Raw genomic sequence first — 1,053,462 nt, forward strand, 5'->3', positions numbered from 1 at the left:
TGCACTCGCTTGAGTGTAAACCAGGGAAAATAAATGAATGAAAAAATTTCAAGTTGCTCCTGGTTACAAATCAAAATGACATTTTAGTATCCATATAACCTGATTGAATGGAATGCCAGCCCGTATGCATGAAAGGTATACCAAGCATGTATTACAAATTACTCCTGGCTCCAGGTATGAAATGATGTTAAAGTCAATGTAACACGAGTGAATATGCAAGCTGCTAGCCGATGTGCACGGAGGATAGGCCGTAATATGGGTAATAGAAACAGGGAGAGAACCTCCAGCTCACCGGTCTGCGTCTCCAACAGCGTCCATCGGATCCCCGCGACGGCCCGCGGTATGAAACAATAATGTAGAGGAAGAGTGATCCAGCGCTGATGTTAGTTTAAAAGGGAAATGAGAGTCCCATGTTTATTAGAAAAAATTTTTAGTAAAAATAGAACGGGAGACGCAGTCCCAAAGTGCAAGTAGTTAGGGTATATGCCCCAAGCCTACGCGTTTCAAACGCGGTCTGCGTTCTTAATCATGGCAAGAAAGATAATGACCGTGTGTCTGGGGCTCTCTTGTATGCTGAGTGATCAGCTGTAAGAGCCAGTATGCAAATGACGATGATTAGCGGAAATAGTCAGTCAAGGGGTAGCTAACACCCAGCGGGCAAGTAAGTAAATATATCGTAAAATCTAATCGATATAAATATGTGTACATCAAGTGTACAGTATTCTTCAAAAGCGATTCTAGAATATAATATATAAATATAACAACTTATGTATAGATAGTGATAAATAAGCCCGTTAATTATTGGTAAGCTCGTACAAAAGAGACTGAGACACCCGGTCGTACATATACTTGTACATACATGAAAAGCAAACATGGCATGTTGACATATCAAAGAATTAAAAATATTTGTATATGAATAAGGTTAAAAAAGAATTGAAGAAAACAGAACAAACTAAATATTTGTAAAGTACAGTATTCATAATTCATCTATAATCGTAAGATTTATAAGTATCATGATAAATTACTAAATTATTCAATCTGATATCTACTGTAAACCAATATCAGGTAACACCATATTGCATGCTACTAGTTGTCATCCTATTCATACCATCTCTGCTATCCCCATAGGTGAGCTGACACGGGCCAAACGCAACTGTAGTTCCCATGTAGGATATACCAAAGAGGAGTCTATCATCTGTCAAAGACTTAAAGCTAGAGGTTATAAAGATTGGACCCTGGCAAGGGCTAAAAATATTGTTGGAACTAAAAATAGAGATTCTCTTATATCATCGAACAGAACTCAAAATATCCCAACAAAAAATTACAGTACTCCAACTCTCGTGCTACAATATAGCAAACAGTTTGATACTATCAAAAATATGGTATTAAAATACATTCCTTTACTGTACGAAGATCCCAAATTAGAGAAACTTTTAAAAGAGGGATGTAGAGTAGTTTCCCGCAGGGCGCAAACCCTGGGTAATTTATTATCCCCATCACTTTTACCAACAAACAACCCCAAGCCTACTTGGCTTACACACAAAGGGTTTTACAAGTGTGGGGTTAGTCCATGTAAAGTCTGTAATTTTGTAAAAATAAACAAACAATACTCAAATTCCACAGAAACTACCATCTTTGCTGTCAAATCTTACATGAATTGCAATAGTGACTATGTAGTCTACATTATTGAATGTACGATATGCAAACTCAAATATGTAGGCTGCACTACAAGGAAATTTAAAACTCGTATTTTGGAACATCTTGGTTATATACGTAATCCATCTATCATCAATATTTCCAATGCAGCCAGACATTTTGTCACTTGCCATAACAGAAATGTCAGCTCATTTTGTACATATGCTATAGAGAAAGTAAGGGGGACGATGAGAGGAGGAGACCTGAAACATCGCTTGCTCACGAGGGAGGCATTCTGGATTTATAATCTGGAAACCCGCTTTCCCCAGGGACTTAATCTCAGGAAGGAGCTTATGTTCCACTATTGAACTCTGAGATATTCATATCCAATTTACACCTTGGAATACAAAATCCATTAGTGTCAACAATGAGCATTTCAAAGAAATAAATATAATAAATATTATTTGGATATTAAGTACAATGTCTTGACGAGTAATATTTTATTCTGGCCCTTATATAATAAATCCCCTACAAGCGGGTATGGTTAAATATATCAACATTATGAATTACTAGATATCTATATTCAATCTAAATTCCAGAATTAATAACTTACTTATGATAATAATGATCATTATAAATGAATACCTATTGCGCGGTACTACAATAACTTCGCCTAGTAATACATTATTTTATTTTTCATAAATTAAATCCCTTACAATTGGGCTTTATTATTTGTTCATTAAATATATTAATGTTACTATTAGTCTTGCTCTTGCCAACCCAATATTTTTGTCAACAATTCAAAGGCAACATTTGTATATATATATACCATAATAATGTCAACCATCAAAAATAATCTGACAATATATTGCACCATTTACCATAAACATCTGTGCTACTTACTAGTTGCTGCTGGATGGCCGGGCCGCGGCCGTGGGTCATCCTCCTTTCCGACTTCATCTCGGGGTGGACGTTTCCCACTATGCCGTATTTTCCTTTTTCTTTGGACTGCTGAAACACACTTACAATCAATTATATTCATTCAAGTATGGTACTCACTTTATGCACTCATATGACACAGTTATGATCATGTTGATCCCAATATACTTTGTCCTTACCTTAGGTTTATTCCAATGCGTAAAGATCTCTTAGTTTTGATTTCCTTGAAAATATGTAGCATATGAGTGTAAGAAATGGGCCTATTCTTAGATATTTCGGTAGTATATGAAAAGAGGCAAACTATAATCTCAAATCAATATTGTTGGACTACACACGTACAACTGTTGTTAATATTATAGTTGGTTATCTAACGTTTTCTTCTGCCGTTTATACGTACTTGTTTGGCCATACATGGTCAACTATAATACAGAATTAGGCTAATGAACATTTTACATACTCCATGGAATATGGAATTTATATCTAACTATTCTAATATCGTGCCATGTTTTCTTATACCAGTCTATTATTGGCTGATTGTCAGTGTGTATTTTGTTAGTGTCATGAGAAAACACATTCTTTTCCGTCATTGTATAGGATTCAATTCACATCTACCGCGATGCGTTAATGTCTGTTTTCACAAGTAATTCAAACTAGTTACGATTTCCAAATATTTAAACATCCTCATCAGCATATGTAGTTCACATTAATGCTTATATCGGTTGTTCACATACAGAAGTCTCCTGTGGTGCTGATATGTCTCTAATATATACACAGACCAATGCTTTTGCCTTGCGGTTGTCGTTTAGTTCCGGATCCAGCGAAGGTTTCTTAGTGGATGTGAAGTCTTTCTATTTTACATGAGATCTATTATCCTCTTGGATACTAATCAAGTACTTGCTCTATATGTAATAATATTAATATTAAACACAACTATATCCAACATATTCATAGAAGAAACTACACTAATAGATTAACATATGCTACCCCGGGGTAAAGGAAGGGGGGGGGAAACAATATTTATCATTCGTTGAGGACATTAGATTTAGACATTTGTTATGATGAAATACTAATAAAACTCAATTCTAGATTTAGTAATTTATCATGATACTTATAAATCTTACGATTATAGATGAATTATGAATACTGTACTTTACAAATATTTAGTTTGTTCTGTTTTCTTCAATTCTTTTTTAACCTTATTCATATACAAATATTTTTAATTCTTTGATATGTCAACATGCCATGTTTGCTTTTCATGTATGTACAAGTATATGTACGACCGGGTGTCTCAGTCTCTTTTGTACGAGCTTACCAATAATTAACGGGCTTATTTATCACTATCTATACATAAGTTGTTATATTTATATATTATATTCTAGAATCGCTTTTGAAGAATACTGTACACTTGATGTACACATATTTATATCGATTAGATTTTACGATATATTTACTTACTTGCCCGCTAGGTGTTAGCTACCCCTTGACTGACTATTTCCGCTAATCATCGTCATTTGCATACTGGCTCTTACAGCTGATCACTCAGCATACAAGAGAGCCCCAGACACACGGTCATTATCTTTCTTGCCATGATTAAGAACGCAGACCGCGTTTGAAACGCGTAGGCTTGGGGCATATACCCTAACTACTTGCACTTTGGGACTGCGTCTCCCGTTCTATTTTTACTAAAAAATTTTTCTAATAAACATGGGACTCTCATTTCCCTTTTAAACTAACATCAGCGCTGGATCACTCTTCCTCTACATTATTGTTTCATACCGCGGGCCGTCGCGGGGATCCGATGGACGCTGTTGGAGACGCAGACCGGTGAGCTGGAGGTTCTCTCCCTGTTTCTATGTGTGCATGTATAATATCTATACATCTCTATAGATTTATTAAACTGGCCTTTCATAACCATTTGTATAGTTGTAAACAGCTACCATAGGTGGAGGGGGAGGACTTGCATACACTATAACGGTCAGTTCACACACAGTTTTTTTACGCAGAATCCGCGTTGGAAAACGCACCAAGAAACGGCCAAAAATGCCTCCCATTGATTTCAATGGGAGACGGAGGCGTTTTTTTCCCGCGAGCGGAAAAACTGGCTCACGGGAAAGAGAAGCAACATGCCCTATCTTCGGGCATTTACGTCTCTGACCTCCCATTGACATCAATGGGAGGCAGAGAAAGTATATTTTGGGACGTTTTTTGCACGGGGTTCTCAATGGCCGTGGGCGAAAATCGGCGTGCAGGCAGAGCAAAATCTGCCTCAAAATTCAGTTTGCCTGCAAAAAACTCACTGTGAACCCAGCCTAAGGAAAATTTATCAACACTGGTCCAAAAAAAAATGTGGAGTAGTTGCCCATAGAAACAATCAGATTCCAGCTCTCATTTTTCAAAGTCCCTTCGGAAAAAGAAAGCAGGGACCTAATTGGTTGCTATGGGCAACTACTCCACATTTTCTGTGGACCAGTTTTGATAAATCTTCGCCACCGTTACTAATTTGATATGCTCCCCACCCAAACTAAAGGCCCTTTTACATGGGCCAATGATTGGGCAATGGAGTGTTCAAATGAACGCGCGTTCCAGATCATTGCCCTGTGTAAACAGGGCAACAATCAGGCGACGAACGAGCAAAAGATCTGCTTGTTTATGCAGCAATAAATATTATTGTTGTCGGCAGCACATCTCCCTGTATAAACAGTGTGTATGTGCTGCCGACATGATAGAAATGTATGGGGACGAACAAGTGTAGTAGCGATCGCTCGTCCCCATACACTAATGATCATAGCTCCTTGTGATAGGAGCAAACGAGCTGCCTCGTTGATCTGCGCTCGTTTTAACGGCCCATGTCGAGCCATGTAATAGGACCTTTATGCTAGTTCAATCATAGCGACATTTACCAATATGGCTAACTGCTAAATACAGTGCACTATCAATTTTGTTAACATTGATCTTTTTAATGCATTTAGACTTGATAATCATAATCATCAGTCGATCAGAACAAATTGTAACGGTAAGGGTATGTTCACACGCACTATTTACGGACGTAATTCAGGCGTTTTACGCCTGGAATTATGCCCGAAAATAGTGCTTGAAAGCGTCGGCAAACATCTGCCCGTTCATTTGAATGGGTTTTGCGATGTTCTGTGCAGACGGTCATTTTTTTTACGTGCCGCTGTCAAAAGACGTCGCGTAAAAAAGACACCCACGTCAAAGAAGTGCATGTCACTTCTTGGGACGTAATTGGAGACGTTTTCCATTGACTCCATAGAAAAACAGCTCCAATTACCTCCGTAAGGGTATGTGCACACGAGGGCGTCCGTTACGGCTGAAATTACGGGGATGTTTCAGCCTGAAAACATCCCCGTAATTTCAGCCGTACCGGCATGTGCAGGCGCTTGAACGCCGCGTCAATTACGGCCGTAATTAGCGCTGCTATTCATTGGAGTGAATGAATAACGGCTCCAATTACGGCCAAAGAAGTGACAGGTCACTTCTTTGACGCGGGTGTCTATTTACGTGCCGTCATTTGACAGCGGCGCGTAAATATACGCCTCGTGTGAACAGACAAACGTCTGCCCATTGCTTTCAATGGGCAGATGTTTGTCAGCGCTATGGAGGCGCTATTTTCGGGCGTAATTTGGGGCAAAAACGCCCGATTTACGTCCGTAAATAGGCCGTGTGAACATACCCTAATGGACGCAGCGAAAAACGCCTGCACTTGCCATTACGTCTGAAATTCAGGAGCTGTTTTCTCCTGAAAACAGCTCCGTAATTTCAGTCGTAACGGACGTGCACGTGTGAACATACCCTAATTGTTCTGTGTAAACGGGCCTGTACTGATAAACATGGAGGGAAGGACTGATTGCAGGTTCTTTTCTTCAGTAGCTTGTGGTCCTCACAGCTGATTGGCTAACAACAAGCCAGGTGACAACCATTCTAGCCTTTGTAATGGCCTCCACTATAGGTTGTCACTTTTTGAAGTGTGAGGAATGGTGCAGATAGAACTATACATTTTTTACAACTTGGCAGAAGCAGATGACACGGGACTTGTATGGAGATTTTTTTGTTTGTTTTCTGAATGAAAATCAAATGTATTTTTCTTCTTGAATGATAAAAGAATGAAAGCCCGTAACAAGCCAATTCCCACACACACCGGTGACGCTGTCATGCTGCATTACTATCCTCTCTGTGGTAACCTATAAGAAATGGCGAGCAGTGTGGGACGGGGCACAGGGCACATCTGCCGGTGGGTGGGGAATGGGGCAGAGATGTGGGGCCTCTCCTCACAGAACACTTGGTGATGTGATGCGATGTGATTGGAGACTGTAGCTCGTTCACTGTATAAAGTTCACAGCGCCGAGAGCCGAGCAAAGGACGAGAGGAGCTCCTGGCACACACGGCAAGGTAGTGGCAGATCTCCTCATGTCGCCCCTCCCCCATACTTGTCTGCGGAGCATGCACTTTATACAATGGATCTGTGTTTATGATGTGATACTAGGGACGGGGCGGTATTGGGAGGAAGTACTGCAAAGAGATGGTTGGCAAAGAAGTCCTCTGTTGGCAAGCTGGCATCCAGTGCACTGTCTAGTTATCTATGTAAATGTCTCAGTGCTGGCATTTATACAGGACTATTCCCTGCATCGTATTACGCGACATTTGATATGGTGGCGCTTGTAAGGACAGGACTATTACACAACTGCTAGAAATGGCTTTGGAATAGGTAGCACTAAATGCTGGTGGGATGTGAGCGCATGTAGTAAAAGTGGTGTAATGTATCCTACTCCACCAGTACGGTCACAATGTTTCGTTTCAGCTTTTGTTAATGCATAAACCATATTAAGAGCTCCTGTTTACTAGGACTTGACCCCGGCTGTAATTCTATACCTAATGATATGTAACAAAGCCATATACTCCATACACATATACTATATACTCCATACACATATACGATATACTCCATACACATATACTATATACTCCATACACATATGCTATATACTCCATACACATATACTATATACTCCATACACATATATGATATACTCCATACACATATACTATATACTCCATACACATATGCTATATACTCCATACACATATACTATATACTCCATACACATATATGATATACTCCATACACATATACGATATACTCCATACACATATACGATATACTCCATACACATATACTATATACTCCATACACATATACTATATACTCCATACACATATACGATATACTCCATACACATATACTATATACTCCATACACATATACTATATACTCCATACACATATACTATATACTCCATACACATATACTATATACTCCATACACATATACTATATACTCCATACACATATACTATATACTCCATACACATATACTATATACTCCATACACATATACTATATACTCCATACACATATACTATATACTCCATACACATATACTATATACTCCATACACATATACTATATAATCCATACACATATACTATATACTCCATACACATATACTCCATACACATATACGATATACTCCATACACATATACGATATACTCCATACACATATACTATATACTCCATACACATATACTATATACTCCATACACATATACTATATACTCCATACACATATACTATATACTTCATACACATATACTATATACTCCATACACATATACTATATACTCCATACACATATACTATATACTCCATACACATATACTATATACTCCATACACATATACTATATACTCCATACACATATACTATATACTCCATACACATATACTATATACTCCATACACATATACGATATACTCCATACACATATACGATATACTCCATACACATATACTATATACTCCATACACATATACTATATACTCCATACACATATACTATATACTCCATACACATATACGATATACTCCATACACATATACTATATACTCCATACACATATACGATATACTCCATACACATATACGATATACTCCATACACATATACGATATACTCCATACACATATACTATATACTCCATACACATATACTATATACTCCATACACATATACTATATACTCCATACACATATACTATATACTCCATACACATATACTATATACTCCATACACATATACGATATACTCCATACACATATACGATATACTCCATACACATATACTATATACTCCATACACATATACTATATACTCCATACACATATACTATATACTCCATACACATATACTCAGGAGTAGCCCATGCCAGGACACAAAATACTTTATTCCTAATAAATAACCTCTCATTGGTCACATTGATACATTGTTCAGAAGGAAGAAGATTCCTTAAATATTTATCATTTGCATTACAGCATTTAGATAACAAGGGTGACGCAATGTAGCGTGTCCTGCAGGTTGTTTGAAGGCTGAATGTAAGAATTATATCATCTGTCTACTACAATTCCTAGAAACCTCTTCATCCTGCTGCTCCCAGTTAAAGATTTTATTATTTACCGACATCACCGTGGATTATATTCTGCTTTTCATTATAATTATTAGATGCATAACTATTCACGCCCTCTAAGTCAATGTTCTGTACAAGCACCTTCAGCAGTAACATGTGGATTCTGCACTTGTCCCCATTCTGTTCAAACTCTGTCACGTTTTGCAGCCACAAATTACCTATTGGATTTAGGTCAGGATTTTGATTGTTTTTTATGTTTTTGTTTTTTTACTAATAGACAGTAAAATTGTTGTTTTTGAGCCATTCTTTTGTAGCTTTGACTTTATGTTTTGGGGTTATTATTTTATTTCTGGAAATCCGCTGTTGCACTTCTCTCGCAGAATGCAGCAGGTTGGCGAGCAGCATTGCAACCTTAAAGGGAACCTGTCAGCAGCGTTTCACCTATTGAACTCTACTCACTCCTCGGTGGCCGCTGCTGTCAGAAGTTCATTGCCGTGTTCCCCTCTCCTAAACTACTCCTACGACTGTAAATAATGGTCTGCAAACATTTCGCACATTTTATGGTAATAATCCGGCAGTCTCGTTCTCGTTCTTATGCCCGCACAGCGTAAAAAAGGGCCCGTCCTGAATGCCGAAATCTCGTCTGCTATGGTGTAGCACTGCACGCACACACAAGAACAGGATATTGATGTGCAAGCGGGGGATTTAGTGTGCTGCGGGGAGGCGTGGAGCTGTCAATCAAAAGTAAGGAGACGGGGTAAACTCGGAAAGGCTTGAGGAATGGAGATTTTACTCTTTTCGAACCAAGATATGAGTCTTTTCTGCTTCATTAGCATACAGTGTGGGAACACTAAAAAATAGAATACTAAAGGTACAGAGACTAGTTAGAAGATAATTATAGGTTACATAAAAATTATTTGTCACCCACTTCCACCAGGTATTTCTGGTTTAGTAGGTGAAATGCTGGTGACAGGTTCCCTTTAAATAGACACTAACTTGTTACACAACTTGTGCTAATCTAATAGTATACCTGATATCCAGCAACTATGCGATTTGCTTTTTTACAAAAAAAAAAAAAGTTTTTTTTTCAATGCAACATGTGTTTCCCTTCCTAAAAATCCACTGTCAACTGACAGTTGTCATACAAATTCCGTCTCTAGTTATAGAGAAGAGGAAATGGACTGTAGGAAGTAGGGGATATGTGTGTGTGTGATGGGGGGGGGGGGGGGGGGGTCTCTCTGCTAAAGCTCCCTGCATTCATAGCCAGTTCATGAACACATGTATTTCTCCTCTTAGTTCTGCTCTTTCATGTAATCCTTGCAGTCTGTCTGCTTTCTGTCTGCTTTGTTATAGCTTTTTTCCAGTGTTCTCACATTTCTCTGACTCCATGTGCACTTTGCTGCAAGTATATCTCAATAATAACTGAAAAGCCTCATGTAAGCGCTAATACAAAACACATTTTGACCTCTACGTGGCAACCCAGCATTAGCGCCTACATGGAGCTTTTTTGTATATCTACTATATATTTATATATTTAGTTATCTCATGAAAGCCAGCCTATTGATTCATTATCATGCGTACTCCCGATGGAGCCACAAGGCATGCTTGGAAGTGTTGGCAGGAAGTCCCCTCTGTACTGTACTGTACTGGCAGATCAGCATATCAATGAAACCTCCCCCAACTATGGGGAGAAGAGAAAATAGCGGGGACAGCTGAAACGGGGAATAGGAGGTGAAAAAGAACGTCATAACATCATTGGGGACTAAGGACCATGATGATTTAGAACTTTATGATGAAAACTGAGGTACGCTTTAAGTCTAAGTCTAGGTGTATTTATACTATAGTCACTTGGGAAACCTTTACTGCACACTGGCGAGCTCCATTGGACTAATAATGTGACTTCTAAGGCTAAGTTCACACTTGCATTGTATAATTCATTACTCTGATCTGTTTTAAAATCAGATTAAGAATAAAAAAAGATTGATTAAAAATCTTATTGAAATTAAAATAGCAGATGCAAACAGATTACAAAACGTTTGTATCCATTTTACATTGACACAAATGATAAAAAAATAACCCATACGTTAGACATCCAGAGAAAAAGTCCTGCACGCTGCACTTTTATCTCCATCAAAAAAATGGATGACTAGCATAACAGACGCGAACGGATACTAACGGATGCAATTAAAAATCCTTTTGACTTCAATGAAACTTTTAACGGATCAGTTTTTATCCTGATTCTAATCTAAAAACTGATCAGAGTAACGGATTATACAATCCAAGAGAGAATTTAGCTTAAAGGTAAATGAACACTTGACGGTTCAATCGTGTTTCTAGTACATTTGTTATATCGTTTTGGTAAGTTTTTCTGCCTAATAGCTTTTATTTTTATTTTAGTTGAAACTACAAGAGAACCGCATGAAAACCTGTACGTGTAACTTTACCCTTAGACTGGTTTCACCCAAACGTAATATGGCTTTGTGCATGACCTGTGTATTTAGAGCCCAAGATGAGATCGGATCCTGTCCAGGAAGATCAGGGAGTAAGGCTTTTCTGATCTTAGGAAAGTCCTTGACTATGAATATACTACACTGTGAAATCTGATTCATGCTGGTTTCACATGGCCTTAAAGGGGTTGTCTGGGCATGGGTGGTTTTTCATACTGATGACCTATTCACAGGATAGGTCATCAGTATAATATCGGTGGGGGTCCAACACCCAGACCCCGCCCCGATCAGCTTTTCCGATTGCCTCCGGGCACCAGATGTTCGTGAAGCAGATGGCTCCGGTCACTGTATAGTGGCCATTCTGCAGTACTGCAGCTCTGCTCCTATTCAAGTGAATGGGAACAAAGTTGCAGTACTGCAGCACGGCCGCTATACAGTGTATGGAGCTATCTGATTCCGACAGCGGCCACTGCATAAAAAACGGTGTCTGGAGGCAGCCAGAACAGCTGATTGATGCGGGGTCCGGGTGTCGGACCCCCACTGATCATATACTGATGACCTATCCTGTGGATAGGTCATCAGTATGAAAAACCGCCCAGTGCCCAGACAACCCCTTTAATGCTGCTGCATTTTAATGTACTATCATGGGCTCAACACCCGTACTCCGCACAGTTCTGCTAAAACAAACTAAGATCACTATATAACACTATAGTGATCTAAGTTCGCTTGAGTAAAAAGCGCAAGTTTTCAGATGTTGCAGCAATAATAATACAGAGTTAAAATGTGACCTTGTAAAACTCATTTAAGGCTGTATTCACATAGGCACAAAGCCATATATATTCAGCCCAAAAAATGGAATTGTATCCTGACATGAGAAAGAAGGAACCCTTTTCCTAAAGATTTTTTGGGAAATGTTATCCTTTATTTTCATTAAAGAAAAAATCCAATATTTGGCACTGAATACAGGACTTTATCATGGAGCTGAAGTTTCCACATCTGAATCAAATTCTGGTTATTCATTCTCCTGTATGTCTTTTTTTTTTTTATTTAAAGAAGGATCGGATTTTGGCTCAGGTTGTGTAAGCCGAAACATCACACTTTTGGGGTCAATAAAGCACCCTCTTTTTTCAACATAAGGCTTTGTGAGTGCTGCCTATTTACTGCTTTTTGTCTAGAGGGACAGTGGTCAGTTCCATAAGACTTGCATGCCTCCTGTTTGAGCCTGTGCTGCTGGATTCTATTTTTGTATCTATCTATCTATCTATCTATCTATCTATCTATCTATCTATCTATCTATCTATCTATCTATCCAGCACACAAGAAAATGGCGACAGCACACTGCGAACACGAATGCCACCTAAGCCACTAAATATAAATAAGTATGCATTACTGCTAAATCTTCTTACAATAGGGAGGTTCTTAGCGCACATTTTGATCAAATTGTGTGAGCCCACCTGCCACGAAAAGGAGACCTCTATGAGGTGGGAACCTACGCTGCACATACACTCAGAAATGGGACTAAACCTACATATTCTTGGGGATGGTCGGAACCAGCATTAAACTAATTAAAGTCACCCAGGGCAGAATAGGAGAAGTGCAAGATCAAAAAACGGAGGCAAGCACTAACCCCACATATGTGAATCACATAAACAACACAAAAGTTTGAACAGCACATTCCAACAAAATGAAACAAAACATGTATACAGGTGCAAGAACGCCTGTGACTGCAAATATACACAGCCCACAAAAAAATGGCGACAGGACACTGCGAACACTAATGCCACATAAGCCACTAAATATAAATAAATATGTATTACTGCTAAATCTACTTACAATAGGGAGGTTCTTAGCGCACATTTTGATCAAATTGTGTGAGCCCACCTGCCACGACAAGGCGACCTCTATGAGGTGGGAAACTACTCTGCACATTAGGGATGTCACAATACCAGAGTTTGGACTTCGATTTCGATACCGATACTTTGTGTAGTATTGCGATTTCGATACCAAAATGATACTTTGTCAACAGTAATAAAAAAAAAGTTCTTCTATTTTCTGATGTGAGGCGCGTGGTGTGATGATGAATTTAACCTCCACGTGCCTCACATTAATAGTAATTAATCCCATCATGTTTCTCAGTCATAATGGGTTAATGTGTGAGGTACATGATGGGGTTAATTACTATTAATGTGAGGCACATGGAGGTTAAATTCATCACACCTCGTGCCTTACGTTAATAAGTGAAAGAAGTTTTTTTTGTTTTTTTTTACAGCGTACACATCATAAATTACGCAAAAAAATTGGTGTGCAGGTTATTATGGCCACGCCAATACAGAATATGTGTATATTTTATGTATTGAGACTTATTTTAATGTTTATTGTAAAAAAAGGTGTATGTGTATTTTTTTAAATGTAATATTACTTTATGTTTTTACTTTAATGTACTGGCATATATCAGATATATGCCAGTACATTAGCCTGTGTACGTATAGTACACAGGCAGTTGTTAGGACATACCTCAGTATGCCCTAACAGGAAATATGGTAAGACAGCCCTGGGGTCCTTCAATAGATCCTGGGCTGTCTGGCCATATATGGTATGGCCCTCGATCCAGGGGCATCCCCCCTTCTCATTTTCTCTTTAATGCTGCAGTCCGCTTTGATCGCAGCTTTCAGGGGAATAGCGGTGGAGATGAGAGGTTTCTCTCATCTCCGCCGTTATAGAGCGGAGCTGCGGCTCTGTAATACAGCCATTGCCCCGCTCCTGACAGTAAGTGCGCACGCGGTCAGCATGAGGAGATGCGGCCGACGCTGCACTAATGAGCGCAGGCACTGAGGACAGAACATGTGGGTGTTTTGCAGAGCGCCCGCCATGTTCTGTCTTCCGTGCCGCCGCTCATTAGTGCAGCGCTGGCCGCATCACATCATCCTGACGTCGCACACTTGTCAGGACTCAGAAGCGGGGCAATGGCTGTATCACACAGCCGCAGCCCTGCTCTCATACATTCATGTATTACAATACTGAGCTGTGCGGCCGCACAGCTTAGTATCGAAATACATGAAATAATTGTATCGAACCTGTAAAGGATCTACCAGGCACAGCTTCTGTGTATACTCCCATAGGTAATCAGTCTGCACCTGAGTCTATATCTCTGAGACTGACTCCATCTTCCACCACTCAGGATGGCAGGCTTAGGAGTGGGAGAGCCTATCGCAGCCTGGCCAGACGGAGCTAGCTCCCGCCCTCTGTCTATTTATACCTGCCTTTCCTGTTCCTCCTTTGCTTGTGATTCTTCTCGTGTGGTTTCCTGGCCCAGCTACAGCTTCTATCTATTTGATCCTGCTCCATACTGACCCTGGCTTTCTGACTACTCTCCTGCTCTGCGTTTGGTACCTCGTGCACTCCTGGTTTGGCTCGGCTCGTTCACCACTCTTGTTGCTCACGGTGTTGCCGTGGGCAACTGCCCCATTCCCTTTGCTTTGTGTTCCCTTGTCTGTTTGTCCCGTGCACTTACTGAGCGTAGGGACCGCCGCCCAGTTGTACCCCGTCGCCTAGGGCGGGTCGTTTCAAGTAGGCAGGGACAGAGTGGCGGGTAGATTAGGGCTCACTTGTCCGTTTCCCTACCCCCGTCATTACATAATCACAAGCCCGTATACCTAGTCTACCCTGCTCCCTGACACTACTATGGACCCCCTTGAGACCCTGGCCCAGCAAATGCAGGGTCTCTCCCTACAGGTCCAGGCCCTGGCTCAGAGGGTCAACCAGCCTGATGCTACCATGGTAGTGCCCCTCACCTCACCTCTTGAACCCCACCTCAAATTGCCTGACCGGTTCTCAGGGGACCGGAGGACTTTTCTCTCCTTTCGGGAGAGTTGTAGGCTCTACTTTCGCTTAAAGCCTCATTCCTCAGGTTCTGAGAGCCAGCGGGTGGGTATAATTATGTCCCGGCTCCAGGAAGGGCACCAAGAGTGGGCCTTCTCCTTGGCTCCTGACGCCCCTGAACTTTCCTCCGTTGATCGTTTCTTTTCTGCTCTCTGACTCATTTATGACGAGACTGACAGGACTGCCTTTGCCGAGAGTCAGCTGATGACCTTACGTCAGGGTAAGAGACCTGTTGAGGAGTATTGTTCTGGCTTTAGGAAGTGGTGCGTAGCTTCTCGGTGGAATGACCCTGCATTAAAGTGCCAGTTTAGGTTGGGTCTGTCGAACGCCCTGAAAGACCTGTTAGTTAGCCATCCCTCTTCTGACTCCCTAGATCAGGTTATGGCTTTAGCGGTACGACTTGACCGACGTCTCAGGGAACGACAGCTTGAATGTTTCTGTGTTTTCCCCTCTGACTCCGCCATGATGCCTCCCGAGGTCCCGTTGCTTCGCTCTTCCACGGAAGACTCGGAGGTACCTATGCAACTCGGGGCCTCCGTGTCCCCCCGACAACGTAGAGAGTTCCGCAGGAAGAATGGTCTCTGCTTCTATTGTGGGGATGACAAGCATCAAGTGAACACCTGTCCTAGGCGTAAGAATAAGCAGCCGGAAAACTTCCGCGCCTAAGTGATCATCGGGGGAGGTCACTTGGGCGCACAGGTATTTCCCGTAAATATGAAACGTAATAAAATATTGCTTCCCTTTCAGGTCTCTTTTGGTGGTAGGTCTGCTACCGGCAGTGCCTTTGTGGATTCAGGGTCTTCTGCTAATATCAGGTCTGTGGAATTTGCTATGTCTCTAGCTATGCCTTTGATTGATTTGCCTAAACCTGTCCCGGTAGTGGGTATCGACTCCACTCCTCTTGCTAATGGTTATTTTACTCAGCATACCCCTGTTTTCGACTCCTTGTTGGCTCCATGCATTTGGAGCAGTGCTCTGTACTGTTGATGCAGGGATTATCGTCCGATTTGGTTTTAGGCCTTCCCTGGTTGCAGTTGCATAATCCCACGTTTGACTGGAATACTGGGGATCTTACCAAATGGGGTAACGAATGCTTGACGTCATGTTTTTCTGTTAATTCTATTTCTCCCCCTGAGGAGGTGAACACGCTACCTGAGTTTGTTCAGGACTTCGCTGATGTTTTCTCTAAGGAGGCCTCCGAAGTGTTACCTCCTCATAGAGAATACGATTGCGCTATCGAATCGGTACCAGGAGCTAAGCTTCCTAAGGGTAGGATATTTAATCTTTCTTGTCCCGAACGTGAAGCCATGAGAGAGTATATCCAGGAATGCCTGGCCAAGGGTTACATTCGCCCCTCTACTTCTCCGGTAGGTGCTGGCTTCTTCTTCGTAGGGAAGAAGGATGGTGGTCTTAGGCCATGCATTGACTACCGTAACTTGAATAAGGTCACTGTAAGGAACCAGTATCCCCTTCCTTTGATTCCTGATCTCTTTAATCAGGTTCAGGGGGCCCAATGGTTCTCTAAGTTTGATCTACGGGGGGCGTATAACCTTATCCGCATCAAAGAGGGGGATGAGTGGAAGACTGCGTTTAACACGCCCGAAGGTCATTTCGAATACCTCGTCATGCCCTTTGGGTTGTGTAATGCTCCTGCGGTCTTCCAGAATTTCATAAATGAGATTTTGAGAGATTATCTGGGGGTATTTCTTGTAGTGTACCTTGATGACATACTGGTGTTTTCCAAGGACTGGTCCTCCCACATTGAGCATGGCAGGAAGGTGCTCCAGGTCCTTCGGGAAAACAAACTGTTTGCGAAAACCGAAAAATGTGTGTTTGGGGTACAGGAGATACCATTTTTGGGTCAAATCCTCACTCCTCATGAATTCCGCATGGACCCCGCCAAGGTCCAGGCTGTGGCGGAATGGGTCCAACCTGCCTCCCTGAAGGCGTTACAGTGTTTTTTGCGGTTCGCTAATTATTACAGGAGATTTATTGCTAACTTCTCGGTCATCACTAAGCCTCTTATGGACCTCACTCGCAAAGGTGCTGATCAGGGGGCGTGGCCAGCAGTCTATGGCGCCGGACGCATAAGCTGAGAGCTCCGCGCCCTGCCACGCAGATCCAGCAGCCTACAGCGGGGAAAGGTGCCTCATATGGGGAAAAAAAGACCCCAAGGGTCTAGACTCACCCCTGCAGCACAGCACCAGGTCGCCGCCGTTCCACCAACGATCGACGGCTACTTTCTTCGGCGGCAAGCCACGCCGCTCCCTCAGCCGCGGCCATCTTGGACAGCCTCGTGTCGGAAGGAAGGGGAGATGTCCGAGCAAGGAGAGGAGACAGTGCCCCACGTACAGGGTAAGCTGAATAGCCGGATGGCTAAAGTTCACCCTCCCAGCTCCCCTAAGCTGCCCTCCACCTCGTCCTGTGAACAGCAGGGAAGGGGATCCCCTATCCCAGGAGCAATGGAGGCCAGGCCACGAGGAGCATCAGCTCAGTCAGAGGCCCCAGTACACCTGCTTGAACCACCAATGTCACAGCCCTCAGCACAAATGGCCCTGCAGATTTGGCCTGCACCTAAACCTCAACGGCCCACGATCCAGCAGTCGGGGAGGGGAGACGATCTGGGGGATACACCATCTTTGACCCCCTATGCCCAGGCCCCTGTATATGCCTCAGATTCTGACCTGGAGGATTCAGCCTCACTCCCCTCAGATGTGCCCCCTATGTGGAAGGAATGTTTCTCACAGTTGCCCACTAAAGAGGACTTTAAGAGTATGATACAAGAAGTGAAGGCAGCTTTTCGCTCAGAATTGGCGGGAGTGTCGCAGCATATACAGCAGATTGCTACGAGGATGGAGGCTCTAGAAGATGACCACGATGCCACTAGGCGCCATGTCTCTGTGATACAGTCTTCAGTGTCCTCCCAGCTGGCGTCCATTAGAGATATGCAACCGCATCTAGAGGATTTGGATAACAGAGGTCGCCGTCATAATATAAGGATAAGGGGCATACCGGAGCCCTCGGGGTCTGAAGATCTTCCCATCGTGTTAGAGACTATCTTTAACGACCTTTTGGGTGCATCCCCGTCTAATCGGATACCGCTTGACAGAGCGCATAGAGCACTGAAACCAAAATCCATTACATCTCAGCCCAGAGATATCATCTGCTGTGTCCAGGATTTCCGCACTAAGGAGGACATTATGCTTAAAGCCCGTCAGCGTAAAGACCTGGAGTATGCCGGTGTGCCGATTCAGTTATTCCCGGATCTCTCCTGGATTACGTTACAGAAAAGACGTCTGCTTCGTCCGCTTCTCGCAGCCCTGCGGGACCACAATATTATTTATCGATGGGGGTTTCCGTTCTCCCTTACAGCCCGAAGAGATGGTGTTTCTGCAACCCTGAGGTACCCAGGGGATTTGCCTCATTTCTGTGACTCCCTTGGTATACCAACGCCCAAGATTCAGAATTGGGAGACTCCTTTGCCGCCTTCGTCTCCACCTCTGGTCTGGCAGTCGGTCCGAAATAAGCGGAGGACCTCTCCAAGACGACAGTCTAACCGAAGTTCACCGAGACCTGATTTGAATTGATGGACGCTGCGCAGATACACGGCACCTCCGTAATATATGTGAAGGAGCCTGGTCACCCATACCAGCTGCTCCCTTCGCCAGTTGCACTATCCTAGGCTAAAAATGCACTTAGGATTATATTTCTGATTTTATGTTGCTTCTCTTTAATTCGTTAATGTAAATTGTGGCAGGGCGCGATTGGCCGGGATACACTTGGCTCTTTCACCCCCTTTTTGTTTTTTTCCGGCCTGTACGTATTTATACGTACTTTTGTACTAGGTTCCTCGACTGTTGAGACCCGACCTCCTTTTTTGATAGGGGTAATTTGTTTTGCAGTTCTCCCTCTGTTTTTAGAGAGAGTTGCAAAGGGTAATATTGTATTACCAGTTTTCTTTTGCTTTAATATCACCCGCCCCAGGGTATAGTATTCTCCCTGGTAGTATTTTCTGAGTGCGTTTGAAATTCATTGATCTTATGCATTTCTCTTTGTTCTCACCGCAGATATGTGTATTGTCTCCCTGGTACGTCTTTACCCAGTGTCTTTCCCTTCCCTCCTACTTTCATCCGAAATAACACCTGAGACGACAGTGAATCCTCCAAGAACCTCCAAGGTAGAAGGACGCCATAGAACACTGCTTGCTTTGAAACCGACATGGGACTGGCCCCGACATAACTGTGAGCTGTATACATCCGCACTTTCCACATCCTTCTTTGCTCTTTCATACATCTTTGACCATGGTTAAATTTGTCACACTTAATGTCAAGGGTCTCAACTCCAATGTGAAGAGACGCTTGCTTCTCAGGGAGTTGAAATCGCTAGGAGCGGAAGTCGCTTTTCTGCAGGAAACACACTTAGGTTCATCCGGAACTTTCCAATTTGCCAGAGGGGCGTATCCTGCTGTGTACTCTGCCTCGTCAGGTCGCAAAAGGGAGGGGGTGGCCATTTTGATAGCAGCTTCCTGCCCCATACAAGTTCACACCTCACATCTAGATCCGAAAGGCAGATATGTTATAATAGAGGGGACTTTGTTTGGACAGCCCATTGTTTTATGTAACGTTTACTCCCCTAATACCGCACCGATTCCATTCCTACGTAGACTCCTCTCTAAACTCCAGAAGCTTCGTAGGGGGGCATGGCTGGTGGGAGGAGATTTTAATGTCCCGTTCTCCACGTCCATGGATAGGGTCTCTCTTACACACGCTACTCCGACGCCCACCCTTACAGGACTTTCTACACGTTTTAGGCAACTAATTAGAGAGCACCAGCTCTATGATTTGTGGCGAGTGGATCACCCAGGTGATAGGTCCTATACCTTCTTCTCCCATACGCACAGCACTCATACGAGCTTAGATTACTTTTTTGGTAATGTCCCTGCCCTCCGTGCGCTCCAGTGGGCGAATATAGACCCCATCTCTTGGTCAGATCACGCACCAGTTTCTGTGTCCCTGCAAATAGGGAAACCAAATACGAGAGTATGTCATTGGCGCTTAAACGAAACTTTGATTAAGTCCCCTGCTCTTAGGGACAGCCTGGCCGGACATATACGGGAATTTTATGCACTTAATGAGGGATCGGTTCCTTCTGTATCCACTCTTTGGGAGGCGCATAAGGCGGTGATGAGGGGGCAATGCATAGTAATGGGATCTAGATTGAAAAGAGACTCTAGGGCCAAGCGGGTGGCTCTCCATCGGACAATTACTAAGTTGGAGAGAGAAATGGGGATTAAACCGGCGGTCCCGACACTACGGAAATTGATAGAGGCTAGAGCACAACTCAAGGACTTAGCTATGAATGAAGGGGGTAGAAAAGTCATTACTATACACAAAAAGGAAATATTACGACAAAGGTAATAAGGCGCACTCGCTTCTGGCCAGACTATTGCGGGATCAGGCGACTGTTCGTACTCCACAGGCGGTTCGGGATAAGGCGGGCATACTCCAGCATCACCCAGACACGATAGCCACACTTTTTCATGACTATTATAAATCCTTATACCACCTGCCGAATACCTTACCACCTGATCCGGCTCGCCGGAGGGAAACGCTGCAAGCATATCTCTCTTCCTGTGCTCTCCCTAGACTGAAAGATGAGGAGCTTTCATCCCTGAATGCCCCGATCTCTGCGGAGGAATTGTTTGATATATTGAAGGACCTCCCTAGTGGTAAGGCCCCTGGACCAGATGGCTTTACATATGGGTATTATAAGACCTTTGCGGAGATATTGGTTCCACGGATGGCTTCCTTATTTAATTAATTCCTACTGGGTTCTCCCATCCCTCAAACATTCCTGCATTCTCATATCACGCTGATCCCTAAACCGGGTAAAGACCACGCAGAGTGCTCCAATTACAGACCCATAGCCCTTCTGAATTCGGATCTAAAAAATTTCACCCGTCTTCTAGCTAATAGACTCAATGTTTGGCTCCCTTCTTTGATTCACAAAGACCAAGTGGGCTTTGTGCCTCTTAGGCAAGGAGGAGACAACACACGAAGGACCCTTGACCTCATTGATGCCCTCCAAAAGCAAAAGGAATCGGCGATCCTTCTTAGTCTAGATGCAGAGAAGGCGTTTGACCGCTATGGATGGCCATTTATGTTCGAAACTCTAAATTCATTTGGGATTTCGGGCCCTTATTTGACAGCACTGCGTGGTCTCTACTCCAAACCAACAGCGGCAATTAAACTCCCACACTCCACCTCCCCTCCGTTTCAAATCTGGAATGGTACACGTCAGGGGTGTCCCCTATCCCCACTTTTATTTGTGCTATGCATCGAACCTTTAGCAGCTCAAATACGGAAATCCAGTGATATAGCGGGGGTCCAGATACAAGATAAAGAGTTTAAGGTTTCCCTGTTTGCAGATGACGTCCTCTTGACTATCACTAAACCTCATACCTCCCTCCCTAACCTTACTACAGTTCTCCGTAGGTATGGGAGGCTGTCAGGGTATAAAACTAATACATCTAAAACGGAAGCGCTTCCTCTTAATGTCCCACACCAGGAGCTCCAGCTACTCAAACACAACTACACCTACAACTGGAAGGAAACATCCCTCACTTACTTAGGAGTTCAACTCACTCCCTCCTATACGTCGGTTTACAAGGCTAATTTCCCCTCTCTGTTTGTAGAGTTACGTCAGCTAATGGCCAGGTGGGATCCTCTTCCCATGTCATTTTTTGGGCGCATAGCAGTGGTCAAAATGACCTTGCTCCCTAAATTACTGTACTACTTTGAGACTTTGCCGGTAGCAGTACCTATGAAGGAATTGCGGGCCATGCAGTCTTCTATCCTCAGGTTCATATGGCACTCCGGCAGACATCGAATTCCGAAATCAGTTTTATTATCGGGTCGATCTGCGGGTGGGCTATCGGTCCCTGATGTGGTGAAGTACTACTGGGCGGCACACCTCCGTCGCATACCCAGCTGGGTGTCTTTAAGGGCGTACAATAAATGGACCGAAATAGAGAAGCTATGGATGGCCCCGGTCCACCCAAACTCCCTGTTATGGGGCGACCCACTGGTAATGCCGACTGCATCTTTATTGGGTCCCATGAGATTTCAAAGGGAGGTGTGGGAAACCTGTAAAAACCGCTTTCATTTGGCGTCGGGTTGCCCGCCCTTGACTTCGGTACTCTACACTCCCACTATTCCGGGGGGAACTACCTCCCGAATAGTCCGATTGTGGACGGGAATTGAGGTATTTCACATGGCTGATATGGTTGATCCCCATACGCAAGAGCTTCACCCGTTTTCATACTTTCAAAAACATCATAATATTCCCTCCGCTTCGTTCTTTCACTATCTTCAGGTCAAACATTACATGCAGAAAACTTTTAGATCCACGCGGGTTACTGCACCTGCAAGCTTCGAAAGGTTATGTCGGTATGCTACCACCACTAGGGGGCTTATCTCAGCCATTTATGCATTATTGCTATCCCCGGAGGGTTCCCCTCCGCCTGGGCATAGATACATGTTGAAGTGGGAGGCCTTACTGAATAAATCCATCCCTCTCTCATTGTGGCAGATTATTTGGTCGCAAGCAGCTAAAACCTCCATCTGCACTGCATATAAGGAAAACCAATATAAAATCCTTATGTTTTGGTACCACACCCCTGCCTTTCTGCATAGCTTCAATCCGGGTATTCCGTCGGATTGCTGGCGTTGTAGAAGTCAGAGAGGAGATCTGTTCCATATTTTCTGGAGCTGTTCATTGGTACAACAGTATTGGTTGGAAGTTAAGAACTTGGCATTGGCGGTGTTGCAGCAGGATATTCCCTTAGATCCTCTTCACTACCTCCTGAATGTTCCCCATAGGTCTTTGGGGAAATCACCAGCTCGACTCTTTCGACACTTTCTCACAGCCGCTAAGACGTTGATAGCGTGGAAATGGAGACAGACAACCCCTCCCTCCCACATCGACTTAGTAACTAGAATTAGGGAAATACGTACGATGGAACATATGACGGCCTATATTGACAATGAATTGGACAGGTTCAAAGTGGTGTGGGATCCGTGGGATAAGTATTGGATACAGGGATCTCAAGATTAGGTTGTAGGTGGAGCTCCGACTATCCCCCTCCCTCACCCCCTTAAACCCCTGTGTTTTTTCCCAGATGTTTTGTCTGTCTATTGAAAGTTACTGTCTTACTATGTGAATTGCATGGCCCTTCATGCTGCTCTAAGTTATATGTATATTTTTGAAAAATTTTTCAATAAAAACACAGTTGAAACCAAAGGTGCTGATCTCCTCCACTGGCCTCCTGAGGCTGTCCAGGCTTTTGAGGTCCTTAAGAAGTGCTTTATCTCGGCCCCGGTGCTGGTTCAGCCCAACCAAATGGAGCCATTTATCGTGGAAGTTGACGCATCCGAGGTGGGAGTGGGGGCTGTCTTGTCCCAGGGTACCAGGTCCCTCACCCATGTCCGTCCCTGTGCCTACTTCTCCAGGAAGTTTTCGCCCACTGAGAGTAACTATGATATTGGCAACCACGAACTCTTAGCCATTAAATGGGCATTTGAAGAGTGGCGCCACTTCCTGGAGGGGGCTAGGCACCAGGTAACGGTCCTTACCGACCACAAGAATCTGGTTTTCCTAGAATCTGCCCGGAGGCTAAACCCGAGACAAGCTCGATTTTTTTACCAGATTCAACTTTTTGGTTACCTATAGGGCCGGGTCTAAAAATATTAAGGCCGATGCACTGTCGCGTAGCTTCATGGCCAGCCCTCCTTCGGAGGAAGATCCTGCTTGTATTTTGCCTCCTGGTATAATCATTTCTTCTATTGATTCTGATTTAGTCTCTGAAATTGCGGCTGATCAAGGTTCAGCTCCCGGGAACCTTCCTGAGGACAAGCTGTTTGTTCCCCTGCAATACCGGCTAAGGGTACTTAGGGAAAATCATGACTCCGCACTATCTGGTCATCCAGGCATCCTGGGTACCAAACACCTCATTGCCAGAAACTATTGGTGGCCTGGGTTGCCTAAAGACGTTAAGGCCTACGTCGCCGCTTGTGAGGTTTGTGCTAGGTCCAAGACTCCCAGGTCCCGACCAGCGGGCTTACTACGTTCTTTGCCCACTCCCCAGAGACCTTGGACCCATATCTCCATGGATTTTATCACCGATTTGCCTCCATCTCAAGGCAAGTCGGTGGTGTGGGTTGTAGTAGACCGCTTCAGTAAGATGTGCCACTTTGTGCCCCTCAAGAAACTACCCAATGCTAAGACGTTAGCTACCTTGTTTGTCAAACACATCCTGCGTCTCCATGGGGGTCCCTGTCAATATTGTTTCCGACAGAGTGGTACAATTTGTTTCATTGTTTTGGAGAGCCTTCTGTAAAAAGTTGGAGATTGATCTGTCCTTCTACTCTGCCTTCCATCCTGAAACTAATGGCCAAACTGAGAGGACTAATCAGTCTCTAGAACAATATTTAAGGTGTTTTATCTCTGACTGTCAATATGATTGGGTCTCATTCATTCCCCTCGCCGAATTTTCCCTTAATAACCGGGTCAGTAACTCGTCAGGGGTCTCCCCCTTTTTCTGTAATTTTGGGTTTAAGCCACGGTTCTCCTTCGTTTCACCGGGTAGTTCCAACAATCCCGAGGTAGAGGTCGTTCATCGGGAACTGTGCACAGTCTGGGCCCATGTTCAGAAGAACCTAGAGGCGTCCCAGAGCGTACAAAAAACTCAGGCTGATAGAAGACGTTCTGCTAACCCCTCGTTTATGGTCGGGGATCTGGTGTGGTTATCGTCTAGGAACTTGCGCCTTAAGGTCCCGTCCAAGAAGTTTGCCCCCCGGTTTATTGGGCCGTATAAGGTCATTGAAGTCCTCAATCCTGTCTCCTTCCGACTGGAGTTGCCCCCATCTTTTCAAATACACGACGTGTTTCATGCCTCCCTCCTTAAACGCTGCTCCCCGTCCTTGGCTCCCTGGAGGAAACCTCCTGTTCCCGTTCTCACCCCTGAGGGGGTGGAGTTCGAGGTGGCCAAGATTGTGGACAGCAAGATGGTCCAAGGCTCCCTCCAGTATCTGGTCCATTGGAGAGGATACGGGCCTGAGGAGAGGACTTGGGTACCCGCCCGGGATGTTCACGCTGGGGTATTGGTCAGGAAGTTCCACCTTCGTTTCCCCAATAAACCAGGTCCACTTAGAAAGGGTCCGGTGGCCCCTCATAAAAGCGGGGGGGGGGGGGGGGGGTACTGTAAAGGATCTACCAGGCACAACTTCTGTGTATACTCCCATAGGTAATCAGTCTGCACCTGAGTCTATGTCTCTGAGACTGACTCCATCTTCCACCACTCAGGATGGCAGGCTTAGGAGTGGGAGAGCCTATCGCAGCCTGGCCAGACGGAGCTAGCTCCCGCCCTCTGTCTATTTATACCTGCCTTTCCTGTTCCTCCTTTGCTTGTGATTCTTCTCGTGTGGTTTCCTGGCCCAGCTACAGCTTCTATCTATTTGATCCTGCTCCATACTGACCCTGGCTTTCTGACTACTCTCCTGCTCTGCGTTTGGTACCTCGTGCACTCCTGGTTTGACTCGGCTCGTTCACCACTCTTGTTGCTCACGGTGTTGCCGTGGGCAACTGCCCCACTCCCTTTGCTTTGTGTTCCCTTGTCTGTTTGTCTCGTGCACTTACTGAGCGTAGGGACCGCCGCCCAGTTGTACCCCGTCGCCTAGGGCGGGTCGTTGCAAGTAGGCAGGGACAGAGTGGCGGGTAGATTAGGGCTCACTTGTCCGTTTCCCTACCCCCGTCATTACAGAACCGTTTGGGAATGCACAGTATCGAAACAATATCGAAGTTTCGATGCATCGTGCATCCCTACTGCACATACACCCATAAATGGGACTAAACTTACATATTCTTGTGGATGGTAGGAACCAGCATTAAACTAATTAAAGTCACCCAGGGCAGAATGGGAGGAGTCCAAGATCAAAAAACTGAGGCAGTTCCTAACCCCACATATATGATTAACATAAACAACACAAAAGTTTGAACAGCACATTCCAGCAAAATGAAACTATCTATCTAGCATCGCTGGGTCTCCTAAGTGTGTTTTTTTTATTTCAATAAAATATTTTTTCCTATGTCCTTGTTTTTTTTAAAAACTTTATTACTACCGCCTTAGCAATGGCCGATTCACAGCGTCCATTACTAAGGTGGGGCTTAATGTTAGCCAGTGAAGAGGCTAACACTAACCTCCCATTATTACCCAGTTACCCAACTCCACCAGGGGTGCCGGGAAGAACCGGGTACAATGCAGTACCCGACCATCTGGTATTATTTGGTTGGGAAAGGCCAGAAACAGTGGCCCTTCCCACCCTGGTAATGCTAGCCTGCTGCTGCTATGTTGTATCTGGCTGGTTATGAAAAAAAGGGGGGACCCCACATCGTTTTTTCCAAATTGTTTTTTTAAAGGACGTGGGGTTCCCCCCATTTTTCATAACCTGCCAGATACAACACAGCAGCAGCAGGCTAGCATTAACAGGGTAGGAAGGCCCACTGTTTTTGGGCTTTCCTGACTTAACAATACTAGCCTGCGGCCGTCCCAGTACCTGACCATCACTACAGATGGTCAGGTACTGGATCATACCCAACTCTTCTCCTACCAATCAGCTGTTTTGAAGGGGGTGCAGCGCTCTTACGAGCGCTGCTTACCCTTCATTCCGGTCACTTGCTCACACTGTAAATCGCCGCAATTTACTACATAGGCCCCAATTACTATAGTAACTTTTTATAGATGTGGTGCGGGGGGCCACGGGCCCTCCAACAGGGCCGGCGTCAGCACCCAGCGAATCCAGGCAAGTGTCTTTGGGGGGCCACCGGGTGCTGACGCTGCCGGCGTCACTGTCCATATATGGACAGTGATGTCAGGAGGAGAGAAGGAATCCCTGGCTGAGCGCTTGAAGCGGCTCAGCTCCGGGACTCCGTCTCTGGGGAAGCTCCTGACATCACTGTCCATATATGGACAGTGATGTCAGGAACAGAGCAGAAGTTCCAGGCAGAGTGCTAGTAGTGCTCTGCCTGGGACTATGGCTCCGGTATTGTCCCTGACAACACTATCCATATATGGACAGTGATGTCAGGGGCTTCTCCTGAAGCAGAATCCCCAGCCAGAGTGTCGACAATGCTCTGGCTGGGGATTCCACTCCTAGAGGCAACCCCAAAGGTGCTACCTACAGGGAGGAGGGCAGTGTGGCACTACCAGGGAGGGTGGCTGTGTGGCACTACCAGGGAGGAGGGGGCTGTGTGGCACTACCTGGGAGGTGGGTGCTGTGTGGCACTACCTGGAAGGGGGGGCTGTGTGGCACTACCTGGGATGTGGGGCTGTGTGGCACTACCAGGAAGGGAGGCTGTGTGGCACTACTAGGAAGGGGGCTTTGTGGCACTACCTGGCGGGGCAGTGTGGCACTACCTGGGAGGAGGGTGCTGTGTGGCACTACCTGGGAGGGGGAGCTGTGTGGCACTACCTGGGAGGGGGGGCTGTGTGGAACTCTGTAGAGGGCACTAAATTTATGGGGGTACAAACTGGGGGCCTAACTTCTATATGGGGCCATAAACAAAGCCTAATGTTTATATGGGGGCACAAAGTGAAGTTTTCTGCCATTTTACTACCGTCGTGGCCCCCCCTCGCCCCCCGAAAAAGGGGCCTAATAAGTCTGTGTCGCCCAAGGGCCCAAATAAACCTGGAGCTGGCCCTGCCCCCTGGCTTCGGGGCCGGGTCGCGGCTGCGACCCCTATAGTTACACCACTGTATCTATCTATCTATCTATCTACAGTATCTATCTATTTTTAGATTGCACTATCTATCTATTTTGCGGAGCATTCAGTGAAGGGGGGCATTCTGAGTATTGCTATTGGGCACTATGATCTCAGTGTACACCTCTCAGTGTAGACCCAGCCTAATGAGCCTTTTTTTTGTTGATCAGTGTAAAAACAAAAAGCTTAAACAATTCCATTGTGATTCAATAGTATTATTCAATAAGACAGAAAACAAAAATCCAAGGGGACAAACCTTTTTATGGGCACTGAATGTTGAAATATTACAAGGGAAATGCTTGTTGATGGGTTTGAACCTGTCCAATTGAAACCATAGGCCATCAACACAAAACAGCATTCCTTCCTTTTGACACCATTGTAAACACATTTGTTTTATGCAAATGTTATTGATATGTAATATGCATCAAATGTACGCTTGCAAAATGTATGTTTAAACTTATATGTAGATGAAACAAAATTCTGAATTTCCAGTAAGAGAAATGTAACTGTGTTGCTATGGCAACTGTAAAGAATCCTATTTATGCTGTGTTGTGCTTAAAGAATGCAAGGCACAGCACCCATCAATAGTGATCATGTCAAATGGTAGAGGATAGTAAGGGAGCACAATACAAACATCAATAGCACAAGCAGTTTATAATACTGCTGAATTAATTGGAAAATCAAGCACAATTTCTGCCACTAAACATTCAAATTGACTAGTAAGAAGAAAATAGAAATTAAAAATAGAATAGATGCAGTGTACTAAAACACCAACGTCATACACACCTGCCATAAGAGGTCAGACTTTCTCATCAAAGCTTCAGAGATTTAACATAATAACATGAGCGAATAGTAGTTTTGGTGGAGGTTAAAATAATAATAAAAGATAATGAAACAACTGCAAGAAATAGCATAGATTTGTTTTCATTACATTTAGTCTGAACCCCCACCTTCAGCCTTGGAGGGTATTAATAGATCCGTCATCTACCAACAATCTAATGTCTATGGGGACAGTCCTTAGTTAGGTTAAACATCAATTGGCCAGATTGGTTTTCCATGGACATAAGCACAGAGTAGTCTGCTTTTATAATTAACAGTGTGATAAACCGCCTCCCTGAGATTTTAGAGGAAAACCCAGGGTGGACATACAATTTATGCAACCTGCTACTAATGGAGCTATCTATTGTCTATTATATCCTAGGTTCTCAACCTGTGACATGTTTACCCTAGGGAGGAGAAATCATGTATTTAAGGGCCACTTGAACTGTTCTCATTCTGTACCTTTAAAGTGAAGTATGGTGCATGATCATAGCCTTTGGGGGTACTTTAATATAAATTATTTCAGTAGAGGGCACTTTGCTAAGAAACATTATGTAATGTCAAGGTCTGGAAATAGATTCAGATTCCAGTTCCTGAAACAATCTGGAAAGTGGGTGATAATAATAATAAGAGTATGCAAGTTACATTTCGAGTTCGGTACAAGGCTAAGTTGCAACAGTTTGTTGCAAAAGGCAGAGACGTGGTTAGGAAACAACCCAAGTTCGGTACACAAATAATCCGCAACAGTTTGTAGCATAGAGACATTTTCAGGAAACAATGCAAGTTTGTAGCGTAAGACAGAAATGTGGTCAGGAAACCATCCAAGTTTAGTACATAAATATGCATCAGCAGTTTGCAGTGTAAGGCAGCAATTAACTAGACTACAGGCAGGTATCTCAATAGTCTGGCAAGGATGTAGTGCAAGGGCCAGGCTTATTTAGGAAGCCAAAAGCATGAGACTAATCAGGTAATCAAGGCAAGGAATCGCAACAGGCATGAATCAAGAGAACCTATACAATAGATTCAGCATTGGAGTTGTTTAGCAGAGAAAACGAGTTTCTGGGTTTCCTGACAAAAACACTGTTTTAGATCACATGCTCATTCCCATCCATGTCTTATAATTACTAGTATGCAAAATAGCATAACAGATTGTACCACACCCAAGGGCCACAATAAAACGTAAAGGAGTTTTCCCATCTGAGACATTTATAACAGATTGAAAGTATATATCATTAATATATATAAACAAAGAGAACAAGAGATCTCCAGACTAAAGAGCTCAGTATATATATATATATATATATATATATATATATATATATATATATATATATATACGGTGCCAACCAGGAAATTTAAATTTAGAGAAAAGAAAAAGAGAACAAATCCTGGTAAAAAAGAGGCACTCGGCTCAGTATATGTCACAAAATTAGTAATCAAAATGTTATTTTATTAATATATAAAAAGAACTTAAAATTATGCAATCTCGCACAAATAACCACAATTGGACATCACAAACCCAGCCGGGTAATACATGACATGGTTAATTGAATTTAACAGGCGATCCCATTTAAGGTGGCCATATAACAAAATAGTATAGAGTAATAAATAACTTCAAAATAGAGCCACACAAAAATGATCAATCAGGTATAATACCATAAACTACAGGTAACGTGCTGACTAAGGCAATGTCAGATTTCGTATTATGCACAGAAATGAACGATCATACAGGTTAAACAGCGGTGAGTAATGCTAAGTCCATTCACTCCATGCCGTCCACTAGAACCTGCCACTGCTTTTTCCCTGTGCTGGGAGGTTCTAGTGGACGGCATGGAGTGAATGGACTTAGCCTGCTGTTATCTCATTCTGAAGCCTTGAAAAGATACGAGAATCCTGCTGGCTCACGGAATAACCTTCACCTAAAGAGACCCTTCATGGACTTCCTGATACACATAACTTACTGATAAGTACACCTCCTGCATATATTTTTATGTCTCACGGGTTTACTATATGCACACTATAACCAGCAGCTTATCATTACTCACCGCTGTTTAACCTGTATGATCGTTCATTTCTGTGCATAATACGAAATCTGACATTGCCTTAGTCAGCACGTTACCTCTAGTTTATGGTATTATACCTGATTGATCATTTTTGTGTGGCTCTATTTTGAAGTTATTTATTACTCTATACTATTTTGTTATATGGCCACCTTAAATGGGATTTCCTGTTAAATTCGATTAACCATGTCATGTATTACCCGGCCGGGTTTGTGATGTCCAATTGTGGTTATTTGTGCAAGATTGCATAATTTTAAGTTTTTTTATATATTAATAAAATAACATTTTGATTACTAATTTTGTGACATATACTGAGCCGAGTGCCTCTTTTTTACCAGGATTTGTTCTCTTTTTCTTTTTGTTTTCTCTATATATCATTAATGTCTGATAGATGGGAGTTCGACATCTGAGACTCTGATTTATCGGGACAATTAGAGTGCCCTGCTTCACTGTTAAGCAATCTAAAGAAGGGGAAAGGAGGTTCACGCATGCATGCGACTATCTCCATTGTATGGAAGTTATGTAAATATTGAGCCATATAAATTACAATGAAGAGAGCTAAAGGCATGCATGGACAACTCTCCATTTTCCTCTGTGGAGTGCCAAAGCTCAGACATTTATATCTGGATAAAACTGATTTACTGTATTATGCCTAGTGCAAGGCCCGAGAGGGCAATGCATGACAAATGGATTAACTAAACAACGAAGGGAGAATACCAGTCATAGTGTACACAAGGCATAATACATTAATAGTTTTACCTAGATTGCTACCTTAAGTTGCTTAAAATAGAACTTATATACACATAACAGTGCCAGCCACACGGTGCCCCCCCACCAGTGGCAGCCCCACAGTACCCTCATAAAAATTCCAGGCACACAGTTCCCCCCTAAAAGTGCCAGCCACACAGTAACCCACATAATAGTTGCAGCCACACAACGGCCCATAACAGTACGAGCCACGCAGTCCATCATTAGTACTTACTTGCCCCTGTTCCTTACCACTCCTCTTCTCTATGACATGGAAGATACATGGAATGGAGCTGCCATTTGATAGCAGTAGTCCATTTTCGGCAGTTTGTACATCCCAGCTCTAGTGCCATTTATAGGTGACTACTGTAAAGGATCTGCCAGGCACAGCTTCGGGGTTAACGCCCATAGATATTCAGTCTGCACCTGCTTCTATGTCTGTGAGACTGACTCCATCTTCCACCACTCAGGGTGGCAGGCTTAGGAGTAGGAGAACCTATCACAGCCTGGCCAGACGGAGCTAGCTCCCGCCCTCTGTCTATTTATACCTGCCTTTCCTGTTCCTCCTTTGCTTGTGGTTCTTCTCGTTTGGTTTCCTGGCCCTGCTGCAGCTTCTTGTACTATTGTCCTTGCTTCATATTGACCCCGGCTTGCTGACTACTCTCCTTCTCTGCGTTTGGTACCTCGTACACTCCTGGTTTGACTCGGCTTGTTCACTACTCTTCTGCTCTGCGTTTGGCACCTCGTACTCTCCTGGTTTGACTCGGCTTGTTCACTTCTCTTGTTGCTCACGGTGTTGCCGTGGGCAACTGCCCCTTTCTACCCCTAGCTCTGTGTACCCTTGTCTGTTTGTCGTGCACTTATTAAGCGTAGGGACCGTCGCCCAGTTGTACCCCGTCGCCTAGGGTGGGTCGTTGCAAGTAGGCAGGGACTGAGTGGCGGGTAGATTAGGGCTCACTTGTCTGTCTCCCCACCCCCGTCATTACATAATCACAAGCCCATACCTAGTCTAGCCTGGTCCCTGACACCACTATGGACCCCATTGAGACCCTGGCTCAGCAAATGCAGGGTCTCTCCCTACAGGTGCAGGCCCTGGCTCAGAGGGTCAACCAGCCTGATGCTACCATGGTAGTCCCCCTCACCTCACCTCTTGAACGCCACCTCAAGTCGCCCGACCGGTTCTCAGGGGACCGGAAGATTTTTCTCTCCTTTCGGGAGAGTTGTAGGCTCTATTTTCGTTTAAAGCCCCACTCCTCAGGTTCTGAGAGCCAGCGGATGGGTATTATTATGTCCCGGCTCCAGGAAGGGCCCCAAGAATGGGCCTTCTCCTTGGCTCCTGACGCCCCGGAACTTTCCTCCGTTGATCTTTTCTTTTCTGCTCTCGGACTCATCTATGACGAGACTGACAAGACTGCCTTTGCCGAGAGTTAGCTGGTGACCTTACGTCAGGGTAAGAGACCTGTTGAGGAGTATTGCTCTGACTTTAGGAAGTGGTGCGTAGCTTCTCGGTGGAATGACCCTGCCTTAAGGTGCCAGTTTAGGTTGGGTCTGTCGAACGCCCTGAAAGATCTGCTAGTTAGTTATCCCTCTTCTGACTCCCTAGACCAGGTTATGGCTTTAGCGATACGACTTGACCGACGTCTCAGGGAACGACGACTTGAACGTCTTGATGTTTTCTCCTCTGACTCCCCCATGATGCCTCCCGAGGTTCCGTTGCTTCGTTCCTCCCCGGAAGACTCGGAGGTACCTATGCAACTCGGGGCCTCCGTGTCCCCCCAACAACGTAGAGATTTCCGCAGGAAGAATGGTCTCTGCTTCTACTGTGGGGATGACAAGCATCAAGTGAACAACTGTCCTAAGCGTAAGAATGCAGCCGGAGAACTTTCACGCCTAAGTGATCATCGGGGAGGTCACTTGGGCGCACAGGTATTTCCCGTAAACATGAAACGTAATAAAATCTTGCTTCCCTTTCAGGTCTCTTTTGGTGGTAGGTCTGCTACCGGCAGTGCCTTCATGGATTCAGGGTCTTCTGCTAATATCATGTCTGTGGAATTTGCTATGTCTCTAGCTATGCCTTTGATTGATTTGCCTAAACCTGTCCCGGTAGTGGGTATCGACTCCACTCCTCTTGCTAATGGTTATTTTACTCAGCATACCCCTGTTTTTGAACTCCTTGTTGGCTCCATGCATTTGGAGCAGTGCTCTGTACTGTTAATCCAGGGATTATCGTCCGATTTTGTTTGAGGCCTTCCCTGGTTGCAGTTGCATAATCCCACGTTTGACTGGAATTCTGGGGACCTTACCAAGTGGGGTAATGAATGCTTGACGTCATGTTTTTCTGTTAATTCTATTTTTCCCCCTGAGGAGGTGAACACGCTACCTGAGTTTGTTCAGGACTTCGCCGATGTTTTCTCTAAGGAGGCCTCCGAAGTGTTACCTCCTCACAGAGAATATGATTGCGCAATCGATTTGGTACCAGGAGCTAAGCTCCCTAAGGGTAGGATATTTAATCTTTCTTGTCCCGAACGTGAAGCCATGAGAGAGTATATCCAGGAATGCCTGGCCAAGGGTTACATTCGCCCCTCTACTTCTCCGGTAGGTGCTGGCTTCTTCTTCGTAGGGAAGAAGGATGGTGGTCTTAGGCCATACATTGACTACCGAAGCTTGAATAAGGTCACTGTAAGGAACCAGTATCCCCTTCCTCTGATTCCTGATCTCTTTAATCAGGTTCAGGGGGCCCAATGGTTCTCTAAGTTTGATCTACGGGGGGCGTATAACCTTATCCGCATCAAAGAGGGCGATGAGTGGAAGACTGCGTTTAACACGCCCGAAGGTCATTTCGAATACCTCGTCATGCCCTTTGGGTTGTTTAATGCTCCCGCGGTCTTCCAGAATTTCATAAATGAGATTTTAAGAGACTACCTGGGGGTATTTCTTGTAGTGTACCTTGATGACATACTTGTGTTTTCCAAGGACTGGTCCTCCCACATTGAGGATGTCAGGAAGGTGCTCCAGGTCCTTCGAGAAAACAAACTGTTTGCGAAGACCGAAAAATGTGTGTTTGGGGTGCAGGAGATACCATTTTTGGGCCAAATCCTCACTCCTCATGAATTCCGCATGGACCCTGCCAAGGTCCAGGCTGTGGCGGAATGGGTCCAACCTGCCTCCCTGAAGGCGTTACAGTGCTTCCTGGGGTTCGCTAATTATTACAGGAGGTTTATTGCTAACTTCTCGGTCATTGCTAAGCCTCTTACGGATCTCACTCGCAAAGGTGCTGATCTCCTCCACTGGCCTCCTGAGGCTGTCCAGGCTTTTGAGGTCCTTAAGAAGTGCTTTATCTCGGCCCCGGTGCTGGTTCAGCCCAACCAAATGGTGCCATTTATCGTGGAGGTTGATGCGTCCGAGGTGGGAGTGGGGGCTGTCTTGTCCCAGGGTACCAGGTCCCTCACCCATCTCCGTCCCTGTGCCTACTTCTCCAGGAAGTTTTCAACCACTGAGAGTAACTATGATATTGGCAACCGCGAACTCTTAGCCATTAAAGAGGCTCTGTCACCAGATTTTGCAACCCCTATCTGCTATTGCAGCTGATAGGCGCTGCAATGTAGATTACAGTAACGTTTTTATTTTTAAAAAACGAGCATTTTTGGCCAAGTTATGACCATTTTTGTATTTATGCAAATGAGGCTCGCAAAAGTCCAAGTGGGTGTGTTTAAAGTAAAAGTCCAAGTGGGCGTGTATTATGTGCGTACATCGGGGCGTTTTTACTACTTTTACTAGCTGGGCGTTCTGACGAGAAGTATCATCCACTTCTCTTCAGAACGCCCAGCTTCTGTCAGTGCAGACACAGCCGTGTTCTCGAGAGATCACGCTGTGTCGTCACTCACAGGTCCTGCATCGTGTCGGCCACATCGGCACCAGAGGCTACAGTTGATTCTGCAGCAGCATCAGCGTTTGCAGGTAAGTAGCTACATCGACTTACCTGCAAACGCCGATGCTGCTGCAGAATCAACTGTAGCCTCTGGTGCCGATGTGTCCTCGCTCGTCCGACACGATGCAGGACCTGCGAGTGACGACACAGCGTGATCTCTCGAGAACACAGCTGTGTCTGCACTGCAAGAAGCTGGGCGTTCTGAAGAGAAGTGGATGATACTTCTCGTCAGAACGCCCAGCTAGTAAAAGTAGTAAAAACGCCCCGATGTACGCACATAATACACGCCCACTTGGACTTTTACGTTAAACACGCCCACTTGGACTTTTGCAAGCCTCATTTGCATAAATACAAAAATGGTCATAACTTGGCCAAAAATGCTCGTTTTTTAAAAATAAAAACGTTACTGTAATCTACATTGCAGCGCCTATCTGCTGCAATAGCAGATAGGGGTTGCAAAATCTGGTGACAGAGCCTCTTTAAATGGGCATTTGAAGAGTGGCGCCACTTCCTGGAGGGGGCTAGGCACCAGGTAACGGTCCTTACCGACCACAAGAATCTGGTTTTCCTAGAATCTGCCCGGAGGCTAAACCCGAGACAAGCTCGTTGGGCGTTATTTTTTACCAGATTCAACTTTGTGGTTACCTATAGGGCTGGGTCTAAAAATGTTAAGGCTGATGCACTGTCACGTAGCTTCTTGGCCAGCCCTCCTTCGGAGGAAGATCCTGCTTGTATTTTGCCTCCAGGTATAATAATTTCCGCTATTGATTCTGATTTAGTCTCTGAAATTGCGGCTGATCAAGGTTCAGCTCCCGGGAGCCTTCCTGAGAACAAGCTGTTTGTTCCCCTGCAATTCCGGCTAAGGGTACTTAGGGAAAATCATGACTCTGCACTATCTGGCCATCCAGGCATCCTGGGTACCAAGCACCTCATTGGCAGAAACTATTGGTGGCCTGGGTTGCCTAAAGACGTTAAGGCCTACGTCGCCGCTTGTGAAGTTTGTGCTAGGTCCAAGACTCCCAGGTCCCGACCAGCGGGCTTACTATGTTCTTTGCCCATTCTCCAGAGACCTTGGACCCATATCTCCATGGATTTTATCACCGATTTGCCTCCATCTCAAGGCAAGTCGGTGGTGTGGGTTGTAGTAGACCGCTTCAGTAAGATGTGCCACTTTGTGCCCCTCAAGAAACTACCCAATGCTAAGACGTTAGCTACCTTGTTTGTCAAACACATCCTGCGTCTCCATGGGGTCTCTGTCAATATTGTTTCTGACAGAGGGGTACAATTAGTTTCATTGTTTTGGAGAGCCTTCTGTAAAAAGTTGGAGATTGATCTGTCCTTCTCCTCTGCCTTCCATCCTGAAACTAATGGCCAAACTGAGAGGACTAATCTGTCTCTAGAACAATATTTAAGGTGTTTTATCTCTGACTGTCAATATGATTGGGTCTCATTCATTCCCCTCGCCGAATTTTCCCTTAATAACCGGGTCAGTAACTTTTTCTGTAATTTTGGGTTTAATCCACGGTTCTCTTCCGTTTCACCTGGTAGTTCCAACAATCCCGAGGTAGAGGTCGGTTATCGAGAACTGTGCACAGTCTGGGCTCAGGTTCAGAAGAACCTAGAGGCGTCCCAGAGCATACAAAAAACTCAGGCAGATAGAAAATGTTCTGCTAACCCCTTGTTTATGGTTGGGGATCTGGTGTGGCTATCGTCTAAAAATTTGCGCCTTAAGGTCCCGTCCAAGAAGTTTGCTCCCTGGTTTATAGGGCCGTACAAGGTCATTGAAGTCCTCAATCCTGTCTCCTTCCGACTGGAGTTGCCCCCATCTTTTCGAGTACACGACAGGGGGCAGAATTCGAGGTGGCCAAGATTGTGGACAGCAGGATGGTCCAAGGCTCCCTCCAGTACCTGGTCCATTGGAGAGGATACGGGCCTGAGGAGAGGACTTGGGTACCCGCTCGGGATGTTCACGCTGGGATATTGGTCAGGAGGTTTCACCTTCGTTTCCCCAGTAAACCAGGTCCACTTAGAAAGGGTCCGGTGGCCCCTCATAAAAGGGGGGGTACTGTAAAGGATCTGCCAGGCACAGCTTCGGGGTTAACGCCCATAGATAATCAGTCTGCACCTGCTTCTATGTCTGTGAGACTGACTCCATCTTCCACCACTCAGGGTGGCAGGCTTAGGAGTGGGAGAACCTATCACAGCCTGGCCAGACGGAGCTAGCTCCCGCCCTCTGTCTATTTATACCTGCCTTTCTTGTTCCTCCTTTGCTTGTGGTTCTTCTCGTCTGGTTTCCTGGCCCTGCTGCAGCTTCTTGTACTATTGTCCTTGCTTCATATTGACCCCGGCTTGCTGACTACTCTCCTTCTCTGCGTTTGGTACTTCGTACACTCCTGGTTTGACTCGGCTTGTTCACTACTCTTCTGCTCTGCGTTTGGCACCTCGTACTCACCTCCTTACAGCCTGGCCAATCAGGGTGAAGTCTGGGAGTAATAACGTCAGCACTAAAATCGTGCTAACCGGCACTTAACTTGAAACAATCCCTGATGATTTGTCACATTCAATAGTGACATTGAAACGCGTAGGGTTGTAATTAATTGTTCAGCAGTTGGTCTCAGAGCTGGAAACTTTTAAAGGGAATATCGGTCTGCTAACAGGACTGTTGATAGACCCTTTCTCTTTGACCACATGCTGTGAGCCTGTTGGGCTGGAACAATCATTTCTCAGCAAGTGGTTGTGAGGGCTGTATATTATAAGAGGAGATTCTGGTCTGCAAATAGAAATCTCAATAGACCGTCTCCTATCCCTGACCACTTGCCTGAGCCTGAACATATGTCCTATTGGGCCACATGAGCCAATTTTAATGTGACTACCCTGTAAGTCAATGTCTGACCCTTTAAAAAAGCCTTGAAACGTGACTTAGGTTATCAACCCAACCAGAAATACCCAACAGTTGCTCCTTGGTAGCCACCATAGTTGGCACTAGAGACAATTTTCTTCCTGCTGGAAGATGTGACCTCCCGACGCCCGCAGCCATGGATTAGTGAGTGCTGGTTCGCATCTCCTTCCTAGGAGACGCCAGTACTCAATTCTGCTCCAGTCCGCTGTGTCCCATAGGGTTTTCGCACACGCTCGTGCCTGGTCTTAAAGGGCCAGCACGCGCACATGAGGACAATCATCATTATCAACTACAATGATTTCTTGGACTATAAGAAGGGCCTTGCCCTTCTGATCCTTGCCTGCGCGTTGTTAGTGTATCCCAAGTATGTCTTGCAAATGGTCCCTTAGTGTTTCCTGTTCCAGTTGTTACCCGTGCCCTGTTACCTGTTCCTGTATTCCGTGCTGTGTTCTTGTTCCTGTGACAACTAGTGTTGGAGTCGTGTCTACTGCACCTACTGTCGTTTGCCACGTCCTATGTTTTCCGCCACGTCCAGTGTGATCCGCCACGTCTGGCTCAACGTGCTGCACCAGCTGTCATCTGCCACGTCTGGTATAACCTGCTGCACCCACCTCCATCCGTGCCAAAGCCTCGGCCACTGTCTTAACTATTCAGGTACCCTAGTGCGGGACTTTGTATTCCTGGGGTGCTCTGTTTGGCCAGCTGCCTCCCCGCTACGGCGGTGCAGCCTTGTGGGTCCACATACCCACAGCCCATGACAGTACGCTCAGGCCATGGACCCTGCTGGTCAACCTGAGACCTTGACGACACAAGCCATGCTGGCCAAGATGCAAGACCTCCAGTCACGGCAAGACCAACTCCTCCTGTCGGTGAACGCCATTGCTCATCGGCTGGTTGCTCCAACCACAGTCGTCACCGCACCCATTTCTGCTATTCCTCATGCTACACTTCCTGTCAGTACCAGTGCCGATCCCCTGTGCTTCTTGCCGCTACCTCCTCATTAAGACGGAGACACGAGGACCTGCAGGGAATTTCTGAATCAGTGCCAGATCCACTTCAGACTACATGCCAGGGCCTTATCTTTTGATGATGTCAGGATCGCCTTCATCATCTCTCTCCTTACTGGCAAAGCTCTGGCATTGGCAAATCCTCTGTGAGAACATCAGGGACCAGAGACCCGTGACTTGCAGTGCTTCTTACGGACTTTCCGCTCGATTTTTGAAGAACCTGGGAGAGTTCCTTCGGCTGCTGCATCCCTGCTGACCCTACACCAGGGAGACAACTCCGTGGGCGAGTATGCCACCCAGTTCCGTACCCTGGCTGCTGAATTAACTTGGAACAACGAAGCTTTGGTGGCCACATTCTGGCAGGGACTGTCTTCTGGGATTAAAGACAAGCTGGCCACTTGCGATCTGCCATCTACCCTGAACGATCTCATCCTACTTGCCACCCGGGTTGACATGAGGATCTGGGAGCATTCCCAAAAGGTTCTCTGGGAGAGAGAACTTCCTAGACGGGATTCTACTTTCCGGCAATCCTTACTATCCTCCTCAGTCGTCCCACCAGAGGATCCTGTGCAGATGAACCGAGTCAAATTGTCTACCCAGGAGAGACAACGCAGACGTACTTCTGGACTTTGTCTGTTTGCAGCCTCAGAGGCCATATTGTGTGTTTGTGTCCCCAGAGGACAGAGAAACCCCAGTGCCTAGGATTGGTTGGAGAGACAACCTTAGGTGGAACGGTATCAAATAAAACATTCTGTTCCAAGTTGACTATTCCTGTGACGATAGTATCCGGAAAGAGGACACATCGGGTTTCTGCCTATCTAGACTCCGGGTCCACAGCAAACAATCCAAAAGGAGCTAGTGGATCATCTCCAGTTGCCCACAGTTCCCCTGGAGACACCTTTGGCTGTTGCCTCATTGAATGGACTGCCTCTGCCCGATCAGATCGTATCTAAGACCAAGCCGTCGAAGCTCTAAGTTGGAGCCCTTCAGTCGGAACTAATTAAATTTCTTGTTTTGCCCAAGGCCATCAATCCTGTTCTGCTGGGCCTGCCTTGGCTTCGACTGCATGCCCCAGTCCTGGACTGGAATTCTGGAGAGGTTCTCCAATGGGGCTCCAAGTGCCTCGGTCATTGTCTGTTGCAGATCCATCCTGTCCAGCCTCCTCTGCCTCAGTCTTTGGCGGGACTGCCCCCCCCCCCATTTTGCTCAGTTTGCAGATGTCTTCAGCAAGAGGGAGGCTGAGACGCTGCCTGCACATCGGACTTATGACTGCCCCATTGAACTGGTTCCTAATGCCTCTCTCCCCCGTGGACGGGTATATCATCTCTCCTTGCCAGAGTTTCTATCCATGTCAGCCTATATCAAGGAGAAAGTGGAGAGACGTTTCATACGTAAGTCTTCCTCCCCGGCCGGGGCTGGGTTCTTCTTCGTTAAAAAGAAAGACGGATCCCTTCGACCCTGCATTGACTACTGTGGTCTCACCCAGATCACGGTCAAGAACAAATACCCATTGCCATTTATATCCGAACTGTTTGACCGTATACGAGGAGCCAGAACTTTTTCAAAACTAGACTTGCGTGGGGCTTATAATTTGATCCGAATCCGTCAAGGGGACGAGTGGAAGACGGCATTCAACACTCGAGACGGGCACTACAAATAGCTGGTGATGCCATTTGGACTGTGTAACGCTCCTGCGGTCTTCCAGGAATTCGTCAATGATATCTTACGAGATCTCCTCTATGTCTGTCTTGTAGTTTATCTCGATTATATTTTAATTTTCTCCCCAGATCGGACGACTCATCGGAGGCATGTCCATCATGTTCTACTGCGATTAAGGGTGAATCGTTTATATGCCAAGCTGGAGAAGTGCATCTTTGAAAATAATTCTCTGCCCTTTCTGAGCTACATCATCTCGGATCAAGGTCTCAAGATGGATCCTGAGAAAGTAAAAGCTGTCCTGGAATGGCCACGTCCCCAAGGCCTGAGGTCCATACAGCGTTTTCTAGGATTTGCCAATTTCTACTGCCAGTTTATCCCAAACTTCTCATCACTGACAGCTCCCATCTCTACACTTACCAAGAAGGGTGTGAACGCCAAGGTGTGGACTCCAGAGGCAGAATCCGCATTTATTAGCCTCAAGAAAGCCTTCACTTCAGTCTCCATCCTCCATCATCCTGACGTATCTCGGCAGTTTTTATTGGAGGTGGACGCTTCTTCTGTTGGTACAGGTGCACTTCTGTTCCAGAGGAGCTCCAAAGGAAAGGCAGTTGTATGTGGCTATTATTCAAGACTTTTTTCTTCTGCAGAGCGCAATTACTCTATTGGGGATCGGGAACTACTGGCAATCAAATTGGCTCTGGAGGAATGGAGATCTTCTAGAGGGCACAGCTCACTCTATCCTGATCTACACCATTTACAAGAACCTCACTTATCTTCAGTCCGCTCAATGACTGAGTCCCCGTTAAGCTAGGTGGTCGCTGTTCTTGACTTGTTTCCAATTTGTGCTCCACTACCATCCCACTGACAAGAATGTGAGGGTCGATGCCCTGTCCAGGTCATTTGAGATGGATGACACGGTGGAGTCCCTTCAAAGTATCATAGACCCGTCTTGCATTGTCACTGCCAATCCTTTGCAGGTTAGAGACATCCCTCCAGGGAGGACTTTTGTTCGGTTGGCAGACGAGAGAAGAATTCTCCGCTGGGGACACAGTTCTTAACTGGCTGGGCACGCTGGTGTTCATAAGACCCGAGACCTGATTGCTCGTCACTTCTGGTGGCCGACGCTACCCAAAGATGTTGTGGACTTTGTCTCTTCTTGCACGGTGTATGCTTCTAACAAGGTTACTCAAAGCCTGCTTCAACCTCTGCCTGTACCCAATGCCCCCTGGCAGCACATTGCGATTGACTTTGTCACAGACCTTTCTCCCTCGGCAGGATGCAACACTGTCTGGGTGGTGGTGGACCGGTTCTCGAAGATGGCACATTTTATCCCGCTGACCGGCTTACCTTCTGCTCCCCGACTGGCAAGTCTCTTCATTCAGCACATCTTCCGCTTGCATGGCTTGCCCCTTCACATTGTGTCCGATCGGGAGGTTAAATTTACTTCAAAATTCTGGAGAGCCCTCTGTAAACTCCTGGATGTGAGATTGGACTTTTCCTCAGCCTATCACCCCCAGTCCAATGGGCAAGTCGAGAGGATCAACCAGATCATGGAGAATTATCTCCACCACTTCATCTCCTTGCAGCATGATAACTGGGTACAGCTTCTTCCATGGGCCGAGTTCTCGTATAACAACCACACAAGTGAGTCCACCACATCCACACCGTTTTATATTGTGTACAGTCAACATCCTAGAGTCCCTCTTCCTGTGTCGACTACATCTCAGGTACCCGCTGCTGACTCTGCATTTAGGGACTTTCTGCAAATCTGGCAACAGACCCGGTCCTCTATTTAACTGGCAGTCGATCGCATGAAGCGAAAAGCAGATACAAAAAGAAGAGACCCACCTCACTATCTTCCAGGTACCAAAATCTGGCAGTCCTCACGGAACATACGTTTAAAGGTGCCTTCATACAAGTTTGCTCCCAGGTTCCTCTGCCCTTTTGAGATTTTGCAACAGATAAACCCTGTCACCTATAAGCTGCGGCTGCTTCCTACCCTCAGAATCCCTAACTCCTTTCTTGTGTCCCTCCTGAAGCCGGTGGTCTTGAACCGCTAGAGTAAGACTTCCAGTTCCACAGTTGCTCCCAGCGGTTCTTCCGATGTGTTTGAGGTGAGGGAGATCTTGGACTGCAAAAGGGTAGGAGGAAGGACTTTCTATTTGGTGAACTAAAGTGGGTTTGGTCCTGAGGAGAGGTCCTGGGAGCTGGAAGAGAACTTCAGTGCCCCTGCTCTCGTTAAGAAATTCCTCTCTCGCTCTGGCCCCAAGAAGAGGGGATACTGTAGTGTTCATGGCCGCGGGCCGTCGGGTTTACTCACCTCCCGACGCCCACAGCCATGGATCAGTGAGCGCTGGCTCGCATCTCCATCTTCTTTTTTGCTAATAAGCTCCCTAAGGTTAAAGAATTATTCCCATCTACAAAAATCGAGCTATTAAGCTCACCCTTCTAAAGGTAATAATTTTTGTAATTACCTGTCTTTAGCCCAGCGATGTCGTTTTCGGGATATTCTTGCTTGAAGTCGCTGTCAGTCCCTCTTTGTTTGTAGCTCGTTGTCTAGGGATCCGGCCACCAATATTTACCTTTAGCGCTGGCCGCGCATGGGCAATGATATCCTCTCCGTCCTTAGGAGAGGATGTAATTTCTAGCATGAACGCGCATATCGGCGCATGCCCATTAGATTCCGGGCCGGCCACCAGTCTGGAGGAGAAGTCAGCGGTCCGCTCAAGGTACTGCATGTAACGTGTGTGTGTGTGTGTGTGTGTTTGTGTGTGTATATGTGCATATGTGTGTATATGTGTGAAGGGTGCCGTGGTGTTGCAATTTACAGTGTGTTCGTCTGAACCAGGCTTACCATGCCTGGTTGAGACGAATATTCTCCCGATGCTGCTAGAACTACATTAGCTAGCAACGTCGGGAGCGCGCACACTGCAGAGCGGCTTGATTGACATCAAGCCGCTCACGTACCTTTTTATAAAAGATAACTAGCACTAGCTGAGTTATCAAGTTTAAAAAAAAAGGTAGTTAGGGAATTCATTTTTAAAAACTTTTAAAAGCAAATAATTTTTTATTTCATTTCAGCATAGAATGCCTAAAAAAAATTGACTCAGCTTGGGAATAACCCTTTAACCCATTCCCGTCGTAAACAACTTCCAGATTTTCATTTTCGTTTTTTCCTCCCCACATTCCAGAAGCCATAACGTCTTTATTTTTCCATCGATATAGTACTATGAGGGCTCGATTTTTGCGGGACGAGTTGTAGTTTTTCGTAGCACCATTTATTTGGCCGTATAATGTACTAGGAAACGGGAAAAAAATTATTTGTGGGGTAGAAAATGAAAAAAAACAGCAATTCCTCCATGTTTTTTTGCGCACCGTTTTTACGGAATTCACTGTGCAATTAAAACAACATGTTAACTTTATTCTGTGGGTCAATACGACTACGGCGATACCAAATATATATAGTTTTTTCTATATTTTACTACTTTTACATGTAAAAACCTAAGTGTAAAAATTCTGAGAGCCTTACGTTTTTTATTTTTTCGTCGATTAAGTGGTATGAGGGCTTATTTTTTGCGGGATAAACTGTAGTTTTTAATAATACCATTTTGGTGTACATGCGATGGTTTGATCACTTTTTATTTCATTTTTTGTGGGAGATGAGGTGACCAAAAAATAGGCATTCTGGCGTTTACAAATTTTTTTTTTCACGGCGTTCACCGTGCATGTTAAATAATGATATATTGTAATAGTTCAGACTTTTACGGACTCGGCGATACCAATTATGTTTATTTATTTATTTTTTTACTATGCTCTAGGGGGAAAATGGGAAAAGGTTTTTTTTTTTTACACAAAAAAAAACTTTATTTAACTAATTTTTACTTTTTTTAATAGTCCCCCTAGGGTACTTCAACCAGCGATCGTTAGATCGCTTGCACGATATACTGCAATACTAATGTATTGCAGTATATCGTGATTCTGACAGGCACCCGTTAAGCCCTGCCAAAGATGGCGGACCTGGGGGCGTTCACTAAGCCCCCAGGCAGCCATAGCAACCATCGCCCCCCCACGATTGCTTTGCGGGGGGCGCGATGAGCTGTTAGAGGGGCTTGCCCCCCTCTTTCTGACAATTTAAATGCTGCGATGCCACTAGTTACTCTGAAGTGTCGGCTGTAACATACAGCTGACACCAGCATCGTATGGATCGAGCTCAATGCGTGAGCCCGCTCCATACTTCCCCTACCCGACTTTGGTGTATGGACACGTCAAATGTCGGGAAGGGGTTAAAGGCATCTCTTTATTTTACGGCCTATTTTCTATCTATACCCCTACTGCCAAACTCTCATACATGTCCACATGGGATATGGATTTGGGGCTAGATATCTCCTTCCAAGATTGGTTTAAAGCATTGGCTTGGGTGAGAAAATCTTCTAAAAGTTCGATACATTGGGAAATGCTTTCTGTTGGTAACTTACACCTTACACCTGTACGTGTCGCTAAAATGTCAAGCTTGGCTTCGGAGTCATGTTGGAGGGGATGTGGAGCAAAGGGTACTTATATGCATATGTGGTGGGACTTTCCAATTGTCACTTCCGTATGGTTGATTGCTTTTCAGCTTATCTCAAAAATTGTAAAATCTAAGATAACGGTTTCAACTGGATTGGCTTTATGCTTTCTAGGTGTGGACCTACTTCTCCCCTCTGGGCGCATTGTTACATCCCACATTATGGCCGCGAGATTTATGATAGCTCGCCAATGGAAACTGGCTGACCCTTTGACTAAAGCGGAGTTTGTTAACCGAATTTAATTCTCTTATCATATGGAGAAGTCGTGGGCCTTTAAGACCATCCCGATAGTCAAATTTGAAAGAATGTGGAAACCTTGGAGCGAATTTGCCCTACCCTCAGACTGAACCTTCCCTCCCTCTCTCTACATGACTCTGCAGCCAGAATAGGTATTTTGTCGGTTGCACTTATACTGCCCATCCTTTAGCCCTATAATTGGCTACATGTAAATCTATGTAAATTAACACTGCTCCTTTCTCCTGTTTCTATTCTTTGTATATTATACCATAAATCCCTGTGATGTTTGTGGTGTTTTGTACGTTTTGTAAATTATATTCTATGCCCGCCCCTGGGGAAACCAACTACGTACAGTGTTGAGGTACATACTTATAGACAAAGATGAACAACACTGATACGGATGTAAACACTGTGTGTAAGTAAAGGTCCCTGAGGATTGCACTTGGGAGACTTTATAGCACATTTTACAGGGTGGGCCATTTATATGGATACACCTAAATAAAATGGGAATGGTTGGTGATATTAACTTCCTGTTTGTGGCACATTAGTATATGGGAGGGGGGAAACTTTTCAAGCTGGGTGTTGACCATGGCGGCCATTTTGAAGTCGGACATTTTGTATCCAACTTTCGTTTTTTCAATGGGAAGAGGGTCATGTGACACATCAAACTTATCGAGAATTTCACAAGAAAAACAATGGTGTGCTTGGTTTTTAACAATACTTTATTCTTTCATGAGTTATTTACAAGTTTCTGACCACTTATAAAATGTGTTCAAAGTGCTGCCCATTGTGTTGGATTGTCAATGCAACCCTCTTCTCCCACTCTTCACACACTGATAGCAACACCGCAGAAGAAATGCCTCCCGATCTGACCCTTTTAGACTTTTATCTTTGGGGTCATCTGAAGGCAATTGTCTATGCTGTGAAGATACGAGATGTGCAGCAACTGAAACTACGGATACTGGAAGCCTGTGCTAGCATATCTTCTGCGGTGTTGCTATCAGTGTGTGAAGAGTGGGAGAAGAGGGTTGCATTGACAATCCAACACAATGGGCAGCACTTTGAACACATTTTATAAGTAGTCAGAAACTTGTAAATAACTCATGAAAGAATAAAGTAACGTTAAAACCAAGCACACCATTGTTTTTCTTGTGAAATTCTCGATAAGTTTGATGTGTCACATGACCCTCTTCCCATTGAAAAAACTAAAGTTGGATACAAAATGTCCGACTTCAAAATGGCCGCCATGGTCAACACCCAGCTTGAAAAGTTTCCCCCCTCCCATATACTAATGTGCCACAAACAGGAAGTTAATATCACCAACCATTCCCATTTTATTTAGGTGTATCCATATAAATGGCCCACCCTGTATATTAAAAAAAAGAGCACCGCAGATAATGTCCCTTTGTGCTATGCAGATGTTTTAGCTGCTTCTGAGAAAGCTTAGTGATAACCAATATGGACATTACTACTATAGCTCACAGTTTTCCTAAGTGGCATATCTATTTGTTTGTTTGCCAATTCTTTATACTTTCTTTTTACTCAATAAAAAGATAATAGTATGGGTATTGTTTCTATAAATAAAATGAACCTGTACCCTTTTAGCTGGTTGTTTTACTTTTAAATGATGTGAGGAAGATAGAAGTCACATGATCATGGCTGCATATACCAGCACTGCTCTGTTTAAACAGTGTTTCAGGAAGTGAGCAAATGTAAATGACTTTAAAAGGCGTTACACAATAAATAGAATGAGATCTCTGTACTGAGGAGCTATTGTACTTCCTATTATTTGTTGTCGAGACAAACTATCCCAATGTTTCCCAAGAACAAGTTAATCATGTTCGTCCTCATGACCAAAGTACTTTATTTGCTGGTGTATTACACTCCAGTGGGTGGTACCAGTTACGTAGGTTGGAAATTGTCCATTTATTAGTAATAGAAGCTCTGCAGTTTGCCACAGCTGTGTAAGTACATGTCTACATTTCGTGAGTATAAATAAATGATTTTAGATAGCTTTTTTTACCTTTTTTCTTTTCACTAGTTGTTATAACATTTTACTCAAACCTATTCTTCTGATCATGTAGATTTTTAGGGGGACAGCCCAATTGTGATCTTATGTCTACCATTGGGGCAAAGAAGGATCAGGCATGATAGATTTCAAAATGCTCAATCCTGTATTCCCAGAGGTGACTGGCATCAGCTTGTTCCTGCTACCTACTGAAATAAAAAGGTAGGAGAGACCGCTATGGGCCAAATGAACATTTGTCTGACCGTTATCTTATGTGTATGTCCAGCTTAAAGAGGCTCTGTCACCACATTATAAGTGCCCTATCTCCTATATAAGGAGATCGGCGCTGTAATGTAGGTGACAGTAATGCTTTTTATTTAAAAAAACGATTTTTTTTCACAAAGTTAGGAGCGATTTAAGTTTATGCTAATGAGCTTTCTTAATGCCCAAGTGGGCGTACTTTTACTTTCGACCAAGTGGGCGTTGTGCAGAGGAGTGCATGACGCTGACCAATCAGCATCATGCACTCCTCTCCATTCATTTACACTGCACTAGCGATATAGATATATCGCTATGTGCAGCCTCATACACAAGCCCTAACATTACTACAGTGTCCTGATAATGAATACACATGAAATCCAGCCTGGACGTCATGTGTACTCAGAATCCTGACATTTCTGACTCTTTTTTTGTGAGATTCCGGCAAGTGAAACCAAATCTCGTTTAGCTCCGAGATCTCGCGAGATTTTGTATCCGTTGCTGGAATCTCACAAAAAAGAGTCAGAAGTGTCAGGATTCTGAGTACACATGACGTCCAGGCTGGATGGTCATGTGTATTCATTATCAGGACACTGTAGTAATGTTAGGGCTTGTGTATGAGGCTGCACATAGCGATATATCTATATCGCTAGTTCAGTGTAAATGAATGGAGAGGAGTGCATGATGCCGATTGGTCAGCGTCATACACTCCTCTGTACAACGCCCACTTGGTCGAAAGTAAAAGTACGCCCACTTGGGCATTAAGAAAGCTCATTAGCATAAACTTAAATCACTCCTAACGTTGTGAAAAAAGATCGGTTTTTTAAATAAAAAGCATTACTGTCATCTACATTACAGCGCCGATCTCCTTATGTAGGAGATAGGGCACTTATAATGTGGTGACAGAGCCTCTTTAAACCAAATGGAGGAGCTTGCTAATAACAAACAAGAATCTAGGATGGAGAATTTTACCAACCCAGACATAAATTGGAAGTTGAAATCTTCAGATCCAATAAAGACACATGTTTTTGTCAAAACTACCTTTCACGACTGATGCAGGACCCAACAAGGGAAGGGGGGGGGGGGGATTTTGTTGAAGGGCACCTAGGAAATAATGACAGCAACATAATAAGTTCACAGTTTTCTTTCGCTAAAATGTTTTGTAGGGAGATACAAATCAGAGACTAAATTTATTCAGCTTAGATATGCAGTTAAGTTCACAGACTAGGACAATTAGAATAACATAAGCTCAATGGCAGATTTTAAAAAAGTATTTATTTGTATATATATATATATATATATATATATATAAAAGCAGAGGATTGGAGCAGCACTGTGAACAAATGCCTGACTACGCTGGTGCAAAGCTTCAAAAATAAAGGAGTGACCTCTCCTTATGTGTTAGATATCCAAAAAAGAGAACGTGAAGCAGCACTCAAATTAAGTGAATTTATTCATCCAACATGGAACCACAACGTTTCACCTCCTCTATGAAGGCATTTTCAAGTGACAGAAACTGAGTCGGTGCTATCATCCCCGGATGTCCGTTGTATCTTACAGCGGACATCCGGCTGTAATGGCGGGGACCGAAATTAGCTTAGATCACCGCCATTAACCCCTTAAATGCAGCCATCAAACGCGATCGCTACATTTAAGGTGTTTGCAGCTCATCGGAACCCAGCAATGAAATCGCCACGGTTCCGTTGGCTGCAATGGCAACCGGAGCCCTAATACTGGCCTCCCGGTCTGCCTAGCACGGAAAACTTCCAGCCTACGCCCTGCGGCGGAGCCTGAACGGCTTCCGTAGCCGCCTGCAAGATAGCGCCGGCTCAGGAGCTGATCCGGCGTCGTCAGCGGTGGAAGTCAGCTGTGTGTTACAGCTGACATCCACCTGTAAGGGCAGGAACCGTAGGTAGTGCAATGTATTATAAAAAAAAAATCTGACAGTTGGACCTTCAAGTCCCCTAGTGAGACTTGAAAAAAAGTGTAAAAAAAGTGTAAGAAAAAAGTAAAAAAAATAAGTTTGAAAATATAATAAAAGTTTCAAGTAATAAAATAAAACACAATCGCCCTGTTCCCTTATCAAGTCCTTTATTATTGAAAAAAAATAATAAACCATACGTATTTGGTATCGCCGCGACCGTAACGACCTGAGGTATAAAATATTATATTATTTATTGCATGCGGTGAACAGCGTAAAAAAATACGTCAAAAACTATACCAGAGTTTCTTTTTGGTCACTTTGCCCTACAAATATTGAAATAAAAAGTGATAAAAAAGTCGCACGTATCCAAAAATGGTACCTATAAAAACTATAGCTCGTCTCGCAAAAAACAAGCCCTCATACAGCTTCATCGACGAAAAGTTAAAAAGTTATGGTTCTTACAACTTGGCAACAGAAAAAATACATTCTTTTTCCAAAAGTAATTTTATTGTGCAAAACGTTGTAAAACATAAAAAAGTTCTATAAATTAGGTATCGCCGGAATCGGACTGACGCGCAGAATAAAGGTAACATGTAATTTATAACGCGCGGTGAACGTTGTATAAAAAAACCTAAAAAAACTATGCCAGAATTGCGGTGTTTTGGTTATCTGGCCTCCCAAAAAATAGGATAAAAGGTGATCAAAAAGTCGCATGTACCCCAAAATGGTACCAATAAAAACTACAGCTCGTCCCGCAAAAAAACAGCCCTCATACCACTACGTCTATGAAAAAATAAAATTAGTTAAGGCTCCAATGTCAGGAAATAAAAAAAATATGCAGTTGTGCAGCCCGAGGGGAACATTTCTTCTGTTTCAAGAGGCGATTTATCAAGGCCCTAAAATTAGGGAACCAGGAAGGGGAGGGGGGCCCAAACATATCTGCTGGAAGGGACGGTGCCCGTATTATACCAGGACAACACTGCCCAGCGAAATTACCCAAACGGCAAAGGTGCGGAGTGTGGACCAAGGATGCCATATATCAGTTCGACACTGGCCTGTGCAGAAAGGATTGCTTCACAGCATAACACACATCTATGGATCATTTTACCACCTGACTATGCCCCTGATGTACTCTGCTCGGCTTACATGTACCCCACATTATAAACGGAAACACCAGCAATACTCAAACAAATCTACTACCAAGCAAAATCCGCTCTCCAAAAGCCAAATGGCGCTCCCTCCCCTCTGAATCGTACAGCGTGCCCAAACATCAGTTTCCTTCCACATATATGGCATCGCCATACCCGGGAAAACCCTTTTAACAATTTTTGGGGTGTGTGTCTCCAGTGGCATAAGCTGGGCACGACATATTTGCCACTGAAATGGCATATCTAGGGAAAAATATAAATGTTTAATTTGCACCATCCGCAGCGCATTCATTTATGGAAAAGACCTGTGGGGTGAAAATGCTCACTATGCCCCTTAATAAATGCCTTGAGGGGAGTAGTTTCCAAAATGGGGTCACTTTCTTTTTATTATTTCACATCTGAGCCTCTGCAATTGTGAACCAATACTTTGTAAATCGCCAAATTAGGCCTCAATTTTACATGGTACGCTTTCACTCCTGAGCCTGGTCGAATGTCCAGGCAAAAGATTAGGGCCACATGTAGGGTGTTTCTAAAACCGGGAAACACAGCAAAGTAATTAGAGAGCTGTCTTGTTGTGGTGGCACAAGCTGGGCACCACATATTGGCATATCTATGGAAAAAATCCCATTTTCACTCTGCAACATCGAGTGCACACTAATTTCTAAAAAACACCTGCAGGGTTAACATTCTCACTACACCCCTAGGTGAATGCATTGAGGGGTGTAGTTTCCAAAATGTGGTCACTTCTGGGGGGTTTCCACTGTTTTGGTCCCACAGGCACCCAGAAACCAATCCAGCAAAATATGCACTCCAAATGGCGCTCCTTCCCTTCTGAGCCCTGCCGTGTGTTCAAACAGCAGTTTATGACCACATATGGGATATTGCCGTACTCGGGAGAAATTGCTTTATAAATGTTGGGGCTCTTTTTTTCCTTTATTTGTTGAGAAAAAGCTACGTCTTATTGAAGAAAAAGGATTGTTTTTATTTTCACTGCCCAATTCTAATAAATTCTATGAAACACTTGTGCAGTCAAAATGTTCACTACACCCCTAGATGAATTCCTCAAGGGGTGAAGTTTCCTAAATGGAGTCACTTTTGGGGCGTTTTCATTGTTTTGCAAATGCGACCTGGCCTCCACAAACCATTCCTGCTAAATGTGATCTCCAAAATCCAAATAGCGCTCTTTCCCTTCTAAGCCCTGCCGTGTGTCCAAACAGCCGTTTATTACCACATGTGGGGTATTGTTTTACTCGGGAGAAATTGCTTTACAAATTTTGCGGTGCTTTTTCTCCTTCAGTCCTTGTGGAAATGAGAAAAAATTAGCTAAACCTACATTTTCTTTGAAAAAAATTTAGATTGTCATTTTCAGGGCCTACTTCCAATAATTTCTGCAAAAAACCTGTGGTGTCAAAACGCTCACTATACCCCTAGATAATTTCCTCAATGGGTGTAGTTTCCAAAATGAGGTCACTTGTGGGGGGTTTCTACTGTTTTGTCCCCTCAGGGGCTTTGTAAATGTGACATGGCCTCCGCAAACCATTCCTGCTAAATTTGAACTCCAAAAGCCAAATGGCGCTCTTTCCCTTCTGAGCCCTGCCGTGTGTCCAATCAGCCGTTTATGACCACATGTGGGGTATTGTTTTACTCGGGAGAAATTGCTTTACAAATTTTGCGGTGCTTTTTCTCCTTTAGTCCTCGTGGAAATGAGAAAAAAAATCGCTAATCCTACATTTTCTTTGAAAAAATGTAGATTTTAATTTTCACGGCCTACTTCCAATAATTCCTGTAAAAAACCTGTGCTGTCAAAATGCTTACTATACCCCTAGATAATTTCCTTGAGGTGTGTAGTTTCCCAAATGGGGTCACTTTTGGGGGATTTCCACTGTTTTGGCACCGCAAGAGCCCTTCAAACCTGACATGGTGCCTAAAATATGTAATAAATATGTAATAAAAATAAGGCCTCAAAATCCACTAGGTGCTCCTTTGCTTCTGAGGTCGGTGCTTCAGTCCAGTAGCACGCTACGGCCACATGTGGGATATTTCTAAAAACTGCAGAATCTGGACAATAAATATTGAGTTGCATATTTCTGGTAAAACTTTCTGTGTTACAAAAAAAATTGATTAAATATGAATTTCTGCAAAAAAACAATGAAATTTTTAAATTTCACCTCTACTTTGCCTTAATTCCTGTGAAACGTCTAAGGGTATGTTCACACCCTATTTATGGACATAATTCAGGCGTTATACGCCTCGAATTACACCCAAAAAAACGGCTCCAAACCGTCTGCAAACATCTGCCCATTGAATTCAATGGGTCTTACGGTGTTCTGTGCAGACGGGCCTTTTTTTTGCGCGCCGCTGTCAAAAGACGGCGCGTAAAAAGACGGCCGCCTCAGAGAAGTGCATGTCACTTCTTGGGACGTAATTGGAGCCGTTTTTCATTGACTCCATTGAAAAACAGCTCCAATTACGTCCATAATGGACGCCGCGAAAAATGCCTGCACATGCAAAAACATCTGAAATTCAGGAGCTGTTTTCGCCTGAAAACAGCTCCGTAATTTCAGACGTAATTGGCGTTGCCGTGTGAACATACCCTTAGGGGTTAAGAAACTTTCTAAATGCTGTTTTGAATACTTTGAGGGGTGCAGTTTTTAAAATGGGGTGACTTATTGGGGGTTTCTAATATATAAGACCCTCAAAGCCACTTCACAACTGAACTGCCCCCTGTAAAAATAGCCTTTTGAAATTTTCTTGAAAATGTGAGAAATTTCTGCTAAAGTTCTAAGCCTTGTAACGTCCTAGAAAAATAAAAGGATGTTAAAAAAAACGATGCCAATCTAAAGTATACATATGGGGGATGTTAATTAGCAACAATTTTGTGTGGTATAACTGCCTGTCTTACAAGCAGATACATTTAAATTGAGAAAAATAAAAATTTTTGCAATTTTTCGGTAAAATTTGGTGTTTTTCACAATTAAATAATGAACGTATCGAGCAAATTTTGCCAGTATCATAAAGTCCAATGTAATTCAAAAAAGGCTGCCTGCCGGCAGAAATAAGCCCTGTTTTCCAACCATTATTAAAGAGTAAAAATAAAAAAGTCTTTATTCAATTTGCAACAAGGACAGACTACATGAAATTTAAAAGTTAATGTCCATTTCTGACAGCAATTAGCACAGTGCCAGACGTAAGAGCTCTGTCTAGAAAGGGTTAAGTACCACAACCACAGAGCGCTACATGCAGTTAGTTATTAGTTAGATTCAAAGGTGTCAATAGGACAATTATTAAAATAAAGGTAGAAGCCCCCCGACATGTTTCGCTACGATGTAGCGTCCTCAGGGGTATCGGGGCCAATGACAGCGAGCGGCGGTGTCAGTCTCATTAAGTATTCACTGCAACTAGCTGAACATGTGTCCACAATCAGTCGATAGCCTATCCAAGGAGGAATAGAGGACCGAGCCTCCTCCTCCGTTGATTGACAGATTCTGCCACCAATCACTTACTAGTTAGATGCCACCAATGAACAGCACTCAAGTGCACAAGCACACCAGGCTGCTTGATGGTAATCGCTGTACATATAATTATAACATTACTATAATACAAGAAAGAGGTCACTGATGAGTTTATAGATAAGTGCACAGAGGCACAAAGTGAGGAAAGTGATGGGATAGTAACGAATGTGATTAGTAATAGTACCATTCTAGGTACAAACGCTGTGCCCTGATTAAAGACGATATTATAGTTGCTGTGAGCGGCACAACAATATTACTATGATCTAAAGAAGTTATTAGTGGGCTTATAGATCAATACGTTTATAGGGTAGAAAGACATAATAGGCAGAGTTATCATGGACACTGTAGATAAGTGTACGAGTCTACACACGGAGACAGACACACTGGTGTACTGGCATGACTCAATCAGAATGCCGTATTTGCCGGACAGCAAGATAATCGCTGTACACAGTATCGGGACACTGCTATTATGCAAAAAAATAAAATAAAAAAAAAAAAAAAAAAAAAAAAAAAGGAAAAGGGTTTACTAGAGAGTTTGTAAAACGGTGCACAAACGCACAATGTGAACAGAGTGATACAATAATAATACAATTTAACACGCTGGCGCTGTGAGGTGATTAAAGGTGATGTTACAATTACTGTAAGCAGCACAAAAGATGTTACTGTGATCTGGGAAGGTTATCAGTGGACTAATAGATCAATGCGCTAATAAACTAGGGTAAATCAAAATGAGCAGATTCATGATAGGCATTGCAAATTAGTATACAAGTATACACGCTGAAATACCAGAGATATACGCGCAAAGGTGTACCAGAACGGCATAGTAAGAATGCCATTTATGTCAGACAGCGATATAAGTAGTATACAGAATAATACAAAAATATCTATGGATAGATAAAAGGTATGAGATATTAAGGTATGTGCACACACACTAATTACGTCCGTAATTGACGGACGTAATTCGGCCGCAAGTCCCGGACCGAACTCAGTGCAGAGAGCCGGGCTCCTAGCATCATAGTTATGTACGATGCTAGGAGTCCCTGCCTCTCTGCAGGACAACTGTCCCGTACTGTAATCATGTTTTCAGTACGGGACAGTTGTCCTGCAGCGAAGCAGGGACTCCTAGCATCGTACATAACTATGATGCTAGGAGCCCGGCTCTCTGCACTGAGTTCGGTCCGGGACTTGCGGCCGAAATACGTCCGTCAATTACGGACGTAATTAGTGTGTGTGCACATACCCTTACACTCATCGGGCTTAGTAGAGACCAAGCATTCAGAGTCAGTTGCTATCAAAGTGACTCATAAAGAAACGCAGTGAGTTATAATTGATCAAAATATTCAAACCGCCGCTATGTCGCTTACCAAGCTGTAGCCTGGGGGGTACCTGAAGCAAATACTAAGTATGATTGATAGTAGTATATTGATATAAGAAATGTGGATAGTAAGGCAGATTATAAAGAGTTTAATGACTACATTGTCAGTACAGTACCAGAATAATCACACAAACTGAAGTATAGTTCCAGTGTTTGGGTAACGTGTAGGATTCACAGAAAAGCAGCAAACGTAAATCCCTCATTGAGGCCTCCTGGGCTGAGAGATCCAAGGCGATGGATCCAACGTGCCTCCTCCTGTAACAACTTGCGGTCAAGGTTACCTGCTCTAGGGCCAAGTTTGACTTGCGTAATGCCCCAGAATTTCAAGGAGCGAATGTCCCCATCATGTACAAGACGGATGTGCCTAGACAGTGGTGTATCCTCTTTTTGGTTTATAGTGCTTAGATGTTTAGAAATTCTCCTCCGTAATTCTTGTATTGTCTTCCCTACATATAACTTAGGACAAGAGCAGCTGGCTATGTAAATAACTCCCTTGCTACGGCAATTAATAAATTGTTTAATCCGATAGGATCTGTTATCAAGTGGATTGGTAAATTCTTTTGTAGTAGCCATTAAGTGGCAAAAAGAACATCGGCCACATGGATGAGAACCAGTGACCGATGTCTTCAGCCAATTTTTTGACACAGAAATCACTCCAGAATGATGACTATGCACCAGATAGTCACGTAGATTTCTACCTCTTCGATATGTGATGTTTGGTGTGGAAGGAACAACACCCTGTAAGTCAGGGTCTGCCAGGAGAACCGGCCAGTGACGTTCAAGAATATCACGAACCTGTTGGGAGCCAGTATCAAAGGTCCCAATGCATCTTACACTGGTCATTACAGCAGATTTGCCAGTGACTGTTAATTGTTGATCAGTAACGGATTTACGTTCACATAATAGATCTCTTCTATCAGTGGCTCTCGCTCTGGCATACGCTTTGTGTAGCCATTTTTTGGGATATCCACGTGCCAAAAACTTAGTGAAAAGCCCACTACACTCCAATTCAAAAGACTGCTCGTCCGAGCAGTTACGTTTGGCACGGAGATATTGCCCTATTGGGATTCCCTTCTTTAAGGCAGGGGGGTGATAACTGTCCCAGTGCAGCAGGCTATTAGTGGACGTTGGTTTACGTGAGATATCCGTGTGGATACCACCAGCAGGATCCAGAGAGATTTTTAGGTCCAAAAAGATGATCTCCTTTTTATGAATGACGTGGGTAAATTTCATGCCTATATGATTAGAATTGAGTGTGTGCATGAAGTCGTGAAATGTGTTTAGGTCCCCATCCCATAGGAGGAGAATATCAAAAATATATCTCCCCCAGAACAGGATGTGACAAGTGTATGAAGCTAAAGTGTCAGTGAAGACCAAGGTATCCTCCCACCACCCCAAAAATAGGTTTGCATAGGTAGGTGCACAAACAGTGCCCATAGCTGTTCCTTTGGTCTGCAAATAAAATTTGTGATCAAATAAAAAATAATTGTGAGTGAGAAGAAACCGGAGTAGTGATAGTAGGAATTTGTTATGAGCATGAAATTGAACTCCCTTGGTACCCAAAAAATGTGCAACTGCTGTGAGGCCAAATTGGTGTTGGATATTAGTATAAAGTGATTCTACATCTATACTGGCAATAAATGTAGAAGAGGTCACATGAATCTCCTGGATCCTGTTGATGGTATCCTTCGTGTCCCTTAGAAATGAAGGCAGGGAGGTGACAAATGGCGAAAGGATTTCATCCAAGTACATACTAATGCCTTGGGTAAGACTATCATTGCCAGACACGATTGGTCGACCCGGTATTGGGCGAGACATCTTGTGGATTTTCGGCAGTGCGTAGAATGTCGCTAGTGTAGGAGTAGGGTTATAGATGCGTTTGAATTCTTCATTACTAATCATATTCTGTGTCTTGGCTACATCAAGTAACGTGTATAATGCACTGAGGAACAGATCAGTCGGATTTTTCTCAAGGATCATATATGTAGTGGTGTCATCTAACAGTCTATGGACCATGGCAACATAGTCATCCTGGTCCATGACCACAATGTTGCCCCCTTTATCGGAGGGTTTTATGGTTATTCTATCATTGTGACACAATTCGTCCAATGCTATTCTTTCCATTTCACTGAGATTAGCTAATGCTCTTTTTTTATCTGGTCTGATTTTCTTCAAGTCAGCACATACTAGCTTGACAAAAACGTCTATATGGGCATATTGTGAAAATGGTGGGGTAAGCCTGGACTTAGGACGTAATGAGGAGAAGGGACCAACTGCTGTAATGGGTCCAAATTCATTTTCATATAGGAGAGTTTCGAGATCTCTCAGTGTATTCTGTTCTGTACTGTCAGTTCCTCCCATATTCAGGGTATTATTTTTAAAGTATTTATATAAGGCCACTTTTCTGGCAAATAGGTTCACGTCCTTGGTCCAGGTAAGCTCATCATACAATGGAGTGGGGGTAAAGGATAGACCCCTGCGTAGAAGTGTCAATTGAGAATTATTTAACTGAACAGAGGAAATATTAAACACTTGCATTTGATCACTCTCAATATGGGTTAGAGACATAGATGGTACTGCTGTTAGGTCAGATTCCACCGTGGATTCGTGATTCCTAAAAAAGGAAAGGTGTTGAGTGGGCCACTTGTGTGGGTCGTATTGCCCGTAGGGCATTTGCTTACTAGAGATGTTTGACTTGAACCAGTGCCAGTTGCACGGGGGGTTAGAGGTACACTTGAGGTAGCTGATACACCAGGTACCGAGAAAGATGATAGTGAGGCAGAGTGTGAGGAAGTAGTGGCATTCTGATGAGAATGGCATTTTGTGTTGGATCTGGTTTGCACCGTACTTCGTTTAGAGGATTTAAATCTATTATTAGTATTCTTACGTTTAGTACCCGGTTTAGAATTAGGAGATTGTGCCGTCTCGTCAATCCCAGATGCCTCTGAATCAGAAAAATCAGTAAAGATTTGTACACGTCTGGGGTTGTATTGTGAGTGTGTCTTATATGTATACGCTTGACCAGTGTCAAAATCCCTGCGGTCTCTGACGTATTTGCGATGCTTTCGCTCTTTTATCTCGGTCTGCAATTTCTCAATATTTTTTTGTAATTGGGTTTCACAATTGTTAAATTCAATCAGGGTATTAAATCCCTGAATATCACCAATTTCTTTCTCAAGTTGCAGAGCGGTTTTGTTATAATCACGCTTCTCAAAGTCCAAAATGTATTGTAGTAATTTCAATGAACTCTCAGTTAGGAGTTCCTCCCACCCCTTAATGAATTCTGAATCACTGCGGTAGGAATTTGGGGTAATATTAATGCGAAGACCCCTGTATACGATTTTTTGTTGTATATATGTCTCTAGACTGACAATCTCCCAGCAAGATCTAATATATTTCTGGTAGGTTCTCTGCAAATCCCTGAAGGCAGTATGTATGTCAAATTGATGCAGTGGTACGTTATCTCTAGAGAACACGTATGCTGCTTCTGCGGAGAGTGTTTCTGAATTGATTCTCTAAGGGCATGACCACACATGGCGGAATTCCTCCGCAACTGTCCGCATCAATGCCGCACCTAATCCGGGTTGCGGATTACGGCTGCGGATCTGCACAAAATGTGCAGAAAATTGATGCGGACTAGCTGCTGCGGACTGCGGGAAAAGTGCTTCCCTTCTCCCTATCAGTGCAGGATAGAGAGAAGGGACAGCACTTTCCCTAGTGAAAGTAAAAGAAATTCATACTTACCGCCCGTTGTCTTGATGACGCGTCCCTCCTTCGGCATCCAGCCCGACCTCCCTGGATGACGCGCCAGTCCATGTGACCGCTGCAGCCTGTGCTTGGCCTGTGATTGGCTGCAGCCGTCACTTACACTGAAACGTCATCCTGGGAGGCCGGACTGGAGACAGAAACAGGGAGTTCTCGGTAAGTACGAACTTCATTTTTTTTTACAGATACATGTATATTGGGATCGGTAGTCACTGTCCCGGGTGCAGAAACAGTTACTGCCGATCGCTTAACTCTTTCAGCACCCTGGACAGTGACTATTTACTGACGTCTCCTAGCAACGCTCCCGTCATTACGGGAGCCCCATTGACTTCCTCAGTCTGGCTGTAGACCTAGAAATACATAGGTCCAGCCAGAATGAAGAAATGTCAAGTTAAAAAAGCAAGACGTATCCGCAGCACACATGACATGTGCATGACAGCTGCGGACTTCATTGCGGAACTTTGAATCTCCATTGAAGTCAATGGAGAAATTCCGCCATGAGTCCGCCACTGCTCCGCAACAGACAGAGCATGCTGCGGACACCAAATTCCGCTCCGCAGCCTATGCTCCGCAGCGGAATTGTACGCATCGTGTAAACGAACACTGCTAAATTAAAGTGAAAGTCAATGGAGAAACGGCTCCGCTGCGGATTAACGCTGCGGAGTGTCCGCAGCGGAATTTAAGTGAAATTCCGCCATGTGTGAACCCGCCCTTATTCAAAAAACCTGCCATAATCAGAGTATAGTATATATATATATATAATTAAATATATAGAGTGGGTCCTGGAGATTGGGTGATTAACCCTGCAATTTAGCAAAAAGTCCAATGTGTCACGAGAAAACATTCTCAGAATCGCTTGGACAGGTGAAAGCGTTCCGACGTTATTACCACATAAAGTGAAACATGTCAAATTTCAAAAATGAATCTCTGTCAGGAAGGTCAAAAGTGGCTAAGAGGGAAGGGGTTAATATAATGTAAACAAAAATTGTATTTATTTGTGTTGTCGCTTTCTACTTTTTAACCCCTTCCCGCTTTGGCCACTTTTGACCTTCCTGACAGAGCCTCATTTTTCAAATCTGACATGTTTCACTTTATGTGGTAATAACTCCAGAATGCTTTTACCTATCCAAGCGATTCTGAGATTGTTTTCTCGTGACACATTGGACTTTATGTTACTGGCAAAATTTGCTCGATATGTTCAGTATTTAATTGTGAAAAACACCAACATTTTGCAAAAATTTGCATTTTTCTCAATTTAAATGTATCTGCTTGTAAGACAGGCAGTTATAACACACAAAATTGTTGCTAACTAACATCCCCCATAAGTCTACTTTAGATTGCCATCATTTTTTGAACATCCTTTTATTTTTCTAGGACGTTGCAAGGCTTAGAACTTTAGCAGCAATTTTTCACATTTTCAAGAAAATTTCAAAAGGCTGTTTTTACAGGGGCCAGTTCAGTTGTGAAGTGGCTTTGAGGGCCTTAGGGCGGATTTACACGAACGTGTGCGTTCTGCGCGCGCACAAAACTCTGCGTTTTGCGCGCGTGGCAGGTGCGTGACAGCTCCGTGTGTCATGTTCATATGGATGCGTGGCTGCGTGCTTTTCATGTAGCCGCCATCATTATGACACTCAGTTTGGATGTTTGTAAACAGAAAAGCACGTGGTGCTTTTCTGTTTACATTCATTCTTTTACTGCTGTTACGCGAATAACGCGCATCCCACGGAAGTGCTTCCGTGTGGTGCGCGTGATTTTCACGCACCCATTGACTTCAATGGGTGCGTGATGTGCGAAAAACGACGAAATATAGAACATGTCGTAAGTTTTACGCAGCGGACTCACGCTGCGCAAAACTCACTGACAGTCTGCACTGCCCCATAGACTTGCATAGGTCCGTGCGACCCGCGTGAAAACCACGCGGTTTGCACGGACGTATAGCACATTCGTGTAAATCCGCCCTTATATATTAGAAACCCCTAAAAAGTCACCCCATTTTGAAAAACTTCACCCCTCAAAGTATTCAAAACAGCATTTAGAAAATTTCTTAACCCTTTAGACGTTTCACAGGAATTATAGCAAAGTAGATTAACGACACATACAGAGATGGAATACGGCAGCTACAATGCATAGGACACAATGAAAGGCAACCGTTCATTGCTTCTACTATCTGGCTCTGTACTGCGCAGACGCAGGTCAGAGTCACACAGCAGAGAAGCCGGTTTGTAGGGAGATAGCAGGCACCATTATGAAGACCAGCTGCACTGCAGGTAAGGTGTGTGTCTCTGTCTGTCCCTCTCTCTCACAGACCCCCGCTCTCGTGACCCCCGTCACCCCTACCTGGCAGGCCCCGCCCCCCCCGGATGGCCCCCCCCCCATTGCTAGATGTATTGTCAGTGTGGACGGTGTGCGGAGCTAAGCTTGTCAGATGTAGTAAAGCTGAGTGTGTGTGTCTGTATAGTAGAGCTGAGTGTGTGTCTGTAGCAGTGCTGAGTGTGTGTGTGTGTATGTATGTAGTAGTGCTGTGTGTGTGTGTGTGTGTGTGTGTGTGTGTGTGTGTGTGTGTATATGTATGTAGCAGTGCTGACTGTGTGTAGTAGTGCTGTGTGTGTCTGTATGTAGTATTGTTGAGTGTGTATGTATGTAGCATTGCTGACTGTTTGTATGTGTGTAGAAGTGCTGTGTGTGTGTGTCTGTATGTAGCAGTGCTGAGTGTGTATGTGTGTATGTAGCAGTGCTGACTGTATGTGTGTGTGTGTAGCAGTGCTGAGTGTGTGTATGTGTGTAACAGTGCTGACAGTGTGTATGTGTGTGTGTAGCAGTGCTGTGTGTGTGTATGTAGCAGAGCTGAGTGTGTGTGTATGTAGCAGTGCTGAATGTGTGTGTATGTATGTAGTAGTGCTGAGTGTTTGTGTGTGTGTGTAGCAGTGCTGAGTGTTTGTGTGTGTAGCAGAGCGGAGTAAGCACAGGCGCCGCTGATACTTCATAGCCCCTTATCAGCTTTTTTGAAGAATGAGCGGCGAGCACCCCCCCACACACAAATCCCCCCAAACATGCAAAATCAAGTGTAATCAAACTAATCAAGTAAACGTCATTGTCATACATTGTGGATTGTGCGGTCCATGTCTTTTTCCTCTAAATATTGCCATATATCTATAATCTACCCTTTTCCATTTATTTGGTTTACTTGGACCAGAACTCCACACATTTGAAAAAAAACCCCAGCTGATTTTAATCCAGGAATTACCTCATAAGTGTTTCTGCTCTTGCTTGTGCTCTCAGTTGGACACTGGGGGCGCATGGTAAGGTGAGCTTAGTCCATCGATTCACATGTTGTGGTGCTGTATGGTGGTGTCTGTTGCTGTAGTGCTGCATTTGTGGGGGGACGTAGCTCAGAGCCAAGGAGGCTTGGCACGGGTGCTTTTGGGCCCCTGGGTTGCTCCCTCTGCAGGAGCGGTGTGGCGGTGGCCGCCATGCGGTGCAACCGCTAGAGTAGGGACCCACTTTAAAAGAGGTCGCCGTGAAGTGGCAAGTGGGCCTATACAGTTTGATCAAAATGTTAACTAAGAACCTCCTGTTCATGTTCAGAAATTATGCCTAGTGGCTCAGATCAACGTATACATTGTGGATTGTGCGGTCCATGTCTTTTTCCTCTAAATATTGCTGTGTGTGTAGCAGTAATGTGTGTGTATGAAGCAGTGCTGTGTGTGTGTGTGTGTGTGTGTGGCAGAGCGGAGTAAGCACGGGCGCCGCTGATACTTCATAGCCGCTTATCAGCTGTTTTGAAGAATCAGTGGCGAGCAACACACACACACACACACACACACTCGAGTATTTTTTGATGCGGTTATTGGCTCGTAAAATGCGCCTAAAAAAATATGTCAAATACACGCCGTGTGAACCAGTCAACTGAAAAGTCATTCAGTTCACTTTCATCATTCTAAGGGTATTTTCACACGCGGTGTTTTTCGGGCCGTAAACGTCCCGGAAAACTGCTGAAAAATCAGAAGCAGAACGCCTACAAACATCTGCCCATTGGTTTCAATGGGAAATACGGTGTTCTGTTCCGACGGGGCGTTTTTTTACGCGGCCGTTTTCCAAAAACGGCACGTAAAGACGCCCGCCAAAAAGAAGTGCATATCGCTTCTTGGGACGTTTTAGGAGCCATTTTTCATTGACTCTATAGAAAAACCGCTCCAAACACGGGCGTAAAATAAATGCGGCCAAAAACGTGAGTTTGATTAAAAAATGGCTCAAAATCGGGAGCTGTTTTCCCTTTGTTTAGTAAGCGTGTAAATATACTCTTAGGCCCCATGCACACAAACGTGTTTTTGCGTCCGCAATTCCCCTGAAAATCCACGGGAGAATTGCGGACCCGTTCATTTCTATGGGCCCATACACACTATCCGTGTTTTCACGTGTCCTCGCATGTCCGCAAATCCGTGCCGCACAAACTCAGGACATGTCTTATTACGGCCCGCAAATTCGATGCGGACATGCCCATAGAAGTCAATGGGCACGTGGAAAATGCGGGTACACCTCCGTGTGTCAACCACAGTTTGCGGAAGTGTTGCTAGGCGACGACCGGGAATGAGTTCTGTCGTCATCGTGTTCTACCTAGGTTTTTTTTTTTTTTTTTTATCTGCATTTTGCGGATTACATACGGATGAACTGCGGTGGACATTTCACGGAACACGGTCCTGAAATTTGCGGACCAGAAAAACACTACGGTCGTGTGCATGAGGCCTTAGCCTTTTGGTGTGTCCTATAGCTTCTGCCAGCTGCAGAATCACACCCAAAATGGCAGCCGGACACTGCTTAGCAATTTCAAGACACCTTTTCCTGGCTTGTAGGAGGGGGGGGGGGGTGAGATTCCCTCCCAAATTTACGGCAGCTGTGAGTCAGGTTGCTTTGCCTTATTCACCTTGCGTAATTCTGGGAAGTGCTCCCTCTGGTGGTCAACATAGGAAAACATGTCAAATTATTTAATTTTTAATACTTTCCACCATGTGGAAGAAAAAAAAAATACAGCAAAAAACTTAAAATATAAAAGAAATAAGTAACTTAAAAAAAAAAAAAGGTTTAATTTGCGATACATTCCCTTTAAGGACCCATTAAAGGCGGTGTCTGTCGTATAACAAATGTGGTGCCGATATTTAAAAAGGGGTCCCAAATTAAACAATTAATTTATAGACCAGTAGTTGGTAAATTATGTCAAGGTTTTTTAAGTGATGCTATCCTGGAGTATCTGAATAAAAACAAACCTGAAACACCGCATCGGCATGGGATTATGAGAACGTTCTTGTCAAACCAATCCATTCCGCTTCTCTGAAATGAGTTCTAAACTGGAAATGGGTGAGGCTGTAAATGTTCGTTTTTAATATATTAATGATTTTGAAATGTCTTACAGAGTAAAAATTTACATATTTGTAGATGATATAAAGATGAGTACAGTATCATATTACAACAGAATTCGAGAAAGTTGAAGGTTTGGATGGAGAAGTGGCAAATAAAGTTAAATATTGATCGGTTATGCAAGTAGTAAAACACATAAAATGGTAAAATGGAAAAGGACTTGGGGTATTAGCGGAGTAAAAAATTAACTTTAGCAACCCGTGCCAGGTAGCTGCTGCCAAGCCATGTAAAATCACGAAATGCATCAAAAGGGTCCTAAATGAACTTGATGAAAACATGCCTTTAGGGTGGATTTACATGAGCGCCTGTGCGTTTTGCGCACGCAAAAACCGCGGCGTTTTGCGTGCGAAAATGCACTTGACAACTCCGTGTGTCATGTTCATATGGATGCGCGGCTGCGTGCTTTTCGCGCAGACGCCATCTTTATGACACTCCGTTTGGATGTTTGTAAACAGAAAAGCACGTGGTGCTTTTCTGTTTACATTCATTCTTTTACTGCTGTTGCGCGAATAACGCGCGTCCCACGTAAGTGCTTCCGTGTGGTGCGCGTGATTTTCACGCACCCATTGACTTCAATTGATGCGTTAAAAACGCAGAAATATAGAACATGTCGTGAGTTTTACGCAGCGGACTCACGCTGCGCAAATCTCACGGACAGTCTGCACGGCCCCATAGACTTGCATAGGTCCGTGCGACCTGCGTGAAAACCACGCGGGTTGCACGGACGTATAGCACGTTCGTGTAAATCCGCCCTTAGCCATATATAAATCACTATTCATGGAATATTGTGAACAGATTTGGCTTCCTGTAAATAAGAAAGGCACAGTAGAGCTGGAGAGGCAACCAAATTGTAGATTACATTATCCAGAAATATTGAGACAGCAACTAATGTGGTATAACAGAAATGTAAGGTAGCCACTATCACAAAGTATACATGAAAACAGCAGAAGTGACTCGTATCAAAATATAACATTATCTATTAACCCCTTAATGACCAGGCCATTTTGTGCGTTAATGACCGAGGGATTATTTTTTGTTTTTTCACTATTTGATTTCAAGAGTCGTAACTTTTTTTTTTTTTTTTTATTTCGTCGACATAGCCGTATAAGGGCTTGTTTTTTGCGGGACGAGTTGTATTTTTAAATTGCATCATTTTTGGGTGCATATAATATATTGATTAACGTTTATTAACTTTATTTTAGGAAAGAATTGAAAATAAACGGCAATTCCAGCATTGTTTTTCACGTTACAAATTTACGCCGTCCACTATGCGGCAGAAATAACATGTTACCTTTATTCGATGGGTCGGCACGATTATGTGGATACCAAATATGTAGAGTTTTTATGTTTTCCTAAAACCCTTTTAAAAAAAAAAAAAATAATAATTACTTGTTTTTGCATCGCCACATTTCAAGAGCCGTAACTTTTTTTTTTTTTTTCTGTCGATGTGGGCTTGTTTTTTGCGGGAAAAGGTGTAGTTTTTATTGGTATTATTTTGGGGTACATGGGACTTGTGAATTAATTTTTATTTTTTTATGGTGGGAATGGAAGAAAAAAAGGATTTTTGCCATTGTTTTTTTGTCGCCGTCCACCCGGCGGTTTAATGCGTTAACTTTATTGTTCGAGTCCTTACGATCGCGGTGATGCCAGATATGTGTATGTGTTTTTTTTGTTTTTTTTTTACACACTTAATAAAACAACTTTTTGGGGAAAAAAAGTGGTTTTATTTTTACTGTAAGTTTTTTTTTTTTTTTTTTTTTTTTCATAAACTTTATTTAACTGTTTTACGGTTTGTTTGTTTTTTGTCCCACCAGGGGACTTCACCATGCGATCTGCTGATCGCTTATATAATTCTTTATAACAAAGCATTATTGCCGGTCAGTGTAAGGCCTGATTCACACGAGCGCTGCGCATCTTGGACATGAAACTGTAGTTTTTCACGTCCGAGGTGCATCCGTGCTCAGCGCTGCGGGACTCGATGTTGCGCATCCCCCATAGATGAGTCTATGGAGTGATGCGTGAAAAGAACGTACATGTCCTATTTTCTCACGGACCCTTCACACGGTCCGTTGAAACAACGGCTGTATGCGGTCACATTGAATTACATAGGTCTGTGGGATGGCCGCTGTTTCAACGGCCGTCCCACGGACGTTTAACACGCTCGTGTGAATCAGGTTTAAAACTTTCAGGCTATCTATTAGGCCATGCCTCTGGCATGGGCTAATAGGCGGATGCTGAAGGCAGACCTGGGGGCCTTTGTTAGGCCCCCGGCTGCCATGGAAAACTGACGGCGCCCCACGATTTCTTTGCGGGGTCGCCGATGGGGTGACAGAGGGAGCTCCCTCCCTCTGTCAAACACCTTATAAGCCGCTGTCGCTTTGGACAGCGGCATCTGATGGGTTAGGGCTCGTTTACACGAGCGTGATATACGTGCGTGCAACGCGCGTGCTTTTCACGCGTGTCGTACGCACCTATATTAGTCTATGGGGGCATGCAGACAGTCCGTGAGTTTTGCTCCGCGTGAGTCCGCTGAAAAAAAACTCACGACATGTCCTATATTTGTGCGCTGTTCGCGGATCACGCACCCATTGAAGCCTATAGGTAAGCAATGCACATTAAAGATGCTTCCGCTATCCCTATTCAGCCCTAGTATTACTCTAAAAAGTTCAGACCCTATATGGAGCACCCGCCCCGAAATGGGCAACCCTGTCTGGAACCTGCCCTTATACTACTTTCGTCCTGAAAATAACTCTGCATTATTCCCAACGTGTTTTCTCCCATGTTTATTCTAGGTTTCATCAGGGGCCTCGCATAGTAATAGATGTACAGTCCACTAGAATGAATCTGGACGGAGAGTGTACGAAGATAGAATAATAGGTTCCCATAGTGGTGGGTAACATAGCTTGATGCCTTTGGTATTGAGATATGGCTTACTGGACGGGGTGGCCCTTTGGGGCAGGTGATTCATATAGGCATTAGAGTCTGCACTTTTTAGGGTCATACTAGGGCCGAATAGGGACACCAGACGCGTCCTTAATGAGCATGCACTATCTATAGGAGCTACCTGAGTCTCATTCGCTATTCTGTCAAACACGCTGTGGGAAGACATCCAGTGAGATCATTACAATTTGTCTATACATACATGCGTTTAAACTCATGAAGGTTTCAATAGTGTGGTGTTCTGTCTACTGATTTGATGGCTATATTTTTATTTGTATCTAGTATAAGGCTATTGCCCTAGCATTGGCTGTCATCATGTCGGTGAATATTGGAAATTTTCAACTTAATGAGGTTAAGATTCTGATTACGATTTCTATTTATTTGTTTATTATTTTAAGAGACATTAGTATATGTTATAGTTTAATAATCGTCACTTATGCTGTTTTGGTCCAGAAATATTAACAAAATTAGTTTGAAGAAAATATGGTACTATGTACAAATATATCAAAGCTCATTACAGAGGTTTATCTTATGATCTTTTCATATCTAGACCTATAAATTTAACAAGGGCATCCGCTACTAGAAAAGAGGTTATTAAAGGCTATGTACATCTCTAAAGGGCAATTTTAATAAAAAGCTTAATCAGTGCAAATTTTTTTTTTACTTTTTAAGATACAGCTGTTCTGTATTCTCTATACCTAGCAGCTGTATCTAGTGCTAGATCCTGCTCACGTCCGTTCCGTGTGAACTTAGATGTGATAGATTTCAGGTGGATCCGTCAGTCCAGCAGACCTGACGGGAGCAGGATATAGCTGCTAGGTATAGAAAATACAAAACGGCTGTATCTCAAAAAGTAAAAACATTTTTTATAAAAGCTATTTAGAAAATTGCACCAAACACACTGACCTTTTTTATTACAAAAAAAAATGTCCTTTCAAAGATTTACATAAGAGTGACACTGTAACAATCTTGCTGTCTCTTTTTATTGTTGGTCCACTAGACTGTTATTAAATAACACTGTTTGAATCTCAGACTGAATATGCAAACACGCTCAGGAAAAAAAAATCCTGAATAAAATACTGAATATCCATTCAATATGTGAAAATGCCCAATTTGTATTGTGTTCCCAAAAAGTGGTATGTCTTGTTCTATGCAAGTTATGAATTTGTGTAGATAAAGTAGTTGTGCTCTTTAGGGCACTGCTAATATGGTTAATATTATTCTTTAATGTTCAATACTTTATTTTATACAATTAAGGCTTTGTTCACATCTGTACTGAAGGCTCTGTTCAGGGATTCCATCGCAGATTCGCTCAAATTTGACAGGAAAAATATTGACAAATTGTAACAAAGTAAATGAGATTTCAAGTAATCTCATCGACACGTTACAGATTTGTTTTGCACATAAATTGATCTGTGGTTTGAATTTTAAAACCTGCAGCATGTTAATTTACCTTGCGTTTCCGTCTCAGAATTGTATCCGACAAGTTTATTTAAAAAAAAAACACCAATACGTAGCATAAATGTAAAAAGCACACCTAAAAACGCATAAAAAACCACAACAATAAGTTACCTGCAGAATTAGCTGCGTTTATCTGTGGTTTTTATGCAGATTTTCTGCATCAAATTACGCAAAGTGTGCATAAAGCCTAATACTTATTATGTGTAAGGCATTGCAAAGGCTGAAATCTGCAGTGAAATTCCGCTTCTTCTTCGCAACGTCATGAGTATGCTGCGGAGGGAAAATTCTGCACCACAGCCTAATTTCCGCACAGTTATTTTCTGCAACGTCTGAACTAACTTTCCTAAAAATGTATAGAAACAAATGTAAAACACGGCTGCTGCAGAATTCCACCGAGGACTGTCCACAGCGGAATTCAACGGCAATTTCGCCACGCTTGAATGTGCCCTTAGGGCTTCTCCACACGTAATGGAATTGCTGCAGAAACTTGCAGAAATTCAGCTGCGGAAAAAGCACACCATTTTCTGCGTTTTTTTTTTTTTTTTTTGTTTGTTTTTTTGCAGAAAATGGTGCGTAATTTGCTGCGTTTTTCTCAATGCTGGGAGATAGTGACATCTCTGAAAACGCAGCAATTCGGTCCACATTCCACAGCAGGAATTGACATGCTGCGATACGAAAAAATACGCACCGCAGGTGAATTTCTGGTTGGAAATTTTACTCAGCATCTGGATGAGATTTGTTAAATGTCACCCACTTTGCTGCTACTGTGATCTACTGCGTATTTTCCGCCCACAATTCCGGACTTAAAATATGCAGCTATTCCGTCAGGTGTGGACAAGCCCTTACTGTGAAATGTCCCCGGATGGGTCTGTTTGCTTATTTCAGACTTTTAATTTTTTTATAGTATTTGCTCATATTTTGCAAGAGGTAAAGTGGTTAAAGGTTGCTTATGAAAGTGTTTTTTTTTTGGTTTTTTTTTGTAGCTTGAGGCTATGTTCACACACGTAACAAACGACAGCTCAAAATACGGAGCTGTTTTCAAGGGAAAACAGCCTCTGATTTTCAGCCGTTTTTTAAGCAACTTGCGTTTTTTGCATCCGTTTAAAAGGCTTGGCAAAAGCCTTATAATCTATGGGTGATGGACACATAGACTATAAGGGCACGGCCAGACGTGGCAGAGTTTTTCCGCTGCAAATGTTGGGGCATTTACGCAACGAATCTACACCAACATTTACATATTTGACAGGTAATTCAGACGTTGCAGAAAAGACTGCGGACTTGCCACAGATTTCAGTTTTTGCATTGCAAAGGCTGGAATCTGCAGTGAAATTCCGCAACAGGCAGTGCATGCTGCGGAGGGAAAATTCTGCACCACAACCTATGGTCTGCAGCAGAGTTTTCCGCAATGTCTGAACTAACTTTCCAAAAAATGTATTGAAACAACTGTAAAAAAAAAAGGCCGCTGGAGAATTCCACAGCAATTCCGCCACGTCTGGCTGTGCCCTTATGGTATCCGTTTAACAGATACGTCATGAACTCTCATGACCCCAGTTAATGACTTAGTCATTTAACAGATGCCATTCGAGTCTATGGTGACGGATGACACTGTTAGGCATCCATCACAGCCTACGTTTAAAGTATACGTCGGGAGCTTTGTCCCGACATATATGTTAAACGTAGGCACAAAACATGATGTGAACATAGCCTTAGCTCAAAAATCACCTGAGAATTTTCTAGTTACTCATACACATTAATGATATACAGGTGCAATTTATATATATATACATTTACCCTACAGAAAGATTGAGGTTATCCACTAAGAATGAAATTGATATGAATAGTAAATAAGCGATTAATTATTATAAGTTAGTGAGGCTTCGTACTCAAGACAGACATTTTATAGACTTTAAATTTGGCTATTTGTTAAATATCAGAATAACTTCTTTCAAATGAATAGCTGCCCATCTAATACATGGATGGGCGCGCGCGGTCCACGAGTGCCACTCTATAATATCGATATTCCCTAATAGGGCATATAGAAATGGGTTGTCTCGATGCGACCACGTATTTTAGCTATGTGAATAACTTTACTAACTTACTGTTTTTTGTTTTTTTTTTGTTATACAGATGATAGATCTGAGCACACTATTGGTATTGGCAGCAAGTCTCCTACTTCTTTTAACTTTGTACATCGTCCTACACGGTCAACGACGAACCTATTCTAAAATTGTCTTTTATGAAGTAAAAGAAGCAATCAAAACTTTCTTCATGAATCAGACCAAGGAACAGAGAGTTTTACAGTATGTGCTGGATAATGCAGCACGTGGAGACCCACAGAGTGTTGTTGATAATATTGACAAATACTGTACCGAAAAGGAATGGGCCATGAATGTAGGAGACCAAAAGGGTAAGATTAAATGAAGAGATGAGATGGCTTAAAATGCATTTATAGTTTCTGAAAATACTAGGCTACAATGGAGAAACCATTACAAACACAAAAATAACCCTCTCAGTCTAATGTAAAAATGCATAAAATGCTATAACAAAGAAATTCAATATCTTAGTGTGTAATACTCTGAGGCCTCATGCACACCACTGTAACTGTGTGCACGGTCCGTGATTACAGCATGGACGGACCACGGAGTGTCATCCGCAGGCCGTCCACAATCATGGACCGTGCACACACAAGATGTGCATTGACTTCAAGGAGCCTGGGCCGCTATTGCGGTCCGTGACATTACATGCCCTATTTTTTTTGTGGTTCGGGCTTCGGGCAATACACGGACCGTGGAAACCACGGTCGTGTGCATTGGCCCTAAGGATAGAATGTGTTCTGCATTATCCACAATTGCAGCTCCGCGATTGTGGATAGTATGCGGCCGCAAATGCACGATCGTCTGTGTGAGGCCTTAATTGTTACTTACTTGGTTCCTTGTGGTTTAGATACAAAGCTCCTGTTTTTCTTACAATATTTTTATTTCATATTCTTTTTATTTATTTATTTATTTTTTATTACATCGAAGTTTCATTTGTATATAAATTTCCTTCACATGATACATTGTATCGATTGTATTTTGATTTAACATTCTAGTGATTTTACTACTAAGTTCACTAAAATAAAATAGTAACACGGCAATCGTATACAACAAAATAAGTATGGCAAAATTAATCTGCTAGACTATTGATTCGCATCCAGGGTTCCCTGATCAGGGGTTCCCCAGAAGGCAGCAGCCAGACCTATCCACTTTATGTTGTAATAACGTCGGAATGCTTAAACCTATCCAAGCGATTCTGAGATTGTTTTCTCGTGAGACATTGGGCTTTATGTTAGTGGTAAAATTTGGTCGATATATTCAGTGTTTATTTGTGAAAAATTGCAAAATTTAGAAAATTTTAAAAAATAGCATTTTTCTGAATTTAAATGCATCTGCTTGTAAAACAGATAGTTATACCAGCCAAAATAGTTACTAGTTCACATTTCCCATAAGTCTACTTTAGATCGGCATAGTTTTTTGAGCATTATTTTATTTTTCTTGGACGTTACAAGGCTTAGAACATAAACTGCAATTTTTCATATTTTTAAGAAAATTTCAAAAGCCTTTTTTTTTTAAGGTACCTGTTCAGTTCTGAAGGGGCTTTGAGGGGCCTATGTATTAGAAACCCCCATAAAACACCCCATTTTAAAAACGAGACCCCCTCAAAGTATTCAAAATAGCATTTAGAAAGTTTTTTTAACCCTTTAGGCATTTCACAGGAATTAAAGCAATGTGGAGGTGAAATTTGCAAATTTCATTTTTCTTTCTGAATTTCTATTTTATTCTATTTTTTTCTGTAACAAAGAAGGTTTTACCAGAGAAACACTACTGAATATGTATTGTCCAGATTCTGCAGTGTTTAGAAATGTTCCACATGTGGCTCTAGTGTGCTCGTGGACTAAAACACAAGCCCCAGAAGCAAAGAAGCACCTAGTGCATTTTAGTGCTTCTTTTTTATTAGAATATATTTTAGGCAGCATGCCAGGTTTGAAGAGGTGTTGAGGTGCCAAAACAGTAGGAATCCCCCAAAACTGACCCCATTTTGGAAACTGCATCCCTCAAGGAATTCACTTATGGTTATTGTTACCATTTTGACCACGTAGTTTTTTCACAGCGTGTATTTTGAATTGGGCTGTGAAATTAAAAGAATGACAATTTTTCCGATAAGATGTCATTTTTGATCAGAATTTCTTATTTTCACAGGCAACAAAATGCCCCATTTTGTTGCCCAATTTGTCCTGAGTGCGGCAATACCCCATTTGTGGTGATAAACTGCCGTTTGGGCCCATGGGAGGGCTCAGAAGGAAAGGAGCGCTATGTGTTCTTAGGAGTCCAGATTTTGCTGGATTGGTTTTCGGGTGCCATGTCGCATTTGCAGAGCCACAGAGGTATCAAAGCAATGGAAACCCACCAAAAGTGACCCCCATTTTGGAAACAAAACCCCTCAAGGAATTTATTTATGGGTGTTGTGACCATTTAGACACCACAGTTTTTTCACAGAATTTATTTGAATTGGACTGTTCATTAAAATAAATGTATTTTTTTCCAATTCGTTTTGGCTCAAAATTTCTTTTATTTTTACAAGGAATAAAATACCCCATTTTGTTGCCCAATTTGTCCTGAGTTCGGCAATACCCTATTTGTGGTGATAAACTGCCGTTTGGGCCCATGGGAGGGCTCAGAAGGAAAGGACCACCATTTGGCCTACTGGAGCTTTTCTGGTGCTAAGTCTTGTACGCAGAAGCCCCTGAGGTACCGGTACAGTTGAAACCCCCGAGAAGTGACCCTGTTTTAAAATCTACACCCCTTAAGGCATTCATCTAGAGGTGTAGTGAGCATTTTGACCCCACAGGTATTGTGTAAAAGATAATGCGCAGAGTGAGATTTGCAATTTTCTATACATATATGCCAATTCAGTGTCCGATATATTGTGCCCAGCATGTGCCACCGGAGATGTACACCCCATAAACTGTAATGTGGGTTCTCCCAGGTACGGCAATACCCTACATGTGGATGAGGAGGGGTAAGCTGTGCGAAGTGCATCAGGGTGAGTAAAACTGTGGTAAATTAAAAATAAAGGGATGGATGATAAATTTTAAAACCCTTTCATACAGAGCTCTGGTTATTCGGGACACGTGTCACATTGATATATTGTGACCTTCCTTATCCCCCTCTTATAGCAGACTTTGCACCTCTTTTGACTTTTTCCCTTCTTGCCAGTTTGGGGAACTTCTAAAAAGTGTTGCCCTGGTACGATGTGTGTGGCCTCGCTTCCAGAAGTACTGTAGGGCTTCAGGACTTGATCTGACAAGTCCACCCCTACCATGTACCTATTGTAGTCCAGGATGCAGTCTGGTTTGGGGGTCTATGTACTGATACCTCGTACAGGTACATGGGTACTGGTGTGGCATCTCTCTTGTCCTTGTACGTGACACACAATATGTTGCTGCTAGAATGTGCCCAGCTCTCACCCCATCTTGTTTGCCCAAGCAGAGTCTTAGGGAGGCCTCTCAGATTTCTTCTAGCAATGCCGCAGGACTTCTGGGAGCGAGGCAGTTGAAGAGTGGGACGCTGGTATAAAAATTATCCAGGTAGAGGTGGTAACCCTGGTCCAGCAGTGGGTGCAGTAAATCCCACACAATTTTTGCATGAACTCCCTTTAAGGGGGGGCATTCTGGGGGCTGAATACTGGTGTTCTTCCCTTCATATATCCTAAATTTGTAGGTATACCCTGATGCACTCTCGCACAGCTTATACATCTTCACGCCATACCTTGCCCTCTTTCCCGGCAGGTACTGGCGGAATTGAAGCCTCCCTTTAAAATGTACCAAGGACTCGTCAATAGAAATACAATTCTCGAGGGTGTATGCTTGGGAAAACCGGGCACTGAAACGGTCTAATAGGGGGTCTCCATTTATACAAACTGTCAAAACTGGGGTCATCTCGGTGTGGGCACTGCTCATTATCAGTATAATGTAAGAAGCGAAGTATTGTGTCATTTTTATTTATTTTTTAGTTTCCAACTCCGTTCTGAAGTTGCTTTGAGGGGCCCATATATTAGACACCCCTATGAAACACCCCATTTTAGAAACTAGACCCCCTCAAAGTATTCACAACAGCATTTAGAAAGTTTATTAACCCTTTAGGTGTTTCACAGGAATTTAGAGCAAAGTAGAGGTGACATTTAATTTAATAGGCACCATGTCTGGTTTGAAGAGGTCTTGTGGTGCTAAAACAATGGAAACCCCACAAAAGTGACCCCATTTTGGAAACTAGAGACCTTGAGGAATTCACTGCAGTTTTCATGGGGTGCATGCGACTTTTTGATCCGTTTTTATTCTATTTTTAGGTGGCGTGGTGACTAAAAAAACAGCAATTTTACTATTGTTTTTTTATTCTATATATTTTTATTTTTTTACAGCAATCACCGTGCACTATAAATGACATTCACTTTATTCTGCGGGGCGATACGATTACGGCGATACCAGATGTTTATAGTTTTTTTTTTTTATGTCTTATGGCGTTTGCACAATAAAATAAATTTTGTAAAATATAATACATTTTTTGTGTTACCTTATTTTAAGAGCCATAACTGTTTTATTTTTCAATCAGGAAAGCCGTGGAAGGACTTATTTTTTGCGTAACGAACTGTAGTTTTAGATCAGTACCATTTTTAGGTACATGCGACTTTTTGATCTCTTTTTTATTCCATTTTTTGGGAGATGAAGTGACCAAACAATTGTGATTGTGGTACGGTTTATGATTTTCTTTTACGGCGTTCACCGCGTGGGATAAATAACTACATCGTTTTGTAGTTCAGGCCGTTACGGACGCGGCGATACCAATTGTGTATAGTTTATTTTATTTATATATTTTTATTAATAATAAAGGACTGATGAGGGAGAAAGGGGGATTTTTACTTTTATCACTTTTAAAACTCCTTATTTTCTTATTTTTACACAACTTTTTTTACTTTGTCCCACTAGGGAACTTGAGGGCAGGAGGCCCTGATCGCTATTCTAATACACTGCACTACATGCGTAGTGCAGTGTATTAGAGCTGTCAGCTGTTCGCTGACAGCAAGCATAGTGGGTCCTGACTTTGTCAGGACCCACTAGGCTTCCGTCGATGGCGTAGCCAGAGTCCATTGTTAGTACTCTGGTTGCCATAGTAGCCATCGCCGGCCGCTATCATGTAGCGGGCCGTCGATTGTGGCTTACCCCTAAGAAGCCGCGATCGCTATTGAACGCGGCTTCTAAGGGGTTAATCGGCGGGGACCACTGCGATCGGTCCCTGCACACTGAGCTGTCATAGCCTGCTGTCGGAAACAGCAGGTATCACAGCTCAAACACGCGCCGGGGAAAGATGGCGCCGTGTTAACTGAACGCGAAGGGGTTAAGGGTATGTTCACACGCTGAGCCAAAAACGTCTGAAAATACAGAGCTGTTTTCAAGGAAAAACAGCACCTGATTTTCAGACGTTTTTTGAGCAACTCGCGCTTTTCGCAGCATTTTTGCGCAGTTTTTGGAGCTGTTTCAATAGAGTGAGTGTCCTGCACTTCTTTTGACAAAGCTGTCATTTTACGCGTCTTTTGACAGCGACGCGTAAAATGACAGGTCGTTGGCACAGTACATCGTAAAGCCCATTGAAAGTAATGGCCAGATGTTTGCCGACGTATTGGAGCCGTCTTTTCAGGCGTAATTCGAGGCGTAAAACGCCTCCATTACGCCTGAAAATAGGTCGTGTGAACCCAACCTAAGGGTATTTTCATACTGAGTTTTTTGGCACTGTTTTTGACGTGGAAACCGCACTAAAGAACGTCTGAAAACGCTTCACTTCAATGGGAAGCGAAAGTGTTTTATTCCTGCGAGCGGAAAAGAAACGCTTGCGGGAAAAAAACCATCATGCTCTTTCTTCAGGCGTCATCAATGGGAGGCAGAGAAAGCGGTTTTCTCTGCGTTTTTTGCCCCCGATGCTCAATGGCCGCAGCAGAAAAACGCCGTAAAAAATCCGGCAAAGAGTGCAGGCAGGTCAAAATCTGCCTAAAAATTCCTGTGGGAATTGAGACAGATTTTTCCGCCTGCAAAAAAAACTCTGTCTAGGCCTTACAGTAGAGATGATTGGCATAGAATTTAAAATGATAAGCTGCTTTTAGGTGTTTCCCAATGGTAATAAGATTGAGAATCATTGTGCTAGACCAAAAAGTCTTGTATATTTGTCTGATTATTCATAGAATTAGAAAAATAAAATGGCATACGGGGGCTGTATTAAATGAATTAAACTGTGTAGTATGTCATATAAAAACATATAGCATATAGTATAAAAGAATATTGGTGTTTTCCAACAAGCAGGAAAGATAAGCTAGTATCATGGTTTATGACACATTCTGAAGTGGTGCATTTCCCAATAATTAATAAAAAGTAGTGATAAAATATTATTTATTAGTTAAAAAATACCATTTGTGCATGTCAATTCTAAGACCGTGATCTGAAGCTATTTTGGAGGTTTGTGACTGATCTTATGGCACTTAAAGAGGCTCCGTCACCAGATTCTCAAATCCCTATCTCCTATTGCATGTGATCGGCGCTGCAACGTAGATAATAGTAACGTGTTTTGTTTTTTTTTGTTTTTTTTTAAAAACGTTCATTTTTGGCCAAGTTATGAGCTATTTTATTTATATATGCAAATGAGCTTTGAAATGGACAACTGGGCGTTTTTTTTTAGTTATGTCCAACTGGGCGTGTTTGTGTATGACGCTGACCAATCCGTGACCAGTCAGCGTCATACACTCCTCTCGATTCATTTACAAGCAGCACAGCGTTCTTACTAGAACGATGTGCAGCCAGATACACAAGTGTCCTGATAATGAATACACATGAAATCCAGCCTGGACGTCATGTGTATTCAGAATCCTGACACTTCTGACTCTTTTCTTTGAGATTGCAGCAAACCACTCGTAATCTCGCGAGATTACGAGGTAAACGAGATTTCGTTTCTATTGCGAGTCAGAAGTGTCAGGATTCTCAATACACATGACGTCCAGGCTGGATGGTCATGTGTAGTCATTATCAGGACACTAGATTAACGTTAATCAAGTGTCCTGATAATGATTACACATGACCATCCAGCCTGGATGTCATGTGTATTGAGAATCCTGACACTTCTGACTCTTTTCTCTGAAATTTCCAGCAAGCGAAATGAAATCTCGTTTACCTCGTAATCTCGCGAGATTACGAGTGGCTTGCTGCAATCTCACAGAAAAGATTCAGAAGTGTCAGGATTCTGAATACACATGACTTCCAGGCTGGATTTCATGTGTATTCATTATCAGGACACTTGTGTATGTGGCTGCACATCGTTCTAGTAAGAACGCTGTGCTGCTTGTAAATGAATGGAGAGGAGTGTATGACGCTGACTGGTCACGGATTGGTCGGCGTCATACACATAAACACGCCCAGTTAACATAATACACGCCCAGTTGGACAGAACGAAAAAAAAAACGCCCAGTTGTCCATTTCAAAGCTCATTTGCATATATATAAAATAGCTCATAACTTGGCCAAAAATGAACGTAAAGAAAAACGTTACTGTTATCTACATTGCAGCACCGATCACATGCAATAGGAGATGGGGATTTGAGAATCTGGTGACCGAGCCTCTTTAAAGAGGCTCTGTCACCACATTATAAGTGGCCTATATTGTACATGATGTGATCGGCGCTGTAATGTAGATTACAGCAGTGTTTTTTTATTTAGAAAAACTATAATTTTTGACGGAGTTATGACCTATATTAGCTTTATGCTAATGAGTTTCTCAATGGACAACTGGGCGTGTTTTACTATATGACCAGCGTCATACAATTCTCTCCATTCATTTACACTGCAGATAGCGATATATCTATATCGCTATTTGCAGTCACATAAACACACTATAACGCTACTCATGTGTCATGACAATGAATATACATTACCTCCAGCCAGGACGTGACGTGTATTCATTCTCCTGACCACTTCTGTAGCGTCTCTGTGATTTACAACACAGCAGGCGTAGTCTCGCGAGATTACGCTGTAAACTGTCATTCACAGCGAGATCTCGCTGTGCTGTAAATCACAGACGCTACAGAAGTGGTCAGGAGAATGAATACACGTCCCCTCCTGGCTGGAGGTAATGTATATTCATTATCATGACATATGAGTAGCGTTATATTGTGTTTGTGACTGCATATAGCAATATAGATATATCGCTATCTGCAGTGTAAATGAATGGAGAGAAGTGTATGACGGTGATCGGTCAGCGTCATACACTCCTCTGTACACAATTAACAAAGAATTCCTGCAGGCAAACAAACCCTGTTTCTCAACTACCCCAAGAGAGAATTGAAAACAATACTTTATTAGGCTACGTATAGCAAGAAGACAGACCACATAAAGTTGAATTAAAATTGTCACTGCTTGAAACCGGACGTAAAAGTAAGGCTGGGTTCACACGACCTATTTTCAGACGTAATGGAGGCGTTTTTACGCCTCTAATTACGTCTGAAAAAACTGCTCCAATACGTCGGCAAACATCAGCTCATTACTTTCAATGGGCTTTACGATGTACTGTGCCGACGACCTGTCATTTTACGCGTCGCTGTCAAAAGACGGCGCGTAAAAATACAGCCTCGTCAAAAGAAGTGCAGGACACTTCTTGGGACGTAATTGGAGCCGTTTTTCATTGACTCTATTGAAAACAGCACCAAAAACGCCTCAAAAAACATCTGAAAAGAAGCTCCAAATTTCATTTTCAGCTTAAAAAACGCCTGAAAATCAGAGGCTGTTTTCTCTGAAATCGGCTCTGTATTTTCAGATGTTTTTTGTTAAGCGTGTGAACATACCCTAAAGGCTAATGCAAGTACAGCGGTGTGTAACCAACCAGCATAAGGCTGGGTTCACACAACCTTTTTTATTATGCCTCGATTTACGCCTGAAAATACGGCTACAATACGTCGGCAAACATCTGCGCATTCATTTGAATGGGTTTGCCAACGTAGTGTGCCGACGACCTATAATTTACGCGTCATCGTTTGACAGCTGTCTCCTCAAAGAAGTGCAGGACACTTCTTTGGACGTAATTTGAGCCGTTTTTCATTGAATTCAATGAAGAACAGCTAAAATTTTAGGCCGTCAAAGACTCCTCGCATAATGCGAGGAGGAGCAATTACGTCTGAAACGACGGTACGGTTTTCTCCATACCCTAAGGCTGGATTCACACGAACGTGGCGTTTTTGCGGACGCAAAAACGCTGCGTTTTGCGCGCGCAAAAACCACTTGAACGCTCCGTGTGTCATCCGTGTATGATGCGCGGCTGCATGATTATCGCGCAGCTGCCATCATAGAGATGAGGCTAGTCGACGTCAGTCACTGTCCAGGGTGCTGAAAGAGTTAACTGATCGGCAGTAACTCTTTCAGCACCCTCGACAGTGAATTCCGATCACCATATCGAGCAACCTGTTAAAAAAAAAAAAAGCCGTTCGTACTTACCGAGAACTTCCCGGCCGTTGCCTTGGTGACGCGTCCTTGGTGACGCGCCTCTCGACATCTGGCCCCACCTCCCTGGATGACGCGGCAGTGCATGTGACCACTGCAGCCTGTGCTTGGCCTGTGATTGGCTGGAGTTGTCACTTGGACTGAATTGTCATCCCGGGAGGTCAGACTGGAGGAAGAAGCCGGGAGTTCTCGGTAAGTCAGAACTTCTTCTTTTTTTTTTTTTTACACATTCATGTATATTGGGATCGGAAGTCACTGTCCATGGTGCTGAAACAGTTTAACTCTTTCAGCACCCTGGACAGTGACTATCTCCTGACTTTGCGTACCGGAAATTTTTGTGCCGGGTTCGGTCAAAACGAGTTCGGCCGAACCCGGTGAAGTTCGGTTGTCCGGGTTCGCTCATCTCAAAGACACTCCGTTTTGGATGTTTGTAAACAGAAAAGCACGTGGTGCTTTTCTGTTTTCATTCATCCTTTTGACGGCTCTTGCGCGAACCACGCAGTTCGCACGGAAGTTCTTCCGTGCGGCATGCGTGGTTTTCATGCGCCCATTGACTTCAATGGGTGCGTGATGCGCGAAAAACGGCGAAAGAACGGACATGTCGTGACTTTTTTTCAGCGGACTCACGCTGAGTAAAAATCACGCACATGTCCGCACGGCCCCATAGACTAATATAGGTCCGTGCAACGCGCATGCAAATCACACGCGTTGCACGGACGTTTTTCCCGTTCATCTGAATAAAGCATAAGGGTATGTGTACACGGCAGCGTCTGTTACGGCTGAAATTACGGTGCTGTTTTCAGGAGAAAACGGCACCATAATTTCAGCTGTAATGGCATGTGCAGGCGTCTTTCGCTGCGTCCATTACGGACGTAATTGGAGCTGTTTTTCCATGGAGTCCAATTACGTCTGAAGAAGTGACAGGCACTTTGACGCGGGCGTCTTTTTTTTAAAAATTTTATGCGCTGCTGTCGGCACAGAACATCGTAAGACCCATTCAAATGAATGGGCAGATGTTTGCCGACGCTTTTGAGCCGCATTTTCGGACGTAATTCGGGGCTAAAACGCCCGAATTACATCCGTAAATAGTGTATGTGAACCCAGCATTAGAATTTCGGCTCTTAGCAATTATTAGTTAGATTGTCTAAATGGTTTGACAGTCAGTCCGGTTTAGGTAGGAATTAAAATAGAAAAAGCCCCCCCCCCCCGACATGTTTCGCTACCAAGTAGCGTCCTCAGGGGTACATGGGGCTAATGGAGGCGCGGCAAGAAAACTATTCCTATTAAGGACATCTCTGATGACGTGTACAGGGGACGTTTCAGAACAGGCGGCCAGTCACAGCAAACGAAAGCTGCCCGGCCATCTGGAGAAACAGATTGGCAAATCACAGACGGCGTGAGGTAAGCCAATAATAGGTCAGGGAGGGCGCGTGCGCACTAGTAGCAAATGCGGAGATAGTGTAAATGGTCTGTGCCGGATCAGCGCATGCGCGCTGGATCCACAGATAGAAGAACCAGCAAAATACTGGCGCATGGGTCCTCATTAATTTTTTGACATTCCTCTAAGAACGCCCACTTGGTCATATAGTAAAACACGCCCAGTTGCCCATTGAGAAACTCATTAGCATAAATCTAATATAGGTCATAACTCAGTCAAAAATGATGACTTTTCTAAATAAACACTGCTGTAATTTACATTACAGCGCCGATCACATCATGTACAATATAGGCCACTTATGATGTGCCTCTTCATTCGCTATTCATTCCGTCAAAACGACGGAACCCTTACACAATCGTGACAAATGGAAACCATTTGCACCGGATCCGTCACCATTGAAATCAATGGTGATGCAAACGGAAACCTATGGTTTCAGTCAGGGTATGTTCACACGGCAATTAAACCAAAAAAGAATACCTATATATTCAAGGTCATATATCAATGAGTATAGTTGCACATATTGGACCCCATGCATAGAAACACCAAAAAGTTATCCCTACATGCTACAATGAGACCAAATCAAACGTATCTTAGAAAAATACAAAATTACTTTATTGAAGACAAACAACACAGTTGATCAAGACACTTTTTTAAAAATGAACACCCATAAAAACAATGTACAGACAGTACAAAGAAATACAGTGTTTAATATAGGGCAGGGCAGGGCAGGGCAAACAATGGTGGTACTATTCATACTATATCATCGAATATACAATGTGTACCATGAGTATTAGGCCTCATTTAGATGAGCGTAATATACGCGTGTGCGACGCGCGTGCTTTTCACGCGTGTCGTACGCACCTATATTACTCTATGGGGGCATGCAGACAGTCCGTGAGTTTTGCTCAGCGTGAGTGCGCTGAAAAAAACTCACGACGTTCTATAAATCTGCGTTTTTCGCGCATCACGCACCCATTGAAGTCAATGGGTGCGTGAAAACCGCGAAGGTGCGTGTAAAGCACGCGCGTCGCACGGAAGTATTACACGTTCGTGTAAATCAGGCCTTAATCACTTTTATTTCTTGGAATTTCAAACCCCAAGTCTACAGCTCTTCTGCTCCAGTGTTCCTACGACACCACTTCCTACGACACACTATCCTGTGTCCTGGCTGTTCATCTTTGTCATAGGGACATGGTGTACATCTAAATCACCATCTGCACCAATTTCCTCATCCTAACTACTGCTATGCAAATCAGTTATGTGGATATCAACTCAAGTGTTGTCATGGGAAGACCAGAGTGGTGTAGGGGGTGCTGCAGTCATCGTGTCTATAACTTTAAGCACTGAGGATGTTTTTTTGTTTGCTTTTTTCATGTACATTGAAAGGCTAATACATTTCCTTTTTTGCTTTTCTTGTTTATTTTTTTTTTACTTATGTTTTCTGTTAAAGGCATGATCCTGGATAATGTTGTAAAAGAGACCAATCCAAGCGTACTCCTGGAATTAGGCACGTATTGTGGCTACTCAGCTGTCCGGATTGCGCAACTTTTAAAACCTGGAGCTCGTTTTTTTACAGTGGAATTTAATCCAGTATACGCTGCTATCGCCAAACAGATTATAGAATTTGCTGGTGTTAATGATAAGGTATTTCCCGAAATTTAGTTTGAAATGTTTATTTTTCACAAACCCTAGCTGTTCACTTTCTAAGGCCCTGTTCACACTGAGGTTTTTTTTACACGGAAACCGCGTTTGAATCCGCGCCAAAAAACTCCGGAAACCACCTCCCATTGATTTCAATGGGAGGCAGAGACGTTTTCTTTACCACTTGCACTTTTAGCCGCTCGCGGGGAAAAAAAGCGACATGCTCTTTCTTCCTGCGGTTCCGTCTCTGACCTCCCATTGAAATCAATGGGAGGCAGAGAAAGTATTTTTCGCAGCGTTTCTTGAAGGAATTTTGAATCAGATTTTTTTTCTGCCAGCAAAATACTCCGTGTGAACAGGGACTAAGGCTACATGCACACGTTGCGTATTTAGCTGTGGAAAATACGCACCAAAACTGCTTCAATACGCAGGAAATTCGCAGGTAAAAAAACGTACCTAATCATGTTTTATTAATGGGTTTTTCGGTGCGGTTTTTACGTTTTTGATTCATTTTTCGGCGCGTTTTCCTGCTGCGGAGTTTGGTGCAATTTTCCACAGCACTAGGCAGATGCATTTCCGCTTGCAAATTGTAAGATAAATTTACATGATGCGGATTCTAAAAAACACACCGCAGGTGAATTTCCGTCCTGAAAAATACTGTCGCGCGTACATGAGATTTCCTGGAATATCATTGACTATGCTGGTACTGTATTATGCTGCGGATTTGCAGCACGCAAAACCGCACGTAATACGCATTGTGTGCATTGAGCCTAAAGCTAGATTCACGCATGCAATTTTTATACCAAACACAGGAGTGGATACAACAGAGAGCCTTTATACTTTCCTTCTTTTTGGATTAATTTCTGTGTTTGTCAAAAAAAACTGCCTCAAACCGCATGTGCGATTCCAGTTTAAGGCCAGGATCACACACACAGTTTTGATGCAGCCAAACACAGTTGTGTATAGAAAAATAGCCGAGGCAATAGGAACCCGTCTTGTTCCCGACTACTTACTAACTAATAGGATGGTACAATAAATGAAATACCTTTATTAAATTAGGGACAAACATAAAAATGTAAAACTACAATGTGTACTGGCACATGCAATTTGCAGACATAAATCTGTCTATAGAACATGAGAGATATAACCCAATGCAAAGTTGACACGGAGTATAACTGCTAGCTATAGACAATTCTATGAAGAATCCGCTCCAGTTAACATTGCGCTAAAAGACTAGTATAGCCCCCCCGACATGTTTCGCCATAGATGCAGCATCCTCATGGGTTTTAGGGGCATATTCACTATGGAATTTAATGGACACAAATAAAAGATGATCCCAAATCTGCATCAAAACTGTGTGTGTGATCCTGGCCTAATCGTGCAGCTTTCTACTGCTACCTTGAGGGTCGTTTTACACATAGCATTTTTGGTGAAAACGCCTGATTTTTGTGGTGCTTTTTTAACATTATTTTCATAGGCTTCTCTATAGGACTTGAACTGACGTGTAAGGGTATGTTCACACGACCTATTTTCAGACGTAATTCAGGTGTTTTACGCCTGGAATTACGCCTGAAAAGACGGCTCCATTACGCCTGCAAACATCTGCCCATTGCTTGCAATGGGTTTTACGGTGTTCTGTTCCCACGAGCCTTTATTTTACGCGTCGCTGTCAAAATATGGCGCGTAAAATGGTGGCTCGTCAAAAGAAGTGCAGGACACTTCTTGGGACGTTTTTGGAGCCCTTTTTTTATAGACTCTATTGAATACAGCTCCAAAAAAGGCCGTAAAATACGCAGCAAAAAACGCGGGTTGCTCAAAAAACGTCTGAAAATCAGGAGCTGTTTTCCCTTGAAAACATCTCCGTATTTTCAGACCTTTTTTGCTAAGCGTGTGAACATACCCTTACAAATCTAATCAATAGAAAATAAACTCGTGTGTGTAAAGGAGTCCTTAACATAAAATAAAATTCTGCTGAAGGCACTGGTATCTCCTACACATCTCTAAGGCTATGTTCACACAGCTTATTTTCAGCCGTTTTTCGGGCCGTAAAATAGCTTTCAATGGGGAAAACTGAGTTTCGTTCCAAAAGGGCGTTTTTATTTGTGGCCGTTTGAAAAAACGGCGCATTAAAAAAAGCCCCATAACAAGAAGTGCATGTCACTTCTTGAACCGTTTTTGGAGCTGTTTTACATTGTATCAATAGATAAACGGCCGCAAAAAAAACATCAAAAAATGTTTGATGCTTAAAAAACTGCTGAAAATCAGAGGCTGTTTTCCCTTGAAAACTGCACCATATTTTACAGCCGTTTTTCGTTTTGCGTGTGAACATTCCCTAAATTATATATTAAAGAGGCTCTGTCACCAGATTTTGCAACCCCTATCTGCTATTGCAGCAGATAGGCGCTGCAATGTAGATTACAGTAACGTTTTTATTTTTAAAAAACGAGCATTTTTGGCCAAGTTATGACCATTTTCGTATTTATGCAAATGAGGCTTGCAAAAGTACAACTGGGCGTGTTTACAGTAAAAGTACAACTGGGCGTGTATTATGTGCGTACATCGGGGCGTTTTTACTGCTTTTACTAGCTGGGCGTTGTGTATAGAAGTATCATCCACTTCTCTTCAGAACGCCTGGCAGTGACAGACACACAGCGTGTTCTCGAGAGATCACGCTGTGACGTCACTCACAGGTCCTGCATCGTGTCGGCACCAGAGGCTACAGTTGATTCTGCAGCAGCATTTGCAGGTAAGTAGCTACATCGACTTACCTGCAAACGCCGATGCTGCTGCAGAATCATCTGTAGCCTCTGGTGCCGGTGTCCTCGCTCGTCTGACACGATGCAGGACCTGTGAGTGACGTCACAGCGTGATCTCTGGAGAACACGGCTGTGTCTGCACTGCCAGAAGCTGGGCGTTGTGAAGAGAAGTGGATGATACTTCTCGTCAGAACGCCCAGCTAGTAAAAGTAGTAAACACGCCCCGATGTACGCACATAATACACGCCCAGTTGTACTTTTACTTTTAAACACACCCACTTGGACTTTTGCAAGCCTCATTTGCATAAATACGAAAATGGTCATAACTTGGCCAAAAATGCTCGTTTTTTAAAAATAAAAACGTTACTGTAATCTACATTGCAGCGCCTATCTGCTGCAATAGCAGATAGGGGTTGCAAAATCTGGTGACAGAGCCTCTTTAAGTAAGGTTGAAAGAAAAAAAAAACACAAGTCTGAAATCAAGTTCAAGCTGTTATCTAAGGGTATGTTCACACGGCAGCGTCCGTTACAGCTGAAATTACGGTGCTGTTTTCAGGAGAAAACCGCTCCTAAATTTCAGACGTAATGGCATGTGCAGGCGCTTTTCGCTGCGTCCATTACGGACGTAATTGGAGCTGTTTTTCTATGGAGTCAATGGAAAACGGCTCCAATTACGTCCCAAGAAGTGACAGGCACTTCTTTGACGCGGGCGTCTTTTTTTACGCAAAAAAAAATGACCGTCGGCACAGCACATCGTAAAACCCATTCAAATGAATGGGCAGATGTTTGCTGCCGCTTTAGAGCCGTATTTTCGGACGTAATTCGGGGCTAAAACGCCCGAATTACATCCGTAAATAGGGTGTGTGAACCGAGCCTTAGAGACAGGCAAAAATAAAATTCTTATGAGTTTGTAGCCCGTCATCCTAGTATTAGTGGAAACAAATTCCTTTCTCACTTCAGAATAAATTCCCCAGATTAGTTATCCGTGTCCAGCAATCTCGTACTTTTTTAAAAGTCGCATTTAAACTTGCGTCAAATTTGCATCATCTATTGCAACTTTAATCCACCTTCGTCAAATTTGGAAAGTGATAAGAAAAGTGGACGTGATCTCTAAGGAGACCTAGTTTAAGCCACATTTATTAACTGGAATAAAGGTAAATGGCGCAATTATTTTTTTTGTGTAAACCTGCATCTGCTCATAGAGAGGCAAAAAAAATATCTTTCTATGCCTGCTGAGAGGTTTAAGAGAAGAACAACTTTTAATAAATTCGACTCAGATCTTGCCAACTACCCTCTACATTTTGACTGGCGTAACATACGCCAGTCTAAGTAAATGTGAGCCAGCGCTTGCAGAACCTGTCTCCAAAACTGACTAACAAAGATACCAAAGACTTCTATTTATATGTGGCTTACTGAGTTAGCTAAAAAAAATTCACACAGGTGTATATCATACATATTGTCGTTTACATACTATTAATAGCAAAACCGAGTCGACAGTGGGCGTTTATCTATGATAATGCAATCTATTCATTTTCTTCCAGGTGCAAATATTAGAGGGAAATACACAAGACATTATCCCTCAGCTGAAGAAGAAATATGAAGTGGACACACTGGACTTTGTGTTTGTGGACCACTGGAAGGACAAATACGCAGTAGACACCAAGCTGTTGGAGGTAAGTGGGGCATTGCATTCACGGGTTCTGCAGAGATGATTTGTATGAAGATTATTGTTAGGCCATTCCCAAAAAGCGGTCGTGTTTTTGCTCACACCAACACAACAATTACATTACTACTAGCATGAAGAATAAGGTATAAAGCGTAATCTTGAAGTGGGTCTAGGTGGGATATATAACTAAGCACTTTATGTACTGTAAATATGTACTATAATGTATATTGAAATTCAGTCCCTAACTGTGGATCACAGCTGCAAAAGGGAACATATTTAATTACTTATGCATATGTACATAGTCTTGTGTATACAACAGTAAGGGGCCTTCCCCAAACCGTTCCCACAAAGTTTGAAGCATACAATTGTCCATGATCTCTTTGTATGCTGTAGTATTATCATTAACCTTCACTGGAAATAAGAGGCCTAGCCCAAACCCAGAAAACTGCCAAGATCATTATCCCTCCTCTAACAAATTTTACAGCAGGCACTATGCATTCCGGTGGTAGCCTTCTATTGGCATCTGCCCAAGCAAGGTGCCTCCATCAGACTGCCAGATAGTGAAATGTAATTCATCATTTCAGATGCAAAATCTTTTTTTATGCGCCATGCACCTCAGCACTTTCCACTCTGTAAGTTGGCATGGTCTACTGCTCCATGGCTGAGCTGTTGTTGCTCCTAGATGCTTCCACTTCACAATAATAACACTTAGGCCACGTTCACACATGGCAGCATTTTTCCGCTGCAAATGTTGGTGCAGATTCGGGGCAATTACGCAACGAATCTGCACCAATATTTGACAGGTAATTCAGACGTTGTGGATATCACAGCGGACTTGCTGCAGATTTCAGTTTTTGCATGGCAAATGCTGAGATCCGCAGTGAAATTCCGCAGCTTCTCCGCATCATAATGTGAATGCTGCGGAGGGAAGATTCTCCACCGCAGCCTAACTTCCGCAGTTATTTTCCGCAATGTCTGAACTAAGTTTCCTAAAAATCTATAGAAACAAATGTAAAAATCAGGTTCTGCAGAATTCCACTGAGGACTGTCCGCAGCGGTATTCAACAGCAATTGCGTCACGTCTGAACGTGGGATTACAGTTGACCTGGGCAGATCAGGGTATATGTCTCAGGCTCTACAGTCAGGGCATGGCAAGATGTGGCGTATTTCTGCAGACACTGTCCGCATCAATGCCGCACATAATCTGCGTTGCAGATTCTGTTGCGGCTTTGCCTAAAATGTGCAGTAAATTGATGCGGATTAGCCGTTGCGTATTCAGGTGAAGAGTACTTCCCTTCTCTATCAGTGCAGGATAAAGAGAAGGGACAGCCCTTTCCCTAGTAAAAGAAATTCATACTTACCCGGCCGTTGTCTTGGTGACGCGTCCCTCTTTCGACATCCAGCCCAACCTCCCTGGATGACGCGGCAGTCCATGTGACCGCTGCAGCCTGTGATTGGCTGCATCCGTCACATGGACTGAAACGTCATCCCGGGAGGCCAGACTGGAGGAAGAAGCAGGGAGTTCTGGGTAAGTATGAACGGCTATTTTTTTTACACGTTGATCTATATTGTGATCGGTAGTCACTGTCCAGGGTGCTGAAACAGTTACTGCCGATCGTTTAACTCTTTCAGCACCCTGGACAGTGACTATCTCCTGACGTTGCGTAGCAACGCTCCCGTAATTACGGGTGCACACACGTAGTCACCCGTAATTACGGGAGCCCCATAGACTTCTATGAGCCTGCCTGTGTCGTAATAACGGCCCGTGATTATGGGCGTTTTTACGTTCGTGTGCATGGGGCCTCAGTCTGGCTATAGACCTAGAAATACATAGGTCCAGCCAGAATGAAGAAATATCATGTTCGTAAAAGCAATATGCAACGCAACACAACCTCTGCGGATTTCATTGCGGAATTTTGAATCTTCATTGAAGTCAATGGAGAAATTCCGCAATGAGTCCGCAACGAGTCCGCTACATGTCTGCAACAGCCAGTGGATGCTGCGGACACCAAATTCCGCACTGCAGCCTATGGTCCGCAGCTGAGTTTTCCACAACGTGTGCACAAACCTAACTAAAAAGGTGTGGAAACCAATGGAGAAAATGTACGCTGCGGAATTCCAGAGCAATTCCGCCACGTCTGGCCATGCCCTTAAACTGCTACATTTGTTTGTTAAAATTGCCATGTTTCACCTCAGAGAAAGTATTTAGTCTCTACCTTTACTTTGTCACCAAACCTCCCAAGTTTCTCAAAGAAAAGAGGGACAGCAATACCCAGTGCGCTTAGCATGCTGAAGCAAATCTTTCATACTTTGTAATTATATACATATAAGAAAAAAAAATGACTAGGACAAAGCCAATGTCATAGAGCCATACAGTCCCTAGAATGAAATAGTGATGTACAATTCCTAGATAGTGCCCATGTAGGGCATTTTATGACACTACTGTATGTGGGCAAACAGTACCCACTCAGTGTTCTACTTTGCCCACACAGAGCTATATAGTGCCTGAATAGTACTAAATAGTGCCAAGAGATGCTCTGTCAACATAGAGCCATGCAGTGTCCACATAGTGCCATCCAATGCCAACATACTGATATACTGTGTTCATAATGAGTCATACGTACCCACATATTTTGCCCACATAGTGCCAAACAGTGCCTAGTGTGTCATACTTTGCCCAGTCATACAGTTCTACATAATGCCATACTGTGCCACAGAGCTACACACTGCCCAGAGTGCCATACCATGCCCACCTCGAGCTAAAATGTGTCTGCATAGTGGCAAGAGAAGCTGTGTCAACATACATCCATAGTGTCCACATAGTACCATACAATGCTGACATAGTGCGCCAATATAGAGCCATACAGTGTCCGCATAGGTTCAAACAGTGCCTTGTGTGTCATACTTTGCTTACATGATGATACAGATCCCACATAGTATCTTGCCAAATAATGCCCAGGGACTGTTTTGACTTTGCCCAGATAAGCAGTTAATTTAGTGCCCATTTAAACAGCCACCACTTTCCTCCCTGTTGTTCCTGCACCAAAACGTAATTATTTGGAATTGTGCATGAGTGAGGGTATGTTTACACGCTTAACAAAAAAGTCTGAAAATACGGAGCTCTTTTCAGAGAAAACAGCCTCTGATTTTCAGGCATTTTTGAAGCTAAAAATAAAGCTTCTTTTTAGGGTATGTTCACACACAGTGTTTTCAGACGTAATTCGGGCGTGTTACGCCTCGAATTCCCCCTTTAAAAAAACTGCTCCATTACGCCTACAAACATCTGGCCATTGCTTGCAATTGGTTTTACGGTGTCCTGTTCCCACCAGGTGTAATTTTACGGGTCGCTGTCAAAATACGGCGCGTAAAAAGACGCCCGCGAAAAGAAGTGCATGTCACTTCTTGGGACGTTTTTGGAGCAGGTTTTTCATTGACTCCATTGAAAAACGGCTCCAACAACGTCCGTAAAACGCGAGTTGCTACAAAAACGTCTGAAAATCAGGAACTGTTTTCGCCTGAATACCGCTCCGTATTTTCAGACTTCTTTTGCTATGCCGTGTGAACATACCCTCAGTTGGAGCTTCTTTTGAGACTTCTTTTCAGACGTTTTTTGAGGCGTTTTTTATAGTGTTCAATGGAAAATCACCTCCAAAAAACGCCTCAAGAAGTGACATGCTACTTCTTTTTACGGAGCGTCTTTTTACGCTCCGTTTTTTAAAACAGCGGCATAAAAAGATGCCTCGTATAAACTAAATGCTTTTCTCATTGATTTTCAATGGGCAGATGTTTTTAGGCATTCGGCTTGCATTTTTTGAGGCGTAAACGCCACGAAATACGCCTGAAAACACTGCGTGTGAACATGATGTCCTCTGACAAGTCAGTATTTAGCATGAGTAAAGTCAGTAAGGGTATGTTCACACGCTGAGCCAAAAACGTCTGAAAATACGGAGCAGTTTTCAAGGGAAAAAAGCACCTGATTTTCAGACGTTTTTTGAGCAACTCTCGTTTTTCACTGCGTTTTCCCAAGAAGTATCCCGCACTTCTTTTGACGACGTATTGGAGCCATTTCTTCAGGCGTAATTCGAGGCGTAAAACTCCTCCATTATGCCTGAAAATAGGTCGTGTGAACACAGCATAAGGCCTCGTTCACAGAGTTTTTTTTGCAGGAGGAACATTCTGCCTCAAAATTCCGTTTGGAATTTTGAGGAAGATTTTGTCCTTCCTGCACGTAGTTTGCCGCGATTTTTTCCGCGATTTTTCACCCTCGGCCATTAAGTGCTGCGGGCAAAAAACTCAGCGAAATACACTTTCTCTGCCTCCCATTGATGTCAGAGGCGTAAACGCGCGGAGATAGTGCATGTCCCTTCTTTCTCCCGCGAGGCGGTTTTACCGCTCGCGGGACAAAACCGCCCCCGCCTCCTATTGAGATCAATTGGAGGCATTTTCGGCCGGTTTTTGACGAGTTTTGTGGAGCGGCTTCCGCTCCAAAAAGCTCGTCAAAATACTCAGTGATCTAGTCTAATGTAGTTTAGGCCCTGTTCACACTATTTTTACTCAAATTAGTACGCTATAAGCGCTCAGTAGTTTCCAGTGGTCTGACAAGTGTATTTTACTTCACATCTAAAAACAATATTATGAACAAAGCTGTATTCTTAGATAAAACAAATAAAATACACCTGATTGAATATGAATCCAAACCAAGAAATGTGGTGCTTCTTGCAGTACCATGTATTATTCAGGACTGATTTGGACATATTTCTGTTAACTTTTAATATTTTTATTGTAATAGCCCCACAAACAACTGCATATGATATACAGAAATGCATATATATATATATATATATATATATCAATAGCAAATAAAACATTTCCATTCAGCAGAATAGAATTGTCCATTGAAATACAGATCGCCTTAAAAGGGTTTTCCCACAAGGAACATTTACGACATATCCAATATCCACAGGATATGTCAGAAAGATGCGGGTCCCACCTCTGGGACCCGCACCTATCTCTAGAACAGGGCCCCTAAACCCCATTCTACCTCTGTGTTCCGGCTGATTTCTGACAATGAACAGCGTAGCTCACTGAGCTATGCGGTTTCCGTAAGGCCCATAGAACTTAATGGTAGCTAAAGAAACCTCATAGTTCGCATGCTACGCTGCTTCCGTAACTGCCATTCACTATTATGGAAGTTAAGGAAACAGCGTAGCTCAGCAAGTTACGCTGTTTTCAGAACTCCTGACTATGAAGTGGCCGGGAGTCAGCGTGAGCACAAAAAGCTAGAACGGGGTTTAGGGGGCCCCATTCTAGAGATAGGTGCGGGTCCCAGAGTTGGGACCCGCATCTATCTTATATTTATGACATATCCTGTGGATGTCATAAATGTCTTCATGGGAAAACCCCTTTAACTATTTTAGTGGACGATTCTATTCTGAACTATGAAACTGTTGTGCTTGTTAGGGTATGTTCACACGGCCTATTTACGGACGTAATTCGGGCGTTTTTGCCCCGAATTACGTCTGAAAATAGCGCCTCAATAGCGCTGACAAACATCTGCCCATTGAAAGCAATGGGCAGACGTTTGTCTGTTCACACGAGGCGTATATTTACGCGCCGCTGTCAAATGACGGCGCGCAAATAGACGCCCGCGTCAAAGAAGTGACCTGTCACTTCTTTGGCCGTAATTGGAGCCGCTATTCATTGACTCCAATGAATAGCAGCGCTAATTACGGCCGTAATTGACGCGGCGTTCAAGCGCCTGCACATGCCGGTACGGCTGAAATTACGGGGATGTTTTCAGGCTGAAACATCCCCGTAATTTCAGCCGTTACGGACCCCCGCCGTGTGAACATACCCTTACAGTTTTGTCCACCCCCATCTCACTGTTTCTTGTGTATGCTATATTAAAGAGGCTCTGTCACTAGTTCATCACTTCCCTATCTCCTACCTAATCTAATAGGCACTTTAATGCTGATAACTACTTTGTAACGTTTATTTCCGAAGTTGGTTGTTTGTTTTTTTTATAAGCTGCACAGCTGCTGCTGAGGAGGATAATCATCCTGGCACGGCTGGAGGCGATGTCTGGTGCGTCTTCCAAGGATCTGCGGGAGTAAGCGACGTCACAGAGTGATCTCGCGATTCTAGCGGAGATCATGCTGGGCTGTGAATCACGCTCGGCTGGAGTGAAGAGAAGTGTATGACGCTGATTAGTCAGCGTCATACAGTATGCTATACAATGCCCACATGCTGAAAAAAAAACAAATAACAGTTGGCCATTAAGAGAAAATTAACATAACTATAAAAAAGAACAACTTCATAAATAATGTAAACTTTTTTTTAAACAAAAAAACACCGCAGTTATCAGCATTAAAGCACCTATTAGATTAGGTAGGAGATAGGGAAGTGATGAACTTCCTCTGTCTTATTTCTATATAGTGGCAGACCATCTCTTAGTAAAGTCATGAAATACATCACCCACAGCACAAGGTTAAAACAAAGATACATGTCCATCAAGTTGAGCTTGGTGATAACTACATTGGGCATTCCTTCTGCCATATTGTTTCATAGTTGTTAACAGGATTTCAATACCTTGATTCCAATCTCACTCGTGTTTTGTTTTTTTACTCTCTCTGCAGAAGTGCAACCTGCTTAAAAAGGGCTCAGTTATTCTTGCAGACAACGTCGTTGTTCCAGGTGCCCCAGAGTTTCTCGAATATGTTCGTACCTGTGGCCGATATGACTGCACAAACTATCCTTCAGTTCTGGAGTATATGACTGAGAAAGATGCACTGGAAAAGGCAGTATTTAGGGGATAGATGCTATTGTACCCATACCTTTAGGGTTTGTAAGAGCTCTGCTAGCAGTCATTACAAAGTGCCCTCAAACAGTTCAGTGCAATATTGTCTTTCTGTCTTCATGAAAAGATCATCACTTTAAATGATGCGGTGGCTCCATTGCCACAAGAATTCAAAATAAACTTAACAGTAGTCACAAACTTGGATGCAATTCCCCACCAGCTCCATGACCTGTGATTATAATCACCTTTCCCCTCATTGGCTGTTCCCACATCAATAGTGTAGTCTGAGATGATGAATATCTGGGATGACCGAAATGTAATTACAATATTTAAAGCATATGTCCACCTTTTAAGCACCATTTTACAGATAGCATAAAAAAAAACTCTCGTATGGATTAATTCTATAAGTACATTACTTATTTTGTTGTGAGTACAGCCTGTGATATAGCCCAGATCTGCATTAACAATTCCACAGGCTTTAGAGCTGAAATCTCCCATTATTCCTTGCTGTCTGAATGTCTTTACAAAACTGGATTATAATTGGGGTAAAGAAATGTGACATGACCGCAACATTTGAATATACCCTTAAAAAATTAACTAAAAAAAATAAATAGTATTAGTCTTTCATAAAATAAATTAATGCCACAATTAACTAAGTGTTGTGGGGTCCTTACAAAACCTGTTATCAGGGGCACACTTAAAAGGGGTTCCCTGGAAACCACACTTCCAATGCTGCTCAGAAGAAACAAAGCCATAGAATTAAATCGTGACATTCTCTTTACCTGTAACTGCCACCAAGGAGAGCTGGCATACAGATTTATACAGCTAGATATGTTCTGAAAGTAACCAGCACAGTATTCTAGACCTATTTAGATTGAAATGAATTGATCACAGTGGGTCCGGCTTCTGAAAATCCTGGAGATCATCTGATATATAGCCGGGGAGAACAGCTGATAATCTGGCTGGCTATAAATTTCCAATGCAGAAATGTAGTATTGCATAGTTTCCATTCAAGTAAATGGGGAACCATGTAGCTCATAGTAGGGCTGAGTTCATTTGACCGGTAGACTCTGTTAGTGGCTCTCTGTTCTGGCTACTAGATAGGGTCTTGAGCGGGGGACCCCCGTCTAAGAAGTACATACGCCCCTTCACCATCCTAAACCGCCCACAACAGATATGACCAATAACTCCTTCCCCAACCTAGACCACCAGAGATATTAGTTATTAAACCTTAATCTGCAATAGGGATATTACCAGGAATCTATCACTACCAACTTTCTACATGTATGTACATTTTCAAGGATTAAAGTGATTTATAATGGGAGGTATTTTGCCGTCTACGCCATGGGTGCCAACAAATTTGGAATCCCTCCTCCATAAACCCTGCTTTTGCTCTTGTGCTATCCTGTATTAAGAGAGTAAGAAAGGAAGCTGGACAGCCGGGTGGCTTCATAACACATCAGCTTTGCTTTTATGAACTGTGCTACTGAGAAAATCGAGTTTCTCAATTTGGCGTAAATTGCACAACATGTTGAGATACTTATGCCAAATCATTCCATTCTATCATACATTTATGCCAGTATTTTGGTGAAAAAAATGGCGTGAATCAATTATAAAGTTTGCGCAACCATTGAAGATTGATGTATTTGTATACTCTGCTGGAACTATAGTGATCTGAAATTACATCCAAGTCAGTGATTGCCATAAAGTTTATCCAACCTAGGGTATGATTTGTTGTAGATATTCTTGCGACGATCTCATTCATCTGAATGGGACTTGCAGAAATCCATGCACAGGCTGCAGAATCAACTCCCTTCAGATGTTAGGAAGGGCTTTTCATTTTCAACGAATCTGCAGCCCCTTATACACACATACGGCTTTATAAAATCCTGTTGCCCTTTATTTTCTAAAAAGGATTTTTATCTAAAACCTAAATTGAGACATATATTGGTAAATTGAGGTTAGAGCAGTTGACACAGTTTATTAATTATGTTTCATCTATGGAGATATTGGCATTTTTCCATTTAAAAAAAAAAGTGACAACAAGAAGTGCAGCCATATTGGATGTCACTTTTGAATTGGCTACTTAGAAACCAATGGTAAAACTGTCACACTTTTTTTATTTTTATTCAAGCTACCAGAGAAAGTATGGACAAAAAAATTGACATGCACATCCAAAATTGTATCAAAACCGTAACAAAAAAATAAGACAAACAAGTTAATGTTGTATACAAAAATTCAAACCGTGATCCATAATAAGATACACCGTAAAATGCGCAAGAGCTCCAAACTAGATCAGGCCTGCCAAACATGTGAATGGCCCCAATAAGGATGCCACTTCGATACATGTGGTATTTCCTGAAATAGGATAGGATCATGAATAAATGTGACATACAATGCAAAAAGGCACATACCTAAAACATCATAAGAATAAGACAACAGATTCAAGCCAGGAAGGGGCGTACACTTAAAAAACAAAGTCCAGTCCCACATGTATCGCCAGGAGAAACCTAGCTTTCTCAGGGGTAGTCACATTTATTCATGATCTTATCCTATTATAGGAATCGCCACATGTATTGAAGTGGGATCCTTATTAGGGCCATTCACATGTTTGGCAGGTGTGATCTAGTTTGGGGCTCTTCCGCACTTTACAGTGTATCTTATTATGGATCACTCTTTGAATCTTTGTATACAATGTTTTTAACTTGTTTGTCTACTTTTTGGTGTCAATTTTTTTGTTACTATTTTGATACAATTTTGGAGGTGCATGTTAATTTTTTTTGCCCTACTTTCTCTGGTAGCTTTGTTTGTTCTAGGGCACAGACTTTGCACTCCATAGATGGTGTGCCTGCCCATTCTTGGTTTTTCATCTTTTATTGATTCAACATGATGACAAAGTAATAGTTTTACCATCAATTTCTAAATAAAGTTTAGTAAATAAAACATACATTACCAAATTTTGTCTATTACTCCTGATTTTCCAATATATGGCAAATTTTATGTTTTGAGTGGAAATCCTCTTTACAGTATGCCTTGATGTGATACAGAAGTAACACTTGTGAAATATTGCTTGGAATCACAATCCAAAACAGCAGCCTTTAACCGGAGTTGAATATGGATGGAGCAGCTTAGTGGCATTGCTAGCACATGGCAATGGCATGTGCTTTGCCTTTTGCCCAGTGCAATCACCACATTTAATTGTATCCACACCCCCACCAGTGCTGTAGGTATCTTCAGAGTCTACCAACACCCCAGGGGTAGTTACCCCGTATGTCTCAATTGTAACCTTTTGTAAAATTAATGTTGACCACATGTTCTAACCAGATTTTTTTAGCCTGCCCAATAACAATGTCCACTTTCTCAAAGATTCAAGCATGATTTGTTTTTTGGACCAAATTTAGCATATTGACGGTGCCTGCTTTTAGTTCAGTTTTCATATTTGTGTTTTGAACTTTTTTTCTTTGTTTACATTTTAAGAGTATAGGACGGCAAACATTGGGCTGAATAGAAATTATGAAAACCTTCTACATCTCTTATCATATCAGTTGGCTACTGAAATGGGGAATATTTGTAACTGCTTTGACTGAAATCATTATATCCACAACAATAAAGCTGGTTCTTCAATTTGTTGCTTATATCTTTATTTTTAATGTATCACGGTATATATAGGAAATTGCTGGAAAAACATATCATATCATTGGATTTTGCGTATCTACAAACTATTCTCTTTGGACAGTGCTCTTTGCAAAGTTATATTTTAGTTTCATTTACAGAACTGAATATTCATTGAATAACCTTAAAGTTTTAATGTCTAAATGGCAATGCCATCAAATTAAATTTGTAGGTCACGATACTTCTTCAGTATGCCACAAAAATAAAGTACTTTGATGGGGGTCAGGCCCAAGGTGCATTCTATGTGACAGACCAGCTTAATCAAAGAATTTCCAGAACAACATAAGTGGATCACACCGAAATGACCATCACCAGGGTTTGTAAACTATCTCAAGGATATTATATAAAAAGTGTAAATATAGTTATTACATCTGCATTGAATGAGGTGTTTTTTACACGCATTACCAACCTACACAGGTAGGCCATGTGCCGACACTGGATTTACTGCCGATTAGTTGCAGATTGTCAGTGCAGATTTTCAGGCCACTCTGCAATGCAACAGTGTTACTAGGTGTGGCGCTCAATAATATGTACAGAATGTAATTGGATTTTAATAATAGATTTATATTGCTTACAGGTTACTTTATTTATGAGGTACTTGTTCGTTTATTTATTGATAAATATAGAATAGTTCTAATACAGATTGATACCTTGTAATAAGGGATATTGTATACCATGCTGGCTGATATATCAGGATTATAGGTCTGGCTGAGGGACTGTCCAAACGACAAAAGCCTAGGCTCTTGAAACATTGGCAATTGGGCAGTGTGATATCAGCCGAATCAATGTGATTCCCCCCCCCCCCCCATAAGGTATTCTTATAATGGTACGTAATATTGTGTGACTGCGATGTTATGTGATATCGCAATGCTGTTTTTTGTTTTCATTTCAAAGGAAATTACACCGCTTAAAGGGGTATTCCGATTACAACAAGTTACCCATAGGGTAAGTGGTAACTTGCTGGTCGGTGGGTGTACGACAGCTCGGAGCCCCACCGTTTACGAGAGTGGGGAGCACGAAGTTGCCAGAATCCCAAGTTTGAACTGAGCTGCACTCTGCTATCTCCGACACTGCAATAGAGAATGAATGGAGCGGCAGTGCGCATGAGCGATGTTACAGGAGAATATTGTTCCCATCCAGACACTGTCTTATGATCACATAAAATATACCTGGTAAATAGATATAGTATATACTGATATTATTCAGTGGTGTTCACCCTTTGAGGTGGCAGTATGCTCAGAAGCCATTTGGTCATAGATTCTTATCTACTGCGTTATTAGCATTACAATGGACCTCAGTACAGGAAGGAGCCGTTGTAAACTGGATGTAGAGACAGCTGAGGATACTGTGATTAAATTTACCTATACTGTACAGATGCATATGGGTGGGCATAAGGCGGAGTCAATGGGTGGGTTCAACTCAGGGATAGGAACATATAGGCCATGGAAAGCTCTTGGTGCTGGCTCTTTCCAGGGTTGTATGTTACTCCTGTGGTGTGTGAAGGACTGGAGTGTGTGCACATTGTGAACAATACAAAGTAAGCGGACTGTATAGGAAACAGATGTAACGGACTAGGAACGGAGAAAAGGGAGATAATACAGATAGTCAATTGCCCCCTTTAACAAGCGACCTGCCTCTCGGTTCCAACTTGGGGTTCAGGCAACTTCGGGCTCCTCTTGTAAACGGTGGGGGTTCGAGCTGTCGGACACCCAACGATCAGCAAGTTACCCCTTACCCTACTAATAGGGAGTAACTTGTTGTAACCGGAATACCCCTTTTAATCTCTGAAAACCACTGAGAGTAAGAATCGGATCCAGCTTTGTTGCTGAGGAGAGAATTAATCCAGTTCTTGAGCTGTAGATAACGAAACAGTTCACCACTGGGGATTTATTTAGAAGTTTTAAGATCACGGAACAAGAGAATCCGAGAGTGGGTAGGTGAGAGAATGTGGTGAACCCTTAGTATACCATTAGACCACCACCAGTTAAAGGCCTGATTATTGTCTGCTCCTTTGGAGAAAAGGGGGTTATTCCATAAGGAGATGAGGGGAGAGATTAATCTGCTAGAGCATTTGATATTGTCCCAAACCGATAAAATATGTGTGATAGAGGGTAAGAAGGGTTGGGGCGTAGGGAGGGGCGGTATCCATTGATGGGGGTGGGTGATACCTCCGGAATATCCAGGTAAACCGAAGGAGGCATGTTCGCGGTCACGTGTAATTTAGTGAAGGATGCTGTCATAGCTGCTTGGTAATATTTGGAACACTTAAACCCCCGTCATGTTTCAACGAGTATAGAGTGTACCTGGTGATCCTAGGACACGTGCAACGCCAAATAAATGAGAAAATACGATTTTGAAGGAGATGTAATATGTGTGGTGGGACTTTAATTGGCAGGGTTTGAAACAGATATAAAAGTTTGGGCCGGATAGTCATTTTAACCGCATGTATGCGTCCAGTCCAGGAAAGATATGTAGATTGCCATGATACCAGAGAGGAGTTGCGAGTATGGATAAGGGAAGGATAATTGGCAGAATATAGCTGGCCATAGGAGGGAGTGAGGTGTATGCCCAGGTATTCCAGTGATTGTTTGTCCATTGAAAGGGGAAGTGACTATGAAGTGAATGTTTGGCTTCAGAGGGAAGATTAATATTTAATGCTACAGATTTCGAGGCCAGATATTGAGGCAAAATCGGATAGTGTTCATTGGGTTGGGAATGAATGGGTTGGGGGAGTATTTTCAGGATGTCATCGGCAAAAAGGGATAATTTGTGGTGCATGCCCGCTAGCTCCAGTCCCCTGATATTCAGATTTTGGCGAATCATCATGGCCAGGGGCTCAAGAGCCAGGATGAATAAGATGGGAGAGAGAGGGCATCCCTGTCTCGTGCCATGTTTGATATTAAAAGGATCAGAATGATAACCGGCATAACAAACTTTGGCTGTTTGGGTAGAATAGAGGGCATGCACCCAGGACATAGAGTGGTGCTGGAAACCTCACTTCACCAAGGCGAAATCCATGTAGGACCAGGAAACCGTATTGAAGGCCTTTTGTATATCAAGCAAGAGGAGCATTGATTCCAAGTTTCTTTTACGAGCCATATGGATCAAGGATATAACTCGCCTGGTGCAGTCACTAGTCTGTCTGCCCGGGACAAAGCCAGCTTGGTCCCCATGGATAATTGCATTGAGGAAGCGGTTAATCTGGGGCGCTAATATTTTGGCCAGGATTTTAATGTCGGTTTTTGAAGATTTTAATTGTATAAAATCAGGATGATCAGAGTGGCATAGTAATTGTCCACTAAGGGCTCATTCAGATGAACTTGAATAACGTCTGTGTGCTGCGCATGGAAATCGTGCACAGCACATGGTCGGTGTGGGTCGTTCACACATGCAGGAGTTTTCACGCAGTGAGAGTCCGTTGCGTGAAACTCACTGCATGTCCTATATTGTTGCGTTATCACGCACCTACGCGCCGATTGATGTCAATGGGTGCGTGAAAACCACGAACTGCACACGGATACTCATCTGTGTGCGGTGCGTGATTTGCGCATCAATTCAATTGAGAATAATATTTTAAAAAAGGATGTGCTTTGCGAGTGCGTGAATAACGCATGCCACTTGCAAAGCACACTGATGCATAATGCAACACACAGACCAGATTCACGTGCGTTTTTCACTCATCAGCCCGGTAAGGGCTCAGGCAGTCCAAATGCCAAGCCCCAAAGATGTTGAGGGCAAGAAGTCCCATGCTGCTCCACGGCCGGTGCCATCATGCGAAATCTGTCCCACTAAAAGTGAGTCAGCGATGGAGGTATGGACACCTGGGACATGTTTTGCAGACAACCACACATTCAATGACAAACATGCCAAAACTAGATGCCGCAACAATCTAATAACTGGGGGAAAAGAAGTAGACAAATTGTTGATGGCTTGGACGACAGATAAATTATCACAGTAAAATAGCACCCTTTTATTGAAAAGTCTGCAGCCCCAGACCTCCAATTCTGCTACTAAGGGAAACATTTCCAGCAGCATCATATTGCGTCAAGAGACCCTCGTGTCTCCATTCTGATGGCCACTCGCCTGCCATCCAAGAACCTTGAAAGTACGCGCTATACCTAAAACCTCCAGCGGCGTCTGTATATAGGGTCATCTCACTGTTAGGGTATGTTCACACGGCCTATTTACGGACGTAATTCGGGCGTTTTTGCCCCGAATTACGTCTGAAAATAGCGCCTCAATAGCGCTGACAAACATCTGCCCATTGAAAGCAATGGGCAGACGTTTGTCTGTTCACACGAGGCGTATATTTACGCGCCGCTGTCAAATGACGGCGCGTAAATAGACGCCCGCGTCAAAGAAGTGACCTGTCACTTCTTTGGCCGTAATTGGAGCCGTTATTCATTGACTCCAATGAATAGCAGCGCTAATTACGGCCGTAATGGACGCGGCGTTCAAGCGCCTGCACATGCCGGTACGGCTGAAATTACGGGGATGTTTTCAGGCTGAAACATCCCCGTAATTTCAGCCGTTACGGACCCCCGCCGTGTGAACATACCCTTAGGGTATGTTCACACGGCCTATTTACGGACGTAATTCGGGCGTTTTTGCCCCGAATTACGTCTGAAAATAGCGCCTCAATAGCGCTGACAAACATCTGCCCATTGAAAGCAATGGGCAGACGTTTGTCTGTTCACACGAGGCGTATATTTACGCGCCGCTGTCAAATGACGGCGCGTAAATAGACGCCCGCGTCAAAGAAGTGACCTGTCACTTCTTTGGCCGTAATTGGAGCCGTTATTCATTGACTCCAATGAATAGCAGCGCTAATTACGGCCGTAATGGACGCGGCGTTCAAGCGCCTGCACATGCCGGTACGGCTGAAATTACGGGGATGTTTTCAGGCTGAAACATCCCCGTAATTTCAGCCGTTACGGACCCCCGCCGTGTGAACATACCCTTATCTGTCAAATTCCCCTGCCACAGAGACTTGCCATTGTTTTTTGCCAAAAAATAAATCCATACTTGTAAATCTGCCTTGTGTTCTAATGTCAATCGAATAAAATGTAAGGGGCTCCTGATGCCGGCCGTTGCTGCCACCAGACATCTGCTAAAAATTCGCCCCATGGGGATGATGCGGCAAGCAAAATTTAGCTTGCCAAGGCCTGACTGAAGCCTCTGCAACTGACTTTTTTAGAAGAGCGGAGGGCCGTCACTGAAACTCTCAAATCCTCCAATTTGTCCAGAGCCAACAGACATTCCATGGCAAGTGAGTCAATCTCAATACCTAAAAATTTAATTACTGTGGCAGGACCTTCTGTTTTACCTGGAGCAAGAGGGATGCCAAAACGGCAAGCCACTTGCTCAAGTGTGTGTAATAATACTGAACAACTACGTGAGTGTGATGGTCCAATATAAAGGAAGTCATCCAAGTAATGTAAAATGGAGGGTAAACCTGCCTCCTCTATCACCACCCATTCATCAAATTAACTAAAACTCTCAAAGTAGGCGCAGGATATAGAACACCCCATTGGCAGGTAGCGATCAACAAAATATTGCCCATTCCAACTACAACCCAAGAGATGAAAACTGTCTGGATGCACAGGCAATAGACGAAAGGCGGATTGCACATCCATCCTACCCATGAGGGCCCCGAAACCGCATCGGCACACCCAGTCAACAGCCTTGTCAAATGAGACATATGAAACAGAGCAAAGATCATCGCTTATTCCGCCATTCATGGAGTATCCTCTGGAGTAAGACAGGTGATGGATTAACCTAAATTTGTTGGGTTCCTTATTTGGTACTACTCCCAAGGGGGAAACCCGTAAATCTGGACATGGTGGGTCCGCAAATGGACACGCCATCCTACCGAGAGCAACCTCTTTTTCCAAATTAGTTGTGACTACCTGCGGGTGCAACCCAGCGGATTTCAAGTACCGAGGACGAAAAACTAGGGCATCAGGAATGAATGAAATTTTAAAACCGAAGCGAAAACCGTTTTCCAAAAAGGTCGCTGCCTGTCTATCCGGGTACCTATTTAGATAAGGCTGCATCTCGTCTATTATCACAGGTGTCATCCCTTTTCTTTCCAGTGTCAGTTGGTTTGCCTCTGGTCTTTTTATAGCATTTGGACATGCTATGGTTATGGTTGCAATGTGAGCACTCCTGCTTGAAGCGGCAGTTATTGCCGAAGCGTCACTGCCCTTCGTTAAACTGCCAGCAATTACCGTCTCACTGTATGCCTGAGGCTGACTGTCCGTTGGCAGAGGCTCCGGCCCCTGAGCGAAAGGGCTGAGGAGGCAGCCGAGCAGCAACCATGAGCTGCATCCATAAGCTGATATCCTTATGGTCCCAGCGTATGGAGGAGCGCACAGCTTTTCTCTGACTAAATTGTTCATCGTAGCGTAGCCATGCAGTGCCCCCGTAAACGCGGTAAGCCTCTCCTACAGAATCAAGATAGCAGAAAAGGGGGGAGCAATTTTGGGTTGCCTTTTCGCCAATAACACTGGTGAGAATGGCAAAGGCCTGAAGCCAGTTAGCAAAAGTATGAGGAATTAATCTATATTTGCATTTTTCTTCGTTTTCCTTTTTGGTGTCAAGCGGTTTTGTCCTATCTAAATTAAACTTTTCAAGTGGAAGCAGAGAAAAAACTTTTCACGTACTCATCCTTCCATATTTTTTCTCTGACTTCCTGTTTTAAATGTGCGCCGAGGGGGCCATCGAAGCAAACATAAACATCGCCGCGAGCCGTGTCATCTAGTTGAACCATATCCGTGGAAGAGTCGGGTCTAATCACTGGAGTCACTTGAGGGGAGGGCGACTGCGTGGGCGCCAGCGGAGACGTACTAGCGCTTGCTGGAATAACCAGTGGCTCGTGTGCACTATGTCCTACCCAAGCATCAATTGGGGACTGTGATGTGGGAACCCCTGCACAGTGCTGGATAAAATAACAAACCCTGACCAAGAACTGGGAAACCACATCAGTTTGCATATGCATACCAGAAGGGGAGACAGAAGAAGGTAAGATAGACCCCACAGGTTCCCCACCTGGCCTAACAGTAAGATGAGAAAAATATGTAGAGGGCTGTAACTGACCTGGCTGACTCTGGGTGAGTGCCGGAACAGCCCCTACATGGGATCTCAAGGCGGGTTCGTCCTCGCACTGGATGCCTCTTCAGAGCTGCTGTGTTGTGAAGAACCGGTATGGCTGTCGGGCTGATCAGCAGCATCCCTAACCGCATCAGCGTTGCGCCTTTCTCCCCGTACCTAGCCGAGCCTGGGGATTCCTCACTGCACATCTGCTAGCAGCGGCGGGCGGGTGCTTGCTAGCAGGTGCCGGAGGGTCCCGTGAGGGGCTCCTAGCTCTGGGGTTGCTTTGAACCTAATGTTGGGCTGAAGCGCTGAGTCTGCCTGCTCCGCCGCGGTCGTAATGTGGGTGGCTGGTCTGAAGAAGGAGCTGGACTTTGAGTGGCTAACCTGAGCTGCTCCTGCAGCCAATCTGCTCCACACGTCGCTGCCAAGGTCCTGATGGCCTGCAAGAAAGCCTGTTCCTCCATGATCAACTCCTGTGATGCTGCTCTGTTGCTGGTCCGGACAGAATGAGCTGCATAAGAAAAAGGAAAACCACAAACAAAGAGAGAAGGGGTGCCAGTTTCTTATTAACCAATCCCTTCTCTCTTGCCACTCCTCCCTGACCTGACCTTGCCCTGACTTACTGACCTAAAATTGACCTGATTTGAGCCTCTATTCCCTGTAAGGGTATGTGCACACACACTAATTACGTCCGTGATTGACGGACGTATTTCGGCCGCAAGTCCCGGACCGAACACAGTGCAGGGAGCCGGGCTCCTAGCATCATAGTTATGTACGACGCTAGGAGTCCCTGCCTCACTGCAGGACCACTGTCACGTACTGAAAACATGATTACAGTACGGGATAGTTGTCCTGCAGCGAGGCAGAGACTCCTAGCATCGTACATAAGTATGATGCTAGGAGCCCGGCTCCCTGCACTGTGTTCGGTCCGGGACTTGCGGCCGAAATACGTCCGTCAATTACGGACGTAATTAGTGTGTGTGCACATACCCTTAAGGCTGTGTTCACATCAGCATTGCACTTGCGTTGAGGTGTTCCGTCGGAGGTTTCTGTCGGGTTAACCCCTCAACGGAAAGGCAAACTGAAACCTCCGACGGAACCCCTCAACGGAAGGGCAACGCTGATGTGAACAGGCCCTAACCCAGTCATGCCGGACCTACACTAATGCTGCGCTTGTTCCGTGCCCTCTCTGATATCTCATACGGTACATGTCCATAGCACAAGGGAAAGGACTGTTATCTACTGTGTACATCTGTATATGTTCTTCTTTGTATTACAGGTCCTGCACCAGATTAACAATCTATAAGAGTATACCTGTTTTACTCATGGTGAAAAGGTTAATAGGAAAACATTAAAGCTTAAAACGGTACCCAGCTAAAATCATTTCTCCATATTATATTCTACCCCTTAGGCCCCATGCACACGACCGTGCCCGTAATCACGGTCTGTGATTATGGGCACGGCCGGCCGCGGACGGTCCACCCGCATTTGCAGGCCGTGCTCCCATATAAAGTATGGAAGCATGGTCCGTAAAAAGCAAAAAATAGGACATGTCGTATCTTTTGCGGAGCCTTTCTACGGCACGGACACCGTAGAAATACAGGAAGGTGTCTGTGGGCAATAGAAGTGAATGGGTCTGTAATTACGGACCGTAATTACGGTCCGTAATTATGGACGAAATCTATGGTCGCGTGCATGGGGTCTTAGCATTGCCTTCTTTTGAATTATTTTATATATATATATATATATATATAATATATATATTATATATATTTTTTATAAGAATATGCACATCCAATGGCGGGAGCCTGCAGCCCATGTGGCTGTAAGGTGACCCTCTGCTCTGTGCTTAGGTATCAGTGTAATGTGGTGGCCACCTTTTGCCTATCAAATGATTAGATGCAAATATTACTTTCTCCCTATGTGGGGGAGTCATGCCACAGCCGGTCTTTCATTTACACAGAGATAGGCACAGCATAGCACTATGGAAGCAGGAACTTTCAAATAGAGAAGCGAGGGAGAAAAACACAGCTGCTGGACTAAGAAGATAAAGGATGAATATGAAGATAAAGGATGGATTTTACTATAAATAAAAACAGGGATTGTATATAAACATGTAACTGGTGACTAGCAGAATGATAGATGGAGACTGGAGTATTTGAAAATTTATTTAAAATGGGCTGTGTAAGATTTGAAAATAAAGGATATGGTTTTTACATGAAATAGCGCCACTCTTGTCCACAGGATGTGTGTGGTATTGTAACTTGGCCTCATTCAGATTTGTCTTTACCCTCCCATATAAATAAAACCGTGACACCTTGCTTTACAATGATTTGACTTTACAATGACCCTTCCTTCACCATGGTGGCACTGATCACACTATGACAACATATTTAGGGCCTGTTCACATCAGCATTCGGTTTCCGTTGATGGGTAACGTCAGACCTTTAAGTCGGAAGAACCCATGAACGGAAAGGCAAACGGAAACCATAGCTGTCGTTCGCATTACCATTAATTTCAAAGGTAATGCTTCCGTTTGCCTCCGTAAGGTTTCCGTTGTTTTGGCGGAATCAATGCCGTAGTCGACTGCGCTATGGATTCCGTCAAAACAATGGAACCCTTTCACAACGGTGACAAACAGAAACCATTAGCAAAGTTTCCGTCCCCATTGAGATCAATAGTGATGCAAACGGAAGCTAAGGTTTCTGTTTGCCTTTCCGTTGAGGGGATCCCCCAACGGAAACCTCAGATGGAAGCCCTCCGATGGAAAGCAATGTTTATGTGAACAGGCCCTTAAGGATCCAATTCTGATCATTTAGACCCTGCATAGTCTCACGTATATACTGTTATATTTACTAAGTGGCCAAATAGAGAAACTTTGAATATATACATTTCTTAAAAATACAGGAGTACTTATAACACCCACTAGCCATAATATTTGATTTTAGCTATAGATAGCGTTATTTTTAGTACTATTAAGACTCTATTAAGATTCTCATGACGGAGTGCAAACTTAAGGCGGGATTCACACGACTGGGTCGCGCCCAAGCCCGAGTGCCGGCCGGTAAAATCGGCCATTCTGCCAGGCCGGTTTGCATAAAGTTTTGCATCCGTGCTGGCCCGGGCAGATCTGGACAGTGACATCAGCGGCAACTCCTGAAGGGGAATCCCCATGTGTTCGGGGATTCCGCTTCAGGAGTTTCCCCTGATGTCACTGCCCAGATATGGACAGAGACATCAAGCGCTCTGTCCAGGAGCGGAATCCCCGAAAACACGGGGATTCCGCTCCTTCAAGGAGCTAAAGTGCGGCTAGCACATAGCAGAGCGGGGAGATACCTCCCTGCTCTGCTATAGTGGCGTCGCTGCAGTAGTAGCAGCCGCAGCCGCAGCGGCTGCTAGCGGCGCCATCGAAGGTGTCGCCGGGCCAGGGCGCTTTTAAAACAAGCAGGGGAAGGGAGCCAGCGCAGAGCTCCCTTCCACCTGCTGTACACCCCGGCCCTGCCACACCGTGTACAGCGATGCCATTCGTCATAATGGCATCAACTCCTCCTCCTCACATGCACTCTGCTCTGTGAGGAGGAGGAGATAGAGCGCAAGCGCCGGAAAACCCGGCCATCACTCGGGACACATCCCGGTGATGGCCGTGTATTACCCGGCCCCATAGACTTCTATGGGAGCCGGGCGGCTGGGTACCCGGCCGAAGATAGAGCATGTCCCATTTTTTGACGCCCGGTTTTCCCGGCCGTCAAAAAATCGGTCGTGTGAATAGCCCCATTAGGGGTCTATTATTCCTAATGCAGCCGGGTGCCGGCCGATTTATGAACGGCCGGCACCCGGCCGGGAAACCCTGTAGTGGGAATGAGGCCTTAGGGCTTATTCACACGACACCGGCTGTCACACGGAAGCATGTATTTTAATGGGGCCGTTCACTCGGCCATTGTTTTAACGTGCCGTGTGAAGGGTTTGTGGAAAAATAGGACATGTCTCTAAGTCTATGATGGATCCGTGAAAACGGTTCCCACACGGGTGCAACTCAGACGTGAAAAACTGCTGTTTTTCACATCTGAGTTTGCACTCGGTTGTGTGAATCTAGCCTAATAGTGATATATCACATATTCTGTTAGTCTCTGTTCACACAGATATTGCCATCTACCCTTTTTTTTTAAAATCAAGTAATTATTTATTTTTTCGCAAAAAAAACATTTCTGATACAACACAACACCCCAAAGACATAATCCCCCCTCCCCCCATCTTCCACAACAAATATGACCATGATTACACAATATTCTAACATATAAAAATACAAAAAACATTGCATAGCATGTACAGTTCCAAAATACATAAATATACTGATTACCAAAATCTCACATTGGCCAACAAGCTACACTAAGCAGCACACGTATACTAGAAAGCCATTACGGTCCAGAATGCGTCTCAGCTACAGCATCAGGCAAGGAATTCAGGCCCTGTCGCAGAACCCAAGGGGACCACATTTTATCAAACTTGTGTTTAGCATTCCTGGATGTATGGATGTGTTTTTCCATAGACGTTAGTCAATTGACTTTATTACAAAATTTTGACAATGTAGGGGTCTATCATCCAGCCAGTGTTGTGCAATAAGCTTCCTAGCTAGATACAACATACGAGCAACAGCCAAGGTGACATGCTCAGAGACAGAAATATCCTCCACGTACCCCAAAACACAAACAAATGGAGTGAAATCTACCGATACCTGGTACACAGAAGAAATAAGGTCCACTACCCCAGACCAAAACTTCCGCAGTTGTATACATTGTGTAATGTCCGTGGCTGCGGGCTGTCAGCTCGGTTCCCCTCCTGACAACCGCAGCCACGAGTCGGCAAGCGCTGGCCACAGCCTCCTCAGTAGACGCCAGCGCTCGCGTCCACTCACCTCAGCCGGATCCCGTAGGGTGCGCGCGCACGCTCGTGCCCGCTCTTAAAGGGGCAGCGCGCGCACCTGACATTGTGGATGAACTTTGACCCGTGAGTACCCTGGACTATAAGAGGGGTCCAGCCCCCTAGTTCGATGCCTGAGCGTTGTTGTGTTCCCTAGTTTGTATATGTGATGGCCTCCTAGTGGGTTACCTGTTCCAGTCCCTGTTTCAGTCCCTGTCCCTGCACCTGTTCCAGTTCCTGTTCCTAGCATTCCATACCTTCCTGGTCTAGCACTGAGCTGTGCCAAAGTCGTGCCGTGCTGCATCCATGTCTGACCTGCGTCACCTCGCCTGACGTCCACCTGCTACCTTGTCCCAGCCGAGCCTGCACTGCTGCTGTCTGAGCTGCCATAGCTACCTATAGAACTATAGACTCTCACCTGCTCCCTGTTGGCCAGCTGCCTTACCGCCAAGGCGGTACGGCCCAGTGGGTCCACAGACCTTTTCTTGACAGTACGCTCAGGCCATGGACCCCGCTGGTCGATTCAAGACCATGACGACGTCACAGGAGATGCGAGCGGAAATGCTGGACCTCCGGTCTTGACAGGACCAACTCCTCCAGGCGTTGAACATCCTTGCACGTCGGCAGGAGGCACAAGCTGCTGTTCCTCCTACTACACCTCTTGGCAGTGTTGACCCGCGTGTTTCTTTGCTACTTCCTGACCGCTATAATGGAGAAGCAAGTACCTGTCGTGGATTTTTGAACCAGTGCCAGATCCAATTCAGCCTGTATAGTAAGACATTTTCATCCGATGGCGCAAGGGTCGCTTTCATCATTTCTCTCCTCACCGGCAAGGCTCTTGCATGGGCGAACCCTATCTGGGAGAGACAAGGCCCAGAGACCCGTGACTTTCAAGCCTTCTTACGGAATTTTCACCTGGTGTTTGTGGAGCCTGGACGAGTCTCATCTGCAGCAGCATCTTTGATTGACCTACGCCAAGGAGACACCTCTGTGAGTGAGTACGCCATTCACTTCCCCACCCTGGCTGGAGAACTGTTATAGAACGATGAGGCTTTGGTGGCGGCATTCTGGCATGAACTTGCCGTCCGAGATCTGCCGTCTACCCTGGACGACCTCATCCTTCTGTAGGCCCGGATTGATATACGGATCCGGGAACACCTGTAAGGGGTTCGACGGGAGGTAGCCCGCTCCAGTTTGGTTCCTACTTTGCAGCAACCCCTGGTGTTCTCAGAAGTCGATCCTCCTAAAGAGTCTGTGATAATGGACCAGCATAAGTTATCCATCCAGGAGAAGCAACGCAGACGCACATCTAGACTCTTTATTGCGGTCTCGATGGCCATTTTGTGCGCCTGTGTCCCAAAAGAACCCAAAACCTAGGGTTGCTAGGATTGACAACCTTGGGTAAAGATAGACTTCCGTCTAAATTCTCCATACCTGTGACCATAGTGTTCGGCGAGAGAACGCATCAGGTCTCTGCGTATCTGGACTCTGGATCTGCTGCTAATTTCATCCGCAGAGATCTGGTGGACCTTCTGCAATTGCCCACTACCCCTCTGTAGAGCCCGTTGACAGTTGCCTCAGTGAATGGACTACCTCTGCCAGATCCTGTTATAGCTGTGACCAAGCCGCTGAGGTTCCAAGTGGGAGCCCGTCACTCTGAACTTCTGTCTTTCTATGTCCTGTCCAAAGCTGTTAAACCTGTGTTGCTGGGCCTGCCTTGAATCCGACTGCATGCCCCAGTCCTGGACTGGAATTCTGGAGAGGTTCTCCAGTGGGGCCCTGAGTGTCAAGGTCGTTGCCTGGTGCAGATTCGCTCCACTCAGCCTTCGCTACCTCGGTCATTGGCAGGATTGCCGGGTCATTATGCTGCATTTTCAAACGTCTTCAGCAAGAGGGAGGCAGAGACATTGCCTCCACATCGGGCGTATGACTGCCCTATTGAACTGATTCCTGGTGTATCCCTTCTCCATGGTAGGGTATATCCTCTCTCCTTGCCAGAGACTATGTCTATGTCCGCCTATGTGAAGGAGAACTTGGAGAGGGGCTTCGTACGGAAGTCTTCCTCCCCGGCAGGAGCCGGGTTCTTCTTTGTCAAAAAGAAAGATGGCTCTCTTCGTCCTTGTATTGACTACAGAGGTCTCAACCAGATCACGGTGAAGAATAAATATCCGTTGCCACTGATCTCTGAACTGTTTGATCGTATGCGTGGTGCCAGGATTTTTTCTAAACTAGACCTGCGTGGGGCTTACAACCTAGTCCGGATTCGCCAGGGTGATGAATGGAAGACTGCATTTAACACCCCTGATGGACACTATGAGTATCTAGTAATGCCCTTCGGCCTGTGTAATGCTCCCGCGGTCTTCCGGGAGTTTATGAAAGTTATTTTCCGTGACCTCCTCTATGTTTGTGTAGTAGTTTACCTCGATGACATCTTGATTTTTTCTCCAGATCCTATAACGCACCAGAGACATGTCCGTCAAGTCCTGCTACAATTAAGGGAGAATTGTCTGTACGCCAAGCTGGAGAAGTGTATGTTTGACAGAGATGCTCTACCCTTCCTCAGCTACATTGTCTCGAATCGAGGTCTCGAGATGGATCCTGGTAAAGTCTGTTCTGGAATGGCCACGTCCTCAAGGCTTGAGGGCCATACACCACTTTCTGCGATTCGCTAATTTTTACAGGCAGTTTATTCCGAATTTCTCCTCACTGTAGCCTACTAAGAAGGGTATAAACACCAGGGTGTGGACTCCCAAGGCAGAGTCCACAATCAATAGCTTGAAGAGTGCCTTTACGTCAGCCTCTATCCTCCATCATCCGGATATCTCTCTGCAGTTCTCGTTGGAGGTGGACGCATCCTCTGTCGGTGCTGGTGCACTCTTGTTCCAGAGAGGTCCCAAGGGCAAGTCAAGGTTATGTGGATATTTCTCCAAGCTCTTCTCTTCCGCAGAACGCAACTACTCGATTGGGGATCGGGAGTTACTAGCCATCAAATTGGCTCTGGAAGAATGGAGACATCTATTAGAGGGCGCAGCTCAGCTGATCCTGATTTTTACAGACCACAAGAATCTGGCCTACCTCCAGACAGCCCAACGGCTGAACCCTCATCAGGCCAGGTGGTCACTGTTCTTTACTAGGTTTCAGTTCGAGCTCCATTATCGCCCGGCCAACAAGAATGTGAGGGCCGATGCCTTGTCCAGGTCTTTCGAGACGGAAGACACCTTGGAGACTCCACAGAATATTATTGATCCGTCTTGCATTATCTCTGTCAATCCCCTGCTAGTTGGGGACATTCCTCCAGGGAGGACGTTTGTGCGCCTGGCTGATCGTGAAGGAATCCTCCGCTGGGGACACTCCTCTAGACTGGCAGGTCACGCAGGGGCCCGTAAGATCCGGGATCTGATTGCTTGTAATTTCTGGTGGCCCACGCTGCCCAAGGACATTATGGACTTAGTTTCTGCTTGTTCTGTATGTGCAGCCAATAAGGCCGCTCACTCCAGAACTGCTGGGCTGCTCCAGCCATTGCCTGTGCCCAATGCTGCCTGGCAGCATATAGCTATGGACTTTGTTACGGACCTGCCTCTCTCTGCTGGATGCAGTGCTATCTGGGTGGTGGTGGATCGATTTTCAAAGATGGCCCACTTCGTTCCTCTGACCGGTCTTCCTTCTGCTCCTCAGTTGGCCAAGCTGTTCATCCAACACATCTTTCACCTGCACGGCTTGCCGCAGCATATTGTGTCTGATCGGGGGGTTCAGTTAACCTCGAAGTTCTGGAGAGCCCTCTGCGAACTCCTCGGTGTGAAATTGGACTTTTCATCAGCCTACCATCCTCAGTCCAATGGTCAGGTTGAGAGGATCAATCAGATTTTGGAGAACTACGTACGCCACTTCATTTCCAAGCAACATGATGACTGGGTCCAGTTGCTCCCATGGACAGAGTTCTCATACAATAATCATACCAGCGAGTCCACAAGGAATACACCGTTCTTCTTTGTCTAGAGCCAGCACCCACGAATTCCTCTCCCGATGCCCGATACTTCCAAGGTACCAGCGGCTGACTCCACATTTAGAGACTTTCTGCAGATCTGGCAGCAGACTCGATCCTCCATCCTAATGGCAGTTGAACGCATGAAACAGAAGGCTGACACAAGGAGAAGAGAACCTCCTCAGTTTCTTCCTGGCACGAGGGTCAGGTTGTCTTCCACGAATATCCGACTAAAGGTGCCATCATGCAAATTTGCTCCCAGGTTCCTTGGTCCCTTTGAGATCCTGCAGCGGATCAAGCATGTCGCCTACAAGCTTCGGCTGCCTCCTACCCTCAAGAACCCCACCTTTGAGGTTCAAGAGCTCCTGGACACCAAGAGAGTGAGAGGAAAGACCTTTTATTTGCTGGATTGGAGAGGAGAACCTCAATGCTCCTACTCTTCTGAAGAAGTTTCTCTCTCGCTCTGGTCCCAAGAAGAGGGGGCGTAAGAGGGGGGATACTTTAATGTCCGTTCCCCTCCTGACAGCCGCAGCCACGAGTCGGCAAGCGCTGGCCCCAGCCTCCTCCTCAGGAGACGCCAGTGCTCGCGTCCACTCACCTTAGCCGGATCCCGTAAGGTGCACGCGCACGCTCGTGCCTGCTCTTAAAGGGGCAGCGCGCGCACCGGACATTGTGGATGAACATTGACCCGTGAGTACCCTGGACTATTAGAGGGGTCCAGCCCCCTAGTTCAATGCCTGAGCGTTGTTGTGTTCCCTAGTTTGTCTATGTGATGGCCTCCTAGTGTGTTACCTGTTCCAGTCCCTGTTTCAGTTCCTGTTCCAGTCCCTGTCCCTGTTCCAGTTCCTGTTCCTGTTTCTAGCTTTCCATACCTTCCTGGTCTAGCACTGTGCCAAAGTTGTGCCGTGCTGCATCCACGTCTGACCTGCTTCACCTCACCTGACGTCTGCCTGCTACCTTGTCCCAGCCGAGCCTGCCCTGCTGCTCTCTGAGCTGCCACAGGTACCTATAGAACTATAGACTTTCACCTGCTCCCTGTTGGCCAGCTGCCTTACCGCCAAGGCGGTATGGCCCAGTGGATCCACAGACCCTTCGTGACACATTGCCACATCATGTGTATCAGCGTGCCCGGTTCCCCACCGCATGTGGGACAAGCTGAGGAATTCCGAAACCCAATTTCATTCAGAAACACTGGTGTTCTATAAACCCTATGTATCAGAAATAAATGAGAGATATGATGTGCCTCGTTCATGGACAATCTAGGAATCCGCGGCAAAATATCATCCCACTGACTCTCCTCTATGGGCCCAAGATCTCTTTCCCATTTACCTCTCAACACAGAAGGAAATCCATCTATGAATCTCATCAAAAGACCTCTGTATAGACAAGATATAAGGCCAGAAGTGTGACTAGCCTTGCCGATAACTCCGATCAGGACATTGTCCATTACCGTGATATCAGTAGACCTACTCTCAACGCTGTACGCGTGCCGAAGCTGAAGGTATTAATAACATTGAATATGAGGAAGACCAAATTCTGACTGTAGACATGAAAATAACTTGAGGTCTTGATTCTCCAACAGCTGGTCTATTCTACGGACCCCCTTGCTCTTCCACAAAGCAAAATCTGTTAGTGTATTCATATGAGACATCCACGGTGTATCCCAAATAGCTGTATACTGTGTACATCCCTTAATACCTTGCATATTCCTAACACACCATCAAATATAATGTTGGATATTTTTTAGTATGCTGTTTAAATTTATGTGCCTCCAACGCCTCGTACAGTGAATCCGTACATAGGAATTGTTGCAGCATCAGCTTGATGGAATCAAGCAATATCCCAACCTCTGAGATGCTACAGCTGAGAAGCCAAATAGTATGATCTAGGATTAGGAACCGCCAGACCTCCGTCCGTTTTATCTCTTTGCTGAGATTCCAACTTTATACGTGCATGCCCTGTATTCCAAATAAGAGATCGAAATAACACGTTGACCTTATAAAAAAAACGTTGTGGTAACCAAATAGGAGCATTGTGCTGAAGATATAACAACTGAGGCATCCATATCATTTTGATTAAATTGCACTTGCCAATGAATGAGAGATATAATTTACACCACACATCTAACTTAAGTTTAAACCTGGCCAGTAAGGGAGTCAAATTAAATTTTTCAAAATCCTCTTCCACACCTAGATATTTAAAGGAAGTAACACAGTTCATAGGGAGATCTTCATATGTCACCTGTGCGGCTGCATCATCCACCCGCATCAGAAGAGACTTGGACCAATTAATGGTCAATCCCGAAAACTCTCCAATTGCGGACATGGCGGCATCCAAGGAGGCAGCATCATCTTCCAAAAACAGTAGCATATCATCAGCGTACAATGCTAATTTATCCTCCTGTTCCTCATGACGAAACCCAACAATATCTACCAAACCCTGTATCAAAACTGCTAATGGCTCAATAGCTATGGCAAAGAGCAGTGGAGAAAGTGGGCAGCCCTGCCGCGTACCTCTACCCAATGGAAATGTATCAGTCAGAAAGTTATTCACCCGAAGTCTAGCCACAGGTCTATCATACAGCATCCTAATCCATGAGATAAACGAGTCCCCAAAGCCCATCTTCCTAAGTTCTGCCCATAGGTACGCCCATTCCACACTGTCAAAGGCTTTTGCTGCGTCTTAGGAGCAAAGCACCCGTTTACCTGAGTTATCAGCTGGAAGTTGTAAATTCAAAAATAGCCTTCTGAGATTTATAGCTGTAGACTTTTGAGGCATAAAGCCAGTTTGATCAGGATGTATTACAGTCGTGATGATCTTAGAGAGGCGAACGGCTATGGCCTTAGCGATTTAATATCTACTGGTAAGAGAGATATCGGTCTATACGATTCAGCAAGCAAAGGATCTTTACCACGTTTCAAAAGAACCACTATCACTGCCTCTCTCATAGTGTCAGGTAAACCCTGATCTCTAACAGCTGACGTAAAAACATCCAAGAGGTGCGGCAAAAGTATATCACCCAATTTTTTAAAAATTTCCACCGGAAGACCATCCGACCCCGGAGCCTTATTATTAGCCAGAGAAAATGCCACCGCCTCCTGCAACTCCTCCAATTGCAACGGGGTCTCCAAAAACTCTCTATCAACAGAGGACAAGAGTGGTAATGAGATACCAGATAAGTACGTCTCAAGTTGTGCCTCAGACACTTGTACATGGGAACTATATAAAGAAGCATAATAAGATTTAAACACATCTGTTATCTCTGTATCCCATCAGTATTTCGTATTGTTGCAATGTACGTTTGGCCATACTGTGCTCACGCGACCATAGCAAGCATATGTCCCGCTTTCTCCCCCTCAGCGTAAGAATGGTGTTTCTGAAACATCCTCTTATTTGCAGCTACTTCCAATAAATGAGTTTTCAGTAGTTCTTGAGCCTCCCGCCAATTAGCCAAAGATGCAATACAGTTATCCATAACATGGGATGCCTCAGTCTGTCGCACCCTATCTCTAAGAGTATCACCCAACCTTCTAGTTTTCCCTTTGACACTGCTGATTAACTGAATCAAACACCCTCTCAGCGTAGCTTTTATAGCATTCCACACCATTCCTGTATTGGCCGTGCCCACGTTTTCCGAAAAGTAATCCGTCAAGACCTTAAGCACATCAGATACATTTATAACAGTCAACCAGAAGGCATTCAACCTCCACAATGTCCTATTATTATGAAGACCTCGAGACAAAGATATGACCAATACCAAGGGAGAGTGATCAGAAAGCGCCCTAGGTAAGTATTCAGCAGTTACAACCGCTCTGGCTACAATGTCAGGACCCAATCCGAGATCTATACGGCACAAGCTATTGTGCAAACTAGAGAAGCAAGAATAATGCCTATCATGAATATGTTTCAGCCTCCTTAAATCCAACAGCATCACCTCATGAAGAAAGGAGCCAAACGCAGTTAGGGGTCCATCCACAGTAGCTCCATCAGTAGTTAATTTGTCCCAGTAAGGATGAATATAATTATTCAAATCTCCTAGTATGAGGAACGGTACACCTGGTCTAGTGCCGGTAAAATACAAAACATCATAACTAAAGAGCGGCGGAATATAAAGTCCAATAATTATATATTGTACAGAGTATATAGTGCAATGAAGACAGACATATCTCCCCTCATCATCAACATCAACCTGAAGACACTTAAAGGGTATCAAACGATGTATCACCAAACTGACACCCCTCGAGTAACTGGTGTGAACAGAGTGATATTCACCCATCCAGGCACAATGTATAGTTGCAATTCTATCTCTAGAGAGATGGGTTTTTTACAAGCATAGGATAGCAGGAAAATGGGACTTAACATACTCAAAGATGGCCGTATGATTAATGGGGTCTCCAAGGCCCCTGACATTCCAGGATATAGTTGTGACATTATGAGCCATAGAAGTTACAGAAACCATTCAGACAGGAGCAAAACAGCAGCATCAAACAGGTACAATAGAAACCTATATTGTAAGCAAAGCAAGTATGCAGACTCTGGAAGAACAGCGTTATCAAATAGGTACAGTATGAACCTACATTGTAATCAAAGCAAGTATGTATACTCTGGAAGAACCCCAAAAACATTCCCACAACCACCTCCCCCCAAACCAGTCACCAGTCCTCCTTGAACCTGGACAACATGTTTCAAAAAGAACAAACTACAGCATCCTGCAACCACTCCATGATTCAATGGAAGTCTGTCGAATCAGCATCAAAGGAGCACGTATGTTTCGGAGCAACCGGCTCCCTGGAAAACCATTAGTAAAGATATCAAAGCCTGTTTCACCATCTATCAGTTTGCATCACGAATACGACGCCCACTGTGGTCAAGCCATCTCACTGCATCTTTAGAGCTCTCAAAAAAATGCATTTCCCCCAAGGCAACCACTCGAAGCTTTGCAGAATATAGCATCGCATATGGGATTTGGAGAGTACGCAAGCGCCTTTTTACCTCCTGGAATAAAAGACGTTTCTTTTGGATATCTGACGAGAAGTCCAGAAAAAATACTATACGATGACCATCAAAAGTGACATCTTTCATATCACTGGCCGCTTTCAGAATAGCATCCCTGTCACGGTAATGCAGGCGCTTGACAAAGCATAGTTCGGGGTTGCATTGCCATTCAATACAACATGCAAGGGTTAAACATTATACTGGGTGTTTTCCTTAAGTTGTCTAGCCCTACTGGTGTATATAAGGGCGGATTTACACGAGCGTGTGCGTTTTTGCGCACGCAAAAAACGTGGCGTTTTGTGTGCGCAAAAGGCACTTAACAGCTCCGTGAGTCATCACATAGGATGCGCGGCTGCGTGATTTTCGCGCAGCCGCCATCATTATGACACTCTGTTTGAATGTTTGTAAACAGAAAAGCACGTGGTGCTTTTCTGTTTGCAAACATACTTTTGACAGCTGTTGCGCGTATCACGCGCGTCCCACAGAAGTGCTTCCGTGTGGTGCGCGTGATTTTCACGCACCCATTGACTTCAATGGGTGTGTGATGCGCGAAAAACACAGAAATATAGGACCTGTAGTGAGTTCTCCACAGCGGACTCACGTTGCTTAAAAATCACGGACTGTCTGCACGGCCCCATAGACTAATATAGGTCCGTGCGAGGTGCGTGAAAATCACGCGCGTTGCACGGACGTATATCGCGTTCGTGTAAATCTGCCCTGACAAGCATGTTTGTATTGATTCCTTAATCACTACGAGTAAGAGCCACGCTACATTGGCACGTAAGATGATTTTGTTCCTAGGATGTCCTATTATATAATTTTTTTAATGTATTGAAATAAATGAAGATGTTTTTACTCTCACTGGATGAAGTGCTGGATTTCTGATTTGCCTTTCTTTATGGTCTCACAATGACCGCTCTGGAAATAATTAATACGTTGTAACGTAGTGAATCACCGAATACGATATAACATTGTTTTCCACAGGACTAGGTGAAGTAGATGTATGTTTATGACTACTCTACATACACATTGTCATAATTTGGTGAGAACCTGGTCCACGTGACTGTACCCCAATATTATTAGTAGCAGTGGCGTAACTACCGCTGTAGCAGCCGTAGCGCCGGCACAGGCCCCCACTATGGCCGGAGGCTCCGCTAGCTGCCGCTATAGCTACTACAGCGCGACGCCACTGAACACTACGGCAGAGCAGGGAGGTATCTCCCCGCTCTGCCATTAAAGGGGTTGTTCCAACAAAATACATGTATCCCCTATCCACAGGATATGGGATACATGTGTGATCTCTGGCAGCGATAGGGAGAATGGGGGACCGAAAGTCGGCAGCTCCGTAGAAATGAATGGAGCGCCGGTCGCGCTTGTGCGCATGCGTGACCAGCGCTCCTTTCATTTTTATTGAGCTGCGCAGATGCCGGAAGTCCGAGGTTTGTCATGGAGAACTTCGAGGGATTTTCGGTCCCCCGTTCTCCCTATCGCTGCCAGCGACATGTATGCCCTATCCTGTGGATAGGGGATACATGTCTTTTGTAGGACACACTATAGGTCGGATTTTTTTGGGGGGTTGGTGCTGTATGGCGTTACCTACAGGGGGGGCTGTATAGCGTTACCTACAGGAGGGTCTGTATGGCGTTACCTACAGGGGGGCTGTATAGCGTTACCTACAGGGGGGGCTGTATAGCGTTACCTACAGGGGGGGCTGTATGGCGCTATCTACAGGGGGGCTGTTTAGTGTTACCTACAGGGGGGGCTGTATGGCGTTACCTACAGGGGGGCTGTATGGCGTTGCCTACAGGGGGCTGTATAGCGTTACCTACAGGGGGGCTGTATAGCGTTACCTACAGGGGGGCTGTATGGCGTTACCTACGGGGGGGGCTGTATGGCTTTACCTACAGCGGGCCTATATGGTGCCATTTACAGGGGGGCTGTATGGCGTTATCTACAGGGGGGGGCTGTATGGCGTTATCTATAGGGGGTCTGTATGGCGTTCTCTACAGGGGGGGCTGTATGGCGTTATCTACAGATATGTATGGCGTTATCTACAGGGGGGCTTTATGGCGTTATCTACAGAGGGGGCTGTATGGCGTTCTCTACAGGGGGGCTGTATGGCATTCTCTACAGGGGGCTGTATGGCGTTATCTACAGGGAGGCTGTATGGCGTTATCTACAGGGGGGATGTATGGCGTTATCTACAGGGGGGATGTATGGCGTTATCTACAGAGGGGGCTGTATGGCGTTCTCTACAGGGGGGCTGTATGGCGTTCTCTACAGTGGGGGCTGTATGGCGTTATCTAAAGAGGGGATGTATGGCGTTATCTACAGGGGGGCTGTAAAAAAGGCACTATATATAAGGGGGGGTTGTATGACACCCAGGGGAGGGGGGGCCCCAGTCAAAAGTTTGCTATGAGGCCCAGTCTTTCCTAGTTACGCCCCTGATTAATAGGTAATATATGGCCTTCATAAAGGAAGCAGGGAATCTTGTCAATTCTGTGGTTCTACGTATAATTTATACATATGCAAGAGATTTACACTACCGTTCAAAAGTTTAGGGTCACTTAGAAATGTCTTTATTTTTGAAAGAAAAGCACAGTTTTTTTCAATGAAGATAACATTAAATTAATCAGAAATACACTCTATACATTGTTAATGTGCTAAAGGACTATTCTAGCTGCAAACGTCTGGTTTTTAATGCAATATCTACATAGGTGTATAGAGGCCCATTTCCAGCAACCATCACTCCAGTGTTCTAATGGTACATTGTGTTTGCTAACTGTGTTAGAAGGCTAATGGACGATTAGAAAACACTTGAAAACCCTTGTGCAATTATGTTAACACCGCTGTAAACAGTTTTGCTGTTTAGAGGAGCTATAAAACTGACCTTCCTTTGAGCTAGTTGAGAATCTGGAGCATTACATTTGTGGGTTCGATTAAACTCTCCAAATGGCTAGAAAAAGAGAGCTTTCATGTGAAACTCGACAGTGTGTACTACTCCCTTCAGAGGACAGCACAAACAGGCTCTAACCAGAGTAGAAAGAGAAGTGGGAGGTCCCGCTGCACAACTGAGCAACAAGACAAGTACATTAGAGTCTCTAGTTTGAGAAATAGACGCCTCACAGGTCCTCAACTGGCAGCTTCATTAAATAGTACCTGCAAAACGCCAGTGTCAACGTCTACATTGAAGAGGCGACTCCGGGATGCTGGCCTTCAGGGCAGAGTGGCAAAGAAAAAGCCATATCTGAGACTGGCTAATAAAAGGAAAAGATTAATATGGGCAAAAGCACACAGACATTGGACAGTGGAAGATTGGAAAAAAGTGTTATGGACAGACGAATCGAAGTTTGAGGTGTTTGGATCACAGAGAAGAACATTTGTGAGACGCAGAACAACTGAAAAGATGCTGGAAGAGTGCCTGACACCATCTGTCAAGCATGGTGGAGGGAATGTGATGGTCTGGGGTTGCTTTGGTGCTGGTAAAGTGGGAGATTTGTACAAGGTAAAAGGGATTTTGAATAAGGAAGGCTATCACTCCATTTTGCAACGCCATGCCATACCCTGTGGACAGCGCTTGATTGGAGCCAATTTCATCCTACAACAGGGCAATGACCCAAACCACACCTACAAATTATGCAAGAACTATTTAGGGAAGAAGCTGGCAGCTGGTATTCTATCTGTAATGGAGTGGCCAGCACAGTCACCAGATCTCAACCCCATAGAGCTGTTGTGGGAGCAGCTTGACCGTATGGTACGCAAGAAGTGCCCATCAAGCCAATCCAACTTGTGGGAGGGGCTTCTGGAAGCATGGGGTGAAATTTCTCCCGATTACCTCAGCAAATTAACAGCAAGAATGCCAAAGGTCTGCAATGCTGTAATTGCTGCAAATGGAGCATTCTTTGACGAAAGCAAAGTTTGAAGGAGAAAATTATTATTTGAAATAAAAATCATTATTTCTAACCTTGTCAATGTCTTGACTATATTTTCTAGTCATTTTGCAACTCATTTGATAAATATAAGTGTGAGTTTTCTTGGAAAACACAAAATTGTCTGGGTGACCCCAAACTTTTGAACGGTAGTGTACATCTGTAGTTTGTTATATTAAATGCCTGAAGAAGCAGTCAGTGAAGCTCACAGTACTCCTATGTGAATGTGCACGATTCAGTAGTTGTATGTGATACAGAAAAAGTTACAGTGAATAAAGACACCATCCCTAGCCTGAGGTTATTTCATTGATATCTTGCTTCTCTGAGCAGCTTACATTAATCTGTAGTGCTCACATGATACCAAACACGTATTTATATCTTTAGTGGCTGGTACACCTTCCCATTAAGGCCTTATTTACACTAGCGTATTAAACGTCCGTGTGACGGCCGTTGAAACAACGGCCGTCCCACGGACCTTTGTAATTCAATGTGGCCATTCACACAGCCGTTGTTTCAACGGACCGTGTGAAGGGTCTGTGAGAAAATAGGACATGTCCTATTTTTTCACACGTCACGCATCCCTCCATAGACTCTCATCTATGGGGGATGCGAGACATCGCGCCCCGCAGCGCAAAGCACGGGTGCACTTCGGACGTGAAAAACTGCAGTTTTTCACGTCCGAGATGCGCCACGCTCGTGTAAATAAGGCCTAATGCAATCATTTCAAAAATTGTGCATCAAACCGTACAGACATGGTCAAGACTGGTTTAATCATTGCTCAGACCAAACCCCAGAATGAGTAAAAAAGTCCTCACAGAGATTTACCATGGAATGATTGGTGGTGTAAGACAGGGGGATTTGACTTAAGGTATGTTCAGATGTTTCGGATGAGGTGCGGTTAGAAACCACATGCGTTTTCAATGAGGTTGCAGTTAAAATGTCCGAATCTAAAATTTGTGGTGAAAGCGCATATGGTTTTCGGATGTGGTTCTAATCTCACCTTAACCGCAACATCTGCATACACCCTATTGTGTTGAGAACAGCTTTCCTGAACTCGGGATGATATCTAATCCCCTCTTTGGCACTAAATACACATATCCTGCACATAATACGGCTGTGTGCACAGAGTCTAGAGGCTGTCATCTTCTTATCTCTAGCCCACACACAAGTTGATAGTTATGAAATACTACTAGTCCTGCTGTCTAATACCGCAGACATTTGTTAACCAGTGCCAAGTAAGGCTATGTTCACACTACCGTTATACTTCGCTTAGCTCTCTTCCGTCAGAGGAAGAGATGAACGAGAATCCAAACGGAAAGCATCGCTTCCGTTACCGTGAAAAAAACTGGAAGCCTACCGTACCGAGGCAAACGGAAAGCATCTGAAACAAAAGAATTACCATTGAAATCAATTTTTAATTCTAACGGAAGCGATATTCTCCGCTTGTACTCTCGTTTACCTCTTCCTCTGACGGAAGAGTCCTAAACGTACTATAACGGTAGTGTGAAAGGAGCCTAAGATTTCTCCTTTATGCTCCCTCTTAACATTTTAAAAGCTATATCGTTCTTTATGTATATTGTCTAACTACTAATATAGTAGCCATTCCTCCCCTAGAATCCCCATCTTTCTATTTTTGCGGGGCCAGTATAGAAGCATATATCCCACTACATGGTGCTGGCTGCAGTGGCCCATGGCATTGCCACATGCACAGACTTTGTGGGATGGCACATAGCCCCCATGAGCCCGTAATACGCGCTCCAAGTGCCTCACTCAATTGTTCCTAGAGGTACAGCCTGCAAAGAAAGGGTTCTGTTATTCCTGCGGACAATGAAACAATTGTTATTGATGTCCCAGATTTCCTTGAACTTTTACCTGTGGCCAAGATACTGAACCAACTATGTTAATTTCTAGAGTATATAACTGAGAAAGATGCTCTGGAAAAACGGATATTTAACTTTTTTTTCCCCAACAGCCTAAACCATTGATGCAAGGCAGTATTTATATATGGATTCACCCAATTTTCAGCTGTCCAGTGTAGCCTGTTAGTTGGCCAGCTCCATCCACCAACAGTGTGAGCCAGGACCCTTCCAGTAATACTGTCTACAATAAAATCACTGCCATATTGTCCCACTTTCAATCATGATCCCATATCATGATTGAAAGAGGGACAATATGGCAGTGATTTTATCTACGTTGTTGTTGCTGTCCCCACAGTACGTGGTAATTTGCCAGGAATACATCATTAATTAATATATTTATCTGCTAAATCTTATAATGCATCTGTTTCTTGCTTGCACATATTATTACTTGTCACACCAATAAATCGAACTAACTTTACTGTCGTGTGTATGGAGGTTTTTGGTGTGGTTAAAAATGGCATATTTATACTGCATCTGTATGCATGGCCGGTCTTTGGGGTGTGCAACCTGTGCGATCACACAGAGTGTATCACTCCAGCAAGAGAAAGGGGGCGCTGTGCTGGTTCCACTCCTCTTGCGTTTCTGAAGCGCCTGGCAATTCTTCGTTAGGGGGGGGAAACCGGGCAATTGCCCAGAGCCCCCATCCTCCAAGGGCAAATAACATTTATGGGCAAGGCGGCATGGGTCCCCTCATGCCCAGTGGCGACTGCCTCATTCACTTGTATGAATGTCCAGTGTAAGCGACTTCCACATTCACTTGTATCTGCGTCTTCAGGACGCAGATACAATTGAATACTATAGGCTGTAGGCCATGTTAGGCCTGCAGCCTATAAGACGATGGGACAGAGTCCCTGCGCAGGCCGGCGTGATGACGTCACTGCATCACGCTGGCCTACGCATGTGTCCTGTCTGGAGGCCATGGAGCGCTCAGTCCGTCGCGGGAACGGGGCTAGGTAAGTACATTTTTTTTGGGGGTGCTGTGTATCTAAAATGGTGAGGGATTGTTGTGTGGCACTATCTACAAGGGGGAGGCTGTGTGGCACTACACAGGGAGGAGGGCTGTGTAGTACTATCTACAAGGAGGGTGTAGCACTATAGAGGGAGGGTTGGTGCACCATACAGGGGGAGGGCTTTGTGGCACTATCTACAGTACAATGAGGGGTCTGTGTGACACTATACAGGGGGAGGGCTGTTTGACACTATACAGGGGGAGGGCTGTGTGGCACTATACAGGGGGAGGGCTGTGTGGCACTATACAGGGGGAGTGCTGTGTGTGTCGCTATCTATGGGGGGCTGTGTGTGTGGTGCTATCTACAGGGGATGCAGTGGCACTTTTGACAGGGGGCACAAATGGGGCATTATTACTGTATGTGGGGGAAAAGGGGGCACGGTTACTGAGGGGCATTTTTATTGCGTTCAGAATTGAGAACAAATGCCAAAGGCAGAGAAAACCCTATTTCCCAACTACCGTTAAATTGGTTAATAATCTTTATTGTGCTATTAAAGCAAACAGACATACAGACAAAAACAACACATAAGGTTAAAATTTTCAATGCATGGATAGGGATAATAGCCGTGCGTGGCTATGCTAATACGCATCTGTGTCTGCCGTCTGTATAGTCCGTGGTAGCAGTGTACCGTCTGAATAAACAATAGCTATACCAGTGAACACATGTATCTATCGTCTGTATTCACATTCAGACAGGTTCAGCGGTCACTGAGACCAACAACGGATTGCTAGGCAGTTAGATTTTTAAATTATTAAATTGTTAATTAGTATTGCCCTAATTCCAGCATGTGTTAAAATAGAACAGAGAGCCCCCCCGACATGTTTCGCTACAGATGTAGCGTCCTCAGGGGTTCATGGGGCTACTGGCGGCGCGCCGAGAAACTCTCAGTGTTATGGGAATCCCCAATGACGTGTTCGAGGGGTGTGTAAGTAAATTGGACCAATGGCAATGAAGATGGGTGGGAACTATCCGCCCACCACTTGAGTGGCAGCTATAGCTGCAAATGAACAGCTCAGTGGTACGAACGTCCAGATAAGAACGCCCACGCATGCGCACTAGGACTTTAATGACTCTTCTATTAGTAAACCACCCATAGGAGTGAAGATGTGTGAGTAGTAGTTTCTGTTCACATCTTATTAAAAATGTGAAGTTGCTTATATTATTGTGCTAGAGACCAATGTATGAGTAGAGAGATGTGAATAAACCGATCTATGTGCCGATCCATGCTGTTATCAGTGTCTGAAAATAGACTGTTGCGGAACGGATGAGGGATGCCGATGCATCCTCACATACCGCAGATTATTCAGGGCGGGGATATAAGAACTATACAAAAAAAAAAAAAAAATACAGTAAAATATATATGCCATTATAGTAAACGACACTGTAAACATGATTGTAATATCTACATGTGAAATGATTTCAAGCAGGCACATAATAAAGGGAAGAGATTCATATACAGTATACTACATGATACTCAAAAGCACAAATAAATACTTCTCAAAACTTATATGGATGGTTCTTTATCCATTGGATTTTAGATTTGGGGATACCCAAGATAAAATAATGAGAATAGGAGTCCGCCAGAACTCAATAGTTGAATGTTGTCTGTAATTCTGTACAGTGTCTCATGCTAAAAGTGGACAGAATCATATTATGTACAAGTGCCGCTGCATTTAGCAGCACTGAACTTAATGTATTGATATAACAATCTCAGAGAAAAGCCGCAAATGTAAAACCTTCGTTGAGACCCAAAGGAGTAAGAGAATGCAAACGATGAATCCATCGTGCTTCCTCTTGCAATAACATGCGGTCTAAATTGCCAGCTCTTGGTCCCAATTTCATCTGGGCAACCCCCCAGAATTGAAGCAGCTTAGTATCGCCACCATGTAGCTGGTGCATGTGTCTGGATAATGTAGTATCTTCTTTATGGTTGATAGTACTGAGATGTCTAGAAATTCTCCTTCTCAGTTCCTGTACGGTTTTACCCACGTATATCTTGGGACAGGGGCATTTCGCAATATATATTACCCCGCAATATATATTACCCCGATACGTGATACTTGGAGCAAATTTGTGGCTCGGGGTTATCCAAAAAAAAAATGGCTGCACAGGGCCTATGCTAGGGCTAGGGCTACCGATAGACAGAATTTGATCCAGAATAACGGGACTAACCCTGCTAGAACTGAGTCATCCAGTGCCATACGTTGCATTGGAACATATGATGTTTGCTCCTCTCAAGTTGTGGACATCCTTAAAAAACATTGGCCAATACTCACCAGTGACCCTGATCTTAAAAAGGTCATCTCTGCAACTCCAAGTATCACGTATCGTAGGGGTAAAAACATACGAGAATTTCTGGTGCATAGTCACTATTCTACCAGACGCAAGTCCCAACAAACCTGGCTAAAATCTCCAGTTAGGGGCTCCCATCCATGTGGTCGTTGCTCCTTCTGTCCTCTTATGCCTATGACAAAAGCCTTTACTAATCCCTCTGACGGGAAAGTGTATACGATCAAGCAGTTTATTAACTGCCAGAGTAGCGGGGTAATATATATTGCGAAATGCCCCTGTCCCAAGATATACGTGGGTAAAACCGTACAGGAACTGAGAAGGAGAATTTCTAGACATCTCAGTACTATCAACCATAAAGAAGATACTACATTATCCAGACACATGCACCAGCTACATGGTGGCGATACTAAGCTGCTTCAATTCTGGGGGGTTGCCCAGATGAAATTGGGACCAAGAGCTGGCAATTTAGACCGCATGTTATTGCAAGAGGAAGCACGATGGATTCATCGTTTGCATTCTCTTACTCCTTTGGGTCTCAACGAAGGTTTTACATTTGCGGCTTTTCTCTGAGATTGTTATATCAATACATTAAGTTCAGTGCTGCTAAATGCAGCGGCACTTGTACATAATATGATTCTGTCCACTTTTAGCATGAGACACTGTACAGAATTACAGACAACATTCAACTATTGAGTTCTGGCGGACTCCTATTCTCATTATTTTATCTTGGGTATCCCCAAATCTAAAATCCAATGGATAAAGAACCATCCATATAAGTTTTGAGAAGTATTTATTTGTGCTTTTGAGTATCATGTAGTATACTGTATATGAATCTCTTCCCTTTATTATGTGCCTGCTTGAAATCATTTCACATGTAGATATTACAATCATGTTTACAGTGTCGTTTACTATAATGGCATATATATTTTACTGTATTTTTTTTTTTTTTTTGTATAGTTCTTATATCCCCGCCCTGAATAATCTGCGGTATGTGAGGATGCATCGGCATCCCTCATCCGTTCCGCAACAGTCTATTTTCAGACACTGATAACAGCATGGATCGGCACATAGATCGGTTTATTCACATCTCTCTACTCATACATTGGTCTCTAGCACAATAATATAAGCAACTTCACATTTTTAATAAGATGTGAACAGAAACTACTACTCACACATCTTCACTCCTATGGGTGGTTTACTAATAGAAGAGTCATTAAAGTCCTAGTGCGCATGCGTGGGCGTTCTTATCTGGACGTTCGTACCACTGAGCTGTTCATTTGCAGCTATAGCTGCCACTCAAGTGGTGGGCGGATAGTTCCCACCCATCTTCATTGCCATTGGTCCAATTTACTTACACACCCCTCGAACACGTCATTGGGGATTCCCATAACACTGAGAGTTTCTCGGCGCGCCGCCAGTAGCCCCATGAACCCCTGAGGACGCTACATCTGTAGCGAAACATGTCGGGGGGGCTCTCTGTTCTATTTTAACACATGCTGGAATTAGGGCAATACTAATTAACAATTTAATAATTTAAAAATCTAACTGCCTAGCAATCCGTTGTTGGTCTCAGTGACCGCTGAACCTGTCTGAATGTGAATACAGACGATAGATACATGTGTTCACTGGTATAGCTATTGTTTATTCAGACGGTACACTGCTACCACGGACTATACAGACGGCAGACACAGATGCGTATTAGCATAGCCACGCACGGCTATTATCCCTATCCATGCATTGAAAATGTTAACCTTATGTGTTGTTTTTGTCTGTATGTCTGTTTGCTTTAATAGCACAATAAAGATTATTAACCAATTTAACGGTAGTTGGGAAATAGGGTTTTCTCTGCCTTTGGCATTTGTTCTCAATTTTGTATATTAGACCTGCCAACTACCAAGGGCCCAACCCTCTCTATTTTTTATTGCGTTCAGCACTGAGGAATCATTATTACCATCTGGGGCACTGTGGATTACAAGTTTTTTTAGAGGATGGGTACAGGTGGGGAGGGTGCTGGAAAAGCAAAAAAACCTACATGTCTATGTGTCAAATTCTGCAGAGATGAGTTGTGGCTAGAATAAGTCGTCACAGTGGTCTGGGCCGGATGGAGAAAAAAAGGGAAAGTGAACAACTATAATCAGAGAAAACATCACCTGTGAGTCACTGAATATAAATGTGCTGTACTTATATCGCCTGCAGAGCTCCAGTGTATAACTGACATTTACCACTATATGGTCACTATATGCTGGTAATATTGATCTTTGTATAGTGGTTTTTATTCAGTAACTGTATGGGAGTATTATTCAGTCACTATGTGGTTATGGTATGGAGGTATTACTCAGTAACACCATGGAGTTGTTATTCAGTCACTATGTGGTTATGTTATGGAGGTTTTACTCAGTAACACTATGGAGTTGTTATTCAGTCACTATGTGGTTATGTTATGGAGGTTTTACTCAGTAACACTATGGAGATGTTATTCAATCACTATGTGGTTATGGTGTGGCAGTATTATTCAGTAACAGTATGGGGTATTATTCAGTCCCTATGGGATTATGGTGTGGCGGTATTATTCAGTAACAGCATGGAGGTATTATTCAGTCACTATGTGGTTATAGTGTGGCAGTATTATTCAGTAACAGTATGGGGGTGTTATTCAGTCACTATGTGATTATGGTGTGGCAGTATTATTCAGTAACAGATTGGGAGTATTATTCAGTCAAAATGTGGTTACGGTGTGGCGGTATTATTCAGTAACCGTATGGGGGTATTATTCAGTCACTTTGTGATTATGGTGTGGCAGTATTATTCAGTAACAGTATGAGTGTATTAGTCAGTCACTATGTGGTTATGGTGTAGCTGTATTATTCAGTAACAGTATGGGGGTATTATTCAGTCACTTTGTGGTTATGGTGTGGCAGTATTATTCAGTAACCGTATGGGTGTATTATTCAGTAACAGTAGGGGGGTGTTATTCAGTCACTATGTGATTATGGTGTGGCAGTATTATTCAGTAACAGTATGGGAGTATTATTCAGTCAAAATGTGGTTACGGTGTGGCGGTATTATTCAGTAACCGTATGGGGGGTATTAAACCTTATATTGAGTTGTTATTGATCTTATAATGAGTTGTGTTCAGTAACAGTATGCAGGTAATATTTAATCTGGTATAGTGGTACGATTTAATAACTATATGTATATAGATAATTTTTTTGTGTGAGTGAGGACATATGATTTGGGGCTTGCAACACTCCTGGAAGTGCTAGAAATCAGCGATGCAGTTCTCTGCACACCGCCTTCTGAATTGACTGAATTGTTGATACAGTAATTCAGCATTTGGGGTCCCACTTTTAACTTTGCCCAGGGCCACACTTTGTCTAAAACTGGCCCTGAGCTGTGCAGCTGCCTTCCGTCCCGGGCGCTTCTTCCCTGCTCTGGTGCTGGCGCTGCACTGAAACTGAGACGTGACATTACAATGCAACGTATGTCAGGCTAAGTCCAGTGCCCTGGCCAAAGCAGAGAAGGAGCGCCCAGTGATGAGTAAAAACCAACCACCGCTCACTCCGCGGGCCTACAATGCATTATTTATACTTTGTGGCGACACTTGGGGGACATTATACTGTGTGGGCGGCACTAAAGAGGACATTATACTGTGGAGGAGGGAAATATGGGGCATTATACTGTGTGATGGCACTAAGGAGAGCAATATACTGTGGGGGGCACTAAAGGGGCATTATACTGTGTGTGGGGCATAAGGGGGTATTAAACTGTGTGGGGGCAGTAAAGGTGCCATTATACTGTGTGTGGGGCACTGAAGGGGGTATTATACTTGGGGGCAGCTATGGGGGGCATTATACTGTATCGGGCAGCAATGGGGGCATTATACTATGTGGGCACTTAAGGGGCATTATACTGCATGGTGGGCACTAAAGAGGGTAATAAACTGTGTGGGGCACTAAAGGGGACATTATATTGTGTGTGGGGGCATAAGGGTGTATTATACTGTGTGGGGGCAGTAAAGTGGCATTATACTGTTTGTGGGGCAGGGGACCCAGGGGGCATGGGGATACTTGTCACTATGTTGGAAAAAGGAAGAGAGAGTTCAGTATACATCAGGTCCACATATTGGTCGACTGCTTACTGGCCTGTTGTGGAAGCACATTAGGAGAGTTAAAATAAGTACAGCTTTCTCCCTCTACCACACCCCCCTCCCACTTCACTAGCAGCAGCTTTCTACACCCCCTCCAACATCCACTACCAGCAGCTTTCTCCACCCCCCCCCCTCCACACACTAGCAGCAGGTTTCTTCACACCCCACCCCCTCCACTGGCAGCAACTTTCTTCACATTCCCTTCTCCCACTTGCAGCAGCACTTTCCACTTCTTATCCCTCTGGTTTTCCAATACCCAGACCTCTATTACTGGCAGAAGCATCCCCACCACAAAGCAGAGGCTGTAGAAGGTAAAAGGTGATTGTGGAGATGGGAGGAGAGGGTCAGGAGTCTCCAGGTTTCTTTTTTACCTCCTCTAAGGAGCCTCTCTAGTCTCCAGGCCACAGAAGCTGCACTGATACTGCTGGGAAGACCGCATCTGTGCAGATGTTGCCCCCTGCAGTCAGGGAAGAGCGCCCCTCGCCTCTTGGGTGGTGCACTCCTGACTACAGTCAGTGACTGTGTAGTGCAGAGGAGGAGGAGAGCAGCCGACAACAGCCTACCAGGAATTTGCCAGAATTACCAGATGTGCAGTCCGGCCCCGGCTGCCTATAATAAAATTTATAAAATCACTGCCGTATTGTCCCATTATAATCATGATATGTGATATCCACATTTTTGTTGCTGTCGCTACAACACGTGATAATTTGCCAAGAATAACATGGCTATGTAATATTTGTCCGCTGAGTGAATTGTTTGTACTTATTATTACTCCCCACACAAAGGGACTAAGCTAACTTGATACTTTGGTTGAATAAGTGACTTTTCACTATAGAGAGAGTTTCTCAATGAACTGCAGTTCGTAGTATGCACAAGTCCTAAAGATGCCCCCCAGGCTGCAAAATGGGTGATGTGAACTTCTACTACCTGTCTGATCTGTAGAACCTGTCCCGCAGGATATGTTCCAGATTAATACGAAGGCTTGTGCTATCTTGAATACTAGCATTTATACAGGAATTTGCACCATAGATTAGGATTGACCAACCTGCGTGACCCATAGTGTATTATAAGGACACATCAGCATTGCTGCCTTTTTATAGGACATGCACATCCAGAATAGTAATATTCAGTAACTGGAGACCTTAAAAAAAAGTGCTAGAAACAGTGGAGCATATTTATAAAAACAGTAGCAAACATTTTTGTGTGGTGCGCTTTTTGCATATCCAACGGTTTTCAGTTGCAGGAGTGGTCTAAATTGTTTAAAAAGTGTACAAAACCTATAAAGCATTTGCAGCACTTTTTTTTACAGCAGACCAGATGTACATTGTAGAAGGATTTTCTAAAGGAGACATGTGACATGTATTTTGAGATATTTGTATGACGTTTCAGGTATTAGTGAACATATGCCCTCATACATCTGAGCACTGATTTTGTGCATGTGCTGCACATCTAGTAAATTTTACGTTATAAATATCAATACACAGTTGCAAGAAAAAGCAAGTGAACCCTTTGGAATTACCTTGATTACTATTAAAATGCGATCTGATTGGCGCGAGTGTGGCCTCCCAGGTAACTATATGAATGTGTGGTGGAACTGCCCACTAGTGTTTAACTTTTGGAAGGCCGTGTTCACTCTTATTAGTTCTATAACATCTACCAAGATTACTCCCTCCCTTGCATTAGCATTGTGCTTTATTAGCCTTTCGGATATCCCCTCATCAATCCGACATGTAGTGGCTCATATCACCCTGGCCGCCAGATTGATGATAGCCAGGTCATGGAAATCTCCTGTCCTTTTAACCCCTTCCCGACATTTCACGTATCCATACGCTAAAGTCGGGTAGGGGAAGTTTGGAACGGGCTCACGGAGTGAACCCGCTCCATACGATGCGGGTGTCGGCTGTTTGTTACAGCCGACACTTCAGAGTAAGGGTATGTGCACACACACTAATTACGTCCGTAATTGACGGACGTATTTCGGCCGCAAGTACCGGACCGAACACAGTGCAGGGAGCCGGGCTCCTAGCATCATACTTATGTACGACGCTAGGAGTCCCTGCCTCTCTGCAGGACAACTGTCCCGTACTGTAAACATGATTACAGTACGGGACAGTAGTTCCACGCAGAGGCAGGGACTCCTAGCATCGTACATAACTATGATGCTAGGAGCCCGGCTCCCTGCACTGTGTTCGGTCCGGGACTTGCGGCCGAAATACGTCTGTCAATTACGGATGTAATTAGTGTGTGTGCACATACCCTTACAAAGCGGCATCACGCTCGAGCGTGATCCCGCTCGTTTAACTCGTTAAATGCTGCGGTCAATAGCTACCGTAGCATTTAAGTCGTTAGAAAGAGGGGGGCTACCCGCTCTAACAGCTCATCGCGTCCCCCGCAATGCAATCGCGGGGGGCGATGGTTGCTATGTATACCGCAGTATACCGTGCAAGCGATCTAACGATTGCTGGTTGAATTCCCCTAGGCGGACTAATAAAAAAAGTAAAGATGAGTTAAATAAAGTTTTTTTGGGTGTAAAAAAAAAATGTAAAAGTTCAAAAAACAACCCTTTTCCCATTTTCCCCCTAGAGCTTAGTAAAAAAAGAAATAAATAAACATAATTGGTATCACCGCGTCCGTAAAAGTCTGAACTATTAGAATATATCATTATTTAACACGCACGGTGAACACCGTAATTTTTTTTTGTAAATGTCAGAATCTATATTTTTTGGTCACCTAATCTCCCACAAAAAATGAAATAAAGTGATCAAACCGTCACGTGTACACCAAAATTTTATTATTAAAAACTACAGCTTATCCCGCAAAAAATAAGCCCTCATAACACTTAATCGACGGAAAAATAAAAAAGTTATGGCCCTCAGAATTTGGCGACACAAAATAAATTTTCTTTTTTACACTTAGGTTTTTACTTGTAAAAGTAGTAAAATATAGAAAAATCTATATATATTTGGTATCGCCATAATCGTATTCACCCACAGAATAAAGTTAACATGTTATTTTAATTGCACAGTGAATTCCGTAAAAATGGCGCGCAAAAAACCATGCAGGAATTACTGTTTTTTAATTTCTTACCCCACAAATAATTATTGTCCCGTTTCCTAGTACATTATATGGCACAATAAATGGTGCTACAAAAAACTACAACTCGTCCCGCAAAAATCAAGCCCTCATAGTACTATATCGGTGGAAAAATAAAGACGTTATGGCTTTTGGAAGAAGGGGAGGAAAAAACGAAAATGAAAATCTGAAAAAGGGCTGCGGCGGGAAGGGGTTAACACTTGAGGAATTGATCAATTTGGTAAAATTAGATTACACGATGGAAAAAATGGTAGCATTACGGCATAATTTAGTTGGAAAATTCTCAGCCAGGTGGTCTATTTGGTGTGACTACATGACATCCGGAATTTCCCCCTCCTGTTTTGCCCTAATCTGAGTGAATGGTATTTCTCTAAACTGATTTAGCCCTTATTCACACGACAGGGTTTCCCGGCCGGGTAACGGCCGTTAATAAATCGTCCATCACCCGGCTGCAGTAGGAACAATAGACCCCTAATGGGGCTATTCACACGACCGATTTTTTGACGGCCCGGGAAACCTGGCCATCAAAAAATGGGACATGCCCTATTTTCGGCCGTTTACCCGGCCGCCCGGCTCCCATAGAAGTCTATGGGGCCGGGTAATTCACGGCCATCACCGGAATGTGTCCCGAGTGATGGCCATGTATTCCGTCGCTCGCGCTATCTCTCCTCCTCCTCCTCACAGTGCAGAGTGCATGTGAGGAGGGTCTTTTTTTGCTCCCTGTAGGAGTCGGAATCCCCAATCCCCTGCCGGGGATTGGAGATTCCGCTACATGAGAAGTGAGTGACTACACTGTCCATATATGGACACAGCGACGTCACTCACTTCTGAAGCAGAATCCCCGACTCTATGGCCGGCGATTCCGCTACAGGAGAAGTGAGTGACTACACTGTCCATATATGGACACAGCGACGTCACTCACTTCTGAAGCGGAATCCCCGACCCCGTGGCCGGGGATTCCGCTACATGAGAAGTGAGTGACTACACTGTCCATATATGGACACAGCGACGTCACTCACTTCTGAAGCAGAATCCCCGACTCTATGGCCGGCGATTCCGCTACAGGAGAAGTGAGTGACTACACTGTCCATATATGGACACAGCGACGTCACTCACTTCTGAAGCGGAATCCCCGACCCCGTGGCCGGGGATTCCGCTACAGGAGAAGTGAGTGACTACACTGTCCATATATGGACACAGCGACGTCACTCACTTCTGAAGCAGAATCCCCGACTCTATGGCCGGGGATTCCGCTACAGGAGAAGTGAGTGACTACACTGTCCATATAGGGACACAGCGACGTCACTCACTTCTGAAGCGGAATCCCAGACCCTGTGGCCGGGGATTCCGCTACAGGAGAAGTGAGTGACTACACTGTCCATATATGGACACAGCGACGTCACTCACTTCTGAAGCGGAATCCCAGACCCCGTGGCCGGGGATTCCGCTACAGGAGAAGTGAGTGACTACACTGTCCATATATGGACACAACAATGTCACTCACTTCTGAAGCGGAATCCCCGACTCTATGGCCTGGGATTCCGCTACAGGAGAAGTGAGTAACTACACTGTCCATATATGGACACAGCGACGTCACTCACTTCTGAAGCGGAATCCCAGACCCCGTGGCCGGGGATTCCGCTACAGGAGAAGTGAGTAACTACACTGTCCATATATGGACACAGCGACGTCACTCACTTCTGAAGCGGAATCCCAGACCCCGTGGCCGGGGATTCCGCTACAGGAGAAGTGAGTGACTACACTGTCCATATATGGACACAACAATGTCACTCACTTCTGAAGCGGAATCCCCGACTCTATGGCCTGGGATTCCGCTACAGGAGAAGTGAGTAACTACACTGTCCATATATGGACACAGCGACGTCACTCACTTCTGAAGCGGAATCCCCGACCCTGTGGCTGGGGATTCGGCTACAGGAGAAGTGAGTGACTACACTGTCCATATATGGACACAGCGACGTCACTCACTTCTGAAGCGGAATCCCCGAATCTATGGCCAGGGATTCCGCTACAGGAGAAGTGAGTGACTACACTGTCCATATATGGACACAGCGACGTCACTCACTTCTGAAGCGGAATCCCCGGGTTGGGGATTCCTCTCCAGGAGAAGTCAGTGACTGCACTGTCCATATATGGACATTGAAGTCAGTGACTTCTCCTGGAAGAGGGGGGGATGGGTGCAATCTACAGGGGGCTGTGTGGCATTACCTACAGGGGACTTGGTGACATTACATACAGGGAGCTGGGTGGCATTACCTACAAGGGACTGTGTGGCATTACCTACAGGGGACTTGGTGGCATTACATACAAGGAGCTGGGTGGCATTACCTACAGGGGGCTGGGTGGCATTACCTGCAGGGGGCTGCGTGGCATTACCTGCCGGGGACCGTGGAATTACCTGCAGAGGGCTGGGTGGCATTACCTACAGGGGGCTGGGTGGCATTACCTGACAAGGGCTGAGTGGCATTACTTGCAGAGTGCTGGGTGGCATTACCTGCAGGGGGCTGGGTGGCATTACCTACAGGGGACTTGGTGGCATTACCTACAGGGGGCTGGGTGGCATTACCTGCAGGGGCTGGGTGGCATTACCTGCTGGGGGCTGCATGGCATTACCTGCCGGAGGCTGGGTGGCATTACCTGCCGGGGGCTGGGTGGCATTACCTGCAGAGGGCTGGGTGGCATTACCTGCAGGGGGCTGGGTGGTATTACCTACAGGGGACTTGGTGACATTACATACAGGGAGCTGGGTGGCATTACCTACAGGGGGCTGGGTGGCATTACCTGCCGGGGGCTGGGTGGCATTACCTGCAGGGGGCTGGGTGGCATTACCTACAGGGGACTTGGTGGCATTACCTACAGGGGGCTGGGTGGCATTACCTGCATGGGGCTGGGTGGCATTACCTACAGGGGACTTGGTGGCATTACATACAGGGAGCTGGGTGGCATTACCTACAGGGGGCTGGGTGGTATTACCTGCAGGGGGCTGGGTGGCATTACCTGCTGGGGCTGCGTGGCATTACCTGCCAGGGGCTTGGTGGCATTACCTGCAGAGGGCTGGGTGGCATTACCTACAGGGGGCTGGGTGGCATTACCTGCCGGGGGCTGGGTGGCATTACCTGCAGGGGGCTGGGTGGCATTACCTACAGGGGACTTGGTGGCATTACCTACAGGGGGCTGGGTGGCATTACCTGCAGGGGCTGGGTGGCATTACCTGCTGGGGGCTGCATGGCATTACCTGCCGGAGGCTGGGTGGCATTACCTGCCGGGGGCTGGGTGGCATTACCTGCAGAGGGCTGGGTGGCATTACCTGCAGGGGGCTGGGTGGTATTACCTACAGGGGACTTGGTGGCATTACATACAGGGAGCTGGGTGGCATTACCTACAGGGGGCTGGGTGGTATTACCTGCAGGGGGCTGGGTGGCATTACCTGCTGGGGCTGCGTGGCATTACCTGCCAGGGGCTTGGTGGCATTACCTGCAGAGGGCTGGGTGGCATTACCTACAGGGGGCTGGGTGGCATTACCTGCCGGGGGCTGGGTGGCATTACCTGCAGGGGGCTGGGTGGCATTACCTACAGGGGACTTGGTGGCATTACCTACAGGGGGCTGGGTGGCATTACCTGCATGGGGCTGGGTGGCATTACCTACAGGGGACTTGGTGGCATTACATACAGGGAGCTGGGTGGCATTACCTACAGGGGGCTGGGTGGTATTACCTGCAGGGGGCTGGGTGGCATTACCTGCTGGGGCTGCGTGGCATTACCTGCCAGGGGCTTGGTGGCATTACCTGCAGAGGGCTGGGTGGCATTACCTACAGGGGGCTGGGTGGCATTACCTGCCGGGGGCTGGGTGGCATTACCTGCAGGGGGCTGGGTGGCATTACCTACAGGGGACTTGGTGGCATTACCTACAGGGGGCTGGGTGGCATTACCTGCCAGGGGCTGCGTGGCATTACCTGCAGAGGGCTGGGTGGCATTACATACTGGGGGCTGGGTGGCATTACCTGCCGGGGGCTGGGTGGAATTACCTGCCGGGGGATGGGTGGCATTACCTGCAGGGGGCTGGGTGGCATTACCTGCCGGGGGCTGCGTGGCATTACCTGCAGGGGGCTGGGTGGCATTACCTACAGGGGACTTGGTGGCATTACCTACAGGGGGCTGGGTGGCATTACCTGCAGGGGCTGGGTGGCATTACCTGCTGGGGGCTGCATGGAATTACCTGCCGGGGGCTGGGTGGCATTACCTGCAGAGGGCTGGAAGGCATTACCTACAGGGGGCTGGGTGGCATTACCTTCCGGGGGCTGGGTGGCATTACCTGCAGAGGGCTGGGTGGCATTACCTGCAGGGGGCTGGGTGGTATTACCTGCAGGGGGCTGGGTGGCATTACCTGCATGGGGCTGGGTGGCATTACCTACAGGGGACTTGGTGGCATTACATACAGGGAGCTGGGTGGCATTACCTACAGGGGGCTGGGTGGCATTACCTGCCAGGGCTGCGTGGCATTACCTGCCAGGGCTGCGTGGCATTACCTGCCAGGGGCTTGGTGGCATTACCTGCAGAGGGCTGGGTGGCATTACCTACAGGGGGCTGGGTGGCATTACCTGCCGGGGGCTGGGTGGCATTACCTGCAGGGGGCTGGGTGGCATTACCTACAGGGGACTTGGTGGTATTACCTACAGGGGGCTGGGTGGCATTACCTGCCAGGGGCTGCGTGGCATTACCTGCAGAGGGCTGGGTGGCATTACATACTGGGGGCTGGGTGGCATTACCTGCCGGGGGCTGGGTGGCATTACCTGCCGGGGGCTGGGTGGCATTACCTGCAGAGGGCTGGGTGGCATTACATACAGGGGGCTGGGTGGCATTACCTGCAGGGGGCTGGGTGGCATTACCTATAGGGGGCAGGGTGGCATTACCTACAGGGGGCAGGGTGGCATTACCTGCAGGGGGCTGGGTGGCATTACCTGCAGAGGGCTGGGTGGCTGGGTGATTTTAAAACGGACAGGGAAAAAAACGGGTCAAAATCGGCCGTTAAAAACGGCAACACGGCCCGGAACGGAATCGGAACAGAAATTAATGCAAACCGGCCGGGAAAAACGGCCGATTTTATCGGCCGACACTCGGACCCTGTCGTGTGAATGAGGCCTTAGCCCTTATTCACACGACAGGGTTTCCCGGCCGGGTGACGGCCGTTCATAAATCTGCCGTCACCCGGCTGCAGTAGGAACAATAGACCCCTAATGGGGTTATTCACACAACCGATTTTTTGGACGGCCCGGGAAACCTGGCCGTCAAAAAATGTGACATGCCCTATTTTCGGCCGTTTACCCATAGAAGTCTATGTGGCCGGGTAATACACGGCCATCACCGGAATGTGTCCCGAGTGATGGCCATGTATTCAGTCGCTCGTGCATAGTGCATGTGAGGAGGAGGAGGGTCTTTTTTTGCTCCCTGTAGGAGTCGGAATCCCCAATCCCCGGCCGGGGATTGGGGATTCCGCTACAGGAGAAGTGAGTGACTACACTGTCCATATATGGACACAGCGACGTCACTCACTTCTGAAACAGAATCCCCGACTCTATGGCCGGGGATTCCGCTACAGGAGAAGTGAGTGACTACACTGTCCATATATGCAGGGGGCTGGGTGGCATTACCTGCAGAGGGCTGGGTGGCATTACCTGCAGAGGGCTGGGTGGCATTCCCTGTCGGGGGCTGGGTGGCATTACCTACAGGGGGCTGGGTGGCATTACCAGGGGTGAACCTAGCCTCTCTGCTGCCTGAGGCGAACTATAGAAAGACGCCCCCCCCCCCAATTCTATCTGAGTTTTTCTCATTACTAGCTTTACACAACAAACAATATATAAATTTTTCAAATAGGAAAACATTTGTTGGTTTTTGTTAAAGTGCTGTTTGAAGTATAGAAAAGATTTAAAGAATTCTTCCTACTGTATTATTTTAGTATCATAGATCAACAACGCAGCATTAGCACTGAAAATGGTTTAACACATCTTCTTGCCAGGTGAAACTTCAAGGCCTGTTTTGAAGCGGCCAGTCTGGGCTGGTTTCTTTGCTCTACCTGCTGTATTGTAGTGGTCTGCCTGTGCTGGCTCGATGCCAGTGGTGGATTAATATGATCTTAGGCCCTGGGCTGTGCATAAGTTATCTGCCCACACCCTACACTTAAAGAGGCTCTGTCACCAGATTTTGCAACCCCTATCTGCTATTGCAGCAGATAGGCGCTGCAATGTAGATTACAGTAACGTTTTTATTTTTTAAAAAACGAGCATTTATGGCCAAGTTATGACCATTTTTGTATTTATGCAAATGAGGCTTGCAAAAGTACAACTGGGCGTGTTGAAAAGTAAAAGTACAACTGGGCGTGTATTATGTGCGTACATCGGGGCGTGTTTACTACTTTTACTAGCTGGGCGTTGTGTATAGAAGTATCATCCACTTCTCTTCAGAATGCCCAGCTTCTGGCAGTGCAGACACAGCGTGTTCTCCAGAGATCACGCTGTGTCGTCACTCACAGGTCCTGCATCGTGTCAGACGAGCGAGGACACATCGGCACCAGAGGCTACAGATGATTCTGCAGCAGCATCGGCGTTTGCAGGTAAGTCGATGTAGCTACTTACCTGCAAATGCTGATGCTGCTGCAGAATCAACTGTAGCCTCTGGTGCCGACACAATGCAGGACCTGTGAGTGACGTCACAGATCTGCACTGCCAGAAGCTGGGCGTTCTGAAGAGAAGTGGATGATACTTCTCATCAGAACGTCCAGCTAGTAAAAGTAGTAAACACGCCCCGATGTACACACATAATACACGCCCAGTTGTACTTTTACTTTTCAACACGCCCAGTTGTACTTTTGCAAGCCTCATTTGCATAAATACGAAAATGGTCATAACTTGGCCAAAAATGCTCGTTTTTTAAAAATAAAAACATTACTGTAATCTACATTGCAGCGCCTATCTGCTGCAATAGCAGATAGGGGTTGCAAAATCTGGTGACAGAGCCTCTTTAAGTCTCACCTACATGTCAAAGTGCATCACATGCCACTCTGCAGACTGTCTCTTAGCCTGATCATCCGCTGCCACACTCACACTTCCCCACAGCCCCCACCACAGTAATGTACATAGATTGTAATACCAACATTACAAATAATACCGCCATACTGCTACTGAATAATACCCCCATACTGATACTGAATAATACCTCCATACTGTTACTGAATAATACCTCCATACTGTTACTGAATAATACCTCCATACTGTTACTGAATAATACCGCCATACTGATACTGAATAATACCTCCACACTGTTATTGAATAATACCTCCATGCTGTTACTAAATAATACCTTTATACTGTTACTAAATAATACCTTTATACTGTTACTAAATAATACCCCCATACTGTTACTGAATAATACCTCCATACTGTTACTGAATAATACCTCCATACTGTTACTGAATAATACCTCCAAACTGTTACTGAATAATACCTTTATACTGTTACTGAATAATACCTTTATACTGTTACTGAATAGTACCCCCATACTGTTACTGAATAATACCTCCATACTGTTACTGAATAATACCTCCATACTGTTCGTGAATAATACCTTTATACTGTTACTGAATAATACCTCCATACTGTTACTGAATAATAACTCCATACTGTTACTGAAAAAAACTACCAAACCATGATCACATATTTCTACAACATAGTTTCAAAAAACCCACCATACTGTTAGTGAATAAAACACACTATACATAGACCAATATTACCAATATTACCACCATACAGTGACCTTATAGAGGTAGATGCCAGTTATACACAAGATATCTGCAGACCATATAAATTATTACAGTATAGTTATATCGAGTGACTCACAGGTGACGTCTTCTCAGATTGAAGTCGCTCACTTTCACCTTTTCTTCTTTATCCAGCCAAGACCGCAATGACAACTTCTCCCGGACACGATTTCCTAAGCCCTGCAGAATATGACACAGATATCTTTGACTCCTTGCTTTTCTAGCGCACTCCCTAACTATTCCCTACCTCTACACAAACTCCCTATACATACTATACTAGGTGCCCCACACAGTAATAATACACACACCCGTTTGTTCCCCCAAAGGCCCCACACAGTAAGTTCTACTTTTGTTCCCCTACACAGTGTTAGTGTCCCCTTTATAACTTACTCAGTGATAGAGCCACTTTTAGGGCCCTCACCCAGTAATAGAATTCCCACTCAGTACTAATACCCCTTTATGTCCCCACAGAAATAATGTCTCCACTCAGTAGTAATGCGGCCTTTTATGTCCCCATTCAGTACTAATGCCACTTTTTCTGCCACACTCCCACAATAAGGATGCCCCCTTTTCTATGCCACTTTTTTATCCCCCTTTTTATTACCTAATAGACTTATGAATTTTAACTGAGTTCCGTGGCCCGGCGTGGATGGCATGAGGCAGTGATGTCATCGTGCCGGGCAGTTGACGTCATCAGCATGCTCCCAATCTCTTGTAGGCCTCAGGTCTAAACCAGGCTGTGGCCTACAAGAGCAAACGCGGAGCAGGGAGCCAATGGCCAGGGGTTGGCTGGCAAATTTTAGTCTGCGGGGCAAGCACACAGCACTGACCCAAGAGTAGCGGCCCATTCTGGGGGCACTGGGCAATTGGCGAGTTTGCCCCCTTAACACCGCTGCGGAAGAACTCTGCTACCTGTCAATGGAAAAATCATCCGCCAGGAGGAAAAATGTTTCTTGATGGAGGAGTACTAGAAAACCTGACCTGGAAATTAGACTTTCTTGTACTGCACCATGGGGAAACATTTTTCCCTCTGGCGGATGACTTTTCAGTTGACAGGAAGCAGTTACATGAAGGGGAATTATTTTTCCTTGACCTCTAGTTTCTATTGTGGCAAATTTAAGTTTTTTTAATTTTAATACTGCTTTTTTTGGTAGGTTCCGCTGGAGTGTTTGGACTACTTCGATGATCTACTTTTTAAAAAAAATGGTGAAAGAGGGTTGCATGGGGGAGTTTAGATTTCAATAAAAAAGTTTTTCTTATATCTGTTTTTTTTAATACTTTATTATGGCCTTAGTAATGGCTGCTGTCTGATTGAGAGGCTATCACTAACCCCTATTATTACCCCGGTTCTCACTGCTGCGAGGGGAGTACGATCCAGTACCCGACCATCTGAAGCGACGGTAAGGCAGCAGGGTGGCCACAGGCTGGTTTTACCAGGCTGGGAAGGGATAAAAACGTGTCCCTTCCCACGCTGGTGATGCTAGGCTGCAGCTGCTTTATTGTATCTGGCTGGTTATAAAAATAGCGGGAACGTGGGGTCTTTTAAAAAAAAAAAATAATAGAAAAAAAATTACGTGAGATCCCCTCCATTTTTCATAACCAGACAGATATAATAAAGCAGCAGCAGCCTAACATTACCAGGGTGGGAAGGGCCATGGTTTTTGGCCATACCCAGCCTGATATTACCAGCCTGCGGCCACCCCAGTACCCGCCCTTCTCTTCAGATGGTCGGGTGCTGGATCATACCCAGCTCTTCCTGGTACTCCTGGTGGCGGTGGGTACCGGGGTAATAATAGGGGTTAGTGATAGCCTTATTACTGGCTAACACTAAGCCCCTTCTTAGTAATGGACGCTCTCAATCAGACAGCAGCCATTACTAAGGCGGTAATGAAGTATTAAAAAACAGAGACATAAAGAAATTTATTTTATTGAAATGACAATTCTTCCACACAATCCACTTTAACCATTTTATAAAAAAAATAAAATAAAGCTTAAATCAGTGAAGTAGTCCAACGAATCTACGACGTAGTCCAAATGGTCCAGCGGAACCTGCAAAACAAAAATTAGCAGTATGAAAAATAAAAATAAAGATGGCTGCCCCAACAGACGTACAAACATATGAATAAATAGCTACCTTCGGAAACATATTAAAATAATTAGAAAAATTAGGCCCATAAAATAAAACATATCAAATAAAAAAATAAAAAATTATAACACCTTTCTTTTAAAGAAAGCATGTAATGGGGAGGGCTGCACAAACTGGGGCACTTTAAAAAAAAAAATCCTAGCCTCCTTCGTTACTTAGATATCAGTGCTGTAATATTTGGCGCCCGATATTTAAATAACCCCATGAACTATCAATGGGGAGGTAATTGGCAAGGGGGCGTGTAACATCGCTGTGACAATGTCCAATCAGCTACGGTCAGCGTTACAGCAAGAGCTGGAGAGAGCGCGTGCGCACAGCTCCGCCACCACTAAGGAACACAAGAGGAGAAGAGGAGTGAATTCTTCATCTTCTGTTTCATGGCATCGGAGCTGTGCGCGCACGCACGCTCTCACTCTTTAGCTCTCGGCAGACAAGGACGACAAGACTGATCTCTCACCTAAGATCACAGTCTTGTACTTGCCTGCCAAGAACCGAAGAGTGAGAGCGTGTGCACGCGCACATGATCTCCTCTCTCCAGCTCTTGCTGTTGACATTGTCCATAGCGGATTGGGCAGTGTCACAGCGATGTTACACGTCCCCTTGCCAATTACCGCCCCATTGGCAGTTCATGGGGTTATTTAAATATCGGGCGCCAAATATTACAGCACCGATATCTAAGTAAGGGTATGTTCACACGAGGGCGTCCGTAACGCCTGAAATTACGGGGATGTTTCAACCTGAAAACATCCCCGTAATTTCAGCCGTACCGGCATGTGCAGGCGCTTGAACGCCGCGTCAATTACGGACGTAATTGGCGCTGCTATTCATTGGAGTCAATGAATAACGTCTCCACTTACGGCCAAAGAAGTGACAGGTCACTTCTTTGACGCGGGCGTCTATTTACGCGCCGTCATTTGACAGCGGCGCGTAAATTACGCCTCGTGTGAACAGACAAACGTCTGCCCATTGCTTTCAATGGGCAGATGTTTGTCAGCGCTATTGAGGCGCTATTTTCGGACGTAATTCGGGGCAAAAACGCACGAATTACGTCCGTAAATAGGCCGTGTGAACATACCCTAAGGAAGGAGGGTAGGAAAAAATATATAAAGTGCCCCAGAGTTTGTGCAGCCCTCCCCATTACATGCTGCAATCAAAAGCAAATCTGTGGGCAGGTGAAAGGTTCTCTTTAGGGCACGGCCAGACGTGGCGGAATTCCTCCGCAACTGTCCGCATCAATGCCGCACAGAATCTGCGTTGCAGATTCTGCTGCGGATCTGCACAAAATGTGCAGTAAATTGATGCGGACTAGCTGCTGCGGACTGCGGGAAAAGTGCTTCCCTTCTCCCTATCAGTGCAGGATAGAGAGAAGGGACAGCACTTTCCCTAGTGAAAGTAAACGATTTTCATACTTACCGGCCGTTGTCTTGGTGACGCGTCCCTCTTTCGGCATGCAGCCCGACCTTCCTGGATGACGCGCCAGTCCATGTGACCGCTGCAGCCTGTGCTTGGCCTGTGATTGGCTGCAGCCGTCACTTACACTGAAACGTCATCCTGGGAGGCCGGACTGGAGACAGACGCAGGGAGTTCTCGGTAAGTATGAACTTATATGTTTTTTTTACAGATACATGTATATTGAGATCGGTAGTCACTGTCCCGGGTGCAGAAACAGTTACTGCCGATCGCTTAACTCTTTCAGCACCCTGGACAGTGACTATTTACAGACGTCTCCTAGCAACGCTCCCGTCATTACGGGAGCCCCATTGACTTCCTCAGTCTGGCTGTAGACCTAGAAATACATAGGTCCAGCCAGAATGAAGAAATGTCATGGTAGTAAAACCAATACGCTCCGCAGCACACATAAGATCTGCGGACTTCATTGCGGAATTTTGACTCTCCATTGAAGTCAATGGAGAAATTCCGCCATGAGTCCGCCACTGCTCCGCAACAGACAGAGCATGCTGCGGACACCAAATTCCGCTCCGCAGCCTATGCTCCGCAGCGGAATTTTACGCCTCGTCTAAACGAACACTGCTAAATTAAAGTGTAAGTCAATGGACAAACGGCACCGCTGCGGATTAACGCTGCGGAGTGTCCGCAGCGGAATTTAAGTGAAATTCCGCCACGTGTGAACATGCCCTTAAAGTGTAACAACTTTTTTAAAAACTTTTGACATGTCAGAAGTTTTTATCAGTGGGGTCCGAAGCAGCAGAAGTGCTCGGGTGAGCGGTGTGCCGCTTCAATTATGTTTGGCTTTCCTTGGAGCAGTGTACGGGCTCAATAGAAAGTCTAGGAGTCCGTATACCGCTCACTCGGCTGAAAGTCGATCATAAATGAAGCGGCACAGCGCTCACCCGAGCACGTCTGCTGCTTCATTTTAGCGATCGGTGGGGGCCTCACTGCTCGGTCCCCCACCGATGAAAACTTCGGACATGTCACTATGATATATAAAGATATCTATTAATGTGATTGGTGCAAGTTTTAATTACTTTTTATGAACTTAGATGTGATCGGTAACAGCTCGATCCTGCAGGACTCGCTGACGCTGAATCAGTCAGTCCCGCTGAGCTGACGGATACAGGATACAGCGCTATATACATTATATAATATATTTATTTTAATTAGCGGGGACAGGTTTATGGGGAAGGATTAGGGCCTGTTCACATCAGCGTTGGCTTTCCGTTTCCGGGGTTCCGTGGGAGGTTTCCGTCGGGTGAACCCCGCAACGGAAAGTCAAACTGAAACCACAGCTTCCGTTTCAGTCCCCATTGAAATCAATGGTGACGGAAACATTGCTAATGGTTTCCGTTCGTCACCATTCCGGCAGGTTTCCGTTTTTGTGATGGAATCAATAGCGCAGTTGACTGCGCTAATGGTGACGGAAACGGAAGCTGTGGTTTCAGTTTGACTTTCTGTTGCGGGGTTACCTCCGATGGAACCCCAGAACGGAAAGCCAACGCTGATGTGAACAGGCCCTAAGGCTTCTTTCACACTTGCATTAATATACGTTTACCTCTCTTCCGTCAGAGGAAGAGAGGATCGATACGTTAAACGGAAAGCAACGGTTCCATTAGAATCACCATTGCTTTCAATGGTAATTCTTTTGTATCAGTTGCTTTCCGTTTGTCTCCGTTCGCTAACTTTCCGTTTTTTTTAAAGGAAACAAAAGTGCAGTCTGCAGAACTTTTATTTCCGTTCAAAAGAACGGAAACCTAGCGAACGGAGACAAACGGAAAGCAACTGATACAAAAGAATTACCATTGAAAGCAATGGTAATTCTAATGGAGCCGTTGCTTTCCGTTTAACGTATCGATCCTCTCTTCCTCTGACGGAAGAGAGGTAAACGTATATTAATGCTAGTGTGAACAAAGCCCAATACAAGTAAGATATTAATAATATTTAAAAAAAAAAAGAAAAAACCCAGCTGGGCTTTGAACCAGCAACCTTTCCATATGTAAGGCAGACAGGCTGACCAGTACACTATAGAAGCCATCATAGGCAATGCCTGTGAAACTGTAGTAATTGAGGGTTTATTCAATAACGACAGGCACTATCAGTCTATTCTGTCTGTCTGCTGCATGTGGGTGGTAACTGGTCAGAGACTCAGTCAGACTGGCGGCCGCTGCTGCCGCATGCAGTGTGCACTGGGAGTGACTGTGAGACTCAACAGTCACAGCCCCGCTTGTAGCTTTCCCACGCTAATTAAGCACAGGAAAGCTACAAAGCCAGGAGTATACTGCAAGGGGGGGGGGGGGTCTGGGCGTTTTACTGACAGCAGAGGGCTCTATAGAGGGGAATTATCCCCTCACCATAGAGCCCTGACTAGTTACTATACTGAAAGGTTAGGGGGGTCTGAGCATCTGACTGACTGCTCTAAAGGGGGGGCAGAATCCCCCCCTATAGAGCTCTCTGCAGTAAGTCAGACAGTCAGACGCTCAGACCCGCCCCCACCCACACTAATCCTTCCATTATAGAGATGTGAGGGCTCTATGGGGTGGATTATTCCAGCCCCATAGAGCCCTTTGCTGTCGGTAAAATGCCCAGCCCCCCCTTGCAGTATACTCACGTCACGGGTCCTGGTCCCAGCAAGGCAGGAACTTACCTCGTGCTTCTCGTCGCTTGACCGCTCCTCCTGCAGACTTGCTCCTCTATGGCTCCTCTCTGGCGGCATGTGCTGCGTCAGAGAGGAGGAGGAGTGTTTCAGACGTTCGGCACGTCTGCTATGTGTGTCTGCATGGCCCCTCCCCCCCCCCGGTCCAGTCCGTCCCGGGATGAAAATGCCGCCCCCCCCCGTTTGGGTTGGTGGTGCCGCCTGAGGCTGTCGGCTCACCTGGCCTCATGGCAGGTGCGGCACTGGGCATTACCTACCAGGGGACGTTGTGGCGTTATCTACAGACAGCTGTGTGTGGCAACAAATTGAAATGAAATTCATCCGATTTTAAAACGGACAGGGAAAAAATGGATGCAAAACGGGTCAAAATCGGCCGTTAAAAACGGCCCAAAACGGCCAATTTTATCGGCCGACAGTCGGACCCTGTCGTGTGAATGAGGACTTAATGTATTAATCCTAATTTCATGGGGTATGCTCAGCTCTACCTGTGTAATATAAACTATGGGCCTGTCAGTAGATGGTCTTATTCATCGTTATATTTCAGCATTATCTCTTCTTTGCATATTGGGAGTTATATCTTTTAACAATAGCTATCTCAATTGTCTCCAATATTTCCAATCGCATATGGATTAGTTTCCAATCATGAAATACTGTTTGTTTGCTGTTAGTAGTAAAAACAATGAATGAAAACAGAAAAGCACCACGTGCTTTTCTGTTTGTAAACGTAAACATAAAACCAGAGTGTCATAATGATGCCGTACCATATGCTGTTGACACACGGACACTTTGCGCGCGCAAAACGCAGCGTTTTTTTGCGCGCGCAAAACGGACACGTCCGTGTGAATAAGGCCTAATGCTGACAATAGTATATGGATAGTACAAAGATATATCTAACTCATGGTTTGAGCCTGGTACTGTGTAGGTAGGTACTGTGTGGGCATATATTTTAATGTTATACAGTATGTGGAAAAAGATGTCCATTTGCTGCAGAATTGAAAAGCTACGTTTTCCAATAGTTATGGAGCTTTACACTTTTTTAAAAGGGGTTTTCCCGTAATCAATATTTCTCACCTATCTATAGGATAGAAGAGGCAAGAAGGTTCCAGCATCAATATCTTGAACAAAATGCGGCTTTTATTGAGGTTCCATAAAATCAGGAACAACACATAGAACAGCTTCTGTTCTATGTGTTGTCCCTGATTTTATGGAACCTCAATGAAAGCCGCATTTTATTCAAGATATTGATGCTGGAACCTTCTTGCCTTTTCTGCTACAATTTGGTGCAGTCCTGCATCCTCCGCACATCTACTTGGTTGGTGAGCTGGATAAAAATGAACTGTTTCTGTTGTATCTATAGGATAGGTGATAAATATCTGACCATGGGGGTCCGACCACTGGGACCCCCACTGAATCCAAAAATGGGCTTACCTTGCATTGCCTATATGCCCAGTATGAATAAAGTGGTACACATGCTCGGCCATCGCTCCATTCATTTTCTATGGGGCTGCTGGATGCTATCTCTGCCAGCTCCACGTGGGGCGCACAGGGACGGCAAGGTAAGCCCATTCTCAGGATCGTGAAGGGCCCAGCGGTCGGATTTTTATCACCTATGCAACAAGAAGGTAATAAATGTTGTTTATGAGAAAACCCCTTTAACCCCTTAATGACCGGGCCATTTTGCACATTAATGACCAAGGATTATTTTTTGCTTTTTCATGGTTGCATTCCAAGAGTCGTAACTTTTTTTTTATTCAGTCGACATAGCCGTATAAGGGCTTGTTTTTTGCGGGACGAGTTGTATTTTGTAATTGTACCATTTTTAGATGCTTATAATATATTGATTAACTTTTATTAACTTTATTTTAGGAGAGTATTGAAAATAAGCAGCTATTCCAGCATTGATTTTCACGTTATAAATTTACGCCGTTTACTATGCAGCGTAAATAACATGTTCACTTTATTCTATGGGTCGGCACGATTACGGGGATACCAAATATGTAAGGGTTTTATATGTTTTCCTACGTTTGCACAATAAAAAGCCTTTACTTGTTTTTGCATCGCCGCATTCCAAGAGCAGTAACGTTTTTATTTTTCCGTCAATGTGGCCGTATGGGGGCTTGATTTTTGCGGGCCACTGTGTAGTTTTCATTAGTACTATTTTGGGGTACATAGGACTTATAGATTAATTTTTATTTAATTTTTTATGGGGGGAATGGGAGAAAAGAGCGAATTTTGCCGTTGTTTTTTGCGTTTTTTTTGGACGCCGTTCATTCGGCAGTTTAATTAATGTGTTCATTTTATTGTTCAAGTTGTTATGATCGTGGGGATACCATATATGTGTATGTGTGATTTGTTTTGACACTTTTACTAAATAAAACCACTTTTTGGGCAACCAGTTTTATTTGATTTTATTTGATTTTCACTGTAATAATTTTTTTATTTTTTTTCACCAACTTTATTTAACTGATCGACATTTTTTTTTTTTAGTCCCACCAGGGGACTTCACTATGCGATCTGTTGATCGCATATATAATGCTTTGGTGACTTCCGGTTCTGGCGCTGGCGATGCAGGACGCGTGTGACTGAGCTCCCGCTCCCAACTAGCCTGCTTATCTGCAAAAGCCACTTCGGTGGCGACAACCGGCTGACAGACACCGGCCCTGCACAAAGGAAAGTACCCGGGGGTGCCTGCATGGACCGATACCTCCTCAGGAGCGCACATAAGCCAGCCATGGATGATCTAGACGCGGGAGTAAACAGGGGAGGTAAGATGGCGGCGTTTCCCGCCACTGCTCCCCTGCTGTATTCACAGGATGAGGAACAGCTACGGCCTCAGTCCCAGTCACCGATTCCAAGCCCAGCAGAGCCCATAATTTCTTCTAACCAAGCACCTGTAGATTATATAGCATTAGCTCATGAAGTGGCTAAGCGCATAGCCCCCGACCTGCAGAAAGCGCTGGAAAAAACGGTGCAAGAGTCGCTCAACCGCATGCATGCGGACATGGCACAAGTAACCTCCAGGACTAACGAATTGGAGCAACGTGTATCGCTGCTGGAGGATGAGAATGAGCGCCTACAGTCCAAGCTTAAAACGGTGCTATCCAGTACTACGCAGTTGGGGGAAAAGGTGGAGGACCTGGAAAACCGATCCAGGAGGAGTAACCTGCGAATAGTGGGCCTGAAGGAAATGGTGGTCCCTTCTGAGCTGCAATGTATATGCGAGAGATCTTTGCCGGCAGCATTGGGTCTCCCACGTCCATGCCGGGTGGAGAGGGCACACAGGGTGGGACCGGACCCAAGAAATCTCCCACCAGCAGACAACAGCAGCAGTTTGCTTCGCCCCAGACAAGTCATCTTTAAGCTGCTGGATTATAATGACAAGGTGGCAATGATGAAGGCATATCGAAGCAGATCCCGACCCTTGGAGATAATGGGCATGAAAGTGATACTTTTTGAGGATTATTCTACGGAGGTAGCGAAACGTAGGCGAACCTTCAGCAAGATCTGTACGGAGCTGTTTCAAGCGAAAGTGCGCTTCAACCTACAGTATCCGGCTATTTTACGAGTGTTCCAGGCAAACGGGCGGGCCAAGATGTTCGCCACAGCAAAGGATGCGGAGGAGGCTCTGGCAGAGCTATGTGGTAGCTGCCCCCGGCACGAGGTGCGACGCACTCCAGACCACAGCCCATGCCACAAGTCAAGAGAAGTCGGAGGGAGTCGTTTGGATATGGAGCGGACTTGGGCTGAAGCTTTATTGCCCACACCTGGCAGAGAACGTGGAGGAAGAGCCAGGAACAGAGGTGCGTCTCCGAAGCCGCAGAGACGTCCGCGTGATCATTCCAGGTCTGCGTCCTCGGATTGAAGAAGGAAGATTGAGGACTAATGTTTTTTGTTTGATCCCCTCATACGTTAGGCGAGGGTCCTGAGGACGCGGTAGACCAATTGCAGGCTCTGATCTTAAGCAGATAAGTTTACAGTTTACAGTAATTACAGATATTAGCAGAGAATGATATGGCTTGATGGTTGCACACGTTAGTTTGTTTATCACTACAATATTTCAGTATGTGGCCAAATGTTTTCATGCCAAACTGTATGCATTCTGATATACTGCCTTACTGTTATAATGCCGTTATAATATTGATGATGTAATAACGTAGTTACACTGTAAGGGGCTTGAGTTTGAGCTTGAGCTGGTTTTCAAGGTTATGAAGTACATGCTCGTTAGTAGGTGGGGCTCTTCGAGCGGGAATCTTGACGAGGATGGTCTCTCTGATGAGTGGGGCTAGGAACAATGGAGTCAAAAACGAGGGGAAGTCATGGGAGGGACTAATGGATGGTTGCTGGGGGAAACCTTGAAGTGGAACAGTGATCAGTTCTAAATGATACATGGTGAATGGAGCGGAAATTGGGGGTTGACCCGTTGCTATCGGACCGGGTATTGGCTGCTAGAGTTGCTGGGTAAGGAGGGGCCGGTATGGCCAGGTCGGTTGGAAATTCCTGCTATGCAGGTCTGGGAGGGGGTGGGAGGGAGGGAGGGAGGGACGTGGTGTTGGTGCACAACAGAAAAAAGTGAAGTCTCTGACGTTAATGTGCACGAGGAAGATGACTGCCCTTGTCACAGGCGTTTTTTCAAGGTTTTCAATGTTTTATGAACAAAGTCTGAAGGTTTGAGTTGGATTTTAGCTTTGTTTTCTAGGCCGGGGTTTGGCTCCGACACCCCGACTCGGTCACGATTTTTGGACACCTTAGCTCACCTTAGACATAGCCCAATTACATGAAAATTTCATGGAACGTTAAGGGGCTTAGATCCCCACAGAAACGGACCAAACTCTTACGACATATGAAGAGATTACGTCCAGATGTAGCCCTGTTACAGGAAACCCACCTGACCGAATCTGAATTTAAATATCTACAAAAGTTCTGGGTGGGTTAAGTTTTTGGCTCGGCCGCAAGAGACGGTAAGGCGGGAGTGATAATATTGGTGCACAAAAATTTTGCGTTTACGGTGGTGTCCCAGGAGTGTGATGATGAGGGTCGTTGGATACATCTAGTGATGGAGCATGCAGGGGAAACTATTAGCATCCAGAATTGGTAAATTGGAAACCCAACTCCAGCAGGATCGCACTAAGCTGTTGGTGCTAGGGGGAGATCTTAATACCGCAAGGTCCACTAGGGAAGATAGAAGTGTAGGGCCCATTTTGCAGAGACAGAGGGATAGGATCTTGTAAGATTTTTTGAGACACAAGGCCCTCACAGATGCTTGGAGGAGTTTACACCCCAATGCGAGGGAGTACACACACTTTTCTCATGTACTTCAGTCGTGGTCGCGCATTGATTACTTACTTGTGAACGACGCTCTCTCCCGCCGGCTACGTGACGCGGCGATAGAAGATATGGTCATCTCTGACCACTCCCCAATCACAATTACTTTGGCAGACACGGTAGCTAAGGGACTGGATTTTATTTGGCGGATCCCCTCCTTTCTGGTGGCGGATGAGGGCTTTGTACAGAAGCTAAAGGGCTGGTGGACGGAATTTGACGGGGATAATGCATCACACCGTACGGACCCGTCGTTATACTGGCGGACAGCTAAAGCGGTAATTCGCGGGAAAATCATACAATTTTTGGCCAATCTTAAACGTAAAACCACCGAAGGGTATAAGACGGCGAGCGACCGATTAAGGTGCGCATACACAGCGTTTTTACAATCTCCATCAGCGTCTCTGGGGGAGGCTTGGAGGGAAGCCAAGCGACAGTATGATCAATGGCTAGACAAAAGAGAAAGTATTTACCGGTCTCAATTTGATGCGGACCTTATGCATTTCGGTAATAAGGCGGGCAAATTACTAGCACGATTGGCGAAGGGGAGGTATACACCGTCACACATCTTAACCCTTAAAGATGCCAAAGGGCTTCCCACAGTGGATCCAAAAACCATAAACACTATACTGCGTACATATTATCAGGCCCTGTACTCAGACACGCCAGTCGACACCCAAAAAGGAAAGGAATTTTTGGAGAAGGTAAAGCTGCCTGGCCTCACGCAGGAGCAGAACGAGCTGCTGAGTGCAGAAATCACGGTGGAAGAGATAGCGGGTACCATCAGGACCTTATCTAACGGGAAGGCCCCTGGGCCGGATGGGTTAAAGGGTGAATTTTTTAAGTCCTTCAGAGAAGAAATTAGCCCCATTTTGGTGGAATATTATAACATTTTATTACAGACCGGTACGCTACCAGGGGAGGCCAAAATCGCACATATAAAGGTGCTGCCCAAAAAGGGGAAGGACCCTCTGGATCAGGGGTCCTATCGACCAATATCATTGATAGACCAAGACCAGAAAATACTTACAAAAATCTTAGCCAATCATTTAGCCGTGTATCTACCGACATTGGTGGGAAAATCTCAAGTGGGCTTTGTAAAGGGCAGGGCAGCAGTGACTAATCTGCGTAAGGTGTTAACAGTACTAGAAACAGTCCGACACGATCCCCGGCCAGGTACCCGGCCGGCACTCTTAGCGCTAGAGGCAGAGAAAGCGTTTGATAACATACAGTGGGAATGGCTGGGGATGGTGTTAGACAAGATGAATGTCCAGGGAGCCTTTCGGAACTTTCTGAAGGGGGTCTATACTAATCCCCAAGCGCGTGTCTATTCTTCAGGATTTCTGTCGGCTCCCTTCCAGCTGTATAAAGGGACCAGGCAGGGATGTCCCTTGTTGCCACTTTTATTTAATCTAGCACTCGAACCAATGGCTAGATTTCTGGAAGAGTCGGCAGTGTTCGAAGGTATCCAGGTGGGGTCTTTGGCGGTCAAGCTGGCCTTGTTCGCTGATGATGTTATTCTGTTTATGTCAAATCCTCAAGAACGCTTATTGCCGGTCTTTCGCTTTTTGCAGGACTTTGGGCAATGCTCGGGATACAAAGTAAATGTAGCTAAAAGCGAACTGCTGGAGTTGGGCAAACCATTACCTGGGATCTTTTGGCAATCCTTGGGATGTGGGATATCCCCGGTGAAACAATGTATCACTTATCTGGGAATTAAGATAGGGAATGCACCTGAAACCTTGTATGGCTTGAATTACCCGCCACTGTTTAAAAAAATGCAGGCGGAACTCAACAGATGGGGCCAGTTACCGATATCCCTTCTGGGGAGGTGCCACCTGATTAAGATGGTCAGTTTCCCCAGATACCTATACCCCTTTCAAACACTCCCGCTCTTACTGAAACATGGGGACGTATCCAAGCTGAATTCGGCATTTACAAAATTCATATGGGCGGGAAAGAGGCCTCGCATTGCACTCACTAAGCTCATGAGGGACAAGCATGAGGGGGGGGCTGAAATTTCCCAATATTAGGGGCTACAATGTGGTGTGCCTCTTTCGACATGTAGTGGACTTGCTTCATGAAACGAGTCATTATTCCAACTTAGATCTAGAGGGGGAGTATGCCTCGCCCTGGAGCTTAAAGGCCTTGTTGCATTGTCGTGTGGCCTCTCTTCCGTGCCGTCTCAAAACATCCATTGTTCTGAGAGATACAGTCCTAGCCTGGAAAGTGGTCCGTAAAATTTTTGACTTGCCTTACCTGCTATCCAAGCACATGCCGTTGTGTGGACACCTGGAATTTTTACCGGGAGTAGACAGTAGAGACAGATTTGCCTCTTGGGGGAATGCAGGTATTAGCAATGCAGGAGACCTTATGCATACAGAGGAAAGGAGATGGTTAACCGGATCGGAAATCAGGGCTAAACTCAATCCCTTAGAGGACAGCGCTAATTTCCTACAAGTTCTCCAGGTGCGATCATTCTGTACCTCTAGGCTCAGAGATTTAAATAAGGAGGCCACCACTCATATGTTAGATGAGGTCATTGGCCCAGTGGCTCTTCGGGCGACTATCGCGCGGTTGTATAGAGCACTCGGGGAGTATTTTGCCCGCCCGCAACAACGGGTAATGTTCAAAGTCTGGAAACGGTGGACGCATGATCCGGCAATAGGAGAGACCATGTTGGGGGGATGGGAGACGGTACGGAAGGTGGTCATTAATGAGAGCTGGAGGGAAACCTATTTCAAATTAATGCATACGGCTATATATGGCTTCAATATTCTGCCTTCACAGTCCTTCCCCGATCGCATCACGAGCTGTCCCAAATCCAATACCCCCCTGACGAATTTGTGGCACGGAGTATGGGGTTGTGCTCATACTAAACGGTACTGGATAATGATACATAACTATATTTCAGATTATTGGAAAGCAAACCTTCCAATGACGCCCCAAGCGCTGCTGTTCCATCAGGCGCGACCGCCAGAGGTAGAGGTTGCTGGAGGAACGAGATCTCCTCCCCCCCCTGGTGCACACAATTTTGTTGGTGGCTTTGAGATGCCTTCTATGCAAATGGCTGGAAGCTGATACACCGGATATCGATATGATCGTGTCTCACTTGAAACAATTGTTAGCCCTTGAACGAGTGGAGGTAGAAAGAAGGAAAGAAATGGGAACCAAAAAGTTGTTTGCTAAATGGCAGCTATTTATAGAAATGCAATGCACAGTGAATGAGGTGGTGGAAATTGTTGCACCGTTTAGACACACAGCATGGTATCATACACAGCTCCTGGCTGGCACTTTAGGAGATTTACAACTTCAGTCAGTCTAGTAGTAGATAGGGGATAGAGGGGGAGGAGCTACTCTTTTATGACCTAAGTCGTGACCAGGAATAGGGGAAGTCACGTTGATTGCTTAAACAAATGCAAAACGATATGCCATGCATGCATGTATGTAATTAATTTGCTTCTGTTATACTCGCAGTTGCGAGCTGTTCATTGATGTCGCAAATTTTTTGTGAAATGTTTGTACAAAATTAGAAAAATGTTAATAAAAATTATGTTTTAAAAAAAATAATGCTTTGGTATACTTAGTATACCAAAGCATTATTGCCTGTCAGGGTATGTTCACACGACCTATTTACGGACGTAATTCGGGCGTTTTTGCCCTGAATTACGTCTGAAAATAGCGCCTCAATAGCGTTGACAAACATCTGCCCATTGAAAGCAATGGGCAGACGTTTGTCTGTTCACACGAGGCGTAATTTACGCGCCGCAGTCAAAAGACGGCGCGTAAATAGACGCCCGCGTCAAAGAAGTGACCTGTCACTTCTTTGGCCGAAATTGGAGCCGTTATTCATTGACTCCAATGAATAGCAGCGCCAATTACGTCCGTAATGGACGCGGCGTTCAAGCGCCTGCACATGCCGTTACGGCTGAAATTACGGGGATGTTTTCAGGCTGAAACATCCCCGTAATTTCACGATGCAGGACCTGGGGCAGGAAGTGAGTGACGTCACAGCGTGATCTCTCAAGAACACGGCTGTGTCTGCACTGCCAGAAGCTGGGCGTTCTGAAGAGAAGTGGATGATACTTCTCGTCAGAACGCCCAGCTAGTAAAAGTAGTAAAAACGCCCCGATGTACGAACATAATACACGCCCAGTTGGACTTTTGCAAGCCTCATTTGCATAAATACAAAAATGGTCATAACTTGGCCAAAAATGCTTGTTTTTTAAAAATAAAAACGTTACTGTAATCTACATTGCAGCGCCGATCTGCTGCAATAGCAGATAGGGGTTGCAAAATCTGGTGACAGAGCCTCTTTAAGATTAGAGTTGCGTACTTCTGTCTACCACCCCGAAACAGACAGCCTGGTCGAGAGGTTTAACAAGACCCTCAAAGGCATGTTAAGAAAGGTGGTGGGGAAAGATGGACGAGATTGGGATATACTGTTGCCTTATTTACTTTTTGCTATCCGTGAAGTACCACCGGCCTCCACTGGGTTCTCACCGTTTGAACCGGTCTACAGTCAGCATCCACGTGGACTGCTTGATGTGGTTAAGGAAGCCCCTGTGAACAAGAGGTCAGCCCTTATAAAACTGTGGTGGCACGTGTCCCAGATGCAGGACATAATGCCCGTAGTCAGACAGCACTTGCTCCAAGCACAGGAAGCTCAGTGCAGGGTATACAATCAACCTGATAAAATCCGTGAGTTCAGCCCTGGTGACCGCGTGTTCGTGTTCACCCCAATGGTAGAGAGAGAGTTTTTAGCGAAGGGGCAGGGACCCTTTGAAATTATAGAGAAAATAGGCTCAGTAAATTATAAAGTGTTTCAGCCATCTAAAAGAAAACAATATCAAATTTATCATGTCAACCTGATTAAGCCCTGGAAGGAGAGGGAGTCCTTGTCAACCGGGATAGTGCCCAAAAAAGGTGGTGAAAATTAGATAAACAAAGTGAAAGTGGCGGCAACCTTGTCCCAACCCCAAAAACAAGAGGTAAAGGAGTTTCTCCAAGGAAATAGAGATTTCTTTACTGAGGTACCAGGTAAAACTAATGTAATACGACATGAGATTCTTACAGATCCCCATGTCAGAGTTAATGTACGTCCTTATCGAAACCCAAAAGCTCGACGACAGGCTGTCACAGCAGAAATAAGGACAATGCTTGAGCTTTGCGCCATTGAGGAATCCTCCAGCGGGTGGTCCAGTCCTATAGTCCTGGTTCCAAAACCCAACGGTACTTGGAGGTTCTGCAATGACTTCAGGAAACTAAATGAGGTCTCTAAATTTGAATCATACCCCATGCCCAGGGTTGACAAATTAATTGAAAGAATTGGTCCAGCACGGTATATTACAACCCTAGATCTTACCAAAGGTTGTTGGCAAATTCCTTTGTCTAAGGAGTCCAAAGACAAGACTGCCTTCTCTACCCAAGATGGCTCATTTCAGTATGTCAACATGCCATTTGGTCTACAGGGAGCCCTGGCCACATTTCAACGAGCTATGGACAGGGTCCTGAGGCCTCATAGGGAATACGCGGCTGCGTATTTAGATGACGTGGTTTGTAGTACAGACTGGGACAGCCACTTAAGCAAGGTTCAGAATGTGATCAGCTCCCTCAAAGGCTGGATTCACAGCTAATCCTGAAAAATGTGCCATAGGCTTAGAGGAAGCCAAGTATCTTGGATATATTGTGGACAGAGGAATGATTAAACCCCAGCTAAACAAGGTTGAGGCAATTCAAAAGTGGCCACGTCCCACTTCAAAAAAACAGGTGAAAACATTTTTGGGCATTGTGGGCTACTATCGGCGGTTTGCACAAAATTTTGCCACCCTTGCAGTGCCACTTACTGACCTAACAAAAGGGTCTAGGCCTACTGCAGTACACTGGACTCCTGACTTGGAGAAAAACTTTACAGTATTAAAATCGGCATTGTGTCAACAACCGGTTCTGATAGCCCCCGATTTTAAGAAAGAGTTTATTGTTCCGACCGATGCTTCAGATGTAGGACTGGGTGCAATGTTGTCACAGGTGGTGAATGGAGAAGAACATCCAGTGAGTAGAAAGCTATCACCAGCAGAGAGAAATTACTTGATTTGTGGAGAAGTAGTGCTTAGCCGTAAAGTGGGCATTAGATGCCCTTAGGCACTATTTGGTAGGTAGGCCATTTAGGCTGGTCTCAGACCATGCTCCCTCACTTGGATGGCACAAAATAATGACCGCAATCCCCGAGTAACAAGGTGGTTCCTAGCTCTACAGGAGTATAAATTTAAAGTAGAACACAGGGCTGGGAGAGAACATCAGAATGCGGATGCCCTCTCAAGGATACACTGCCTGTTAGGAGTAAGTGTCCAGTCCTGCGGCCTGGAGGAAAGGGGGGATGTGTAACAGGTTGAGGGGGTTAATCTGCCAAGGGAGATATATTCCTAGATGCCTTGTCATGCCCATGGCAGCGGGCCGTCAGGCTCACTCAGACTGACGCCCGCAGCCATGGAACTGTGAGCACTGGTTCCCATCTCCTCCTCAGGAGACGCCAGCGCTCACTTCCGCTTGTCCCGGCCGGGTCCCGTAGGGTGCGTGCGCACGCTCGTGCCCGCTCTTAAAGGGCCAGCGTGCACACCTGAAATTAAGTCAAAATTAGCCCCTGGACTATAAGAGGGGCCCAGCCCCCTTCCCTTAGCCTTGTTGTTGTTACCCTAGTCTGTCTAAGCAAATGGTCTCCTAAGTGTTTTCCAGTTCCCAGTGTTTCCTGTAACCTGTATCCCGCGCTATCCTGGTCAAGTACCATGTTGAGCTGAAGTCGTGCTGTGCGGTATACCACGCCTGTCCTGCTACACCACGCCTGGCGCCTGCCTGCTGCCTAGTCCCAGCCGAGCCTGTCTTGCTACTGTCCGAGCTACCACAGGTACACTATACGAACTATAGACTGTGACCTGTATCCTGTTGGCCAGCTGCCATACCGTCAAGGTGGTACAGTCCAGTGGGTCCACGTACCCGCCTATTAATTGGTTATAATAGGGTCTTCCATCCACACAGGTGCAGGGTGATTAACTAAGAGAAAAGCACTGCTGGGTGTGTGTGTGTGTGAGGAGAGCAAGACTGTGAAGACTGGTCTGCTGCTGAACAGACCTGATATATACAGAGATGAGAGCTAACCCCTGCAAAGGCCTGGACTGTGTACTTTATACTTGAAACGTTTCTTTCTGTTCTAAACTTTTGTGTATGCTGATGCCACAAGCTACCTTTTGTGTTTATTGGACTTGCCTGCTTGAAAGAGAAATAAAGCTTCTATGTCCTGTTTAACCAAAATACTGCGCTGAGTGTCTCTTTGCCTAACTACATTCCCCACACTGCTACAATATACATACACATGGAGTAGGTAAAACTGGTATTGCCTGTTGCAAGAGTTATCTAATGCAGCTTAATTGGCGTAGGGGTGGAGACTATACTGCGCCCCAGGCTCCTAAAAAATATTGTACCACTTCTAATGGGCTGACACTCAATAAGAGGTGTGACATCTGACACTACTAGTAGTAATATGACTGCTTCAAGTGACTTATCACACTTCTTTCTGTACTCTTGAGGGGAGAAGATCTCTCGTTGTGGTGGTGAGTAGCGAGACACTTTCTAAACTGAACATAAAAGGTTTTAAATTTAAACTGTAAATTAAAGATATTTATTTCATTTCAATTCCCCTGTCCTAGAGCGTAAACCCAGGGGTCTTAAATATGTCATCAGCAGTGCAACATCCAGGATAGAAATACCTTGTTAACATGTCTGTTGCGTGCTGATCATTTCTGCCTCTATCAGATTTACAGTAAATGAGACGACACTTATATAACACGTCATCATATGGTCTTGCAGCTCTAGTGCAGACAGTTCATGATTTAAGAGTTCAAAGGGGAAAAATGTACACGAATCACGAGGAATTTTGTTACTATCGGAGAGATTTTCATAAAGGATGTAAATAATCGCACAAGAGGAAATTTCACAAAACGTGGTCACGATTAAGAGCAAAATTTTAAAATGATTAAAATAAAAAAAGCGGTCCAGAATAATTGAGAAGGTTATGGTGTAGTTGGAGCAAGTAACATAAAAGTCTTCACTTGTGTTGGGCAATTATTTTTGGTCATTTCGTCTACGGCTCCACTGTGAACCTTATATCAGGTGATCCTCCTTTATCTTGCATTTGTTAAAGTGATAGCAAGTTTCTGATGCAACAACACATTGACCGTGCAAACATTTCTGGTATGTGATCTCATTGTGAGACATGACTAAAAAGCAGAAGCTGGATACTGTGAATAACCAGCTTGGGGAATAGAAGTTCAAGAATTTGAAATTAAATAAATGAGCTACAAAGTGAAATGTTAGGGCAAAAAATTACTTTCCTTTGTAGAGCAGCATTAATATTGCACTACTTTCCTTATTACTTCTTTTAACAGTCGCTGTGTTATGTAAAGAGAGCAGCAAGCTTATGTGTCTTATGCTGTATTTGAAGGCAGTGGTTATGCAAACCCTCTAACATCTGAAAATGGCAAATATGAGCAATAGTTGAAATATGAGGGTTGTCTAAAAAGACAACCCCTGCCATGTACCCTATACGGATTTGCTGTATATACAATCCCTAATGTACAAGTGAAGGTTCACCAAAGATACGCCCTTTTGGGACAAGAATATTACAGCTTAGCAATGCTAACAACCTATTATTCTCATTTCTATAAAACAACGATTGTCTTGTCACCATTAATAGTAGAATCATGTATTTATATCTCCTGGACAACTGATCATAATATGACGTACAGCACATGCAAAGTTAAACAAAGCATAAAACTAAATGGAGATTTTGGTATTTTAGGAGATACTAGCCTTTAATCTATTTATTGATTTGTCATAAATATAATATCATAAGCAAAATTTTCATACACAAGAAATATGACAAAATTTACCTGCAAGCTTTGAAGTTTAAAAGTTTTTTTGTTTGTTTTTTTTTTTTTTTTTAATGAAAATATTCCCACAGACATATTTCCAAGGCCCTGTTCACACAAAGTCTTTTGCAGGCAGAAAAAATCTCCCTCAATATTCCTAAAGGAATTTTGAGGCAGATTTTGACCTGCCTGCACTTTCTTGCTGCGGTTTTCACAGCGTTTTTCACCCACAGCCTTTGAGCGCCACGGGCAAAAAATGCTGCGGAAAACACTTTCTGCCTCCTACTGATTTTCAATGGGAGGTCAGCGGTGGAACCGCGGCAGGAAACGACATGCCGCTTATTTTTCCCGCGAACGTCTAAAAGCCGTTCGGGATAGATACACCTCCGCCTCCGATTGAAACAATGGGAGGTGGTTTGGGATTTTTTTTACCGCTGATTCCGACGCGGTTTCCACTTCAAAATCAGCGCCAAAAAAAATCTGTGTGAACTGGGCCTTAGTAAAGAGGGTGCTTTAAAGAAGTATTAATATTTGTAATTTATTTGTTCTGTTTTTAGGTCTGCGCAGGTAGCTTTACAATCTATTTGGTACACAATGGAAGAAATCTTGAAGGAACAGAGGATGTTGAGCTTTGTCCAGGAGAATGCAGCACGTGGAGATCCCCAGAGTGTAGTGGACACCATAGATAAATATTGCAGAGAAGTAGAATGGGCCATGAATGTAGGAGATGAAAAAGGTATAAAAAAAATCCAGAATCATCTATAAGTACTGCTCTCTATCCTCCTCCAATCCTCGCTAGGTTTATATATTGTTTCACAGCAACAAACACCAGCTTAGATGGGAAGTTCTGTCACACAATGTTTCTCAGCAGCCAAAGTCGCAATGTTTTGTAACTCATAGACCTGCATTTTAGTTACATTTCACTAAGCACCATTGTGCAATAATTGTACCGCAAATCTGCAAGTGAAGTCAATGTAAATCTCACACATTGCATGATTGTGCAACACTGAATTCTACTAGAATGTGGACATGAGTTAGGCATAACAATTTGTACAGAACATCTCCTATTATACTGTATATTGTACTGTAGAACAGTTAGTATGTGTCCATTCAGTTTTCGATATAACACTAAATAATACTCAATATTCCTTTTTTTTATTAACTCCTTTTTGATTATTCATTTACCAATTCAAAAAAAAAATTTGCATTAAAAATACACTACGGAATGTATGTTAGCAAGAAGTAGGCGACGTAAGGGAGTATGACTACAGAATCAGACTACACAGGGAACTGTGTAGTCTGTTACTATGGAGACACATAGGTCTGAGTAGGAGTTGTAGACAAAAAAAAGATAGGATATGTTTAATTCATTTGTAAAGTTGTTCAATTTTTTTTTATTTTACATACATTCGAATAAAGACAGACACTCTTTAAGTTTCTCTCTTTGACTATTTAAATTGTTGCAAAGTATACTTCAATTCCATATGTCCACCATTTTTTGGAAGACATTACATATTTCATTTTCTCCGTCTCCAGGTCTGATCGTAGATAAAGTAGTAAAAGAGAGAGACCCGTCTGTAATACTGGAGTTAGGCACATATTGTGGATATTCTGCAATCCGGATAGCTCGCTTACTAAGGCCTGAAGCACGTCTGTTTACCTTAGAGCTGAATCCAGTCCATGCTGCTGTGGCAAAGCAGATGATTGAATTTTCTGGAATACAGGATAAGGTACGTATGTCAGCATACAATAAGCATGCCTTGCTAAATAAGCTTTGCTATACAATGGCACGTGGGAGGCCTACAGGTCCGTAAAACAAAACCATTTGCACATTTGCTCTAATTATCATACAACTAAAGTTGCTTCAACGGAGCCTTTGCGGTTTGGTTCTGCACACAATACGGGTAGTGTACAAAGGGGCACATTTATAATGCTTGCTGCGCTTTGGTTCTGTCTATTCTTGTTCCTGTTTGTGTGGTGCACGTTACTTGCATGTGATTTATTATTTGCTTGCACCAGAAAGAACTAGGTTTTGCGCCGTGCTCTACACAGTAGTTTGGATTTGTAGAAAATAGGCGTGATTTTGGTTAGTTCTAGCTTATTCTAAGCAAATTAAACCAGCTCCAAGGTGATTTAAAGCTAGACAGAAGTGTCTAAAGATGCGCCAAACCTATCATACAGCGTGCACCACTATGATAAATTTGGCATATTTTCAGGCAGCATATCCAAGGTTATACTGTCTAACTATTAGACAGTATTAGTAAATCTGCCCTACAGTTTCTACTTAAAGGGAACCTGTCCGTGAAATTTATGCTGCCCCCTCTAAAGTAGTGACAGACATCCTGATTTCAGTGGTCTGTCACTCATGTCTGATAGTTTAGTGATTTAGGATAACTTACATTTTGAATATTGCAGCGTGATGCGAGTCCTGGGACCAAGGAGTCTGGCGTATTCATGAGCTGCCGCTCTCCCTGCATAGCCACCGATTGACAGCTTTTCCCTATTGGGCTGGATTCACACGAGGTCATTACGTCCGTAATTGACGGATGTATTTCGGCCGCAAGTCCGGGACCGAACACAGTGCATGGAGCCGGGCTCCTAGCATCATACTTATGTACGATGCTAGGAGTCCCTGCCTCACTGCCGGACAATTGTCCCGTACTGTAATCATGTTTTCAGTACGGGACAGTAGTTCCACGGAGAGGCAGGGACTCCTAGCGTCGTACATAACTATGATGCTAGGAGCCCGGCTCCCTGCAGTGTGTTCGGTCCGGGACTTGCGGCCAAAATACGTCCGTCAATTACGGACGTAATGACCTCGTGTGAATCCACTGTGCATTGGTGGGGGGAATCGGCAGCTCATGAATATGCCGGACTATGTAAGTTATCCTAAATCACTAAACTATCAGCGTGTCTAGCACTACTTTAGAGAGGGCAGCATAAAAGTCACTGACAGGTTCCCTTTAACTGTAACTTTAGAAATTAACAAATTATGCAAATTTCCCTCTCTTATGCCCCATATACATACAGATGCCGTACAACGACTATGAAGCACATTGGATGTAGTTATACTTTTCATACAGTTTTATGTGGGAAAACCTTTACGAATATATTGCAATCTTTACAATCCTACTTTGGAAACTTTTCTTGGTTGTGTCTCCTCTTCCATGATTGTCATAATGTAAACCGTGCATGGCACTGCACCACACTTTAAACAGTCCCCTAAGGCTACGTTCACACAGGGCGCATACACTGCTTAAAAGCACACCGCGTGCCCGCCCTGGTTGCCGCAGGGAATTCTGGCCGAAAAACTGCACCAAATTGTAGTGCCGTTTTTCGGCTGGAATGTCCGCTGCGGAAATCCTGCAATTAAAATAAAAATGGATATTCTTACCATGGTGATGGGTCCCTCCGACTTCCTGCAGCATTGGGATGACGTTTCATGCCGTGTGACCACTGCAGCCTGTGATTGGCTGCAGTGGTCACATGGGCTGAAACGTCGTCCCAGGAGGCCGGCCTGGATGAAGAAGCGAAGAGTTGAAACATTTGCGGTGGAATCGCAGCTTTTCCGCTACAAAAATCACAACATCTGCTATTTGTTGCAGGTTTTACCATTCCATTGAATTCAGTGGGGAAAACCTGCAACAAAAAAGCAGCGATTACACAAATACAATTGACATGTTGCGGATTAAAAAAAATAAAATGCAGGTCAATTTTAGAGCATTTTTTTCTGGTTATTATTTACACAGCGTGTGGATGAGATTCGCTCAAATCTCATCCACTCTGCTGCTGCATTATGCTGTGGATTTTCCGCAATCACGTCTGTTGCGGAAGATCTGCAGTATTTACGCTATGTCTGAACTTAACCTTACACAGGTGTTTTATGCAATCTCATTTCAGTTTGTTGCAAGAGTGTGACCGTTTTGTAGCAGCAATGAGATAATCTATCATTATCGGGGGTGGCTATAGAAGATACACTTCAAGACTGACAGGACTCATCTTGTGGTTTTCTTCTCTAGGTGAAGGTGCTAGAAGGCTCCACAGGAACGATCATCCCACAACTGAAAGAGAAACATCATGTGGATACTCTGGACTTTGTGTTCCTAGATCACGCCAAGGAAGAATATACCCCTGACACCAAACTGCTGGAGGTAAGTTTCTAAAGCTGAATTGGCACTCTTTCAGTAACTAGACCAATCTTCCAGTAGGTGTGAAGTAGAATCACATCGATGGATCATTAAGGCTGGGGCTAGACTAGACTTTGGTTTGTAGTGAGCAAATGATGTCCATAGGACTGCATTAGGCTAGGGCTACTTATCTAGGTACAAAAAATTGCTATGATATCCCTGCGATAAATCACTGTCCATAGAAAGTCATTGTGTAGCTTCAAAATCTCTTCAAAATCGCTCCACTCAAGAGATTTATTTTTAATCACTACATGCTGGGATTTCAGAAATACACACTTGTCTGGTGAGATTTTCAAGTAAGGCTAAATTCACACTTGCGCTGTATAATCCGTTACTCTGATCTGTTTTTAGATCAGTGGAAAGGTATCAAAATAACGGATGAAAGCGGATTACAATCTGTTTGTATCCGATTTACATTGACACCAATGATAAAAATAGCCCATCCGTTAGACATCAGTTTTTTTTTTAATGGAGAAAAAAGTCCTGTACTCTGCAATTTTATCTCTGTAAAAAAAAAACGGAGGACTAACAGAACGGAAGCTAATGGATGCAATTAAAAACCCTATTGATATTTCAATGGGATTTTTATGGGATCGGTTTTTATCCATTATTCTGATCTAAAAACGCATCAGAGAAACTGATTATACAATGCAAGTGCTAACTACGCCTTACTCAATGCATTCCTATGGACAGTTTATCGCTCACTACAAAGTCTATGTCTAGCCCCAGCCTATATCATTATTATTACAACAACACTTCTAGTAAATGTAATTTATTTCATATAGTTGTTCTAGTAATTGTTTATATTGGGATGTAAGTACCATCCCATTAACAAATATTTCATGTTTATCTTACTGATATCTCGTTTAGAAAAATAATGGAGGAATCCTCCAGCTTACCAGTTTTGTGTCCAAATCCGGATAGCGCTTGGATCCACGTGGCGGCACATAGACGGAAACACAGGAAAGAGAGAGAATTGATCCAGCTCTAACTTAGTTAAAAGGAAACTATGTTCCAACTTTAATTGAGAATTTTGTTTAAAAAAATCCAATAATCTGAAGTGCTGTAGAGACAGCAGCACTGTCCGAAACGCGTAGGGATTCCACTAATGCAACCACCCATTCATATATTGTATTTTAAAAAAAAATCTCAATCAAAGTTGGAACATTGTTTCCTTTTAAGTAAGTTAGCGCTGGATCAAGTCCCTCTCTTTCCTGATGATTATCTTTATGAACGTTTGTAATTGTTCACATTGGACCACTCCTTGTAAAGCCTGATTCACACAAGTGTATTTCATGTACTGTATGTATTAGCTTTATGTCTGGAAGATACTTGACCCTTTAGTGACCAGCCTATTTTGGGGTTAAAGGGGTTTTCCCATAATCCATATTCATCACCTATCCACAGGATAGGTGATAAATATCTGTACTGTGCAGGTACGACAGCTGGGACCTCCACCGATCAAGAGCTTACCTTGCTGTTCCTGGGAACCCCATATGAATGGAGCGGTAGTGCACATACATACTTTTTTATGATGAAAAATAATGACCGAAATACTTGCATGAATAATGCCTTAATAAACAAATTCTTATGATTTCATAATTGCACTTGACTTACTTGGTATGTAATATCTAAGAATTATTCCAAAAACTTCAAGATGATACATGTTTTTTGACAAAAACACTTGCAGTTATATTAACATCACTCTATTTTAGTCATAATGTCTAAACACTATATTTGCTTTGTGGTTTGTCATGTTTAATTCGTAATGTACTATACTTTCTGCAGGAGTGTCGCTTGCTGAAAGAAGGCTCTGTATTGCTGGCTGATAATGTTGTCTATCCCGGAATTCCAGACTTCCTTGAGTATGTTAGAACTTGTGGGCGGTATGACTGCACCAATTATCCTTCACATGCACAATACATGAATGTGGATGATGCCCTGGAGAAAGCTGTATTTAAAGGCTACTTGTAAATTGAAAGAATGTTAGATAAAGATGATGCTATTGTGATTCATTAATATTGTTATTTTTAAAGAACACTGGTTCATTAGTTTACATTTTGGAAAATATCCTACAGTTTGCTGTTTTAGTGTCATACCTAGAGAGTCTAAAAATGATTATTTCAACCTCTGCTCAAGCGCTGGCTAGCCATAGGACAGTGAACATTCTGGCTAAATAGATCATGTCTGCCCAATCCATGTTAAATTCAGAAGGTGCTCCCTTTCTCTAAAACTTGTCAAATCTGTATATTTTTGTACTTTGTGTTTATTTTTGTAGTAACAATAAAGGCATGGCTCGCATTCATTGGTGCTGTCATTAACTTCAGGCAAAGAAGACAAAAACACAAAGGTGACTGGGTGGAATGTATAAAAGGGAATGGAGAATGCAATGCTTCTTTATAATACAATATCTGTGCCACAAATACCAAATTATATCAGAGGTAAAGTCAAACAGATTTTTCTAAAAAAATAAATTATAAAGTTCTAGTTAAAGACCAGTGGACGAAAAGTAATAGTGTCTTGTTAGAAAGGCCTGCCGACCACTAACTAATGCAAGACAGCGATATAGAATTTATTAGCAACATGGTGGCTCAGTGGTTAGCACTTTTCCCGTGCAGCACTGGGGGTTCAAATCTGACCAAGGGCAACATCTGCATGGAGTTTGTATATTCTCACTGTGTTTGCTTGGGTTTCCTCCTACACTCCAGAAACATTACTGATCGATTAATTGGCTTTAAATCACATTAGACTAGTGTGGTCTCAAAATACAATCCGCAATGGAACATGTATGTGAGTAAACATGTAAATACAACTTCTCCCCCTATAGTTCATATACGCTGTTTAGCCATAACATTAAAACCAGCTTAGCAGCAGCACCAAGGGTGAAACAGGGAAGCAAAAAAAAAAAAAGATGACAAAGATAATTTTATGTGCTTGAAACACTGCAAATTACTTTAAAACATCTAATCAGCATTTCTAAACTTTTGGTGATTAACTGGTTGCCGACATAAGACAAGAATACTCGCCCTGAGCGTCGTGTGCGTGCCACATTAGGCCAAGCATTCTTGTCCTATGTGTGTGTGCGCGCGATCAGGTGCAGGGCAACGGCTGTAATACACAGCCCAGCTCTAATGGCGGAGATCAGAGAAACCCATTCTCTCTGCCATTAACCCCTTGAATGCCGTGAGCAAAGCTGATCGTGGCATTCAAAGGGAAAATGAGCGGGGGGACCCCCCTCTGGTCACATCACAGGGATGCGATCAAGGGACATACCATTAATGAGCATTAGAGGACACAAGGGCTGTCTGACCACATTTCCTGTTAGTACACAGGCAGTTATTAGGGCATAAATCAGTATGCCCTATTACTAGACAGGCTATTGTATTGGCAAATAGATATATGCCAGTACATTAAACTTAAAAAAATGAAAAATCCCCCTATGGGATTAAAAAAAGAGTAAAATTAATGAAACAAACAAACCAGTATTATTAAATAAATAAATCCGAAAAAAAATACACAAATCAATAATTTTTTTTTTACAATGAATAAACTTTACAAAATATAGATGTCACAAAACATGAAATAATATACACATATTTGGTATCGCCACAACCTTAAAAACCTGTACAACAAATGTATAACATTATTTATGATCGGTGTATAGTGATAAAAAAATAAAATAAACTGCAGCGGAACAGCTTTTTTTTTCTGCATTTTTGCCAAAATAAATTTTTTATATAAATTAAACTATGAAGGTGCCATTTTTTGGTACATTTACATAATAAAGTACAACTCGTCCCGCAAAAAATAAGTCTCCTACAGCTACGCGCAACAAAAAATAGTTATAAACGTCGAAATGTAAAGAGGGAAATATAACAAAATTGTTCTGTCCTCAAGGCCCAAAATGACCGTGTCCTTAAGGGGTTAATGGGATTACCTATTTGATCTTGAAAGGGAGTCTGTCACCAGAATGTCCATATTAAACTAGTAACAGGGTATTGTAGAGAAGACTGACCTGTTTCTAGCGTTTTCATTTTCTGTTTACTGCATCCTTTGTAGAGAAATCAGTTTTATTAACTTTATGCTAATGAGCATTTAGGTGCAACGAGGGCATCTATGTCGCTACACAGTTCAACCCCCCCCCCCTTCTTACATTGCGCTGCCTGGCCCCTGTCAATCAATAAGCGCATTCACGCCTGGCCCCGTACTGCCTGTAACACACGTGCGTCCCTGCTCTTTACTATGCGCATGCGCAGTACAAGGTTTCTGCTCTCCTTTCTAATCGGCACTATTGTGTGGTAGTAGGAGCCCAGAACATCACACTGCCTCTGCCAACTCACCTTCATCCTATAGTGCATTGTGGTGTAATCTCTTTCCCAGGTAAGTGACGCACGCACACCCTGCCGTCCACATGATGTAAAAGAAAAGATGATTTATAAGATCTGGCCACCTTCCATTGCTATTGTAATGAATCGGGGTGGGGAGAAGACAGGTGAGCCCTAATCTACCCGCAACTCAGTCCCTGCCTACTTGCACGGCCCGTCCTAAATGACGGCGTACAACTGGGCGACGGTCCCTACGCTCAGTAAGTGCAAGACAGACAACACAAGACAAGGGCACACAGAAGCAAAGGGGAAGTAGGGGCAGTTGCCCACGGAAAACCGTGAGCAACAGGCAGTGGTGAACGAGCCAAATCAAACCAGGAGAGTACGTAGTAGCAAAACGGAGCAGGAGAATAGTCAGGCATACCAGGGTCAAAAAGGTTACAGCGGTCAATCAGGTAAATAGCAGGAATAGCAGAGCCAGGAAACCAGAGAATCACAGGCAAGGAACATGCTGCAAGTGAGGGTATAAATAGACCAAGGATGGCAGCTAGAACCGTCAGGCCAGGCTGTGATAGGTTCTCCCTCTCCTCAGCCTGCAAGCCTGAGTGGTAACAGATCGCGTGACTCTAGAAGTCCTTGGAGCTGATGAAGGCTGATTAACCCCGGGCGTCGAAACAGCACCTCTGTCAGGCAAACCCTTTACAGCTATATGGTCCAGTTCTAATACTCACATGCCCATTGCAGGAGCTTTTGGTGGTGGACAGAGGTCAGCATGGCTACCCTGGCCAGTTTGTGGCTACACAGCAACTGACGCAGTGACGTGCTGCGTGCTCTGACACCTTTCTATCATAGCCAGCATTAATATTTTTGCCAATTTGTGCTACAGTAGCTCTTCTGGGGGATCGAACAAGACAGACTAGCCTTCACTTCCCACACGCATCAGTGAGCCTTGTGCGCCCATGACCCTGTCATTCGTTCACCAGTTGTCCTTCCTAACCACTGCATACTGGCATTGCCCCACAAGACTTTCCGTTTTGGGGATTCTCTGACCCAGTCGTCTAGCCGTACACAATTTGGCCCTTGTCAAAGTTGCTCATATTCTTACGCTTGCCGATTTTCCTGTTTTCAACACATTCACATCAAGAACTGACAGTTCACTTTAAAGGAAAGGTGTCATGATGTAACGGCCACCGTGCCGTTCCCCGCTTCTTCCACGGCCTCCTCTCCGGTTCCTGTACCCTCCATTCCCTCATGCTCATCCCAAGCTCCACATACCCGATTTTTTTTTTATTCTCAATAAAATGGATAACGAGGATTGTGTGTGGGATTTTTATTTCAATTAAATATTTTTCCTATGTCTTTGTATTTTTCTAAACTTTATTACTACCACCTTAGTAATGGCCACTGGCTGATTGACAACATCCATTACTAAGGTGAGACTTAAAGTTAGACATAAATAGGCTAACACTAACCCCGATTATTACCCCGGTACCCACTGCCACCAGAGGTACCGGGAAGAGCCAGGTACGATCCAGTACCCGACCATCTGTAGTGATGGTTGGGCACTGGTGCAGCCGCAGGCTGGTATTATTAGGCTGGGAAAGGCCAAAAACAGTGGCCCTTCCCACCCTGGTAATGCTGCCTGCTGCTGCTGTGTTGTATCTGGCTAGTTAGAAAAATGGGGGAATCCTACATCATTCTTTCCAATTATTTATTTAATTTTAGAAATGACGTGGTGTCCCCCCCCATTTTTCATAACCATCCAGATACAACATAGCAGCAGCCTAGTATTACCAGGGCGGGATGGGCCACTGTGTTTGGCCTTTCCCAACCTAATAACACCAGGCCTGCGGCATCCCCAGTGCCAGACCATCACTACAGATGGTCGGGTACTGGATCGTTCCCAGCACTCTAAGTGGAGGTGGGTAATAACTGGGGTTAGTGTTAGCCTTTGCACCGGCTAACACTAAGCCCCACCTTAGTAATGGACACTGTCAATCAGCCAGCTGCTATTAATAAGGCAGTAGTAATAAAGTTAAAAAAAAATACAAGGACATAGAAAAAATATTTTATTGAAATACAAAACCCCCCCACACAACCCTCATTAAACATTTTATTGATAATAAAAAAAAGTTGAAGTAGTCCTCGAATCCAATGTAGTCCAATAACCGAACCTTTAAAATAACACAAACACAAAAAAAAAACATTAGTAAGGGCCTGTTCACATCACCGCTGACCTTCCGACTGAGGTTTCTGTCGGGTAACCCCTGAACGGAAAGGCAAACTGAAACCTCAGCTTCCGTTTCCTCACCATTGATCTCCATGGTAACGGAAACGTTGCTAAAGGTTTCCGCTTGTCACCGTTGTGACAGGGTTCCGTTGTTTTGACGGACTCAATAGCGCAGTCGACTGCGCTATTGGTTGTGTCAAGAACAACGGAACGCTGTCGGAACCCTGTAAACCTCTCAACGGAATGGCAACGCTGATGTGAACACAGTCTAACACATATGGTAGGTTTAGATACAGGGTCCAGCAGACAGTAATCTTATACAGTATAAGACTACAGTCTGCCGGGCCCTGTATCTAAGCCTACTACATGGTAGGCGTAGAAGGGGGGTTGTCCAGTCCTTAAACATGGATGGCCTATCCTCAGGATAGGCCATCAATGGCTGATGGGTCGGGGTCCGACTTCCGGGACCCCCGCCAATCAGCTGTTTTGAAGGGGTTGCAGAGTTCATACAAGCACTGCTTCCCCTTCATTTCCCTTACTTGCTCACACTGTGAATTGCTGACACGTCCGTGTTGGCGATTCAGTGTGAAAAAGTGACCAGAATGAAGGGGAAGTAGCGCTTGTACGAGCTCTGCACCCCCTTCAAAACAGCTGATTGGCGGGGGTCCTGGGAGTCGGACGCCGAGCCATCAGCTCCAGACAGTAATATTAACACACAGACAATAATATTAATCTTACCTTCCTCTTTGGCCGCAGCAGAGGTCCTAACTCCATCCAGGGTCGGGATGCTGTGCGCAGCGCATAGCATTGTGACGTCATGCGCTGCACACTGCTCTGTGACTTCTGGACCGCCAATGCGCTCCGGAAGGAAGAATGTAAGTATTGTCAGTTACTATAGTAACGGGGGCCTGTGTCTTTTATTACATAGGCCCCAGTTACTATAGTAACTTTTCATTAATGTGGTGCGGGGGGCCATGGATGCGATTGTCTCCTATTTGATTTTTCTTCTTGCAGAAAAATTGGACGTCGATCCTTTCCTTCATTTGCCCAAAGTCTTAAGTGCCAGAATTGCAGGACAATACACTCCAGTTCCTCTTCCAGGAGTAGGGACCTCCTAGGAACTGTAGAAACTGTAGAAAGGAGACATCCAGGATGACCTGAGGTAAAGGAGCAGTACGGGAAATCTTTCCAAAGGAATCTAAGGAAAATCTATGGAATAGCAGGACTGCATGATCTTCAACAATAGGAAAGGTTACACTTTGCCAGCATACAGAAGACAGTTGGAGGGATCTGGTGTCAGAGTTTAGTACTTCAGGTGTCAGAAATGGAATCAGAATTACCGCCTCCAGGGGGAACTGCGACTTAACGCAGAGCCCTAGACTGCTCGGTCATCCTGATTGACTTTAAAGAGGCTCTGTCACCAGATTTTGCAACCCCTATCTGCTATTGCAGCAGATCGGCGCTGCAATGTAGATTACAGTAACGTTTTTATTTTAAAAAAACGAGCATTTTTGGCCAAGTTATGACCATTTTCGTATTTATGCAAATGAGGCTTGCAAAAGTACAACTGGGCGTGTTGAAAAGTAAAAGTACAACTGGGCGTGTATTATGTGCGTACATCGGGGCGTGTTTACTACTTTTACTAGCTGGGCGTTGTGCATAGAAGTATCATCCACTTCTCTTCACAACGCCCAGCTTCTGGCAGTGCAGACACAGCCGTGTTCTCCAGAGATCACGCTGTGTCGTCACTCACAGGTCCTGCATCGTGTCAGACGAGCGAGGACACATCGACACCAGAGGCTACAGATGATTCTGCAGCAGCATCGGCGTTTGCAGGTAAGTCGATGTAGCTACTTACCTGCAAATGCTGATGCTGCTGCAGAATCAACTGTAGCCTCTGGTGCCGACACGATGCAGGACCTGTGAGTGACGTCACAGATCTGCACTGCCAGAAGCTGGGCGTTCTGAAGAGAAGTGGATGATACTTCTCATCAGAAAGCCCAGCTAGTAAAAGTAGTAAACACGCCCCGATGTACGCACATAATACACGCCCAGTTGTACTTTTGCAAGCCTCATTTGCATAAATACGAAAATTGTCATAACTTGGCCAAAAATGCTCGTTTTTTAAAAATAAAAACGTTACTGTAATCTACATTGCAGCGCCTATCTGCTGCAATAGCAGATAGGGGTTGCAAAATCTGGTGACAGAGCCTCTTTAAGGGCTATGGAGCATCTTAATACCCTTCTAAGGATCCTTCTGAGATATCAGGGGACGTTTCAATGTTGAACTACCTCAAATAACTGCGGTAATGATTATCCCTTCTTGTTAGAGAAGTTCTCTATACTTTTAATGAGCTCAGACCCAAAGAATCTATTGACTCAGCCTGTTTTGGCCTTCAGGACGAAGCCGATTTTTCAAACACCGTGAGCAACAAGAGTGGTGAACGAGCAGAGTCAAACCAGGAGTGTACGAGGTACCAAACGCAGAGCAGGAGAGTAGTGAACAAGCCGAGTCAAACCAGGAGTGTACGAGGTACCAAACACAGAGCAGGAGAGTAGTCAGTAAGCCAGGGTCAATATGAAGCAGGGTCAAATGGTACATGAAGCTGCAGCAGGGCCAGGAAACAAAACGAGAAGAATCACAAGCAAGGAGGAAGAGGAAAGGCAGGTATAAATAGACAGAGGGCGGGAGCTAGCTCCGTCTGGCCAGGCTGTGATAGGCACTCCAACTCCTAAGCCTGCCATCCTGAGTGGTGGAAGATGGAGTCAGTCTCACAGACATAGAAGCAGGTGCAGACTGATTACCTATGGGCGTGGATACAGAAGCTGTGCTTGGCAGATCCTTAACAGTACCCCCCCTTTTATGAGGGGCCACCGGACCCTTTCTAGATGGACCTGGTTTATTGGGGAAACGAAGGTGGAACCTCCAGACCAATACCCCAGCGTGAACATCCTGGGCGGGTACCCAAGTCCTCTCCTCAGGCCCGTATCCTCTCCAATGGACCAGGTACTGGAGGGAGCCTTGGACCATCTTGCTGTCCACAATCTTGGCCACCTCGAATTCTACCCCCTCAGGGGTGAGAATGGGGACAGGAGGTTTCCTCGAGGGAGCCAAGGACGGGGAGCAGCGTTTAAGGAGGGAGGCATGAAACACGTCGTGTACTCGAAAAGATGGGGGCAACTCCAGTCGGAAGGAGACAGGATTGAGGACTTCAATGACCTTGTACGGCCCTATAAACTGGGGAGCAAACTTCTTGGACGGGACCTTAAGGCGCAAGTTCTTAGACGATAGCCACACCAGATCCCTGACCATAAACAAGGGGTTAGCAGAACGTCTTCTATCTGCCTGAGTTTTTTGTATGCTCTGGGACGCCTCTAGGTTCTTCTGAACGTGGGCCCAGACTGTGCACAGTTCCCGATGAACGACCTCTACCTCGGGATGGTTGGAACTACCAGGTGAAACGGAGGAGAACCGTGGATTAAACCCAAAATTACAGAAAAAGGGGGCGACCCCTGACGAGTTACTGACCCGGTTATTAAGGGAAAAATCGGCGAGGGGAATGAATGAGACCCAATCATATTGACAGTCAGAGATAAAACACCTAAAATATTGTTCTAGAGACTGATTAGTCCTCTCGGTTTAGCCATTAGTTTCAGGATGGAAGGCAGAGGAGAAGGATAGATCAATCTACAACTTTTTACAGAAGGCTCTACAAAACAAAGAAACAAATTGTACCCCTCTGTCAGAAACAATATTGACAGGGACCCCATGGAGACGCAGGATGTGTTTGACAAACAAGGTAGCTAACGTCTTAGCATTGGGTAGTTTTTTGAGGGGCACAAAGTGGCACATCTTACTGAAGCGGTCTACTACAACCCACACCACCGACTTGCCTTGAGATGGAGGCAAATCGGTGATAAAATCCATGGAGATATGGGTCCAAGGTCTCTGGGGAATGGGCAAAGAACGTAGTAAGCCCGCTGGTCGGGACCTGGGAGTCTTGGACCTAGCACAAACCTCACAAGCAGCGACGTAGGCCTTAACATCTTTAGGCAACCCAGGCCACCAATAGTTTCTGGCAATGAGGTGCTTGGTACCCAGGATGCCTGGATGACCGGATAGTGCGAAGTCATGATTTTCCCTAAGTACCCTTAGCCGGAATTGCAGGGGAACAAACAGCTTGTTCTCAGGAAGGTTCCTGGGAGCTGAACCTTGATCAGCAGCAATTTCAGAGACTAAATCAGAATCAATATAGGAAATGATTATACCTGGAGGCAAAATACAAGCAGGATCTTCCTCCGAAGGAGGGCTGGCCATGAAGCTACGCGACAGTGCATCAGCCTTAATATTTTTAGACCCAGCCCTATAGGTAACCAAAAAATTGAATCTGGTAAAAAATAACGCCCATTGAGCTTGTCTCGGGATTAGCCTCCGGGTAGATTCTAGGAAAACCAAATTCTTGTGGTCGGTAAGGACCGTTACCTGGTGCCTAGCCCCCTCCAGGAAGTGGCGCCACATTCAAATGCCCATTTAATGGCTAAGAGTTCGCGGTTGCCAATATCATAGTTACTCTCAGTGGGCGAAAACTTCCTGGAGAAGTAGGCACAGCGGCGGAGATGGGTGAGGGACCTGGTACCCTGGGACAAGACAGCCCCCACTCCCACCTCGGATGCGTCAACCTCCACGATAAATGGCTCCATTTGGTTGGGCTGAACCAACACCGGAGCCGAGATAAAGCACTTCTTAAGGACCTCAAAAGCCTGGACAGCCTCAGGAGGCCAGCGGAGGAGATCAGCACCCTTGCGAGTGAGGTCCGTAAGAGGCTTAGCGATGACCGAGAAGTTAGCAATAAATCTCCTGTAATAATTAGCGAACCCCAAGACGCACTGTAACAAAAAATAGGAGATGGGTTGGATCCAGCGCTTGGGTAGAGGTAAAATGGAAGAGATTTCCAAGTTTAATGAAATAATGTTAAAAGGTCCATTGTAGTATGGTCCTGGTGTGTGGGTAGTAAGAGGATGATCCTGCAGAAGCCTACGCGTTTCGGACGGTGTCCACGTCCTTAGTCTTGGCTGTAGTGTAACGCCTTCAGTGAGACAGGTTGGACCCATTCCGCCACAGCCTGGACCTTGGCGGGGTCCATGCGGAATTCATGAGGTGTTAGGATTTGACCCAAAAATGGTATCTCCTGCACCCCAAACACACATTTTTCGGTCTTCGCAAACAGTTTGTTTTCCCGAAGGACCTGGAGCACCTTCCTGACATGCTCAATGTGGGAGGACCAGTCCTTGGAAAACACAAGTATGTCATCAAGGTACACTACAAGAAATACCCCCAGGTAATCTCTTAAAATCTAATTTATGAAATTCACAACCCAAAGCATTACACAACCCAAAGGGCATGACGAGGTATTCGAAATGACCTTCGGGCGTGTTAAACGCAGTCTTCCACTCATCCCCCTCTTTGATGCGGATAAGGTTATACGCCCCCCGTAGATCAAACTTAGAGAACCATTGGGCCCCCTGAACCTGATTAAAGAGATCAGGAATCAAAGGAAGGGGATACTGGTTCCTTACAGTGACCTTATTCAAGTTACGGTAGTCAATGCATGGCCTAAGACCACCATCCTTCTTCCCTACGAAGAAGCCAGCACCTACCAGAGACGTAGAGGGGCGAATGTAACCCTTGGCCAGGCATTCCTGGATATACTCTCTCATGGCTTCACGTTCGGGACAAGAGATTAAATATCCTACCCTTAGGGAGCTTAGCTCCTGGTACCAAATCGATAGCGCAATCGTATTCTCTATGAGGAGGTAACACTTCGGAGGCCTCCTTAGAGAAAACATCAGTGAAGTCCTGAACAAACTCAGGTAGCGTGTTCACCTCCTCAGGGGGAGAAATAGAATTAACAGAAAAACATGACGTCAAGCATTCATTACCCCATTTGGTAAGATCCCCAGTATTCCAGTCAAATGTGGGATTATGCAACTGCAACCAGGGAAGGCCTAAAACCAAATCGGACGATAATCCCTGCATCAACAGTACAGAGCACTGCTCCAAATGCATGGAGCCAACAAGGAGTTCAAAAACAGGGGTATGCTGTGTAAATTAACCATTAGCAAGAGGAGTGGAGTCGATACCCACTAACGGGACAGGTTTAGGCAAATCAATCAAAGGCATAGCTAGAGACATAGCAAATTCCACAGACATGATATTAGCAGACGACCCTGAATCCACGAAGGCACTGCCGGTAGCAGACCTACCACCAAAAGAGACCTGAAAGGGAAGCAAGATTTTATTACGTTTCATATTTACGGGAAATACCTGTGCGCCCAAGTGACCTCCCCGATGATCACTTAGGCGCGGAAGTTTTCCGGCTGCTTATTCTTACGCTTAGGACAGGTGTTCACTTGATGCTTGTCATCCACACAATAGAAGCAGAGACCATTCTTCCTGCAGAACTCTCTACGTTGTTGGGGGGACACATAGGTACCTCCGAGTCTTCCGTGGAAGAACGAAGCAACGGAACCTCGGGAGGCATCATGGGGGAGTCAGAGGAGAAAACACAAAAACGTTCACGTTGTCGTTCCCTGAGACGTCGGTCAAGTCGTACCGCTAAAGCCATAACCTGGTCTAGGGAGTCAGAAGAGGGATAGCTAACTAGCAGGTCTTTCAGGGCGTTCGACAGACCCAACCTAAACTGGCACCTTAAGGCAGTGTCATTCCACCGAGAAGCTACGCACCACTTCCTAAAGTCAGAGCAATACTCCTCAACAGGTCTCTTACACTGACGTAAGGTCACCGGCTGACTCTCGGCAAAGGCAGTCCTGTCAGTCTCGTCATAAATGAGTCCGAGAGCAGAAAAGAAAAGATCAACGGAGGAAAGTTCAGGGGCGTCAGGAGCCAAGGAGAAGGCCCATTCTTGGGGCCCTTCCTGGAGCCGGGACATAATTATACCCACCCGCTGGCTCTCAGAACCTGAGGAGTGGGGCTTTAAACGAAAATAGAGCCTACAACTCTCCCGAAAGGAGAGAAAAGTCTTCCGGTCCCCTGAGAACCGGTCAGGCAACTTGAGGTGGGGTTCAAGAGGTGAGGTGAGGGGCACTACCATGGTAGCATCAGGCTGGTTGACCCTCTGAGCCAGGGCCTGGACCTGTAGGGAGAGATCCTGCATTTGCTGAACCAGGGTCTAAGGGGGTCCATAGTAGTGTCAGGGACCAGGGTAGACTAGGTATATGAGCTTGTGATTATGTAATGATGGGGGTAAGGAAACAGACAAGTGAGCCCTAATCTATCCGCCACTCAGTCCCTGCCTACTTGCAACGACCCGCCCTAGGCGACGGGGTACAACTGGGCGACGGTCCCTACGCTTAATAAGTGCCCGACAAACAGACAAGGGTACACAAAAGCAAGGTAAAAGGGGCAGTTGCCCACGGCAACACCGTGAGCAACAAGAGTGGTGAACGAGCCGAGTCAAACCAGGAGTGTACGAGGTACCAAACGCAGAGCAGGAGAGTAGTCAGTAAGCCAGGGTCAATATGAAGCAGGGTCAAATGGTTCAAGATGCTGCAGCAGGGCCAGGAAACAAAACAAGAATCACAAGCAAGGAGGAACAGGAAAGGCAGGTATAAATAGACAGAGGGCGGGAGCTAGCTCCGTCTGGCCAGGCTGTGATAGGCTTAGGAGTGGGAGAGCCTGCCATCCTGAGTGGTGGAAGATGGAGTCAGTCTCACAGACATAGAAGCAGGTGCAGACTGATTACCTATGGGCGTGGATACAGAAGCTGTGCCTGGCAGATCCTTAACACTACCAGTCGTAGATAGGGCCACAGAAGTCAATGGAACTAGGCACAGATTCCCAGCAGCTCTCCCACGCTGGTACTTGCGAGGATTCAAGCTGAGTAACTTCTGCCATCTGACGAGAGCAGACATCTATAGCCTAGCCTGCCATATTTAGTAGGATAAGGTATTTATTTTATATATTATAAAAAAAAAAAAAGTCTTTGGCTGTCAGGAAATGCTGGGAGTTGTAATTTCACAACAGCCGGAGTGCCAAAGGATGCTGTGCACTTCTGCGGTCCGTAATAAATTGCTGGACAGTCTTGGCGATAACCATATAATCTTGGAGGAGGACCTCACTGCTTAAGTGTAGCTCATCCACAGGAAACACGGACCGTATTCAGGATGTTTTCTCTTCTGCCACCATAGCTTTTTTTCCAAAGCTTCATCCACTTTGAAGGCCCTAGGCCCCCCAGAGGTGGAGACGAGAGCTTCCCCCTGGTCAACATCCTGGTCCCTTGGCCAGATGGACTTCAACAGTCTCCATTAGGGCTTATTCAGCCGAACGTGATATATGTCTGTGCAACGCGCGTGATTTTCACGCGCCTTGCGCGGAAATATATTAGTCTATGGGGCCGTGCAGACAGTCCGTGATTCTTACGCAGCGTGAGTCCGCTGCGTAAAACTCACAACATGTCCTATATCTGTGCGTTTTTTTCGCGCATCACGCACCCATTGAAGTCAATGGGTGGGTGAAAATCACGCGCACCACACGGAAGCACTTCCGTGGGACACGCGTGATTCGCGCAACAGCAGAAAAAAGTATGATTGAAAACAGAAAAGAACCACGTGCTTTTCTGTTTACAAACATACAAACAGAGTATCATAATGATGGCGGCTGCGCGAAAAGCACGCAGCCACGCACCATATGATCATGACAAACGGAGCTGTTAAGTGCCTTTTGCGCACGCAAAACGCCAAGTTTTTTGCGTACGCAAAACGCACAAGCTCGTGTGAATCCGTCCTTAGAATGATAAATTGATTTTGGGTGTTGCCCATGGCAACACTTAGACTTGCCTGATAGAAGGAAGACCAATTCTTCCATCTCAGCATGGATTTTTAAACAGTCCTTAAATCACCGGTCTACCATATAGGTGCTTGTCAGGTCAGCTTCTGCAATCTGACAAGGACAGGCACATTAGTTTAAAATAGCCATGGACATCATCTTGTAGAGATGGTTCCTAGCTACAGGCAGGGGAATATCACAGTCCCTGCAGCTACTTTGCTCTCAATTGGAGGTTATTTTCCTTTTAACTGGTTCCCGACTGCTGGCTGTATTTTTACGGCCAGCGGTCAGGGTCCTTAAAACCCGAGCCATAGACTTTTTACGGCTCGGGTTTTAACTTGCTGCCAGCGCGATCGGGCAGCTGAATGTCGGGTCTCCGGCTGTCAGTGACTGCCGGGGACCCTGAGGAGAAGATAGGAGCAGCTTTCGCTGCTTCTGTCTTCTCCGATGTCTTTTTACACAGCGCTCAATGAACGCTGTGTATAGGAATAGAGGCAGCAGCAGCGGCGCTGTCTCTATTCCTCCCGGTGATCATGTGACTGGTCACATGATCGCCGGGTGTCGTTACTGACAGACTGCTGCTGGGTCTTACTAGACCCAGCACAGCCCTATTAGTGACAATTGTCACTATGAGAGGGCTGATTTCCCCTGTAACTGGGGCTGCTGTGCATGGTGTAAAAGAAAGAAAAAATATATATAAAGTTCCCCAAAGGTCTTTTTTGACCTTTGATGGACAGACCATAGTAATAAAAAAATAGTAAAGTAAAGTGCAAAAAAAATGTCAATAATAAATACACATAAAATACCCACCCCAAAAAAAACGTCCCCCCCCCCCCACACATTGTTGTAACGCTAGCGCTGACCCAATTACCCTAATATAGACATGTAATATATTAAAATTTACGGTAGCCAATGACTATCACAAATAAAAGGTCTATTTTATGGTAAAACTATGTTATTACCCCAAAAAAAAATAGCTGAAACGTAAAAAAGCTTATTTTTTTACTATTATTTTCAAACTTTATGAATAAAAATTCTAAAATAGCAAAAAAGGCATGTATAAAAACGATAAAAAAAGAAACCTGCATTGTCTACGGAAAAAACGTCGCAAAAATCACGTCGTTAGCCCAACAAATAAAAAAGTTATAGCCATTTAACTAAGGCCTGATTTACACGAGCGTGTGCGTTTTGCGCACGCAAAAAACGCGGCGTTTTGCGTGCGCAAAACGCACTTAACAGCTGCGTGTGTCATCAGTGTATGATGCGCGGCTGCGTGATTGTCGCGCAGCCGCCATCATTATGACACTCCGTTTGAATGTTTGTAAACAGAAAAGCACGTGGTGTTTTTCTGTTTACATTCAGAGTTTGACAGCTGTTGCGCGAACCACGCAGTTCGCACGGAAGTGGTTCCGTGCGGCATGCGTGGTTTTCACGCACCCATTGACTTCAATGGGTGCGTGATGCGCGAACAGCGCACAAAGAAAGGACATGTCGTGAGTTTTACGCAATGCACTCGCTCTGCGCAAAACTCACGCACTGTCTGCACTGCCCCATAGCCTAATAGAGGTGCGTACGACACGCGTGAAAAGCACGCGCGTATATTACGCTCATGTAAATGATGCCTAACACGTGGTAAAAATGGCTAAACGGTGTCTGGTCCTGAAGGAGCAAAATAGCCCGGTCCTGAACTGGTTAAACTCCACAGCAGGGGCTGCACACAAACCCTTGTTACACAGCAGACATGCTCCAATATGTCTACAGTATATTGCTCCTTCTCTAGCAGGCAGCGGCTCCTGCTGAGGAGCTTCCTCCAACCTCTGTCGCCAGACCTGCTGAAGACATCTAAGAGATAGATTAATTAGACATTTATACCAAGAAAAAAAACAAGTGAGGCAGTGTAGCAATAAATCATTTTCTGAGAAACGCTGAACACTCAGGGCACTGCAACGTCCCTAGGAAAGCAGACTTGGGTTTCCTAGTGGGAGGAAAAAGTTAAGGCGCATTTTTGCAACAGACAGCAAAAAACATTAATAGCAGGCTGCAGCGCAATCTCCAGACTGCATAGGGTTAAAACACCCTTAGTTCCCAGGAATGTAGGCAGTTCAGCGTAAAAAATAAAGACAGTAAGGGTATGTTCACACGGCAGCGTCCGTAACGGCTGAAATTACGGGGATGTTTTCAGGAGGAAACATCCCCGTAATTTCAGCCGTAACGGCATGTGCAGGCGCTTGAACGCCGCGTCCATTACGGACGTAATTGGCGCTGCTATTCATTGGAGTCAATGAATAACGGCTCCAATTACGGCCAAAGAAGTGACAGGTCACTTCTTTGACGCGGGCGTCTATTTACGCGCCGTCATTTGACAGCGGCGCGTAAATATACGCCTCGTGTGAACAGACAAACATTTGTCAACGCTATTGAGGTGCTATTTTCGGACGTAATTCGGGGCAAAAACGCCCGAATTACGTCCGTAATTAGTGCGTGTGAACATACCCTAAGGCTGGGTTCACACACCCTATTTACGGACGTAAATCGGGCGTTTTAACCTCGAATTACGTCCGAAAATACGGCTCCAATGCGCCGGCAAACATCTGCCCATTCATTTGAATGGGCTTTACGATGTTCTGTGCCGACGGTCATTTTTTTTAATGCGCCGCTGTCAAAAGACGGCGCGTAAAAAAGACGCCCGCGTCAAAGAAGTGCTTGTCACTTCTTGGGACGTAATTTGAGCCGTTTTCCATTGACTCCATAGAAAAACAGCTCCAATTACTTCCGTAATGGACGCAGCGAAAAACGCCTGCACTTGCCTTTACGTCTGAAATTCCGGAGCTGTTTTCTCCTGAAAACAGCTCCGTAGTTTCAGCCGTAACGGACGTGCACGTGTGAACATACCCTAACACAACGCAAACAAGCAGTGCAAACCCATCTTGTCCAAGTCCACAGGACAGAAAAAACGCATGGAGGGCGGGGCTAGACATCCATATGTAGGGAGGAGCTCTAGTTAATAAGTTTGATTAAATTAAATATTCCATCTGTCCTACTAGTTCACAGGGGCAGAGATACCCCATTATTGTGCTGCTGTAGGACGTAACGGAATCAATGTTATTCGCTTCTCCTGTCAGTGGTTTTATTGCTATAAATTATTGGTGTATCAAGCAGGCAGATGTTTTTTTTTAAACAAAACTCTAAATGAAAAAAACAAAACGTGGTTACAGTAGAGATATGTACGCGTCCACCATTGCAGGCTGAATTCAGGAAAACTGGAAAAGAGTGCCCACTAGCGGTAACATTTAGGGTATGTTCACACGAGGGCGTCCGTAACGGCTGAAATTACGGGGATGTTTTCAGGAGGAAACATCCCCGTAATTTCAGCCGTAACGGCATGTGCAGGTGCTTGAACGCCGCGTCAGTTACGGACGTAATTGGCGCTGCTATTCATTGGAGTCAATGAATAACGGCTCCAATTACGCCCCAAGAAGTGACAGGTCACTTCTTTGACGGGGGCGTCTATTTACGCGCCGTCATTTGACAGCGGCGCGTAAATATACGCCTCGTGTGAACAGACAAACGTCAGCCCATTGCTTTCAATGGGCAGATGTTTGTCAGCGCTATCGAGGCGCATTATTCGGACGTAATTGGGGGCAAAAACGCCCGAATTACGTCCGTAATTAGTGCTTGTGAACATACCCTTATATTACAAAGTGACTCATTTTATTGCATGATTTTTTTCAGAAAAAGTATTCAGTCTCCTTCACCACAAGTTCTCCTTGTCTAATATTACATTAAGATATCTGGAGGAGAGCAAATACTCGTTCTCAGCACAGTATATTTCCGTGTTATGTATGCACATCATGGATTTTATTTACATTGTCCAGACTACCCTTGTATAAATAATCTTGGGGCCCTACATTACCTAAAGCCCTTGCTTGTCGTTTTTGCGGGAATAATCCTCACATCCACTTTGCTTAGTCATGCCGGCTGAGGAATAATAGGTGAATCCCACATGACTTGTAGCTCCACACTTCCTGGATCTGCAGAGCGCACAGTGAGTACGGATTGTTAACTTGTTCAGTTCAGCGAAACACAGAATCGTAAAAAACGAGCAGCTATGAAAGGTCACTATTCGCTTGGACATGGGTAGAAAATAATAAGATCTGTTATACAGATCAGATCTGCTAGCCCCTGGCTCTAATCCTTCATTTGCCTTTCTTAGTCACATTTCAGCCCTATTGTTCTTCCTGTTAAACTGCTTTGAGGCAGTTATATCTTATTGTGCAATTATTAGTTCTTATTTTTCTACAATAGTAAAATGTTTAATGCACTGTTATTATTAATTCGGAGTAATACTTGCTCCATATTGTTATATTGTCATGACTTGGTCTCAGTTTATTATGTATGTCCGTGTATTGCTTAGCTAGAGAAAAAGGAGGTAGATAAAATCTGGATCTAGTGTCATATACTACATATACTAACAGTGCACAAAAATACATAAGAAGTGGGGATGCATTTGACATTATGTCACCACCAGGATAAAATATTTTTCAAGGTATAAAGCAGAACATGTGGCAGTATTGTGTCAAGCCTGCCATCTTGTGGACAGCAAAACATAAACAGAACCATGAACAGTTTTGCCAAACGATCCATGGGAGAAGCTAGTTATATGACCCCGTGTGATCTATTTCATTCAGATATCACCTTTCATTGAATGTACTGATCATGTATAAAAAAAATTGGTAACGGATAGACAGTGGGAGATTGACAGCCATAAGAGATGGTAACCCTACTGATGCTTAGGGTATGTGCACACGACCAATTTTCAGGCGTAATGGAGGCGTTTTACGCCTCGAATTACGCCTGAAAAGACGGCTCCAATACGTCGGCAAACATCTGCCCATTGCTTGCAATGGGTCTTCCGATGATCTGTGCAGACGAGCTGTCATTTTACGCGTCGCTGTCAAAAGATGGCGCGTAAAATTACGGCCGCGTCAAAGAAGTGCAGGACACTTCTTGGGACGTAATTGGAGCCGTTTTTCATTGACTCCAATGAAGAACAGCTCCAATTACGTCCGTAAAAGACGCCGCGAAAAACGCGTGCACTTGTAAAAACGTCTGAAATTCAGGAGCTGTTTTCTCCTGAAAACAGCTCCGTAATTTCAGACGTAATTGGCGTTGTCGTGTGAACATACTCTAACACAAGTATCCACATCCAAATGAACAGATGTAGGACTCATGTACACGAGCAAGTCTGTGTGGTATGCATCCTGAATACAGCATCTATGTTAGCCATTTTTTTTATAAAGTGGTAGTTTTATGCAGAGTTGACATAAAAATTTGTGCAAAATGGATTCATACTGAGTGACGTATTGTGTACCATATTGCATACTGTTGGATGCATGAGCAGGTAACTGATCTGTAAATAAGATCATTCGGCAATCAATGAAAATATATGGTACTAATCGATAACTGATTTAAAGTAAATTTCACTTGATTTGCAGAATTATCGCGTACAAATGGCTCAAATGAAGGAACAGAGGATTTTGGAGTTTGTAAAGCAGAATGCAGCTGAAGGAGACCCTCAGAGCGTGGTGGACCATATAGATAAATACTGCAGCCAAAAAGAATGGGCCATGAACGTCGGGGATGAAAAAGGTGATATATCTAACTTTAGCTTGTAGTATGTCATTTTGTGATTTAGGTTTACAAATGAGTATTGGATGTAGAGTCGGACTGGGGTTCCTTTGGGCCCACCAGAGGGTATAATTTTGAGGGCCCACCCTCCATCTATATAGAACATGTCTACTTTTTATTTCATAATAGTCCTTGTTGTTATCATTGTACACATAGGACATATCATCAATAAGGTCTAATAGGTAATTTGTGAAACAACTCATGAGAAATAAACCCTAGTGGCAAGTGATTGCTCTAAAGTCACCTCCAAATGGGGTGGTCTCTGCTGGACCTTTTAAGGCCCGTTATTGTGTTAGAGCCTGGGCCCCCCAGAGGATCCTCTGGTTCTCAGGTGGGCCAGTCCGACCCTGATTGGATGGTATGTTCTCAACATGTGGCAGGGATAATAGAAAAAAAGCATTCAACATAAGTTTACCTAAGGATAATGTAATAAAGTATAAACAAAACTACTAACATAGAATGAGATATTTAAATGTTAAGGTAAACATTGTACCTGGGTTGGAATATTTAAGAATATATTAGTAGGCATAGAGTTATTGGAACACTTTTCTGTCCATGTAGCACATTCAGATGTCCTTGTAAACATCCTTTAGAATATTAGGACACTTTATAATGCCCTTTAACCTCTTAATGACCGGGAATGTTTGTACCTTAATGACCAAGCCAGATTTGTCAAATCTGGTATGTCTGACTTTATCAGAGAATAACTCTGTGAAAGTTTTGAATATCCAAGTAATTCTGACATTGTTTTTTCGTCACATGTTGTACTTTATTTTAGTGGTAAAAGTAGACTGATACGATTTGCGGAAATTAATTAAAAAATAGAAAAATGGAAGAAATGTTTTGAAAATTACCATTTTCCCCTATTTTTAACTGCAATATGTCACATATGTACACACATACTGTACAATTTTTTTAATTAAATATATATTTCTATCTCTTTACTCCATTTTGGCAGCACTTTTGAAAAAATAAAATAAATTTTCAGCAATTTAGAGGACTTACAAATTGAATAATAATTTTATAAATTTTGAAGTACATTTTGTTTTCCTGCACCAAGCCAGGTTTTCAGAGGCTCATAGGTATCAGAATGGTGGAAACCCCCACAAATGACCCCATTTAGAAAACTAGACCCCTTAAGGTATTTACCTAAGGGTATAGTAAGTATTTTGACGCCACAGTTTTTGCTAACTTTAATACATAGCAGGTGAAAAAAATAATAATTTCACTTTTTTTCATAAAAGTATCAGTTTGAAGACCAATTTCTTTGTAAAGCGACCATGAGAATGAAGAAACACACCACAAAATCTATCACCCTGTTTCTCCTGTTTTCAAAAATACCAACATTGTGGCCCTAATGCGCTGCCTGGACACACGGCAGGACCCAAAAGGAAGGGAGCACCCTTTGGCTTTCAGGACTCATATTTTGCTTGAAAATGTTTTAGGCCCCACTGTACATTTGGAGAGGCTTTGAGCTGCCAGAACGATAGAAACTCCCCATAAACGACCCCATTTAGAAAACTAGACCCCATAAGGTATTTATTTAGGGGTATAGTAATTATTTTGACCCCACAGTTCTTTGCTAAATTTAATGCATATCAGGTGAAAAAAAAAATAATTTCACTTTTTTCATAAAAGTATTTGTTTGAAGACCGATTTCTTTGTAAAGCGACCATGAAAATGAAGAAACGGGGGCGTGACCGGATGTCGATGGAGTAGGACGCACGATCCGGAGCTCCTCTACTAACCACCCTTTTAGCAGCGGTTAATTTCGGATTTAGCCTCCCGATAAGCCCGCAAGATGGTGAAACGTGGTCCTAAGAAACCGGAGAATAAGCTGGCACCCTCCGGAGCGCCAACTCCCGGAACCCTGGAGGCATTCCTCCGTGCAGACGCGCAGACAGAGCAGGCGCCATTACTGGCACCCTCCTCGGACACAGCATCGCAGGCTTCATGGTGCCCGTCGGAAACCCTGGAGGGAGACCCGCATACAGAACCGCTCACAGGGCAAGTACAGACCCAGATACCGGAGCCACCTAGTTTGACAATTGCCGACCAGAGATATTACCAGAGGAAGGAGGGCAGCCACGTGGAGATCAGTCCGCCATCTTTGGATGCTTTAGTGCAACATGCAGAGACTCTGCCTATTTTCTCGGAAGGAGTCTTCCCAAAACACAAGAACCTACAGGTTAGTGACTTACCTCTTACCTTGGAAGATTTCCCACTTTTGCCCAGGGCTCTGAGACCTCCGAGAGATGAGACCCCCTCCCCCTCCTCCTCCTCCTCCTCGAAACGTCTTAGGGACAGGGGAAGGGAGGTATGTGAGACGGAGCGAGAAGCTTCCTCCATCTTAGTGCGTCCATCCTCATGTGACCGAACCCTAGATCTTCAGGCGGATCTCTCATCCTCAGACTCTGAGTACCCTGCACCTAAAAGGGCAGACTGGCATGCCATCCTAAGTCAGCTTCCTACCAGAGAGGATTTTAAAGTGCTTATAGCGGAGGTAAAAGATACCTGTAACGCCGCCATTGCAGCTGTAAGACAAGACATAAGATATGTAGCAAATAGAGTGGAAACGCTGGAAGATGACCACGACTCCACCCGCCAATATATTTCCCAGCTACAATCCACGGTAGTGGCCCAAAATACGGCTCTCAGTGATTACCATAACCACCTGGAAGACCTAGATAATCGGGGTAGACGCCACAACATCAGAGTAAGGGGTGTGCCTGAACCGAAACAAGACGAAAATGTGAAACAGATCCTGACTACCATTTTTAACAAAGTCATAGGTGCAGCCGCGGACCAACCTATTAAATTAGACAGAGCTCACAGAGCCTTACGACCTAAAGGAGCCAGCACCCTGCCACGAGATATAATTTGCTGTGTCACGGATTTTGAGTTGAAGGAAACCATAATGGCCAAGGCTAGAACCCAGCGAACCATTGAATATGGAAATGCTACAATTCAATTTTTGCCGGATCTCTCGTGGATAACCCTACATAAGCGGCGCCAACTGCGCCCGCTGCTCTCCATCCTGAAAGATGCTAATATCCTGTATCGATGGGGCTTCCCCTTTAGTCTTACAGCTAGAAAAGATGGACGCTCTGCAGTTTTACGGTCGCCTATAGATGTTCAGGACTTCTGCGCCACATTGGATATCTCTGCACCGAAGTTGCCCAGTTGGGATCTAGTCTTACCCCCTCCACCTCCTCCACCCATCTGGCATAAAGTCCTACAAAAAAAGAAACCTGATACACGGGAGAACCCTAGTGTTGACAGGGGTCGCAGATCTCCAATCCGGAGATAAAGGAAACTGTTGCGGGAGGCTATTACTCGAATATGCACTTCCTAGTGCACAAGCCGCATTGAATGTTTTCTTGATGCAGTTGTTATGTGTTAATTCTCTATCTTTTTTCTTTCTGTTCAAAAATTGTATTATACTCGAATGGGTGGGGGTGGAGGATTCTCAGGCCAAGTCACCAGATTTGGCTGATCTTCGAGGAAAGGATGCTAGGACGGGTCCTGGCTGTATCGACTTCTGGGGAAATGTATCCCCTAGGGAGACGAGTCACTTTCCTAGGGCATTATATGCACCTAGTGTTTTCATTGATTTTTATGCATAATACTCGGTTGAATTATTATGTCTCCATATGGAAAGCATTTTCCATTCACAGTCAATTGTATGACTTGATAACGTACCGGTGCTGTATATGTTTATGGCTAATATTTTATGTGTTTTTATGTCTATGTCTCCCCTATCCACCCCCTTCTTTCTCTGGTAGTGAAACATATATTAGGAGTTATCCTCGAGAACATGGCTCAAAAGAAAAAAAGAGGAACTGCGGTCTCTTGCCACCATACCATGGATACAGGTTGGGCCCCTTACAGGGGTTAATATTTGTGTTTGATCAACAGACATCAGATCTGTCATGGCGCGTATAGTTTCATTAAATGTTAAAGGCCTAAACTCTAATGTGAAACGGAGATTAGCGCTCAAAGAATTAAAGGATTTGAAAGCAGATATTGCTTTTCTCCAGGAAACGCACCATGACAGATCGGGCTCCTTTAAATTTGCGCAGTCCCACTTTCCTATGGTATACACGGCGACACAAAATAAGAAAAAAGCGGGAGTCGCGATTCTAGTATCTAGAGATTGCCCCCTGCAAGTTAATAAGTCCATTATGGACCCAATGGGGCGATATGTTATCCTGGTAGGGACATTGAGAGGAGTCCCACTCACGTTATGTAATATTTATGCACCAAATACCCTGCAGGTCCCTTTCCTAGAGAAAGTGTTTGCAAAACTCGCACGTCTTCCGCCTAACACTCTTTACATAGGGGGAGACTTTAACCTTCCAGTATCGGACATAAGGGATAGACAGTCCCTCACTGTACCCACACCACCAGCAAACTTACGCAGACATACCCTAGCCTTTCGTCGACTGATCCGTAAACATAATCTCCATGACCTGTGGAGGGTAACTAATCCTTCGGCTAAACAATACACTTTTTACTCCCACCCACACAACACTCATACAAGGATAGACCTCTTTTTAGGTAATGTTCCGGGATTACGCTCTACGTCCTCGACAGATATTGGCCCTATCACTTGGTCGGACCACGCACCGATCATACTTGACCTCAGTTCAGACTTGCGGACTACAAGACAATGCCACTGGAGACTAAACGAAAGGCTGATTAAAAATCTGATACACCGAGAGGCTCTTAAGAATCACATTGACACATATTTCATCCTTAACAAAAACTCGATCCCTACGCTATCTACAATATGGGAAGCTCATAAAGCAGTTCTTCGGGGGCACTGTATCTCTATTTCTTCACGGATTAAGCGAGACACAAAACAACAGCAGAAAGATCTGACAGTGACACTTGCTTCCCTGGAGCGTAAAATGGCGATATCGCCTTCTACAGTTACTCTCCGTCGCATTATTGAGACGAGAGGAAAATTAAAAGATCTCTCCATAGCCAAAGTGGAACGGTTATTATTATATACTAAGCAGAAATATTACGAACGGGGAAACAAGGCACACTCACTATTAGCAGCACAGTTACGTACTAAACAATTAAATTCGACCCCAGCGGTACTTAAAAACTCACAAGGACAGTTACTCTTTGACCCTAAACAACAGGCTGACCTATTCCATCAATATTATACAAAGCTATATTCACTACCGTCCCAACTCCCTACAGATCCCACAACCCGAACCCAATGTCTCTTGGAATATTTAAAACCCAGCTCTCTACCTACTCTCACAGCATCAGACATTAATATGCTTAATGCACCCATTTCGTTAGAAGAAATGCAAGATACGATCAAGGAGCTCCCTAGCGGCAAATCACCAGGGCCTGATGGTTTCTCTTATCTTTATTACAAAATTTTTCAGGACTCACTAACTCCACACATGATAGATCTCTTTAACTCTTTCCTGATGGGGGAACAGATACCTCCCTCAATGCTCCACTCTTTTATTACGGTTATTCCCAAACCAGAAAAGGATCATACTGATTGCTCTAACTATAGACCGATATCGCTGCTGAACGCGGATTTAAAAATATTTACTAAGATTTTAGCCAATAGACTGAGCTCCCTACTACCTGGACTAGTCCACAAAGACCAGGTGGGATTTGTCATGCATAGACAGGCAGGGGATAATACTAGAAGAACTATAGACCTGATAGATGTGGTTAATCAAACAGAAACATCGGGCTTACTCCTGAGCTTAGATGCTGAGAAAGCTTTTGACCGATTAGATTGGTCCTTCCTCTTCGCCACCCTAGAGACAATAGGCATTTCTGGCCCTTTCCTCCAAGCGATACGAGCACTATACTCTTCTCCAAACGCGGCGGTGAAATTGCCACATGCTACATCCCAAACCTTTTCTATATTCAATGGTACCCGCCAGGGCTGCCCGCTCTCTCCCCTCCTTTTTGTGCTTTGCGTAGAGCCACTGGCTTCATATATCAGGAAAAATCCAGATATACAGGGTATCATGGTAAGAGACAGGGAATTTAAGATATCCCTCTTCGCGGATGATGTTCTCCTGACTCTACGCAATCCACAAATATCCCTGCCTAATCTGCACTTGGTTCTGAAGGAATATAGTCGATACTCAGGTTATAAAATTAACAACTCTAAAACAGAAGCCTTGCCGATCAATCTAGCCCCAGCGCTCATAACAACCCTGCAATCTTCCTTTAAATATACTTGGAAGACAGATACAATAAAATACTTGGGCACTCGGATCTCTAGCTCATATACCTCACTGTACAAACATAATTATGTCCCCTTCTTTGAGGATATAAGCAAACTCATAGCTAGATGGTCTGTCCTACCCCTGTCGTTTTTTGGCAGGATATCGGCGGTTAAAATGAATATCCTACCAAAATACTTATACCTTCTGGAAACCCTCCCGGTCCCTATACCACGAAAAGACATCTGCAGATTTCAAACAGCACTACTGAAATACATTTGGGCGGGTAAAAGACATAGAATCCCAGTATCAGTCATGCTTACATCGGTGGGGGCGGGTGGATTAGCGGTTCCAGACGTTTACCGGTACTATTTAGCGGTACATTTGAGAAGGATACCATGTTGGACCTCTCTAAGGGCATATAATAAATGGACTGAGATTGAGAAACTGTGGATAGCACCTACACACCCAAATGCATTATTATGGTCGGGGACGACGGACACTTTAGCGACCCCCCTCCTACACACAATGACATTCACTAGGAATATCTGGAGGTTATCGAAGGCGAAATATGCATTATCTTCCTTAAAGTCCCTAATGACACCTTTCCTATATAATCCCTCCCTACCAGAGAGCCTCACTACAAAGATGTCACAACCATGGTCGAGAGCAGGATTATTTTACTTTGCTGATATAGTAGACCCTTGTCAACGCACAATTCTACCGTTTTCAACGTTGCAAGCTAAATACAATTTGCCCAACAACTCATACTACAGTTACATTCAAATCACACACTTTGCTAGCTCTATACGAACAGAACAGGGTTTCTCTAAGCCCACAGCCTTTGAAAGGCTCTGCAAAACAACTGTTTCAACTAGAGGGTTAATATCGGAGATGTATGCTATACTGGCAGACTCCCCCCTTCAAGAGCCAGCCAGACATAGATACATGGCCAGGTGGGAGGCATATTTGGGTAGGGAGTTACCCAGGTCGCTGTGGCAAATCATCTGGTCCCAGGCAGCGAAGTCATCTTTATGTGCGGCTTATAAGGAGAACCAGTATAAAATTTTAATGCATTGGTATCACACCCCGGAATTCCTCCATCGCATTTACCCGTTGGTATCGGATAGGTGCTGGAGATGCCACGGCGACGTGGGGACACTTCCTCATATTTTTTGGGACTGCAAACTAGTGCGACCCTTTTGGGGGGAAGTAGAAAATCTCATTCAAGAAGTATTTGGGAATAGACCTGCGAACCAAGCATTGACTTATCTTTTAAATGTGCCTCCGAAGGGTTGGGGGAAAGTTCAGTCCCGGTTACTTCTACATATACTGACAGCAGCGAAATGTCTTATTGCGGCCAATTGGAAACGTAAAACGCCTCCTACGCTAGAAGCCCTTTACAACAGAATAAAGGAGGTCAAGAGATTGGAATCATTGACGGCCTCACTGAATAATTGCGTAGACCGCTTTACAAGTGTGTGGAGGTTTTGGGACATGTACGATTCCTCTAGACCTCCATGAGAGAGAAAGACCACTGTTCTTAAAGTACATCCAGGTTTAATATAGAGATTAAGATATCTCCTAAAGCTACAACTCCTACCTTATCCCTTCCCTATCCTAATGTGTCTGTCGATTGTCGTGTTAATATTGTTGGAATTAATCTTTATTTTGTGTAGGCGAGAGATACAACTGTGAATTGAGGAACGAGTTAAAACTTCATATCCTTTATTTCATACTCAGAACAGACAATAACCTCTTTAATGTTTCTCGGATATATAAGCGGACAGAGGGCAATTTGCATATGGAATCCATATGCTACACTGGGGTAATAAGATGTTGACGTCTGTAAAAATGACCAATATACTATGCAAAATGTTGTCGCCTTTATCCGAATAAGATGTATCTACTTGTCTGAATTTACTACGGTTTTGTATATTTATGTTATGATAAATGAAAATAAAAAACATACAATTAAAAAAAAAAAAAAGAAAATGAAGAAACACACCCCAAAATCTATCACCCTCTTTCTCCTGTTTTCAAAAATACCCACATTGTGGCCCTAATGCGTTGTTTGGACACACGGCAGGGCCCCAAAGGAAGGGAACACCCGGAGGCTTTCAGGACTCATATTTTGCTTGAAAATGTTTTAGGCCCCAATGTACATTTGGAGAAGCTTTGAGCTGCCAGAATGATAGAAACTCCCCATAAACGACCCCATTTCGAAAACTAGACCCCTTAAGGTATTTATCTAGGGGTATAGTTAGCATTTTGACCACACAGGTTTTTCGCTAAATATATTGAAATTAGTCTGTAAGAATTAAAATGTACTTTTTTTCTGAAACAACATAGAAATTTTTATTATTTACAAGGAATAACGAAGAAAATGCACCCCAACATTTGTAAAGCAATGTCTCCCGATTACGACAATACCCCATATGTGGTAATAAACTGCTGTTTGGACCCACAGCAGGACTCAGAAGGGAAGGAGTGCCATTTGGATTTATGATTTTGCTGGAATGGTTTTCTGTGCCATGTCGCATTTGCAATGCACTGGAGGGACCAAAACAGTGGAAACCCACCAAAAGTGACCCCATTTTGGAAAAACCTTCAAGGAATTTTTCTAGGGGTATAGTGAGCATTTAGACCCCACGGGTCTTTTGCAGAGTTTATTAGAATTAGGGCGCGAAAATTAATATCAACATTTTTTCCACTAAAATGTTGCATTTTCTCATTTTCACAAGGGATAAAGGAGGAAAAAAACAACCATTTTTTTATAAAGCAATTTCTCCCGAGTACGGAAATACCCAACATGTTGTCATACGTTTTTTCATTAGAAATGAATTAACCCTTTCAGGACTGATCCATTTTTTGCTTTCAGATTTTAGATTTTCACTCCCCGCTTTCCAAGAGCCATAACTTTTTTATTTTTCCATCAATAGAGTGGTGTGAAGGCTTATTTGTTGCGGGACAATCAGTAGTTTTCATTGGTACCATTTTGGGGTACATGCAATTTTTTTTGATCACTTTTTATTAAATTTTTTTGCAATCCTGAGCAAAAAACAGGAATTCTGACACCGTTTTTTAGGGGTTTTTTTTGCGGCGCTCACCGTACGCTATAAATGACATTTTTACTTTATTCTGCGGGTTGGTACGATTACGGCGATACCATATGTATATAGGTTTGGTCCTTTTTTTTAGCGTTTGCGCAATAAAATGACTTATTTATAAAAAAAAAAAATTCTGTGTCACCATATTCTGAGAGCCATAATTTTTTAGTCAAAAAAGCTGTGTAAGGGCTTGTTTTTTGCGGGATGAATAGAAGTTTTTATTGGTACTATTTTCGGTTACATGCGACTTTTTGATCTCTTTTTATTCTTTATTTAGGGAGCGGTGGTGACCCAAAAAATTGCGATTCTGTCGTAGTTTTTTATTGATTTTTTTTAGGGTGTTCATCGTGCGGGAAAAATAACTTTATAGTTGGGGTCGTTACGAACGCGGTGATACCAGATATGTGTACTTTTTTAACGTGTTCATTTTTTTTCTATAATAAAAGTCTTATTATAGGAAAAAAAGCATTTAGTGTTTATAGAACTTATAACTTTTATTTTTACACTTTTTTGAAAACATTTTTATTACTTTTTTTTACTTTTTTAACTTGTCCCACTAGGGGACACTTAGTCTTGCAGCTTTAATCGCTGCTAGAGTACATTACACTTCCAATTCCAGAGAGATCTACAGGAATTTAGGGAGAAAAAAGCGTATGATTTTGTCCATACACAACAACAACAATATCAACAGACCAATAGGGGGCCGAGGGAATCTGACCCTTCCACATCAGAGAGTGAAACCACAGACTCTGAAAGAGTGGGCCCATTTTTCGGTGGTAGCGGTGGGAAACAAAAATTTAGGGGAGGAGCTAGAGGTAGAAATAGAGGCCGTGGTAGAGCCTCTTCTAATAGTGGCAACAATTTTTTAGCCAACAATCCCCCCATTTCCCGCTATATGCTGAGGGGACAAAAGGATTAGTAAAGGGAAAAAATATGGATAGGCTACAAATTATTAACCTATCTGAATACAATTTGAGTGCACCAGAGAACACATTATTAGAAAAAGGACTTTCCTTTGTCCCCACAGTTAAATTTGACTCTTTCTCGTGGATAAAAGATCTTAATTTATTTGCTCGTAAACTCAAATGGATCAAATTTTTCAAACATCACAATAGAAAAAAATGTATGGAACTAGGGTTGGAAGAGTCTGATATGGAAGGCCTTGCAGCCTTGGAGGGGCTATTAGAGGAATCTGGAAGAGCTCCAGGTCTAGGTCCCTTTACCAACCTAAAAATGAAGAGTAGAAAGCTGCCACCTATAGGAGACTTTACCAATGTGGATTTATTTGTGGATATGGTGGGAGATGAGATCAAAAATATTAGTCAGGACAGTAGGGGCATGGATAACAACTTGTCTTGGTCCGAACGACTAGCTCTGACCACTCTAGAGAAAAAACAGAACATCGTTCTAAAAGCATCTGATAAAGGTGGGAACATTGTGGTCATGAGTAGGGATGATTATAAAAAAATGTGTGAGGACATATTGTTTAACCACAACTGTTACACCATTTTAAAGGATAACCCCACAGCACTATTCAAGAAGGAGTTGCTGAGCATTCTGAGTGATGCAAAGAGCAGATCCTTGATTAGTGCAGGAGAGTTTGGGTTCCTGTACCCACAATTTCCTGTTATGGCGTGTTTTTATAGCCTGCCCAAAATCCACAAAGGGTATCCTCCCTTACGTGGCAGACCCATTGTTTCAGGCATTAATAATTTAACTCAAAATGTGAGTACTTATGTTGATCAGGTGTTGCGCCCTTTTGTCTTAAGTCTTACATCATATGTACGTGACACCATGGATGTCTTGAAACAGATTGATGGTATTTCTCTGGAGAAAGATACAATCCTGGCTAGTCTGGATGTTGAGGCGTTGTATTCATCCATACCTCACAAATGTGGTTATAAAGCGATCGAGTATTATTTGGGATCAAGAGGTACACAGTTTGCTGCCCATAACCAATTTGTTTTGCAGTTATTACAGTTTGTTCTTGAAAAAAATATATTTATTTTTGAAGACAAGATCTTTCATCAGCAATGTGGTACTGCAATGGGGAGTCCTGCTGCTCCCACCTATGCAAATCTATTTCTTGGCTGGTGGGAGGAGACAATTGTTTTTGGGGACAAATTTGTCAATTGGACTTCATCCGTTGGACTATGGATTAGATATATTGATGACGTGCTGATTCTCTGGAACTCTACAGCAGATGAGTTCCATAGGTTCGTAGCAGCCCTCAACAAAAATGATGTAGGACTTAGGTTTACATGTGAGATTAGTGAAAACGAACTGTCTTTTTTAGACTTGAAAATCACAAAAACGGAAGGAGGTACAATCCGCACAAAGGTACATCGTAAAGAAACAGCAACTAATAGTTTTTTGCAATGGAATAGCTGTCATCCTTATTCCCTCAAACGTGGCATTCCGAAAGGCCAATTTATGAGAGTACGCAGGAATTGTAGCTCTATGGGTGATTTTGAGTGCCAGGCCCAGGAACTCAAAACAAGATTGAAGGATAGAGGCTTCCCCGAGAGTGTCATTAGGAAGGCCTATGAGGGAGCAAGGGATGCAGATAGGCAATGTCTCCTGGTCCCTAAAAAACGGAAAGAAGAACAAGTTACCAGACTCATAGGCACCTATGACTCAAAACAAAATGACATTATGCAGATACTGAATAGGTATTGGCGTATTCTCAGTTCTGATATAGATTTAGTAGACCAGATCACACAGAGGCCATCTGTTACGTATCGGAGAGGGAAAAATATAAGGGACAGAGTCATGCACAGCTGTTTCGACCCCATTTCACCTAGGGGCACATGGCTGGATAGACAAACACCAGGCACTTTCAGATGTGGTAGTTGTAAAGCCTGTGATTTCATTCTTAAAGGGAATAGTTTTACCAGTGTTGTCACACAGAAAAAATACAATATTCGGGATTATGTCAATTGTAAGACAGCAGGAGTAGTTTACCTAATCACATGCCCATGCCCCCTAAATTATGTGGGTAAAACAGTACGACAATTTCGTCGTCGTATTAGGGAGCATGTTGGAGATATTATCCATGGTAGGGACACTCCAATATCCAAGCACGTGCATGCTAAACACCAAGGCCAGGCAGCAGTGTTAAAATTTCAAGCAATTGAACTCGTCAGACCCCCCAAAAGAGGAGGGGACTGGGACAACCTGATTTTACGGAAGGAAGCGCAATGGATCCATAGACTGGAATGTATACAACCAGCAGGTTTAAATGAGCAGACCAATTATACATGTTTTATCTAAATGTGTGATACCATCCCCCTATAGGTGGTTTACCTTGGGGTGGGTGAGTGTTTATCTGCATTTTTTGCATTACCTATTTGAGATGGCTACACTGATTAGCCAATAAATAAAGAGATCGTGTTGTCAGTTTTTCTAAGGAATAGAGATTTCAGCAACTTCGTCCACCTCATATGTGATTATTTACTCTTGAGTTGCTTTGTGAGGTTGCCCACTTGCGGTGTTATACTGTCCCGCAAGATATACTTATAACATATCATCTTTTAGCGCTTACCTCCTCGTGTTTGGCAGTCCGGGCGATATGTCCTTGGCTTCCACTGCGCCTGCGCGTTCGGCATGATGCGGCCGATGATGACCTTTGTTTGTCAGCTGACGGCGGGGGGTCACATGGGCAGGTGTCACGAATCGAGAGGGTGTTGTGATTGGTCAATTCATGTGTTGCCGCCGAATACGATGGGTGGAGTTTAGCGTTTATAGTAACCTAGCGCCTGCAATGAAGTATGCCGTTGACATCGATACGTGCATCTTCCCGTGACGCACAGCGGAATATCCGCTGCTGAATACTAATATCGCTGGTGATGAGGCCAGAGTTACCAAGATACGGACCCCTGAGGATGAGTATCTGAAACGCGTAGGGTCGTTTAATGTTTATGGAATGTGTGCATTGGGGACAACTATATTGTGTTACACCCAGCGTTAGGAGATCCGATTTTGTCGGACACCTATGCTTCAATTTGGGTTTGTACTACGGTTGTGCCCTGGGTATATGCTGATTCCTACAAATATCATTTAAACACAGAGATATAGGTATCATAATAACTCAGTGTTTTTTTGTTTAATACATTTTTTATTTTCACGGTGGGGCTTATGTCACAGTGGTGTGTTACCCCTGTTTTTAAACTAGTTACTATTAAAGATATCTTTTTACTCAGTTGTCATTTCAGTGAACCTTATAATTAAATTTCTTTATATTGTGGGAGCACAATTAGATGTCTATCTAAACTATACAGTGAAATTAGAGTACATTACACTACACACATAGTGTGATGTACTCTAACTGTCATTGTGACGTGACTGTCACACTGACAGGAAGCAGAGGAGGAACGGCCGGAGGCTGTTCCTCCGAGGCTTCCGTGCATGGCAACCCGGAGGTCATTATCTGACCTCCGATTGCCGTGACAAGCATCGGTAGCCCCCACGATCACTTCGTGGGGGCTGCTGATGTGCTTCAAACCACTTAAATGCGGCGACGGCAATCCGTCGCCGCACTTAAGGGGTTAACTGCCGAAATCAGCGGCGATGGTCCGCTGTCCGGCAAGACTGATGTCTCAGCTGTCGGGGACAACTGTCAGCGCGGGTCTGTCACTCTGTGTTTACACAGAGTGACAGTTTGAAATGCGGACGAAAATGAACGTCATGGTGCGGGAACTAGCAGCCGACCAGGACGTTCATTTTCGTCCTTGGTCGTTAAGGGGTTAAAGATGGCATTTCAGGTACATTGCAGTTTCGGCCCTGGGCTGGAGATGATCATAGTAAAGTTATGTGCAGGAACAAAATTGCTACTTCAAGTTCAGTATGTGAATCTAAGCAATTGTAGTCCAACACGAAAGGGATATCCGCTAAAATTGTATATACAATAGATGATAGTGGATTCAGCTTTAATGTTTTTGAGACACAATTTGTCATAAGAATATTTTGAAAGACCAGTGAAGATCTACGGCCTGTGATCGATTTCCAGATATTCTAGGGAATAACCCCTAAAGCTAGCCATACACATTAGATAAATGTCAGCCAACACAGCCTATTTCAAAGGGATCAGAAGATCTGACTGAAAACAATATTATCAGTCCGTCAATAAAACACTTTTGCAGCCAGGGGTTTTAGGACAATTTCCACACTTTTGACATACACAAAAAAAACCTAAATGATAAAATAACAAACCTATTATACACCATAACCATATATTTTGTGAAAGCAGACACCTGGCACATTGAGAAAATGCTACCGGGCACTTTACATTCATGTTTCCCTTAACCCCTTAAGGACACGGCCAATTTTAGCCTTGAGGACAGAGCAATTTTTTTTACATTTCCCTCTTTGCATCCCGACGCTCATAACGCTTTTATTTTTTGTACGACATAGTTGTATGAGACATTGTTTTTTGCGGCACGAGTTGTACTTTATGTACGTACCATTTTTTGGTACAAATACATTATCGTTTAATTTCTATAAATTTTTAATTAGATTAAAATGAAGAAAAAAAGCAGTTGCGCAGCAGTTTTAATATTTTTTTTTTTACACCATACACCGATCATCATAAATAATGGTATACATTTGTTGTACACGTTGTTACGGTCGTGGCGATACCAAATATGTCTATATTATTTCATGTTTTGGGACTTATATTTTAAAAAGTTTATTTATTATAAAAAATGTGTGTTTCTCTGTATTTTTTTGACTTTTTATTTATTTACCATTATTTTTTTTTTACATTCATTTAACTTTTTTTGTTAATCCCATAAAGGGATTTATCATTTTGATTTTTATTTTGTAACTGTGATGTACTGGCATAGATCTATATGCCAGTACATTAGCCTGTTACTGATCGTACACAGGCAGTTGTTAGGGCATACCTCAGTATGCCCTAACAACAGGAAATATGTTCAGACAGCCCTGGGGTCCTTCACTGGACCCTGGGCTGTCTGGCCATACGAGTTGTGGGCTTTGATCGCGTCACAGTTATATTCTGTGACGCGATCAATGTGCAGTCCCCTCTCTTTGAACGCCGCGATCAGCTGTCATCGCGGCGTTCAAAGGGTTAACAGCGGAGAGAAGATGTTTCTCTCCTCTCCGCTGTCAGAGCGGGGCCGTGGCTGTGTATTACAGCCGTTGCCCCGCTCTCGATCGCACACACAGAGACGGCAGGGACGGCTGTCACACAGGACGAGTATGCTCGTCCTAATGCGCGAAGTGCTCGCCGCTCAGGACGAGCATACTCGTCCTGTGTCGGCAACCAGTTAAAGTGTAGCTAAACGTTTGACAAACTTCTGACATGTCATAGTGACATGTCAGAAGTTTGTATTGGTGGGGGTCCGAGCACGGAGACCCCCATCAAATCGCTAGAACCAAACAGCTGAAGCGTTCGTGTGAGCGCTCAGCTGCTTCGTTTCTGTTCGGCTTTTTCCGGAAATAAATGTATCGTGTACGGACTCAATAGAAAGTCTATGAGCCCGTACACCGATACATCGGCTTTCCGGAAAAAGCCGAACAGACACGAAGCGGATGAGCGCTCACACGAACGCTTCAGCTGCTTTGTTTAGCGATTGGTAGGGGTCTCCGTGCTCGGACCCCCACCAATACAAACTTCTGAAAGAAGTTTGTCGAACATTTAGCTACACTTTAAGGCAATGTTGCATCAAAGTGTAACATTTTGTAAAAAATGCATTCAAATTTATATTTGTGGATAAAAGTCTGACTCAAGAGACTTAAACATGCAGGACATCCCAAAAATAAAAGTTCTAGATTATAGGCACATATTACAAAATCAACAAAACATTTGATTCACACAGCCGACAAATGTCCTGGTTAGACGCCAGTGCGATTAGATAAGTAACAGCTCATCTTCTCACCCCTTGGTCCTTTTAGACGGCCCGATCTGAATCAACAGACAGCTCATTAATCTGCGCTTCTTTCACAAGGAGCAGTGATCAGTTATGTATGGGGACGAATGATCGCTACTACGATTGTTTGTCTCAATACATTTGCACCAAGTCGGCAGCACATCTCCCTAGTGACCATTTTATTGGTCCCGTAAAGGAGCAGATCAGCTGATGAACGGGCAAACGTTTACACAGGGCAATGATCGTGAATGAGCGTTTGTGTAAAAGAGCCTTTAGTGGAGGAAAAAAAAAGATCCCTTATATGTGGCAATAAGAGAGCACATATTCTTTCTGATCAGTAAGGCCCTGCTCACATGGAGTATTTTGCAGATTTTGACCTACCTGCACTTTCTTACTGTTTTTTCGCAGCGTTTTTCGGCCGCGGCCATTGAGCATAACGGGCAAAAAATGACGCGAAAAGCACTTTCTCTGCCTCCCATTAATTTCAATGGGAGGTCAGAGATGGAACCATGGGAAGAGAGCATGAAATCAATGGTAGGCGGTTTCAGGCATTTTTTGGAGTGGATTTTGATGCAGTGAAAAAAACTCAGTGTGAACAGGGCCTAAGAGAGATGCGATAACATTAACAAAAGTTCCAATATCACACTCCTGGGGTCACGAGAGGCTGAACAGGGGGAGAAGTGACACTTGTAGGGTCAGATCACACGTAGCGTAAATACTGTGCATTTTCCGCAACGGATTTGGTTGCGGAAAATCTGAAGCATAATAAAGTAGCAGCAAATCTCATCCACATGCTACGTAAATGATACACGGAAAAAACGCTCAGATATTGACCTGCGGTGCGTTTTTTTAATCCGCAACATGTCAACGGTATTTGCGTAAACTCTGCTTATTTGTTGTGGGATTTCCCCATTGAATTCAATAGGGAGGTAAAATTCGCAACAAATATCAGATGTTGTGTTTTTTTGCAGCCGAGTCGCAGCGATTCCGCCGCAAAAATCACAACTCAGAAAAAAAAATCTTATACTTACCCAGAAGTCTGTATTTCTTCATCCAGGCCAGCCTCCTGAAATGACGTTTCATCTCATGTAACTGCTGCACCCAATCAGAGGCTGCAGTGGTCACATGGGGTGAAACGTCATTCCAGGACTGCAGAGTGTCAGGATGTCAGAACGTCGGAGGAACGCGTCACCATGTTAAGTATCCACTTTTTTTTCTTTCTGTGCAGTTTTCACAGCGGACATTCTGGCTGAAAACTGCACCACAATTTGGTGCGTTTTTCCGGCCGGAATTCCCTGCGGCGCACAGGGCGGATACGCTGTGTGCTTTTATCCACACTGTGTGAACATACCCGTAGGCTGTGATCTTTTTTCCTTCTGTCCTAAGGCAGCAGTGTTCTACAATAGAGGGCTACCAAGGCTGATATAAATTTCAAAATAACATTGCTCTTATAGGGTACATGCTCCTTCACATATGTTAATTATTTAGGATTTTGAGTTGTACATGACAACATGGCAGGGAAACTATTTCATATTATCGGATGTTCATGGACCTTTTGATAGTATCAAATTTGTATTTCAGGCCTGATTCTGGATAATGTTGTCAAAGAGACAAATCCTACCACAGTTCTGGAACTTGGCACATATTGTGGATATTCGGCCATTCGTATAGCCCGTCTACTGAAACCAGGATGTCGTCTGCTTACTGTGGAGATGAATCCAGTTCATGCCGCTGTGGCTAAAGAGATGATCGAGTTTGCTGGAGTGCAGGACAAGGTTCTTATTACAGAAATCATTTAAATAATAGAAAGTGTGACTATGTTGACTATATAGCACAATGGAAATGATGAATGCTTTTTGCAATGATTCTCATTGAGTTATGATAGTTCTGTCAAGTTTCCATTTTGTTTTTTACTGCAAAAAGTAATGCAACATGCTACATTCTGGCCATGAAAGAAAAATGCAAACCTGACGGAAAAGAAATAACACTACCTGTAGCATTTTCAGCAGAAATGCAATCCTGAAAAAACATGAGCATAGGAATTTTATGGTTGCAGTCCTCTAGATAACTAATAAGACTGGAAAGGAAGAGGGGGAATTAGTACGAACTCCCCTTTTCTCCATTGGCCTTCTGTCACCCACATACATGTACTGATCCGTGGTACTTTCACCACTCCTTATATGTATATTTCTATCATGCCAACAAAATGAGTGGCTATGGCGTTTTGTGAACCGTGCCAAGATACATGCTGGCTGAATAGCGGCATACTTTTTAAATGAGCCAATTGACCCTCAAGCCAGTTGTTTCCAATGGCTTTTCAAGTTTTATCACTACAATTATCCAATTAGTTTATTGCAGTTACTGTAGTTATTGCACATTTGCAAATAGCTGATTTTAAGTCATATTTCTAAGATGATTGTCAGGCTGTCATTCTAGATTAGACGTTATTCAGGTGTGTGACAATATATATATATTTTTTTTAATACAAATTTTTTATATATATATATATATATATATATATATATATATAAAAAGCTTCATATAAAGTCATAAAATATCTTGATTCCCCAGGTGGAGATTCTGGAGGGCTCTACGGAGGTCGTCATTCCTAGCCTGAAAACAAAGTACAATGTGGATCAGGTGGACTTTGTATTTATTGACCATTTCGGGATCAGATATACAGCTGACACCAAGTTACTTGAGGTGAGTAAGGTTATTTGTAGCATGTTGTATGCCGTTTACTAGGCATCAGACAGGTACACAAGTAGCCAGTAGAAGGTACTCCTGAACAGATAGTCTGGGAATGTTTCTACTATAATGTGATTCTTATAGTCACCAGATTTCCACTGCTATAACACATCTATTCCTGCCTAACGCTATGCCTCATTATTACAGAATATATAATCATTGTCATTGGAATCGTAAAAATCAAGTCTAGGGCTAGATCGCGATACTTCATTACGAGCAAGTTGCCGTAAAATCGCAAGTGAATTTCCCTAGGGAAACATTGCAAACAAATCAGGTATTAGATATTCCACCAATATTATGTGCTTAAAAAAAATATAACTTCACTGTAGAATATGACTTGTCACACAATCTAACTTATAGTAGTCTTGATATTTACAGATAAATGTCAATGATTGCAAATAAACGCAGGAGCAGTTTAATTATTTATCAAGGAGTCTTGATCCGGCCTGTTACTTGGCATAAAACACAGCTTCATTATTCTTAAGTAAACCTCAACTTGAGCAATGTACATTATTTATTTATGAAGATTTGTATGTACGAGAGTAGCACATTTAATTGTGGTTTCTTATGTATCTTGAACAGGAATGTGGCTTAATCAAGAAGGGATCTGTGTTACTAGCAGACAATGTTGTGTATCCTGGAGCTCCAGAATTCCTCGAATATGTCCGGACAAGTGGAAGCTATGACTGCACTAACTATCCATCTCATGTGGAGTACACAGATAAGTTGGATGCCATGGAAAAGGCCGTTTTCAAAGGGTAGTGTTCTTACTGTCGAGAACAGACCCACCATAACTGCACTGTATAAAAAATAAAAGAGAAAAAAGATTTAATTGTCAAGAAGCAAACTGAAAAATGTTTCACTGTTAATTATTTATGAAAAAAGAGCAAAGTCCACCAAGTTTCAACCTTTTATACTTACAAATCCCAGTTGATCCAGAGATAGGCAAAATCCACCCATGAATGGTATAGACCAAAAATGCCATCCTGACCCCTACTAGCAATCAAACTGATCCCTGGATCAACATTTTAAATTAATACCAGCAACCCTGTGTATTGTACTTCTGAAGGAAGTTTTCCCCAATTTCTTTTTCTTTATTTAACATTTTCTAAGATATGGTATACGATCAGGGGAAAGGATAACTAAAGGAGGACTTTTCAAAGAAGTGGGTTAAAATAATCAAAGAAATAATGAAAAAAAAGGGGCACACAGGCCCTACAAAAAGTTGTATACATATCTACATATGAATATATACTTACATCATAAAGGTGACAAGAAAATAAGTATTCAGGAAAGAGCAGAGAAAGAGAGAAAAGGGGAGGAGTGTAAGGGGTGCCTCCCGTTGACACCCCCCCTTGCTTGAGATGGTCCAGATCCTCACAAATGGGGTGTTCAATGGGCTAGTATTGTTTTGCACAGAGTCTTGAAACACTAACCAGTAGTGCCAAGTTAAAAGGAAAGTCTCATGGCGATTAATTATTTGAGAAGTCAGATCCTCCATGCTTTGCAAGTCCGTCAATTGTTGGAGCCAAAGTTTCAAAGAGGGAGTTTAGGACGTCACAAATCTGGGTTACATGCTCCTGCCACATTCACAAGATGTCCTAGAAAGAATACACGATAGAACTTTGAAAGAATGTTGCTGTGATGCAGCAATAAAAAGGCACTGGTGAAGGGAATGGGTTGGTCAAAGAGGGTGGAAGGGACTTTCCAGACCTCCCTCCAAAAGGGGGCCAGGAATGAGCAGTTCCAAAAGGAGTGGAGAATAGTGCCTTTGGCATTGTGGCAGCACCAGCATTGCAATGAGTCTGTGGCTATCATGGTGTGAAGTTTAGAGGAGACTCTATACCACCTTGAGAGTAGAAAAGAAAGGGAGGAAACCTCCAGCTCACCAGTAGTTGCGTCTCCAGACACCTCGCACGGATCCCCGCAACGGCCAGCGGTAGAAGTAACAGGAAAAGGAGAGAAAAATCCAGCGCTGTGTTGATTTTAAAAAGGAAATATATTCCCAATTTTATTGCAAAAATTATTAAAAAACACACGGAGACGCAGTCTCTAAGTGTATATGGTAGCGGGCTGTGTAGCCTTAGCCTACACGTTTCGAGCAAACATGTTGCTCTTAGTCATGGCAAAAGAATGTGAATGTCCCTAGTGCTGTGTCTGCTTGATATGCAAAGGTGGTAATTGAACAAGGATCGGAATTGGCTAGCATTAATTGGTAATTAATTCTGCAGGTGGAATCTTTAACTATTGTGGTAAGTATGGGCGGAGAGTGTTTTCGTTACACTGTGCAACCAATTTTGGCTGCACTGTGAATCGGCTCAGGTTATTAATAATCCACTTATTAGTTGATACAGGGATAAAATATTGTTAGTATATTTTTAGTTATTGAACCGTGCTTATTGGGCCATGTTTAATATGATAATTGTATTTTCGATTAATACCTACTGCTGCATGTTAAAGCAGTCATCTGGCAAAGCAAAGACACAGCATATAAGGGCAGACACAAGTAAAACATTCAAGACATACAACAGACAAAATAGATTAAAAAAATTTGCAAATCATGATCTAATAATATAAATCCAAATAAATCTGAAACAAATGTAGATAAAGATAAATACAGCGGAAAATCTGTATAGAGGTAGTATTTAGACACAGAATTGCATTAGCGAGTGATTAAAATAAAAAGAGGGGAGAAAAACTCCCAACTAATATGACCAAACGTACTTAAAGCCGAGAATTCTCGCACATATATATGAAATATGGGAATTCTAATTCTTTCATAAATATACATATATTCTATTTGGAAAGTCGGGACATGCGCGATTCTACTTGAGTTGGAATATGTGGCCAATGTGTCTCCCTTTTTGTAGTTATAGTTTAAAAGTAAAAAAGAATCTTTTGATAATATAGTAGAACAAACTCCGGATATAGATGAATACAACACTCAAAAATCCCCATGGTTTTGGTGCTGATACTACATGTATAAAAACTGAAGGGGTATTTAAGTGTATAAATATAATACTTGCAATAACTGTTCATATAGAAATTTTATCTCTTGTAAATTATAATTGAATGTTGTCAACACTTATACCAGGAGACTCCCCTCTTGGGGATTTTTGGGTGTTGTATTCATCTATATCCGGAGTTTGTTCTACTATATTATCAAAAGATTCTTTTTTACTTTTAAACTATAACTACAAAAAGGGAGACACATTGGCCAGATATTCCAACTCAAGTAGAATCGCGCATGTCCCGACTTTCCAAATAGAATATATGTATATTTATGAAAGAATTAGAATTCCCATATTTCATATATGTGCGAGAATTCTCGGCTTTAAGTACGTTTGGTCATATTAGTAGGGAGCTTTTCTCCCCTCTTTTTATTTTAATCACTCGCTAATGCAATTCTGTGTCTAAATACTACTTATATACAGATTTTCCGCTGTATTTATCTTAATCTACATTTGTTTCAGATTTATTTGGATTTACATTATTAGATCATGATTTGCTAATTTTTTTATCGATTTTGTCTGTTGTATATTTTGAATGTTTTACTTGTGTCTGCCCTTATATGCTGTGTCTTTGCTTTGCCAGATGACTGCTTTTACATGCAGCAGTAGGTATTAATCGAAAATACAATTATCATATTAAACATGGCCCAATAAGCACGGTTCAATAACTAAAAATATACTAACAATATTTTATCCCTGTATCAACTAATAAGTGGATTATTAATAACCTGAGCCGATTCACAGTGCAGCCAAAATTGGTTGCACAGTGTAACGAAAACACTCTCCGCCCATACTTACCACAATAGTTAAAGATTCCACCTGCAGAATTAATTACCAATTAATGCTAGCCAATTCCGATCCTTGTTCAATTACCACCTTTGCATATCAAGCAGACACAGCACTAGGGACATTCACATTCTTTTGCCATGACTAAGAGCAACATGTTTGCTCGAAACGCGTAGGCTAAGGCTACACAGCCCGCTACCATATACACTTTGAGACTGCGTCTCCGTGTGTTTTTTAATCATTTTTGCAATAAAATTGGGAATATATTTCCTTTTTAAAATCAACACAGCGCTGGATTTTTCTCTCCTTTTCCTGCCACCTTGAGAGTAGTTTATAACCTGCCTCTTGAAGGCGGCTGAAGATAGATGAGCCATGGGCCTGGTGATAGTCTGGATCTCTAAAAAGGACCGGTTTAAAGGAGATTTCACATGGCCAGTTTTGTTTTGTGACTAGCGCCAATCAATGATTATGCACATCGATTGGCACTCGTTTAGCTCTATTTACATGGGGCAATGGTCAGAATGTATTTACATGGAGCAATCTTGTTGGCAGCACCTCCCCTGTTTACACAGGGAGATGTACTGCAGACTAGCAAACATTTTTGGGCCACATAAAAGATACGATCAGTCAATGAACAAGCATTTGCACATTCGTTGGCTAATTACTGCCCTCTTTACACAGAGCAATGATAGGGACAGAGCGTATATACGAGCGCTCCTTTCCCCCAGTTCATTGGCACATGTAAAGTTGCCTCTCTCAATTTATGTAGAAGGAAGGTGGAGATTGAGCTGGGGAAGAAATCACCAAGGCATAGATCAGTAAAAGGGTATGTCTCACAGGTCCAGTGCCAGAGATCAACATTTCCAGAGGAGTCCTGGTGTGAGCGAATGATGCTGAAGGGAGAGGTCAGTAAGTGATGGAGTTGATTGGTGGTCCAGAATTCTAAGGGGCAAAGTTTTGGCATAGGGAAGATTCTAAATGAGGGGGTGGAAATACAATTGCTTGGCGGGAACAATAGCGCAGTTGACTGCGCTATTGATGCCATAAAAAAGACGGAAACCTTACAGAACGGAGATAAACGGAAACATTACCATTGAAATCAATGGTAATGCAAACGAAAAGCCATGGTTTCCGTTTGGTTTACGTTCATGGGTACCCCTGACGAAAGCCATCAATGGAACCCCGACACAGATGTAAACAGGCCCTGATTCAGCATTTGGGGCCCCACTTTTCACTTTGCCCAGGGCCACACCTTCCCAAAACCGGCCCTGTCCATGCGCCTTGGCTTTTTCTATCTTAAGTGCTTTGGCAAGGGTCTTCACATGTTTGTACCCAAATTAAAAAAAGTGGTGGTAGAATTTCACCACTGAAGCGTTGGAATGGAAAAGCTTTAAGAATTAAAAAAATTTTTCTAAGATTTCTAAAATGGTATAATTCTTCTTTTACTGCAGAGGCCTAAGAAGATTTAAAAATATTTTCAATGTCACTGATCTGTGAGATCAGGGCTACAACTTGAGCACTACTTTCCTTTTTTAGGCAAGATCCTATACTGATAAAGATACCTTGGATATCCCAGACCTCTCCAAACCCCTAACTAAAGCTTATGCTTTCCTGCAAACCACTGTTCCAAAATACACTGTGTTCCAAATTATTATGCACATTGGATTTAAGGGTCATAAACATTTAATTATTAGTTTTTCTATTAAACTCATGGATGGTATTGTGTCTTAGGGTTCTTTGGATCATTGTAATCAATCTCAGAAACCTGTGATAATTAGTTTGCCAGGTGTGCCCAATCAAAGAAAAACTACTTAAGGCTGGGTTCACACGACCATGTTACGTCCGTAATGTACGGAACGTATTTCGGCCGGAAGACCCGGAACGAACACACTGCAGGGGGCCGGGCTCCTAGCATCATAGTGATGTACGATGCTAAGAGTCCCTGCCTCTGCGTGGAACTACTGTCCCGTACTGTAATCATGATTACAGTACGGGACAGTAGTTCCACGCAGAGGCAGGGACTCCTAGCATCGTACATTACTATGATGCTAGGAGCCCGGCCCCCTGCAGTGTGTTCGGTCCGGGTCTTCCGGCCGAAATACGTTCCGTACATTACGGACGTAACATGGTCGTGTGAACCCAGCCTAAGAAGGACGGTCCACATTATTAAGCAGGCCACAGGTTTCAAGCAATATGGGAAAGAAAAAGGATCTCTCTGCTGCCGAAAAGCGTGAAATAGTGCAATACCTTGGACAAGGTATGAAAACATTGGATATTTCAAGAAAACTTAAGCGTGATCATCGTACTGTGAAAAGATTTGTGGCTGATTCAGAGCACAGACGGGTTCGTTCAGATAAAGGCATAATGAGGAAGGTTTCTGCCAGACAAATTAATAGGATTAGGAGAGCAGCTGCTAAAATGCCATTGCAAAGCAGCAAACAGGTATTTGAAGCCGCTGGTGCCTCTGGAGTCCAGCAAACCTCAAGGTGTAGGATCCTCCAGAGGTTTGCGAGGTTGCATAAAGCTATTATTCGGCCACCCCTAAACAATGCTCACAAGCAGAAACGGTTGCAGTGGGCTAAGAAATACGCTACCGTTCAAAAGTTTAGGGTCACTTAGAAAGGTCCTTATTTTTGAAAGAAAAGCAGTTTTTTTCAATGAAGATAACATTAAATTAATCAGAAATACACTCTATACATTATTAATGTACTAAATGACTATTCTAGCTGCAAACGTCTGGTTTTTAATGCAATATCTACATAGGTGTATAGAGGCCAATTTCTAGCAACCATCAATCCAGTGTTATAATGGTACATTGTGTTTGCTAACTGTGTTAGAAGGCTAATGGATGATTAGAACACACTTGAAAACCCTTGTGCAATTATGTTAGCACCGCTGTAAACAGTTTTGCTCTTTAGAGGAGCTATAAAACTGACCTTCCTTTGAGCTAGTTGAGATTCTGGAGCATTACATTTGTCGGTTCGATTAAACTCTCAAAATGGCTAGAAAAAGAGAGCTTTCATATGAAACTCGACAGTCTATTTTTGTTCTTGGCAATTTCTCGCATGGAATAGCCTTCATTTCTAAGAAACGGATTTCCTACAACGGTGTGTACTACTCCCTTCAGAGGACAGCACAAACAGACTGTAACCAGAGTAGAAAGAGAAGTGGGAGGCCCCGCTGCACAACAAGACAAGTACATTAGAGTCTCTAGATTGAGAAATAGACGCCTCACAGGTCCTCAACTGGCAGCTTCATAAAATAGTACCCGCAAAACACCAGTGTCAACGTCTACAGTGAAGAGGCGACTCCGGGATGCTGGCCTTCAGGGCAGAGAGGCAAAGAAAAAGCCAGATCTGAGACTGGCTATTAAAAGGAAAAGATTAATATGGGCAAAAGCACACAGACATTGGACAGAGGAAGATTGGAAAAAAGTGTTATGGACAGACGAATCGAAGTTTGAATCACACAGAAGAACATTTGTGAGACGCAGAACAACTGAAAAGATGCTGGAAGAGTGCCTGACGCCATCTGTCAAGCATGGTGGAGGTAATGTGATGGTCTGGGGTTGCTTTGGTGCTGGTAAAGTGGGAGATTTGTACAAGGTAAAAGGGATTTTGAATAAGGAAGGCTATCACTCCATTTTGCAACGCCATGCCATACCCTGTGGACAGCGCTTGATTGGAGCCAATTTCATCCTACAACAGGACAATGACCCAAAGCACACCTCCAAATTATGCAAGAACTATTTAGGGAAGAAGCAGGCAGCTGGTATTCTATCTGTAATGGAGTGGCCAGCGCAGTCACCAGATCTCAACCCCATAGAGCTGTTGTGGGAGCAGCTTGACCGTATGGTACGCAAGAAGTGCCCATCAAGCCAATCCAACTTGTGGGAGGGGCTACTGGAAGCATGGGGTGAAATTTCTTCCGATTACCTCAACAAATTAACAGCTAGAATGCCAAAGGTCTGCAATGCTGTAATTGCTGCAAATGGAGAATTCTTTGACGAAAGCAAAGTTTGAAGGAGACAATTATTATTTGAAATAAAAATCATTATTTCTAACCTTGTCAATGTCTCGACTATATTTTCTAATAATTTTGCAACTCATTTGATAAATATAAGTGAGTTTTCATGGAAAACACAAAATTGTCTGGGTGACCCCAAACTTTTGAACGGTAGTGTGTGCGTGTGTGTGTGTGTGTGTGTGTGTATATATATATATATATATATATATAAAAAAAAATTCACACTGGCCACTAGAGAACTCACAATAGAATGACACTTGTGTGATTTGCAGAGTAGACTGGGACAGAATCAGCAGAGGGCGAGGTATTAAGGTCCTCTTACATGGCCCGACTTGGACCTTATAAACGAGCACCGATCAACGAGACAGCTTGTTAATCAGCACTTGTTTTCTCCTTTCACAAGGGGCTATGTATGGGGACGAGCGCTTGTTACTACGATCGCTCATCTCCATACATTTCTATCATGTTGGCAGGGAAATGTAATGCCGACAATGATAGTTTCCGTTTACACAGGGCAATGATTGGGAATGAGCGTTTTGTGAACGCTGTTTGCCTGATAATTGACCTGTGTTAAAGGGCCTTTGGATGACAGACATTAAGGGGGTTTTACACTGGGCGATTATCTAGCACACAAGCGTTCATAGAACGCTTGTTGCCGATAATTGCCCTGTGTAAACAGGGCAGCGATCAGCAGATGAATGAGTAAACTGCTGATTCTATGGTTTTAAGAAAGTTAAATATTATCGTTGTCGGCAGCACAACTCCCTGTGTAAACAGGCAGACGCGCTGCCGACATGATAATAACATATGGGGATAAGCGATCGGAGTAACGACTGCTCGTCCCCATCCATAACTCTGTGTGACAGGAGTAAAGGATGTCTCATTGATCGGCGCTCGCTGCACCGGCTGATTATCGGCCGGAGTAATAGGGCCTTTAGAGACATAGATAAGGCAATAAGACAGGAGCTAAATAGACAATACAGGAAGAAAGTGTGTACCTCTAATATAGCCACCCCAGCGAAGTTTTTAGAAATAAAATTGGTACATTTGAAAGAATAAAATATCCTTTAGAATTACATCTAGACTAGAATTATCTATCGGACTTCATTTTCCAGTACACTTCACAAATGCTTGATCTGATTGAGATCTGGGGAATAAGGCCAAGTCATCACTTTGAACTCTGTGTCATGTTCCTTGAACCATTCCAGATCATTTTTTTCAATGTGGCAGGGTGCATTATCATGATGAAAGAGGTGACTGCTGGACTCTTGAACACAGCAGCTATAAAGCGAATCTATTAACGCACTATGTAGGACCTAGTGACAGGTCCTCTTTAACCCCTTGACCCACCAGGACGTAGCGGTATGTCATTAGTTGCAATGCTTTAACGCACCGGGACGTACTGGTGCGTCATGGATGTTGGCTGTGCCCCGTCAAAGGACAGGGTGACAGAACTGTGAAATCAACTGTTTATGACAGTTGATCGGCACAGTAAGATGGCAGGGGACCAATCACAGCGGTCCCCTGCCGGCGATCGCTGTGATTGGTCAGTCATAGCAGACTGACCAATCACAGCTCCTTAAGAAGTATGTGATAGATCTGGCTCACAAGCTGAGCCAGTGCCATCAACGCCGCGTGTCGGCTGCATATTATAGCTGACACCCCGCTGTAAGGGCCAGGACCGGAGCTAGGCTCTGATCCGGCCAATTAACCCCTTAGATGCAGCTATCGCTGCATCTAAGTGGTATCTAGCCTGTCAGAACACCTGATGGTTGCCATGGGTGTCAGCTGTTTGTAACAGCTGACATCCTGCTGTAACGGCCAGGACCAGAACTAGGCTCTAATTCGGCCGATTAACCCCTTAGATGCAGAATGCTGCATTTAGGTGGTTAGGTTGCTCTGGCAACAATGGCCTCCTAGTACGGAAGCCTATTAGGTCATGCTGGGAGGCGAAGCCTAACAGGCTTGCTGTCAGTGAATAGCTGAATGCTCTAATACACTGCACTATATAGGTATTGCAGTGTATTAGAATAGCAAGGGCTTCATGCGTTCAAGCCCCATAGTGGGACAACAAAAAAAAAGTAAAAGTTAATAAAAATGTTGTAAAAAAAAGAAAAGTTTCAAGTTAAAAAAACAATAACTGCCTTTTTTCCCCTTAATAAGCCTTTTATTATAGGAAAAAAATGAAAACATACAAAAAGTACACGTATTTGGTATCACCGCGTCCGTAACAACCCGAAATATAAAAATATCATGCTATTTTACCCGCCCGGTGAACACCAACATTTTTTTTTTTTTAAATCCAGAATCGCAGTTTTTTGGTCACCACCCCTTCCAAAACAGAAAAAAAAAAGTGATCAAAACGTTGCATGTACCAAAATGATTCCATTAAAAGCTACAGCTCATCCTGCAAAAAACAAGCCCTCCCACAGCTTTTTTTTTTTTACAAAAAAATAAAAAAAGTTATGGCTCTCAGAATATGGGGATACAAAAAATTAATTATTTGAAACAAGTGATTTTATTGTGTAAAACATAAAAAAAAAAAAAAAGATATACATTTGGTATCGCCATAAATCGCATCGACCCGCAGAATAAAGTAAATGTCATTTATAGCGCACGTTGAAAGCCGTAAAAAAAAAACGAATAAAAAACATCAGAATTCATGGTTTTTGGTCACCTTGCTTGCCAAAAAATGAAATGTAAAAAAATAAAATAAAATCTCACACAGCTCCAGTGGAGAAAAAATAAAAAAAGTTCTGGATTTCAGAACATGGCGACGCAAAATGTGCAGAGAGTTCCAAAAGCGGATACGATTGGGCACCATTTATCAGTGCGACACTGGCCTCAAATCTGTAGATTATACATTTACTGCATTATTATACCACCCTATTACGCCCTGACCTTCCGTGTCCAGCTTACATATGCCCCCACATTATAAACTAAAATACCAGCAAAACTTCCAAACAGAAAAACTACCAAGCAAAATCGGAGCGCTCCAAAAGCCAAATGGCGCTCCCTCTTATGAACCCTACAGCATGCCCAAACAGCAGTTTACGTCCATATATATGGCATCGCCATACCCAGGAGAACCCGCTTAACAGTTTATGAGGTATTTGTCTTCAGTGGCACGAACTGGGCACAACATATTGTGCACAAAAATGGCATATCAGTGGAAAATTGTAATTTTCACCATCCCCTGAGCCTTCATTTCTAATAATAAAAAAACCTGTGGGGTCAAAATGCTCACTAGATCTCTTAAAAAAATGCATTGAGGAGTGCAGTTTCCAAAACTAGGGTCACACCTTGGGGGTTTGTTTTACTATTTAACACCAGAACCCTGCCATTGTGGGCCAATTCTGTAAAAATCACCAATAGACCTCAAATGCGCATGGTGCTCTTTTACTCCTAAGCCCTGTAATATGTCAAGGCAAATGATAAATACCTTGAGGGGTGTAGTTTACAAAATGGGGTCACTTCTCAGGGTTTTCCACTCTGCTCTGATACCTAAGGGAGTAATGGAAATGTGACATGGTGCCCGTACACCAGTCCAGCAAAATCTGCGCTCTAAAGGCCAAATGGCGCTCCTTCCATTGTGAGTTCTGTCATGTGCCATACAGCAGTTTACCACATATGGAGTATTGCCGTAATCGGGAGAAATTGCTTTACATATTTTGGGTTGCTTTTTCTCCTTTATTCCCTGTAAAAATTAAAACTTTACAAGTTTTTTTCAGAAAAAAAGTACATTTTCATTTTTACAGACTAATACCAATAAGTTTAGCAAAAAACCTGTGGGGTAAAAATGTTAACTATACCCCTAAACACATTTCTTGAGGGGTGTAGTTTCCAAAATTGGGTCACTTTTGGGGGGTTTCCACAGTTTTGGCACAAGACCTCTTCAAACCTGAAATATATCTTTAAAAAAGGAGGCCCCAAAATCCACTAGGTGCTCCGTTGTTTCTGAGGCCTGTGTTTCAGTTCATTAGCATACAAGGGCCACAAGTGGGATTTTTATAAAAACCGCAGAATCTGGGCAATAAATATTGCGTTGCATTTCTCTGGTGAAACTTTGTGTTACAGAATTTTTTTTATTACAAATGAATTTTCGCAAAAAAAATAAATGGTAAATTTCAACTCTATGCTTTAATTCCTGTAAAAACACCTAAAGGAGTTAAGAAACTTTCTGAATGCTGTTTTGAATACCTTGAGGGGTGCAGTTTTTAAAATGGAGTGATTTATGGGAACTTTGTAATATAGAAGGCCCTCAAAGCCACTTCACAACTGAACTGGTCTCTGAACTGCCTTTTGAAATTTTCTTGAAAATGTGAGAAATTGCTGCTAAAGTTCTAAGCCTTGTAACGTCCTAGAAAAATAAAAGGACGTTCAAAAAACGATGCAAACATAAAGTAGACATATGGGAAATGTTAACTAGTAACGATTTTGTGTGGTATTACTATCTGTTTTACAAGCAGATACGTTTAAATTTAGAAAAATGCTATTTTTTGCAAATTTACTTTAAATGTTGGTGTTTCACAAATAAATACTGAATTTATCGACCAAATTTTTTCAGTAACACAATGTACAATATGTCTGTAAAGGATCTGCCAGACACAGCTTCTGTGTCGACGCACGTGGTTAGTCAGTCTGCACCTGCTCCTAAGTCTGATCGAGTGACCCCTCCTTCTACCAATCAGGCTGGGAGGCTGAGTGGGAGAGCCTATCACAGCCTGGCCAGACGGAGCTAGCTCCCGCCCTCTGTCTATTTATACCTTCACTTCCTGCTCCTCCTTTGCCTATGATTCTGTCTGTTTCCTGGCTCTGCTGCTGCTTGTACTTTTGTCCTCTGCTCCATATAGACCTTGGCTTACTGACTACTCTCCTGCTCTGCGTTTGGTACCTCGTACACTCCTGGTTTGACTCGGCTCGTTCACTACTCTCCTGCTCTGCGTTTGGTACCTCGTACACTCCTGGTTTGACTCGGCTCGTTCACTACTCTCCTGTTCTGCGTTTGGTACCTCGTACACTCCTAGTTTGACTCGGCTCGTTCACTACTCTTGTTGCTCACGGTGTTGCTGTGGGCACTGCACTGTTCCCCTAGCTTCTGTGTACCCTTGTCTGTTTGTCTGCCGTGCACATATTGAGCGTAGGGACAGTCGCCCAGTTGTACGCCGTCGCCTAGGACGGGCCGTTGCAAGTAGGCAGGGACTGAGTGGCGGGTAGATTAGGGCTCACCGGTCTGTCTCCCTACCCCGGCATTACAATGTCATGAGAAAACCATCTCAGAATCGCTTGGATAGGTAAAAGCATTCCGAAGTTATTACTACAAAGTAACACATTAGATTTGAAAAAATCGGCTGTGTCCACAAGGCCAAAACAGGCTGTGTTCTTAAGGGGTTAAGGAATACCGTTGCCATGAAGGGGTGTACTTGGTCTGCAGCAATCTTTAGGTAGGTGTTACGCGTCACATTCCATATAAATGCCAGGACCCCAGCAGGATATTGCCCAGAGCACCACATTACCTCCGCTAGTTTGCCTACCCATAGGGCATCCTGGTGTCATCTCTTCTCCAGGTAAGCGACGCACACACTGTCCACATAATAGTAAAAAAAAACAAAAACACGAGTCATCAGTGTACTTCTGCCGCTGCTCCGTTGTCTTGTTCTTATGTTCACATGCTCACACGGTTTTGGCGGTTGCCAGTAGTCAGCATTGGCACTCTGACTAGTCTGCAGCTACATGGCCCCTAATGTTGAAAGCTGTGATGTACTGCGTGCTCTGATACCTTTCTATTATAGCCAGCATTAACTTTTTGTGCAATTTGTTCTGTGGGATAGGACCAGACAGGCTAGCCTTTACTCTGCATGTGCATCAATGAGCCTTGGATGCCCATGACCCTGTTGCCGGTTCCCCTTCTTAGGACCACTTTTGATAGGTACTAACCACAGCATATTGGTAAAACCCCACAAGACCTGCCGCTTTGGAGATGCTCTGTCCCAGTCACCTAGCCATCACAATTTGGTACTTGTCAAAATCAGATCCTTATACTTGCCAATTTTCCTGCTTTCAATACATTAACTTTAAGAACTGACTGTTCACTTGCTGCCTAATATATCCCACCCCTTGACAGCTGCCACTGCATCAAGATAATCTCCTGTCTGTAGTTATAATGTTATGGCTGATCTGTTTATGCTGCCAAAGTATGGCAAAATGTGGTGTAAATTGAGCCTTAACAGATATTATTTGAGAACATACAAGATTTATTACCAGCTGAAACATGGTGTAATAACAATGAATCCATACATTTCTGGGAGATCGTGTCATGGTTTCAAAGTGTAGATTTCATTAAAGATGATGACAGTCCAGAGGCCCTCTGATGGTGCAGTCCACTGAACATAGTACAAGGTCACATTCAATGTTTGGTCCAGGCATGGTTTATTTAAAACAGGTCAAGCTTGTCATTTTTTCCACACCTGGCACTTAACAGGCATTAAATCTATCCAGATTAGTAAAACATCAGCATAGAATATACAATGTTATCTTAACATGTTCTTTGATTCTGATTATAGATCAGGGGAAAATAAAAATTTAAAACTTTTCACCTACCAACCACTTTAAAACCAGTCAATGTTTTCTTCGTGAGAATTATTATATTACAGTCTAAATACAATTCAAACAACCCATTGGCTTAATGTATCAACAAAAGTTTGCAAACAATGAGAGGGGAGAATGGAAACCTCCTGCCATTTTTTTTCACTTTGCTTATATCTATCATGAAAGTTTTTTTTTGTTTTTTTTAAGGCACATGATAGTTAAACAGGTTTGCTTTTATTTATTAATATATTTTTCAGGTGACGTTTCCTTGAATGAACCTTAGCTGCCAAAGTTTGGTAAAAGAGAGCAAAGTCTGGGATTTCTCTCAACATTGGACTGCAAGAAAATAACAAAAAAACAAGCTGGATTCTGGAGCAGCAAAGGGTTTACACTGCCATTAGTGACCGTAATAATATCACACCACCTTATTGTCTACGGACTTGGTCCCCAAGGAAATCTCTGACCCACCTACTACAATGATCATCATGACCATGGTCTTGGAATTTTGATTTGCCATGGTTGTATAGCATACATGTTTCCTTTTTTTTTTTCAAACCCTTCTTCGATCACTGATGATTGGAATACGGACCTCAATGTGAGGATAATGTTTTGAATATTTGTAGCTTGGCGAGACTTTTACTGCCTGGTTCACCAATCGCCTCTGGGCACAATGATCCAAGAGGAAGAGATTTATTCTCGAACCAGCACAGCTTTCATAACCCGCAGATACACGGCTAATGAGAAACACTAAAATTACATACGGCTATTGAATATTGCAGCCACACAACCTTTACAAAAAGCAGAGTACAAAAGATGGACAATGTATAAAACTTAGGAATATATGAACAATAGATAAAAATGCCTTTGCAGAGGTGTTAAAAAAAACAAAAACTGACAAAAGTTTTATGTGAAAAAAAAAAAAGTAGGGCAAGTCATTCAATACTAAAGGACTGCTATGTTTTTAATTGGAGTTCACTTAAAAATAATAATGGAAAATTGCACCAAACGCGCAAGCTGACCGCAAAGTGTGACCCCATGCGAAGTGTCATTGAAACATTAAGCAATTATGCTAGTAATATTCCACTAAACATATTATTTGCCACACACTTTTTAAATCCATAAAAAGGGCAGCTTCAGTCTGCCATATATTTAACTTTTGTAACGGTAACAATGCAGGCTTCTGATACTGAGTTATCACTAGACAAACACTTTAGATCAGGGCTACTCCAAGTACTACATAATTGATTTTAACTATTGAGTGACAGCTGCAGTCTAAGGGTACGTTCACACGCTTAACAAAATACGGCTGAACATACAGAGCGGTTTTCAAGAGAAAACCGCTCCTGATTTTCAGCCGTTTTTTAATCAAACTAGCGTTTTTCGTGGCCGTTTTTGGAGCTGTTTTTCTATTGAGTCAATGAAAAACGGCTCAAGAAGTGACATGCACGTCTTTTTACGAGGCATTTTTTTACGCAGCCGTTCTTAGAAACAACCACGTAAAAAACGCCCCGTGGGAACGGAACGCCGTTTTTCCCATTGAAATCAATGGGCAGATGTTTGGAGGCATTCAGCCCCCATATTTTTAGCCATTTTTTGGGGCATTTACGGCCCAAAAAACGGCTGAAAATAGGTTGTGTGAACAAACCCTAACACTGCATGAAACGTAATGAAATAATTTGGACTTCAGCTGTAGCTCAATAGTTAAAATTAATTGTGTAGTAATACGCAACTTAAATTCTAGCTCACTGAACAGTGTTACTTTGACTCAAAGTCTAAATAAAGACTTAGGACTATTTAAAATGGTCCAATGACTACCTGTCAAGTCACGTTTTGCATCACTAGAAAGATGAAATGTACACATAAAACATATTGTAAACCTAGTATACCAACACACCTACTACACACTGCCGAAATTATGTATTTTTGCCATACAGGCCTCATTATAGAGTATATACTACATATAAAATGTACAAAATACATTTTAAATAAGTTAATGTCTCTTAAATGATGGTCAAAGCTGGACTGAGGAAATCCCAAAGCAGCACCTGGCTAGAATAAGTCGTTCAGTTTGGTTAAAGTAAAAGTCAAGCCATAGCATGTTCCATTTCATACATTATGAATTTTTAATACTTTTATTAGTTGATCATGTGAGTATTCTGTGGTCAGCTTTCAAAACAAATATGAGGCCTGATCTAGATATCAGAATGTTGTTTGGGTAATTTAGGTAATTTCGGAAATCAGACACTTCTGTTCTCGGCGAGATAAATATCTAAATGACAACAATCCACAATTCTGAGCAGACACTGTATACATCTTATTAGGAATGAGAGCTTATTAAGCCTTTGTTCACATCTGCGTCGTGGTTCCGTGTTCTGTCAGGGGAACCCATAGCTTTCCGTTTGCATTACCATTGATTTCAATGGTAATGTTTCCGTTGCAAATGGTTTCCATTTGTCTACTTTTTTTGGCGGAATCAGAAGCGCAGTCAACCACGCTATTGATTACTCCAAAAAAACGAAAACATTACGAAACTGAGGCAAACGGAAACTATTTGCAACGGAAACATTACCATTGAAATCAATGGTAATGCAAATGGAAGGTTATGGTTTACGTTCATGGGTTCCCCGATGCAGATATGAACGAAGACTAAGTTATAAGTGAGAGATTACTAAAAAGGTGATGGATGTCAAATGCAGTTTGGTTTTCACCAGTGAGAAAATGTGGTTGCCATTTTCATTACAGTAATTAATACAATCAAATTAGATCCTATTACACGGCCTGATATGGGCCAAGAAAATGAGCGCTGATTAACGAGACGTTGAACGGCGCTCGTTTGCTCTTTTCACAAGGAGAAAAGCTTGGTTATGTATTGGGTTGATCGTTCGTCACCCCATACAGTTCCATCATGTCGGCAGCACATCTCCCCGTTTACACAGGGAGATGTGCTGCCGACAACAATAATATTTAGTGCTGCAAAAACGAGCAGATCAGCCAATGAATGAGCGTTTGCTCGTTCATGGGCTGATAATTGCCCTGTGTAAACAGAGCAACGATCAGGAACGAGTGTTCTGTAAACGCTCGGTTGCCCGATAATTGACCGGTGTAAAAGGGCCTTAAGTGTTTGGCAGAAGCATCATTCATTTTAAGGGTATGTTCACACGCAAAATCAAACACGCCGGAAAGTGACGGTGCTGTTTTCAAGGGAAATCAGCCTCTGATTTTCAGCAGTTTTTCTAGCCAAAAACGCTTTTTGAGGTGTCTTTTGGAGCCGTTTTTGGTGTTTTTTCCATTGAAACAATGAAAAACAGCTCAAGAAGTGACATGCTCCTTCTATGAGGCGTCTTTTATACGTGTTGATTTTTTAAAACCAGCGGCGTAAAAAAAAACGCCGTCTGATCTAAACGCGTTTTTTCCATTGAATTCAATGGGCAGATGTTTGTAGGCAATTAGCTAGTGTTTTTCAAGGCGTATTTTGAGGTGTTTACGCCCTGAAATACGCTTGAAAACTCTGCATGCAAACATACCCTAACTATAAGAATCATTTGCGTGGCATGATGAACCATATATTTATTTTATCTAAACTAGGTGCCAATAGAGATGGGAAATAATTTCCAAAGGGAGCTGTACAATCCTTGTAAGATTCTTTAGGCTGTTATTCATAAAGGGGTATAAATGTTAAAGCGGTATAAAGCTTCCAATTAACAGGCTCTTCCACAAAAACTCTTCCACAACACATTCCTGCCGAGGTAACAAGCTCTGCTTGAACTAAGCGGACTTTTTGTATGGCAGTTCTGAGATCAAGAATGGCACTTGCGACAAATCACTTTAGACCCAGCAATATGGCAATATAATCTGAACTATGAGCAAACATGAAGAATCCAGGCTACTATTGCCATATGGCACAAGTACAAAACGTCATGTTATTGTTCAGTTAAACACAAACCCTTCAGTATGAATAATTTATGGTTAGCCACTTCTACAATGAAACTCACGTGACTCTACAGACCCCATTGTTGAGATAATGTCAAATGCGGGTAATCGGTTGTCTAACCCATTACTGCTTGGAACTGCTTATTCAAATGTCTATATTACAATTTGCGAAATTAAGAGCTCCTTATATAACGACCACATGTTGAAATTGACCTGCAAGGAAAGTCAATGCATCTTCCACTCTTCCCAGGAATAATGCTAAGGATATTAACAGTCATTTAGAAAATTCTCCAGCTATTATATGGATGTTAAAATGCAGATTAATTTTGCTCTTTAGATATATATAGTGACAGATTCAAAGTGTGTGTCTCAGATATAAAGTCCTCTTGAAAGTATATTATTATATATCCTAGGAAAAAAATGAAGTTACAAAAATGTTAATGTGACGTCATCATTTGACTATGTATACAGAATCAATAAATGTATAGTTTCGAGTAGGATACAAGTGTGTCTGGATAGCAACCGATATCTAATCACTGGGGGGGGGGGGGGGGGAGGGGGATACCTGCAGCCTTGTATAGAAGACAATCATCCTGTAGTAGGTAGTGGGTTAAGCTGTGATTCAGTATTCAATGTGGCTACACAAGGATTTTCTACATCAGAACCAGATAAATTGATTACAAGGGTGCAGGTTGACCCCATACAACTCACACTAACAGATGGACTTTTCGGCAACTATTAATAGTTAAGTTGATCTCTACAGCTTTGTTTTTTATATCCAAGAAAACATCTACACACATCAAGTTTAGTACAGCATGAAATATTACATCAATGTAAAAAAAAAAACCAGTCCCATCCCTGCACACACAAGAAAGAATGCACGCCTTACCCTCTGTAACAGATTTGTTTGAGCACCTACTGAAAATACAGTACAATTCAACAGTAAATGTAATTCCTTATTTTAATCAAAAGATTAGAATTGCAGCAATGCGTTCATGGTAAAAGGTCTTCAAAACAGTGGAGGTGATTGCAAGATGAGAAAGGGCAAAAGACTTGCAGACAGTTCGGAGATGGTTGGTCGGTCCTTGAAATCTTTGATGCAAAAGTGGATGAAGACAGAAAGCTTAGGATAAAAGGCAAAATTATTGTACAGCAGAATATTCTGGACACCGATTGCAACCAGAGAGGAACGTACTATAGCTGCAGGCTCTGGAGAAAGCAGCTGTATTCTCGATATATATATATATATCCCATGTGAAAGAGAGTGTATGTATGTATGTATGTATGTATGTATGTATGTATGTATGTAGGAGCTCACACTGCATTCCAGTTAATGACATGCACGGCTTTGGAGTAAAAGTCCTGCGAAGGTTGAGTATTTGGCAGAATGATGCCAGTCTATAACACATTCCATAGTCAGAATGCAGAGATGACCTGGGGAAGGAGCTCTATTGATGGTGTGTAAAGCTTTACATCACATTCAGATTCTTTCTAAAAAAGGACAAAACCATCACAGCTATCTAACTATTTCTTTTCTCCATTTTCTCTTTCCATGCAGCAACTTACGTTTTACTCAATCTTGGTGAAAACCACAATCCTTATGATATTCCCATCACTTTATAAAATTATATGCACCTCAGGCCACAAAACTTCTTTTTTTCACAGTTCAAGCTGAGGAAGCAAACCGAAAACCAAAAGGAAAGGAGAAAGTGCTCAAATTAAGTCAATGTCTTAAAAGTTTTGTGGCTTTTTGATTTTCGTGCAGGAAACTTGTCCAATAAAAACAATTCCCTTCTTTTCATCTTCTAGTCCTACAAGCCGCACATCCCAGCTTTCCGTCCGAAAGGTGATTTTTCTTCAAATGGCGCAAAGTGCAGGAGGCCTCAAAGGGAATGTTACTTTATGAATATATACTATACATATGTACTAAAAAAGTGTCAATTCTGAAGTAAAATTAAGCAACAGCGGTTTTTGGCGATGATCACATAGTTTGGTTCTCAGTCACAGCAGATGGCAGTTTTCATCCAGTCTCTTACCAAAATGGTCCTCCTGTGAAAACGTTATGGCAGTGGTGGGCAATGATACCTCCAATGTATATTTAAAATGAGAGATTCTTGGTTTGAAATTTTTTTTTAAAATATTAACATAAAAAAAATTTCTTCTCAAAAAGAATCACCGCAAGATTATCCCTGTAACAGAAGAGATTAATAAATTGGAGAGTGACAAATCAATCGGAAGGTGGTTATGTTCAATGTAAATTTGATTCTAAATAGCATAATAAAATTATTTTGGCAGTAGCAAATAATTTAGACTTAATAAGAAGAATGCAGTTTGGCTAGATAAAACGAGCAATTTGGGACTTGGCCTTGAACATACTGCCGACTGCAGTGGTTAGCATCTGGACTATTATAAACTCCTGGGTGGCTGCTTTTACCTGTGGCCGGGTATACGAGAGCAAGTCTTAAGAATGGAAAATCCTGGTAAGTGAAACATTGGTAGCACATAGAACTCCATAACTCTGGCCAAAAGCTGAATCTCTAGTGTTGTCTGGGGATACATTTTCACCTTACTTGCAACCTTACTTTATTGTAGATAGTAGACAATAGTAAATAAAAAAAATTAAAATCACATTCAAGTTTGTATGTATAAGGCTCTGTTCACATCAAGTTTAGAGCCTACATTGGCGGTATACATCGAGATAATCTCCCAACGTATACCTCAGACGGAAGGCTGCAACATACCCCAATGTATTGGCATACAGTGGGATATGTCGTTCATAGGCTCCTACTGTAAAAAAAAAAAACAACCCAGAAAATGTATGTATTTATACCATTTGCATGGAATGCAACTCTATATCTACACTATTCCATATCGCAAAAAAAAAAAGTATACCAATTAATACCGGCTCGATAAATGGAGCCCTATGTATATACATTTGGTGTTAACGCCGGCAGCTTTTCCAGTTGTACCAAATGTAGGCTCCAAAGGGGATGTAATCTATCCGAAACGTTTTTGATTTTAAACTATTATATCAAGATCCCTTGACATAGGATTGTTCCATCAAAAAAGAGTTTACAAGAAGGAAGTAACATTTGTTTATTTCAGTATTCTTGACCAGCTTTGATCAAGATGGGAGAAAAATTATACGAGAATAGGAACAAAAATTGTCTTTTTTTTCCTTACACAAACCACTCTACTCTTGTGCATGGATTGTGTCTGGTATTGCAGCTTATATTCACTTGAAAATGTATGAAATATTAGAAGTTGAGATTGATCTTCGTGTAGTATAAGCTGTCCATGCTGAAACACATATTACCGTCTTTGCCATCATACAATACACAAACTAAGCAGGTTAGATAAAAAAAAGAGACAGAGCAAAAAGGAGATTTCAAAGCACTCAGAAACCAAAAGGAGCGTCAAATTTTTTTTTCGTGCCATGCATCAAAAAGAAACAAATCCTCTTTATTCTTAGTGAATTTGTAAAGAAATGATAGCTTTAGTGGCGAAAAGTTACACAACCAAGATCCCACCGACATTAGACAGACCTACCATGCATGCAAAATTAGACCCAGGAGTCAACAGGCTGCGGTTTAGTGTCGCGTGCATCCACCAGATTGACAGTAGGCCTGTTACTCCGGGTAATGTGTTTCTTATTTGAGTCATTCTGCAGCAGCAGTAAAGGAAAGGAGAGAGCAAAACAGGTATTAATGCAAGGAGAGGTGCAACATCAGCCAGGGCTTGTAAGGAAGGAGTTAATCCTGTGACAAGTTAAAGGAGTCACAAAACGTTAGCAAAGGAGCCATAATCTGACATTCTAATGCAGAAATTGGGAAGCATTTTTCAATATCCCATTATGAAGATTATGCAGTGCAGAAAAATACAGCATCACACATGTTCCTTTACAGCACATCACTTGTGACCTTCCCAAGAGACGGTACCTACAATGGAGACTAAACAGACTAAGCTTTCTGCCATGGGAGGCTGATAAAACCGTAACGGAGAACACAGCGCTATTCACTGGCAGATAAAAGTTAACCGGGCCATACACAAACATTTTGGTGTAGTAGTCTTAACTTCTATAGTTCCTGCATTTCAGTCTGTATGCAATTGGATAGAGAACACTGTATACAGACCAAACATGAAGACTAAAAGGGTTACTGAGCTCTAACCAAGTAAATTATTATTTTCTGCTTCTTTCATATTAGTCTGAATAAGGGGTCAACTTTTTGACGTCTTATCAAGCATTGTGGTTTACCTAATATAAGGTAGGGATCTACTACTCAAGTGGATCAGTTAGTCTGCTAAAATGTCTACACTTAGCCTATGATCACTTCCTCTAAATGTACATCACGTTAATAGTGACACCTAGTGGATGACATGAAACTTACATGTCTTCCCTTTTTAAATGTGGGCTATAAGAAGAAAAAAAAAAAAAGAAAAAAAAAGGGTACAGCCGTAAAAAGAAAACAATTACAAGCAAAATTTTGTCAAAGTATGCTGTTGAAAAGGATCAGGTCAAGGCTTTTTTTGGTTTTTACCCTATAAAAAAAATGGCATATCAATATTGTTCTAAGGAAGAAACCGTAAACTTTGTAGAAATCGTTTTCCTATTATACATGTTAAAAGTGGTCACACTTACACAGAACAGCACAATCCCAGTAGTTAAAATATGGTCAGTAGAGTAGCACAAGTTCACTTTAATCTGCTTAGGTCATCTTATAATTGATCATAAAAGTGTGGTAAGCAAGTAATATACCCTGCCGCTGCTCCGCAGGTCAGCCACACACCCACACAAACCAAATGTCATGCCTAATAAATGGTACCTTTAAGGGCTCCTTCTCGGACAGATCTCCCATGTTTTCATTGGATCTGTATTTGCGCTCCTTGTCTCGGTGATCAATAGTGGAATATCCATCTAAGGGAAAAAAAGTGAAATGTGCTTAGGATTTCCAAAATAGATCATTGTGGATAAACCCTGGACGCAATTATTACCACGATAGCCACATGTCTAGAGTAGAGGAAGAGGTTTCCCAGAAATACCTTTTGTATTGCCACTCAGTCTTTTTAACCACAAGTAAATCACACAAAGGTTTCTAGAACAACATCCATTGTGTTTTGGTAGGAGCTGAACACAAGGCTGGACTTTAGCATGGCATGATTGGGATGGATGTGGGGCTCCATCTATGGCCATTTTTCTTGGCAGGTATTTTAGGAAATAGGCATAGAAATAATGTGAGGTAAATAAACATAAGGCTCCGTTCACATCTGCGTCATGGCGTCCATTCACAACACTGTCACAATGTTGTGCCGGATCCATCGTACAACGGATCCAAACGAAACCAATGGACCCCAGTGACTTATAATTGGGTTGGTCAGTGTTCTTGCTGTCAAAAGGTCAGAAACCTCACCAGAATAGTGCTACAATCTCATCTATTCTTGCTGTCCAAATGTCTGCTGGAGGCTGTGAACCCGAGCTCTGAAAATCAGTGTGAATATAGCCTAAGGTAAAGTATCAGATGTATGACAGCAGTAATAGCAATAGTAACAGATTAACTAATAATTATCTCAGAGCTGAAGATATGCAATATTGTAAGAGACCTTGGCATGCTCCTTCTGATTCCGTACATATGGTGAAGTATTGCTTCTCTGAGGGATTATATCCATACATACATCGCCTGATGGAACCTGTACGGGAGTGCACGGACATACAGGTACCATTCACAGGGCTCTGCCATGTGCATGAGCCCTAACAAAGAGTCAACATAAGGCCCAGTTCACACAAAGTTTTTTTAGTGAAGATTTTGACGCAGAAACCACATTGGAGTCAGCGCCAAAAAGTCTGAAACCACCTCCCATTGACTTTAATGGGAGGCGGAGGCATTTTAGCCACTCGTGGGGAAAAAACGGCATGTCCTTTCTTGCCGCGGTTCCGCCTCTGACCTCCTATTGAAATCATTGGGAGGCAGAAGTGTTTTTTGCTGCGTTTTTAGCCCGCGGTGCTCAAATGCGGCAAGAAAGTGCAGGCAGGTCAAAATCTGCCTGCAAAATACTTTGTGTGAACAGGGCCTAAGAAAGACTGTTTTCAGAAGACTGTACAAGATAATTCCTTATCTCTTTATACAATGTATCTTCACTGTTCACTTCTCTTCCATTTTTTGCTTACCAGGGCCAAGTTCCCCCATGGGGATCATGTCACGGCTTCCAGACTTCTTATTTCCTGTAACGCAGAAGACGACTATTTAAGCAACCATTGCTAAGTTTCAAAGATGTTACTGCTTACAAGAAGGTGCAGAAAAACAAGGCATACAAAGAATACGGCAAATACATTTAATAGCTATTAAAGAGGCTCTGTCACCACATTATAAGTGGCCTATATTGTACATAATGTGATCGGCGCTGTAATGTAGATTACAGCAGTGTTTTTTTATTTAGAAAAGCAATTTTTGACGGAGTTATGACCTATTTTAAATTTATGCTAATGACTTTAATGGACAACTGGGCGTCTTTTACTTTTTGACCAAGTGGGCGTTGTCGAGAGTAGTGTATGACGCTGACCAATCAGCGTCACACACTTCTCTCCATTCATTTATACAGCACATAGTGATATAGCTATATTGCTATGTGCAGCCACATAAAACACACTAGAACGTTACTGCAGTGTCCTGACAATGAATATACATTACCTCCAGCCAGGACGTGATGTCTATTCAGAATCCTGACACTTCTGTAGCGTATGTGTGATATTTACAGCAAGGCAAGCGTAATCTCGCGAGATTACGATGTAACCTGTCATTTAAAACGAGATATCCTATTCGCAGGATATTATGCTGCATACCCTGGAGTTTGGAGTCAGAAGCAGATGGCTCTGTACACTGCATAGCGGCCGGGCTGCAGAACAGCAACTCTGCTCCTATTACCTTGAATAGGAGCAGAACTGCAGTATTGCAGCTCGGCCGCTATCATGTGACCGGAACCATCTGCTTCCGGAATTGACATCCGGAGCTCGGAGGCAGCTGATCGGTGCAGGGTCTTGTTGTCGGACCCCCACCGATCATATACCGATTACCTATCCTGTAGATAAGACATCAGTTGTCCGTGCCTGGACAACCCCTTTAACCCCTTCCCAACATTTGACGTATCCATACGCCAAAGTCGGGTAGGGGGAAGTATGGAACGGGCTCACGAAGTGAACCCGCTCCATACGATGCCGGTGTCGTCTGTATGTTACAGCCGACACTCCAGAGTAACAAGCGGCATCGCGCTTGAGCACATTCCCGCTCGTTTAACTCGTTAAATGCTGCGGTCAAAAAATGTAAAATACCAGAATCTCTATTTTTGGGTCACCTCATCTCCCACAAAAAATTAAATAAAAAGTGATCAAAACGTCGCATGTACCCCAAAATGGTATCATTAAAAACTACAGCTTATCCCGCAAAAAGTAAGCCCTCATACCACTTTATCGAAAAAATAAAAGAGTTATGGCTCTCAGAATTTGGCGACACAAAATAAATTTTTCTTTTAAACTATATATATTTGGTATCGACGTAATCGTATTGACCCAGAGTAAAGTTAACATGTTGTGTTAATTGCACAGTGAATTCCGTAAAAACAACGCGCAAAAAACAATGGAAGAATCAAGATTTTTTTTTCATTTTCTACCCCACAAATAATTTTTTTCCCGTTTCTTAGTACATTATATGGCACAATAAATGGTGCAACGAACAACTACAACTCGTCCCGCAAAAATCAAGCCCTCATAGGACGATATAGACTGAAAAATAAGGAAGTTATAGATTTTGGAAGGTGGGGAGGAAAAAAAACTAAAATTAAAATCTGAAAAAGGGCTGCGGCGGGAAGGGGTTAATTGTAGTGCTATTTACAGCGTGCTCTTTGGTTGGGAAGCACTAGCTTCCAGTTGGCTGAGAAGTCAAACCTTCTTAAAGAATCCATTCATGAATGTAAAATTTTGGCGGCTACAATTCAGCAACTATAAGTCACCATACCTAAAACCAGCAAAAAGGCACTCTGAGCATCTGGTTCTCAAGTTAAAGCATACCCATCTTTACTCAAAAATAACTGTAGATGTTCAGCATATTAGACATAGTGAAGCCAGAAATGTAGTGTTTCAACTGGCATATTTTGGGTCTTTACTGATCTCTTCTTCTTCTTCTTCTGATTTCGTACATGCCTATTTTATATTGCCCTGAGCCAATCCGATGTATTACTCCTGCTTCTCTTCCTCCCCTCTCACAGCATGCAGTTTTAAAAACACACATACACACTGAGGGAGAGGAGCTGCAACTGCGTCCCTTCCTAAACCCGGTCATCTATTTACAGTTTTACTCTAGAGCAGCGTTACTAAACCAGAGGCTCAGGAGCCACATGTATCGCTTGGTCCACCTGCCTCTATAGTGCTATCCTGTATGCCTCTTCTGGATCCCCTGCACAATGTCTGCCGTTTGGCGCAGCACAGCGAGGGATGAAGGAGCTGGGCATGTAGGGAAATTTTTTTCAACTCTGCACAACAATACACACTCCTAACCCTTCCTGTACTTTGAGAGGATTTGTGAATAAAGGCTGTCGTGGGACCACTCCTTTAACGCCGAAGGGCGGATATATTCGTCCTGTGATGGTCCGGGTACTGCCACTGTACCCACGCGATCAGCGGCAGCAGCACGGCTGTTATACACAGCCTGGCTCCTGCTGCAACTGCCGGAATCGAAGTGCGCTCCGACTCCAGCAGTTTAACCCCTTAAATGCCGCTGTCAATAGTGACAGCGGCATCTAATGTGTTTGACAGAGGGAGCTCCCTCTGTCACCCCATCGGCGCCCCCGCAAAGAAATCGCGGATCGCCGTCGGGTTTCCATGGCAGCCGAGGGTCTAACAAAGACCCCCAGGTCTGCCTTCAGCAAATGCCTGTTAGGCGATGCCGGAGGCATGTCCTAACAGATTGCCTGTCAGTTTTACACTGACAGGAAATAATGCTTGATATACCGTTCAAAAGTTTAGGGTCACTTAGAAATTTCCTTATTTTTGAAAGAAAAGCAGTTTTTTTCAATGAAGAGAACATTAAATTAATCAGAAATACACTCTATACATTGTTAATGTGCTAAATGACTATTCTAGCTGCAAACGTCTGGTTTTTAATACAATATGTACATAGGTGTATAGAGGCCCATTTCCAGCAACCATCACTCCAGTGTTCTAATGGTACATTGTGTTTGCTAACTGTGTTACAAGGCTAACGGATGATTAGAAAACACTTGAAAACCCTTGTGCAATTATGTTAGCACCGCTGTAAACAGTTTTGTTGTTTAGAGGAGCTATAAAACTGACCTTCCTTTGAGCTAGTTTCATGTGAAACTCGACAGTCTATTCTTGTTCTTAGAAATGAAGGCTATTCCATGCGAGAAATTGCCAAGAAACTGAAGATTTCCTACAACGGTGTGTACTACTCCCTTCAGAGGACAGCACACACAGGCTTTAACCATAGAAGAAAGAGAAGTGGGAGGCCCCGCTGCACAACTGAGCAACAAGACAAGTACATTAGAGTCTCTAGTTTGAGAAATGGACGCCTCACAGGCCCTCAACTGGCAGCTTCATTAAATAGTACCCGCAAAACGCCAGTGTCAACGTCTACAGTGAAGAGGCGACTCCAGGATGCTGGCCTTCAGGGCAGAGTGGCAAAGAAAAAGCCATATTTGAGACTGGCTAATAAAAGGAAAAGATTAATATGGGCAAAAGCACACAGACATTGGACAGAGGAAGATTGCAAAAAAGATGAATCGAAGTTTGAGGTGTTTGGATCATACAGAAGAACATTTGTGAGACGCAGAACAACTGAAAAGATGCTGGAAGAGTGCCTGACGCCATCTGTCAAGCATGGTGGAGGTAATGTGATGGTCTGGGGTTGCTTTGGTGCTGGTAAAGTGCGAGATTTGTACAAGGTAAAAGGGATTTTGAATAAGGAAGGCTATCACTCCAATTTGCAACGCCATGCCATACCCTGTGGACAGCGCTTGATTGGAGCCAATTTCATCCTACAACAGGACAATGACCCAAAGCACACCTCCAAATTATGCAAGAACTATTTAGGGAAGAAGCAGGCAGCTGGTATTCTATCTGTAATGGAGTGGCCAGCGCAGTCACCAGATCTCAACCACATAGAGCTGTTGTGGGAGCAGCTTGACCGTATGGTACGCAAGAAGTGCCCATCAAGCCAATCCAACTTGTGGGAGGGCCTTCTGGAAGCATGGGATGAAATTTCTCCCGATTACCTCAGCAAATTAACAGCTAGAATGCCAAAGCTCTGCAATGCTGTAATTGCTGCAAATGGAGCATTCTTTGACGAAAGCAAAGTTGGAAGGAGAAAATTATTATTTCAAATAAAAATCATCATTTCTAACCTTGTCAATGTCTTGACTATATTTTCTAGTCACTTTGCAACTCATTTGATAAATAGAAGTGTGAGTTTTCATGGAAAACACAAAATTGTCTGTGTGACCCCAAACTTTTGAACGGTAGTGTATATGTGATCAGCAGATCGCATAGTGAAGTCCCCTGGTGGGACAAAAAAAAAAAATGTAAATCAGTTAAATAAAGTTTGTGAAAAAAAAAAAAATTACAGTGAAAGTGTCAAAACAAATAAAACATACACATATATGGTATCCCCGCGATCATAAGAACTTGAACAATAAAATGAACACATTAATTAAACCGCCGGATGAACGGCGTCCAAAAAAAACAACGGCAAAATTCTCTTTTCTCCCATTCCCCCCATAAAAAATTAATCTATAAGTCTTATGTACCCCAAAATAGTACTAATGAAAACTACACATTGGCCCGCAAAAATCAAGCCCACATACGGCCACATCGACGGAAAAATAAAAAAATGACGTCTCTTGGAATGCGGCGATGCAAAAACAAGTAATTTCTTTCTAAAAGGGTTTTTATTGTGCAAACGTAGGAAAACATAAAACCTTTAAATATTTAGTATTTCCGTAAGCGTGCCGACCCATAGAATAAAGTGAACATGTTATTTACGCTGCATAGTAAACGGCGTAAATTTATAACGTGAAAATCAATGCTGGAATAGCTGCTTATTTTCAAGTCTCTCCTAAAATAAAGTTAATAAAAGTTAATCAATATATTATAAGTATCTAAAAATGGTACAATTACAAAATACAACTCGTCCCGCAAAAAACAAGCCCTTTTACGGCCATGTCGACGGAATAAAAAAAAAAGTTACAACTCTTGGAATGCGACCGTGAAAAAAACAAAAATAATCCTTGGTCATGAACGTGCAAAATGGCCCGGTCATTAAGGGGTTAAAAGCGCTACACTCTGTTGTCACCGTCAGCAGTTCCATTCAAAATCTTCCTCACTGCGATCGGAATTGAGGTCGGGATCCCTGTTCTAGAGAACAGTAGGGATCCTAGTGGTGTGGCCCCCATGGATCATAAATTTATCACCTATCCTGTGGGAAAACCCCTTTAAGAGTGCTCATACACTGCTGACATTTAGTTTTAGCGATAAGTAGGGGTCTCCATGTTTAGTTCCTCATTAATGCCGATTTCTATATGATGCCAGAAAATTAAGAATTTGCACGAAGCAATACTTTCTGCCAATCTAAGTCAGAAAATGCAAATCCTGGGAACTTCAAAAGGAGTGTCAACCATATATATTAGCCACACTATGTCGCTCACCTTGATTTTTATCCACCAGAGGAAGAGTGCTGTCATCAAATCCAGACTTTCCATTACCCTTGGATCCCTTTGGCAGCGTTGATGTGGCAGACTGAAACATATATGTTAAATGTTTTTTAGGGTTTTTTTGCATTTACAAATACATTTTATTAAACAACATATAAAAAGGAAGTGGCACAACATATTAGGATTCGTTCACATCTGTGTCACAGTTCCGTTCGTGGGCTCCATCAGACCTTTCAGTCAGGGGATCCCACGAACGGAAACCAAACAGAAACCATAGCTTTCCATTACCATTGATTTTAAAGGTAACGCCTCCATTGCAAATGGTTTCTGTTTGTCTCTGTTCCATAAGGTTTCCGTTTTCTTGATGGAATCAATAGCGCAGTAGACTACGCTATTGATTCAGTCAAAAAAACGGGAACCTTACGGAACAGAGACAAACAGAAAGGTCTGACTGAACCAACGAACTGAACCCCGACGCAGATGTGAACGAAACCTAACTTAGGCTAAGTTCACACTTGTGTTGTATAATCCATTACTCTGATCCGTTTTTAGGTCAGAATAACACCTCATGCACAGAACCGTGTGTGCCGTCCGAGTCCCATCAGTGATCCGAGGAAAGATAGAACAAGTTCTATCTTTCCTCGGATCGAAGACTCGGATCATTTTTCATGGACCAGATTCACCCGCTTGAATGGGTCCGTGAAGACTATCGGGTGCCACTTGGATGCCGTCAAATACGGCCCGAGTGGCACAACGGTCGTGTGCATGAGGCGTAAGGGTAAAAACGGATCCTTTAAAAATCCCATTGAAATCAATGGGATTTTTTTATGGTTCAATCTTTTTTATTACGTTTTTTACAATTTAAATAATTATGACAATAAGTATAATTACATCTTATACAAAGTACAAATCCAGCCATACAATAATGTAATAAAACAAAAAAGCATAGAAAACGTCAATGTCAGACAAACACACGAATATTCCACATGGTCTTATTCGAAACTCATTATGTAGCATATAACAAAGTTTGCGATGAGTATGTCATCAGTGCAACTGTTATGCACAAACTACAGCTCCATCCTCTCTAGTAACGACCTCTATTCAATCACCTAGTATGCATGCGTACTCCATACGTTCCAAATTTCCGAAAAGGAGTGGAAAGAGTGCGAGTCATATGCCGTTATCCTTTCATATAAATATGTGGTATTAATTGCCGAAATTACCTCTTCAAACGGGGGAATAGATGTAGACTTCCAATACCTGGCCTATTATCATTATTTTATAAAATCAGAACTCTAAATCTCGGAGGTATAACATGAAGATCCAGAAATAAAGCTAATGGAGGTGATCCAGTAATGGAATTATTAATAATACCGGAGATGAGAATGAAAATCGACCTCCAATACCCCTGTATACATGGACATTGCCACACAATATGAAGCAAAGTGCCCCTGTGACCGCAGCACCTCCAGCACAAATATGAAGAAGTCGGATATATTATACTCAAGCGGTCTGGAGTGTAATACCATCTCAATATAGTTTTCATTGCCGATTCATAATGCAAGCTACAGCTTAGCGATTTATTTACCCATCGAAGAGCTTTGGACCAGGCCCCAGTCTCAAAGGTAATACCTAAATCCCTCTCCCATTCCCGGAATGGGTAGGATTTAACAACAGGCACTGACCCTTAATAAGAGTATATATAGGTTTTAAGCCTTTTTGTTACTTAGAAAACAATTGAAATACAGAATTGTTACCAAAGCCCTTCTTACGTCTCTGAGTTGCCAGAAAATGTTTGATCTGTATATATTTATATCTATCCGCCTCCGTTCAAGCATATACAGCAGATAATTTTTCAAAAGACAGAATCTGAGAATTTTCCCAAAGTTTAGAGATATCAGAAATACCTTTTTGAATCCAATGGTTTATATTCAAATTAGGAATCACCATAGCCAATAATTCTGTGGGATAATTGGTTACATCTAAAATGGCATTAGAATGAGAATATTCATGACATTTCGTCCAAAGGTGGATCGAAGCTTTAGTCAATGGAGAAATAGGCAACCTCCAACATGAAGCCAACAACAATATTTTCAAATTTGAGGGCTGTGCCCCATAATTTTCAATCAGTACCCAGTGTTTATGGATTTCCATTCGCCACCACGAAACTAACGGAGACACTAAGGACGCCATATAATAATGGTATATGTCGGGCAACACAACCCCCCCCCCTCCCCCCACCCCTTGCTTTCCTATCTTTGGTTAGCAATGTGTAGAAAGTCCTAGGTTTACGCCCAGCCGAAATAAATGTTGATATTTTTTGTATGGAGGTAAAAAATTACCTAGGAACCAAGATCGGAAGAGAACTAAATGAGTACAAAAGCTTAAAGAGGCTCTGTCACCAGAATAAAAATGCTCTCTCTCCAACATCAGTTTATCGGCGCTGGAATGTAGTTACTAGCAATGTGTTTTTATTTTAACAGGTTCCCGACCGCTGGCCGTAAATATACGGCCAGCGGTCAGGGTCTCTAAAGTCCGGCGTATAGTATATATACGGCCGCACTTCAGAGACTGTGCACGCGCGATCGCGTGCACACAGCTCTATGCCCTGGCTGTTGCTAACAGCCATGGGCACTGGGCAGAATGTCAGGGGTCAATCTTTTGGCCCCTGAACATGTGATCGCTGTGACAACCAATCACAGCGATCACATGCATTTCTGCATAGAAAACAGTGTGCACGCGATCGCGTGCACACAGCCCTGTGCCCTCGCTGTTACCAACAGCTCTGGGCACTGGGCAGAGTATCAGGGACCAATCTGATGGTCCCTGAACATGTGGTCGCTGTGACAACCAATCACAGCGATCACATGCATTTCTGCTTATAAAACAGTGTGCACGCGATCGCGTGCACACAGCCCTGTGCCCGCGATCGCGTGCACACAGCCCTGTGCCCGCGATCGCGTGCACACAGCCCTGTGCCCTCGCTGTTACCAACAGCTCTGGGCACTGGGCAGAGTATCAGGGACCAATCTGATGGTCCCTGAACATGTGGTCGCTGTGAAAATCACAGCGACCACATTTGTTTTATTTTGAGTTTTCTGGCAGTAAATCTCCTGCCTCTTTTCTTCTCCTCAAATATTGTTTCAGTTTGAGGAGAAAAAGAGACTCGGGAGAATTGCTGCCAGAAGATTACAGTGAAAAAAAAAAAAAACAGTTACACTATAAAACATTCTCTGTATAGATAGATTTCTATCTATCTATACAATCTATCTATCCATCTATCTTTTTTTCTATCTATCTACCTTTCTTTCTTTTATTCTATTAGAATAGGCAGGTAGGGAGTATATAATTATATATATATCCACATATATATAATATATATAGCAATAGCGGTTTATTTTTTTGTTAGCGGTAGTGTAGATATATATAGCAGTTAGGCCCCATGCACACGACAGCAAAAAACCTCCGTTTTTGCGGACCGCAACTGCGGTCCGCAAAAACTGAGCCATTCACTTTCATTGAACGCTGACACCTTTCAGTAGCACTACGGAAGGGTGTCAGTGCGGTGGAAATGTTCCGGGAATTATGGAACATGTCCGTTCTTTCGCATTTTGCGGGCCGTGCTCCCATACTTTGTATGGGAGCACGGCCCGAAAATGCGGCTGTCAGTCAGCGGCCGGCCGTGCCCGCGATCGCGGACAGCAATTGCGGGCACGGTCGTGTGCATGGGGCCTTAGTTTGTGTGTTTTATAAAAAAAATAAAAAAATAAAATTTGTTTAGTTAGTGTTAGTGTTAGTTACGTTATGGCGAGGAAGTTGTTTAGCGCCGAGGAGGCATACGCCATGCTGTGGTCTGAGTCGGAGACCGCATCAGAGATGGCGTCCGAGATGGAACCTGTTTTAGGTAGTGACGATGACAGCGTCACTTCAGGTTCATCTTCAGGGGACGTTGTCCCTGATGCAGTCGAAACTGCAGAACATGAAAGCGCAGGGCCAAGTAGCGCTGTAGCACGGGACAGCCTGGTCCCTCCAGTCCAGGCTCTTGTATGGGCACCTGCCCCATCTTTTGGGCCTAGAATCCACGGATTTACGACCACTCCTGGCATAACCGTGGACAATACAAATTTTGTCCAAATGGATTACTTCCATTTATTTATAACGGACGACATCCTAAATCAGATTGTCCACGAAACAAATTTATATGCCACGCAATATATAAGGCAGAAACCTTCATCCACCCATGCCAGAGATTGGACGCCCACCAATTTGCAGGAATTAAAAAAAAATTTGGGGCTCACCCTAAATATGGGTATTGTCAAAAAGCCCTCCATTAGGTCTTACTGGTCAACAAGACCCGCCCAAGCCACCCCAGTATATTCTGCAGTAATGCCCAGGTCTCGTTATGAGACAATAATGAGGTTCCTCCACTTCAATGACAACGCACAGGCCCCCCCAAGTACCGATGCAAACCGGGATCGGTTGTTCAAAATAAGACCGCTAATAAATTCCCTGAATAATTTATTTCTGCAACTCTACACCCCTGAGCAGAATGTAAGTGTGGACGAGCAGATATTTTGGAAGTGTTATAGAAACTCTGTTGAGTTTTGTAAAACCAGCTTTGAAAAAAAGCGATATGTGAAATAATCTTCTTCTATCCTCCGCCCTCCTACATCTCTATGTGATAAATAAGGCCACATATTTGGTATCCCCGTGCACGGGAGAAGTGGCAGAATGTGAACGGAGATTAATTTTGGCCGTGGTCTATGCCGTGTGTGAAAAATGCTGGTATAAACTGACGCATTTGCTAAAAAATTGCTAATTTTATTTTGTTCCATCTTATTCAAGAAACTTTCAGAAGAAAACTGGACTGTCTAAAAATATGATAAACCCCTTGAAGAAAACCTTGTGGGGTCTGCTTGCGTGAATGAAGTCATTTATGGGGTGATTCTAATCTTTCAGCAGCATTAGGCCCCCCAGAAAACAGTATGCGGCTATAAAGTCAAGTGCAGAATTCCTGGACCGAAAAGGCCAAAAAGCCTCCTTTTATGCCAAGCCCTGGCACATGCCCGCACAGTGAATAAGGCACACATATTTGGTATCCCCATGCACGGGAGAAGTGGAAGAACGTGAAAGGAGATCAATTGTGGCCGTGGTCCATACCGTGTGTGAAAAATACTAGCCTAAACTGACGCATTTGCTAAAAAAGTGCTGATTTTATTTTGTTCCATCTTATTCAAGAAACTTTCAGAAGAAAACTGGACTTGCTAAAAATATGATAAACCCCTTGAAGGAAACCTTGTGGGGTCTACTTGTGTGAACGAAGTCATTTATGGGGTGTTTCCAATGTTTCAGCAGTATTAGGCCCCCCAGAAAACAGTATGCGGCTATAAAATCAAGTGCAGAATTCCTGGACCGAAAAGGCCAAAAAGCCTCTTTTTATGCCAAGCCCTGGCACATGCCCATGAATAAAGCACACATATTTGGTATCCCCATGCACGGGAGAAGAGGAAGAATGTGAAATGCGATGAATTTTGTCCGTGGTCCATTTTGTGTGTGAAAAAGCTAGCATAAACTGACGCATTTGTTAAAAAAAAAAGCTAATTTTATTTTGTTCCATCTTATTCAAGAAACTTTCAGAAGAAAACTGGACTGTCTAAAAATATGATAAACCCCTTGAAGGAAACCTTGTGGGGTCTACTTGTGTGAATGAAGTCATTTATGGGGTGTTTCTAATGTTTCAGCAGCATTAGGCCCCCCAGAAAACAGTATGCGGCTATAAAATCAAATGCAGAATTCCTGGACCAAAAAGCCTCCTTTTATGCCAAGCCCTGGCACATGCCCGCACAGCGAATAAGGCACACATATTTGGTATCCCCATGCACGGGAGAAGTGGAAGAATGTGAAAGGAGATGAATTTTGTCCGTGGTCTATACCGTGTGTGAAAAATACTAGCCTAAACTGACGCATTTGCTAAAAAAGTGCTGATTTTATTTTGTTCCATCTTATTCAAGAAACTTTCAGAAGAAAACTGGACTTGCTAAAAATATGATAAACCCCTTGAAGGAAACCTTGTGGGGTCTACTTGTGTGAATGAAGTCATTTATGGGGTGTTTCTAATGTTTCAGCAGCATTAGGCCCCCCAGAACACAGTATGCGGCTATAAAATCAAATGCAAAATTCCTGGACCGAAAAGGCCAAAAAGCCTCCTTTTATGCCAAGCCCTGGCACATGCCCGCACAGTGAATAAGGCACACATATTTGGTATCCCCATGCACGGGAGAAGTGGAAGAACGTGAAAGGAGATGAATTTTGGCCGTGGTCCATACCGTGTGTGAAAAATACTAGCCTAAACTGACGCATTTGCTAAAAAAGTGCTGATTTTATTTTGTTCCATCTTATTCAAGAAACTTTCAGAAGAAAACTGGACTTGCTAAAAATATGATAAACCCCTTGAAGGAAACCTTGTGGGGTCTACTTGTGTGAATGAAGTCATTTATGGGGTGTTTCTAATGTTTCAGCAGCATTAGGCCCCCCAGAAAACAGTATACGGCTATAAAATCAAATGCAAAATTCCTGGACCGAAAAGGCCAAAAAGCCTCCTTTTATGCCAAGCCCTGGCACATGCCCGCACAGTGAATAAGGCTCACATATTTGGTATCCCCATGCACGGGAGAAGTGGAAGAATGTGAAAGGAGATTAATTTTGGCCGTGGTTCATACCGTGTGTGAAAAATGCTAGCATAAACCGACGCAATTGTTAAATTCTTGCATTTTTTTCCAATTTTGCCCACTTTAGAGAAAAAAAAAAATGATATATACTGACAAATGCCACTAAAACAAAGCCCTATCTGTCCTTTAAAAAGAGTGTAAAATTCAAAGATGAACTTTATTCACCTGCTGAGTTATAGTCATCTAAAGAAGCGCATAGCAAAATTGTGAAATTTGCTCTGGTCATTTAGCTGTAAAACAGCCTAGTCCTTAACCGGTTAAGAACGATGTTTTTTAACAAAGTTATGGCGTTTAGAACATTTATGCAAATTAGGTCCTTAATGCCCAACTGGGCGTTTTTTAATTTTCAACCAAGTAGGCGTATGACAAAGAGGTGTATGACAAAGAGGTGTATGACAAAGAGGTGTATGACAAAGAGGTGTATGACGCTGGCCAATCCGCATCATACACCTCTCTGTCTTACACCCAAGCTAGATTCACTGAGCAGCATGATCTCGCGAGACCGCGCTGTGACGTCACTTCCGCCCACAGGTCCTTCATCCCTGCGTCTGAAGACAACATCTTTCGTCTCCCTCCAGGCCGATGAGAAGTCCCAGTCGTCGGATCGGTAGTAGCAGCAGCAGCCTGGAGGGAGACGAAAGATGTTGTCTTCAGACAATAATAAGATGTTTAGTATACATCTAGTGTTGTCCGAAGCTTGTCTGTGTTTAACAAATCCAACCTGATCAGGTTCAACCAGATCTGGTATCAAAGGAGCCAAACGAACAGCCAATAACTTTGCATATATTTTTAGGTCCGAGTTAAGCAGTGCTATAGGTCTAAAATTTTCCCTGGTTTAGGCAAAGTTACTATTAAAGCCTCTTGATTTTCCTTCGGGAAGGAACCTAATGACATAGCCTTATCAAAAACCCCCTGAAGGTATGGAGTAAGAATGGAATGAAGTGTTTTGTAATAATCATTTGCAAGGCCATCTGGACCAGGAGATTTATGGAAAGGAAGAAAAGTAATAACCCTGGAGATTTCATCTGATGTTATGGGAGAATTTAACGTCTCTAATTGGTCCGGAGTCAATTTGCGAAGGTTTGATTTGGACAAGAATTGTTGAATATCTGATTCTATTATTGGGAGAGAAAAGGGGTCTGAGCGTAAATCATAGAGCATGCTATAATAGTCTTTCAATCCATTAGCAATATCCTTAGGGCTATATAATTTACCAGTATCAGTTTTGTTTCTCAGGAATGGAATTCTATTTCTAGTATGCTGCACTTTAAGACGAGAAGCTAAGAGTTTAGTAGCTTTATCGTTCTGAGAAAAGCATTTGGCTTTCATCTTTTTTTCGATTATTTTGATATCGAAATTAAAGAGAGGTACGAAGTTGTTGTCTAAGATTCGAAAGTTGATCTATTTGTGCCCGTGTTTGCTGAGCTTTATTAAATACCTCCAATCTTTTGATATCTGCAAGAAGCTTGGAGATCTGTTCATTCCTTAATTTCTTGCCCCTATGACCTAACTTGATAAACATTCCCCTTATGAAAGCTTTATGTGCATTCCATAGAATCTACGGGTCAGATACTGAATCAACATTACCCCCAAAATATTCGTTTAAATCGTTCTCGAAAATATGTTGGTATTTCAAATGAGACATAATGTAAGAATTTCTTCTCCATAAATAGGTCTGGTTGCAATTATACCTCTCCTCCACTGTCAGTGTAATGGCGGCGTGATCCAACCACATGATAGTTTCAATTGTTGAAGCTTGGGAGATTAACAGGCTATCTTTGTCTACCAGAAACATATCAATTCTTGAACAGGTTTTGTGTGATGCTGAGAAAAAAAGAATAATCTCGCTCCGTGGTATGATGAGTTCTCCACCACATCATACAACTCCCTCTGCCACAGTACTTTGCCTAACGATCTATCATTTCCTCTGGCAGAAGTTGTATCCACCGAAGAGTCCGATATAGTATTAAAATCCCAACAGATTATAAATCTCCCGTTTGACCGTATTCACTCGTCTCAAAAGTTTATGAACAAATCTAATTTGGCCTTTGTTCGGAGCATAAATAGACGCTACAGTATAAACAACACTATAAATGGAGCAGACCAATATAACAAAGCGACCCCATGGGTCTGAGACCTCAGTGATAAGCTGGAAAGCAAGGGAATCCCTTATAGCAATAAGCACCCCTCTAGACTTAGAATGATAGTGGGCCTAAAAAATAGATAGGAAATTTGGGTGTTTCAGACTAAACGCGTCTTTCTGAACAAGGTGTGTCTTCTGAGCACAGACAATATCACACGATAAAGTTTTTGCCTCAGACCATAAAGATGTCCTCTTTTGTGGGCTATTCAACCCTTTTACATTTAAGGAAAGAATTTTAAGTACCATTACAAAATAGAGCGAAATTTATACACACTAAAAATATATCTAGTATCAGGCGCACTGTCAAAGTGCACCCATCATATAAATTGGCATAGCAATGCGCCATCATCATATCTGAACACTGTATCATACCACGTGGAAGAACATACAGACAATAAAACATGAGAATAAACATGAATTTGCAATTAATGCTCTTAAGAGCATAGTAACAAAAAAGTATAGCATAATAGCTATCCAAAAGACTTTGTGTGTAGAAAACAGTGTCCCTGAGTACCAAGTCTGCATGAAATAGCAAACTGGATCACCTGAGATCAAGGTTAGGAACCTCAAATCTTGTCCGGTCTCCGGGGTTTAACGGACTGCCATCCATCCGACATGTGTCTTGGTGGTTGTTGTGAGGAAGACGCATTCAGAACTTGCAAGTCCCAGTTACACAATAAGGCCATGCCTTCTTCCACATTTCTGACAATATGAAGACCGTTGTTTCTGGAAATAATTAGCCGGACTGGAAATCCCCATTTATATACAATCTCGTTTTCTCTCAAGACTGCAGTAACCGGATTTAATTGTCGACGTAGTTGAAGTGTTGCCACTGATAGATCCGTAAACAGCAATAACTGCCGATAAGGCTCTGGTAATTTCGCCATCTTTCTTGTCGCTGCCATTAGATTTTCTTTGGTCTGGAAGAAATGTATACGAGCCAACACATCCCTAGGGACAGACTCCTCCAAATGTTTAGGGCGAGGAACTCTATGTGCTCTGTCAATAAGCATATCAGATGGTAAACACGTGGGAAGCATGATCTTCATGAACGCCTGAATAAATTGCTCCAGCGCATGTGGGGCTATACTTTCAGGTATACCCCGAAATTTGATGTTGTTCCTTCTCGATCTGTCCTCCAGATCCGCAACTTTGGTATGGAGAAACTGCACCTCTGTATCCAACTGGTAATGCGCATCAATTAAATCATTGTGTGAGCGTGCAAAATCTCCCATCTTCGACTCCACAGCATGAACCCTCTGATGCACCTCCTGAACAGCCACGTGAATAGGGCTAATCAAATAGCCAATGTCCGTTTGTAATGAGCATCTCAAAGCTTGCAACATATTTTTCATTATGGAGTCTGTGAGTACCATACCAGAAATAGGAATACCATCGAATATGTCTGAGGACTCCAGAACACCCAAACCCGGAAGATCATCTTTGCTTACCTCAGATATGAGGACAGACGGAGAGTGCAGACGCATTCTTTGTGTCCCCGGGCTTGTAGCAGATGGCGATGCCGGAGCGGATAAGGAAAACTCCTTGGAATGGCGTCGCTGAGGTAAGTCAGTGTTGGCATCTCTCACATTCCCTCCACTCTGTCCCTGATCAGAAGGGAGAGGAATCACTGGAGGACACGGAGACGCTGAAGTACTGCGTCTCGGCAGTGCCGGCGTAAGATTTTTGTCTAGAGGACAGGGTGGAAGATCTGACAACAGGGAGCTAGCACATGAGCCAGCGTCTGAGCCATCTTGGCTCCGCTCCGAAGCTTGAGAGAAATAAAAATCCATCATTTTCTCCGGTTTGGGCTAAGGCTTCTTCTTCTTAGGCATCCTGTCCTTGTCTTCGTACTGAAGAGAAACTGTTTTGAGGTGTTAGATGTATAAATCGTCGCTGTAAATGATCTCAGGCGTCGGAGCTAAGCACTCATGCAGCCATCTCGGTCAACAGCCAGGCCACGCCCCAATCAATGGGATTTTTAAGTGCATTTGTTAGCATCGGTTGTGTTAGTCATCTGTTTTTTACGGAGATAAAAGTGCAGAGTAAAACGGATAGAAACAGATTGTAATCCGTTTGCATCAACTATTTTGATTTCAATGGGATTTTTAACGGATCCGTTTTTATTCTCTTTATGATCTAAAACGGATCAGGGTAACGGATTTCACAACGCAAGTGTGAACTAAATGTCAAGTGTTAGTCAAGACTGAAGGTAAAAAATACAAAATATAAAGTTTAGGCTGGCCAAAGGTATAAGATACAGTATATTTCAGCCAACAGTTTACTTGGCCTGCAGCTATCTTTCTGGACTCCTCCAATAAATACCATTTAGCTCAGTCAAATGGCCATGTTTCTAAAAAGCGTGATAAGTGTCTGCCAGAACCCACTGTGGGTGCAGGATTGGACGGGCTGAAATAAAAGTACACTCGATCACGGCTACCCCCGACAGGAGACAAGGGGGCCAGTCCGACTGTCCTGTAGATATACTAGAAAATACTGCTGAAATCTGACAAAAACCTCATGTCTATGGTCAACTCTAGGTTTAAAGGAAAAGGGGGTAGATCAAATTATCATTGGTTATCTTTAAATATTACAAACTTATAGTCTGCATTTTAGGAGAAAAAAAAAGAAAATAAGAGGACATTAGAAAGGCTTTTTTTTTTTTTTACAAGGTCTGACATGCCAGTGGATCTCTTGTAATCAACACTTTTTTGTAGAGATTGTGTTCTAAACAATGGTCTGTGGTGGATAAACCCCTAATGGCTACATTATTAAGAAATCCACCCGCCATAATAAGAGCTTACAAATCCCACGAATACTACCACATTGATCGTACCAAAATGTTTGCTCTATGATATTATAAGTGTTACTTCAGTGTACTTGAGCTCAGTTCTTAAATCTCAAAGTGCAGCGGAATATCATGAAAAATATTGTCAAGGCACGAGTCTTTACCTGGAAGTTTGCTTTGTTCCAACCTTCTTTCTGAAGAGCATTTCGGAGTTCCTTGTAGCTCCAAATCATCTGTAGGACATGGGAGGCAGCTTTCACCTCTCTTGGAGACGGACTAAATAAGGTAGCAGAAGATACCATGCATCATTATAGTTATTTTTACCTCCAGTGAATAATACAAAAAATATTGTTCTTAGGTCCTCATCTACAGTACTTTTGTTTATGACCTTGCACTCCTCTCCATTCATTTAGTCAGCGCATAGGGATCTTTTTAGATCCTTATGTGCTGTCTTATACGAACACATTAACGATACTGAAGTGTTTAGACAGTGAATAGACATCCACGGGATGTCTATTCACTGTCTAAACACTTCAGTATTGTTAACGTGTTAGTATAAGACAGCACATAAGGATCTAAAAAGATCCCTATGCGCTGACTAAATGAATGGAGAGGAGTGCAGGACGCTGATTGGTCAGCGTCATACACTCCTCTGTACAACGCCCACTTGGTCTAAAGTAAAAATACGCCCAGTTGGGCATTAAGCAACTCATTAGCATAAATCTAAAATCGCTAATAAAGTGGTGAAAACAGATCGTTTTATGAAATAAAAAGCATTACTGTCACCTACATTATAGCGCCGATCTCCTTATGTAGGAGACAGGGCACTTATAATGTGGTGACAGAGCCTCTTTAAGTACATTCTTACACACTGCTGAAATCAGTGCTGAGGCAGTTATTATCTATGTGCTCCAGCAGATGACAGAACCGAATAGTACAGGAGGGCAGTAATTTAAGTCTCCTTCTACTCTGCTCCATATTGGAAAGTGTGGATCCTGCAAGTCAATGAGGATACCAAACAGCATATAGGACTAATTTTTTTTATTCAAGATGAGAAACTTTAATTTATACACTGAAATGCATACCCTAATATGTTTTTAGTGGATCACTGGAGGAACACTTTAAAAGGTTACCGTACGTAAAGCTTTGATGTCATTTTTTTTATTTAATGAATGTATTTCGTCATAGTAAACATGTTTCTTTTATTTATAAAGAAAAATGTGCATAATTTTCGAGATGCAGCATCCATGTATCCACTTTACATAGAAGCTGCATATAGTCGCTGTAAGTCGATTCTGTCAGTCAGCTGGACTGACGGCTCGACCGAGAGTGGCTCCTAAAACACAATCTAACCCCAATACCGTTTATTTCTTTGTTGAAAAAACATTTTGGTCCATATCTTCAAAGTCACTTTTGCAGTTCTGTACATTATGGGGAAAAGATGCCTTGTCTGGACCAACCACAGTATCTAACTGTTTGATCGTAATAAATATACTGTTGATATTATAAAGGGATTGAAATCTGCGATTACTGGCATAAGAACAAAAATGTGCTATCTTCAGAAAGATGTAAAGGACATCGCTACCAATGGGTATTGAACGAAACCACTAATTTTTTTGAGGAGACATCTATCTGATGGTGCTTTAATAGTTTAAGTATTTTTGAAATCACCTGGATTTATTTATAGTGATTAGTTTTTCAATCCCCTGTGTCTGGATGAGGGATCGGGCATTTTCAGAGCTATCTGTGACTATTTCGTGGATAGTGTTCAGCACGGCAACCACAGTGTCTTCTTCCAAATTCTTAGCAGGACGTTGTTGTCCTCCAGGCAAGTTTCGGACCAGCTGTCCCATGGCATAATTGCCTGCGGACCAAATGAAGCAAAGCCATTTAATTTATGTCGCAAGGTCATAAACATTCTGAAACTTCCAGACACTTTATAATAATATCTCAAGCAACGTGCTCATGTAGTCATTATTTATGCACTTTACATCTCTGCATCCCGATTATCAATATTAAATATTTACTTACTATAAAATATGGGATTTCGAGACTATTCCCTTTTCCAAGCCATTCTCTTAAATATTTATATTGTCAGCCTTGGCTTCCCTAGCGTTGCTTGGAAACCTGGCAAGTACCTTTTCATCTGATGGGAATGTAATGCACATAAAAATGAAAAATATTCTCTACATCAAGCCACAGCTGAAATCTCTTTTCACTTAGTCAGCCAAATAATGGTGCAATTTCTAAATAACCTTACGGAAGGCAGAGAAATGTTCTCAAGTACAAACAACAACAACATAATATACAGAAAATACATTTTCCTATAGCGGGTGACATTTTAAGATTCATTGCATTGGTGTCACTTACTAAATATCAGGAGATATCTATGGGAACCGCATGTTGCTGATGCATTATTTATGTAGATACGATCCACACACAAAGCTCCATAAAACACACTTCATACTAGTCTCCATGCTCTGTATATACAAGCAAATTTAGTATAGAGCAGTGGTGTCAAACCTGTGGCCCTCCAGCTGTTGCAAAACTACAACTCCCAAGTATTCCCTGGTTGCTGCATGCTTTTAAAGGCATGCTGAGAGTTGTAGTTTTGCAACAATTGGAGGGCCACAGGTTTGACACGTGTGGTATAGAGCATGTCAAATATTTCCGCTCCCAGGACTCTCCCATTTTCATGGATCTAATCCCCTTAGGATTGGAAATTCTACACATGGCACAATTGTTGCTCCAACTGACCAATTTATATATTGTATAACGTGCCCAAATAAATGTAAGAATTTAATAACGGATAGTACCACGAAATGGAAAGGCACGTACCAATCAAGTCTTTGTTGCGTCGGTCCATAGATAGATTTCTCAGAGCTATGGCAACAGCCCTTACTACTTTGTCAGAGTCTGACTGAAGCAATTCAACCAGCACTGGCAGGCCTCTCTCTTTACGGACTGTAGCACGGATATAGGTAGACCACTGAAAAGGCGGGAAGAAAATATTTCTAAGATTAGGACAATGTGTGGAGAAAACTTGTGAAATAGAACACTGAGTACTGTATATAAACACTGCGTTCATTACTGCTGCTCTTTTACAAGAAGTACTCCAGTTGTTATCCCCCGCCCTACTTCCGGTTAAAAAATGTAATGTAGTTATGTTTATTGACCTACCTGAAGCTGTATTTGACGGGACGTCGTGGGGTCGAGTAATCTGTACTACGACGACCCAAATTTAACAGGGCCTACTGTAGAAACCGGATGTCGGCCTCTCAATGCAAATCTAGGAGACTCAAATCGAGGCTTTGACAGACTTGCATTGAGAGCCTTATTTCGGGTCCCCAGAGCAGATGCTGTAGAATACAGGGAGTCAGAATGTAGAGCCCGTGGCCCCACAACTGCAATTGTAAACAAAACCAAAAGAATCACCAGACATTCTTTCATTGCACAACCATTTACAAATGAAGAATATATTGAGCTCTGAAATCTGTCTGGAGAACCAGTTAAAAAAAATATCCTATGTAGGAATATATGGCATCTTTCCTCAGAGAACAAAACATTGCCTTCTAAAATGTAGCAATTTGCTGCATACTTAGCTGAATACCTCAATGGTCTAGGGGGAATAGGCTAAGCACAGATTATTCTAGTCATGTAAACTTACTAGTAAACAGAGAATCCATTTACTAATGTTTGCCTTGACAAACAATACAAGCTTTTATAGCAAGGGCATGAATACCCATGAAGAGATTAGGCTGTGGTATCATTTCATAACTATTGAAAGAACAAAATAGAACTGAAAACTGGTTATAGCAGAAAGTAAGGGTATGTTCACACGCAGAGTCAAAAACGTCTCAAAATACGAAGCGGTTTTCAAAAGAAACAGCTCCTGATTTTCAGACGTTTTTTTGTGCCACGCGTAAGAAAACGCAGCAAAAAACGCTCCGTCGGAACGGAACTCCGTTTTCCCATTGAAATCAATGGGCAGATGTTTGGAGGCGTTCTGCCTCCGATTTTTCGGCCGTTTACGGCCCGAAAATATGTTCCGTGTGAACATACTCTAAGAGGGTTAGGCCAGGGCTCCACCTAGACTTTTTGTAGTACTATAGAATTGATTTTAACTATTGAGCTACAACTGACTGCAGCTGTCACTCAATAGATAAAATAGATTATGTATTACAACAAAAAGTCTAGGAGTAGCGAGCGCAGTGTGATTAAAGAGACAGTCATGGAAGGTCAATAATGGCTGCCCCTGAATAAAATATGTAAAGTGGCCACTTACAGTCCAGTTTCCAGCACTCAGATTCTGCAGTGCTCCAGCTGCTGCTTCCAACGTGTTGTAGTTTTGGCTTTCTGTCAGTATAGATAAGTAGAGACGCACAACCTCTGGCTGGTACAAAAGTTCAAATCCTTTAAATTAAAATAAAAAATAAGATTGTTTTCCCGGTTACTGATTATTAAGCAAAATATTAAATCACAAAATGTAATTATTATGATGCATATATTAAACGATGCCAGTGACAACTTTAGCTTTTAGATTAGGTTATCCTACAATCAATTGTTTTTCCCATAAGCGGTTTTTATTTTTTTATTTATTTGAATAGGAAATCATACAGTTTTCTAATATACACATTAGAAATTCTGCTCACATACATTCTTATAATCATTTGGTAGCCTCTATCTCAAAATAAATAAATAAAAAAAAAAAAAAAGGTAAAGCCCACATCTTAGGCTTTGTTCACATTTGCGTTGGGGTCCCGTTCTGACGTTCCGTCTGAGCTTTCCGTCAGAATGGGACCCTGAACAGACAATCTGAAACAGATGGAAACCAGAGGTTTTCGTTTCCATCACCATTGATTTCAATGGTGACGGATCCGGTGCCCATGGTTTCCGTTTGTCTTTGTTGTGCATCGGACCCGTCGTTTTGCTGGAACACAGAGGTGAACAAAGCCTTAGTCCATGGTAATGCATCCATAGAATAACGGTTGGACTAATTTTAGCGTCAGGCATCTAACAGGTTAATAATATTTTACGGAAGAGTATAAAGTCTTTCTACCTACAGCAGCATCTCATGTCGGTCAGTGTGTGTAGGAGCAGCTCTTACAAAGTCTCCTCTGTGTATTGGGTGCTTTTTTTTTTTTTTTTTTTTATAGTTAACTTTATTAAGAACATGACAACATCCCCCAGTGACAGGCAGCCTTTTTCTACAAGTAAATACACGAACAACGAAGCAGTTTATCATTTTTCCACGTTTAGTCCTTTTCACTTAGCCCATGGATGTGTCCTCTGTGTTAAACCAGCACATATATGTCATGTAACTCTGCTGCTACCTGAATGCTAGGGGGTCACATGATGTGTGTGTGTGTGTGTGTGTGTGTGTGTGTGTGTGTGTGTGTGTGTGTGTGTGTGTTACATGACTGATGCCATCTTTACTCATATTCAGTTATCCTGTGGATACATTACATAGAACTAATCTATGGCCTATACCATTCTACGGTGAAGAGACAGGTATAAGAATGATACGTTACCAGAATTGTAAATACATGTATATTAGGAGATTGTATGATTTCCTATTCTATAAATAAAAAGAGGACAACTCCTTTAACTTCTGAAAATAAACTGCCCATGCACAAATAAACTTGCTTTAAACTGCCCATCTATGTATTTCAATTTCTCTTTTCCCGTTTGTGCAGCGGTCTTCAAACACCGAGCAAACTGTGTGGTCCTGTGGCACCTACCACGTGGCCACCGATTGTAACTTGGGAACTACAGATGCCAGAAGCAACCTGTGTCTCCTCCTGGCTACAGGCACCTCCCTCCTTATATGTACAACCTAGAAATCTACATGTCCTATATTTATTGTAATTTACTTCATTGGTGGTTCTTCTTGTGTGCTTGGCAACCGCTGTCTTCTCTGTGCATGCTTGCCCTGTGCAGCTAGGACGGGGATGCCGAACACATGCGATATTCAGTGCACAGGGCGAGCTAGCTATTCAAAAGGAAGCAAGCGGGGATAAACCGTGCATGCTCGACCGCCGAGTGTACAACTACTAGAGAACGTGTCCGGTAGCAACGGAAGGAAAACTACGACTTGCCTAGCGTTCGAGGGGTACGAGTACTGAAAAATGGTACATTTGCTAAAATAGTGTAGATGGGGAGGTTATTTTACACATAGAACACACCGAGCCATCAATGCTCCCAAGTTAGAGTCGTGGGTTTCCATTAGATTAAGGACCATCAGGGTTTATAACCCCCATAGGTTCTGCCTGCATAGCTAGATTTGATGGCTGTGGAAGTGAACCAATCAACTTTACAAAAACTCCCATTATTAATAAAGGCCCACAGAGTTCATAACTTAAATGTGATAGACTACAGGTGGATGCCACGTGTCAGAGACACACAGGACCCGCTGACACTGAACCCGTCAGTCCCACTGACCTACACGGATACAGGCCTTAGTGAACGATACAGCTGCTCTGTATACAACACAAAGCAGCTCTATCTCAAAAAGTAAAAATTATTTTTAATAATACTAAATTTGAAAGTTGCAACAAACACACTGACTGACATTTTTTATTAAAAAAAAATACATAAATCACTTTCAAAAGGGGTACATAGTCTTTAAGCCTATAGACAGTGACGATATACTTGGAGATTAGATGTTCATGAGAAAGGATACCCATTATCCTTGAACCAAAGTGGAGGGTGTGGGGATTCGGTAAAGCTGATCACTGGCAGACAACGTAAATGAAAACTGTTAAATGCCCCCACATTTTCATTTGTTTACGGCCCGATAAACGGCTGAAAATAGTCTGTGTGAACATACCCTAATAGTAGTAGAATGCAAGCATAAAATAACGAACATCATATACAAGGTGACCAGTGATCAACAATTTATTCTAATTAAACTGAACATGATTTTCAAATCAGCGTTATTGAGAATATTCTGGAACTTTTTCGTTAGATTTCTCCCTCACTATAATATTTTCCCACTAGACTTATTCTTTACATGCAGCATAGAAGCCACATGAGGGCAGTATAAGCACTGCTATAAATCTGCTCAAGGTCACAGCCAAGGAAACTCATGCACTCAGCCACTTTAAAAGATTACCAGTTATCACATAAACCACCACAAAGCGTACCAATGCCTTACTGCTAAATTTAAAATATAAGCACTGAACTATTACTGAAGAGGCACACAGAAAAAAAACACACACACACACACACACTTGAGTGAAAAGACAAAAGGTTTGTTAGAGCCAAAGCAACTATAACCGGACACTAATGGGAGCCATTTATCTAAGCCAGGAAACAAGCTCTGGGTTTAAAGGGGTTTCCCATGAAGCTTGAGAAAGACCCTTCACTCACTGCGGGTGAAACGTTGCCTGTTTGTCGCAAGATGTTTTGACAATAAAACCTTTTTTAAGATTGAGACGTGTGCGGTTGTCCTACTGCTTTGTTGGAAATGACATTATGCCAGAGAAGGTTTGCCTGGCTTGACAGCGTGCGCCGCACCAGGAACTCAGGACTTGTGCTGCTTCAAAAATGTCCTATTTTTGGCTCAATGTCCACAGGATATGTCATGAATGTCATATAGATGCAGGTCCCACCTATCTCTAGAACAGGGCCCCCTAAACCCCGTTCTAGCTTTTTGTGCTCCCGCTGCCTCCCGGCCACTTCCTGACTTTATGGTTGGGAGTTACGGAAACAGCGTCACTCGCTGAGCCACGCTGTTTCCGTAACTCCCATAGGAGTGAATGTCAGTTACAGAAGCAGCGTAGCATGCAAGCTATGCGGTTTCCATAACTACTATTCTGTTCTTTGAGACTTACGGAAACAGCGTAGCTCAGCAAGTTACGCTGTTTCCGTAACTCCTGACCATGTAATCAGTAAGTGTCCGGGAGGCAGCGGGAGCACAAAAAGCTAGAAGGGGGATTAGGGGGCCCTGTTCTAGAGATAGGTGGGACCCGTATCTGACATTCATGACATATCCTGTGGATATGTCATAAATGTCCTTCATGGGCAAACCCCTTTAAGTCTTATAGCTTTGGGCTGCCCATAAACGTGCAGGTTTTTTGAAGAAGATTTTGAAGCCAAAACCAGAAGGGGATTAAAAAAAAAAAAAAAAAAAAAAAAAAAAAAAAAAGGAGAAGTTGAATCTGTCCTTTCAGCTGTGTTCACATCTGCATTTGTCATTTCCGTTGTTCTGCTCTGTCATAGGATGAGAACAAGGAAAGTGACGGCAGTGACTGATTCATCGCATGATTGACCCCAATGGCGCCCGACGGACCCCATTGCCTAGAATGGTGTCCATTATTTTACCGGACAAAACAGCGCTGCATTCTGCACTAATTTGTCAGCCATTTTTAACCTAACGGAGCATCTGAACACAGTCTTTACTTTCTCTCCATTTATCATACACATTTTTGTTTTTTGGCTTAAAAAAGCCTAAACAAAAAAACTGCACTTGTTCGGGCACACTCCGGCTGGGTTCACATGGGACGGATAAGCTGCATAAAAGCACGCAGCATATCCGACCTGTGTGCCGCAGGAAATTCCGGGAGAAAAACTGCACCAAACTGTGGTGCAGTTTATCGCCCAGAACGTCCGCTGCAGAAAACTGCTGCATTAACCGGCCTGCTAGCAGGCCGGCCTCCTGGTATGACGTTTCATCCCAGGAGAACGCTGCAGCCTGTGATTGGCTGCAGCGGCGGTCACATGGGATGTAGTATCGTCTCAGGAGGCTGGCCCTCTGACGTCATACAGGCCGGCCTCCTGCTGGGACGATGTTTTATCCCATGTGATCGCCGCTACAGCCTGTGATTGGCTGCGGCGGTCAAATGGGATGCAACTTCATCACAGGAGGCCACGCTGGAGGGAGGAACACAGACTTCTGGTTAAGTATGCGATTTATTTTTTTCTGAGATGCGTTTTTTGCGGCGGGATCGCTGCGAACCTACTGCATAAATCGCAAACAAATAAGCAGCGTTTATGCAAATACAATGGACATGCTGCAGAGTAAAATTCCGCACTGCAGGTCAATTTCCGAGCATTTTTTCCGCTCAGTATGTACACAGCGTGTGGATGAGATTTGTTTCATCTCATCCACTTTGCTGCTACTGTATTTACTGTGGTTTTTCTGGGGCATTTATGCAACGTGCGAACTGACCCTTAGGGTATGTTCACACGGTTTATTTTCGACCGTTTTTTAGGCCGTAAACGGACGAAAAATCGGATGCAGAACGCCTCCAAACATCTGCCCATTGATTTCAGTGGGAAAAACAGCGTTCTGTTCCGATGGGAGGTTTTTTTCTTACGCGGCCGTTTTTCAAAGCGGCCGCGAAAAAAGAAGTGCATGTCACTCCTTGAAAACGGCCGTAAAAAAACGCAGCGTAAAACGCGAGTGGCTTAAAAAAAACACGTCTGAAAATCAGGAGCTGTTTTCCCTTGAAAACAGCTCCGTATTTTCAGACATTTTTGGTTAAGCGTGTGAACATACCCTTAGGGTGAGTTCACATGTAGCGTAAATACTGGAGATTTTCCGCAACTCAATCGGTTGCGGAAAATCCACAGCATAATACAGTAGCAGCAAAGTGGATGAGATTTCAACAAATCTCATCCACGTGCTGCGTAAATGCTGAGCGGAAAAAAAAGAGTTCAGAAATTGACCTGTGGTGCCTTTATTTAATACGCGGCATGTCAATCGTATTTGCGTAAATTCTGATTACTTGTTTCGGGTTTTCCCCATTTAATTAAAATAGCATGTTGCATTTTTTTTGCGGTAGAAAACGCTCAAAAACCCAGCTCAGAAAAAAAAATATATATATAGTCTTATACTACTATAGAATTCTATGATTTTTCGTCGAGTGCAAATCTCCTGGAATTCTGTGTTTTTTTTCGTTTCATTTTATGTAACTGCTGCAGCCAATCACAGCCACAATTTGGTGCGGTTTTTCGGCCGGAATTCCCTGTGGCGCACAAGGCGTCCATTGACGTGTATCCACCCTGTGTGAACCTAGCCTTACATATACTAAACAACCCCTATAATGAACAGATGGATTACAAACAGAGACAGATGAATTTACCATATTTACCAATACTTAGGCCTCATGCACACATCCTTCACCGTTTTCACGTCCATTTAAAAAGGATCTGTGTCTCCGTTGTGACATCCGTGTGGTTTTCGTTGTCACTCCGCATCCGTTACGTTGCTCTGTTTTAAACGGATGTTGTGCTTCCGTTTTAAATGGTTCGCTAAAATCCATCTTGTGTGTTGAATGCAGGGAACTTTGGCACGCCACGCCGCTGTATAGCAATGGAACCGTTAAAAACGGACGGCACACAGATGCCTTCCGTATTTTTACGGACCCATAGACTTCAATGGGCCCCTTGGTCAATGAACGATGGACAAAAGTAGGGCATGCATTATTTTTTTTTTTTAAAACCGGATAGCACCCTGAAGAAAATAACTAAAGTGGGCATGAGGCCTAAGGCTACATTACACGACATTGAAAAACAGCCGTGTGACGGACGTTTTTTTAACGAACGTTTTCAGAACACTGAAGTTCTATGGGTGTATTTACACGGCCGTTTTTTGTTTTTTTAAACGGCCCGTGATTACAGGCCGTCAAAAAATAGGACGTGCTATTTTTGGCCATTGTCATGGCAACACGGCTCCCATAGAAGTCAATGAATCAGTGTTTACCAAACGTTTTTCAGGAAACAAACCTTGTAACAGCCGGTAAAAACTTTATCCTGGCCGAGGACTCCCCACACGCAGCGCTACTTTGAGCGCTAAGCCCGGGGAAGCCCTTGACATTACTGTCCGTATAAGGACAGTGAAGTCAGGGCTTTCAACAATGGTATCCCCGGCCAGAGCATCGCAAGATCTCTGGCCGGGGGCTCCTGTCTTGTAGATAGCACCCCTCCATGTAGATAGCAACCCCCTGCCTGTAGATGGCAACCCCCCATCCCCTGTAGATAGCGCCACTGTAGCTCCCTCTAGGAGAAGAATCCCCAGCGACCAGACCCCGCTCTGGCCGGATTCCACTCCTGGAGAAGCCCCAGCATGATATGTGGACAGTGATGTCAAGGGGTTATCCTGGAGCACAATCCCCGACCCGCACTGGCAGGGGATTCATCGCCTGGAGAAGTCCCCGGCGTCACTAACCATATATGGACAGTGACATCAAGGGGGTCCATATAAGAAACCTGGCGACATGACCCTCCGTTGACGTGCAGTCCGATCTCCCGGGAGGACACTACAGCCCATGCGACAGCTGCAACAGTCACATGGGATGAAACGTCATACCAGGACGCCAGGCTGGAAGAAGAACATTGGAAAGCGTCGTTATGACATCGCCTGGGTTGCGAGTATAAGGGCGGATTTACACGAACGTGATACACGTCCGTGCAACGCGCGTGATTTTCACGTGCCTCGCATGTACCTATATTAGTCTATGGGGACGTGCAGACAGTCTGATTTTCACGCAGCGTGTGTCCGCTGTGTAAAACTCACGACATGTCCTATATTTCTGCGTTTCTCGCACATCATGCACCCATTGAAGTCAATGGGTGCGTGAAAATCACGCGCAGCACGTGGAAGCACTTCCGTGGGACGCGCGGGACTCGCGCAACAGCAGTAAAAAGTATGAATGAAAACAGAAAAGCACCATGTGTTTTTCTGTTTACAAACATACAAACAGAGTGTCATAATGATGGCGGCTGCGCGAAAATCACGCAGCCACGCATCATATGGTGATGACAAACGGAGCTGTTGTTAAGTGCCTTTTGCGCGTGCAAAACGCAGCGTTTTTTGCGCACGCAAAACGCACACGCTCGTGTAAATCCGCCCTAAGTCTTTTGTTTTTCTTCTGAGTTGAGATTGCAGCGAAAGTGCTGCGATTCCACCGCAAAATTCGCAACATTTGGCTATTTGTTGCAGGTTTTACATCTCCATTGAATTCAATGGGGAAAACCCACAACAGGAAAACAGCATAATGGACATGCTGCGGATTTAAAATCCACACCGCAGGTCAATTTATGAGCATTTCACTGCGACTCATTCACTTTGCTGCGACTATGAATGCTGTGGAATTTCCGAACAGAATTCCGTTGCGGAAATTCTGCAGTGTTTACGCTACGTGGGAACCCAGTCTAACAAGTACTAAAAATGGCTAAACGGTGCCTGGTTCTGAACAGGTTAATTTTTTAAGAGGTATGAAAAATTTGTCAGAAATCTACGGTGTTGGGGAACATGGTGTGATCCAATGGCACAACTCCTTTTTTTCTGCAGCAGTCTATCAAACAGAGAAGTTTCTTAGATGCACAGATATTTTTTGCGCCTCAAAAAGATTCGCACGGTCTCAAAATGTCTGCATCTCTCGGCATGACCACAAGTAATGTTCCAAGTCTGCTGCTGAAGGATTGCATTTTTGGGCGCACCTCAGATACCCACTTTTTTTTTTTTTTTTTATCTCCTAGTGCAGTGCAGTATTCAGAGTGTCATAAGCCAAGGGGAGAGTGTTCACTTCTTGCATATTCTTAAGTATTACTTTAAAGTCTAAGGTAAGGATATACCATAATGTGCTACGCAGTTTCCGTAACTTCCATTCACTTCTATGGAAGTTCCAAAAACAGATTATCAAAACGTGCTGGACTGTTTCCTGGAAAACCCAGCCACCTCATAACTCAGTGGCTGGAGCCCAGCGACAGCAGGTAGGACAGGGGGTCAGGTTTGAGAGATAGGAGTGGGACCAGAATCTATTGGACATTTATGGCAAACTTGCTATGGCACCCCCTGGTGCTCTTTAGATTCCCTTTCAGAACATCCACCTAAAGCTGGCTATACACGTTAGCTGTAGGTCGGCCGAACCCGGCAGATCATCTAATGTGTATGGCAGGGTCCAGACTCTCCCCCCCCCCCCCCCGATGGCAGATGTCAGGGTCGGACATGTTGTATTTCAACATGACCGTTACTTTTGTTCGTTACTAGATAAGCTGCTGCCAGAGGAGTCTGGCAGCGTTTTTCTCGCTATTGAAAACACATGTGCGTTCGGCCAAGTCGATCATACAGGTGTATGGGGGAAGTCAGCAGAAATAGCGGTTGGCCCAACAATTGTCCGTACAACGTGTATGGCCAGCTTAATGCATTCAGTGTGCTGATACTTATTGGCTGGCCTGCACAATAGCAGGAATCACTTCGCTGCCCATGTACAAGAGGATCCAGCTGGTGGAACGGAGCTACTCAGCATGTGTGACCACCAGGACTGGACACATTAGGTGGTTGTTCTGAGAGGGAATCAAAAAGAACACAGAGGGGCACCATAATAAGTATGTGACAGCAATATCTACGTATAGAAGTTTTTATTTTTATCGGATTCCAATTGAGAAATTATGTTTTGGGGGATTGAACAGAGAAATTTAATATTTAACCACTAAACAGGTTTGCTTTTTTGTTTGTATATATTTCTTTAATATGCGAAAAAACCTGAATGCCCAGAGGAAATTAAAACGAATGCAAGATATAAACTATATTCATGGGTGGATAGCGGTTATAAAAGACAATTAAATTGAGAAGTATATGAGAACCATTTGTATTTTATACATCATTGGTATCATTGTGGACTGTAGATACATGTAAACAGCACTATGTAAGGCTGTGTTCACATCTGCGTCGGGGCTCTATTCATGCGTTCTGTCTGAGCTTTCCATCAGGGGAACCCATGAACGGATCCAAACAAACGGAAACCATAGGTTTCCGTTTGCATCACCATTGAATTCAATGGTGACGGATCCGATGCAAATGGTTTCCATTTGTCACCGTTGTGTAAGGGTTCTGACGTTTTGACTGAATCTATGGCAGTCGATTACGGTATCGATTCGGTAAAAAGGTCTGACGGAACCCATGAACGGAGTCCCGACGCAGATGTGAACGCAGCCTAAATGAGGATTACATTTCACCTCTTTAAATATGCAAGTCTTGTTACAAGAGCATACAGTTGTACTATTTACAATAGTAGCAGCCACTTAGCTCTGACCTAGAGGTTGTATCTGAAATGCTATCCTCTCTCTCCTAAGTGAACCCCTCTTAAAACACCAAAAAATATAAAGTAATAACTAATGAAGTACAGAAATTAATATATAAACATTAGTGTGAAGATAAACAATACTCGTACCAAACCTAGGAAGTGCATGTATTTTCAGGACTAGTCTTTGCATATTGCCACGGTTTTATGGAAGCACATTGCTATTGTCTGTGCCAATCCCAAGTCCTACATGTTTGGGCATGGAGCCAGCAAAACAATATTGTTTGTACTCCGATCTCAGTGCATGAAATCTCAAGAAGTAGAAGGGTTAATGTTGAGTAAATCAGATACCAGGACTATAATTAATAGCACTCCTTTCTATTCTGCCCGTGTCACTAAATGTGCTTTGACACTGACACTAAAAAAATCTGAGCACTTTTCTGTGGTAGGTCTCCACATGTATGTATGTACAGAAGTAAATATGTATGCATTCATAACTCCCCAATATTTCACAATGCAGAGTATAGATAATTATGTAGAAGCGACACATGTGGAATGGCAAAGCCATACAGAGTTGGCTAGAAAGAACAATATTTAACAAAACATCGAGAGGAATTTTAAATAAAAAATTCTTAGTATGGACGCATCACATGTGGTAGCACTGCAGGAAAATGTAACACATTCGGCCTAGTTTCCCTGCAGATTACAGTGATCGCTGAGAGTCTAAGGGCCAGTTCACACGGAGTTTTTTGGATTGCGGAAACCACATTGGAAAACGCACCTAAAAACGACCGAAAATGCCTCCCATTGATTTCAATGGGAGCCGGAAAAACAGTCTCGCAGGGAAAAAGAAGCAATATTCCCCATCTTCGGGCGTTTACGTCTCTGACCTCCCATTGACGTGAATGGGAGGCAGAGAAAGCGTATTTCGCTGAGTTTTTTTTGCTTGCGGCGCTCAATGGCTGTGGGCGAAAACAGTCGTGAAAACCGGCGTGCAGGCAGATAACAATCTGCCTCAAAATTCCGGGCAGAATTTTGAGGCAGAATTTTCTGCCTGCAAAAACTGTGTGAACATACAGAAAAGGCCATACTTACTAAGTGGGTGGGTGAAAACATGTTCCCAGCAGGACGCAGACAGGTCAAGAAATGCTGCAGAAAGAGAGTGCATTAAATAGTGATAGCCCCTCCCACTAGTCTTGATGCGCTGAACGTTTACATTCTCTTATATTTATATTCTATCACTTTCTCCACAAAGTACTGCATTGGTTTGGTATATAAAACACACTAAATTACACATAAGGCTGTGTTCACATCTGCCTTAGGAAGCTCCTCCGTCACAGATTTCCTATAAAATTTGACAAAAATAGAACTGCATGCAAAACTACAGACAACTTGGCGAAACGTAAGTCAATAGGGCCAGTTGGGCAGCAGATCCCGCACTGTGGCATGGCTTCTGTTATAAATGGAAGCCACAATGCAGAGACTTAGGCCCTGTTCACACAGAGTTTTTTTACGAGTTTTTTGACGCTGAAACCGCGCCGCAAAACTCCTCAAAAACCGCCCGAAAATGCCTCCCATTGATTTCAATGGGAGTTGGACGAGTTTTTTTTACCGCGAGTAAAAAAAAACGCGTCGCGGTAAAAAGAAGTGTCATGACCCATCTTGAGGCGGTTTCCGCTTCCAAAACCCCATTTCAATCAGTCAGAAAGAGGAAAAAGAAAACACCTCGACGAGTGTTTGGACGAGTTTTTGTCAAACCACTGTGCAAAAACAGTCTGGAGCAGTTTTTGCAGGAGGAATTTTCCTCCTGCAAAAAACTCTGTGTGAACACAGCCTTAAAGAGACTGTCACCAGTTTTTTTTAAATCTCCTATCTAATCTAATAGGCGCTTTACTGCCGATACCTACAGTGTGATTGTTGTTTTTGGTTTTTTTAAATGTTTATTATTTGCAAAGTTATGAGCATTTTTCTAAATATGCTAATGTGGCCCTAATAGCCAAATAGGAGGTGACTCTTTCTTTTCACTCAGGGCGGTGTAATGTTTTCTCTATGACGCTGTCCAATCAGCATACAGCTTATCCCCCTTCCCTGCCCAGCAACACAGCGTGATCTTATACTAGTCCTTCTCAAGGAATTAGAATACCTTCAAAAAGTAAATTTATTTCAGTAATTAAATTCAAAAATTAAAACGCATATATTCTATAGATTAATTACACACCGTGATCTATTTCCAGCATTTTTGTCTTTTAACGTTAATGATTATGGCTAACTGTTAATGAAAACCCAAAATTTAGTGTCAGAAAATTAGATTAACCCCTTCCTGACATTTGAGATATCCATACGCCAAAGTCGGGTAGAGGAAGTATGGAGCGGGCTCACGGAGTGATCCCGCTCCATACGATGCCGCTGTCGGCTGTATGTTACAGCAGACACTTCAGAGTAACGAGCGGGATCCCACTCATTAAATGCTGCGGTCAATGGCGACCGCGGCATTTAAATTGTTAGAAAGAGGAAAGAGAAGAGTTTTGCATGAATTCCTGCAAATTATTAATTGTGTTATATCAAGTTCAGAGTCAGCGCAGCGTCTAGCAGGAAATTTTCGAGCACTTCATGCTACCCTCTGCTGACAAGCTTTATGGAGATGCTGATTTCATTTTCCAGCAGGACTTGGCACTTGCCCACACTGCCAAAAGTACCAATACCTGGAGTAATAACCACAGTATCACTGCGCTTGATTGGCCAGCAAACTCTCCTGACCTAAACCCCATAGAGAATCTCTAGGTTATTGTCAAGAGGAAGAGGAGAGACCCCAGACCCAACAATGCAGACGAGCTGAAGGCCGCTATCAAAGCAACCTGGGCTTCCATAACACCTCAGCAGTGCCACAGGCGGATCTCCTCCATGCCACGCCGCATTGATGCAGTAATTCATGCTGAGTCGGATCCCCCGACCAAGTATTGAGGGCATATACTGTACATACTTTTCAGTAGGCCAACATTTCGGTATTAAAAATCATTTTTGAAATTGGGCTTCTATAATATATTACACTAAGGTCCCATGCACACGACCATGTTCGGTCCGTGATATACAGTCCGCATGTCCTGGACCGAACACCGTGCAGGGAGCCGGGCTCCTAGCATAATACTTATCTATGACGCTAGGTGTCACTGCCTCTCCGCGGAACTACTCCCGCACTGTAATCATGTTTTCAGCACGGGACAGTGTTCCCGCGGGGAGGCAGTGACACCTAGCGTCATAGAGAAGTATGATGCTAGGAGCCCGGCTCCCTGCACTGTGTTCGGTCCGGGACATGTGACCGATATGCGGACCGTCTATCTAGGACCGAACACGGTCGTGTGTATGGGGCCTAAATTTGGGGTTTTCATTCACAGTACGCCATAATCATCAACATTAAAAGAAAAAAATGCTGGAAATAGATCACTGTGTGTAATGAATCTATAGAATATAGATATACAATTTCACTTTTTGAATTGAATTACTGAAATAAATTAACTTTTTGATGATATTCTAATTCATTGGGAATTAGTAGTACACTAGTAGTACACTGCTTTTATTCCCGACTGTTTTAAGAATCTCCCCTAGGAGCAGTGTTTTAGGGAAGAGTATCCTCTTAAGAACAGTCCGATGGAGAATGCCACGATAAAAAAAAAAATCTGTATGCTTCCGTATGAAATCGGAGGCATACAGAGGTACAGTAAGGGCCCATACACTTGTATGGGCGCTGTATTATGGAGCTGTACAGCTCAGAGGTTGTATGGAGCCGTAATGCAGATGTGTGAACAAGATCTAAATCCAAAGTTTAAATCCGTAAATTGCAGCCATATAACAACGTTTTCCTCTTCAAGTGTTTAAAAGGCTAGTTATGTACTGCTACACTCTGCATAGGTGTTAGTATCTTCATAATCATTGTATTGTCACCTCCGTCAGATATGAGGGGGGCCTTTCTGCTTGTGTGCAATAAAAAGAAAGTTCTTCCAATGAGATATCGAAGGAATTTTGCTAGCACTAAAAAAAGACATACGTCCGCGCCAACCATTAATACGTGAATCATATCAGATATGTGTCCATTCATCATGTGGGATCATTAGCTGCCGAAATTAAAGTCCCTTCAGTATATTTCTCCATTGCCGCGTGTTCGAGGCGCAGGAGTAACGTAAAGCATAGTGACAACGTGTTTCGTGAATAGAAGCACAAGAGCATCATTAACACGGTTAACAGAAACCAGGGGCTGGAGTGCTGCTAGCATCAGTCAGCAGGGGCCCGACAGCGTACCGTTGCCATAGTTACATCACTAAATAGTCACGAAATTCCAGGACTACGTTATGTGTGCCTTCTAATGATGGAAAGTAATAGAAATAATCAGACTTGCAGAATGCAACTTCAATTGCCTTTTTAAAAAAAAAAATCACTTCTTGTATACTGGAGCCAATGTCTGGCTATAGAAGATTAGCCAGACATCTCTGGATGGCGTAAACCATAATAAACTTTTCAGGCAGCACAATGTAAAATATGCGAGAATGTCTGAGCTGGGGGGCAGTGTGGGGGCTAGAATAGTATCCCCCTAAGATCTCTACAGAAATATACACGCCATTCTCCACTCCGGCTGCATATTTGGTGCAGTGCAGTAAGGGTGAACTACAGATAGACAAAATAACCCGAGATCGCAGCATTTCACAGGACATTCATATTTTAACTGAATATTCACAACGCTAGAATGATAATCTGACACTAAAAATATAAGGAATTGAAAAATAAATCTCATTAAAATAAGAAGGACATGCGGGCAGTGGTGATACAGGTACACAGCTGCATGCCTCAAAAGGATTTCAAGTGCCGACTTCAAAGGCAGCGTATTCCGAGCTTAAATATGCAAGGAGAGAATACTTTGGTTCCCCTGGCTGGTTGTTAAATCATGCTAATGCCAGCTTGATGGAACATCTGTGGAGCATTGCATTTTAACTGCCTGACCAGGTTGTAAGTTACAGCCGCCAACGTGCCATTCTGCTTTACCGCCACACCCAAAAGACCAATAGAATCCAAGGTAAAAGTGCGCTCTCTTTTCTTACAAATTGAGGTTTCGTGCGTCTGAGGGATGCAACTGAAGCAGAAGACCAGCTCCGAACAGACAACTGCTGCCACACAGGGTAGAGGTACAAATGAAGAATAGGGATATTTACTTCTTTTTCAATTACAGCGCTTCTTCATAACAGTCCTTAAAGAAGGTTTCCACCTAGATATTAAAGCAGTAGCTGAAGTTTGATAAGAATTTTCTTTTGCTTACAGAGTGCAGCCATATTGGTTTCCATCTTTGAATTCGCTTCTGAGAAACTGATGGTGAAAATTAAAACGGTCTCTTTGTTATTTATAATCCAGGCTGACAATAGCCTAATTTACCAAGTGGTTGGAAGACATCGTTCACATGGCATATTTTCGACGTGTATTTACGTGTCAAAATGCACAGAAAAACAGCTTTAAAATGTGTGTGTGTTTTCAACATGTATTTGGAGCATTTTTAGCTTTGTTTTTTTTTCCAGCCTATAGGTAATACAGAACAGCTGTATTTTTAATAAAATGTATTTACAAAGTTTATTAACACACACGAATACACTTTTATTAAAAAAACAAAACATTTTTATCAAAACACAGAATGCTTTAGGTATGACTTTTTTTAAGGTTTTTTTTTCCCCCACAGGGTTTTCTATAGGACTTCTAAAGAACGCCAGGAAAATACAAGTCTACAAAATGAATGCTAACTAAAAAAAAAAAGACACAAAAATAACCTTTAAAAGTTCATGCCGTTTTTACATGTGTTTCCAAACGCAGAAAAAAAAATAAAAGGTTTGTGAAGGAGGCCTTAGGGATGGGCACATCTTTGTAGATTTGCTTTCAGTATAAAATGCCTAGTTTCTCCATAGATTTGACATTATATTCAGTCATCAGAAGCTTATAATTTGTAGAGTATTCACTCTAAGGCCTGATTTACACGAGCGTGTGCAAAAGGTCCATGACAGCTCCGTGTGTCAGCAGCATATGATGCGTGGCTGCGTGATTGTCGCGCAGCCGCCATCATTATGACACGCTGTTTGTGTGTTTGTAAACAGAAAAGCACGTGGTGCTTTTCTGTTTTCATTCATAGTTTTTACTGCTCTTGCCCGAATCACGTGCTTCCGTGTGCTGCGCGTGATTTTCAAACACCCATTGACTTCAATAGGTGCGTGATGCGCGAACAACGCACAAATATAGGACATGTCGTGAGTTTTACGCAGCGGCCATACGCGGTGTGAAACTCACGGACAGTCTGCACGGCCCCATAGGCTAACATAGGTCCGTGCGAGGCGCGTGAAAATCACGCGTGATGCAAGGACGTATTACACGTTCGACAATTAGGGCTTATTTAGACTACGTTTTTTTCTGATCTATACATACGCACGGATAAAAAGTTTGTGTTGATGTTAATGTGATTCAGGTTTTAAAAAAAAAAAAAAAAAAAAAAGGATGACTATACTTGCACCATTTGCATAAAAAAGGTCTGAGGCACTTTTAAGATGCCGTGACAAGACATGATGGTTATTGAGTGACTTCTGAATAAAAAATAGTTTGCAACATTTTCAATTACGTAAAAAACAGCGAACAACAAATAAGTGGTCTCGTGCTATTCCCGTAACCTGCACAGTTTAGGCTAAATTCACACTTGCGTTGTATAATCAGTTACTCTGATCCGTTTTTATCCTTATTCTAATCTAAAAATGGATCACTTAAAAATCCCATTGAAATCAAAGTAACGGATGCAAACGGGTTACAATCTGTATCAGTTTTATGTTGACACCAATGATAAAAACAACCCATTCATTAGACATCATTTTTTTTAAACCGAGTAAAAAGTCCTGTACTCTGCACTTTTATATCTGTCAAAAAAACGGATTACTGACATAACTGATGCGCATGGGCGGTAATGGATGCAATTAAATATCCCATTGATTTCAATGGGATTTTTAAGTGATCCGATTTTAGATCAGAATGAGGATAAAAACTGATCAGAGTAACTGATTATACAACGCAAGTGTGAACTTAGCCTAAGACACTTTCACAAAATTATTATCATTATTATTTTTTTTATACATGACCCTCAAATGTGGCATAGAAACTGAAAATCCTTCTTGTTCATGTCTATAGATGTGTAGCATAAAGAACACCTGACCAGGAATATCAGAGCAGTATCTATAAACCGCTGTATTCTCAGAGACCAAGAATGTGATTTAATTAAATGATATTTGGGATAGAATATCCATACCAGTAAGGCCCCATGCACACGACCGTAACCGCAATCACGGCCCGCGATTGTGGGCACAGCCGGCCGCTGACAGCCGCGTTTTCGGGCCGTGCTCCCATACAAAGTATCGGAGCACGGCCCGCAAAATGCGAAAGAACGGACATGTTCCATAATTCCCGGAACATTTCCACGGCACTGACACCCTTCTGTAGTGCTACGGAAAGGTGTCAGTGTTCAATGAAAGTGAATGGCTCCGTTTTTGCGGACCGCAATTGCGGTCCGCAAAAACTGAGGTTTTTTACGGTCGTGTGCATGGGGCCTAAAAACAAAAAAACAGATGACCTATCTACAAAGTAGTGGTAACAGATTAGTGAATCATCGCTGTAAGGGCTTGTCCACCTGTAACTGAATTGCTGCAGAAAATTTCTACAGCTATTCCGTTGAAAGTAGCCGACTTTCCGCTGCGGCAAATAGGCACGATTTCCTGCGGATTTGACTGCAGAAAATGGTGCGGATTTTGCGGCCTTTTTCTCGCTGTTGAGAAATAGGGACGACATCTCTGAAAAACGTAGCAATTCAGTCCACTTTCCGCAGCAAGAATTGACATACTGCGGTCCGAAAAATACGCACCGCAGCTCAATTTCTGCTGGGAATATTTACGCAGCGTGTGGATGAGATTTGTTAAGTATTCCCCTGTGTATTTTCCACCCGCAATTCCGGACGGAAAATACACAGCAATTCCACTACGTGTGGACGAGCCGTAAAGCATCGAGCATGAAGTCTTAATTGATCGCAGGTTATTTGGGGAGTGCTGCAATCCTCTTTCCCATGATGCACTGTGAGAGGATATGATGGTACATTGCTATTACCATAAATCATAAGCAGCAGGCCAAGATAGATAAGGAGGAATATCAAGTAAAACCATGTAAATCATGCAATATTGCCATCTATGAAATGTAAAAGCCTGTTTAGAGAAGAAAGACCCATTGGGGAAATCTCAACTAAGGTAACCGCTCATCGAACATTCAACTGGTTTGAGAGCATTTCAGCAGAGTAGGCCATATTGCTGTGAATTATGAATGATTTATGGCAAGGTGAACTTTGTACTCTTGGCTAGCAGTGCTTAATGTTTCTGATGGGAATTAACCATGGTAATGTAATGTTGGTCTGCAAACATCCACGGTGACACTAGAGGAGTAAATCTTATACCCAAAGGAGGAAATCAACTGAATCAGCCCATATAGAAACTTTATGATGGTTTATTTATAATACATGAGTAACTTATGCCAAGATGATATCTTGTAAATTATATATGGCCTAATGTAATCTTCTGTGCATTGTAGGAGATTAATGTTCACACAGTAAAGAGAAGCCAGCTATGTTCTCCGATACATCGTATCTGTTTGGGGTGAGGCACGTAATATTACTGCAGTATGAAAGTCATATAATACTTCCAGAACTTACTCAAACTGTCCTAAATATCCATGCACAATAATATCATAATTCTATCACTCGCATGGGCATTTAGGTGGGTACGTCAAGGACAGCAGCACATCTTTCACACCTTTAGGCCCCATGCACACGACCGTAGAATTCATCCGTAATTACGGCCCCATTCAATTCTATTGTCCACGGACACTTTCCCGTATATTTATGGGAAGGTGTTAGTGCTTTTAGATTGGACAAGTCCCATTTTTTTTTTTGCTTTTTACGGACCGTGCTCCCATACTTTATATGGGAGCACAGCCTGCAAATGCGGGAGGCTGTCAGGGGTTTTGACAGCGGCCGTGCGTGCGCATAATCATGAACCGTGATTACGGGCACGGTCGTGTGCAGGGGGCCTTACAGACTGTAAGCTCTTCGCTACAGTAATTAGTATTTGGGAGGGATGTTCTACATAAAGGAAATCTTTTATCTCTTCTTCGATTACAAGGTTTTGTCTGCCACCGCTTCCTCAGAACTAGGAAGATTCGGCTACATTGTAAAACCCACCAGAAGTGGTAGACATTTTTAACTGGTAGAAATGTATGTAATGCAGTGAGGTGCAATGGGTGAGACATTTTATCCAACTAATATTTCATGATGGATAAATACATCATCTATAATCTAAATGAACAAAGCTATGCCAGCTGATTAGTAATGGCGTGTAAATGTCAAGTAGTGATGCCTGGCACTTTATGAATCTAATGACTTAATTGTTTATTGGGATGATCATTACTTAATCTGAATGCAAGACAAACAGAGATTGCTACAGGTTATAATGAAATGTGATTAGAACTTCGCACTGTGAACTGTAGCCAAAGTGTCAATATGGAACACTAGGGAATAGGGTAGGGCTGAGCAAAGCTTAGGATAACCTGAACAGTTTACAATAGTTCTTTAATAAGGTGAAATGAGCAGCAACCCAATATACTACAACAGGAATTCGGCTTCTATTTTTACTAAAAATTAGATACAACTCTTCAAAAAAGGTTGCCACCATTGGATCTCCTATGCCCACCCTACTTTAGAATTGCCATCCTTATCCTACCCTTTGTTCCAAACTCTCTCGTGTGGCCTGCTCCCGGGATAAGGCTTAATCCCTTTCTCCCCCCTCAATTCTCATCCTACTCTCTCTTCTCTATTGTAGGACGCATTTTTCTTACCCTCTTGAGCGCATAACTTGCGATCTTAATTCTAATAGTTTGAATTTTGAGATTTATGTAGGGGCTTCCAATGACTACAAGTTTAATTTCCTTGAACATTTGACCGGTGATGTGGTTATCCTGAGAACATACCACTCTGTTACCTCTATTGTAAAAACGGTGATGTTGGATCTGTTTTATAAAGAATAAAAACTTTTTGAAAGAAAAATGAGATACAGCTGGTAAAAAGAAACTAAGACACTAGTAAACAGGCGATACACAATGGGGGAAGAATATACTTCAGGACATGGTGCACGGAGTTAGATAATGCTCTATATAGGACAGTTATTTCTTATGTGCAATATGCACAGCTTTCTCCCACATATTAAATATTTACATATTTGAAATAATGTAGATAACCGCATACATATTTCACTGTACAGAGTAGTTCATCTTTATGTTGGGAAAAAATCCCCCCCCCCCCCACTAATAAAGAAATGTTAACTTTATATGCACATGATACACTACAGATATACAAAAAGGTTAAAGTGTAAATAAAAGGGGCATGTGCCTTTTCCTGTAAGGCTTCGTTCACATCAGCGTCTGGTTCCGTTTGGGGTTTCTGTTCATCCATTCAGTCAGAGGAACAGACGAACGGAAAGCCGAACGGAAACTATAGCTTCCGTTTGCATTACCATGGATTTCAATGGTAATGCTTCAGTTGGTTTCCGTTCTGTAAAGTTTCTGTTTTTCACGGAAACAATAGCATAGTCGACTATGTTATTGTTGCCGTTAAAATAACAAAAACAGAAACTTTACGGAACAACAAACCGAAACCAACTGCAACGGATGCATTAACATTGAAAGCTATATAGTTTCTGTTTTTGGCTTTCCGTTCATCTGTTCCTCTGACGGAACGGATGAACAGAAACCCCAAATGGAACCCGACGCTGATGTGAACAGGCCCTATTTTAAAAAACGTATTTGACTTAAATACTACAAATGTAAAAGGTGTTTTGGTAAAAGGTATATTTGACCGAACTATCTTAGCGCAACCTGACTTTACTAGTGTAAAGTAAGTAAAAAGTTCCCTACTTTGGGTATGTTCACACACACAGAGTATTCAGGCATATTTCGGGTTGTACACGCCTCGAAATACGCCCGAAAAAAACGGCAGCTGAACGCCTAAAAACATCTGCTCTTCGAACTCAATGGGGAAAAACAACGTCATGTTCAGATATGGCGTTTTTTATGCCGCTATTTTAAAAAAACGTCCCGTGAAAAGAAGAAGGCACGTCACTTCTTGAGCCATTTTTGGAGTGGTTTTTCATTGTGTCAATGGAAAAATAGCTCCAATAACGTCTAGAAAAAATGCCTCGAAAAAAGTTTCCAGCTTTAAAAAAGCCTGAAAATCAGAGGCTGTTTTCTCTGAAAACAGCTGTCATTTGTAGCCATTTTTGACTTTGCATGTGAACATACCCTTGGCTGCTTGTGCTCCAATGTTCATATGAAAGCGTTTTAACGGATGCTTGCGAACCTTCTTACCATCACATAAGACTACTCGAACAGTCTGAACAATAACCAGGCTCCTTATTAAATGTTTAACTTTGAGGATCTCTAAACAGCTTTTAAAGAAGTACAATAAATCTTTTCTTTAAATAAAACTACCTATTACATTGACTTGTCATGTGGACTGGCCACCCAGATTATTATAGTTTGACAGAAGTTAAGAAAAATAAAACAAATATTCAAAACCAGATTTTAAACATGACCATCATATCAAGCCAAGACTGTGTTCACACTTTTCCAGTCACATTTGTTTTTCTCATTAGACAACGAATGCATAAGGTGATATCAGTTGTTATTTTGTTGTTATTGCGGTTATCGTTTTGGTTCACACGGATAGTTTATCAGTCCTAAACAGATTTCAGATCCATTTATTCTTCTAAAATGATCTAATTTAAGTGAACATTTATATTAATTCATTAGGATTAAGCAAGTATTAAAGAAAGGAAATGCTACATTTTTCAAGTTCTGCCAAGGGTGAAAAACCTTCTAAAATCTTCCAGCTCTTCACTTGAAGAATCCGCACTAATTGAGGTCATTTATATGGAATTCTTTATGATGCAAAACAAACAGAAGCAAATTTCTAAAAAAAAAAAAAAAAAAGCCATTAAGCAGCTCTGGGCAAGTATGTAAGGGGTGCTAGGTCTGGGGCACGGAGAGACTTCTAGCTCCTTGAAAGCCCATCCTGCAGATTCCTAGCATGAGAGAATGAATTGAAACAGTGGATTCTTGGCAGTGGTCTGTCCCTGCAGCCGCCTCCCTGTGATTTAAAGATTATTTTTAGAAGGAAATTCTTGTGGTTAAAACCATTCAGCTAGGAATGAGAAACAACACTAAGAGACCCTTCCATAACTCTCAGACGTCTAATCCATGGCTTCTTCTGTCCCATAAATATATTTGGGAACAGGAAGAACCGGACGCAAATCCTCACTTTAAGCTTTGTTGTACTGACAAGGCTGTTTTAAGAAATTATATAAATTGTATTTTACACAGATTAACAAACAATAAATGTTTCATTCCCACGTAATAATATTGGCTCTGAAGACTAGGTATTTTCTGCAATCTGGTTAATACAAATGGGATAAATGCTTATTATTCAGATTTGAGATTTTGGGTCGGTGTAAAAATGTATAAACCATGTATGTATGTGTATACATATACAATATAGCTATAGCAAAATAATTTCCATTAATAAAAGTCTCTAAATTTTTGTATAATCAACACATTCTGCTGCTCATCTCTTGTCAATCACAGATAACTCTTTTAGGCCGAATTCAAACGAATGTGGGAAAATTCGGACGTGAAAAACAGCAGTTTTTCACGTCGGAGTTGACCCTGTGCGGGTCCCGTTTTCACAGATCCCCATAGCCTTGTTTATTGAGGGATCCGTGAAAACGGAAGAAAATAGGACATTTTCTATTCTTCAACGGACCCTTCACACGGAAGCAATGACGAATACATGCGTCCGTATGACGGTCGTTGTTTTAACGGCCGTCACACGGACGTATACTACTGTCGTCTGAATTCGGCCTTATGCTGACACAAAGTAGTAGTAGTAGTAGTAGTAGTAGTAGTAGAGTACTGTGCCCCCATCTGTAGATCATAATACACACCTCAGGTGCTGCAGCTTTTTTTTTTTTTTTTTTTTTTGGAAGGATGAAGGCAGTGCTTAGTAATCAATTAATGGCGAACAGAAAGCTCCTCCTTACTCGTTAAAAAAAAGTTTCTGCAGCAACTGAGGGGTGGACTAGCGGCCCTTTAAATATTTATCTTAGTAATGTATGAAATGCATTTTTTTATGGCAGTAGTAGTTAATTTAGAGAAAGCCTTGTTCACAGTCAAGGCATTGCTAATACATGCAAAATACATTTTCCTTTCTCCATTTGGAAATAGGGTTTATTATGTTATAGACACCATGCGAACCGAAATCTTATGGTGCTGTGAAATGTCTCTGAAAGGTACAGCTACCAGTTTGCTAGTTGAAAATTGACTGGGATTATGCTAGAACCAATTGAATGTCTTTGTGCATTAAAGCCTCTTTGTATTTTAATGCTGTGAATGAGGTGTGAGAGGGGAGCTCTCAGATCTCATCAGAATGGCAGAGATGAGGCTGCTGCAAGACCAAGCTGTCACTCTTCCAGTGATGTGATAATGATGCCCTGAGTCACCATGCACTGAGCTGACACAGCAGCACACACCCTAGAGCCAGGGGCGGATTATAATGAGGGCAATCTGGGCAAGTGCCGGGGCTGGAAAGCGGCCCAGTTCGCCCGGATTCTCCTGTACCAGCTGTTAAAATTACAGTTGTTTCAGAGAAACGGGGTGAAGTAGGACCTCTCATCCAATTGTATCTGCGTCCTTAGGATGCGGATACAATTGCTTACGTTAGTGCTGGCGAGACAGGGAACCACCTGTTCCTTTCCTCCCATTCGGCGCTTTACTGATGTCATCACGCCGACTGCGCCGTTACGCTGGATGTTGCCGTCTCGTCTGACCAGACCTGCGTCACTGGAGGATGGCGCGGGAACGGGGACAGGTGAGTATTGAGCTTTGTTCTGGTGTTGTATATATGTAATGAGCTTTGTTCTGGTGCTGTATATATGTAATGAGCTTTGTTCTGGTGTCGTATATATGTAATGAGCTTTGTTGTGGTGGCGTATATATGTAATGAGCTTTGTTCTGGTGTCATATATATGTACTCCGCTTCGTTCTGGGGCTGTATATATGTACCGAGCTTGGTTCTGGTGCTGTATAGATGTTCTGGTGCTGTATATATTTAATGAGCTGGTTTCTGGTGTTGTATAGATGTTCTCAGCTTTGTTCTTGTGCTGTATATATGTAATGAGCTTTGTTCTGGTGTTGTATATATGTACAGAGCTTTGTTCTGCTGCTGTATTTATGTATTGAGCTTGGTTCTCCTGCTGTATATATGTAAATGAGATTAGCTTTAAAATACAGTAAAGAGGTCAGGACCTCTTTAGTGTCTCAAAGTATTCTGTTTTTTCTCTTCAGTATGGCTTATTCTGCTTTTAAAGCAACTTCAAAACCGTGCCAGATCTGTGGCCGCCTAAACAGAAATCTGCAACTATATACGGTGCAGCGTCTTCAGAATTCTGTCTTCAGAGTTGGGGGGGGCAGACTTTAAAAAGTGCCAGGGATCCATGGTATTCTTAATCCGCCCCTGCCTAGAGCTTAGCATGTAATATGGATCTCCTCAACGTTCCCTCTACTTTGTAGTAAGATACATTATTTTGCGGTCAGAGATGGCCATTTGCATTTTACGATCATTCTGAAACATACCAACAATTGTGGTAGCTAGGAAGTCGTCAAAGTCCACATTTTAATTTATCTACTTTGGTAACCATTCCTTAGACAACTATTTAGATGATGTGACCAAACCGCAATGAGTCACAGTACAGGTGTGGCCACAGGTCTGTTTTGTTGCAGTTTTTTTTTCTAAATGGCAGCAAAATCACAATAGACCTGCTACGTGTGGACTCGCGCTAAAGAAGATTTTTCAAGCGACAACAATTCCATCAATGATCACCTTATCGATCATTAGTCATCTTTAATACCCAATCACAAGGGAAGATTGCCATTAGATACATTCATATCTCCCAATAAAATGATCAAATACAGCCTATGCGTACAACCTTCCTGCTTATCCAGGTGTCACTAGAACATTGATCAGATTTAATAAGATGAATAACATTAGAATACGAATGCCTTTTGAAACAAACAACGCGTTTTGAAATGGTCCATTCCAAATTTGCACCGAAAGATCTGTTTTGCTGCTTGTTATTTTCATAGTGTTAACATATTCCCCAGCCTTATACATAAAGGAATATCTGCAAGCACTACAGCTACCAATACTAAATATAGTACATTAACATATGTAGCGTCTTAAAACCCTGCAATACGGTTAGTGCAAAGAAGAATCAGTGCAAGTATTCAAAATACTAAAAATAGCAGTACAGCAGACTACGCTCATATATTACTCTACAGCACAATTCAGTAGGAAGAATGGCTGGCACCCTAACATCATAACAGGTCCACACTTGACCACTGCACTGTAAAGAGAATGCACATCACATTTATATAAATCACAATACTGTGTTCAAGTATTTCCCAATCAAAATCCAAGCTGGAGTTAGTAGTGGTCCTGATCACTCAAGGCACCAACTTCATTACTGCACCCCCCCACCACCCCACCACCGGAATGTCGATCAAGTTCTGCACTTCTGTCATGTATATTGGAGGGGAGGCTGAACTGTAATCTCCTGCCTAAAACTACATGTCAAATCATCATACAAAAACAATGAGAAACACGAGTCACAAGGCTACATGTAATAAAAAAGACAATTTTTATTGCATATAAATACATAAACATATCAAATATAACATATATAATGATAAAAACACAACGAGGTATCTAAAAGACGACATGTAATAGCTGGATCACGTCGCAAGATGGCCAAATCGCAGGGAAAAAATGCATATAAGCACCTGGTCAAAAACATGACAAGATATATATTCCACCCATCCACAGGAATATGTATGTAGTGGACACTAAAAATGAATGGAAGATCAGGTGATTATAGTGGACACTAAAAATGAATGGAAGATCAGGTGATGAAGTGGACACTAAAAATGAATGGAAGATCAGGTGATTGTAGTGGACACTAAAAATGAATGGAAGATCAGGTGATCATCAGCAGTAACGGATACACCCCCGTGCAGTGCGGTCCAGTCCATCCAATTTCGTCATACTGGTGACTTCATCGAAGCCTAATTCAGACTGTTGCTATGCAATGGCCCTAGTGGGGTATATAGTGAAAGTAACAGCAAGAAAAAGAACAGGCAAAAGACTGGCGCATGGACTGCCTTAATGTAACACATGGGAAACTTTAGTTTTGGTTTGTTTCACATAAAAAAAAAATAAAAAAATTTATAATGGAATTATAATATTTTTACCATCTTATTATGGCATTTAGTCAGCGCATAGTGACACTGCGTTATTCACTATGTGCTGTCTTATACTGACACATTACCGTTACTGAAGTGTTTACACAGTGAATAGACATTCCTTCCAGCCAGGACGGGATGTCTATTCACAATACGGAACCTTCGCTAACGTTTCTGTGGTACTTACAGCAGAGCAAGCGTAATCTCGCTGTAACCTGTCATTTACAGCGTGATCTCGCGAGATTACGCTTGCGCTGCTGTAAGTACCACAGAACGTTAGCAAAGTGTCGGTATTGTGAATAGACATCCCGTCCTGTCTGGAAGGAATGTCTATTCACTGTGTAAACACTTCAGTAACGGTAATGTGTCAGTATAAGACAGCCCATAGTGAATAACGCAGTGTCACTATGCGCTGACTAAATGAATGGAGAGAAGTGCATGACGCTGATTGGTCACTGATTGGTCAGCAACATACACTCCTCTGTACAGCGCCCACTTGGTCAATAGTAAAACACACCCAGTTGTCCATTAAGAAACGAATTAGCATAAAGCTAAAATCGCTAATAACGTGGTGAAAATTGATCTTTTTTTTTAAATAAAAGGACTGCTGTCACCTACATTACAGCGCCAATCTCCTTATGTAGGAGATAGGGCACTTATAATGTGGTGACAGAGTCTCTTTAAGGGTAACATTCAACTCTGTTTAGTCTAAAGGAAAGAATAAACGATCACTCAAAAGGGGTTATCCGGGTTAAGATTGATGGCCTATCCTTAGGATAGGTCACCAATATTAGATCGGTGGGGGTCAGACTGTCGGATGACCCCTTTAACACCTAACACATCCACACACACACACACACACACACACACACACACACACAACTCAACCAAAATGCTTGTATAGATGTCCTCACCATATCCCAGCTCAACTACTGTAACAGCCTCCTCTGTGGAATAGGTTTCCCCTCTATTATTTCTCTACACTTCATGGATGCAAATGCAGCCTAAAAACGCACTTGTTCAGACTAGCATATTATATGCCATAAATCTCACTCTACTGTCACTTCCATAAAGCTTGCGCCTACTGTCTCGGTTTTCCAATCTTTTTAGACTGTACGCTAATTTGGGCAGGGCTCTTTGCTACTGCATCTGTCACCTCTACATCTGTTCAGCTTATCTGTTCAGTATTTTGTATTTGTCCATTTATACATTCATCCGTTGTGTATTACATTATACAGTGCCATGGGAGACGATGGAGCTATATAAATAATGATAGTAGTATATTTTGAAATTGTACAACATATCTACATATATCACTTCTCAGGGAAACGGCCAACTTGCCCTATGATGAATCACCACTCGGAAATTTTTGCAGCATGGATAAAGATACTTCCTTACAAATTTCATGCTGATGGTTCGAAAATATGTAGTCTTAAAAATTTTAAACCGTTTCTGGTTTATAAATTTGGATTTTTGACTTTTTTTATAAACAGAAGTCTTTATACATGTAGTTTCTAGAAGTCATGCTCTGCAGGAAAAAATGTTGTTAGCTTTAGAAACAAAATCGATAGTAAAAGATTCTGAGGTCAGCTAGCACTTACTGTCTGTATGGAGATTGATCGATTGCCCTGGGTGCACAGTGCACTACGCAGAGCTACATATCAAAGAAGTGAAGTACAAGCAGGACATGGTGTGAATGCACTAAACAGTAGCAGAAACAAGTGAACGCAGCAGCTCTAGTAAGAGAAGAAGGACAACGTGACTGCACCCAAGAGTTTATCACATTGTTGTGGAGTCTAATTATAAGTCACTGGACTTGTGGGAAATCTTTACATTCTGGCTTATCACCACTGAAATGAATAGACAGGAGTGAATTTTGCCCTTTTAACCCACTGGTGTCCCTCTACTGAGTAATGAAGATTGGTACACACAACCATAAAAACAGATAATGTGTCAGAAAGCCTTCAACAAAGGAGTCCGATGCCAGTGCATGGTCCCGGGAGTGCCCCTCTGTACACAACAAGCACATTTTAATCTTCACAAACAAAGTGGAGCAATGAAGAAAGAGCTTCTATGTTCTCTCTGATCAACTATGCAATCAGGTGAATAACCCGAGAGCAAGACCTGCTCATGATTATTCCCAAAATGTTCTCGAGAGCTCGAAGAACGCAACTTCATAATATGCCAATAGTGAACACAACAGGGTCTTCAAGTCATCAAAAAGTCTGAAGGGTGGTCCAGTTACATGAAAAATAGTGTTTATCATATGAACAAGGCATCTAGGTTACCGGCATGTTACTCTAACAGCTCTGTGTTGGCCAAGAGTGAATCATCTATTCAGTATTATAGCGACCGACAAGGTGTAAATCAGCAGAATATTCACCTAACTTTAGGCAAACTAAGTGTGGGTTTAAAAAGAATATCAATAACCAATACTATACCTTTTGCTAATTCAGAACGTTTTGGTAAGTCAAGAGTGTCAAAGTTCTTATCCATGTCCCCATTCTTTTTTCCTGCAAGCAAGAAGCTGTATGTTATTTTTTTGGCTGAGCAGAGCAACCACACATACATTAAAAAACAAATTACAATTCACGTCATACAATAGCTTCTTTCTAATTCTTTATTTATTGCTGAACATTCTGCATGCACTCATTTCTGAACTGAATCCCCTACAGTACAGCAGAAATGTACCATGTCTTCGTCAGACACAAACATAAGAAAGAAATAGAAGGTATCAAATGTGATTGAACATTAAGTGACGTGGAACAAAATATTCAAGTAATCATCAGAAGGTTTATTTGGAATATTGTTTATTAAAAGTGTACCTGTTAGAAAAAAAACTAAACTAAACCAAAATCACTTCTTAGGCAGCTGTAGACTAAATATAATCCAGCCCAAAACTGGGTGTCTAACCTGTGACGTTTTCTTTTTAACATCCCTCTGTATGTGGGAGTGAGAGACACCCTGCAGTTGCATACCCCTCCTCCGTCTACAATTTACTGTATTACTCTAGATCAGAGGTCTCAAACACGTGGCCCCTGAGGCTGTAGTCATCTGCGGCCCGCAGGGCACCGAAACTCGCTCGGGAGAGAGCAGGCCGAAGGAGGAGCGTGCCGATGCTCCTTCATGACGTCATGAAGGAGGGCAGTCCCTTTCCTGAACTGCTAGATCGTTGGTGGTAGGTGAGCAATGGCCACAGCCCCCTGTAGATAGTGCAACCCCCCTGTAGATAGCGCCCCACACCCCCCACCCTGTTGACAGCGCTACACTCTCCCCCCTTACTATAGCTAGCTCCATTGGGGCTCCCTCTAGGAGTGGAAAACCCAGCTAGAGCGTTGCCGATGCTCGGGCCGGGGATTCGTCATTCGAGCATTCCGGAATGCACACGGAATGTTATATATAAAAAAAACTTCGGAGGAGCTTCCTTTAACTGTATATGTGCAATATCTACAGGGGGCACTGTGACAGTATCTAAAAGGGGGCTGCCCAATCTTGACATTCTTGTGTCTGGCAAACGCGACCAACTGAGCAGCCAGACTGCATTTAGCGACACTTAAAGGAACAGTGTCATCACAAATTTTTTTTTCATATGTTAAAGAGGTTAGTGCTTTATTAAAAACGTTTATATTTATTTGTGTGTTTGTGTTTTACTTTTACACTTTTTCTTCCCTATGGGGGCTGCCATTTTTTGTTCCATTTCTGTATGTGTCGATTAACGACACATACAGACAATAAATACGGCAGCCACAGTCCCATAGGGACTGCGAACAGCTCCCGTCCCATCCACTTCTGTGTACGCCGTCTGTGTGGGAACTGCGCATGCGCGGCTCCCACACAGTCCAATTTGAAATTGGCGCCGTCCGGCGCCATTTTCCTGTGGACCGGAAGTCGCGGCCGGACAGTAAGATTACTACTTCCGGTCGCGGCTTCCGGACTTGTGCACTTGGACCAGCGGCAGCAGACGGAGCGGACGGGCCGGAGGGAGCCGCGGCGGCAGGAGCAGGTAAGAGATTTCAATGTATGTTCGTGTTTGTGTACGTTTACTACTGTATGTAAACCTACTACACTGTGTGTTAGCTCAAAAAATGGCGACACACAGTGTAGGAGGATACACCGTTCAAACCCCTCGTTTATCCCGGCACTAGCCAGGATAAAGGAGGGGGGGATGCTGAGAGCTCACTAGAGCGAGGGCTTTTTACCCAATTTTGCAATGCTGCAATTTTGGGAATAGCTCCATCTAGTGACCAGCAATGGGAAATATTATAAATTAGAATCTAATTTATAATATTTCCTGACTCGTGAAAAAAATAAAAAAAATTTGAACAATGTTTAATCACCTACACACTAAATGTTTAATTAAAAAAAACAAAACATGTTTTTCTGGCAACACATTCCCTTTAAACTGGAAAACTGGATTTTTAAAATAAGCACGTGGAGTAAACTTGCAAATTTCCAGTAAGTTTAAATCTAGCGGTATTATTAAAGTAATGTAGTATTGTTATAGTAAATGTAGTATTGTTATTATAGTAATGCAGTAATGTTATAGTAAAGTAGTATTATGGTAATGCAGCATTATTATAGTAATGTAGTATTATAGTAATGTAGAATTGTTATAGTAATGTAGTATTATTGTAATGTAGTATTATTATAGTCATGTAGTATTGTTATAGGATGTAGTATTATGGTAATGCAGTATTGTTATAGTAATCTAGTATTATTATTGTAATGTAGTACTGTTATAGGATTTAGTATTATATAGTAATGTAGTACGGTTACAGTAATGTAGTATTATAGTAATGTAGTATTGTTATAGGATTTAGTATTATATAGTAATGTAGTACGGTTACAGTAATGTAGTATTATAGTAATGTAGTATTATTATAGTCATGTAGTATTGTTATAGGATGTAGTATTATGGTAATGCAGTATTGTTATAGTAATGTAGTATTATTATTGTAATGTAGTATTGTTATAGTCATGTAGTACTGTTATAGGATTTAGTATTATATAGTAATGTAGTACGGTTACAGTAATGTAGTATTATAGTAATGTAGTATTGTTATAGTAATGTAGTATTATATAGTAATGTAGTATTGTTATAGTAATGTAGTATTATATAGTAATGTAGCACGGTTACAGTAATGTAGTATTATAGTAATGTAGTATTATAGTAATGTAGAATTGTTATAGTAATGTAGTATTGTTATAGTCATGTAGTATTATTATTGTAATGTAGTATTGTTATAGTCATGTAGTACTGTTATAGTAGTTCAAATAACTAATTGATTAACAATAGTTTTGTATTGTATTAAATTTGAAAGTAATGTGGCCCGTCAACTTCAAATTTTTTCTATGTGCGGCCCATTTACCCGGCTGAGTTTGAGAGCCCTGCTCTAGATCAATATTTCGGGTGACTAAATGTTCAGAAATTTCCTGAGAGCCTTTAAGCCGGGAAATGGGAACAAAAGGCTGTTGGAAGAAATCACATTACCCTAATAAGTAGGGCTGGGCAATTAGGAGCTAAATCAAAAGCACGATTAGGCCTTATTTACACGAGCGTGGCGCATCTCGGCCGTGAAAAACATCAGTTTTTCACGTCAGAGGTGCATCCGTGCTCTGCGCTGCGGGACGCGATGTCTCGCATCCCCCATAGATGAGTCTATAGAGGGATGCGTGACGCGTGAAAAAATAGGACATGTCCTATTTTCTCACGAACCCTTCACACGGTCCATTGAAACAATGGCTGTGTGAACGGCCACATTGAATTACATAGGTCCGTGGGACGGCCGTTGAAACACACGGATGTTTAACACGCTCGTGTAAATAAGGCCTTAATTGAACATGTAACCTCGATTACGGTTATTGAGCGATCATTTGGGCCACACCCATTTTGCATGCCACGCCCCTATTTGAATGCTACGCCATTGAATTAATATTTATCCCGAGCCTGCTTTATACTACTGTATATAATATACCAGACACTGCCCCCACACAATATATTGCCCCCATAGTGCTGCCCATACAGTATAATGCCCCTACAGATGCCCACCAGTTTAATGCCCCTATAGTTGCCTTCCACACCGTGTAATGCCCCCATAGCTGCCCCCCATTAAAATGCCTCCCATAGATGCCATCACACAGTATAATTCCCCCATAACGATCCTCCACACCAGTATAATTCCCCCATACAGTGTAATGCCCCCATAACTGCCCTTCACACAGTATAAAGCCCCTATAGCTGCCCTCCCCAAAGTATAATGCCCCCATAGCTGCCTCTACATAGTATAATGCCCCCATAACTGCCCTCCACACAGTATAATGCCCCCACAGCTGTACCCCACACAGTATAAAGTCCCCCATAGCTGCCCACATGCTGTATAATGCCGCCACAGCTGCCCCCAATAGTGCCTGATAAAAATAATAATATACATGCTCACCTAACCCTGTTCCAATGATAAGTGGAGGAGATTCCTCTGGTCTGTGCAGACAGGCGAGATGACGTCACTGCCTCGTGTCCAGCGACACACAGTGAATGGTAGAGCAGGGACCTTACAATCCCCTGCATTGGATTCAACTGTATATGCGTCCTGAAGATGCAGATACAGTTTAAACCGGAAGAAAATAATTGATCTAACCAAAATTCGCAAAATGACCGATTAATTGCGCTGAATTTCGATTTTTCGATTAATTGCCCAGCCCTACTAATAAAAGGCATATTTGAAGTTTAACACATTTACTTGTACTGATTGATAATTGATTTATGCAAAGGGGATTATAATAATAGATATGCCTTAACCCCTTAATACCGAAGGTATTTTAAACCTTAATGACTGAGCAATTTTATATGTTTTTCCATCGTCGCATTCAAAGATCTATAACTTTTTTATTTTTGTGTTGACATGGCTCTATAAAGGACTTTTTTTTGCGGGACAAGTTGTATTTTATAATAGCACCATTTTGGGGTACATATAATTTATTGATTAAGCGGCAATACCAAATTTATATGGATTTTTTAATGTTTTCCTACTTTTACACAGTAAAAACAATTTTTTTTCAAAATTATTTGCTTTTGTGTCGCCATATTTTAAGAGCCATAACTTTTTTATTTTTTGACCGATGCAGCTGTATGAGGGCTTTTTTTTTTGCGGGACGACTTGTCGTTTTTATTGGTACAATTTTGGAGTAGATGCGACGGTTTGATCACTTTTGATCAAATTCTTTTGAAGGCAGCAATTCTGGTATTGTTTTTTGTTATATTTTTTATGGCGTTCACCGTGCGGGTTAAATAATGTAATCGTTTTATAGTTGGGTACATCATGGACGCGGAGATACCAAATATTAGTAACTTTTTTTCATAAAGTATTTTGTAAGGGGAAAAAGTGGTGGGTTTTTTTTTTTTTTTTACTTGGGACATTTATTTATTTATTTCAAACTTTATTTAACTCTTTTTTTACTTTATTTTTAGTCCCACTAGGGGACTTTACTGTGCAAACTTTTGATCGCTATTATAATACAATGCAATACTTCGGTATTGCAGCGTATTATTGCCGGTCAGTGTAAAACGGACATGCACCTGTTAGGTCATGCCTCTGGCATAGCCGAACAGGCAATCACTAAAGGCAGACCTGGGGGCCTTTGTTAGGCCCCCAGGCTGCCATAGAACCCATCGCACCCCATGATGAACGCGGGGATGCCAGTGGGATGAGAGAGGGAGCCCCCTCCCTCTAAAATCACTCAGATGCGGCGCTCTTGAGCGCCGCATCTGAGGGGTTAAATACGATCAGAGAACACTGCTAGTGGTCTCTGATCGTTGCCCTGAAGCCCGAGGCGGTTAGCAACAGCACGGGCTTCAGGAGATCCCCGGGGAAAGTTCTTCTGAAGAGCAGTCGTGAAAAGGCGGCGTTTCAGAAGAACTACCCTGAACGGCCGACGTAAAAACACTATACGCCGGTCGTTACGGGGTTAAGCAAGTGTGTCAAATTACTACCAGTGTCATTATTGACCGGCCAGTGATTGGCTGCAGCTGCACGTCACCGCTGCAGAAGCTTCTGGGACTGGAGCGGCGGGGCCCCAGATAGTTGTTTGTTTGTTTTTTACTAGCATTCCCTGTCCTAGGAAAGATTTTTTTTAAAAAGTCTCAGGGTAAGCCCTTTAACCATATTTCAATGCCAATGTGGCATAAGATGTGTTAAAAAAAAAAATAAAAAAAAAAAATATATATCAGCTGCATATAGCTAAAATAACAAATAGTCATATGCTTATCCCCTGCATTTTAAACACCAACGTTTCGGTGATCATCCTGCCTTTTTTTTTTTGTCCTAGGCTGCAGAAACAATGTGTCGTACTCACACACATCACCGCTGCAGTCAGTAGCTGATTCTTGTGGTCACGTGTCAAGTACAGCACATCATTGCTGCGGCCTAGTAAGCAAAGACCACAGAACGGTCTACGCATAAACCATTTTGATCCTTGGGGTATGTTCACACAGTGTTTTCAGGCGTATTGCGGGACGTTTACGCCTCGAAAAACGGAAGCTGAACGCCTACAAACATCTGCCCATTTAAATCTATGGGAAAAACAGCATGTAGTTCATATGGGGTGTCTTTTTACGCCGCGGTTTTAAAAAACGGAGCGTAAAATGACGCTTTGTAAAAAGAAGTAGCTTGTCACTTCTTGAGGCGTTTTTTGGAGCTGATTTTCCATTGAACGCTATGAAAAACGCCTCAAAAAACGCCTCAAAAGAAGCTCCAAATTAAAAGAAGCTTCATTTTCAGCTTCAAAAACGCCTGAAAAATCAGAGGCTGTTTTCTCTAAAATCAGCTCCTTTTTTTTTAGACGTGTTTTGGTTAAGCGTGTGAACATACCCTTAGGCTATGTTCACACAGTTTTTTGCAGGCGGAATTTCTGCCTTCAAAATTCCGTTTGGAATTCCGATTTTCCTCTCCCTGCACGCCGATTCTCATGGCGTTTTTCTCCATTTGCCGATAATCGCCTTGTGTAAACAGGAGAATTATCAGCAGATGAATGTCTACTGCTCGTCCCCATGCCGCTCTGTGTGACAGGAGCAAGCGAGCGCCGATCAACGATGTCTCGTTGATCGGCGCTCGCTGCACCGGCTGAGTGTCGGCCGGTGTAAAGGGGGCTTTTAGTCTGTGTTCTCATTTGCGCTGGAGGCTCCATTGAATTTGGTCAAAGATTAAAGACAAAATGGCACAGCATGCTGCGCTATTTTGTCTAGTAAAATGCCGAACATTATGTCAGAAACCCGACGGACCTTATTATTATCAATGGGTTCCATCAGGTGTCGTTGATGCAGTTATTTTCATAGTTCTGCTGCTATGACGCAGACGTAAACAGAGCCTTAGCTGACCACAATGGACTATGATGCAATGTTGAATGGATTATGAAAAGTAAATTGGAAAACTAATGATAACTGATCACATAGTATGTGATAGACTAAATATAAAAAAAACTTTTAGACTGAAATAGAGGAACTGAAAGCAAAAATCAACCTAGCAGACATTATAGAATATGTTTGCCAGTTTTAATTAGTTACAACAGTGGGGGGGGGGGGGGGGGGGGGGGGCGGTCAACATTGCAACACAAGTGTGAGCCTGATTTGGTATACCCAGTAAAATGTCATAGTGCTATAATCATGACAGCTGCCATAATTATATGGAATCTTGCATGGGTGTCTGAATTTTGGAGTAAAGGATGAGTCAACTTAGCAGCAAACGGATTCAGACCCTTGCACAGATAGGTATTTTACCAGTCTACCAGAGCTATTAGGCTGTTATAGGCACATATAACATAGAAGAGCAAAGGAGGAGAGGTTAAGTTTAAAGAGGACCTATCACCTCTCCTGACATGTCTATTTTAGTAAAGAATTGTATCCTCCATGAAATAATTCTGGAGCACCTTTTCTTAGGACTCTGCGTTGTGATGTTCCTCGGTTATTCTTCCTAGAAAAGTATGAATAAATTGACAACTGGGTGTTACAAGTCCCCTTGTTACATGGGCGTGTCCCTACAGTCTCACTCTGTCAGCACTGATTGGACATGGTCAATCTGTGTAAGGACACACCCTCAATCTGTGTAAGGACACACCCTCAATCAGTAACACTTAATTGCCAATTTGTTCTTACAGGTCTACAAAGAATAACAGAGGTACAGCACAACATAGAGCTCTAAGAAAAGCTTCCCCAGAATGGTTATTTCATGGGGAATGCAATGCTTTACTAAAACAGACACGTCAGGAGAGGGGACGGGTCCTCTTTCAAGTAGTTGTCTCTTAAGCACAACCCTGGTCTATATTCCCTTTTAGGGCATACAAACCTCAGAGAGCCCTTGCTCTGAACCCCCCCTCTATGAGCAAAGAACCGCTCCTTAAGCCACTGCAGGGGAAATGTATAGCCAGACGCGGGTTCCCCCAGCGAGAACAGCTAATCACTGGGGGTTAGAGAAGCTGCACCCGTCGCGCTCAGGTGATCGCTACATGGACTTCTTTTTACCAAGGAGTTGGCCATGTGAGACAACCCCTTTAATACATGATAGTTGGGTAATGTAAAAATACTGCAGTTCAGGATAATGTGGAGTCAAATGTTAGATCACCCACTTTGAAATCAAATAGAACTGAGTAACCCAGCTACATATATTATTTTGTGTTTTATAGACATCAGAGGAAGGTAAATAGGGAGGGAAAAGCAGAAGAAGCTATAGACTCACCTTGGTTAAACCACTCCTCTAATAAGCAGGAAAGCAAGAGAAGAAAGGTGAGTTACAGGGGGAAGAGAAAAGCAGGCAGAACTAGTAACAATAAGGCAGATCATGGTAGCTGTACTAGAGACTAAGGTACCTGTTGCCATACAGATGCTGCTAAAGTTAAGGCAGACAGACCGTTTTCTTGCTCTGCAATTCACGCTAGCGTTTGAAGCGCCAGTTCTCTTCAAGTTGGAAAACCTAAAGCCGGAACACATCCCAGGAGAAGTGACAAGGAAAATATTCTCGAATGGGACATTTGGAAAACCTATTCTATTTTCACTTCTCCTGGAATCTGTTTCTGTAGAAAGGGAGATAGACCCCACCACCAGAGTGAACAGAAAGTCCATAGCAATTGTAAGTGACCAATCAGAACCACATGCAATTTTGAGACAACAGTTCAAATGAGGAGAACATCTGGCAGCACTGCTATAAAATTAACATAAACTTGGCGTATATGCAACTGTCCATGTGCTAAAAAATGCATGTACATCAAGTCCGCGCAGTGTGTTTATCTTGTCCAATGTAAAACAGAGTGACAAGTTCCATATACACAGTGCCGTGCTGTGTCTGCAGTAGTTCTAAGGTGTCAGCGCATCTTTATTATAGCTACAGTACAAGAAGGTAAGTAGACCGATGTAAACTTCAGGGACGCCGTATGTGTGTGACACACTCACTACCAAATGTCCACATCTATTTAAAGAATTGATGTTTCGTTAGCAAATATACCTCAGGAATGATTTCAGGAGAGGTCGTGTTAGGTTATCATTTACATGGATATCACAAATATTAAATACCCCACATAACCCGACTGAGGCCTTCACGGAAGTTAGCATGTCCCTTAAACTTGTTTCTACCTATTGAATATGGATTTTGCATATACAGCTTGAAGATCTGCTGGACCTAAAGAATGCAATCTGTATTTTTTAGTTTTGTGTGGGTAATTCGTAAACATGGTAGTTTTAGAAAATAAAAATATTCATCAAATGGAGGGAAATCAATAATAATAATAATAAATGATAATTAGTTCTTAAAAGTGTTAAAACCTCAAATGTAATAATTAAGGCAAAATCCAGCAAGTGGCAAATCTTCTATTGCACCTAGACTTAGAGTCACTAGTTAAAAACTAAAAATTCAGCTTTTGTCAAGGCGCTTTAGTTTCATGTACGTGAATTGTAAAGTTACAAAGATCCCCTACTAGACATGCAGCTGAAGCCTGTGCTAGTCATAACAATGGAGCAGCGCTGTTCTAAGCTGCTTTGGAGTCAGCATAGGAAATGTACCCAAAAATACATTACATAATTTTACAATGACGACTACTGCTCACGAAGACTTTACAATGTAAAAAAGTATCGTTCCCATACATAGCTGTCTCGTTGATCCGTGCTAGTTTACACAGCCCACGTCGGGTCCCGTAAGACCAACTTAAAAAGGAGACTCTGTCACCACATTATAAGTGCCCTATCGCCTACATAAGGAGATCGGCGCTGTAACGTAGGTGACAGCAATGCTTTTTATTTAGAAAAACAATCTATTTTTACCACTTTGAGCGATTTTTAGTTTTATGCTAATTAGTTTCTTAATGCCCAAGTGGGCGAATTTTTACTTTAGACCAAGTGGGCGTTGTACAGAGGTGTGTATGACGCTGACCAATCAGCGTCATGCACTCCTCTCCATTCATTTACACTGCACTAACTATATAGTTATATCGTTATGTCAGCTACATACACACACTATAACATTACTGCAGTGGCCTGACAATGAATATACATTACCTCCAGCCTGGACGTCATGTGTATTCAGAATCCTGACACGTCAATCTTTTCTGTGAGATTTCCAGCAAGGCAACCATAATCTCGTTTTAAATAACAGTTTACATCGTAATCTCGCGAGATTAAGTTTGCCTTGCTGGAAATCTCACCGAAAATATTCAGACGTGTCAGGATTCTGAATAAACATCACGTCCTGGCTGGAGGTCATGTATATTCATTGTCAGGACACTGTAGTAATGTTATAGTGTGTGTATGTGGCTGCACATAGCGATATAGCTATATCGCTAGTGCAGTGTAAATGAATGGGGAGAAGTGTATGACGCTGATTGGTCAGCATCATACACTCCTCTGTACAACGCCCACTTGGTCTAAAGTAAAAATACGCCCACTTGGGCATTAAGAAACTGATTCGCATAAAGCTAAAAATCGCTCATAAAGTGGTAAAAATAGATTGTTTTTCTAAATAAAAAGCATTACTGTCACCTACATTATAGCGCCGATCTCCTTATGTAGGAGATAGGGCACTTATAATGTGGTGACAGAGCCTCTTTAAGGAACACATATAAAACGCCATGTGCTGGTAGATTTTTAAAATTTGACTGGAGTGTTGCTTTAAATGCTAGAATCCAATAATGTACTGATAACACAATGAATGTCCTAAGGTTCCTTTAGACAGCCAGATACTGGCCGTGAAAAGAAGCACCTATTGATGATACAGCATACCGATCGTCGCTAGTTTAGCTCCATTCACAAGGAGCAATGAATGGCTATGTTTGTCCCAAATCATTTACATCATGGCAGCACGTCTCCTGTTTACACAGTCAGATGTGCTGCCAACTAGCGATAATTTATTGGGTCGCGTAAAAGATGCGATCAGACGGTGAACGAGCGTTCAGATGATCATTGCCCTGTTTATACAGGGCAATTATTGGGAATGAACGTTCGTATGAACGCTCCTTTACCCAATCATTGGTACGTGTAAAAGGGCCTTTATGAAAAAACTTTTGAGTTCAGAATTCTCCTCCACTACTAGTAATAAAGGGACTAGGGAGGGATCAGCAGGTAGACATAGGAGTCATAGCTTGATTGCGACAAAGCATGGCAGGGAATGTAGCTGGAATCTTGTCACTATAAACACATACATAGCAGGTTTGAGCAAGCCAGACTTTGCCCAGGTATTGGAGATAACATGTTATGAGGCAGTGGCAGACAAAGAGAGTCAGTTAAACAGCACAGTTTACCTTACAAGTTAATAGACCATTGTCAACTTCAAAAACTTCTATGACTAACACCTCTGCTGCTGAAAACTGCATTATAACATAATGAGCATGTCTAAACAGCCCATAGAAAAACGCTCATTATTATTACGAAATTAAAATGTGCATTGGGAAGTGACACAACAGAGACAGGTCTGCACAGAACAGCTGATCATGAAAGCATATCTGACAAGGTGGCGGGCGATACAGATTAAACATGGCTAATAGTGGTTGAACTGGTTATATTGATTTTGCTAAGTAGCAGCATGGATGAAGCTCAAACTGTCACACTCTGGTCACCTTTAGCTTTCTTGCCTCCAAAGCAGCCAGCATCATCTTTCTTTTTCTTTTGCTGTCCACCGATCCCACTTTGAAGATTGCTGTCCGCGTCATGGAATCGGTCAGCTCCTGGCACCTCTCTGTGGACGTGGTATGAGAGGTTGCGCATGATGCACACGCAATTTTCAACAGACTAAGTAGAAAAAAAGAGAGAAATAAGAGTAACCATTTAACGACCCAGACATTTTTCGTTTTGAAGTTTTAGTTTTTCACTCCCCGCCTTCCAAGAGCCATAACGTTTATATTTTTACGTCAATAGAGCGGTGTGAGGGCTTATTATTTTGCGGCAGGAGCTGTAGCTTCTATTGGCACCATTTAAAGTACCATATAATGCTCTGGGAAACGGAAAAAAATAATTTGTGGGGTGGAATTGTAAAAGAACTAACTCCATTGTTTTTTGGGTTTTGTTTTTACAGCTTTCACCGTGCAGTAAAAAACAACAACGTAACTTTATTCTGCGTCTCAATCAGATTACGGTGATACCAAATTTATATAGGTTTTGTTTTTTTTTTACTACTTTTACAAAGAAAAAACAATTTAACAAAAAAACTTGTTCTGTTTCACCACATTCCGAGTGGCATAACTTTTTCGTTTTTCTGTCGATTCAGCGGTGTGAGGGCTTATTTTTTGCAGGACAAGCTGTAGTTTTTATTGGTAACGTTTTTTGGTACATACAATTTTTTTATCACTTTTTATTTAACCAAAAAACAATGATTCTGGTGTTTTGATTTTTTACGCCGTTCACCATGCGAGTTAAATAATGGTATATTATAATAGTTCGGACTGTTACAGATGTGGCAATACCAATTTTTTTTTGCTTGAGGAAAAATTGGATTTTCTTTGAACTTTTAATATTTTTTTTACACTTTTTATTACTCTCCTTAGGGGGCTTGAATCAGCGATTGTTAGATCGCTGGTACAATACACTGCAATACAAGTGTATTGCAGTATATTGTTATTTTTACAGGCATGGCTTAGTAGAGGCAGATAGAAGGCAGACCTGGGGGCCTTTATTAGGCCCCTGGGCTGCCATGACAGCCATAGGCAACCCCCGATCGCACTACGGGGGGGAGCCGTTGGCCTGTCGGAGGGGGCCGCCCCTCCTCCTAACAGTTTAAATGCCGCAGCCGCTATTGACCTTGGCATTTAACTAGTTAAACAGCCAGGAACAGCGCGATCCCTGTTCCTGACCGTTAGAGCAGCGTGTCAGCTGTAATACACAGCTGACAGCTGCGGTGTATGGAGCGGGCTCAGCACGTGAGCGCGCACCAATCACCACCCCCCTGGTCCATTACGTGTATTTTCCTCATGGGTCGTTAAAGGTTTAATAAAACCTGTATAATGAGATTGTATACGCATTAGTCTATACTTAGAAATGAACTTGTATCTGCTCTCTAAAGCAATCTGATTTACTCATTTTATTGTAACAAACCCTAAGAAAAGGAAAAAATTGTGTTGATATAAATTGTGCAGGCTACCCCCCTAAATGTGGAGGGAACAGCACGGACCGCATTGTCAAACAATGATTTAGCCCATCAAAATGCATCCATAACATAAATACAGGCTTCATATGACGCCACTTAATTTAATATGAGAGGGGGGGGAACGGACATCTCAGACTAGATGAGATTACAAGACCTCCTTAAAATGTCTCTAAAGAGGAACAAAGCATTACAAAAAACAGAATCATCCATATTTTGCACACCATGTTAAATTAATAGTAAAATATTGAAAAAAAACTTTTATTCCATAACAAATACCATTATTACAATCGCAACGTTTTATTCATCTACCTACAGCTCTTCATTCCCAACATTTAGTAAGAGAAATGTTACATTTTATAGGATACACTCCCTATAGTAGAACTTGTGGACCTTAGAAGTTACTGAGGACATTTTGAACTATGCAACCCTTAGTGGGAATGTGCAGCATACTTTAAGACAAATTTCCCAACAGCAGTGCGGACATCGAAAATAATTTACAGACATTCATACAAACTTTGTCATTTGTAATATTGCACCTACCAACATTCTTCTTCCAATGAGTTACAGTTTTTAGCCAAATGGGCATTGTATCCATAGCCACATGTGCTGCCAGTCACTCCGAATTGCAGACATACTTGGGACCTAAGAACGTAGCTTTCAGAAATATACACAACAATATCGGAGTCTCACCTTGTTGTCGGTGTCCTTTTTGCTAACTGCAGACTGGAGGGCATGTAGCAGGGCATCCACCAACCCATCGCACTCACGCAGCCTTCTGCGGGCTTCAGCCCCATCTGAACTGACATTCCTAAAAACATTTTTTTTAAAAAACAAAACAATTATGCTCATATTCTGCTTTAGTTAGTTACCAAACTTGCAAAATGTTGCCACTTCATCCAGATCAAAAACAGTAAAAGTAACAGAAATGAATAGAAAACCACACGAGAAATGATGGTAAATAATAAATCACCGCACAATAAGGAGATCCCCAACTGAAAAGCACGCATATATGATACAGTTTAACTGATAAGAGAAAACTAACGTATGCCAGACAACAAAGATATTCTTTTTAAGTAGCAGAAGAGCCTCTTCAAATGCCTTTAACGCAGAATCCCTTACGACTCATCCTATTGATACATGAAACACTAATCTAGTACTGTACATCTCTTCAGGATTACACCATATATTACTGGTAACGCCGGTGTCTAACTAGGTTACAGAAACACTGCATAATTCACATATGGAAAAAGTTCAATATATACAACATATTCCAAGCTGTCAACACGTAAGCAATAATGAACAAGTATAGGGACGTGGACATTCACGTCCGCCTCTCAATCCACTCGGCAGTTAGAGCACTCCGGTTTATTTTAAAGGCCACAGTTATTTTCTCTTACAAGGAAGTATATGGCGGTAAAGCCTTTGACCTTCAGCATGGTAAACACGGGCTACACTTAATCCTTAGATGGCACACATTCATTAACTCATGGCCACCTCGAGGGGGCTATAGGAGAAAACTCAAACCCATTTCTCTGAAATGCCAAGTTATTCAGATTGCAGCTCAGATAAGGTTTGAATGTAATTCATTGTGAAAGCTCTAATTCCCAGCCACTTTCTGTGAGAGACAAACTCTGCATTAATCACCATTAATAGGGGAGGTAGAGCATGGACTCATTCCCACACAGAGCTTTCCTCTATTCTGGAGACCGAGCACAGGGGGAAAAAAATAGATATGGCAGAACAGCCGTTCTAACCAAGGGATACATCAGACGGCAGCACCGTCCGGTCAGGAAGAGAACTTGCTGCATCAATCTCTCAAAAGGTTGCATTTAAATCGATGTTAGTCTGTTGGATTCACATACTATATATATATATATATATATATATATATATATATATATATATATATAGTTGTGTGTGCGTTACATTCCTTCCACTCTGAAAAATGGCTTCTACGGTTGAACAGATAATACTTGCTCTATTACCTCAGCATCATTCCTGGAATTTAGCAATATATGTATGTGATGTACATCTAGTCAGTGTATGCCACCATCTCTCCTTTATACAATACAGTTTGGGCAAAAAATAACTAAGGTAATGGCAAAGCCCACACTGCACAATCCTCTTAATGCCCCTGTTGAGCTATAATGATATGCAGACAGTGGCATGGTCTTGTATTACATAAATTCCCAGAATCCCAGAACTAGGAGTACTTGTGAGATGAAGGAGGAAAGGGAGAACATTTTGGGCTCATGGCACTTATAGTTTGGCGGCAACCAATAATGCACACCTTACATTTCCCAAACCACATCATATACCTGACTTTACTACATTACCACGTGAAACCAATACATAGGGATCAGATAGTATTCTAATGAAAACTGCACCTCATTCTCCCTTCTAGCTAGAGAAAAATCATTGATCGGTGTATGTGTATCGGATTTAGATTAGTAGTGAAAAAAATATTGAAAGGAGAGGTCGTCATATCCAGAAAACTGATCAAAATAGCACTTTGAGTATTTCCTTTAAGAAACAGAAATGACCCGATTACAAGTAATCAGGTCACATTGGCGCAGATCCGGTGCTGGTATTTACATTCATTATCAGACGTCGCTTCTCTGCAGTAAGTAGTGACAGATATTTGCTAGTAAGCGACATTCCCCCTTCTCACAAATCGTCTGCAACTTGATAAATATGGCTATAGATGGAAATCTTCTGTAGTTTTTTATTCCAATAAAATATTACTTACATGCCAAAGGTAAAAGGGGAAGCTGGTTAGTAAGCGAAGAAACGTCACACAGATCCAAAAATACTGCTAAACCTACAGTGCAGTAAGGGAACCTAACAAAAGAGAACTGCCTGTGGACATCACACTAAAAAGGTACCTATACAAACCCGTCGATTTTGGTGGGACCGGCCGACTAATACGTAGAGTCCCAAGCCTCCCCTGAAAGAAGGATTGGGCATGCTGGATTTCAGCATGCCGCATCCTTTGTTCTGCGGAGATAAGCCGATGCCAGAGGGGTCTTGTAGCAGTTTATATCGGTCTATTCCTTGATCGTGCATGTGCATGGGGAAGTCAGGATGAATAGCTGTCGAAACTAAACCTTCGGCTGGCAGCAATTGCAAGAGTATGGGCAGCGTCAACTTTTGCCTGCCTGCTGAGTCTACCAATAGGCTTTCATGATGAAATGACTAATCCTGTAAAACTAGTGTCATAATATCCAATATGTCCTCTAAACTAGACACAGACATGAAAAGTAACAGCATTGCCTGTGGGAATATTTATTCTTTGAATATTGGTTGTCAAGATGTGTGCTGTCCATTGTTTGATCTACTCTGTGGAAGGGGCAGAACTAGTCTGCACAGAATTTCCCACTGCAGCAGATTTACAGGAGACCAGACCATTGGGTAAAAAGCATTCATGGTCAACCCTCCCTATGGGTAAATAGTAAAAATTCAGGGTTTAATAATTTCTGTACAACAGTACCTCTGGCCAGCTAATCTATTTGCAGCATCTCACCTTCACAAGAAGAAAGTAGACCACCGAGAAGTGGGTCATGGTGCACCTCAACACTATACAAACACTTGGGAACTTAGGGCATGTTCACATTAGCATTCGGTTTCCGTTGATGGATTCCCTCAGACATTTCAGTTGGAGGAACCCATCAACGGAAAGGCAAATGGAAACCATAACTTCCATTTGCTTTCAATGGTAATGCTCCCATTGCTAATGGTTTCTGTTCCGTAAGGTTTCTGTTTTTTTGGCGGAAACCACAGCATAGTCGACGGCGCTACTGATTCCATAAAAAAACGGAAACCATTACCAACTGAAGCATTACCATTGAAATCAATTCGTAATGCAAACGGAAGTTATGGTTTCCGTTTGCCTTTCCGTTGATTGGTTCCTCCAATGGAAAGATCTGACGGAACCCATCAACGGAAACTGAACGCTGATGTGTACAGGCCCTAGGGAACTGAAAATGGAGGAGGTTTGGCGACATTTAGTTATGGACCATCGACTACCTAAATAATATGTATGCTATAGAAGAGATTATCCAGTGTAACCAGGCTGCATCTACCAAACAATGACATTCTAGTGTCTCACAGCCAAGTGTCTCTGTGAGAAATGATGTTGGAAAGAAAACAAAGCTTGCCAAAGAGTATTATTAACCCCTTCCCTCTTTAGCCACTTTTGACCTTCCTGACAGAGCCTCATTTTTCAAATCTGACATGTGTCACTTTATGTGGTAATAACTCCGGAATGCTTTCACCTATCCAAGCGATTCTGAGATTGTTTTCTCGTGACACATTGGACTTTATGTTACTGGCAAAATTTGCTCGATATGTTCAGTATTTAATTGTGAAAAACACCAAAATTTAGCAAAAAATTGCAAAAATTAGCATTTTTCTCAATTTAAATGTATCTGCTTGTAAGACAGGCAGTTATAATACACAAAATTGTTGCTAATTAACATCCCCCATATGTCTACTTTAGATTGGCATCGTTTTTTGAACATCCTTTTATTTTTCTATGACCTCACAAGGCTTAGAACTTTAGCAGCAATTTCTCACATTTTCAAGAAAATTTCAAAAGGCTATTTTTACAGGGGCCAGTTCAGTTGTGAAGTGGTTTTGAGGGCCTTATATATTAGAAACCCCAAAAAAGTCACCCCATTTTAAAAACTTCACCCCTCAAAGTATTCAAAACAGCATTTAGAAAATGTCTTAACCCTTTAAACATTTCACAGGAATTAAAGCAAAGTAGAGGTGAAATTTACAAATTTCATATTTTTCTGCAGAAATACATTTTTAATACAATTTTTTTTATAACACAGAAGGTTTTACCAGAGAAATGCAACTCAATATTTGTTGCCCAGTTTTTGCAGTTTTAGGAAATATCCCACATGTGGCCGTAGCGTGCTACTGGACTGAAGCACCGGCCTCAGAAGCAAAGGTGCACCTAGTGGATTTTGGGGCCTTATTTTTGTTAGAATATATTTTAGGCACCATGTCAGGTTTGAAGGGCTCTTGCGGTGCCAAAACAGTCAAAATCCCCCAAAAGTGACCCCATCTGGGAAACTAGACACCTCAAGGAAATTATCTAGGGGTGTAGTGAGCATTTTCACCGCACAGGTTTTTTACAGAAATTATTGGAAGTAGGCCGTGAAAATTAAAATCAACATTTCTTCAAAGAAAATGTAGGTTTAGCGATTTTTTTTCTCATTTCCACAAGGACTAAAGGAGAAAAAGCACCGCAAAATTTGTAAAGCAATTTCTCCCGAGTAAAACAATACCTCACATGTGGTAATAAACGGTTGTTTGGAGACACGGCGTGGCTGAGAAGGGAAAGAGCGCCATTTGGCTTTTGGAGTTCACATTTAGCAGGAATGGTTTGCGGAGGCCATGTCACATTTACAAAGCCCCTGAGGGGACAAAACAGTGAAAACCCCAAACAAGTGACCCCATTTTGGAAACTATACCCCTTGAGGAAATTATCTAGGGGTATAGTGAGCATTTTGACCCCACAGGTTTTTTGCAGAAATTTTTGCAAGTAGGCTGTGAAAATGAAAATCTACATTTTTTCAAATAAAATGTAGGTTTAGCTAATTTTTTTTCATTTCCACAAGGACTAAAGGAGAAAAATCACCATAAAATTTGTAAAGAAATTTCTCCCGAGTAAAACAGTACCCCACATGTGGTAATAAACGGCTGTTTGGACACACGGCGAGGCTGAGAAGGGAAAGAGCGCCATTTGGCTTTTGGAACTCAAATTTAGCAGGAATGGTTTGCGGAGGCCATGTTACATTTACAAAGCCCCTGAGGGGACAAAACAGTGGAAACCCCCCACAAGTGACCCCATTTTGGAAACAACACCCATTGAGGAAATTATCTAGGGGTATAGTGAGCGATTTGACACCACAGTTTTTTTGCAGAAATTATTGGAAGTAGGCCCTGAAAATAATAATCTACATTTTTTCAAAGAAAATGTAGGTTTAGCTAATTTTTTCTCATTTCCAGAAGGACTAAAGGAGAAAAAGCACCACAAAATTTGTAAAGCAATTTCTCCCGAGTAAAACAATACCCCACATGTGGTAATAAACGGCTGTTTGGAGACACGGCAGGGCTTAGAAGGGAAAGAGCACTATTTGACTTTTTGAGATCACATTTAGCAGGAATGATTTGCGGAGGCCAGGTCACATTTGCAAAGCCCCTGAGGGGACAAAACAATGAAAACGCCCAAAAAGGGACTCCATTTAGGAAACTACACCTCTTGAAGAATGCATCTAGGGGTGTAGTGAGCATTTTGACCCCACAGATGTTTCATAGAATTTATTAGAATTAGGCAGTGAAAATAAAAACAGTCCTTTTTCTTCAATAAGACGTAGCTTTAGCGCAAATTTTTTCATTTTCTCAACAAATAAAGGAAAAAAAGAACCCAACATTTGTAAAGCTATTTCTCCCGAGTACGGCAATACCCCATATGTGGTCATAAACTGCTGTTTGGGCAAACGGCAGGGCTCAGAAGGGAAGGACCGCCATTTGGAGTGCAGATGTTGCTGGATTGGTTTCTGGGCACCTGTGGGCCCAAAACAGTGGAAACCCCCCAGAAGTGACCCCATTTTGTAAACTACACCCCTCAATGCATTTACCAAGGGGTGTAGTAAGCATTTTAACCCTGCAGGTGTTTTGTAGAAATTAGTGTGCGCTCAATGTTGCAGAGTGAAAATGGGATTTTTTTCCATAGATATGCCAATATGTGGTGCCCGGCTTGTGCCACCATAACAAGACAGCTCTCTAATTATTATGCGGTGTTTCCCGGTTTTAGAAACACCCTACATGTGGCCCTAATCTTTTGTCTGGACATATGACAGGGCTCAGAAGTGAAGAGTACCATGCGGAGTGGAGGCCTAATTTGGCGATTTACAAAGTATTGGTTCACAACTGCAGAGGCTCAGATGTGAAATAATAAAAAGAAACCCCTGATAAGTGACCCCATTATGGAACTGCACCCCTCAAGGCATTTATTAAGGGGTGTAGTGAGCATTTTCACCCCACAGGTCTTTTCCATAAATGAATGCGCTGCGGATGGTGCAAATTAAAAATTTATATTTTTCCCTAGATATGCCATTCAGTGGCAAATATGTCATGCCCAGCTTATGACGCTGGAGACACACACCACAAAAATTGTTAAAAGGGTTCTCACGGGTATGACGGTGCCATATATGTTGAAGGAAACTGCTGTTTGGGCACGCTGTAGGGTTCAGGGCCGAGGGAGCACCATTTGGCTTTTGGAGAGCGGATTTTGCTTGGTACTATATTTGTTTGAGTATTGCTGGTGTTTTATAATGTGGGGGTACATGTAAGCGGGGCGGAGTATATAAGGGGCATAGTCAGGTGGTATAAAAAAATAAAAATAATCCATAGATGTGTGTTACGCTGTGAAGCAATCCTTTCTGCACAGGCCGGTGTCGCACTGATAAATGGTGTCATTTCTTATCCCCCTTTTGGTCCACACTCCGCGCCTTTGTAGTTTGGGGAATTTTGCTGGGAAAGTATTATCCTGGTATAATACGGGCACCGTCGCTTCCATCGGATATGATTGGGCCCTCCCTTCCTGGTTCCCTAATTTCAGGTCCTTGATAAATCGCCTCTTGAAACAGAAGAAATGTTCTCCTCGGGCACAACTGCATATTTTTTTATTTCCTGACTTATTGGAGCCATAACTAATTTTATTGTTCATAGACGTAGCGGTATGAGGGCTGGTTTGTTGCGGGACGAGCTGTAGTTATTATTGGTACCATTTTGGGGTACATGTGACTTTTTGATCACCTTTTATCCTATTTTTTGGGATGCCAGGTAAACCAAAAAACGCAATTCTGGCACAGCTTTTTTTGGTTTTTTTTTATACAGAGTTCACCACGCATTATAAACTACATGTTACCTTTATTCTGCGGGTCAGTACGATTCCGGCGATACCTCATTTATAGAACTTTTTTATGTTTTACAACTTTTTGCACAATAAAATTACTTTTGTAAAAAGAATGTATTTTTTCTGTCGCCAAGTTGTGAGAACCATAACGTTTTAATTTTTTTGTCGACGGAGTTGTATGAGGGCTTGTTTTTTGCGGGACGAGCTATAGTTTTTATAGGTACCATTTTTGGATACATGCGACTTTTTGATCACTTTTTATTGTAATATTTGTAGGGCAAAGTGACTAAAAAACAGAAACTCTGGTAACGTTTTTTACGGGTTTTTTTTACGCTGTTCACCGCGTGCAATAAATAATATAATATTTTGATACCTCCGGTCGTTACGGTCGTGGCGATACCAAATACATATGGTTTATTATTATTTTTCAATAATAAAGGACTTGATAAGAGTAAAAGGGGGATTGTGTGTTATTTGATTACTTGAAACTTTTATTGTTTTCAAACTTTTATTTTTTGCACTTTTTTTTACACTTTTTTATACTTTTTTTACACTTTTTCTCAAGTCCCACTAGGGGACTTGAAGGTCCAACGGTCAGATTTTTTTTTTTCTAATACATTGCACTACCTATGTAGTGCAATGTATTAGATCTGTCAGTCATTCACTGACAGCAAGCCGATTAGGCTTCGCCTCCCGGCGGGGCCTAAATCGGCTTCCGTAATGGCAGAGCAGGAGACCATTGTGTCTCCTGTTGCCATAACAGCAGTCGCCAGTCCCGATTGCCTGTCAGGGCTGGCGATCTGCTTGTAACCGCTACGATGCAGCAATCGCTTTCGATTGCTGCATCGAAGGGGTTAATGGCAGGGATCGGAGCTAGCTCCGGTTCCTGCCGTTACAGGTGGATGTCAGCTGTACAGTACAGCTGACTTCCACCGCTGATGACGCCGGATCAGCTCCTGACCCGGCGCCATCTTGCCGGCAGCTACGGAAGCCGATCAGGCTCCGCCGCCGGGCGGATCTTGACCGGCTTCGGTGCTAGGCAGACCGGGAGGCCAGTATTAGGCCTCCGGTTGCCATTGCAGCCACCGGAACCCCGGCAATTTCATTACTGGGGTTCCGATGAGCTGCAAACACCTTAAGTGCAGCGATCGCGTTTGAGCGCTGCACTTAAGGGGTTAATGGCGGGGATCGAAGCTAATTTCGGTCCCCGCCGTTACAGTCGGATGTCAGCTGTAAGATACAGCTGAGATCCGGTGATGATGGGACCGGCTCAGCTTCTGAGCCGGTGCCAAACGTTTGACGTACATGTACGGCAAGATGCGGGAAGTCAGTACTTTCCATGACGTACATGTACGTCAAATGTCGGGAAGGGGTTAAACTATTACACCCCCAACATAACAACACAACACCTCTGGGGCATTTAGATAAAGCCAGGCATTCTCAGACAATGCTCCGAAGTATTCAAATTCTCAGCAGATAAGACCGCAATAATCATCATTGTAGAAAGAAATCATGAGGATCAAAGGCAGTTTACAACTGAAAGAGGTTAAATGAAAGGATTAACATGAAGGGCTCTCCAATCTGCTTCACAGTATCATGGCTATTATGGACAGGTTTCAGTCTATGCCAATTTCAACTAGTTTCACAACAGTGGAAAAAAAAAGGTCAGTTTTTCATGGCCATTTTGCATGAGTGTGTCTCTTCCAGTCCGTCTTTAATGGCCTTTTGACATCCATTTTTCATGGACATTAAACTCCGCCAAAAAAAAAACTGCATAATATGATGCCACACAGCCCCCCTGTAGAGGATGCCACACAGCCCCCCTGTAGAGGATGCCACACAGCCCCCCTGTAGAGGATGCCACACAGTCTCCCTGTAGAGGATGCCACACAGTCTCCCTGTAGAGGATGCCACACAGTCTCCCTGTAGAGGATGCCACACAGCCCCCCTGTAGAGGATGCCACACAGCCCCCCTGTAGAGGATGCCACACCCACCTCTCCAGAGAAAGCACCACATCCTCTCTGTAGTTAATTTCTGGGACTGTCTCTGTAAATTCTGGACAGTCCCGGAAAATTCTCAAAGAGTTGACAACTATGTACAATGCCCCCCCCCCCCCCCCCCGTACTAGCGCCACACTAATCTTGTACTGAGCGCAACAATTAATAAACTTCCGGCTGAATGCCCTACACACTAACCGATGCAGCGCCGTCTTCTTCAGTTGTGGTCCCTAGTCTTCACGAATTCTGTGAAGGCGGCGCAGGGACGTCATCGCGTCACCTACGCAGAACCGTGAAGACTAGAGACCACACCTGAAGAAGACGGCGCTGCATCGGTGAGTGTGTAGGGCATTCAGCGTCATCGCGCCGCCGATAGCCAGCAAGGGAACCAATAGTTCCCTTGTCTCTTAAATCCCCTAGTCCCAGATCCGTTTTTAATGGTTGTTACATGCATTGGCGGCCGTTAAAAACTGATCCATAGACTTCTATGGGGTCCGTCTGGGCGTGAAATAGAACATGTCCTATTTTTTGACCCCCAATATTCACTGGCCATTAAAAAACTGGCAGTGTGAATACGTCCATAGATCATTGTTCTGAACATGGCCGTTTTTAACGGTCATGGGAATGTAGCCTTACACTGTATGAATGTCAAAGTCTTAAAAGAACGTTAAAAAAAAACCCACAGAAAATACACAAAAAATATAACCCAGAAGTTCCTCACTAAAGTGAATTCCCCACCATATAGATTTGTCACTTATCCACAAGATCGGTAATAAAATGTAGGTTCGCTGGGGCCCCAACGATTACTAAAACAGGGGTCCCAAGTCCCACACTGCTCCTCAAACCCACCACTTAATGCACGAATTTGAATGCAGCAGCGTTTCAGACATGAATTCTGCCGCTCCATTAAAACTCCATGGGACCGACAGAAACCATGCTAACTGAAGAAAGTCTAAAGTCTTATACAAAATAGCATTAATTAAATGGCTTCATAACATCACCCTTTGTTTTGTTTTTCATTTTCACTCATGCATAAGCAAAATTATAATTTTGCAGTCATATTTAAAGAATTTTATATATGCACAAAAAATAGGATTCCAAAATGAAAAAAAAAAAAACAATACCTTAAGCAGCCAGAAGTGTTCTTAAACACGGTTGTCCATTCTGCATCTCGGGGCTTGGAGTCCTCATTTGGTTCATTCTCCCATCCAGAATGAGGTATGATAACCTCATTAGTAAGAGTTTGGAGACCATGGTTGATGATCACCATTTTTAAGGGCTCATATGAGGACAGGTTCCACAGGGTACCTTTAGAAAAAAATAACAGAATTGCTCCTGAGTCGCATAGTCAAACAATCTCGTTTGTACATTTTTATGATACGATTATAGCCAAGATTAAATAGAACGTATAATTTGTCATTCAAGGTGAATAATGCATTCCTACATTTGTGTTATCTTGCTTGTTGCCACAGGATCAAATCTAATGTATGCCACCAGCAGCAGGTTGCAATTAAGAGTAATATAAAGAAATATATATATATATATATATACACACATATATATATATATATATACACACTACCGTTCAAAAGTTTAGGGTCACTTAGAAATGTCCTTATTTTTGAAAGAAAAGCACAGTTTTTTTCAATGAAGATAACATTAAATTAATCAGAAATACACTCTATACATTGTTAATGTGCTAAATGACTATTCTAGCTGCAAACTTCTGGTTTTTAATGCAATATCTACTTAGGTGTATAGAGGCCCATTTCCAGCAACCATCACTCCAGTGTTCTAATGGTACATTGTGTTTGCTAACTGTGTTAGAAGGCTAATGGATGATTAGAAAACACTTGAAAACCCTTGTGCAATTATGTTAGCACCGCTGTAAACAGTTTTGCTAATTAGAGGAGCTATAAAACTGACCTTCCTTTGAGCTAGTTGAGAATCTGGAGCATTACATTTGTGGGTTCGATTAAACTCTCAAAATGGCTAGAAAAAGAGAGCTTTCATGTGAAACTCGACAGTCTATTCTTGTTCTTAGAAATGATGGCTATTCCATGCGAGAAATTGCCAAGAAACGGAAGATTTCCTACAACGGTGTGTACTACTCCCTTCAGAGGACAGCACAAACAGGCTCTAACCAGAGTGGAAAAAGAAGTGGGAGGCCCCACTGCACAACTGAGCAACAAGACAAGTACATTAGAGTCTCTAGTTTGAGAAATAGACGCCTCACAGGTCCTCAACTGGCAGCTTCATTAAATAGTACCCGCAAAATGCCAGTGACAACGTCTACAGTGAAGAGGCGACTCCGGGATGCTGCCCTTCAGGGCAGAGTGGCAAAGAAAAAGCCATATCTGAGACTGGCTAATAAAAGGAAAAGATTAATATGGGCAAAAACACAGAGACATTGGACAGAGGAAGATTGGAAAAAAGTGTTATAGACAGACGAATCGAAGTTTGAGGTGTTTGGATCACACAGAAGAACATTTGTGAGACGCAGAACAACTGAAAAGATGCTGGAAGAGTGCCTGACGCCATCTGTCAAGCATGGTGGAGGTAATGTGATGGTCTGGGGTTGCTTTGGTGCTGGTAAAGTGGGAGATTTGTACAAGGTAAAAGGGATTTTGAATAAGGAAGGCTATCACTCCATTTTGCAACGCCATCCCATACCCTGTGGACAGCGCTTGATTGGAGCCAATTTCATCCTACAACAGGACAATGACCCAAAGCACACCTCCAGATTATGCAAGAACTATTTAGGGAAGAAGCAGGCAGCTGGTATTCTATCTGTAATGGAGTGGCCAGCGCAGTCACCAGATCTCAACCCCATAGAGCTGTTGTGGGAGCAGCTTGACCGTATGGTACGCAAGAAGTGCCCATCAAGCCAATCCAACTTGTGGGAGGGGCTTCTGGAAGCATGGGGTGAAATTTCTCCCGATTACCTCAGCAAATTAACAGCTAGAATGCCAAAGGTCTGCAATGCTGTAATTGCTGCAAATGGAGCATTCTTTGACGAAAGCAAAGTTTGAAGGAGAAAATTATTATTTCAAATAAAAATCATTATTTCTAACCTTGTAAATGTCTTGACTATATTTTCTATTCATTTTGCAACTCATTTGATAAATATAAGTGTGAGTTTTCATGGAAAACACAAAATTGTCTGGGTGACCCCAAACTTTTGAACGGTAGTGTGTATATATATATATATATATATATATATATATATATATATCTATAGACACACACACACACACACACACATATATATATATATATATCTATAGACACACACCCTTTGCTTGAAGGGGCAATAAACTAGTCTAATTAAAAGAAGCCATCTTATCGGTTATTAAACATACAACCGTGTTCTTCTATATACTAAACGGTAATTGTAAAAAGGACATCTGCTGCCATCACGTGACACGGATAATCGATGCTGCTCATTTGACTATTTATCATAATTTGACGTCATAAATGCGGACGTGAATTATTAAGATTTACAAACCCCTTTATTATAGAGGATAGAAGTGTTCACTGGTTTAGAAGTCAACCCTGTGAGGATTGTACAGAATTAGGTGAATCAATACAATCATTAAAGTACATAGACTAAAAATCTGTCTCAATCTGTTATCATCAAGCAGTCTACATACTGCGATCACCTAGTCTGTCCCCAACACAGGCCTTTATTATGTACCTGATCACCAATATGTTCTGCAGCTACATAATATTTGTATATTTGGAATTTACCTCTGCACACATCTGATGATCAGTGATGGGAGTCATCACCTCAGTAAGTCTATAACCTGGGCCTAAGCTCCAGGGGCAATGTTTCACCATTTTCCATCGCATTACTAAAATTGCTAGAATTTGGAACGTATAAATTCCTATAGGGCTAGCTTCATTAGTGATTGAGAATTATGTGACTGTGCTTGCAATCGCCAAGAGTAGATTACGGTCTCAAATGGATCGCTTGATCGTTGATCACAGCAATTTCTTCTCCTTATTGTGCGATCAAGTTCCAAAAAGGTGTCTAAAAAAATAATCACCCTAAACTAACAATATACACATCTGACGTGATCATTGAAAAAAATCACAACACATGAGCCTTCGAACCCATAATCTTGACTTTGTACAGAGGTATATTTTGCCACAGGAAGTAAAAAAATAAATAAATCAATTGGTTAGGTCTGGTTGTTTGAGGATGCTCAGAGCTTTTTGTTGGCCATTACAGCACGTCAGTTCATTGGTCATATTTTCTAGTTCACGCACAGAAATTCATTTACCCAACTATTGACATGATCAATGGAGGTCTTTATTCCTGTGATGACATGGAAACCGGTATGAAAGGGCTGTAAACGATGAAAGATAGTATGTGCCTAGCTTATCGTTTTGCATGTTTGTTTAATTCGCCTTTTAACTCGACCTAAAAGTTTATAATATACCCAAATTAGTACAAGTGTCGTGTTTTACGTTTTGTACTCCCTTCAGAACAAGGTTTGTCTGTTTCCAGCAACGACTGTCCACAACTAAGGAGGGACTGGGTGCTCCACAATAACAACATACTGAGGAATGCAACAATGTTAAAAAGAGGAAAAGGCAGAGCATTGTTTGTTTTCTTAAGTGTCTGGGAGGGAGGCTTGCCATTTTTCACCCAGACTCCGGAGCCCTCCCTAAGAAATTACAGACTGGTGTTTTCACTTTAGCATACAGAGGCAAGCCAGGGTTGTCAAATGCTTGCCAGATATCCGAATTTGTTAGGGTACAGCCATTGAAAGACCGCAGCTACTAAAACCATGCCAAAGAATGATATGGCCAGTCACACTTTCTACATGTCCGGCTGGAAAAGAAACACCATAAAGAGAGGCAAATTAGTCATCCTTTCAGAAAGCATCAAGAACTGTACCAACCTTAACATCATTCCAAATAAAATATATGTCAAATATAAATCTGCTTAGAATTTTTGTAAGCTGTATGTCTCCATTTACATTTGTGGTTTACAGAAAAACTTTCCCTTCCACTGTACTTATTTAAAATATGAGGAACAGATCTCAGATGAGAGAACGACAAAAGCTTTTAAAACAGGAAGATTTATCTTCCTTAGCTATGCTAGTGTCTAAAAGAGGGGAAGAATGTGTGCTGTAAAATTGTAATCTGAACGAGTCCTTAGTATATGTTCGCATGCGAAGGTTAAAATAAAGAAAACCACTGACAAAATGTGCCTTTAAGAGGTGGATGGGATGCTTAAAAATTCCCATCCACCAGTCACAGTTGGCAACTGAATGGTTTTCCAACTGTTTCCAAGCCTCCTGTAAGAAAATATATAGCTCGAAATCCAAATCACTCTTCCCGAGATTTTCCCATTATATTGGTGGCTCCTTGCCGCGCCACTACTTGCGAGCATGCCTTAAGGCAATTTTGCCCAACCAGTGGCTCAAGAGACACGTGGCTCTCCAGCACTAGAAACTACTGTGCACTAATGGCACCAGAGATGTGATGGCATTACTAGAAATTGGTTACTAGGGTTTAAACCATATCACCGGCAGATAACACTGGGGTAAAAGCCATATCACTTGGCCAAATTAAATATGGCCAAGTCACTTTCACAAATCAGAGTGGCTCAACATTATCGGTCATATTTAAAAGAGGCTCGCAGCCTACCAAAAAAAAGTTTGGAACCACTGCCCTAGGGTCTCATGAACATGGCCATATTACAAGTCCATACAGCCCTTGTGTTATACAAAGCCATAATACAAAGCCTAGCAGGCTTCTGCTCCTAGTGGAGAATATCGCCGTAATATGGAGGAGCAGCATACAACAGGTACCTATAGCTCCGTACTACAGAACTGCAGAGACTATATGCCGCCATACAGTTTCCTGCAGTCCTAACCAGCCCTCATAATGAGACGTCACCTTTACAAATAATACATCCTTAGGAGTTCACCTGGCTATACAATACAGGTCTACAACCTCGTGATGCGGGATGTACATTTACAGTTTCTGAGGGATTACGTGAAATTAAACTACCACCATTTGAAAGATGGCCCCATTATCATGGTAAAAGCACTTAATTATAATACCACATTTATTATGTACAACTAAAGTAACAATAAATCTTTGGATAGAAATAGGAGGATAAAGAACTTAAAAGGATATCTACCAATAAAGAAAAACAAGCAAGACTGTACAGAGTAAGGTGTTTATGGTGAAATATTTGGCACTATGAAGCCATCATTACACATACCTGTTATGAGCTCTCTCACTTCCATGTCATTTGTCTTCCTCAGAAGTCGTATTAAAGCAGGAATACCATCACAGTTCTTAATAGAAACTTTGTTTTCATTATCTTTTCCATACGAAATGTTACGGAGGGCTCCGCAGGCTTTCCTGTGGACTTCAGGCTTTGGGTGGTCTAATAAACCCACCAGAATAGGAATGCCTTTGAGATGTCTTACCTCTTTCTTTATTTTATCATTTTCATAACACAAGTGCTGCAAATAAGCAGCTGCATTGGACTTAACTGGATCAATTGGATGATTAAGCATTGCAATGACCTCCGGTAGGTCAGGATCTCTCCATCGCGGATCTTTGCGGATGCTGTCGATTGAAGGTGAACGCTTTCCCAATCTGTCTATGCTGGCAAGGCTTCCTCTCTCAGGCTGAGCCAGTGGTGCTGCATAGCCACTATGAAGGTAGGGGATTCTCTCCTCAATCAGCTCTGACTCCAGGGGGTCATCATAAGCCCTGGGGAAGTCAAAAGCATACATATGAAAGATCTGGATGTGATGTTTTACAATGAAAAAAATTCTTAAATTTTTTTTTCAAACCAGTTTCATTCTGAATACAGAAGCAGATACAATGTAGAGGATACTGTCAACTTGATAAATGTACAGAAGGTAGTAAAATATTTTAGGACTATGCCAGATAATGCTTTCACCATCCAGGGTTACGCCATAATATGAAGTTACATATCGTGCATTTCTGGTTCTTGTCAGATAACTGCATACAGTGATTTTACATCCGCTCTTGTTTGATAGGAAACTGGCATCTGGGTACCTCTACAGTTAGGCCCCATGCACACGACCGTAAAAAAACTCCATTTTTGTGGACCGCAATTGCAAGCCGCAAAAACTGACCCATTCACTTTCATTGAACGCGGACACCTTTCCGAAGCGCTACGGATGGGTGTCCGTGCCGGGAATTATGGAGCATGTCCTATTTTTCGTATTTTACGGGCCGCGCTCCTATACTTTGTATGGGAGCATGGCCCGAAAATGCGGGTGGAAGTCAGCGGCCGGCCGTGCCCGCAATTGCGGGCCGTTATTGCGGGCACGGTCGTGTGCATGGGGCCTTAACATGGTAGGGACATAAATAACTCAAGCTGTAAGGTAGACTGTACAATATAATGTTTAGATTCATAGCCGGTCAAAATAATGACACATCATCCAATCATCTCATAAGAAATGGCTGAAAAAAGCGGAGCATCAGGATTACGACACCAGGCTCATGTCAGCAATATTTAGATTCGGAAAATACTTATTTTCTACAAATAATATATGTACGTACACAGATATGACATGGTACAAGACAAGCGCTATCACCATGCCCTAAAATGAGCCAGGTTTGGGGTGTTTTAAATAGAGAATTATGTACAAATATACCTTGTTATTCCAAAACAGGATCGATTAAAGGAATCAATGTCTCAATTTAACGGATCATTCCCGCAGATTCTGCTGAAAATCACATCCTGACCCCCAAAAAAAGTTTCTCATTCATTTTAATATGTCAGTGCAGCATTTAGAGCAGACACTGCTAGAGGACCTTCTGCTGACGCCATACATACCTGGTCTGCTAAGAGGTGATGAATAGAAACGTAAAACACGCTTTACTAATACGAAGAAATTCAGTCTCCCTGTGCTTTGTTTAGCTGAAAACATGTGTTGTGTGTTTTCCTAGCATTGCGGCCATGTTTAGGTACAATGTTCTAGCTGGAGCATGATGAAGCACGATATAATTTCTCTCACGTATCATTGAGCACGAAGAAAACAAGCAGCTGATATCAGCGGATTCCTGTAAAGCCATAGAAAAAAACACTACACTGGACAATGGCAGCAGTTGGGCCTGAGGCTCGGGCTACACAGACTTTTTGCAGTAAGGGTATAAACATGGTCAAATTGCAGTTTACTTCCCACAAAATACTGCGCTTCTTTTCGCTGTAATTAGCCATGAAGTGAAACGTCCGAGTATATCCGGAGACCATTTTCTATAGAGAAACTAAAACCTTATAGAGTAATTTTCAAGAGATTTCCAAAACGTTTTCATATTACTCTATAGAAGAAAAAAAGTAGCTACTAAGTCTTAAAAAAATAAAACCAAAATCAAAATTTCGAAATTCAAAATGTAGCCATTTAAAAAAAAAATTAAAAATAATAATCACTAGCAACTCACAATACTGGAGAGATTTTCAAACTACTCATGGTCCTGACTGACCTGGAAATTTGTGGCGAGAGATTATGGGGGACATTTTTTAAACCCTCTGTGTGTAGAAAAGTTGAAATTTGTGGAAAAACATGCTTCATGCATAAAACAATAAATGCAGTGACTTTCATTTTTCACGGCACCTCTGCAATTTTTTATAGAGTCCTCACATCTGCCCCAGAACGTATCTGTCTATGATGACAAATTCTGCTCATGTATAACATTGTCCGTAGCGTGAAGCTGAACACTCCTATTCCAGGACAAAGGGAGAAGCAAAGACCAATCCCTGGTACAATGTGAAGTATAAACAGATGTGAGCATTTTCAGTATTTCTCAATGTGTGCTACAGCTTTTCTCTCATAGGGAACTTTTTGTACTTTCCGGATTACTAATGTACTTGTTGGAAGTACCATTGTATTTGAGAGAAGACGACAACTGAGCTGAGATTTGGGAATTATTTTTGAAAGCAAGCCAAAGATAAGCGACACTTTAAGAAATACGAACATTAACCCCTTAATGACCGGCGATACGCCTCTTCACGGCGGTCATTAATGGGCTTTGTTCTAGGCCGCCGCCTTTTCACGGCGGCCTAATCAACGTCCTGCACGGGACTGGACCCGGGGCCCGGCTATCTGATGACAGCCGGGCTCCTGCTCCAACGGTAGCGATGGAAGTTTACTTAGATCACGGCCGTTTAACCCCTCAAATGCCGGTCATTAGCGACCGCTGCATTTGAGTTGTTTACAGAGAGAGAGAGCTTCCTCTGTCACCCATCGGCAGCCTGTAAATGCAATTGCGGGCATCCGATGGGGTGCCATGGCAGCAGGGGGCCCAACAAAGGCCCCCAGGTCTGCCCTGGCTAAATGCCCATCAGGATGTGCCAGAGGCACGTCCTAATAGATGCTTGTCCATTTTATACTGACAGGCGGCAATGCTCTGGTATACGAAATATACCAAAGCACTATATCTAAAGATCGCATAGTGAAGTCTCCTAGTGAGACTGAAAAAATAATGAATGTGAAATTAAAATTAATAAGGTACACATTAAAAAAAATAATAATTTGCCATAAAAAAATGGTTTTAGTTAGTAAAAGTGTAAAAATAAAATAAAAACTACACATATATGGTATCCCCGCAACCGTAATGACCCAAAAAATAAAGTTATATTAAACTGCAAGTTGAACCCCGTAAAAAAATGCAAAAAAACAGCAAAATTCCTATTTTTTTCCCACCCCCCCAAAAAAATAATAAAAAGGTTAATCAATAAGTCCCATGTACCGCAAAATGGTAGCAATGAAGTCCCGCAAAAAAACAATCCCTCATATGAAGACATTGACTGAAAAATAAAACCGTTATGGCTCTTGGAAAGCGGCGATGCAAAATAAAATTATTTTAGATAAAAGTGTTTATTCTGCAAAAGTAGTAAAACATAAAAAGAAAATATGCATATTTGGTATTGCCGTAATCGTACCGACCCATAGAATAAAGGTAGCATGTTATTTACGCCGCACAGTAACCGGCGTAAATGTAAGACGCATAGAACAATGGCTAAATTGCTGCTTTTTTTATTACCCCCCACCACAAAAAAAAGTTAACAAAAAAATTCAACATGCCCCAAAACGGTGCCATTGAAAAATACAACTCATCCCACAAAAAACAAGTCCTCATACAGCCATGTCCACGAGAAAATAAAAAAAGTTAGAGCTCTTCGAATGTGACGATGGAAAAACTAAAAAAATTGCTTGGTCATTAGGGCCCAGAATGCAGGCAGGGGGAAGGGGTTAATAAGTTAGAATTTATTTAAGAAGTGGTTTACCTAAATTTATTTACAGCAGTAGGAAGCAGAATGACATGGGTTAAGTCCTGCCAAGCGTCCTTGTCCCTTAATTTGCCTAGTTTCAATTCTACCCTGAGCATAAGACTTGAATGATCTAAGAATGACTGGGTGCTAAAGATGTGCTGCCAAGCCTGACTTGGCACTGTGCTAACCAGATACAGCATAGTAGCAGTCAAGCCATGTCATTTCCCATCTCATAATTAGATATTTCCATGCTACAGTATAATAAATATGAGAATCTACCTGCCAAGTACACATAGAGCAATACATAACTAAATTATTAGTTTTATGGGGGTAATTGGAAGGTTTTACGTTTGCGGTCGAAGATGGAGCAAGCTTTTTTCTAAAGCTATGCGTGAGCCGATGTGAGGCACCATATTCTCCCCTAGTAGCATTTATACTTATTACAACATTCAATAAGAATATGCAAAGATCCACCCGAATCCAATAGGAAAGAAAAAAAAAATATCTGTCTGCCTTCATGCAAAATAGAAGGCTATGGGCACTGTATTAAGAGTCTGCAAAACACAAGTCCATACAGAGGCGTAACTTGAAGCTCTTGGACCCCAATGCAAAATTTATAACACGGCCCCCCACGTACGATATATAATTTATAATACTGGTGTCTTCTTATGCGGCTGAGTGGCTTTTGGGCCCCCTTAGGCCGTCCGTACTATGGGTCCGTAATATGGCCATGTGCATGAGGCAGGCAACATGAGGTATATTAGCAATTGAAAAGCTGTTAGCAGTTAAAAAAAAAAACCCTTTCCAAATATATTTATAGTCTAGAAAACAGTATCTCTCAAATGCCTTAAGTGCTTCCTTAAATTATATGATAATACCTCTAGGGGGACATATTTTTACCAAGCTACTTGAACTTTCAATAGCATTTTTAGAACACCACCCCTTTAAAACTAGGGAATACAGTCAAAATAGCATGATACTTCTCTTGTGTTTTAGCTTTAATTGTTAAAATGAATACTGGTAATGCTTTGTGAGATTTATCTTCATATAACCTTTCTAAGTTTCAAAAAAGAACACCCATTGGCCACACAGTTGAAGTAATAATCATTTTGTTGTGGGTTCAGTTACCTTGTTTTGTGGGTTCGGCCTGTCAGGGGCATGCCAGGAAGGACTCGTCTATTCATAGTGGAATAATCTGGATCTAACTCATAACCTTCATCATCTGCTCCAAGACTACGATTATCATCCTCTAGACCATACGGTTCAGGCTGGAAACGCTCAGGCTGGGATCGGTTTAAATCCACACTACTTCCAATTGGCACCTGGGGCTGCGCAATGGGAACATAGTTCTCCCTACGAGTTGGGAGGGTATAACTGCCATCTTCAGGGCGATAGCTATTTCCTGGAGTGTAAGCATAGCGAGGGCGGTAATTCATTCCACGGGATAGGCTTCCATAGTTGTCTGGCATGTCTCCATAACCTTCATGTGCCATAAAGGGTCGGTATGGGGTCTCATGAGGATCACCATAAGAATCATTGTAGCTGTTGTTGTAGGACCTAGTCAAAGTTGAAGTTGCCTGAGGGTTAATAAAACGCTCCCCATTTTTTATGTATCTTCTGTCAATAGAATCGGTGTAACCACTGATTGGAGAGGAAGCATCAAGAACAGGCATGCCATCTGGGCCAAGTGGTACTTGACGCACGGTTCTTGTGGTGACTGTTTTTACCATCTTTGTAACCTGAAAAAGAGAAATATATTCAACGAAAAAAGTAAAATAAAACTTCAATGACAGTCCACATTATCTGAATAAATACTTACATAATTAGTATGGGTGAAAAGAAGATAAATGTCCATCAAGTGCAACCATGGGGAAAAGAAAGGGGGATTAGGTAACAGAAAAAAAAAACAAGAAATCCTAGTCAACTACAGCTAATTCAGAGGACGGCTAAAAACCTTTAGAATTTTGAAGTAATAGAGGGAAATCTCCCACTCTAACCTCCTCTATTAGTCGGAGTAGAGAAATGCTTTCAACAGTAGGTCCTACTCTGGAAGACTCTACGCAAGCATGTATTCATTCAAATTGGCGGCATGTAATACTTTCCGCAGAAATATCAACCGATTGCTGGTCTTTTAGACTGCCATAACCGTGATGATCAAGTGATCCTCACCAGGTAAACATTTAGAGGATTGTCCTGATGGAACAAACAGAGAGCGCCATTGTGTGTACTGTCGGTGCTATAGCGTTGAAATAAAATAAACACTATGTTCAAGACATCATATATTAGGAGACTCCGTATCACCAGCAACCAAATAATATACCAATGAGCTCCCAGAAAAGAGAAATCTCGAAGTGATGACCATCAGTCTGTCTTGTTCCGGCATGTGAGGTGTTATCCCTAGATGTAGAATAGCTCTTTTCGCAGTCGCTGCTACATAAGAGTAATTTCCTACTTTCCATGGTGCATCTGTGTGTGGTGGGATCCAGCCACCATAGATAGCCCAAGTAGAATTATATGGGACAATTGGTCAAATGATTCATTGTAAAATTAGCAACCAATTTCCAAATGTTATGCATTTGGAGACAAACCCATAGACCCTGAAAATATCAGCCCCTGGCATTCCACATTTAGGACAATTATTAGTTTGATAAATACCCATTAAAATGCCTCTATGTGGAGAAAAATACCGTATGATCCATGTAATATATGGAGTGTCAGTTCAAGGTACCTGGCTGAGGGTAATATTTTGTAAAGGCATATTCCAGTGAAATAAGTATGGCAGAAGTATCCAAAGAGGGTATGGCCTCCGTCCAACAAACAAGACCAGTGTAAAAAGGGGAATCCCATTATTCCGAGGTAGCAGGAAAAGAGAGGGATGTGAAGAATTGTATATTTATTTCAAAATTCTAAATTCCTGCAGTATGGTTTTCTAAGTATAACCACCGCTAAATATCAGATAGCTTTGGTTTGCCAGTTAATGGGGATGGAGGAGAGCCAGAGAGGTCTGCCTGGTCCCTAATGGCTTCAGAGTTGCAAATTTGGACAGAGAAACCAAGTTTCCGACCTCCTGTAGTATTTTGTGAGGGGTTTGTTTGGGGTTATTAACAACCAAAAGTATATAATTCGCGAAAGTCATTACTTTAACCTCCGAACTACCCATGTGAATACCAGAAAAGTAGAAGGGAAGAGTTGCCGTAACACAGGATCAACTACGATGTTAAAAAGTAATCGGAAAAGGCGGCAACCCTGTATAGTGCCACTAAAAATATCAATAGGTGCAGGGTTTGTGCCGTTTATGGTTATTACTGTGGACGACTGATCAAGGGTCAATTGTTAAAAATTGTAGAAACGGTCACTACATTTTCCGGCCAACAAAAGGCTATAAAGAAAAGCCCATGACACCTTATCAAATGCCTTCTCTGCATCAAGACTTAGAAGCATAGAAACTGGGGCCGAAGCATCCAGGCCCTTAAAATCTAGCTGCTTATGTTGTGGTACGGAGTGTCTAGTGCGTGAAAAGACACGGTCTAAAAGAATATAAGGCAGGATTTATTGAAGGCAGTTAGCAAGGATTTGTGAGAATCTTCTAATCCTCATTTATGCGAGTTTTGGGACGATATGACGGAGGTAGAATTGGGTCTTTGTTGGGCTTAGGTAGGTGGGCTCGTGCAGATGTAAAATCAGGAAACTGCGCCTTTTGTTTGTAGAGGGCATTATATAGCGAGGTTAGGTAGGGAAGTACTTCCAGGGTAGTATCCCTTGGGAAAGCAATAAGTATCTGGAGTTTCCATTATCTTAAAGGGAACCTGTCACCAGCATTTCACCTATTAAACCAGCAATACCTGGTGGTAGTGGGTGAAAAATCATTTCTGTATAACCTATAATTATCTTCTTAGTCGGCTCTGTAGCTTTAGTAGTCAGTTTTTTAGTGTTCCCACACCGTATGCAAATGACCATAAGAGAGTCATATTTTCGTTTGAAAAGAGTCAAATCTCCATTCCTCAAGTCTTTCCGCGTTTCCCCGGCCTCCTTACTTTTGATTGACAGCTCCTCGCCTTCCCCCAGCACACACAATCCTGAGCTTGTGCATTGATGTCCTATTCTGGTGTGTGCGCACAACGGGACACCGGATTATTACGATAAAAAGTGCAAAATGTTTACAGACCGTTATTTACAGTCGGAGGAGGAGTTTAGGAGAGGGGATAACGGCAATGAACTTTTTATAGCAGCGGCCAGTGAGGGATAAGTAAAGCTCAATAGGTGAAATGCTGGTGACAGGTTCCCTTTAAGCATACTGCTCTACAATGTTGAATCTGGGGTATGATGAGACTGTATAATTTGGTAATTGCTCTATTCACTATTTTTTATTTTCCCTAGACCACATATTCATACAGTCATCATGCTGATCCCTTTATACAATCATTAAAAATCACAAATCTGACCTACATCTCAAAAAGTTGGATAGCAATGATAGGCACAGTACACCTGGTAAAAGGTTGGGCAGGTCATCCTCTTACCGGGCGCTTGGTTGCATAAATATCCTGCCCCCACAGTGTCTGTTGTGTGGATTGGAAGTCTCTTTCACTATACATTCCTCTGAGATTCATTGTATAGTGAAAGACTTCTGGTCCACACCGCAGACACTGTAGGAATCGGTTGGTCAAATGACAGCATTGTGGCCAGGATATTTCTGCAACAACGCGCCCAGTAAGAGGATGGCCTGCCAAACCTTTTACCAGGTGTACTGTATAAACAGGGGGTCACAAAAAACAATATTCGCTGGAGTCTCTTTAAGGCTTGTTTGATCAATAAAAATAAATCTATATACTATGGGTTCTGCTAAACTTACAAAATACATTTAACATTTTCTTTAGCTAAATAATGCTTGTAGATAAAAGACCAGGCAGAAATAACATGCATGTGTACCAAAAACTGTTCCAAGGGAATTTTTCAGAACCATGTATTCTCAGGTCTTATTAGATGTGCTTGCACTTTTCACCATCTAAAACATCTGCAAGGTGACCTTGACTGGATTATCATGCAAAATGTTTGATTCCCAGCACCGATACTGCATGAGGATACAAGGAAAGGCTAAACTCCCCTTTGTGTTTGGAATACATAAGGGGCTTTTTTCTTGCTCTATCTGCAGATTTAAAACGACTAGGTTGAAGACAAAACGGAGAGGCTGCCGAGAGACGCTTCATTTCCAGCACACTAGAAGAGGAGACATTTGAAGAGTCCAATCACTCCAATTAATTATTTTCCACTCAGGAGACAATAGTTTATGGACAAAGTGGAAGATTAAACCAAAAAGCTCCAAGAGACACGGACTAAAAAACGACAAATATACATCACATACATTCTATGGAAAGCTGAAACTTATGATGTAACAGTCCCTTTTAGGTGTATTGGCTGTATGGTTAGAATGACTTGACATGGACATACCTTGGTTTCTGTCCTTCTCGTGGTTCCATCCTCTGATGTGACGATGGACACATGGGAGGTGGGAGTTCCAGGATCTTCTTCTACAGTAACGGTCTCTTCCATCATCTCTGGAGGTTCTTGCATCATGGTGATTGATGTCTGGTTACTGGGACTTTGTTCCTGCAGGCAAGAGATTTTACGGTTACAAGGACTACATTTTCATGTTTTAGTAGATACACTTGGGCAGACAGACAGGGCAGTGCATCTTAGCCTTTCAAGATATTGATGTAACAAACACTAGAAAGTTACACAAATGAAATATTAAAAGGCAGGCTTTGCTTTAAATCAATGCTAGTGAACGTGACAAAATACTATCCCTAAATGTCCCTGGGAAATGATTTCTAGTGAGGAACGTGCTGCAATCTGAAACGCTGCCTGTTATCAGGGACAATGTGTTACGTAAGGGCATGGGAATGCGGCCTCTTGTTTACGGCAGTGGCAAGTCCTCAGATCTTGTCTGTGCAAAAATACAGCAGATTTAAAAAAAGAAAATGAAAGGTGATAGTTTTAGCCGTGACCAGATGTTGCATGAATGTCAATGAGATTGGTAAAATTCTCATTCACATTTTGCAACGCTTTGTTGTAGGATTTGTTGGAGAATTTTGAAAACCCAGCATGCTTTACCCATTGTGTCTTTGTGGCAGCCACAGATAACAAAAAAGGAAGATATTAAAAGGTGCATTCCCCTCTCACATTTATGGCGTATCCACAGGATAGGAGTGGAACTGCACCTATCACACATTTGGATATGCCATAAATGTGTGAGCGGGGAATACGCCTTTAATGTTTCCAATAACTTTTTGCAGTCTTCAAATGGGTTATGGAATGGCACGGCACCCCAATGTTAAAATAGCCCAATAACGACAACTATAGATTTGCATTTTTCTTTTATTATTTTAATGGTAGCTTGAGAAGGGACAGCCGTTTAAAAAGGGGTGGTCTCAGAGACAACCCCTGTCCATATGACTTATTCAGGCAAATGGATGTCACAGATTGGGGTTTCCAGTTTGGGACCCCCTATAGGAGCCAAAATGGAGAGCCACTTTGTAAGAGCGTCTGACTCTGGCCGTCTGTCCATGCATTTGAATGGCTGGCATGTAATGCCACATATCTCTTGCAATGATAGCTGAAGGGGAAATATATACACAGACACAGCTTTCCACAGTGATCTCAACTGATCACCAGGGGTTACAGAAGGCGAACCCAGGGGCATCAGCTGTGTCGGCTTCTATTATAAAAGGGGTTGTCTACTAGAGAGAACCTATTCTTGATGAAAAGGTATTAAAAAACAGTTACTCCTCACTTAGTAACATGCTACAACTATATATTGCCATACATATTAGATACGTTTTTGACAATAGAATGCCAATCTAATCTGTATGAGGGCAGCAGGTTGGGAACCAAAGGTTCAGACATGTTGATTTTTAACATTGCCAGTCATTGTTCCGCCAGGAGATAAGCTGGCCGTAAAATATCCCCTTTCCCTATTGAAAAAAACATGCGCACACAGCCTATTTATGGGGAAGTTAAGGGTAATAGTATGAATGAGTGTTATATGTATGGCCGTTATTACAGTACGTGGAGAAAACCCATGAAGAAAGAGAATCCGGGGATGTGCCATTTCCATTACAACTCTAAAAACGCACTAATTCCAATATTAAAACTCACACCATCTTCATTAACATCTCTATTTAACACAGCGCAACCGGAAACAGTTTTTGCTGAATTCTTTCAAAGAAATAATTTTTTTTAAATGGCGTACAATATATTTTCCACAAAATCCTTTTAACTGGATTTTAGTACCCCAGTCATTACAGATGTAGTCATCTTTATCTTGACTATTAGCACATTAAAGAGGCTCTGTCACCAGATTTTGCAACCCCTATCTGCTATTGCAGCAGATCGGCGCTGCAATGGAGATAAGAGTAAAGTTTTTATTTTTTTAAAAACTAGCATTTTTGGCCAAGTTATGACCATTTTTGTATTTATGTAAATGAGGCTTTCTAAAGTCCAACTGGGCGTGTTTAAAGTTATGTACAAGTGGGCGTGTTTAAAGTAAAAGTACAACTGGGCGTGTATTATGTGCGTACATCGGGGCGTGTTTACTTCTTTTACTAGCTGGGCGTTCTGACGAGAAGTATCATCCACTTCTCTTCACAACGCCCAGCTTCTGGCAGTGCAGACACACAGCGTGTTCTCGAGAGATCACGCTGTGACGTCACTCACTTCCTGCCCCAGGTCCTGCATCGTGTCGGACGAGCGAGGACACATCGGCACCAGAGGCTACAGTTGATTCTGCAGCAGCATCGGCGTTTGCAGGTAAGTCGATGTAGCTACTTACCTGCAAATGCTGATGCTGCTGCAGAATCAAATGTAGCCTCTGGTGCCGATGTGTCCTCGCTGGTCCGACACGATGCAGGACCTGGGGCAGGAAGTGAGTGACGTCACAGCATGATCTCTCGAGAACACGGCTGTGTCTGCACTGCCAGAAGCTGGGCGTTCTGAAGAGAAGTGGATGATACTTCTCATCAGAACGCCCAGCTAGTAAAAGAAGTAAAAACGCCCCGATGTACGCACATAATACACGCCCACTTGGACTTTTACTTTAAACACGCCCACTTGGACTTTTGCAAGCCTCATTTGCATAAATACAAAAATGGTCATAACTTGGCCAAAAATGTTCGTTTTTAAAAAATAAAAACGTTACTGTAATCTACATTGCAGCGCCGATCTGCTGCAATAGCAGATAGGGGTTGCAAAATCTGGTGACAGAGCCTCTTTAAATACACAGTGGAAAGATCCTTTATCTTGACTTTTTCAATGGCTTTTGTTGTGTGATATCAGGCTGCAGCAAGTTATCAAAGTCAATATAAAAGGTGGCTACATCCGTAGGTCACAAATCATGTTTTCAATGAATATGTCCTCGGGCCCACACATATGCCCATGTTTATACGAGACTGTTAATGCCCTAAAACGTACTATACACTAGGATGGTGAAATATACCTAGCTGTAACTCTAGTAGAACAACGTGCCAAGTTTCGGGCAGCATAATTCATGGTGAAGAGATTATTGACCTTTTACATACTATATAATAACATGGGTGGCATGGACTAAGGAGCTTTAAAAGTAAAGATTGCTTCTACTTAAACTATGGGATTAGCATTTATTTCCAAGATCCGGATGGGAGAATATTTTCGCATATAAGTGTGATGAGCACTTCCCTCTATGCGTCCTGATTGTAACATTCATGCATTTAAAATTCATTGCACTCCATATTCAACAGTCATTTGCTCAGACATGGCAGGGATCAGACATCGCTTTGCCTCATACCTCTAAATCATCCCTGCTGCCGTTCCTGATTAGCACCAATAAATTTCCACCCCAATTTGCCAGCCGGAGATCAGGAGATAAAATGCTCCTTTCATTGGTGGAGAAGAGTCTAGAATGTGTGTTTTGTCTTTGCCCTACCATACAGGTGGGTGGCAACATTACAAGAATTCAATGGGGACAAAGACCTCATGAGTTGTAAGAGCTTGACAGTGGAAGAAGTAAATGGGCAGAATATGGAGGAATTAATAATTGGTATACAGCCGGTATGCCTCTAACATCACGCAGGAGCACACCATTAATCAGAATACATTTACTATTTACAGGCTTCATTATGGATGCAGACACGTGTAGAAATGCCTTAAGGGTTAATTAGTGAAGCCAATAATGTACACAGCAAGTTCCACATTCCCCTGTCTTATGCAAGTCAATCCGAAAACATTAAAAAAAAAAACCTACAACGTGAATTCTTTTTTTAATGTTTTCTTGGCCATGTAGATTTCCATAGTTCACAGTCTATCCATATCACATTGTAATTCACTAGACAATGTTCTTCTTATACACAGAAGACATAGGTATGATTCCATTTGCACTTTCCAGGCTTTTCCTGCAATAAGGTCTTTGCTTTTCATGTTTATGAAGGCCAACAACTCTGGCCCAAAACAAACGTATGTACATATGCATGCATGTATGTACGTACGTATGTATGTAATTTCGATGCTGAGCAGGGGCAAATGGTTAAATACTGTCGCTTTATGTGTTTTGATACTAAGCTGTGTGGCTGCACAGCTTAGCATCTAAATAAATGAAGAGAACATGGCGCGCGCACTGTACAGCGCCCGCAACGTTCCCTTCCATCAGTGACCGCCCTGCTCATCATTAGTGCCGGCTGCGTCTCTACTGCCAACAATGATAATCTGCGAACGTGAGAAAGGACTGTCGTGAGCGGCACAGGGTTCTTGATGCCATTCCGGTGTCCCTCTCGCTGCAGTGTACAGTGACAGATCAGCCCCAGGCAGGTATTCAAGTAGAGCAAAAAAGCTTGAAATAAACGCACTAGTATTTTAGGCAGCCAGATTTGAGGAACATTGGGGTTAATGTGACCCACATTAACCCCAATGTTGCCATTATGTGAGGAAAATGAAGTTGTCACTTAATTCATAACCCCATGTGCCTTACATTAATTTAGTACTTCTATATGCCTCACATATAGTAATTAACCCCATCATGTACCTTACACATTAACCCAATCTTGCCCATTACAACGGTGAGCGAGCTACTGGATGTGATCACCGACTAGAATGATTATAATGGGCACCACTGGGTTAATGTTTGAGGGAAATTATGTGCTTAATTCACATGGCCGTGTTCGGTACGTGGGATACGGACTGTATGTCGCCAGCTTTTCCTGGACCCAATGAAGCCAGGCTCCTAGCATCATCGTCATACATACTGCTGTGAGGAACTACCTTCCCACGGGAATACTGCCCCATACTGAAAGCATGATTACACTACAGGACAGTATTCCCGCGGGGAGGCAGGGTCTCCTAGAATCATACATAACTAGGAGGCTAGGAGCCTGGCTTTCTGAACTATGTTGGATCCAGGAAAAGCGGGAGACATACGGTCCGTATCCCACGTACCGAACACAGCCATGAATTCACCACATCATTCCCTCACACATTAACCCAATGGTGCCCATTATAATCATTAAAGTATGTAATTCCATCAAGTACCTCGCCCAGTCATAATGGGCATCCTTGGGTTAATGTGTGAGGTACATAATGGGATTAATTACTATTAATGTGAGGCACATGGAGGTTCAAAATGGATAACACCATGTTCCTCACATCAGAAAATGGAAAGACTTTATATTTGAGCTATTTTTTTTTTTATTGTTGGCAAAGTATTGTTTTGGTATAGAGTATCGCAACGCTACTCTAAGTATTGGTATCGAAATCCAGATTCTGGAATCGAGACAACCCTAATGTGCTATTTGTCTTCATTACATTCACAACTGGAACCACTGTAATATCCTCAGACATTGGTGCAGGTAATCTCACATCCTACCACTAAAGGGAAGCAGTCACGTTGAAATTGTAGTCTGATCTGTTATCAGCATGTTAAGGAGCAGGCGAAGCCTAGCGGATTAATATATATGTTTTTGTGGGAAAAGACTTTATATAACTTGTCATTTATAGATCTAAATCCCTGCTCTCTCTGGGCTTAGGCGTATCGTAGGCCGTCCTATTTAGTGATTGACAGCTTGGCATGAATGCTTATACTGGGAAGGATGTCATCCATTGAGTGAGACCTCCCACTGGACTAAGGCCGGAATAAGCAGAGGTGTAAAGCGTGCCTCCCGTGTCACTGAAAACAATTATAGTGCAGGAGAGTGCACGGTAATCGCTAAATAACTTGTATTACCTCTACATACAGCACAGACGGTCTATAGTCCATGCTGGGGATGGCTCAGAACTCTGCAGTATGAGACAGAGCGTCCTGCTCATATGCAGAATGGCCGCCAGTGAAAATGCAGTCCTACAGCAGATGTGACAGGTTCCCTTTAAGGTTGGAGTTATACACAGCATTTTTAACAGTGTTTTTTTGGTGAGAGGAGAGAATATCAAACCCGGCCGTTCAACCACTTGAATGGGGACAACAGCATCTACGCCTTTAGAAAGAGGGTGGGCCCCTCAGTCACCCCACCCATTTTAAGATTCTGTGGAGCCAATGGATACCATGGCAGCCTGGGGACATAGTGAAGGCCTGCCATCTTTTTTTTTTCCATGGTTTTGTTGTTTTTTTTTACAAGAAAAAAACCACAACTGAAAACAGAAAATGTGTGTGAAGGAGGCCTAAAGGGGTATGTCCAGCTTATAAAATACTGGCATATTGCTAGGATATACCATCACTTGAATCCTGAGAATGGGACCACAGTGCCTGCAGGGAAAAAAAACCAACGAAGGGGATCCTTCATTCTCAGGATCCTAGAAGTTGGACAAACCACCAATCTTAAATTGATGGCAAGTCCCAGCGCTATGCCATCACTTTATAAGATGGGAGTACTCCTTTAAGCCCTTCCTGACATTTGACGTATCCATAGGTCATAGCCGGGTAGGGGAAGTATGGAGCGGGCTCACGGAGTGAACCCGCTTCATACGATGCAGGTGTCGGCTGTATGTTACAGCCGACACTTCACAGTAACGAGCTAGTTTAACCAGTTAAATGCCGCGGTAAATAGCGACCGCGGTATTTAAATAGTTAAAAAGAGGAGGCAACCCCCTCTAGCAGCTCATCGCGCCCCCCGCAATGCATTCGCGGGATGGCAATGGTTGCTATGGCTGCCTGGGGGCCTAATGAAGTTAAAAAAAAAAAAAAATTCCCATTTTCCCCCTATAGCATAGTAAAAAAAAAAAAAATACACATAATTGGTATCGGCGCATCCGTAAAAGTCTGAACTATTACAATATATCATTATTTAACCCGCACGGTGAACACCGTAAAAAATTAATATGTAAAACGCCAGAATCGCTATGTTTTGGTCACCTCATCTCCCACAAAAAAATGGAATAAAAAGTGATCAAAACATTGCATAAACCCCAAAATGGTATCATTAAAAACTGCAGCTTATCCCGCAAAAAATAAGCCCTTATACCACTTAAATCAACGGAAAAATAAAAAAAAAACTTACGGCTCTCCGAATTCGACGACAATACATTTTTTACACTTTGTTTTTTACTTGTAAAAGTAGTAAAATATAGAAAAAACTATATTTGGTATTGCCGTGATCGTATTGACCCACAGAATAAAAGTTAACATGTTGTTTTAATTGCACAGTGAATTCTATAAAAGCGAAAACGCAAAAAAACAAATGGAGGAATTCCTCTTTTTTTCATTTTCTACCCCACAAATAATTTTTCCCCGTTTCCTAGTACATTCTATGGCACAATAAATGGAGCAATGAAAAACGACAAATTGTCCCACAAAAATCCAGCCCTCATAGGACTATATCGACGGAAAAATAAATAAGTTATGGCTTTTGGAAGGTGGGGAGGAAAAAATGAAAATTGAAATCTGAAAGTAGTTTACGACGGGAAGGGGTTAACAAATGCAGGTGGCCACATAGCACAAAATAACTAATACAGGCAGACTGGCAGGTGAGCGCACAAAACACGTGCTTAATTTCCAAGTTCAGTTTCCAAATTTAAACAACTGACCCTGCAATGGCCAAGATGTGACAATCAAAACGCCAAATACAAATAATCGAAATTATTGAATGAATGTAAATCCCACAATTTGTTCTTGGTAACTGGACTAAGTAAATTAATCTGAAAATACAAAAAATAAGAAATTAACAAGCAGTGAGAGATATTAGTATTTCAATGCTCACTTGGTTGTCACTTCGCATCCTTTGCTTACATAAAGCCTCAAATCCTTAAAGTGACCCTAAAATGTGGTTTCAAATAGTTGTGTAGCCGCCTTTACCAGGAGGACATACTGTACTTGGCAGCAAACCTGCTCGGCTGTGTAACCTATATCGACAGATTAGAATATTCGATTTTAATGGCCCAAGAGTCTTCAAAGATCATAAGATAACTGATTAAGACTACTGCAAAGTGATGAAAATGTGGAGCATGCGTATGCTGTACAAGTCCCGCTAGTTGCAGAAACATTACAGGCAGCTTTATACAGGAATTACAACACTGTGAACTACATATGGTTAACAGATCACAGCAGCGTACACAATCTTTAGGTCTAAAAGAGCTCACCAGTTCCTGGAATTCTTTTCTCTCCCCTGAGAGTTAAAATTCCAAGCAAATGGTATTTCCCGTTGAAGGAATATATTTATTAATATGGACGTTATCACAAAACAAAAAAGTACCTATCATTATGCAAGCGCACCCATATTTAACAGCATGTGGAAACAAACAGAAAAAAAATAATACACAGAACTTCAGTAGTGCAGTTTGCACAGCCATAGGGTCATGAGCCTTACAGACTGATCCCAAAATGTGCAGCCCAGCCTAGTGTGAATAAGCTTAAAGAGACTCTGTCACCACATTATAAGTGCCCTATCTCCTACATAAGGAGATCGGCGCTATAATGTAGGTGACAGCAGTGCTTTTTATTTAGAAAAAAAAAAACGATCTGTTTTCACCACGTTTATTAGCGGTTTTAGATTTATGCTAATGAGTTGCTTAATGCCCAAGTGGGCGTGTTTTTACTTTAGACCAAGTGGGCGTTGTACAGAGGAGTGTATGGCGCTGACCAATCAGCGTCATGCACTCCTCTCCATTCATTTAGACAGCGCATAGGGATCCTCTTAGATCGCTATGTGCGGTCTTATACTAACACATTAACGATACTGAAGTGTTTAGACAGTGAATAGACATTCCACGGGATGTCTATTCACAATCCCTGCACTTCGTTACTCTGTCTGTGGTAGTTCCAGCAGAGGAAGCGTAATCTCGCGAGATTACGCGGTAAATGACAGGTTACAACGAGATTACGGGTCCTCTGCTGTAACTACCACAGACAGAGTAACGAAGTGCACAGACCCCTTTAAGGTGATATTACACGGCCTGACACGGACAGCTAGTTGATTGGCGCTGGTATGCTCCTTTCACAAGCAGCTAGTATGGGGACGAGCACTCGTTCTGTGAATACTCGTTTGCCCGATAATTGGCCGGTATAAAAGGGCCTTTAGAGTCACAATGCATTCTGGTATTATGTTTATATACGTCTGCCATACACATTTGTGGTCGTGAGATTCCGACGTATCCCGACCTATGACATATGTCATAAGGACACCCCTTAAGAATTAGGGGAATTGAAGAAATTAGGCAGGCTGCAGGAAAGGTTATAAAATTTAAAAAAAACAAAGAAAAACACACATTTACCTGTTAACCCCTTCCCCCTGCTTGCATTCTGGGCCTTAACGACCAAGCACTTTTTTAGTTTTTCCATCGTCATATTCAAAGAGCTATTACTTTTCTATTTTCCCGTGGACATGGCTGTATGAGGACTTGCTTTTTGCGGGATGAGTTGTATTTTTCAATGGCACCATTTTGGGGTACATAGAATTTTTTTATTAACTTTTATTAACTTTTTTTGGGGGATGGAATATAAAAAACAGCAATGCAGCGTAAATATTATGCCACCTTTATTACGGTACGATTACGATGATCATAAATATGTATAGTTTATGTTTTACTACATTTGCAGAATAAAAACACTTTTGAACTAAAATAATTGTATTTTACATCGCCGCTTTCCAAGAGCCATAACTTTTATTTTCCCGTCAATGTTACCATATGAGGGCTTGCTTTTTGCGGGATTTCATTTCTACCATTTTAGGGTACATGGGACTTGTTGATTAACCTTTATTTTTCTTTTTTTTGGGGGGGGGGGGGGGGGAGAATGCAATTTTGCAGTTTTTTTGTGTTTCTTTTTTACGGCATTCACCTTGCGGTTTAAATAATATGCTAACTTTATTGTTTGGGTCATTATGGTCGCGGCAATGCCATATATGTGTAGTTTTTATTTATTTTTTACACTTTTACTAAATAAAACCTCTTTATTAAAAATAAAAAAAAATTCTGTGTACCTTTATTATTAATTTTTATTTCACATTAATAATTTTTTTCAGTCTCCCTAGGGGACTTTACTGGGCGATCTTTTGATCAATTATCTAATGCTTTGGTATATTTAGTATACCAATGCATTATTGCCTGTCAGCGTAAAACTGACAAGCAATCTATTAGGCCATGCCTCTGGCATGGCCTAATAGGCATATAGCCAGGGTAGCCATGGCAATACATCGATGACCCGCAAACTCATTTGCAGGCCGCCGATGGGTGACCAAGGGAGCTCCCTCTCTCTGTAAACAAATCAGATGCAGCGGTCGCTAATAACCGCGGCATCTGAGGGGTTAAATGGCCGTGATCGAATGGTAGCGATCAAAGTTTCCTACTAGCAGGAGCCCAGCTGTCATCCCGTGCTCCAGCCTCCACGGGACACCCGTGCAGGACTCGGATTAGGCCGCCGTGAAAAGGCAGCGGCCTAAAATAAGGCCCCGTAATGACCGCCGTGAACAGGCGTATCGGCGGTCATTAAAGGGTTAATTCCTCCACCCTCTACAGCGTCAATGCGCCGGTGGTCCCTGCAGGTCTTTGTTTATTTTCCTGGAGCGATGACGTGCCCACTGCAGCCAATCACTGGCCGTCTGTTTAATTTCTTTAAAGAGGCTCCGTCACCACATTATAAGTGCCCTATCTCCTACATAGGGAGATCGGCGCTGTAATGTAGGTGACTGTAATGCTTTTTATTTAAAAATATATATTTTCACCACTTTATTAGCGATAAAGGAAAAACACGCCCACTTGGGCATGAAGACACTCATTAGCATAAATCTAAAATCGCTAATAAAGCGGTAAAAATAGATTGTTTTTCTAAATAAAAAACACTACTGTCACCTACATTATAGCGCCCATCTCCTTACGTAGCAGATAGGGCACTTATAATGTGGTGACAGAGTCTCTAACTTAAAAGGGGTTATCCGGGAAGTAAAATTTTTTTAGTAGGGGCTGCAATTAAAATAAACCAAAAAAGCAATACTTACCTATCCTTGCCCCCGGAAATCCAGCGCTGAGGCTTCGGCAGCACTCCTGGTAGTTGTTTAAATGCACGTAGCATGTAACCGCTGCAGCCAGAGGGTTCAGCGACCATATGTTGTATTGATTTTTGGTTTATTTATTTCATCTCCAACACCTAACAGACTGTTTTCACTTCCCGTATAACCCCCTAAGGCCTCATACACACGACCGTGCATTTGTGGTCGTATACTATCTGCAATTGCGGATAGTATAAAATACATACTAACCTATGGGCCAATGCACACAACCGTGTTTTCCGCAGTCCGTGCATTGCCCGGGGCTCAGTCCAAAAAAAAAAAAATAGAACGTCATTGTACGGTCCGCAATTGCGGTCCGGGCTCATTGAAATCCATGCACATTTTGTGTGTGCACAGCCTGTGATCGCAGACAGCCCGCGGAGGACACTCCACTGCCCGTCCGTGCAGTAATCACGGACCGTGCACACAGCTACGGCGATGTGCATGAGACCTTCGGCTTGGCCATTGAAGTTTATGGACATGTTAGCCCAGCATATACAACCAATGATGGGGTATGAATGGAGCCTAATGATCTATTAAACGCATTGCAGTCACATCACAGTTTGAGGGTTTTTGACCGTGTTTTGCAACAATTTTGCAAGAACCGCAGCACAAAACTTGATATGACTGACATGTGAATAAACCCTTAGCCATGTTCCAATCCGCAGTTATATTACCTTACTTTGCGTGGTCCCCGCCTCAGTCTGATGAATCTCAGGTGCAAAGTAAAGTCCTTTTTTATTCAGGAATTCATGCCATAGGACATGTTACTAAAGGCCTGTTCACGTCAGCGTGTGACTTCCGTTTGGGCTTTCCGTTCATCTGTTTCGTCGGGGGAATAGATGAACGGAAAGACAAAAAACGGAAAGTATTGTTTGCGTCTGTTCCGCTAGGTTTCAGTTTTTTACATGGAAACAATAGCGCGGCACACTACGCTATTGTTTCTGTGGGAGAAAAAAAACGGAAACCTAGCGGAACGGATGGAAACCAGCTGAAACAAAAAAACACAATATTGAAATCAATGGTAATGCAAACGGAAACTATACTTTCCGTTTGTCTTTCTGTTCATTTGTACCCCAACTTAGATGAATTTTGCCCAAATGAAAAGGCACACGCTGGTGTGAACAGGCCTTAAGAGATTTCATAAAGAGACGGACACGTTTGATTTGCCAATTGCTTGTCACATGTAAATGAGAAAGTGTGTTTGAGCCTGAACAAGAGAAGAAAATGAATATTATTTGTTTGCGGCCAAAGTGGTCGATCGACATGTTGGGATCGTTTTCTCATGCTTCTGGCAGAAACAATTTGAATAGAGAAATGTAAAAAGGATTCTCATCTTCTCACTGTCAGTGCATACAAACTTTTCCTCCCTCTCTCCAATACTGTAGGACATTTTCTCTGCACATTCTGAATAAGAACGTTTAGTTTGCAAACACTGACCCATAAATTTCAAATGAAAGCCTATTCTGCACAAAAGAATGGCAATGCCTCGTCCTGTCAACGCATCATTCTTGGCTCTTTTAACATCGCAGATGAAGAACATCTATAAGGAAAGTGGCATGAGGTTAAAGCCTATTTTTGGAGCCGGAGGTTTAGCAGCAACCGTTACGGAAAATTATGCATTTTCCCCGAACCACTCTTCAGCCACTTCTTTCTAAGGGCTTATTCAGACGAATATATATGTATGTTTATTTATTTTAACGGTCGTCACAGGGCAGCATGCATTTCTATGGGGCTGTTCACACGGCCGTTGTTTTAACGGACCGTGTTAAAGGCCCATGAAAAAATAGGACATGTCCTATTTTTGTCCTTTTTCACGGATCCCTCAATAGACTCAAGTCTATAAAAATAGCCTTTTGAAATTTTCTTGAAAATGTGAGAAATTATAGAAAAATAAAGAAATGTTCAAAAAACTATGCAAAACATAAAGTAGACATATGAGAAATGTTAACTAGTAACTATTTTGTGTGGTATTCCGATCTGTCTTATAAGCCGATACATTTAAATTTGGAAAAATTCACATTTTTGCAAATTCTTCCTAAATTAGAGTTTGTTTTTTTTTTACTAATAAGCAATGAATTTATGGACCAAATTTTACCCCTCACATAAAAGTACAATTTGTCACAAGAAAACAATCTCAGAAAACCCTGGATAGGTAAAAGCATTCCAAAAGGTTTTACCACATAGAGTGACACGTCAGATTTGAAAAGTGGGGCTCCATCATTTAGCCCAAAAGTGGCTGCAGCGGGAAAGTGTTAATAAACAAGTACAAACCAAACAACACAAAATTAATCACTTTAGCACAGGTCACTCCCTGGACTCCAGTACACAATTATTTTTTTCCAAAAGCTAATTTTAATCTGGAATTGCCCAACAGTTTGAAAATTTGAGGTTGCAGAGGCAGAAATGCAGCTGGTGGAAGCGATATTACAAATAGTCTGTGCAATGGAAGGTGTGAAAAGTAACAGGCTGCCCGTATTTTATAGTGTTGGAATAACAGGCTCAGCTATCACTTTGATGAACCAAAATTCGAAATTTCTGAAAATTTAATAAGCTAAAATATGTGCATAAAACAGAAGAATTAAGAATTAACATAAGAATGTGAGGTCACTGGCCGAATGAAATGCCCAGTCAGATCACACATTCAGGTTTCCGTGGCTAAATACTCATTAAATCCGCTCACGTTCTGCATCCAATGCAAGTGACTGTAGCATTTTACACCCCATTCACGTTGTGGGGAAAAAACCTGCGCAGATTTTTGTCTGCGTCAGAGAAAAATCATCCGTGAAAATTATGAGCATGTTCATTATTCTCGTGGATTCCGCATGGAAAAGTCGCAAATTAGCCCCATTATAGGACAATGGGGCTAATCCTCATGCGCCAGCAAATCTGTGGCAGAAATCCGATTGTCAGCCTTGGATTTCTGCCGTGGATTCTTTGTAAAATACACATGAGGATTTGCCTATGACGCTATAATAATGGTGTTATCACACTTCTGCATTTTAGGAAGTAAGGCAAATTTATTTTTGAGAAGAAAGTCTGCAAAAAGCTGAACAGTGATTATCGCTTTAATGTCGAGATACATTTTTAATGTGTTATACGGAGCTACAGTTTGCTCTTTCTAAACATTACAAAATCCTCACACCATAGCATAGCAGGAAGAAAAATATCAAAAAGGTAGGATGCAGGGCAAAAGATACATTGATGTAGCAGTGTGGAAGATACATCTCTTACATTTGTATATTGTGCGTATAGGACAAGTCTACTTTCATCATCACTCAGGATTAACGCTAGACACATTGTTGGATCATGCCACCAAAGATCGAGGAAAGGCACAGGATGTCATTGTGACAAAAACAGTCTGCGGCATTTCAAGTTTTAATTGTTCTAGACCTCTGCATTTTTATTTCTGGTTGTCTAACCTTAGGCCTTAGTTGTACGTGCAGAGGAATTAAGTCTGTGACAGCTACAAAGAGAAAAAGGTCATTGAAATATGGTCAAATATGTCAGACTAAGAAGGTAATAAATGGAGGTGGTCAAATGACCTTCCAAGTGAGGTCACTATGGGCAGACTTGACAAAAAGGAGCAGCTATGCTTCCTAAACATCCAACACGTATCTGATGTGATCTGTCATTTATATTCTAAATTGTGGTTTGCAGCTGAGAAAAAGAACAAAAAGAAACCTAGTTTGTAAAAAACATGTAGATACAGCAAGATGGAGATAAAATGAAGAGATAAATGAGCTGCTGGTGGGGCAGACTCTGTACAGCTTCATTGTCCAATAGCAATAAATATGACAGGATGCAGGTCAATGTATTACTCTACACCTTCCCTATATACCAGCAGCAAGTGGGTTAAAATAATTCAGATCTCAGTCCATAGAGTATTAAGTCCCCTCAGTTGGAGAGGCTGCGCTATTTTGTCAGACAAAACGACAGACACCATGACTGAAACCCGACGGAACCCTTCCCTTTTCCCATCCCTTGGTTGAACTTGATGGACATGTGTCTTTTTTCAGCCGTACGAGCTATGTAACTATGTAACTCATCAAAGCCAATGGGTCCCATCTTGCGCAGTTGGATTCCGTCATGTGACGGATCCAGCGGCTCAGATTTTTAATTGTTCTGCTTCTATGGTGGAGCAGAACAACAGAAAACCAGAACGCAGATATGAACAAAGCCTAAAATCGGACATAACCCGATATATATGGCACAAGATGTCAAACAAACACGTAAAGAACAAACATAGCTACATGTTGAAAAGGAAGTATAAAAGAATGTAATAAAATGATACATTTAAACGTATAGGTTTTTTTTTAAAACATAAGAGTCTATTGGCGACGGATGGCCTCTATCAGAGGCAATCGATGCCCCATACACTTCAGTCTTAAAAAAATAAATAAAAATTACACATTTAACGTAAACTTTTTTTACTGGATGGCTGTGACGGTTGCCTCTGACCGAAGCAAACCGTCGGCCATAGCTTCCTATGTTAAATAGTTTATGTTTAACGTATACTTTATTTTACTAAGTAGTGTGATATTGTATTAAATGGTCATCATGACAATTGTATAACAATGCAATTCAAGAAGAAATGTGGACCTTTTTATATTACACAGGACCAAATCGGTCAGCTATATCTTGTGTTTTTATTTTTATTTCTATAGTAGAAAATTGTATAAACTTTTTCTATAAACAAATTAGAAAATTAAAACCATGGGGGGTATGAAGGCACAGCCTTCGGGGGAACACTGATGACCTAAGGAGATGTGCCTTTGTCATGTCAGGAACAGGTTTCTAGAAATGCTACTGGATGCCCAGTGATGAGGACATAACCAACACTTCTAAAGACAAGCAGTCTACATTAAAAAAAAAACGGTATTCCGATATTGAAATTTGCGGTCATGATCATTTGGAAATGTTAGTGTCCATTCAAACAACCTATGTTAATCTAATAGTATACCTGGTATAGATCAACTTCATAATTTACTTAATGCGTGTGCGCCTTGGGGGTAAGGGGGGGGGGGGGGAAGAGACCCAGCTCATACAAGTCTATAGAGAGGGGAGGGAGGAGCAGGGAGAGAAACACACTCACAGATGTCCTGCAGATTCTGCCAAGTGTTACTGTATCACCCCAGTGCTGGATTCTCAGCTACACTGCTCATTGCAGCTGTATAATCTCCACCATGCTGCTGCAGCTTTATATTATATAGAGATGGTAGAGCAGGATTCTCCTCTTCTCTATGTGCTGCGTATTGCAGATGTGATCGCAGTTAGGCTCCGCCCACTAACTCAGCCAGGTCTTAGAATAAGAGATAGAGCTTGCGGAGGAAAAATGCCATATACAAGTCATACATTGGCCAAAAACAGTGTTATTCCTTAAGTTCACACCTATAACAGCTTATTCTGAAAAGTCAGGTATACTTTAAGTAATGGTTTACTAAAGAACTTCCTAAATTTATAACACTTACTAGACTCAACACAAATGAGAACTTTCCTTTTTTTTTGCCATTCTAGTAATCATTCAGCTCTTGAAATCTGTAAGACAAACCCCAAGTTTCTGTCCAAGCAGACCAAGACCCAGAGCATATTGTCCAGCTAGGATTGACTTATTCCTCAGACCGTCAAAACACAGGGGTGTTGGAACACTGAAAAGGCTTACCGTATTTATGCAAACATTCCTGGGGAAACAGTCCAAGAGTCCCTTGACCCTTTCCTGTCGCTAATCTACCTATTTACGTCAGGAAAGGGCATTTAAAAATGGAGCCCGCTCAGAAGCAGAGCGGGCGCCATAGCCGCCTGGTCTCTGCTGTGTTAGGGTATGTTCACATGGCTTAGCAAAATACGTCTGAATATACGGAGCTGTTTTCAGGCGAAAACACGGAGCTGTTTTCACGCGAAAACCGCTCCTGATTTTCAGACGTTTTTGTAGCAACTCACGTTTTTCGCTGCATATTTTACGGACGTTATTGGAGCTGTTTTTCATCAGACGTTTTTGAGTTTGCGTGTGAACATACCCTAAGGGTGCAGATGCAGATTTTGTTGCAGAAATTTTCTGCAATGAAAATAAGTTCCATTGATCTGCATATGGTTGTTTCTGCAACAGGTACATGGATTTCTGTAAGTTCCATTCCGAACAACAAGCCGTGTGTTGTCGCGGGAGGGAACAAAGCGCAAGCCGCACTGACACTGTCCGTAGCGGATTGGACAGTGTCAGAGCTAAGAGATCACACCCCCTTGCCATTTAGGGAGATAGAAACGCCCCATTGACAGTTCAGGGGCTTATTTACATATCGGGCGCCAAATAGATCGGCACCGATATGTAAACAACGGAGGAAGATAGGAAAATAATTTCAAGTCAGACAGCATTTGTGAAGCCCTGCCTATTACATGCTGCATTCAGATGCACATGTATAGGCAGGTGAAAGATTCTCTTTAAACAGCTGGGTCCGAATGTTTTCCAACCCCAGCTGTATTTAGCAGGCTGCTCTAAGATCAGGAGCTGTTAGTTACAGCTCCTGCTTAGAGGATGAGCGCTAATCAGCCTCTTCTACAGCGACGCCAAAAGAGGTCGCTGTAGACGAAGCACCTGCCGTCAAAAGATAATGGGCGGTCGTTAAGGGGTTAAACCAATCTAGAAAATGAAAGCCTCATAAGTCTTGTAAAAAAAGAACAAAGTAAAAATAGTTGTGATATTCAAAGCGGTTGCAAAGATATTATCGTTTAAAGAAGTGCTTATCAGAAATGGAAAATTTGACCTGGACACAGGGTTATCAATGACCCTTGGTCATGAACATGAAAGGGTTAAGCGGCTATTGTTTTTTTTTCAGAATGTTTTTATTCTGCTAATGTGTAATAATGGTAGAACCTACAGAAAATTAGATAGATAAAATAATACTAACAATTTAATGATTGGGTTATGTTCTTGCTCCAAGCACTTGTGATTATTACAATTTCCACAGCAAGTTATCTGTCATGCCAGAAGATTAGTGCCTGAAAGTAATGACAGGATCCACAGCAGAAAGGAATAATGTGAGCAAAAAGTAAATATATGTAGAAGAATTTACACCGCCTACAGTGAAATGTTTTCTATTCAATCTTTTAATATCTCACGCATTACTCTACAACTAAAAACAATATGTCATAGTATAGGAAGAAGTAAGAAAACCAGGTATTGTGGTTTGCAAAAAGAACTACAGATTGGAACTTAACGACACCCATATCGGAGGTCTGGGTTCCAAACGCATTCGTTTTTCAAGTGAATGGGAGAAGGCTGCAATACTGTGAACTGCCGCTACTTGGGTATGTTCACACTGGGCGGATACGCTGCATAAAATCCCACAGTGTATCCGCCCTATGCGCCGCAGTGAATTCCGGACAAAAAAAAACCACAAAAAAAAAAAAAACGCACCGCCTGTCAAATTCTGAGCTTTTTTTTTTTGTTCAGCATTTACGCAGCATGTGGACGAGATTTTATCTCATTTACTTAGCTGATACTGTATTATGCTGCAGATTTCCTGCAATAAAATCTGTTGCGCAATATCCGTAGTATTCACGCTACATGTGAACTCCACCCAAGTGTGTTGGTGATTCACAGTACAAGCAGTGACAAGAATGAAAGGGAAGCAGTGCGCGGCCCCTTCAAAACAGCGGATCGGCGGGATTGCCGAGAATCAGATCCCTGCCGATCAGAGAAGGGAAACACCCTTTAAATTAGTCCTATGGTGATGCCATACAACTGCCATCTGTAAAAAGAACAAGAAATATGCAAGAGGGTTACCATGTCTTAGCCCTAAAAGTGTCAGATACATTAGTTAGGCCGGATACACAAGAGCGTGTTCGGTCACTGATATACACCGTATGTCGGCAGTATTTCCCAGACCAAACACACTTTAACCCCTTCCCGCACCAAGCTGTGAAGTATGTTCATGCACCTTGGCGTGCAGTTACGTCGGCACTTTAAAATTTAACCGCCGCGCGGCGCTACACCGCAGCAGCAGTTAACTGTGTAGTCCGTTTGCCCTGGTGTCCAGGCAGAGTACAAGGGACCAATCGAAGCGGTCCCTTGTTAGAGAGGCTCCGATTGGTTAGTCTGTACAGACTTATCAATTGGAGCTTAGCACATTAGAGCTCTATGTCACAGGTTCTGATCTCCTCTGTTGGAGTCAGGAAGTTGAGGAGATCAGAGCCTGCAGCCGTCGTGTGCAAAAAGTGTTTAACAAAAAAAAAACACTTAAAACCCACATTAACTGCTTGATCGCAGTCCCAAACTGATCACCCCCTCCCCTCCTCTCGGTCTATAAGGGAGCTTTTCTTTTGTTTGTTTTTTTTGTTTTTTAATTTAAAAAAAACCAAAACCTTTAGTTAGTTAGTTTAGTCAGATCTAGTCAGTGTTCGTCAGCGTCAATTTAGCCAGTGTTAGTTTAGTCAGATCTAGTCTGCGTCAATTTAGTCAGTGTTAATCAGCGTCACTAGTCAGTGTTAGTCAGCGTGACTAGTCAGTGTTAGTCAGCGTGACTAGTCAGTGTTAGTCAGCGTGACTAGTCAGTGTTAGTCAGCGTGACTAGTCAGTGTTAGTCAGCGTGACTAGTCAGTGTTAGTCAGCGTGACTAGTCAGTGTTAGTCAGCGTGACTAGTCAGTGTTAGTCAGCGTGACTAGTCAGTGTTAGTCAGCGTGACTAGTCAGTGTTAGTCAGCGTGACTAGTCAGTGTTAGTCAGCGTGACTAGTCAGTGTTAGTCAGCGTGACTAGTCAGTGTTAGTCAGCGTGACTAGTCAGTGTTAGTCAGCGTGACTAGTCAGTGTTAGTCAGCGTGACTAGTCAGTGTTAGTCAGCGTGACTAGTCAGTGTTAGTGTCAATTTAGTGTTAGTCAGCGTAAATTTAGTCAGCGTCAGACCGCCTGTCAGCGTCAGATTGCCCGTTAGCGTCAGATCGCCTGTAATTGGGAGAAATTGCTTTACAAATGTCGTGGTGCTTTTTCTCCTTTATTCCTTGTAAAAATTTAGATTTTCATCTTCACACACGAATTCAAATACATTTTGCAAAACAACTGTGGGGTCAAAATGCTAATTATACCACTAGAAAGATTCCTTGAGGGGTGCAGTTTCTAAAATGGGGTCACTTTTTCTCTGTTTTTACTGTATCGGCAGCATAAGAACTCTTCAAACCTGATATGGTGCCTAAAATATATTCTAAAAAAAAAAAAGGAGGCCCCAAAATCCCCTAGGTGCTCCTATGCTTCTGAGGCCGGTGCTTCAGTCAGCACACTACGGCCACATGTGGGATATTTCTAAAAAGTGCAGTATCTGGGCAATAAATATTCAGTTGCATTTCTTGGGAAAAACCTGTGTTACAGAAAAAAATAGATTATATATAAATTTTGGCAAAAAAAATTATGAAATTTGTAAATTTCACCTGTAGTTTGCTTTAATTCCTCTGAAATGCCTAAAGGGTTCAAACACTTTCTGATTACGGTTTTGAATACTCTGAGGGGTGCCGTTTTCAAAATGGGTTGATTTATGGGGACTTTCTAATATATAAGGCCCCCAAACTAAGTTCAGAACTGAACTGGTCCCTGAAAAAATAGCCTTTTGAAATTTTCTTGAAAATATGAGAAATTGCTGCTAAAGTTCTAAGCCTTGTAACGTCCTAGAAAAATAAAAGAATGTTCCAAAAACAATGCACATATAAAGTAGACATATGGGAAATATAAACTAGTAAGTATTTTGTGTGGTATTACTATCCGTCTTCCAAGCAGATAATTTAAATGTCGAAAAATTTTAATTTTTGCACATTTTCTCAAAATTTTGATGTTTTTCACAAATAAATATTGAATTTAGCGACCAAATTTTTTCACTAACATAAAGTACAATATGTCACGAGTAAACAATCTCAGAATTGCCTGGATAGGTAAAAGCATTCCAGAGTTATTACCACATAAAGTGACACGTGAGATTTGAAAAATCGGCTTCGTCCTGAAAGCCAAAACAGGCTCAGTCCTGGGGGGTTCTTGCAACATGCGGACTGAGCCCCGATCTGCGCATGACTCACAGGTGTGTATCTTTACTGTCGCCAGCCACTCTATATAAGCTCCCCTCTATTTTAGTATCGTCAGCCTCCTGACGAAGCCAGTCCTAGGCGAAACGCGCGTCGAGGCGTTCTGTTTCTGTGCCACATCTCACTACGTCCTGTTCCTCCACCATGTCTTTAGGTATGCTTTGCCACTTTTATTATTAGTGATCGCTGCTATTGTGCTGGTTTATCCATATAGGCTTTCTTACACACTATTTAGACTACTGCCTTATATACACTATGCAGGTCCTGTAACTTTATTTGGCATCTTTGCCTTTTCAATATCTGTCAGATCATCCATTTGTTTTACACTTGGTGGTATTAGGTATGGGACGTTAGACTTTGAGATGGGTTTTGTCTGTTTACCTCTTGGTATATTTACATATATACCTTTTTGCTGCTGCTCTCCGTGTGACCATCTGTATTTATCTATTTTTATTACATTCTATGTGATACCATGTATTGTTGTTTACAAATAAAGATATATTTTTTTACAATACGTGGCTGTTATTTGTGCTGTACTGTATATTGGGGTGCTTCGTCCCCTATGCTTTGGTGCTTCTAGGTTGATTCTGAAGGGGTTAAGGAGCCGGGCTCCAAGCATCATTAGTTATCTATGATGCTAGGAGTCCCTGCCTTGCTGCGGGAAAACTGTCCCGTACTGTAATGAAGTTACAGTACTTTTGATATGGTTTTGTGAAAGTGCAGTTACTCTTTAACCCCTTAACGACCGCCGTATAGCCTTTTTACGGCAGCCGTTGGGGTAATTCTTCTGAAGCGCCGCCTTTACACGTCGGCGCTTCAGAAGAACTTTCCCGCATCGGGCAGGGAGCTCCTGAAAGCCGGGCTGTTGCGAACAGCTTCTGGCTTCAGGGCAACGATAAGAGACCACTAGCGGTGGTCTCCGATCATATTTAACCCCTCAGATGCAGCGCTCAATGACGAGCACCGCATCGGAGTGGTTTTATAGGAGGGGGCTCCCTCTCACCCCACTGGCATCTCGCATGCAACGGAGTGAAGATTGGTTTCTATGGCAGCCTGGGGGCCTAACAAAAGCCCCCAGATCTGCCTCTAGCGATTGCCTGTTAGTTTTACACTGACCGGCAATAATGCAATACTGGAGTACTGCAGTGTATTATAAAAGCAAAACAAACAAGCAGTAACCGTTAAAAAAAAGCTTGAATACAGTTTGAAATAAATAAAAGTAAGAAGTAAAAAAAAAAAAAAAAAAAACAAATACCAAATATGTGTAACTTTTTTTCATAATGAAGTATTTTGAATCGCTGCGTCCGTAACGATCCCAACTATAAAATAATTACATTATTTAACCCGCACGGTAAACGGCTTCAATAAATAAATAAAAAACAATGCCAGTATTGCCATTTTCTGTTCATCCTGCCTTAAAAATTTTTGGGATAAAAAGTGATCAAAAAGTCACATGTACTCCAAAATGGTACCAATAAGAACTACAAGTCGTCCCGCAAAAAAAAAAAAAAAAAAAAAAAACACGTCATACAGCTGCATTAGCGGAAGAATAAAAAATATTATCTTTTGTATATAAATTATTTATATACATGTTCTACTTGTAAGGCTGTGTTCACATCTGCATCAGGGCTCCGTTGCGACAACCATTGGCACCGGATCCGTCACCATTGAAATCAATGGTGATGGAAACCTCTGATTTCCGTTTATGTCAGTCAGGGCTCCGTTCCGACGGAAAGGAGCCCTGACGCAGATGTGAACGCAACCTAAGTCATTTCTAGTTTGTTTTTATTTACTACCTAAAGGGGGTATCTGGAGAGATTAAATTGAAGACATATCCTCTTTAAATAGTTTTAGGATTTACATATAAGGCTGAATTTAAAGGCTATGTACACCTTTGAAAACTATAATATATATATATATACACACACACACACACACACACATATACACACACACACACAAATATATATATATATATATATATACATACACACACATAATGTGAGTTCGTGTGTTTGGTGCGACTTTGATTACTTTTTATTAAAAAAAATAAACATTTTAAATTTTTGAGATACAGCAGCTTTGTATTCTGTATACAGAGCAGCTGTATCTTGTGCGGAGACTTGAATCCGTCAGGTCGGCGGTACTGACTGTTTCAGTGTCAGCGGGTCCTGCCAGTCTGACACGCAGGACTCGCTGATACTGAACCCATCAGTGCCGCTGACTTGACGGATACATTTTCAAAAGGTGTACATAGCCTTTAAGACCGTGACAATAAGTTCAAATAGGTTTTAAACTACGCTCAAGTACAAGAAAATCAGTCGGCACTGCTGTGACCAGTAGTCCTGGGGACATTCGGCAGTACACTGCCCACGGAGGCGTAACAGGGAATGCGGTGTAAGTCTAGGGAGGTGCTGGGCTTCGTAGGTAAGACCATTTATAGCAGAAGGCAATTAGAGAGAAAAAAGCCGCACTCATCCGGTCTGACGTAGAAAATTCTTTCAGGATTGTAAAAACGGTGTGGGAGATGACGGACTAAGACAGTGTCAGGCAACAGCCGTTTCGCGTACAACACTTTCTCAAGCCCTCTAATGACAGCATGTGTGCACGTACCTTAAATACCTACACCCACAGGTTTCCATCGGAACACTTTAACACAATACAGATTTAAAAAGGTTTTAAACTATAATTTATTAATTGGAAAGGAAAAAAAAAAAGTCTCCAATCACCGATGTGGATGTGCCACTATTAGGGTATGTTCACACGGCCTATTTACGGACGTAATTCGGGCATTTTACGCCTCGAATTACGTCCGAAAATGCGCCTCAATAGCGTTGGCAAACATCTGCCCATTGAAAGCAATGGGCTGACGTTTGTCTGTTCACACGAGGCGTATATTTACGCGTCGCTGTCAAAAGACGGCGCGTAAATAGACGCCCGCGCCAAAGTAGTGTCATGTCACTTCTTCAGGCGTAAATGGAGCCGTTTTCCTGAAAACAGTCCCGTAATTTTGGCCGTAACGGACGTGCACGTGTCAACATACCCTAAGCAGTAACAACTACAACTAAACTCTTCTAATAACTTCAGATCATTTTCTCACATCTGTTGAGGAATTGTCCTATTCTTCTTTGTGGAACTGCTCTAATCTAGCCACATACGAGGGAATTCGTTCATGTCACAGCAGCTCAATGGGGTTCACGTTGGGCCACTCCTAAGACATAATTTTGTTTCTTTTGAACAAATCAGAGGTGGAATTGCTCTTTTGCTTCAGATTGTTGTCTGGCCTTATAACCAAATTACGTTTGAGATTCACATCATGGATGGATGAGCAGACATTTTTCTTTAGGATTGCCTGTTGGAAAGCACCCCCATATTTGTCTATTGGTATAATTTTCTAATTCTGGAATACGGGTGGAAATTTATTAATACTGTCCAAAAGTTGAACTGGATAGGACTAGACCAGACTGGCAGAAACGGTGCCAAATTTACCACTACAGTGCACGCTGTCTAATAAACATGCGCAACTTAAGACCAGCAAGACATGTTTCCTTTCCTTATGCTGCCTTATTACACTAATATTTTGCACTAAAGAATGGCGCACAGCATTCGGAATCTGTCACATTTTACAACTCCTCTATACCAAACCCCTTTTCTAGATGCTATTCAAAACTTATGAGTCTATAACGCATAATAAATTTGGCGCACAGCAAGTTTGCTAGTTTTTTGGCGCAATTAGAGCGACAGCAGTTGCAAGGTAAATGTAGTATTACATGGCAGATGAAAGGCCTTCATGTAATACAGAGCGGCTATCCCTTCTGGCGTATAGAGAGGGTCCTGAGAAGGGGGACCCCCCTCTATGATGTCCATATTCCCTACTAGGACATATGGACAGAGTTGTCTTGATTAGATGGGCTTCCTCCCTCTGTTTATACACTTTGTCTTCCTATATTATGTTAGTTGTAGCCCAACTAGGTCCATTCTATATTTTTACGTTCCATTGGCAATGTCTGGAATCTGTATCAGGCTTGGTTACATAAACGTGAACACATGTATTCAATTCAGATTCCGTTTGCTGCCAAGCCTGGCAGGATAGAAAAGAACAAGGATATAAAGAACAATGGAAGAAATTACTAAGGCCTTCACTACATGGATTTCATTTCCAAACCTTAAATGGGTTGTCCGAGATAAAATGACTGTGTTAATGCTTGTAATTTATAAATGGTAATACATTTGTAATATACTTACATTTTCCAAAGTGGCCAGATCCTGCCGTGGGGTACTTGACGGGTGACGTCACTCTGTACACTGGCTCTGGCCGCTGTGTTGATCTACAATTCTTTTCCGGGTATACAAGATGTCACTTGTGATGTGCCGTGTATGGGCTGTTCTGCTGCATAGCCTGTAACGTGCATGCACGGTCCCTGCTGTTCTCGAGATAACAGAAGGGACCGCGCATGTGCGTTACAACAGAACAGTCCATACAGGGCACGTCACAAGTAACGTGTCGTATACCCGGAAAAGAATTGAAGATCAACACAGCGGCCAGAGCCAGTGCGGAAAATTTAAGTATATTACAAATGTATTTACATTTATAAATTACAAGCATTAACACAAAGTCATTAAATCTCGGACAACCCCTTTAATAGGTGCATTAGAAGCAAATTACACAGTAAATTTAAAGGGATACCCAAATTGGTAGCTAATAAAATAAAGTCATATAGCATTAGGCTTTCAAGGAGCAAAAGGTGAGTACACAAGAAAAATCAGGCATGTGCACCACCTGTGTCTTAGGCCTCATGCACACGACCATAGTCATGTGCACGGCCGTGATTTTTGGGTCGGCCGGCCACGGAATGACACCCGCGAGCCACCCGCAAATTGTGGGCCGTGCACATGGCCGCGTCCATTATTTCCTATGAGCCTGGACCGCAGAACACGGCCGTAATAAGACATGTCCGTTCTTTCTACGGTCCAGGCTCATGCACGGACTGTGGAAACCACGGTCGTGTGCATGGGCCCATAGGAATGAATGGGGCCGCAATTCTCCCGTGGATTTTCGGGGGAATTGCGGTCGCAAAAGCACGTTCGTGTGCATGGAGCCTAAAAGCAGATTTCCTTCAACACAGATTTAACCCCTTCCCGCACCTTGGCGTAAATGCACGTCCAGGTGAGCAGTAACTTCGCGCACCTGGGCGTGCAGTTATGTCCGCGCTTTAACAGTTAACCGCCGCGCGGCGCTACACCACAGCGGTGGTTAACTGTGCAGGGTGTCAGCCCTTCTCTCCCCTTTGCTGATCAGCGGCCTGTCGCCGCTGAAATCGGCAATTAACCCCTTCGATGCGGTGGTCGATTGCGATCACCACATCGAAGAGGTTTACAGCGGATCGGCAGCCCCCCACATGGATTTGCGGGGGCTGGCGATCCTTACCATGGCAACCAGAGGCCAGACAATGACCTCCGGGTTGCCATGTACGGAAGCCTCGGAGGATCAGCCTCCGGCCGGTCCTCCGATGCTTCCTGTCAGTGTGACAGTTACGTCACAATGAAAGTTGGAATGCATATGCATTACACTACGTGTGTAGTGTAATGTGTTCCAGCAGCGATCAGAGCTGCAAGTCTAAGTGTCCCCTAGTGGGACAAGTAAAAAAAGATAATAAAAATGTTTTTAAAAAGTGTAAAAATAAAAGTTAAGTGACATAAACAAAGAATGCTTTTTTTACTATAATAAGTCTTTTATTATACGAAAATGATTAAACACGCTAAAAAAAAGTAGACATATTTGGTATCGCCGCGTTCGTAACGACCCCAACTATAAAACTATAATATTATTTTTCCCGCACGGTGAACACTACGAAAAAAATTAACGAAAAACAGTGCCCGAATCACAATTTTTTGGTTACCAACCCTCCCAAAATATACAATAAAAAGTGATCAAAAAGTCGCATGTACGCCAAAATGGTACCAATACAAACTACATCCCGTAAAAAACAAGCCCTTACACAGCTTTGACTGAAAAATAAAAACGTTATGGCTCTCAGAATAGGGTGACACAAAAAATTATTTATTTTATAAATAAGTGATTTTATTGCACAAACGCTGCAAAACACAAAAAAATTATATACATCTGGTATCGCTGTAATCGTATCGACCCGCAGAATAAAGTATAATGGTCATTTATAGCCCAGGGTCACCTTGCTTGCCAAAAAATGGAATAGAACGTGATCAAAAAAATTTCTGCTACCCCAAAATGGTACCAATGAAAACTACAGATTGTCCCGCAAAGAATAAGCCCTCACGCAGCTCCGGTGGTGAAAAAATAAAAAAGTTCTGGCTCCCAGAATATGGCGATGCAAAATGTGCAGTGTCCAAAAGCGGATAAGATCGGGCGCCATTTATCAGTGCGACACCGGCCACATATCTGCGGATTATTATTTATTTACCCCATTATTATACCCTCTTATTATACCCTGATGTACCCCGCACAGATTACATATACCCTGATGTACCCCGCACAGATAACATGTACCCTGATGTACTCCGCACAGATAACATATGCCCCCACATTATAAACTGAAATACCAGCAAAACCCCAAACAGAACTACTACCAAGATAAATCTGTGCCCCAAAAGCCAAATGCCGCTCCCTCTCTTCTGAGCCCTACAGCGTGCCTAAACACCAGCTTACGTCCACAGATATGGCATCGCCATACCCGGGAGAACCCGGTTAATATTTTATGAGGTATTTGTCTTCAGTGGCACAAACTGGGCATAACATGTAGTGCACTAAAATGGCATATTAGTGGAAAATTTTAATTTTCACTCCGCAACATGCGCTGCTCATTAACCCCTTCGCGCACCACAACATAGCATGTCTTAGTGTGGGGGGTGATGTATGGAGCATCTCACGTGAAAAATAAAGAATTAAAAACGGCAAAATCGCTGTTTTTTGGTCACCTTCGCTCTACCTAAAAATGTAATAAAAAGTGCTCAAAAAGTTGTATGTACCAAAAAAATGGTACCAATAAAAACGAACACTCGTCCCTCAATAAATAAGCCCTCATACCGCTCTATTGACTGAAAAATAAAAAAAGTTGTGGCTCTTGGAACGCGGGGAGGAAAAAACTAAAAAGGAAAAGAAAAAAATGGATCAGTCCAGAAAGGGTTAATTACTTTCTAATGAAAAACCATTTATGACCACACGTGGGGTATTGCCGTACTCGGGAGAAATTGCTTTACAAATGTTGGGCAGCTTTTTCCCCCTTTATCCTTTGTGAAATTGAAAAAAATGCAACATTTTAGTGGAAGAAATGTTGATATTCATTTTCACGGCCTAATTCTAATAAATCCTGCAAAAGACTTGTGGGGTCTAAATGCCCACTATATTCCTAGATAGATTCTTTAACCCCTTAGTGACCAGCCCATTTTAGGCCTTAATGACCAAGCTATTTTATTCGTTTTTCTATAGTCGCATTCAAAGAGCTATAATTTTGTTATTTTTTCGTCTACATAGCTGTATGAGGATTTGTTTTTTGCGGGATTAGTTGTGCTTTTTAATAGCACCATTTTTGGGTACATATAATTTTTCTATTAACTTTTATTAACTTTTTTTTGGGGGGGAGGGGGGGGGGGATTATAAAAAAACCTGAAATTCCACCATTGTTCTATGCGTTTTTAAATTGACGCCGTTCACTGTGCGGCGTAAATAACATGTTACCTTTATTCTATGGGTCGGTACGATTACGGCGATACCACATATGTAGAATTTTTTTATGTTTTACGACTTTTGCACAATAAAAACATTTTTGAACTAAAATTATTTGTTTTTGCTTCGTTGCTTTCCAAGAGCCGTAATTTTTTTATTTTTCCATCAATGCAGTGATTTTTTGGGCTTGTTTTCTGCGGGACAAGACGTAGTTTTGAATGGTACTGTTTTGGGGTGCATGGGACTTCTGGATTCATTTTTATTATGACTTTTTTGGGGGGCAATGGAAAAAAATTGCAATTTCGCCATTGTTTTTTGCGTTTTTTACGGTGTTCACCTTGCGGTTTAAATTACATATTAATATTAAATACATATTACATATCGCGGCGATACCATATATGTGTACTTTTATTTATTTTTTACACTTTTACTAAATAAAACCACTTTTTATGGAAAAAAAAAGGATTTTTTTACTGTACTTTTTATTAATAATCTTTATTTCACATTGGTGACTTATTTTATTAGTCCCACTAGGAGACTTTACTGTGCGATCTTCAGATCGCTGCTATAATGCTCTGGTATACTTTGTATACCAGAGCATTATTGCCTGTCAGTGTAAATCTGACAGGCAATCTGTTAGGACGTGCCTCCGGCGCGTCCTAACAGGCATATGTCCAGGGCAGACCTGGGGGCTTTTATCAAGCCCCCGGCTGCCATGACACCCCATCGGAGACCCGCGATTGCATTCGCGGGCCGCCGATGGGTGACAGAGGGAGCTCACTCCCTCTGTAAACAAAGTTAAACGCCACGGTCGCTATTGACGGCGGCATTTAACGGGTTAAACGGCCGCGATCTAAGTAAACTTCGATCGCGGGCGTTGGAGCAGGAGCCCAGCTGTCATCAGACAGCTGAGCCCCAGCTCCAGCCTGCACGGGAGACCCGTGCAGGACTTCGGCTAGGCGAACGTGAAAAGGCGTCAGCCTAGCCTAAGGCCCCTTAGTGACCGACGTGAAAAGGCGTATTGGTGGTCACTAAGGGGTTAAGTGGTGTAATTTCCACTTTTGGGGGGTTTCCACTGTTTTGGCCTCTCAGGGGCTTAGCAAATGCGACATGGCACCCAAAAACCATTTCAGCTAAATTTGAGCTCCAAAAGCCAAATAGCGCTCCTTCCCTTCTAAGCCTTGCTATGGGTCCAAACAGCAGTTTATTACCACATATGGCATATTTCCGTAATCGGGAGAAATAGTTTTACAAATGTTGGGGTGCTTTTTCTCCTTTATTCCTTGTAAAAATTAAAAATGGCTACCTTTTTTTCAGAAAAAAAGTTGATTTTTACCTTTACAGAATAATTCCAATGAATTCAGCAAAACAACCGTGGGGTCAAAATGCTAACTTTACCCCTAGAAAAATTCCTTGATGAGTGTAGTTTCCAAAATGGGGTCACTTTCCGGGGGTTTCCACTATTTTGTTCCCTCCAGTGCATTTCAAACGCGACATGGCACTGAAAACTATTCCAGCAAAATCAGAATTTCAAAATCCAAATGGTGCTCCTTCCCTTCTGAGTCCTGCTGTGGGTCCAAACAGCAGTTTATTACCACATATGGGGTATTGCTATAATCAGGAGAAATTGCTTTACATATGTTGGGGTGTTTTTCTCTTTTATTCCTTGAAAAAATTAAAAATTTCTACATTTTTTAAGAAAAAAAAAAGTAGATTTTCATCTTCACAAACTAATTCAAATAAATTTAGCAAAAAAACTGTGGGTTCAAAATGCTAACTATACCCCTAGATAAATTCCCTGAGGGGTGTAGTTTCCAAAATGAGGTCACTTTTGGGGGTCTTTATTATTTTTGCCCCACAAGACCTCTTCAAACCTGACATGGTACCTAAAATATATGCTAAAAAAAAAGGAGGCCCCAAAATCCACTAGGTGCTCCTTTGCTTCTGAGGCCGGTGTTTGTCCATTACCGCACTAGGGCCACATGTGTGGTATTTCTAAAAACTGCAGAATCTGGGCAATAAATAATAAGTTATTTCTCGGGTAAAACCTTCTGTGGTATAGAAAAAAAATGTATTACAAATGAATTTTGTAAAAAAAAAAAAAAATGAAATTTGTAACTTTCACCTCTACTTTGCTTTAATTCCTGTGAAACGCCTAAAGCGTTAATACACTTTCTGAATGCTGTTTTGAATACTTTGAGGGGTGCAGTTTTCAAAATGGAGTGATTTATGTGGACTTTCTAATATATAAGGCCCTCAAAGCCACTTCAGAACTGAACTGGTCCTTGTAAAAATCACCTTTTGAAATTTTCTTGAAAATATGAGAAATCGCTGCTAAAGTTCTAAGTCTTGTAACATCCTAGAAAAATAAAAGAATGTTCAAAAAACGATGCAAATATAAAAGTAGACATATGGGAAATGTTAACTAGTAACTATTTTGTGTGGTATTACTATCTGTTTCACAAGCAGATACATTTATATTTAGAAAAATGCTAATTTTTGCAAATTTTCTCCAAATCTTGGTGTTTTTTACAAATAAATATTGAATTTATCAACCAAATTTTTTCACTAACAAAGTCCAATATGTCACGAGAAAACAATCTCAGAATCGCTTGGATAGGTAAAAGCATTCCGGAGTTATTACCACATAAAGTGACACGTCAGATTTGAAAATACGGGAAGGTGTCCGGGATGTAGAAGTGTACCGCAAAAGATAGGACATGTCCGCTCTATTTGCTATTTACGGACCATGCTCCCATACTTTGCATGGGAGCACGGGTCAAAAATGCAGGCGACTGTCTGCGTCCGTCGATTACGGGCCCGGCTGTGTGCATGAGGCCTAAGTAGGCATTCTCATTTTTCACTATAGAGACTTTAAACTAACATCTGGCTGCAGCGTTTTTGACACAAAAAAAAAAATTCTAATAAAAAAGTATTTAAATGAGGTTTGTGAAGCTTATGGGGAACCTGTAGGATGGTTGCTGTAAACCTATTAAGAATGTTCTCTCAACTAAGGCTAGATTCACACGAGCGTGGGGAAACTCGGATGTGAAACAGACGTATTAAACGCTCGTGTGACTAAGGCCTAAATGTGAAGTATTACACATGCCTAAAATGCTGAAGAAAAAAATTCAAGGAAAGTAAAACTAAACAGCCAACAATAAGCAGATTGTATTTGCGGTCTAGAAGTAGCCCTGATGATTCCAGACTGAATCTGCTCCACAGTGCCAAAATGTGATAAATCTTATTTGAGAAATGAAGTAAATTTCATGTTAACATTTTCTGCAAAGTTATCCTTTGGACAATAAATAGAAATACTAAATAGAAAAGAAATGGAGATTAAATGGAGAAATAATACACTATGCTGAACCAGCTAATGAGACGAGCTCGGTCACACCATTCTGTAGATTTTATTCCAAGAGAACAGCTTAACTACTTATCTCCTCGCTTTCTACTAAGGAAATCCACTTTGCATATAAAAGAAATTATTACAGGAATAAAATGTAGTAGATATATTTTTCAAGAGGAAAAAAAAAAGAAGGACTACATAATTTGTTAGGCTGGGTTCACACCATCGTCTGGCTTTCTGCTGTTCGTTCCGCTGCTCTGACGGAGCAGAACAGAGGAAATACCGGAAGCGCAGATTCCATTGTACAACGGACACCACCGGCGACCGATTGAACGTTCGTACAGGTTTCCGTCAAGGTTTCTGTGGTTTTACCGGAAACAATAGCGCAGGTTTTTGGATCTGCGACGGAGGCCCCTAACATAGCTTCCAATGCAGATGTGAATGAGGCCTTAGGTTCTAGAAACAAATCCATAAGTCTTTCATTTTATTGTAATTAGAAGCAAATTGAATAAACTGCAGAAGATAAAATTCATTAAAAGGTTGGAATCAAACATGAAGTTTTTTGGTGCAGTGTTTTTTAATCAAACATAGGATAGGATAACATACACTATAGGGCCAAAAGTATGTAGACACCCCTCCTAACTATTTCGTTCAGGTGTTTCAGCGACACTTATTGCAAAATAAAAATCAAGCCTGCGGTCTATGAAATTGCATGGCTAACATTGGTGGCTCAGTGATTTAAAATGTGGCACGGTCATAGGATGCCACCATTGGCACACGTCAGTTTGTAAACATTTCTGCTCTGTTAGATCTGCCACAGTCAACTGTAAATGCGATTATTTTGAAGTAGTAGCGTCTGCTTTTGCTTAGTCTACTGTTTCATGACTGAGTTGTTACTCCTAAAGTGGTACCACCGAGTGCATGGCATAGTCTATTCTCTATCGCATCACTCACTACAGGAGTTTCAAACGGCCTTTGGAAGTGACATCAGCAAGAACTGTGCATCAGGAGTTTCATAAGCCTAAGAGCACCATGTGCTATGCCAAGTATGTAAAGCATGCCACAACTGGGCTCTCCGCAGTGGGAACGTGTTCTCTGGAGAGGTGAATCACGTTTCATGTAGCAGTCTGACGGACGAATCTGGGTATATCGGATGCCAGGAGAACTCTACCTACTGTAAAATTTGGTGCGGAGGGATAATGCTCTTGGGTGGTTTTTCAGGGTTTAGACTATTGTATGCTTCCAGCTTTGTGGGAACATTTTGGGGAAGGCACTTTCCTGTTTCTGCAGGACTGTGCCCCAGTGCACAAGGTAAGGTCCATAAAGACATGGTTTGACGATTTTGTTGCGGAGGAACTCAAGTGGCCTGCAGAGCCCTGACCTCAACGTCATCTAATAACGTTGGACTGGCACAAATTCCCAAAGACACACTCCAAAGTCTTGTGGAAGGCCTTCCGAGCAGAGTGTAGGCTGTTACAGATGTAAAAGGGGGTCCAACTACATATTAACACCCAGGATTTTGGAATGGGCTGTCCAACAAGCTCATATTAATGTGATGGTCAGGTGCCCACATACTATTAGCCAGATCGTGTACTCAACTTCTACTACAGCCATTTAAAATGGATGGTCTATATCTTTCTCCAAGAAAGATGGAATCATTCATTAGCAGTTCATTAATAGTCCATACTTGAAATGTTTCTTACCAAGCTTTCAAATATTTGCAGTAAATAACATCTGGAGTGAACTTTGCTGATCACTCATTCGGTTACTGCGACAAGGGACAGATCGCATTCAATACAGCCGGCTAATTGCTCATTAGAACATATCTCCAGGCTATCGCTTGTTCAATGCCAATTAAATTATGATTTGCTGTGCAGCAACTACTATCTATGTTCTACTATATATTTTTACATAGAAATCAATATCAAGTGTTACCAATGGATCATTTCTTATCCCTTTTCTTTAGAGAAGTAAAACCGTTAATATAAAGTTTTACATCAATGTGCAAATATCAAATGGTCAACTTTCCATTCGACCTTTCCCGGATTGTACTGGTTTAGTTCTTGCATGTCCAACACACGTCAGTAAATTCTTCAGACATTTCTGTGTTTGCCCCAGAAGGAATGTTAGTCAGGAAATACTGGTGTGGAGTGTTTTTATGTAGTGGTCTATGACGACATTAAGCGTCAGTTCAAATGGCAGATTTTGCCGTGGCGGGTCCTGCAGCAAAATTATTCCTGCCGTCAGCAGGAAGATTCCTCCTCCCATTGACTTCAATGGGAGGTTGGGGAGGAATCTGCCTGAAGATCAGGCAGGACGAGTCTTTTTCCCACTAGCTGAAAAAATAAAAAATAAATCCGCTAGCAGGAAAAAGAAGCGTCCGACTCCCATCGAAATGAATGGGAGGTGGAATTCCTGTGGATAGGTGATAAATATGGATTATAGTAAGGCTACTTTAATGACCGAGAAATTTTTTCAGTTTTTTGAAAGTCGCATTTCAAAAGCCATAACTTCTTACTTTTCTGTAGACAAAGTCTAGCCAGTAGATGCCTCATGCAGCCATATAAATAATATAGCCGCATGTATGACCCTTTTAGGCCCTGTTCAGTTTTGGGTTTTCTTACACTGAAACCGCGTCAGAAAATGATGCCTCCCAAAAAATGCTTCCCATTGATTTCAATGGGAAGCAGGTGTGTTTTTTTCCAGCGTGCAGAAAAACCGTCTCACAGGAAAAAGGGACATGCCCTATCTTCAGGCGTCTACGTCTCTGACCTCCCATTGACATCAATGGGAGGCACGGAATGTGTATTTCGTGGAGTTCAGTTCCGCTCAGTGGCCGCGGGTGAAAAACGTGGCAAACGGCGAAAATTCCAGTCGGAATTTTGAGGCAGAATTTTCTGCCTGCAAAAAAACTCAGGTGTGAACAGGGCCTAAGAGTGGCAGGCCTGCAGGAGCTCTCCCTGCAGCAGTAATACTGGCGGTCAAAGATCGTACAAATGAGGTTACTTTATTTATTGTTATTTTATTTTAAATAAAAAAAACATGATATATGGCTAATGTCAGAGCTCTGTGCATGAGGCATATCAAAAATTTGTGCCAAGGACCACATTGGATGCCATCCTGTGGGATCAGGAGTCTTTCCCATAGACCATTGATCTGTTACTAATAGTAACGGATTCTGTAGCGATAAACTCCTGCCAAAATGGTATTCTCTGGTCATTGATGGAGTATGCCTTACAGAACAATAGTAACAAAATAAGAAAACATTCTAATAACCGTACATTTGTAAGAATCATACTGAAGTACATGGCATTACAAATCTATTGTTCGAAAGGATTTTCTATAATCCACATATCTAAAATTCTTTGATGCCGTTTTCATAACTAAATTCTCATGAAGTCACCAGTTGCACCATAGCCATACACCAGTACACAGCCACACACCAGTACACAGCCACACACCAGTACACAGCCACACACCAGTACACAGCCACACACCAGTACACAGCCATACACCAGTACACAGCCATACACCAGTACACAGCCATACACCAGTACACAGCCATACACCAGTACATAGCTATAGGATTAATGTTCTGGTTAATTCTGTGCCTTGAGAAATGCCGTAATGCGCATTAGTGGGAATAATGTAGCACAGGCAGGTTTTTTCTTACGATCTCACCATATCGGGAGCTGCCTTTTCTCATGTCAATAAATGAGTAATGTAATAATGACAGGATTTGCTCACAAACTGGAAACCGCAAAGTCACACACAATAAGTTCTGTCTGGCATTGCAGTAATCACAAGAAAGTCCCAGTGATGTTATATTTCAAGAAGACGTCTGCAGGCACACCCCAGGTCCTGACGGTTGTGAGAGAAAAGGGTGTAACTGGAAATGACGCCATTGCCTGAAGCAAAAATCAGAATTCTAGCTGGCTTGGCCTTTGCAAAAAAATAAAAATATTACAACTCACTGGTCTGGAGAATGATTTCCTAGTGCTTGTTTTGATCACACGAATGCAAAAAAAACATGAATACGTCAGTGTGACGGCCGTTGAAGCAACGGCTGTAACACGGACCAATGTAATTCAACGGGGCCGTTCACATGGCCGTTGTTGCAAACGGACTATGTGAAGGGTCCTCTGAAAAATAGAACCTGTCCTACTTTGTTCTGTTTTCACAGATCCCCCCATAGACTCAAGACGATGGGATCCGTGAAAATTGAACCCGCACGGGCGCACGTCAGATGTGAAAAACGTCACATTTATCACGTCAGAGTTTCCCATCGCTCGTGTAAATCTGGCCTATGTCTGAAAAGAAAAGCCTTGGGATGGGAGAGATTAATATGAGAGAAAGACTCGCTGATATCTCTGGCCTTTACTTCTGATGACACTTGCACTTCTGCTGTCTTGAGACCACCCCCTGTTTTGGATTGTCCTGCCTGTAATATCATAAGGCATCATATTCATGGCTTTACATCATTTTGGAAACAAGTCAAAACAATACTTAAATAGCCACGGTCATTTCTACAAACTTTGCATAAATGAATAGTACAGGCGATTATAAGAAACTTTGTCTGATCAGAGTAAGGGTATGTTCACACGGCCTATTTTCGGCCGTTTTTCAGGCCGTAAACGCCCGAAAAATCGGAAGCATAACGCCTCCAAACATTTGCCCATTGATTTCACTGGGAAAAACTGCGTTCTATTCTGACGGGTCGTTTTTTACGCGGCCGTTCTTCTTGGGACGTTTTTTGGAGCCATTTTTCATAACTATTTAAAACAGCTCCAAAAACGGCCATAAAAAACGCTGCGAAAAACAAGAGTGGTTTAAAAAAAAAGTCTGAAAAACAGCTCTGTATTTTCAGACGTTTTTGAGTTTGCGTGTGAACATACCCTAACAAGCCTCTTTCTGCTCTTATCCGGCTGTTTTCCTGCTCTCCCCCTCCCTCTGTTAAGCCCAGTTCGAACTGAGTTTTTTTTACGCGGAAACCACGTCGAATCTGCGCCAAAAAATGGCCAAAATCTCCCCCCAATGATTTCAATGGGAGGCAGAGGCGGTTTTTTTCTCCGAGCAGCCTTTAGACGCTCGTGGGGACAAAAAAAAGCAGCATGTCCTTTCTTGCCGCGGTTTCCGGCTCTGACCTACCATTGAAATCAATGGGAGGCTGAAAAAAAACTGCGCCACTCGTTTGAGCATTTTTCGTGGAATTTTTTGCCCGCGGTCCTCAATGGCCATGGGAGAAAAACGCCACAAGAAACTGCTAGCATGTGAAAATCTGCCTCAAAATTACTTAGGCTGGGTTCACACGACCTATTTTCAGACGTAAACGAGACGTATTATGCCTCGTTTTACGTCTGAAAATACGGCTGCAATACGTCGGCAAACATCTGCCCATTCATTTGAATGGGTTTGCCGACGTACTGTGCAGACAACCTGTAATTTACGCGTCGTCGTTTGACAGCTGTCAAACAACGACGCGTAAAATGACTGCCTCGTCAAAGAAGTGCAGGACACTTCTTTGGACGTTTTTGGAGCCGTTTTCTCATAGACTTCAATGAAAACGGCTCCAAAAACGGACGTAAAAAACGCCGCGAAAAACGTAAGTTGCTCAAAAAACGTCTGAAAATCAGGGGCTGTTTTCCCTTGAAAATCAGGGGCTGTTTTCCCTTGAAAACAGCTCCGTATTTTCAGACGTTTTTGGTCACTACGTGTGCACATACCCTTAAGGGGCGGATTTTACCTGAGGCAGATTTTTTCTGCCTGCAAAAAAAAAAAATGTGTAAGCAGGGCCTTAAACAGACTTCACTGAAAATTCCGCTATATCCGTCCTGAGACAGACTGCAGCTCACATGTATCAGATTGGGGGAGAGTAAGCAGGAAGTGAATGAGATAAGAGAAAGTTCCCATGTCTGTCGTTCTTCTATCACAACCAAACAACTTTATTCACATCAGTACTTTTCTATATACGTTCAGCATGATCCTAGGGCTGTTTCTGAGAGAGAGATGTGGTTATGGAGCAGATTCTCCTCTTCTTACAGTGTGTAGTGTATGGCTGCCATTCGTCTCCCCCTCCCAGAGAGTAATGCAAACGACAGATATAAAATGCAAAAGGGGAAAACTGCTAACAATTGCAAAATCAAAATCATAATGGCCAGAAATAGTGTTACTCCTCATGTACACACACATGGTAGCTTATCCTGACAAGTCAAAGAAAATGACAGGTACCCTTTAAGATGGCTGCAAACATTAGATAACATTTTGGCCATATCCCACCAAAATCTGTGGGATCTGAGGAGATAACAATATGTAATGGCACAGCCCAAGTGCTGCCAGAAAAAACAAGGATTGGGAATACTGAATTTTAACAAGCCAATTCTTTGCTCCCCCAGAAGAGAAGAGCTACCAAAGTTCGGGTAGTTTTTTTGTATGGCCTGTCTCATAGCCACGGTTATAAAACAGACCCCTTCCCTACACACACTCCAACTGTCTATAGATATGCAGAATTAGAACACCAAGCTCGTGCCACAAACAACAAAAATATCATTAATGGTTGCAGTCAATTGACAGATATACACATGCCCATGTTTTACGCCAGTATGCCAAATCTGCTCTTCTATCGGTACATTTGTCACAGATTTTGTTGCGGTTTTGACGCATATCTCACCCTTTTGCATTGCAAAGTGTAAAATCGGAGCTAAAAATCTGCGTGAAATCCGCGCTGTGTGAACTCAGCCTTATAGATTTAACTACCTTGTAATTTTGTAGCATGTAACTGAACATAGCTTTCCATTTACGTTTCTACTTTGTCACAAACAGATGCAGTTATCAAGGTGAAAACTAAGGCTGGGTTCACACGACCTATTTTCAGGCGTAAACGAGGCGTATTATGCCTCGTTTTACGTCTGAAAATAGGGCTACAATACGTCGGCAAACATCTGCCCATTCATTTGAATGGGTTTGCCGACGTACTGTGCAGACAACCTGTCATTTACGCGTCGTCGTTTGACAGCTGTCAAACGACGACGCGTAAAAATACAGCCTCGTCAAAAGAAGTGCAGGACACTTCTTTCAGACGTAATTTGAGCCGTTCTTCATTGAACTCAATGAAGAGCAGCTCAAAATTTACGGCTGTCAGAGAAGCCTCGCAAAATGCGAGTAGGAGCATTTACGTGTGAAACGAGGTAGCTGTTTTCTCCTGAAAACAGTCTGTCTTTTCAGACGTAAAAGCCTCTCATCGTGTGCACATACCCTAACTCTCCCGTGGTTTGGTTTTACTTATGCCGTGGCCTTCTAGCCAGCTAAAACTACTACAATGTAATTATAATCTCTGGGTACATTGCACAGCTGGATTATTTCAGCAGTACAATCCAATTTAATCTCTTTGTATTAACGTTATGCCTCCCAGGTGACCTTGCCCATGGAAACAAAATACCACCTACAACCAAGAAGTCCTTAAGCTACAGAAGCTTTTTGTAATAAAGCTTTCAAAACCCCAGAAATCAATTCACCTTAAGAGGTCCAGACAGCGTTGGCCAGGACGAGAAGGAAGACACATTAAGCCCTTGAATGAAAGGCATTAAACCTTGACAGCGATATGAAAATATTATCAGCATTTCTCTTCAAGAGCAAAAAAAAAAAAAAAAAAAAAAAAGTGTATTGTAAGGACAACAGGAATAAGAAAGTCACGTGGCTGATCTCCTTTGGCTGTCAGAGGAGCTCGCCACACATTGAACAGGATGAGCCGCATGCTCTATGGCAGAGTTAGAATGAGATCGTTGATGAAAAGTTCAATCTTATCTATTGGAAGATCTTATATGGCATATAATGGAATAGAGAAAGATATCGCAGACCTTGCTATAAAATATTTATTTTTGCCTTTCTGTATGGTGTTTCTTTTAACACCCTCCTGTAAAAAAAAAAAACTAAAAAAAAAAAAAAAAAACACAACTTACAAAGATTACACAGTCAACAGCAAATGTAAAAACATTATATATCGCACTGGGATTCAGAATAAAACCTTCCTTTGTAGAATTAAATGAGAAAACCCCAAAAATATAGATCTTAAGGAAGACCTCCCATGAAGAATGTTATTACTGTGCATCTTGCACATGTAAATTTATATTTATTTTCCCACTTAGTGTCTATATTTCAATCAATGGGCTCCGGTCGGCTCCCCCGTTCAGTCACGTGACCTGTAAACGGACTCGCCGATTCACACAACGTCTTATGTGTGGACCGGAAGCCAGTATCTCTATGTAAGTCTATGAGACTCATATTCTGAGTCTCCCATTTTTCATGGGAGTTCTTCTTTAAGGTTAGGTGTAGAACTTTCTGCACATTTGTAATCCAAAACTTCCGTATGGAATATGTCTGCCCCCAACAATCTTAGGCTTTGTTCACATCTGCGTTGGGGTCCCGTTCTGACGTTCCGTCTGAGCTTTCCGTCAGAACGGGACCCTGAACAGACACAAACGGAAACCAGATTTCATGGTTCACGTTAGTCTACGCTATTGCTTCCGGCAAAACGACGGATCCGGTGCACAGCAGCACCGGATCCATCACCATTGAAATCTGGGTTTCCGTTTGTGTCAGTTTGTGTTTGTTCAGGGTCCCGTTCTGCCGAAAAGCTCCGACGGAACGTCAGAACGGGTCCCCAACGCAGATGTGAACAGGACCTAACAGAGTAATTTGATCACTCATTCTCTGGCAGTGGACAAATTGTAGACAAAAGATCTAATTTGAAGAGGTTTGGTGAATTTGAGCAGATGTTAGGAGATTAAGTCATTAACCCTTTCAGGACACAGTCTGTTTTGGCCATAAAGGGGTTGGCCACCATTAATTTCAAAAGTGCCCCACACAATAAAGAAAGCCCTAATGAATTGTAATGAGGGCAAATAAAGTAAATAATATATGGATTTACTTAGTCTCTCCACCTTGCCATAGTCCAGTAGAAGCGCTCTCTTCGTAGGCTTGTGTGGACCAAACATGTTAAAAATTAAAGTAAAATCCCAGCATGCATTATTCACAGCACAGCACATCCTGTGACACCACCTCAGTCAACGGCTGCTTCACCTCAGCTCCCACTGTACAGCTGTATAATAGCGTGCCTCACTGTACACCCCAACGGTATAAGGCCCCATGCCCACTTCCGTTTTTTCCGTCAAAAAAACAGCTAGCACCCTGCCCCCTTCATTTCAATGGGGCCATGCACACTTCAGTTTTTTGACGGTCCCATTGTTCCGTTAAAAGTAGAGCATGTCCAACTTTGGTCCGATATTCCGTGACCGTGAGGCCCATACAAGTCAATGGGTCCGTTAAAAAAAACTGAAGGCACATGGAAGGCATCAGTGTGCCGTCCGTGTGTGACGGAGCTGTTGCCTAGCAACGGCCGGGCGGGCAGAAGTACAGAAGAGATATTGCACTGCACTAATCGGCTGCCTGCTCTATCTATCAGTGCTGGATAGGAAGAAGGGGTAGCCCTTTCGGGCAGAGCATCCGCAGCGATTGAAAGAAAAAGCAGTTCATACGTACCCCGACCGTTGTCTTGGTGACGCGTTCCTCTTCCGACCTCTCTGGATGACGCGGAAGACCTTGTGACCGCTGCAGCCTGTGATTGGCTGCAGCGGTCACATGGGATGAAACGTCATCTCAGGAGGCCGGACTGGAGGAAGAAGCAGGGAGTTCTGGGTAAGCATGAACTTATTTTGGGGCTTTTGTACGAAACATTAGACATCTATATTGTGAGTGCCGCGCATGGTACTCCCTGTCCAGCGGTAGTCACTGTGCAGGGTGCTGAAAGAGTTACTGCCGATCAGTGCAGCCCCATCTCTCTATCCAGCACTTAACTCTTTCAGCACCCTGGACAGTGACTACCGCTGGACAATGATTACCATGCACTGCGCTCGGAAACATGGAAGTGTACACGGAGTGCACACGGGAACCACACTGACACACAAATCCGTGAAAAAGGTGATGGAAATGTGTATGAGGCCTAACAGAAATGGTACGATTCCCCCATTCCCATCTCTGAATAAAGATTTATTATATCCCCACCAAGCCCGTGATCTCTTATATATATATATATATATATAATTTTTTTTTTTTTTTAGTGTGTGCATGTATCATATATATATATATATATATACACACATACACACACACACACACAAAACTATATACACACTACATTAGTTATCGAATATATAGTGTGTGTGTGTATATATATATATATATATATATATTTAAATTACACACACTATATATTAGATAACTAATGTAGTGTGTATATAGATTATATGTGCACTATATATATATATATTAGTTATATAATATATAGTGTACATATAATATATACATCTACACACACACACTGTACAGATAGATAGAGATATATATATATATATATATATATATATATATATATACACACACACACACACACACACACTATATGTATGGGTTCCAGACTTCAGGCCGTCATTGCCTGCAAAGGATTCTCTACAAAGTATTAAAAAATAACATTTTATTTATGGTAATGTTAATTTGTCCAATTACTTTTGAGCCATTGAAATGAGGAGGCTGTGCAGAAAAATGGTTGCAATTCCTAAACATTTCACAGGATATTTTTGTGCAACCCCTTGAGTTAAACCTGAAAGTCTACACTTCAATTGCATCTCCGTTGTTTCATTTCAAATCCAATGTGGTGTCAGCAGAGCCAAAATCGTGAAGATTGTGTCACTGTTCACACAATTATGGACCGAACTGTGTATATACACATACACTTGTTTTTACGTTATTTCGTTACATGGTATAGCGTAGTAGAATACGCTATGCCATACATAAAGAAAAAGGGTATACTTATGTATACCAGTCCAAAAGAGGCCAAAAAAAAAAAAAAAGTTTCCTTTTGGCCTCTGTCGGGCTAATAAAATATATCATATAGCTATCTAAACATACACGCTAAACGTGGTGAATGAACGTGATGTAAAGGGGCCCAAGTCTGTCATGTGCAAAGGTTTGTGAAGAGAAACTATGACAGAAGGATCACCACAACTACAGCAGAATCCTGGCATGTCCTGTCCATAAACCCAGTTTTGGCATTTCAAGAACTCAGAATCCACCAGCACAATTGCGCAATGACAGAAGAAGGTTCTGTAAGAGCGGAGAGGTGTGGAATAGTTCAGCGGTGCAGAGCACAGCACATTCTCCACCAGTACTGCTGACATCAACTCTATTCTACGCTGGGTCTCATTTCCCACTTGCCTGGCTTTTCCACACTCGTATTCCCAAAGTTATTAAAATGCAGCGTCTGATTTTTCTCTGCCAACTTCATTCAGATATTCTTTAAGCAAAATTATGACTTTAAAACAAAGCAAATCAGAATAAAAATGGTAAATCTTGAAAAGTTGCAACACACAACTCTCCTTTTACTGCCTTCTAATGAGGCGAGGGCCTAGCTTGGGCTATCCTGGATGGAATTTGGAGGTGCAGTAAAAATGTAGTTGGCAGTACTGGGACAATTTCCATAAGGATTCATCTTCTTTTCACCATGTCCATAGGCCACTCCTGAAAAATGTAGACCTCCATCCTGCCAGGGTTTTTAGAATATTTCCAATGCCTTTAGGGTGCAACCATAAAATATACATTGTGATGAGACAAAGAAAGAAAAATATGTGTTTGCTTATGTTTACTTAGTAGTAATGATACAAGGCAGTTGATGTAAAAGCTTTTGATAATCGTGATGCATATAAAAGGTACGTAGATTGGCGCGATTGTCAAATTGCTTGTTAAAGGCTTCAGGTAAAACTACTGTGAACATGCAAAATCGTGCCCACATCACCCCCAGCAGAACTAACAAGGGCTTAGAATGGCATTACAAGCGCCACACTACAGACTTGCCATAGATTTAATTTACACTTTTTAGAGTGAAGAGAGGGCAACATTTTCTCCCAGCTAAAAGATTTGAAGCATTGAAGAGATTTGTGAAAAATGGAGATTTGCTATTACTGCCCTGTGCTGGTGGCCCCTAGCAAATGACAATACTGCAACTGCTACCGGCAAATAAACTTCCCAGAGGGTAAACTATGTTGTGCAGGTATGGATCAGCTGTTTCCACATGCTCCGTTGCTGGAATGATTCAAGCTTGGGAAAAACAAGGATTTGTTTATTGTTACATATGATAAACCCAGAGAATGGGAAAGCAATGAATGGTGAGCGTACTCTGGAGACTCGCCAGCTACAGCACGCTGTGGAAATTCTGCTATTTGCTTGACGTGTCTTGAGAAAAATTCTCTGGACGATACTTAGGCTTCTCGTCACTCACAGTAGGGTCAGGACATGAAAGCTGCAGTATGACGGAGGCGATTATCATAGAAAGAAAACACACACTGTTTGACAAACCATTAGTCACATTACAGTATGTAGGTTTGGCTTGTGTCTGGAATATTCACGTCTATAAATAATATTCCTTACACGGCTCACTGAACAAATCAGTCCAGAGAAGTCATCTATCAACATAGTTACAACTACTTAGACTAGGGGCCCATGTCAGCCTCGGGTCTGATCCGTACTGCCTGCTGCATTGCAGAGTCGGTATACCGTAAACAGAGGTAAATAAGTGATCGCTAACTAAGCAACCTAAAGCCTTATGGTGCAAAATATAGTCTAAAGTAAGCCATCCAAGAGCTGGCGTAGGGAAAAAGTGTCTCATGTCTAGCAAGATACAGCAAATGCATCATTCAGCATGAACAACGGAGATCAATTTGATGCACCTACTGCCTGCCTGGACATCTATGGCAGATCTACAGAATGTCAGATAGATGCGGGTCCCACCTATCTCTAGAACGGGGCCCCCTAAACCCTGTTCTACCTTTTTTCTGCTCCCTCTGCCTCCCGGCCACTTCCTGACTATATGGTCAGCAGTTACGAAAACAGCGCAACTCGCTGAGCTAAGCGGTTTCCTTAACTCCCATAGTAGTGAATGGCAGTTACGGAAGCAGCGTAGAACGCACTGTTCCCGTAACTACCATTCTGTTCTATGGGACTTAAAGAAACAGCTTAGCTCAGCGAGCTATGCCGTTTCCGTAATTCATGGTCGGAATTCACCTGCTTCTGCCGCAACATAGCGGTAGAACGGGGTTTAGGGTGTCCCGATCTAGAGATAACTGCAGGTTCCAGAGGTGGGACCCGCATCTATCTGACATTTATGACATATACTGTGGATAGGTCATAAAGGTCTCATGGGAAAACCACCTTTAAAGACCGTAGTAATAAATCTGCCCCTCTGTACTTTATTTATCAAAATGGTCTACAAAAAGACAAAATGACATCGGAGTTTTATAAAACATAACGTTTGATAACACAATTTTAAGAAGGATCATTAGTAAAAGCTAACACATGTATAAACATACAAAAGACCGAGGTAATATTTTTCTTGCATGGTACTGCATTTTTCTTGCAGCGTATGGCATAATATGTCACCCAAACTGGTAGGGTGTGCCGTTTAGAACCCAAAACGGTAAAAATTATTAAAATACTAAATGGAGCGGTTGCTGCACAATATTTAGGCCAGAAAAACCTCCTTGCCACTGCAGGGCTATGAAAATACAGCAACTGCTCCAGCAAACTCGAACAGCCCCTATGGATCATATTTGAAGGCTGTATGCCCAATCTCCCCTGATGATTTGTTTTGGGCCATAAAGAAACGCATTTGGAGAACAAAACTAATTCAACGGGTAGGAGGGCATTGGCCCCAAGGCTCTATAAGCACTGTTTTTTTCGCAAGGAGATAGTTTTGGGTTCTAAACTGCGCACCCTACCAGTTTGGTTGACATATTATGCAATACCCAGCAAGAGAAAAATGAATGCATGTATCAAAGTTTTATGATACAATTTTAAGAAGCATCATAAGTAAAAGCTTTTTTTTTTTATAAAACTGATTTCACGTCTTTTTTTGTCATTACTGCAGGAGGACCTGCTTAAAAGTCTTGGTGGAAGGCTCTAAATTTCGCCATCTTTTTCAAAACGGTCTAGCCGTAAAACTGGCCTTATTCTCCATAATGGCTTATCAGAGTTCTGCTCTCATTTCTTAAACTGCCCTAGAAAAATGATAGTCAGGGTATGTTCACACGGCCTATTTACGGACGTAATTCGGGCGTTTTAACCCCCGAATTACGGCTTGAAAACGTTGACAAACATCTGACGTTTGTCTGTTCACACGAGGCGTATATTTACGCGTCACTGTCAAAAGACGGCGCGTAAATAGACGCCCGCGCCAAAGAAGTGTCATGTCACTTCTTCAGACGTAAATGGAGCCGTTTTCCATGGACTCCATGGAAAACCAGCTCCAGATACGTCCGTAATGGACGCGGCGTTCAAGCGCCTGCACATGCCATTACGTCTGAAATGACGGGGGTGTTTACTCCTGGAAACAGCCCCGTAATTTCAGCTGTTACGGACGCTGCCGTGTGAACATACCCTTACATGGCGATTAGTTGCTATGGCCGATGTGGGCAGTTCTTCTGTGACACCGAGGATAAATGAAGCTCACCATTCCTTATGTATGAAGACTTTTGAATCACCCTGTAGGTTTACCCATCTAAAGATGGCCATAAAAAGAATTTAATCAGTGTTGCGATAATTAAATATTTTTGCGACAATAGTAATGACTTTTTGGAAAAAATTAATCTAATCCTATAACTAACTGTTCCATTGATCAGAAAAGATCTTTAGTACCACAGACATACTGGGGGAAACGTATTTACTTTTCTACGCTACATTTGAAACTTTTGAGGATTTGATCAGTAAGTTTTCTCCAGCGATCAACTGTTAAGGCCTTCACGGCTCCCTATTATTAACCCCTTATGACCAAGCCCCTTATTTAAAAGCTTAATAACCAAGCTATTTTTTACGTTTTTCCAAGAGCTATAACGTCTTAATTTTTGCATCGACATAGCTGTAGAACAGGGGTCTCAAGCACGCGGCCCGCGGGCCGCATGCGGCCCCTGGGGCTGTCATCTGCGGCCCGCGGGACACAGAGCCGCTAGTATCGGCTCTGCTCCGAGACTCTGGAATTCCCTGACAACGCCGTCCACATATGAACAGCGATGTCTGGGGCTTCCCCAGAGCCGGAGTCCCGAGCAGAGCGCTGGTGTCGGCTCTGCTCCGGGACTCTGTGGAATTCCCTGACATCGCTGCCCATATATGGACAGTGTGTCAGGGTCTTGCCCAGAGCGGAGCAGAGCGCTGGTGACGGCTCTGCTCCGAGACTCTGGAATTCCCTGACAACGCTGTCCACATATGAACAGCGATGTCTGGGGCTCCCCCAGAGCCGGAGTCCCGGGCAGAGCGCTAGTACAGGCTCTGCTCCGGGACTCTGTGGAATTCCCTGACATCGCTGCCCATATGTGGACAGTGGGTCAGGGTCTTCCCCATAGTGGAGTCCCGGGCAGAGCGCTAGTATAGGCTCTGCTCCGGGACGCTGCGGAATTCCCTGACATATCTGCCCATATATGGACAGTGTGTCAGGGTCTTCCCCAGAGCGGAGTCCCGGGCAGAGCGCTATTATCGGCTCTGCTCCGGGACTCTGGGGAAGCCTCTGACATCGCTGTCCATACATCGACAATGATGTCAGGGGCTTCCCCAGAGCAGGAGTCCCAGTGATGTCAGGAGCACAGCTGGAGTCCCAGGAAGAGCCTACTAGCGCTCTGCCTGGGACTCCAGCTCTGGGCAAGCCCCTGACATCACTGGGGCAGCCTCTACAGAGGGCACTGTGGCAGCCTCTACAGAGGGCACTGTGGCAGCCTCTACAGAGGGCACTGTGGCAGCCTCTACAGAGGGCACTGTGGCGTTATCTACAAGTGGGTGTGTCATAGTATCTGAAGAGGACACTGGCATTATCTAGGGGTGTGTGGCCTTATCTACAGAGGGCACAGTGGCCTTATCTACAGAGGGCACAGTGGCCTTATCTACAGAGGGCACAGTGGCCTTATCTACAGAGGGCACTGTGGCCTTATCTACAGAGGGCACTGTGGCCTTATCTACAGAGGGCACTGTGGCCTTATCTACAGAGGGCACTGTGGCCTTATCTACAGAGGGCACTGTGGCCTTATCTACAGAGGGCACTGTGGCCTTATCTACAGAGGGCACTGTGGCCTTATCTACAGAGGGCACTGTGGCCTTATCTAGGGGTGTGTTGCATTATCCACAGAGGGCACTGCGGCAGCATCCACAGAGGGCACTGCGGCACTATCTAAAAAGGGGCTGCCCAATCTTGACATGTGTGCTAACTGAGCCTCCGGACTGCATTTAGCGACACTTAAGCTGGAAAGCTGGATTGTTGAAATAAGCACGTGGAGAAATATCTCAAATTTTAAACCTAGCGCCATTATTATAGTAATGTAGTATTATTATTATAGTAATGTAGTATTATAGTAGTTCAAATAACTAATTGATTAACAATAATTTGGTATTGTATCAAATTTGAAAGTAATGCGGCCCGTCAACTTCCCATTTTTTCTATATGCGGCCCGCTTACCCGGCCGAGTTTGAGACCCCTGCTGTAGAAGGTCTTGTTTTTTGCGGGACAAGTTGTATTTCTTAATAGCACCACCATTTTGGCGTACATAGAATTTATGAATTAACTTTTATTAACTTTTTTTGGTGGGAATAGAAAAAACAGTAAATTTAGGACACAAAAAGTGGCTAAATTGCTGTTTAGCATGTGGTATAAATAACAAATTTATTCAGCGGTCGTTGCGATAACAAATTTATCTAGTTTTCTTATGTTTTACTACTTTTACACAGTAAAAACACTTTTCTTTAAAAAAAAAAAAATAAAAAAATGTGTCGCCATATTTTAGGAGCCATAACATTTTTATTTCTCTGCCGATGCAGTTATAGGAGGCTTTTTTTTTGTTTTTTGCGAGAGGACTTGTAGTTTTTATTGGTACAATTTTGGAGTACATGCAACTTTTTGATCAAAAAGTTCATCAGGCAGGATGAACAGAAAACAGTATTTCTGTCATTATTATTTATGGCGTTCACCGTGCAGGTTAAATAATGTATTAGCTTTATAGATGGGGTCGTTACGGACGCATGGCGATACCAATTATGTGTCATTTTTTATCATAAAGCATTTTGTAGGGGGAAAAAAAAGTGGGTTTTTAATTGGGATTTTTATTTATTAATTATAAACTTTATTTAAAAAAAATTCTAGTCCCACTAGGGGACTTAACGGTGCGATCCTTTGATCGCTTTTACAATACCCTGCAATACTTCTGTATTGCAGTGTATTACCGCATGTCGGATGGGTGCGTTAAAATCACGCGCAGCACGAGGAAGCACTTCCATGGGACGCGCGGGATTCGCGCAACAGCAGTAAAAAGTATGATTGTAAACCGAAAAGCACGTGGTGCTTTTCTGTTTTCAAACATACAGAGTGTCATATGGTGATGACACACAGAGCTGTTAAGTACCTTTTGTGCGCGCAAAACGCGGCATTTTTTTTTGCGCACAAAACACACACGCTCGTGTGAATCCAGCCTAATACTGACACATTACCGTTACTGAAGTGTTTAGACAGTGAGTAGACATTCCTTCCAGCCAGGACGCGATGTCTATTCACAATCCCGACACTTTGTTAATGTTTCTGTGGTACTTACAGCAGAGCAAAGCGTAATCTCGCGAGATCACGCTGTAAAGCTAAAATCGCTAAGAACATGGTAAAAATAGATCATTTTTTCAAATAAAAAGCACTGCTGTCAGCTACATTACAGCGCCCATCTCCTTATGTAGGAGATGGGCCACTTATAATGTGGTGACAGAGCCTCTTTAATGAAGCAGCAAGGAACAGAATCCCATCCAGGACCCATGTAATCACGAATTACTTACGGATCATTATGATGCCTTTTCCTGAGGGTAGCCATTTAAAAGGGAGATCATATGAAATGACTACCCCATGGCCACTGCTAATATCTGCAAATGCATCTATTTTATATTCAGACATTACAAAGTTGTGTACTGAATGAGACAAATCACTGCTACTCCCAGCTTTTGAGCTGCATTGAGGGAGCATTTATATTAAATCAAGTTTTTTAGTCTTTCTAATTATTCCAGCTATTGTTACAGAAATTAAGCTCTATAGAGGCTTTTCGGTAGGCTCGGAGAAATCTGAATTTTAAACTCCATACAGGGAAAGTTTATTTCAAGAACGAAATGGGAAAAACAAAAAAAATAAATGATGCAAAAGGTTGAGGATGGTTTTATGTAACTTGCAAATCCGAGCCTCCAGCTAGAGGGGAATAAACGCGTTTAATAAGCTTCATTAAATAACAAACAAGAAGGCTGCCGGGTAAAACCTTCATAAAGAGTTATTAAAGTAGGGATTGTTTAAAGCTACACAAAGCTTTCACGTCTGCATACAAGATACATAAACCTTAGATCTAGCTAACTATACTTAGAGAATACCTCCAGCCAAAAATTAAAACCTGACTGTGCCTCTAAACGTGTGTGCAAAAGAAATGTGCTGTCTATTGTACGATCAGCCATTTCTCTTCGTTTTAGTTAATGAGAACTACCATCATAGGCCATATTTGCTAGGGCACTTATGTGGAATTAAGAAAACTAGCTTTCCCGCCTACATAAGATTTATGGAAAAATGGTGCAAAATGTACAAGATGTGCAACAACTATTCAAGATGTATGTACATTTTGTATAAGTATTACATTTTGAAGAATAAAATATTGCAGAAATGTCCCAAAAAAAAAAATGTTGCATCTATTACTCTTTGTAAATAGTATGACCAGGCGGTTTAAAAAAGGTTGTCCGCTTTGGACACATTTTTTTTTTTTTTTTTTAGAAGGTTCCTCCAATAAGGAGCTATACAAAGGATGTACCGCTGCTAGAATGCTCAGCAAATCGCTGTAATCTGCGTGTAAACAGGCGGCAATTTCCACTGAAGTCAACTGGCTGTCCATATAAACCATGGACACCCCGGGTTTTCCAGAGTGAGGGTATGTTCACACGCTAGCTGTCATTTACGGCTGAAATAACAGCCTGTTTTCAGAAGAAAACAACTGCGTCGTTTCAGCCGTAAATGCTCCTCCTCGTAATATACGAGGCGTCTGTGACGCTCGTATATCTAGAGCTGCTCTTCATTGAGTTCAATGAAGAACGGCTCAAATTACGTGGCAAAGAAGTGCCCTGCACTTCTTTGCCGAGGCAGTCAATTTACGCGTCGTCGTTTGACAGCTGTCAAACGACGCGTAAATAACAGGTCGTCTGCACAATAAGTCGGCAAACCCATTCAAATGAATGGGCAGATGTTTGCCGACGTATTGGAGCCCTATTTTCAGACGTAAAACGAGGCATAATACGCTTCGTTTACGTCTGAAAATAGGTTGTGTGAACCCAGCCTGAGACTTTAGCAGCTCTTCAATCTGGTTAACTAATGGGGCCCCAAATTGCAGACCACCCGCTATTAAGTAAGAATTCCCTAATAGCGTGTTTAAAAGATGATTTTCCTCCACTGTATTTAGCAATTTGGTACATGAGAGCATCGCAGAGGGAGACCAGGGGAAAGGGAGTATGAACTTTTTATTTTTTTTATCCCCTCATCTGGCGTCGCACAAATATGGCCAAAAGTCCGCACCAAATCAAACATTACTTGGTGTCGACATTCGGCCTGCGATATTTGCGTAGCATACCTTAAAAATTAATGGACACGATGCGTATTTGCGTGCGGAAAATCCGCAGCGTAATACAGTACCAGCAAAGTAAAAGGAGATTTCAAGAAATCTCATGTACACGCTGCGATTTTTTTTTTACGGCTCGTAAATTGACCTGCGGTGCGTATTTTAAAATCTGCAGCATGTCAAATTATCTTGAGTTTCCGCTTGCGAATTGTATCTGCCTAGTTCTAAAGGAAAAAAAGCACCAAAACCTGCAGCATGGAAACGCACTGATTTGCGCATCAAAATGTAAAAAACACACAATTAGTTGCGGTTTTTACCTGCGAATTTCCCACGGTTTTGATTTGTATTTTCCTCAGCAAAATATGCAACGTGTGCACGTAGTCTAATAGTGTACAGAAAAAAAGGGATTTATTTTTTCTTCTTCCAAAACTGCGTTCATATTTTTCACATACACTGAAAAGGCCTTTAGACTGTTCGGCAAGTCTCGTTTATTAACTTAAATGTAAAAAGTAAAATAAAGAGAACAAATCTACACTACACAGATGACATTCCTGCAACGTTTGTGAACAGTTCCACTCATCCCTCTGTTGTATGACGTCTTGAGAGGTATTCCAGCGATGTCCTTGTCCTAAGTGTGGCCTGGCTTTCTTTTTGTTCAGTAGGACAAGGTTACAAGAGTTGTAATTTCCCAGTTACAGGGCATTCCTGGGGAATAGTTCCACTTTCATGACCTCCTGCTCATGCCAGATGCTCGGGTAGTCCGTGTCATTCAGGAAGGTATTGATCATTGTTTTGTCACCTGGTGAATACCTAAATAATATGAACCGGTCTGCACGGTGACGGAGTAGCTTGTGTGCTTGGAGGCTGACATTCTTCTTTACATACCAGTATCAACGTTAAACAGAATACAAACTACAGTTTCAAAGTTCAAACAGCTCTAGAAATCCTACATTTCTAAGTAGCCAGAACAAATGAGGCAAATAAAAACACAAAATTTCAGTGTGAGAAATTGGGACCGTGTAAAGTCCCGTTCTAGAGCGCAGATTGCAGTGCAAAGTGCCTGTTCTAAGATCTGGACCCAGTGACCGGATGGTTAACCTGCTGCTAATGGCTTGTGGTATGGGTCTGATCTTGGTGCACATACCTCGTGTCTCCACGGTGCGCTCCTTTAACCGCAGCTGCTAACTGTATGGGAGCCATGTGCACAGGCCCAAGTGATCACTTGCTAGGATACTGTAAATGATTTTGCAGTTTCTTTACAGGGGTTATCCCATCACAGAAAATAATAGCATATCGCTAGGATTGGTCATCACTCTCTGATCGGTGGCGGTCCGACTGATGGGACCCTGTGCAGGGGCCAAAAGTACAGCTTCATTCAACTGTCCCCTGTACAGTTGTTGGCCACGAGCGCCATTGTACATGGAAAACTTTGAAAGGGATTCAGCGCTAAACCAGTGCTCATTCTCAGGATTTGTGGTGGTGTCGGCCGCAAGACCCCCACCAATCAAAAAGCAAAGGCAAATTCCCCACAGGAAAAGTGTTAACTGAGCATAGGGCAATGAAACTCCCTTGGTGGTGGTAAAAACAGAAGATGTGGTTGGCACAGCTGGTATAATGCTATAGATTTTTTAAGTAGAATAAGTAGGGAGAGAACATTACAACTGGGAAACTTATCCAGTCCAAATTGTGCTAACAAGTTGTCCGTAGAGATGACACGACGACCATGGTGGAAACCACTGTAGCTAGCAACAGACTGATGCAGTCACCTGATGAGTTGTCAGAAAATACATGACCACAGTGAAGAGAAATGGGTAAAGGTCCCAGCGAGTCGACATTTATCACCTACCCTGTGGTCATCAACATCTTTCTAAATAGGAATAGTGTACTACTGGCATCTGTGTACTAAAATTATGCTAAATGGTTCTCAGTGTGAGGTGTACTCGGCACGCTTCTTATGCCATTATTTACTCTCCTGCTCGGTACTCATTAATAGCGTAATAGCTTCATGGTGCTATAAACACTCATGTAACACTATCAGATATGCAAGGCACAACTCAACAAGATAGGAGAAAGAAGAGGTGAAACATTCCTAAAAAGTAGGCTTCCACATACATACACATATATATATATATATATATATATATACACACATACACAGTGAAGGAAATAAGTATTTGATCCCTTGCTGATTTTGTAAGTTTGCCCACTGTCAAAGACATGAACAGTCTAGAATTTTTAGGCTAGGTTAATTTTACCAGTGAGAGATAGATTATATTTAAAAAAAAAAATCACATAGTCAAAATTATATATATTTATTTGCATTGTGCACAGAGAAATAAGTATTTGATCCCTTTGGCAAACAAGACTTAATACTTGGTGGCAAAACCCTTGTTGGCAAACACAGCAGTCAGACGTTTTTAGTAGTTGATGATGAGGTTTGCACACATGTTAGATGGAATTTTGGCACACTCCTCTTTGCAGATCATCTGTAAATCATTAAGATTTCGAGGCTGTCGCTTGGCAACTCAGATCTTCAGCTCCCTCCATAAGTTTTCTATGGGATTAAGGTCTGGAGACTGGCTAGGCCACTCCATGACCTTAATGTGCTTCTTTTTGAGCCACTCCTTTGTTGCCTTGGCTGTATGTTTCGGGTCATTGTCGTGCTGGAAGACCCAGCAACGAGCCATTTTTAATGTCCTGGTGGAGGGAAGGAGGTTGTCACTCAGGATTTGACGGTACATGGCTCCATCCATTCTCCCATTGATGCGGTGAAGTAGTCCTGTGCCCTTAGCAGAGAAACACCCCCAAAACATAATGTTTCCACCTCCATGCTTGACAGTGGGGACGGTGTTCTTTGGGTCATAGGCAGCATTTCTCTTCCTCCGAACACGGCGAGTTGAGTTAATGCCAAAGAGCTCAATTTTAGTCTCATCTGACCACAGCACCTTCTCCCAATCACTCTCAGAATCATCCAGATGTTCATTTGCAAACTTCAGACGGGCCTGTACATGTGCCTTCTTGAGCAGGGGGACCTTGCGGGCACTGCAGGATTTTAATCCATTACGGCGTAATGTGTTACCAATGGTTTTCTTGGTGACTGTGGTCCCAGCTATCTTGAGATCATTAACAAGTTCCCCCCCGTGTAGTTTTCGGCTGAGCTCTCACCTTCCTCAGGATCAAGGATACCCCACGAGGTGAGATTTTGCATGGAGCCCCAGATCGATGTTGATTGACAGTCAGTCGTTTTGTATGTCTTCCATTTTCTTACTATTGCACCAACAGTTGTCTCCTTCTCACCCAGCGTCTTACTTATGGTTTTGTAGCCCATTCCAGCCTTGTGCAGGTCTATGATCTTGTCCCTGACTTCCTTAGAAAGCTCTTTGGTCTTGCCCATGTTGCCCTGTGGACAGGAGTCTTTTATACAGGTGACCATGTAAGACAGCTGTCCTTAATGCAGGCACCAAGTTTATTTGGAGCGTGTAACTGGTCTGGAGGAGGCTGAACTCTTAATGGTTGGTAGGGGATCAAATACTTATTTCTCTGTGCACAATGCAAATAAATATATATAATTTTGAATATGTGATTTTCATATATATATATATATATATATATATATATATAATCTCTCACTGGTAAAATTAACCTAGCCTAAAAATTCTAGACTGTACATGACTGACAGTGGGCAAACTTACAAAATCAGCAAGGGATCAAATACTTTTTTCCTTCACTGTATATATTTTATTCATTTTTCACAAAAGTAAATATGCTTGTAACAGTGGTAGGTGCCCAACATACAGCAAAACATCCCCAAAGTACCACCTATTTGAGATGACCACCCAATTCTTCTGTGATGGATTTACCATTCTTCTAATAACCAAATGCATATTAGACAGCTTTTCACTGCAATTCTGGAGTTTTCACGGTGTATTGATATGCCCTGAAATATACTAGGGCAGCACGGTGGCTCAGTGGTTAGCACTATTGCCATGCAGCGCTGGGGTCCTGGGTTCAAATCAACTGCATGGAGTTTATATGTTCTCCCTGTGTATGCGTGGGTTTCCTCCGGGTACCCCAAAAACAAACGAGGGAATTTAGAATGCGAGCCCCAATGGGAACAGTAAAATATAGGACCTCTGTACAGTTGGCACTATAGAAGAATCAGAAATAAATAAATATATGCATGTGTTTTGACACGTTTTGTGTGCGCTTTTTGCGCGTATTATTGAAGCAAGATTAGAACTCCCATTGACTAGGGGAACCTTTGGCAGGTTTTCGGTGCATTTTATGCGTCAAATAATTGACCTGACTGTTAACGACGCATTATTTTAAATACACTTGCATAAAAAAAAAAAGTGTTTTATGTACTAACTGTGCTCTTTCCCATTGATTTGAATGGGAAGCTTAATGAAGTGTTTTTTGCTGCGTATTTTGGCATGTAAAACGCACTAAAATACACGCCGTGTGAATAGGACCTTAAAGGGGCTGTCCCACAAAAAAAATACATGCATCCCCTATCCACAGGAAAGGGGATACAGGTGTGATCGCTAGGGCTTTGACCGCTGGAACCTCCCAGCGATAAGAACGGGGGACCGAAAGTCCCCCAAAGTAGTCCATGAGAGGCTTGGGACTCTATAGAAATAAACAGGGCGCCAGTTACGCATGCGCACAATTGTGACCGGCGCTCTATTCATTTCTATGGAGCTGCCAGACACAGACCCCGGAAGTCCCATGCTTCTCATGGAGCACATCGGGGGACTTTCGGTCCCACGTTCTCCCTTTTGCCGGGGGTCCCAGCAGTCGGACCCCCAGCCATCACACGTGTATCCCCTAACCGGTGGATTGGGGATACATGCGTTATGTGGGACAAAACCTTTGATCGAATATTTAAGAAAATCATGAACGTTTATTCTGGTATTTAAAGGAAAAATGTGAGTATATGTTCACACCGTTTGAATGTTCTAAGCTTTTACATTGACATATCGAACATGGCTGGCCGAATTTACAGCGATTCTGACGCTTTGTACAGGAGCCAAACAACAGGATCACTAACAAACTTGGCCACATCACTGCAGACATCAACAGAGCTGGATATTGAGGGTAGCCGACGACCATACAGCCATAATGATCACATCAAACCCATAGATTAATAAAAGGATATATTGAAAAATATGCGGTTTGCCTGATAGGTATATTTATGATGCCCCTGTGCCGCGTTTTCTGACACATACAGATGAGTGAGACACATAGGGGGGAAATGACGCCAGAAATAGTAACACAGCATTACTTTGTGGAAACGGGTCATTATTTTGGCTCCAAAGTAATTTGTAGAGGAAAGTCTTTTATATGGGCCAATGATTGAGCGCAAATTTTTCCGGGATGCAAAATGCATGGGGACGATCATTAACGATTGTACGTTTCCATACATTCCGACCGTTCTGTGACAAGCTGTATCTTCGATTGGCGCTCGTTTACTGGGCGAAAATCTGCCCACGTACATTGAATGATTTAAATCAATCAATCTGCAGTTACAAAGCGGCTGTGAACTCAAACGAAGGAGGGGGGAAAAAAAATTCTCATATTTAAAATTAAGATTTTTCTGGGTACAAAGAGCTACATTCATAAAGCCTGGTGTTTAGAGAACATAATATCTCGCAAAGCGGACAAATTTCAAGGCCTGTTTGAGTTTATTGCCTCACACGCTCAGGCTGAACAAAGGGTGCAGAGGAAGTCAGCTAGCCCCCAGCAATAGATTAAACAGAAAGGAAAAAAAGGGTAGCAAAAATCACTTAAAATATCAGAATGCTTTATAAGAATTCAATAAAAGAACATCTAGTCAGTGGTGCATGGGGGTTCACGGTCTCCGCAGAAAGACCCCCTACCACAGAGGCTTCATTTGCATGTGACAAGGCCAGACGGGTTTATACTGGAGACATAGAAATGACATTTTCTCCCAACGCTGCTGCAGCCCATTAGAGTAATACGAGGTGACTGGTGAATGCGCATGGGGAGGATACAGACACGGGCATCCTCATAGAAGAATAGCTGCACTCATGAATCACCAGGACTCTTTGTAAAGCTGCCATCAGGGCACCAGGACTTGGGGTATCCAGGCAGCGGTCTAGTCATCCATACACCAAGTGACGGAGCTCCAGACCGGACGATGTGGCCTAATATCTCCTAATAAGACCTCAGTCAGTGACACATTTGCAGAAGTTTTTGTTACATAGTAGGGAAAAACTGCAGCTGATTTATACAAGGATATGCAGAATAATCATTTACTACAGGAAACTAAAAGCAGTACGAACTCATTTTACAAATGACTGGTCTCTGATTTTCTCCCCGTTTTAGCAGATAAAAACTTTAGGCCTAAAATTTTTTATTTCCAGCTTTGGTCTCTCTATATTCTTTTTGTTAGAGCTGCTGGTAACCATGGAGAGGACAGTGCCAGACTAATGTGCTACTGAATAGAGGAGTCTGCCGGTGACAACACAGTTCAGGGGGTCTGTGTCTAGATGAGCTGGTCAATTTGATCACTACCTGAAATGATGGGTGAGCAGTCAGTAAACATGTATGGAAAACTTCCCAATACAGAACACCAAGTCCTAGGAAACTACTGCTCATCTAAAACTCAAATAATAATAAAAAATAAAAAAAAAGGGGAGGCCAAACCGGGGTTGGGCTCCAGCATAATGGAGACACACACAAAGAGAAAAGGAGCTATTGTCTCTGGATACTGTGGACTGATCTCACAAGAACAACTAATTGGCAAGAGCTGGGAAAATCTGGCCAAGCATGCAGCAGGGTAAACTGTTCAACTCATCGCCTGCCTGATCTTCGGATCACATAGGTACGTATACCGCGAGAAGGCTCACCAGAAAACACTAGGAATAATTCAGCACTGCAAGGAAAATACGGTCATCGGGTTATAGGTGTTTTCTAGGCTAACGAAAGCATAGCTGCTTTATTCCACAAACAGTGCTACACCTGTCCACAGGTCGTGTGTGGTATTGCAGCTCAGCCCCATTCACTTCAATAGAGCGGAGCTGCAATACTAGACACAAACTGTCGGAAGGCGTGGTGCAGATTTGTAAAAGAAATTAGGTCATGTTTTTTTTTTTTTTTTTTTTATCTGGAAACCCTCTTTTCACTCGTTAATACGGAAGGTATTTTAAACCTTAATGACCAAGCAATTCTTTTTTACGTCTTTCCATTGTTTCATTCAAAGAGCAATACATTTTTTATTTTTCCGCCGACAGATCTGTATATGGACTTGTTTTTTGTGGGACAACTTGTATTTTTTTTTAATAGCACCATATTTGGGTACTTATAATTTATTAAAAACTTTTATTTCATTTTTGGTGGGGTAATAGGAGAAAAACCCTGACATTTTGCCTCTTTTTTGGGGTCTTATATTTACGCCGTTTACTGTGTGGTATAAATAACGTAATAACTTTATTCAGTGGGTTGTTGCGTCTGCGGCGATACCAAATTTATCAAGTTTTTTGTTTTACTACTTACAGAAACAAATAATTTAGAAATTTTTTTGTGAATCGAAATATTTTAATAACTTTTTTATTTTTCTGCTGACATATCTGTAGGAGGGCTTTTTCTCTGCAGAACGACTTGTAGTTTTTATTGGTACCATTATGGAGTACATGCGACCTTTATTATCACTTTATCAAAACATTTTTGAAGGCAGCACAAGCAATGCTGGCTTTGTTTTTGTTTTGTTTTTTTACAGCGTTCGGCTATGTTCACACGGGGTATTTTGCCGAGTTTTTGGACGCGGAAACCACGTCGCAAAACTCGGCAAAAACGGCCCGAGAACGCCTCCCATTGATTTCAATGGGAGGCGTCGGCGTCTTTTTCCCGCGAGCAGTAAAACTGCCTCGCAGGAAAAAGAAGCGACATGCCCTATCTTCGGGCGCTTCCGCCTCTGACCTCCCATTGACTTCAATGGGAGGCAGAGAAAGCGTATTTCGCGCTGTTTTATGCCCGCGGCACTCAATGGCCGCGGGCGAAAAAGGGCGCGAAAATCACAGCGAAAATCGGCGTGCAGGGAGAGGAAAATCTGCCTCAAAGTTCCAAACGGAATTTTGAGGCAGATATTCCTCCCCCAAAATACTCCGTGTGAACATAGCCTTCAAGTGCGGGTTAAATAATACAAACTTTTTTTCATAATAAAGTATTTTGTAAGGGGAAAAAAAAGTGTTTCATTTTTTTTTAACTTGGGACTTTTATTTATTACAAAACTTATTAGGATTTTTTTTTTTAACCTTTTTTTACCCTCACTAGGGGACTTCACTATGTGATCTTTTGATTGCTTTTATAACCCACTGCAATACTTCTGTGTATTATGTCAGTGTAAAGCCGGATTTACACGTGTGTGCGTTTTGCGCGCGCAAAAGGCACTTAACAGCTCCGTGTGTCATCACCATATGATGCACGGCTGCGTGAGTTTCGCGCAGCCGCCATCATTATGACACTCTGTTTGTAAACAGAAAAGCACGTGGTGCTTTTCTGTTTTCATTCATAGTTTTTACTGCTGTTGCGCGAATCACGCGCGTCTCACCGAAGTGCTTCCGTGTGCTGCGCGTGATTTTCACACACCCATTGACTTCAATGGGTGCGTGATGCGCGAACAACGCACAAATATAGGACATGCCGTGAGTTTTACGCAGCGGACACACGCTGCGTGAAACTCAGACAGTCTGCACGGCCCCAAAGACTAACATAGGTCCGTGCGACGCGCGTGAAAATCACGCGCGTCGCACGGACCTCTTATACGTTCTTCCGATTAAGCCCTAAAACAGACAGGCATTTATTAGGCCATGCCTCTGGCATGGCATAACAGGCATTTACTAAAATCAGAACTTGGGGCCTTTGTTAGGCCCCCAGGCTGCCATAAAAACCATTGGCACCCCGCGATTGGCCCCCAAGCTGCCATAAAAACTATCGGCACCCTGCAATCGCTATAGACCGCCGCATCTGAGTGGTTAAGTATGATCGGAAACCACTGCTAGTGGTCTCCGATCGTTGCCTTGAAGCCGAAGGCGGTTAGCAGCTTCAGGAGCACCCCGTCCGATGCGGGAAAACTTCTGGAGTGCCGCCGTGAAAAACCGGCACGTCAGAAGAACTACCCTGAACGGCCGCCGTAAAAATACTATACGGTGGTCGTTAAGGGGTTTACTGGGAATATACAATGAAACCAGCCATGTATACAGTGTCTTAACATTAGCCCATCAGATAAACAAGAGCTGGTATGCAAGCTGCAAACTAGTGACGGCGCGCACTGTATATTTACTTTCGGAGTGTTTACGGTGTCCGCATTATGTAGCAATATGACAATTGCCATGAACCTCACAATTCTTTCTAGAACAAAAACTAATGAGTAAATTATATCTGTGGCTGCCAAGGGATACTGAAGGCAAATCGTTCCACTGCAGCAAGGTGACTTAGGGCCCTTTTACACGGGCCAATTAATTGGGCAAACGAGCGGTCACAGAATTCTTGTTCCAGATAACTGCCCTGTGTAAACAGGGCAATGATCAGCCGATGAACCAGCTCATTCATCGGCTGATCATATAGTTTTAAATCCCCAAAATATTATATAGTTGTCGGCAGCACATCTCCCGTGTAAACAGGGAGACCTGCTGTCGACATGATAGAAATGTATGTGAAAGACCGACCATATTAACGAGCAATCGTCCCCATACTAGCTCCAATCAACGAGCAGTCTTATCGACGTGGGCCGTGTAAATGAGTGCCAATCAACGAGACAGCTCGTTGATCAGCGCTCGCTTGCTTCTGTCACAAGCAGCTATGTATGGGGATGAGTGATCATTACTACGATCGATCTACCCATACAGTTCTATAATGTCGGCAGCACGTCCCTCTGTTTACTCACGGAGATGCGCTGCTGACAACTATAATAGTTTGGTCATTTAAAACGATACAATCAGCCGATGAAGGAGCGTTTGCTGGTTGCACAGGGCAGTTACCAGGAACAAGCATTCTGTGAACGCTCAGTTGCCCGATAATCAGCCGACGTAAAAGGGCTTTAACACCGTAAACAGGCATAATAATATACCATGGAGTAGAGTATTCTGAAAATTCACTTATTTTCAGGACATGCGAGACACCGAACAGGGGTTCAAGAAGAAGTTTGGTAGTCATCATACTATACATTTCTGATAATATAAAGCAGCTGCTTACATTCCTTAACAGGTTTTTTTTTTTGACTCGCCAATGTCTCTAACAAGACCAACCCTCCCCCATCAATGTGTCACTCAGCCATAAAGAACTTTCAAGCCGCACTATTCATGTAAACACAATGCCTGAGACACAAATGCTTGGAGGGAATGGCAAAGAGGCTTGCCCAGAACTGATCATTTGTAGTCATATAAAAAAGGCTGAAGGAGTAATAATTGTACCCTTTAGCAATAGGATACCCACCAATATCAAATAAAGCTCAAACTGTGTAAAGTAGGTACCTTTAACAATGACAAGTTTTAAAGGGAGTGTCATGATTATTTTTTTTAAATTAATTTGTGTTTATTTAATTATTATATTGACTTTATAAAAACTCACACACAAAAGCTTTTTTGTGTGCGTGCATGTGTGCAGCAGAGCTGTGTGTGTCTGTATGTAGCAGTGCTGAGTGTGTCTGTGTGTAGCAGAGTGGTGTGTGTGTGCGCGCTCGTGGCGGAGTATGCACGGGCGCCGCTGATCCTTCATAGCCGCTTATCAGCTGTTTTGAAGAATCAGCAACGAGCCCCCCTCCCCCCACACACACAAATCCCCCCAAACATGCAAAAATCAAGCGTTTTGTCAAATACATGCCGTGTGAATCGGTCAACTGAAAAGTCCTTCACTTTCATCACTCTAAGGGTATGTTCACACGCAGTGTTTTCAGCCGGTTTTCGGGCCTTAAGTCTCGAAAAACGGCTGAAAAAAAAAAAATCGGAAGCAGAACGCCTACAAACATCTGCCCATCGGTTTCAATAGGAAATACGGCGTTCTGTTCCAACGGGGCATTTTTCTACGTGGTCGTTTTCCAAAAACGGCACGTAAAAAGACGCCCGCGAAATAGAAGTGCATATCGCTTCTTGGGCTATTTTTTGAGCCGTTTTTCATTGACTATAGAAAAAAAACAGCTCCAAAAACGGCTGTAAAAAACGCCGCCAAAAACACAAGTTTAAGTAAAAAATGGCTGAAAATCAGGAGCGGTTTTCTCTTTGTTTAGTAAGCGTGTCAACATACCCTTAGCCTTTTGGTGTGTCCTATAGATTTTGCCAGCTGAAGAATCACACCCAAAATGGCAGCCGGACACTGCTTAGCAATTTGAAGACACCTTTTCCTAGCTTGTAGGAGGGGGGAGCTTCCCTCCCACATTTACGGCAGCTGTGAGTCAGGTTGCTTTGCCTTCTTCACCTCGCGGTAATTCTGGGAAGTGCTCCCCCTGGTGGCCAACATAGGAAAAACATGTCAAATTATTATTTCATTTTTAATACTTTCCTTGTAGAAGAAGAAAAAATAAATAAAAATACAGCTAAAAAAACATTAAAAAAAAAAATTTTAAAAAAAAGATAAAAAAATAGAAAAAAGTTACTTACTTAAACAAAAAAAAAAAAAAAAGTTTTCATTCACGACACATTCCCATTAACCAAAAACTATTCCGTTCCAAAACTTCTGTAGCAGTTCTGGTCGGGATGAGAAAAAGGATTGCACCGCATAAATGGAAGCTTTCAGGTAATCCAGAGGAGGCATCAATCATCAGCACATATAAATTGCCATATATTAACCCTACAGTTATCTAAAGTCAGAGGGAAGGTCAAAAACCGAGTGCACATAATAAACGCAAGCTGGCCAAAAGCCAGCCAAAGTTCAGCACTAAAAAGCAAGTATCACTATAGAAAAAGTGACTTCATGTTTGCAACAAGCCATGTAAAATGGATTCTCCTTCTCTAAACTGTACACAGGACAAGTAAACAGTGAAAGAATGCGCTCTAGAGGCAGACAAAAGGCAAGCTGTAGAAAGAACAGCATAGTCTATAGTTGCTTGTCATGCATCACAGGCACCTACTCAGACAAAGCATTAACCAAGTCAACCAAGCAGGCCAGAAGTTTTACAGTGCAAACATTGACCCTGACTTGCACTTGCAAAAATTATATAGTTCTACCCTTCTAGAATGCCAGAAAAACGTATTATATAATGTTTGCAAATGGATTTCTCTTGTCTGGAATGTCAACTTGTCAGTCGCTTTCCACTACATCACATACGGCTTTCCCTGGCAGAGGTAAGAGACTACCCTTCTGTGGGAGGTTTCTGGGATGCCATTGAAATATGAATGCACCCATAAAATAAAACCGTACTGCTTTACTTTTATACAGCATTCAAAAATATAGTCCTCAAAAACGCATAGCAGTCAATGCAAATCTTTCATGGTTTATAGCATGGAACGGCGCCACATACTCTGAACGTTAATGAGATTAGTTCAGAACGCACTATTCTCCAAAAAACAAAGATTGTTTTGGCCCTGGTCATGCTGGGTATTTACTGAAGCAGATGTTGCATCTAATAGGACTGCGGAGCCACTACTATTCATAAGGAGGGAGAAGGTAGAGAAGATCATCATTCACATGAATAAATTATCACCCTGTCCTGCCAGTCTAACAAGATCAGCATGAGGACAATCTCCATTTTCATCATTCACAGGATTGTACTTGAGCAATTAAAGATTACATGAAACGACTGGCGCACCATTTACAACTAGCAAAAAGCTCTACATGCAAACTCCGCTGACTGCCAGACCGCTAATAAGAGGAGAGACCGGCTGAAAGTTACTTTCCGACTGTACAATCTGCCGGTTACTCTAGAGGACTTTTTTTTTATTATTCTTCGTGTTTATTGATCATTTTTAAAATACGAACAAGGAGAAGGTTACTGCTGAGTCAGTCATATAGTAGAGGGCTATAAAGAGAACACCTAAAAGCGGAAATAGAGACATTTTACGAGTTTCACCAATTAATGATCATGAGCATACACACCTATCTGAAACAGAGGACAATGACCTGCAAAAGGGGATTATTAGCCCCCTTTCATATTGTATTGTGGGATTCCGTTTCCTGAATCCCATTGAGCCTCCCAACCTGCTTTGTCTCTTTGCTCTTTTTCAACCCCCCCCCCCCCCCCCAGACCTGTTTTCAACAGATACTCATGTTGTACTTGGCCAAGAAGGGTAGCTCAGATTTTTTTTTTTTTTTTTTAAACATTATACCAATTGTGCAAGACCCAGGAATGATCTTGCTGTTGTGCATGGTTATTCTTCACCATTGTTTTTACAGTTTGATAAGGCCTTATTGAGACAAGCGTCAGTTTTGCATTCGCCAAAAAAACGGAGCATATTTTATGCATTTTAGTTCCGTGTGGAATCCGTGTTCCTGTTCTTTGTTTTTTTTTCTTATAATTTCTTTAGCAACTGGTGCGTGAAACAGGGACAGCACACAGATCTCATCAATACTTAGCCTCTAAAGCAGTCATAGGATGCAGCGTCATCCCAGGAGGCCAGACTGCACTCAGAACAGCGGAACACGTCAATATGACATCGCCTGGGGAGTATTTTTAAAGGTTTCATTTTTTTTACTCAGATTTGCTATTTTCTGGCTGACTTGCAACGTTTCAGCCGCAAAAATCTCAACCCACGCTGTTTGTTGTGGATTTTTACCTCAATATTGAATTCAATGGGGATGCAAAACCCGCAACAGAGAGACAAGTGTTGCGACATTTGCGGCGAAATCCCAGCAATTCCGCCACAAAAAAATGGCAATTCATGGGAGAAAAATAAAATTTTCATACTTACCCAGAACTACCCACTTCTTCCTGCAGTCCGGCCTCCTGGGATGACATTTCATCCCATGTGACTGTTGCAGCCAATCACAGGCTGCAGCATCATCTCAGGAGACCTGACTACGCACAAAAGAGAGGGAGGGGGTAAGTGTAAAAAAAAAAAAAAAAAAACTTTTTTGGGGGGTTTCAGCGCTACTTTACGCATCACAATGTGGTGCAGTTTTACAGATGGAATGTGCTGTGAGTTCCAGGTTGGATACGCTGCATAGTTTTGCGCAGCGTATCGGACGCGTGGGAACCCGGCCTTAGGGTATATTCACATGCGGCAGGTTAGTTGCAGAAATCTCGGCGACTGCCCAATTTATCTGCAGAAACAAACCTATTCAAATGTACGGAACTGGTTTTCAGTCATAGAAATTTCTGCAATAAATCTGCAGTGTGTGAATATACCCTTATAGTACACATATGTATCAGACCCACTCACAAAATGTTTTTGGAGTATAAATTGTCTGCAAAATCTAAAATCAAGAAGTGTTATGCACCCAGTAAGGTCCAGCATTTATTTGCTGGACACATCATACTTGAGTTCTAGGAAAATTAATATGCTCAAATAGCAGGACAGTGACCCAGAGCTTGTAGTGTTCTGTATTGAGCGCATCATTCCTTGACAATATAGATTATTCTCTATTGTAATATGGATGACAATATGTAACTGTCGAAATAAAGACAAGAAACTAAAAAAATGGGAGAAGTAAAGAAAGCTGTTTTAAAAATGCCTGAGGACCTGTTCACATCAGCGTTGGCTTTCCGTTCTGGGGTTCCGTTGAAGGTTTCCGTCGGGTGAACCCCGCAACGGAAAGTCAAACTGAAACCACAGCTTCCGCTTCAGTCACCATTGATATAAATGGTGATGGAAACATTGATAATGGTTTCCGTTCGTCACCTTTCCGGCAGGTTTCCGTTTTACAACGGCGGAATCAATGGTCGGATTCAACATGTTTTCAGTACAGGCAGCAACTCCTAGCGTCATAGATAACGATGACAATAAGAGCCCGGCTCCCTGCAGGGTGTTCAGTCCGGGAAATGCTGCTGACATACGGACCGTATATCCCGGACTGAACAGGTTCGTGTGAATCCGGCCTAAGGGTATGTTCACAGGCTGAGTCAAAAACATCTCAAAATACGGAGCAGGTTTCAAGAGAAAACAGCTCCTGATTTTCAGGTGTTTTTCAGTGCCACTTGCGATTTTTGCAGCGTTTTTGGAGCTTTTTTCAATAGAGTCTTTGGAAAACTGCTCCATAAACGTCCCAAGAAGTGTCCTGCAGAAATATGAAAAGTGGGCAGGTATATTTTTAGACATTCTTGATGGACTCAATTTAACAACATGAAATAGTAAACTGTAGAAGCGGCTCCTTTACACAGGCCGATGCAAACTGTATGGGGGCGAACGATCATTAATACGATTATTTGGTTCCTATATACATTTTGGGTATAGTAAGCAGCACATCTCCGGTTTACCCAGGGAGATGTGCCAACAACAATGATTTTATAGGCTGACAGATTTACATGGTCTGATATTCAATAACAAGCATTTGTAGAAATGCTCATTCGCCCGACCAGATGCTGGATGGCTTTTCCCACACTGTCAGGAATCCCAATATTAAAAAAAGAAAAAAAAAAAAAAGTGACCAAGCTTTATTAATAAGGCCATATTCCGAATTCTAAAAAAAAACAAAAAAAAAACATTTCTTCTATGTTGAGGCACATGCTAGACCAATGGCTGCTCCAGACTCAGGTACCAGACAATTGGAATGGTCACATTCTGATCGCAACATATATCCAGACAATGCGAGATATCAGGTTTCTTCTGAATTTTTACGTTATGGGAGTTTACCTGGAATCACACAACTATCAGGGTAAAGAGTGTGTTATAAGTAGATACTAGATCTACCTACTTTTATCACATCCTATTCTAAAATCACATGCATTAATATGGAGATGGTCCCCCATTTGCAGCTAAAACAGGTTGCACTCTTCTGCAAAGACTTAGGGCCGGTTCACACATTGCGTAAATACTGCAGATTTTCTGCAATGGAATTTGTTGCGGAAAACCCACAGCAAATACAGTAGCAGCAAAGTGGATGAGATTGAACAAATCTCATCCACACGCTGCGGAAATACCACTCGGAATTTGACCTGTGGTGCGGAAATTCATTCCGCAGCATGTGAATTGTGTTTACATAACCGCTGCTTATATGTTGCAGGATTTTCCCCATTGAATCCAATGGGGATGTAAATCCTGCATCAATTTCAGAGCGATTCCGCCGCAAAAACAGAACTCAGAAAAAAAGTAAAAAATAAAATAAACTTAGCTAGGAGTCTGTGTTTCATCCTCCTCGGATGACGCTTCATCTCATGTGGCCACCACTGCAGCCAATTACAGGCTGCAGCGGTCTCCTGGAACGGCACGTCATCACAGAACGCCGGCCGGCTTTAGTGCTGCAGTTTTCGTAGTGGACATTCCAGGTGGAAAACTGCACCACAGTTTGGTGCGCATTTTGGCCCGTAATTCCCTGAGGCAGACAGGGCGGATGCACTGCATGCTATTACGCAGTGTATCCGCCACGTGTGAACTCAGCCCTACACTCAAATCTTGTAGATTGTCTGGGGGAATTTTTACCCATTCATCCAGAAGAGCATTTGTGAGGTCAGACACAGATGTTGGACAAGAGGGCCTGGCACGTAATCTCTATTCTAGTTCACCCTAAAGTGATTATGGGCACGGCCGGCTGCTGACAGCCACCTGTATTTGCGGGCCGAGCTCCCATATAAAGTATGGGAGCACGGTCCGTAAAAAAAGCAAAAAATAGGGACGTCCTATCTTTTGCTGAGACTTTCTACGACACGGACAACTTCCCGTGGGCAATAGAAGTGAATGGGTCGGCATTTACGGATGAATTCTACTGTCGTGTGCATGGGGCCTAATTCAGTCAGCACTTTAGAATGACCCATTATTTAACAAATGTTTGTACAGGCAGACTGCACGGCTAGGTGCTGGATTTTATACACCTGCAGCAATGGGGCTGAATGAAACACCTGAATTTAATGATTAAGAGGTGTGTCCCAATACTTTTGTCCATTTAGGCCTTATTCACACGAACGTGTTGAACGTCCGTGATAGGCGCGTGACAATCACGCGCATCGCACGGACCTATGTTAGTCAATGGGGCCGTTCAGACAATCCGTGATTTTCACGCAACGTGCGTCCACTGCGTAAAACTCACATGTCCTATACTTGGGCGTTTTTCGCACATCACGCACCCATTGTAGTGTAATGTATTATAGCACCAATCAGTGCTGCAGGTTTTCAAGTAAAAAAAATAAAATAAAAAGTAGTACAAATGTTTTCTAAAAGTGTAAAAACAAGTTATTATAGGAAAAAAAAATTAAAATGTAAAGAAATAAATAAAAAAAATAAATAAATAGTACACATATTTGATATCACTGCGTTCGTAACGACCCAAACTATAAAACCATAATATTATTTTTCCCGCACGGTGAACACCGCAATAAAAATATTAAAAAACAATGTCAGAATCACTATTTTTTGGTCATCAACCCTCCCAAAATATACAATAAAAAGTGATCAAAAAAAGTCACATGTACCCCAAAATAGTACCAATAAAAACTACAACCCGTCCCGCAAAAAACAAGCCCTTACACAGCTTTTTTGACTGAAAAACAAAAAGTTATGGCTCACGATACAAAAAAAGAAATAATTTTAATCGAAAAGTGATTTTATTGCGCAAACACCACAAAACATAAAAAAACGATACATATATCGCCGTAATCGTATCGATCCGCAGAATAAAGTAAAATGTCATTTATAGCGTATGGTGAACACTGTAAAGACAAAAAACATTGTCAGAATTTGTTTTTTTGTCACTTTGTTTGCCAAAAAAATCTAATAAAAGAAAGTGATAAAAAAAATTGTTCTGCAACAAATAAGCCCTTGCACAGCTCTGGTGGAGAGAAAAAAAATTAAAAAAAAGTTCTGGCTCTCAGAATATAGCGACAGAAATTGTGCAGTGTCCAAAAGCGGATAAGATCAGGCGCCATTTATCAGTGCGACATCGGCCACATATCTGCGGATTATTTATTTACCCCATTATTATACCCTCTTATGTCCTTATGACATTATAAACTAAAATACCAGCAAAACCCCAAGCAAACTCTGCGCTCCAAAAGCTAAATGGCGCTCCCTCCCTTCTGAGCCCCACAGCTTACGTCCACATATATGATATTTTATATCTGGGAGAACCAGCTCAACATTGTATGTGTTTGTATTGTACAGTTCATTCTGCAGCAGCATCGGCGTTTGCAGGTAAGTCGATGTAGCTACTTACCTGCAAACGCCGATGCTGCTGCAGAATCAACTGTAGCCTCTGGTGCCGATGTGTCCTCGCTCGTCCGACACGATGCAGGACCTGGGGCAGGAAGTGACGTCTCAGCGTGATCTCTCGAGAACACGCTGTGTGTCTGTGCTGCCAGAAGCTGGGTGTTAACGAAGAGAAGTGGATGAGGCTGATTCGTCAGCATCATACACTCCCATTCCTAACGCCCAGCTAGTAAAAGAAGTAAACACACCCCGATGTAACACACATAATACACGCCCAGTTGTACTTAAGCCTCATTTGCATAAATATAAAAATGGTCATAACGGCCAAAAATGCTAGTTTAAAAAAAAAAACAAAACAAAAAAAAAACACGTTACTCTTATCTACATTGCAGCGCCGATCTGCTGCAATAGCAGATAGGGGTTGCAAAATCTGGTGACAGAGCCCCTTTAAAGAGGCTCTGTCACCAGATTTTGCAACCCCTATCTGCTATTGCAGCAGATAGGCGCTGCAATGTAGATTACAGTAACGTTTTTATTTTTAAAAAAACGAGCATTTTTGGCCAAGTTATGGCCATTTTCGTATTTATGCAAATGAGGCTTGCAAAAGTCCAAGTGGGCGTGTTGAAAAGTAAAAGTACAACTGGGCGTGTATTATGTGCGTACATCGGGGCGTTTTTACTACTTTTACTAGCTGGGCGTTCTGACGAGAAGTATCATCCACTTCTCTTCAGAACGCCCAGCTTCTGGCAGTGCAGATCTGTGACGTCACTCACAGGTCCTGCATCGTGTCGGCCACATCGGCACCAGAGGCTACAGTTGATTCTGCAGCAGCATCAGCGTTTGCAGGTAAGTAGCTACATCGATTTACCTGCAAACGCTGATGCTGCTGCAGAATCATCTGTAGCCTCTGGTGCCGATGTGTCCTCGCTCGTCTGACACGATGCAGGACCTGTGAGTGACGTCACAGCGTGATCTCTCGAGTACACGGCTGTGTCTGCACTGCCAGAAGCTGGGCGTTCTGAAGAGAAGTGGATGATACTTCTCATCAGAACGCCCAGCTAGTAAAAGTAGTAAAAACGCCCCGATGTACACACATAATACACGCCCAGTTGTACTTTTGCAAGCCTCATTTGCATAAATACAAAAATGGTCATAACTTGGCCAAAAATGCTCGTTTTTTAAAAATCAAAACGTTACTGTAATCTACATTGCAGCGCCGATCTGCTGCAATAGCAGATAGGGGTTGCAAAATCTGGTGACAGAGCCTCTTTAAGCAGCAATTTGTCCCATTTTCAAGAAAATTTCAAAAGGCTATTTTTACAGGGGCCAGTTCACTTGTGAAGTGGCTTTGAGGGCCTTATATATTAGAAACCCCCAAAAAGTCACCCCATTTTAGAAACTTCACCCCTCAAAGTATTCAAAACAGCATTTAGAAAAGGTCTTAACCCTTTAGACTTTTCACAGGATTTAAAGCAATGTAGAGGTGAAATTTACACATTTCATATTTTTTTTGCAGAAATAAAATACAATTTTTTTTTTTATAACACAGAAGGTATTTATTGCCCAGGTTCTGCAGTTTATGGAAATATCCCACATGTGGCCGTAGCTTGCTACTTGAATGAAGCACCGGCCTCAGAAGTAAAAGGAGTACCTAGAGGATTTTGGGGACTTATTTTATTAGAATATATTTTAAGCACCATGTCAGGTTTGAAGGGCTCTTGCGGTGCCAAAACAGTGAAAATCCCCCAAAAATGACCCCATTTGGGAAACTACACACCTCAAGGAAATTATCTAGGGGTATAGTGAGCATTTTGGCCGCACAGCTAATTATTGGAAGTAGGCTGTGAAAATTAAAACCTAAATTTTTTCAAAGAAAATGTAGGTTTAGTGATTTTTTTTCTCATTTCCACAAGGACTAAAGGAGAAAAAGCAAAATCTGTAAAGCAATTTCTCCCAAGTAAAACAATACCCCACATGTGGTAAACAAACGGCTGTTTGGACACACGGCAGGGCATAGAAGTGAAAGAGCGCTATTTGGCTTTTGGAGCTCACATTTAGCAGGAATGGTTTGCGGAGGCCATGTCACATTTACAAAGCCACTGAGGGGACAAAACAGTGGAAACCCCCCACAAGTGACCCCATTTTGGAAACTACACCCATTGAGTAAATTATCTAAGGGTATAGGGAGCGTTTTGACCCCACAGGTTTTTTTGCAGAAATTATTGGAAGTAGGCCCTGAAAATAAAAATCTACATTTTTTTCAAAGAAAATGTAGGTTTAGCTAATTTCCACAAGGACTGAAGGAGAAAAAGCACCGCAAAATTTGTAAAGCAATTTCTCCCGAGTAAAACAATACCCCACATGTGGTAATAACCGGCTGTTTGGACATCAGCAGGGCTTAGAAGGGAAAGAGCGCTATTTGGCTTTTGGAGCTCAAAATTTAGCAGGAATGGTTTGCAGAGGCCAGGTCGCATTTGAAGAGCCCCTGAGGGGACAAAACAATGAAAACACCCAAAAAGTGACTCCATTTAGGAAGCTACACCTCTTGAGGAATTCATCTAGGGGTGTAGTAAGCATTTTGACCTCACAGATGTTTCATAGAATTTATTAGAATTGGGCAGTGAAAATAAAAACAATCCTTTTTCTTCAATAAGACGTAGCTTTAGCGCAAAATTTTTCATTTTCTCAACAAATAAAAATTAAAAAAAAGAACCCAACATTTGTAAAACAATTTCTCCCGAGTACGGCAATACCCCATATGTGGTCATAAACTGCTGTTTGGGCACACGGCAAGGCTCAAAAGTGGAAGGAGCACCATTTGGAGTGCAGATGTTGCTGGATTGGTTTCTGGGCGCCTGTGGGCCAAAAACAGTGGAAACCCCCCAGAAGTGACCCAATTTTGGAAACTACACCCCTCAATGCATTTACCTAGGGGTGTAGTGAGCATTTTAACCCTGCAGATGTTTTGTAGAAATTAGTGTGCACTCGATGTTGCAGAGTGAAAATAGGATTTTTTCCATAGATATGCCAATATGTGGTGCCCAGCTTGTGCCAACATAACAAGACAGCTCTCTAATTATTATGCAGTGTTTTCCGGTTTTAGAAACACCCTACATGGGGAACTAATCTTTTGCCTGGACATTCGACCAGGCTCAGGAGTGAAAGCGTACCATGTAAAATTGAGGCCTAATTTGGCGATTTACAAAGTATTGGTTCACAACTGCAGAGGCTCAGATGTGAAATAATAAAAAGAAACCCCTGAGAAGTGACCACATTTGGAAACTTCACCCCTCAAGGCATTAAGGGGTGTAGTGAGCATTTTCACTCCACAGTTCTTTGCGGATGGTGCAAATTAAAAATTAATATTTTTCCCTAGATATGCCATTTCAGTGACAAATAGGTCATGCCCAGCGTATGCCACTGGAGACACACACCCCAAAAATTGTTAAAAGGGTTTGACGATGCCATATATGTGGAAGGAAACGGCTGTTTGGGCACATTGTAGGGTGCAGAGCGGAGGGAGCGCAATTTGCCTTTTGGAGAGCGGATTTTGCTTGGTAGTAGATTTGTTTGATTATTGCTGGTGTTTCCATTTATAAATAATGTGGGGGTACATGTAAGCCGGGCGGAGTATATAAGGGGCAGTCAGGTGGTATAATAATGGGGTAAAAAAAAAAACAATAAAATGCTCCATAGATGTGTGTTACGCTGTGACACAATCCTTTCTGCACAGGCCGGTGTCGCACTGATATATGGCGTCCTTTCTTATGCCCCTTTTGGTCCACACTCCACACCTTTGCTGATTGGGGAATTTTGCTGTAAGTGTTGTCCTAGTATAATACTGAGAACAAAAACCTAAAAAATGGAGTCAATACACAGCTTTGACTAATAAACATAATGATCTTTATTTATACAAAACATAAAACATATATCACACAATAAAATCAAGGATGATTGCCACAGTGTGGAAATGTTTGGAAGCCAGACAGATGTAGATCACAGTGTATAACTATAACGGTATTATACTCAAAAGGATAACACGGAAGGGGACTGAAAAGTCAATACAATTAGTATACACAGTCCAAGATCATAGTAGATGGTTGTAAACATAAGGGATAGGGCAGAGATACCTAGCCCATCCACAAATTGGTATAGAGGAAGGTGTATGAATAACATGTAAGAGTCTTACCCATGGTATGTTATCCTGCTGTCTGGCGTCACACCCCTGGCGTCACACCCCTGGCATACTGGCACCCTTCCAGCAGATATGTTTGGGCCCTCCCCTTCCTGGTTCCCTAATTTTAGGTCCTTGATAAATCGCCTCTTGAAAACAGAAGAAATGTTCCCCTCGGGCACAACTGCATATCTTTTATTTCCTGACTTATTGGAGCCTTAACTAATTTTATTTTTTCATAGACGTAGTGGTAGGAGGGCTTTTTTTTGCGGGACGAGCTGTAGTTATTATTGGTACCATGTTGGGGTACATGCGAATTGACAGTTTTTTTTTTATACAGCGTTCACCACACGTTATAAACTACATGTTCACGTTATTCTGCGGGTCAGTACGATTCCGGCGATACTTAATTTATAGAACTTTGTTTTACAACTTTTTGCACAATAAAATTACTTTTGGAAAAATAATGTATTTTTTCTGTCGCCAAGTTGTGAGAACCATAACTTTAATTTTTTTGTCGACGGAGCTGTATGAGGGCTTGTTTTTTGTGAGACAAGCTATAGTTTTTATAGGTACCATTTTTGGATACGTGCGACTTTTTGATCACTTTTTATTCCAATATTTGTAGGGCAAAGTGACCAAAAAACAGAAACTCTGGTATCGTTTTTTATGTAGTTTTTTTACGCTGTTCACCGCGTGCAATAAATATTATAATATTAAAATAATATCTATACCTCAGGTCGTTACGGTTGCGGCGATACCAAATACGTATTGTTTATTCTTTTTTTCAATAATAAAAAGGACTTGATAAGGGAAAAAGGGTGATTGTGTTTTATTTTATTACTTGAAACTTTTATTTTTTTCAAACTTATTTTTTTTACACTTTTCTTCAAATCCCACTTGGGCACTTGAAGTTCCAACTGTCTGATGTTTTTTTTCTAATACATTGCACTACTTACGTAGTGCAATGTATTAGATCTGTCAGTTATTCACTGACAGCAAGCCGATTAGGCTTCGCCTCCTGGCTGGGCCTAATCGGTTTCCGTAATGGCAGAGCAGGAGGCCATTGTGTCTCCTGTTGCCACAGCAGAAGTCGCCAGTCCTGATTGCTTGTCAGGGCTGGCGATCTGCTAGTAACCGCTACGATGCAGCAATCGCTTTCGATTGCTGCATCAAAGGGGTTAATGGCAGGGATCGGAGCTAGCTCCGGTTCGGTTCCTGCCATTACAGGTGGATGTCAGCTGTAACATACAGCTGACTTCCACCGCTGATGACGCCGGATCAGGCTCCGCCGGGCGGATCTTGACCGGCTTCCGTGCTAGGCAGACCGGGAGGCCAGTATTAGGCCTCCGGTTGCAATTGCAGCCACCGGAACCCCGGCAACTTCATTGCTGGGGTTCCAATGAGCTGCAAACAGCTTAAATGTAGCGATCACGTTTGAACGCTGCATTGAAGGGGTTAATGGCGGGGATCAAAGCTAATTTCGGTCCCCGCCATTACAGCAGGATGTCAGCGGCGATGATAGCTTCTGAGCCGGTGCCAAACATTTGGCGTAAGTATACAACATTTTGCGGGAAGCACTGATTTTCCATAATGTATACTTACGACAAATGTCGGGAAGGGGTTAAGCAAGTGAAATGCAGCTCGATCGAATTGAGATCTGTGACTTGGCCATTGCAGAATATTCTACTTGTTTAAGGCAAACTCCTGTGTTGCTTTCGCAGTATGTTCTGGTTCATTGTCCATCTGTACTGTGAAGCAAAGTCCAATCAACCTTGCTGCATTTGGTTGAATCGGAGCAGAAAGTTTATCCCTGAACACTTCATCTGGCTGCTTCTGTCTTCAGTCACATCATCAATAAACACTAGTGACCCAGTGCCTTTGGCAGCCATGCATGCCATCACACTGCCTCCACCATGTTTTACAGAGGATGTGGTGTGCTTTGGATCATGAGCCGTCCCAAGCCTTCTCTATACTTTCTTCCTCCCATCATTCTGGTACAGGTGGAGCATAGTTTCATCTGCCCAAAGAATACTGTTCCAGAACTGGGCTGGCTTCTTTACATGTTTTTTGGCAAAGTCTAATCTGGCCTTTCTATTTTTGAGGCTGATTAATGGTTTGCACCTTGTGGTGAACCCTCTGTATTTGCTCTCATTCTCTTTATGGTAGACTTAGATACAGATAACCTACTTCCAGGAGTGTGTTCTTCACTTGGGTAATGTTGTGAAGGGGTTTTTCTTCACAATGTTATTGATTCTGCGATCATCCACCAAGGTTGTCTTCCGAGGACATCCAGGCCACGAGATCACCAGTGCGCTCCCCCCCCCCCCCCCGAGATTGTACCAAACTGTTGATTTGGCCACTCCTAACATTTGTGCCCTCTCTCTGATGGATTTCGTCGTTTTTTTCAGCCCAACGATAGTCTGTTTCACTTGCATTGAGAGCTCCTTTGACCTCATGTTGTGGGTTCACAGCAACAGCTTCCAAATGCAAATGCCACACCTGGAATCAACTCCAGACCTTTTACCAGCTTAATTGATGATGGATTAACGAGGGAATAGCCCATTGAATAGCTTTTGAGATAATTGTCCAATTACTTTTAGTCCCTTGAAAAAGAGGCAGCTACATATTAAAGAGCTGTAATCCCTAAACCCTTCCTCAAATTAGGATGTGAATACCCTCAAATTAAAGCTGAGCGTCTGCACTTTAAAGAGGCTCGGTCACCAGATTATAAATGGCCTATCTTCTACATAATGTGATCGGCGCTGTAATGTAGATTACAGCAGTTTTTTTACTTAGAAAAACAATCATTTTTGTTATGACCAATTTTAGCTTTTTGCTAATGACTTTCTTAATGGACAACTGGGCATGTTTTACTTTTTGACCAAGTGGGCGTTGTGTAGAGAAGTGTATGACGCTGACCAATCAGTGACCAATCAGCGCCATACACTTCTCTCCATTCATTTACACTGCAGATAGCGATATAGCTATATCGCTATGTGCAGCAACATACACAAAGACTAACATTCCTGCAGTGTCCCGACAATGAATATACATTACCTCCAGCCTGGACTTTATGTCTATTCAGAATCCTGACACTTCGGTAACGTTTCTGTGAGATTTACAGCAAGGCAAGCGTAATCTCGTTTTAAATGACAGTTTACAGCGTAATCTCGCAAGATTACGCTTGCCTTGCTGTAAATCTCACAGAAACGTTGCCGAAGTGTCAGGATTGTGAATAAACATCACGTCCTGGTTAGAGGTGATGTATATTCATTGTCAGGACACTGCAGTAATGTTATAGTGTGCTTATGTGGCTGCACATAGTGATCTAGCTATATCGCTAGTGCAGTGTAAATGAATGGAGAGAAGTGTATGACGCTGATTGGTCAGCGTCATACACTCCTCTGTACAACGCCCACTTGGTCATGTAGTAAAACACGCCCAGTTATCCATTAAGAAATTAATTAGCATAAAGCTAATATAGGTCATAACGCGGTCAAAAATGATGGTTTTTCTAAATAAAAAAAAAACACTGCTGTAATCTACATTACAGCGCCGATAAAATCATGTACAAGATAGGCCACCTATAATGTGGTGACAGAGCCTCTTAAAGCCCATATTGATTATATAACTGTATATTCAATATGTTTTGGTAAACAGCTAAAATGCCAAAACTTGTGTCACTGTCCAAATAATTCTGGACCGAACTGTAGTTGCAGTCCCTTTCAATGACATCTACGGGAGCTCTGCCATGCATGTTCAGCCAGAGCAATGACCAAACTGCAATAGAGCTCAGTACTTTCTCCAACGTGCTCAGTTATGCACGCTCCTCCAACTCACGATAGAGAACGGAAGGGAGAAACGGAGAATGCTCAGCCATAGTTGTTCAAGGCATCAGGTGGACGTAACACTTAGTTACCAGGGACAAACAACGTTGATCACGGTATAAAGGTAAGCTTGACTTCAGAATACTGTTCAGCTGTGAAAATAACATATTTAGAAAGTTTCATATCTGGCGGATATCTTTTACTAAGGCACCATTTGCAATTGTGATTAAATTTACGAATCAACATTTTCATACTGTGCAGTGCATATCTTAGGTGAAGAACGCACCTTTTTATTCTACCATTTGCAACCTATACCGATCATTCTGATCATGGAAGGCCACTTTGCCATTTAGGTCCACAGCAAGTCTGTTTGTGCTTCCAGATAATGCCTATGGAGGTTGATAGGAGCTGTCAGCAGTTATCACCAGTCAGCATATAAGTCAGGACACTTACCTGGCAACTATTCCCTTGTTGTCTGTTAAATAAAGATCGCTTTGTGGGCAAGTGTCTCACAGCATCAATATGTAGAGGTTCGGAGACTAATTATCAATCTTGAGCCTACTTTTCTATAGTGAACTCCTCAGCCACATATCTAATAAGTGTTACAGTCTCTGGACTGCAAAAAAACTAAACATTACTGGCAATTGGCAAATACAGATTTGTTTAAGCCTTTTATCTCAACAAATAAATTATCTTTGCCGTAAATCCAGTGATGCCAAAGTCAAGTACGTTTGGCTGTATGTGATCTACATATTAGGAAGTGCTTGATGGTTGACCTCATTTCCACAATACAATGACATGTTATTTATAAGAGCATCAGCTTCTTTCATCTACATATGAATTCATAGTTTACTTTACTTCTTTGTCTCATGTCCTGTAGAGCAAATAAAGATCTTGGCTGTATCAGGACACCGGATGGTGTCATTACTCACATTCCTCTAGCGGAGGACCTTTTGTTACAATTAACCTGTTATTTGCCTGCTACACATGTAGAATATTATTAAAGTATGCAAAGTTTAGATCAGAAAAGCAGACATGCTTAAAATACTATGTGATACAGTATGTCAAATAACCAAGAGCTAACATCGCAATAGGAACACTATTTGACTGTCACAATTGAAAACAATAAAAGGAACCTCTATTGAAACAACCCACTTCCCTCAACAATATCAATACTGATTTACAGACTGCGATCCACAGGAACAGGAGTCTTGTTAATGTAGCCCAACCATGTAGTCACCTCAAGGTCTAAGTGTACCTTAGTGGCATAGTTAGTCAAAATGTTAAGATGTTATGTGTGAATCAGACAGAGAGGAGTCAAGTGGCTCGGACACTACAAATTAAGCTTTTTCACCCCCACAATAAAAATAAAACATTAAAAAAAAATAAATAATAATACAGCCTCTGTAAAGCAGTCATTCAGGTGATCCCTTTTAGAGCTGTACTGGAGAGGCATCAGAGGGTCTCAATGACATAACTCATGCTACGCTGTGCTCCCCGACAGGACTGGATGACCTGTTACATAGGAGCAGCCTCACACACGACAATCTTACAAATGTCCTAAATTTAAAGAGCCCTATCTGGTGAAAGATTATCTTTAACAGGTTTTCTTAACTTTATTTCTGAGAGTGCTCAACTAAAACGAAGAATAAAAGAACAAAAAAAAAAAACACAATATACGCTTGATTTTCTAGGTTTTGTTCTAAAAAATGACCCCCATTATATGTTGTTGTTTCCAAAGTTAAACAATGTAAACCGTACAGAACAATGAGGGTTAGAGAGCTGATAACAATACATAAAATACTTGCTGGAACTGTAAGCAGGTTTCTCTTGTGATGAAAGGCATGCACATTACAGAAAACACACAAGACTCATTAATAACTTGGAGCACATAGGTGGACTTCCTCTAGTGTTTGGACCACTATGAAACATGAAGATTTTAATTTTCCATGCTACAGAGAGCAGGACATCAGACTGAAGTAGTCTGATCAGGGACTAAAAACCCCTACTACTACTTTTCGCCAGGATTCCTCATACAAAACAAACAAATGGGAAAATAGGAACAAAGATTTCAAAACAAAATGGGAAAACTTAAGACTTATTCTGGGTGAAGAGTACTTTCAGAGGCATGAGTCCCTTCAGAGACGTACTACAGTACAGCGCTCTGTAAGGCGCCATATTACAAGAGACTCTCCAATAGTACAAATCTGTAAGTACATGGAATCCGGTAGAAATTGGAAGTATACAGAGCAAAATAGAGGTCTATTGGTGTCATTATGGTTCCGAACACGAGGATGTGCGGAACTTAATACTTTTGCGTACATAAGGCCCGATTCGGTCATTCAGTATATGTTTATAATTCAGAACAAGGCAGCAGCATGCCACAGATACCTGCTCCTTGTTTTCTCCATTGATATCAGCATCATCACTAGCCTAAGGCAACACAAACTCCTAGGAGGCCTGGAAAGGTCAGACAGAATAAAGAAGGACCAGCTATTCAAGATAAATAAGCCGTCCTGAAGACATCACTATTAATCATTGAAAATGCAAGAATGCCAGTCTTCTCATTACACGCCATTCGGGAACAGACAGCAGAAGCAGGTGTACCAGTAAATGCCAGTATATAGAGGTTCCTGTAACTGCTGCTTTTCCCTCAGAACTACTTAAAGAGGCTCTGTCACCACATTATAAGTGCCCTATCTTGTACAAAATGTGATCGGCGCTGTAATGTAGATTACAGCAGTGTTTTTTATTTAGAAAAACGATCATTTTTGACGGAGTTATGAGCAATTTTAGCTTTATGCTAATGACTTACTTAATGGACAACTGGGCGTGTTTTACTTTTAGACCAAGTGGGTGTTGTACAGAGGAGTGTATGACGCTGACCAATCAGTGACCAATCACCGTCATACACTTCTCCCCATTCATTTACTCTGCAGATAGCGATATAGCTATATCTCTATGTGCAACCACATAAAACACACTATAACGCTACTCATGTGTCCTGACCATGAATATACATTACCTCCAGCCAGGACGTGATGTCTATTCAGAATCCTGACCTCTTCTCTGTGAGTTACAGCATAGCAGGCATAGTCTCGCCAGATTACGCTGTAAACTGTCATTCACAGCGAGATCTCGCTGTGCTGTAGTCTCACACAGACGCTACAGAAGTGGTCAGGATTCTGAATAGAAATCACGTCCTGGCTGGAGGTAATGTAAATTCATTATCAGGACACTGCAGTAACGTTATAGTGTGTGTATGTGGCTGCACATAGAGATATAGCTATATCGCTATCTGCAGTGTAAATGAATAGAGAGAAGTGTATGATGCTGTTTGGTCAGCATCATACACTCCTCTGTACAACGCCCACTTGGTCATATAGTAAAACACACCCAGTTGTCCATTGAGAAACTCATTAGCATAAATCTAAAATAGGTCATAACTGCGTCAAAAATGATCGTTTTTCTAAATAATAAAAAAACACTGCTGGAATCTACATTACAGCGCCGATCACATAATGTACTATATAGGCCACTTATAATGTGGTGACAGAGCCTCTTTAATACTGTGCACATTTCATACAGGACAACTGCCTAGAGATGTTGGACATACTTCGGTAGCAGCCTGGTGAAATTAGGGACTTCACATCTATTGTATTTGCCTGGTAAACATTTTGCATTTTCCAGTTCCAACTCTTGTACAGTTAACGCAAGATTCAAAACTTAAAGGGTAACTAAACGTTCAACAAACTTCTGACGCTTCGTTATAGGGATTGGTGGGGGACCACAGACATCCTGATCTTAGATTGATAAAACTCGATTTATATTTCCATTTGGTCCTCCCATGTGGGAGGCGGTGAAATGACATAGCTGTTACAATAATTCCCCTCAGAAAAGGTAGCAAAGAGATGTCAGCATGGCCAGCGAGACTAGACTCCAAAACAATGACATTTAAAAGACAAATGCATGACACACTGCAACACAGATCAGACTTCAGCGACAGATACTAATAGCCAAGTAAGAAGACAGTACGTCAACAAGACGACACTAAAAGTTAAGAAGCATTCTTCATCTGTCTAGATAAAGTATCAGCCTGTGAGGAGAAGTCTCTGGGGACATATACTACATTTAAAACGATCAATAATTTTCATCTGAAGACCAAGAAAGAGATATCAGCTGAGTGCATTGTGCTACCATCAATGAGATTTATTTCTTTTCTTTGTCTATACAAGAAAACCTGGATTTCATGACGCCCATCTATTGCTCATTCACCCGACACACCCTGGTAATTCACAATCACACCCACCTGCTAAAGTTATCAGCTCATACGGGAAACAAACAAAACTACAGTGTAATGAGATCATGGATTTTCCTTAGCACAGCTTTTCAGTTACCAAGTGAACACGCTGAAATCTACAAGTTGTAACGTATGGAAGAGTTTCAATTAACAACTAAGTGTGTGAAATGCGTCACACCTACTGCACACGACAATTGTGCCACTCGGCCGTTTTTGACGGCATCCGATAGGCTTCATGGACCCATTCACTTTAGCGGGTGAATCGGGTCCAAGAAAAATGATCTGAGTCTCTGATCAGAGGAAAGATAGGACATGCCCTACCTTTCCTCTGGTCATGAGGCGTTACATACTGCACAGTAGGTAGAAACTCTCCCACGAGGCCTTCAGTTCATCTGTATGACTGACAGGACTTCACATGTGGTATACTAATTGCTCACTGTTGTGAATTACAAAGGTGATAGTGATAATGATCCCTAATGAGCGAACGTTGAGGCTGGGTTCACACGACCTATTTTCAGACGTAAACGAGGCGTATTATGCCTCGTTTTACATCTGAAAATAGGGCTCCAATACGTCGGCAAACATCTGCCCATTCATTTGAATGGGTTTGCCGACGTACTGTGCCGACGACCTGTAATTTACGCGTCGTCGTTTGACAGCTGTCAAACGACGACGCGTAAATTGACTGCCTCGGCAAAGAAGTGCAGGACACTTCTTTGCAACGTAATTTGAGCCGTTCTTCATTGAAGTCAATGAAGAGCAGCTCAAGATTTACGAGCGTCAAAAACGCCTCGTATATTACGAGGAGGAGCAATTACGTCTGAAACGACGCAGCTGTTTTCTCCTGAAAACAGTCTGTCTTTTCAGACGTAAAAGCCTCTCATCGTGTGCACATACCCTTAGGCCACTTTTAAACGGCAGTATTCTGCTTCAGTATTTGGAAGCAAAACACTGAAGAGGTACAAACCTTTCCATTATACTTTTTCTCTGTGGGTTCTATTCCTGGTTTTGTCTTACAAATACGGACCAAAATACTGCCGTGAGAAAGAGACCCTAAGGCGACAATTTTTCCCATTGTTTTCAATAGGGAAAAACCAGCAAGAAGACACTACAATGATTTACTGAAGCAGCATAACGTGAGCAAATGACCCTCGGAATACAGAAACTCTATGGCATAATGGTAACTTAAAGTGACATTACACATGTTGGCGGTATCTGCTGGCATAATGAGGTTTATGGGTTCAGCTTGTATATACCCTGCCGGTTTCAGCTAGGGGTAGGAGGGATTGAAGAGGTTAGAACTTTACCTGTGTAATCCTCTATACCCCATGATAAATGGTATCAGCAGGGTCTAACAGCTGCTCACCCCCACCTATAGAAAAACATTTTCATCTGGCGAACAGCCATCTATGGCTAGCTTTAGTATTAGGTCCCTCTATGTCGTGAAATAATAAAGCAGCCATACCCAAGAGGTTTGCTGCCAGATTCTGTTATTTTCTGCATCTACCAACGATCTATTGTGAATGGGGGCTGGCAGACCCCGCTGGCCATCCATTCTTGGTACAAGACAGAATTACAGTAACCACGTTGGATTGTTTCAGTCTATACTCTTCTGTTCTTCCTGGAGGTGAAGAAAGGTGTCTGGTGGCCACTTGTCCCTCCTCTGATCGTAGACATAAAATGTACGGTTTGCTGGGCCAAAATGTGCAAGTTATTGAGAGTATGGGGCTTAGGTGTATGGCCGCCTCAAGCCACTCCGGTCATGGTCAATATTTTGAAAAAAACCAAGACACACAGTTGGTTACCAGACATACCTGTTGCACTGTAGTACAGTGTCATGTGTAAAGGGTAATACTAAATACACTACACAGTACTTAGAGCCTCCCGGGGCTCACTTCACACCCTGCACTTTGTCACTATTACCATAAAGCAGAGATCATGGTGTCTGTCGGAGCAGATCGTGATAAAGTCCCTTCGTGAGAACACTTTCTAAATGCAGCTCATTGCAACACTATAAGGGCTTATTCAGACGAACGTATATTACGTCCGTGCTACGCACGTGATTTTCACGCGCGTCGCACGGACCTATGTTAGTCTATGGGCCCGTTCAGAATATCAGTGATTTGCACGCAGCGTGTGTCCTCTGCGCAAAACTCACGACATGTCCTATATTTGCCCGTTTTTCGCGCATCACGCACCCATTGAAGTCAATGGGTGCGTGAAAACCGCGCACGGACGCACTTCCATGTGCCAGGCGCGATGCGCGCTACAGTAGTCAGAACTATGAATGAAAACAGAAAAGCACCACGTGCTTTTCGGTTTATAAACATAAAAACAGAGTGTCATAATGATGGCGGCTGTGCGAAAACCACGCAGCCACGCATCATACGCTGCTGACACACGGAGCTTTTATGGACCTTTTGCGAGCTCGTTTATGCTCGTGTGAATCCGGCATAAAAGACATAAAGCAGCCTTCGTGGCAGCGAAAACTGCAAAAATATATATATATATATATATGCATTTCATGCAAACCATGATCTGAAATGCCTCATCATCAATAGTGAATGAAACCAGGAGAAGTGACAGCTTACGAAAGATGTATTCAGTGCACACGTCTAAGGTTCAAAACAGTCGCTACTGCCATTCTAACGCACTGTACACATTGGGAGCTACTCTGGGCAAAGTACAGTCGTCTGGACAGACAGGGATGGGCAAATACTCTACACGTGGGGCCAGTCAGACAATTTGCTTTTGCTTTTAGTAGCCAGAGTAAAAGAACTTTCACAGACATCAATAGGACATGCCAGTTGCAATATTGTAAGGATTGGTCCAGATAAAATAATATTACGGTACAGTAACACGGCGCATGAATGTCATCTCATCCATTGACAAGAACGTGGCCTTTATAGCATGGACAATCATTTACAGCCATTGCTACTGAGGACATCAGGTTACTTTATAGTGAACTTCGATGTGTACATAAAAGATGCGATCACTGTATACAAATATTACCGCCCCATCAGCCATTTCCAATACTAATGAGTAAGGTTGTAAAAGTGAAAGGTAATCTTATGGATGAAAATATTGATTAGCGGAATAACATGGCATAATCTCTTCTGCTTTCAAGATATTAAATTACAAAAAGGATGTGGTGACAGAGCCCGGCCTTTTACCAGAAGATGCATCAATGTATTGGCGATGGGGGAGAAAGACATACTGAAAATGGGGAGCGTTCCTTAAATATTACTGAGCGATATTCCTGATTACCGGTGACATGCAGGACAGCACACACCACCACATAGTGCGGCAAACAATGCGATCAGGGATCAATCTGCCTCCCAGATTATATTTTATAGGGATAGAAGGAAATGGCAGGGCAGCAAACAGTCCTCCTATCTAATGCTGTGCGGTGTAGAATAGATAGATCTACTAGAAATGATATACTGCTGGATCATCTAGAAAGATGGCTCACACCCACTCCCCAATCTCCGTCCTCAGTCATCGCACTGTGCTGGAATGCAATGTAATCTTCAAGATGTAGCAGAGCTGGATTTCTCATTGAGATCATTGGATTGTGAGAACTCCCTAATAACGTAGCGAGCAAAATTAACTAATAATCAATGGTTATATCGCGATGAGCAGCTACAAATGGAGAACTCAGCTCTGCTTATTTGGAGGGGGCAGCATCAACAGTATATGAGAAACACTAAAGTGCAGACGACTAGCCCATGATACATAAAGCACTGGTCCAGCAAGGTGCATGGCTGGCCACAACGTATGGCCATGCGGGTCCCCTTATAACAGCCTGATCAGTAAAGTGGGGTCAGCGTCGTCTGAGGAAGAATGCTTAGTATGCAGCTCTGTAGTCAGGGGGTGCAGCATTCCCTCCACATGATGTGCACCCCCATACACGGAACATGAGGGGGACTAGTCTAACTTGTTACCGCGTAGAAGTTGTGTGTGAACTTCTCCTCACACCCGCTCACTCTGCAGCGGCGGAGCACACACATGTCCACACGGACACACAGCTCCACACACGGACATACATATACGCAGGCTGACCTGTTGGAGTTCTGCAGGCATCTATGCAGCTCTGGAGTGCAGCCTCAGTGCACGGCCACAGGTCACTACAGACGGTGACAGCCTCTGCTGCTTATTCCACCTCAGTGATACGAGCCCGGGTCCCGTGTTTCCTCCGCATGAACACAGCCTCACAGTCCTGCTGTAATATCCCCAAATCCAGCCGGAGCGCTCGTGTAAAATACGTCCAAGCAGGGCACGGATCCTTTGTGCGCGCTCACATTCCCCTTCTCATGTCCCTGCCAGACTGCCGCCCCACAGCGAGCAGACCCCGTCCCCCTCCTCTGAGGGTGGGAGCAGATAGACGGTCACAGCTGGGAGCTCAAATAAAGCGCTGTCAGGCCACACCCAGCAGACAGGCGGCAGCACTGCTACCGGGAGCGACACACGGCAGGGAACGGGCAGCGCTGTGCACACATGCAGTACTCGGTGCTCTACGTCTCCTACATTGTACAGTAGTGTGTCTCCACTGCCACGTGAAGCACAACGCGGATATTACGGATACAGCCGGTACCTCATAGTTTACTATGGGAACATCACCTCCCGTACTGTTGTACTTTCTAGCAGCAGTATTATTATATTGGGCCCTCACAGACAGTTTTGCGTTACGTTCTCACGAGCATTGCGCCCTCACTGTCCTCAAACTCTCTCTTAAAGGGACACGAGGCATCTTCCAAAGTATCACAGATGCTGAGCGGTGATGGGAATAGGAGAGCAGGTCACGTGGTACACACCAGGCTGAATAGAGCACAGGCAAACAGCTAAGCATCAGTCCCATCCAGCACTTACTCTGCTTGGCCTTATATGGCAGTATGAATAGGCATTGTGATCATCATGGGGATCTAGCATGATCTCCTACTAACCATCAGTCAGGGCTCTATTCTCTTTGGTTTGACACAGGTTTTATGGAATGCAATGTGATGGTCATGATGATATGAAACTATAAAAGTCAGCAGATCTTTCTAGGAGGGCCACACAGTCTGATACAACAATCAAGCCACGAATTTTGTCATACATGTATGGGGAGATATCCTGCTCCTAGGGACGGAAAACACGGACATTCTCCACCATGAGGAGGATTGAGATGTCCAAGGACAGGAGATCGTATTGTGTACGGCAAGAGTTTGAACTCTTTCATAGCTACAGTACTGTGCAAAAGACCAACCACTCACGTGGAAAGTGTTCCGCAGCGTGTCAATTTATGCCGTGGATCCTGTGCGGAGATGCTGCCTGTTTGGCCTCTAGACTTCAATGGGGAGCGGAAATGAGTTGTGTTGCGTTTGTAGAGCAGAAACTCAGTCAAAACTGCAGGTGCACAAATTACTTGTTATAATCAATGTTTGACACTAAATCCACAGGTGAAACCGCTGCGGAATCTCAAAAGAACACAAGTAATTGAGTCACAGAAATCCGCAGCAAAACACACTACTTACTGCGCATTTCTGTGAATGGCCTGTCCACAGTGGAATTCCGCTGAATTCCTGCCACATCAGAATATGCCTTAACGCTAACAATCCCGACACCTGGGTCCATCACATGACCATGGACAGAATTTTATTCACCGGAAGTAAACCATGAATGTTCCTACTGAATAACAACGAGCAGATCTTGAGAACCGTGAGGAATTAATACAGAAAGTATATTGGAAAATTGTATAACTTTTCATTACGCAAAAAATAACATTAATTTTCTGAAACCGGAAAACCCCTTAACAACATCCAACGGGTACGTTGTTGTCGTTAAGGAATTAACGCAACACAACGTATGGGTACGTTGTGTTGCTGATGCGGGCAGAAGCTGAGCCCGCACCATCACCAGGGAGTGTCAGGTGTATATTACAGCTGACACCCTGCTGCATGGCCAGGACCGGAGCTAGCCTCTGATCCGGCCGAGTAACCCCTTAGACGCAGCGCTCAAAAGCGAGCGCCGCATCTATGGTGTTTCCTAGCAGAAGTTTCCGATGGGTGCGGGGTTCCGATGGCTGTTCTGCCTAACAATGGCCTCCTGTCTGCCAAGTACGGAAGCCTGCTGGTCCCGCACGGAGGCGGGGCCTAAAAGGCTTCCGGTCGCTGAGGAAAGATGGCGTAGGCTCAGAAGCTGAGACTGCGACATAAGCCGCCGGTGTCAGCTGTATGTTACAGCTGACACCGTGCTGTAACGGCAGGGAACGGAGCTGGCTGCCATTAACACCTTAGATGCCGCGATCGCGGCATCTTAGTAGTTTGTAGCGATCAGCATCGATGCCGATCATTGACATGGCAACCGGAGGCCTAATAATAGCCTCCTGGTCTGCCACGTACGATAGCCTATTAGGCCCCGCCCACAGATGGGACCTAATAGGATTGCTGTCAGTGAATGACTGACCGCTCTAATGCATTGCACTACGTGGGTAGTGCAATGCATTAAGAGTAAAGATCAGAGGTGCAGGACCTCAAGTCCCCAAGTGGGACAAAAAAAAAAAGTTGAATAAAAGTGTAAAAATAAAAGTTTCAAGTTACTAAAAACAAACACTGCCTTTATCCCTATAATAAGACTTTTATTATAGGAAAAAAATGAACACGTTAAAAAAGGTAGCATGCCAGAATCTATTTTTTTATCACCACCACTCCCAAAACATGGAATAAAACGTGATCAAAAAGTCTCATGTACCCCAGAACGGTACCAATATAAACTACGACTAGTCCCGCATTAAACAAGCCCCCCCCCCCCCCCCCCACAGCCTTTTTGACTGAAAAATAAAAAAGTTATGGCTCTCAGAATATGGCAGCACAAGAAATAAATACATTTTTTAAAAAAGTGATTTTATTGCGCAAACGCTGCAAAACTTAAAAAAAACTATATACATTTGGTATCGCCGTAATCGTATCGACCCGCAGAATAAAGTAAAATGGTCATTTATAGCCCAGGGTGAACGCCGTAAAAAAAGAAATAAAAAACATACCAGAATAAAAAGTGATCAAACAATCACGTGTACCCCAATATGGTACCAATGAAAACTACAGATTGTCCCGCAACAAATAATCCCTCACACAGCTCCGGTGGAGGAAAAAAAAAGACGCTCTGAGAAAATGGCGATGCAAAATGTGCAGAGTGTTCCAAAAGCGGTTAAAATTGGGTGCCATTTATCAGTGCGACACTGGCCACATATCTGTGGATTATTATTTATTTACCGCATTATTATACCCTCTTATTTTACCCTGATGTACTCCGCACAGCTTACATATGCCCCCACATTACAAAATGAAATATCAGCAATACCCCAAACGGAACAACTACCAAGCATAATCTGCACGCCGATAGCCAAATGGCGCTCCCTCCCTTCTGAACCCTACAGCATGCTCAAACATCAGTTTACGTCCACATATATGGCATTGCCATACCCAGGAGAACCCGCTTAAAATTTTATGAGGAATTTGTCTTCGGTGGCACAAACTGGGCACAACGTATTGTGCACTAAAATGGCATATCAGCGGAAATTTTTACTTTGCACCATATGCTGCGCATTAATTTCTCATGAAAAAAACTGTGGCGTCAAAATGCTCACTACACCCCTTAAAATGCCTTAAGGGGTGTAGTTTCCAAAATAGGCGTCACTACTTGTTTTACTATTTGACCTCAGAGCCCTACCATTGTGGGCCAATGGTGTGAAAATCACCGAAATAGACCTCAAATGTGCATGGTGCTCTTCACTTCTGAGCCCTGTCATATGTCCAGGCAAATGATAAATGCCTTGAGGGGTGTAGTTTCTAAATTGGGGTCACTTCTTGGGGGCTACCACTGTACTTTGGTACCTTTATGGTTTTGCAAATGCAACATGACGCCCAAAAACCAAGCCAGCAAAATCTGCATGCCAAATAGCGCTCCTGCCTTTCTGAGCCCTGCAGTGTGTCCAAACAGCAGTTTATGACCCCATATGGGGTATTGCCCTAATCGGAAGAAATTGCTTTTCAAATGTTGGGATGCTTTTTCTCCTTTATTCCTTGTAAAAATTGAAAATTTCCACGTTTTATCAGAAGAAAAGTAAAATTTAATTTCACAGCATAATTCCACTAAATTCAGCAAAAAAAATGTGGGTCAAAATGCTCACTATACCACTCGATAAATTCCTTCAGGGGTGTAGTTTCCCAAATGGGGTCACTTTTGGGTGGTTTCCACTGTTTTGTCCCCTCAAGGCCTTTGCAAATGTGACATGGCACCGAAAACAATATGGGGTATTGCCGTAATCGTGAGAAATTGCTTTTCAAATGTTGGGGTGCTTTTTCTTTATTGGAAAAAATTTAGATTTTAATTTTTACATCCTAATTCCACTAAATTCCGCAAAAAACCTGCTGGGTTAAAATGCTCACTATACCCCTTGATAAATTCCTTGAGGGGTGTAGATTGCCAAATGGTGCCTTTTTGGGGGGGGTTTCCACTGTTTTGGCACTACAAGACCTCTTCAAACCTGACATGGCGCCTAAAATATATTCTAACAAAATGGAGGCCCCAAAATCCACTAGGTTCTGAGGCCGCTGCTTCAGTCAAGTAGAACACTAGGGCCACATGTGGGATATTTCTAAAAACTGCAGAATCTAGGCAATAAACCTGAATTTGCGTTTCTCTGGTAAAACCTTCTGTCTTACAGAAGAAAATTTATTAAATCAGATTTTCTGCAAAAAAAAAATTAATTTGTAAATTTCACCTCTTTGCTTTAATTCCTGTGAAACACCAAAAGGGTTAAGAAACTTTCTAAATGCTGTTCCGAATACTTTGAGGGGTGCAGTTTTTAAAATGGGGTGTTTTATAGGGGGTTTCTAATACAGAAGGCCCTCAAAGCCACTTCAGAACTGAACTGGTCCCTGAAATAACAGCGTTTTGAAATTTTCTTGAAAATGTGAGAAATTGCTGCTAAAGTTCTAAGGCTTGTAACGTCCTGTAAAAATAAAAGAATGTTCAAAACACGATGCCAACATTAAGTAGACATATGGGAAATGTTAATTAGCTACTATTTTGTGTGATATTACTATCTATTTTACAAGTAGATACATTTAAATTTAGAAAAATGCTAATTTTTACAAATTTTCTCTAAATTTTGGTATTTTTCACAAATAAACACTGAATGTATCGACCAAATTTTACCACTAACTTAAAGTACAATGTGTCACGAGAAAACAATCTCAGAATCGCTTGAAAAATATCATATAAAGTGACACGTCAGATTTGAAAAAAATGGCCTGGTCCATTAGGTGAAAACAGGCTGTGTCCTTAAGGGGTTACATTTCCCAAACATCTTCTGGAGTACATCACATTTGTTTGTACTTCATGATGCCTTCATTCAAAAATAAATTGCCAATGCCAGATGTTGATATGCATCCCCAAACTTGCCATTGGTACTCACACCTGAAGGATGGTTGTAGTCATGGGTCAGGGTCTTACATTGCTTTGACGGCATACATTCTGCATCCTGTTACTTCCATAGACTGATCAGTTCATAAAACATTATTCCACATCAGATGTTTCGTTTCAGCATTATGCTAATTTTTGTCTATATATCCTTCAGACCCTGTTGCCTTCTCACAGTGGAAGGATGGACGGAAACACCTGTGGAACTTTTCAGAAATTAATCTATCATGGCGGCTCAGTGGTTAATACTGTTGCCATTCAGCACTGGGGTCCTGGGTCTGAATCCGACCAAGGGCAACATCTGCATTGAGTTTGTATGTAGTCCCTGGCTTTGTACGGAATCCCTCCCACACACCAAAATACTGTTCATTGGCTTCCTATAAAATTAGCCCTAGTGTATTTGTTTCTGAAACGGGAACATTCGATTTTGAGCTCCAATGGGGACAGGAACTGATGTCAGCGATGACAATCTCTGTACAGCACACTGGAATAAGTTGGCGTAATATAAGCAACATGAAAATAAATAAATACTGTTTATCTGACGTTTTTTCCGCGGGCGTCTTTTTACGTGCCGTTTTTTAAAAACGAGGCGTAAAAAAATGCCCCGTCGAAACAGAACGCCGTTCTGCTTCCGATTTTTCAGCCGTTTTTCCCTTCATTTCTTGATCTACTGTTGCACGAATCACGCGCGACACATGGAAGTGCTTCCGTGTGCTGCGCATGATTTTCAGACGTTTTTACAAGTGCACGCGTTTTTCACTGTGTCTTTTACGGACGTAATTGGAGCTGGTCTTCATTGGAGTCAATGAGAAACGGCTCCAATTACGTCCCAAGAAGTGTCCTGCACTTCTTTGACGCGGCCGTAAGTTTACGTGCCGTCTTTTGACATCGACGCGTAAAATGACAGCTCGTCTGCACAGAACATCGTAAGACCCATTGCAAGCAATGGCCAGATGTTTGCCGACGTATTGGAGCCGTCTTTTCAGGCATAATTCGAGGCGTTAAACTCCTCCATTACGCCTGAAAATTGGTCGTGTGCACATACCCTTATTGTCATGGCCATTTTGCTTCCTATTGGGTGCAGCTAGACATGTACTGAGAGAGATAAGCAAAGCACACGCTGGGGAAGATTGGCCACGCTGCCACACCAAGGAATGTAGGGAAATGTAAAATGTAGTTCTGTGGTTAATGTTATTGAGAAGGAACCTATTAGATATTTCCTATCAAAATTCTTCCTCAAATCAGCAGAGTTCAAAAGCAAGAAAAAAAATAAACCACTTGAAAAACATAGGTTAGTCTCAGTATTTTCTCTAAACAAACAGCACATTTATTATATACCCTATCACCCACATACTTTTTTTCTAATCGCTAGAAGTCTGCGAAAACTACAAGAATGTGTGGCGAAAGAAAGCATGCTAAATAATTGTATAAGCTGGAATACTGGAATGTTGTTGTAATGGCAGGAAGGAGGTGAAGGGAAAGTGAGCCCTAATCTACCCACCGCCCTGTCCCTGCCTACTTGCAACGACCCGCCCTAGGCGACGAGGTACAACTGGGCGGCGGTCCCTACGCTGGCTAAGTGCACAGGAAGACAAACAGGGAACACGCAAGGGAAGGGGCAGTAGCCACGGAACGCCACGAGGAAACGGGGCGGCGAACGAACAGTCAGGACCAGGACGAAGTGAGTACACCCGAGCGGGCACGGAGACAGAAGCAAGCCAGGGGCAAAGCAAAGCAGGTCAAGAAACTGCAGCAAGGCAGAAGCACGGCAGGAGCAGGCTGGAGCAAGCAGCAGTGGGGCCAGGAATCCAAAAGAATTACAAGCACTGAGGGAGAGCACAGGGCAGGTAATAAAGGGCAGGGGGCGGAGCTAACTCCGACAGACCAGGCCGCGATAGGCTCTCCCACTCCTGAGCCTGCCACCCTGGTTGGTGGGAGATGGTGTCAGTCGAACAGGTCTGGCCTCAGGTGTGGATTGATTAATCCCAGGAGTATAGCTAGATGAAGTACCTGGCAGATCCCTAACAGTACTCCCCCTTTTATGAGGGGCCACCGGACCCTTACTAAGGGGACCCGGTTTAGTGGGGAAGAGGAGGTGGAACCTCCTGATCAATACCCCAGCGTGAACATCACGGGCAGGTACCCAAGTCCTCTCCTCCGGCCCGTATCCTCTCCAATGGACCAGGTACTGGAGGGAGCCCTGGACCATCCTACTGTCCATAATCTTGGCCACCTCGAATTCCACCCCCTCAGGGGTGAGAACGGGAACAGGAGGTATCCTCGAGGGGGACCAGGACGGGGAGCAGCGTTTAAGGAGGGAGGCATGGAAGACGTCATGTATGCGAAAGGATGGGGGGAGCTCCAGACGGAAGGATACAGGGTTGAGGACTTCAATGATCTTATAAGGTCCAATAAATCGGGGAGCAAACTTCCTGGACGGAACCTTAAGGCGCAAGTTCCTGGACGACAACCAGACCAGATCCCCGACGACAAACCGGGGGTTAGCAGAACGTCTACTATCCGCCTGAATCTTTTGTGCGCTCTGGGAAGCCTCTAGGTTCTTCTGAACCTGGGCCCAGACAGTGCACAGTTCCCGATGAACCTCCTCTACCTCAGGATTATTGGAACAACCAGGGGAGACGGAGGAGAACCTTGGGTTAAACCCGAAATTACAGAAAAACGGGGAGACCCCTGACGAGTTACTGACCCGGTTATTCAGGGAAAATTCAGCAAGGGGAAGGAATGAGACCCAATCGAATTGACAGTCAGAGATGAAACACCTTAAATATTGTTCCAGGGATTGGTTGGTCCTTTCCGTTTGGCCATTAGTTTCGGGGTGGAAGGCGGAGGAGAAGGACAGATCAATCTCCAACTTTTTACAAAAAGCTCTCCAAAATAAGGAAACAAATTGTACCCCTCTGTCAGAAACGATATTGACTGGGGCCCCATGGAGACGCAGGATGTGTTTCACAAACAAAGAAGCTAACGTCTTGGCGTTAGGTAGCTTCTTAAGGGGCACAAAGTGGCACATCTTGCTGAAGCGGTCGACTACCACCCACACCACCGACTTGCCCTGAGATGGAGGCAAATCGGTGATAAAATCCATGGAGATATGGGTCCAAGGTCTCTGGGGAATGGGCAAGGAACGTAGTAGGCCCGCAGGTCGGGACCTAGGGGTTTTGGACCTAGCGCAAACCTCACAAGCGGCGACGTAAGCCCTAACATCTTTAGGCAACCCAGGCCACCAATAGTTTCTGGTAATGAGGTGTTTGGTGCCCAAGATGCCAGGATGACCAGACAGAGCGGAGTCATGGTTTTCCCTGAGTACCCTCAGCCGGTATTGCAGGGGAACAAACAGTTTGTCCCCAGGGACGTTCCCGGGAGCTGCACCCTGATCAGCCGCGATATCAGAAGCTAAATCAGAATCCGTGGCAGAGACGATTATACCAGGGGGTAAAATACAAGCAGGATCCTTCTCGGAAGGAGGATTGGCCATGAAACTACGTGACAGAGCGTCAGCCTTAATATTCTTGGACCCAGCCCTATAGGTAACCAAGAAATTAAATCTGGTAAAGAATAGTGCCCACCGAGCTTGTCTAGGATTAAGCCTCCGGGCCGATTCTAGGAAAACCAGATTCTTGTGATCCGTAAGGACCGTTACCTGGTGTCTGGCCCCCTCCAGGAAGTGCCGCCACTCCTCAAAAGCCCATTTAATGGCTAGAAGTTCGCGGTTGCCAATATCATAGTTACTCTCCGTGGGCGAAAACTTCCTAGAGAAGTAAGCACAGGGGCGGAGATGGGTGAGGGAGCTGGTACCCTGGGACAAGACGGCCCCCACTCCCACCTCGGAAGCGTCAACCTCCACAATAAATGGCTCCTCTTGGTTGGGCTGAATCAGCACGGGGGCCGAGATAAAGCCCTTCTTGAGAGTCTCAAAGGCCTGGACGGCCTCAGGGGGCCAATGGAGGACATCGGCACCCTTGCGGGTAAGGTCCGTAAGAGGCTTAGCGACGACCGAGAAGTTGGCAATAAATCTCCTGTAATAGTTGGCGAACCCTAAAAAACACTGTAACGCCTTAAGGGAGGCAGGTTGGACCCATTCCGCCACAGCTTGAACCTTGGCAGGGTCCATGCGGAATTCATGAGGAGTGAGGATTTGCCCTAAAAATGGTATCTCCTGTACCCCAAAGACACATTTTTCAGTCTTAGCAAACAGATTATTCTCCCGAAGGACCTGGAGCACCTTCCTGACATGCTCCACGTGGGAGGACCAGTCCTTGGAAAACACCAGTATGTCATCAAGGTACACAACAAGAAAATTACCCAGGTACTCTCTCAGGATTTCATTAATAAAATTCTGGAAGACAGCAGGGGCATTACACAACCCAAAGGGCATGACCAGGTATTCGAAATGACCCTCGGGTGTGTTGAACGCAGTTTTCCACTCATCCCCCTCTTTGATGCGGATAAGGTTATATGCCCCCCGTAGATCGAACTTAGAAAACCATTGGGCCCCCTGAACCTGATTAAAAAGATCCGGAATCAAAGGAAGTGGGTACTGGTTCCTTACCGTGACCTTATTCAGGTTACGATAATCAATGCACGGCCTAAGACCACCATCCTTCTTCCCCACGAAGAAGAAGCCAGCACCTACAGGAGAAGTCGAGGGGCGAATGAAACCCTTGGCCAGGCATTCTTGGATATACACCCTCATCGCTTCACGCTCAGGACATGAAAGATTAAATATCCTACCCTTAGGAAGCTTGGCACCAGGCACCAAATCGATAGCGCAATCGTAATCTCTATGGGGGGGCAACACCTCGGAGGCCTCCTTAGAAAACACATCGGCGAAGTCCTGAACAAACTCAGGAAGCGTGTTTACCTCCTCCCGGGGAGAAATAGAGTTAACAGAAAGACATGACATAAGACATTCATTACCCCATTTGGTGAGATCCCCAGTATTCCAATCAAACGTGGGATTATGCAACTGCAACCAGGGAAGACCTAATACCAGATCAGACGATAATCCCTGCATCACCAGTACAGAGCACTGCTCCAAATGCATGGAGCCAACCAGGAGTTCAAAAACAGGAGTATGCTGAGTAAAATAACCATTAGCAAGGGGGGTTGAGTCGATTCCTACTACAGGGATAGGATAAGGTAAATCAATACAAGGCATCTTTAGAGACATAGCAAATTCCACAGACATGATATTAGCAGATGAGCCAGAATCCACGAAAGCACTGCCCGTGAACTCCTGGCTATCCGTAGCCCCACCTTTGTTGGGGATCAAATAATCTCTTTTACTATATGTCCTTTTTCCAACATTATCTTTGTTTGCATAGTGCATGTTATATACAATGGCTCATATATGTGATTATTATTTTTTTCTGCTTTTTGTAGTATATTTATATTTATAATATTATTTTTTTTTATATTGTTTTTACTTGTGTATAATCTGTCATCACATGGTTTTTTTCTTTTCTATCTTTCTTGGATTGATAATTCCGTTTCTTGTTAATATATTTAAATTTATGTAATCTTCATGGATCTTATATGTGTGTAATGTCATCCATGGGTGTATGCAATTCACTGCACTTTTTAATTCAATCACCCCTTATGGTTCTAACATTACTTCCCCTCATATGTCCAATATGTCGTGGATCTTATGCATTCACATTTAGCTACATATCTTCACCTTTATTAATAGGTCTGTGGGGTTAATATATATCTCTTTTCTTACTGAGTCTTCGATACTGTACATGTAACAGTGTGCATGTGACATTTGTTTATTTTAAACTTATTGTAGTTCTTGATTGCACTAGAGAGATTTTTGATATTGCCATCTTTTAAGTAGTGGGACATCGATACATACCTTCCTTCTCCTTCGGTGTTCTCTGTCCAATCAGGAGCGCCCGTCGTCTGCGCGACGCTGGTCTGTGGCCGTCCCCCTTCCTTGCCCCCTGTAGCGCACTGCGCATGCCTGGGATTCCTGTACGCGTCGGGGATCCTCGGTGTGCGCTCCAGCGCTGGGGGCTGGAAGTGGGGCATGCCTCACTTCCGGTCTCGGCAGATGACGTGCGCCGGAATCTACTTGGACTGAGTCACATTCAATTCACCTGGGGCTTGCTCTATTTATACTCGTTACCTCTTTAGACACTTCACACCCCTTGAGGAAGCACATCGCGAAACGCGCGTTGGGGTTTTCGTCTCACACTAGCCTGACTCTCTAAGTTATCGTCTACTATGGGTAAGTTATCGTATCAGTGGTTGGACTTTTGGCCTATTTAGGTTGCAGTCCTCATACTTATTTATCTTATATGACTGATGGTCTGTGTATTGTTTCTAGATTGTTGCGTTGCTTGTAGGTCGTACATTACCTGTTTTTATGACACTTACCGTTACGAGCATAGCTACTATATTGCTGTCCCACAGTGTTGGTGTAAATTGACTTGCATTATGATAGCATCAGTCCATCCACTCTAGTTCATATGTTGTACACTACCCAATATCCGTAATATAGAGAGAGTCTTGTTAGCTGTGCTACAGTGTAATTATCCAGAGTCTTCATGTCCAGCTCTGTACCTTTTTATCTCTTATATATGTTTCTATATGTCCAATAAAGTTTATTTTCTTTTACTATTGGCTAGTATGCTCCTTTGTGTCTCTAGTGTTTATCATTATATATGGGAGTTGCCTCCTTTCTATACCAGGGTAGTATGCTATACCGTAAGCATCTAGCCCCACACGTGCTGTATGAGTTGTTTTGTTTATTCATAATTGTGCATTCTGTGTTTTTCACAGCTACTGGCTCACAGCTAAATATGAATTTCAGAGCCCGTGACGATTCATGGCTCTTACAACTGGACAAGATATTCAATGAGGACCCTGTTTTAGTTTTAACCAGTGGTGGTAGGGATAGTAGAGAGCTCAGCAATAAATTGAAGCTCCTTTTAAATAAAAGAACCAAAATTTGGTGGAATAAGGCCTTCCTCACCAAATACATCTCTCGTGGCATGATACCTAGAGGACTAAGGGTCCAAGTGTTTCCCTCATTTGAAACAGAAAACGATGAATTTAAACAAAAATGGGAAAAATTGGCTGATACTTGCTCCATGGGTTTCATGGACCTCTTGGTCCAGTCAAACTCCAACACATTAGTCGAACTGGAGAAGGAGATAGAGGAGTTACAGAGTGCCCTTAAAAAAGATTTCTCTAGTGAGACTATTGCTAAGATCCAAGATGAGTTAGACAAGGACTATCTAAAGTGGGAAAAGGACATCTGTGCCATTAAATCTGGGAAATTCCAACGGGACTCCCAAGACTATCTCTCCAACAAAGTATACAAGTGGCGCATGAGACAGGGTCGATCCAGATCCAGATCCCTTTCCCACTCAAGATCATCATCAGTCTCATCCCGAATTTCAGGTGATGAGGGTAATAAAGTGAGGGACTTTAACATTAATATCATCACTGGAACTAATCAGGGATCCGTTGGTCCAAGACGGCAGTATGATAGAAATGCCAAGTTTAAGAACACACGCAACTATCAACAGGAGAGGAATCCGGCCAGCAAATTAGAGGTAATAAACCTATCCTCACATGCCCTCTCTGATGCCCAATGTGAAGTCCTCAGTAAAGGGTTGACTTTTTCACCCACTAATCATTTCAATTTCTTTACAGCGCTGAAGGATCTCCATTTATTTTCCCGTAAATTGATTTTAAAAAAACTTCACAGTAGGAGTGGTGACAATTTTGTTGCAACTTCTGAAATGGAGAGAGAGGCCCTACAGGCTCTTGAGGAGCTTATACGCGAACAGACTACTGAGGTAACAGCCCCTTTCCCCACGTCTATTCTTCCCAGATCCACGAGGTTCCCCCCTTTGTCTTTGTGCCCCCAAGTTGAGATTTTCACCAAATTGGTTATAGATGAGTTCAAACATCTATCTACCCGAAGGGAGGGCGATAACCTCACTTCTTGTCAAAGGAAAGCACTGAGTGAATTACAACTGTTGAGTGACGTTGTCATTAAACCAGCAGACAAGGGGGGGAACATCGTGGTCTGGCCTGTGGCCAAATATGAAAGGGAGGCCTTTAAACAATTGCGGGATAAGAGCACGTATGCTAAATTAACACATAGCCCTTTATCCTCTTTTTCACTGGAATTAGCCAAGATTCTTGATAGAGCTTTGGAAAAGGGACTTATTCCTAAAAAAATCCATGAGGGACTCTTAACGGATGATCCCAAGATACCAACGCTCTATCTGTTACCCAAAGTACACAAGAATCTTGTGGATCCCCCAGGACGTCCGATCGTGTCGGGCATGGGAGGTCTTTGTGACCCTATCTGTAAATTCGTTGACTTCTATCTCAAACCATTGGTCACTGACCTACCCTCATATGTCAGAGACACGACGGAAGTCCTGGGGAGATTAGATGGTATCCAAATTGAATCTGATATGCTTTTGGTCACGGCAGACGTTGAGTCCCTCTATACCTGTATACGGCATTGTGATGGCATGGAGGCGGTCCGCTTCTTCCTGGGGACTAGCAACCGGGATGGAGAAATGTGTGATCTTATTTTAGAATTGTTGCAATATATTTTGACCCACAATTTTTTCGTCTTTAAGGATCACTATTATCTGCAGACTACCGGCACTGCCATGGGCGCGGCCTGCGCGCCATCCTATGCAAACCTGTTTCTCGGTCTTTGGGAGAGGCAGGTTTTCCTGGGGGGTGGCGCCCAGGCCGCTGAACATGTGCAGTGTTGGCTGCGATATATAGATGACGTCTTGTTTATCTGGCAGGGGTCGGAGAGTGAATTGACTGGGTTCATGCAGCAGCTTAATCTGAACCCGTATAACATCAAATTGACATATAAATTCCATAAACATCAAATAGACTTTTTGGATGTTCAGATTTTCGCTGACTGCGATGGATTTCTCCAGACGGATGTTCACCGTAAATCCACATCAGTCAACTCTCTCCTGCATGCATCATCGTTTCACACACGTCCAACAGTTAAAGCTATCCCGGTTGGGCAGTTTCTCAGGATGAAGCGGATCTGCTCCACAGACAGACTTTTCGAGCGCCAATCAGATGAATTAAAATCTAGATTCACTGACAGAGGGTACAGTACACGTCTCATTAAATCAGGGTACAACAGGGCCAAGAGAACACCGCGACGTGACCTTTTAAGAACTAAAACACATCGACCTGTAGACAATAATGTACGTTTCATTACTACTTACAATAGTCAATGGGACCAAATAAGGTCAATCCTTGGACATCACTGGTCGATCCTTAGATCAGAACCGAGCCTAGCACAATGTCTCCCCCTAAAACCCACGATGACGGCCAAAAGGAGTAAAAATCTTAAGGATCTTCTTACTAGGAGTCACTATGTGCCCCAACATACTAATCCCTTCGGTCCACGTGAACCCACTATTGGATGCTATCCATGTGGTGGATGCGTGGCGTGCCCTAATATTAGTAGAGCCAAAGACTTTTCAACAGCTGATGGATTAAGAACTTTTAAAATCAGGGAGTACATCTCCTGTAGCTCTACATATGTAGTGTACTATGCACTATGTGCATGTCCTAAGATCTACGTTGGCTTGACTTCTAGGCAGCTGAGGATTCGTACCAGGGAACACGTTCGTGACATCTCTGGTGCGAAAACAATAAGTGATCTTGGACAGCTTAAAACGCTGCCTAGACACTTTAAACAATACCACAATTGCAATCCTGTCTCTTTGATGATCCGTGGTATTGAACGTGTACATTGTGGCATCAGAGGGGGTAATCTGAGGAAGGTTCTAGCCCAAAAGGAGTGTATGTGGATTGTTAAAGTGGGATCCATGACACCCGTCGGTCTTAACGAACAACTCAATTTCACCTCCTTTCTTTAGAATCTCCCACTTCCACTGGTTTTTAACTTGGATTTTAATTGTTTGTGTCTGTTTTTCTTAATCATATAGGTACTCGCTATACCATAGTTCTGACAGCTCCCTGTGATGAGAACTCGTCCTTCCTGATTTGCATTTATTTTGGAACACGGAGGGAAAAGAACTCCTGGCTATCCGTAGCCCCACCTTTGTTGGGGATCAAATAATCTCTTTTACTATATGTCCTTTTTCCAACATTATCTTTGTTTGCATAGTGCATGTTATATACAATGGCTCATATATGTGATTATTATTTTTTTCTGCTTTTTGTAGTATATTTATATTTATAATATTATTTTTTTTTAGATTGTTTTTACTTGTGTATAATCTGTCATCACATGGTTTTTTTCTTTTCTATCTTTCTTGGATTGATAATTCCGTTTCTTGTTAATATATTTAAATTTATGTAATCTTCATGGATCTTATATGTGTGTAATGTCATCCATGGGTGTATGCAATTCACTGCACTTTTTAATTCAATCACCCCTTATGGTTCTAACATTACTTCCCCTCATATGTCCAATATGTCGTGGATCTTATGCATTCACATTTAGCTACATATCTTCACCTTTATTAATAGGTCTGTGGGGTTAATATATATCTCTTTTCTTACTGAGTCTTCGATACTGTACATGTAACAGTGTGCATGTGACATTTGTTTATTTTAAACTTATTGTAGTTCTTGATTGCACTAGAGAGATTTTTGATATTGCCATCTTTTAAGTAGTGGGACATCGATACATACCTTCCTTCTCCTTCGGTGTTCTCTGTCCAATCAGGAGCGCCCGTCGTCTGCGCGACGCTGGTCTGTGGCCGTCCCCCTTCCTTGCCCCCTGTAGCGCACTGCGCATGCCTGGGATTCCTGTACGCGTCGGGGATCCTCGGTGTGCGCTCCAGCGCTGGGGGCTGGAAGTGGGGCATGCCTCACTTCCGGTCTCGGCAGATGACGTGCGCCGGAATCTACTTGGACTGAGTCACATTCAATTCACCTGGGGCTTGCTCTATTTATACTCGTTACCTCTTTAGACACTTCACACCCCTTGAGGAAGCACATCGCGAAACGCGCGTTGGGGTTTTCGTCTCACACTAGCCTGACTCTCTAAGTTATCGTCTACTATGGGTAAGTTATCGTATCAGTGGTTGGACTTTTGGCCTATTTAGGTTGCAGTCCTCATACTTATTTATCTTATATGACTGATGGTCTGTGTATTGTTTCTAGATTGTTGCGTTGCTTGTAGGTCGTACATTACCTGTTTTCATGACACTTACCGTTACGAGCATAGCTACTATATTGCTGTCCCACAGTGTTGGTGTAAATTGACTTGCATTATGATAGCATCAGTCCATCCACTCTAGTTCATATGTTGTACACTACCCAATATCCGTAATATAGAGAGAGTCTTGTTAGCTGTGCTACAGTGTAATTATCCAGAGTCTTCATGTCCAGCTCTGTACCTTTTTATCTCTTATATATGTTTCTATATGTCCAATAAAGTTTATTTTCTTTTACTATTGGCTAGTATGCTCCTTTGTGTCTCTAGTGTTTATCATTATATATGGGAGTTGCCTCCTTTCTATACCAGGGTAGTATGCTATACCGTAAGCATCTAGCCCCACACGTGCTGTATGAGTTGTTTTGTTTATTCATAGGGGCGGAGATGGGTGAGGGAGCTGGTACCCTGGGACAAGACGGCCCCCACTCTCACCTCGGAAGCGTCAACCTCCACAATAAATGGCTCCTCTTGGTTGGGCTGAATCAGCACGGGGGCCGAGATAAAGCACTTCTTGAGAGTCTCAAAGGCCTGGACGGCCTCAGGGGGCCAATGGAGGACATCGGCACCCTTGCGGGTAAGGTCCGTAAGAGGCTTAGCGACGACCGAGAAGTTGGCAATAAATCTCCTGTAATAGTTGGCGAACCCTAAAAAACACTGTAACGCCTTAAGGGAGGCAGGTTGGACCCATTCCGCCACAGCTTGAACCTTGGCAGGGTCCATGCGGAATTCATGAGGAGTGAGGATTTGCCCTAAAAATGGTATCTCCTGTACCCCAAAGACACATTTTTCAGTCTTAGCAAACAGATTATTCTCCCGAAGGACCTGGAGCACCTTCCTGACATGCTCCACGTGGGAGGACCAGTCCTTGGAAAACACCAGTATGTCATCAAGGTACACAACAAGAAAATTACCCAGGTACTCTCTCAGGATTTCATTAATAAAATTCTGGAAGACAGCAGGGGCATTACACAACCCAAAGGGCATGACCAGGTATTCGAAATGACCCTCGGGTGTGTTGAACGCAGTTTTCCACTCATCCCCCTCTTTGATGCGGATAAGGTTATATGCCCCCCGTAGATCGAACTTAGAAAACCATTGGGCCCCCTGAACCTGATTAAAAAGATCCGGAATCAAAGGAAGTGGGTACTGGTTCCTTACCGTGACCTTATTCAGGTTACGATAATCAATGCACGGCCTAAGACCACCATCCTTCTTCCCCACGAAGAAGAAGCCAGCACCTACAGGAGAAGTCGAGGGGCGAATGAAACCCTTGGCCAGGCATTCTTGGATATACACCCTCATCGCTTCACGCTCAGGACATGAAAGATTAAATATCCTACCCTTAGGAAGCTTGGCACCAGGCACCAAATCGATAGCGCAATCGTAATCTCTATGGGGGGGCAACACCTCGGAGGCCTCCTTAGAAAACACATCGGCGAAGTCCTGAACAAACTCAGGAAGCGTGTTTACCTCCTCCCGGGGAGAAATAGAGTTAACAGAAAGACATGACATAAGACATTCATTACCCCATTTGGTGAGATCCCCAGTATTCCAATCAAACGTGGGATTATGCAACTGCAACCAGGGAAGACCTAATACCAGATCAGACGATAATCCCTGCATCACCAGTACAGAGCACTGCTCCAAATGCATGGAGCCAACCAGGAGTTCAAAAACAGGAGTATGCTGAGTAAAATAACCATTAGCAAGGGGGGTTGAGTCGATTCCTACTACAGGGATAGGATAAGGTAAATCAATACAAGGCATCTTTAGAGACATAGCAAATTCCACAGACATGATATTAGCAGATGAGCCAGAATCCACGAAAGCACTGCCCGTGGCAGACCGGCCAGCAAACGAGACCTGAAAGGGAAGCAAAATTTTATTGCGTTTCACATTAACGGGAAATACCTGTGCGCCCAAGTGACCTCCCCGATGATCACTTAGGCGCGGAAGTTTTCCGGCTTCTTATTCTTGCGCCTGGGACAGGTGTTCAGTAGATGCTTGTCGTCCCCACAGTAGAAGCAGAGCCCATTCATTCTGCGAAACTCCCTACGTTGTCGAGGGGACATGGAGGCCCCGAGTTGCATAGGTACCTCCGAGTCCTCCGTGGAGGGGCGAGGGGACGGGACCTCGGGGGGGATCGCAGAAAAGTCAGAGGGGAGCACACTGAAGCGTTCTAGCTGACGTTCCCTGAGACGTCGGTCAAGTCGTACTGCTAGGGCCATAAGCTGGTCAAGGGAGTCAGGCGAGGGGTAGCTAACCAGCAGATCCTTCAGGGCGTCAGATAATCCTAACCTAAACTGGCACCTTAGGGCCGGATCGTTCCACTGAGAAGCTACGCACCACTTCCTAAAATCAGAACAGTATTCCTCAACCGGTCTACCCTGACGTAAGGTCACCAGCTGACTCTCGGCTAAAGCAGTCCTGTCAGTCTCGTCGTAAATGAGTCCGAGGGCAGAGAAAAAACGATCAACAGAGGAAAGTTCAGGGGCGTCAGGAGCCAAGGAGAAGGCCCACTCTTGGGGCCCTTCCTGGAGTCGGGATATGATGATACCCACCCGCTGGTTCTCGGAACCTGAGGAGTGGGGCTTTAGGCGGAAATACAGTCTGCAACTCTCCCGGAAGGAGAGAAACGTCTTGCGGTCCCCTGAAAACCGGTCAGGTAGCTTGAGGTCGGGTTCTAGAGGTGAGGTGAGGGGTACTACTAAAGCAGCGTCACCCTGATTGACCCTTTGGGCCAGGGCCTGGACCTGTAGGGAGAGGCCCTGCATCTGCTGGGTCAGGGTCTCAAGGGGGTCCATGATAGCGTCAGCGTAGGAGAAATGGTAGACTAGGTAAGGGCTTGTAATTATGTAATGGCAGGAAGGAGGTGAAGGGAAAGTGAGCCCTAATCTACCCACCGCCCTGTCCCTGCCTACTTGCAACGACCCGCCCTAGGCGACGAGGTACAACTGGGCGGCGGTCCCTACGCTGGCTAAGTGCACAGGAAGACAAACAGGGAACACGCAAGGGAAGGGGCAGTAGCCACGGAACGCCACGAGGAAACGGGGCGGCGAACGAACAGTCAGGACCAGGACGAAGTGAGTACACCCGAGCGGGCACGGAGACAGAAGCAAGCCAGGGGCAAAGCAAAGCAGGTCAAGAAACTGCAGCAAGGCAGAAGCACGGCAGGAGCAGGCTGGAGCAAGCAGCAGTGGGGCCAGGAATCCAAAAGAATTACAAGCACTGAGGGAGAGCACAGGGCAGGTAATAAAGGGCAGGGGGCGGAGCTAACTCCGACAGACCAGGCCGCGATAGGCTCTCCCACTCCTGAGCCTGCCACCCTGGTTGGTGGGAGATGGTGTCAGTCGAACAGGTCTGGCCTCAGGTGTGGATTGATTAATCCCAGGAGTATAGCTAGATGAAGTACCTGGCAGATCCCTAACAGTTGTGGTTTACGAACTTCCGTGTTATTCCATCTCAACAAAGGAAACTGTGCCTGTGCATATTGGAATAGGAACCTTTTTACCCAAAGGAATTACTTCTAGGAAGTTCTAAATATGATCTGCATCCATGGTCAATACTTTATCTTGAATAACCCAAGTTCTGAAAACCTGACATTTTTTAATACAAATGGCTAAATTATATTAGCACTTTTTTTTTAACAACCCTTAATCTTTATGCTTTCTTGGCATTAAAGGTGTTGTCTCATGACGAGGTCCTCTGTCCATATAGGGACACATCTATTAGGGCATATGGACATCAAGAAGGGAGGAATTAAAGGGGTTTTCCCATAATCATGATTTATCACCTATCCACAGGATAGGTGATAAATATCTGATTGGAGTGGGTCAAACCGCTGGGACCCCCACTGATCATGAAAACAGGCTTATATTGCCATTCCCGGGAGCCCCATAAGAATGGAGCAGTAGTGCCAGATGCTTGGCCACCACTCCATCCATTTCTATGGGGCTCCCAGGAAGCCTGTTCTCGTGATCGGTGGGGGTCCCAGCAGTTGGACCCCCACCGACCAGATATTTATCACCTATCCTGTGGATAGGTGATAAATATTGATTATGAGAAAACCCCTTTAAAGTTTGCTTAGAATGTTATGTAAGGTGTTCAGGAGGGGTTCATGTGCTCTACAAGCGCTTTTCGTTCTGGAAATTAGTGGTGATCTCAGATCATACACTTCATCACTATGGTCTTCTCACATTTATCCATGACGTATATAAAGGCTGGTTGAGAACAGAGAGAACGAAAAGGCGCTACATAGGGTGAGTACATCAGATTAGCAATGGCTTTCTCTGTTAGGTATAGTAAAAGGAGGCTCACCTTTAGGGCTTGTGCATGGATAGGCACAACCCTATTGCGGAGCCAGTTGTATAGGAAGAATGCTGCCGGTGCCGTAATCCCTAAAGCGTCAGGTGCCAACCTCGCCGGGGAAAGAATGCAGGTAGATAAAAACAATGGGAACCAGGTGGGATCCACTGTGAAAAAGAGACACCATCCAGGCGCAATACTTCCACGAGTCCAACACATTTTTGGAAAAAATATAATTTATTGTCTAAATCAATAGATCATAATAAAATGTACAAAAAAAGGAGAGAGGGTCTCTTGAGGTGCAACACGTTCCGGGGAAACAGAACCCCTTTGTCAAGTAAACATGAGACAATTCTCTGCTTCATTGTCTCATGTTTACTTGATAAAGGGGTTCGGTTTCCCCGAAACGCATTGTCCCTCAAGAGACCCTCTCTCTTTTTTATGTACAGCGTCATACACTTCTCTCCATTCATTTATACAGCACATTTTGCGTCGAAATAGCTGTAAAAGGTCTTGTTTTTTCGGGACAAATAATGTAATAGCTTTATAGTTGGGGTCATTACGGACGCGGCGATACCAAATATGTCTCACTTTTTTACTTTATTTTGTTTTTTTAATAGCAATGCATTTTGAAAGGTAGTATTATAGTAATGTAGTATTGTTATAGTAATGTAGTATTATAGTAATGTAGTATTATTATAGTAATGTAGTATTGTTATAGTATTGTAGTATTATAGTAATGTAGTATTATTATAGTAATGTAGTATTATTATAGTAATGTAGTATTGTTATAGTAATGTAGTATTATAGTAATGTATTATTGTTATAGTATTGTAGTATTATAGTAATGTAGTATTATTATAGTAATGTAGTATTATAGTAATGTAGTAGTTATTATAGTAATGTAGTATTATAGTAATGTAGTATTGTTATAGTAATGTAGTATTGTTATAGTAATGTAGTATTATAGTAATGTAGTATTATTATAGTAATGCAGTATTGTTATAGTAATGTAGTATTATTATAGTAATGTAGTATTGTTATAGTAATGTAGTATTATTATGGTAATGTAGTATTGTTATAGTAATGCAGTATTGTTATAGTAATGTAGTATTATAGTAATGTAGTATTATTATAGTAATGTAGTATTGTTATAGTAATGTAGTATTGTTATAGTAATGTAGTATTGGTATAGTAATGTAGTATTATAGTAATGTAGTATTATTATAGTAATGTGGTATTATTATAGTAATGTAGTATTGTTATAGTAATGTAGTATTGTTATAGTAATGTAGTATTATTATAGTAATGTAGTATTGTTATAGTAATGTAGTATTATTATAGTAATGTAGTATTGTTATAGTAATGTAGTATTATTATAGTAATGTAGTATTGTTATAGTAATGTAGTATTGTTATAGTAATGTAGTATTGTTATAGTAATGTAGTATTATTATAGTAATGTGGTATTGTTATAGTAATGTAGTATTATAGTAATGTAGTATTATTATAGTAATGTAGTATTGTTATAGTAATGTAGTATTGTTATAGTAATGTAGTATTATTATAGTAATGTGGTATTGTTATAGTAATGTAGTATTATAGTAATGTAGTATTATTATAGTAATGTAGTATTGTTATAGTAATGTAGTATTGTTATAGTAATGTAGTATTGTTTAGTAATGTAGTATTGTTATAGTAATGTAGTATTGTTATAGTAATGTAGTATTATTATAGTAATGTAGTATTGTTATAGTAATGTAGTATTATTATAGTAATGTGGTATTGTTATAGTAATGTAGTATTATAGTAATGTAGTATTATTATAGTAATGTAGTATTGTTATAGTATTGTAGTATTATTATAGTAATGTAGAATTGTTATAGTAATGTAGTATTATAGTAATGTAGTATTGTTATAGTAATGTAGTATTGTTATAGTAATGTAGTATTATAGTAATGTAGTATTGTTCTAGTAATGTAGTATTATAGTAATGTAGTATTATAGTAATGTAGTATTATTATAGTAATGTAGTATTGTTATAGTAATGTAGTATTGTTATAGTAATGTTCATATTTAAATATTTTGCCCAGCCGCATTGATCATAGTATATAGTGGATGTGCGGTCTATGTCTATTCTCTCCCCTTTGATATGATACAGAATCTATCCCCCTCATTTGTTTTGTTTTACTTGGTACCAGCACTCCACACTTTTGGCCCAGCTGGTTTTAATTTAGGAATGACCTCATAACTGTTCCTGCTCTTGCTTGTACTCTCAGTCGGCCACTGGGGGCGCATGGCAAGGTGAGCTCATTCCATCTGTTCACATGTTGTGGTGCTGTATGGTGGTGTCTGTTGCTGTAGTGCTGCACTTGTGGGGGGCTTGGCACGGTCTGAAGGCATGGGTGCTTTTGGGCCCCTGGGTTGCTCCCTCTGCAGGAGCGGTGCTGCGGTAGCCGCCATGCCGTGCTGCAACCGCTAGAGTAGGGACCCACTTTTAGAGGTCGCCGTGAAGTGGCAAGTGGGCTTGCATACAATTTGATCAAAATATTACAAAGAACCTCTCGTTCATATTTAAATATTTTGCCTAGCCGCATTGATCATAGTATTCAGTGGATGTGCGGTCCATGTCTATTCTCTCCCCTTTGATATGTAGTATTATTATAGTAATGTAGTACTATTATATGACGAGTCTGGTGAAGAGAAACTTGAGGGGCCTGCACACTGCCCTGACCTCAACCCCATCAAATACCTTTGGGATGAATTGGAACACCGATTGCAAGCCAGGCCCTCTTGTCCAATATCAGTGTCTGACATGACAAATATTCCGGCTGAATGGCCATGAATTCGCAAAGAGACACGCTCGAGAGTCTTGTGGAAAGCCTTCCAAGAAGAGTGGAGCCTCTTCTAGCCACAATAGGGGTCCAACTCGATATTAACACCCATGGTTTTGCAATGAGATGTCTAACAAACTGATATAGATGTGATGGTCTGGTGTCCACATACATTTGGTCATATATTGCTTTTTAATTTTCTGTCTCTTAAAACCGCTTGTATTAGGCCTTAATCTGGTGCTAATTTACAAATTGAAGCTATTGTTGCGCACTGTATTATCTGGACGCTTTACATCATAATTTGCTTGTCATAATAATACTACGTTTTTACTGTCGTCATTCCAGTTCACAACCTATCTTGAGTCTAAATATCATTCTCCTGTTACTGTAAGGCATTGCTCCCTTTAGTGAGTAACCACTATTTCAGTTCGGCCTCCATTTTGCATATTGAGGCTTGACAGACTATTGTTACTTGAGGCATAATGGAATGTCCGAATGATAGATTGCCGCCTTTCTATAACCAAACAATCTGTAAGCTGAGAATGGAACACAACTCCCTCCAATATGGATATAATATGGGGCTGTATAATGACTGTACTGTGGCTAATGGAGGATAATAATATAGTCAACTATATAGAATTTGGGGTAACAATGCTTTCTTTTAAAATTACTCATTTACACTAAGACAACATTTGACAGAATAGATATCACTGATTTATGCAAGTAAATCTGCAAATGAATAAACGTAAAACCTGATATCATTAAAATAATAGATATATGTCAAGACATACAACTCAAGATAGAAAAAAAAGTTCAGTAGTGTCACAAAAACATCAATTACTAAAAATTCACTTCTTGTCCTAAACCTGCAGGTAACTTGCTGAAAAACAACTTGTCTTGTGCAGGATTTCTCCACAGAGCTTTAGGGCATGCACACATGTAGCGGAATTGCTCTGGAATTCCGCTGCGGACACTCCGCAGCGGAAATCCGCAGGGGACCCGTTTCTCCATTGCCTTCCACAGCTTTGTGGTTGAGTTCGTTTGCACGTTGCGGACAATTCCGCTGCGGAGCATAGGCTGCGGTGCGGAATTTGGTGTCCGCAGCATACAATGGTTGTTGCGGAGGTGTGGCGGACTGGCTGCGGACTCATTGCGGAATTTCTCCATTGACTTCAATGGAGATTCTAAGTTCCACAATGAAGTCCGCAGATGTAATGTAGATGTTATGTGTGCTGCGTAGCGTATTGGTTTTTTAACTTGACATTTCTTCATTCTGGCTGGACCTATGTATTTCTAGGTCTAAAGCCAGACTGAGGAAGTCAATGGGGCTCCCGTAATTACGGGTGACTACGTGTGTGCACTTATAATTACGGGTGATTACGTGTGTGCACCCGTAATTACGGGAGTGTTGCTAGGCGACGTCAGTAAATAGTCACTGTCCAGCGTGCTGAAAGAGTTAAACGATCGGCAGTAACTGTTTCTGCACCCTGGACAGTGACTACCGATCACAATATACAGCAACCTGTAAAAAAAAATAGACGTTCCTACTTACCGAGAACTCCCTGCTTCTTCCTCCAGTCCGGCCTCCCAGGATGACGTTTCAGTCTAAGTGACGGCTGCAGCCAATCACAGGCTGCAGCGGTCACATGGACTGCCGCGTCATCCAGGGAGGTCGGGCTGGATGCCGAAAGAGGGACGCGTCACCAAGACAACGGCCGGTAAGTATGAAATTCGTTTACTTTCACTAGGGAAAGTGCTGTCCCTTTGTCTCTATCCTGCACTGATAGAGAGAAGGGAAGTACTTTCACCTCAATACACAGCGGCTAGTCCGCATCAATTTATTGCCCATTTTGGGCAGATCCGCAACAGAATCTGCAACGCAGATTCTGTGCGGCATTGATGCGGACAGTTGCGGAAGAATTCCGCCACGTGTGGCCATGCCCTTAAGGTATGTCAATGCCTGCAATTTAGCATATTGTGAAATATAGTATATTTCTATCTATATGTGACTTAGGCCCCCTTCACATCATGTTCATTCACTATGTGCAGTGTATATGTTGTGAAAGCTCCAGAAGTACACGCTAAACATGTACACAGGGCTCCATTAGCCTGACAGAGGCCTCCGTCGGGCTGGCATACAGCGACATACCTATTTTTTCTAAGTATTGAATAGCGTAGTAGACTACTCTATTTCATACAACGGAATTCAAAAACATTCCGTCAGTATACCGTTTTTTTTAACATGGGAGCTTATGGGTGATATACGCCAATGTATGGCATACAGTACATCACAGGAATCCTTTTAACGTATACGTCATGGGATTTTTGATAGTTTTTCATGACATATACATTATTATAGTCTATAGGTAACGCATACATTTAATAGGATGTCTTAGGCTGGGTTCACACGTGGCGGAATTTCACTTAAATTCCGCTGCGGACACTCCGCAGCGTTAATCCGCAGCGGAGCCGTTTGTCCATTGACTTACACTTTAATTTAGCAGTGTTCGTTTAGACGAGGCGTAAAATTCCGCTGCGGAGCATAGGCTGCGGAGCGGAATTTGGTGTCCGCAGCATGCTCTGTCTGTTGCGGAGCAGTGGCGGACTCATGGCGGAATTTCTCCATTGACTTCAATGGAGATTCTAATTTCCGCAATGAAGTCCGCAGCTGTCATGCACATGTTATGTGTGCTGCGGATCCGTCTTGCTTTTTTAACTTGACATTTCTTCATTCTGGCTGGACCTATGTATTTCTAGGTCTACAGCCAGACTGAGGAAGTCAATGGGGCTCCCGTAATGACGGGAGCGTTGCTAGGAGACGTCAGTAAATAGTCACTGTCCAGGGTGCTGAAAGAGTTAAGCGATCGGCAGTAACTGTTTCTGCACCCGGGACAGTGACTACCGATCCCAATATACATGTATCTGTAAAAAAAAATGAAGTTCATACTTACCGAGAACTCCCTGCTTCTGTCTCCAGTCCGGCCTCCCAGGATGACGTCTCAGTCTAAGTGACGGCTGCAGCCAATCACAGGCTAATAACAGGCTGCAGCGGTCACATGGACTGCCGCGTCATCCAGGGAGATCGGGCTGGATGCCGAAGGAGGGACGCGTCACCAAGACAACGGGCGGTAAGTAGGAATTTCTTTGACTTTCACAAGGGAAAGTGCCGTCCCTTCTCTCTATCCTGCACTGATAGGGAGAAGGGAAGTACTTTTCCCGCAGTCCGCAGCAGCTAGTCCGCATCAATTTACTGCACATTTTGTGCAGATCCGCAGCAGAATCTGCAACGCAGATTCTGTGCGGCATTGATGCGGACAGTTGCGGAGGAAATCCGCCACGTGTGGTCATGCCCTAATAGTGTCATCCATCACCATAGACTATAATGGTATCCGTTTACCTGATATGTCATGAATTCTCTTGACCCCAGTTCATAACGTATCCATTTAACGGATACCATTATAGTCTATGATGTGGGATGCCACTATTAGAAGCCTGAAGAAACCATGGCATGAGGCCGGGAAGGTGGTACAATACATATCAATGGCTGGAGAGAGATGTCTGTGTGACAGAGAGCTCTATTAATGATCGTGTCTGCTGCGAGGAAGAGCAGGAACATACAGCATATTTGTGAAAATGTTGTTCCCCTGAAGTCAAGGAAGGGTGTCACATGAGGACAAGTTCTCACCTCGCCTAATGGATAGCAGACCCCTGAGAAGTGAACCAGCTTTATAGACACTTCATAACTTCAACTTTAGACGTACAATTACATATCACAATGGAGCAATTCACTGTCCTTATCTGTTATTATCCATTTTCCTACTAGAATAGTTGAATTTAAGTGCAGCATAAGGGGCTATGTCAACAGCAGTAAGGACATACTGAAGGTCATATGAATCAAAGGCACATAAGAAATGTGAATATTTCATTCTCAGGATAGTCATGCTAGGTGCAGTTACATACACAGTTTCACAAAATAAACAGCTTGGTGAGGAAAAGCCGTCAGGATTTTTACATTGTTGAGAATATTTTCTGGCGTGCTTCCTGGCATTAATGTATATTAGTGAGGTGGACCACGGACCCAGGGCTGCATTACATACCACTCAGGCATCGAATAGCTTACCTTATAAGGATGCCAAGGGACGTAGCTTGGTATTACTGATAACAAAAGCTGACATTACCCAATAGGACCTGTCATGCATTGTGATTCCTGCATCATTGTAAAGAGATTACAGCAAGGTTTAAGTTCACCACAATTATTATAGATTTTAGAGAAAGCTAGCCATCCTTAAATGGAATCCATTACCACGTTCTCAAGGCATTTCTCTTTTACCCATTTTGATACACAGTTAAAAAACAAAACAAAAACATCTTATCCCTACACACTATAGTAACGTACATGCGATGCCTAAAGACAATTATTACTATTAGGACTGCCCATCTTGCCCCAACTTGTGCGAGCCCCACTCCTCACCGATTAGCGCAAAGCACAAAAACAAAGGATATGCCACCCTTATGGCAGTGCTGGACTTGATTCACTAGTGAAGGATACTGACACCTCTGTGAAGTAAATGTGCTCATATATTTATTTAGCAGCTCCCTAGGCGTGGTTTGTGGTTCTGCAATCTCCTAATTCACTGACAACAGATTGGCAATATGTCACCCATGAGTCTTCTCAAAGGCACCCCAATGTACCGGGCTCTTGCAGAGGACAGTGAGACCGCAAACAGCTGCAAGGGCACTGCTACATCAATATTGAAGCACTAAACATAGCTAACATGCTAGTTTATCTCCAACTCCCATTCCTCCAAAAGATACCCGCCTTGGGCTGCACAGACCTAGTGAATCGTATTGTTTATTTTATTTTTTTTCCTGTCTAGCATTCTTGCTTTCTACTTGGTCTTACAGCTAATATAAGGTGCATTCACACACAGTGCCCAGAGCAGCGCCAGCTGTAAAAACAGACCTGTCAAAGAATGGATGAAGCCTTCAAATACCAGCCATATGCTACTGAGTTCCAGGGGAACACTGCCCCTAGAGGCCATAATTAAAAATGCTCTCCTTTGAACATAACTTTTCTCAAGCTAGGGAATAGTTATAATTTATTCAGTAAGAACTATGCAGATGATGTGGTTCATTTAAATAATTCCTTTTCTTATAATATTTAATGGGTAAGTTCGAACAATAAAATAAATTTTGACCTAAATATACCCACACCAGTCTGTGCTTCAATAAAAGCCACATAGAAGCACTTGATATCATATTATCTGAAATCAAATAGGTTTTGCTATATAATAGCCATTTTTAACAGTGACTGATGCCACGAATGATGCTCAGTCAGTTAGTAAAACGCTGAATAACTTTCTATCAGTACAATTTTGCTTTGCTGAAAAATGCTCCGAAATATTAGTAAGTGGTTAGTAGTATCAGGAAAGACCTGGAGGGGACAATGAGTAAACATGATAGAGGTGCAATTACAAGGTCTGTTGCACAGATAGAGAAGATCTTGTTATCAGAGGTCACATATAGCAATTACAATGGTATGCCCCCCACCCTGCCCCTATGATGATCAGAACAGCATGTAACCTGTTGGGGTGGGGAGCATGCTCTGCCCAAGCTAAGAAAAGCCTTTTCTAGACAGAGACAAAAGGCAATATGACAAGACCTAACAGGCTCGCTGTTGAGAAATCGTTTCACTACAGGGATGTGAAGATTTCATTTACATTTCCAAAAAGTATAATAATTAGACTATTGTCTCTCACATCATCACGGAAACGCCACATGTCACTTCAGCGGTGCTAGATGAAAAACAAATAGCTTTTAGATCATTATGTATTTTAATCTCCCTGTAAATGTACACACATAGATCTTAAAGTAGATCTGTCAACAAGTGCTGATGGTTATGACTTTATTTTTACTTTAGTTATGCAGGTAGTACTAAGTTTATGTTAGACCCAGACCCCATTAACAGAAGAACATTTGTTGCAGAAATTTCCGCGACTGAAATCTATCCCATGTATCTGAATAGGGTTTGTAAAAATCCCATGCACATGCTGCAGATACAACCCCATTCAGAAGCATGAAAGACATTTTCAGTCAGCAAATCTGCCATGTAATGCACTTAAAGTACTAAACAAAGACACATAGTAGCAAATCTGACAACAGCTAGGCTGCTTGTTGACAGTTTCCAGATAGCAACAAGAGATTTTTCTTCTAAACTGCTCTTAAAACCTGAAAATAAATTAAAAAGGGTAATGGACATAAAGTAGAACCATGCTAGGGTTTACAATTAGTAGATGCAAACCTAATATTAACCAAAGATAAAGCTTCAATTTAAAGCGGATCTGTCAGCTGAATATGCTGCCCTTGCCTAGGGCAGCATTTTCCAGGGACAGGTCAGTCCTCTAATTATCCAAAACGGCACAAAAAATTGTGTTGTTTAGCTAATAGGAGTGATAAAAATAATACACCAGACTCCTAGCTATGAGTCCAGTGTATTCATGAGGGGAGCGCTCCCCCCACCATCTCATCAAGAAGGGCAGTAAAGGTGTAGGGGAGCGCTCCGCTCATAAATACATCGTACTTATCACTGAGTCCAGAGTATTTTTTGATCGCTCCTATTAGCTTTTAGTTAATAGGAGAACATAGGGCAGAATATTCAGCTGACAGATCCACTTTAACATCCTTCATTTGTGAACGCAGAGCTTTGCAGAGAATTTACTTATTCTCTACCTGTCACAGAGCAATTTACAATTTGCTTTCCTTCTAATAGACATAGACACTCATATGCACTAGTAAATCTGGTAGGTTTTTGAGCTATGGGAGAAAACGATGGAACCCGTAGAACTCACACAGACAAGAAAGCATACATACAGTAAGAGATGATATACAAGTCATAAAGAAATGTAAGGCAGCATAGAGAACCTATGACAAAGACACACAAGATGTGCAGAATGAGCCTTTCTACTGGAAAATAAAAGAAAAATGTAGGCATCTCTGTAAATAAATGCAGCTTCACTACACACTTCTATTGTGTTCTATGATCAATGATTAATAAAACTGAAAAGTCCACTGACAGTGAAAGAAAACATTACATTTGCTGTTATCTACAGTGTGACATAGGGAGAATACATGCTGCGTCTTGAACAAAGTCCAAAGAAGTGACAAAGATACAGTGTATTTTTTTTGAAAATGTATTTTTCACCTTAAGTACTAAAAAAAAAGAGAATTCCTGAGAATGCAGATAAAAAATAAGAGATAGTGGATATGTGACAGCTGGATAAAGCTGTGTTCCAGGAAGTTAAAAGAGTGAAAAATGAAATAATAATGAATGATGGCCGGGAGTGCGTTACAAAGGACTCGTTCACACCATTTCTCTTTGTAATTTTATGACGCACACTATCAGCTACAAACGGAAAACAAGATTTGCTCTGATAACTAAAGTCTGAGCTAGACTCATTCGCGAGCCTTCTGCTACATGCAAAGTTCTGGTTGCGCTATAAAACCAGCTGTATTTCACCTTCAGGAGTCGTTTTTTGACGGTCACAGCTTATGAGAAGAGAGGGAGGATTTGTGCATGTGTAGTGAGGATCACTAAACCTTTATGTTGGCAATCCAAGAGCCTCATGCTAACCTGCGCCTAGCGGTAAATTCTCTTGGCACAAAAGTCATTCTGAGCTGTGGCCATCATAAAAGTGTCATTATTTAATCAGACTACAGCAAAAGTATGCAGACCCGAATCTAGTTTCCAAGCCTTACCTGTTCCCTGCCAGTCCTGCACTGTGTACTTTTTATTTTCCACTGGAGGTACGCTTTAAGGGTTAAAAGTAGTTTTCAGGTTTTATATTAAAAAACGGTATACATATTTCTAGTTTTATTTCCTCACCATTTTCAATATCTCTGATTGCTGTGAGCAAAAGAGAGCGGGATAGTATCCAGTACAAGTAATACTCCGTTAACGAAACATCCTTAAACATTTTATCTACATTGTAGCAAATGATCAGCTCAGGGGAGCTATTTGTACTGCTGATGTATTTAGCTGATAGAGGATTGCCTACAAAGGAAACAATAGTAGCAAAATCAGAGCTCAGCTCCAGAAGTATTGGATCTGTATGGCTAGTAAAGGATTGAAAAATAAAGTACATTTCTAATGCTACCAATATACAGTAAATCTGCCAACAATCTTATGTTTTTGGGGATATCCTGACATGAATTTCAACAAGCCTGATCCTTTGTTCTGCCGGGAGGTAAGCCGCTTTCGTGAAAGCTATCTTATGTGCAAGTCCAGCTTAAAGGAGTATTCCAGCCATTAACATTTATCACCTATCCACAAGATAAATCAAAGATAAATGGGGAACCCTACCTATCTCCACAACAGGGCATACAAGTCGGCCTTCCCTTCCCACCAGCATGAACACAGTGAGAAGGAGTTGTATAGAGCAGCGTTCAAGCATGTGCACCGCCACGCTATACAACTGTATTGGAGGTATGGAAATAGCCGAGTTTTTGGCTGTCTCCGTATATCACATAGAGTTGTTTCCCTTATATAGGTGATAAATTGTAATGGCCCTTTAAGAGTCAATTAGCTTACAAATATGATAGATGTGAAGTGTATTTATGAAAGTGTTCTATGCCTATTTATTTATGTTCAGAAGAAGCTGTTTCATTATGTAGTTTGTAGCTTACATCTTTTACAAATGCAGGGGTGATAATAATATGGATTTACAGATCTGGTTGCTATGCCTGACTGACAGCGGTGAGTCTCACTGATCTCTAGAGCTACCACACTACTATCAGTACTGGTCCTCCAGGTACATTCTTACATGGGAGACATTTTTGGAACAAAATTCCAAGTATTCCGTTTTTTTGTGCTGTTTAATGCAATGCCCATGTTAACTGATCCCTAATGTGGAGAGTGCTGCGCAACAGGACACAAAGTCATTGACAGAACATGACCACTTATCTACAAAAGGCATATAGAGGAGGATCATATAATTCACATTGATAAACTTGTTTAAGGCAGAAAAGGTAAATGACAAGTTACGGTGTACCAGCCCTTTATAATCCATAAATTGCATAGACTAAGCTTTAAACAAATCCCTGAAAGAAAAATAGCTATAAAAAAAACTTTTTTTGTAACTAGAGAACAGCTACATCTGTAATTTGTATAATTGTCAAATTTCTTTCTATTTCCTGTTCTTGTTTTTGGATCAATTGATATTTCACGTCTCATAATATCAAAGGAATAATCTGTCAGCGCTGATGAGCTCAAGACCAGTGGTGTGTATCAGAGGATGGATATGTCAGGCTCTTGGTTTAGGTAAAATATGGTTTATTTCTATTACAGTCTCTACTTTTTTCAAATATTACATAAAAAGACTTAATAAACGTATACATTTTTAAAGTTACAAAAATGTATGCATTTATAACATAAAATAGGATAGAACGTAAGCATACAAAACGTATGCACAAACTACACTATTAGGGCATCCGTCCTGACCATAGAAATCAATGTAAATGCTGTGGTACATGTTTTGACATGGGTTTTTCATGTCAAAACTTGCACATCAGATGTACAGTAAAAACAGATGTGTACTTAGCCTAACTCCAACTTTTACCCAGGTTATTTTTAAAGGGATTTTCAAACTAAGACTACACCGTGTTCCAAATTATTATGCACATTGTATTTCAGTGTCATAAACATTTAATTACTAGTTTTTCAATTAAACTCATGGATGGTATTGGGTCTAAGGGTATGTTCACACGTAGTCAACAAAAACGTCTGAAAATACAGAGCTGTTTTCAAGGGAAAATAGACCCTGCTTTTCAGACGTTTTTTTACCAACTCGCATTTTTCGCTGCGTTTTCACGCCGTTTCGCGGCGTTTTTTACGTCCGTTTTTGGAGCTGTTTTCATTGGAGTCTATGAGAAAACAGCTCCAAAAACGTCCAAAGAAGTGTCCTGCACTTCTTTTTACGAGGCGTAATTTTACGCGTCGTAATTGCCGTACGACGCGTAAAATTACGCGTCGTGTGGACAATACAGCGTTCTACCCATAGAAAGTAATGGGCAGATGTTTGACGACGTATTTGAGACGTATTTCCAGACGTAAAACGAGGCAAAATACGCCTCGTATACGTCTGAAATTTGGCCGTGTGAACATACCCTTAGGGCTCTTTGGATCATTGTAATCAATCTCAGACACCTGTGATAATTAGTTTGCCAGGTGTGCCCAATCAAAGGAAAACTACTTAAGAAGGAAATTCCACATTATTAAGCAGGCCACAGGTTTCAAGCAATATGGGAGAGAAAAAGGATCTCTCTGCTGCCAAAAAGCGTGAAATTGTGCAATACCTTGGACAAGGTATGAAAACATTGGATATTTCAAGAAAACTTAAGCGTGATCATCGTACTGTGAAAAGATTTGTGGCTGATTCAGAGCACAGACGGGTTCGTTCAGATAAAGGCATAATGAAGAAGGTTTCTGCCAGATAAATTAATAGGATTAGGAGAGCAGCTGCTAAAATGCCATTGCAAAGCAGCAAACAGGTATTTGAAGCCGCTGGTGCCTCTGGAGTCCCGTGAACCTCAAGGTGTAGGATCCTCCAGAGGTTTGCAAGTGTGCATAAAGCTATTATTCGGCCACCCCTAAACAATGCTCACAAGCAGAAACGGTTGCAGTGGGCTCAGAAATACATGAAGACTAATTTTCAAACCGTGTTTACTGATGAGTGCCGTGCAACCCTGGATGGTCCAGATGGATGGAGAAGTGGATGGTTGGTGAATGGCCACGATGTCCCAACAAGGCTGCGACGTCAGCAAGGAGGTGGCGGAGTCATGTTTTGGGCTGGAATCATGGGGAGAGAGCTGGTAGGCCCCTTTAGGGTCCCTGACGGTGTGAAAATGACCTCTGAAAAGTACGTAGAGTTTATGTCTGACCACTTTCTTCCGTGGTACAAAAAGAAGAACCGTGCCTTCCGTAGCAAAATTATCTTCATGCATGACAACGCACCATCTCATGCTGCAAAGAATACCTCTGTGTCATTGGCTGCTATGGGCATAAAAAGGAGAGAAACTCATGGTGTGGCCCCCATGTTCCCCTGACCTCAACCCTATTGAGAACCTTTGGAGCATCCTCAAGCAAAATATCTATGAGGGTGGGAGGCAGTTCACATCAAAACAGAAGCTCTGGGGGGCTATTCTGACATTCTGCAAAGATATTCAAGCAGAAACTGTCCAAATACTCACAAATTCAATGGATGCAAGAATTGTGAAGGTGATATCAAAGAAGGGGTCCTATGTTAACATGTAACTTGGCCTGCTAAGTTTTTTTTGATTGAAAGAGCTTTTGATTTCTGTAAATATGACCTCCTGATGCTGCAAATGCAACAAATTACCATTTTAGTTCTCTTTACAACCTTTAAAATGTTTTGATCTCTGTTGTGCATAATAATTTGAAACAGTGCATTTTGAGTTTTTTACTTCTAATGCGGTGTATTCATCACCTATCCACAGAATAGGTGATAAATGTTACATCCCTGGGGGCACTTTCTCTCGGCTGTTTCCACAACTCCCATAGAGATGTATGGAGCAACAGTGCCACTCCATACCAACTCCTTCTCACTGGACTGCGGACTCCTTTACTAGTGAACAATGGGGTTCCCAATTTCGGGGCCCCTTCGATCTGACATTTATCAACTATTATTTATAACATTTATCACCTACCTTAACTTAAAGCTAATGTATCACCTATATTTTTTGCTAATAAAGACCAGATAGTGAAACATAATATTTTTTTTCTAATCTGTTTTATTTTTTTTATTACAGTTTTTAGATTTTTTTATTCTGTTCCTTGTACATGATTAGTGGGCAGCTATCTTGCCTGAGCTGCTGTTAACAGCATTTCACTATTCTTCAAGAGACCCATGTGAATAGTAAGGAACTATTAAAACTTGAGAGGAATTGGGTTGGCATATCTATAGGCTCACTTAAAAATGGTCGAAAATCCGGGGTTGCAGAGTTAAAGGGAACCTTTTACTACCCCAGACATGTGCAGGTGAGTGCACCAACTTATAGGCACTGCTGCACAGACCTAGGGGCACTTTGAATTAGCTGTGTAGTCTAAGCCGTTCTGGAGATATTGGTGCCGTTATAATTGGCGCCTCATATGTAAATTAGCCCCTGCGGACAGTGTCAGAGCGGCTTCTACTGTGTGATATCTCTCTGCTGTGTGTGTGCGCACGTGATCTCCTCCTCATCACTTTCTAACAGTAGCAGGAGAGAGAAGACTGTGTGACCAGACAGACAGGAGAAGCCGCTCTGACACTGTCCGCAGCTGATTGGACAGTGTCAGAGCTCTCGCTATCTGACAGTACAGGGGCTAATTTACATTTTGGGGCGCCAATTGCAACGGCACCGATATCTCCAGAACGGCTTAGACTACACAGCTAATTCAAAGTGCTCCAAGGTCTGTGCAGCAGCGCCTATAAGATGGTGCATTCAGCTACACAGGTCTGGGAGGTCTGGGATAGCGAAAGGCTCTCTTTAATTCCTTAAATGACTTTCAGGGTCAGGTGATCGAAAGCGACTGTGATAAAATGGGGAGATGGGTTAGGGTACTCATTAAGAGTGTAGGTATGGCATTAAAGATTTACCGTATCTATGCACCAAATGAAGATCAAAAATACTTTTTTTTAAGGAATTCGCAGATATTATTCACCAAGTTAAGGCACTGTAGAAAATAATGGGTGAACATTTTAATAATGTTATGGAGGTTAATGAGGATAGATGTCCTAATGAGGGACGAGACACGAGAGATTCACTTGCAGGAGATGATCATTTGCACCACATTTAATAATATATGGAGATAACAAAATCCCGTGGACTAGGAATTTTCATTCTTCCCTCACCCGCATTACGTAATATCTTGATATTTGTATCCACTAGCTGTGTAAATAAGATTATATCTTCACATATTTATGATATAGCTCTGTCTGACGCTGTGCCATTGGGTATACAGATAGAACTTACTAAGCATTTTAAGCCTGGTTTAATTGGCGCTTTCCTTCATCTATGCTGTCAGATCTCAATTTTGTTAAGAAATGGTTTGACTAGTTTGATCGACAAAATAGACAACAGTCCAACTCTATATTGGGAGACACTTAAGGTGATCTTGAGGGGCAATATTTTTGCTTATATGAAAAGATAAGAAAAATAATTTTTATAATTATTGGAAATGGAGTGATGATTATGGTAAATGGTACAGTGAATATAAGGGTATGTTCACACGCAGTGTTTTCAGACGTAATGGGCCTACAAACATCTGCCCATTGCTTGCATTGGGTTTTACGGTGTTCTGTTCCCACGAGGTGTAATTTTATGCGTCGCTGTCAAAATACGGCACGTAAAAAGATGCCCGCGAAAAAGAGGTGCATGTCACTTCTTGGGACGTTTTTGGAGCCGTTTTTCATTGACTGCATTGAAAAACAGCTCCAATTACGTCCGTAAAATACACTGCGAAAAACGCGAGTTTTTAAAAAAACTTCTGAAAATCAGGAGCTCCGTATTTTCAGACGTTTTTGGTCACTGCGTGTGAACATACCCCAAAGATAAATCTACTATAATCAATAGAGATAAGCTGTTTGAAGCAAAGAAGCTAGATGAACAATGGTTTGAGAAATTAGACATATTCTACCGCTCTAGAAGCGAATATAAATATTATAAGTATGGGAATAGGGCAGGGAAACGGCTTAACTAAAGAGGAAGGGACTGGGCTGATTATTTCGCCAAGAGGGCAACATTCAAACAGACTCTCAGAGGGTTAATGATGTATTTTTTTACTTTTATAAATCCCTCTATAGTAAACCAGAGGAGAGCTTAGAGCAGACCAATGAATTTCTCTCCGGACTCAGCATGGACCAGGTGACAGAAGAACAGCTTAGAACCCTGAATGCAAGGGTCACCAGATAAGAGGTAGAAAACGTGATTAGAAATATTCCAAAAAGTAAAGCACTGAGGCATGATGGTTATAGTAGTGAATTTTATAAGATCTTGCTTCCTGACTTGGTAGACTTCATTGTCTCCCTATGATTTTATTGGGACATTATTTGAGGTCAGGAGAATGGGCTTTGCAGGTGATATTAACCCCTTCCCGACATTTGACGTATCCATACGTCATAGTCGGGTAGGGGAAGTATGGAACGGGCTCACAAAGTGAACCCACTCCATACGATGCGGGTGTTGGCTGCATGTTACAGTCGTCACTTCCGAGTAACGAGCGGGATCGTTAACCCGGGTCAATAGCAACCGCAGCATTTAAATCGTTAGAAAGAGGGGGCGACCCCCTCTAACAGCACACCGGGGTGCAATCGCGGGGTGGTGATGGTTGCTATGGCTGCCTGGGGGCCTAATGAAGGCCCCCAGGTCCGCCATCTTTGTGCTCCTATTAAGCGCTGCCTTCTGCAGGGCTTAATAGAAGCCTCTCAGGATCACGATATACTGCAATACATTAGTATTGCAGAATATCGTGCAAGGGATCCGACGATCGCTGGTTCAAGTTAATAAAAAAAGTAAAAATTAGTAAAATAAAGTTGTTTTTTTATGTAAAAAAAAATAAAAATATTAAAAGTTCAAAAAAAAAACCTTTACCATTTTCCCCCTAGAACATAGTAAAAACATAAACATAATTGGTATCGCCGCATCCGTAAAAGTTGGAACTATTACAAAATATCATTATTTAACCCGCACGGTGAACGCCGTAAAAAAATAAATAAAATGTAAATGCCAGAATCTCTATTTTTTGGTCACCTCATCCCCCACAAAAAATGAAATAAAAAGTGATCAAAATGTTGCATGTACCCCAAAATTGTATCATTAAAAACTACAGCTTATCCCGCAAAAAATAAACCCTCATACCACTTAGTCGACGGAAAAATAAAAAAGTTATGGCTCTCAGAATTTGGCGACACAAAATAAACTTTATTTTTTACACTTAGGTTTATTTGTAAAAGTAGTAAAATATAGAAAAAACTATGTATATTTGGTATCTACGTAATCGTATTGACCCGCAGAATAAAGTTAACATGTTGATTTAATTGCACAGTGAATTCCGTAAAAATGAAGCGCAGAAAACAATGGAGGAATTACTGTTTTTTTTCATTTTCTACCCCACAAATAATTTTTTCCAGTTTCCTAGTACATTATATGGCACAATAAATGGTGTTACGAAAAACTACAACTCGTCCCGCAAAAATCAAGCCCTCATAGGACTATATTGACGGAAAAATAAAAAAGTTATGGCTTTTGGAAGGTGGGGAGGAAAAAATGAAAATCTGAAAAATGGCTGTGGCAGGAAGGGGTTAAATGAAAAGACCCATTGTCACCTGGGTCATATTGACCAATATCTCTGATAATATGTAACATTTTTGTCAAAGGTGTTGGCTGACAAGTTGGCTAAAATAATGCCTAATATAAAAGATTCATTAAAGAATGACAAGGGGTCAAAAATATAGGAAAAGCACTGATTGTCCTAGATTGGGCAAGAATTGACCCAGACAGAGCTAAAGGGAAAGTTATTGCAACTATAGACACAGAAAAAGGGTTTGATCATGTCAACTGGTCCTGGATGCTTAGATAGGTTGGGTCTGAGAGGGATTATTATTGACATAATTAATTAGATGAAATAAATCAAATATCAAGGTTTTATTTGCAGATGATGATATTTTATGTCTACCGATTCTAATAGGTCGCTAAAAAGGGCCATATAGATTATTAAGAATTTCTCTCTCTCTCTCTCTCTCTATGGTGGATCCTGTCTTATCTATATAGTGGTGTTACCAGTCATTGTAATCCTGCCTGTGATGATAATGAGATTACTGCTGAGAAGTGATCTCTACAGAACAGGAAGTCTACTGTGCGGCTCAGTGGCCAGAGTGAAAACTGCAAGATTTCAGGATCATTTTTAATATAGATAATGACATAGAACGTTAAAAAAAAACAAAAAACACCAAAAGTTCTTAAAAAATATGGTTTTATTTAAAAACTTGATCTAAACAACAGGTAATTTTCTGATGCCAAATTCCGTTTACGAACAAGGCAAGACGCAGACAGAAGGGACTGCAATTTGTATGCTGTATTTGCAAAAATGATCATTATGTTTCTGTGTGCTGGGAGACACTGTGTTTGTAATTCAGCTCCAAGGTTTGCAGGGGTCTCCTAAAACTACATTACAAACCCTGAAGGTCAATTGATGAAATCCAATGGACACGATGTCTAGAAAACTCATTAAAACAGTGTCAGATATGATAAAAATATGCGGTTCATCAGTTTTCTGCTGCCTTTGGGCTAGAAAGGTGCATGAAATAAACATAACAGGTGGCCTCACATCTTAATTTCACCGGTCTTGCTTGAATTAAGCGCCTGCTAACTACTGATAACCAAGCTTACAAGTATTCGCCAGTAAAGAAATCAGTAGTGGTCCAAAGTATAAAATGGATGTGTCCATACAAGCTCATCACCAGCCTGATCATCCCAGAAATACCCAGAACAGTCAGTTTGGACAGCTGCCATATCACATTGCCAAGACCAGAGACATCTGCACAGTGACATCTATTCTGAGCTCACGGCGTGAACAATGAACTTATCAATCTGATAACCTGATATCATTACTGGGACTGTTAAAGTGCTCCGCACAATGGCCTCTTAATGCTTTGCTGTTGATTAAAATCTAATCAAGGGGCACAGGTTGTCAATCTTCCAAACAATGCTACAGTGCAATTTCTATTCATTGTTATTTGCTGGCTTGCTACGTTACTGCAAAATTAAACGAGAATATTAATTACTGATGTACGAGAATATTTCATTATACACACACAAAGCTTGTCACAAGCTTACCTTAAATAACATCCATTTAAAAAGCAGAAGATGAAAAACATAAAATGACATAAAAATGTTTGGATATGATAGGAGAATATTGCATTTTTTAGATGGCAAAATTAATGCAAATTACGCCAATTTGATCGAATTGGCGCACATATCATGGTGTTTAAGAAAGGCACATTTTACAGCTTCTCTCATCCACACCCCTTTTTCTAGACACTTTTTAAAATTATTGTGCTAGGTGTAAAAAGGTGTCTAAAGCACATCATTTGGGAAATGCCATGTGTCCTTTTTATAGAATAAATTTGCTACTTTAAAATTATGACAAATAATTACGGTAGATAAATCGTATTGACCACTACTAATTGGTTAGATTCCTTCCTGTTCTCAGACCTCCTATTACATCTTTATTAGTTCCATATCAATTTATTCTGTCACCATTTTTATGTTATAGTCAATATTAACTTATAACATATACTCTTGGGAGTATTCAATTATTAGATTAAATTTTATTTTTACTGTTGCGCCACTTTTCAGGAAATTTGTAATTAGGTGAAAATAAATATTACTTATTTCTGAACAAGTCTGGGGAAGATCTTATAGACATAGAGCAGCATATTAAGCTGACCGATCCGCTTTAATGTACCGATTAAATGGTCACTAACCTTTCAACAAACTTTGCATTAACAGTCCAAGCAAATATAAGAAACTTTGTACTATATGTTATTAGACAAAAATGCCTCAGTCTTCATTTATCAGGCTCATCCCCCACTCCCCTCACTACTAACTTTTCACTCACTCTGAATTTACTGATTTTTCCGTCTCCTCAAGGGAAGCTGACCATCAGCTCACTGAGTAATCAGGTTACAGCTGCCCAAAAAAGTCTATAGAGAGGAGAGGGGGAGAAGGGAGCAGGAGCAGAGTTAGGGTATGTTCACACGGCCTATTTACGGACGTAATTCGGGCGTTTTTGCCCCGAATTACGCCCGAAAATAGCGCCTCAATTGCGCTGACAAACATCTGCCCATTGAAAGCAATGGGCAGACGTTTGTCTGTTCACACGAGGCGTAAATTTACGCGCCGCTGTCAAATAACGGCGCGTAAATAGACGCCCGCGTCAAAGAAGTGACCTGTCACTTCTTTGGCCGTAATTAGAGCCGTTATTCATTGACTCCAATGAATAGCAGCGCTAATTACGGCCGTAATTGACGCGGCGTTCAAGCGCCTGCACATGCCGGTACGGCTGAAATTACGGGGATGTTTTCAGGCTGAAACATCCCCGTAATTTCAGCCGTTACGGACCCCCGCCGTGTGAACATACCCTTAGAGAGATTCAGAGAGACACACACATGCGTGCAGCAGCTTCTGGTAAGGGTTATATGTCACCCCAGTGCTAGAGTCACAGCTACACTGCTCATTACTGCTGTGTAATGTCCTTCATGTTGCTGCCCATTCTATATATCTGATAGATAGAAATAGGAGAGCAGATCTTCTCTGTGTGCACTGTATGGCAGACAACATAGCAGTTAGGCTACACCCACTAGCTCAGAGAAAACAGAGAATTAGAGATAGAGCCTGCAGAGAATACTGCTAGAAAATGCAATATACAAGTCATAAAATGGCCAGAAATAGTGTTTGTTCTCATGTACACACATATGACAGCTTATTCTGAAAACTTACCTTAAATGTTAGGTATGCTTTAAGTAAAAATTACTAGTAAAGTACATGTTAAGAGTTAAGAATATTGTATAATAGTTAATATATGCACAGATGTTACAGGGCTTATTTTGCCATTTTACTATTTCTATTATGAATTGTGATTTTCATGTTGTCATATGGAAATATATGAATTGTACAGCAAGCTTGCCCGCAGGAAGGTAATACGGAAAGTGATTTCACGAACTTCCATAATCTCTCTGTAGACGGGCTTGCTGGATAACTAGTGGCCACTATTTGGTTAATGGCTATGGAGTGGGCAGAGGTGCAGAAAGATACTTGAATGTTGCCAAATGCCCTCTTGGACCTCTCCATGCAGTTTTACTGTGGTCTCAACATATTACTACAGAATATTTTTGATACTGGGGAATGTATTTTGCTTTTACAAACATGACGGGTCCATTTTCCAATGGATTCTGTCAGATCTCATTGACTTATAATGGATTAGTCAAGTTTTCATTTTTTGTTACAAAGTATAGTATATAATGCTACAGTATTTTAGCATTTAAAAAGCAATGGGGACTTGACAGAAAAGAAATAATGCCAATGTAAACAGATACTTACTAATCTGCTTGGATACAAGGGTATGCGAGTACTGCATATTTGACATTTCAGGGATATTTTACTTGCTGGTCAGGTCACTTTTTCGCCCGATGGCAGTGTAAAAACCTAAGGATCTATGCTATGAGGTAACATCTGCCACTCTATTTTAAATTAATAGTCTTAACAAAAGAATATAAAAAATGGGTACACTTAATGAGAGCCCCCTCCAGATAAGCAGGAATCATTCTTTTAGATAGACTTCCTTTATGCAGCATGCCGTGCGAGACATCAGTCTTCTTTTACACTTGCAGGAAGTTATGGTAGAATCCCATATTTCAATAGACAGCAAAGTCAAGACCACAGCAGGCCTTTACTCTAGAAAGAGGCCAAGGCATCTCATTGTGTGTTAACTTTGGCAAAACTTTCTTATATTATTATAAATTTGGTTTTTGTGGCTTTATATAGACTGGCAGATGGTTTCTATGTATACAATTATAATATAATATTGATAGACAATAAAGTGATATCACTATGGACAACATGCTACTGTTGAGGGCAGCGATCGGCATCCGCACCACTTCAAAAGCCATCTTTATGCCATAACGACAGGAAACGGTGGAGGAATCGTTTGACCAACGGTGTTGAACGTAAAAAGGGTATGTATTTTAGAATTTTGTTCTAATTTTATTTTTTAACGTGTTTTCTGGAGTCTAAATTCATTTATGTAATAAAGATGGAATTATAGGTGATACTTTAAATAGTAATTGTCATTGTATGAAACTTTTGACATATCATAGTCAAATGTCAGAAGTTTCGATCAGTGGGGGTCCGGGTGCTGAAAACCCTCACCGATCGCTGAATCGAAGGAGCAGAAGCGCTAAGTCAAACGCAGTGCCCCTGTAATGTCCGTGGCTGCGGGCTGTCAGGAGGGGACCGGAGCTGACAGCCCGCAGACACGGACATTACAGCCCCTTCAGCTATGATGGGATAACGGACTCTTTTCAGCTCTTCTCGGAAAGACGTAGTTAGCTCATAGACTTCTATAAGCCAGTCTTAGGAGCTTACTGCATACTGTTTTATTATTGCGTTCAATATATAAGTCATATACAGTAAAATCCTAAAAGCCCTATTACACCGGTCGATTTTGGCCGATGCAGCAAGCGCCGATCAACGAGATATTGTTCGCTCCTGTCACACGGAACTATGGAAGGGGACGATCGATCCTTACTCCGATCGTTCGTCCCCATACATTATTATCATGTCGGCAGTTTACACAGGGAGATGTGCTGCAGACAACGATAATATTTTACTTTTTTAAAATGATACAATCAGCAGATGAACGAGCGTTTGCTCGTCCATCTGCTGATCGCTGCCCTGTTTACATAATCGCCCAGTGTAAAACCCCCTTAAAGAGGCTCTGTCACCAGATTTTGCAACCCCTATCTGCTATTGCAGCAGATAGGCGCTGCAATGTAGATTACAGTAACGTTTTTATTTTTAAAAAACAAGCATTTTTGGCCAAGTTATGACCATTTTTGTATTTATGTAAATGAGGCTTGCAAAAGTCCAACTGGGCGTGTTTACAGTAAAAGTACAACTGGGCGTGTATTATGTGTGTTACATCGGGGCGTTTTTACTACTTTTACTAGCTGGGCGTTCTGACAAGAAGTATCATCCACTTCTCTTGAGAACGCCCAGCTTCTGGCAGTGCAGACACAGCGTGTTCTCAAGAGATCACACTGTGTCGTCACTCACTTCCTGCCCCAGGTCCTGCATCGTGTCGGCCACATCGGCACCAGAGGCTACAGTTGATTCTGCAGCAGCATCAGCGTTTGCGGGTAAGTAGCTACATCGACTTACCTGCAAACGCCGATGCTGCTGCAGAATCAACTGTAGCCTCTGGTGCCGATGTGTCCTCGCTCGTCCGGCACGATGCAGGACCTCGAGAACACGCTGTGTCTGCACTGCCAGAAGCTGGGCATTCTGAAGAGAAGTGAATGATACTTCTCGTCAGAACGCCCAGCTAGTAAAAGAAGTAAACACGCCCCGATGTACGCACATAATACACGCCCAGTTGGACTTTTACTTTAAACACGCCCAGTTGGACTTTAGCAAGCCTCATTTGCATAAATACAAAAATGGTCATAACTTGGCCAAAAATGCTCGTTTTTTATGCAGCGGGCAATGTATTCCTCAGCATGGCACATGTCTATTGAGGAATACAGCAAAGTTTCAGAGTTAGACCAAGTTTTACATGACATAGCTCACTATTTAGTAAATAGTTTACACAGTGTGTGATTTGACAACGTGCAGGAAAAAGTCTGAGTGCCATTCAATTCGTTGATATTTTCCCAGAAGATTAGCATAATTTCATAGGTAAATATGCCCCATTATCTTAATGATCTTTTGTTGCATTGCAGAATTCATGGTACCTTCAGTAAGGGCAAGTTGAGACAGAGGAGCATCACCCCACCATCTCCATTACCCTCATCATGTGTGACTGTTGTTATGATGTTCCCACTATAGAATGCTGTATTTGCTTTACAGTAGACATTATGGGACCTGCCATAGATCTGTTCAAAAGATTTCCAGTGTTGGCTCATTCATCTATAAAACATTATCTTAAGCTTTCTTGTTATTAGATGAGCATTTATGTCTCTTCCATGAATGTCATTTTTGCCCAGACACTTTCTTATTATGGGTTCATGAACACTGACCTAAGCTAAGGCTGATATATTTTCTCCATCTCTTCCTTATTTCCTCTGACCTTGGTATAATGTTCTTGTAAAATGTTGCAGTGATAACTTCTCTCTTTAATGGAAAGGTTCAATATATAGTTTCGATACAATATGGCTTTCTGCAGTCAAGCCTGGCTGTATCGTATCGGCTTAATCTAATTGTCAATTAAATTAGCTCAATGAGGTTGGGTTCACACATTGTGGTACTATGCCACGCTAAAACTTTTTGAACAAGTTTCACAAGTGCATTGCCTTAGGCTGTGTTCACACATTGCAGTCATTTTGTGTTTCTTGCAAAGTCAGGCAGAAACACTGGTTTTGCAAAACTGCAGCTTTTTTTCTCATTGTTATAAAATACATGTACAAAATGCCAAGAGATTCATGCATTTTTAATGGTGTTTTTTTACATGCGTTTTTGGTGGCGTTTTTTCTTTAGTGTCATTTACAGGCTATTTTCCTGCCACTTTTGAAGTCCTATAGAGAAGCCTATGGAAATCAAATGCTGCTGCCTCCAAAAGTGCCACAAACCAAATTGCTGTGTATGTAGGCTCTCATACTTTACCATAGACATCAACCTAACATCTGGCCACAGCGTTTTTTGGCCAAAATAATTAATAAAAAGCTGGGAAAAGCTCCACAGAAAATGCAAATAAACGCTGTGTGTGTGAATCTAGCCTTAAACCTCCTGCCGACACACATTTTTCCAGCATTTGAAAACGTATTTAAAAGAATGCTTTGAGTTGTTATGGTGTTATTTTACATGCATTTTTGTTGACATTTTTTATTAAGTATCATTTTGTACATACACTTTCCCTAAAACATGCTGGGTTTGAAATACCACTGACCCCAAAAACCAGAATGCTGTTTATATAGGCTTTCTCCTATTTAGTCATAGGCATTAAAGTAACAACTGTTTTTGCCCCCCAAAAAAATTTCTCCCATAGTTGTATGGAGTGGTAGCATGGTTGTCATCTGCTCAGTGAGCCCCAGTGATCTAACATTTATAATCTAGTTTGTGTATGGGTGATAAATGTTGTTAGTGGGAAACTTCTAAAAATATAAAAAAAATTCTAAGGCTACATTCACACGACAGTGAAAAAAAATGGCCATTAATAATGGATCAACTGTGAGTTTTTCGTGGCCATTTTGCATCAGTTTGTCTCTAAATTATCATCCATTTCGAGTCCGTCCGTCTGTTTTTAATGGCAGTTTGATATCCATTTTGCATCCGTTTTTCATGGCCCTTAAAAAAAACCTGATGAATTTCATTGGTCAGGCTTTTTTTTGTCCCAACCCCCTGAAAACAACCAAAGGAAGGTCACATGTTCATCTAGACACTATTTACAGCCCCCTGTAGATGATGCCATACAGTCCCCCCTGTATATGATGCCACACAGCCTCCCTATAGATGATGCCACACAGCCTCCCTGTAGATGATGCCACACAGCCTTCCTGTAGATGATGCAACACAGCCTCCCTGTAGATGATGCCACACAGACCCCCTGTAGATGATGCCACACAGCCTCCCTGTAGATGATGCCACACAGCCTCCCTGTAGATGATGCCATACAGCCCCGATGTAGATGATGCGACACAGCCTCCCTTCTATATGATAAGACACAGCCCCCTGTATATGATGCCACACAGCCTCCCAGTAGATTAATAAAACGGCCGTGTGAATACACCCATAGAACATCATTGTTCTGAAAACGGCTGTTTTTAACTGTTCTCTGAATGTAGCCTAAGAGTAGGAACACACAAGGAAGATGCGCTGCGTGAAACTACACACCATATCCGCCATGGTGGTGCCGTTTTTTGGGCGGCATGTCAGCTGGAGAAGGCAGAGCTACAAGAAAAAAAAAACATTCATATTTACCCTGGCCGTAGTCATGGCGACGCGTCCCTCTCTTCTGAGCGTAGCTCGGCCTCTGTAGTCCATGTGACCGCTCCAGCCCTTAATTGGCTGCAGTAATCACATGGGATGAAACGTCATTGCAGGAGGTTGGTCTGCATTCCGAATAATTTCAAATAAAAAATAGCTTTTTTTTTCTCACTTGCATTTTTTGCGGCGTAATCGCAGCCTTTCCGCCGCAAAAGTTGCAACACATAGCTCTTTTTTTGAGGGTTTTACCTCCCCATTGAATTTAATGGGGAAAACCCACAACAATTCCACAGCAGTTTATGAACCTTTTTTTCGGCTAATTTTTTCCGCTGTGTGTAGATGAGATTTGTTCAAATCTCATTCACTCTGCTGCTACTGTATTACGCTGTGAATGTTCCGCAATGAAATCCAATGCTAAAAGTCTGCAGTGTTTACGCCTAGTGTGTTCCTACCCTAAAACTGTTTCTCTGCCACTACCATTGTCCAAAAGTGTAACGATGTAGCAATGGAGAACAGTGGCAGCAATTACTATCCTTGGCCCATGTGGCATATAAAAAATCTAGTGAGTGATCCCTGTGCAATTTGTGTGTGGTAAATGCTATACCGTAACAGACGCAGCTACTATTTGAACAAGATTATGTATAGATCGTATTTTGTTCATGGGATTATCCTTTCACAGGAGAAAATAATGTCGGGCATACAGCCATTAGATGTCATATTTATACTGCATTGATGAAGACAATGGTACATCTGAAATTCATTTATTTTGCTGACTAACATTTTTCTCTTTCACAAATAACACATAATGGTTTCCACCTATGGGAGGATATAGCGAAACACACAAAGTAATATAGAGTACACCTATTGTAGCTACAGAAAACAAGCACTGTCTGTACTATAATAAGTGGTAGAAATGTTATTGCTATACTTTTTCAATCACCAAATGATACTTCAGAAAACCACAAGACAACTAGGCCGAAGACTCTTCTTTGTTTGTTCAGAATCTGAAATCTAAAGCAGGATGTTCCTTAAAACCACAAAATCGACCCAGGCAATGACTGTAACTGAATTACATGGCAAGAGTGTGCAATGAAGGAAACAAAAGGAAGCTCTGCTAGAGCTCAAGTAAAACACTGTGATTTCCCCTTCAATATTCTCAAAAGATATGGGAAGCTACACTGTCAGGTGACTGGAGATTCAATAGCTGCCTAAGGCTGTGTTCACATCAGCGTTGTCCTTCCGTCGGGGGAACCCCTCAACGGAAAGGCAAACTGAAACCTTAGCTTCTGTTTGCATCACCATTGATCTCAACGGTGACGGAAACTTTGCTAATAGTCTCCGTTTGTCAAGCGTTGTGACAGGGTTCCATTGTTTTGACGGAATCAATAGCGCTGTTGACTGGAAGCTAAGGTTTCCGTTTACCTTTCCATTGAGGGGTTCCCCCGACGGAAACTTCCAACGGAACCCCTCAACGGAGGGACAACGCTGTCACGAAGGGTCTGTGGACCCACTGGGCCGTACCGCCTTGGCGGTAAGGCAGCTGGCCAACAGGGCGCAGGTCTGAGTCTATAGGATATAGGGTACCTGTGGCAGCACAGACAGTAGCTTGGAAGGAACTAGGCAGCAGGTGGACGTCAGGCGTGGAGAAGCAGACAAGCGTGGTATCCAGCACAGCACGACTATAGCAAGCACGGCACTAGATCGGGATACAGGTTACAGGAACAGGAAACACTGGGAGCAGGAAACACTAGAGGACCATTTGCATAGACAGACTAAGGAAACACAACAATGCTCAGGCATAGAACTAGGGGGCTGGACCCCTCTTATAGTCCAGGGTACTCACGGGTCAAAGTTCGTCCATGAGGTCCGGTGCGAGTGCTGCCCCTTTAAGAGCAGGCACGAGCATGCGCACGCACCCTACGGGATCCGGCAGAGGTGAGTGGACGCGAGCGCTGGCGTCTCCTTAGGAGGAGGCTGGGGGGAGCGCTTGCCGACTCGTGGCTGCGGCTGTCAGGGGGAGGTTGGAGCTGACAGCCCGCAGCCACGGACATTACAAACGCTGATGTGAACAGGCCTTAAAAACCATAATTCCAGTACTGGGAATTTCTAGAAGCTCATTCGCCATTAAAAATAAACCCATGGTAAAAGTCAGCTACAGTTATATCAAAAATCAAAACAGACAATACATGCAATGATGCCTTTTTTTTCCACTTAGGGCTCATTACATCATAGCATCCAAAGGGTCTGTTCTGGTTTTTATATTTTTAACCAAATATTGAGAATGGATTCCAGAAGGATAAAGATGGAAAACTTTCCAAATAAAGAGAAAGTTGTGTTGTTTCGATTCTTGCTTTCTCCAACAAAAATAAGAAAATAAAAATTGAAATGCGAAACATACCCATATACTGCGCGTGTGAGTTCAGCCTAATTTACCCCTAGAAGTGTATCATGCAGATATAAAGAAAATTTTAGCATTAATAGTACAGCATTAAAGCCTTACCGAGTGTTAATTGAATTATAAAGTCAGCACACAAAGATTTTCTATTTCACAACAAAAAATTTCCACTCATATATGCCAAAAATACCAAACCATTATTTATAGGGATCTTGTCATGTTGAAAATGTAGTCTGATCTACAGGCAGCATGTTATAGAGCAGGAGGAGCTGATTATATGATCGTATTTTATTCATTTATATCCCTGCACATTCTTGGCTTAGGAGTCCAGTGGGCGGTCCTAATGAATGATTGGCAGCTATATCTGTATGTACACTAGTATGGGGAAAGCTATCAATCACTGAGTAGGACCACCCTCTAGATTGGACAGCATTTTCAAGGTGACAGGTCAGCTTTATATTCTTAAAGTCAGTTACTTGTATGAAATTGATCTTATATAATCATTCCGAGCCAATGGGCATGCTGGGGCCTGTGTCGCTTCCTGCCTTTTCTTAGTGTCATAGGATGTTTTTCAGGAACAGGGTGTAGTTACATATCAACTTAGTTTGAGGGGTAAAAAAAAGACACTTTTCCTTTAAATTAAAACTAAGAACTAGGTGTTTGATCCATTGGAAGACAAAACAAATATCCCAAGCCAACTGTAGCCAACTATAACCCCACATAGCAGATTTTATAATTTCCTTGGATCAATCACACAACATTCATTGGTATGTTAACAATAACGCTCAATTCCATTATCATTTAATAAATATCTAGCACTTTTTTGAATGTTTCATTGTATATTCCATTACTACCTCTAGGGGTAGGGTATTCCAAGGGTTGACTAATCTACTGTAGGTGTAAAGATCCCTTTTCTATACTGATGTGTAAATCACCTTTCATCCTCACATAATGTATCTCCCCTGGTCTTGTGTACAATTCTTTAAATGAATAAATCATGTGCCAGTATAGGAAGCTTTCCTTAGATTTAATGGGGTTGTCCCATGATTTAATATTACATTTCTCTGTACGATCACACAAGATATTTATTGTCTTTAATTGAAATAATTGAAAAAAAAAAATGCTCCTGTGTCAAGGTTTTGCTGTTACATACTTGTTATGGTGCCACCTGGTGTTCTTTTAATTCCTTTAGACTGTCCCCCCTGTTCACATCCCATTTTTTGGGTTACATTAAACGTGAGCTGTGACGCTGATGCTGATCCTATGGGTGATGGATGCCAATGAAACAGTGGCATCCATCTCCCATAGGATATAATGGTATTACTTTAAAGGATACGTCATTAACTCTCATAACCCTTTTTATGACCTATCCATTAAAAATATATCATTAGAGCTTATGGGTGTCAGATGCCAATGTAATGCAGACGTCACCCGTAGGCTATAATGACATCCGTTTAACGGATACGTCATGAAAATCTATTGAAAAGCTCATGATGTATACGTATAACAGTGGTATATATCACCCATAGGCTACCACGTTAAAAAGCGTATCCGTTTAATGTATATGTTTTTTTACTGGATTCTGTGGGATGGAATAGTGTAGTCTACTTAGCTTTTTTTCTGTATACTGGCCAGACAAAGGCCAAAAAGACAAATTTTTGGCCTCCGTCTGACAATGGTACCCTATAGACACATTTAGCATTTGTCCCAATTTACAAGCTAAATGTAGGGCTAAAACGTGATGTTAACAGAGCCTAATGTATTCAGTACTGATGAGAAGAAGCCGCTTCTAGTGCACCAAGTCTTATTGGCTGGCCTGCACAATAGCAGGAATCACTCTGCCGCCTGTGTACAAGAGGAACCAGATGATGGGTCTGAGCTACTGAGCATGTGTGACCTGCAGCGCTGGACACATTAGGTGAATGTTCAAAGAGGGAATAAAAAAAGAACACCAGGGGCGCCATAACAAGTATGTGACAGCAATATCTAGACACAGGAGCATGTTTGAAAAAAAAATATTCCAATTGAACAATTTTTATGTTTTGCGTGCTCTAACAGAGAAATTGAATATTAAGATTTTTTCCTGTGAATAGAAAAATGTGCTTAGTGGGAAAACACCTTTAATTCTGGGACACCCCCTTTAATAGATATTTATATTTGTCTCCTGTGTAGTTCAGAGCTGGACAAATCTCATGACTCAGATAATCAATGTGCCTAGAAATGTAAAAAAAAGTTGAAATTGGTGGCCACTTGGAAACTTCTAAATAATTCCTAATATTTACAGTAACGGCCATTCCTGTGTAGCTGCTCAATACTGAAAGATGAAAGCAGCAAAAGGAGGGAACACTGTACACATGTAAATGAAATCAATGAATAGTTGTTCCTTTTAAAGCATTATTTGAAACCAAATATAATAACTTGGTAATCATTGGTTCAAGAGTGATAAAACAATATAAAAAAGCAGGTATTACCTGCAGAACTAGTTGTTGCCAGGCAGTGGTTAGCGGTTGCCCATTGCCTATGTTGCACATGCTCATTCTTTCAGAGGGCACATTGGCGCGCTCAAGTTGCAGGGAGACATTACGACGTTCTTCTTCTAAAGCACGGGTCAGCCTCTCAAAGCGGGCTTCTTGCTCCTTCACAGAGGCCAGGATGCTGGCAGCAGACCTTATATCATAGTCATCCATAGCTGTTTGTAAAGAAGTCTCTCTGGTAAATAATAAGAAGGTTTAAGGAAAAGGTGGAAAATTAGAAGACCATCGTCAGACATCTGCTCTTCAAAGAACAGGAATATGTATAGCTATCACACACAGGGGTGATTGAACAAACATGCAATGGGATGATTCAATCTACAGCAGCAGAATTTTGGTGTGTAAAGGGAGTTTTAGACTCTTTTGTTCATTTTTAGCTATTTTACGCCTCAGTAAATGCATTTTAGATCTAACCTCTTTTAACATAAATGTGTTTGCTTCAACAAAAAAAAGAGGCAGCGATCTTTATAAAATACTTAAACACACAATTGCCGCTGGCTTGCATTAACAAAGCGCTGCCACTTTAAGGAGTAAAACAATCTCTTGGGGAAATACGAAGCCCTTAAGGAGAAAATAAGCTTCTATTTGACATGAAATTTTCATGCATATTCCAAAATCATTTTCATTGTGCAAATAACAATGTAAAGTTAAAGAACATAAAGATAATAGTTTTTTTGGAAGCTGAGTCTTCTCTTTGAAGATGTCATCAATTTGACAACACTAAGGTAAGCTTTCAATCTTTACAATGAAGCAGAAATGATGGAGAACATGTGATCCTCATACTGGTAGGCATTTGGAGTATGTGCTTGTATGCTATGGGTTTTATGGGTAGTCCCAAAAATCACATTAGGAACAGCATAGCAAAGAACATCTATATTTTTAATGGGCGATGGTGAATGCTTTCCTTTGAATTTCCAACATACAAGATAGTATCGGGGATTTGCATGCCTGGTATTTGGAGAGTATGACGAAGCCTGTATGCACATGCACCAGCCACAATACTGAATGGCGCCTATATTAACAAACAAGAGACAGTGAAGACCTTTTGCCTGGGAACAAGTCGTGCTGGATTTGTTGGATTTTCCACCCATACTGTAACTAATCAGTGGAAATATCAGACTCGACTTTGCAATAAAAAGACTATTATGATCTTGAAAAAACAGTGTTAACAAATAGTGCAGCTGGAGTATGCAGAAAGGAGTGTTCTTTTGACCTTTACAGTAGGGATTAGGTAATCTACAACATTTTCAAATGTGTTACACAGATTACAGGATAATCCTATGTTTATTGAATCAACAAATTAACTAATTTTGTTTTTAGAAAAACGTCAAGAAGCCACAATGCACAAACTAAACACTGGCTATATTTTTTTATATTTATATATATTTATATATATATATATATATATATATATTTTATTTTTTTTTAGACAGAAAACTTTTCTTTTAACAACTAGTTAGTTCAAAGCTTTTTCCAATTTTTTTTTCAGCATTTCTCGTAGGAAAGCATCACTATAACATTTTAATTAGTTAATGTAATTAGTGCAGCTTCCATGAAATTAAATTTATGATCAGCTGTAAGTAGATGGAATATGTCTGCTGTACTCGAGAACCATAGCTGCCGCATAAGTGAAGGGCACGTATTAGAAAGTATTTCCTTTCAATACAAATTCTTGAGTTGTCATTCAGCCAATCCAGTCATTCGATCATCTCTGAATTGCATATGTTGTGAGAAGGATGGATAACAACCAATCAGGACATTATTATAGCACCCATAGGGGTTGTAACTCCGCTTTTCCAAACTTCAGAATGGCAAAACTGCCTAGTTATGCAATAATATATATAACATCCATCCCTCTGCATCACTAGGCAGACTTGCTCTAGGAACGCTGGCTCACAAGCCTAGTCTTCCCAGAAATGGATATAACTGTTATAATAAACAAAGCTTTTACCAAGAACATGTGTTTTCTTATCCTTTTTTATTTTAGTGGTTTATTTAAAACACCTTGATGGATGGACGTCACTGTTAAGACAGCCATAACCGGCTCTTTTGTTTGTGATCAGAATGATCCTATGTGCTCTTCTGAAGATCAGGAAAGGGAAACTCACTGCTACTGCTGTGTCATTTGTCACTAGGGCTCTAAGGCCTCATGCACATGACCGCATTGGTATTGTGATCCACAAAACCACAAGTCTGTTGCAGTCCACCGAATCGCGAAAAATCCTTTTTGTGCATCCGTGTGTCATCAGGACTCACAGAACCACAACAATTCACCAGCATTGGTGAATCTGCAAATGCGGACCGTAAAGAGTTTTTGCGGTATGGATTTGCGGCCCCCCGCGTTAACCACAATTGTGTGCATGGGGCCATAGAAAAGAATGCGGATCAATTTCGTCCACAAAAGCACGGTCGTGGGCATGAGGCCTAAGGGTGAGCTGACAGTATCCAAGTATAACTATTGTTTGTCTATCGTCACCTATAGGCTCCATTCCTCCCTGTGAATTGCTGGCAGTTGTAAATTAATTTTTAAGCCATATTTAATAAAATAAGCACTTCACTATTCAGACAGAGAAAATACTTTTGAAACAAAAAGGAAATGCGATGCAAAAGCGGGAGCATAGAAAGAATGCAAAAGGGAGAAAAAGGCAATACACACCTAGCCGAATATTAGGCTTTTTTAGAGACGCTCAGACATCACCCACTAGGACTAGTAAGGTCTATAGAAAGAACAGCAGCAGCCTGAAGCAGAATCAGCTACAATAGAAAAAGGAAGGACAGGAAAGGTTAGTCAGAAAAATTACAGCCTGCTTTTCTGATGTCTTAATAATCATTGCTAAACCCTGAAATGCTAACTGGCCCTGCCGCACATCTTACAAATCAGTTGCTTAAAAAAAATATTTAAAAAAATTACGATTTAATATAACAGTCAGTTGTATATGCTCTCCTCAGTTTTATTACCTGAACATGTATATTGTAACCAATTTAATATAATATATTTACATTGCTATCCTCAGTAAAGTCTAAGAAACAAGCAATATGCAAGATATTATCCACTTCAGAGCAGCAATCACTGCACAATATAGGAAATAACCTGTGTTCTATAAGTTTATGAATATGACAAAATATCATAATTAGAATATGCCCCACAAAGGATCTTTACAGTGTAAATTGTAGATGTGTCATGGATATATTGATTTTATTCACACTAAGATTTTGAATCTGTGTTCTTCACATAACAGTGTCTGAGAATATAAGATATATGTTCCTAACAAAGACCCGACTTATTTACATACTGTATATGTCCTATCTCTCAACAAAGATCTTGATTGTCAAAACGATGCCATTAATAAACAGCCAAAGCCATGGGCAAAATAAATCAGGGAAACGTGTTGGCATAGGAGAGATGAAACAAACCCAGCTGGCATCCAGTGCCAGGAAAAGAACGCAGTGCCCACAGTATTCTGAGATTAATGTCTTCCCCCTACAGATGGAATGCAACACTAAGACTCTTGTGATGTTTGAAATGCTTATTTTGTGATACAAAACCATTTTTACAAATAAATATAAAGATCAGACGTTAGTATTCCATGAACCCAATTGGAACTTGATCTTATATTCTCTCTATATCCCAAATAGCAGCACTGAACTCAATATAAATTGTTCATGCAAATGTGTCCTCAAGTCATTGAATTATTCAAAAGAGCTGCCATAAGCATATGAAATGAACTGGACAGTATCAAATAAACAAATGCACAAGTACTTCCCACTATGACAACTGGCCTGATTTTACGTCTTAATGTGGGGGAGGGGCAAAACGTGAGGTGAGAGGCTTCAAAACCCACCTAACTCCTGAACAGGTTCCAGATGTCAGCACTGCACTACCGGCGGGCCCCATTAAAGCTTACTGGGAAGTTTGAAAAAGCTATTTAAAAGCTCAAAGCTCCGTTGAGTCTGGGAGTGGAAGAGCCGGCTGAAGGATACTGGAACCAGTGACAGAAGACAGCTGTGTACAGGGCCGGTTTTAGACAAAGTGTGGCCCATGGCAATGTTAAAAGTGGGGCCCCAAAATGCTGAATTAGGGCCTGTTTTTCTGTTTTTTTTTGCAGAAACAATAGCGCAGTCAACTGCACTACTGATTCCATCCAAAAAAACAGAAACCTTACGGAACGGAGACAAACAGAAACCATTTACAACGGAAAAATTACCATTGAAATCAATGGTAATGCAAACGGAAGCTATGGTTTCGGTTTGGTTTGCGTTCATGGGTTCCCCTGACAGAAAGGTCTGACAGAAGCCATCAATGGAGCCCCGACGCAGATGTGAACACACCCTTACTCTATCAATAATGCAGTCATCTCAGAAGGCGGTGTGCAGAGGACTGCATCACTGGTTTCTAGCGCATCCAGGAGTGCTGCAAGCCACAAGGCATATGTCCCCCCTCTCACACAAAAAAATTATCTATATACACATACAGTTATTAAATCATACCACTATACCAGATGAAATAATATCCCCATACTGTTACTGAATAATACGTCCACACCATAACCACATAGTGACTGACTAATACCCCCATACTGTTACTGAATAATACCACCACACCATAACCACATACTGTTACTCAATAAAAACCACCATACAAAGACCAATATTACCATCATGTAGTGACCATATAGTGGAAGATGCAGGTTATACACAGGAGCACTGCAGACGATGCAAGTGATTACAGCACATTTATATCTAGTGACTCACAGGTGATGTTTTCTCTGATTAGAGTAGTTCACTTTCTCTTTTGTTCTCCATCCGGCCCAGACCACTATGACAACTTATTGCAGTCATGACTCGTTGCTGCAGAATTTGATACATAGACATGTTGGTTTCTCGCTTTTCCAGCATCCTCCACACCTGTACCCATCCTCTAAACAAACTCGTAATCTACAGTGGCCCAGATGATAATAATGATCCCTCAGTGCTCGACACAATAAAAGTGCCCCCTTAATAACCGTACCCCCTTTGTGCCCCAGCAGTAATGCCCCCTGTAGATAGCGCCACACACAGCCCCCTGTAGATAGCGCCACAGTCCTCTCCCCTTATATATAGTGCCACACAACCCCCCTTATTAGATAGTGCCACACAGCGCCTCTTGCATATAGTGCCACACACACACTCCCTTCTATATAGTGCCAGACAGTGCTCCCCCTTGTATATAGTGTCACACAGCCCCCCCTTGTATAGAGTGCTACACAGCGCCCTTCCTTGTATATAGTGCCACACAGCCCCCCCTCTTGTATATAGTGCAACACAGCCCGCCCTTGTATATAGTGCCACAATGCCCCCTGTATATAGTGCCACACAGCCCCCCTCGTATATAATGACACACAGCCCCCCTCCCTTGTATATAGTGCCACACAGCCCCCTCTTGTATATAGTGCCACAATGCCCTCTCCTTGTATATAGTGCCACAACCCCTCCTTGTATATAGTGCTACACAGCAATCCCCCTGTATAGTGCCACACAGCCCCCCTCCCTTGTATATAGTGCCACACAGAACCTCCTTGTATATAGTGCTATACAGCCTTCCTCCCTTGTATATAGTACCACGCAGCCCCCCTTGTATATAGTGCCACACAGCCCCCCCTTGTAGAGTGCCACACAGCCCCCCTATCTTGTTTATAGTGCCACACAGCCCCCTCTCTTGTATATAGTGCTACACAGCCCCCTTGTATATAGTGCCACACAGCACCTCCTTCCTTGTAGATAGTGCCACACAGCGCCCCCCCCTTGTATGTGGTGCTACACACCCCCCATCTCTTGTATATAGTGCCTCACAGCCCCCTTTGTATAGTGCCACACAGCCTCCCCCCTTGTATATAGTGCCACAATGCCTCCCTGTATATAGTGCCACACAGCCCCCTCATATATAATGGCACACAGCCCCCTCCCTTGTATATATTGACACACAGCCCCCTCTTGTATATAGTGCCACAATGCGCTCTCCTTGTATATAGTGCCAAACCCCCTCCTTTTATATAGTGCCACACAGCCCACTCCCTTGTATATAGTGCCCCACAGAACCCCCTTGTATATAGTGCTACACAGCCTTCCTCCCTTGTATATAGTGCCACGCAGCCCCCTGCTTGTATATAGTGCCACACAGCCCCCCCTTGTATATAGTGCCACACAGTCCCCCTCTCTTGTTTATAGTGCCACACTACCCCCCTGTGTATAGTGCCACACAGCCCCCTCTCTTGTATAGTGCCACAAAGCCCTCCCTCTTGTATATAGTGCCACACAGCCCCCTTGTATATAGTGCCACACAGCGCCCCTCTTGTATGTAGAGCTACACAGCCCCCCTCCCTTGTATATAGGGCAACACAGCACCCCTTCCTTGTATATAAAGTGCCACACAGCCCCCTCGCTTATATATAATGCCCCTAAGCCCACCCTTGTATATGGTGCCACACAGCCCCCTTGTATATAGTGCCACACAGCCCCCACTCTTGTATATAGTGCCACGAAGCCCCCCTTGTGTATAGTGCCACACAGCCCCCCTTGTATACAGTGCCACGCAGCACCTCCTACATTTTAGATAGTGCCACACAGCGCCCCCTTGTATATAGTGCTACACACCGCCCCCTTGCATATAGTGCTACACAGTGCCCCCTTGTATATAGTGCCACAGAGCCCCTCCTTGTATATAGTGCCACACAGCCCCCCTTGTATATAGTGCCACACAGACTCCCTCTCTTGTTTATAGTGCCACACTACCCCCCTGTGTATAGTGCCACACAGCCCCCTCTCTTGTATATAGTGCCACAAAGCCCTCCCTCTTGTATATAGTGTCACACAGCCCCCTTGTATATAGTGCCACACAGCGCCCCCCTTGTATGTAGAGCTACACAGCCCCCCTTGTATATAGTGCCACACAGCCCCCCATCCTTGTATATAGTGCCACACAGCCCCCCTCTTGTATATAGTGCCACACAGCCCCCCTCCCTTGTATATAGGGCAACACAGCACCCCTTCCTTGTATATAAAGTGCCACACAGCCCCCTCGCTTGTATATAGTGCCACTAAGCCCACCCTTGTATATGGTGCCACACAGCCCCCTTGTATATAGTGCCACATAGCCCCCACTCTTGTATATAGTGCCACAAAGCCCCCCTTGTGTATAGTGCCACACAGCCCCCCTTGTATATAGTGCCACACAGCGCCCCCTTGTATATAGTGCTACACAGTGCCCCCCTTGTATATAGTGCCACAGTGCCCCCCTTGTATATAGTGCCACAGAGCCCCTCCTTGTATATAGTGCCACACAGCACCCCCGTGTATATAGTGCCACATAGTCCCCCTCTCTTGTTTATAGTGCCACAAAGCCCTCCCTCTTGTATATAGTGCTACACAGCCCCCTTGTATATAGTGCCACACAGCGCCCCCCTTGTATGTAGAGCTACACAGCCCCCCCTTGTATATAGTGCCACACAGCCCCCCTCCCTTGTATATAGGGCCATACAGCACCCCTTCCTTGTATATAAACTGCCACACAGCCCCCTCGCTTGTATATAGTGCCACCACCCTTGTATATGGTGCCACACAGCCCCCTTGTATATAGTGCCACACAGCCCCCACTCGTGTATATAGTGCCACAAAGCCCCCCTTGTGTATAGTGCCACACAGCCCCCCTTGTATATAGTGCCACACAGCACCTCCTACATTGTAGATAGTGCTACACAGCGCCCCCCTTGCATATAGTGCTACACAGTGCCCCCCTTGTATATAGTGCCACAGAGCCCCCCTTGTATATAGTGCCACAGAGCCCCCCCCCCCTTGTATATTGTGCCACACAGCACCCCTCCCTTGTATAGTGTCACACAGCACCCCCTTGTATATAGTACCACACCCCCTCCCTTGTATATAGTGCTACACAACAATCCCCCCGTATATTGCCACACAGCCCCCCTCCCTTGTATATAGTGCCACACAGAACACCCCTGGAAATAGTGCCACACGGCCCCCCTCCCTTGTATATAGTTCCACAATGCCCTCCCCTTGTATATAGTGCTCCACAGCGCCCCCTTTATATAGTGCTACACAGCACCCCCTTGTATATAGTGACACACAGCCCCCCTTGTATATAGTGCCACATAGCCCCCCCTCTTGTATATAGTGCCACACACACAGCCCCCCTGTTTATAGTGCCACACAGCCCCCTCTCTTGTATATAGTGCCACACAGCGCCCCCCTTGTATGTAGAGCTACACAGCCCCCCCTTGTATATAGTGCCACACAGCCCCACTCCCTTGTATATAGGGCAACACAGCACCCCTTCTTTGTATATAAAGTGCCACACAGCCCCCTCGCTTGTATATAGTGCCACTAAGCCCACCCTTGTATATGGTGCCACACAGCCCACTTGTATATAGTGCCACACAGCCCCCACTCTTGTATATAGTGCCACAAAGCCCCCCTTGTGTATTGTGCCACACAGCCCCCCTTGTATATAGTGCCACACAGCACCTCCTACATTGTAGATAGTGCCACACAGCGCCCCCTTGTATATAGTGCTACACAGCGCCCCTCTTGCATATAGTGCTACACAGTTCCCCCCATTGTATATAGTGCCACAGAGCCCCCCTTGTATATAGTGCCACAGAGCCCCCCCCTTGTATATTGTGCCACACAGCACCCCTCCCTTGTATAGTGTCACACAGCCCCCCTTGTATATAGTACCACACCCCCTCCCTTGTATATAGTGCTACACAACAATCCCCCCGTATATTGCCACACAGCCCCCCTCCCTTGTATGTAGTGCCACACAGCACCTCTTCCCTTGTAGATAGTGCCACACAGCGCCCCCCTTGTATATAGTGCTACATAGAACCCCTTGTATATAGTGCCACACCCCCTCCCTTGTATATAGTGCTACACAACAATCCCCCCGTATATTGCCACACAGCCCCCTCCCTTGTATATAGTGCCACAAAGAACCCCCCTTGTATATAGTGCCACACAGCCCCCCCTTCCCTTGTATATAGTGCCACAAAGCCCCCCTCCCTTGTAGATAGTGCCACACAGCACCCCCCTTGTATATAGTGCTACACAGTGCCCCCCCTGTGTATAGTGCTACACAGCGCCCTCCTTGTATATAGTGCTACACAGCACCCCCCCCTTGTATATAGTGCTACACAGCGCCCCCCTGTATATTGCCAGACAGCCACCAAAAATAAATAAAAATAAATAAATTGTATTTACCTAGCCCCGTTCCCGCGACGGACAGAGTGATGCACAGCCTCCGGGCGGGACGCATGCGCAGGCCAGCGTGATGCAGTGACGTCATCCCTGCCTCCATATGTATCTGTTATGGGGTCTGAATACATTTAGGTAGTCTGGTGTCTAAATTTATTTAGGGGTCCGATCTGGGGGTCTGAATAAATTTAGGGGGTTCGTTCTGAGATCTAAGTTTATTAAGTAGTCTAATCTGGGGTCTGAATAAATGTAGGAGTCTAGCCTCGGGTCTAAATTCATTTAGGGCTCAAAACTGGGGGAACTGATTTAGGGGTGTTTTCTGAGTATAAAAAGATATTGGGCTCTAGTCTGAGGTCTATATTTAGGGGGTCTGCAGTAAATTAGGGGTCTGGGGTCTTAATTTATTCAGGGGTCTGCAGTAATTTAGGAATCTGGTTTGGGGTCTGAATTAATTTAGGGGTCTGAACGTATTTTGGGTTCCGGGAAATGAATTAAGTAGGATCTGGTCTGAGGTCTGAATGAATTTGGAGGTCTGGTCTTTGGGTCTGAAGTAATTAAGTGGTCTGTTCTGGGGTCTGAAGTCATTTAATGGTCTGGGTATGTATTTTGGCAGTCTGAAGTAATTTAGTGGTCTAGTCTGGGGTCTGTATTTAGGGGGTCAAATGTAATTCGAAGTCTAGTTTAAGGTCTAAAGTAAGTAGTAGTCTGGTCTGAGGTTTGAAGTCATTTAGAGGTCTGATCTGGGGTCTTACATAATTTAATGGTCTGGTCTGGGTATGTATTTAGCGGGTCTGAAGTAGTTTAGGGATCTGGTCTGGGGTCTAAATTAATTTAGGGGTCTGGTCTGGGGTCTGAAGTAATTTAGTGTAAAAGGATTGTAAAGCAAGGACACAAGTATAACAGACTGCACATCTAAATATGAATGAAATCACTTTATCACAATACAAAACACAATAAATGCAAAATGCAAATACATTGTTTTCTATCTGATCGGTGGCGCATGCTATATAATCAGTCTTTTTCCCATGAGTGATCGTCCTGTGGCCTAACCAGGGACCAGCACAAATTTTATGCAATTTTAAGTGTTTTTAGATTTTTTCTGTTTGCTTTATATTTTGCATTTTTTGTATTTTGTATTGTGATAATAAAGTGATTTCATTCATATTTAGATATACGTATGCCCTTGCTTTACAAATTTCTTACTTGTTTATTGCACACGTTGACTGGCACTCTTCCATTATCAGTTTGTGGTGCCCGCTACTCTCCTTATTGAAGTCATTTAGTGGGGTCAGACATAATTTTGGGGTCTAGACTGGGGTTTAAATTTATTTAGGGGTATGGTCTGAAGATAGATATAAAATAGATGTGAGATGGATATGAGATAGATACAACCTCTGTGCAGCGGCGCCAAGAGCTAAAGAGAAGCCGGGAGGATGCAGAGTTAAGTATATTGAGGGTTCAGTTTAGCAGTTTGGGGTCCAAAGAATTCTGATGGCGGTCCTGGACCCCTTCATCAGCCATAGTACCATTGGACAAAAACACCTTTAACAAGTTGACAATTTCAGATTAACTCCTACATTTTACTTCTGCCTTTTATGTGGACAACTGTGAAACTATGAAACCTCATGAAATTCTCAACTACTTAATAATAAGCAAGGTTTTGTTTTTTTCAGAGTTGACATAGAGGTTATGGAAATGCAGACAGAAGATCAGCCTGAAGCAGGTCACAAACACCTCCTTGGGAAATGGCTGACTTTCTCTGAATGGCACAAAGGAAATGTCATTACAGAAATCTATTTGCTTAGAACTTCAAAACTGCATTTTTGTCATGAATTCTTCATGTTATTCCACGTCTGTAGAAATAACTTTTAAATAATATCCTGCTGTATGGAGAGTAGACTGACTACCAAATGCAACCTATACAATAATAGGGAACCACATTACTACAATACTACATACAAAAATAATTAAACATTTTTATATACATGCATAGGCTTTTCCCCATATAGGCTTTCCTCCATTTTTACCTAATTTTATTATAATTATGCTGTTTCGCAAGTCATGAATGAAAAATATTTATTGTGCATTTTGGACTTAGTTTCCTACAGGATTAAAAATGACATACAGGCTTGAACTATGACACTAGTTGTCAGGTTGTCCATATCTACCAAAAGAGCATATTATAAAGAGCCTTTAATGCACATTAACCCTTTCCTGCCATTTTTCGGATTTTCAATTTCGTTTTTTCCTCCTCACTTTCCAAAAGCCATAATTTTTGGATTTTTCCATCAACATTACCGTACTGAGCCAGTATGCAGCTTGTTTTTTTGCGGGACCAGTTGTAGATTTTCACAGCACCATTTATTGTATCGGTTAATGTAGTGGGAAACTGGGGAAAAAATATTTGTGGGTGGAATAGGAAAAAAATAGCGATTCCTCAATATTTTGGTGGATTTTGTTTTTGCAGCGTTCACCGTGCGGTAAAAATGACATGTTAACTTTATTCTGTGGGTCAATACATTTACGGCGATACCAAATTTATATAGTTTTTTTATGTTTTACTACTTTACAAGGAAAAAACTGATTGTTAAAAATAAAATTTAAGTTTTGTCAACATATTCTGAGACCCAGAACGTTTTTATTTTTCCGTCAAATGAGCACTTGTTTCTTGCTTGCGAGCTGTAGTTTCTATTAGTACCATTTGGGGTACATTAGACTTTTTGGACACTTTTTATTTTATTTTGTGTGGGAGATGAAATTACCAAAAAACTGTGATTCTGTCGTCTTAATTATTCACGGCGTTCACTGTGCGGACTAAATAATTATATATTGTAATAGATGGGGATTTTATGGATACGGCAATACCAGTTGTGTTAATTTTTTATTTTTTTACATTGTGCTTGGGGGAAAATGGGAAAAGTTTTTTTTAACTTTTAATATATTTTTATATATTAAAAAAAACTTTCTTTTACTGTATTTACATTTTCGGTGACTTGAACCAGCGATCTTTGGATCGCTTGCATGATATACTAATGTATTGCAGTATATCGTTATACTGACACTCTTTTATGAAGCCCTGCCGGTATCAGGACTTCATAGGAGTAGAAAGATGGCAAATCTGGGGGCCTTCCACAGGCCCCGAGGCTGCCATGCCAACCATTGGCACCCCACAATTGCATTGCGGGGGGGCCGTTGCAATGTTACAGGGGGCCAACCCCGTTCCTTTAAATGCTGCAGTCGCTATTGACCGCGGTATTTAAGGGGTTAAGCAAGCGGGATGCTGCTAATTACACTGAAGTGTTGGCTGTAAGGTACAGCTGATACGCTCGTTCTATGGAGCGGGCTCAGCCGTGAGCCGGCTCCATACGCCCCAACTCGACGTGCACCGTATATATTTGGCGAATGTCAGGAAGGGGTTAATGTTGGTTTGTTTAGTTATTGGTTATTCTGTTGCAGTGGTACTTACCAGGTAATCTGTGGAAGTTTTGAGCAGCTTGTAGAAATTTCTGCTATTCTGCCCAGCACCTGGTTTCTATTGCCGATTGGCCATTAGGCCCCGATGGCAGGAAAAAAAAATCTTTGTTATAAAGTCCAGTATCGGGGGTTCCGGTGCCAGTTCAGCGTTCCTGAGGACTAGCGCCCTGCCCTACCTCCCAATTTATGTGAAAAAAATGTGTTTTTTGTCGCAAAGTTTTATTTGTGGGGTTTTCGTCTCCCAGCTACTGCTGGGTGGACTGGCTTATTACATTGGATATGATTATGTGTGGTATATTTTTTATGATTTTTCAGTATTTATGGTTATTTATGCAATATTTTATGATGATTTATCATTAATTTATGGTAACCCTTAATAAAAACATTGTAGCCTATTTTCTCCACAGTGCAGTGTCTTGTATTTTTATTTATTTAGAGTATATAGTTATATTTATTTGAATTGGGTCTTGTGCCACCATGTGCAGATCCTAATCACCAAGTACATGTATGTTCTCGCATATACACACAACTGCCACTATTCAGGCAGGGTAGGAAGCACATATTGTATTTGTTCACTTGAATCCACGTAAGGTCTCCATGACAACACTCTCTCTGCCTGACATAAACCATAAGGAAATGTTCACACGTTCATGATTTGCCATAGGCAGAATCTGAATCTCTCTTCAAGCTTTTTGACTTGTATTTCAAACGATTATTTCTCAACAATGAAGTAAGATGTTCAAAACCAATTTTCATATTTTTAATATTCAATAAATGTCCTGTTTACATTTCCTCCTGTAGGTCACATCTTATTAGACACTTCTCTCCTTCTTACTCCACCTTTTGGCTGGCATTTTTTACTATTGTATTTCCCACAACTTTTTACATAGATTAATTCTATATATAAATTGGATATTGTGTTCAAAGTTGGACAGATCAATTAACAATTGGCTTGACTTAAAGAGGCCCTGTCACCACATTATAAGTGCCCTATCTCCTACATAAGGAGATGGCTGCTATAATGTAGGTGACAGCAGTGCTTTTTATTTAGAAAAACTATCTATTGTCACCACTTTATTAGCGATTTTAGCTTTATGCTAATTCGTTTCTTAATGCCCAACTGGGCGTGTTTTACTTTAGACCAAGTGGGTGTTGTACAGAGGAGTGTATGACGCTGACCAATCAGTGACCAATCAGCGTCATACACTTCTCTCCATTCATTTACTCTGCACATAGTGATCCTGCGTTATTCACTATGTGCTGTCTTATACTGACATATTAACGTTACTGAAGTGTTTAGACAGTGAATAGACATTCCTTCCATCCAGGACGGGATGTCTATTCACAATCCCGACACTTTGTTAATGTTTCTGTGGTACTTACAGCAGAGCAAAGCGTAATCTCGCTGTAACCTGTCATTTACAGCGTGATCTCGCAAGATTACGCTTGCTCTGCTGTAAGTACCACAGAAACGTTAACGAAGTGTCGGGATTGTGAATAGACATCCCGTCCTGGCTGGAAGGAATGTCTATTCACTGTCTAAACACTTCAGTAACGTTAATATGTCAGTATAAGACAGCACATAGTGAATAACGCAGTGTCACTATGCGCTGACTAAATGAATGGAGAGAAGTGCATGACGCTGATTGTCTAAAGTAAAAACACGCCCACATGGGCATTAAGAAACTAATTAGCATAAAGCTAAAATCGCTCCTAACGTGCTAAAAATAGATTGTTTTTCTAAATAAAAAGCACTGCTGTCACCTACATTACAGCGCCCATCTCCTTATGTAGGAGATAGGCCACTTATAATGTGGTGACAGAGTCTCTTTAAAGAGGACCTGTCACTAGGTCATTTAGGAATAACTGGTTATCTGACCTAAATAGTGCTTCCTCCCGGATTCAAGTGCTGTTTTTTTTCTATCTAGACCCCCTCCGTTTCGGAGACATGGCCCACAGTTGTGTTGACTCCCTAAATGCTAATTTGCTGTAGTTATCCAACGGGGTGGAGTGAACTTCCCTGCCTCTGATGCTGGCCAATCAGCTCGAGGCAGCTTGACAGTAGTTCATGCACTTTTGGCTAACTAAAGCAAATTAGCATAGAGGGAGCCAACACAACAACAGGCCATATCTCCGGAATTGGGGTTGTCCAAGAAAAACAGCGCTGGAATCAGGGAGACATCAGGCTATGTAAACCTTTGCACAGTTTTTCTTTTTAAATTGCATTGTATGTTTTTTGCATAATAAATAATTTCTAATTGGTCTTAATTAAAAATTGTCTACCGTTTGTGTTCTGTACCTGAGATGTATTTCAGTACATGGCAAGCTGCTGTATTCAGTTCTCCCTCTGATCCATCAGTGTGCTCCCTGACGGCAAACTGAGCAGCTCCTCCTCTGTAGACTCATGTACGAGCATTTACTGTGACATCTATGCATGTGTAAGGTCCTACTCACTGATGTGTGCTGTGCAGATGAGAACAGGTCCCCTTCAGTTATCCAGCAGCCAGTTACTCCACTGATGCCTACAGTGCATGCCCAGCGATCTCTCCCAACCACAGATAGCTGGGCATGCACAGTGCAACATGTCCCCTGTGTTAGCAGAGAGATGTAGTGTAGGGGGAAGATTGTGAACAGAAGCTCAGAGGGGGAGAGGGGAGGATGAGAGATACATAGACACGCTGTGTAACTGTGTGGCCGTGGTTACGCAAAACGGCCTCAGAAGCAGCAGAACGGCGGGCGGGCGGGGGGAGAGCAGAGAGAAGGCTGTTCGTGTATGAGAAATCTAAAACAGCCAGAGAAGAGAACATGAGAGCAGTTCTAAAGAACACCCCCAGAGAAGAGAACATGTGGTTGGTGCTGGGGAATGCTCCTAGACATGAAGTTTGAATGGAGCAAAGGTTGCAAACCAGATATGAGAACTGCTTAAAGAGGCTCTGTCACCAGATTTTGCAACCCCTATCTGCTATTGCAGCAGATAGGCGCTGCAATGTAGATTACAGTAACGTTTTTATTTTTAAAAAACGAGCATTTTTGGCCAAGTTATGACCATTTTTGTAGTTATGCAAATGAGGCTTGCAAAAGTCCAAGTGGGTGTGTTTAAAAGTAAAAGTCCAAGTGGGCGTGTATTATGTGCGTACATCGGGGCGTTTTTAATACTTTTACTAGCTGGGCGCTCTGATGAGAAGTATCATCCACTTCTCTTCAGAACGCCCAGCTTCTGGCAGTGCAGACACAGCGTGTTCTCGAGAGATCACGCTGTGACGTCACTCACAGGTCCTGCATCGTGTCAGACGAGCGAGGACACCGGCACCAGAGGCTACAGTTGATTCTGCAGCAGCATCAGCGTTTGCAGGTAAGTAGCTACATCGACTTACCTGCTAACGCCGATGCTGCTGCAGAATCAACTGAAGCCTCTGGTGCCGGTGTCCTCGCTCGTCTGACACGATGCAGGACCTGTGAGTGACGTCACAGCGTGATCTCTCGAGAACACGCTGTGTCTGCACTGCCAGAAGCTGGGCGTTCTGAAGAGAAGTGGATGATACTTCTCATCAGAGCGCCCAGCTAGTAAAAGTATTAAAAACGCCCCGATGTACGCACCTAATACACGCCCACTTGGACTTTTACTTTTAAACACACCCACTTGGACTTTTGCAAGCCTCATTTGCATAACTACAAAAATGGTCATAACTTGGCCAAAAATGCTCGTTTTTTAAAAATAAAAACGTTACTGTAATCTACATTGCAGCGCCGATCTGCTGCAATAGCAGATAGGGGTTGCAAAATCTGGTGACAGAGCCTCTTTAAGTCATAAAAAGGAAAGCTCAATGCATAAAACAAATAAGTGCAACTTTTTTTCTGCAGGGACTTAGTAACATGCATGTAATTTTTCATGCACAAACATTTCCATAGCCTTTCAACCACTTAAAACTGCAGTTTTTCACGTCCGAGGTGCACCCGTGCGGGGCGCATTGTCACGGATCCCCCATAGACTCGAGTCTATGGAGGGATGTGTGACACGCAGTAAAATAGGACATGTCCTATTTTTTCACTGACCCTTCACACCCTCCGTTGAAACAACAGTTGTGTGAACGGCCCCATTGAAGTACATGAGTCTGTGTGACGGCCGTTGTTTTAACGGCTGTCACACGGACTAAATATATGCTCGTCTGAATGCGCCCTTAACATTATGGAGGTCAAACTGCTACAAACAATGAGGTTTGCAGACAAGCACATCCTCATACTAGTGATGTTTCTGTTCTCCCCAGAAGGCCAGTCACAATGAGCTTATGAGCACAGTTCATGAAAAAACTTAAATATAAACAAGATACCCTACTGGGTGCTAATAATCTGCATGCACCATATGTCCTAGGAGAAGTAAAACTGGGAAAGTTCCTTGTTGAGAAGGATCTGGGTGTACTTGTAGATCATATACTAAATAACAGAATTCAATGTCAATCAGCTGCTTCTAAGGCCAGCAAGATATTGTCGTGTATTAAAAAGACATGGATTCGCGGAGCAGGGACATAATATTACTGCTTAAAGAGGCTCTGTCACCAGATTTTGCAACCCCTATCTGCTATTGCAGCAGATCGGCGCTGCAATGTAGATTACAGTAAAGTTTTTATTTTTAAAAAACGAGCATTTTTGGCCAAGTTATGACCATTTTTGTATTTATGCAAATGAGGCTTGCAAAAGTACAAGTGGGCGTGTTGAAAAGTAAAAGTCCAACTGGGCGTGTACTCTGTGCGTACATCGGGGCGTGTTTACTACTTTTACTAGCTGGGCGTTCTGATGAGAAGTATCATCCACTTCTCTTCAGAACGCCCAGCTTCTGGCAGTGCAGATCTGTGACGTCACTCACAGGTCCTGCATCGTGTCGGCACCAGAGGCTACAGTTGATTCTGCAGCAGCATCAGCATTTGCAGGTAAGTAGCTACATCGACTTACCTGCAAACGCCGATGCTGCTGCAGAATCATCTGTAGCCTCTGGTGCCGATGTGTCCTGACACGATGCAGGACCTGTGAGTGACGTCACAGCGTGATCTCTGGAGAACACGGCTGTGTCTGCACTGCCAGAAGCTGGGCGTTGTTTAGAGAAGTGGATGATACTTCTATACACAACGCCCAGCTAGTAAAAGTAGTAAACACGCCCCGATGTACGCACATAATACACGCCCAGTTGTACTTTTACTTTTCAACACGCCCAGTTGTACTTTTGCAAGCCTCATTTGCATAAATACGAAAATGGTCATAACTTGGCCAAAAATGCTCGTTTTTTAAAAATAAAAACGTTACTGTAATCTGCATTGCAGCGCCGATCTGCTGCAATAGCAGATAGGGGTTGCAAAATCTGGTGACAGAGCCTCTTTAACAATTAATTAGTGCGGCCTGATCTGGAGTATGTAGTTTAGTTCTGGCACTGGTTTATAAAAAGGATGCCCTGGAGTTGGAAAAGGTACAAAGAAGAGCAACAAAATTAATAAGGACTATCTTAGTTATGAGCAAAGATTAAATGAGAAGAGACATCTATGAGGGATATGATCTATTTGTATATAAATGTAAAGTATATAAATGGCCCATAAAAAAAAGTATGGTGAAAAGCTTTTTCATGTAAAATCTAAAAAGACAAGGGGAAGCTCCCTCCGTTACGAGAAAAAAAAGTAAAAATTTTCTGAGGCGACAAGGTTTTTTTTAATATAAGAGCTGTAAATCTGTGGAAAAGATACCTCTGTTCACATCTGCGTCAGGGGCTCCATTTTTTTGTTGTTCTGCTCCTATGACTGAGCAGAACAATGGAAAGCCTTGACACAAATGTGAACTGAGCCTAAGGCTGGGTTCGCACTGGGTGTTTTCAAACTCCCATTGAGAGATATGGGAGTTTACCTACCTAAACAAAATCGCACAGTGCGAACCCAGCCTTAGAACAGAACAACATCAATACTTATATGAATGTATGGAATTCTTGTTGGAATGTTAATCCAGTCTGATCACCACTTGTGATCAGGTAGGAAATGTTTCGCTTTTAGGGAAGATTGGCTCATGCCTTTAAGAGAACCATTTAACTACCCCATACATGTGCAGCTGAGTGCACCATGTTATAGGCACTGCTGCACAGACCTTGGGGAGCTTTTAATTACCTGTCTAGCCTCTGCCGTTCTGGAGATATTGGTGCCGTTATTATTGGTGCCCGATATGTAAATTTGCCCCTGTACTATCAGTGGGGTATACCTGGACATGGAACGGGCAGGGTGAGTGTGATAGTTAGAGATCTGACACATGTGTCTGTCCAATCAGCTGAGGACAGTGTCAGGGCGGCTTCTGCTGTGTGATCTCTCTCACGAGATCACACAGTCTTCTCATCACTGGCTGACAGGAGCTGGAGAGAGAAGGAGAGACACACACACGCCACTGTTGCCGCCGAGGAGTAGAAGCTCTCCTCCTCTCTCCAGCTTCTCTCAGCCAGTGATAAGAAGACTATGTGATCTCGCGAGAGAGATCACACAGCAGAAGCCGCTCTGACATTGTCCGCAGCTGATTGGACAGTGTCAGAGCTCTAATTATCACGCCCCCCCTGCCCTTTACATGTGCAGGAGCACCCCACTGACAGTACAGGGGCTAATTTACATATCGGGTGCCAATAATAACGGCACCGATATATTCAGAATGCGGGGGCTAGACAGGCAATTCACAGTGCTCCAGGGTCTGTGCAGCAGCGCCTATAACATGGTGCACTCAGATGCACATGTATGGGTTAGTGAAAGGTTCTCTAATTCTTTCGTTTTGTTTTGCCTTCCTCAGGATTATGGGGAAACAAAGTTCCAAAATTCACCCTTCCCTTTATTCATATTCTCTCCCTTCCCCTAGTTGAAATTAATGGACATGTGTCTTTTTACAACCGTACTAACAATACACGGTAAATAATAAATTGACAAATGTGCTTCATAGGCATTTTCTGTTCCCTTTGTGTTACTAGAAAAAAAGCTTATACAACAGATAGTGACTCATAACCTGTAATTCTGAAATAATGAAAAGGTTTCTGACCAATGGAAATATAATGCACAGTAACTAGTGTTACTAGTGGTATATTCAAGTATTCCAGTGTTCAATTCCAGCGTGGGAAAGTCATTCTAATTTTAGTTGAGTGATTTTAATAAATCGTCTCTTTGTGTATACATCAATTTAGTGTAATGTAACCACCAATTCAACAATGACTAATATTGCATTGTTATGCAAAAACTGCAGGGCATGAGAGCTGGGATAATATATGTTAAAGAATAATAAGAGGCCTTTGACAAGGAAATGTCAATGACAAATATTTAAGGACTGGAATTGACCCTAACAGCACAAAAATGTTGGCAGCTATTCTTGGCACTTCCTAAAATAAATATTTATTTCACTCTTAAATGACAGTAAAGGCATTAGAGGTTATGCTTCAAGAGCAAACAAGTGGCAGATATGTAGTATTTTTGATCCAAGGTACATGTTTTACAGTAGTGGGATTGCTGCTCAGATCTCCTGGTGAGCGCATGATTAGGATGTTCCAGAGGTGCAATCAAAATTATGCTGGGACACATTTTATTCTTGTATGGAAGATATTAAATTCCGTTTGTCCGTAAATTTCATTGTCAATCCCTAGGTGACCTAAAAATGTTTTTTATTTTTTTCCAGTAGCATTTTTTTTCCTACAGATACTATATAAATGAACTGAACACATATTGTATTACCCATATACACAACATACATTATTCTATCCAAAAGTATTTGGACACACCTATATGAGCTTGTTGGACATCCCATTCCAAAACCGTTGGTCCAGATTCCAGTGGCAGCGTACTTTACACCACTCCAGCCATCACTTGGAATTACACATAATGATCTTGTGTGCAGTTGCTTGACCAAGGAAACCCATTTTAACACACATCTCTTGTGTTGATGTTACTTTTAGTGGCAGTTTTGAATTCTGTAGTGAGTGATGCAACAGGGTATAGGTGATTTTTACACGTCACGCTGTTCAGCACTTGCCGGCCCCGCTGTGTGAGTTTGCGCGGTCTACCACTTCGTGGATGAACTGTTGTTACTCCTAGGCACTTCACAAGGGGCATATTACAATTTTCATGAATTGATGTGTGGCAAAGGTGGCATCCTATGACAGTGCCACATTTAAAGTCACTGTGCACTTCAGTACAATCCATACTACTACCAATATTTGTCTATGGAGAATTGCATGTGTAACGTCTATGGCCGCGGACGGTCGTCCTGTCTTACCCACTGACGGTCGCGGCCACGGACGAGTGATTTCCGGGCGGCATCTCCCTCCTGGGAGACGCCAGCACTCACTTCCACATTCTGAGAGTGGCTCCCGTAGGGTGAGCGTGCACGCGCGCTTGCCCGGCCTTAAAGGTCCAGTACGCGCACATGCAGAATAGCTACAAATTAGCCCAGAATACCTCTGGACTATAAAAAGGGCTCTGCCCTCCCCATCATTGCCTGGGCATTGTTGTGTTACCCTAGTTTGTCTTTGAAAATGGTCTCCTAAGTGTTTTCCAGTTCCCAGTGTTTCCCGTTCCTGCTGCCTGTACCCTGTATCCCGTGCTACCGTGCCCCTGTGCTTTGAAGAGTTCGAGTCGTGTTGTGTACTCCGCTGCATCTACCGTGTTGCACCCCGCCGGGTGTCTGTCTACTGCCGGAGCCACATCTAAGCCTGAAACCACCGGTACTGTCTACGATGCCTCAGGTACCCTTTCAGAATTATAGACATTGCATATACCTTTTTGGTCTGCTATCCCACTACGCGGTACGGCCCAGTGGGTCTACACCCCGAGCCGTGACAGCATGGCTCAATAATTAGTAGGGGTGTCCACATAGTGTAGCCAAAAGTATGTGGTCTCCTTAAGATTATATCCATATGTGCGTGTTGAACAAAACATTCAAAAATCATGAGCACTAATATAAAGTTGGTCCCCCCTTTGCTGCTATAAGAGCCTAAACTTTTCTAAGCAGCATAAGACTGGGTTTTATTGGGCCCAACAGAGGAAATTATTCTAAAGACCCAGCCTCCAGCTATAAAGAACATGCGCACATCCATTGTTTTTATTTCTTTGCAATCTTTGTTGTTAGCTTTGAACACATAGGATGTATCATCAATATGGTAAAATAGGTTATTTACAGTTATTTGTGCATCACCTCCTAGTGGCAGATAATTGGCTCAAAAGTCAGCTCCAAATGTCTTTTCTATTGTGTCAAAGCTAGGGCCCACTGATGGATTCTCTTGTGGGCAAGTCCAACCCTGCTTAAAGGGCTAATTGTCCATAAGGTCATTTCCTCACAGCGTCGTCCTTCTAACAACCTTCTTGGGAAACTCATCAGCTTATTTGGTTTTGCCTATCATCAATACACTAATGACACCTTAGTTAAATTTCTGTTTCATACTGGTTTATGTGCTGTGCTCTCTACTAAGGATGGCCATTAGACACTTAAGATATCTTGAGACTCCTCCGACTCACGCATGCTGGACTTGGTCAAACATGCATGTGTTATCAATGGGGAGAAAAGAACAAGCCACTGCGAGACCCATCTGGCAGCGGCTTGTCTACCACGGGAACAAAAGATTGGGCATGTTGGATTTCAACATGCCCAATCTTACGCCCGACATTTTGCTGTCAGGAGACCCCCATACAAAATAGATATTTGGCCAATCCAGCCAAAATCTGCGGATTTAGCCAATTATCATCTAATGTGAATAGGCACCTTAAATCCTCTCACTTTCTCAAGTTTAACACAAGCAAGACAAAGTCAGAACTTGTAGTCATCTTTCCTCCTTCAGAATTGGCTCCCATGCCTGAATTAACAGTCTCTGTTGATAACATCCCAATAACACCATCTCCCCATTGCTTAGGGGTAACAATTTACTTTGCTCTATGATTTAAATATCATCAGTGATGTCAGGATTTATATCAGAAGAGGCTTTGTAGGAAACTATGACATTGTACAGTTGACTTAGAAAAACTCCAATCTCCTGGTTATGACAGTTGAGGACAACTGGTGGACCGCGGACGCCAGTGGCATTGGCAGGTGTATCCCCGGTGCAAATGCCACATTAAATTGTATCTACATCCTCAGGAAGCAGATACAATTGAATACTATGGCGGCACATGGAGCTATCAGCTCCCTGTTCCACCATTCACTAGACTCAAGGACACCTTAGGCCTGCAGCCCATAAGTCATTGGGATCGTCACTGCATTGCGCCGGCCTACGCAGGGGTCCACTCTTGACATCTCATAGGCACATGTGTTACGATATATACAAGGAGTGTGTGGCACTATCTACAGGAGGGTGTGGCACTATCTACAGGAGGGTATGGCACTATCTACAGGGGGTGTGGCACTATCTACAGGCGGTGTGGCACTATCTACAGGGGGAGCTGTAGGGTACTATCTACAAGGGGCATTGTCTGTAACTATCTAAAAGGGGCATTTTGTGGCATTGTCTACAGGGGGGACTGTGTGGCACTATCTACAGGGCATTGTGTGTCACTATTTAAAGGGGGGATGTTTGGCACTATATGCAGGGGGGTGTGGCACTATCTACAGGTAGTGTGTAGCGCTATCTACAAGGGGGTGTGGCACTATCTACTGGGGGAACTGTAGGGCACTATCTACAAGGGGCATTGTCTGGCACTATCTAAAAGGGGTATTGTGTGGCACTATCTACAAAGGGCCCTATGTGTGACGCTATCTACATGGAGAACTGTGTGACACTCTCTATAAGAGGCATTGTTCCAGATAAGCCTAGGATTTTTGCCGCAGATCCATGGGTAGGAATTGCCCATGGCATATAGTCTTACTGCTGGTGTTCAGCTAGGACCTTAACCAGACGGCAGGCCCAGGTAAATGGACCTTCACTAAAAATTGTTGAGCACCCCCAGTCTACCACATCACATTTAAACTTCTGGCCAGTGAAGCAAATACAGACATCAATGGAGGTGCATTTAAAATCTCATGTCTACACTGTTACCACATCTTGCCTCCTCCAACTAAAAACATTTCCCCATTTATTGCTTTAACACGCATGAGACAACCAAGACAGCCAACATAATTGATCATTGCACTTCACATAACACTCTTCTCTGTGGTCTCTTCTGCTCGACTTATCAAGCTCTCTTCTCATTCCTTAAATTCCAACCATCTGTGTTAGTCCCTCCACTGGTTGCCCATAACACAGAGAATACAAATTTTACCTTGCTTCGTGCTTTGGCAGTCACATGAGTAACCTACTGTTGTTGCTCTTAGATGTTTTCCCATTTGTACTAACAGCAATAACTATTGACCAGGGCAGAAATGTAATAAACCAACTTGCTGAAAAGGTGCCATTAAAGTCATTGAGCTCTGTAGTAGAATCGATTCCAAAATTGTGTTTAAGGCTCTTTTCACACTGCATTTAATGGTCTCCGTTTGATGTATACGCAGGGAAAATCTCCCGACGTACAGTACTGTGCAAAAGTTTTGGGCAATTGTGGAAAAATGCTGCAAAGTAAGATTGCTTTCAAAAATATTTTTTATCGGGGACGTGGACAGCCATGCATGAATGAGGATGCACGTCTCTGAGCTCCTCCGGTATCCAGCACTACAACGGGCTTGTAACTACCTTAATTCACCATGGGATGAACTAAAAAAAGCAAGTCAAGAACCCCGTCGCCTCAGACTGCACCAGGTGATATAGAAATGTACTTTCATCGGCAGGGGACACAGGAATCCTCAGCCCCATGCTCACCTCAAGATGGCAAACGGAGTTGGGCACTGGCAGAGGGGAGAGATAACCCAGCTGAGGCCTCGAGACACCTGGCCACGCTCTCTATTCCTGCTGGGACAGTGAAGTCGGTTTCCCGGAGTGAATCTTACACCCATTTTTCCCACACTGGGTGTGGTTTGCGCGCAATGCAGACACGCGGTGGAGGAGTTTTGAGCCAGCCACCATTCAATGACTCCCCGGCACCACCTTCTGAGCCGCTGCTCGCAATGCAAATACAGCTGAGCAACCCTGTGTTCCACTCTGGCCTGCAACTGTGAACTCCTCGGGGACCACGTGGCCAGACACCAGACTGCCACTCCGCTAACATCTTGGGACAAACAGGGTCTGCAATGACCTGCGATAACCCTACGACTTATTTGCGCAATTATTATGTCCCCACAGACTTAATTAGACTTTGTTATTCTTATTCTTACAATGGTTAGTAGTTCAGACCTGCTTACTGTGCCTATATATAGGTAATCACTATAAATAGGAGCCGAGTAACTTTCCATGTATGTCTGCCATTTCCTCCATGTAGGTAGACAGTGGGTAGTTCGAGGCATTCCCCCGACTCGGCTGAATATGCTTTTGTGTACTCTGTACTCGACAGTGGGATTCCTACTGTCTTTTTTGTTGTACTTCATTAATGTTCCTTTGTTGCATTTCCCTCACAGCATTTCCGAATTACCTACTGTATGGCAGTTGGCGGTTGAACAGACTGGACCTCATGGGACCTTGATCATATGGCGACACTTAAGTTGGCCTCCTTCAACATGAAGGGGCTGAACACTCCAGAGAAGAGACCTCATGTACTCTGATTGCTTCACAAACACAAGGTACATATATCCTGTTTGCAGGAAACTCACTTTAGCGACAGACATCTTCCGTCACTTAAAAACAGATACTACTCGAGATTCTTTCTCCTCCTCCTTCACACCTTTGTCCAGGGAGATAGCTGAGGAACTTGATATGGACTTCACCTCCCCGGAGCTCCTTGCGGTTATAACCGACCTTCCAGGGGGGAAGAGTCCTGGCCCGGATGGCTATACTGCCAAGTTTTACAAAACATTGGCTAACCGCTTGCTGCCGCTTCTGCTACATGCTTTTAATTCTATTTCCCCGGAGGTCCTGTTTCCTCCTAGCTCCACTTTGGCCCATGTCGCTGCCATCCCTAAGCCGGGTAAGGATCCTCAACTCTGTTCCAGTTATCGTCCCATCTCCTTACTCAATGTTGACCTAAAAATTTACGCCAAATTGCTTGCCTATAGACTGAATAAATACCTGCCTGGTCTAGTTCACCCGGACCAAGTGGGGTTTGTACCTGGTGGGGAGGCCAGTGACAACAATTTTAAAACTTTAGATATTATTCATCATACCCAGACTCACCACATCCCGCTCATGATCCTATACCTAGACGCCGAAAAGGCGTTTTGCAGAATATCTTGCCCCGCCCTTTGCCAAACCCTTCAACATGTAGGCATAGGACCTTCCCTCCTGGCAAAAATTATGGCACTGTATCGCTCGCCTTCCACCCAAATAAAAATAAATGGCTCCCTCTCTGCACCTTTCACTATTCATAATGGCACAAGGCAGGGCTGCCCCCTACCCCCACTGTTGTATGTCCTGGCCATTGAGCATCTCATGGCCATCATTCGGAAAAGCACGGATATTAAGGGTATTACCATAGGAGGGATGGAATACAAGTGCATTTGCTGATAACTTATTGGTTTATCTCACAGACACTCATGTCTGTCTCCCCTCATTGATGTCCGAGCTGTCCCGTTTTGGAACATGGTCTAACGTCAAGATCAACTTCTCTAAGTCTGAAAAGTTGAATGTTTCTCTCCTGGTCCCATTAGTGTCGCTTCTCAAAAGCAATTTCCCCTTCTATTGGCCCTCCAGGGGTATAACATATTTGGGTGCCCGTATAAGTAGTGACCTCACACAACTGTTTACAAATAATTTAATTCCCCTACTGGCAAAGTTTCGCACGGATCTCAATTCCTGGCATAAGACTGAATTTTCCTGCTTTGGCCGTATTAATATTATCAAAATGTCTCTCCTTCCCAGATTACTTTTTCTCCTGCAGACGATCCCCATCTCCATCCCATCTTCTTATTGGTTGCGACTCCAGCAGTGCTTTGAATCCTTCATTTGGCCGACAGGTCGTCCACGCTTGAGTCGAGCTCTTCTTACTCGAGCCAGAGATGCAGGTGGGGTTGGTCTGCAGGACTGTCGTCTCTATTACTTGGCGTTGACACATGCGCGTGTTTTGGATTTTTTTCATAATCGCGAATCAAATCTGTGGGTCCGTTTAGCTCAACAACTCTGTCCCAGTACCCTATCTACCCTGCCGTGGACCCTGTCTGGGTACAGACCGACTCAAGCCTCATTTCTTGTTTACCATACGCTCTTGGCATTGCGGTCTTTAGGGCCGGGAAGTTCGCTTATAGACCCATTGGGTCCTTTAACTCCTATTACGGATAATCCAGCCTTTCCTGCTGGTAGGGCTGGTCGCTCCTTCCTAGGCAGGTCATCCACCGATCCCATGTATTTTGCTCAGGTCCTCTCTGATTCCTCTCTTCTCCCTTTAGCCTCCATCTGCCCCGCTGATATGCCCTCTACTCGCCATATGTTTGAATACTCCCAGTTAAAGAATTTTTACAGAACTATTAATCGCCGCGCCCATCTTCACCAGTTGTTGACTGATTTTGAACGCTTATGTGTTTCCACCCTGCCCCCTACCCATGCCATTTCCACATTATATAAATTACTCCTCTCCCAGCGATCCCACCAACTCCCTTCCTTCTGCGGGGCTTGAGAGAGAGAATTACATACTAAATTTACTGATGCACAATGGAAGCAGTGTTTCTCCCTTTCTCAAAAAGCCTCTATAGCAATTAGGGCCCAGGAAACTAGTTACAAAATTGTCTCTAGATGGTACCGGGTCCCGGCTGCTCTTCATAAATGGTATCCGTCTGTGCCTGACAATTGTTGGCGTTGTGGTGCTGTGGGAGGTTCCATGTCTCATGTTTGGTGGAGTTGCCCCTCGTTGAGGAGTTTTTGGGATGCGGTACTTAATATAATATTAGAGGTTACTGGTGTCTCTGTTCCCAATTCTCCTGAAGCGGCTCTTTTATTTACGTTCCCGATGCCATTACACGTTTATAAAAGTTCCCTAACTAGACATCTCCTTCAGGCGGCAAAGTCAGTGATCCTGCATAGGTGGAAAACGGCAATACCCCCAACGTTAGATGAGTGGTTTCAGGAGGTTGGCTTGATACAGAGAATGGAACACCTGGTGGCCCATTCCACGGCAGCTGCTGTAAAATACACGTCTACAGAGTCTCCATGGATTGCGTTCCTTTCTTCCTCCTCTTATCTTACTGCTGTAACTTGAGTCGGATTATGCCCCTGTGAAGTGTATTGCGGTTTTTGCTCGCTTCTGTTTTCACTCATGATACCCCCGGAACTGGAGTCCAGGCTCCCCATGTTTTCCCCCCTCCCTTCCCTTCTATTCCCCCCTTCTTGTTGCCTTCTTCTATTCTTTCTCTTCCCCTGTCTAGGGTAATGTGCCTCTCCTTCTCCGATTGAATTCAGTGGCCTCATTGTACCTTCTGATGTTTTGCTTTTAGGCTCATTCATGCTGCTGCTGTATAACGAATAATGTCCTTTGTTTTGAGATGTGATGCACACTTTTTTGCTTTGGGCTTTGGCCTTGTTTGTTGTTCTCCTTTAATGTGTGGATGCCTTCCCTCCACTGTGTTCTGTATCTGTGTGTATTGAAACTCAATAAAAATTTTGAATATGAAAAAAAAAACAAAAAACAGATACTACATTCATTGGCACCTCAGTAACAACCCCTCTTCCAAATCCAAGGGGGTGGCCATTGTAATTCATAAATCCCCCCCCCCCCACCAAGTTCTGGAATGCGAGGTGGATCCAGAGACCAGGTATCTCATTCTCGTCCTTAAAATAGAAGATGAGACTTTCACTATTTTCTATGTCTATGCCTCTAATCAAGGCCAGGCACAATTTCTTACAGGCTTAGTTAATCAAATCGCTTCACAAATAAAGGGAACTGTTCTCCTATGTGGAGATCTCAATCTAACCCTAGACCCCACACTAGATAATTCCACGGGGCGTGCCACGCTCTCCTACTCAGCAATTAAATCTGTGAGAAGGGCTTTTCAAAAGTTACGGCTGTGTGATGCTTGGCGACTCAACCATCCGTCTTGATTATACATTCTATTTGGCCCCCCATGATTCTTACTGTCGCATCGACTACATCCTAGTGCAGCATAAAGCGCTCTCGTGAACACCTGACACCAATATTGGTAACATTTTTTTTTCAGACCATGCTCCAATATTCTGCTCCCTCACTATTCCTTCCATGTCCAGGCCGATGTGGTCATGGAAATTGAACGAATCTCTGTTGCTGGATAATGTTTGTGCAAAGGATGTGGTCGATTCGATTGGACACTTTATTAGAGATCATAGTGATGACTCCACCTCGTCCGCCATCAAATTGGAAATGTTAAAATGTGTGCTTCGAGGTACCCTCATCAAATTTGGCTCTTGCATAAAGAATCTTTAGAATGGACTCACAAAAGTGCACTATCTCCATCAACACTTTGAGAAATTTTGGTTGCAGGCAAGATGCTCGACAATTGCTGGAGCGCGCTAGTAAACGTCTCTTACAAGTGTGTCACAGTAAATTTTATAAATATGTAAACAAAAGTGGACGAATGTTGGCCAATGCCCTTAGAGCCCAGAAATCACAGAACTCTATCCCACTTATTAAAACCCGAACGAATCAGACCCTACATACGAATCAAGAAATAACTTTCACTCATACTACTACAGATTATACAATCTGGATGGCACTCTTCCTCTCAACCCCCAGTTTCGGTACCTCCTTTGGACGACCCCTTCTTAGAGGAGGAGCTTGCAATCCGCTCCCTACCCACGGGTAAAAGCCCGGGCCCAGACGGCTTCACAGCTAAATTCTACACAATGTTCTCAGCCCACCTCTCCCCTTTACTTCTTCAGGCTTTCAATGATGTCTCTGACACTACTTCCTTCCCTTCACAAACAATGATTCTTCCCAAACCGGGTAAGGATCCTCATCTATGCCCGAATTACTAACCTATCTCTCTGCTGAATGTAGATCTGAAATTGCATGTGAAAATGTTTGCCAACAGGCTCCAATCCATAATTTCAGACCACATTCACCTTGATGAGGTGGGATTCGTCCCGGCGAGGGAAGTCCGTGACAACACCCTGAAAACTCTGGACATCGTTCAGTATGCCCAATCCAAAGGTGTCCCTCTCATGGTTCTCTCTCTTGATGTCGAGAAGGCCTTCGACTGAGTTTCCTGGTCGGCAATATACTACATCCTAAGGAAGTTAGGGGTTGGGGAGTCCTTGATAGCTAAAATCATGGCCTTGTATTGCACTCCTTCAGCTAAATTGAAAATACATGGGACTCTTTCTGCTCCTTTCTCGATCACCAATGGTACGAGACAAGGTTGCCCCCTATCCCCCCTTTTGTACAGAATACTAATGGCACATCTTTTGACTCCTATTCGTAACAACCCGGATATTAAGGGCATCTTCATTGGGCATGCTGAATGATGTTCAGCGTTTGCAGATGATCTATTACTCTACATTACCCAACCTCACACATCCCTGCCATCACTTATGTCGGAGATTGGCCATTTTGGTTCATGGTCAAACTTTAAAGCGTAACTAAACGTTCGATCAACATTTTATTTTCTAGCAGCATGTGTAATATAAATATATTTTGTAATATACTTTATTAATGAGTTTGGGCTCCTTTTTGTGTTATATATGTTTTAAATGGCCACTCCTACACTTTTTTACTACCTTTTATTTCTTGTATTTCTCCTGTTGCTAGCAGACATCCGTATACCATTTGAATGTATCGGTGTACGGACCCGGCTGCCTGTGAGTACGGGTGGATGGTGGCCCATCCTGACGTCAGATGTGCATGCCGCCATCGTGGCGTCAGGAAGGTCTCTCTGCCTCTATAAACTACACAGTTCTCTTTAGTGTAACCTGCAGCAGCAGAACGCAGGGATGAGACTGTGATGAGCTCTGCTACTGTCCGGACTATGGTATGCGTGAGTGGCGCTTCTGTAGCAGAAGCGCAGGGAGGAAAATGACAGCTCTGCTACTGTCCGGACTATAGTGTGTGTGAGAGGCGCTCCAGTAGCAGAAGCACAGGTCTGGCGCCCCCTCCCTGTCCCCTCGTCCACTGTACTATAACCGGCTGTAGCAGAGCGCAGGGAGGAGAATGACAGCTCTGCTACTGTCCGGACTATAGTGTGTGTGAGAGGCGCTCCAGTAGCAGAAGCGCAGGTCTGGCCCCCCTCCCTGTCCCCTGTTCCCCCTGTGCACTGTACTGTAACTGGCAGTAGCAGAGCGCAGGGAAGAGAATGACAGCTCTGCTACTGTCCGGTCTATGGTATGTGTGAGTGGCGCTTTTGTAGCAAAAGCGCAGGTCTGGCGCCCCCTCTTTGTCCCCTCTTCCCCCTGTGTACTGTACTGTAATTGGCAGATTGCAGGGAAGAGAATGACAGCTCTGCTACTGTCCGGTCTATGGTATGTGTGAGTGGCGCTGCTGTAGCAGAAGCGCAGGTCTGGCGCCCCCTCCCTGTCCTCTCTTCCCCCTGTGCACAGTTACTGTAACCGGCAGTAGCAGAGCGCAGGGAAGAGAATGACAGCTCTGCTACTGTCCGGTCTATGGTATGTCTGAGTGGCGCTGCTGTAGCAGAAGCGCAGGTCTGGCACCCCCTCCCTGTCCTCTCTTCCCCCTGTGCACTGTACTGTAACCGGCAGTAGCAGAGCGCAGGGAAGAGAATGACAGCTCTGCTACTGTCCGGTCTATGGTATCTATGAGTGGCGCTTCTGTAGCTGAAGCACAATTCTAGCGGCGGCTCCCTCGCTAGACCTGCACTTATGCTACGGAAGAATGTCAGATGCAAAAGACAACTGTGCTGCAAAAGGACCTTTGGTTTTCCTGATTGGCTGGCTGTTTAGGTGCATGATGGGAACTATGGGCAGATAGAATATTGCATACAGAACTGGCAAACATCACACACGGTAAGACACGTCCCTAGCAACTGGCCAGAATCAGGAATGGTGAGAAAATAGATGTGGACGGTTTCACAAGAAAAAAAGCTGCAAAAAAGGTACTTTGAAGTGAAAAAAATTGCTAGGAGTAATGTAGTCACATAGAGCGACATAATAGCAGTTTAAAAAAATTTTTTTGCAAAAGTTTAGCTATGCTTTGAGATTAATGCGGCCAAATCAGAGCCAATTAATTTCTCGCTTCCCAGGGAACAACAAACCCTACTCCAGGAAAATTATCCCTTTGCCTGGCCATCCATGGGTATTCCTTATTTAGGACTGCGAATACATAGTGATTTAAATAAATAGTTTGAGCTTAACCCCTTCGCGCTCAGCTTAGTACTATTACGTCGGGCTGAGCGCATTGTTCGGGCTCAGCTCAGTAAATGTACTGACCTGAGTTAACACGGCGCTATCTTTCCCGGCGCGTGTTTGAACTGTGATACCTGCTGTTTCCGACAGAAGGCTATCACAGCTCAGTGTGCAGGGACCGATCGCGTTGGTCCCCACCGATTAACCCTTTAGAAGCCGCGTTCAATAGCGATCGTGGCTTCTTAGGAGTTAAACCACCATCGACGGCCCGCTACATGATAGTGGGCGGCGATGGTGGCTATGGCAACCGGAGGCCTAACAATGGCATCCGGCTATGCCATCTACGGAAGCCTAGTGGGTCTTGACAAAGTCAGGACCCACTATGCTTGCTGTCAGCGAGTAGCCGACAGCTCTAATACACTGCACTATGCATGTAGTGCAGTGTATTAGAATTGTGATCAGAGCCTCCTGCTTTCAAGTTCCCTAGTGAGACAAAGTAAAAAAGTGTAAATAAGTAAAAAAAGTTGTGTAAAAATAAAACAATAAAAGTAATAAAAGTAAAAATCCGCCTTTTTCCCGTATCAGTCCTTTATTATTAATGAAAATAAATAAACAAATAAAACTATACATAACTGGTATTGCCGCGTCCGTAACGTCCTGGACTACTAACGCTTTTTGTTATCTATCCCGCGCGGTGAACGCTATAAAAGAAAATAATAATAATAAACCATACCAGAATCCGCATTTTTTGGTCACTTCATCTCTCAAAAAATTGAATAAAAAGAGATCAAAAAGAAGCATGTACCTAAAAATGGTACTGATCGAAACTACAGTTCATTATGAAAAAAAAAAGTCCTCACACGGCATTCTTGATGGAAAAATAAAAAAGTTATGGCTCTTAAAATAACGCAACACAAAAAGTAAATGATCTTTTATAAAAAAGTATTTTATTGTGCAAACGCCATAAGACATAAAAAAACTATAAACATATGGTATCGCTGTAATCGTATCGCCCCGCAGAATAAAGTGAATATGTCATTTATAGCGCACGGTGAACGCTGTAAAAAAAAGGAAAAAAAAACAATAGTAGAATTGCTGTTTTTTAGTCACCACGCCTCTTAAAAATAGAATAAAAACTGATCAAAAAGTCACACGCACCCCATGAAAACTACAATGAATTCCTCACGGGGTCTAGATTCCAAAATGGGGTCACTTTTGGGGGGTTTCCACTGTTTTGGCACCACAAAACCTCTTCAAACCGGACATGGTGCCTAATAAAAAGGAGGCCTCAAAATCCACTAGGTGCACCTTTGCTTCTGAGGCCGGTGCTTCAGTCCATTACCGTACTAGGGCCACATGTGGGATATTTCTCAAAACTGCAGAATCTGGGCAATAAGTACTGAGTTGCGATTCTCTGGTAAAACCTTCTGTTTTACAGAAAAAAATTATTTTCTGACAAAAAAAAGAAATATGTAAATTTCACCTCTACTTTGCTTTAAATTCCTGTGAAACACCTAAAGGGTTAATAATCGTTCTAAATGCGGTTGTGAATACTTTGAGGGGGTCTAGTTTCTAAAATGGGGTGTTTGATAGGGGTTTCTAATACATAGACCCCTCAAAGCAACTTCAGAACTGGACTGGAACCTAAAAAAAATAAAAATGAGGCAATACTTTGCTTCTTACATTATTCTGATAATGAGCAGTGCCCACCCCGAGATGACCCCAGTTTTGACCGTTTGTATAAACCGAGACCCCTATTAGACCATTTCAGTGCCAGGTTTTCCCAAGCATACACCCCGAGAATTGTATTTCTATTGATGAGTCCTTGTTACATTTTAAAGGGAGGCTTCAATTCCGCCAGTACCTGCCGAGTAAGAGGGTAAGGTATGGCGTGAAGATGTATAAGCTGTGCGAGAGTGCATCAGGGTATACTTAGAAATTTAGGATACACTACAGTTCAAAAGTTTAGGGTCACCTAGAAATTTCCTTATTTTTGCAAGAAAAGCACAGTTTTTTTCAATGAAGATAACATTAAATTAATCAAAAATACACTCTATACATTGTTAATGTGCTAAATGATTATTCTAGCTGCAAACATCTGGTTTTTAATGCAATATCTACATAGGTGTATAGAGGCCCATTTCCAGCAACCATCATTCCAGTGTTCTAATGGTACATTGTGTTTGCTAACTGTGTTAGAAGGCTAATGGATGATTAGAAAACACTTGAAAACCCTTGTGCAATTATGTTAGCACCACTGTAAACAGTTTTGATGTTTAGAGGAGCTATAAAACTGACCTTCCTTTGAGCTAGTTGAGAATCTGGAGCATTACATTTGTGGGTTCGATTAAACTCTCAAAATGGCTAGAAAAAGGGAGCTTTCATATGAAACTCGACAGTCTATTCTTGTTCTTAGAAATGAAGGCTATTCCATGCGAGAAATTGCCAAGAAACTGACGATTTCCTACAACGGTGTGTACTACTCCCTTCAGAGGACAGCACAAACAGGCTCTAACCAGAGTAGAAAGAGAAGTGGGAGGCCCCGCTGAGCAACTGAGCAACAAGACAAGTACATTAGAGTCTCTAGTTTGAGAAATAGACGCCTCACAGGTCCTCAACTGGCAGCTTCATTAAATAGTACCCACAAAACGCCAGTGTCAACGTCTACAGTGAAGAGGCGACTCCGGGATGCTGGCCTTCAGGGCAGAGTGCAAAGAAAAAGCCATATCTGAGACTGGCTAATAAAAGGAAAAGATTAATATGGGCAAAAGCACACAGACATTGGACAGAGGAAGATTGGAAAAAAGTGTTATGGACAGACGAATCGAAGTTTGAGGTGTTTGGATCACACAGAAGAACATTTGTGAGACGCAGAACAACTGAAAAGATGCTGGAAGAGTGCCTGACGCCATCTGTCAAGCATGGTGGAGGTAATGTGATGGTCTGGGGTTGCTTTGGTGCTGGTAAAGTGGGAGATTTGTACAAGGTAAAAGCGATCTTGAATAAGGAAGGCTATCACAACAGGACAATGACCCAAAGCACACCTCCAAATTATGCAAGAACTATTTAGGGAAGAAGCAGGCAGCTGGTATTCTATCTGTAATGGAGTGTCCAGCGCAGTCACCAGATCTCAAACCCATAGAGCTGTTGTGGGAGCAGCTTGACCGTATGGTACGCAAGAAGTGTCCATCAAGCCAATTCAACTTGTGGAAGGGGCTTCTGGAAGCATGGGGTGAAATTTCTCCCGATTACCTCAGCAAATTAACAGCTAGAATGCCAAAGGTCTGCAATGTTGTAATTGCTGCAAATGGAGCATTCTTTGACAAAATCAAAGTTTGAAGAAGAAAATTATTATTTGAAATAAAAATCATTATTTCTAACCTTGTCAATGTCTTGACTATATTTTCTAGTCATTTTGCAACTCATTTAATAAATATAAGTGTGAGTTTTCATGGAAAACACAAAATTGTCTGGGTGACCCCAAACTTTTGAACGGTAGTGTATATGAGCAACTCTTACAGGCCATCACATCCTCTATTACCTCCTTGACTGGAAAAATTGATGAAGTCAGGGTGGACCTTGGCCTGCTCCGCCATGATGTGCAGCGTCTTAGAGAGAGGGTGAAGGAGACTGAGCATCGTATCTCCTCCCTGAAGGATGGAGCGGCGCCATTGCCGGATCGTCTGTCGACTATTGAGAGGTCAGTGGAGCTGTGGAGACAGAAATGTGACGACCTGGAAAACCGTTCGCGACGGAACAATGTGCGCATCATAGGAATGCCTGAGCGGGCGGAAGGCTCTTTTCCGGAGAATTTTATTGAGCAGTGGTTGCTTTCTATTTTTACAGAGGCCTCCTTCTCATTGGCATTTGCCGTGGAACGTGCACATCGTGTACCAGCTAGACCACCACAACCGGGAATGCCTCCGAGACCTCTCCTGGCTAGACTTTTGAACTAGAAAGACCGGGATTTGATCCTTCAGATGGCACGGAAGAGACAAAAGATTCAATTTGAAAATGTGCGTATCTCTCTCTTTCCGGACTTTTCAGCAGAATTGCAAAAAAAACGGGACACATTTATCTAGTTGAAGAAGCGTTTGAGGGATTTGAACATTCCCTATTCTATGGCATATCCGGCGAGACTTCGGATCACAGATGGAGAGAAAGCGGTATTCTTCGTGGATCCTAGAGAGGATGAGGTTTGGATTTGTCGTCGCCCGAGAGGCCCACCCTAAAAAAGGCCTTTTTGGTGGATGTTGGCAGTGTTTTCGTCGTCGTGCAAGCAGCTATGTTGGATGTCGTATGGTGAATATAACTTTGTCCTATTACACAGGTGACGATTACAATCCTTCTGGTCGGCTGGATTTAGGATAAAACTTTCTCATCTTCGGGACTGTATCCTCTTCTCATCTACGCTTGAGGTTTTTGTCTGCTTTACAAGTTAGCGGGAGCTGCATGCTTGTTTGAAGAACTATCTGTATAGAGCATTCCGTGCTTGTTTTTATTGTATACACAGGTACCCCGTAACCTTAAGCCACGAAGTTTGTATATTCCAATCTTGTAGTATGCATCGGTTGAGCCATATGTGCATGCAGGTCTTGGGATGTAATATGTTTTTCAGTTGGCCTGTTCTAGGTCTTGTTAAATTGTGTATGTTAAAGCTTTACATTGTACCAATACATATGAAATGTATGTCTCAAACTATTTCTGTCAGCGTCTACCCTCTTGCTGGGTGGTGGCATTATATCTGGGATTATATACTATCATTCTTCATATGTCGACTCTAAAGGTAATGTCCTGGAATATCCGGGGGCTAGGGCAGTCTCGTAAAAGGATAGCGATTTTTGCACATATTAGGAGATTTGGTCAACACATTTTGTGTCTCCAGGAGACCCATTTAACACCAGATACTATTGGGAAGTTACAAAAGTCATGGGTTCAGTGGGCCAGTCATTCGTTGCATACCTCATATTTACGTGGGGTGTCGATATTGGTGCATCGCTCGGTCAGATGGGAGGTGTCCAGGATTCTCTCTGATAGTGAGGGTAGATACATTTTTGTGCATGCTTATATTAACTGTATACCTTTTGTGCTTCTTGGGGTGTACCTCCCTCCGCTGGCTACTTTATCTGTGTTACAACTTGCCATGAATTTTGTGTCTAGTTATCCAGAGGCTTAGATTTTATGTATGGGAGATTATAATATGCTCTTGGATCAGACTCTTGATAAGTTCCATAGGTCAGGGGGGCTCAGGTGTCATTGAATCCTACTTCCCTGCATAGACTAATAACTGAGTTGGAGTGGTTGGAGTTATGGAGGGTTTGACATCCTAGTGTGGAGGAATATTCTTGTCTAGGATAGATTACATGTTCGTGTCCCCCTCGGTGGTTCCTATGGCCACTAATGTTGAGTACGCTCCTAGGGGAGTTTCGGATCATGCTCCTCTACAGCTCGACTTATATTTAGTAGATAGAACAGCCAGTAAATTGAATTGGAGAATAACTTCATTCTGGATATCGCGGATTGGTTCCAATGATCGTATTCCGGACCAATTGGATCAATTCCTTGAGATACATCACTCTGAAAGGAATACACTGCTAAAATGGGATACCTTGAAGGCCTACTTGAGGGGCTGTTTGAAATCTACTATATCCTTTATTAAGAAAGAATCACACTTGGTTGAGGATGAATTTGCCAGGTCCTGTCGGAGTTTAGAAACAGCCTTTTTGTCAGATCCCACTGAGGCTAGGAGGGAGGAATGGATGTTGGAGGGAAGGAAATATCTGATTAATTTACAAGAGAAGAGTGATAGGAAGATGTTTTTTCTTAAACAGAATGCATTCAAACTAGGGAATCAGTCCAATAGACTGCTGGCTAATTTGGTTCATAGATGGCAATCTTCACCTGCGGTACTTAAAGGGAATGTGTTGCCAGCAAAACATGTTTTTTTTTTATTTTAGTTAAACAATTAGTGTGTAGGTGATTAAACATTGTTCTAATTTTTATTTTTTTTCACGAGTCAGGAAATATTATAAATTGGATTCAATTTATAATATTTCCCAGCACTGGTCACTAGATGGAGCCATTCCCAAAATTGCAGCATTGCATGTGGTAAAGCAACCACATTGCTTTATGCTGCAAAATTGGGTAAAAATCCCTCACTCTAGTGAGCTCTCAGAATCCCCCCCTCCTTTATCCTGGCTAGTGCCGGGAGAAACGAGGGGTTTGAACGGTCTAACCTCCTACACTGTGTGTCGCCATTTTTTGAGCTAACACACAGTGTAGTAGGTTTACATACAGTAGTAAACACACACTGAAACACGGACATACATAGAAATAACTTACCTGCTCCAGTCGCCGCCGCTCCCTCCGGTCCGTCCGCTCCGTCTGCTGCCGCTGCTCCATGTGCACAAGTCCGGAAGCTGCGACCAGAAGTAGTAATCTTACTGTCCGGCCGCGACTTCCGGTCCACAGGAAAATGGCGCCGGGCGGGGCGCATTTCAAATTGAACTGTGTGGGAGCGGCGCATGCGCCGTTCCCACACAGCGGCGTACACGATAGTGGATGGAACGGGCCCCGTTTGCAGTCCCTATGGGACTGGAGCTGCCGTATTCCATGTCTGTATGTGTCGTTAATCGACACATACAGAAATAGAAAAAAAAATGGCAGCCCCCATAGGGAAGAAAAAGTGTAGAAATAAAAAAAAGTAACACACAAACACACAAATTAATCCAAACGTTTTTAATAAAGCACTAACATCTTTAACATATTAAAAAAAAATTTTGGGTGACACTGTTCCTTTAAGATTTTGAGGGAGGATGGTGGGGTGATACAGGATGCTGCGCAGATTGTGGAGAGGTTCTATAGATACTATGCTGACCTGTATACTTCCCATAGTGACTACTCTGAGCATGATTTAGGGAGTTATTTAGATGAGGTGATTTTTCCGTTACTGTCAGAGGCAGGCAGTGATCTGCTGGATAGGGACATTACGCTGGAGGAGATTCTGGAGGCAATTAAGGATATGTCTGGGGGGGAAATCACCTGGACCCGACGGTATCCGTTTGGAGGTATATAGCAAATATGTGGATGTTATTGGTCCTGAATTACTGCAGATGTACAGTACAGCCTTTGCGGAAGGATATCTCCCCACCTCTTTGTATGAAGCCACGATTATTGTTCTATTGAAGCCAGACACGGATCCTACTGAATGTGGTTCTTATAGACCCATCTCATTGCTTAATGTTGACTATAAGGTCTTAGCCAAAAATCTTTCACGCAGACCTAATAAAGTTATTTCCTCTCTGATTCATGGAGATCAAACGGGATTCATTCCCAGGAAATCTACTTCTGAAAATATCCGGAGGGTTCAGGCGGTATCCCAGGTGGGCGTACAAGGGGGGAAAAGGTGGGCCTTGGCATCGTTGGATGCTGCCAAGGCTTTTGATTCTGTGGAGTGGTTGTACTTGCATAAAGTCCTTTTGAAATTTGGTTTTGGCCCTGGTTTTATTAAAGAGGCTCTGTCACCAGATTTTGCAACCCATATCTGCTATTGCAGCAGATAGGCGCTGCAATGTAGATTACAGTAACGTTTTTATTTTAAAAAAACGAGCATTTTTGGCCAAGTTATGGCCATTTTTGTATTTATGCAAATGAGGCTTGCAAAAGTACAACTGGGCGTGTTGAAAAGTAAAAGTACAACTGGGCGTGTATTATGTGCGTACATCGGGGCGTGTTTACTACTTTTACTAGCTGGGCGTTCTGATGAGAAGTATCATCCACTTCTCTTCAGAAGCCCAGCTTCTGGCAGTGCAGATCTGTGACGTCACTCACAGGTCCTGCATCGTGTCAGACGAGCGAGGACACATCGGCACCAGAGGCTACAGTTGATTCTGCAGCAGCATCAGCGTTTGCAGGTAAGTAGCTACATCGACTTACCTGCTAACGCCGATGCTGCTGCAGATCAACTGAAGCCTCTGGTGCCGATGTGTCCTCGCTCGTCTGACACGATGCAGGACCTGTGAGTGACGTCACAGCATGATCTGGCAGAAGCTGGGCGTTCTGTAGAGAAGTGGATGATACTTCTCGTCAGAGCGCCCAGCTAGTAAAAGTATTAAAAACGCCCCGATGTACGCACATAATACACGCCCACTTGGACTTTTACTTTTAAACACACCCACTTGGACTTTTGCAAGCCTCATTTGCATAACTACAAAAATGGTCATACCTTGGCCTAAAATGCTCGTTTTTTAAAAATAAAAACGTTACTGTAATCTACATTGCAGCGCCTATCTGCTGCAATAGCAGATAGGGGTTGCAAAATCTGGTGACAGAGCCTCTTTAAATGGTTGGGTATTTTGTATCGTAATCCGAAAGCGAATGTTCTGGTTAATGGGATGGGATCTTCCTTTTTTGATTTGGGTAGAGAGGCCAGACCGGGTTGCCCCCTGTCTCCTCTTCTACTTGCAATAGCTATAGAACCTTTGCCTTTGCAAATCCGTCAGGACAGCGAATATCGGGGTATACAGATGGGAGTGAGGGAGAGTCGTATAGGTTTATATGCGGATGATATGATTCTTGTTATGTCAGACGTGGAACTCACGCTTCCCAGAGCTATTGATTTAGTGAATAGATTTAGCACCTTTTCTGGTCTTTTGATTAATTGGTCTAAGTCGGCGTTGATGCCGTTGTGGAGGGTTTCATGGCTAGAGGTGTATTTTAATTTGCAGGTGGTAGAGGTGTTCAAGTACTTAGGGGTATATATTACAAAATATCCGAGAATCTCCCATTATAAAAACATATATCCACTGGAGGAATTGGTTAGAGACAAATTTAAGGCCTGGTGTACCCTACCCTTATCAGTGGCTGGTAGGGTGAACTTAATCAAAATGGTCCTCCTTCCCAAGGGATTATATGCATTGGAACATGCCAATGGCGCTGTCCCTAAGAAGTTCTTTACAAATCTGAACTCCTTGATGTCCTCCTTTATATGGGGTAGGGGTAGGAAGAAGTTAGCTTTAACAATTTTGCAGCGTCCCAAAGCTGAGAGGGGTTTGGCGTTACCCGATTTTTATCAGTATTTTTTGGGGGGCCAATTGAGATATCTGGCTACATGGGTGTCTGTAACTAAATTCTTACCTTTTTCTGAATACATCTTGGGAGAGGTGGTGGAATCTCGAGATATGTGGTCAATTCTGGAACAACCATTATTGTTTAGGGGAAGATTGTTGCTATTGCATAAATTGGCATGTCAGGTGTGGAAGATGGCTAAAGAACTGGATAAGATCGTAGATCCACCTGAGGAGATCCCTCTCTGGGATAACCCTATGTTCTCACAGTTGAAGCAATTGGAGGGGGCGGAGGTTTGGAAATCCTATAGTGTACTTACTTTGCATGACATATATAGAGATAGGATTCTTTTGTCATTTACACAAATGCAGGAGCAATTTGGTATAGATAGGATGCATTTCTATCGTTATTTGCAACTTCAGCATGCACTGGCCTCTCAGTTTCGGGGGGTGGACCTATTCTGTCCAAATGTCCTTTGATTGGGATTTTGCGGACATAGGGACCCAAGGGTATAATTTCAGTGTTGTATACATACCTGTTGAATGCTAAGGTGAAGTCCCAAAAGCTTTTGGCTGAAGCAGCTTGGCAGGTTGCCATTCCGTGTATATCCGGAGAGGAATGGGCGGAAGCTTTGGAGTCCCATATCTATGCTTCCCCTTCAGTTAATAATAGATTGACTAAATTGTTTATTACTCATCAATGTTATCTTACTCCAATTAAGCGCAACAGGATGGGTCGTCTGCCACATACTGAGTGTCATAAGTGTCATGCGCCGGATGCTAACTTTATACATCTTATGTGGGATTGTTCCTGTGTTGTTTCCTTCTGGGGGGAGGTGGCGTGAATGCTGAGTCGGATTGTCTCGTATGAGATACCAGTTACTCTGGCGGTTTGCTTGCTGGGACTATTGCCAGAGGAACGCTGGTCTCATTATGACAGAATATTTTTGAGAAAGTCCTTGTTTCTGACAAGGAAAGCAGTTGCTAGACGTTCGATGGCGGATAGGCCTCCTTCTTTGAAACAATGGAAATATTTAGTTAATAATATCATACCCTATGAAAAGGTTGTATATCGGAATAGAAAATTGTTCCTTTATGTACAATGTCATATCATGTGTAATGTGTATACTCATGTGTAAGCTTTGTGTTCAATAAAACGAGTTTAAAAAAAACAAAACACTGAATATATTGACCAAATTTTACCACTAACATAAAGCCATATGTCTCACGAGAAAACAATCTCAGAATCGCTTGGATAGGTTTAAGCATTCCAAAGTTATTACCACATAAAGTGAAATATGTCAGATTTCAAAAATGGGCTCTGAGCCTTAAGGCCAAAACAAGGCTGCGTCCTTAAGGGGTTAACTTCTCCTGCTTCTAATACAGATCCGCAAGGACTTTGAGTCTCGGACTGTGGGTGACTGCTCCTGGTTTGGTTGCATTAACATTCTGAAAATGAATGTACTTCCTAGATTGAAGTACCTTTTCCAGAGCATACCAATCCGTATCCCTGCCCCATTTTGGCTATCCCTGCGCCGTCTCTTCCGAGACTTCGTGTGGTCTGGTAAACACTCACGTCTACGATGGGATGTCCTCACTAAGTCCAAATCAGGGGGGGTCTAAGGCCTTCCCGACTGTAAGAAATATTATCTAGCTTCTGTTTACTCCCGAGTACTAGATTTCTTCCATGGACACAAACACAAACTTTGGGTACAGATTTCACAAACAATATGCCCCAAAGATCTATCCACACTCCCAAGGTCCAGAGGACTGGCCGACTTCTCCTTACAATCTTTGTCGTTTAGTTCATACCACGATCTACTAACCTTGAAATATGCACGCCGGACAGATACTTTACTAGATTTGCACAGCCCTATGCTTCCAGTGACTGACGACCCTGACTTCCCTCCAGGACTCTCCTCCAATCGTTTTTGGGAAGGTCAAAATTTGCCCCTTCGCATTTCACACACGTTTTATCAGGTAATACCTTAGCCCCCCTGCAGTCTGTGGTCCCGGAGGAAGGAGGCTTGCCAAGGGCACCTTATGACTATGCTCAGCTTACACATTTTTACAACTCGGTTAAACCGAGCACACAGCTCCATAGAGATCTCTTAGACTTCGAGCAGTTATGTCTGGCGTCATCCCCGCCCCCCCCCCCCCACACACAGTGTCCATGCTGTATACTCTCCTACTGATGAACGCCACGATACGTTACCTCCATATTGTAAGGCTTGGGAAAAGGAATTGGATAAATCTTTTGATGACGACCAATGGCTACGGTGTTTTCGGTTTGCTCACAAAGACCTTATAGCCAATAAAGCATAGGAAACCTCATTCAAAATTATCTCATGATGGTACAGGGTCCCGGCTTTGTTCTGTTCTGTTATTCTGTTCAGCAAAAAAAGGTATAGCCAACGTTTAACGCCCGATGGAGGCCAAAAGATACTCTTTATGCCTCCGTCGGTATAATGGGAGCCTATGGGTATGTTTGACGTATTCACCAGGAGCATTTCCGATACATATGTCAAACTTAAAGGGAAAACGCACTGTGAAAAGGGACAAATAGGATGATTTGAACGTATCTGATGAAAAACTTCTGTTTTGAATGGGCATTAAATATTAGTAATGATTATAAGTCTAATAGTTGTTAATCGTTGTTGCTTCAAAATGTATCACTTTTGTGGCTCCTTATCAATTGGGCGAGCCATGTAGTTGTCTTATGATTGAATATTAAAGCAAATAAAGATTAGTGTGGAAATTCTGATGATTTCAACCATAATTGTTCGAAAAATAATCTATCAATAATTTGTCAATCGTCCAATCTAAACACAACCTAAAAAGTGGTTGTCTCATGAAGAACACCATTTTTCAAGTGGCAGCTGGTTTCTGTAACTCTTTGGTGATAAGCTGTTATCGCTGGGGAAGACATGCGTCGCCTGGCAATGTAGCATTACATGCCAGCCATTGAAATGATTGGCCCTCCATGTAAAGCATGGACAGGTCTGCTAGACCGTCTCTGCCTTTGTGTTCATAGAGGGTCAGACCCACTGGCGTAGCTATAGGGGTCGCAGCGGTCGCAATTGCGACCGGGCCCAGAAGTCAGGGGGGGCCCACGGCCCCCCGCACCACATCAATAAAAAGTTACTATAGTAACTCGGGCCGCGGGCCCCTGTTACTATAGTAACATACTTTACTTACCTTCCTGGTTTCGGATCGCAGCGGAGGTCCTGACGTCAAGCGCTGTGATCCTGTCTGCTGGGCCCTGTATCTAAGCCAATCACATGGTAGGCTTAGATACATGGCCCATGCGTGATCCTGTCTGCTGGGCCCTGTATCTAAGCCTACCACACTGTAGGTTTAGATACAGGACCCCAGCACACAGTAATCTTATACTGTATAAGATTACTGTCTGCTGGACCCTGTATCTAAGCCTACCTTGTGGTAGGCTTAGATACAGGGTCCCACAGACAGTATCACACATGGGCCCTGTATCTAAGCCTTAGGGTATGTGCACAGACACTAATTACGTCCGTAATTGACGGACGTATTTCGGCCGCAAGTAAAGGACCGAACACAGTGCAGGGAGCCGGGCTCCTAGCATCATAGTTCTGTACGATGCTAGGAGTCCCTGGCTCGCTGCAGGACAACTGTCCCATACTGTAAACATGTTTTCAGTACGGGACAGTTGTCCGGCAGCGAGGCAGGGACTCCTAGCGTCGTACATAAGTATGATGCTAGGAGCCCGGCTCCCTGCACTGTGTTCGGTCCAGTACTTGCGGCCGAAATACGTCCGTCAATTACGGACGTAATTAGTGTGTGTGCACATACCCTAACACATGTGTTACTAATCATATTTTGTGTGTTTTCTTACAGGTTCGGTCGTTGGACTACGGCGGATTACAGGACTACTTCGATGACAGCTTTTTTTTTATTAATAAAATGGTTAATGAGGGTTGTGTGTTTTTTTTTTTTATTTCAATAAAATATTTTTTCTATGTCTTTGTGTTGTTTTTTTTTAAACTATATTACTACCGCCTTAGTAATGGCTGCCGGCTGATTGACAGCATCCATTGCTAAGGCGGGGCTTAGTGTTAGCGGATGCAGAGGCTAACACTAACCCCCTTTATTACCCCGGTACCCACCGCCACCAGGGGTGCTGGGAAGAGCCGGGTACGATCCAGTACCTGACCATCTGTAGTGATGGTCGGCTACTGGGGTGGTGGCAGGCTGGTATTATCAGGAGGGGAAAGGCCAAAAACAGTGGCCCTTCCCATCCTGGTAATGCTGCCTGCTGCTGCTTTATTGTATCTGGCTGGTTATGAAAATGGGGGGGACCCCACGTCATTTAAAAATAATTGGAAAGAACGATGTGGGGTCCCCCCCAATTTTCATAACCAGCCAGATACAAACACAGCAGCAGCAGGCAGCATTACAAGGGTGGGAAGGGCCACTGTTTTTGGCCTTCCCCAGCCTAAGGGTATGTGCACACACACTAATTACGTCCGTAATTTACGGACGTATTTCGGCCGCAAGTCCCGGACCGAACACAGTGCAAGGAGCCGGGCTCCTAGCATCATACTTATGTACAATGCTAGAAGTCCCTGCCTCGCTGCAGGACAACTGTCCCGTACTGTAAACATGATTACACTACGGGACAGTTGTCCTGCAGCGAGGCAGGGACTCCTAGCATCGTACATAAGTATGATGCTAGGAGCCCGGCTCCCTGCACTGTGTTCGGTCCGGGACTTGCGGCCGAATTACGTCCGTCAATTACGGACGTAATTAGTGTGTGTGCACATACCCTGATACTACCAGCCTGCGGCCACCCCGGTGCCTGCCCGTCACTACAGATGGTCGGGTACTGGTTTGTACCTGGCTCTTCCCAGTACTCCTGGTGGCGGTGGGTACCGGGGTAATAATGGGGGTTAGTGTAGCCTCTGCACCGGCTAACATTAAGCCCCGCCTTAGTAATGGAGGTTGTCAATCAGCCAGCGGCCATTACTAAGGCGGTGATAATAAAGTTTAAAAAGATACAAGCACATAGAAAAAATATTTTATTGAAATAAAAAAACAACCCTCATTAACCATTTTATTGAGAATAAAAAAAACGCCGTCATTGAAGTCCTCGTATCCGAAGTCCAACAACCGAACCTGTAAAAAAACACAAACACAAAAATAATCAGTAACACATAAAGAAGCAAAATTATTATTCTTACCTATCCTGGGTCCAGCGCTGGAGCCGCAATGTCAGCGAGCTGGGCCCTGTATCTAATCCTATCATGTGTGATACAGTCTGCTGAGCTGTGTATCTAATCCAATCATGTATGATACTGTCTGCTGGGCCCTATGTCTAATCCGATCATGTGTGATACTGTCTGCTGAGCCACTGTATCTAATCCTATCATGTGTGATACTGTCTGCTGAGCCACTGTATCTAATCCTATCATGTGTGGTACTGTCTGCTGAGCCACTGTATCTAATCCTATCATGTGTGGTACTGTCTGCTGAGCCACTGTATCTAATCCTATCATGTGTGATACTGTCTGCTGGGCCACTGTATCTAATCCTATCATGTGTGATACTGTCTGCTGAGCTGTGTATCTAATCCTATCATGTGTGATACTGCCTTCTGAGCCACTGTATCTAATCCTATCATGTGTGATACTGTCTGCTCAGCCACTGTATCTAATCCTATCCATAGTTTATAGGGTCGTAGTGCTATAGATATACTATGCTGTCTCATATACACACTTTTTTTTGGGGCGGACACATATGTATTGGGGCTATTTCCCGGACATTTTAAGCCCTGAGGGTATGTTCACACTGCAGCGTCCGTTACGGCTGAAATTACTGTGCTCTTTTCAGGAGAAAACAGCACCGTAATTTCAGCCGTAATGGCATGTGCAGGTGTCTTTTGCTGCGTCCATTACGGAAGTAATTGAAGCTGGTTTTCCATGGAGTCCATGGAAAACGGCTCCATTTACGTCTGAAGAAGTGACAGGCACTTTTTTACGCGCCGCCTTTTGACAGTGACGCGTAAAAAAAAATGACCGTCGGCACAGAACATCGTAAGACTCATTCAAATGAATGGGCAGATGTTTGCCGACGCTTTTGAGCCGCATTTTCGGACGTAATTCAATGCTAAAACGCCCGAATTACGTCCGTAAATAGTGTGTGTGAACCCAGCCTTAGTGACGCCCCCGGCTGCTAGTGCTGCATTGTTGGGTCACTTAGGAGACCCAGCGATGCAGCTGAAAGCGGACTGTCGGCCATGAGAAGTTTGCGGGGGGGGGGGGGGGGGCCCAGTAAGAATTTTTGCATCGGGGCCCATGAGCCTCTAGCTACGCCCTGGTCAGACCATACTATGATCTCCAAATCCCCTGCATAGCGTTAAAGTTCAATGATAAAATTATGTTTGGCTGCAGCCACCATGAGGGGGAGCTTAGGGCATACTTTTTTATTATTGAGTTCAATGTCGAAAACAGTATGCAGTAAACTCCTAAGCCCCACATAGTGGTGGCTGCAGGCAGACAAAATTATATCATTTAAATCTCCTCTTTTTTTGAGGATCTGGAGCTCTGTATCAGAAAAATGAAGCTCCAACCCTAATAAACATATATTAGGAACATAGACATTAAAGGATTAGAATCAGGATTAGAAAAACATTACTGATTTCTTCGAAAAACAGTACTATATCTGTCCATGGGTTGTGTCTTATATTGCAGATCAGCTCCACTGAAGTGAATGGGGCTGAGTTGCAATTCCACACACAGCCTGTGGACAGTAAAAAAGCAGACATGTTTTTTAAATCCTGGGCAACCCCTTTAAGGCTATTTTTTGTCTATAGAGACTGCATGGCTATACGCATATTTTCGTTCAAGTTTTAGTAATCTGTGTGACTGGGATTGGCAGTCCTAACAATTCAATGGAGTGTCTTCATAATTTTCATACATATCTGTTTGACATTTAGGGTATGTTCACACGTAGTCAACAAAAACGTCTGAAAATCCAGAGCTGTTTTCAAGGGAAAACAGACCCTGCTTTTCAGACGTTTTTTTACCAACTCGCATTTTTCGCTGCGTTTTTCACGGCAGTTTTGCAGCGTTTTTTACGTCCGTTTTTGGAGCTGTTTTCATTGGAGTCTATGAGAAAACAGCTCCAAAAACTTCCAAAGAAGTGTCCTGCACTTCTTTTGACGAGGCTGTATTTTTACGCGTCGTCGTTTGACAGCTGTCAAACGACGACGCGTAAATAACAGGTCGTCTGCACAGTGCGTCGGCAAACCCATTCAAATGAATGGGCAGATGTTTGCCGACGTATTGTAGCCCAATTTTCAGACGTAAAACGAGGCAAAATACGCCTCGTATACGTCTGAAATTTGGCCGTGTGAACATACCCTTAGCAAAGTGTGTTTATTTATTTATTTATTTTGACATGTTTTTCATTTACAAGTTTGACAAATCTCCTATGGAGAGAAAATGGCTAGATACTTCTTCCCTATATATTCCTGTTCGGGAAAAAGGAAAGAAAGGCATCTTTAAATGATTTCCTTTTAAACATTCTGGTTTTGTGGCCTATATAAAGCAATGCATCAAGACATATGAGCTCATAAGGATGTAAGATTTGGAATAAAACCAGCTGCAGAAAAGATTATCAGCTACTGGGAACAAGGTGTAGAAATTGAATATGACTTGGCCCATGCATACGAAAGCAATATTTCTTAAGAAATTGTGAAAAGTGAACAATCTAATAAAGTTTCAGGAGGAAAGATGTTTTGGGTGTGTAGCCAAATCGTTTCTTGTATCCAATAGATACTGAGTTCAATAAGAAATCCAGCCATGTTGACTGTGATCTAAGATTGGCACACGCTAATCCCTGCAAAGAAAGGAACTACAAATCTGTCTGGTAGGAAGTGTGCCAACTCTTGGCAGCACATATCAGTTGTATTTAGTCTTGGCATGAACCTCATGTGTCTGCTTCCTACCACTCTTACTGTTTTTCTTTTTTCCTTGAAAGCTTCTCTTTCCACCTGCCACAGGGTCCCATGGCACTGAAAAGGATACTGCATCTTTCTGTTGATTTTAGCTTGCCGTTTTCTTTTCATGCCACTGTCCATTAAAACATCTGACTAAGTACCCTCCTAGTGGGTAACTGCCAACCTAAGTCAGTGTCATCTAGGATTCTATTTCAGTTCTGGCTCTTCGAGTCTCTATTGGCTCCATGATAGGATTACAGCCTAACAACAAAATGAAAATTTCATGATGACATAGCTATAATTTGACAATAATGCTGCTTTAAAAGCTCAACTCCAATTTAAAAACATCTGCTGGCACTTTCCCTACTTCACTCCAGTGTAATGCTAAATATTTCCTTCTTTAACTTCTTATTAATATTTATATCTATGAAAACATACCACCGTACTGGAATAATGTGCTACAGATAATGGTGTTACATCATACTCTATCAGTAAAGGACCCTAGAATTATACATGGCGAGTGTGATGTCATCAATTTCATAACGGAAAGAACAATGCATGAATAATACTGATTGGATTAGATTTGCAAGATTAAATATTTTGCATTACATTCTTAATTTGAAGTAGAAACAATTATACAAAGTTTAAAGGGGTATTTTATCCTACAGTTTTTTTTTTTACCTATCCACAGGATAGGTGATAACGGCTAGAGGTAGGGGTCCGACTGCTTGGACCCCCACCGATCACGCTGATCTCGGCTGCTTTATTCAGCACCTTAGACAATAAATGGAGCGTCAGAGGGGGGGAACGGGTCATCCATTTTGGCGATGGGGGGTCCCAGTGGTCGAAGCCCCACTGATCTAACATTTATCACCCATCTAGTGGATATGTGAAAAAATGCTTTCGACTGGAATACCTCTTTAATTGTGTAGTGTTGTCAAAGGCCGCACTGAGAAATGATTATCACAAAATATTATATTATCATAATACACATCAATGGGAATTTTCCATTTAAACGTCAAAAACTAATATTCTAATGAATTGGAGTTATCTGTATAAATGGACTTGGCCTGTGGTCACAGAAATTCTTGGTGACTTTTAATATTCTTATCATTTATAGTAGGTGGTATATTATCCCATAATTAAATTACCGTAGTATTTGATTATATTAGTTTTGTATTAATGTTTCTAGGAGGACGAAAACGGTCAATTCAGAATCGTAAAAGCTTGTTAACTATGAAATAAAAAAAAAACATCCACGTTTGCCTCCATCGATTGCTCTTTTACCAAATTCGAGTTCTGTACCACTAAAGTTATTAAGCTGTGCTTTGGTATCTGGGCATACTCAACCATACCCAATAATATTACAACATTTTATGACACAGTTACAACTTATATCATGGCAAGTTTTCTATTAGTGAAGAACTTCTGAGGTCAGATTGTCCCAGGATACAAGATTCAGGATTGGGTATATAACGCCTCCTGAGGAATACCCAGTGAAAGTGTCGAGGCGCAGTACACATGCAAACACTACATAGCAACATAGACAAGTAAGTTCTCATTTGATCTGACTCCTATTGACTATTAAACTACCTCTTCTACTCTGTACTCCTCTGTACCATTGAATGATGAAAAACCATATGTCACATATTTGGCATTAAATGTCTCTCTTACTTACTTTTTTGAATTGTTCATTTTATTATATTTTTTTGGGACACACCAAAATCAAGGTTATTGACATATTAAGCTATGGTTTCACAACCGCGACCGCATGACAGTATCTTCATATCGGCATCTCCCTCCTCAGGGACGTCAACACACACGGCTGCAGTGCTCTCCTGTGTCCTGTAGGGTGTAAAGTTTCCCAATCAACCCAGCAACACCCTGGACTTAGGGCTCTGCTCTTCCTCTACTTGCCTGAGCGTTGGTTGTATTCCTGTGTTCGTCTATGCAAATGGTCCCAGTGTTCCCGTATCCTGCTTCCCGTATTCTGTATCCGGTTGCTGTGTTTGTTCCTGAACCTAAGCCTATTGTGGGAGTCGTGTGTGCCTCATCTGCCACGTCTGTTGCCATCTGCCACGTCTGGTGTCATCTGCCACGTCCGGTGTCATCTGCTACGCCAAGCATCATCTGTGCCTGCTTCACGACGTGTCTGCTACTCCGAGTACCTGCCGGATCTTCTACCCAGGTACCCATATACGAGAGACTGTTATTGACTGTTGTTTGGCCAGCTGCTTCTTCGCTACGGCGGAGCGGCCTAGTGGGTCCACATACCCCACAGCCGTGACACATGTATTCTAACACTATCAAGACTTTGTTCTTGTAATCTGACAAAGAAGAGGATCACCAGAATCCCATATGGGATTCTGGTAATCATCTCCCTCCCCTATGAGCATTATAACCTGCTTAGTAATTATCCCTGTTCCTCACGGGTGGACGCATCCACTGCATTTTTGCAAACCAGAAAAACTGTAGCATTGGCCTGAAGATGAACTATACTCGGAGAAAGACCCCATTTACGTTTTTGCTATGAGAAACAATGGAACTCATGTGTAAAACAAGTGTTGTTCATAGCAGCCAATAGCTTTTAGCTGTTCAGAAAATGATTGAAAATAAAATGCTATCTGATCGGTTGCTATAGGCAACACTGGAACTTTTGCTTAAAACATAAGGCCCATTATAATCTTTATATATCCCTGGAAACCAATCAAATTCTTCCTGAGTTTTCGAAACTGCAACAGAAAGTTTATGGGATGTCATAGGCGTACGCATCCCCTCACACCATCATTGCCTTTCTTTAAATTATTGTCCCTATGAATTTAAGACTTTTACAATATATCAGCTAACATCCCCATTTTTTTACGAGACTGTCTAGTAAACCAAAGCACAAAAGGGCTGGAGCTTATATAAATTTGAATTAAAAAAAAAAGACTTTCTATAGGGCTTTGGGGCTGATACTGGGCAGTGCTTTAAATGTTGTGAGATATAACGTAAAATGTGACATAAGTATGGACTGCTAACTTAAACAGAGAAAATCAACCAGGACCAAGTATACAACCGGGCACACTTTATACACCACAACACATGATACAAGGCATACAACTCAAAACTATAGTAAAAATAAAATGTATCTACAGAAATACATTATACGCTGCTATTTTTCCAATCTGTGAGGGAAGAAAGAGAAAGTGAGCTGTGTCCATCACCTACTGTCAATGTTGTGATGCTGTGTTATATGCCTCCAGCTTTATCATAGAGGTGTTTCCTTTCATTGTAATCCTCTCTTTTGATAATAATGACATGAAAACTGACCTCTACAGATCAGTAAGCGTTAGCCAGATTAAAAACTGCAAGATTTCAGGACTACTTTTTTTTTAAATATACTGTAGTGTCATGGAATATGCAAAAAACAACCACTAAAATAAAAAAAAACAAAAAAAACTCACGTTTAACATATAAAGTTGATTTTCTTTCTGATAACAAAAAACGTAAAAAAAAACGTCAGATGCCAGAAACAGGCGTTGGTTCTGACACCTAAAGACTGAAGGTGATTTCTTGCCGCTGCAAGTATGTTTTCATTTGAAAGCTTTATTTAAACAGACAGCCACAATAATCTTGTTGCAGCACCCATGGAATCCGGGAAAAGCTGTTTTTTGGCCTATCTCCCCTGAGGAATCGTTTGGCCAAGAGGAAACGCGTTGGGAGACTTTTATTTAGAAGAGAGGTTACCCGATCCCTTTGCATTGACGGAATAGATGGATGACTTCCAGCATCTAAATGGGTAGGGGGGTATTAGCCCCTACTTTCCATACAATTTCTACTGTCACTTATGCAAGGCAGCCATAACATCAAATGTTGGTGGAACCTTCTCATAAAGAAAAACAACACAAACTAATAACCCTCACTGAGGTGGACAATTTGCGGTCTTAAATTTTCGTATGCATACCATAAGAAATATATGAAAAATGCATGAGTATATGGCATATGAAATCACCATGTGTATATGTTTATTTTTCTAAAAATCATTTTAAATGAAAATATTGTAAAAGTTATATTTTATATATATACTCCGGATCTACCTTTTTTTCTTTAACAAAAAAATGTAGAAGTAAAGGATGATGAGTGGTAGTGACGTCAAAATCATGTCATCTAAAATAACCTTGTAACCATGTGTTGTTGTTGATCCCAACCATAGAAGCTCATTTGAAGATGTCGTACTCTGCAGATTTTAGGAGTAGACTGGATGTCTATGTATTTATGACATTTATGTATTCTTCATTCTATTAATATGCATTAAAGACCCATGATTTAGAGGACTATAACAGTAAGATGTATGTTTTGCTTTGCACCATTTCAGTTTGGATCCAAAGGGATAGTCATCAACAGTTATAAGATAATTAGGAATATATACAGAATGTGTTTAATTAAAATACATTTGACAGCAGAAAAAATACATTCCTATAATTATCCTGAGTGACATGCTTCTTGGCTGGGAATGGAAGAGATTAAAATGTGTAGATACAAACAGCTAATCTGCCTTTATATATTTATTTCAAAATCCTTAGGGTAGCATAAATTAATCTAGCAGATGCTGTGTGATTGCAGAAAGTCAATCTTCCCAACTTCCAATCACCTTTCACGGTAATTAGTGATAGCTAAGCGCAAAAATAAATGTGCCAGCAGTCTGAAATGTACAGAAAAGACCGACTCTTAATTTGATGAACTTGTCTCCTAATGAAAGCACAAGCCAAATTGTAGCATTACAAATGTGTGGATGCCGAACTTAACATGATCGGAACAAGGGAAAAACGACAGTAATTTAGTGGATACAGTGGCAAATGGGATTTCATATTGTCATAATGATCTATTTAGGTATATACAGGGTGATTCAAAAAGGATGGTGCAAAAGTAAAGGCCTGTAATTATAGTAACATCAGTGGTAAATGGCCAGTGACTGAAAATCAAAGCAAAACTGGCTTAGTTGCCCATAGCAACCAATCACAGCACAACTTTCATTTTCAAGAGCCAAATTTGAAATGTGCCTACATAGTGTGACATAAGACGGCGACATCAAAGCAAGAAAAAGCTTATTGCGTGTTGGAAAAAAGAGGGGTCTGTTGTGATAGTACAGCAAAACTTCCAGAATAAATTTTGTAAATGTGCTCCGCATAAAAACTGCATTTCGCGTTGGTTGAAGCAATTCGAAACCACTAAGTGTTTGTCACGATATGTGGGTATGTGGACCCACTGGGCCGCACCGCCGTAAAGGGGTAGCAGCTGGCCAAACAACTGTGTACCAAGTCAATATAAAGTCCCAGCACAAGGGTACATGTAATAGTCCAGACAGAAGCAACGGCTTAGGCACAGATGGGATCTTGGCGGCAGGTGATACAAAACGTGGCAGATGACAGCAGACGTGGTATAAGTCAGCAGCCGTAGTATTAGGTGGCACAACCCTACTCCAACACTAGAGATGGCCCAGGAACAAATACGGCACGGGATACAGGACACAGGTAGCAGGGCACGGGAACCCAGGGAACAAATTACGACTAAGGGACAATTTGCAAGACTCTCAGGCAAGAAGTAAAAGGGCACAACCCTTCTTATATTCCAGAGTGATCATGGGCTAATTAGTGATGTTTTACATGTGTGCACACTGGCTTTTTAACCCCTTTAGGACACAGCCTGTTTTGGCCTTGTGGACACAGATGATTTTTTCAAATCTGACATGTATCACTTTATGTGGTAATAACTCCGGAATGCTTTTACCTATCCAAGCGATTCTGAGATTGTTTTCTCGTGACATATTGTACTTTATGTTAGTGAAAAAATTTGGTCGATTAATTCAATATTTATTTGTGAAAAACTTCAAATTTTAGCAAAAATGTGCAAAAATTAGCATTTTTCGAAATGTAAATGTATTTGCTTGTAAAACAGATAGTAATACCACACAAAATAGTTACTAGTTAACATCCCCATATGTCTACTTTATGTTTGCATCATTTTTTTTCATGTACTTTTATTTTTCTAGGACGTTACGAGGCTTAGAACTTTAGCAGCAATTTCTCATATTTTCAATAAAATTTCAATAGGCCATTTTTTCATGGACCAGTTCAGTTCTGAAGTGGGTTTGAGGGCCTTATATATTAGAAAGTCCCCATAAATCACCCCATTTTGAAAACTGCACCCCTCAAGGTATTCAAAACCACATTCAGAAAGTATTTTAACCCTTTAGGCGTTTCACAGGAATTAAGGCAAAGTAGAGGTGAAATTTACAAATTTCATTTTTTTTGCCGAAATTCATTGGTAATAAAAAAAAATCTGTAACACAGAAGGTTTTACCAGAGAAATACAACTCAATATTTATTGCCCAGATTCTGCAGATTTTAGAAATATCCAACATGTGGCCCTAGTGTCCTAATGGACTGAAACACAGGCCGCAGAATCAAAGGAGCACCTAGTGGATTTTGGGGCCTCCTTTTTTTAGGAATATATTTTAGGCACCATGTCAGGTTTGAGGAGGTCTTGTGGTACCTAAACAGTCGAGACCCCCCAAAAGTGACCCCATTTTGGAAACTACACCCCTCAAGGCATTTTTCTAGGGGTATAGTTAGCATTTTGACCCCACAGTTTTTTTGCAGAATTTAGTGGAATTAGTCTGTGAAGATGAAAATCACCTATTTTTCTGTGGAAACATAGCATTTTTTAATTTTTACAAGGAATAAAGGAGAAAAAGCCGCCCAACATTTGTAAAGCAATTTCTCCCGATTACGGGACACAGCAGAGCGGAGCGTAAGTGAGCGCTGGCATCTCCTGGGGAGGAGATGCAGACCAGCGCTCACAAGTCTATGGCTGCGGCCGTCGAGGTGTGAGTTGTCACGATGGTCCGCGGCCGTCGATGTTACAGTGTTTATGTCATGGAAAAAGTCCAGGCCGCCCAAAGACTTCGGAAGAGACCGTGAACAGGATTTGAGCTGTGTACCAGTTTAGCCCTAGAAAGTCGACCAGGCTGAGTAGTATGGAACTACAAGTGCCACAAACTACGGTATGGCGTATCTTACGAAAACGTCTGCGTCGTAAGCCATACAGATTACACCTTCTTTAGGAGATGAAACCAGACGACAAACCGAAACAACATGACTTTTGCATTGACTTGCAGGGCCGATTGGAAGAGGTTGAATTCGCTGACAGGCTAGTGTTCAGCGATGAGGCTACCTTTCACCTCAGTGGGAAGGTCAATGGCCACAATGTCAGAATTTGGGGCTGAGAAAAACCATGTGCCATTATCGAGCACATGAGGGACTCCCCCAAAGTAAACGTGTTCAGTGTAATGAGCAGGCCCAAAGTCTACAGTCCCTTCTTTTTTGCCGAGGATACCTAGGCATGTTAAATGTGAAAGAGAGAGAAAAAGTATCATACTTGGCCTCATGATGACGCTGGTTCAGTGTCGAAACGCGTAGCCTCTTGCAATAAATCTTATGGTATCTCAATATCTCCAATTTTGTTCCACCTTTATACCAGCAGCGCCGTATATGGTTCACTATTTTTTTTTTTCTCTCTCTCACAATTAATCCTAGCGGTAATTAACTCTATTCATGTGTGTTTAATGTCCATATTCATGTGTGTTTAATGTCCATATTCATGTATGTTTAATGTCCATATTCATGTATGTTTAATGTCCATATTCATGTATGTTTAATGTCGATATTCATGTGTTTACAAGGTGTACTTTGTGTATAATGTGCATACTCGTGTATAATGTGCCTACTTAGTGTATAATGTGCATACTCGTGTGTACTTTGTGTACTATGCATACTTTGTGTATAATGTGCCTACTTTGTGTACTTTGTGCATAATGTGTGTACTTTGTGTACTGTGCGTACTTTGTGCATAATGTGCGTACTTTGTACTGTGCGTACTTTGTGCATAATGTGCGTACTTTGTGCGTACTTTGTGCATAATGTGCGTACTTTGTGCGTACTTTGTGCATAATGTGCGTACTTTGTGCATAATGTGCGTACTTTGTGCATAATGTGGTACTTTGTGTACTGTGCATACTTTGTGCATAATGTGCATACTTTGTGCATAATGTGCGTACTTTGTGCATAATGTGCCTACTTTGTGCATAATGTGCGTACTTTGTGCATAATGTGGTACTTTGTGTACTGTGCATACTTTGTGCATAATGTGCCTACTTTGTGCATAATGTGCGTACTTTGTGCATAATGTGCCTACTTTGTGCATAATGTGCGTACTTTGTGCATAATGTGGTACTTTGTGTACTGTGCATACTTTGTGCATAATGTGCATACTTTGTGCATAATGTGCGTACTTTGTGCATAATGTGCCTACTTTGTGCATAATGTGCGTACTTTGTGTACTTTGTGCATAATGTGGGTACTTTGTGCATAATGTGCGTACTTTGTGTACTTTGTGCATAATGTGTGTACTTTGTGCATAATGTGGTACTTTGTGTACTGTGCATACTTTGTGCATAATGTGCGTACTTTGTGTACTTTGTGCATAATGTGCGTACTTTGTGCATAATGTGCCTACTTTGTGCATAATGTGCGTACTTTGTGTACTTTGTGCATAATGTGCGTACTTTGTGCATAATGTGCATACTTTGTGTACTTTGTGCATAATGTGCGTACTTTGTGCATAATGTCCTTACTTTGTGCATAATGTGCGTACTTTGTGCATAATATGGTACTTTGTGTACTGTGCGTACTTTGTGCATAATGTGCCTACTTTGTGTACTTTGTGCATAATGTGCGTACTTTGTGCATAATGTGCATAATGTGCGTACTTTGTGCATAATGTGCGTACTTTGTGCATAATGTGCGTACTTTGTGCATAATGTGGTACTTTGTGTACTGTGCGTACTTTGTGCATAATGTGCCTACTTTGTGTACTTTGTGCATAATGTGGTACTTTGTGTACTGTGCGTACTTTGTGCATAATGTGCATAATGTGCGTACTTTGTGCATAATGTGCCTACTTTGTGTACTGTGTGTACTTTGTGCATAATGTGCGTACTTTGTGCATAATGTGCGTACTTTGTGCATAATGTGCGTACTGTGTGTACTTTGTGCATAATGTGCCTACTTTGTGTACTAGTGTTTAGGTAGTGTTAGCAATAGTTACGGCGCGGCAGGGTGGTGGTGGAGAAGGGGGGCCCAAGTTTGGGTAACAGCCCAGGGCCCATGGTCTTCTTAATCCGCCACTGTATGCATCCACACTTCTCTTACACACTTTCCCAGCTTACCTGCAATGGTCGACATGCAGTATCAGTCACCTGGGGTCCATTTTGATTTACAGTATTTATGTCTGTGGGCTAGATTAAATGCCACTGATATAAAGCAACACACAGGTCACATACATGACATTACTCTCTCACTCTTCTCAACTATCCCTAAAGCTCATTTTCACTTGGTAGATAACATCTCCTTCAAACTCTTATTCAAGTTATATATTTTTTTTATGTCCATGCACTTTACTCGTGCTCCCTGTCAACCTAACACAAGCCTGTGTAGAATAGGTCTTCCATAGATACATGGAGCCTCAACTTTACCTCCACGTGCCTCTAATTTCATATGCATTGCTTCTAGGGGATTATATCTCAATACATACGGCAGCCAATGGAGACTGTACAGCATCAGACGGCGGTCGCGTGGCTCCGCACTAGGGAGCCATACGCCACCATGCACTGCCATACAGGCTCTGTGTACACAGCACTGCCATGTGCATGAGTACTAATGGAGAAAAATTGCAATAGGGTAAAAGGAATGTTCAGGAGGAAACATTTCTGAGCTCTGCTTCTTAAAAAAAACAACCCACAAACACAAATATTGCAAAAATAATATTGTTTTGGGTGATAGCAGTAAAGTAAAAAGCTACCACAAGGTTGGTCTTTGTGAATCCAGCCATACTACATCTCTTCCCTGTAGACCTATGAGTCAGCTGTGTGTCATTGTAAACTGCATCATAATGTCTAAGCTTCTGGTGGACAAACCTCAAAAATGCTTGGCAAATGTTAACCAAATTGTTAGGGATCTGCCAGGTACTACGTCTAGGTATACTCCTGGGATTAATCAATCCACACCTGAGGCCAGACCTGTTCGACTGACACCATCTCCCACCAACCAGGGTGGCAGGCTCAGGAGTGGGAGAGCCTATCGCGGCCTGGTCAGTCTGAGTTAGCTCCGCCCCCTGTCCTTTATTACCTGCTGTGTTCTCCTCCTCAGTGCTTGTAATTCTTCTGGATTCCTGGCCTCACTGCTGCTTGCTCCAGCCTGCTTCTGCCGTGCTTCTGCCTTGCTGCTGTTCTGCTTAACCCGCTTGCTTTGCCTCCGGCTTGCTTCCTTCTCCGTGCTCACTTGGGTATACTCCACTTCATCCTGGTCCTGACAACTCATTCACCGCTCCGTTTCCTCGCGGCGTTCCGTGGGCTACTGCCCCTTCCCTTGCGTGTTCCCTGTTTGTTCTCCCGTGCACTTAGACAGCGTAGGGACCGCCGCCCAGTTGTACCCCGTCGCCTAGGGCGGGTCGTTGCAAGTAGGCAGGGACAGGGCGGTGGGTAGATTAGGGCTCACTTTCCCTTCACCTCCTTCCTGCCATTACACAAATATTTGTATCTGTGTCTGCACAAATTTTACAACACAATTAAGATATTTTCCCCTGTAACAGATTATTTTTAGCTTTGTCATTATTAATGGGAGGTTGACTTCAATATTGAAAATAACTAACGTCATTTCACTATTAAAAATACAACACATTTTGTGTAATTACGCTCGTGGTATTGTGTAAAATCTATTGTATTTGCTATTGTAATTTTTTTCATACATTTTTCATATCAATTCTAAAGCCAAGGACTGAACATCCCCCTCAAATCAGCCACGGAAACTAAATTACAGAAACTAACCAAGGAGTGGATTGGGAAACAAATTAGTAAATGAGAAAATTTATGATGGAAAGGTCCCAAACCAGAAGCAGGCTTGGACTTTGAAGTAACCTTTTATTTTTATTTCACAATTTGTCCAGATCCATAATACAGCACGTGAATGAGTACTTACTGTACCTCCATATGCCTCCAATTTTATACATAGGGGGGCATTCAGAGTTTTTTTTCTGTCAGATTTTCCTGTGAGGCACCATATAAGAGAGGTGTTTTATTCTAGAACTATTGTTTCTATCTTCAAAATACAGCGCTGTACAGAGCAGCATATGGCAGCACACAGAATGCACATGGCGCCGTAGCACGGAGATGCAGGGTCTCTGTGTGCCTCCATACAGCCTTCTGCACAAGGATTTGCTGTGCGCATGAGGTCTTAAGAAAATATATGGAAAGAGCATTTCTGTAATGCCCACTACTAGACTTTAACCCAAGAGCATTCTGCGCTATTATTTCTGATATTTACGGACAAATCTGTGACGGAGGCCCCTAACGGAGCCTCCAACGAAGATGTGAACAGGCTCTGCGGTAGTCTTATTGGTTCCAATGACCAAAATGAGCTAATTGGAGGTTGCACCTTGCTAAGATATTGTTAAGCTGTAAGAATGTCCTTTTAGCATTTATTTCACAGGTCTACATTAGAATATTTTTTTTATGTATAGAATAAAGTATGCCGCTACAATGAAAATGAAAAAACATTTTTTTGAATACTTTGGAGGGAAAAAATTATTCCTCAATTGTTTGGCCGAAATGTGATATGAAAGTTGATGTCCGTTAAATTCCAATATGCAAAAATGAAATGTTAAGAAATAAGAGATCTAACATAGAAAAGAACATTTAGACTGAGCGTTGTACATGCGTCGCATATCAGCTTCATTGCACCTCAATTGTCCTGTCGTAAAGTGAAGAATACACGAAGCACATTAAAATATCCGTTTCATCATGTCATCCACTACAAGTATTCCTGGTTCATGGTTCACTTTCGAATGCAGTTTCTTGAGCCGTGGTTATGTGATAACAACTTTCTTACATATCATTGCCTGGAAGAGAATCAAGTTTCCCTGCCAAGATTTACGTATCAGTTAGTCCTCTAATTCTGTGATTATCTTTAGTACGGTTATCTTTACTTATAAAGAGGGTGAGGACAATCAGTAGCTATGTCTTGATACTACAGAACATGATCCACCCATAGAGGTGAACCGCTGGGGTCACTTAAATATGACAAGTACTCCAATTAGTGACTTCTTTCAACATTACTTTTCTATTACATTTACGTTTCGCTTTCTGTTGTTGTAGGAAGACTTTTTTCAATAGAGTAATCCAAACATTTAGGCCTCATGCACACGACCGTATTTTTGTCCACCCGTAAATACTGGCGTAACTACGGGTCCTTAGTCACACGTATTCGACCCGTATTGCACCAGTATTTACGGACCCGTGCCCATAAATACGGGTCCGGTGTCACCCGTATTCCACCCGTATTTACGGGCACGTTTTTGGCTGCAAAATTGCCCTGTAGTAATCGGCAGCCCTTCTCTCTATCAGTGCAGGATAGAGAGAAGGGACAGCCCTTTCTGTAAAAAAAAAAGTAAAAGAAATTCATACTTACCCGGCCGTTGTCTTGGTGACGCGTCCCTCTCCTGACATCCAGTCCGACCTCCCTGGATGACGTGGCAGTCCATGTGACCGCTGCAGCCAGTGATTGGCATGTGATTGGCTGCAGCGGTGACATGGACTGTAACGTGATCCCAGGAGGCCGGACTGGAAGAAGAAGCAGGGAGTTCTGGGTAAGTATGAACGTCTTTTTTTTTTTTACAGCTTTATCTATATTCTGATCGTAAGTCACTGTCCAGGGTGCTGAAACAGTTACTGCCGATCGTTTAACTCTTTCAGCAACCTGGACAGTGACTATTTACTGAGGTCGCCTAGCAACGCTCCCGTAATTACGGGTGCACACACGTAGACACCCGTAATTACGGGAGCCCCATAGACTTCTATGTGCTGCCCGTGCCGTAATTATGGCCTGAAATAGGACATGTTCTATCTTTTTCAACGGCACGGGTACCTTCCCGTAAGCATACGGGGAGGTACCCGTGGCCAATAGAAGTCTGTGGGCCCGTAATTACGGGCCGTAATTACGGGAGTTTTTACGGTCGTGTTCATGGGGTTGTCCAGGCATGGTGCGTTCTTTTATACTGATGACCTATCCACAGGATAGCTCATCAGTATATGATCCGTAGGGGTCCGACACCCGGACCCTTCACCGATAGAGCTGTTCTGAATGCCTCCTGGCACCGGAATATTATGCAGTGGTCGGTGCCGGAAGCAGATGGCTCCTTTCACAGTATAGCAGCCATGCTGCAGTACTGCAGCTCTGCTCCTATTCAGGTGGATTCAAGCCATCTGCTTCTGGCACCGACCACTGTATAACTTCCGGTGCCTGGAGGCAGTCGGAACAGCTGATCAGTGCGGGGTCCGAATGTCTGACCCCACCGATCATATACTGATGACCTATCCTGCGGATAGGTCATTAGTATGAACAACCGCCCGTGCCTGGACAACCCCTTTAATGAGCAATTTTCAAGCGATTTTCATGTTACTCAAAAAAGGAACAACAAAGTAGCAGCTTTTCTAGCAACTTGACTGGAGAGATTTTCAAGCTACTCAAAGCATTCCTATGGACAGTGAGTTCAGAGCAAGAAGGTGTAGGTGTTGCTCTAGCCTAAGATTATCTGAGCACCGCATATTTTGGTTCTCAACCAGCTTCAGTCTTTTACCACTGCCTGGCTCTTTTTCCTGGGTTTAAGGCCTCATTTACACGAGCGTGTGCGTTTTGCGCGCGCAAAAAAACGCTGCGTTTTGCGTGCGCAAAAGGCAATTGACAGCTCCGTGTGTCATCCGTGTATGATGCGCGGCTGCGTGATTTTCGCGCAGCCGCCATCATAGAGATGAGGTAGTCGACGCCCGTCACTGTCCAAGGTGCTGAAAGAGCTAACTGATCGGCAGTAACTCTTTCAGCACCCTCGACAGTGAATGCCGATCACAATCTACACCAACCTGTGAATAAAAAAAGACGTTCACACTTACCATGAACTGCCTGCTTCCTCCAGTCCGGTCTCCCGGCCGTTGCCTTGGTGACGCGTCCCTCTCTTGTCATCCGGCCCCACCTCCCAGGATGACGCGGCAGGCCATGAGACCGCTGCAGCCTGTGATTGGCTGCAGCCTGTGCTTGGCCTGTGATTGGCTGCAGCTGTCACTTGGCCTGAATTGTCATCCCGGGAGGTCGGACTGGAGGAAGGAGCCGGGACTTATCGGTAAGTCAGAACTTCTGTTTTTTTTTACACGTATATGTATATTGTGATCGAAAGTCACTGTCCATGGTGCTGAAACAGTTTAAGTCTTTCAGCACCGTGGGCAGTGACTGTCTCCTGACGTCGCGTACCCGAACATTTTTTGCCGGGTTCGGTTAAAACGAGTTCGGCCGAACCCGGTGAAGTTCGGTGCGCTCATCTCTAATTTGACACTCCGTTTGGATGTTTGTAACCAGAAAAGCACGTGGTGCTTTTCTGTTTACATTCATCCTTTTGACAGCTCTTGCGTGATTTTCGCGCATGCAACGCAGGACCGTCAGTGTGGCATGCGTTGTTTTCACGCACCCATTGAAGTCAATGGGTGCGTGTTGCGTGAAAAACGCAAGAATATAGAACATGTCGTGAGTTTTACGCAACGCACTCACGCAGCGCAAAATTCACGCATCGTCTAAACAGCCCCATAGACTATTATAGGTGCGTACGACACGCGTGAAAAGCACGCGCGTCGCACGCGCGTATAATACGCTCGTGTAAATGAGGCCTTAGAAAGTTTACCTTATATTTATTTATCAAGGTTTCAAGTTACTTTATTAGACATGATATGTACTGAGTTCAATCTTTAAATGGTTGCTGGTCCACTATTTAAATTTAAAGAGGCTCTGTCACCACATTATAAGTGGTCTATCTCTTACATAATGTGATTGGCGCTGTAATGTAGATTACAGCAGTGTTTTTTATTTAGAAAAATGATACATTTTGACGGAGTAATGACCTATTTGAGATTCATGCTAATGACTTTCTTAACAGACAACTGGGCGTGTTTTTACTTTTTGACCAAGTGGGCGTTGTAAAGAAGTGTATGACGCTGACCAATCAGTGACCAATCAGCGTCATACACTTCTCTCCATTCATGTGCTCACACACAGCGTGATCTCACGAGATCACGCTTGCTGTCACGTACTCACACATTAACTTTACTGAAGTGTCTTGAGAGTGAATAGACATCGCTTCCAGCCAGGACGCGATGTCTATTCACAATCCCGACACTTCGGTAACGTTTGTGTGGGACTTAATGACAGCAAGCGTGATCTCGCGAGATCACGCTGTAAATGACAGCACAGCGTGATCTCCATGTGCTGTGCTGTAAGTCCCACACAAATGTTACCGAAGGGTCGGGATTGTGAGTAGACATCGCGTCCTGGCTGGAAACGATGTCTATTCACTCTCAAGACACTTCAGTAACATTAATGTGTAAGTAAGTGACAGCAAGCGTGATCTCGCGAGATCACGCCTTGTGTGAGTACATGAATGGAGAGAAGTGTATGACGCTGATTGGTCAGCGTCATACACTTCTCTCCACAACGCCCACTTGGTCAAAAAGTAAAAACACGCCCAGTTGTCTATTAAGAAAGTAATTAGCATAAATCTCAAATCGGTCATAACTCCGTCAAAATTGATTGTTTTTCTAAATAAAAACCACAGCTGTGATCTACATTACAGTGCCCATCACATTATGTAGGAGATAGGGCACTTATAATGTGGTGACAGAGCCTCTTTAAGTTTAATATACTTTCTGAAAAAATGTAAAAGTAATCTCCGAAGTATGGTGGCAAGACTTATCATGAATAACGTTTAGGCTGGGGATACACATTGAATGGAGGGTAGAATAGCTCTACTATGATGTCCCTTGCTGGTGTGTTTTTGGATGCCATCCATCTGCTAAAAATGTAATTCCCTTAGCCAATTTTGCCTTTCACTATTAATTGCCAACACCCCCCCCCCCCTTCATGAATTTAACACATATCTCACTGGTTTAAGCTGTTGATACAAGAACGACCTGGGCTGTACAGTGAGGATTGTCTATGCGGTGTATCGGTCATTGTTATTGCAGTTTCAAAACTAAAGGGAAGTGGGGCAAATAGTGGACTAGCAGGAGAATGGTCATGAGAGGAAAATAACAATTCCACCACACAAGTTAGACATTTTAGTTTTGGATAATATTCCTCTTTTAATTCAGGATGTAAGAAATAAACCACAATTATAAGAGCAATGCCGATGGGTTTAACGTACAGATATACTGTATAATCCCTATAATGAAATATATTCTACATGTATACAGTAGACAAAGCAAAGAACACTGCAAGTAAAATATGTTCATGATCTATACACTGTCCTCAGTTCACCTGTGATAGCGGCATACTAAGGGTAAGGACTCATGGAGCGCAGCTGTCACATTGAGTGTTAATTGCTGGGAGTTGTAGCGGATGACTGCTATTTACCTGCAAAATTGTGCGGCAAAAAATTAATACACCCTTAACGGCCGCACGATTTTGCAGCCATTTTATGCGTCTGCTCATAGATCTGCTTTCTGTAGTAGTAATGAATGATATAAATAGACTACATTTGTGTAGAGAAACTTGCATTTTTCGAAAGATGACTAATTTGATTGTCAATTATGCTGACTAGCTGGATGAAAAAAATAAAAATAAAAAAATCATCACACATTTTACTGCTCAATGAAGATGAAAACATAACATAATTATCCAGTAACACTTCTATGAATGTGTAAAAGGAGATGAACCACTTTCCTACATTCCTAATGGGTCACCTTTTGGATGGGCAAAATATATTATTTGGTGCTATGTAGTGCCTGTATGCATATTTAGTGATGAAATGATTTTCACAGACATGCAGGCACACATTAGGCCGGTATCACACACCGTGTTTTGACGCATTTTCGGAGGCACTTTTTTGCACATTTTTGTTTTGGGCAAAGCTGCTGTAGCCAGATGTTTGTTTAAAGTCTATAGTAAAATATGAGACTGTCTACATACAAAGCATTTTGTTTTTTGGGATCAGTAGCGTTTTTATCAAAATGCAACATGCTGAAGGTATGGCGCATTTTTCTGTATAGGCTATTCTATAGAACTTCAAAAACACCAGGAGAGCCTGTACAAAATGTCACTAAATAAAAAAGGCCACCAAAAATGCATGTAAAAACTCAAAGTTAAACCAAAACCTGTAGCAATGGCACTGACAGACCCAGGAGCTGTCACATGTGCAGTGACAATGATCATCACCAGATTGTGAACTTATGGTAAATATAACCACAAAGACATATTACACAAGTTTATCGGTTTTAACTGCAGATTACTTACGTTACCGTACTTTTACGTACACATTTATTGTATTAGTATTCGTTGTTGCTTTCATCTAAGTGAGTGTCATCATGCAAGTGAGGACTGCGGGTTAAACCAGCATCAGCAGAAAATAACACATTCAGCTTTAATTGTTGTAGGATTCCATGGGGACAAATACACTCCTTAATGCAGCACCATACTTGAGTAAAGAGAGGGTAAAAACATTGACATGTGCGTTGACGTTACATGCATATAGATAGAGTAAACTAAGAGCTCTAGTGAATTCAGAATAGATAGGGTTAGCGCACAGGCTGGCAACATTGCAAGTATTATAATAGTTTCACTGTTTCCAAGTCTAACTATACAATGGCCACACTCATGTATATAGCAGGGGAGGATGTGTATTCATTAGAGGGACTGTTAATCAGCTTAAAAGGGTTTTATATTTCTTAGGAGAGAAGGTTCAAATAAAAAAAACACTAGACGTGCTCTTTGCCTCATTTTCCAGATAACGGGTGAATAGGGCAAAGTCACTGGTAATGGCGGTAGATGGAACGGCCAGAGATGTTGGGCATCCCTGTCCACTGCAATGGGCAGACACAATTGTAACGTCCGTGGTCGCGGACCACGAACTCCTTCCATCCAGTCGATACCCTTCTCTCCAGAGATGTCTGCACATGCGGCCGTCCTGTTCCACAGTGACCACCAGGGTGCGCTCGCGAGCTCAGTCCAGACTTAAGAAGCCAAAGCGCACGCAGGTGAGAGATTGAGCTGATTGCTCCCAGAGCACCCTGGGCTATAAGAAGGGCTGTGCTCCTCCCTGCTATGCCTGAGCGTTGTTTGTCGTATCCAAAGTTTGTCTATGCAAATGGTCTCCTAGTCTTTTCCAGTTCCCAGTGTTCCCCGTACCTGTATGCTGTATCCCGTGCTATCCTGGTCAAGTGCCGTGCTGAGCTGTAGTCGTGCTGTGCTGTATTCCACGCCTGTCCTGCTACTCCACGCCTGACATCTACCTACTGCCTAGTCCCAGCCGAGCCTGCCTTGCTACTGTCCGAGCTGCCACAAGTACACTATACGAACTATAGACTGTGACCTGCGTCCTGTTCACCAGCTGCCATACCGTCAAGGCGGTACGGCCCAGTGGGTCCACGAACCCAATGTGACAACAATTACATACCTTAGAGCAGTGATTAGTTCTAAAACTCATAGTTTTATACCTGACAATATTGCTGCCTCGTTACAACGCCTTAAAGCTGACTTTGATATATGGAAACAACATCCCCTTACAGTGACGGGTCGTATTCATTTGTTCAAGATGAAGTCCCTCCCTAGATTTTTGTACCTCTTTCAAAATTCCCCTGTGTGGTTACCTCTGTCACTCTACTATAGATAAGGATCTTAGATTCTTTATTTGGGCGGGTGGTAGTCCCCGACTTGCTACAATTACCCACTGAGCAGGGCCGGACTGGGTCATAAAATCATCCCTGGCATTTTAAAAAAATCATGCCCACATACTGTCCATGCAATATGTTTGCCCAGGTGGGGGCCCACCCTCCAGCTAAACAAAAATATTGTACATTGTTTCTAAAGCTTCTTGAAATGCTGCCTTCCTTTTATGCTGTTCAGATATTTCATAAATCAATAAATCCCACAAAACTGCTAAACGGGAGCAGCATGTGATGAGCTGAATGTATACACTGGTCACAATTCTCATACAGGAACATTGTCGGGATTATCAGTTATAAAATGTTTGAGCGGCACAGAAGGAAGACCGCAGGAATGGGACCTACTGGAGATGACGACAATACCCAGAAATGGACTCTCCTCAATCATATTTTCATTTCTAGTATAAATAGCATATTGCAGAAATATTCAGAATATATGTGTGCAATAAATATAATGCATCATACACCCCCAGGATATATAACATGTGTTCATAATTTCATGATTCAATTAATTTTGGGCAGTAAGGATAAATGAGATATTTAATTATTAGGTGGATGAAATTAATATTTTGGTAATCCTTACTGCCCAAATTCATCATATTGACATTTATACTGTACTGCTATATACTATACAATCAAATAATGGCACCATATATACCGTACACATGAATAACGCCACTATATACAACACATGAATAATGCCGCAATATATACTGTACACATGAATAACCTTGTACGCATGCCGCACATGTGCCGCTTACACCTACATGCGCCACTCAAACCTAGGACATTGACTTATAATGTGGTTCATCGGGCTAGGGTGTGGTGTCCGTTGTTTCTACCGGAAAAATAAAGCAACATTGTAGCACTACTTGTCTAGTCAAATCTGACGAAAACTGTAACAGAGGCTTCGATGCGGATGTGAACAAAGCTTAACCTCTGCAGTAATAGAGAGAGTGGCACTGCTGAGCAGAAGCTGTATACCAGTTCCACTGGCTGCTTATTGGCTCAGAATACAGCCGCCACTCAGCAGTGCCTTCTCTCTTACTCTTATCGAATGTGGTTCCACCCCCATGGACCAAAAAGTGAAGGAACCAATGCTGGGCTGGTGGGGCTCTTTTCTTCTGGGGAGAGGAAGCACTGCCACTTTATTTCTACTTAACCCCTTCCCGCCGCAGCCACTTTTGGACCAAATGACAGAGCCTCATTTTTCAAATCTGACGTGTTAGTATATGTGGTAATAACTTTGGAATGCTTTTACTTATCCAAGCGATTCTGAGATTGTTTTCTCATGACATATTGTACTTTTTTATTGAAAAAATTTGGTCGATAAATTCATTATTTTTTTGTGAAAAACATCAAAATTTTGAGAAAATTGGCAAACATTAGCATTTTTTTAAATTCAAATGTATCCGCTTGTAAGAGATAGTTCTACCACACAAAATAGTTACTAGTTAACATTTCCCATATGTCTACTTTATGTAGGCATCATTTTTTGAAAATCCTTTTATTTTTTTAGAACATTACAAGGCTTATAAGTTTAGCTCTAATTTCTCACATTTTCAAGAAAATTTTAAAAAAACATATTTTTTTAGGGGACAGTTCAGATCTGAAGTGGTTTTGAAGGCCTTATAGATTAGGAACCCCCACAAATCACCCAATTTTAAAAACGGCACCCCATAAAGTATTTAAAACAGCATTTTGAAAGTCTCTTAACCCTTTATGTGTTTCACAGGAATTAAAGCAAAGTGGAAGGGAAATTTGCACATTTCATTTTTGTTTTAAGAAATTCAATTTTAATAAATTTTTCCTGTAACATAGAAGGTTTTACCAGAGAAACACAACTGAATATTTATTTCCCTGATTCTGTAGTTTTTAGAAATATCCCACATGTGGCCCTAGTGTGCTACGGGCCTGAAACAAAGGCCCCAGAAGCAAAGTACACCTAGTGGATTTTAGGGCCTTCACCATGTCACATTTGTTGTACCAGTACAGTGGAAACCCCCAAAAGTGACTCCATTTGAGAAACTACACCCCTAGAGGAATTCATCAAGGGGTGTAGTGAGCATTTTGACCCCACAGGTATTGTCTGAAAGGTAATGCGCAGCAGATGGTGCAGTGTGAGATTTGCAATTTACTATATATCTATGCCATTTCAGTGTCCAATATATTGTGCCCAGCATGCGCCACCGGAGATGTACACCCCATAAACTGTAATGTGGGTTCTCCTGGGTACGGCAATACCCTACATGTGGCTGTTATCAGCTGCCTGGCCACACAGCAGGGCTCAGAAGGGAAATATGAGAGGGATAAGCTGTGCGGAGTGCATCAGGGTAGAAATCGAAGGGATGTATGATAAATTTTAAAACATACTTTTATACAGAGCCCTGGTTTTTCGGGACATGTGTCACATTGATATATTGTGTCCTCCCTCATCCCCCTCTTTGAGCAGACTTTGCACTTCTTTTGACTTTTTCCCTTCTTGCCAGTTTGGGGAATTTCTCATGGAAAGTGTTGCCCTGGTACAAAGCGTGTGGCCTCGCTTCCAGAAGTACTGTATGCCCCCCCTTCTTGGTCCCTAAAGACTAGGTTCTTGATAATCTCCTCTTGAAATTCCAGGAAAGTTCCCGTCTGGCCTGCACATCGACGTAGCACATATACATTGTTCAATGCCATCTGTATGATGTGCACGGCCAGCTTCTTATACCACACCGCGTGGCTTTATAGATTTCATTAGAATTGGGTAGTGAAAATTAAAAAACATTTTTTTTTTCTACTAAGACGTTTCTTTAGGTCAAAATGTTTCATTTTCTCATCAAATAAAGGAGAAAAAGCACCCCAACCTTTGTAAAACAACTTCTCCAGAGTACGGAAATACCCCATATGTGGTAATAAACTACTGTATGAATACACATCAGGGCTCAGAATGGAAGGAGCACCATTTGGCTTTTGGAGAACAGATTTTGCTGCATTGGTTTTTCTGCACCATGTCGCTTTTGCAAAGCCACTTAGGTACCAGTACAGTGGGAACTCCCCAAAAGTAACTCCATTTGGCAAACTACACCCATTGAGGAATTCATCTAGGGGTGTAGTGAGCATTTTGACCCCACAGGTGTCTCATAGATTTTATTAGAAATGGGCAGTGAAAATGAAAAATTACATTATTTTCCAATAAGACGTACCAGTAGTTCAAATTTTTTCATTTTTTCAACAAAAAAAGGAGAAAAAGCACCCCAACATTTGTAAAGCACCTTCTTCAGAGCAGGTGAAATACCCCATATGTGGTAATAAACTGCTGTTTGGATACACGGCAGCATACAAGGAAAGGAGCTGACATTTGGACCACAGATTTTGCAGGATTGATTCCTGGACGCCATGTTGCATTTACAAAGATCCTGAGGTACCAGTACAGTAAGAACCCCTGAAATGTGACTCCATTTGGTAAACTACACCAGATCCTGTGCCCGCTTCATCTACAGGGCGTGACTGTACGCCCTATTGCGGGAATGCACTGTAAATCGGGACGTACAGTCACGCCCAATAGCGGGAAGGGGTTAATGATACAGAGGCAGCCAACTCCATCACTATTCTTCCCCTTGCCATCTCTCTGAGTGTCTGATTAGCGGCCGATTACAAATAAGCTTGATCAGACACCCAGTGTAAATAGGCTTCAGCTATAATTACAAAGAACTGTCTGGGTGGTAGCCAACCAGCCCAATGTACACCAGCCCATCTTGCATTTGCCAGAACGATCAGTCCAGCCCTGCCACTAAACCAGGTGGTCTGGCTCTCCCAAATCACTATCTTTATTTCTTGGCCAGCCAACTGGTGTATGTTTGGTGGTGGTTTACTCGCAGACACTTTAACCCTTGTAGAGACATCACTCTTGGGCCCCTACAAGGCCTTTGTTAACTCCTTGTACAGACAGGCTCTCCCCCAGGCCACTCGCTTACAATCCCGATGCAGACTACCCTGAAAGTTTGGCTAAGGTCACTGTTATTTTTCCAGTCTGAAGAGGCTACCTGGTCGCCTAGAACGCCACTTTGGTATAACCCGCTTCCTGACCCCAGTGGGTGGGCAGCCTTAGGTATCTTAACTTTGGGTGATATGGTAGTGGAAGATAAAGTGGCTACTTTCGCACAGGTTAGGGCAAAACACCAGGTTCCCCCGCATTTTAGGTTTCGTTACTTTCAGCTTAGACGTGCCCTCTGGTCACAATTTTCAGGTTACAGTGTCAGACTATGCACATCCCCGGTGGAGAATTGGGTGGAGCAGGACACATTGGTTAAGCCCACGTCAGTACTTTCTAAACAACTATTACGCGTCTCATCTAATAAGCTTGATAGGGCTCTGGACCGCTGTTCCCAAGCTCTTCCCTCCATATCTAATGATGGTCATAAGGAAATATTGGGTGCTTTAATCTCAGCAAGAGACCGCCTTATTCAGGTGACATTTTTTCATCAGATCTATTACACTCTTTTCAAATTATTATCCTATCTGACCACATTGTCAAAGAGCAGATAGTTAATTTTTGCATATGTTTTGGGCATGTCCAGTTATTTTTGGTTTCTGGACTGAGGTTATGGAGTTTATTGAACTCAAAGCTGGACTCCCTCACATACTGAATGCCAGAGTTTGTTTGCTCATGCTGTTGGAGGATCTTATACATCCTGTAGCTTTCAGATCCCTTATGATGCTTTTATTATTTTATGCAATAAAAAAAAACATTCTCATGCATTGGAAGCACCCCAAGGTGCAAGCATGCATTGCAGTGGTGAACTCCAATCTTCCCTTTTTCGATCTCACATATGAGGCACGAGGATGCCCGAATAAGTTTACAAAAATATGGCACTCATGGATAGTTAGTCCCTATACCAGTCAATAGTCCTGACCTCCCTTTCTATTAATACTGAGTCTGTTTACACTACTCTTAGACTGAGCTTTCCATCGGAATGGAGCCCTGACTGACACAAACGGACACCATAGGTTTCCATCACCATTGATTTCAGTGGTGACAGACCCGGTGCTAATGGTTTCTGTTTGTCTCAGTTGTCCAAGGGTTTCGTCGTTTTGACGGAATCAATACCGTAGTCGACTACGTTATTGATTCCGTCAAAACAACGGAACCCTTACACAACGATGAGAAAAGGAAATCATTAGCACAGGTTCCGTTACCATTGAAATCAATGGTGATGAAAACAGAAGCCTATGTTTTCCCGGGTTCCCCTGACGGAAAGCTCAGACGGAACCCATGAGCGGAGCAGATGTGAAATGAAGCCTAATACAGTACGAAAAAAGAATTACAGAAATAAATATGTACAGCACCTCGGAATTAATGGTGCTTTGAAATTATAATATTAGAAAAAAATAACAATACAAATAACAAAATAATAAAAATAAATATAAAACACCCCCATCACTATCACTATCCAAAATTACACATATATATGATATCAACTTTACATATTCACACTCTAGTTCAGAATCACTTTATTAGATTAACAGATGAGTAAAATTGTGGAAAAGCTAAAGGCTGCAAAAATGGTACATAAACATGGCCCTGCCTGTCACAAAACCCCCTCAGCAAAAACACTGATCTGGGCAGCAGCATAAAGCATTGTAAAATTAAAGGTACATGTCAGGCAAAACTGATATAATGTTATGTCTAGCGCAGGGCCTTAGGGGGAAATTCATGACACAAGGATTCATGGAACACCTGTGTCATGCAGCGCCCCTACTGATACACTGAGTAATGTTTGGTGCAAGTCCCACAGAGAACAAAAGAGGGAATCCTTGTGTCATGCCCCGCCCCTAATGTCCTGCAGAAGGCATAACACAGTGGATCAATTGTGCTTGGAGTGTTCATTTAAACAGTAGCAAAATAAGCTTCTGATGAGGGTGGATTTAAAACTATCTCACACTTCCCCTAGACAATGCAAATATCATAGCTGTATCCTAATGGAGCAGTGATTAAAAAACATAATACATTAAAGAAAACAAATAACAGGAAAGAATCAACATTAGATAGTGAATTTTAGGAATACAACACAGTATTACTGTTACCTCTGTTACCAAAAAACCATGGTCACTAAAAGTGGCATACACATTTGATGAACATCAGGTGTACCCGCAGATTGCGGTGGAAATGGCAGATCACCTAATGTGTATGGGGGTGTCCTGACTATCCCAACAGCAGATGTTGGGGGAAAGAAGCATCGGAGATCTTGGATTTCAGCATGCCTGATTCTTTATTTCTGCAGGAGATAAGCCCGAAGTGTCTGGCAGAGTCTTATCCCCCTCTCCTCATTGAGAAGACATGCATGCTCAGCCGAGCCCAGGGTGCATGTATGAGGAGTCTTGGGGAAATAGCTGTCGGCCAAATGGACGTTTCGTCAACAGCTATCTAAGATTTATGGCCACCTTAAGAGATTAGAATATATTAATTTCGGGGGAAATGAAACAATTCATTGGGGAAGATAGCACCTAAATAAGTAAACAGGGAGGAACAGGGCAGAAGCAAACAATATAACTTTCTAGTACTTAGTTTAAAAGCTTTTGACAATCACCAGTTCTCTATAAAATAGAAGTTTAACATTGATTCCAAGAACTAAATATGCCTCTATTATACACTTACGTACATGCTTAGGCAGAGCATTGGCACAGTCAGAAACCATTAACTTCTACTATATGTCTGTTTCTGTTCCTGGTTGTACACTTTTTATTCATTATTTTTTTTTACTCAGTACTTACATAGTAAGCATAATGGCATATTAAACCGACACTTCCCAAACTCTACAAATATACACATAATAATATACAAATGCATTCTTTTTTAAATGGATGTTCTCTGAATGTAATGTCCCATCAACGAATATCCAGTTATCATATCAATAATCAAAAATAGCCAATACAAGTGATGTATGAGCAATGCATATGGTGAACATATAAGGCTATACTGACACGGGTCAGATTTCATGCTGAAATTCACATGAAATCCACGTAAAATCCAACCCCCATTGATTTCAATGGGAAATGCGCCTGTCTGTATTTAAAATCCGTGTCAATAAGTGGCAGTAAATTTTCACACATGGATTTGCCCCACATCAGACTGCAAATTCATAGCAGATGTGCAAGATTAGTCTTAGATATCTGCAGTAAATACGGGTCGACCAGTGTGAACATGTTCTTACATTTATATATCACTCAAGATGTAGTCACTATCCAAAACAAACATGTGACAAAAGACCAAAAATATATTTATCCCAGAAAAAATTACCATAACAGTCAGCAATACAATTAACATTAACCATATGCTAGCACATCATGCAGGGAATTAAACCCACAGCCCTAAAACCCAAAAACCCATAGGGATAACATAATATTATTCCCGGCTCACATTCTAACTTATCTGAGACACAGACATTTCAGGGGCAATAACATAGAAAGCCAACTAATCTAAGAATAAGTTTGGGGGAGGGAGGGAGGGAGGAAGGAGACAATTAGGAAAGAAGATGGGAGTAATATTAGAAGGAGAAAGAGTAAAGCAGTGGACTCACAATCAAGACCACTGCAACTGTACGAATCTATATTTTACAGTGACAACAATATATAATTATAAGCGCTGTAATGAAGAAAAGGGTTAGACCAGTGTCGTAACTAACGCTGTAGCAGCCATAGCGGCTGCAACGGGGGCCCACGGCACGAGGGGTTTAGTGCCGCCCCCTGGCAACATGGGCCCCCCATGCCCGGTGGTGCCGCTAGCAGCCGCTATAGCTGCAGCAGCGGTAGCGATGCCACATTCAGTAGTAAGTGGTCTATGCAAGGATCCCATCGGAGTTGTTGAACAGCTCCATTCGTCGTGGGAATGGGACCCAGGTATGTATAATTGTTTGGGGTTTTGGAGGCGGTATACGGTGCTGTCTACAAGGGGGGCTGTGTGCTGCAGTCTACTAGGGGGGGGTCCGTATGGCTCTGTCTACAGGGGGTCTGTATAGCACTGTCTACAGGAGGGTCTGTATAGCGCTGTCTACAAGGGGGTCTGTATAGCACGGTCTACAGGGGGGTTTGTATAGCACTGTCTACAGGGGGGTCTGTATAGCACTGTCTACAGGGGGGTCTGTATAGCACTGTCTACAGGGGGGTCTGTATAGCACTCTCTACGGGGAGTCTGTATAGCGCTGGCTACAGGGGGTCTGTATAGCGCTGGCTACAGGGGGTCTGTATAGCGCTGGCTACAGGGGGTCTGTATAGCGCTGGCTACAGGGGGTCTGTATAGCGCTGGCTACAGGGGGTCTGTATAGCGCTGGCTACAGGGGGTCTGTATAGCGCTGGCTACAGGGGGTCTGTATAGCGCTGGCTACAGGGGGTCTGTAAAGCGCTGGCTAAAGGGGGTCTGTATAGTGCTGGCTAAAGGGGGTCTGTATAGCGCTGGCTACAGGGGGTCTGTATAGCGCTGGCTACAGGGGGTCTCTATAGCACTGTCTAAGGGGGTCTCTATAGCACTGTCTAAGGGGGTCTCTATAGCACTGTCTAAGGGGGTCTCTATAGCACTGTCTAAGGGGGTCTTTATAGCACTGTCAAAGGGGTCTGTATAGCACTGTCTATAGGGGGGGGTCTGTATAGCCCTGTCTACAGGGGAGTCGGTATAGCACTGTCTACAGGAGGGTCGGTATAGCACTGTCTACAGGGGGGTCGGTATAGCACTGTCTACAGGGGGGTCGGTATAGCACTGTCTACAGGGGGGTCGGTATAGCACTGTCTACAGGGGGGTCGGTATAGCACTGTCTACAGGGGGGTCGGTATAGCACTGTCTACAGGGGGGTCTGTATAGCACTGTCTATGGGGGTAGGGTCTGTATAGCACTGTCTATGGGGGTAGGGTCTGTATAGCACTGTCTATGGGGGTGGGGTCTGTATAGCACTGTCTATGGGGGTGGGGTCTGTATAGCACTGTCTACAGGGGGTCTGTATAGCACTGCCTATAGGGGGGGGCTGTATAGCACTGCCTACAGGGGGGGCTGTATAGCACTGCCTACAGGGGGCTGTATAGCACGGCCTACACAGGGGGCTGCATAGCACTGTTTACAGGGGGGTGCTGCATGGCACTATCTACAGGGGGGCTATATGACACTATCTACAGGGGGCAATATCTACAGGGGGCATTATGTACAAGGAGGGTTGTGTGGCACCCAGGGGAGGGGGGGCCAGTCAAAAGTTTGCTATGGGGCCCAGTGTTTCCTAGTTACGCCCCTGGGTTAGACTGCAGGGTTCGCAAAACCTGCTCATCTTAGGTACAACCTGACTACAGTCCAGTTCACACAGGGCGGTTTGGTGCCATTTTTTATGTGAGGAGTTGGTCCTAAAGTGAGGAAAATTATAAAGAAAATACATAATTTTCTTACTTGTTTTAGCTCAAAAACAGATGTATAGAAAACGGCAATGTAGAAACCAGTGCTCAGTGAGTAAACACTTTTCCCATACAGGTGTCCTGGGTTCAAATCCGACCTAGAGATGGACTTTGTATGTACTACCCGTGTTTGTGTGGGTTTCCTCCAGGTACCCAAGTTTCTTCCCACTCTCCAAACACATACTGAAAGGTTGATTCTACAAAACTGTCCATAGTGTTTATATAAGGTGAAGATAGACAGCACTCATGTCTTGATGCAAAAAATGAGTGTAGAAGTTTTAATCTGGTCATGAAATGTTTCGCACAACAAGCTCTCTCAAGCACGTGCCCGTTGCACGACCGGATTAAAACTGCTACACTTATTTTTTGCATCGAGACCTGAGTGCTGGCGATTTTGACTTTACTCATTTTTGGATACTATATTAGGGTCAGTTGGACGGAGCCCCTGATAGGACTTGCACCACGCATACTGTTAAACTTAGGATGCTTTCCATTTCAGCTCTTCCAGTGCTAGTGGGGGAAAGGTAAAATCAGATTGTGTTGGAGTAATGAAAGTATAAACAAGAATTAAATAAATGAATGGCATCCGAGTAAGTATAGCTTTTTACTTTTTTCACTGGGTATCAAAGCAACTGGTCATACCTCTCCCATGGCCGTTGTTCACTCCAGTATTATAAAAACGGTTAGCTAAAGCTATGAAATACTCCGGGAATACTTTACCATCCGGTTGTATTGAGTACAATGTCAGAAAAATCCACTTAGTAAAATCTGCCATGACAGAATGTCGTGGCCCAGATTAAGTCAATGCACCGATAGAACAGATGAAGTAGAGACATTAAAATAGACGTTTATCCAAAATGTATGCAAAGGGTTGTCTGAAGCAAGTTTTTAACTAACCATCTATCTAGCAACTTTCTTGACAATGTTTTACAAGATGCCAAAAGTATAAAACCGAAAGTTTTAGCACTTTTTACTTTAACAAGAGGCTGCTTTGAAGACAACAGGGACACCATGACCTGCACTTCTAACAAGATTTTCAGACACATAAAAATGGAAATAGATGCCATACTGTAGAATCAGTACACGCAAAGCAAAATTAAAACGAAAACATTGTGATCTCAACAAATAGGAGCATGAGACATTTTCTGTTATCTAGAATAGACCACATACCTTTTCTTTTTCAATTTATTTTTTTTGTCTCAGTCGATTTAACTCCTCATTTTGTGGCTACTGTTTTATCTATGAGACAAGAAAACATTATTTAAATCAGCAAATTGTGAAATAAACTTGTCAACAGTCATTTAAATATTACAAGTGGGTATCCTGCGAATTCAAGATTCTGATACGTTTGCTTTTATAGTTGAAGAAAAACTTACTTAGGTTTTATCTTAGGTTTTTTCATCTACTAAATAGGACATTAAAGAAGAAATCGACTCAAAATAATCTTTGATACTGTATGTGTGGTATCACATGAGTGAAGTCTGTATTCTTGGATCAGCCCTGATGTCCAGAAGACTTCTTAAATCAAGAGCAGAAACTCCTGAATCATGGGGCACAGGCTTGAAATATATTTCTACACACATTTACGACACATTCTCTTTAAAACAGAAAATAAAACAAAGAAACATAACAGGCAATATGACAAAGTTCAGTATAACTGAATGTTCCTAGGTAGCCGACTGATTGAATTCATTGTTTTACATTTTTCTAGAACTTGTCAATCATAAGCGTAAGCCTTATTGAAACAATATGAGCTCAGCAACTTATCCTCTGTAGCTAAGAATATAAACTGGAGGCTTCACCTAGACTTGTCAAGTATTACACAGATCATTTACCTGGAATAACAATATCCAGGCATTCCTAAAAATCAGAGACAGTATTGCTTAGACTAGATTGTATTGTCATACGTACAGCCACGATCATTAAGAGTCTCTAAAAACAGTTACTGCTACACAAGACACGAGAGGAACAGAAAAGTGTGGAAAGATATGGTAAATTACCTTTACATTTAAGAGCTTGTACTACAATTCTGGAGAGGAAACAAACTAGAAATCACCAAGTCCTATGCGCAAAATAGGCGTATTTTTGGGTTCTAAAAGTAGGAAGTAAAATATTTACACATAGTTTATTTTAATTAATAATATTTTTTTTTCTGAACATCGGTATTTAATCACACAGTTGTAACAGGCATAAACACCCAAATATTTACATTTCCTATATAGCACAGATAGTTATATTCATAATTTTCAAAAAGTAGAAATACCAACAGATAGGTAACATTAAAAGTTGTAAAATGAATACCATTATATTTAATAGGATGCGGGTGTCAGTGCAACAGCTGGGGACCGTGAGCAGTTGCAGCAAATTATAATCTTGGCCATCCCATGATGACCTCTAAGGGGTCTTCTGATCAAAGTCTGTCCCTGGTTACAGAGCAGAATTAACAGGCTGCAGAAGATGAGGTGTGTCATTTCACTGCCTGTCCATACAAGTCTATAGAGAGTGGAGAGGGAGCAGAAGAAGGGAGCAGAGAGAGAGTGTGAGTCACACAAACACACACCATGCATGTAGGTCTATGGAGGAGGAGGGGTGAATATGGGGAGGAAGTAGGAGCAGTGCTTTTATGTGTGACACTCTCCACTTACGCCCTGTATCTAAGCCTATCATGTGTGATACTCTGCTTGGGTTCTGTATCTAAGCCGATCATGTGCAATACTGTCTACTGGGGCAGTGGCGTAGCTATAGGGGTCGCAGCGGTCGCACTTGTGACAGGGCCCCTAAGCCATGGGGCCCACAGGCTCCCCTCACCACACTAACGCTGACTGGGCTGTACTAAGGAGGAGGAGTCAGGATAATCACACTGCAGCACTCTGCGCTGCATCAGGCAGCAGTGGTGGACGTGCATGCGCTGCTGTGCCCTTACTTTCCCTTCATTAGGATGAATTTGCTCTGGGCACTGGTCTCTGTGCCTGGGTTATTCTCCTCCTTCCGTCCTGCAAAGACTTTCAGGACACTGTAGTTTGACAGCTGAGCTGCCGAATAACTTTAGATAAGACTAGGACTGCTCCGTCTGCAAGCACTATGCCGTCCTGTCTTATCTTCTCTGCACTTGCCAAGGAAAGACAAAGAAAAGAAAAACTCTGATTTCTTACTGCTGAACAGTGCAGAGATATTTCGAACTCTATTTAAAATGTGTGCTGCTTTGTATATCTTTGTGCAAGCTAAGTATACTGTACCACTTCATGGTTCACTGCCCATGAAAGATACAAATAAATGGCATGGGTGGTAATGAGGAATAGTTTAAAGCCTATGTAAATATTTGGAGGGCAATTTATTATAAAATTGTATTAATAAAATTTTCAGACGTGATTAGTGCAACTTTCTAAATAGTTTTTATTAAAAATTATGCTCTGTATAATATATATATATATATATATACATATGCATACACATACATATATATAGCAGCTGTGTCTAGCGTTAAATCCTGTTCCCGTCAGGCCCGCGGGACTGACTGGTTCAGAGACACGCAGGATCCACCTGATATCCCTCATATCTACGTTCATAACTTAGATGTGATAGATTACAGGTGGATCCTGCATGTCTCCGCGGACACTGAACCCACCAGGTCCACGGGATTCAGGTCTTAATGAAAGATACAGCTGCTCTGTTTAGAGAATACAGAGCAGCTGTATCTCAGAAAGTAAAAAGAAGGTGCACTAATCACACTGACTGACCTTTTTATAAAAATAAAAAAAATTGCCCTCCAAAAGGTGTACATAGCCTTTAAAGGCTATGTAAACCTTCGAAAGCTATTTATTTATTTTAATAAAAAGGTCAGTCAGTGTGTTCTGTGCAATTTTATAATTTGTTTTTATTAAAAATTATTTTAAGAGATACAGCTGCTCTGTATTCTCTATACAGAGCAGATGTATTGTTTGCTAACCGGGCAGTGAAAAACGGTCTGTGTGTTGGCCGGATTTCCCGACCTGACCACGGTCCATGTGAACGGGACTCCTGGCATCAGAGACATTTATGATGCTAGGAGTCTCTGCCTCCCCACAAAACTGCCGTTCCGTACAGTATCATTTCGTTCAGTAAAGAACAGAGACTCCTAGCGTCATAAATGTCTATGATGCCAGGAGTCCCATTCACATGTACCGTGGTCGGGCTGGGAAATCCGGCCGACACACGGACCGTTTTTCACGGTCCAGTTGCGGTAGTGTGCAAGAGATGTAAGAATCCGTTAGGTCCACGGGACGGACGGGTTCAGTGACAGCGGGAGACACGCAGGATCCATCTGTAATCGATCACATCTAAGTTACTGAACCTGTCAGTTCCGCTGACCTGACGGGTATAGGACTCAGCGTAAGATACAGCTGCTCTATATACAGGATACAAAGGAGTTGTATCTCAAAAAGTAAAAATAATTTTCAATAAAGACTAATTATAAAGTTGCACAAAACACACTGACCTTTTTCTTAGGAAAAAAGAAAAATCCCTTTCAAAGGGTTACAAAGCCTTTGAGGATGTTGTAAAATAGTGCCAGTCCACTGCTGTAGAAGCACTGTGTTTGCTGTGCTGACTTACAAGTCCTGCTGTAGGGAGAAAAGGGTGATTGTCCGCCAACCAAATGGAAACATACAAGGAACTGGAGGGATAAAGTCATAAAGGGTCCCTGTAAGTTATTTAAAAAATTTTTTTTACATTTAGATATATTAGCAATATAGACACTTTGTCCATGAAGACTTGTCATGAGACAATCCACAGTCATGCGGACCCCACAGTCTGTCTCAGCAAACTGCAGGAGGTATTATTAATTTAGGAGGCTCAGAGGGGATTCTTACTTTGGGGCACTAGTAGTCAGTGGCGGATTATCATATGGGCGGTTCGGGAAATATAATTTTAAAAATCACTAGCGCCGCTAATGGCCGCTGCTGAGAGGGAGGGAGGGGCAGACTGGAACGGAATAGAGCTGCCAGCGCAGTGCTGATGGGGAGGAGGGGAGGGATAGTACCAGAAGACGTGCGTCTGCTAGGTGGTAGACCACGCCCCTCTTTGACGCTGCACATACCGCCAGTGAGGAACAGAAGAGAAGGGTGGTGGTCGAGCGGTGAGGAAGAAGGTTAGTCTGCTGTTCGCCTCCTGCCCCAAGCAACAATCGGCAGACGCTAAGGGGGGATTAATTATACAGCAGGGGGGATTTACATCTAACTCACTGCAGAGAACTCTATGGGCGGATAATAATTTCCCCCCATAGACGCTCGGCATTCTGTTACACGCTCAACCCCCCCCTGCTGTATAATATATACTGAAATACTGAGGGCTCTATGGGGGATGGGGGGACTATTCCCCCCTTCATAGAGTCCTCTGGAGTCACTTAGATGGTTAGACCCCCCCCCCATTCAGTATAATTCCCCGCTTCCCATGGAGCCCTCACTAGTTACTAGTATATTGCAAGGGGAAGTCAAATTGTCTGACTGCTGGGGGTTCTATAGGGGGGTTTGAGCGATGGGCTCTATGGGGGGGCTATCCCCAGAGATGTCAGAATCAGATACTCAGACCTCCCTATAGAGCCCCCAGCAGTCAGTGAGACAAACTCACCTCCCCTTGCAATATAATCCCCCCATACAGCCCTCAGTTTTCCCATAAGGGAAATGTATGACATATCCACCTGTTTTTGCTCTCGCTGCCTCATCCTGATAACATGGTCAGGAGTTACGAAAACAGCGTAGCTTGCTGAGCTACGCTGTTTCCGTAAGTCCCATAAAACTGAATGAAAGTTACGGAAGCAGCGTCGCTCGCAGGCTCCCACCGATCACTAAAACTAGGCGGCAGAAGCACTCGTGTGAGTGCTGAGCCGCTTGGTTTCTGTTTCCGGAAAGCCGAGCAGTTTGTGTACATAAAAAGTCAATGAGCCCGTACACCGCTACTTTGGCTTTCCGGAAAAAGCCGAAAAGAAACTAAGTGGCTCAGCGCTCACATGAGCGCTTCTGCCGCTTAGTTTTGACGATCGGTGGGGGTCTCGGCACCCGGACCCCACCCATCAAAAGTTCTGACATGTCACTATGACATGTCAGAAGTTTGTTGAACATTTACTTACCCTTTAAAAAGAGGTGTTACAATTTGTTTTTATTTGATGTGTTAATGGCTATGTAAACCTTTCAAAAAGTATTTTTTTTAAATAAAATAGTGTATGGTGTTTGGTGCAACCTTTCTAAATACTTATTAAAAATTATTTTTACTTTTTTAGATACAGCTGCTTTATATCTAGTGCTAAAACCTATATCCGTCAGATCAGTGGCACTGACGGGTACAGTGTCAGCTGGTTGGGGGGGGTTGAATTGCGTGTGAGTGGGAAGGAGGGGGCCCAAGTTGTGTCAACAGACCATAGCCCATAGTACACTTAATTCGCCACTGCTAGTAGTGTAATGTTGCACAAAGAAGTGGACGGGTGGACGGGGGGCCCGAGCTGAACTTTTGCACCATGGCCCAAGAGCCTTTAGCTACGCCCCTGTACTGGGGTCTGTATCTTAGCCTATCATGTGTGATACTGTGCTGAGCTGCTGTATCTAATCCTTTCATGTGTTATAATGTCTGCTGGGGTCCTGTAGCTAAGCCTATCATGTGGTATACTGTCTGATGGGGCCCTGTATCTAAGCACATCATGTGTTCATGAAATTAATAAATCAAACGAACAGCATGGGGTCACCCCCACAAATCCTTAACTAGTGCCTTGTCGGACAACCTTGTGGCTGGTTTTCCCTAATACAATCTGACCCCCCGTTGGTCTACCTGTTCTAGTGGAAATCAGTCTGGGCTGTGTAAAGCTAAGGCCTTATTCACACGGACGTGTCCGTTTTGCGTGCGCAAAAAAATGCGCCGTTTCGCGGGCGCAAAAGGTCCGTGTGTCATCACCATATGGTGCGCGGCTGCATGATTTTCGCACAGCCGGCATCATGATGACACTCTGGTTTTCTGTTTTCATTCTTTCATTTTACTGCTGTTGCGGGAATCATGCGCGGCACCCGGAAGTGCTTCCATGTGCCGAGCGCGATTTGCACGCACCTATTGACTTCAATGGGTGCGTGCAGCGCGAAACACGGCCAAATATAGGACATGTCGTGCATTCCGCTGCGTGAAATTCACTGACAGTCTGAACGGCCCCATTCAGTAACATAGGTCCGTGCGACGCGCGTGAAAATCACGCGCGTAGCACGGACGTATTATACGTTTGTGTGAATAAGCCCTTAGACTGGTTGAGTAATTCAGGGCAATTCATATGATTATTTATTTACTGCTTTGTTCTTTAACAGAGCACAGTCAACGGTAAACGTTCTATGCCATGATATACTGCATATCTTTGTTTGCCTATGCTGTACCGTAGAATTCTCACAATATTGGTCATTTTTTGTAAATTGCAAGGGGGCCCCCACCACTAACTCTTGACTTGGGTCCCAAAAAAGTGAAGGATGGCCCTGGCCACAGGCTTATCAGGCAATTAGTTTATGGAGTTCTAATTTCTATTGTAGCAAAGATACAATATAAACTACAAGCAACTAATAATTGCTACACATCATAATGCCTCATCCACATGGCTGTATTCAAGATCAATACTACACATATCCCAAATACGATGCTTAAAGAAAGACCCTTTTACACCGGCTGATATTCGACTGATGTAGCGAGCACCGATCAACGAGGCATCATCGAACAGCGCTCGTTTTTTCCTTTCACATGAAGCTATGTATGGGGACGAGCGGTCGTTACTCCGATCGCTCGTCCCCATACATTATTATCATGTGGGCAGTGCGTCTCCTGTTTACACAGGAAGATGTGCTGCCGACAACAATAATATTTAACTTTTTAAAAATGATACGATCAGTAGATGATCGAGCGTTTGCTCGTTTATCTGCTGATCGCTGCCCTATTTACACAGGGCAATTATCGGCAACGAGCGTTCTATAAACGCTTGTCTACCCGATAATTGCCCAGGGTATAAGGGCCTTTATACTGTACCTCTGTGTGCCTCTGATTTCACACAGAGGCAACACAGATTTATCCTTACAGATTCTTCTAGTGAGGATATAGTGCTTTACAGACATAATACGGCAGCAGATGGAGGCCAATCAGCATCAGTAAGGTTACGTTCACACATGGTGATTTGTAGCAGATTTGATGCAGGTTTTGACGCAGATATTTGAGCTAAGTGGTTTCAAGAGTAATGGGAAACATAAAGTAAGAACTTATACATCTTATTCCTCCTGGATCCACTTCTGGCCTTGGCTCAAAAATCTGCATCAAAATCTGCATTAAATTCTGCAACAAATTGCAATGTGTGAACAGAACATAACCTTAGAGTGGTGCTCCTGGAGTTCTTCAATAATTCAGCTCATCCGCTAGAGAAGCATTTTAATGTAAATTTTGCACTGAACAATAAAAAAAATAGGTTTCGTGTGTTTTCAGTATTTATACTAAAAAAGATAAAAGCAAATTTATAAATGGCTGCTGTGATTTACGGATGTCAAATGAAATCCTGTTGTAGGTATCGAGGAATGCAGAAAGTGCCATAACAAGCATTAATATAAATTTGATTAATTCTAAGGCATCGTTCACATCTGCGTCAGGGTCCCCGTTCTGACCTTCCGTCGGAGCTTCCTGTCAAAACGGGACCATGACTGAAACAAACGCAAACCATAGGTTTCAGTTTGCATCACCATTGGTTTCAATGGTGACGGATCCGGTGCCAACGGTTTCCATTTGTCTCAGTTGTGCAAGGGTTACGTTATTTTGACGGAATGAATAGCGTAGTCGACTACAGTATTGATTCCGTCAAAAATACGGAAACCTTGCACAACTGAGACAAACGGAAACCGTTGGCACCGGATATGTACACCACTGAAATAAACCTATGGTTTCTGTTTATTTCAGTCAGGGTCCCGTTCTGACGAAAAGCTTTGACAGAACGTTAGAACAGCACCCTGACGCAGATGTGAACGAAGCCTTACCAAGGAGGAGCAAAAGCAACAACAGTCATCAATACCAATTATATATCTAAATACAAAACTCTGTTTACCTGTGTATCTTGAATGCAAATCTGGAGCAGTAAGGAGGCGCAACTGAAGGCATCTAATTCTGACGGATCCTGCTACACTATATGGAACTTCACACTATCTCTACAGCATAAAGTAGTTATTTCAATTTGACAAAATGTTTGTTTTAGTAATCCAAGTGATACTTTCAGTGTTGTCAGTCATATGATTGTGTATGGTCCGATCACCACACTCTAGTTAACTGTGACCATTCATCTTGAAACAGGAACTCACTGGTCATTACACATATATGAACTTAAAGGGGTTATCCGGGGATCAAAAATTGCATTGCAATAATATATTTATGTGAAGCTAAGTAACTTACTAATATACTTTAATTAAAAATTCTGTGCTAAATGGTGCAGTTCAAGCCTCATGAATTATTCAGGAAGTCCTGGAGCTTTTCTAATAATGATGACGTTTTGACACAGCCCCACATGACTGAGCTCTTGCTTCATGTGCTGTTCATGAACATGACCACAAGGGGCTGTCACATTGCCTATTGCTTGAGGCCCGATCAGAGCATTAGCTAGCGCTTTGCTCGGGACTCCAGCACAGCTCCCGACATCCATATTTGGTCAATTCAGGGGTTTGCTATTGCTGGAGTCCCCGAGCAGAGCATTAGCTGATGCCCACGTCACTGTCCATATATGGACAATGACGTCGGCAGAGTAGTACTGGAGGCCCGAGCAAAGCATCAGATGATGCTCTGCTCCGGGACTCCAGTAGTGTTGCCGACCTCATTGTCCATATATGGACAGTTACAAAGACGTGGGCAGAAGGTGTGGAGTCGCCAGGCAGAGCATCAGCTGATGCTCTGCTCCGAGACTCCAGTACTGCTCTGCCAACATCATTGTCCATATATGGACAGTGACATCCGCAGAAATTGTGGAGTCGCCAGGCATAGCATCAGCTGATGCTTTGCTCGGGGACTCCAGTACTACTCTGCCGACGTCATTGTCCATATATGGACAGTGACAGTGACGTCGGCAGAAGTTGTGGAGTCCCCAGGCAGATCATCAGCTAATGCTTTGCTCGGGGACTCCAGTACTACTCTGCCGACGTCATTGTCCATATATGGACAGTGACAATGACGGCATTAATTGTGGAGTCCCCAGGCAGAGCATCAGCTGATGCTTTGCTCGGGGACTCCAGTACTACTCTGCCGACGTCATTGTCCATATATGGACAGTTACAATGATGTGGACAGAAGTTGTGGAGTCGCAAGGCAGAGCATCAGCTGATGCTCTGCTCCGGGACTACAGTAGTGCTGCCATCGTCATTGTCCATTTATGGAGTTACACTGACGTAGGCAGAAGTTGTGGAGTCGCCAGGCAGAGCATCAGCTGATGCTCTGCTCCGGGACTCCAGTAGGGCTCTGCCGACGTCATTGTCCATATATGGACAGTGACAATGGCGTGGGCAGAACTGCTGGAGTCCCCAGGCAGAGCAACAGCTGATGCTCTGCTCGGTAACTCCAGCGATAGCAAACCCCTGAATTGACCAAATATGGACTTCGGGAGCAGTGCTGGAGTCCCGAGCAAAGCGCTAGCTGATGCTCTGCTCGGGACTCAAGCAATAGGCAATGTGACAGCCCCTTGCGGTCATGTTCACGAACAGCACATGAAGCAAGAGCTCAGTCACGTGGGTCCGTGTCGGAGCGTCATCACTTTTAGAAAAGCTCCAGCACTTCCTGAATCATTCATGAGGTTTGAACTGCACCATTTAGCACAGAATTTGTAATAAAGTATATTAGTAAGTTACTTAGTTTCGCATAAATATATTATTGCAATGCAATTTGTGATCCCCGGATAACCCCTTTAAAGAGGCTCTGTCACCAGATTTTGCAACCCCTATCTGCTATTGCAGCAGATAGGCGCTGCAATGTAGATTACAGTAACGTTTTTATTTTAAAAAAACGAGTATTTTTGGCCAAGTTATGACCATTTTCGTATTTATGCAAATGAGGCTTGCAAAAGTACAACTGGGCGTGTATTATGTACGTACATCGGGGCGTGTTTACTACTTTTACTAGCTGGGCGTTGTGTATAGAAGTATCATCCACCTCTCTTCACAACGCCCAGCTTCTGGCAGTGCAGACACAGCGTGTTCTCCAGAGATCACGCTGTGTCGTCACTCAGAGGTCCTGCATCATGTCAGACGAGCGAGGACACATCGGCACCAGAGGCTACAGATGATTCTGCAGCAGCATCGGCGTTTGCAGGTAAGTCGATGTAGCTACTTACCTGCAAATGCTGATGCTGCTGCAGAATCAACTGTAGCCTCTGGTGCCGACACGATGCAGGACCTGTGAGTGACGTCACAGCGTGATCTCTCGAGAACACGCTCTGTGTCTGCACTGCCAGAAGCTGGGCGTTCTGAAGAGAAGTGGATGATACTTCTCATCGGAGCGCACAGCTAGTAAAAGTAGTAAACACGCCCCGATGTACGCACATAATACACGCCCAGTTGTACTTTTGCAAGCCTCATTTGCATAAATACGAAAATGGTCATAACTTGGCCAAAAATGCTCGTTTTTTAAAAATAAAAACGTTACTGTAATCTACATTGCAGCGCCTATCTGCTGCAATAGCAGATAGGGGTTGCAAAATCTGGTGACAGAGCCTCTTTAAGAATCATATTGGACTTTTTAATGTTTATGTGTAGTACTGAAGAAATAACTCTACAAGTAATGAAGCAAATGCCTCATGGCTGATTTCGTGAAGTCATGTGATTTCTTCTCATAAAATCCTTCACGAGGACAGTGCAATTTTAAGTGTTAAATAACGAAAGATTAATCACCTAAGCAAGAACTACCAGCCCAGAAACTCCTAACTGTTCTTGACATGACTGATTGTCTATCCCATTAAACTAAATTGACTTAGGGCCATTAAATTGCAAGATTGGACTTCTAAACAAGATCACTATAATATGAAGTGATTAAAAATCACTTGCCTAGAACAGCCAATTGGAAACAATTAAAAAAATAGATCATTATTAAAAGATCAGTCTCTTAACATTGTGTAACTAAAATGCCCAATAATGATGGGCACACACAGGGTTTTCTGTTAGCAATTTTGCCACTGTGGTATTTTACATCAGTGAACAGATGTGCAATAAATAAAAAATCCCATTCACATTTTTGCAGCAATTCTACATCATGCTGTGTTTTGTTAGTTAGGTGCTGAAATTTTAGTCGCATTTCTCCCAATTTACTTCTCAGAAGAAACAATAAAATTAATTGTTATAGAAGGTAACAGTTTAGGGGACAATTTTAGTTTTGTGCTTCTTTAAAAAATAAAGCACCACCAAAATACACAAGGATATTGCTACCAATTGATGTGTGTCCGGATTTGAACCCAGAAACTCCTGTGTCCTTATTCCACGGCTGATTATGTAGGTGCACCTAGACAACTCCTGGTGGCATCTTAAAAGCTATGTAACAGCTTGGAAAACTTTTTTTTATAAAAACGTCTTACGGTGTGTTTAGTGCAACATTCTAATTACTTTTTATTAAAAATTATTTTAACTTTTTGATATACAACTGCTTTATAACATGTATACAGAGCAGCTGTATCCAGTGCTGAAGCCTGTATCCGTCAGGTCAGCGGGACTGACTGGTTCAGTGTCAGCGAGTCTATGACACGCAGGATCGAGCTGTTACCGATCATATCTCATAGCCCGTTAGTGCTGCTGACCTGTCAGATTGAGATCTAAGCGCAAGATACAGCTGCTCTGTATAGAGGATACAAAGCAGCTGCATCTCAAAACGTTCAAATATTTTTTAATAAAAAGTAATTAGAAAGTTGCTCCAAACACACTGATACGCACACACACATATATATATATATATATATATATATATATATATATATATATATATATATATATATATATATATATAAAAGGGCATTCATGAATCATCTAGTATTCTGCACAATAGTAGCACTGGCTGTACCCTCTGCTCATTTGTCAGTAACCCTGTACAGCACTTTTAAGCGAAGCGACTGGTTTTGGTTATCTGTTTTCCCAGCCCTTGCTAACATGGTAAGCTTAAACTGTAGGTATCTCTTGTATATTATTCAGCTGTGAGAAAAACACGCTTTGATATGTCAAGCCCGGGTTCACTTGCTCTTTAATTTGACATTTTTGCTTTGACATTTAGAGTGCTTATTTTGAATTGCCCATAATATTAAACTGATTTGCTTGCAACATTTTTGCTATATTTTTTTTCAGAAATACATATCATTAAACATGACACATTGCCCAAAGACTACACTAATTAATTGTATTTTTAGTATTTATTTAATTAGCTTTTTCAGAATTTACTTTAGTAAGAGAAGATATGACTTTTCCAGGGCCTTCAATGTTTCTTTCCTTGTTCATAAACTATATATTGAGTACCATGATTTCCCGTCCTTTGTGATTAGATGATTCCCTGTTTGCCTCTAGATAATAAGTTGTGTGCATTAGCCCTAATCCAATAACAGAGGGCTTCAGGCTGGGTTCACTATGAGGAGATAGTTGTATGAATGAGGCTTTGTCCAGACCACATATGTGTTCACCATGCCCTAATGTCAACTTTATACTTTTCATGGTATACAGACGTATACTGTATGTCTGATGTAGGCTAAACACATACAAAATAGGGATTGTTCCTACAAAAGACATGCATCCCCTATCCACACGGGACGCCCAGCAATAAGGAGAATGGGGGACCAAAAGTCCCCCGAAGTTCTCCATGACAAACCTCGGACTTCCGGAGTCTGTCTGCAGCTCCATAGAAATGACTTGCGCAACGGTCGCGCTTGTGCGCATGCGTGACCAGCGCTCCTTTCATTTTTATTGAACACCGGAAGTCCGAGTTTTGTCATGGAGAACTTCAGGGGACTTTTGGTCCCCCGTTCTCCTTATCGCTGCCAGCGATCACACATGTATCCCCTATCCTGTAGATAGGGGGATACATCTCTTTTGTAGGACAAACTATAGGCCGTTTTTTTTTGGGGGGGGGGTCTGTATGGCGTTATCTACAGGGCGGTCTGTATGGTGTTATCTACGGGGGGTCTGTATGGCGTTATCTACAGGGGGGGTTTCTGTATGGTGTTATCTACAGGGGGGGTCTGTATGGCGTTATCTACAGGGGGGGTCTGTATGGCGTTATCTACAAGGGGGTCTGTATGGCGTTATCTACAGGGGGGACTCTGTATGGTGTTATCTACAGGGGGGTCTGTAGGGCATTATCTACAGGGGGGTCTGTATGACGTTTTCTACAAGGGGGTTTCTGTATGGTGTTATCTACAGGGGGGCTCTGTATGGTGTTATCTACAGGGGGGCTGTATGGCGTTATCTACAGGGGGCTGTATGGCGTTATCTACAGGGCGGATTTGGGACTGTAAGACGTTATCTACAGGGGGGCTGTATGGCGTTATCTACACCGTGTTCCAAATTATTATGCACATTGGATTTAAGTGTCATAAACATTTAATTATTAGTTTTTCAATGAAACTCATGGATGGTATTGTGTCTTAGGGCTCTTTGGATCATTGTAATCAATCTCAGACACCTGTGATAATTAGTTTGCCAGGTGTGCCCAATCAAAGGAAATCTACATAAGAAGGACGTTCCACATTATTAAGCAGGCCACAGGTTTCAAGCAATATGGGAAAGAAAAAGGATCTCTCTGCTGCCGAAAAGCGTGAAATAGTGCAATACCTTGGACAAGGTATGAAAACATTGGATATTTCAAGAAAACTTAAGCGTGATCATCGTACTGTGAAAAGATTTGTGGCTGATTCAGAGCACAGACGGGTTCGTTCAGATAAAGGAATAATGTGGAAGATTTCTGCCAGAAAAATTAATAGGATTAGCAAACAGGTATTTGAAGCCTCTGGAGTCCCGCAAAACTCAAGGTGTAGGATCATCCAGAGGTTTGTAAGTGTGCATAAAGCTATTATTCGGCCACCCCTAAACAATGCTCACAAGCAGAAACGGTTGCAGTGGGCTCAGAAATACATGAAGACTAATTTTCAAACCGTGTTGTTTACTGATGAGTGCCGTGCAACCCTGGATGGTCCAGATGGATGGAGTAGTGGATGGTTGGTGAATGGCCACCATGTCCCAACAAGGCTGCGACGTCAGCAAGGAGGTGGCGGAGTCATGTTTTGGGCAGGAATTATGGGGAGAGAGCTGGTAGGCCCCTTTAGGGTCCCTGATGGTGTGAAAATGACCTCTGCAAAGTACGTAGAGTTTATGACTGACCACTTTCTTCCGTGGTACAAAAATAAGAACCGTGCCTTCCGTAGCAAAATGATCTTCATGCATGACAATGCACCATCTCATGCTGCAAAGAATACCTCTGTGTCATTGGCTGCTATGGGAATAAAAGGAGAGAAACCCATGGTGTGGCCCCCATGTTCCCCTGACCTCAACTCTATTGAGAACCTTTGGAGCATCCTCAAGCAAAATATCTATGAGGGTGGGAGGCAGTTCACATCAAAACAGAAGCTCTGTGTAATGTCGGGGTAGGGAAACAGACAAGTGAGCCCTAATCTACCCGCCACTCAGTCCCTGCCTACTTGCAACGACCCGCCCTAGGCGACGGGGTACAACTGGGCGACGGTCCCTACACTCAATAGATGCACGACAGACAAACAGACAAGGGTACAAAGAAGCCAGGGAAATGGGGAAGTTGCCCACGGGAACACTGTGAGCAACAAGCGAGGTGAACGAGCCGAGTCAAACCAGGAGATGAGCGAGGTACAAAAACGCAGAGCAGAAGAGTGGTCAGAAAAGCCAAGGTCAATCACAAGCAGAGGATCAGTAGTTCAAGAAACTGCAGCAGGGCCAGGAAACCAACAGAGAAGAATCACAAGCAAAGGAGGAACAGGAAAGGCAGGTATAAATAGACAGAGGGCGGGAGCTAGCTCTGTCTGGCCAGGCTGTGATAGGCTCTCCCACTCCTAAGCCTGCCATCCTGGGTGGTGGAAGATGGAGTCAGTCTCACAGACATAGAAGCAGGTGCAGACTGATCACCTATGGGCGTCGACACAGAAGTTGTGTCTGGCAGATCCTTCACACTCTGGGAGGTTATTCTGACATCCTGCAAAGATATTCAAGCAGAAACTGTCCAAATACTCACAAATTCAATGGATGCAAGAATTGTGAAGGTGATATCAAAGAAGGGGTCCTATGTTAACATGTAACTTGGCCTGTTAAGTTTTTTTTTGATTGAAAGAGCTTTTGATTTCTGTAAATATGTCCTCCTGATGCTACAAATTCAAAACAAATACCATTTTAGTTCTTTTTACAACCTTTAACCCGTTAGTGACAGGCCCATAGTCTTTTTACGTCGGTCACTAACGGGCCTTATTCCGATGCCATAGACTTTTTACGTTGCGGCATCGGAATAAGTAAACAGACCAGGGAGCTGTCAAATCTCCCTGCTCTCAGCTGCCAGAGGCAGCTGAGGGCTGGGGGCGTCCCTGCTCTGTCGGGTGAGATCGATATTAGTATCGATCTCACCCGTTTAACCCCTCAGATGCGGTGCTCAATAGCGAGCACCGCATCTGAGTGGTTTTGGAGAGAGGGAAGGAGCTCCCTCTCTCTCCCACCGACACCCGGCGATACGATCGCTGAGTGTCTGTGTCTCTAATGGCAGCCGGGGGCCTAATAAAGGCCCCCAGGTCTGCCTGTAACGAATGCCTGCTAGATCATGCCGCAGGCAGGACCTAGCAGATGCCTGTCCGTTTTAAACGGACAGGCATAATATTATTCACTGTGCAATAGTAAATATACGTGGTTTTTCCCTTGAGTAATATATGTGTTTCACTGGATGAATACCAATGGGAATTTTTTGGTTAGAACCTAACCTTTAATGTGAGATTTATTTAATAAATCTCACATTAAAGGACAGGCATAATACACTGAAATACAAAAGTATTGCAGTGTATTATAATAGCGATCAGAGAATCGCATAGTGAAGTCCCCTAGTGGGACTAGTAAAAAAGTTTAAAAAAAAGGTTAATAAAGTTAATTAAAAAAAAATTTGAAAAAAAAATGAAAAACCCACTTTTTCCCCTTACAAACTGCTTTACTATTAAAAAACCAAAATAAAGATAAAAAGTTACACATATTTGGTATCGCCGCGTCCGTAACGACCTCGACTATAAAGCTATTACATTACTTAACCCGCACGGTGAACGCCGTAAAAAATTAAATAAAAAACGACTGAAAAATTGCTGTTTTCTGTGAATCCTGACTTTAAAAAAATGTGATTAAAAAGTGATCAAAAAGTCGCATCTACTCCAAAATGGTACCAATAAAAACTACAAGTCTTCCCGCAAAAAAAAAAGCCCTCATACAACTGCATCGGCAAAAAAATTAAAACGTTACGGCTCTTCAAATATGGAGACACAAAAACAAATAATTTTTAAAAAAAAGCGTTTTTACTGTGTAAAAGTAGTAAAACATACAAAAACGATACAAATTTGGTATAGTTGCAATCGTAACAACCCGCTGAATAAACTTATTGTGTTATTTATACCACACGGTAAACGGCGTAGATTTAGGACGCAAAAAAGTGTGGCGAAATTTCTGATTTTTTTCTACCCCCCTCCCAAAAAAAAGTTAATAAAAGTTAATCAATAAATAATATGTACCTCAAAATGGTGCTATTAAAAAATACAACTTGTCCCGCAAAAAACAAGACCTTATACAGCTATGTCGACGTAGAAATAAAAAAGTTATAGCTCTTGGAATGCGACGATGGAAAAACGTAAAAAATAGCCTGGTCATTAAGGTCTAAAATAGGCTGGTCATTAAGGGGTTAAAATGTTTTGATCTCTGTTTTGCATAATAATTTGAAACAGTGCATTTTGAGTTTTTTACTTCTAAAAAAAAATCTGTTATCATTAGGAGATTTGTTCAATAAAATTCACATTATACTCCAACGGTTGATGGCTTGAAGATTATACTGACTGTCATTTGCATCAACTATTTAGGAAAATCAGTGAAAAATAACATTTGCATAATACTTTGGAACGCGGTGTACAGGGGGGCTGTATCGCGTTATCTTCAGGGGGGCTGTAAGGTGTTATCTACAGGGGGCTGTGTATGGCGCTATCTACAGGGCGCTGTGTATGGTGCTATCTATAGGGGGCGCTGTGTGGTGGAATCTATAAGGAGGCACTATCTACAAGGGGGGGGTGTGTGATATCCAGCAGGGGGGGGTTGTGTGATACCCAGCGGAGGGGGGGCCCCAGTCAAAAGTTTGCTATGGGGCCCAGTCTTTCCTAGTTACGCCCCTGCTTGATACATAATTGTAAGGAAAACTTGTAATAGGTTCCTAAGTCCCAAAATTTAAACCCATAAAAATAAAAAACTAAGATAAAAAATTAAGCAGATAACTAATATAGGTAAAGCAAGATCTTAGATATAAAAATCAGAGAGAGCTGCTGGAAGAGTTGAGTTACTTTCTATGTTGAGGAGAGGAGCTTATTCAGGGTTCTCTACAGTCTCCACCGTAGTTTAGTAATAATGAAATGGGTTCTCCCTCACCTGGTGTCCGAAAGAGCAGTTCTTCCTGGCCTAGGAAGATAGCAATATAGCACACGTACCTGTTACGGCCGCGGTCACGGACCGCAACCTCCACTTACCTGCCGCCCGCAGATCTTCCTCTTCCTGCCAACGTCTCCCTCCCCGGAGACGTCAGCACATGCGGCTGCTCTGTCCCGTAGTGTCCACTAGAGGGTGCCCGTGCTGGTTCTCGACCTTAAAGGGCCAGTATGCGCATGTGTAATTAATTAATTATGCTCCAGATCACCTTGAACTATAAAAAAAGGGCCCTGCGCTTTCATTCCTTGCCTGAGCGTTGTTTGTAATTCCCATGTTAGTCTTGCAAATGTTCTCTTAGCCGTGTTCCCGTGCCCAACTACCTGTATCCTGTTTCGCGTGTTGTGTTTTGTTCCTGAGCGTGTCTAGTGATTGAAGTCGTGTCCTACTGCACCTGCTGTCCTCCGCCACGTTTGACGCAACCTGCTGCACCTACTGTCATCCGCTACGTTTGGAACAACCTGCTGCACCTTCTGTCATCCGCCATGTCTGGCGCAAACTGCTGTACCTACTGTCATCCGCCACGTCTGGCGCTACCTGCCACATCGAGCCCCATCCATGCTAAAACCTCTGCCAAGTGTCTAGACTATCTCAGGTACTTTCGTGCTACGTACTTATTGTATAGACTTGTGCATTGACTGTGACTTGGCCAGCTGCCTCTCCGCTATGGCGTAGCAGCCTAGTAGGTCCATATACCCCAAGATCGTGACAGTACCATTGTACTGTAGGTGCCAACCTCTGCAGTACAGCCAATGAGCTCATGCATTTTATCTGTTCAGTGTCCACTTTTTAAACAGTGAAATGCACACATCGATTGGCATGATGTTCCAGTGGTTTGTACATGCTGCAGATCAACACTGCCTGTGACATTTGTAAGTAAGTCGCAAATATTGTGTCCTGAAAAACAGCAGAAAACACGTGCGGAATCTCTATCTCGATCTTCAGCACTTCTGCATGGATAATCTGGACAGATATTTCACAGTTTTTCATCTGTGTATTGACATATCCTAAAAGAGACTTTATATGGAAACACCACACAAAAAGGCCATACTTACTGCATATCTCCCAACTTTCAAATATTTCAAAGAGGGACAACCGATGCGGCGCATGTAGTGGCAATTTTTTTATTTTTAAGCCATGCCTCTAACACGACCAATCCCCGCCCATACACATCCGGTTCAGCCCACACAGTATCATGCTTCCAAAGTGCCTCCCCACAGTATAATGCCCCCATAGAACCCCACACACAGTATAATGACCCCCACATAGTATAATATCCCATAGTGCCTCCCACACAGTATAATGGCAAATAGCTGCCCCACACAGTATAATTCCCTCGATAGCTGCACCATACAGTATAATGCCCCAACAGATGCACCCAAACAGTATAAAGCCAACACAGATGCCCCTATACAGTATAATAACCGTACAGATGCCACCACATAGTATAATGCCCACACAAATTCCCTTATACAGTATAATGCCCCATAGCTGACCCCATACAGCATAATGCCCCAATAATAATGCCCCTATAGCTGCCCCAATACAGTATAATTCCCACACAGATGCCCCCATACAGTATAATGCCCCCATACAGTATTCTGTCCCATAGCTGCCCCATATAGTATAATGCCCCATAGCTGCCCCCATACAATATAATGCCCCATAGTTGCACCATACAGTATTATGCCTCCTTAGCTGCCACCATGCAATATGTCTCCTTAGCTGCCATCATACAGTACAATGTGCCCTTAGCTGCCACCATGCAGTATAATTCCCCATAGCTGCCCCCATATATGGACAGTGACGTCAAGGGCTTTTCCAAGACAGAAGTCCCTGGCCAGAGAGCTTGCATTGCTCTGGCCGGGGACTCCATAGTTGAAAGCCCGACATTACTGTCCATATATGGACAGTGACGTCAAGGGCTTCCCCAGGCTCAGTGCTTAAAGTAGTGCTGTGCCCGGGGAGTCCTCGACAAGTGGAGGAGATCCCTCTGCTCCTCCGCACTGTACCATGAGTGACTCGGAGCAGACAGGCGCAATGACGTCACTGCATCGCGCCTGTCTGTGTCGAGCGGCTTACAGGGAGCTGATGATTCCTTGCTTCAGCATTGGATTCAACTATATCTGCGCCCTGAGGATGCAAATAGCGTTGACACAGGGACATGCCACCGGCTGCCCGAGAAAGCGGGACACCGCCTGGAATCTGGGAATGTCCCGTTGAATTCGGGACGGTTGGGAGGTATGCTTACTGATATAAGAACAGGGACACGATTTTCACAAATATGCAGCAAAACCACATCGTGACAAAAAATGCGACAACCACAATATGTGAATAGACCCTAATCTGTGTGCAATTAGAATAATAAGCTGCCACCTCCTCTTCTGACTAGTTCATGTATTAGTGGATGTTCATCAGTATGTTAAACCTATGTGACCTCCCTCAATATAACATTATGGCTTGTCTGCATCCTGCAGGGAACTGGTGTTTTAAATTGCCATTGTATCAGTAAGTATGGCCTTTTTCTGTGATATTAAATAAATTTGATCCCATGTTCTGTGATTTATTACATTAAAACACAAATGCAGTGAACTCATAGCTTGCTGGTAGAGGGATAGGACAGGGCTGTTCTCTGTATTTCTAAATCAGGGCTTCCTGAACCAGAAGGAACTACAGCGGATAGTTTCTCTTGGCTCTGGAGCCAGAACTAGACTAAATGCAGCCAGTCTGGAGCCTCTGCTAGCAATTCTGGAGCACTGCCAACAGTAGTCGGAACTATGTATATACACTAATATGCATGTGTGTACACAAACATGGGTATTTCCCCTCAGTGACTCACTGGCAGGGTTGTCCTTTTAGATTTTATTTTTGTATCAATAGTAATGTTATTATATAGTCAGCTGAATCTTTAAACCATACAATAGCTAATCATGTTTTAGCATACTGAGAATGTTCTTGTTTTAAAAATAAATAAATAAATAAATAAATAAGTATTTTTATGTATCTTTAAATTAACAATGAATTTAACTTTTTTCTGCTTTAGGAAGACTAGGTTCATGACATGTCTGGTTCCTTTTAGAGATGTATACTAGAGATAGTGCTAAAAAAAAAAAAAAGAAAGAAGGGATGTCACTGGATTTGTATTAAAGGGTTATCCTCATTTCAGATATTTATGGTGTATCCGTCACCTGACACTGTTTCGCCTGGAGAGGCAGCCGCTGCCAATTCCAGGGTGGGGCTAAGTAGAGAGGTGGCCACACATGCACGCGGCTCTTTTTATTATGTTCTATGGGTGTTACGGAAACAGCTCCCATAGAACATAATGGAAAGAGCCTCCGCTCCTGTCTGCGATATAGGTGAGGGTCCCAGCACTGGGACCCACATCTATCAGACACTTAAGGCATATTCTTTGGATATGCAACAAATATCTGTGGTGGAAAAAACCCTTTTAAAAGGCATACAGCATTATATTACCCACAGTATCAATACTAGCACTTATCGTAAACCAACGGCTGGTAACACTATCCGTAACCCCTTACAGACCATTTCATTTTCGTTTTACACTCCCTGCCTTCTATGAGCCATAAATGTTTTATTTTTCCCTCAATAGAGTGGTGTGAAGGCGTGTTTTTTGCAGGAGGAGTTGTAGTTTCTATTGGCACCATTTACAGTACTGGGAAGCTGAAAAAAAATTCTATGTGGAGTGGAATTGGAAAAAACTGTGATTCCTCCATTTTCTTTTGCGTTTCATTTTTACCTCTTCCACCGTGAGAAATATACTTTATTCTGCTGGTCAATACGGTTATGGCGATACCAGATTTATACATGTTTTTTAATATTTTACTCCTTTTACAAAGAAAAAAAGTTTTTTTTTCCATATTCTGAAAGTCATAACTTTATTTTTTCGTCGATTCAGCACTTTTTTTTGCCTCACAAGCTGTTTTTTTTTTAGTACATATGACTTTTTAATACATTTTTTCACAGGTAAGTTGACCAAAAAAACAGCGATTCTGGCGGTTTATATTTTTTCTTTTTACGGCGTTCACCGTGCGCATTACATGATGCTATATTGTAATAGTACTGACTTTTACGAACGCAGCGATACCAATTTTTTTTTTCTTCAGAGGAAAAATGAGAACAGGGGGGGGTTTTCTGAACTTAATTTTTTTAAATTTAATATTTCACTACTAAAAACTTTATTTAACTTTTTTTTTTACACAATCTTTTAGTCCGCCTAGGAGACTAATGTATTGCAGTGTATAGTCATTTTTACCAGCTTCTGTTAAGACTTGCCACAGACAGGGCTTAACAGAGGCAGAGTGAAGGCAGGTCTGGTGGCCTTCATTAGGCCCCTGGGCTGCCATAACAACCATTGGCACCTCACGTTGGCATTGTGGGTGTGCAGATGAGATGTCAGAGGGGGCCATCCCTCCCTCTGTAATGCCTCAGATGCTGTGCTCGCGATTGACCGCAGCATTTGAGGGGTTAAAAGGAACACCGCGTTCACAGCTGACACCCGCAGCATATGGAGCGCGCCCTTGCACCTTGACCTGCACTTACGTCAAGGTGTGTTAAGGGGTTAATGCTAGATTCTGTCACCCATAACATACTATTAGTGGTATACCAGTGAAGGAGTTAAAGGGGACCTGTCTCTTCTCCTGACGTCAGTTTTAGTAAATAATTGTATTCCCCGTCAAATTACAATTCTGGAGCACCTTTTCTTAAAATCTGGGTCTTGCTGCTCCACGGTTATTTCTCCTAGAAATGTATGAATAAATTCATAACTGGGTGTTACCATTTGGGGGTGTGTCCCTACACAGACTGACAATGTCCAATCAGTACTTACAAAGTGAGACTGTTTAGGGACACACCCCTTTGACAGGAGGAATGGTAACACCCAGTTGTCAATTTAATAATACATTTCTAGAAGGAATAACAGGGGAACGTCACAACACAGAGTCCTAAGAAAATATATTCCAGTATTTTTTTTATGGTGAATACAATTATTTACTAAAATAGACATGTCAGGAGAGGTGACAGGTCCTCTTTAACACGATCAAAACGTACAATAATTGCTCTACAATACTACAAGCGAGAAAGAGTGAAGAAGTTTGCACAATATTGTGCAGACAAGGTTATCCGCATAGGACATTAAACAGAGCAAAGAATACAGTTGGTAGGAAGGACAAAAGTGAGATGTCACGGGAAAACAATAAAAAAAAGTAAAGAACAGGGATCTATCCTGGTGGGTCCCGTCCTTGTGACAATGTACAGCAAGGAATTTACCAACATTTGGGGTGTTTTTTTTTAAAAAGTACTTGCCATTACTTTTTTAGGATGATATCCTATGTGATATCTTACAGATGTAGGTTTTCTACAATACTCTAGCTACTATTCTAGCACCCAGTGTGGTAGAAATTTGTTGCAAATATGTACATGTCACAAAAACATAGACGCAATTGTTAATATAATGTTTGATATGGTAAATACTATTAACTGTAAGGGTATGTTCACACGTCTTAACAAAATACGTCTGAAATTACGAAGCTGTTTTCAGGCGAAAACAGCTCCTCAATTTCAGACGTTTTTGCAAGTGCACGCGTTTTTTGCGGCGTCCATTACGGACGTAATTGGAGCTGTTTTTCAATGGAGTCAATGAAACACGGCTCCAATTACGTCCCAAGAAGTGACATGCACTTCTCTGAGGCGGGCGTCTTTTTACGCGCCGTCTTTTGACAGCGACACGTAAAATTACACCTCGTCTGAACAGAACATCGTAAGACCCATTTCAAGCAATGGGCAGATGTTTGCAGACGTAGTGGAGCCGTCTTTTCAGGCGTAATTCGGGGCGTAAAACGCCCGAATTACGTCTGAAATTAGGCCGTGTGAACATACCCTAACACATTATATACAATGTATTCTATGTTATGTAGACTATGTGGGCTGCACTGTACGTAAACTCAAAGGCTGGGTTCACACAAACTATTTTCAGACGTAATGGAGGCGTTTTACGCCTCGAATTACGTCTGAAAAAACACCTCCAATACGTCGGCAAACATCTGCCCATTACTTTCAATGGGCTTTACGATGTACTGTGCCAACGACCTGTCATTTTACGCGTCGCTGTCAAAAGACGGCTCGTAAAATTACAGCCTCGTCAAAAGAAGTGCAGGACACTTCTTGGGACGTTTTTGGAGCCGTTTTCTCATAGGGTATGTGCACACGATAACGTCAATTACAGCTGAAATTACGGAGACGTTTTCAGGACAAAACAGCTCCTGAATTTCAGACGTAATTGCTCGTACTCGCGTTTCGCGAGGCGTCCATTACGGACATAATTTGGAGCTGTTCTTCATTGAAGTCAATGAAAAACGGCTCAAATTACGTCCCAAGAAGTGTCCTGCACTTCTTTGACGAGGCTGTTATTTTACGCGCCGTCTTTTGACAGCGACGAATGGGCAATGAATGGGCAGATGTTTGCAGACATATTGGAGCCGTGTTTTCAAGCGTAAATCGCCTCGTTTACGCCTGAAAATAGGTCGTGTGAACCCAGCCATAGACTCCAATGAAAACAGCTCCAAAAACGGCAGTAAAAAACGCAGTGAAAACGCAGCGAAAAACGCAGCGAAAAACGCGAGTTGCTCAAAAAACTTTCCCTTGAAAACAGCTCCGTATTTTGAGACGTTTTTGACTCTACGTGTGAACATACCCTAAGGGATTCAAAACCCATCTTATGTCTCTCGCCATTTTATTGAATACTCATGCCGGTGTTTACGCTTCAATGGCATAGAAAGGGTCAATCAACCAGCCACAGGAGGAGATTGGAAAGTATACCTAAATAGACATGGATTTTCATGTTAAACACGTCCTATACTCATGGATTGAATCATAGAACAGATCTGATCTTACATTACTAATATCCACTCTATATGTTAGGGATCTGCCAGGTACTTCATCTAGCTATACTCCTGGGATTAATCAATCCACACCTGAGGCCAGACCTGCTCGACTGACACCATCTCCCACCAACCAGGGTGGCAGGCTCAGGAGTGGGAGAGCCTATCGCGGCCTGGTCTCTCGGAGTTAGCTCCGCCCCCTGCCCTTTATTACCTGCCCTGTGCTCTCCCTCAGTGCTTGTAATTCTTTTGGATTCCTGGCCCCACTGCTGCTTGCTCCAGCCTGCTTCTGCCGTGCTTCTGCCTTGCTGCAGTTCTGCTTGACCTGCTTGCTTGCCCTGGCTTGCTTCTGTCTCCGTGCCTGCTCGGGTGTACTCACTTCGTCCTGGTCCTGACTGTTCGTTCGCCGCCCCGTTTCCTCGTGGCGTTCCGTGGCTACTGCCCCTTCCCTTGCGTGTTCCCTGTTTGTCTTCCTGTGCACTTAGCCAGCGTAGGGACCGCCGCCCAGTTGTACCTCGTCGCCTAGGGCGGGTCGTTGCAAGTAGGCAGGGACAGGGCGGTGGGTAGATTAGGGCTCACTTTCCCTTCACCTCCTTCCTGCCATTACATAATTACAAGCCCTTACCTAGTCTACCATTTCTCCTACGCTGACGCTATCATGGACCCCCTTGAGACCCTAACCCAGCAGATGCAGGGCCTCTCCCTACAGGTCCAGGCCCTGGCCCAAAGGGTCAATCAGGGTGACGCTGCTTTAGTAGTACCCCTCACCTCACCTCTAGAACCCGACCTCAAGTTACCTGACCGGTTTTCAGGGGACCGTAAGACGTTTCTCTCCTTCCGGGAGAGTTGCAGACTGTATTTCCGCCTAAAGCCCCACTCCTCAGGTTCCGAGAACCAGCGGGTGGGTATCATCATATCCCGACTCCAGGAAGGGCCCCAAGAGTGGGCCTTCTCCTTGGCTCCTGACGCCCCTGAACTTTCCTCTGTTGATCGTTTTTTCTCTGCCCTCGGACTCATTTACGACGAGACTGACAGGACTGCTTTAGCCGAGAGTCAGCTGGTGACCTTACGTCAGGGTAGGAGACCGGTTGAGGAATACTGTTCTGATTTTAGGAAGTGGTGCGTAGCTTCTCAGTGGAACGATCCGGCCCTAAGGTGCCAGTTTAGGTTAGGATTATCTGACGCCCTGAAGGATCTGCTGGTTAGCTACCCCTCGCCTGACTCCCTTGACCAGGTTATGGCCCTAGCAGTACGACTTGACCGACGTCTCAGGGAACGTCAGCTAGAACGCTTCAGTGTGCTCCCCTCTGACTTTTCTGCGATTCCCCCCGAGGTCCCGTCTCCTCTCCCCTCCACGGAGGACTCGGAGGTACCTATGCAACTCGGGGCCTCCATGTCCCCTCGACAACGTAGAGAGTTTCGCAGAATGAATGGTCTCTGCTTCTACTGTGGGGACGACAAGCATCTACTGAACACCTGTCCCAGGCGCAAGAATAAGAAGCCGGAAAACTTCCGCGCCTAAGTGATCATCGGGGAGGTCACTTGGGCGCACAGGTATTTCCCGTTAATGTGAAATGCAATAAAATTTTGCTTCCCTTTCAGGTCTCGTTTGCTGGCCGGTCTGCCACGGGCAGTGCTTTCGTGGATTCTGGCTCATCTGCTAATATCATGTCTGTGGATTTTGCTATGTCTCTAAAGATGCCTTGTATTGATTTACCTTATCCCATCCCTGTAGTAGGAATCGACTCAACCCCCCTTGCTAATGGTTATTTTACTCAGCATACTCCTGTTTTTGAACTCCTGGTTGGCTCCATGCATTTGGAGCAGTGCTCTGTACTGGTGATGCAGGGATTATCGTCTGATCTGGTATTAGGTCTTCCCTGGTTGCAGTTGCATAATCCCACATTTGATTGGAATACTGGGGATCTCACCAAATGGGGTAATGAATGTCTTATGTCATGTCTTTCTGTTAACTCTATTTCTCCCCGGGAGGAGGTAAACACGCTTCCTGAGTTTGTTCAGGACTTCGCCGATGTGTTTTCTAAGGAGGCCTCCGAGGTGTTGCCCCCCCATAGAGATTACGATTGCGCTATCGATTTGGTGCCTGGTGCCAAGCTTCCTAAGGGTAGGATATTTAATCTTTCATGTCCTGAACGTGAAGCGATGAGGGTGTATATCCAAGAATGCCTGGCCAAGGGTTTCATTCGCCCCTCGACTTCTCCTGTAGGTGCTGGCTTCTTCTTCGTGGGGAAGAAGGATGGTGGTCTTAGGCCGTGCATTGATTATCGTAACCTGAATAAGGTCACCGTAAGGAACCAGTACCCACTTCCTTTGATTCCGGATCTTTTTAATCAGGTTCAGGGAGCCCAATGGTTTTCTAAGTTCGATCTACGGGGGGCATATAACCTTATCCGCATCAAAGAGGGGGATGAGTGGAAAACTGCGTTCAACACACCCGAGGGTCATTTCGAATACCTGGTCATGCCCTTTGGGTTGTGTAATGCCCCTGCTGTCTTCCAGAATTTTATTAATGAAATCCTGAGAGAGTACCTGGGTAATTTTCTTGTTGTGTACCTTGATGACATACTGGTCTTTTCCAAGGACTGGTCCTCCCACGTGGAGCATGTCAGGAAGGTGCTCCAGGTCCTTTGGGAGAATAATCTGTTTGCTAAGACTGAAAAATGTGTCTTTGGGGTACAGGAGATACCATTTTTAGGGCAAATCCTCACTCCTCATGAATTCCGCATGGACCCTGCCAAGGTTCAAGCTGTGGCGGAATGGGTCCAACCTGCCTCCCTTAAGGCGTTACAGTGTTTTTTAAGGTTCGCCAACTATTACAGGAGATTTATTGCCAACTTCTCGGTCGTCGCTAAGCCTCTTACGGACCTTACCCGCAAGGGTGCCGATGTCCTCCATTGGCCCCCTGAGGCCGTCCAGGCCTTTGAGACTCTCAAGAAGTGCTTTATCTCGGCCCCCGTGCTGATTCAGCCCAACCAAGAGGAGCCATTTATTGTGGAGGTTGACGCTTCCGAGGTGGGAGTGGGGGCCGTCTTGTCCCAGGGTACCAGCTCCCTCACCCATCTCCGCCCCTGTGCTTACTTCTCTAGGAAGTTTTCGCCCACGGAGAGTAACTATGATATTGGTAACCGCGAACTTCTAGCCATTAAATGGGCTTTTGAGGAGTGGCGGCACTTCCTGGAGGGGGCCAGACACCAGGTAACGGTCCTTACGGATCACAAGAATCTGGTTTTCCTAGAATCGGCCCGGAGGCTTAATCCTAGACAAGCTCGGTGGGCACTATTCTTTACCAGATTTAATTTCTTGGTTACCTATAGGGCTGGGTCCAAGAATATTAAGGCTGACGCTCTGTCACGTAGTTTCATGGCCAATCCTCCTTCCGAGAAGGATCCCGCTTGTATTTTACCCCCTGGTATAATCGTCTCTGCCACGGATTCTGATTTAGCTTCTGATATCGCGGCTGATCAGGGTGCAGCTCCCGGGAACGTCCCTGGGGACAAACTGTTTGTTCCCCTGCAATACCGGCTGAGGGTAAAAGAAAAAGGAAGTAGAGATCCAGCACCAACGATTGAATAAAATGGAACAGGTTTTTCCAAGTTTAATGTGCCAAGAGCATTTTGGCTAGTAAAAACAGGCAGCTTCAGCCATGATTAAGGACGCTTGAAGCGTCAGAAACGCGTAGGCTTCCTACCATCATCAACCATTTTTCCCTACACCACCAGGATAGCACGCTGTGCTCTTTACCCCTGTTTTTACTAGCCAAAATGCTCTTGGCACATTAAACTTGGAAAAACCTGTTCCATTTTATTCAATCGTTGGTGCTGGATCTCTACTTCCTTTTTCTTTTGGTCTTGTCTACCGTGTGCCAACACGTAGATCCGTGCACAACGTTTTCTGGTACCACAACAGCAACAAGGTGAGCTGGAGGTCTTTCTTTCTTTTTTCTCTTACCGGCTGAGGGTACTCAGGGAAAACCATGACTCCGCTCTATCTGGTCATCCTGGCATCTTGGGCACCAAACACCTCATTACCAGAAACTATTGGTGGCCTGGGTTGCCTAAAGATGTTAGGGCTTACGTCGCCGCTTGTGAGGTTTGCGCTAGGTCCAAAACCCCTAGGTCCCGACCTGCGGGCCTACTACGTTCCTTGCCCATTCCCCAGAGACCTTGGACCCATATCTCCATGGATTTTATCACCGATTTGCCTCCATCTCAGGGCAAGTCGGTGGTGTGGGTGGTAGTCGACCGCTTCAGCAAGATGTGCCACTTTGTGCCCCTTAAGAAGCTACCTAACGCCAAGACGTTAGCTTCTTTGTTTGTGAAACACATCCTGCGTCTCCATGGGGCCCCAGTCAATATCGTTTCTGACAGAGGGGTACAATTTGTTTCCTTATTTTGGAGAGCTTTTTGTAAAAAGTTGGAGATTGATCTGTCCTTCTCCTCCGCCTTCCATCCCGAAACTAATGGCCAAACGGAAAGGACCAACCAATCCCTGGAACAATATTTAAGGTGTTTCATCTCTGACTGTCAATTCGATTGGGTCTCATTCCTTCCCCTTGCTGAATTTTCCCTGAATAACCGGGTCAGTAACTCGTCAGGGGTCTCCCCGTTTTTCTGTAATTTCGGGTTTAACCCAAGGTTCTCCTCCGTCTCCCCTGGTTGTTCCAATAATCCTGAGGTAGAGGAGGTTCATCGGGAACTGTGCACTGTCTGGGCCCAGGTTCAGAAGAACCTAGAGGCGTCCCAGAGCGCACAAAAGATTCAGGCGGATAGTAGACGTTCTGCTAACCCCCGGTTTGTCGTCGGGGATTTGGTCTGGTTGTCGTCCAGGAACTTGCGCCTTAAGGTCCCGTCCAGGAAGTTTGCTCCCCGATTTATTGGACCTTATAAGATCATTGAAGTCCTCAACCCTGTATCCTTCCGTCTGGAGCTCCCCCCATCCTTTCGCATACATGACGTCTTCCATGCCTCCCTCCTTAAACGCTGCTCCCCGTCCTGGTCCCCCTCGAGGATACCTCCTGTTCCCGTTCTCACCCCTGAGGGGGTGGAATTCGAGGTGGCAAAGATTATGGACAGTAGGATGGTCCAGGGCTCCCTCCAGTACCTGGTCCATTGGAGAGGATACGGGCCGGAGGAGAGGACTTGGGTACCTGCCCGTGATGTTCACGCTGGGGTATTGATCAGGAGGTTCCACCTCCTCTTCCCCACTAAACCGGGTCCCCTTAGTAAGGGTCCGGTGGCCCCTCATAAAAGGGGGAGTACTGTTAGGGATCTGCCAGGTACTTCATCTAGCTATACTCCTGGGATTAATCAATCCACACCTGAGGCCAGACCTGCTCGACTGACACCATCTCCCACCAACCAGGGTGGCAGGCTCAGGAGTGGGAGAGCCTATCGCGGCCTGGTCTCTCGGAGTTAGCTCCGCCCCCTGCCCTTTATTACCTGCCCTGTGCTCTCCCTCAGTGCTTGTAATTCTTTTGGATTCCTGGCCCCACTGCTGCTTGCTCCAGCCTGCTTCTGCCGTGCTTCTGCCTTGCTGCAGTTCTGCTTGACCTGCTTGCTTGCCCTGGCTTGCTTCTGTCTCCGTGCCTGCTCGGGTGTACTCACTTCGTCCTGGTCCTGACTGTTCGTTCGCCGCCCCGTTTCCTCGTGGCGTTCCGTGGCTACTGCCCCTTCCCTTGCGTGTTCCCTGTTTGTCTTCCTGTGCACTTAGCCAGCGTAGGGACCGCCGCCCAGTTGTACCTCGTCGCCTAGGGCGGGTCGTTGCAAGTAGGCAGGGACAGGGCGGTGGGTAGATTAGGGCTCACTTTCCCTTCACCTCCTTCCTGCCATTACACTATAATGACATAAGTTATAAGATAATAGTAATCCTATGTTTCTTGTGTTGGCTTTAAATAGTTAATCAGCTTTGTTCTAAGGGTATGTTCACACGTACTCGTTCGATACGCCTGAAATTACGAAGCTATTTTCAGGAGAAAACAGCTCCGCAATTTCAGACGTAATGGCAAGTGCAGGCGTTTTTTGCAGCGTCCATTACAGACGTATGTAATGGAAAACGGCTCCAATTACGTCCCAAGAAGTGACAGGCACTTCTTTGACGCGGGTGTCGTTTTTACGTCGGCACAGAACATCGTAAAGCCCATTCAAATGAATGAGCAGATGTTTGCCGGCGCATTGGAGCCGTATTTTCGGACATAATTTGAGGTTAAAACGTCCGAATTACGTCCGTAAATAGGGTGTGTGAACCCAGCCTTACACGTAACTACTTGCACAGGTGTATTGTTACATTTTAATTGCTTATGAGTTTGTTCACTTTTAATAGACTATGAGTAAAGACCATGTAGGACTGAAACGCATCAGCTGTGTTTCTTTGTTTCTAATGCAGAGTATTTCTGTTTTTACTTAGATGAAATAAAGAAAAAGTATTTTCAAAATTGAATTGCTAGGAATTTCTCTTTTTAATCGCTACATGCTGGGATTTTTTGTGATTTAAATATGTAGCAGCAACTTTTTTCCTTCATATAGTAAAAAAAAATCACTTGGAAATGTCTTGAAAATCTCTCTTTTGACAATTGCTTGTTAAGTTGTGTAGCCCTAGTCTAAAAGCGAAGTGACCTTAGTTGCTATTTTTCTAGAGCAGTACATTACATGTAGCACTAATAGAGAGCAGTACATTACATGTATCAATAATAGGGAGCAGTACATTACATGTATCACTAATAGAGGGCAGTACATTACATGTATCACTAATAGAGAGCAGTACATTACATGTAGCACTAATAGGGAGCAGTACATTACATGTAGCACTAAGAACAGTACAGTAGATGTAGCACTAATAGAGAGCAGTAGAATCCATGTATTACTAATAGAGAGCAGTACATTACATGTATCAATAATAGGGAGCAGTACATTACATGTATCACTAATAGAGAGCAGTAGAGTCCATGTATCACTAATAGAGAGCAGTACATTACATGTAGCACTAATAGAGAGCAGTACAGTACATGTAAGCACTAATAGAGAGCAGTACATTACATGTAGCACTAATAGGGAGCAGTACATTACATGTAGCACTAAGAACAGTACAGTAGATGTAGCACTAATAGAGAGCAGTAGAATCCATGTATCACTAATAGAGAGCAGTACATTACATGTATCAATAATAGGGAGCAGTACATTACATGTATCACTAATAGAGAGCAGTAGAGTCCATGTATCACTAATAGAGAGCAGTACATTACATGTAGCACTAATAGAGAGCAGTACAGTACATGTAAGCACTAATAGAGAGCAGTACATGAAGTACAGGTAGAGAACAGTAGGGTCCATGTATATAACAAGTATATAAGTATTGTATATAAGTATATAACATGTATATAAAACATTTCCAGACAAAATCACAGCACTCACTGAGTTACGAAAATATTAAATTTAATCCCCATAGTATTAAAGTCTCAGATTCTATAAATACCATTTCCCTGAATAATACTAATCACAATAGTATAACAAACAATTTATAAATTAAAACATAGCCCAAAATTGCATGGCCATGCATTGGAACAGAAGAACCACAATTACCAGAATGGAAAATGAACAGAATCCTAGTATAATCACTAGACAAGATGTGGAGCATAAGCAAAATCGCCTAAAATTCCCTGACCACATAACTTTGAAACCAGACCACTGCTCACTTCTTGGTTGATATTTGAAAATTGAGACGTCTGATTGCTCTGCCCTGCAAGACGGGACTTAGGGCACGTTCAGACGTGGCAGAATTTTTCGCTGCAAATGTTGGTGCAGATTTGGGGCAATTACGTAACGAATCTGCACCAACATTTGCATATTTGACAGGTAACTCAGACGTTGCAGAAAACACAGCGGACTTGCCACAGATTTCAGTTTTTGCATTGCAAAGGCTGAAATACACAGTGAAATTCCGCTTCTTCTCCGCAACAGACAGTGCATGCTGCGGACTGAAAATTCCGCACCGCAGCCTATGGTCTACAGCGGAGTTTTCCGCAACGTCTGAACTAACTTGCCTAAAAATGGATTGAAACAAATGTAAAAAAACGGCCGCTGCAGAATTCCACTGCGGACTGTCCTAAGCGGAATTCCACAGCAATTCCGCCACGTCTGAATGTGCCCTAAGAAGTCTAAGGGTATGTTCACACGCTTAACCAAAAACGTCTGAAAATACGGAGCGGTTTTCAAGGGAAAACAGCCCCTGATTTTCAGACGTTTTTTGAGCAACTCACGTTTTTCGCGGCGTTTTCGCAGCGTCTTTTACGGCCATTTTTGGAGCTGTTTTCAATAGAGTCTATGAGAAAACAGCTCCAAAAACGTCCCAAGAAGTGTCCTGCACCTCTTTTGACAAACCGTAATTTTACGCGCCTTATTTTGACAGCGACGGGTAAAATGACAGCTCGTCTGCACAGAACATCGTAAGACCCATTGCAAGCAATGGGCAGATGTTTGCCGACGTATTGGAGCCGTCTTTTCAGGTGTAATTCGAGGCGTAAAACGCCTCCATTACGTCTGAAAAGAGGTCGTGTGCACATACCCTAAGGGCAAGTGGAAACCTTACATCTGACTGAGATTGGGGAATAATATACTCTTGATGCGGTTCACTTAGGTTGTGCTGGATTGAAGTCCAGATCACCTGGCCATAAACTGCTGAAACAGAGCTGCTGAAGATCTTCAAATAGATGAGTATATCGACTCCTTGAATCCTCTTTATATACTTTATGTGCTCTTATTTTTTGTCTGGAAAATCTGCAGCTAACGGATTCCGTTACAAGGACAATTTTTCAATCTTGCTGTTTTTTCTATGGTTATACAACCTACTGTGCATATATTGCTTCCTATAGTGATTATACTAGGATTCTGTTCATTTTCCATTCTGGTAATTGTGGTTCTGCTGTTCCAATGCCTGGCCAGGCAGTGGCGGATCCTCATATGGGCGTTTCAGGCGGCCGCCCGGGGCCCAAGGCTCCCAGGGGGCCCATAGCTGCCCAAACCGCACACAAGTGAAAAAAAACTCTCCAGGGATGCTGCCGGCCGCATTCTAGCTGTCATCGGTCCCACGTGCTGATGAAGAGGAGGGGGGATGTGCAGGGGGAGTCAATTGCGGCCAGGGAACAGGGGCACAGCACATCAGCTGTAGAGAGCAGACTGTCAGAGATTGTGATTGGCAGGTGCTGGAGTCTCCCTGACAGTCTGCTCCTCTGTGTCACGAGACAGGTGTTCCAGCCAGTGTGGGAGAGCCGGTGCAGAAGATCCTGGAAGACTCCAGGTGAGCTGCAAAGGGGGACTTAATGTATATGTATTGTACTGTCTGTCTTTGCGGTGGAGAGAGGAGAGGGGGGTCTTTAAAGTCCCCCCTCTCCTCTCTACAGCGCAAACTGCACAATACAATACATTACAAACTGTGGATCGCAACCCCCTGGGGGGTCGTGTGAAGACCTCCGGGGGTCTCGAGCCACTCAGTGAGGTCTCCGTTCCAACTGTATCTATGTCCTCAGGACGCAGATACAGTTGAATTCAATGCTGGAGCAAGAAGCTGATGGCTCCTTGCTCCAGCATTCACTGTGCCGTGAGCCATTCGTGGCTCGACGCTGACAGGCGCGATGTAGTGACGCCATCGCGCCAGTCTGCGCCGAGTCACTTATAGCACAGACCAAAGGAGGAAGAGGGGGCATTATACTGTATGGGGGGCTGATATGGCGGAGGCATTATATTGTATGGGGGCTGATGTGGGAAGGGCATTATACTGTATGGGGAGCTCATATGGGAACGGCATTATACTGTATGGGGAGCTGATATGGTGGGGGCATTATATTGTATGGGGGGGGGCTGATATGGCGGGGGCATTATATTGTATGGGGAGCTGATATGGCGGGGGCATTATACTGTATGGGGGCCTGATATGCTAGGGCATTATATTAAATGGGGGACTGATATCGGAAAAGCATTACACTGTATGGGGGACTGATATGTTGAGGGCATTATATTGTATGGTGGGCTGATATGGCATGGGCATTATACTGTATGGGGAGCTGTTATGGCTGAGGCATTATATTGTATGGGGGCTGATATGGGAAGGGCATTATACTGTATGGGGAGCTGATATGGCGGGGCATTATATTTTATCGGGGCTGATACGGGAAGGGCATTATACTGTATGGGGAGCTGATATGGTGGGGGCATTATATTGTATGGGAGGCTGATATGGGAAGGGCATTATACTGTATGGGGAGCTGATATGGTGGGGGCATTATACTGTATGGGGGGCTGATATGGAAAGGGCATTATACTGTATGGGGAGCTGATATGGAAGGGGCATTATACTGTATGGGAAGTTGATATGGCTTGGGCATTATATTGTATGGTATGGGGAGCTGATATGGCGGGGGCATTATACTGTATGGGGGGCTGATATGGGGGGCATTATACTGTATGGGGAGCTGATATGGCGGGGCATTATATTGTATGGGGGGCTGATATGGGAAGGGCATTATACTGTATGGGGGCTAATATGGGGGGCATTATACTGTATGGGGGCTGATATTGGGGGCATTATATGGTGGGGTTGATATGGGGATCATTATACTGTATGGGGGCAGCTATGGGGGGCATTATACGGTATGGGGGCAGCTATGGGTTGCATTATACTGTATGGGAGCATTATACTGTGTGAGAGCAGCTATGGGTAGCATTATACTGTGTGGGGGCAGCTATGGGGGGCATTATACTGTGGGAGGCAGCTATGGGGAGCATTATACTGTGGGGGCAGGCAACTATGGGCGGCATTATACTGTGGGGGCATCCATGGGGCTGTTGGGCAAGGCGGCTGGGCATAGGCGCGCGCAGGAGTGTGGTAGCGGTAGGGGTGCCCAAGCTGAATTCTTGCAACAGGGCCCATGAGCCTTTAGCTACGCTCCTGGCAGTACAGGACGCTTGGTCCCAGTCATCATTGTGAACTATGGGTGCTGTCACTGTGTGTTGGACATGCATTATGCTGTTTTTAAAGTATTTTGACTATGTAAAACCATACAGCTGTGTTAAATAGAAACCAAAGCTTTATGCATGGCAGTAAACTAGATTGTCTCTTGTGGAAATCACCCCTACACCCAGAGAACTAAAGATTGGAATTTCTTGTTGTTTAATGCATGTAAAGCATCTGGTGACCTACAGTTTATTAGTCCCAAAGCTAAAGTTTACTTAATAAGTTTTCGGAAAGCATATTCTGAATTCTGGATGTTCTCATAACTTATGATGTAAACTGACACATACTGGGAAAATTCTTACACACATATTTCCCAACCATTACCCCTAAAATGTCATTAACTTTAAACACACTCAAATAATTATGAAGTCCCTGGTCACCCAGCAGGCAAGTGTATCTAATAACTCACCAGGCAATTGTCCAGTAAGTAAATGTCCTTGGCCATTCAGTAGGCTGGTTACGTACTTATGTTTTGTCTTGAGCCTATTGGGCCAACTAGCAGAGAATGTGTCCAAATGATGTTTAAGGTACAGATGTATCCACTGTTGGCTGTTTTTGAATTGCGTTAAGTTATACAATTTGTCAGGATATCAATTCAATACAATTTCTCACAAACCAGTAAAAAAATGTATATATTAACATACGTTTTTTTAATATGGGAGTCTATGGAAAACTAATAGTCGACAGATGGCCTCTGTCAGTGGCGTCCGTCACAGCCACCCAGTAAAAAGCTTATATGTTAAACATATATGTTTTTTTTTTAACATGGGAGTCTAAGGGGGATGGATGACTGATGGTTGGAATCTGTCGGAGGTATACTTTTAAAATCTCGAATTACACATCTCGGGATAAATGGGGTTTAGAGATAAATTAAGGGACAACACATCTTTATATAAAGCACCTGTTGACCTAATGCTTATTGCTGTTCTGATGATGCAGGGAAAGATGTAGTGGGGTGCTTGACCAGTGTCATGAGCTGCCATTCTTTGTGATTAGTAAGAGTGGTGAGCATGGTGTAAGAAATTTTTGAAATAATAAAATGCACATCACAATGGCCCAACCACACAGAGTGTCAAATTTCAAACCCAGAAACTACTGTGTCCTAGGTAGTAGCTCTTCTCATTGAGATTCTGGTAATGCTGGACAGCTCCACTGCTGAATCTATGGTTCTGTTGATTCTTGCCTTTTAAGATTCCTTGTCTTGATTACCTGATTAGGGTATGTTCAAGCCATAAACGCCCGAAAAGCGGCCAAAAAATCGGAAACAGAATGCCTCCTTCTGTTCAGACGGAGCGTTTTTCGCTGCGTTTCTTGTGCAGGACACTTTTTGGGAAGTTTTTAGAGCCGTTTTCCATAGACTCTATTGAAAAAGCTCCAAAAAAGGCAGTGAAAAACGCAGCGAAAATCGCGAGTGGCTTCAAAAACTTCTGAAAACCAGGAGATGTTTTACCTTGAAAACAGCTCTGTATTTTCAGACGTTTTTAGTCTAGCGTGTGAACATACCCTTAGTCTTAGGGTATGTTCACACGCAGTGAACAAAAACGTCTGAAAATACGGAGCTGTTTTCAGGCGAAAACAGCTCATGATTTTCAGACGTTTCTTTAACAACTCGCATTTTTCGCAGCGTTTTTTTACGGCCGTTTTTGGAGCTGTTTTTCAATAGTCAATGAAAAATGCCTCCAAAAACGTCCCAAGAAGTGTCCTGCACTTCTTTTGATGAACCGTCATTTTACGCGCCGTATTTTGACAGCGATGCGTAAAATAAAGGCTTGTGGAAACAGAACATTGTAATTCCCATTGCAAGCAATGGGCAGATGTTTGTAGGCGTATTAGGGGCGTTTTCTCAGGCGTAATTCGAGACGTAATATGCCCGAATTACGTCTGAAACTGCTGCGTGTGAACATACCCTTAGCCTTTACGCTTCATGTAAAAGTCTGGCCATTGCACTTCCTCCTTGCCAGACTATTGAGCTATCCTAGCTAGTTGCTAGTTTTGATCCTGTTTTTTGGTGCAGTTTTTGGCTCAGTTATTTTAGCCAAGCACGGGAGTGGACACAAAAGAAAGGAGATGTATCAGTCTTTTCTTTATACCGTTCCTTCCTTTTGGATCCACTTCTGACTTGGCTCAAAACACTGAGCTAAAAACTGCACCAAATACTGAATTAAATTTCTGTGCGTGATTCTGGCCTTGCTCTACAAACTATTGATGTTTATTTGTGTAGTGAACTTAAATTGTTTCTTGACCACCTCTCTGTCTTATGCTACAAACGGTTGACACTTATCTGTGGACCAAACGGTTACTTGCCTACTCTCGCTATTATCACCCTCCTTCCAGATTGTTTCAGCCACTGGACTCTGAATCTACTTCCAGATCTTGACACAGAGGAGGAAATCAAGTTACATTCAAAGGCTCTATTCATTCTAAGCCATGTGCATGGAACCTGTGCGATGGGACACAGTATCGAATCTGTGTGCTTCCACGTTTCCTACGTATTGCACCGTATTACGGAGCCATAATACAGCATCTGATAGAGCATGCTACAAATTTCTATTAAAATTCTGTATGCCTCTATATGAAATCATAGGCATACGGAGGTATAATAGTTGCCGTATTATGGCTCCATTCAACTCAAAGGTTGTATGGAGCTGTTATACACCTGTGTCCAAAAGTGCAGTGGGATAGTCATGTGGATCTTGGGATAGTACGCAGAAATATATTTTTACATGGTCAAATAGTTGTAATGGCAGGGGGTAGGGAGACGGACAAGTGAGCCCTAATCTACCCGCCACTCTGTCCCTGCCTACTTGCAACGACCCGCCCTAGGCGACGGGGTACAACTGGGCGGCGGTCCCTGCGCTCAGTAAGTGCACGACAAACACGACAAACATACAAAGGAACACAAGCAAGAAAAAGGGGCCGTTGCCCACGGCAACACCGTGAGCAACCAGAGTGGTGAACGAGCCGAGTCAAGCCAGAAGTGTGCGAGGTACAAAACGAAAAGCAGAAGAGTAGTCGGTAAGCCAGGGTCTGTATGGAGCAGGATCAAAAATAGCAGGAGCTGTAGCTGGGCCAGGAAACCACAAGGAAAGAATCACAAGCACCGAGGGACAGGAAGTGCAGGCTTAAATAGACCGAGGGCGGGAGCTAGCTGAGTCTGGCCAGGTTACGATAGGTTCTCCCACTCCTAAGCCTGCCAGCCTGAATGGTGGAAGCAGGAGTCAGTCTCAGGGATGTATTCTCAGGTGCTGACTGATTAGTTCTGGGAGTTAACCCGAAGCTGTGCCTGGCAGATCCTTTACAGTACCCCCCCTTTTATGAGGGGCCACCGGACCCTTTCTAAGTGAACCTGGCTTACTGGGGAAACGCAGGTGGAACCTCCTGACCAATACCCCAGCGTGAACATCCCGGGCGGGTACCCAAGTCCTCTCCTCGGGCCCGTATCCTCTCCAATGGACCAGGTACTGGAGGGAGCCTTGGACCATGTTGCTGTCCACAATCCTGGCCACCTCGAATTCCACCCCCTCAGGGGTGAGGATAGGAACAGGAGGTCTCCTCGAGGGAGCCAAGGACGGGGAGCAGCGTTTGAGGAGGGAGGCATGAAACACGTCGTGTATCCGAAAAGACGGGGGTAACTCCAGCCGGAAGGAGACAGGATTGAGGACCTCAATGACCTTATACGGCCCAATAAACCGGGGAGCAAACTTCTTGGACGGAACCTTGAGACGCAAGTTCCTAGACGACAACCACACCAGATCCCCGACCATAAACAGGGGGTTAGCAGAACGTTTTTTATCAGCCTGAGTTTTTTGTACGCTCTGGGACACCTCTAGGTTTTTCTGAACCTGGGCCCAGACTGTGCACAGTTCCCGATGAACGACCTCTACCTCGGGATTGTTGGAACTACCAGGTGAAACGGAGGAGAACCGTGGATTAAACCCAAAATTACAAAAAAAAGGAGAGACCCCTGACGAGTTACTGACTCGGTTATTAAGGGAAAATTCGGCGAGGGGAATGAAAGAGACCCAATCAAATTGACAGTCAGAGACAAAACACCTTAAGTATTGTTCTAGAGATTGATTAGTCCTCTCTGTTTGGCCATTGGTTTCAGGATGGAAGGCAGAGGAGAAGGACAGATCAATCCCCAACTTCATACAGAAGGCTCTCCAAAACAATGAAACAAATTGTACCCCTCTGTCCGAAACAATATTGACAGGGACCCCATGGAGACGCAGGATGTGTTTGACAAACAAGGTAGCCAACGTTTTGGCGTTGGGTAGTTTCTTGAGGGGCACAAAGTGGCACATCTTACTGAAGCGGTCTACCACCACCCACACCACCGACTTGCCTTGGGATGGAGGCAAATCGGTGATAAAATCCATGGAGATATGTGTCCAAGGTCTCTGGGGAATGGGCAACGAACGCAGTAAGCCCGCTGGTCGGGACCTGGGAGTCTTGGACCTAGCACAAACCTCACAAGCGACGACGTAGGCCTTAACGTCTTTAGGCAACCCAGGCCACCAATAATTTCTGGTAATGAGGTGTTTGGTACCCAGGATGCCTGGATGGCCAGAGAGTGCGGAGTCATGATTTTCCCTAAGTACCCTTAGCCGGAATTGCAGGGGAACAAACAGCTTGTTCTCAGGAAGGTTCCCGGGAGCTGCACCTTGATCAGCAGCAATATCAGAGACTAAATCAGAATCGATCGAGGAAATGATTATACCTGGAGGCAAAATACAAGCAGGATCTTCCTCCGAAGGAGGGCTGGCCATGAAGCTACGCGACAGTGCATCAGCCTTAATATTTTTAGACCCAGCCCTATAGGTAACCAAAAAATTGAATCTGGTAAAAAATAACGCCCATCGAGCTTGTCTCGGGTATAGCCTCCGGGCAGATTCTAGGAAAACCAGATTCTTGTGGTCGGTAAGGACCGTTACCTGGTGCCTAGCCCCCTCCAGGAAGTGGCGCCACTCTTCAAATGCCCATTTAATGGCTAAGAGTTCGCGGTTGCCAATATCATAGTTACTTTCAGTTGGCGAAAACTTCCTGGAGAAGTAGGCACAGGGGCAGAGATGGGTGAGGGACCTGGTACCCTGGGACAAGACAGCCCCCACTCCCACCTCAGATGCGTCAACTTCCACGATAAATGGCTCCATTTGGTTGGGCTGAACCAGCACCGGGGCCGAGACAAAGCACTTCTTAAGGACCTCAAAAGCCTGGACAACCTCAGGAGGCCAGTGGAGGAGATCAGCACCTTTGCGAGTGAGGTCCGTAAGGGGCTTAGCGATGACCGAGAAGTTAGCAATAAATCTCCTGTAATAATTAGCGAACCCCAAAAAACACTGTAACGCCTTCAGGGAGGCAGGTTGGACCCATTCTGCCACAGCCTGAACCTTGGCGGGGTCCATGCAGAATTCATGAGGAGTCAGGATTTGACCCAAAAATTGAATCTCCTGTACCCCAAACACACATTTTTCGGTTTTGGCAAACAGTTTGTTTTCCCGAAGGACCTGGAGCACCTTCCTGACATGCTCAATGTGGGAGGACCAGTCCTTGGAAAACATCAGTATGTCATCAAGGTACACTACCAGAAAAACCCCCAGGTAATTTCTCAAAATCTCATTTATGAAATTCTGGAAGACCGCAGGGGCATTACACAACCCAAAGGGCATGACGAGGTATTCGAAATGGCCTTCGGGCATGTTAAACGCAGTCTTCCACTCATCCCCCTCTTTGATGCAAATAAGGTTATACGCCCCCCGTAGATCCAATTTAGAAAACCATTGGGCCCCCTGAACCTGATTAAAGAGATCAGGAATCAAAGGAAGGGGATACTGGTTCCTTACCGTGACCTTATTCAGGCTACGGTAGTCAATGCATGGCCTAAGACCACCATCCTTCTTCCCCACGAAGAAGAAGCCAGCACCTACCGGAGAAGAAGAGGGACGAATGTAACCCTTGGCCAGGGATTCCTGGATATACACTCTCATAGCTTCACGTTCGGGACAAGAAAGATTAAATATCCTACCCTTAGGAAGCATAGCTCCTGGTACCAATTCGATAGCGCAATCGTATTCTCTATGAGGAGGTAACACTTCGGAGGCCTCCCTAGAGAAAACATCAGCGAAGTCCTGAACAAACTCGGGTAGCGTATTCGCCTCCTTAGGGGGAGAAATAGAATTAACAGAAAAACCTGACGTACAACATTCATTACCCCATTTGGTTAGCTCCCCAGTATTCCAGTCAAACGTGGGATTATGCAACTGCAACCAGGGAAGACCTAGAACCAAATCGTACGATAATCCCTGCATCAACAGTACAGAGCATTGCTCCAAATGCATGGAGCCAACAAGGAGTTCAAAAACAGGGGTATGCTGTGTAAAATAACCATTAGCAAGAGGAGTGGAGTCGATACCCACTACCGGGACAGGTTTAGGCAAATCAATCAGAGGCATAGCAAGGGACATAGCAAATTCCACAGACATGATATTAGTAGAGGACCCTGAATCCACGAAGGCACTGCCGGTAGCAGACCTACCACCAAAAGAGACCTGAAAGGGAAGCAAGATCTTAGTACGTTTCATATTTACGGGAAATACCTGTGCGCCCAAGTGACCTCCCCGATGATCACTTAGACGCGGAAGTTCTCTGGCTGCAATCTTACGCTTAGGACAGTTGTTCACTTGATGCTTGTCGTCCCCACAGTAGAAGCAGAGACCATTCTTCCTGCGGAATTCTCTACGTTGTTGGGGGGACACGGAGGCCCCGAGTTGCATAGGTATCTCTGAATCTTTCGGGGAGGAACGAAGCAACGGAGCTTCGGGAGGCATCATGGGGGAGTCGGAGGAGAAAACACATAAACGTTCACGTTGTCGTTCCCTGAGACGTCGGTCAAGTCGTACCGCTAAAGCCATAACCTGGTCTAGGGAGTCAGAAGAGGGATAGCTAACTAGCAGGTCTTTCAGGGCATTCGACAGACCCAACCTAAACTGGCACCTTAAGGCAGGGTCATTCCACCGAGAATCTAGGCACCACTTCCGAAAGTCAAAGCAATACTCCTCAACAGGTCTCTTACCCTGACGTAAGGTCACCAGCTGACTCTCGGCAAAGGCAGTCCTGTCAGTCTCGTCATAAATAAGTCCGAGAGCAGAAAAGAAACAATCAACGGAGGAAAGTTCAGGGGCGTCAGGAGCCAAGGAGAAGGCCCACTCTTGGGGCCCTTCCTGGAGCCGGGACATAATTATACCCACCCGCTGGCTCTCAGAACCTGAGGAATGAGGCTTTAAACGAAAGTACAGCCTACAACTCTCCCGAAAGGAGAGGAAAGCCCTCCGGTCCCCTGAGAACCGGTCAGGCAACTTGAGGTGGGGTTCAAGAGGTGCGGTGAGGGGAACTACCAGGGTAGCATCAGGCTGGTTGACCCTCTGAGCCAGGGCCTGGACCTGTAGGGAGAGACCCTGCATTTGCTGAGCCAGGGTCTCACGGGAATCCATAGTGGTGTCAGGGACCAGGGGTAGACTAGGTATGGGCTTGTGATTATGTAATGGCAGGGGGTAGGGAGACGGACAAGTGAGCCCTAATCTACCCGCCAATCTGTCCCTGCCTACTTGCAACGACCCGCCCTAGGCGACGGGGTACAACTGGGCGGCGGTCCCTGCGCTCAGTAAGTGCACGACAAACACGACAAACATACAAAGGAACACAAGCAAGAAAAAGGGGCCGTTGCCCACGGCAACACCGTGAGCAACCAGAGTGGTGAACGAGCCGAGTCAAGCCAGGAGTGTGCGAGGTACAAAACGAAAAGCAGAAGAGTAGTCGGTAAGCCAGGGTCTGTATGGAGCAGGATCAAAAATAGCAGGAGCTGTAGCTGGGCCAGGAAACCACAAGGAAAGAATCACAAGCACCGAGGGACAGGAAGTGCAGGCTTAAATAGACCGAGGGCGGGAGCTAGCTGAGTCTGGCCAGGTTACGATAGGTTCTCCCACTCCTAAGCCTGCCAGCCTGAATGGTGGAAGCAGGAGTCAGTCTCAGGGATGTATTCTCAGGTGCTGACTGATTAGTTCTGGGAGTTAACCCCGAAGCTGTGCCTGGCAGATCCTTTACAATAGTAGTGTTAAAAAAAAAATAGACCTGTTCATACTAACAAACAAAATCTCTTCAAAGGAAAGCAAAAACACAACTTTTAAATACATAGTCCAGTTTGTCTTAGGGAACAACCACATGCTGCAGATTTTTCTCACAGTAATTGGCTAAGTTCACTCGAAGCGGATAGGCTGTGTAAAGATTACACAGCGTATCCGCCCCGGTGGCCGCAGGGAATTCCGGGCGAAAAAACGCACCAAATTGTGGTGCAGTAATTCGCCCAGAATGTCCGCTGCGGAAAACTACAGCACTTACCAGATCTGCTGGCAAGCCGGCCCCCTGGGATAACATTTCATCCCAGGAGACCGCTGCAGCCTGTGATTGGCTGCAGTGGTTGTCACATAGGATGAAACATCATCCCAGGAGGCTGTCCTGCAGAACGTCAGAGATAAGTATAAGTATTTTTTGCAATTTTTTGCAGCGTAATCACTGCAATACTGCCGCAAAAGTCGCAACACGTGACTGGTTGTTGAGGGTTTTATATCCCGAATGAATTCAATCTGGAAAACCCACAACAAAATAGCGGCCATTCCGCACCCACAATTGACATGCTGTTACTTAAAAAACCGCAGCGCAGGTCAATTTGTGTGCGGAATCTCCGCATATCACGTCTTCAAATCTCATCCACTCCTCTGCTACTGTATTATGCTTTGGATTTTCCACAACTAAATGTGTTGCGGAAAATCCGCAGTATTTACGCCATGTGTGGACTAGCTCATACTGTATAAAAATTACCTCACAAATAAATAGGTGAAATCTGCGACAAAATCCTTAAGAAATATATATGACAGATAGGGCATGCTTTTGATTTACATTTCCACTGCTTGGCCTTAAATTTGCATGGATTTCTAAACTACTAGTAACTTACATTGAACTGTACTGTTTACTATGATAATACAATAATATTAAAGGGAATGTGTCGCTAGAAAAATATATATTTTTTTTAAGTTAAACTGTTAGTATATAAATTGTTACACATTGTTCTAATTTTTTTAATTTTTTCACAAGTCAGGAAATATTATAAATTAGATTCTAATTTATAACATTTCCATGTGCTGGTCACTAGAGGGAGCAATTCCCAAAATTGCAGCATTGGCATGTGGTAAAGCAACCTCATTGCTTTATGCTGCAAAATTGGAGAAGACACACTCGCTATAGTGTCCTCAAATAATCCCCCCTCCTTTATCCTGGCTAGTGCAAGGAGAAAGGAGGGGGTTGAATGTTCAAACCTCCTACACTGTGTGCCGCCATTTTTTGAGTGAATGCACAGTGTAGGAGGATTAGATACAGTGGTAATCACACAGTATAACATGAACATACACACACATCACATACACAAACATAACTTACCTGCTCCTGCCGCCGCCGCTGTCGCTGCCTCTGCTCCCTCCGCTCCTAGTCCTTGCTTCTGAACATATGGACGGAAGCCGCGACCGGAAGTAGTCATCTTACTGTCTGGCCGCGGCTTCCGGTCCACATGAAAATGGCGCCGGATGTCGCTCTGCCGAAGTCCTTCCTTTTGGACTGTGTGGGAGCGGCGCATGCGCCGTTCCCACACAGACGGCGTACGCTATAGTGAATGGAACGGCTCCCGTTCGCATTCTCTATGGGGATGTATGTGCCGTATTCCATCTCTGTATGTGTCGTTAATCGACACATACAGTGATTAAAAAAAATGGCAGCCCCATAGAGAAGTAAAAGTAAGAAAAAAGAAAAAAGTACAACACAAATAAATAAAATTTATTTTAATGAGATACTAAAAGCAATAACATATTAAAAAAAAATTTGGTGACACCTTCCCTTTAAGTACAGGTCACATTAAATATTACATGAATGTATTTTACTAAAGTAATTGTGGAATAAGTTGTTATGCATTTTATGATATGCTGATATATTATGTTATATGGTGTGAATTAATACTACATATTCACTTTTAGGCTGTATCTTCTTTTCTAGGACGATTCCCCTTTTAGACTGGATAGAAAGGGATGTGGTCTATCACTCAATTATATACATAAGATGGATCATGGACAAGTGCCCTTGTCTTTTTAATTGGCATCGTTGGCAGGTATGTTTAGAAATCTCATGCCAGCAGAATCTAAAATTAATTATAATCATGACAGAATGCTACAAGTGATGTGGTCAACATAACATTGCTACCAGTGTATCATGAATATAAAGCTAATAATGTATTAGTGGAACAACCTCATGACACTGGCCTGTGTCCAGTGGTCCGAATACTAGCGTAACATACAGATGTAGCAATCCTTATCTTGACTCTGATAACTTGCTGCAGCGTGATAACTTACAGCTTAAGTCATTGAAAACCATTATAAAAGTCAAGTTAAAGTTTCTTGCCACTGTGTATTTAATGCAGTAAAGTTTTTAAAAGTTAAAGGATTTTCCCCCGCTTTGGACAATTCCTACTACTTGTTAGAAGGATCCCTTGACAATGAGATGATCACAGAGTTTCCCCCTGCATGCACCCCCAGTGATCAGCTGTAATTTGTGGGAAAATCTAGCAGTAAGTGTGCAATTTTCCTGCAGCACCACCACAGGGGAAACTAAGCATTACTCAGTGATTATTTCTAGGAATTAGTGTATATGCAGGACAGCACAGGTCCCTCAGAGCGAGAGTTTCTTTAACTGCACTTCACTCTGCCCAAGAGACAAGGATCCTGATCAGAGGACCCCCCTCTATTAACTCATAATTCACTTTTAGTGAGTATATAAAAGATTTTTGAACACTGGACGGGCCTTTTAAGTTAAAGATCACTACAACTGTAGGGTCAGTTCTACAGAATTCTAAAGATATTTATTAAAACAATTGCATTAAAAAAAATTATAATCATATTGAACGTCAGAAATATGATGGTCCCTCTGACACACATAGCAACACACAGTACTTGTTTATTCCAGTGGAAGGAGGGGGGGGGGGGCTATTCTATGAAAGTGTCTTGGAAATTTTCTGCAAAGTGTTGATGAACAATGCCAGTTACAACCTAATACCTATGCCAGCTACAACCTAATACCACTAACCACTTGTTTTTCAAGGGTACATACATAAGATTTCTACATCACAGTGTCCTCTTCAAGCTTACTTATGAAATCAGAGTTCCCTGTCAAATTCTAAAGGTTAATAACCAATCTGACAAGAACCTTACACAGAAGACTTCAGACTTGTTTGGCAGTAAAGGTTCTTTTTGCAGTAATCTTATGTTTTTCCAATTACCCTCGCATAAGCAAATTTTTTTATGAAACTCATAAATACATATTAGTATTTTAAGCTACTGAATTTTCTTGTATATATGCTGAAATGGACTTTATATATATATATATATATATATATATATGTATATATATATATAATACTTCTCTTATGCCGGCCATTAACATTAAATGGCATGCTTACTTCAATGGGGGGGGGGGGGGGGGAGCCTCTGCCAGACCTTATCTGAGATCTATCTTTAAAGAGGCTCTGTCACCAGATTTTCCAACCCCTATCTCCTATTGCAGCAGATCGGCGCTGCAATGTAGATAAGAGTAACGTTATATTTTTTTTTTAAACGAGCATTTTTGGCCAAGTTATGACCATTTTTATATTTATGTAAATGAGGCTTTCTAAAGTACAACTGGGCGTGTTTAAAGTAAAAGTACAACTGGGCGTGTATTGTGTTCGTTACATCGGGGCGTTTTTACTTCTTTTACTAGCTGGGCGTTGTGTATAGAAGTATCAGCCACTTCTCTTCACAACGCCCAGCTTCTGGCAGTGCAGACACAGCGTGTTCTCGAGAGATCACGCTGTGACGTCACTCACTTCCTGCCCCAGGTCCTGCATCGTGTCGGACGAGCGAGGACACATCGGCACCAGAGGCTACAGTTGATTCTGCAGCAGCATCAGTGTTTGCAGGTAAGTCGATGTAGCTACTTACCTGCAAACGCTGATGCTGCTGCAGAATCAACTGTAGCCTCTGGTACCGATGTGTCCTCGCTCGTCCGACACGATGCAGGACCTGGGGCAGGAAGTGAGTGACGTCACAGCGTGATCTCTCGAGAACACGCTGTGTGTCTGTGCACTGCCAGAAGCTGGGCGTTGTGAAGAGAAGTGGATGATACTTCTCGTCAGAACGCCCAGCTAGTAAAAGAAGTAAAAACGCCCAGATATACGCACACAATACACGCCCAGTTGTACTTTTACTTTAAACACGCCCAGTTGTACTTTAGAAAACCTCATTTACATAAATATAAAAATGGTCATAACTTGGCCAAAAATGCTCGTTTTAAAAAAAACAAAAAACGTTACTCTTATTTCCATTGCAGCGCCGATCTGCTGCAATAGGAGATAGGGGTTGCAAAATCTGGTGACAGAGCCTCTTTAAGGCAGAACATAATGTCTCTTCCCATACCCTCTTCAAGAATCGCTGCTTGTGCACCCTTGGGGACAGAATTGGATACGATCAATATAGTTATTTCTTGTTTATTTTGTACATGAAAGCCGGGGAGACTGAACTAGACATTTACTTTACTAAGGAAGAAGCGCAGATCCTGACTGCAACACTCATATGTTGGAAGAATGTTATTTTTTCATTATTGATCATTTTTTGCTATTTGTGTTTTATTGTACTTAATTAATACTATATTATTGTGATGGTATACGGTGCCAGTATCTTTCATCAGTTTTAGAAGGTGCGGGCAAAGGAGAACCATTCATGGTGGGGTTGTCTCAAAGGAACAAGATTTTGGGTTGCAGTTAATTCCAATATCAACTCTATAACACAAACATGTATAAAGCTGCCCATACACTTAAGATAGAAGTCGCTTGAACGTGCATGTGTATTCAATGGGGAGCGTGGAATCAGCCGCATGACTTTCACAAATGGATTTTGATTGGAACATGCATGTTTATGTGGGAGTACGGAGCATTACCTCTCTTAAGTATATGGGCAGCTTTAGTCCTACAGTAATGCCAAAATAGAAATATTTTTCCATATTCCTATCATTAATCTAGTCCCAATGATACAAGAATGTCAATCTATAGGCAAACACTGAAAAGGTGTAAATTAAATACCCGGAAAATCGTTGGAACAATTTTTGAAAGACTAAACATAATCTAAAATAAGGTTCTTATCACCAGAGGCAAAATATGTTTCTTGAGAGTGAATGTGAATTTAAATTTCACCAGGAGTTTTTGCTGCATTTTTCCATGTTCACGTCAATGGGAAAAAATGCAATAGGGAAAACTGCCTGTAACATTAACGTGTAGGTGTTTTAAACTAGTGACCTATTCTAGGAACATTAGCTACAACCGTCTCCCACACACTCCATCTAAAAAACAAAACATGTAAAATTAAGCATTTTTTCTTAATATAGCATGGTTTACTGTCTGAAAATCATAATATGCAAAGATACCCTGTAACTCAATTTAAAAAAAATAAAATATATGACATAATAGCCAAACCAAAAAACACTGTTTATGGGATTATATTAGAAAACATTCTGGCTGATTGCGGTGACCACTAGAGGGAGCATGAAAGCTTACTGCATACTTTGTTATTGAGTTCAATCAATAACAGCATGAAAATGGCACTTAACCCCTTCCTGACATTTGTCGTAAGTTTACGTCATGGAAAGCCAGTGCCTCCTGCAAAATGTCGTATACTTACGACAAATGGATGGCACCGGCTCAGAAGCTGAGTCGGTGCCATCATCCCCGGATGTCAGTTATATCTGACAGCTGACACCCTGCTGTAATGGCGGGGGCCGAAGTTTGTATCGATCCCCGCCATTAACCCCTTAAATGCAGCGGTCAAAAGCGATCGCTGCATTTAAGCTGTTTGCAGCTCATCGGCACCCCATCGGCATCGGCACCCCAACAGTGAAATTGCTGGGGTGCCAGTGGCTGCAATGGCAACCAGAGACCAAATAGTGGCCTCCCGGTCTGCCTAGTACAGAAACCTTCCAGGCCCCGCCCGGAGGTGGAGCCTAAAATGCTTTCGTAGCCGTCGGCAAGATGGCGCCGACTCAGGAGCTGAGCCAATGTCATCAGCGGTGGATGGCAGCTGTTTGTTACAGCTAACATCCACCTGTAACGGCAGGAACCTTGTCATTAACCCCTTAGATGCAGTGATCACTTTTGATCGCTGCATCTTGATGGTTGGTAGCAGATCGACAGATCTTCCCTGTAATCGCAGGGCTGCCGACTGCTGCTATGGCAACAAGAGGCCTAATAATGGCCCCCTGCTCTGCCATTACGGGAGCCAAATAGGCCCCACCCAGAGGCGAAGCCTAATCGGCTTGCTGTCAGTGAATGACTGACAGATCTAATACATTGTACTACAAAGGTATTGCAATATTTTTGAAAGAAAAATCTGACAGTTGGACATTCAAGTCCCCTAGAGGGACTAAAAAAAAAAATAATGTAAAAAAAGTTGTAAAAAATATAATAAAAGTTTCAAGTAATAAAATAAAACACTATTGCTCTTTTTCCTTTATCAACTCCTTTATTATTTTAAAAAAATAAAGATAAACCATACATATTTAGTATCGCCGTGACCGTAACGGCCTGAACTATAAAAATATTATGTTATTTATTCCACGTGGCGAACGGCGTAAAAAAAACAATGTAAAATACAATGCCCGAATATCTGTTTTTTGGTCACTTTGCCCTACAAAAATTTAAATAAAAAGTGATCAAAAAGTGGCATGTATCCAAAAATGTTACCTATAAAACCTATAGCTCGTCACACAACAAACCAGCCCTCATACAGCTCCGGCGACTAAAAAATGTAAAAGGTATGGTTCTCACAACATGTCGACAGAAAAAATATTATTTTTAACCCCTTCAGGACGCAGCCTGTTTTGGCCTTAAGGACACAGCCAATTTTTTCAAATCTGACATATGTCACTTTATGTGGTAATAACTCTGGAATATTTTTATGTATCCAAGCGATTCTGAGATTGTTTTCTCGTGACACATTGGACTTGCAGGCAAAATTTGCTCGATACATTCAGTATTTAATTGTGAAAAACACCAAAATTTTGTGAAAAATTGCAAAATTGTGCATTTTTCTAAATTAAAATGTATGTGGTTGTAAGACAGATTTTAACATCCCCCATATGTCTACTTAAGATTTGCATAACTTTTTGAACATCCTTTTTTTTTCTAGGACATTACAAAGCTTAGAATTTTAGCAGCAATTTCTCACATTTTCAAGAAAATTTCAAAAGGCTATTTTTACAGGGTCCAGTTCAGTTGTGAAGTGACTTTTAGGGCCTTATATATTAGAAACCCCCGATAAGTATTTTAAAAACTTCACCCCTCAAAGTATTCAAAACAGCATTTAGAAATTTTCTCAACAATTTTAAACGTTTCACAGGAATTAAAGCAAAGTAGAGGTGAAATTTACAAATTTCATATTTTTTTGCAGAAATTCATTTTTAAGCAATTTTTTTTTTGTAACAGAGAAGATTTTACCAGAGAAATGCAACTCAATATTTATTACCCAGGTTCTGCAGTTTTTAGAAACATGCCACATGTGGCCCTAGTGCGCTTATAGACTGAAGCACCGGCCTCAGAAGAAAAGGAGCACCTAGAGGATTTGGGGGCCTCCTTTTTATTAGGAAATATTAAAGGCACCATGTCAGGTTTGAAGGGCTCTTGCGGTGCCAAAACAGTGGAAATCCCCCAAAAGTGACCCCATTTTGGAAACTACACCCCTTGAGGAAATTATCTAGGGGTATAGTGAGAATTTTGACCCCGCAGGTTTTTTGCACAAATGTTTGGAAGTAGACCGTGAAAATGAAAATCTACATTCTTTCAAAGAAAATGTAGGATTAGCTATTTTTTTCTAATTTCCACAAGGAATAAAGGAGAAAATGCACCACAACATTTGTAAAGCAATTTCTCCCGAATAAAACAATACCCCACATGTGGTCATAAACGGCTGTTTGGACACACAGCAGGGCTCAGAAGGGAAAGAGTGCCATTTGGCTTTTGGAGCTCAAATTTAGAAGGAATGATTTGCGACGGCCATGTCGCACTTGCAAAGCCCCAGAGGGACTAAAACAGTAAAAACGTCAAAAAAGTGACTCCATTTAGGAAACTACACCCCTTGAGGAATCCATCTAGGGGTGTAGTGAGCATTTTGACCCCACATGTGTTTCATAGATTTTATTAGAATTGGGCAGTGAAAATAAAAAAAATCCTTTTTCTTCAATAAGACGTCGTTTTAGCTCAAAATGTTTCATTTTCTCAACAAATAAAGGAAAACAAAAACCCCAACATTTGTAAAGCAATTTCTCTTGAGTACAGCAATACCCCATATGTGGTCATAAACTGCTGTTTGGGCACAGAGTAGGGCTCAGAAGGGAGGTAGCGCCATTTGCTTTTGGAGAACAGATTATGCTGGATTGGTTTCTGGGCGCTATGTCACATTTGCAAAGTCCCTGTGGGACCAAAACAGTGGATCCCCCCCAGAAGTGACCCCATTTTAGAAACAACACCCCTCAAGGTATTCACCTAGGGGTGTAGTGAGCATATTAACCCCGCAGGTGATTGGCAGAAATTGGTGCGCACTCGATGTTGCAGAGTGAAAATGTGATTTTTTTCCATAGATATGCCAATATGTGGTGCCCAGCTTGTGCCACCATAACAAGACTGCTTTCTTATTATTATGCCGTGTTTCCCAGTTTTAGAATCACCCTACATATGGCCCTACTCTTTTTCCTGGACATTCGACAGGGCTCAGGAGTGAAGGAGTACCATGCGAAATTGAGGCCTAATTTGGCAACTTACAAAGTATTGGTTCACAATTGCAGAGGCTCTGATGTGAACTAATAAAAGAAACCCCTGAGAAGTTACCCCATTTTGGAAACTGCACCCCTCAAGGCATTTATTAAGAGGTGTAGTGAGCATCTTCACCCCACAGGTCTTTTCTATTAATGATTGCGCTGCGGTAGGTGAAAAGTAAAAATAATTTTTTTCCCTAGATATGCCATTTCAGTGGCAAATATGTGGTGCCCAGCTTGTGCCACTGGATATACACACCCCAAAAATTGTTAAAAGGGTTCTCCCGGGTATGGTGATGCGATATATGTGGCAGTAAACTGCTGTTTGGGCACGCTGTAGGGTTCAGAAGGGAGGTAGCGGGCACCCTCGATTTAGCTTCCAGCAGATATGTTTGGGCCCTCCCCTTCCTGGTTCCCTAATTTTAGGGGCCTTGATAATTCGCCACTTGAAACAGAAGAAATGTTCCCCCTCGGGCCGGCACAACTGCATATTTTTTCTTTCCTGACTTATTGGAGCCTTAACTAATTTTATTCTTTCATAGACGTAGTGGTATGAGGGCTGTTTTTTTGCGGGACGAGCTGTAGTTTTTATTGGTACCATTTTGGGGTACATGTGACTTTTTGATCACTTCTTATCCTTTTTTTTGGGAGGCCAGGTGACAAAAAAAACGCAATCCTGACATACTTTTTTAGTTATTTTTATACAACGTTCACCACGCATCATAAATTACAAGTTAACTTTATTCTGCGGGTCAGTCCGATTTCGGTGATACCTAATTTATGGCACATTTTTATGTTTTACAACTTTTTGCACAATAAAATAACTTTTGTAAAGAGAATGTATTTTTTCTGTCGCCAAGTTGTGAGAGCCATAAGTTTTCAATTTTTTCTTTGACGGAGCTGTATGAGGGCTTGTTTTTTGCGAGACGAGTTATAGTTTTTATAGGTTCCATTTTTGGATACATGTGACTTTTTGATCACTTTTTATTACAATTTTTGGAAGACAAAGTGACCAAAAAAACTGCAATTATGGCAGTAGGTTTTTTTTTACGGCGTCCACTGTGCGGGATAAATAACATAATATGTTTATAGTTCAGGTCGTTACAGTCGCAGCGATACCAAATATGTATGGTTTATTATTTTTTTCAATAATAAAGGACTTGATAAGGGAAAAAGGGCAATTGTGTTTTATTTTATTACTTGAAACTTTTATTGTATTTTTTACAACTTTTATTTCTTACACTTTTCTTTCGTCCCACTAGGGGACTTGAAGCTTCAACTGTTTGATTGATGTTCGAATACATTGCACTACCTATGTAGTGCAATGTATCAGAACTGTCAGTTGTTCACTGACAGAAAGCCGATCAGGCTCCACCTCCGGACGGGGCCTAATCGGCTTCCGTAATGGCAGACAGGAAACCATTGTTAGGACTCCTGTTGCCATAGTAGTAGTCGCCAGCCTTGCTATCGCATGGCAGGCTGCCGATTTGCTACATACCGCTAAGATGCAGCGATCGCATTGGATCGCTGCATTGAAGGGGTTAATGACAGGAATCGGAGCTAGCTCTGGTTCCTGCCGATACATCGGTGTGTCCGCTGTAACATACAGCGGACACCCACTGCTGATGATGCAGGCTCAGCTTCTAAACCGGAAGCTGAGCCGGTGCCATCTTGCCGATGGTACCGGATGCCTTTCAGGCCCCGCCGCCGAGAGGGGCATAGGAGGCTTTAGTTGCTGGCAGACCGGGAGGTAATTATTAGGCCTCCGATCGCCTTTGCAGCCACCGGCAACCCAGCGATCACGTTGCTGGGGTGCCGGTGGCTAAAAACTCCTCACATACTGCGATCTTTATTGAACGCAGCATGTGAGCCGTTAATCGGCCGGATCGGAGGCTAGCTCCGGTCCTGGCAGATACCTCAGGGTGCCAGCTGTAACATACAGCTGGCACCCGGCGGTGGTGGCGCTGGCTCAGCTCCTGAGCCAACTCCATCTCCTTCACGTACAGTTATGTGGAATTGCGTTAAAACTCCAGTTCCCATCACGTAACTGTACGAGAAAATGCGTGAAGGGGTTAAAGAAGAAATTTTATTGTGCAAAAAGTTGTAAAGCATAAAAAAGTTCTATAAATTAGGTTTCGCCGGAATCGTACTGGCCCGCAGAATAAAGTTAAAATATAATTTATAATGCATGGTGAACGCTGTATAAAAAAAAACAAAATAACTATGCCAGAATTGCTGTATTTTGGTCACCTTGCCTCCCAAAAAATAGTATAAAAAGTAATCAAATAGTCGCATGTACCCCAAAATGGTACCAATAATAACTACAGCTTGTCCCGCAAAAAAACAGCCCTCATACCACTACGTCTATGAAAAAATAAAATTAGTTAAGGCTCCAATAAGCGAGGAAATAAAAAATATGCAGTTGTGCAGGCCCGAGTGGACCATTTCTTCTGTTTCAAGAGGCGATTTATCAAGGCCCTAAAATTAGGGAACCAGGAAGGGTAGGGCCCAAACATATCTGCTGGAAGCGAGGTTACCCGTATTAAACACTTTCCCAGCAAAATTCCTCAAACTGCAAAGGTGCGGAGTGTGGACCAAAATGGGATAAGGACATCATTTATCAGTGCGACACTGGCCTGTGCAGAAAGGATTGCTTCACAGCGTAACACACATCTATGGACTATTTTATTGTTTACTCCATTATTATACCACCTGACTATGCCCCTGATGTACTTTGCCCAGCTTATATATGCCCCACATTATAAACTGAAATACCAGTAAAACTCCAAACAAAACTACTATCAAAGCAAAATCCACGATCCAAAAGCCAAATGGTGCTCCCTCCCTTCTGAGCCCTACAGTATGCCCAAACAGCAGTTTACTTCCACATATATGGCATCGCCATACCCGGGAGAACCCTTTTAACAATTTTTGGGGTGTGTGTCTCCAGTGGCATAAGCTGGGCACGACACATTTGCCACTGAAATGGCATATCTAGGGAAAAAAATAATTTTTACTTTGCACCATCCGCAGCGCAATCATTTATGGAAAAGACCTATGGGGTGAAAATGCTCACTACACCTCTTAATAAATGCCTTGAGGGGTGTAGTTTCCAAAATGGGGTCACTTCTCAGGGGTTTCTTTTATTATTTCACATCAGAGCCCTGCAATTGTGAACCAATACTTTGTAAGTCTCCAAATTAGGCCTCAACCTCACATGGACGGTATAGAGAGGGACAAAAAACTGGACCCCAAATTGGCGCTACTAAACAAGGCAATTGTCCCGTATACTATAAAGTATAGAATTGATTTAATATTTGCTACGCGTTTGAATGCTGGACCAGTGTCTTTATCAGGCCATACAGTTAAAATAAAACTCATATCTTATATACAGTGAACAGAAGGAAAAAGACAGCCAAGGGACAGGTCAGAAATCATCTCTGACGTCACACGGGGTCATCATGATGCAAAACATACAAGGTCAATCAGAATAAACGAACAGTTGTATAAATACAGGGTTTTAAAAACAATTTTTGGGGGGGATTTACTATATGCTATGCTAACTGACCAACACTATATTTAAAAAGAGCAGGGATATATAAAAAAAAATTATATTAGAATTAAACTTAAGTATAAAATCATCTGTCATGTGTAGTAGTCGGGAGACTGGGATGTAGTGGAAAACGCGGCAGACATGCATCAGCCCACTTCTACAAAGCGGGAGTCGAAGGCTGCATGTTGAGGACAGATAATCCAAAATCAGATCTATATTAATAGATGTAATTACTAATTTAGTAAATGTTGCAGGGAAGTAAAACACAGGCGGTGCTTGGAGAGCGTCCCTGGAGTCATGGCAACTAGAAAGATACGGAAGCCGAAATGGGACAAAAAGGTATAGGGGCAATAAATGCGCACTACAGAATACAGACACAGAAAGATAACTAAATCAACCAGCATTTAACTCTTCTAAACGTAAGTATAATATGCTGATGTTAAACAAGCATAAATATAAGGAGAGAAAGAACATATAAGACTCAAACAGAGAATACCCATATGCATGAATAAAAGCAGAATGTTCAACTTCGCATGGTACTCTTTCACTCCCGAGCCTGGTCGAATGTCCAGGAAAAAGATTAGGGTCACATGTAGGGCATTTCTAAAACCGGGAAAGAGCATAATAATAAGAGAGCTGTCTTGTTATGGTGGCACAAGCTGGGCACCACATATTGGCATATCTATAGAAAAAATCCCATTTTCACTATGCAACATCGAGTGTACACTAATTTCTGCAAAACACCTGCGGAGTTAACATGCTCACTACACCCCTAGGTGAATACCTTGAGGGGTGTTGTTTTTAAAATGGGGTCATTGTTCCCACAGGTGCTTTGCAAATGCGACATAATGACCAGAAACCAATCCAGCAAAATCTGTGCTCCAAAAGCCAAATGCCGCTCCTTCCCTTTTGAGCCCTACTGTGTGCCCAAATAGCAGTTTATGACCACATATGGGGTATTCGGAAGAAATTGCTTTACAAATGTTGGGGTTCTTTTTTTTCTTTATTTGTTGAGAAAATTAAATATTTTAGGCTAAAAGCTACGTCTTATTGAAGAAAAGGGATTGTTTTTATTTTCATTGCCCAATTCTAATAAAATCTATGAAACACCTTTGTGGTCAAAATGCTCACTACACCCCTAGATTAATTCTTCAAGGGGTGTATTTTCGTGAATGGAGTCACGTTTGGGTAGTTTCCACTGTACTGGTACCTTAGGGGCTTTTACAAATGCGACATGGTGTCAAGAAACCAATCCAGCAAAATCTGTGCTCCAAAAGCCAAATGCCGCTCCTTCTCTTCTGATCCTTGCCGTGTGCCCAAAGAGCAGTTTAAGACAACATATGGGGTATTTCCGTACTCCAGATAAGTTGCTTTACAAATGTTGGGATTCTTTTTTTCCTTTATTTGTTGAGAAAAATTTTGCGCTAAAACTACGCTCCTTCCCTTCTAAGCCCTGCTGTGTGTCCAAACAGCCGTTTATTACAACATGCGGGGTATTGTTTTACTCAGGAGAAATTGCTTTACAAATATTGTGGTGCTTTTTCTCCTTTAGTCCTTGTGGAAATGAGAAAATATTAGCTAAACCTACATTTTCCTTGGAAAAAAATTTAGATTTTAACTTTCACGGCCTACTTCCAATAATTTCTGCAATAAACCTGTGGGGTCAAAATGCTCACTATACCCCTAGATAATTTCCTTGAGGGGTGTAGATTCCCAAATGGGGTCACTGTTGTGGCACCGCAAGAACCCTTCAAACCTGACATGGTGCCTAAAATATATTCTAATAAAAAGGAGGCGCAAAATCCACTAGGTCCTACTTTGTTTTGGAGGCCTGTGCTTCAGTCCATAAGCACACAAGGATCACATGTGGGATATTTCTAAAAACTGCAGAAACTCGGCAATAAATATTGAGTTGCGTTTCTCTGGTAAAACTTTCTGTGTTCCAAAAAAAAATGGATTCAAAATTTATTTCTGAAAATTTCACCTGCACTTTGCTTTAATTCCTGTGAAAACTCTAAAGGGTTAAGAAACTTTCTAAATTATGTTTTGAATACTTTAAGGGGTGAAGTTTTTTAAATGGGGTGACTTATTTGGGGTTTATAATATATAAGGCCCTAAAAGCCACATCACAACTGAACTTTCCCCTGATAAAATAGCCTTTTGAAATTTTCTTGAAAATGTGGGAAATTGCTGCTAAAGTTCTAAGCCTTGTAACATCCTAGAAAAATAAAAGGATTTTCAAAAAACGATGCCAATCTAAAGTAGACACATGTTAATTAGCACCAATTTTGTGTGGTATAACGGCCTGTTTTACAATCAGATACATTTAAATTTAGAAAAATGCAAATTTTTGCAATTTTTCGCACAATTTTGGTGTTTTTCACAATTAAATGCTGAGTGTATGGAGACAATTTTGCCAGTAACATAAAGTCCAATGTGTCACAAGAAAACAGTCTCAGAATGGCTTGGATAGGTAAAAGAATTCCGAAGTTATTACCACATAAAATGAAACATGTCAGATTTGAAAAATGAGTCTCTGTCAGGAAGGCCAAAATGGCCAAAGCGGGAAGGGGTTAAACTCCCTCTAGTGCTGATTGTAGATATGAACCATGTTATCTTTTAATTAAATATACTGTATGTGTAAAGTATGCAGGTGTTTTGGAGCTCTGTATTAGAAATGGCACCATTCTATTGTTTTTTATAGATGCTTGAAGGTTAAAAATGTTAAAGATTTGGCCCATCAATTTTTATTTACATTTTATATGATCATGGAAAATAAACTATTTTACCATGTGTCTCAGATTTCACAGTTGTTCAGATAATTTTTACCCAAACTAACTTTAAGTAGCAAAACACATTCTTGTCATATATCTTTATAACAGTGTGTTAAAACTAGCTCCATATATTATTTTCTAGGAAAATTAACAGTACACGATAACTTAGTTTAGTCTCCACAACCCATAAAAACCTCTCCGAAAACAAAGAGAAAAACAAAAATAGACCTAAATTGGCATATGGGTGTGACGTGCAAAAAAGACGCTTTCAAAATCTTTAAGTAGCCGGGAGTATGAATAAGCACGTATCCATCAAAGACAATCCTTTTAGTGAGGAAAAAATGTATATATTTCCTTTAAATATTCAAAGTGATATACAAAAATACGCACTATAGCGATAGTGTGTAGTAAAGGTAAAAGTCACCCAATATGGTTGAGGCCTGTTACATGAGATCCTCCGGTAGATGTTGCCTTTTTCCGGAAGGATCTGTGAGAGGAGCCCTGCAGAGATTCACGTTAGGAGACAGAAAATGCGTCTGACTGTGCAAGTGTTGGTGCTTCGTTTCGGGTCCGCCCCCTTTTTTCAAGCATGTAGCGTTACATCCGGTGCCAGTTTATGTAGAAGACGTGCAGCTTGTGATTAAGGCATGTAAAGTGAGTATACAAAATACTGTGATATATCAGTGTTAAAAAAGTATTTAAAAACAGGCTTGATAATAACTAGATATATATGTGTTTGATATTTAGTATCAATAAATAGATTCAATTATTATCTTTAGTACAAAAATTCTTTATATTGTAAATAATTCATAGATATTAAAAATGATGGTGTAACGTGTATCACGATATTCTATTATATTATTTTCATATATATTTTATTTAATCAAATATTTTATCTAATCAAATATTCATAGTTAACTTCAATAAAAATAAATTCTATCATGTAATAGAGGAATGGATAACTTATAATATATAAATTATTTTTATGATTTTTATCTTCTAATCCCATATGGTTTATATATATTTCACATGAAAGTATTTATAGTAGAGAAATGGACTACATTTAAATTCTCATTGTTTTTATAAGAACATCCCAAAGTTACAGGTTTTGTTAAGACCTATTGGGCTGAGGCTAGTAAGAGTATGGATCCAATATACCTCACTCTGAAGCAGTTTAATTTTGGTTTGCTCGCTATCGATCCCTTCGATCTCTTCTAATATACACCATTTTAGATCGTAAACCTTATGTTTAATTTCGGCAAAATGCTTTGCCACCAAGGTTTCTCCATGTTTTCTTTTAATCAAAGTAGTAGACGTGATTTTGTCTTTAGTTTAAGTTCGCACCTATGTTCATTAGTTCATTAATGCAAGTTTTAATTAACCGCATAGTCTGACCGACATATACTTTGCCACATGGACATTTTAGTAAATACACTACATTTTTACAATTACAATTGTAGTATCCTTTGAAATAAATCCTATGTCCTTTTGTTGGGTGATTGAAAAAGTCACCTTTTATGATGGAGCTACAATTGGGACAGGATAGACATGAAAAAGTTAAAATTTTTGGGTGTATTTAAAAAAACCTGTTTTGGAATAGATTTTTTTTCTTGATGTCTGCTCTAATCAATTGACTGGATATAGATCTACCTTTTCGATAGACAAATCTAGGTTTATCTTTAAACAAGCTGATCATGTTTCATCATGTCCCAGTATTTAAAGAGGCTCTGTCGCCACATTATAAGTGGCTTATATTGTACATGATGTGATCGGTGCTGTAATGCAGATTACAGCAGTGTTTTTTATTTCGAAAAACTATCATTTTTGATGAAGTTATGACCTATATTAACTTTATGCTAATGAGTTTCTCAATGGACAACTGGGCGTGTTTTACTATATTGCCAAGTGGGCATTGTGGAGAGAAGTGTATGACGTTGACCAATCAGCGTCATACACTTCTCTCCATTCATTTATACAGCACATAGCGATATAGTCTCTGTGATTCATGTTAGTGTGTGTGTATGTATGTGGCTGCACATAGTGATATAGCTATATGCTGTATAAATGAATGGGGAGAAGTGTATGACACTGATTGGTCATGGATTGGTCAGCATCATACACTTCTCTCCACAACGCCCACTTGGTCATATAGTAAAACACGCCCAGTTGTCCATTGAGAAACTCATTAGCATAAAACTAATATAGGTCATAACTCGGTCAAAAATTATCGTTTTTCTAAATAAAAACCACTGCTGTAATCTACATTACAGTGCCGATCAAATTATGTACAATATAGGGCATTTATAATGTGGTGACAGAGCCTCTTTAATGATAGTTGTTTTAATAAGATTAGACTGTTTAAGTTGAGATGAACATTGGTGGCTGTTCACATTTAGCTTTTTCATTACGTTTTCGTAACTCGTCTTTATTATAAGACAACATTTCACTACCAATTTTCATCATTTCTCTCTTTTGGTATCCTGTCAGTAAATTTGTCAATAATTTTGTTTTTTTGTTTGAGATATTCAGTGTCGGTACTGCAGATTCGGCGGGCATGTATGAATTGTCCCTTAGGAATACCTTTAAAGGTCTGAGGGGCATGAGCACTGTCCCTTCTTAATAAATTATTTTTATCTGTCTCCTAACGTGAATCTCTGCAGGACTCCTCTCCTCTCTCGACGCTTTGGTGCCGTATTTTCGGACGTAATTCGAGGTTAAAACGCCCGAATTACGTCCGTAAATAGTGTGTGTGAAACCCAGCCTAAGAACGACAAGTGCACAATGAAGTCATGCAGAGTTGTGCTACTCCTTAGCGGATATTGGTATAATGTACTGTATATAACCATACAGTTAATGTCCAGCAAAAGCTGAAATTTGTAGTATGCCGCCACTATGTGTTTTAAGCAAAAAATACAAAAAAGAAGATGCTAAATCTACACGATCTAGCAGCAATGTGTATTCATTAAAACCCTATAGAGAGTATCTGTCCAGAAGATTACAGGAAGACTTCCTGAGATGTGGTACTGGAAGTCTTACATAACACTGCACACGGGCATGAAAGCAGAGGTTTTTCCTCTAATAAACTGGCTTGCTATTTCAGATATAAGAAACAAAGCAGAATGTAAGAAGGACTTGGCATTGCAGGAGCTTTCTGGAAATGTTCCAGTGACAAGTGAATTTTATTCTCCTGAGATTATCACTGCAGGTACAAGACTTCTCCTTTATTATCCTCTATCCATACCTTCCTCCTTAGGAAGTATTAAAGATTCTGCAAGCATAATGCTAACAATTGTAGGACCATTTCTCTCCTTTTGAGTCAGCACTAGGGACTTACTCTCAGCACTTCAAGGCTTCCTGCCACAGCACAGATTGACTTTGACTTGGTTACAGCGAAGCAAAAACTTGCTTATTGTCCTTCTTGTGCTTAATTAACTTGAAGAAAGAAAGTTTTCTGTAAGCAGTTTCGTCTCTGCATTGATGATACCTTAGAGGGGAAGAAGGGAACAGTCAAGGAGCATCTGGGTGAATCACAAATGAGGAGGCACAAATCTCAGTGTTTTTTTTATAGGATGAACAGCTTATCCTCCTGATCCCGCTAGAACGAGGATGGAGAATCAGAAAGAGAAACGAACCACAAATAAATAGAGCAGTAATAAGGGCAAGACACTGACAGCAGTTGGTGGAAGCTGCATGAGCCAGGTGCTAATGTATAGCTTTATGCTTGCTATTTACCTCCTAGCAAGAATCACGCTGGCATTGATAAAGAGGGCCCTGACATGTTGGTTTTTGATTTATCCGAAATTCTTTCATCCTAAGAGCCGCTTACGTCTCAAAACACAAACATGAACTGTGATGACAGCCTTAGGTTTTATACGCACTAACAATTCTGTATGTGAATTAACAGGGGAGAAAACAACCTGATTACACTAATGTCAGTATCAAACAAAAAGTAGCACGGGGAACACAAAGGCTTAAATACATCTAAAACTATTCAGTCTAGAATATTACCATATCATAATGAAAAAATATACATTTCTATTACATGACTTTTAGACAGTAATTAATGGTAGAACAATGGTCGAATATTAATCTATAATATCACACATTATGATATTACACCAAAACAAATCCAGCCTCGCCCCTCTATCATGCCAAGCCTAACAGGCACTGCCCTAAGTGATTCATTTTCTCCTTAGATAGAGATATCAAATGGCACAGATGAAGTTTATCACAACTCATTTAGTAAACTGCATGACTTGATTATTCATGGGTGCTCGCTCTTCTCCAAGCATTATACCATGTCATTTCCTACAGCCACTCTAGTAATCCATATTGATGTAGGGTGCACAGGAGAACGAGTCATATGAAACAGAGGTAGCCATGAACGTAGTCAAGCAGGATCTTACAGTCACATGAACAAACCAACTGGTGAAAAAAGGTACATAAGTAAATTAAAACATAACTTTTACTATGTCAAATAGATTAATTCAGGAGAAAGTGTTAACAAGGACAAGGCAGCTGATATCACACTGTCATGCTGATTGAATTATAAGAGCAGACTCGTTGCTTTAAAAGGGGGATTGCGCTTGAAGTAATTGTCGTCTTCTTCTGTTAACCATGGTTACCTCCAAGGAAATATGTGCAGTCATCATTACTTTGCATCAAAAGGTCTTTACAGGCAAGGACATTGAAGCTTGTAAGATTGTCCCTAAAATCAACCATTTATTGGATCATCAAGAAGTTCAAGGAGATAGGTCCAATTGCTGGGAAGAATTTTTCAGTGCGCCCAAGAAAGTTCAAGTGCCAGGACGTCTCGTAAGGAGGATTCAGCTACTGGATCGGTTCACTACCAGTGCAGAGCTTGCTCAGGAATGGCAGCAGGCAGGTGTCAGTGCATCTGCACACACAGTGAGGTAAAAGCTTTTAGCAGTTGGTCTGGTGTCAAGAAGGGCAGCAAAGAAGCCACTTCTCTCCAAGAAAAACATCAAGGACAGACTGACATTCTGTAGGAAGTACAGGGATTGGACAGCAGAGGACTGGGATACAGTTATTTTCTCTGAGGAAACCCCCTTCAGACTGTTTGGGACGTCTGAAAAAATGATTGTACGGAGAAGAAAAGGTGAGCGCTACCATGAGTCCTGTGTCATGCCAACAGACCATTCATGTGTGGGTTTGCTTTTCATCCAAGGGAGTGGGCTCACTCACAATTTTGCCTAAGAACACTTCCCTCAATAAAAGAATGATATCTAAACCTCCAAGAGCAACTTCTCCCAACGATCCAGGAGCAATTTGGGGATGAATAATTATTTTTCCGCATGATGGAGCACAATGTCGCAAGGCAAAAGTGATAACTAAGTGGTTCAGTGAAAACAAAACATTGAAATTTTGGGACCATGGCCAGGAAACACCCCAGATCTTAATTCCATTGAGAACCTGTGGTCAATCCTCAAAAAGCGGGTGAACAAACAAAAACACAGAAATTGTGGTAAACTCTAAGCTCTGATTAGGCAAGAATGGGTTGCCATCAGTCTGGATTTGGCCCAGAAGCTGATATCCAGCATGCCAGGGCGAATTGCAGAAGTCTTGAAAAAGAAGGGTCAACACTGTAAATATTGAGTCTTTGCATAAACTTGTGATATTTGTCAATAAAAGTATAAAAACTTATAAAATGCTTATAATTGTACTTCAGCATAGCATAGAATCATCTGACTAAAAGATCTAAAAACACTGAAGCAGCAAACTTTGTGAACACCAAAATTTGTTTGTCTCAAAATATTTGGGCCAGGACTGCACATCATCGTGATATACCTATTCACAAGTATAAACGGTACCTTCTACATCATCTGATTAACGCTGCCCGATCCTGTATCCACTTGCTGTGAAGGAACCTCCCTCTTTATGCCTTTGGTTTTGCATGGACAAAAAAAATCATGCGTATGGAAGATTTGATCACCTCATCTAAAGGTATAGCTTCCGATTTTTCTAAGGCCCCATGCACACGACCGTGATTACGGGCACGGACAGCCGCGGATAGCCGTCCACATTTGCGGGCCATGCTCCCATTAAAAAGTATGGGAGCATGGTCCATATAATGATAAAATATGACATGTCCCATATTTTACGTAAGATTTCTATGGCACAGACATCTTCCCGTAAATATACCAAGAAAAAAATATATATTCCTACTACTGTACAAACTACAGTGAATTTGATGACACTAAAACAATTGAACAGAACAACTGCAGATCAATTTATAAAATAAAATCAATAAACTGTCATGACAGACTATACAGTATATTTCCAGGAAGCAACTTTTGTGATGCCTCCTACTTCGGAGAGAAATAAATAGGAGAGCATAGTATCTAACTGTAAAATGAGATTCCTAATATGTCAATAGTATTGGAACTTTAATGGCCGGTAAACAGCCGATACACCTTCCTGTAAGACAGATATGTATGTTTTTTATGTTCTTATACTGAATAACGTCGTATAATGTATAGATCTTTAGCAGCAAAGTGAAATAATAATAAAATATATCTGTAGCAGCTTCTCTAATTGCTTGATCGTTCTCATTTATAGCCAATTACCACAATTATTTTTTCATGGATGCAAAATCCTTTTAATAATCTCTCAAACGACTATAAAAAGCAATTAACAGCTCTCCAAGTATTTAACCAATACAGCCCCCGATCATAATGAGAATCCCATTTTAACAGATAATCCCTTCGTACACTGCATCAATATACATGTAAATATTGTCTCATTTCATACAGCAGGTAGTCATTTATTGAACTTAATATACAGTCCATCCACCCACCCAGGACACTGGTACATGCTATCGACCAGGCATGGTAAAGGGGTTATCCAGGATTTTAAAATTGATGGCCTATCCTTAGGGTAAGTCATGAATATTAGATTGGTTGGGGTCCGACTCTTGGCCCCCCCGCCGATCAGCAGTTTGAATGGGATAACGCTGCAATACCTTGTACAGACAGGTATATTTACAGGTTAAAAGTACTTGTAGTTCCTCAATAGCAAGGTGAAGCGGAGGGGAGCTTGCAGTCTAACAAGAAAAATCCATACCTACAAGGAGAATAGGGGATCTTCCATAACATCCTTAAAAAGGTATACATTTATTCGGCAGACATGATTAAAAATTTGGGACAGAGCACAGGTTAGGCATGTAGACACTTACGCCTTTCGAACAAAAGTGTTCTTACTCATGCTATGAGTAAGAACACTTTTGTTCGAAACACGTAAGCGTCTAGATGCCTAACCTGTGCTCTGTCCCAAATTTTTAATCATGTCTGCCGAATAAATGTATACCTTTTTAAGGATGTGCTGGAAGATGCCCTTTTTTTCTTGTATATATTTACAGGTTACAGATTTGTTGCATGGGACAGTCTCAGAAATTTCTGCAATAAATCTGCTTTGTGTGAATTTATCCTAATAGTTCCTCCCAGTTATCTTGTGCCAGTTATAATACTGATATACTTATTTGGGGGAGACGTCACTGGGCACAGATGGTACTGCAAATTCTGCACCCACTCATAGTTATGCCCCTGCTTGGAGTAGCATGACCACTACCACAATATTGAACAAAAAAACACTCAATGACTATGCACTCCAGCTGCAACAATGGTCTACTCTTAGCCTATAACTTAACAGCTTTATTTTCTTATTGGGTGCCCGAACATGCAGCATTAGTATGCCACATGGTCAAAAAAAAACTTGCTTCAACTGCACAAAATGTGTGGCCAATGTCCATGGCAATTCACAGCAAAACTGCAAAATTGTTGAGCACGTAGCACACTGCCACTACTTGTACAGGCACCCAAAAGGTACGGTATGTTAACACCTTGTGGTAATATGGTGATGTTTGCCGTGAATATCATCGATATAGCGACACCATATTGATACACCTAAATTTGAGCTGGAAAGGAGATTAGCTAACCAGTAAATTGTCTCCACACACAATATGTACCACTGAAAGATCGAGGTATGGGAATTGCTTGAACCACTTGACATTAGGTACTAACTAAAAATGCAAAAATGAATAAATAGGATGCAAAAACATCAATTACCATTGATGTCTATAGATTAATCCCTAACCGGACTCTTTATTATGCAATGGTAGCGAACCCTAGGGTACACTGACAAAACTCACTATACATAAACCACATCCACAAGCCAAACCAAACCATGGGTTACAGCTGACACAACATACCTTTACCAACTTCAACTTTTCTCTGTAATGCTCTACTTCAGAATACTGAAGAATTGTCAAAACTAGTCCAAGGAAAAAGTAGTAAGCAGTTGCTATCGTCAATTCACCCATAGCAACCAATTAGATTGCTTCTTTAAATTTTCAATGGGACATCGCTAAATAAGAGCTTGAGTCTCATTGGTTGCTACACTTTTCTTTTGCAACGGTTCTGATAGATCTCCCCTACTGCCTAAGAGAGAGATTTATTGCCAGGAATACCCAGACCAACAGCTACAGTCTTTCAGGTTCAGGCGTTCTCAGATTTTCCGCATGCCATTTACAATTATGTTCGTTGCTTCTCTTTGTTTCCATAGAAACTGCAAACTGACACTTTTTTAGGTAACATTGATCGTAGACAAAGTGACAGTTTATAGCCTGTCGCTAAAGAGCAAGTGAGAAGCAACTGTCAGAATTTTAAATGGAATGCGGCAAATATCAGCAAGACTAAACCTTCCCTTTTTTAATGCGGTGGTTAGGGAGCACATCCCTAGCAACCAGTCGTTCTCAAATTATTCAGATCTTTGGCTCTTCAAACACATTCTCTTATCAATTTAATTGTAGTGCCTCTTTACATGCAGAACACAGGAAACTTACGTTATAAGAGCACTTGATGCTATAAGTATACAGGATAATTTATCTAATTATATGCTGTCAGGAACACTGCAATCGTAAAGAAAAACTTCACCCAAAAATGTGATCAAAGGCATAGCCTTAAAGGGATTGTCCATTTTGGACAATCCTTTTTGCTAGAAGAATTCCCCCCACAATGAGCTGATCAAAGGGTGTCCCACTACTTTAACCCTCTAGCAATCAGCTCTAATCTTTGAGGTAACCCAGCAAAAATGTTTCATTCTGCTGCAGCGCCACCACTGGAGAAATTAATCATTACAAAGATCTAATTTAAATCAATGAGCTGGTAAATGTGTGATAGATCCTTTAGAGTTAAAGGTGCTCTTTATAGCTGCTCTCCGCACTGACTGGAAGATGGGGGTTCTGAACAGCTGACCCCCATATTAGTTCCGAATTCCCTAATAGGATGTTCAAAATCTAGTTTTTTTTGTTAATCTAGTTATTACAAAACATGCACAACTTTCAGATAATAGAACTTGCTCATCAGAGGCATAGAGTGTCATGAGATAGTGATGTAATGGTATTTTTCAGAATACATCTCCAATAGTTGTAAGGGAATCCAATTATCCTCAACCAACTTTATTAATTACAGGTCATAAATAAATAAATAAATAAACAAGTTAGTTTCTTGTTCACATGATTTATACAGTATATTGCCAAACGTATGTGGACATTGCTCCTCTTTATTGAATTCAGGTATTTCAGCCAGAGCCATGCAATCTCTATAGACAAACATTAGTAGTAGTATGGGTCGTACTGAAGAGATCAGTGAGTTTAAAGAGAACCTGTCTTTAACATTATGCTGCTCTCATTGATGGCAGCATAATGTAGGGACAGACACGCAGATTTCAGCGGTCTGTCACTCATTTGCTTAAGTAGAGACGTTTATGAGAACTTACCTCCAAAGCCCGGGCAGTGCCACCAGAGATGAGTCTGGCATATTCATCAGCTGCCGCTAGCTTTGCCAACTCTCCAGTAGATCTTCCCACTCGTTGCTGATTTACAGATGTCTTCCTATTACTGTGCATAGGGAGAAATCTGTCAATCAGTGGAAAGTGGGTGGAGATAGTGGATAGTAGATGGAGCTAGCAGCAGCTCACGAATACGCCGGACTCAGCTTTGGCAGGGCTGTTCAGAATCTGCAGGTAAGTTCTCAGAAATGGCTTGACCTAATCAAATGTGTGACAGAGGGCAGCATAATGTCAATGACAGGTTCTCTTTAAATGTGGCACTGACATAGGATGCCACCTTTGCCACTAGTCAGTTTGCCCAGTTTCCCTGCCCCCGTGAACTGTAAGTGCTATTATTGTAAAGTGGAAGCGTCTAGGAGCAATAACGGCTCAGTCAGGAAGCAGTAGACAACACAAAATCACAGTGCGGGGCTGTGGAGTTCTGAAGGGCATGGCACATGAAAATCACCTACCCTCTGTTACATCACGCACTGAAGAGTTCCAAACTGCCTCTATAAGTGACATCAGCACAAGAACTGCGCGTCACAACCTTCATGACATAAGTCTCCATGGTCAAGCAGCTGCACACAAGCCTAAGATCACCATGAGCAATGCCAAGCGTAGGCTGGAGTGGTGTAAAGGACACCACCACTGGACTCTGGAGAAGTGGAAAGGTGATCTCTGGAGTGATAAATTAAGTTTCATTATCTGGCAGTCTGATGGATGAATTTGGGTTTGGCCGATGCCAGGAGATTGTGGCCTACCAGAATACATTGTAGCTACTGCTAAATTTGGTGAAAGAGGGATAATGGTCTGGGACTGTTCTTCAGAGTTTGGGCAAGGTCCCTTATTTCCAGTGAAGGGTAATGTTAATGCTACAGCATATAAAGACATTTTAGACACTTGTATGCTTCCAACTTTGCGACAACAGTTTGGGGAATGCCTATTCCTGTTCTTGCACAAATTGAGGTCAATAAAAACATGGTCAAAGAGTGCTCTTTTGGCTGAATGGGAACAAATTCCCACAGACACTCCAAATTCCTTTGACAAGCCCAGAATAGTGTATATGTTTGTGTGTAAGCCTAGAACTATTATTAAAAAAAAAATGTAGTTCTGCAATTTGCAGGTATAAAATGGTTAAAGTACAACATTGTTGAATATTTTGGTGTGGTGATGTTCATTGTCTGAAGGGCAAATGCCACATTCCATTTCACAGGTTACCGCTGATTAACTGGCACAGAGTCTCTCAAGCCTTGGGCATCTTTACAAAATGAGTATCCAACAATTAACTCTTTCACCATGCAGCAAAGTGTAAAATCTCAGATATACTACTATTCCAGATGTTCTGTAGAATAAAATAAAATTGGAATTTGGAATTGCGGCTGGCACAATTATCTTTCACATGTAGAATTGTTAATTAAACACTTTAGTTGCTGAAATTTCCTCAAGCTTATGAAATATCATCTATAAGGAAAAATATTAGGCAGGACTCTAGGTGGTACCGTATGGCATACCTGTCATGCAAGAGGATGTTGACAAGATGTTTTCATGTTGATAGGGATCTAAAAACCCTGTAGAGATAAAAAAAAAAAACAATTGAAATAGTATTAGTATTTATGTTTTTGAATGTGTTCAAAAATACTTTTTACAGGTAAGAATTCAGTAACGCTAGCTCCCGGCCCTATGAAACTCTGTTCCTGATCTGGGCTTTGGGACACACGGTACCACTGGGAAGAGTTTTGTCGACTAAGTCAAGGTAGAGAAGCTTAATTGATTTCATGCATAGATGGCTGTACAGGCTAAAGGTTTGTTGCACATCCATTTAGTAAAAAAAGCAAGTCTTAAAACAACATTTTAAGGTCAGTAAACCTGAGTACTCTTTCATGGCGTTTTGCTTGATATTCCCCCAGCATTTCAGTTGTGTGAGCTATTTTTTCCAGCACTGCAAGCTCTTAAGGCACCCTAGAGATTTCAGTTTCTGTACACAACATACATAACAACTATCATGGAATGATACTACACAAAGTCCAGTAGTTCATTTACCAGTATAGATGACATTACACATTTATGTTTCCATATTCTAATAGAAATCATTAAAACAAGTACAGATAGGGACATGAAATGAAGATATTATTTCAACAAAATACGATTAACATACTTCAATCAGTAAATCGAGGTATCTTAGAAGTGTTATCCTTAGATTTACAGAAAATGTATATGTATATAAGCTATAGAACATATTATGGAGCATTCTTCAATTGTCATCATAATCTACAATTTCTAATTAATTTCACAATAAAGCCATGAAAACCCTAGAATGTCCTATAGCCAGGATGATGATATAGAGCTACGATAATCATTTTACTTGGATTAGCACATTCAATTTCTAGAAGTCTTCCAAGGGCAATGGAGAGCCATAGAGTGTAGAAAAGATTTGATTTGGTCATCTACTAGCCAACACCGAGATCTCAGGCTTCTGTTCATGTACCACCATCAGTGATATCGTGTTATTACCTTTAAGACTTTAATCATGCAGAGTCTCTCAGTGACGGGACTGGCCGAGATGCCGAGTGAGAAAAATGGGTGCTATAGGTAAAACATGCGGTCTAGTGAAGTTCTTGCTCTGGGTAACTCAGAATCAGGTCCCTAACACTCCTGCTAACTTAACCTGCATCCTGATGACATATTACTGGCATTACTGTGCCAGGAAACATTGGGGCAGATGACTTATTACTGTCTCAAACTTACACGGCTTAAATCTAGACCAAGCAGGCAGAAATGACACCAAATTTATCACTGTGGTGCATGCTGAATGATACATTTAGAGGTTTGTACCATTTAATAAATCTGTTGCAAATCACGCAAACTATCTCCTTTACTCAGGCTTAGTAAATGTGGGCCAGAGTGATCATTGCTACAATCCAAACAATGTTGGGTCCACTCACCTGACATAAATACTGTATACTGCTATATGGGCAATAGTGGAGATTTATTTTGCTCAGAATGGAAATTATTTTGCCTGTTCATATCCTAGCAAAACTGCGGAACTCAGACTAATTTCCAGATAAATTTCCAGTATTTCCATTTCAGCTAATAAGACGTATTTATCTAAGGTAGGAAAACGTTAAATTGTTCTCATCATTGCTAAATCAATAGCCATTATTCTTTATAATTGGGAGCCTCCTTTGTTCACAATTTATATATACTTCCATTGTAGTGATAATGGTGACTAAATCAAGTTATTATATATATGTCGCAATGATTGGATCTGATGGAATACATCATTATAACCATTTAGAATAGTGTTTTTCTTTTAATATGATGTGACATTCTTGCTCAGATCATAGCAATAATTACCTTGTCTAACCCAAACTTAAAATATAAGTGGTTCCAAAAACGTATTTACTAGTTTTTGCTGTTTGATACTGGATCCAAGGAATACCAAGGTGTAAAAGCCAGTCTTATAATACAAGCAATATGGAAGGCTTGACTGGAAGACTGAAAAAAGAAAACTAGGAAATTAAATGGTGTCACGTACTATGTAAAAATATGTCCCATGTTAAGTAAACAAGCCTGACCTACTGGGGTATATTTGCACAATGTAGCACGACGTATATAATTATTGTTTGTCTTTTTCTTTTTGACAGCTGAATTATCATTTACTTGACAATACACAGAGCTCCTTGACTAACCCCTAGCTGTAAAACAGTAGGCTGAAAACGAGAGCGATCACAAATATGTAGATCAGAAAAGAAAACACATACATCAGTCCACGATGACAACTCCAGGATCAAGCAACATTTCTTTTCCAAATGTCACATGTAAAAATTGCCATTCTTAAATGCCACCAGTCGTTATAAAATGACATGAGACAAGCGCAAGATGTTATTAAATGAATCCCAGTAGGACCTGGGTCAAGTTTGCCAAGCAAGTGTGCAGATTCCACAGGGGGCATCTAGTCGGAATAATTTTTAATGACAGTAGGCTTGATAACTCAGAAAGTGAAAAAATATGATGCTGCTGTCCAACTGAAGTAGTGAGAGAGAATAGCAGAGTGATAGTTCTCATTTTACTCAACATGACAAGACAGAGCACATTAAAAATTAATACCCACCATCTGGACGCTTGCCACAATAGTATGGTTTGCAACTTTATGCAATGATTTACATGGTAGAATGCAACAATCTATGTCACACTATTGGAACCAGCAAGAGGTGATAGTGGGCCATCCGGCTACTCTACAGCAGTAGTCTCCAACCTGTGGCCCTCCAGCTATTGCAAAGCTAGAACTCCCAGCATGCCCCGACAGACATATTTTTCCGGAAAAAAAAAACAAAAAATCACCTATAATTGTAAGTCATTAAGTTCTGTGAACATGTAAATGTTCAATTAATCTGTTTTTTAGTTATATCCGTTTCTGGAAAAGTTTAGCCACTACCAGTATGGCAAGCATTTGAGCTCCCAAAGGAGTTGTCACCCAGTTTTACCTGACTACCGAAAGGTATATCTGCTTTATTATCCATCTATATGGGAATGAGGACTGTATCACTTAATAAAATCGGCAGATTCGCTGTTCAGGAGTTTTAAGAAACCGAGATCAGTGGGAGATTTTGGTTATGGAAAAAAATTGTCACATTGCTTTACTATACATTATTATGGTGCAACATTAAGTAGTAAAAAGAATAGTAGAGGGCAGGATTAAGGTAAAAAATTATCATTTATGGTGTACTCACATATGCTGATAGCATACCAAATCTAAATATGACTATATAAAGCTACAGTACTACATGTAAGAAACAATATTTTTATTTCTGTTTATAGTGTTATACTATGTATATAAGAAATTCAGTGCAACAAATATTGCAAGACATAATGGTGATAATAAATATATTGGCCTGTCTGTAGTACAGAACCCAATTTTGTTGCTACTAGAAAAAGAAAAAAAAAAAAAGACACAAAATATATTTCATAACGCGATCTATAGAATGCTGCTCTCTCAAGCTTACACATTTTGATAAAATATGTGTGCTGAAACGTACAATAACATTGTGCTGCTTTCTGCTACTCTTAGATCAATACAAGGTCGGAAACAACAGTCTGTTTTCCAGAAATGAAATCCACACGGCTGCTGGCACGGTCTATGCTTCATACACCGGATCTGTGGCACATCTGAGATTTATCTCCCCAATAGCAAAATAATTTTATAGTGGGAACCTATTGTGGAAGATAAATCAATTGTCAGTTTTACCAGCATGCCGTTAAAATCACCTTCCAACCTCGTAAAACACATACAAATCACCACTCTCCGGCATCGGCCTGATGGTACAGGCTGTTTCCCGCCCTGAGTACCATGCCCGGGGTAGAGTAATAATTATTGCTTTATAACGGCGGCCCTGTAGAAATAGTCATGGTTAGAGAAGAGATGGAGTGTTACAAAGTAATGATATAGGGTGAAGGTGCCTGCTTGTAAATATCAGATAAACAGACAACTGCAACACGAGCCAAGAAGAGTCTCCTAGATCATGCAGACATATCAGACAGCAGAACAACCTTGCGCTGCATTGCTACACATTTTCTGTCTTTGTAGTGACGTGAAATACAACCGCTAATGGGATGCAGCCGGTTATTTATAAAAAAAAATAAAAAAAAATGTGCATTTTAGCTTAGTAATGTCATTCGCTCTTTTCACAGCCTGACATCTATTCTAGAACATGTGAATAGGAAGCGGATACATAGAATTCAGAATATTTCATGACCTACTGATATATTTCATATAGTGTATTATAAACTTGTCTAGGTATATTGTATAGAAAGTCATGTATTAGGATTATATTCCATACCATTGATATGATTCTGTCATGTTAGACGGAACTGTTCGTAACAATTGGGATAACCCAAGTAGAAATCATTTTCAGCAATTTGGGAAGAGAAGAATCAGATATTGTCTATTTTATGACAAGTTGTATCGGCTGGACAGAGAGCTCTTCTTAAATTGTAAGAAATTGTGTGGTGGGAGTTCAAATATTTCACATTTCAAGGCAATTTTACAGTCCAGTGCATGTCAACCTCTACTGGCATGTGCTAGTCTAAGAGAATCTAGACATTGTCGTGTATGACGAAGCTTTAGACAACTAGATATCAGGTTATAAGATGCCAGAGATGCCATTATGACCTTTAACAGCAACGAAAGTATAAACCCAATTCTCACCTTGTACTTTCTAATACATTTTGAGGAAAGAAAAAAAAGCTGCACTGTTCATTGCTTTATTTCTTCATTTTTGAATTATAGTAACTATGCAATATTTACATTATATTTACATTATATTTACATAGTCATTGGGCACTGTATGGGCAATATTACTTTATAGTCACTGGGCTATATATACATATAAGTATATGTAATTGCGTGTATTAAAACCATGGCCATGTGAATCTATTATGCAAGGCTCTACTGGCCTCATTCATCAAAAAAGGGCCCATGTTTCCCAACGCAGCCAGAGTTCATGTTTTATTTTTGCACTTGTCTGGGATTGATTGTCAGTTCTCCTGCTTTACCACGAATTGATCAATATATGTAGGAAAAGATGTTTGCTGAAGTCAGACATGACTACTTTAGCTCATAAAGCTTTAGCAGATGGAAAAGTCTGGATGATAAGGATTTAGAACCTGTAGTTAGGCACTGTGTTCCTCATAGAGGCGCCATATGGTGGCACACAGAGAGTCTATAGGTCAGTAATGCGGAGCCATAGGGATACCGTGTCCAGCCGTGCAGGGTCCATGCACCTACAATTGCCTTGTACATGAGTCCTTACACTGTAGCTCCTTATTCAGATTGACAGTTAAAAATAAGCACAGGCATACCACACACTATAAACAATGACAAACCAGGGACAAAATGTAGATTATCAGGTCACTGTTGCAATGAAACTGACCCTAGCATGTGTGTGTTTCTGAGATAAGGAAATCAGATTGTAAGCTCCACTGGGGACTGGAACGGATATAAGCGAGTGAATAATGAATCCGCTGAATAGCACCATAAAACGGAAGGTTACAAATAAATACAAGGGAGACTGATATAACTGGGTACTGATGGCTGACATATCTGGGGCACTGGATCTCAATATAATTTGTGGACAAAAAATCCTGGTTCACTGGCGATTTGGCAGCTTGTCCAATGTGATTAGATCAGAGACCTATTAAGTGAGTAGCCTTAGGTATTCGTGGGCTTAAGAAGGTGAGAATACATAAGGGGATTGCATTTTGATATACTGTATGAGCATTAGAAGCATGGGCATTAATGTCATGGTTGTGCAGACTCTGGAGGTTAATATGCTGGGAATTTATTTTATATATATATATATATACACACACACACATATATATATATATATATATATATATATATATATATATATATATATATAAAATCAATTTATTGTTAGTTTATGCATAACATGTTGACAAATAAGAATAATACACATTAAATAATCCCATTGGTATAGAGAGATATTTTTTTTTTAAATTGGAAACAAACTAAACTCATATAAACATACTGTATAGCCAAAGTATTATAAGGATTTGCTTCATGTAAACAGCAGAGACAGCTTCATACATTATAGAAGCTCAGGAAAGCTGTAAGGCATGAGAAAGTATACAAGCAGAATCGTTAATCCAGCTCTGAGTTATAATATTGCCTGTAACTCACTCACCATATTTACAAAGTTAGGCCTCATGCACACGAACGTATTTTTTTCCTCCCGTAAATACTGGCGTAAATACGGGTCCTTTGTCACACGTATTCGATCCGTATTCCACCAGTATTTACGGACCCATGTTCATAAATACAGGCCCGTTGTCACCAGTATTCCGTCCGTATTTACGGACCCGTTTTCTATGCATTGCACTAATCGGCAGCCCCTTCTCTCTATCAGTGGTGGATAGAGAGAAGGGGCAGCCATTTCGGGCAGAGTTTGTAACTAAAAGAGGTTCATACTTCCCCCAGCCGTTGTCTTGGTGACGCGTCCCTCTTTTGACATCCAGTCCAACCTCACTGGATGACGCGGCAGTCCATGTGACCGCTGCAGCCTGTGATTGGCTGCAGCGGTCACATGGGATGATACGTCATCCCGGGAGGCCGGACTGGAGGAAGAAGCAGGTAAGTTAACTTTTAATACTATTAACTCCAGCGGTGGTCACTGTCCTGGGTGCTGAAAGAGTTACTGCCGATCAGTCAACTCTTTCATAACCCTGGACAGTGACTATCCACTGACATTGCCTAGCAACGCTCCCGTAATTACGGGTGCACACACACACACACACACACGTAGTCACCCGTAATTACGGGAGCCCCATAGGTTTTTATGGGCCTGCCCGTGCCATAATTACGGCCTGAAATAGGACATGTTCCATATTTTTCAACGGCACGGCACCTTCCCGTAAGCAAACCAATAGAAGTCTATGGGCCCGTAATTACGGGCCGTAATTACGGCCAGTAATTACGGCCGTTTTTACGTTCGTGTGCATGAGGCCTTACTTAGTTTTTTATGTAACCTACCGTATATGTATATAAACTGTAAAACTGTGTTCAAAGATAAACAGACTCTAAGGAAAGTTAACAACGTTCCTACGCTGGCAGAAAAATGACGTAAAAATGTCCCAAAAGTTCAAAACGGCAGAAGGGGCTGTGGCCACCCACAGCATTTACTGAAATTGGCATAAATTATATCGGAAATCTATGCCAGCTCCTGACTGGCGAAGATTTAATTACATGTCACACAAACAGCCGAAGATGCCAAAAATGTATTAAGAGGTGTGTGCCTCTGAATAAATTTGTCACATCTTACTTTAGCTTGATTTTAATTAAGACTGGCGCAGTCTTAATACATCTTCCCCGTAGTGTTTGCAAATAACTTCCTCAAGCCAAAAGTTTAAAAAAAAAAGTAAAAATCCAGTCAAAAGTGGCTTTGAATCTTTATGTGCAGTAAAGTGCGTAGTCTTTGAACTGCAAGTTTAACCATTTGTGCTGCTAACCTTTCTTAACTTTTCTTACACACAAGCAAACTACTTTCTATCAGCCATATTAGCTCCCATTGGGCGAATATCTGTCAAACAGGAATGCACATCGTCTACGAATCAATGTCTGTATTACTCATCCCTCCCACCCTCAGTTCTCCCTGCAACCCATCAACAACCCATTCAGCCATGTATATCGATAAGTCAATAAATGTGGAGTTTTTTAATCAAAATGGTTGAGTATTAATTTGTTAAAGGGACGTTAGCTCCGGGCTTATATGTTCTGTATTTTACTTTTAATTATCCGGAGCATAGAAGATCGGTTTTATCTTGCGGTAGCCATATATAGTTGCTCTTTTTTTATTGATTATTTTAATATATACATATAACATAAATAAATTTTGTAAGAATTAAAGCACACATTCAAAAATGTATAGATAGGCATTGATAGTGCTCCAATTGACTGCCCAGCAGCTAGGCACGCTCTGTAATGTAGTTCAATGATATTATAATATGAGGAAATTAAAAGGAAGTTAAAGGAAACCTGTCGCAAGATTTATGGTGCCCTAACCATGGGCAGCATGAAATACCGACAGGCTTCCTAATTACAAAAAATTACATTTTACTCTAAAACTGGGCATGAGGAAAAGGGTCTGCTGGGCGGCTCCCCTCCTGCTACTCCCCACCTGACACGGCTTGATTGATGGGGCTCTCTCAATACACAAATAGTTAGAAAGCATTAAATCAAGCCGCGCCGGGCAGGAAGCATCCAAAGGGGAGCCGCCCAGTGGACACTTCTTTACGTCCTGGCTCTTTCTAAAGTGATGTTCTCTCTGAAACACTGCAGCGTTTCACAGTAAAATGTAGCTCTCTGTATTGAGGAAGTCTGTTGGTATTTCATGCTGCTTGTGGTTAGGGCACCATGAATCTTCGGACGGGTTCCCTTTAAAGCTCCATGAACCCTCCTTATTAATGATTTGCCTTAGTATATATCTAACATTTACTTTATAATCTTCTTTTTCTCTGATTTAGTGATCTGTACTTTATAAATACTATGTCCCTGCTGTAACAGAAATCAGCTCCCCATGCACTGACTTCCTGGTGGTTTATACACAGCAGCCAATCTGAGTCGGCCGAGCTACAGTGGGGACAGTGACATCAGCAGCCTGGACCAATGATGGCACAGGAGGTGTGTTTCAGACTACATTAGACTCCCTGTAGGCAATGTAGCCGAACTGAAGTCACAGATCACAGCTCTGCTTTAGTGGACTAAAAAACAGCCAGTTAGCAAGCACTGAGGAGAATAAATAGCAGATAAGCATCACGTACAGGTACTGACCCACATATCATTTTAAGCTCATAACAGGATATCCACTTTAATAAGTGCAGGGGACCTAGTCTGCTCCTCTACAGAAGCCAATGGAGCATGCAGCTTATGTGCAGCCCAGTGCAAAAGAACTCTATAGATGAAAAAAAAAAAACTATAGATAGGTAATTGTAGAATCTATGGCACATACCTGGAATACTTTTTTTTGTCCAGGTTACTGAAAACATGGTTTTATAACAATATGCCACGTCACAACACGGACTATGCCAATATTTGTGCATTTTGAAAAATTCCCTTGACGGAGATTCAGAAAAAGGTATTTAATGCAGTTGGTCAATACTAGGGAAATAGGCATGTGCAGGGACAATCTTTAGAACCTGGTGCTGTCCTTGCAGATTAGAGAGAGCTGATAACTACAAATTTAGATTTATTGTTTCAGGAACATCTAGCGGTTAATACCATTTTTTTCTTTAGTAAAATATGTGCAAAACACAAACTATAATTAACATTACACACGGTTACTGTTTTATGCAAATTGCAATGAAGCAATTTCCTTGAGACATTTGCTAATATTGAATCTTCTGTAATGAGACTGATGAATTGCTTATCCTGTGGTCTGTCATCCTCCTTTCTTGGTAGATCTGCTGTTCTATTAATCAGACATACAGTGCACTCAGAAAGCAGCTGTCATATGGAAGTACAACTACGACTCTATAAAGGATCCCATCCAACTAAAGTCGATTTTAGCAAAAGTAAGTTGCAGCACTTATGAGCTTCCAACAGCCCATTTGGTAGCTAGGAAAACTTGCCATTTATCGGTCAGAATGCATAACTTTTCAACGGGGAATAAATTCTTTATTGACGACGCAGTGCTTATTACTTAGAAGCATATCCATAAATATAAGGACAATAAATATAAGGAAATATAGGACAATGTACTCATGATTGGGAGTAAAACGCTGCCACAAAGGGCTTTTTTGGACCTACTAAAGTGCATATATATTATTCTCAATTGGATATTGGATTGGGATAAACGGCAATGTAATTGTAATGCCCTATAAAAACGACATTACCGCATGCCATGAACTTTGTTTCTCATATTGTGTTAGATGCATTTACTTTTATCAGTGTTACTTATAGCAACCAATGTGATCACTTCTTTCAATGTAAAATATGCTCTGGGAATAGAACTATGAGCAATAACTTTCTTAGAACAGTCTTTATGCATTATGTGTTATTATATGTAGAAAGTTCTGCCTTACATTTAATGTTTATTATTTTTATTGCTTATAGGGTCAAGCAGAATAGTTCATCGTTTTTAAGAGAACATTTTTTGTGTGCTGTAATATGATATCGGAGAAATACGAGTATGACCCCATTGACTTTTGCTTGTTGTACAGAGATGTCAATTTGCCATGTGCATGAGGACTTAGGGTGCATTCACATATATCAGTTTAATCAGCATCCATTTTTTTTGTCTCTCAAGTGATTACAGCCAGGGCCGGCCATCAGGGGGATGAAACCTCTGTGAAACGTGCGTCGGTCTGCAGTGGTGGGTCCGGTCTTGGTCGCTCCTCGCTATTTGTCATTTACAGGTGTATGTATACAGCCTAATACTTAGGTTTTTTTTTTTTTTTTTTAAATATTATGCTCATGTCCTATGTTTCTTACTGACAATTTATTCAAGTATCATTATTCTTGTTCATGTGCATACATCCTGATATTGTTTACATACGATAATATATACTGAGGACCTTGACACTATGTTACCACCTGGACTTTCTTCCACTGCTTCAGTGTTCTGACTCCATTGTATTCCTGCAAGCTTTGTTCCGCTTCTTGTTTTTAATGTTTGTCTATGTATTTTATATGTTTCATGTAATACTTAATAAAGCATTGTTTTGTATTTTTTCAAACTTATGGTTGTGACTTTTCTTTGGACGGTTATATTTAGTCTTTTCACATTGACCATGTTATCCTATGGGGATGTAGTTTGGGTTTCTAACCAATAGAGTAGGGACTCACTTAAGAGGTCGCCGTGAAGTGGCAAGTGGGTTTATACAATTTGATCAAAATGTTAACAAAGAACCTCATGTTCCTGTTTATACATTTTTGCTTAGCAGCTATAGATCAAAGTATAACAGGTGGATGTGCGGGACATGTCTAGTTCTACAATACTGCTAATATTAAGAGGTGTGCACCTCTTAATATTTGGTGCATTTTCCGCCAAACGCAAATCAGTTTAAGACTAGCATTTGACACGCCAGTCATAATATATTTCCCTCAGTGGCTTTCACATGGACAGATAAACTGGCCGTAATGAGCACGGATATAGTAAGTCTATCGGCGCTTGTCCACTTTCATTTGTCAATGATCGGGAGGGGTTTGCATGAAAGATCCTTCATGTGATAGTTCGTTCCTTCTCCTGTCATTCACTTTACACTCTTGCTGGCACCAGATCCTCTTTTAACACGAGGAGATGTGCTGTCGACAAACGATCATTTTTATGCCCGCAAAAAAGATGTGATCAATGATAAACAAGCATTTTATCATTTGTCATTTGATCACTGTACATGTTTACACTGGGCAATGATTGGGAATGAATGTTTGTACGAATAATCGTTCAGGAAATCGCCGCCCCATGTAAAAGGGCCTTTAGTGCACAATATTGTTTTCTATTTAACTACATTAAAATTGTGGTCACTATGGTGTAATCAGAACAATCATGATCATGTATCCAAGACCATATAATTACATGTCCTTCAGAATCATCAGCACAGAGGTAATTGCAACAGATGCCATAGCAGGTGATACAGTGAAAAGCGTAATTAGCCGTATTGCCCCCTATTTTGTAAAGGGCAGTTATGCATATTGATATGAGTTACCAGAAGTTCCGTGAAGCACTGGATCCCTAGCACTGAAGCATAGATTATAAGGTAACCATAAGTAATTTACTCTTTTCTTTATTTTTAACTATGCAATTATGAAGTGAGGCAGCAAGTCTTTCTTTACATTTGCCTTATTAAGGTATATTAAATAGATAGCGGATGGCCTAGCTCTATAAGCTAAATCTGGGAACTGTACTGGTCCACCAGCTTATACTGACATTAATGCATTCTCGTTGATTTCATTGACATGCACACAATTCTTTATTCTCCATGCAGTGGGACTACAATATATACATATATATATATATATATATATATATATATATATATCACCTAATATGATGTTTACAGTAACTGGAAATTCCAAAGCCTGACACTGTTTAGATTAATAATACTACTCAATTAGGTCTGAGAAGACATTCGTAGGTATATTGCTAAACACCTCTTAAAGAACTGTCAATTTGGTAAAAAGATTGAATATCCACTGACTAGAAGAATCCATCATTTTCTACCGACTGCTGGTAACCCTTGCCATGCAGGATCTCTAAAGCATCTTGCTACATTCTCCCTCCAACTGCTACACAGTGTATAAAAACTGAGTCACTCCTAATTAAATTCTTCACATTGAGAGAGGGAATAAGAAAGCAAAGACATCAATGAATGTTTAACGAAACAGTTCTTTATACCGACAAAACTTTATCACAAATTAAATAAAGGAGAGAATAAAAGGTTTAAGTAGAGAATAACAAGTAATACCAAGTATTGATCTGTGAATGAACAAAAGCAGTAAAGCGGGAAAGCTGAAAAAGCAGCACAGTCAGGGCCGCATCGTCCATGAGACGAGGTGAGCGTCTCGCCTCAGCGGCACCACCCCCATTCTGCACTATAATTGTATCTGCGTTTATAGGACGCAGATACAATTCCATGGATCACTAGGCCTGGCAAGGAACATTAGTTGATGTCATTGCACCGCTTGAGTCATTGAAAGGCACGGATGTTCCTTACCCTGCAATTCAGCGTATTTCAATGACACAATCGGGGTGATTACGTTAACACGCCGCTTACATCGTTCAGCTCCAGCAGGCTTGGTCAGAAGAGACCAGGCCTGCGTTGATAGAGGACGGTGCGGCAACGGGATCAGGTGAGTATGTAAAGTTTGTTTTTTTCAGTTACCAGTGTGAGTGTCATTATTTACAAGGGGGCTCTATCTAAAGGAGGGCTTTATCTACAGGGGACTCTGGAGGGCAGCATCTACAGGGGGCAGAATCTACAGGGGGCTTTATCTACAAGGGGGCTCTATGGTGGGGCACTATCTACAGGGGGCACTGTGTGTGTGGGACACAGTGTATGGTGATTTTATAATCAGGCACACAGTGTATGGCGCTAATATATTTAGGGGCGTAGTGTGGCACCATGAGAATTTTATCTTCGTTTATAGGTGCAAAAATGTTTGAAAAGTGAGAAGCTGAAGACATCTGAGCGGCAAACTGCAGAAATGGGCCATGACTGGGAGAAGTCATCATAGAGGTCTGGACCGGATGGAGAAGATAAGAGATAAAGAATGACTCCAAACTGAGAAGACATCACCTGTGAGTCACTCAATGTAAATGTTTATTCTGCCTCTAATCAGTACTGTAGTCACTGTATAATCGGCAGCGAGATGATGGGTGGTATGATTTTTCTTTGTTAAACAGCAACTCCCAGCATATCCTTACCATTGTTCGATCCATACTGGAAGCTGTAGTTTTACGCTGTACAAACCTATATGGTAGGGGTTACACTGAATTTGCAAATGATCTCTGTACTGAACTGTATTTGTTCTGGTGCTGTAAATATGTACTGAGCTCTGTTTTGGAGCTGTATATTTGTAGGGTGCTTGGTTCTGATGCTGTATATATGTACTGAGCTTGGTTCTGGGGATGTGTGTATATATATATATATATATATATATATATATATACATACACACACATTGAGCTTGGTTCTGGGGCTTTATTTATGTACTAAGCTTGGTTCTGGTGTTGTATTTATGTACTGAGCTTGGTTCTGGTACTGTATTTATGTACATAGCTTTGTTCTGGTGCCGTATATATGTCAGAGCTTTGTTCTGGTGCTGTATTTATATAGGATATATTTATAATAACAAAATTGCATGGTAGATGGAATTGTTGCAATTCATTGTCTATTTAATGGGAACCTATCAGGTAGTTTTAACCCCTTGATCCACCACCATGCGGTAATACATGACCTGATAATATTTAGAAACATCCCCCTGTATGTTTTTTTCAGGTGCAGCAAAATCTATGAAGTCAACTTTTTAAAACAGTACACACGGTATGCTAATTATTCTTTAAAGTGTCATGGGTCGGTGCTGCCTTATCCTAAAGAGTCACACAGTCCTGACTCCAAACCCACCTTTTTATGCTTGATTGACATCTTCCTGGCTGTTCTACATCACTACTAGTCTTCTCCAGCTTTCTCGGATGCGCCATTGTCCTGTACTCCATAGGCAGGCACTGTGAAACTAGGTGTACTCTGCAGCGGTGTATCCGCAAGAGTTGGAGGAGACTGGTATTGATGTAGATTAGCCAGGAGGATGTCAATCAATCTGCAGGGCGCATTTCAATTTTCGCCACAGGCATCAGAAAAACAATCGGCCCTGAGCGCAGTCCCATAATTAAGGATGATGCATTGCTTAAAATACAACTCTTTAGACAAGTATATAAAAAAAAAGTCCTCGCCCTGCTCACATCAACCTTTCTATCTATAAGATCACATTCAGATTTTGATGAAAAATCTGCATGTGCTACATGAGGATTTTGCCACAGATTGAACTGCATATTCACTACGGATTTCATCCTATACAGTGAAGGAAATAAGTATTTGATCCCTTGCTGATTTTGTAAGTTTGCTCACTGTCAAAGACATGAACAGTCTAGAATTTTTAGGCTAGGTTAATTTTACCAGTGAGAGATAGATTATATTTAAAAAAAAAACAGAAGATCACATAGTCAAAATTATATATATTTATTTGCATTGTACACAGAGAAATAAGTATTTGATCCCCTACCAACCATTAAGAGTTCAGCCTCCTCCAGACCAGTTACACGCTCCAAATCTACTTGGTGCCTGCATTAAAGACAGCTGTCTTACATGGTCACCTGTATAAAAGACTCCTGTCCACAGACTCAATTAATCAGTCTGACTCTAACCTCTTCAACATGGGCAAGACCAAAGAGCTTTCTAAGGATGTCAGGGACAATATCATAGACCTGCACAAGGCTGGAATGGGCTACAAAACCATAAGTAAGACGCTGGGTGAGAAGGAGACAACTGTTGGTGCAATAGTAAGAAAATGGAAGACATACAAAATGACTGTCAATCGACATCGATCTGGGGCTCCATGCAAAATCTCACCTCGTGGGGTATCCTTGGTCCTGAGGAAGGTGAGAGCTCAGCCGAAAACTACACGGGGGGAACTTGTTAATGGTCTCAAGGCAGCTGGGACCACAGTCACCAAGAAAACCATTGGTAACACATTACGCCGTAATGGATTAAAATCCTGCAGTGCCCGCAAGGTCCCCCTGCTCAAGAAGGCACATATACAGGCCCGTCTGAAGTTTGCAAATGAACATCTGGATGATTCTGAGAGTGATTGGGAGAAGGTGCTGTGGTCAGATGAGACTAAAATTGAGCTCTTTGGCATTAACTCAACTCGCCGTGTTTGGAGGAAGAGAAATGCTGCATATGACCCAAAGAACACCATCCCCACTGTCAAGCATGGAGGTGGAAACATTATGTTTTGGGGGTGTTTCTCTGCTAAGGGCACAGGACTACTTCACCGCATCAATGGGAGAATGGATGGAGCCATGTACCGTCAAATCCTGAGTGACAACCTCCTTCCCTCCACCAGGACATTAAAAATGGCTCGTGGCTGGGTCTTCCAGCACGACAATGACCCGAAACATACAGCCAAGGCAACAAAGGAGTGGCTCAAAAAGAAGCACATTAAGGTCATGGAGTGGCCTAGCCAGTCTCCAGACCTTAATCCCATCGAAAATTTATGGAGGGAGCTGAAGATCCGAGTTGCCAAGCGACAGCCTCGAAATCTTAATGATGATCTGCAAAGAGCAGTGGGCCAAAATTCCATCTAACATGTGTGCAAACCTTATCATCAACTACAAAAAACGTCTGACTGCTGTGCTTGCCAACAAGGGTTTTGCCACCAAGTATTAAGTCCTGTTTGCCAAAGGGATCAAATACTTATTTCTCTGTGCACAATGCAAATAAATATATATAATTTTGACAATGTGATATTCTGTTTTTTTTTTTAAATATAATCTATATCTCACTGGTAAAATTAACCTAGCCTAAAAATTCTACACTGTTCATGTCTTTGACAGTGGGCAAACTTACAAAAATCAGCAAGGGATCAAATACTTATTTCCTTCACTGTACATTGAAAGGGTGAAATCCGCTCTGAAAATCCCTGGCTTTTTCGCAGCATAATGAGCATGCTGCGAATTTGAAAATCCACAGAATGCTCATATTTCTGCACAATTTTTTTCCCCCGCTCTGTGTGGATGGAGTTTTAAAAACGCCATACACATGTATTGGATATGAGGTGCAGACCGCAAATCTGTGGCAAATCCACCAAAACTGAATGTGGCCTTGGGTGTTGTACTATAAAATTTGCTGCTGGTACATTAAAGTGGTTTTCCCAGAATCGACAATTAACACCTATGCACAGTATATAAGGGATAATTCTCTGATTGCTGGAGGACCCGCTGCTGGGAACCCCACCAATCACAAGCTAAACTGCAGTGAGGACATTTAATGGAGCAGCGGTCGAGCATGCGTGCTGCCACTCCATTTAAAGCCATTGGGAATGATAGAAATAGTTGAGTATAGCGCTCAGCTGTTTCCATCAGTCCCATAGACGTTGATTGAAGAAGTGTGAGTATGCTCGACCCCTGCTCCAATCAATGTTCTCCTCACTGCTGTCAAGCAGAGGGGAGGAACAGGGGGTTCGTGACCCCCTTTATTGCATTCCATGGGGGTTCCAGCCATAGGGACCCCAGCGATCAGACAATAATCCCTTATCCTGTGCATAGGTCATAATTGTAGTTTCTGGGACAACCCCATTTAGACGTTCATAAAAAAGTGAATTCTTAAGCTGGAAAAGACAAGAAGCAGAGTAGAAAGCGTCTCCAAAATGGCAGTTCTTGTCAGGTGTTCTTGGTATGCAGTGGTTAGCACCTACCAACCGTGGTCCAAGGAAGGACCACAGGTGAACTGGCGACAGAGTCATGGGTAGTTGGCTATTTCAGCATGGGCACACATTGCTGAAATAGTTAATGCTGGCTATGATAGCAAGGTGATAGCAACACAATGCACCGCAGCTTAATGCACTTGGGGCTGCATAAAATAAACTGATAAGAGTGATAATGCTGACCTTTCTCTACCGTCGAAAGCTCCCACAATGGGCACGTGAGCTTTAGAACTGGACCATGGAAGAAGGTGGCCTGGTCTTATTAATCACATTTTCTTTTACATCATGTGGAAGGCCGGGTGCATATGCCTTACTTACCTGGGGAAGAAATGGCACCAGGATGCGCTCTGGGTAGAAAGCAAGCAGATGGAGGCAGCTTGATGCTCTGGGACATGTTCTGCTGGGAATCCTTAAGTTCGGGCATTCATGTGGGTTACTTTGACAATTCCCACCTACCTAAACATTGTTGTAGACCAAGTACACCCCTTCATGGCAATGATATTCCCTCATGGCAGTAGCTTCCTTCAGTAGGAAAATGAACCCTGCCACACTGCAAAAATTGTCCAGGAATGGCTTGAGGAACGTGACAAAGAGTTCAAGGTGTTGACTTGGCCTCCAAATCTTCCAGATCTCAGAACAATCGAGCATATTTGGATGTGCTGGAAAAACATGCCCAAGCCATGGAGTTCATACCTTGCAACTTACAAGATCTGCTGCTAACGTCGTTGTGACAAATACCACAGGGCACCTTACAGAGGTCTTTCTTGTGGAGTCTATGCCTCAAAAGGGTCAGAGATGTTTTGATTGCACGAGGGGGACCTACACAATATTAGACAGGTAGTTTTAATTTTGTGGCTGATCAGTGTATGTAAATGCCGGTTTTTCTCAGCGTACAAAGGAGCCTATACTCAGATATAAGGCATGCAAAATACAGTCCACTGTTAGCAATACCCTCTATTTTCCGTACGGAGAATTTGATAAAAACAGCCTGTATTAGTTTATTTGTTACAAATCCTACTTTTCTGTATTTTTAAAGGCATATTCTGGTTTCACCAATTAAAACTTTTCATATAATAATGAAAATTGAGACAATTTAAATCAAGCAATTCCAGATGGTTCTTATAATCTCTGCTTGCACTCATTAAATGGAAGCTTTTTGGGGCACGTTCACATTCATATTCGCTGTAGATGTTTTTACGCCGTGAATATTGTTGCAAATCTGTGGCAAATCTAATGCCAAATCGGTAGTTATATGCAAATCTTGCCACAGATTTTGCTGCCGATTTGCCGCATATCCTCAAATCCACAACAGAAAAATCCTAAACTTGTGAATGGGGTTTTGCAGAATCCTATTCACTAGCATTGTATTTTATATTTGTTGCAGATTTTCTGTATGAAATCTCTACAGAAATCATCAATAAATCTGCAACGTCTGAACATACACTTATGTAGGTGGAAAACATGTCCTGGTCATAAATGCATCTGATAACTGTACTGTAACAAGCAGTAAACCCGTGTGTCCATCACCTTACTAGGACAGATTTTAAGCCTCAAAAACTAAACTATGAAGGGTCCCATTCAATAACTACAGGCAAGGACCTTGAATATTATGAAGAATTGATACACAAAGTATATTTTTAAATGACATAACTTTACATAATACAATAAATAGGCTTTATTTGGTAAAACTGGGAAAACTGATGAGTCTTAGCAGCAGCAAACATTTAGGAGTTGGGGACACAAAGTACTATCTCTAAAACGGGACATTTACAATATTCACTATAGCCATACGCCTCCACCCATTCTAATTCACTAACATTAGGCAACTACTGTATTAGACCAGTTGAGGAGAGTTCACGTTGATATAGAGTGCAAGCTCTTATGCATTGTGTGTTGTCAAACAGCTGAGATAGGCTATTCAAGAGGTGTTCTATTGTATTGGGCATAACGCCACAAAGCTTTGTACATCATATAACCAGATTACATCAAGGAACATATCCCACGAGAACTCCTAAAGAGGCTATTCCCCTTTTTAATAGACTGCAATTACAAATTTGTCAATGTTCCTAAACACATTTACTGTCAATTTATTTGTTCCAATATCTGTCTTTCCATAAAAAATAACAAATCATCTGAGAAAGCAAACAGGCAATGTGTCATAAACACAAGAGCGCAACGCCATGCACCACTGCCAAGAAAGTAATGCAGCTTGTCGTGTGGCCAAGTAATCCAGTGCGCAAACAGCCCTCTCAATTAGAGGACAATACGACGAAACATCATCTAAGGGGTTTACGTCAGGCATTTAAGACAAGGACAGGGTGGGATTTTATTTCTGGATTCTTGTATATTTTGCTCCAATGAATACGTAAAATTAAGGAAACAGAAACAAAATGTACACAGATTGCTTATACGAGCTTCCTTATCATCGCCAACACAGTATCATTTTGCATAATGCATAAAAATGAAGCTTTTCCCATTCTCAGCTTTAAACATTTAACTAGGCACAGCTGCTGGTAATGTTTCATTCTTCGTGAAAATGTGCCCTTTTTGTGTACCATTCTTCCCGAGAATTCATATTTTATGCATCTCCGTCTTCATCAGCTCCAGATTGTTTTTCAGATATACTGAACAGGGCCTTGAAAGTTGCTGAGGGTGCAATCAGGAGGAGTTACTATCTCCGACTGAAAAGGTATTGAAAGACATATGGACATCTTAAGAAGAACAGCTTTAATTATGTAAAGTCGTTTGTTTAATTCTGTGTCCTACTTACAGGCACTGAAAGCATTTAGGAATAGTAATCTCAAGGGAAAAGCAGGACTTTGTAAGGGCATCTTATCAAACGCCTACAGACTCCCTGTTTCTTCCCGACATCCAACCTTATATGCAGTAAGATGTTCTGTTTTGATGCTTTGTTTTTTTTTTCAGGCACGCAGGTACTTTGCAAAGATAATACTAGAGTGTAGTAAAAAGTGGAAATCTCAAATAGTGTTGAAAATGTCTTTCTCTGAAGAAGTTATTCCTATGTATGTCAATATATGAACTATTAACCATGAGCACATATTATATAGGTAAGAACAGGGCCATATCCTTGTTCAGCCTGGAGATAGGCAGAGCCAGATAGGTCTGCTAGCTTCTTAGAAACCTTAGCAGTGGTCCCCAACCAGTGGCTCCGGAGCCACATGTGGCTAGCAAACACCTGCTGTGTGGCTCGCCATAGGAACCCTGAGTTATAATAATATGCTCTTGCTACAATATGTCATCCACATTAACAATATTCTAGACATATCCATTACTAGAGATGAGCGAACTTATGAGAAGTTCGGTTGGTTCGCCGAATTTCACGAAAAAGTTCAATTCGGACCGAACTAGTTCTGACCGAACCTGTAATTTCTGTGCGCCGAGCATGGTACTGTCCAGGGTGCTGAAAGAGTTAATGGGCTGCACTAACTCTTTCAGCAACCTTGACAGTACCATGCTCGGCGCACGGAAAATACAATTTTAATGTAATAAAAAAATAAAATAAATACGTTCATACTTAAATTCCTCCTGTCCGGCCTCCAGCGATGACGTTTCATCCATGTCGTCGCTGCAGGATGACGTCAGAAGGCCGGCCTCCAGGGATGACGCTTCATCCCACGTGACCGCCTCTGCAGCCAATTACAGGCTGCAGCGGCCTCTGCAGCCAATCACAGGCTGCAGCGGCCTCTGCAGCCAATCACAGGCTGCCGCGTCAGGAAAGAAGGTCGGACTGGAAGAAGAAGAGGGACTCGTCACCAAGACAACGACCGGGTACGTATGAAATGCTTTTTATTTTATTTTTAATCAGCAGCCTCTTTTCTCTATCAGTGATTGATAGAGACAAGTGGCTGCCGATTAGTATAATATTTTTGTAATGTTTTTTCTGCCCGCCCGGATTAGGTCAAAACGTGTTCGGCCTAACCCGCTGAAGTTTGGATTCGCTGCAAACCGAACTTTTGGCGATGTTCGGACCGAAACTGGGTTCGGTTGTCCCGGTTCGCTCATCTCTATCCATTACATTTCAAACTTCATTTTTTTTGTGTTTCTCTACATCTAATATGTTAAAAAAAATTATATGCAGATGTAGCCGTCTTTACCTTGACTTTTAACGCATTAAATAAACAATGGCTAGATCCTTTATCTTGACTTTTTCAATGGCTTTTGTTGTGTGATATCACGCTGCAGCAAGTTATCAGAATCAAGTTCAAGATGGCTACATCTGTATAGGTGGTTTCCGGCCATCACGGAAAATGTAATGTGGTTCACAATGTATAAAAAAGGTTGAGGACCAACCACTACCCTATAGCAATAAACATGCAGTCAGAAAACAGATTTCGACTAGTTAAAAGTGCAGGGAAATTGGGCATCAGAGGTTCAAACAAGGACAGTGAAGCTCCACTCCTTAGTAATAAATTAGAAGAAAATAGCATAATCACCTATTGAAAGTTTTACAGTTTTATAGTTTAGACCTGGATATGAAGCTATTGTTAGATGAGCATTGTTCTGTAACATGCAATAGTAAATCAAAAATCCCTCCAGTCACACTATTTCAGGTGAGTTTCCTGATTTTATATTTGTAAGTTGAGATCATATTACAAACAGAAAAGCAAATCATTCTTCTTTGGCTCAAGATCACAAAAAGGCTAATGGGAAACTCCATCTTAAGCTGGAGTTTCCCATTGTAAATATCCATTAGGGAGTCCATTAGATTCCCTAATAAATAACGCATAATCCCGGTGTCTGCTATGCAGCGGCCTGAATACGCTCAAGTTGTTCTACTGCGATGTTAGTTGCGGCCTGTGGAGATCTGCCAGTGCCAACCACATAGAACCACATATTGAGACACGCAGCCAGCACTTTTGGTCTAGCAGAAGAAAGGCAGTAAGAGGGTCACGATTAGGAAAAATAAAGGTAAATCTACCATTATTTATTTTGTTAATGCATCCATTACAAGGTGGGAGATAGGGGGGGGGGGCAGTGCTGTAACCATATACAAGAATTAAAAAAAACATTTAAAAAATTGCACAATAACCATTATCATCCATTCCCCCATGTATCCTGCTGGTCAAGTCAAAGTATGAAATGCGTGTCATTCCTTGGTGCCCTGAAAGATATTTTACGAACACTCGACATCCTGAACAATAATATGGCTATATAGATGACTACATAATATATTAAAGTGGCTCGAAACTGGAATTAAAATATTAAACAAAATGAGCTTTCATAAATTCACAGAAATAGTAAAAGGACCTGGATAAAAGAGGTTAAGAAACCCTGCAGTAAATGATTATAGCACGACTGAATCAATAAATGTAAATTCAGACTTGTTATTCTCCATGGGACATTATAACTGCATGCCGCAGCGTATGTCTCTTTTACTCCTCTAAATTAATCTACTCATTGCTGACCAGATGGCACTGTGATTATAGCTCTTTGTGTCCAGGTGGCACACCCGGAGTCTCTAAATTATTTTTTCTATTATTTCCCAAAACAGCTAGATTCTGGAAACATTAAACAACAAGTAAGCCTAAAGCTACAGGAAAGGGCAAAAGCAATAGCCAAAATGCATGTCTCTAATGGAACAACTCAATTGTACACTAAAACACCGAAAAAGGCCATACTTACAAATGGACACAGCCAGGCCAGAAATGCTGATGAAAGGGCGAGCAGGTGCTTTAAATAATAATAGCCACTCCCACTGGTCTTGAGGGGAGTGGTGTGTGGTGCATGGGATGTGTAGTAAGAAATAATAAATGAATAGTGTGTGTGCAAGTGTAATACTATAAGTGAAATATAGGGGGCAGTAATAAATGAAGTGCCTCAATAGAAATAAATGGATAATGGGGTGCAAGTGAGTGAAACATGGAGGGATAGTGTGTACGTCATGAGGCACAACGTGTATAGCCAGGTAGAAGCCTATTTGTGACGCCTTGATAATTCATAGAGCGGGCTACCCTGCTTGCTATGCCAAACAACAACACACCATGCTCTCCCAGCATCAAAGACCCGGCTGTGTCCAAGAGAAGCGAATATACATAATAATGAAAAATACCTGGGGTATTGGTAATCATTCTGGCCAAAAGGACGCAAGCTCGCAATCCACGACAAGGATCCCCAGACTTGCGAGTCCCTAAATCCTAAACTGGAACAGAACGTTCCTGATGCACAAACAGAACCGATAAAAACACAGGGACATATACAAAAACATTGTATATGTCCCTGTGTTTTTATCGGTTCTGTTCAATTGTACACTAGTCTTCCATTCTTACCTTCACCAAAAAGAATGTCACATGTGACAGGTTCTCTATACTCAGAATGTGTTTCTCTGCAGTCCTCTACATTCATGCAGCAGTTGCATAGCAGTAAATGTATTAAAAATATATTAACAAAGTAGCCGAAAGATGACTTTGGGACTATGTTGGGGATTTTGAAATGCTGTTGACTTTCCTCGGATCAGTGACCTTCCTACCAAGACTTTGGTGCATGGGACCTGACAAATCAGACCCTCAAGACCCACTGGCATGCAGACCAATTCACAACTAAACATTTAGCTAAGGGATACTGAGAACACTGCTAAATGAATAATTACTTTTTAATTAGAAAATTTCAGACGGCTGATGTGTGAATGTCTCTCTAGTGCTCTGGCCAAAAAGAAGCAAATTCTAATTCTCAAGAATTAAAAAAATAAATATATATAAATATATTGTAACATCCACAGTCGCAGACCGTCGTTCTTACCTTCACCCCGACGGCCGCTGCACTGGTTCCCATAGGGTGCGCGCGCTCGCGTTCGGCCTTAAAGGGCCAGTGCACACACATGAGTAAGATCTGTAATTAGCCCATGATAACCCTGGACCATAAAAAGGGCTATGCCCTTTTACTCATTGCCTGAGCATTGTTGTGTTTACCCATGTTAGTCTTAGCAAATGGTCTCTTAGTGTTATCCTGTTACCGTTGTTCCCGTGCCCTGCTACCGTATCCTGTATCCCGTGCTATATCTGTTCCTGTGCCTTAACCTGTTGGAGTCGTGTTGCGCCACCGGTCACGCCTGTTGATATACACCAAGTCTGGTGTCTACAAGGTCATCTGTGCCGAGCCTCCATTACTGTCTGGATTATTAAAGGTACTATTGTACTAGGACTGTTGTTTGGCCAGCTGCTACTCCGCTATGGCGGTGCAGCCTAGTGGGTCCACATACCCACGGAGCGTAACATATATATATATATATATATATATATATATATATATATATATATATATATATATATATAGAAATAGGATATTAAATAAGAATCATATACAGGACATAAGTAAATAAGTATAAAATACTGTCCCATACTGTAATCATGTTTTTAATACGGGACGGTAGTAAGTGACTCACAGCGTCATGAGTGACTGTGATGCTAGAAGTCCGGCTCCCTGTACTGTGTACGGCTATGGGGCCGTGCAGACAGTCCGCACGACATGTCCTATATTTCTGCGATGTTCGCGCATCATGCACCCATTGAAGTCAATGGGTCCGTGAAAATCACGCGCACCACACAGAAGCACTTCCGTGGGACGCGCGTGATTCGCGCAACAGCAGTAAGAAGTATGATTGAAAACAGAAAAGCACCACGTGCTTTTCTGTCTACAAACATACAAACAGAGTGTCATAATGATGACGGCTGCGCGAAAATCACGCAGCCGCGCATCATATGGTGATGACACACGGAGCTGTTAAGTGACTTTTGCGCGCGCAAAACGCAGCGTATTTTGCACGTGCAAAACGCACACGCTTGTGTATATCCTCCCTTAGTGTCAAGTTCTGGAAGCAGATATGGAGTCCAGTGGGTGAAACAATGTGGAAGGTGGGAAAAGGTGGGAAAATAGCAATAGTTGTCAAGTAACAGTCCCGTTTGGTACACAGATAAGTGGCAACAGTTTGTAGATTGAAAAAGAAAGAAATGTGGTCAGGAAACAATCCAAGTTTAGTAAACAAATAAGCAGCAATAGTTTAAACCAATCAGTTAATAAAGGAAAGGAATCTCAAGAGGCAAGAATCAAGAAAAGATAGACAATAGATTCAGCAGTGGCATTGTCCAGCAGCACCAGTAGCTCAATGTGAAGAGCTCTTTGGTAGGGCATAGGCGTCTCAGGGTTCAAATTCTGACACCTAGAATAAACTACTTGAAGGGGCTACATTGAAATTGTCATAATTTATGATATAAACTATGTTCAATTAGCTTTATTTACATATGACAATACAATTTCTTGGAAGATGCTTAGAGGTAGATGAAGACATGGTATAATGCAACATCATATACTATCATAGCTAAAGCTTTGCAACACATCCCAACTGCAAACAGTAGAAAAGGAATGTAGCTGCAACAAGTTAGGACACTACAGCCCTGGCCAAATTTTTATAGACTGACACAAATTTTGGTTTTCACGTTTGCTGCTTCAGTTTTTATAGTGCCAATTTGCATTAACTCTAGACTGTTATGAAGAGTGATCAGATTAATTGCAATTAATTGCAAAGTCATTCCTTGTCATGAAAATGAACTTAAAAGGGTTTTCCCATCAGAGACATTTATGACATTCATGACGTTTCGACCCGTGACAAGTGGAGGGTAATGCTTGAGAAACACCCTCCACTTGTCACGGGTCGAAACGTTGCCATTTTTTACTGGATGTTTGACCAATAAAAGAATCTATTGATTGAATTTTGGGAGACATGTGCTGCTGTTCAACCATGCTTTTTCTGAGGATTACATTACATCAGACTGCGATTGTCTGATTTTATAGCGTGACACCGCTCCTGATATCGGGATTTGTGCTGCTTCAAATACTTTATTTTTGGGTTTTGGAGACTTGTACTGCTGTTCAACCATGCTTTTTTCTGGGGATATCCACAGGATATGTCATAAATGTCAGATAGATGCGGGTCCCTCCTATGGGACCCGCACCTATCTCTAGAACGGTGCCCCCTAAACCCCAATCTACTGCTGTGTGTTGTGGCTGACGCGTGTGATCCCCGTCCATGAATTACGGAAACATTGTAGTTCGCTGAACTACGCTGTTTCTGTAAGTCCCATAGAACTGAATGGTAGTTATGGAAACAGCATAGCATGCATGCTACGCCGCTTCCGTAACTGACATTCACTACTATAGGTGATACGGAAACAGCGTAGTTCAGCGAGCTACGCTGTTTCAGTAATTCATGATCGGAAATCACACGCTTCAGCCACAACACAGAGCAGTAGGATGGGGTTTAGGGGGCCCTGTTCTAGATCCGCATCTATCTGACATTTATGGCATATCGACAGGATATGTCATAAATGTCTCTGATGGGAAAACCCCTTTACTCACAGAAACCCCATTTCCACTGCATTTCAGCCCTGCCACAAAATGACCTACTAACATAATTTCAGTGATCTTCTCGCTAGCTCAGGAGAAAGTGTTAATGAGGACAAGGCAGCTGATATCACTGTCATGCTGATTGAATTATAAAAGCAGACTGGCTGCTTTAAAAGGGGGATGGTGCTTCAAATCATTGTCTTCTTCTGTTAGCCATGGTTACCTCCAAGGAAACACATGCAGTCATCATTGCTTTGCACTAAAAGGGCTTTACCGGCAAGAACATTGCTACTTGTAAGATTGTCCCTAAATCAACCATTTATCAGGTCATCAAGAACTTCAAGGAGAGAATTGCTTTGAAGAAGGCTTCAGGGTGCCCAAGAAAGTTCAGCAAGTGCCAGCACCATCTCCTAAAGAGGATTCAGCTACAGGATCGGTTCAACACCTGTGCAGAGTTTGCTCAGGAATGTCAGCAGGCATGTGTCAGTGCATCTGCACGCACAGTGAGGCAAAGGCTTTTGGAGGCTGGCCTGGTGTCAAGAAGGGAAGCAAAGAAGCCACTTCTCTCCATGTAAAACTTCAAGGATAGACTGAAATTTTGCAAGTACAGGGATTGGACTGCAGAAAACTGGGGTAAGGTTATTTTCTCTGATGAAGCCCCCTTCAGACTGTTTTGGACATCTGGAAGAATTATTGTCCGGAGAAGAAAAGGTGAGCACTACCTTGAGTCATGTGTCATGCCAACAGTAAAGGATCCTGAGACCATTCATGTGTGGGGTTGTTTTTCCTCCAACGGAGTGGGCTCACTCACAATTTTGCCTAAGAACACTTCCATGAATAAAGAATGGTATCTAAACATCCTCAAAGAGCAACTTCTCCCAAAGATCCAGGAGCAATTTGGGGATGAACAATGCTTTTTCCAGCATGATGGAGCACAATGTCACAAGGCAAAAGTGATAACTAAGTGGCTCGGTAAACAAAACATTAAAATTTTGGGTCCTTGGCCAGGAAACTCCCCAGATTTCATAACCTGTGGTCAATCCTCAAAAGGCATGTGGACAAACAAAAACACAGAAATTGTGTTAAACTCCAATCACTCATTAGGCCAGAATGGATTTCCATCAGTCAGGATTTGGCCCAGAAGCTTATATCCAGCATGCCAGGGCCAACTTCAGAAGTCTTGAAAAAGAAGGATCAACACTGTAAATATTGAGTCTTTACATAAACTTGATGTATTTGTCACTAAAAGTTTAAAAACTTATGAAATGCTTATAATTGTACTTCAGTATACCATAGAAACATCTGACTAAAAGATCTAAAAACACTGAAGCAGCAAACATTGTGAAAACCAGAATTTGTGTCAATCTCAAATCTTTTGGCCAGAACTGTAGCCTTGTTTCAGTGGCCCATGATGTCATAGATACGGGACAAATAGCTTATTTATTTTATATTTCTTATTAACATTACCTTTGCTTACGGCACAGGAGCACTGAGACCAGTGATCGGACCAAAACACAGCAGCTGAAAGGAACGGAGCAGCGGTGCTGGAACGACGGGGATCCGTATATTGAGGAATGGCTCTATTATTTTTTTTTGCATCCCGCCTACCGTGGCCAATTTTTTAAATAACTCGGAATACTCCTTTAATTATTTTGAAAATTTGTTTTTATGTCATAATATTAAGGTTCATGGACAGGCATTTGGATGTCATAGGGACTACCGTCTATGGCCTAAAGAAAAGACCCGCTAAGTAAAAACACCTCGGACTTTGGTGGATCCGGCCCATTAAGCATTACACGGTCAGCAATTCATTGGAATAGCTGGAATGTAATCTGAACATTTCCACTGCAGGAGAAACATTCCCTGGAGATACCAAGGGTTCCAGGAGTCGTGCGCACGGCGATCGATAGATGTCGTATGTTGTATCTTAGGATTAGTGCAAGATAAGTAATATAATGTGTATTATATACACACACACACACACGCAGGGGCGTAACTAGGAAAGACTGGGCCCCATAGCAAACTTTTCACTGGGGCCCCCCTTCCCCTGGGTATCACTCAACCCCCCTTGTAGATAGTGCCTCCCTACAGCGCCCCCTATAGATAGCACCATACAGCCCCCTGTAGATAACATCATACAGCCCCCTGTAGATAACGTCATACAGCCCTCCCCCTGTAGATAACGCTATACAGCCCTCCCCTGTAGATAACGCTATACAGCCCTCCTGTAGTTAACGCCATACAGCCCTCCCCCTGTAGATAACGCCATACAGCCCTCCCTGTAGATAACGCCAGATAGCCCCCTGTAGATAACGCCAGACAGCCCCTCTGTAGATAACGCCAGACAGCCCTCCCCCTGTAGATAACGCCATACTGTCCTCCCCCTGTAGATAACGCCATACAGCCCCCTGTAGATAACGCCATACAGCCCCCCCTGTAGATAACGCCATACAGGCCCCTGTAGATAACGTCATACAGCCCCCCTGTAGATAACGCCATACAGCCCTCCCCCTGTAGATAACGCCAGACAGCCCACCCCTGTAGATAACGCCATACACCCCCCTGTAGATAACGCCATACACCCCCTGTAGATAACGCCAGACAGCCCCCTGTAGATAACGCCAGACAGCAGCCCCTGTAGATAACGCCAGACAGCCCTCCCTGTAGATAACGCCATACAGACCCCACTGTAGATAACGCCATACAGCCCTAAACCCCCCCCCCCCTGTAGGTAACGCCATGCAGCCCACAACAAAAACGGCCTATAGTTTGTCCTACCAAAGACATGCATCCCCTATCCAAAGGATAGGGGATACATGTGTGATCGCTGGCAGCGATAAGGAGAACGGGGGACCGAAAGTCCCCCAAGTTCTCCATGACAAACCTTGGATTTCCGGCGTCTGCGCAGTTCAATAAAAATGAAAGGTGTGCTGGTCACGTATGAGCACAAGCGCGACTGATGCGCAAGTAATTTCTATGGAGCTGCAGACAGACCCCGGAAGTCCGAGGTTTGTCATGGAGAACTTCGGGGGACTTCGGTCCCCCGTTCTCCTTATCGCTGCCAGCGATCACACATGTATCCCCTATCCTGTGGATAGGGGATGCATGTCTTTTGTAGAAACAACCCCTTCAGTGGCGTCGCACTGTAGCAGCCATAGAAGCTGCTAGCGAAGCCTCCGGCCATGGGAGGGGGGGCCATGCTGGCGGGCGAAGTGGGGCCCCTCATGCTGCGGGCACCGTAGCAGCCACTACGGCTGCTACTGCTGTAGTTACGCCACTGCGCACACCCACACACAAACTGTAAATTTAGCTGAAAGCTCAACATACACTAGTACAATGGCATTCTTGTTAGGCCTTATTTACATGAGCCTTGAATACTTCCGTGTGACAGCCGATGAAACAACGGCCGTCACGCGGACCTATGTAATTCACTGGGGCCATTCACATGGCAGTTGTTTCAACGGAGCGTGTGAAGGGTCCGTGAAAAAATAGGACATGTCCTATTTTTGTGCGCTTCACGCATCCCGCAGGGTACAGCACGGCTGCACCTCACACGTGAAAAACGGCAATTTTTTACATCCGAGGTTTGCAACGCTCGTGTGAATCTAGCCTTAAACTGTGTGGTCACAGGTATATGGCTATATTAAAAAACGAATATGGATTAGAGACATCAAAAACACACACAGGTAGACAAATCCTAAAGAACAAATAAACAGATGACTCCTACAATGTCATTATTTACCAACTCTCAGACTGACAGAATCTAGGTAAAATTTGCTTTCGATGTAAATTTTTTTTAAATAGTTTTTTGTTTCTAGACAAAAAGGTCCCTACAGGAGACAGTATTAAGATTTGTCTGTCAATCACCAGGGATCCAATTTCCTACTAAATGAAACTCATCTTTACTGCCATAGAAATAAAAATTCATTCAAAACAGCCAAGTCTGAAGGAAGCAATTTATTGGAAGTGTCAGGTTTGCATAAATTAGGCTGAAGAGGATAGTGGTGATGGCCCCAGCCTCTGGAAGGAATACTCAGAGAAGATCTCTCTTGAACAATTAAGAGACACATTTTTCTTGAGGAGATGAACATGTTGTAATGCTGATTAAACAGGTGGGCATCAGGGAAGAGCGGTCGTGTCGATTTATCACACCTTCAAAGTTTACAAGTGGAAAGTTTGCAGCCAAGACCACAGCAAATCATGTTCCACATAATGGAAAAGCGTCGTGCATACTGGGAAATATAATATAATCCTACACGTAACACCTGCCGTAAACATGCAGGTAATAAGAAAATACATACTGCTTAGAAATGTTCTCTGAATAACAATGTGTGTACATGTGCGGGTAGTGGTGCTGTTCCCAGCAAAATAACACGGCAAAAATTGGAGGTAGCAAGCTTTAGCAGTAGTGCGTTAAAATTATGTAATATTTTTTCACCTTAAGGCTCTATGCACACGTGGCAGAGTTTGTTGCAGATTTTTCACTTGCTGCAGAAACAACCCCATTCAAATGAAAGAAACAGATTTTCAGTCACAGAAATTTCTACAAGAAAATCTTCAGTCTGTGCAGGCGGACTAAGGGTACGAATACACAGGACGAATACGTTGCGTAAAAGTACACAGCGTATCTGTCCTCGAAGCCGCAGGGAATTTCACCCAAAAAAACAAACCACACCTGCAGGAATTTAAAAACAAAAAGTTTATCCTAACCCTGGCCGTAGTCATGGTGACGCGTACCTCTCTTCTGAGAGTAGCCCGGCCTCCAGGGTTGATGCTGTAGTCCATGTGACCGCTGCAGTCTTTGATTGCCTGCAACATTCATGAAACGTCATCCTAGGAGGCTGGCCTGCGCTCAGAATAGAGGATTGGGTCGCTAGGACTGTGGCAGGGGGTAAATATAAGCTTTTTTTTTATTCATTTAAAAAAAAACTTTTTTCTCTCACTTGTGATATTTTGGGCGGAATCCCAGCGTCTCCGCTGCAAAAGTCGCAACATATGCCTCTATAATGCGGGTTTTACCTCCCCATTGAATTCAATGGGAGAAGACCCGCAACAGAAGAGCAGCGATTCCACAGCATAAATTGACATGCTGCGGTTTCAAAAACATACCGCAAGTCAATTTATGAAATTATTTTTTCCTGCCACTGTACTAAACTGCGAATTTTCCGCAATTAAATCAGTAGCGGAAAAAAAATCGACAGTGTTTACGCCTAGTGTGATCCTACCCTAAGGGTATATTCACACGGTGTTGTGGAATTGCAATTTGAGCGATTCCCCAAAGGCTGCTGGAGAGTGCCGGAAGAGAGCGTGCACATAAAACCGCAACCTCGAATCCATCACAACTCTGATCGACAGTGTCTAATGCGGCCCTAAGGTGTTCACAAGAGCCGACCGCAATGTGGGATGGACTTTTCTGCTTAGGACTCAGGTTGTCTTAGCAGAGTTCAGCTTTGGATAGGAGGTGCAATGCAGACTAACCTGAGCAGGAAAACAGACTGCCAGGGTTTAGACAGAAAGTCCAAATCAGAAGACAAGCGGATATCAGGAATAGCAAAGGTCAAAACTGGCAAGGAGAAGATAACCCAAAATCAGCAAACAATGGCTCAACGAGAGACAAGCCGAGGTCAGTTTCCAAAAGGTCCAGAAGTCATGAGTGCAGGGAATGTAGGAAGCTTGATCAGACACCAGAACACAGAAAAATTCACAAGCACTGACAGGTAGGGGAGGCTGGGTATAAATACTAATTCTACACCTGAAGGCACAAAGACAGAAAAAAGAGATAGGCCCAAGGTAAAACAGACATGCCCAGAAGCCAGAACCATAGTCATGGTAACCTTAAGGGAACAGGCGTTTTCCTGACACACGGCAGTATTTAGGTCAGTACTGTGCATTAGTATTTGTGAGCCAAAACCAAGAGTAGTTACAAAACATACAAATACTGACCAATATACTGTCCAAAACACTGCCGTGTGATAGAAGCCTAAGGGCTAGTCCACACGTGGTGTAAATACTGCGGCATTCCCATTGTAACGTCTATGGCCGGGGGCCGTCGTTCAGACTTACCCTCTGACGGCCCCGGCCATAGACATCTGTCTTCTCTGCGTCAGCTCCCTCCAGGGAGAGGCCGGCACTCACTTCCAGGTCCTGAGACTGTTTCCCGCAGGGCGCGCGCGTGCGCATGCACGGCCTTAAAGGGCCAGTACGCGTCCAGCTGTCACCAACCAATAATTAGCCAAAATGGCTGCTGGACTATAAAAGGGGCTCTGCCCACTTGTTCCTCGCCTGAGCGTTGTTGTATACCTAAGTTTGTCTTGCAAATGGTCTCCCAGTGTTTCCTAGTTCCCAGTGTTACCCGTTCCTGCTGCCTGTACCCTGTATCCCGTGCTATCGTATCTACTGAGAAAGTCAAGTCGTGTCTTCCGCTGCATCCACGGTGCCACCTGCTGTGAAAGTCAAGTCGTGCTTCCGCTACTGTCTACATTGTCTCAGGTACCTGTTCTGAACTATATACATTGTTTTGTACCTTGTTGGCCAGCTGCTACCCCGCTACGCGGTACGGCCCAGTGGGTCCACACCCCGCGCCGTGACACCCATGAGAACCTAGCATACGAGGAAAAACACAGCAGAAATGAAAACCACAAGTATAACCTTACGTTTTCTATTGCAGTGGCACAATGCAGTTTTCCAGAAAAACAGCTCTCTTTGCTAGAAACTGCAACTGCGAAAAAACAGCATTTATTAATATTTTTTATTTTTTTTAGGCGCATCCAATGACTGGGTCACTGTGAAGTAACATCTGGAGGAAACCATTGACATGGATGACCTCACTATGAACATAACGTCATAGGCCACTAAGTCCTAGTAAATACATACATGGGACTAATCAGGACTAGCGGAGGGTGACAGGGCAAAACCCCCCTGCCCTGAAATCCATGAACCCCTTTAACATGTCATTTGCTTTTATACACCTGAACACCCTTGCTTTCCTAGTCATGGCACAAAGAACGTTACAGTGTGCCTAGTTTACCCATATTCATTATTTGGGCATACATATTGCTTAGCAATAAAAAGTAGAAGTTTGACAAATGCTGTGTAGACAAGGAGGATGCCATCAGAGATGCTGTTACTAAATCTGGCTGTGGTTAATATACATGTTGCTGAGAAGGCAGAACTGGAATTAGTAGATGTGGTAGTTAATCTGCTGTACAATAAGTATCTACATAAGACTGGAGGAAATTAGCTATACGCATAGAACTGGGACCACAAGTCAATAATGTACGGCAACGTGTGCCTATGGATCAACGCAGCTAGCAGCCAGTAAATAGTAAGTGAGCTTCCTCAAAAACAGTGACGTCACCAAAGCTGATGTCCTTATAATCTTAAATGATCATGTTATAGTTATGTCCTCTGCCTATGCTATACACACACACACACACACACACACAGACGCACACACACACGCACACACACGCAAATTACAAATACAGAGTTAGTTCATATCAGGGGGAGACAGTAGCAGCACAAGGCCCCTGTGCAAGAGGTATGAGCGATAGGCCTCCTCCCTTATTCAATGCCAACACAAACATACAAAAGAATAATATAATCTTCTTATATGTATATATATATACATGCAGAAACATGCAGAAAATGCACATTAATCACCCATTACTTACCAGATTTAACCCCTTCCCGCTTTGGCCACTTTTGACCTTCCTGACAGAGCCTCATTTTTCAAATCTGACATGTTTCACTTTATGTGGTAATAACTCCGGAATTCTTTTACCTGTCCAAGCGATTCTGAGATTTTTGTCTCGTGACACATTGTACTTTAGGTTACTGGCAAAATTTGCTCGATACATTCAGTATTTAATTGTGACAAACATCAAAATTTAGCAAAAAATTTAAAAAATTACATTTTTCTAAATTTAAATGTATCTGCTTGTAAAACAGATACTAATACCACACAAAATAGTTGCTAATTAACATCCGCCATATGTCTACTTTAGATTGGTATAGTTTTTTGAACATCCTTTTATTTTTCTAGGACGTTACAAGGCTTAGAACTTTAGCAGCAATTTCTCACATTTTCAAGAAAAATTCAAAAGGCTATTTTTACAGGGACGAGTTCAGTTGTGAAGTGGCTTTGAGGGCCTTATGTATTAGAAACCCCCAGTAAGTCACCCATTTTAAAAACTTCACCCCTCAAAGTATCCAAAACCACATTCAGAAAGTTTCTTAACCCTTTAGACGTTTACAGGAATTAAAGCAAAGTAGAGGTGAAATTTACAATACAGAAAGTTTTACCAAAGAACGCAACTCAATATTTATTGCCCAGATTCTGCAGTTTTAGGAAATATCCCACATGTGGCCCTAGTGTCCTGATGGACTGAAACACAGGCATCAGAAGAAAAAGGAGCACCTAGTGGATTTTTGGCCTCCTTTTTATTAGAATATATTTTAGGCCCCATGTCAAGTTTGAAGGGCTCTTGCGGTGCCAAAACATTGGAAATCCCCCAAAAGTGACCCCATTTGGGAAAGCACACCCCTCAAGAAAATTATTTAAGGGTATAATGAGCATTTTGACCCCACAGGTATATTGCAGAAATTATTAGAAGTAGGTAGTGAAAATTAAAATCTAGATTTATTTTTTCTCATTTCCACAAGGACAAAAGCAGAAAAAGCACCGCAACATTTGTAAAGCAATTTCTCCCGAGTAAAACAATACCCCACATGTGGTAATAAACGGCTGTTTGGACACACGGCAGGGCTTAGAAGAGAAAGAGCGCCATTTGGCTTTTGGAGCTCAAATTTAGCAGGAATGGTTTTCGGGTGCCATGTCACATTTGCAAAGCCCCTGAGGGACCAAAACAGTAAAAACGCCACAAAAGTGACTCCATTTAGGAAACTACACCCCTTGAGGAATTCATATAGGGGTGTAGTGAGCATTTTGACCAGGGGCGTAGCTAAAGGCTCATGGGCCCCGGTGCAAAAGTCCATCTTGGGCCCCTCCAAACTTCTTCTCATGGCCGACAGCCCGCAACTTTCAGCTGCATTGCTAGGTCTCCTAAGTGACCCAACGATGCAGCACTAGCAGCCAGGGGTGTCGCCATGGTCTTAAAACATCAGGGGCGATAGCCCCAATACATATGAGGTTAACACTAGTCCAGAGGTTAACACTAACCCCCATTATTAACCCGGTACCCACTACAACCAGGGGTACCGAGAGGAGCCGGGTGTGATCCAGTACCCGACCATCTGTAGTGATGGCCGTGTACTGGGGCAGCCACTGGCTGGTATTACTAGGCAAAACAGTGGCTAAAGCCTATCAGTGGCTTAGGGATGTCATTGCGTTTTGTGGCACAATTTTCAAAATCTCGGCAATACCGCACCATTTTTGCCTCGATATTTGTAATCGTGACAAAACAGCTCGATTTTTACCATGATTAAGAAAATCGCGGGAAAAATGTTGCGATATTGCCACGATTGCGAAAATCGCGGCACAAAACAAAACAAAATCGGGAAACAAATGTAAAGTCATGTAAACATGAGTGATAGGGGGAGCACTTACTGTAGGGGTCCTATAGTGATGTTCACAGCCCTCTGCAGTCTCTAAGGAGCAGGGGAATCGCTGATGATCGGACTGCAAACTGTAGGTACTGCACCCCGGTAAGGTCTCAGGAGACGTCATGACTGGTGGGCGGGATCTTCTCTCCTGGGTGGAAGCAGCTGACTACTTTCAAGTTCAGCGGCCTCCGGTCTTCATGCCGCTTGTGCAGCAGCCTCATATCATTGTTTTACAGAGGTGGTGCGGGCGGGCCCTCGGGCCCCCCTGGGTTTGGGGCCTGGTCGGAAGTGCGACCACTGTGACCACTATAGCTACACCACTGATTTTGACCCCACAGGTGTTTCATAGATTTTATTAGAATTGGGCAGTGAAAATAAAAACAATCCCTTTTCTTCAAAAAGACGTAGCTTTACACCCCCCCAATTTTAAAAAAATGCTTCTCCCGTGTATGGCGGTGCCATATATGTGTAAGTAAACTGCTGTTTGGGCACGCTGTAGGGTTCAGAGGGGACGGATGGCTATTTGGCTTTTGGAGCTTGGATTTTGTTTAGTAGTACTTTTGTTTGGAGTTTTGCTGGTATTTCATTTTATAATGTGGGGGTACATGTAAGTCGGGCAGAGTACATCAGGGGCATAGTCGGGTGGTATAATAATAGGGTAAAAAAACCACAGTAAAATAATCCATAGATATGTGTTACGCTGTGATACAATCCTTTCTGCACAGGCCGGTGTCGCACTGATAAATGGTGTTGTTTCTTATTACCCTTTTGGTCCACACTCTGCACCTTTGCAGTTTGGGAAATTTTACTGGGAAGTGTTGTCCTGTTATAATAGGGGACTTGAAGGTCCAACCGGCAGATTTTTTTTCTAATAAATTGCACTAACTATGGCGCAGATTTCCCATTGACAACACTGGGAAGCTTAATTCACGCCGATTCTGCAAATTCTGTCCTGTAAATAATGCCTAGGCCCCATTGTGGCACCCCCCCCCCCCCCCAGGTCCCCTGTTCAGCTGTTCACCCCTATCAATATATTTTATATGTTTTTGTTTTTTATGCTAATCTGTTCTTTGTGCAACATGATAATAATCTGAATTAAAGGGGATTTTTATATTGATCAATATCAAATCAGTGGGGGTCCGACTCTAGGCACCCTCATCGATCAGCTAACTGAAGGGGCCGCGGCAACGAACGTGGCGGCCTCTTCATAGTTTACCAGGCAGAGTGCTGTACACATCTATGGGGGCTGTGCATGGGAATGAAGCTTAGTCCAATACTTAAATGGGACCAAGCTGCAGAGAATTGCATGATGATGCAGTGTTTGTCGCCGCGGCCCCTTCACTGATCCCAGTCAGTTACCATTAAGCAACCACCAATCTGATATTAATGAGCTTTCCTAAAAATAGGCCATCAATATAAAAGCCCCGGAAAATCCCTTTAGGCCACATGCATTCCTGCGGCAAATCCGTAGCGTAATATTCTTTCATTTACTTTCAGAGAAGTCTGCAACACTTTCTAAAGCAATCTCCTCTGTCAGAGAAAAGATTAGACTTTCCGTAAATCCCATAGTAGTGAATGGCAGTTGCGGAAACAGCATAACATGTGAGCTATGCTGTTTCCGTAACTACCATTCAGCTCTATGAGACTTACGGAAACAATGTAGCTCAGCGAGTTACGCTGTTTCCGTAATTCATGGTCGGAAATCACACGATTCAGCCAGAACACAGAGAGGTAGAACGGGGTTTAGGGGGCCCTGTTCTAGAGATAGGTGCAGGTCCTAGGGGTGGGACCTGCATCTATCTGACATTTATGACATCCTGTGGATATGTCATAAATGTCTCTGATGGGAAAACACGTTTAATTTAACGTAATATGAAAAATTTCAAACTCATCATTTTGCAGCAGTTAACCTCTGGCTCAGCTGACTAGGGAGAATAGACATAAATTTGTCAAATTACATCATGGCAATTTATAAAAACAGCACAATAAACACTTTGGCCTAGATGTACTTGCATTTCATTCGCAAGTCTTAGGGTATGTTCACACGGCAACGTCAAATACGTCTGATATTACGGAGCTGTTTTCCGGCGAAAACAGCTCCTGAATTTCAGACGTTTTGACAAGTGCACAGGTTTTTAGCTGCGTTTTTACGGACGTAATTGGAGCTGGTTTTCATTGGAGTCAATGAAAAACGGCTCCAATTACGTCCCAAGAAGTGACATGCACTTCTTTGAGGCGGGCGTCTTTTTACAGCGACGCATAAAAATACACGTCGTCTGCACAGAGCATCGTAAGACCCATTTAATTCAATGAGCAGATGTTTGCAGACGGTTTGGAGCCGTTTTTTCGGGCGTAATTCCAGGCGTAAAACGCCTGAATTACGTCCGTAAATAGGGCGTGTGAACGTACCCTTAGGCCTGATTTACACGCGCGTGTGTGTTTTGCGCATGCAAAAAACGCGGCGTTTTGCGTGCGCAAAAGGCACTTAACAGCTGCGTGTGTCATTACCATATGATGCGCTGGTGCGTGTTTTTCGCGCAGCCGCCATCATTATGACACTCCGTTTGGATGTTTGTAAACAGAAAAGCACGTGGTGCTTTTCTGTTTACATTCAGAGTTTGACAGCTGTTGCGCGAATCACGCAGTTCGCACGGAAGTGCTTCCGTGCAGCATGCGTGGTTTTTACGCACCCATTGACTTCAATGGGTGCGTGATGCGCGAAAAACGGCGAAATATAGAACATGTCGTGAGTTTTACGCAGCGGATTCACGCTGCGCAAAATTCACGGACTGTCTGCATGCCCCCATAGACTAATATAGGTGCGTACGACACGCGTGAAAAGCACGCGCGTCGCACGCGCGTTTATTACGCTCGTGTAAATCAGGCCTTAGTCTGAAGCCCGCAGGAGTAAGATGCGACAAATATATGAAGAGGTGCAAACCTTTTAACCTCTTGCCGCAACATGACATAATAGTATGGCATGACAAGTAGCGTGTTTGCACACCATGCTGTACTATTATGTCATGGCTTTAAAGGGTATGTTCACACACCCTATTTACGGACGTAATTCGGGCGTTTTACGCCTCGAATTACGCCCGAAAATACGGCTCCAAACCGGCTGCAAACGTCTGCCCATTGAATTCAATTGGTCTTACGATGTTCTGTGCAGACGGGATTCTTTTTAAGTAAAAAAACGCCTGCCTCAAAGAAGTGCATGTCACTTCTTGAGACGTAATTTTAGCCGTTTCTCATTGACTCCATTGAAAAACAGCTCCAATTACGTCCGTAATACACGCCGCGAAAAACGCGAGTACAAGCAATTACGTCTGAAATTCTGGAGCTTTTTTCGCCTGAAAACAGCTCCGTAATTTCAGGCGTAATGGACGTTGGCGTGTGAACATACCCTTACCGTCACCATGTCAAAGATGGGACCAAGGGACCAGTTTTTAATCTGCCTCAGAATTCCTTCAGGAAATTTGAGGCAAATTTTGACCTGCCTGCACTTTTTTGCTGCGGTTTTCGTGGTGTTTTTCGCCCACAGCCATCGAAGCTAATACAAGGACCGCAGGCAAAAAACGCAGCAAAAAACACTCGGAAGCGAGCAATGCAAGTATTTTTTTGCCTCCCATTGATTTCAATGGGAGGCCAGAGGCGGAACCGCCTGGGTAAAAAAGGCTCTGCCTATCATTGAAAGCAATTCTGATAAAAAAACCTCTGTGTGAACAGGGCCTTAGGTGGTATAACTTGGCATGCACCAATTAGGTGTAAAACTTAGGCCGGATTCACACAAGCGTGTGCTTTTTGCGCACGCAAAAAATGTGGCGATTTGCCTGCGCAAAAGGCACTTAACAGCTCCGTGTGGCCTCAGCATATGATGTGCGGCTGCGTGCTTTTCGCACGTGGTGCTTTTCTGTTTTCATTCATCCTTTTCACAGCTGTTGCGGGAATCACGCTGTTCGCACGGAAGTGCTTCCGTGTGACATGCGTGGTTTTCACGCACCCATTGACTTCAATGGGTGCGTGATGCGCGAAAACGCTCAAAGAACGGACATGTCGTGATTTTTACGCAGCGGACTCACGCTGCATAAAAATCACGCACATGTCTGCACGGCCCCATAAACGAATATAAGTCCGTTCGTCTGAATAAGCCCTTATGGCGTAGCAATTAGGTGGCATAAGTTTCACTTCTAATTGGTGCATGCCAAGTTGTACCACCTAATTGCTGTGTTAAGTTTTACTTTTAATAGATGGGCACAAATTTTTTTAACTAAATTGTCCACAATTTTTTCCTAATTGCTCTGTAAAATGTATTCAAATTTATCCACAAAATTCTTACGCAACAATTTTTATTAACAAATTCAGCCACAAAAATGTTTACAAATCTTTTTAAAAACTCACTTAGGGGTAGTTCAAACTGTGTTTTTTGGCACCGAAGGAAAAATGCATGAAAAAACGCCACACCTAGGCCACGCTGCATTTTGAAAAAACCGCCATGGACCCAAAAATTCACCAAATGTGAGGAAATATGCCACAAAAAAACACTGTTTGTAGTGCGTTTACCTTTTTTCCTATTGACTGACTGCTAAGTGGCTAAATTTTGGCCTTTAGGCCTCATTTACACGAGCGTGTGCGTTTTGCGCGCGCAAAAAACGCTGCGTTTTGCGCGCGCAAAAGGCACTTGGCAGCTCCGTGTGTCATCCGTGTATGATGCGCGGCTGCGTGATTTTCACGCAGCCGCCATCATAGAGATGAGGCTAGTCGACGCCCGTCACTGTCCAAGGTGCTGAAAGAGCTAACTGATCGGCAGTAACTCTTTCAGCACCCTCGACAGTGAATGCCGAACACAATATACACCAACCTGTGAATAAAAAAAAAATTTCATACTTACCAAGAACTTCCTGCTTCCCCCAGTCCGGGCTCCCGGCCGTTGCCTTGGTGACGCGTCCCTCTCTTGTCATCCGGCCCCACCTCCCAGGATGACGCCGCAGTCCATGAGACCGCTGCAGCCTGTGATTGGCTGCAGCCTGTGCTTGGCCTGTGATTGGCTGCAGCTGTCACTTGGACTAAACTGTCATCCCGGGAGGTCGGACCGGAGTTATCGGTAAGTCAGAACGTCTTTTTTTTTTTACAGGTTCATGGATTTTCGGAGCGGAAGTCACTGTCCATGGTGCTGAACCAGTTTAACGCTTTCAGCACCGTGGACAGTGACTGTCTCCTGACGTCGCGTACCCGAACATTTTTTACCGGTTTCGGTCAAAACGAGTTTGGCCGAACCCGGTGAAGTTCGGTGCGCTCATCTCGAATTTGACACTCCGTTTGGATGTTTGTAAACAGAAAAGCACGTGGTGCTTTTCTGTTTACATTCAGGAGTTTGACAGCTCTTGCGTGATTTTCGCGCATGCAACGCAGGACCGTCCGTGTGGCATGCGTTGTTTTCACGCACCCATTGAAGTCAATGGGTGCGTGTTGCGTGAAAAACGCAAGAATATAGAACATGTCGTGAGTTTTACGCAACGCACTCACGCAGCGCAAAATTCACGCATCGTCTAAACAGCCCCATAGACTATTATAGGTGCGTACGACACGCGTGAAAAGCACGCGCGTCGCACGCGCGTATAATACGCTCGTGTAAATGAGGCCTTAACAACGAGCACCGACCATCGAGTAAGCTCGTTAAACGGTGCTAGCTTGTTCCTTTCACAAGGAGCTATAATCAGTAATTACCATCATGTCGGCAGGGAGATGTGCTGCCGACAACGTGCTGCATAAATGATACGATCAGCAGATGAACGAGCATTGGCTGATCGTTGCCCTGTTTACACAGTTCATTCCCGCTCGCGGGAAAAAAACGCCTCCGCCTCCCATTGAAATCAATGGGAGGCATTTTCGGACGTTTTTTGGCGCATTTTCCGGGTCAAAAAAATCGTCAAAAACTCAGTGTGAACCCAGCCTTAATTTGGAGCTTCTTTTGAGGCTTCTTTTGAGGCGTTTTTTGAGGCGTTTTTCATAGTGTTCAATGCAAAATCAGCTCCAAAAAAACGCCTCAAGAAGTGACATGCTAGCGTCTTTTTACTCTCCTTTTTTTAAAACAGCGGCGTAAAAAGACGCCCCGTATGAACTAAATGCTGTTTTTCCCATTGATTTCAATGGGCAGATGTTTGTAGGCGTTCAGCTTCAGTTTTTTACGGCGTTTTTCGAGGCGTAAACGCCACGAAATAAGCCTAAAAACACTGCGTGTGAACATACCCCAAGGGCTTATTTACACGAGCGTGAAACAGCGGCCGTCCCACGGACCTATGTAATTCAATGTGGCCGTTCACACAGCCGTTGTTTCAACGGACCGTGTGAAGGGTCCATGCGAAAATAGGACATGTCCTATCTTTTCGCGCATCACGCATCCCTCCATAGACTCTTAACTATGGTGGATGCGTGACATCGCATCCCGCAGCGATGAGCACGGATGCACCTCGGACGTGAAAAACTGCAGTTTTTCCACGTCCGAGATGCGCAGCGCTCGTGTAAATAACTCTCATAGAAATGAATAGAGTGAGCCGCGTGTCTACCTCTTGATTCATTCTCCACCTGAATGCGGTGGCCCAGATGCCCCCTCATCAAGCGGGATGGGTGTAAGGGGATTCCAATTCTGGAGATAGGTGCAGTTTCCACCTCCTGTGGATATGCCATAAATGCTTATGATGGGAATGCCCCTTTAAAGGAAACAGTAAAATAGAATAAATGTGTATACTTTTATGTTGGCTGTGCCCTGCTTCAGCCCTGTTAACTTTAATTAATGTCTCATAAATTACAGTTAATGGCATAATATTATAATTATTTTCTATTTCATTTTATTGGGACAAAACATATGCCATAAAGAGTTATAAATGAAACCTTAAGTACAAAGGTGATGATGCAAAAAAGGGTCAATATTATAGTCAAACGGGCAGACACAAACATAAAAGAGTTCAAATGTTCTTTGACATATTAGGTCAGGTTCACACAGAGCAGCTTTGTAAAAAATTTTTTAAAGCCAGAAGTGTATGCCAAAGAGAGAAAAATAACAGAAAAGACAAACTCTGTTTTGATTACACAAGAAAAAAAATATATTAAAAAAACTGCATGAGAACTGCATTGTGTGAACAAGTAAATGCAGTTATAATAGTATTATTGGGGATAGTTATTTTACGTTTATTTGTCACATTGAACATGCAGCCCTGACAGTAGGTTGTGTAGTAAGAGTAGGTGGGCTGACTGATGTACAGTTTTGCGAGAAAAGATTAGGTAAACAAGATTCTGCCCGTTTGTTTTCTCGGGTATGCAAAGGCATGGGGTTCTATGCTACATTTTTTTTATGTTCTACCTGTGGTGTATGTGGTGGGAAAACCATATGGCATTTCCTAAAACTTCTTCTTTAGGAATAACAAAAAAAAAAGTATCACTGCAAATGCTTCCAGGCATCATAGACCCCCATAATGCTGCACGTTCGGCTCAGACTATTTTATTTATCTCTATATTTTATTCCTATTTTAATATAGAGCAGGGAGATGAGATGTCTGTCAGACTCCTAGGTTTCCCCTGACAGCAGATGCTGGTTGGGGAGTGTCTGGCAGTCCACCGTATATTTTAAAGTCTAAAATGAAATCGACAAGTATAACCTTTAGGGCAGATACAGACGAACGTTGCGTTTTTGCGCGCGCAAACAACGCGGCGTTTTGTGCGCGCAAAAACCATTTGACATTTGACCATAGAGATGAGGCTAGTCGACGCCCGTCACTGTCCAAGGTGCTGAAAGAGCTAACTCTTTCAGCACCCTCGACAGTGAATGCCGAACACAATATCGAAAAACCTGTTGAAAAAAAAGAAAAAGTTCGTACTTACCGAGAACTTCCCGGCCGTTGCCTTGGTGACGCGTCCTTGGTGACGCGTCCTTGGTGACGCGCCTCTCGACATCGGGCCCCACCTCCCTGGATGACGCGCCAGTCCATGTGACTGCTGCAGCCTGTGCTTGGCCTGTGATTGGCTGGAGCTGTCACTTGGACTGAATTGTCATCCCGGGAGGTCAGACTGGAGGAAGACGCCGGGAGTTATCGGTAAGTCAGAACTTCGTTTTTTTTTCTACAGGTTCATGTATATTGGGATCGGAAGTCACTGTCCATGGTGCTGAAACAGTTTAACTCTTTCAGCACCATGGACAGTGACTATCTCCTGACGTCACGTACCGATAATTTTTTTGCCGGGTTCGGCCAAAACGAGTTCGGTTCGCTTGTCCGGCTTCGCTCATCACAAAGACACTCCGTTTGGATGTTCGGAAACAGAAAAGCACGTGGTGCTTTTCTGTTTACATTCATCCTTTTGACAGCTGGTGCGCTGTTTCAGTCGGTTCGCACGGAAGTGCTTCCGTGCAACCTGCGTGGTTTTCACGCACCCATTGACTTCAATGGGTGCGTGATGCGCGAAATACGCAGAGTTATTGAACCTGTTGCGCTTTTTGCGCAGCAGACAAACGCTGCGCAAAAAGCACGGACTGTCTGTACTGGACTTGTATTGGGCCATGCGTGCCGCGTGAAAACCACGCGGCCCGCACGGACCGAATAAACGCTCGTGTGAATCCCCCCTTAGGGTATGTTCACACGGCAGCGTCCGTAATGGCATGTTGAGGCGCTTTTCGTTGCGTTCATTACGGACGTAAATGGAGCTGTTTTTCCATGGAGTCAAGGGAAAACGGCTCCATTTACATCTGAAGAAGTGACAGGTACTTATTTGACGTCGGAAGAGAACATCGTAATACCCATTCAAATGAATGGGCAGATGTTTGCCGACGCTATTGAGCCGCATTTTCGGACATAATTCGCGGCTAAAATGCCCGAATTACGTCCGTAAATAGTGTGTGTGAACCCAGCCTTAGGGCTCATGCACACGACCGTAGCCATGTGCACGGCCGTGATTTTCGGGTCGGCCTGCTGCGGACTGTCAGCCGCGAGCCGCCTGCAAATCGCGGGACATGCACATGGCCGCGGCCATTATTTTCAATGAGCCCGGACCGCAGAACACGGCCGTAATAAGACAGGTCCGTTCTTTCTGCGGTGCGGGCTCCCGGGCCGTGCACGGACCGTAAAAACTACGGTCGTGTGCATGGCCCCATAGAAATGAATGGGGCCGCAATTCTCCCGTGGATTTTCGGGGGAATTGCGGCCGCAAAAGCATATTCGTGTGCATGGGACCTTAGGGTATGTTCACACGCAGTAGCAAAATACGTCTGAAATTACGCAGCTGTTGATTTTCAGACGTTTTTGTAACTACTCGCGTTATTCGCTGCGTATTTTACAGACGTTATTGGAGTTGTTTTTCAATGGAGTCAATGAAAAACGGCTCCAATAATGTCCCAAGAAGTGACATGCACTTCTTTGACGCGGGCGTCTTTTTACGCGGCGTCTTTTGACAGTGGCGTGTAAAATTACACCTCGTGAAAACAGAACATCGTAAAACCCATTGAAAGCAATGGGCAGATGTTTGTAGGCGTATTAGGGGCGTTTTTTCGAGGCGTAAAACGCCCGCATTACATCTGAAAATAGGCCGTGTGAACATACCCTTAGCCTAAACCACTACCATGTGTGTAGCGTGCGCTCAGCATATACACCGGGAATATTTGACCATAAGTAAACATTGTTATACATTTTAAAAAGCATAGTCAACTAAACCTTTCAATACAGGGGGGTTTTGCAAAAAAAAACATGTACAGCTCGGTATACTTTTTTTACAATGGGAGTCAATGTCAGATCACCTGTTTAGTCACACAGTCGCATACATCTAGCGCATATATTCTGTGGTACTCTTCAAAATGTGTATGTGGAACGTATGCCCTGTAACCAGAACCTCACAGCGACACAAAGAATGGAGGGGAGATACTCCCTCACTAAGCATTCACCAAGCCTCTAGCACAAGAGCAGGTAGAAGTACATGGAAAGACATGACTGATCCCGGGTACTGTGGAACTGGGCAGACTCACTGCATGGGCAACTCCAATCTTGCTGTGGAAAGAAGGTTTATAAATATACTTAAAGGGGTTTTTCCGGTTTCAGCAAATCAATATTATTTTTCTCATAATTAAAAGTTATGCAGTTGTCAAATATACTTTCTGTATTCATTCCTCATAGTTTTCAAGATCTTTGCTTGTTTTATTCAGTAGGACATTCACGTTTTAATTGCAGTGGATAAAATTTTGTCCATGGTCATGTGATGGACACACAGGTGCTGGGATCGTTACAGTTAGGGTATGTGCACACACACTAATTGCGTCCGTAATTGACGGACGTATTTCGGCCGCAAGTCCCGGACCGAACCCAGTGCAGGGAGCCGGGCTCCTAGCATCATAGTTATATACGATGCTAGGAGTCCCTGCCTCGCTGCAGGACAACTGTCCCGTACTGTAATCATGTTTTTAGTACGGGACAGTTGTCCTGCAGCGAGGCAGGGACTCCTAGCATCGTACATCACTATGATGCTAGGAGCCCGGCTCCCTGCACTGTGTTCGGTCCGGTACTTGCAGCCGAAATACTTCCGTCAATTACGGACGTAATTAGTGTGTGTGCACATACCCTTACAGTATGTGTAACGGAGCGTTCTCTTCTAACGATCCCAGCACCTGTGTGTCCATCACATGACCATGGACAGAATTTTATCCCATGAAAATAAACAATGAATGTTCCAACTAAGTAACAGGAATGAGAAATCTTGAAAACCATGAGGAATTAATACAGAAAGAATATTGGAAAATTGTATAACTTCTAATTATAGAAAAAAATAACATTAATTTGGTGAAACCGGACAACCCGTTAATCACCTGTCCATGGAGTACTAATGATAAAGCAGGTGTAAACAACTGTTCCTCTAGGTATTTAGGTGAATTTCAGTCTATGATGACATGCTGATCAATTTCAGCGCTGCACGCAGGAGACCCAGACTGTGCTGATGTTAGCTCACACTCCAGCAATCCATAGAAAAAACTATTAGGACTCAAGGTTCTTGTCAATTCGCATACCTACAAGAGCAAGTCAAGCAAAAAGGAGCTGAGACATCAAACTATTAATAATAAATTACAGTAACATTCATACCAAAGCTTTTCCATTAATTTTATTTACAGGTTTTCAGAAGTTCATAATCCAGCAATAGTACAGCAGCAACACTGTACTGTAACTTATTCTGATAATAAATACAATTATACAAAGTTATGCTCTGAGAAAAAAAAAGAGAAGAAAGCAGAATGAAATATGAAAGGGGGTGGACGACTGAAGTTCCAATTCTGGACAACAAGTGGCAGTATGACAACCAAACATTTTCCTAATGTGCGTATTGTGCTTTAATAAAAACATGGGAATAATCTTGGGTAAGTATAACATCTAAAACTTGAAAGGAAGATGAGATCTATATTCCTATCTGTAGAATCATTACACAGAAGGGCTGATTTAGATGTCCTTATACTTGCAGCCCTGACATGGAAAGAAAACTGTAGTCACCAGACCATCTCTTTTCCTGACTAATAATTTGCACTCGTTCGTGTGAATCTGGCCTTACTTTTTTTAGCTGCCGGAGGGAATTCTGGTCACTGCGCTACATAAAAGACTGCCACTTCCTGTTCTGTAGAGATCACTTCTCAGCAGTCATCTCATTATCGTCACAGGCAGGATTACAATAAAAGGTAACACCTATTTGTGGATAACATTGAATTTACCACTAACAATAGCGGATGGGGACAGCTCACCTCCTCCCAATCCCTGCACATTGGGAGCATGCCCACAACACTCTCCCATAGAAATCAACAGTGACGGATCATCATTAGGGCGGTTCGGGCGGCTCATGCCCGGTGACGTCGCTAGCACCGGAGGGTGCCCCGATGCTAGCGACAGCAACATTCACTTGTATCTGAGTCCTCAGGATAAAAATGAATATTATAGGCTGCAGGCCATGTTAGGTCTATAATACAAGGGGGGGGGAGGAGCGCTGTGTGCACTATATACAAGGAGGGAGGGGAGCGCTGTGTGGCCCTATACGCCCAGGGGTGGGTGCTGTGCGCACTATATACAAGGGGGAGGGGAGTGCTGTGTGGCCCTATATACAAGCGTGGGAGTGCTGTGTGCACTTTATACAAGGGCGGGAGCGCTGTGTGCACTATATACAAGTGGGAAGGGACAGCTGTGTGGCTCTATATACAAGGGGGAGCGCTGTGTGGCCCCATATACAAGGAAGAGCGCTGTGTGGCCCTATATACAAGCGGGGAGCAATGTGTGTCCCTATATATAAAGGGGGGAGCGCTGTGTGACACTATATACAAGGGGAGGAGCGCTGTGTGACACTATATACAAAGGGATGAGTGCTGTGTGACACTATATACAAAGGCGGAGCGCTGTGTGACACTATATACAAGGGGGAGCGTTGTGTAGCACTATATACAAGGGGGAGCACTGTGTGGCCCTATATTCAAAGGAGGGAGTGCTGTGTAGCACTATATAGAAGGGGGCGGCTGTGTGGTGCTATCCACAGGGGTATGTGTATGGCACTCTGTACAGGGGAGCTGTGTGGTGCTATTTACAAGAGGGGGAGGGCTGTGTGGGGCTTCCTACAGGGGGGCTTTGTGGCGCTATCTATAGGGCTGTGTGGGGCTATCTATAGGGGGCTGTGTGTAATGCTCTCTACGGTGGGATGTGAGTGGTGCTAGCTATAGGGGGATGTGTGATATCTACAGGGGGCTGTGTGTGACGCTCTCTACAGGGGGGCTGTGTGGTGCTGTCTAAGGTGGGCTGTGTGTGGTGCTATCTACAGGGCAGCCGTGTGGCGCTAACTATAGGGGGCTGTGTACGGGGGGATGTGTGTGGTGCTGGCTATAGGGGGCTGTGTACGGGGGGATGTGTGTGGGGCTGGCTATAGTGGGGATGAGTGATATCTACAGGGGGCTGTGTGTGGCGCTATCTATGGGGGGTGTGATATATACAGGGGACTGTGTGTGGCACTATGTACATGGGGCACTGTGTATGTGGTGCATTACTTTACAGTGTCTGCCACAATTATGTTGGAAAAGTGAGGAGCCGAAGGCATCTGAGTGACAAATTCTGCAGAAATGGGTCATGGACGGGAGAAGTCGCCATGAAGTCTGGACCGCATGGAGAAGAATAGAGGAAACAAAAACTACTAGAATCTGAGATGTCGTCACCTGTGAGTCACTAGATGTATAGAGAATCTGTTACCTGTCCTGACATGTTTATTATAGGAAAACCTTGTATTTCACATAAAGTCTTTGTGCAGTCCATGACTAACGGATGAAAAATCGGAAGCAGAACGTCTCCAAACATCTGCCCATTGATTTCAATGGGAAAAACGGCGTTCTATTCCGACGGGCCGTTTTTTTACAAAACGACCGCGAAAAAGAAGTGCATGTCACTTCTTCAGCCGTTTTTGGAGCCGTTTTTCATAGACTATAGAAAATCAGCTCCAAAAACGGCCGTAAAAAACGCCGCGAACAACGCCGCAAAAATCGCGAGTGGCTAAAAAAATGTCTGAAAATCAGGAGTTGTTTTCCCTTGACAACAGCTCTGTAATTTGAGACGTTTTTGAGTTTGTATGTGCACATACCCTGATAGACAATTCCCCTTGTCAGGAGGATGTGTCCCTGCACAGCGTGATCCAGGGACACAGCCCTGTAATTCGGGCCGTTTATGCCTCGAAATATGCCTGAAAATACGGTACTATTACGCCTCCAAACATCTGCCCACTGCTTGCAATGGGATTTACGATGTTCTGTTCCCACGAGGCGTAATTTTACGCATCGTTTTCAAAATACGGCGCATAAAAATACGCCGCGTCAAAAGAAGTGCAGGTCACTTCTTGGAACTTTTTGGAGCCGTTTTTCATTGACTCCATTGAAAAACAGCTAAAAAAACGCGAAATACGCGAGTTGCTACAAAAACTTCTGAAAATCAGGAGCTGTTTTCGCTTGAAAACAGCTCTGTATTTTCAGAAGTTTTTGAGTTTGCGTGTGAACATACCGTAACACCCATTTGTTAATGCTAGCACAAAAAGGTTGTGTTAACAATAGTTACGGCGCGGCAGGGTGGCGGAGCGGAAGGGGGACCCAAGTTTGGGTAACAGCCCAGGGCCTATGGCCTACTTAATCCGCCACTGGAAGTCAATAGGGCCTTTTCATACATCTAGGTGCCTCCTGTAAAGCAAATCTCTGGAACTGCAGTTTCAGTAGATCAGGCAGGATGGTTGCCCCCGTAATCATGTAAAATCATGAGAAAATAATAGAAATAATAGTGCTTTAGTAAATATTTTTAATCAGTAAAAATAAAGGTCATGCATTCCCTTAAGGAACCCCCTATTATATTCTAAAAGAGTAGTGAGTGCCTCAATGGATGATCATGCAATAGGAAAAACTATTGTGAGCAGACGCCTAAGATCAAAAGTACCTCCTAGAATCCATGTGAAGATTTTCATATAAAGATTGCAAAATATCTTATAAGGAGTAGGAATATAATGTGAGATTTTTAAACGTAGACCACATATTACTGTTCAATCACAATTAACACATTCAATAAAAAATACATTTTAAAGAACCTAATGCTACAGGACTTTTACAGGAGACAGAAGTAAGTCACCAACTTAGTTCCTTATTGAACTGGCAGAACTCAGCAAGCGCAAAACAATGTTAATTACAAAGTATTGATCTGGTCTTCCCTCACCTCTACAAGATCAATGGCAAGCCATACAGACAAGCGTATCTACAAACTAAAGAAAAGACACTCTTGGGAGACCTAGCTCTACTTACTATAGGCTTACTGTAACTTTACAGTTACCCAGTGATCAATACAAAATCTTTGTTCTGTATTGTGGAAATTATTCCCTGCCAAAATATATATATATATTTTGTGCGAATTGAATAGATTTGTGTAATTAAAGGCATAGTTTCACAAATTGCATTTTTAACATTGACCTATGAAAGCAGCAGCACAGTAATATAGTGTAGCCTCATTTTTCAGATGAGTGGCTCCATTGCAGCGATTATAACTTTATTCTTCATATGCAAATGAGCTTTTTGGAGCAACAAGGGCGTCACCGTTGCTCCAAACTGCTCTACCTTCTATCCCCAGTCTGTCCTTCTCTTCCTTCTTTGATTGACAGGGCCAGGCAGTGTAGAAGACGCGATCATGCCTGGCCCCGTATTCTTCTGAGCGCACCCGCGCCACAGCTTCTGAATTGGCGCATGGATTCCACACGGAAAAGCCGATTATTAGCTTTATTGAATGACAATGGGGCTAATCCTCATGCAGTTCTGCTGTAATACCATGTGACTCTCCTGCGGCCCTGCTGTAGCACCAACCAGCGTGTATGTCTGCCGAAGAAATACACGTTTGATTTCAATGCGACCTAAGTGTGCAGCTCCTGCTGTAAAGACTACATTTCCTAGTATTAAATTCACTAGAGCAAGTTCTTTACAGAAAAACGCCTAGCATGGATGCTGAAAGATTTGAGCTGTAATGATTTTTAAAGGTGAAAACAACACATTAAAGATTATTAAACAGGCCGACATAAGGGCACTGTCACATGTGGCGGAATTGCGGTTGAATTCCGCTGCGGACAGTCCGCAGTGGAATTCTGCAGCAGCCGTTTTTTACATTTGTTTCTATAAATTTTTATGTAATTTAGTTCAGACTTTGCAGAAAATAACTGCGGAAATTAGGCTGCGGTGCAGAAATTCCCCTCCGCAGCATGCTCATTACATTGCGGAGAAGAAGCGGAATTTCACTGCGGATTTCAGCCTTTGCAATGAAAAAACTGAAATCTGTGGCAAGTCCGCTGTGATATCTGCAACGTCTGAATTACCTGTCAAATATGCAAATGTTGGTGCAGATTCGTTGCGTAATTGCCCCAAATCTGCACCAACATGTAAACTATCACATCTAAGTTATGAACAGTGTCAGAGACACGCAGACCCGCTGTCACTGTACCCGTCAGGACCGCAGGACTGATGGATTCAGTGAATAGCGCTAGATACAGTTGATCTGTATAGAGAATACAGAGCAGCTGTCATGTCACTGTGCCATAATTAGTATTTTTTGCTTTTTAAGAAAAAAAATCTGATCAAAACATATGATCTGAATATTAAATGTTTTTGTTTACAAACATAAAACAAACCCAGCATGGAGAATGAAGTTGCAATGAGTTTTGGCAGCAAATATGTATGCTTGTTCACAATATTGCTGAAACATTTGCCACTCACTGGCTCATACACATCTAAATGTATGCAGTTTTTAACCACCTTATGAACTGATGGTATGTATAGGACTCTGGGGATTATTTTGTACTAGCCCAACAGTAAATATAACATAAATTGGTGCCATTACTTAATTTAAATCGACTTTGGTGCAGGATATCAGACAAGCACACTATTTTATTTAGCTTATGTCACAAGAGATCATTTTTACATAACACATCAAATTGTGTGCCAAGTTTAATGCATTCAGTTGTCGACACATTTAATGGCTTCTGTATTCAAAATCTGAGCCAAAACAGCATGGGATTCAGAGGAACACAGAAGAATCCAGACTCAAGAACAATTGCAATGAAGATCCAAACACTTGCCTTTCATCCTGCACTATGCTAGGAAGGTGCTAATATCTGTGATAAGGTTAAGTGATGGCTGCACAAGATCTAGCAGACCACTGCCCACCGTTACACCAGATTCTTCACATTTAGGCTGGATTCACACGAGCGGGTGCTTTTTGCGCATGCAAAAACCGCAGCATTTTGCTTGCGTAAAAGGCACTTGACAGCTCCGTGTGTCATCACCATATGATGCGCGGCTGCGTGGTTTTCGCGCAGCCGCCATCATTATGACACTCAATTTGGATGTTTGTAAACAGAAAAGCACGTGGTGCTTTTCTGTTTTCATTCATCCTTTTGACAGCTGTCGCGCGAATCACGCTATTCGCACGGAAGTGCTTTTGTGTGCCGTGCGCGGTTTTTACGCACCCATTGACTTCAATGGGTGCGTGATGCGCGAAAAACGCTCAAAGAACAGACATGTCGTGACTTTTACGCAGCGGACCAACGCTGCGTAAAAATCACGCAGATGTCTGCACGGCCCCATAGACTAATATAGGTCCGTGCCATGCGCGTGAAAATCACGCGCGTTGCACGGACGTATATCCCATTTGTCTGAATAGGCCCTTAAAGGGTAACGGAACGCTTGACAAACTTCTGACATGTCATAGTCACCAATCGCTAAAACGAGGCGGCAGAAGCGCTTCACCGCTTAGTTGCTGTTCGGCTTTTTCCGGAAAGCCGATGTGTCAGAGTACAGGCTCTTAGATTTTCTATTGAGCCCGTACTCCGATACATTGTTTTCCGGAACAGACATGAAGCGGCTGAGCACTCACACGAGCGCTTCTGACGCTTCGTTTTGTCAATTGGTGGGGGTCTCAGTGCTCTGAGCTCCACCAATCAAAACTTCTGACATATCACTATGGCATGTCAGAAGTTTGTCAAACGTTCAGTTGCCCATTAAACCATATACAGGACTATGGATATTTTTTGGATATAACAAGGAATACAGTTATTGACAACATTTAGAAATCACAAAATATATACAAATATTTTCTTTATAAAGATCTATTCCTCATTCATCTTCTTTATATGAGTTAATGTTGTTGATCTTCCTACTAAAAATGTCTACATAAAAACAATACTGTACAAAATATTTATTTTTTAAAAATCTATAACAAAATGGAATACATAATTCAGAGGAGAAAAAAAAGTGTAATATCAAACTCATGTCCATGCAAATTCTTAGGGTGAATGTTCCTAAAATATTCTTGTCATATGTCTCCTGTGATTACAATCTACCAATACAGACCCCCGTTCGGGAGATAGGTGCAGGTCTCAGATAAAGGAACCGCATCTATCGAACAAATCTTGAGGAATTACCATAAATTTATATAATGAAACAACCCCTTTAAAGAACCAATTCTTTCTATAGGTCATCTTCTTATCTACAGGTACAGATTATGGTACATGTAATCTCAATATCATCTGTGTAAGGCCAGATTCACACAAACGTGGGGTCCAAGGTGCCCCTGAGCGGGTTCCGTTTTCACGGATCCCCATAGACTTGAGTCTATGGAGGGATCAGTGAAAACGGAACAAAATAGGACATGTTCTATTTTTCAACGGACCGTGAAACAATGGCCGTGTGAACGGCCCCATTGAAATACATGCATCCATGTGATGGCCGTTGTTTTAACGGCTGTCACACGGACTTATCTTCAGTCCTACACATTCGCACCAACAAAATATGTACTGCAATTCCGAAACTAGATAATTTCCTACTAAGTTTAATTTTTTATTACCTTTGATTAAAAATGTTCATACAATACACTAAGGTTGTAACGATACCAGAATTTGGACTTTGATGCCGATACTTTGTGTAATATTGCGATTCTCTATACCAAAACGATACTTTGCCAACAATAATAAAAAACCCAAAAAAGGTTCTTCCATTATCTTTCTTTTTTTACAGCGTACACATCATAAATGATGCTATAAATGTGTTATTACCGTTATGACGATACCGAATATGTGTATATTTTATGTATTCAGACTTATTTTAATGTTTATTGTACAAAATGTGTATGTGTATTTTTTTTTTTCAATGAAAAATGTCTTTATTTTTTTTTTACTTTTTTACTTTTAAACTTTAATGTACTGGCATATATCCATCTACTGATAGTACACAGGCAGTTGTTAGGACATACCTAAGTATGTCCTAACAGGAAATATGGTCAGACAGCCCTGGGGTCCTTCAATGGAATGGGAACCACACCGAACGTCTCTGAGCCCTTACACCAACTGCTCGGCTTCCGAGAAAAGCCGATCAGAAACCAAGCGGGTCAGCCCTTGTTCGAACGCTTCTGCCGTTTCGTTTTATATTATTATTCATAATAAATAACACTAACGGAATGCCCTCTGAACATGTTTTCTCATTATGGGCACAGAACAAATGCTTAATATGTATGTACTCAATATAATCAATTTTAAGATGCATTAGCAAAGGCGGGTAACCCAATAGGATTCCTCATTCTGTAATACATAATCAACTCAATAAGATCAGTCTGGGGAAAAAAAACTATTCTTTGTCTCCAGCCTGTTTAAGGTCTTGCTTTGATGTAACACTTGAAATAAGTGGACATATTCAATCCTACAGGCTTTGTAAAGATACAGAGGTGTCTTTCCTTTACAGTAAAGTAATCCTTTACTCAAGTGATTCCTTGATTGTAGGTTTCTAAAGAAAGACCAGCCCATAATAGAACTCATACCCAATGTTAAAGTATAATATACATAATATAACGCCAAGGAATATTAAAAGGGATGAAAAGCTGCACAAACTGCTGAATATCTATTTTATTTACATTCATGTAAATGTACATGGTTCATTTTATTTCATTGTTAAAAACTGTTCAATTACATTTAAAAAAAAATATAAAGAGTGAGAATCTGTTCTTACTGGTGCTATGGGTATGCTTTTTAAATGATCACTAATCTTTCAATTTACTTTTCATAAACCAATTGTACAATATAAGAAACTTTGTAATATTGTAAGGGCAGGGGGGTAGGAAAACAGACAGTGAGCCCTAATCTACCCACCACTCAGTCCCTGCCTACTTGCAACGACCCGCCCTAGGCGACGGGGTACAACTGGGCGACGGTCCCTACGCTCAGTAGGTGCACGACAAACAGACAAGGGGACACAAGCAAAGGGAAATGGGGCAGTTGCCCACGGCAACACCGTGAGCAACAAGAGAGGTGAACGAGCCGAGTCAAACCAGGAATGTACGAGGTACCAAACGCAGAGCAGGAGAGTAGTCAGTAAGCCGGGGTCAGTATGAAGCAAGGTCAAATAGCTAGGAGCTGCAGCAAGGCCAGGAAACCACACGAGAAGATTCACAAGCAAAGGAGGAACAGGAAAGGCAGGTATAAATAGACAGAGGGTGGGAGCTAGCTCCGTCTGGCCAGGCTGTGATAGGCTCTCCCACTCCTAAGCCTGCCATCCTGAGTGGTGGAAGATGGAGTCAGTCTCAGAGACATAGAACCAGGTGCAGACTGATTACCCATGGGCGTATACACAGAAGTTGTGCCTGGCAGATCCTTTACAGTACCCCCCCTTTTATGAGGTGCCACTGGACCCTTTCTAAGTGGACCTGGTTTATTGGGGAAACGAAGGTGGAACTTCCTGACCAATACCCCAGCGTGAACATCCCGGGCGGGTACCCAAGTCCTCTCCTCAGGCCCGTATCCTCTCCAATGGACCAGGTACTGGAGGGAGCCTTGGACCATCTTGCTGTCCACAATCTTGGCCACCTCGAATTCCACCCCCTCAGGGGTGAGAACGGGAACAGGAGGTTTCCTTGAGGGAGCCCAGGACGGGGAGCAGCGTTTAAGGAGGGAGGCATGAAACACGTCGTGTATACGAAAAGATGGGGGCAACTCCAGTCGGAAGGAGACAGGATTGAGGACTTCAATGACCTTATACGGCCCTATAAACCGGGGAGCAAACTTCTTGGACGGGACTTTAAGGCGCAAGTTCTTAGACGATAACCACGTCTTCTATCAGCCTTAGTTTTTTGTATACTCTGGGACGCCTCTAGGATCTTCTGAACCTGGGCCCAGACTGTGCACAGTTCCCGATAAACGACCTCTACCTCGGGATTGTTGGAACTACCCGGTGAAACGGAGGAGAACCGTGGATTAAACCCAAAATTACAGAAAAAGGGGAGACCCCTGACGAGTTACTGACCCGGTTATTAAGGGAAAATTCGGCGAGGGGAATGAATGAGACCCAATCATATTGACAGTCAGAGATAAAACACCTTAAATATTGTTCTAGAGACTGATTAGTGCTCTCAGTTTGGCCATTAGTTTCAGGATGAAAGGCAGAGGAGAAGGACAGATCAATCTCCAACTTTTTACAGAAGGCTCTCCAAAACAATGAAACAAATTGTACCCCTCTGTCCGAAACAATATTGACAGGGACCCCATGGAGACGCAGGATGTGTTTGACAAACAAGGTAGCTAACGTCTTAGCATTGGGTAGTTTCTTGAGGGGCACAAAGTGGCACATCTTACTGAAGCGGTCTACTACCACCCACACCACCGACTTGCCTTGAGATGGAGGCAAATCGGTGATAAAATCCATGGAGATATGGGTCCAAGGTCTCTGGGGAATGGGCAAAGAACGTAGTAAGTCCGCTGGTCGGGACCTGGGAGTCTTGGACCTGGCACAAACCTCACAAGCGGCGACGTAGGCCTTAACGTCTTTAGGCAACCCAGGCCACCAATAGTTTCTGGCAATGAGGTGTTTGGTACCCAGGATGCCTGGATGACCAGATAGTGCGGAGTCATGATTTTCCCAAAGTACCCTTAGCCGGAGTTGCAGGGGAACAAACAGCTTGTTCTCAGGAAGGTTCCCGGGAGCTGAACCTTGATCAGCAGCAATTTCAGAGACTAAATGAGAATCAATAGAAGAAACGACTATACCAGGAGGCAAAATACAAGCAGGATCCTCCTCCGAAGGAGGGCTGGCCATGAAGCTACGCGACAGTGCATCGGCCTTAATATTTTTAGACCCAGCCCTATAGGTAACCAAAAAGTTGATTCTGGTAAAAAATAGCGCCCATCGAGCTTGTCTCGGGTTTAGCCTCCGGACAGATTCTAGGAAAACCAGATTCTTGTGGTCGGTAAGGACCGTTACCTGGTGCCTAGCCCCCTCCAGGAAGTGGCGCCACTCTTCAAATGCCCATTTAATGGCTAAGAGTTCGCAGTTGCCAATATCATAGTTACTCTCAGTGGGCGAAAACTTCCTGGAGAAGTAGGCACAGGGACGGAGATGGGTGAGGGACCTGGTACCCTGGGACAAGACAGCCCCCACTCCCACCTCGGATGCGTCAACCTCCATGATAAAGGACTCCATTTGGTTGGGCTGGACCAGCACCGGAGCCGAGATAAAGCACTTCTTAAGGACCTCAAAAGCCTGGACAGCCTCAGGAGGCCAGTGGAGGAGATCAGCACCTTTGCGAGTGAGGTCCGTAAGAGGCTTAGCGATGACCGAGAAGTTAGCAATAAATCTCCTGTAATAATTAGCGAACCCCAAGAAACACTGTAACGCCTTCAGGGAGGCAGGTTGGACCCATTCCGCCACAGCCTGGACCTTGGCGGGGTGAATGCGGAATTCATGAGGAGTGAGGATTTGACCCAAAAACGGTATCTCTTGCACCCCAAAGACACATTTTTCGGTCTTAGCAAACAGTTTGTTTTCCCGAAGGAGCTGGAGCTCCTTCCTGACATGCTCAATGTGGGAGGACAAGTCCTTGGAAAACACGAGTATGTCATCAAGGTACACTACAAGAAATACCCCCAGGTAATCCCTTAAAATCTCATTTATTAAATTCTGGAAGACCGCGGGGGCATTACACAACCCAAAGGGCATGACGAGGTATTCAAAATGACCTTCGGGCGTGTTAAACGCAGTCTTCCACTCATCCCCCCTTTTTGATGCGGATAAGGTAATAAGCCCCCTGTAGATCAAACTTAGAGAACCATTGGGCCCCCTGGACATGATTAAAGAGATCAGGAATCAAAGGAAGGGGATACTGGTTCCTTACAGTGACCTTATTCAAGTTACGGTAGTCAATGCATGGCCTAAGACCACCATCCTTCTTCCCTACGAAGAAGAAGCCAGCACCTACCGGAGAAGTAGAGGGGCGAATGTAACCCTTGGCCAGGCATTCCTGGATATACTCTCTCATGGCTTCACGTTCGGGACAAGAAAGGTTAAATATCCTACCCTTAGGGAGCTTAGCTCCTGGTACCAAATCGATAGCGCAATCGTATTCTCTATGAGGAGGTAACACTTCGGAGGCCTCCTTAGAGAAAACATCAGGTAGCGTGTTCACCTCTTCAGGGGGAGAAATAGAATTAACAGAAAAACATGACGTCAAGCATTCATTACCCCATTTGGTAAGCTCCCCAGTATTCCAGTCAAACGTGGGATTATGCAAATGCAAACAGGGAAGGCCTAAAACCAAATCGGACGATAATCCCTGCATCAACAGTACAGAGCACTGCTCCAAATACATGGAACCAACAAGGAGTTCAAAAACAGGGGTATGCTGAGTAAAATAACCATTAGCAAGAGGAGTGGAGTCGATACCCACTACCGGGACAGGTTTAAGCAAATCAATCAAAGGCATAGCTAGAGACATAGCAAATTCCACAGACATGATATTAGCAGAAGACCCTGATACCACGAAGACACTGCCGGTAGCAGACCTACCACCAAAAGAGACCTGAAAGGGAAGCAAGATTTTATTACGTTTCATATTTACGGGAAATACCTGTGCGCCCAAGTGACCTCCCCGATGATCACTTAGACGCGGAAGTTTTCCGGCTGCTTATTCTTACGCCTAGGACAGGTGTTCACTTGATGTTTGTCATCCCCACAATAGAAGCAGAGACCATTCTTCCTGCGGAACTCTCTACGTTGTCGGGGGGACACGGAGGCACCGAGTTGCATAGGTACCTCCGAGTCTTCCGTGGAAGAGCGAAGCAACGGGACCTCGGGAGGCATGATGGGGGAGTCAGAGGGGAAAACACAAAACCGTTCAAGTTGTCGTTCCCTGAGACGTCGGTCAAGTCGTACCGCTAAAGCCATAACCTGGTCTAAGGAGTCAGAACAGGGATAGCTAACTAGCAGGTCTTTCAGGGCGTTCGACAGACCCAACCTAAACTGGCACCTTAAGGCAGGGTCATTCCACCGAGAAGCTACGCACCACTTCCTAAAGTCAGAGCAATACTCCTCCACAGGTCTCTTACCCTGACGTAAGGTCACCAGCTGACTCTCGGCAAAGGCAGTCCTGTCAGTCTCGTCATAAATGAGTCCGAGAGCAGAAAAGAAACGGTCAACGGAGGAAAGTTCAGGGGCGTCAGGAGCCAGGGAGAAGGCCCATTCTTGGGGCCCTTCCTGGAGCCGGGACATAATTATACCCACCTGCTGGCTCTCAGAACCTGAGGAGTGGGGCTTTAAGCGAAAGTAGAGCTTACAACTCTCCTGAAAGGAGAGAAAAGTACTCCGGTCCCCTGAGAACCGGTCAGGCAACTTGAGGTGGGGTTCAAGAGGTGAGGTGAGGGGTACTACCATGGCAGCGCCAGGCTGGTTGACCCTCTGAGCTAGGGCCTGGACCTGTAGGGAGAGACCCTGCATTTGCTGAGCCAGGGTCTCAAGGGGGTCCATAATAGAGTGAGGGACCAGGGTAGGCTAGGTATATGGGCTTGTGATTATGTAAGGGCAGGGGAGTAGGGAAACAGACAGTGAGCCCTAATCTACCCACCACTCAGTCCCTGCCTACTTGCAACGACCCGCCCTAGGCGACGAGGTACAACTGGGCGACGGTCCCTACGCTCAGTAGGTGCACGACAGACAAACAGACAAGGGGACACAAGCAAAGGGAAATGGGGCAGTTGCCCACGGCAACACCGTGAGCAACAAGAGAGGTGAACGAGCCGAGTCAAACCAGGAATGTACGAGGTAACAAACGCAGAGCAGGAGAGTAGTCAGTAAGCCGGGGTCAGTATGAAGCAAGGTCAAATAGCTAGGAGCTGCAGCAAGGCCAGGACACCACACGAGAAGAATCACAAGCAAAGGAGGAACAGGAAAGGCAGGTATAAAAAGACAGAGGGCGGGAGCTAGCTCCGTCTGGCCAGGCTGCGATAGGCTCTCCCACTCCTAAGCCTGCCATCCTGAGTGGTGGAAGATGGAGTCAGTCTCAGAGACATAGAACCAGGTGCAGACTGATTACCCATGGGCGTATACACAGAAGTTGTGCCTGGCAGATCCTTTACAAATATATTTTATTAGAGAAAAATGCTGCTTTCTCCACTTATCAGACTCCTTTCCTTCTTCTCCCTCCGAACTGTTCAATTTACTGGTAAATTTGTCTCCTCAAGAAAAGTTGCACTATCAGCCTACTGAAGGATCAGGTTAAAGATGCCCATAGAAGTCTATAGAGGAGGAGGGGGAGCAGAAGCAGAGTGGGAGAGATATACAGAGACACTGCTGCAGCTTCTGGTAAGTGTTTTATCTCACACCAGTGCTGGAGTCACAGATACACAGCTCATTATTGCAGTCTGTTTCTGAGGGTGTGCTTCATAAAAATTGGGGATCAGGATGTTCTCTTCTCTAGGTGTGCTGTGTATGGCAGCCATAATAACAGTTAGGCTCCACCCACTAGCTCAGGAAAAACTGAGAATTTAACATGCAATTTTCCGCTGTGTGGCTTTTACAGGTGAAGTACATGATTTAAACTACCGCAGCATGGCTGCTGGGTGTATGGCACCCTTTAGAGTGCTCAAGGCCCATTTTAACGTATCAATTATAACAATGATTTATACATTTCCAATCGATCATTTTGTTATAGTTTGTGAGACTGTGATATGTAAACCTATTTTTATAGTATAGTATTGATGCAATGATCAAATATTTGTACAACATAATTGTACAATACATATGATCATTGAAATGGTCTAACTCAGTGCTTCTACACTTTAAAGGGGTTGTCAGGGCACAGACCGTTTTTTCATACTGATTACCAATCCACACAATAGGTCATCAATATATGATCGTGGCGGTCCGACAAACGGACCCTGCACTGATCAGCTGCATTGTCTGGCTCCGGGCACCGGATGTCCATGCCGAAAGCAGATGGCTCTGGTCACAGAATAACGGCCGACCTGCAGTACTACAGCTCTGGTCCTATTCAAGGAGTGGTTGGAGCCATCTGCTTCTGGCACCGAACACTGCATACCGTGCATCACATCCGATGCCCGGAGGCAGCCGGAGCAGCTGATCGGTGCGGGGTCCAGGTGTCGAGCCCCCATGATCATATTCTCCGAACATATCCTATGGATAGGTCATCAGCAGTGGCGTAACTACCGCTATAGCAGCCGTAGCGGCTGCTACGGGGCCCACGGCATGGGGGGGCCCGTGTCGCCTGCCGGCACGGGCACCCACCATGGCAGGAGGCTCCGCTAGCAGCCGCTATGGCTGCTACAGCGCGACGCCACTGAACACTACGGCAGAGCAGGGAGGTATCTCCCCGCTCTGCCATTAAACAAAAGACATGTATCCCCTATCCTGTGGATAGGGGATACATGTGTGATCGCTGGCAGCGATAGGGAGAACGGGGGACTTGAAGTCCCCTGAAGTTCTCCATCACAAACCTCGGACTTCCGGGGTCTGTGTCGGCAGCTCCGTAGAAATTAATGGAGCGCCAGTTGCGCTTGTGCGCATGCGTGACCAGCGCTCCTTTCATTTTTAGTGAGCTGCGCAGACGCCGGAAGTCAGAGGTTAGTCCCTATCGCTGCCAGCGATCACACATGTATCCCCTATCCTGTGGATAGGGGATACATGTCTTTTGTAGGACACGCTGTAGTTCGCATTTTTTTGGGAGGGGGGACGCTGTATGGAGTTCCCTACAGGGGGGGCTGTATGGCGTTCCCTACAAGGGGGGGGGGCTGAATGGCGTTGCCTACAGGGGGGGGCTGCATGGCGTTCCCTACAGGGGGGCTGTATGACGTTCCCTACAGGGGGGGGCGCTGTATGGCGTTCCCTGCAGGGGGGGCGTTGTATGGCGTTCCCTACAGGGGGGGGGGCGTTGTATGGCGTTCCCTACAGGGGGGGGCGTTGTATGGCGTTCCCTACAGGGGGGGGGGCTCTGTATGGCGTTCTCTACAGGGGGGGGGCTGTGTGGCGTTCTCTACAGGGGGGCTGTATGGCGTTAGCGCCATACAGACCCTCTGTAGAGAACGCCATACAGCCCCCCTGTAGATAACGCCATACAGCCCCCCTGTAGAGAACGCCATACAGCCCCCCTGTAAAGGATTTGCCAGACGCAGGTTCTGTGTCGACGCCCGTGGGCAATCAGTCTGCGCCTGCTCCTATGTCTGTGAGACTGACTCCATCTTCCACCACTCAGGATGGCAGGCTTAGGAGTGGGAGAGCCTATCACAGCCTGGCCAGACGGAGCTAGTTCCCGCCCACTGTCTATTTATACCTGCCTTTCCTGTTCCTCCTTTGCCCGTGATTCTTCTTTGCTTGTTTCCTGGCTTGCTGCTGCTGCTTGTACTACTGATCCTCTGCTTGTTATTGACCTTGGCTTTCTGACCACTCACCTGCTCAGCGTTTTGTACCTCGCTCTCTCCTGGTTTGACTCGGCTCGTTCACCACTCTTGTTGCTCACGGTGTCTCCGTGGGCAGCTGCCCCGTTTCCCTAGCTTCTGTGTACCCCTGTCTGTTTTGTCTGTCTTGCACTTACTGAGCATAGGGACCGTCGCCCAGTTGTAGCCCGTCGCTTAGGACGGGTTGTTGCAAGTAGGCAGGGACTGAGTGGCAGGTAGATTAGGGCTCACCTGTCTGTCTCCCTACCCTGTCATTACATAATCACAGGCCCATATACCTAGTCTACCCTGGTCCCTGACACATCCATGGACCCCCTTGAGACCCTGGCTCAGCAGATGCAGGGCCTCTCCCTACAGGTCCAGGCCCTGGCTCAGAGGGACAATCTGCGTGATGCTTCCCTGGTAGTGCCCCCCACCTCACCTCTTGAACGCCACCTCAAGTTGCCTGACCGGTTCTCAGGGGACCGGAAAACTTTTTTCTCCTTTCGGGAGAGTTGTAGACTCTATTTTCGCTTAAAGCCCCACTCCTCAGGTTCTGAGAGCCAGCGGGTGGGTATAATTATGTCCCGACTCCAGGACGGGCCCCAAGAATGGGCCTTCTCCTTGGCTCCTGACGCCCCTGAACTTTCCTCCGTTGATCTTTTCTTTTCTGCTCTCGGGCTCATTTATGACGAGACTGACAAGACTGCCTTTGCCGAGAGTCAGCTGGTGACCTTACGTCAGGGTAAGAGACCTGTAGAGGAGTATTGTTCTGACTTTAGGAAGTGGTGTATAGCTTCTCCGTGGAATGACCCTGCATTGAGGTGCCAGTTTAGATTGGGTCTGTCGAACGCCCTGAGAGACCTGCTAGTTAGCTATCCCTCTGCTGACTCCCTAGATCAGGTTATGGCTTTAGGCTGGGTTCACACGACCTATTTTCAGACGTAAACGAGGCGTATTATGCCTCGTTTTACGTCTGAAAATACGGCTACAATACGTCGGCAAACATCTGCCCATTCATTTGAATGGGTTTGCCGACGTACTGTGCAGACACCCTGTAATTTACGCGTCGTCGTTTGACAGCTGTCAAACGACGACGCGTAAATGGATTGCCTCGGCAAAGAAGTGCAGGGCACTTCTTTGCCACGTAATTTGAGCTGTTCTTCATTGAACTCAATGAAGCACAGCTCAAGATTTACGAGCGTCTCAGACGGCTCGCAAAATGCGAGGAGCATTTACGTGTGAAACGAGGCAGCTGTTAACAGTCTGTCTTTTCAGACGTAAATGCCTCTCATCGTGTGAACATACCCTCAGCGGTACGACTTGACCGACGTCTCAGGGAACGACGACTTGAACGTTTTTGTGCCTTCTCCTCTGACTCCCCCATGATGGCTCCCGAGGTTCCGTTGCTTCATTCTTCCACGGAAAACTCGGATGAACCTATGCAACTCGGGGCCTCCGTGTCCCCCCAACAACGTAGAGAGTTCCTCAGGAAGAATGGTCTCTGCTTCTACTGTGGGGATGAAGAAGCTGTACGCGAAACGCGCGTTGGGGCACCACTTCATCCATTGGGTCATACCACTACACCACTGATTATGGGTAAGCATATGGCAACGGCCATATCAGGCTTTATACATAGCTAATGTGACTTCTGTGTTTACTGGAGGATAATCGTCACTCTTAACTCTTTACTCTCTCTGCTCTGATAGTTGCCGACCTATATGAGTATATTACTAATATGTGCTACAATAGACAAGTGATTTTTCATGTCATATATTGTTTATACCCAAATCTTATCTGTGCCATATATTGCCTTTACTCAATTTCTATTTATTGTATATTTATTTATCTTCTGACCCAGTTACTAATGTGTTTTAGATTCTCATGTATTTGTTCAATAAAGATTTTTGTATTTTCTTAACATTAGATATCTTTGGACTCTTTTTTTCTCAAGTTTATATATATTATGGATTAGAGTCCGTGTCTTTACAATACTGTGGGTGGTTGAGACTTGGTATCCCACCCTTACATTGTTGTGTCCTATGAGACTCCTTTGTCTAATTATACTGTGGGGATGATAAGCATCAAGTGAACAACTGTCCTGGGTGTAAGAATAAGCAGCCGGAGGAACTTCTGCGCCTAAGTGATCATCGGGGAGGTCACTTGGGCGCACAGGTATTTCCCGTAAAGATGAAAACAAATAAAATCTTGCTTCCCTTTCAGGTCTCTTTTGGTGGTAGGTCTGCTACCAGCAGTGCCTTCGTGGATTCAGGGTCTTCTGCTAATATTATGTCTGTGGAATTTGCTATGTCTCTAGCTATGCCATTGATTGATTTGCCTAAACCTGTCCCGGTAGTGGGTATCGACTCCACTCCTCTTGCTAATGGTTATTTTACACAGCATACCCCTGTTTTTGAACTCCTTGTTGGCTCCATGCATTTGGAGCAGTGCTCTGTACTGGTGATGCAGGGATTATCGTCCGATTTGGTTTTAGGCCTTCCCTGGTTGCAGTTGCATAGTCCCACGTTTAACTGGAATACTGGGGATCTTACCAAATGGGGTAATGAATGCATGACGTCATGTTTTTCTGTTAATTCTATTTCTCTCCCTGAGGAGGTGAACACTCTACCTGAGTTTGTTCAGGACTTCGCTGATGTTTTCTCTAAAGAGGCCTCCGAAGTGTTACCTCCTCATAGAGAATACGATTGCGCAATCGATTTGGTACCAGGAGCTAAGCTCCCTTAGGGTAGGATATTCAATCTCTCTTGTCCCGGACGTGAAGCCATGAGAGAGTATATCCAGGAATGCCTGGCCAAGGGTTACATTCGCCCCTCTACTTCTCCGGTAGGTGCCGGCTTCTTCTTCGTAGGGAAGAAGGATGGTGGTCTTAGGCCGTGCATCGACTACCGGAACTTGAATAAGGTCACTGTAAGGAACCAGTACCCCCTTCCTTTGATTCCTGATCTCTTCAATCAGGTTCAGGGGGCCCAATGGTTCTCTAAGTTTGATCTACGGGGGGCTTATTACCTTATCCGCATCAAAAAGGGGGATGAGTGGAAGACTGCGTTTAACACGCCCGAAGGTCATTTCGAATACCTCGTCATGCCCTTTGGGTTGTGTAATGCTCCCGTGGTCTTCCAGAATTTCATAAATGAGATTTTAAGAGACTATCTGGGGGTATTTCTTGTAGTGTACCTTGATGACATACGTGTGTTTTCCAAGGACTGGTCCTCCCACATTGAGCATGTCAGGAAGGTGCTCCAGGTCCTTCGGGAAAACAAACTGTTTACTAAGACCGAAAAATGTGTGTTTGGGGTGCAAGAGATACCATTTTTGGGTCAAATCCTCACTCCTCATGAATTCCGCATGGACCCCGCCAAGGTCCAGGCTGTGGCGGAATGGGTCCAACCTGCCTCCCTGAAGGCGTTACAGTGCTTCTTGGGATTCGCTAATTATTACAGGAGATTTATTGCTAACTTCTCGGTCATCGCTAAGCCTCTTACGGATCTCACTCGCAAAGGTGCTGATCTCCTCCACTGGCCTCCTGAGGCTGTCCAGGCTTTTGAGGTCCTTAAGAAGTGCTTTATCTCGGCCCCAGTGCTGGTTCAGCCCAACCAAATGGAGCCATTCATCGTGGAGGTTGACGCCTCTGAGGTGGGAGTGGGTGCTGTCTTGTCCCAGGGTACCAGGTCCCTCACCCATCTCCATCCCTGTGCCTACTTCTCCAGGAAGTTTTCGCCCACTGAGAGTAACTATGATATTGGCAACCGCGAACTCTTAGCCATTAAATGGGCATTTGAAGAGTGGCGCCACTTCCTGGAGGGGGCTAGGCACCAGGTAACGGTCCTTACCGACCACAAGAATCTGGTTTTCTTAGAATCTGCCCGGAGGCTAAACCCGAGACAAGCTCGATGGGCGTTATTTTTTACCAGATTCAACTTTTTGGTCACCTATAGGGCTGGGTCTAAAAATATTAAGGCTGACGCACTGTCGCGTAGCTTCATGGCCAGCCCTCCTTCGGAGGAGGATCCTGCTTGTGTTTTGCCTCCAGGTATAATCATTTCCTCTATTGATTCTGATTTAGTCTCCAAAATTGCGGCTGATCAAGGTTCAGCTCCCGGGAACCTTCCTGAGAACAAGCTGTTTGTTCCCCTGCAACTCCGGCTAAGGGTACTTAGGGAAAATCATGACTCTGCACTATCTGGCCATCCAGGCATCCTGGGTACCAAGCACCTCATTGGCAGAAACTACTGGTGGCCTGGGTTGCTTAAAGACGTTAAGGCCTACGTCGCCGCTTGTGAGATTTGTGCTAGGTCCAAGACTCCCAGGTCCCGACCAGCGGGCTTACTATGTTCTTTGCCTATTCCCCAGAGACCTTGGACCCATATATCTATGGATTTTATCACCGATTTGCCTCCATCTCAAGGCAAGTCGGTGGTGTGGGTTGTAGTAGACCGCTTCAGTAAGATGTGCAGGGGGGGGGCTGTGTGGCGTTCTCTACAGGGGGGCTGTATGGCGTTAGCGCCATACAGACCCTCTGTAGAGAACGCCATACAGCCCCCCTGTAGATAACGCCATACAGCCCCCCTGTAGAGAACGCCATACAGCCCCCCTGTAAAGGATTTGCCAGACGCAGGTTCTGTGTCGACGCCCGTGGGCAATCAGTCTGCGCCTGCTCCTATGTCTGTGAGACTGACTCCATCTTCCACCACTCAGGATGGCAGGCTTAGGAGTGGGAGAGCCTATCACAGCCTGGCCAGACGGAGCTAGTTCCCGCCCACTGTCTATTTATACCTGCCTTTCCTGTTCCTCCTTTGCCCGTGATTCTTCTTTGCTTGTTTCCTGGCTTGCTGCTGCTGCTTGTACTACTGATCCTCTGCTTGTTATTGACCTTGGCTTTCTGACCACTCACCTGCTCAGCGTTTTGTACCTCGCTCTCTCCTGGTTTGACTCGGCTCGTTCACCACTCTTGTTGCTCACGGTGTCTCCGTGGGCAGCTGCCCCGTTTCCCTAGCTTCTGTGTACCCCTGTCTGTTTTGTCTGTCTTGCACTTACTGAGCATAGGGACCGTCGCCCAGTTCTAGCCCGTCGCTTAGGACGGGTCGTTGCAAGTAGGCAGGGACTGAGTGGCAGGTAGATTAGGGCTCACCTGTCTGTCTCCCTACCCTGTCATTACATAATCACAGGCCCATATACCTAGTCTACCCTGGTCCCTGACACATCCATGGACCCCCTTGAGACCCTGGCTCAGCAGATGCAGGGCCTCTCCCTACAGGTCCAGGCCCTGGCTCAGAGGGACAATCTGCGTGATGCTTCCCTGGTAGTGCCCCCCACCTCACCTCTTGAACGCCACCTCAAGTTGCCTGACCGGTTCTCAGGGGACCGGAAAACTTTTTTCTCCTTTCGGGAGAGTTGTAGACTCTATTTTCGCTTAAAGCCCCACTCCTCAGGTTCTGAGAGCCAGCGGGTGGGTATAATTATGTCCCGACTCCAGGACGGGCCCCAAGAATGGGCCTTCTCCTTGGCTCCTGACGCCCCTGAACTTTCCTCCGTTGATCTTTTCTTTTCTGCTCTCGGGCTCATTTATGACGAGACTGACAAGACTGCCTTTGCCGAGAGTCAGCTGGTGACCTTACGTCAGGGTAAGAGACCTGTAGAGGAGTATTGTTCTGACTTTAGGAAGTGGTGTATAGCTTCTCCGTGGAATGACCCTGCATTGAGGTGCCAGTTTAGATTGGGTCTGTCGAACGCCCTGAGAGACCTGCTAGTTAGCTATCCCTCTGCTGACTCCCTAGATCAGGTTATGGCTTTAGGCTGGGTTCACACGACCTATTTTCAGACGTAAACGAGGCGTATTATGCCTCGTTTTACGTCTGAAAATACGGCTACAATACGTCGGCAAACATCTGCCCATTCATTTGAATGGGTTTGCCGACGTACTGTGCAGACACCCTGTAATTTACGCGTCGTCGTTTGACAGCTGTCAAACGACGACGCGTAAATGGATTGCCTCGGCAAAGAAGTGCAGGGCACTTCTTTGCCACGTAATTTGAGCTGTTCTTCATTGAACTCAATGAAGCACAGCTCAAGATTTACGAGCGTCTCAGACGGCTCGCAAAATGCGAGGAGCATTTACGTGTGAAACGAGGCAGCTGTTAACAGTCTGTCTTTTCAGACGTAAATGCCTCTCATCGTGTGAACATACCCTCAGCGGTACGACTTGACCGACGTCTCAGGGAACGACGACTTGAACGTTTTTGTGCCTTCTCCTCTGACTCCCCCATGATGGCTCCCGAGGTTCCGTTGCTTCATTCTTCCACGGAAAACTCGGATGAACCTATGCAACTCGGGGCCTCCGTGTCCCCCCAACAACGTAGAGAGTTCCTCAGGAAGAATGGTCTCTGCTTCTACTGTGGGGATGAAGAAGCTGTACGCGAAACGCGCGTTGGGGCACCACTTCATCCATTGGGTCATACCACTACACCACTGATTATGGGTAAGCATATGGCAACGGCCATATCAGGCTTTATACATAGCTAATGTGACTTCTGTGTTTACTGGAGGATAATCGTCACTCTTAACTCTTTACTCTCTCTGCTCTGATAGTTGCCGACCTATATGAGTATATTACTAATATGTGCTACAATAGACAAGTGATTTTTCATGTCATATATTGTTTATACCCAAATCTTATCTGTGCCATATATTGCCTTTACTCAATTTCTATTTATTGTATATTTATTTATCTTCTGACCCAGTTACTAATGTGTTTTAGATTCTCATGTATTTGTTCAATAAAGATTTTTGTATTTTCTTAACATTAGATATCTTTGGACTCTTTTTTTCTCAAGTTTATATATATTATGGATTAGAGTCCGTGTCTTTACAATACTGTGGGTGGTTGAGACTTGGTATCCCACCCTTACATTGTTGTGTCCTATGAGACTCCTTTGTCTAATTATACTGTGGGGATGATAAGCATCAAGTGAACAACTGTCCTGGGTGTAAGAATAAGCAGCCGGAGGAACTTCTGCGCCTAAGTGATCATCGGGGAGGTCACTTGGGCGCACAGGTATTTCCCGTAAAGATGAAAACAAATAAAATCTTGCTTCCCTTTCAGGTCTCTTTTGGTGGTAGGTCTGCTACCAGCAGTGCCTTCGTGGATTCAGGGTCTTCTGCTAATATTATGTCTGTGGAATTTGCTATGTCTCTAGCTATGCCATTGATTGATTTGCCTAAACCTGTCCCGGTAGTGGGTATCGACTCCACTCCTCTTGCTAATGGTTATTTTACACAGCATACCCCTGTTTTTGAACTCCTTGTTGGCTCCATGCATTTGGAGCAGTGCTCTGTACTGGTGATGCAGGGATTATCGTCCGATTTGGTTTTAGGCCTTCCCTGGTTGCAGTTGCATAGTCCCACGTTTAACTGGAATACTGGGGATCTTACCAAATGGGGTAATGAATGCATGACGTCATGTTTTTCTGTTAATTCTATTTCTCTCCCTGAGGAGGTGAACACTCTACCTGAGTTTGTTCAGGACTTCGCTGATGTTTTCTCTAAAGAGGCCTCCGAAGTGTTACCTCCTCATAGAGAATACGATTGCGCAATCGATTTGGTACCAGGAGCTAAGCTCCCTTAGGGTAGGATATTCAATCTCTCTTGTCCCGGACGTGAAGCCATGAGAGAGTATATCCAGGAATGCCTGGCCAAGGGTTACATTCGCCCCTCTACTTCTCCGGTAGGTGCCGGCTTCTTCTTCGTAGGGAAGAAGGATGGTGGTCTTAGGCCGTGCATCGACTACCGGAACTTGAATAAGGTCACTGTAAGGAACCAGTACCCCCTTCCTTTGATTCCTGATCTCTTCAATCAGGTTCAGGGGGCCCAATGGTTCTCTAAGTTTGATCTACGGGGGGCTTATTACCTTATCCGCATCAAAAAGGGGGATGAGTGGAAGACTGCGTTTAACACGCCCGAAGGTCATTTCGAATACCTCGTCATGCCCTTTGGGTTGTGTAATGCTCCCGTGGTCTTCCAGAATTTCATAAATGAGATTTTAAGAGACTATCTGGGGGTATTTCTTGTAGTGTACCTTGATGACATACGTGTGTTTTCCAAGGACTGGTCCTCCCACATTGAGCATGTCAGGAAGGTGCTCCAGGTCCTTCGGGAAAACAAACTGTTTACTAAGACCGAAAAATGTGTGTTTGGGGTGCAAGAGATACCATTTTTGGGTCAAATCCTCACTCCTCATGAATTCCGCATGGACCCCGCCAAGGTCCAGGCTGTGGCGGAATGGGTCCAACCTGCCTCCCTGAAGGCGTTACAGTGCTTCTTGGGATTCGCTAATTATTACAGGAGATTTATTGCTAACTTCTCGGTCATCGCTAAGCCTCTTACGGATCTCACTCGCAAAGGTGCTGATCTCCTCCACTGGCCTCCTGAGGCTGTCCAGGCTTTTGAGGTCCTTAAGAAGTGCTTTATCTCGGCCCCAGTGCTGGTTCAGCCCAACCAAATGGAGCCATTCATCGTGGAGGTTGACGCCTCTGAGGTGGGAGTGGGTGCTGTCTTGTCCCAGGGTACCAGGTCCCTCACCCATCTCCATCCCTGTGCCTACTTCTCCAGGAAGTTTTCGCCCACTGAGAGTAACTATGATATTGGCAACCGCGAACTCTTAGCCATTAAATGGGCATTTGAAGAGTGGCGCCACTTCCTGGAGGGGGCTAGGCACCAGGTAACGGTCCTTACCGACCACAAGAATCTGGTTTTCTTAGAATCTGCCCGGAGGCTAAACCCGAGACAAGCTCGATGGGCGTTATTTTTTACCAGATTCAACTTTTTGGTCACCTATAGGGCTGGGTCTAAAAATATTAAGGCTGACGCACTGTCGCGTAGCTTCATGGCCAGCCCTCCTTCGGAGGAGGATCCTGCTTGTGTTTTGCCTCCAGGTATAATCATTTCCTCTATTGATTCTGATTTAGTCTCCAAAATTGCGGCTGATCAAGGTTCAGCTCCCGGGAACCTTCCTGAGAACAAGCTGTTTGTTCCCCTGCAACTCCGGCTAAGGGTACTTAGGGAAAATCATGACTCTGCACTATCTGGCCATCCAGGCATCCTGGGTACCAAGCACCTCATTGGCAGAAACTACTGGTGGCCTGGGTTGCTTAAAGACGTTAAGGCCTACGTCGCCGCTTGTGAGATTTGTGCTAGGTCCAAGACTCCCAGGTCCCGACCAGCGGGCTTACTATGTTCTTTGCCTATTCCCCAGAGACCTTGGACCCATATATCTATGGATTTTATCACCGATTTGCCTCCATCTCAAGGCAAGTCGGTGGTGTGGGTTGTAGTAGACCGCTTCAGTAAGATGTGCCACTTTGTGCCCCTCAAGAAACTACCCAATGCTAAGACGTTAGCTACCTTGTTTATCAAACACATCCTGCGTTTCCATGGGGTTCCTGTCAATATTGTTTCTGACAGAGGGGTACAATTTGTTTCATTGTTTTGGAGAGCCTTCTTTAAAAAGTTGAAGATTGATCTGTCCTACTCCTCGGCTTTCCATCCTGAAACTAATGGCCAAACGGAGAGGACTAATCAGTCTCTAGAACAATATTTAAGGTGTTTTATCTCTGACTGTCAACATGATTGGGTCTCATTCATTCCCCTCGCCGAATTTTCCCTTAATAACCGGGTCAGTAACTCGTCAGAGGTCTCCCCCTTTTTCTGTAATTTTGGGTTTAATCCACGGTTCTCCTCCGTTTAACCTGGTAGTTCCAACAATCCCGAGGTAGATGTCGTTCATCAGGAACTGTGCACAGTCTGGGCCCAGGTTCAGAAGAACCTAGAGGCGTCCGAGAGCATACAAAAGACTCAGGCAGATAGAAGACGTTCTGCTAACCCCTTGTTTGTGGTCGGGGATCTGGTGTGGCTATCTTCTAAAAATTTGCGCCTTAAAGTCCCGTCTAAGAAATTTGCTCCCCGGTTTATAGGGCCGTACAAGGTCATTGAAGTCCTTAACCCTGTCTCCTTCCGACTGGAGTTGCCCCCGTCTTTTCGAGTGTACGACGTCTTTCATGCCTCCCTCCTTAAACGCTGCTCCCCGTCCTTGGCTCCCTCGAGGAAACCTCCGGTCCCTGTTCTCACCCCTGAGGGGGTAGAATTCGAGGTGGCCAAGATTGTGGACAGCAGGATGGTCCAAGGCTCCCTCCAGTACCTGGTCCATTGGAGAGGATACAGGCCTGAGGAGAGGACTTGGGTACCCGCCCGGGATGTTCACGCTGGGGTATTGCTCAGGAGGTTCCACCTTCGTTTCCCCAATAAACCAGGTCCACCTAGAAAGGGTCCGGTGGCCCCTCATAAAAGGGGGGTATTGTAAAGGATTTGCCAGACACAGGGGGGGGGGCTGTATGGCGTTCCCTACAGGGGGGGCTGTGTGGCGTTCTCTACAGGGGGGGCTGTATGGCGTTAGCGCCATACAGCCCCCTCTGTAGAGAACGCCATACAGCCCCCCTGTAGATAACGCCATACAGCCCCCCTGTAGAGAACGCCATACAGCCCCCCCTGTAAAGGATTTACCAGACACAGGTTCTGTGTCGACGCCCGTGGGCAATCAGTCTGCACCTGCTCCTATGTCTGTGAGACTGACTCCATCTTCCACCACTCAGGATGGCAGGCTTAGGAGTGGGAGAGCCTATCACAGCCTGGCCAGACGGAGCTAGTTCCCGCCCACTGTCTATTTATACCTGCCTTTCCTGTTCCTCCTTTGCCCGTGATTCTTCTATGCTTGTTTCCTGGCTTGCTGCTGCTGCTGCTTGTACTACTGATCCTCTGCTTGTTATTGACCTTGGCTTTCTGACCACTCTCCTGCTCAGCGTTTTGTACCTCGCTCTCTCCTGGTTTGACTCGGCTCGTTCACCACTCTTGTTGCTCACGGTGTCTCCGTGGGCAGCTGCCCCGTTTCCCTAGCTTCTGTGTACCCCTGTCTGTTTTGTCTGTCTTGCACTTACTGAGCGTAGGGACCGTCGCCCAGTTGTACCCCGTCGCTTAGGATGGGTCGTAGCAAGTAGGCAGGGACTGAGTGGCGGGTAGATTAGGGCTCACCTGTCTGTCTCCCTACCCTGTCATTACACCCCCCTGTAGGGAACGCCATACAGCCCCCCCTGTAGGGAACGCAATACAGCCCCTCCCTGTAGGGAACGCCATACAGCCCCCCTGTAGGGAACGCCATACAGCCCCCCCTGTAGGGAACGCCATACAGCCCCCCCTGTAGGGAGCGCCATACAGCCCCCCCCCTGTAGGGAACACCATACAGCCCCCCCTGTAGGGAACGCCATACAGCCCCCCTGTAGAGAATGTCATACAGACCCCCCTTTAGATAACGCCATACAGCCCCCTTTGTAGATAACGCCATACAGCCCCCTTTGTAGATAGCGCCATACAGCCCCCCTGTAGATAGCGCCATAGAGACCCCCCTGTAGATAACGCCATACAGCCCCCTCTGTAGATATCTACAAAGGGGGCTGTATGGCGTTATCTACAGGGGGGGCTGTATGGCGTTCTCTACAGGGGGATGTATGGCGCTATCTACAGGGGGGACTGTATGGCGTTATCTACAGGGGGGGCTGTATTTACCAGTTAATTTATTGTCCTTGAAGCATCGTTAGGCGAAATTCACACGAACGTGTGCGTTTTGCACGTGCAAAAAACGCTGCTTTTTACGCGCGTGGCAGTTCCGTGTGGCATCAGTGTTGGCTGCGTGATTTACACGCATATGCCATCCTTATCACACGCGGTTTAGATGCTTAGAAACTGCAATGAATGTGGTGCTTTTTTTTCCCCTTCATTTATTTAACAGCTGTAGCGCGAATCACGCGCGACACACGGAAGTGCGTCCGTGTGCTGTGCACGATATTCACGCACCCATTGACTTCAATGGGTGCGTGATGCGCGAAAAAAGCTCAAGTATAGGACATGTCGTGAGTTGTACGCAGCGGACATACGCTGACTAACATAGGTCCGTGCAACGCGCAAGATTTTCACACACGTATCACGGACGTTAAATACGCTCGTGTAAATGAGGCCTAAGGAGCACACTGATGATCAATTTTAGTGTCGCTTAAAGTGTGAGGACCCCCTATTTTCTTTTTTCCTTTTTACATATTCTACTTTACTTTCATTCATACATCATGTTGAAAATGTCTATAGAAATGTAAGAGTAAGTTATTAAATTTATTGTAACAGTAAAAAACTTAATACAAATAGCTTAGCCAGACATTTATTTGAAGTTTACAACCTCAACTTTTATCAAAGTATCCAACTCTGTTCCCTGTATGTATATGAATAAAAATAATGTTGCAAGCAAAATGTTACTGTGAACTCAATAAACATGAAGCATGCAAAATAATAAATAAATGTCTGTGTTCTTTATTCATGCTATTTATCATTCAAATCATAAAATGCTTTTCTATGTCGTGTAATTTACCTTCTTACACATTTGCAATAAGCACAAACCAATAATAAAATATATACACATTGTTCTGCACAAGAAGCCTTGAGCTTGACAACCGATTGTGATTTTAGTCACAAGGTTGCACGAGGAAAAACATTATAAAGTATGTTCTCATACTATCTTCATAGTTCAAAGAAAACACAGTACATAATTGCCTGTGAGGAAAAATATAGCATTCAGCAGATGTTTAAACAACAAACTATATTAGAGTAGTGAGGAGTTTACATGCAAAAAATATAAAAAAAAAAAACAAACACATGGGAAAGCGGAAACTAAAATCCACCAGAAATCTGCAAATTGAAGAAGTTGAGAAACGTAACATTTCGGCATTATTGGTACTGTTTGTTTCTTATTTCCTCTCTCACACACACATATATATATATATATATATATATATATATATATATATATATATATATATATATATATATATATATATATATTTAAATACCCATGGGTTACTCAAAGGGCTACAAAGTATACAATTCAAGATGTTTAATAAACATGCCTATAGTAAGTACCTCTGAAAAATCCATGTATAAAAGTTTAAGAATTCAGTACAACTTCATGGATCGATTGCAATCATAATACCTAATGTGTTTTTACTGTACGCTGCCAGTGTGGTAAGTGTTACAATTTTTACTATTATTTATAAAGCCCCATCATCTTCCCTGGTACTTTACATTTTGGTAAAACATTGATACCAAGTACATAAAGACAATTCAGAACTCACAAGTTCAAACGAAAGAACACATAGTGTAGGCTACATACATTAGGTGAGAGCCCAGGCCACATGAGCTCACAATCTATAATGACAAGAACATAAATACAGAACTCTAACCTTGTCAGTTGGAGGCAGTATTGTGGCCATTATTGGGAGAGCAGTTAAAGTGGAACTTTAGGCATAAGTTTATAGCTCTGTAGATTCGGAGTCCAGTGACTGAAAGATCTGGCAGGGGGGTTATTATAGCAAGAGTAGTCAAGTAACAGTCCAGGTTTAGTACACAGACAAGCAGCAACAGTTTGTTGAGTGAGGCAGAGACGTGGTAAGGAAACAATTCTAGTTCAGTTTATAGATGATTGGTAAGAATTTGTATAGTGAGTCAAAGACATGGTCAGGAAACAATCCAAGTTTGCTACACAAATAAAAAGGAACAGTTTGTAGAGACATAGCAAGGGACAAGACCAGAGACAGAAAGCTCAATAGTCTGGCAAGAAGGAAGTGCAAGGACCAGGCTTCTAGAGGATTTCAAAAGGATGTGACTATAGTTTATACAGTGGAGCTGTCTTGTTATCTGCTCTGGTATTGCCTGCATTGCACCTCCTATCCAACACCGAACTCTGTTAAAACAACCGGGGTTCTATGCTGCACAGTCCAACCTGCCTTGCGGCGGGCTCTGGCAAAAACCATACAGTAGCCTTAGATTCTGTTGATCAGAGTTGTGACGGATTTGGGGATGCGGATTTATTTGCACACTTATTCTAGACAGTCTCCAGCAGCCTTTGGGGAATCGCTCACCTAGCAATTCCATAAACTTCCACCCTGGGAATTGCTCAACTTTTGATTCCATAACAATATATATATATATATATATATATATATATATATATATATATATATATATATATATATAAAGCAACAAGTGTATGGAGCAGCACTGTAGCAAAAATAACCCCACAGTCAGTGCAAAGCTTCAGAGGAGTGACCTCTCCTTATGAACAATGGAAAATCGGCAGCGAGGAAGCAGCACTCCAAATGAAAAAAAAAAATTTATTCACAGAAACGTTTCACCCTCCCTATGAAGGCATTTTCCTTCATAGAGGGGGTGAAACGCTGCTGTGAATATTTGGTAAATAAATCCATTTTTTTTCCTTTCTCGCTGTATATACACTCAAGAATACCTTCCTCATTCTACCTATCAGTGCTGATCCTGTGTAATTTATCTGCCCATTCCCACTCTATTTTTGGTCTCTGTTCTGGAGCCCTACTTGGCGCCATCATTTTCCTTGTCCTCATGCTGCTTACTTCAGCTCTGAAATCTTTGTATGTCTGACTATGCTTTTTTTTAAAATCTTCTGAGGCCTTAAGCTAACCATTTACTAGAGATTTTGGATGTTCCAAAAGGCTGATTTAGAATATTTTCTGCAGACAACTTTTCATGATTCTAACTAGTGTGACGGACGCCGACTGAAGACCACTATCTGTGGAAAAGTTGATCTACCGTATTCGATTTATTTGGTAATTTTTGGGTGTAGTCTTTGGAAAGTCATTCATGCCAAACAACAGACCTGAATCCCATCAATGGATGGGACGAAGACCAGGCCACAGACTAAAGGGTAACTAAACTTTCAGAATACTTCTGACATGTCATAGTAACATGTCAGAAGTTTTGACAGGTGGGGGTCTGAGCACTGAGACCCAAATTGATCGCTAAAACGAAGCGGCAGAAGTGCTCGGGTGAGCGCTGATCAGCCATTTGGTTTCTGATCGGCTTTTCTCGGAAAGCTGAGCAGTTGGTGTACGGGCTTCATAGAATGTCTATGGGCCAGTACACTAACTGCTCGGCTTTCTGAGAAAAGCCGATCAGAAACTATGCGGCTCAGCGCTCATCCGAGCTCTTCTGCTGCTTTGGTTTAGCGTTTGACGACTTGTTATTTCAACTTATGGCATTGTTGTTCAAAACTGTAAACTTCACTATCCGTGAACTACAAGTCATTTAGAAAACAGCTATATGTAATCCTTAATGTAGGTCCAGCATTATCTTGTTATGTAGCATTCATGTACTTGCCTTGAATATGCTTGTCTATTCATGTCTGTACTTGGTCTATGTTTGTCATGGTTTACGTTGGGATACTGTTTTTTGAATGTACTGAAAAGCGTAGTCTGCTACGTTATTCTGTACTTCAAAAAACGTATACGCGACGTAACTTTTTTTAGCATTGATCTCAATGGACGACGTATGCAAATGTAATGCTATACTATGCTTTTTTCTATCAGTGTTTACTTATAAGTTTTTTTGGTAAAAAACGGACAGAAACGTATACCGACATATGAGTATATGATAAATGTACATGCTATAAAAAACACAGACGTAAACAGAAAATGGTACACAATTGTATACATTTTTCAATAGTCCATGTTTTTATTAAAAAAACGTATTAGCACAAACGCGATGTGAATGGGGCCTAAGACTATTTACAACGTTCAGGAAACGCTGGATAGGTTATCAAGAGGGCACTGCCTTGTCTCTTAATTTTATAGATGAGAAATATAACTAAAACTTTCAGTGGTGGATGGAGGTAGAGCTAAAATAATGTTCTCTGCACTGCAGGTTCAGAAATAAACTATAGCCATGAAAATATAAGCAACACTAGCACTATGTGTCTAATCTTCTCTGCTCTAAAGTGAATACAGCTATGTGAGTATCAAACAGCCCAAATAGAAGGTGTCCTATAAGGCTGGGTTCACACGACCTATTTTCAGGCGTAAACGAGGCGTATTATGCCTCGATTTACGCCTGAAAATACTGCTACAATACGTCGGCAAACATCTGCCCATTCATTTCAATGGGTTTGCCGACGTACTGTGCCGACGACCAGTAATTTATGCGTCGTCGTTTGACAGCTGTCAAACGACGACGTGTAAAATGACTGCCTCGTCAAAGAAGTGCAGGACACTTCTTTGAAACGTAATTTGAGCCGTTTTTCATTGAAGTCAATCAAGAACAGCTCAAGATTACGGGCGTCAAAGACGCCTCGCAAAATTCGAGGAGGAGCTTTTACATCTGAAACGACGTAGCTGTTTTCTCCTGAAAACAGTCTGTCTTTTCAGACGTAAAAACCAGTTCTCGTGTGCACATACCCTTAGAAGAATGTTAAGCATGTGAACATGAGAAAAACCGTGTTCAATTAATAAAAACCTATACAATAAATATTTGCTTTAACAAAAAACCATGCCCTGGAGTAGGATTCCAAATAATTTGGAAGCTACATTTGATACCTAAAATAGCCAGAACTCTAACCTTGTTTGGTTCACTGAATATCAAATGACATGTACTGTAGATTTATGACGAATGCTTTTGAATACCTAGTATTATTGAAAAGCACCCTGATTTCATTTCACCATTTACACCGTGTTCCAAATTATTATGCACATTGGATTTAAGTGTAATAAACATTTAATTATTAGTTTTTCAATTAAACTCATGGATGGTATTGTGTCATAGGGTATGTTCACTAGGCAGCATCCGTTACGGCTGAAATTACGGGGCTGTTTTCAGGAGAAAACAGCTCCGTAATTTCAGCCGTAATGGCATGTTGAGGCGCTTTTCACCTGGAGTCAATGGAAAACGGCTCCATTTAACGTCTAAAGAAGTGACAGGCACTTCTTTGACGAGGGCGTCTATTTACGCCCCGCCTTTTGACAGCGGGGCGTAAAAAAAATGACCGTCGAAACAGAACATTGTAAGACCCATTCAAATGAATGGGCAGATGTTTGCTGACGCTATCGAGCCGTATTTTCGGACGTAAATCGATGCGGAAAAAGCCCGAATTACGTCCGTAAATAAGCCGTGTGAACATACACTTAGGGCTCTTTGGATCATTGTAATCAATCTCAGACACCTGTGATAATTAGTTTTCCAGGTGTGCCCAATCAAAGGAAAGCTACTTAAGAAGGACGTCCCACATTATTAAGCAGGCCACAGGTTTCAAGCAATATGGGAAAGAAAAAGGATCTCTTTGCTGCCGAAAAGCGTGAAATAGTGCAATACCTTGGACAAGCTATGAAAACATTGGATATTTCAAGAAAACGTAAGCATGATCATCGTACTGTGAAAAGATTTGTGGCTGATTCAGAGCACAGACAGGTTCGTTCAGATAAAGGCATAATGAGGAAGGTTTCTGCCAGACCAATGAATAGGATTAGGAAAGCAGCTGCTAAAATGTCATTGCAAAGCAGCAAACAGGTATTTGAAGCCGCTGGTGCCTCTGGAGTCCCGCAAACCTCAAGGTGTAGGATCCTCCAGAGGTTTGCAAGTGTGCATAAAGCTATTATTCGGCCACCCCTAAACAATGCTCACAAGCAGAAACGGTTGCAGTGGGCTCAGAAATACATGAAGACTAATTTTCAAACCGTGTTTACTAATGAGTGCCGTGCAACCCTGGATGGTCCAGATGGATGGAGTAGTGGATGGTTGGTGAATGGCCATCATGTCCCAGCAAGGCTGCGACGTCAGCAAGGAGGTGGCGGAGTCATGTTTTGGGCTGGAATCATGGGGAGAGAGCTGGGAGGCCCCTTTAAGGGTCCCTGACGGTGTGAAAATGACCTCTGCAAAGTACGTAGAGTTTATGACTGACCACTTTCTTCTGTGGTACAAAAATAAGAACCGTGCCCTCCGTAGCAAAATTATCTTCATGCATGACAATGCACCATCTCATGCTGCAAAGAATACCTCTGTGTTATTGGCTGCTATGGCCATAAAAGGAGAGAAACTCATGGTGTGGCCCCCATGTTCCCCTGACCTCAACCCTATTGAGAACCTTTGAAGCATCCTCAAGCAAAATATCTATGAGGGTGGGAGGCAGTTCACATCAAAACAGAAGCTCTGGGAGGCTATTCTGACATCCTGCAAAGATATTCAAGCAGAAACTGTCCAAATACTCACAAATTCAATGGATGCAAGAATTGTGAAGGTGATATCAAAGAAGGGGTCCTATCTTGATACGTAACTTGGCCTGCTAAGTTTTTTTTGATTGAAAGAGCTTTTGATTTCTGTAAATATGACCTCCTGATGCTGCAAATTCAATAAATTACCATTTTAGTTCTCTTTACAACCTTTAAAATATTTTGATCTCTGTTGTGCATAATAATTTGAAACAGTGCATTTTGAGTTTTTTACTTCTAAAAAAAAACCTGTTATCATTAGGAGATTTGTTAAATAAAATTTGCATTATTCTCCAACGGTTGATGGCTTGAAGATTATACTGACTGTCATTTGCATTACTGTGGGGGCATTATTACTGAGTGCGGCAGAAAAAGTGGCATTAGTACTGAATGGGGACATAAAGGGGGTATTAGTACTGAGTGAGAATTCTATTACTGGGTGAGGGCCCTAAAAGTGGCTCTATCACTGAGTAAGGTAAGGTAACACTGTGTAGGGGAACAAAAGTAGCACTTACTGTGTGGGGCCTTTGGGGGAACAAAAGGGTGTGTGCACTATTACTGTGTGGGGCACCTAGTATAGTATGTATAGGGAGTTTGTGTAGAGGTAGGGAATAGGTTGTGCGCTACAAAAGCAAGGTGCCAAAGATATCTGTGTCATATTCTGCAGGGCTTAGAAAATCGTGTCCGGGAGAAGTTGTCATTGCGGTCTTGGCTGGATGAAGAAGAAAAGGTGAAAGTGAGTGACTTCAATGTGAGAAGACGTCACCTGTGAGTCACTCGATATAACTATACAGTAATCACTTATATGGTCTGCAGATATCTTGTGTATAACTGGCATCTACCTTTATAAGGTCACTGTATGGTGGTAATATTGGTCTATATATAGTGTGTTTAATTCACTAACAGTATGGTGTTTTTTTTCTGACACTATGTTGTAGTAATATGTGATCTTGGTTTGGTAGTTTTATTCAGTAACAGTGTGGAGGTATTATTCAGTAACAGTATAAAGGTATTATTCAGTAACAGTATGGAGGTATTATTCAGTAACAGTATGGAGGTATTATTCAGTAACAGTATGGGGGTATTATTCAGTAACAGTATGGAGGTATTATTCAGTAACAGTATGGAGGAATTATTCAGTAACAGTATGGAGGAATTATTCAGTAACAGTATGGCGGTATTATTTGTAATGTTGGTCTTACAATCTATGTACATTACTGTGGTGGGGGCTGTGGGGTAGTGTGTGTGTGGCAGCAGATGATCAGGCTAAGAGACAGTCTGCAGAGTGGCATGTGATGTAGGTGAGACTTACGTGTAGGGTGTGGGCCCATAATTAATGCACAGCCCAGGGCCTAAGATCATATTAATCCACCACTGGCATCGAGCCAGCACAGGCAGACCACTACAATACAGCAGGTAGAGCACAGAAACCAGCCCAGACTGGCCGCTTCAAAACAGGCCTTGAAGTTTCACCTGGCAAGAAGATGTGTTAAACCATTTTCAGTGATAATGCTGCGTTGTTGATCTATGATACTAAAATAATACAGTAAGTAGATTCTTTAAATCTTTTCTATACTTCAAACAGCACTTTAGCAAATAAACAACAAATGTTTTCCTATTTAAAAAAATGCATATATTGCGTGTTTGTTGTGTAAAGCTAGTAATGACAAAAACTCGGTTAGATTTGGGGGGGGGGGGGGGGCGTCTTTTTATAGTTTGCCTCAGGCAGCAGAGGGGCTAGGTTCACCCCTGATCACAGGAGGTTTAACGCCCACACTGATTTGCTGGATCTTCCAGCCAATCACATGTATTGCAGATCAGCATTAGGGGTTGTTCAGCATTAGAAAAACATGGCTGCATTCTTCCAAATATAGCACCACACCTGTCCATGGGTTGTGTCTGATATTGCAGTTCAGCTACATTGAACTGACTCAAACTGAGCTGCAATACCACACAAAAACTGTGGACATGTGTGGTGCTATATTCAGAATATAGCATCCATGTTGATCTAATTCTGAACAACCCCTTTAAGGTATCACTGTATACGATGAACAAATGACTAATAATACGTCAGTAAACGTAAAAAATAAACATTTGAATGTTGGAATTGTTGTTTAACTCCAATAAGCTGGTACTCTAAGAACATGCTAATTGATAGTCACTCTACATATCTAGCAAAATATAATAAATATCAAAATATTTCTTTGTAAAATTAATTAATAGAATGGTGAAGTATATATTTATTATTTTATTTGTGTTGCTACCCAGGATCAAAAACTTGCTAGTGACCAATGCATCAAAAAAAGTACCTTTAGGGTATGTTCACACAGAGTGTTTTTGGAAATTTTTTGGGCCGTAAACATCCCGAAAAACGGCTGAAAAATCGGAAGCAGAACGCTTCCAAACATCTGCCCATTGATTTCAATAGGGAAAACGGTGTTCTGTTCCGATGGGGCGTTTTTACGCGGCCGTTTTTCCAAACGGCCACGTAAAAACACTGCCGCGAAACAGAAGGCATGTCACTTCTTGGGACATTTTTGGAGCCGTTTTTCATTGACTCTATTGAAAAACAGCTCCAAAAACGGCCGTTAAAAACGCAGCGAAAATCGCGAGTTTGATTAAAAAACGTCTGAAAATCAGAAGCTGTATTTTGAGAAGTTTTTTATTTTGTGTGTGCGCATACCCTTAGTCTTTTAAATACCCACAGTTACTGTATGAAGTATTTGATCTTCTAAAAATTGTAAAGTGAGGCTGCAAAAACCAGGTACTATATGAGATTGAAATTAGGAAACATAAAGTGTCTACAGGAGCTGATGTATCCTGCAGAGATGAATCATGCATTCTGTCAATGTCCTCATGTGTGATAAATCAGTGATGAGTTACTGTATATTTTACGAGTCTAGTGTTACAGGTCTTTTTACAATCAAGTTCTTTTGGAAATATATATTTCATTCTCAACAGAGTTTTGACACAAACATTTTCACTTTAACGTCATTAACATGACATTCAATAAAGTTGTAAATTAATGAGCGAGTATAAAAATGTAGAATCCAGAGTATTCATTTTCAAGTATTTGTGCAGATAGCTGAAGATGAGATCCATAGGGTTACTATTAAAGGAGTTGCGTCATCACAGATAACCCCTTTCATATTGTATCCAACACCCGAAACCCGAGGCAAGCAGCTGATTTTGCTGGGGGGGGGGGGGGTGGCACAGCAATTTTTGCTAGGGGAAGTCATGATCAGGCAAATATCAGCAGGGGAAATGTAGCATTACGTGTAGTATAGGTGATAATGTTTGATTGCTGCAGGACCCACTGCTGGAACCCCCAACTGCACTAGGCTGCTTCCGTAACTCCCACAGAAGTTGTATGGAGCGGCAGTGCACCACTATTCCATATGAACTTCTCCTTACCATGGTTGTACAGGTTACGAAGACTGTGGTACTTGGGACCCCCAAACTAATGATTGTGGTGGGGTCCCAACATGGGGACCCCATTCATTAAACATTTGTGAATGTTTATTGTGCCAAAACCCATTTATTGACAACCAACAACCATTACAAATATACTAAATGTTAGGACATGTTCCTGGATATAATTAGTCTGCGGATAATTCATTCAGATACAGAGATATTTTATAGCTATGATGTGAATATAGCTAATCGAAGTTGTTCGCTTTGTAACAAAAAAAGGCATAACTATGGCATTAAAGCTGAACTTCTCAACCAACAATCATTTAAATGCTACAAGTGTATCATGATGTAGAAACCAAGACATAATTTTTTGCATGATCAAACAAACGTTCATGTCATTAATGGGATTTTATCTGACATCACCTTATTTAGAATTTATCGATGTTGGTGGGCACCTCTATATTCATATGGTGTTTACTATAACAAAAACGAAAAACTGTTCACAGTTAAAATCAATAAGTTGCTCTATAGAATGTCTCTATGAAGCCCAGGCCTAATGTTTGAATATTCCCGCCATGTTTGTCAAGCACTTCGATTTCCCCCCAAAAACACACTGATAGGTTAATTCCTATGAAATTGGCCCTAGTGTATTTCTAAAGCACCATGCACACGACCGTGCCCGTAAGCACGGTCCATAATTACGGGCAGGGCCGACCCTTGATGGCAGCAGACAGCCACCCGCATTTGCGAGCTGTGCTCTCATATAAAGTATGGGAGCACGGTCCGTAAAAAGCAAAAAATAGGACATGTCCTATGTTTTGCAGAGCCTTTCTACGGCACGGACACCTTCCTGTAAATATACGGGAAGGTGTCCGTCAGCCATAGAAATGAATGGGTACGTAATTACGGTCAGTAATTATGGACGAAATCTACGGTCGTGTGCATGGGGCCTGAGAGTGAAATTAGACTGTCAGAGACTCATGTGATGGGTTTTGCTGCATATACACTACCGTTCAAAAGTTTAGGGTCACTTAGAAATTTACTTATTTTTGAAAGAAAAGCACAGTTTTTTTCAATGAAGATAACATAAAATTAATCAGAAATACACTCTATACATTGTTAATGTGGTAAATGACTATTCTAGCTGCAAACATCTGGTTTTTAATGCAATATCTACATAGGTGTATAGAGGCCCATTTCCAGCAACCATCACTCCAGTGTTCTAATGGTACATTGTGTTTGCTAACTGTGTTAGAAGGCTAATGGATGATTAGAAAACACTTGAAAACCCTTGTGCAATTATGTTAGCACCGCTGTAAACAGTTTTGCTGTTTAGAGGAGCTATAAAACTGACTTTCCTTTCAGCTAGTTAAGAATCTGGAGCATTACATTTTTTGGGTTCGATTAAACTCTCCAAATGGCTAGAAAAAGAGAGCTTTCATGTGAAACTCGACAGTCTATTCTTGTTCTTAGAAATGAAGGCTATTCCATGCGAGAAATTGCCAAGAAACTGAAGATTTCCTACAACGGTGTGTACTACTCCCTTCAGAGGACAGCACAAACAGGCTCTAACCAGAGTAGAAAGAGAAGTGAGAGGCCCCGCTGCACAACTGAGCAACAAGACAAGTACATTAGAGTCTCTAGTTTGAGAAATAGACGCCTCACAGGTCCTCAACTGGCAGCTTCATTAAATAATACCTGCAAAACGCCAGTGTCAACGTCTACAGTGAAGAGGCGACTCCGGGATGCTGGCCTTCAGGGCAGAGTGGCAAAGAAAAAGCCATATCTGAGACTGGCTAATAAAAGGAAAAGATTAATATGGGCAAAAGCACACAGACATTGGACAGAGGAAGATTGGAAAAAAGTGTTATGGACAGACGAATCGAAGTTTGAGGTGTTTGGATCACACAGAAGAACATTTGTGAGACGCAGAACAACTGAAAAGATGCTGGAAGAGTGCCTGACGCCATCTGTCAAGCATGGTGGAGGTAATGTGATGGTCTGGGGTTGCTTTGGTGCTGGTAAAGTGGGAGATTTGTACAAGGTAAAAGGGATTTTGAATAAGGAAGGCTATCACTCCATTTTGCAACGCCATGCCATACCCTGTGGACAGCGCTTCATTGGAGCCAATTTCATCCTACATCAGGACAATGACCCAAAGCACACCTCCAAATTATGCAAGAACTATTTAGGAAAGAAGCAGGCAGCTGGTATTCTATCTGTCATGGAGTGGCCAGCGCAGTCACCAGATCTCAACCCCATAGAGCTGTTGTGGGAGCAGCTTGACCGTATGTTACGCAAGAAGTGCCCATCAAGCCAATCCAACTTGTGGTAGGGGCTTCTGGAAGCATGGGGTGAAATTTCTCCCGATTACCTCAGAAAATCAACAGCAAGAATGCCAAAGGTCTGCAATGCTGGAATTGCTGCAAATGGAGCATTCTTTGACGAAAGCAAAGTTTGAAGGAGAATATTATTATTTCAAATAAAAATCATTATTTCTAACCTTGTCAATGTCTTGACTATATTTTCTAGTTATTTTGCAACTCATTTGATAAATATAAGTGTGAGTTTTCATGGAAAACCCAAAATTGTCTGGGTGACGCCAAACTTTTGAACGGTAGTGTGTGTATATATATATACATATATATTCTTCTACCTTTATCCATAACAGTAATACAGAGAAGAACAACAAACCTTTAGTCCTCTGTTTATTACATCCTAATGGAGAATGTGTCTTTAAAATTGTATGTAAGTTTCATAATTAGAATTCATGATTTTCAAACATAGTTAGCTGTACCTTGACATTAAAAGTATTGGATGGGTTATATCAAGAGAAGTCATTTTATTTTTCTTGAGGCGGCGTCTTGAGAAGAGGCAATAGATACTACCTGTTCCAGACTCCCTGCTGTCTTCCAATATCTCTTTTTACGCGAAAAAGGGAATTCGTTTTCCAAACGCTGCCATTTCACATTTCAAAAATGTTCCCCTGTCAGATACTGGAATTGGGCTGCTTTCCAGAGGAAGAAGAATGTTTCTCTATATTTTGTGATCATGCTTAACAGCCTCTCCATGTGAAACAACAGTGACAGCCATTCTTAACAGAAAGGAATTCTAATGGTCAAATTCAGAGATTGACCCTTTTTGACTCTAACATATTTATCGACAGATCGACAGCGTCTCTCATTTTAAAAGTCTACAAAAAATCCCTTCATCATAATTAAAATTATCCTTTTTTGATCTGAGGTAGATAATATAACCTAGACGGAAACAAATGAGGATGTTCCAATTATTTTACTGTAGCTGATTTTTCAAAATTTGAAATGTAATGAGAAGTAAGAAAGACCATTGTGATCCAGGTAAAATACGTCAAATGAAATGCTATATACTCACTGGAGGTCACTTATTATCAAATAGAGTCCACTTACCTAAGAGAAGCTTTCTGTATTGTGATGTGACATGATCAAGTGCGTCCTTGTCATGCTAAATTAAATACCAGTTTATGGATTACCACAGCGAGGGGATATTTTAGTTAAATTTGCCTGAAAAAATTAGTTAAAAGCTGTGCACTCAAAAAAACTTTGTTATAAATGCAACATACAGTGTTGAAAATAAGGCAAACGGGACCTCCATTATTTGTCTACTGTAGATGACATACAAAAATTTTTATTGCTGCGTAATATCCCTTGAATTACTTTCGGTAAACCTTTGCTTATATATTAGAAAATTGCATTATCAGCTAATATCTTTTAATATACTTTTATAAATTGAATCACTTCCTTTATGAGCTGAAGCAATTCTACAAATAGGGTAGATCATCTGCAGGGAAATCACATTCCCCCTGGCAGTGTTGGAAGCCAGATTAGTGCAGAACCTTTTAACTTATATGCAATTACTGGCCTGCTATTGTTAAAACACCTTGCAATAAGAACCAAGACCACATTGCAACTTGTATAATTCAATTTAGGCCAAACAAAAATTAAATGTTACATACCCTTTTAATCCACCAAGTAAAATCTACAAAAAAAATAATGATTGGCTAAAATTCACTATGTTTGTTAACATTTTGCACTATACCAATCGTATAAAGGAAGGATAAGGCTGTCAGTTGAACGAGCATTCGGCCGACAACTATCTAAAGCTTAAGGCCAGGATCACACACAAAGTTTTAATGCAGTTTTTGGCTAAATTTTTTAGCCAAAGCCAGAAGTAGATCTAAAGAGAACAGTATAAAGTAAAGTCTGAGTCATCTAATTTTTTTTGTATTGTATCGACTTCTGTCTTTGACTAAAAAAAAAACGGAGCCAAAAACTGCAACAAAAACTGCATCAAAACTATGTGTATGATCCTGGTCTAACTCTGGTACCACTATCCCTTTGCAACTGCAGATAAGACTAAGGGTATGTGCACACACACTAATTACGTCCGTAATTGACGGACGTATTTCGGCCGCAAGTCCCGGACCGAACACAGTGCAGGGAGCCGGGCTCCTAGCATCATACTTATGTACGATGCTAGGAGTCCCTGCCTCGCTGCAGGACAACTGTCCCGTACTGTAATCATGTTTTCAGTACGTGACAGTTGTCCTGCAGCGAGGCAGGGACTCCTAGCATCGTACATAAGTATGATGCTAGGAGCCCGGCTCCCTGCACTGTGTTCGGTCCGGGACTTGCGGCCGAAATACGTCCGTCAATTACGGACGTAATTAGTGTGTGTGCACATACCCTAAGGGTTCTACGGAGATTTTGTCCATAAGCTTTCTAAGCCATCAGCATAATACTGACCAATAAAGTTTCGAGCTCTTCCCTAATTCTATACAAATAACAAAATAACAGCCAGCCAGTTCAAAACTGGTGCGCCTCCTACACATTCACATGGTAGGCATTTATGAAAGAAATGAAAGGTAGAAATCATTGAATTAAGCTTGAAAAGCCTACGTCCACAGAACAAGGTCCGGTGGGAGTGATTGCTCTATTAATCTGTAGCTCTTAGAGTCATGCACATTAAATAGGGAGCTGTAGTTCAAATGTTCTGGATGTACTACTTTTCAGTCTATCCATCATTGTAATTCGTGCTGCAGCTGAGGTGGGCTCCCACGATGCTGAGCCTGATAAAGGGTTATTGGTTGTATGTGTCTGGAAGTTGTCTGTGCATAATATGGATAATTATGGTGTTTAACAATTCTGTAGGTCACCGGTACCTTTTCATGTTATAACAGCATCATATTATGCATGGTTAGGTGTTATTAATACCATACACAGAACCTCAACATGGCCATTAGTGCTCAGTTCATGCTGTTCTCTGTATCATTATGAGATGTATTGTGACGTTTTATATTTTCACATAGTAACAGATTTGTCCTTAACTGGGGCACTTGTTTTATTCATAAATGAGACAACCATATATAATTATTTGAATTATAGCTATACTTCAAACAGTATAATAATATGCGTGAAAGATATACATAAACACACCAATATTCTGTATGGTAATGTTACCGTATTCATTCTCTGTAGCATTTATCATATACTAACATGGCAAACGAAGCTTCCACTATATATACTAGTACTGTCCTGACCAGCCTGTTATAGGCAGGGCCAGATTATCATTGGAGCTCTTGTAGCTCCAGCTCCAGGTCCCTCGTTCCCCCTCACTCAAGAGGGGCCCGGCTCCTGGCGACTTCCATATTCAATTGTATCTGCATCCACAGGAGATGCAGGGAGCTAGCTTCCTTGTCCGCTAGGCTAGGCAACAGGCCACATTAGGCCTGCAGTGTATAGAACACAGGGATCGGATCCCTGCGCATGCACGATGAGGTCATCGTGCCGGCGGAATGAGATCATCTCAACGACGGAATGAGATCATCGCCCCGTTGGAATGAGATCATCGCCCTAGTGTACGCTTCCGACCTAATGTGGCTGAGTAGGCTGGAGCTCCTTTCCTCGCGGGAACGGCCCGGGCTAGGTGAGTACAGGTTTATTTTATTTCTTGGGGGCGCTATATGCAGGGAGGTGTGTGTGTCACTATTTACAAGGGGGGGTGTATGGCACTATTTACAAGGGGAAGTTTATGGTATTATTTACAAATTGAGGTGTATGGCCCTAACTACAAGGGGGGCTGTATAGCGCTATTTACAAGGGGAGAGTGTGTGGCACTATCGACAGGGGGGTTGTGGCACTATTGACAGGGGCTGTGTGTGGCACTATCTACAAAGGGGGGCATGGCACTATCTACAAGGGGATGTGCCACACGCACTGTCTACAAGGGGATGTGTGTGGCACTGTCTACAATGGGGTGTATGACACTATCTATAAGGGGGGTGTATGATACTATCTACAAGGGGGGAATTGAGCTATGTACAAAGGGGGTGTGGCACTATACAGGGGGTGAGGCACCATCTACAAGGGAGTATGTGGCACTATCTACAAAGGGCATTGTGTGGCACTACCTACAGGGGATGTGTGTGGCACTACCTACATGGGGTGGCACTACCTACAGGGGGTGGCACTACCTACAGAGGTGTGTTTGGCACTACCTACAGTGGTGTGTGTGGCACTGTCTACAGAGGGAGGTGGGGCACATCCTACAGGGAAGGGTATGGTACTACCTTCAGGTTCCACTATATGGCACTCTCTACAGGGGCCTCTGTGTGGCACTATTTACAGGGGATGTTTGCGGCACTATCTACAGGGGCCTACTGTGTGTTACAATCTACAGGGGGCAATGTAAGCCTATCATGAGTGATACTGTCTGCTGATCCGCTGTATCTAAGCCTATCATGTGATATTGTCTGCTGAGCTGTTGTATCTAATCTTATGATACTGTTTGCTGAGCCACGGTATCTAAACGTATTGTGCGATACTGTCTGCTGAACTGTTGCATCTAATCCTATCATATGTGATAAAGTCTGCTGAGACAATGTATCTAATTCTATCCAGTGGTGTAGCTATAAGGGTTGTAGTCTTTTAGATATATACTAGTCCTTCCAAATGAATTAGAATATCATCAAAAAGTAAATTCATTTCAGTAATTCAATTCAAAAAGTGAAACTCATATATTATATAGATTCATTACACACAGAGTGATCTATTTCCAGCATTTTTTTCTTTTAATGCTGATGATTATGGCTAACAGTTAATGAAAACCCCAAATTTAGTGTCTCAGAAAATTAGAAAATTATATAAGCCAATTTCAAACATGATTTTTAATACCAAAATGTAGGCCTACTGAAAAGTATGCACAGTATATGCACTCAACACTTGGTCGAGGGCCTTTTGCATGAATTACTGCCTCAATGCGGCGTGGCATGGGGATGATCAGCCTGTGGCACTGTTGAGGTGTTATGGAAGCCCAGGTTGCTTTGATAGCGGCCTTCAGCTCGTCTGCATTGTTGGGTCTGGTGTCCCTCATCTTCCTCTTGACAATACCCCATAGATTCTCTATGGGGTTTAGGTCAGGCGAGTTTGCTGGCCAATCAGGCACAGTGATACTGTGGTTATTAAACCAGGTATTGGTACTTTTGGCAGTGTGGGCAGGTGTCAAGTCCTGCTGGAAAATGAAATCAGCATCTCCATAAAGCTTGTCAGCAGAGGGAAGCATGAATTTCCTTAAAATTTCCTGCTAGACGCTGCGTTGACTCTGGACTTACAATAGCTGTATTAACGTATTTACTTTTTTCTTTAGGTGACGTGAAGAACCTGACCACTCTACTTGGCGTGAGTAGATTCCAGGCTCCTTCTACCTGTATTTCCTGTGTACTGAGAGCCCAGTGGGCATAGAATTGAACTTGTCCCTTTGGTGTAGTTTACAACTGGTGAGTAGTCAATTGTCTTATTTATAACACTGTACTAGATAGGAAGGGGATGATTTATATGTTGTGTTAGGCTGATGTAACTTTTTTTCTGACAGTTTTTCGAAGCAATTTTTTTTAGCCAAACACAGGAGTGCTGGAGAGACATGTCAGTTTTTTCTTTATACTTTTCTGTCTTTTAGGATCCGATTCTGTGTTTGTCTGAAAAAAACGTGACAAAAGACTGTGACACCAGATAGGAAATATGCTAACAACCCTCTGTCTATGGGCTGTCTCATATTTCAGTTCATCCTCGTTTAAGTGAATGTAGCTGAACTGCAATACTAGATGCAACCCATGGACCGACCTGTTGCAGTTTAAAACATACTTTTTAGAGCCCTGGACAAGCCCTTTATCAATAGAAATATTCTGCCTAAAGTACATTAATTTTGATGGCTCTCATAGACCTTCTATATAAGCTGTCTTCAGGCTGACGATGAGTGTTGCTCATAACCGAAGGTGCAAAGTGCTCAGCTGAGTACTTCTGCACCTTCGTTTTAGCAACGGTGGCGGTCTCAGCACCCAGACCCACGCCGATCCAAACTTCTGGTAAATGTCTATCAAATTTTTAAAAGTTTGATGAAAGTAAAGTTCCTATTTAATGTTAAAACTTGTTTTAAAGCAGTATTTTAATTAATATGTTTCCTTTTTTAACAAGAATCTTTTGCTGTTAGCAAAGTTTGTACAGCTTTTCCTTCAAGCACTGCCGTACATGCCGTTTATTGTACCCATCTGAATGAGGTTGCCTAAAGGAAGATTATCGTGCAAACGAGCGTTCATATAACGCTTGATGCCGATAATTGCCATGTGTAAACAGGGCAGCGACCAGCACATGAACGACCAAACGCTAGATTATCTGCTGATCGTATCGTTTTAAAAAAGTAACATATTATCGTTGTCGGCAGTACATCTTCTTGTGTAAACAGGGAGACGTGCTGCCGACATGATAATAATGTATGGGGACGAGCGATCTGAGTAACGACAGCTCGTCCCCATCCATAGCTCCTTGTTACAGGAGCAAACCAGCGCCGATCAACGATGTCTCGTTGATCGGTGCTCGCTGCACTGGCCAAAATCGGCCAGTGTAATAGGGCCTTTATCGTGGCAGGTGGGCTCACACAGTTTTATCTAATTTGATTAAACTGTGTGCCAAGAACCTCACTGTTGTTTGCTTATAAGAAATATTGCAGTAATTAAATGGGTTTTCGAATCCCATCTCATAAATTCATGGCATATCCACATGATATGCTATAAATGTCTGATAGATGCAGGAACCACTTCTGGGACTCGCACCTATCTCTAGAACGCAGGTCTCCTGACACCTGTCAAGTCTTCTAAAGTGGACGGGAGGTACAGAAATAGCCAAGTGGGCTGTTTTCAGCTGTTTGCATAACTCCAATAGAGGTCAATTGGGTTAAACAAATAGCATAGCGAGCTATCCTGTGGAAATATCATAAATGTATGAGATAATGTATAAGACTCCTGAGTTACGAAAACAGTGTAGCTCGCTGTGCTATCCTGTGGATATGCCATAAATGTATGAGATGAGAAAACATCTTTAATTATACATATTTTATATACAATGTACATTTTACAGTTGGTCATTGGTGTCTCAGTGACCTCTAGCATATCGTGTCCTTTTTAAGACACCTGGTTTAATCATGCTTATGTTTCATGAGAGCAACCGGCCCAGCCAGCAATGAGTGTAATGTTATCTGCATTTCTTTTTATCACTTAGCAAAGACGAATCTACACTCACTACATGCCACCCACCATCAATGGGTTCAGAGCGAAGAATGATGGACATCAAATGTAAGTCACTGCATTTAATGTTTAACTTCGTGGACTTTCTAATATATCAAGCACTCTGGCTTCTATTTTGTGGGGCACAGATTATAATAGGTTGTACTAAGCTTCAAATGCCTAGAAGCATTGTCGTGTAGAACCCTGTGTTAGTTGGGTGGGGGTTCCCATCATAAATAACTGCCCCATACTGCTGGCAGCCTTAATCTGGCCCTGGTTATAGGCATATAAAATAGGTATTTTTGCTAGATGAAACAACATTCTTTGGTAAAATGATCATCAGTTATTTAGGATTTCAGGATTTTCCAATTACGATATTCCTAGAAGGATTTCTAAAGGAATCCCCGTGAAAAATCTGAAAAACAGTGGCGTTCCTGAATAAGACTAGTGTAAAATCTGCACATGTGTATTTTACACGCCAAAAATGGCACACCTAATACCTAAAAAATCTTAGCATGCTTTAAAACTAATACACAATCACAGTAAGGATATAGGGTTTACTTTTTTTGTTCAAGTTTTTTTAAATGTATATTCATTTGTATTTGTATCCTTTCAACAGGGGTGAAACATCCAACGGATATGTAACACGGATATGTAACACGGATATGTAAATTAAATGTACAGTTTGTCATATGCTCATTTAACCAATGATTTATATATTTAAAAATTCTAATATATATCTATATATATCTTAAGTAAAGATCCTATATGGGCCATGAAAACGAGCACTGATCAACGAGACAGCAGTGATTGCTTGGAGACGAGTGCTCATTATTCCGATCGTTCTTCCCCATACATTTTCATCATATCGGCAGCACATCTCCATGCTTACACAGCGAGATGTACTGCCGACAACGATGATTTTTAATGCTGTATAAACTATACGATCAGCCGAAGAACGAGCGTTTGCTTGTTCATCGGCTGATCGTTGCCCTGTTTATACAGGGCAATGATCGGGAACGAGCGTTCATATGAACGCTCATTTGCCCAATCATTGGCTTGTGAAATAGGGGCTTAAGTATAAACAAGCACACATATGTCCACAAAGTGTGGCACACGGAATCTTGTCTTGGAAACTACTTTGAGACAGACCACACATTCTAAAGTTTCATCGCTTTACATGCTAAAACTGATTAAGTAATTTATACTGAGATAACTTATGGAATTTTTGTTGCAATAAAAACATTACTTTTCATATGTGCAAAAACAAATATTCATTAAAATATATGGTATAATTTTCACGTACAGCACGCAGCATCCAGAACACTTAATCACTCTCCAATTCAACATATAAAGTCCATAAACAGTCAGCAGTCCCATTCCCTGCCATGCACTGCACAGATGGGATTAAAGCACAAAACATGCCTACGGCTCAGGATGCCTTTTTTTGATACCAGCTTTCTGGATCTCTTTCCATTCTTCCTTCAAACCGTAATGCAACCTGACGTTAAATATGTTTACAGACCTTTTCACTAATAATAACCTGCTTCGATAATGTCACCGGTTTAGAATTAGCGGTCGTTATTTGAGCAATTATAAAGAAATGGAAATATTAACTCAGGTATTCCAGAACAAAGCAGATGGAGGACGAGAAATCATAAAGACAGACAGCATGGAGCACCAATAATTGTTACTGTATAAAATGTCTTATATCAGTTCATAAAGTGAAGCACTTGGTGGAATAAATCAATACTAACAGGCAGCGTAGGTGGAAGGTAAGAATGTCTAGAATAATTAAACTAATGTTGTGTCCCTCCCAGGAGACAGGTTCTTTGTATCGACAAAAATTATAGCACAGTATGTCCAATTTATAAGACATAGGGGCACTGTTCTTTATCATACGCCACATTTCTAACTCCATTCAGAGCTGCATCAAGCAAGGCACCCGCCTAGACTGCAGTTCTAAAGTTGGATGGCTGGTGCATTATCTAGTAATATAGCTCATTAAAGTTCTATGACTTATACTGGATAAGAGGCGCTCAGAGGCGGTACTAGCCTCTGGGTGTTGTTTGAGCCCGTATAGAAATCGAATATATTCATCTAAGGGAGGTACAGTAATCTTACCATTTTTGTGTCATGGTCCTATTTGAAAGTCTGGTGAAACATATTGGCCTCTTCTCAGAATAATAGGGGAGATTTGTGAATTCTGGCGCACCATGCAGTATGTGCCAGGTCGGTTCATAAATGTTCATAAATGAGTCACGCTCACAGACCTCATTAAATCTATCCATATTCCTCCAACGTCTGCTAAATCTAGGTAAAGAATACTGACCTGAAGCTTTAATGAAATATTACTGAGGGATAAATGTAACCAAATCAATATTGTAAAAGGTTCACTTGAATGGTTTAAGCTGCAATACCAGATATAACACACAGACAAGTGTGGCACTGTTTATAGGAAAAAGGCAGCCTCTTTTTTTAAAAGGGGCCCACTCTGGTGCTAGCGACGCAATCGGGCTTGAGCAGCTCGTGGAGCCCAACCCATAAATGTTATGTGCCGGGCAGCGCTGGCCCACAAATGCCTTAGGCCCCATAGAAGCTGCTATGGCTTCTATAGTGGGCAGGGGGCCCTAAGAGGATGGGGCCCTGGGCAATTGCCCAGTTTGCCACCCCCCCTAATGCCAGCCCTAAGCCTAGTTACAAGAGAGCTTCGATATACCAAAGATTTATTGCGCTCATGCTCATGTTTCCCATTAAGCATATGTTATTGTGACGTTTCTTATTCGTCTTAACTTGACTGATGTACCTTTCAAACAAGCTATTAATAAAAGTTGCTAGAAATATAGTAATACTAGTATCATGTAATCATCAGCACAGCCAGAACAATTCAATAAATCAATACATACAGTATTACATGCCGGATGTCTATTCTAATAGATAAATATAGGAATTCTAGAGCAATATTCTTAGACAGATACCATTATTTTCTGCAGCCTCCCCCATCAGACATCTCTATAGCTTTGTGTGACTTTGGTATCTATAGAAAATCTCTTTTTCAATAAGCAAGAGGTTGCCCCAAAATAGACCCCTGGTGTGCAATACTCTTACATAGAGTGGACCCACACACAGATTCCAAATGAATAAAACCTTGGGAACAGCAGTAACAGCATATACCGTATGTTGTTTTCCAAGAGTGACATTTAAATACATAGACAACACTACACTTTACTCATGATAATGTTACTTTAAGAAATTTAAAAAGAAGAAAATAGCCTCTAAAAATGCTCCTGGGCATTTTTAGGGGCTATTTTCTTCTTTTTAAATTTCTTAGACTTGCCACAAGCCTATTAGACAATACAGGACCCGTCTTCTTAGTGTCAGTGAAGCCAAAGCAAGGCAAGAATTACCATCATTGTATATTTGTCAAAAGCATTACTATCCCTTTGTAGTGATTTTATATGTAAAAATAAACTTGTTTCAAGTTATATGGCATTAAATCTAAACCTATTTTCCAGTCATCTACCAGATTATTTATAAAACTGCCACTTCACAGTGTACAGAAAGTTCACCCTAGTAATCGAAAACATATACTTGATGCATCCTCTGCAGCTGCTTAGAGCTGCCTATGATTTGGCTCTATCTCAGATTGGTCCAATCCTCCTACGTCTATTTATACCTAATCTGGTAGATAACTTGAAAACAGGTTTTTAAAACAGGTTTATTTTTAGATATAAAATCACTACAAAATATCATACTTTTGACAAATATACAATGATGCATATTTGTGTCATGGATGATGTGAAACTGCCCCGGTTATCCACTTCTCACATCCAGCACCAGAAAAACAGAACATAGAAGGAATGTTGAGTGTTCTTATTCCTGCGATACCCAGGAAAAGGGATGAAGTTAGTAGTAAAGGTCAGATTAGCGAGTAGGTAAAGGTGGTCAGACAAAACCGGGATGCAGTACTGTGGGGTAATCAGAAATGGAGCCAAGCAAGCCAAGATCAGGTAACAGAGGTCAGGCAGAACCGGTATGCGTTTTGAATAAAGCTGAGCATATCCATAGGGCCTCATTGGCCCGATGTATGCCAAAACAGTGTCCTTTTGGCATAAATATTTGAAAAATGTGTTGGCATACCTTTTAGATCTTAAACCTGCACTTATATCAAGAACAGGGTCACCCAACCCACGTTCAGGCTAGTGCGGCGGCTGCTGGCCGCAGATTCCAGGTGGGGACTGGTGGAGAGAGGGCCATGTGGCTCTCTCCATTCTGTTGTATGGGAGTTACGGAAACAGCCAAATAGCGCTTCCTTGGCTGTTTTCTTAACTCCCATTGAACAGAATGGAGAGAGGCACGTAAAACGGCCTTCTGTCCACTAGTCCTCACCTGGAATCTGCAGGCAGTGACCACTGCACCAGACGAAACAGAGGTCGGATGACCCTCTTTCTCGATATTGGTGTGGTTCCCAGAATTGGGACCCGCATCTATCAGATATTTATGGCATTTCCTATGGATGTGCCATAAATGTCTAAGATGGTAACACCCGTATAAGTATAGTGCACTTCAGTTTCATCCCTACCTGCCCGCCATGAGGGAGGGAGGAGAAGGACATGTTTCTGGAGCTCAGACAGGTAAGGATGGGAAAGGAGAGTAAACAAGTAACAAGCTCCACTGTCCTGGCATTGAAGTGGGTGACATGAGCCACCCATTTCAATAGTCAGTATTTATATATTTCTGCTATGAAGCCTTCTCCCATATATATGTATGCTTTTGCTGGAAACAATGGACATCTCATCATGCCAAAAAAACTGGGCAAACTCTGCTCATTATCAGTAATACATTAATCTATGGAGTCAAAATGTAATCCTTTACTTGTTAAAAACAGAAAGTAGTGGAATAAATTGCACGCATTACAAACTGGCGCCCATAATCATAGAGCAATTTCAACAAACAACACTGGTACATAGTCATTATGAGAAAAGCCACAAAATACTGTAGCTTTATTTTTCAGGAGCCAATTAGACTTTTTCTTGAGGCGAGCAACATAATAAAGTATTTTTAGGTGAATTATTTACCTGGACTACCTGACAGAACTCTGTAAAGGCTCCATTCCGGAGTTAAGCCGTAACCTCATCACAGACATTCGTTGTATATCACTAGAACATGCCACCAATGCCCGATCAGTGGTAATCTGACCAATGTGATCCTGTTGATCTCTAGTTCAAAGTGAAAATAGAAAAGTGTTGTGAAACTTTAACTGCTGTCAGAAAAGCTCGGTCCTGTCAGGGCCTTTAGATCTTTCACTCAAATGAACTTTACACTATAGGTTCTTCAAGGGAGTCTGTAAGGCGATTTCCCGCTACCAAACGGCTGACACCGCTAGGTAGCTATCGGGTAACGGCAACTGCAGAGGGGTGGGGATGGGATGGAGAGCTGGATGCCAGACACTAACTGGTTTGGTGGATATGGCAGAATAAAACTTATTTTTAACACTAATGCAAGCAGTAACATCTTCAACAATCATATGATCCTAATCGATTACCCGATAGCTACCTAGCGGTGTCAGCCGTGTGGTAGCGTAAAATCTCCTGACAGACTCCCTTTAGCACCAAAGGAGATAACAAAAATTTTGCATCTTACTGGACTGTACAGGAGAAGTGGCCAAAACGATGTCTACTCTGATATCACTACATGCTCTGTGTCTATTCGCTGAAGCTTCACCTCACAGACTATCTATTCTGCATGCCCCCATAAATGCACTTTGCATATGATACTGGTAATATTGAGAACTCTCTGCTCCGTTTTAGCTGCTTCCTCTCATGATAACGGAAACATTTTTTGTTTTACCTAAATTTCTGCTTGGTCAAATGGAAATATACAAATTAAGTGTTACAAAAAAGACCAAATTATCAAGCACAGCACACAAGCTCAGATTTAGGCCAGAGACATCCAGTAGAACATTCTGAAGCTAAGAGCCAAGGGAATATGTTCTATCTGCTTTGCCTCAGAACTGTCCCTGGGAAGGAAGATTAATAAAGCAAAAGTTTACCTGTTACAAAAGAGCAGTGGGAAATCGGCGTTTGATGTTTCTTTTAACACAATTTTTCTCTTTTTTATTTTCTTATTCACTTATATTGAGAGCTGAAGGAAGGACGCACAGTATGCTGCCTATTCCTACAGTTCTATAGTTGGGTTATACTGTATAATGTGTCGCTGAACCTTTTCTTTCAGTTTTTCTACTTACTGTTCTTTGCTATAAGACTTTTTGCCATTTATTTTTTTTAAAAAGTTTACACATAGTAATGGAAAGAAACACATATTGGACTAAATACCATTTATATACAGCCAGGAAATTCTACTTTTTTAAAAAAAAAAAATACATAAAATAAAGGGGAACTAAACCAATTGTTAAGCATCTAAAAAAATATATAAACTATCAGTAGTGTAGCTAAGGGTGCCAGTGGGCATCAAGCCACTCTACCTTGCAAATATAACATTCTTAAATATAGTAGGAAACGAAATGTGAAAGTTTATGTGGGGTGGGTACTAAATTGCCTAGTTTAGCCTCTGCCTGTCTGAGAATGTTTTTGTTTCTTTTAAACTATAACTATATACCAGGCACAGAGATTTTAAAAAAAAAGGCTGCAGACTACTATTCATATCTATAAGTGTTGGTCAGTAGTCCCTTGGACAGAACAGAGGAGACTATATACTCTTCTAATTACATCCTAAACTATGCTGTTATCATTATGTACACATTTTAGGCTGGGTTCACACTGTGTGTCTTTGTTGCATTTTTTTAACATGCATTTTTTTCTTTGGTTTCTCCATGTCTCTCATCGGGAGTTCATCAACCCCAAAAAAAACATCCCAGCCTTAATATAATTTGTAAATTAACCCATAAGAGGTATCAGTAAGTAATAAGCTTCGAATAAGCTTTAAATGGGGATGTCTTCTTCTTGGGCATATTAGGCTGAGTTTTCACGTAGAGGTTTTGGTGCGTTTTATAATGCGGTTTTGCCAAACCAACGCTGTTTACCGCGAATTCACAGTAATTGCGCCAAAAAATACACAAAAAACAGTGTGAAAACCCAGTCTAAATAAATGAGAAGCTGGGCCCACCTGAGGATCATCTTGTACTATGGTGGGCCAGTCTGTCCCTGGTAACCATCTTAACAGCATTTACATGATTCACTGTATAACTGATACAACAAAATTGTGCTCCCACAATATAGGAAATTTTTATGGATTCACTGAAGTGATATATGAGTAAAATATAAGTTTATTTAGATAACTCTAATCACCACCGTGACAAAAGCCCCATGTACATGTAGCAAATATTTCCAATAGGTTCCGTATTCGAAACAACTTTCAAACACAAGATTTTCCTAAGATTTCACAATGTCCATACTGTAAGATTCCCACAAAGCAGCTTTTGATGTGTTTTCAGCCAAAAAAGAAAACTGGAATGGACACTTAAAGGGGTTATCTGGGATGTGATTTTGTTTTTAGTAGGGGCTGTAAATGAAATAAATAAAACAAAAAAGCAATACCGATCCAGCGCTGGGGCTCCGGTGTCACTTCCGGTGGTTGTTTAGAATGCACGTACCATGTAACCGCTGCAGCCAATAAGGGGGCTCAATGGGGCTCAGTGATGACAAATCGTATTTATGGCATAATGCCAGAAATACAACACATGACAGCTGTGCCCTCTGATTGGCTGGAGCAATCACATGCTACGTGCATGTAAACAACCGCCAGGAGAGCCTCGGCGCTGGATCGCCGGGGGCAAGTATAGGTAAGTATTGTTTTTTTGGTTTATTTATTTTATTTGCACCCCCGACAAAAAAAATAACTCACATCCCGGATAACCCCTTCAAGGGAGGACACATTTAAATGAAGTAATCACACTTTTATTCGGCTCTGTTCAAACTTCCGTTTATCATGCAGCCATGCCAGAGCCAAATGTATTAAAGTAAAGTGATGTCAATCATCAATTTTTTTCATCAGGTTGTATTTCTTCCTAGTTGTTAATTTTCACACATTAAAGCAGATTCTTAAATGCGTGTTAAAGTCAAAGGAGCTATGTAAAGTTAATCAAGCAACAATACTATGAAGATTGTGACCATAAGGGGTTGTTCACATCTGCGTTGGAGGCTTTGTTAGGGGCTTCCGTCACAGATTTCGTTGTTTTTTGCTGGTTTTGTCCAGCAAAATGATGGAAACCATGATGGAAAAAAGATGGAATCCATTCAAGTCAAGAGGTTCCGTTGGGAACCAATGGTTTCCGTCATACAACCGATCCCAAGATTACAGAAAGCAGATGTGAATAAGCCCTAACCTGAATTCCAACATTTTAAAATATTAATAACAAAATAAAAGCTAATGACTGACAATATTTACATAGAAAAATTCTTGATTCCTGCCAAGGCAAAACTAGGTGATACCAGTGAGCCAGCAAATGGGGTATATACCAAATCTCACTAGTAACAAACGGTCATTCTTCCAAGCTATACAAAGCTACAGAACAGCCACTACCTCTCTGAATTATTAACTGCTACTGACAAAAAAAAGCTAAAACATATCTTTGAACACCGTTTGACCGTTTACATATAGATATCTACATAAAGTGCTCAGTAACTTTATAAATTAATCTAATTTCTTGTCTTTTACTAATATTTTACTAATCCTCAGTAGCTGTAGGTATTATAGCCCAGAGCTGAATTCACATTTCTGCTGTTTGTCATTGTAGACAGTAATCAAGCTACTGGTTTACCAAAGTCCTATAATGTAGTGCAAGAGTGTTACAAACTTTTTCAGTATGGAATCTACTTTTTGTGGAGTCAGATATACCAGGGGACCATCCTGCTGAAACACTAAGGCTCTGTTCACACTGCCGTCATGGTTTCCGTTCTTACATGATGCATGACTGATCTGTCTGTTTGACAGCAGTTATGATCACTTATGATCCTTCTTTTTACTCCTATTGAGGCTTTGTTCACATCTGCGTTCTCGTTTTCACAAACGATCACAATCTACTGTTTAGCCACCAAGGATGTAATGGCACTGTCAATCATTTATACATCAGACTACTGTACCATGCCTGGTGCAAAAGAGTACACTTCCGATAATATAATCATCGGAGCAAGTTCTATGCAGATATTAAGCAAGCAAGAAATGCTTGGAGATTTCAGCTAAGAAGCCGTCAGAATTGTGAATAAAGTTTAAGACTTCAATAAAGGCTGTGACTCAACATAATCCGCCAACAATCGTATGTCTATGAGCGCTGTCAGACAAGAGTTTAGATTTTTTTCTCATCCTTCGTTTCCCTGAAGAGGTGCAAGATGTATGTGTGGCTCTATTTCATTTATCCTCATATCTTAAAATATTACTTTTCATTATGAAATTTATAAAAATGGGTGAATTTTATTAACATTAGGGTTAATAGATAGAGGAGTTGAAAACTGATACACGAGTTTCATCAGTCTTCTAATCCATTTTTCAACCTGTTATCGCAGCCTTCAAGGGTGCATTTCTACATGTGGTGGCCAATGGCTGTATCATTTTGCCAATAAGGCTGTGGTATTATCAGAAAAATCGTGCGACATGCATGTGGGTTTCAGCAAAGGATCTAAAATGAAAAATGAAGAAAATGTGCAAATAATCTTGTTCCAAATATCGTACAATTTTATATCTACAGCTCCTATTCATATCTGTGTCTTCATGGTAACAGACTACAAATAAACTCTGTGTAGTCTGATCCTGCAGTCATATTGAATTTCATCTGTACTCTACTTCTTACTAAAATATATTTGGTAAGTTAGGTAGGAAAAAAAAACCAGATCAGTTATTCACCAATTGCACTAAAAGCCATAGAAATGTGCACTTCCTCGGCAGCAGGCTATAATTTTTGACAACAGATTGTAAAGTAAATGGATTTACTAAAATGAAGCATTTTGTGGACCAGTTATTTAATCCATTTGGGGCTATACCTGGGCAATCAACAAATAAAGTCTGGGAATCATTAGCTCAGGGGCGGACATACCGCATGTGCAGCCGGTGCAGCTGCACAAGGGCCCCGCGTGGGAAGGGGGCCCGTTCCTCTGCTGGCCGACTCAGTTCTCAGCTGCGCGATGCTGAGGACTGAGACAGAGGCCCGTGGACCACTGGCGTAGCTATAGGGGTCGCAGCGGTCGCAATTGCGACCGGGCCCCGAAGCCAGGGGGGCCCACGGCCCCCCGCACCACATCAATAAAAAGTTACTATAGTAACTCGGGCCGCGGGCCCCTGTTACTATAGTAACATACTTTACTTACCTTCCTGGTTCCGGATCGCAGCGGAGGTCCTGACGTCAGGCGCTGTGCGCAGCGCATGACGTCACAGCGCTATGCCGCCGCGCACAGCATCGAGACTACAGAACTCCCGCCGCGGCCGAAGAGGAAGGTAAGATAGCCCTGACTGGCGGGGTCCGACTCCCGGGACCCGCCAATCAGCTGTTTTGAAGGGGCCGCAGCACTCGTACGAGAGCTGCTCCCCTTCATTCCTGTCACTTCATTCCGGTCACACTGTGAATCGGTTTCGGCGATTCACAGTGTGGGCGAGTAGTGAAATGAAGGGGAAGCAGCTCTCGTACGAGTGCTGCGGCCCCTTCAAAACAGCTGATTTGCGGGTCCCGGGCGACACATCAGCTATTGATGGCCTATCCTGAGGATAGGCCATCAATGTTTAGGGACTGCACAACCCCTAAGCCTACGATGTAGCAGGCTTAGGGGGCCCATGAGACAGGATCACAGATTGTGTGATGCTGTCTGCTGGGCCCTGTATCTAAGCCAATCACATGGTAGGCTTAGATACATGGCCCATGCGTGATCCTGTCTGCTGGGCCCTGTATCTAAGCCTACCACACTGTAGGTTTAGATACAGGGCCCCAGCACACAGTAATCTTATACTGTATAAGATTACTGTCTGCTGGACCCTGTATCTAAGCCTACCTTGTGGTAGGCTTAGATACAGGGTCCCACAGACAGTATCACACATGGGCCCTGTATCTAAGCCTTAGGGTATGTGCACAGACACTAATTACGTCCGTAAGTGACGGATGTATTTCGGCCGCAAGTACCGGACCGAACACACTGCAGGGAGCCGGGCTCCTAGCGTCGTACTTATGTACGACGCTAGGAGTCCCTGCCTCGCTGTGGGACAACTGTCCTGTACTGTAATCATGTTTTCAGTACGGGACAGTTGTCCTGCAGCGAGGCAGGGACTCCTAGCGTCGTACATAACTATGATGCTAGGAGCCCGGCTCCCTGCAGTGTGTTCGGTCCGGTACTTGCGGCCGAAATACGTCCGTCAATTCCGGACGTAATTAGTGTGTGTGCACATACCCTAACACATGTGTTACTAATCATTTTTTGTGTGTTTTCTTACAGGTTCGGTCGTTGGACTACGGCGGATTCCAGGACTACTTCGATGACAGCTTTTTTTTTTATTAATAAAATGGTTAATGAGGGTTGTGTTTTTTTTTTTTATTTCAATAAAATATTTTTTCTATGTCTTTGTGGTTTTTTTTAAACTATATTACTACCGCCTTAGTAATGGCCGCCGGCTGATTGACAGCGTCCATTGCTAAGGCAGGGCTTAGTGTTAGCCGGTGCAGAGGCTAACACTAACCCCCTTTATTACCCCGGTACCCACCGCCACCAGGGGTGCTGGGAAGAGCCGGGTACGATCCAGTACCTGACCATCTGTAGTGATGGTCGGCCACTGGGGTGGCCGCAGGCTGGTATTATCAGGAGGGGAAAGGCCAGATACAGTGGCCCTTCCTACCCTGGTGATGCTAGGCTGCTGCTGCTTTATTGTATCTGGCTGGTTATGAAAATGGGGGGGACGCCACGTCATTTAAAAAATAATTGGAAAGAACGATGTCGGGTCCCCCCCAATTTTCATAACCAGCCAGATACAACACAGCAGCAGCAGGCAGCATTACAAGGGTGGGAAGGGCCACTGTTTTTGGCCTTCCCCAGCCTAATACTACCAGCCTGCGGCCACCCCGGTGCCTGCCCGTCACTACAGCTGGTCGGGTACTGGTTTGTACCCGGCTCTTCCCAGTACCCCTGGTGGCGGTGGGTACCGGGGTAATAATGGGGGTTAGTGTAGACTCTGCACCGGCTAACATTAAGCCTCGCCTTAGTAATGGAGGTTGTCAATCAGCCAGCGGCCATTACTAAGGCGGTGATAATAAAGTTTAAAAAGATACAAGCACATAGAAATTTTTTTTATTGAAATAAAAACACAACCCTCATTAACCATTTTATTGAGAATAAAAAAAACGCCGTCATTGAAGTCCTCGTATCCGAAGTCCAACAACCGAACCTGTAAAAAAAACACAAACACACAAAAATAATCAGTAACACATAAAGAAGCAAAATTATTATTCTTACCTTTCCTGGGTCCAGCGCTGGAGCCGCAATGTCAGCGAGCTGGGCCCTGTATCTAATCCTATCATGTGTGATACAGTCTGCTGAGCTGTGTATCTAATCCAATCATGTATGATACTGTGCTGGGCCCTATATCTAATCCGATCATGTGTGATACTGTCTGCTGAGCCACTGTATCTAATCCTATCATGTGTGATACTGTCTGCTGAGCCACTGTATCTAATCCTATAATGTGTGGTACTGTCTGCTGAGCCACTGTATCTAATCCTATCATGTGTGATACTGTCTGCTGGGCCACTGTATCTAATCCTATCATGTGTGATACTGTCTGCTGAGCTGTGTATCTAATCCTATCATGTGTGATACTGCCTTCTGAGCCACTGTATCTAATCCTATCATGTGTGATACTGTCTGCTCAGCCACTGTATCTAATCCTATCCATAGTTTATAGGGTCGTAGTGCTATAGATATGCTATGCTGTCTCCTATACACACACTTTTTTTTGGGGCGGACACATATGTATTGGGGCTATTTCCCGGACATTTTAAGCCCTGAGGGTATGTTCACACGGCAGCGTCTGTTACGGCTGAAATTACTGTGCTGTTTTCAGGAGAAAACAGCACCGTAATTTCAGCCGTAATGGCATGTGCAGGCGTCTTTTGCTGCGTCCACTACGGAAGTAATTGAAGCTGGTTTTCCATGGAGTCCATGGAAAACGGCTCCATTTACATCTGAAGAAGTGACAGGCAGTTTTTTACGCGCCGCCTTTCGACAGCGGCGCGTAAAAAAAAATGACCATCGGCACAGAACATCGTAAGACCCATTCAAATGAATGGGCAGATGTTTTCCGACGCTTTTGAGCCGCATTTTCGGATGTAATTCAATGCTAAAACGCCCAAATTACGTCCGTAAATAGTGTGTGTGTGAACCCAGCCTTAGTGACGCCCCGGCTGCTAGTGCTGCATTGTTGGGTCACTTAGGAGACCCAGCGATGCAGCTGAAAGCGGACCGTCGGCCATGAGAAGTTTGCGGGGTGGGGGGGGGGGGGCCCTGGCACATTATCTGCACAGGGGCCTTTTGCAGTCTGTGTCCGCCACTGCATTAGCTAATGTAGTTAAAATGGATGTTCACCGTATAAAACAGCAAAAATGACCGAAGGAGTTACAACCTATGTGTGGAGAGCTTAGTAAGGGTTTCATCCGCAGAGTAATCACTATTAACAGAGAGGTTGGCACTTTTCCATTTTATAGTATGCGGCAGCGCTCTTTAGCAAATGTTAAAATCTAACCTTTAAATCTTTAGCCAATGTCACAAACTGCAAGGTAAACATTAAACAAAACAATAAGACCAGCATCCGGGGAAAAAAGTCAAGTAGTTTAATTATGTTTTTAGTACATAATTAATGCTGTGCAGCACTTCCTCCACAGCTGGGTATGTGCGACATCTCCTTAGAGGTAATCATGGGAATTGAAGCTCTTATTAAGTCTGTTCAAGAATCGTTGTAATGTAATAAGGAAATTTAGAGAGAACGATTTGCTCATGAATTAATTATTATCTGTTAACTGTTTTGGAGAAGGACAAGATACCGTCAGTTCAGATAACACCATCACCTAGTAGTGAGAGCCAAGAACATTCTTAAGCAGACAATTACATCTTTCAGCCATAACATTAAAACCAACTGCCTATTATTGTGTAGGTCACCCTCGTGCCGCCAAAATAACTCTGTCCCAGCAAGGCATGGACTCCACAAGACCTCTCAAAGTGTTCTGTGGGATCTGGCACCAAGATGTTAGCAGCAGATCCTTTACGTCCTGTGATATTCAAGTTGTTTTTCCAGCACATCCCTGAGATGCTTGATCAGATTAAAATGTGGGAAATTTGGAGGTCAGGTTAAGACCTTGAACACTTTATCATGTTCCTTAAAACCATTCATAAACATTTTTTGGCAAAGTGGCAGGATGCATTAACCTGTTGAAAGAGACCAATGCCATTACGGAATACCATTGCCATGGGGGGGGGGGGGGGTATACTTGGTCTGCATCAATGTTTAGGTAGGTGGCACGTGTAACATCCAGATGAATTCCAGGACCCAAGGTTTCCCAGTATAAATTGCCCAGTGCGCACGGACTTCGCCGCCTTCTACCTATGGTCCATTAGTAAACGACTCACATGCATCTAGCCATCCACATGATGTAAAACAAATGTGATTCCTTAGACCAGCCGACCTTCTTCCATTGCTCTATGGTCCAGTTCTGATGCTCAAAAGCCTATTGTTGGCACTTTCAGTGGTAGACAGGGGTCAGCATGGACACTCTGACCAGTCTTTGGCTACGCATCCCCAAATACAGAAAACGTTGATGCACTGTGTGTTCTGACCCCTTTCTAGCCAACATTAACTTTTTCAGCAATTTCTCCTGCAGTAGCTCTTCTTTGGGGTCGGAGCAGATGGGCTAGCCTCTACTCCCCATCAATGTGGGTTGGGCTGTTGCCAGTTCACTGTAGTCCTTCCCTGTGCCACATTTAGTAGGTGCTAACCACTGCATATTGTAAATACCCCACAAAGACGGGCATTTTGATCTTCCCAGTCATCTGGTCATCACAATTGGGCAATTGTCAAAGTTGCTCAGATTCTTACGCTTGCCCATTTTTCCTACTTCCAACACATTAACTTTAAATACTGTCTGTTCACTTGCTGCCTGATATTACCCACTCCTTGACAGGTGCCATTGTAACAATGTTATTCACTTCACCTGTCAGTCTTTTTAATGTTATGGCTGATCGGTATATATCTCTTTCTTCTATCTTCCACTATTACTTTTGTACATTTACTAATTTATCTGAGGTTTTATATTAATAGCTTGACCTATTTCACTAAGGGGTCATGCACACGGCCTTATTACGGTTCTGTTTTGTACGGGGCCATAATAGGACACGACAAAAGTGCATGGGGCCTTTATTGTACCTCCATGTGAAAATAAAGCTTTGCAAAATACGGCTTTTGATGGAGCATTGTATAGCGGCACAGTATGCAGACAAACAGCCTCTATGCCATGTGCGTGAGGATAAAACCCACAATGATATACAATGAAGACCCTTTTTACCCAATCATCAGTGTGCAAGGAACCTTTCTATTTATCATTATCATGTTTTTTGTTACTGTTTACTTTATGTTTTTATTACTATTGCTACAAATTGGTAAGCATATTGCACACATTTAATTAAAGTGAAATGCCACTTTTTTATGGCTCAATCACTTTAATGAATGCACAGATTATGTGTCAAAATAATGTTGACATTACAACAGTAGGTTTCAAACGTAGAATCACGATAGGATTCAGTTATACTGTAATTATTTCAACATAACAAAACAAAAAAAAAAAAAAACATTTAAAAAAAAAAGTGACAACAGGGGAGATACGGGATAAGGAATATCTGAGCATCAATGTAATGTCACCTTTTTTTTTTTTTTTTTTAATATACTCCAGTCACATTTTTATAATATAGTCTCCAAATACAAACTTTTGATTTTTTTTTAAAAACGGAAACTTAATTTGTTGAAACCTGAAGCCAACAAGTTGCTATTGATGGATCTGTTGTGTTGCATTGTGGTTCGGTTCATAATGTTCTGCTGGATCTGTTGTACAACCCCATACAATCCCTGTCAAATATGAAGGTATCTGTGACATAGCCTCCTAATGAAGCCTCTGAAGGAGATGTGAAAAGAACCTCAATATGCCTCACAACCATCCTCAATAACAAACGTACAAAATTGAAGTATTAGGTAATTAGATAGTCATCAGACTATTTGTAAATAAGTATCAGGTATATATGTTATAATGAGCTGCTCTGAATTAATTAGTTATTATAAGATCTGTCAACAGCAGGCATACTGCTTGTTTTTGGCTTTCATGTAGGGACTGGGTTTCTTTTTAACAATGGAAAGTAAAATTCAACATAGGTGAAAAGTGTGACAAAAGTAATGAAAATATCAATTAAAGGTGGAGCTTTAGTAATGTAAACATATAAGTGTATGTGCTTTACATGTGTAAGTGTCATTGCTCATTGCTGTCATTGGCCCTATAATATGTTTTGTTTGCTTGCTGCACATATGCAGAGGATTTGCGATAATTCTTTCTCAGTATACTCTTACAATACACACAGATTAATTTCCACCAGGAGGCAGTAGAGAATTAGTAACAATCCTTCTCAGTCATTACTAATATTATTGATATTACTTTATAATATTACATTACTTCCAGTTTTCTGAACAGCAGCGATTCCAGGCCAGTTCAGAATGAAGATCACGTGAGCGGCTCTGGACCCGAAAAACGACAAGATGCAGGGATCATTAAGTATTTCTACCCACTGAAACAATATGTACAAATGGAGGGTGCAATAAAAAAATAAAGTGGAGTGCTTCTTTAATGCGCCCTGCTCCAGTACTGGGGACCCACATCTTTCTTCCTCTTCAAAATGCATGGGGTAGAAGTGCTGGTGGCAATAGGAGTGTGGAGATCCAAGACATTTGGGTACTGCCTATCACGTTTTAGATACATATTTAGAAAATCATACCTTTTCTGAAAATCACATGGATGACACTACATTAAATATTGACAAGACTGGAAAAGCACATTTAAATGCCATTGGGCAAACCACTGGAATTAATTTCCAGTTTTCAACAACTGGATGCATGCAATACAGGCACACTTCCCTGATCTACACACCCTGAACTGCTGATAGCTCCATATAATGGGTCGTTCATTATTGGTATTTACCTCTTTTTCATGTTTACATTTACAGTGAAGGAAATAAGTATTTGATCCCTTGCTGATTTTGTAAGTTTGCCCACTGTCAAAGACTTGAACAGTCTAGAATTTTTAGGCTTGGTTAATTTTAACAGTGAGAGATAGATTATATAAAAAAAAAAACAGAAAATCACATAGTCAAAATTATATATATTTATTTGCATTGTGCACAGAGAAATAAGTATTTGATCCCCTACCAACCATTAAGAGTTCAGCCTCCTCCAGACCTGTTACACGCTCCAAATCAACTTGGTGCCTGCATTAAAGACAGCTGTCTTACATGGTCACTTGTATAAAAGACTCCTGTCCACAGACTCAATTAATCAGTCTGACTCTAACCTCTACAACATGGGCAAGACCAAAGAGCTTTCTAAGGATGTCAGGGACAAGATCATAGACCCGCACAAGGCTGGAATGGGCTACAAAACCATAAGTAAGACGCTGGGTGAGAAAGAGACAACTGTTGGTGCAATAGTAAGAAAATGGAAGACATACAAAATGACTGTCAATCGACATCGATCTGGGGCTCCATGCAAAATCTAACCTCGTGGGGTATCCTTGATCCTGAGGAAGGTGAGAGCTCAGCCGAAAACGACACGGGGGGAACTTGTTAATGATCTCAAGGCAGCTGGGACCACAGTCACCAAGAAAACCATTGGTAACACATTATGCCGTAATGGATTAAAATCCTGCAGTGCCCGCAAGGTCCCCCTGCTCAAGAAGGCACATGTACAGACCCGTCTGAAGTTTGCAAATGAACATCTGGATGATTCTGAGAGTGATTGGGAGAAGGTGCTGTGGTCAAATGAGACTAAAATTGAGATCTTTGGCATTAACTCAACTCGCCGTGTTTGGAGGAAGAGAAATGCTGCCTATGACCCAAAGAACACCGTCCCCACTGTCAAGCATGGAGGTGGAAACATTATGTTTTGGGGGTGTTTCTCTGCTAAGGGCACAGGACTACTTCACCGCATCAATGGGAGAATGGATGGAGCCATGTACCGTCAAATCCTGAGTGACAACCTCCTTCCCTCCACCAGGACATTAAAAATGGCTCGTGGCTGGGTCTTCCAGCACGACAATGACCCGAAACATACAGCCAAGGCAACAAAGGAGAGGCTCAAAAAGAAGCACATTAAGGTGATGGAGTGGCCCATCGAAAATTTATGGAGGGAGCTGAAGATCCGAGTTGCCAAGCGACAGCCTCGAAATCTTAATGATTTACAGATGATCTGCAAAGAGGAGTGGGCCAAAATTCCATCTAACATGTGTGCAAACCTCATCATCAACTACAAAAAACGTCTGACTGCTGTGCTTGCCAACAAGGGTTTTGCCACCAAGTATTAAGTCTTGTTTGCCAAAGGGATCAAATACTTATTTCTCTGTGCACAATGCAAATAAATATATATAATTTTGACAATGTGATTTTCTGTTTTTTTTTTTTTTATATAATCTATCTCTCACTGGTAAAATTAACCTAGCCTAAAAATTCTAGACTGTTCATGACTTTGACAGTGGGCAAACTTACAAAATCAGCAAGGGATCAAATACTTATTTCCTTCACTGTATATCTCTATATGTGGGCTTTATACTGATGCAGTAGTTTAGTGGTATCTGTGGGTGGTTGTACTGTATACCACCTGGCAGCTTTACATCTTGCCCTTACTGTATTCCTATCCCTTTATGGTCCTATTTTTTAACAGTGTCATATATATTTTTGCATACATATGGTTGTATTCTGTATAATAAAGATTTTGAAACTTTTGCTATTTTGGTCTTTTTTGCTCTTTTTCTGGTTGTGTATAGGACATCGTCAACAAGCAAATGCCATGTTAAAGGGGAAAACCAGTAAAAATAACCATCAACATAGCCTCATGTAGGAAGAGGACATTGGTGAAGTCTGTAATCTAGGAACACCACTGATATCCAGAATGACAGGTGAAAGAGTGACGAAACCCGTTTGGCACTGTTTATAGATTTCTGCAAAGGACTATTTAAATCAATGGTAGTGAAGTTAGATGCTGTGTTGGATTTTAAGTAGCACAAATCTCTGAGCAGTGCCAAAGGTGTTTCAGCACCCTTATAGATCTCTTGTATTCTGGAAATCAGGGCTTGTCCAAGATCACAATTCCCACAATGTGATCTTCTAAACCCTTTGACCTATAAGGCTGAGTTCACACGGAGCAGATATGCTGCGTAACAGCACGCAGCATATCCGCCCTGTGCGCTGCAGGGAATTCTGGGCGGAAAATCACACCAAACTGTAGTGCAGTTTTTCGCCCAGAATGTCCGCTGCAAAAAACTGCAGCAATTAGCCGACGTTTCATACCAGGAGACCGCTGTAGCCTGTGAATCAGAGGCTGCAGCAGTGGTCACATGGGATCAAGCGTCATCCTAGGAGGCCAGCCCTCTGACGTAATTTTTTTTTTTTTTTCAAGTACAATTGACATGTTGCGAAATAAAATTCCGCACTGCAGGTCAATTTCTGAGTCGCTTTTCCGCTCAGTATGTACGCAGCGCGTGGATGAAACTTGTTTTATCTCATCCATTTTGCTGCTACTGTATTTGCTGCGAAAATCCGCAGTATTTACGCAACGTGTGAACTGACCCTAAGAAGAGCATTCGAACTGGACTTTCCCCTGGTAACGTTGGTTCAGTTTAAGAAGACAAAAAAAAACGTATGATAATGGAGGGGATCTAGATAAAATACAGACCATTTCACACTTCACTCCATATAGAAATTCTACTATGGTGGTTGTAGTATTGCCATGTCCTTTTAGTTTAGGGTATGTTCACAGGCCTATTTACGGACGTAATTCGGGCGTTTTTGCCCCGAATTACGTCCGAAAATAGCGCCTCAATAGTGCTGACAAACATCTGCCCATTGAAAGCAATGGGCAGACGTTTGTCTGTTCACACGAGGCGTAATTTACGCGCCGCTGTCAAATGACGGCGCGTAAATAGACGCCCGCGTCAAAGAAGTGACCTGTCACTTCTTTGGGCGTAATTGGAGCCGTTATTCATTGACTCCAATGAATAGCAGCGCCAATTACGTCCGTAATTGACGCGGCGTTCAAGCGCCTGTACATGCCGTTACGGCTGAAATTACGGGGATGTTTTCAGGCTGAAACATCCCCGTAATTTCAGCCGTTACGGATGCCCTCGTGTGAACATACCCTTACAGCTAAAACGGGTAAGGAAAGAGTTCACATGAGAAGTACCAGAGGAAAAGTGGAAACAGCCAGTTATTGAAATCTAACTGTACACGAACATGACAACAGAAGGCGAGACCTGAGGAAGCGACCCAGAGACACAAAGCTACCATAAGCTGGAGGGGGAATGTAAATATTTATGAGCGCTTTATTAAACTGCTTACTTGTAATATAGGTTATAGTACAATGTGTCTGATTTACATTATTTTGCAAATTAAAGAGAATATTTTTCGATTTACTTCCATAAACATCACTGGATTTTTATTCTGATTATGTGCACACATGTAAACAAACTGTAAAATGGTAAATTAAAGAGGCTCTGTCACCAGATTTTGCAGCCCCTATCTGCTATTGCAGCAGATCGGCGCTGCAATGTAGATTACAGTAACGTTTTTATTTTTAAAAAACGAGCATTTTTGGCCAAGTTATGACCATTTTCGTATTTATGCAAATGAGGCTTGCAAAAGTACAACTGGGCGTGTTTAAAGTAAAAGTACAACTGGGCGTGTATTGTGTGCGTACATCGGGGCGTGTTTACTACTTTTACTAGCTGGGCATTGTGTATAGAAGTATCATCCACTTCTCTTCAGAACGCCCAGCTTCTGGCAGTGCAGACACAGCCGTGTTCTCGAGAGATCACGCTGTGTCGTCACTCACAGGTCCTGCATCGTGTCAGACGAGCGAGGACACATCGGCACCAGAGGCTACAGATGATTCTGCAGCAGCATCGGCGTTTGCAGGTAAGTCGATGTAGCTACTTACCTGCAAACGCTGATGCTGCTGCAGAATCAACTGTAGCCTCTGGTGCCGACACGATGCAGGACCTGTGAGTGACGACACAGCGTGATCTCTCGAGAACACGGCTGTGTCTGCACTGCCAGAAGCTGGGCGTTCTGAAGAGAAGTGGATGATACTTCTCATCAGAACGCCCAGCTAGTAAAAGTAGTAAACACGCCCCGATGTACGCACATAATACACGCCCAGTTGTACTTTTACTTTTCAACACGCCCAGTTGTACTTTTGCAAGCCTCATTTGCATAAATACGAAAATGGTCATAACTTGGCCAAAAATGCTCGTTTTTAAAAAATAAAAACGTTACTGTAATCTATATTGCAGCGCCGATCTGCTGCAATAGCAGATAGAGGTTGCAAAATCTGGTGACAGAGCCTCTTTAAGATCAATGAAGTAATGCCCACCCCGAAGCATAAGTGACTGTTTCATTTTTATTATACTTAATCATTAAAAATTAACAAACATTTTCGGAGCTGTCAAACAGAAATAACAAGCAAGGATAAGCATGCTACGGTCTCCCTGCATTTTGATGTACAGATACATAACCGGTTGACTGTTTCTACATAACACAACATCAGAAACAGTAGCAGACTATGTGAAATCTTTGCCTAAATTCACAGGTTGCCATAGAAACTTTCACAATCTGTTTTTAGGATGATTTCCAAAAGAAACATATTTTTCAGCCAAGTATCAATAAATATGGCAAGGTGTACTGTGCTGGAATAGCAGCTTCCACGCCTGCATATTCTGGCCATAAAGCACAATATCTATCTATAGGTTTATGAAGGTTAAAAGTAGAATCTAAGAAATGTCGTAATTGGAGGATAATGCCACAATACGTTGGTGTTTAAAATCCGTAATAAAGGGTCATTTGAAATAAAGTGATGCAAATCCTAGCTAAAGCCACATTTAAAACACTTCATCATTAGATAGGACGATAAATACAATAGTAACAGTACTAATAAGGCTTCGTTCACATCTGCGTAAGGGATTCCATTCAGGCGTTCCGTCTGAGCTTTCCGTCAGGGGTACCCATGAACGGAACCCTGACTGAAACAAACAGAAACCATATTTTTCCGTTTGCATCACCATTGATTTCAATGATGGTTTCCGTTTGTCTCCGTTGTGCAAGGTTTCCGTTGTTTTGACGGAAGAAATACCATAGTCGACTACAGTATTGCTTCCATCAAAACCATGGAACCCTTGCTCACCGGAGACAAACGGAAACCATTTGCACCGGATCCTTCACTATTGAAATCAGTCAGTGTTTCGTTCATGGGTTCCCCTGACAGATGTGAACAAAGCCTAAGTTGTGTTCAGTACATTCAAGAACTGTATAATAGACTGCCATGTTCCGGGTGCTAATTCAGTCAATCTTGAAAACGTGTCGATTGTCTAGTTCTCATCACGTTGTTGGTATTTTAAAGTGTTATACTATTGGAAAATAAGCCCATCACGTAGTGCTTGCACCAAACAACAGATGTCAGAATCAGTATAGGTAGGATATTTCAAATATTAAAGGGGTTGTCCACTTTCTGAAAACTGATGACCTATCCACCGGATAGTATATGATCAGTGCATGTCCGACATCCGGAGCCCTCACCGATCCGCAACTCTGGCTGCCTCCGTGCACCAGATGTTTGAAGCGGGATTCAGTAGTTGGAGCCGGAAGCAAGTGGCTCCGACCACTGTATAGCGGCCGTTGGGCAGAACTGCAGCTCTGCTCCTATTCACTTGAATAGAAGCAGAGCTGCAATAGTGCAGCTTGGCCGCTATTCTTTGACCGCAGCCATCTGCTTCTGGCAACATCGGCAGCCGGAGTGGCGGATCGGTGCGGGGTCCCTATGTTGGACACGCACTGATCATATACTGATGACCTATCCAGTGGATAGGACATCAGTTGTTAGAAAGTAGAAAACCCCTTTAAGTTTAAATTAGGATGAAATGCCAGGCAGAAGCTGGAAATCAAAACTAAACAGAAAAAACAACTTTTGCTTGTATTTATTGCCTTCCACAATCCCCCAAGTTTCATTTACCTTAAAGTCACTCTTCCATGAATCTCAGCTGCTCCTTTTGCAGGTCTCAGTTGAAGCCTGCGCACTTGCACAAATGGCGTAGTCATGAGCTGCTTGAGAGTGTGCATATATCACTTTGGAACAAAACCATTTGATCAATAGTGTTCAGCTGCTAGTATTGTGTGTTTTTTATCATGGGCAAACTTGATAGCAAAGTTGCTAAATTTTGCATTTAGGAAGCTGTGTGAGGAGACCAGTCAGTAATGTACTATTTATCTTCTGTGATAAGGCATTCACCGCCTACTGTGGTGGCATGATGATGAATACGATAAATGTCTTTTGACACTGGCTCCCTCAATTAATTCTGTAGCCCTCTAACATAAATTAGTAAGCAGACCTGGTAGTAAACTAGAGAATTTTTTTTACATGCTAAAGTGACGCTGGCTGTTGGCAATATTGTCAGAGAAAAATGCGTTAAACATATTTCTTTAAAAAAAAAAGTTTTGGCCACATAATTTCAGCGACACTGCTTATAGGAGATGCACTTATCAGGCTTAGGGCGGATTTACACAAACGTGATATACGTCCATGCAACGCGCGTGATTTTCACGCGCCTCGCACGGACCTATATTAGTCTATGGGGCCGTGCAGACAGTCCGTGATTTTTATGCAGCAGGTGTCCGCTGCGTAAAACTCACGACATGTCCTATATTTCTGCGTTTCTCGCACATCACGCACCCATTGAAATGTCTTCTCTGCCTCACTACTATTGTAGACAACTCACATATAGCACTGGAAAACTGAGCTGGGGGGAACCGTCTTGTTGATAAAGACTACCGATACACATGGAAAGCTTCTGCAACTACAATAGTTCATTCAAATGGCTCAAACAGTCTATAACCCACTATTTCATTTGTAACAAGTCCTAGGAAGAATAGTCCATACATTACCTGGGTAACTTCTGAAATATTTCTTAGGGTATGTGCACACACACTAATTACGTCCGTAATTGACGGACGTATTTCGGCCGCAAGTACCGGACCGAACACAGTGCAGGGAGCCGGGCTCCTAGCATCATACTTATGTACGATGCTAGGAGTCCCTGCCTCGCTGCAGGACAACTGTCCCGTACTGTAATCATGTTTTCAGTACGGGACAGTTGTCCTGCAGCGAGGCAGGGACTCCTAGCATCGTACATAAGTATGATGCTAGGAGCCCGGCTCCCTGCACTGTGTTCGGTCCGGTACTTGCGGCCGAAATACGTCCCTCAATTACGGACGTAATTAGTGTGTGTGCACATACCCTGCTGTACTTTAACAGGCACCTATGAACATATATGATGGTCCTGCTGAAAAGTTAAACAACTGCATACCTCACAACCGTCCTGGATCCGGCGGGGCAGTCCCGGTTTCTCACCGCTGTCCCGGGCGGTCTGTAAATGTCCCGCTGGGCGCTGCATCAGAACAGCTGATCGCTGCTGACTGCAGCAGCGATCAGAAGAAGGCAGGAGTCTTGCGGCGGTGTTCTCACCGGTCAGGCGACTGGACTGGTTCACTCCCGGGCCGGCATCGACACCAGTGAGAACGCCGCTGCAAGACTCCTGCCTTCTTCTGACGGTGAGTGATGGGGCTATTCACACAACCGATTTTTTGACGGCCCGGGAAACCTGGCCGTCAAAAAATAGGACATGCTCTATTTTCAGCCGGGTGCCCGGCCGCCCGGCTCCCGTAGAAGTCTATGGGGCCGGGTAATACACGGCCATCATCGGATGTGTCCCGAGTGACGGCCGTGTCTTCCGTCGCTCGCGCTTTCTCTCCTCCTCCTCACAGTGCAGAGTTCATATGAGGAGGAGAAGGGTCTTTTTTTTGCTCCCTGTAGGAGTCGGGGATTGGGGATTCCGCTACAGGATAAGTGAGTGACTACACTGTCCATATATGGACAAAGTGACGTCACTCACTTGTGAAGCGGAATCCCCGACCCTGTGGTTGGGGATTCCGCTACAGAAGAAGTGAGTGACCACACTGTCCATATATGGACACAGTGACGTCACTCACTTCTGAAGCGAAATCCCCGACCCTGTGGCTGGGGATTCCGCTACAGAAGAAGTGAGTGACCACACTGTCTATATATGGACACAGTGACGTCACTCACTTCTGAAGTGGAATCCCCGATGCTGTGGCCGGGTATTCCTCTCCAGGAGAAGTCAGTGACTTCACTGTCCATATATGGACATTGAAGTCAGTGACTTCTCCTGGAAGGGGGGGATGGGTGCAACCTACAAGGGGCTGTGTGGCATTACCTACAGGGGGCTCGGTGGCATTACCTGCAGGGGGCTGGGTGGCATTACCTACAGGGGGCTGGGTGGCATTACCTACAGAAGGCAGGGTGGCATTACCTACAGGGGGCTGTGTGGCATTACCTACCAGGGGGGTTGTGTGGCATTATCTACAGGGGGCTGTGTGGCATTACCTACAGGGGGCTGGGTGGCATTACCTACAGGGGGCTGGGTGGCATTACCTACAGGGGGCTGGGTGGCATTACCTACAGGGGGCAGGGTGGCATTACCTACCAGGGGGGCTGTGTGGCATTACCTACCAGGGGGGCTGTGTGGCATTACCTACCAGGGGGGCAGTGGCATTATCTACAAAGGGCTGTGTGTGGCAACTAATTTAAATGAAATTCATCCGATTTTAAAACAGACAGGGAAAAAAACGGATGCAAAACGGGTCAAAATCGTCCGTTAAAAAACGGCAACATGGCCCGGAACAGAATTGGAACGGATGCAAAACGGCCGGGAAAAACGGCCCAAAACTACAGTTTTTATCGGCCGACACTCGTACCCTGTCGTGTGAATAAAGCCTACCTCTACCGCTCTCCGCTCTGGCGGCAATGTGGCACCTACAGTGGGACTGTGTGTGGCTCTATCTACAGGGGTGCTGTGTGTGGCGCTATCTACAGGGGTGCTGTGTGTGGCGCTATCTACAGGGGGCTGTGTGTGGCGCTATGTACAGGGGCTGTGTGTGGAGCTATCTACAGGGGGCTGTGTGTGGCACTATCTACAGGGGGCTGTATCTGACGCTATATACAGGGGTGCTGTATCTGGCGCTATGTACAGGGGGGCTGTGTCTGGCACTATCTACAGGAGGCTGTATCTGACGCTATGTACAGGGGGGGCTGTGTGTGCAACTATGTACAGGGGGACTGTGTGTGGCGCTATTTACAGGGGGCTGTGTGTGGCGCTATCTACAGGGGGCTGTGTCTGGCGCAATCTACAGGGGGTCTGTGTCTGGCACTATCTACAGGGGGGCTGTGTGTAGAGCTATCTGCAGGGGGGCTGTGTGTGGAGCTATCTACAGGGGGGCTGTGTGTAGAGCTATCTACAGGGGGGCTGTGTCTGGCGCTATGTACAGGGTGGTTGTGTGTGGAGAAATTTACAGGGGGCTCTGGTGGATGATTTTTCCATTGACCGGTAGCAGAGTTACACAACTGTAAAAAAAAAATCCCCATCATGTAACTCTGCTACCTGTCAATTGAAAAGTCATCCACCACAGGGTCTCCCTCTTGACTTTCATTGTTCTCAGCCTTTTGGTTTGTCCTGCAGCTGCTGCCGCCGTGATGAGCAAATGTTATACCCAAGATAGGAAAAGTAACATAAAGACGACATAACCGGATCCATAATATCTGTGATATCCAGACAGTCTAGAGATCCGCAGTGAGAATGTGCGCTTGTTATTTACAGAAGGATCTGGCCGTGATTTGATGTGTTTATGCAGAATATTGTGCGTGGTTAGGGGGCGTGGCTTAAAAATGTCCCTCTTTTCCGAATTCAAAAGTTGGGAGGTATGCAACTGTGAAGTCTAAACCTTAATCCATAGTTACTAGGAAATACCTGACTGACTCCATCTTCCACCACTCAGGATGGCAGGCTTAGGAGTGGGAGAGCCTATCACAGCCTGGCCAGACGGAGCTAGCTCCCGCCCTCTGTCTATTTATACCTGCCTTTCCTGTTCCTCCTTGCTTGTGATTCTTCTGTTTGGTTTCCTAGCCCTGCTGCAGCTTCTGTACTATTTGACCCTGCTTCATATGACCCTGGCTTACTGACTACTCTCCTGCTCTGCGTTTTGTACCTCGTACACTCCTGGTTTGACTCGGCTCGTTCACCACTCTTGTTGTTCACGGTGTTGCCGTGGGCAACTGCCCCATTTCCCTTTGGTTCTGTGTACCCTTGTCTGTTTGTCTGTCGTGCACTTATTGAGCGTAGGGACCGTCGCCCAGTTGTACCCTGTCGCCTAGGGCGGGTCGTTGCAAGTAGGAAGGGACTGAGTGGCGGGTAGATTAGGGCTCACTTGTCTGTTTCCCTACCCCCATCATTACATAATCACAAGCCCTTTACCTAGTCTACCCTGGTCCCTCACACTACTATGGACCACCTTGAGACCCTGGCTCAGCAAATGCAGGGTCTCTCCCTACAGGTCCAGGCCCTGGCTCAGAGGGTCAACCAGCCTGATGCTACCATGGTAGTGCCCCACACCTCACCTCTTGAACCCCACCTCAAGTTGCCTGACCGGTTCTCAGGGGACCGGAAGACTTTTTTCTCCTTTCGGGAGAGTTGTAGGCTCTACTTTCGCTTAAAGCCCCACTCCTCAGGTTCTGAGAGCCAGCGGGTGGGTATAATTATGTCCCGGCTCCAGGAAGGGCCCCAAGAATGGGCCTTCTCCTTGGCCCCTGACGCCCCTGAACTTTCCTCCGTTGATCTTTTCTTTTCTGCTCTCGGACTCATTTATGACAAGACTGACAGGACTGCCTTTGCCGAGAGTCAGCTGGTGACCTTACGTCAGGGTAAGAGACCTGTGGAGGAGTATTGTTCTGACTTTAGTAAGTGGTGCGTAGCTTCTCGGTGGAATGACCCTGCCTTAAGGTGCCAGTTTAGGTTGGGTCTGTTGAACGCCCTGAAAGACCTGCTAGTTAGTTATCCCTCTTCTGACTCCCTAGACCAGGTTATGGCTTTAGCGGTACGACTTGACCGACGTCTCAGGGAACGACAACTTGAACGTTTTTGTGTTTTCCCCTCTGACTCCCCCATGATGCCTCCCGAGGTTCCGTTGCTTCGCTCTTCCACGGAAGACTCGGAGGTACCTATGCAACTCAGGCCTCCGTGTCCCCCCGACAACGTAGAGAGTTCCGCAGGAAGAATGGTCTCTGCTTCTATTGTGGGGATGACAAGCATCAAGTGAACACCTGTCCTAGGCGTAAGAATAAGCAGCCGGAAAACTTCCGCGCCTAAGTGATCATCGGGGAGGTCACTTGGGCGCACAGGTATTTCCCGTAAATATGAAACGTAATAAAATCTTGCTTCCCTTTCAGGTCTCTTTTGGTGGTAGGTCTACCGGCAGTGCCTTCGTGGATTCAGGGTCTTCTGCTAATATCATGTCTGTGGAATTTGCTATGTCTCTAGCTATGCCTTTGTTTGATTTGCCTAAACCTGTCCCGTTAGTGGGTATCGACTCCACTCCTCTTGCTAATGGTTATTTTACACAGCATACCCCTGTTTTTGAACTCCTTGTTGGCTCCATGCATTTGGAGCAGTGCTCTGTACTGTTGATGCAGGGATTATCGTCCGATTTGGTTTTAGGCCTTCCCTGGTTGCAGTTGCATAATCCCACGTTTGACTGGAATACTGGGGAGCTTACCAAATGGGGTAATGAATGCATGACGTCATGTTTTTCTGTTAATTCTATTTCTCCCCCTGAGGAGGTGAACACGCTACCTGAGTTTGTTCAGGACCTCGCTGATGTTTTCTCTAAGGAGGCCTCCGAGGTGTTACCTCCTCATAGAGAATACGATTGCGCCATCGATTTGGTACCAGGAGCTAAGCTCCCTAAGGGTAGGATATTTAATCTTTCTTGTCCCGAACGTGAAGCCATGAGAGAGTATATCCAGGAATGCCTGGCCAAGGGTTACATTCGCCCCTCTACTTCTCCGGTAGGTGCTGGCTTTTTCTTCGTAGGGAAGAAGGATGGTGGTCTTAGGCCATGCATTGACTACCGTAACTTGAATAAGGTCACTGTAAGGAACCAGTATCCCCTTCCTTTGATTCCTGATCTCTTTAATCAGGTTCAGGGGGCCCAATGGTTCTCTAAGTTTGATCTACGGGGGGCGTATAACCTTATCCGCATCAAAGAGGGGGCTGAGTGGAAGACTGCGTTTAACACGCCCGAAGATCATTTCGAATACCTCGTCATGCCCTTTGGGTTGTGTAATGCTCCCGCGGTCTTCCAGAATTTCATAAATGAGATTTTAAGAGATTACCTGGGGGTATTTCTTGTAGTGTACCTTGATGACATACTTGTGTTTTCCAAGGACTGGTCCTCCCACATTGAGCATGTCAGGAAGGTGCTCCAGGTCCTTCGGGAAAACAAACTGTTTGCGAAGACCGAAAAATGTGTGTTTGGGGTGCAGGAGATACAATTTTTGGGTTAAATCCTCACTCCTCATGAATTCCGCATGGACGCCGCCAAGGTCCAGGCTGTGGCGGAATGGGTCCAACCTGCCTCCCTGAAGGCGTTACAGTGCTTCCTGGGGTTCGCTAATTATTACAGGAGATTTATTGCTAACTTCTCGGTCATCGCTAAGCCTCTTACGGATCTCACTCGCAAAGGTGCTGATCTCCTCCACTGGCCTCCTGAGGCTGTCCAGGCTTTTGAGGTCCTTAAGAAGTGCTTTATCTCGGCCCCGGTGCTGGTTCAGCCCAACCAAATGGAGCTATTTATCGTGGAGGTTGACGCGTCCGAGGTGGGAGTGGGGGCTGTCTTGTCCCAGGGTACCAGTTCCCTCACCCATCTCCGTCCTTGTGCCTACTTCTCCAGGAAGTTTTCGCCCACTGAGAGTAACTATGATATTGGCAACCGCGAACTCTTAGCCATTAAATGAGCATTTGAAGAGTGGCGCCACTTCCTGGAGGGGGCTAGGCACCAGGTAACGGTCCTTACCGACCACAAGAATCTGGTTTTCCTAGAATCTGCCCGGAGGCTAAACCCGAGACAAGCTCGATGGGCGTAATTTTTTACCAGATTCAACTTTTTGGTTACCTATAGGGCTGGGTCTAAAAATATTAAGGCTGATGAACTGTCGCGTAGTTTCATGGCCAGCCCTCCTTCGGAGGAAGATCCTGCTTGTATTTTGCCTCCAGGTATAATCATTTCCTCTATTGATTCTGATTTAGTCTCTGATATTGCTGCTGATCAAGGTTCAGCTCCCGGGAACCTTCCTGAGAACAAGCTGTTTGTTCCCCTGCAATTCCGGCTAAGGGTACTTAGGGAAAATCATGACTCCACACTATCTGGTCATCCAGGCATCCTGGGTACCAAGCACCTCATTGCCAGAAACTATTGGTGGCCTGGGTTGCCTAAAGACGTTAAGGCCTACGTCGCCGCTTGTGAGGTTTGTGCTAGGTCCAAGACTCCCAGGTCCCGACCAGCGGGCTTACTACGTTCTTTGCCCATTCCCCAGAGACCTTGGACCCATATCTCCATGGATTTTATCACCGATTTGCCTCCATCTCAAGGCAAGTCAGTGGTGTGGGTTGTAGTAAACCGCTTCAGTAAGATGTTCCACTTTGTGCCCCTTAAGAAACTACTCAATGCTAAGACGTTAGCTACCTTGTTTGTCAAACACATCCTGCGTCTCCATGGGGTCCCTGTCAATATTGTTTCTGACAGAGGGGTACAATTTGTTTCTTTGTTTTGGAGAGCCTTCTGTAAAAAGTTGGAGATTGATCTGTCCTTCTCCTCTGCCTTCCATCCTGAAACTAATGGCCAAACTGAGAGGACTAATCAGTCTCTAGAACAATATTTAAGGTGTTTTATCTCTGACTGTCAATATGATTGGGTCTCATTCATTCTCCTCGCCAAATTTTCCCTTAATAACCGGGTCAGTAACTCGTCAGGGGTCTCCCCCTTTTTCTGTAATTTTGGGTTTAATCCACGGTTCTCCTCCGTTTCACCTGGTAGTTCCAACAATCCCGAGGTAGAGGTCGTTCATCGGGAACTGTGCACAGTCTGGGCCCAGGTTCAGAAGAACCTAGAGGCGTCCCAGAGCATACAAAAAACTCAGGCAGATAGAAGACGTTCTGCTAACCCCTTGTTTATGGTCGGGGATCTGGTGTGGCTATCGTCTAAGAACTTGCGCCTTAAAGTCCCGTCCAAGAAGTTTGCTCCCCGGTTTATAGGGCCGTACAAGGTCATTGAAGTCCTCAATCCTGTTTCCTTCCGACTGGAGTTGCCCCCATCTTTTCGAGTACACAACGTGTTTCATGCCTCCCTCCTTAAACGCTGCTCCCCGTCCTTGGCTCCCTCGAGGAAACCTCCTGTCCCCGTTCTCACCCCTGAAGGGGTAGAATTCGAGGTGGCCAAGATTGTGGACAGCAAGATGGTCCAAGGCTCCCTCCAGTACCTGGTCCATTGGAGAGGATACGGGCCGGAGGAGAGGACTTGGGTACCCGCCCGGGATGTTCACGCTGGGGTATTGGTCAGGAGGTCCCACCTTCGTTTCCCCAATAAACCAGGTCCATCTAGAAAGGGTCCGGTGGCCCCTCATAAAAGGGGGGGTACTGTTAAGGATCTGCCAGGCACAGCTTCTGTGTATACGCCCATAGGTAATCAGTCTGCACCTGCTTCTATGTCTGTGAGACTGACTCCATCTTCCACCACTCAGGATGGCAGGATTAGGAGTGGGAGAGCCTATCACAGCCTGGCCAGACGGAGCTAGCTCCCACCCTCTGGCTATTTATACCTGCCTTTCCTGTTCCTCCTTGCTTGTGATTCTTCTGTTTGGTTTCCTAGCCCTGCTGCAGCTTCTGTACTATTTGACCCTGCTTCATATGACCCTGGCTTACTGACTACTCTCCTGCTCTGCGTTTTGTACCTCGTACACTCCTGGTTTGACTCGGCTCGTTCACCACTCTTGTTGTTCACGGTGTTGTCGTGGGCAACTGCCCCATTTCCCTTTGCTTCTGTGTACCCTGTTTGTCTGTCGTGCACTTATTGAGCGTAGGGACCGTCGCCCAGTTGTACCCCGTCGCCTAGGGCGGGTCGTTGCAAGTAGGCAGGGACTGAGTGGTGGGTAGATTAGGGCTCACTTGTCTGTTTCCCTACCCCCATCATTACAATACCTATGGAAGAATGTCTAGCTAGGGAAACAAATTGAAGGGATCATATTTTCATTGTTTCTAGCAACAAAAAAACATAGCGAAACATTGGTAACAGCCTTCGATCTATTGAACACAAAGCCCCTTTACTACCAAGACACTTAATCTCGAACATTTGATACAACCATGAAACACTGCGAGTGAGATCTGATTCCAAGGTATCAAATATGTTTTTCATTATGAGGAGAAGGGGTGACAGTAATAAAACAAATCTTTTAACATAACTGTGTATTCTGGAATAGTCGTCTTCTTATTATGAAGCCAAACTGCCTTTATTTCAATGTATAAACATGCCTAAAAATCATCATTATAGCAATTCATCATTGCTTAGTATTACACATTGACACGTTACACACTTATTAGCACATATTACTAATACAATGGAGCAGATTTATCAATGTATTTATGCCAGTTTTCTGTCATAAATATATATAAAAAAATATGTCGTTCGGACTGAACACTATATTAATGAAGCCCCTATGCCAGTTTTTCCAAATGAAAAATGCTTCAGAGTAGCACCAAACACGACTGATTTTACTAACACTTTCCAACACTTTTCTACTTGGAAAATTGATAGAAAATCCTACTGCAGATTCAAAAACAGGGTGTGCATTATTTTCATTAATCTGGCACATGCTGCAAGGGAGAGAAATATTTGTGCACCATTCGTATGGTACACTTCTCCAGTGGTTGATCTTTCATGTGCTTCATGAGATGCTCCTTGTCATTGTGCTATTGATTGTCAATTGTTCAGGTTTATAAAGGACCTAAAAGTTTCCTGCTGTTAGGCTGGGTTCACACGAGCACATTAACGTCCGTAATGGACGGACGTATTTCGGCCGGAAGTCCCGGACCGAACTCACTGCAGGGAGCCGGGCTCCTAGCATCATAGTTATGTACGATGCTAGGAGTCCCTGCCTCTCCGTGGAACTACTGTCCCGTACTGAAAACATGATTACAGTACGGGACAGTTGTACTGCAGAGAGGCAGGGACTCCTAGCATCGTACATAACTATGATGCAAGGAGCCCGGCTCCCTGCAGTGAGTTCGGTCCGGGACTTCCGGCCGAAATACGTCCGTCCATTACGGACGTTAATGTGCTCGTGTGAACCCAGCCTAACTTTACCTACCATATGTGAATAAAACACATATGCATTGTAGGATGGTGTGGGTACGCACCTTTTTTTATATTGTTTATTGGGGTAAAGTAGTACTTTTAATGACCATGTGCACCACTATAATACAGCTAGGGAAATACTGTCTACAATCTTTCTACTACATAGGTGTAATTGTCCTTCTTTTATAATAGTTTGTCATCATACAACATTTTTCCATATGTGTTAAAGGCTATGTACACCTTTGAAAACGTTTGTTTTTGGTTTGTGTTTTTTATAAAAATGTGTATGAGTGTGTTTGGTGCAACTTTCTAATTACTTTTTATTAAAAATGATTTTAACTTTTTGAGATACAGCTGCTTTGTATTCTATATACAGAGCAGCTGTATTTTGCGCTGAAACCTGTATTCGTCATGTCACATTTTGTTTTGGGGAAGGTACATTGATGATATTTAGATTTTTTGGGATGGGGACAAGACACTTTTTGGGATTTCATGGAAATTCTCAACACCAATGCTATAGGGATGAAGTTCACTTATGAAATTCACGAGAAATAAATACATTTTCTTGATTTAAAAATCTCCCTGGATCCTGGTGGCAATGTTCACACTGACATTCACCGCAAGATTACAGCCACGAACAGCTTCCTGCACTGGGAGAGCTTCCATCCATTACCTCTTAAGAAAGGCATTCCTGTTGGGCAGTATCTCAGAGCTAAAAGAAATTGCTCTGATGAGCAGTCTTTTCAATCCGAGTGCAATAATTAATATAGCAAATTTCTGGCACGAGGATACCCCAAAAAGACACTGCACAGAGCATATGCCAGAGCTAGAGCCGTTACTAGAAGAGAATTACTCTTTGGTCAAAAGAGAAAAAATACTCGCTCCTCGACTCAGATTAGATGTATTGGGAATTTTGATGTTTGCTCTCATCAAATTTATAAGATCCTGCATAAACACTGGCCCATTCTTCAAGCAGATCCTGATTTAAAAGATGCTATATCTTTCACCCCTAGTGTCACCTACCGGAGGGGAAAAAATCTTAAGGAATTCCTTGTTCATAGTCACTCTTCTAAATCTTCTATTCCGAGAAATACTTGGTTGCCCCCTCCTGTCAAGGGGTCTTATCCATGTGGAAAATGTTCCTTTTATCCACTTATGCCAACGACCAAAATTTTTGAGAACCCTACTGATGGAAAATCTTATAGTATTAGACACTTCATTAACTGTCAGAGTAGTGGAGTTGTGTATGCGGCTAGATGTACCTGTCCAAAGCTGTATATAGGTACAACCATACAGCAATTGAGGAGAAGGATCTCCAAACACATCAGCACTATCAACAATAAAGAAGACACCCCACTATCCAGGCACATTAGATATATACATGGTGGGAATACTAAAATTCTTCAATTCTGGGGTATTACCCAAATTAAATTGGGGCCCAGAGCTGGCAACCTCGATAATAAACTTTTAAAAGAGGAAGCCCGGTGGATCCACAAGTTAAGTTCCTTGAGCCCTAATAGCCTCAATGAGGGCGTCACTTTTGTAGCCTTCCTTTAATTGAGGCGTTACCTATATGAACCTGATATATACTTATTTTTCCAAAAATAGTGGTTCTGCCTTTCCTTGAGCTACTTGTCCATTATCAGTATTCACATTATGATTAAAAGTACTATATAAATATTTTCAATATTCCTATATAAATTATCACACATATATAATTGATTTCTATTATAGCCTTAGTACTCTTAGGCTTTTAATGTGTTTTCTGGTCATCCCTTCTTATACAACTTCTTCTATGATCTCAAATGTATGATGATGTTATTATTATCATATTGTGACCTGGTTTCTATTAAATTTTATTTCTATTTAATAATTCTTCTAATATGATGTCCTGTTGAATACATTAACAAGGACTGTCAACATCTGGTCCTCTATTAATTAAAGATAAATATTTGTATTCACTTTATTAATATAATAAAACAGTCTCACGTTCTTTTTGTATTAACATTATTATATTTCTTCTCAACAATTCATATAATTCTAACAGCGTTATTTAACATTATCAAGACCTATCTTCTATATGACAAAATTCCATTTCGATTCTTCTAAGTGTCCTGTCATGCGCCGTGACTACATTGTAACACTTCTTCCCCTGATGATCGATATTTACCTTCAATATGTCCGTATTTAAAAGTTCCACCTCGATTCTCCTAAGTGTCCTGTCATGCGCTGTGACTACATTCTAACACTTCTTATCTCTATGATCAGAATTTACTTTTGATACGCCCGCATTCCATTCCGATTCTCCTAAGTGTCCTGTCATGCGCCGTGACTACATTTTAACACTTCTTCCCTTGATGATCGATATTTACCTTTCATAAGTCCGCATTTAAAAATTCCACCTCAATTCTTCTAAGTGTCCTGTCATGCGATGTGACTACATTCTAACACTTCATATCTCTATGGTCAGAATTTACCTTTCATACGCCCGCATTCTGTTTCATGCTGTTGGTGTTTTTTTCTAAGTATCACGACATGTGCAGCAGTTAACTTTTGACACTTCTCCTTTCTTCATTTCTTCGGCGATATTGATGTAGTCAATGCGCACGCGCTGCATCATTACTTTTGATAGGTAGATACCTCTGGTTTTGTTGATTGGCTGTTTGTCCTTTCCATCAGAGACTATGGAGGCTCGTCAAATTACCTCTCTTTCTATTGGGTCACCGTACTTCCATGCCCACTGTTATGGCATCCCGAGGTTATAAGAGGGGCTGACCGTCAGCACGCTGTCAGTTGCCCCATTTGAACCCCTGAGGACGCTACGCTCGTAGCGAAACATGTCGGGGGGGCTTCTCTCTAACTTTTAATTCAATGTTTAACTGGCAGTTAGCTATATTCACTGTCTAACTGTATCAATACAGCGTATCTGCAGGCGCTGTCTCCACGCTGACACTTAGTTCGCACCAAACGAGTGCTTCCTAGCAACTTGTCAATCAGCTCTTTCATTGTCAGTTAACATTGGCGAAATGTTAAAGTGTGTGTTCCTTCTTTGTATTGTCCTTTTAGGAATAATTAATAAAAGTTAGATTTTAGCTTATACTAATGTAGCTAGCCGTAAAATAGGGCTTTTTGTTTGCTTCAACAGCAAATCTGTTTAAAATTTTGCGGATCCTGCGTGTCTCTGACATGAAGGACCCAGGTGTTATAGATCACATCTAAGTTATGAACTAAGATATGATTGGTAACAGCTCGATCCTGCGTGTCACAGACATGCAGGACCCGCTGTCACCGAACATGTCAGTCCCGCTGACCTGACGGATACAGGTTTCAGCGCCAAATACAGCTGCTCTGTATAAAAAATACAAAGCAGCTGTATCTCAAAAAGTAATTTTTTTAAAATAAAAAGTAATTAGAAAGTTGCACCAAACACACTGATACACATTTTTATATAAAAAAATAAATAAAAATAAAACGTTTTCAAAGGTGTACATAGCCTTTAATCTCCAGGAAAACCACTTTAAGGCTATGTTCACACAGAGTTTTTTGACGCGGAAACCGCGCTGCAAAACTCGTCAAAAACGGCCCTAAAATGCTTCCCATTGATTTCAATGGGAGGCGGGGCAGTTTTTCTCCCGCGAGCGGTAAAACCGCCTCGCGGGAGAAAGAAGGGACATGCCCTATCTTCGGGCGTTTGCGCCTCTGACCTCCCATTGACATCAATGGGAGGCAGAGAAAGCGTATTTCCCGTTGTTTTATGCCCGCGGCGCTCAACGGCCGCGGGCGAAAAACGCAGCGAAAATCGGCGTGTAGGGAGAGGAAAATCTGCCTGCAAATTCCACCTGCAAAAAACTCTGTGTGAACATAGCCTTAAAGAGAAATCTAAATCTAAAAGCACAATGTAGGAAGATAGAAACGTTTACACAAGGTCACAACATGTAGTGCATTTAAATATCAGCACTATTTGTGGAACCTTCGACTATTTGTATCTAGAAAACATTAGAAAAGCAATAAACAAATAACAATCAAATTTCACATTCACTGTTGTGACTGCATTGACAAAATATGCAGTCACAATCCTGCTTACAATCTGTGTCTAATAATTTGCTTTGTTCTCTTTGCAGAAACTCAGAAGTAAAGGCATGTTTTGTTTTGGATCAATATCATGCTCTGCATTACAAATGTGCATAATAGGATTTTATAATGTGCTATTTAATGAAAAATTTGATTCATATGCTGGATGGGCAGCTGCTACGGAAGGGAGAATCATTGTAATTGCTAGAATGGATAGACATACTGCTGGCAGTCAGGGCTGGATCCAGGTTTATGTGGGCCCTTTGGCGACACAGACTTAGTGAGCCCCTTTGCGGGGGAACTTACGGCGGCAGTAAAACGGCAGATTGTGCCCCCAAATAGAAGTTAAGCCCCCAGTTTATGCTCCTATATAGAAGTTAGGCCCTGTTTATGTCCCCATATAGAAGTTAGACCCTGTTTATGCCCCATATATGTTAGGCCCCAGTTTGTGCCCCATATAAAAGTTAGGCCCCCTTGTAGTGCCACACCCCTTTGTAGACAGTGCCACATACACCCCTTTGTAGATAGTGCCACACACACACCACCTTGTAGGTAGTGCCACACACACCCCATTGTAGGCAGTGCCACACATATACCCTTGGGGTATGTTCACACGGCAGCGTCCGTTACGCCTGAAATCACGGAGCTGTTTTCAGGAGAAAACAGCTCCGCAATTTCAGATGTAATGGCAAGTGCAGGCGCTTTTCGCTGCGTCCATTACGGATGTAATTGGAGCTGTTTTTCCATGTAGTCAAGGGATAAGGGCTCCAATTACGTCTCAAGAAGTGACAGGCACTTCTTTGACGCGGGCGTCTTTTTTACGCGCCGTCTTTTGACAGCGGCACGTAAAAAAAATGACCGTCGGCACAGTACATCGTAAAACCCATTCAAATTAATGGGCAGAAGTGTGCCGACGCTTTGGAGCCGTATTTTCGGACGTAATTCGGGGCTAAAACGCCCGAATTACATCCGTAAATAGGGCGTGTGAACATACCTTTGTAGGTAGTGCTACACACACCCCCTTGTAGGTAGTGCCAAACACACCCCCTTTTAGGTAGTACCGCACACCCCCTTGTAGGTAGTGCCCCTTGTAGGTAGCGCTACATCCACTTCCCTGTAGATGGCGACAATGGGGCGCCCTCTAGAAGTGTAATTCCCAGCAAGACTATTGCCGACGCTCTGGCCGGGGATTCCTCGACGTCACTGTCCATATATGTATAGTGATGTCTGGGGCTTCTCCAGGAGCGGAATCCAAGGCCAGAGCATCGGCAACCCTTTTGCCGGGGATTCCGATCCCAGAGGAGCCCCTGACCATGGTCCATATATGGACAGGGAATTCAGGGGCTCCCCCTAGGAGCGGAATTTCCGGCCAGAGTGTCGACAACGCTCTGGCCAGAGATTCCACTCCTGGAGGAGCCATGATGGCAGCGTAAAGCACCCGGCGGCCGAGTGGGCCTCCCAAGGGTAGTGGGTCCCGGCACTTGCCCGGGTTCACCGGGTGCTGACTCTGGCCCTTCAGGCAGTACAGGGGGGCTTCTGGAAAATGGCTTTATCCAGTTTATATCCTCATGTAATGAATTCTTAAGACTACAGTGTGAAAATGTTATTGCCCTTTTTAATGTGAAAAAAAATAAAAGATGAAATAAAGGAACAGTTGACAAACTAACATTCAGAGAGTTTAATTTCCCAGAGAACGAAATGACTTTGATAGAAATTATGCTCTCCTAAAAATAGCTACAAGGTTGCCTGAGAGCTTTTAGTGTTGTATTTAATTCTAAACTAATTAGAAAATTAATATGGAGTAGGAATTTTATTAGGGTTTGTGAAATGTGCAATGATTTTATAACATATGGTTCAGTCAAGCATACAGTGTTGTGTGCAGACTGTAAAATCACATCTATCTCAAAACTTAATTTCAAGAGGACCTGTCACCTCACCCGACATGTCTATTTTAGTAAATACTTGTATTCCCCATGAAATAACAATTATGGAGCACCTTTTCTTAGAACTCTACATTGTGCCATTCCTGTTATTCCTCCTAGAACTTCATAAATACCTTGACAACTAGGTGTTACCAGTTGGGGTGGGGGGTATCGCTACACAGACAGACATTGTCCAATCAGTCCAGAGTAAAACTGTGTAGGGACACACCCCTTTGACAGGAGGAATGGTAACACCCAGTTTTCAATTTATTCACAAATTTCTAGCAGGAATAGTAGAGGAACGGAACAACACAGAGTTCTAAGTATTTACTAAAATAGACATATCAGGAGAGATTAAAGATCCTATTTCAGTCACAGTACTAATGATACAGATGGATCATAGGCTATAAAGAGTGACAGTGAATTTCAAAATAAAAAAATAAAAAATAAATAAAATGAATATCTTGCTATGTATTATCAGATGCCATATTATGAAGTTATTTTTCCCTCATAGCATTGTAATACAGTGCCATACGGAGGCACCATACCGCAGTACAGAGTAGGGATGCCACGATACCAGAATTTGGACTTCGATACCGATACTTCGTTTAGTATTGCGATTTCGATACCAATTTCGATACTTTGCCAACAGTAATAAAAAAAAAAATTCTTCAGTTTTCTGATGTGAGGCGCGACGTGTGATGAATTTTGAATGCGCCTCATATTATTAGTAATTAATCCCATCATGTTTCTCAGTCATAATGGGTTAATGTGCGAGGTACATGATGGGGTTAATTACTATTAATGTGAGGAACATGGAGGTTAAATTCATCGCACCTCGCGCCTCACATTAATAAGTGAATGAAAGCAGTGTTTATTTCATTTTTTTACAGCGTACACATCATAAATGATGCAAAAAATTGTTGTGCGCGCCATTACTGAATGTGTATATTTTATGTATTGAGACTTATTTTAATGTTTATTGTAAAAAAGGTGAATGTGTATTTTTTTTCAAATTTAACAATACTTTGTTTTTACTTTCTTTTTAAACTTTAATGTACTGACATATATCAGATATGTGCCAGTACATTAGCCTGTGGACGGATAGCACACAGGCAGTTGTTAGGACATACTTGGGTATGTCCTAACAACATGAAATATGGTAAGACAGCCCTGGGGTCCGTCAATAGACCCTGGGCTGTCTGCCCATATATGGTATGGCCCTCGATCGCATCACAGGAATTCCCTGTGACGCGATCCAGGGGCATCCCCACTTCTCATTTTCTCCTGAATGCTGCAGTCCGTCTTTGATCGCAGCATTGAGGGGAATAACGGCGGAGATGAGAGGTTTCTCTGATCTCCGCCGTTATAGAGCGGGGCTGCGGCTGTGTAATACAGCCATTGCCCCGCTCCTGACAGGAAGTGTGCGCGTGGTCAGCATGAGGAGATGCGGCCGGCGCTGCACTAATGAGCGGCAGTTCAGGCACTGGAGACAGAACATGGGGGTGTTTTGTAGAGCGCCCGCCATGTTCTGTCTTCAGTGCCGCCGCTCATTAGTGCAGGGCTGGCCGCATCGCATCATCCTGACCCCGTGCACTTATCATGACTCAGGAGCGGGGCTGTGGCTGAATTACACAGCCGCAGCCGCGCTCCCATACATTCATGTGTTACTATACTGAGCTGTGCGGCTGCGCAGCTAAGTATCGAAATACAGGAAATAGCGGTATCGAACCGTTTAGGGATGCACAGTATCAAAACAGTATCGAAGTTTCGATGCACCGTGCATCCCTAGTACAGAGTGCCTACAGTTCTTTAGTATGTAACCAGAGAGACTCTCTGTGCTGTTGTCCAGGCTTTGTCAATAGAATATTTCAGCCAGTATTTATTATTGCAAACCAGTATGCTTGTAAGGTAAGCTTTCAAACTCATTTGTCTGCAGATTTTCTTTTAAATACAACTGAAAACTGAAAAAGTAGCTGTGGTCCCTTTGCTCTATGGATCGTGGGGGTTCCAATAGTCGGATCCTAGAGATGTGCCATAACTTGCGTTGGTAGAAAAACCTATTTAACAACATAAAAGAACCCTGACAAGCCCAGATATCTGAACCTCATACTTTGATGTCTAGTTATCCTTACACCTTTCCTGTTCAATAACTAAATCACTTTTCATCCTTTCCCCTTTGTCAGAACCCCACATTCTCTCCTTTTTCCTACAGACTCAATAATCCCTTTCATTAGATTATGCACAAAACCTTGGTAGTTTAGGTTATAATATAGACCGGAGTGTGAACCATTACATCTCCAACAGTTTGAGCCAATAAGACATTATTTGTTGCCCTGCCCAAGTGACATCTTTAAGAAGAATAAATGATGAACATGGAAACTGATCTTGGGACTAGATAAAAGGAAGCAATGATGATCTTAAAGCAAAGTTATCAAACTCAATAGAATAGGGAAACAATTAATCTCTCTTCCCTCAAACCAGTACTCCTTGTTTTTTCAAATACGACTATATGACTCTAGTATTGAACTTAAAGAGAGCTGTCTAAATCCGTCTTCATTTTGCCCTTCCTAGTAGTAGCCTTTCTATTTAAAGGGGTCTCCAGGGACACTAAATTTTTGAACTAATATTCTATGTAACTATTTAATAAAGTTCCTAATATATAGTCTGTATTAAATCTGAAGACTTTCCTTCCTATTCTCCCTACCTCTGCCCTGCCGGAAATTCAGATTTTCGTCTGTTTCTTTTTTTCTCTCGACACGGGCTCGTGCATGAGAGTTAGAATACACACAGCCCTGTGTCGATACCTCACTGACCTACGTAACGACACAGGGCTGTTCTTTAGAAATTATTCCAACCCCTCTGTGTCTTTTGGCCCTCCCCACTAGTTCTCCCTTCCCCTTTAGTTTATCCCGCCCACCTGCTTTATCTGAAGTGCGGTCATAGAATCCCGTGACCGCACCTCAGATATCTAATGTCATTCCCATCATCCCTAAATATATGTACCCCATCATAACTATATATAAAATGGGGCTGCTATTGAAGTACAAGCAAAGAATGAACGGACCGGACAAAGAGGAGGCCGTACACTAATATGATGCTTCAAACCCGGGACTCCTGACGTACACCCGGGTTTGAGGCATCCTATTGGTCCATGGCCGCCTCAATGTCCACTCTGTTCATTCTTTGCTTGTACTTCAATAGCAGCACGATTTTCTTTGCGTGCATGCTATTCCTTAATTATTACGGAGGAATAGCATGCACGCAAAAAAATTGTGCTGCTATTGAAGTAGAAGCAAAGAATCAATGGAGCGGACATTGAGGAGGCTGTGGACCAATAGGATGCCTCAAACCCGGGACTTCCGACGTATAACTGGGTTTGAGGCATCCTATTGGTCCACAGTCTCCTTTGAATTATATTTTATTACGCCTCAATGCCCGCTCCATTTTCCTCTTTCTAATAAAACTCCTCAATGCTCGTGCGCTGCCCGGCCAGAAAAAAACAAATGTCCCTGAAAAACCCCTTTAACAAATCTACACATACATAGAATCCCAGCACTGAGAAACCTATTACTATAAAGCATTAAAGGTTCTTTTCTTATCCACGGGACATGACAGAAATGCTTGACAAGTGGGGGTCCTACCACATGGGACCCCATTTATCAGGAGAATGTTAGTCATCTGAACCCCATTCTGTAAGGTGGCAGGTAGCAAGTTGTTTTCATAACTCTCAGACTTCAATGGAGAGAGGCATACACATAAGCTTGGCCACCTCTCCATTCAGTGGCTGCCAGAATTCGCATGGCCCACCTGTAGATATGCCATAAATGTCTGGTGGGAAAATTCCACTAAATTAAATACTGTAAAATGGAGTATTTATTTATGTACTTTAAAGTGACCCTTTAGGCCCTGTTCACATGGAGTTCTGGGGCACTGATTTTGACGTGGAAACCACGTCGGAATAAGAACCAAAAAACAGCCGAAATCGCCCCCTCAAAGATTTCAATGAGAGGCAGAGGCGTTTTCTTTTACCGGGTGTCTTTTGGCCGCTCTTGGGACAAAAAAAGCTGCACGTCCTTTCTTGCCGTGGTTTCCTCCTCTGATTTTCCAATTAAATCACTGAGAGGCAGAAATAACCTGCAGCGCTCGCTTTCGAGCGTTTTTCACCCATGGTCCCTGCATTAGCTTCAATAGCCGCCGGCGATCAAACTAAGCGAAAAATGCTGCGAAAACCGCGGAAAAAAGCGCAGGCAGTTCAAAATCTGCCTCAAAATTCCTGAAGGAATTCTGAGGCAGATTTTTTTCTGAGTGCAAAAAACTCCTTGTGAACATGGCCTTAAGTTCCAATGCAAAGGAATACCTAGTGTTAAAGATCTGTACAGAGGATATTTATAAACGTACAGCGCTGTATAAAATAATAACAATAATAGATTATAATAGTGAGAGAAGAGGTTTTATCAGAGATAATGCAGCTAAGCATAGTAAACTGTATGGTTACGACAGTACCGAGCCTAATATTAGGAGGATGTGATCAGATGGCCTTCTTTGTCTGACGTTCTGTCATCCCTTACCACCCAGTGTTGTCTTGCCTGGGAACACAAATACTTGGCAATAATGAAAAACAAGAAAGAACAGCAGGAGGCAGAAGAAATAGAGTTATATAAGAATTACCTGCTCAGAAGCCCATCAGGAATTTATCATTTGCTCAGTTTTAATTTTTTATTTTTTTTCACAAAATATGTCAAATTACATATTACACCAGCAGGAGATGTTTTCTTCCTTTGATTACTGAGCAGGGTTCACAGAAATTGGGATCACAACAGCTGTAAGTAAAAGCTGTCCAAGTCAGGAAAATAACCAGCAGCTCGCTTTATCTAAACTTACTGTGTAGTAGGAAAGAAGCAGTGGATGGGGAGCTACTGAAACACCGGCGGGACTGCTGCAAGCAACTCTGTCAGCGGCATACCATTAAAATCACATCTACACTTTACTATTCAAGCCGCCACCACTACCATCTGTGAAACCAACAAATTCTAGTTAAATCTAACACAGCCTCTAGGAAAATGAACAAATACAGTATAAATGTATGTGGTTTCCCTTGTGCCAAACAACACACAATCCTGACACCTTCAACTGGACACAAATTTCCATATTCAAATTTAATGATGTTGTACCAGGATTAGCAATTATCACCCAATAGGATAGGTGATAATTGTCTGATTGCTGAGGTCCCCACTGCTGGGGCCCACAACGATCGTGATAACAGGGGTCTCGACCCCCCCCCCCGGTTCCTCCTCACTGCCCGACCACAGTGAAGAGAACATTGAATGGAGTGGCGGTCGGGCATGCTCACTGCCACTCCATTGAAAGTCAATGGGAATGAGTATAGCACTCGACTGTTTCTGTCATTCCCATAGATATTGAATCCTCCTTACTGCAGTGGGGTGCAATGAGGAGGAATGGGGGTTCGGGACCCCTGTTCTCATGATCGGTGGGATACCAGCGGTGGGGCCCCCAGTGATAAGACAGTTATCACCTATCCTGTGAATTTTGGGATATAACCTCTGATCTATAACCACTCACAATTAACAATTATTGGAGCAAGGTAAGGAGAAAAAAAATCAAATTGTCTTCCGGTACACATTAAAGCTGTTTAAGAGATCACACAGATACAGTACCAATAAAAGCCTCTTGGGGTTTCTAACACAGACAACTTCTTGTCTGTAATGATGTGAATTTATAGGACATAGAAATACATACAAATACCATAGAAACACCAAACAATAAAATAAATCAGTCAACATAAAATATGGAGTGGCAATCAGGCAATCAGGCTGTTATACAGCTGACACCCTGTTCTATCGGCCAGGAAAAGCGATTGCGCTGTTCCTGGCCGTTTAACTAGTTAAATGTTGCAGTCAATAGTGACCGTGGCATTTATAGGGGTTTTCCCATTAAGGACATTTATGACATATCCATGGAATATCCAAAGAAGTAGTAGGACAACAGCACACGTCTTCAAATCATCAAAGTGGTTTTATTGTCAAGACATCCACAAACGACAAGCAACGTTTCGACCCATAGTGAGTGAAGGGTCTTGACAATAAAACCACTTTGATGATTTGAAGACGTGTGCTGTTGTCCTACTACTTCTTTGGATATACATCGTGCTGGAGTTGGTTTGCCTGGCTTGACAGCGTGCACCGCACCATACTCGGGACTAGTGCTGCTTCAAAAATCTCCTTTTTTCTGATATCCATGGAATATGTCATAAATGTCAGATAGATGGGGGTCCCTCTATCTCTAGAACGGGGCCCCCTAAGCCCTATTCTAGCTTTTTGTGCTCTCCCGGCCACTTAATGATTACATGGTTGAGTTATGGAAGCTCAGCGAGTTACGCTGTTTCCTTAACTCCCGACCATGTAATCAGGAAGTGGCCGGGAGGCAGCGTGAGCACAAAAAATCTAGAACGGGGTTTAGGGGGCCCCATTTTAGAGATAGGTGCGGGTCCCAGCATTTATCTGACATCTATCTGACCTGTGTATGTGTCATAAATGTCCTTATGAGAAAACCCGAGTGGCGACAGCCTCCTCCGACAGCCCAACGGCCCTCCGCGCAAAGCGATTGGGGGTGCATATGGTTGCCATGGCAGCCCGGGTACATAATAAAGGCCCACCAGGTCTGCCTCTAACGATCGCTGGTTCAAGTCCCCTAGGTGAACTAATAAAATGTGTAAAAAAATAATAATTCAGGAGTGTAAAAGACATTCAAAAATACTAAAAGTTCAAAAAACCGAGCACAATGTAAAAAATAAAAAACTATTACAATGTACCATTATTTAACTTGCATAAAAAAAAATTAAAACACCAGAATCGTTGTTTGTTGGTTACCTTAGCGCTAATTTTTTTTAAAATAAGCCCCCACACTGCTCAATCGATGAAGAAATATAAAAGTTACGGCTCTCAGAATGTGGTGAAATGGAACACATTTTTTTAAACTGTTTTTTCTTTGTAAATGTAGTAAAATATGAAATAATTTTTTCATATTTTCTGTTGTCTAAAACCTGGGTGCGTCTTATAGTCAAATACGTCTTAAAGTCCGAAAAATACGGTATTTAATTTTATCAGCCCTGTTATAAACCACTTCTGTTATAAACCACTTCTCTTCCCTCTCTCTCAGTCTCCCTCGGGCAGCCAGCTAAAGCCTCTGCCCTAGTGATTCTATGGCATGGGCTTTTAGAACCAGGACTGCCTGCCATATACATACAGTGGGTGGTCCTAAACTAGTTACAAAAAATTTAAAAACTTTTTCAATTTGTCATAAACATCTCTGATTTAAATATTATGTAATTTTCTGATGATACAATTCCTTTCTTGCAATGATAACTATTCTTAGATAATACAATATTACCTGAATAAAATATAAAATAAATAAATGAAGCAGGGTAAAAACAAATACACCCTCAGAAAACCAAAGAGGCATAAAAATAGAAATCTGTGGAATTTGCATTATGGTTCTGCAACCGAATAAGAGGTAAATGTCACATTGGAGCCAGATGCAATAAAGATTATAAAACCCTCCAGGCTCACTGATGGCAAACATTCAATATGTTTATATATCATGATAAGTGATAACAGCAAAAACCATACAATTCACCAGCTGCTTGGTAAAATACTCCCATGTCCAAGACAAAAATGTATATTAACATCTCCCTAGTGCTGGAGATCTGGAATAGATATTTACATGTTTCCCTTTAAACCTCTCCAGTGTAGCTTTAGCAGTATGTTTAGGGTCATTGTCATGCTGGAAGGTGAACCTCCATCCTAGTCTTAAATCTATGGCAGACAAACAGGTTTTCCTCAAGAATTGCCCTGTATTTAATGCCATCCATCTTTCCTTCAGTCCAGATCAGTTTTCCAGTCCCTGCTGATGAAAGGCATTCCCACCACATGATGCTAGTAAAACGATCTGTAGGTATGTGGACCCACTAGGCCGCACCGCCGTGGTGGGGTAGCAGCTGGCCAAACAACAGTGTACCAAGTATATACAAAGTACAGCACAAGGGTACCTGTATTAGTCCAGACAGTAGCAACATCACAGATGGGACCTTGGTGGCAGGTGATGCAAAACTTGGCAGATGACACCAGATGTGGTGTAAGTCAGCAGGCGTAGTAGACGGCATAAGACGACTGCAACACTAGAGATGGCATGGGAACAAATACAGCACGGGACACAGGTAGCAGGGCACGGGAACACAGGGAACAGGATACAGCTAAGGGACCATTTGTAAGACTAACAGAGGAATACAAACAACGTTCAGGCAATGAGCAAAAGGGCAGGGCCCAACTTAAGTCGTGTGATCATGGGCTACTTAGCGATGTTTAAAATGTGCGCGCACCGGCCCTTTAAGGCTGGGCGCGAGCGTGTTCGCACCCCCTACGGGAAACAGCAGAGTGGAACAGAAGTGAGCGCTGGCGTCTCCTTGGGAGGAGATGCGGACCAGCGCTCACAAGTCCATGGCTGCAGCCGTCGGGGTGTGAGTAGTCCCGACGGTCCGTGGCCGTGGATGAAACAGTATCCACCCTCTTAAGCCCCATCTTCTTGGGGTCAGAGCAAGAGAGGAACTTCTTCATAGGGGCATTGAGGTTCTCTTCTGGCTCCCAGGACCTCTCCTCTGGACCAATCCCCTTCCAATCCACCAAATAAAAAGTTCTTCCTCCTACTTTCTTGAAGTCCAGGATCTCCTTTACCTCAAACACATCGGACAAACCGCTGGGAGCAACTGAAGGGCTAGGAGTTTTAGTGTATCGGTTCAGGACCACAGGCTTTAGGAGGGACATATGAAAGGTGTTGGGGATTCTGAGAGTAGGAGGCAGTCGAAGCTTGTAGGAGACAGGGTTAATCTGTTGCAGGATCTCAAAAGGTCTGGGGAACCTGGGAGCAAATTTGTATGAAGGCACCTTCAGATGGATATTCCTGGAGGACAGCTAGACTTTGGTACCCGGAAGATACTGGGGCGGCTCTCTTCTTCTTCTATCCGCCTTTCGCTTCATGCGAGCAACTGCCAGCAGAATAGAGGACCGGGTCTGTTGCCAGATTTGCCGAAAGTCCCCAAATGCAGTGTCAGCTGCGGGTACCTGAGATGTGGCCGACACAGGAAGAGGGATTCTGGGATGTTGACCGTACACAATGTAAAATGGTGTGGAAGTGGTGGATTCACTTGTGTGGTTCTTATATGAGAATTCGGCCCATGGAAGAAGCTGTACCCAGTCATCATGCTGCATGGAGATGAAGTGCTGGAGATAATTCTCCATGATCTGGTTAATCCCCTTGACCATTGGACTGAAGGTGGTAGGCTGAAGAAAAGTCCAATCTCACATCCAGGAGTTTACAGAGGGCTCTCCAGAATTTTGAGGTGAGTTGAACCCCCCGATCGGACACAATGTAAAAGGGCAAGCCATGCAAGTGGAAGATGTGTTGAATAAAGAGTTTTATTAGTCGAGAAGCGGTCCACCACCACCCAGACAGTGTTGCATCCTGCTGAGGGAGGAAGATCTGTGACAAAGTCCATTGCAATGTGTTGCCAGGGGGCATTGGGTACGGGCAGTGGTTGGAGCAGGCCGGCAGGCTTGGAGTGAGCAACTTTGTTAGAAGCGTGGGCCACCAGAAATGACGAGTAATCAGGTCTCGGGTCTTACGAACATCAGCTTGCCCAGCCAGTTCAGAGCTGTGTCCCCAGCGGAGAATTCTTCTCCTGTCTGCCAACCGAACAAAAGTCCTCCCCGGAGGGATGTCTCTAAGGCCTCATGCACACGACCGTAGCCATGTGCATGGCCAATAATTTTCGGTTCGGCTGGCCATGAAGTGTCACTTGCAAGCCCCGGCAAATCGCGGGCCATGCACATGGCCGCGTCCATTATTTCCTATGAAAACCACGGTCGTATGCATGGGCCCATAGGAATGAATGGGGCCGCAATTCTCCTTTGGATTTTCGGGGGAATTGCGGCTGCAAAAGCACATTTGTGTGCATGGGGCCTAACTTCCAAACGATTGGCAGTGACAATGCAGCACGGGTCTATTACACTTTGAGGGGAGGGTAGAGGAGCACAAATTGGAAACGGGTAAAGAACAGGGACCTCCTGGCTTGACAGGGGTTTAGCCATTGAGCTGACTGGAGATAGGTGAGGTTCTTGTGGTCGGTGTATATCAGTATGGGGTGAGCTGCGCCCTCTAGCAGATGTCTCCACTCCCGCAGAGGCAATTTGATGGCCAGTAGCTCCCGATCCCCAATAGAGTAGTTGCGCTCTGCAGGGGAAAAAAGTCTTGAGTAATAGCCACATACTACTGCCTTTCCTTTGGAGCTCATCTGCAACAGAAGTGCACCAGCGCCAACAGAAAAAGCGTCCACCTCCAAAGAGAACTGCAGAGACACGTCAGGATGATAGAGGATCGAGGCTGAAATTAAGGCTTTCTTGAGGATATTAAATGCTGATTCTGCCTCTGGAGTCCACACCTTAGCGTTCATACCTTTTTTAGTAAGGGTAGAGATAGGGGCCGTCAGTGAAGAGAAATTTGGAATAAATTGCTGGAAAAACTTATTGAATCCCAAAAAAACGCTGTATGGCCCGCAGGCCCTTGAGGACGTAGTCACTCCAGGACGGACTTTACTTTCTCAAGATCCATCTTGAGACCCTGATCCGAGATGATGTAGCCCAGGAAGGGCAAAGAATCTTTTTCAAAAGTACATTTCTCCAACTTGGCATATAGGCGATTCTCTCTTAATCGCAGCAGAACTTGACGAACATGTCTCCGATGAGTCGTCGGATCTGGGGAGAAAATCAAAAAGTCATCAAGATTGACTACAACACAGAGATAGAGGAGGTCTCGGAAGATGTCATTGACAAATTCTTGGAAGACCGCGGGAGCGTTACACAGGCCGAAGGGCATCACCAGGTATTCATAGTGCCCATCTCGAGTATTAAATTCCGTCTTCCACTCGTCACCTTGACAGATTCGGATTAGGTTGTAGGCCCCAAGCAAGTCTAGTTTAGAGAAGATCTTGGCTCCACATATGCGATCAAACAATTCCGAGATCAGTGGCAAAGGGTGTTTGTTTTTTGTTTTTTTATCAAATCTGTTTTTATTAGTATTAACCCCTTAGCGCACCAGGACGCACCAGTACGTCCTGCATTGAAGTGCTTTAAGGCACAGGGACGTAACGGCGCGTCCTGGCTAAAAACTGTCACCCTGTCAAAGGACAAGGTGACAGAACTGTGCCGTCAACTGTTTATGACAGTTGACCGACACAGTAAAATGGCAGGCGACCATTCACAGCGGTCTCCTGCCGGCGATCGCTGTGATTGGTCAGTCAAAGCAGACTGACCAATCACAGCTCCATGACGTGTGTATGTGATAGCGCTGGCTCAGAAGCTGTGCCAGCGCTATCACCGCCGGGAATCAGCTGTCCGACGCCCCTCTGCAACGGCCAGGACCGGAGCTAGGCTCTGATCCGGCCAATTAACCCCTTCGATGCATCGATCAATGTGTTTGTCACAGCTGACATCGTGCCCTAATGGCCAGGACCGGAGCAAGGCTCCGATCCGGCCGATTAACCCCTTAGATGCAGCTATCACTGCATCTAAGTGATTAGATTGTACCCTATGGTTGCTAATGACAACCATCGGCACCCGCGGGTGTTCCGATGGTTGCTATGGCAACCATAGCCTAACAATCGCTTCCTAGTAGGCGAAGCCTAATAGGCTTGCTGTCAGCGAATAGCTGACAGCTCTAATACACTCTAATACACTGCACTATGTAGGTAGTGCAGTGTATTAGAATAGCGATCAGGGCTTCATGCCTTCATGCCTTCAAGTTCCCTAGTGGGACAAAAAAAAAAAGTTAAAACAAGTTAATAAAAATGTTGTAAAAAAGTAAAAAAAAATACGTTTCATGTTAAAAAACACTATAACAGCCTTTTTTCCTATAATAAGTATTTTATTATAGGAAAAACCAAAAAACATTAAAAAAAGTACACATATGTGGTATCCCCGCATCCGTAAAGACCCAAACTATAAAAATATCACGCTATTTTACCCGTACGGTGAACACCGTAAAAAATTTGAATAAAAAACTATTCCAGAATCGCTGTTTGTTAGTCACTACCCCTCGCAAAACAGAATAAAAAAAGGGATCTAAAAGTTGCATGTACCCCAAAATTATGCCATTAAAAAACGCAGCCCGTCCCGCAAAAAACAAGCTCTCCCACCGCTTTTTTGACGGAAAAATAAAAAAGTTATGGCTCTCAGAATATAGTGACACAAAAAATAAATTATTTAAAACAAAAGTGATTTTATCGTGCAGACGCTGCAAAGCATAAGAAAAACTATATACATCTGGTATCACCGTAATCGTACTGACCCGCAGAATAACGTAAAATTGTCATTCATAGCGCATGGCGAACGCCGTAAAAAAATAAATAATAAAAAACATCAGAATTGCAGGTTTTTGGTCACCTAGCTTGCCAAAAAAATGAAATACAAAGTGATCAAAAAATCGCATGTACCCCAAAATGGTACCAATGAAATCTACAGATTGTCCCGCAACAAATAAGCCCTCACACGGCTCCGGTGGAGAAAAAATAAAGACGTTTTGGCTCTCAGAATATGGCGATGCAAAATGTGCAAAGTGTCCAAAAGCGGATAAGATCGGGCGCCATTTATCAGTGCGACACTGGCCACACATCTGTGGATAATTATTTATTTACCCCATTATTATACTCTCTTATTATACCCCTGATGTTCTCCGCACAGCTTACATATGCCCCCACATCATAACTGAAATACCAGCAAAACCTGAAACAAAACAACTAGCGAGCAAAATCCACGCTCCAAAAGCCAAATGGTGCGCCCTGCAGCGTGCCCAAGCAGCAGTGTACGTCCACATATATGGCATCGCCATACCCGGGAGAACCCGCTTAACAGTTTGAGGTATTTGTCTTCAGTGGCACGAACTGGGCACAAAATATTGTGCACTAAAATGGCACATACCTGTGGAAATTTGCAATTTTCACTTTGTACCATCCACTGAGCATTCATTTTTAATAGAAAAAGAAAAACCTGTGTGGTCAAAATGTCTTGAGGGGTGCAGTTTCCAAAATGGGGGTCACTACTTGGGGGTTTGTTTTACTATTTGACCACAGAGTCCTGCCGTTGTGGGCTAATGCTGCGAAAATCACCAAAATAGGTCTCACATGCGCATGTCACTCCTAAGCCCTGTCATATGTCCAGGCAAATGATAAATGCCTTGAGGGGTGTAGTTTACAAAATGGGGTCACTTCTCATGGTTTTACACTCTACTCTGGTACCTAAGAACGCTCTGCAAATGCGACATGGCGCCCCTACACCAGTCCAGCAAAATCTGTGCTCTAAAAGCCACATGGCACTCCTTCCATTTTGAGCTCTGCCATGTGCCCAAACAGCAGTTTAGGGCCACACATGGGGTATTGCCGTACTCGAGAGAAATTGGGTAACAAATTATGTGTTGTTTTTTCTCCTAATACCCCTTGTGGAAAAAAAATTGGGTGCAAAACTACATATTTTTGGGAAAAAAAATAATTTTTCATTTTTACTGCCTCATTCTAATACAATCTATAAAACACCTGTGGGATCAAAATGCTTAGTACACCCCTAGATGATTACCCTGAGGGGTAAAGTTTCCAAAATGGAGTCACTTCTCAGGGGTCTCTACTGTACGGGTACCTCAGGGGCTCTGCAAATGCGACATGGCGCCCAAAAAACAATCAACCAAAATCTACATGCCAAGTAGCACTCCTGCCATTCTGAGCCCTGCGGTGTATCCAAGCAGCAGTTTATAACCACATATGGGGTATTGCCGTACTCGGGAGAAATTGCTTTACAATTGTTGGGGCGCTTTTTCTCCTTTATTCCTTGTGAAAATGAAAACAATTCAACATTTTTGTGGAAAGAATGTAGATTTTTCATTTTCACTGAATAATCCCAATAATTCAGCAAAAAAACTGTGGGGTCAAAATGCTCACTATACCGCTAGATAAATTCCACGAGGGGTATAGTTTTCCAAATGGGGTCACTTTTGCCGGGTTTGCACTATTTTGGCCCCTCAGTGGCTTTGCAAATGTGACATGGTGCAGCAAACCATTCCAGCAAAACTTGAGCTCCAAAAGTCAAATGGCGCTCCGTCCTTTCTAACTTCCGCCATGTGTCCAAACAGCAGTTTATTACCACATATGGGGTATTGCTGTGCTCAGAAGAGTTTGCTTTACAAATATTGGGGTGTTTTTTCTCCTTTATCTGTTGTAAAAATTAAAAAATCCGAGCTAAAACGACATTTTATTAGAAAAAAATTTAGATTTTCAATTTCACTGCATAATTCCCATAAATTCAGCAAAAACCGTGTAGGGTCAAAATGCACACTATACCCCTATAAAAATTCCTTGAGGGGTGTAGTTTCCAAAATGGGGTCACTTTTGGGGAGTTTCCACTGTTATGGTTCCTCCAGGGCTTTGCAGACACGACATGGCACCGAAAACCAATGCAGCAAAATCTGCGCTCCAAAATCCAAATGGCCCTCGTTCCCTTCTGAGCCCTGCCGTGGGTCCAAACAGCAGTTTATTACCACATATGGGGTATTGCCGTAATCGGGAGACATTGCTTTACAAATGTTGGGGTGCTTTTTCTCCTTTATTCCTTGTAAAATCTAAAACATCGTATGTTTTTTCAGAAAAAAAGTAGATTTTCATTTTCACAGACCAGTTCCAATAAATTTAGCAAAAAACCTGTGGGCTAAAAATGCTAACTATACCTCTTGAAAAATTCCTTGAGGGGTGTAGTTTCCAAAATGGGGTCACTTTTGTGGAGTTTCCACTGTTTTGGTCCCTCCAGGGCTTTGCAAACACGACATGGCACCGAAAACCATTCCAGCAAAATCTGCGCTCCAAAATCCAAATGGCCCTCGTTCCCTTCTGAGCCCTGCCGTGGGTCCAAACAGCAGTTTATTACCACATATGGGGTATTGCCGTAATTGGGAGACATTGCTTTACAAATGTTGGGGTGCTTTTTCTCCTTTAGTCCTTGTAAAAACTAAAACATCGTATGTTTTTTCAGAAAAAAAGTAGATTTTCATTTTCACAGACCAGTTCCAATAAATTTAGCAAAAAACCTGTGGGCTAAAAATGCTAACTATACCTCTTGAAAAATTCCTTGAGGGGTGTAGTTTCCAAAATGGTGTCACTTTTGGGGGGTTTCCACTGTTCTGGCACACAAGACCTCTTCAAACCTGACATGGTGCCTAAAATATATTCTAATAAAATAGAGGCCCCAAAATCCACCAGGTGCTCCTTTGCTTCTGAGGCCGGTATTTCACTCCATTACCACACTAGGGCCACATGTGGGATATTTCTAAAAATTGCAGAATCTGGGCAATAAATATTGAGTTGCATTTCTCTGGTAAAACCTTCTGTGTTACAGAAAAAACTGTATTACAAATGAATTTCGTAAAAAAAAAAATGAAATTTGTAAATTTCAGCTCTACTTTGCTTTATTTCCTGTGAAACGCCTAAAGGGTTAAAATAATTTCTGAATGTGGTTTTGAATACTTTGATTAGTGCAGCTTTTAAAATGGGGTGTTTTATAGGGGGTTTCTAATATACAAGGCCTTCAAAGCCACTTCAGAACTGAACTGGTCCCTGAAAAAATAGCCTTTTGAAATTTTCTTGAAAATGCGAGAAATTGCAGCTAAAGTTCTAAGCCTTGTGAGGTCATAGAAAAATAAAAGCACGTTCAAAAAAAGATGCAAACATAAAGTAGACATATGGGAAATGTTAACTAGTAAATATTTTGTGTGGTATTACGATCTGTTTTACAAGCATATACATTACAATTTAGAAAAATGCTGATTTTTGCAAATTTTCTCTAAATGTTGGTGTTTTTTACAAATAAATATTGAATTTAAAGACGAAATTTTTTCAGTATCATAAAGTACAACATGTCACGAGAAAACAATCTCAGAATCGCTTGGATAGGCAAAAGCATTCTGGAGTTATTACCACATAAAGTGACACATGTCAGATTTGCAAAAATAGGCTGTGTCCTTAAGGCCAAAACAGGCTCAGTCCTTAAGGGGTTAAAGTACAAATAACACAATACGATTACATATTTCAATACGACAACACAGAACATTCTGCATCAACTGGTCTCACTTTACATGTGCCAATGATTCTAAAAATTGTGTATACAAATAGAAATTCAAGGCGATGTGAATCAGTAACACATTAAACATACATTTGAAAATAACCCATGTAATGACAAAGAATATGACTATACGTAATAACATAAAATGGGAGGGAATTTGGAAAACATGAGGAAAGGTTTGGTAGGAAGGTTAGGGTGGGGGGAAGGGGAGGGGGTGAGGATGATGGGTGTTAGCAATACCCCACAATATAAAACCTTAAGATTTATAGAATTATAAAATTGTCCTAATTAAATTATTTCTGCGCTTGATCCATGGAGACCACACCGTCAAGAACCTCTCGTAAGTGTTCTCCACTCTGTTGGTAAGTTCTTCCATACGACAAATTTGGTTAACCTTGTCTACCCAGTTACTTACTGTAGGGGCAGTAGTTTGCAACCAATGCAAAGGTATTAAGATTTTTGCTGCTGCTAATAAATGCGTGTGTAAATGCTTTTTGGACATGGTCATAGTACTTGAAGGAAGTCCCAACGCTATGGTCTCCAAAGACAGAGCAACATCTGTGTCACATACCAAGTTAATATACTGCTCAATCTGTGTCCAAAAGGGCATAACCCCCGGGCAAGTCCACCAAATATGTGAAAAAGAACCTTCATGAGACTTACATCTCCAACAGAGAGCATTTGGGGCAAACCCCATACGGTAAAGAGCTTGCGGAGTCTTATACCATCTGGTGAGCAACTTATAGTGATTTTCTTGCAGTTTCACACACCTGGAGAATCCATGTGAATTACACATGACCACATTCCTCTCCTGATCCGATAACTGCAACCCAAGCTCCGCCTCCCAAGATGCTACGAAAGATGGCAGATCTGTCCCTTCAAGTGCCAAAAGTTGGTAATAAATCTTGGATATTTTATGTTTACTCCCTTTATGTGTAGCTAGGTACTTCTCAAACAACGTGAGCTCTCTAGTTAAATTGTGATTTTTTAGACATTTTTCACATGCCATTTGTAGATGATGTATCTGAAGAAAGTTAAGCTTTGGAGCAGCGACCTGCATCATAGACTGGATCTCCTCTGCTGTAGGAACTCTGTTATCTGACATAAAGTCTCTACTCCTGCAAAACATTTCCACAGGTCTGAGCTAGAACCGACCTTTAATGAAAGGAGTTTAGGCAATGCCGCTACCGGTAGCAACGGTGACGGTTACGGAAGCACTTCCTCTGTCAAGCCAACCTTAGCCCAAACCGCTAAAGTGCCTTTCATTAAGGGATTCTTCATAGAGCCTATGTCCTGTTAGGTCGGCGCCCAAAGAATCGCTGAAGGATTATCTACCCCATGTACTGATTCCCTAGCTAGCCCTCCTAGATCCTCAGATGCTGAAGCCATATCCAACCATCTCTGCAAGTGTATAACCCTATAGTAACCCTCTACACTAGGAAGTCCCATTCCACCTTGACATTTACTCCTCGTGAGAGTGCGGTATGATATTCGCGGCCTTCTTTGTTTCCACAAATATTTGGTAAACATTTGTTGCACTGTCCTGAAGAAAAGTTTTGGTAGATAAATTGGAACCATATTCATAATGTAAAGTACCACAGGTAAGATATATGTCTGGAGCAGATTCCTCCAGCCCATCCACGAAATGTATGGGATATCATAGGAAGAAAGAAGATCTTTTATCTTCCGGAGGAGTGGCTGGTAATTTAACTTGTATAGAGCGTTAAGATCTGCCGGCAGTTGGATACCCAAGTATTTCACCGATTCCGAAGGCCATTGGAACTTGGAAGCAGTTGCCAAACCCCTCACTTGTCTCTGTGGTAATGTAACATTAAGAATTTCTGACTTAGTATAGTTTACCTTAAAGTTAGATACCAATCCATAGTTGTGAAAAACTTCCAAAATACATGGTATAGCGCTAACTGGATTTGTGATGGTAAGTAACATATCAACTGCAAATGCGTGGACTAAATGTTTTTTTGAATTTATAGTTAAACCCTCAATACGTTCATCTTGCCTCAAGGCTTGCAAAAGAGTCTCCAAGGTCAAAATGAATAAAGAGGGTGAAAGAGGGCACCCCTGTCTCGTGCCATTCCCTATTGAAAATGAGGGAGACAAAACCCCATTCACCCTTATCTTAGCCGATGGCCTACTATATAGCGTAAATATCGCCTTAATAAAAGGTTCTGGAAAGTAAAATTTAGCTAGAGTGGCTGCCATGAAGTCCCATGCCACTCTATCAAACGCTTTCTCTGCGTCTGTGCCCATTAGCACTAGAGGTATTTTAGAATCATGCGCTTTCTGAATGTAATTCATCAGTCGAATGGAGTTCTGTCTACCCTCCCTACCCGGCATAAAACCCTTCTGATCCGAATGCACCAAGGTAGTCAGGAACCCTATAACCCGAGTGGATAGTAATTTAGCCCATATTTTGAGATCTAGATTTAAAAGAGATATAGGCCTGTAGCTAGAACATAAGAGGGGATCTTTACCCTTCTTAGGTAAAATCGTGATATACGCTTCCAACGACTGCGCCGTTAATTTGTTTCCCAGTAGCAACTCATTGAACGCTTTGACCAAAGGAGGTAATAATATATCTTTAAATTTTTAAAATATTTGATAGTTAGGCCATCCGGACCTGGGCTTTTCCCTGAAGGAAAGGAATGTAGTATTTTTGACACCTCTGCAAGGGTAACCGGAGTCATAAGTTCCTCCGCATCATCGCCCGTGAGTGTAGGTAGTGTTAGTGGTCCCAGAAAATCTTCAATCTGTGTAGATCTGGAGATATCTGAGGTCAGGGAAGGGGCCGGTATATTGTATAAACTCGAGTAATATTCACTAAAAGCTCCTGCTATATCTTCTGTATTCGTACATGTATGGCCCTCTGATGTTTTAATCTTATGAATAAAGGCCTTCTCTTTTTTCTTTTTGATCAGGGCCATCATTAATTTTCCCCCCTTATCCCTGTGCGCGTATAACTTCTGTTGATAGTGCATCATATTAGCTGCCAACTTCTTATTCAAGGTATCTTTCAAATTATTCCTGAGAATCTGCAATTCAGACTGTAACTGTTTGGTTGGGGTAGTTTTATGTAACTTTTCAGTCTCTGCAATTTGCGAAAGCATCCCTAGTATTTCTCTTTCCCTTTCTCTCTTGACTTTTGTTCCTAGGGAGATTAATATACCCCTGATAAATGTCTTATGCGCTTCCCATAAAATAGTCCCCGAAACATCAGCCGTGTCATTAATGTCAAAGTAGGACTGCAATGACTCAGTCAATGTCTTGGACAGGTCTGGAGAATCCAGGAGAGTTTAATTTAGCCTCCATGTCCACTCTCTAGGAGATAGTTCTGCAACTTTCAATGTGATAAACAACGGTGCATGATCTGAAACCGTAATCTGTCCTATACTGGCTGACTCTAATGATGTTATAAAGTGTGCATGTATAAGCAGGTAGTCCAGTCTCTGATGGGAGTAATGAGGGTGAGAGTAAAAAGTATAATCCTTTTTTGTAGGATTCAACACTCTCCATGTGTCATGTAAGTTGAGTTCTTGGAACTTGTTTAAAAGTTTCCGTCTACCAATCTGTGGGATAGTTGATTTATGGGTTGAAGAATCCAGCTCTGGGTTAAGAGTTAAATTCAGATCTCCCCCTATAATAATAGGGCCTTCTGCAAAAGCACGTAACTCCTCTAAAATGTGAAGTAACCAGGAGACCTGAGAATTGTTGGGGACATACAAATTCGCTAAAGTGCATGTGAGTGTACCCAGTTTACCTTTAATAAATAATGCTCTGCCATCCTTCGCATCATGTCTAGCCAGAAAGATGAACGGCAGATCCCTATGTAGTGCAATAGAGACACCTCGTACAGCAGAGCCCGAGCTGCAGCCATGAAACTATGAAGAAAAATAGTTAGTAGGCAATTTAGGTATTTTATCAACTTTAAAATGTGTTTCTTGTAAAAAAGCTACAGCTACTTGTTCCTTTTTTAACAGCGTTATGATCTGATTCCGTTTTTGGGGTGAATTCAGCCCATTAGCATTATAAGTCACCAGCTTTATCGTCGCCATTTTTGTGAGGTGTGTGTTAGGCTGTTCAGTTTGCTAAGGTATTGCTGGGGATAAATTTGGGTAGAAGATGACAATCGACAATGCAGGGACAGGGAGGAAGGAAAAAAGTGGGGGGGGAAGGACGTACCACAAAACAAACAATAAGTGTCCAGGCACTATAGAACTGCAGCTCATATATGACCTACTTGGCCGCTTAAAGTACATTATATAATACAATAGGTGTAGTAGATATCCCACTACCCACCCAATTCTGTCACCATAACATCGCTGCATAGGGGATGGAGAAAGAATCCTGAGCCGAGGCCTGGCCCAGATCCATAATATATTATTAAGTTAAAAGAAATAAGGAAAAAGAGAAATTGAATATTCAAAGAAAAGAACGATTTAAGGAAATCATTCTAGTTCAGGCACTAGACATAGAATTTCTTCCTTATGAGAGAACAGCCGGCCGCTACCCATGCTTCTTATGATAAGATAAACTAATTTATTAACGTACTTGGCACTTTTGGCCAAGTAGTGTTTTCTCGGAACATAAGTGCTGAACCACACTTTCCTCGATATTCCACTAACTGGAATTGCATATCTTAGGTATCAATGGCCCAGCCGCTTCAATAAGCTTTGCCGGGTAGCTCCGTGTCATAATATTGGGGGCCTACATATCCCCTATACGTGCTCTCCAGACTACTATATATATATCATCTGATACCTTGAAACACGTAAGCCCCTGTCAACATAACTAGAAACGACAAACTTTCAGATTATCTTTCTGCCTCAATAAATGCATTATAACAACTCGCATAAAGTAGAATTTGAATTAGCATTTAAGGACATTAATAAGTGAAAAAAAGAAAACGAAATATCTCACGAACGAGATCGGACAGTTCAGGGTACATCATCCTCCATTGCTACTGCCCGCTGCTTCTTTCCACGTGGCGTTCTGTGTTTGGAGTACACGGACAAAGGCTCCATCTTCGGCAAATCTGGCAGCGTGATGTCTGTCTGAGCTGGTAGCCAATTCGGTATCTGGATAGGGAGAATTCCCAAGCGTTCCCAAGATTCCTCCAGGTCATTCGGAGTATGAATCAGGATCCTCTTTCCCTCTTTAATGATAGCCAGCCCGAAAGGAAATAGCCAGGTATAAGGAAAATTTATCTCCCGGAGTTTTGCCAACAATGGCCTCATGATGCGTCTCTTTGCCAGTGTAGACGCCGCTATGTCTTGATACAGTAGAGCCTTCGAACATCACCCTTTGCTGCTCTCTGTTAGCCGTTAAAATGGCTGTCATATCCATGTAACTTAAAAGTCCACAGATGACATCCCGTGGTGTATCAGTCGGCTTAGGCTTAGGTCTAAGGGCCCGATGAATCCGTTCTATCACCACCTTGTCCGCCCTGTCTTCTCCTAGCAAGGAGGCGAATATTTGCCGCGCAATCGATGGTAAAGCCTCAGCTGCATACGATTCAGCCAGGCCTTTCAGCCTAATATTTTTCCTGCGGCTTCTGTTCTCCATATCTTCAATCATAGTTAGTGCCCTGTTCATTTGCGACTCCTGGGCTTGCAGCTTATGCCCCACCGAGTCCGCATGGTTGACTGTGTCCGACATTGCCGACTCTGGAGCCTCTAATCTATGCCCCATACGTTTAAAGTCTGACCTGAATTCCGTTATCTCCTTCATAACTGGCAGTATGGCTTGCTGTAGGGTTTTCTTCAGGAACGATTTAGTTATCCCTCCCGCTTCTGAGTTCACCGCAGCGGCTCCACACATGCTGTCGGCATCTGAGTCCTCAGATGCAGGATACGTCGCCATCTTGGAAGCTCCAGCCGCCGTTTGCGAGTCTCGTCGTTGCAGGAATTTATCCAGGTCAGCCTGTTGTTTTTGCGATCCTGGAATGCTCGATGTGTCCCTGAGTTTGTCCTTTCCCGTTTTCACCATTTTAAGTAAAGTTGTGCCTCGTAATTCTCTATGGATCTGAGTCGGCTTGTGAGGAGCACTGTCTTATGCTGCCATCACGTTCAGCGGTCAGGCTCCGCCCCCAAAGGGTGTTTGTTTTTGACCGTGATCTGGTTGAAACCACAATAGTCAATGCAGGGTCAAAAAGATCCGTCTTTTTTCTTTACAATAAAGAACCCGGCACCGGCCGGGAAGGAGGATTTTCGTATGAAACCCCTCTCCAGATTCCCCTTGATATAGGCTGACATGGACTGAGTCTCTGGCAAGGAAAGGGGGTATTTGCGACCACAGGGGGATGAGGCATCAGGAACCAATTCAATAGGGCAGTCGTACGCCCGGTGTGGGGGAAGAATTTCAGCCTCCTTCTTGCCAAAGACGTCTGTAAACTGCGCAAAATGAGTAGGTAGTCCTGTCAACAATTGAGACACAGGAGGCGGAACAGGACGAACCTGTAGCAGGCAGCGGTGGAGACATTTAGAGCCCCATTGGAGAACTTCTCTGGAACTCCAGTCAAGGACCGGAGCATGAAGCTGGAGCCAGGGCAAACCCAGCAACACCGGATTGATGGCTTTGGGCAAAATAAGGAAGGTAATCTACTCGGTATGAAGCGCTCCTACTTGGAGCTTCAGTGGCTTAGTCTCGGACATGATGGGGTCGGGGCAAAGGAAGTCCATTTACTGAGGCAACAGCCAGGGGTGTCTCCAAGGGAACCATCAGTAAATGGAGCTGATTCACTATGTCCTGTTGGATGAAGTTTACCGCGGACCTGGAGTCCAGGTAGGCAGAGACCCTGTGCGTCTTCTCACCGGACACTATGGTCACGGAAATGGACAATTTGGGAGAGTTTATTATTTAGTCCTTTTCCTTCTGTCTCTCCAACCAATCCTAGGCTCTGGAGTTTTTTAGGCTTTTGGGGACACAGACGCCTAATTGGATTTAATGGTGCTCTGTGGGATGTTTAAAGTTTGGGAGATTTTGGGTGTTGTAGACTCAGGGGCCTTTCAGAACAGGTGTATTTATACTGACATCATGTGACAGCTCTTGTGACGCAGGGGGAACTTATTCAACTAATGATGTGACTTCTGAAGGTAATTGAACGTATTCAGAGGTTTCATAGCAAAAAAGGTGAATACATATGCACTCACAACTTTTCAGTTTTTACTTATTTATTTGTTTCATTCCACTGAAACAATTTGGACTATTTTGTCAGTTCCATTGCATAAAAGCCACCTTGTATGTGTGATATTTTCTAGTCATTTGCCTATAGCAATTTAGTATTTACTTGCTACTGAACCAGCCATTTCTATATATTAGCACCCTTCGCATATTAGTACAATATCCTCCCTTGGGTTTATGACACCCGTTTCTTGCACTGTATGATCTATTTTGTGTTGTGTATCAAAATAAAGTATTTTTTGTACTATATTTAGTGTGAATACAGACTTCTTCTCTGTAGGTTATCTATTGCTATTGTCTGCACACCCTTTACGAATTTGTTACCAGTGTTCCCCCCCCCCTTTACCATTGTATTTTAACTTAGGGGACATATACCTGATGCAATTTGTTTTTGGTTGTCATTATCATTTACGCAGCGTGTGGATGAGATTTGTTCAAAACTCTTCCATTCTGCTGCTACTGTTTTAATGCTATGGATTTTCCGCAATGAAGTCTGTTGTGGAAAGTCTGCAGTGTTTACGCTACATGTAAACTTCTAACCCTTTAAGGTATGTACAGCTTTGCAACAGATTTTCTTCTTATTGCTCCATTGCAACTAAAACAAAAAAAATTAAGGAACTTTGCAAATAGTCTTGAATAAAATATCCTATGATCTTGTGTCTACTGCTCCAGGCAGACCTATTTTTATCCCATGATTAAAGACTATAAACATACCTAGTGCGTAATCTGATCTTGCAGTCATTTAATATGGTGGCTATATACATTAGACATACGTCGGCCGGACCATCCAACTTCAGCAGGACCGGTCAAACATCTAATGTGTAATAAATATTCGGCCGTCGTTCGTTCTACAAATGTTGGGGAAAAAAGGACGGTACATAATGAAATTCAACATACCCAATACTTTAAGCTTAAGGGAGATAAGTCACTGCCAGAGGTGTCTGGCAGCGACTTATTCCCCTATCCCCATTGAGAACACATGCATGCTCAACCGAACAGAGTAAGCATGCGTATGGGAAGGTCAGGATGAAAAGGCTGTTCAGGTGACAGCTATTGAAGGTGTATGGCCACGTTTGGGCTCAATTAACACTATGTCTTTATTGCGCCGTCAGCGTATACACTGGGAAATCCCCCCAACGTATACACAGAGGAGCCTATAGATTTAAATGGCCAAACGTATGTCAAGGGTACATTTTCAAAACCAGAAAAAGAAACAAGGAACGACCAGGTATTTGAAAAAATACAATCAGTCTTTATTAAAGTCAATTAGACACAGAGAAAACACATAACAATATATTAAAATAACATAGACCCTCGAACGGGAACGGAATCCGGACATAAAAGCAGAGCGGCCCCCAAGGTGTAAAAATGGTCCAAAACAACTCCTATATACAGCTAAAGTGCATAAGTACATAATGTTGAGCAGGTGCTAGGCATGGTACATTTGCACAGATGGACACATATGTATAGTGTAAATAATATATAAATATAGAATGCAGTCCTAAGTACATATAGCACACAGAGCAATATACCTACACCTACATAGTAGAAGATGAATAGGAGATCAGGACCAGGAAGGGGGACCTCTGCTTGACCCGACGCGCGTTTCGCTGGTGCTTCGTCAGGGGTGACGAAGTACCAGCGAAACGCGCGTCGGGTCAAGCAGAGGTTCTATATTTATATATTATTTACACTATACATATGTGTCTTGTTTCTTTTTCTGGTTTTGTTATATTAGTCACTAGGACCACTAGTATAAATTGGGGTATTGTTCGGTTTGTTAAAGGGTACATTTTCCCAGTATACGTTGGGATCTTACAGCTCTAAAAGTATAGAAAAGAATAGTACGCTTTCAATACAACTGCAGACTTAAATAGTATACCGCGCAGGGTTCAAATACATGGGAACATACGACTTCAGGATCACACTACACATAAAGGTATGTTTGTAGTTTGTAACCATGGAGGCATATAGGTCTGCATAGGAGTAGGATTTTTTTCTATATTTTGGAAAAGTAAGTCTGAAAATCAACAATAATTTATGTTTTTAAAGTACACTGTACTTTGCCATCTACTAGTGTGGATGTTATAATTTCATCTGCAGTGTCCACTCAACTGATCGGTGTGGGGCCTAACACAGTACAGCCCTTCCCTAATATTTCAGTGCCAGGGCCACTCTTCTGCCCCTTTCGGTACTTTGGGTGTCAAGATTGTGTGCTGAGGCTTTAGGTAAAGGGATGTAGAGCTACCAGCCATGAGCACACACCAGGACTTATTAGGGAAATTGTAATGACGGGGTAGGGAGACAGACAGGTGAGACCTAATCTACCCGCCACTCAGTCCCTGCCTACTTGCAAGGCCCATCCTAGGCGACGGCGTACAACTGGGCGACGGTCCCTACGCTCAATAAGTGCACGACAGACAAACAGACATGGGTACACAGAAGCTAAAGGAAATGGGGCAGTTGCCCACGGCAACACCGTGAGCAACAAGAGAAGTGAACGAGCCGAGTCAAACCAGGAGTGTACGAGGTACCAAACGCAGAGCAGGAGAGTAGTGAACGAGCCGAGTCAAACCAGGAGTGTATGAGGTACAAAACGCAGAGCAGGAGAGTAGTCAGTAAGCCAGGGTCAATATGAAGCAGGGGACAAATAGTTCAAGCAGCAGCAGCAGAGCCAGGAAACAGGAGAATCACAGGCAAAGGAGGAGCAGGAAGTGAAGGTATAAATAGACAGAGGGCGGGAGCTAGCTCCGTCTGGCCAGGCTGTGATAGGCTCTCCCACTCCTCAGCCTCCCAGCCTGATTGGTAGAAGGTGGGGTCACTCGATCAGACTTAGGAGCAGGTGCAGACTGACTAACCACGGGCGTCGACACAGAAGCTGTGTCTGGCAGATACTTTACAGTACCCCCCCCTTTCGAGGGGCCACTGGAGCAATACTGCAGCGTGAACATCCCGGGCGTGTACCCAAGTCCTCTCCTCAGGCCCGTATCCTCTCCAATGGACCAGGTACTGAAGAGAGCCTTGGACCATCCTGCTGTCCACAATCTTGGCCACCTCGAATTCTACCCCTTCAGGGGTGAGAACAGGGACCGGAGGTTTCCTCGAGGGAGCCAAGGACGGGGAGCAGCGTTTCAGGAGGGAGGCATGAAACACGTCATGTATTCGAAAAGACGGGGGTAACTCCAGTCGGAAGGAGACAGAGTTAAGGACTTCAATGACCTTGTAAGGCCCTATATACCGGGGAGCAAACTTTTTGGACAGGACTTTAAGGCGCAAATTTTTTTAAGACAGCCACACCAGATCCCCGACCACAAACAAGGGGTTAGCAGAACGTCTTCTATCTGCCTGAGACTTTTATATGCTCTGGGACGCCTCTAGGTTCTTCTGAACCTGGGCCCAGACTGTGCACAGTTCCCGATGAACGACATCTACCTCAGGATTGTTGGAACCACCAGGTGAAATGGAGGAGAATCGTGGATTAAACCCAAAATTACAGAAAAAGGGGGAGAACCCTGACGAGTTACTGACCCGGTTATTAAGGGAAAATTCGGCGCGGGAAATGAAGGAGACCCAATCATATTGACAGTCAGAGATAAAACACCTTAAATATTGTTCCAGAGACTGATTAGTCAAAAAATACAATGGAGCGGACCTCAATAGTTGGTGGGCGTGCAACAGTTAAATTCAAAAAAGGCTGCCTGCCGGCAGAAATAAGCCCTGTTTTCCAACCATTATTAAAGAGTAAAAATAAAATAAAAAGTCTTTATTCAATTTGCAACAAGGACAGACTACATGAAATTTAAAAGTTAATGTCCATTTCTGACAGCAATTAGCACAGTGCCAGACGTAAGAGCTCTGTCTAGAAAGGGTTAAGTACCACAACCACAGAGCGCTAGTTATTAGTTAGATTCAAAGGTGTCAATAGGACAATTATTAAAATAAAGGTAGAAGCCCCCCCGACATGTTTCGCTACGATGTAGCGTCCTCAGGGGTATTGGGGCCAATGACAGCGAGCGGCGGTGTCAGTCTCATTAAGTATTCACTGCAACTAGCTGAACATGTGTCCACAATCAGTCGATAGCCTATCCAAGGAGGAATAGAGGACCGAGCCTCCTCCTCCGTTGATTGACAGATACTGCCACCAATCACTTACTAGTTAGATGCCACCAATGAACAGCACTCAAGTGCACAAGCACACCAGGCTGCTTGATGGTAATCGCTGTACATATAATTATAACATTACTATAATACAAGATAGAGGTCACCGATGAGTTTATAGATAAGTGCACAGAGGCACAAAGTGAGAAAAGTGATGGGATAGTAACGAATGTGATTAGTAATAGTACCATTCTAGGTACAAACGCTGTGCCCTGATTAAAGACGATATTATAGTTGCTGTGAGCGGCACAACAATATTACTATGATCTAAAGAAGTTATTAGTGGGCTTATAGATCAATACGTTTATAGGGTAGAAAGACATAATAGGCAGAGTTATCATGGACACTGTAGATAAGTGTACGAGTCTACACACGGAGACAGACACACTGGTGTACTGGCATGACTGAATCAGAATGCCGTATATGCCGGACAGCAAGATAATCGCTATACACAGTATCGGGACACTGCTACTATGCAAAAAATAAATTAAAAAAAAAAAATAAAAAAAATAAAATAAAATAAAAAAAAAAAAAAAAAAAGGTTTCCTAGAGAGTTTGTAAAACGGTGCACAAACGCACAATGTGAACAGAGTGATACAATAATAATACAATTTTATCAAAAAAAAAAAAAAAAAAAAAAAAAAAAGGTTTACTAGAGAGTTTGTAAAACGGTGCACAAACGCACAATGTGAAGAGAGTGATACAATAATAATACAATTTTATCAAAAAAAAAAAAAAAAGGTTTACTAGAGAGTTTGTAAAACGGTGCACAAACGCACAATGTGAACAGAGTGATACAATAATAATACAATTTAACACGCTGGCGCTGTGAGGTGATTAAAGGTGATGTTACAATTACTGTAAGCAGCACAAAAGATGTTACTGTGATCTGGGAAGGTTATCAGTGGACTAATAGATCAATGCGCTAATAAACTAGGGTAAATCAAAATGAGCAGATTCATGATAGGCATTGCAAATTAGTATACACGCTGAAATACCAGAGATATACGCGCAAAGGTGTACCAGAACGGCATAGTAAGAATGCCATTTATGTCAGACAGCGATATAAGTAGTATACAGAATAATACAATAATATCTATGGATAGATAAAAGGTATGAGATATTACACTCATCGGGCTTAGTAGAGACCAAGCATTCAGAGTCAGTTGCTATCAAAGTGACTCATAAAGAAACGCAGTGAGTTATAATTGATCAAAATATTCAAACCGCCGCTATGTCGCTTACCAAGCTGTAGCCTGGGGGGTACCTGAAGCAAATACTAAGTATGATTGATAGTAGTATATTCATATAAGAAATGTGGATAGTAAGGCAGATTATAAAGAGTTTAATGACTACATTGTCAGTACAGTACCAGAATAATCACACAAACTGAAGTATAGTTCCAGTGTTTGGGTAACGTGTAGGATTCACAGAAAAGCAGCAAACGTAAATCCCTCATTGAGGCCTCCTGGGCTGAGAGATCCAAGGCGATGGATCCAACGTGCCTCCTCCTGTAACAACTTGCGGTCAAGGTTACCTGCTCTAGGGCCAAGTTTGACTTGCGTAATGCCCCAGAATTTCAAGGAGCGAATGTCCCCATCATGTACAAGACGGATGTGCCTAGACAGTGGTGTATCCTCTTTTTGGTTTATAGTGCTTAGATGTTTAGAAATTCTCCTCCGTAATTCTTGTATTGTCTTCCCTACATATAACTTAGGACAAGAGCAGCTGGCTATGTAAATAACTCCCTTGCTACGGCAATTAATAAATTGTTTAATCCGATAGGATCTGTTATCAAGTGGATTGGTAAATTCTTTTGTAGTAGCCATTAAGTGGCAAAAAGAACATCGGCCACATGGATGAGAACCAGTGACCGATGTCTTCAGCCAATTTTTTGACACAGAAATCACTCCAGAATGATGACTATGCACCAGATAGTCACGTAGATTTCTACCTCTTCGATATGTGATGTTTGGTGTGGAAGGAACAACACCCTGTAAGTCAGGGTCTGCCAGGAGAACCGGCCAGTGACGTTCAAGAATATCACGAACCTGTTTGGAGCCAGTATCAAAGGTCCCAATGCATCTTACACTGGTCATTACAGCAGATTTGCCAGTGACTGTTAATTGTTGATCAGTAACGGATTTACGTTCACATAATAGATCTCTTCTATCAGTGGCTCTCGCTCTGGCATACGCTTTGTGTAGCCATTTTTTGGGATATCCACGTGCCAAAAACTTAGTGAAAAGCCCATTACACTCCAATTCAAAAGACTGCTCGTCCGAGCAGTTACGTTTGGCACGGAGATATTGCCCTATTGGGATTCCCTTCTTTAAGGCAGGGGGGTGATAACTGTCCCAGTGCAGCAGGCTATTAGTGGACGTTGGTTTACGTGAGATATCCGTGTGGATACCACCAGCAGGATCCAGAGAGATTTTTAGGTCCAAAAAGATGATCTCCTTTTTATGAATGACGTGGGTAAATTTCATGCCTATATGATTAGAATTGAGTGTGTGCATGAAGTCGTGAAATGTGTTTAGGTCCCCATCCCAAAGGAGGAGAATATCATCAATATATCTCCCCCAGAACAGGATGTGACAAGTGTATGAAGCTAAAGTGTCAGTGAAGACCAAGGTATCCTCCCACCACCCCAAAAATAGGTTTGCATAGGTAGGTGCACAAACAGTGCCCATAGCTGTTCCTTTGGTCTGCAAATAAAATTTGTGATCAAATAAAAAATAATTGTGAGTGAGAAGAAACCGGAGTAGTGATAGTAGGAATTTGTTATGAGCATGAAATTGAACTCCCTTGGTACCCAAAAAATGTGCAACTGCTGTGAGGCCAAATTGGTGTTGGATATTAGTATAAAGTGATTCTACATCTATACTGGCAATAAATGTAGAAGAGGTCACATGAATCTCCTGGATCCTGTTGATGGTATCCTTCGTGTCCCTTAGAAATGAAGGCAGGGAGGTGACAAATGGCGAAAGGATTTCATCCAAGTACATACTAATGCCTTGGGTAAGACTATCATTGCCAGACACGATTGGTCGACCCGGTATTGGGCGAGACATCTTGTGGATTTTCGGCAGTGCGTAGAATGTCGCTAGTGTAGGAGTAGGGTTATAGATGCGTTTGAATTCTTCATTACTAATCATATTCTGTGTCTTGGCTACATCAAGTAACGTGTATAATGCACTGAGGAACAGATCAGTCGGATTTTTCTCAAGGATCATATATGTAGTGGTGTCATCTAACAGTCTATGGACCATGGCAACATAGTCATCCTGGTCCATGACCACAATGTTGCCCCCTTTATCGGAGGGTTTTATGGTTATTCTATCATTGTGACACAATTCGTCCAATGCTATTCTTTCCATTTCACTGAGATTAGCTAATGCTCTTTTTTTATCTGGTCTGATTTTCTTCAAGTCAGCACATACTAGCTTGACAAAAACGTCTATATGGGCATATTGTGAAAATGGTGGGGTAAGCCTGGACTTAGGACGTAATGAGGAGAAGGGACCAACTGCTGTAATGGGTCCAAATTCATTTTCATATAGGAGAGTTTCGAGATCTCTCAGTGTATTCTGTTCTGTACTGTCAGTTCCTCCCATATTCAGGGTATTATTTTTAAAGTATTTATATAAGGCCACTTTTCTGGCAAATAGGTTCACGTCCTTGGTCCAGGTAAACTCATCATACAATGGAGTGGGGGTAAAGGATAGACCCCTGCGTAGAAGTGTCAATTGAGAATTATTTAACTGAACAGAGGAAATATTGAACACTTGCATTTGATCACTCTCAATATGGGTTAGAGACATAGATGGTACTGCTGTTAGGTCAGATTCCACCGTGGGTTCGTGATTCCTAAAAAAGGAAAGGTGTTGAGTGGGCCACTTGTGTGGGTCGTATTGCCCGTAGGGCATTTGCTTACTAGAGATGTTTGACTTGAACCAGTGCCAGTTGCACGGGGGGTTAGAGGTACACTTGAAGTAGCTGATACAACAGGTACTGAGAAAGATGATAGTGAGGCAGAGTGTGAGGAAGTAGTGGCATTCTGATAAGAATGGCATTTTGTGTTGGATCTGGTTTGCACCGTACTTCGTTTAGAGGAGTTAAATCTATTATTAGTATTCTTACGTTTAGTACCCGGTTTAGAATTAGGAGATTGTGCCGTCTCGTCAATCCCAGATGCCTCTGAATCAGAAAAATCAGTAAAGATTTGTACACGTCTGGGGTTGTATTGTGAGTGTGTCTTATATGTATACGCTTGACCAGTGTCAAAATCCCTGCGGTCTCTGACGTATTTGCGATGCTTTCGCTCTTTTATCTCGGTCTGCAATTTCTCAATATTTTTTTGTAATTGGGTTTCACAATTGTTAAATTCAATCAGGGTATTAAATCCCTGAATATCACCAATTTCTTTCTCAAGTTGCAGAGCGGTTTTGTTATAATCACGCTTCTCAAAGTCCAAAATGTATTGTAGTAATTTCAATGAACTCTCAGTTAGGAGTTCCTCCCACCCCTTAATGAATTCTGGATCACTGCGGTAGGAATTTGGGGTAATATTAATGCGAAGACCCCTGTATACGATTTTTTGTTGTATATATGTCTCTAGACTGACAATCTCCCAGCAAGATCTAATATATTTCTGGTAGGTTCTCTGCAAATCCCTGAAGGCAGTATGTATGTCAAATTGATGCAGTGGTACGTTATCTCTAGAGAACACGTATGCTGCTTCTGCGGAGAGTGTTTCTGAATTGATTCTCTTATTCAAAAAACCTGCCATAATCAGAGTATAGTATATATATATATATATAATTAAATATATAGAGTGGGTCCTGGAGATTGGGTGATTAACCCTGCAATTTAGCAAAAAATACAATGGAGCGGACCTCAATAGTTGGTGGGCGTGCAACAGTTAAATTCAAAAAAGGCTGCCTGCCGGCAGAAATAAGCCCTGTTTTGCTGTCAGAAATGGACATTAACTTTTAAATTTCATGTAGTCTGTCCTTGTTGCAAATTGAATAAAGACTTTTTTATTTTATTTTTACTCTTTAATAATGGTTGGAAAACAGGGCTTATTTCTGCCGGCAGGCAGCCTTTTTTGAATTTAACTGTTGCACGCCCACCAACTATTGAGGTCCGCTCCATTGTATTTTTTGCTAAATTGCAGGGTTAATCACCCAATCTCCAGGACCCACTCTATATATTTAATTATATATATATATATATACTATACTCTGATTATGGCAGGTTTTTTGAATAAGAGAATCAATTCAGAAACACTCTCCGCAGAAGCAGCATACGTGTTCTCTAGAGATAACGTACCACTGCATCAATTTGACATACATACTGCCTTCAGGGATTTGCAGAGAACCTACCAGAAATATATTAGATCTTGCTGGGAGATTGTCAGTCTAGAGACATATATACAACAAAAAATCGTATACAGGGGTCTTCGCATTAATATTACCCCAAATTCCTACCGCAGTGATCCAGAATTCATTAAGGGGTGGGAGGAACTCCTAACTGAGAGTTCATTGAAATTACTACAATACATTTTGGACTTTGAGAAGCGTGATTATAACAAAACCGCTCTGCAACTTGAGAAAGAAATTGGTGATATTCAGGGATTTAATACCCTGATTGAATTTAACAATTGTGAAACCCAATTACAAAAAAATATTGAGAAATTGCAGACCGAGATAAAAGAGCGAAAGCATCGCAAATACGTCAGAGACCGCAGGGATTTTGACACTGGTCAAGCGTATACATATAAGACACACTCACAATACAACCCCAGACGTGTACAAATCTTTACTGATTTTTCTGATTTAGAGGCATCTGGGATTGACGAGACGGCACAATCTCCTAATTCTAAACCGGGTACTAAACGTAAGAATACTAATAATAGATTTAACTCCTCTAAACGAAGTACGGTGCAAACCAGATCCAACACAAAATGCCATTCTTATCAGAATGCCACTACTTCCTCACACTCTGCCTCACTATCATCTTTCTCAGTACCTGTTGTATCAGCTACTTCAAGTGTACCTCTAACCCCCCGTGCAACTGGCACTGGTTCAAGTCAAACATCTCTAGTAAGCAAATGCCCTACGGGCAATACGACCCACACAAGTGGCCCACTCAACACCTTTCCTTTTTTAGGAATCACGAACCCACGGTGGAATCTGACCTAACAGCAGTACCATCTATGTCTCTAACCCATATTGAGAGTGATCAAATGCAAGTGTTCAATATTTCCTCTGTTCAGTTAAATAATTCTCAATTGACACTTCTACGCAGGGGTCTATCCTTTACCCCCACTCCATTGTATGATGAGTTTACCTGGACCAAGGACGTGAACCTATTTGCCAGAAAAGTGGCCTTATATAAATACTTTAAAAATAATACCCTGAATATGGGAGGAACTGACAGTACAGAACAGAATACACTGAGAGATCTCGAAACTCTCCTATATGAAAATGAATTTGGACCCATTACAGCAGTTGGTCCCTTCTCCTCATTACGTCCTAAGTCCAGGCTTACCCCACCATTTTCACAATATGCCCATATAGACGTTTTTGTCAAGCTAGTATGTGCTGACTTGAAGAAAATCAGACCAGATAAAAAAAGAGCATTAGCTAATCTCAGTGAAATGGAAAGAATAGCATTGGACGAATTGTGTCACAATGATAGAATAACCATAAAACCCTCCGATAAAGGGGGCAACATTGTGGTCATGGACCAGGATGACTATGTTGCCATGGTCCATAGACTGTTAGATGACACCACTACATATATGATCCTTGAGAAAAATCCGACTGATCTGTTCCTCAGTGCATTATACACGTTACTTGATGTAGCCAAGACACAGAATATGATTAGTAATGAAGAATTCAAACGCATCTATAACCCTACTCCTACACTAGCGACATTCTACGCACTGCCGAAAATCCACAAGATGTCTCGCCCAATACCGGGTCGACCAATCGTGTCTGGCAATGATAGTCTTACCCAAGGCATTAGTATGTACTTGGATGAAATCCTTTCGCCATTTGTCACCTCCCTGCCTTCATTTCTAAGGGACACGAAGGATACCATCAACAGGATCCAGGAGATTCATGTGACCTCTTCTACATTTATTGCCAGTATAGATGTAGAATCACTTTATACTAATATCCAACACCAATTTGGCCTCACAGCAGTTGCACATTTTTTGGGTACCAAGGGAGTTCAATTTCATGCTCATAACAAATTCCTACTATCACTACTCCGGTTTCTTCTCACTCACAATTATTTTTTATTTGATCACAAATTTTATTTGCAGACCAAAGGAACAGCTATGGGCACTGTTTGTGCACCTACCTATGCAAACCTATTTTTTGGGGTGGTGGGAGGATACCTTGGTCTTCACTGACACTTTAGCTTCATACACTTGTCACATCCTGTTCTGGGGGAGATATATTGATGATATTCTCCTCCTTTGGGATGGGGACCTAAACACATTTCACGACTTCATGCACACACTCAATTCTAATCATATAGGCATGAAATTTACCCACGTCATTCATAAAAAGGAGATCATCTTTTTGGACCTAAAAATCTCTCTGGATCCTGCTGGTGGTATCCACACGGATATCTCACGTAAACCAACGTCCACTAATAGCCTGCTGCACTGGGACAGTTATCACCCCCCTGCCTTAAAGAAGGGAATCCCAATAGGGCAATATCTCCGTGCCAAACGTAACTGCTCGGACGAGCAGTCTTTTGAATTGGAGTGTAATGGGCTTTTCACTAAGTTTTTGGCACGTGGATATCCCAAAAAATGGCTACACAAAGCGTATGCCAGAGCGAGAGCCACTGATAGAAGAGATCTATTATGTGAACGTAAATCCGTTACTGATCAACAATTAACAGTCACTGGCAAATCTGCTGTAATGACCAGTGTAAGATGCATTGGGACCTTTGATACTGGCTCCAAACAGGTTCGTGATATTCTTGAACGTCACTGGCCGGTTCTCCTGGCAGACCCTGACTTACAGGGTGTTGTTCCTTCCACACCAAACATCACATATCGAAGAGGTAGAAATCTACGTGACTATCTGGTGCATAGTCATCATTCTGGAGTGATTTCTGTGTCAAAAAATTGGCTGAAGACATCGGTCACTGGTTCTCATCCATGTGGCCGATGTTCTTTTTGCCACTTAATGGCTACTACAAAAGAATTTACCAATCCACTTGATAACAGATCCTATCGGATTAAACAATTTATTAATTGCCGTAGCAAGGGAGTTATTTACATAGCCAGCTGCTCTTGTCCTAAGTTATATGTAGGGAAGACAATACAAGAATTACGGAGGAGAATTTCTAAACATCTAAGCACTATAAACCAAAAAGAGGATACACCACTGTCTAGGCACATCCGTCTTGTACATGATGGGGACATTCGCTCCTTGAAATTCTGGGGCATTACGCAAGTCAAACTTGGCCCTAGAGCAGGTAACCTTGACCGCAAGTTGTTACAGGAGGAGGCACGTTGGATCCATCGCCTTGGATCTCTCAGCCCAGGAGGCCTCAATGAGGGATTTACGTTTGCTGCTTTTCTGTGAATCCTACACGTTACCCAAACACTGGAACTATACTTCAGTTTGTGTGATTATTCTGGTACTGTACTGACAATGTAGTCATTAAACTCTTTATAATCTGCCTTACTATCCACATTTCTTATATGAATATACTACTATCAATCATACTTAGTATTTGCTTCAGGTACCCCCCAGGCTACAGCTTGGTAAGCGACATAGCGGCGGTTTGAATATTTTGATCAATTATAACTCACTGCGTTTCTTTATGAGTCACTTTGATAGCAACTGACTCTGAATGCTTGGTCTCTACTAAGCCCGATGAGTGTAATATCTCATACCTTTTATCTATCCATAGATATTATTGTATTATTCTGTATACTACTTATATCGCTGTCTGACATAAATGGCATTCTTACTATGCCGTTCTGGTACACCTTTGCGCGTATATCTCTGGTATTTCAGCGTGTATACTAATTTGCAATGCCTATCATGAATCTGCTCATTTTGATTTACCCTAGTTTATTAGCGCATTGATCTATTAGTCCACTGATAACCTTCCCAGATCACAGTAACATCTTTTGTGCTGCTTACAGTAATTGTAACATCACCTTTAATCACCTCACAGCGCCAGCGTGTTAAATTGTATTATTATTGTATCACTCTGTTCACATTGTGCGTTTGTGCACCGTTTTACAAACTCTCTAGTAAACCTTTTTTTTTTTTTTTGATAAAATTGTATTATTATTGTATCACTCTCTTCACATTGTGCGTTTGTGCACCGTTTTACAAACTCTCTAGTAAACCTTAATAACTTCTTTAGATCATAGTAATATTGTTGTGCCGCTCACAGCAACTATAATATCGTCTTTAATCAGGGCACAGCGTGTGTACCTAGAATGGTACTATTACTAATCACATTCGTTACTATCCCATCACTTTTCTCACTTTGTGCCTCTGTGCACTTATCTATAAACTCATCGGTGACCTCTTTCTTGTATTATAGTAATGTTATAATTATATGTACAGCGATTACCATCAAGCAGCCTGGTGTGCTTGTGCACTTGAGTGCTGTTCATTGGTGGCATCTAACTAGTAAGTGATTGGTGGCAGAATCTGTCAATCAACGGAGGAGGAGGCTCGGTCCTCTATTCCTCCTTGGATAGGCTATCGACTGATTGTGGACACATGTTCAGCTAGTTGCAGTGAATACTTAATGAGACTGACACCGCCGCTCGCTGTCATTGGCCCCAATACCCCTGAGGACGCTACATCGTAGCGAAACATGTCGGGGGGGCTTCTACCTTTATTTTAATAATTGTCCTATTGACACCTTTGAATCTAACTAATAACTAGCGCTCTGTGGTTGTGGTACTTAACCCTTTCTAGACAGAGCTCTTACGTCTGGCACTGTGCTAATTGCTGTCAGAAATGGACATTAACTTTTAAATTTCATGTAGTCTGTCCTTGTTGCAAATTGAATAAAGACTTTTTTATTTTATTTTTACTCTTTAATAATGGTTGGAAAACAGGGCTTATTTCTGCCGGCAGGCAGCCTTTTTTGAAAGAGACTGATTAGTCCTCTCCGTTTGGCCATTAGTTTCAGGATGGAAGGCTGAGGAGAAGGAGAGATCAATCTTCAACTTTTTACAGAAGGCTCTCCAAAACAATGAAACAAATTGTACCCCTCTGTCAGAAACAATATTGACAGGAACCCCATGGAGACGCAGGATGTGTTTGACAAACAAGGTAGCTAACGTCTTAGCATTGGGTAGTTTCTTGAGGGGCACAAAATGGCACATCTTACTGAAGCGGTCTACTACAACCCACACCACCGACTTGCCTTGAGATGGAGGCAAATCAGTGATAAAATCGAAGGAGATATGGGTCCAAGGTCTCTGAGGAATGGGCAAAGAACATAGTAAGCCCGCTGGTCGGGACCTGGGATTCTTGGACCTAGCACAAATTTCACAAGCGGCGACGTAGGCCTTAACGTTTCTAAACAACCCAGGCCACCAATAGTTTCTGGCAATGAGATGCTTGGTACCCAGGATGCCTGGATGGCCAGATAGTGCAGAGTCATGATTTTCCCTGAGTACCCTTAGCCGGAATTGCAGGGGAACAAACAGCTTGTTCTCAGGAAGGTTCTCGGGAGCTGAACCTTGATCAGCCGCAATTTCGGAGAATAGGTCAGAATCAACAGAAGAAATTATTATACCTGGGGGCAAAACACAAGAAGGATCTTCCTCCGAAGGAGGGCTGGCCATGAAGCTACGCGACAGTGCATCAGCCTTAATATTTTTAGACCCAGCCCTATAGGTGACCAAAAAGTTGAATCTAGTAAAAAATAACGCCCATCGAGCTTGTCTCGGGTTAAGCCTCCGGGCAGATTCTAGGAAAACCGGATTTTTGTGGTCGGTAAGGACCGTTACCTGGTGCCTAGCCCCCACCAGGAAGTGGCGCAACTCTTCAAATGCCCATTTAATGGCTAAGAGTTCGCGGTTGCCAATATCATAGTTACTCAGTGGGCGAGAACTTCTTGGAGAAGTAGGCACAGGGACGGAGATGGGTGAGGGACCTGGTACCCTGGGACAAGACAGCACCCACTCCCACCTCGGAGGCGTCAACCTCCACGATGAATGGCTCCATTTGGTTAGGCTGAATCAGCACTGGGGCCGAGTCAAACCAGGAGTGTACGAGGTACCAAACGCAGAGCAGGAGAGTAGTTAACGAGCCGAGTCAAACCAGGAGTGTACGAGGTACCAAACGCAGAGCAGGTGAGTAGTCAGTAAGCCAGGGTGTAATGACTGGGGGTAAGGAAACAGACAAGTGAGCCCTAATCTACCCGCCACTCAGTCCCTGCCTACTTGCAACGACCCGCGCTAGGCGACGGGGTACAACTGGGCGACGGTTCCTACGCTCAATAAGTGCACGACAGACAAACAGACAAGGGTACACAGAAGCAAGGGAAAAGGGGCAGTTGCCCACGGCAACACCGTGAGCAACAAGAGTGGTGAACGAGCCGAGTCAAACCAGGAGTGTACGAGGTACCAAACGCAGAGCAGGAGAGTAGTGAACAAGCCGAGTCAAACCAGCAGTGTACGAGGTACCAAACGCAGAGCAGGAGAGTAGTCAGTAAGCCAGGGTCAATATGAGGCAGGGTCAAATAGATCAAGCAGCTGCAGCAGGGCCAGGAAACCAAACGAGAAGAATCACAAGCAAGGAGGAACAGGAAAGGCAGGTATAAATAGACAGAGCGCGGGAGCTAGCTCCGTCTGGCCAGGCTGTGATAGGCTCTCCCACTCCTAAGCCTGCCATCCTGAGTGGTGGAAGATGGAGTCAGTCTCACAGACATAGAAGCAGGTGCAGACTGATTACCTATGGGCGTAGATACAGAAGCTGTGCCTGGCAGATCCTTAACACAGTGTCAATATGAAGCAGGGACAAATAGTTCAAGCAGCAGCAGCAGAGCCAGGAAACAGGAGAATCACAGGCAAAGGAGGAGCAGGAAGTGAAGGTATAAATAGACAGAGGGCGGGAGCTAGCTCCGTCTGGCCAGGCTGTGATAGGCTCTCCCACTCCTCAGCCTCCCAGCCTGATTGGTAGAAGGTGGGGTCACTCGATCAGACTTAGGAGCAGGTGCAGACTGACTAACCAGATCCTTTACAGAAATATTTTGATTTTGCTCAGGCTTCCTCAATGGGCCTAGTTCACACAGAGATTTCTGCCATGTGGGACAGTCCGCAGTGGAATTCTCCAGCGGCCGATTTTTACATTTGTTTCAATACATTTATAGGCAAGTTAGTTCAGACATTGTGGAAAACTCCGCTGCGGCCCATAGGCTGCGGTGCGTAACTTTCCCTCCGCAGCTTGCACTGTCTGTTGCGGAGAAGAAGCGTAATTTCACTGCGGATTTCAGCCTTTGCTATGCAAAAACTGAAATCTGTGGCAAGTCCGCTGTGATATCTGCAACGTCTGAATTACCTGTCAAATATGCAAATGTTGCTGCAGATTCGTTGCGTAATTGCCCCGAATCTGCACCAACATTTGCAGCGGAAAAACTCTGCCACGTCTGAACATGCCCTAAGTGTTTTGCAGCAAAAGCTGGTGATTCTGCTTTTTGATTGTTCCTTGTCAAGTTACCAGCATTATTTAACAACTACAACAAAATGTTCTCGGTGTCACAGTTATAAATAGATGATATTACTTGCAGAACAGAATCATTACAACATATAAATAATTGGCAGCAATCGTCAGATAAAAAGTGGCATAATTTCTCAGTTAAATACTTGGAGAGAAATATTTCATAGTTTCATAGTATCAGTACAAATGTCATCAGAAAATGTTCTAGAAGATATTAAAAATAGGACGAAAAGCAGCATAAGGCATCAATCATAGGTGATAGAACATACAGACAAGTGACAACTTGTTATAAAATGGCTATCATCTATCTAATCCTACAAAAAAACATTTTTAACCATACCTTTGTTAAGACCAAATGTTAAGCTCTGATGGAAAAGTAATAAAAATACTCAAGAAATCAATTTCCCAATTTGTAAATAATGTGCTAAGGAGATGGTCAATGATTTTATTGTAACGTAGTCATGACTCAAGCAATCTTATTTAACACAGAGCCACAGGTAGCAATTACCTTGCGTCATGAATTATAGGAAGGAAAAGGTTCTCATTTGGAGTTCTTCCATCTTGGATTAGCATACCCAGAAATCTAGACTGTGGTAATTGTAAATCAATGTAAGTTCAGGATAAAATATAGACTTTGATAATGAGACCAATGGATCTCTGCTTAGCAGCCTACATGGTTCTAAGTAAAACATGCTGAGTTGGTAAAGAGTTGCGTATGTCGGATGCTGATAGAAAAGCTTTATCAACCACATGTTTTTATCCAAACACCAACATTAACCCCTTAAGGACACGGCCAATTTTAGCCTTGAGGACAGAGCAATTTTTTAAAATTTCCCTCTTTGCATCCCGACGCTCATAACGCTTTTATTTTTTGTACGACGTAGTTGTATGAGACTTTGTTTTTTGCGGGACGAGTTGTACTTTATGAACGTACCATTTTTTGGTACAAATACATTATCGTTTAATTTCTATAAATTTTTAATTAGATTAAAATGCAGAAAAAAAGCAGTTGTGCAGCAGTTTTAATATTTTTTTTTTTACACCATACACCGATCATCATAAATAATGTTATACATTTGTTGTACAGGTTGTTACGGTCGTGGCGATACCAAATATGTCTATATTATTTTATGTTTTGGGACTTATATTTTAAAAAGTTGATTTATTATAAAAAATGTGTATTTCTGTGTATTTTATTTACTTTTTATTTCTTTATTTACCATTATTTTTTTTTTTACATTCATTTAACTTTTTTTTTTAATCCCATAAAGGGATTTATCATTTTGATTTTTATTTTGTAACTGTAATGTACTGGCATAGATCTATATGCCAGTACATTAGCCTGTTACTGATCGTACACAGGCAGTTGTTAGGGCATACCTCAGTATGCCCTAACAACAGGAAATATGTTCAGACAGCCCTGGGGTCCTTCACTGGACCCTGGGCTGTCTGGCCATACGAGTTGTGGACTTTGATCGCGTCACAGTTATTTTCTGTGACGCGATCAATGTGCAGTCCCCTCTCCTTGAACGCCGCGATCAGCTGTCATCGCGGCGTTCAAAGGGTTAACAGCGGAGAGAAGATGTTTCTCTCCTCTCCGCTGTCAGAGCGGGGCCGTGGCTGTGTATTACAGCCGTTGCCCCGCTCTCGATCGCACACACAGAGACGGCACAGACGGCTGTCACACAGGACGAGTATGCTCGTCCTAATGCGCGAAGTGCTCGCTGCTCAGGACGAGCATACTCGTCCTGTGTCGGCAACCAGTTAATATAATAAGGTTAGCAATGTTTTTTTTATTGACTACCACCAGAAAGAAAAAGTTGTACTCCCAACAGAGAGTTTTTGAACAAGGGGATAAGAATGGTCTTTTGTTGGCTTACTTGGCTAGAGACAACACAACAAATACAGACATTTTCCGGACAAATTTCTTTCAGGAGCTCAGAGCCTCTTTAAGGTAGGACTCCCTCGAATACTTGATCCCAGAATGTGTCTTTTATTATTGCTAGAAGAAATCATAACTACTATTCTATGCTAAAAAGACTATACTCCTGAATTGTAAACACCCAAAGGTTCCTACACTGTCAGTATGGATTGCGTTGGTTAATTCTACCTTGCCACTCTTTAAGCTCACTTATGAAGCACGTGGATGCCCAGATAAATTTCTGAAAGGGTGGAGCTCTTGGATAGCCAACCCTCATACTAGCTCATAAATTGCTATTGCTCAGATGCTTGGGTCTGAAATTCGCTGACGTCTCTCTGCGGTCCCGTTCCTCCGTTTACTGCTGCTATTGACTGCCCTCACCTAATCTTATCTCACATTTTCTTCTGATAAGGAAAGGCTGTTTGTTTAGTTTTTGTTTTCTATTATATATACTTACTGATATGTGATGCAGGGGCGTAGCTAGGGGGGGGCAGGCGGGGCATGTGCCCCGGGCGCAACTAGGTGGTAGGGAAGGGGAGTGCCGCAGAACAGCTGAATGCTGCTGATTGGCACCCTGTATGTCGGACACCTGCAGCAGTGATCAGCTTCAGGAAGAGCCAGGAGATCTGACTCGGGTCCACTCCCGTGCAGCACCGTCCCAGCATATAGGGGGCGTCACTGGGCTCTGCATCTACTTTGTGCTCTGCACACACACGGAGTAAATAACAGCCGAGAAGCAGAGGAGGAAGCTCCGCCCACAGCCTGGTGAGTGTCCATGTGTGTCTATGTGTGTGTATACAGTATGTGTCTCTGTGTATACAGTATGTTTCTCTGTGTTTGTTTGTTTGTGTATATGTTACAGAGTGTGTTTGTGTGTGTGTGTGTTTGTGTGTATATGTGTGTGTGTAGTGTGTGTATACACGTATACAGTATGTTTCTCTGTGTTTGTATGTGTATATGTTACAGAGTGTGTTTGTGTTTGTGTCTGTGTGTACATGTGTGTGTATACAGTATGTGTCTCTGTGTATACAGTATGTTTCTCTGTGTTTGTATGTGTATATGTTGCAGTGTGTGTGTGTATATATATATATATATATATATATATATATTTGTCTCTGCATGTGTTTATGTCACTTTGTAAAAGTGTGTGTTCAATATTAGAGCAGAACAGATAAAATGCAGATATCTGTGCTGCCTCTATATACCCAGCTGCCCCTATATACCCTGCTGCCCCTATATACCCTGACACCCCTATATACACTGTTGCACCATATATACCCTGCTGTTTCTATATAGCCTTCTGTCCCCTATATATCCTACTGCCCTTATATAACATGCTGCCCTTTATATACCCTGTTGCCCCTTATACACGCTGCTGCCCCTATATACTCTGCTAACCCTTATATACCCTGCTGACCCCTATATACCCATGTGTTATCTGTGGTGTTACATAGGACTGCAGGTAATACTACTACATTATCTGTACTTAGAGAGTTATCACTGTGTTATCTTTGTTGTTACATAAGACTGCAGGTAACATCTACAACATTATCTGTACTCAGAGAGTTATCACTGTGTTATCTGTGGTGTTACACAGGACTGCAGGTAACATCTACTACATTATCTGTACTCAGTTATCACTGTGTTATCTATGGTGTTACACAGGACTGAAGGTAACATCTACTACATTATCTCTACTCAGTTATTACTGTGTGTTATCTGTGGTGTTACACAGGACTGCAGGTAACATCTACTACATTATCTTTACTCAGTTATCACTGTGTTTTCTGTGGTGTTACACAGGACTGCAGGTAATATCTACTACATTATCTGTACTCAGTTATTACTGTGTGTTATCTGTGGTGTTACACAGGACTGCAGGTAACATCTATTACATTATCTGTACTCAGTTATCACTGTGTGTTATCTGTGGTGTTACACAGGTCTGCAGGTAACATCTACTACATTATCTGTACTCCGTTATCACTGTGTGTTATCTGTGGTGTTACATAGGGCTGCACGTGAAATCTACAACAATATCTGTACTGGGTATATATTGGTCTGTTTGTGAATGTGTCTTTGTGCTTCTATATATGTGCCTTTTATGTATTTGTATATGTTCCCGTCTGTGTATTTATCTGCCGGTGTGTGTGTGTGTGTGTGTGTGTGTGTGTGTATATGTGTCTGTACGTCTATATATTTACCTGTATGTATATATTCCAGATGTGTGTATGTATATTTGCCTGTATGTCTAAATATCTGTCTTTATGTATGTACAGTATATATGTTCCAGTATGTGCATGTTTATATATGTGGTTAATTTTAGTTTTTTGTAGGGGGCGGCAATAGAGAGTCCATACAACCTAAGGCCGGCCCTGGCTGTCACCGACCCTAGTCAGAAGGAATTTCCGCCGTTGCTTGCACCGCATGACCTCCTCGGCTCCTCCGGTAAGTCACATCAGGCACAGCAAAGAGTGGTAGTGGTAGGCTACCACTCACCGCTCTGTTTACAGTGTGGCGCTAAGTACAAGGGGGGAGTGTGCCGCTATTTAAAAGGGGGGAATGTGGCGCTATTTACAAGGGGGGGGAGTGTGGCGCTATTTACAAAGGGGCAGCGGGCTGTGTGTGGCACTATCTACAAGGGGGGGAGTGTGCCGCTATTTACAAGGGGTGGAGTGTGCCGCTATCTACAAGAGGGGAAGCGGGCTGTGTGTGGCACTATCTACAAGGGGGGCTGTGTGGCGCTATTTACAAGGGGGGCTGTGTGTGACACTATATACAAGAGAGGGGCTGTATGTCGCACTATCTACAAGGGGCTGTGTGTGACACCTCATTGATTGGTAGAGGAAGCAAACATGGCGAGGGGGAAGGAGATGTCGGGAAATAAGTTGGGGGGGGGCGCCAATCTGAATCTTTGGCCTGGGTGCAGGAGAACCTAGCTACGCCTCTGTGTGATGTAATATAATATATCCGTGTGTTTCTGTTTAACATTGACCTTGTATACATGGTACTGATGTGCTATTTACTGTGTATAGGATTGTTTTATACTTCTATATTTTGTATATTCTGTTTGATAAGAGGTCTAAATAAAGCTGCCTTTAACAAAAAAAAAGGGTAGCAATGATTTTGATATTTACTCTAGATGTTCAATCTAAACAGATTTGGTAAAAGGCTACATTGCCAAATTTTCAAGACAAAGGTGTTTGGCAATGGTGTTGCAGGTTCTCCATCACCATTAGGTCAACTGACCCCAAAGTTCTTCAAAATTTTTGCTGACACTTTAATGCAATTACTATATTTTATAATATCTTTTTTTATAAAAGGAGATTAAATACTTAGTAAAGTTACCAGAAATAACAACTTGCCATTATTGATACTGAATAAAGGTAAATGTCATTAAGGCTAAGACAACAGCCATGACTAAGGACGCACGAGACGTCTGAAACGCGTAGGCTCCCCCCTTTTTGGATTGATATCCCTTCTTGGACACCAGGATTCCAATCTACGGATCCTTTTTAAACAATGACTGACTAAAACTTGGAAACAGTTTCCATTTTATCGAAATTAGCGCTGGATCCAATTCCTTCTACCTTTGCTGTCTATACATCGTGTGCCGACACGAGGACTCGTGCGCTGTCAACGATACAAAGTAACGTATCAGGTGAGCTGGAGGATCCCTCCCCCCCTTCTTTTTTCTAAATTATTTTGTTAGTCTACCTTTCCAAATATGATAATAAATGAGCAAGGTGTTGTCCTATAACATCTATATATCATATACAAAGTTTCCATTACCTGATGAACGGTACTAATTCTACCTGTGGAGATCCAACTAACAGGGAACAATGCTCCCTGGGGAAAAAGGGCGCAAGATATCCTTTCTCTAGAAGAAAAGGGAGCTTTTTTTTTAGGGTGAAGTTGCACACGGCAGATTTTGTTGCAGAAATTATCTGTGACTGAAAATCAGCTCCATTCATCTATCTAGCATCTATCTATCTATCATCTATCTAGCATCTATCTATCTATCTATCATCTATCTATCTATCTATCTATCTATCTATCTATCTATCTATCTATCTATCTATCTATCTATCTATCTATCATCTATCTATCTATCCATCTATCCATCTATCTATCTATCTATCTATCTATCTATCTATCTATCTATCTATCTATCTATCTATCTATCTATCTATCTATCTATCTATCTATCTAGCATCTATCTATCTATCTATCTATCTATCTATCTATCTATCTATCTATCTATCTATCTATCTATCTATCTATCTATCTATCTATCTATCTATCTATCTATCTATCTATCTATCTATCTAATCTATCTATCATTCAGCTGAATGGAACTTGCAGAAATCCATGTATCTGCTGCAGAAACAACCACATTCAGATCAATGGAACAGATTTTCATTTGCAAAAAATTTCTGCAAGAAAATCTGCCGTGTGTGAATCCACCCTTAGGGTATGTTCACACGGCAACGTCAAATACGTCTTAAATTACGGAACTGTTGTCAGGCGAAAATAGCTCCTGAATTTCAGGCGTTTTTGCAAGTGCACGCGTTTTCCGCGGCGTCCATTACGAATGTAATTGGAGCTGTTTTTCAACGGAGTCAATGAAAAACGGCTCCAATTATGCCCCAAGAAGTGACATGAACTTCTTTGAGGCGGGCGTCTTTTTACGCGCCGTCTTTTGACAGCGACGCGTAAAAATACACCTCGTCTGCACAGAACTTCGTAAAACCCATTGAAATCAATGGGCAGATGTTTGCAGACGTAATGGAGCCGTCTTTTCAGGCGTAATTCGAGGCGTAAACCGCCTGAATTATGTCCGTAAAAACGCTGTGTGAACATACCCTTACATGTTAAAGCATAACTAAAGAAATAAGTGCTGATTACAAAAATATTGTTTCCATGCTAGCTTCCAAGCTGTAGCTAGGACTAAAAAATATATATATTTCTGAATTGGAAAAAAAAGATGTGATCCTATGGTGTGCCCTTTGTTTTCAGCTCACTGACCTGACCAATGTACAAAATAGCATTGTTTCTAGGAGAATAGGCAGCTTCTGCAGCTATAACCGAAGCCATCTGTCAAGCTCTTCTGAGCCTTGGGTGAATTATCAGTGAAGATTCTCCATGAGTACTGTTTCCATTGTAAAGCCCATTACATAAAGTGCAATTCTTCCAGTCAACAATCCGTAACTATATACCCAAGGTCTACAGTCTCCTCAGGAATATATTGCAAAACCCTATCACCTCTCTAGCCAAACAGTTTTGCCATTCAATACTATGCCTTTATCAGATGTAAGAAAAGCCTTGACAACATAAAGCCAATGTTTTATGTCCATCAGAATATTAAACAATAAAACACAAAATAAGCAGCAATGTGGGTGAATAGCTTACAACCGTTCCGAACAGCAACCTCAGAATGGATAGAGTTAATGCCGTTCAGCATTTCTAGAGCACATAATAATACGATCAACAGTAAATGTAAAAAGGATCATGCTGAAGGTTTATCTGCTTGGTTTATCGGATGCCTCCCAACAAAGGGATGAGCTGTCAGAAAGCACTATTGCTATCTGTAGAATTGGACATAATGGAGATGGGGGAAGAGCTGCTTATGTGCACAAAACCTGCACGCTCCTAATTATCCCGGTTACAGTTTCTGCCGCTGGCAAGCATTTTGTTTTAAAACAGAAGCAGAAATTCTGTACAGATCATGACCATTTACCAAACACACTTGTTTATACACAGGAATTCTAAATCAATTCTATCTATCTATCTATCTATCTATCTATCTATCTATCTATCTATCTATCTATCTATCTATCTATCTATCTATCTATCTATCTATCTATCTATCTATCTATCTATCACATTATCTATCTATCTATCTATCACATTATCTATCTATCTATCTATCTATCTATCTATCTATCTATCTATCTATCTATCTATCTATCTATCTATCTATCTATCATCTATCTATCTATCTATCTATCTATCTATCTATCTATCTATCTATCTATCTATCTATCTATCTATCTATCTATCTATCTATCTATCTATCTATCTATCTATCTATCACATTATCTATCTATCTATCTATCTATCTATCTATCTATCTATCTATCTATCTATCTATCTATCTATCTATCTATCTATCTATCTATCTATCTATCTATCTATCTATCTATCTCATATCTATGTCATATCTATCATTCTATCTCATATCTATCGATCTATCTCATATTTATCTATCTCATATCTATCGATCTATCTATCTCATACCGATCTATTTATGTCATATCTATCTCATATCTATCTATCCCATATCTATCTCATATCTATCGATCTATCTCATATCTATCGATCTATCTATCACTATTACGAAGTTAGAGTCATCAAAACAAGAGGAACATTTTTTTTTGTCAGATTTGAATTTCTATCCTTAAGGCCTCATGCACACGACCGCAGTCATGTGCACGGCCGTGACTTTCGAGTCACCGTGCACATAGCCGCGTCCATTATTTTCTATGAGCCTGGACACAGCCGTAATAAGACATGTCCGTTCTTTCTGCGGTCCAGGCTCCTGGGCCATTCACGGACCGTGGAAACCACGGTCGTGTGGATGGGCCCATAGAAAGGAATGGGGCCGCAATTCTCCCATGGATTTTCGGGGGGAATTGCGACTGCAAAAGCACGTTCGTGTGCATGGGGCCTAAAGATTTTACTGGAACCAAGTGCGTGATTAGAAATTCTGAAGTTTATTTCCCAGACATGCATTACTTTTCAATAAAAGTATCAGGGTGGACATAAATCCAGCATGTAATTTCCCTGCAGAACATTTATCACAGATTGAGACTGGAATGTATAATTTAACAAATAAACAAATTGCCGGTTTAGCACTTTGAGTGAAGGTGACAGATACAGTTTAGTTTTGTGTCTAAAAAGGACCAGACTGGACTAGCCATAAACTGGATTTGGGGGTCACTAAGACCAGGCATCAAAAATCTGCAAAAGAAAAACAGCACAATACATGTGAATAGGGTTTTCAAAATTCCAAACACACGTGGCGTATTTTTCAGCTGCAAGTTACAGTTTTTCAAATGTGGATTATGCTGGGGATTTACAATTAAATCCGTGTCAGCTGTTCGGAATATCCACTGTGACAATTAAAAAACCGCATATAACATGGAAACTAATACTGTTCCATGTCATGGATGTCGTAGAGGTTTCCCGAGGTGGAGCACAGCATCACTAACAAAAAGTGACTCCAACTCTGATGGTTAGTCATTCATTTGAATGGCTAGAATATAACAATACATTTGCTCTGGAAATGTTTGACAGGGCTCAAATTCCCCTAGATGATCGACAGGGATTCTGACGCCAAACCCATTGCCGTCAGCTTAAATTTATTAAGGCTTTGTCTGGATGAGACAACCCCTTTTAATCTCAACTTTAGCACACCCTAAGGGCTTATTCAGACGAATGTGATATACGTCCGTGCAACGCGCGTGATTTTCACGCGCCTCTCACGGACCTATATTAGTCTATGGGGCCGTGCAGATAGTCCGTGATTTTTACGCAGCGGGTGTCCGCTAGGTAAAACTCAAGACATGTCCTATATTTCTGAGTTTCTCGTGCATCACACCCCCATTGAAGTCAATGGGTGCGTGAAAATCACGTGCACCACACGGAAGCACTGTGTGACGCGCGTGATTCGCGCAACAGCAGGCAAACTATGATTGCAAACAGAAAAGCGCCACGTGCTTTTCTGTTTACAAACATACAAACAGAGTGTCATAATGATGCCGGCTGCGTGAAAATCACGCAGCCGCGCACCATATGATCATGACACACGGAGCTGTTAAGTGCCTTTTGCGCACGCAAAACCCCGCATTTTTTGCGTGCGCAAAACGCACACGCTCGTGCAAATCCGCCCTTAGGCTCAATGCAAATACTATTTATTTATATTTTACAGTATAAGTCTATTTCATATGTTAATAAACTGCACTTGAATAATAAGATCTGTTAAAAGTTGCTAGCCAACTACATACTGTTTCCATCATGAATTTTTTTTATGACACATGCTGAATATATAACCAATGCTAATCAAAGGTGGAGCTTGACTTGTAGGGTATGTTCACACTACAGCGTCCGTAACGGCCGAACTTACGGGGCTGTTTTCAGGAGAAAACAGCCCCGTCATTTCAGCCGTAACGGCATGTGCAGGCGCTTGAACGCCGCTTCCAATATGGACGTAACTGGAGCTGGTTTTCCATGGAGTCCATGGAAAACGGCTCCATTTACGTCTGAAGAAGTGACAGGTACTTCTTTGACGCGGGAGTCTTTTTTACGCCCCGCCTTTTGACAGCGGGGCATAAAAAAAATGACCGTCTGAACAGAACATCGTAAGACCAATTCAAATGAATGGGCAGATGTTTGCCGACGCTATTGAGGCGCATTTTCGGACGTAATTCGGGGCTAAAACGCCCGAATTACGTCCGTAAATAGTGTGTGTGAACATACCCGTACTTTTGCACACAGACACTTTGTGACAATTTATTTTAATATGCCCTGATGAGATTCTCTGCACCCCCTCTAATCCACCCTCAACTCTGCTGCCCGGTTAATCTACATCTTCCCTCGTTTTACCTCTGTCACTCCCCTCTGCCAATCCATTCAATGGCTACCCATTGCCCAGGGTTTTCAGTTCAAAATATTAATAATGACATACAAAGATGTCCACAGCTTTTCTCCTCCATACATCTCTGACCTAATCTCCCGATACCTACCCAAACTTAACCCCTTCCCACCGCAGCCCTTTTTCAGATTTTCATTTTTTTCTCCCCACCTTCCAAAAGCCATAACTTCTTTATTTTTCCGTCGATATAGTCCTATGAGGGCTTGATTTTTGAGGGACAAGTTGTAGTTTTTCGTAGCACCATTTATCGTGCCATATTATGTACTAGGAAACAGGGAAAAATTATTTGTGGGGTAGAAAATGAAAAAAAAATGGCGATTCCTCCATTGTTTTTTGCGCATCGGTTTTACTCAATTCACTGTGCAATCAAAACAACATGTTAACTTTATTCTGTGGATCAATGCGATTACGGCGATATCAAATATATATAGTTTTTTCTAAATTTTACTACTTTTACAAGTAAAAACCTAAGTGTAAAAAAGAAAATGTATGTCTCCAAATTCCGAGAGCCATAACTTTTATTATTTTTCCGTTGATTAAGTTGTATGAGGGCTTATTTTTTGCGGGATAAGCTGTAGTTTTAAATCATACCATTTTAGTGATTCTGGCGTTTACAATTTTTGGTTTTTACGGCGTTCACCGTGCGGTAAATAATGATATATTGTAATAGTATGCGGCGATACCAATTATGTTTATTTATTCATTTTTTTACTATGCTCTAGGGGGAAAATGGGAAAAGGGGGGTTTTTGAACTTTAAATTTTTTTTTTACATAAAAAAAGCTACTTAATTTAACTCATTTTTACTAGTCCCCCTAGGGGACTTCAAAAAGCGACCGTTAGATCGCTTGCACGATATACTGCAATACTAATGTATTGCAGTATATCGTGATTCTGACAGGCATCTATTAAGCCCTGCCTGAGGCAGGGCTTAATAGGTGTACAAAGATGGCGGACCTGGGGGCCTTCATTAGGCCCCCAGGCAGCCATAGCAACCATGGCCCCCAGCGATTGCATTGCGGGGAGCGCCATGAGCTGTTAGAGGGGATCGCCCCCTCTTTCTAACGATTTAAATGCTGCGGTCGGTATTGAACACAGCATTTAACGAGTCAAACAAGCGGGATTGCGCTCTAGTGTGATGCCGCTCGTTACTCTGAAGTGTCGGCTGTAACATACAGCGAACACCAGCATCGTATGGAGCGGGTTTAATCTGTGAGCCCGTTCCATACTTCCCCTACCCGACTTTGGCGTATGGATACGTCAAATGTCGGGAAGGGGTTAATCTCCGGTCCTCACAAGACCTCATCTTTGCTCTCCTCCTGTCTGCTCCTCACATCATCATCTCTAAGATTTCTCCTGTGCATCCCTCATACTCTGGAACTCGATAACCCAACACATTAGACTCTCTCCCACCATTGAAACCTTCAGAAGCAACCTGAAAACCCACCTACTCAGAAAAGCTTACAGCCTACAACCTCCCTGCTGCCACTACTACAGTGTAAAAAACAAACCGCCAGAATTGCTGTTTTTTGGTCACCTTAGCTCTCAAAAAAAGTGATAAAAAAAGTCGTCCTGCAAAAAACAAGCCCTCAAACCGCTTAATCGAAGGCAAAATAAAAAAGTTATGGCTCTCAGAATATGGCGACACAAACCAAATATTTTTTAACAAATATATTTTTCTGAAAGTAAAAGGGTAAAACATAAAAAAAACTATATACATTTTGTATCGCTGTAATCATATTAACCCGTAGAATAAAGTGAAGTAGTCGTTTTTACTGGACGGTGAAAGACGTAAAAACTAAACCCATAACCAAAAGGAGAAATCACAATGGTTTCGAATTTCACCCCACAAATAATTTTATTTCAGCTACCAGTACAATATATGGTATTTTGAATGGTGCCAATAAAAACTACAACTCGTCCGCCATTGACGGAAAAATGAAAAAGCTATGGCTATTTGAAGGTGGGGAGAGAAAACCAAAAAAACTGAAAATGGCCTGGACCTAAAATAAATAACAGTAGTAGTAGTAGTAATAATAATAATAATAATAATAATAATAATAATAATAATAATAATAATACATTAGTTATTAGTATCCACTTGTTTAGTGGAGAACTTGTAGACACATGTATAGAAGGGCTGTGTAGCTGTTATTTTGGTGAAGACATACCCACACTGTTAGGGTATGTTCACACGCTTAACAAAAAACGTCTGAAAATACGGAGCTGTTTTTAAGGGAAAACAGCCCCTGATTTTCAGACGTTTTTTGAGCAGCTCGCGTTTTTCACAGCGTTTTCTACGGCCGTTTTTGGAGCTGTTTTCAGTCTATGAGAAAACGGCTCCAAAAACGTCCCAAGAAGTGTCCTGCACTTCTTTTGACGAGGCTGTATTTTTACGCGCCGTCTTTTGACAGCGACGCGTAAAATGACAGGTCGTCGGCACAGTACATCGTAAAGCCTATTGAAAGCAATGGGCAGATGTTTGCCGACGTATTGGAGCCGTTTTTAAGACGTAATTCGAGGTGTAAAACGCCTCCATTACGTCTGAAAATAGGTAGTGTGAACCCAGCCTTAAAGGGGTTCTCTACGTTCTGACAACTGATGACCTATCCACCAGATAGGTCAACAGTATATGATTGGCGCGTGTCCGACACCCGGACCCCGCACCGATCCACCACTCCGGCTGCCTCCAGGCACCGGACGATATTGCCGGAAGCAGATGGTTCCGGTCAAAGAATAGAGGCTGAGCTGCAGTATTGCAGCTCTGCTCCTATTCAAGAGAATAGGAGCAGAGCTGCAGTTCTGCTGAACAGCCGCTATGCAGTGGCCGGAGCCACCTGCTTCGGGCTCCAACTACTGCATACCGTTCCAAACATCTGGTGCACGGAGGCAGCCGGATTGGCGGATAGGTGCGGGGTGTCGGACACGCACCGATCATATACTGATAGGTCATCAATTGTCAGAAAGTGGAAAACCCCTTTAAGTAAGATATTCAGACTGTTCCCCTAAAGCCGAGATCACTACCATTCCCATCATGCATCCAAAACTCATTATGCAGTTCTTAGTAGAGGAAGTTACAATACTTATGGTGAAGTTGCTACTCATGACCCTCTTGACCAAGAAAGGAAATAATCAGCTAAGTAATACAATGGCATTTTAACGGTCTATAATCTAAATTCTGCACATCCTTACACTAAGCATACTAATGTCTCATGAAAACTGACTGCTAAAATTCTGCAGATATCAGTATTGATGACTTGGGGCTTAGCTACTAAAGGCAACATATGACTATCTATTATTAGGGCGGGTTCACACATAGCGGAATTTCACTTAAATTCCGCTGCGGACACTCCGCAGCGTTAATCCGCAGCGGAGCCGTTTCTCCATTGACTTTCACTTTAATTTAGCAGTGTTCGTTTACACGATGCGTACAATTCCGCTGCGGAGCATAGGCTGCGGAGCGGAATTTGGTGTCCGCAGCATGCTCTGTCTGTTGCGGAGCAGTGGCGGACTGGTTGCGGACTCATGGCGGAATTTCTCCATTGACTTCAATGGAGAGTCAAAATTCCGCAATGAAGTCCGCAGATCTAATGTGTGCTGCGGAGCGTATTGTTTTTACTACCATGACATTTCTTCATTCTGGCTGGACCTATGTATTTCTAGGTCTACAGCCAGACTGAGGAAGTCAATGGGGCTCCCGTAATGACGGGAGCGTTGCTAGGAGACGTCTGTAAATAGTCACTGTCCAGGGTGCTGAAAGAGTTACGCGATCGGCAGTAACTGTTTCTGCACCCGGGACAGTGACTACCGATCTCAATATACATGTATCTGTAAAAAAAAATATAAGTTCATACTTACCGAGAACTCCCTGCGTCTGTCTACAGTCCGGCCTCCCAGGATGACGTTTCAGTGTAAGTGACGGCTGCAGCCAATCACAGGCCAAGCACAGGCTGCAGCGGTCACATGGACTGGAGCGTCATCCAGGGAGGTCGGGCCGGATGCCGAAAGAGGGACGCGTCACCAAGACAACGGGCGGTAAGTATGAATTTCTTTGACTTTCACTAGGGAAAGTGCTGTCCCTTCTCTCTATCCTGCACTGAATAGGGAGAAGAGAAGCACTTTTCCTGCAGTCCGCAGCGGCCAGTCCGCATCAATTTTCTGCACATTTTGTGCAGATCCGCTGCAGAATCTGCAACGCAGATTCTGTGCGGCATTGATGCGGACAGTTGCGGAGGAATTCCGCCATGTGTGGTCATGCCCTTACTATTCCTGGATGGTTTATCCACAGCAAAAATACATGTAAGATACATGTAAAAGTACTCTCTGAACTTTTGAAAAATCCCCTTGCACAGACTGTACTTTCATCCACGGCAAAGTACTGCAAACATAAAACACTACCATCTTTATTTACCCAATGCACATAGATAACAATGTGCGCAAATAAGGGTAAAAACAAAAAAACTCAGCCCAATTCCAATAAAGAGGTTTGAGTTCTCAGCATTAACATCAGCAATGAACAAGCAAAGAAAAGTACTGACAAAGTTAATAAACAATCTATGTACATTTAGGCCATGTTCAGACATGAGGGATTTGTTGCAGATTGTAAGAAAGAATTCTACATGAACTTCAGGGAATGGTGTGGATTTTTAGCCTGCTGTACAGTATGTCGTAGATTCCTTCTGCATATTTATGTAACACATGCAGACTTTCCAGCAGATTTTCTGCAAATTTCCGGGCAGAAACTTTGTCTGAACATACCCTTAGGCTGGATTGACACGAGAATGTTCAGTCCGTAAAGGACGGAACGTATTTCGGCCGCAAGTCCCGGACCGAACACACTGCAGGAAGCCGGGCTCCTAGCATCATACTTATGTACGACGCTAGGAGTCCCTGCCTCGCTGCGGGACAACTGTCCCTTACTGTAATCATGTTTTCAGTATGTGACAGTAGATCCATGGAGAGGCAGGGACTCCTAGCGTCGTACATAACTATGATGCTAGGAGCCCAGCTCCCTGCAGTGTGTTCGGTCCGGGACTTGCGGCCGAAATACGTTCCGTCCTTTACGGATCGAACATGCTCGTGTCAATCCAGCCTTAGAGTTTATTTTGCTCACAATTAAAGATAGCTATGGAATTTATTGTTAAGAAAGTGGAGCGCATTGTATGAAGTAAAATGCGTTTTTTTGCGTTAATCGTAACAAAACGACACCATTTTGCCACCATTTTGAACCGTGACGTAAATTCTCAGCCTTACAGTTTTAGCTTGACAATACATAAACAGTAGTCTTTATTCAAGACCAACCAGCAGAAATGCAGAAACGTAGCTTTAGATATGAATGGAGAAACGGAAAATATTAAAATAAGTACAAAAGCAAAGTACAGCAAACTATTTGGCCAATTACTCAACATTTTTCATTTGACCTATATCATAACACCACCAAAGTTATGTACGCATTACTGTATTGAGTTTAAAGAGGTCGTCCAGGATTAGAAAACCATGGCTGCCGTCTTCCAAAAGCAGTGCCACACCTGTCCATGGGCTGTGTGTAGTATCACAGCTCATTGAAGTGAATAGGCCTGACCTGCAATACCACACACAACCTGTGGACAGGAACTGTAGCACTATTTTTAGAAGAAGGCAGCCATCTTGTTCTAATCCTGGAAAACCACTTTATGGAGCTACTAATGTATCCTTCGACTTTCAAACATTTGCACCAATTTTCCACAAAAAAAGAACATTAGTGATGTCAGTGTACATATTAGTATTTGGAAGTGTATTTTGCTTATTTGAACTAGTAAGTGACCCCAGGAATGAATCGAATTTCTAACCTCCACAATAACATTCTAGGGTTGAAATTGATAACACTTACAATGGCTGCCAATTCTAGCACTGCAGACAGTGTGTGGGTTTCACTGAGTAAATACACTAAGTTTCAAAAAGAGCATAACATATGTCATATATGATAGTTCCGACTAAAATAAAAAGAAGTGTACGGTTTAAAGTAGATACAAAAATGTGTTGTTTTTACCCCCAGTGGCCATTTGTAATGTCCTGCCAAAATAACTTGGATATTCAGCAATAAAAACATAGCGGTCGGAGGAGTGTCTCAGCTGGAGAGGCATTTTAAAAACCTCAAATGACAAACTTCAGGGAGGAATTTTACCCCCACAACAATAAACAGTAGTGATCTTTCCTTTATTTCACACTGCCCCTAAGGTACACTTTAATTTAGATAGGATTTCTACCAAAGCTTTTATATACTAAAGGAACTTTAATCACAGCAGGAGTTAAATGATGACTTTCTTCTAATCTAAACCCAACCGTTCACAAAAGCTTCATCTATCACATCATAGCTCATTGAACCTCTATTCCATCTCCTACGTTTTCTCCAATGTGCATATCCTTTCTGCTGCTGTCTGACATCTCTATCAGACTATTTTCTATCTCTCACGTCCTCCCTGCTATATCAGTGCCAGTGTGCATCTAAACTCCCCCATCATTCAAAGACGTCCCTTTCCGATCTGCTGTGTTTACTACCGTCTCATATTTAATCTAGCGTTCTACTGAAAGTTTTCATGCGTCTTTAATCTTATGGGGTATGTCTACATTTATTAATTTTATATTCTTTATTATTATCCTTTGCAAACATGTTGATTCAGTAGGAATCTAAAATATGAAGAAATATATACACAAATACATATGCGCACCACCTTGCAAATCGAAATATTACCTCAAATCTTCGTCAAGAATCCCCTGGTAAATGACAGGATGTAATAACATCACAAAATGTCAGAAGATAAAGTGCAAAGCAGCATATTGTAGATACACTGGTTACGTGTGGATTTGCCATGATCACAGTTGAGTTCCCATAACTGCTACTCTTGGAAATTGCCTCATGTTCTACAAGAGGTTTTTAATGCCCGTTTTCCCCTTCACAGTAGGGTAGATGCTAAATCCTAGTGGGCAAATGGACCTCTGATGACGTCATTCTCATTAGACCAATCATATGTGTGGATGAGTAAAGTTATTTTCTCCTAGAGCTTGAGGAGTTTGCTAGAAAGTACAGTGTTTGCTGTGGTTTTGTGCTAGTGGACTGTTTTTCATACCATAAATGATTAATTCTGCAACACCTTAAATTAACTATTTAGCATACTATTAGCGAAAATGAACTACATTTAGCGAAAATGAACTACATTTTGAATCAGTAACGTTTTTACATGAAACTCCTATTAAAGAAACAATACATTTGCCCTAAAAAGACAGAATTCTTTACTACTTTTTACTATTGTCCAAATTACCCTTTAAAATAATGTGTTCTTTATTTAACTAAAAGTAACTTTATGTTCTCTAAAAAAAATAAAAAATATGAAATGCCCAAAGGTTCCCATAGCCCACTAATATCTCGCTTCCCTGGGTCATTTAGCCCACTAGGATCTATCATTCTTATTTAGAATAATCTAGCGAGCAGAAAGACCAATAGAATATAGACACAACCTTCAAAGTAGTCAAAGCAGGTATTACATGATCTCTGTCAGTGCTGCTGATTGGTTGGGAAGGATCATGTGGTAATGACTCTGACTACAAAGCAGCAATGGAGTCATAAACAATACTGCAGAATAGTCGCTGGTTTTGTATTCCCTGCCTGAAATGAAAGTAATGTTATTCTGACATCCAGTAACTTTCTTCTTGACAATTATATGGTGGATGAAGACTAATCCATCAGGATAGACTTTGCAACCAATAACACTATCTGTTAAGGATCTGCCAAGCACAGCTTCTGTATCCACGCCCATAGGTAATCAGTCTGCACCTGCTTCTGTCTGTGAGACTGACTCCATCTTCCACCACTCAGGATGGCAGGCTTAGGAGTGGGAGAGCCTATCACAGCCTGGCCAGACAGAGCTAGCTCCCGCCCTCTGTCTATTTATACCTGCCTTTCCTGTTCCTCCTTGCTTGTGATTCTTCTCTGTTGGTTTCCTGGCCCTGCTGCAGCTTCTGAACTATTTGACCCTGCTTCGTATTGACCCTGGCTTACTGACTACTCTTCTGCTCTGCGTTTGGTACCTCGTACACTCCTGGTTTGACTCGGCTTGTTCACTACTCTCCTGCTCTACGTTTGGCACCTCGTACTCTTCTGGTTTGACTCGGCTTGTTTACTACTCTTGTTGCTCACGGTGTTGCCGTGGGCAACTGCCCCGTTTCCCTTTGTTCTGTGTTTCCTTGTCTGTTGTGCACTTATTGAGTGTAGGGACCGTCACTCAGTTGTACCCCGTCGCCTAGGGCGGGTCGTTGCAAGTAGGCAGGGACTGAGTGGCGGGTTGTCTGTTTCCCTATCCCTGTCATTACACTATCATTTATGGACAATAGTGCTGCTCACATATCTTATTTTTTTTTTTCTTTAAACAATACCACATCTACAGTCAGCAGTACTGATCATGTGATACAAGTTGTGACTTCACAGAACCAGGAAGCGCTACTCCCCCTGTTTGGCACATTGGGGGGCACTTTAGTGGTAGTAATTGTACCCAGTAGTTAACTCTTTTTTGATATCATACTGATGTCCTTATTTTAATTGGTCTGTCTAAGTTATAGGTTCTCTATAAACATTATGTATATAAAACTGGAGTCCCTTAATTGGATATCTTTTCGCCATCATTTAGTCTAGGAACAGAGAAAACATCACACAAAGCCTGAGACCTAACTTCACCGCGCGGAGGATAAAAAAATAACCCCTTGCGTACCATGCCAGTTTTTTTTTAGGCTCAATATTTCTTGGTACCTAATATCTGAACTTCTGCTACTATGTCTCTAATATGGCTTATTGCATATTTACCTAATGTTGTATACTCTTTTATTAACAATTAAAGTTGAAATATAGAGCATGTTGTATGTTAACTATTGGATGTTGAAAAAAGCTCGTTAGAAATATTAGCACATTTCATACTTGTATTACATCCATGGCTAATTCAAAACTGTCAGCTACATTTATATGTTAGTAACATAACATTTTATGTTTATAAATAATTTTGCACCATGATTAAAATCATAGCTGGCCATAGATGTGTGCAGCCTTATTTATTTTAACTTTAAGACATCAGACATAAATCCATGTGTCTACTACTTGACAGAATTCATGTTTATTTCGCTTTTTGCATGTACTTTTTAGAGTATCCTGCAGGTTGTTAGGGCACTGTCACACGTGGCGGAATTGCTGTGGAATTCCGCGGCAGACAGTTCGCAGTGGAATTCTCCAGCGGCCGTTTTTTACATTTGTTTCAATACATTTTTAGACAAGTTAGTTCAGACGTTGCGGAAAACTCCGCTGCGGACCATAGGCTGCGGAGCGGAATTCTCCCTCCGCAGCATGCACTGTCTGTTGCAGAGAAGAAGCGTAATTTCACTGCAGATTTCAGCCTTTGCAATGCAAAAACTGAAATCTGTGGCAAGTCCGCTGTGATATCTGCAACGTCTGAATTACCTGTCAAATATGCAAATGTTGGTGCAGATTCGTTGCGTAATTGCCCCAAATCTGCACCAACATTTGCAGCGGAAAAATGCTGCCATGTGTGAACATGCCCTTATAGTTCATCTTGCCGTGCAACTAAATGTCTTTCTGTAGACAAGTGGTCACCAAAATGATAGTACACAAAGCTACAAAAGTAGCCAAAGGAAGTCACGAGTCTTCTGTAATGTTATGTTTCAAACTGCCTCTCTGGAATAAGGAGGTGTCTCTGAGGTTCCTCCTACGCAGGCAACAGAAAGATTACACAAAAGATCATACAGCTTTCAGCAAGACAATGAGTAAATATGCTGGAGCAAGAAAGATTGTACCTGATGTGCCATCTGGGTACTGAGAGGGAGTCTTGGAGGCGATATTGTGTAGCAAACAAATGTAGGCTTTAAGAATCAATGTCATTTCAGCCTCCGTACACAATAGGTGCTCTCTCTACATTGTGATTGTGCAGTGTAAGAACAAATGAATATCTCAACTACCCGCAATGCAAGAATTTCAATGTGTTTTGTATTTTGCTTCATTTCAAGGTATTGAGAAAGTGCTAGGTGCGGTACAAGTCCTGCTGGCATTCTATCTCCTGCCTCCGAACAACAGTCCCATGGCATTTCCTGGAGAAAATAAATAAACATTTCCTTCAAAATGAAATAAGGAAATATTTATTTCTTTGGCTATTCAATTCACATGTTCTGCCAGATCTGATTCTTGCTTTGTCAGGGAGTTTTAAACAGCAAGAAAAGAGATCTAAATACTGCCAAAGGCAGGTAAATATAAAGGCCCTTTTATTTTTTTAAATATATTTTGGTCAAACGAAATTAAACAACAACTATGATGAGGCCTCATGCACATGGCCCGTAATCACTGCCCGCGATTGCACGGCCCATAAAAAGCAAAAGATAGGAGATATCCTATTTTTTGCGATACACTTCTACGGCACAGACACCTATCCGTAGCGATACGGAAAGGTGTCCGCGAGCAATAGAAGCGGATGAGTCCGTAATTGCAGACTGTATTACAGTCCGCAATTACGGAGACTTTTTACGGTCGTGTGCATGGGGCCCGACTATTTAGTAAAGGCTGAAGAACTCGAATGACTGTTTACTGTCTGAAAATCCCTGATTATGCTCCCTAAGAAACTGTGCTCATTAGGATAACTTTGAAAACAGAAAAGAAACAAAATATTTCTGACTACTGAACTGTTGCTATGACAACGGAATCCGAGAATCTGCAATAAATATGATAACGTGTCAATAAAGGCGGCTTTTATATGCAAATAAAAGACAAGTCTTTTTTGGGCGGCTTTACTTATTAGCGCTTCCTGTGGGGTTCAAACTTAATTGCACAGTAAATCATGAGCTATACGAGATGTTTACAATGCTACCGAAAATGAGGTCTGTTAAATGTGTACACTCTTACAGCAGTTTAATAAGCATTTGGAAGTATTAAGCGATTATATCATTTGGGTTTTGAAGCTAATGTTCAAAGAATAGTGCTGATCAAATGAAAAATCCACCTGCAATAGATTAAAAAATCACATAGAACAATTTAGAGTTTTTACTTATTTTTACTGAAAAACTCGAGTAGCCACATTTTATTATTTTAATATAGTTAAAAGCATGTGTTTAATGGATGCTAAAGTTAATGCCCTAAAAGAACGGTTTTTCGAGTTCCCAATAAGATTCACTGGCTGCAGTAAATGCCCTAAAATAACAAAAGAACCTATACTCACCTGATAATATAGTGGCCGGTGGCCCCCAGCGATGACATGCCCGTATAACCCACGTGACCAGTGCAGTCAATGACTCTCCTCAGAGTTGCAACTAGGTAAACAAAGAACGCTGGGGACCAGCGGAGCGGCATCGCTGTGGTGGCAACAGGTCTATCTGGTGATTATAGATTCCTTTGTTATTTTAGAGCATTTCCTGTAGCCAGTGAATTTCTACACCATTTCCTCCTCCTTTTTGATCCTGCTCTGTCACACATTACAATTCAAAGCTTCAAAAGTGGAAAAAAAAAGTGTACTTTATGTGTCCCAGGAGACATCAATTTTTTTCCTTTGTCTCCATATGCAATACAAAATGTAGGGGAAAAGGAGTAGGGCTTAGGCTGCTCCTCTGCTCTCTATAATGGAAACAAGGCAAGATTGTCCTTGCACCTTAGTTTACCCCAGTTAAACTTGTGGCTGCTCCTAGGCCCTTCACTATAATCCAACCTAACCAAACATGAGACTGCTCCACTGCTCTCTATGTACTAGAAACAAGACAAGCTAGACCTTGCACCGCAGTCCACCCCAGCCAAACATGAGGCTGCTCCATTACTCTCTATGTACTGGAAACAAGACAAGCTAGACCCTTTATTATAGTCCAAACCAACCAAATATGAGACTGCTCTACTGCTCTCTATGTACTGGAAATAAGACAAGCTAGACCCTTTACTATAGTCCAAACCAACCAAACATGAGACTGCTCCACTGCTCTCTATGTACTGGAAACAAGACAATCTAGACCCTTTACTATAGTTCAAACGAACCAAACATGAGACTGCTCCACTGCTCTCTATGTACTGGAAATAAGACAAGCTAGACCCTTTACTATAGTCCAAACCAACCAAACATGAGACTGCTCTGATGCTCTCTATGTACTGGAAATAAGACAAGCTAGACCCTGTACTATAGTCCAAACCAACCAAACATGAGACTGCTCCAGTGCTCTCTATGTACTGGAAATAAGACAAGCTAGACGCTTTACTATAGTCCAAACCAACCAAACATGAGACTGCTCCACTGCTCTCTATGTACTGGAAATAAGACAAGCTAGACCCTTTACTATAGTCCAAACCAACCAAACATGAGACTGCTCCACTGCTCTCTATGTACTGGAAACAAGACAAACTAGACCCTTTACTATAGTTCAAACGAACCAAACATGAGACTGCTCCACTGCTCTCTATGTACTGGAAATAAGACAAGCTAGACCCTTTACTATAGTCCAAACCAACCAAACATGAGACTGCTCTGATGCTCTCTATGTACTGGAAACAAGACAAGCTAGACCCTTTACAATAGTTCAAACAAACCAAACAGGAGACTGCTCCACTGCTCTCTATGTACTGGAAATAAGACAAGCTAGACCCTGTACTATAGTCCAAACCAACCAAACATGAGGCTGCTCCAGTGCTCTCTATGTACTGGAAATAAGACAAGCTAGACGCTTTACTATAGTCCAAACCAACCAAACATGAGACTGCTCCACTGCTCTCTATGTACTGGAAATAAGACAAGCTAGACCCTTTACTATAGTCCAAACCAACCAAACATGAGACTGCTCCACTGCTCTCTATGTACTGGAAACAAGACAAACTAGACCCTTTACTATAGTTCAAATGAACCAAACATGAGACTGCTCCACTGCTCTCTATGTACTGGAAATAAGACAAGCTAGACCCTTTACTATAGTCCAAACCAACCAAACATGAGACTGCTCTGATGCTCTCTATGTACTGGAAACAAGACAAGCTAGACCCTTTACAATAGTTCAAACGAACCAAACAGGAGACTGCTCCACTGCTCTCTATGTACTGGAAATAAGACAAGCTAGACCCTGTACTATAGTCCAAACCAACCAAACATGAGACTGCTCCAGTGCTCTCTATGTACTGGAAATAAGACAAGCTAGACGCTTTACTATAGTCCAAACCAACCAAACATGAGACTGCTCCACTGCTCTCTATGTACTGGAAATAAGACAAGCTAGACCCTTTACTATAGTCCAAACCAACCAAACATGAGACTGCTCCACTGTTCTCTATGTACTGGAAACAAGACAAGCTAGACCCTGTACTATAGTCCAAACAAACCAAACATGAGACTGCTCCAGTGATCTTTATGGACTGGAAACAAGACAAGCTAGACCCTGTACTATAGTCCAACCCAACCAAACATGAGACTGCTCCAGTGCTCTTTATGTACTGGAAACAAGACAAGATAGACCCTGTACTATAGTCCAACCCAACCAAACATGAGACTGCTCCAGTGCTCTTTATGTACTGGAAACAAGACAAGCTAGACCCTTTACTATAGTTCAAACGAACCAAATATGAGACTGCTCCACTGCTCCCTATGTACTGGAAACAAGACAAGCTAGGTCTTGTACTATAGTCCAACCGAACCAAACATGAGACTGCTCCACTGCTCCCTATTGTCTAGAAACAAGACAAGATAAGCCTTGCACCACAGTCTACCCCAGCCAAACATGAGGCTTCTCCACTACTCTCTATGTACTAGAAACAAGACAAGCTAAACCTTGCACCACAGTCTACCCCAGCCAAACATGAGGATTCTCCACTGCTCTCTATGTACTGGAAACAAGACAAGCTAAACCTTGCATCACAGTCTACCCCAGCCAAACATGAGGATTCTCCACTGCTCTCTATGTACTGGAAACAAGACAAGGTAAACCTTGCACCACAGTCTACCCCAGCCAAACATGAGGCTTCTCCACTACTCTCTATGTACTGGAAACAAGACAAGCTAGGCCTTGCACTATAGTTCAACCCAGCCAAACATGAGACTGCTCCACTCCTCTCTAATTCATCACATTAAAATATGAATATGATAAAAACAGGCCCATTGTGTAAATATTGTATTTATGCTATTTTTGGCCAGCATGAGGGTGTCAACGAGTTCTCATGTCTATTGTCTTTATAGTCAATGAAATACATATTTTTGTATTTTCCCTCAGTTCCTAATATAAGTAATATCGGTGCCATATTTCTCAATTTTGTACTGCTTAAAGAGGCTCTGTCACCAGATTTTGCAACCCCTATCTGCTATTGCAGCAGATCGGCGCTGCAATGTAGATTACAGTAACGTTTTTATTTTTAAAAAACGAGCATTTTTGGCCAAGTTATGGCCATTTTTGTATTTATGCAAATGAGGCTTGCAAAAGTACAACTGGGCGTGTTGAAAAGTAAAAGTACAACTGGGCGTGTATTATGTGCGTACATCGGGGCGTGTTTACTTCTTTTACTAGCTGGGCGTTCTGATGAGAAGTATCATCCACTTCTCTTCAGAACGCCCAGCTTCTGGCAGTGCAGATCTGTGACGTCACTCACAGGTCCTGCATCGTGTCGGCCACATCGGCACCAGAGGCTACAGTTGATTCTGCAGCAGCATCAGCGTTTGCAGGTAAGTAGCTACATCGATTTACCTGCAAACGCCGATGCTGCTGCAGAATCATCTGTAGCCTCTGGTGCCGATGTGTCCTCGCTCGTCTGACACGATGCAGGACCTGGGCAAGTGACGTCACAGCGTGATCTCTCGAGAACACGGCTGTGTCTGCACTGCCAGAAGCTGGGCGTTCTGAAGAGAAGTGGATTATACTTCTCGTCAGAACGCCCAGCTAGTAAAAGTAGTAAACACGCCCCGCTGTACGCATATAATACACGCCCAGTTGTACTTTTACTTTTCAACACGCCCAGTTGTACTTTTGCAAGCCTCATTTGCATAAATACAAAAATGGCCATAACTTGGCCAAAAATGCTAGTTTTTTAAAAATAAAAACGTTACTGTAATCTACATTGCAGCGCCTATCTGCTGCAATAGCAGATAGGGGTTGCAAAATCTGGTGACAGAGCCTCTTTAATGCTTCTAACAAATCTTCATTAGTTCATGCCTCTTTGTGCCAATATTTCTGGCTTTTATCACAAAATGAAAATCTAGCTTAAACAAAATCAGCTATAGGACATACTGACATCTGTCACTTTATGGCATTTGCAATGCTCCTGCAAAAGATATAGCTCCAATCTGGCAAAGGTCTTTGTCCCTTCAGTGATAATGTCCACATCTGTAATGTAGTCTATAATAAATATATTGAGAGCTCATAGAAATTACGATGCAATCACTAGCAGATGTTAAATAATTCAGTAACACTCATTTTATAGGAAGAAGGTCTATTTCCAGCATTTATTCATCATAATAGTGCCCATAAAGATATAAGACAGCCAGACATTGACCGTCTGATGTCCAACGACTGACCCAATTACCTTGAATACACATGTAGCGAGGTCAGAAGAGGCAAAGAGGGCATATGGGGGCTTTCAGCAATCCAATAAAAGCAGGGCTAATGCTTCAGTGCTTTTGAGTGATTTGCTATTACAAGAAACAATTACAGTAGAATTTAAATATAAAAATATTTTTTTAACTCAGTCTGATATACACAAAATAGATAAATGTACTGTATGAGAATCATTTGTCTGTAGACCTTATCTGAAATTAATAGATAAGGAATCAACCAAATTCAGGTTTACATGCCATTATTCTGACTGTGATGATCACTACAACATTGTTCCCAATTGACAATTTTGCAAACTTTTACAAAATTAATTTTTGCTATCACAATTGAAATTGATCTAACATGCTAAAAAAATGTGTCTCCACAGTCCCAATTCTGATCACCAAGCATCTTTTTCATTTGCTAGTATATTAATAAGTGTCCGTCCAATGTGAGACTATAATTCATGTTATAAGAATTGTTTGCATTCAATACAAAACTTGTTGCTTCTGAATACTCCATCAGCATAAGTTCCATTTACAATTCTTATCTTCGCAAAACCATTTCAAGTAAATCCAGCCTAAGGCTATGTTCACACGGGGTCTTTTGCCGAGTTTTTTGACGCGGAAACCGCGTCGCAAAACTCGGCAGAAACGGCCCGAGAACGCCTCCCATTGATTTCAATGGGAGGCGTCGGCGTCTTTTTCCCGCGAGCAGTAAAACTGCCTCGCGGGAAAAAGAAGCGACATGCCCTATCTTCGGGCGCTTCCGCCTCCGACCTCCCATTGACTTCAATGGGAGGCAGGAGAAAGCGTGTTTTCTGCCCGCGGCGCTCAATGGCCGCGGGCGAAAAACGGCGCGATCATTGCTATTCACACGGAGTATTTTGGGGGAGGAATATCTGCCTCAAAATTCCGTTTGGAGCTTTGAGGCAGATATTCCTCCCCCAAAATACTCCGTGTGAACATAGCCTAAGACACCATTGATAGTAAATGGTTTACTTGGGCACCTCTATAGAGCTACAAAAGTTGTTGTTGTTTTTTTTTTTTTGGGGGTGGGGGGGGGTTGTTTGAGATGTTCATAGTGAATATGGCTCTTTGTTTTGTTTTCATACCAGTGTGAACTTAACCTTATACTGGACCCATTCTAGCAAAAACTGTGTGGTTGTCTTTTCATGACCTCTTTTTAGATGGCGAGTTCCTCTGAGGCAAACATGTGGAGTTCTCCGTGATCAGCTATTATATACTTGGGAACCTTTGTTTAAGTGCTGAATTTCAGATTTTTAATATGCAACCTATAGAATTCTATAAGCCCATACTGTACCTCCACATGCTTCCAATTTGACATTAATGCTGCATTATGGAATAGAATATGGTGCCTCACAGATGTACCTTACAACTGCACACAGCCTCTGTGCATACAGGGTCCATGCAGCCCTGCAACTGTTATTGCAACATGCCTCAATAGGTCACCATTGTCATAATGATGGCCATACCTGGTTGTCATCTATAAGCTTTGTTAGAAGGCCAAGATGATTTACAAACTGTTGAATTATATATATTATATATTATATATATATATTATTGTTGAATTATATATATTATACAAGTTAACAGAAGAGGACAATTCAGAAACTGAAATTTTAAAACCTATTCTGCCCCCCCATAGCTTTTCCAGTTGTAGGTGAACAAAGTAAAATATATCATCATCTCAATCTCTTCTGGAATGATTGGCACACAGTTCTGTTCTGATGAAAAACATGATGATAAAGATAATAAAATCAATCTTAACCTCAGTCAATTCTTTCACAATCTGTATAAAGAGTAAACTAAAATGTGCAAAATTTGCCAAGAGAAATAAAGCAGGAATTAAACTATAAGTTACAAGAATTCAATACCAGTTCATGCCATGCATAACTGTTTTTTTAACATAATAAACCAAAAATGTGGCTAGTTACTTGGCCTCTAACAAGCATTTTACATGACTACATTGTAGTTTCCCTGGCTAGATAAACAACAGAGGTTACTTACTCATGTTCAGGAATATTCATGGTAGTACAGAAAAAGTTCAAAAACTGACCTTAAAGGGTAAAGTTGAAGTAAAATAAATAATTTTTTCAGCTTAAGTGGAATCTGTCAGAGGTTTGGACCCCTCCAAGCTTCTGACAACGCTATATAGAGGATGTGGAGAGTAGTGTAACTATACCTGGGGTTGCATGACCGAGAAATCCACAATTTAACATCCCATGTGCCGCAATCACAGGTGATACAGAGACAGGCAGTTTACGGGCTTTCTATACTGAAGGATCCTCACCCCCTCGTCTCTGCTTAGTGGTAAGTTAGGTGTCCAATCTGGAGACCATCACTTGCGATTGTGGCGCTGGGTGCATTGAAACGTGGATTTTCTCGGTCATGCAACCTGCATGATTATCACCCCAGATATGGTTACACTGTTCTCCATATCCTCTATATAGCACTGTCAGCAGTTTTGAGGGGTCAAAGCCACTGACAGATTACCTTTAAAGTGATAGGTGAGGAATGGGAAATGGGAGAACATTAATTTAGGAGGAATAGGGAAAATATTTTATTCACAAAGCTATCAACTAAACAGAGACTATTCAACTCTGCAAGACTACAGTGGACAAGATCCATTCTCAAGAAGTAAATGAGTTTAAACTCCCTTAAAAAGCAAGTATTTTTCATACTCATCTTGCTAGAAAGATCTTACTGTGGTATTCAGTAGTTAAATCTGGACTGGATATTTAGGTCAACATGTAAATGACACAGGATTATCAAGAATGAAGAAGAAAATGAGCTCTGCACATAAGATATCATACTACTGTAATGCAAACATATGGTTTATTTAAACTCAAATACACATAACGAAGGATTCTTAGGTAACAGTTAACCACATTAATTGAGAAGGGGGTCGCTGGAAAATATGAACGTGGCTAAACTATACACCTCAACTAAGATCCACAAGTTCACGCTTACTCTGAGTGTTTATAGGGACATTTAATATCTTGAGGCCGTGTTTACACAGGGCGGATACGCTGGGTAAACGTACATAGCGTATCCACCGTGGGCCTTGCAGGCGATTCCGGATGAAAAACCGCACCAAACTGTGGTGCAGTTATTCGGGCGGAATGTCTGCTGCAGGTAATAAAAAAAAGCAAACAGAAAAATCTTATACTTACCCCAGATCCTCTCATGTCTGTGCAGCAGTCACGTGGGATGAAACTTCATCCCAGGAGGCTGGCCTGGACGGAGAAGTGTAGAGAAAGGGGGAAGTATAAGCTATTTTTTATTTCTGAGTTGCGATTTTTGCGGCAGAATCGCAGCTTTTCCACCGCAAAAATCGATGGGGAGATAAAACACACAACAAAAAAAAAGCGATTCCGAAGCATAAATTGACATGCTGCGGATTAAAAAACCTCACCGCAGGTCAATTTATGAACGTCTTTTTCAGCTGCTTTTTTTACGCAGCGTGTGGATGAGATTTGTTCAAATCTTATCCACTCTGCTGCTACTGTATTACGCTGAAGATTGTCCGCAATGAAATCCGTTGTGGAAAATCTGCAGTGTTTACACTACATGTGGAAATACGCTTACGGCACATTCAGACGTGGCGGAATTGCAGTTTAATTCCGCTGCGGACAGTCCGCAGTGGAATTCTCCAGCGGCCGTTTTTTAGATTTGTTTCTATACATTCTTAGGAAACTTAGTTCAGACGTTGCGGAAAATAACTGTGCGGAATTTAGGCTGCGGTGCGGAATTTTCCCTCCGCGGCATGCACATTATGTTGTGGAGAAGAAGTGGAATTTCACTGTGATTTCAGCCTTTGCAATGCAAAAACTGAAATCTGTGGCAAGTCCGCTGTGATATCTGCAATGTCCGAATTACCTGTCAAATATGCAAATGTTGGTGCAGATTTCCCCGAATCTGCACCAACATTTGCAGCGTAAAAATTCTGCGACGTCTGAATATGGCCTTAAGGTGGAAATCTTTTTCAAGACAGGAGTGTATAATGGTGTACTGCTGAGAATGGGCTGTAGGTATGATTGACTTATGAACACCTTTAGGCCTTATTCAGACAAGCGTATTATACGTCCGTGAACTGTCCGTTAAAAAAACACGGACAGCACACGGACCTATGCAATTCAATGGGGCTATTCACACGTCCGTGGTTTTTCACGCAGCGTGTGACCGTTTCGTGAAACTCACTGCATGTCCTATTTTGGTCAGTTTTTGTGGACCACGTCGCCCATTGAAGTCAATGGGTGCATGAAGAACATGGACAGCACACTGACGACATCTGTGTGCTGTCCATGTTTTTCACGCACCAGTTGCTAAAGAAATGATGAAGTGAAAAAAACAAACACACATGAACACTGATACCACACGGAACTGAAATGCATGAAATACGCTCCGTTTTTTTGCGAACGCAAAATGGACATGCCTGAATAAGGCCTTAGGGTCAGTTCACAGAAAAGTTTTTGGCACTGATTTTAACGTGAAAACCTCATTGATATTAGCGCCAAAACACGTCCCAAATTGCCCCCATTAATTTTAATGGGAGGCAGAGGCATTTTTTTTCCGGGGAGTCATTCAGCCGCATGCGGGGAAAAAAGCGGCATGTTTCTTCTTCCAGCAGTTTTCGCCTCTGACCTTCCATTGAAATCAGTCGGAGGCAAAAAAAAACCCAGGGCGCTAGTTTCTGAGTGGTTTTTGCAGTGTTTTTCGCCCGCAGAAAACAAAGCGTTAAACAATGCTCGCAGTTCAAAATCTGCCACAAAATTCCTGCAAAAAACTCCATGTGAACTAGTCCTAATACCACACCACATGGACACCAATGTATTCCTGTGTTTATTTAGATATTTATATATCAATGAGCACCATGTATTCATGCGTTACCTACTTAGGCCTTATTCACACAAGCGTATATAACGTCCGTGTTACGCGCGTTAAAACAACGGACGTCACACGGACCTATGCAACTCAATGGGGCCATTCAGACATTCAGTATTTTTCACGCAGCGTGTGTGCGCTATGTGAAACTCACTGCATGTCCTATACTTGTGCGTTTTTTGCTCATCACGCACCCATTGAAGTCAATAGGTGCGTGAAAATCATGGACAGCACACGGACGTCATCTGTGTGCTGTCCGTGATTCACGCAACAGTTGCTAAAGAAATGATGAGAAAAAGAAAAACACCTCCTTTAGTTTTTTTTGCGGATGTAAAAAAACGTGTGACATACGGATGACGTACGCACGTAAAAAACGCAAACGCGCACTGTACACGAATGTCACATGGAACTGCAATGCAGGAAAAACACTGCGTTTTACGTGCGCAAAACGGACACGTTCGTGTGAATAAGGCCTTAGGCTGTCCACACACAAGTCAAAAAACACCAGTCTGTGTATGTTCACATGTCGTTTTTTCAGGCGTATTTCTGAGCATAAACACCTTAAAATCCGCCTGAAAAAACACTAGCAAAACGCCTACAAAAAGCTTCCCATTCAATTCAATGGGAAACACACTGCTGTTCACATGAGGCGTATGTTTACGTTGCTAAATTAAAAAAAGGCCTTGTAAAAAGAAGTTTTGTAAAAATAAGCAGCATGTCACTTCTTGAGGAGTTTTTGGAGCTGATTTCCATTAACACTATAAAACGCCTCTATAAAAGCCTCAAAATAAGCTTCAAATTAAAAAAAAGCTTAATTTTCAGTTAAAGGCAATGTTCACACGTTTAACAAAAAACAGCTGTAAATACGGAGCTGTTTTCAAGGGAAAACAGCCCCTGATTTTCAGCCGTTTTTTAAGCAACTAGCATTTTTTGCTGCGTTTTTTACGGCCATTTTTGGAACTGCTTTTCTATTGCGTCAATGAAAAATGGCTCCAAAATCGGCTCAAGAAGTGACATGCACTTCTTTTTACGAGGCGTTTTTTTACGTGGCCGTTTTTAAAAATGGCGGTGTTATTGCAACACTTGGCTTTCTGTTGCGAATTTTGTATGAATGGGCATGAGATTTTCTAAATCTCATTTACTTTGCTGCTACTGTAAATGCTGCGGAATTTCCGCACAGAATTCCGTTGCGGATATATAAGTTCCAGCAGCAGCTTCTAGGTGGTCTCCATCCATTACCTTGTGATTGCCATTACCTCTGTCACAATGCTCACATACTATAACTATACCCTATATAAACCAGAACTTTTGTGAACTATAGGTGGGCTTTGACTGCTAAACAATTCTTCTTGTAGTACTGCCTCACATTCGTAGGCCACAACTGACCAGAAAAGCTTCTCCCGATGTACAGCGGACGGTTTTCACCACAGGGTTTAATTACATTTAACTTTTCAGGAATTATTCACAGTGATTCAATCCTACCTAAGGTGCTCTGCGGTCGCCATGTTTAACACCAGAATATATAAGTCCTAAGAGATTTGGAATCATATCTTAATGAATACAATAGTAAAATTTGAAGAGCATTTTAATATTAAATGACATGTACACCTTTGAGTCTTTTTCATCATAAAATTCTAAAAAAAAAAGACATTTTCTTCCCTGCTGTGGTTCCTTGTTAGCAAATGACAAACTCTTTAAAGAGGCTCTGTCACCAGATTTTGCAGCCCCTATCTGCTATTGCAGCAGATCGGCGCTGCAATGTAGATTACAGTAACGTTTTTATTTTTAAAAAACGAGCATTTTTGGCCAAGTTATGACCATTTTTGTATTTATGCAAATGAGGCTTGCAAAAGTACAACTGGGCGTGTATTATGTCCGTACATCGGGGCGTGTTTACTACTTTTACTAGCTGGGCGTTGAGAAGAGAAGTATCATCCACTTCTCTTCACAACGCCCAGCTTCTGGCAGTGCAGACACAGCCGTGTTCTCCAGAGATCACGCTGTGTCGTCACTCACAGGTCCTGCATCGTGTCAGACGAGCGAGGACACATCGGCACCAGAGGCTACAGATGATTCTGCAGCAGCATCGGCGTTTGCAGGTAAGTCGATGTAGCTACTTACCTGCAAATGCTGATGCTGCTGCAGAATCAACTGTAGCCTCTGGTGCCGACACGATGCAGGACCTGTGACGTCACAGATCTGCACTGCCAGAAGCTGGGCGTTCTGAAGAGAAGTGGATGATACTTCTCATCAGAACGCCCAGCTAGTAAAATAAGTAAACACACCCCGATGTACGCACATAATACACGCCCAGTTGTACTTTTACTTTTCAACACGCCCAGTTGTACTTTTGCAAGCCTCATTTGCATAAATACGAAAATGGTCATAACTCGGCCAAAAATGCTCGTTTTTTAAAAATAAAAACGTTACTGTAATCTACATTGCAGCGCCTATCTGCTGCAATAGCAGATAGGGGTTGCAAAATCTGGTGACAGAGCCTCTTTAAGGAAGATTTATCAAAAGTAGCACAAAGGAAAAGTGCAGGACTTACCCATAGCAACCAATCAGATTTTTACATCTTAATTTTTGACGCCTTTTGGTAAATTAAAGCAGTGACTTGATTGGCTACTATGAGTACTGCTCCACTTTTCCTTTGTACTAGTTTTGATAAATTTCTCCCTATGTATTATTACTGTGTGTGCATATAACCAATAACCTACTAATATTATTATTGTTATTTTCCTAGCAGTTATGCGGAAAATGAGCATGAAAATATGTTAAATCATTACCTGATAATGGTTAATGCAAGTGAAGGCTGAACCAGGTATTACACCTGTCTATGGCCATAGAACATTTCACTCACACAATGGCAACGTAATTGGGCAACGTAATTGGTCGTGTGTTCTGTCCCCAAAAGGCCAATTTTGGCCTTGAGGACAGAACTATTTTTTTGTTTCTTCCTCTTTGCATCCCAGCGCTCATAAATTTTTAATTTTTTGTTCGACGTAGCTGTATGAAACTTTGTTTTTTTGCAAGACAATGTAGTACTATATGTAGGTGCCATTTTTTTTGGTACATTCAGACTATCATAATTAAAAAAGTGCAGGAAAAAAAAGCAGTTTTTATTTTCTTTTTCTTTTTCTTTTACACCAATCGTGTACTCTGTTACGGTCATGACAATACCAAATATGTGTCTATTATTTTATGTTTTAGGACCTATATTTTAATAACATTTATTTATTGTAAAAAATGTGCATTTGTGCGTATTTTTTAAGATTTTTTAATTTAATTTTACCTTTTTTTTCTCTTTAATCCCGTAAAGGGATTTTTCATTCTGATTTTTTTTTTTTTTTACTTTAATGTACTGGCATATTTCCATATGCCAGTACAGTAGCCTGTGGACTGACCCCTGACCACAGCCGAAAGCACCTACAATGAGCACGTGAGCAGAAGAACTGGACCATGAAGCAATGAAAGAAGGTGGCTCACGTTTTCTTTTACATTATGTGGATGGCCGAGTATATGTGTGTCGCTTAACTGGGGAAGAGATGGCACCAGGATGCACTATGGGAAGAAGGCAAGCTAGTGGATGCAAGGTCCTGGCATTCATGTGGATCTTACTTTGACATGTACCACCTACAAAGACCAAGTACACCCCTTCATGGTAGCGGTATTCCCTAATAGCAGTGGCCTCATTTAGTGGGATAATGTGCCCTGCGACACTGCAAAAATTGTTTAGGAATTGTTTGAGGAACTTGACAAAGAGTTCAAAGTATTGATTTGGACTCCAAATTTTCAAGATCTCAATTCAAATGAGCATCTGAGGGATGTGCTGGAAAAACATCCTATCAATAAAGGCCCCAACTCACAACTTACAGGAATTAAAGGTTCTGCTGCTAACGTCTTGCTGCCAGACACCAAAGTACACCTTAGAGGTCTTGTGGAGTCCATACCTCGATGGATCAGAGCTGTTTTTGGCGAGGAGACCTACGAAGTATTGGAGAGGTAGTTTTACTGTTGTTAAATAGTACCTTTCACCTGACCATACATGTGCAGCTGAGTGCATCATGTAATGGGCAGGGCTGCACAAACCCCGGGGGCACTTTACATTTTTTTTCTACCCTCCTCCGTTATTTAGATATCGGTGCCATTATATTTGGCGCCCGATATTGAAATAACCCCCTGAACTGTCAATGGGGCGTGTAATGGCAAGGCGGGGTGTTACTATGACTGCGACACTGTCCAATCAGATACGGACAGTGTTACAGCAAGAGCTGGAGACAGGAGAGCGTGTGCGCGCGCATGCTCTCACTCTTCAGCTGTTGGCAGACAAGGACAAGACTGATCTTTTGCGAGAGCTCACAGTCTTGTACTTGTCTGCCGAACTGGCAAGGGGGCATGACACTGCTATGGACAGTGTAAGAGCTCGAGAGAGGAGAGAGCGCAAGCACACTCTCCTCTTCAGCTCTTGCACTGTCCCTAACAGAGACACGCCCCCTTGCCAGTTCGGCAGACAAGTATAAGACTGTGATCTCTCGCAAGAGATCACAGTCTTATCCTTGTCTGCTGAGAGCTGAAGAGTGAGAGCGTGAGCGCTCTCCTCTCTCCAGCTCTTGCACTGTCTGCAGCAGTGACACGCCCCCTTGCCAGTTCGGCAGACAAGTACAAGACTGTGTGATCTCTCGTGAGAGATCAGTCTTGTCCTTGTCTGCCGACAGCTGAAGAATGAGAGTGAGAGTGCTGTAACACTGTCTGTAGATGATTGGACAGTGTCACAGCCATAGTAACATGCCCCCTTGCCATTACACGCCCCATTGACAGTTCAGGGGGTTATTTAAATATCGGGCGCCAAATATAACGGTACCGATATCTAAATAATGGAGGAGGGTAGAAAACAAATCTAAAGTGCCCCAGGGTTTGTGCAGCCCTGACCATTACATGCTGCACTCAGCTGCACATGTATGGGGAGGTGAAAGGTTCTCTTTAAATACTGTATATTGTGTTATAATATAAATGTTATTCAATAGAACTAAAAATACATTATGCTGATGTTGCAAAACATATATCAGCTATTTCAGTACCGTAGGAATGCATGAGTAATGGCAATTGTAAGTTTTCCAAATGTAGGCACAAATGCCACATAAATGTTAAGACACGCCTATATTCTAGGGTATTTATGACAGAGAAAGACATGTGGGTGGTCATCTAGGGGTGGTCATCTAGGGATGATCAACTAAAGATGGACATTCAGGAGGTGGTCATCTAGGGGTGGTCATCCAGGGAGACACCCAAGGACATATACTGAATCCGATGATGAAGACACACACCCAGGGCCAAGCAAGATGGAGACAACAATTGTCAGATACAATGACTATGTAAGATGATATCTTTTTTTTTTTTATTCTGTTTTTATTTATTTATCAAAGGTGAATGACAGAGAAATAAAACATTTCACGACTCTATGATACATAGTTATGACATAGAAGCATCAATGAAAATTATACAGACATAGAGAATACAAAAGAAAGAGAGTGAACCGGAAAGGAGAAGGGAAGAGGGGAGGGAAAGAAGGATATAGAGGGGGAACTTATCCTCAGCATCCACCCCATAGGCAGACGTCTTGAAGGAGGCATACGTAATTACAATTACACACTATTGGGACAGTAGATCAAGATACTCCGAAGAATTCTCAAAGCTTACCCACGTAGACCATACTCGCAGAAACTTATCATGAGTGTCCCGCAAGGAAGCCGTAAGCTCCTCCATTTGTTTCACTTTCTGGATCTTCTGAAATCAAAGGCGCACCGAGGGGGCCTCTACCTGTTTCCACATAGCCGGCATGCAAGCACGTGCCGTATTGATCAGATGTCGTACTATTGACTTCTTGTATGTGGAGATCGGGATGTCACACAGATGAAGCAGAAAGAAGCCTGGAGATCTGGGCAACGTGTAGTCAGTGAACCTAGATGCTACATTCCAGACCGTCTCCCAGAAAGCTGTTAAGCGCTGACAATCCCTAAAGGTATGTAAGAGGTCACCGACTCCCACCCCACATCGCCAACACAAAGGAGACCCCTCTGGATAAAATGTATGCAGCCTGGAAGGGACCCTGTACCATCTTGTCAGAATCGTATAGCCTCCTGAATTCTACTTGATATAGAAGACTGATGAGTCATGGTATACAGTCGAGTACGCTCATCAGGGGAAATACTAATGTCAAGATCCGTCGCCCACTTAGCCAAGTATGATGTATGTGAATCTGCCGCAGGGGAATTTAGGAGACTATAGTTTACCGAGAGGGCGTGACTGACCGTGCCCGACATTGTGCATAACGTTTCAAATGCTGTAAGATCACGCGAAAATTCGGCCACAGGGGCAAGAGATAACAGAAAGTGACGGATTTGGGTAAGATGATATCTTTATCCTGTATTTGTAAACTACATTTATGTATGCATCTCTGCTATAGTATTATTTTTATTACTATATTTAAATAAACTAACAATTTTTTCGTATAAGTTTCGTATTCCTCCTTTTAAATACTGATCAAGAATATTAAAAGAAACATAATCAATATTAACTATTTATTTAGTGAGTCAGAAAGAACGACATTTAACAAATGTTAAAGAGACTCTGTCACCACATTATAAGTGCCCTATCTCCTACATAATGTGATCGGCGCTGTAATGTAGATAACAGCAGTAGATTTAATTTAAAAAACCGATCAATTTTGACCAAGTTATGACCTATTTTAGATTTATGCTAATGACTTTCTTAATAGACAACTGGGCGTGTTTTTACCTTTTGACCAAGTGGGCGTTGTAAAGAGAAGTGTATGACGCTTACCAGCGTCATACACTTCTCTCCTTTCATGTACTCAGACATCATGATCTTGCAAGATCACGATGTGCTGTCACTTACTCACACATTACCTTTACTGAAGTGTCTTGAGAGTGAATAGACATCACCTCCAGCCGGGACGCGATGCCTATTCACAATCCCGACACTTCGGTAACGTTTGTGTGTGACTTACTCACACAGCACAGCATGAACTCGCGAGATCACGCTGTAAATGACAGCACAGCGTGATCTCGATGTGCTGTGCTGTGAGTCCCACACAAACGTTACCGAAGTGTCGGGAATGTGAATAGACATTGCGTCCTGGCTGGAAGTGACGTCTATTCACTCTCAAGACACTTCAGTAAAGTTAATGTGTGAGTAAGTGACAGCACATCGTGATCTCGCAAGATCACGATGTGTGAGTACATGAATGGAGAGAAGTGTATGACGCTGATTGGTCATCGGTAAACTGGTTGTCCACAGCACTCACTTGATCGGAGAATTACTACTTAAAGTTTTTAGTAAAAGAGGAAAAAAGGTCGGAAAGATCCAAGGGCGCAGCTGTGTGAAGATGAAGTTCTTTAATTGTACATATAACAACAACAAAAATCTGTGTTTCGAAGCCGTACCGGCCTCTTCGTCAGGTCAGAGTACAAGTGATTATTCAAGGAAGATTCACTGTTTATATAACCAAGAAGAACCGGATGACTACCGGTTTAGGTTAAAGGTCAGAACAGGGGCCGGGTTACGGCAAAACACTGTGATCACAATAAACATACAAGAAGATTTAAAATACATAGAAATACAAAAGGTGTGTTAAAAAATTAATTAGTTACACCTAAAAGACACTAGTTGGTCCAAACTAAAAAAGAACATAAGAAAAAGACCATACGAAAAGATGTTAGTAAGATACTTCATATTTACGCTAACTAAAAACATAGAGGAAAATCATAAGAAGAGATATCCGTATAAAATAACTCACTAGGAGGATCACATCCCATGTCTGAAGACACTGTATATATATATATAAGAACATAAAATTAAACTTGAATTGTAGTCATACTCGGTCGGAACAATGTATTGTAATTTGTGTATTTTGTTGTCATAGAGACGTACCGCTTATTAGGACCATAAAAAGAAGAAAAAAGACCATCAAAAACAGACCATCAAAAAAAGAAACTGATGTGAAATCGCTCGATAAAATAATATTTTAAAAAATATATATAAAGTATAAAATAAGAATATCGCACGAACATTTACATACATAAAAATTCAAAATGACTTTACGTGTTACCTAAAATCATGAGTTATGCATTTCTGTGGAGACATATCGCATATAGACATATAAAAAAGAGAGAGACCATTCAAAAGGTGCTATGATGTAGTACATTAAGAAGGGTTTTAAAAGGGTTTTAAAAATAATATGTATTTATATATTAAGAAAGGGTATTATATTCATCTTTTTGCGACGAGACTCGTTAAATGATAGTCTCATTTAGTTCATTCAGACCTACCGGTTTTAGTATTTTTAGTTTGTAGATCCAAAATATTTCTTTTTTACAGAGAACATTAAAACGATCTGGATGGCTTTCTAAAATTTGATCAATGGGGGTAATAGTAAAACATGCAAAGTTACCCATGTGTGCCACAGTACAATGTCTAGAAACACTATGGAGCAGGAATTTCTTTTTACAAGCCAATGTCTGTTCAATATATCTCCTATTTTCTTATGTGATATATTATACTGTGTGATAAAATTAAAACCAAAAGTATTATTCTCATTGGTATGTTGCCGAAAATACATAAGGACCCCAAAAATCCCCCTGGGAGACCTATTATCTCTGGCATTCAGTCACCTACTTGTCATTTGTCTCATTATTTAGATTTAATTATGCAAAAATATGTTGTAACATTGTCCAGTTTTTTGAAAGATTCGACACAGCTTATTAATGAACTTCGCTTAATTTCGCCAAAAAATAATCCACTTTTGTTTACTTTGGATGTGAGTGCATTATATAGTAATATTGAGCACTCTCTAGGCTTGAGAAACCTTAAAAATATGTTTGAAAAAGACAACGATCTCCAGCCATTACAAATTAAATTTTACCTTGAGAGTATGGAATTTATCCTCAAAAATAACATCTTTTCCTTTGATAATAATATATACCACCAAGTAAAAGGCACAGCGATGGGCACCAGGGTAGCACCGAGCTACGCCAACATTTTTATGTGCGCATTTGAGGATCAATTCATATGGAATCATCCTTGGGCTATGAATCCTATTCTTCTATATAAAAGATACATAGACGATCTGATCTTCATATGGAATGGTAATTTAGTAAGTGCGATTAATTTCTGCAATTCACTAAATGAGAATCTATGGGGCATCAGTTTCACATTTAATATCCAAGAAAAAAAAATTGATTATCTTGATTTGACAATTACCTCCTCAGGTGATAAATTTATAACACGGAATTTTTTCAAGAAAGTAGACACTAATAGCTACTTAAACTTCAACAGTGTTCATTATTCAAAATGGCTCAAGAATATTCCATACAGCCAATATAAGAGGATTAAGAAAAACTGTACCCTGGGATGTGATTTTAAGAAACAAAGCAAAATATTATATAAACGCTTTAAAAATAAAGGCTATCCGAATACATTATTAACCGATGCCTACAAAAATACCTCAATACTATCAAAAGAGGATTGTTTACCAAAATATACCAATAATGAATTACAAATTAGAAGAGATCCCCAAGAACATACCAATGAGAATAATACTTTTGGTTTTAATTTTATCACACAGTATAATATATCACATAAGAAAATAGGAGATATATTGAACAGACATTGGCATGTACTCCAAACCGACCCTTTTCTTCAAAAAATCATACCTTTTAAACTGAAAGTTACGTTTAAAAGAGCTAGAACTATAAAAAAAAATTCTGCCACCAAATCGGTTGAATCTGTTGAAACTAAAAAGTGATCCGGGACAAAAAATACAACTACGTAACCCATTGCCAAAAAAGGGGAGTTTTAAATGTGGACTAAGTAGGTGCCTATGCTGTAAATCAATTACGGACGAAACCTATACATTTAGATCACAGCAAACAGAAAAAATCTTTAATATTGAAGCAAGTTTAAATTGCCAATCTAACTTTGTGATCTACTTAATAAACTGTATTTGTGGGGTCCAATATGTAGGAAGGACAATTCAGCCACTGCATTGTAGACTAAATAAACATAGATTTAATTGTAAAAAGAAATTCCTGCTCCATAGTGTTTCTAGACATTGTACTGTGGCACACGAGGGTAACTTTGCATGTTTTACTATTACCCCCATTGATCAAATTTTAGAAAGCCATCCAGATCGTTTTAATGTTCTCTGTAAAAAAGAAATATTTTGGATCTACAAACTAAAAACACTAAAACCGGTAGGTCTGAATGAACTAAATGAGACTATCATTTAACGCGTCTCGTCGCAAAAAGATGAATATAATACCCTTTCTTAATATATAAATACATATTATTTTTAAAACCCTTCTTAATGTACTACATCATAGCACCTTTTGAATGGTCTCTCTCTTTTTTATATGTCTATATGCGATATGTCTCCACAGAAATGCATAACTCATGATTTTAGGTAACACGTAAAGTCATTTTGAATTTTTATGTATGTAAATGTTCGTGCGATATTCTTATTTTATACTTTATATATATTTTTTTAAATATTATTTTATCGAGCGATTTCACATCAGTTTCTTTTTTTGATGGTCTGTTTTTGATGGTCTTTTTTCTTCTTTTTATGGTCCTAATAAGCGGTACGTCTCTATGACAACAAAATACACAAATTACAATACAATGTTCCGACCGAGTATGACTACAATTCAAGTTACATTTTATGTTCTTATATATATATATACAGTGTCATCAGACATGGGATGTGATCCTCCTAGTGAGTTATTTTATAGGGATATCTCTTCTTATGATTTTCCTCTATGTTTTTAGTTAGCGTAAATATGGAGTATCTTACTAACATCTTTTCGTATGGTCTTTTTCTTATGTTCTTTTTTAGTTTGGACCAACTAGTGTCTTTTAGGTGTAACTAATTAATTTTTTAACACACCTTTTGTATTTCTATGTATTTTAAATCTTCTTGTATGTTTATTGTGATCACAGTGTTTTGCCGTAACCCGCCCCCTGTTCTGACCTTTAACCTAACCCGGTAGTCATCCGGTTCTTCTGGGTTATATAAACAGTGAATCTTCCTTGAATAATCACTTGTACTCTGACCTGACGAAGAGGCCGGTACGGCTTCGAAACACAGATTTTTGTTGTTGTTATATGTACAATTAAACAATTTCATCTTCACACGGCTGCGCCCTTGGATCTTTCCGACCTTTTTTCCTCTTTTACTGGATTCGTTCAGCGGAGTTTGTGTACTCCAAACCTCCGGATCGGGAACTGTGGCTGCAACCGTCTCTTATAAGGGCACTTTTGAATACGCCAGTTTGGGTTGTTGTGCTCCTAGCGTAAAACCACCAGGTCAGTATATTTGACCACCCTTCTTTTTTTCTCCACAACCATACAGATTCACGCACGATGTGCGCTTTGTTTCTACTTTTAGCTCCATAGCGTACTTAAAGTTTTTGGAACTTGAAAACAAAAGAAAATATCTTAAAATATAGAGCAATATCTTTTTACTGTGTTTTAAAATCACTTAAAATGTCAGGGGTAAGGAGGATTGGGCATCTTTGTTCTCACTGGAGATAGGTCGCTGCCAAAGGCGTCCGGCAGCGACTTATTCCCCTCTCCCCATTGAGCACAAATGAACACTCGGCCGAGCATGCATGTGCATAAAGTGGTCAGGAGGGGAATAGTTGTCGGCCAAACGGGCATTTGGCTTACAGGTATTTGAGGTGTATGGCCACTTTAGGGCTAATTATTTACTTGTTAGCTACCATTGTCCACAAGCAGGACCGGCTCCAGTTTTGTGTGAGCCCTTGGGCGACACAGACTTAGTAGGCCCCTTTGCGGGGGAACTCAAGGCGGCAGTAAAATGGCAGTACTTTGTGCCCCCATATAGACGTTAGGCCCTGTTTATGCCCCCATATAGAAGTTAGTTGTGCCCTCTGTAGATAGTGCCACACAGCCCCCCTTCAAGGTAGTGCCACACAGCCCCCACCTCCCAGGTAGCGCCACACAGCCCCCACCTCCCAGGTAGCGCCACACAGCCGCACCTCCCAGGTAGCGCCACACAGCCCCCACCTCCCAGGTAGTGCCACACAGGCCCCACCTCCCAGGTAATGCCACACAGCCCCCACATCCCAGTTAGTGCCACACAGCCCCCCTCCTTGGTAGTGCCCCACAGCCCCTTCCCTGGTAGTGCCACACAGCCCCCTCCCTGGTAGTGCCACACAGCCCCCCTCCCTGTAGGTACAGCCTTTGGGGTTTCCTCTAGAAGTGGAATCCAAAGCCAGAGCATTGCCGAAGCTCTGGCTGGGGATTCCACTTCAGGAGAAACTCCGGACGTCACTGTCCATATATGGGCAGTGTTGTCAGGGGCAGCCCCAGAGCCATAGTCCCGGGCAGAGCACTACTAGCACTCTGCCTGGGACTCCTGCTCTGCTCCTGACATCACTGTCCATATATGACAGCCGGGTGCTGATGCCGACCCTGTCCCCAAGGAGAGCTTAGTGAAATAAATAAATAAATAAAACTATATAATTAACAATGGTACTATCTTAATTATTGTTCATTTATTTCTTTATGTTTAATTATTATTATTTATTAACTAAACTTTCAAAAACTTCTGAAATGTCATAGTGACATGTCAGAAGTTTTAATCGGTGGGGGTCCAAGCACTAAGAACCCCATCGATCGCTAAAACAAAGCAGAAGAAGTGCTTGAGTGAGCGCTGAGCAGCTTAGTTTCTGATCTGCTTTTTTCGGATAGCCGAGCAATTGGTGTATGGGCTCATAGACATTCTATTGAGAAAAGCAGATCACAAACAAAAGCGGCTCAGCGCTCACCCGAGCGCTTCTGCCGATTCGCTTATGACATGTTAGAAGTTTTTTGAAAGTTTAGTTACCCTTTAATACATTATTTTAAGTGCCTAAATAGAAAATGTATTATTGGTAACTGTTACAATAAATAAGTATATAGGTTTTTGTACATAAAGACCGTTCTAAAATGCGTTTGGAGGTTATAGCATAATAGGGATTTATAAATAATAAAGATCCCAACTGTATACTGTAGGGGTATTGTGGGTCACTGGTAAGCAGTACCCTTCAGAAAATAACTAAACATGTGGCCTTTTATTATAGCATGGTACCATCAAATAATGTATAAACACATTTTTAGAGTGCCCAAATAAACACAAGGAAGAAAAGTTAAGTTTACTGTTATTTAATCAATATGTACTACCGTGTTTCCCCGATAGTAAGACACCCCCGATTGTAAGACGTATCGGGGGTTTCAGGGGGGTCGGCTAATATAAGCCGTACCCCGAAAGTAAGACATATGTCTTACTTTCGGGGAAACACGGGGGTATTGCCGCCTCCTGTCCACTTCCGGATATATCCGTCCTCAGCAGCTGCTAGTTCGCGCAGGAGGACGGATATATCCGTCCTGTGATCGCGTGGGTACTGAGACTGTACCCACGCGATCAGCGGCAGGAGCACGGCTGTTATACACAGCCTGGCTCCTGCTGCAACTGCCGGAATCGAAGCGCGCGCCGATTCCGTCAGTTTAACCCATTAAATGCCGCTGTCAATAGTGACAGCGGCATTTAATGTGTTTGACAGAGGGGGGAGCTCCCTCTGTCACCCGATCGGCGCCCCCGCAAACAAATCGCGGGTCGCCGTCGGGTTTCCATGACAGCCGGGGGTCTAACAAAGACCCCCAGGTCTGCCTTCAGCATCTGCCTGTTAGGCGATGCCGGAGGCATGACCTAATAGGTTGCCTGTCAGTTTTACACTGACAGGCAATAATGCTTCGGTATACTAAGTATACCAAAGCATTATATATGCGATCGGCACATCGCATAGTGAAGTCCCCTGGTGGGACTAAAAAAAAAATGTAAAACAGTTAAATAAAGTTTGTGAAAAAAAAATAAATAATAATTCGACAATTTTTTTCTAATATAAGACATACCCCGAAAGTAAGACATAGTGGGGCTTTTGGGGATAAAAAGAAAGTAAGACACTGTCTTACTTTCGGGGAAACACGGTATGAGTTCAAGTGTACCTCCGCTTTCACTAAAAACGATTATAGTGCAGGAGTGTAGAATATAATCGTTTTTCTAAATCTCCTGTATTGCCTATTTTGCACCTAGCAGCAGCACGGACTGTGAAAAAGTCTGTGCTGCCGGCTGCTCATTACTCTGCAGTTACAGACAGAGCATCCTGCTCGTCTCAATGGCTCCCATATCTAGAACGGCCGCCAGCACTATAGAATCCTATAGCACTAATGTTCTTCCGCATACAGGAGCCATGGAAACTTGCAGGATGCTCTGTCTCTAACTGAAGAGTTATGAGCCGCCGGCCAGACGGACTATACACGGTCCATGCAGCAGCTAGAAGCAAAAACGGTAATACAAGTGATTTAGAGAAATTAATATTGTGCACACTCCTGCACTATAACTGCTTTTCAGTAAAAGTGGAGGTACGCTTTAAAGTGTACTTCTACTTCTGATCTCCAGCCCAACCGGCACGGAGAGACGCTCTTGCGGGCTGGGTGACAAAACTGTACGATGCCTGTAGAGTATCATGCACTGGTCCAATGCTAATTAATAGGACCCATGCACAATACTCTCCGGGCATTGTACAGTTTCCATGGCAACTATACTGCCCAGAATGCAGGAGTGTCACTCCATGCCGATGTCAGGTTTGGCGGGAGATGACAAGTCAAGGTACACTTTAGAGGAAAACTGCAGTCAGAAGTAAAAAAGTGGGAAATTTTAAAGGAATGTTCTCCCTGTATTCACCAGTTTAGTGTGGTTTCAACAATGTAGCAACTAGTGACTGTGATCTGTATGACTCCTTTGTTTCCACGGCAGGAAATAAGCAAGGATTCACTCCCTTACCTTATATCCTTTTTATATACATAAGTGTAAGTGGTCAGGTGCGCATGCTCAAGCATGAAGTGCCACTTCAGAAAATGTTTGATATGTTATATAAAGGTGAGTTCTACATTTCACACCATTGCTGAGACATTTACATATACTCTACCTAACTTTTTATGTCCAATTGAGTGGGCCACAGATCACTACTCAGAGACCTGCCAACTGTATGCTGACCTATCAACCCCTTTTGAAATTGCTTGCATATGCTAAAATATATGAACCTACGGAAATAACCAGGACTTATGAAATATATAAGGACCTGACCCATTAGTTCTCGCTGCTGGAGAAACTGACTTATTTTTAGACAGTGCACCAATATTTCTGGCATTGTTTTTTCCATGCCATTACCTGAGCAAGTGGAGATCCATAACTTTTTCTTTCTTTATAAATGACTACTCTAATCTATTAATACAGTGACTTGTGATGAATTATGTCAAAACGTATTACACAAAGCATGCAGATAATAAGGGATGGCGACATACCCAAACCGCAATACATGCACAAAAGTGGATCACTGTGACCTATTCAAAAAGAATGATAGAGGAGTTGCTGGTGCGGAATAATCTAAACTTTTAGGAATGTAACATAATTTAACAAATACATTTTATCCATCCCAGTAAACACTTTCAAGGTAAAACATGGAACACAAAGGATAGATTTCTTGCCTCATCTGAACTCTCTACATCATAGAGCTTAAAAATCTGTGGTACTGCGAATGTTAAGATACATATGCATAAGCATATTCATTTTTATGAATTCTCAGAAATGTGGTCTTTCAGAGCAACCAATTTGCATACTCAACAAGCTCAACAGGCAGAATACTCACAAGCTATGAAGCCTTCCTTGACAATTTAGCCAAAGCAATTGCATATAAAGGACTAAATTTGCCATTTTCCGTTGGTAGGAAAAAAGAAAGATCTTTTGGCTTTAGAAAGTTCACATTAATCTTTCAAAACTCTTTTCACCAATACAAAAAGATGGTTCTATATGACATATTAATACAAAATGTTGCTACAGAGTTGGGATGGGTTGAAACTATGTAATATACACCCCTGCTAGATTCTGCCTTTTAACATAGATAGTGGACGGCTGTGTAAGGCTGGGTTCACACGACCTATTTTCAGGCGTAATGGAGGCGTTTTACGCCTCGAATTACGCCTGAAAACACGGCTCCAATACGTCGGCAAACATCTGCCCATTCATTTCAATGGGTTTGCCGATGTTCTGTGCCGACAACCTGTCATTTTACGCGTCACTGTCAAAAGACGGCGCGTAAAATAACAGCGTCGTTAAAGAAGTGCAGGACACTTCTTGGGACGTAATTGGAGCCGTTTTTCATTGAATCCAATGAAAAACAGCTCCAAATTACATCCGTAATGGACGCCCCGCAAAACGCGAGTACGAGCAATTACGTCTGAAATTCAGTAGCTGTTTTCTCCTGAAAACAGCTCCGTAATTTCAGACGTAAATGCAGTTATCGTGTGCACATACCCTAACAGATGCTGGGTTACATGCTCCTTTATGTCGCATTATCACTGTGTACAATGTAATGTGGAAGAGCTAGAATGGAATTGGCACCTCGTTGAATACTTGAGCAGTAGTCCAGAATACCATATAAAGGAGCAGGTAACACAGCATCTATCATATACAAGGGTGGACTGACCATTTGGGCAGCAACCAAGTACCCATATGGAGTATTCACTAAAGTGGTGCTGCCAGTTCTTACCTACTTTGGCCAACATAATCATGTGGTGTCTTCAAAAATGTGTTATTTATTTCTATAGGGACAAATTTTAGGGAAGGACGAATTAGAAAAATAGTTAAAGAGCTCGGACACTACCTTTAAACTTTAAAAATGCCTTATAGCTATTACCTAAAACTTATACCATGGAACTGTTTTTGAAGATGTGGCAACCCTGGCCAACTTACCGTCAAATTCCAGGTTTATCTTATTTTCTCTCAATCTTTTGTTCTGCCTGTACTTTGCATTCAAATCTTTTGTTTTAGTTTAGTTATACATCATAATGTTGATGTTATTTGATATTTAAAAAGATGGATCTTTCCTATTCAATGTTCACACCCCCTGTCCTTGTCCCCCCCACATCCTTGACGCTCATACTTTGACTGTTTGTTTAATCTAAATAGAAATTATATTTGCAGCACCGCAATCTGCTCAGTGGCAGAATTGGAATGGAGTATACCTGTATATTAGAAGGTTTCATCCCATTCTAGTTCCAACCTCTGTAGCAGAATTGTATATTAGTGTTGAACCCCTTTAAAAAGACCAAATAAGGATCTTACCGTGACAGTTGTCTTGTCAATCTTCCATGACCACCAAGGTGACCCTGAAAAGAAAGAATACATATAATAGTTAAACTAATGTTTGACCCTCATATAGTCTTAAACAGCAATTTCATATGGATTTTCTTCTTAAAGAGGCTCTGTCACCAGATTATCAAATCCCTATCTCCTATTGAATGTGATCAGCGCTGCAATGTAGATAACAGCAACGTTTTTTTTTTGTTTTTTTTTAAAAACGATAATTTTTGCCCAAGTTATGAGCAATTTTATATTTATGCAAATGAGCTTTTCAATGGACAACTGGGCGTGTTTTCTCGTTTTACCAGCTGGGCGTGTATTGTGTTTTTACTAACTGGGCGTGTTTACTGGTTTTACCAACTGGGCGTTGTGAATAGAAGTGTATGACGCTGACAAATCAGCGTCATACACTTCTCATCGTTCCCACCCAGCTTCTTTCACTGCAGACACACAGCGTGACGTCACCCACAGGTCCTTCAACCTCGGCGTCGGACAGAGAAGATACATCGGCTCCAGGCGTCCGAGAGGGTAATATGCTCGTCTCTAGGGAGTTTACTATGCTTACTTGCAGATGGTGATGCTGCTGCAGATTCAACTGTACCCTCTGACGCCTGGAGCCGATGTATCTGTCCGACGCCGAGGTTGAAGGACCTGTGGGTGACGTCACGCTGTGTGTCTGCAGTGAAAGAAGCTGGGTGGGAACGATGAGAAGTGTATGACGCTGATTTGTCAGCGTCATACACTTCTATTCACAACGCCCAGTTGGTAAAACCAGTACACACGCCCAGTTAGTAAAAACACAATACACGCCCAGTTGGTAAAACGAGAAAACACGCCCAGTTGTCCATTGAAAAGCTCATTTGCATAAATATAAAATTGCTCATAACTTGGGCAAAAATTATCGTTTTTTAAAAAAAAAAACAACTTTCACATTCAATAGGAGATAGGGATTTGATAATCTGGTGACAGAGCCTCTTTAAGAATACACGAGCTGCATCATATAGCACCCCAAAATAGAATAGTGTAAATGCATTATATGTCACCCCAAGCCAAGAAAGATATAGTAGAGATTGAGGGCGTTTAAAGGTGGTCAACTAAAGCATTAGGAGCTGGTGTAGATTTACACTATAATTTACGCTACTTTTCTTCCTCAGGGGTCAATAGTGACCATCGTTTGGATATATAGCCTGGAATGTCAGGTCTCTGTTTCTCTCTGCTGTTTTTGATTGTGGTGGCTCCTTGCCTCATGGATTTAAATGGTAATTATGGGCTTATTTAAACCCCTTATTCCTTCTATTTGTACATTATTTTTATATGCACTTAGATGAGCTTTGGGTAAAAAAAATATTTTTAGATGTGTACACCTCTTAGGCTTAGTTCACACACAGTTTTTTGCAGGTAGAAAAAATTGACCACAAAATTCCTTCAGATTTTTTTCACCTTTTTTGCTGTTTTTTTATCCTGTGTTTTTATCTGCATTTTTATCCCTTTGAATCTAATGCAAAAAACGCGGGGCAAAAAACGGTTCAAAACAAGCGCCGCAGGTTTTTTCTGCCACCCATTGATTTCAATGGGAGGTCAGAGACAGAAATTGCTTGAACAAAGAGCATGCCGCTTTTTTTTCCACAAACAGCCCACAGCCACCCGGGAAAACAACGCCTCTGCCTTCCATTGAAATCAATGGGTAGCGATTTGGGTTATATTTTTTTTCTGCTGTAGTTTCCGCATTAAAATCTGCGAAAAAAGACTGACCTTTATACTTCATATTTGAGAAAACTTTGAGGTGACTCCATCAAATGAATATTGGCCATTGCAGCACAATAAAGGTGTAGTCACACACGGCAGATTTGGTTGTAGAAATTTCTGCGACTGAAAATCCGTTCCAGTCATCTGAATGAGGTTGTTTCTACAGCAGGTGCATGGATTTCTGCAAGTTCCATTGAGGTGAATGGAATGCTTTCCAGTTAGGCAGGGTTCCCACGGGACGGATACGCTGCATAAAAACCACGCAGTGTATCCAACCTGGAACCTGCAATACATTCAGTGTGAAAACCGCACCACATTGAAGTGCGTTTTTTTCGGAAGGAATTTCCGCTGCAGAGAGCAGCGGTAAAAAACTTTCATACTTACGTAAGCCTTTGTTATGGCGATGCTTCTCTCCTGCGCAGTCCGGTCCGGCCTCCCTGGATGACGCTGCAGCCCATGTGACCGCTACAGCCTGTGATTGGCTGCAGCGGTCACATGAGATACAACGTCATCCCAGGAGGCCGGACTGCAGGAAGGAGGAGGGATATATGTTTTTTTTCCCGTAGTTGTGATTTTTGCGGCGTAATCGCTGCGAATACACCGCAGAAGTCGCAAAACACTTGGCTTTCTGTTGCGATTTTTGCATACCCATTGAATTCAATAAGGAAAACCAGCAGCGGAAAATCAACAAAAACGCAGTATAAATTGACGTGCTGCGGAATGAAATTCCACACTGCAGGTCAATTTATTAACATTTACGCTGCGGTTTTTTTCCGCAGCGTGGGCATGAGATTTTCTGAATCTCATCTGCTTTGCTGCTAATGTAAATGCTGCTGAATTTCCGTACAGAATTAGGGCATGTTCAGACGTGGCGGAATTCTGCAGACACTGTCCGATTCAATGCCGCACATAATCTGCGTTGCAGATTCCGTTGCGCCTTTGCCTAAAATGTGAAGTAAAATGCTGCGGATTAGTTGTTGCGGATTCAGGTGAAAAGTACATCCTGCTCTCTTTTAAAACATTCCATCTCAGTCTGGCTATAGACCTCGAAAAACACATAGGCCCAGCCAGAATGATGAAATAACCTGTTCGCGAAAGCAATCCGCAACGCAACGCACATTACATCTGCGGATTTCATTGCAGAATTTTGCAACTCCATTGAAGTCAATGGAGAAATTACGCCACAAGTACGCATCAAGTTTGCAACAGCCAGTGTATGCTGCGGATACCAAATTCCGCACCGCAGCCTATGGTCCGCAGCGGAGTTGTCCGCAACGTTTGCACGAAGATAACTAAAAAGGTGTGGAAACCAATGGACAAACTGTCTGCTGCGGATTTCCAGTGCGGACTGTCTGCAGCGGAATTCCACAGCAATTCCGCCACGTGTGAACATGCCTTTACGTTGCGGAAATACCGCAGAGTTTACGCTACTTGGGAACCCGGCCTTACAGAAAATTTCTGCAACAAAATCTGCCGCTTGCAGACTACACCCTATGTGTATAAATTCTGTCCGTTTTTTTCAGTGATATTTGTGCACTAATCTTTCACTTCCATGGTGCTTGTGTGTACCACTACACGTATTACTATGATCCAATGTAATGTAAAATGTAAAAAAAACAACAATATAAAAAAATTAAGAGAAAACCCTCCCACAAGTTAGAGACAAAAAAGGTACATGACATGGACGCAATTCCCAGGGGTGCTACACGCCTATGCAATAATGCATCCATGTAATCCATAGTGTATATTACCCCACATTTAATTCTTTGGAACCAATTTTTGCCTACCCAGCTGTGCTCCATCTACTATTACATCTACGATAAAAAAAACTTCTGTACACAGATGTGCATCTGTCTGCAGATGCCACATACCAGCTAAGATAATGAGACACAATAAGTGACTAAAACATAATTGGAAGTAGGAAAAAACAACAACAAAACATTGTGGTATGGCATTACATCGCGAAAGCACAGTATCACACGCGAATTTAATATTCCATGCAATTTGGGATTATCATCAAAAATCCAACATTTTTATTGATACACGTCATTTAATACAACCCCATAGAAATACATTACATACAGTACACGCAATATTGCATTATATAATATTTGTAATATTATTATAATGATAATTGTGTATTCTTTATCACCTTGAAGCTCTAGCCCAGGGGTCTCAAACTCGGCCGGGTAAGTGGGCCGCATATAGAAAAAATGGGAAGTTGACGGGCCGCATTACTTTCAAATTTGATACAATACAAAATTATTGTTAATCAATTAGTTATTTGAACTACTATAACACTATATTACTATAATAATACCGCTAGGTTTAAAATTTGAGATATTTCTCCAAGTGCTTATTTCAACAATCCAGCTTTCCAGTTTAAGTGTCGCTAAATGCAGATGCTGCCGCAGAGTCCTCCGTAGATGCTGCCGCAGAGTCCTCCGTAGATGCTGCCGCAGAGTCCTCCGTAGATGCTGCCGCAGAGTCCTCCGCAGATGCTGCCGCAGAGCCCTCCGCAGATGCTGCCGCAGAGTCCTCCGTAGATGCTGCCGCAGAGTCCTCCGTAGATGCTGCCGCAGAGCCCTCCGCAGATGCTGTCGCAGTGTGCCCTCCGTTGATGCTGCTACAGTGTGCCCTCCGTTGATGCTGCCGCAGTGCCCTCCGCAGATGCTGCCACAGTGCCGTCAGGGGCTTGCCTAGAGCTGGCGTCCCGGAGCAGAGCCGCTTCTGGCACTCTGCCTGGGATTCCAGCTCTGCTCCTGACATCACTGTCCATATATAGACAGAGATGTCAGGGGCAACCCCAGAGCTGGAGTCCCGGGCAGAGCGCTAGTAGGCTCTTCCTGGGACTCCAGCTGGGCTCCTGACATCACTGGGACTCCTGCTCTGGGGAAGCCCCTGACATCATTGTCGATGTATGGACAGCGATGTCAGAGGCTTCCCCAGAGTCCTGGAGCAGAGCCGACACCAGCACTCTGCTCTGGACTCCGGCTCTGGGGTAGCCCCAAACATCGCTGTTCATATGTGGACAGCGATGTCAGGGAATTCCACAGAGTCCAGGAGCAGAGCCGACACCAGCGCTCTGCTCCGCTCTGGGGAAGACCCTGACACACTGTCCACATATGGGCAGCGATGTCAGGGAATTCCACAGAGTCCCGGAGCAGAGCCGACACCAGCGCTCTGCTCGGGACTCCGACTCTGGGGAAGCCCCAGACATCGCTGTTCATATGTGGACAGCAATGTCAGGGAATTCCACAGAGTCCAGGAGCAGAGCCGACACCAGCGCTCTGCTCCGCTCTGGGGAAGACCCTGACACACTGTCTATATATGGGCAGCGATGTCAGGGAATTCCACAGAGTCCCGGAGCAGAGCCTGTACTAGCGCTCTGCCCGGGACTCCGGCTCTGGGGAAGCCCCAGACATCGCTGTTCATATGTGGACAGCGATGTCAGGGAATTCCAGAGTCTCGGAGCAGAGCCGATACTAGCGGCTCTGTGTCCCGCGGGCCGCAGATGACAGCCCCAGGGGCCGCATGCGGCCCGCGTGCCGCGTGCTTGAGACCCCTGCTCTAGCCTGTATTGTACCATTCTTAAAAGTTACACTTTGCTATGGACATTTCAGCATCAAGGATCTTATTTACAAATTGATTAAACGGTGAATAATGCCTAAAATGTTAATTTATATCAATCAGTAATGTCAATTATATAAATAAGCTAGCTTATTAAAGGGGTTATCTGACAACAAATCCCAGTTCTCATCCTGTGGCCAGAATATATAGAGTGCCAGAAACAGCCAAATGCAAAGCAGATTTGGGGCTCCTGGTACTCGGCAGCAGTGGGTCATAAAGGTTGCACCCACCCTAACATATTTTTTTGACCTGTCTCATTGACTTGTGATAAAAGAAAAAAAAGACTGTCATTGGACAACCACTTTAAGTCTTATAACAACATTATATAAAGTTTGCTCAGGTCACACAGCAATAGGCGTTTCTATTAGGAGCCCCCAACGATAAGCAGATGTCAATGGACCATGCCCATAATGCATGCACAGCAGGTTCCTTCACATTAAATAAAGCTTTCTTCTAGTTGGTTTGTACTCTGCCCAATAATGGGCACCCTAAATAATGGAAACCCCTGTATTGATCCAGAATGCTCTAAAAAGGGTCTTAACATGGGCTTTTAACCCCTTCGCGCTCAGCGACGTAATAATCCGTCGCGCTAACTGTATCGTTAGCGCTCAGCGACGGATTATTACGTCGCGGGGATAACGGCCATTTCGGCCGTCTTCCCGACACATACAGGAGCTGTGACAGCTGCTGTCTCGTACAGCAGCTGTCACAGCTCCTACAGTGGGGACCGATCGCTGTGTCCCCGCTGATTAACCCCTTAAAAGCCGTGTTCAATAGTGATCACGGCTTTTTAGGGGTTAAGCTACAATCGCCAGCCTGCTACGCGATAGCGGCTGGCGATGGCTACTATGGCAACCGGACACCAAACAATGGCGTCCGGCTCTGCCATCGACGGAAGCCTAGTGGGTCCTGACGAAGTCAGGACCCACTATGCTTGCTGTCAGTGAGTAGCTGACAGTTCTAATACACTGCACTACGCATGTGGTGCAGTGTATTAGAATAGCGATCAGGGCCTCCTGCCCTCATGTCCCCTAGTGGGACAAAGTAATAAAGTTAAAAAAAAGTTAAAAAAAGATGTGTAAAAATAAGAAAATAAAAGTTTTAAAAGTATTAAAAGTAAAAATCCCCCTTTTTCCCTTATCAGTCATTTATTATTAATAAAAATATATAAACAAACAAATAAACTATACATAATTGGTATCGCCGCGTCCGTAACGACCTGAACTACAAAATTATTTCGTTATTTATCCCGCGCGGTGAACGCCGTAAAAGAAAAGAATAATAAACCGTACCACAATCACAATTGTTTGGTCACTTCACCTCCCCAAAAATTGAATAAAAAGAGATCAAAAAGTCGCATGTCCCTAAAAATGGTACTGATAGAAACTACAGTTCGTTACGCAAAAACTAAGTCCTCGCACGGCTTTATTGATGGAAAAATAAAACCGTTATGGCTCTTAGAATAAGGCAACACAAAAAGTGAATGATTGTTTACAAAACGTATTTTATTGTGCAAACGCCATAAGACATTAAAAAAAACTAAAAACATCTGGTATCGCCGTAATCGTATCGCCCCGCAGAATAAAGTGAATATGTCATTTATAGCGCACGGTGCACGCTGTAAAAAAAATTGATTAAAAAAACAATAGTAGAATTGCTGTTTTTTAGTCAACACGCCACCTAAAAATAGAATAAAAACTGATCAAAAAGCCGCATGCATGACATGAAAACTGCAATGGATTCCTCAAGGGGTCTAGTTTTCAAAATGGGGTCACTTTTGGTGGTTTTCCACTGTTTTGGCAGCACAAGACCTCTTCAAACCGGACATGGTGCCTAATAAAAAGGATGCCTCAAAATCCACTGGGTGCTCCTTTGCTTCTGAGGCCGGTGCTTCAGTCCATTACCGCACTAGGGCCACATGTGGGATATTTCTCAAAACTGCAGAATCTGGGCAATAAGTATTAAGTTGCGTTTCTCTGGTAAAACCTTTTGTGTTATAAAAAAAATGGTATAAAGAGGATTTTCTGACAAAATTTTTTTTTTAATTTCACCTCTACTTTGCTCTAAATTCCTGTGAAACACCTAAAGGGTTCATAAACTTTCTAAATGCTGCTGTGAATACTTTGAGGGGTCTAGTTTCTAAAATGGGGTGTTTCATAGGGGTTTCTAATATATAGGTCCATCAAAGCAACTTCAGAACTGAACCGGAACCTAAAAAAAAAAAAAAAATCAGGCAATACTTCGCTTCTTACATTATACTGATAATGAGCCGTGCCCACCCCGAGATGACCCCATTTTTGACCATTTGTATAAACGGAGACCCCTATTAGACCGTTTCAGTGCCCGATTTTCCCAAGCATTCACCCCAAAGAAGTGTATTTCTATTGATGAGTGCTTGGTGGATTTTAAAGGGAGGCTTCAATTCCGCGAGTACCTGCCGGGTAAGAAGGCAAGGTATGGCGTGAAGATGTATGAGCTGTGCGAGAGTGTATCAGGGTATACCTACAAATGTAGGATATATGAAGGGAAGGACACCAGTATTCAGCCCCCAGAATGCCCCCCGAATGCCCCCCCTTACTGGGAGTTAATGCAAAAATTGTGTGGGATTTGGTGCATCCACTGCTGGACCAGGGTTACCAACTCTACCTGGATAATTTTTATACCGGCGTCCCACTCTTCAACTGCCTCGCTTCCAGTCCTGTGGCATGCGGCACTGCTAGAAGAAATCTGAGAGGCCTCCCTAAGACACTGCAGGGCAAACAAGAAGGGGTGAGCGCAGAGCACATTCTAGCAGCAACATATTGTGTGTCAAGTACAAGGACAAGAGAGATGTCACACCAGTACCCATGTACCTGTACGAGGTACCAGTACAGAGACCCCTAAACCAGACTGCATCCTGGACTACAATAGGTACATGGGAGGGGTGGACTTGTCAGATCAAGTCCCGAAGCCCTACAGCGCCATGCGGTGTGGTATAAGAAGCTGGCCGGGCACATCATACAGATGGCATTGTACAATGTGTACGTGCTACGTCGATGTACAGGCCAGAGGGGAACTTTCCTGGAATTTCAAGAGGTGATTATCAAGAACCTAATCTTTAGGGACCAGGAACGGGGGGGCACCCAGTACTTCTGGAAGCGAGGCCACACGCATCGTACCAGGGCAACACTTTCCAGGAGAAGTTCCCCAAACTGGCAAGAAGGGAAAAAGTCAAAAGAGGTGCAAAGTCTGCTATAAGAGGGGTATAAGGGAGGACACAATATATCAATGTAACGCGTGTCCCGAAAAACCTGAGCTCTGTATGAAAGAGTGGTTTAAAATTGATCATACATCCCTTGTTTTATAATTTACCCCAATTCTACTTACCCTGATGCACTCCGCACAGCTAATTCCCCCTCGTCTTTCCCCTCTGAGCCCTGCTGTGTGCCCAGGCAGCTGATAACAGCCACATGTAGGGTATTGCCATACCCGGGAGAACCCACATTACAGTTTATGGGGTGTATCTCTCCGGTCAAAATGCTCACTACACCTCTAGATGAATGCCTTAAGGGTGTAATTTTTAAAACGGGGTCACTTCTTGCGGGTTTCAACTGTACTGGTACCTCAGGGGCTTCTGCACACATGACTTTGCACGAGAAAATCCCCAGTAGGCCAAATGGTGGTCCTTTCGTTCTGAGCCCTCCCATGGGCCCAAACGTCAGTTTATCACCACAAAAGGGGTATTGCTGCACTCAGGACAAATTGCGCAACAGAATGGGGTATTTTATTTCTTGTGAAAATAAGAAATTTTCAGCCAAAACGACATATTATTGGAAAAAATTAATTTTGTTTTAATTCCAAGCCCAATTCAAATAAGTTCTGTGAAAAAACTATGGGGTCAAAATGGTCACAACACCCATAAATGAATTCCTTGAGGGGTGTAGTTTCCAAAATGGGGTCACTTCTGGTGGTTTTCTATTGCTTTGATACCTCTGGGGCTCTGCAAATGCGACATGGCACCCGAAAACCAAACCAGCAAAATCTGTACTCCAACAAACACATAGCGCTCCTTTCCTTCTGAGCCCTCCCATGGGCCCAAACAGCAGTTTATCATCACAAATGGGGTATTGCCGCACTCAGGACAAATTGGGCAACAAAATGTAGTATTTTATTTCTTGTGAAAATAAGAATTTTTGAGCTAAAACGACATATTATTGGAAAAAATATATTTTTTTTAATTCCCAGCCCAATTCAAATAAGTTCTGTGAAGAAACTATGGAGTCTAAATGGTCACAACACCCATAAATGAATTCCTTGAGGGGTGTAGTTTCCAAAATGGGGTCACTTCTGTGGGTTTCCATTGCTTTGATACCTCTGGGGCTCTGCAAATGCGACATGGCACCCGAAAACCAATCCAGCAAAATCTGCACTCCAAAGAACACACAGCGCTACTTCACTTCTGAGGCCTCCCATGGGCCCAAACTGCAGTTTATCGCCACAAATGGGGTATTGCTGCACTCAGGAGAAATTGGGCAACAAAATGGGGTATTTTGTTCCCTGTGAAAATAAGAAATTTTGATAAAAAATTACATCTTATTGGAAAAAATGTAATTTTTTTCATTTCACAGCCCAATTCAAATAGGTGCTGTGAAAAAACTGTGCGGTCAAAATTGTAACAACAACCATATTTGAATTCCTTGAGGGGTGTAGTTTCCAAAATGGGGTCACTTCTGTGGGTTTTCATTGCTTTGTTACCTCTGGGGCTCTGCAAATGCAACATGGCACCCGAAAACCAATCCAGCAAAATCTGGACTCAACCAAACACACAGGGCTCCTTTCATTCTGAGCCCTCCCATGGGCCCAAACGGCAGTTTATCACCACAAATGGGGTATTGCCGCACTAAGGACAAATTGGGAAACAAAATGGGGTATTTTGTTCCCTGTGAAAATAATAAATTTTGATCACAAATGACATCTTATTGGAAAAAATGACATTTTTTTAATTTCACAGCCCAATTCAAATAGGTGCTGTGAAAAAACTGTGCGGTCAAAATGGTAACAACAACCATAAATGAATTCCTTGAGGGGTGTAGTTTCCAAAATGGGGTCACTATTTGGGGATTCCTACTGTTTTGGCACCTCAACACCTCTTCAAACCTGGCATGCTACCTAAAATATATTCTAATAAAAAAAGAGGACTCAAAAGGCACTAGGTGCTTCTTTGCTTCTAGGGCTTGTGTTTTAGTCCACGAGCGCAGTAGAGCCACATGTGGGACATTTCTAAAAACTGCAGAATCTGGACAATACATATTTAGTAGTGTTTCTCTGGTAAAACCCTCTGTGTTACAGAAAAAAAATGAATAAAATTGAAATTCAGCAAGAAAAATGAAATTTGCAAATTTCACCTCAATTTTGCTTTAATTCTTGTGAAATGCCTGAAGGGTTAAAAAACTTTCTAAATGCTGTTTTGAATACTTTGAGGGGTCTAGTTTTTAAAATGGGGTGTTTTATCAGGGTTTCTAATACATAGGCCCCTCAAAGCCTCTTCAGAACTGAAGAAGTACCTTAAAAAAAAGGATTTTGAAATTTTCTTACAAATATGAGAAATTGCTGTTTATGTTCTAAGCCTTGTAACGTCCAAGAAAAATAAAAGAATGTTCAAAAAACGATGCCAATCTAAAGAAGACTTATAGGAAGTGTGAACTAGTAACTATTTTGGGTGGTATAGCCGTCTGTTTTACAAGCAGATGCATTAAAATTCTGAAAAATGCTATTTTTTCCAAATTTTCACTAAATTTTGCAATTTTTCACCAATAAACACTGAATATATCGACCAAATTTTACCACGAATATGAAGCCCAATGTGTCACGAGAAAACAATCTCAGAATCGCTTGGATAGGTTTAAGCATTTCGACGTTATTACCACATAAAGTGAAATATGTCAGATTTGAAAAATGGGCTCTGAGCCTTAAGGCCAAAACTAGGCTGCGTCCTTAAGGGGTTAATATCCCATCACACATACATACAGTAAAAATACACCCACACTTATTATATCTTAATCTAAGTGGAAAAAAAAAGTACTATTCTAATGTTCTGTGGATTAGGCTGCACTTATTTGCTGGCAGACTCCAATGTGGATAGACATACATTTTAAAACAAGCTCTTACGCTGGGTTCACATTGTGATTTTTTGTTGCATTTTCAAAAGCTGCCAAAAGAAACTGAAAAACACGCATGCGACTACAATATTGCTTCCATCAAAACGACGGAACCCTTGCACAACGGAGACAAACGGAAACCATTGGCACTGGTTTCCGTTTGTTTCAGTCAGGGTTCCGTTCTGACAGGAAGCTCCGACGGAATGCCAGAACGGAGCCCTGACGCAGATCTGAATGAAGCCTAACTCACACATGTACAAAAAATAAAAAAAGTGTTTTTTTTAAATAACGTTTTTAATAAACAAATAATACAAAAAATAATAATAGATATACATATTTGGTATCCTAATCATAATAACCCATACTATACTGCTAATGTGTTATTTTTGGTAAATGGCAGAGTTGCTTTTTTCTGAATTCCGCCATTATAAGGGCATGTTCACACAGAGCGGATACACTGTGTAAAAGTACAAAGTGTATCTGCCCTGGACGGCGCAGTGAATTCCAACCCCCAAAAAAACGCAACAAATTGTAATGCAGTTTTTCGGCCGGAATATCCGCTGCGTAAAACAGCACATAAGAAAGTCTATACTTATCCGTAGCCATGGCGACATGTCCCTCTGACAACTTGCAACCCGGCCTCTTGGGATGACGTTTCATCCCATATGACCGATGCAGCCTGTGATTGGCTGCAGCAGTCACATGGGATGAAACGTCATACCTGGAGGCCGGGCTGGACGCATAAGCAGAGAGATCTGGGTAAGTGTAAGCTGCAGCTTTTCCTGATTTATTTGTTGCGGGTTTTACCTCTGACCACTATCGAATTCAAAGGGGAAAACCCACAACAGAAAACCAGCAATTCCGCAGCATAAATTGACATGATGTATATTAAAAAACCGAACCGCAGGTGAATTTATAAACGGTTGTTCGGCTGTTTTATTTGTTCAAATCTCATCTACTTTGCTGCTACTGTATTACGCTGCAGCTTTTCCGCAATGAAATCCGTTGCTGAAAATCCGCAGTATTTATGCTACGTGTAGACTTACCCTAAAAGCCAACGTTAAATGATATGTATCACAAAATAATCCCTGAAATAACTACAACAAATCCTGCAAAAAAAAAAATTATGGTCATAGACCTGCAGACAAAAATGGATTGGTCCTTACGGGGTTAGTAAAAAAAGACCCTTAATAGCAGAGTAAACCTCAAAAATGGAAAGTTGCGGATTTTGGACTATACAGTATAGAACACATGCTTATCTATGTCCACTTTGCTTATGTTGTGTATGAACAAATGAAACAAACTTTGAAGCGTGCAGGTAAGAACTAGCGCTGACAAATAAGTGATATTTCATTGCTTTCTGTCCCAGAACTACAGAAAAAAGGCTTCATCTCTCATAAGACTGAGGCTAGAATGAAATGATTTTGTGTACTGAAAAATATCCAAGCAATGAAACTTTGCTTCCTCTGGGTTTATAACTCAAGCCAGGAAGGAGTATTGCAATATACTGATTTAAATGAAAAGCTGGAAAGACATTTGGAACAGTATAATATTTAGATAATAAACTTTGCAGTGTAAAAAGATCAAAAAATACTCAGAACTCACCAATAAAAATGGTATCAACAAAAGTAATCTTCTGCCATAGCCAATACATAGAAATTCTTTAAATGAAGAAGAGAGAGAAGAAAAGAGCAGTGATGTATTGATTTGTGACTTACAATGCACAGCTTAGCCAATAGAATGCTATATACACAGCAAGTCCATATACAATGCTGCCTGGGCTTTCATGTGTAAAGAAATATTCATATACCCGTGGTTCATGTGTAAAGAAATATTCATATACCCGTGGTCCCCCAGACCAAATTCAATCTTTAAAGTACATAATCCAATTTTTTTAATTTAAAACTCCTAATGTAATCTGTCCACCACTCTTGCAAAACTGCACAAGTGTTCTATTTATAGAGCTGGGTTCACACCTGTGTTCCGCTTTCCATTGTTCTGCTCTGTCATAGGAGCAAAACAACAAAAAACTAAAGTGCCAGATTTTTTTCTGCTGTGGATTTTCAGTATTCTGCACAGATATATTCCTGAGCTTGTGGATGGGGTATAAATACCCCATAAACCTGCATTGCCAGCGGAATTCTGATAGGATTTAGGCACGGAATCAGCGCCTAAATAATGACTCAATCCTGAATGTGTGAACATGGCCGAACATTTTGTAAGCAAAGCTTGTGAATAGGGTATTTTATACTCACAGGAAAATATCTTTGTGGAATAATAATTGCGTTGCTGATTTTAAAATCTGCAACACGTTAATAATTTCCGCGGATTCTGCATAGAAAAGCAGCGGATAAGCTCCATTGAATAATAAAGAGCTTATCCTGCCCGCGGATCTGCTGGCCAATCTGTGACAGAAATCTGACTGTCAGATGCAGATTTTTCTAAATTCCGCAGGCTATGCCGTGTGAACATAGCCTTTAACTGACAATACTAGCCAGCAGATTATCCTATTTATACACTATACCTAATCTATAATCTGAACACCTTATCATTTTTATTTTATGTTTAATAGTACCTCCTGAACTCTACAAAATGCATTGTTCAGATCTTACTAGGGTGAGGCAGAGGGCATAAAATAGAACCAAACAGCAAAAGAAAGCCCCTCCCTTTCTACCGCATAATAAAAAGAAACAGTCTTAGGCCTCATTTACACGAGCGTGTGCGTTTTGCGCGCAAAAAAAAACGCTGCGTATTGCGCGCGTTGGCATTGTGTTTGCACTGCGTATACGCAGCGTTGTTGCATTTTAAACGCGTGAACGACCAGCGTTTGCAACGCACGTAAAAAACGCAGAGGGGATTAATGCGAGGCCAGCCTACAAATAGGCCAGCTGGCCCAACCCATGCTTGCTGGGAAAAGCCGGTTTTGCACCTTAATTTCCGCCTCTGCTGAAACCCCAGTGTGTGTTTCTCCATTGAAGTTGTAATTGGCTTTGCACAGCACACTTATGCCTTCTCAGTCGCTGGCACGTGTGCTTCTTGCCTGGATGATCTCGCGTCGTTTTGGGGAGCGTTGACCCATGCTGCAGCACCAGACGCGTGGAAGATGTCGCATTTGGGTTCATCCACTTGTGGCCCAACGTACGACGAAAAGGCCATTTCCATAGCCTGTATGAGGACTTACAATGGCATCCTGAAAAATTTAGAGCGTTCTGCCGCATGTCTGTGGGCACATTTGACCTTCTGCTTGAGCAGATTCGCTCTGGTCTGACCTACAAGAATACCAACATGAGACGCTGCATTTCGCCAGAGGAACGTCTGCTTGTGACCTTGAGGTATGTGTGCAGTTGCTATTACTTAGTCAATGACGCTGTCTGTTTTACCAGCCCCCCCTAACATGTGTTGTGGCTTTCTTTTTCTTTCTCTTTGATTTCTAGATTTCTGGCCACAGGCAATAGTTATCATTCGTTACATTTTGAATTTCTTTTGGGAGTGACCACCATTTCGTTCATTGTCACATCCACCTGTGTCGTGTTGTGGCAGAGGTTAAAGACCACGGTCATGCCTCAGCCCACGACAGAACAGTGGCTAAGAATTTCAGAGGGATTTCTTAGAGCAAGTGAATTTCCAAATTGCATTGATGCCCTAGACGGCAAACACATTCGTGTGAGAAAGCCCCCACGCAGTGGCTCGCAATACTATAACTACAAGCAGTTTTTTTCGATGGTATTGTTGGCCTTGGCGGACACGAATTATTGTTTCACTATTGTTGACATCGGCTCGTATGGAAGCTCGGCAGATGCCCGCATTTTCCGTTCATCAAGAATGGGGAAACGACTTGTGAATAATCGACTGGCGGTGCCGGAACCTTCCATCCTCCCTGGCTCCATCGGACCCCCAATCCCGTATGTCATCGTGGCGGATGAGGGGTTTGCCCTGACAAGGCAAGTCATGCGTCCTTTTGCAAGAAGGGGCTTGGATGACCGTCGGCGCATGTTCAATCTCCGCCTAGGCCGAGCTCGTTGATGTGTGGAATGTGCCTTTGGCATTATGTTGAACAGGTGGCGTGTCTTTCTGACGACAATGCAATTGTCCATGCAGAATGTGACACATGTTATACAAGCGTGTGTCGTTCTGCATAACTTCTGCCGCATTAATGATGCTACCTTTGATGCAGAATATATCCTAACACATGCAGGCACCAGCCACACTGTCCCGGTTATTCCTCTCGGCCGATCTCTCTCATCCGGCCTTCGAGTGCGGGATACTTTGGCGGCATATTTCGAGTGCCCATCACGAGCCGCACCGTGGGGGCGTGATGACCTTTGAAGGGTTGTCTGTTGTTTGGAGGCTTCACTACACACGTCACATGTGGCCAGGGTTTTTTTCAGTTTTTTGGGTTCGTGTTGGGTTAGGGACTCGCAAAACATGAGGACCCTTGGCGCGGGTTGCGAGCTTACATCTGTCGGGGTTTGATCAGGACATTTGGCAACATGCTTTCTGGAGATAGAATGATGGTCGGCCAAAAGTTAGGCAAGTCCAATTGCAAGTGTACTTAGTGTGCTTCGGGTCCCATGACAGCACCCAAACGTTCTCACCTGTTGCAAACAATGTCAAACCCCGATAGCTGAACTAAAACCTCATAACACGTGTGCATGCATTGGGGCCAAAGGCCAGAAGTGTGTGAGGGTATAGACAAAAGAAATGTGGGGCAAAGATTGTGTTGAGGGGTGTGAAATAAAAACAACACAGAATCGAAACAATGAACATCCATGTGTTTGTATTTCACACTACAGAAACATGGTGTGGACAGTAAAATAAACAAACACATTGTATAATAAAAAGAACACCAACATGGTGTAACCAACATTAGAGGACGAGTTGCCATCCCGTAAAACAAATTGGCCGCCAACACACTCACAGGTGTTGGTAGTGGTGGCCCGGGGAGGAATACGCGGGCATTTCAGCACCACTATGCTGGACCTGGAGCTGCGGAGGTTGTTCCTCGCCAGCATAGTGGTGCTGATGTTGTCCGTGGTACGTTGGGGCAGGGAAGTGGGGAGCCATAGGGCGCATATAGGGGTGCGGCCTTGCCATCTGTGTGGCTTGATGGTATGTTGCCGGCAATTGGGGCGTGGTGGCCGGCATAGCAAATCCGCGCCACTGCTCTATGGCCATGAAGCAGTGGTTTGGATTGTGGGGGGGTGTGGAGGCGTCGATCAAGGTTATGATTGACGCTTGTAGCCGGGTTATGCGATCCATAGGGACCAGGCGGAGTAGGGGAACTATGCTGCGGCCAAAGAAGTCGTTGCCGTCCTCATCCGCGGCTCAGCTCAGAAATTCCAGCACCCGGCTATCAACTTGGACACCGGCGGAGGGCTGTGGAGCACGGCGCCGGCGAGTTGTGGTACGCACGGGGCGCTCCTCAGCCGGAGAGGCGACGGCCCGTGCAGACTGGACAGGGGCGGGGTCCAGGGGTGTCGGCTCCGGGCTAAGGGGCAGGACATGGGCAGCAGGAGGTTGCGGCAGAGACTCGCCGATGTCCGTGTCCTCAGCTGTGTCCTCCAAATTGTCGGTGGTTCTATAATGGGAAAACTGCGTTAGAACAGAATATCAAACAATACCCACAACAACACGATGGCAAACAGGACATGGGCGAACACTCATTAGACACATGCAAAAGCACAATCTCTTACGTGCGCATCTCCATAATGTCCTTCAAGAACATCAATTGTTTGGTATACATGTAGGGGCGCTTACGCGAGCCCCCATCTCCGCTGCGTCCCTTTTCCCCCATTTCTCTCCTGAATTGGTCACGGCAGCTCCGCCACTGTAATGGCAGGAAGGAGGTGAAGGGAAAGTGAGCCCTAATCTACCCACCGCCCTGTCCCTGCCTACTTGCAACGACCCGCCCTAGGCGACGAGGTACAACTGGGCGGCGGTCCCTACGCTGTCTAAGTGCACAGGAAAACAAACAGGGAACACGCAAAGGAAGGGGCAGTAGCCACGGAACGCCACGAGGAAACGGAGCGGCGAACGCACAGTCAGGACCAGGACGAAGTGAGTACACCCAAGCGGGCAAGGAGACAGAAGCAAGCCAGGGGCAAAGCAAGCAGGTCAAGCAGAACTGCAGCAAGGCAGAAGCACGGCAGAAGCAGGCTGGAGCAAGCAGCAGTGGGGCCAGGAATCCAAAAGAATTACAAGCACTGAGGGAGATAACAGGGCAGGTAATAAAGGACAGGGGGCGGAGCTAACTCCGACAGACCAGGCCGCGATAGGCTCTCCCACTCCTGAGCCTGCCACCCTGGTTGGTGGGAGATGGTGTCAGTCGAACAGGTCTGGCCTCAGGTGTGGATTGATTAATCCCAGGAGTATACCTAGATGAAGTACCTGGCAGATCCCTAACAGCCACCGTGTTTTTAGATCTTGGACTGTTGGAGGAAAAACAAATATAACGCCATAAGAACTCTGCCCTCTCACTAAAATGAGGGGCCCTACCCTGCCAATGACATGGTACACGGTGATGCGCCTGCTCCACAAAAGGTCATTGGGCAATTGCGCGGAAGACACATACAGGGCCACAGTTCTTCAATAGGGATGCATTGCAGGAAAAAACATGGTACTCACCCAACCGACTGCGGTCCCGGGTTCGGCCACTCTCCCATTCCTCTCCAAAAAGCTCCTTTGCTACCTCCTCCCAGGCGTCCTCATTGACCGTGCAGTCGTGGTACGCCTCCGCGCGAGTGTCCTAAATAGCCCCATGGCCCTGGACCAGGGTGATGAGGCGCTCTACGTCAATCCCACGCGGCATGGCAGCAGATCTCAGTGGAGTGTAATTTCTCAGACAACAGGCTTGCCAACTCGCAGTGAAAACGCAAGCACTTCCTGGTTTTTGTTTGCTTTGTCCAGCTTTATAAACTCTTTTACATGGACAGAACAAGTGATGCGTGAAATTCGCGCATGCAATGCAGGAGCATCCGTGTGCCATGCGTGGTTTTCACGCACCCATTGACTTCAATGTGTGCGTGATGCGCGAGAAACGCACGATTTTAGAACATGTTGTGAGTTTTACGCAACGCACTCGCGCTGCGCAAAAAACACGTACTGTCTGCACTGTCCCATAGAGTAATATAGGTGCGTACGTCACGCGTGAAAAGCACGCGCGGCGCACGCACGTATATTACGCTCGTGTAAATGAGGCCTTAGGCTTCGTTCACATCTGCGTTGGGGTCCCGTTCTGACGGGTGCACAACAGAGACGAACGGAAACCATGGGCACCGGATCCATCACCATTTAAATCAATGGTGATGGAAACGGAAACCTCTGGTTTCCGTTTGTGTCAGTTTGTGTCTGTTCAGGGTCCCGTTCTGACGGAAAGCTCAGACGAAACGTCAGAACGGGACTCCAATGCAGATGTGAACGAAACCTTAAGCACATGCATGCTAACTTACTGCTGGTCCTGCAGGGTGGTTCTCATTTTGCTGGTCCTGCAGGGTGGTTCTCATTTTGCTGGTCCTGCAGGGTGGTTCTCATTTTGCTGGTCCTGCAGAGTGGTGATACCACAGTCTACTTTTGACATGGCTATAATACATTGTCAATGGAAGTAACCATAGGTCATATGGCTCATGCACACTACCATAGTGGTGTGCACGGCCTGTGATTTGCGGCTCGGACGGGCGCGGAGTGTCATTCGCAGGCCGCCCGCTAATCACGGCCCGTGCACATGGCTGTGTACATTAATTTAATTGAGCCTGTTCCGCAAAATGCGGCCGTAATAACACATGTCCTATCTTTTTGCGGTCCAGGATCCCGGCGCAATGCTGGACCGTGGAAATCACGGTCGTGTGCATGGGCCCATAGAAATTAATTGCAGCCGCAATTTACCTGCAGATTGCGGGTGAATTGCGGCCACAAAAACACGTTTGTGTGCATGAAGCCTTAATGTTCACTCCTGACACTATTTTATTGGGCAAGCCAAAAGGACTTGTGGCAAATCGTCAGAATTTCCTTTTGCTTTTACTTTTCCGCCCCTCCACAATCTGGTTTTGTGTAGCTAAAATAAATATCAAGAAAGAATGAAGACAGCTTAGAATTACAAAATATAGGTTTGCAGCTAACCACTAGTTTGTGTAGGATGCCAAGTAAATTATGCTTCCAGGCTCAATAGAGAAAATAACTCAGGTAAAACGTACAATCTTTATTTTTCAAATCCAAAACTTGGCTACCGCCTTTCATTCTTTAGCTTATTTATGTTTTGTGGATTTTTGCAAAGTGTTATTATTGGTTGTCATTCTGTGATGGGGGGTTGTAAGAATGTGACTACCATGGGTCAGTTTAGATATTAAAGACATTTTACAAAATGAAGAAAAATAAATAAAGGTTACACACTGCTAAAGAAAAACTCCAGTCATGACATATTTTTACACTGATTATGACCCTATACAGGGGGGCACAACCTATGGTGAAGGTGCGCATGCATCCCACCATGCTCTTTTTTGCGACCCCCAACCATCAAGACATACACTTGCATGTCTCCGCCTCAATAGTTCAAAAAGACAAATCAGTCAAAAGACAGCCTCATCCTTCTGATGCAAATAACTGAGTGCCATCATTAGAGGGTAGGTCTATTCTCTTTCCTGCACTGATCATAGATAGCAGTGCAGGCCCATGTAAGCGCCCTCTGTTGGTTGCTGACATGTATCTTTCATGTCAGGGAGAAGAGAAGACGCAAAGCAGACCTTGCACTACTAAGGCTGGGTTCACATGACCTATTTTCAGGCATAAACGAGGTGTATTATGCCTCGATTTACGCCTGAAAATAGGGCTACAATACGTCGGCAAACATCTGCCCATTCATTTGAATGGGTTTGCCGACGTACTGTTATTTACGCGTCGTCGTTTGACAGCTGTCAAACGACGACGCGTAAGTTGACTGCCTCGGCAAAGAAGTGCAGGGCACTTCTTTGAAACGTAATTTGAGCCGTTCTTCATTGAAGTCAATGAAGAGCAGCTCAAGATTTACGAGCGTCACAGACGCCTCGCATAATGCGAGGAGGAGCTTTTACGTCCGAAACGAGGCAGCTGTTTTCTCCTGAAAACAGTCTGTCTTTTCAGACGTAAAAGCCTCTCATCGTGTGCACATACCCCAAGGGTGCAATGTGTGGCTGGCACCATTATGGAGGAACTCTGTGGCTGGCATTTGGTATGGGATCTCTACGTGGTTGGCACTAATGAGGGGCACTATGTGTTTCACACTTATAGGGTGCACTGTATGACTGGCACTACAGGGGGAGGGACTGTGGTGCTGTATGAGTTCTATTTTAAGCAACTTAAAGGAACACTCCAGGCAAAACTGTTACTGTGTTCTGTATAGTGCAGGCCTGAGTGGGCAATTACTGGTGCAAGACTTCTCTCTTTGGTGCTCTTTGAATCCCTGTGTCATGCAACACCCATTCAGGCATTACACATTGTCTCAATGTTAACCAGAGTGATCTTTTAAAGAAATATATTATACTGTATATACACTAGTCCTTCTCAATGAATTAGGATATAATCAAAACGTTAATTTATTTCAGTAATTCAATTCAAAAAATGAAACTCATATATTATATAGATTCATTACACACAGAGTGATCTATTTCCAGCATTTTTTTCTTTTAATGTTGATGGTTATGGTGTGCAGTTAATGAAAACCCAAAATGTAGTCTCTCAGAAAATTAGAAAATTATATAAGCCCAATTTCAAACATGATTTTTAATACCAAAATGTTGGCCTACTGAAAAGTATGTACAGTATATGCCCTCAATACTTGGTTGGGGCTCCTTTTGCATGAATTACTTCATCAATGTGGCGTGGCACAGGGGCGATCAGCCTTTGCCACTGCTGAGGTGTTATGGAAGCCCAGGTTGCTTTGATAGCGTCCTTCAGCTCGTCTGTATTGTTGGGTCTGGTATCTCTCATCTTCCTCTTGACAATACCCCATAGATTCTCTATGGGGTTTAGGTCAGGCGAGTTTGCTGGCCAATCAAGCGCAGTGATACTGTGGTTATTACACCAGGTATTGGTACTTTTGGCAGTGTGGGCAGGTGCCAAGTCCTGCTGGAAAATGACATCAGCATCTCCATCAAGATTGTCAGCAGAGGAAAGCATAAAGTGCTCGAAAATTTCCTGGTAGACGGCTGCGCTGACTCTGGACTAGATATAACAAGTTTTTTGGTCACCTCATCTCCCACAAAAAATGAAATAAAAAGTGATCAAAACATTGCATGTACCCCAAAATGGTATAATTAAAAACTATAACTCATCCCGCAAAAATCAAGCCCTCATAGGACTATATCGACGGAAAAATAAAAAAGTTATTGCTTCTGGAATGTGGGAGGAAAAAACGAAAATTAAAATCTCAAAAATGGCTGCGGCGGGAAGGGGTTAAAAGGACACTAAAGTCCCTTCAATGATGTTAATTGTGGAGCGGACTAGCTTCGTATAGTAAAACATAATTGCAAAATAGTATGAGAGTTGAAACAAAATGGGCGATTTTAAATCTGTTGTTCCTTTTTAATGCAGTAAGTTGTACACTTCTGTAGAAAAAGTGTGCATCTGCAAAACATATTGAGCGCATATTTTTCCTGCAGCTTTATTCTTGTTTAATAATGTATATATTATAAGTAGTGAGGCTTCAGAACTGGGGAAAAACTAAACAGCCCAGAGTGAATAGTCTGGAAAGTGAATGCCCACAGGTAAATGTGATGCTGCCTTTGATCAGTTCAGTCTGCCATGTAAAATACAAATGGCATTTCAAGTGTGGCAATTGCTGCACATACATCTGGCATACTGAGTATGGAGATTTGGGCAGCATATTATACTGTATATCTTACCAGGACCGATAGAACCTGCTGAACTCTTTGTTGAAAGAACTTTTTTAGCATAGTCTACCTTTTAACACCATTTACATATATGTCCTACACAAACACAAAAGCAATGCTCCCAGTGTACCTTACTGGTTCAATGCATGTACATAGCTTGAATGGAGAAGTGTCTAGTAAGTGTTATTTTTACACCAGGGAGCTATATTCTGATCTAGACAAAAAACTAAAATCAAGAATGTCTTGCTGCAAGAGAGCATTGTATTATGGGGGGAAGGGAGTGTTGGGTACATAGTTTTGAGCTTGTTGCTAAGTCTGCGCACCAAGAGAATGAGGAACATTTTATTTTTTCTTCTGGGCCTCCCCTCAAAAATTTATGTCCTGGCTTGAACTCTACCAGTATCAATTCTTATTATTAGTTAATGCCTCTTTATGTAAAAATAATAAACACTTACTGCATTCAAGACACCTAAAACATCACTTATACCCCTTTTTGCATCTATATCACATTGCTGATGTTCACAAAGAGCTCCAGGAATATGTGGTGTCTTTGTTAGGCGGGATTCACACGACCGGGTCCCGCCCGAGCCCGAGTATCGGCCGGTAAAATCGGCCATTTTTCCCGGCCGGGCAGATCTGGACAGTGACATCAGCGGCAACTCCTGAAGGGGAATCCCCATGTGTTCGGGGATTCCGCTTCAGGAGTTTCCCCTGATGTCACTGCCCAGATATGCACAGAGACATCAAGCGCTCTGTCCAGGAGCGGAATCCCCGAACACACGGGGATTCCGCTCCTTCAGGGAGCTAAAATGGAGCTAGCACATAGCAGAGTGGGGAGATACCTCCCTGCTCTGCTATAGTGGCGTCGCTACAGTAGTAGCAGCCGCAGCAGCAGCAGCTGCTAGCGGCGCCATGGAAGGTGCCGCCGGGCCAGGGCGCTTTTAAAACAAGCAGGGGAAGGGAGCCAGCGCAGTGCTCCCTTCCACCTGCTGTACACCCCGGCCCTGCCACACAGTGTACAGCCATTCGTCCGAATGGCATCAACTCCTCCTCCTCACATGCACTCTGCGCTGTGAGGAGGAGGAGATAGCGCGCAAGCGACGGAAAACCCGGCCATCACTCGGGACACATTCCGGTGATGGCCGTGTATTACCCGGCCCCATAGACTTCTATGGGAGCCGGGCGGCCGGGTACCTGGCTGAAAATAGAGCATGTCCTATTTTTTGACGGCCGGTTTTCCCGGCCGTCAAAAAATCAGTCGTGTGAATAGCCCCATCAGGGGTCTATTATTCCTAATGCAGCCGGGTGCCGGCCCATTTATGAACGGCCGGCACCCGGCCGGGAAACCCTGTCGTGTGAATGAGGCCTTAGGCTTCGTTCACATGTGTGTCGGGATTCCGTTCATGGGTTCTGTCTGAGCTTTCCGTCAGGGGAACGGAATCCAAACTGAAACAAACGGAATTGGATTGACGGAACCCATGAACGGAGTCCCGACGCAGATGTGAACGAAGCCTAAGAAATAATGAAGTCCCATTGTAAACCAAGTAGAATATTAGATGTTACCAAACAGTTCATAATATATCACTAAAAAGTCAGGGGTTGTAAGAGTGAGCAATCGTGGCTGGACCCCAATACTAAGACCCCTTTCCATATGGGAGCAGTGGTGCAATAGGTAAATTGGGTAGAGGTTTGGTGATGTATAGTATCTTCATTTATTATTATTTTATTATCAATTGTGGTTCTTGAATATGTACATGTGTATGACTAGTGTGTACATATGATTAGTCTCTGAATATAAGTTGATCTGTTTATATAAGAATAATATGTTGATAATCAATATGCTGCCAAGATTTATGAAAAGGCAATGATACAAATTTACAGTCCAGGGATACACAAAGTAGCTAAATTGCATTTAATTAAAATAAATAACTTACCCTTTTATAGACTATTTATATACTGTGGCTTATGATGCTTTAATCTATTTACTGAAGCAATGAATGTGTATTGACTTAATGTACTCCTACGAGAAGGCGGCCAATAGAGAAAGACAATAAAATGTTATAAGACACTAATTTTCAGATTAGAGTTTACACTTTCAGCCACTAAAGGCTAAAATAATGTGACAATTTGCTGACTCATTAAACTTGCTCCATTCCCCTGTTGTATTTGCTTTTCTAAAGAATAAAGTTAGGTTCAATGTTCTAAACACCTGTTCTATGCATTTTTATAGCTAAATAGTAAAAAAAATAAGGTTTAACCCCTTAGTGACCACCAATACGCCTTCTCACGCCAGCCCAGTCTAAAGGCCCTTTTACACCGGCCGATACTCGGCCGGTGCAGTGAGCGCCGATCAACGAGACATCGTTGATCGGCGCTAGTTTGCTCCTGTGTAACGTCCGTGGTCAACGCCCTTGTCTCCAGAGATGTTTGCACATATGGCCGTCCTGTTCCACAGTGACCACCAGGGTGCTCAGTCCAGACTCAAGAAGCCAGAGCGCACGCGTGTGGTAGATTGTGCTAATTGCTCCCTGAGCACCCTGGGCTATAAGAAAGTCTCAGACCCTTCCTCCCACGCCTGAGCGTTGTTGTCGTATTCCAAGTTTGTCTTGCAAATGGTCCCCTAATGTTTCCTGCTCCCAGTGTTCCCTGTTCCTGTATCCTGATCTAGTGCCATGCTGAGCTGTAGCCGTGCTGTGCTGTATACCACGCCTGTCCTGCTTTTCCACACCTGACGTCTACCTGCTGCCTAGTCCCAGCCAAGCCTGCCTTGCCACTGTCCGAGCTGCCACAGGTACCCTATATGAACTATAGACTCTGACCTGCGCCCTGTTGGCCAGCTGCCATACCCTCAAGGCAGTACGGCCCAGTGGGTCCACGAACCCTACGTGACAGTACGCTCAGGCCATGGACCCCGCTAGTCGATCCAAGACCATGACGACGTCACAAGAGATGCGGGTAGATATGCTAGACCTCCGGTCTCGCAGGACCAACTCCTCCAGGCCTTGAACATTCTTGCACGTCGGCAGGAGGCACGAGCTGCCATTCCTCCTACTACACCTCCTGGCAGTACTGTTCCTCAGACTACATCTCCTGACAGTGTTGATCCTCGTTTGTCTTTGCCACTTCCTGGCCACTATGGTGGAGACACAAGTTCCTGTCGTGGATTTTTGAACCAGTGCCAGATCCACTTCAGCCTGTATTCAAGGGCATTTTCATCTGATGGCGCAAGGGTCGCTTTCATCATCTCTCTTCTTACTGGCAAGGCCCTTGCATGGGCGAACCCTATCTGGGAGAGACAAGGACCTGAGACCCGTGACTTCTAGGGGTTCCTCCGGACATTTCGCACGGTGTCCTTGCTGAACCAACGCCAAGGAGACATCTCTCTGGGCGAGTACGCCATCCACTTCCGCACCCTGGCGGGAGAACTGTTGTGAAACAATGTGGCCCTGGTGGCTACATTCTGCCATGGACTGTCTCCTAAGATTAAAGACGAACTTGCCGCTCAAGACCTGCCGTCTACCCTGGATGACCTCATCCTCCTGGCTGCCCGGATTGATAGAAGGCTCCGAGAACGGCTCCAAGAGGTTCGTCGGGAGGGAGGCCCTCCTAGTCTGGCCCCTACTTTACAGCAACCCTTGCCGTCCTCAGATGCCGATCCTCCTCAGGAGTCTGTGAGGATGGACCAATGTAAGCTATCTACCCAGGAGAGACAATGCAGACGCACTTCGGGACTGTCTTTATTGCGGCCTCGGAGGCCATCTTGTGCGTCTGTGTCCCCAAAAGCCCCAAAGCCTAGGGTTGGTAGGAGAGACAACCTTGGGTAAAGAAGGACTCCCATCTAAGTTGTCCATACCCGTGACCATAGTGTCCGGTGAGAAATCGCATCAGGTCTCTGCGTATCTGGACTCTGGATCCGCTGCTAATTTTATTTGTAGAGACTGTGGACCTTCTCCAATTACCTACTACCCCTCTGGAGAGACCGTTGATGGTTGCATCAGTAAATGGACTACTTCTGCCAGACCCAGTTATAGCTGTGACCAAGCCGCTGAGGCTCCAAGTAGGGGCTCTCTACTTCGAACTTCTACCGTTCTATGTCCTGTCCAAGGCGTTTAACCCTGTGCTGCTGGGTCTGCCTTGGCTCAGACTACATGCCCCAGTCCTGGATTGGAACTCTGGAGAGGGTCTCCAGTGGGGCCCCGAATGTCACAGCCGATGCCTGGTGCAGATTCGTTCAGTCCAGCCTTCTCTGCTTCGATCATTGGCAGGATTGCCTGGTCATTATGCTGCATTTTCGGACGTCTTCAGCAAAAGGGAGGCGGAGACACTGCCCCCACACCGGGCGTATGACTGTCCTATTGAGCTGATCCCTGGTGCATCCCTTCCCCGTGATAGGATATATCCTCTCTCCTTGCCAGAGACTCTGTCCATGTCCAGCTATGTTAAGGAGAACTTGGAGAGGGGCTTCATACGGAAGTCTTCCTCCACGGCAGGAGCCGGTTTCTTCTTCGTCAAAAAAAAGGATGGCTCCCTGCGTCCTTGTATTGACTACGGGGGTCTCAGCCAAATCACGGTGAAGGATAAATATCCGTTGCCGCTGATCTCTGAATTATTTGATCATATACGTGGCGCCAACATTTTTTCGAAACTAGACCTGCATGGGGCTTACAACCTAATCCGGATTCGCCTCGGTGACGAATGGAAGACTGCATTTAACACCCGTGATTGACACTATGAGCATCTAGTAATGTCCTTCGGCCTGTGTAATGATCCCGCGGTCTTCAAGGAGTTTGTTAATGACATTTTCCGTGACCTCCTCTATGTTTGTGTAGTAGTCTACCTTGATGATATCTTGATTTTTTTCTCCAGATCATGTGACTCATCAAGTTTTGCTGCGGTTAAGAGAGAATCGTCTGTAGGCTAAATTGGAGAAGTGTGTGTTTGAAAAGGATGCTCTGCCCTTCCGTGGCTACATTGTCTCGAATAGAGGTCTCAAGATGGATCCTGAAAAGGTAAAGTCCGTTCTGGAACGGCCACGCCTTCAAGGCTTGAGGGCCATACAGCGCTTTCTGGGATTCGCCAATTTTTACAGACAGTTTATTCCAAACTTCTCCTCACTGACTTCTCCTATCTCTGACCACACTAAAAAGGGCATGAACACCAAGGTGTGGACTCCTGAGGTGGAGTCTGCATTCAATAGCCTGAAGAGTGCCTTCACGTCAGCTTCTATCCTCCATCATCCCAACATTTCTCTATGGTTCTCGCTGGAGGTGGACGCATCCTCTGTCGGTGCTGGTGCACTCCTGTTCAGAGAGGTTCCAAGGGCAAGTCTATGGTATGTGAATATTTCTCTAAGCTCTTCTCTTCCGCAGAACGCAACTAGGGGATAAGGGAGTTACTGGCCATCAAGTTGGCCCTGGAGGAGTGGAGACATCTACTAGAGGTCGCAGCTCATCCCATCCTGATTTTTAAGGACCACAAGAACCTCACCTATCTCCAGACGGCCCACCGGCTGAATCTTCGTCATGCCAGGTGGTCGCTGTTCTTTACCAGGTTCCAGTTTGAGCTCCATTATCGCCCGGCCGACAAGAATGTGAGGGTCGATGCCTTGTCCAGGTCTTTCGAGACAGAGGACACCATGGAGATGCCATAGAACATTATTGATCCGTCTTGCATTGTCTCTGTCAATCCCCTGCAAGTTGGGGACATTCCTCCAGGGAGGACTTTTGTGTGCCTGGCTGACCGAGGGAGAATCCTCTGCTGGGGACACTCCTCTAGACTGGCAGGTCACGCGGGGACCCGTAAGACCCGAGATCTGATTGCCCGTCATTTCTGGTGGCCCACGCTGCCTAAGGACATTTTGGACTTTGTTTCGTCCTGCTCAGTGTGTGCAGCTAACAAGGTCGCTCACTCCAGACCTGCTGGCCTGCTCTAGCCATTGCCTGTGCCCGATGCTCCTTGGCAGCATATAGCTATGGACTTTATTACTGACCTGCCTCTCTCTGCTGGATGCAGTGCTGTCTGGGTGGTGGTGGATCAATTTTTGAAGATGGCCCACTTCGTTCCTCTAACCGGTCTACCTTCTGCTCCTCTACTGGCCAAGCTGTTCATCCAACACATCTTCTGCTTGCATGGCTTACCGCAGCATATTGTGTCTGATCGGGGGGTTCAGTTCACTTCGAAGGTCTAGAGAGCCCTCTGCGGACTCCTAGGTGTAAAGTTTGACTTTTCCTCGGCCTACCATCCTCACTCCAATGGTCAGGTCGAGAGAATCAATCAGATCTTAGAGAACTACTTACGCCACTTCATCTCCAAGCAACATGATGACTGGGTGCAGTTGCTTCCGTGGGCTGAATTCTCTTACAACAATCACACCAGCGAGTCCACACAGAAGACACCATTCTTCATGGACTACGGCTTACACCCACAAATTCCTCTCCCGATGCCTGATACGTCCGAGGTACCAGCTGCTGACATGGCTTTTAGGGACTTTCTGCAGATCTGGCAGCAGACTCGATCCTCCATTCTGCCGGCGGTCGACCGCATGAAACGGAAGGTGGACACAAGGAGAAGAGAACCTCCTCAGTTTCTTCCTGGCACGAAGATCTGGCTGTCCTCCAGGAATATTCGATTGAGGGTGCCATCGTACAAATTTGCTCCCAGGTTCCTCGGACCCTTCGTGATCCTACAGCAGATCAACCCTGTCGCCTACAAGCTTCGGCTGCCTCCTACCCTCAAGATCCCTATCTCCTTCCATGTCTCCCTCCTGAAGCCGGTGGTTCTGAACTGCTTTACCAAGACTCCTAGCCCTGCGGTTGCCTCCAGCGGTCCTTCAGACACCTTCGAGGTTAAGGAGATCCTGGACATTAAAAAAGTAAGAGGAAGAACCTTTTATTTAGTAGATTGGAAGGGGTTTGGTCCAGAAGAGAGGTTCTGGGAGCCAGAAGAGAATCTCAATGCTCCTACCCTGATTAAGAGGTTTCTCTCTCGTTCTGGTCCCAAGAGGAGGGGGCATAAGAGGGGGGATCCTGTAACGTCTGTGGTCGCTGACCATGGAATCCTTCCATCCAGTCGACGCCCTTCTCTCCAGAGATGTTTGCACATACGGCCGTCCTGTTGCACAGTGACCACCAGGGTGCACTCGCGAGCTCAATCCAGACTCAAGAAGCCAGAGTGCACGCATGTGGGAGATTGTGCTGATTGCTCTCTGAGCACCTTGGGCTATAAGAAGGTCTCAGCCCCTTCCTCTCATGTCTGAGCGTTGTTGCCGTATTCCAAGTTTGTCTTGCAAATGGTCCCCTAGTTGTAATGTCAGGATATGGAGACAGACAGGTGAGCCCTAATCTACCCGCCACTCAGTCCCTGCCTACTTGCACAGCCCATCCTAGGCGATGGCGTACAACTGGGCGACGGTCCCTACTCTCAATATGTGCACGACAGACAAACAAAACAAGGGTACACAAAAGCAAGGGAAGTGGGGCAGTTGCCCACGGCAACACCGTGAGCAACAGTGTAGTGGACGAGCCGAGTTAAACCAGGAGTGTACGTGGTAACAAATACAGAGCAGGAGAATAGTCAGTCAAGCCAGGGTCAATATGAAGCAGAGGTCAATGGTAACAGCAGGAACAGCAGAGCCAGGAAGCAAGAGAATCACAGGCAAAGGACAAGCAGCAAATGAAGGTATAAGTAGACCAAGGGCGGGAGCTAGAACCGTCTGGCCAGGCTGCGATAGTCTGGCCAGGCTGCGATAGGCTCTCCCACTCCTCAGCCTACCAGCCAGAGTGGTAGCAGATCGAGTCACTCTAGCAGACCTAGGAACAGATGCAGACTCATTAACCACGGGCGTCGACACAGAAGCTGTGTCAGGCAAATCCTTTACACTAGTGTTCCCTGTTCCTGTATCCTGATCTAGTGCCATGCTTAGCTTTAGCCGTGTTGTGCTGTATACCATGCCTGTCCTGCTTCTCCCCGCCTGACGTCTACCTGCTGCCTAGTCCCAGCCAAGCCTGCCCTGCTACTGTCCGAGCTGCCACAGGTACCCTATATGTACTATAGACTCTGACCTGCGCCCTGTTGGCCAGCTGCCATACCGCCAAGGCGTTACGGCCCAGTGGGTCCACGAACCCTACGTGACATCCTGTCACATGGATCTATGAATGGGGACGATGTGCTGCCGACAACGATAAGCTTTTACTTTTTTTAAACGATACGACCAACAGATGATTGAGCATTTGCTCGTTCATCTGCTGATTGCTGCCCTTTTTACACTGGGCAATTATCGGCAACGAGCGTTATATTAACAATAACCATCCTGTGTAAAACCCCCTTAAGTCCTGCACGTTTGACCCGTGCAGGCTGGAGCCGGGGCTTGACTGTCTGGTGACAGCCGGGCTACTGCTCCAACGGCCGCGATCGAACGGCCGTGTAACCTGTTAAATGCTGCGGTCAATAGCAACCACAGCATTTAAATAATTTACAGAGGAAGGGAGCTCCCTCTCTCACCCATCGGCGGCCCAAAAATGCAATCGCGGGCCTCCGATGAAGGTGCCATGGCAGCCGGGGGCCTGATAAAGGCCCCAATATCTGCCCTGGACATATGCCTATTAGGACATCCTGGAGGTACGTCCTAATAGATGGCTGTCAGTATTACACTGACAGGCAATAATGCTCTGTGTATACTAAGTATACCAAAGCATTATAGCAGCGATCTAAGATCTACGATCTAAGCTCTAAGCAAAGATCGCAAAGTAAAGTCCCCTAGTAGGACTAAAATAAGTAATAAATGTAAAATAAAAATTATTAATAAAAATTACAGTAAAAAACAAACAATTTTTTTCCATAAAAAGTGGTTTTATTAAGTAAAAGTGTAAAAAATAAATAAAAGTACATATATATGGTATCGCCGCGACCATAATGACCCAAACAATAAAGTTAATATGTAATTTAAACCGCAAGGTGAACACCGTAAAAAAAATGCAAAAACAACGGCGAAATTGTTATTTTTTTCCATTGCCCCCAAAAAAGTCAATATAAAAGTTTAATCAATAAGTCCCATGTACGCCAAAACAGTCCCCATCAAAACTACGTCTCGTCCCGCAAAAAATAGCCCATCTATCACTACATTGACAGAAAAATAAAAAAAATGACGGCTCTTGGAAAGTGACGATGCAAAAACAAATAATTTTAGTTCAAAATAGTTTTTATTGTACAAAAGTCGTAAAACATTAATAAAACATATACATATGTGGTATCGCCATAATTGTACCGACCCATAGAATAAAGGTAATGTGTTATTTATGCCGCACAGTGAGCGCCGTGAATTTAAAACGCATAGAACAATGGTGGAATTTCAGAAGTTTTTTCTATTCCCCCCGAAAAAAGTTAATAAAAAAATGATATGTACCCCAAAATGGTGCCATTAAAAAGTCCAACTAATCCTGCAATAGAATATTGTGCCGAAGGACAGACGATACGACAACACAAGGAGTGCTTATGGTTCTGTGTGCCACTGTATGTTCTAAGCACTATAAGGACTCTTACACAGGTCTTTATAAACCCTTATATGATATGTGGGATGCAAATGTAGTCTTAAAGCCTGAGACTGGGCAAAAAAATAAAAAATGAAACACTTGCCCACACAAGTAAATTGCAAAACTAAATGAACACTGACTATTTGGAGGCCAGTAATATTTAGGCCTGGGTAATATTTTCGCCTCTTAGTGCCACTGAAATGTAACACTCAGACACATACACAGGACTACAGGATTTTTTTTATATATGTGTGTTTATATATAGTGTAAGGCTAAGTAGTTCACTTTTGATATGTTCTACTTTATATGCCAATAAAAACTTTGGGACATCCTAAATTTTGCTGCCCTTTCCAAGGTTTAGAACTCAATATATTCAAAATAAATTCTTGGAATTAAAATACCTTTCAACAGACAGTCTCTGCTGCTGCTATAAGACATTTTGAAATGCTTGTGTATTTTCTAAAAACCATTTTAAGCTTGGCTAGTAGAGGGGAAAAGACAAAACATAGCAAAGCTGTAGAATGTTTTTATCTGCTTCGCTGAGCATGGAACTAATGAGGACAAAGCTCTCCATTGTGAGGTTACTGTCAGAATTTACCTGTGCCTAGTACAGTCAGTCTGATCAGCAGCCACTCTGTGTGGGTTTCGCACTGAGCATTCTAATCTGGAAATGTAATTTAAAGGATAATTTTCCTTGCGGTGCAAAAAGAACTAGGAAATAGTTCACAAAATATGGTTTATTCATATTGCTGTGTCTATGAAAAGTCCCATTAGTGACAAAATACCTATATTTTATAAAAATCCATACAGTATACACACACACACACACACACACACACACACACACACACACACACACACACACACACACACACACACACACACACACACACATAAACATAACATTTAAAGAGACTCTGTCACCACATTATAAGTGCCCTATCTCCTACATAAGGACAGTAATGCTTTTTATTTTAAAAAAACTATCTATTTTCACAACGTTAGGAGCGATTTTGGTTTATGCTAATGAGCTTTCTTAATGCCCAAGTGGGCGTACTTTTACTTTCGACCAAGTGGGCGTTGTACAGAGGAGTGCATGACGCTGACCAATCAGCATCATGCACTCCTCTCCATTCATTTACACTGCACTAGCGATATAGATATATCGCTATGTGCAGCCTCATACACAAGCCCTAACATTACTAGTGTCCTGATAATGATTACACATGACCATCCAGCCTGGACGTCATGTGTACTCAGAATCCTGACACTTCTGACTCTTTTTTTGTGAGATTCCGGCAAGTGAAACCAAATCTCGTTTAGCTCCGAGATCTCGCGAGATTTCGTATCCGTTGCTGGAATCTCACAAAAAAGAGTCAGAAGTGTCAGGATTCTGAGTACACATGACGTCCAGGCTGGATTTCATGTTTATTCATTATCAGGACACTGTAGTAATGTTAGGGTTTGTGTATGAGGCTGCACATAGTGATATAACTATATCGCTAGTGCAGTGTAAATGAATGGAGAGGAGTGCATGATGCCGATTGGTCAGCGTCATGCACTCCTCTGTACAACGCCCACTTGGTCGAAAGTAAAAGTACGCCCACTTGGGCATTAAGAAAGCTCATTAGCATAAACTTAAATCGCTCCTAACTTTGTGAAAAAAGATCGTTTTTTTAAATAAAAAGCATTACTGTCACCTACATTACAGCGCCGATCTCCTTATGTAGGAGACAGGACACTTATAATGTCGTGACAGAGTCTCTTTAAAGAGGTTGTTCCACGGTTAAAGAGGCTCTGTCACCAGATTTTGCAACCCCTATCTGCTATTGCAGCAGATAGGCGCTGCAATGTAGATTACAGTAACGTTTTTATTTTTAAAAAACGACCATTTTTGGCCAAGTTATGACCATTTTTGTATTTATGCAAATGAGGCTTGCAAATGTACAACTGGGTGTGTTGAAAAGTAAAAGTACAACTGGGCGTGTATTATGTGCGTACATCGGGGCGTTTTTACTGCTTTTACTAGCTGGGCGTTCTGATGAGAAGTATCATCCACTTCTCTTCAGAACGCCCAGCTTCTGGCAGTGCAGACACAGCCGTGTTCTCGAGAGATCACGCTGTGACGTCACTTCCCCAGGTCCTGCATCGTGTCAGACGAGCGAGGACACATCGGCACCAGAGGCTACAGATGATTCTGCAGCAGCATCGGCGTTTGCAGGTAAATCTATGTAGCTACTTACCTGCAAACGCTGATGCTGCTGCAGAATCAACTGTAGCCTCTGGTGCCGATGTGGCCGATACGATGCAGGACCTGTGAGTGACGTCACAGATCTGCACTGCCAGAAGCTGGGCGTTCTGAAGAGAAGTGGATGATACTTCTCATCAGAACGCCCAGCTAGTAAAAGTAGTAAAAACGCCCCGATGTACGCACATAATACACGCCCAGTTGTACTTTTACTTTTCAACACACCCAGTTGTACTTTTGCAAGCCTCATTTGCATAAATACAAAAATGGCCATAACTTGGCCAAAAATGCTCATTTTTTAAAAATAAAAACGTTACTGTAATCTACATTGCAGCGCCTATCTGCTGCAATAGCAGATAGTGGTTGCAAAATCTGGTGACAGAGCCTCTTTAAATACTACATTTCTCTTAGATCATGCCGAACATAAATTTTTCAACTGGAATAATTTTTATTTTATTTTTTTTAATGCTCCTGTGTCTAGATATTGCTGTTACAAACTTTCTATGGTGCCCCCTGATTCACTCTCAGAACATCCACCTAATATGTGCATTACTGATGGTCCCACATGTTCAGTAGCTAAGTCTCACTGCCTGGATCCTCTATTATACAGTCGGATTGATTATTGATATTGTGCATGCCAGTCAATAATAAGCACACGACCCTATTTGCATATGATATATTGATGTTCATCTCATCTCCACTCACTAGCTTACCTAATCTGTTCCAAACTTGGGTGACTTTGGTTAATTCTTAGCCTACAATTCAATAACCATAAGTCCAAGTCGTACACAACCGCGCAGTCCCAGGCAGACTACTTAAATTACTCAAATAAAGTTATGATATTTAGTGGGCTACTAAAAAGCTTGCATACTTTGGCGTCAAACCCACTTCCACTATAGATACAGTATATAAGGCTTATTTCCGCCCTCTCTTTGGATAATTGGAATCCAGCCTTCTTGCTTGGTCACATACATGTACTTACATTCAAAATATAATAACATTAGAATTAACAATTATGCAGATATTATAACATCTAGGCACTAATTACCTCGGTAATTCCTGAATACAGATAAACATATCCTCTGAAAAATGTGTTCAGATATAAGCGAGGGACAATCTACACCCCATCCCCAAATACGGTACAGATGTGTTAACAATTAAGTTCCCATTGTAGTTGGAAATAATTCTATATAGTAGGGACTATGAACACAGCCCTCCCAATTGTAAGTAAATTTGGAGAATTGCAATAGTTGGGACGAGATCAACTTTTCATACATACAGGAGTTATTTACTAAATGTATGATTTCTCGTATATGAGGTTGCAAGATGGATTTCCAGTGTCTTGTTATTACCAGTTTCGTGGCCATTAAAACATGTGCTATTACAGTGATTAAGGAATCTGGGAAGGCATCTGGGCCTATAAATAATAAGGCTAATTCTGGGGTCAACGCAAAGGACAGTTTTGTGACTGACGTACAGTATGACATGGTGGGCTGCCAACCATAATGGTCTTATGATCAGATCAATGCAGTCTAGAGGGAGTAATATGCCATCTCAGACTGGTTTTAAAGACTGACTCCCGGAATGAGGTGCAACGGAAAACGTTATATATACAATAGAACACATCCTGCCATTGGTTTATGGAAAAATACATTTTTTAATCTTTTTCCCATTTAAGCAATGGGGCAGTTTTAACCAAACTTTTCTTTTTACCCAGTACATTGTAGTAAAAGGAGATGCCCTTACATTTCGAAGTTGAGGAGGTGAGGTGGAGCAAAACATCTTTAGGAATGCAATTAGAGGGCAGGACAGAGCACTGGAGGAAATCCCTTACTTGCAAAAACGTATAAAATTCTACGTTAGGAAGTCAGAAATGAGGTGGTGAAAGTAGAGAGTGTTATGACTATCATATAGGTCCTGAACTGACAATATGCCATTAGATCGCCAAGCGGAAAGATCCAGTGAATGAATCTGATCTTCCAGAAAGGCCAGAGGTATGTATTTGAGGGTCATATGACAATTGTGTGAAGTCATAGACATAAGATAAAGCTATTCCTTGCAAGACACACCAATCGAGGATAGGTAAGTGGGGTTATTCTTACATTGCCAAAGTGCATTAAGAAGAGAAGACTTTAAAGATGTGCTGCCACACATATGCGACTCAATGTTAACCCATTGTTTGTCTCTATTATGGACAATTGGTCCAGTATACAAGCTTCGAAATAGTCCCTAATGTTGGGTACCCCTATTCCACCTGCTTTCCTGTGTTTAATTAGAATTGAGGCCACAGTACGCGGACATTTGTTACTCCATATAAAGGACATAAGCACCTTATGGGCTTGGGAGAAAAAGGAAGCTGGTATATGGATTGGGAGGGTTCTAAAGAGGTATAGTAGTTTCAGAAGAAGTAACATCTTGTATGAAGCCACTCTACCAAACCAGAATATAATATATCTGGAGTATCGTAAGATATCCTCACAAAGGGAATTCAGCATAGGCGGGAAATTTGTCTTGTATGTTTTGGACGAGGGGAGGTCAATTTAATACCTAAGTAAGAGATTTCCTCACTGTGCCAATCGAGCAGAAATCTTTGCTTCAGAAGATGAAGGAAATTGGGAGGGACATGAATAGGAAGGATGTTGGACTTGTCCCTAGTTTGTAATATGAGACACAGCTATATTGGTCCAATAGTTCACAGGTCGCTGAAAGGGACATGAAAGGATTCGTGTAGGCCAGCGAAAATCATTCGCAAATAGTGCCACTTTATGCATAGTATCACCCACACGAAGTCCCGAAATATCAGGGTTAATACGGAGCATTTCTGCCAGGGGTTCGATGGACAAAATAAAAAATATAGGGGATAGGGGCCATCCCTGTTTTATGCCATTACTGATATTGTTTTCAATAGTTTTTTATTAAACAGTTTTTTGTAATATAATAATAACACAGACTCGCAGAGTCTCAACTTTTGCATATCAATAATACAATTAAACAAAGTATTAGACCAACATGGTCTCCAATAAATCTCACATTATATATCATTCATGATGTCAACACTTCTGCCAAATATATAGTATATAAATGCCTTCATTACTAACATAGGTAACCAATCTTGACATCACATTGCTTTATAGAGTACCTTAACATGGCCTCTAAGGAAAAAATATAAGAGAGAAAAACAAAACACACACAATAAACAAAAGAAGGATAAGGAGGGGGGGAAGGAAAGGTGTAGGGTAGAAGGGTCTCCTAACCATCTCTATGTATTCACGAAAATGTGTGGTTCCTCCATGGGTCCCAAATGGCATCAAATTTGTCTAATGTACCCGCCAGCTGATGTGTTAGGCGGTCATTAACCATTATCCATGAGATCTTAGCGATCAACATATCCATAGACAACGTGGGTGTTCGCCAGGCCCTAGCAATAGTTATTTTAGCTGCCAGAAACACATATCTGAGAAATTTACATGCGGGGGCCCGAACCTCGGGAATAGGACCGCATAGCAGAGCCGTAATCACATCCCTGGGGGGTTTGACTTGGATCACTGTGTTAATAAGCTGGTATACCTGGTTCCAAAATGTGGCAACCACTGGACACTCCCATAGAATATGCATTAGTGTACCCTCCGCACCACATTGTCTAAAGCAGTGCTTATCCACCAATGGGTTAAAGCGAGCTATACGAGTAGGGACCATATACCATCTCATTAATACTTTATAACCCGCTTCCACCAAGGATGTATTGATAGATAGTTTTGAGGTCGTACATGCCATCTCCCGCCACTGCTCCAATTCCACTCCCGTACCTAGATCATGTTCCCATCGTGTCATGTAAGGGAGTTTACCTTCCGGAGTAACCAGATCGGAATATATCGTGGAAATTTTATGTCGTAAGCCAGAAAGCCAACACAGCCGTTCAAAAGTGGTCAATGTGCTGATGTCCCCCCTCCTGGATTTCCAGTTCAACAAGAAGTGGTGTATCTGGATATATCTAAAATGCTCCGATGGGGGCATCGAGTGTGAGTCCTTAAAGTAATCCAGAGTTCTGATGTCCCCCCATACAAAAAAGTCCTTAATCCTGTAAAACCCCTTATTGAGCCACCACCGGAATTCCATTCTACGCAGACCCGGAGGAAAGGCAGAATTACCCGTGATGGTCATGAGCGGATTATGGGGTGATTTAATATGGAATCTCTTTCTAAGCGAGTCCCACAGCTGTAACATCTGAGAAAGCACAGGGGAGAGAACCGGAGGCCTGTCCGAGGACTCCATCCACAGTAGCGTTTCCAGCGGGAAACTGGTACATGCGGCCGTCTCAATTTGCGTCCACTGGGGACAGTATGGTCTCGCATACATATCTGTAAATTGCGCCAGACGTGCTGCGTGATAGTATTGTTGGATATTGTGAATCCCCAGACCCCCCGCCGTTTTAGGGGTGAATAAAGTTTGTCTCTGTATTCTCGGTCTTTTAGAACCCCAAATAAACCCCATGATGAGCCCTTGGATTTGTCTAAGCGCCTTCTGAGGGACCACAATAGGGAGCGTGCGAAAATAATATAGCAATCTGGGCAATATCGTCATTTTGATGGAGGCAATGCGGCCAAACCATGAAAGATTAAGAGGGGACCATCTAGTGAGATCCGTAGCTATTTGTTGAAAAAGTGGAGGGAAATTGTCCTCGTAAAGGGACTCTATGGTAGGTGTCAATTTAATACCCAAATACGTCAATCTACGTGCATCCCAATGAAAATCAAAGTTAATTTTTAGGAGCTTCACTACCCCTATTGGCAATGTAAGATTCATTGCCACCGACTTGGAGTGATTGACCTTAAGCCCAGACAGCTTGCCAAACTGATCAAGAATATGAAAGAGATTCGGCAATGATGTGAGAGGTGTCGATATGAAAAGCAGTATGTCATCCGCAAACAAGGCACATTTGTGTTCTACTCCTCCCACCTTCACCCCCCTAATGTCGGGAGAATCTCGTATGAGGTTGGCCAATGGCTCAATAGCCAGCGCAAACAGGGAAGGCGATAGCGGGCACCCCTGTCGCGTTCCTCTGCATATTGGAAAAGCTCCCGACATAAATCCCCTAGAATTTATTTTTGCTGTAGGAAGACAATATAAGATCTTAAGAATAGACAAAAATCCCGTACCGAAGCCCATTCTCTCAAGGACATAAAACAAATAGTCCCAGGATAGCGAGTCAAAGGCTTTCTGGAGGTCAAGGCTTAATAACATACTTTGACGTCCGGAAGTGCCATCCCACCCCGAACGAACAGCTGAGATAATGTCCACAGCCCGTCTCGTCTGGTCTTCCGCCTGGCGGAGGGGTATAAATCCCGCCTGATCCTTATGTATATATGTGGCTAGGAATGAATTCAATCTAACCGCCAGAATTTTTGTCATAATCTTAAGATCCACATCAAGAAGGGATATCGGGCGATAGTTAGCCTGATCTGTATGATCCTTATGAGGCTTGGGGATAAGATGTATATAGGCTAGATTCGAAAAAGGGGGCAAATTGTTACCCTCCCGATAAGCATTGAACAATTCAACCATGTGCGGGGCCAGGACCTCCCTAAAGTGTTTGTAATAACCTGAGGAAAACCCATCTGGCCCCGGGGCTTTGTGAGCCTTCAGATTTTTAATAACATCCAATACCTCCTCCAATCTAAATTCAGCATCCAGTGTTTCTCTATCCCCTTGGGAAAGTTTAGTAGGGAATGTTTTTTCCAACAAGACCCTAGCCTTATTTTTATCAAACTGAGGTGGAGCTGAGTACAACGCTGAATAAAAATCCTGAAAGGCCTTTACAACTTTTGTGGGATTCTGTGATAAAGATCCATCCGCCAATCGCAGTTTCGGTGGTGTTGAGGTGTTAAATCGGGGCGTGAGGCGTCTAGAGAGTAATGTTCCCGGTTTATCCCCTTGTGTAAAAAACTTATGTTGTGACCAACGCAGACTTTTTTCCGCCCAACTTGTCAGACATAAATTTAATTCTGTTCTAGCTTCTGCTAATTTTGCTTTAATAACTGCTGAGGGGTCTGTTTTAAATTTCTTAGACAGGTCCGCAAAATTCCTCTCCTTTAACGCCAGAACCTCCTTCAACCGTTTCTTATTACGCGAGGCTATCTGGATGAATTTCCCCCTAATCACTGCTTTGTGAGCCGCCCAATTGGACATAATTGAGGTGTCTGGTGCCTTATTAAGTAGAAAATATGTGTCCAATTCCCTTTGGATTTCTTTAACTATCTCCTGATCCGATAGTAATGACTCATTCAATCTCCAAGAGGAGATAGGCGGTCTCCCACATAAATCTGACAACCGAACCACAATCGGGTCATGATCAGACCAGGGTGTAGCTAAAATCCTAGCATCCGTGACCTTAGGGAGTAAGTTAGTTGACATCATAACATGATCAATACGGGTGTGGATATTATGGGCTGAGGAGAAATAAGTATAATCCCTTGCTGTGGGGTTAAAATCCCGCCAGACATCTATGACGTCCACCGAATGGAAGAAACGTGCTACTTGTATGCTGGTTGACGTAGGAGGTATAAGTCGCACCCTGAATGCGTGGGATTTATCCATGGACGCGTCCAAGGCGATATTAGAATCCCCACCCATGATTATCGGGCCCTCTATCGATGAATGGATCTTGCGCCACATACCCTGGAAGAACGCCGGTTGATTGGAGTTCGGGGCATAGTAATTAATAAAGGTTATTGGAGATTCATGTAACAGACCCGAGACCAGGATGTACCTGCCATCCGGGTCAGAGATCGTGTTGTGAGGTGTAAACGGGACCGACCGAGACAACCATATGCCCACTCCCCTGTGCTTAGTAGAGGCACTAGCCAAAAATTTTTGTGAGTAGTGTTTATGAAAGTACGATGGAGCAGAGGAGGTAGAAAAATGCGTTTCCTGTAAAAATAGTATATCAACATGAGAGGATTTATAATACAAGAAAGCTTTTCGACGCTTGATCGGGGAATTAAGGCCCTGCACATTATGTGTGAGTAAGCTAAAGGTTTTAGCAGATTCCATGGCCGCCATCATAGAGCAGGAGGTAGAACCATGTGCGTATTAGGATCCCGCCATAGAGACAAAGGTCAGAAATAGGAAAGAAAGGAAAGGGAAGGGGGTAAAAGACAGAACAAAAATAAGACATACACAAGGTATCAATAGTACCGAACATAGTCTACCGACTAGGCAGTCAAGGAAGACTGCTAACAGGGGGACAGCAGACCGTCGTGAAGGCACAGCATTTCCGAAAATATATATCCAGACATTCAACCCCTTAACCTATATCAACCCTGAGCATAATAGGCATTCACATGTTAAATATAAGGTAAAGCAAACTTTCATATTTTTTTAAAAAAAAACAAAACAAACATATCTATAGCCAGAGTACCAACTCACTGCGAACTTGACCCATCCAAACCCTTCCTCGCCTTTTTCGGGTCAGCTTATAAACAAATTTCCATTACTATAAGTGGGAGTCCAGAGAAGCAAAAGAAATCCCCACATCCCCCCCAACGTATGGATCCCCAGCTCCCAGTCCGCTGAGAACTGCAAATGGCGGTATCCGGCTGAAATTCAGCCTCCATGCTGCTTGAAGACATCTCCGGCCGATATGAAGAATAAAGAAAGAGAAAGAAAAAGAAACTATCTGCTTCTATAATCGACCTCCTTTCCGTCATGTCGGATTCAATTGTTGCCGACGAGATTCCACCCTCTGTTCCCGAGGAAACTCTGGACGGCCTCCTTGGGTACGCCATATTGGTGACAACGGGGGATCCCGTATGGGGAGTCGGGAGGAACTGGCTTTATCCTGGGGTGGTAGAATATGTAAGTCCCTCAGCAGGTCCTCTCCCTCCTGTAGCGTAGAGAAGCCATATTGCCTATTATTGCGCATGAAGAGGAGACGAAATGGGAATGCCCACCGGTATGGAATCGCATGGTGTTTGAGGGTCTGCAGAATAGGGCGAAGCATCCGCCTTTTTTGAATGGTTTGGGGAGCCAAATCAGCATATATCTGAACCGCTGTATTATAAATGGTGATCACCGGAAGCTTCCTAGCTCTTTCCATCACCTTCTCCTTAATCGAATAATAGTGGAGTTTCACTATAATATCTCTGGGAAGTCCATCCCTCCTCATGGCCGTCAAAGCTCTATGGGCCCGGTCAATTTCCATATGTGATTCCGATATATCAGGTATCAAGGTAGTGAGTAGCAGGCGAACCACCCCCGGTACCTCCGTCTGAGATTCCGGGACCCCTCTGATCCTGAAGTTATAGCGTCGAGAACGATTTTCCAGGTCCTCAATTCTGGTGTTCGCTTCCTCCAATTGCTCCTGCAGATCCTCCATAAATCTAGTATTCTGGTTAACTCTTGCAGTGACTGAGGTCATTTTGGTCTCAATAGCCTGCATATGCGCCCCCACTTTGTGTAAATCTTGATGTACCGCGGCTATCTTGGAGCTTATTTCCCCCATCTGAGCTTGCATGGCTCTTGATATGCAGGAAAAGATGGCGTCCTCTGTCAACCCGGAAGTAATGGCCGGCTGCATGGGCGAGTGCTGTGAGACGTGAACGGGCGCTAATTGCGGCAGTCCCAGGTCTGGGATCGGGCCCTCTTCTTGTAAATCCTCCTGTGCCTGCAATAGTGATGTGCTGCTATTTTCCCGCAGGAGCACAGGATAATCCTGTGATAACACCGCCGAACTGGATTCTATCTGTGTCCCCTGCTGCTGCTGCAGCAGGCCTTGCTCCGCCATGTTCGGCGCCGCCATCAGCATATCTGCCACGGACCTCTGAGCCTGGGTTTGCTTACCCCTTCTTCCACTCCCTCTGGCCATAGGTGGATGCCCGAACCTCTAAGGTACCTCTCCTTTCTTTTATGGGTCTCGATGTCTGCTGTTAGCGATATATATGCTGGAATGCCTTCACGAGGTGCGGAGCCTGGTTAGAACGCGTCCACCATGTTCAGCTGCGCGCATGCGCCCCCCGCCATTACTGATATTGAAGGCATCCGATAGAGTGCCATTAACAAAAATTCTAGCAGCTGGGTTGGAGTATAGTACTCGAATCGCTGTATAAATGGAGCCATCAAAGCCAAATTTGGTTAGGACAGAAAAAGCATATTCCCAGTTATACTCTATCGAACGCCTTTTCTGCATCAAGAGAGAGGAATGTGGTAGGTAGATGTGACTTTTCTGCTATTTGTAGAAGGTAGAGGAGTCGTCTAGTATTGTCAGGAGCTTGTCTGCCCAGTGTGAAAACTTTCTGGTTGTTTTTAACCAGAGAAGGAGTAATTGACATGAGTTTATTGGCCAATATTTTAGAATAGATTTTTATATCTCCATTAAGAGAGATAAGACAAAAATTTGATGTGGTATCAGTTGACTTCCCTGGTTTTGGCAACGTAACAATAAGGGCAGTGAGCATTTCCTTGGGAAACACTCCAGTAGACATTATCACGTTAAACATTGATAGAATATAGTCTACTAGAGTATTGGCAAATTTTTTATAGTAGTCGTTCGAAAGCCCATTAGGGCCCGGGGATTTGTGAAGGGGTAGGGAAGTGATAACTTTGCCAATATCATCCCAGTTGATCGGCATATTCAAACGGGAGAGCTGGTCTGGGGTGAATTTACGTAGGTGAATCTTAGCTAGAAAGGTTGGTGTGTATTACTGTCATTCTTCAGATTGTAGAGAGAATGGTAGTAATCCTTAAAGGCATTTGCAATACCCCTTGGGTACAAATGGATTGGTGGGTGAATGGGTGTTTGATATGTGGTATTCTATATTTTTGTGTCATGGATTTGAGCCTTATAGCTAGAAGCACTCCGGATTTGTTATCTTGGGAGTAGAAACGGGTCTTCAACAGTTTTAAAGTTTTGTCGTGTTTTTGGAGCAATAAATTCCTCTATTTCTCCGGGTCCTGTCTTCATAATCCACCATTTTAGCCTGTAACATAGAGAACTTTTCTTCCAAAGAGTTATGCGAGTCAACGACTGCATTGTGGGCAGATGCAAAAGAGTCCATTTTATCTTTAACGTGTGAGACACTATTCCCCAAGTCTGATCTAGCAGTTTGAAATGTCAATATCATATTCCCATGAAGTGAACCCCTTAGAGCAAGAAGCATAGCTTTCAGTGTTGTGTCAGACACCATTTTGTCAGATGTTTGGAATTTAGAAAATGTGTCTGGAATCTCTAGGGAAGAAAGAGTTATAGAAGAACAGGAGCCTTTACCTGCGGAATCCTCATTATCCAACAAACTCTGCCTCTTTTTGACAGGACTGAAGATAGGCGATCGTGACCTGCTGGGAATGGAAGCAGGCGATGCGGGGTCAGCAGCGAGTGTCAGGCTAAGCAGAGGAGAAAGTGGAGGCAGGGGTGAACTCCATTCTCCGTTCAGGGAGAATTGGCTTGACTGCAAAGCAGCTGAGGCAGTGTTTAGTTCAGCAGGCATCCTCGTAGTCCCGTCTGTCCTCTGTGTAGAAGGAGAGGGCCGTTCCCGCCCGTGAGCGCCCAGCAGCGGTGAGTCGGCGGTGCCATCTTTGTTTCTGCTGTCTGAGAAAAAGAAGTGTTCTAAGGATCTATCAGACCCAGATTTTTTATTCTTCTTCCTGCCCATCTCTGCTAGGAGTGTTCCCCTCATCAGGGATATAGGTATTGTCGCTGGCAGTAGCTTTAAAGTAGCTGAGTTAGGTCCGATATGCCAGAACTCAGAAGCTATGAGTCCATCCGGCTAGCCGTCAAAGCCACGCCTCCCTGATATTTCTTTTCAGGCGGGACAGTCAATACTATTTTTTTGGTACTGTTTGTATTATATTGTACTTCTGGATGTGTTATTTTCCCGTCTATATACATGACAATAATTATTTGTACTTTTTTGCGATTCTAGAGCAGCTGTATCATGCGCTAAGACCTGAATCCATCAGGTCTGTGGGACTGACGGGTTCAGTGAAAGCGGGTCATGCGTGTCTCTGCACAGCAAACCTTCTTGTGATGGCACATTTGGATGTGCCATCCTGGAGGAGCTGGACTACATGTGAAACCCGAATGGGCTGCAGATACTGCCTCATGCTACCAGAAGTGACAAGGACGCTAAAACTGGAAAATGCAAAACTGGAGAAGAATCAGTCAGAAAAGATAAGGAGAGAATTGTCCGTGGCCACCACATGCAAAACCATTCCCCTTTTGGGGGTTGTCTTACTGATGCCTCTCCAATGCACCTGTTGTTACTTTCATTAGCACCAAAACATCTCAAATTGATTCACAATCGCTTATGCTTCCTAACTGAACAGATTGATATCTCTGAAGTTTAATTGACTTGCGTTTTTACTGTAATGCCTATGTGTTCCCTTAATTTTTTTGAGCAGTGTGCTTTTAAACAATTTGGTAACCTACCTCCACAAATAAAATAACTTTTTTTTTATATATGGTCTCTATACACATATCTAGTTACTCCCGTAGGCAAATTATTTTACATGATAAAAAATGTGAATCGGAGATTGAAAGGGAGTTGAAGGAAACTGCCGAGAAATTGTATATTTAAAGTGTAGCTAAACGCTTGACACACTTCTGAGATGAGCGCTCACACGAGCGCTTCAGCTGCTTCGTTTTAGTGATAGGTAGGGGTCTCATTGCTCGGATCCGCACCAATCCAAACTTCTGACATGTCACTATGACATGTCAGAAGTTTGTCAAACGTTTAGCTACACTTTAACATTTAATTGTCCATTAATAATTCTACACCGTGCTCCAAATTATTATGCACGTTGGATTTAAGTGTCATAAACATGTAATTATTAGTTTTTCAATTAAACTCATGGATTGTATTGTGTCTTAGGGCTCTTTGGATCATTGTAATCAATCTCAGACACCTGTGATAATTAGTTTGCCAGGTGTGCCCAATCAAAGGAAAACTACTTAATAAGGACGTTCCACATTATTAAGCAGGCCACAGGTTTCAAGCAATATGGGAAAGAAAAAGGATCTCTCTGCTGCCGAAAAGCGTGAAATAGTGCAATACCTTGGACAAGGTATGAAAACATTGGATATTTCAAGAAAACTTAAGCGTGTTCATCGTACTGTGAAAAGATTTGTGGCTGATTCAGAGCACAGACGGGTTCGTTCAGATAAAGGCATAATGAGGAAGGTTTCTGCCAGACAAATTAAAAGGATTAGGAGAGCAGCTGCTAAAATGCCATTGCAAAGCAGCAAACAGGTATTTGAAGCCGCTGGTGCCTCTGGAGTCCCGCGAACCTCATGGTGTAGGATCCTCCAGAGGTTTGCAAGTGTGCATAAAGCTATTATTCGGCCACCCCTAAACAATGCTCAGAAGCAGAAACGGTTGCAGTGGGCTCAGAAATACATGAAGACTAATTTTTAAACCGTGTTGTTTACTGATGAGTGCCGTGCAACCCTGGATGGTCCAGATGGATGGAGTAGTGGATGGTTGGTGAATGGCCACCATGTCCCAACAAGGCTGCGACCTCAGCAAGGAGGTGGCGGAGTCATGCTTTGGGCTGGAATCATGGGGAGAGAGCTGGTAGGCCCCTTTAGGGTCCCTGACGGTGTGAAAATGACCTCTGCAAAGTACGTACAGTTTATGACTGACCACTTTCTTCCATGGTACAAAAAGAAGAACCGTGCCTTCCGTAGCAAAATTATCTTCATGCATGACAATGCACCATCTCATGCTGCAAAGAATACCTCTGTGTCATTGGCTGCTATGGGCATAAAAGGAGAGAAACTCATGATGTGGCCCCCATGTTCCCCTGACCTCAACCCTATTGAGAACCTTTGGAGCATCCTCAAGCAAAATATCTATGAGGGTGGGAGGCAGTTCACATCAAAACAGAAGCTCTGGGGGGCTATTCTGACATCCTGCAAAGATATTCAAGCAGAAACTGTCCAAATACTCACAAATTCAATGGATGCAAGAATTGTGAAGGTGATATCAAGGAAGGGGTCCTATGTTAACATGTAACTTGGCCTGTTAAGTTTTTTTTGATTGAAAGAGCTTTTGATTTCTGTAAATATGACCTCCTGATGCTGCAAATTCAACAAATTACCATTTTAGTTCTCTTTACAACCTTTAAAATGTTTTGATCTCTGTTGTGCATAATAATTTGAAACAGTGCATTTTGAGTTTTTTACTTCTAAAAAAAAATCTGTTATCATTAGGAGATGTGTTGAATAAAATTAGCATTATACTCCAACGGTTGATGGCTTGAAGATTATACTGACTGTCATTTGCATCGACTATTTAGGAAAATCAGAGAAAAATAACATTTGCATAATAATTTGGAACGCGGTGTATAAATGAAGCGGACTACAAGGTGCTTCTAAGGTGATATATGGTCCCATCAGGATATCTCGGATGTATCTGTCCTCGGACTCTCATTTCTTTTGACAGTGGGGTAGAGAGGGAATGTTTATTCACACTTAATGCCCTTTCCATTGTGACCATATTTTGGAAAGAAATATACAACCTTATAAGCGCTTATACCCACATCTCACTCTCCACTAATCATGTTGCTGTATTGATCAAAGGACCGTTGTCATCTAACCTAAACAATTCGTAAATTTCTACAAAATGTGTTCTTAGCAGCTAACATTGCAATTGCTAAATCTTGGCACACACTTATGACTCCCGTGGAGCTCGCCAAATTCAAGCTCTTATGGGTCATGATCAACGTCCAATTGACAGGTATTATCTCAGACAAAATAGAGAATTTTGATAAGTTGTGGGGAGTCTGGAAGACATACCTGGCTAATTGAGGAAGAGGTTAAATTGATGAGAGGAAGAGCCTCCCCCTTTTTTTTTTTACCCCTTGCTCTTACTATTTCCCTTACCCCTCCCTTCATACCTTCATTTTAGCAATGTGTATATATTGTCTGTTCCCCCTCGGGGGAGTTTGTAAAGGTTTCCACCTCCTTGTTTTAAGGAGTGGACCTGTGGGTTTGTGTATTTTGTATTTTTCTTTTTTTTACCTCTAGTGCATTATTTATGTCATAGTGCTCTATAGGTGATATTCAATTCTGCCTGGATATAATGTATTCCACATTCAACTGTGACTGAAATAAGACATTTCACCAATGCTGGTATTATACATGATTTATTGTTGTCTTCTCTTTTCTGGTCAACTTTGTAAAACAATATGAAAACTAGAAGTGGCTTTATCTCACTAGCATTGAATAAGTATGCGACAACAATATTTAGACACTGGAGCATTTTTATTTTTAATTATTCCAATTTGAAAATTGCTCTGTTTTGTGTGATCTTGAAGAGAAATGTAATATTGAATTGTGAGAAAACCTCTTTAACCCCTTAATGACCAGCCTATTTTGGACCTTAATGACCAAGCTATTTTTTACGTTTTTCAATCATCGCATTCCAAGAGCTATAACCTTCTTATTTTTGCGTCGACATAGCTGTATAAGGTCTTGTTTTTTGCGGGACAAGTTGTATTTTTTAATAGCACCATTTTTAGGTACATATTATTTATTGATTAACTTTTATTGACTTTTTTTTGGGGGGGAATAGAAAAAAATCTGAAATTTCGCCACTCTTTTTTGCGTCCTAAATCTACGCCGTTTACCGTGTGGTATAAATAACACAATAACTTTATTCAGCGGGTTGTTACGATTGCAACGATACCAAATTTGTATAGTTTTTGTATGTTTTACTACTTTTACACAGTAAAAACGCTTTTTTTTCAAAATTATTTGTTTTTGTGTCTCCATATTTGAAGAGCCGTAACGTTTTTATTTTTTCGCCGATGCTGTTGTATGAGGGCTTTTTTTTTGCGGGACGACTTGTAGTTTTTATTGGTACCATTTTGGAGTAGATGCGACTTTTTGATCACTTTTTATTACATTTTTTTAAAGTCAGGATTCACAGAAAACAGCAATTTTTCCATAGTTTTTTATTAAATTTTTTACGGCGTTCACCGTGCGGGTTAAATAATGTCATAGATTTATAGTCGGGGTCGTTACGGACGCGGCGATACCAAATATGTGTAACTTTTTTACTTTATTTAGTTTTTTTAATAGTAAAGCAGTTTGTAAGGGGAAAAGCTGGGTTTTTTATTTTTTTCACATTTTTTTTTTTAATTAACTTTGTTAAACTTTTTTTTCACTTTTTTACTAGTCCCATTAGGGGACTATAATATGCGATTCTCCGATCGCTATTATAATACACTGCAATACTTCTGTATTGCAGTGTATTACTGCCTGTCCGTTTAACACGGACAGGCATCTGCTAGGTCATGCCTGCGGCATGATCTAGCAGGCATTCACTTCGGGCAGCCTGGGGGCCTTTATTAGACCCCCGGCTGCCATTAGAGACACAGACACTCGGCGATCGTATCGCCGGGTGTCGGTGGGGGAGAGAGGGAGCTCCCTCCCTCTCTCCAAAACCACTCAGATGCGGTGCACGCTATTGAGCACCGCATCTGAGGGGTTAAACGGGTGAGATCGATACTGATATCGATCTCACACGGCAGAGCAGGGACGCTCCCAGCCCTCAGCTGCCTCTGGCATCTGAGAGCAGGGAGATCTGACAGTTCCCTGCTCTGTAAACTTATTCCGATGCCGCGACGTAAAAAGTCTATGGCATCGGAATAAGGCCCGTTAGTGACCGACGTAGAAACACGATGGGCCGGTCACTAACGGGTTAACAATTAAAAAGTTGCCAACATTTTGACCTGTGTTGCAAAAACTCAAATTGACGGTCAAGTGTGAACACAGCCTGACACTCACAGCCGGTTAGTATCTGCTGGAACGAATCTAGAAATTCTATCAATTACTAATGATACTTAGCTTGGTTAACCCCTTCACGACTGCCATACGGCTATATACGTTCTAACTGCCGATGCCCCGTGCAGTTAGCACGTGTATAGATGTCGGCAGCCTGTAAGGGGTTTAATAAGTGCAGTCAGGGCCGCCATCAGGAATTTCTGGGCCCCATACAGCCAAGATGTCTGGGCCCCCTCTCCATTACCTGGTGTGGGCAACGGAAAGTGTGGCACTGATTTTGGTGTTGATGTCAATTACAGTGAAGGAAACCATGGAGCAGGCAGTGACCGGTTAATGCCCTGGATTTTGATCTATTTAGCCAAAACATATCCGACTGTATGGCATATAGTGGGATACGTCGCCCGGGGAATGGCGCAGGGGAAACTACTGAAGTCACTGTCCATGAACAGGGCTGGAGCCTTCTACTAGTGCTCTGCCCAGGGACTATGGCGCTGTTCCTGATGTCCATATATTTAAAGTGACGTCCAAAGCTTTGCAAAGCCTGAATACACGGCCGGAGCGTCGGCAACGCTCTGGCCAGGGATTCTGGCCCTGGAGAATCCCCTGACGTCACTTTATATATATATGGACAGTGATGTCAGGAGCTTTCCCAGGGACAAAGTCCACGGGTAGAGCACTTGTGATGCTCTGCCTGGGGACTCCGGAATAGCAAAGTCTACTACGCTATTCCATTCTTCAAAAATAAGGTATATCGACGTCTACCAGCCCGACGTAGGCTAAAAGGACATAATGGAGCCCTGTGAATTATCGTCTACGTTGTTTATACTGTACGTTAGGAGGTTTCCCGATGTACACGATAAACTTCGGGCAACAGCATGATGTGAAGGAGCCTTAAAGGAGGGGGAAGCGCTTGTGAGTATGTAAGGAGAACTAATGCTTCGTTCTTACGATGCCAATAAAGTTCAATGTGTTTTACCACAGCAAAAATCTGAGGCTTCTGACGCAGATGTGCCACAAGCGTGTAGCAGATCCGCACGATAATAAGGCCCTGTTCACACAGAGTTTTTTGCCGCATCTTTTGCAGCGGAAACCGCGTTGGAAACTTTGGCAAAAAACAGCCGAAATCGCCTCCTATTGGTTTCAACGGGAGGCGAAGGCGTTTTTTCCCGCGAGCAGAAAAAAACGCTCGGGAGGAAAAGCAGTGACATGCCCTTTCTTCGGCCATTGACATCAATGTGAGGCAGAGAAAGCCTGAAGGAATTTCGAGGCAGATTTTTCTGCCTACAAAAAACTGTGTGAACAAGGCCTAAGTCCCATTGTCATTCAAAGTTGCTTATCCTCGGCTTTTCCATGCAAAATAAGTAGCATGCTACTTATTGCTGGGGTGGATTTCTTTTCATGGTGCAGACAAAGATACACGTGGAACATTTTTCGCAGCATGTGAACTGGGTTGCGGAAACCTCATATGCATGGAATGCAGAATCATCGGCATGTCATGGGAATCCGTATCAAACCCAACATGTGTGAACGGGGCCATAGGGTGAGTTAAAAAAAACTCTGTTAGGCCAAATGCACAATACTTATTAAATGCAAATTTGTCGCAGGTATTTTCGTGCGGCAAATCCGCAGTGTAATATAGCACCAGAAAAGTAATTGAGATCAAGAAATCTCATCTACATGTCGCTTTTTCTGCACAAAAATTGACCTGCGGTGCGTATTTGAAAATATGCTACATGTCAATTTATCTTGCGTTTCCGCTCGCGAATTGTTTCTGACTAGTTTAAAAAATAATAAAAAATCTGCAGGATAAAACCTGCACCTATTTCCGTATCAAAATGTAAAAACCGCACCTAAAAACCTATATGAAAACGCACTACTAGGTGCAGATTTTACCTGTGGAATTACCTGCGGTTTTGATGCAGATTTTGTGCACCAAATTCCTCAATGTGTGCGTTACAGAATTTGCTAGGGATTTACAGCAAATAGACACTTTACATTGTAAAGGATAAAATACGTTACAATTCTGCAACATAATAGGCATGCAGCTGATTTAACCCCTTCCCTCCTCAGCCATTTTTCAGATTTTCACGTTTGTTTTTTCCTCCCCACCTTCCAAAAGCTCTAATTTTTAAATTTTTCTGTCTATATAGCCATATGAGGGCTTGTTTTCTGCGGGACAAGTTGTAGTTTTTCATGGCACCATTTATTGTACCGCATAATGTACTGGGAAGCAAAAATAATATTATTTGTGGGGTGAAATTGGCAAAAAACAGCGATTACGCCATTTTTTGGGGGGTTTGTTTTTACGGCATCCATCAGGCGGTTAAAACGTCATATTCAACGTATTCTACAGGTTGATACGATTACGGCAATACCAAATTTATATGTTTTGTTTTATGATTTTCCCACTTTTAAAAAAATACAACTATTTGCTAAATTTAAAATATGTTTTGTGCCGCCATTTTCTGAGAGCCATAACTTTATTTTTCCATTAATTTAGCGATGTGAGGGCTTAAATTTTGCAGGGCGAGCTGTCGTTTTCACCTATACCATTTTGGGGTATATGCGACTTTTTGGTCACATTTCTGGAGCGCTAACATGACCGAAAACCATCAATTTGCGTGTTTTTATATATATATATATATATATATATATATATATATATATATACCCACTCACCCAGCGGCTTAAACAACGCTATATTGTGATAGTTTGGACTTTTAAGGAGGCGGCGATAGCAGTTATGTTAAGTTATATATATTTTTTTTAACATTGATTTAGGGAAAAAATTTGAAAATGGGGGTTTTTTGAACTTTTAATAATTCATTATTTTATTACTTTATTTTTATTTATTTTTTGGAACATAAAAAAACTTTATTTAACTGCTTTTTACATTTTTTATTAGTCCCCCTAGGAGACTTGAAGCAGCGATCCACTACAATGATCATCCACTGAATAATATACTGCAATACTAATATATTGCAGTATATCGTGACACTGACAGTCTCCTTTGAAGCCTTGCCGGAGGCAGAGATTCAAAGGAGTACAAAGATGGCAGACCTGGGGGCATTCATTCCGCCCCCAGGCTGCTATAACAACCGATGTTAACAGCCGATCATGCCGCGAGGTGGGGGACTGCGCGATGGCTTGCTTCAGGGGGCGCCCCCTGATTCTAACACTTTAAGGGCATGCCCCCACGTGGCGGATTTCCTCCGCAACTGTCCGCATCAATGCCGCACCTAATCCGGGTTGCGGATTACGGCTGCGGATCTGCCCAAAATGTGCAGTAAATTGATGCGGACTAGCTGCTGCGGACTGCGGAAAAAGTGCTTCCCTTCTCTCTATCAGTGCAGGATAGAGAGAAGGGACAGCACTTTCCCTAGTGAAAGTAAACGAATTTCATACTTACCGGCCGTTGTCTTGGTGACGCGTCCCTCTTTCGGCATCCAGCCCTACCTCCCTGGATGACGCGGCAGTCCATGTGACCGCTGCAGCCTGTGATTGGCTGCAGCTGTCACTTAGACTGAAACGTCATCCTGGGAAGCCGGACTGGAGACAGAAGCAGGGAGTTCTCGGTAAGTATGAACTTCTATTTTTTTACAGGTTGCTGTATATTGGGATCGGTAGTCACTGTCCAGGGTGCAGAAACAGTTACTGCCGATCGCTTAACTCTTTCAGCACCCTGGACAGTGACTATTTACTGACGTCTCCTAACAACGCTCCCGTAATTCCGGGAGCCCCATTGACTTCCTCAGTCTGGCTGTAGACCTAGAAATACATAGGTCCAGCCAGAATTAAGAAATGTCATGTCAAAAAAGCAAGACGCATCCGCAGCACACATAACATGTGCATGACAGCTGCGGACTTCATTGCGGAATTTAGAATCTCCATTGAAGTCAATGGAGAAATTCCGCCATGAGTCCGCAACCAGTCCGCCACTGCTCCGCAACAGACAGAGCATGCTGCGGACACCAAATTCCGCTCCGCAGCCTATGCTCCGCAGCGGAATTTTACGCATCGTCTAAACGAACACTTCTAAATTTAAGTGGAAGTCAATGGAGAAATGGCTCCGCTGCGGATTAACGCTGCGGAGTGTCCGCAGCGGAATTCAAGTGAAATTCCGCCACGTGTGAACCCAGCCTTAATGCCGCGGTCGGGATTGACTGTGGCATTTAAAGAGGCTCTGTCACCAGATTCTCAAATCCCTATCTCCTATTGCATGTGATCGGCGCTGCAATGTAGATAACAGTATTTTTTTTTTTAAAACGTTCATTTTTTTCTTTTTTCACAGAAAAGATTCAGAAGTGTCAGGATTTTGAATACACATGACGTCCAGGCTGGAGATCATGTGTATTCATTATCAGGACACTTGTGTATGTGGCTGCACATCGTTCTAGTAAGAACACTATGTGCTGTGTAAATGAATGGAGAGGAGTGCATGATGCTGATTGGTCACTGATTCGTCAGCATCATACACTTCTATTCACAACGCCCTGTTAGTAAAACAAGTAAACACTTCCAGTTAAAAACACAATACACGCCCAGTTGGACATACGGAAAAAAACACGCCCAGTTGTCCATTTCAAAGCTCATTTGCATATATATAAAATAGCTCATAACGTGGCCAAAAATGAACGTTTTAAAAAAAACAAAAAACTTTACTGTTATCCACATTGCAGCGCCGATCAAATGCAATAGGAGATAGGGATTTGAGAATCTGGTGACAGAGCCTCTTTAAAGAGGCTCTGTCACCATATTATAAGTGCCGTATCTCCCACATAAGAAGATTGGCGCTATAATGTAGATGACAGTAATGCTTTTTATTTAAAAAAACGATCTATTTTCACCACTTTATTAGCGATTTTAGATTTATGCTAATGAGTTGCTTAATGCCCAAGTGGGCGTGTTTTTACTTTAGACCAAGTGGGCGTTGTACAGAGGAGTGTATGAGCTATAAAAAAAATTGACAAGATTAGAAATAATGATTTTTATTTCAAATAATAATTTTCTCCTTCAAACTTTGCTTTCGTCAAAGAATGCTCCATTTGTAGCAATTACAGCATTGCAGACCTTTGGCATTCTAGCTGTTAATTTGCTGAGGTAATCGGGAGAAATTTCACCCCATGCTTCCAGAAGCCCCTCCCACAAGTTGGATTGGCTTGATTGGCACTTCTTGCGTACCATACGGTCAAGCTGCTCCCTCAACAGCTCTATGGGGGTGACTGCGCTGGCCACTCCATTACAGATAGAATACCAGCTGCCTGCTTCTTCCCTAAATAGTTCTTGCATAATTTGGAGGTGTGCTTTGGGTCATTGTCCTGTTGTAGGATGAAATTGGCTCCAATCAAGCGCTGTCCACAGGGTATGGCATGGCGTTGAAAAATGGAGTGATAGCCTTCCTTATTCAAAATCCCTTTTACCTTGTACAAATCTCCCACTTTACCAGCACCAAAGCAAACCCAGACCATCACATTACCTCCACTATGCTTGACAGATGGCGTCAGGCACTCTTCCAGCATCTTTTCAGTTGTTCTGCGTCTCACAAATGTTCTTCTGTGTGATCCAAACACCTCAAACTTCGATTCGTCTGTCCATAACACTTTTTTCCAAACTTCCTCTGTCCAATGTCTGTGTGCTTTTGCCCATATTAATCTTTTCCTTTTATTAGCCAGTCTCAGATATGGCTTTTTCTTTGCCACTCTGCCCTGAAGGCCAGCATCTCGGAGTCGCCTCTTCACTGTAGACGTTGACACTGGCGTTTTGTGGGTACTATTTAATGAAGCTGCCAGTTGAGGACCTGTGAGGTGTCTATTTCTCAAACTGGGGAGTCTAATATACTTGTCTTGTTGCTCAGTTGTGCAGCGGGGCCACCCACTTCTCTTTCTACTCTGTTTAGAGCCTGTTTGTGCTGTCCTCTGAAGGGAGTAGTACACACCGTTGTAGGAAATCTTCAGTTTCTTGGCAATTTCTCGCATGGAATAGCTTTCATTTCTAAGAACAAGAATAGACTGTCGAGTTTCACATGAAAGCTCTCTTTTTCTAACCATTTGGAGAGTTTAATCGAACCCACAAATGTAATGCTCCAGATTCTCAACTAGCTCAAAGGAAGGTCAGTTTTATAGTTCCTCTAAACAGCAAAACTGTTTACAGTGGTGCTAACATAATTGCACAAGGGTTTTCAAGTGTTTTCTAATCATCCATTAGCCTTCTAACACAGTTAGCAAACACAATGTACCATTAGAACACTGGAGTGATGGTTGCTGGAAATGGGCCTCTATACACCTATGTAGATATTGCATTAAAAACCAGACGTTTGCAGCTAGAATCGTCATTTAGCAGTGTATTTAACAGTGTATTTCTGATTAATTTAATGTTATCTTCATTGAAAAAAACAGTGCTTTTCTTGCAAAAATAAGGACATTTCTAAGTGACCCTAAACTTTTGAACGGTAGTTGATATATTACTCAGTGTATGTATTAAATATATATATATATATATATATATATATATATATATATATATATATATATATATATATATATATAAATCAATGTAGTATATATATTACATGCATACACACACACACACACACACACACACATAAATATATAAGAAAAATTACAAAATGTTTTTTTTCACAATTTTTGTGATTTGTTTGCCCATAATCAAAATTTAAAACATGGAATTAATTAAACTAATCTAGAAAATTAAAACCTCATAAGTCCTGTAAAAAATAAAGTAAAAATAGTTTGAATATTCAAAGCGGTTGCAAAGATATTATCGTTTAACGAAGTGCACATCAGAAATGGAAAATTTGACCTGGACACAGGGACATCAATGACCCTTGGTCATGAAAGGGTTAATATAGATACAAATAAAATAAAAAATATTCAAATTTGAGGATAGTGTCCATCATTATTATGATGTCCTATGACTGTAAAATATAACACCATGGTGAACCACTCCAGTATTTCTCTAGTGCTTAGTACAAGGTTCGTTTTTGTGATTAGAAATTATAGCTACACAATTTCATGCCCGCTATTACATATTACAAAAGGTGAGAATATCTCTGTGCTATGAGGTATATTAAAGCTAACGGCCCCGGTCAGGACTTGATGCCAGAGACACTCCTGTTCCTGCTTACTGAGCTATCTGGTATGCTGGACAGCTCCTTTTCCAGTGTCAGTGTCCAGTTTTACCAAGGTCTGCTAATTACCAATCTTATTCCAGGTCTGTCTAACCACATCTTCTCACCTATATAAGCCTGACCCTTGAACTTCCTGATTGCAAGACAATCGAGCATCCTGCTGAACTTGGATTGTTTTCTGACCACATCTCTGCCTTATGCTACAAACTGTTGTTGCGCATGTATACTGAACCTGGAATGTTACTTGACTACCCTTGCTTACTAACACCATCCTTCCAGATTGTTTCAGCCACTGGACTCCGAACTAGGTTCTAGACCTTACATAGTTACATAGCTAATAAGGTTAAAAAAATAAAACACAGGCCCATCAAGTCCAACCTATAATCCTACTATGTTTCTCCAGAAAAAGGCAAAAACCCCCATGAGGCGGATGCCAATTTCCTCATTAGGGGAAAAATTCCTCCCTGGCTCCAAATATGGCAATCAGAATAAATTCCTGAATTAACTTCCCATTTCCAGAATCTAGTACCCATAACTTCTAATATTATATTTATCATGAAAGGCCTCCAGGCCCTCCTTGAACTTGCTCAATGAATAAACCATTACACCATCCTGTGGCAGAAAGTTTCAAAGTCTCACTGCCCTTACAGTAAAGAATCCCCATCTATGATTATAGTTAAACCTTCTTACCTCTAGATGCAGAGGAAGCCCCCTTGTCATAGTTACAGGCCTAGGTGTAAAAAGATCATTAGAAAGATCACTGTATTGTACTGTAAAGGATCTGCCAGGCACTACGTCTGTGGATACTCCCAGGATTAATCAATCGACACCTGAGGCCAGACCTCTTAGACTGACACCTGCTCCCACCAATCAGGGTGGCAGGCTCAGGAGTGGGGGAGACTATCGCGGCCTGGTCAGTAGGAGTTAGCTCCGCCCCCTGTCCATTTATACCTGCCGTTTTCTCTTCCTCATTGCTTGTGATTCTTCCTGGGTTCCTGGCCCCACTGCTGCCTTGCTCCAGCCTGCTTCTGCCGTGCTTCAGCCTTGCTTCAGTTCCCGCTTATCCTGCTTCGCTCTGCCCCCGGCTTGCTTCCTGCTCCGTGCTCTGCGTTTGTATACTTCATTACATCCTGACTGCCCGTTCACCACTCCGTTCCCTCACGGTGTTCCGTGGGCTACTGCCCCTTCCCTTGCTTGTTCCCTGTTTGAATCCCCTTGCACTTAGTCAGCGTAGGGACCGCCGCCAAGTTGTACCCCGTCGCCTAGGGCGGGTCGTTGCAAGTAGGCAGGGACAGGGCGGTGGGTAGATTAGGGCTCACTTGTTCCCTTCACCTCCTTCCGCCATTACATGTACATTCTGAATAACCTCTAGTTTGATAACCTCTCCATCCATTCCGCTAATTACCTTGGTCGCCCTCCTTTGCCCCCACTGTCGTCCAGCTATGTCCTTCTTATACACAGGTGCCTGAAATGGTACACAATATTCCATGTGTGGTCTGACTAGTGATTTGTATAGAGGCAAAACTTATTCTTGTCATGTACATCTATGCCTCTTTTGATGCATCCTATGATTTGATTTGCTTTTAATGCAGCTGCCTGGCACTGGTTGCTAAAGACATCTTTACTATCCACCAATATCCCCACGTCTTCTTCAGTAGCAGTTTTACCCAGTGTTTTACTATATAATGCATAATTATAGAAATTGTTTCCTTGGTCCAAGTGCATTACCTTACATTTATACACATTAAACTTATTTTCCCATTTCTCTGCCCACACCTCCAGCTTCCCCAAATCTCTCTGTAAAATTATATTATCCTCTGTGTTCATCACCTTGCAGAGCTTAGTATCAAATGCAAATATTAAAATTATACTGTGTAAACCCTCTACAAGGTCATTAATAAACATTTTAAAAAGAAGAGGTCCCAATTGTAACATCTATGGCCGCGATCCGTAGTTCGACGACCGCGGCCATGGACATCCTGCTGCTGTACTGCGTCTTCCCCTTGTGAGGCGCCAGCACTCCCTTCCGGGTATAGAGACTGTCTCCCGGAGGGTGCCCGCTCTTAAAGGGCCAGTGCACGCGCATGAAAATCATCATCATCAACTCACATGAGGACTATAAGAAGGCCACCGCCCTTCTGATCCTCGCCTGAGCATTGTTGTTGTTTACCAAAGTCTGTCTTGCAAATGGTCTCCTAAGTGTCTTCCAGCTTCCCAGTATTCCCCGTACCTGTATCCTGTTTCCCGTGCTATCCAGTACTATCCTGATCTACTGCCGTGCTGAGCTGTTGTCATGCTGTGCTGCAATTCCACGCCTGCTCTGCTACTCCACGCCTGAAGTCTACCTGCCGCCTGGTCCCAGCCGAGCCTGCCTTGCTACTGTCTACATTGCCTCAGGTAACCTTTCTGGACTATAGACTCTGTACGATACCTGTTTGGCCAGCTGCCATCCCGCTACAGCCCAGTGGGTTCACACCCCGCATCATGACAGTACCCTCAGGCCATGGACCCTGCTGGTCAATTTAAGGGCATGTCACCCTCCCAAGCCATGCAGGCGGACCTGCAGGATCTCCGAGCAAGACAGGATCAACTTCTTGTGGCAGTGGACTCCATGGTGCAGCAGCTAGGGGCACTAGCTGCTTCCCTTCCTGCTTCTATGCAAGCTCCTCCGACCGACCCTCCTGCTACACCTCCTGGCAGTTCCGGTTCGGATCCTCGGTTCTCGCTGCCATTACATTCTCGGTTCCATGGAGACGCAAGTACGTGCAGGGGATTTCTGAACCAATGCTATATCCATTTTACCCTGAAAACGGCCTAGCATTTCCGTCGGACGGAACCAGGATCGCCTTCATCGTGTCTTTACTTGCTGGCAAGGCCCTGGCATGGGCGAACCCAATCTGGGAACGTCAGGGACCTGAGACTCAAGACTTCCAGGGGTTCGTGCGGAGTCTCGTTGGCAGCCACTGCAATCTTTAACCTGCGCCAAGAGGACACCTCCGTGGGCGAATACATCATCCAGTTCCGGACCCTGGCAGGAGAGCTGTCCTGGAACAATGAGGCCTTGGTAGCATCCTTCTTGCATGTCCTATCGCCCGAGATCAATGACGAACTTGCTGCCCGAGATCTACCACCTGCCTTGGACGACCTGATTCTGCTGGCTACCAGGGTGGATATAAGGCTCAGGGAGAGATCTCATGAGGTTTGACAGGAGAGACGGCTTCCTAGATTGGCGCCCAACTTCCAGAAACCCCTCTTGCCATCCTCTACTGCCTTGCCCGAGGTTCCTATGCCAGTGTATCACCTAAAATTGTCTGTACAAGAGAAACAACGCAGGCACACCACTGGACTCTGTCTATATTGCGGCCTCGCTGGCCATGTTGTGCGTCTGTGTCCACAAAAGCCAAAAAACCCCAACGCCTAGGTTTGGTTGGAGAGACAACCCTGGGCGGCACTACATTTAATTATGAACTCTCCTCTAAACTGTTTATTCCCGTGACCATCATTGTTGTCTGCGAGAAACCCCATCTGGTCTCTGCCTACCTGGACTCTGGCTCTGCAGCTAATTTCATCTATCAAGACCTTGTGGATCTTCTCCAGTTGCCCACTGTCCGTCTGGAAAGGCCGTTGATTGTCGCCTCGGTAGATGGACTGCCATTTCCTGACCCAGTTTTGTCTGTGACCAAGCCATTGAGACTTCAAGTGGGAGCTCTTCACACTGAGCTCATCTCCCTGTTTGTCCTGCCCAAGGCCGTCAACCCCGTGCTGCTGGGTTTGCCTTGGCTCCGTTTGCACGCCCCAGTCCTGGATTGGAACTCTGGAGAGGTTCTCCAGTGGGGTCCCAAGTGTCTCGACCGCTGTCTGGGTCATATCCATCCACCACAGTCTTCTCCGCATCAGTCATTAGCAGGGTTGCCTTCTTGCTTCTCTATGTTCTCTGATGTCTTCAATAAAAGGGAAGAGGAGACCTTGCCGCCACATCGAACATATGATTGTCCGATCGACTTGGTTCCTGATTCATCTCCTCCTCGCGGTAGAGTATACCCTCTCTCCCTGCCAGAGACTCAGTCTATGTCGATCTACATCAAGGAGAATCTGGAGCCCCCTGGCGGCATGTTGCTGTGGACTTTGTCACAGATCTGCCTCTCTCTGCGAGATGCAGTGTGATCTGGGTGGTGGTGGATCGGTTCTCTAAAATGGCTCATTTTTTTCCCCTGACTGGTCTGCCTTCTGCTGCTCGACTGGCTGACCTCTTCATACAACACATCTTCCGTCAGCACGGCTTGCCTCTGCATATGGTCTCGGATCGAGGGGTCCAGTTCACCTCAAAGTTTTGGGGAGAACTCTGCGGCCTCCTCGGTAAAGTTGGACTTCTCTTCGGTCTATCATCCCGAGTCCAATGGGCAAGTCGAGATGATTAACCAAATTATGGAAAACTATCTACGTCACTTTGTTTCCAGGCGACATGATGACTGGGTGCAGCTGCTCCCATGGGCAGAATTCTCCTATAATAACGATACTAGTGAGTCCACCACCACAAACCCGTTCTTTATAGTCTACGGCCAACATCCTCGAATACCCCTTCCCGTCTCTACTATGTCCCAGGTGCCTGCAGCTGACTCGACCTTCAGGGACTTTCTGCAAATATGGCAACAGACCCGATCTTCTATTCTGCTGGCAGTTGACCGCATGAAGAAAAAAGCAGATACTAGAAGACGGAATCCTCTTCAGTTTCTTCCAGGTACGAAGGTCTGGTTGTCCTCAAAGAATATCCGGCTACGGGTGCCGTCCTGCAAATTTTCTCCCAGGTTCCTCGGACTCTTCGAGATCCTGCTACAAATTAACCTGGTCTCTTAAAAACTGCGGCTGCCTCCTACCCTCAAGATCCCTAACTCCTTCTATGTCTCCTTGCTGAAGCCCGTGGTCCTGAACCGCTACTCTAGGACTCCTAGTTCCGCAGTGGCTCCTGGTGGCTCGTCAGGGACTTTTGAGGTAAGGGAGATTCTAGCCACCAAGAAGGTGGGAGGAAGGATGTTTTATTTGGTGGCTTGGAGGGGATTCGGTCCAGAAGAGAGGTCTTGGGAGCCAGAGGAGAACATTGATGTCCCTATCCTCATGAGGAAGTTTCTCTCCCGCTCTGGCCCCAAGAAGAGGGGGCGTAAGAGGGGGGATACTGTAACGCCTATGCCACGGTCCGTCGTTCTAACTTACCCCTCGACGACCGCGGCCATGGACATTCTGTTGCTGTGCTGCGTCTTCCCCCTGTGAGGAGCAGCCACTCATTTCCGGGTATTGAGACTCTCCTGGAGGGTGCGCGCGCGCGCGCACGCATGAAAATCATCATCATCAACTCACATGATGTCCTGGACTATAAGAAGGCCACCGCCCTTCTGATCCTCGCCTAAGCGTTGTTGTTGTTTCCCAAAGTCTGTCTTGCAAATGGTCTCGTAAGTGTCTTCCAGCTTCCCAGTGTTCCCCGTACCTGTATCCTGTTTCCCGTGCTATCCTGATCTATTGCCGTGCTGAGCTGTTGTTGTGCTGTGCTGCATTTCCACGCCTGCTCTACTACTCCATGCCTGACGTCTACCTGCCGCCTGGTCCCAGCCGAGCCTGCCCTGCTACTGTCTACATTGCCTCAGGTAACCTTTCTGGACTATAGACTCCGTACCATAAATTTTTGGCCAGCTGCCATCCCGCTATGTGGTATGGCCCAGTTGGTTCACACCCCGCATCGTGACACCAATTCTGTACCCTGTGGAACCCTACTCATAACTGTGACCCATTTTGAGGATAGTTACATAGTTACATAGTCTGTACGGTTGAAAAAAGACACATGTCCATCAAGTTCAACCAAGGGATGGGAAAGGGGAAGTGGGATGGGAAAGGGGAAGTAAAAAATTTCTACACATAGGAGTTAATATTTTTTTGTTCTAGGAAATTATCTAAGCCTTTTTTAAAGCCATCTACTGTCCCTGCTGTGACCAGCTCCTGCGGTAGGCTATTCCATAAATTCACCGTTCTCACAGTAAAGAAGGCTTGTCGCCTCTGCAGGTTGAACCTTTTTTTCTCCAGACGGAGGGAGTGCCCCCTTGTTTTTTGAGGGGGTTTTACATGGAACAGGATTTCACCATATTTTTTGTATGTGCCATTCATATATTTATATAAGTTAATCATGTCCCCCCTTAGTCGTCTTTTCTCAAGGCTAAATAGGTTTAGTTCTTTTAATCTTTCCTCATAACGTAGATTCTCCATGCCCCTTATTAGCTTCGTTGCTCTTCTTTGTATTTTTTCCAACTCCAGGGCATCCTTTCTATGAACTGGAGCCCAGAACTGGACTGCATATTCTAGATGAGGCCTCACTAATGCTTTGTAAAGTGGTAATATTACATCCCTGTCCCGCGAGTCCATGCCTCTTTTGATACACGACAATATTTTGCTGGCCTTTGAAGCAGCTGATTGACACTGCATGCTGTTATTTAGTTTATGATTTACAAGTACACCCAGATCCTTCTCAACAAGTGACTCCCCCAGTGTAGCTCCCCCTAGGACATATGATGCATGCAGGTTGTTCGTACCCAGGTGCATAACTTTACATTTATCTACATTAAACTTAATTTGCCAAGTGGACGCCGAAAACACTTAGTGTGTTTAAATCTGCCTGCAATTCACAAACATATTCCATAGTCTGAACTATATTGCAAAGCTTGGTGTCATCTGCAAAAATAGAAATAGTGCTATTAATCCCATCCTCTATATCATTAATAAATAAGTTGAATAATAGTGGTCCCAGCACTGAACCCTGGGGTACACCACTTATAACTGGGGACCATTCAGAGTAGGAATCATTGACCACAACTCTCTGGATACGGTCCTTGAGCCAATTCTCAATCCAATTACAAACTATACTTTCTAAACCTATAGTCCTTAATTTACCCATTAGATGTCTATGAGGGACAGTGTCAAATGCCTTTGCAAAGTCCAAAAACACTATATCCACAGCGGCCCCTCTGTCTAGGCTTCTGCTTACCTCTTCATAAAAACAAATCAGGTTGGTTTGACAGCTTCTGTCCTTTGTAAAACCATGCTGGCTGTCACTTATAATACTATTTATTGTCACATAATTCTGTATATAGTCCCTCAATAGCCCCTCAAACATTTTCCCCACAATTGATGTTAAGCTTACTGGTCTATAATTACCCGGCGAAGACCTAGAGCCCTTTTTGAAAATAGGTACCACATTTGCTCTGCGCCAGTCCCTTGGCACTATACCAGTCATGAGAGACTCTCTAAATATTATGAAGAGGGGGACAGAAATAACTGAACTAAGCTCCTTAAGAACTCTAGGGTGTAACATTATTACCATTATTAACCACCCTTCGTTTTCTATCACTAAGCCAGCATTAACACAATTAAACACATTTCACCCAGTCCCAGGACTCTCATCTTATGTACCAACAACCTTTTATGTGACAGTATTAAATGCTTTTGTAGAGTCTAGATGCACTACATCAACAGCCCTACCCCGATGGAGAAATTTGGTGAATAAATCTCCTTTCTTTTTGTAGTGCTGCTTCTTCGCTGCTTCATTCGTATAACAGCCATACCCAGGTATAGTCTAGAATTTACCTCCTCATAGAAGCTGATCAGATTAGTTTGACAGAACCGATCCCTCATAAACCCATGCTGATGCTGCGTTAACAGTTTATTTTCATTGAGATATTCCAGGATACTATCTCTAAGAAAACCTTCAAATATTTTACCCACAGTGTTGGTTAAACAGGTCTATAGTTTCTGGGCTCAATTTGATCCCTTTTTAAATATTGGCACCCCATTTGCTATGCGCCAGTGTTGTGGAATAGACCCTGTAAAAATAGAATCCTTAAATATGAGAAATAAGGGTCTCTCTATCATGGTACTTAATTCTTGTAGAACTGGGGGTATATACCATCCGGACCCGGTGATTTGTCTATTTTAGTGTTTTTAAGTTGAAGCTGCACTTCGTGCTGGGATAAGCAGGAGACATTTAAAAGGAGAATTTACTTTATCCTTAATCATGTCGAGTGCCATTGGATTGTCATGTGTAAATACAGTAGAGAAAAAGGCGTTTAATAGATTGGTCTTTTCCTCACCTTCCCCCACCATTACATCCAGATTATTTCTGAGAGGACCAACACTTTCAGTTTTTAGTTTCTTATTATTTATGTAGTTGAAAAATATTTTTGGATTATTTTTACTTTCTTCGGCAACAAGTGTCTCTCTTTCAATCTTTGATGCCTTTATTTGTCTCTACATATTTTTTTTTTCTTTATAATTATTTAATGCCCCGTCACTACCAACTTGCTTTAGAAGTTTAAACGCTTTCTTTTTATCATTTATTGCCCCCCCCCCCCTTACAGTTTTATTTAACTACATCGGTTTCCTCCTGTTTTTAACTCGTTTATTGCAATTATTATTATTGTAGCTCCTCTAATAAACATCTTATTATAGGATACATGAAAACGTATTAAGCTATGGTCACTATTACCTAGATGACCCCCAACCTGTACTTTTGATATCCTGTCCGGTCTATTGGTTAGATTTAGGTTTTGTAGTGCCCCTATTGACAGGCTGCTAACCAAGCAAACGTATCAAGCATAACAACCATTCTCACTGATACAATCTGCCTTTACTATATTTTGTCGTCATACTCTGGCCATGACTCATACCCGAATAACTTAATTTTGAAAGAAGTAGAAACGTCATGACTCACAAATTTTTAAATCTGTAGGTAAAATCTATTCTTTACAATCCATGGGAATTGCTTGACCTTTCTCAGTTCTACAAACAGCGCTTAATAATGAGCGGATTGCAAACCTTTCAAAGTAAACAGTGGTAAATTGATATTAGCGGAAGCCCCACCGTGTTATGGTTTGCTGCATTTGATCATCCTTATAAGCTTATAAAGATGAGAAATTCAAAATTTGCCTTTGGCAAGCTTGTCCACCACTACAGAGATTTCTGAAGAAGGGCAAGACGTTGCCTCCAGCTTTATATATGATTTAACATAATCTCATAACTTGCTGTTTATCTGCAACTGACATTCTTGCCATTTTAAATTATTGAGAGATATTTTCAAAGTATACTGATAAAGTCCAAATGTTACTTGAAGACAACTAGATTCCCCATGCCTTCTACCAATTCTAGTGAATATCGTTTTCCTGCCATTTTGATGCAGTTTTTATATTTAAAAACAGAAGTGGATTAAAATAGGAGACTTCTTAAGAAACTACATGAAATATGTGCATGAGTGTGAACTGGGCCCACTAAAGAAAAACAACAGTACTGAAAAAATACATGTAAAAAAAACCTCCCCAAAACACTCCACATTACACATGCTGTTAAAAATATGTAAAAACTGGTTCAAAAGTGATTATCCAGCAATCAGTCCAGTAACAGTCCCTAATAAAAACAAGTATCATAAACGGTCTAAATAAAGAATATATACAATGCTCTACAGTTCAATATATGCAATAATGCTAATTAAACCCCTTAATGACCAGGCCTGAAAAGGCCTTAACCCATTAAGGACGCAGCCTGGTTTGGCCTTCAGGACACAATTTTTTCAAATCTGACATGTTTCACTTTATGTGATAATAACTTCGGAATGCTTTTACCTATCCAAGCGATTCTGAGATTGTTTTCTCGTGACACATTGGACTTTATGTTACTGGCAAAATTTGGTCGATACATTAAGTATTTAATTGTGAAAAACACCAAAATTTAGCGAAAAGTTGCAAAAATTTGCATTTTTCAAAATTTATATGTATCTGCTTGTAAGAGAGATAGTAATACCACACAAAATTGTTGCTAATTAACATCACCCATATGTCTACTTTAGATTGGCATTGATTTTTGAACATCCTTTTTTTTTTTCTAGGACGTTACAAAGCTTAGAACTTTAGCAGCAATTTCTCACATTTTCAAGAAAATTTCAAAAGGCTATCTTTACAGGGACGAGTTCAGTTGTGAAGCGGATTTTAGGGCCTTATATATTAGAAACCACCGATAAGTCACCCCATTTTAAAAACTTTACTCCTTAAAGTATTCAAAACAGCATTTAGAAAGCTTCTTAACCCTTTAGACGTTTCACAGGAATTAAGGCAACGTAGAGGTGAAATTTTCAAATTTCTTTTTTTTTTGCATAAATTCATTTTTCATCTATTTTTTTGTAACACAGAAAGCCGGGCGGAGTATATAAGGGGCATAGTCAGGTGGTATAAAAATGGGGTAAAAAAAAACAATAAAATAATCCATAGATGTGTGTTACGCTGTGACACAATCCTTTCTGCACAGGCCGGTGTCTCACTGATAAATGGTCCTTACTTATTCCCCTTTTGGTCCGCATCTTTGCAGTTTGAGGAATTTTGCTGGGAAGTGTTGTCCTGGTCTAATACGGGCACCCTCACTTCCAGCAGATATGTTTGGGCCCTACCCTTCCTGGTTCCCTAATTTTAGGGGCCTTGATAATTTGCCACTTGAAACAGAAGAAATGTTCCCCTCGGGTCGGCACAACTGCATATTTTTTCTTTCCTGACTTATTGGAGCCTTAACTAATTTAATTTTTTCATAGAATTAGTGGCATGAGTGCTGTTTTTTTTGTGGGATGAGCTTTAGTTTTTATTGGTACCATTTTGGGGTACAAACGACTTTTTGATCACTTGTTATCCTTTTTTTTTGGGAGGCAAGTTGACCAAAAAACAGCAATTCTGACATATTTTTTTAGTTATTTTTATACAGCGTTCACCACGCGTTATAAACTACTTATTCTGCGGGTCAGTACGATACTGGTGATACCTAATTTATAGCACTTTTTTATGTTTTACAACTTATAAAATAATTTTTGTAAAGAAAATTGATTTTTTTCTGTCGCCAAGTTGTGAGAGCCATAACGGTTTTAATTTTTTCATTGACGCAGCTGTATGAGGGCTTGTTTTTAGAGAGACGAGTTATAGTTTTTATAGGTACCATTTTTGGGTACATGCGACTTTTTGATCACTTTTTATTTCAATTTTTGGAAGACAAAGTGACCAAAAAATAGCAATTATGTCAGTATTTTTTAGGTTTTTTTTTACGGCTTCCACTGTGCGGAATAAATAACATAATATTTTTATAGTTAAGTTCGTTATGGTCGCAGCGATACCAAATATGTATGGCTTTAGTATTTTTTTCAATAATAAATGACTTGATAAGGGAAAAAGGGCGATTGTGTTTTATTTTATTACTTGAAACTTTTATTGTATTTTTTACAACTTTTTTTTTTTTTTACACTATTCTTTAGTCCCACTAGAGGACTTGAAGCTCCAACTGTTTGTTTGATGTTCTAATACATTGCACTACCTATGTAGTGCAATATATTAGAACTGTCAGTTGTTCACTGACAGCAAGCCGATCAGGCTCCGCCTCCGGACGGGGCCTAATCGGCTTCCGTAATGGCAGACAGGAAGCCATTGTTAGGCCTCCTGTTACCATAGTAGCAGTCGCCAGCCTTGCCATCGCATGGCAGGCTGCCGATTTGATGCAGTGATTGCATTGGATCGCTGCATTTAAGGGGTTAATGGCAGGAATCGGAGCTAGCTCCGGTTCCTGCCTTTACAGTGGGATGTCCGCTGTAACATACAGCAGACACCCACTGCTGATGATGCCGGCTCAGCTTCTGAGCCGAAGCTGAGCCGGCGCCATCTTGCCGATTGTACCGGAAGCCTTTTGGGCACCGCCGACGACGGGGCATTGTAGGATTCCGTTACTGGCAGACCGGGAGGTAAGTATTAGGCCTCCGATCGCCTTTGCAGCCACCGGCAACCCAGCGATCACGTTGCTGGGGTGCCGGTGGCAATAAACTCCTCACATGCTGCGATCTCTATTGAACGCAGCATGTGAGGGGTTAATCGGTCGGATCCTAGGCTAGCTTCGATCCTGGCCGATACTTCAGGGTGCCAGCTGTAACATACAGCTGTCACCCGGCGGTGATGTCGCTGGCTTAGCTACTGAGCCAGCTCCATCTCTTTCACGTACAGTTACGTGGAATTGCGGGAAAACACCAGCTCCCATCACGTAACTGTACGTGAAATTGCGGGAAGGGGTTAATGACCAGCTAAATTTTTTCATTTTTGTCTCTTTGCCTTTCAGCAGCCAAAATGTTTTTATTTTTGCATTGACGTGGCTGTATGAGGCATTGTTTTATGTGGTAGAAATTGTTTTCTCTTTTGCAGTTTGGGGGTAGAAAAATGTCTTTTTATGGAGTGAATATAGGAAAAAGTGATTCTTTTTTTTATCCCGTTTGTTTATCCCGTTCACATTTCACGAATAATAATAACCTGTTAAATTAATTATTTAGGTTATTACAGTAATGTAGGTACCTAATATGTGAGGGTTTTTGTTTTTATCTAATGTAGGGGCAATAAAATATATTTTATGCAAAATAATGACTTTTTTAGGGGGAAATTTTTTTATTTACTTTTTTTTTTACTCCCATTGAGGGATACATTTATTTAAAACTTTATTTTTTACTTAGAATGTATTAGCATGTATGCTACTGTGTCACTATGACACAGGCTGCTGTTAGGGTACCGATGACCGAGGACTGACATCAGAGGGATTCCCTGATCTTTGATCACATCACCGGGTTTGCATTGACGCGATCAAAGATGGGCGTTCCTCTTGACCATGAAAATCCGCAGCGTATTACAATAGCAGCAGTGTGGGTGAGATTTCAACAAATCTTGTCCCCACACTGTGGTAAATATCCGCAGAAATGTCCGCAAATAAATTGACCTGCGGTGTGGTTACTTCAACTGCAGAATGCCAATTAATTCTGCGTATACGCAGCTCTTCCATTGCGGGTTTATCCATTGAATTTTAATGGGGTGCTTAAACCCGCAACAAAGCAGTGTGTGTTGCAATATTTGCGATGGAATTACAGCGATGCGCGGAAAAAAAGCGCAAGTCTGGCCTCCCCGGGTGACGTTGCCGGCCATGTGACCTCTGCAACCAATCACAGGGTGCAGCGTCACATGGCCTGGAACGTCATCCCAGGAGGCCGGACTACGCGCCGAGTAGAGGGAGGGGGTAAGTATGAACGTTTTTTTTAAATGTTCCGGCGCCGCTTTGCAGCAGAAATTCTGCCGGAAAAACGCACCACAATGTGGTTCTGTTTTCCGGACGGCATTCCCTGCGGTGTTCAGGGCTGATACGCTGCGCAGCTTAACGCAGTGTATCCACACTGAATACGTTGTGTGTGTTCCTACCTTTAGTGTTCCTGACATTTACAATGTTTCCCTCGGAGAACGAAAGAAAGCATGTCCTCTAAATGTTTATCTGGTGTGGTCACATTATAGTCCCTGCCCTTTCTCAAACTCTAAACTCAAAGTTCAACCACAGTACCAAGGTGCAAGTGTTTTCTGCATGCAGATTTTCAGATTTCATACAACTGTGTAATTGGCTTGTCAGGATTTGGTAAAATCAACATGTCAAAGCATTTAGAAATGTCCTTGAACACGCTTTTGCCAGCTTTTTATTAGTTTTAAGTGCTTCATTTTATACTCAGTAGATTTAACATTTATGTCTCACAAAAGTAATGCATTAAAAAAAATGTAAAGGCACTTTTTTTTTTTTAAATGGCAATCTACTACAATTACTAAACAACCTACTAAAGCAGTCTTAAAAGGCACCTGTCACATTAAACATGAAGTCCTATTTGCAGGCACCATGGTATAAATCAGATAGATCTATAGTTTTGTGGGAAAAGATTCCGTATAAGGCAGGAACACACACAGCGTAAACACTGCGGATTTTCCGCAACTGATTAATTGCGGAAAATCCGCAGCGTATTACAGTAGCAGCAGTGTGGGTGAGATTCCAACAAATCTCGTCCCCACACTGCGGAAACATGTCAACGTTCAAACCGCACATAAATTGACCTGCGGTGCGGTTACTTCAACCGAAGCATGTCAATTAGTGCTGCGGACACGCAGCTCTTCTGTTGCGGGTTTACCCATTGAATTCAATGGGGTGCTTAAACCCACAAAAAAGCAGTGTGTGTTGCAATATTTGTGGTGGAATCCCAGCGAAATTCTTTGAATGCCTTAACACACCATGACGGAACTGTACATCATGGTTTGCACTGCCTTAAGGCACCATGAAGTACAGTTACATCATGGCAGTTAGGAAACATCCGTCCCTCTAAGATTACCATGACTACTAGTCTAGCTTCTGGGCAGTTCTGGTTTTAGTTGTTGAGCCTATTCCACTTCTCTTTCTTTCTTCCCATCAGATTGAAGGGTGGAGTATTTAAATCTGGGTTGGTTCGGTTTTCTTTGCTTGTGATTTTCCTGGTTTCCATATGTTTGATCAAGCTACTGACTATACCCTGTACCTTTGACTATTTGGACTTTTTGGAACTGGTTCTCGGCTTGTCTTCGGATTACCCTTTGATTACTGATTTGGACTTTCTGCTCTGGTATTGCCTGCATTGCACCTCTTATCCAACACCGAACTCTGTTAAAACAACCTGGCTTCTATGCTGCAAAGTCCAACCTGCCTTGCGGTGGGCTCTGGCGAAAACCATAGAGCAGCCTTAGGTTCTGTTGATCAGAGCTGTGATGGATTTGGGGTTGCAGATTTATTTGCACGCTCATTCCTGACAGTCTCCAGCAGCCCTTGGGAAATCGCTCACCTAGCAATTCCATAATCTTCCACCCTGGGAATTGCTCAACTGGTAACGACAGGGAACTCAGATTCCTGCCTTTAACCCCTTAGATGCCGCAATCAAAAGCGATTGCAGCATCTTAAAGGTTTGTAGCTGTTTATAGCGATCCTGGGGGTTTCGATGGTTGCTATTATCAGCAACTGAAGGCCTAACAATGGCCTTCTGGTCTGCCACGTACGGAAGCCCATTCGGCCCCGCCCAGAGGCGAAGCCTAATAGGAATTAGTGTATGACTGACAGCTCTACATTGGTAGTGCAATGTGTTAGATTAAAGATTAGAGGTGCAGGCCTTCTAATCCCCTAGTGGGACAATAAAAAGTTAAAGTTAATAAAAATGTTGTACAAAAGTATAAAAATAAAAGTTACAGGTTAAAAAAACAAAGACTGACTTTTTTCCTATAATTTGTCTTTTATTATAGAAAAAAAAATTAAAACTTAAAAAAAAGACACATATTTGGTATCACTGCATTGGAAATATCTCATACGATAAAACTGGTATGTTATTTTTTCCGCATAGTTAACACTGCAAAATAAATGTAAAAAAAATCCAAAATCGCTATTGTTTGGTTACCACCCCTCACAAAACAGAATAAAAAGTGATCAAAAAGTCGCATGTAACCCAAAATAGTAACAATAAAAACTACAACCCGTCCCACAAAAAACAAGCCCTTACACAGCTTTTTTGACTGAAAAAGAAAAGTTATGGCTCTCAGAATATGGTGACACAAAAAATAAATGATTTTTTAAAAAAGTGATTTTATTGTGCAAGCGCTGAAAAACATTAAAAAAAACTATTACATATGGTATTGCCGTAATCGAATATCAACCCACAGAATAAGGTCAGAAAATGTAATTTATGATCCACGGTAAAAAGAAAAAAAAAGAAAAGAAGAAAAAACATTGTCAGAATTTATGTTTTTTAGTCACCTTGCTTGCCAAGAAATTGAATAAAAAGTGATCAAAAAATGGTACCAATGAAAACAACTGCTGCGGAAAAAAAAAAGTTCTGGCTCTCAGAATATGAAGACACAAAACGTGCAGAATGCGTTCCAAAAAGAGGATAAGATCGGACACCATTTATCAGTGCAACACTGGCCACAAATCTATGAATTATTATTTATTTACCGCATTATTATACCACCTTATTATGCCCTGATGTACTCTGCCCAGCTTACATATGCCCCCACATTATAAACTGAAATACCAGCAAACACCCCGAACAGAACTACCACCAAGCAAAATCTGCGCTCCAAAAGCCATATGGCGCTCCCTCCCTTCTTAACCCTACAGTGTGCCCAAACAGCAGTTTACCTTCACAAATATATGTCATTATCGTACCCGGGAGAACCCGCTTAACAGTTTATGACGTATTTGTCTTCAGTGGCACAAACTGGGCACAACATATAGTGCACTAAAATAGCATATCAGTGGAAAATTGCAATTCCACTTTGCACCATCCGCTGTGCATTAATTTATAATGAAAAACACCTGTAGGGTCAAAATGCTTACTGCATCCCTTAAAATGCCTTAAAGGAACAGTGTCATCACAAATAATTTTTTTATATGTTAAAGATGTTAGTGCTTTAATAAAAACGTTTATTTTCATTTGTGTGTTTGTGTTTTACTGTTTCTTATTTTTACACTTTTTCTTCCCTATGGGGGCTGCCATTTTTTGTTCCATTTCTGTGTGTGTCGATTAACGACACACACAGACATGGAATACGGCAGCCACAGTCCCATAGGGACTGCGAACGGCTCCCGTCCCATTGACTGCCGTGTACGGCGTCTGTGTGGGAACTGCGCATGCGCCGCTCCCACACAGTCCTATTCGAAATTGGCGCCGTCCGGCGCCATTTTCCTGTGGACCGGAAGTCGCGGCCGGACAGTAATATTACTACTTCCGGTCGCGGCTTCCGGACTTGTGCACATGGAACAGCGGCAGCAAAGGGAGCGGACGGGCCGGAGGGAGCCGCGGCGGCAGGAGCAGGTAAGAGATTTCAATGTATGTTCGTGTTTGTGTGTGTTTACTACTGTATGTAAACCTACTACACTGTGGGTTACCTCAAAAAATGGCGACACACAGTGTAGGAGGTTAAACCTTTCAAACCCCTCGTTTATCCCGGCACTAGCCAGGATAAAGGAGGGGGGGATGCTGAGAGCTCACTAGAGCGAGGGCTTTTAACCCAATGTTGCAATGCTGCAATTTTGGGAACTAGCTCCATCTAGTGACCAAAAATGGGTAGTATTATAAATTAGAAAAAATTTATAATATTTCCTGACTCGCGAAAAAAATAAAAAAAATTTGAACAATGTTTAATCACCCACACACTAAATGTTTAATTTTTAAAAAAAAAACATGTTTTTCTGGCAACACATTCCCTTTAAGGGGTATAGTTTCCAAAATAGTAGCCACTACTTGGGGGTTTGTTTTACTATTTGACCTCAGAGCCCTGCAATTCTGGGCCAATGCTGTGAAAATCACCAAAATGGGTCTCAAATGCGCATGTTGCTCTACACTTCTGAGCTCTGTTATATGGCAAGGCAAATAATAAATGACTTTTCACGTTTAAATTGGAAAAAATGTATAGTTTCACAGCCTAATTCCAATAAATTCAGCAAAAAACCTGTGGGGTCAAAATGGTCACTATATCCCTCGATAAATTCCTTCAGAGGTATTATTTCCTAAATGGGGTCACTTTTGGGGGGTTTCCACTGATTTGGTCCTGCAGGGGCTTTGCAAATGTGAGATTGCGCCGCAAAAAATTCCGGAAAAATTTGTGCTCCAAAAGCAAATGGTGCTCCTTCCTTTTTAAGCCCTGCCATGTGTCCAAACAGCAGTTTACCACCACATATGGGGTATTGCCGTTCTAAGAAGATTTTGCTTTACAAATGTTGGGGTGGTTTTTCTCCTTTATCTATAGTGAAAATCTCAGCTAAAACGACATTTAATTAGAAAAAATGTAGACACTAAATTCAGGAAAAAAAACAGTGGGGTCAAAATGCTCACTATACCCCTCGATAAATTCCTTGGTTTTCAATTCCTTGGGGGTTTCCACTGATTTGGTCCTGCAGGGGCTTTGCAAAGGCGACACGACACCCGAAAGCCATTCCAACTAAATTTAAGCTCTAAAAGACAAATAGCACTCCTTCCCTTCTGATCTCTGCCGTGCGTACATACAGCAGTTTTTTTTTTTTAACACATATGGGGTATTGCTGTAATCGGGACAAATTGCTTGTCAAATGTTGGTGCACTTTTTCTCCTTTATGCCTTGTAAAAATGTAACATTTCTATGTTTTATTGTAAAAACTGTAGGTTTTCATTTTCATGGCCTAATTCCACTAAATAAAAAAAACAACAACTGTTTGTTCAAAAAGCTCACTATACCCCCTGATAAATTCCTTAAGGGGTGTTGTTTGCCAAATGGTGTCTTTTTGGGGTGTTTCCTCTGTTTTAGCCCCACAAGACCTCTTCAAACCTAACACGGAACCTAAAATAAATTCTAATAAAAATGAGGCCCCAAAATACACTTGGTGCTTCTTTGCTTCTGAGGCCTGTGTTCAATCCATTAGCACACGTGTGGAATATTTCTAAAAGCTGCAGAATATGGGCAAAAAAAATTTAGTTGGGTTTCTCTGGTAAAACCTTCTGTGTTACAGAAAGAAAAAGTATTAAAACGGATATTCTGCAAAAAAAAAAAAAAATTTGCAAATTTAACCTCCACTTTGCTTTAATTCCTGTGAAACGCCTAAAGAGTTAAGAAACTTTCTAAATGCTGTTTTGAATACTTTGAAGGATGCAGTTTTTAAAATGGGATGATTTATAGGGGGTTTCTAATATATAAGGCCCTCAAAGCCACTTCAGAACTGAACTGGTCCCTAAAAATGTTTTGCTTGAAAATGGGAGAAATTGCTGCTTATGTTCTAAGCCTTGTAACGTCCTAGAAAAATAAAAGAATATTCAAAAAACAATGCAAACATGAAGTAGACATATGGGAAATGTTAATTAGTAACTATTTTGTGTGGTATTACTGTCTGTCATACAAGCAGACACATTTAAAATATTAAGAATGCTAATTTTTAAAAATTTTCTCTAAATGTTTGTGTTTTTCACAATTAAACACTAAATAACTCGACCAAATTTTACCACTAACATAAAGTCCAATGTGTCACGTAAAAACAATCTCAGAATCGCTTGGATAGGTATAAGCATTCCAAAGTTACTGCCACATAAAGTAACACATGTCAGATTTGAAAAATTGGCTCTGAACCTTAAAGGGGATATCCAGGGAATAAAAATTGTTAACCATTAATATTATCAGAAAAATACATCTCACTTACTAATATAGTGTAATTTTGATTTCCATTCTGAATCACGAATTGAGGACCCCATCACGTGGTGCCGGAATCCCTGTATTTTTCTGTCACAGCCCTATTTGACAGAGGAAATGCTCCCCTTTCTGTCTGGTGTCGGTGTGTCATCAACCACGTGACCCCTTCTGCTCCATTTCTAAGGCAGCCCTCTTCCTAGTCCTGTCGCTCTCGGCCAGGCAGCGTCAGAGCGCATGCGTCGGCTCACCTCCTCTCAATATGCATGCTCCAAACCTTCCAGGGGATCCTGGGATTTGTAGTTTTTCAGCACATGCTGAAAAATAAAATCCCATCCAAGAAGCATAAGAAGACAACCATGTGTGCGGCAATATCGCGGTAAGTACCCCAAAAATAAAGTTTAATGCCTGGAAATGTTACATAACAATAGGAGGTTTTAAGAAGTATTTTGGGGATTTATTTATTTTTTCTTGGGCCGCCAGATAACCCCTTTAAGGCCCAAACCAGGCTGCGTCATTAAGCGGTTAAAACGCTGTCTGAAAAGTTATTAATAGTAGAAAAGCTGCTGTCTTAGGCAGATACTAAAAGCAGTATAAGAAAGGTACGTATAAATGGCTTTCCTTTTGAATTACTAATTGCCTATGAATAGTAATTTATGTAATTCGTATCTGGATGGTAACTTCTAATGGAAACAAAGACAACATAAATAGCAAATAAAGTCAGCTAATCTGAGAAAATATCTTCCTGGCAACACTATTCAATGATGAACTCTAATGAAGCTTATTCGATCTATATGCACAATCTAATCTGGCAGTGCTTTAAGGCCCTATTACACCGGCCAATTTTGGCCGATGAAACGAGCTCCGATCAACGAGACATCGTTGATCGGCACTTGTTTGCTCCAGTCACAAGGAGCTATGTATGCGGACGAGCACTTATTACTCCAATCGCTCTTCCCCATACATTATTATTGTGTCGACAGCGCGTCCCTCTGTTTACACAGGGAGATGTGCTGCCGACAAAGATAATATTTCAGTTTTTTAAAACGATACGACCAGCAGATGATCGAGCGTTTGCTCGTTCATCTGCTGATCGTTCCCGTTTACACAGGGCAATGTGCGTTATATGAACGCTTGTCTGCCCGATAATCGTCCAGTATAAAAAGGCATTTATTCCCATTTCCCCTTCCAAATAAACATGCACGTTTGGCCTTTCCAGGAATGTATGTTTATGGGGGTGTCAGGAGAGATAGCTATCGGCTCAATGCTCAGCTATCTTATATGTATGGTCAGTTTAGGAAAATAGAATGTTCAGTAAGTAACATTATCTTCATATACTTTTCCTGAAGATCCACTGGAAAAAATTGAATACACATCACAGACAATTGCTCATACTGCAGTCATAGTTAACTAGAACAGAAATTAGCAGTGTACAGTCTTTGCAAGAAATAATTACTTTATTATAACATTTTTATTTCTGCAGTGACAACAATTCATCCACAGCATTACAGCATTACACAATTACATGGTATTATTATGCATTATTATAAAATGCCAAATGGGCTCGTAATAAGTTTGGTTGGGTTTTAAGTAGTTTTATCAAGATTTGTGAACAAGACTAATAATTACAGATCAATACTTAGTTCAGCAGACACAGACAAGAATATTTTTGAGTAATGAAAACTAAAGGCAGTCATGCATCTTCAGTGAAAGAAAACCAGCAATAAACAAGAGACACTCTAGCAGAGGAGCCTAAAGGGTCCTGCAAGGCATCCCAATAAATCATAACATACTTTGTGGAAACTCTTTATGGAACATCTTTTTGCCACAATCTCCGTGTATTAATGAGTCACATATTTATCTTGGAGTCTTAGGGGCTTTGTGAGCATAGAGCAGAAAGTCATCAAGAGAACCACTATTTGAGGCGGTTAGAGCCATCATTGGTAACACCTGGGAGCTTTGCTGCAATTCAGACCTATATTTCATCAGCGCTCCCATGGACAGAGATGGTGACAGAACCAGGGATTTCTTAGATCATGCTACTGAGAAACAAGTCAGACAGCCCCTCAATATAGAGTATGCCGTGTGTTACTATGTATCTACTCTATTAGGCCACTCTTAGGCTGGGTTCACACGACCTATTTTCAGACGTAAACGAGGCGTATTATGCCTCGTTTTACGCCTGAAAATAGGGCTGCAATACGTCGGCAAACATCTGCCCATTCATTTGAATGGGTTTGCCGACGTACTGTGCAGACAACCTGTAATTTACGCGTCGTCGTTTGACAGCTGTCAAACGACGACGCGTAAATGGACTGCCTCGGCAAAGAAGTGCAGGGCACTTCTTTGCCACGTAATTTGAGCTGTTCTTCATTGAACTCAATGAAGCACAGCTCAAGATTTACGAGCGTCTCAGACGGCTCGCAAAATGCGAGGAGGAGCATTTACGTGTGAAACGAGGCAGCTGTTTTCTCTTGAAAACAGTCTGCCTTTTCACACGTAAATGACAGCTAGCGTGTGAACATACCCTTAGGGTTGTGCTACCTGTGCAGGCCTCATGGAGCATTAGATGCCCCTGCTGAAGTGGGTACCACAAAAAAAACCTGTCATCTCAGGCTTGTGACCACCAAAAATCTTAACCCCTTGCCACATCATGATGCAACTGGGGGGGGGTAGAGAAGTATGGAGCGGGCTCACGGGCTGAGCCTGCTTCATACCTGCAAGTATCAGCTGTGTATTACAACAGCCGGGATAGGCGTTAACTTAGATGTGATGGTCAATAGCGACCGCGGTATCTAAGCAGTTAGAAAGAGGGGACGGCCCCCTCCGTCAGCCCATCGCCCCTGCGACGCAATCATGGGGTGCCGATGGTAATCATGGCAGCCAGGGCTTATTGTGAGCCTGTAAATAGCACCATACACTGCAACACATAGGTTTTGCAGTGTATTTTACCAGCGATTGAACTATTGCTTGTTCATATTCCCTAGGTGAACGGGAAAAAAAAGTAGGAAAACGGTTAAATAACATTTTTAATAACATACAAAAAATAATAATTATTAAAAGTAATTTTCCCTCTGAAGTAATATAAAAAACGGAAACATAAGTGTTATTGCCGTGTCTAATAGTCTGATCTATTAAAATATCACTGTATTTAACCCACCCGGTGAACGCTGTAGGAAAAAAAAAATCACAATGCCAGAATTGCTGTGTTTTAGTTACCTTGCTTACCCAAAAAAAGACACAGAAATTGATCAAAAGGGCGTACCAATAAAATCTGCAATTTGGCACGCAACAAAACAAGCCCTCACGCTGCTCCATCGACAGAAAAAAGAAAAAACTATGGGTCTCAAAATATGGCAAATAGTTTTTTCTTTGTTAAATAAGTACATCATAAAAAAAACTATATTAATTTGGTAACAACGTAATTGTATTCACCCGCAGCATAAAGTTATCATGACCACGGTGAACGCCGAAACAACAATACCCAAAAAACAATGGAGGAATCACCGTTTTTTTTTCTAATTTCCACCTACAAAGAAACCTCAACTCGTCCCACAAAAACTATCCCTCATGCGGCTATTTCCATGGAAAAATAAAAAAGATATGGCTTTTGAAAGGGAGACAGGAAAATGAACAACTGAAAAATGGCTGTGGCGCCAAGGAGTTAATATTAATGTATAGATGTGTTATTTAGACATTGTATTGCTGTAGAGTGCGCAGCCTAAAAAACTTAAGAGATCGAAAAACAAAAAACAAAAACTGCAATGATTTTATAATAGACTCAAACACAATGAATATTTTATGTTCCTGGAATGTATTTTAATCCTCTACTAGTTCAACAAGAATTACACACATCACAATGCTATACAAGTTAGACATTACAGTTTTGATGTATAGAATTTTGATTTATAAAGTTTATGATTTATAAAAATTACAGGCAAGATAAATTCCCTATGATTCAATTTAGATGTGTACTCTCTGTTATGACTAGACTTACCATTAGGCCGGATTTACACGAGCGTGTGCAAAAAACGCAGCGTTTTGCGCGCGCAAAAGCTACTTAACAGCTCCGTGTGTCAGCCCCGTATGATGCGTGGCTGCGTTATTTTTGCGCAGCCGCCATCATTATGACACTCTGTTTGTATGTTTGTAAACAGAGAAGCACGTAGTGCTTTTCTGTTTGCAAACATACTTTTTACTGCTGTTGCGCGTCACACGGAAGTGTGTCCGTGTGCTGCGCGTGATTCTCACGCCCCCATTGACTTCAATGGGTGCGTGATGCGCGAACAACGCACAAATATAGGACATGTCATGAGTTTCACGGACAGTCTGCACGGCCCCATAGACTAACATAGGTCCGTGCGAGGCGCGTGAAAATCACGCGCGTTGCACAGACGTATATTACTTTCGTCTAAATAAGCCTTTACATGATATATCATATTACATTGCTTCTCTTTTGCTTCATGGAGAGATCTCTATGTGAGTCTCCATCCACACCTGTGTGTTATAGAAAAATGGAAATGGTGGGGAACATATACAAATATATATTTGTATTGCATTTTCCTTTAAAGAGGCTCTGTCACCAGATTACCAAATCCCTATCTCCTATTGCATGTGATCGGCGCTGCAATGTAGATAACAGTAACGTGTTTTTTTTTAAAAAAAACGTTCATTTTTGGCCAAGTTATGAGCAATTTTATATATATGCAAATTAGCTTTGAAATGGACAACTGGGCGTGTTTTTTTTCGTATTTCCAACTGGGCGTGTATTGTGTTTTACTAACTGGGCGTGTTTACTTGTTTTACTAACTGGGCGTTGTGAATAAAAGTGTATGACGCTGACAAATCAGTGACCAATCAGCATCATGCACTTCTCATCGTTCCCACCCAGCTTCTGGCAGTGCACAGATGTCTATTTGACCATTTGTGAACATTTTCTTAAGAATGGCGTTATGCAGTGCTGACGGCCATGATTTCAGCTATGTGTCATTTCTATGAACTATGCAGTAGTTTTGTTAAACTTATGGTTTATTAGTTGCAGCGCGCTGTGAGCCTGGCGTATTCATGAGCTGAGGGATAGCTGCACAACCACCACTGATTCATAGCTTTTACTGTGCATAGAGAGAAAGCTGTCAATCAGCAGCGGGGGAGCCTGAAGCTCACGGTTACGTCTGAATACAAGTTCACAGGGCTTGCAGCGTACTGCAGCTGGTAGGATATTAGTTCACCAAAACGACTGCATATTTACACACAAATGACAAACTGCTGAAATCAGCATTTCTGTCACTACTTCATGCTTCTCTCATAGAGTGCATTATTAAAGGGGTTGTCCACGACCGGACAACTGATGACCTATCAACAGCGTGTTCTCGCGAGAACACGCTGTGTGTCTGTGCACTGCCAGAAGCTGGGTGGGAACGATGAGAGGTCGATGATGCTGATTTGTCAGCATCATACACTTCTATTCACAACGCCCAGCTAGTAAAACAAGTAAACACGCCCAGTTAAAAACACAATACACGCCCAGTTGGAAATACGAAAAAAAAAACACGCCCAGTTGTCCATTTCAAAGCTCATTTGCATATATATAAAATAGATCATAACTTGGCCAAAAATGAACGTTTTTAAAAAAACAAAACGTTACTGTTATCTACATTGCAGCGCCGATCACATGCAATAGGAGATAGGGATTTGATAATCTGGTGACAGAGCCTCTTTAAGGTCAATTCATAGTGGAAAAATGGTCGCGTAGGAGATGTGGAAATAGACAAAAGTGCTCATTGGATATGCCACAAATGTCCTTCGTTGGGAAACCCCTTTAAGGTATTTCTCCTACGCCGTTCTTTTGTAAATCAAATAAAATATCAGTGTCTTCGTAGGCCCCATGCACACGACCATACTTTTCATCCGTAATTATGGATGAAATTGTGGACCCATTCATTTCTGTTGGCCATGGACACATTTTCGTATATTTACGGATGTCTGTCCAGGCCGTAGAACTGATCCGCAAATTACAGAACATGTCCTATTCCTGTCCGCAATTGCGGACGGACGTGTATCCGTAGCCGTCGGATCCGTATTTGTGGACAGTAAAAACCTTTACGGTCGTGGCCATGAGGTCTTATAATGTGAAATAGAGAACACCAAAGGGGTTTCCCCATCAGAAGATAAAATATACCTAATCAATTTCTGATCGGTGGGGGTCTGACTTCTGGTACCCCCTCAGATGAGGAGAATAAAGGGGCTGCAGTGCTAGTTTAACAGGGCCTAGTAGGATTGTGTATAATGCTGTGTATGCCAAATAAATTAATTATATCTAGATCTGATATGCCTCCTTTAACCCGTTAGTGACCGCCCATTAGTGTTTTTACGGCGGCCACTAACAGGCTTTATTCCGATGCAATAGCATTTTTATAGCTCTGCATCGGAATAAATAGAGCAGGGAGCTGTTAAATCTCCCTGTTCTCAGCTACCAGAGTTAGCTGAGAACAGGGAGCAGCCCTGCTCAAACGGGCGAGATCGATATCCGTATCGATCTAGCCCGTTTAACTACTCAGATGCGGCGCTCAATAGTGAGTGTCGCATCTGAGTGGTTTTGGAGAGAGGGAGGGTGATCCCTCTCTCACCCCACCGGCACCCTGCGTAAGTTGGCAGAGCAGTTGCCTGTCCGTTTTACACGGACAGGCACTAATATTTGTATTGCAGTGTATTATAAAAGTGATCGGACGATCGCATAGTGAAGTCCCCTAGTGGGACTAGTAAAAAAGTAAAAAAAAAAGTTTCATAAATTTAATAAAGAAAAAATAAGTGAAAAACAAATGAAAAACCCACTTTTTCCCCTTACAAAATGCTTTAATATTAAAAAAACAAAAAAAATAAAAAAGTTACACATATTTAGTATCGCCATGTTTGTAACGACTCCAACTATAAAGTTATTACATAATTTAACCTGCACGGTGAACGCCGTAAAAAATAAAAAACAATGATGAAATTGCTGTTTTCTGTGAATCCTGCCTTAAAAAAAAATGTGATAAAAAGTGATCAAAAAGTCGCATCTACTCCAACATGGTACCAATAAAAACTACAAGTCGTCCTGCAAACAAAAAGCCCTCATAAAGCTGCATCGGCAGAAAAATACAAAAAGTTATGGCTCTTGAAATATGGAGTCACAAAAACAAATAATTTTGAAAAAAAAGTCTACTGTCTTAGTTTTTACTGTGTAAAAGTAGTAAAACATACAAAATCTAAATAAATTTGGTATCGTTGTAATCGTAACAACCCGTTGAGTAAAGTTATTGTGTTTTTTATACCACACGGTAAATGGTGTAAATTTAGGACGTAAAAATGTGTGGCAAAATTGCTGTTTTTATTCTATTCCCCCCCCCCCCCCAAAAAAAAAGTTAATAAAAGCTAATTAATAAATTCTATGTACCCCAAGTGCTATTAAAAAATACAACTTGTCCCGTAAAAAACAAGTCCATATACAGCTATGTCGACGCAAATATAAAAAAGTAATAGCTCTTTGAATGAGACGATGGAGAAACGTAAAAAATAGCTTGGTCATTAAGGCCTAAAATAGGCTGGTCACTAAGGGGTTAATGCCACATAATGTTCTATTAGTTTAAAATCCCTTTAATGTACGTCAGTGATGACATAAACCTGAGTGATATCCACTATGTACGGCCCCAGAAACAGATCATTCAGATGCAATCGTTTTATTTTCTATCAGTAAAAGGGGCAACAATAGCAAATATTGCAAACTAAAAAAAAAACAAAACATTGTGTTTTATATATTTCCGTAATTTTGTTTATTCATGAAACAAAATGTTCAGTATATTTTAATCTGACAGTCATCCAAATTAGATTTTTACTAAGTACCATGCTTTACAAGACTAAGTGTAGAAACTATAGCGGCATATTAATAAAGCCGAAATGAATGGCACGTACTAACCGCAATTCATGAAGTGAATCTAGACTTTTTTTTTATGACAAAATCCATATATTTTGTCCTTCTGGTTTATTAAAATCTAGTTTATCAGGAAGTAAAATGGAACTGCTTTTTCTTTGTGTAAGCAGTAAAGTGAATATTGATAATCAATTCAACAAGATCTACTTCATGTACACCGTGGTGATGATATATGAATTGTGAAGTAAGAACTTGATGTAACAGTCATCAGGCTGTTAGCCCAGAAATATTTGGTCAAGCAAAGAAAGTAAACAACTCAAAATGCATTTTGTTGGAATTTATCATGACAAATACATTGAACCATGTTTTATCTTCATACTACTATCACTGAGCATCTAAGCAGTGGGAAAAACACAAGTATCCACAGGATATGCCATAAATGTCCAACGGCTGTTTCCGTAACTCCCATAGAACATAATGGAGAAAGCCACATGCATACGTCGCCACATCTCCACATAGTCCCTGCCTGGAGTTGGAGGTTGGCGGCCGTATCACAAGTTGGGACAGGAGTTGGGTGACCCCCGTTCTTGATATAGGTGCAGGTCCCAGAGCTACGACCCGCATCTATTAGACATTTGTGGCATATCCTGTGTATATGCCACAAATGTCTGAGCAGGGAATAACCCTTTATGGGCCATTTACTAGAGCTTATAGTTAAAGAGTCTCTGTCACCAGTTTAATACTTTTCTATCGCCTACCTAATCTAATAAATGCTTCGATGCTGATAACTACTGTGTTGTTGTTTTTTTTTAAAAAACATTTATTATTGTCAAAGTTCTGATCATTTTTAGATTTATGCAAATTTTTTGTAAAAGCCCAACTGGGCGTTTTTTTTTCTCCGTTTCACCAAGTGGGTGTTGTAAAGACCAATCAATGTCATACACTCTTCATTCATGCCAAGCTTTATTCACAGCACAACGTGATCTCGCAAGATCACGCTCTGGCGTGACTTCCTCCCGCAGTTCCTTCACCGGAGCGATGGGAGAATGACCAGACATCACATCCAGCCGTGCCAGGACTGCTGCTGTGGAAGATAATCGTCCTGGCACGGCTGGAGGTCACGCTGTGCTGTGAATAAATCTGGGCATGAATGAAGATAAGCGTATGAAGCTGATTGGTCACTTTTCTTTACAACGCCCACTTGGTGAAACGAAAAAAACAAAACCGCCCAGTTGGGCTTTTACAAAAAATTAGCATAAATCTAAAAATTAACAGAACTTTGTCAATAATAAACGTTTTAAAAAAAAAAACAACCACATCAGCAGTTATCTACAACACAGCGCCTATTAGATTAGGTAGGAGACAGAGAAGTATTAAACTGGTGACAGAGCCTCTTTAAGATCCGAACCATTAGGATGCATTCTCATGTGCCGAATGGCACTGATAGTTTGACGAAAGCACAACCACACGTTTTTTACCTCAATTGACTGCAGTTTTGCATTGTGGTTTTTGGCTGCGTGGCTTGTACAGGTAAAACACATTAAAACCATGTACTTCACCTGTACAAGTCGCATGGCCAAAAAGAGCTGTGTAAACTGTGGTAACTTGTTGTATAAACCACAAGCCAACCTTTGTGGGAGACATCGATTGTCTCATTGACGTTGTAAAGGGAAGTGTCCCATATATGTATATATATATTGTCTCATGAATCAGGGCTGTAGAGACACAGCCCTGGTCATGAGAAACGGCCTAAAAACAACGAAGGACTGTTAGTCACTGTCCTGCTTTGCTTAAACTGATGCAGACAGGAGATACTGCTTTTGATCTCCTGTCCCAATATTTAAACTTTCCGCGAGCCTGGGCACTCTCGCAGGCTTTTGTGCGGGCACTCCCGCAGGCTTTTGAACGAGCGCTCATGAGTCGGCCGTTGATGTGTCATCACCGTGCCAACCCATGTTAGCCGAGTGCGAGCTCCACTCGCCCATTTACGAGCATACCGACAGGGTTTAATTAGCCCTGTGTCAGTACGCTCAGGAGAGCAGCCTACCTCCCTCACCACTCCACCGACGAGGAGCTCAACTTACCTGCTCACCACTCCACCAACGGACCTCTCCGGCTCCTCATTACTCCGGCTTCCGGCTCCACCAACGTCCTCCTTCCCTGGACACTGAGAGTTAAGTATCACCTCTCTCCCCCTACACAACAGCATTTCCCCTGATTTAACCCTTACTTTCCCCTATACAATGAGCATTGCCCATTGTTAACCCTTTATCCATCCCTAGTTACATTACCTGCACATTCCTATATCCCTAGTTAACCCTTTTCCCACCTGCCTGTACATCCCCTGGTATATCCCTGAGTTAACCCTATCCCACCTGCCTGTACATCCCTTGGTATATCCCTGAGTTAACCCTTTACCTAACTGCACATCCCCTGGTTATCTCTTTTACCTACCTGTACGTCCCTAGTTAACCCTTTACCTACCCATACATCCCCATGTAAAACTTTCTGACCTATCTGCACATCCCCTGGTACACATCCCTAGTTAACCCTTTATCCCTTGTCAACCCTTAGTGTACAGGGACAGTTATATTTAGGAGGGAGTGGGACAGAAATAGAGAGCGTGTGAGAATTACAACGTAATTTATAAGTATGTTTAGGTAAGTGGGTGGTCGTATAGATTAGGATTGTGATACCTTGTTTATACCATGCCAAGTGTAGTGTCAGTGTGTTCAATACATATTAAGTTATTATGTGTATTGGGATACACTGATACTATACTGTGATTATTTACTGTGTTTGGTGTATTTTATCTAAGTATTATTTACTGTGTGTATTAATAAATATTACCTTTATTTCTACTATACAGTATTATCCACTTACTTAGTAGCAAAGTGATTAGATTGACGTTAATATAATAAAAAGGTAGGGGAAACTAGGCATAACCCTCGTGACACCAAGATAAAGGAGGTAGTAGTAGTGGGCAACATTAGCAGTGAACCCCGCGTATTACACCAACCCGCTTTTACAGACGTCTTTAGGGAAATCACTAATTTTCTACTTTACTTTATTATATGGGTTACTTTATTATATGAAGGTAAAAAATAAGTGATTACTCAAAAGACTTCTATGGACGAGTGAACATGCATGTTGATGGAAAGATGTTTAACGTATAGTCTGTGGAAATCGTTTGCCTAACTTTATCCGTGGATGAGACACAAGTAGACAAATAATCAAGATCTTTAGTGATCAAATTTTACTACAGTATTTTGAAACTATATTAAAGCAAATCTGTCAGCAGAATATGCTGCATACAAAGAAGACCGTCAATTATAGCAAAGAGGGGTGGTTGGAGTCGGAGAGAAGAGGGAGAGCTCTTCCATAGCTAACTATGAGCCCGGTTTATTCTATGGATGCTTCTATTAGCCAAAATGAAAAATATCTTTTGTTCCATTTTGGCTAATAGAAGAGCGGACCTGTTCCTGTAATATGCTGCCCTTACCTACCTACCTGCACAGGAGACTCGAGCATGCATGCTGATGGAAAGAAGATTCAAAGAAAGATCTATCTGTAATTGGTCATCACCTGAACATCTGACTGTACTATATAGCCAGGTTAGTAGTGTAAAAATACATAAGGGTATGTTCACACGCTGAGTCAAAAATGTCTGAAAATACAGAGCTGTTCTTAAGCCACTCGCGATTTTCGCTGCGTTTTTTCACGGCCGTTTTTGGAGCTGTTTTCAATAGAGTCAATGAAAAACGCCTCCAAAAACGTACCAAGAAGTGTCCTGCACTTCTTTTGACGAGCCGTCATTTTACGCGCCGCATTTTGACCGCAACGCGTAAAATAAAGGCTCGTGGGAACAGAACATCGTAATTTCCATTGAAAGCAATGGTCAGATGTTTGTAGGCGTAATGGAGCCGCTTGTTCAGGCGTAATTCGAGGCGCAAAACGCCCGAATAACGCCTGAATACACTGCGTGTGAACATACCCTTAGACCCCAACAAATGCAGCTGATTTTAAAGCCTACAAAATTCATACTATACCATTAATTTCAGCTTTGAACTTCCCCCAATGCATTCAACATATGAAGAGTGAAACAAATAATGATGATCCGCTCAAGTTATACCTATTCATTCAATGCAGTGCTTCATTTAACCAAAATAGAACCTGACAATCAGTTTACCAGTTTTCCTGGAATTCACTTATTGTAAGGTCAACCGATCATATATTTCTGAGCTGTATGGTTAAAAATTCCAGCAGCTGTATGATGTCATTGTGTTATATTGTACAGCATCCAAAGTACTGAAGCCATTCTCCAGACAAGGTACGGTCACCTTAGTGAATAGTTACTCCTCAGATGACCCTAAATCACATTATTTGGATCTCACGGGGAAATTCCTTTGGAACAAAACTACCATGATTGTATTTTTGTAATTAATTTTTTTTCTCTTCAGTCAGAGCAGGTTTTCTACTTATTGCCATTTTAAGGATTCCCTCCTGTTCCCTAGGAGACACCATTTTCTCTTTATACACCACCAGATATTAATGTGCTGTTCATTAGATTCATTTCTGAAATTAGTAAACTATAAATGTTTGTACTGGTAAAAAACAGGTACGGAATTAAGTAACTCAATAATGTGATATAGGTAAGGTCAATAATATACATGGCATAAGCAGATATAGTCTTGTATAACATACACCACATTATCTCTGCGTAAAATGACATTTTTAATGTGTTTTGGTTCAGGATTTAGTTGATGTTGCAATTGAATACAAGAAACCGGATATAAAAGAGGCAGCACAGGACATGAGTGTTAATACAGTGCAGCCAGACCAAGAGGGTCTATCTAGAGAAGAAACGGTACTTCACCGCTAAGTGAATTCTACTTCAACGTTGCCCCATTAGATAAGATCTGCTTGATTGTAACATTTAATGAAGTACGTAAAGAAGCACTCCAGCTATTTTTTGTTGTCTATATAGTGCAATATTAAAGATTAACCTCTACCTGCACAAGGACGCAACTGGCTGGGGACACCGAACACAGAGGGTCCCTGTAATGGCCGGAAGGAGGTGAAGGGAAAGTGAGCCCTAATCTACCCACCGCCCTGTCCCTGCCTACTTGCAACGACTCGCCCTAGGCGACGAGGTACAACTGGGCGGCGGTCCCTACGCTGTCTAAGTGCACAGGAAAACAAACAGGGAACATGCAAGGGAAGGGGCAGTAGCCACGGAACGCCACGAGGAAACGGAGCGGCGAACGGACAGTCAGGACCAGGACGAAGTGAGTACACCCAAGCGGGCAAGGAGACAGAAGCAAGCCAGGGGCAAAGCAAAGCAGGTTTAAGCAGAACTGCAGCAAGGCAGAAGCACGGCAGAAGCAGGCTGGAGCAAGCAGCAGTGGGGCCAGGAATCCAAAAGAATTACAAGCACTGAGGGAGAGAACAGGGCAGGTAATAAAGGACAGGGGGCGGAGCTAACTCCGACAGACCAGGCCGCGATAGGCTCTCCCACTCCTGAGCCTGCCACCCTGGTTGGTGGGAGATGGTGTCAGTCGAACAGGTCTGGCCTCAGGTGTGGATTGATTAATCCCAGGAGTATACCTAGATGAAGTACCTGGCAGATCCCTAACAGTCCCTGCGCAGGATAAGTATATGGGCCGCTTGTTATCCAGCTACCAATTTGATGACAGGAGGGTACAAGTCATAGACCACCTCATTCGTGACTCTCCAGAAAATCCCTCAGCTGTGTGCCAATCCACAAGAAATTGTGAGACATGGATGAGAAATTGCAAAGCCCCTAGAGAGCAGGGAGCAGTATTATTTTTTTTTTAGGTAGCAGTCAGCCTCCTTCTCTGCAGGGCCCCTGTGCAACTGCACAAGTTACACATATATGGTATGTCGTGCCCTAATATATTTCTTTTGCACTTCTGTTCGGCTTTTTCTCTAGTGCACTATAAGTCAGTACAGACACACAAATAAAAGAAGCTTGCAGAAATCTCATTATAAAGTGGATCTATCATCAGAATATGATGCCCTCTGCAGAGTAGTATGGAGACAGGTCCATTCTTCTATTAGTCAAAACTGCACAAAAAATATATGCCATTTGGCTATTGGGGCGTTCAAAGTATATTCATGAGGGGAGCGCCTCTCCCCGCCTCTCTCCACCTCCCTTGTCCCTCTCAGTAGTGATTGACGTTTGGCTGCTGTATATCTTAATACACAGCAGCCTGGTAATCACTAGAAGAAAGGTGGGGGGAGGGGTTTATGAATAAACGGGACTCATAACTTTGAGGCAGATTTATTAAGAATGGCTTTTCATATGCCAGTCTTAGTCATCTGCTCCGCTGGAGTAAGGTGCGACAAATTTCTTAAGAGGCGCATGACTCTTAATAAATGTGTCACTCCTTACCGCTGGCCGTGTGGCGCAATGACCGCGGCCATGCCGCCATCCATCCCTACCCCAACGAACATAAAACAAATATTTGTATACTGACCTCACCGCTCTTCTTTCCCCGCAAGCTCCCTCAGCGGTGGCACATACAAGGTCCTGATGCCGAGCAGCTTTAGGGCCTTATATGTGACTTAGCACTTCAACATCATCAGTGCTGCGTCACATACAAAGTCCTGACACTGCATGGTGTCAGTACATTGTGTCAGCTTTCACATGCTGAGGGGACCCGGAGGGAAGAAAAGGAGCGCTGAGGTGAGCATCTTTTATATGTGTAGATTTCCACTATAATTTACACCAGTGTTCTGGAGTAAATTATAATAAATGTATAGGACCACTGTAGTCCCGCCCCTTTTTGCAAAAGGGGTGAGAGTGGCATAAAATGGTTAAAAGCTGGAATTTGTAACGCAAATTGCAACATTTGGGCCCTTTTGCAACTTTTCTACGCCAGAAAATTGGTGTAGGTTGATACATCCCACCCTATGAGTTCAGTGTATTCTTTGAACGCTCCTATTAGCCAAATAGCCCAATACTTTTTGTGTCATTGTGGCTAATAGGAGAGTGTACCTGTCCCTGTAATATGCTGCCCTTATAAAGGGCAGCATAGTCTGATGGAAGATCAACTTTAAATCTGGTGGAAATGAGAAGTAACAAGGGCTGGTTACCAGGTCTCTCGAGTGTGACTAAGGGCATGACCAGACGTGGCAGAATTGCTCTGGAATTCCGCTGCGGACAGTCCGCAGCGGAAATCCGCAGCGTACACGTTTCTCCATTGCCTTCCACAGCTTTGTAGTTGGGTTTGTTTACACGTTGCGGACAATTCCGCTGCGGCGCATAGGCTGCGGTGCGGAATTTGGTGTCCGCAGCATACACTGACTGTTGCGGACGTGTAGGGGACTTGTTGCGGACTCATTGCGGAATTTCTCCATTGACTTCAATGGAGAGTCAAAATTCCACAATGAAGTCCGCAGATGTTACGTGTGCTGCGGAGCGTATTGGTTTTACTAACATGATAGTTCTTCATTATGGCTGGACCTATGTATTTCTAGGTCTACAGCCAGACTGAGGAAGTCAATGGGGCTCCCGTAATTACGGGTGACTACGTGTGTGCATCCGTAATTACGGGAGCGTTGCTAGGCGACGTCAGTAAATAGTCACTGTCCAGGGTGCTGAAAGAGTTAAACGATCGGCAGTAACTGTTTCGGTACCTTGGACAGTGACTTCCGATCACAATATACATCAACCTGTAAAAAAAATAGAAGTTCCTACTTACCGAGAACTCCCTGCTTCTTCCTCCAGTCCGGCCTCCCGGGATGACGTTTCAGTCCAAGTGACGGCTGCAGCCAATCACAGACTGCAGCGGTCACATGGTTTTCTAAACAATTCTGAACAGTGCGCATGCCCCGCGCTATTAATTGAATGCAAGCATGGGGTCTGTGCTTATTTACTTACTTATTTAATTCTTTGAAACAGCGGCGTAAAATTACATGTCGTATGCACTTCCCAGCTTTTAACCATTAAAAACAATGGTAAGCTGTTTGCAGACATTTTCAAGGTGTATTTCGGAGCGTAATGGGACAGTTTTGGGCTCCGAAATATGCCCGAAACACGCCTGAAAAAACTCAGTATGAACATACCCTTATAATGACCACCTCTGATTGCATATCATTTTTTTTTTTTAAATACCAACCACATAAGCCCGAAGATAATTTTTGCTCGGTGCTGTGTTCGGCAGCCAAGAGAAAAAGATAATAACATCTTTTAGGCTATGTTCACACGGAGTATTTTGCAGGAGGAATATCTGCCTCAAAATTCCGTTTGGAAGTTTGAGGCAGATTTTCCTCTCCCTGCACGCCGATTTTCGTGCCATTTTTCACCCGCGGCCATTGAGCGCCGCGGGCATAAAACACAGCGAAATACGCTTTCTCTGCCTCCCATTGAAGTCAATGGGAGGTCAGAGGCGTAAACGCCCGAAGATAGGGCATGTCGCTTCTTTTTCCCGCGAGGCAGTTTTACTGCTCGCGGGAAAAAGACGCCGACGCCTCCCATTGAAATGAATGGGAGGCATTTTAGGGCCGTTTTTGCCGAGTTTTGCGACGCGGTTTCCGCGTCAAAAAACTCGGCAAAATACTACGTGTGAACATAGCCTTAGTCTCTAACCTAAAAATGTGCTGGATTATAGGGCCTGCAGAAATTGCAACTATTCACTTAAAAAGTACAATATTTTTTCAGTCAGTCCCTTGTTATACTGTGTGGATCACAGCCTATGGTTCAGTTTTTCATTTTTTACAAACTTTAAATTGCAGCTAACAGTAAAATATTTAAAATGAAGACCCTATTGTTTAAACATAATAAAAAGAAGATTGGAAGGCACAAAAAATTTAAATATGAATAATAATTGCTTGTCAGCACATAATAGGTTTGCAAATCGAAGGCTGTATGGATCCATTTTTGTTTTGTGCTTACATAATACCAGCCGCAGCTATTTGCTCACACAGAAAGGCCTTGTTCATACAGTGCAGATTTTATGCAGATTTTGCATGCATTTTAAGCTATAATTAGAATTTGATCCACATTTTAGGGTATGTTCCCACAGGCAGGATACGCTGCAGATTTTCTGCAACAGGAAATCTGCAGCGGAATCTAAAAAAAAACTGTAAGGGCATGCCCAGACGTGACGTATTTCTTTTGCCACTGTCCGCATCAATGGCGCACAGAATCTGTGTTGCAGATTCTGTTGCGGCATTGCCTAAAATGGGCATTAAATTGATGCGGACTAGCCGTTGCGTATTGAGGGGAAGAGGGCTTCCCTTCTCTCTATCAGTGCAGGATAGAGAGAAGGGACAGCCCTTTCCCTAGTGAAAGTAAAAAGAAATTCATACTTACCCGGCCGTTGTCTTGGTGACGCGTCCCTCTTTCGCCATCCAGCCCGACCTCCCTGGATGACGCGGCAGTCCATGTGACCGCTGCAGTCTGTGATTGGCTGCAGCCGTCACTTGGACTGAAACGTCATCCCGGGAGGCTGGACTGGAGGAAGAAGCAGGGAGTTCTCGGTAAGTAGGAACTTCTATTTTTTTTACAGGTTGATGTAAATTGTGATCGGAAGTCACTGTCCAGGGTGCTGAAACAGTTACTGCCGATCGTTTAACTCTTTCAGCACCCTGGACAGTGACTATTTACTGACGTCGCCTAGCAACGCTCCCGTAATTACGGATGCACACACGTAGTCACCCGTAATTACGGGAGCCCCATTGACTTCCTCAGTCTGGCTGTAGACCTAGAAATACATAGGTCCAGCCAGAATGAAGAAATGTCATGTTAGTAAAACCAATACGCTCCGCAGCACACATAACATCTACATAACATCTGCGGACTTCATTGCGGAATTTTGATTCTCCATTGAAGTCAATGGAGAAATTCTACAATCAGTCCGCAACAAGTCCGCTACACGTCCACAACAACCATTGTATGCTGCGGACACCAAATTCCGCGCCGCAGCCTATGCTACAAACAGACTCAAATTGCGATTTTTAGTGCAGAATTTATGCTCCCTATTGAAGGCTATGGGCCAAACAAGCAGCATCTCCGCATAGTCGAACCGCAGAAAACTTTCCGGCTTTTCTGCTATTTATTTACGCAGTGTGGGCCTGAGATTTTTGCTGCTACTGTAAATGCTGCAGATTTCCGCACAGAATTCCATTGCAGAAATTCTGCAGTGTTTAAGCTGTGTGGGAGGCGTTCCTTTATATATTTCTTCTGTTTAGATTCCGTTCCTGGTTTTGGCTTAAAAAGTACAAAAGTACAAAATCTGGTGCAAATCTGCACTGTGTGAACAAGGCCTAAATGATCACCTTTGAAATTGTCTATACTAGTAAATAGCCATTATCGCATTACCAACCTCCATAATGGTTTGCCCCCTGAACATGCTACAGAGAAAAAAAACAGAAACATATTTTTGGGGCATAAATATATAACTGTACTTCAACCATACAACCATAGTTTTTTCAGGCTTTCTAATTATAAACCTCAATTATTATTCAATAAAAAAATATGCAATTTTCTAATATACTGTACTTTGTAATTCAATTATTCAGAATTTCCAAGATCTCTGTTTACTGTCAGTGAATAATAACATTCTTGTTTGATGAAAACGTATTCACACCTAATACTTCTAACAGCGAAGAATTTGCTGCAGTTGTATCCAGTGCCGGCAACATGGCGCTAACAAGGGGTAGGCACTACATAATCTTGGTTTATGACCACCACTATCAGTGGTCAGTGTATGTCAGTATTATTGGTTACATTGATTCTTGTATAGTAGTAGTTTAAGCCTGTCTCTCACTGTAAGTGTATGTTCACACGGGCTAATTTCAGCCGTTTTTCGGGCCGTAAACGTCCTGAAAAACCGCTGAAAAATCGGAGGCAGAACGCCTACAAACATCTGCCGATTGATTTTAATGGGAAATATGGCGATCTGTTCCGACGGGGCGTTTTTTACGCCTCATTTCCAAAAAACAGCGCATAAAAAGACGCCCCGTAAAGTGCATGTCACTTCTTGAGCTGTTTTTGGAGCCGTTTTTCATTGACTCAATAGAAAAACAGCTCCAAAAACGGGCGTAAAAAACGGAGCGAAAAACGCGGGTTTGATTAAAAAACGTCTGAAAATCAGGAGCTGTTTTCCCTTGAAAACAGCTCCTTATTTTCAGCCGTATTTTGTTAACCGTGTGAACATACCCTTAGGCTGAATTCACACGAGCACGTTCGGTTCGTGATATATGGACCATATGTCGGCAGTATTTCCCACACCGAACACACTGCAGGGAGCCGGGCTCCTAGCATTCATAGCTATCTATGACGCTAGGAGTCACTGCCTCGCTGCGGGAAAACTGTCCCGTACTGAAAACATGATTACAGTACAAGACAGACAGTTTTCCCGCGGTCTAAGAGTAAGGTTATGTTCACACGCTTAGCAAAAAACTTCAGAAAATACGTTTTTTACGGCCGTTTTTGGAGCTGTTTTTCTATGGAGTCAATGAAATACGGCTCCAAAAACAGTGACAAAAGTGACATGAACTTCTTTTTCGCAGGCGTTTTTTTACGCACCCGTTTTCAACTCAATATTTATTGCCCAGATTCTGCAGTTTTTAGAAATATCCCACATGTGGTAATGGACTGAAGCACAGGCCTCAGAAGCAAAGGAGCACCGGGTGGATTTTGGGGTCTGTTTTTTTTTTAGAATATATTTTAGGCACCATGTCAGGTTTGAAGAGGTCTTGTGGTGCCAAAACAGTAAAGACCCCCAAAAGTGACACCATTTTGGAAACTACACCCCTCAAGAAATTTATCTAGGGGTATACTCAGCATTTTGAACCCACAGTTTTTCTGCTAAATTTATTTGAATTAGTATGTGAAGATGAAACTCATGAGAGGTCCTATATTTCTGCGTTTTTCGCGCATCACGCACCCATTGAAGTCAATGGGTGCGTGTAAATCACGCGCACCACACAGAAGCACTACCGTGGGACGCGCATGATTCACGCAACAGCAGTCAAAAGTATGTTTGGAAACGAGATCACACTGTAAATGACAGGTTACAGCGAGATTACGCTTTGCTCTGCTGTAAGTACCACAGAAACGTTACCGAAGTAACGGGATTGTGAATAGACATCCCGTCCTGGCTGGAAGGAATGTCTATTCACTGTCTAAACACTTCAGTAATGTTAATTAGTAACGTTAGAAAATGAATATCAACATTATTTCCATTAAGATGTTGAATTTTCTCTTTTTCACAAAGAATAGAGGAGGAAAAAGCAGCATAACATCTGTAAAGAAATTATCCTCGAGTACGTGGTCATAAATGTTTTTTTCATTAGAAATTAATTAACCCTGTCCGGACTGATCCATTTTTGGGGTTTTTCTTTTTCGTTTTTCTCCCCCCACGTTCCAAAAGCCTTAACTTTTTTATTTTTCCGTCAATAGAGCGATGTGAGGGCTTATTTCTTGCAGGAGGAGTTGTCGTTTCTATTGACACCATTTAAAATACCATTTAATGTACTAAGAAACTGAAAATAAAATTCTTTGCAGGCTGAAATTGGAAAAACTGCGATTCCTCATTTGTTTTTTGTGTTTTGTTTTTACTGGTTTCATACTAGTACGATGATACCAAATATACATAGTTTTTTTTAAATATATTTTACAACTTTTACAAAGTAAAAACTATTTGTTAAAATAAAAATTGTTTTGTTTGACCATATTCCGAGTGGCATAACTTTTTTTATTTTTTGGTCGATTAAGCGGTGTGAGGGCTTATTTTTTGCGGGACGAGCTGTAGTTTTTATTGGTACAATTTTTTGGTACATACAACTTTTTATTATTTTGTTAGAGCCAAGGTGACCAAAAAACAGTGATTTTGCCGTTTTAAATTCTTTATTTTTCACGGCGTTCAAAGTGCGAGTTAAATAATGGTACATTGTAATAGTTCGGACTTTTACTGACACAGCGATACCAATTTTACTTTTGCGATAAAATGTACTTTTGTTTTTACACATTTTATTAGTCCCCCTAGGGGACTTGAACCAGCAATCAGTAGATACTGGTACAATACACTGCAATACTAATGTATTGCAGTATATTGTAATTTTTACAGGCTCCTGTAGCAGCGCGATTGCTGTTCCTGTACGTTAGTCCCGGGTGTCAGTAGTAATACACAGCTGACACCCACAGCGTATGGCGCAGGCTCAGCACGTGAGCCACTCCATACATCACCCCCCACACCACAACATGCTATAAAGTCGTGGTGCGCGAAGGGGTTAATGCGCAGCGGATGGTGCAAAGTGAAAATAAACATTTTCCACTGATATACAATTTTAGTGAACTATATGTTATGCCCAGTTTGTGCCACTGAAGACAAATACCTCATAAAATATTAAGCGGGTTCTCCCGGGTATGGCGATGCCGTATCTGTGGACGTAAACTGCTGTTTGGGCACACTATAGGGCTCAGAAGGGAGGGAGTGGCATTTGGCTTTTGGAACACAGATTTTGGTTGGTAGTAGTTCTGTTTGGCGTTTTACTGGTATTTCAGTTTATAATGTGGGGGCATATGTAATCTGTATGGAGTACATCAGGGCATAATAAGAGGGTATAATAATGGGGTAAATAAATAATAATCCGCAGATATGTGGCCAGTGTCGCACTGATAAATAATGCCCGATCTTATCCGCTTTTGGAACGCTCTGCACATTTTGCATCGCCATATTCTGAGAGCCAGAACTTCTTTATTTTTTCTTCACCGGAGCTGTGTGTGGGCTTATTCGTTGCGTGACAATCTGTAGTTTTCATTGGTACCATTTTGGGGTACATGCTATTTTTTGAACCACTTTTTATTCCATTTTTTGTCAAGCAAGGTGACCAAAAGCAATCAATTCGGACAATGTTTTTTATTCTTTCATTTTTTATGCCGTTCACCCTGGGCTATAAATGACCATTTTACTTTATTCTGCGGGTTGGTACGATTACGGCGATACCATATGTATATAGTTTTTTTTATGTTTTGCAGCGTTTGCACAATAAAATCACTTATTTATAAAAAAAAAAATTTTTGTGTCACCATATTCTGAGAGCCATAACTTTTTTATTTTTCAGTCAAAAAAGTTGTGTACGGGCTTGTTTTTTGCAGGACGGGTTGTAGTTTTTTGTTGGTACTATTTTGGGGTACATGCGACTTTTTGATCAATTTTTATTGTATATTTTGGGAGGGGTGGTGACCAAATAGAGATTCTAGCAATTTATTTTTTACTCTCTTTTTTTTGCAGTGTTCACTGTGCGGGGAAAATAATATTATGGTTTTATAGTTTGGGTCGTTACGAACGCGCTGATACCAAATATGTGTACTTTTTTCCTATAATAAAAGACTAAATATAGAAAAAAAAATAACATTTATTTTTACACTTTAAAAAAAAAAATAATAATAATTATTATCTTTTTTTTACTTGTCCCACTAGGGGACACTTAGACTTGCAGCTCTGATCGCTGCTAGAATATTTACATAGTATAATGTATTCTAACTGTCATTGTGACGCGACAGTGACTCTGACAGGAAGCTGACTGGTCCTCATAGGCTTCCGTACATGGCAGCCCGGAGGCCATAGTCTGCTTCCGGTTGCCATGGTAACCATTGCCAGCCCCTGTGATTTCATGTGGGGACTGCCGATCTGCTCTAAACCTAGCAATCGACTGCCGCATCTAAGGGGTTAATTGCCAAAATCAGCAGCGATGGGCCCCCTTATTGGCAACACAGAGAGCAGGGCAAACACCCTGCACAGTTAAACACCGCTGTGGTGTAGTGCCGCGCGGCGGTTAACTGTCAAAGCGCGGACATAACTGTATGCTCAGGAGCGCGATGGGGTTAAAAAAGATTGATGAGATTTGATCTGCTGCTACTGTGTTATGCTGTGGGTTTACCAAAACTAAATCTATTTTGGAAAATCCGCAGTATTTGCACTACGTGTGAGCCCTGCCTTATGCTGGGTTCCTACGGGTCGGATACGCTGCGTAACAATCACGCAGTGTATCCGACCTAGAACCTGCAGCACTTTCTGTCCGAAATATCGCACCATCGCCATTTTCGGACAGAATTTCTGCAGCATAAAAAAGCGCTCATACTTACCCACTCCCTCCTTTGACGTCCACTCCGGCCTCCTATGATAACGATGCAGGCCATGTGACAATAATAGGCTGCAGCAGTCACATGGGAAGAAACGTCATCCCAGGACGCCAAACTGCAGGAAGAAGGAGGGCGTTCTGGGAAAGTATATATATATATTTTTTTCAGGAGTTGGCTAGGATTACGCCCGAAAATTCCCAACACTTGGCTTTCTGTTGCGTGTTTTGCATCCCCATTGAATTCAATGGGGAAAACCAACAAAAACTTACTAAATCTCATCCACTTTGCAGTTACTGTAAATGCTGCAGAATTTCTACAATGGAATTGTGTGCGGAAATTTGTCCACTTAGTTTAACCTATTCTCCTGCAATGTAAATCCAGAAGTAGACAAAAACCATGAGACAGAAGCCAATTTTCCTTATTTTTCCTCTGTTCCCACATTTCGGACTATCTGCAATCTAGTGCACATTTTCCTTTTTTTGTGTATTTCCACTTCTCAGTAACAGCTTTATGACAGCTACACATTCTTTCAGACCCATAATGTTGAGTTGTCTTCTTATATGCAAAAAGTATGAACAGAAACAGCTGTGGATTTTTTCAGATCTAAAGCAAGATTGGAGCTTGAGTTTCTTCGGTCTCATAGATGAAAGTCTCCACAAACAAAAATAGAGACGAGGCAGCACTTCCAAAATAAATGGGAATTTATTCACCCACCAGTGCGACATTTCAGTCCAATCGGACCTTTCTCAAGCATGCTGTGGAACTTTGGATTGTGTCCCTTTGAGCCTTGCACCCAGTACTTCATATTTATCTCCGATGCTGCGACAACTATATTTTGTCTGCTATAGATGAAAGTCTGTCACTATGATAGACTTATTAAAATAAAGATATCAGAACGATACCGTAATAGACTGAGGCTGGATTCACACGAGCATGTTCGGTCCTTAAAGGACGGAACGTATTTCAGCCGCAAGTCCCAGACCGAACACACTGCAGGGAGCTGGGCTTCTAGAATCATAGTATGTACGACGCTAGGAGTCCCTGCCTCGCTGCGGGACAACTGTCCCGTACTGTAATCATGTTTTCAGTATGGGACAGTAGTTCCACGGAGAGGCAGGGACTCCTAGCATCGTACATAACTATGATGCTAGGAGCCCGGCTCCCTGCAGTGTGTTCGGTTCGGGACTTGCGGCCGAAATACGTTCCGTCCTTTACGGACCGAACATGCTCTTGTGAATCCAGCCTTATACTAATGGGTACAATTACATGTACTAAACAGCCTCCCACATGGGTCCCCAAGGTGGAAAGCTGTTTAGGGTGTAATTGTACCTAATGAATGCAATTACCGTCATTGCTCTAATTTAAAGTGGTCTGCCATAGGGACAGGTTCTTTTTACTGTTTATCTATGACAGTTTTGGTGGCCTACCCAGTCTTCCACACTTTATATCTTTTAATAATTTTTAGAACTCCAAGTTTGGAAACTGTTATCCTTTGAGCATTATCCTTATGCATACGTGTTTAGGCCGGATTCACGCGAGCGTGTGCATTTTGCGCTCGCAAAAAATGCTGCGTTTTGCACACGCAAAAGGTCCATAAAAGCTCCGTGTGTCAGTAGCATATGATGCGTGGCTGCGTGATTTTCACGCAGCCGGCATCATTATGACACTGTTTTTATGTTTGTAAACAGAAAAGCACGTGGTGCTTTTCTGTTTTCATTCATAGTTTTGACTACTGTAGCGCGCATCACGCGTGTCGCATGGAAGTGCGTCCGTGTGACGTGCGTGATTTTCACGCACCCATTGATGCGCGAAAAACGGGCAAATATAGGACATGTCGTGAGTTTTACGCAGCGGACATACGCTGCGTGAAAATCACGGACAGTCTGAACAGCCCCATTGACTAACATAGGTCCGTGCGACGCACGTGAAAATCACGCGCATAGCACGGACGTATTATACGTTCGTCTGAATAAGCCCTTATGGGGAGACAGAGGAGCATGGGCTTGAGCAGGGTTGCCAACCGTCTGTAAATTTACGGACAGTCCGCAAAAATGGGTGTTTTTTTCTGCCGTCCGTAGCGTCCGGCAGAAAAAAAGCACCGACCAGGATTTTCGGCAGTCTCCCGGAACTTTGCACTGCGCATGCGCCAAAATTCACATGCGCAGTGCAAAGGAATAGTAGGCCGCGGCCGGGCATATCTTCAGATTCTGTGGAACCTGAAAATATGCAGGCCACTGCCAAGTGAGGTCGGTGCTGGGAGGCTATCTACATTGGGGGAGCTGTGTGGCGCTATCTACAAGGGGGACCTGTGTGGCTATCTACAAGGGGGAGCTGTATGGCATTATATACAGGGGGGCTGTGTGTGGCGCTATATACAGGGGGCTGTGTGTGGCGCTATATACAGGGGGGCTGTGTGTGGCGCTATATACAGGGGGCTGTGTGTGGCACTATATACAGGGGGGTTGTGTGTGTTGCTATATACAGGGGGGCTGTGTGTGGCGCTATATACAGGGGGGCTGTGTGTGGTGCTATATACAGGGGGCTCTGTGTGGCGCTATGTACAGGGGCAGGCTGTGTGTGGTGCTATGTACAAGGGGGGCTGTGTCTGGTGCTATCTACAGGGGGGCTGTGTGTGGCACTATATACAGGGGGCTGTGTGTGGTGCTATATACAAGGTGGGTTGTTTGTGGTATCTGCAGGGAGCATGGTTACTGATGAGGCACTTTTATTGTGTCGAGCACTGAGGGATCATTATTACCATCAGGGGCACTGTGGATTAGGAGTTTGTTTATAGGATGAGGCATTGGTAGGAGGTGCTGGAAAGGCGAGAAACCAACATGTCTGTGTGTCACATTCTGCAGAGACGAGTCGTGGCTGGAATAAGTCGTCACATCGGTCTGGGCCGGATGGAGAAAAAAAGGAAAAGTGAACGACTAATCAGAGAAAACTACAAGCGGAGCTGTGATTGGTGAGTGACTCCTAGAACACTGCACAGGCAACGATTAATGTATCCATAAAAATTTTGGTCTGTCCGTGAGTTTTAGCTCAGTTGTCCAGAAATTTCTGAAGTGGAGGTTGGCAACCCTGGGCGTGAGACTGGCAAACTTTTCACTGGCCCGCCCTCCCAACAATGAATATTTATCAGTTCTGTGTGCAATGTAAAAATACAGTTAGGCCACCAATTCGTAGATCATCTACCCCCCTATTTTATGAGATCACATCAATAATGATCCCATGAGTCCCCTGTAACTAGTGATACACAAACCCCTTGTGGACCGTGCCACACCCCCTGCAGATAGTGATACACACCCCCCTTGTAGATAGTGTTACATCCCATTGTACATAGTGCCACACATACCCCTTTGTAGATAGTGATACACATACAACTCTGTAGATAGTGCCACACAGCCCCCCCTTGTAGATAGTGTCACACACACCCTTCCTTGTAGATAGTGCCACACACACCCTTCCTTGTAGGTAGTGCCACACAGCCCCTTCCTCGTAGATAGTGCCACCAGCCCCCCTTGTAGATAATGACACCACCCCCTTGTAGATAGTGCCACACAGCCATCCAAACATATTCAAACATTTTTTACTCACCTAGCCCCATTCCTTAGATGAACGGAGCTGCTCCACAGCCTCATAAGCAGCCTATGAGACACAGAGACCTGACCTTTGCGTAGGCCAGCATAATACAGTGATGTCATTGCACCGGCCTGCACTAGGATCCTGTCCCAGCACCTTATAGGCTGTAGCCTAGTGAATGTCAGAGCAGGGAGCTATCTCCCTGCTTCACCATAATATTTAATTGTTTCTGTGCAGATACAATTGAATGTGGCAGTCTTCCCAGCCCTGGATGCCTGGTTCTAGCGAAGTCATCACGCATGAGGAGACCCATGCTGCCCATCACACATATGCTATGAACCGGGCCAGGCCCCTCATTCCACGGGCCCTGAAGCAGCCGCTATGGCTGCTTTAACGGTAGTTCCGCCACTACTGCAGGTGAGGTAGCTGCTGGCATACAAACATTCAGATAACAGCTACATCTCATATAGTGTGTACCACGCATTAGTGTCTCATTGAAGGGTAACATAATGTCAGTAACACTTGTGCGAACATCTTTTGTTGGGCGCAAAAAGTTTAAAGGGGTATTCCCATCTTAGACTTTTATGGCATATGCCCTAAATGTCTGATAAATACGAGTCCCTGCTCTGGGACCCGCACTATATCGTGAACAGGGATATCCTTCGGTGCCCGATGCGGCGGCCACAGAATCCAAGCGGACACTGCTGCTCAGTGGTCCAAAGTCCTGTTTTCAGATGAAAGTAAATTTTGCATTTCATTTGGAAATCAAGATTCCAGAGTCTGGAGGAAGAGTGGAGAGGCATCAATCCAAGTTACTTGCGGTCCAGTGTGAAGTTTCCACAGTCAGTGATGGTTTGGGGGGCCATGTCATCTGCTGGTTTTGGTCCACTGTGTTAAATCAAGTTCAGAGTCAGTGCAGTGTCTACCAGGAAATTTTCGAGCACTTCATGCTTCCCTCTGCTGACAAGATTTATGGAGACGCTGATTTCATTTTCTAGCAGGACTTGGCACCTGCCCACACTGCCAAAAGTACCAATACCTGGTTTAATAACCACAGTATCACTGCGCTTGATTGGCCAGCAAACTCGTCTGACCTAAACCCCATAGATAATCTATGGGGTATTGTCAAAAGGAAGATAAGAGACCAGACCCAACAATGCAGACGAGCTGAAGGCCGCTATCAAAGCAACCTGGGCTTCTATACCCTCTCAGCAGTGCCACAAGCTGATCGCCTCCATGCCACGCCGAATTGATGCAGTAATTCATGCAAAAGGAGCCCGACCAAGTATTGAGTGCATAAACTGTACATACTTTTCACTAGGCCTACATTTCGGTATTAAAAATAATTTTTGAAATTGGGCTTATATAATATTCTAATTTTCTGACACTAAATTTTGGCTTTTCATTAACTGTTAGCCATAATCATCAACACTAAAAGAAAAAAATGCTGGAAATAGATCACAGTGTGTAATGAATCTATAGAATATAGGAGTTTCACTTTTTTAATTGAATTACTGAAATAAATTAACTTTTTGATGATATTCTAATTCATTGAAAAGGACTAGTACGTCAAACAGAGGCCAATAAACGTGATATGAACATAGCCTGATTTGCACAAAATGACCATTCTCACAATAAATTAAATGAATGAAAGAAAGAGTGGTCTCTTATAGTTGCACGGTACTGTATATTGATGTAGGTCCCCAAAAGGTGAACTTCCTAGGTGTCTGTATAGTTGAATCAGTAATGAATACAATTTAGCAGAATCTGTTATATGCTTGATAATTCATATGTTCTGATATTTTTACTCAAATATAATTAACATGGGCAATACAACTCGACCGAAAACAATACCAACTGATTTTACTTCTTTTTATTTTTACTACAAACATTAATCTCATAACATTACTGCTGGCCATGGGCCCACGCCAAGCAACGTAAAGTGCTTGGCACTGATCCTGCCTGCAGCTCTAAGTGAAAGTCATGTGATGAGTTCAGCTTTAATGAGAAAGCTAACTGCTGTCTTTACTTATCTGTATATGAGACTAGGTATTTTGTCACAGACGCATTAATTCTCTGCGGTAAATCATCAAGATTTTAATTATTGTATAAATAAACCCCCTTGACTTTCACCATCTATAACCAAGTCTAAGGCTGGGTTCCCACGCGGCGCAAAAGCTGCGGAGTATTCGCAACAGAATTCTGTGCGGAAATTGCGTGAGTTTTTTAGCCAAAACCAGAATTGGATCGAGGAGAAGAAGGCCTATCTTTATATATTTCTTCTGTTTAGGTTCCGTTCCTGGTTTTGGCTAAAAAAAATGCATGCAAAATCTGCAGTAAATCTGCATTGTGGGAACCCAACCATAAAGTAAAGTCGAAGACCTTCTAAAATAACTTAATAAACTAGGTGCACAGAAAATATGAATTCCACATTAATTTAGTGTTGCTTACAATGACTCTCTCTACTTTCCAAACTCCAGTTTACCTTTTGGATTAAGGCCAAGGTCACACACACAGTTTTGATGAAGTTTTTGGTGCAGTTTTTGGCTCAGTTTATTTAGCCAAACCCAGAAGTGGACACAAAAGAAATTAGATGCATCCGTCTTTTCTTTATACCTTTCCTTCCTTTTGCATCCACTTCTGGCAAAAAACTGAGCCAAAAACTGCATTAAAACTGTGTGCGATCCTGGCTTTAAGCAGACTACATATTGATTAAAGAGACTCTGTCACCAGTTTATTAATTCTCTATCTCCTAACTAATCTAATAAGAGCTATGATGCCGATACCTACAGTGTGATTTGTTTTAAAAAAACGTTTATTATTTGCAAAGTTCTGAGCATTTTTCTAAGGCCTCATGCACACGAACGTATTTTTGTCCTCCCGTAAATACTGGTGTAAATACGGGTCCTTGGTCACACGTATTCGACCCGTATTGCACCAGTATTTACGGACCCGTGCCCGGTAAATACGGTTCCGGTGTCACCAGTATTGCACCAGTATTTACGGGCACGTTTTCGCTGCAAAATTACACTGCAGTAATCGGCAGCCCTTCTCTCTATCAGTGCAGGATAGAGAGAAGGGACAGCCCTTTCCGCAGAAAAAGTAAAATAAATTCATACTTACCCAGCCGTTGTCTTGGTGACGCGTCCCTCTCTTGACTTCCAGTCCGACCTCCCTGGATGACGCGGAAGTCCATGTGACAGCTGCAGCCTGTGATTGATGCAGCGGTCACATGGGCTGAAACGTCATCCCAGGAGGCCGGACTGGAGGAAGAAGCAGGGAGTTCTGGGTAAGTATGTTTTTTTACAGGTTGATCTATATTGTGATCGGAAGTCATTGTCCAGGGTGCTGAAAGAGTTACTGCCGATTGTTTAACTTTTTCAGCACCCTGGACAGTGACTATTTACTGACGTCGCCTAACAACGTTCCCGTAATTACGGGTGCACACACGTAGTCACCCGTAATTACGGGAGCCCCATAGACTTCTATGGGCCTGCCCGTGCCGTAATTACGGCCTGAAGTAGGACATGTTCTATATTTTTCAATGGCACGGGCACCTTCCCGTAAGCATACGGGGAGGTACCCGTGGCCAATAGAAGTCCATGGGCCCGTAAAATCGTGCCGTAATTACGGGCGTTTTTACGTTCGTGTGCATGGGGCCTAAATATGCTAATGTGGCTCTAATAGCCAAATAGGAGGTGACTCTTTCTTTTCACTCTGGGCGGTTTAATGGTTTCTTTATGACGCTGTCCAATCAGCGTGCAGCTTCTCCCCCTTCCCTGCCCAGCAACACAGCGTGATCTTAGGATATGTTCACACGCAAACATCAAAAACATCTCTAAATACGGAGCTGTTTTCAAAAGAAAACAACTCCTGATTTTCAGACGTTTTTGGGCCGTTTTTGGAGCTTTTTTTCAATAGAGTCTGTGGAAAAAGGCTCCAAAAACGTCCCAAGAAGTGTCCTGCACTCCGTCGGAACAAAACTTAGTTTTCCTATTGAAATCAATGGGCAGATGTTTGGAGGCGTTCTGCTTCCGATCTCTCGGCCGTTTTTCGGGCGTTTACGGCCCGAAAAACGGCCGAAAATAGGCCGTGTGAACAAACCCTTATAGTATACAGTTTCCATTCCTGACTGTGTATTCAACTGGTGATATCTCCGGTTGTGTCACAGCCAGAACAGTGATTCTGGTGTCATATGAAAGATTAGAATCTCCTCTTTCATATGCCACCACAATTTTTCTAGGTGGTCCACAGCCGGATATATAGCTATTTGAAGTGATCCCCCTTCCCTCCAGTCTGTCTCTCACACTATGTGAAGCAGCTTCATGCTGATTGGACAGCTTCAGAAGCTGTAAAGGTATGTGCACAGGACCTCTTTTCAGACGTAATGGAGGCGTTTTCCACCTCAAATTAAGCCTGAAAAGATGGCTCCAATACGTCGGCAAACATCTGCCCATTGCCTGCAATGGGTTTTACGATGTTCTGTGCAGACGAGCTGTCATTTTACGCGTCGCTGTCAAAAGACGGTGCGTAAAATGACGGCTCGTCAAAAGAAGTGCAGGACACTTCTTGGGACGTTTTTGGAGCCGTTTTCTCATAGACTCTATTGAAAACAGTTCCAAAAACGGCCGAAAAAACACAGCGAAAAATGTGAGTTGCTCAAAAAACTTCTGAAAATCAGGAGCTGTTTTCCCTTGAAAACAGCTCCGTATTTTCAGACGTATTTTGTTAATCATATGAACATACCCTAAAGCAGCTCCATCTCAGGAGAATTGCCACTGTTACCTCCCAGTTGTCTAATAAAGGCTCATTTACAAATTTAGAAAAAAGATCATAACTTTTAAAATACTAAACGTTTTGGGACACAATTTTCACTAGTACTATCAGCGTGACAGCGCCTATTAGATTAGATAGGAGATAAACTAGTGACAGAGCCTCTTTAAAGGGGCTTCCCAGTCCCATAAAATTGATGGCCTATCCTCAGGATAAGCCATCAATATCTGATCGGTCGGGCTCTGACTTCTGGGAACCCTGCCAATCAGCTATTTTGAAGGGGCCGCAGCGCTCGTGCGAGCGCTGCTTTCTCTTCATTTCTGCTGCTCGTCCTGTAAATTGTCAACACACTTGTAGTGGCGGTTCACAGTATTACAGCCTTCTCCCAGTAAATGGGAGAAAGCTGTAATACTGTGAACTACCGCTACATGTCCTGAGGATAGGCCATCAATTTACGGGACTGGTAAACCCCTTTAAGGGTATGTCTCTATCCAGCAGATAAGCCAAAAATGTCCAATTGGTTGGGGTCAAACCACTCAGATTCCAAACCAATTAGAAGAATGGGGTCCCATGTTTACCCTATTGCTGCCCTTAAGCTGGACCAAAGTAAGAAAAGTGCCTGGCTTTTATTAACGGAAACACTACCCATCTTTTCACACTTTTGTATTCTGAGAAAAATTAACTTAAAGGGGTTTTCCACCTTCTGACATCTGAAGACCTATCCACCGGATATAAGTATATCATCGGTGCGGGTCCGACACCTGGACCCTGCACAGATCAGCCGCTCCGGTGGCCTGCGTGCACCGGATGTTATGGCACATAATGCTATGTACGGAACCGGAAGCAGTTGGCTCCGTACATAGCATAGCGGCCGAGCTGTAGTACTCGATGGTACCAACTGCTTCCGGCATGTACGGAGGTACCGGACCAGCTGATCTGTGCAGGGTCCGGGTGTAGGACCCCCACATGTCATCAGTACTGATGACCTATCCGATGGATAGGTTATCAGTTGTCAGAGGGTGGAACACCCCTTTAAGTCCTTGTGCAGATTTGATGCAGATTTTGCATGCATTTTTTTAAGTCCAAACTAGAATTGGATCCAAGAGAGGAGACATTTTAAGGGCTTCCTTTATACATTTGCTCTGTTTGGGTTCCATTCCTGGTTTTGGCTTATAAAAAAAATACATACAAAATCTGCAGTGTGAATAAGGCCTTACATTCAGCACGTAGGAACATCCAAAATAAGCATTGATTATTAGATCAGGTTATTGAGGCGTCCATGGAAGACATTAGAGGACATTCCAAATTCCTTGATACAATGACCATCAATAGAAACGTACTGACCTAGTGACTAACATGTCTGCTTATACTGCTATAGTCCTTGTTTCTCTTGAATCACATAAATTCTGACTTGTTCCTTAGGCAATAATTTAAATATAATCTGTCATGGCATTCATGCTTTTATCTATATGCAAAAAGGCCGCCTGCTGCGGTCATTAAAACTCTAGCTTCCACCACCTATACATATTTCTATCCTTTGTGTGCTATATATGCAAGCTAGCCAACCACATATATCAGATTTATAACATGCTTCCCTAATTTTATATACTGTGATGGTCCCCACCTTTACACAATATATAGAAATATAAACTGAGGAGCTTATATTTTTAAACATGAGAGCAGGAAAATATAAGAGTCTGATCTATAAACCAAAATCTATCCCAGAAGAAAATATTAAAGTTACCGCACATTTTTACAATTAAGGGTCTGTTCACATCAGCGTTGGCTTTCCTTTCCGGGGTTCCGTCGGCTGAACCCCGCAATGGAAAGTCAAACTGAAACCACAGCTTCCGTTTCAGTCACCATTGATATAAATGGTGATGGAAACATTGCTAATGGTTTCCGTTCGTCACCATTCCGGCAGGTTTCCGTTTTAACGACGGAATCAATAGCGGAGTCGACTGCGCTATTGATTCCGTTAGGAAAACTTCAAAAACTGTGATGTCACACTGACAGTTGGAATACATTACACTACCTAGGTAGTGTAATGTATTCTAGCAGCGATCAGAGCTGCAGGTAAAAACATAAAGTGTAAAAAGTAAAAAAAAAAAAGTTAATAAAAATGTTTTATAAAAGTGTAAAAATAAGGTGTTTTTTTCCTATAATAAGGCGGGATTCACACGACAGGGTCCCGCCCGAGCCCGAGTGTCGGCCATTTTGCCCGGCCGGTTTTCATAAAGTTTTGCATCCGTTCCGGGCCGTGCAGATCTGGACAGTGACATCAGCGGCAACTCCTGAAGGAGAATCCCCATGTGTTCGGGGATTCCGTTTCAGGAGTTTCCCCTCATGTCACTGCCCAGATATGGACAGAGACATCAAGCGCTCTGTCCAGGAGCGGAATCCCCGAAAACACGGGGATTCCGCTCCTTCAAGGAGCTAAAGTGGGGCTAGCACATAGCAGAGCAGGGAGATACCTCCCTGCTCTGCTATAGTGGCGTCGCTACAGTAGTAGCAGCCGCAGCAGCAGCAGCTGCTAGCGACGCAATGGAAGGTGTCGCCAGGCCAGGGCGCTTTTAAAACAAGCAGGGGAAGGGAGCCAGCGCAGCGCTCCCTCCACCTGCTGTACACCCCGGCCCTGCCACACAGTGTACAGCGTACAGCCATTCGTCCGAATGGCATCAACTCCTCCTCCTCACATGCACTCTGCGCTGTGAGGAGGAGGAGATAGAGCGCAAGCGACGGAAAACCCAGCCATCACTCGGGACACATTCCGGTGATGGCCGTGTATTACCCGGCCCCATAGACTTTTATGTGAGCCGGGCGGCCGGGTACCCGGCCGAAAATAGGGCATGTCCTATTTTTTGACGGCCGGTTTTCCCGGCCGTCAAAAAATCGGTCGTGTGAATAGCCCCATTAGCCCCATAATAGTCTTTTATTATAGGGAAAAAATAAAAACGTTAACAAAAAGTACACATATTTAGTATCACCGCGTTCATAACAAGTCAAACTATAAAACTATAATGTTATTTTTCCCGCACGGTGAACACCGCAAACAAAATAAATTAAAAACTATGACAACATCGCTACTTTTTGGTTACGACCCCTCCCAAGATGTAGAATAAAAACTGATCAAAAACTCACATGTACCCCAAAATAGCACCAATAAAAACTGCAACCCGTCCCGCAAAAAACAAGACCTCCCACAGCTTTTTTGACTAAAAAATAAAAAAGTTATGGCTCTCAGAATATGGTGACACCGAAAATAAATAATTTTATAGAAAAGTTATTTTATTGTGCAAACGCTGCAAAACATAAAACAAAATATATACATATGGTATCGCCGTAATTGTACCGACCCGAAGAATAAAGTAAAATGTAATTTATTGCACACGGTGAACGCCGTAAGAAATAGATTTAAAACGCCAAAATCGCTGTTTTTTGGTCACCTTAACTCGAACATTTTTTAAGAAGTTTATGTACCATAAAATGGTACCAATAAAAGCTACAGCTCGTCCAGCCAAAAACAAGCCCCCAACTGCTGAATCGACCAAAAAATAAAAAAGTTATGCCTCTCAGAATCTGATAATACCAAATTTTTTTTTTTTAACAAATAGTCTTTTCTTTCTAAAAGTAGTAAAATATAAAAAACCTATAGAAATTTTGTATGACCATAATCGTATTGAGACGCAGAATAAAATTCAGTTGTCGTTTTAACTGCACGGTGAAAGACGTAAAAACAAAACCCCAAAAACAATGGAGGAATCACAGTTTTTTCCAATTTTAGCCCGCAAATAATTTTGTTCAGTTTCCCAGTAAGTTATATGGTACTTTAAATGGTGTCAATAAAAACCAACTCCTCCCGCAAGCAAAAAGCCCTCACACCGCTCTATTGATGGAAAAATAAAAAAGTTATGGCTCTTGGAAGGCGGGGAGTGAAAAACGAAAATAAAAAAGCAAAAAAGGATCAGTCCTGAAAGGGTTAATTAATTTGTAATAAAAAAAAATATTTATAACCACATATTGGGTATTGCCGTACTCAGGAGAAATTGCTTTACATATGTTGGGCGGCTTTTTCTCTTTTATCGCTTGTGAAAATTAAAAAATGCAACATTTTAGTGGACAAAAATGTTGATATTCATTTTCACAAAAATTCCACTACATTCTACAAAAAACTTGTGGGGTTAAAATGCTCACTATACCCCTAGAAAAATTCCTTGAGGGGTGTAGTTTCCAAAATGGGGTCACTTTTGGGGGGGTTTCCACTGTTTTGGCACTGAAAACCAATCCAGCAAAATCTGGGCAATAAATATTTTAGTTGCGTTTTTCTGGTAAAACCTTCTGTGTTTCAGATTTTTTTTTACTACAAATGAATTTCAGCAAAAAAAAAATAATTTGTAAATTTCACCTCTACTTTGCCTTAATTCCTGTGAAACGCCTAAAGGGTTAAAATACTTTCTGAATACTGTTTTGAATACTTTGAAGGGTGTCATTTTTAAAATGGGATGATTTATGGGGACTTTCTAATATATAAGGCCCTCAAAGCCACTTCAGAACCGAACGGGTCCCTGAAAAAATAGCCTTTTGAAACTTTCTTGAAAATATGAGAAATTGCTGCTAAAGTTCTAAGCCTTGCAACGTCCTAGAAAAATAAAAGGACGTAAAAAGAACGATGCAAACATAAATTAGACATATGGGAAATGTTAACTAGTAACTATTTTGTGTGGTATTACGATCTGTTTTACAACTAAATACATTTAAATTTAGAAAAATGCAAATTTTCATTAAAATTTGAAGTTTTTCACAAATAAATATTGAATTTATCAACCAACTTTTTTTTACTACCATAAAGTACAATATGTCACGAGAAGACAATCTCAGAATCGCTTGGATAGGTTAAAGAATTCAAAAAGTTATTACCACATAAAGCGACACATGTCAGATTTGAAAAAATCATCTGTGTCCACAAGGCCAAAACAGGCTGTGTCCTAAAGGGGTTAATATTTAGGGGACACGTTCACACCTAACAAATTTGCTGTGAATTTTCTGTCTGTATTTACAGACAAATATTCAAGGGAATACAGTAGCAGCAAAGGTGATGAGATTTGTAACTAATTTAAAATTTGCAGCGTTGTCAATTTCTGCTGCGGAAAGTGTTTGGATTTCAATAGGATTTTATATGATTCAATAGGATTTGCTTGTGGATTTCTTCTTCCCCATTTAATTCAATTCGTATCCGTAGCAAAATCAGCACATCCAGATAGTCCAGGAAGTCCAGATAGTTAAAAAAACAACAACACTATACTTACCTCGCCAATCACAGGCTGCAGCGGTTACATGTGGCAACACGTCATCGCTGGAGGCCGGGCGTACAGAAACCGACAGGGATCAGGGAAGTGTGGTCATGGGAGTGCAAGGGGAGTATAATGTTTGGTATTTTTAGGGTATGGCCAGACGTGGCGTATTTCTTCCGCCACTGTCCGCATCAATGCCGCACATAATCTGCGTTGCAGATTCTGTTGTGGCTTTGTCTAAAATGTGCAGTAAATTGATGCGAATTAGCCGTTGCGTATTCAGGTGAAGAGTACTTCCCGTCTCTCTATCAGTGCAGGATAGAGAGAAGGGACAGCCCTTTCCCTAGTAAAAGTAAAAGAAATTCATAATTACCCGGCCGTTGTCTTGGTGACGCGTCCCTCTTTCGACATCCAGCCCGACCGCTGCAGCCTGTGATTGGCCTGTGATTGGCTGCAGCGGCACATGGGCTGAAACGTCAGGCCGGACTGGAGGAAGAAGCAGGGAGTTCTCGGTAGGTAGGAACTTCTATTTTTTTAACAAGTTGATCTATATTGTGATCGGAAGTCACTGTCCAGGGTGCTGAAACAGTTACTGCCGATCGTTTAACTCTTTCAGTACCTTGGACAGTGACTATCTCCTGACGTCGCCTAGCAACGCTCCCGTAATTACGGGTGCACACACGTAGTCACACGTAATTACGGGAGCCCCATTGACTTCTATGGGCCTGCAAGTGCCGTAATAACGGCCCGTGATTACGGGAGTTTTTACGTTAGTGTGCATGGGGCTTCAGTCTGGCTGTAGACCTACAAATACATAGGTCCAGCCAGAATTAAGAAATATCCTCTTCGTAAAACCAATACGCTACGCAACACACATAACATCTGCGTATTTCATTGCAGAATTTTGAATCTCCATTGAAGTCAATGGAGAAATTCCGCAATGAGTCCGCAACAAGTCCACTACACGTCCGCAACAGCCAGTGTATGCTGCCGCAGCGGAGTTTTTCGCAATGTGTGGACGAACCTAACTAAAAAGCAGTGGAAAGCAATGGAGAAAATGTCCGCTGCGGATTTCCTCAGCGGACTGGCCGCAGCGGAACTTTTCTGCAGCAAATCTGCTATGTGTGAACTTAACCTTATAGTTACAGGGTTTTTATATAACTTCCTTTATTTTGGATATGTATATATGTTACGCTTTTTTGTACTTCAAAAAACAAAACTAGAATAATTTATCTTTTGGTTACTATGTGTTGAAAGTAAAAGGAACAATTAACCCAATTTGTGTAAAAGTTAATTTCAGTTTTGGAACTTTGCTTCAGGAATTTCAGCTCAATAATTCTTTGGTGTCTGGAATCCAATAACAACGATGTTAGTAGCAGATTAAATAAAGATTTAGATGGTTGGCAGAAAGAAGTTGAAATTTATCCATTTACAGCTACTATTTATTGGTTATAATAAAAATGTTATATTGCAGAACCCCAGGTCACAAAACAATCCTTGAGCATAAACTCTGTCAGGCACTATCAATCTATCCCATGAAAATAAAATTGAGCTTCAAATGTATACTATGTTGCAGAAGGTATACATTTATGTTAGGTGAAAAGTAACACGTTCGGATTTATTTTTTTTGTTAGAAATCTAAAAAATATTTAGGCTATGTTCACACATGAAGGATTTTTCAAGTGGAAAAATCCAACGTGGATTTGGCACAATAATCCACGTCAGAAATCCTAGGCTGACCGTCTGCCATGGATCCGCACGCACATTAGCCTCATTAAATTGGGCTTGTATGCGCGTGGCTACCTGACGTGGTTTTCATTACTGATATATGATACAACCTAAACTTATAAGGACATGCTAATTGCTAATGAAAAAAAGTACATTAAAATTGAGTATAATACAGAGCTTCAGATGGCGGACAAACAATGTTAGGGCGGGTTCACACGTGGCGGAATTTCACTTAAATTCCGCTGCGGACACTCCGCAGCGTTAATCCGCAGCGGTGCCGTTTGTCCATTGACTTACACTTTAATTTAGCAGTGTTCGTTTAGACGAGGCTTAAAATTCCGCTGCGGAGCATAGGCTGCGGAGCGGAATTTGGTGTCCGCAGCACGCTCTGTCTGTTGCGGAGCAGTGGCGGACTCATGGCGGAATTTCTCCATTGACTTCAATGGAGAGTCAAAATTCCGCAATGAAGTCCGCAGATCTTATGTGTGCTGCGGAGCGTATTGTTTTTACTACCATGACATTTCTTCATTCTGGCTGGACCTATGTATTTCTAGGTCTACAGCCAGACTGAGGAAGTCAATGGGGCTCCCGTAATGACGGGAGCGTTGCTAGGAGACGTCTGTAAATAGTCACTGTCCAGGGTGCTGAAAGAGTTAAGCGATCGGCAGTAACTGTTTCTGCACCCGGGACAGTGACTACCGATCTCAATATACATGTATCTGTAAAAAACATATAAGTTCATACTTACCGAGAACTCCCTGCGTCTGTCTCCAGTCCGGCCTCCCAGGATGACGTTTCAGTCTAAGTGACGGCTGCAGCCAATCACAGGCCAAGCACAGGCTGCAGCGGTCACATGGACTGGTGCGTCATCCAGGGAGGTCGGGCTGGATGCCGAAAGAGGGACGCGTCACCAAGACAACGGCCGGTAAGTATGAAATTCTTTTACTTTCCCTAGGGAAAGTGCTGTCCCTTCTCTCTATCCTGCACGGATAGGGAGAAGGGAAGCACTTTTCCCGCAGTCCGCAGCAGCTAGTCCGCATCAATTTTCTGCACATTTTGTGCAGATCCGCAGCAGAATCTGCAACGCAGATTCTGTGCGGCATTGATGCGGACAGTTGCGGAGGAAATCCGCCACGTGTGGTCATGCCCTTATTTGGCTACTAAATTTTTAGACTTATGCCCCTACAAGAGTGCGTTTAATTCCTGTACGTTTGACACATGCGTCGGGAAAGCTCCCAGCGCATAGGTCAAATGCACACATCGGCGTCAAAGAACGGAAACCAAATAAGAGGATCTTTGATATACCCAATAAGCATACTGCTGAACAGATAGTGATGCTCCATCACAGCACAACTTAAGGGGGTTTTACACTGGCCGATTATCGTGCAGATGAGCATTCGTATAACACTCGTTGCCGATAATTGCTCTAAACAGGGCAGCGATCAGAAGATGAACGAGTAAACGCTTGATCATCTGCTGGTCGTATCGTTTTAAAAAAGTTAAATATTATCGTTGTCGGCAGCACATCTTCCTGTGTAAACAGGGAGACACGCTGCCGACATGATGATAATGTATGGGGACGAGCGATCGGAGTAACGACTGCTCGTCCCCATCCATACAGATGTAGCCACCTTTAACGTGATTCTGAAAACTTGCTGCAGCTTTATATCACACAAAAGCCATTGAAAAGTCATTGAAAATGTCATGATAAGAGATCTAACCATTGTTTATTTAATGCGTTAAAAGTCAAGGTAAAGACGGCTAGATCTGTAGGTCCATGTGACAAGAGCAAACGATGTCTCGTTGATCGGCGTTCGCTGCACCGGCCGATCGTCGGCCGGTGTAAAAGGCCCTTACACAGTTCACATATAACCATTTATACATGGTCATCCATTGTTTTATATTTTCAAACTGTAGTTAATTGGTAAAGGTGTTTGATTAAACCTCAACATAATCAGAATCCTCAATTCATAGGATTTTTAATGAAGAGCTCTGATCATGGCAAATCAGATGCACATAACTGATGAAAACATTCATTTCCCTGTGAAGATAAACATTCATCCGAGTAGACAGCAATTATATGAAACATTAGAACATAGTTATTTTAATGTGCTTATATTAGCACAGAGCAGACAATAAGTGTAGAGGGTATCAAAACCTTGCCTCCCAACCGTCTCGGATCCAGTGGGACAGTCCCGGATTCATGGGAGGCTGGCGGCATGTCCCAGTTTCAACTTTATCTGCTTCCTCAGGGCGCAAATACATTTGAATGCAATGGATGGGTAGGCAGTGGCAGCTCCCTGTGACACTTGCCGTGAGCGGTTTGGCACAGACAGGCTTCATGCAGTGACTTTATCGCGCCTATCTGTGCCAAGCCACACACAGCAAAGACAGAGGAGACTTGCAGAATGTTCTTCTCCATTCCTCGTGGGACAACGGCTAGGTGAGTACTTATTTAATTATTTTTAAGAGGCACTGTGTGTGTGTGTGTGTGTGTGTGTGTGTGTGTGTGTGTGTGTGTGTGTGTGTGTGTGTGGCACTCTAGGGGCATTAGATTGTGTAGGGGGTACTATAGGTTCATGCTGTGTGGGGAGGCACAATGGGGTATTAAACTGTGTGGGGCAACTACACTGTGGGGGGCATGATACTGTGTGAGGGGCACTATAATGGCAATACACTGTGTGGGGGAGGCACTATGTGGCATTATACTGTGTGTGGGAGGTGATATGGGGACAGTATACTGTGTGGGAAATTATGGGAGACGATACAGTGCTGGGGTAGGGGGGAATTATATTGTGCTGGGGAGGTAGAGTTATACTGTGCTGGGGAGGGAGGCAATATATTGGTTGGGGGGCACTATATTGTGTGGGGGGCACTATACTGTGTGGGGGGCCCTATTGGGGCATGGTACTGTGTGTGGTAGACACTATGGGGCAGTATAATGTTTTGGGAGAACTATGGGGAATTTTACGGTGAGAGGCACTATGGGGGCATTATACTATGGGTGGTACTATTAATGCATTATAATGTATGCGTGGGGAGAAACTATGGGGTCACTAAACCGTGTGGGAGGCACTATGGGCTCATAATGCTATGTGGGGGCACTATTGGGGCATTATACTGTGTAGGGAGGCACTATGGGGGCATGATACCGTGTGGGAAGGCACTATAGGGGCATTGTACTGTGGGGGGAGCAATATGCGGGCATCTTCAGTGGCACAAACTGGGCATAACATATAGTGCAATTAAATGGCATATCGGAGGAACATTTTAATTTTCGCTCTGCCCCATCCGTTGCGCATTAACTCTTTCTCGCACCACGACTTAATAGCATGTCGTGGTGTGGGGGGTTATGTATGGAGCGGGCTCACGCGCTGTTACAGGAGCCTGTAAAAATTACAATATACTGCAATACATTAGTATTGCAGTGTATTCTACCAGTGATCTAATGATTGCTGGTTCAAGTCCCCTAGGGGGACTAATAAAATGTGTAAAAACCAAGAGTAAATTATTATTAGTGAAAAAAATTAAATAAATATTTAAAGTCCAAAAAAAAAACCTTTTCACATTTTTTCTCTAAAGTAATGTAAAAAAAAAAAAAAAAAATACACAAAATTGGTATCGCTGTGTCTGTAAAAGTCCAAACTATTACAATATAGCATTATTTAACTTGCACGGTGAACGCCGTGAAAAATAAAGAATTTAAAACTGCAAAATCGCTGTTTTTTTGGTCACTTTGGCTCTACCAAAAAATTTAATAAAAAGTGCTCAAAAGGTTGTATGTGCCAAATAAAAACTTGTGCCGCTAAAAATAAGCCCTCTATTGACGGAAAAAGAAAAAAGTTATGGCTCTTGGAAAGCGGGGAGGGAAAAACGAAAAAGAAAAAATGGATCAGTCTGAAAAGGGTTAATTACTTTATAATGAAAAAACATTTATGACCACATGTGGGGTATTGCCGTACTCGGGAGAAATTGCTTTACAAATGTTGGGGTGCTTTTTCCTCCGTTATCCTTTGTGAAATTGAAAAAATTTTAGTGGAAATAATGCTGATATTCATTTTCACGGCCTAATTCTAATAAATTCTGCAAAAGACCCGTGGGGTCAAAATGCTCACTATACCCTAGATAGATTCCTTAAGTGGTGTAGTTTCCAAAATAGTGTCACTTTTGTGTGGCTTCCACTGTTTTGGCCTCTCAGGGGCTTTGCAAATTCTACATGGCACCCGAAAACCATTTCAGCTAAATTTGAGCTCCAAAAGCCAAATAGCGCTCCTTCCCCTCTAAACCCCGCTGTGGGTCCAAACAGAAGTTTATTACCACATATGGCATATTTCCGTAATCGGGAGAAATTATTTTACAAAAGTCAGGGTGCTTTTTCTCCTTTATTCCTTGTAAAAATTAAGAATGTCTACAGGTTTTTTCAGAAAAAAAGTAGATTTTTGCCTTTACAGACTAATTCCAATGAATTCAGCAAAACAACTGTGTGGTCAAAATGCTAACCTTACCCCTAGCAAAATTCTTTGAGGGTGTAGTTTCCAAAATGGGGTCACTTTTGGGGGGTTTCCTATGTTTTGGTCCCTCCAGTACATTGCAAACGTGACACGGCACTGAAAACTATTCCAGCAAAATCAGAAATCCAAATGGTGCTCCTTCCCTTCTGAGCCCTGCTGTGGGTCCAAACAGCAGTTTATTACCACATATGAGGTATTGCTATAATCGGGAGAAATTGCTTTACATATGTTGGGGTGTTTTTTCTCCTTTATTCCTTGTAAAAATTAAAGATGTTTACGTTTTTTCAGAAAAAAAGTAGTTTTTCATCTTCACATACTAATTCAAATAAATTTAGCACCCTGAGGGGTGTATTTTGCAAAATGGGGTCACTTTTGGGGGGTTTCCACTGTTTTGGCACCACAAGACCTCTTCAAACCTGACATGGTGCCTAAAATATATTCTAAAAAAAGGAGGCCCCAAAATCCACTAGGTGCTCCTTTGCTTCTGAGGCCTGTGTTTCAGAACATTACCACACTAGGGCCACATGGGGGGGTATTTCTAAAAACTACAGAATCTGGGCAATAAATGTTGAGTTGCATTTCTCGGGTAAAACGTTCTGTGGTACAGAAAAAAATGTATTACAAATGAATTTTGTAAAAAAAAAATGAAATTTGTACATTTCACATCTACATTGCTTTAATTCCTGTGAAACGCTTAAAGGGTTAAAACACTTTCTGAATGCTGTTTTTAATACTTTGAGGGATGGCGTTTTCAAAATGGGGTGATTTATGGGGACTTTCTAATATATAAGGCCCTCAAAGCCACTTCAGAACTGAATTGGTCCCTGAAAAATTTGCCTTTTTAAATTTTCTTGAAAATATGAGTAATTGCTGCTAAAGTCTTGTAACGTCCTAGAAAAATAAAAGAATGTTAAAAAAACTATGCAAACATAAAGTTGACATATGGGAAATGTAAATTAGTAACTATTTTGTGTGGTATACCTATCTGTTTTACAAGCAGATACATTTAAATTTAGAAAAATGCTAATTTTTGCAAATTTTCTCCAAATCTTGGTGTTTTATACAAATAGATATTGAATTTATCTACCAAATTTTTTCACTAATATAAAGTACAATATGTCACGAGAAAACAATCTCAGAATCTCTTGGATAGGTAAAAGCATTCCTGAGTTATTACCACATAAAGTGACACATGTCAGATTTGAAAAATCGGCTTCGTCGTTAAGGCCAAAACAGGCTCAGTCTTGAAGTGGTTAATGTATACATGATGAAAAGCTATTAAATAGCCCATGACGTATCTCTTAAACACGTGGTTGTAATGGATGCCATCCCATAGGCTAATAAGGCAACGGTTTAACGGATATATTTTTTTTACAGGATACTACAGGATGGAATAGCGTAGTCTACTACGTTATTCCATACTTGACTTTTTACAGCATAATAACATATACCGACCAGACGGAGACCAAAAGCACATTAGTTTGGCTTCCGTCTGACTAACAGACCTCCATGTTTTCAACTGAAGAATTAAAAAAATGCATGCGTTTTTCAGATGCTTTTGTTTTTGCCGCCTTTAAAAACGCAACAATAATTTAGCAAAAATGCGTAATGTGAAACCAGCCTAAGATATTTGCTCAATACTCCAACGCAAGCATATTGCCCTATTTCATATCTTAGGCTGGGTTCACACTTAGCAGCCGAGGTGCAGCTGAAAACGTGTCTGAAAAAGCATTGGATGGTTTTTAAATTGATTGGTAATAGGAGCATGGTTATGCAGGTAAAAGTGCTGTTTACCTGCAAAATGGTGCGTCCATAAACAATCAATTTAAAAACCGCACCAACTAGCGGGAATACTGCATGTCGGAGCATCTTTGGCAGCCCCTGAGTCACGCTATAGCCGCTACATGTGAATCTAGCATTACAAGACTAAAGTAATAGGTTGATGACTAGCACAAGGCTGGGCAAATCACCAGTTTGTTAGCTAGGTGGCTAACAAACTGGTACTTAAGGGCATGCCCACACGTGGCGTATTTCCTCCGCAACTGTCTGCATCAATGCCGCACAGAATCTGCGTTGCAGATTCTGCGGCGGATCTGCCCAAAATGTGCAGTAAATTGATGCGGACTAGCTGCTGCGGACTGAGGTAAAAGTGCTTCCCTTCTCTCTATCAGTGCAGGATAGAGAGAAGGGCCAGCACTTTCCCTAGTGAAAGTAAACGAATTTCATACTTACTGGCCGTTGTCTTGGTGACGCGTCCCTCTTTCGGCATCCAGCCCGACCTCCCTGGATGACGCGGCAGTCCATGTGACCGCTGCAGCCTGTGATTGGCTGCAGCCGTCACTTAGACTGAAACGTCATCCTGGGAAGCCGGACTGGAGACAGAAGCAGGGAGTTCTCGGTAAGTATGAACTTCTATTTTTTTCACAGGTTGCTGTATATTGGGATCGGTACTCACTGTCCAGGGTGCAGAAACAGTTACTGCCGATCGCTTAACTCTTTCAGCACCCTGGACAGTGACTATTTACTGACGTCTCCTAGCAACGCTCCCGTAATTACGGGAGCCCCATTGACTTCCTCAGTCTGGCTGTAGACCTAGAAATACATAGGTCCAGCCAGAATGAAGAAATGTCATGTCAAAAAAGCAAGATGCATCCGCAGCACATATAACATTTTCATGACAGCTGCGGACTTCATTGCGGAATTTAGAATCTCCATTGAAGTCAATGGAGAAATTCCGCCATGAGTCCGCAACCAGTCCGCCACTGGTCCGCAACATCCATTGTATGCTGCGGACACCAAATTCCGCACCGCAGCCTATGCTCCGCAGCGGAATTTTCAGCCTCGTCTAAACGAACACTGCTAAATAAAAGTGGAAGTCAATGGAGAAACGGCTCCGCTGCGGATTAACGCTGCGGAGTGTCCGCTGCGGAATTCAAGAGTAAATCCGCCACGTTTGGCCATGCCCTAAAGGGGTTGTCCAATCCCATGAAATTTGTTTAAAAAGGTTTACAAAGGTGTAAAATAACAAAAGGAGTCATACTCACCCTATAAATCTCCTGCCGTTCCCATGCCGCTGCTCCCTCGGTTCCCCGCCAGTCTCTGATCTACCTGCTCCAGCAATAACGTGTCAACACGCAAATTATATATGTTTATTTCCATCCTCCTATATGAACCCTAACCTTAATCAATAATCGCAAATCCCTAAACCTAATCCAATGCGTATGTTACCCCACCCATAGGTGTCATTTTAAGCCATACAGGGACAGCAGGAGAATCACAGCTCCTCCTTTTCTTCCTGCACACTCTCAGCACGTCCTCCCACTGGTCCCCCTCTGCTCCGTTATACAGGCTGAGCCAAAATATGAACCAAAAACTGCATCAAATTTTGTGTGTGACCTGGCCTAAGGGAGCAGCAAGCAGTTTTTTTCCTGCGCCCACCCCAGATTTCAATCCTGGATCCTGTCGATCTTACCTGCAAACGCTGATGCTGCTGCAGAATCAACTGTAGCCTCTGCTGCCGATGTGGCCGTCACGATGCAGGACCTGTGAGTGACGTCACAGATCTGCACTGTCACAAGCTGGGCGTTCTGAAGAGAAGAGGATGTTACTTCTCTTCACAGCGCCCAGCTAGTAAAAGTATTAAAAACGCCCCGATGTACGCACATAATACACACCCACTTGGACTTGTACTTTTAAACACACCCACTTGGACTTTTGCAAGCCTCATTTGCATAATTACAAAAATGGTCATAACTTGGCCAAAAATGCTCGTTTTTTAAAAATAAAAACGTTACTGTAATCTACATTGCAGCGCCTATCTGCTGCAATAGCAGATAGGGGTTGCAAAATCTGGTGACAGAGCCTCTTTAACCTCCCCTAGCTTATTTGAAAAAGTAGGTATGGGAGTAGGAATGAGAGAGGGAAAAAAAATGTAGGGGTCCCCCCCAAGGTTGAGAATCACTGATGTACACACATCAAAACTGTGATCATGTTTGTGCACCAAAGTCAAATCATTGAATGTCAACTAATTCACACATTAAAGCCCTGCCACCATAATAGCAAGTAAAGACACCCTTAAAGTTACTAGGGTCTTAGGTGCATTTGATGAAATCTATATGGACGTGTTTTTAACACAGATGTCACCCATTTCAAAACATTCACAAGTAACTTCTGACACTTCACAGAAAATAGATCAGAAATAAAGCCGCTACGTCTCTTTTAGTGTCTTCATTCCTATTACTTGTAGATGACAATCTGTATTGAGGGAATAGCAGCTAAAGGAAATAGCAAGAACCAGTGAAGCATCAATAACAGTATCAGCAACCTGTCTAAAGAGGGTTATATTCATTCAGAAGACATCTCCACCCTCCAAGGGGATGCAGCTGATATGAAATATACTATGATAACCAAGAAAGCAATTAGCCAAGACAGCCTCTGGCATTTATGTCACTCCGAGCTACAAATTGGCCACGAATTTTGCCTCCCTGCTACAATGATTACACCCATATTATTAGGAAGGGGGAGGGGGACAATTGAATTAACCAGTGCGGTGCTTGAAGACTGGAATAAACAGCTTATACTTGGAAATCGGATTTAATTACCATGCTGAGAACTGCAGGGGGTCAAAATAACAAAATGCACGTGACAGATTGTCACAAAACAACACGTCTAATTACTTTCCGAACTCCAGTCAGGCTGTGCACATAATCATCCAGATCAGATTTATGCTGTAAGTATATGCACACAGATTTATGATTCTCTCTATTACAATACGTAAAGAAATAGAACATTGGTAAATGGTTTAGAGCCAGGCACATTAAGGGTATCCTCACACAGGTCGGATTTGTGCGTAAAAGTACACAGCGCATCCGACCTAGAACCCGCAGGGAATTCCAGCCGAAAGACACACCAAATTGTGGTGCAGATTTTCGTCCGGAATCGCCACTGCGGAAAACAGAGCAGAAAAAAAATTATTTACTTTCACTGGCATTGCCATAGTGACGCGTCCCTCTGGTCTCCGTGCAGCACAGACTCTGTGATGACGATGCAGCCCATGTGACCGCTACAGCCTGTGATTGGCTGAAACAGTCATATGGGATGAAACGTCATCCTAGGAGGCCAGCAAAATGGAGAACAGTTGGGGGAACAAGAAATCATTGCTATGAGAATGCTGGGGAAGTAAGTATAGACTTTTTTTTTATTAAATTGAAACAAGAAAAATTTGATTTTCAGATTTTAGATTTTTGTAGCGGAATCACAGCTTTTTTTAAGCAAAAAATGAAACAATTGCTGTCTGCTGCGGCTTTTACCGCTCAATGATCTCAATGGTGAAAAACCGCAACAAAAGGGCAAGGATTCTGCAGCATAAATTGACATGCAAGTGATTAGGAATCTGCAACGCAGGTCAATTTATGCACGTTTTCTCAGCTAATTTTTTTCTGTAGCGTGTGGATGACATTTGTCCCCACAGAAAGGAGACACTGCAGATTTTCTGCAACAGAAAATTTGCGGCAGAACCTCAAAAAAGCGCACGTAAATAATTTACAGGAATCCGCAGCAAATAGGTTTTATTCCGCAGTTTATGGCTGAGATTTGCAAAATGTCATGCACTTTGCTGCTTCCATAAATTTCCATAATTTCCGTATGGAAATTCTGGGGTGTTTACGCTACATGGTAACCCAGTCTAAGGTGGGTTCATATGCATATAAGCTTTGTGGCGTTTACACAATGGTAGCATAGAACTGCACGATTTTCAAAGGGTATGTCTAGTTTTGAGCACCGATTTGAAGCTCATATATAGATATAATGTATATAAAATGTTGAATAGCTTTAAACAAACATTGCTTTACTTATTTTTCACTGATCATTAGTAACATCCTGTATTAGGTCACGTTCACACACGGCAGAGTTTTTTCGCTGCAAATGTTGGTGCAGATTTGGGGCAATTACGCAACAAATCTGCACCAACATTTGCATATTTGACAGGTAATTCAGACGTTGCAGATATCACAGCGGACTTGCCACAGATTTCAGGTTTTGCATTGCAAAGGCTGAAATCCGCAGTGAAATTCCACTTCTTCTCCGCAACAGACAGTGCATGCTGCGGAGGGAAAATTCTGCACCGCAGCCTGATTTCTACACAGTTATTTTCTGCAACGTCTGAACTAAGTTTCCTAAAAATCTATAGAAAGAAAACAAAAGAACGGCTGCTGCAGAATTCCACTGCGGACCGTCTGAACGTGCCCTTATGGCGTTGTAGTCACAATTCTACTGACTAAAACAGTCGAGAAACTTGATAACAGACATCTTTCTTAGAGTCTATTCACAAAGAGTGACCAAATCACTATTTATTGCTGCAATTAACGCAAAATGTAACGATTTTGCCACTTTGTTTTGTGGTAATCGCAGCAATAAAGTGTGACTTCACAGCAAAGTGTGAATAAGCCCTAACAACTTAACTGAGCTCCTGTAATGAAGTGGAGTACTTAGCTGTAATTACATCAGTTTATAGTACAGTTGCCTGGTGTAAAGATTTCCTAATGACAAATCACCAGAGCAAATTCTATGAAGACAATGAGCGATTTCAGCTCTACAGAATAAGAGTAAACGTTTGCAATCACTGGCGAGTGTAAACATGTTCTGCGATTGCATGATCAATGAGAAATTGCTCACTTGTCATTGAAGAAAACTTTTTTTATGATGGCCTAAAAATTCTCGTTTTAAAGCGTTATATCTCCTTGTGTGAACAGGCATCTTCTGGTCATTAGCAGAGGGAAAAACAAGTGATACAAAAAATACAATGATTGCTCCATATGCATGTCTTTCGAACTTTTGCGTTACTCTACACCAAGTACTAACAAGATGTGCGAATTTTAAATTTCCAATTCACACAGTGCATTAGTAATCTGCATTTTTAATCTAATTTTTGCTGTTTTCCATAGACTTTTATTGAAGTTGACAGTAAAGCACAACATTGTCTTATATGTGGTGGTGTACATAACAATGTATAGAGTTTATCAGATAACTCTTATAAAGCAGGCAAACAAAGGCTCCAATACCCACATTAGATATAAGGAAAGGCTTAAAGGGGTGATCCCACTATTAAAATTGTTTAGAAATGTTAGATCGGTGGGTATTCAACTACTGGTCTGTTTGGGTATGTTCACACGTAGAGTCAAAAACGTCTCAAAATACGGAGCTGTTTTCAAGGGAAAACAGCCCCTGATTTTCAGACGTTTTTTGAGCAACTCGCGTTTTTCGCTGCGTTTTCGCTGCGTTTTTTACGGCCGTTTTTGGAGCTGTTTTCATTGGAGTCTATGAGAAAACGGCTCCAAAAACGTCCCAAGAAGTGTCCTGCACTTCTTTTGACGAGGCTGTAATTTTACGAGCCGTCTTTTGACAGCGACGCGTAAAATGACAGGTCGTCAGCACAGAACATCGTAAAGCCCATTAAAATGAATGGGCAGATGTTTGCCGACGTATTGGAGCCGTTTTTTCAGACGTAATTCGAGGCGTAAAACGCCTCCATTACGTCTGAAAATAGGTAGTGTGAACCCAGCCTTACTGTGTCTCCCACAGATTTGTGTGGAGCCGGCCGTGCATCAAGATCATCAAAATGATAATTTCCTATTACTAGTGTGAATGCCTTCTTATCTAGTCTAAGGGAGTACAATGGACCGGTCATTCCCTCCACCTACATAATAAAGAAGGAATAAGATTCAGTTTAACAGCATACTGTAAAATGAGATTCTCTTGTTTACCAGTCTGAAGTGTAGCATGTTGTGCTGACATCTAGTGGCCAATATAAAAAATGGAATATTTCACAATTTATGGTATAATAATATGTCAGTTTCTGGTGATAGCATTGCATAAATTAAAAATAATAAGACTCCAAGTATTAGCTAAACTCTAGAGGCAAACGTTATGATATGTGTACACAGGTGTGCAACAAAGGATCACATGTCTGGTACGCAGCATGATCTGTAGGTTTATCACACAATATGAGCTTATAAATAATGACAGACACAAAGAACGAAATCCTTCCCAAAGAAAGCAATGTTCTGTAATAAACTCAGTAATCCGGATACAATCTGCTGCTCGGCATCTGGACTGTGTGAGTCTACATTACAATTCTGTAGCAGGGAAATAACAGAAAATGTACTCTGCTCAATCTATCTTCTAATTTAGGAGAAATAATGCAGCATGAGATGTTTCTCTTCTTCTTCTCCACAAGGAACCTAGTAACACTGCTCTGTGCTTCACTAACCTTATATGCTCACATCGCCTCCTGCCATCTCTATTCTGCCATTTTTGTATACACAAAAATGGATTATCCGGCTTCCCTTTGCAAGCAGAAACTAAACAAAAAGTCAATTTACCAGGCACCATATTGCTGTATCGAATCTGGAGAGCTTAGCTGTCATCTCATGTCATTCCACAAATAACGGACAATGCAGGATCTGATATCACACCCCAATAACGTCAATTATCTACCTTCCCGGCAGGGTCACACAGGTTCTTCAAAATGCTGTTGTGATTTCTGACCAGTGCTTTACCTGTAGAAACCCTACGATTGTTTTCAGGAAGCGCCCATGAGAGATAAAGATATAGAAAATAATACAGTAAAACAGCCTGTAAATTAACTAAATTAATTTAAAAGACACAATACATCCACTTTTATGTATTATATACTGAATGGCCATTTATTAGAGACACCTATCTAGTAGAGTGTTGGACCTCCTGTGGTCTTCAGAACCGCAGCAATTCGTCGTGGCATAGACTCCACTTGGTGTTGAAATCGTTCTACAGCAATATTGGCCCATGAGGACAGGATGGCTTCTCGCAGTTGCTGCTAAAGTGCCATAGAGTGCCATAGAGTAAAAAGCTGCCATCAAGGGATGAACTTGGTCGGCCACAATGCTTAGGCAAGACCTACTGTTCAAACATCCACCCACAGGTATCAGAGGACACAGGGTGTGCCAAGAAGACATGCCCCACACCATTACTCTACCTCCACCAGCCTGAACGGTGACAGGAAGGGTTCATCAATTCATGCCGCCCCTCCATCAGCATGGGGCAACCGAAATCTGGATTAATCCTTCCCAGCGAAGTTCTTCTACTGTTCAGTGATACAATGTTTCTGCCCTTTTAACCACCGGAGTTTTGCTTCTCTGTTTCCCTTGGACAGTAATGGCACGCAAACTGGTCGTCTGCTGTTATAGCCCATCCATGCTAAGGAACGACGAGTTGTACGGTCAGACATGCTAGTTTGAGCACCAGCGTTATATTTCGCTGACATTCTTCTGTGCACCGCCTGTTCATCACAGCGATCCTTGACATCCTGCTCTGACCCCTTCAGTCTTTGGGCACCTTCAGAAGTGGCAGAATTTTTCCGCTGCAAATGTTGCTGCAGATTCGTGGCAATTACGCAACGAATCTGCAGCAACATTTGCATATTTTACAGGTAATTCACATGTTGCGGATATTACAGCAGACTTTCAGTTTTTGCATTGCAATGGCTGAAATCCGTCGTGAAATTCTGCTGCTTCTTCGCAACATAATGTGAATGCTGCGGAGGGAAAATTCTGCAGTCCCCTCTCAGAATGACCTACTGGGCCTCATTTATAAAACTAGCCTTGTTGTCCATAGCAACCAATCACCGTGCAGCTTTTGTTTTTCCAGAGCAGTCTAAGAAATGAAAGCTGAGTTCTGGTTGCTAAGGGCAAGGTGGTATCAGCGGAGTGAAGGTGCAGCTACTCATGGTTACTCTTAGGGTATGTTCACACGGCAGCGTCCGTAACGGGCGAAATTACGGGGCTGTTTCCAGGAGAAAACAGCCACGTCATTTCAGCCGTAACGGCATGTGCAGGCGCTTGAACGCCGCGTCCATTACGGACGTAACTGGAGCTGGTTTTCCATGGAGTCCATGGAAAGCGGCTCCATTTACGTCTGAAGAAGTGACATGACACTTCTTTGGCGCGGGCGTCTATTTACGTGCCGTCTTTTGACAGCAACGCGTAAATATACGCCTCGTGTGAACAGACAAACGTCAGCCCATTTCTTTCAATGGGCAGATGTTTGTCAACGCTTTCAAGCCGTATTTTCGGACGTAATTCCAGGCGTAAAACGCCCGAATTACGTCCGTAAATAGGCCATGTGAACATACCCTTATAATGCACTAGGCAAGGCACCACATTCATACAGTGTCTAGCCTGGTTCGTTTTCTGATCAAGACTATTAGGGCATATGGACGTCATAGATGAGGGCCCCCCGCTCAGGACCGCTCTCTATGTGCTAGAATGGAGAGTCTCTCAATCTGGAACACCTGGCGCATCCGTTCATTAAATGAGCAGCCATTCATTTGACTGGCCACTGCAGGGAAATGAAGGACCATTGTAAGGGTATGTTCACACGGTCGTAAACGCCGTAAAAATGGCCAAAAAATCGTAAGCAAAACGCCTCCAAACATCTGCTCATTGATTTCAATGGGAGAACGGCGTTCTGTTCCGACGGAGCATTTTTCGCTGCGTTTTTTACGCGTAAAAAAGCGGCCTGCGAAAAAGAAGTGCAGGTCACTTCTTGGGACGTTTTTGGAGCCGTTTTTCATCGACTCCATTGAAAAACAGCTCTAATAACATCTCCAAAATACGCAGCGAAAAACGCAGCGAAAATCGTGAGTGGCTTAAAAAAGTCTGAAAATCAGGAGCTGTTTTCCCTTGAAAATAGCTCCGTATTTTCAGACATTTTTGAGTTTGTGTGTGAACATACCATAAGGGCATGTTCAGACTTGGCGGAATTCTGCAGACACTGTCCACTTCAATGCTGCACATAATCTGCGTTGCAGTTTCCGTTGCGCCTTTGCCTAAAATGTGAAGTAAAATGCTGCGGATTAGTTGTTGCGGATTCAGGTGCAGATCACACCCTGCTCTCTTTCAAACATTCCATCTCAGTCTGGCTATAGACCTCGACACACATAGGTCCAGCCAGAATGATGAAATATCCTGTTCGCGAAAGCAATCCGCAACGCAACACACATAACATCTGCGGATTTCATTGCGTAATTTTGCAACTCCATTGAAGTCAATGGAGAAATTCCGCAACAAGTACGCATCAAGTCCCCAACAGCCAGTGTATGCTGCGGACACCAAATTCCGCACCGCAGCCTATGGTCCACAGCGGAGTTTTCCGCAACGTCTGCACGAAGATAACTAAAAAGGTGTGGAAACTAATGGGCAGACTGTCTGCTGCGGATTTCCAGTGCGGACTGTCCAAAGCGGAATTCCACAGCAATTCCGGCACATCTGAACATGCCCTTAGGGTATGTGCACACGCACTATTTTCAGACGTAATTCGGGCGTTTTACGCCTCGAATTACGCCTTAAAAAATGGCTCCATTACGCCTAGAAACATCTGCCCGTTGCTTTCAATGGGATTTACGATGTTCTGTTCCCACGAGGTGTTATTTTACGCGTCGCTGTCAAAATACGGCGCGTAAAAAGACGCCCGCGAAAAAGAAGTGCATGTTACTTCTTGGGACGTTTTTGGAGCAGTTTTTCATCGACTCCATTAAAAAACAGCTCTAATAACGTCTGTAAAATACGCTGCGAAAAACGCGAGTTGCTACAAAAATCCGTATTTTCAGACGTCTTTTGCTAAGCCGTGTGAACATACCCGTGTGAACATACCCTAAGGGTATGTTCACACGCACTATTTACGGACGTAATTCAGGCGTTTTACAAACTGGAATTACGGCCGAAAATACTGCTTGAAAGCGTCGGCAAACATCTGCCCATTCATTTGGTATGGGTTTTACGATGTACTGTGCCGACGGTCATTTTTTTTACGGGCCGCTGTCAAAAGATGGCGCGTAAAAAAGATGCCCGCGTCAAAGAAGTGCCTGTCACTTCTTGGGACGTAAATGGAGCCGTTTTCCATGGACTCCATAGAAAAACAGCTCCAATTACGTCCGTAATGGACGCAGCGAAAAACGCCTGCACATGCCATTATGTCTGAAATTCAGGAGCTGTTTTCTCCTGAAAACAGCCCTGTAATTTCAGCCGTAACAGACGTGCACGTGTGAACATACCCTAACAGTTGCAACTTTCAGTCCCAATAACTTTGGTTATCACTCACTGCAGTTAAAGGGGTATTCCCACTTTAAACAGCTGTCATATCTACAGGATATGTCCTAAATGTCTGATAGGTGAGGATCTTAAAGGGAAACTGTCACGTCATGAGCAGCATGTTATAGAGCAGGAGGAGCTGATCAGATTGATAGAGTATATAGTTTTGTGCAAAATTATTTAGGATAATTTGTAAATTATTGATTAAAAGGAAACCTATCAGATATTATTTGCCTACCAAACCGGTCCCAGCATTTGGCAGATCTTTTAAAACGATGTGCCCACATACCTTTTGATTGCTTTGTAATGCCTTGTTTGTCCAGATAAACGACTTTATCGCCATATGCAAATAATTCTGCAAGTGCCACTGGAGCGGTCCGCTTCCCCACAAGTGCTCCTGTTCTTACCATTGTAGCCTGCTGAACTCCGCCCCCTTGCTCAGGACTGACGTTGGCACACTATGGCCACGTTACTCTCATCCCCACTGAAGTCTTGCACATGCGCATCTCCTATTCTATCTTATGCAGTTTGCTCCCTGATCTGCCATAACATCCTACTGGTGAAGTCACGGCACATGCGCACTAGACCTTTTGCATGTTTAGGCAGGTCAGGAAGCATACTGCGCATGCACCCTATAGAATGTGAGCGGCGCTTGCTCGAGACTTCTGTGAGGGTGAGAGTGACGTGGCCATAGTGTGCCGCAGTCAATCCTGAGTAAGGGGGCGGAGTTAAGTTGGCTAAAACGGTGCGAACAGGAGCACTTGTGGGGAAACGGACCGCCCGAGTGGCACTTGCAGAGTCATTTGCATATGACAATAAAGTTGTTTATCTGGACAAACATGGAAATACAAAGCAATCAAAAGGTATGTGGGCGCATCGTTTTACAAGATCTACAAAACACGGCGACCAGTTTGGTAGGCAAATAGAGAGTTGACGGGTTCCCTTTAAATCCATTCTAACACTGGGCTTAAAGGCTATTTAAATGTTTGAAAGTGTTTTGTTTTTTTAATAAAAATGTGTATTTGTGTGTGTTAATAAACTTTATAACCATCAATTTTTTGGGACTGGAAAATCCCTTTAACACAGATCATCATGTAGGTCTGGCCTGATCAGTAACATAGAAACTCTGTAAATATAGACAATATATTCCCAATCCCATATGTGCTCTCTATGAGAGTATAGAAGAATTTAGGCACCTGCCATTTAAGCGCATTTCTATTGTCTTTTCACAGACGGATATGGAAAAAGATGTTTCGTTAAAAATGTCATCAGTTGTTGCCCATGTAATTTACATGCATGTAATAACGTTTAAGGTTTTGTTAACATTGAAGTACTTCGGGCATCAGTTATCAAAACTATGTAACCCGTAAAACTGTCTATGTTACCCATAAAAACTAATCAGGGCTCAGCTTACATTTTTCCGAGGCAATTTAAGAAATTAAAGCTGAGATCTGATTGGTTGTTATGGACAACAAAGACAGTTTTACTGTTAGACAGCTTTGATAAATAAGGTCCGCAACCCATCCATTATTTTTTCCCATTGACATCAGGGGAGAATCGCAGGCATTTTACCAACCTTTGAAGTGATAGGGATGGCAAATAGAAAAACAAATGTGACTGATGACAACTTTTCTCACATCATTTGTCATCGTTTACACAACAGAATGGAGGGTAAGTGTGAACATTTCCTTTCTGCTCAGCTATATTAAATCTTATGGTGAAATGTATAAAAAGCGAGTCCAAATAAACTGTGATATCGCCTACGGCAACCAATCAGATTACATCCGTCACTTTTATCCCGCAGGTTATAACAAGGAAGCAGCGGCCTGAGAGATTACTACTTATTACTGTTCACAAAATCACAAAAGCAGAGCTTTCCTAGTTATAAATGGGCAGAATAAGGCTGTTTCCACACGTTGCGGGCGCGATGTCTGCGGGGTATTGCAGCGGATACCCGTCGTTAACCACCAAACTCTTTATCTGCCATCAATGTGGAAACCATGCAGCCTTGTGTGAACGCAGCCTTATACTTATAGGAGCGTGTACTATATATTATTGATTGACATCTACTAAATAGTCATTTCTTTACAAATACTTTATTGCTCTTCATGAGGATGTGATCCCATTACATGGACATACGCCGATGAGACGTACTAGTAACCAACAGAATCTTCTGAGAAAGCGGAGGGTGACAGCATCACCGGCATGGACAGCAAGAATTCCCAAAAGTTAGGTACTAGCAGTCTGGAAACTAGAACTAGCTGAGTCCTGACCACAATCTGAATACATACAAAAGTCCTATCACATTAGTGAGGATTTATAAAGAATGCATCAAATACTGAAAGGAAAATAAAATGAATGAGATCTAATAATATAACAGTATGTGTGGGCTATTAAAAGTGGCAGGCCTTACAGATTCATATTGCAGGGACGTGACCCCACTGAAGTCAAAGTTTACAGGCAAATCCCAATCCTTATCGGTAAATCGTACATAACCCAGCCTGTCTACGAGATGTATAGTCCTAATACAGTACGATGCAGCTTGTAATCCCTAGTACCACACACAAGACACGCTTTACGATGCCAGCACCATGACATATCGGCTTCTAGCACTATTACCGTGTGAACAGCAGCATCTCACACCCGGCATTATTCTACACATTGCACTGATACGTCTCTATGGCATAGCCCGCATTCTCCGGCTGATTCCCGGCGCCCACACTATTTCCATTATCGCCCCATTATCAGCTGATATTTACCTACAGTCAGCTGTTGGGTCCAGAGTCGAACCGTCCCTAGTGTGTCGTATTGTCCAAACGGGAGGGTTCCGCTATCACGGCGGCCCCGGGGTTCGCTGTTATTGTCCTGTCAGAACCGCCCAGGCCGGGCCCGCCCCCTCCTCCGGGAGAACAGCGACTTGCCGGTGAAAGGCGGAACTCCGAGTGGCATCACTAATCAAATGGGAGGGGTTTCACCGTCGCTAATTAACTTACATCAACGTAATATCCCGCCCACATGTCGCTAAGGAGTCTAGGACACTGCAAGCTGATGATGTAGTAAGCCCGCCTTCTTCTGCCTAGCAACTCCAATAACACAGAGCAGTGTATTTTGCTTGGGGATGATTGGCTACTGTAACTGCTAATCCTACCATATCTATCTGTGATTGGTTACCAAACATATCTAGCAGTATAATGCTGTGAGGTTGAATGGTTAATGTTTTTGTGCTCTATTTTATAGGTGTTTTTCTTCAGTGACATAACAAGAAGATTGCAGCTTTTTCCATTGTATAATTAGATAAGAAATCAATAAGTAATAAAACACTGTAAACATATAACAGGCTTTACTATTAGAGACAATTCAAAATGAGCTAACAATAGAAATGGACTTAATATACAAGTACCATAACAGGTCCCTTCAAACCCTATTACAACATACCAGTGCCCCTGCTTTACAACCATTTTGAATGGCTGATCTCAAATGCAGAGCGGTAACGTCACCCGTCCTGCATATAGGGATTGTCACGATCTGGGGGTATGTGGAGCCACTAGGCCGCACCGCCGTAGCAGAGTAGCAGCTGGCCAAAGAACAGTCTATAAAGTCTGTGCAAAGTCCTAGTACAAGAGTACCTGTCCAGACAGTAGCAGAGGCTTAGGCCTCGTGCACACTTCCGACACGGTTTTCACGGCCGTTTTTGACGGATCCGTGTGCCCGTTTTAGCGGCCGTGTGCACTCCCGTGTGCACTCCGTGTTTCCGTTTCCAAGCGCCGAGCATGGTACTGTCCAGGGTGCTGAAAGAGTTAATGGGCAGCACTGATCGGAGGTAACTCTTTCAGCAACCTTGACAGTACCATGCTCGACGCTCGGAAAATACTATTTTAATGAAATAAAAAAAATTACAAATAAATTCATACTTACATTCCTCCTGTCCGGCCTCCAGCGATGACGTTTCATCCATGTCGTCGCTGCAGCCAATCACAGGCTGTAGTGGCGGTCACGCACGTCAGGATGACGTCAGAAGTCCGGCCTCCAGGGATGACGCTTCATCCCACGTGACCGCCTCTGCAGCCAATCACAGGCTGCCGCGTCAGGAAGGAAGGTCGGACTGGAGGAAGAAGAGGGACTCGTCACCAAGACAACGACCGGGTACGTATGAACTGATTTTTATTTTATTTTTAATCAGCAGCCTCTTTTCTCAGTGATTGATAGAGACAAGTGGCTGCCGATTAGTGTAATATTTCTGTAATGTTTTTCTGCCCGCACGGCCATTGCTAGGCAACGGCTCCGTCACACACGGACGGCACACGGATGCTGTGAAGGATGGTTTATTTGCTTATATTCTCTGTATGAAATTACATTATGAATTATCAAGCAGGATGCCGAATTACTAAGATATGTATTATGTGAAAGTGATTATAATAATATTTAAATGATTTAGTTTCGTGCAGCCGCCATCTTGTCTGGAGTTCCCATCTTGGTTCTTTTGTAGTGAATAAGAAAGACATTATTCCTTTAACACAAGTTATGTTGATTTCGTATGTTTTATCTTTGACCTTGGTTCCCATACGAAGCCTGCAGTGAAGGCACAGGGAGTGAGAAGGGAGGGTGGCAAATATGCTTGTGGGAATGCCTCCCCCATCTTACGGGAACATTCTGCCCAGGAGAGATAAGGCCACCTGCAAACCTAATGTGTGAAGAATTATAATGATGTATCTGGGATGTATCTTATGGTCTGCTATTGGCTGAATAACAAATATTGTCACATTGTCTCTGTTTGGTTAACCTCAAGCCTACACCCCTTCTGAATGATAGTATTATAGTTTGAGTTTGGAAATAAACCACCAGAGGAGTATTTTGAGCATACCAGCAGCGTCTGTGTGTTTTCTTCTCCTCTCTCGATATATATCGGTATGAAATATACTGATTAGGATGCTAGATAAAGTGCCTGGCGAGAGAGTCTGTTGGACTCTTCTAAATTTCAGTCTAATATATTTTGAGCCATTGACTTCCACGACAATGCCTTCCGTGTGCCTTCAGTTTTTTTGTCGGCCCCATTGACTTGCATGGGCCTCACGGTCACGGAATCTCGGACCAAAGTAGGACATGCTCTACTTTGGATCGGAACGGAGCAACGGGACCGTCAAAAAAACTGTGCCCGCCCCATTGAAATGAATGGGTCAGGGTGCTAGCCGTCAGAAAAACGGCTAGCACCCTGAAGAAAAACACTGAAGTGGGCATGAGGCCTTAGGCAAAGATTGAACTTGATGTGGCAGATGACATCAGACGTGGCGGATGATACCAGACGTGGTATATTACAGCAGGCGTGGCAGATGACACAACACGACTCCAACACTAGATTAGGCACAGGAACAAACAGCACGGGAAACAGAAAACAGGAAGCAGGATACGGGAACACTGGGAACAGGATACAACTAAGGGACCAGTTGCTAAGACTAACATGGGGATACAACAACGCTCAGGCAATTAGTGGAAGGGCAGAGCTCTTTTATAGTCCATGGTGATCTATGGATAATGGCATAATTAAATGCATGTGCGTGCGATGGACCTGTAAGGCCGGGGATGCGAGCTCACGCGCACTCTAGAGGAAATTATAGAGTGGTGCGGCCGGGTGTGCTGGTGTCTCCTGGGAGAGAGGGAGAGCTCTGCAGTCGCAGCCGTAGGGAAGTAAGGAGAGGCAACGGTCCACGGCTGTTACAGTACCCCCCCCCCCTTACGTCCCATTCTCTTGGGTCCAGAGCGTAAGAGGAATTTTTTTTTGAGGGTAGGGGCATTAAAGGGAATGTGTCGCGAATTAAAGCTTTTTTTTCTAAGTACGTTACTTATTTCTATTATATTTTTTAAGTTTTTTGCTGTATTTTCTTTTTCTTCCACATGGTGGAAAGTATTGAAAATTAAATAATAATTTGACATGTTTTCCTATGTTGACCACCGGAGGGAGCACTTCCCAGAATTACAGCAAGGTGAATAAGGCAAAGCAACCTGACACACAGCTGCCGTAAATGTGGGAGGGAATCCCCCCCCCCTCCTACAAGCCATTAAAAGGTGTCTTCAAATTGCTAAGCAGTGTCCGGCTGCCATTTTGGGAGTGATTGTTGAAATGCAGATCGCAGAAGCTATAGGACACATCAAAAGGCTAAGGGTATGTTCACACGATTACTAAATGAAGAGAAACAGCTCCTGATTTTCAGCCATTTTTTAATCAAACGCGCGTTTTTGGCAATGTTTTTTACGGCCCTTTTTGGAGCTGTTTTTCTATAGAGTCAATGAAAAACGGCTCCAAAAAACGTCCCAAGAAGTACCATGCACTTCTTTTTGGCAGGCGTCTTTTTACCTGCCGTTTTAGGAAAATGGCCGCGTAAAAAAACGCCCCGTCGGAACAGAACGCCGTATTTCCCATTGAAACCAATGGGCAGGTGTTTGGAGGCGTTCTGCTTCCGATTTTTCAGCCATTTTTCGGGACATTTACAGCCCGAAAAATGTCTGAAAACACTGCCTGTGAACATACCCTTAGAATGATGAAAGTGAAGTGAATGACTTTTCAGTTGACAGGTTCGTGTATTTGACGCTGGAGGAGACTGTCAGCAGTATTGGGTGGTGATGCTGGAGGAGACTGTCAGCAGGATTGTATGGTGATGCTGGAGTAGACTGTCAGCAGGACTGTATGGTGATGTTGGAGGAGACTGTCAGCAGAATTGTATGGTGATGCTGGAGGATTCTGTCAGCAAGATTGGGTGGTGATGATGGAGGAGACTGTCAGCAGGATTGTATGGCGACGCTGGAGGAGACTGTCAGCAAGATTGGGTGGTGATGATGGAGGGGACTGTCAGCAAGATTGGGTGGTGATGCTGGAGGAGACTGTCAGCAGGATTGTATGGTGACGCTGGAGTAGACTGTCAGCAAGATTTGGTGGTGATGATGGAGGAGACTGTCTACAAGATTGGGTGGGGACACATCACCATACAATCTTGCTGACAGTCTCCTCCAGCATCACCACCCAATACTGCTGACAGTCTCCTCCAGCGTCCCCATACAATCTTGCTGACAGTTTCCTCCATTGTCCCAATACAATCTTGCTCACACCACTCTGTGATAGGAATAACCATCTGCTGCTCACAGTCTCCTCCCCAACCTCCTGCTGACGGATACCTCACCTCCTCACCTGATCACAGTCCGCACACCGTCCACACTGAGAATACATCTCACACTCAGCACTGCCGCATACATACATACACACACACACACACACACACACACACACACACACACACACACACACACACACACACTCAGCTCTACTACACAGACACACACACTCAGCATTACTACACAGACACACACTCAGCTCTACTACATCTGACAAGCTTAGCTCCGCACAGCGTCCACACTGAGAATACATCTCACACAGCACTGCTACATACATACATACATACATACATACACACACACACACACACTCAGCTCTACTACACAGACACACACACACTAAGCTCTACTACATCTGACAAGCTTAGCTCCGCACACCGTCCACACTGACCCACTAGGCTGCACCGCCATAGCAGAGTAGCAGCTAGCCAAACAGTGTATAAAGTCTATGCAAAGTCCTTACCGCAAGAGTACCTGTAAGAGTCCAGACAGTAGCAGAGGCTTTGGCACAGATGGAACTTGATGTGGCAGATTACGCAAGACGTGGCGGATGATACCAGACATGGTATATGACAGCAGGCGTGGCAGATGACACCAGGCATGGCGGATGATACTAGACGTGGTATAATACTGCCAGGAGGTGTAGTAGGAGGAACGAATTCACTGTATTTCAAAGATACATTCAATTGTGCTCCCACAACATAACAATTTTAAAGGATTCACTGGTGTGATATATGAGTAAAATATAACATTTATTTATAACTCTCTAAAAACAGGGGTACAATCACCACTGTGAAAAAGCCCCACCGTGTGTATAAAAACTTATTAAATAATAAACTCTGAGTTCTAATTCAATTGTGAATCTCCTATAGCTCAGTGTTCAACAAGAATATCAATACGGAATCAGCATTTGAAAAATGGGCATAACAATAGTCTTGACCCTAATTCACACTAGAGTCCGTGATAACCGCACTGGAAGCTCCTAGTGTTGAGGTATACAAACAATGCTAGTGTTCCCAATGCTAAAAAATTCCTATTCACAACCGACCCAACGCGTTTCAATACTCATCATCAGGGGTCTGTAGCTTGGTCACTCTGGCCAGGGATGCCAGCGATATTTAGTTCAGCAGCAGGTATTCTGCTGTACTCCACGGGAGCATGCTCGCATAGATGTCAGCGGTATGCTTCATTCTGGGACTCTGAGTTATTTAAAGCATCTGACTCCTCCCCCTGTCCTCGGCACCGCCAATCGAAACAGCCAAACACACTCACCAATCGAATTCGTGACACCTGTCCATGTGACTCCCGGCCATCAGCTGACAGCCAGGAAACAACATCGACCGCATCAAAAGCCGAACGCGCAGGTGCAGTAGAGGCTACAATCGAGTCGCCCATGCTGCCGGGAACTCACCACTGCAAAGAAGGAGTATATCGATATTTAAGAGTTTGGGTAAGTGTTGCGGATCAGCTCAAAACCCGCAGCTGGACTGCCATTGATAAAACAACTACACTGATAATACATATTGTGTAGATAAATGAATGTCTACCACACTACAAGGTGTCATTGGAACATCTACTGAATAAGGAACCATAGCCAGACTGCCCACATGATGATCATTGATAATTAAGAGACCACCTGTCATGACGACCATGTGGGTCTCTTGCTATCCTGAAGGGAAAACTGGCCATGGAAATGCATGTTTAAATGAATGTTCAAATAAAACATGCATAATTTGTCTGCTCATTTAAACCCCCTGGTTGTGTGCACGCCAATCTATAGATCCACTGGGCTTCCTTTCGTAGTATGAGGTTATCCCAGTCACCTCCCCGTTTGGGAGGCCTAATGAGTTCAATTGCTTGAAATTTAAGACATTCTGCACGACCCTGATGTGTAGCGTGTACATGTTTGGATATAGGAGTATCTCTAGAATTCGCAATATCGCCAACATGTTCTCTGATCCGGCGCCGAAACTGCCGCACCGTTTTTCCCACATAATTCAGTGGACATGGACATGTTATCAGATATACCACCCCTGCTGTTTTACAATTGACAAAATCACGAATGTCATATTCCAATTGCGTAACGACACTCCTAAACTTGTCACCTTTTTGAATAAAATCACAAGCCTTGCACCTGCCACATCTGTGTGTGCCTGGTATTTGTCTGTCCAGCCATGTTCCTTTAGGTGCAATGGGGTCAAAACAACTATGCATAACTCTGTCCCTGATGTTTTTCCCTCTCCGGAATGTGACTGAAGGCCATTGCGTAATCTGATCTATCAAATCTGCATCAGTACTAAGAATACGCCAATATCTCTTCAGGATCTGCATAATTTCACATTGTTTAGAATCATAAGTGCCTATAAGTCTCGTAACGCTCTCTTCCCTTCATTGTCTAGGAACAAGAAGACTCTGCCTGTCTGCATCTCTCGCTCCCACATAGGCCTTTCTGATTACTCCCTTAGGGAAACCTCTATCCTTCAATCTGGTTGTAAGTTCCTTTGCCTGTCTCTCGAAGTCGTCCATGGAGCTGCAATTCCGGCGTACTCTCATGAACTGACCCTTGGGAATACCGCGTTTAAGGGGATAAGGATGACAACTGTTCCATTGCAGGAAACTATTGGTTGCTGTTTCCTTACAATGTACTTGAGTACGGATTGTACCCTCTGATGTTTTTATAATTTTAAGGTCTAAGAAAGTCAGTTCCTGATTGTTGATTTCACATGTGAACCTTAGCCCTAGATCGTTCTGGTTAAGGGCAGCCACAAAACTATTGAATTCTTCCACTGTTGAATTCCAGAACAGCAGCACGTCATCAATATATCTGATCCAGATCCCTATTGACGAAGTCCACTTGGAAAAACTCTCCCCAAAAACAATTGTCTCCTCCCACCAGCCAAGAAATAAATTTGCATAGGTGGGAGCAGTTGGACTTCCCATTGCAGTACCACATTGCTGGTGAAAAATCCTGTCTTCAAAGATAAATAAATTTTTCTCCAGCACAAAATTTAATAACTGCAGAACTAGCTGGTTATGAGCCACAAATTGAGTACCTCTAGATCTCAAGAAGTACTCTACCGCTTCACAGCCAAGTTTGTGTGGAATGGAGGAATACAATGCCTCTACATCCAGACTAGCCAGAAAGGTACTGCGTTCCAAAGTGATACCTTCAATTTGTTTCAAAACATCCATGGTATCACGTAGGAGGAACGGCAGCTAGCGCCTCCTGCCGACGTGCAATAATGTTCAAGGCCTGGAGAGGTTGGTCCTGTAGAGACCGGAGGTCTAGCATATCCGTCCGCATCTCTTGTGATGTCATCATGGTCTTGGATCGAGCAGCGGGGTCCATGGCCTGAGCGGACTGTCACGTTGGGTTCGTGGACCCACTGGGCCATACCGCCTTGACTGTATGGAAGCTGGCCAATAGGGCGCAGGTCACAGTCTATAGTTTGTATAGTGTACCTGTGGCAGCTCGGGCAGTAGCAAGGCAAGCTCGGCTGGGACTAGGCAGCAGGTAGACTTCAGGCGTGGAGTAGCAGGACAGGCGTGGAATACAGCACAGCACAACTATAGCTTAGCATGGCACTTGACCAGGATAGTACAGGATACAGGTACGGGGAACACTGGGAACTGGAAAACACTAGGAGACCATTTGCATAGACAAACTTTGGGTACGACAACAACGCTCAGGTATGGGAGGAATTGGCACAGCCAATCTCCCACCTGCGTGCACTTTGGCTTCTTAGGTCTGGACTGAGCTCGCGAGCGCACCCTGGTGGTCACTGTGGAACAGGATGGCCGTCCATGCAGACATCTCTGGAGAGAAGGGCGTCAACTGGATGGAAGGAGTTTGTGGTCAGCGAACACGGACGTTACAATTACAGCAGGCATGGCAGATGACACAACATGACTCCAACACTAGATTAGGCACAGGAACAAACACAGCACAAGATACAGGAAGCAGAATACGGGAACACTGGGAAAAAGATACAACTAAGGGACCTTTTGCTAAGACTAACATGGGGATACAACAACAACGCTCATGCAATGAATGGAAGGGCAGAGCCCTTTTTATAGTCCTGGGTGATCTAGGGATAATGAGGTAGGTAAATGCTTGTGCGCGCGATGGCCCTTTAAGGCCAAGGACGAGCGTGCGCACCCTAGAGGAAGTCAGAGTGGTGCAGCCGCGTGTGCTGGCGTCTCCTGGGCGAGAGATGTCGGCAACAAGAAAGAGGTCTGCGTGGCCATCGGGTGGTAAGGGGAGACGACGGTCCGCGGCCGTTACAGTGATGCAGTGAATTTTGTTGTAATTAGTGCCTGTTCATATCGGCGTTGGTTTCCGTTGAGGGGTTCTGTCGGACCTTTCCGTCAGAGGAACCCCTCAATGGAAAGGCAAATGGAAACCATAGGTTTCCATTTGCATTACCATTGATTTCAATGGTAATGCGTCCGTTGCTTATGGTTTCCGTTTGTGACCGTTGTGTAAGGTTTAGGCTGGGTTCACACGACCTATTTTCAGGTGTAAACGAGGCGTATTATGCCTCGACTTACGTCTGAAAATAGGGCTACAATACGTCGGCAAACATCTGCCCATTCATTTGAATGGGTTTGCCGACGTACTGTGCAGACAACATGTCATTTACGCGTCGTCGTTTGACAGCTGTCAAACTCAAACGACGACGCGTAAAAATACAGCCTCGTCAAAAGAAGTGCAGGATACTTCTTTCAGACGTAATTTGAGCCGTTCTTCATTGAACTCAATGAAGCACAGCTCAAAATTTACGGCTGTTAGAGAAGCCTCGCAAAATGCGAGGAGGAGCATTTACGTCTGAAACGAGGCAGCTGTTTTCTCCTAAAAACAGTCTGTCTTTTCAGACGTAAATGCCTGATATCGTGTGCACATACCCTCAGGGTCCCCATACAAGCTCCTTGTGAAAGGAGCAAACAAGCGCCGATCAATGAGCTGTTGATCGGCACTCGTTTACATGGCCCGTGTCAGGCCGTGTAAAAGTACCAAGGGACCTTAAGTAAAGAGAGTCCAGTTTTAATGAGGTATGGTCACAGAGCTGCGCAGCCTGCGTTACGGTCATGTGACCACAACTCGTTATAACTAGACTCTGCCACCTGTAAGTGGCAACACGCAGGCAAAAAACAGGGTGTACTGTGGGAAGGAGGAGGAGGAGCTAATGGGGTATTGCATACATTGGAAGGGGGAAAGGCTGGTCAGACATTTTACAGTCTAAGGGAAAAGAAAAGGAGATAGACACAGGAGAGGATGTTTGCAAAACTTTTAGAGAAAGAATTAACATTAACCCCTTAAGGATACAGCCTGTTTTGGCCTTAAAGAGGCTCTGTCACCAGATTATCAAATCCCTATCTCCTATTGAATGTGGTCGGCGCTTAAATGTAGATAACAGCAAAGTTTTTTTTTTTTTAAAAACGATAATTTTTCCAAAGTTATGAGCAATTTTATATTTATGCAAATTAGCTTTTCAATGGACAACTGGGCGTGTTTTCTCGTTTTACCAACTGGGCGTGTATTGTGTTTTTACCACAACTGGGCGTTGTGAATAGAGGTGTATGACGCTGACGAATCAGCGTCATACACTTCTCATCTTTCCCACCCAGCTTCTTTCACTGCAGACACACAGCGTGACGTCACCCACAGGTCCTTCAACCTTGGCGTCGGACAGAGAAGATACATGGGCTCCAGCCGTCCGAGGGGGTAATATGCTCGTCTCTAGGGAGTTTACTCAGATGTTTTCATTTTCACAATAGATAAAGGAGTAAAATCACTCCAACATTAAGGGCATGCCCCCACGTGGCGGTTTTCCTCCGCAACTGTCCGCATCAATGCCGCACAGAATCTGCGTTGCAGATTCTGCGGCGGATCTGCCCAAAATGTGCAGTAAATTGACGCGGACTAGCTGCTGCGGACTGCGGGAAAAGTGCTTCCCTTCTCTCTATCAGTGCAGGATAGAGAGAAGGGACAGCACTTTCCCTAGTGAAAGTAAAAGAATTTCATACTTACCGGCCGTTGTCTTGGTGACGCGTCCCTCTTTCGGCATCCAGCCCGACCTCCCTGGATGACGTGGCAGTCCATGTGACCGCTGCAGCCTGTGATTGGCTGCAGCCGTCACTTACACTGAAACGTCATCCTGGGAATCCGGACTTGAGACAGAAGCAGGGAGTTCTCGGTAAGTATGAACTTCTATTTTTTTGACAGGTTGCTGTATATTGGGATCGGTAGTCACTGTCCAGGGTGCAGAAACAGTTACTGCCGATCGCTTAACTCTTTCAGCACCCTGGACAGTGACTATTTACTGACGTCTCCTAGCAACGCTCCCGTAATTACGGGAGCCCCATTGACTTCCTCAGTCTGGCTGTAGACCTAGAAATACATAGGTCCAGCCAGAATGAAGAAATGTCATGTCAAAAAAGCAAGACGCATCCGCAGCACACATAACATGTGCATGACAGCTGCGGACTTCATTGCGGAATTTAGAATCTCCATTGAAGTCAATGGAGAAATTCCGCCATGAGTCCGCAACCAGTCCGCCACTGGTCCGCAACAGACAGCGGAATTCAAGGGAAATTCCGCCACGTGTGAACCCAGCCTTATAAAGCAAACTCTTCTGGGCACAGCAATACCCCATATGTGGTAATAAATTACTGTTTGGAGACAGGGCAGGGCTTAGAAACTAAGGAGCACCATTTGACTTTTGGAGCTCAAGTTTTGCTGGAATGGTTTGCGGCACCAAGTCACATTTGCAAAGCCCCTGAGGGGCCAAAACAGTGCAAACACCACAAAAGTGACCTCATTTGGGTAACTACACCCCTCAAGGAATTTCTCTAAATTTTTTCCACAAAAATGTTATCTTTTTTTTTCATTTTCACATGGAATAAAGGAGAAAAAGCACCCCAACACTTGTAAAGCAATTTCTCCCGAGTACGGCAATACCCCATATGTGGACATAAACTGCTGTTTAGGCACACCACAGGGCTCAGAATGGCAGGAGTGCTACTTGGCATACAGATTTTGCTTGATTGTATTTTGGGCGCCATGTCACATTTGCAGAGCCCCTGAGGTACCAGTATAGGTAGAAACCCCTGAAATGCTTTGGGGGTGTAGTTTACAAAATGGGGTCACTTCTATCATTTGCCTGGAGATATGACAGGGCTTAGGAGTGAAAGAGCAAATGCGCATTTGAGGACTATTTTGGTGATTTTCGCAGCATTTGCCCACAATGGCAGGGATCTGGGGTCAAATAGTAAAACAGACCCCCAAGTAGTGACCTCTATTTTGGAAACTGCACCCCTCAAGGCATTTTTTAAGGGGTATAGTGAGCATTTTGACCCCACAGGGTTTTTTGATTTTTTTTTTTAACTAGGTTTATTGTAAATAAAATGATACACATATGTAATAATCATAAAAGACTGGGTGACATACAAGAAACCCATTTTTCAAGTAACATAAACAAAAGAACAACATTGATCTCTTATTACATATAAGTAGAAGATATGGATCATAGATACATGTCACTGCACCAAATGCGAATACCACATCGACTAGGAAGAACGAGAAAAAGCAAGTAGCGACAATATAAGGTATTTTAAGGTACAATACATTTCAAATCTGATCACCTTTTACCATCAGCCATCAAACATCCATCAAAGATGTATGGGGTGATATGCACCATCTACCCCAAACGCTCATAAACTTATGTTGGCACCCTCAATGTTTGTACACCAAGTTAACATATGATAATACAGAGTTAACCAGCTTCTTCCATTGCGGGCCCGTAGGAGTAAGATCCCCCATCCAACGGATGGCGATAGCTTTCCTGGCCAGGAACAGGGCCCCACGCAGGATTTTACCCTTGTAATGGGACCAAGAATCCAATGGAAGCAGACCCAATAAGCACAAACCAGGCTCACAAAGAACTTGTTTATCCAGTATTGAAGAGAGGAAGTCTGTAACCTCTCTCAAAAAACCAGCAATTACCGGGCAGAGCCACATCATATGATCAAAGTCAGCTCGGTTATGTTGGCATCTTTGACAGGACGCCGAAGAAACCCTGCACATATGCAATAATCTAGTAGGAGTGATATAGCATCTATGTGTGATATATAATTGAGTCATTCTATTATTCGCTGCCGGCTATACCAAAAGGTGCGATGACATTGCGTCCAGCCAATCTCCTTCAGATATATCGGGAATCAGCTCTTTCCATCTGAGTTTTACCGTACATTGAGCGTGGGCTAACCTCTGGGACATAAGGAATTTATACACAATGGATATCAGCCCCCGTGGGCCTTGTGTTATGAGAATTTCTTTAAGTGGGAAGGAGTATATGGGGACCCTAGAGTGCCTAAATTGAGACAGCAATACATGGCGCAGTTGTACACATCGGAAAGTATCTCTTTCAGGTACCTGGAATGTGTCCTGTATCTCCCTGGCTAATAATGTACGGCCTTCCCCATCAATCAAATATTGCAGTTGAGTGACTCCCAAACCCTCCCAGAAGGCATAAATCATGGAAGCCCAGGAAGTGAGACAACCCGTGATTAGACCAGATAGGCATTTCTGCCACAGTATCGGAGTATTCCAACAGTTTCTTTGCATGAGACCACACATGTTTTGACAATTTAATTAGTGGAAGAGAGTGTCTAGGGCTAAAACCATGAGGTTCTAAAATGGGCCACAGGTTAGGGACTCAAAGAAAATGAGCTGCATGATGTTCAGCGTTGGATAATGACTCCCCTGATAACCATAGCCGGATATAACGCAATTGGCCTGCCAAATAGTATAAAAACACATCGGGAAGGGCAGCTCCCGCTGACTGTTTAGGTCTCTGCAGAGTGTTTAGCCTGAGTTTTTGCCTACCCTGTCCCCAAATAAAGGGGGAAAATAAAGAGTCAACGAAATTAAAGAATCGTTTACGGACTAGTTTGTCCGCATGTTCCAAGATATATAACATTTTAGGTAGCACAATCATTTTAAGGAGGTTAATGCTACCTACTACCGAGAGTGGAAGTGTTTTCCAAACCGCAAATTTATCCTTTAAATAGGAGAGTAAGGGATATACATTTGCATCATATGAATGTGAACTATCTCGAGAAATCCATATACCCAAATACTTAAAGCTATGCACCACCTGCAATCCCTGAAAATGTGAATCCCATCCACAATTATTGGAATGAAGAGGCATGAGGTAATATTTACTCCAGTTAATATGTAGGCCAGAGAACCTACCAAACACCTCCATCAACCCCATAGCTCTAGGCAGCGAGGCATTCGGGTTGGCCAAAAATAGTAACATATCGTTGGCATATAATCCTATGCAGTCTTCTTGTAGCCCAATCCGAATACCTTGGAAAGCGGCGTCACAGCTGATGTGGATAGCCAAGGGTTCTATGGACAGTGCAAATAGCAGAGGTGACAATGGGCACCCATGCCTCGTGCCTCTATGGAGGCAGAAGGAAGGGGACAAGATCCCATTGACCACCATAGGAAGCTCTGGGATCTTTGTATATTACCTCAATCCATTTGATGCAGGGGCGTAGCTAGGGGGGGGCAAGCGGGGCATGTGCCCCGGGCGCAGTTCAGAGGGGGGCGCCAGCGCCCCCTCCTCCTGCACTATAATTGTACCTGTGTCGCAAGGACACAGGTACAATTAGAAGCAATGAATGACCGGGCACGTTCCGTGCCCAGCCATTCAGCGCCTCTCCACGAATGAAGCGACTGGTACCTTTTGTACCAGTGACGCTTCCATCGATGAAAGGCGCTGACTGACTGGCAGGGAAAGTCATCCTGCCCAGCCAATCAGCGCCTTTCCTAGACGCCGCGTTCAACCCCCAGGAGACCTGCGCAGAAGAGAGCAGGTCTCCATGGCTGCCGGACGGCGTGGGAGCGGGAATAAGGTGAGTTTGAATTTTTTTTTTTTTTTTATTGTAATAGAAGTGTGTGGCTGTATCTGCGGGGGGGGGGGGGGGACTTTGTCTACATGGGGGACTTTATCTACGGGGGGTGTCTATCTACAGGGCTGGGCTATATACAGGGGGACTATATCTACAGGGCTGGGCTATATACAGGGGGACTATATCTGCTGGGCTATATACAGGGGGACTATATCTACAGGGGGGCTATATACAGGGGGACTATATCTACAGGGGGACTATATACAGGGGGACTATATCTACAGGGGGGCTATATACAGGGGGGCTATATCTACAGGGGTCTATATACAGGGGGACTATATCTACAGGGGGGCTATATACAGGGGGACTATATCTACAGGGGGACTATATACAGGGGGACTATATCTACAGGGCTGGGCTATATACAGGGGGACTATATCTGCTGGGCTATATACAGGGGGACTATATCTACAGGGGGACTATATCTACAGGGGGGCTATATACTGGAGTGGGCTGTCTATAGAGCACCATATACAGGGGTGGGCTATATAGTATATAGCCCCCTGTAGATATAGCCCACCCCTGTATATGGTGCTCCATAGATAGCCCACCCCAGTATATAGCCCCCCCTGTAGATATAGTCGCCCTGTATATAGCCCAGCCCTGTAGATATAACCCCCTGTAGATATATTCCCCCTGTATATAGCCCACCCCTGTATATAGCCCCCCTGTGTATATCCCAGCACTGTGTATAGCCCAGCCCTGTAGATATGGTCCCCCTGTAGATATGGTCCCCCTGTAGATATAGTCCCCCTGTAGATATAGCCCACCCCTGTATATAGTCCCCCTGTAGATATAGCCCACCCCTGTATATAGTATCCCACAAATAGCTCCCCCCTATAGTGCTCCACAGAAAGCCCACCCCTGTATATAGCCCCCTGTACATATAGTCCACCCCTGTATATAGTGCTCCACAGATAGCCCACCCTTGTATATAGTATATACAGGGGTGGGCTATCTGTGGAGCACTATATACAGGGGTGGACTATCTAGTGGAGCACTATATACAGGGGTGGACTATATGTACAAGGGGGGGGCTATATACAGGGGTGGGCTATCTGTGAAACACTATATACAGGGGTGGACTATATGTGGAGCACTATATACAGGGGTGGGCTATATCTACAGGGGGGCTACAAACATGGTTGGGCTATCTGTAGAGCTCTATATACAGGGGTGGGCTATATCTACAGGGGGCTATATACAGGGGTGGGCTATCTGTAGAGCACTATAGGGGGAGTTATTTGTGGGACACTATATACAGGCAGGGGTGGTCTATATGGGGGCACTATCTACAGGGGCTCTATGGCAGGCACTATCTACAGGGGGCACAGTGTGTGTGTGTGTGTGTGTGTGTGTGTGTGTGTGTGTGTGTGTGTGTGTGTGTGTGTGTGTGACACGGTGTATGGTGCTATTATAATTAGAGGTGTAGTGTATGGCGCTATTATATTTAGGGGCGTAGTGTGTGGTATAATGATAACTTTATATTTTATTTATAGGTGCAAAAATGTTGGAAAAGTGAGAAGCTGAAGACATGTGAGCGGCAAACTGCAGAAATGGACCGGGAGAAGTCATCATAGAGGTCTGGACCAAATGGAGAAAAAGAACTAGAATCTGAGACGTCACCGGTGAGTCACTTAATGTAAATGTTCACTCTGCCTCTAATCAGTACTGTAGTCACTGTATGATCTGCAGCGAGATGATGGGTGGTATGATTATGATAGGATTTATTTTTTGTGAAACGGCATCTCCCAGCAAATCCTCACCATTGTTCGGGCCATGCTGGGAGCTGTAGTTTTACGCCGTACACACCTATACAGCAGGGGTTGCACTAAATTGAGCTGTATTTGTGCTGGTGTTGTATATATGTACCGAGCTTGGTTCTGGTGTTGTGTATAGAACCATATTGCTTGTGAAATGTACAAATAATTTTATGCTCGCGTTACATAAAAAGAAATGACACGTCGATTGGTAGAGAAAACAAACACGGCGAGGGGGAAGGAGATGTCGGGAAAGAGGTTGGGGGGGGCGCCAAACTGAATCTTTGCCCCGGGTGCTGGAGAACCTAGCTACGCCTCTGTTTAATGAAGTTGGTACCAAATCCGAACTTCCTGAGAACCGCACCCAGATAGATACACTCAATGGAATCAAACGCTTTGGCCGCATCTAAGGAGGCCAAAGCCCAATCCTGCTGCTACCACCACCCTATCTGTGCGACCACCTGAGCTCTGCGTATGCTATCGGATGTAGATTTGCCAGGTATAAATCCAGATTGATCCGGATGTATAACTTCTTTTATGATGCATGCCAGTCTATTAGCCAGAAGCTTAGTGAGGATCTTATAGTCTACATTAAGCAGCGATATAGGCCGATAAGATCCACATTCCTCCGGATTCTTTCCCGGTTTTAGAATAACCACAATAGTAGCATGCTTCATGGAGTCAGGCAGGTCCCCCACAGTAAAGCTCGTCTCGAACAAAGATAGGAGTTGGTTTGACGGTATATCTGAGTATTGTATATAAGCTTCCAACGGAAGCCCATCAAGACCCGAGGCTTTACCTTTAGTCATGTCCAAAATACATTCAGAGATCTCCTCCACTGTGAAGGGAGCATCAAGCAGTGCACTACACTCAGAGGATAACTGCGTAAACTGAAGCCCGTCTAAATAACTCTCTGACAAAGAGTATCCTACCCTTGAAGCATACAGGTCTCTATAGAAATCCGCAAATTGGTCCAATATATCCTGAGAGGAGTTAAAGAGGCTCTGTCACCAAATTTTGCAACCCCTATCTGCTATTGCAGCAGATAGGCACTGCAATGTAGATTACAGTAACGTTTTTATTTTTAAAAAACGAGCATTTTTGGCCAAGTTATGACCATTTTTGTATTTATGCAAATGAGGCTTGCAAAAGTCCAACTGGGCGTGTTTAAAGTAAAAGTCCAACTGGGCGTGTATTATGTGTGTTACATCTGGGCGTGTTTACTTCTTTTACTAGCTGGGCGTTCTGACGAGAAGTATCATCCACTTCTCTTCGTTACCACCCAGCTTCTGGCAGTGCAGACACAGCGTGTTCTCGAGAGATCACGCTGTGTCGTCACTCACTTCCTGCCCCAGGTCCTGCATCGTGTCGGACGAGCGAGGACACATCGGCAACTGAGGCTACAGTTGATTCTGCAGCAGCATCGGCGTTTGCAGGTAAGTCGATGTAGCTACTTACCTGCAAACGCTGATGCTGCTGCAGAATCAACTGTAGCCTCTGGTGCCGATGTGGCCGACACGATGCAGGACCTCGGGCAGGAAGTGAGTGACGTCACAGCGTGATCTCTCGAGAACACGCTGTGTGTCTGCACTGCCAGAAGCTGGGTGTTAACGAACAGAAGTGGATGATGCTGATTCGTCAGCATCATACACTCCCATTCCTAACGCCCAGCTAGTAAAAGAAGTAAAAACGCCCCAATGTACACACATAATACACGCCCAGTTGTACTTTTACTGTAAACACGCCCAGTTGTACTTTTGCAAGCCCCATTTGCATAAATACAAAAATGGTCATAACTTGGCCAAAAATGCTCGTTTTTAAAAAATAAAGACGTTACTGTAATCTACATTGCAGCGCCTATCTGCTGCAATAGCAGATAGGGGTTGCAAAATCTGGTGACAGAGCCTCTCAATAGCAGATAGGGGTTGCAAAATCTGGTGACAGAGCCTCTTTAACAAGTTAGTTTTGGGCATTCCGAATATGCAAGACTGGGGGAGACATATTGTTTTGTTTCATAACCTGAGCTAATAATTTTCTATATTGGTTCCCCAATTCAAAAAAAGATTGGTTAGTAAAGAAAATCCTTCGATCTGCTTTCTCCCGTAGGAGCAGCAAATAGTCCCTCCCACAATAGTAGGCTTAGATACAGGGTCCAGCAGACAGTAATGTTATACAGTATAAGATTACTGTGTGCTGGGGCCCTGTATCTAAACCTACAGTGTGGTAGGCTTATATACAGGGCCCATCAGACAGGATCACACATGGGCCATGTATCTAAGCCTACCATGTGATTGGCTTAGATACAGGGCCCAGCAGACAGCATCACACAATCTGTGATCCTGTCTCATGGGCCCCCTAAGCCTGCTACATCGTAGGCTTAAAGGGGTTGTCCAGTCCCTAAACATTGATGGCCTATCAACAGGATAGGCCATCAATAGCTGATGTGTCTGGGGTCCGTCTCCCGCAACCCGCCAATCAGCTGTTTTGAAGGGGCCGCAGCACTCGTACTAGAGCTGCTTCCCCTTCATTTCACTACTCGCTCACACTGTGAATCGCCGACACCGATTCACAGTGTGACCGGAATTAAGTGACCGGAATGAAGGGGAAGCAGCTCTCGTACGAGTGCTGCGGCCCCTTCAAAACAGCTGATTGACGGGTCCCGGGAGTCGGACCCCTCCAGTCAGGGCAACTAATCTTACCTTCCTCTTCAGCCGCGGCGGAAGTTCTGTCCTCTCGATGTTGTGCGCGGCGCATAGCGCTTGACGTCAGGACCTCCGCTGCGATCCGGAACCAGGAAGGTATGTACTGTCTGTTACTATAGTAACAGGGGCCCGCGGCCCGAGTTACTATAGTAACTTTTTATTGATGTGGTGCGGGGGCTGTGGGCCCCCCTGGCTTCGGGGCCCGGTCGCAATTGCGACCGCTGCGACCCCTATAGATACGCCAGTGTATGTATGTGTGTGTTTATTTTTATATATATATATATATATATATATTTATTTCTAGATAGATAGAAAATAGATATGATATAAATAGATAGATATTGATAAATGGAGATAAGTAGATAAAGATGGATGGATATGAGATAGATAGATATGAGATAGATAGATAGATAGATAGATAGATAGATAGATAGATAGATAGATAGATAGATAGATAGATAGATAGATAGATAGATAGACGGTCAGCCCTGAGGTGTGACAGCTCAGCATGACACACAGTGAAGGGGTTAATATTTGCTACTTACATCTGGTGTAGGGGTCAGAGAGCAGCAGTAGTCAGGATTCCTGAGCTCTGTAAGGCTATGTTCACACAGAGTATTTTGCAGGAGGAATATCTGCCTCAAAATTCTGTTTGGAAGTTTGAGGCAGATTTTCCTCTCCCTGCACGCCGATTTTCGCGGAGTTTTTCGCTGCGTTATTCGCCCGTGGCCATTGAGCGCCGCGGGCATAAAACACCGCGAAATACGCTTTCTCTGCCTCCCATTGAAGTCAATGGGATATCAGAGGCGGAAACGCCCGAAGATAGGGCATGTCGCTTCTTTTTCCCGCGGAGGCAGCTTTACTGCTCGCGGGAAAAAGACGCCGACGCCTCCCATTGAAATCAATAGGAGGCATTTTCGGGCCGTTTTTGCCGAGTTTTGCAACGCGGTTTCCGCGTCAAAAAACTCGTCAAAATACTCAGTGTGAACATAGCCTTACAGTGGACACTGCGGCTCGTACTGCCGGGGAGGAGCAGACACGCACACGATCTTCTTACTGTAGCTGTAATGGCAGGAAGGAGGTGAAGGGAAAGTGAGCCCTAATCTACCCACTGCCCTGTCCCTGCCTACTTGCAACGACCCGCCCTAGGCGACGAGGTACAACTGGGCGGCGGTCCCTACGCTGTCTAAGTGCACAGGAAAACAAACAGGGAACATGCAAGGGAAGGGGCAGTAGCCACGGAACGCCACGAGGAAACGGAGCGGCGAACGGACAGTCAGGACCAGGACGAAGTGAGTACACCCAAGCGGGCAAGGAGACAGAAGCAAGCCAGGGGCAAAGCAAAGCAGGTCAAGCAGAACTGCAGCAAGGCATAAGCACGGCAGAAGCAGGCTGGAGCAAGCAGCAGTGGGGCCAGGAATCCAAAAGAATTACAAGCACTGAGGGAGAGAACAGGGCAGGTAATAAAGGACAGGGGGCGGAGCTAACTCCGACAGACCAGGCCGCGATAGGCTCTCCCACTCCTGAGCCTGCCACCCTGGTTGGTGGGAGATGGTGTCAGTTGAACAGGTCTGGCCTCAGGTGTGGATTGATTAATCCCAGGAGTATACCTAGATGAAGTACCTGGCAGATCCCTAACAGTACTCCCCCTTTTATGAGGGGCCACCGGACCCTTACTAAGGGGACCCGGTTTAGTGGGGAAGAGAAGGTGGAACCTCCTGATCAATACCCCAGCGTGAACATCACGGGCAGGTACCCAAGTCCTCTCCTCCGGCCCGTATCCTCTCCAATGGACCAGGTACTGGAGGGAGCCCTGGACCATCCTACTGTCCATAATCTTGGCCACCTCGAATTCCACCCCCTCAGGGGTGAGAACGGGAACAGGAGGTATCCTCGAGGGGGACCAGGACGGGGAGCAGCGTTTAAGGAGGGAGGCATGGAAGACGTCATGTATGCGAAATGATGGGGGGAGCTCCAGACGGAAGGATACAGGGTTGAGGACTTCAATGATCTTATAAGGTCCAATAAATCGGGGAGCAAACTTCCTGGACGGGACCTTAAGGCGCAAGTTCCTGGACGACAACCAGACCAAATCCCCGACGACAAACCGGGGGTTAGCAGAACGTCTACTATCCGCCTGAATCTTTTGTGCGCTCTGGGACGCCTCTAGGTTCTTCTGAACCTGGGCCCAGACAGTGCACAGTTCCCGATGAACATCCTCTACCTCAGGATTATTGGAACAACCAGGGGAGACGGAGGAGAATCTTGGGTTAAACCCGAAATTACAGAAAAACGGGGAGACCCCTGACGAGTTACTGACCCGGTTATTCAAGGAAAATTCAGCAAGGGGAAGGAATGAGACCCAATCGAATTGACAGTCAGAGATGAAACACCTTAAATATTGTTCCAGGGATTGGTTGGTCCTTTCCGTTTGGCCATTAGTTTCGGGATGGAAGGCGGAGGAGAAGGACAGATCAATCTCCAACTTTTTACAAAAAGCTCTCCAAAATAAGGAAACAAATTGTACCCCTCTGTCAGAAACGATATTGACTGGGGCCCCATGGAGACGCAGGATGTGTTTCACAAACAAAGAAGCTAACGTCTTGGCGTTAGGTAGCTTCTTAAGGGGCACAAAGTGGCACATCTTGCTGAAGCGGTCGACTACCACCCACACCACCGACTTGCCCTGAGATGGAGGCAAATCGGTGATAAAATCCATGGAGATATGGGTCCAAGGTCTCTGGGGAATGGGCAAGGAACGTAGTAGGCCCGCAGGTCGGGACCTAGGGGTTTTGGACCTAGCGCAAACCTCACAAGCGGCGACGTAAGCCCTAACGTCTTTAGGCAACCCAGGCCACCAATAGTTTCTGGTAATGAGGTGTTTGGTGCCCAAGATGCCAGGATGACCAGATAGAGCGGAGTCATGGTTTTCCCTGAGTACCCTCAGCCGGTATTGCAGGGGAACAAACAGTTTGTCCCCAGGGACGTTCCCGGGAGCTGCACCCTGATCAGCCGCGATATCAGAAGCTAAATCAGAATCCGTGGCAGAGACGATTATACCAGGGGGTAAAATACAAGCAGGATCCTTCTCAGAAGGAGGATTGGCCATGAAACTACGTGACAGAGCATCAGCCTTAATATTCTTGGACCCAGCCCTATAGGTAACCAAGAAATTAAATCTGGTAAAGAATAGTGCCCACCGAGCTTGTCTAGGATTAAGCCTCCGGGCCGATTCTAGGAAAACCAGATTCTTGTGATCCGTAAGGACCGTTACCTGGTGTCTGGCCCCCTCCAGGAAGTGCCGCCACTCCTCAAAAGCCCATTTAATGGCTAGAAGTTTGCGGTTGCCAATATCATAGTTACTCTCCGTGGGCGAAAACTTCCTAGAGAAGTAAGCACAGGGGCGGAGATGGGTGAGGGAGCTGGTACCCTGGGACAAGACGGCCCCCACTCCCACCTCGGAAGCGTCAACCTCCACAATAAATGGCTCCTCTTGGTTGGGCTGAATCAGCACGGGGGCCGAGATAAAGCACTTCTTGAGGGTCTCAAAGGCCTGGACGGCCTCAGGGGGCCAATGGAGGACATCAGCACCCTTGCGGGTAAGGTCCGTAAGAGGCTTAGCGACGACCGAGAAGTTGGCAATAAATCTCCTGTAATAGTTGGCGAACCCTAAAAAACACTGTAACGCCTTAAGGGAGGCAGGTTGGACCCATTCCGCCACAGCCTGAACCTTGGCAGGGTCCATGCGGAATTCATGAGGAGTGAGGATTTGCCCTAAAAATGGTATCTCCTGTACCCCAAAGACACATTTTTCAGTCTTAGCAAACAGATTATTCTCCCGAAGGACCTGGAGCACCTTCCTGACATGCTCCACGTGGGAGGACCAGTCCTTGGAAAACACCAGTATGTCATCAAGGTACACAACAAGAAAATTACCCAGGTACAATCTCAGGATTTCATTAATAAAATTCTGGAAGACAGCAGGGGCATTACACAACCCAAAGGGCATGACCAGGTATTCGAAATGGCCCTCGGGTGTGTTGAACGCAGTTTTCCACTCATCCCCCTCTTTGATGCGGATAAGGTTATATGCCCCCCGTAGATCGAACTTAGAAAACCATTGGGCTCCCTGAACCTGATTAAAAAGATCCGGAATCAAAGGAAGTGGGTACTGGTTCCTTACGGTGACCTTATTCAGGTTACGATAATCAATGCACGGCCTAAGACCACCATCCTTCTTCCCCACGAAGAAGAAGCCAGCACCTACAGGAGAAGTCGAGGGGCGAATGAAACCCTTGGCCAGGCATTCTTGGATATACACCCTCATGGCTTCACGTTCAGGACATGAAAGATTAAATATCCTACCCTTAGGAAGCTTGGCACCAGGCACCAAATCGATAGCGCAATCGTAATCTCTATGGGGGGGCAACACCTCGGAGGCCTCCTTAGAAAACACATCGGCGAAGTCCTGAACAAACTCAGGAAGCGTGTTTACCTCCTCCCGGGGAGAAATAGAGTTAACAGAAAGACATGACATAAGACATTCATTACCCCATTTGGTGAGATCCCCAGTATTCCAATCAAACGTGGGATTATGCAACTGCAACCAGGGAAGGCCTAAAACCAGATCAGACGATAATCCCTGCATCACCAGTACAGAGCACTGCTCCAAATGCATGGAGCCAACCAGGAGTTCAAAAACAGGAGTATGCTGAGTAAAATAACCATTAGCAAGGGGAGTTGAGTCGATTCCTACTACAGGGATAGGATAAGGTAAATCAATACAAGGCATCTTTAGAGACATAGCAAATTCCACAGACATGATATTAGCAGATGACCCTGAATCCACGAAAGCACTGCCCGTGGCAGCCCGGCCAGCAAACGAGACCTGAAAGGGAAGCAAAATTTTATTGCGTTTCACATTAACGGGAAATACCTGTGCGCCCAAGTGACCTCCCCGATGATCACTTAGGCGCGGAAGTTTTCCGGCTTCTTATTCTTGCGCCTGGGACAGGTGTTCAGTAGATGCTTGTCGTCCCCACAGTAGAAGCAGAGACCATTCATTCTGCGAAACTCCCTACGTTGTCGAGGGGACATGGAGGCCCCGAGTTGCATAGGTACCTCCGAGTCCTCCGTGGAGGGGCGAGGAGACGGGACCTCGGGGGGGATCGCAGAAAAGTCAGAGGGGAGCACACTGAAGCGTTCTAGCTGACGTTCCCTGAGACGTCGGTCAAGTCGTACTGCTAGGGCCATAACCTGGTCAAGGGAGTCAGAAGAGGGGTAGCTAACCAGCAGATCCTTCAGGGCGTCAGATAATCCTAACCTAAACTGGCACCTTAGGGCCGGATCGTTCCACTGAGAAGCTACGCACCACTTCCTAATATCAGAACAGTATTCCTCAACCGGTCTCCTACCCTGACGTAAGGTCACCAGCTGACTCTCGGCTAAAGCAGTCCTGTCAGTCTCGTCGTAAATGAGTCCGAGGGCAGAGAAAAAACGATCAACAGAGGAAAGTTCAGGGGCGTCAGGAGCCAAGGAGAAGGCCAACTCTTGGGGCCCTTCCTGGAGTCGGGATATGATGATACCCACCCGCTGGTTCTCGGAACCTGAGGAGTGGGGCTTTAGGCGGAAATACAGTCTGCAACTCTCCCGGAAGGAGAGAAACGTCTTACGGTCCCCTGAGAACCGGTCAGGTAACTTGAGGTCGGGTTCTAGAGGTGAGGTGAGGGGTACTACTAAAGCAGCGTCACCCTGATTGACCCTTTGGGCCAGGGCCTGGACCTGTAGGGAGAGGCCCTGCATCTGCTGGGTCAGGGTCTCAAGGGGGTCCATGATAGCGTCAGCGTAGGAGAAATGGTAGACTAGGTAAGGGCTTGTAATTATGTAATGGCAGGAAGGAGGTGAAGGGAAAGTGAGCCCTAATCTACCCACCGCCCTGTCCCTGCCTACTTGCAACGACCCGCCCTAGGCGACGAGGTACAACTGGGCGGCGGTCCCTACGCTGTCTAAGTGCACAGGAAAACAAACAGGGAACATGCAAGGGAAGGGGCAGTAGCCACGGAACGCCACGAGGAAACGGAGCGGCGAACGGACAGTCAGGACCAGGACGAAGTGAGTACACCCAAGCGGGCAGGGAGACAGAAGCAAGCCAGGGGCAAAGCAAAGCAGGTCAAGCAGAACTGCAGCAAGGCAGAAGCACGGCAGAAGCAGGCTGGAGCAAGCAGAAGTGGGGCCAGGAATCCAAAAGAATTACAAGCACTGAGGGAGAGAACAGGGCAGGTAATAAAGGACAGGGGGCGGAGCTAACTCCGACAGACCAGGCCGCGATAGGCTCTCCCACTCCTGAGCCTGCCACCCTGGTTGGTGGGAGATGGTGTCAGTTGAACAGGTCTGGCCTCAGGTGTGGATTGATTAATCCCAGGAGTATACCTAGATGAAGTACCTGGCAGATCCCTAACAGTAGCCATTCCTTTCCCTCTGCGCAGGTCACAAGGAAGAGGCAAACAGCAAGAAGTGAGCTGATTGGGTGGACAGCACAGTGGGCGGGGCTGGGTCTCGAAAAATGATGGATAGATGAATCCACGCATCTTACACCACCCTCTTGTTCCCCCTCCACGCTATGACTCTCTGACAGTCGAGCTGCCAACGGGTCTCTTTTGTACCCCAGCAGGGACCAGCAATGCAGAGAAATCATTGCAGCGCTAGTGTGGTGAGGGGGGCCTGCAGGCCCCCCTAGCTACGGGGCCCGGTCGCAGTTGCGACCGCTGCGACCCCTATAGCTACGCCACTGGCCTATACCTGTAAATGTTACCACCAAAATGCTAAATGACTACCCAACAAGCAGAAATATGAGGTAAACAGTAGTAAAGTGAGGCAGTATGCATTAAACAGGAAGCCGTGCACTCCCCATGTGAAGAGGCCAAAAGAATAAATCAGCAAATGTCCGTTTAGGAGCCATAGTCACCAGTTCTTTGCGTAGGTCCTCAAAGTTCAGCGTCGAGGCGACCTCTTGTTCCTCAACAGCCACTCATCCACCTCTTCAGGATTGGTAAAGAAAACCGTTCGATCCCCATCCACAACCCTCAGGCGAGCCGGATATGCCATTGAATAAGGCATCTGTCGGTCTCGTAGTCTCCTTTTAATCAGCGCAAATGAATCTCGTTGGTGTTGTAGCTCCAGGGAGAAATCAGGAAAAATAGACACCGTGGCGTTTTCCACTTTAATCGCTCCCTTGCGTCTGGTAGCTTGCAGGACCAAATCCCGGTCTTTACAGTTCAATAATCGTGCCAGAAATGGTCGCAGGTTCGCGCCTGGAGGTGGTGGTTTAGCAGGAACTCTGTGCGCCCTTTCCACCGCGAAAGCCTGCGAGAACGCTGAATCTGGAAACAATTCTTTCAGCCATCTCTCCACAAATTCATCTGGGCGAAGGCCCTCTGCCCTTTCAGGGAGGCCTATGATCCGCAAGTTATTTCTCCTCAGACGGTTTTCCATGTCATCAGCTTTTTGGCGCCATAACTCCACCTTACCAGAAAGGTCATGGAGTGTATGAGGTATAGTTGCAGTACGATCCTCCAGATCAGAGATCCTGGTTTCAACATGGGTGACCCGGTCTCTTAAATTGTGCAGGTCCTGTCTCAGGAGACCAACATCCACCTTTACCTCCTCAACTTTAGTTGTTACTGAGGTCTTGGTCTCAAGAATCGCTGCCAGCAGCGTCTCAGATACTTGCTGCAGTCGGTTCAGACGGGGGAAGTGTAGCAGGCTGAACGCCATGCGGTCTCGCCGCCTCAGTTATCCCAGGCTGTGAAGATGCGCCGCGGGCGCCATCTTGGGACGAGTTCCGGGCGAATTCTTTCAGCTTTTCAGCTGCCCCAGGTGCTTTAGATGGTCCCATTCTGTACCTCGGGGGTCCCTTGCCCTTTTTCCTCAGCAGGTAGGGAATTTTGGCTACTGTAAGTCCTCCGCAGGATTATAGACGGGAATCGCCACTCAGAGCCGAAGTGCCGTGCGACCGTTCACATCAGTGCCAGGCCACGTCCCCAGGTTGTTTTTTTTTATTAGAAATAATAATTCAGTTATGTGGCCAGAGTCGCACTGATAAATGGCGCCCAATCTTATCCACTTTTGGAACGCTCTGCAAATTGTTACGTCGCTATAGCCATAACTTTTTAAATTTTTTCTCCACCGGAGCTGTGTGAGTGCTTATTTGATGCGGGACAATCTGTAGTTTTCATTGGTATCATTTTGGGGCACATTTGATTTATTTTATTTTTTTATCACTTTTTATTTCATTTTTTGGCAAGCAGGGTGACCAAAAACCAGCAATTCTTTTTTTAACTGCGTTCACTATAAATGACAATTTTACATTATTCTGTGGGTCGCTACGATTATGGCGATACCATATGTATATAGTTTTTTTTTAGGTTTTGCCACGTCTGCTCAATAAAATCACTTTTGTTTCAAATAATTTATTTTTTGTGTCCCCATATTCTGAGAGCCATAACTTTTTATTTTTCCGTCAAAAAAGCTGTGGGAGGTCTTGTTTTTTGTGGGACGGGCTGTAGTTTTTAATGGTATAATTTTGGGGTACAATCAACTTTTAGATCACTTTTTTTTATTCTGTTTTGGGAGGGGTAGTGACCAAAAAACAGCGATTCTGGAATTGTTTTTATTAGATTTTTTTTACAGTGTTCACCGTGCGGATAAAATAGCGTGATAGTTTTTAATGTTTTCCATTTTTTCCTAAAATAAAAGACTTATTATGGGGAAAAAAGGCGGTTAGTGTTTTTTTAACTTGAAACTTATTTTTTTACATTTTTATTAAGTTTTTAACTATTGTAATACACTGCACTACCTACATAGTGCAGTGTATTATAGCTGTCAGCTATTTACTGACAGCAAGCCTATTGGGCTTTGCCTCCTGGAAGGGCTTAACAGGCTTCCGCCATTAGCAAACATCGGGTGCGATCTAACCACCTAGATGCAGCGATCGCTGCATCTAAGGGGTTAATCGGACGGATCGGAGCCTAGATCCGGTCCTGGCCGTTAGAGCATGATGTCAGCTGTGACAAACAGTTGACATACGCTGCCACGGCTACGTCTCAGGGGTGCCGACAGGCTAGAAACCACCCAGATGCAGCGCTAGCTCCGTTCCTGTCCGTTACAGCGAGGTGTCGGCTGTAATATACAGCCGATACCCAGAGGTGATGGCGCTGGCTCAGCTTCTGAGCCAGCTCCATCACATACAGTTACGTTGTCAAGGAGCTGTGATTGGTCAGTCTCCTGTGACTGAACAATCACAGCGATCACAATCAGACGACCGCTGTGATTGGTCCCCTGCCGTCTTACTTTGCCGATCAACTGTCACAAACTTTACCACACCTTCTACGCTGACCTGCGGCAGCACCCAGACAAGTTTCACAACTTCTGTCGCATGTCGATCTCCAGCTTGGACAGTCTGCTGTCGGACCTACGTCCCAGAATCACCTTCCAGGACACCAACATGTGATGGTGCATCTATCCGGAGGAATGGCTTCCTCACATAATGTCCCCTTTGTCCATTGCTGCCATGTCACCCTGCTACAGGTAGTATAACTGTAGCTCTCCCCTGTGCCCATTGCCACCATGTCACCCTGCTACAGGTAGTATAACCGTAGTTGTCCCCTGTGCCCATTGCCGCCATGTTACCCTGCTACAAGTAGTATAACCATAGTTGGCCCCTGGCCCATTACCGCCATGTCACCCTGCTACAAGTAGTATAACCGTAGTTGGCTTCTGTGCCCATTGCCACCATGTCACCCTGCTACAAGTAGTATAACCATAGTTGGCCCCTGTGCCCATTGCCGCCATGTCACCCTGCTACAAGTAGTATAACCGTAGTTGTCCCCTGTGTCCATTGCCGCCATGTCACCCTGCTACAAGGAGTATAACCGTAGTTGTTTCCTTTGCCTATTTCCGCAATATCATCCTGGTACTGCTTGCATTAAATATATTTTAATTTTTTCACAGATTCCTGGCAACAAGGAACTCACTTGAATCACTGCATTTTGAGTTTCTGCTGGGGTGCTCCACCATTTCCCAGATCATCTATCTGGCCTACGAAGTCACCTGGCAGCGACTGAGAGGGGTGGTGATGCCTTAGCCCAGGACACAAGACTGGCTTTGAATTACCGAGGGCTTCTACCAACAAGCACACTTTCTCAACTGTATTGGCGCGCTGGATGGGAAACACATTAGTGTGAAGAAGCCGCCTCACTCAAGGTCCTTATATTTCAATTACAAGCAGTATTTCTCAGTGGTGCTGTTGGCCTTGGCTAACAGAGACTGCCGGTTTGTAATTGTAGATATAGGGGCTTATGGGAGCTCTTCGGATGCTGGCATCTTCAGGGCTTCCAGAATGAGTGAACGGCTTCAGTCCAAACGGCTTACCCTTCCAGAACCGAGAGAACTGCCTGGATGTACTGGACCTCCAGCCCCATTCGTCATTGTGACAGATGAGGGATTTGGACTTTCCCCCATGTGTTGCAGCCATTACCCCAGTGTGGTTTGGGTGAAAGGAGGCATATTTTTAATTACTGGCTCACCGATGCAAGACGGTATGTGGAGTGTGCCTCCAGGATTCTGAGCACAAAATGGCGGTTATTTGAGAGCCCTCTTCAAATGGATCCACAGAACGTGATGCTGGTTATCCAAGCTAGTGTCATTCTGCAGATGGATGCAATCCACGGCGGTAGATAGATGGCTATGGACAGTTGTCATTCCTATGTTAGTTCTGGACTTTTTCTTTTGTTAGCTAGTTAGTTGCTCCTGGTTTTAGTTATTAGTTAGGGACTCGCAAGAGAATGAGGACCCTTGACGTGGGTTGTGAGCTTAAGTATTTCTGCAAAAATACCTTTTATTTTCCCCTTTTTTTTCCATCAATTCCTTTGAATAGTTTTCTTTTTTCTTTTTACATTTTTGACTTTTATTGAATTTTTTTTTCACTTTTTCTCATTTTTCAGTTACTTTTTTCATTTCTTTCCATTTACCTTTATTTAAATAAATTTTTTAAATGATCATTTATTCAGAAAAAAAAAACAAAAAAAATAGTTAAAACGATGAGGAAAAAAACCCAACCTAGCAGAAAGAAAAAACAGTGCAAAAGAAGCAGACACGAGTAAAAAAAAATAAAGAATGCTAACACTAAAATAATAGTAAAAAAAAATTCTGTGGTGTAGTGTGATGTGGTATTGGGTTTGTGCATTTTGGACATTTATAGCAAATACACAGGATATGCCACAAATATCAGATCGATGCGGGTCCTACCTCTGGGACCCGCACCTATCTGTAGAACAGGGCCCCCTAAACACCGTTCTATCTTTCTTAGCTGCCACTGCCTACCTGCCACTTCCTAATTAGATGTTGGGGAGTTACGAAAACAGCATAGCTGCGGAAGCTGCGTAACACGGCCAACTACGCTGTTTGCATAATTGGCATTCACTTCTATGGCAGTTACTGAAGCAGCGTAGCTGCGCTGTTTTAATAACTCCCGACCATCTAATCAGGAAGTGGCCGTGAGGCAATGTCAGCCGAGAAAGGTAGAACGGGGTTTAGGGGGGTTCTACAGATAGATGCGGGAGAGGTGGGACCCGCATATATCTGACATGTATGGCATATTCCGTGTATATGCCATAAATGTCCAAGTTGGGTAAACCCCTTTAAGACCTGCATACATTCTACATACAGCACACATACCCATGCATTCTACATACAGCTCACATATACCCATACATTCTATATACAGTAGATGTACACACAGCAGAACAAAAAATAAAAATAAAACTTGTTTTAAAAAAAATATAACAAAACTTTTTTTTTAAAAAAACCCCCACAAGATTACAAAAATAAATAAGAAAAAAATTAAAATCACAGCTCAAACAGATCCTGTGATTCAGCACCAGGTACACTGGCTCCATGCTGGTCACCACCCTGCCCTTGTGTGGCGTGTGGGTAATTGGTAAACTGACCACCTGAATAAGAGGGGCTGGGGGTCAGGAACATGGGCCTATCCTGGAAGTACAGGGGCTGAGAAGGGTGGTAGTAACCCCTGTACTGCAGTGGCATTGGTGGTGGTGGTGGTGGTGGTGGAGGAGTTTGTAAGTGTGATGGGTTTTGCACACCCAACCTGTTTCAATGGAACTCTATGGCATTATTAGAGTTCACCTGCTGGAACCTTATGGTCGACTCGTAATTAAGAAACCGGTCCCGGGGCACCTGCATGGCACATGCATGGCAAACATGTGTCCAAAGGTGTCTTCGACTGTCTCCTCTGATATGCTGGAAAAAGAAGGCCAGCACCTGGGCATCTATCAAGTTCCTTGTGTCCTGCTGTCCACGACCCCATTTGCAGCCTCTTGGTCTTGGATTAGTAGGATCCACTTGAACTTCTGGGTACCATGCCAGTGGCTGTTGTACAGGCTGGGAGGGTCTTCATCATCGTGAAGGCTATCTCTAGTTCTCTGACTGAAAACAGAGAAAACATGCTGTAAACTATGCCCTACCTACTCCAAAAAAAAAAATCTAGCCCTAGCTACACACAGGTATCTGTGGGACATAGCATAGCCCCATGTGTCTACATAAGCCCTAGCTACACATTGAGTGTAGCGCCAATGGCCGCGGACCGCCGGCATCCCCCTATCCCTGGTGGTCGCGGCCGCCAGCCTGCATGTACTTACCACGGCATCCCCTTCCTTCCTGCATGGTATGCTGGCGTACTATGCCTCCTGCCGCAGGGATCTGCCTCCTGAGTGCGCTCTGACCAATTCTTAAAGGGCCAGTGCGCGCACCAGTAATTGTGCCCCCAGCCTATCTCAGCATACCCTGATGTATAAAAGGAAGTCTGCCCTGTATTCCAGCACCTGAGCAATGTTGTTGCTAAACAAGTGTTGCAAAGGTTCCGTAACCTGTTCCTGAAAGCTGTGTTTGTGACTGTTCAGTATCTGTGCCAAGTGTCCGTGTCAAGTCCAGTGTCCGTGTCCATGTCAAGTCCAGTGTCCATGACGACTTCAGTATCCTTGTCCAGTGTCCGTGTCAAGTCCAGTATCCGTGACGACTTCAGTATCCATGTCCCATGTCCGTGTCGTGTCCAACAATCCAGCACAAGCCAGTTTCCGATTAACCAGAACAAGCCAGCTTCCGAATAATCCGGCACAAGCCAGCCTCCAATAATCCGGCACAAGCCAGTTTCCAACAATCCGGCACATGCCAGCTTCCGATAATCCGGCACAAGCCAGCTTCCGATAATCCGGCCATCCAGGTATCATGGACCAAGTGAATGTTATATATTTCTTCGGCCAGCAGCCACGCCGTTACGGCGGAGTGGCCCAGTGGATCCACATTTCCCACAGTCGTGACAGTTTGCTCAGGCCATGGATCCCGCTGGTCAACCCAAGACGGCAGTTCAAGCCATGCAAGCGGACATGCAAGATCTCCGATCACGCCAGGATTAGCTTCTGCAAGCGGTCAATTCCATTGCCACACGCCTGGACTTTACTTCTGTTGCTCCGCTGACAACCTCTCAAGTTGCTGCTCCATCTACTCCTCAACCCATTATAACTCCAATCAGTTCTGGGGCCAGAATTTCTTTGTCACCTCCACTCCGTTACGAAGGAGATGCAAGATCCTGTCGAAGCTTCCTCAAACAGTGCAAAATCCATTTCGAGCTGCATGCCCATCAGTTCCCATCTGATCAGACTGAAGTAGCCTTCATTGTCTCCCTACTGTCGGGCAAAGCTCTGGCATTGGAAAATCCTATCTGGGAACATGAGGGGCCGGAGTCTTCTAATCTGCAGCTGTTCATAGATACTTTCCGCACAGTGTTTGAGGAACCAGGCCGTACTTCTTCAGCCCTGCTTTGCTTCTGACACTCCGCCAAGAGGAATCGACAGTAGGAGAGTACGCTTTACAGTTCCGTACTTTGGCTTGCTTGGAAAAACGACGCCATGGTGGCAACCTTCTGGCAGGGATTAGTCAGTAGAATCAAGGATGAACTGGCAAATCGTGATCTCCCTTGATGCCCTAATTCTTCTGGCGACGCGCATTGACATGAGGCTCCGAGAGCGCTCCCAGGAGGTTCTCTGAGAGGGAAGGTCCTACAGACTGGCACCTCATTTTAAAAGACCCCTACTACCTTCTTCTGCTGTTGTACCTGAAGAACATATGCATGTGGACAGAGTCAGACTGTCTAACCAGGAGCGGCAGCGCAGACGTTCTGCTAGGTTATGTATGTACTGTGGCTGCAAGGGTAATTTTGTTTGCCAATGTCCCCAGAAGCCGGGAAACTCTAGCAATTAGGGTTGATAGGAGAGACTACCATAGGTGGACCGATGCCTTCTGCAAAATTCTTTCCTAAACTCTCAATTCCTCTAACAATCACCTCAGGTGAAGAATCGCATTCCGTTTCCTCTTATCTGCACTCGGGAGAGGCTGCGGAATTCATCAGACCTTAGTAGACCGTCTCCACTTGCCCACGATGCCTCTGGAGAAACCTCTAGCAGTAACTTCCGTTAATGGTCAACCATTGCCAGATCCAATTCTCTCCATCACAGAACCTTTGAGGTTACAAGTGTGTGCTCTACACTCGGAACAAATAGCCTTCTATGTTCTGCCTAAGGCTATTAATCCAATCCTGCTGGGATTACCATAGATTTGCCGACACGCTCCTGTTCTCGATTGGAATTCCGGAGAAATTCTCTAGTGGGGATCTCGATGTCTACACCGCTGTCTGCCTCAGGTTTGTCCTGTTCAATCTCCGGTGCCTCAGTCACTCCCTGGTCTGCCTCCACAGTATGCCTGTTTTGCGGGTGTCTTCAGCAAGAAAGAGGCTGAGATCCTGCCTCTTCATCGTCCTTACGACTGTCTGATTGAGTTCCTCCCTGAGACTTCACCTCCTCGTGGACGGGTATATCCTCTCTCTCTCTCTCTGCCGGAAACCCAAGCCATGTCGGCATAACCTCGAGAGGGGGTTTATCAGGAAATCTACTATTCTTTTTTGTGGAAAAGAAAGATGGATCTCTCCGGTCTTGTATCGATTATCGTGGTTTGAAACAAATCACTGTCAAAAAAGGTACCCCTTACCGCTGATCTCAGCTCTTCGACCGAATACGTGGGGCCAAGATTTTCACAAAGCTGGATCTTCGCGGGGAAAACTGCTTTCAACACCAGAGATGGTCACTACGAATATCTTGTGATGCCCTTTGGATTATGTAATGCTCCAGCTGTGTTCCAGGAATTTATGAATCTACTGTATGTCTGTGTGGTGGTGTATCTGGACGATATCTTAATCTACTCACCAGATCTGACTACTCACCGGAAGCATGTTCTCCAAGTAATGTTGCGGTTATGGGGGAATAACCTCTATGCCAAATTAGAAAAGTCTGTAAGGAAATCCTTGACCTTTCTGGGCTACATATTTTCCGATCATGAACTCCAGATGGATCCGGAAAAAGTAAAATCTGTCCTAGAGTGGCCATGTCCTTTGCAAATTCGTTATCGCCAGTTCATCCAAAACATCTCTTCTCTTACCGCCCCTATCTCTGCTCTCACCAAGAAGGGCGTGAACACTAAAGTCTGGAGCCCTGAAGCAGAGTCAGCATTCACTAATTTCAAGAGGGCCTTCACTTCTGCCTCCATTCTTTACCATCCTGATATTTCTCGGCAGTTATCGTTGGAGGTTGACGCTTCCATTAGTGCTGGAGCACTTCTCTTTCAAAGAAACTGCAAGGGTAAGGCGGTCTCCTATGGCTTCTTCTCAAAACTCTTCTCTGCAGAAGAGAGAAACTACTCCATTCGGGACCGTGAGATACTTGCCATGAAGTAAGCCTTAGAAGAGTGGAGGCATTTGCTAGAGGGATCTGCTCATCCACTTATCATCTACACTGATCACAAGTATCTCACTTACTGCACAATGCCTGAATCCTCGTCAACCCAGATGGTCACTTTTCTTTGCCAGATTCAAATTCCTACTCCATTTCAGTCCTGCAGATAAAAATGTCAAGGCTGATGCGCTGTCTCGTTTGTTTGAGACAGATGACGCTGAAGAGGATCCTCAGCATATTATTGACCCTTCTAGTATTTTTCCTGTTAACCCTCTGCAAATTAAAGACATTCCTACAGGGAAAATTTTAGTTTGTCCTATTAACAGGAAGAAAATCTCATCTGGGGTCCTAATTCAGGCATTCGTAAGACTCAGGACTTTATCTCTCGCCACAACTGGTGGCCCACGTTGCCCAAAGATGTCACGGACAATGTGTCCTATTGTACCAAGTGTGCTCAAAATAAAAAATACTCACTCCAAGCCTGCAGGACTGCTCCAACCCCTGCAGGTGTCGAACTATCCTTGGCAACACATTGTCATGGATTTCATTACAGATATTCCCCTTTCTGATGGATGCACCACTAATTGGGTTATTGTGGACCGCTTTTCCAAAATTGCACATTTTCTTCCTCTGTCTGGCCTTCCCTCAGCTCCTCATCTGGCAAGTTTGTTTGTTCAGCATGTTTTCCGTCTGCACGGATTGCCCCTCCACATAGTTTCTGACTGGGGTGTGCAATTCGCTTCTAAATTCTAGATAGCTCTGTGCAAGCTTCTGGATGTGAGACTGGACTTTTCGTCTGCATACCACCAGTAATCCAACAGTCAAGTTGAAAGAATTAACCAAATACTTGAAAATTATCTCAACCATTTCGTATCTGCTCAACACGACAACTGGGTACATCTCCTTCCATGGGCCGAGTGCTCTTAAAATAATCACACAAGTGAATCTACTGCTTCCTCTCCATTTTTCATCATTTACAGCAAACATCCGCGTGTCCCTTTTCCTTTACCTGCTTCATCCCAAGTTCCTGTAGCCAATATTTCTTATGGGAGTTTTCTACAGATCTGGCAGCAAACCAAGTTTGCGATCCTGCAGGCGGTGAATTGCATGAAGAAGTATGCCGATAAGAAGAGAAGACCTCCTCCTCAGGTCCTTCCCGGAGTTAAAGTCTGGTTATCTTCAAAAAATATTCGATTGAAAATTCCCTCCTACTAATCCGATCCTAGATTTCTCGATCCATGCAACAGATCAATCCTGTGTCATGCAAGCTATGTCTACCTCCTACTCTCAAAGTTCAGCAGTTCCTTCCATGTGTCCCTCCTGAAACCTGTGGTCCTCAACCAGTACAGTATGTCTCCTGGTTCTTCAACTGCTCCCAGAGGTTCTGCTGATGAGTTTGAAGTCAAAGAGATCCTGGATTTCAAGAAGGTTGGAGGGAGGACCTTTTATATGGTGGATTGGAATGCTTATTGTCCTTAAGAGAGGTCCTGGGAACCTGAGGAGAACATTGATGCTCCGCTCTTATCAGAAGTTTCCTCTTATGCTCTGAACCTAAGAAGAGAGGGCGTAAGAGGGGAGGTACTGTAGCGCCGATGGCCGCAAACTGCCGGCGTCCCCTTCCTCCCGGCGGACATAGCCACCAGCATGTATGTACTTACCGCAGGCATCCCCTTCCTTCCTCCATGGGACGCCGGCGTGCTCTGATTCCTGCCGCAAGGACCCGTAGCACGCTTTGGCTAATTCTTAAAGTGCCAGTGGGCGCACCATTAATTGTGCCCCCTGCCTATCTCAGCATACCCTGATGTATAAAAGGAAGTCTGCCCTGTATTCCAGTACCTGAGCAATGTTGTTGATAACCAAGTGTTAGTTTGCAAAGGTTCCGTAACCTGTTCCTGAAACCTGTGTTTGTGACTATTCAGTATCTGTGCCCATTGTCCGTGTCAAGTCCAGGGTCCGTGACAACTTCAGTATCCGTGTCCAGTGTCCGTGTCAAGTCCATTGTCTGTGATGACTTCAGTATCCGTGTCTGTCTCGAGTCCGATAATCCAGCACAAACCAGCTTCCGATAATCCAGCACAATACAGCTTCCGATAATCCAGCACAAACCAGTTTCCGATCATCCGAGACAAGCCAGCTTCCAATAATCCGACACAAACCAGCTCCAATAATCCAGCAGAAGCCAGTTTCCGATAATCCGGGACAAGCCAGCTTCCGATAATCCGGCAGAAACCAGCAATCCGGCACCAGCCTGCCATCCAGGTACTATCGACCAAGTCACTGTTCCATATGTGTTTTGCCAGCTGCCACTCCGTTCCGGCAGAGTGGCCCAGGGGGGACACATTTCCCGTAGTCGTGACATCGAGCAACATAAAATTGTTAGACGGATGGAAGTATGCTATGTCGCATAGGTATATGTAGGACATATCATAGCCCCATGTGTCTACATGAGCCCTTGCTACACATCGAGCAACATAAAATTGTGTAGCGGATGGAAGTATGCTATGTCGCACAGCTATCTGTGGGTCATGGCATAGTCCCATGCTTCAAAAATGAAAAGAAAAATATAAAAAATTATTAATTATATACTAACGGTCCAATGTCCGCGTGGTGCTTTTCTGTTTGCAAACATACTTTTGACTGCTGTTGCGCGAATCACGCGCATCCCACGGAAGTGCTTCCGTGTGGTGCGCATGATTTTCACGCACCCATTGACTTCAATGGGTGCGTGATGCGCGAACAACGCAGAAATATAGGACCTGTCGTGAGTTTTACGCAGCGGACTCACGATGCGCAAAAATCACTGACAGTCTGCACTGCCCCATAGACTAATATAGATCCGTGTGAGGCGCGTGAAAATCACGAGCGTTGCACAGACGTATATCACGTTCGTGTAAATCCGCCCTTACAGAGTCGTGAAATGTTTTATTTCTCTGTCATTGACCTTTGATACATAAATAAAAACAGAATTTAAAAAAAAATTAAAATAAAATCTATATGAGTAAAAAAAAACTTTAAAGAAGCACACCAGCATTTCTTTTTCCCTATATAGTGCAGTATAGGCTATTATTAAAGAATAATGTAGAGGCTCTTGCATATGCCTCATGTACACCTGTTTTCGTTGATGTGCCATTTATAAGTTGTCTGCTATCTTGATTCCTTTTTCCCTTCTGATGTGGTTACAATAGAGGAGCCTACTTTTCCCTTGGGCTTTGCAGAGGGGGCAGAGTCTTATTACATTGCAGTTGCTCTGCACTGAGTCCTATCTAAGGACATAAAACTTCTGACCCCTAACTCACACTGCAGAGTCTAAGTGTATCCTATGTGATGCTGCTTCAGCCTGTCTTCTCTGCATTCTGTTAGTGATATGTTTCTCATTGTCACCAATGCAGGGTGCAGTGAGAAGCTGCATCTCATAGAAATACAATGGACTCTCTGCACACAGCACACACAGATAATATAGACAGGCAGCGTGAGTCAGGGGTGCTGTAAAACTGCAGCTAAATATTGTAGGGACTTACCTATTATTCCACTGTACTCCTGCTCCTTTATATACGGCAGAAATTATCTCTTCAGCAGCACTCTATGCATGGGGGACATACAGAGCTACAAGGAGGGTGGAGCTTAGAAGGGGGAACGAGGTGTCTAAGAGCTGCCAGGAGTGATTTGATAGGTGATGATGTAATCTTGTGGTTCACGGGGCATAAGCCACACAAGGAAGACTGACATCCTGTCGACACATGAGAGCATGGTTAATATTTATGGACTGTGAATCACATGACACATCATGCAACTGAGCTGGGAAAAATCAAATGACACTGCTAGAATACACCGCGTTCCAAATTATTATGCAAATGTTATTTTTCGCTGATTTTCCTAAATATTCGATGCAAATGACAGTCAGTATAATCTTCAAGCCATCAACCGTTGGAGTATCATGCAAATTTTATTGAACAAATCTCCTAATGATAACAGATTTTTTTTAGAAGTAAAAAACTCAAAATGCACTGTTTCAAATTATTATGCACAACAGAGATCAAAACATTTTAAAGGTTGTAAAGAGAACTAAAATGGTAATTTGTTGAATTTGCAGCATCAGGAGGTCATATTTACAGAAATCAAAAGCTCTTTCAATCAAAAAAAACTTACCAGGCCAAGTTACATGTTAACATAGGACCCCTTCTCTGATATCACCTTCACAATTCTTGCATCCATTGAATTTGTGAGTATTTGGACAGTTTCTACTTGAATATCTTTGCAGGATGTCAGAATAGCCTGCCAGAGCTTCTGTTTTGATGTGAACTGCCTCCCACCCTCATAGATATTTTGCTTGAGGATGATCCAAAGGTTCTCAATAGGGTTGAGGTCAGGGGAACATGGGGGCCACACCATGAGTTTCTCTCCTTTTATGCCCATAGCAGCCAATGACACAGAGGTATTCTTTGCAGCATGAGATGGTGCATTGTCATGCATGAAGATAATTTTGCTACGGAAAGCACGGTTCTTCTTTTTGTACCACTGAAGAAAGTGGTCAGTCATAAACTCTACGTACTTTGCAGAGGTCATTTTCACACCATCAGGGACCCTAAAGTGGCCTACCAGCTCTCTCCCCATGATTCCAGCCCAAAACATGACTCCGCCACCTCCTTGCTGACGTCGCAGCCTTGTTGGGACAGGGTGGCCATTCACCAACTATCCACTACTCCATCCATCTGGACCATCCAGGGTTGCACAGCACTCATCAGTAAACAACACTGTTTGAAAATTAGTCATCATGTATTTCTGAGCCCACAGCAACCGTTTCTGCTTGTGAGCATTGTTTAGGGGTGGCCGAATAATAGCTTTATGCACACTTGCAAACCTCTGGAGGATCCTACACCTTGAGGTTTGCGGGACTCCAGAGGCACCAGCGGCTTCAAATAGCTGTTTGCTGCTTTGCAATGGCATTTTAGCAGCTGCTCTCCTAATCCTATTAATTTGTCTGGCAGAAACCTTCCTCATTATGCCTTTATCTGAACGAACCCATCTGTGCTCTGAATCAGCCACAAATCTTTTCACAGTACGATGATCACGCTTAAGTTTTCTTGAAATATCCAATGTTTTCATACCTTGTCCAAGCTATTGCACTATTTCACGCTTTTCGGCAGCAGAGAGATCCTTTTTCTTTCCCATATTGCTTGAAACTTGTGGCCTGCTTAATAATGTGGAATGTCCTTCTTAAGTAGTTTTCCTTTGATTGGGCACACTTGGCAAACTAATTATCACAGGTGTCTGAGATTGATTACAATGATCCAAAGAGCCCTAAGACACAATACCATCCATGAGTTTAATTGAAAAACTAAGAATTAAATGTTTATGACACTTAAATCCAATGTGCATAATAATTTGGAACACGGTGTAGAGGTCTCTAATACCGCTTGATTTGGAGAGCCGTCTTCAGCCTTATAAGGAGTGTAAATCATAGCCGAAGGCGCAGGGAGGTCAGCTGAGCGCTTCTGCACATTTGTATCAGCAACGGTGGGGGTCTCAGCACCGGGACGCCCTGCGATCAAAACTTCTGATATGTCTCTATTGAAATACAGTTACTCTTTAACCCCTACCCGCACCAGGACGTAACTGTACGTCGTTGCGGGAAGTTACTTCCCGCACGAGGACGTACAGTTACTGAGTTAATCCCGGTGCACACTGTCGGCGACAGTGTGCACCGGGAACCAGGAGGTCAGCTGTCGCCGACAGCTGACACTCCCCTCTTGCCGGCCAGCGGTCCTTTGCCGCTGATTTCGGCGCATTAACCCCTTAAATTCGGCGATCGGGTGCAATCGCCGAATTTTAGGGGTTTCTAACATATCGGCAGACCCCCGTCCGAAATCGCGGGGTCTGCCGATAGTTAGTATGGCAAACGGAAGCCAAACAATGGCTTCCGGGTCTGCCATGGACAGAAGCCCATCAGGACCAACCTTCGGCTGGTCCTGATAGGCTTCCTGTCAGAGTGACAGAAAGTCACTGTGCCGTTCCCGATGCACACTGTCGGCGACAGTGTGCATCGGGAACTTGGAGATCAGCTGTCCCCGACAGCTGACACTCTCCAGTGTTGCCGATCAGCGGCTCATCGCCGCTGATTTCGGCAATTAACCCGTTACATGCGGGGCTCGATTGCGATCTCCGCATGTAGCGGGTTTGTAGCGCATCAGCAGCCCCCATGCAATCGTGGGGGCTTCTGATGCTTGTGATGGCACCCGGGGGCCAGACAACGGCCCCCAGGTCTGCCATGTATGTCAGCCTATGAGGATCAGCCTCTGTTGATCCTCGTAGACCAACTGTCAGAGTGACTGTGACGTCACACTGACAGTTGGAATACGTTACACTACCTAGGTAGTGTAATGTATTCTAGCAGCGATCAGAGCTGCAGGTCAAAAAAGAAAGTGTAAAAAGTAAAAGAAAAGTTAATAAACAAAAATCTAAAGTGTAAAAAGTAAAAAAAAGTTAATAAAAATGTTTTATAAAAGTGTAAAAATAAAAGGTTTTGTTTTCCTATAATAAGTCATTTATTATAGGGAAAAAATGAAAACGTTAAAAAAAAAGTACACATATTTGGTATCGCCGCGTTCGTAACGACCCAATCTATGAAACTATAATGTTAATTTTTCCGCACGGTGAACGCCGCAAACAAAATAAACGGAAAACTGTCAGCATCGCTATTTTTTGGTCACCACCCCTCCCAAGATATAGAATAAAAAGTGATCAAAAAGTCGCATTTACCCCAAAATGGTACCAATAAAAACTACAACCCGTCCCGCAAAAAACAAGACCTCCCACAGCTTTTTTGACGAAAAAATAAAAACGTTACGGCTCAAAATAGCGTGTCCCAGAAAATAAATTATTTTATAGAAACTTAATTTTATTGTGCAAACGCTGCAAAACGTAAAAAAATCTATACACATATGGTATCGCCATAATCGTACCGACCGGCAGAATAAATTAAAACGTAATTTATTGCGCACGGTGAACGCTGTAATAAATAAAGAATTTAAAGCGCCAAAATCGCTGTTTTTTGGTCACCTTAGCTCTAAAAAAGATCCTGAGGGGCCAAAATCTCACTATACCCCTAGAAAAATTCCTTGAGGGGTGTAGATTCCAAAATGGGGTCACTTTTGGGGGGTTTACACTGTTTTGGTCCCTCCGGGGCGTTGCAAACCCGACATGGCACTGAAAACCAATCCAGCAAAATCTGCGCTCCAAAATCCAAAAGGCGCTCCTTCCCTCCTGAGCCCTGCTGTGGGTCCAAACATCAGTTTACGACCACATATGGGGTATTGCCGTAATCGGGAGAAATTGCTTTACAAATTTTGGGGTGCTTTTTCTCCTTTATTCCTTGTAAAAATGAAAAAATTCTATGTTTCCACAGAAAAATAGGTGATTTTCATCTTCACAGACTAATTCCACTAAATTCTGCAAAAAAACTGTGGGGTCAATATGCTATCTATACCCCTAGAAAAATGCCTTGAGGGGTGTAGTTTCCAAAATGGGGTCACTTTGGAGGGGTTTCGGCTGTTTAGGTACCACAAGACCGCCTCAAACCTGACATGGTGCCTAAAATATATTCCTAAAAAAAGGAGGCCCCGAAATCCACTAGCTGCTCCTTTGCTTCTGAGGCCTGTGTTTCAGTCCATTAGGACACTAGGGCCACATGTTGGATATTTCTAAAATCTGCAGAATCTGGGCAATAAATATTGAGTTGCGTTTCCCTGGTAAAACCTTCTGTGTTACAGATTTTTTTTTATTACAAATGAATTTCGGCAAAAAAAATGAAATTTGTAAATTTCACCTCTACTTTGCCTTAATTCCTGTGAAACGCCTAAAGGGTTAAAATATTTTCTGAATGTGGTTTTGAATACCTTGAGGGGTGCAGTTTTCAAAATGGGGTGATTTATGGGGACTTTCTAATATATAAGGCCCTCAAAGCCACTTCAGAACTGAACTGGTCCCTGAAAAAATAGCCTTTTGAAATTTTATTGAAAATATGAGAAATTGCTGCTAAAGTTCTAAGCCTTGTAACGTCCTAGAAAAATAAAAGTACGTGAACAAAAATGATGCAAACATAAAGTAGACATATAGGGGATGTTAACTAGTAACTATTTTGTGTGGTATTACTATCTGTTTCACAAGCAAATACATTTAAATTTAGAAAAATGCAAATTTTTGCAAATTTTTGCTAAAATTTGAAGTTTTTCACAAATAAATATTGAATTTATCGACCAAATTTTTTCACTAACATAAAGTACAATATGTCACGAGAAAACAATCTCAGAATCGCTTGGATAGGTAAAAGCATTCCGGAGTTATTACCACATAAAGTGACACATGTCAGATTTGAAAAAATAGGCTGTGTCCACAAGGCCAAAACAGGCTGTGTCCTAAAGGGGTTAAGGTTGTCATTGCGGAGATAAATAAATATACAAAGGAATACTCTTATCTGCCAGTTATTTATTTTAATTACACCTAGCGCCTTCTCAGCCAAAAATTGATAGCAGGGTAGGACAATAGCCCTCATGTAAATAGCAAATATGAATTGAGAAGTGTGTAATGTATAAACTGTTATGGGAACTAACCATTATTACTGTGAATGAAGCTTTTACTAAATGTAAGGCAACTTATGTTTTACATTTAGTTCCTCTATGTGGACAAATATTTTATATATTCTTGAAGAATATGCCCTTTCAAGGAACAGAGGAACTTAAATTTGATTCAGAGTAAATCACAAGTGATTTATACTGTATATCTAAAACAACATAACAGGAAGATTAATGCCAAGTTGTCAATTTATTCATACATTTTCAGGAGTAATAACAGAAGAATAGTGCAACCCAGAGTCCTAAAAAAATAAGCTTCAGAATTGTTACTTCATAGGAATGTATTTGCTGAAACAGACATGTCAGAAGAGCTGACAGGTCCTCTTTAAAGAGAACCTTTCACCTCCCCATACATGTGCAGCTGAGCAGGGCTGCACACACGCTGGGGCACTTTAAAAAAAAAAATTCTACCTTCCTCCGTTATATAGATATCGGTTATATTTGGTGCCCGATATTTAAATAACCCCCTGAACTGTCAATGGGGAGTGTACTGGCAAGGGGGCGTGTTACTATGGCTGTGACACTGTCCAATCAGATATGGACAGTGTTACAGCAAGAGCAATGATAGGGGAGAGAATGTGCGCGAGCGCACACGCAAGCTCTCACTCTTCAGCTTTCAAGATCAGTCTTCTGCCGAACTTGCAAGGGGGCGTGTCACTGCTATGGACAGTGTAAGAGCTGTGGAGAGGAGAGCGCACATGCGTGCTCTAATCACTTCAGCTCTTGCGAGAGATCAGTCTTGTACTTTGTCTGCAGAACTGGCAAGGGTGCGTGTCTCTGCTACGGACACTGCAAGCACTCCCAAGCTTTTATACTGTCCGTAGCAGTGACACTGCCTTGCCAGTTCGGCAGAAGACTGATCTTGAAAGCTGAAGAGTGAGAGCGTGCGCGCGCGCACACACACTCTCCTCGCTCTTGTTGTAACACTGTCCATATCTGATTGGACTTTGTCACAGCCATAGTAAGATGCCCCCTTGCCAGTACACGCCCCTTTGACAGTTCAGGGGGTTATTTAAATATCGGGCGCCAAATATAACGGCACCGATATCTAAACAACGGAGGAGGGTAGAAAAAAAATGTAAAGTGCCCCAGGGTTTGTGCAGCCCTGCCCATTACATGCTGCACTCAGCTGCACATGTATGGGCAGGTGAAAGGTTCTCTTTAAGAATTGTAAAAATTGTTGTCCTCTTTGCATTAAGTCAAAATGCAAGCACTGTAGGGCTGTAAGGATGTTACACCAGTGCAGGAAGCAAACTGCGCATGCGCCGGACATGATGTGAGCGGCGCATGCGTGAGAGTTCAGTGAAGGGAACAGTGACATCGCCATAGTGTGGCGCTGTCAATCATGAGCAAGGGGGAGGAGTTAGATAAGGTAAGATGCCAAGACCAGGAGTACTTGCCAGGATTCGGACTGCCTGAGGGGGACTTCCAACATAATTTACATATTGACATAAAGTGGATTATCTCTGCAAAGAAGATGATAGGAAGCCATAGAAAGGTCTGTGGGAACATGGTTTTAAAGGGCCTAACAAAGACTGGTACTCATTTGCTCATTTGACAACAAACTCCCTTTAATATTACATAGCTATTTAAACCTTTTTTTATGCAGGAAAAGATGTAGATTTTTTTTAGCCATCCTTTTGACATAAATATCAGGTAGTGTTTAATTTTTATAAATTTTTTATAATAGTGGAATGCATAAAAACTATGTAAACCTGATGCTTTATTTTCCATACAGATAAGTGGTGCTATAAGTGTCTAGCAGCTACTTAAAGGGACACTCCGGCCAAACTTAAAGAGGCTCTGTTACCAGATTTTGCAACCCCTATCTGCTATTGCAGCAGATCGGCGCTGCAATGTAGATTACAGTAACGTTTTTATTTTTTAAAAACGAGCATTTTTGGCCAAGTTATGACCATTTTCGTATTTATGCAAATGAGGCTTGCAAAAGTACAACTGGGCGTGTTGAAAAGTAAAAGTACAAGTGGGCGTGTATTATGTGCGTACATCGGGGCGTGTTTACTACTTTTACTAGCTGGGCGTTGTGTATAGAAGTATCATCCACTTCTCTTCACAACGCCCAGCTTCTGGCAGTGCAGACACAGCCGTGTTCTCCAGAGATCACGCTGTGTCGTCACTCACAGGTCCTGCATCGTGTCAGACGAGCGAGGACACATCGGCACCAGAGGCTACAGTTGATTCTGCAGCAGCATCGGCGTTTGCAGGTAAGTCGATGTAGCTACTTACCTGCAAATGCTGATGCTGCTGCAGAATCAACTGTAGCCTCTGGTGCCGACACGATGCAGGACCTGTGAGTGACGTCACAGATCTGCACTGCCAGAAGCTGGGCGTTCTGAAGAGAAGTGGATGATACTTCTCATCAGAAAGCCCAGCTAGTAAAAGAAGTAAACACGCCCCGATGTACGCACATAATACACGCCCAGTTGTACTTTTACTTTTCAACACGCCCAGTTGTACTTTTGCAAGCCTCATTTGCATAACTACAAAAATGGTCATAACTTGGCCAAAAATGCTCGTTTTTTAAAAATAAAAACGATACTGTAATCTACATTGCAGCGCCTATCTGCTGCAATAGCAGATAGGGGTTGCACAATCTGGTGACAGAGCCTCTTTAAACTTCGCCATGCGTACCATTATGGTATTCCATGTGTCAGTCTCTCACCTGTTATTTTTCTTGCTGCTTCTATCTCTATATATCAGACTGGGCAGGTTGCTTAGTGTGAATTAGGCTCGGTGACACGCTTTCTCTACTTGAGTCTGTGGAGATCTATGTGTCACCCATCACAGGCTTCAGCAGTTCCTGTACCACACTAGTTTTGCACGGGGAGGGGGTGGCAGAAACTTCTATAATCAGCTACAACTGATACTTAGGTTCCTATCACACATGTATAATGTAGAAGAATATAGTTTAGCCTCCGTGGCTGTATACTTATGGTTTCTCAGCATATTTAGGAGCAGGGCCGCAATCTGGAATTTCTGGGTCTCATACAGCCAAGATGTCTGCCACCCCCCCTCCATTACCGAGGGCAATGGAAAGTGTGGCACTCACGTTTGTACGTTATACGCATTAACTGATTTTGGTGCTGATGTCAATTACAGTGAACAAAACCATGAAACAGGCAGTGACCGGTTAATGCTCTGTATTTTGATCCATTTAGCCAAAACGGATCCCACTGTATGGCATACAGCGGGATAGGTCGCCGGGGAATGGCCCAGGGTAAACTCCTGAAGTCACTGTCCATAACTGTCCAAAAAGTGACGTCTGGAACTTTCCCAGGGCTGGAGCCTTCTACTAGCGCTCTGCCCAGGGACTATGGCGCTGTTCCTGATGTCCATATACGTAAAGTGACGTCAAAAGCTTTGCAAAGCCTGAGTCCACAGCCAGAGCGTCGGCAACGCTCTGACCAGGGATTCCGGCCCTGGAGAATCCCCTGACGTCACTTTACATATATGGACAGTAACGTCAGGAGCTTTCCCAGGGACAAAGTCCATGGGCAGAGCACTTGTGATGATCTGTCTGGGGACTCCAGCATTGGGAAGCTCGTGACATCACTTTCCATATAGTAATGCCAGGAGCGATATACGTTTTTTTGTGGAATCTCTCAGGATGGAATAGCAAAGTCTACTACACTATTCCGTCCTTCAAAAAAATGGTATACCGACATATACCAGCCCGACGGAGGCTAAAAGGACATAATGGAGACCTATGAATTATCGTCTATGTTGTTTATAGTGTACGTTAGGAGATTTCCTGACGTACACGATAAACTGAGGGCAACAACATGATGGGAAGGGGGCTTTAAGGGAGGTGAAAGCACTTGTCTGGATGTAAGGAGCACTAATGCCCCGTTCTTAAGTTGCCATTAAAGTTCAATGGGTTTTTCAACAGCAAAAATCTGAGGCTTTCCCTTAGGCCTCATACACACGACCGTAGTGGTGTGTACGACCGTGATTTGCGGCTCGGACAGCCGCGGAGTGTCACCCGCGAGCCGCCCGCAAATCGCAGGCCGTGCACATGGCCGCGTGAATTAATTTCTATGAGCCTGGACCGCAAAACACGGCCGTGATAAGACATGTCCGTTCTTTCTGCGGTCCAGGCTCCTGGGCCATGCACGGACCGTGGAAACCACGGTCGTGTGCATGGGCCCATTGAAATGAATGGGGCCGCAATTCACCCGCAGATTTGCGGGTGAATTGCTTTCGCAAAAATACGTTTGTGTGCATAGGAATGTATTTGCTGAAACAGACATGTCAGAAGAGCTGACAGGTCCTCTTTAAAGAGAACCTTTCACCTCCCCATACATGTGCAGCTGAGCAGGGCTGCACACACGCTGGGGCACTTTAAAAAAAAAAATTCTACCTTCCTCCGTTATATAGATATCGGTTATATTTGGTGCCCGATATTTAAATAACCCCCTGAACTGTCAATGGGGAGTGTACTGGCAAGGGGGCGTGTTACTATGGCTGTGACACTGTCCAATCAGATATGGACAGTGTTACAGCAAGACCAATGATAGGGGAGAGAATGTGCGCGAGCGCACACGCAAGCTCTCACTCTTCAGCTTTCAAGATCAGTCTTCTGCCGAACTTGCAAGGGGGCGTGTCACTGCTATGGACAGTGTAAGAGCTGTGGAGAGGAGAGCGCACATGCGTGCTCTAATCACTTCAGCTCTTGCGAGAGATCAGTCTTGTACTTTGTCTGCAGAACTGGCAAGGGTGCGTGTCTCTGCTACGGACACTGCAAGCACTCCCAAGCTTTTATACTGTCCGTAGCAGTGACACTGCCTTGCCAGTTCGGCAGAAGACTGATCTTGAAAGCTGAAGAGTGAGAGCGTGCGCGCGCGCACACACACTCTCCTCGCTCTTGTTGTAACACTGTCCATATCTGATTGGACTTTGTCACAGCCATAGTAAGATGCCCCCTTGCCAGTACACGCCCCTTTGACAGTTCAGGGGGTTATTTAAATATCGGGCGCCAAATATAACGGCACCGATATCTAAACAACGGAGGAGGGTAGAAAAAAAATGTAAAGTGCCCCAGGGTTTGTGCAGCCCTGCCCATTACATGCTGCACTCAGCTGCACATGTATGGGCAGGTGAAAGGTTCTCTTTAAGAATTGTAAAAATTGTTGTCCTCTTTGCATTAAGTCAAAATGCAAGCACTGTAGGGCTGTAAGGATGTTACACCAGTGCAGGAAGCAAACTGCGCATGCGCCGGACATGATGTGAGCGGCGCATGCGTGAGAGTTCAGTGAAGGGAACAGTGACATCGCCATAGTGTGGCGCTGTCAATCATGAGCAAGGGGGAGGAGTTAGATAAGGTAAGATGCCAAGACCAGGAGTACTTGCCAGGATTCGGACTGCCTGAGGGGGACTTCCAACATAATTTACATATTGACATAAAGTGGATTATCTCTGCAAAGAAGATGATAGGAAGCCATAGAAAGGTCTGTGGGAACATGGTTTTAAAGGGCCTAACAAAGACTGGTACTCATTTGCTCATTTGACAACAAACTCCCTTTAATATTACATAGCTATTTAAACCTTTTTTTATGCAGGAAAAGATGTAGATTTTTTTTAGCCATCCTTTTGACATAAATATCAGGTAGTGTTTAATTTTTATAAATTTTTTATAATAGTGGAATGCATAAAAACTATGTAAACCTGATGCTTTATTTTCCATACAGATAAGTGGTGCTATAAGTGTCTAGCAGCTACTTAAAGGGACACTCCGGCCAAACTTAAACTTCGCCATGCGTACCATTATGGTATTCCATGTGTCAGTCTCTCACCTGTTATTTTTCTTGCTGCTTCTATCTCTATATATCAGACTGGGCAGGTTGCTTAGTGTGAATTAGGCTCGGTGACACGCTTTCTCTACTTGAGTCTGTGGAGATCTATGTGTCACCCATCACAGGCTTCAGCAGTTCCTGTACCACACTAGTTTTGCACGGGGAGGGGGGGGGGGTGGCAGAAACTTCTATAATCAGCTACAACTGATACTTAGGTTCCTATCACACATGTATAATGTAGAAGAATATAGTTTAGCCTCCGTGGCTGTATACTTATGGTTTCTCAGCATATTTAGGAGCAGGGCCGCAATCTGGAATTTCTGGGTCCCATACAGCCAAGATGTCTGCCACCCCCCCTCCATTACCGAGGGCAATGGAAAGTGTGGCACTCACGTTTGTACGTTATACGCATTAACTGATTTTGGTGCTGATGTCAATTACAGTGAACAAAACCATGAAACAGGCAGTGACCGGTTAATGCTCTGTATTTTGATCCATTTAGCCAAAACGGATCCCACTGTATGGCATACAGCGGGATAGGTCGCCGGGGAATGGCGCAGGGTAAACTCCTGAAGTCACTGTCCATAACTGTCCAAAAAGTGACGTCTGGAACTTTCCCAGGGCTGGAGCCTTCTACTAGCGCTCTGCCCAGGGACTATGGCGCTGTTCCTGATGTCCATATACGTAAAGTGACGTCAAAAGCTTTGCAAAGCCTGAGTCCACAGCCAGAGCGTCGGCAACGCTCTGAACAGGGATTCCGGCCCTGGAGAATCCCCTGACGTCACTTTACATATATGGACAGTAACGTCAGGCGCTTTCCCAGGGACAAAGTCCATGGGCAGAGCACTTGTGATGATCTGTCTGGGGACTCCAGCATTGGGAAGCTCGTGACATCACTTTCCATATAGTAATGCCAGGAGCGATATACGTTTTTTTGTGGAATCTCTCAGGATGGAATAGCAAAGTCTACTACACTATTCCGTCCTTCAAAAAAATGGTATACCGACATATACCAGCCCGACGGAGGCTAAAAGGACATAATGGAGACCTATGAATTATCGTCTATGTTGTTTATAGTGTACGTTAGGAGATTTCCTGACGTACACGATAAACTGAGGGCAACAACATGATGGGAAGGGGGCTTTAAGGGAGGTGAAAGCACTTGTCTGGATGTAAGGAGCACTAATGCCCCGTTCTTAAGTTGCCATTAAAGTTCAATGGGTTTTTCAACAGCAAAAATCTGAGGCTTTCCCTTAGGCCTCATACACGCGGGTGAATTGCTTTCGCAAAAATACGTTTGTGTGCATGGGGCCTTAGATTTCTGACGCAGATGTGCCACAAGCGTGTAGCAGATCCACACGAGAATAAGGCCCTGTTCACACAGAGTTTTTTGCCGTGGAAACCGCATTGGAAACTGCGGCAAAAAATGTCCGAAATCGCCTCCTATTGATTCCAATGGGAGGCGAAGGCGTTTTTTTCCCACTAAGGGAAAAAACGCTTGCGGGAAAAAGAAACGACATGCCCTTTCTTCAGGCATTTCCGTCTCTGACCCCCCATGGACATCATTGTCATTCAAAGTTGCTTATCCTCTGCTTTTCCATGCAAAATAAGTAGCATGCTACTCATTGCTGTGGTGGATTTCTTTTCATCGTGCGGACAAAAATACAAGTGGAAAATGTTTCATAGCATGTGAACTGGGTTGCGGAAACCGTATCAAATCCAATATGTGAGAACGGGGTATTAGGGGGAGTTAAAAAAAATCTCTATTAGGCCAAATGCACACGATACTTATTATGTTCAAATTTATCGCGGATATTTTCGTGCGGCAAATCCGCAGTGTAATACATTACCAGCAAAGTAAATTAGATCAAGAAATCTCATCTACATGTCGCAGATTTTTTCTGCACAAAAATTGACCAGCGGTGCGTATTTGAAAATATGCTACATGTCAATTTATCTTGCGTTTACACTTGCAAAATGTTTCTGACTAGTTTAACAGGTTCCCGACCGCTGGCCGTAAATATACGGCCAGCGGTCAGGGTCTCTAAAGTCCGGCGTATAGTATATATACGGCCGCACTTCAGAGACTGTGCACGCGCGATCGCGTGCACACAGCTCTATGCCCTGGCTGTTGCTAACAGCCATGGGCACTGGGCAGAATGTCAGGGGTCAATCTTTTGGCCCCTGAACATGTGATCGCTGTGACAACCAATCACAGCGATCACATGCATTTCTGCATAGAAAACAGTGTGCACGCGATCGCGTGCACACAGCCCTGTGCCCTCGCTGTTACCAACAGCTCTGGGCACTGGGCAGAGTATCAGGGACCAATCTGATGGTCCCTGATCATGTGGTCGCTGTGAAAACCTATCACAGCGACCACATTTGTTTTATTTTGACTTTTCTGGCAGTAAATCTCCTGCCTCTTTTCTTCTCCTCAAACATTGTTTCAGTTTGAGGAGAAGAAGAGACTCGGGAGAATTGCTGCCAGAAGATTACAGTGAAAGAAAATACAGTTACACTAAAACATTCTCTGTATAGATAGATTTCTATCTATCTATACAATCTATCTATCCATCTATCTTTTTTTCTATCTATCTACCTTTCTTTCTTTTATTCTATTAGAATAGGCAGGTAGGGAGTATATAATTATATATATATCCACATATATATAATATATATAGCAATAGCGGTTTATTTTTTTGTTAGCGGTAGTGTAGATATATATAGCAGTTAGTTTGTGTGTTTTATAAAAAAAAAAAAAAAAAATTTGTTTAGTTAGTGTTAGTGTTAGTTACGTTATGGCGAGGAAGTTGTTTAGCGCCGAGGAGGCATACGCCATGCTGTGGTCTGAGTCGGAGACCGCATCAGAGATGGCGTCCGAGATGGAACCTGTTTTGGGCAGTGACGATGACAGCGTCACTTCAGGTTCATCTTCAGGGGACGTTGTCCCTGATGCAGTTGAAACTGCAGAACTTGAAAGCGCAGGGCCAAGTAGCGCTGTAGCACGGGACAGCCTGGTCCCTCCAGTCCAGGCTCTTGTATGGGCACCTGCCCCATCTTTTGGGCCTAGAATCCACGGATTTACGGCCACTCCTGGCATAACCGTGGACAATACAAATTTTGTCCAAATGGATTACTTCCATTTATTTATAACGGACGACATCCTAAATCAGATTGTCCACGAAACAAATTTATATGCCACGCAATATATAAGGCAGAAACCTTCATCCACCCATGCCAGAGATTGGACGCCCACCAATTTGCAGGAATTAAAAATTTTTTTGGGGCTCACCCTAAATATGGGTATTGTCAAAAAGCCCTCCATTAGGTCTTACTGGTCAACAAGACCCGCCCAAGCCACCCCAGTATATTCTGCAGTAATGCCCAGGTCTCGTTATGAGACAATAATGAGGTTCCTCCACTTCAATGACAACGCACAGGCCCCCCCAAGTACCGATGCAAACCGGGATCGGTTGTTCAAAATAAGACCGCTAATAAATTCCCTGAACAATTTATTTCTGCAACTCTACACCCCTGAGCAGAATGTAAGTGTGGACGAATCCCTCCTCAACTTTCATGGCAGACTTAGCTTTCGCCAATATCTACCTTCAAAAAGGGCAAGATATGGCGTTAAGCTCTACAAATTGTGTGAAAGCGGGTCAGGATATACCACCGCCTTCAGGATTTATGAAGGGCGGGACCGCACAATAAATGTTCCTGGATGCCCCCCTGATCTTTCCACCAGCAGTAAGATTGTGTGGGAGATAATGCAGCCTCTGCTTCACAAAGGGTACCACCTGTACTGTGATAATTTTTATTCCAGTGTGCCCCTGTTTAGGCATTTGCATGCTGCAAGGACTGGGGCATGTGGTACCATGCGCAAAAACAGAATTGGTTTTCCACAGCAATTAGTGGGGAAGCGCATGGTAAAGGGGGACTCCTGTGCTTATGCATCTGAAGAATTGCTGGCGGTCAAGTTCAGGGATCGCAAAGATGTGTATGTGCTAAGCACGATTCATACCGCAGGAACAGTGGCAGTGAGGGAAAGAGGGGCAACATCGGACAAGCACAAACCAGTGAGCGTGTCCGAATATAACAAGTACATGGGGGGGGTGGATTTAAGCGACCAGGTTTTACAGCCCTATTTAGTAAAACGCAAAACTAAAACCTGGTACAAAAAAGTGGCCATTTATCTGTTACAGGTGGCCATCCACAACTCATTTGTGCTCTATAAAAAAAACAGAGGCAGAGACACATACCTGGATTTCCAGGAGAAAATTATTGAAGGCCTCATTTTTGATGTTCAGGACACCCGAGAATGCCCCCAGTCTGAGGATGTCACACGACTGACTGAAAGACACTTCATCAGTCGGATTCCCCCAACAGCAACCAGAAGCAACCCCCAGAAAAAGTGCCGCGTCTGCAGAAAAGACGGGCACCGCAAAGATTCCCGATATTTCTGTCCCTCATGTCCCTCGCAACCAGGCCTGTGCATTGAGCCATGTTTTAAAAAATACCACACTGTTCTGAATTATTAGATTTTAGTTAATTTGTTGAAAATATATTTGCCCTACATTACGTTTTTATTTTTCCCATGATTTTACTCCAAGGGTGAGGGAGGGAATGGGTGGGGGGTGGATGTCATGTTTGATGTTTTCTAAAGTTCATCTGCTGGAGAGCTCCATTTGCATTAACCTGAAATTTCTTATTTTAGAAAACCCCAAAAAATAAATTCCCATTATACCCCTAGATGAATATTTTGGGATTTCTGCTTCAAGAGCAGATATTTTGGAAGTGTTATAGAAACTCTGTTGAGTTTTGTAAAACCAGCTTTGAAAAAAAGCGATTTGTGAAATAATCTTCTTCTATCCTCCGCCCTCCTACATCTCTATGTGATAAATAAGGCCACATATTTGGTATCCCCGTGCACGGGAGAAGTGGCAGAATGTGAACGGAGATTAATTTTGACCGTGGTCTATACCGTGTGTGAAAAATGCTGGTATAAACTGACGCATTTGCTAAAAAATTGCTAATTTTATTTTGATCCATCTTATTCAAGAAACTTTCAGAAGAAAACTGGACTGTCTAAAAATATGATAAACCCCTTGAAGGAAACCTTGTGGGGTCTACTTGTGTGAATGAAGTCGTTTATGGGGTGTTTCTAATGTTTCAGCAGCATTACGCCCCCCAGAAAACAGTATGCGGCTATAAAATCAAGTGCAGAATTCCTGGACCGAAAAGGCCAAAAAGCCTCCTTTTATGCCAAGCCCTGGCACATGCCCGTGAATAAAGCACACATATTTGGTATCCCCATGCACGGGAGAAGTGGAAGAATGTGAAATGCGATGAATTTTGTCCGTGGTCCATTTTGTGTGTGAAAAATGCTGGCATAAACTGGCGCAATTGTTAAAAAAAAAAGGTAATTTTATTTTGTTCCATCTTATTCAAGAAACTTTCAGAAGAAAACTGGACTGTCTAAAAATATGATAAACCCCTTGAAGGAAACCTTGTGGGGTCTACTTGTGTGAATGAAGTCATTTATGGGGTGATTCTAATCTTTCAGCAGCATTAGGCCCCCCAGAAAACAGTATGCGGCTCTAAAATCAAATGCAGAATTCCTGGACCGAAAAGCCTCCTTTTATGCCAAGCCCTGGCACATGCCCGCACAGCGAATAAGGCACACATATTTGGTATCCCCATGCACGGGAGAAGTGGAAGAACGTGAAAGGAGATGAATTTTGTCCGTGGTCTATACCGTGTGTGAAAAATACTAGCCTAAACTGACGCATTTGCTAAAAAAGTGCTGATTTTATTTTGTTCCATCTTATTCAAGAAACTTTCAGAAGAAAACTGGACTTGCTAAAAATATGATAAACCCCTTGAAGGAAACCTTGTGGGGTCTACTTGTGTGAATGAAGTCATTTATGGGGTGTTTCTAATGTTTCAGCAGCATTAGGCCCCCCAGAAAACAGTATGCGGCTCTAAAATCAAATGCAAAATTCCTGGACCGAAAAGGCCAAAAAGCCTCCTTTTATGCCAAGCCCTGGCACATGCCCGCACAGTGAATAAGGCACACATATTTGGTATCCCCATGCACGGGAGAAGTGGAAGAACGTGAAAGGAGATGAATTTTGGCCGTGGTCTATACCGTGTGTGAAAAATACTAGCCTAAACTGACGCATTTGCTAAAAAAGTGCTGATTTTATTTTGTTCCATCTTATTCAAGAAACTTTCAGAAGAAAACTGGACTTGCTAAAAATATGATAAACCCCTTGAAGGAAACCTTGTGGGGTCTACTTGTGTGAATGAAGTCATTTATGGGGTGTTTCTAATGTTTCAGCAGCATTAGGCCCCCCAGAAAACAGTATGCGGCTATAAAATCAAATGCAAAATTCCTGGACCGAAAAGGCCAAAAAGCCTCCTTTTATGCCAAGCCCTGGCACATGCCCGCACAGTGAATAAGGCACACATATTTGGTATCCCCATGCACGGGAGAAGTGGAAGAACGTGAAAGGAGATGAATTTTGGCCGTGGTCTATACCGTGTGTGAAAAATACTAGCCTAAACTGACGCATTTGCTAAAAAAGTGCTGATTTTATTTTGTTCCATCTTATTCAAGAAACTTTCAGAAGAAAACTGGACTTGCTAAAAATATGATAAACCCCTTGAAGGAAACCTTGTGGGGTCTACTTGTGTGAATGAAGTCATTTATGGGGTGTTTCTAATGTTTCAGCAGCATTAGGCCCCCCAGAAAACAGTATGCGGCTATAAAATCAAATGCAAAATTCCTGGACCGAAAAGGCCAAAAAGCCTCCTTTTATGCCAAGCCCTGGCACATGCCCGCACAGTGAATAAGGCACACATATTTGGTATCCCCATGCACGGGAGAAGTGGAAGAACGTGAAAGGAGATGAATTTTGGCCGTGGTCTATACCGTGTGTGAAAAATACTAGCCTAAACTGACGCATTTGCTAAAAAAGTGCTGATTTTATTTTGTTCCATCTTATTCAAGAAACTTTCAGAAGAAAACTGGACTTGCTAAAAATATGATAAACCCCTTGAAGGAAACCTTGTGGGGTCTACTTGTGTGAATGAAGTCATTTATGGGGTGTTTCTAATGTTTCAGCAGCATTAGGCCCCCCAGAAAACAGTATGCGGCTCTAAAATCAAATGCAAAATTCCTGGACCGAAAAGGCCAAAAAGCCTCCTTTTATGCCAAGCCCTGGCACATGCCCGCACAGTGAATAAGGCACACATATTTGGTATCCCCATGCACGGGAGAAGTGGAAGAACGTGAAAGGAGATGAATTTTGTCCGTGGTCTATACCGTGTGTGAAAAATACTAGCCTAAACTGACGCATTTGCTAAAAAAGTGCTGATTTTATTTTGTTCCATCTTATTCAAGAAACTTTCAGAAGAAAACTGGACTTGCTAAAAATATGATAATCCCCTTGAAGGAAACCTTGTGGGGTCTACTTGTGTGAATGAAGTCATTTATGGGGTGTTTCTAATGTTTCAGCAGCATTAGGCCCCCCAGAAAACAGTATACGGCTCTAAAATCAAATGCAAAATTCCTGGACCGAAAAGGCCAAAAAGCCTCCTTTTATGCCAAGCCCTGGCACATGCCCGCACAGTGAATAAGGCACACATATTTGGTATCCCCATGCACGGGAGAAGTGGAAGAACGTGAAAGGAGATGAATTTTGTCCGTGGTCTATACCGTGTGTGAAAAATACTAGCCTAAACTGACGCATTTGCTAAAAAAGTGCTGATTTTATTTTGTTCCATCTTATTCAAGAAACTTTCAGAAGAAAACTGGACTTGCTAAAAATATGATAATCCCCTTGAAGGAAACCTTGTGGGGTCTACTTGTGTGAATGAAGTCATTTATGGGGTGTTTCTAATGTTTCAGCAGCATTAGGCCCCCCAGAAAACAGTATACGGCTCTAAAATCAAATGCAAAATTCCTGGACCGAAAAGGCCAAAAAGCCTCCTTTTATGCCAAGCCCTGGCACATGCCCGCACAGTGAATAAGGCTCACATATTTGGTATCCCCATGCACGGGAGAAGTGGAAGAATGTGAAAGGAGATTAATTTTGGCCGTGGTTCATACCGTGTGTGAAAAATGCTAGCATAAACCGACGCAATTGTTAAATTCTTGCATTTTTTTCCAATTTTGCCCACTTTAGTGAAAAAAAAAAAAATGATATATACTGACAAATGCCACTAAAACAAAGCCCTATCTGTCCTTTAAAAAGAGTGTAAAATTCAAAGATGAACTTTATTCACCTGCTGAGTTATAGTCATGTAAAGAAGCGCATAGCAAAATTGTGAAATTTGCTCTGGTCATTTAGCTGTAAAACAGCCTAGTCCTTAACCGGTTAAAAAAAAGAAAAAAAATCTGCAGCATAAAACCTGGACCTATTTCCGAAAAACAAAATGTAAAAACCACACCTAAAAAAAGCACTATTAGGTGCAGATTTTACCTGCGGAATTACCTGCGGTTTTGATGCAGATTTTGTGCACCAAATTCCTCAATGTGTGCGTGTAGCCTTACAGAATTTGCTAGGGATTTACAGCAAATTAACCCTTTACATTGTAAAGGATGAAATACGTTACAATTCTGCAACATAATAGGCATGCAGCGGATTTAAAAATCAGCAGCATGTCCTAAATACCATGCAGATTTTTTTCTGCTGCATGTGCATAGGGTTTTGAAAACCCCATTTACATGAGTTAGAGCTTATTCAGACAAACGTGTTAATCGTCCGTGTGAAGGACGGTTTTTTTTAACGGCCGTCACACGGCTGCATGTTTGTCTATGGGGCTATTCTCCGCAGCCATTTTTCGAATTTTCACTTTTGTTTTTTCCTCCCCACCTTCCAAAAGCCATAACTTTTTTATTTTTCCATCAATATTGCCATATGAGGGTTGTTTTTTGCGGGACGAGTTGTAGATTTTATCAGCACCATTTTTTGTACCATATAATGTAGTGGCAAATGAGAAAAAAAAAATATATGTGGGGTGGAAAAGGAAGAAAACCGTGATTCCTCAATCTTTTGGGTGGTTTTGCTTTTACGGTGCTCACCGTATGGTAAAAACGGCATGTTAACTTTAGTCTGCGGGTCAATACGATTACAGCAATACCAAATTCATATAGTTTTCTTTATGTTTTACTACTTTTACAAGGAAAAAACTGATTGTTAAAAATAAAATGTGAGTTTTGTCGCCATATTCTGAGAGCCATAACTTTTTTTATTTTTCTGTCGATTTAGCAGTGTGAGGGCTTATTTTTTGCAGGGTGAGCTGTAGTTTATATTGGTACCATTTTGGGGTACGTGAGACGTTTTTATCCGTGCGGACTAAATAATGATATTTTGTAATAGTTCAGACTTTTATGGACGAGTCAATACCAGTTATGTTAGCTTTTTATTTTTTTTACATTGTGCTTGAGGGAAAATGGGAAAAGGTTTTTTTCTTTTGAACTTTTAATTTTTTAAATTTTTTTTATTTGTTTAAAAAAACCTTTGTTTTACTGTTTTTTACTTGTCCCCCTAGGGGACTTTAACCAGCGATCGTTAGATCGCTTGCACGATATACTGCAATACTAATGTATTGCAGTATATCGTGATTCTGACAGTACCCTATGAAGCCATGCCTGAGGCAGGGCTTCATAGGAGTACAAAAATGGCGGACCTGGGGGACTTCATCAGGCCCCCAGGCTGTCATGCCAACCAACGGCACCCCCGATCTCGCCACAGGGGGGCCATTGGGACGTTACAGGGGGTCGCCCCTATGTTTTTAGTCATTTAAATGCCGCGATCGCTATTGACCGCGACATGTAACGGGTTAAACAATCGGGATCCCGCTCATTACCCGGAAGTGTCGGCTGTAACACACAGCTGACACACTCGCTCTATGGAGCGGGCTCAGCCCGTGAGCCCGCTCCATATTTCCCCACCCGGCGTGCGTCGTATATATACGGCGGATGTCGGGAAGGGGTTAATGTACCTGTGTGAAGGGCCTGTAAAAAACATGTCCTATTTTTGTCCATTTTCACGGATCCCTCAATAGACTCAAGTCTATGAGGGATCTGTAAAAACGGGTCCCGCAGAGGTGAAAATCGGCCGTGACAAACGGCCGTTATTGATGGCTGATTTCACACACGTTCGTCGGAATATAGTCTTATATTGTAATTTGTAGTGAATTCTCAGTGCGCAATCCGCATCAAAAATAGGAGACAAGTGGCCTTATTCAGACATCCATGTTCGGTCTGTGATATACGGACCATGTGTCGGCTGTATGTCCAGGACCGACCACAGTTCAGGGAGCCAGGTTTCTAGCATCACAGTTATCTATAATCATAGAAGTCCCTCCCTTCCCGTGGGAATACTGTCCCTGGTCCCGTACTGAAAACATGATTACAGTATGGGACAGTATTCCCACGGAGAGGCAGGGACAACTAGCAGCATTGATAACTATGATGCTAGGAGCCCGGCTCCCTGAATTGTGGTCAGCCTAGTAAATACGGCCGATACGAACTCCGTAATCACGGACCAAACACGACTGTCTGAATAAGGCCTTAGTCTAGTTACACACTGCGGTCAAATCCCATTTTTTTGCCACAATTTTTGCAAAATCGCCGCAAAAATTAGATTTGACCGCACTGTGAGAATATAGACTAACAGCACTATTTTTTCATGTTTCCTATAGTTTTTTAATGCAATTTTCATAATTTTTATATAATCGCGGCAAAACTGCGCCATTTTTGCCGCAATTGCGAAAATCGCGGGAAAAACGCTAGGGAAATGGAAAAATAAAACATTTTAACATACTTTATATATTCTACAAGTGGGGTCAGGAGGAATGGGAAGCAGGATGGAGATGTAGCGCCCATCACCTCACTCAATTCACTCACCTCCCGACGCCCGCAGCCATGGATCTGTGAACGCTGGCCTCCGTCTCCCTCCTAGGAGATGCCAGCGCTCGCTTCCGCTCCGTCCGGCCGGGTCCCGTAGGGTGCGCGCGCATGCTCGCGCCCGCTCTTAAAGGGCCAGCGCGCGCACATGGAATCAATGATCATTAACCCACGTGATTCCCTGCTCTATAAGAATGCCCCAGCCCTTCTGATCCTTGCCTGAGCGTTGTTAGTCTTTCCCTGTCTGTCTCGCAAATGGTCCCTTAGTGTCTCCCGTTCCTGCTGTTACCCGTGCCCTGTTACCGTTCCTGTATTCCGCATTGTTCCTGTGCCTACCCGTGTTCAAGTGTCATCTGCCACGTCAAGTGCCATCTGCCACGTCAAGTGCCATCTGCCACGTCAAGTGTCATCTGCCACGTCAAGTGCCATCTGCCACGTCAAGTGCCATCTGCCACGTCAAGTGCCATCTGCCACGCCAAGTGCCGCCTGCCACGTCAAGTGCCGTCTGCCACGTCAAGTGCCATCTGCCACGTCAAGTGCCATCTGCCACGTCAAGTACCATTGGCTCATCGGATACTGCCCGTCACGTCTGGCGCCACTTTCCGCACCTGTCTCCATCCATGCTGAGGCCACAGTCACCGCCCGGACTATTACAGGTACCTAAACATTACTGTCTGCTATCTACTTTCACATAGACTGTGACCTGGTCAGCTGCCTCCCCGCTACGGCGGAGCGGCCTAGTGGGTCCACAAACCCAGTGCCCATGATAGGAGAGAGGGGGGGCACTCACCAGCCTGCAGGTCCAGTCGGCTGTGTAGAGAAGGACATGTTTGGTGGGGCAGCTTTCTCCACACGGAGCTTCTGCTTCTCATGCTACATCTTCCTCTTTTGTAAGTCCTCTCATGGCCCCCGTGTTAGTTACTTCAGAGTAAGGAACGGGCCCTATAACATTGCAGGGTCCGTTCCTTTCTCCAAGTGACTAACGCTGGCCCTCATTCAAATGTTTAAAGTAGCTGAGAAGCGGGCGGGCCCCTAGTTTTCATCATTGTGGCCAGGCCCCTGATGGCAGTACTAGTAGAACTGCCCTGATGGCGGCCCTGTTTAGGAGAATATAGAATGATAATCACAGGGTCCCCCAGCATGCAAAAATGGTATGGTCTTTAGCTGGTCATGTGATGCTGTGCTGAAACATCATGGGATTGATAGCAAAGCAGAGAGGAAGAGAAAGCTGGGGAAATCTAAGAATCAAGATGGGGGCTTATTTTATCCAACTAGAAGAGAACTGTGGACAACAAACAGAAATTACATCAAAACAATATAAACATCACCTCACATTACGGAGAATACAATAAGAAGAAATACATTCACATGAAATTGTAATGCGATCATGAGATTTAATATCAAAGGTCAAGGAGGATTCATGAGAGCATTGACAATTAACCCTACGTATAATGTCAGATAAGGAGGGAGCTATGGGAGACTTCCAGGATTGCGCAATAGCTAGTCTAGTAGCAATTAAAATGTAGTGAATGATAACTCTGGAGGGTGAAGGGATCTGGTCTAAGGATATATCCAAAATTGCAAGAGCAGGATGTCTTTCTAGAGGTTTGTTAGAAAATTCCGACATTAAAGCATATACATCTTCCCATAACTTAGTTATGATCGGACATGACCACCACATATGTAAGGGAGTGCCTATTTGGCCACATCCTCTCCAACAAGAGTTAGAATCATTTGCAAACATATGTGCCAATCTGGAGGGAGTTAAATACCATCTGAGATGAATTTTCCGCATTAATTCTATGTGATTCACACATTTAGATTGTTTCGAAGGCCAGTTAGAGGCCAGTAGCCACTGCTCATCTGAATGGGACACTCCCAGCTCTCCCTCCCACCTTTCCATATATTTCGCTCTCCCTCCCATACCTACAGCAAGTACCAAATCATAACTATAAGTAAGGCCTTTTCTATGACCTTGCCAATTACCCAGAAATTTATGAAAAGTGGTAAAGCAACCTGGAGCTACTGGAAAGTTTATCCTCTGCAGTAGATGTCTCACCTGAAGAAATTGTAAGAAAAGCTTGTTCGAAATACCAAATAAATGTGTGAGATTTTCAAATGACTGAAATGTGTCCTCTACATAAAAATCAGAAATCATTTTAATACCTGCACCAAGCCAAAGTACTATTGAAATGTGGGGGATAAGAATTCCTATGACTTGTATCGGAATAAGATTCCCAGGAATGTGGATCCAATTATGTTTGCAAACATATAATCTCCAAACCTTCATGGAATCAGACATCGACCGCAGAGGCATAACTAGTATTTTCACACCAAGATAAGCTGCTGCAAGAAAATGTTTAAACAGAGATCCAGGAATTATATCATCCTCTATTTGTGCCCATAAAGTCGATCTCGTAGAAGACCAACTCGAATGCATTTGATCCATGATCGCCGCTATATTATAAGCTGCTAAATTCAGGACGATGGGGGCTATTTTAAAGCTCAGACAAGGCAGCAGTTCAAAAAGTAAGTAAAGTATACATAAAAGAAGTGTAGAGTGTGCTTTACAGTCAGGTGGGGAATACAGACATGAAAAGTTGTGTTCCCACTGGAGGTCTTCTCTAACAAGCACATTCGGATAAACGAATGCATAGGGAAGTTGGGGCTAAAAGCTGTCCGATTGTTATGGCCAGTTTTATGATTAATATGGACTCAAACAACAGGAGGATATTCGGAGAAGTAAAGGGCGTACATACCATAGAAACAGAACATGTGGTTGCTATTGGCCGTTAGAGAGGGGGTGGGGCAGCATACCCTTTGTTACTGAGTTGCGAGAACTGTGTGAACTGGGACTCCCTCTAAACAATAACAATAGCAAAAAAGTGGGTAAAGAATTGGCCCAAAGGTGTTGGAAAAAGCTTGGAGGGGAAAGCCCTTCTGTGCTGGATGACAAAACCTAGTACCATAATGGGGGAGCCACGTTTCCATGCCATATTATTGGATCTACCTCTATTCTATGTACAACCCTACACTGAAAGTCTCACTTTCCCATAATAGTGCTCACTCTGCACATTAATCAAGAACACAGAAAAAAGAGTGTCCTGCAAAGTGTTTGCATTTTCCCAGTCAGATTCAAGACATGAAGCTCCTGGGACCCAATGCAAAATTGTTATAGGGCTCCTGACCTACTTTTATTTATAATACTGGTGTTTTCTTATATGGTAGTGGGGCACGACTGCTACCTCTGCACCCTTTATAGCTATGCCCCTACTGCCAGTCACTATATCACATTTGATTCTTCTGTAAGCATGTAGTATAAAACATTATTTTAGTTGTCAAAATAAATTGATACATGGAATACTTGGATTAATGGTAAATCTCTTTTGCTTTACTAATGACTGAAGTCTTCTTAAGGGTATGTTCACACGACAACGCAAAATACGTCTGAAATGACAGAGCTGTTTTCAGGCGAAAACAGCTCCTGAATTTCAGACGTTTTTGCATGTTCTCGCGTTTTTTGCGGCATCTTTTACGGACGTAATTGGAGCTGTTCTTCATTGGAGTCAATGAAAAACGGCTCCAAAAACGTCCCAAGAAGTGTCCTGCATTTTACGTGCCGTCTTTTGACAGCGACGCGTAAAATTACACCTTGTCTGAACAGAACATCGTAAGACCCATTGCAAGCAATGGCCAGATGTTTGCAAACGTATTGGAGCCGTCTTTTCAGGCGTAATTCGAGGCGTAAAACGCCTAAATTATGTCTGAAAATAGGTCATGTGCACATACCCTAACTGTTTAAAAATAAGTAAGGTAGGTTGGTAGGCAAAGGTGGAATACACAAGTCTTAATCTGAAACAAATTAGAGTAAGATGCGCCTAACTATATTAAGAGGCACACGCCAGCTAAGGCAGTTTCTGGAGTAAATTATTATACATTTGCTGCAAGTAGTCCCGTCCCTCCCACCAAGCTCCACCCACTTCTTAGAAAAGTTTTGTGAGCAATCCACTTTTTTTCACAAATTTAGACTTTTGTACCGTTTGCACCTTTTCTATGCCAGAAATGAGTAATAAATTCCCCCCAATGTTCTTATCGAATATGTGTTTTGGCTACACAGAAGTTGTCCAGCCGAAAGCTTGCAAGTCAAATGTCACTGTTTATTGTGGGACATAGTGTTTCAATTAACATTTGGCCCACTAGTTACAACATACATAGGACCTAATTTCTCACTGTAATGACTTGGAGAAGATATATGTAAAGTTTTATGGTTGCATAACAAGGGTCTGCTATATAAAATAGTATATTTTTTTAAATCTTTTTCATCTTAGTTTTACTCGTTACAAGTGAGTTCAAGTAACCATGGAAACCATATACGTGAGTGTTTTCCTTTTTTTTTCCAATTTAAATGTCTCAGTAGGTCTTTTTGTTGTCCTTATCTGCCTTCATTCATTTAATCTATCTACAGAACAGTCTGAATCAGCTATGGATGCTTACTAATTCCTCTAACAGGAATGACTTGCACACTTTCAATTCCTCATTAACCCCTTCCTGGAATATTACATAACTGTATGTAAGGGTTGCGAGTGCTTTACCACAACCTAACGTACATTTACATCAAATGACACGATTTACGCCTGAAAATAGGGCTACAATACGTCGGCAAACATCTGCCCATTCATTTGAATGGGTTTGCCGACGTACTGTGCAGACGACCTGTCATTTACGCGTCGTCGTTTGACGACGACGCGTAAATTGACTGCCTCGGCAAAGAAGTGCAGGGCACTTCTTTGCAACGTAATTTGAGCCGTTCTTCATTGAAGTCAATGAAGAGCAGCTCAAGATTTACGAGCGTCACAGACGCCTCGCATAATACGAGGAGGAGCATTTACGTGTGAAACGAGGCAGCGGTTTTCTCTTGAAAACAGTCTGTCTTTTCACACGTAAATGCCTGCTATCGTGTGCACATACCCTTATAATAAAAACTGACCCCAAATCACCTGACTGCTGCCCCCTGATTCCTACATGAATAACTTGACCTCTACAGTGACCAAGAGCTCAGTGATCAAGTGTCACTTGACCATAAAACGTATGTCGTATTTTCCCTGCTATTGTCTTCCCCATGATTGCCTAATGCCCGAGTTTTCTGTTAGGGTATGTTCACACGATGAGAGGCATTTACGTGTGAAAAGACAGACTGTTAACAGCTGCCTCGTTTCACACGTAAATGCTCCTCCTCGCATTTTGCGAGCCGTCTGAGACGCTCGTAAATCTTGAGCTGTGCTTCATTGAGTTCAATGAAGAACAGCTCAAATTATGTGGCAAAGAAGTGCCCTGCACTTCTTTGCCGAGGCAGTCCATTTACGCGTCGTCGTTTGACAGCTGTCAAACGACGACGCGTAAATTACAGGTCGTCTGCACAATACGTCGGCAAACCCATTCAAATGAATGGGCAGATGTTTGCCGACATATTGTAGCCCTATTTTCAGGTGTAAAACGAGGCATTATACGCCTCGTTTACGCCTGCAAATAGGTCGTGTGAACCCAGCCTAAGGTAGCAATGCATTGCTACATAAATTGTCCTCTGTGTAGGTTAGAACACCATCAACAATTACAGCAGGATCCAGGGTGTGTGTGTACGGTTGCCTTAAGTCGCCATCTCCTATATTGGTCCTTTGGGAACCACGTTATTTTTGTTCAGATGTTAAAGAATTAAATTATATAAAAACAAAAAATACAAACATTTTAAATTAATTATCTTAGGTGCATTTTAGGTTTATTAAAAAAACATCTTTTATTTTTTTTACACTTCATTAAAGGGAATGTGTCGCCAGAAAAACATGTTTTGTTTTTTTTTAATTAAACATTTAGTGTGTAGGTGATTAAACATTGTTCAAATTTTTTTTATTTTTTTCACGAGTCAGGAAATATTATAAATTAATTCTAATTTATAATATTTCCCATTGCTGGTCACTAGATGGAGCTATTCCCAAAATTGCAGCATTGCAAAATTGGGTAAAAAGCCCTCGCTCCAATGAGCTCTCAGCATCCCCCCCCCTCCTTTATCCTGGCTAGTGCCGGGATAAACGAGGGGTTTGAACGGTCTAACCTCCTACACTGTGTGTCACCATTTTTTGAGCTAACACACAGTGTAGTAGGTTTACATACAGTAGTAAACGTACACAAACACGAACATACATAGAAATCTCTTACCTGCTCCTGCCGCCGCGGCTCCCTCCGGCCCGTCCGCTCCGTCTGCTGCCGCTGGTCCAAGTGCACAAGTCCGGAAGCCGCGACCGGAAGTAGTAATCTTACTGTCCGGCCGCGACTTCCGGTCCACAGGAAAATGGACTGTGTGGACTGTGTGGGAGCGGCGCATGCGCAGTTCCCACACAGACGGCGTACATGTTAGTGGATGGAACGGGCCCCGTTCGCAGTCCCTATGGAACTGTGGCTGCCGTATTCCATGTCTGTATGTGTCGTTAATCGACACATACAGAAATGGAAAAAAAAATGGCAGCCCCCATAGGGAAGAAAAAGTGTAAAAATAAGAAAAAGTAAAACACAAGCACACAAATAAATATAAACGTTTTTAATAAAGCACTAACATCTTTAACATATTAAAAAAAAAATTGTGATGACACTGTTCCTTTAACCGTTACACAATTTAACCCCTTGAGGAACAGGCCTATTTTGGCCTCAAGGACCAAGCCCCATTTTCCAAATATGACATGTGTCATTTTATGTGGTAATAACTTTGGAATGCTTTTACTTATCCAAGTGATTCTGATATTGTTTTTAAATGACACATTGTACTTTATGTTAGTGATAAATTTTGGTCCATGTTTTAAGTTTATTTATTAAAAAAAATACAAAATTGACAGAAAAATTGAGAATAATTAGCAATTTACAACATCTGAAGTTCTCTGCTTTTGAGTCATATAGTCATACCACACAAAATGGCATCATTTTTCTAACATCCTCTTATTTTTTTTTTAGGAAGTTAGAAGGCTTATAACGTTAATACCATACCTACCCAGACTAAAAAATAGCAGAATTGTCGTCCACATATATCAATACATAGAAATTATACATATAAACATATATGTAGACATATTCATTTCCAATTTAAACTTATAGCACACAATTTATACCATACAAAAAAATTTAGTCTTAAAATACACACAAATTTAAAACAATGTGGTGGCGGTTGGGGGGACCACAGTACGTACAGTCATGAATCACATTAGAGTATAGAATGGTTACAAAACAATATAAACTTCCAGGGAATAAAAATATATACACGCAGTACGGGTGTGTTCACATCAGCGTTCTAATTTTCAAGAAAATTTCGAAAACCTTTTTTTTAGGGACCAATTTAGTTCTGAAGCAACTTTGAGGGGCCCTTTATAATAGAAAACCCCATAAGTAACCCCATTTTAGAAACTGCACTCCTCACATTATTCAAAACTGCAGTTACAAACTTTGTTAACCCTTTAGGCATTCTACAGAAGATAAAGCACATGAGGGTGAAATTTCAAAGTTTCAGGGTTTTTTTTACATTAAATTTGAATCAGTTTTTTACTGTAACACAGCAAGAGTTACCAGCAAAACAAAACTCATTATTTATTACCTTGATTCTACAGTTTGTAGAAATATCCCATATGTGGCCCTAGTGCGCTTATCGACTCAAACATAGTTCTCTGAAATTAAGAAGCACATATGGAATTTCAGGCCTTGATTTTAAGAGCCCCTAAAGTACCAGTACAATAAAACCCCTAAAAAAGTGACCCCCATTTTGGAATTTACACCCCTTAAGGAATATATCTAGGGGTGTAGCGAGCATTTTTACCCCACAGGAGTTTTCCAGAATTTGATGCAAAGCATGAAAAATTACAATTTTTTCACAATTATGCCCTTCCAGTACCCAATATGTCATGCCAGGCTTGTGTTATAGTAGACACTCCCACCATAGATTGTTATGCAGGTTCGTCCGGGTATGGCAATACCCCAAATGTGTTACCACAGCAGGCGCTAAGATATATATATATATATATATATATATATATACACACACACACACACACACACACACACACTTATTGTTTATTATGCATTTTTATTATTTTCGTTGCATTACTGCTATAGTTATTATGTTAATAAATTAATAAATGTGAGGTTCTTATCGCTCAGTTTGATCAAAATGTGCGAGCCCATCTGCCACGACAAGGCGACCTCTATCAGGGGGTCCCTACACTGAACATCTGTCGAGACTTATATCTCTCTCTTGGGCTGAGCACACAGTGAGCTCAGGCCAGGTAGGAACCAAATATATTCTGTTCTAATTAAAAACAGCCCAGGACAGGTGGGTGTAGAGCACAACCAAAATGTCGATCTTACCTGCAAACGCTGATGCTGCTGCAGAATCAACTGTAGCCTCTGGTGCCGATGTGGCCGTCACGATGCAGGACCTGTGAGTGACGTCACAGATCTGCACTGTCACAAGCTGGGCGTTCTGAAGAGAAGAGGATGTTACTTCTCATCAGAGCGCCCAGCTAGTGAAAGTATTAAAAACGCCCCGATGTACGCACATAATACACGCCCACTTGGACTTTTACTTTTAAACACACCCACTTGGACTTTTGCAAGCCTCATTTGCATAACTACAAAAATGGTCATAACTTGGCCAAAAATGCTCGTTTTTTTAAAATAAAAACGTTACTGTAATCTACATTGCAGCGCCTATCTGCTGCAATAGCAGATAGGGGTTGCAAAATCTGGTGACAGAGCCTCTTTAAGGCTCAGAGCCCATATTTCAAATCTGACATATTTGACTTTATGTGGTAATAACGTCGGAATGCTTAAACCTATCCAAGCGATTCTGAGATTATTTTTTCTCGTGAGACATTGGGCTTTATGTTAGTCGTAAAATTTGGTCGATATATTCAGTGTTTATTTGTGAAAAATTGCTCAATTTAGAGAAAATGTTGAAAAAATAGAATTTTTCTGAATTTAAATGCATCTGCTTGTAGAACAAATGGTTATACCACCCAAAATAGTTGCTAGTTCACATTTCCCATATGTCTACTTTAGATTTGCATTGTTTTTTTGAACATTCTTTTATTTTTCTTGGACGTTACAAGGCTTAGAACATAAACAGCAATTTCTCATATTTTTAAGAAAATTTCAAAAGCCTTTTTTTTAAGGTACCTTTTCAGTTCTGAAGTGGCTTTGAGGGGCCTATGTATTAGAAACCCCCATAAAACACCGAATTTTAAAAACTAGACCCCTCAAAGTATTCAAAACATCATTCAGAAAGTGTTTTAACCCTTTAGGCATTTCACAGGAATTAAAGCAATGTGGAGGTGGAATTTGCAAATTTCACTTTTCTTGCTGAATTTCAATTTTATTCTATTTTTTTTCTGTAACACAGAAGGTTTTACCAGAGAAACACTACTAAATATGTATTCTCCAGATTCTGCAGTTTTTAGAAATGTCCCACATGTGGCTCTAGTATGCTCGTGGACTAAAACACAAGCCCCAGAAGCAAAGAAGCACCTAGTGCATTTTGGGGCCTCTTTTTTATTAGAATATAATTTAGGCAGCATGCCAGGTTTGAAGAGGTGTTGAGGTGCCAAAAAATTAGGAATCCCCCAAAAGTTACCCCATTTTGGAAACTGCACCCCTCAAGGAATTCATTTATGGTTGTTGTTACCATTAAAAAAAATGAATTTTTTTTCCAATAAGATATCATTTTTGATCAAAATTTCTACTTTTCACAGAGAACAAAATGGCCCATTTTGTTGCCCAATTTGTCCTGAGTGCGGCAATACCCTATTTGGGGTGATAAACTGCCGTTTGGGCCCATGGGAGGTTTTAGAAGGAAAGGAGCACTATGTGTTCTTTGAAGTCCAGATTTTGCTGGATTGGTTCTCGGGTGTCATGTCGCATTTGCAGAGCCCCAGAGGTATCAAAGCAATGGAAACCCACCAGAAGTGACCCCCATTTGTAAACTACACCCCTCAAGGAATTAATTTATGGGTGTTGTGACCATTTGGACCCCACAGTTTTTTCACAGAATTTATTTGAATTGGGATGTGAATTCAATTTTTTTTTATTTTTTCCAATAAGATGTAGTTTTGGCTCAAAATTTCTTATTTTCACAAGGAATAAAATACCAAATTTTGTTGCCCAATTTGTCGTGAGTGCGGCAATACCCCATTTGTGGTGATAAACTGCCGTTTGGGCCCATGGGAGGGCTCAGAAGGAAAGGACCACCATTTGGCCTACTGGGGATTTTCTGGTGCTAAGTCATGTATGCAGAAGCCCCAGAGGTACCAGAGAAACCCCCGAGAAGTGACCCCATTTTAAAAACTGCACCCCTTAAGGCATTCATCTAGAGGTCTAGCGAGCATTTTGACCCCACAGGTATTGTGTAAAAGATAATGCGCAGCAGATGGTGCAGAGTGAGATTTGCAATTTTCTATACATATATGCCATTTCAGTGTCCGATATATTGTGCCCAGCATGCGCCACCAGAGACATACACCCCATAAATTGTAATGTGGAATCTCCCGGGTATGGCAATAACCTACATGTGGCTGTTAACAGCTGCCTGGGCACACAGCAGGGCCCAGAGAGGAAAGATAAAAGGGATAATCTGTGCGGAGTGCATCAGGGTAAGTAAAACTGGGGTAGATTGAAAATCATGGGATGTATGATAAATTTGAAAACACTTTCATACAGAGCCCTGGTTTCGGAACACGTGTCACATTGATATATTGTGTCCTTCCTTATCCCCCTCTTATAGCAGACTCTGCACCTCTTTTGACTTTTTCCCTTCTTGCCAGTTTGGGGAACTTCTCCTCGAAAGTGTTGCCCTGGTACGACACGTGTGGCTTCGCTTCCAGAAGTACTGGGTGCCCCCCCTTCCTGGTCCCTAAAGATTAGGCTCTTGATAACCAACTCTTGAAATTCCAGGAAAGTTCCCGTCTGGCCTGCACATCGACGTAGCACGTACACATTGTACAATGCCATCTGTATGATGTGCACGGCCAGCTTCTTATACCACATCGCATGACACTGTAGGGCTTCAGGACTTGATCTGACAAGTCCACCCCTCCCATGTTCCTATTGTAGTCCAGGATGCAGTCTGGTTTGGGGGTCTCTGTACTGGTACCTCGTACGGAATTGAAGCCTCCCTTTAAAATGTACCAAGGACACATCAATAAAAATACAATTCTCGGGGGTGTATGCTTGGGAAAAACCGGGCACTGAAATAGTCTAATAGGAGTCTCCGTTTATACAAACGGTCAAAACTGGGGTCATCTCGGGGTGGGCACTGCTCATTATCAATATAATGTAAGAAGCGAAGTATTGCCTCATAACGGTATGTTCACACGCACTGTTTTCAGACGTAATTTCGGGCGTTTTGCGCCTCGAATTCCGCCTGAAAAAATGGCTCCATTACGACTACAAACAACTGCCCATTGCTTTCAATGGGTTTTACGATGTTCTGTTCCCACGAGGTGTAATTTTACGCGTCGCTGTCAAAAGATGGCGCGTAAAAATACGCCCGCGTCAAAGAAGTTCATGTCACTTCTTGGGACGTTTTTGGAGCCGTTTTTCATTGACTCCATTGAAAAACAGCTACAATAACGTCCTGAAAATACGCCGCGAAAAACGCGAGTTGTTAAAAAACGTCTGAAAATCAGGAGCTGTTTTCAGGCAAAAACAGCTCCGTATTTTCAGACGTATTTTGCTAAGCCGTGTGAACATACCCTAACGCATCCTGGACACTGCCATGCGGTACATCAGGGTGTGGTATAAGAAAAATCCCTTTTTTTTTTTTTTTTTTAGGTTGCAGTTTTGAAGTGGCTTTGAGGGGCTTATATATTAGAAACCCCTATCAAACACCCAATTTTAGAAACTAGGCCCCTCAAATTATTCAAAACAGCATTTAGAAAGTTTATTAACCCTTTAGGTGTTTCACAGGAATTTAAAGCAAAGTAGAGGTGAAATTTACATATTTAATTTTTTTGTCAGAAAATCCTTTTTATTCCATTTTTTTTTTGTAAAACAGAAGGTTTTACTCAAGAAACACAACTCAATACTTATTGCCCAGATTCTCCAGTTTTGAGAAATATCCCACATGTGGCCCTAGTGTGGTAATGGACTGAAGCACCAGCCCCCGAAGCAAAGGAGCACCTAGTGGATTATGAGGCCTCCTTTTTATTAGGTACCATGTCCGGTTTGAAGAGGTCTTGTGATGCCAAAACAGTGAAAACCCCCAAAAAGTGACCCTATTTTGGAAACTAGACCCCGTGAGGAATTTATTGTAGTTTTCATGGGGTGCATGCGACTTTTTGATTGGTTTTTATTCTATTTTTTAAGAGTCATAGTGGCTATAAACAGCATTTCTACCATTGTTTTTTATTCTATTTTTTTTACAGCGTTCACCGTGCGCTATAAATGACATATTCACTTTATTCTGCGGGGCGATACGATTACGGCGATACCATATGTTTATAGGTTTTTTATGTCTTATGGCGTTTGCACAATAAAATACTTTTTATTAAAAGTCATGTACTATTTGTGTTGCCATATTGTAGGAGCCATAACGGTTTTTTTTCTCATCAAGAAAGCCGTGTTAGGACTTGTTTTTTGCGCAACGAACTGTAGTTTCGATCAGTACCATTTTTAGGTACATTTTGATCCATTTTTTGGGAAGTGAAGTGACCAAAAAATTGTGATTCTGGTATGGTTTATTATTATTTTCTTTTACGGCGTTTACCGTGCGGGATAAATAACAAAATACTTTTGAAGTTCAGGCCGTTGCGGACGCGGCGATACCAATTATGTATAGTTTATTTGTTTATTTATTTTTATTAATAATAAAGGACTGATAAGGGAAAAAGGGGGATTTTTACTTTTGTTACTTTTTAAACTTTTTTTTTTACTACCCACTGATAGCAAGCATAGTGGGTCCTGACTTTGTCAGGACCCACTAGGCTTCCGTAGATGGCATAGCCGGACACCATTGTTAGGCGTCCGGTGGCCATAGCCACCATCGCCGGCCGCTATGGTGTAGCGGGCCGACGATGGTAGCTTAACCCCTAAGAAGCCGCGATCGCTACTGAACACGGCTTCCAAGGGGTTAATCAGCGGGGACACAGCGATCGGTCCCCGCTGAAGGAGCTGCGGCAACTGTTGGATGAGACAGCAGCTGTCACAGCTCCTGTATGTGTCGGGAAGATGGCCGAAATGGCCGTTACTGCCGCAACGTAATATTCCGGCACTGAGCGCGAATGATGCACTTAGCACGACAGAATAGTACGTCGCTAACCTTGAAGGGGTTAAATAAGACAATAATTGAGAATTATTGACCAAACTTTTTCCCAAGTTTATACATCCCAACAAAATATTGCAGTGGACGAGTTCCTTGTAAGTTTTAAATGGAGGCTCCTCTTCAGACAATATCTCCCAAGCAAAAGGTACTGGTACGGTATTAAAATGTACAAGCTGTGCGAAAGTGCCACCAGGTACACCCATGGTTTATGAGGGGAAAGATTCTAAGGCTTCATACACACAGCCGTGTTTGGTCCGTGATATATAGACCATATGTCGGCCGCATTTCCAGGACCGAACACAGTTATGTATTATACTTTAGAGTCCCTGCCTCCACGTGAGACTACCATACTGTACTGAAAACACGATTACAGTCCATCACTGACCAAACACGGACGTGTGCATGAGGCCTTAAAATGATCCCCCAGAATGCCGCCACCTTCCTAGGAGTAGGTGCAAAAATTGTATGGGACATTATACATCCTTTGCTCGGCAAAGGATATAATTTGTATCAGGACAATTTCTATAAGTGTCCCTTTGCCGAAAGTTTTTGCGTCCAGAACAACAATGGCCTGCGGCACCATTAGACAAAATCAGAAGGGCCTCTCCAAAACTCTGCTGCAGCACACACTGACAGTAGGAGAGAGCAGGGTGGTCTGCAGCGAAGATCGGTTGTTTGTAAATTATAAAGATAAAAGGGACGTCCTTATACTAACCACCATCCGCGATAGCAGCAGCAGCCTCGTCCCCCTACCGCAAATCCACAACCCGAGTTCCCAAACCTCTGTGTGTACAGGAATATAATAAGTATATGGGTGGCATGATCTTTATGATCAAGTAATAAAGCCATACAGCGCCATGCGCAAAACAAAGGTATGGTATAAGAAGCTGTCTGTCCACCTCACCCAAATAGCCCTATACAATGTCTTTGTCCTGTACAGGTCTGCTGGCAGTAGCGATAATTTCCTCCAATTACAGGAGAAAGTTATTAAAGCCTCGATATTTGCTGACAAGGAAGAAGAGGACGATGCATCTGGCATTAATGTCAGCAGGATAATTCCCGGCTAGCATTTCCCCACAGAAATCCATCCACCCACACTAAAAAATAATGAGATATAATGAGATATGCCCTACAAAATCTAGCCTCTGCATTAGAGAATGCTTCAAAATTTACCACACTTCTTGGCCATAACATTAAGGGTATGTTCACTTGCAGAGTCAAAAACGTCTCAAAATACGAAGCTGTTTTCAAGGGAAAACAGCTCTTGATTTTCAGACGTATTTTGTGCCACTCGGGATTTTCGCTGCGTTTTTCGCTGCGTTTTTTACGGCTGTTTTTGGAGCTTTTTTCAATAGTCAATGAAAAACGGCTCCAAAAGGTCCCAAGAAGTGTCCTGCACTTCTTTTTCGTGGCCGTTTTTTTACACGTAAAAAAAACGCTGCGAAAAACGCTCAGCCGGAACAGAACGTAGTTTTCCCATTGAAATCAATAGGCTGAGCGTTTGGAGGCGTTCTGCTTCTGATTTTTTGGCCGTTTTTCGGTCGTTTACGGGCCGAAAAACGGCCGAAAATAGGCCGTGTGTACATACCCTAACAAGTTAATTTTTTTTACTGAACAACCCCATTGCTGACAAATTGGGATATTAGTAAAACCCCCAAAATAAAAATAAAAATATCTCACTCTACACCTAGATGAATACCATGAGGGGTTTTACTTCACAAACTAGAAATTCTTACTATACGCCATAGGCTTGTAGCTGGAATAGTACTGGAGGGAGTGACTATCTCACCCTGGTTGCAATAAAGGGTGAGAAGAAGAAATTCACGAAGGCTGGATTTCCTTAGCGAATCTTTTTTTTGCTGAGGCTTTTGATAAAAAAAATTCTGGGCCTGGATTTTATGGAATTGTGGGTAGGTTGGTAGTTGGACTTCCTCCAGTGCCGGATTTTCAGGTTCCCCAAATTCCTTTTACAAACAAAAAATTCTCACTATACCCCTAGATTAATACAATGAGAGTTCTCACTGTACAAACTAAACATTCTCACTACACCCCTAGATAATAACCAAGAGAGTTGCCACTATAGAAATTGGTTAACTTCTGGATGACTTTATCTTAAGTTCTGGAATCTCAGAGCCTCTGCAAACACAAAATGTTGCCTGAAAACAGTGAAAGCAAAATTTGTGCCTTGAAAACCACAAGTTATCCCTCCCCTTTTGCGCCATGCTGTGTGTTCAGGCAATAGAAAAAAAAACACCTATGGAGTAATACTGATTCCAAGAGAAACAACGTGATAAATATATAGGGGCATTTCTCCAGTGGTGCTGTAAAGGATTTGCCAGACACAGGTTCTGTGTCGACGCCCGTGGGCAATCAGTCTGCACCTGCTCCTATGTCTGTGAGACTGACTCCATCTTCCACCACTCAGGATGGCAGGCTTAGGAGTGGGAGAGCCTATCACAGCCTGGCCAGACGGAGCTAGTTCCCGCCCACTGTCTATTTATACCTGCCTTTCCTGTTCCTCCTTTGCCTGTGATTCTTCTATGCTTGTTTCCTGGCTTGCTGCTGCTGCTTGTACTACTGATCCTCTGCTTGTTATTGACCTTGGCTTTCTGACCACTCTCCTGCTCAGCGTTTTGTACCTCGCTCTCTCCTGGTTTGACTCGGCTCGTTCACCACTCTTGTTGCTCACGGTGTCTCCGTGGGCAGCTGCCCCGTTTCCCTAGCTTCTGTGTACCCCTGTCTGTTTTGTCTGTCTTGCACTTACTGAGCGTAGGGACCGTCGCCCAGTTGTACCCCGTCGCTTAGGTTGGGTCGTTGCAAGTAGGCAGGGACTGAGTGGCGGGTAGATTAGGGCTCATCTGTCTGTCTCCCTACCCTGTCATTACAGGTGCCTACTAGGAACTAAAAATGTTGCTCTAAAAGGACATGTGAAAACATTTTCCATTTTTATTCCACACCACCCTATTGTGCATTAATTGCTGCAAACCGTTTGTACTTTCAAAATGCTCACTGAACCCATACATGAATGCCTTCAGGGGTGTAGTTTCCAAAATGGGGTCACTTCCCTTGGGTTTACAGTATCCTCCCTCTAACGCCCCCTCTTCTTGGGACCAGAGTGAGAGAGGAACTTCTTAATGAGGGTAGGGGCATTTAGGTTCTCTTCTGGCTCCCAGGACTTCTCCTCTGGACCAAACCCCTTCCAATCCACCAAATAAAAAGTTCTTCCTCCTACTTTCTTGAAGTCCAGGATCTCTTTTACCTCGAACACATCGGAAGAACCACTGGGAGCAACTGCAGGGCTAGGAGTTTTAGTGTAGCAGTTCACGACCACAGGCTTTAGGAGGGAAACATGAAAGGAGTTGGGGATTCTGAGGGTAGGAGGCAGCCGAAGCTTATATAACACAGGATTAATCCGTTGCAGGATCTCAAAAGGTCCGAGGAACCTGGGAGCAAATTTGTATGAAGGCACTTTCAGACGGATATTCCTAGAGGACAGGCAGACTCTGGTACCAGGAAGATACTGGTGCGGCTCTCTTCTTCTTATATCCACCTTTCGCTTCATGCGATCAACTGCCCGCAGAATCGAGGACCGGGTCTGTTTCCAGATTTACAGAAAGTCCCCAAATGCAGAGTCAGCTGCGGGTAATGAAGATGCAGCCGACACAGGAAGAGGGATTTTCGGATGTTGACCATAGACAATGTAGAATAGTGTGGAAGTGGTGGACTCACTTGTGTAATTGTTATACGAGAATTTGGCCCATGGAAGAAGCTGTACCCAGTCATCATGCTGCATGGAGATGAAGTGGCGGAGATAATTCTCCATGATCTGGTTAATTTGCTCGGTATAAAGGATTTGCCTGACACAGCTTCTGTGTCGACGCCCGTGGTTAATCCGCCTGCATCTGTTCCTAGGTCTGCTTGAGTGACTCGTTCTGCTACCACTCAGGCTGGTAGGCTGAGGAGTGGGAGAACCTATCACAGCCTGGCCAGACGGTTCTAGCTCCCGCCCTTGGTCTACTTATAGCTTCATTTGCTGCTTGACCTTTGCCTGTGATTCTTCCGTTTCCTGGCTCTGCTGTTCCTGCTATTACCATTGACCTCTGCTTCATATTGACCCTGGCTTGACTGACTATCCTCCTGCTCTGCTTTTGCTACCACGTACTCTCCTGGTTTGACTTGGCTCGTTCACTACTCTTGTTGCTCACGGTGTTGCCGTGGGCAAATGCCCCACTTTCCTTGTTTCTGTGTACCCCTGTCTGTTTGTCTGTCGTGCACATATTGAGCGTAGGGACCGTCGCTCAGTTGTACGCCGTCGCCTAGGACGGGCCGAGCAAGTAGGCAGGGACTGGGGCTTGGATGGCAGCCTGAGCGGACGTGTGTAACGGAGCTCCCGCCATCCTGCATATAATCCTGATCTGCAGGCATCCATCCTCCACTTACCTGTGTGCTAGACCGGAGGAATCTAGTCTGGAGAGGCTGCTGAGTCCCTTGGAGAGGCTATTTGCTGACATCCCGCGGGAGACGACACGTGGTGCGGCGCTGAACGGAGGCCGGGGCCACCATTAACTGCCGACATCCCTGCAGGCACACGTGTGCATCATCCTCACTGCAGTGCACATCGGCCTGCAGCACGGATAAAGAGATCGTGGTGGACGGGGTAGGTGATTCCTGGATACCGGGACTTCAGCTCCTTCATCCCCCCGTACCATTCTTATCAGCCCTTGAGCAGGGCCCTGTGAAAGCCGTGCCGGTAAGCCCTACACGTGGTGGCCCGACATACGGCAACTGCTGCCCCCTGCTGGCTGCTGGAGGCACTTAAGTGAACTCTCCCCTGCTCTCAGTAATCATCTACTGCTTTAGGATATATTACACCTTGGCCAATACTCTGCTGCTTTATTATATATTATACCTCGGCCAGTACTCTGCTGCTCTATTATATATTATACCTCGGCCAGTACTCTGCTGCTCTATTATATATTATACCTCGGCCAGTACTCTGCTGCTTTGCTCTATATTATATCTTGGGCCGGCGTTGCCTTGTGGAAACCCTTGCTTTTTGGATACCCGTCCCGGTCATAGCTGGCTTCTTGCTGCATTATCTACTTGCCATTTCTATTAATTTGTGGTACGCAACCGGGTTCTCTACTACTATTTCTGGACTTTCATTACTTTACTGACAGGATTTATCACCGCAGACGTCCACCATTCCTCTCTATATTACAAGTGTCTATACATTCAACCTCTCCTGTTGCTGCTATGACTACCAACCGTGCTAAGGGTCCCTCTGCTACGGAGAAATTGAAAGACTTTGCTAGAAATGATCCTCCAAAAGGTACTAGATCCCTACGATGTAACACGCCTAAATCTGTGGATCCGCCGCGTGCTAACCTCTCAGGAGATGAGCAGGAAGAGGAACCAACCCTACGTCAGGTGTCGCGTCAACTACTCCAGGCTATCACAGCTTGCAAAACTTCCCTGACGGGTAAAATTGAAGAGATAAAAATCGACGTTGGTCTTTTGCGACAAGATCTGCAATCTATGCGTGGTCGCTTGACGGAGGTGGAATCCTGTGTTTCCCACTTGGAAGATAGAGTCTCTCCGATGGCGGTTCAACTCTCCTCTGTGTCCCACAAAACAGATGCAGGGCAACAAAAAATGGATGATCTTGAGAACCGGTTGCGCCGCAACAATCTTCGTATTATAGGCTTGCCGGAGCGTGCAGAGGGTCAGTACCCCGACCGTTTCCTGGAGACGTGGTTAAAAGAAACCCTGGGTGATGACTTCTCCCCGATGTTCGCCGTGGAGCGTGCTCACAGAGTACCAGCGAAGCCCCCACCACCTGGGGCGCCACCTAGACCTCTCTTGGCTCGTCTACTTAATTGTAAAGATCGTGACTCTTCGTCTGGCCAGACAGAAAGGCCCCATACAGCACAACAACTCCACAGTATCCATCTTCCCGAATTTTTTGGTGGATCTCCAAAAGCAAAGAGCCCAATTCACCGAAGTCAAGAGAAGATTTAGAGATCGCGGTATAGTGTATTCCATGATGTATCCGGCTCGTTTACGCATTCTGCATGGGGGATCATCCGTGTTTTTCAACACTCCTGGTGAGGCCATGGACTGGCTCCAATTTCATCCACCCCCACCAAGAACTTAACCAGCAGGGGATATCTGCTTGAGACGGCTTCTTCAAAATATCCTTTTGACTTTTTATTGCTATATGTCTTGTGTCTCCAATGTATATGCTGCATTCATATTGTGTCTACACAGATATAATCGCTTGATATGCCTAAGGACGGGAGCTCTGGATATCGTCCATATGTACATCTTTACCTACCGTTATCTATAGCGGTGGTAACCCCTGCATTTCTAAGATGGTCCTTTCTGTAAAGGATACTGTTACTTTGCGCAATGTTGCGAGTTATGTTTGTTTCTGTGCTGTTTTCCCTTTTCTGCAGGACCTAGGTGCTCATGAGCAGTGCTCTGAGGGAGCCTCTTCCCTCCATATTTCACATACGGTACTCCCACTAGTATTTTGTTTCAGCACGGGGTATAAGGGCGGTGCCGTGATCCTCACATTGTCTATATACTCTAATGACTGATAACATTGTATGTATGTCATGGAATGTCAGGGGGCTGGGTACACCACTTAAGCGAGTGAGGGTATTTTCTCATATTAGGCGATTTTCACCTCACATCCTCAGTCTTCAGGAAACGCATTTGACGTTGCAAACGGCTAGATGGCTGAATAAGCAGTGGGTTCAGTGGTCTGCACATTCATTTCATACATGTTGCACTAGAGGGGTGTCCCTGCTGATTCACAGATCGCTATGCTGGGAGGCTAAGGTGACTCGTAGAGACTCTGAGGGGAGGTTTATCTTTACATATGCTGAGATTGACTCTAAGGGCTATGTTGTTATATGTATTTATAACCCACCTTCGGCCTCTTTAGAAATTTTACATTGGGCGATTAGTTTTGCCCTTGACTACCCAGACGCTTCGGTTATTTGCATGGGGGACTTCAATCTCTTAATGGATAGCAATTTAGACCGATTTCGTTATTCCATACCGTCTAGTGTGGGCAGCGCGACAAATACCACTTTATTCACATTCATAAATGGTACTGGATGGGTTGACCTATGGCGCTTTAAATGTCCTGATTTGTTAGAATATACTTGTCAATCCTCAACAAGACGTACACTGTCACGCCTGGATTATATATTTGGGACACCTGATTTGGTATTGCGCATGGCCTCTATAACACATGGTCCCCGGGGAATATCGGATCACAATCCAGTAATTCTCACTCTCCGGACTCTGTCCAGTAGAAGTAGGCCCCTGTGGAGGGTGAGCCCCTTCTGGTTATCTTTAATCGGCCCATCAGATAGGATCCCGGATCAATTAGATTGTTTTATGTCTACTAATGATATACAGATGGGGGCCTCTAATTTCTGGGATACCCTCAAAGCATACTTGCGAGGCTGTTTATCCTCTACTATTTCTTACATTAAACGCACGTCAGCCCAGGATGAGGAAATTCTGACAGATAGGCTAGCATTAGCTGAACGGTCCTATGTCTCTGACCCTACTGATGCACACAGTTCTGAATGGTTGAGCTTTCAGAGATTATACGCCCAACAACAACACGTTAAATCTAAACGGAAGTTATTTTTTTCTAGACAGTCATACTTTGAATTGGGGAATCAATCCAGCAAACTATTAGCATTCATGGTGAAGCAAAACTCTGCCTCGAATGCGGTCTTGAAGCTTAGGGCCCCTTCCGGGGATATACTTGTGGAAGCAGAACTTTTGACTCAATGCTTTCAGGATTATTATACTTCCCTTTATAAGACTACATTGGCTATAACTGATATGGATATTTCTGCTTATCTCTCAGATTTATCTTTCCTGCAGCTCACAGACACTCAACGGGCATTTCTGGATGCCGATATGACAATAGATGAAATCACCCTGGCCATCAAAGCTATGGCTAAAGGTAAAGCCCCCGGTCCAGATGGCCTGCCTATAGAGATCTATAGTAAATACAGTGACCATTTAACACCCCAGTTACAGAAGGTCTTTGAGTCTGCCATTGCTTCTGGGGCATTGCCATCCACATTTTATGATGCCACCATAGTGGTTCTGCTTAAATCCGGAAAGGACCCCTTGGACTGTAGTTCATACCGGCCCATATCATTGGTAAATGCCGACTATAAGATCCTGACTAAAATCCTTGCTCAACGACTGAATACGGTCATCTTGGATTTGATACACCCGGATCAAACCGGCTTTATGCCGGGTAAAAGCACATCTATAAGCATTAGGAGGGTTCAGACGATAGCTCAATATAGTGCATTACAGGACAAGATTTGGGCTTTGGCGTCCCTGGACGCAACAAAGGCTTTTGATTCCATTGAATGGCCCTTTTTATTTGCTTGCCTGGAAAACTTTGGTTTTGGTCCCGTTTTTTGTAAATGGATACAGATAATATATGCTTCACCCCGTGCTAATGTCTTGGTGAATAATATACCATCCCCGTCATTTGCTCTTCAAAGGGGTGCACGTCAGGGATGCCCGCTTTATTTAGTTTGGCAATTGAGGCTTTAGCATTGCGGATACGTTCCTCTCCACTCATTACAGGTATAACCATAGCAGATCGTACGGACACCATTGGTCTCTATGCAGATGATATGATGCTTTTTATGGATAGAGTGCAGGATACCCTTCCCTCGGTTATTAAAATAATTGAACGTTTTGGACAATATTCCGGTCTTTCCATTAATTGGGGGAAATCATCTCTTATGTCCCTGTCCAAAGCACAACCCCCTGGCCTATCTGAGTTGTCGCCATTGCCTCTAGTAGATCATTTCAAATATCTGGGAATATTCATCACTAAACTTCCAAATGTTGACCTTTCCTTAAATATGTTACCGCTATTGGGCTTCACACGGTCTAAATTTCATGCATGGGGTAAACTGCCTTTATCAGTATCTGGCTGTATAAACCTGGTTAAAATGATATTGTTGCCTAAATTTCTATATGCCCTTCAGCACAGTCCGGTTGTCGTACCTAAATCCTTTTTTAAACAGCTCAACTCCTTGTTAACACCGTTTATATGGGGGAATTCTAGACATAAACTTAGGTTGTCCACGCTCCAGAGGCCTAAGGCACAGGCAGGGACGGCCCTACCAGATTTCTTTTTATATTATTTAGCGGGTCAACTGAAAACTTTAAGTTCTTGGATGCCTGAAAATGACCTTCCCAACTCAGAGCACCATTTGGCACAGGTACTTGGGAGTCAATGTTTGCTCGGCTCCCTTGAAGTAAATTCTCTCCCTACTCAAATTAAACCCCTGCCCTTACACAAGCTGGCTCGTGTGGTCTGGAGACAAGCGAAAAAGCAGCTGGGTTACAATGATATTGTGTCTGAAATGCCTCTATGGAATAATGCTTCTTACTTTCCTTTAATGCCCCCACGGTTGTCTCCAGCTATTGGAACTATAGGGGACCTATATGAGGATAATGTCCTACTTTCATTCACTCAGTTGCAGACTAAGTATGACATACCACACACCCATTTTCATAGGTATCTACAGACCCGACATATTTTACAAACCCAATTCCATCACTTGAGAAACAACTTAACAATCTCTTCCTTTCCACTGATAGGGATTCTTAACTCCCAAGGTCCACGAGGCCTGATATCCGCTCTATATACCCATTTGTTATCCGTCACGGTGAACTCCACTCCACTAGCTATAGAGAGTAGATGGAAACGATGGATTCCTACCATCCAGACAGATGAGTGGGATGATATTTTGGAGTCTCATCTTCATGTTTCCCCATCCGCAAACAATAAAATGATCCAGCTATATATAATACACCAGGCATACTTGACCCCGGTTAGGATATACAAAATGGGACGTTTGCCTTCTTCAGACTGTCTGAGATGCCATGTTCCGGAGTCAGATTTTTGGCATATGATATGGTCATGCACGGTCATAAGGGACTTCTGGAACGACATACTATACCTGTTGTCATCCTTATTGCATGTAGGCATCCCTTTATGTCCTAAGATATGTTTATTTGGTATACTGGATGGGGAGACATGGAATCACCACACTAGAATTTTCTTGAGAGAAACTCTGTTTCTAGCATGGAAAACAATAGCACAACATTGGATGAATGATCGACCTCCATCCATTGGTTATTGGAAGGGATTGGTAAATTCTGTAATACCTTTTGAGAAAGTTGTATTTCTAAATCGTGGTTGTAGTACTAAATTTTCAAAGGTTTGGGATATTTGGAATAACTCCCCTCTGACAGTCAACCCCGCCGCTGGTTCACCAGATACTGTGAGATAGTAATATAGGTGGCCCACAAATTTTTATTATGTATCTCCATGAACTTGCTGAACCAGATTTATCAGTTGCTCGTGGGTAACATGGGTCCTAGGTTGTTTTGTTTTCCTTTATATCTGTTTTTGGTTTTTGTCATTTTGTTGAATTGTCATACATACGTCCTAGCAAACCAGTCTAAGCGCCATTATTTGTGGGAAATCATCTTTTTGTAATGCTTTATATGTACTCATTACTTGACTTGCTATTTGTACATCTCCTTGCTCCAATATGCCATATATTGTAATTAGCGATGTGTGACTGTTTTTATACTTGTTACTGTAACAGTTCTTAATAAAACGAGTTTAAAAAAAAGTAGGCAGGGACTGAGTTGCGGGTAGATTAGGGCTCACCTGTCCATCTCCCTATCCTGTCATTACACTCGACTTGACCATTGGAGTGGGGGTGATAGGCTGAAGAAAAGTCCAATTTCACATCCAGGAGTTTACAGAGGGCTCTTAAGAATTTTGAGGTGAAGGGGCAAGCCATGCAAGCGGAATATGTGCTGAATAAAGAGCATTGCCAGTCGAGGAGCAAAAGGTAGGCCGGTCAGAGGGATAAAATTTGCCATCTTCGAAAAGACAGTATTGCATCCTGCTGAGAGGGGAAGGTCTGTGACAAAGTCCATTGCAATGTGCTGCCAAGGGGCATTGGGTACAGGCAGAGGTTGAAGCAGAACGGCAGGTTTGGAGTGAGCAACCTTGTTGGAAGCACACACAGTACAGGAAAAGACAAAGTCCACAATATCTTTGGGCAGCATGGGCCACCAGAAATGATGAGTTATCAGGTCTCAAGTCTTGCGAACACCAGCGTGCCCAGCCAGTTTGGAGCTGTGTCCCCAGCGGAGAATTCTTCTCCTGTCTGCCAACCGAACAAAAGTCCTCCCCGGAGGGATGTCTCTAACTTGCAAAGGATTGGCAGTGACTATGGAGGACGGGTCTATGATATTTTGAGGGGACTCCACAGTGTCCTCCGTTTCAAACTACCTGGACTGGGAATTGGCCCTCACATTTTTGTCAGCAGGACAGTAGAGGAGCACAAATTGGAAACGGGTGAAGAACAGCGACCACCTGGTTTGACGGGGTTTAGTTATTAAGCTGAGTGGAGATAGGTGAGGTTCTTGTGGTCGGTTCGTGTGCGTCAGATGTCTCCACTCCTCCAGATCCAATTTGATGGCCAGTAGCTCCCGATCCCCAATAGAGTAAATGCGCTCTGTGGCTATTACTGGAGACTTTTTTCCCCCACATACTAGTGCCTTTCCTTTGGAGCTTCTCTGGAACAGAAGTGCACATGCACCAACAGAAGAAGCGTCCACCTCCAATGAGAACTGCCGAGACACGTCAGGATGATGGAGGATCGAGGCTGGAGTGAAGGCATTCTTGAGGCTATTGAATGCAGATTCTGCCTCTGGAGTCCACACTTTGGCGTTCATAGCTTTCTTTGTATGGGTAGAGATGGGGGCCGTCAGTGAAGAGAAGTTTCGGATAAACTGCAGGTAGAAGTTAGCGAATCCCAAAAAAAGCTGTATGGCCCGCAGGCACTGAGAACGTGGCCACTCCAGGACGGACTTTACTTTCTCAGGATCCATCTTGCGACTCTGATCTGAGATTATGTAGCCCAGGAAGGGCAAATAATTTTTTCCAAAAGTACACTTCTCCAACTTGCCATATAGGCGATTCTACCGTAATTGCAGCAGGACTTGACAGACATCTCTCCGATGTGTCGTCGGATCTGGGGAGAAGATCAAAATGTCATCAAGATAGACTACAACACATTCATAGAGGAGATCTCAGAAGATATCATTGAAAAATTCTTGGAAGATCGCGGGAGCGTTACACAAGCCGAAAGTCATCACCAGGTACTCATAGTGCCGGTCTTGAGTGTCAAATGCCATCTTCCACTCGTCACCTTGACGGATTCGGATTAGGTTGTAGTCCCCACACAAGTCTAGTTTAGAGAAGATATTGGCTCCTTGTATGCGATCAAATAATTCTGAGATCAGTGGCAAAGGGTATTTGTTTTTGACTGTGATCTGATTGAGACTACGGTAGTCTATACAGGGTGGAAGAGATCCGTCTTTTTTCTTTACAAAGAAGAACCCGGCACCTGATTTTCATATGAAACCCCTCTCCAGATTCTCCTTGATATAGGCTGACATGGACTGAGTCTTTGGCAAGAAGAGGGGATATATGCGTCCACGAGGAGGTGAGGCAGTTCAATCGGGCAGTCGTACACCCAGTGTGGGGGAAGCATCTGAACCTCCTTTTTGCCAAAGTTGTCCGCAAAATGAGTAGGAAGTCCTGTCAACGACTGAGACATAGGAGGCAAAACGGGATGAACCTGTAGCAGGCAGTGGTGGAGTCATTTGGAGCCCCATTGGAGATTTTCTCTGGAATTCCAGTCCAGCACTGGAGCATGAAGCCGGAGCCAAGGCAGACATAGGATTGATGGCTTTGGGCAAAATGAGAACGGTAATCCGCTCAGTATGAAGAGCTCCCACTTGGAGCTTCAGTAGCTTGGTCTCGGACACGATGGGGGTCAGGTAGAGGAAGTCCATTCACTGAGGCAACAACCAGGGGTGTCTCCAAAGGAACCGTCGGCAATTGGAGCTGATCCACTAATTCCTGTTAGATGAAGTTTGCCGCGGACCCGGAGTCTGGGTAGGCAGAGACCCGCATCTTCTCACCGGATACTATGGTCACGTGAATGGACAATTTGGGAGAGAGTTTATTATTTAGTCCTTTTCCACCTAGGGTTGTCTCTCCAACCAATCCTAGGCTCTGGAGCTTTTTAGGCTTTTGGGGATATAGACGCACAAAATGGCCTCCGAGGCCACAATACAGACAGAGTCCCGAAGTGCGTCTGCGCTGTTTCTC

The 1,053,462-nt window shown here is 43.0% G+C and overlaps 4 protein-coding genes across 17 annotated transcripts; 3 read left to right on the plus strand and 1 right to left on the minus strand.

Annotated features, from left to right (window-relative positions):
• The first annotated feature begins 6,821 nt into the window (after positions 1–6,821).
• Positions 6,822–96,430, plus strand: LOC142743518 (catechol O-methyltransferase-like). Of its 3 annotated transcripts, none has more exons than XM_075854359.1 (5): positions 6,822–6,981; positions 72,047–72,326; positions 84,370–84,563; positions 88,858–88,989; positions 95,618–96,430. In XM_075854359.1, exons 2-5 carry the CDS (start codon positions 72,047–72,049, stop codon positions 95,795–95,797), a joined length of 786 nt encoding a protein of 261 aa, XP_075710474.1. In that variant the 5' UTR covers positions 6,822–6,981; the 3' UTR covers positions 95,798–96,430. The 3 variants fall into 3 exon arrangements, with proteins under 3 accessions (XP_075710474.1, XP_075710483.1, XP_075710493.1); XM_075854368.1 differs by lacking the exon at positions 6,822–6,981 and adding an exon at positions 47,977–48,080; XM_075854378.1 differs by lacking the exon at positions 6,822–6,981 and adding an exon at positions 48,207–48,346.
• Positions 96,431–165,748: 69,318 nt separating this feature from the next.
• LOC142743529 (catechol O-methyltransferase-like) lies at positions 165,749–171,315 on the plus strand. Its single transcript, XM_075854390.1, has 4 exons — positions 165,749–165,890; positions 166,691–166,884; positions 169,174–169,305; positions 171,130–171,315. Exons 1-4 carry the CDS (start codon positions 165,749–165,751, stop codon positions 171,313–171,315), a joined length of 654 nt encoding a protein of 217 aa, XP_075710505.1.
• Positions 171,316–188,668: 17,353 nt separating this feature from the next.
• Positions 188,669–210,247, plus strand: LOC142743537 (catechol O-methyltransferase-like). The gene is made up of 5 exons (XM_075854403.1): positions 188,669–188,786; positions 190,237–190,390; positions 208,226–208,419; positions 209,216–209,347; positions 209,975–210,247. Exons 1-5 carry the CDS (start codon positions 188,745–188,747, stop codon positions 210,152–210,154), a joined length of 702 nt encoding a protein of 233 aa, XP_075710518.1. The 5' UTR covers positions 188,669–188,744; the 3' UTR covers positions 210,155–210,247.
• Positions 210,248–228,524: 18,277 nt separating this feature from the next.
• Positions 228,525–967,080, minus strand: ARVCF (ARVCF delta catenin family member). 12 transcript variants are annotated; one of them, XM_075832490.1, is made up of 24 exons: positions 966,785–967,079; positions 832,835–832,878; positions 610,240–610,296; positions 541,008–541,099; positions 540,178–540,246; positions 464,394–464,491; positions 461,678–461,915; positions 322,844–323,002; positions 318,527–319,137; positions 313,364–313,863; positions 308,244–308,427; positions 297,879–297,996; positions 295,666–295,837; positions 292,305–292,322; positions 284,022–284,093; positions 255,390–255,517; positions 253,943–254,093; positions 252,776–252,968; positions 251,269–251,380; positions 239,440–239,530; positions 233,897–233,950; positions 232,557–232,648; positions 231,283–231,397; positions 228,525–229,922 (listed from the first exon to the last, which is right to left on the minus strand). In XM_075832490.1, exons 7-23 carry the CDS (start codon positions 461,891–461,893, stop codon positions 231,296–231,298), a joined length of 2,973 nt encoding a protein of 990 aa, XP_075688605.1. In that variant the 5' UTR covers positions 461,894–461,915; positions 464,394–464,491; positions 540,178–540,246; positions 541,008–541,099; positions 610,240–610,296; positions 832,835–832,878; positions 966,785–967,079; the 3' UTR covers positions 228,525–229,922; positions 231,283–231,295. The 12 variants fall into 12 exon arrangements, with proteins under 12 accessions (XP_075688605.1, XP_075688599.1, XP_075688594.1 ...); XM_075832484.1 differs by lacking the exon at positions 541,008–541,099 and adding an exon at positions 831,016–831,054; XM_075832479.1 differs by lacking the exon at positions 541,008–541,099 and adding an exon at positions 845,971–846,026.
• Between the last annotated feature and the right edge of the window lie 86,382 nt (positions 967,081–1,053,462).

Source organism: Rhinoderma darwinii, chromosome 1, assembly GCF_050947455.1.
Source record: "Rhinoderma darwinii isolate aRhiDar2 chromosome 1, aRhiDar2.hap1, whole genome shotgun sequence".
In the NCBI taxonomy this organism is placed as follows: Eukaryota; Metazoa; Chordata; class Amphibia; order Anura; family Rhinodermatidae; genus Rhinoderma; species Rhinoderma darwinii.

Bases quoted from the DNA above. Each gene is read 5' to 3' on its own strand.
- LOC142743537 (XM_075854403.1), top strand. From the start codon at position 188,745: ATGACTTGTAGCTCCACACTTCCTGGATCTGCAGAGCGCACA. The intron at 190,391-208,225 runs GTGATATATCTA...TTTGTATTTCAG, and splicing joins GAACGTCGGGGATGAAAAAG to GCCTGATTCTGGATAATGTT. The intron at 209,348-209,974 runs GTGAGTAAGGTT...TATCTTGAACAG, and splicing joins CTGACACCAAGTTACTTGAG to GAATGTGGCTTAATCAAGAA.
- ARVCF (XM_075832471.1), bottom strand. From the start codon at position 461,893: ATGGATGACTATGATATAAGGTCTGCTGCCAGCATCCTGGCCTCTGTG. The intron at 254,094-255,389 runs GTAAGTGGCCAC...CCGCCTTTTCAG, and splicing joins TGAGTGCTGGAAACTGGACT to TGGTCTACCTATATCCGTGC. The intron at 252,969-253,942 runs GTACGTGCCTTT...TTTGGTCCGCAG, and splicing joins ACGCAACAAAGACTTGATTG to GCAATTATGCCATGGGACAG.
- LOC142743529 (XM_075854390.1), top strand. From the start codon at position 165,749: ATGGAAGAAATCTTGAAGGAACAGAGGATGTTGAGCTTTGTCCAGGAG. The intron at 165,891-166,690 runs GTATAAAAAAAA...CTCCGTCTCCAG, and splicing joins GAATGTAGGAGATGAAAAAG to GTCTGATCGTAGATAAAGTA. The intron at 166,885-169,173 runs GTACGTATGTCA...TTTCTTCTCTAG, and splicing joins TTTCTGGAATACAGGATAAG to GTGAAGGTGCTAGAAGGCTC.
- LOC142743518 (XM_075854359.1), top strand. From the start codon at position 72,047: ATGATAGATCTGAGCACACTATTGGTATTGGCAGCAAGTCTCCTACTT. The intron at 84,564-88,857 runs GTATTTCCCGAA...ATTTTCTTCCAG, and splicing joins TTGCTGGTGTTAATGATAAG to GTGCAAATATTAGAGGGAAA. The intron at 88,990-95,617 runs GTAAGTGGGGCA...CTCTCTCTGCAG, and splicing joins TAGACACCAAGCTGTTGGAG to AAGTGCAACCTGCTTAAAAA.